General features: G+C 34.3%; 1 protein-coding gene, 2 long non-coding RNA genes, 1 other non-coding gene and 2 pseudogenes across 5 annotated transcripts; 4 read left to right on the forward strand and 2 right to left on the reverse strand.

The window, feature by feature from the left end:
* Window positions 1–19167: 19167 nt before the first annotated feature.
* On the forward strand, window positions 19168–795046 carry PCDH15 (protocadherin related 15). 2 transcript variants are annotated; one of them, XM_036026943.1, is made up of 35 exons: window positions 19168–19877; window positions 124609–124727; window positions 213127–213141; window positions 213652–213717; window positions 334120–334280; window positions 344551–344706; window positions 374887–375006; window positions 386434–386544; window positions 400936–401106; window positions 472518–472626; window positions 476446–476558; window positions 487258–487464; window positions 494836–494970; window positions 496344–496493; window positions 519652–519845; window positions 533189–533321; window positions 556056–556135; window positions 565495–565588; window positions 576792–576920; window positions 612740–613045; window positions 617103–617327; window positions 625321–625437; window positions 643655–643795; window positions 645490–645602; window positions 663229–663338; window positions 665373–665513; window positions 698500–698627; window positions 728647–728862; window positions 737907–737995; window positions 753303–753479; window positions 758730–758948; window positions 767477–767485; window positions 768335–768484; window positions 792567–792675; window positions 793667–795046. In XM_036026943.1, the coding sequence occupies exons 2-35, from the start codon at window positions 124637–124639 to the stop codon at window positions 794516–794518; spliced, it is 5337 nt and encodes a 1778-aa protein (XP_035882836.1). In that variant the 5' UTR covers window positions 19168–19877; window positions 124609–124636; the 3' UTR covers window positions 794519–795046. The 2 variants fall into 2 exon arrangements, with proteins under 2 accessions (XP_035882836.1, XP_035882835.1); XM_036026942.1 differs by lacking the exons at window positions 792567–792675; window positions 793667–795046 and adding exons at window positions 770587–770592; window positions 772203–774501 and having other exon boundaries at window positions 19169–19877.
* On the forward strand, window positions 39477–39699 carry LOC114498154 (annotated as a pseudogene).
* On the reverse strand, window positions 786477–799174 carry LOC118500844. Its single transcript, XR_004903430.1, has 2 exons — window positions 799136–799174; window positions 786477–786777 (listed from the first exon to the last, which is right to left on the reverse strand). It is a non-coding gene; the product is annotated as an uncharacterized LOC118500844 (long non-coding RNA).
* Window positions 789603–789742, forward strand: LOC114498184. Its single transcript, XR_003684633.1, has one exon. It is a non-coding gene; the product is annotated as a U4 spliceosomal RNA (small nuclear RNA).
* A 69070-nt stretch (window positions 799175–868244) lies between the features above and the next one.
* LOC118500474 lies at window positions 868245–877020 on the forward strand. The gene is made up of 3 exons (XR_004903033.1): window positions 868245–868337; window positions 874342–874351; window positions 877007–877020. It is a non-coding gene; the product is annotated as an uncharacterized LOC118500474 (long non-coding RNA).
* Window positions 877021–886638: 9618 nt separating this feature from the next.
* LOC114498361 lies at window positions 886639–886791 on the reverse strand (annotated as a pseudogene).
* Window positions 886792–1153433: the final 266642 nt, after the last annotated feature.

The following is a 1153433-nucleotide window of genomic DNA, read 5'->3' on the forward strand; positions in this document are numbered from 1 at the left end:
TGAAAGAAGATGAATCAGGGCTAGCTCAAGGGTAGCTGCAGAGTCCCCGGGGAAAAAGTGTTCCCTCTTACTGACTGGCTGTGGACAACAGATTAGAAAGTCCATGTGTCACAAGAAGTGGAGGCTCCCAAGGCACGATGGCAGCTAGCTATTATTCTCTTCTAAATAACCTTGGAAATAGTCATCTGGAATTTATTTCAAAATTCCAACATACATTCAGGAATGCAAGCAGTCTTTTGTTGTTTTTTTCCTGTAATCATTAGCTTATTAACCTTGTGTCTTCCACCCTCAGGACCACTGTAATTTAATTTAGTTCATCTCAGAATGTTCTCATTGTCAATTGAATATGAGCAAGCATTATGAGTTAAAGTACCCAAAATATAAACAAGGAAGATAGGGTACACCAGTTGAATTTTTTTGCATATAAGATTTTGAGAGTTGCTATTTCCTTATTATATTAGTTATCATATATTTTTAAAATGTAATCTGAAGGACCCTGAATGTCCTAAATGAAATGGACCTCATGATCAAACCATTTTAAAAGTTTTTTTTTGTGTGTGTGCCTGTAAGTACTTAATTGTGCCCCTAGATACTGTTCTAAAATAATGAATTGTCTCATAAACATCAGTGTTTTAGTTATACTGGTTGTATAAAAAATAACCTAAAAACACAGTGACTAAAATTAACAATAAAAAATAACCTAAAAACATAATGACTAAAATTAACAATGTGCTAAGATCTGGACCTCCCTCATGGCTTTTGTGAGTAAATGAATGTTGGAAGTTCTCAGCTAGCAGTCCGGGCCCAGGGGTTCCAATAAAGTTGTCATCAGATGGTAGGTAGAGCTAAATTTTGGGGGCATACAGCAACTAAGAGAGAGTTACAGGCATATCTTTCACTTTCAGTGATGTCAAAGACTCTTCATCTAGTCTGGGTGGCCTAATTTGGGCTTCCAAACAGCATGACAGTAGTCAGACAGTTTAAGATTCCGTGTGAAGATCTGAAGAGAAATGGAGAGAACACTTAGTCTTTTACTACAAGTCACACACTATCACTTCTGCTAGAGCCAGACTAACAAGCCAGCATAGATTCAAGGGGAAGGATCAGTCATACACTCTATTGCTTAACATGAAGAGTGACAAAGAGATGTTATAAGGGGAACACGTGTAATGAAACATACTGATGTGGCTGTCTTTGGAAAATACAGTTTGTCATATTTAGTAATCACTACATAATTTTACTCAATAGTGGTTGTTATTCAATTTGATTCTCTTCCTAAATATAAATGCTTCCCTTAAAAAGTATTTCATTCTAAATAAACACTTGTCACATTAACATTTTGAGCCTAGATATTAATTAATGCATTATGAGAGATAGGTTAAACTAAACAAAAATAATTTGAACTAAATAGGTGCATGGATGGTTTTTTTTAATGAAGAAAAAAAGAATAATGGGATGTGAATTGTAGATTTTTGATATATCAAACTTTGGAATAACAACTAAGTATGAAGTTGTATGTAGAAACTAAGAGGATATAAATAATAATGAAATATATTCCCTTCCTTAATATATTTTACCATCTTTTGAGGTATTTAAGCATATCATTACAATTCAAGATAGAATGAAATGTATTTTATCATACATATGAATATAAGGTAAATAGTAATATTAGTAATAGGTATAGATAAGGTTAATCAAATGAAAAGACCTAGGTGTTAGTGTCATTGTGTGAGGTGTTTTATCATTCTTAATAACTCTGCCAATTCAAGTGTGGAAACAGGATGATGAACATGCTTTATAAGATACTTTATAACACCTTGTGTTAATGATATACATGGGTCTCATAGTAATCTCAAAGGCATAGTGTATAATTTATGTAAGATGGATGTAATGCAAATGAATTAATTGAAATTACCATAAGTTTCTCATCTCTGTACTGTTTCACTTATCATTTTACCAAAAGAATTGCCTCAGTGGTAAAGATCCAGGGCTGCAATGTTGAAGTGATGAGCTTGGCCAAAGGATTTATCTTTCCCTTTTTAACAAATGAATACTCATTTTGGATTTTTTAAACATTGAGACGATTATAAAGATGATTAAGAATGTGGATTTTAGAATCAGGCAGACTGATTATCTTTCTCTACCTTTTAGTGGTTATATGGTCCCCAGTACTTAGCATCATTAAGCCTCAATATCCTCATTTTTGGAATGTATATGATAACATTTACTTTAAAAGACTTATGGTTATTGTGCTATGAAAGGTAGCTCTGCAATTATTGTTACTATAACTTCTAAAGCTATTTTTAAATGTAGTATACTATGATCACTTTCACAGAGATATAGGTTTTGTCACATTATGCTCTCAGATTAATTTCTGGAAGTTTACTTTAATACATTTGAATGCATTTAATATTAGGACTTCAATGATTTCTTTGGATATTTAATAGTATTTTTTAAATTATTTTATTGTTGTTCAGTTCCAGTTGTCTGCATTTACCCCCACCCCTCACCTCCACCCTAGCCATTCCCATTCCCTCCCGTGCTCCCACCCCCTCTTGGTTTTGTCCATGCATCCTTTATAGCTGTTCCTGAAAACCCTTCTCCCTTCCCCCTATTATCCCCTCCTATCTCTCCTCTGGCTACTGTCAGATTGTTCTTAATTTCAATGTCTCTGGGTATTAAATAGCATTTTAATGAAGCAGATAACAGCTAAGCCTAGACCAATACCAAGATTAGCTTGAATGACAGCTAAGGTTTAGGTTACTTTCACATTAGTTAAGTACAGGGGAACCTACAAATTAATTCACAAAATACTCAGAAGGATACAACTAGTTTTATGAAGATGAAAGTAAATATGTGAACTTCCCTTGAGTAGTAGCACTGCAGTAGCCCATGAAGTATGAGGAGGGACCTCTGAGGTCATTGTAGCTCAGATCTGTGAAATTACTACATTTTATACCATCAGATAAAAGCCACGTAGGGGCTGGGACACTGTTACTTAAGAATCCACCCTGTAACCAAATTGGGAATATTTCTGACCTTTGTTATATATTTATAATTCAGTTTTTTTTTAAATTATAGCATTGGTCCTACAGCAGATCTACTGTTCTAGCCCATGGGGAGGTATTCAAATTTGCTTACCATTAATTCCATATATTACAATTTATTTTATTAATTTTAAAACGCTAGAGGTAATTCCTTTGGCTTTTATTTATTCTCTTAGAAGTGACTAAATAGATTGCTGAATTGAAAACATTTTTTTCTGGTCACATAAATCAAAGATTACAAAAATTCCTTAGTTTCTAATTTCCCTTTGGAAAAGCATTATGTCCACAAGTGTGGCTTGTATTTTGACTCAGTGGTTTATGTTAGCTTTCTGTTGTTGTGAAATAGTTATTTCCTAAACAACTAATAAAGTGCCTTCAAATGCTTATAATGTAATAATTGTGCCTTTCTTCCTCACTCCACATTTTGTAGAACCTCAAATGATTCACTAGATTTCAGTTATATCTATTACTAATTATTCTGCATGCACTGCAGTCATGATATATGAAAGAGACAAATTGGAGTTTAAGTATTAGCTTTTGTATCCATTTATATAATTATATATAAATAAACTTAAATATCTTCCATATGCCAGGCTTTTCCTAAGTACCAAGAATATAATGCTTAGGGATACATAACCTGTTGCCTCCAGCTCATGGAGTAAATATTTACTATGCAATGATGTATGTTAGGATAAAGAAGTATTGGTTCCACAAGTGCACAGGAGGGACATTTGACTTAGAGCTGTGTGATAAAGAAACTGTCACAATGTTGACTTTAGCTGATACGTAGAAGATTTGATGGAGTAAATAAAGTTTTCAAGTCTGGCTGATATGATGGTGAATGGCAAAAAAGTGTCTAAAGTATATGAGAAAGCAAGTAGAGATAATAACATATTTAATGGGGGGACTGTAATGGTATACTTCAGTTGATGTATAGAATATGAAGGGGACAACAGAAGGAGCTTTTATTCTGCCAAAGAAAGTGGTACTCAAATCAAAAAAGACATCTTAAACTATTGAAAGGACTTTGCCAATTATTAGCTTAAAGCATTGCAAGATTATTTAACTTTTCTAAATTCAATTTTCTCTTCTCTAATAATGGAAATAATAATGACTACTGATATGAATTGAGTGTTTGTGTCTTCTTAAAAACCTTTATGTTGAAGCTCTAATCCCCAGTGAATTTGGAGGTGGGACTTTTGAGAGATAATTAAGTTTAGTTAAGTTCATGAGCGTAGATCCTGCATGATAAGATTGGTGCATCACACATGGGTGAATAGACCAGAGCTCTTTCTCTCTCTTCATCACATAAGTAAGGTAGATGTCTGTAAACCAGGAAGAGGGCCTTCACCAAAAACCTAACCAACTGGGACCCTGATCTCAAACTTCCCGTTTTTAGAACTGTAGCAAATAATTTTTTTTTATTTAATATGCTCAGTCTATGGTATTTTTGTAATAGTTATAGCAGCCCAAACTAAGATAACTACATTGAAATATTGTGAGAATTAAAAATCATACACAAATATTTTGTTATAAGGCCTTACACATTACATACACATGTTCAATTTCTTTATGTGTTGACATTTCCATATTTTCTGAATCAAGTAAAACATTATTTCAAATAAATTCAAATAAACAAATACCTATCAGCCATCTGCTCTGTGCCAATCACCATGCCAAAGGCTGGGATATAATACAGGGAAGAGCCAGTCCCTGATCTTCTTAAACAATGGTCCTGTGGATGAGGCCAACACTGAACAACATATCTAGGAGTAAATAACAAAATATACAGTGTGATGGAGGCACATAAATCAGATTATAACATATGCTAGTTTAATTGTCCAGGAGCTTGCAATATTTAAGTGAAATTTCATGAACTCAGAAGAATTAGCTGGGCATAATATGCGTGTGGAGTATAGGCTGGAAACTAAAATCATTTCTTTACAACAGAAATAATAGAGTGTGAGCAGGACCCGAGTCTTGAGTGACCACGCCATGCTTTAATTAAGTAAACAGCACATGTTAGAGTTGCTAACATGTAGGTGGTCAAAGGGGGAGTGAAATGAAATAAAACTGAAAGAGAAGAATAAGACCAAGTTTTCAGACATTTCAGAGAACATTAATGGAGTCTACATGGGGTGAAACTTAATCAGGCATTTGTGTGAGATGTCACTTTGGTTGTGATATGCAGAACAGATTCAAGGAAGGAAAGAATAGAAGTGATAATTTGGCAGACCCTTGCTCTAAGCTTAAGGAGCAATGATGTGGTACAGAAAGGAGAGAGAATAAAGGGTAGATATTAGATATGTTTAGGAGTTATGTTTAATAGCATTGATGTGTACTTGATAGATGTAATAATTGAGTATTAGGAAGCATGAGTGGCTGCCAGATTTTCAGCTCATGTAAGTGTGTATATGGAACTACCTTCTGTGAAAAGGAAGAACACAGGACAACATAAACATTGGAGAGAATAATAGAGAACTTGGAGGGATTTCAGTTTTTGTTTGAGTTTTTGGCACATCCAAATGGACACAGATGGTACATGGGAATGGAGTTCTGCTCTAGAGGTGAAAACTTGGGAGTCATCTGCTTCTCTGGCAAATTCATTTATTGGAATGGGAAAAACCCTATGGGGGATGAGATTTGGTACATTGAAAAGAGTGCGTAGGGCAGAGTCTAGATGTTTTCAGGGTTTAAATAAAGGCCTAGAAAGAAGAGCCACTAAAGGAACAGCCACAGGCACAGGAGAAAACCAGGAGAGTGTGTTTTCTGGTGATCAAAGAGGGTAGACTCTAGTGGTAGAAATTGTCAGAGGTTCTGAAATGTGCTGAAAGGTCAAGGAAAGAAAAGGTTGAAGATTGTGACATCTGTGAGAAGTGAGATATTTGATAGGTGCTAGAACCCACATTTTATGTTTGAGCAGCAAGTTGAGGGCAAGGACAATCTTCTTCAAAGTAGTTTGCTATTTAAGGAGAGGAAGAAGGGAGTTATAGCTGGAAACAACTCATTTTTTTCTTTTACTATGCCTCTTTGTTGAGCTGGGGTTGGAAGAGATTCAAAAATCTGAGAGAGAAACATTCTTCTTGATTGGGTGTGATTTCTGATATTTGGGCTTGTTGTGTGTAAACATTTTATAAATATTGTTTTCATACAACTTTTATCACTTTTGTTAGTTACCTATCTAACTTCCTTGATAAATTAAAAATTATAAATATTCCTTTAATTTTTGGAGAAGAGTACACAGTTAAGTTTTCTTAGATATTTGAGGTCTATTCAAGTATGTTTATAAATTCTATATGAGATAGCAAGTGAAATATTTAAAAAATACTACTCTGAGCACAGTATTTAAAAATACCATTTTGAGAACAAGTGATAGCATCTATTTCTTTCAACTTATAAGACTAGCAACTCTAACCTAATCAACAAAGCAAACAAGCAAACAAAATACAACTAGAAAGACTGAAATTAAAAACAAACAGATGGTAACCAGAGGAGAGAGGGGAGGGGATAATGGGAAAAGGGGGAAGAGTTTTCAAGAATATGTATAAAGGACACATGGGCAAAACCAAAAGCCAGTGGATCAAGGGTGGGAAGTGGGGATGGCTGGTGTGGGGGGGAGTGATGGGGGAAAATGGAGACAACTGTACTTGAACAGCAATTTAAAAAATGTGAAAAAATGACTGTCAACTTTAGTTACTATTTTCTGAAATAACTCAAAGAGTACCAGTACATTTTTATAATGTTAATCATATAGCTATCACTGAGTTATTGCTGAATGCACGATTTTATAAAAATCGGTAGTCTAGCAAAAGTTAAAACAGAAATGTATAGTTAAAAAACCCTCAGAATTAAAGTTCTCCATAAAATCAACTATATCAAATACCCCGTTAATGCTTGGACCCCTGGACAATGTATATGTATTTTTTCCCAAAACTTTTTCTGAGGCAAAATATATTTCATTTAATTGTGTGAAAATGTGTTAGAAACAAATGTCTAAAGAATTGCTCAAATTTGTTTATGTTGTCAACATTATGTTTCACTTATTCTTTATGTATTTCATATAGTTGCAGTGTATTTCAGAAACTCATTAAAACAGTCACAGAACACCTATAAGAGAAATTTTATGGAAATACAGTCTTCAAACTTGCAACCACAGATGCATAATGGAGTACTCCTGCTTATGTGTTAGATACTTTTTGTTCTTCTGTTTCTTATGACATGTGCTACAACATTATAATCTTATTAAGATTGGACTGGCTGTTTTTATATCACCCTTAGGTTTGAAAGAATTGTTAAAATAGAAGATCATCCACTACTAACTTTAATCAGTGGTTTTCTCAATAGTTGGCCTGACTTTTTTTAAAAAAAAGTGTATCTGATTCAGGATTCAGTTAGGTTACAAATTCAAATTCTACTTCTATTACAGTTCTGTTATCTGGTAATTTCTGTTACCAGTGTAAAACAAAAATCGGCTCCCGTGCATATTTTTCCACTAAGGACCCTCATTGATATAGGAAAGCAGAACATGTTCATTTTTGTAGGAGATTATTCTGTGTGGCATGGGCCCAGTTCCCTCCACAGGACCCACACCCACAGATAGGTTCTCCCATGGGGAATCAGGCCTGCAATGTGCCTAGGCTGCTTTGAGTCTTGATCTTGCTAAAAAACTCCCTCACCCTGAATTGAGGACATTTACTGCAAAGTAACTTCCTAAAATCCATGCTAAATCTTCTAAGGATGAATGTAACCAGTTCGACCACTTTTGCCTTTTCATTTGCAAACATCCCTCTTCTGTGCTGTGATTAGTGTCATTGGCTCCTTTGTTTTCTGTAAAAGGCAACCACCTAAAGCAAACCTGTGCATAGTAAATGAGGACCATATGTAATGTCCAGAGAAACCCAATAAAGGCCTGCCATGGCAAGGGCCAAGGCTTTTTGCTCCCCTTGAGAGAAAAGCCATGCTGTCCCTTTTCCTCCACTGGACTTGGTAATCTGTGTGAATGTCTCATTTCATCCATAATGACTTGGAAACTGTGGGCTGGTGTCTGCATCACATTTTCATCTTAGAGGTTGACCCTTGATCGCTTTCCTTTATATCGTTTGACTTATTTGAGGGTGAAAGCTAGAGCACAAAATGTTAAGGTCTTTTGAAGAGATTGGGGTACAAACAAAGCTAATAAAAGTATATGATTTTTGTAATATATTTGAATACATGAATCATGTGATATATACATAAATATGTACTTGTTCCTTTAGAAGGGGGAATTATTTGAATATGCATTAATGAGCCTCCTCTAATAATGACAAATGCTGATAAAAAGTCTTTAAAGAAATATATACATTGGAAGTTGTAAAATGTTATGTCAAGAAAGATGCATGATGTCCATGTCTGGCAGATGGGCAGCCAAAGCACCAACACAATGATGCCAGAAGCAGAGACTCATAACAGAAGTCTGGGACCCTACATTAGTGACATCTCACACCTTTGATACAGAAAATTTTATATTGCATATCAGAGTTGTGATGACAGGTGGAATTATTCTTAGGCATATAAAGAGGAAAATAAAAAAATAACAATAGTGATTCTGAGACTAATTATCCCTTAATATTATACACAAATCTGGTCACAGGGTCCCAAGGGTAACAGTGAAAAGAATCCAGAATTGTTTTTTCACTGATTTTTGAAAATTGACTAGAGGTTCCTGAGTGTTCCTCTTTGAGGGGGACATTTTGGAGCTATTTAAAATCTCACATTGTTTGAAAAAAAATCAATGAATTATGAGTATTCATTAGAAAGTATATTAAATGTTTGATCAGATTGAAACTGAAAAACATTATCTGCTTTGAATATGAGTTCTCTTCTCCAAACTGTATTTTCAATTCTTAAACCACTAATGGTGAGAGTTAACATATTCTCCCTAACAGCAGAAGTAACTGATTAAAACAGGGGTCCCCAACCTCTAGGCCATGGACCAGTGCTGGTCTGGGCCTATTAGGAATCAGGCCACACAGCAGGAGGTGAGCTTGGATGTAATGCCCTTGAATCATCCTGAAACTGTCCCCCCATCCCACTGGATCTGTGGAAAAGTCATCCTCCAGGCAACTGGTCCATTGTGCCAAAAAGGTTGGGGACTGCTGAATTAAAAAAATTATACTAACTTTTTCTGTTCAAAGGGAGAATTCTGACTGGAGAAAATTGACAATATCAACTTCCTCGTCCACAACACCTACTTTCTTTCTTTTTCTATCATCCAGTCCACTTTAGTTTTTTTGGATATTTGCTCTTTCAAATGTTTTGTTCATACTTGTTATTTACTACTGTGTTGCCAGTCCTATACTTTTCCCTGGCAGATTTTTAGCACTCAATATTGAGTGTATATAAGCACAGAACTTTTTCTTCAGATACAGTATGTCTGAATTAAGAGGAGATGAGAGTTTTGAAAATGAAATGATATATAGTATGTAATAAACATATCTCTAAATAGGAGACTGGATTCTCACTATAATTTTGTAGAAATACATTTGCTCAGCTTCTAATTTCTTGTTGACTATTTTGGTATTTAGCATAGTAGTGCAAAGTGTTGCAGTATTTATATATTTTCTTTGCTTGGCAAGATATTTCTAATGAACTTCCAGGAACTAGTGTTCATTGATTCTGTGAGAATTACAGAGGGAATCAGTGATGTTAATGACTGGATTTTTATATCTTCTTTATTTTCACCTATAAATTTAATTAGAGCCAAATCTAGGAAGATGTTACCAACAAAGAATATAATAAGAGCTTGATTAATATTTTAGCAACCTCTGACAATTCTAGGATCTAACAGCTTACCAAACATGCTAAAACAAGAGACTCTGTGGTTAAATAATGTCAATTTTAACATTATTCACACCTTAACAATGTGTGAATAATATTCTCCAGTGTAATCTATACTCTCCTACTATGGCCTTACTTATATCAGTTTTTATCATCTAGATTAGGAATAAAAATATTGTTTCACAGGCTATCGATCTAATTTTAATCCATTTTTGTTGTTTTTCAATCACTTAATTTCTTGTTAGAGCTCAATCAACATAAAATGAACATGAATGTAGTGAAAGGTAGATGTGCCTTGGAAGGTATCCCTGCTTCTATATTTCTATATGTTTCCATTAACAACAGAATTATTTTGTCATATCATTTTGAGTATGGAATGGAACTTGACCTTGTTCCAAAATATGTGACATGGTAATCAGTTATTATGAAAATTGTTAAGCTCTTTAAAGTGAAGCTTTTAAATGAAGCTATAAAATAGTTATAAATTCCTTCACTCCAAAAGGACATGGGTTTGAAAGAAGGGAGATCAGAATAATTGCCATGAAATAAGTCCACTGGCCATAATCCTTTAAGTTCCAGGTGCTAGTGGTAGCTCTAAAGGTGGCAGTCAGAGCTAAAAGATGGGACTGCCTGGCTCATTAGCTCATTTCAGTCTGCTCTGCCACGGTAAGAGGCTCAGTGGGTCAGAAGTAACTTGGACTCTGCTTTCTTCTGTCTGTGGGGTTTTGGAAGGAGGAGTCGGAGGCCCTGTGCTCTCTGCTTTGCATGAATGGTGGTTTTCCATCAACACGTTTGTCTATGACTGCTTCTGGGGAAGAGGCAAGAGGCAGAAAAAGACAGAAAGATAGGATACCTTTGTTTACAAACTTGGGGGAAAAGTTTGTCTTCCCAAATTTTGCTCTTTGAAACAGATTAAAACACTAGAGATTATTGAGTCAAAAAGACACCAGTATAAGTGAAAACGTGAAGTATTTGTCTGTTATTGTAAATTTAGTGATTAGTCTTCATCCAAAAATAATAGTTATACAAATGCATGTAATGTAAAGTTTAGTATAGAAAGTACCAACAAATATTTGCTGAGACTGGGGCTCCTGAAGGACTATAAAATGTGCATAACATTTAAATTTATTGTTTTAAAGTTATAAATAACTGAGACCATATTAAATTCAGCAAAATATTATGCTGAGGACTTTTTATAAGTCTCAAGATAGCAGAGTGATGAAGATGATTCATAAAACTATTTTTCCCTATCACCTAAAGTCTAATGATGAAAGCTTTAAATGACCAAAATAATTTTGTTACCCATTTATATTTATGTATGTTTATATGTGCATTTATATATACATATATATGTAAAACCTGTGTTTAATAATAGACTTAGGCTGAAGAAATCTAAGACTTCTTGGTAATCTTTTCACAGATTTACTATTAAAGGAAGACAAAACAATGCTGATTTAAGTTTTATTCTACTTACTACTAAAGAAAGTTCCCCAGTCCTAGCCTTCAGTATGTGATCCTGAAGTACTGCTGTGCACATAGCTTATGGTTATATTGAGATTTTTTTTAAGTTTGTTGTGTTGGGGAATATTTTCCTAAACTACTCTGGTTTTAAATATTTCAACTAATTAAGTGTCAAAGTGCTCATATTTACTGGGACTCACAATTTTTCTCTGATAAAATATGTATAATTTTACATATTAAAAAGCCCTCTATGGTTTTAAAAATATTGAAAGTAAGCTTTGATTGTTCAGAATATTTAACTATTTTATCATATTATTTCTGCATAGGTAAATAAAATTTGGAGTCTAGCTGAATATAGTAAAGACACTAAGAGAAAAGATAGAGTGATAGGCAGAATTCTAGGTGGCTCCATGATCTCCACCACCAGGTGCTATGTCCTGTGCAGTCCTCTCCCCTTGAGTGTGGGAGGAAACTGTAACTTACTTATAACCAGTAGTATGTAACAAAGTTTATGGAATATTAATCCCGTGATGATATAAGGCTACATCATGAGAGAGATGATACAAGGAAGGCTATGTGTACTAGCAGAGTTTCATCTTGCTAGTACACATAGAGAGCTTCTCCCGATGCCTTTGAAGAAGCAAATAGGCATGCGGTAAACTGCCTAAGAAGAGGGTCATGTGGCAGAAGTAACAGTGACTACCTCTAGCAGCTGAAGGCAACTACCACCTGAGAGTCAGTAAGAAGTCAAGCCAGAAGCCTCAGTTATCTCATCATAACCAAGCAAGTTTTCCAAAGAACCTGAATGAGTGTATAAACAGATTCTTTCCCAGCTGAGCTTCCAGAAGGTAACTCAGTCTGGCCAACACCTTGATTGCAACTTTGTAGAACCCTGTCCTGGACCTGTGAACCATACAAAGTATAAGATAATAAGTATGGGTTTTTTCACATGGCTAATTTTGTGGCAATTTGTTATACAGCATTCTGGGTACTAATACACCCAGAATATGAAAATTGGAACTGAGAAGAGGTAGCATAAAAGTAATGTAGCTTTTCCATTTAAGGCAATTAAACATTTGTACTATCTCAGTTCTCTCTTTGAAAATATAATGTATCCCAAGCCCTGGCTGGTGTAGCTCAGTGGATTGAGTGCGGGTTGGGAACCAAAGCATCCCAGGTTCGATTCCCAGCCAGGGTACATTCCTGGGTTGCAGGCCATAACCCCCAGCAACGGCACATTGATGTTTCTCTCTCTCACTCTCTCTCTCTCTCTCTCTCTCTCTCCCTCCCTCGTTTCCGTCTCTAAAAATAAATAAAATCTTTAAAAAAAAAAAGAAAATACAATGTATCCCTAAGACAAATATAAAGTAGTTAAAAGATAAGCATAACATTTAGAAAATATTTTATAGCAATTATTAGCTACATTTTGCTCTATTTTCCTGTATGAAATAGTCAAATAATTTGGCCTTAAAATGTCTAATTTCATCCAAGCTTAAAAATAATTTCTATATTTTCAAGTCCATCAGATGCACATGGAGATAAATGTCTCATTCTAAATCCAATACTCTTTAAAAATTAAGTTTTAAAAAACGGTGTAAACAGTCATCTTCTTCACATATTTTACTTAGCCACATTGTATTAGGCTCATGTGCAACTATATGTTTATGAAATTCATTATTCCTTTCAGCATTGTCATAGAACTACTGTATTATATCCCCAAATTGCTCTTTTAAAATAATAGTCTGCCTGTTGGAAATCTCAGCACAGCTAAGTATTAAATGAAGATTATACTGGTCCTTACTTCTTGAGCTCTCACTGTAAAATAGGCAAGTGCTTGGTTTTAAAAAAAGGAAGATATTGATAGTAAAAAAATGTTAACTCTACCTACCTTGAATCCTGACAATAAAAGCATGTTCAAATTAAAACCAAGGTTGTACAACATGAAATTGCAGCAGGCTTATTGGTGTGAAAACAGATGGCTTCTCAGCCCCAGGTGCCTGGTTGAGGATTTGCTATGGGGTTCCACCCAACAGCTTTGAATCTCAACTCTAAATGACCCTGACAATAATAAGCCTAGAAAAGCTTGATCCCAGGCAACTTAGTGAGACCCTGCTTGTAATGAGCAGGGCTATTTTAATAATACTGCAGAAGATTTTGTTTGCTAAAGCTTTAATGTGGGTTTTTAAAAATGGCTTCTCTACTTCTCTTTACTTTGCGGTTCCCATTGAATCAGTGGCTCAGTCCTCATTCTAGAAGGACAGGCAACATTTATTATGTCTTACTTTCTCAATGAGATACATTTGAGATAATATATTACTTAGTATTGGTTTGTTTAATTTTAGTCAGATACTCTGAAATGTTCCCTAACAGCAGACTGGAGTCTAAGGCTTTAAGAATTATTCTATATAGTTAATATAAGTTAATATATTAATTTGCCAGAGCTGGTGAATAGAGTAACAAGCAGTTCAAGTCACTTTATAATCAGAGAAGTAGCTTTGCACTATAATATAACATAAACCTGCTATTTGTAGGTGTAATATACCTATTGTTAAAACAAGTCAGAATTTCAAAAAATTACATACAGAAAATAAAATGTCTGTCTTTGACCAGCTCTTTGCTTTTTATTGTTCATTAATTTCTAGTGCACAGATGAACTGGCATGGAAGCAAAAGTCTATGGCAATTTCACATCTGTATGTAGGATGCAACTGATTTTTGGCATCCAACTAGAGCATTATGTGTTTCTATTTCATTGCTCTGTAAAACCCATGTTTATGAAAAATTTTCACAGGGTGCAAATACAACTAGTTTTATGAAATTTTACAATAACACAAAATATATATTGTTTTACAAACACAGACAAAAATACATGAATTAAACATATGCAACTATTTATCTGTGGAAGGAAATGGAGAATGGGAATAAGATGTGCTAAAAAGGAATATAAAAAGAAGAAGTTCACTCAAAAAGACATTGGTGGGGGTGGGTATTTACCACACTCTCCCTGCAGTGATCATAGTCAAATTTATATTTAGCATGTTATTGCCAGTGCACATGGACATGGGTGTGTACACACTGAAATGCAGTTCTAAGCAAGGGTGAATACTACTTTTCTTTAACTTTAAAAATTTGACAATTTATCTGATTTTGTCACATTTTTATAGATTTTATGATTAGCACTTTAAAAGTTGTATAACCGTACTTAAAATTATGTAATATGATTTAAATATCTACTTTTCAATTTATGACTGACTTTAATGATTTATTTTTTAAATGTATATATGACATCCTTTTCATTTTCTAAAGTAGGTGAAATCCTGATCTTCAATGTTTAATGTTTAAATTCAACCTAATTTCACATATGTGTGATTGACTGCTGTGCTTTGAAGAACATGTCCTCCTCATCACACTTCGTGCTGTGCAGCTTACATGTCCGAGCTCATGAAACAGACCGCTCTGTTGCAGGCACAGTATCTAGCTTTTTTACTTCTCTGTGAGATTAAAAAAAGATATCTTTGTAGATGTGGACAATGGGTGGCACAGCATCACCTTTATTGGGAGAAAAACTACCTCTTCCTCTGGATAGACACCGTCCCAAGCCAGAACATAAGGACTCACAAGGTGAGCACTTTGGATTTTAGCCCCAGTGACTCCTCCCAGATGTATACCCATGACCTTGGCTAAAGGTAGCAGAAATGGAAGCTTAGGAAGTTAAGGGTCTCAAACCAGTGTCTGAACCCAAACCTCTAACTTTTGAGGCCCTTCTCTTTCTCAGTTCCAAGAAAGATGGTCATCACTATATAAGTAGTGTTTATTCAGCACTTCCTATATGCTTTATATGAACATACTATATGCCAGACATCCTATAAAACAATGCCTCATGTCACATTCTGTATAATCTTAAATTACTAATTATATCCTATTTTACATATGAGAAAATCAAAGCTTAGAAATGAAGCAGCTTGGTGAAGGTCAGCTGGCTGGTAAATTTCAGAATACGGTTTCCAATTCCAGTCGACTCCCAAACAAAAAGTGCTTAACCATGGTATTGCATGGTATCACTGCGAACCTCATGAGCTAGACCTGTGACCAGGGATCTCCACTGCCATGTGCAGTGAATGGATACAGACACAGCTTCAGTTTCATATTCCTGGGCCCACTCTAGATCCTTGGACTCTGACTCTTCACAGGAATCTGCATTTTAACAACCCCCCTGTGACCCTTATGCAAATAAAAACTTAGCACACGTAGCGTAACTTATCACAAGACACCCTTGCCTGAAATTGTGCGGTAACTTTCTTCTGCCTACATGATAAAAATTAAACTTTAAAACATTGAATTACCAAGATTTGCTTTATCTGGGACTTGCCCCATATGCTGCTCTCCCATGTTTGTACCTATAACTAAATTATATCAAACTTTGTGTTAAAATGTTAATACTAATACTTAAAATTACCAAATAGATACCATATTTCATTTACTATTATGAGTATTTGCAAGATATACTATATAATATACCATATTTAAATATCTTAATAAGCCTGTGGGGTAGGTATCAATTACTATTCTAATATCCCGATTAGAAATCAGGGTCTCAGAGAGATTAAGGAATTAGTTCAAGGTCATAAAACTATTAGATCTCAGACACTTGCATGCCAGCCCAACACATTTGCATGTGATGCTGATGCATTGCCCAAATTACAGATATATTCATAGAAGCATGAGGAAGCATAATGAGTTTAGAGAATAGCAAACTCCTCAATAACATAATTAAACAGCTTTTTCAATTATCTATGATCTTTTGCTCACTGTAGATAAGGAGATGGACTGAGACATGTCAGGTTACTTGCCAGGTTACCAGCTACAAGGGGCAGAGATAGAAACCAGAGCCAAGTTCAACTCCTAACTTTTCAGTTTCAGAACTTCCTGATGCTTGTTCTTGACACAGCATGGTACCACTCATTCACTTTGCTGGAATCATCTCCTTTGAATAAGTTGCATATTTCCATTGTTGTATTCCAATCCTAAGGTTCATCTTAAATCATGAATTATGAGGTCATATTTATCTGAAGCAGATGTATTTTCTTTATTCTTTTTTAAAATCATTTATATTGTTTATGCTATTACAGTTATTCCCACCTTTTCTCCCCTTCCCAACCTCCATCCAGCACCACTTTTTCCCTCCCTAAATTGATCCCCTTTTTGTTGTCTGTGTCTATGGGTTGTGCATAAATGTTCTTTGGTTAATCCCTTCTTTGTGAGTTCTCCTAAGAGTAACAAGTACCTAATCTGTAATGATTCTTGTTCCCATAAATATCTCTCACTCAGTATTAATTTTCAGACTGTCTTGGTCTCTAATTTAAGTGCTCTGTTTGGTGTTCTCATCCTGACCATCATTTCTGGACCCTTTAAAATCTGCCTCCTATGCATTCTATTTGCCATGTGTGCCTTTTAACTTTCCAAGGAAAAGGGAAATTTTATTCTTTACTATGGAATGAACATTTTAAAAAATATTTTATTTATTTATTTTTTGAGAGAGGGGAAGGGAGGAAGACAGGGAGAGAAACATCAATGTGTGGTTGACTCTTGCACGCCCCCTACCTAGGACCTGGCCTACAACCCAGGCATGTGTCCTGAGTTGGAATTAAACCGATGACCCTTTGGTTCACAGGCCAGCACTCAGTCTAATAAGCCACACCAGCCAGGACTGGAAGGAATATTTTATAGTGTTTAAAATACTTTATCTCAGGGATGCATTAGGCAATCAAGGTATTGGCATCTTAGGTATGTACTTTGTCAATAAAATAATTCAATTCATTAAACATTTACTTTATATGTGAGACTCTTGGTTACAAGCAGTAAAGCATACAGAAGTAAATTAAACAGGGTCCTTTATTTATGAAACTGAAATCATGAGGGATGCTAAGATACAATAAAAAATCATTGTGTCATCTATAAAAGTTCACATGATAATAATGAATGGCCAGCTCCCTTAGACCAGTAATTTCCATTCCTAAAAGTTATGCAAATAACAATCAGAATAAAATAAAATCTATTTCTACAAACATATTAAAATTATAAATTACCAAAAAGTCAAAACATAAGTATTTTGTTACATAAATTATATGTATGCATGAACAATGAAACATCATTAATAATTATTATTTGAATATTTATTGTCAAAAGGAATGTCCATGATATTTTTTAAAGATAAAAGGAGGTTAAAAAATGTGATGTTTACAGCAAGATTTAAGTTGGTTTTAAATGTATGTGTGAGAGAGAGAAAGAAAAATATACGGAGAGATAGAGAGGTTTAGAAACATCTAGAGAATCATACACAATATTTTTTCACAAAAGGTATCTCAGGGTACTGGATTTTTCAGTTACATTTTCCTTTTGCTTATTGTGTTTTTAAATTGTCTCTCTAAAATTTACATACATTTATGCTATAGTCTATGGTACATTTTTGTTTCTTATTAAATGTAGTTTTCCACGAATCTAAATATATTGATACAAAAAATCAGCTATTGTCATCCACAAGAGTTCAAATGAAAATATCCAATTTTTCATAGGAGGTGATGAAGATATTAATTTTTCTGTATTCTAGCTGCCTTTCTAATGTGTCATCAAAGTTATAATTAAACATTAGCTGGAATGAGATTGACTTTGTCATTAATGGAAAATACATTTAATTCTTCTTATTACTGGAACATCTTTATGATACCAGCTGCTTTATTTAACTAATGATGTCAATGTTTGGTTTATTACACATATGTGATGTTTCAGTGAATTGAAAAAAGTCTCCCGAAATAAAATATACACAACTTTGTTTAAACATTTATTGATAAAGCTTTCTTTATTAAAACATCTATTTTTAAGCCTTTAAAACCTCAATTTATATAATTGTAAAATGTGTCTGCTGCTTACAAATCCTCACCACTGCCCCCCATCTTCTATGTTTTGAAGGAAGCAAATTTTTCAGTTTCTTCAAGTCATAAATAAAATAAGAGCAACTAGGATATGCTTAAGAGCTCTGGGTTTCACCTATGATTTATCTTGTGATTAACTCATACACATTTTACTACTTGACATTTATGACACATTTGGCTGACCTTAGATTATTTTCACATTCATTTTAATTTTCCCCTTTCCTCTGGAAAACTGAACTTGCAAGATAAATTAATCATGCAATAAGAGAGATGTTACTCTCTGAGAATGTATGTATATAAATATAGCAATGTTCTAGAAGCATTCTGTGCTATTTTTTTGTTGAATGGGATGAGTATATCAACATGATAAATATTCCACTTTGTCCATGAAGAAAACATGTGCTATGGGATTCTGCACCTTGTCATTTCTAAGCAACCTTGGGATATTTGCTCTGTCACAAGCACTACTGTAATATTTTTGAAATTGTTTTTTTTTTTTTAGATTCTTTTTTCTCAGAGGCTTGGATGAATGTGTGGGAAAATGTGATATGGATGTGAATCCTAGGTGTGGAAGATTCCTTAAAAAATGTGTACCTGAAAAGACAACAGAATGCTTTTTCCCACCAGTTTTCATGTTTATTTTCAGAACTTTATTGTGAGGATCTTATATATCACAATATTTAAGGAATGTGCTAAACAATTTAAAATCATGTTTCTCTATAATGCCCTGAGTCACACATGCCTATACAAACCTAAACAGTCTATTTTTAACCTCCTATAAGAATGTATGAGGTTTCCTTACACCCAAAAGATGTGGAGATAGGTAGGGCTTAATAATGAGTGTGGATTGGGAGGGAGAAGGAGAGGAAGGGAGGAAGAGAGGGAGGGAGGGAAAGAGAAGAAGAGAGAGAGAGGGAGAAAGAGAATAAGAATATGATTAAAGGAGCTTAAGAGATTATTTGGACATGTCAATAATAGTGTCATTGAAGTAAGCTGCTAAACTTCTTAGTACTGATGAAGTAAAGCAGTGAAAACAACCACGAAAAAAAAGCAGAGAATCACCAGACTGGCTGTGAGGACAAAGTACCAATAAAGCAGTCCAATGCCAATGATCAGTAGGGCATCAATTTGTCTTTTGAGCTGTAGCACCTGGTACTAATTGGTGCAAAGAGCTCAGTAATCCCTGTGTGGTTAGCACATTCAGCTCTCTCCTGTATGTGCTGTGAGAAGCAGGACAGCTAATTGCTGTTGCTTCAGTGCCAGTGAATCAACATGCTGAGCTAATAGCGACAGATAGAGGGCAGACGGATTCCTGCTAGCGGCTTAGAGTTAGTTGCTTGTGGTAACTAAGGCAGTTGGCACATATCTCAGAACGGGGAGAAAGAAAGAGAGTATGCCTTCTGGGTTAATATGTTGAAGTGTTTTTTTTTTCCTCTATAATATCTTCTTGATGATACAAGACTGGATATTAATGCCTCACAGACTCAAGAAGTGTAACATGTGGACGAATCATTTGGACCTAGATTATGAACCCTGGTTGTTTTGAAAGGGATGTTCAGGAGGCAGCCTTGGCAAGAAAACTTGCTGCATAATCTTACATGGGCTAAAGATGAAACTTTAAACTGGTAAGTTCTTTCTCCCCCCACCTCCTTTTCTTTATCTGTCAAATTTAAGGCAGCAGGGAAGTACAGAGAAAGTTACAAGCTTGTTCCAGAGCAATGGGTCTCTGTCACGCTTCTTACAAAACAGAGTAGTAATGATGTACAAGTAATTATCTTCTGGGAGAATGAACACAAGTCCTTGTCCTCTCGTTTTTCCTAATTACTGTGTGGCATCATAATTTTGTTGAGATGTCAAAGCAATATTTAGACACATGTAAAATGATAACTGTGTGGTTAGTCATTTTTAAAAAATGTCACTCCTCAACCATGTTCTTTGCTTCTCTCTCTCTGACAAAATACAGAAAAAGAAAAGGGGCCAAAGTATTGGTATGCTACACTTATTTTTTCGTGTGCAAATATATGTGTATGATGTTTTGTGTGTAGTAGTTGCTGGACGTTGTAGTTAATGGGTAAGTTTAGGTGGCTAACTCTGCATCGCAAATAGCAGCATTATTTTTTGTCTTTTTTTATAATATAGAGTATCCTGATATTTTCACTGCAGATGTTTTAGGATATCTACTTTATGAAAATGACTTGGAACATTTAGAATTTGAATCCAGATGGACTTTATCCTTATAATACAGAGTTAATAATATATAGTACTAACAACTTTCCCACATTGTGGTATGGCCTTTACTTTAAAAACATAATTTGATTGAATGTGGGAGGTGGAGGGCGAGTAAAGCAGAGGAGAGTAACCAGGGAAAAATGGAGACAACTGTAACTAAACAACAATAAAAAAAAAGAAAGAAACATACTTTGGTAGCTATAGAAAAGGAGGGCCCTGAGAAACAAGAGTCAGGCCCAGCCTGCTGGCTCTCTAAAGCATGTCTGTCGTGTGCACAGGTGGTCATCAGTTTGATGCAGTTGTAGCATGTATGCAGACAGCCATTGTTAACTAGAGTATAATGTGACGGCCTCATGTAAGGTTAACTCCAAGTCCTTACTCATTGGTTTTCACAAATAGAGCTAATTGTCAAGTGTAGTAACCAAATACTTAAGGGGTAGAGTTATTGTGTTGCTTAACATGGGAGAAGCAAGTAATTTATAAAAGAATATTTGAAGCATAGAATGCTTCTTGTAGTTTTCACAGCAAGTTTGATTTTTTTTTATATGGGCTCATGTGAACTTATTTTTGTACTACCAATTGGCTCTTCTATAACTTTCTTTAGTTTTCTTTAATTGTGGCTAAGTGTAAGTCAGTGCATTTATCTGTACATGTGAGTCTTCAAATTTCAGCAACCTGACCCCTTTGACTGTGGACTTGTTCTCCTATGAAATAAAAGGGCAATTTAATGTGTACCTGGTTGCACTGAGTGAGGACACCCTCACCTCTCAGCTGTGGCAATAATGCACTGAGCAGGGGGTGTGAATTCCCCCACTTTGCCACAAATGACCCCTGAACATTAGCCATTAAAGGACCTGAATTGATCAGGGTATGTGCTATCTTACTGTTAATTACTTGTTTAGAATATTATGGGGTAAAATTTTTAGTATTCTTTATAAAGAGTTTTAAATAAAAACTTTCATTTCCTATGATTTTTGAAATAATATATCCATTAATGATATTATTCAATGAGCTTATCTGATTAATGTCTGAACTATAAAATTAGTTCAAAAATGGTAGTATTTGTAATTTTAAGAAGAAATAAGCCAGGGTTCAAGTTAAATGTCCATTACAAATTTTCGTAGTCTTTCCACATTTAAATTTTGCATAGTATGTACTTTGTATTCTCATCATCCAACTTTATAGGCAGAGGAACATGTAAACCGAAGCCATTTGTACAAATTCTCCAGTATTTGGTAAACAGCCTTAGTTTGAAGTTAAATGCAAAAACTAATTATTATTTTCTTGTTAAAGCAAATAACTATTTTCTTTAATCACAAAATGTGTGTGATGAAACTGTATGTTGAACAATTCATTATACCTTTCTATATCACTTGAACATGTGGGCTTTTACCTCATGAATCAATAATAAGTCTTTATAGTAAAAGTAAAAAGTAAAACTAAAATAATAAAGCAATCCCCTAAATGTGAATCTTTTAAGGGCATATGAGCATATTACCCCTACTTATAAATGTGCAGGTATAATTTTAGACAATAAGAGCTTTTGTTCTTATTTACTAAACTCACATAAATAGCTATTATCTTAACTCCATCCTATCACAGAAGCCCCTGTATAAATTTACACCATAATGTAGCCTTAGCAGTGGGTATAAATATATGGTTTTAACTTTTACTAAGGATTTCAACCTAGGAATAAATTCAAGTTGGCAGAAATAATCATCTCAACCAAGAGATTGCTTCTAAATCGGCTGGGCATGTTTATTGTCTAAAAGTTTAATTTTGCTTGGAACTCTATGTTTAGAGTAGGTTTTAGTAACAGTTTTATTTTTCTCTTTCCCCTTTTTTTAAAGAATTGTTCTTACTATTGGCACCACTGGTATTTTTGAATTCTGTTGTCCTCCTATGTCTCTCACATGTATGTGGAAGGCTATACAATTATAGTATTTAAAAGATAGTTTTACTTGACAGGGATGGCTTTCCAAAAATGGTTTTTGTTTCCCCCAACTAAAACTTCATTTGGATATAGTGTATTTGTTTTGTGATGGATTTCTTATTTATTACCCTATAATACAGTAGACCATAGATTCAAAAGTGATGGTGACACATGGGGCTTTGTCTATTAGTTGTGTGCTTCACTGAGTTACATGAGGAGATAATGGAAGGAACTATAAGAATTCATTAGTGCTCATAGTCAATTTTGAGTGAAAAAATAACTACTATGTGAAATTTATGGCATGATTATGTTCTCTTGATAGTCTCTGTATAAATTCCAATGGTTCAAACACTCAGAAACTGAACTAATGTTTAACTTTCATTTAACTTGAATACTGAAGCCACTTAGGCAGAAATAAAGATAGGATCAGAGAATATATGTAGAAATTCCAAATGCAACCATTACTTCCTTGCACATAAGAATGATGTGCAAGATAAGAAGGTAATTTTGAATGTGAATATGAGTAGTGTGACCTTGAAGTAGACCTTTACACATTACCTGTAATGTGTAAACCAGTCACCACCTGTAATGTACAAACCAATGTGCCAGCTTTACATATAGTGAATATGAATATCACTTGTTCTTAGACTGCAAATAAGTCACTAATGAATAAGATACATGCACACACAATTTATTCATTGAAGTTAGATGCATAGGAACTTCAGGTTCTGATATAAACAACAATCATTTTCCTTACACATTCCCTAAGCATTTTTGAGCCAGTGCCCACATTTGTAAAACTCAACCTATCAGAGTTTTTGTAAGGAACAGCCAAGAAAATTATTAAGAAACATTTAAATTGTTAAATAATCTAATATACAATTAATCACTCTAATATTCTAGCAACTACTTCTCAAGATTTTTTACTGTTGTTTGCATTTCTACAACAAACAATAATAGCAATGAAATGATTTCCAATCTAACCAGTAAAAGTTTCTACCTGAGCACTGTAATAGACAGATTTCCTTTTATCTCACAAGTTGTTTAAAGGTTGCACTCAACCTTAATATCAGATCATGGCTATTGAAGCAATAAATGTAAAAAGCAAAAGCAGTCATTACTTCAAGAAGCTAAAGGATATAAAGCACTTCTTTCCTTCCACCTGGTAAATGGAAAAATTCAAAGCTTGTTTACTGTGTTGTTTGATGGATAAGAAATTGACAGGAGGTGTAACTTCGTTATGGCCTTTAGCATGTAAACATTCTCAGGCCATGGCAGATGTGTAGTTCTCATTACTTTGAAAAGTCATTCATTCAAATGCCTAGTGAAAGGGTGGGTTTCAGACAGAATTAAGCACTGTTTCCTGAATGGGAAGACAGTGCTGTGTGCGATGAAGTGCATCATTCAAACGGGAGCTCAGTTAATGAATGCTCTCCCTGTGGTTTTCATGGAGGTGTCAGAATGAGCCTTTTCTGATTCTGCATCACTGAATCCTTATGGAAATGCAAATTGTTTATCCAAGGACACTGACTTTCCTTTTTGCTTGATCATTTAGGGGACTGATTTCTTCAACCTTACAGCACACCACTGGAATCCAGAGAAGGTTCATTAAGACAGGATGAGCGGTTGTTATTTCTTTAAAATCTTAAGTTACTGTCTGTGAGACAGAGACACAGAGAAGTAAGAGAGATACTCTCTGAGATACACAAAAAGAGACACTAGAGACACATAGATAATCATTGAATAGTAAGAGAAACAGAGAGAATCACAAAAAGAGAGATGAAATAACCCTGACCAGTGTGGCTAAGTTGGTGGGGAATCTTTCTGAAAAGCAAAAGATCGCCAGTTCTATCTCAGGTAAGGGCATATGCCTAGGTTGCGGGTTTGGTCCCCGGCCAGGCATGTAGAAGAGGCAACCATTTGATGTTTCTCTCACACACCAACTCTTTCTCCTTCCCTTCCCCTCTCTCTCAAGCTAAATAAAATATTTTAAAAAGAGATGAAATAAAGTTAGAGACAGAGTCAAAGGTTAGCAAAAAATGAATGAGGTCAGAGAGAAAGACTGAGAAACACAGAGATAAAAGGGAGAAAGAAAAAAAAAGGAGTGAAAACAAAAAGTCAGATGGATAGAAATGGGCAGGAAAAGACAGACTGGCAGAAAGACACATGGTTGAAAAAATAAAATAAAAGAAGATATATAGGTAGGGAAAGGAGAATAGAGACAAGACGACTGAGGAAAGAGACAGAAAGGGAGATTGAGAAAGACAGACAGACTAGACAGAGAGCAAGGGGTGGAAAGGCAGAGGCGATAGTCTGAAATCCAGAGATGGGAGATGAGACACAGAGAGTGTGTGTGAGAAGGTGAGAGGAGAGCAGATGGAATGAAGCTTCATTTCTGCTCTAGTCTCTCAGTAGTGATGAGCTTGTTATCTAAGCTCTCAGCCCTGGTTTCTGTCTGTGGAAGTTTAACAAAGGATTAATTCACATGTACAAATCATCCTAGCACAGGACCTGAAACTAAGAAATGTCTCAATATATGGGGACTGATATTTATCATCATTATCATCAGTACCAAAGTGGAATTCCAGCAGTATAGGCCTCAGAGTCAGAGCTCAAGTCAAATCCTGGTTCACCCCTTGTTCCACATGGAATGTAGCAAATAATTTCACATTCATAAACTACAATTGCTTCACTTGTGAATATATTATTTTTACCTCATGATCATGCTCTATGAATTAAATTTAAAAGAGTATATTTCATTTGGAGCTTTGCAGAGTTTATTTTGGTAGTTCTATTAACTAACTCAGTGCCCAGAATTTAGTAAGTGTTCAATAAGTATTTAATCAATACATGCATATTTGCTCTGAATATTAATTTTTGTGAAATGATGTTTTGATGTTTTAATATGAAACACTGCAATAAAATAGCCAGTTTCCTCCTGTCTGCTCTGCAGAGAAAGATGGTATTGATTTGCAGAATTGCTATAACAGAGGTCTTCCTTCTATCTATCCCTACTTTCTTAAGAACAATTAAAGTAATAGTTATGACGAGGAAAATCTTTCTTTTCCTAGTGGTGGTGACTTTTTTGTCACTTTTATTTATGTATTTATTTTACTTCCTTAATACAGGGAGTATTTGTAGAAGAGATGGCTGGCATTTGGAATGTTTGTAATAAAAAAGAGTGAAGATGCACTAAGGGAGCAGGTGAAGTTAGAACAATTAAGTTAGAGGAAGGCAGCAAACTGAGAAGTGAGAAAAAGGATTTTGGAAAGCTGAGATAAACATGGGCCTACTTTTCTGAATTTCAAGAAGAGATGGCATAAAGGAGCATTAAAAAAGGATATGCATGTTTTATAAATAAAAATGTGTTTTATAAACACGCTCCAGTTATTTGCTGATACAAGGTAGATTGTGAGAAAGTAAAGTGCTTTGATGAAATATTAATTGAAAGGTCCATAATTTCAGTTACAATTTTTTTATTTTTTATATTTTTATTTCTTGACTTTTTAAATACTGAGCTCTCTTTACTAAATATGTTCCCTATTCACAGCTATATTTAGAGGAAAGCACTCTAATAATGTGTGCAAGAGTTTGATCTGAGTGCTTTTTATCTTCTGCCTTTGATGTGCTGTTAAATTTGATAAATAAATAAAGAAAATAATAAATATTGAGCATCTATTATATGCCAATAACTATTCATGGTACTTTTAAATATGTCAAGGTACAAGGTACCTCGTACCTTCTACAAGCTAGATAATGTAGAACAGAAATTTCTTCCTGGGTTAATTTTATATCTGAATATCTCTGCATGAGTCCCTTCATCTAATAGGTGTTGACAGTCTGTTAAACAACCTTAGTTTCTAGCTGGTGCTATAAGCACAGGATAGAATGCTCTGTTTTGGAACATTAGCTATTGTTACCTAGGCTTGCTAATACTTTGCAGAAAATGACAGCAAAAATTTTAGGCATTTTCTTTACAAGGTTCATTGAGAAATTTTCACTTGGGATATACTGAGTTCACGATAGCATACATTATATGAATTCCTATTTTGTATTCATGTATCAAGGTTAAGAATAGAATAAAAATTCAACAGAGCTTTAGATAATAAGGCTTCACTTTAATATAGTTGCAAATAATTTTTTTCCAATGATGATAACATCAGTGTAAGGTGTGTGAATGAGAAATGCTCAAAGCAAAGGACATTTCTAGTATTTATGTGTGGCTAATGGCAAGGCTCTGAAACACACTTTGACAGTCTTCTGTGTGTGAGCCTGGCTTGTCCCAGGTGGGCTTGACTGTGTGTGATGCATTCAAACAGTGGCTGCCTTGTGTTTTATGACCCAAATCTGGGAGATCTGTGAAAATGTCTTCAGAACACACTCTGATTGCTAAGTTCTGGGGCAGTTAAAGGTTTAGGGGAAGATTGCCCAGCACTTGGGGAGAGAATTCTCATAATCAAACCAATACCCTTGTTTAAGGTGTCTCAGCTAATATAGCGACCCTCCCCTGCTTCTCATGGTATATAATTTGATTTGCTGAGCTTCTCATACATTCTACAGTCAAGAGGCTGATATATATTATCACTCTCTCCCCACTTTTGCCATTTGCTATGTAATTTTCTGTAATCAGCTAAATAAGTTACTGGTTTTTCACTTGCAAACATCAACAAACTTGCTAAAATCACACTCTTTTTTTGCAACCACTTTGTATGTGTGGTTTAATATTTCTTTTACCTCCTATACTGAGTTTAGTTTCTGGAGGGAAACAGCTAAGTACTTTTGGTACTTTTGATCATCCTACCTCTTAATGTCATAAATTTACATTTCAAAATAACATTAATAAAAAGTGGCTTTTGGAATAATTGTAAAAGAGTTATATTTGAACATGAACTAAAAATGATAAGGTTCATTGAATATCTTCTTGATGACAATATATCAAGAAGATACATTGTGATTATAATCGCAATGTATTTCACTGCTACTTTGGAAAGATTTGTTTTTTCAACTTACTAAGTTTATGTTAGTTGCTTGTCACTGAATTATATTTGCAACAATTAAGTGACCTCCAGCTTTTATCTTTTGATTGAAGCACAAGCACACACACACCTACCCATACTGGCTTACAAGCCCACTTATTTCTATTACAGTGCAGTTTAATGGTGAACATGGATGTTGAAGACATAGCAGAAGGAAGAAATAAGCTGTTACATAACTCTTCAGGAAATTCTTTCTCCTGTAGTTTTGCAGCGAGTCAAAGGGAAGGAATTTAATACGGAACAAATAGACACAAGATTTTTGGATAAATTGCTGCACTAACACAAAGAGTGTATCAGCATGTTTTGTTTGGGGGCAGTGGTCATATCAAAGAGATTCTTGTAAATGTTATAAAATATCTTGGTCAAATCAATTTTAGGTTATTAATATTTTTAAAGCCACCCACCATGTCAGAGGTGCCTTTTTTATGTAGAAAAAATCAACCAAAATTCCTGAGACACCCAACATTTCCTCCTATCTTATTAGGAACTTTCTCATAGGGAAAGTAATATTCTTTCTTGGAAGTCTCATAAAGGAAATGGCCAGGGTTCTAGAGGTCCTTCATTCTGTAAAGAATGAGATCCACAATTTTGAATTCAAGTTCAAGGACCCAGTAAGTGATTTATGCAAGCAGCGTTCCTTGTGTCCATGGTAATCTGGCTACCACGCCCACTGCTTAACTGAAATGCCAAATACCAATATCACCACTGACCTCTTACTGCTAAATTCAATGGAAGATTTCAGGCCTTGTCCTATTTTCACCCATCTGCATTATTACATATTGCTGACTGCTCCTTGATCTCTGAACCTCTCTCTTCTCTTAGTTTTTATGGGACAAATTTCTCTCTGGTTTTATTGTTGTACTTTTTACATCTTAGTTCTCAAGACACATTTCAGGTTAGTTTTCAGGCTGATCCTCTTTTGTGTATGTGTTATATATTAATGTGTTCAGTTATACTTCTTTACTTCTTTTATTTCATATTACTTCTTATTTACTTTATCCACTGTTAAGTTCCTAATTTCTTTCTGCAGATGACAAATAAAATTATATCTCTAACACCTATAATTTTCATTCCAAAGCTCAGTCAGACCTGCGAAACCAGCTGTCTCTTGAAACTTCCATTTGGGTATCTCATGGTTATTTCAAATTAATTAATCATGTGACTAAGTTCATGATCTCTTCCAACCCCTACTTCCCAACCTCTCCTTCTTTTTTCCTGTATTCTTATTTCAGTAACTAATGACAACCAGTATCAACTTGTTCAACCTCAAAACTTGTGTGTCAGTCTTCTAGATCTTTCTCACCCTTTCTGCTCATATCTCATCAAATAACACAATGTTTCTGTCAGTTCTACACATTAATAAATTTAGAATCAAATACCCCTTTCATTCTTTCCTTAAGATCATCATTTCTCAACTAATACCCAACTCATCTGTTTCTCCTTTCTTCACTTTCTGTGCTTCATTTTCCCTTTCTCTTGCTTCCATTTTTTTTCTCTACAATGCTGCCAATCTCATCATATCACTGCCTTGTTAAGGTATTCCAATGTATTATCATTCTATTTATCTAGCTTCTCCCTTGGACTTTCTCTCTCTGATTAATCAAGTTTACTCAAAAGAAAAAGAAGGAAATGTGTTATTGTTCTATGTAACTGAAAGTGCAGAGATGTCGATGAGGATTGCTACAAGGACTTGAATTTCATTTAAAACTGTGGGATGCATGTCTTCATTTGCTTTCTTTGCTGATTGAATCTGTTCTCAAAATCTGTGTATATTGGCTATTGGCAGCTTTGAGCTCACACCATCACTCACCTAGTACAAAAGGAAATAAGAAAGTTCATATTCTAATAATTCAACCAATAATCTTTATGTTGAGTCTGCTTGGTTCTGATTTACTTGAATGTTTCATGTACCTTATGGGTGAATGATGAATAATGTAGATTGGCTTATTCTAAGTTATATGCTATACTGTTGTTTCCTGGATATGAGTCAGTTCTAGAAAGTATAGACATATTGTGACTTGGCTTGCAAAAAAAGAATTTTTTGAATATAACTAAAGTGGTAAACATTTAATTGCCTCTTATCTAGAACCAAATTGTTTGGTCTTTTCACACTAATGTTGACTATCACACAATAGTGTGTGAATCCTTATACATGTTCCCTAAAATGTTAAATGCAAGTATTCAAAATATATATCCTTTTTCAGTGAAGAACTGTAACATGCATCATATATACTTATGTATGTAATAACCTTAAATAAAATACATTCAGGTTTGTATTGTAGGTTGTCATGTTCAATCATTTAGATTCTTGTGGAATGGATTTTTTTCTCTTTCTGTCTTTTTTTTAAGATTTTATTTATTTATTTTTAGAGATGGGGAGGGAGGGAGAAAGAGAGAGAGAGAAAGGAACATCAATGTGTGGTTGCCTTTCACGTGGCCCCCACTGGGGACCTGGCCCACAGCCCAGGTATGTGCCCTGGCTGGGAATCGAACCTGCGATGCTTTGGTTCACAGCCCACACTCAATCCACTGAGCTACGCCAGCCAGGGCTTTCTCTTTCTATCTTTATGTAGAATATTTTTGAAGTGCTTTAAACTTTGGTATGTGATTTATAAACTGCTTTTAGCATGTACTTGTTATCAACTCTTTAGAGACTTCTTTCTAATTTTTAAAAATGAATGGTTTAATCAAATTGTATTATATGATGCACTTGTAAAAAGGAGATCAAGTACTACTTATTACATTAAGATTGACATTCTAGCCCTGGTTGGCATAGCTCAGTGGATTGAGTGTGGACTGCGAACCAAAGTGTCGCAGGTTCGATTCCCAGCCAGGGTACATGCCTGGGTTGCAGGCTATAACCCCCAGCAACCTCACATTGATGTTTCTCTCTCTCTCTCTCTATCTCCCTCCCTTCCCTCTCTAAAAATAAATAATAAATAAAATCTTTTAAAAAATTGACATTCTATCTGAAGGTAAAATATTCAAAGGCAGATAGTTTAAGGACCCAGTTTTTGATGTTACACTTCTAGGCTACATAAGAAAAATCTAGAGCAAACAACTCCAATCATGTTATATAGCATTATGAATACCTTTACATAGTTACCCTTGGAAGGAGTTAGAAAACATAAGTGCAGTGGCTATAAACCACAAAAGCACTACTTTAGTGTAAAGATAATATCAGGACCTGCCATTCCATATTTGATTTTATTCTCATTATTTTAAAATAATAAGAACTATTGTCTTAGTAACACACACATTCTTAGAGGAAGCAAACTATAATAAAATCCTGTATTAAAGAATAGATGATAAGGAACTGTGGTTTGTCTTTTCACTTTGTTGACATAGATTCAGGAACCTGTGTCTCGCCATGTTCCAGAAGGTATCTCCTTCATTAGAAATTCTGCTACTATACTTAGATTTTCCATATTTATATCCCCAACAGCAGTGACCTGTTCAATGCCATCAATTGTTTATTAAATGAATAAATCAGATTTGTTTTTTGACACAGCTGTTTCTTATGACTAATCTATATTTCACATCTTTGATTTCTATAAATAAAGCATTATTAGACATTTAAAATCTGATGTGTGGATTCTTAGAAAATATTATTGAGAATACATTGTCTGTACTTCATCTGGTTTTTTGATAGAGTCTTTTATTATAGGAGACATTTTCCTAGAAGCCTTTATTCTAATTGATGGCATATAGTGAAACAGTGTCATAATCAAGTGCCTATGCTTGGTGATTGAACATGTCACATATGGTTCTTTCAAAAGTTGCTTTACAGGGTTTGATTCTGGATTTCCCAAGTGATGTGATTTTCTTAAAAAAACTCCTAACACTGATGTACTGATGAGAACGTAGAAGTCATATTCTCCTCTAGTTTCCAGTTTTGCTTCATACATTTTAAAATCGCAGAATGATGACTAATGGCCATGATGAGACAGTCATTTCCTGTAACCCCAGAAATCAGTCATTGTTTTTTTATTAATAAACCTGGAGAAGTGAGAGAGCACCTTATGTCATAAGTGTTACCACTTAATTGAATAAATATATTAATAAATATAGAATTCATAAAAAGCAATTTAGTGTATGTGTATAGAAACTCAAGAGCAAAAAAAGGAGAAAATCTTTAACAACAATGTATCTTCCTACATAGATTTAAATATCATTTATCTTTTACTTCAGCTAAAGTTTGATATAATACATTTTGGTATTAAGGACCAATATTTATTAATATTAAAAATAGATACTTTTTCACTTTAATGAATTGATAATGTATATACATAGTTACTTAAGAAGCTTTATATAAAATATTGGTAAAGTTTGGGATATTTACCTTTTGATGTCTTGAGAGATATTAAATAGGTGTACATATCTAAGGTAAGATGCCCTTATTGTGCACAGACAATAAAAATAGTCCTCATTTAAAAGACTTATGGTGATATTAAAAAATATATATGTATATGTGTGTGCATTTATACATGCATGTGTGTGCATATACATGTCTATATACATACATGTATACATACATATCTATAGCTAATCTATATCTATCTATATCTCTGTGCCTCCCAGTTCCAATTGAATCAGTATAATCTTTTTTAACCCACAAAACCATGGACAATACACTTGAACATGAAGAACGTTATCTATTCTTTCCTATTTTGCTCCTTTACCTATGGCAAATTCTCCAAGCACAGATTAGATTTAGCTGGTGAAAATTTTCAAATAAAAACTGGATTTTCTGTGTATACCCTGCTAATGACTCTTTTATGTATATGAGAAAAAATAATATGAATAATAAGCATCTTAATCCAAATAAAGATATATATATATTTATTTTAATCATTTTACAATTTTATTGATATTTTCATTATTATATTAGCATTTTATATGAATATTTTAAAGAGCAAAAGTAAACAGACTTCCATAAATGTGGTCCTAATTTGATTGGTTTACTCTAGATAGTGTATTAGAGTAATACCTACAAACTTTACAAGTGATTTTTCAGTTACAATTACTTTTATCTTTATACATTTTATCATTACACTATTGTTTTCCTGTGAATACCTATTAAAATAATTATTTAGGTACACACCCAATAGCTGGTTGTTTTTCAACTAATTTTTGGTGATACTGACTTGATGTTGTAAGTAATCATTGCCATTTTAAGGAATATGGACACAGACATGGGAAGAGTGATCAGATATTAAAAATCAGTATATGGCTCTTGTATCAATCACCTATTGCTGAAATAATGTGTAACAAATAAGCTCAAAACTACAGTGGCATGAAAGAATAAGCAACTGTTGCTCATGCATCTAAGACAGTCCCCATGACAGCTCTGTTGACTTGACCAGGCTCACTCGCATCTGAGTTCTGGCTGTTTGTTAACTGATCTAGACTGACCTTAACTGAGAATACTGGGGCTACTTGGTTGTGCTTCATATGCCTCTTATCCTCTGGGCTAACATGGCATGTTATCATGATAATAAAAGAGAACAAAAAATAGGGCAAGCTCAGACACTGAGTGCTTTCACACTTTTCATTGGTTAAACTAAGTCATATGGCTGAACTCAGAGTGGTAGGATACTGTGAACTTACACAGCAAAATGAGAGGATATAGGGAATGCTGAAGAATAGGGGCTATTTGCATAGTTTATTATATATAATATGTATATTACCTTAGGTATTCATATTAGAAGAATATTCAAAAATTGATGCAGGGGTCCATACAGAATTTTAGTAGTGGATGCAAGAAGGAAGGAGGTTCAAATGGTGGTTCATTCCTGGAAGTCGAATATATAGCATTTTTTAGAAACCTCTCTGTAAATGCAAGGACCCCAATAACTGCCTAGGAATAGAGAAGTAGATATGGATTGTCAGACACCACAGAGACTACTCCTGCTATGAGAACCAGTATCAGCAAGGACAACTGGAGAAAAATTAAGCACCTCATAGTTGTGACCCTGACATTAGATTCTAGAATATAATGAGAAATTGATTTCCAGACTCAGAGTTGAGAGAGCTAAGGTTGTTACTTTTTGTTGGTGGTGGTTTAAGTCTACTATAATGAGAAATCACATAGGAACCTTTCCTGACTCACAAAAGGAGTTGAGTGAGGCACAATGGAGAAGCTAAATTTACAGGTAGGGCATGTAGGATGTCGTCAGGGTTTTGTCCCTATGCTGATTCCAGCTGTTTCTATATCCCCAGTCATATGGGAAAGTCTCCAATGTGTCCACTTTCTATGGAGAAATATACACAAGGGTGGATATGTGAGCATAGGATGTCTTTTCTAAGATTTCGGTCCCTGAAGACAGAGATGAGAGGTAGTTCTTATCCCTATGGCAGGATTTAAGATTTCTCTGGAGAACAATGTACTTTTTAAATTTGTTTCTTGCCTCAGCATGAGTTTACAGAGGACTAGAATAGATAGATGGCTTAAAGGATGTGGGGCCATGTATATCTATGTTTATCCTCAAGCTGATTACACAGAGGAATTGTGAGGGTCTGCCTTGAGGGTTAAAGAATGCTGGGGAGCCAGTGCTCCCTTAGGAACTTTTAGTCAGACTCACGGGGGGCCCAATTACACTTATCACAGGTGTGCAGGGGCATACCTGTCAGGTGTTTCTTAAATAGACTCTTAGGAAGTTTATGAGGTGCTTATTAAGCATTACCATACCTGGGAGCTTTAATGAAAAGGCTAGAAAAGAAAGGTAGGAAAGAGGGAGGGGCTTGGGGAAGAAAAACAAAACACTTTTTATTCAAGTGTTAATTTTAAGGTATGGAGCCAGATAGAACAAGGAAGGAGAGATTGAAGCAGACTCCTGTGGATCAGAAAAGATTACTTATTTTCTGAGCACCAAAGTTTCTAGAATAAGCTATTATTTCCCAAGGGGAACAGAGAAGGAAAAACATTTTTATACACTAGAGCTAGCTTTATGCTGTCTTTGCTTCTCTCTTGTTTTTTTCTTCTCCTATGTTTTCTTTTGACATGATTTTTGAGTCACATTTGGATAGCCGAAGGTTTGTTCTCTTCTGAAATGCAGGCATACTTCCTTCTCTGGACAGAGGTATTTCGGGTGTTAAAGAAAGACTGAAGACTCAAGTGACAGGTGGAAAGATACTGATGAATTCAGCATGGGGTACAGTGAACTCGGTGAATCAGAGGCCAAAAAATTAAAATAATAATCTATATGTACATAATTTGTTCATCTAAATTCAGCTTCTAACTACTCAGGCCAAAACCAATATGGTATAAGATATGGGGAAAGTAAAAAATATTAATATGCTTTAACATATATTTTATATACTTATATACATAAACATCTGTTTTTTGCCTTGTTTCCTTGTCTGATAATATCATGCCAGTTTTCCCTGGGGGGCACCCCTCACCAGCCACGAATTCTAATTTATGTAGTTTGCCTGGTGATATCCTTCCCTGCTGTTCCATGAGGTCACATGAGAACAGGCACAATGAGTCTGTCCGAAGCACTGTGGTTGTTCAGCATAGGAGAGGTATCCCAATTCAGGCTAAATAGAGCTAAAGGTCTTTTAAAAAACAAAATGCATTTTTTTTGTATCACACCAGGAAATTTTGCTGTAATTCTCAGGAAAATGTCACATTTCTACTAGAATAGATGCACACAATACCTGCATATACCATGTGTTAAAAAATAATGAGTACATTCTATGTGTATGGTTATTTACTTAAAAATGTGCCAGAGCAGGGTTAAATTTGTTGATTAGATACAGTGCAACCCAAATCCATGTTGTAACTTTAGAATGTAACCCCTAAGTATGTACATTAATTTTACTTTTTTTACTTTGCATAACCCCAAGGAGAATATGAGTCTGAGATTACAAAATTGGAACTAGTTATTTTCCAGTTCTCCTGAGGCTGGCTGTGTGTGGTTCTGAACAAGGAGCACTAAACATGTATATAATTGCTGTGGAGTCCAACATGGGTCACTTAGGAAGAAACTGGAATTGAGAGAATGAGCTTTGTCTCAGAGAAAACTGGAGATCCTTCCAGGGAACTGGGCAACTGCAGCATCTTCCCAGAGTACTCCAGCATCATCTTAGATTATAGAACTCTCTCTTCCTGCGTGTGGGAGTGACACTAATTCTCTTTTGGACTACCTGAGCTTTCAAGAGATTAGGAAAAGTTCAGCAGGAAGGGGGAGACCAAGTGAGAGATTTCAGACCTCTTTTCTACTAATGCTGGTAAATTCTTCTCTAACTAATTGGAATAGAAGAGCTTTGGTGATTTAGTACTTTTTCATTTTATTTTGACATATACTAATTGAACAAAGCTTTTTGCTACATGGGAAAACACTGATATCCATTTGGAGTTTATATTTCTGAGTATTAAACAAAATTCTTACATAGGCATTTATTAGCTTAATTTTAAAGATGTAGAAACTGAGGTTCACAGAATTTAAGTGAAACGCACTGGGGGTAAATTGAGAAGTCAGGGATTAAAACTCAGGTATGCCTCACTGCAAAGTCCATGCTTTTTTCACAGCATCACATAATTAACACGGATTCATATGGAACCCTCAATATTTACCCTTCGACTGACTGTGTCACAGCTACTGCTGAATGAGTGTCAATAGTTCTTTCCATAGCACATGACTAAATCATCTGTCCTACACATCATGCTTCCAAAGGCTGGTCACTTCTGATTTATAGATTTCTTCTGTGCCTCACTGATTAAGGATTGCGTTTTGTTTTCAAAAGTCCCTTGTCTCTGAGAGTTACAAGCTTATTTGAATTATTTGCCAGTGTGTTTTCCCTGTACTTTGACAAACCTAAATTACTTGAAGTGGTACAACATATCTTTGTAAGGTTTCTTCGGTTTAAATGTAAACACATAACAACAGCTGTTGAGATAATTCAAAGAAGGAATCTTGTGTTTGAAACATTTCTTCATATGGGTAATTATCTTTCAAAGCACTGTCTTCCTTCCAGAAGAAAAGATGTGTTTAGAGGAAGCAGATGGTAAAGATGGTTAGTGAGTTACACTATTTAAAACCAGTGGTAAGTATTAAAATTTAGAGAATTGATATTTAGTAATTCAAATATTGAAAAATAATAGTTTATTTTAAATGAAAAGCTGACATTGTTGTTTAGAATATGTTTTTCATGGGATAAATAATTCATGTACATTTATTAGAAACATATGTTAGTGTGATTGCTCCTTAAGCTTTACTTCATTTCAATGAATAATGTTTCACTAGTTGTCAGAGTATCATTTTAATAGTAACAACACATGAATGAATAATTTAGGGACAAATGTATTTTGATAATAAGTACCTTGTGAAAGGCATTGGAATATGAAAAGTTTATATTGTATTCAAAGAAATGTGGATTCTTCCTAAAGTTGACAAGTATCTACGTAAATTTGTTAATTTTCATGAGTGATGTGTATGTCATGTAATCTATGTTTGATATTTTATAAATGGCCTAGATTTCAAATGTCTAATGTTGTGAAACTTATGATGGCCTTTATTTACAAAGGGTTTCCTTCAGTTAGAAATGAGAAAGAAAGTGGTATCTGTGGTGAGTTTTCCTTGTTGAGCTGTCAATGTTCTTTACTGCAGACAGTGCATACCAAGTTCTCCCCCGTATTAATAAATTTGGGACATTGTGGCAATGCTGTTTTTCTAAAGAACTTTCTATTTTGCTGCAACATGGTAGGTCTCTTCTCTGATTTTGACCTTTATTGCCAATCAAATGTCTGTATCTTTCAGTGCTATTGTGATACAGCTAACAAATGTTTCCAGAATAGTTGGTTCTCATTTGTTAGAAAATGATTTACATTCCAGAATTTCCTTTTATAATTGCCTTATCAACTAATGAATACAAAAGAGGACACATTTTAATCCAGGTTTACTAGGATATAATTGACATATAACCTTGTGTAAGTTCAATGTATAAAATGCGTTAATGTGTAACATTCATATATTGCAAAATGATCATCACCATAGCAATAGCTAATAATGCCACTTCATCACATAATTGTCATTTTGTTTTTGTAATGAAAACATATAAAATCTATTCTCTTAGTAACCTTCAATATTATTAGCTATAATTACTATGCTGTATTTTAATTCCCCAGAATTTGTCAATTCTGTAAGTTGAAGTTTATACACTTTGACCAATATCTGCCCATTACCCACCTCCCCCAAATGCCCCCGTAATGGGTAACCACCACTTTGTCTGTTTGTCGGAGCCTGGCTTTTTAAGATTTCACATACAAGTGATATAATGCAAAATATTTTTCTCTGACTTATTTTACTTAGCACTATGCCCTCGAAATTCATCCAAGTTGTTTTAAGCAGTGGTATTTTTTTTCTCATGGCTGAATAATATTTCATTTTGTGTGAGTGCATGTGTGTGTGAGTATGTGTGTGTGTGTGTGTTCTAGATACCAGAAGGTATCCAGCCATTTAAGATGAAAAAATGCAGACATGTATTGAAGAAGATACAAGATACAAGATACAAGAAATATGGCATGTAGCACAACGATGCCTCAGTTTCCTTCCAAGTAGGTACCTTAGGACCTCACACAGTTTGCCCAATAGCCATCAGCTGCCCCAACATATTTTCCTGATTATCACTGATGGTCTGAAATCTCTTCCCTTTGAAAGGTGATCTTAGTTTTGGGAAAAGCCAGGTGTCACAGGGCACCAATTCTGGGCTATAGGGAGGCTGAGGCATCTGATGATTTGACATTTCACAAAAAAACTGCATAAGACATGATGCATGAGCAGGTATATTGTCATGATGCAGCTACTAGTCACCAGTTTCCTATAGCTGAGGCCTTTTGAATCATCCAAATAGTTTCCATGGATGAATGTTCAAGCTTAACACAGAATTTAATGCACATTTCTTTCTCTTCTTGCTCAGTCATTTTGAGTGTGATGGCCACACAGTGCACATGCTCACTCAACAGCATCTACCACCCCCACTGACTAGTACTCTGAAGTCATCATTGTTCACACATGTGCATTCCTGTCCTCTCTCCTTGGCTGCCAGGTTACAAGGATGTTGCATAAACCACTCTCATTACATTAACAGTGGCTAGAATTGTTCTGGACATGCAAACATTTATATGTATATATAACATCTTCATTCAGGTTTTGATGTACATCAAAAGATGTCTGTACTCCCATGTTCATTGCACATTATTCATAATAGCCAAGTTATGGGAAAAAAAAGGCCACATTTTTATTCACATCTCAAACCATGGTGCCTCAAGCCCTTCTCCTTAGCTAGAAGCTTGATAGTTTTTTTTTTTTTTTAGGGATATCCTTTCTCAAAATTTTTCCAAGAATGTCTGATATTATCAGAACAGCTCACTTTTGTTAGATTATATTGATTACACAATGAAATATCACAGTTTATTAGCTATGATTATAAAAAGTAATGCACAAAAAATCCCCATCTTCAAGAGAGATATTTTGGGTTTTATACCTACTTTGAGAGCAAACACTTCTAGTACTTAAAGCCTATATATTTTGAAGGAGACAACTGACCCACAGTCTACCAAATGGAGAGATCTCAGCATGTGTCAAATATTTCTGTATTATATTTGAGATCAGATCAGTGACTTTCCATGACATTCAAAGTATAACAACTGATTCACAGTTTTATCTGTCTTAAATATGTCTTTCTTGTGGTATGGGCTTTCTTGCTGATATTCCTCAAAAGAGATCAAGTATTTTCCTAGAAATAATTTGTGGCACATTGAACTAATGACTTTCTTACTTATCTTACTTGGATGACAGTGAGCGTGTTCGAGAACTGCTTTGGGGAATACATAGTAAAGCTATCATTGCAATCGAACAAAACATGGTAAGGGTGAAACAACTTAGTATTTATCTACTGCTTTGTGTATGTGCAGACTGATCAGAAATTGAACCTATAACCTTTGGGTGCACAGGACAAAACTCCAACCAAATGAGCTACATCAACCAGGGTTCTTGGTAATTTTTAAAATACTTTATGTCATTGCTTCTTAGCCTTTTGGCTAAAATCAAGTCTAGTATCTGTTCTTATCAGTTTAAAATACTTTATCTTAGTGTCATTCCTGAAGCATCTAATTTCTATGAAAACAAATATAAGGGTAACAAAGTAATATTGCTTTTATTTGGAACTTAAACAACCAACTTGGTCTAGAACAAAAGGGATTGGCCCTGGCCTGGTGATAACACTCCATTGGTTGGAGTGTTATCCTGTGCATCAGAAGGGTTGGGGGTTTGATTCCCAGTTGGGGCACTAGATGCAGGTTCAATCCCTGGTCAGGGAGCTTATGGAGGCAACCTATCGATGTTTCTCTTTTACATCAACATATCTCTCTCTCTTCCTTTCTCTCTTTCTCTCTCATTTTGTCTCTCTCTAAAAACATACGTTTATTGAAACATATCCTTGGGTAAAGATTTAAAAAAAAAAGAACGAGTACAGGTCCTTCTCATACACTTGGTATGCTGTGTTAATTATGATTTTTTTTGGTCCCACTAACAGAAACCAATGCTAGCCAGTTTAATCATAAAAGAAACTTATCTGGAGGATATTAGCTCACAAAACTGATAAGAAGGCTTGAGAATGAGAGTGGTATATGAAAATGCTGCAGTAAAGCACTAAGCGTCTAAGTAGAGAAAATAAATTGACATTGTGGACAGAGACTCACCAGTTGAATGAAGTCCATTCTTTTTTTCCTGGTCCCGTGCCACTGCACTCACAATTCCAATTACTGGGAATGAGAGTAGGATTCACTGGTGTTCTGCTGATTCTCTGCTATGTTCACCTTTTGGCTAGGTAAGAGCAGGCCTCTTGATTTACATATCAAAGCATACAGTGGAGGACCATCAGGGTGTTATTATCAATGGAATGTGGAAGAAATGCTGAGGTGATAAAAAAGTTAACTATAGTTGAACATGTTCCTGTGTATGATTGAATCTCTGTCTTGTTTGTTCCCAAACCTGGCAGAGTTGAGATGATCAAGTATGTGTGGCAGTAGCCTCAAGGGAGAGTTTTGCTCACAAGGGTAGGCTCCTTATGCCATTACAGTACATTTTGGCTCCAGAATATAGTCATCTGTCCCTAAAATTTGGTCATAGGAAGCTCTAATGAGGTCTATTTTGTTTTCATAGTCCTGGTACTAAAACAAGTATTAGACTTCTCTATCTGTCCTGAATTAGAAGTTGTAAATATGTAAAAGGAGAAATCTCTCTACACACCAGCAATATCTAAGTCCCTTAAAACAAATAAATACACTGGGGACCAGGGGTGGATGAAACCCATCTGTCTCTGAGCAGCAGAACCAGTGCTACCAATGGGCCCTTTACATTGAGATACCAGAGTTTTTCACTCTGATATCTCAACTTAATGTGAATCAAATGTTAGAGTCTTGACTTCTTCATAAACTGAGCCAGTTGTGACTGTGGCATTCAGTCTGCTGTTATCAAGGGCTTTTAAATTTATTTCAGTAATTAATATACCATTTAATCTGATCAGTCAAGAGTAAAACAATATTAAGGAGAATTTCCCTAAAATTTCTATTTAATGAAACCTGAAATAATACTTCCTAGATATATCCTAATATTAAGGAGGATTTTAAAAAGTGTACTGTTCTTCTATTACAGTTCTCCAAATTTTTCCCCTTTGTTCTCCTCTGCCCCACCCTCTCCCACAGTCTTACCCCACTCCCACATCAATCCCCACCCTGTTGTCCATGTACGTGGGTATATTTATTATTCCAAAATTAATGTAAAAAGACCAATAAGAAACAAAAGCATAAATGAAATGAAACCTGCCCTTACAACCTTTATTAAAGTAAGCAGAACATAAGCTGCTCACAAATTTTGAGGCCATTTTATTTTGTAGTGCTTCCATATAGCAGAAAATATTTAATTATAACTATCCTTAAGAAACACTGCTGTTAAATATCTATGAGCCCTGGCTAGGTAGATCAGTTGGCTGAAGCATTGTTCTGAACACCCAAAGGTTGGGGGTTCAATTCTTGGTCAGGACATATACCTAGGTTGTGGTTTTGGTCCTGGGTCCTGGAGCGAATGGCAGGCAACCAACCAATGTTGCTCTCCCACTTTGATCATCCTCTCTCTCTCTCTCTCTCTCCTTCTCTCTCTCTCCCCTGCTCTCTCCTTCTCTCTCTAAAATCAATAAACATATTTAAAAATTAAATCTCCACAAAACTATTAATGGGTTTATGACTGACATTTAATGAAAGGAGCTACAATATTCTCAAAATACTTGGTTAATGTACAATAAATAGGAGGCCTGCAGAAAACACCTACCACTATGCATTAGAAATGTATGATGGTGAAAGCAAGGAACCCATCAATACATTTCCCTCTGATCAAATACTCATGTTGAACTTCCCAATTCAAATACCTGGCACTTGTGTTAGCAGTGTTTTCCTTTGTCTTGCCTATTGTCCGTAGATAACTGCACAATCTGGTGAAGGGAATTTACAGTTTGCATGTGGTAATTGAGATGTTTCTAGTGACTCTTTCCTTGTGTCACAATGTCTTGGCTAGTATCTTCTCATCTTGTCTGCACACAGTATGCACACAATCAATGGCTCTTTTCAGGGTTTTCACTTTTGTTAGCTCAGATCTACAGGTCTACTAGTTACTAGTAGATCTCCATGCTACTAACTGACACACTTTGGAAACTCTTCTGGAGCCTTCATCTCCAGCTTTTCCATAAATTACCTATATTTTCTGTTGACAAAAAATAAATCTGTTTTAATTTTTTTCAAATAAGTAAAAAAGAGTTACATAAATTACTTAAAATGAGAAACACAAGTATTTTCCTAACCCATTCATCTGTTGATGGACACTTGGGTGTTTGACAAACACATAGACCAGTGGAACAGAAGAATGCCCAGAATTCAACCATTACTTACATATATGACCAACTAATTTTTGCCAAAGGAGCCAAGAATAGCCAGTTGGGAAAGAATAGTTTCTTCAACAAAATGGTTTGGAGGAACTGGATAACCACAAGTAGGAAAAGGGAACTGTATTCTTGTCTTACAACACTCACAAAATTAACAAGAAATGGATCCAAAACTTGAATATAAGACCTGATACCATAAAATTCCTAGGAGAAAACATAGAGAAGAAGCTCTTGACATTGGTCTTGCCAATGATTTTATGGATATAACATCAAAAAATCAAAAACAAGATCCTCAAGTAGGACTGCATCAAACTTAAATGCTTCCTCACAGCAAAAGAAATAATCAACACAATTGCTTTTTGATTCCCAGAAACTGTAAGCAGAGTTAACTGCTGACATCGCCAACCCATTCCCAGGTTAGAAACTGGCTTCATCTGAAGAGAGCCACTGTGACCCAAACCACACTCACCCTGCCATGGGCCAGGCTCCAGTGACTGGTCCGGGGGTAGTTCGGGTGAGGTAGAGGGTGTTATATAAAGATCCATAGCAATTGACATCAGGTGAGACTACTCATAGGTGTTAATTCTGAAATAGTTGCATCCGAACAGCTATTTTAAAGGCTGTTTCCAGAGCAACCAACCTGTCACCCTTCATGATATTTCTCAAATCAAATCAAACAGGCCAAGCAGAAGTTGATAGTTTAATGAACAAAAAGATCGAGATGACTGATATCATCAGCATAAACTTATTTTTTAAAATGTATTTTTTCTCCCCAGACCTCTTGTTCTTTCTCCCTATAGATATCCTTTTAACATCTGAATCTCGCACACAGCCTCCAATCTCCTGTTGCTACACTTGGACTGTCTCCTTTCTTCACCACACTGGTAGCCTCACCTACCCCTACCTGCAAGAGATGCGTGAAGCGAGCAACAAAACCCAATAAATCAAGCCTAACACCTAACAAAATTATCTTCTTTGGGGGTAAAATTCTGCTTGTAGGACTATTTTTTTTTAATTTTCTTACATCTGAACTGAAATTGAAGCTTTCATGAGGTGTCCTCATTTGCATGAATTGTCCCTACCAGAGGCTGCTCTTTTTGTCCATGTGTATTGGTGCTGACTTCCACACAGAAGCTTTCTAAAATATTGGGGTAGAGCCATCACCCCAATATTTAATTAGAAGATAAGCTGAACTCTGAGGTCTACAGGCATAAGCTTCTTTTGAAACTTTTTGTTTGTTTGTTTGTTTGTTTTTGATAGTGTAGTTGCAGTCTTGTCCAACAGCAGATAAGTGAACTGTGCTTCTAGATCCTAGACATCTAGCTGGAACTGATCAATTTTATCCACTAGTTTTATGAAGCATCCCCTTGAATTAAAATGTTGCTTGATGAAGTCACTTCACTGGGTTGACAACCTATAGACTGAAATTGCAATAAAAGTTCAGGATATAAAATCTAATGTTGTTAGGATAAAATATAATAATGATAGCAATTAAAATCATATCTAGGATTAGTCTTTTGCCCAAGACTTTGTCAGCTGTTTATTATCAAGTTTTTGAGGAATTTATCTCCCTTGAATTGTCAGTAAGTTAAATGACATATTTGTTTGATAGGCAATAGCAACACTTACAGATTTACCACAGAATTAGATTGCATTCTTGTCCTAAGTAGCACTCAGGGTTGACAATACATTGTGGATATGATATAGGCCAATTGCCTTAGAAGGCATATTACAAAGGTGATGCCTGTGTTTAAGGAAACCTCAAAAAGAAAAGTACATTTTTACTTCTTTATTAAATAGATTATCTTCAAAGCAGAAAGGTATTTAATAAGAATTAAAACTAATATGAAAGAAGAGTAAATGTCATATACTAAAATAGCCCCTAATAATGACTTACCCATGATTTCAAAAGCTGTGCTTTCTAATATTTATTCACTCATTAAACACTACACTAAATTTTAACATTTGGATTCTGTCCACTAGTGGAACTTAAATTAAAATAATGGCCTCTGAGGCTTACTAGATAATACTGTCTTGAAATTACTAATCATTTGTGAACTTATATTTGTAGGCTTTGCTAAATACAGATTTTATAAACATTAATTTATATATACATAAATATATATTTTCTAAACATATTTTCTAAACATTAATTTATATATAAATAAATATTTATTTATATATATGCTTCTATGGGGTATATTTGGAGCCATGTGTATTTAAAATCTGTGACACTTGTTTCTCCTTTGTCTTCAGTTTCACAGTATAATACATTTATAATATAAAACCTCATTCATTCTAGACATCGATGTCAGTTTATAATAAAATTTAATTGTTTTTATCGCCTTCAATGATTGTGACTGTAACGTATTTGTAAGAAGATGAAGAATACCAGTCCATCCAGACTTGACTTTATTAAAGTGTTAAGTATCAGTTGTTAAGCAATAGACTGGAGAATTAGAATGGTCTCTTACACAGTTACAACACTGACTACATAAGAAATCAGCTTATTCTTGTTGTGCGATGCAGCTGTTATTTTCTCCCATAGATTATTTTGGCAGCATTAAATGATATTTACTTGTTATTTTTGAAAGTTAGGACAATAAAAACAGCTAAAAACAATCAATAAGGAACTTTGAAAAATAGCGTTTCTAGTCAGAGGTGAGAAGGGCAAGTTTTTGACCTACTAGTAATGATCTAATATATTTATAGAAGAATCAAGAAGTGTGAGAAGCAGCATGTCTCCATGTGACAACATTGCAATCATCTCTGCCACCTCGAAAAGACTTATAGTTAAGAGATATAACTAGATCTCTCCTTTCCTAATGTGGCGCTGAAAATGATGGGGGTTGAAACTGCATCTGCAGATGGGGGTGATTGATGATGACACCTAGTGGCCAGGTGTCAGGGACATGAAGGCCAGCTGTACTTATTTTACTTTGTGAAGATGAAAAATTAAGACCTTTCATTTACATTTTTCCATGGCCCATATGAGCTGATGAGCACAGTTCTAATTTATAAGAAAAAAAACCTCCTGCAGATTAGGGGAATTGAATGTTTCTGTACATTTGTACTTCATTTGTAAGGCCTGGCACATTTAGATGGAGTTTCTTTCCCTAAGGCAATATTTCTAAGCTTTAACTGTATTATACACTATGGACATAGTAATAATACAAGGGATATTTTAATTATTTATCTCAGGAAGTAAATATTTAATTATTGAAAAATATGCTTGAATATGGACAGTACAAAATGTAAAGTGTGCTTAAGAATGTGCATTTAATGTCTCTTCCTAAATAAACTTGCTTGAGCTTTGAATGTAGCTGATAAATTAGAAATAGCTACTTACATTTATGTAAGGTATAGCTATGAAATCATGTTGAATATTTTATTGATTTCAGGTGCTTAAACATCTTTTCCTTTCATATATTCCTGAAATATTTCTTATAAAAGAGGGAAGAGGAAAACATACTCTCTGAAAGGATTAATGAGTGACGTTCCTTGTTAGATGTTTTCCACTAACGGCTGACATTCACAGCATGTTTTGTGCTGTGATACTGAATTCTGTCAGATACTTAATATGCAGCATTCAGATCCTCTCTCTTTTGCAAGGAGGTGTGATAGGGAAGATTTTTGTATGCAACTTTGCTAAAATTTACATATACAGATACTTTTCATTTATTAATTTAAAATCAAATGGTGAAACAGGCCCTTGTAAGTGTATGAATAAATAGAAAGTGCATTTTGTAAACCTTTTAGGATGGATGTGTGAATTTAAATCAAATTTCAACCTGTCTACTGTATTTTAAGGTTAAATATTAGTATAATAAATATTTATATTTATGCCTAATTTGTATTTATCAAAATACATTTCTATTTGTTTGGTATTATTTTACACTTGCAATTTTGTTAAGCTCTAAGCACTTTTGAATTTATGGAATTGTTAGCATACCAAGCTTTTCATAATGACTTAAGCAATTCAAACCTATTAGTAAAATCTATTTATAAACTAAGCTCTGTAATTTTATCACTCAATCCTGATTGGTTTAAACCAGTGATTTTCAACCTTTTCATCTCATCCACACATGAACTCATTACTAAAATTCTGTGGCACACACACACAAATTTTTTTTTTGATTCATTCACACCAGATGGCTATTGCTGTGTTGGCTGTTGTTATTTCTCTACTGACAATCTAAATAGTCAGACATAGCATGTTTTAAAAATCCTTGTGGCACACCGGTTGAAATCTGGTTTAAGCTACTAGAGTGACTCTAGCTTTAGAGTGATCTATTTGTCATTTAATAGTAACCTTAAAAGATAGTTCAGAAAAATATTTGATCAGATGTCTAACTTAATGCTATTGAATCATGACAGCACAGAAAATAAGAGTTAAATATATCTTTTCTCTAAATGGATCACTTTGATATCATTAAAAAATCTATTGAATTTGACAAGGTTAAATCTATATAAAATAGGAGTTTTTGTTTTTCCCTTTCCTTCTCTTTGCCAACATTTCTCATAGCACAAACAGGTGGGCATTTAACTTCAAATAGGGTTTACAGTTGTGAGGAGATTAAAGCGACACTCTGGCAGAAGGAGGCAGTGCTTCAGTTGACTGAATCATTGCTAGGCTGCGAATTCAAAGACCCAACTGGTGGTGTCACGATGGGCGTATCAACGGTGTGCGAAGCTACCTCAGGAGAACACAGGGAGGCATGAGTGGCATTTCAGAATGTCAAGTAGACATCCCAGGAAAATCCCAATGTGGACACATCAACATTTAGGACTCTTTCCAGCCCTAATACTTTACCATAACCGACTGGCTATCTTAAAAGCAAAGTTTTTAAAAAAAATCATTAGAAGCTAGAAGGAAGATACACATTTTTAAAAAAGAGGTTAAACTATCAAATAACAATTAAATTTCTGTAAGGACAAAATGAGAACAGCTCTGGAGGACTAGAGAAGAGGAAATCATGAGGATTTGTTTAGGTTATTGCTGCTGCCATGTATCACTTCCATTTAATTTTTCTCCTTGTAGTAATTTCTGCAGCATGATGCAATTGGTTAACTTGTTTCCAAAGTCAATCTCTAGGCCAGGGGAGGGAGGGTGAGTAGATCACCTTGCTTTACAGAAGAACCAAGGTTGCATATAACAGGGCAGATTTAAAAAATTTAGTACCCTTAGCAAAGGGATGATTGGGTTTGCTAGGCAGGCACACACAGTAAAATGCCCACCTCACATGTTGCATTTCAGGCATCATTGAACCAAAATGAACACTCAAACAGAAGCCAAATGTGTTTTGCTAAAAGATTGAGTCTGTTAGTGTCAGTCTTTAGATTTTATTAATAGGCTTTAATAACATTCATGAGAAAGTTAGCAGTGAGGAAGCCTTCAATGTTTGGTAATGAGTGCTAATGAAATTTGATTTTTGTTCCTCTAAAATGAAGTGAGCTCTGTTTCTAATTTGATCACTTATGACCTTAATAGCACAATCAAATAGAATAATGGAGTGGAAGATGAATATAATATCACATGATATCAAGGTTGTAACTTGAAACTGGTAACAGAATCAATCAATCCTTTAAGAAAGGTTTTTCTAATCTAAAGGCAGTCACACATGTCCTAGACAAGTTGTCTGTGCTGCAAAGCAGCACTGGTAACAGAACTTTCTTCAATGATGGAAATGTTCTATATTTGCATTGTCAAACATGACAGCTGCTAGCCACATGTGTCCAGTAAGCTCTAAAAATCTGTCTGATATGACTGCAGAAACTAATTTTTCATTATATTTGATAACTAATTTAACTTAAATAGTTACAGATGAGTACTGACTACAATATTGGACAGCAGAGACTTTAAGTGATTACTTTCTGGTATCATACCAAAAGTAGAGGCTTATGCAGAAGAAATTGTATTTGCTAAGGAATTCAAGAAATATATTGTCAGGAAAAGGAAAAGGACTGTTTCTGTTCGTGTTCTCAGTGGGAAACAATAGGTTATACGCTAACAAGATTATGTAAAAATATTATTGAGCGGTAGAGATGCCACATCTTGCCCGTTCATTCTCGGGCACTGGATTCTAGAAACTCTGTCAAAACTGCTTCCCAAAGGGGTTGCTTCTGCTGTTGCCTTCACCAGAACATTTCTGTGACATTTTGTACTGATGTCTCCTGTGACTGTGCCACATTTGCGGATCCATGTTGCATGCCAGCATCGTAGCTGAAAGAAAATTTAGGTAATTGAGTTTCTATGTACTATTGTGGGATGCACAGACTCATAGGTAAACTTAGAAAAGAGCTAGTTCCCCCAAATCACCAATGATTACAATCATGAGAATGAGTAAATCTTCATCATAACATCAGTCACCATATACCATGAAACATTCCTACAGATTTTGCATCTTTTATGTTACAAACATTCAATTATATATGCTTGGTAAAAAAGAAAAAATAGTGTGAGCTTAAAAATATACATAATATTTTAGTGAAATGTGACTGCTATTCTATTCAATAAGTGCATGCCCTGGCGTGACCAGCAATGTGTATCCACGGTTATCTTCTTTGGAGCCTGTTTCCTATAGTTCTCAATGTGAAGTGTCTTGCAACTCCGATTACAGCTAGTGTTTAAAGATATTTTTTTATCCCCCTTGGTTCCTGTATAAGAGCTAAACACTCACAGAAATCTGATTTCTTATATATAGAAATTTCATTTATCTTCAACCTATTTGGTTGATTGAGAGAAATGATGAGTTTGTCATTTCTGCAGGCTCAGATGATCCAGATAATCTGAGGGATTAAAAGTAATGAATATTTCCACACCAAGTCTTAAAGTCGTCATCCTTTCCCAGCCAGAGTCTTGTCCTTGGTACAGCTGTCTCTCTGGCGTTCAAATTTAACCTTTTCTGGGGATCTGGAGTTTTAAGATTAAATCTTAGTCTTGGTTTTTAACTTTGTCTTCTTTTTGGCTGCAGGAGATGAACTTTTTTTTATATGCTACCGGGAGACTATCACAGAGAGTCTTCAGTCTTTAATGGCTAATTAATCATCCTCAGCCTATCATTGTTTCTCAAAACATGAATTGCCCTTAGCAAGAACCATCCCATTTGCATTGTCCCTATCATTCCTGTTCTCACAAATTCCCAAACATCTGATACAATCCACCTTCTAGAACATTCTTTCCACTGGTACTGGGTTAAGTACCACCAGGAAAAATTTTGCAATCATAAACTGTCTTGTTCCATAGGTTCTCTGTAATCTACAACACCCCAGGGATGGCATCTTCATTGCCTGCCAGAGAGCACACGTTCTAGCTCCAGAATTTCATCTTCATGTCAATTTTCTTTGGTTATATGTGGAACTGATAATTGTTAATCTGATTCCCCATAAAGCAGACTCTGTAATGGAGACTATCTTGGATGCGTATTGGGAAGTTCTTCCAGAACCAATATTTGTTTGTCTATATCTGACTGGCTTGTTTATGTTATCTTTTCTCCTCCTGTACCTGGGTGTGTGTGTGTGTGTGTGTGTGGGAGAGAGAGAGAGAGAGAGAGAGAGAGAGAGGGGGGGGGGAGAGAGAGAGGGAGAGAGGGAAAGAGAGAGAGAGAAAGAGAGAGAGAGAGAGAAAGGGAGAGAGAGACAGAGAATAATTGTGAAGCTATTACAGAGAACATTTAAGGCTTGGGCAGATGATATTTTTCTCCAGACAGGTTTTACATTTGCTTCTACCAGGAAAATAAGGACACTAACCATTCATGATCATATCAATTCAATTTCTGGAATTGACAGAATTAAAGCTAAGCTGCAAGCTATATGCAGAGCTTTATACCTCCACTTCCCTCTATTTTGTGGGTAAAATCTTTCAGATTCACAGCTGAAAGCAAAGAGCTCATTAGTTCCTGTTTATCTGACTAAGGGTTGAAATTTTTTCTCTGTAGACCCACAAGAATGGTAAATATCTCACTTCGCCTTATCGACCTCTTAGTGGACCACTGTGGAATCAAGGAATTGTCCCTGGGATTGAATCATACCCAAATGCTCAACCCACCTCTCTGGATTGCTATGCTTCCTATCAGTCCCCAAATCCTGGCCTTGTAATTCTTTACTGGTTTGTTAATTCTGTGAGGCTTTCACGCAGAATTTTAAAATGTTTTCTCTAGCTTCTCTAATACTCAGAAGATAGGGTTATGCAAATTATTGAATTCAACATTAACAGAAGTCCAAGTTTGTGTATTTCCAAATACATTTACTTGTAATTGACCTTCCGAGCACTGATCTTAAGAATTTTTTGGCTGAAAATGTGGTGTACTTATTACCATACAGCTTATCATGCTACAGTACAAATGTGAAGAAATGCAAATTCCAAGGACAGCAGTCTACATTGTACATACTACAATTTGTCCTGAAACATTATATACACATATATTTAATAGTCATCAAACCAAAAACAATATTTTGTGAAACATACATCTTATATGTATGAAAGGGAACAATGATATAGCTATTTAGAAAACTAAACTGTGTTTGAGTAGTTGAGATTTTGAGGAAGTCCAAAGAAAATAAATGGTAGGGAACTATCACTAAAGTAATGTTTTTCTCTGTAGAAGAATGTGATATGGTTTTCACTGTGGCTTAAGCTGAAGAGTATTGCCCCTGTGAATAAAATAGAGAACATATTATCAGTGGAATTTCTACTTTTCTTTGGTGAATAGAAAAAAAAAGTGTTTTGCTGACTTAAGGACATATTTTTGCTTTCAACTAGTCTCTCTTACCAAACTCCTTGAATACCACCTTTAAAAATAAATTTAAGATAAAAATCAAAGAATGATGCATTTCTTTTGTATGTCATAGGAAAGAAAAAATCAATGAAAATATAATCTTTGAGGGAGAATAAGATAAGGAAGAAAACATAAAAGGTGTTCCTATAACTTCTGTGGTATCTGCTGATTCCTGTTTGGTGTAGTTCCAGAGAGGTTGACCAATATAGATACTAGAATGATGCAAAGATTCAGAAAATAATATCATAAGTATATCATAGCATGGAGAGGAGGAATCTTTATGCGTATGGAGGGTATTCATCTATTAGTTCTGCTTAACAAGCATATCCTATTCCTGTGACTTTTTTATTTTTCCTCCTAAATTCCCACTACCTTTTTTATTTAAGTAAGATTTTATAGAATGGACTCCCTCAGTTTAACTATAACAAATATTTATTGGGTATATATATCTGTTCTACAGACAAGTAATGTAAAATAAACTTAGGGTCAGAAAACCTGGTTTTAATTTAAAACTCAAAAGCAATGCATGGCACAAAACCAGGCACACAATAACAGAAATCATTCAGTCTTCACTATAGCCTTCACCATCACCATCATTATCATCATTATCATTTGTTAGGTATTGATTTTGGTGTAAAGATTAATATGACATGGCCCCTTTCATCAAACGGGAGAGGGAAGTTAGCCAGTGTTTGCAGTATTGGGGGCAGTGGTAGATGCATTGTCCAACCACTCTGAGAGGCTAAATGAGGGTGTTCAGTGCTCTTGGTGGAACAAAAGTCTAGAGGAAGGAAAGAGCTTTTCAAAATTACAAGATGACATAATTGTATACCTGTGCAGAAAACCTCAAGCAATTTTGATTTGTGCTAGGGTATATCAGTTCCAGAGTGGCATGACATGGGTTTGGATTGCAGGCAAGGATGAGTTCAGGGAAGGTTATATGCCATGCAAGTCACTCAGATTTGCTGTTATAGGGGATGGTGAAGAATTTAAGGATTTTGAAGGAATAGTTTATTAACTCTGCCAATACCTGAAACTGAAGTAAAACAGGAAATTAATCTGAGTCAGATTCCAGTTATTTGAGATATGGGTGCACTTTTTCAAAGTGGTCCTTCCATCTCATCCACTTCTTAATTCTTTCATAAAGCTGTTCTTTCATAAAGTTCCTCCAGTGTCTCCTAATGTAAATACACAGAATGTAACCTTAGCTTTTAACTCCATTCCTAAATAGGTTTGGTTTTGTTTCAATGTTGGCCAGTATAGTTTTCTCATATAGATTGTAGTATCTCTGAGGGTTACCTCTTTAATAAATTAATTAATAGAATAATAGAGATAAGTAGGGTCTTAGAACTCTTATAGTTCTGTTTATTCCTCTAATAGCAAACTGGGGCGAGGGGAAAATGACTTATCTATATGTACACAAGTGGCGTTTGACAGAGTGAGAAGAGAATGGCTCTCTGTCAATTTTTTGAAGCTGTGTACTTTGTACTTTCTCCTCGCCCACATGTTACTATTAAGCAACTCATATTTGCACATAGCCACAGCCATATTTAGAGTCATGTAGTATCAAGGATACATACTACCACCGTGATTTATGACTGACTGAACATATTAACCTCGAGTATCTCACTGACATATTTATTAGATTTCCCCACTATAAAGTCATTCTCGTTCCCCCATTTCCATGTTGTGCTCTTTGGAACAATGTCACTACACACAGTGCACACTTGGGAACTGAGGAGTTATACCCTCTCTCCTTTAGGAGTATCCATGTATTTATTTGGAATTCTTAATTGGAAATTTGTCTCTTCTCCCCCATTGTTAATTTATTCAATCACTTATATAAACTGATAAAAAGATATAAACTGATATAAATATAGGTGTTTGTTTCACACTTTGGATAATCATCTCATAGGTATTAATGTATTTTTTATTATTAGAATTAAAAAATTTTCCCCTAGTCCTTTTAAACATATGTGATAATTTTTATACATTTTCTAAGTATTCAATATTTTAATATTTTAACATTTTAATACATTTTGAGCCAAATAATTATAATTTCTCAAAAGCTCAAAATGATGTCTTCAGATTAGAAAACATGAATGAATTATCATGTATCCTGTTTAACTAGAAATGCTATTAAATCTTCAATGTGAAAAATATAGCATTTGTCATTGCAAAAGGTAGCAAATAAAAGTTCATGTTGAATAGAAAATTTACATTAAGAAAAAAATAATTGTGTAGTGAATAGATTTTTAAATATATTATTTTAACTTTAAAATTGACTGATTTTTATCATTTTAATTCATATTATTGATCCAGGAAATAATCATTAAATACTCTCAGTATGGCCCCTGTCTTGGAAGAGCTCATAATAGAGAGAAATAAAATAAATAACCTTTTTTTTTAATAGTGTGATAAATGCTATGACAGATATTTAAATTCCTGCTGACAATCTTTAAACTCCTTTAAGATGGGTACAGGTTATATATTAACAAGATGAAATATTAGAAATGCTTCATAATCATATTAATCAAAGCAAAAAGATTTGTTGTTGCTGTATGTTTTTTCTAACTAAAGTATAGCTTATTTTAGATACTTGTTAATTGTTCAATAAATTAATGAATGGATAGTTTAGTTTTCATGCAATAAATGCCATATTTCAGATACCTGCAATTAAAAAGTGCAGGTCAGATATAAAAGAAAATCTACCAAAGAGTTTACTATGTCCTTATGTTAACTTTTATGAATTTTTAACCTAGTTTATTTACTTCAGTTGTTTTCTGATTTAAAACATTTTCCCCAAGACTACTTAATTAAAGCCCTCATTAATCCTTCAAACACACACACAAGAGAATTTAATCTTTGTAGTTCTCTTTAAAAAAAAATATAAAGGGATATCACACTGTGTCATAATTTTTAACTTTAATTACAATCACGTATATAAATGATAACATGCAGGATAAGTTGAGAGAAAAGGGAATGTAAAAAAAATTATATTTTTTTCTTGTATCACAGATCAGCTGACACCTGAAGAGGGCTTCTATTTCACAAGGTTTACTGTTTCAGATAATAAAGTGTGATGACTTATTAGATACACGTGGTTTTAAACATTAAAACACTTTTTGTATTTTAACCAAAATAATACAAAGTATAAATATTTTATCGACATAGTTTTGTGTATATATTTAACAAGAATGTACCATACTTTGCCGTGTATAATGTGCACTCATGTTTTTGGCCCAAACGCTCAGGAAAATAATCTTTCATTTTAATTTTGAATGTAATTCTTTATTTATTTATATTTAGAAAGAAAACCGATTATCATATTCCAGGGTATTATATTGGATACGGATATCATTATTGCTTTCTAGAGTTACACTTTTAATTTATAAGTGCAAATAAAGGAATTAAAAACATTTATATCGATATGGAATTAGCACTACCCATGTATAATACACATCTTTATTTTTCCCTCAAAAATTTGGACAAATAAGTGCACATTATACATGGCAAAATACAGTATGTATAATGTACATATTCTAAGCAATGTATAAAGTAATGCATTTTATCATGCCCAATTCAAGCAGGATTCCATGACTTTCAAGATAAAATGGAGGATCTATCATTCATACTTTCTGAAGCATCATGGCAGACTGCAATAGACTTATATGCTTTGTGAAATCTCCTAAAAATAGTAAGGTGATGCCATCCTAATTATTTGCAGGCAGGACATTATGGATTATTTTCCTGTGTGATTATGATATTAACTTCAGTTTGAAGTTCAAGTAAGATGTTCAAAATCTCAATAACATATATAGACTTTTTTTTAAAAAATAATCTATAGTATAGTGTCATGATTATTCTCATGAAGGCCAAATGAATTTCTGACTTTTCTATTAAATGAAAAATGTTTTCTTGCTTAAACCAAGTTCCCTCTCCCACATGGCTAGTACCAAACTACAATAGGTGCTGGAATGGATGGCCAGAACTGAGGGTGGGAATATCAAAAATGAAAGGACTTGGAGCAGGCTAGATATGCCAGATATGCCAGATTTGCAGTGTCAATTCTAATAATGGAGCTAAAATAATGTTGCTGTTGTTTTATTAATTGCAGCCATTGTCATAATTTAATGACAGTAGTTACTATGTACTATGAACTTAGTATGTACCAGGTACTTATGTTTACTGACAATTTTTAAAGCAGTGTGAAGATGGGCACCTCATGTTCACTATCTCTACTACAAACAACCTTGATAAATAGAATATATTATTCCAAACAATTATAGAACTGAATAAATGAATTTTGCTTGGCCCTTCATAACTAGTTTTGAATTCTCTCAGTTCTCTGAACTCTAAAATGGGGAAGATTTATGCATTAAAATGTATTCATGATAATTATCTCAATAAATACTAACAGCTATTATTATTGTTGAATTTATTATTACTTTATTGTTGAAAAAACTAAGTATCAGAGAAGACGGCAACTTGACTAAGATTTCATAGCTATTAAATGTCAGGGTTGAGATTTGAACATGTAACTCGTCTAGATCCAAAGCCAAATCTAAAAGACCAAAATACAAAGAAAGTTTAAAATGAGAATTTTGTAAACAGGACTTGAACTCAAGGGTAAGAATCTCTCAAGGAATTTAATTGCATGAGATCATATTAAAAAGAAAGTATTGTCCTTTGTGTTTAATACATTTTATTTTGAAGTCTGGAGCTTATCTGTGTGGGTGTATCAGATTGATTTAAAGGTCAAGAAATAGAATAGTTAGTAACAATCTAATTTTCTTTATAGTTGTTAATTTGCATTCTGTTTGACAGCTAAGAACACTATCTTCTCTACAGAGGTTTTGAGATGTTAAATACTTTGACGTTTGCCTCCAGTGGTACAAAAACCAACCTTGGACTATAGGAATTATAATAGTGTAGTGCTGGCTTTTCATAGTAATTATTAAGAATTGACACAATTTTCAGACTCAGACTGCATGGAGCCTCACTGACCTGTCTTTAAATAATTCCTCAACACTAACATCTCTGCATGCTGAAGAAGTCATTCCATGTCCACTATTAAGGAGATATATTTTACATGGCATATTAATAAATCCAGTTCACCCTTATTTGTTTCAGATCACGTTTGCCAATTTTGAAACATTAACAATGTTCTAATGAAATACATGAATAAAATGGTCATTTTATTTTTGTCATGATGGGATTTAGGCACTTGGATAAGATTGATTTCTAAGATGTAAGTTCCACTAGGTAGCCCCTGAGATTCTAATAAAATTAGGGTCCTTTGAATTCAAAATTCCATACATAGATATTATAAAATATATGGAAGTTAGTGTTTTCTTTTTTCTTTAATTTGTGTAAATTTTCCTTTTGGATATAAAATTGTATTTTTGAAGTAGTTACTAGGATTTAGAAGTAGGTCATAGTGTTCAATTTTTTTAAATAAAAATAGCAAAGAAATGCTAAAATATTTTTAACTTGACCTGCCAAAAGATATTTGTGAGGTCTACCAGAAAAAAAGGTGATGTTTAAGGTTTTAAAGCTATCATATGCATGTGTGACATTTTCATCTAATGAGATCCAGCTTAACTCAAATAACAACATATTATCTTTGTGTTCAAATGAAACAGAACAAATATGTACTAAAAAAGTGAGATGGCATTTTATACAGTAATTCTAAACAAACTAGTCCTCATTTTATTGATGATCCCTTTCAGCACAGTAGAGAAGATGGCAGAGTATATGGTTTGAAGATGGTGAGAAATTTAGTTTTGGACATTATTTTTAAGATCTCTATTAGAGTATGAGCATGGAGTTTGGAGGAAAGGTTCAGACTGAGAATCTAACCTTGGTAATCTTTACATTATAAATGAGATTTCAAATCAGTAGGTAACATAAAGGGAAATATTGAATATAGATAAAGAGTAAATCTAAGCACTCAACACTGTTTGCCCTGATGTTTAGAATTCAGAGATAGGAAGAAATGCTAACAAAGAAGACTGAGAATTTAGGTAGAAGGAAATCCTGGGATGTGTTGAGACTGCAAGTACAAAGAAGATATTTTTTTTCAACAAGACTAACTGATTGTATAAAATGCTGCTAATAATTCAAGTAGGATGAGTATGGAGAATTGACCATTGTCTTTAGTAATCTGGGCCCTAACAGTGCAGCATCAGGAGTTTGATAGAGACAAGGGACTGATTGGAATGGATTTAAGTGTGAGCAAGTCAAGAAATGGAAAGGGATTAGAGAGAGCTTAATTTAGATATTTTTTCAAAAAAAGGCAAAGTACTTTCTTAAGCCTCTGAATTGGGCTATTTATAATAAACAGAAAGCATTTATCACTGCGGCATCCATTTGTATAAAAGAGACATCATTTGTTCCACAGTTTGCATAAATCATGTTGACCTAGGTAATAAGAATTTATACTTAGTTTTTATACTTGACAAAATACTTACACTAACAACAATTTATAAATTAGCCAGTATAAATTTTAAAAGGTACTTAAACCTTGAAATGATTTTAAAAAGAATCAAGTTAGAAAAGAATTCCATTTCAGTATACTCTTTAACTCTTTAGTGTAAAATTACAAAATATTTTACAGAATGTCATGCTCTCAAAATAAAACTCTACTTTATTTCACAACACTGAGATACAGTGATATATTAATAGATAGATAGATAGATAGATAGATAGATAGATAGATAATAGATCATTTACTCCCCACACTACACACCATACTTCTTTTTGCTCCTCTCTATCTCTCTCACCTGTTCTTCTTTTCACATTTTTTTTCTGGCAATGGAAACTTTAACATATAACTCATTTTTATTCTCCTAATTTTTATTGATGTAATTCTTCTCATTCCAGGTATATTATAATTGCTTTTCTTCAACTATGATATATACTCAGTATATGGACTAAAATTCACACAAAGGCAGTGCTCATACTATTGCAGAGGAAAGGTAGTGACTCTTCTAGATGACAGAGCATAGGTAAAATAGAGTTTGAAATCCTAAGAATGAATATCAGAATTTCCTCACTATATGAAGCATGAAAGGTAGTGTGAACATAGCCCTCTCCTTTCTTCTATGAAATTGTGTTTCCACTGGTAAAGTCTTCTCAGTACCATTACCCTCTGGTGGATTATGCCATGTTGTAAAGGAAAGAGTTCGTACTTTGAAGTCAGCATGACTTTGAACAACTTATTTAATATATCTGAAATTCCAATTTTTGTTCTAAAATATAAAAATACTACCACTTTTCTTAGATGTTTACAGGCCAATTACACAGGCTAATCTGTATAAATAATTTGCACAAAGAATGGCACATTGTGGGTCATTAGGTAATTTGCTCCAATACAAGTTATTTTCAGTCATTTAAAATTTGTTCAGTCATGTGACAAAGCTATTGAGTACCTACTGTGTACAAACACAAATCTGAGTAGTGGAAACACAGCAGTTTAAAAAAAAAATAAAATTTCTGCACTCGTGGAATTTGTATTCTAGTATTTTTTTCTTTAATTTTGAGTATGTGTTTTTATTTGTGATTGCTATCTCTAATCCTATTTTTTATTTTTTAAATTTCTTTTTCTTATTTTATTTTTTGTTAAACATGTCTGACGGTGGTTCATAGAAGTCATTGCCATTCTGGGATGTGTAATAAATTTGAAGGGGAGTAGATGGAAAAACTTTCCCCTATCCTTCTCTCCTGAAGCAGGTCCTAACTATTTGTATTTTTCTTTACCTTTTTATCCATTCCAGTTTGCTTTAGTCATAATTATTGAGCTCAGAACAGGTAAATCTTGGTATAAGTTCTCTCTCTTCTTCAGATTGATTAATTTTATTTTTTACTTCTAAAACTGGCCCTAATAGAGCACAGTTGCAGGTTAATAGGCCACCGTCCAATTTCCCAAGGAAATATATAGATTTCTCTTGACATAGAAAAAGGCTAAATAGTATATATTAATATTTTAACTTAAGCAACACCCATTCCCATGATTACTTCCGAGAAGGCTTCCCTCAAAGTTAGCAATATAAGTACAGGCACACTGAGAAAGGCCGGATTTCATGATAGTATTAAATTCTGCCCAATTTGAACTTTGAAACTTTCTAACATCTGTGTTTGCTGCACCTCAGGGAAGATGAGCTACAAATTGTGAATCATGTTCAGGCTTTGTTCACATGTATGACATGAGGACTTCAGTGGCTGCCACCTGTTGTAGTGTGCAGAAATACTGGAAAGGTTTGCTATCAAAGCCCTGTTGTTGTTTTTTTTCCTCCAGTATTCATTGTGCTTATCTGTACCAACCACCTGGCACTCTCCCACTGTCACAAAAAGCCATGGTGGGCCCATTCTCAAATTGAGCCTCTTTATTCCCCGAGAGACAGATGAAATAATGTCCTCTCGCAGATGGTCTGCAGTGTACACCTTGGTGGAATATCTAATCATGACAGGTAGTCAAGGATTAACTGCAAGTTGCAAGACTCAACTTTAATTGTGACACACAAATGTATGCTCTAAAGGCATAGAGCAACAAAGAACATTTCCAGATAATGTTGGCACTATCTTCTATTTAAAATGTGTGCTTGGCAATTGCATTGCATTTCACTGTAACATGTCTAACCAGCTCAGATATGTGAATGCAGTTGAAATGCTTCCCTGTTCCATTATTAAAAAACCAACAAACACTAGCTTGCATGACTATATATTTTAAATGCTATTTAAAATGAGTAAGACTTCCATAAATGCTTACTCTAAGAGGAAAGTTTTAACTTTACATATATATATATATATGTAATGGTTTAATTACATATATATATATATATATACACACACACACTGAATTTTTCAAAAGATTTTTTTAAAATCAGACATACACAAACTTGTAGCTAAGCTCTCACCTGGATGTTGTTTATTTTGAGAGATTCAAGAATGTTTTTATTTCCTGGAGGATCCATTTTCTATTATATAATAATTAGAAATGATCAACTCTTAGATTTGTGATATTGGAGAGAAAAAAGATTTTCTTGATCTTAGGGTCCTGATTGGGTCTGAAAATTAAAATGACAAAAAGCATGCAAATGTATTTAATGTAAGGTTTGCACGACATGAGAGTTTTCACGGGAAATGAAGGCTAGAAGAAACAGATGTGAATATTTTATGCTAAGTTTGATGCAGAGTGGACAGTCATGGAGAAAACCATACAGGTCAAGAACTATGAGGTAAATTGAATAAACTGGAAGAAATTTAGCAAGATCTGTTTGCTAATATTCTTCTAGATGTCCCTCTGTCTTCAGAAATAATGAATCTCATCTGAAGGTTTAATGACCTCTTTTAGGAGAGAAAGTAGGGGAAGAATGGAATAATCTTTTTGCTTCTTCTGTTGTCTCAAACTCTTTTAGCTTAAAATATGCAGTATGCCAATGTTCCATATTTTAGGGTAGTGTGTTCTAAACTCCACTATTGAGAAAATTTTAATGTCCTTATCATCAGATATTACTCGAGATTTTAACCTAACTTTTTCTTGCAAGAACTACGTTACTCAATATTCAAACCAGTCTAGATCAAATTCTTGCATTGTTTTTTTGAAAGTACATGTTTTGCTAATATCTCCAGCAATATATTTTCTGGCAGTTATTTACATATAAATCATTTGAATATGAATTTTCACTCTAGTTAGAATTATTCCAACAAGCTAAAAATAATAAACTACAAAACTCTTACTCTAACATTCTTTCTAATAAGTATTATTATATGTGCTTCTGACATTATCCTACAACTCAGAAGTAGGTAAAATGTGATTTAAGCTAAAATTAGTTGGATAGTTTTTCTGAATTTTCACTTTACTAGTAAGAAGGTTGGCCTTCTAACCACAGCCAAGGCCTGCTGTCAGTAGGGTGAACCCTCTGTCTGGACTAACACTAGGAAATGTATGTTTTGTTATCACTACCTGGCCTCTTATAGCCTTAACTTTTATTAGTGTCTAGTCCCTGGAATTCTTCAACTGCTCATGAAGAATGTATCCTTTCTTTATTAAAGATTTATCTGTAAAACTTACATTTTGATTATAGAAACCAGTTGTTTTGAACTGACCAGAAACTTCTAAAAATTTTTTTTTGATAAAAGACTGCTTGTTTTCCTTTGGTGAATTACCTCTGATCTATTCCTAGTCCATTACTTTCACAACCTGACTTCATAGCTCCAGAGTTGGGTATTACCTTGGTCATTCTCTTCCCGAATAACTATGCTTAGTTTGTATATCATTAACATCACCCAAGATAGACAAAACTACAGTCAATCTTAAATTTTTTATCATAAATGCCTGGAAGATTTTGGTTATTTGGTAAGGCCGTGGCGAGGAGCGCAGGGGGTGTTAGATGTGAGAGGCTGGGATGACCATCTTTACTGCCTTGACTGGGACAGCCCACCTGGAATCAGCTAGCATGGAGGAAGCCAGAGAAACAGATGCAAGTCTCATGATATTGAGGCACTGAACCCAGCTTTCCTTTGTTTGAACTACCAGTTATTAGAGTCAAAATGTCTACTGTATCTTATAAGCTATTTTGGCATCAGATGCCTATATACAAAAAAGGCATGTTTATTTTTCTATCTCAGCATTTATAAATTTGAACTCAAATAGTTCCTCACCTTCCCCCACCACTTCCATTTGTCTGGGAATGAGAACTTCTATTAACAGGAAGACAATAGACACATGAAAATTATGCTTATCAATTTTACCCAAATTTGCATTTTTCTGCATTTACACTCAACATTAATTCTAAACATTTTAAACTGTTTATGATGTTCACAGTCCTGATAAATAAACACAATGGATGGATCATTGAATTCAGTAACTTCAAAGACAGAAAATGATCAAGAGTGCCAACATCATCAAACACTGCTATTAAAAACATAAGCAGTTTGTGAATTGCATGGATACTTCCACATTTACACTCTGTTCTGAGTTAATTTAAATAGATGTTTAGTAACTGCTCCTGGCTCTTCTCATTATCCAAGTGTTAACACATTAGATGAGGCACAGGTGTGGTACATGTGGAAAGAGATATGGATTGTTCCACACTTCAGCAAGGTTATTGACTAAGAAACATTATATATGTTACAAATGTAATATGTATATAATATAAAATGTATATATTATATAATAAATAGCATGTAGTTATGTATTATATAATACATAATATATGTCACACTATATTATAATATATTTTTTATGTAATGTATATAATATATATAATGTTATATTATTAGAATGTTTGTATCATCCATTTTTCATTGTGCTGGCGGGTACTGGGAATATCAAAGGGAAAACTCTGTAAACTATATGACTTCTAGCCACTATGATGTAAACCTGAAACTAATACAAAGTAATATTTTATGCAAACTCTAGTTGAAAAAATGAAAATTAAAAAATCGAAAATTAAAAAATCAGGTTGTCAAAGAGGCGATGGTAAATAGAACTTCAAAGAACTAGCAAGGTAAACTCACAGAGAAATGTGGCCAGTTATTTACTTGGTGACTTGTAACAGGTATTATGGGAAAACAGATCAAGGTATTTTGCCATAATAAATTTTGTGTTAGTGCTTACCACTTCACACATTTTTATCAAGATTTTACAAACTTTGTAAGTATATACTCATGGAACCTCCTGAAAGTAAATACAGATAGACTTGACTCAATTTTTTTGGAATTTTTAAAAAATAAATATTAAGTTATGCCCTGAAAGACAAGTATTTATATGTCTTACTAACTGCTGAGGTTTGTGTAAATTTACTATCCTTCCTGGTCCCATATATGTGAGGAGTTCATGAAATGAACAGTGTCTCCCTCTAAAGCAGGAGCAGAGGAGAAGGCATTTATCCATTTCTGTGACCTAAGCCTGTCTCTGCTTTGGGAAGGGAGTAAAAGAATTATTCTAGGATGCAGCTACATAGAGGTGCCCACAACCTCAACAAATTCAGATTAGTGTAGAACATATGAAAGACTCTAAGCACAAATCTATTTCCTGGGGAAAACTTGAGGATTTCTCAAAACACTGGGGAAGAGTTCACTTCCACCTTGGTGGTTTGTATTAGTGCCAAAGGTGAGTGTACATCTTGGATAGGATGTTGTCTATTTCTTTGTTCATGGAGATGAACAAAATACATTAAGAAGCACATGATGTCCCAATTCTCTGCCATAGAATAGCCTTGAATTTTCTAAATTATGACAGAGTGAGAATAGTTCATGTAAGGTTAAGGAATTTAACTGCATGCCTGCAAATTTTTTTAGAAACATCAAAAGAAAGTATAGAAATGGAAATTTACTTAGGATATATATATATTATCAAAGGCCTAGATCTTTGTTTTATAATACATCATTTTGATAAAAATAATTCACATTTTTTACTAAATTATTTACTCATAGTTTGAAAATTGTGTTATGCTTTACTGTTAAATTGACAGCAAATTTTGAAACTTGTATTTTGCAACCTGAACAAAAATTTCAGTTATTTGCCTGCTAGTGGTAGAGTGAAGTTGAACACTCCCAGAAATAATTTGCTTTAAAAATATATTGAATTTATTGGAGTGATATTGATAGATATATGTTTCAAGTGTATGATTCTGTAATACATCATTTGTCTATGAGGGGGAACACAAAAGAAAACAATTTATTCATTAAAAATGTGTATTTATTCTTACATGTTTAAACTTTAGTCACCTTCAGAGTATTGTAACAAATAGGTATATTTGTTACAATATACCTATTGAGACATATTGTTTCCTTTGCTCAGAACAATTTTTGAGCTAGTCAATTTTGATACATTTTAGTGCTTCTGCCATTTTTTGTTTCACCTCTTCCATAATAACAAAACACATCCCTTTGAGGACAAAAACAAAAAAATGTCCCTCAGGGCAAAACAGAGTGAACAGGGAGGGAGGGGCATGGCAGTCATGCCCTTTATCGCCCTTTACCCTCTCCCCCCTCCCCCTCCTCCCTCTCCCTCTGGTAATCACCATATTCTTGTCTATGTCTATGAGATTTTTTTTCTTTTTTGCTGAATACCTTCACTTTTTTCACTCAGCCCCTAAAACCCCATCAATGTCTTCTCTGTAACTATGACTTGGTTTCTATTTTTATTTGGTAGTTTGTTAGAAATAATTGTCTTTGAATATTTTGAATCATAGTCTCCTTATAAAGAATATTATGGAGATATCTTTAATGCCTTTTTAAAATCTAATTTTTTATATAAGGGAATATTTTTCTCTTTGTATATAAGGTGCTGATAAGAAGTTAGATAGTTGGAGGAAGAAGAAAGGAAGAGTTAGGAACAGAAATGATAGAAAAACAATAGTCGGTCAAAGAGATGCCAACAGAAGAAGGTGGGCCTAGAGAAGGCAAGGATAAAATAAAAACTCAGGTACAACTAAAATGACTTTAAAGGATAAAATCTTGCAGAGAACTAATATAATTAGGAAAACATCTGCTGAAGAGAAGACTTAAAGAATATAATATTTATCAGATTTTTAAAAATTATATAAAATATATTACTTTATGGAAAAGAGTTCAAAACTCAAGCCAAAATTTCAATGCTTAGATTTGTATTGGAATTTTATTTGTAATGATATCATCCAAGCTACTCTAGAGTCTGAATCAATTCCGTATTCTCATTGATCTTGTTCTCCTCCCTTTATATGAAGTGCAAAAGCAGCCATAATTTTAGTATAAAAGAAAGGTTTACATTAATACTTGAAGATACTCAAAACTGAGAGGCTTTGTATATTTATGCATGAAGCAAGTTTAATTAGAGGAACTATTAATTACATTTATTGAGCTATAAAGTATAGAATTTATAATTTAAAGTTTTCAAATAATTTATATCAAAATACATTCATGTTTCATGTTTCAGAAATGTTCTTATCAACATTCTACTCTTCTAATATTCATTAGGTTTCCTTTAGTTGTAAGAGAAAGAAAACAGCTAAAATAAACTTAGCAATAAAAAATGTTATGAGTTCTTTAGTCTTGGCTACATCCAGTGACTTAAACAGATTCCTCTTTTGATGTCTCTTTCTTTGTGCCCCATGGAGTTAAGCTTTTATTCTTAGCCATGGTCTGTCTACCCACATATATGTTAAGTAGCTTACTACTTAAACTATTTTTTTTTTGGCTTGCTTGCTAAGTAAGGGAGGCCTTCCATCTCCTGGCAATTATAAATAAAACTTCAGGGAATAATCCAATTAGTCCTACCTAGGTCCCTTTGTTGTCATTGGTGATAGACATGGCACTTTGACTGCTACAAGCACAGCAAAGGAAGTGGCTCCCCAAAGAAATATCAATTAAAAATAACAAGAAGGGACACTTAGCAGAGAAAATCAACAGGTATTATATAAATCTCAATTTTTGACAGCTTAACATATACATACATTTTTTAATAGACACCATTTCAAATTGCCCCCAAGTTAATGTAACAAAACTATCTCAACTGTAACTGAAATTACCCCTTCCCAGGAGGACTTTCCAAGTTTTTTTTTTCTTTTTAATACTTCTCATTTATCTCTTGTGTGATCTAAAAGACATTTTTTTCTATGTGTATTGAGATTTATGGTGATTCTATTCAATGAGAGTTGCTTAATAAAACCAATACTTACCAAAGTATTCTTTATCTTCAGGCAAAATAAAAGTTCAAATAATAAACCTATTTCCTATTTATGAATTTGATTTTTATTAACATGAATTTCACAATGCAATTATCAAAGAGTCACTCGAAAACAGATAGGTAAAGTGCTGAATATTAACTTACACATATGTAGGAGAACTGACTGCAAAGCCAGTGGCCCTGACCAAAGGCCAAGCCAGGACTTTCAAAGACAAAATCCAAAAAGTTTCATGCACAAAAGAAGTGACTAATTTGTTTAATGAATCATTGGCTTGTCGGACGAGTTGCACTATATCTTTGTGTAAGCTCTTTACCATTTCACCAAGTACACTGAATTGTTTTTATTTTTTTGTTTGTTTGTTTTGTTTTGTTTTTTTGGGGTTTTTTGCCCCTAAGATCTGTGTGAACCCATCTGGCCCTTTAAGCTGTACATTTTTAGTTTAGTTTTGTTTTTTTAGGAACCAGGTCCTTGTGTGGTTTGTTCTCACTGTATGGCAGAAAAGTCAAGCTGGAGCAGACAGCCAACCAAATATGGAGTGCACACTGCAATCAGGAATTTTCTCTGTATCTACTACGTACTTAAAGAATGGCCATGGCTAGTTTCTTATTATGTACCTGACACCATGGAAGAGAAAAGTACTAACCAGTAATAAGGTAACTTTTGTTCTTGCACTTATGGAATTTACATAATAGGAAGAGAGCTAGTAACATTTATTTAGCATGAATTGTGCTCTATGCCCTGTATTAAGTAAAGTCTATATTGAATTTATTATTATGAATAATATTCATCATAAACCAATGAAGAAATAACTATCCTGATAAGTCAATAAACATCTTTAGTTTATTATTACTAATATCATTAGGTAGATTATATAGATAACTGGTTTAAATTTTTTTAAAAAACTACATAGTTGGATCTTTATATATGGGGCTATGTTTAGATTGAATCAGTAATTTCACACATATGTTTAATATGGTGTCAGTAAGACCTGCAAACAAAAACATGTACCTTATTTATACTTTAGGGCCATGTATTTTTTGGTTCCCTGCATTTTTATTCATATTTCTTCTTCTAAAACATGTCTTGGGTTTTAAGCGATTTTATTCAATGATTACACTTTGCACTAAGGTGTGACTGACTAATGGGAATACCTGGAGCTAAAGCCTTGAGCATTTAAAGAATGGAGTATGTTAACTCCAGTAAGTTTACGCTGTGTTTTAGTTGGAATAAATTGGATATACTTTACTCTCTAGACAAATACATATAATATTTAGCTGTGTTCTAAAGAAATATTGTTAATCATTCCCTGTACTTGGTACTTCATGAAAAAATTAAATCAACATTGATAATGCTTTCTATGTAAAATGAAACTATTAGTATGAACAAATATGACAAATCATTTTACCTTAATCTACATAATTTTTTTAAAAATTTAGTTTGAATCTGAGAACATATACTTGTGAATTGGCCATGTAATTTTTTCCTGGCATATTTATGATAATCTAATTATTATGTAAACAACAATAAACTATAAATGGTTATATAAAGCATTTTAAAAAGAATTGAAATATACATATCATGCTGTGTTTGTATTGGAATTTAAATTAATAAAATCTGCTAAAGTATATATTTTTAAAAAAATTGATAAACTGGCACTAGTTAAATGGTATACAATATCAGTGTCAAAGTTCCTTGTTTAGAATATCTTTCTAGTGAAAACCTATTTCTGTATTACTAAGCAAAATTAAAATGAAATTCTCCTTAATTGAAATACGATTGACCCTTGAACAACAGTGGGTTGGGTGGCTGCAACCCCCATGCAGTGAAAAATCCATATATATTCTTTGACTCTTCGCTTAACAGCACAATAGCCTATACTGTTGACTAGAAACCTATATTTTATGTTATATCTCATTATATATTATATTTTTATAATAAAGCAAACTAGAAAAAAAGAAAATGTTATTAAGAAAATCATAAGGAAGAGAAAATACATTGGCAGCATTTTTTAAAAGCCTGCATATAAGTAGACCCATGAAATTCAAACCCATGTTACTGATTCGATATGTATCATATTAATGGGGTAAATTGCTTTTAGTTTGCCAAAGGTTAATAATGATTTCATTTTGAGTATCCTAGACTCAAATTACTTGTATATTTAGCTTGATGCAATGTTGTATATTTTTAATGTGAATTGCAAGCCACAAAAAAAGTAGTAGATCCATTATTTGCCAAAAAGTACCTGCCAAAAATAGCAATAATGCATCCTTGTTCAGTGATAATTGCATTATCTCAACTAGTTAGAATGACATTCTTAATCTAGAGTTGTAGAAGGAGATACTGCCATTTGTGACAGTGTGGATGTATCTTAAAATTATCCTACCAGGTGAAATATATCAGATGGAAAAAGTCAAGAACCAATATATACCACATATGATGTTACGCGTATGTGGTATATAAAACTGAAAACAACAGATGAATGAACATGACTAACAAACAAAATATCGTAGACACAGACAACATTATGGGGGTTGGTTACCAGAGAGAAAGAGGGCTGTGGAGAGAGATAGTAAAGGGTAAAGGGAATTAAATTATATGGTGACAGAAGGAGATTTGACTTTGATAATAAACACACAATGCGATATACAGATGAATTGTACACTTGAAACTTTTATACTTTAATTAATTAATGGCATCCCAATATATTTATAAAAAAATTTAAGCCATTTTCTGGTGATTTTAGTCTGAAGAATATAAATACTTTATATGGAAGAAGTTTGATGACTAGCCTTGTCCAAAACTACTAGTAAATTATTCAGTAAGTCACATTATTTGGCAGTAAAGATCTGGTAATAAACTTCAAATACAGCCCAGTTTTAGAAAAGTGAACCTGCACTCTAGTGCCAAGGTCACCTTTCTCTGTCAGGGATAGGATATGAAGGAAGACCATTTTAGTCATTTCTTAGTATGAAGTGCATAAGTATATTGTTTCTTGCTGTTTCTCCCTTAAAATACCAGGGGTGAGAAAAGACACATGTTCCTAAATTCCAATTTTGAATAAAAATGAAGACAAAGTTTAAGTGACTTTTTAAGATCAAATAAATAATTGGAGTAAGAATGTAATTTATTTTTTTTCTTGATTTTTGAGAGAGGGGAAGGGGAAGACAGAGAGAGACAAAGAGTGATAGAGACAGAGACAGAGAAACATCAATTTGTTGCTCCACTTAGTAACATATTCATTGATTGATTTTTATATGTGCCCTGACTGGGGATTGAGCCATAACCTTGGAGCATCAAGGCCATGTTCTAACAGACTGAATTATCCCTCCAGGGCTTAAGTGATTTTGTTAATTCATACCTCCCTTTTATTAATCCATACCAATCAACATCCTCTGGTGCTGGATGTATCTGTATAATACACATTCCATACACTTAACACACATGGATGGAATATTTATATGTGGATAACTTCTCACTTATAATACACATTCCATACACTTAACACACATGGATGGAATATTTATATGTGGATAACTTCTCACTTAAGTATATAGTTAAGTATATATGTGATAAATAGTAGGCAGTCAGTATATGGCTGCTGAATTCACAACAGATCTTTGACATAGAATTCTATTGTGAGTGTGTGTGTGATGGATTTTTAAAGATTCTTTTGTTCCCTGTTCAGGTATCTCTTGCTAATTTATTTGCATTTAAATAGTGGGTTTATTTCTATATGAATCATTGGCTTTCACCATATTTTACATGTTCAGACTATGCACCATCCTTCATATTTTTTAACCATTTATGCCAGAATTACAAGGGGTGATAGGTAGGAGAGTTTGAATGAAGTGTAAATCCCTGCTGACTACTGAAAAACCAACAGGGCACCAATGCTTTCCTGTCAGTTGGCTATAACACTTTTATTGCTTACAAACCTTAAAGATACATTGGCATCATTTTTTTGGAGCGTAGAAGACATCAAAGAATGTAATAGAATCAGCCAGTTAAATGTATTCCTTGAGGGATTTATATACCCCATAAAGATTGTAAAGCAAGAAAGATTTGTATGACACAAGGAAAGATTGTTTTATTTTTTCAGGTTTTTAAAATAGAATTAGCTTTATAAAACTTCTGCAACAATTATTAGTGTTTATACATATTCTTGGTAATAACAGATGATATTTGCAAAGCAAACTAAAAGTTCTATAAATCTTCTTTAATTTTCATTACTCTAGGTAAAATATTTTACATAATGGTTTTATAATAAAGCCTTTTTTAAGCATTTTATTAATTATAGTTGGAAAAATGACTCAAGGCATCGACATGAACAGCAGTGTGGTGATTGCTGGGGGAAGGGGGATATAAGGGAACTAAATGGTAATAGAAAAAAATACAATACATGAAAAATAATAATAATTATTATTATAGTAAAAATAACAAATATCACTGAAAAAAAGAATTTTAAGATGTACTATAAGCTACAGTAATTAAGACAGCATGGTACTCATGGAGAAACCAGCAAGTATTCAATGGAACAGAATAAAGAGCCCAGGAACACACCCACACAGATACGGCCAACTGATCTTTGACAAGGGGGCAATGGCAATCTCATGAAAAAATGAATACTTTTTTGGCAAATAGTATTGAAACGATTGGGAAAAATTAATAGATTTTGGAAGAAGACAATGAGACTTGTTGGTGCTTGGTATATTTTCTTAATAGTACTAACTAAAAACATGATATTTTTCATAAAATATATTCAAAAGTTTTATAACTAAACATTATCACTTTTAAAATATATCTTCATTGAATTTAGTGGGGATATATTGATTGCTAAAATTACATAGGTTTCATCATCGTTATATTTATTGTGTTGTATGTTCACCACCCAAACTCTTCTCTCCTTCTGTAGAGAAGGGCAGATAAATAGTGATATTTATTTATTACCCTCTGTTAATGCCTCCACCCCCTCCCTCTGGTAATCACCATAGTGTTGTCTGTGTCTATGAGATTTTGTTTTTGCTTATCCCTTCATTGATTTTACCCAGCTCCCCAACTTCCCTCCCCTCTGACAGCTGTTATCACTTTTTAAAAGCTTTTGCTAATGTAATAGGAGATGATATTCGGTAGTTATGGTTATTTCCTTTCTGTTTGTTATTGAGAATTAGCATCTTTTGCCTTTTAGATTGGGAAAAGAAATATTGTAAACATTATAACTAAATCAATTTCCGTCATATAATATGGAAATCTCAAGAAAGAAAGTCAAGAGACTGGTGTCAGTTCTGGGCTTTGAAATTTTCTGGATAGCAAATTGACCAAATCATTTAATTCTCTTTGTCCAAGTTTTCTCTAACATAGAGGGATGGACTAAAGTATTATTCAAAGTTCTTACATTGTGCTAGATACCCTTGAGTATTTCAAAATATCAGGATATTATCATCATCAGCTATATGTTCACAGGTACCATCTGTTGTGCATATTTCATAAGCAATTTTAAAAGCACACCTGTTTGAGCAACAGCAAGATATACTGGAATAATCATGAACTTGCATTAGCCTAATTATGAATTCTGGCCCTCTTACCAAGGAGTTAAATATCTTAGAGAAAATTTTAACCACCTTGGGCTTCAGTGTTAATTCTTCAGCATAGTAAAGGTAATAATTCTTATCTAGTAAGACTGTAAAAAATAAATGAGCTACTGTGGATAGTGGTTATACATGGAACACTTGTTACTAATTTCTGAATGATATTTTCAAAACCATGTGTGTAGTGTAAACACATTTTAATATTTTTAATATTCAAAATTTTGCAAGTACTTAGTGCTGTATTTAATAGAGACTGTATGCCCCTAAGTGATTTTAACTCTCTTGCTCTTTTTCTTTGATGTACTTTTCACATATTTGGTTATTATGAAGGCATTTTTTTATCACTGTTGCCATTTCATGTAGACCTGGTATTTTTAGACGAATATAAACTAGATCTAACCACCATCAATAAAAATTGTGAAATTACTAAGTTTTTAGTCCTGGTTAAGATGTTTGATTTGGGAAGAATATTTTGAATTTTAAGTATCATTGAGTTTGCTGCTGGCAATTTCCAAACAATCTTTTGTTACGTAAAGTAACAGAATTGAGATATCATTGCATGTGAAACAAATATAAGCCTGTAATATTACTATTACCAAATAATTTTCATTATATATTTGTACTTTGTTCTGAATACCAATATCATGCACTTTGCATTAAGTGCCAAAAATTTTTATTATTGATTTAAAATAACAAAAGATGGTAATTCATAACAAATATTGTTTAAATTGTCTCCAAAATTATCACTTAAAAACTAAATTTAAAATAAAATTTTAAAAACCTTAAGGATGAATTATTTAACACAGTGAAGTAAATTCTGTAAGACTTAATTCATTACAGTGGAATTGGGCTCTTTATACTTTCACTGCCAAATCTTTGCCCCAATTGATCTGTATTCATTAAGGAGGCTATTTTCTTTTGTTAGTTGGCTAGACAGATTAAAGAGGAAAAACTATAGCTCTGGTGATTAGTTATTTACCCCATCTTTAACTTTTATTGATCCTGTGGATAAGCTAGAATTTCACATTAAGTACGTGAGCTATCACTCTCAAATTTACCAGTAGAATAAAAGGGTTTTTTTTTAATTTAAAATAAATAATTGTAAAAGTACATGGAATAAAATTATCTTGAGAGAACAATGGCTGAGAAATTAATTTATCCAATCATATTATAAATTACCCTAAAATAAAGAAGTCAGAGAAAAAGAAGAAAGAAGGAAGGAAGGAAGGAAGGAAGGAAGGAAGGAAGGAAGGAAGGAAGGGAGGGAGGGGCAAAGAAAGAGAGGGGGCACTGCATCTATGGGGGTAGTAGGAACCTTGGTAATAAGGTAATAATGTTATTATTATTGGTGACAGCATTAACCTCCCTTCCATCCAACACACAGTTCTCTTTAATATATGAGGAAACTGAGATCAGAGAAGTTGAAAACAGGCAATCAAAGTCACTAATCTAGATAGTGGTAAAACCAGGTTCAAACTCAGTTCTGTGTTACTCTAGATTCCATGGTTTTGACTGTAAAGTGCAGGCTAGGTAGCAAACATTGACTCAAGAAAAACAACCACAAAAAACACCTATGGCTTTAAACTTCAAGCTGTGCTACCGCACATTTAATTTTATCAGTTGCATTAACCTTTCTGACCTTGGCTTAAAGGTACAATAAAATTGAATAATAAGCAAAACTGTTTGGAAAGAAGTACTTGCCTGATTAGGTATTCTGTTTATATCTAAGAAGATTGCATAGAGTCAATTTGAAGAGCTTCCAAGAAAGTATAACCATTAAAATGAGTAAGTGGAGCTCTGGATTTTACAAAAGGAACCGGAGATGCTATAATGCTAAATTATTTCAAATATAAATTACTTCTTGTAATCAGGCCAAAGAATAGCTAGAGTTTTGGATTCTTCTGATATGCTCTTTAGTGTGAAAAGGATGAATTTCTATTATCATTTAGGATCCAGGAAACAGCATATTTAAAACCAGCTCCTTTATAATGTATGTCTTCTTAGTTTTACAAGTAACAGTTTCTACAAATTGTAATCATCATTGTATCTTAAAGAAAAACTATTACAGAGGCACCTTTGCATATGGTAGACAATCTTTGGTCTGGGAATTAGAAGGTTGGTCTTTATTTCCTGGAGCACTATCATATTAACTTTGTGATCCAGTCAAGGTATCCTTCTAGATAGCAACACTACACGAGCCATTTTCAGCTTTTGGAAGATAGTGGGGACAGAATAGTTCACTTAAAGTACACTTTTACACAAAGAAACAAGAATAGCTATCTCAGGACACACAAAAAAGAAGAACTTGAGTAGCAAGAATTAATATACAAACAAACTCATGGCCAGGAGCACGGGGCCAATGCATCCTATCTGTCCATCCAGGAATAACGGTTCATTAAAATGAACAATGACAACATTTAAAAGCTAAATGTTCCATCTAAGGAATGCTTCCCAACTCTGTTTTTTGAAAATTCCAAACACAGAAGATGATAATATTCTAGGGCATACTATGGGAAATGCTTGTGCCTGTTACATCATAGGTGTCTGGTATAGTGTTTTGGCACCCTAAAGCCTTGCCAAACCCTGATTAAAATCTTCTGAAAGACATTAAGGTCCCCATGAAACTCATTCTTAGAATATCTTAGAATAAAGGAAACAAATCTTATAATGCATTTTGTTTTATCTTTATTATACCATGTTTTTTTTTAATATTTGTTTGCCTTTGATTAAGGACCTAAACTACATTGGGAACACAGGGACTCTGGACTGTGATACCTATAAGCTTTTGCTTTACAATATTTTTTAGTAAATATTTGCTAACTACTACTTGCCACATACTTTGCAAAGTTCTAGGGAGACTCAGGTGAGGAGAAATAAAAAAGAGCAAGGACCCTGTTCTTAGGAAAGATTGCACTGAGGTTGGAGGAAGGGTTAGGACCAGACAGTAATCCAATAGCACAACTTGAACTAACCCTGAGGACAAGTATTATAAAGGAGGGGCATGCTATGGTGGGAGGAGTTTTTGGACTGAAGAATAGCACATGACTCAATTGTTTCAAACACAGAATGTAACTAATGAGTGATTTTATCTTTAGAAGTGACATAGTCTTCGTGGCAGAAAAGGGTAGTTCATATGCCTTTAGATTTTATGTAAATTCCTCATTCTCTTAGTGGTTGTGTTTTGAACTTAGATGATCAGAACAATACCATATTCTATTTCCTTTTCACTGAAAATGGACTCCTCTGTGGCACAGTGAATTGTCTGAAGATTTTCTGGAAAAGCCTCTTGAGGCTGGCACCATTTAATTAACTAGAATCGTCTTATAAATTTTAATTCTAAAATCTGTGATGATACTTCATTGCTTGGTACATTTTCCTCCAGGGCTAAGAATTTCTAGGAACAAAAATCTAAACAGAAAGTTTAATGGATTCTTACAGAAAACGTGATAGATTGATTACGTAGTTCATTCACTTGTTCTGTAAGTCTTTTGGTGACTAAAATGTAGTTAGTACGTCAGGAAAACTTTGTGTAGGGAAATATGCAGAAAGAACTAGAGTAATCCTGAGATCGCCGTCTACCTGCTTGCAAGGTTGATCCCCAGATGGTGTTTGGAAACTTGGATTTCTTGAGAATTCCCATCATAACCAATTGATAAGTGTGGCTCATAGTTACATAAATTATATAAACAATATGGATTTGTTTAAATATCTACTTGCCTTCTCAGAGTCTGTACTTTTTTATGTGCCAGGAAGTGAGCATTAAGTCTCTAATGAGCTTCTCCAATGAATTAAATTTTATCTGTTGTGACAACTCATTGATGAAGGAATTACCCGTATCCAGTAGGGAAGGGCTCTAACAGGAAAAGATTCTTGGAAGTTGGCACCTAATTTTCCCTAAACTTTGCTCCATGTGCCTTTTGCCTTTGCTTATTTTGCTTTGCATCCTTTCATTGCAATAAACTGTACCTGTGAATAAGCCTATATGCTGAGTTCTAGTGAATCACTGAACCCGCGAGTGGCCTGGGAACCTCTAACACACACAGGAAAAATAAATATTTTTATATACACTGGTTGTGATCCCTAAGATGGTATCATCTTATTTGCACATGAGATTGAGAAGCAGAAACTTTATTTTATTTTTTATTGTGTTTTTCAGCACCTTTTAACTCCCTTATGCCCCCTCACCAGCTATCACCACACTGTTGTCCTCGTCCATGGGTCCTTCTTCCCTTTTTGCTCAGTCCCTCCATCTACTAACTATCTCCTAATGAATAGCTGTCAGCCTGCTCTCTGTCTACGCATGTCCCTGTTTTGCTTGTTAGTTCAGTTTGTTCATTAAGTTCCACATATAAGTGAAATTGTATGGCTGGTCTGAGTACAGTGGTGCCTATAATTATTTGATCACAGAAGCAGAACCTTTTAGAAGAGTGATTCCCAGCAAACAATGATTTTGTCCAAAATGGGACATTTGGCAATATCTGGAAAAATGTTCACTTTTTACAACTTGGGGAGGGGAATCATTCAGTGGACAGAGAGATGTCAGGTATACTGCTGAATATTCTATAATACAATGTGTAGGAAATACTCTACTACAAAGTATTATGTGGCCAAAAATTGCAACAGTTCTGTACTTGAGAAATCCCATATAAGAGTGCAAGATAATAGTAGATCAAATATCAGAACAAAATTTGGAAAATAAGCACAAAGACAGAATGCACAAGAGAAAATAATCTGATCTGAAATTGCTATGAAGCCTAACACTCCTTAGAATGTTTATGAAACTACTGGAGACTTAAATATCCTTATTCCTCTCAAATAGTTTTTATATCTACATAGTCCCCAGTGTTTAATGACTAGATTGTTTGAAATATAGAATAGTTTTCAGTAGGAGCAGCACCAAAATTTGTCTCTTGCAAGATATTTGCAATTCCACTCTGTACTTTAAATTACAGTATGTAAATATTGCATGCATTTCCTACTGTTGCTACCAGGAAATTCATTTGGAACACAGAGTTTAGATAGTTGTTATCTCTACTGCAATTCTGCCAGTGGCTCTAAATTATACTCCTCACATTAACTAGAAATGGGTAGTGAAATAGTTACCTTACATTAATCCTTCACATCTTAAAACAAGTTTTTACATTCTGTAGAAATAATAACATTACAAATAGCAGTGGCAGGGCCCTGGGTTCAAAAATAAGTAAATGAGAGTCATTTAGATTTAAACTGTGCCCACAAACCAAGAATATCAGTATGGTGAGTTTACAGGGATAGAGAATGAGGTAAGGTTTCAGGTACTTCCAGTTCAGTAAGAAGTTGGTCTTCAATTTTAATCTAAGCAGAGGTATGACAGACAAATCCTAAGAAAATAAGGGGGAATAGGAATGCCTAGGGTCTGCTACATTTTTATTCTCAAATAACTGTTGATATATAACATATATGGGCATTTTGAGAAACGATAAGTCAGAGATTCATTATAATGTGTAAGTGTGTGGGTGTGTCCCCTGGGAAATGAAACTGTACCAAATTAACCTTGGAATCCATCCAGGTTATGAAAGAACAATATTGTGTAAGTGTGGATATTTTGTGATAGTTCAGGGCAATATAAACATTTTGTAGTCAGTTTTGGAGTCAGATTCCAGTACTCTACTTATTATGTGACTTGAGGTATATTCTTTAAATTTATTGAATCTTAAATATACACTGAATCTCCCTAACTTGTAAAATTATGCTGTTATGAGGTATAAGTGCTTAATTTTGTGTTAAGCTATTGCTGTTCTTGTGGTGACTTTTTTCCCCCCCTATGATACACTGGAATGAAGAGTGACATATGGAGTACACTCACCACTTCCTGGCAACCAAGTTATATCATTTATCTTTGTAGATACATGGGCAGGGAGAGCATGAGATTCAATGATATAAGAGTAGCAGAAGCTGACAAAGAGACTGAGTTCATCCCAGCCTGTCTTGAAGTGGGTCCCTCACTTAGAATAAGTGATATTTTGAAACTAACAAATAAAGGATGAGAGATCATGTTTCAAAATCACTGTTTTCAGTGAATAAAAAGCAGCACAGTCCTCATCATTGCTGGAAATTAAGGACGCCATGAAATATTCCTACAATTACATCTTCTTTTATGGACCATCAAACTAAGTATTCTATATCTAGAGTTGAAAGTGTTGAAAGATCCAAAAATGTAAAATAATATGAAACTTGGCAGTTGGGACATGATTTGAAAATTTTAAAAAGTAACAGTGAAGATTTTAAAGAGGAGGATTTAGTGAATTTGGAGATATTTATTTCACTGTACAGAGAAGAGGTTGTTCTGACTACTACTTCAATTAATTACCATATATATATATATAGATATAGATATATATTGCTAAATAGCCACAACTACAAGAAAATATCCATTACAAGTATCTTATTTTCTATAATTCCTGGCTCACTCAACAATATTGCACCTAGTGATTAAGCTTCCCACACGTTTGTGAACTATTAAAGAAAAGTGTGGGCCAATATTTGAAAACACTTGGGCCTTCACTGCAAATTGGTTTCACATTCTGCTTTCATTTATTGTCAGTTTTCAGATCAGTGAGTTTCACTCACCGTCAGTTTTATAACATATATTCCTATACTAACTTATAAAAAAAACAAGTTTCTAAACCTGTCTGAAGCATGGAAATCCCAAAGCACTATGTGGAATCCAGCCAGAAACTGCCTGTCTGTCTTACTAATTGATTTCAAGTTCAATGCCGCATTTGGTATGTTTTGAAAGCAACACATTCATTTGGCATACATCGATAGACAAATACCTACTAAAAGAGAGAACTCATTTACCCTTGTAAGATATTTGTAAATTATTTTTGTCTGTTTTGTGCAAAACTTCTGATTAGATCACTTTTTAACTTTTTTTTTTCACTGTGTACATAAAAGGATTTGTTTTTTGTTTCACCTCTCTTTGAGTAGTGTTTTCTATGGATAAAGGCAATCAGCAATCTGTATTTTAACTGAGCTCCAATCACATGCAATTTATAAAATCTTAAAAGAACACAGGTAGGTACTAAGTAGTAATCAACTTAGCTTTGGAAGGACAATTTAATTTTTAGTATCTGCCACAATCATAAGCCTGGTGAGTTTATTTAAATCATTGAGGTATAGTTGCTTTTAAGAGACTCTTTATTTTTTCCCTTCTCATCAAATGCATATAAACAAAACCAAAAAGTTAGATTCAAAAATTAACATAATTTCATGTCATGATGGAAACTTTCCTTATAAAATTTAGTTAGAGATCAAATTTAAAAAGAAACTCTATTAAGAATAGTGGCTTTGCCATTTCTTGGAAACATTCATGAAAAAACAATTTATAAGTTAAAGACACTATATGTTAGTCCAATGCTAAAATCAAATAATATGTTAAACTTTGATAACTCATGGTAACTGCATCTTATTCCTTCATCTAATATTTTCCCTCAAAAGTTGTATTCTCTCTTGTGTGTGTATATTTCTGTGCATTAGTTATGCATTTCTGCTTTACAAATTATCTCTAAAGCAACAGACACAGTTTCTGAAGGTCAAAAATTTAGGCCATGCTTAGCTGGGTTATCTGAGTGTGAATATCTCACAAAGCTAAAATCAAGGTCTCTGGGGGACTATAGTCATCCTAAGGCTCAAGCAGGCAGTGAGTGGACCTGCTTCCGCTGTCCCTCAGGTACATGTTGGCAGGATTCAGGTCTTCCAGGTCTATTAGACTGAGTACCTCAGTTTCTTTTTTTTCTTTTGTTCAAAATATTGCTGAGTTTATTTAGTTTTTCCATTACCATTTAACCCCATTATACCCCCCACACCCTGCAATCACCACACGTCCATAAGTACTGTTCTCCATGTCCATAAGTACTGTTTCCTTTTTGCTCAATCCCTCCAAACCCTAACCACCACCCTCTTCATTAGATTCCAAATATAAGTGAAATCACATGTTTCTTGTCCTTCTCTGATTGGTATATTTCACTTAGCATAATGTTCTCCAGGTCCTTCCATGCTTTTACAAAGGGTAAAATTTTCTTCTCTTTTACATCTGAGTAGTATTCCATTGTGCAAATGTCCATAGTTGATTTATACCTGTATCTATTGATGGATACTTGGGCTGCTTCCATATTTTGATGATTGTAAATAACACTGCATTGAACACAGGGGTGTTTATGTTCTTTCAAATTAGTGTTTTGGGTTCCTTTGGGTATATTCTCAAAAGTGATATCACTGGGTCAATAGGTAGGTCCATTTTTAATTTTTTGAGGTATCTCTATACAGCTTTCCACACTTGTTGCCCCAGTCTGCATTCCCACCAACAGTGCAAAAGAGTTCTCCTTTCTCCACATCCTCACCAGCACTTGTTTGTTGATTTAATGATGAGAGCCATTCTGACAGATGTGAGGTAGTAATCTTATTGTACTTTTAATTTGCATCTCTTATGATTAGTCATGTTGAGCATATTTTCATATGTCTATTGGCCATCTGTATGTCCTCTTTGGAGAAGTGTCTATTCAAGTCCTCTGCTCATTTTTTAATTGGGTTTTTTCTTTTCTTTTTTTTTTTCTTCTTTTTTTTTGGTGTTGAGTTTTGTGAGTTCTTTATAAACTTCCCCTTATCAGATGTATTGGCAAATATGTTCTTCCATTCTGTGGGTTGTCTTTTCATTTTGTTGATAGTCTCCTTTGCTGTGCAAGAACTATTATCAGGGACAGACCTGAGTTAACCTCATCTGCCTTGCCACCAAAGCTTGTTCCTTGGTTCTTGCTTCACTCACAAGAATTAAATTCAAGCGAGAGACAACACATACAGCGGAAATAAAACAGAGAGTTTATTTATACATATTAATGCATACGAGCATGAAGCTAGAAGCAGGCAGCTGCTAGTCTGAATGCCTCAAATATAGAGGGAATAAAGTTGTCAGCTTATTAGTTTTTTCTATACACTTGAACCAAGGCTACAAGTGGGCACTCACCTAATCTGAGTGCCCTGACTATTGAGGTTCAGAGGTTATATACTTTAGTTGGCTTCTAGGTACCCCTCTTTTCCCTCTTCTAGACCTTGGGGTTAATTGATATACAGCTACAAAGGCTTTCTTTCTAAGCTAGTAAAGACTTTTTGTCTTAGATAGTAAAATTGGTACAGAGCCTCCCTTTCCCAGCACAATCTCAAGGAGTCCCTTCTCTGCTATCTTTGTGATGTTCAGAATACCCAATGTTCTTATCTGACCAGGCTCAGGACTGTTGAATCAGTGGGTGAGATGTTCTCTGCCTGTTCACTAACTATCCTACCTAATAACACTATTTAGTTTAAGACATTGAAGAAAAAATTGAATATATAAGTAAGTGGAAGCACATACCATGTTCATAGATAGTATTTAATGATGTTAATTCTTCATAGACAGAAAGAATTAACATCATTAAAATGCCCATACTGCCCAAGCAATCTACAGATTCAACTCAATTCCTCTCAAGATTCCAATGTCATATTTCACAGAACTGGAACACATATTTCAAAAATTTATATGGAACCACAAAAGGCCCTGAATAGCAGCAATGATCCAGAGAGAGGAGAAGAAAGTTGGAGGAATCACATTACTTAATATTGAACTATGTCATAGCAATCAAAGCAGCATGGTACTGCCATAAAAACAGACACATAAATCAATGGAGCAGAATAGAGCCCAGAAATAAACCCACAACTTTATAGTCAATTAATATTCAACAGATGAAGCAAGCACATACATCTGGCTATAGATAGTTTATTCAATAAATTTTGTTAGGAAAATTGGACAAATATGTGCAGAAAAATGAAACTAGACCATCTTTTTACTTCCACACACAAGAATAAATTCAAAGTGAATTAAAGGCTTAAATATTAGACCTGAAAATATTAGAATCCTAGAAGATAACATAGGCAATAAAATCTCAGACCTAGCTCATAGCAATATTTTATCTGATATATCTCCCCAGGCAAGGGAAACAAAATAAATAAATAAATAAGCAAATATGCCTCCATTTTTTACTGCTTATTGGCTAGAGGTTTCCCTCACTGTGTTGTCTCATGGGTCTTCTCTATAAAGCAGCACACAGCGTGCAAGTTTTCAGAAGAGTGAGCAAGTATGAGGGCTAGAAAAAAAGAGAAAGAAAAAGTCTTCTGTTATGTAGTCTTGAGAGTGGTTAATCTCAAACCCACAATAGGAGGGGGACAGCACATGAATATCAGGAGGAGGGGATCACTAAGAGCCAGTTCAGAAACTACCTCCCATAGCATGTGTGTGTCTCTTACGAAGAAATAAAATTTATTTCCTTAAAACAATTTGATTTTGCTTTCTTTTTTTTTAAAGATTTTATTTATTTATTTTTAGAGAGGGAAGGGAGAGAGAGAGAGAGAGAGAGAGAGAGAGAGAGAGAGAGAGAAACATCAATGTGTGGTTGCTGGGAGCCATGGCCTGCAACCCAGGCATATGCCCTGACTGGGAATTGAACCAGCGATGCCTAGTTCACAGCCCACACTCAATCCACTGAGCCACACCAGCCAGGGCGATTTTGCTTTCTTTATACATCAATTATTTTATAGCACCACACACAAGGATAAAGATAAATTTGAGCATTTAGCATGTTACTGTTAATATTTAGGAGCAATATTTAGGAGAACAGCATAGCATATGTTATGGTACAGATGCCACTTTTGCCTGTCTATTATGTTGGTAATGTCTCACTGTTTGTGTTCCTCTCACTTTCTGAAGTGGTGGTGATTTATAATGACTGAATTAAAGTGTACTTAGAAACCAAATTAAGAACTGTAATTTAGGGTATTAGTATAAGCTTATTAAAAGTATGACTAAGCAATCCTTTGAGAAGTTTTATAATCTCCATCTTTTAACTTATTTTATCATCTTTTTGCATTTGCACAAATCAAACATGTCTATTGAAATAAGAAATTTTGGATAAAATACACATCAATAGTAGCATCACATTTTGAAGGAGTCATATACTCACATGGCTCAAATTTCACTAGTATGAAATCCTATTTTCCTCAAATGCCAAAATAAAAGCCTGACTCTAATCTTACTTGATTATATATAAGAATTTAGTCATTTACTGGAAGTCCAAAGATTTCTATGGACATGTATTTGTTCCAAAATCTTTCCTGGTTTTCACTTGCTACCTCTATTTACCAACCTTTTCCAGATTAAAACATCTAACCAATTTATTGCAAGTTATTTGCTTCTGGCTTTCTTCATGCTCATGCAGCTCTTTTCTGGATACTTTAGCTGAGTTGTGGATATCTGTACATCCTTTCTGCAAATACAGTAAGAGTAAAGGCAACTTTGTAGTCTTAACAAAATTATTTTGAAGCTTGTTAGACAGTGATGAAAATTTCAACACAAGAACAATTAACATCCAGTGTGCGATACAGCTGTTCTCAAAGAGCATAAATCCATGAATTTCTATAGTTATCTGCTACTGGGTAATATATTACCTGTGAAGGAGGTAGATGTAGTCATCTCTAACCCCTGGCTGTTGCCCTAATGCAGGAGCTATTATACCCCTCCACTATGGGAATTCCCCTGGGAATGTCTTCCCTATAGACATCAGACCTTAAATACAAGTCTTTGAGGAAAGATCGGACTTCACCTAGTGTAAGGCCTGCCTCCATAGCCCTATTATTCTTACATAGAATATTTAAGGAGATAACTAGTGTTAGACCACGGGTAGATAGCCTTCTTCTTTGTCCCTCAACATGGAAAGTTCTTCAACATTCAATGATCAGTATATTAGAAAATTTTCCAAGTCTAACTTCTTCAGTCTTCCTTTTAGATAGTGACTTTTACCAGTTTATTATCAAATAAGCAGTAACCAGGCTTGCACACATCTAACTGCCTTTATGTTCTCTATTCCCAATTACCCTAGTTACCTTCTGAAAATAACACACATATGCACATATACATACACACACTTTAAAGTTAAGAAATAGTAAAATCGGTTGAATAGGTTCATAATTTGGAAAGTCTCTCATTATCACACAGAGACATATATTCACAAAGACAGAGTTGAAAAATGTTAGTTTTTTTCTATAAGTATTTGATAAGGAAAATAATTAAATGGGACAGGTATAAAATAAGTGTTGGCATATATCCCTCTCATATTTAGATGAGTCTGATAAAGCTTTTGAAAAATAATTAAATGGGATAGTCATAAGAAAAATTATTAATTGAATAGCCTTGAACTGAGTGTTGACATATACCCTACTACACATACTCAGATTGTTTCTGACAAAAGTTATGATTAAGGTAAAAGTTTATCTAGCATCCATCACCTTAAACCTATCTTGCCATTTGTGGCAGGCAGAATAATGGGCCCCCCAAAATGTTAATGTCCTAATCTCTCAAATTTGTAAATATGTTATTGTGCACAGCAATTGGAAATTAAGGTGGCTAGTCAGATGATCTTGAGATGGGGAGATTATCCTGGCAGGCCCAGTGAAAACATGAAGGTTCTTTAAGTGGAGGAGAGAGGCAGAAGAAGAGGTCAATGCCAGAGTAGCACAGATTGAAAAACACTCAACTGGCCATTGCTCATTTTCAAAATAAAAGGGGGCTGGGAGCCAAGGAAGTTAGCCAGTATGGAGATGGCAGAAAAACAAACAACAAAAAAAAAAGATTATCCTCTCGTGCCTACCAAAGGAACATAGCCCTACTAACCTTTTGATGTTAGCCTGGAGAGATATACTTTTCACTTCTTTACTTCAGAACTGTATGCTAATAAATATGTATTGTTTTAAACCACCAGATTTTTTTAAAGATTTTATTTATTTATTTTTAGAGAGGGAAGGGAGGGAGAGAGAGAGAGAGAGAGAAACATTAATGTGCGGTTGCTGGGGGTTCTGGCCTGCAACCCAGGAATGTACCCTGGCTGGGAATCGAACCTGGGACACTTTGGTTCCCAGCCCGCGCTCAATCCACTGAGCTACGCCAGCCAGGTTTTAAACCACCAGATTTGTAATAATTCATTATGGTATCAAGAGAAAACAAATATGCCATTCTTTAGGTTTCTCTGACACCAATGATTATGTAAGGTTCCCATATATAAGCCTCCCATATGTAAGTCTCCCATTTCACTGTCTATGTGACCTTGACCTGGTGACCTCTTCTGTTAATGGAACCACTGATAATTTCATGACATCATAAGGAATTCATGACATAATACATTGAAAGAATAATATTTTAGTAATAAAGACAAAAATATATAGTCCTATTTAGCTGTCTGTGTTTTATTTTTATCACATTACTTAGAGCCACATGTCACCTATTTATAATAGTGATATTTTAACTCTGGGTCCCTAGAGAATGATATGGGCATCTAGTCTATTTTAGGATAAATAGGCCTTACAGCCCACTCTGATGGTGACAACATAAAAAAATCTAAATTAAAACATGTGGAGTCATTATCATAGTTTTATCCAGGTTATTAATTTTATAGATATTATTGTCAGATATATCTCTTAGAAACTATTTACTTTCATACCCTTATTTACCTCTTTGCCAGGCTGTAATCTATTCTAACACAATGACCAAAGTGATCCTTCTAAAAACTATGTCAAAGCACTTCATTTCTGCACTCAGAATCCTCATGACTCTTCATCTTATACTGAATAAAAGACAGATTTTTAAAATGTCCTATGGATTCTGCACGGTTTGACCTCCCCTTCACTCTCTGGTATTATTCCCATAATGGTGTCCACTTCCATCACTTGGCTCAATTCACATAGTTCTTCATCATTTTCCTGGAAACTGTGAGGTCTACTCTCTTCTCAGGATATTTGCACTGTTTTCACTGCCTTAGATCCTCTCCTTAATTATCCATTTGGTTGGATCCCTCACCTCAGCTCTTCAGTGAGACCTACCATGGACACCCAATTTAATGCTGTAGGCCACATCTCTGGCTTTCTTATATACCCCCCATCATTTTTCCTGTAACTGATTGCATTGTAATGTACTGCACACTTATTCATTTTGCTTTGTGATGCCTCACACTAGAATTTAGACTCTAATACAGCAGGACATAAGTATCTTTTGTCCATTACTGTGTCTTGTTTTGCTCTCACTTGTATCTTGTTAGGAAAAAGAATGGAGCCTAGCACATGACTTGGGTTCAATAATATTTATTAAGTTAGTTTTTAGTTACGTCTTTGCCATGGATTCATGATCTTAAACACATTAGTTTCAATATTTGAGAGAATCATAGATGCCATCAAATCAATTTCTCTCATTTCACAGATGGAATAAATGGGACCAGAGGGAAGATCACACAGCTATTTTCACTGAAAGTAAAATTAAAACAAAAAAAATGCCCTAATATTTTAAACTATTTAAGAAAGCTGAGTATAAGTCACTCATGTAACTAAGTACTTACAGAAATAGAATCCTAAAACTTCTTCCAGTCTTGAATATTTAGAAATGATTAACCTGTTGTGTTCATTGTATTTCCTTAAGTTTCACTCTTAATGGAGTTATTTCTAATGACACTATTATCTTTGCATTACACTTCCTTAATACAGTTAATATTTTACTAAATATGTTAATAACCATGATCTGTAAAATACTCTTGTAGGACAGTGAGTGTTGCAAAGATGGGATCTCAACTCTATGATTACAGCTTTATGGCTCACACATACTAAATCAGACCCCTCTTATGTGCCACCTCAAGCAGGTCTTTTCAGTTAGCTGTGTCTAAGGCCGACGGCCACCCGACAACAACTTAGTGTAGTCTCCAACCACTTTCACAGGTGCAGCACCCAACAGGGTCTCCCCTCACACCCTTCCTGTGCTTCTCTCCCCTCCCCTGTAGGGCTTCAATGTTATCACTGAAGACTGTGATGCTTTGGGGCTCTCTAATCACTCATGTGTATTCGGTCCACTTGCACAGGCAGTTAATGCTTTATTGCTTAAAGATTTGATCAATGAGAAACAGGAGTCGACCTATGACTCTGTCTGGAAAACGTTTATCTGACCTCCTCAGAGGCAGTTCTTTCATAACTGAGCCACCTGGTCATGACATCAGCAGGAACCAGCTCAGTAATATTGGCTCAGTGATATTGGCTCTGTCTCCTTCCTTACTTCACTCCGCTTTTCCCTCACTCCTGATTCTTTGGGGTTATACTCTTAACAAAATCATGGGAAACAAACTTTGCCTCTGGCTCTGCTTTTTGGAAAAGACTGAGACACACTTTTAAGGACTTTGAACCTAGTAAAGGAGGTATGTTCAGATAAACATAACTACTACAAAGTACCAGGTGATATATCTCACTAAATATATATAAAGGACCACACACATTCAGAGGAAAGAGAGCTCTTTATTTTTGACTGAGTTGTAGAAGGGGATTTTTTAAGAAGGTGAACTTCACCAGGTATTAAATGATGAGCTGGCTTTTGCTAGGAGAGATAAGGACAATAAAACATGTAGTGCTGTGATGAACAGAGCGTGTCTAGGATTGCATGGTGTACAAGTAGTTAAGATTGATTATATTTCTAAATTGAGAGGTATGAAGGCGTGTGTGTGTGTGTCTGTGTTATGGAGAAATAAGCTAACATCATCTTCCAAAACCTACTTTCTAGAGATTTATTCTAATTGATATAGATCATTGAAACTTCAGGCTGATAAAACAAAGTTATAAATTTGACTATGAAATATGAAATATAACCTCTATTAAATTAAGGATTATAGCATTTATCAAGATGACAAGTGACCATACTTTAGAGAAATAATTCAGTAATGCTCTTTTATATGTTTAAATGCTATAGAGTTAGATGTTGTCTCCACTGTGCCAACATTCAGGATTATTTTGACTTGATTGGTTCAAGGGGAATTATATTAAAAAGAAGTTTGATTTGTATTTCAGCTAGTCACTCTATCCAAATACATGCACACACATACATACACCTAATAATCTTATAACAATAATGAGATTGATTTTTAGGCATCATGTGTACATCAAACTCAAGCTCATTGGTTTATAAATACATCTCATGCTTATCTCTTTTATAGTAAATGCTTGTCTTCATCTGTAATAATACATATTTTTGGAGAGATTAAATTATTCTGTAGAATTTGCCCTCTTATTAAATATTTCTGAGCTCACAGCTATTTTTTAAAAAATATGTAAAAGACTTAATATTTCCATGTGTCTCCAAACCTAATAAAGAATAAAAATAAATTGAAATAGATATAATAGAAAGTCCTTACTCTTTAGCCTGATCTCAGGCAAAACCTCAGTCAGGCAAGTCCTTGTTAAAAAGAGAGAGCTGTGCCCTGAGGTTTCCACAGTTGTATTTGTTACTGTGGCCTTCATGAATTCTGACAGATTTTTGTTTAAATCTCTCTAGTTCACATGCTGACCTGTGACAACCAAGTCAGAGCATATCATCAGTGTTTGTCACCAGAACCGAAGTCTGACATGCAACTCCCCAGAATTCTAAGCCTGACTTTTATGCTCATCTTTACTGTCAACAGTTATTAAGCTCAGCCACTCACTTAGATGCTATTATTCCCTTTTACTCAGTTTTAGCTTGAGACTACTCTTTTGCGCTTTAAAAAGAAAAAAGCTGCAAAAATAGAACTTTCAAGTTTGCAAATAAATTCTTAAGTGACTTAGAGTGAAATACAAGCTGTAGACTCTTTCTTTATGAATAGTGCATAAGTATATTTCTTCTTATATCAGAAAATAAGCTACTAAATTATAACTGTATCAACCACACAAATCAATTGCTTTCTCATAGTTCATCTAACTCTTCACTTTATAATTTAAACCTTTATTCATTGTCTAAGAAAGTGGACAGTGAATAAAGGTGAAAGTAGTAGTATCCATTACTGTTATCAACTATTGTTCAAAAAGACTTATGAATCCCAAAATTTGATATGTTCTACAACTCAATGTGATATGTTTTATTTTGATACACAAAGTACATAAAATTCATTTTTGTGTTTATAGCTAGTAGGCAGATAGATAGATAGATAATGTATAGATTATACAGTTGTTTTCTTTGTTTTCTGCTGACCTCCATCTAGTTTTACCTCTCCTATTGAATAGTTTATTTCAGAAAACATTTTAAGAAGGAAAAACTATATTGTTACTATTGTTATACAAGTTTATATTTTTGTGTATTCTGTTGACTCATACAAATTTTATTCATAATCTTTCAGTGAAGGTATACTACTCTACAACTAATAGTAATTTATGAATGGATAAGAAAATCAAATCTATCAAATATTTTATAAAATGACCCTTTAAAAATATAATTATTTTAAATTCAAATTATTGGAGAAAAGGTAAACTAAAACAGATATATTTTCTATTCTCATGATATTAAATACATATGATATATATTTTAGTTTGGGAACAGGCCTAGGGAAAATAGTAGCAATTATCAATAGTAATGTTTTTCTTAACAAACATGTATTTAGTAATTTTTATTAGCTTATCACAAAAATATTGCAGTTTTAGCTTTTTAGGAAAAAGTCTTCTTCCACAAAATAGAATATAAAATAATACACTATACCAGATATTAACATGGACTGGAATGAATTTTCATGCATCACAAGTATAGAAGTTACAAAAATATAATATTAATTGAACAGAAATATGAAGACATAAAAGGTTCTGTGTATGACTTTGAAAGGTTATAGTCTGGGAATGATTGGAGGAATCTTATGAAGTTTGAAGAAATGTTAAATGACAGCCTTGAAAAGTTAAACCTCTTAGACAGGGGCTTGGAGAATTGAACTTCCCAATCCCATACATAGCCAGTTAATGGAGCCAAGATAATGTGAAGTGAAGTGCTGTCTTTAATGAATTTCTCATTATTTAAAAAGCCTACTGGATTGTTTTATTATGTGTTTGTTAAAAGTTACTCAGTCCAATACATCCTCTCGGAAGTTATAGTTCCTAAACTGGAATTAGATCATAATGCTGTCAAAGGTAGAGATGAAGTGTTTTAACAAACAACTTTATTGAGTCTCTCGGAGGATAAAGATTGAAGTGTTTTACACGTCATATGTGTACACATCTGAACCTGTATCTAGTACATTGGACACAAACATGATCAGAGTGTGTGCTGTAAGTTCTATTATTTTATGCCCCTGTCTCATTGCTAACCTCTACACCACTGTAAAAGGCTGCTTCTTTAGTGTTTGTGACTGAAGGAGCTATTTACAGAACCATGATGTTTACGATAGACAGTTCACCTCACAGGATACTTGACACCTTTCTCAGGAAGAGATCTCCTTCTCTGATTACAGACAGCACTGTGTCCCACTTTAGTGCGTCTGACATTGTTCTCTCTGCGTGGCACACAGCTGTGAAGTTGTGAAACAGAATATAACGGGAGAATAAAAGGACTGCTAAGTGGTCGATGTTTCTGATGAAACTTAAAAACTGAAGCTCAGGAAGGTTAAACATTTTTATTCTGAGACATTGTTAACTTCACGGCCTCTATTCTGTTCACTACACTATATTGCTTCATTGGCAAGCATCAGACATGGGTTTAAATGAATTGCTTGATTCTGCTAGGAAACCAAAATATAAAATATGATTCTAAAACTCATCAAGTCAAAGATAAAATGGTGTAGGTAGGCGAAGGGTTTAATCTCTTTTAAAATAAACTTAATATGTTTTGCTTTTTTGAATCCAAGAAAAGAAATGTGTTTAGTAAATTGCTTTTAGTTAATTTCTCAATATAAATAAATAAGATACTTATAGAATAGAATAAAACCTAATATATATATATATATATATATATATATATATGACCAAATAAATTCAAATGTTCTCAGAGCTTTATCAAGAAATACTTAAGTGTTTCATAATAGAGTTTTTAGATGTATGTGTGCCTTACACGGACAATGATTATATTCATGAGGTGAAAGATGTGCTGTGTTCTAAAATCTTCAATGTTCTGTGGAATTCTGAGCAATCTAGATTGTATTTTAACTGTGACTTCAATTTTAAGAAGGTCACAACAAAACACATATAATGAATTAATATTCATTAACAAGTTGAGCAAAACTTGGTATACAAAGTAGAAGAAAGTTTTCCACTCAGTACCTGTCTTATTTACCGAAATATGCTGGTCTTCTTTTGCTGTCACACATTGTGCTGCAGAAAGACATATGTGGCTAGTTTTGAAATTTGTGTTGATTTTTTTTTCTTTGATGTGGACTATTAAATGCAAAAAACTTTATGTTACGCCCTTTGTTATCTTGAAACTTTATTTAGTTACAAAATGGCTATATCTGAGCACACTTGCCAAATTGAGTAAGTTCTAAAAACAAAATTAAACAGGAAACTGCTCTAAATTTACTCCAATGCACTGAGGGAATGCTCAAATCTATCTTCTTTGCTGTTGATGATTTATGTTGCCCATGACCTAGGGACATAAAAAGGTAATATTTTAAAGCTTTGAGCTAGTAGCTGAAAGTATCTCTTTTTTAAAAAAATTAAGTGTATTGGGATGACATTGGTTAACAAGATTATACAGGTTTCAAGTGTACATTTCTATAATATGTGATCTATATATTGCATTGTGTGTCTACCACCCAAAGTCAGATAATCTTCTGCCACCATTTATTTGCCTTCCTTTATCACCTCCTACCTCCTTTCCTCTGGGAACCACATTACCATTGTCTGTGTCTATGGGTTTTTGTTTGCTTGTTTTTCTTGTTTATTTATTTGTTCCTTTTAATTATATATCTCACATAACAGTGAAATAATATGGTTCTTAATTTTTTCTGTCTTATTTTGCTTAGCATGATATTCTCAAGGTCCATCTATGTTGTCACAGATGGCAGTATTTCATCTTTTCTTGTGGCTGAGTAGTATTAGTATGTGTACATGCACCACATCTTCTTCATCCGATCATCTGTCAAAGGACACTTTGGTTGTTCCCATGTCTTGGCCACCATGAATAATGCTGTGATGAATATAGAGTGCATATTTCTTTGCAAATATATTTGCAAATTTTGGGGGCAGATATCCAGAAGAGTGGTTTGCTGGGTCATATGGTAACTGTATTCTTACTGTAAAGTGTTCTTGTGTAAAATGTGCACCCACATTTTTGTCCCAGCAACTTTCAGGGGAAAAAATTTTTCATTTTAATGTCATGCTGTTTACCCTAGGGTAATAAAGTTGGCGTCATCTATCTTATCAAGTGGGTAACAATCGACAGCATCTATCTTGCTCTGTGGATAACAATGCATCCTCTTCGTTTCATTCCCTTGACTGGGACCAAAACTGCTTTCATTGCAAATTCCTCCAAAGTTCAACAAAATGGATTATCACATTGCAGGGTATTGTTTTGCATATGTATACCTTTATTGCTTTCTAGAGTTACACTTTTAATGCATAGGTCTAAATAAAAGAATTAAAAACATTTATATAGATATGGAATTAGTACTACCCATGTATAATTTGCATCCTTATTTTTCCCTTAAAAATTTGGGCAAAAAATATACATTATACATGGAAAAGTATGGTAATTTTGGGGGGGACCTCCATATTGTTTTCCACAGTGGCTGTACTAGTTTACATTCCCACCAAAGTAATGAATGAGGGTTCCTTTTTCTCCACAACCTTTCCAACACTTGTTATTGTCTGGTTGAGAATAGCCATCCTAACAGGTGTTAGGTGATATGTCATCGTAGTTTTGATTTGCAATTATTTAATAGCTAGTGAAGTTAAGCATCTTTTCATATATCTGTTGACCATCTGTATGTACTGCATTAAACTGGTATATTGCTTTGAGTAATATAAACATTTTAACTATGTTGATTTTTTTAACTCCTAGCTAACTACTTTATTTTTGATTAGTATACTTTCATTGTATTATTTTACATTACCATTTATCTCCCTTATATTTCCCTCCCCCAACAAACACCATGCAGTTGTCTATGTCCATGAGTCATTTTCCTTTTTTCTCAATCCCTCTTCCTCCTGACCCCCACTTCTGCTCATAGCTGTTAGCCTGATCTCAATGAGTCTGTCTGTGTTTTGCTTGTTAGTTCAGTTTGTTCCTTAGATTCCACATATAAAGTGAAATCATATATTTGTCTTTCTCTGAGTGGCTTATTTCATTTTGTGTAATCTTCTCCAGGTCCATCCACGCTGTCACAAATGGTAAAATGTTCTTCTTTTTTTACGGCTCAGTACTATTCATCTGTGTAAATATCCCAGAGTTGTTTAATCTTTTCATCTACTGATGGACGACTGGGTTGCTTCCAAATCTTAGCAATTGTAAATAATGCTGCAATGAACATAGGGTGCTTATATTCTTTCGAATTAGTCTTTTAGGTTTCTTCAGGTGAATTCCCAGATGTGGAATCTTTTAATTTATGAACACAGTATGCCTTTTTATTTCATTATGTTTTTTTCAATCTCTTTTAATAATACTTTTTAGTTTTCAGTGTATAGGTCCTTCACATTTTTAAGTTCATCCCTGAAAATTGTATTATTTGTGTTGCAATCGCAAAAATAATTTTATTTTTTTTCTTTTTTCTGAATTTTAATTTTAAGTATATAGGAATGCAGTGGATGTTTTGGACATTGATTTTGTATCCTAGAACTTTACTGTATTATATTATTGTTCCTAATAATTTTTGTGGAGTCTTTAGGGTTTTCTATGTAAAGAATCATGCCATATGCAAAAAGTGACACTTTCACTTCTTCCTTCCCATTTTGATGCTTTTTATTTCTTTCTCTTGCCTGATTGTTTGGACTAGAATTTCTGGCTCTATGTTGAAAAATAGTATTGAAAGTGGACATTCTTGCCCTGTTCCTGACTATAGAGGAAAAGCTTTCAGGTTTTCACCAGTGAGTATGATATTATCTGAGGGCTTGTCATATATGGCCTTTATTATGTTGAGGTACTTTCATTGTATACCCATTTTACTGAGTGTTTTAATGATAAGTCGATGTATCTTATCAAGTAATTTTTTCTTTATCTTTTAATAAAATCATATGATTTTTATTTTTTATTTTCTTAATGTGCTGTACTACATTGATCAATTCACATATGTTGAACCATCCTTGTGCCCCTGGAGTGATCCCTGCTTGACCGCTATGTATTATGTTTTTTCCTCTATCATTGTATTAGATTTGCTAACATTGAAAGCTATCATTGTAAGCCACAGATCTATTATATATCTGTTTTAAGTATAGACTGCTAAAATCTCTTATACTACGTAGTGAGATCAAAGTTCATCTAAACTACCCATTTTATGATTATTATAATAAGTAAAATAAAGAATGTGAATCTTTTTTAAAATTATATTTACTGATTTCAGAAAGAATGTAAAGGAGAGAGACAGAGACAGGTCTTTCCTTTTAGCCTAAATGCCCCGCAAAGACATCAGCTCCTTTCTTCTACTCTCGTGCTGGCGGTTTCTGGAATATTCAGACACAATGTGTTTTCTTTATCTTCTCTAAAATCTGTGTCTGAAATTGAGGACTAGGAGAAAATATATCAGATGTTTTCATAACATTTATTAAATAAAACATTCTATTTTTCTCAACATTTCAATTTAGGAGTTCCTCAGAAAACTGAATTATCCTGACAGTATATAAAAAGCAAGTATGTGTAGGTATTTCAAAATTCAACAATGGTCGATATGTTCTTTTATAATCAAGGGCTGAAAATCCAAAACCAAGTAAACATCATACAAATCTAAACACTGTTATTAATGAAAGTTTTAGAAATTAAACTATGAGAAGTGATTATGTATAGACAGGGCACTGCACATGAAAAAATAATACTTTATTAAATATTTCATTGTTTCCAGTTCTTCAAGGTTGAATTTTTTAAAAATCAAGTAAATTCTTATGCATAGATAGGGGTAATAGAAGTTGAAAAATAGTAATAACATATATTTAGGTTTTAAATTAAGGTTAAATTACATAAGTAATAAATGTATATATTTTAACATGGATTTCTTTTTTAAGGTGTGACATTTCTCGACATTTACAAACAGAAAAGTGCTTACTAGAAATAATGTATGTCTCAGAGGTGATTTTTTTTTAGTGTAATGTTGGACTATATAATAGACTCTATGGTCTATTTTTGTTTCCCTGTTTCAATTCAATTTCAAAATCTTTGGCTTTTTACTTTTTATCTATGTAATAGCTGAGAAGCTTCAATGCATTTTGTTTTCCTTATTGTATTATCCTGGGTATGGATATCTATGGCTTGTAGAAGTCCATACAAGTTCAAGAAACTCATGGTGACAAGTTATTCTATTTCAATAATGAATCACTTGCCTTCACGTGTTAAAGGTGCAAGGTTTTCAGATTAAATGTCTGAAAGGGAATGACACTGGAATTCGTCACACTATCATTATTAGAAAGAAATGGTGTCAGGGCCTCCTTAATGCTGCTTCAGTAACATGTTGCAATGACCTGAAGTATCAAAGGGAAAGCCATTTTCTTCCTTTAGAATGATAAATTGATTAATCAATGGAACTGAATTCCTCTTAACTCTTTATCCAGGTCCAGTATGTGACAATAGGAATCCTCTTTCCTGTTTAGCAGATAATATAATCCCATGGGCCAAGGAAGTGAACTTTAAAAGAATCCAGAGGTACTTCTAGATATAGTGTTTGCAAACTCTCAAACATTGGAATGTAGTTTGTTATAAAGGTGACCCAATATCCTGGTTTCCCCAAAGCAGTCCCAGTGTGTGCCTGCTGTGCATTTATTAACAGTGCCCCCTTTCATTCTCAAAAGTATTTTGGTTTGAAACAAATTAAACAGTCATTTTGCTGTTGATAATAAATTTTTAAATGAAAATAATTAGGTGTCAGGTGAAGAAAAGTATTGAAAAAACAGGTCATTATGTGAATAAAAAAAAGAAGGAAGATGAAATTTTTTACTTTATGTTTTCATTTATTTTTTTCCTATTCACATGAATGAAGGTTTCATTGCATTCTCCACAAAATATTTCTTGCAATGCCAGTTAGAGAAACACCTCTGTTCTGTCTCTTCCACTTCACAGCAACACGTTAGGCAGGATGGGAACAGGAGCTAGAAGAGAAGTATAATTCAAAATCCTTGTGATGCAGGCAGGGTGAACTTTTTCTTTTGTGGCCAGTAGGTAATGAATAAGCTATTAATATCACACTATATTGATATTCTGAAGCTCTGAGTGAGGGGGGTAATATAGTCTTGAGAGGGGAATATTTTACTCAGAAATTTAACCAACAGTGAGAATCAAATCATGAGTTATTAAATAACATTAAACTAAACATGATTAATTTTATAACTAGCAGCATCCATCACAACATTTTCTAGTGCTATTTATTGATTTCCCAGTGTACGCAACCTTCAGAGGCCAGGTCTTGTCACTGGATAACTGATGTTTCATTACTGGTTTTACAAAGAATCATCTCATGATTCTCCTCTGGAGTGGAAACTGACAGCATCAATTGGAGTTAGTGTAATCAGAGGGAGAAGGATTACTCAGGCTTTTACTTGGTGGAATTATGTCAATATCTTGGTGAATTACTGTTTTAGACAAGATATTATATACAAATGGGGATTGTTAGTAATTGTTAAAACTTCTTCACTATTTCCTGTGTCACCCCTATCACTAAGATCCTTTTCTCATTGAATCCTCAATAAAACAATAGAAGATACTATTATTTTTATCATAATAGTATTCTTCTTCTTCTATGTATTTTACAGAAAATAAAACTGAGGCTCAAAGAAATTAAGTAATGTGTCTTTTGAAGGAAATGTAAGTTATGTACTACATACAGGATGGGGCAAAAGTAGGTGTACAGTATTGAGTACATGAAACGATTTATTCTTGTATTATTTAAAATTATCACACTATTTTTCATACAAACAACTGTGAACCTAGTTTTACTCACCCTGTATACAACATATGAAGTTCATTTATTCCCCACTCTCCTCAGTCCATTCAAGAATAAGTGCAAAATATTGGAACCAAGCATAACGTTCTTAATAAAAATAAATTAATAAGTAAATCAGCTGTTTCTATAACATATGATTAAATTTCAGGTCCTATCAGGAATATATTAGTAAACATCATGTTTCACTGGTTAAGCAACTGATTTCTAATTGTAGCAAAGGGTAATATTTATATAATGCATTTGCTTTCCTTTCTTTTTCTTCAGAATGATATAAGATAATCAGTGACTATGAAAATTTAAAGCAAAAATCCACAGCTATATCTCCATAGTCAACAATTTCTTCTTCAAAATCAGGGCACTTCACAACATGTCTTGTTGAAGAGGTGAACATTTAAAACTCCTCTGAAAAAATGGTAAAAACAAGTGTTTACTTAAGAAATTTTGTTCTGATCTTTAAAATTATTACAACATACTATCTAAGAGAACATTATGAAATTCTATTCAAGTACTCCAAGAAGGTGACTTTACACATACTTTATTCTGGCTGTGTTGTGAGGATGCTGATTAGCTTAAGGTAAAGGTGTGTGATTAGGAGGAAAATATTGAAAGTAGTCCAGTTTAAAGCCTAGAAGGAACCTAATTCTGTGAGGATTAGTGAAATAAATAGTGAGAGACAATCTGGATACTCAGGTAAAATGCTGATTATGGAAAAAGAAAAAAGAAAGAGAGAAATTAACACCAATAGCAACAAAATTCATAGGTCTGATGAAAGGAATAAGAGTGAGCAGTAAGTGGATTAATAGTTGGAAAGAAAGTTAGTTTTACATCTGAAACCTTTATCAAAATAACTTAGGTTTGTATTTTTAGATGCAGATGCCACTTCAGTTACATAGAAAAAATGAAGATACACTGTCACCATATGTATGGTGATATAATAAAATCAGTGATACTAATAAAATGTATTAGTCATACTAATAAAATTAATTAAGTAGACAACCATTGCTCAGAAATATTACCCCACTACTTCATTCAAAAGCTACTGACATTTCCACATTCGCATCTCTTTTTTGTGTGATTTAAACAATAACAATTTATGTTCTCTTAGTTCTGGAGGCTAGAAATTCAAGATCAAGCTGCTATCATGGACAGTTTCTGATGAACACTCTAGTCATCATTATCTCTTCAGCTTAATCTCTCTATACTAATGTTTTAAACTCTGTTTCAGCTGTAACTCATTTTTTCAGTTTTTGTATAAACTATTTTCCCATGCCTGTGGGCTTTAACATCAGCTTTTTCATATTTGCATGGAAATTCACTTATACTATAAAGTAGTTTTTGCCTTCAGCAACTCCCTTCATCACACTGTAAATAAAAATCTAGTCCAGGTGGTTTGTATACTTAATAAGGATTCTGGAAGTTTCCATAGAGGCATTTCCTCATAAACATGGATAAAGATTAATTTCTTATATAGGAAACAAAAACACTAACCATGATGAAAAAATAAATAAGTTACTCTAAGTAAAAATTAAAATTGTTATCCTGGCTGGTGTGGCTCAGTGGATTGAGTGATGACCTGCTAACCAAAGGGTCATTGGATTGAATCCCAGTCAGGGCACATGATTGGGCTGTGGGCCAGATTCCCAGTAGGGGGCACACAAGAGGCAACCACACATTGATGCTTCTCCCCCTCTCTTTCTCCTTCCTTTCCCCCTCTAAAAATAAATAAATAAATAAAATATTTTTAAAAAGTTAAAAATGCTCATCAAAATACATAGTTAATATAGTGAGGAGGCAATTCATAAAGTAAATAGATCTATTTGTAACACATATAACAGCAGGAAAAAAAAACCACTAGGATACAGAATGTATAGGAAACTCCAACAAATCAATAAGAAAATTATACACAACCCCTAGGGACAAATGGGCAAGAGACTTCAACTGAAACCTTACAAGGAGGCTATCCCAATGGGCAATAAACTTATAAGAAAGAATCCAACTTTATGAGGAAAATACAAATTAAAACTGCAGCTAAACACCACTACACACACATGAGAAGGACTAAAAGTGAAGGAAAAGTAACATGAAGTAATTGCAAGAATGTGAATCATCCAGGATTTTCAGACTACTTCTAATACTAATGTGTGAAATCACCTTAAAACCAGTTTGACATTAACTTCTAAATTTAAGTTGATGCATATGCTATGTTGTCAAAATTTCCCTCCTAGGAAAGTAGTCATCAGAATGAAAACAAAATGCCAGCATGTTCTTAGCAGCATTGTTTAAATAGACCCAAATTGAAAATACCTCAAATGACCATCAACATTAGAATAATTAAATCAATTGTAGTAAATGAGTAATATATAGCCATAGGTTATGATATTACTAAATTAATGTCTATATTCTTCTGCAAGAATAGCATTTGATCTTACCAAAAAATGGTAAGCAACATTAGCCAGACACACAAAAAATACTGTTGTATACTATTTGCATAACATTAAAAACCAGACAAAACTATTTTATGCAATTAGAATCTAAATGGGAGGAGACATGACAGAAGTTTTAGGTGGGCTATCATATTATTTTCTTTATCTACATGGTGTTTTTATGGATATGTGCATGCTGTGTTAAATTACTGATCTGCACTCTTCAACTTGTACATTTTTGTAATGCATGTTGAATGAGAGTTCTCCAAGGAAACAAAACCAATAGGACAGGTCGAAATGGAAGTAGAAATAGAAATATGGAGAGATAGGGATATGTACAAAGGAGATTTATTATAGAAACTGGATCACACGGTTATGGAGGCTAAGAAATTCTGTGATTTGCTGTCTGCAAGCTAGAGAATCAGTAAATTTGACGGTCTAATGCGGTTCAGTTTCAAAGGCCTAAGAAATGAGGGGACAATGGAAAATTCCAGTCTGAAGTAGAATTTAAAGCAGAAATTTAGTGTAGAAATTAAAATACTAAAATAGTTATTTATCAGTGATCATCTCAGATTCGAGGTGATTAGTAGAAAGTTTTAGCTTTCTGCCGCAGAGGCTTTTGTTTTTTCCACTTTAACACTGACACACACAGCAAATTAATACTTTTTTAAATGAGATATTTCATAGCCAATTAATAAAAAGAATAATGTCCTGTGAGTTATTTTATCTTAAAAATAATGTGTAGCATGTATTATTAATATAATCTACTTGCTAATTATATATATTGTTCTTAATGACAATAGTTTTATTGTTTTGAGCTATTTGATTCACTTATTTTTTATTAGTTACATTTCAATGCATTTCACCCTAGTTTAATTTTCTCACTTTGGGACAAATGTTTTGTATTCTTATAATCCCTAGCTCATATAATGTAGGTTTATTAATTTATTTTGATGATTCACTTAAGCAGGAGTGTCCAATACTTTGGCATCTCTGGGCCACACCGGAAGAAGAGTTGTCTTGGGCCACAAACACTGATGAAAACTGATGAGCAAGAAACAGTTTTCAAGTAAATTTACAATTTTGTGTTGGGCTGCATGTGGCCTGTGGGCCATGAGTTGGACACCCCTGAAAGTATTGACTCATATATTCCACTGATTTTCTAAACATCAAGAAATATTCTTAGAATTTTAGTTAAAATTTTGAATATTTTGTCCCAATTATTTTTGACATTGGCTATTCAGATTTTAAACTTTGTGGTTATTATTTGACATACATATTCACAAATGCATCTTGACATTCATTTGGCTACTTTCATAATAAACACTTGCGATGCTGACTGTATTATTTTCATTTCTATTCAGATCATTTTTACTTTCACTTTTAAAACATACCATAATATTCACACAAAAGTTATTCTTATTGAGAACATGTGCTAAAGTATTCATGTGTATCATTTCATTTTAATACTTGAACTGTTACAATTATCCCTAATTTTATAGGTGAGACCTCTGAGTTAGGAGAACTTATGTTACTCACAATGGAAAATCCTGGACTGAAGCTGGGTTCAGATGAACCTGAATGCATGCTCTTAAACATGTTTTTTTAGATAAAAATTATTACCATTTGTTTTTCTTGCCTTTCTTATTCTATCTCTGATAGCCACAGCAATTTCACTCATAAAGTGGACAGGCTAACTGACAATCACTGAAGTGTAAGAACCACCCCCAGTTATTTTCTTAGCATTAACTCCTGTTCTAGTTGAGTCAATTCTGATCAATTCTAGATCTAAAAGTTATGCAGTTTTCTTCTATCTATCTGAAAATACTTCTTTAGTGGAAGGTCTGTAATATGAAAACATAGATTTCACTGAAAGTTAACTTACTGGAAAAGCAATACAGTTTAGAGCCTCTTTTTCCTTCAGAAACCAAGTCAGAGAATTAGTCCAGTGCCTCTCTGAAGTTTTTGCTACCCTTTGAATCCAATAAATTCAGAAAAAAATGTGTGTATTGGTTTCTATTCAAAATTAGCAAACACATCTCAGAAAATACTGTGAATGTGGGATATGACCATATGCTTTGAAAATATAACTAACTAACATACAGTGTTGTTACAAAGTGGTAATCATTTAGAATTTGAAATGTATATTTTATGTCAAGATCTCACTTGCTTATATAAGATAAGGTATAACTAGCTATAAGGAAAAAGCAAACTTAGTAAGAACCTAAATAAGCAGTCAGACAAAGATAAATACCATATCATTTCACTCATATTTGGAATCTAATGAACAAATTGAACTAACAAGCAAAATAGAAACAGACTCATAGATGGAGAACGGGGTGACAGCTGGGGACATGGGGTGAAGGGATTGAGCAAAAACAAACAAAAAAAACTCATAGACATGGACAACGGTATGAAGATATTATGGGGTTGGGGGAGTGGGTGTAAGGGGGTAAATGGTAATGGAAAAATACAATAAAAATATTTTTAAAAGAATCTAAACATTATAATTCTTCCCGTTGAATAAAGAAAGATATGGGAGAAATGTCATGATAAAAATAGCTCTCAATGACTTTAGTACTTAGTTTGTGCCTGTGTTTATGTTAAGCATGTGGTATCATTATCTCATTTAATCTTTACCACTTTCATTTTGTTGGGGCTGCACCTGAGATTGGAATTCTTATCTGATTGAAGAGCTTTTTATTTTGAGATCTTCATCAGAGATGTTTGGGATTATTTCATTTTAGATTTAGGAAAATCTTAGGCATATGACTTAGCTTAGAAATTATGAAATTTTTATTTCTAGATCTTATGTAACTGAAATCATGAGATTTAACCATTTCTTATTTGTAAGCTACTTACTATGCAAGGGCTGGTTCAGGAAAGGCTAAATCAGAACGAGAAGAATATTTAACCAAATTAGATTTTATCTACAAAGTGTCTGCCTTGAGTGGAAATCAAAACTTAAATCCCTGAGAAATTATTTTGATTTTTAGAGTTTAAGCAGTAACAGATAATTTGAATCTCTAAATTTTAGTAGAATTAAAAACCTGCTGGAAACCTGCTGGAAACAAATATACACACACTAGTTTAAGAGTTAAAAAGCAGTGATGAGTTCAGTCTATACATAGACTGAATTTATTATTGCTCATATATATATTATAATAATTATATATGAGTATATATAATACTCATATAGTACTCATATAGTAATTATAATAATATATATATATGAGTATATTAGACACAGAGCAGATAGCAGTATAGACATGATTGTGCCTTTGAGGTGTTCTTCACTTGTCTGTCTCTCTGTATATACTGGTTTATTTAGCTGTGTAAGGGGATATATGGGTAAGAATTGGAATATATGTCAAAAGTGGTATATGTTGCAAGCTAGATCTAAATCAAGAAAGTAGTCTATAATTTCAGTTCAATGTATGCAGATGAAAGAAAGAAAGAAAGAAAGAAGAAAGAAAAGGAGGAAGGAAGAAAGAGAAAGCTAAAAGACACTATCCATGAGCCATGTTTTAAAATTATATGTTATTTCTCTCATGACAGCAAGTAATCTGGGAACAAATAAAAATTATTGGAGACATTTTAAATTACTTTAAAATATAGTCATAATTACATTTTCTTGATTTTCATATGAATTTAAAAATATATCATTAATTTGGTGGTTTTTCTGCCACCTCCAAAAACAAGTTTACAAAGTCACTAAAGCTAAATTTCTCCAAAGCTTTCAAACAGTTTCTCTATGTCTCATATATGGATCACAGATAGGGTATAAAGAAATTTATTATTCAGAAATTCAATTTTCTTGAGGAGTGATGTTCACATCTACAGTGTCTGTTAAGTACAAAAAAAATTTAGATGATATTATTGAGAAGTTCTGTATTGTCATTAGTTGACATTTCAACGTTCTTACTTCCATACCTAGAAGAGTCTTTCCCAGCTTCTGTGACAGAACACTTTCACAGTTAATATATTGATGCAAAAGAGCATTCTTGACTCACAGTTTGTTCCTCCTGAGGGTCATAATAGCTTAATCTAGAGCTGTAGTATTGAAGCAGAATTATAGGATCACAATGGGTTCCCAGCCAAGACATTTTAGAGCTGAAGAATTACATCAGGTGAAGTCGATGGTCTGAAGACTTCTAGTGCAGGGGTGTCAAACTCATTTTCACCAGGGCCACATCAGCCTCGAGGTTGCCTTCAAAGGGCCGAATGTAATTTTGGGACTGTATAAATGTAACTACTCCTTCACAGTTAAGTGAGAGTTTGGCGCTACTGCCAGGTAGAAACAAGGTCCTGGGCTGGATAAAACAAAGCGGAGGGCCAAATTCAGCCCTTGGGCCTTGTATTTGCCACCTGTGTTCTAGTGGCTCTGCACTCTACCAACCACATTGAAAAAATCACATAGCAAGGGAATGTGTAGTAGATTGTCCCTGATTAACTATGTTTAGTGATTATCTGTAGGCTGACCCTAAATACAAATAAAATAAGACATAAAGCCAGAAGACCTGTTTTTAGAGACATGTCTACGAATCTAGGCACCTGAAGTAACTGCTTTTTCAACAAAGATACAATTTATTTGTGAGTTTTTACATCTAAAAATGTTATTAAGGGTACTAGTTTGTTAATCAATATTATTAGAAAAACAGACTTTCTTGTTACTCTGCAATGTACAGTTATAAATCTGCTCATCATGAATTATTTTGTTGTTTCATTTCCAGCGTAGTATATATCAGCAATTCTAAACATTTTTCATGATGTGGCATGCATATACTAATTACTATAATTCCATAGCACTCAAAAAATTATTTTTATCCTTTTATCATATTATATAAAGGGTGATATCATAGATAGCTATTGCAGTACTTGCTTTTCTGGGGAAGTGGAGATAATAAGACAGCTTCAGACATAATAGTTTATTTCAAAAGTTAGCAAACAATATTAGAAGACCTGAAAAACTTTAGTTGACCCACTATTATTATTAATGGTTTATAGAATTCTCATAGCTTAACATAAAAAATTCTCATGCCCTGGGTAGAATCTGAAACCTTTGATATGAGACCCCACTATCATCTCCCAGTGCTGTTTCCCTCAGCTCCAGCTAGGCATATGCACACGCACACATGACTTTAAGTACCGTGAAGGGAAAAACTTGTCTCATGTCTGCTTTTGACTCTCCTTCTCACTTTCACTAGTATTACATATCTACTGCAAAGCTCTCCTAACATAGCAACCTAAAAACAAATACAGATTTTCTTAAATATCCCACAGAAAATAATTCTAAGAGTGGCCTGACTGGCTGGTTTGAGTTCAAGGTTTCTGACAGTGTTGCAGTTAAACGGTTAGTTGTGTCACGAGGGTAAGATCTGCTTCCAAGCTCACTCAAGGCACTTTTGGCAGGCCTCAGGAAACCTGCTTCCAGGCTCCCTCACTGGCTTCTGGCAGGCCCCAGCTCTTTGTCAAGGGGGCCCGTCCACAAGGTTGCCCATAGCGTGACAGCTGGCTTGGAACATAGTTTACCAAGTGAACTTAGTGTTTTGAGAAATTTCCCAGTAACTACACTGTGGTTCATATATTATGATGTGGCCTCAGCCTGCTTTTCTGAGCTACTCACACCCAAACATCCTAAGTCTGTTGAAGCATGTACTATTTCCTGACCATACTGTGTTCTTCAAATCTCCATGGTTTTCATGACCTTACCCTGTGCCAGGAATCTCCTTGTCTGTCTGATGACATCTCAGTCATGCTTTGAGAACATGCTGTAATACCACACCTCCTCTGTGAAATTGCTCTCTACCGTCTAACCTTTCCAGAACCATTTATATTTCCCCAATGCGTACTCCATTTTGTTTTAATATACTTGTTTGTTGCTGTTTTTCTTCTCAGAGGTGGTGAAGAGCTCAAATGAAAGATTAAATCTTCACTGCGATCTGCTCTGTAACTAACATAGTTGTGCAACTAGAATTTAGTCATTTGTTTTTGGCATAGACATCATAATTTAATGTCATTATTTCATTAATGGATGATCAATGATAAAATGTCAGAGATATACCAAATATGATATATTTATCTCATCAATACATTCTGTATCCCCTAACTACTCATGTAAAGTGCTTTCCATGTCTGATAAGATAATATGGAAAGCAGTTTGAAGCAAAATGTTGATTTTGATCTAGAATTTAATCCTAATATGTAAGAATACCCATGAATTGATGGTATATTGTTGATTTATACAGCAATGCTTTCTATAAATACTTTACATTTACTTAACCTCTTTGCTTCTGGGAATTTTGTAGTTACTACATCCAAGAAAGTATACTTTAAATTTTAATGTTTTAACTAAATAACACAACATTTTCTATATGTATTTTAAGAATTATTTATATTGCCATCATTTAGCTCAAATACTTAGAAATAACCTATTGTATACCCATTTTGATCTATTGTTTATGCAGATGAAGAAATATAAATACTAATCTTTGCAGCAATTCTTCTTATAGGTCTGGTAATTTTGTCTACACAATTGTAGGAAAAAACTGAATGATTAGAAGATGAGAAAGAGCCCATATTTTGGAAATGTTATTGAGAAGACAAAAACTCACTCTAGTAGAAACAAAAAATATTGAACTACTCATTGAACATTGGGGTTTTTAAGCAGCATAAGATCCCTTTGTCAAGTAATCTAATTTTAAAAATTTATTAACTTTATTGTGACTTTATAAATACTCATAATATAAGTATGATTGGACTGGTTCAGATTTTTTCTCATTTACAATGGCCAAGAATAAATGCAAGCCTTGATTCTTTTTTTCTGTGGAGATGCAACTACCTACTGCTATTTTACTCATGAATTTTTCTTCTTGAAGAGGTAATTGCCTTTCATAGTTGATTTAGAGATGCTGCTTTTGGAGTTTAACTTCTGTTCGGTTCTTGAGTTGCAATAGAAATTTTAATAAGGTTGAGCTTATCTCTGCATCATCACTAGCTAGCAACTCTAATTTTACATGCCTGGACTTTCAAAACTAAGATGGGAAGAGAAAAGCAATGTAAGCATGTCTATCTAAGCACATTCTGACATATTTAATAAGATCAGACAATACAGCATTTATCTTTAAGACCTGGATCTATTAAACTTTGGATTCAGAAAAGTAAAGTTTTGCTATAATTCTACTTAAGTGAGAATGATGAAAATTTGGTAGACATTTTATTCAGTGTTTAGCCAAAGTCAACTGCCCTTTGTTAGGAGCTATGTTTTAGCATCATAGCAATGCTCTTGATTTAATATGATTCGACCAGATTTAAAGGAGTAAAATTGAGGCTTAGATGAGTTCCACATTTTTTGGACCATAAGATGCACCTAGGTTTTAGGCAGAAAATAGGAAAAAAAATTGAAGCAAAAAATGTGGTAAAATATTTAATAACATAAATAACATAATATTTCACCAATGTAAATGTAAACAGAACTTACCAGTTGCATTAACAACCATTATTCCTCCCAAATTTGGCGGGGGGAATGGTGTGTCTTATAGTTTGGAAAATATGGTAAGTAATTTACTCAGATTAACAAACTATTTAATAGATGCAGTTATCAGACTTAAACATACATTTTACAATTTCAAATTCTATCATTTCCATTCTACTTTTTTCACATTTATCCTCAATTTTTAAATTGTATGTTCACTGTGCTGACAATTTTTTTCAATTTGACACCTCAGAAAAAGATTTAAAATTAGTAATTTTAAATACAATGAAGACTTCCTTCTGCTAAATTAAGTGAAAATAATTCAGTAATCATTCCTATTATTTTTTTAAATAATCTAAAGCCATGCTTCTTAAATTAAAAAAAAATTAATAATACCTCCCATAAACATGCCAAAAGATTAAGGAGCCTTTAATTTTTTTCTTTCTAGAAAAATCCATATATTTATAATAATACTTAGTAGTAGACAATTTTAATTTTCTAAAATGTATCAACCCTGGATCATTATTAAAACTGGTTATACTGTTCTCTTGGACTTGGATATCTATAGAAGATTTAGAACAGAAGTGACCTTGAATTGAAATATATGTTTGTACTGAATAATTATATATCTTATACAAGGTTCAGCAGAAGTAACACCTGCTTGATTGTGGTTGGTAGGGTAATATAGTTTCAATTTGAGCATTTCACCTAGAATGCCATTTCATGTGCTTAAGTATATTGTTCTGTTATGGAATCACATGCTTATGATTTTGTAATGAAAGCCATTGTAATGAAAAAGGGGTGTTATGTATGCTGATTCTGTATACTATAGCTTCTGTATATGAAAGATATGTATGTGCATATGTATATGCACATACACATACATATATGCATGGTGGCTTCATTGGAAATGGTGTGAAGTGGATGAGACTGACAATGTGCATTAAAAGTAGAAAGCATATAACTTCAGGAAGAGATGGAATGGGAAGAAACGATAGTAGACTTATAAGGGAGAAAGATGGATGTAAGGAGACAGGGAGACAAAGGATGGAGGAGTGATGCATGAGAGCATGATGAGCAATGCAAAGAAAACAAAAATTTTAATTAGTTTTTCCTCTACAACTATTGTTTGTGTTGAATATTTTATATAACATATTCTCAATTTAAATATATTATGTAAATTTAAGTGTAAAATCAAGGGAATTGCTGAATTATTTATTCTAATACTTCTGACATAGATATGATGTACTTCTATTTCTTACTATAAATGTATATTAACATACTATTCACATACATTTATTCTCTGAGGGAGCATACTGTGAATATTATTTGATTTGGAGATAAGGTGTAAACTATTGTTGCCACTAGATTTTCTATGAAGAAAATGCAAACGTTGAATATATAATTTAACTATGCATGTGGTGTTGACCTAAATGATTTGTCTGCCTCCTGAGTATTTCTTTAGGAAAGAAAATGAAATGTGAAACATCTTTATCACAATTTTATTTTAATGAGTTTGACAAGCCCCAAACTACTTTTCTTATTATATATCCTAATGTGTATAGATTAAATGAAAAAAATAAGCTCTTTTATTGTCAGGGTGAGATATTAAAAGCCTTCTGTTCAGAGAATATAACATACATCTGCCATTGGAGTGTGAAAGAATTCTGGCTTTAACTGGTGAATACAAAACTTTTGTAAGAGTTTCAACTTGTGCAATTAAGAGAGAAATACAAAGAATCATTTTTGTGATTTCAAGTAGAATATGCCATTTAGGCTTTATATAAAATAAAAATACATATTGATATATATTTTATCAAATGAGACATGTAACTAGTTAGATTTTCCTTGTAAAAAAATGTAAAACTTTGAAGATTCAATATAAACATTCAAGTTTTATTAAAATAAATGATATCCTATCTCCTAACAATGCAACTATGAACATCTTTATATAGTTCAGTATATAAATATGATTCCTTTAAAATCGATACATATAGTTACAAGGTCTGTCTAGAACATATCTAGCCATGTAATATGAAAAATAAAGACATTTATTAAAGAAGACACAAAATACAAGAAACATTGTACATAGGACAATAATACCTCAGCCCCCATCAGAGTAGACACCTTGGGACCTCACACTTCTCCCAGTCTCCATCAGCTGCCCTGTCATCATATTTTCCTGAATCTCATTGATGGTCTGAAATCTCTTCCCTTTCAAAGATGATTTTAGTTTCGGGAAAAACTAGAAATCACAGGGTGCCTAATCTGGGCTGTACGGGGGATTAAGTCAACTTGAGTGACTTGATGTTTTGCCAAAAAATCAAAGGTATTGATTAAGGTATCTTTAGTTTCAACATGTGAAAAATCACTGGACATGGATTTGAAGATCTTGTTTTTAGCCTTGCCTCTAATGTATGATCTTGGCGAAGTCTCCTAACCTCTCAGTCTCAGAAGAAATGAAAACACCCATTTTTATCATTTTGGTATGGCAATTAAAAGATGATGTTTATTTAAAATACCTAATAAGATGTCTAATAATAAAATGAGGATGCTACATAATTATAGTTGCACCTGAAATTTGATGTTGGAATCCATTTTTAAATTATTATTAGGATGTGGTAATGGATGGGAGCCATAGTTCTAGATAAATAGTTTGTGTCAGTTTTTAAACGCCTAGTTTAGTTCACTTATTTTGGTAAAAAATGTGGTTAATGTAACAAAAGAGAATAATTTCATTAGCTGCTTCTCTCCGAGGGTTTTGAATAAATACCACCTTTGACAATATTTATGCTGGATTCAGTTATGAGACTTAAAATATTTTGTTTAATAAAATTATTAAAGGATTGATTTTAAAGTATATTAAATGTAAAAGTAAATAATTAATTTGTTGCATTTTGCTTGCATCCCAATAGATGAAGGTGGCTAGAATTTAAAAAAAAATAGGTAAAAAACCTTCAAGTGGCAGTAACTATATTACATTTTCCCAATTAATTCATGGCTTTTTTTTCCAAATGAGTACTTCATACTTGTCTGTTTTCTCAAGCCTCCGATACATCTTTCTAATCCCCAAACTTTCACATATCCTCTGCCTGCTTTCTAGAAATAATGAGTGAACAGTGCTTGTCCACTGGAGTTCATTCCCTTTTACAACATAAGGACTACTCTCTCACAGTTACATCCACTCTCGCTTTCCTGCTCCATCAGCACTGCTCTCTCCCATGAACTGTCCCACTGGTAGTAGCCTGTCTTCACATACACAGATATGTACCCACGCCCAATTCTTTGACTAACCATCACTACTCCCTTCATGGCCCCACATATTTTCTGCTCACTTGTACAGAAGACACACATACACACAATAATTATCTAAACTATATCTTTCTTGAAAATCTCTAGGAAGGTATTTGTTTCCCGCTACTGCACCAAACTATTTACTTTCAGGACACCACTAACCTTTGTGTTGCCAAATACCCAATGCTCAATTCTAAATCCTCATTTTCTTTCACTTATCCTTAGCACTTGGCACATTTGCATCCTCTTCCTTTTGGAAACCCCTTCTTTTGGATTTAGGTCTTCATCTTATTTCTTCTTATTTGTTTAGCTAGATCCCATTTATTTTTCTGACTACAAACCACATGCAAGTCCCATTTCCCCTCCCTTTGTGCTCAATACGTAGATAGTCTCTGTCAGTTCCATGGTTGTCCTATGGCCACCAACTTTTTATCCCCCTTGATGTCCAGGCTCATTGATGTCAATCTATGGAGCATCTTTACTTAGTAGTCTTGTAGATATTTCAAACTTTAATTTTCTAAGCCAAACTCTTGCTTTCTACTCCAGATCTTCTTCTCCTTCATCATAACCCATCACAGTATGTAGCTCTTCCACCTCCTAGTCTCCTGGGTCGTCTACTTTTCCCATCTCATCTACCACTGATGCCCTCTCATTAATTGTGCTGTAAACTGAATTATGTGTTTCTCAGCCGTATTTGGCATGCTCCCAACTCAGAGCTTTTGAAACTGTATTTCTGCTTCCCAGTGGTGGGGTTTTCTGAAGTATCCTGTGCTTTATTTGGATCCCAGTTCAAATGACATCATATGAAAGAGCTCTTACTGAATATCCTGAATAACTAGCGATCCTCTCCCTACTCAACCCCTCTTTGTCTCCCCTTACGTTCATCTTCAAGTATTAATACTACCTACATTATATTTGCACATTTTGTTTTTTTCTCACAAAAAATCAGAGCTGCATAGAGGTCTTGTTAGACAATATTTTTCAAACAATGTAAGAAGAGGTTAAAAAGAGATAAGTATATCTGACCACTGTATTTTTAATCCTTAATATAAGGAGAAATGCATCTCAGCATAAGATGGCAAGTATATACTACAGGTTTGTTTTCATAAGTTATAGAATTTTACTGTAGGGAGGAGGAAGAAAAACCTCAAAATTGACCCTGAAGAGTATCTGTATAGACACATTGCTGAATTATTGATTTTTTTTATTGTTGTTCGAATAGAGTTATCTCCATTTCCCCACCACCCTTCCCCTCCCCACCCACCCCTAGCTTCCATCCTCAATGTCCCCTTTGGCTTTGTGCATGGGTCCTTTATACGTGTTCCTTGATGACCCTTCCCCTTCTTTCCCCTCTTATTCCTCTCCTCTCTAACTTCTGGTTACTGTCAGTTTGTTCTTTATTTCAGTGTCTTTGGTTACATTTTGCTTGCTTGTTTGTTTTGTTGATTAGGTTCCACTTAAAGATAAATATCATATGACCTCACCTATAAGTGAATTATTGATATTTTATTTCTATTTATTTTTCATTCTGCAAATACTGCATTTATTACACTATACAGGAGAAATAGATAATTCATCACTGTTATCCTGAGGGAGGAAAAAAGTGACTTGCTTTCAAAAATGAGAAAAATCTGTAAAAAAGTAAATATATTTAGTTAGAGTTTAATTACATAGGTCCTTGGTTAGAAATTACTTTGCCATACATATCATGTATAAAAATAAACATACATGGAGCTATCTTAGAGAAATGTTCTTAATCAATCATACATGTGATATCCCCAATAATTAAAATTATGCTTACAGTTTAGAAGTTTAGAAGTTACTGGAAAATAATTATCTGTTTCACTTGGTTTTAATGAACTAAGAATAATATTTTTAAATAATCAATAGAGTTTAATTTCAATTTTCCAAAAGGTTTTACTTCTATACAGAAGTTTAAACAAAATTATCCTTATTGAACTAAGTTATGTTCATTCTCTTACTAGTTTCTTTTTTGTTTGTTCTGTGAACAAATCACTGTTGCCAGACTCTTACCTCTTCTGTAATTACTGTGGCTTAAGAAAGCTCCATTCAGAATGAGATTACAAAAAAATTATAGATATCAGCCATACTGAAAGTTTTTAATATGACACTTAAAACAGCTTTCACTCTGCATCTATTATTCAGCTGGTGGAAGATAGTTCTTTATACAGTTTTAGTTCTCATGTGTGTTCAAAAGAAATGACTTTTAGAGGCTAATCTCTATACACAGTATTTCCCACTTTAATTAGCAATACCTCCTAAAACAGCAGATTTTACTAATACTTTATTTGCATAAAGTCTTTTTATGGTAAGCATTTCAGCACATAGATGATTTGTTTTTCTCTTTAATACAGTAATCTCCAGGAAACGTTTTTTGATTATACTAACACATTTCACTTATCATATATTTTATTATCCATTATATGTTTTGAAATTCACATTTGTGACAAAAGTGGTGTGCAGATATTTTTAGAATTCCAGTTACATATATCATCAGGACTTTATTGTTCTATTCAATTTTATATCAGTATTATTCTCTGTCATATTTAGACATTATTTTACTTTAAAAAGATATAATTTCTCCAAATATAATGCTATATAAGCCTTTCCTTCAATCCTTATGGTCACATACAATACAATTTTTGTAATAGTCTGAAACTCATTTAAGAAGGCCTGTTTGTAATGAATTTATTGGATTACAGGTATATGCTTTTGAGTGGAGGAGAAAATTACATAACATTAAGTTCAAATACAAAATCTTATTGGAAATTTAAATGCCAATTAGAGAAATGTTCTTAATCAATCATATAAGCGATACCCTTAATAATTAAAATTATGCCTACAGTTTAGAAGTTTACAAGTTACTGGAAAATAATTATCTGTTTCATTTGGCTTTAGTTATGCCAATTTTTGGTTATGGTCACAAAAAAATAAGCAGCAGATATCAAAAGCTGATTTAAAAGATTGTCTCAAACCATCTTTAAACCATAAAAGTAATTTTAATAGCATATAGAAATGTCACTAATATAAGTTTAACCTGGAATTTTGTATGATCTTAAAATCATTCACATAATTATAAAGAACTTAAATCAATACTTGAGGCAAGAATAAAATTTGCAATGATGATGACTGCGTTTTTACTGCATTCTTACTTTAGTAACATAAATGTGCATGCAAGAAAACTCTTGTGGATATAGATTCACATATTTTGTATTATTGTTTTAATTTAAATACTTGGAATTTTTGGAAATTCTTTTTGAGAAAATTCTGAACTAAAATTTTTGTGATGGGCATTCCAGCACATTATCTTTATAGATATTGCATATATTACTAAGATAGATTTTCTCCAAACAGAAAGACACTCTAAACTATTATTATTTTCAAAGAATGTGACTATAAAAAGAGGTTTTGTGAAATGTGGTGTTAGTATTGTGGTCCTAAATATGTTGGGAGAGCTATGATTATGTACTGGCACTTCATGACGAACTCATCTTGTCATGAAGCACAAGAAGCTTTATATTTTTGGTCAATGACATATTTTAAAAATAGTTTAGCTAAAACAATTTAATATTTCATATTTATCATTAAAACTCTAAGTACTCTGTTTTATCAAAAATATTGGGAAGGACCAAAAATGGGGGACTACATTTGGACAAAGAAGCTAACATCAGTTTAAATTCAGCAGTCCTCATCTCCCATTTTCTCTCTGCCAGCTTCAGGTAGTCATAGTATCTGCCTGAGCCTTAGAGTCTCATTCATTTGTGATCCTCTCTTTAAACAACTGTGGGTACTTAACACATAGCACGTGCCACCTAATACATACCCATCTTTTCCCCAACTTCTCTTTTGTAACTTGACACTCATTATTGTCCCAGCCAACACAATTATATCTGATTATTTTTTAATCTTTATATACCCTTTGTGTATCAGCTTTTGAAATATATGATAGACCAGTGGGTAGGGACAAAGGAATGAAATTTATTTCTTCTTCAGTTTTTCCTTTCACTGCATCCTATTCATTATTAAAATTACAACTTCAAAACCATCCATAAGATCTGATTTCATCTTTGCCTATGGCTATCACATTAATAAGTTTCTAATGTTAAGAATTCTACTTCCTTTCATCCACAAAAGATACCTGATTCTGATTTATTCATCCATGTCGGAAACTGGAAAGTGAGGAAAAAAAGTTTCTAGTCATTAATTTGCATGAAAGCTAATACTCTTTAATGAAATTTTTTCTAAGAGATATCCTGCTGAATCATGAAAAACTGGAGAGTTTTCATAGTTTTAAAAGTTACACTGCACACTTTATGAGTAGTGATTAAAAACTTGAACCTTTAAACTTCAGCAATATTTCTTAAGGGCATACTGGTACTTCATAGTAACTATTGCTTAACTAAACAGGAATGCTAATTAAATGGGAAAAAGCTATAATTTCTATTTTCATACATGAATTGTTTAAGCCTTTGTTTTTTATTTCTTCTTAAATAAAGTGCTTACTTATCACCTTCCATTAATTTTGCCATTTCAACAAAAATATTAAAATAGTATTATATAGCTTAAGTTCATTTATTTTTAGTGATTTTTCTATGAAAACCTATATTAAAAATAGATAATGTAATTTACAGAGAGCTCTGCTGATATCTGTGTACTCAGACACAGTGAGGAAATTTGCTTATTTTATTACTAACAAAGTATAACCTCTATGAAGAAGAAAACATTATTTAAGTTTTATTTGCTCCTCCAAAGTAAAGAACCCAATAATTATATCAATTGCCATTCACCTATAGGATAGACTTTTACAGTTATAATATAAAATGGGCTATTCTTTATGAGAAATGCTCTAAGACCAATTAAGGTTATTTTTGTTTTCTTTATCTGTCCTGCAGATATTAATCAACTCTGTTAGATATATTTTGTTAACCTAAAAATAAAATGCCAAAGTGAGAAGCAACAAGCATTTATTTGAGATTAAAAAAAAAACAATAGCTGTTCTGGAAGCACTAATTTAGTCAGAAACCCAAATAGTGTTCCAATAAGGGGGGTAAAAAGGTGGTTTTATGAGAAAGGGAAGGGAATAATTACATAAATAAAATAATGAATTTCTATTGGTGTTAATAAGCTAAATTATTCTTTGGCTATACTTAGTGGTGCTCATTCTAAAGAATGTCTTTACTTTTTTGTTGAGGAGTCAGAATGTCTGCTTTCCTATGAGCTTTCAAAGAGTTGTTTAGAATACAATGTAGTGTTGTCCCAGCCCACAGGTGGTTTTACCCAGTTTAAACATTCCAAAGGTTTGAGGAATGTTCAACGTTGCTCCTCTCTGATGGCAGCTCCAACTTCATTCTTATGCGGCTCCTTTTACATCATTCTTCACAATTTTAAAAAGATTGTATTTAATCAGAGAGAGGGCAAAGGAGGGAGAAATTAGGGTGAGAAACATCGATGTGTGAGAAAAATATCGATCTGGTTGTTTCACACCCACCCTCCAACTGGGCACCTGGCTAGAAACCTACGCTTGTGCCCCAACAGAAAATTCAACCTGCTTGTGACCTTTCAGTGTGTGGGACAGTGCCTAAATAAGTTGATGATAACCAATTTGCAAACATCCAAATATTTGTTTTAAATCTTATATCTCTTTTCAGCTATTTTAGCCACACATAAATTAGATATATGTTGAAATAAAATTCTATTGTGATTATTTTTCTAGTCTCTAGAGAAATTGATGCTTATCAGAACTTTCGTATGATCAAATAAAACTCAGCATAACATTAAATGTAGTCTTTTTAGGAAAGATCATAATGACCTTGATAAATCTGTAGACTAAATGAAGAGCTCACATAGCTCTTACATAATCAGTTATTTTTCTAAGTCAAACTATCCATTTTCACCTGCTTGCCAGGTAAGAAGATTAAGCTGTTCCTTAATTGTATAGATTTATAAGATAAAAGGTAAAAGCTTAAAATAATTGCAATACACAGATTTTTTTTGCTGGGAGTTTTATCATTTCTATTTCATTTTCTTTTATTTTTCAAATAAGTACAAGGTTTACATTTACTATAGAACTGAAAAAATAAAATATACATAAAAAGGAGTTTATTATGTAGTGATCAATTTTAAATTTCATTAATGGTTACCATGTAAATAATGTAAACTAAAATGATGCTTAAAAAATTGTTCCCACTCTTAGTTCATGATAAGAAGGACAATGGAAGATAAACTTAGTTTCATTTGCTCCACTTATATCTCACTTAGCACATTATGTAAAATACATATTTTTAATTTATTTACATTAATAAAAGTTCTAGATAAATTTTATACATTTTGTATATCTACATATACAAGTGGAATATTACTCAACCATTAAAAATGAAATCTTGCCATTTTCAACAACATGAATGGACCTGGACCTGGGGGTATTATATTAAATTGAAAATACCTAAATGACTTCTGTATCATTGTAAATAATACTGCAATGAATGCATGCCTTTTCAAATTAGTGCTTTTGATAAATAAATTTCTGGGTCTTATGGTAGCTTTATGTTTATTTGTCTTGAGTAAACTCTGTACTGTTTTCCATCATGGCTGAACCAATTACAATCACACCAACAATGCATGAGGTTCCCCTTGTATCCATATTTTTGCCACTCCTTGTTATTTGTTGTCTTTTTGATGATAACCATTCTGAGAAGTATAAGGTGACATCTCATGGTGGTTTTGATTTACATCCCCCTGGTAATTTTGTATGTTGAGCATCTTTTCATGTGTCTGTTGTCCATTTGTATGCATTCTTTGAGAAAATGTCCATTCAGGTAGTCTGTTCAATTTTAATAGGACATTCTTTTTAAGAAAAAATTACAAAACTACATACAGTGATGTCATTCTGGTTCATTTGTTTGTCTTTAAATGAACTTCTTATATCATTCAAAAATCCTTATAATAGAATAAGGTAGTTAGAATCAACTATTTATTTAACTTTATTCTTATTGTTTACACTATTATGGACGTCCCCACATTTCCCCTTTGTCCATCTACCTCCACCCAGCCCTGAACTACCCCCCACCCTTCCCCTGGGCCTTCACCACACTGCTGTCTGTGGCAGGGGTGTCCCGCTTTGTGGCATCTCCGAACCACACTGAAAGAAAAGTTGTCTTGGGCTACACATTAAATACACAAACACTAATAAAAATTGATAAACAGAAAAAAAGGATTTTAAGTAAATTTATGATTTTGTTTTGGGCCATATTCATAGCTGTCCTGGGCCACATGTGGCCCATGGGCCATGGGTTGGACACCCCTGGTTGGGTTATACTTGTATATGTTCTTGGCTAATCTTAACTGTACTTATCTTACAACTTCAGGAAAATAGTGTTTGTACATGAGACTTTCAGGAATACCCAACCAAAGGCAACACTTATAGAAATGTTTAGTTCTTGCCCCACAATGCTAAAGATAATATTCATGCCATACTTCCTTTTGCTAAAACTGCAACTGTTGGTCTGTGCAAGACCACCCTCTTTTTTGTTGACTATTTCTCAATTTGTGTTTAACACTTACTTTTTCATCTTCAATCCCAATAGCAACCATCATCTAAAGATTTAGAGCCAACACTAAACTGATGGAAATTTTACATATATATATTTTTCATCAGATCTTTCCACATATTAATATGCTATTGCTAGATACAAACTACAACATATTTGGTGGCTTAACATTTATCATGCCACAGCTTCATAAATCAAGTGTGAGGCCACAATTTAGCTGGGTCCTTTGCTCCATGCCTTAGGAGACTGCAATCAACTGCTGATTTGCATTCTCATCTATAGGATTGATTAGAGTCCCCTACAAAGCTCATTAGATTAGTGACAGAATTATTTTATTTTCCTCAGATACAAGTGGTTACCTATATTTCCTGGTATCTGTCCCTCTCCATAAATAGTCTGCAACATAAATATTTGCAACTCAAGCTCAGACAAGAGATATATCTCCTCTAATGTGCTAAGACTGAGTCTCATATAACAACTGAATTAAGGGGATGACATCTTGTCACCTTTACCACATTCTATTAGAAACACATTACTGGTTTCACCTTCACTGTTTAGGACAGGATTACACAAATGCATGATTCATTCTGGGGCATTTTAAGGTGTTATTGTAGCACTCCATTCGCTGAAAACTTTCACGTGGACCTTTATTTATCCCTCCCTCCTTCCGTTCCTCCCTCCCTTCCTCCCTCCCTTCCATCCTTCCTTCGTCTCTTCCTTTTTTTCCCACACTGTTATGGTGTCTTCATCTTATAAAGTGCCTGCCCAGAACCAGCACTCAGCAACCACTTATGCAGTAAATGTTAAAAATTATTATCTTTAGTAACCCCATTATTTTTTTGTTTATCAATAATAGCAGAATAAAATAGATGTAGTCATCCTAATTTCAAACTGAGTCTCAAAAGTTTTCACTAGTTTTCTATTCCTACGACAAGGAAGGGGCAGAACAAGGAATGCACCATGAGTCTCTCCCATCCCAAAGCTAGGATTTTTTTTATAATACATCCAAAAGTCACTGACATTCACACTTTCTACTTTAATTTCTCTTAGCTGACTTAATACTTTGGCTTTTGTTAATGGATTTTCTATAAGAAAAGAATAATTTATTCATCAATTTATTTGTGTTTCTTGGGATGTTCAACACTCACCAAACAGGGTAAGTCATAATCTTTGTCCTATGCCAGAGAATGACATTACACAGAACCCTCCTTCAAGCTTCCTTTTAAAGGTGCATTATGTGTGTGCTTGCCTGAATTTTAAAAGTCAATTTTAAAGTTGCTTGTTTATACTTTTAAGTTACTCCACAGGAAAAAATAATGCTTGGGCTTTTCTCATCCCTGAATGTTCACTCCTTTCAAACCAAATTTTTTCCTCTTATTTTTCAAAAAAATTATGGGAAGTACATTTACACCTAAGAATAGTATTGAGATGATGGTTCAGAAAACATAAATTTAATGGAAATCCATTATGATTGAAAATTAATTTTAATACTCCCCTAATTTAGAATCATATTACTAAAGTACTTTGAAATGATATATTAATCAAATTATAAAATATGGTATTTGCTCAATAATAAAGTCATGAGGAAACTAAATTGATTTATTTCTGCAGTAGAAGCAGAGTAATTGACATGCAATAAATGTACAATAAATTCTTATTGAATAAATGAATCTATAATCACTCAAATACCTAACATGTTAACAATACTGGACATAAGTTTTGAAATTCACTCTTTTTTAAAATTTTGATTTATTCATTTATGACTAGATAATTATAACAGGTGTTTTATACCACTTATTGATTAAACTGAATATTTCCTAGTAAGATACAATTTTTTAAGATTTTATTTATTTATTTTTAGACAGAAGGGAAAGGAGGGAAAAAGGATGGGAGAGAAACATCTAGGTAAGAGGGAAACTTCAATCAGTTGCTTCTCGCCTGTACTACCCAACTGGGGTCCATGCAACCAGGCATGTGCCTTGACCTGAACCGAAGCAGCAACTTTTTGGTCCACAGGCCAGCCCCCAATCCATGGAGGTAGGGAAATTTTTAAATGTAAACTGGATAGGCTAATTTTATTTGTAGGTATTTTGTTTCCATGTTGAGGAGTATTACCCAGAAAGAAAACCAAGGTTCTTCCCTCCTCTACTTAGAGTTTTGTGATTAAAATGATCAAAGAAAAGAAAAAGAAAAAGAAAAAGAAAAGAATAGCACCTCTACAGACGTGTTAAGGCACTGCTTGAATTTTCCAAATGTCCACCAAAGTTTGTAGAAGAAGAATTTCTAAACTTGTGATTTCTTTGTGTGTATCATGTGGTTTCAGGAAATGTATTTTGAATTAAACCAGTCTCATTTAATGTTTACAACTGTTGAGTATATATTTAAAATGTGTATACGTGTGTATATAAAGTGAAAAAAGCACAAATAAATATACATTTGTGTGTATGTGTATATATATGCATAAGTGCATATATACATATATTTGTGTATATATACACATATATAGAGAGAAAGAGACACACACACACATAAATATACATTTAAAAGTGGACAGCAACCAAGGCACACTCAGACCTTGTGACATGTCCTGTAAGCCTGGTTTGTCTAGGCCAGCCTGGAGAGGTGCCTTAGATTTCACAGTCCCCAGTGAAAACATATGTTATTTTTCTGCCCTTATGTAGAATTAACTAAAATATAGTCATTTCTGTCTTTAAAACAGATTCAGCTAATAAGTTAAAAAATGAGTGGGAAACAACATCAATATTTATATGTACAGTATAAATTTAAATAAAATGTAAATATATCTCTTTATATAGATTTTATTTGTAAAAATGTAGTATGAAGCTGTATAAATATATTTCATTATATTTTACATTATACATTTCTACCAAGAAATACACAGCAGTGACAAACTGTATATATATATTTTTTAACTGTATTTATTTATTTCTATAGAGAGGGGAAGGGATGGAGAGAGGAAGAGAAACATCAAAGTGTGGTTGCCTCTTGAGCACCCACTACTGGAGACCAGGCCTACAACCCAGGCACATGCCCTGACTGGGAGTTGATCCAGTGGCCCTTTGGTTTACAGGCCAGCGTTCAATTCACTGAGCCACAGCAGCCAGGGCACAAGTTATATTTTTATAGCTCTAGCTAGATGTCAGAAATTGGAAGTACCAGAGTTTGAACAGCCTGTTGAAGGGCAGATGCATATGTATAACTCTCACTTCACTGAAATATTTCTGCTTGCTTCCTGACATGGGATTGATATGGGATTTCTCAACACAGTATTGGCAGTGGGCTCCAAACTTTGATATATCAAAGAAATTAGTGGTTATTCACACAGCAGTCAAGGACAGAGGCTTAAAGAATAAAAAGATGACATTTTCAAAAATGTACCAGAGGGAAAACTGACATGTCAACCTTGGCTGCTTTTGCCGTGTGTCACTACAACCAATCCAGATGCAGGGAGCAGGGATAAACATATCAAGGGCAGAGCTTTATGTGTTGCTAGTCTTTGGATTTATATTTGAAAGTGAAAGGCCTTTATTCTCCTTCCAAGAAATGAACAGCAATCTGTATTCTGGGCAGTAGATATTTTCAAGGGTGCTTTCAGCTAGGGTTGTTGGAATGGTTATGTTTTTCTTGTGAAGTTCTTCAGTTACGTTATCAGAAAGCATTTTTGTTTGCTTTATATAACCTTCCTCAATTTTCAGAATGAGATTTAAGTATAAAGTGACAGAGTAAAATTTTGAAACTACAAGCTTCTACTTTCATGTCTCTTATTACTTTTGAACATGCCATATAACTTGCTGCTTGTCTCTTTTTATGTTGCCACTATGTAAGATTCATAAGAGAAGACATATGAGTGGGCTTATTTTATTGATATTTTCAACTACCCAGGACAGTTAGTTTTACCTCAGTGACCCTCCATAAATGGCCATTAAATAAATAAATTTCTGAGAACATTGAATGCCAGAGAAATGAGTATCAGCCTTATCTTGTAGGGAGCACAAATGATGTGAAATTCAAAATCAGTATATTGTGTCTTGAATAATTGCAGTAAAGTATTCCTGAGCATTTGTAAATACATGTTGTAAATTTCAAGAACCTCAAACCATTTACATGTATGATTGTGACATAATTGAGAAATTTATTTTTTCAATATTTTTGATAAAATACTATTTTCAAATTGCCATTACAAAACCATGTACCAGAGTATTAAATATGCCAGTTAAATTATGTCCTGAAAATTAAGTACAATCAGCTTATTTATAGGTCAGCTACATTGCTGCTTAGAACTGGTCATATTCTAGGTTGCTGGAACAGAACATTATGGGTAAAGGAGATGGGGAGGGAAAATTTGTACTCAGAGAACATAGCAGAATTTGATAGAAAATTTATAAGGTACAGCACCACATTGGAGGTGGTGTATGAAATATCTTTCATTTATCTACCATCATTTAACAATATTTGGAGTTTTATCTCCTTTAAGAACTCTTCCTACAGTTCTAGAGATTGTAAAATGAGTAATGAAAATGATTTCTAAACTGAAATGTTTGATCTATTCCAACTTATTTGATGACAGAAGTACCACTATTAGTTGATTGGCACAGTAAGTGTATTTATTATGCTGGTCCTTAGTCTTTTGATTGGAGAACACAGCCTCTTTCCTGGAGGTATTGTCTCATTATATCTTTTTTTAGGACTGAGGTTTTCTTAAGTTAATGTGTGCTCCATGTCTTGGGGTATCAGGTAAACATGGTGAGTCATAACTTTTAGTTTGTTAAAAATACTGAGCCCATTGAAATGATAAAATTTGCTTTGAAAAATAATGCACATATAAATTAAATAGTAAAAAATTAGAAAAGTTACTATGTTTCTTATTATTCAAAAATAAGCATGTTCTTATTGCTGCAGATGGTAAATATTACATCTCTTCCAAATGAATTTTTAGGCAAGTTTTAATTATGACATTTTAAAGAGAAAAAATGTAATCTTCTAATAAATTTATAGGATCATGGATTAAGAGGTTATATTTCCGGAGATATAGTAATAGCAGTAACTTTAATGATTTTGAATTATGACCCATCAGGTTGTTTTCATCTTGAAGGCTGTCAATGAAACCAAATGGTCTGAATCAGAGGCAAAAGAAAGTAGCACCATATGTGAGGGTGCAACACTAAAACCTAAACCAGCGACAGGGCAACCAAGCTGGTAGACTGAGGACCCAAAGTTACACATTGTGCTCTTTTGCCAGTTAGTGAGGTGTTGCTTGTCCTTTAAGTTCTTTTTTTCCTAATCAATGTTTTTTAAGTGTTGTCTCTTTGCTTTTGTTTTTGATTTTAAAAACTGTTTTCTATTTCTCTATGTTCTCCAATTTTTTTAAAAAGGAATTGAAGCCATTTTTTGCATAAATCTTTCTAGGGTACTCTAGGGTTATGAAGAGTGATATAATATCTCCCCGTTAGGATATCAGAGGGTAAGCTGTTTAGACCCATGAAACACTTGAAGCCTTCTCATTTACGCATTCTCAGACATTTTCTATCCCTTTTTGTAAAACACAGAACAGAGGTTTCAGACTTGCAAACTATACCACTTCTTTATTCACTCACCAGTTTGTATTCTTAAGCCTGGGAACATGACTTTTTCCCCACAGAATGGAATAATAATGCCAACCTGAGAGGCTATGCTACAGACAGATTAAGAAAATATGTATTAAAGCACTTTGAAGAATTCAGAGATGCTAAGTCAAAAATACTCATATTAAGCTTTATGGAGTGCTTACTTCGTCTGAGTCACTCTTCTAAACATGTATTTATAGCCACTTATTTAATCCTAAAAACAAACTGATGGGGTAGGTGCACTATGTTATCTCCATGTTAATAATGAGGAAAGTGAGACATAAATGCCATTTAATTTGCTCAAAGTCTTATAACAGATAAGGTGAAGAGCTCGAATTTAAAAAGAATCCACACTGATTCACTGGCTTTTTCCCTTGGTCAATTTTACTTTTATGTTACTTGCATTTTACTGGCAAGTAAGCAAGTAAACACAGATTGTTACATTCTCTTGATACCTAAAGATGGGCTCTTGTGTGAGCTATCAGTGTCTGGAAGTTATAAAAGCAGAGGCTCAGTCCTTTACCAGCTAGGGAAAAAAAAGAGTGTGAGGGCCATATAACAATTTAAAATAAGCTATTTATTTATTTATATATTCTACTGTGCAGAAATCTTTATGAAGTATAAAATGATAAATGAAATAAAATGCATGTAAAGGCAGAACTAAAATATTTGCTCTGTGCATTGTATTGAATGTTACCTGCAACTAGTCTCAGAGAGCAAATCCTGGGTGGGAGTCATCGGCCGAGGGACTTCAGAGAGCAGTATGACCTGCCAGAAACATTTATTCCATGAACAGGATGGGACAACCATCTGAACACTGAGCAGTTTGGATTTCTACCATTTTTTGGAAAATCAGAAGACCTGGCAACATCCTTTTGCATTCCCACATGAAAAGCTTTGACAGAAGCTGAGCGCCAGCCAGCTGGGCTCTTCACACAGACCTTGCACTCCACACTTTGTCACAGCCCTCACCATCCTGTTGTCCCTTTAGGCTAATTCACTCTTTTCTTTTGTCTTTTTGTTCCTGGTAGGTGTCTGAGTTTGGAACCTCTGAGGTAGAGGAACAAAGTTTCTACCCCTCTTGTATCTCCATATAATCAAGGTCATTTTGAGCAATTTTGTGTGAATAAATTATTCAATTTACCAGGAAACTGGGCATATTATTCTTTCAATAAGCCTGCTGGTGTGCTCACTGGGCATTAATGTTTTGTTCAATTCCATTATTTACTGGGAGATTGCACAGGAAAACAAAGGACTTAAATTGAAATTTATCCCTGTGCTTCATAAGGCAGATATGGTAAAAATTGGTGGTTTATACTTAGTCTTACTTGGATAGTTAAGTCAATCTTGTATCGCTGTACTTAAAGGAATTAACATTTTAATGAAGGCTTTTTCTACTTAATTGTATAATACAAATGTCCATTGAAAATTTTTATGTAGCGTACTAACAACTGGCTTACCATCTTAAATTGTTGCAGAACACCTGACACTTTATAGTTGAAGTATACTATTGGCGAGATAAATTTAGTAACTTAAACTGATTAACATTTGATTCACTAACAGGGTCGCACATTTAAAGCGAGTATGGTTCTGATAATATTAGTATGTTTTCAACTTACTTGTTTACAAAGTAAGTAACAGAGAAGCTAGTTTTCCTTAGGGATTACTTGTCTGAAAATTCAAGTGGATAAAGAGTTCCAGTGCATTAAGTGTGTTACTTTGTTAATGGATAGCTTGGCAGAGGTAATTAACTATGAAGTCATTAAGGCTTTTCGGTGCTGTGACAGTTGTGTTTACCTATAACAGATTAATGAATTTGACAATGTCTCTTTCTCCCTCTTGTTATTTCAGATAGGCCTTGAGTGGAACTCGACAGAAGATGTTACAACAGTTTTATCTCTGGAAATGGTTAGCTTCTGGAATTTTCCTTGTTTCTTTCTTCACTACATGTTTTGGCCAGCATGATGATGGTAAGTAAGGATGCTTTTAGTCTGACCTTTGTATTAGTCAGGATTTCAGTTATTAAATGGTTGATGAAACACATGAGAGAAATGAATAATGCTAATATGTAGTTCATTTTTAAAGGTTAGTAGCCAGTGTAAGAATTTGCTTTAAATTAAACAATCTTGCAAAAGTGGCTTCCAATGCACTTTGTTTCTTAATAAGGATTGCAGTATGATAGATAATATGACAAAGCCCTCCATTTGAACACTTACTAATTCTCACTAAGAAAATTCTGTTTTAAAAAACCTTAGATTCTATTTAGTTTCAACAAACTCAGACAATAATCTTAGGTAAAGCTTAGTGATATACACATTACCAACATTTCTTTTTGCAAAGAGACCCCCCAAGGGCTCAAAAGTAGATACTGTAAGTGACTTCAGTGTTTGCACTTTAATTGTATGTTGTACTATTCCATCTGCCACTGTTTCATTTGGAGAGAGTAAAAAAAGTATAAAAGACTTGACATTAGACATTGTAAGTCAGTTCATCACATTAGATGAACTAATAGTAAGTTCATCACTTTAGAAAGATATATTAACCATCAAGCTCCTTAGAGATTATTTACCATATTATGTCTACAGTGGCCCAAATGTGCCTGTCTTAGATATTTCAGTATTGAAGGAATCTGTCTTAGAATACTACATAATGTGAGTTAGGATATATAGAATACATTAATAGAGGAATTTTTCAAAATGGACAAAGTTCCTCACCCTAGAAATTGCTATTTAAGAAAAATGAGTTTTCTTCTTTTTTGAATGTTCACTGTTTTTACCCAACATTTGTTCAGCATTTAAGGTGCACAGGCAAGTAACCATCTCCTTATCTTTATTGTCCTGTTATCTAGTTGCTTTTAGTGGCATCAAAGATTGTGAATGTTGTTTATGCTTTGCTCAGTTAAATTGAATGATTGAAGATAAATGAATTAATTTTGCTTTATCCCAAACAGTATTCAAATTGTGCACATATTAAGATATTCTCAGTTCTCCATCTTTAGACAAATATATCTCTTTTGGGGTTTGCAGAATAGTTTAGAATACCAACTATTTTCATAAAGTCAACCGCCTACTCCCCTGAAAAGTTCTGCTAATTGGCACACTGTTGACTTCAAGCATATGTGAAGTCAATGTTCATGTCATTGCCACTTATGGAGCTTGTGAATCTCCAGTCTAACAACACATTTAAAAATGTAGTCATAAGATAAATAATGTAACTGCTACTTTGAAACAAAAATAAAAATCAGTACAACTTAAAAGAGCATGCCTTTCTAGGATAATAATGTGTTTTAAATTGTGCTCCAGGAATAGATGACAAATCAGTGTATGTTGATTATTTCTTTATATCATAAAACATTCTATTTTTTAATTTATATTTAATGTTCACATGGACCAAGCAGGGAAGGATTCCATGCCATTGCTAATATTAGACATTCAGAAACCTTAAACTTTTTAGGAATGTAGTTCAGGCTATTAAAAGATATCATTCCTGGTTGAACCTGTAATACTATAGATTGATTTTCTTAATAATATCATTCAAGCTCTTGTTCTTTCTAAATGTGCTTGTGTAGCCTCCAAAACAAGATCATCAGGTTCACCGTTGGCCATCACATAATCTAGTTTCTGAAGCAGAGCAGAACTTCAGACCCGCCAAGTGATAGTTTACAGTGAGGCTGCCCCATACAGCACTGCACTCATGGATCACTTTCTTTATAGCCGTGTTAGAAAGACTTCTGGGGTGTCTCCTGGAGGTGAGTGCCTCAGTATTTAGGAAGATGGAAGGGATAGGAACTATGACAGAATAACATGAATTTTGTATGGTGTTTTATAGAGATTTCTTAACTTTATATGCTTTCCAGTATTCCTTCCACATTAGCATCTTCCAGTGTGCCCCCAGAGACAATATGATTCTCTTCCCTTACGTCGCCCCCAGGTCCTCACTTCTCTCTGGCCTGCCTCTATTTGAGACCAATACATCACTTTTATTTTGTTGTTCATGAAAATGGTTTTCATAGTTACCATTTTTTAAAAGCCATAAAACTGTGAGTCCACACTATGCAGGAATAAAATTAGGACTGGGCAAAGAATGATTAACACACACACAAATAGCACTTGACTGGAATATGTGATATGAATTTCTTGAATAAATTTGTTTTGTCCAAATGCTTGGGGCAGCAGGTTCATGGATAGATTGAAGGAAGACAATAGCTATAGTAAAAATCACAGTAGAAACATGCAAGGGAAAGCAAAAATGAAAACACCATGCCACAGAAGATTCACTGGTTGGATTAGCCCATTTTGATAGTTGGCAACTGATTTAAATTTCAGGTAGAAAAGCATGAAGGAGAAAATGTTAAAATACTCTGAGGCTATTAGTATAACAGTCTAGGTTTTTCTTATATTAAAGAATAAGATTTCTCTGGACTTTTTGTGAATAGCACTGTCCTTATGGTTTTCTATTTATTTCCTTATTTAGTCAAAAAGGAGGGTGAAGAAAAACCAAATGAAAGTTGTTTATTTCTTAAGTATTTTATCCTGAAATAAAATATTCTAGTATTGGCAAATATGTGAAACTGATTCAAGGGAAAACCTATTGTATAATTATTACTTTTAATATTTTATAACAAAAAATGTTCATATCAACTTTGGCTAAGTTTTAAATTATTCTATATTTCTCATCAAAATACCGGGACAAGTGTTTAGATTCAGTAATAAAGTTTGTGGTTGGCCTATCCCATAATGAACATTTCACTTGTTTGACATCTAAGCCAGCATTAATAAGTGAGATTGAGAGTATTAGATTAAATCAAAAGGTCATAATTTAGTTGACGGAAAATTAGAGAACCTAAGGAGATATGTAGTTTATGGTCTCCTTCCCCTCAACAGAGCATTAGGATGGATATTTTAGCTGTGGCTTACTGCATTACTAATACTGGCAACTTTGTTTGAATGGGACTCTGTTCCCTGCTCCCAGACTGAACATGGGGAGCTGGGAGGGAGGGGCTAAGGGAAGCAGAGGAAGCAGGACCATCTGCTCAAGTGTATGTTTTATGGGGTAAAATATCTATAAAACATATTCTTTGTTCTTACAAATGATATGTTTCACAATGAGGTAAGTAAACCAAGTTGTGGACAGGGTTTGTGTTTTTGTTAATTTTGTTCTGATTTTGAGCTCATAAATAAATGATGAAAAAGGAGGGAGAGAAAGGTAAAAGGGAAAATGATATATGGGTAATGGGTATGTTTTATTATTTCTTGTGCATTTTCAATTGACCATATTGGGTATGTATCACTACCATAATCAGATAGGAAATGCAATTGTTAAATAAATAACTATATATTTGTAAAATAGGGCTAAGTTTGAACCAAAGTGTTAGAGGAGTTTTAAAAATGTGCATGTTCAATAAGTGTGTGTATGTGTGCATCTGAGAGAGAGAGAGAGAGAAAGAGAGAGAGAGATAGAGAATTTTCCCTAAGTGTGTGCAGACTTTGAAAGCCAATAGGAGTTTACTAAGGAAAGGGTTCTCCCTGGGTCCTCAAGTATTTAGTCTGGAGACCAAAAACCTTCTGTCCTGCCCTTGAGCTATTGCATAAATTGGCATATATCTATGATGTGACTGGAAGCCTTAGAGGTGTACAGCCAGAACAACTAGATGAAGAGACCCAATTTATAATCTTGAAGACTCACAACATTTTTTGAGGCTCGGCTCCCTTACAGTACTAATAACTCTCAGAAACTCAATTTTATACAGTTTAGCACATATCTGACATATATGGCCAAAGCTCACTATAAATTTTACCTCTGTCACTAGTATTATCCTCATTACTTTTAATAATTGTATTTTTTCATGAATTTACATATTGATTTATAAATTGGTATTTTGTGTTTCTGTGTAGTATAAGTATATTCATTCTTCCTTTATGTCTTTCCAAATTTACTAAGCACCTTGAAGACTTAAATTTGTTAAATTACATATTCTTAAGAGTATATTTGATTTTATCCTTTCCTTGGAAAGCTTACTGATTCAAATGAAATGTTAAGTGAAGTTCGGGGAATATTTTCAGTTTCATTTTCATGCTTGTTGTTGCCTCATCCTCAGAAGGTCAGCACTGAGATATACACATCAGTCAATTATGTAGCCAAGTTCTAAAGTCTGATGCTAACGTTCTGACACTAAAAACTGGGAACTTCATTTTCATCAGTGCAGCCAGTGGTCATGAGGTAGAGCGCCAGTGGTTTATACTGATTAGAAGGGAGTGGCATGTAAATTACAATGCAGGTAACAGGACTCTAAAAAAATGTAACTGTCCAGTGAGCTGAAGCACTTGTGTCTCCCCCCTTTAGATGTCTTAATGAGAGGTGGTTAAATAAACTTAAATGAGAAGAAATAAATGATCACAGTGATCCAGGTTACCAGGATATTACAGACTGTTACATGGAGCCCTGTTATAGTCATTCCTCTACCATGGGCTACACACTCTATTTGTGGGATGCTCACGGTCTTGCCCAGGTCATGTTGAAATTTAAAAATTTCATAATGAAAGTGAGGGAGAGAGAGCAGAAAGGGAAAATGATGTATGGGTAATGGGTATGTTTATTATTATTATTTTAAAATTTCTTATTCTTTGAATTTGTTATTTTTAAGCTTAAGATATTTCTAAGATACAGTTATCTTCCTCTTGTTAATATAATCTTTCTCTGATCATAGTACAATGCAATCATTGTTGAGACTATTTCATTTATAGATAAATTAAACATGATTATTGGAGACTATAACCTAAGTAATTTTCAAGGAAACTTTTTTTTAATTAATTATTTTTTTAGAGAAGGCAAGGGAGGGAAAAAGAGGGAGAGAAACATCAATGTGTGATTGCCTCTTGTGTGCCCCCTACTGGGGACCTGGCCTGTAACCCAGGCATGTGCCCTGACTGGGAATTGAACCAGTGACCCTTTGATTTGCAGGCAGCACTCAGTCCACTGATACACACCAAATTGGGCTTCAGGGAAGCTGCTTAATTCCTCATTTAAATATGATTTCTTATGGCAGCATGCATATTGAGAGAAATACAGCAAATTTACATGCACACATGTGAACAAAAACAGATAATACACATGTTAGACAACAGTAAAAACAAATATAGCACATATTGTTGCTCAAACATTTTATGTAAATATATTGTAGACATATTTCCTTATTTACCCCTTTCACTTACTCTATCTTATAAAGCATATTTTTATTCTGAGAAAATAAATTAAAAATTTAAGAGTAACTTTGTTGTTTTCCCTACTTGATAACTTCAAATCATGAAAGTTTGTTTTTTTAGTGTACTCTATAAGCTATTAGATTTATATACATTGTGTAGATTACAATACTATGTGACATTTAGAATGGGATGGCACAAAAACAGCATTGTCATTCTTAATACTAACTCCAAGAAACTTTCCTAAACTAAATTTCATCTCTAGATGAAAGCATGAATGGGTCCTTTTTCTTATGTGGTTTCCACACTTAACATTTCTTGTCTCCTCTTTTCTGAGGGTGAGCACTCTTGTGCACTCCTTCATACCAAAATAGATTCAGTTTTGGAGCAAAGGTTTCAAAGCATGCCTTTCTTTTTTCAGCAACAATTTTCCACTAACCAAGTTCAGAAATAAAAACTCTGTGATTTGTCTAAACTCTGACCTTGTGCCTGAAAGGATGACTTCAATAGCTTTTGTTTACTCTAGTAATAGGCTCATTTAAAACCTATCTGTATACCTGGGAGGCCAGAGAGCTAAAGAGCCAGGAAAAAAAAAACTGATAATCAGAAGACCAATTATTGTACTTGGAGTATTCTCTTTCAGCTAATATTCACACACAGGTAATATTTCCCAAGGTAATTTAGAATAGATAAGTATTGATATTGTACTTTGGATACTCTCAGTTGTCCTGTTAAGGCAGGGAAAGATGTAGAAGGTCTAATTCAGTGCCCAAGCAATGCAGATAAAATTAATGATAGCTGGTAAGGTGGATGCTTCCCTTTGTGGTTTTAAGAACCTGAAAAATTTGAACCCATTGAAAAATAAATTGCTCTTATCTTGTGTTAAAAGGCAGGGCTGATTTTTTACTGTTTTTAATTGAAATTGAGCAAAATATAATTGTAATCTTGCTTGGTTCTGAGTCTTCAAGGACACAGAAAACTAATAACGAAGTGGCTTTTCTTAGATGGGCCCTTTCCTGCCAAATCTCTATACCTATTAATACCACTTCTTCTCCAGTTTCCTTAAGCTCTGCAATTTGTGTTTCACGCAATTCCACTAAAACCGTACTCTATAAGTGCGCCCAATGACACTTCCTTGGGCAAATCTTATAATTTTCTAGTGTTTCAGCAAACAGCATTATTGATCTACCTTTCTGCACCTTTCTTTTTCTCAGTGCCTCTTTGTACTGACTTTTCCTGATTATCTTCAGACCAGACTTCTCCTTTTTCTGGTGTATATTGTACTTTTTCCTCCTATGTGCATTCACAATTGTTCTGTTTTTTGTATTTCCACAAGGAACCACATTCTATAATAGACAAATTGGGATATTTTTTGATTAATAAACCCTGGTGTTGGTCATTTCCATTCCCTAGAACTTTTTTACATAGTGCATTCATCTAACAATATAATACTGCATACATCACTACTTTTTCTCCAGTCCATATCTTTACTTTTCTATAGAAGATTTACTTAGTTAACATTTTATTGAATATTAACTCTGGGGAAAACAGTAGGGAAACAAAAATGAGGCAATCCCTTAATCCAAGTATAATAATGAAAAAGAGAATCAATACAATGTGATCTATGTAATAATGGGATTATGTACAGTATTGCGTTTGGGATAATACAAATGGAAAATCTGATGAAAAATGTGGGATAATAATAATAATAATAATAATAATAATAATTGGCTTGTGTGGCTCAGTAGATTGAGTGCTGGCCTTCACACTGAAGAGCTGCTGGTTCAATTCCCTGCCAGGGTTGTGGGCTGGGTCCCCAGTTGAGGGAGAACAGGGGACAACCAATAGATATTTGTCTAATAAATCGATGTTTCTACTTCTGTTCTCCTCTGTCTATAAATAAATAGATAAATAAAGTTTTTTTAAGTCAAAAAGTGTTTGCAGGATGAATTTTGATTTTTCAGCTGAGAAACTTAAAGAACATGTAAGTTTCAGAAAAACTGAAGAATACTGAGTTCATGTTGTTATTCAAGATGTGTACAGATATTCCTGTGTGACTTTGAGGAGTGCACATGATGTTTTATGACCTCATTCTGGGAAGGTTAAATATTAAATATCTAAAGGTGCAAAAAGAAATACTTGATTATGATCATCAGCTGGCCAAACTCATTTATAAGCTTATCTCCTTCATAGAACTCCAGCTAACAGTCATATTTCTTTTTCTGTCACCATCTCTCTGTCTCTGGCTTTTTCTCTGTCTCTGATTCTGTTTGACTCTCTCTCTCTCCATGTCACACCACTAGAAGCTATTGTTTGCTCGTAGTGCTTAGTTTTTACAATTGTTTGTATTTAATGCCTTTCTTATATACTATTACTATGTGTTTGTATGTGTTTTATACATGACATCATTCCAACATGTTTGAAAGACTCTTGAAATCACAAATCATAATAGTATTCATTAATTTGTAAGCAACATCTCTTTATAATAATCACTAGTGAATAATAAATATATTAATTGATTTCTCCATATTTTTTAAAATTTAATTTTCCCAAGAACTCATGAGGTCTTTCTGATAATAATAATCATCACATGCAATTTCACTAGTATTATGCCTATTTATAGATCAGGAAATTATAGAAACATAGAGAAGTTGAGCTGCTTTCCCAGTATGGTATTAATGCCACTATTAAATGTCAAATCTCCACCCTTTATATTGGCTCCACATACAATAGCCACATGCTGTGCTATGCTATTGTATTGTGACATCAAATCCTAACCTTTCTTTCCAGATTTTATTCAAGTTCTACTTATTCTTTAATATTAACTTATTCATTATCTTTTGACGTTATTACTAATGACACTCAGTTGAAACTAAATGAGCAGCAGTTGGCAACGAGTACAAACTTCCAATTTGAAGATGAGTAAGTTTTGGAGAGCCAATGTATAGTGTTACATATTTAATTAATAGCCCTGTGCTGTATACTTGAAATTTGCTAAGATAGTACATCTTAAATGTTCTCACCACACTAAAAAAAAAAAAAGATAACTAAGTGTGGTGATATATTTGTTAATTAGCCTGATTGTGGTAGTAACTTACAATGTGTATTTCTCTCTCCATGTTATACACAATAAATATACACAATTTTTATTCATTTATACCTTAAGCTGAAAAAGTAATGTCCATCTTCCCCTTTATATTATAACATGTTATGTAATGTTTGTTTTATGTTAAAATTATAAATTCCCAAAAGCAGAGATGATCTCATTTACTTTTGTTAAAATACTATTGAAAAAATAGGTTGAGAGATGAAATGTGTTTTTTAACAATTCAGCAGTAAATTGGTGAGCCTTGCAGATTGAACTCCTCGCTGGAGTTCAAACAACAATTCTGAAACATAGTCAGTGAGAGTTTGGTTTATATGACATTGTTCAGCACCGGCACGGGGACAGAAGCGATCAGTGAATGCCTGTGGTAGGGAGATGTCACTCATTGCAAACTTTTTGCATCCTGTTCAGAAAATATAATTTTTATATTCACATAAATTATGCTACATATAACTTTTTAGAGATTCAGTTAGTATTTATCCCATTGTAGTGTGTCATTTAGAAAACATATTTTGTAGAAAACTCAAATGCAATTGATCGTTTCTTTAGGTGTGTCTCCTGTCTTACTTTTTCTGACAATCAGCTGATGTTTGGAGAATTTGTTCATGACATTGTGGGTCACACCACAGTGTGTGTTCCTGAGGTCAGCACCCGTTCATGCTCCTAATCTTTCCTACTCTTTTGGGTCCTATCGTGTACTCAGGACTATTCAATTAGGCTGCTCAGTGACAGCTCTTCAGCTACTCTGAGTTTATTAAGTGTCTTTATTGAACAATTGGAATACTGATAAGAACTGTTCAGGCTGAGACTTAGATAATGTGTGGAAAAGGCAATGCTAGCTCCAATGTTTATGTGGCTGTATCCAGGATTTGGCCACAGTTGGCCACAGTTGGCCACAGTTGGCCTGATACCCAGGGTATCCTCATAATAGAAAAATACAGCATTTTAAAAGAATATTAATACCACATTATGCTTTTTACTTTCTTTCTTTTTTAAAAGATTTCACTTATTTATTTTTAGAGAGGGAGGGGAGGGAGAGAGAGAGAGAAACATCAATGTGAGGTTGCTGGGGGTCATGGCCTGCAACCCAGGCATGTGCCCTGACTGGGAATCAAACCTGCGACACTTTGGTTCGCAGCCCGCACTCAATCCACTGAGCTGTGCCAGCCAGGGCTTTGCTTTTTACTTTCTTTCACTAATTATTTATTCATTCATCCATGTACAGCAAACATATATAACATCCATTATGTGCATATCAGTTTTCTAATAATAATAGCTAACATTTATTGAGTGATTTCTGTGTCAAACACCATACACATGCTACACACCCTCCTCTTCTAACATTGCATACATAATACTCATAATATATGCATTATAACATTCCAGTTATACAAGCTTATGTAGTTGCAAACAAATACTTAAAAATATTTGTTTGCAACTACATAAGATACTAGGTGCCAAGCCCTGTTACAGGTGTCACAGATAAAACAAACAATAAAATGGACAAAAATTCTCATTTTAGAAAAGGGAAGCAAAATAATCAAAATCAGTAAAAAAAAATTATGTTGTATGTTATTACCTGAAAGGAGTCATATCAAAAAATAAAGCAGGTAAAATGTGGAAGAGGTATTTAAGGGAATTAATTATAAAAAGATAGTATAGAGAGGATATACTAAGAAGGTACTCTTTGAGAAAAGTCATGAAGAAGATGAGGGAAAAAAACTTATAGATTCCTAGGGATGAGCTTTGAAGACAGAGCAGAGTGAAAAGGCCTTGAGATTGGAACATGCCTAAGGGTTTGTTTATTATTTTAATTCTTGAAATTACAGTTTACTTTTAATGTTATTTGGTATTGATCTTAGCTGTATGGTATAGTCATTAAACAATCATATACTTTACATGGTGATCCACCTAATATTTCTAGGAGCTAACTAGTACCATACATATTTATCACTGACTATGTTTCAAATTTGTTTGCTTGCTTACATTTAGATTCTGCATATGAGTTAAATCATGCAGTATTTGCCTTTCTCTGATTGACTTATTGTATTGCATAATACACTCTATGTCCATCCATGCTGTCACAAATAGTAAGATTTTGTTCTTTTTATGGCTAAGTAGTATTTCATTGTCTACATATACACAGTGTGTTTAAAGAACATGATCAGAAGCAAATGTTGATGGATGCTTTTGAAAGCACATTACTGGTATTTCAGCTTCTGATGAAGGCTCTGATGGATCCTACCGTAGCAAAGTGATTAGATCTTGAATACAACATATGCTTTAGTGAATGAATAAGATTGCACATGGTCAGAAAAATCTCCAAGAAGTGTACTTTTTAGCTTGATTCATCTCACATAGGAGCTTAAACACTTTTATGTTTCCCACCTGGAAATGTAAAGACTCTGAAGGACAAACAATAGTATCAGGAGTACACTTGGGTGAGCAGCAGGAAGAGGGACCTGGATGGAAATTCCCACACTAAGCCTGAGTCTTTAAAAGGGGAACAGAGTAGTTCCAGGTTTATATCACCACTTGACTCCCTACTAAAGCAAATGTAAATCCTCTTTGGAAAAAAATATGCCCAACCAAGATCCATAGGTTTCCCACAGATTAAAACCACATAGATATAAGCTTGTCATAAAAGATCAACAGCCACAACGGAGAGTCAGTAGAAAAGACCACACTGATTGTCCTGCTCCCTACCTAGGACCTTAGATATGAAAACTATCAAAACAGAATGCAAAATATCATGTATAAAAGGTTTAAAGAAATAAAAGATGAAATCACAAAAATGAGCAGCTAACAAAATCATCTAGCAGATTATTTAAAAGAACCAAATAAAGTGTGAAAACATAAAAAAGAAGCAAATGTTGAAATGTTGAGCTGAGTGAGGGAGAGAGGGAAAGAGATAAAATCAAAGAGGTGATGAGGGAAGCTGATGAGCAAAGCCTTGTAGACAGCTGTAAGGATATTTATTGTGCGTGTGTGTGAAAATGGAAAGTTAGTAGTGTTTCAAGCAGAGGGTTGAAATGATTTAAATCAAATTTCAATAAAATTTCTTTAGCCCTTGTGTTGAGGATCAGCAGTCAAGATCAGGTTGACCTCTGAGAAATTTATTAACAGTATTCTAGGCAGAAGATGAAGATATCTTGGACCAGGTCTTTATGACAATGGTGATAAACATGGTTGACTGTGGATATGTTTTAAGGTATAGACAATGCAGTTTGCTGGTGTGTCAGATACATAGAAGACTGAAAGGTAGTATTTAAGGTAGTACACATGTCAATATATTTGGTCTAAACAACAGGAGAAGATGAGCCACTGCACCAAAAGAATAAATATAGCTAGAACTGAGTCATAAAAAAAAAAACACTGACCTATAAATGTCTAGGAAAATGGGGCAATTTCAAAAAGGATATTGATATATAGATAGTCAATGAGAGAAAAACCAGGAGAGAATGTTTTACTTGAAGTCTAATAAAGAAGGCTTCTCAAAGACAAAGTGATCAGCTGTGTCAAGTCCAATTGAGTAGATGGTGAAGTGTGAGAGCTGACTATCAAATTAGCAAGGTGGTGTTCATTTGTGACCTTGACAGGATTGGTTGTGGTAGAATGTTGATGGTAAAAGTTTGCAATGGTTGCAAGAGAGAGAGAAAAGGAGAGGAAATGGGGGCAGTTTGAAGATGTAAGCTACAAAATTGTTTTTTCTTTCTGCTTTTGTTTTCCTTTTTTAAAGTAGCATGAAAGTTAAAACAGAAGTAGAAGTAGAAGCAGAAGTAGTGTTCAAGAATACATATCCCACCTCAAGTCCTAGTGATCTAAGGATATGACAAAAAAAAAAAAAAAAAACACTTTTGACAAGACTATGGAAAATAGCACCTTCTGGGAAGTGTCAGATTTCCAATAAAGCATGAAGAAGAAAGGAATGCTCAGCAAAATACATATTCTTTTATTTATTCTGCTCTAAAATCCCTTGAGATAAGTTCTATTATAATTATAATGATTCATTTTTTTCAGATAAGGAAGCAAAATAAGCTCTCTTGCTTAATGTCACACAACTCATATATCTAAGTGCCATGATCCTACTACAGGCAGGCTGGCTCAGTCGCCACACTTTCAACCACTCTACTGTAGAGCCTTAATACAGAGTGTTACTGACTCATGAGAATACAAAATATAAATTCTGATCCATGAAACCTTAGGAGAGTGAGGCAAGCTATGATCATTTCTTATATATCCATTTATTCAATATATACTAGCATCTACTATATGCCAGTTTTGTGCTAAGTTCTAAGAGTGCAAAGATAAATCAGATACATTTCTTGACATCATGAATGTCATGGCCCAATTTATGTGAAATAACAGCAAAATGGACAAAAATGCGTGACATGTATAAATCAATATACTGTAGATTTTGAGGGGCAGATTTAAAAGGATGGCATTTATGCTGCCTGCTTAGAAGGGTGTTAAAATGTGGCCAGTTGTGGCCCTGGCCAGTGTGGCTCCACTGGTTGGAGCACTGTCCACGTGAACTGAAGGTTTGTGGGTTTGATTCTCAGTCAGGGCACATTCCTTGGTTACAGGTTTGCTTCCTGATTGGAAGCACATACGGGAGACAAACAATTGATGTTTCTTTCTCACATCAGTGTTTCCCTCCCCCTTTCTCTCTCCCTCTCTTCTCCTCTCTCTAAAATCAATAAGCATGTCCTCAAGTGAGGATTAAAAATATAAGAACAAAATAAAGTCTGTGTCAGTCGTAGTTAGTCATAGTAGCATTTTGTATTGAGTTCATTGGGGTGACTGGTTTTTAAAACCATACAGGTTTCAAGTGTACAACTCTATAACAAATCACCTGTCTATTGCATTGTGCACTCATCACCCTAAATCAAGTCTTTCCACCACTATTTATTTCCCACTTTGCCCTCTTCTACCACCCCTTACCCACCTTTCCCTCTGGCAATACTGATTTTAGAATGGGATAAATTTGTGTTACTTGGAAAATAAAAAAAGGAGCCACATTAAATTCAAACCTGATGCATATAAATTCATATGTGCACACTAGAGCAAAAAGAAACATAAGAGGATTATTGGATGATAAAGCATCGGTATTCTTGGATATGGAAGATTATCTATGGTATGGACTTTGGAATTTGATAGACCTTTTTGAAATTGTGGCAAAATCAATATATACTTTTTGATGAGCTTTATATTCTCTCTAAGACTCAGATCTCCATCTGGTAAACTTTGGATAATAGCAACTTTGACTAGATTGCTATTAGGATTAAGTGACATGCATGTAAATTGTTTAGCATGTTCTCTATCATGTAGAAAGTTTTACATGTTTTTATCGATTATAATAATTATTACTATTTTCAGAGACAAGTAGACAATATGTTCTCATTACTCAATATTTTTTCTTTTGTCTGAAAACATTTACACACACAAACACAATCACACACTTGACCATTCTTTTTAGGAAAATCACCATAACTTCTACATACTTCTTTGTGTGTACTATAACTCGTTGTATAATTTTCTACCCAGGTATCTTATGAGTTTCTCAGCTGCATTTATTAAGGTATCTGGCTTAGCATACAAACTCAGTAGCCATTGGTACCTGTACCTTTTCCTTTTTTTTTTTTTTTACCTTCTTCAAATTTATGTCAATTTTCATTAGTTCCTCTTTACATAGAACTTCTATTAGTCATTACTCTATTTTATTCACATATGGATTTTTCCATATGTGAATATTATTTTATTACTCTATTTTTATTCACATATGGATTTTTCTCTTCTGAATTTATTCTCTTTGTCTCTCTCTCCCTTTCTCTGTCTCTCAACCTTTCCAAAAACTTATCTCTCTGCTTCCCTTTAGCCAATTTAAATTCCAGAAAATGCAATGATCATTTTCTTACTCCGGATACTTCAAATGCATGGGACTACTTTAAAATGACAATCTTAACCAGACCGTTCAGCCTTCTGTTACCAAAAGAATTAGGATAGCACTAGCAAAATTCCCAGGGTGTGTTCTTATAAAATTTTCCAGAGTGAATGCACACATATTTCAATACCTCCAAAGCTTCCTTGTATTATTAGATGAGGAACATTTTAAAGGAAATGCATCTAATTCCATTCCCAATGAGAGTGTAGTTTAAAGAGATTTTCAATTCTCAAAATTTCTAAGATTTAAATTCAGTCTAAGACCTTTGTCAAATAGGTTTATTGCAAATAATTATTTTGCAGTTTATTTGAATACGCGGAGTGAGATATAATCCCCCAAAATGAAAACTAGATATAGACACAATAAACAAGAACTAGTGAACTGCTGACATGGACCTGAGCCCATTCATGTGATGTATATTTATTGCTGAGAGCTTCCTAGACACATTACACTTGACAGCAGTGGCCCTTAAGCAACTATAAAGCTGGCTTTTGACAGTAAATTCTCATAAGAGGAACATTTGAAGATATTATGATGTGCTTCTGTTTGTTGCATAGTACTAACTGCTTCATTCCATAGCAGAAACAAAAATATACATAAAGGCTAATTTACATATTAAAAATAAGAAAATCAGTTTCTATTTACTGAAAATAGGAGTGTAATATATTTGCAAAGAAGCTCTGTAATTCTGAGTTTTTTACTAGCCATATCCCATCAGTACAAAAGATTAATGGACATAACAACTGGCCAATGATGGAATTGCTAATAACAATAATCAGAAACTTATGAGAAAGCACTTTGAAAACAGGAGATGTTCAATCTCATTCCACAAGACAGGATAGTGTCAGAGGTATTGCACCTTGTTGACTCTGGACAAATGTATTGTGATATGAAATGCAAAATGATATTCTAACCTCAGAGAATTTCAAAATAGACTCTTTTCTCATAATGCTAGATATATGCCAAGTTTGACAACTCATGTATTGAATGTGTTGGCAAATTATATTAACAAATGATTCTATTGTAGAATTAAATTATATGTAACTAGAAAAACATTTAAAAAATCCTTGTTGGCATTTCTACAATGTTTTTGAATATTTTGTGGACATTAAGGTTTGGAAACCATTTTGAACAAGTTCAATATAAGGAGTTACCTGAAGAGATGACTCTAAAATAAATGAAAGGACATATGTTAGAATAGGTTTATCAAACTTCATCATCAATCCTTCTCCTTCTTCAGATAGGAAGGTTGCAACCAACATTTATAAGGAATAAACTTGGGTCAAAGCAAAAACCATTATTTTTTAAATAAAATATATTTGGGACATTTATTGCCAAATATGTCCTTTTTGCTTTTTAATTTTAGTAGATATTGCTTCAAAAGATAAGGAAATAAGAACAGTATAAAATAATCTGCCACCTCTATGCTGATTCTAATCCATTATGATTATTCTGGCTTATGGCATAATCATAATTGCTTCAGGCAAAGAAATGGATTTTCATATAAATCACTGAATCTCTGCTAGTGAATAACTTTTCTGTATTTCATTGGCTTCTTACTAATGCATATGTAGTGTATCTGATGTACTAATTGCTTTAGTGACTATGTATTCATTTAATTATTCACTCAACACATTTTTATTGTGTCAATACTATATGCCAGGTACTATGAAAAGTGTTCAGGTAAGGAGTTTATTTAAGATGGAAGAAGTTATAGGTAAGACTCCATAATCAGAAGTTTGCACAGTGTGATCAAGAGTCTGAATGAGGGCCAAGTTAAATCAAATATTAGGAAACTGAGGAAATCTGTAGGGACCAATGTTTGTTGGCCAACAATAGTAAATTTAGTCTTAATTATAAGTGAAGATGTTAAAGTTTAAAAAGAAGGGACAGAAGTCAGAAAAATGGTGTGACAATATGATTGGATTTATTTTTTAGTTGTGTTTATTTTTAGACAGAGGGGAAGAGAAGGAGAAAGAGGGGGAGAGAAACATCAATGTGTGGTTGCTTCTTATGCACCCTCTACTGGGGACCTGGCCCACAACCCAGGCATGTGCCCTGACTGGGAATGGACCAGGTGACCCTTTGGTTCAAAGACTGGAACTCAATCCACTGAGCCACACCAGCCAGGGCTCAATTTATTCTAAAACAAATCACCAGCTATGTTGAAAAGAATAGATTTGTGTGATGACTGATGGAGAAAAATAGCAACTTAGCCAAGATAAACACCTATGTCATAGGCCAAGCAGTAGATGATGGTACTTTAAACTCTGAAGGGGCTGGGAGTGGGTGGGGAATAAAAATGGATCTAGAAATTAGTTGAGAGATTTGAAATAGAAGAAATTACACAGAGACACATACAGATGTGATGTGTCATTTATTGCAAACCAGGAGGGAGTAGAATAACAGGATGCAAAAGTGGGCATAAGTAGTTATAGAATAGAATCATTCACTGATATGGAAATAGTAAAAGGGCTACAATTAGGGGAGAGATCAGAAGTTTAATTGAGGGCATATTGTGTCTGGAATTGCAAGTAATTAATTCAAAATGATGTTGAATTTTTACAATGGTAAGTTGTAAAATCTAGAATGTTTGCCCTGATTTTCTAAAAAATCATTGATAATATAGAAAACTGTCCATTTTAAAATTTATTCTGACTTCATTTTTTTATTGAAAGTTAAATTATCTTTACCTATTATTGCTGTCTGGATCCTTTACTCAATGCTGTATATAATTAAATGGATGATATTTCTTTGTAGGAATGCCCAGTATGCAAGATAATTATATATTGGTCATTCCTACAAAGATAATAAATAAACATATATTTCAAGAAAAAAAATTTGTATTTTATATTTTATTAATTTGTTTAAAAATCATAAAGCCAAAATCATACCGAAATAAAGAAATGTCATTCTAGCATTCTGGAGCAGATAATTTTTCTCTAAATAATTAGTTTCTAAGCCTTTTTTCTTCTGATATTATGAAGTGATTAGATCTAGACTTGGCTTCAAGAAATACATTTTAAATCTCAATCCTTTGACTAAATAAGATTTCAAGGGTCTAGAGCCAAAAACTATGTATTTCTCCTCAAAATTCCTCTTCTGAGGTTATGTTTCTCTGAAGCCCTATACATCAACTTACAAGCTATGGAAATTGAAAATTATTTCAAATTTCGTGATGGCAACATTACACATAATAACATATTTAAATGTATAATTTATTCAAAAACAGATGTATGCAAACTTGTGAGAATTTAAGAAAATATTATGCATTATTTAACCACCCCCACTTATGATTCAGTATGAAAATATCAAACACAGCTATTAATTTTGGAATATTTACAGTAATGCTCACCTGAAAGTTTATCTTCTTCTCAAGGGACAGTAGACTTTTTATTATAGGGTAGGGTACAATATGAAGAATGGAAGTTAGGAACTATCTTAATTCCATGAGCTGTCTTCTATATTGTTCTTGTCTGGATAGTTTTTTGCCAAAAAATTTAGTATCTTAATTATTATTAAAATACCTTAACTAAGTATAACCATATATACTCCAGATACATTAATACTGGTGGGAGATTGGGTGGGGAGTGTTCTGCCCCCATACTCTAAACTTGAATTTTCAAGATTAATCCTAATTATAAATCTATCATTTGATGCCCCATTTCCTCCTTAATATATTCATGGGATTAAAATCCAAATGCAAAGGCAACATGCAAAAAATCTTTCCCTACAATCGGTACGTGGTTTTTGTCTCATAAATGTATGTCTAAAACATAAGGTCATAAAAAGATGAAAAATTATTTTTTAATGGGAGACCCTGGTCCTTCAGAATTTTAGTGCTCTTTTGTGTGGCGCTAGTTGTAAAATTTGACACGGAGTAGAGGAATGGAGTGTGTTAGTGAATAAAGTACTGTATTGTTTTGATTCTGGAGGAGTTTGTGAATTTGGGAGCCCTGTTGACAGCACCTGGACAGGGATTTCAGTGATATCCAGTACTCACTGACAATCGTAGGACTGAGGGGACACCTTTAAGTGACTTTCACAGTAGAGGATCAGTGCTATCAATTCTATACAATGATTTTGTCACAGGGGTATCCTAGAAATAACAGGGTTAATATGTGAGAGGGCATAAACTTTAGCAATACCACCAACAAGCTGAATGACCATGAGAAATTCACTCCCCTTATCTGGGACATTTTTTCTCATCTTTTACATGAAAAGATTAATTTAAACTAATTCCTTAGTAAGAGCCTCTTGTGTTCAACTAACTAGTCAAATAGACCTGCATATTTTTCACATACAATGTTTTCATCTGCTTCAGAAAAAATTAAATGTACTTTATGCTGGACGTAGTGCTGAACAAAACCAGCTAAATGTGTCCTGAAACTTGATTATTTCAATATTTATTGAGCTCTTGACACATACCAGATAATGCATTATGCCCTTGTGATAGACATGATAATATCTCCCCAAAGATTCCCACATCCTAAATGCCAGAACCTATGAATGTATTACCTTATAAGGCAAAGGACAATTAAGAATTCAGATAAATTTTATTTAGACAGTTAGCTGACTTTAAAATAAAGGCATTAACCTGGATTATCTTCATGGCCCAGTGTAATTCCCAGGCTCCTTAAAAGTGGAATACAACCCTCGCTGGTGTAGCTCAGTGAATTGAGTGCTGACCTGTGAATCAAAGGGCCACTGGTTTGATTCCCAATCAGGGCACATGCTTGGGTTGTGGGCCAGGTCCCCGGTAGGGGGCACGAGAAGCAACCACACATTTATGTTTCTCTCCCTCTCTTTCTCCCTCTCTTTTCTCTCTAAAAATAAATTTAAAAAATATTTTTTAAAAAAGCTTAAATGCTAAAGGAGGTTAATTCAGAGTCAGAGGGAAATGTGACTGGGGCGAAAAAGATAGGTGTGTTCTGAAAAGGACTCATCTGACTGTTTATCAACTTTAAAGACGGAGGAAAGGCCATGAGCCAAGAAATGTGGACAGTTTCTAGAAGCTAGAAAAGACAAGAAAATGGATTTTCCTTGAGACCTCAGGAAAATAACAAAGTCATTTCCTCACCTTGAATTCAGGCCAAGTAGACTTGTGTCTTACAGGACTATAATACATTTATGTTGTTTTAAGCCACCAAAGTCTGTGTAGGTTTGTTCTGACAGCCATAGAAAACATCCCTTAAAGATTGTATAGCATGGTTAGGGACACAGAAAAGAAATCTTACAGAGTTGTCAAAGTGGCATTCACAAAATATTGTGGGAACACAACATAACTAAACTATACTGAAGTTAGCCCCACTAAATTGTTTTATAATTAATGATTCTAAATTGATTCTTGATTAGGAATAAGATAGGCAGAGGCAGAGATATGTGATAGAGAGAAGAAAAAATATCTCAAAACAAAGGAAATAGAACTAAGGGAGGAATGTTGGAGGGAGGGGAGATGGAGGGCAGAGGGTGATAAGGAGGAGAAAAAATGGGACAACTGTAATAGCATAATCAATAAAATATACTTAAAAAACAAAATAACATGCTATGACAAAGAATTGAAAGGCTTTATATACTTGGAAGAATAACAGCTTACTGAAATCCCCTCTACTTTTCTTTCACTGTCACTATGTCTCAAGATAGCCATGATTTTCTTTTACGTGATTTAGGATAAAACAACCAAATACTTGGCCCTTTTTCCTAGTATTAGGAAACAATAGAACTATATTTCTGGTGAGCTTAAGTTTAATATTAATAAATTATAGAATAAAAGACTTTAAATATTACATTGTATGAGTGAATCTCTTTGTATATTTCTATTGTTCCAGTTATTAATTCTAAAAACTCAATAGGAATGCTAGGCTGTGACCTGCAACCTGACTTAGATCCTTCTATCTGTTTTTTTTTTCCCCATTCTTTCTGTTCTGCACAGTTTGGAGACCCAATCTAAAATCTTAACGGGCACTGTATTTTTTTAACAATGTGGGATTTCTTGAAAACTTATCTGTTTAAGGTAGCTTCATGATTTGTTAATATGGCATTCATAAATCATTCATGACACTGTAAAATGTGAGGTAAAATGTGATCTAAATTAAGTGAAATTGAGTTACACTGTGTACAGAATAAAGACCTGACATCCGTGTCTCTAAGAAATGTCTGTTTATGAGGATGACCCCTCGTATGGCATCAGGGCTACTGAATACCTCTAATAGTGGAAAGGCAGGGGGGTGAGAAACTACAAAAGTACAGATACACAGTAATTGGTAATATTACTGTGGGTAATATTGGAGGTTAAGCAAATTGGCAATGTTTATTATATACCTTTTTTTTAAAAAAGCACCATTCACTTACCAATGTGGATAGGATATAATAAACTATGCTTAGTTTAATAAAGTACCTTTAAGGTCCAATTAAAATGTTAAAAATGGAAAAGGGACTGCTGGAACATTTTTTAAGTGATGTACAATCATGATATTGGTGATTTAAAGTGAAAGTATGCAAGTCATTTCTGGATTAAAACTTTAGGAGCTCCTATATAACTCACATTTTCTTCCCTCATCATATGGCTATTCTCTTTCACTTAGCTTCAAATGTTTATTTTAATTTATATACAGCTGAAGCAGTTGGAAAAAGCATATATGAACAGGCATTTTTCAAATTAACTATCTTAATTATCAAAGTTAAAAACAAATATAAAATTGTCTTCTTAGTCTCTTTTCCTATTGTTGATTTTGCTGTCCATTTTATTCTTCCTCTTTTGAAGATTTACAGAGCCCTAATTCATACACTAAGAGCAGAGCCACTTCTTAGATTAAGAAGTAAATAATTTTCCATTTTCTAAATGAAAACGGACATTTACAAATGAAATGGAGTAAGTCCATGGACTTACATGATCTTCCAAAATTAAAATAAGTAAAATATATTTTTAAATTTTTCATATCTAAACAAAGTGGAACTTCTGTCAACATCAATTAAGTTATTTTAATATTTTTTTAATTTTCTATATTAACATATAATATAAGCAACATTCCTAAGTATAGAAAACTGTCAAAGTCTCATAATTTCACATATAGAAAGTTTATCCTCTTGAAATGAACTAATGAAAAAAGTCTCGATAAGAGTAAAGTTTGCACCTGATACAAGTATATGAGAGTGAGAAAGCCCCATGAATTAAACTTAGGCATTTGGCTATGGACACAGGGTTTGTGGAAGGGATCTTTGAAGTATAGGGATGGCTCTCAGAGCAGCAGAGAGATGCTTTGGCTGGTGTGTGACCATGTTGAAGTACTGGGATACACAGACTAATGGATGGCTGTGGCTGCCTCATTTATAAATTTTCATAAAACTTCTCTATTTGCCTAACTCTTACCTTGATTTAGATTCAGCTTTTCTGATATATGTGGTTATTATTGTGAGATCTCATCACAGTGAATATATTTATTGGCCTGATGTTAAAGACATAATTAATTTATAGATACTTCTTAGTTTCTGAAACCTTGGAAATCACAGAGATTCCCACTTCCCTCAATGGTTTTGTATTTATGAGGAAAATGAGAATTTATGCTCTTTCATTTCATTGTTTTGCTTTTTGCATGCATCCTCTCTTGGGTCAAGGATTTCTGGGCTGTAAGTTGCTCTAGGTCCTCTCCAGTCTCCTCCATGGATTCAGAAGTGCCTTACCCAATACAGGGCGGGGCAAGAGGAGGATTAATAAATAATAACACAAGAATAAACTCTATGTTTTGTACACTCACAACTGCAAACTTACTTTTGCCCCACCTTCTATACTACTCCCCTTCTCTGCCTCAGCTGGAGAAATGATGTGATAACCAAATAAACTTCTCTGCCCTTTGTCATCACTATTTCATATTTTTTATAAAACAAATTCACCTAAGTTTAGGATCATGTAAATCTCTTCACTGAATGGTTAAATTGACTTCTGAAAAAGAATTATAATTTTAGAGGAAAAAGAGTTCAAATGCTATCTAAAAGGTCATATTCTTTGCATCTAATGAAGGAATACACCTAAAACCCAAGGCATTCAGGAGAAAATATCTGATAGATACCCCTTCACTCCTTACCTGGCTCTCTCTTCTTCAGGTTTATGTATGCTCTCTTCTTCAGGTTGCTCTGTTTTTTAGAAAATGACCTAATTCCATTTACAGGAAGTTATCTCATTTACTAGGCCTTTCTTTTCAGCCTTTATGCTCTATCACAGTGTTATACCAAATACAATTTGGAGTCAAACCTCGGGTAACCAGAGATTCTCAGTGGGTTATATTTCATTTGTGCAAGTGACAACTCATATACTTTTCATTCCCTGCTTGTTTTTTAATATTCCCATCAGTGAGAGTATGGGCTAACTAGAGTCTATTTCAGTTGATCTAAGTACCCACACCCTCCCCAAGAAACAGCATTCATATTTTTTGCCTAAAACTTAATGTCCAAATCTTTATGAAGCAGGATCCAGGTCTTATTGTAGAGTCCATGGTATATTTTTGGATTTGGAAATTTCAGGTGATTAATAAACCTGTGTTTACTCTTCTTTTGTTCCAATCTTTGGGCAAGCACAAATTCTTATTTTATATTCTTCCTCAGAATGGAAGCAGAATAAGGATATCAATACCCTTCACACTCAAACCACGTTCAAATGTAATTTAGTGCATCTATTAATGAATGTCACTCTAGCATTCTCACCAACTCCAACCATAACCAAACCATCTCTTAGACAGTGATCTCCTGGAGATAGGGGACCATGTCTTATTCTTTGCTCTGTACTTTGCATCTCATGTCCATATTTGGGACATAAGAGCCACCTAGGTCTCTTTGGTTTCTCTGACATGAATTGATGAAAGCCTTAAAATAATAAATCAGGTAAATGTTATATGTCTATTAATTGATACTTAAACTTAGACCAGTTATTAGCATAACTTCTAAGATGTCCTATAACATTGTTTCCCGTGTACCATTAGGTTTGAGATTTGTCTGCTTCTAAGTAAAGTCCTATAAAAATGAATTTAATAAAAGGCTTTGTAAAAATAAGAATTGTGCAATTTTAGTGCCAATATAATAAAGAAAAAAGCTCTATTTCATCAAAAATCCAGAATAAGAGAAATATACTTGAAAGATCAAATTAGCCTCCGGAAAACTAAAAAATAAAATCAGGAAGGGTTAACATACAATTCATGTGGGAAGAATATCCTGCCAATGCAGGGATATGAAAACTATGTCTACTGCTTTTCCTTGTACATGGAAACTTTTAGTGAATGTGTCTCAGCTCTTCTTTGCTTTTCCCACCTATTCTGCTTTTCCCATTTCCCCTACTGTTTCTTTGATTCCTATGCAAAATACCATTTAAAGAAATAAAGACAACATAGTTCATCAAAAGTTACTTAGTAATTACTTAGCCTCTCTTAAGCTTTTACCACATTTCCAGTACTGTTTAATCATAGTATGTTCTTCAATATGAATGAATAAGACAATGCTGTAAATTACTAACATGGCAAATGACACATAGTTAATAGTCTATAGATATTATTGTTATTAGTTTTTGATAGCAAAAACTTTCTCATTGACCAAGCTTTAGTCATGCTCTTCTGAGCCCTCTTCTCAACTGGGCCTCAGACTTGACTCTCAGCTCAGATGATTTTATACACTCCACATACTAAGAGACTTGCACTAACACTAGTGTAGTTCCTAACAGCTCAGGACTGCATCCCTAGGTTGACTGTTCCAGCCTGTCTAAGAAAGCTTGATACTGCCAAGAAATTTACTGTTTGTTCCAGGCAAAACCTGACTAAAGACTTCTACCTACCATTTTTTAGAGTGTTTCCTTTTAATAAACTCATCATTACAAATTCATTTCTGTTCCTTTGTAATATACCTTTAACAACCCAGAAATTTTTTTCTTAAAGACCTGGGAGCCATCTTTTGAAATTTAATCAAGAAAGAAACTGCCAAATAAAATTAAAAGAGAGGCATGGACACATGGAGCAGGCTAACAGCCGCCGGAGCAGGGGGAAGGGAGGACTAGATGAAAGAGGGTGAAAGAGTTAGTATAACTCATAGACACAGATAATAGTGTGGTGAAGGCCAGAGTGAAGGAGAAGTGAGGGCTGGGTCTAGGGAGGCAAAGGGGTGGGGGCAAGAATAGGGACAGCTATAATAATGTCAACAATGAAAAAAAAAAGAAAAGGAAAAGAGAAGGAAGGGAGGGAGGGAGGGAGGTTTGGAGGGGAGAGAGAGAGAGAGAGAGAGAGAGAGAGAGGGAGGAAGAAAAGAAAGAGAAGGAAAGGAGGAAAGGAGGAAAGGAGGAAAGGAGGAAAGAAAGAAAGAAAGAAAGAAAGAAAGAAAGAAAGAAAGAAAGAAAGAAAGAAAGAAAGAAAGAAAGAAAGAAAGAAAGAAAGAAGAAAGAAAAAAGAGAGAGAGAGAGACAGAGAAAGGGAGGCTCCTTTCTCCCAGTCTGTGTGGTGGAGTAGGAACCTGACTTTGATAAGTACCCATCAACAAACAGGTGACCAAGTCAAACTGACCACCCCCTTCAAGTTCTTCAGTAGTTTTACTTTAGCAAACCTCAGGATTTTCTTTCTGAATAAAATATAGACTTTATTTTTTCAATTATTTTTAATTGATGATGCTATTACAGTTGTCTCAATTTTTCCCCCTTTACCCCCTTCATCCAGCACCCCCATTCCCTCAGGCCAGCCTCCTGCCTTTTGTTTCAGCAGCGCTGGAACAAATTTACACTCAAGTCTCTCTCCCACACTGTGGTAGTCTGAGTAAAATGTCTGGCTATTTTTAAGGTGTCCAGGTTTAGTTTTCTCTGGCATTATGATATTTGTAATTTGTCATCAGATAATGAATATAAGACCCTCAGCAGTTCTGTGTTTTGTGATATATTTAATGCTTAATATTTTAAATACCAAATTAATTCTATCCAAATGGTTCTAAACATTTTATCATACTTCTCTCTTGTGTCCCTCTACTATAAACCCTGAGTGAAATGTGGCATATGCCAAATTACATTTGAAGAATGGTAATTAATTTATTTACACTGCTTTAAGTAGACAACATATATACAAATATCACTATAGAGAAAACAGTATTATAAAATTAATTAACATTTTCAGCCTGAAGAAAACAATGTATTGTTACCTTATGGCCTTTTATAAAATAAACATTTTAATTTAACTTTTTTAGGCTTGTAAAAATTTTAAACATCTTAAATATGCTCCCACTGTTTTCTTTTGTAATCACTATGCAGACCCTGGAAAATTAATTTTAAGTTATTTAATTTCAAGAGATATGCTACTTTGTACATTCAATGTATAAACCATTGGTAGTTCCCAAATTTCCCCATGTTTGTGGCAGCAACTATTAGAGCAAGTAGCTAAAGAGGCCCAATGAATAACTGTGAACAGATATACTAGCCATAAATGCTCTTATGGAGAATTGTTTATGAAAATGTTAATGGTTTACAACCCAACATATATCTGCTTCCTCTTGATTAAGAAGATGGATTTTTAATATTATTCACAGTTTAACTGAGGGTCAACTTATGTAATTTTAGTCTCCTTGAGAATATACACTTGATTTTAAAAGCTCAAAATATGGCATTATTTATGTCTAACTAAAGAAATAAGTTGGCATTTTCCCCACTAATTTTATACAAAATAAAGTTACACATTATCTAAGGCTGTGTTATATATCAAATTAGAGCATAAGTGAGGAAAAATAAAATTATGATTTTATTTTTAATCTGCTTTCTTGGATTAGCTAAGGAGAAATGAATAATGGGAGAGTGAAGAAATGAATAATGGAAGAATTCATGTCAAATAAATTTATGTGCGTACAAGGAGAAAACATATGTGAATTTTCAGAAAAAACTCCCACTTAAGATTTCCTCTGTGTCATTTAAAGATGTGTGCCTTAATTAAGTTCTGCTTCAAAGGGTTTGTGTGTCCAGTATTTCAGTATTGAGATCAGAAATAGTCATTTCCCATTGTCCATAACTCATCCATAACACTGTAATAGATGTGGAAAGACCAGTAACAATGATATGATAGCCATTAGCAAAGCACTACCAAAATAGATGTAATTTTATGCCCTTCATATCTTGAATGTCCACTATAATATCATCAGTGTACCTTTTATAATTATTTTAGGATGTTAAAACTCAGCTATTTTGAATGTTGTTCAACTACTGACTGTATCACTTTTCTTTGATTAAATGTACATGTAAATATTGATAAAATAATGTGATGCTTTATATGTTTAGTTGTTTTCTTAGAACAGGTATTCTAAAAAGTATTTATCCACTCTAGTGATAGTTTCAAATCCTTTAATTCAAAATAAATTGTGGGATATGACAAAAACAGAAGTATAATGAAAGTTGAAAGGCTAAAATCAAAATTGATAGCTCACCAAAAGGCTTTGTGATTTGAGTGGAATTTTTAGATAAATTGATTTCAGTCTGTTTTTGATTATTTGAAATTGTTCATCCTATAGGTATGTAATCTAATATCTGAAATTAAATGATCATTATTTCCTTCACACTCCATTATCTGTTCACTTTCTACCTAATTGCTCAAGCCAAATTTGAGAAACAACATGGATTTCCTTTCTTTATCACCTTTCTTATGTTTATACCCATTCTATATATCAGTTCTATTGATTCTACTTGTTAGTTATTTAGTTGTATAACTCTCTTCCTCTATATACACGTATCTTGCTATCTCATTATTTCATCATTATTGTCTTTCATGTTCTATTATTTTGACAACTACAATGGTCTCATAAATAATCTCACTGCCTCACTAAACTTGCACTTTTTTTCTGAAAGTACTCTTTCTGGGAAATAAACACTAAAGAGTATTTTTCAAATGATCAAATATTTTAGCCTGGCCTAAATAAATGTGCTACTTAATTCACCTCAGTTTCCTATTCAAGCTCACCTACTAAACTTTTACCTGATTAACAAACATGGCATGTGACATTAAGAGCTACACAAACACCTGGCTGGCGTAGCTCAGTGGATTGAGCATGGGCTGCGAACCAAAGTGTCGCAGGTTTGATTCCCAGCCAGGGTACATTCCTGGGTTGCAGGCCATAACCCCCAGCAACCACACATTGATGTTTCTCTCTCTCTATCTCCCTCCCTTCTCTCTCTAAAAATAAATAAATAAAATCTTTAAAAAAAGTTTCATAAAAAAAAGAGCTACACAAACAAAACATGTATTGTTTTTACTTTGATGTCTTTCATATAGAGTTTACCCAATACCGTACCTGAAAAAGTTCTACTTGCTTTTGAGGAACCAACTTGGGCATGTTTCCCCGAAGCTTCCCTTCATTCTCATCCCCTGTAGAGTTACTCACTCTCTGCTGTACATATGTGGCTAGTATGCCTTGTATGCAGCATAACACTTACCACACTGAATTAATTATTCATCTGCTTCTCCAACTAGACTAACTAAACCTTGAAGGTAAGAATTGGATCATATTTATATTTATATATGGGTATTTTTTAAATGAATTTTACCCTCCAACTTGGTAGATTGCTTTGAAGGACTACTTAATTTGCCTGTGGCCTTGGCTGTAGATCCCTCCCATCTGTTTCAGCCAACTTCTCCATGGTTGGAATCATGAAATTGTTTGCTTTCTGCACCTCTCTTGTATAGCAGACCCTTCAGCTTGGTTTCAGTTCTTGTTTCTGGTGTGCCCTCTTGAACATGGTTATTTAGACTGCACATTTTCTTGGACCTTCTGGTGTACAATCTTGCCAATATGGCATGTACATCCATTTTTACTCCTAAATGAAATTCAGCCCTAGTCTCATTATGCTGCCAGATGTATAAATTGCACAACCGCAATTATACTAGTAAATGTGTTAAATAGGTTAAAAGTTGGATGAAAATGTGTGTTTATAAATAACTTAATTCCTGAGTATTTCCTTAGTTCTAAATACAATGTTATTTTTTATCACTCAGATTTTTTTCTTATTTCAATACATAAATGAGAAGTAAAAATCATTTAAATTCTGAGTTCATATTTTTGCTCATTCCTTTGAGAGAAAAATGTACAGGTTTCAAATTCCTACTTTTATTTTCTAGACATGCTTTATGACATTTCAAACACTGAGTACAGATAACAAACAATAATAGTTAATCAGAGCTGATTTCAGTTGCCTGAAGCATTATCTGTGAAGAATATGGCATAGCAAACATTCTCATAAAAATGAGTTCATAATGTGTTACTGAAAAACAAAATAAAACAAAAGAATAAGATTTTCTATTTTACCTTTTGTTTTAAAGTTTTATATTGGTTAGTTTCTTTGCCAGGTTTTAACAGTTTCTTTTTCCCCATAAACAATAGTTGAGTTTTATAAAATTCTGGGTCTCTCAATTATAATAAAGAAAGCCAAATAATTTGGTAAATAGGAAGCATGGATATGACACTTAGTAATTTTAATATATAATTTACAATCCATACCTTTTTCTGAGGAAGAATTAATTTAAAAGCTGCTAAAATGGGTTTGAGAATAGTTACTTGTTAATCTACTCAGAGCTTCCACTCAGTCAGGTTAATAGTTACTAATTTTAATGTAAAAATTAATAAATGTTAATACATGTTAAACCACTTTAGTTCCATAAAAGAAAACACATACATTAATTAATATATATTATTGTTCAAATGTAGGAAAGATAACAAAAATGAGAATAAAATTGTTATTATCTACAAATAAGCACTTCATAAGATCCATTTTATTGTAAATAATATTATCATTTAATAAGGTGAATTTTTGAAAGTATTACCAAAATCATTTAGGAAACATGGACTTTTCACAAACTTTATACTCGATCTTAGATGAAAGGCCAATAAGCAATTCACAAATATTAAATTTTACTAATACTTTAACAGACAGATATATACTTGTTATTTTAGTAATTATTCATTAATTTATTGATTCATTCAGTCAACAGGCACTTACTATTTTCTATATTCTGATAGACATTCGACTAAGTAAAAATGCAACAATAATAGCACTTATGAATAATCAAAGATTATGGTTTTCCAGGTTTTTCACTAGCCTCTTCACAGCTATTAACTTAATCCTTATTAAAACTGTATATGTACCTGAGGCTTATAGAGACTAAACTATCCAGAGTATGAGATGAGACAGCCCATATACAAGTGCAAGTACATCTTATTCCAAAACTCTTGGTATTTTGCTGCACAGCCCAGCAAACATATCTCTCCACTTGCTTACAGATGGGTTCCACTTGCCTGCTTACCTTTCTTCTCCCTTCCTCCCTTCCTCCCCCCCGTTATTTCTTCTTTTCTATAATTATTATTTCCTTCTTTCATACTTTTTACCAATAAAACAAACAAAATCAATAAGTAAATTCATGACCACTTAATGAGGTTCTCTGCAGATATTTTTGACATCTATTAAATATAGCAAATGCTACACATTTAATTTCAAGTTCAACTCTAAATTATCTTCTGTATTCATTTTTGTTTTCCAAATAAATTTAGTTTTAATTTACAGTAAATTTATTTATTAAATTCTAAATATCACCTTTTTTTCAGTAAAATAAGGATGTTCTTTACCTTACAATGATATACATTTGGTGTTACTTTTATTCCTGATAAAACATTAGTTTAAGATAAATGTGTATTTTTTTCCAAGACTGTAAAATATGGTTCAAATTTTAAATGTAAGTAATTCAATAAAGTTATGCATAAAATAATGTAAGAGACATGATGGCAACATGCAGAGCTTCTGCCACCAACTCACCTGAAAGGTCAAAGAAGACCAATGGACCACCAGAAACTTGAGTCTGACCTCAGTTGTTCATCACGTCATTTGTTTAGGTGGGGTGCACTGGAAACAGCAGTTCAGAGAAACCAACACAAAGTGGAAACTAGTCCACCTAGAAGAGACTAATAGAAAGTCAGGCAAAGAAAGTGAAATCAATTGAACTAAACTGGGAATAATTAGGCTGGTAAGATTGAACTTTAAGGTAATGGGAATCAAAACAGTCATTCAATCAAGAACTAACCTGAAAAGAATTGTGATGTTTGAAGAAAATGTATCTGACAGTAGTCAACAAGTTGCATCAGGTCTTGTGAGACTGAAAATAAACGACTGAAAGCAAGCACAGGCAAAGAGGAGGTTATAGGAGACACTGGTGGGAATGGGAATAGAAAGGAACAGGTGTGTAAGACAATATAGAGGAAAAAGCTATTGCATTCACTCATACATTTGCAATGAGCAAAGAAAAAAGATACACGGATTACACTGAGACTTGACAGTAGGACTGGAATAATGGGAAAAAAAAACATTTGAACACAATTTTGCAGAATAGTTTCAAAACATGAGGATTAATGACACCAAACCAATCAAAATATTGCATTATTCAGGACCTGTGGAAAATAAAGATTAAACTCTCTTCACTGATTATTGTATTTTTCAAAATTAAGGGCATCAATAGGTTCTTTTTAGCACTCAGTTTCCCTGGGGATATAATGACTCTTTTTAACAGAAGCCGAGGAGGATGTTTGATGCCTCACTACCCCCTCACCCACATCTCTCTCTCTCTCTCTCTCTCCCCCTCTCTCTCTCTCTCTCTCTCTCTCTCTCTCTCTCTCTCTCTCTCTCTCTCTCGTAGAAACAGGCAGCATTGGTCCTGACCCCCACAAACCTACTTAGAAATGTAAAAAGTAATCTATTTCTTTTTCACAACAGGGAGATTACTACATAACATCCTCTTTTCTCATCTATACTTCCTTTACAGCATCAACACTGTCAACCAATCCTTTTTTCTAATTGCACTTTGTTTCTGCACCCCAGTCACATATCCTGTTTTCTTTCTTTTCCTTTGGAACACTTCTTTCCTTTTCTTTACACCCATATATAGCATTTGTTAAGTTTCCTATGTGACTTCATTTATTGAATCACTAGTATTACTTATAAGGTAGATGATTCTGGCTAAGTAAGGATGAGATTACACAGAGATTGGGATTGAGGAGTAAAGATAAGGGGTTTGAAAATGAAAATGGTGCTGAAGGACTTGTACTTTTAAAATTTTTAAAGGAAGGTTTTTCTTTTTAGATTTAAAATTTAAAAAGTTGTGTAGAGACTGAATAGTCACAGGCCTAGAATACAAAGTATATAGAATATTTTCTATTTTCTGAATAAAGTAGGTGGGAACATCTACTTAAGTGTCTGACTATGTAGATGAGGCATGTCAGGAAAATAGGCCTCTACAAACCTCAGATCTCGTGAAATCCTAGTAAACTCACTGTTTGCATACATCATATTCATAGTCTCACACAAAGTAAACTTTTCTCACAAAATTATCTTGGAGAAGTATGCACAGATCAGCATATTAAATAAACTTAATATGCACTAAGGGATATATTTTATCAATATTAATAATTATTTCTGCTAGCGTAAGGTTTGTAAGGTCACTAATCAATAGACTTTTATTTACTTGAAATAAAAGAATCCTAGCATTAATCCATTTTAAGATGAATGTTGTTTTGTTATGTAAATAATTATAACCATATTTTGCTTTTTATGAGTGAATCAGATTTAGGTTCACAGGGTTTATTTTAAAATGAACTACAACTGCATCACTTAAAATTAATCATGGATTTTACCTATGCAGTAAACCCTGGAAAGCAGGATATAATTAAATCTGGTATTTCAGTGTCCTTCAAAGAAGGGATGCATTTTCTCTCCTTTGAATTTTCAGAGGTTGGATATTTTTATTCTTACTTGTTCCAAAACTTAGTACCATATCTTTTATTTCATTGTATTTTTATAAAGACATAGTATGCTGTTTTATAAAGAGGTTTTCAGAACAGGAGAGTAACAGAAGCCCATGGAAAATATTTCCCTTAGAATGGCATTGGCCATTCTAAGACTGCCCCTTTTGCAAACAGAATTCTATTCAAAATTCAGACAACAAATCTTACAAGGTACATGGAAGATATATAGAGAATATAATTTTACAATACAAGTTATTCTGTTATAATTGTTGTATTCACATACTAATAAGAACAATTCTCGGTTTCTCAGTGGTATCTATTATAAAATGTAGCTTTCACTTTCCCCAAGAAAGCAGATTTAATGTGCTGAGACAGGCTTCTTACTGAAGGTGCCCTGGCCCACTCAGATCCTTGACTTTCACAGAGGAATAAAAAGAATCAGTTTTAGAACCCAAATCATATAATTCATTTTAAATGACCATTTTTCCCAAAACTTTGTTTGGGCACAGCTTCATTTATAACACTAGAAGGATCAAAATATTTTTCTCTCTCTAATGTCCACATAATAGAATAAACCTATTATATCAAACTTTTCTATATGACATGTGATTATAAAGTAATAAGGATATTTTATCAAAGTGGGCCCAGATAACTTGCCCATTTCTCTATAATTAGATAATAGGTTCACAATATGATTTTCTTTATTGTGTATCCAAATTTATGTATATCCAAAATAATTTCCTAGTTCACTTATCAACAAAAATTTTTGGAGAAGACTAGGAGTAAATAATTAGGATTTGAGGCCCAGATGGTCTCTATGCAGACACTCCCCTGCCATTGTAGCATAAAAACCATCAACATTTGTAAGGATATGGACAAGGCTGTGAACAGTGAGATTTGAATTTTAATCAATTTCACATCAAAATATATTATTCCTCCTTTAATTTTTCCCAACTGCTTAAAATGTAAAAAAGAGTTTTATCCTACTAGCTGTGCAAAATTCAAGTAGTGGGCTACAGTTTGTCCACCCCTGTCCTAAAAGACACAATCAGCAGACCTACTCTCGGGAGCCCAGTCAGTTTTAGGAGGATACCGATTTAGAACTACAGAAGAAAACAATTATGAAGTAGAAAAATATTGTAAACTTTGTCCATAGAGCAATGTTAGTCTAGAGAATAAAAGATTGTGATGTATTTATTATATGGAGTATAGTGGTAATGAGAACACCTAGAAACTTGTTTTGAAGACAATTTTGCAAAATAAGCATATCTTATTTACTTAAATCCTGTGTTTGTTTAGGGTGTCTTTGGTGGAGGCCAACCCTTCTGCCCATCATACCGGCCCCCCACCATTTCTCACCCCAGTACTTACTTATATAGGAGCAACCTGCTGCAAGAGGACATGAGAAACAAAAACAAAGAGGAAATGCATATGTTTCTCATCAAGTTCACTATGTGTATTACTTGTGTTAAATTCCTCAGCTTTTAAGACTTACCGTAATGCTACTACGAATCATTTCTGTTTCTCTTTTATTTATTCTTTTACTGTAATCAATAAATTATCTACCCTTTTCTTTAAACTATTTTAAAAGTTTTAGTCCTTATTAACATATATTATTTAGCAGTCTGACATTTCAAGAAATTTGAAGACTTCTTTTAAGACTTCTGACTTTAAATCTCTTTAAAGCTATGAACATGAAAGAGGCAGGGCGCACCTTTGTGTACTCACTAGTTTCTCCCAGGAGGGGACTTCATATTTTTGTTGTTACTTAAGCATTTTATTTTTTTAAATTGAATTAAACATGTAAAATGAAATGTGAATTATTTCCCTGGGTCTTAGCTATTAGTATTGAAGATCAGTGCCTGGTTTTCTTTTCTCTATGCATAAAGAAATGCTTTATTAAAAATGACAGCAGTAATAGTATAAACCAAAAGTCAATTTTAAAAATTCCATTAAATATTTTCATAAGAATATTTATTGGATATTTTCATATCCTCCTGCAGTACCTTTTTTACCTACTGATATATTTATTATATAGAATAAAATGCTACTGATATCTCCATATAAAACCAACTCTGTGTTTCTTCAATTCATTATAAGCCAATTGAAAAAACAATTGGCTTATAATGAGGTTATTTTGACACCAAAGAACTAAGTCTTCTTTATTTCATGAAGTCACTTACTTTTACAATGATATTTCATTATAACCACTTACTCTAATTGTAGAAATAGGTAACATGTAGCAACTCACTCAGCCTATATCTGTGTGCATGCACACACACACTCAAGTAGATGATATGTCATTAGAATATATGTTTATTTACATATAGGGATAATTAATAATGCACTTATTGAATTCTTACTCTGTGCCAGACATTATGTTAATAAGTACACTACTCACACTTTCTTATTTGGTGCTCACAATAATCTTGTTCATGAAATATAACCTCATAATTATTGTGTAATTTTTATGAAGAATGAGTTTACCTGACGTATTTTCCTGGTTCTGCCTCATAATACATGTCCTAGCATAAGGCTAGCTGGTCATAAATATCTGTGCTTGGGAAATGTACCAAATGAGGAAAGAGCTGAACTCATTAGGGCTATTGGTGTAGCCTAATTATCACTTTAGGAAGGATGTGTATGATCTTTGTGCCCACTGAATAGATATTTATGCTGGTATTTTGATAAATGCCTTAAAACATCAAATATTTGTGTATTTTGTTAGTATATGTAGTTTACCTGTAGCAAAACTAGAGATGTCAAAATGTAACTTGTCATATCATGCTAAAATGGCAGGAATTTAGAACACATTTAACTGGGAAATAGCTTATATAGATCAACTTACTCTTTCAGTAGCTCCTGAAACTGAAAGTTAGAGTTGGGCTGAAGACTATCATTTTAGATGCTTATTTGTGTCATCTATAGCCCTTCTTCTAGTTCCTCCTCATTCTCTTCTTTCTCCTCCTACTCTTCTTCTTCATCTTTTCTTTTCTCTTACTTCTGGTTTGTTGTAAATAGCAATGACCAGTGTGCTGTACAATGGTTACCTGTCAGTGATGTAGGTTTATATGATCTCATTTTCTCACTTAGGTGAAGTCCAGGGGGCAGGTCACAAAGTCTTAGCTATGTAGGCCTATGATGTAGTCATTTTTACAACTTTGATAAAATGTTGATTCTCTTTATTTTATATCAAATCATATATTTCTGAGTACTATTGTTTCTAAAACACAGATTCACTCTTGCTCAAAGGCAAGTTCAATAAGTTAGGCAATTAAGAAATTGCTAAATATGTTATCTCAAGGATCTAAAATTTTATCCATGAGTTGCTCAGTGGCTATCATGACACTATAAATAATTTTGGTAATATTCTTAGACCATTTATAGCTTTTATCAAATCTTTATGTTTTTAAAGTTGTAATTAAGTTGTATGTACAATAATAATGCATTTCTTATGAACTAGGTTTTCCTTTTTATGATGAATGTAAATAAACTATGTATAGAAAAATTTCAAATAAATTATATACTTTCAAATTACTGATTTTATTAGTAAAAATGGGCATCAAAGAAACATTAAAAATAAAACTGAAACTTTGGCCAGTGTGACTGAGTTGGTTGGCTCATCATCCTATAGTCAAAGGATCCGTGAGTTTGATTCCCAGTCAGGGCACATACCTAGGCTGCAGGTTTGATGCCCCGCCTGGGTGCTTATGGAAGGCCACCAGTCAATGCTTGTATCTCACATTGATGTTTCTCTCTTAACTTTTCACTCTCCATTTATCTGTCTCCAAAAGCATGAAAAAAATGGCTTCAGGCAAGGCTTAAAAAATTTTTTATTCTAAAATTGAAGGCTGTAATGAGGTTAAATGTAGACTTTATGAACCAGAATAAACAAGATCACCCAGTTAAACTTACAAGTAACAAGTTTATTAACCCTTGGGTCTCAGTCCCTGGCAGTTCCAGTAAGCCTACATGGGCCTCAGAATCTCTAAGTAAACAAGTGTCCTTCATGGCTAGTCAGTGGATTAATACTTGAGAAGCTGTGGGTCCAGTGGTATAGTTCTAAATGTTTACTTTGTATTACAATTAATTCAAGGTACTTATTAAAAAAATCCAGCTTGCCATGCCCAGCCAAAAATATTCAATTCTGCAAATCTGGAGTGGTGTCTGGGAACACACATTCTGCAAAATACAGCAGGAGATTCAGTACTGGGGATTCACAGACGTGCTCTGAAAAACAGGCTTATCCATCAGGACAGACTTGGACAGACTTCCTCCAAATGACCCCAAACAGATTGAAATTTAAGGCCTCACCAAAAAAGAGCTTCTGTAATTTCATTCATTTGAAAGTTTCTCATCTATCTGGGAATACTTTCGTTATTACTGACCCAATTTTACATAGAAAATTTAAGATTTGCTCGTCTTTTTCCCATTCTTTCAAACTTTTTGTAATTTTCGCAGAGATATTCTTAATTTTCTTTTGTATTATAGTTTCTTTAGCTCAGGATCAAATACTACAAGCCTGAAAGTTGATTCTACCCATAGGCATAGTTTGGGGATTTTCATTTTTTTTTCTTTATTTTTGCCTACTCAGTTTTTGTGGCTCAACTGAACTAACGATTAAGCCTTTGCACAAACAAAAAAATTCTAGATGTATTTCCACTTTTAAAAAATATGAGATATTTTGGATATGCTGAACCTGTAGTTGTATATGGCAATGATTTCTGAGTAGAAGCCATCTGCTTTAAACAGAGTTTGATATACCTAAGTTACCTCATCTCCATCACTCCTTGTAATTTTTCTGACAGTGATGCCATATATGCATGGCAAGTTTTCATTTGGTATATGTTTTAATATTGAGAAACAGATGTTATACTCATGTTTCCATTTTTTAAAAATCATAGACCACAAAATTGTATTCAGAAAGTCTCCATATTTCAGGATAAATGAGGGAAGTGATTTTTTATGAAAGTATTATTATTTTATATATTTATTTTACAAACCTGAAATGTTTTACACATTTTGTCATTTGTATACATTGGAGTTTGTAATTCCTCTTTTACATGTTTTCTCTCCCACTAGAATGAAGTCTCTGATGTTTTTATGAAGACTCAGATTATGTCTTATTTATCTCTGTGGCTTAAGCACCAAGCTAGCTGTGATGCACCAGGCTTAGAATAGATGGACATATATGTGTTTTGTGAATTAATATCATTTTTATTTTAATTTATTTTAATTTTAAATATTTTATTTATTTATTTTTAGAGAAGTGAAGGGGGGAGAAAAAGGAGAGAAACATCAATGTGTGGTTGCCTCTCACATGCCCCCTACTGGGGACCTGGCCTGAAACCCAGAAATGTGCCCTGACTGGGAATTGAACCAACAACTCTTTGGTTTGCAGGCCGGCACTCAATCCACTGAGCCACAACAGCCAAGGCTAATATCATATTTTTAAAAATTTTTATCAGCATTATATATTATATAAGTCAAATTATTTTATTATTTTCATGGCCATATTTTCCAATCTATTGTATACCAGTTAGATTATCTTTTGAATGGTCTATTTCTTTTATTCCTTGCCCAATCAATAATTTTCACATAGTTCTCTTTAGTTAATGGAACACAAATAAAAAATATCTTTTCAGCATACCTATATAAGGGACACTAATATATCAAGTTACATAATAATTCCCATGTCCCACATACTCTAGCCTTATAGTTTCCATTATAAATCATCTACCTCCCATTTTCTACTTTATTTTATTCTACCATTTACCTAGTGCACTTAATAATAAACACTTAAGTGTTCTCATTTAACCCGTATTATTTAATCACTCACCTAATGTGTGCTTATTCTTTAAATTCTTTTTTAAAAGACTTTATTTATTTATTTTTAGAGAAAGGGGAAGGGAGGGAGAAGGAGAAGAAGAGAAACATCAATGTGCGATTGCCTCTCACACACTTTCAACTGGGGACCTGGCCCACAACTCAGGCATGTACCCCAACTGGGAACAGAACCAGTGACCCTTTGGTTCTCAGACCCATGCTCAACCACTGAGCTATACCATCCAGGGCATAATGTGTGCTTATTCTTTAAGGTAATAGTCACCTTTCACTATACTTTTATCCATTCATATAGCAGGAATGATGAACAGTTAGAAAATGTTGTGGATAAATACATGCCCAGCACCCAGTAAAAAACAAATTCAAATCCAAACCCACATGATCAATGGTGAAAACTATCACCATTTGATGAACACTTATTATTAGTTAGGCATTAGACCAAGAAATCCCTGCACAATATCCAATTCGATCCAATTACAAGTGTTCAACATGAGCATTTTTCCTTCATTAGGAGGAGATATAGGTTGAGGATAAGGTAACAATAATTGTCAGAGTACAGGACAGAGGAGCAGACTTTTGATCCCAAACCTTGTTCTGCCCACTGTGTTCTGTAGTGGCGTTTGGCCTCCTGGTGGCAGTACCCTTGGAAAAGCCCCGAGGAAATCAGGAAAGCCCAAGGAGAAGATCAAGGAATGTCAAGATCAATCTGACAAGATATCCATTTGCAGTGAAAGAGCACTTTATCACTGCTTATTCTGTTTAAATCTTTAATATTTAGGTTAGATAGTATAAGTGCAATTATAATGTAAAACTGCATAGCTTTGTGGTTATTTTTTTAAAAGATTTATTTATTTATTTTCAGAGAGGGAAGGGAGGGAGAAAGAGAGAGAGAGAAACATCAATGTGTGTGCGGTTGGTGGGGGCTGTGGCCTGAGCTATGCCAGCCAGGGCTGCTTTGTGGTTATTTTGATTATGAAAATTATTCAAGTTTCAATTACTTAAAACTTCCAAAAGGATCTTCTGACTTTCAAAAAGTCTTAAAATTTAAGCCACTCAAATTTCTTTAAAGAGCAATATTGTCTTAATAAAACCCCCCTAGAGATGGATTAAACTTCCAACATTTCCAGCAGCTTCTCCATCTATTTTTTAAATTCTTGGAAGAAGCACAATAGCATAGATTTGCTACCGGCAGGAAGTTGTGAAATGCTTGAATGATTGAACAGATGGTAAAACTCAAAATCTCTTCTGACCTTACAGGGCCTCTGGGGCTGCAATGGCTCAGTATTTCTGTTGTTACATGTTGATATATTTCAAGAATTGTTTCCTGCTTTGCTATGTGTAGTTATAATAATATGCATATCATTGTAACATGTATGCATATATGAAATAAATGCATATATGTGTGTATGCATTTATATATCTACATATTGCCTACTAATTCTTTTGATAATGGTTTTTATTCACTTTGCTTATATATGAAATAGTTATCTTTATAAATAGTCATCTTTTTAAAAATAATAAGCTGATAACTTTTTGGTAAAAACTTATAGAACCTCAAATTTGGACATGGTCTTGGATTCCTTATCTTCCTCCATTGTAGAACTAGTCTGAGCAGTACTCAGAGAAAGTCACCCAAGGTGGATGAACTCACAGACTCACTTACATCTTTGAATCATTGACTTTCTCTACACACAGTCCTTGATAATTAGTCACACCAATTTCCTCTTCTGTTTTGGGGAGTACATAAAACTCCTGCTTATCTTCTTTCCTTTTAATCTCATTAAATTCTCTCAATCTGCTAAAATATTTAATGATCACATATTTGCATAATAGTTTTCTCAGATTATTCCAGAAAGTATCACACACACAGAGCTTCTCAACTGTAATACTCCAGGTTTCTCTCAGTCTAGTTTCAACTACCTTGTCTGGGGGGCAGGGGTACTGACAGAGAGAGAGAGAGAGGCGGAAGCTTTGTGCTCTATGTTGAGATTGTGATGGCACATGCTTCCCTGTTATTTTTGCCGCAAAGGGAATCACATTTGCTGTAAAATAATTGTTACTCCACAAGTAGATCCCCCAGGATGATAGTCTTTTTCTTTTCTTGTTCACAATGTAAAAATATTTTAAATCTTGCCTTTAGAAGATGGTAAAATTTATTCTCATGTTTTTACTGAATGTACTTTACTAACATTGCAATGCCTTCTCTACCTAAAACAAGCAATATTATCTATCTATCTATCTATATACATATATATACACATACACACACATATATAATATTACTATACTATAGCAATACTGTATTATATATATATATGTTATTTATATATATATAAATAATGAGGGCCCCCCCCAAAACCTGGAATTATCTTCTGACAAGTGCACCCCTTATAGTTAGGCTGCCCCAATAGGTCAATGTTCTAGGAACCCATCTGTGTTGTTGTATTAGTTGGTGGTGTTGTGAGAGGCTGTGTTTGACTTCAGTGAATTTTTTTTAAGACTCTTTCAATGTGTTTGTCCATTTCATGATGGGTGATTTACAAGTGCCTTGCCGACATGGCACTGAGTGTTCACCAGTTTTTGACCCAAAATGGCATGACCCCTGAGCCCCACTCTTCCTATTTGCTTGATCTCACCCCCAGCAACTTTTTTTAATCATTTATTTGTTTCTCTGGATGAAAAAGTCCACAAAGGAAAAAGTTTTCCCAATGTGGAAGAGGTGAAACAAAAAATGGTAGAAGAAATAAAAAGCATGAAAATTGACGAGTTAAAAATTGTTTCAAGTAGTGGAAAGAATATCTCAGTAGGCATTACATCAAATGGAGAGTGTGTTGGAGGTGACTGAAGTTTAAACATGCAAGAATAAATACACAAGTTTTTATAAAAAATTTGGGTCCCCCCCTTGTATATTGTTTCTAGCCCTAAATCCATATTTTGTATAATCAGCTGCATATCCATAGTTTTTTTTTCAAATAGCGTCACTGTTATACATTGAAATATAAAAGCATATTGTGCCTCCAATATGTTTAAGGTATAATTAAGTAAAACATGCATTCTTGTCTTACACTGGTACTTTTTTTGTAACTGAGAAACAAAAAACTAAATCAAATATTTAAATAGATTCATTTGATTTTTAATTATTTGCTGCCATTTTAAAGGAAACAACTAGTAGTAAGTAAATAAATATTATCTCCAGGAAGCTTTGTTAATAGCTAAATTCAGCTAACTCCCTAATGTGGAAATTTGATCATTTTTCGTAAAACAAATATTCTAGTTAAAGAGTAAATATATCTTCTTCATTGACTTATTTACTTCATTCATATGGCCACCATTATTCTAGGTAATAGAACAACAGATCAAACACAATCTCCTGCCCTTTTTGACTTACAAGAACTGGCGTTTCCTTCACTATTGTACAATTCATTTCTATATTCATAGTACTGTTTTCAAGAGCCAGGAAATAATATTAATACATATATTTAAAACATAAATATTAGGATATACTTTGCTGAGTAAATCTAATTAATAGCAGTAAGGAACTTGCTCGAAACTTAAAATGTATTTAAATAGGTTTTTATGCTGATTCTGTCTCAGTACAAGTTTTGCCTAACTGTTAGGTCACACAAAATACAATATTATCACAACCAGTACCATAAGTCTAAGGCAAAATTTTCATCTCATAGTTCAGAGCATAAAAAGAACCACACATTATGTATTTTACTCTTTGTTTCCTAAATTTTAAAATTAGAATTTTTTCTAAAGATTGCTATCTTTACTTTGAGAGGTGTATCTATAAGAAAGTATCATTTATCCTCTGAACCGAACTTAATGTGAAATAATTCTAGGTAAATAAAAACTACTCATTATTTTTTAAAGAAAAAATAAGTAATATAAATTTAACAATGCAAACAGTAGTTTTCTTTTAATAATACAATTTTGTGTTAGTGAATAGCTGAATTTAAGTACTTAATTTTTGTGTATCACTCTCTATAATACCAATTTACTTTAATAAATATATATTTTATAGAACTTTAGATGTGTCCCTTATTTTATTATGCAAAGGCCCTCACAAGATAGGTTTTTGTTTTATTTTATTTTGTTTTTTTGATGAACTGAAGATTTATTATTTTATTTTATGTGTTCATTTTATTTTTGGTCTCTTCACATTTTGGAATTATGTAAATCTTTATCTGTACTTAAAAAGTGATTTGTTGTGTCCCCACTCTTCCAAATCAGTAAACTTACTATATAGAAACAGCCAAAGGATTTTTTTTTTAAATATTGATGTTAGGGAGAGAAAGAGAGAGAACCATTGTTTCATTATTCTAATTATTTATGCATTCATTGGTTGATTCTTACATATCCCCAACCAGGTATTCTGCCCACAACCTTGGTGAATCTGGACGAAGCTTTAACCAGCGGAGCTAGCTAGCCAGGGTGTAACAGACAAAGGGTTTTAAGACAAATATACCTTAAGAAAACAACTTAATGAAGAAATATTGAATTCATTTTTATTGATTTTATTTTTTGTGTTTGTTTTTATGGTTTTTCGTATCTTTAGAAGAGTAGAATACTGCAGAAGAGGGGCAGTTAAGAAGAGGGAGTACAGATCATTTCTTTTCAGTCATGTTTCTTCTTATTCTCCTCTCCCTAGTTAGACAAAGATTTAAGTACAAAAGGAGTACTCATATGGCTAAACTAGAAAGACTGATAACTAATAGAGGAAGCCAAGAAAGTGATTTATTAGGTTATCCTCAAAGCTGCTTTGGGTATAATGCCTGGACTGCCCCTAAAGTGTTTGGATTAAATGCAGAGTGATGAAAGCCTGATCTGGTTTCTCCTACTTTTATGCCATTGTTTCTTCAGATAGTCAGCGGCCACATGTGTTCTATCACTGTACAAATGGACAGACCCTTTAGATTCTCTTTTTATGACATATTTGTTCCTTATGAGCTAGTGTGCCATTATATCAGCTAACAGAGTCAGTTATTGATACAATTATGTGGGCAAAATTATTCTCCTGAGGTATGAATAAGCTTAATGTCTAATGAGAATTTTAATTTTAAATTGGGTTTTCTAAGTACATGCTAAGAGAATTCTGAAGGATTTCTTACCTTTTGAAAATAAGTGCTTTTATATCCTTCCTTCTTATTTTAGTCATTCTAGTTCCTCTCACACATGGACAAAACCAAAGAGGGGTAGCATCAAGAATGGGAAGTGGGGAATGGCTCGGGGTGTGGAGGAGAGGTGGGGAAAATGGAGACAACTGTACTTGAACAATAATAAAAAAGTTAAAAATTATCTGGAAGTTTAAAAACAAAAAAAAATCAATATCTCTACATACCATCCCTTTCTTGTTAGTGTTTTCAAAGGGACACCATAGTATCTAAAGACACAGGCCTTAGGGGGGAGATGGGAATTGTCACAGAGATTTACAAGTATTGAAAGTGGAAATAACAAACATTCAAAACCCATTTTTAACTTCTGAATTATAAGAGAAAATGCTGTATTTGTTTTATTTTGACTTTTGTGCACTTTCCTTTACTATGGTCACCTATACCTTACATCTCAGATTATTTAACCCATTTAGATATTTTAGTAAAATGATATTTACAAAGATCTACAAAAGTCATGCACCCATTGTTTTATCCTGGAACAATGCTGCTATTTTTAAAAAGCAAGCAGCCAGTAAACAAAACAAAATGAAACAAAATAATATCATGTATATTACATGTATTTTTCATTTGCTATCAGCAGGATGCAAGTTGTCCTAGAATGTACATGTTTCATTTCTTTGTCATTTACTGGCTGCTTCCTTAACCCATTCTCTTCAATGCAAATCGTCTGCTGAAAGTCTTCTCCCAGGCTGCAAGTCTGTCTTCCTCTCATTTTTCTTGCATTTTATTATTTTTTACTATATTTATCTTTTCAAAGCCCAAAAGAAGCAGTATAACAAAACACATCTCTACTCAGGGCAAAAAAGGACAAAATAGAAAGCAAAATAATGGGAAGATCAAGCAGTCTAAAGCCAGAACATTTACAGAGAGAGGTGGATGATAATTAGGGAGTGATCTTGTCCAAAAAGACTGAAAACTGAGGGTAGGACACATACGTGTACAGTTTGCAGTATAAATTTTGGACTCAAATCTGGGTTTGAATCCTGCTCTGCAACATACTAGCTATGTGACCTTAGAAAAGTGTGTTAGGATCCCGAATCCAAATTTTTTAAATTGTAAGATGTTTACAATGTATGGTCTCATGCGATTGGTGTACAGATGGAAAGACATGTGAGTGAAAAGTTTAGACAGTGCTCTCTTGTGCTAAATAGTCAGTATAAGAAAAGATTTTTGAGAGGCCAAGTTTTCTTATAAGCAAGTTCAAGAATTAAAACAATACAATGAATCCAAACAGTAGTTTTTAAGGCATCAGAGCTAATACATAGCATTTGTGAAAGATCCTTTGAAAGATTTAGGATCGGTCTTAGGGGACAGAACCCCTTTAGCTCTAGGGCTATGATCTGACCAGGCTGTATTTACATGCCCTAAAAGGAGAGTAGTCACAGTAATGTTTACGGTGATAACGGAACTGGTGGAATAATACACATATAAGAGTTTAAAGTTATTAACCTTTAAGCAATAAATGCAAATAAAGATAAAATAATTTCCTGTGGTGATTTTACCCATGAAACACCCTCAGTATCAATGATAGAGCTATCAGTAAATATAAATGGAAATAGAGCTTTTTAAAACAACATTTAGAGAAATCATCTTAATGACAAATACAATAAAATTGAATTATGTAAGAAATGTTAAACAAACACTTAGCTTTCTAATATAGGATCAGGCAAGGTAAGTTTACAGTTGTTTGTATGAAAAATAATATAATAACTAATAAATAATAATACAGTAATAAACTCTCTGAGTTTCATGTTCTCACAATTGTAAACCTATTGTTGACCAACCCTGTATATTATATTATAAATAGCTCTGCCTTTATATACATTTTCTTTAGAGGGAAAATAGACTTACTTACTACAGATATTCAGTGTTCTTCCAAGTGTCTTTCTAGGAAAATGTTAAATTAATTGTGGGGGTGGTTAAGAAAACACACTACTTATACCAGCACGTATAAGTATATGATTTATATAATAAATGCGGCCACAGCAGCAGTATATTTTCTGGATGTTAATAGCCTGAAGTTCCTTTTAGTGGAAGCATTAATCAGTCAAGGATGGGTTATTTTATTGCCTTTAATGGCCTTTCTTGATAGATGGAGATTTTGTTTACAGATTATTCTTCATTGAACTGCCATACATTGCAAGCTATGATTCTTAAGAGATGTTCTCAAAATACAAATTGTGCTGCTGAGAAATCTGTTCATAGCAAATTAAATTAGATAGCTTCGTTCTTTATGAAGCATAGGTAATGGAGCGGTATGCTAAAATGCCTTTTCTGAGACATTAGTGAGGAATGTCGTAAATATACAGTTTTTCCCTAAGAAATGTTTCTTTGCTTCTCTGCAAGTTTATGAGCCTACTTGTTGTTGCACCAGAATAATTTATGTAGAATACATAACATTTGAAATTTACTTTATGATGTTTGACTATTATAATGAATATCTGCCTTTAGGTCAGACATTCCCAACAATTTTCATATTTTAAAAATGAACAAAAAAGAAAAGTACTCATTTATATTTTCCAAATACTTTAATAATGTTGAATATACTGAGGGTGAAATGGCAAGTGTTTTAATAATTGTTGCAGTTAATGTTTTGTTTCGCCTAAAATAAGTGTTTACTGTGCCTCTGAGGGCACCATTATTCACATGCGTGCAATACATGATTATCATTCATCTTGTTTCTAATATTTTGCTCACATAAGGGTTACAAATTGAGTGCAGAGTCTAAAAGTTTGGGTATCATTATATTACCTCAGAGTACATTTTTATTTCTTGACTTTTAAAATATTTACCTAGGGATTTAATGTGTTGTGTGTGTGTGTGTGTGTGTGTGTGTGTGTGTGTTTTAATGGAAAGCAATAGCTGTAAAACAAATAGTTGTGTTTGACTGAACTACACTAAATAAGTCACCCCTTAATTTAATTCAATGTGAAATTGATTTTTTAACAGAATTTGAGCACTGGCTTCCTAAAGTATATTGTCTACCTAGACATTATTTTAGTTGATGACTTTCTTTTATTTCAAGTGAAGTGTTGCATAGAGAGACCCTATACTGATATTAATACATCTTTCTCTTTAACTGACATTGATATATCTCTTTTGTTGTGGTTGTTGTTTGAACCATGGTGTTGTTATAGGTATTTGCAACTGCCCACCATTTGGCCTTAAAGTGATGACATCCTGGGAAATGTGACTTGAAAGATATAGACTAGTAATACTCTGTAACAGAAGACAGAGCAAGGGTTTTCTGACACATCTCTCTCCGTTCCCTCTCTCACCCTTCCATTAGGAATTCTGCTGGACTCGTGAATTTCTAATTGGCTTTGCTATGCTTTTGCCTTGAATTTTGAGTGTCCTTTCAACAATCCATCTGTATTCCCTGCTACATGCTTTCTGAACAGGAAAAAGTCTAACCTGACATCTTTGCTTGCTTGATTTCTGATTCCTTCATAATTACACTCTTGATTGCTGATTTTATTTGAGGACATTTCAGCTTTTCCTCTCTCAGGTCTAAAGTCTGGCCTTTCCCCATAACCTTGATGTTGATTCATTGCTTCCACATCTAAGGCAGCATGGAGGTACAAAAACCTTCCTTCACTTTCTTTGTTTTTCTGGTAGCAAGAGAAACGACCATGGGAGAAGCATGCTCAGCCAGTATATGAGTGCTGTGCAAAGGAGGGAAACTGTTCTCATGAGTCTCAAAATTAAGATGACTCTTATCCTCTCAAGAGGTTTCTGGTAGTTGTGTAGTGTTCTTAGTTTGTCTTCCTGTGTCTTCCCACCTACGGCAGGCATTCTCTGGCAGCTGTCTCCATCTGCCAGGAGTTGTCACACCTATTGCCTGCTCCTGCAGACAAGTTAGAGTACATCAAGAATAAATCCCCAGGCCCTGGCTGGTGTAGCTCAGTGGATTGAGCACGGACTGCAAACCAAAGCATCCCAGGTTCGATTCCCAGTCAGGGCACATGCCTGGGTTGCAAGCCACGGCCCCCAGCAACTGCACATTGATGTTTCTCTCTCTTCCTCCTTCCCTTCCCTCTCTAAACATAAATAAATAAAACCTTAAAAAAAAAGAGGAATAAATGAAGAATCTTCTATTCATCTTAAAAAAAGAATAAATCCCCAAAGAAACATGAATTGTTATATAAAGCAAATATATTTTTCTATGTTTTTGTGTATTTAATTTTGAAACAATCTTTCTAAGACATAGTTTCTACACTTGAAACGTGGAAAATTTTGGTCTATATTATAAAACCGTTAAAAAGATTAAGTAAAATGATGCATATGGAATAAGAACTTGATAGGAACAAAGTAAATACACAATATAGGATAATTATTTGGATTATTATCTTCGCTCCATCAGACTGTAAGCCCAGGAAATAATGTATCCTCATTACCTGGCACAAGATAGAACATAGTTGGCATTCAATCAAACTATTCTAAATGAATGAAGATTAACTTCTCTACTCTTAGAACAACATCATAAATAAATAAAACTGTGTGACAGATTTTTTTTCACTCTATCAGAATTTATTTTCAGGAAAACTTCAAGATTTATTCTATACCAGCTCCCCCCACCCCGGCCCAACACACACACATCCATTAAGTAATGGAACATCGATTACTGTTCTTTTTAAAATACAAGTTATATGATATCTGTGAGCATAATAAATACTACAATACTGAGTTTAATTTTCTGGAAAATTACTCTTAAAGGACAAACTGGGAGTAATTTTGTTTCTGACTTGATTTAGCAATCATCTTGTTCTTCTTGGGATAGGACGATCTCTGTACAAATATTTCTAGATCGGGCTTTTCCAGATACCATCAGATTAACCCACTTGTCACTTTGAGGTAGAGATAAAGTAGCTATTTTTCAAAGTTCAAGTGCCTTACCCATAGGAAAACAATATTTTTTTATTTAATGAGCTTCAACACATAAACAATTAAGAACACATAATTGAATGGCCCTAATCATCAACAGCAAGAGCTTGCCTCTGGGAACCTGCTGCCGTTGATTGCAGCTCTTATCTGTGGTGTTGTCTGTTAAACTGATAGTACTAAAGGGTGGAAAGTAATTGTACATTTTGGTATGGCTATGTTTTAAAATTACTTTTAAAAATACATATTACCGGGAAGAGTAACTGTGAGGTTGCTATTAAAGGAGGAAAATAAAAAGAAATAAACTTTTCTTCTTTATTATTAACTGCTTTGACAGTTAGGTTTAATTAGTGTAAGAAATTTTTTTCTTGTTCTAAGCAAGAAGGTAAGCCCTTTAATAAAGTATAGATTAATTAGAACTTTTTTCAATCCTTTAATAAAGACTGAGTTTTAAAATATTCAGCTCCCTTAAGATCCTGGGAGTTTCTGCCTTTCTTAGTTGGGAAATGGTAATTTATAGGAAATTGCTATAACGGGAGTACCAAAATCAAGCACTGGAAAACCTCACAGGATTGATGTTCCAATTAAAGTAGTTGAGCTCGCAGTTGGGGTGTGTAGTGGGCGGCTTATTTAAACTAAGCCTTCAGTGCAGTCATCTCATTGAGTTGTTTACAGCTTTTAAATGGCTTAGTGAACTTACACATCTAGGGTTTCTGAAAAATAGAGTTCTTGAAATAGGCCTTACATCAAAGCATATTTACATATTGTTCTTGGGATAATTTTTGGTGTACAATTTGGTATAGTTTGTATTTTGGAACTACACAAAATACATGTGCTAATTAACTTTTCATGTAATGGAAAGAAACCTTCCATTCGGTCAGTACATTTTTATATTTGTAACAGCTCCTGACATTTCCTTATTTCAATCTTTGAATAATCGAATAAATGTTAACCATGCTTATTTATTTCCTTATACATAAAATGAAGATTTTATATTTTAAAATAATATAGAAATAAAATTGTAAATGGAGTAATGTTTTCATCATCCCACCTAAGGCCCATCTAAAGCCACCCTGTCCCAAAACACACTAGATTTCATGATACTGTCCTAGAGCAGTTTTTATAAGGGAATTGTTTGGGGGGGGGGGGGGCAGGGCGGCCGGGGGGTGGTATCGTTTTTGTTTTTCTTTCCCCACAAAAACCCCTTGAGAAATTTTTGGATGTAAATAGGCCTTGCTGTGTCTTTTGGAGAGATTTCTACTGCAATTTCACTTGTAGTTGTTTTATAATCATACAACACTAGACAGAAAGCTCTTTAGTGGGTCATTTGAAAGCACCTTTCAGATGCACTAATCCCTTCTAAGATGTGTTCAATTTAGGCAGTATGGTGTTTTAGAGTTGATTTTACTTACTATATTTTGTTAACCTTCATTAACAAGAAAAGCATATAAAAACCAAATTATGGCAGTGGAGGAAACTTCCAAACTAAGTCTCAAGATAAAGAAAGAATATATACTATATGAAGGCAGAGATTTTTTCCCCTCACAACTTGATCCGTAAAGGGTAGAATAGTAGGTACTCAGTAAATGTATATTGAGTGAATGAATGAATGTCTAAACTAGATTAAATTAATCCTGAAAATGCATTTAGCTCTAAATTCTTAAGAATCCATGAAGCTTTATCAAAATGACTTTTTTTATATCCATCATTCCCCAGATGATATTTTGTATTCATTCTCCTGACTCACATCAAACAGTGAATTAAAGTTGTTCAGAGAAAGGGGGCCAGTTGAGTACAAGATCTTGGTATTTGAAATAGACTAGGGCACTTCTCACATTTCACAATGTATCTTCAACTATTAGAAATATTGTTTGTCTTCTGAGGCCCAAACCAAGATTATGGACACCTAATCAGTTTCCCTTGAATAGACAGTTCAAAAATTACACTTTTAACAAGTCTCTGAGAAGAGGTGATAGCTAAACTTAAATAAAATTTTAAAAATCACATGTTTTTTTCATAAAGTACTTTATTGTTGTTTAATTATAGTTGTCTGCATTTTCTCACCACCACTCCAGCCAAACCCAGCCAAACCCACCTCCCTCCCTTGCTTCCACCCTCCCCCTTGGTTTTGTCCACATGTCCTTTATAGTAGCTTTGAAAACCCTTCTCCCCACAGTCCTCTTACCCACCCACTCTGGCTATTGTTAGATTGTTCTATATTTCAATGTATCTGGTTATATTTTGTTTGCTTTTTTTCTTTTGTTGATTATGTTCCAGTTAATGGTGAGATCATATGGTATTTGTCTCTCACCACCTGACTTATTTTACTTAGCATAATGCCCATCTGTCTTTTAATATGTTATTTTCTATATCACAATCAATGTTCTATAAATGTCATTTTCCCTCATTCTTTTCTATTTTACTTATGCATGAGTCACTTATAAGAAAAATAATAAAATGCATCTGTATATCATTCATGAGAAAGATCTTGTGTGATTACACTTTGGTATTATTTTAAAAAAGTATACAGCATCTAATAAAACTTTAAATGCCTTGCACACCATAAATACTAGCATTTTTATACTACCAAAACAAGTTTGTGTGAAAGCGTGATTATCATGCACCTATGCTGAAATGGGTTAGAGTAGGCACTTAGGTACCTTTTTATTTCTTGCTGTTTTTCAAGAAAATCAACAAACTTATAACGATTGTTATTATGATTATACTATAAGAGCAGTCAACACTTCTTAAAACTGCAAAGTAGCAGTCAGTCTCTATTGTAAAATGCAGTGTATCGGCAGCATGTCTTCCCTTAGGAGCAAATAGAGGAAACATGATGAGATGTGGGAACGTGTGCACAGCCTCCCAACTTCTGATATTTCTCCCTATGGCATGCTGTTTATTGCTCAAAATTAACATTTTATTTTTTAATGTCTCATTGTTTCCTTAGGTTTTCCTGCAAATGCAAATTATATAAAACCCTGTAACTGGTTTTTTTTTCAATTGAGAGTACTTCGTCATTCATCCAGGCCTTCCTTTATTTACCCATCCACCTATATTTGAAAGAAGCTGGGTGGTACTGGAGAGCATTATGTTAAGTAAAATATGCGAGGAGATGAAAGACAAATACCATGTGATCTCACCTATAAGTGGAATCTAATCAACAAAACAAACAAGCAAGCAAATTATAAACAGAGACATGGAAATGAAGAACAAACTGAAAGTAACCAGAGAGGAGAGGAGGGAGGAGGATAATGGGAAAAGAAGGGGAAAGGCTACCAAGGAACATGTGTAAAGGACCCATGCACAAAGCCAAACAGGGGTAGGGCCGAGGGTGGGAGGTGGGAGGGGCAGGGGAAAGTGGTGGCAGGAAAATGGAAACCACTGTATTCGAACAACAATATAAAAAAGAAAAAAATAAAGAACAATGAAGTAGAAGTCAGGAAAAAAGATGCTGGGCTGCTGGTGAGTGGTGCATTTGATTCACATATCAAGTCTCAATCAAGTCACCTCTGTTATAAAACCTCCCACAGGCAACACTTTCTAATCTTGATCCCCTCTTATTAAATCAATTGCCTCTTATATTATTCATTATTAGTTGAGTTTATATTTAAGTTTTTCTACTACTCACACTGTATTTAATTATATGGTTAACTTATTACTTATGTTCATCCATAAGTAGAACCCAAGCTCTTCAAGGACTTGTGCTGGTTTCCATCTAGGTCCACTTATTATCCAACTCTATAGTGCCTAATACCTAGGGTTAAGTCTTTGTGAACCAACTAAATAAATGTACAGATAATTAATAATGGATGGGTAATAGGATATCTATTTCCAAAGCACTGCTTTTAAAGACAGATATATAGCATAAATAAATAACTATAATATATAAAGACATTTATGCCACAAGAAAGAGCTCAGAGGAAAGCATTCTTTACTACTTTCAATTCAAGAACTAATTCAAAGTCAGATCTTCTCCATTCTAATAATTATGATGTGCAGAACATTTATTAGTACTATAGCAAATGTAAAATGTAGCTCTTTAGGAGAAAAAAATAGAATTTGACTTTATATAGATTTATTTATTTCTTGGATTTTAGTTTGTCAGCTAATTTAGAAAGCTTGTACTTACACAGTTCCAAAGTAGAATCTAAAATAGTTAAAATTTCAAATCTTACAAAGACTTATTTTATCTTTGGTTAGGATCTTCAGTCAACAGGAAGTGAATATATATATTTCAGCCAAGAATATGCTTATTGTTTTTAGAGGCAGGGGAAGTGGGGAGAAAGAGAAGAAGAGAAACATGGATGCAAGAGAGAAACATCTATGGTTGTATTTCATATGAGCCCCAACCGGGGACAAAACCAGCAAGCCAGGCAAGTGCCCTGACCGGGAATCAAACCTGAGACCTATCAGCTTACAGGACAATGCTCCAACCAGCTGACCCACAATGGCCAAGGCTCATTTTTCAATGATATTTTCCAAAATAGGAATGGAATTTACTTGTGGCATAAATGGATTTATTATGATTGCTCAGCTTTTGATATCAATTGAAATTTTCATTTAATATTTTTCCAAGTCATTCATGTCATTCTAATTTTGTAGTGAAGAAGGAGGATATATATGGTTTTAACAGTGGTTTAGATTAAGTTTTTATGGAAGAGTTTAACCTCTTCCTATTAGCCTTCAACAGCTAAAGGAACTGAATAATCCTATTTACCACTTACATCTTTCTAACCAGGAAACTGATACCAAATGATGACTTGGAAGAACAAAAGAAAGTAACTTTCTGGTTTGAACAGACTAAGTTTACCATTATTATTTTTTAACTCTGCTGGCTATTTCTTAAACCTCAGGAGACTGATAATTCATTAAAAAGTTCTGCTAAAATAATTTACTTTAGCATTTCCCATAAGGTTAATAGTTCTGGAAAAGTTCCATTAAGTTAAAATACAAAATGTTAAATCCAATTTTCCAAATATCAGAGTGGTATAAAAATAGGTTTCTTTACCAGTCAAGGCTTTGATATATTTATAGAAAAGATTCATCAACCATTAATCAGAATAAAGGCTGTATGTCCTTTATTCTGTATGTCCAAGACTCTTGGTTCTCAAATGTTCTGGGAGCATAACATTGCCTGTTCGGATTTTTCAAGTAACACCTGTTCAAGCTTATTTTAGAGATTCAGAAAGTATTTAGATTAGACAGTACAAGGAGTATGTGAGTAAATATTTTTTAAAGCCTCCACAGATAATTCTAATATGTACTTATGTTAAAAATCATTATGATCAAATGTTTTCAAAGTATCTATAAATCAGGCAAGTTAATGCATGAATCCCTGTTATGTATTTTAGTTTATATTAATTTAAGTTAGATCAATTTAATTATGACATCCCTTTGGACTTATTGGAGCTGTGGGTAAACTGCCCGAAGACCCGTGGGAAGAGACTTGAGGCCAGAAGCCAAAGAATTCCTTTACCCTGTGGAGCTCTCCTGAGTAAGGACCAGTACCTAGAGGAGAGGGACTTATGCAAATACATTATAAGCACGCATATGGGCTGAGTAACCTAATCTGTTGATCGGTTTCTGTAAGTGCTATAAACAGTAATTTGATTATGAGAGGAAATCATGGCCTTGAACTTCAACTCTATAATTTGAGAGCTCTCGGTTTTCATGGAGAAATGATATGTGATAGATTAATCTTGACATTATTTTCTTTTTTTGCATTCTCTCCAACATAACACTGTATGATTAGAGAGTTTCTCAAGGCGCTTTTTGAGTTCTGAATTTCTAACATGAGAACTGTTGACACTGCATAATAACTTGCCTCCACATCAATCTTGGAAGTATTGAAATGCTTAAAGCAGGGCGAACCAAAGAATAAGAGTCAAAAAATTAAATTTTTTCTTCAGATCTTTGAAGTCTCCTTTATTTGCTTCCTTCTGCCTTGGCTGTATCTCAGTTTTTGGGGTTTCCAGGAACTAGACCAGACATCTCTCTTGATCTTTGTATCTAAATTTCCAGGAGAAAAATAATTAATTCCACCAGATTGAAAACTCCCTGCAAGGGCAGGACTACTAATATAATTTTTGCCAAGTGCCTTACATAAAGTAAATATTAAATAATATCACTTGAAATAATTTAACTCTTTCTGCTACACTGTAAATTCTGTGATTGTGCTAAGTTTTTTATATGTTTACCTTAATTCAAAAGGACATAAATTAAGATTTTGATTTAAGTGGATCAAGTGCATAAGGAAAAGGTGTTTAAGATATGATAATCACATTGGTTATTAAAGAGCTGAAAGTTTTATAAAGACATCCTAATATAATACAACACCAAAATTTTTTAGAGTGCTGTGTACCATAATGTGTTGATCAGTTTCTAAAGTTTTATTCAATTCTGATGGTGACCTTTCAAGACTTGACATATTGTAAGACTGACTATGATTGAATTCCCTATATTTTAAAAGTCATAGGAAATGCACATATAACCTACAGATCACTTTATAATTCTCTTCTTTGATGCTCTCATGACAGTACCAGAGAGAACTTTTCACCCAAAAATGCAAGATAGAATGTAGTCCAAGTAGGCTTGCTCTGAAGCATAACAATGGATGGCTTTCTTTAACTTTTTTTTTACATTTCCAACAAGTTCTTTTTAAATGATCAATTATCATTCTGTCTCTCTTTTGAAGGAAGATATCACCAGTACAGTATTTTCATCCTAACTAAATATATGTTTCTTCAAGTTGTGATCCTAACTCCAAACCTGAATGGAGTAATATAAATATTCAGTGCTGATTTACATGCAGAGTTGGCCATTTATTAATGCAAACCATATTTGAAAACTATGTTCATGAGAGGATAATAGAAAGACTTATCTTTCAAAAAATATTGTGTCAAAAAAAATAACATCAATGCAATTATGGCCACAATACTGCTTAAAATTTTATACCTAAAATATTTATACTTAAAAACTGCTCAAAAAAGATAATTGCTTAACATGCAACTTTTTTTGGATACAAGTAGAAAAGCAATTCTAATGAGCAAAATAAGACAAGTAAAATAAATAAATAAGCAACTCGGAATTTTAAGGCTTTCTAAAAAATTGTTACCTAGTAGAGGACATAGCAATACAATAGAGGATATCAATATGCCATTTTCAATAATAGATATATTACAGAAAATCAATAAAGAAATATTGGACCTAAACTACATGTTAGATCAGATAGACCCAATAGAGATGCACAGGTCAGTCCATCTCTAGCAGCAGAATACACACTGTTCTCCAGTGCACATGGAACATTCTTCAGGACAGATCATATGAAGGGTCATAAAATGAGTCTTAATAAATTTAGGAGGATTGAAATCATATCAAGCTTGTTTTCTGACCATAATGGTATGAAACTAAAAACTAATTACAAGAGTAAAATAGAAATTCACAAATATGTAGAGATTAAACAATATGCTCCTAGACAACTAATGGGTTAAAGAAGAAATCAGAAGGGAGATAAACCCCACGCACCAAAACTAGTAGGATGAAGCAAAAGCAGGTCTAAAAGAATAGTTTAGAATGATTACACACCTACATTTAAAAAATAACTGAAGATCATAAATACACAACATGATTTTATACAATGAGGAACTAGGTAAAGAAGAAAAGGAACTAGAAAAAGAAGATGCTAACTCCAAAGTGATTAGAAGGAAGGAAATAAATGAAAGGGCAGAAATAAATGAAGTAAAAGGAAATAAAAAGGTCAATAAAATAAAAGCTTTAAACCATTTTGGAAAAGATATACAAAACTGAAACTTTTATCTAGATCAAGAGGAAAGACAAGTCTCAAGTAAATAGAATCAGAAATTAAAGAAGAGACATTACAACTGATAATACAATAAGAATTGCAATGAACAACTATACCCTAACAAATTAGACAAACTGAAGAAATTAGTAAATTCTGAGGAACATACAATCTAACAAAACTGAAGTATGAAGAAATAGAAAATCTGAACAGACAAATAATAAGTAAGAAGATGAAATTAGTAGTCAAAAACTTTCCATCAAGGAACAGTCTAGGACCAAACAGCTTCACTGATAATTTCTATCAAACATTTAATCCCATTCTTCTCAAAACTCTTGCAAGAAATAGGAGAGAAAGGAACACTTCCAAACTCATTTTACAAGGCCAACTGTATCCTGATAGCAAAGTCAGACAGGGACACATAACAAAAGAAAATTACAGGCCACTGTCTCTGATGAACATACACACAAAAATTCTCAACAAAATATTGGCAAATTGAACTCAGTAGTACATTAAAATAATCTTAGCCCATGATCAAGTAAAATTTATTCCTGGGATGCAAGAATGATTCAACAAATGCCACTGCAAAAAATGTGATACACCACATCTACAAAATGAAAGATCATTTCGATAGATGCAGAAAAAGCATTTTGTGGGAGACCATTCTGTGTGGCGTGGGCCCAGCTCCTACTTGAAGATGCACAGGACCCACGCCCATGGATAGGTTCTCCTGTGGGGAATCAGGCCAGCAATGTACCTAGGCCACTTTAAGACTTGCTTTTGCTAAAACTCCCTCACTTGAATTGACACAGCAAATGTTTACTGTAACTTCCTAAAATCCATGCTAAAACTCCCCAGTATGGAGTGTAACTGGTTCAACTACATTTCCCTTTTCATTTGCAAATATCCTTCTGTGATGATCATGATTAGCAGCATTGGATCCTTTTGTTTTTGTAAAAGGTAACCACCTAAAGCAAACCTGTGCATAGTAAATGAGGACCATCATGTAATGTGCTGAGAAAAGAAATAAAGGCTTGTTATGGCAGAGGCCTTGGCTTTTGGCTCCCCTTGAGAGCGAAGCTGCCTGCCTTTTCCTCCTCAGGGCTGGGTAGTTTGTGTGAATGTCTCGTGTCTCACCCATAATATGACAGACCCCACGAGCCGGGATCTGCATCGAAATAGAAAAAGATGAAAGTAGCCCTGGCTAGTGTGGCTCTGTGGATTGAGCACCAGCCTGCAAACCAAAGGGTCACCAGTTCGATTCCCAGTTAGGTCACATTCCTGGATTGGAGGCCAGGTCCCCAGTCGGGAGTGCACAAGAGACAACTACACATTGATGTTTCTCTCCCTCTCTTTCTCCCTCCCTACCCCTCTCTCTAAAAATAAATAAATAAAACCTTTTTAAAAATTATGAAAATAAATGGGAAGGTATTCTGTGAATATGGATTGAAAGAATTATGGATATTCTGTGAATATGAATTGAAAGAATTACTATGGATTGAAAGAATTAATATGAACTGTAAAATACCCACACTATGCAAAGCAATACACAAATTCAATGTAATCCCTCACAGACAGAAAAAAAATCCTAAAATTTGTATTCAACCACAAAAGATCTCAAATAGCCAACTTAATTTTGAAAAAAAAGGACAAAGATGGAGAAATCACACTCTTAATTTCAAACTATATTAGAAAGCCATCCTCAAAACAGTATAATAGTGGCATAACACAAGCATAATAATGGGACAGAATAGGATGCCCAGAAATAAACCCATGCATTTTTCCATGTAATGATTGATTAATTAATTAATTATATTTAACATTATCCTCAGGTGGGAAGAAATCTTGTTCTTTGCCATAGCACATATGAAACTAGAAGGCATTATGCTAACTGAAAAAAAAAAAAACAGATGAGAAAGATAAATAACTTATGTAGAATTCTATGTGGAATCTTTAAAAAAAAAAGTCAAATTCACGAAAACAGAGACAAAGAGTAGAATGGTGGTTGCCAGACTCTAGGAAGTAAGGAAATAAGGATAAGTTAGTAGAAGCATACAAATTTACAGTTATTGATGAATGATGTCTAAGGGTTTAATGTAAAACATAGTAACTATAGTTGATATACTATATACTTGAAGCTTGTTAAGAGAGTAGAACTTAAGTATTCTCACCAAAAAAAATTTAAAAAGGTAAACATGTGAAGTGATGGAAGCGTTAATTAATTCAATGATGAGAATTCTTTCAAAATTGATACCTATATGGAATCATTACCTTATACACTATAAACATAGTATATTTTTCTCAGTCAACTCTACCTCAATAAACTTGAAAAAGTAGAAGAAAATAGGTGAAGATATTTGTATAACTGGAAATTGGCCACTGGCCAGAAAAATTAATTGACTATCTTGCTCCTGCAGAAATGCTGCTGTGACATCGATGACCATGGGCAACACTTTAGTTACCCACTAGTAAGTCCCATTAAAATCAACGTTGTATAAAATTGAAGGTGACACAGAAAATGCATCCTTGCTCTAGGGCCAGCCTTCTGTTTAAAATAAATTGACCTCAGGTGTAAAAGTCTGAGAACTACTTCAGAGCTCATATAAGCAGACAATGGACTCATTTCTTACTACACATATGATCTTTCTAATTCGTTTTTTGTTTCTCTATTACATTTTTCTTTTCTACTCAGGGATTATCAGCAAAGCTAAAGACACTTGAGGGTAACTACAATATAAGAAGGCATTAAACATAAACTTTTAAAAGATTAGGGGAAACAGAAGCACCTAAGTATTGTTCTCATATACGTGGAAAAGGTTTTACTTTCCAAGATATATGTTAAATTCTGTTACAACTCATAAAATATAATGTTTTCATATCTTTATTTTAAAATCATGGCCAAACAATGCAGCCACGTGCCTTAGACTATAATTTTTCTTTGCAAGTAATAACTGGTTAATATTTAGGAATTAGTGATAATGAAATTGGATCTAAGATATTGTATCAGACAATGATTTGACAAGAGGAAATAATAAAACAGGGAAATTTTGGACCATTTAATAAAGGGATTATTTACCTATTTTTAATAGGTAAGTATTGAGTTTAGAGACCACTACAAAAGATGACATCATCAGTACCTTGGCTAAGGTTTACACTGTTTCCATCCTGCAGTCCAGAAAGAAAGGGGTTTCCAGTATCTGGAGTCAGAGAAAGCTGTAAAGAGAAGGTCATCTAATAGGTGCCATCACCTAGATATTGACCCACATGTCAATGAAGTCTGTGTAATTGTTTACAGTGTTTTTAAATGCCTTTTCAATTTATGATTAATGATTAATGCCTACTCAGAAGAGAAATTTACCCTAAGACAGAGAGTTAGAATCTATTTTTAAGCAAATGGATTAAAAATTCAAAATTCACCTTTAGGGAAAATAAGCCAGTGGAAATGGTTCGAATCCCATGCTTCCTTAGATATAGAAAACATTAATACCGAATATTGCATATTTATGAGCACCCAATTATGTTACCTAACCTTTTTTTCTAAATTTGTGTGTGCGTTTGTTGGTAGTGAAGAAATAGAAGAACAATAGCTTATTGTAGACCAAATCTCTGCACTCATATTAAATGTTGATTTTTAATTAATAATCATTGAAAAGCCAAGACAAATAAAGGAAAGACAGGGAATATTCCTTTCTTGCTAAACTTAATCTACAATTTCTTAAATTTAGAGTATGTGGGGCATTACTTATTTGGGGAGATTTGGCAAAATTATGGGTCAGAGTTCTCATTTATCCACTATTCATACAACTGAGGAAAATTTTATATATATACAAATTGTATTTATAAAGTTATATATGTATAATTAATAAATTTTATATAATTTCCCCCAGTTTCAGGATTTAATGTGTGTGTGTATGTGTATATATATATAAAATGTATACATATGTAAGTATATATATATATATATACACATTCATACATATATGTAAAATTCCAGCAGATGTGAGGCATGACACAATTTGAAGAAAATGTGAAGAAATAAAATATTTACACATATTGTATATGTTTACATATATGTAGAACTTAAATTATATGTATTTATATATATATATGCCAAGCAGAACATGAGACTGTAATTATAATCTTTGATTGTAGATGAATAATTTCATGAAGAATTAAAACTTGAAAAAGTATGTCATTTCCTCAAGAATACAAAATTAGCACCAGAGTTGACCTTTTACTTGCCTTTTCAGGGTTACCTGAATCTAATCTCTGGTAGATCTAATCCCATATAAAGGAAATACAGGAATTATAATTAGAGAAGTGAATACTTATTTCTCTCTTTTACTTCTCTGCTTATCTGTTTGAGCTTATCTTCTTTTTTCATTGTGAATTTTGAGAATGTCTCCCACAGGCTAGCAAGTAAATATTGATTTATGAAGTAGTAAAGAGCTAGAACTCATTGTCATAATACTTGAATCAGCAGCATAATTGAGTCGATTTGGAAATGCTACTATGATCATTGTGATTATCATCATAACACACTTAATATGTTTTCATAGCAGTGTTTGACATCCAGGAATCTACCCCTACTCATATTGAAAGAGAACTGGACAAAATTATGTATGTGCACAGGAAATGACCTCACTTTTGATTTGTTTCTTTTGCTTCCCTTTCAAATTGTCATTTCTTTTGGACATTTCTAAATGTGGCAAAGTGTATCCTTTTATCTACTCTATAGAGATTCGAATCAATGCTGCTATTCTGCTTCTAGAAAGTGAACTGTGAATTAGCTCTTTGTGATTCTCCTAGTCCTTGATGTTGTTAATAACACTACTAATTATGATTAATAATGTATGTATGTAAGTGGCTAGAAAATGCAGGAGCTTTGGCTTGGCATCTTAACTGCTTTATCCTAACACATAACAGGTATTCAAAAATTAATTGCCAACAAATGAATAAATGTTTTACTCTTTCCTATATGACAGGTATGCATTTTGTCATTTCTCATAATAAAACTGTGTGGTGGTTTCAATCGTGGAAATAACTTGTCCAAATTCCCTTAAGTTTCAAAAACTACTTAAAACCAGCTGCATATTATTCTTAAGGCTTTCTCCTTATATCCTTAATCTTTTATCCTCCATTCTCTGATTTGCTGAGAACTCAGTGATGACTTCCTTTGCACTGGACATTTTCAGACCTTTGATACTTAAAATTAGCATTTGGTCTAGTGCCTACAAATTTCTGTCTGAGCTCATACAGCAGCAACTTTTGAGGACCAGAGAAATATGAAAAAAGATAAAGCATATATTTGGTAAAACTGTAAGTTCTCATTTGGTACCAAGCTTACCCCCATCTCCTTGCATCTGGCTATTCACGAATCCCACTTATTTTGCAACCTCCAGAAATTTATTTTGTAGAGTCTCTAATATTTCCCATTTTAGCATTTTTTAGCTTAGTCTAGCTCATTAAACTTTGCTGATGAGTTAAATGAGTAGTAATGAGTAGTATGTTGCTTTTCTAGGTGTTATAATTATATTTTAATGAGGGCATTGCAAAGGTAATATATTAATCCTTTGCACTGCTTTTAATAATGAGATTTATCAGACACTGAAATATTTAGCAGAAAAGCCTTGAATTCACTATAACATACTTTCCCCCACAAAACCATTTCTTTGCAGTTTTTTTCAAATTATGGTTTTCCTTTCATACCCACTGCATCACAGAACCAGATGATAGAACTGATATTGTTCTCTTCCACCCACTTGCTGAAGTCCTTGCTTTTCTAAACTCTGTATTCCACCTCCCTTGTTGTTGCCCCTATCTACCAACTTCCTAGTACTCCCTCCTCATTCAAAGTTCGAACTAAGAGATTATTCTCTCTACCTCAAATTGCACCATAACCCTAATGCCTTTACTATCTACATGGATTGACTGATGCATTGGGTTCTCAGTTCCTTCATCTTATTCTGATGACCTTCATGCCCTCTAGTGTCAAGTCTTAGAATTCTTGGTGGATTGGCAAAGATTGTGTTGTTTAGGAAAGATTAGTCTGACTGGGTCATCATCTCTGTTTTGTAGTCTGAGTTACCACTCTTGAACTCGAGATCTTCCCTAAAAACCCTGAGTGTTAGAACCAGCATAATCTCCAACTCCTGGTGTGTTCTGAGGTCACCAACTACCATGAAATCTTATAGCAAGATTTTTATGTATTATAATGTCTTGTTCAAGAAACTCTGAAAGAATCTTGTGTATCACAAATTATTTAATGTCAAAACTCTCATTTCCTTTTTGGAACTGAGTTATTTCTTATTTCAATGTTGTCAGCATATTGGGGGTTACCAGGGAGGATAAATTATTTTAATCAGACCTATTTCCCAGTCCTTCAGCTTCTAACTTGTTCTGGAAATCCCCCTAAACCCAGCTCTTGGCTAGAACAATTACTATGCTTCCTTTTGCAAAAACTCCATTAAAAACTTATTTTGGCACAATTATCCCCAACATTTGCTTAGTGAAATGGAACACTTCAAAATAAATTAATCAAAATAATAATTAGTCTGTGTTATATTGATTTATTATCTTGGAAAGACAAATATCTCTCTTTTCTTACAAATATACAAGAAATGTTGATTTTAGGGAGTTTTGTGCCTCATGATAAAAGTCCATGTTTTCTGCAAATATCCTAATTACTGCAATATAAAAAGCAATTTTAAATTACATGAGAGCAATCTGTTTCAAAGAAACTGATTTCAAATCTGAATCCCACATAAAGAAAAACAAAATTATGTATTACACACTGTAAAATAACAACAGCAAACTTTAAAAAAATGGTTTATGAAGTTGACTAACATCTTAACTTTCACTGATAGTTGAATTCCACAGTCTAATAATGATTTTAAAATATTTTCCTATTTGCTTTTCTAGATTTCTTTAAAGTAGAGAATAGCATCAAAGATGATTATATTTAGCATAAATGTAACACCCTGAGCAAATATACATAAATTCTAAAACAGGCAAAAGAATCTATAGTTAAATAAATCACACCAGTGGCCTGCCTCGTGGGTAGAGGGGACATTGATGCGGAAGGAGCATCAGTGAACCTTCGGGGATAATGAATGTGCTCTGAATCTCTCTAGTGCTGAGAGTTCCACAGGAGTATACATTCTTCAGAAGGGTGAACTGTAATACTTAAGATCAATGCATATTTACTGTGTAATTAATATGTCATAATAAAAAATAAGTAAATGATACATACTTTTAGTTGAAGAATATGTTTTACTGATATGTTTTGGGTCTACCAAATTCACTTTTTGAATGAACAAATAAATATACTGTTTCAAATTGTGATATGTAGTATTAAATGGAAGAAAATTTCACTTCAGGTTGTGGGTATACAATGCAATATACAAATGGTATATCATAGAATTGCACACTTGAAACCTGTATAATAATATTAACTAATGACACCTCAATAAATTTAATTTGTAAAAAATAAAATAAGAGAAGGGTAAGACCTGAGTGAATGGGTGGTAGATAATTTTAGACCAGGTGACAAAATAGGCTTCTTTGAGCAAGTGATTCTTGAGTTGAGACAGGAAGTGAGGCCCTGAGGCAGGCAGGCAAAGCACTTGAGGTGAAGGGAAATACAAAGGCCAGAATAGGGTGGGAAAATGATTATCATATTTAAATTACCAGCAAAATGACTGAAGCCAAAGAAGTAAGAGAGAAACAAAAAGAGCTATGATTTAAAACTATGTTTTTAAAAGTAACACAATATTTTATGAAGCAAAGAGTGTAAATTAGTTACCTCTCTCTATAATTTATCTCCCTAAGTGGGCACAAAACTCCATTTCTTATTTCTTTTGTGTTCAGTTAAGTCTGTAACATATAATTTTAACAATGTAAAATTACTCAAAGGAGTTTCAGCAGATTCTGGAAACCATGCTGGATGAAAGTCTACTTTTTTTTTTTGAAGGAAAAGGACCTTGCAGGATAACAGCATTGTATCTATCTTCTGCTGGTTTCCTCTTGACATCTTAATAATATTACTTATATGTCGTGACTCATTTTGGCTTCTTATTGTTGCCTCTGTAAATATATTTTAGGTAAGGTATAGATTTTTTTGGAATAGTAAAAAGTTCTGCAGGTAGGAACATAAGCTTTAACATTATAATGCTTGATTATAGAGGACAGCATCCTTGAACTATTAAAATAGATTAAAAAGTTATGCTACTTCTTTGTAGTATTATTTTTAGCATTGCCACTTGAAAAGATAAATCATCATTTGATTTTATAACACAATAAAAATATGACCATATGACCACTCCACAATGTTTTATAAAAATTAAAAGCATTGATAGAAAGTGTGAAATGATAAATATAATTTAATTTTGTTTCATTTTTAAAAATATTATTATTAATTATAATTATGCTACAAATTACATAGTTTTTATCCAAATCTTTACTAACCATGTTATCTATGCACAATATGTATTACAGGTATTTCTGCTGAATGAAACTAATAAAGTAAATTTATATAAAATAACATGCAAGAAATTAAGTTTTCAATTTCATAAGTTTTGACAATTGCATATACCTGGGTAAATACTATTCCCAAATAAAGAATAGAGCATTTTCATCATTCCAGAAATTAACATCATGCCTCTTTCTCTCTTCCACTCTATCATCATCTACATCTTCATCACAGTCATTCAGAAATTTCCTAGATAACCATTTTGATACTCAATTTCTGTTTGAACTTTTTCTTTCAACCTGTCCACACAGTTCTGCAAATGGAAGGAGTGGCTGTAACTGCTGCTTAAAGAGGCTAGCTGAGGGTTCAGTCTAAGGCCTCAGTGGATGGAAATACCTTGGTAGGGAAATCGAGGGCCACAGGCTGATCCTCAAATATAGAAATGCAATTTTTGTCTGTGTACCTAGATGTGATTAGACTCAGGGGAAGGGATCATACTAGCCAAACCCATTGCAGACTGATCCATATAAGACAAAAAGTCAATCTGTTGATTATAATAAGAAATATAGCTGACATGGCACTAGAATGTTTGAATCTGTTAGGTAATAAATTCTCTCCATTTAGCAACATAGAAACAGGAAGCCAACTTGCAACTCAAAAACTGAAATTAGAGTCAGATTAAGTGAAATGACTTTAATGCTAATAATGGTTTGGATTCATCAAATTTCAGTAGCCCAATGCATCTACTTGTGTTACAGAAATAGAGTCTCAAACTGACGTTGCTGTTGTTGCTGTTGAAAGCATCCTTTCTCTTCACAGTGCTGCAGAGGGAGTGACACATTTCTCTTCAATTTCTGTAGCTTCAATTTATTTTGTACAAAATATTTACATTTGAAATATGTAATATATATTAATGAGTGGCATTTACAGTAGTATAGGAATAAACAATAATTTCTCTTTAATCTTGGGTAATGTAATTATGATGTGTTGGTGTGTGCTTCCTTGGATCCAAGCAGCAAGAGAAAAGGAGACAGCTACCTACAATGGAGTTCCCATAAGACTATGAGGTTATTTCTCAAAAGAAACCTAACAGGCAAGAAGGGCCTGGAAAGAACTATTCAAAGTCATGAAGGGCAAGGGCCTACAGCCAAGATTACTTTATCCAGCAAAGTTGTCTTTTAGAATGGAAGGGCAGATAAAGTGCTTTCCAGATAAGGAGTTCATCATCACCAAGGAGTTCATCATCACCAAGCCCTTGTTATAGGAAATGTTAAAGGGACTTATCTAAGAAAAAGAAGATAAAAAATACGAACAGTAAAATGACAACTCACAGCTGAATCTAAAAAAAGCAAAACAAAAACAAACTAAGCAAACAACTAGAACAGGGACAGAAGCACAGAAATGGAGATCACATGGAAGGTTATCACGGGAGAGGTGGAGAGGGGAGAATGGGGTAAAAGGTACAAGGAATAAGAAGCATAAATGATGGGTACAAAATAGACAGGTGGATATTAAGAATAGTATAGGAAATGGAGAAGCCAAAGAACTTACATGTACAACCTATGGACATGAACTAAGGGGCGGGGGGCGGGATGCTGGTGGGAAGAAGAGTACAGGGGAATAAAAGGTGGAAAAGGGGACAGCTGTAATAGCATAATTACTAAAATATATTTAAGAGAAAAAGGAAAAATCTCATTTCTATTTTAAAGACCTTTAAACCACTTCAATAATGGTTTAATGAACCAGAACTTAATAACAAGTGATTTATGTGGCTGTTCTTTCTGTTTACTTACTAATCTCCATTGAATTTTTAAAATACAATTAAACTTTTTTAAGTAACAAAAAATAAATAAACAGTAATTTGTAGAGTATTTTCTTTGTACTTGGTTCTATAAGGACTTTTCATGTATTTTTTTAATTTCATGACAAACCAAAGAGATAGAAGGTTAATACACACCCATTTTACTGATGGGTGATTCATGCAGTATTTGCCCATATTGCCATAAGGTGTGCCGGTACTCATTTTTCTAGGTTACATTGGCACCTGGCTTTCTGGCTAAACAAATACATATATAAAAGAACAGGTACCTCATTTCAATTGGGAATAACAACCTCAAAATACAAATGAAACTGGTACATACCAGTGGTAAATTGCTCTATAGATTTAAAAAATATATATATAAATAGAAGCTAAAGTTTGCTGTCATTTTAGTCAGAACACTTTATTTACAACAGGTTCTATCTATTACACTAAAGGAAAATCTGGGCTTGTCAGTTTATTTTCATAAGTCATTTACTTTTACCTTCTTATGTTGAACAGTCCATACATTCATTACCATGCTTATGTTGTCAGAGTTTCTTAACCAGTACCCGAAGAAACAATTTCAATAGTAACTTATTCAGAATCATCGTGCAGAAGGTAATGGACTTACCAATATATTTACCAATATATTGGTAAAGAGATTTTCCAGTATATTTACTAATTGACAGGAAGACATAGATAAGCCGTTTGATGTTTCCGATGGAAGCACATGTAAATCGATTTTTTAAAATACAACCTCCCTTGCTTATTTACAGGCTAAAAGAGAGAAGGGTAATTTGTATCAGTATTCTAACATGTAAATTTTTAAATTAAATACATAGGCATATTATTTCTAGCAATAAATTAGAGCAAGTGTTCTTTATAAAACTTTCTTGCATAAAAATCAAAACTATAAAGCAGGTGGTTGTTTTCATTTAAACTGTTAGGAAAATGCAGGTGACACCTCAAGTATAAATGATGAATAATTAAATATGTACATCCTTTTGAGAAGGCAGCATAAAAAAATTCTAACAAAATTTTATGCTTTTGTATTATTTGATACTAAGAGCCCAATTCTAGAAATATTTAATACAGAAATGTTTGCATATGATCACAAAGTATTATACATAAAAGATATCTCCCTCAGCATTGTTCTAGTGAATAATTGGAAACAGCTAAATTGTTCATCAATAGGAAAATAGTTCGATACTTGACAATGATTTTAAAGAATTAGCTTCGTATCTATGTACTTCGCTAAGTATCATCGAAAACATCCTCAAGGACACTCACTTTTAGAAATCCTTCTCTATGCCAAGAAATAGAAATAACATTATTGTACTTAGGGATTTGGAGAGGAAATTATGATGATAATTCAAGTGTTTTTGATGTAGATTAAACCTCTGATCATTATGTGAATAAAACATTTTATGAGCAAACATTAGGACTAGTCCCTGCGAAACTAGTGCAGAAGCTTAGAGAAGGTCACTCCTACAAAAGGGTTACTTGAATCAGCCCAAAATCTAGAAACTCAAGGCCACCAATTTCTAGCTTGAATGCAGTAATGCACATCTCAAAAGGCAATAACATGGGTCACACAAGTGGATTTCTTCTTTCATTATCATCATGACATGATGATAAAAATGACATATATGCAAATTATATAGAGTGACAAAACTTTACTTATGGAATTAATTTAAATTGCCTTCACAACTGTTTTTCACTGTAAGATAGGATGTTGAATAGAATTATGCAGCAGGGCCAATATTCTCATTTAAGAAAACTATCTCTAAAGTCAGAAACTAATTTTTTTCTAAAAAAAAAGAAAAGGCCTGTTTGTTTGGTTTGGTTTTCAAGAAGAGGTCATCATCAAACTATACATATGCAAAGTGATGGTCTTGGAGGACATTCATGACCAAATCTATATAAGTTTAGTCACTGAGGACTTTTTCTGGAAAAAAATATTTAATCTTATATTTCATTCCTGAAGGGGACTCAGAAAATTTGACCTTGGTAATTTATCTTCAGAGTAGTAATCAGAGCACATATACAAATACATACTTAATGCCTTGTACTTGGCATTTTAAGAGATGTGACTTTTTCTTGCCGAAGGCAAATCATTGAATTTTTGTAAAATATTTAGAAAGACTCAGCAGGTAATTTCATTTATACTGATGTTGTTAATCCACATGGGGGTCCCAGATGTATTAATATCAACAATAAGATTGATAACTAATACACAGAGGATACCTACACACATGCATTACCCTTTAGCCTTGCACGAGCATTATAGAGTAATGAGGACTGATGCAGACCCCAGCTTGTGGGGTCCACAATATTGTGGGTGAGATACAAGGCAAATTCAAGTCTTTCCTCCACAAGACTACCAAGTCTTGTGGAGGAAAAGGGACAGTGCAGCTTCTCTCTCAAGGGGAGAGCACCTCAACCCTTGCCTTGACAAACTTTTGTTGGGTTCAATTTGCACAGGAATACAGGGTGTATATGTAAAGCTCATCAATCATTGTCAGGCAGAAATGATTAAACAATAGATAACATTCAAAGATCTCTGAGGGCTTATTCTGAGTCAGGGTGAGATAGTTAAAGGGCCATAAAACTTTGGGAAGCAAATTCACTTCCTGCTTGGACCCTTATCATTTAAATTTTGAGTATTAGCAAAGTAGGTTTCATAGGATTTTATGTATTTCTTAGGCCTGATTGCCCCAGGGAACCTGCCCTTTCCAGCATAGGGCAGCACCCACAGTATTGCTTCAGGCTTAAGTCAGGCAGGCGAAGTAAGGCAGCCAAGAGATTAGGAGACTTCTTATAGACAGAATGAGGACTCAGGCTATGTCAAAGTGGAGGGGCAAGGGTCCATCACTCCCTTTTTCTATAGCCCCTCAAGTCCTTCCCTGAGGGCCCCTTCATGACCATGCCTGTCTTAAGTCATCTCTCTTTTGAGGACTCTTACCCATCATTGGCTAACCAGTCATCCACCTGGGGCCAAGCACGGTGAAGAGAAAGGGGCAGAGGTGGTGCCCTTACAATGAACATAAGCTTTGTCTCCTAAGTGGCTTATAGTACCAAGGTCCTTTATCCAGCCTTAGCCATGGGGGATTACAGCTTCTGAAACCAGGCAAGGCAGTTCCCAAAAGAGGACCATTATTAAGCATTTAGTATAACCAAGCAAACCAGGGCTCATTCCTATGGCACCTTAATGTATGACCCAACAATGAGTGTTGAAGGAAATAGTTTTTTTATTTATAAGACTCTAATCTTAGGGGTGCTGAGAACACTCCTGCTTGAAGCGCTGCTTGCTCATGAGACCCAGCACTTCCCCTGCTACCCACCAGGCTATAAGCTAAAACCTTACCCAGAAGTTCCCCATATCCTTATCTGGTCTTAAGCTGGCTGTGCAAGCCAGTGTCCATCCTCTCTGGAAAGTGTACTTTTGGGTTTCAGAGTCCCCATCCTCTTGCAACAGCTCTTTCCTTCAGGATCTAGGTTATGTTGTCTTCAGTCTCCATTCAGTGGTTCAGGGAAACATGTGCCATGTTACACTGTATTATGGTGGAATCCAGGGAGACACATGTCCCAACAGAGTGGTTTCTCTATACGTTCTTCAGAGAAGCAAAAGTCTGCATTCCTGGTCACAGTTCAGTTCAGCTGCAAGCATCTCCCATGAATCTGTGCTTGGTGAGGCAGGTCCCCTTTCAACTTTATCAGCTCTCTCCTTACACCCTTGTCCTCCTGTATGACTTCTACCTCCTCTCTTTCAGACCTCATGACAGAATCCTCTTCTCTTTAAGCTAACCCCTATTTTAAATGCTCAGCTGGCCCAGAACTTCCTATGTGTCTTCATATCTGGCCCCTACTATGATATAATACTTTTACCAGTTCCCCACTATCTTTCACCTTCTTTCAGCTGCCATCTTTAGCCAAGATGTTCTGCATGACTCAGGGGCATCTGCCTCCCCTGGTTATATCATGAGTCACTAAACATGCTGCAAGTCAGGTACAGCTTTTTCCTGGGGCAGCAGTACAACTAATAACTTGCTATTGTTATGCAAACAACGTATCTTAACCACCATATCATCCACTTCCCCCTACCCCCAATCCAGGTTTGTGGGGATATATGCTCTGCTGTTTTCCAGGGACCTCCACTCTGTACCCTGTTATATTAAGATGTGTGAGGTCCTGTGCTAAATTCTATCCTTGTTACATATTTTAATTTTCAAATGTAATAATCTGTGTAATAGCTAGTAAAAATTAAAGAACAAAAAGAAGTGCGCTAATGAGCAAGTGAAAACAGAAAAGTTTATGTAAAAAAGAATGTGAAAAAATAATCACAAAAGAAAATGAAAATATGAAATAAGGTTTTAGAAGTATATATAGAAGAGATAAACTTTAGTGAGTAAAATATATAGTAGTTTTAGTTTTAGTGAATAAAATATGTACAGATTATTTTTCTCATAATTTCTATAATAGTAAGTGGTGGAGAATTACCACAGTTCTAGTAATAAAAATAATAGAAATCATAATAGCAGCTATTTTTGTTTACTCTGAAGCAGATACTATGCTAGGAAAAGATAAATGTATTGGAAATTACTGCTGTAGGTATAAACACTACCCTGACAAACGTTTGACAGCATCTTAGAAAAGGGAAATCAGAAGGGAACTACTTATGGGCTTTGAAGATTAGGCCAAGGTGATTTAAGGTTGGTTAGTTGAGGCAGAGAACTAACTGAGATTGGACAAAGGGGAAGATTGGTGACCACAGAGAAGTGAGGGCCTTGATAAGTAAACTGTTGTTTGATAACTAAGTGATTTATTCAGATGATCACAGGGTTGCCTCCAAAAATTGACTATGTGAATTTTCTGATACATACAGTATTTTATTAAATCAGGGCCTGAAACAAAACCAACCAACCAACCAACCAACAAATGAAGAAGTAATGCTACAATAGATAGTCTGTTATTTCTCAGACTTCACTTCATGCCCACCCTAAGCTGGAGGATAAACACATACCATCTAATAAGTGACTGAGATCCACACCACCGTTTGGAGGATTATGATTGCATATCAAGTTCTTGGTGGGGAATGTTCCAAATATCATATACATCATATTTTCTTGCTCTTTTGCTGGAGAATTATTTGTTGGATCATTTATGGAACAGTAGCCACATAGGAACAATTAAGTCTATAGGGATCACACATATGAATTTTGAGTTACAGAGAGTCCGAAAGAAGGATTATGACTAGAGTATTTTACATTTCTAGGCCATGAGCAAAGAGTACCTAAATTAAAACGAGATGTGGAGCTTTACCCAAATTGGTTCATTTTATTAGTATTATAATTATTTTAACTTCCCTTGCCTTAGTAACATGAAAGATGCCAAAAACATGTGTAAGGTTATGAGTAAAACATTCTTCTCTTAAAATGCTTCATGCTCCATTCTGAAAGACTGATATTATTTATGGGGCTGCTGCATGTTAAAGCATCGCCTGACAAATATTGTGAAATTTTGAGATGATGTAGTCTATGGTCTCACCAACTCTATCTACTGCCCCCTAACAATATCTGAACTGTACCTGGTTTCAAAACAGAAGAAAAGTACTCAGAGTTATAGACAAAATTTTTGTATAAAGTTCTATAGTTATGGTACCTGCCTCCTTAAGAAGTTTAATAAGCTGTTGATTACTTCTAGTAGAGGTTTCTGCTGAGGTCAAAAGCCCCCTTGTTGACATCACATTTCAAAATCATGGGCTATTTCAAAGGTATACCTGTATATTCTCTTAACACTTGCTAATTGACAAGGTCAGGTTAGTATGAGAAGTTCTGTCATCTGGGGTAATTTTATTTCTGATATTCAAGACACAATCAGGTTTTCAATAAACACTTGTAGAAATTCCTTTCTTAATGGAGAAAAGAGTAGTAGTATTTTTCAATATTGCAGTGATGGATATAATGGGAAACAATTGTAAAAGTTTGTAAGATATAAGCCCGCATTCTAAGAAAGTTACATTTTTGGCAAACATAAACAACCAAGTATTACACAGAAAAATCAATTAAATCAGTATAAGTCTCTATTAGAATGGCTACTGATATTGTTGCCCTTAGCTGAGGTGAGTAAGCTTTTGCTGGAAAATTTAAGAAAAGGTTGTAGCTAGTCTTTAAAATTCTGATACGGTTAAGCCTGAACAACACTGGCTTGCTCAGATTGCTCATGTATGAATTGGTAAAAAGACTCAAGATAGTTACCATATTTTTCAGATAATAAGATGCATCCCCCCCCCAAATTTGGGAGGAAAATGAGGGTGCATCTTATAGTTCAAATGTAGCTTACCTGGCTCGCTGTGGGGGGTGGGTGGCAGTGGAACAGGGTCACAGGTTATTAAATATTTTACCACATTTTTTTGCTGCAAAGTTTTTTTCCCTATTTTTCTCCTTCAAAACATAGGTGCATCTTATAGTCCTAAAAATATGGTAGGCCAAACAGGTAGTATTCAGTCACAGGTGTGCTCACACATATCCATGCATGTGCACACACATTGATCACATTAGAAATCCAGGGAACAAACATTAAGTTAAATCTTATAGGTGTGGCAATTTCAGAAATGTTGGGAACTTACTGCATGCAATAATGTATGAGAGCCAAAAACCTCTTTTTAAAAAAATCTCAACAGTCACAGGAAAGTTTAAAAGGTTTGAAATATCTCAACACCAATGCATTTATTCCCCTGGGATAAATTATTTCCTGGACAGTACATTTTATTGGGACAAAATTATAAGTTTTCTTTGGAAACTGAAATGTGTTCTTTGAGCTATTAAGTAGTAGTTGGAGTCAGTCTCAAAGCTCATTTCATGGTTAGAATATAGAAAAAATCCCCTGCAATTTGGATAAGGGTAGATTTACAGAAGGATTCAATGTCTTTCAGACTGTGATTGGGAAGTTGTAAAGAGTAGAAGCGCACCCTTGGGGATAAAATCTCCAGGTTTATTAATTTTTTCAGGAGAAGACTAACAAATGTTTTCTATAATGACCTAAGAAGGACAATAGGGAAAACAGAATATGTGTTTAGAATGATAAAATATATAACCTGAAGTGGCATGAAAATCAAAATAATATAGGGGTTTGTTGACTACAGAGAAGTGAGTGAATATTCTATTCGTTGTCCCAATGTCCTAAACAATTTAGATTTCTTGAGTGGAAGAAGAGGACTGTGCCCAAACAAGTGTTAAGTGTATGTAATTATTTCTTTACTAGATTTTAGCTGCTGGTGTTTGTCTTTTTTTGTTGTTGTTTAAAGGTGGCAAATGTGGATGCAGAGTTAGGTGGATAAGTCAGAATATGATGGGTTCTTTAATTATTCTGCCATTATCTGTGGTTTTCCCCCAACACCCAAATAGTTGGGCTTGATTTAGACACAAAGCTACTGGTAAACCATTGTCCAAATTGTGTATGATGTGGTTATCAATAGGTGATCTGCAAGGATCTCAAGAAAAAGGTCATCTGGAAATTATGTTCAAAGTATGAGTGACAAGAGGAGAGTGTTTGGATTTTTGCAGATGTCCATCTCTTAAGAACTTCACTGATTCTGAGGGAGAGATTGCATGGCTAGGGCAGGCACTGTAGGTTATATCACTGTTCCTGACTTAATCAAACACTTCACAACTCTCTGTTAATATTTAGAGAAATTTTTTGTTATGACTTTAATGATAAAATGGAAATCGGCACATAATTACCCCTCAAATCAGCATTAATCTCCCTGATCACATTTTAATTTTGTTTTCCTTTATTTTTACATTTAGTACAAAATGATTGGTTTTTCATGTTGTTTCTGCTTACAACATCTACCTGTGTTTTTGTTTATGTGGCTTCCTCCTCTGGCACTCGATTAACTGAGTGGAAATATCTAGTTTTTTAAAATCTTTTTATCTAGTTGTTTTATTCATTTATTCTGAGTTAAATACCTCTTTTGTTCCAAGTCTTTTTTAAATTGTTCAACAAGGAACTGGAGTTATATCTGTAATTGGAGCCATTTCCAGTTACCCCAGTAATTTCTTGAGTATTTCATACTCTATTTTTGGTTTAGGTTTCTTCATAAAAAGTGAAGAAAGAATTAAGGTCCCACCTCTTTTAAAATGTATTCCTAATTATTTTCTAAAAATATTAAAGAGCAAGTTTCTAAAATTTACAATGGACTCATCCATTCCTTTTCTTAAGGTTTACATGAAATTACAATCTATTTTTACAAGAAAGTCTGTCATGTAGACTCCAAAATATTTTTCTCCACTATGCACAAAATTCCTATGTAATTCTGGATTTCTATAAATTTAGGGTCCTTCTGTCACCTTCAGATTATCTCAAATCTGCATTTTTCACATTTTAACATGTAATTTTCTTACATACACTTATCTTACATACATTTATATAAATCTGAGTTCTAGATTATATGTCATTAGCACCATTCTAAAATCCTGTGTAAATTTCTGTGATTCTTGTCTAGATTTGGAAAGCCTTTCACAATGATTCTTAATTCAGACTGAGATGAAAGCTAAAAACAAAATAGGCTTCACCATTTTTGAAGGGAATCTAACTTTAAGAAGCAATAGATATTTATGACATTATTAATTTCATAATATTAATTGATAAAATTAATTTTAGACTGGCCAGAAAGTGAGGCGAACAGATCAGAAAAGGTGGTAAAAGCAGAGATTGATGAAGACCATAGGACAGGGAAAGAAAGATAAAGGGTAGGGAAAAGGTCACTGAGTTCAAGCCATGATAAAAAATTTAGCTCCTTTCTATTCTAAGACACCCCTCAAATGAACAATATTGATCATATCAAAAGTTTGAAGTGTGGCCCATGAAATTCTAAATTGTCTTTGGTGAAACTGACTCTTGCAAGATAGTCGCATGAATTCAGTTATAAGGTAAATGCATGTAAGAAACAAGGGTCTAATTTATAGAAGGCACGGATTTAGATTCAGAATGAGACACAGCCACAAAAGTGGTGACAGCTCTGTGAAAATTCTGATTTTGCACACTGTTTCTCAGGTCCCTGAGTTACTGTTTGGTTTTTCAAAAAAATTCCAGATCCCAAAATCTGGTACCCTTGGTGAACAGAAACTTTTTAAAGGCAATTTTATACATAACCAAACTCTCACAGACTAAATGAGGTAAGGCTCAAGAACATTCTTTTAAGGTTTTGAAAATTTACCTCAGACAAAATTTGTCAGAAGGATACCAGTCTGTGAAGGAATCTTCTGAACTGGCCTTTCCTAGGGCTGGCTCTAGGAATCACTTTATCAGGGTCCATGCTGTTTTTTTTTTCCCTAGAAACTTTCTCCATACAAATGATGAGCACCGAAGGAGACAATGACTCATATTGGTCATAAGGTGAATTTCCATTAAAAAGTTCAAACTTGATCAGATTACACAAGATGTTTAATTTTCTAGTGGACAAAATAAAATTAGCATTTGAGAGCTCAATGAAAATAAATCAAGTTTAGACTCAACATCAATACTTACTCTCTACTCTCATAGTCGAAGACTCCCCCGGGTTAATGTATAAACAATTGAGAAATTTTAGGCAATGGAAAAGCACTAATAACAATAACAACAATGATGATCACCTTTCTCACCCAATCCCTAACCCCCCTCCCTTCTGGCAACCATCAATCTGTCCTCTGTATCTATAAGTCTATTTCTGTTTTGTTTGTTCATATTGTTCTTTAGTCTCCATATATAAGTGAAATCATATGGTACTTGTCTTTCTCTAACTCACTTCACTTAGCATAATACCTTCTAGGTCCATCTATACTCTCACAAATGGTAAGATTTTGTTCTTCTTATGGATGAGTAATAGTCCATTGAATACATGTAAAACAGCTTTTTTATACACTTGTCTATTGATGGGCACTTGGACTGCTTTCATAGCTTGGCTACTATAAATAATGCTACAAGGAACACAGGGGTGCATATATCCCCACAAATTAATGCTTTGGGTTTATTTGGATATGTACTTAGCCATGGAATCACTGGGTCAAAAGGTGAACACGGTGAAGGTATTAAGTATAGCTTGGTAATTACAAAATAGTAATGGGGTTGTAAAGTATAGCATAGGAAATATATTTAATAGCGTTGTGATAACTATTTTCGGTGCCACTTGGTTACTGGAAATATGAGGAGGAACACTTTGTAAAGTTTATGATTGTCTAATCACTATGCTGTACACTTGAAACTAATACAAATAACATTAAATGTAAACTGCAATTTAAAATACATTTAAAAATTAAAAAAATACATATTTTGGATGGCTGATACCAAATTTTTAGATTATATAGTACAAACAATAGAACCCTTTCTTTTGTTTGGAATGAATTTATTAACTTGAACTAGTTGACCGAGAGGGATCAGAAAAATCAGCTACAATTCTACAGAGGCAACATGAAGAGAGACAGAGAAGCGCCGACCTACAATTCTGAACTTCCTGATTTAAGCCTTCATGGTATATCACCCCACCCAATATAGCACCTAGGGTACCCTGAATTTATTTCCTACAGTTACCCCCCAAAATAACACACTCCTTGCATTATTCCCTTTGGGTCTCTCAGTCCTTTCTTCCGAGGTCATGAGAATGTGTTCTCTTTGGCAGGTTGTAAGGCAAAATTCACCTGCAAATGAATTTGGAAGTGAACTTTTAAATCTGTGGTACAAAAAATCAAGTTAGAAAAGTGGTTGAAGTGGGTGGACCGATCTACAGTATCTGTGACAACTGTGAAGTATGTTGGAATCATAATGATTTAATAATATTGTATAATAGTTTACTTTATATGTACTTTTAGCAACAATGGATACTTGTCTCATTATTTCTATATTTGACTATTCTCCAACGTAAAATTTCTCTGTCAAGGGCACTTTCTTGTAAAATTCTTGCGAAGGTGCCTTTTGATTTGTATTTCTTTTTACAAAAACAATATATAGCTCCACCAAAATTACCTAGTTATTTTTACTTCTTTTCTCTCTAACCATCTCTGGCTATTATTTTTTTAATAACTTCTAACAATTTGACAGAACAAAAATATCACTTTATTGTAATTAGCATTTCTTTTATTATAAGTCCTATGATATAAAATTTTCTATAATATATTGCATACTTTTTCCACTATTTAAAGAGTTGATATAAATTAAACATTATGGTAATTAAGATTATGAACACAATTATTAAATGCTTCTGTTTTCCACAAAGCAGTAATGGAGCTTTTTTGTATTGAAGGACATTACTCTAGACAACTAAGTTTTGTGAGTGCTTGGTCTACTTTTAATAATTTTTACTGTCTCTGGCCTTGCTTTCAAATTGAAATTGTACCATCCTCTAGGCATGTTTCCTTTTCCCCATACATTCTCTTTTATTAATGTTTTATAATCCATTTTATTTTAGGAAAGAAAAAATAAATTTAATTACAAAAGGATGGGAAAAAAAGTAAGTTGGATTCAGTAAAGGTCTTAGGGCTTTCTCTAAGTGTCAAGTTCATGAGGTTTCGTATTTAGGATCTTGGGTACTATTTAGTATTTGGGATCTTGGGGACTATGTTCATCTTATTTGCTGGTTCTTGACTCTAAAATAATTGATTTTTTCAAAAGTAATGATTTCCTCAGGGTAGGAATATTACCAAAGTTTATGGGGGAAGATATAGCAATAGAATAACAAATTAATCATATGTTCAAGTGAAGTAATTTGAAGAGAGATATAACAAAATTCTCTGAATATAACAAAAATTCCCAAAAAGATTGCTTTTCACTATTTGAAGCCTCATCTCTTTTTGAATACCATGAAAAATATGCTGTGTGTAGACCATTAGATATACAATATTGAGAATTGAAAGCTGATTATAATTTAAAAAAAACACGTGGCTTAGAAAGCAATAAGAGAAGTAGTTATAGCTGTAAAGTGTATTTTGGGCTCACTGTTGGCAAAAATGTGTATATGAGCAAATACAAAGGAATAAAATATGGAGTCCTACCCTTGAGAAGTTCTTTTAAATAGCAGCAGATCTTCAAAACCACAGGCATCTATAGAAAAGATTGTCAAAAAATGAACTTATGAGTGGTAAACCACAGGGTATAAAGCTTTCTTCATCATATGTTGCAAATGTAGATAACAAACTGTCAAAAATATCATCTCTAAAGTACATGGGTGGTAAAATACTTGTCTTCAATGCTTTATTATTTTCAGTTTTTAAGAACTCTAAAGAAAACTTCCAATCCAAAAAATATCAGATTATCAATATGGTTTTATTCTTATGGTCATGGTCAAACTGCAGTACTGACTCATCTTTCTTAAAGCAATGAATTTGTGCATATACATGTTTCAACCTGGAACCATGCTACCTTCTGCCAAACTTGCCAACACAAGTTTTCTCTCTGCCCAGTACATGTCAGATCTGATTACCACCCTGACTTAGCTTTGATAGAATGCTTGGCAAGGTTTACAGTACAAAAAGGGATTATTTGTTACATAAAAATATATCACTTAAAAAAGAGTTGACACATATAGGCATTACCCCCTTGACATTTCATATTGATTGTGAAACAATGAAAATAACATGTTTATTTGGAATTTGTGATTCCATGTTCAGCTTTCTTCTATATTGACTTCTGGATGCATAATCCAAAGCAAATTATGTTTCTAAGAGGAATTCTATCTGAGAAAGCATTGTGAAAGCAAAATGAGACAAATGGAAAAGTAGGAAATAGTTATTTTTGTTGTTGTTATTTTTATGTTCTTTTTTTCCATAACTGTCAGTCTCATCCCTGCATCCATTTCATTCCTAGACTTTCCTTTGATAATAAAACCTCAGATCTAACTTTCTCCATAGGATTGAGAAAATAAGGCAATAGAAAAGTGTTGCTGAATCATCTATGTATATTTAAATATACTTTCTGTGCCAGAAGGTGAAAACATGCATTTTTCTTGCTTCCTCTAACAGTCCCCCGCCCACCCCCACTTCCCCGCTTCCCTGTGAAGTGTGTCCCCTGGAAAATGTGGGAAGTTCCTGACCCACTCTGGTGCAGACTGGTTTCTGTCGCACCAGGCTTCACATGGGCATGAATTATAAGAATCTAATACAATTCAATATCAAAGCAATGAACAACAAGATCTTAAAACTGATCAGAGGACTTGGATAGCTATTTTTCCAAAGACAGCATACAAATGTCCAGCAGATACATGAAAAGATGTTCAGCCTTACAAATCATCAGGAAAATGCAAATCAAAACCACAATGAGATCTCACCTCACACCTCTCAGAATAACTATTACCAAAAATAAAAAAAGACAACTAATGTTAGTGAGGATGTGGAGAAAATGAACCCTTGTACACTATCAGTGGGGATGTAAAGGGGAATATTCCACAATAGAAACAGTATGGAGTTTCCTCAAAAAAAAAAAAAAATAGAACTACTGTATGATTTAGCCATTCCACTTTTGGGTATGTACACAGAGGAAATGATATTATTATCAAAGAGATACTAACACCTAATGTTCCTTGAAGATATAGAAAAAAATCTAAATGTCCATCTGCAGACTAATGGATGAAGAAATGAATGAAGAAGAATATACATATTTTCTCTCACTTACATGTGGAATCTAAAAAAGCTGAACTCACAGGAACAGAGAGTAGAACGGTAGTGGCCAGAAGCTGGACGGTGGGGAAAATGGAGAGATGCTGGTCAAAGGTACAATCTTCCAGCTCTAAGATGAAACTTCTGAGGATTTAATGTACAGCATGGTGACTCTAATTAACAATAGTCTATTATATGTTGGCGTTCAGAGAGTAGCTCTCAATGTTACTACCACAAAAACATGTAATTAGATGAAAATATGGAGATGTTTACAACCTCATTGTGGTAACCATTTCACAATATATGTGTATCAAATCATCACATGTACACCTTAAATCTACATGTTATATAAAAATAATATACCAATAAAGCTGGGAAAAAAGAAAGTGGATATAATGTTTACATGCATATATAGTCTTTTATACATACTGTAAGTAACCAAATGCTTAAATTTATTTTTGTAATTTAATCCACAGAGTTTGCTATTTTGTTGACGGTTTATGTGCTCATAATTGGTTTGAAACAAAGAATTTGGTTTAAATATGCTGTAAGTAAAAACTTACGAATCTTATTGAACAATGTAATTTTAAACAGTGGTGCGATGCTGTAGCTTTTATGGTTGGATCTTGTTAAATATCTTAGTAAGAATCATGATTGAGAATTTTCTCTAAGCTACCTCATTAAGAATAATTATAAAATAAAGTTACAAATTAGCTTTGAGAAATAATGTGGATATAAACTCTTTAATTGCTTTTCACAGTGTTTCTTGAATAATTTGTTTTACTCATTGACACGAACCCTTATCTCCTCCTTTATCCTTTATATTTCAATTATAAAACATTCAGACTAATTGGATACTACAGCAAACAAGCTAACCAACAGGAAAAGCCTTTTAGGAAGGTCTAAGAAAATAAGATTTTGTCAAGGCCCTTCCTCTTCAGTAGTCATTTCTAGAACATGTTCTTAGAGCATCTCAATCAAGTTATATATTTAAATTAATGATGACATTAAGGCATCGTAAAATATACCTTCTTCCCTCTATGGTAAAAGTTGAAAATTTTAAGTCCTAATGCTGGCAGAAAAAATGTGGGAAAAATAAAATTATTTTACTGTCCTAAGTTCTCTGGTCAGTCTAATAATTAGATTAAAATGAGACATTAACAGGAAAAAATAAGCACTTTTATTATGAATGTGCAGATAGGAGCTCTGGAAGAATATGGGGCCTGCAGACAAACGGAGCAGTTAGGCTTAAGCACCGCACTGAGCTAAGGATAAAGAGGGTTTGAGGGTTTTTGGTTTGAGACCTCAAAGGGGAGAAAAGAAATTCACATGGAGATGAAAATGCAAATATTTGGTAGGCAAATATTAGCTGGGCCATCTTTAACACTGGGACACAGAAAGGACTTTGATCAAATGGGTCTTGCTGGTTCTTCCCTAACACACCCTAATTAAACTGTATTAACTACATTAAACTGTAGTTATCTATGATATCTCACTTCCTTGAACAGGTCCTCTATCTAAAGGTCCAATTTTTTTTTCTGTGCTTCTTTTTTCCTTAAAATAACCAGCTGAAAATAATCAATATCCCCAAACAGGCATAATTCAAGGTGAAAAACCGCTCACTCTCATAATTTTAAAGAGCATATCCTATTCTTGAATTGAAAATTACCTACTTGCTCTGCCCTTTAGTACACTCAGTTCATTTTGCTTTTTTTTTGCTGGGGTCTAACTTCATGTCTTGTTGACTGTAGCTTTAGACAACACATTTCAGGGGTCAAACTCTTTTTTTTTTTGAATGAGAAAGTCAGTATGTAAAACAAGATCGTCTTAAAATTTTACTTCTATATGTATTTTCCTGAAGTGAATATTTGAAAAATAAATGGAAAAAAATGAGAAGTCTCTCTGCTGCTAATTGTGACAAGCAAATTGAAAATAAAACATTTTTGCAGTATGAAATTTAAAGAGAGCATTTTACTCCTTTGAATGAGAGGCTAAATGCTTTCAAGTGAGCAACTGACTCAGTGTGTGTGTGTGCGTGTGTGTGCACGTGCACAGTGTAAGCTTCGAACAGGAGGTGAATGTGAACATACAGACTAATAATAGAAGACTGACTGTTGTGATGACTGGCAATTTCAGAAAAACCTATAACTGTTTCTTGATATTTCTGCTTGATTATTTGGACATCAGTACGTTTTGAGACTACAGCAGGATCAGCAGATGACTGCAAGCACTCTGTTAAACCTGGAATTCAGGGATTGTATTTGCTGTACTAAATTCAAACCAAGATAGTGTCTCTTGATTGACATCTGGAATAGGAATTGCAACATATTTCTGTTCCTACAGATCATCAGTGACAATTTATGTCACTGCTTTTAGTCTTAATGAGAATGTACTTCATAGTCACATACTTAAGTAAGATCATCCCTGACTAAATATTGTGGAAAAGCCAATGGATTCTCAATTATCTTTTGATCAAAGGACAAAACAGAAAAATAGGAATGGCTATCCCAATATATCCATTCTGACAATAATGATAATATAGAAATTAAAGGTGTCTTTTTTTCTACCTGTACATTTCATCAGACACTACTCTAAGAAATAATCATAGATTTTTATCTCATTTACCCTTATTGCAATAAATCTATGAGGTAGTTATACTTACTATTATGCTTATTTATGTAAAATGAGGTATAAGAAATTAATAATCTGTTCAATATTATAATATTATATTATCTGTTCAACTATTAAAAGCCAAAGTTAGGATCTGAAGTTAGGTTTTCTGACTGAAAATCACATGTTCTTAACTTCTGTACTATGCTAAGAATCGATTCCTTTAACATCTTAAGACACTCTCCCAAATGATTTGAAATGATTAATACTAAGGATTAAATGGGTTATTTCTTTTATTCATTTGCCATCAGAGATGATATTCCCTAGTTAAACAAACATAATGAGTAATTATAATATGTCCAATACTCTGCTTAGTACTAGAAAATAGTAGAAGACTGATAAGTAAATAGCTTAATAAACATGTGAATGTTATACAAAATATTTGTGATCTTTGATATTATAACAACTTTGGTATCTGAGGTCTTTCAGTTTTATTTCCTTTAGTCCATTTGATAAAGTCATGAAAGTGCTTGAAATACATCACTGCTATTAATAGAATATTGAGGTAATATTACTCCCAAATAGTCATTCAGTGCAGGCAATTGGATAATCAGAGTGTAAAAATCTAATGGAAATTATAGATAATTATAACCAAGTAAAAAGTTCTCCTTCTTCACTTTTCATTATTCCACTGTTATTGGAATAATTATTCCATTATTCTGAGCTTTTTATGATCTTTTGTAACTATTACCAAAAGATCCCAAATTCCTACAAATTTTTCTAACCCTCTAAAGTAGGAAAAACAATTTTTTTCTCCACACTTCTAGATTCTTGGCTAAGACATCAAGTGGGAAAAACAAAAACGATAACAAATCAACAGGAGAAAAAGCAATTAAAGTGTCTACAAAGATATGGGACTCAAAGCAGCCAGGCAATGGAGGCTTATGTATGCCATCCTGAGCTATGGAAAGGGATAGTGCTTTCAGGGTTCAAAGGGGAGAAAAGGAATTCACAGAAAGAGGAGGGGTGCAGCTGTTTGACCTTCCATGCAGTAAGTCTCTCAGATGAAAAAGTTATCTCTTAGAATAGCTCCTCTTTCTGGTACAGATGTCCTTTCTAAATTATTTTAAGCTGCTAAAGGGGAGGTAAAACACTTTCCCTAAGTCTGCAGGTTCTAGCTTGCCTTCAAATCCACTTACCAAAGTGGCCTATTTTGGGCCGGCACATCCTGCTCCGATGCACTCTTGTGCTGAAATAGCATCAGTGATTCTATTTTTAGACAACCAATCTGTTTCCCATTCTTTCCCTAGTAATTGTATACCAGAATGGCATTTCAAAGAAAAAAGGTAGGCTATATTGTAGAGTTTTGTTTTTCTTTTATTGTTGTGAATTTGGTTGAGAAAAAAGGTAGTTTATGTTCTAGAGGGTTTTTTCTCTCTCTTTCATTGCTGCAAATTATTCATTCTTGCATTCAATGTCTAGTTACTGAGAATCAACTGTGTGACAGCACTTTGCCCCCTAGGGACACAACTCTGAGGAAGAGAGACAAGATCTGTGTTATTACTGAGTTTTTGCTGGTGAGGAATCAGATATTCATAAATGAATACTAGGATCTGGAGTTATGAGAGAATATCAGGAAACCTGGGGATCAGAAATGGTTTCTTTGAGAAATGATTTATTTTAGCACAATGCAAAATCTAAAAACAATGTAAATGAATGACAGGTTGAATGTAAAGATTAGAAACAAGAAATAAGACCGTATGAAAATGTCTAGAGGTAGCTCAGGATTTTGCATACAATGATTAAAGAAAAGGACAAACATCTGTCTGGAATGCTGAGAGCAAGTAAGAACATGGAAATAGATGAGACTGGAGAGGAAGGAGAAGGCTACTATCATTTAGGAACTTGTAGGCCATATGTTTTGGTTTTCATCTTAAAGTCATATGCAAATGGTATAGACCATAAAAATACTTTTTACCCTAAAAGCAATGACAAAATATTAAAAGGTAAGCATATTTTTATTTGTAAAAATTACTGTGGTTAAATACAGAAGATTAAACTAAGGAGTGTGGCAAGACTGGCTGTAGGAAGAACAGTTAAGGAAAAACATTTGATTAGGTAAGAGATTGTATTAGTATGATGACATCAGAGATTGAGAGGAGAAGGTGGATATGAGTTCATTTATTTTCTGTAGGAATTAAATTCAGGATTTATTGATGACTTCAGCATAGGAAAGTCAGGGAGATGGACAGGCTCAAAGGTTACCCAGGTTTCTGAATTATGCAAATGGTGCAAAACTGTGCCATTCACTTAACTAAAACACACTGGAAGAGGCCAGGTGTGGGCTGGGAGTAGCACCTGAATTTCTATTTGTGATGTTAAAGGCACCTTTCAAACTGCTAGTGCCTGTGTTGTCTGGGCAGGAAATATGATATGCAAGTCATTCACATATAAATGCTAATTGTCATGTTAATATAGGGGACAAAGTGAATAGTTTTGAAATTTTATTGAAAACACATTGGCCTTAAAAGGAAATTTTGAATATAGACTAACATAAGAAGGTCTTCCTGGCTGTTCTTTCTTCCAGATAAGGAATGAACATCTCTGAACAATTCCAGATTGTTGCATTTGTGTGACCTGTCTGCCGCACACTCGTAAGCTTTAGTCTGCCGGAAGGACAATGTATCATAGGTTCAGTGCCTCTGAAACCAGACATTATTTATCTTTCCAATCTTCTTGTTGGTTTTAACTTTGACCTGTTGCACAAGGTTATTTTTAAAATACATAGCTTGTTTTTAGCTTGATAACAAATTTTAAAAAATTAGTTACACTGAGCATTCAAGTATTTGTATTCATATCTTATGGTTTAAAACAAATTGCATGTGGGAATCGGGTAGGGACCTGAGCAGTTAGAAATTTGAGTCATGAAAAACAGTGAATTTGTGATTGAACCAAAACAGTCAAGGGTGAAATTAAATAAATTAAGGAAGTCAATTTCCAAGGTACAGGCATCATCAGCTAACCTGTGTTTTCTGTGGCAGATTATCCGTAGACCATAAACAACAGTATCACCAGGCCCCCAAATTGCTTTTTAGTCTTCACTTTGACTTTCATTTGGATATTTTGCATACTGAATAGTCCCTGGCTATTCCATCCATAATTACTTTTTCAAAATAATTCTGAATATACTAGCTATTAAACATTTTTGTGCATTTCAAAACTAATTAATTATACTTTCATGAATGCATCATTTCAAAATAAACACTGGGTGTTATGAACAATATTATTAATAGGTTATTTTTATGTATCTGACTAATCTCTCCATTAATGTTGTGAATCTTTAAAGAATTAATTATATTTGGTTTGATCCAGAATAGGTAAAGTATTTATTGGACATGAAAACATTTTATTGGGGTATCTGGAACCTGCTGGATCAATAAAGCTTAATGGAAGTCATCTAGAAGGGCCTGACTGGGAGGAAATGTAGCTGAGCCTTTATTCCTGGGCTGTTTCTGCTGGGGAATGAAGAATGAGGACAGACTTCTGAGCAGCTCTCATGGGTGGTGTTTATAGGAGCTTGTAGCTGGGCAGACTGTAGTTCAGGGAAAGTTCAGCAAACCTTCAGGACTAACTCTTGGCAGGTTCTGAGGTTATTGAGGTGAATGTGACACGTACTTAGTCTGAAGGAGTTGTGAGAAAGATACAATATTTTCCAGTGGAGTGCTCTGTGTACTGCAGGGATACAAAGAAGAGACATTTAGTCTACTAGGGGTGCCCATTAGTGGCCTGTGGCCTGATGGCTCTGAATGCAGCCTAACACAAAATGGTAAATTTACTTATAACATTATAAGAATTGTCATGATTACATGCTGCAATGTATTTAATGTGTAGCTCAGAACAACTCTTATTCTTCCAGGCTGGCCTAGAGATGCCAAAAGTTGGATACTCCTGGACCATAGACTAAGAGCTTTTTCAGAAGGAAGTGATTCCTTGTCAGATTCTTGAAAGAGAAACAGAAGTCAGCCAGGGAAATCAGAAAAGGAAGTTTCAGTAAATGGCACTGCAAACATAAACTTGGTTTGTGATGGCTGGAGAATAAACTATGGAGTGCAAAGGGTAAGGGAGTTAGACAGGGTTGAGCTATGGGGAATTGAACTTGGATTAGCTATATAAAGAAAGTCTGTTCATAAATTTAATAGTAACCAACTGGAAAACGTTTTAAGTATTTGTCTCCAACTCTCTCCTTTTCTTCTCCTTTATCCTACTTGCTCCAAAAAGTCATTGATTATATATTTGTACCTCCACCAATATTCATACACAAATACACAATTTCTGTTTACTATCTTAAATGATGATGCTCTCAACCAAGGCAGTAGCCTGAATAGTCCTAAACAGTTACTTCTCTCTGAAATACAAATGGAAGATATGTTTGGTAATTTAAGAATTTCTTCTAGTAAGAACTGTTTAGAATTTATTTACTCTTTTCTCACAAATCATCTCTGCTTCCTGGTTATCCCATTTCCACTCCCATATGTATTTTTCCCTTTTAATCTAATCACATGTGCTGTTAGTGAATTTCTTAAAGAAATGATTCCACATGTACCATATTGTATTAAAACTGTATTTTTGCTTTTGTCTTGTTCTAATCTTTCCTCTGAGATCCCTAAAAAAAGGAGCTGTTGATTTTGATTCCCATCTTTAGCATGTGGTAGTTGCAATGATAACTCATGAACAGTTTGACTCAATGAATAATCATTGAGTGCAAAATAGAGTAAGAAACTAGGTAAATAAAATATTATAAAGACATGGAAGGAAAGATAAATTCTGGTTGGGTTTTCGGTGAGTTTTCATGGAAGAGGTGAAATCTATTTTCATCAACAGAAACAGATATTTGCCAGGAAGGAGTGGAGGCAGAAATTAATCTAGGTAACAAAACTTTCCAAAAAATACAAGGTACATTCCAGCATGAGTAAGGGGTCTAATGTGACAGAAGGCCATAGTGTTTAATTCTAGAGGATGTGGAGACCATAGCATCCTTTGAAATGTTATCCCAAACCATTTAGTTCAGAAAATCTTTAAATGATGAAACATACTTGCTTTTGTGCCAATAAGTGCCATTATTTTACCTTGGATTTGAGTACCTGAAAATAACTTTTATGGAACAAAAAATGGATGAAATATGAAAACAAAGATTATGGGAGATAGGTGAGGAAACTATTGAAAGAGTGACATGTAGTGACATGTAGTGAGCAGTAGTGCTATACTGGGAGGGGTATAAGGGAGAGGAGGGAGTGTTATGAGTGCCACATATTTTAGACCCTAAAATGCAGTGGCTTGGCTTGAATACTGACAAGGATGAAAGATTATAGACCCCTGTGGTTTTAAGCTTTATTTGAGAGAGCACATACCTTACAATACAGAATAGTCCTTGTCAAAGTCTTTATTATTCACGGCCATGTGCATAATAAATAGAATTTTCATAAATAAATAAACAATAAACCTTGGAATCATCTCCCAATTAACACACATGCTGGGGTGGCTTTAGGCCAATTTGATTTATGCTGCTGTCACAGGAGTCCCCAAGTACATTTACCTGCAGAAGATACCCCTATCAGGATCACCAGTACCTCCTAGGAGATTGCTGTATGTCTCAGAAGTAAACATTTGACATCTTGCAAGCAAGCCTTCACATTTTAATTATCATGAATATCATAGCTTATGATATGATTTATATGTTTATTATCATGAGATCCTTGGCAGGAAATTAGTATTGTTTGAAGTAATGGATTAGCCTTCAGTACTGATTGGCAGGCACTATTTTTAAGGTTTGTTCAACATAGAATAATAGACTATTCCTAAGTAATTTGTATTTACTTATTTGAAGAAACATATACATGTGTTTTATATTATTTCCAAGGGGCATATGTTTTCAAGTTAATGTGTTAATATTATAATTTCAAATTTGTTATTAGAATTTGACATATTTTTCTCAAATTATTTGGTGATATATCTGCTATTATATGATGCTATTTATATCTGTAAATCCTCGCTAAATATATACATATATTCTTTCTTCCTTTCCCTCTTCCATTTTTCTGATCTGCTTCCATTGACGACTCTATACTTTTGACTCCAGACTGGCAATATGAGGGTAAGATGAAAAAAATAAAAATTCCAAACAACCTCATGAGCATTGCTTGTCTGTCTTTGTTTTATTCTCTTTAGAACATTGTTAACATTTTATTAACTCTTTTTAATTAGACTCTTGATCACAATTAAAGTCCAATTATGTTTGTTTCTGTTGTGAAGCTTTAATTACAACTTATACTTGTTAATCATTTCCTTATGTTATTTCTTTGGGTTAAATTACCATCCCATTATCTCTGTCCTGGAGGACTTTTGCTCTCCCGTGGTCTATGCTGGTGTTTTCTCAGTAATATTTGAATAGTTTTATGGTATACAAAGTGACTGTGTTATGATATGGTAAGCAATCTCTGTGGCTCATGAATTTTTTTAATAAAAAGTTGTTAAAAGTAATGATGCATAATTTGATTGTAAAAATTTTCATTTTAAGTGTCAATATACATCTCAATTAATTTGGTCTCAGAGTGAGTGCTCCTGTAGTTGTGACTTCTTACCATCGGTTATTTTCTCTCTTTAGATTGCAAACTAGCTAGGGGAGGACCACCAGCTACCATAGTTGCTATTGATGAAGAGAGTCGGAATGGTGAGTGAGTTTTATGTTTTACAAGTGTCTTATCTAAGAGGGATTTCTTCTAATTTCAATGCTCTTATTTGTTATGTGTGGAAGTACTAAATAAAAGCTTCAACACAAATTCACAAACAGCTCCCCTTGATTTCTCCCTGGGAAGAATTTAAATACTGCCATTTCTGAGTAATGCTTTACTTGGAGCATATTATGAGAAACTCTAGATAGTGGCTTAGTTTTCATTGTGAAGAAGTCATTTGATTCAGTTCAGTCAAGAAATGCATCCAGATACTGGCTGCAGTTTTTCTTTGTCATGGGGTAGAGTTGACTATAATGCATAAAATCACCTAGTCATCTAACTGAAATACATTATATTCATCCAAAGAAGTGAACTACAAGGTAAGCCTTATATTGCTAACTTAAATTGGCTAGAATCTGTTAAGGATCAGGATCCGTAGTTTATTAGACACAGCAATTAAGAAATGGTTAAAGGGAAAACTGAAAGTTCATGGGAACAAAGACGGACAGAAAGTGTAGAGCACATCAAAAAGTATGAATTTTCACATGAATTGTTTGCCATTATTAATAACTAATACTGAATTCATATTAAGGTTGCTAAAAGGATAATTGTCCTCATCAAAACAAAAATAGATAAAATTAGAACTTTTTTCATAATACTCTTTTAGCATCCCTAAACTTTAATGTACAAATATTTAAAGATTATCCTGTACTAGGTAGTCATGAAATAATAATTTCTCTGGACTGCTGGTTTCTAGTTCAAACCATTCTAATTACGGGAATGTTCTCTGTGGCTTATTTTGTCTACTAATTCTATAATGGACCTTTCATTCCTCTTGTTTGATTTGTAATTTCTATCTATTCTAAGCATTGTGTTTTTGCAAATTTACATATTTTTAAAATGAATTATCAAATTTATAAGAGCATGGTTTTTCATAGAATTCAACCTACATATATTTTGAAAACTTCCCTAAGGTACATAATACCTGCATTATTCACTTTATTATGGATTTATTATTTAGCTTTAAAAACATTCCTTTATTCCTTTGAAGAATTGGCATAAACTTTTTTCCACATCCTTTAGAATAGGTCAAAAATGTCTATAGCTTTGCTGACCTCTGTTTAAAAATAAATAAATATTATACTGAAATCTGGCAACACTTTAAAAATCACAAAAAAATGAGTTTTTCAGTTTTAAAATGTCACTATTAAGCATATATTGAGCAAATTGGAAATAAGCTCTTTATGTGCCTTCAGAAAAGGAAACATATATAAAATACTATACCAGAAAAAACTTTCTGCCTCACATGTACAATTATGGTTTATTTATGGTTGACTATTTTTCTGTGAACAAATCTGTATTTTCTAAATGTTTGTTCTACAATAAAAACAGTTTGATTTTTAAATCAGAGATTTTTTTAAAAGAGAGAAGACCAAACTATATTTTATTTTTACTGTTCACCAACTCCCTTGAACATATAAGCTGAACTGAGCTAACGCATTGAATTTAAATATATAATTTTGTTTTAATGTGTGATTCTATACAGAACTTATTCTACCAGCCTGGTAACTATAGCCCTGAATACAATGATATTTTATCTCCTGTTATGTTGATTAGATCCCACTTTTCACAGGACATCAGGAATTCTACAAGGATGCTGCCTGTATAGTGGCATATTGTGAAAGCTCAATATTTTAGTTTTGGAAGAATGTGACATGATACAGTACAGTAACTTGCCCTTTAATTGCGTATTTTGAAGAAATTGCTAACTACTCAGAATGCTGCCAAAGTTATCTGAGTGTATCACAAAAAGTATAAATCACCAATTCAGAGACTAACTGGTTTACATTTTTCTTTTACATTAAATTTCTGATATAGGGCAATCAAATGGACCTTTGCCAGATATTGTAAGGTAGTATGTAATCATCCTTATCTTAAAAGTCCAAAGGAAACAATACATGAAAATGTCATTATATAACTTTTTAGGCAATCTAAGAAACTTCCTAATAAGACTATCAATCTAGTCCTGCTCTTAAACTCTCTTAATTTCCTTTTTTTCTGCATTTTAAATGGTAGTAATAAAGCACATGGGTTTCTTAGTCTACCAGTATAATAAACACTCATTTGTAAAGGTTCCAGGGCTTCTTAAAAGTATGCCATAGCAAATAATTTTTTAAGTTTAACTAGTAAGTTTATTGGGTGTCCACTTTCCTTTGTCTTGCCCTATGGGTTTTTACTCCTAAACAGTTGTATTGGTAAATATATCCTCTACTAAAGTATAGCTTTTAAATAATTCATTTTTTAAAAAAATATACTTAATTTTCTCATAAAAATCCTTGAGGTACATTTATATATTGTCCGTGACTTGTAACACGCATATGCATATTTTAACATTTTTATACCCTGTTGGATGGAAATGATCTCTCTTTTGGTGAATATGTATGCTAAATGCACTTGCACATATGTAAATGTTTGAAAAAGTTAAAAAATTAAGTGGTGGAGATTCATAAACTTCATCATCCTGGGTCCTATTAGACTTTTCCCCTCATTGGTCATTTTCCTCAGCAACATATTGAAAACAGATTCATTATAGCATCCTTAGTCTCAACTAAGAATTCATTTTCTTTTTTAAAATTATACTCTTATCTATTATGGTATTACAGCTGTCCCAATTTTTCTACCTTTGCCCCCCTCCACCCAGCACCCTCACTTCATCAGGCACACTCCAACATTTTTCGTGTCCATGGGTCATGCCTATAAGTTCTTTGGCCCTCTGTGGAGGATCAACTGTGCAGGGGCAGGGTGGAGGTCTCTCATGTGGCCTGTAGCTGGCCCTGGGGTTTCCCATGTGGTGCAGGCAAAGGTCAGCTCCAACCTGTGTTTTGCTGGGGGCACCTTATCTCATCTATAAAGTAATCTGAGATGGATGCTACTTGTGCTGGGCTTGGAGATTCCCAGGCAAAGACAGGCTATGAATCTAGGCTGGCTGTTGCTAGTGCAGGGCCTGGGTCTTGCTGAGGCCAGCTGTTTCTGGTTTGAGAGGATTTAGGAAGTTTTGAAGCCTGAGCCAAGACTAGCCATTCAAATGGAAAAGGAGTTTGGGTGGGTTCCTAAATTGGGTGGGGTGGAATCTCTGAGGATCTCTAAGGTGTGTCAAAGAGTGTTAGACAGGTTGATAGAGTCTCAGACAGCACCAGCTATGGCTTCTGTGTCGGGAGGGCTTAGAAAAGAGACGATGACCTCTGCTTGCCTTGGTGCCAGGCATTTCAGTTTCTCCCTGCATGCCACTGGGGCCTTTTAAGCTGCTCCCAGGTGTTGGAGCTCAGAGGGAGTAGGTATGGGAGTAGTCTGAGTAGGTATGTCTGTCCTGGGTGAGTTCTTTAAGAGGAACTGCTTGGGGCTCCCGCAATTTCCTCCACCGATTCAATCCCCACTGATTTTTGCAGCCCAAAGTTGTAGGGATTTATCTCCCTGGCACTGCAACCTTGGGTTGGGTGGCCTGGTGTGGGGCTGGGACTCCTTGATCCCAAGATATCCCTTCCAAATTTTTATCCACCATACATGAGTGAGGGACCCGCTCATTCGGCCTCTGTGCTCCTCCTACCAATCTGGATGGATATAGTTTCTTCCATTCCATAGCTTTCAGACTTCTATTCAACTTGATTTCTGATGGTTCTGAGTGATAGTTGTTCTATATTTTGGTTGTAATTTTGATGTGGTTGTATGGAGAGGCAAGCCATGTCTTAAGTTCATTTTCATTACAACTACCAGAGAATGCAAGTTTATGTTGTAAGGGCACAAATTCAACACATAAAAAGACACACGTTGGTTCCTGACGACTATCAGAAAGCGCTTGGGCTAGTATGTAGAACATGTTTAGTGCATAATTACATTTAGAAGGGAGAATATATATACAGAGAAACAGACAGAACATATCTCATTCAATAAAATGGGAATTTCTAAAAATTCTTTCTGGAAAATGTACATATATCCAAATCCTGCATGTGGATGAATATGGCAAGTTTATTCACAATTGTTAAAAACTGGAAGCAAGAAGGATATCTTTCAGCAAGTGAATGTATCAATAAAATGTCATACATCCAGACAAATTCAGTGCTTAAAAAAAGCTATCAACCAATGAAAAGACTTGGAATAAATTTAAATATCTAGTTAACAAGTGAAAGAAGTCAATCCGAAAAGGCTACACACTACTACATGCTGTATAATCCCAGTATATGAATCTCTGGTAAAAGAAAATGATGGATAAAATAAAAAAGATCAGTATTGCTAGGGGTGGGCGAGGAAAAGATGAGCAGACAGAGCACAGAGGATTTCTAGAGTAGAGAAAATGTTCTATACTCAAATGATGGCTATGTCATCATACACATATAAACATATAGATTTTACATACACATGTAAAATCTATAGCATGTATAACACCAAGAGTGCAATCTAAGGTAAACTGCAGACTCTGGATGGTTATGATATGTCAGGGTAGGGTCTACCTGCATTGTCAGCCCAAACGTAGCATTCCAGTGAGTGGTGTTGATAACAGGGAAGGCTATCCTGTGTGGGGGCAAGGGTATATGAGAAGTCTTGGTATCTTTACTTCATTTTTGTAGTGAACCTAAAACTTCTCTAAACATGAAGTCTTAAAATAATCTTTCTGGAAATATATGTTCTAGTTTCATGGGACTCTGAGCTGCTTATGGTATTGAGTCCTTACTGGAAGGAGCAAGGCCGGGAGCAGTTACACGGGAACTATTTACAGCCTGCTCTGAGTGCCTGCCAAATCAGAGTCCTGGCTGCTTTACAACCCCTATGGACAGGCATTCAAACAAGCTTGGGAACAAGTGGTTCAGACTAATTCTCAGAAATTAGATAAATACACAGGCAGTGTTGAGTCAAGGGGATCAGATATTGTTTTAAGTTATGGCTTGAACACAACACTATGATTATACAGAATTGGACAGGTTCAGAAGCAAAAGGATATCACTATGTGAGAGATTAGGAGGTCCATTCTAAATGTCCTTTATGGATGTAAAGTTAAAAGGTATCATGAGTTCACAGCAAATTTGAGAAATGAGAGATGATGTTGAGTGTCTTCACAATTTGAAGGCAGCTGCCAATAAACGGTTCCACAGCCAATTCAATAAAAATGTTTTCCTTTCCTTGTTAGGGCAATTTCCAGGGCCAAAGTGGCAACTGAGTTGAATATTACAGACCCTTCCTTACATGCTTCCAGGGAGATAGAGGAGGTCATATAAAGCAACAATGCATTCATTTGGTCATTCCTTCCCTGGAGTTTCTGTGGTCCACACAGCTAGGCGAGGGAGGGGAGGTATACAGAGGCTGGATCTTCATCTGAAACAGTTGTTAAGGGACATTAGAAGTTGCTCCTGGCAGCCTCTTCCATCCATTGTCAAAATCACTAAGCTTGGCAGAGGAGAATATTAAACTTTTATGTTGACATAGTTTATTCTTTATAGTTGCCAATTATATATCTCTCTGATTTATAGTAAGGAGTTAGCCCAACTCTGCCCTGCAGACCTCCGAGGAGTCCCCAGTAGAGTGATTCACAGTGCTAATAAAAGAGGCCATGTACTGATCAGAAAAAAAAAAAGATTTTAAATAACGAACATGTCTTCATGAATATTCCCACAGTTCAAAGAGAGATGTGATACAATTTTTTGACATATAAGTTTTCACAATCCTCCCCTTTTTGTTTATCTTTGTTCTTCTTGTTCATTCCCTGAAGAAAGCAAGGCTTAAAGTGGCTGAATATTTTTGCAAGAAGAGCAAGAGTAGACATAGGTTAGACTATAGAATAGCTCAGAGTAGAAGATGACTAGAACCCCCCATGCAAGACTACATCAGATGTTGAGGAGAAAGGGAACTGAGGAACCAAACTGGTGAGTATCAGGCAACCTAGGTGACAATATTCCTCTGGGGTAAAGTGAAAAGGCTGAGGGTATGACAAAGAGGTTGAAAGTGCTAGGAATATATAGTAGATGGGAAAATGTTTCAATAACAATTGCCAAAGACAGAGTCCTCAGCTTATGTAAATATTTGAGAGAAATATTATTGAAGATTGAAATTCTTATCTGGGCTGGTCCTTATGCCATGCTTCTTGTTTGTTTGTTTGTTTTTTCCCAATGTGTCTAAACTGGAACACCTGTTTAAGCCTTCCTGAATTTCATTCTCCCTCTCTCTCTCTCTCTCTCTCTTTTTCATTTTATGATAAGTATTCTGGTTCTTTCAAATAAAGCACATAACAAAGTGCGCCCTACCTAATTTATGTATTAAATCAAATATGAGAAATAGACTAGAATCTTACATATTAAGCTTTTAAAAAAACATACAGAACTTTACTCATAAAAATAAAAGGGAGAGGGAAATCTGGTATATATTTCTTTTGGGAAGGATAATTCTAAATATTTTGTTCAAAAAATTGCTTTTTACAAGCACTCTTCTCTCACCTCTATTCTGCATTATTGTTTTTATTGCTAAGGTAAATAGTGTTTGCCACTTTCTTAAGAAAGTGAGATTAAGAAATCTCAGAATAACTCTACATCTGAAATGTAGATAAATTAAAAGGGAAATTTAAGACAAATAAAATAAAATATGGTTTTATGCAGTAGGCTATACATGTGTGGAATGTTGCAACTCTAACAATAACAAGTGGTATAAAGAATAAGGCAAATTCACAGATGACTGTGCAAGTATATAAAATATTAAAACTTATTTTAATATTAGTCTTAATATTTCAGTATTAATCTTCACTAATCCTTTGTACAAGGTTATATAAGATTATCAGTGCTGACATCAAGTAAATGACCTTTTGCTAAATGTGATAGTTTTGTTTTTCTAAATAAATAGAAAATAATGTATGTTTCTTTTGTTCTTTAATTTTATAATATCATAACTGGATTCTAACTACCAAAATAATTAAATCTTGTTATGAGACATTAGTGTCCTTCTGGCTGGATTGCTTATGGACATTGCATAGCAGAAAAATCATGATTCCAATTATTTTTGTCATTTTATTGTTTACTTTTCCAAGTCATCACCAAGTCATGTTGGGTTATTCAGTGAAAGGTACACATTGATGAGGAATTAGAACTTTTCCAATAAGTTATGAAGGAGTTAAATGATTCTATCCATAATATATCAGCTAATATTAGACCTAAATTGATTTTAAAAAATCATATCCAATCTTCACATGCTTTAAACCTGTTATTACTGTGGCTGTAAGACAACTGTCAGAGTGGAAAAGATTTGGCTCTGTTCATTGCTGCTAAAACTATATATGTAGGGGTGCATTCTGCTTCTTTGCATTTGTGCCAAAGAATCATTTTCTAAAAGGTCAGCAGCTATCATCTTCTGCATCTATAATTCTGAATTGGTAAGTAAATAGAAAAGTTTCTAAGTATTAACAAAATAGGAGGGTACTTAATTTCCTCAAGTCATCTATAATTTTATTGGTATATAATCATATATTTAATTTATGATATTCCTTTGTTTATTAAATAGCACTAGATATATAATGACATTGCTAGAGCTAATTAAGTGATCATAAAACAAGGAGCAAGAGCAGTTGACAAGGCAGGCAGAAAACAAAAAAGCCAGCAAGCTAGGGCATTTTATACAACTCTAAAAGTGACCCCTCATTTACTGTTTAAATTTCAGAATGCTAATGTTATGAACAATAATGAAAAGATTCAGTCATGCAAAATAACCCTTGGTTTATAACAAATTAAAAACATATTTAAGAAAAGATATTCTATTCTAATTGTACTTTTTATTTTTGCTTAAATCCCATATTGTAATCTTATGTCTAATAGGAATAAATATGAATTACATAGAATTAAACTATGTCACAAACACACAGAAATGTAATCATAAATGATAATAAACTATGTTTCTATAGAGAGGATAACTAAATCATAAGTTATTGAGGCAAATAACTGAAGCTAGTATTGATTTATTGATTTCATTTGCAAAGACTTGGAACATGGACCATGGGCCTTGGAGGGCAGAGAAGAAGGGAAGGCCTATCAGATTCTTTTCTCTTGTAACCATGTATTGAATAGCAAAGAGAATCCTATAATTTTTGTCAGAATAATAGGAAATTCTACATACTAAAGATGAGTCATCCTAATTTAAATTTTGATTCCTTTTATAAGTCAAACAAGGCATAACCATGTGTCTCATGTGGTCTGCAAGCCACCAGAATTTTGACTTCCAATTCAGGCAACAAGTGTGATAGAAGTGAATTATGAATCATATAAAAGACGAAGATTATTCCAAATGGGGGACAGAGCATCCATAGGGAGACAAATTTGGGGGGATGAGGGGGTTTTGGTTTTGATTTATTTATTTATTTATTTATTTTTTGCATAGCCAACACATTTTTTTACTCTTAGGTTATGCAGCTTTTTCATTTAGTTGGGGAGAGAGTCCCTGATAGAAATTATTTAATAATTTATGGATGGAAGAGGCACCAAAGTTCAATTACTGGGGTTAGAATAAAGCTCCTGGGAGTTTCTCCTGTCCAGAACCTTTCTTAATCAATGCCTACACCTGCTCATCCTCTGAATGCTCTCTTGAGTCTTTAGATTCCAGAATTCCCCTGCCCCCCAAAGACTTTCTTTCCCAAAATGCCCTTTTAGCTCAAATGGTTCCATCACTATCACTTCTGCTCCTCATGATCAGATATTGGCTGCTAGATCATCAATCTTTTTTGCTGAGGCAATGGGACTAAGAGTTTTCTTCTCTGTTAGGACACTGGAAATCTGAAATGAGCCATTATAACTTTCTAATAGAGCAATCAGCAGTGTGAAAGCCTTAGCAATTACTGGATGACAACAGTAATCCCCAGGTCATTTGAAACTTCCTTGAACTTAAAATACTTCCTATAACAGTTTTCAAAACAAAAGGTCAAATGTCACATATTTCTAACAGAAATTGCTAAAATAATTCAATTAAATATGCTTATAAGTGTGCTATCTAGATTAATAAATATGAAAGCACTTGGTATCATTTCATCTATAGCTACTTTCTGAAACTGAAGTATTCATTGAGGCCAGCATGTATTTATATTCATATCAGGGGGTGCAGTTTAAGCAAATGGTTCTTGCTTATTCCTTAGAACAAATAAAAGTGGATCTCTTCATTGCACTCAATAATAGAAGGTTTGAAGAATTGCCATCACTGTGCATTCTTAAAGTACACTCAGCTTGATTTACATACAAATGGATATTAAACAGAATGTGGGGATATGATAATACGCTAAAGGTGCTTTCTTGTCAACCCCTGGTGACCAGTGGCAAAATATTTTTAGTATCAGTCTTCGTTTTTGTTTCCTAGAGTCTGCATTTTGCCAGACAGTAATTTTTACTTCTCAAGTCAAGTGCTTGCTGGCCAGGTAACACAGAACTCTCCCTAACTCAAGGCACCTAGGAAACAAAGCGCTTTCCATTATAATAATATTAAACTATAATCTTTTACCTAATCTTGTTCTTGCTGTTATTTTTCTCTTTCCTTGTTTGCTTTTGAAAATTTGCAAATGTACAAAACAGTGATTTGAATAGTCAGACTTGTGTGCATTGAGAAGGTTGCATGTTAAAATGGTTTTGAGAAGGGAAGGAATAGCTACCAGTTGGGGCTGACTAGGAAAATTATCCTTCCCAGTTTCTGTCTTCTACTTTACTATAGAACAGCTGTGCTAAAAGGTAAAAGGAAGCCACCTGATAACAGTTCTCTCATTCCTTATTGGAAACCACCTCTGACACACGCACATAATTGTTTTGGTTGTTGTTATTCGTTAGTCACTCAATTATTTAATCAATATTTCAACATTTATTTAGTCATTTCTTTAAAATATGCTTACTGACAGTTCACATTCTGTGAGGCCCTATTCTAAGCATTGAGGATGCACGGGAAAGAAAACAGGCATAACTACTCCCCACCTGGAGGTGGAGGCAGGACCTCTAGTGAAGAAAAGTAAGGCAGAGCAAGAAAACAGGGAATGGCCAGCAAGTGAGGAGACAGTGGTGCTGTTTCAGACGGAGAGATGTTTCTTTGAGATCACATGTGAGCGGAATTCTGTGCAAAATTAAGACTGAAGATGTGAGTTTTGCATTTAGCTAGAAAATGTACATTCCAGGCTGAACAAAAACAATTCAAAGGCTCCAAGGATGAATATTGCTGGTAAGTTTAAGATATGGCAAAAAGTTGGCTGAAGAAATGAATGATAACAAATGTGGTTGAAGAACTAGAGAAGATGGATGTTCACTGAATATATGCAGATGAGTCAGAAATTTTTTTATTGATTTGGTAACGAATCATTTGATAGTGATTTCATCCAGCAAACTATAATTTACTAGGATTAACTCTCCTTCCGATTCTTCACTCCTTATTCCCTGTGTCCTAGTTTGCATAATTTAAAATTTGAATAGACAGCTGTGTGTATGGATGTTTCTAATCTCAGATCATTTTATCATTTGGACAAAAATGTGCTCCGTTCAAAAAAAAGAATCAGAAAATACATTAACTAATGCAGGTTGGCTAGGCGGTATCACTGCCCCATTTAACACATAATAGAGGATTACTGCAGCCATTCTGAAGGTCAGGGTAAGTATGATTATTTTCAGTCATAAATTACTACTGAGATCTGAGAGTCTGATAGTGTGGTTCCGTCAAAATTATAAGCAGTGATTTTTTTATATCACATTGTCTTCAGAAAGGAAAATTCAATACTATAGGATTCACATTCCTGAGAAACCCTATCAAACATATTCATTTTACTTGATAACATGGTCATCTTTAAAGAAGCATGTTTTGTTGAAAGTGTTGATTAATGTACTTGGGTTTATTTTAATACTTAGGATCGGCAGACTGGGCCTTATTAGTAAGGAAGTAGCATCTTATCAATAAGCTCTAGGTTCATTTACTATTCTTAAAAATTTATTTTAGGGATGTGAATGCTCTCATTGACAGCAGTCAAACTAAAGGTAATAAATGAAGTAAAAACAAAGTGAATAATTTAAATGCTAACCTCAATTGTTTATCCCAAAAATTAGAAACAGTATATTTCTTTAGATTTCTTTGTAGTGAATAAGCTTCATGGGACACTGTTATATGCAAAGTTTTTCTTTCTACAGTATGTTTGTATTACTAAGGACCAGTTTATGCCTCTGCTTAGATTTTCTTCCTGTGATAAGGAGCAGCTATGAAAGCCAATGGTGATTACTAGAGGGAAAGAGGAGCTTGGGGGCAGGGAGAAGAGGGTAAAGGGGTATTAAACATTGATTAAAGAATAAACATTGATTACTTGACTTGGGGTGGTGAATACAATATATAAATGATGTATTACAGAATTATACACTTGAAACCAATAGAATTGTATTAACCAATGTCACCCTAACAAATTCAATAATAAAAAGAAAGTGAATGTTTTATTTGTATTATTTGAACATTCTTTGACACCTTGACCTTTATGTCTCTCAAATAATGTTCACAATGAATAGGTTTTTGTCAGTTGATACCACTTGGTTTTTATAATCTATTGAGTCCCATATGAAAAGTAATTATTTTGGTTTCATTTCAATCTGTTTCAAAAAGCCTAATTTTCACTAAATACCATTTTCTCCACACCTTTTCCTTTTTCACTGTATTCTACTCATTGCATTTTTTTTACAGTCAAGGCAAAACAACTAAAATTTCATCTGACTTTGAAGAGACTAAATACCAGCAACTTGAAATTGAATAAGAGATAATTATTGATGACTCATAATCCTAATTAAGCTACCAACCTTATACATTTCTCTGATTGGAAGTCCCTATTTTGTATATATTTTTTTATCATTGTAGGCAAATGAAACATTGATAGGAAACTGTGTAGAGATGCCTATGATGACATATCTACTTTTATTTAGAAGGCTTCAGAGATTATCTTTTGGATTTCTGTTTTATAAAAGCATGCTGCTTAAGTTCATTTTTTTGAGGTGCTCTATTATATTTTAAGTATTAATGTGAATTTAGCACTGTCCTCCATTGCATATCTGTCTTGAATTTAAGATAATTTTTAAATAACTGACTATTAGTTAAACTAAGGCTCTGGGAAGATGTACCTGTTTATTCTGTGACACATTAAGGAATACCACAAATATTCCTGGTACACAAGGTCTGTCCAGAAGGTATCCAGCCATGGGTAACTGAAAAATAGAGGCCTTTATTGAAGAAGATGCAAGATACAAGAAACAGTGTAAATGGGACAATGATGCCTCAGTCCCTTTCAAAGTAGGCACCTTGGGACCTCACACAGTTCTCCCAATTGCCATCAGCTGCCCGGTCACATTATCCTGAGTCTCATCAATAGTCTGAAATCTCTTCCCTTTCTATGGTGATTTTAGTTTTGGGGAAAGTCAGGAGTTCCAGGGCACCAAATCTGGGCTGTAGCGGGGGTGACTCACCTGGGTGATTTGATGTTTTGCCAAAACATTTTGCAGGAGACATGATGCAGGAGCAGGCACAGTCTTGATGAAGCTATTGCTCATCAGTTACCAATAGCTGGGGCCTTCTGAATCATTTGAACAGTTTCCATGGAGGAATGTTCAAGCTTAACACAAAATTTGATACAGATTCGTTGTTCTACTAGATCAGTCATTTTGAATGTGATGGCCACATAGTGCACTTGCTCACTCAATGGCATCTACCACCTCCACTGACTAGTACAGAGATGTTGTCATTGTTCATGCACACACATTCCATCCACTCTCCTTGGCTGTCAGGTCACACCAATGTTACACAAATTATTCTGGTTATCTTAACAATGGCTGGGCTTTTTCTGGACAGACCTTTGTATATAGAAAAATGTCTTCTGTGAGTTTTAGTACAAAGTAAGGTATACAATTGTATTTGTATTAATAGTGGTTGAGAAAAAAGGAGAATCTCCTGTAAATAGACAGAATTCAGTTTTCCTATAAATATAAATCCATTCTTAGGGAATGACAGGGTGGAATGCAAATATATATAAAATACTCCATGCAGAATGGAAAACTTATTTATTATTTATTTATTTATTTTTAAAGATTTTATTTATGTATTTTTAAAGAGGGGAAGGGAGGAAGAAAAAGAAGGAGAGAAACATCAATGCATGGTTGGCTCTCATGCATCCCCCTACTGGGGACCTTGCCCCACAACCCAGGTATGTGTCCTGACTAGGAATTGAACTGGCAACCCTTCCGTGTGCAGGCTGGCACTCAGTCTGTTGAGCCACACAGGCCAGGACACAAATATATTTATAATAGCCTGTACAGACTGGAAGGCAATAATAGTCTTTCTATATAAAACAATCTCTATATATATAATAGCCTCTTATACTATTATAATATATATTCTTGATATAGATACAGAATATATAGATATATATCCTAGATATATATTTATATGTCTGACTATAAAAATAGTCTAAAAATCTAGCAAGCTGACTGGCACACACACATATATATGCATACATACATATACACACACCTATGCATAAATAATGGTATTTCATTATTCTTACTTAAGCATGAAATAAAAACATAAAATACTTTCCTTAAAAGAATTTTGGATCTCACCAAACAATGTGAGATAATTAAAGATCTTTGCAAATAAAGTATAAAGAGCAAAAATGCTTCCTATAATACACTGAGATGTTCTTATGAGGAAAAACAAATTGATATATTTCTTTATATATACATGAGGAAAAACAGTAGTTTTTTTCTGTGTAATTATAAAAGTGATCCTAAAAGCATGCATTAGAATTATGTCCTTGATAAGAAAAAGCCTATGGATGTTTGGGAAGAACCAATACTTTGCTATTTTTTTAATAAGTTAATAAAAAACATGTTTGGAACTACTGAATTTATGTCTATATTTTTATTTGTTTCCAAATGTTATGTGCTGGTGCCTATACATAAGCATTAATATAAAAAACAGGAACTTCTATGTACTTAATTCATTTTTAAATTTTTTTCTATCCTTGGAAAGTATTGTTGCAGCATACTGATGAGTTAATAATTGGCTATATTTTTTATATTCACTTTACTCATATGCAAAAATTGCTTTTCTGGTCCAGCTTTTGCAGGCAATTCAGTATTAACTACCAGTTTTTTTAATTGAAAAATATGAGTGTTTCTACTCTGTTATTCAACTAAGCTCAAAGGTATTAACCTTTAACTTTTAAACTTTAGAGCAGAGAAATGACTATTTATTACAAGGTTCCAGCTCTGTTTTAGAAACCACTAGATATAAAGTTAAATATTCTTTACATTTTGGGATATATTGCTCCAATTAAAAAAATTCCAAACATCAGTACTTTCTCACATAAAATTTTATGTAACATGGAAATGATTTGATTTTTATTTAATATGTAAAACAGCTCATCTAAAAATTTTGAACAAGAGGTATTCAATGTAATCATATTTTCTTCCTAACTTAGTCTTTAGTATTCACATTGTATAAAGTGCAGTTGCTTTAATTATTACCCATTAAATTATTTTAAGCTAGTCTGCATATTTTGATGCAGCTTATACCAACTTATACTAGCTTATACCAACCCATTAAATTATTTTTAAGCTAGTCTGCATATTTTTAATATGTATTATCTGCATTAAAAAAAATTAATGCGTTATATCCTCAATATTCTCTCATGTCTCCAGGGGCTAAAATGTAATTCTCCAGTGCAAAGGTTCAATAAATACTGAATATTTAATACATAGTGGATATTTTAAAGAGCTGATTTGAGTCATGAGCTGTGCTTTTGACACAGGAAACCTCATGATGGACAGTGCACGATAGAAAATGTCCAATGATATAAGTAAGCTACACATTGGTATTTAGTATCAGTAAACTTCTTTCTAATGGTAGTCTGAAAATGCTTTTTAACTGATTGTTCTTGTCACCAGACAATGATCATATTAAATAATATCACCACTGTGGAAGGCAGACCTTGCAAATCAGTGAGAATTTTATTTTTGTTACCCTTTAGTAGGTCAAATTTCCCAATTTGCTTTTGCACCTTCTTAAAAATAATTTAAATACACAAAGTGTCATTCCTCATTTTAGTATGCATTAAAACCCTATTAAATTACTTGAATTATATTTGTATGGCCAAACTAGACAGAGCTGGGAGAGGAAAATGTATTGGCATATGATATAAATATGTCTAGATCATATGTAAATATTTGTATGTTTTACATGGCCAAATAGGTTTTGTAAAAAGGCCTGAGGGAAATATCTTTTTCCTTCCTCTCACTTCATTCTAAATATGAGCATAGAAATAGAAATAGAGATAGAGTTCAATGTATAATAGAGAGATAGTGATATATAAAGAACTAATGGGAACTTTAGAATACTACACGTGTTCTTCCCTATATAAAGGGCATTTGGCCTTGGAGAATGGAGAGAGATGAAGATTTTCTTAAAGGAACTTATTTTAGAATGTAGCTAAACTTCTTAATTTGAAGATACTGTGGTATCATTTATAACTCCATGGTTTTAGAAAAATGGTTTAAAGAAATGATAGAGATTTAGGAAACACAACAGGAGTAAAGGTAGATATTTTATTTTAAAAGCATCTTCACATCTGTGATCCCAGAACTCACCAAGCAGCCTTCTCTTCCCCTCTCTCTCCTTCTAATTCTCAAGTTAACTCCCCTATTTAAAATGAAGTGCCCTCAGTGTTAGTTAATAATTGATTTTATGTTGTAAATTAGTTTATTATAAAGTATATTTATCCAGATTGATTTATTTATTGATGGTGAGTTCTAGGCTTATGTTTTTCTTGATTAAAATAGTCATGAAGTACAGAGATAATGGCAACCCTACTTTTTCAAACATCCAAGCCTCTTGCCTCCTTGCAAATTAACACTTGGATTAGGAGAACCCTATGTAGAAATTGATATATGTGACAGAAATGAAAATAAAGTTACAGAACTAAGACTTACACTTTACTACTCTTAGGCTCAGAATAAGAAATGCTGAGGCCCTAGTCTGGTAGCTCAGTTGGTTAGAGTGGCATCCAGATATGCCAAGGTTGCAGGTTCTATCCTTGGTCAGGGCACATACAAGAAGCAAACAATGAATGCATTAACAAGTAAAACAACAAATCAATGTCTGTCTGTTTGTCTGTCTGTCTGTCTGTGTGTCTCTCTTTCTCTTCCTCCCTTCATCTCTCTCCTAAAATCAATGAATAAAAAAAAAGATACACTGAAATTAACCAATCATCTATTACTCATTTAACATGTGCCAAGTACTGTGACTATAAAAGGTCATTAAGACATCATGTCCACCCTTAAAGAGCACTTCAGTTATGAAGATAACAATGCAGATACAATAGAAAAACAGAAAGATAAGTAAGTACAAGGCACAGAATCAATACAGAACTGAGATTGTTTAACCATCTGGTAGAGAGGAGGAGTAAAGGAAAGCTTTATTGGGAGGGCAATACCTGAGCAGGGTTATGAATTTATAGCATCTTTCCCAGATAAAAGGAATAAGAGGGAAGGCAAGATATTCTAGGTAAATAGTCATGAAAAGGTGGTTTTTAGAGAACCTAGTTGTTCTGCATGGCTTTATGATATTTTAGCTCATCCCTGGGGCATGTATTAAAATTACATTGCTAGGTTCCATTCCAGAAATATGAAATTCATATATTTGAATTTGAGACTCACAGATGGACATTTTTATAAGGTTCCTGAGTGATACTATGCATTTTAATGTTAGAAGACAACTAGGAAATCATGAGTGGCCCAAAATAAATGTGATGAGCACTAAGAGCCAGGTGCCCTTCACCAGCCTGGTGGTGGGATTTTTGCAGTGGAGTGCCCTGGGCCGTTTGCACTTAGGAGGATAATTCCAGAGACTCTGGATTAGCCTCTGTAGTTAAGTCAAAGGGACTGGTTAGTAGGATGCTGTTTTAATCAAGGAGGTAAATAAAAGAGGAGTTGGACTGCATTCATTGCAGTAGAAATGAAGAGAGGGGACAGACCTTTCAGTGTTAAAATACATGATCTAAGGGCCTGGCCAGGTGGCTCAGTTGGTTAGAGTTTCATCCAAATATGCCAAGGTTATAGCTTTGATCCCCAGTCAGGGCACATACAAGAAGCAACTAATGAATGCATAAATAAGTGGAACAATAAATCAACGTTTCTCTCTCTCTCCAAACATCAACAAAAAAATAAAATATATGATCAAAGAATGTTTTACCTCTCGTTGCCTTACATTCTACTAGATCATCTTCATTTCTCTCTAGCTATAAATATAAGGGGCTAACTTTCAATGTCAAATATCATACATCGAGGTTTGGCAGGCTGATGATTTGAAACATTGCTATATACAGCTAGGAACAGTATTGTTTGATTTAGAAGAAAAGTTTCAGAGATCTCTTGGTTTATTTTTACCTCAGTACAGCTCTGTGAGTCATGCTTATTGCAAGCACTAACTTTCTCGATTTTTTTGTTTTAATTGTCTCTACTCTGTTTCTATTCTTGTCTATTTCTGGCTGAAATTTCTCACTTAAGTCCCCTTGGCTACCATAGGCCCAGTGAAACATCTGCCCTAGTTTCCCTTACCTCACAAGCAGTGACTGTCTTCTGTTCCTGAGTTACTGTAGTTTTAACTATGCTTTCTTCCCATTGTCTTCTGCCTCTCACTACTTTGCCTGTGATTCACTTTTGATCTGCTATACAGATTAAGGTTTAGAACCATCAATGTTTCCTAAGAGTACCATTTGATATACTTTGCATAACTGTTACCAAATTAAATTTAACCACCAGCACCTACAAACACATGTAAGATCTTATAGGAAGCTTAGAAAGAGTCATATATATATATACATACGCACACAGACACATATATATGTATATACATATATACATTATACATATATATGATGCTGGAGACAAAAGCATAAACTCATGAAGGGGAGAGAATCATCAACAACAAATGCTTATTGTGTACTTATTGTGAGCTAAGTATTACTATGTAAACTAAAAACAGTAAAATGAATGATTTGAAGAGATTTACAATCTCATTGAAGAGGCTGAATGTGTATATATTAAAAATATAAATAACACTTAAGAAGCAGTAGAAAGAACACAACATACAGAAAAGAAAATTGGATTCAAGCCCAGTTCAACAGCTTACTATAACTTTCAAGAAAGCATTTAGCCTTGCTTTCATTATTTATGAAATCGAGGAAATAATGCCCTTTTTTATGGGTTGCTCTGAGCTAAATAGAAAATGAAGAAATGCATTTATTCAACAACTACATGTTAAATGAGAGACTCTGTCTCATACATGATATTAGGGAGTAGAGACACAATGAGGAAAAAGAAAACCCAATTTCCCACTTTCTCAGAGCTTATATTTCAGTGGACAAGATGAAAAAAAAATGCATAGTTATAAATATAGTAAAAGATGAAGGAATGAGGCAACCAGTGCTAAAGCCCTAAGAAAAATCTTGGCCTATTTAAGGGATAGAAGAAAGGTCAGTGTGGCTGGAATGCTGTGATCCAGGTGAAAAATATAATAACAACAGCAAAAAAAGCTGTAAAGGTAAGCAGGGGACAGCTAATAATAGTTCATCTTGCCTCAACTTTCTTTTTACCTATGTATTAAGCACCCTTTGTACACAAATATTCTTAATACAATAACCTTATAATATAAGAATTACTATTATCCTTCATTTTACAGGTGAATAAATGGTATCTTGCTCTAGGCTACCTAATGGGTAGACATAAGATTTGACTTTTAGCCCTGGCAGGTGTGGCTTGGCAGATTGAATGCCGGCATGTGAAACAAAGGGTTGTTGGTTCAGTTTCCAGCCAGGGCACACACCTGAGTTGTAGGCCAGGTCTGGAGGGCATACGAGGACATATGAGAGCCAACCAGACATTGATGTTTCTCTCCCTGTCTTTCTCCTTCCTTTCTCCTGTCTCTAAAATAAAATCTTTAAAAAAAGGGTTGAATTTGAGCATTATGGTTCCAAACCTGATGTTGATGGAGGAGTAGTTCAATTAAAGATTAAAATGAAGAAGAAGACAGGAGGACAGAGAAAAGAAAGGGGAGGAGAAGCATGAGAAGAAGAAGGGAAAGAAAACAGCTAAAAGACTACATTAAGAAAAGAAATCTAGCAAATATTATATTTTCCAGTTAGTGCAAAATTATATATGGACATGCATGTATAGAGAAATTAGGAAATACAAACATTTGAAATGACCTTGAAATGACCATAACATATTTTTAAGCATTTCCATAGACTAATATATATACAATAATGACAGCTCTGGGGGTGGGTATTGGGAGGGACACAGATAAAGCAAAAAAAAAAAAGGTCTTCTAGATATGACTAATAGTGTAGTAATTGCAGTTGTCAGGGGGAGATGGAGGAGGTAAAAGAGGGTATAAGGGGGAAAATTGTAATAGGGAAAATACAATTAGAATAGATAAATATATAATCAAACAAAATAAATTATGCATAGGTTTGTGTTCACATATTTGATATATATGATCATGGAAAATATACACATAAAATTTAATAATACTGAATATTTATAAAGAGGGAGTTGAAAACACTATAGTAAGAAAGAAATTGAAAATAGAAAAATAAAAGAGTGGAAGAGAGAATATAAAACAAAAATGACCTTTCTTCTCATCTGTCATTTGGGTATGTTTTCAAAATATATGGTGCATCAAGTAATAAAAGCACAGGGGTTTGGGCATTAGATTGGATCGGACTATGATACTCTTCAATGTTGCAAAATACACATTGTGTGAAGTAATTATCATTTTAGATGTGATAATGTGGCACTTATTAATTTTGAATTATTAACATCATACTATTATTTTACAAATTGTTTGTTGCAGGCAAACTAGGAAGATAGTGTTAATCTGTTCTGAACATCATTGCTTTTATAATTTCCCATTATTCTCAAGTTTTTAATTTTCCATCCCTAAACCCTTAAATAACCAATGTGCAATTCTTCCATTATAACCATATTTTTATAGTATTTTCTACTTCATGAAGGATGTTCTTTTTTAAAAATATATTTTATTGTTGTTCAATTACGGTTGTCTTCATTTACCCCCCAAACTACCCCCCACCCCAGCCAAACCCACCTCCCTCCCTTGCTTTCACCCTCCCCTTGATTTTGTCCATGTGTCCTTTATAGTTGTTCCTGAAAACCCTTCCCCCCATTATCCCCTCCCACCTCCCCTCTGGTTACTGTCAGATTGTTCTTAATTTCAATGTCTCTGGTTATATTTTGCTTGCTTTTTTCTTTTGTTGATTAGGTTTCAGTTAAGGGTGAGATCATATGGTATTTTTCTTTCACTGCTTGGCTTATTTCACTTAGCATAATGCTCTCCAGTTCCATCCATACATTATAACCATTCTTGCTTTGGTTTTTGCCTGTGCCATATGGAGGCTTTCCTGGAGAGGTCATCTTATCGTGGAGTCCTCCTTTCTCCTAAGTGACAAGAAATAACTTTTGGGTTGATTAGTTTGTTTTTTGCTAATGTGTTTAAAATTAATGCATACATAGTTCTGTTTAAGTGAAACAATATGGTATTACAATTTGTACTTCTGAGATAAATCATCTTTGATTTGCTATTAAAATAAAGCAAGTGGTGGGAGTGGGTGAAATAATGGGTAAAATGAGAGTGGATAGAAGTTAATCATCTTAAAACTGGGTAATGGATATACAATGCATATTACAATATTTGTTGCTTTTGAATATATTTGAATTTTGTTTTCCTTAAAGAAAGTTAAAAAGAGAAAACAGACAGAAATACTGGGAGAGTGAGAAATACTGGGAGAATTTTTAAACCCTTATAAATTTTAAATTTCCACCATTGTGGTGGTCAGGGCTGAACTTAGTAGGACTTAGTAGAACAGCTGAAAAGACTCATGAAAAATATTAGAGTATCCCTGGGCATCTTGAAAAAAATGTGTGAACAGAAAACTTCGAGAAACGGTGACTTCATCAAATCAAGGCTTCTCTTTTAACAGGTGAAAACAGTCTGGGAGTGGACAGCTGAGGGCTGGTCTAGCAGCTCCATGATGTTACAAATGCCCTACTCTCATTCTTTCTTTCTACTCTGCTCTTTGTCTTCGTGGTCACAGATAGTTTCTACATCTCAAAGCAGAAACGCTTTTCAGGGCTTGAAAGGAAGAACATAAGAAAAAGGAAAGAGTAGCATTACATAAGGAAAACAAAACTCTCTGGCTGACTTTCTCTGCAGCTTCATTGTCCAGAATTGTGTCATGTGGAACTAAGTTTTAAGGCAATCTAGGACATTTAATTTATGCTAGAAACTTCGCCACTCCTCAGTGAAGTCAAAGTAATACTAGTGTGGAGGGAAAGGATAATGTACATTGGGTAGCCAGGAAACTGTACCTGCCTGAGTCTATCTCTCTGGCTATACAACATCCTTAGGCAACTTCTTTCCAAACGTAGAGCAGTATAGCATAATCCTCCCCTCTCACCTCCCTTGAGAGACACAGATTACTTATTAAGAGGACAGCACATTCAGAGGAGTATGTGCAAGAAAAATCTGATTTGTAAAAGACCAAGGAGCAAGTTATTCAAGAATACAGTTGAGAGACAGGTAATATGAGACTGAATTAAGTGTGGAATGTTATATAAAAGCTTTGGACATATACCTCACTAGATCCAATGAATATTGAATAAATGGCAGGAGATCACGCAAAGGTGGTTAATGAGAGAAACAGAGGTGATGTTAAATTTTGAATTCATGATAAATAGAAAAAGGAAATCTCCCAATTTTTTCTTCTCTATAACTTCAGTGATCTCTATGGAAGAAAGAGAAATCATAATGTGTGGTGGACTCCGGCCAGCAGAGTTCCACCTTGTTGTGGCTGAAAGAGAAAATAAATACACAGGTGACAGCAATCCTGTGGAGAAAAAGGGAAGGGCTGGGCTACTCTCTAAAGGAGAGACTGTCTATGAGTGCCTCGGCCACTCCTTGAAGAAGAGAGCACCCCGACTCTTGCCTAGATAGGCTTTTATTGTTTTTTCTCGGATCTTACATCAGAGAAAGATTTATTATCTATTACATAGAATGTTGTTGTCTATATTTTAAGTACAATCAAGGAAGTGAAAATAACATGCAGAGGGGAATGGTGGCGAGCTGCTTAGCTCTGTCCTTGGGTGAATTCACACAGGCTTTGGACATTACCTTGAAGATAGACAGTACATATTTGCTGTTTAAGACCAGGGTGATGTAGTTTCAGCAAGAGCAAGCCATAACAGTCAGTATGCATTTTCTAGGCCTGATACCCACGGGAGAACTCAGTTTGAAGGTCTGGCTCCTACACACCACTTCGCTTCTGTAGGTTTTCCATACAGAGCTGAGTCACATTTGCCAGACTGAAACAAACCAGTCCCCTACAATAATGTTCATCCTTCTCAGGAAAATAATAATGTAATCTTTTACCTCTGAATGCTACTCTTCAGTTTTTGAAAGGTATTAATGATATAAATGAATATTATTTATTCAGTACTTATTATGGGCCAAGTTCCATGCAAACCATATGAACATTATCTCATTTAATCATCTCAACCATCTAATAAGAAAGAAAACATATCCTTTTCTTAGAGATGCCAAAGTTACCTTAGGAAAGATAGTATAGCTGTATATGAACTCACTGCATTGCTACAAAAGAAATGTCTTTCTTTCTCTATTTTGTTGCCTCACATACATTATCATTCATATCCACAGATACTTGAATTTTTTTGTAGGTGAGTGTTTGGACATAGAGGCATCTCTAAATTTTATTATGAAAGTGAAAAGTACATTGAAAGTGAAATTTCCTTTGGGGGATCTTTGACTACTATTAACAGTTTCTCCCCGACTCTCTTATTCTCTGTGCCAGAAAAAAAAAATTAAATCCAGACTTTCGGATGCCTTTCATTTCTTCTTCTTGTCCGATTGCTGTGACTCTGACCTCCCGTATTATGTTGAATAAGAGTGGTAAAGCAGACAGCCTTGTTTTGTTCTTGATCTTAAGAGAAACACTTTTACTTTTTGCCCAGTGACTATGGTGTTGGCAGTAGATTTCTCATATATGGCTTTCATTATGTTGAGGTATGCTGCCTTTACTCCCACTTTCGAAGTGTTATTGTCATAAATGCATACTGGATTTTGTCAAATGCTGTTTCAGCACCTATTGCTATGATCATATGATTTGTGTTTTTCATTTTCTTTTTATGCTTGTATTGCATTTAAAGATTTGCAAATACTGTACCATCTTTGCATCACTGGTATAAATCCCACTTGATCATGGTGTATGATCTTTTAAATGTATTGTTTGAGCTGGTTTGCTAGTATTTTGTTGAGGAATTTAGAATCTGTGTTCATCAGAGATATTGGCCTGTGATTTTCTTTCTTTGTTGTGTCTTTACCTGGTATTGGGATTAGGCATTTGGGAGACTTCCCTCTTCTTGAGTTTTTTGGAATAGTTTGAGAAGGATAGGTGTTCATTCTTTGAATATTTGGCAAAATTCTCCTGTGAAGACATTTGGCCCAAGGCTTTTGTGTGTCAGCTTTCTTGATTACTGGTTCAATTGTGCTAGTTGTTATCAATCTATTGTATGTTTCCAGAAATTTATCCACTTAGCCCAGGTTGTCCAATTTCTTGGTAGGTAGCTGTTCATAGTTATTTCTTACAATCCCTTATATTTCTGAAGTATCAGTTCTTACTTCTTCTCTTTCATTTCTAATTTTATTTATTTGGGTCCTATCTCATTTTTTCTTGAGAGTCCAGTTAATGGTTTGGTCTTTTTTTCAAAGAACCAGCTCCTGGATTCATTGATCCTTTGAATCGTGTTTTTAGTTCCTATGTCATTTAATTCTGCTCTGATCTTGATTATATTATTTCTTTTGCTTCCTCTGAGCTTTATTTGTTGTTGTTACTTTAGTTCTTTTTAGGTGGAGGGTTAGGTTGTTTATTTGAGGTTTTTCTATCTTCTTTAGGTAGGCCTGTTTTGCTATGAGTTTCCCTCTTGTATGGTCTTTGCTGTGTCCTATAGGTTTTAGGTTATTGTACGTTCATTTTCATTTCTTTCCAGATCTTTTTTATTTCTTTCTTGATCTCACTGCTAACCCATTCACTATTTAATAACATGTTATTCAGCCTTGAATATTTTTGAGGGTTTTTTTTCTCCTTGCGGTTGGTTTCTGGTTTCCAGTCATTGTGATCTGAGAAGACTCTTGACATAATTTCAGTTTTCTTGAATTTGTTAAGGCTTATTTTGTGTCCTACCATATGGTCCACCTTTGAGAATGTTCCATGTGTGTTTGAGAAGAATTAAAACTGTCATTATTTGCAGATGGCATGACAGTGTACATAGAAAACTCTATAGGTTCCACCAAAAAACTACTTGACCTATTAAGTAAATTCAGCAAAGCAGTGAGATACAAAGACAATATTCAGAAATTGATGGCCTTTTTGTATACCAACAATGAACTATTAGAAAGAAACACTGAGATAAAAAGCCCATTTACTATAGCAACAAAAAAAATTAAGGACTTAAAAGATCTGTACTTGGAAAACTATAGAACACTGAAGAAAGAAATTGAGGAGGATACAAGTAAATGGAAGCATGTACCATGTTCATGAATTGGAAGTATTAACATCATTAAAATATCCATACTACCCAAAGAAATCTACAGATCCAATATAGTTCCCCTTAAAACACCAATGGCATATTTCACAGATCTAGAACAAATACTTCAAAAATGTATATGTAACCAAAAAAGACCTTGAATAGCCACAGCAGTCTTTGGAAAGAAGGATCATAATACCTGATATCAAACTATACTGCAAGGCTACTGTAGTCAAAACAGTCTGGCACTGGTATAAGAACAGGCTTACAGATCAGTGGAAGAGAATATAGAGCCCAGAAATAAACCCACCAATATGACAAAGGGGGTATGGAGCCTACAGTGGATTAGATAGCCCCTTCAATAAATGGTATTGAGAGATCTGTAGTGGTACATGCAAATAAATAAAAAAAGTAGATCACCAACTTACACTATACACCAGAATAAACTCAAAAATGGATAAAAGACATAAGTATAAGTTGTGACACCTTAAAAGTCCTAGTAGTAAACATTTCAGATATCCCACGTAGCAATATTTTTGCTGATATATTTCCTACAGCAAGGGAGATAAAGGAAATAATAAACATATGAGAATATATCAAGTTAAAAAGCCTCTGCACAGCTGAAGAAACCATCATGAAAATGAGAAGGGAACTGTGTTATATGGGAGAACATATTTGCCAATGATACATTAGACAAGGGTTTAATCTCCAAAATAAAGGACTCATATGACTCAACACCAGGAAGACAAACAATGTTATTAAACAATGGACTAGGGACCTGAACAGATGCTTCTTCAAGGAGGAGATATAGATGGCCAGTGGACATATGAAAAAAAGTCTCAATATCACTAGCCATCAGAGAAATGCAAATTAAAACCACAGTGAAATACCACCTCATACCTGTCAGAATGGCCATCATTAATAAATCAACAGAAAACAAGTCCTGTGAGGATGTAGAAAAAAGAGAACCCTGGTACACTGTTGGTGGGAATACAGATTGATGCAGCCACTGTGGAAAACAGTATGGAATTTCCTCAAAAAATTAAAAATGAGACTGTTTTTTAACCTATTGATTCCATTGCTGGGATTATACCCTAAGAATCCTAAAACACCAATTCAAAAGAACTTAGGCATTTCTATGTTCATAGCAGCATTATTTACAATAGTCAAGTGTTGGAAACAGCCTAAATGCCCATCAGCAGATAAATGAATTAAAAACTGTGGTACACTACACAATGGAATACGATGAAGCAGAAAAAAAAGAGAAGGAATCCTTATCCTTTGCTACAGCATGAATGGAACTAAAGACTAATACGTGAAGTGAAATAAGCCAGTCAGTAAAAGACAAATACCATAGTATCTCACATATGAGAGAAATCTAATGAACAAAATAAACTAACAAGCAAAACAGAATCGGAGACATGGAAACAGGGAACAGACTGACAGCTGCCAGAGGAAAGAGAGAGTGGCACAATGGTGGAAAGAAGGGGAAGGTATTAGTCAAAGAACATGTATGGATGACCCAAGGACATGGACAATGTGGTGGGGATGGACAGTGGGAACGGGAAATAAGGTGGGATGGAGGAGGGCAAAGGGGGAAATTCTGGACAACTGTAATAGAATAAATAGGAATCAAAAATACATAAAATTCTCATTGAAATGAAAGCACAATAAAAAAAAAATAAATCCAGACTTTAAAATTCTGGAAAGTTTAGGACCGCAAAGACAAAATATTTTCAGTACTGCCAGAGAAAGCAGAGGTCTGGGAAGAGAAGGGCTGATGGGGGTAAAAGCTATGGACCATGAACTATTTGCTAAAAGTCAGAAGTTGTGGATCATACAGTCAATGGGTTTTAGGAACTAGGGCTTCAGGAACTGAAGCATGGATTGAATATCAAAACATTCTCTCTTTTTACTTCCCATCCTTCCTGTTTCTGCTTTTCCTTGACTGTGACCCTCATTCTCTCTGTCAAATAAAAAATAAATAAATCTGTAAAAAGTAAGGGGAGACTTTATTCAAAACACTTTTTTGCAAGAAGGAAGGAAGTATTGCAACAAGGAGACTCCTCTGACCATAAATCTGCAAGCCTCACAAGGGTTAGGTTAAGAAGATTTTTACCAAAACAATGTTACAAGTGGGCTGAAAAGGTGCCATGATTGGATAATACATCAGAAAAAAAACATATTACCCTGAAGCTTGCTATTTTCAGGAGGGGTTGTGTGTAAAACAGGCTAAAGACGGAATTCAGGGGAAGGAACCAATTAATACAAGTTTTATTAGCAAGCATTTACTACAGTTGATCAGTGGGGGTAGAACAACTTAGCTAATCATGTACAAGACAGAGCATGTGGAGAGTCTGTGTCTGGCCTTGGCATAGGTGGACAAGGGTGTGTGCATGATTCCAATCTAAGTCATGGGGGAGGGTGGGTCTGTGCAGTAGACCATTGCCTGGAACACGAAAGGGTGAAGGCAGTTTTCAACATCCACTCTTTTCCAGGATCACAGGCCTCAGGTAATGCTCCACAACATCATCTATTCCAGACAAGTTTTCTCTTTGCAGTGTGTCTCCCCAGACACACACTTTTAAAGTTACCTTCGAAAGCAAAAAAGATCTATCAATTTTCTTCTAATTTGGAAAATTGTAGGCAGGGATTTCAAGATGTTATGTGCCAATGACTGTGCTTAGTGAAAATAAGGTACTTTAATGTATAATATTGGCTTCACATGGTTGGGCAGGAGTTGGAGATGCCACAAATCATCCTTTCTAAGATTTATTTCCTTGGAGGAAAGAAAATACAGTCATCAGAGCTAGTCAGTTAATAAATAATGTTGTGCAGCCAAAGGCAATGACTACTGCAGTCCACCATGCCTTGTTCCTTTATGTCCATTCTGAAAACTTTACTTTGAATCATGTACTGTTGGGAAATGATTTACTGAGCCCTGAAGATTCATAATATCTGCCTCAACATCTAAGAGTCTTTAACACTCGAATGTCTCAGTACATCTCCCCACCGGGAGTGGTAGAGGTCTCTGTATTTCTCACTTCTCTGTGCATGGAGATGAAAGTCTGTTCATGTTGACACATCCTGCTTCCTCCATTATTCAAGGGGCTCTGTGTGACACTGACATTTGAAGCTACCCCTTGAAATAAGGCCCAACTTGAAGTCTTACATTGCACTTACGATATAAAGCTTTGCTGTTATTGTAGCTATCCTGCTCCTAATGGGAAACAGCAATAGCCATTTTTAAAAATCTTTAATATTTCATGTTAGAGAAATAGTAAATGACATATTACTAAATTTGAAAATCATGGAATGTGTAATATAAGCTTGGATTTTATTATGAACTTTCATAACTAACCTTTTTCAAACATGTGAATTAGATTCTCATTTGGTTACATGTGATTTCTCAATAAGGTATTTCATTGTTCTATTTGCAGAGAAATTGGTAATGAACAAATAGGGACATTTTAAAAAATTAAAAGAAAATATCAGAATTCTGGTTTTCCAGAAAAAAACATAAGAAAATATGCCAGGGTCACTTTGATTTTTACAGATGAACTTAATCACATTCACTGAACTGAATTTTGAGGTTTAATTATTTTTTCAAATGAGCATTTAGGGACTTGGAGTCTTTAAAATATGGCCTTAAAATTTTTTCAAGTATACGATGTCCATAAATTTTTTAGCAAAATGGGTTCTAAAGTAGTAAAAAGCAGTCACTAACTGAACATTACTTGTTGAGTCTTCTCTGCACTCCTTGAGACTGAAAAATAAAAATAAAAACAAAAATGTTATGGCTGTTTCCAACTACACTGCTTTTCATAGTTTTCCCTAGCAATATTAAAGGAATAAGTTCACTTTCTTTTCTTAACTTCTTTAAATGTATTACTTTGTAAGCATTCATTCTACAAACATGAAACATGGAATGATTACTAGGTAGTAGTCTATTTTATTTATTCTTAATTGAATTTATTGGGGTGACAGTTAATAAAATTACATGGGTTTCAGGTATGCATTTGTACAATATATCATCTGTGTATTGTACTGTGTGTTCACCACCCCAAGTTAAGTCTCCTTTATCACCATTTATCCCCACTGTACCTTCTTCTAGTCTCCCTTCCCTTGGCAGTCACCATACTCTTATCTGTATTCATGAGTCTTTCTTTCTTTCTGTTTTCTTTGCTTAATCCCTTCACCCTTCTCACCCATCCCCAAACCCTTCCCTCTGAGGGTTGTCAGTCTGTTCTCTATATCCATGATGCTATCTTATCTTTGTTAGTTTATTTTATTCATTAATCCACATATATGTGAAATCATATGGTATTTGTTTTTCCCTCACTGGTTTATTTCACTTAGCATAATGCTGTCCAGGTCCATCCGTGCTGTGACAAAAGGGAAGATTTCCTTCTTTTTTATGGCCAAATGGTATTGCAGGGTGTAACTATACTACAGCTTTTTTATCCACTCGTCTACTGATGAGCACTTGGATTGCTTCCAAATCTTGGTTATTGTAAATTACGCTACAATGAATGTAGAGGTTCATATATTCTTTCAAATTAGTGTTTAGGGTTTCTTCAGAGAAATTCCCAGAAGTGGAATTACTGGGTCATAAGGCAGATTCACTTTTAATTTTTTGAGGTAACTCCATACTATTTTCCACAGTGGCTGCACCAGCCTGCATTTCTACCAACAATGATGAGGGTTCCCTTTTCTCCACATCCTCACCAACACTTGTTTGTTGATTTATTTACGATGGCCATTCTGACTGGTGTGAGGTGATATCTCATTATGGTTTTAATCTGCATTTCTCTGATGATTAGTGAGACTGAGCATCCTTTCATATTGGCCATCTGTATGTTACACTTCTTCAAAATAGGTAGTAGTTTGGATTTTTAAAAATATGTGGATTGTTGAAGAAAGAACTCAGAACTTGAAAAAACTAAGTTTAAATCATTAATTTACCAGTTGCTAACTGTGTGAATTTACCAAAAAAAAAAAAAAAAAAAAATGCCACCATGTGGGGATTATAGTTGTCCAGTGGATTTTGTTAAGAATGTAAAAATATACTAAGAGCCAGGCAGAGAAGATTAACAGTTATATAGTAACTGTTAAAATTCAATGTTCTGTTTTGAACTTGTCCTACAAAGTGCCCTTTTTCTGATAACTTTGAAGTTATCTTAACTGCTACCACCTGGGAATTCTGTTGTGACTAGCTGGATACCCTATATTTCCCTCCAAAGAGACTGATTGCAGAGAGCAGCCCTCTTTTATATGTAGATGTATTTCCTAAAGCTCACACTTTGATGAAGACCATTCCATCGTCAGTAAGGAAATATGTGCTGGCCAGGATGGGCCAAAAAAAAAAAAATGCTGCTAAAGCAAACCATCTGGAATCTCATACAGTTCTTGAATTCTGGGAAGTTACTTCACTAATTATATTGGGGAAAATGTCATCTTGGAGCATTTGGGTAAAATATTCTCTCCCTATTTCATGTCTTCACAAACACATTTGTTTGCTAAAGCCAGAAAATAAGTAAACTGGGCAAAGTCCTTCATATGAAATCTTCAGTAAGTGTGATCAGTCTTTCTACTTTTACTGCTTACTGAATTCTTTGGCGGCCATTCACAAAAATAATTCAGACATTCTGATTCTGCAGATTAACATGAGGGGGCCCATGTTTCATTTTAAAATTTCAGCTGATTCTGGAATGCATTAAAATTTAAAAACTCTTATTTTCATATCTTCAATATGAAGATATATCTACATGCTAACATATGAAGTTCTTATAAGGAAAAGTAAAGACACACACATATGAGGATGTTATATATTAATACTTTAATACTGACAGTCAGGTTTGTTCCTCTGGCTCTTGAACACTTAGTGTTTCTCCACAATTAAGTGCAAATAGTGCTAAACATGTCAGAGTAGCTGAGATATAATTTTAATGCTCCCACATTTTGAATTTCCTTTTTAGGATAAAATTTTTAATGTATTTAATTCCTATTACATGTCAGTTACTAAACTAAGCATTCCACATAGACCACCTAGGATGCCATTTTCCTTATCTGACACTGAAGGAAAAGTGAAGCTGGTGGAGTTAAGGATTACTGGGAGAATATACCAGTTCACAGTCATTAGTGGGGCAGACAAAGGCTGTCAACCTGATTCCTGATAATTTGAAATCTTGATCTCCTTCCTCTAAACTTCTCATCCTCTTCATGAGTCAAATAAAAATAAAATTCTAACAGATCTTTCTTCTTTCAATTTCTAGCATCCTTCTTTCTTTTTCTGTCCATGGTGGTACTGATGTTATGCTTCTCTGTTGAAGGTCTAATTTCTAGCCTATTGCTTATAACAAAGCTTTTAGGCAAATGTGAAAAGTAAGAGAGCTTAGTTGTTAGGGACAGAATGAAATCGCTGTGGTACATGTATTAAAGGGCAAATATAACAGAATGGAGTATGATAAAATATTCTACTAGAGTATAACATGTAACTACTTATAAGAATTTATAATCATATTTTCCTAAAGGGTGTACAGTAATGGCATTATATCTCTAGAGCATAGTCTCTGAAATATTCATATTTCTATAATGTATATATCTCTCAAATATGTGTATATATGTATATGTAATATATTTCAGAGATTATACAGTCTTCAGGTTTATAAATATACATTTTACCTGAATAGAATAATGTTAAGAAAGGCTTTTATTTGATGTCTCTCATACTCTTACAATAGTGTGAAACTGTGTAAAAATGTGAATCATGTCAGGCTCATATAATTATTTTTAATAGAGTGAAAGAACAAACATTTGTGATTTTTCTGTGGACATTTGAGACATCACAAAAACAGTATTAGGTATAAAATACATCCTCAAAATTGTATTTTCTAAATTTCAGGACTTGGAAAGGCTACATAAAAGAGGTATTAAAGGAGATTTATTCACTTGATTAAGATGGGAACACATTATTTGAGAATAATGAAAGATTTTACCTTAAATAACTGTTGGTCAAGAAATAACACAATATGATAAATAAATACAGAAAATGAAAATATGATTTTAAGATATCTCAGCTCTTCCAGAAGTGAAGGCATGATGCAGGGGATGAGAAATTCAGCACAACACACAGGAAGTTATTCTGGTGAGCTCTGAAATTTCTGCTATTTGAGTAGATTACATTGAAGAAAAAGAAAATAACCATTCCTTATTTTTTAAAATTAGATTGAACAGTGCAAAATTAGTTTTATTATTTTTGTAGGTGAAAAAATATCTAACTTTACATTGTTAATATCTGTCAGTAAAAGAGTCACCACTTCTAATTCACAAAAATTATAACCTATGATAATTAAATCCTCTTTGCAAAATTGTATAACTTTCTATATTAATGGATATTTTATCATTCATGATTCTATTTCACAGTATGAAAATACCAGATACTTTAGGATAAAGCTACTCTCTTTAACAAAAACACATTATCTTTCTTTGCATACACAATTTTCCTTTTTTGCCAATACTGATCCTAATATAATATTAACAGGACTCTTGGTAACTAACTTTTACTTTACAGAGTGAAATGGGATTTAGGTCTGTCTGAAACACCAGCAAGGCTAAAGGGTGTTACAGCCATGCACATTATTTTTACAACTTCTTAAAAAGGCAAAAATGAAGACATTTGCAAACTTAACCCCAAAACAGAACTACTCTATACATATAGAGTCAAAGGAATATGTTTTAAAACTACGTATGACAACCACTTTTCAATATTTTACCTTAGTTAAAAACAATCCAAGTATGCAAACATAATTGATTTGATATTAGTTCAAAATTATATTCTATTAATATAAAACATTTGTTGGATATTTTGCTGTGACTTGTGTGGCTCAATGGATTGGGCACTTGTCTGTGAACCAAAGGGTCACTGGTTCAATTCCCAGCCAGGGCACAAGCCTGGGTTGTGGGCCAGGTTCCCAGTAAGGGGTACATGTGAGGTAACCACACATTGATGTTTCTCTCCCTGTCTTTCTCCCAGACTTCATCTCTTTATAAAAACAAATAAATAAAATATTTTCTAAAATTGTTGAATATTGAATCCGATTGAACGTATACTTTTACATTTTTATAATTTTATGTTGGATAATGTTAGTGTAATTTATTAGTAAAACAGCATAAAAAGATTAGGAATTTTGTATTAACTAATCTTTTAGAGATAAATTTACAGTGTTTAAAATAAAATGTACAATTTCATTATGCTGTAATCTTTTAAAATCAGGGAAAGTTTTTGTTTTAAAACCCAACTTATCAAAATAGTCTGATATGGCCAAGGATTCACTTTGATTATGTGAACTTCTTTTATTTTATTTTCCATAAGAAAATGCTTCTGTATATACATTTGTACACATAAATGTGTGTATGCATTTTTGTTGTTTCCCAAAATAGTCTAGTATATTAAATTATTAAAAGTTCAGTTTATTTTTCTGATTCAGTTTATATAACCATATTGTGTTTTTATATATCTAGCACCTCTAGCAACCCCTGACCATGTGTTTAAGAAAACATGGGGACTTTGATTCGTATGTGAATCCTTGATAAATCTGACTAGTCAACTATCTTTAAAAATAATTGATACACATAATCACCTTTGTAATTATTTTCACTGAAGGACACCACATCATGTGTACTTAAATAATCTTTATAAAGGTTATAAACTAAATATTTTTGCAGTGATTTTTAAGACTTTGAAATGTCATGGCTCATAATACAAACTAGTTTAGCATATGACTTACACCATGGATAATAAAATCCCAAATAATCATAATTTAAGTAAGAATGACAGTGTACTTTCTGTAAAAGAAGCCTGCCAACAGGGCACTAGCAGCTAATATTGTGGCTCTCCAAAGTCCTCACTAACAAAGGCTTCTCCCAGCTTCCATTCTTCTATCCCTGAGGTCTGACCTTCATCCTCCTGGTCTGCAATGACCTCTTGAGCTGATGTCACTACAGCCAAGGTCCAGAGAAGAGGAAAAGGAGGGAAAAAAATAACTAAAAGAGCAAATTCCTATGCCTCCAAGGACATTTCTGAAAGCTTTACACAACACAGCACTTATACCAAAGTAGATAAAAGTCACAAGGTCACAGATAACTTAAGCAGAGAGTGGATGGTTTTGTGGGGGTTTTGGACAACTAAAAAATTGTGATTTTTTTTACTGCTAAAGAAAGAGGAAAAAATGGACATTTGGTGGCAACTAGTAGTTTCTACCACAAGATCTAAGTCAAATCTAAGTTTAACAACACAAATGTAAATTACTTAATTATACAGATTGAATTTGAATCATACAGTAGGGATGTTCTACACCAAAAGGACAAATTTTCTTAAATATAAACTTTTAAAAATATTTTTTCTTAAATATTATAAAATAGATATTCATTGAGTCTAAATATTCATACTGTATATGGTTTGCTTCCATATCTATGACATAGTATACATAGTTCTAAATCTATCCAGGATGAAAAGTGCATACTCAATAAAAACCCTTTTGAATCAAGTTAAGTATTTTCAAAGATTTTCTTAGGCTGCTTGCAGTTGCCTCCTCGCCTTAATGACTTCCTTAATGATCAGCCAGTTCCAGACTCAGCTGCTGACTGAATTGTTCTCTGTGATCTGACTTACTGAGTATCATTCATTGCTTCAGTGTTAGTGCGGCATCACATCCTGTATTGCCTTGATTGAGATTACTAACTACCTGATTGGTCTGGCCACATGCTGAAGAGGAAAGGCAGCAAACGCCATCCATGGTGCTACTTCCTTAACTAGACTTTAGAATTGTCTTTTCATATAATCATTAAAGATTATTTCTCTCCTGGCTTTGTCTTGTTTCAAACTCTAACACTATTTCAATACCAGAGGACTTTAAAGGACTACTTTAAGCTCTTGGTCACCAAGGCATACCTCAAAAATATGCTTCTGCCAAATTTATGAACAATATTTTTTCAGAAATGAATGTGAATTGCACACATGCATATGGAAGCTTTCTACTGAGAACTGAACTTTTAAAAAATAAATGGTTAAAAAACCCATGATCTGTAAAAAGTTAAAAGAGCAATCCCATCTGTTCTGTTTATTTCAGGCTGAAATTCCCCAGCTCGTTTGTTCTCATAAATATATCACAGTTGATGTCTAGCAACTGGCCAATATCTAGTTTCATGAAAAATACAGCCAAATGGTCTATTGCTTTTATTTTTCAAGGGGCAAACTTCCTCATAGAAAAAGACAAATATAAAATGCAGCAAACAGTATACAATTTTACATGTTTTCTAAACATTGCATGTACTTAACTGTACTCACTCCTTTCTCAGTATTGAACTTTGGTTTTCAGTATGCTGCTAGAAAAGAGGTTTGTTTTCTCAGACACCTTTTCTAGGAGTCCATTTTCAGTAAATCGGGTCTCTTAGTTTCCTGAGGTAACAAAGGTAACAAAGAAAATGAAAGATTCTGGCATATAGGAATTTTGAATAACTTTATTACTCAAAATTACTTTTGCTTGATTCTAAGAATGGCCACACTAAACCACATTTTTGAGAGAGAAAAAGTCTTCTGCTGTGGAATCTCACAATTCCTGTCCAGTTTCAGTCTCACCTGATCACTATTATAATCAGGCATGTGTGCTCAGGGGAGGAGTCTCGCTCTGCCTGTGCTCTCCCTTGACTTTTATGTCTAAGATGCTTGGCCCGAGAGATTACTATGTATGCATTCTTCTTTATTATCATCAAAATGGCCACACAAAACTGTAGTTCTTATTGACATGTTGGAAAAGCTTCATTATGAATGAAGTTAACACTATCAACTGAGACTTCTTGGAGCTTAGAGACTTGAAGTACAGAGGTATATACTTTTTGTTTTTCCTTTAAAGTTTTTCTAATTTTCTATCTTGTTTTGTAATTTTTTATTATGACTCTTAAAATTTTTGTTGATATTAAAGTCACCCCCAAATTTAAAGAAACTCTGTCATATTCCTTTGAGGAATTGGAATTGATTTTACTTCACACATCTTATCTGTTTATTAATGTGATTTGTATCTGACTTATGGCTGCTGTTCCTTCTGCTGCTCAGTGCCATTCTGACTGCTACTACTTGCAAATTTCCCATTTGTGATATTCCAGCTTTCCTTTGAAGATTCTTCCAATTCATGTGAACAGGATTAAAAAAAGAAGTGTTTTTGTAGAGGTTGCAGCTGGAGCCTCTACCCAGGCAAGTGAAAGCACTTTAATGGGGAATTCCATTAGGAATGCAGTAAAGGCTTAAAAGTACTATTAGGTATTTGAGTGAGTCCCTCAAGAGCATGGTAAGGAAAAGCAATCTCCTTGCTTCGTGCTCAAAAAAAGCCACTTCAGTGCTTCTCTACATAGGTACTGTCAAACAGCCAATTTGCAAAAAAGCCACTTATTATGCTCTGTTCACATGCTAGAAGTATTCCTCTCTCTCAAAAAAAAAAAAAAAAAAAAAACATTATTGCTTTTCTGTTCAATTCAAAGGGCTAGCATCACTTATTTCGTTCTATTGCAATAGAAAATTACAATTTTGGATTGAATAAGCTACTTTTCCTCTATAACGGAGCAAAGAAACTTTTCTGAATATTACGGAGAATAAAAAGAAGCAAAATTCACAAACAGATTCATAAAATGTATTTGATAGGGTAGAGGGTAGAAGTAAGCTGGGGATGTTTTTAGAGCACCTGACATAAAAGAAAAACTAAAATAGTTCACTTCCTACCCATGTGTTTTTGAGTTAGAAGGGTAACTTTTAAAAGAAAAAGAGGGGAAAAACAGGAGGGAACCAAAGTGTTGAATGTATTTCTTCTGGTTTGTTTCGGTTGCATGAGCTTCCCTGCAGCCCTGTCATCTTCTGGTGACCTTACAGTTTGCTTGTGGAGCGTCTCCTTCTCCACCACGTGTGCCCTAGTGGGACGTGCAATTGCAGTGTCATCTTGGAATTTAGTTAAGAAACAAAGTCACAAAAGTATGGAAAAACATTAGGAGCTGACACCACCTGATGGAAACTTCCAAAAAAAGAAAATTCATAAATTCCTAAAAATGGAAAGACTCAACTAAAATGTTAATTTTCAGTCCTGTCTCTTCAGAAAAAAAAAATGTTGCTTAACTTTCCACCTATTCTTTGTAACTTGTTTTTTTTCCAATTCATTCACTTTTGCTATGCTTTAATAAATCTTTTGCATAGGTTAAGTACGTTGAGGTAGAGCTACTAGACAACATGGAAACAGACAAAAAATAGGTGTTCTTGATCTTTACAAAGTAACAATTTTTGAGGAAATTCTTGACTCAATGTTACCTTTAGTAATATCCTCACTCCTTCTATTCACTTTGAAAACAATTTGTGTAACCTTCAACTTCCAATAAAATCATTTTTTATAGTACAGTTTACCTTGAACATCTTATACTCTCTAAAATATTACTTCAAAACCAGAAAATTATCCAAAAAACTATACAAATAAATAGCAAACGTTATTGTATCTGAGCTCACAAATTTAAAATCGTTTCCATTGTTTCAGTAATTAATTTCTAAAGTAAACCTTGCAACTAACATGAAACAAGTTACACATGTAGTCTAGACTATATGTGTAACTTGTTCTTTATCTATAGCAGGGTCTTTAAGCATTTGACTCTCCTGCATTCCCATTCAAAACTCACTTAACCCTGGACAGATCCTGTACATAAGAACCCTTAATGCTACTACCTCCAATATCCCTATGTTCTCCTTGACTATTTTTCAGTCAAGAATAATATATTATATACTTCTTATTTAGTTTCTTTTCATTAAACTTACTGTAACACACAGGATTCTGGAAGATGATGCCTAATAGGATTGTTCCTTATTATTAGATTATTTTTATGATATTTGATCGCTGATGTCTATTATTCATCTGCCTGCCTTTCCACCTTGAACATCAATGCCAGTTTCTGATAGCTGGTAAACATACAGCTGCTTATTATTTTTCTGATTCTGGCACCTGCCTAGCAATTGCTGTTTTATTCCCATGTGCAGTCCCTCTGTTATACAAACTTCATTCTCTGTTCCATTTCCTACATTTTGGATTCTGCACCACAAATGTTTGCAGAATCAGGTGAGTCCACATGATGTTCTATCACAAACACATGCTGATCCATATAAATGTAGCCCTTTGCTCCAGATAATCATTCTGTCCATTTCTGTTACATGTTCCAACGAATTCACCCTTCTGTTTCTGCTTTATCAAGGATGTCGGGCCATGCACACTCTAAATCATGTGCATGGGAGGCATATCAGACAATAATTTTGCAGAGCAAACAGTTTTGGGTCTCCTACACACCAGCTATGTAATCTTGGGCAAATTAGTTAACTGCTCTGAGTTTTTGTTTTCTCACCTGTGAATAATTAATAACAATACAGCTTTCTTGTTATAACCTTGTAACATATATTCGATGTTTAACAATGTTTTGTCCCCAAGTTTTTGTCCTGAGGTAAAGGAAAAGTATTTCTTCCTCTGCACCTCTTAGTTTTTAGCTGCAATCACTGTGATAAAAGACAGATTAGTAAAATAATATAAACAGAAGCTTATTAAAGTGTATACCTCATGTATACATGGGAGATACTCAGAGAAAAATGAGTAACTCCCCAAATGGGCTTAGAATTATGGATTAAATACCATTTTAATAAGGAAAGGGAGAGGGGATGTGGGCCTCCTAGGGGAGAGTAAATGTTTTTTAGGAAAGATAAGTGGACCTTTAGAAGAATGCTTCGGAGGTGTGATATTCTGTGATAAGCTTTACCTGAGCGTGCTTCCCGTGTCTGGTGTTGTGCCCAGCTCTGGGGTCCTCTCCTATGATCAGTCAATCTTCTCCTAGTTGATGAAATTCTCTGGATCTATGATAATTTGGTTCCTTTTGGAGAATCTGTCTTTAGGCAGATAAACCAAGTTCAAAGAAATACTCTGCCTGCATTTGGTGTTTTTTTGTTTTTTTGTTTTTTGTTTTTGTTAAGTGAATATAGCGCATAATGATCAATATAGTCAAGTGGCATATTTTGGGGTGGTATATTCTCTACCCCTCACTATCTTCACCTCATATCCTCACTACTTCATTCTTCTTCCTTCTACTACATATATTTGTTTCTAATGTCTATGTTCTGGCGGATTTATGAGCAGAAGGAAATCTGAAGTCAGTTGACTGAATTAGTGAAGACAATTTGGTACCTAAATCTCCTTATAAGTGCTTCAGTTAACCTTTTCTTTTTTCTTTTTAAATCCTAATCTCATTCCCATGGCCAGCTGGAGTACTTAGTGCCTTCTGCTCCTGAGACCTTTCTGAGAAACTGAGGTGCATGTAGTGCTGTTTTTTGTTGAGTCTATCCCAGTAGTTACTGTGATTTCAGTTCTTTTAGCTCTGCTAAATAATTTCAACACGAGTTATTATCTCCCTGTTCTTAATTTTGTTGACATCTCTCAAGCGTGAATACCTCTTTCCAAGTCCTTTTTTCTTTTGAGTTAGGTTTTTTGTTCCTTTATATAAGGCATCTGGATTGAGTGCTGATAAGCTCACATCTATGTCTCTTATCATCTGGATTCCAAGGAGAGAATCCTTTAAGAATTATGCATCTGAACCTATCATGAATTACATTCTGTGATTTCAATATAGGTATACTTTAATACCTATATCTTCATAACCATGATCCACATTTAATTTATTTATTAGATATGAATGTCATAACAGTACAGACCTGCTGAAAATGTGTTATTGCTTTGGGAGTTCAATACAAAATGTTTTCCTACAGTTTAAGATTGTTTTTATTACATAATTTATATTTAATTTTCCTAAAATATTTGCTATAAATTTGTTTTACATTTTTTGTTGTATAAGCATGGAAAAATTTGATAAGAAAGATAGACTACACTGTGTACATTTCTACCAAACTGTAATTTGCTTTTTACTCCAGAATATATGCAGACCTAAATACTGGTTATTAGAACTGTGTAATGTTAAACTTTTTTCATAGTGAATATTTCATATTTTTATTATAATTTTGGAGTCACAGTGAATATTAAATGTCATGCATTACTACAGGGATACCAGTAGGGTGCACCTGAAGAAATATACTCTGCATATCTACTCATAATAAGCTTGGGGTAATATCCTTCTTTATTGGAGACTATGCTAATTTTCAGGGAAACTTTGTAATATAATTGGTATATCAATCTTTATCGCTTGAACCTGCATTCATATGTCTGAAATTTAACATCTGTTCGTAAAAGTACTTGACATTGCACTCCCCTGCTTTTTCAACATTTATTTTGTTACTAAAGACAGCATTCAACTTTGCAAGATTCCCTGATAACTTATTAAAAAGGCATAAATTAGATTTTCATCCAAAATTTTTAAAATATTTTTCTTTAATAAGTATTAGAAGTACCCTGATCGCTACATTTTTTAACTTAAAAAAAAAACCCTTAAATATAGATAACTGTATTGCCAAAAAATAAACTTGTTCCCAGTGAGGGATACTCTGGAAAATTGCTGTGCTGCTGAGGAAGGCTTTGCTTTTGTATTGCAGTGGTGATCTTTGTGATATTGTGTGATATTTGGAGTCTGATCCTAAGTAGGATGTTTCATTATTTTTCTATGTTAACATTTACCTCTGCATTAACATTAAATTCCAAGAGATAGAATTTTCAGATGTGTAGTATACTGCACATTTTGGATACTGAAATCTAAAAACTCTATGGAAGTACCATACTCACCAAAGCTTATATAAAAATTAACAAGTACTAAACATTAAAAGCTCAAGAGAATTAAGATAATTTATTTTTATAACATCTTAAAATCATATTTATAATACTCATTTGCTGTAGAAAAATCAGAAAAATAAAATAAAATCATCTACAATTTCATCATCCAGAAACTGTTAATGTTAACATGTGAATGCATATTATCCAGACAAAACATTCATTCAATGGCTGGGCGGGGGAGATGTACATAAATTCAGACAACTGTACTTGAACAACAATAAAACAATCAAAAATAAAAACAAAAAGACCCTACAATTCAGTATCTCTTATGAAAAAAAATGTATCAGCAGTTATTAGAGTAAGCTCTAGATTAGTGAACACACATTAAAAAGTAGCTATTAATATATGTTGCCGTTTTTACAAAAAATACAAAATCATAACATTATAAATGTTTATAATTAGTTATATTAGTTTTATTTTCTTAACATATTGTCAATATTTTGTTAATGAAAATTATGTGGTATACTTATATGTGAGTAACATTTCTTTACATGAAAAATATGGTTATTTCAGACAGACCATTATTATTGATTATTAATTTTCAAATAATTTAAAATCAAGCAATGCCCAATAGAGCCAGACAACTTTAGAGGGCAATGTATGTATATTATAAAACAATATACAATATAAGGACTTTTGCATGACAAAAGGTTTCTCCTAAGAATGTTTAAGCCATCTTAACTTGGCGTAAGCATAAGCTAAATGTCCATTTTATTGGTATAGAAGAAAATTAAGTTTTCAGTGAGGGCATAAGAATCTTTAATTTTTTTTTCCAATGTATAAGTTTTGTGATACTACAGTCTAAGTTTAAAATCAAATTATGAAGTCATAGATTATTAGAGTAGGAAAGAATGTCCACTCCAAACATAGACAATATAGGGTTCTCAGGCCTCTGTTAAATTTTTACACTTCCAATTAAAAACACTTAAAATAATTTTATACCATTACAAATATTTTCTGGAAATACATTTTCTCACACTTAGCAAATACTTTTGATGTTTCTCTCGAAAAAAGTATGACTACCTTAAGAATAATCATACTCAATTTTAATTTTATTTACTTTTATTAATTGGCCAAGCAATTATTTGCCTCAGAAAACTTTAGGAAAGACCTTGGAACTTAATAATATTTGAAAGCCCATTTCTTAGTTTTGAGCTCTTTTTTTTAGGTTTGATAATGGGATGGAAAATTACCAGGATATCTATTCTTGATGTGTATTCATATAAGTTTTTGGCTTTGGTAAGGTTGATATTTAGCAAGTGTAACACACTTGATCTTGGGATAAGGCCTATTTGTCCTCTGTGTATTCTCAAGAGAGTGTTTGGATTTTGAGAGGTAAATAACCTTTTTATTTAGGTTCTGAGTTTTATGAGCCCTCTGTTGTGCTAATGTGTTGAAGTCCCACAATCTTGCAAGGCCACTTTTGGTTTTGTTCAAGTCAATTGTTGCTATAGAACCTCTTAGGTACTGCTAGGCTATTATACCACCATTGAGTTTTTAGGGGCATGCAAGCTTTTTGACTACTTAGTATCTCCTGATGATCCAATCATTTCTTCCTACTTTATCCACTGACCTAGATTCCAGAAAGAGCTCAATGCCACCGATGAGGATTTAATTGTGTAATCAATTTAAAATCTGCTGTTACTCATAATTATCAACATCTGCTATAATACTTTGCTGATGGCTAGTCAAGATGGCATCCCATCTTGCTGAGCTCCTGCTGAGCTCCTGACAGAATAGTTAAATGAGTGATCTAGTCAAGACCACACTGAAAACTAATCAGAAGAGCCCAACACACACATGTAATCCTAACAAAAACTAAATCATTGTTTTAAGCTGAAAAAAAGAAAAAAATCAATAAAAAGATGACATCTTGTTACCTGATCACTATTCTATCAACAAGGTAACAAAACTACCATGCTATATATGGACTTAGTTTTGCACTTAGAGTTGATTTTAATAGTGAGTTTTATTCTGACCGCTAATGAAACCTTCACAGTTATATTTTGAGCCAAAGAACTTCACACTCACTGTCTTATTTGAAGTTACTATACTATAAATACCATAGCCTGGGTGGCTAAACAAAAAACATGTGTATCTCATGGTGGTGGAGGCTCAGAAAGTCCAAGGTCAAAACACCAGCAGGTCTGATGTCTGTGAAATGTTTACTTTATGGGCATATCTTGCGGTGCCAAGGCCAAGAAAGAGACCATCTCTTTGTGTCTCTTCATATAAGGGGCATGCCCTTATTAGAGGCATATAATGAGGGCCCTGCCTCATGACAATTATTTCCCAAAGACTGCACCTGCAAATATAATATTGAGAATTAGGGCTTCAATGTACGAATTTTGTGGAGGGCAGGGAATGCAAAGATCAGTCCATAGGACCTACCTAAACCCAGTCACTGAAAACAGACTCAAGAAAGTTTTCGGGGAGACTGGTACTCATTCTGCAAACTCTAGGGGGCTGAGGAGTAAATTGCAGATGGGAAGTGGCAATATAATATTTATGCCCACAATAAGAAAATGCTTACTATGTGTTTAAATAAATTAAGAGGTTTTGTTTTGTGGTTTTCAAATTCTTTGTGATGTAGGGAGATGAGATTTTTTTTCTTTGTTCAATAAGAGAAGTTGGAAATTTTAGTGATGAAATTGAGAAGTTGCACATCAAAAGGTATGAGTAGTGGGAACTTGGATAGATAAAACCAGGAACTTTATCAAAAATACCTGATGTCGATACATGTTCTTTCTCACTTCTGGTTATCTTCTGTGGAGCAGGGGTTTCTTTTATTTATTTGGTTATTTTCACATGGAAATGAGTTATTGTTATAGAGAGAATTCCTTCTGGATTATAATCCAAAACCAAACTCAGATATTTAGTAGATTATGTATAACATTCAAATTATTAAATATCATTAGAGAAATTAGATTGAATAACTTATTTTAAAAATATACATACACATTTACTTTTCAACCACAAATAAAATGCATTGGACTCAGATTATTTCCAAAACCAGACTAGCAACATCACTAAAGCATGGAGGAAATAATACTGAATACCTTTTGGGTAGAATTAATTAGGTTCATTCAAACAATTATCACTAAATTAAAATGGATTGTTAAAAATCTCACAATGCCAAAAATATTCTACAGGCTCACAATGATAAAGAAAAAACTTTTCTTTCATTGAAATTTTAATAAGAAATCCAATTAGTATACAGTTTTTTTCTACAATGTATTACCAACTTATGATTAAAATGTTTCTTTCATTTATATTGCTGGCCCAATCACCCCCTCCCCTTTTTCTCCCTAGTCTCTTTCAGGTAGAGCATATTGTGCTAACTTTGTGAGACTGAATCTGAGTATGAAACACGTGGTAACTCTGAATTTATATTGCATCTGTTATTTTTATTTTGCCTCTAGACTTGACTGTGATTCCAAGCAAGCACAATATGTTATCATTTAATTTTATAATATGCCATTTGCACAGCTTTTCCTTTATTTTGCAACAGCTATATTAATGGAACTGCTAAAATAAGTATTTTTCAAGACAGGCAAAAAGGAAAATGATGCTACCAATGAGGATTTAATTCTTCAATTATTTTAAAATTGCTTGTTGAGTTTGTGCTTAGATTGAAAGAACTGAAATGATGGAAAGAGAGTGTGGAGAGAAACACCACTTAAAGTAATGACTTAATTCACTCTCCTGAAATGAGGCAAATGCTCATTTTTATGTTAAATATGGGCTCGTTTCGCTTCCTTTTGTAGCTGAATATTTTTGTGTGTGACAATTTGGCTTAAAGAAAGGGGATATATTTCTACATTTCAAACTTGGCAATATATACTTTTAACATTTTTTCTTCTGGAAAACTAAAACGTAAATAACAAGCAGGTTTTTGGTGCTACTAGGTACCATTGCAACTTTTGTGCATTTAAATTTTGGAGGTTTACTAGCATACTGGTTTCCAAGTTTTGTTCCCTAGGACATGTTTCAGTTGTTTTCTCTCTGCAGACTTATACTTGAAAATGTTTTATTTTATTTGTTCAAAAGTTTTCAAATCTACATATGCCTGACAATCAGATTTTCTCATCAGGATGAGACAACTGTTGGCCTTACTCTAAGCAAAGAAATTGGATAATTTTGGAGGAGCAGGGGTTCTGTGAAGCTCTGAGTAAGAGATGGGGCATGGTCAGTAAACAATGGTCAATATTTCTAGGATTTTGTAAAATACTGAAAATATGATTAGGAAAACTATATAATTGGGCTCTTTATGCTTGACTGCCTTTAAAGTCTTATACAGAATTCTTTGGAAGTGAAATTTGATATCCAAAATTTGTCTCAGGTTTTAGGAAGGATACAATTGCGTAACAGTAGGTGGTCTCTGCCATGCTGACATCTTATTTTTGTTGGTACTCATTTGTTCATTCAACATGATTTCTTTATAAACATCTAATACTCAACAGGCCCTATACTACCCTCCATGACCAAAGCACACAGACCACCTAGTTTAAAATTTGGTTCTGCTACTCATTATCTCAGACCAGGAACTCAAATACTTCATTTACTAAGTAGGCAAAATAGCCTCCTTATAGTGTGATGAAAAGAACATAAAACATATTGTAACCAGAAAAGACATCAGCGTTTGGGATGCCTGTCACTACCAAATCCAGTAAGCAATGGCAGTGATTGAATCTTTTATAGGCGCTTTATTCAGATGGCCGGCAACCCAAGAAGATGGCGGGTTCATACCCTAACAAACCATCTTCCCCTTTCTTTCCTGGCCAGATCTTTTATAAGTGGGTTGGGGGAGGACAGACAGGAGTCAGCAGGGAAAGCCTTGAAATTCAACAGTTGTCTCCAAGGGGGAGAGGTAGTCACCTGGTATGGATGTCTCCAGGCGGTAATCTCTAGCCAGCACCCAGAAGGTCAGCTGCTTTTTCTCTGGTGCCAGATGGGCCTTTCTGTAGTTTCTGAAACAAAAACTTAACATACACATCACTTGCTAGATTTATGGCTATTTACCTTAAGCTAAAATTTTCCAAGTCTTAAGCCCCCTATTAACATCATGATTGAAAGTATTAAAGCATTTAGCACAGGTTCTAAAACTGCCTTAGACGTTTTATCACTATGCATATTTATACTGTGCTAGGGCCTGGACTTGAGGGAATTTGTTACCATTTATATACAGATGGATCAATGTAAGTTTATTATCACTTTTGAAATGATTTCCATGACATTCCCTGCAATACTAATCATTATCTTTATTAGAAGTTTCTTCTGTAAGCAATGTAGAAATCATAATAAATTACAGTGATTGTTTTGCTACTTGATTTAAATTTTGGTTATTTGAGAAAATATGTATAAAAAGATATATTTTAGAAAAAATATTGTATAAAAGTATTGTATGATTGCTATGATGTTTAAATATCTCCGTAAGTGTAGCAAAATAAAATGCAAGTAAATTAAGATTTATTAAGCAAACATCTTGCTAGTTTTTATACATGTGTTATCTATAATATAGCTAAAAATATGGGAGATAGGAATTACTATTAGAATGTTAAAGATAAGGATATTGGGGCTCAAACAAAGTAAATAAATACTCCAAACAAATACTGTTAAAACAATGATGGAATTAGGATGAGCTAGCCAGTCGTGCCTTCAGATAAAGCTTTAGCTCTAATGAAAATAAATGGTGATTATTGTAATTATTTAATATTTAACTTCCATACACTACAGTAATTATTGATGTTAACTATTATTGAAATATTCAGTAAATAGAATCAATGGTTCAGAGCTAATTGCTGCAACACAGCTTAAATCTCCATAATAAAACTTAATAACATTTTTACCAAATATTTGAAAGATAAATTAGGATGAAGTATTATGTTCCTTGTATGAATACCCCAATCCAAATGTAACTAATCTATGTTTTTAAAAACATTGCAGAGAATAATTTCTAGGTTATTTAAAATTATGGAAACACACCAGTCTGTATAAGCTTACTTTTATATTGCTCTCTGTATAAAAGATTTGACAAAATATAAAAAGTAATTAAACTTCACTTTTAGACATCTAAATAATTTGTTTTACTATGAAGGAATTAGGGATCCTCTATCAAAATTGGTATTAACTATTCTGCAATTTTTCAAATAAGGTATGCCAGAGTCATATGCCATTTGTAGCTTGAGAGATATTTATTTATTTTTTTGTTTTTTTTCTAATCATTGATATATTTTCTGAGAATGAATGAAGTATCTGAGGATAATGCTTGGTTTGTTAGCTAATTCAGTCTTGGAAAATTCCTTCTTCTGTGCTGCCATTAGACCTTTGTCTATTCTTCAGCCTCCTGTGCTGAGAGGCTGTCATCTGTTCCACCTTGCCCTTAGGAAATGTTGTTCATTGGTTTGATTTAAAAAGCTTAATGGCCTTGGCTAGCAAGGTTCAGTGGACTGAGTGCCAGCCAGTGAAATAAAGAGTTGCTAGTTCCATGCCTGGGTTGTGGGCCAGGTCCCCAGCAGGGATGCTTAAGAGGCAACCACATGTTGATGTTTCTCTCTTTCTCTTTCTCCCTCCTTTCCCCTCTCTCTAAAAATACATAAAATCTAAAAAAAAAAAAAAAATGATGACATATAAACAGCTAAGCTAAATACTTTCTTATAGAGGATCCAATGACCTGAGAGAAGTTACTCTAGTGACTTTAGCATAGGACATGTGGGGGAGGAAAATAATGTGTTCTCATTTTTAAGTACTTCTGGCCAGATTCATAAATTAATATGAATCAAATTAATAGGAGAAAATGACCAAATTTATTATGAATTTGTACATATAGGTCTTTCATAAAAATAATGAGACCTTCCAGGCAGTTAAGGCTTTTATGTCACCTTGAGCTAAAGAGATGAGGTGTGGGTGTGGTTTGGGACTTTATACTGCAGGAGGGTAATTCACATGGAAATCAAAAAGCCAATGCTTGATAAAAATGTGTTTGCTGGGCCATCTTTAATATAACAGAGGACTTGAATCAAACAGGACTTGTTATAGGGTCTTCTCTATCACATCTAGTTTATATTAAACTATAGATACCTGTAATTATACAAGGGGGGGGGCAAAAAAACAGAATTTATTTATAAAAAATTGTGCACTTATTTTTACACATTTAAACTTCAGTCACCTTCAAAGTATACTCCATTTGATGCAATACACCTATCAAGATGTTTTTTCCACTGCTCAAAATAGTTTTTGAATATATGGATTTTGATGCCTTTTAGTGCTCTGCCATTCTATGTTTCACCTCTTCCACATTGACAAAATGTTTCCTTTTGGGGACATTTTTCATCTGGGGAAAGAAATAAAGTTGCTCAGGCTAAGATTGGGTGAATAGGGAAAGTGAGGCATGGCAGTCGTGCCATTTTTGGCCAAAAACTGCTGAACACTAAGGGCGAGGTGTGAGCAGGTATGCTCATAAGTCACCCATCATGAAATGGGCAAGTGAGTTGAAAGAGTCTTCAGAAAAAAATTCACTGTAGTTGAACACAACCTCTCACAATGACGCCTGCTGGTACACTGATACAGATGGGTTCCTAGAACACTCACCTAGCAGGGAAAGCCTGCACTATAAGGGACCAGCCCTCCAGAAGATAGTTCTCTTTTTTAGGTGGAGGGTCCCCCCTTGTAGCTCTCCTCCTGAAGTTGGTCTTCTATCAAAATTATTTTAGGCAGTTAGAGGGAAGGTCAAAGTCTTTTTCTTGAGTCTTTTATCTTTTGAAACTACCAGCTGAAAATATCAATATCTAAAAATTCATGTTTTGGGGTAGCAAATTCTGTCCCCACTCAAATTTTACATGAGAAACTCCAGATTTTATTCTGACCCTAAAATTCCTACATTGTGTGTATGGGAAAATCACTTAATCTTTCTGGATCCAATTTTTCTTCAGCTACGCAACAGAGATTGTTTTGAGACCATTTTTTTCTTTACTTTTAAAAATATAAGGTTTGATCTGTCTCTAAACATTAATTTTTATTTATAAGAGTTCCTTTATTGAAAATCAGGATACCATTATAAGTGATGTAATCAGCAGATACATTTTATGCATATTTCATAAGCAACTATAAGTAGTATATTCCTTATTGCCAAACTCCTTGCAATTTGAACATAAAAATGATAGTTTCATTTCTTTGTATTTTTGTTTATGGTAAATTTGCTCTAGGTTTTAATTGTTTGAGAGCTTACATAGTTAATTTAAAGCATTGTCATGCTAACTTATAAATTACTGTGACTAATTATTTGATCAATTTTGCAATTATGTTTATAGATATTTTAAAATAACTGAATATGTAATATGTTGAACAATCTAATAGAATTTAAGATACTTATATTTATATATACATACAGAAAAACGATTAGAATTCTGTGTTTATTAATATACTCTAAATTTAGAGACACATTTTTATATACACCATGGTTTATATATGCATTTGTTGTTTATTTGGAAAATATAAAACAATGCACTAATGACAACACATTTAAAGGTGCCCTTTTGATGAATTGTTATATTATTTTCTATGGTATGTTGATAATTCAAAGTCCTCTATTAAACTGAAAGCTTTTTATTTGAATATTGAATGTGCAAAAAATAATTAAAGCACTTATTTACTTATTTTGCTAGGCACACTAGTAAGTGCTTAAGTAATAACAATAAAATAGAAGTAAAGCTTGCATCTAAGTTATGTTGTTCTCAGGAGAAAGGGTGTCTGTGTGTGTGGGGGGGGGATTTATTCTTATCTCAAATGGAATGATCACTACAGTTTTACTCTGCAACTTTTTTTTATTGGTTAATTTAATCTTTCTTAATCCTAAAAACATTTCTGAAATATCTTTTTTTCTCAAGAATATATCTTTGTGTACATTTTATTTGGCAATTTTTCACTTGATATGGTTCCAAATCCTGCCTTAAAAAGATATTTTTGCTTACCATGATTTTCCTTACTAACTTATAACCCCCCCCGTGGAAATATTTTTGTCACATACCTGGCAAAATTTTAATCACTATTTACATATATTTTCCCTTCACTCATTTTAACTAATGCTTCTTAACGTTTCTAACTTTAATCATTCCTATGACCATTACTTATAACTGATCTATAAATATATATACATATGTATATATATACTCATATTTACGATATATATATATAGAGAGAGAGAGAGAGGGAGAAAGAGAGAGAGGGAGAGAGAGAGAGAGTTTCTATCATATCATCTCTCCAGATGATAAAGATCTTTGGGGTTCTGATGCCTACCACATCCTAAGTGACAATAACCACTTAATAAAGAAATTTCTTGTGTCCTATACATGGGTCTTCTTACTTATTTATCTTGAACACAATGGCTATTTTGACCTGGGCTTATGAATTGAAAGAACATGTGGCTTTGACACCAAGGTCATTTTCTTTACATTCACTAAAACTGCAGCTATTGAAGGTGACAAAAATTAGGTTAAAAATCTTAATAAACATAATACAAAGTGACTGATTTGAGTAGTTTGCTTATCAAAGAGATTTTTTTTTTTGCTTGATATTTGTATAACAGCAACCAAATACCTTTTTTGTTGTTTCAAGTTACACAGTTTGGGGACAACACGTTGATACATTCCAGAATGTAGCACATTAGAGTACAACTAGAATAATTTTACAAAATGGTAATATGTAGAAGTTCTTAAAATACACTTCAAATTTGTTTTAAAGTTTATATTTTTAACAATGGTTAAATAATATTTTTAAAAACATACTTAAAAGATAAATATAAGGTCAGACTTTGGTTAGACTTTATTTACACCCTGTTATGTTGCCTGGGCTTTGCTGCTCTGTGTTCATATTTGAATGGGATCAGCATAACTTCATTGTCGTTGCTGGAAACTCATTCATGCTGTACTGTATCAGATTGTCCTATAAAAGCCATGTTTGGTTCTCTGTGCCATTGATATTATTAGACAATCACATAATTACTTTTATTGAAAAAGTGTTTAAAAAGATATTACACTACTTATAGTAGAAATAATTATAGTGTTTTTCAAAATACATTTGTTATTTACAAAATTAAGTATTTTAAATTTTTGACTTAAGGAAATACTGGGTTATACTTGATTTATTATATCAAGAATTAATATGGACATAACCCTCTATTTTTATCATTTCATTTTTTATCATTAATATCTAAGAAGCCATATTTTATAGCAAACAAATCTGTCTCTGAAAATATAAATTTTGAAACACTGGCTTCTGCTCCCTTCAATAACTTAGTCATTTGTTAAATGCCCGCTATATGCTAAAGGTATAAAATCTATCAAATAATTTATAAAATTAAATAAAAGTATATTTGAATGGCTGCTCCCTTAAAATTGAAAATGTTATAAGACATATGTGAGTAATTGCTAAATAACTTACAAACAACAAATGCTATAGTAATTAAAAGAAAGAAATATTAATTTGACTATTGAGAGCCTAAGAAGTGTTTTTAGAGGAAATGGAATATATGATTAATAAGTTAAAAAAGTAAGGAAGGAATATTGCAGAGAAAAATAACAATGTGATTGCTGTCCACAGGTACATAGGCAAGAACAGATAAAGGGGCAAACCTGGAACTCATGCTATTAGGGCATATCAGTCCATATACCTTGTAAGTTAAACTCAATTTCTAAAACCTAAATTTAGACCCTCTTCTCCCTCATTTAGCTTAGTGAAAACCCTTTTTCAGCTGTTCCATCTATCTTCTTGGCAAGATTGCCTTTTTGTTTTAATGAGATTAGGTCACTCCTGTTTAAAATAGAGGGATAGATAGATCAGCAAAGAGATACATAGATACTGGACTTTAGAAATGAGGACAGGCAGGGAGGGACAACAAGGTCTTTTACTATCCTCAGGCAGTGTTTTTAAGAGGCCTGTTCAAGGATTATTGAACTATATATGTATTTGAACTGACTTTTCCACTTCTCTTTTTTTTCAAGAATTGTTTTTCTTTTTATTTTTTCTTTTAAATTTTCCATTGTATTTTTTCCAACACACCTTGCCTAGATATATCGAGTGTTTTCTCCTTTCCAGGTCTCTGGTCATACATATTATTATTATCTCCATTTGAAATGTCTTTGTCCCCTGAATTTGCTCCTTGAGTACCGGTGTTTATTTTCAAAGACTCTGTTCAAATATCACTTCATATAGAAAGCCTTCTTTCTCTAACTCTCTCAGGGTTTTGGTAGCACTTTGCCCTAAAACAATGACAAACATTTAATGTTGTTCTCTGTGGGTAGGAATTGTGGGAGGCTCTGGAAATACTTAGTCAAATAATGTATAATCCCTGCCCTTGAGGGTCTTACAGCAGTGAAGAGCTTACTGCCTGGTGGGCATGTTTATTCCTTTCTTATAGTACTTAGACAGTTCGATTTAAGAATATATTTTACTTGGCTTTCCACTAGAAGTTAGTGAGTTCTATCTAGCAAGTATTTTGCATGTTATTAGAAAATAGTTTCTAGATATATAGAGCAGATATTGGGAAGTCAGACCACCTGGGTTCAACTCCTGGCTCTGCCCAGCTAAATATGTTGCCTTGGTTAAGTCACTTATCTTCACTAGGTCTCGATTTTCTCACTGGCAAACAGTGGCTGTTCTTGTACTTCTTGCCATTATTATTATAATTGCAACAAAATAGTTGTTATTAATTGTTGGGTTTAGATCGTAAATGACATTTAATATTATACACTTTAAACTTTACCTTATAAGGTATACTAAAATAAATCTGAATGAGATCAAAGCAATATTTAAGGGATTTCCACATTAATATTTACTTATCAATTTGTATTCAACTTATAACTTTCATCTCTAAAAAGAACTTTTTAACTTGGAATATATAGTATGTATAAGCTTCTTCAATGGGTGAGCAGAGATGGGCATGAGTCTCTCTACTCCTCTGAGAGTTTTCATATGACCAGACTTACTATTTTGTTTTCCTTTAATATCTGATGTGTGTGGAAACCACTGTTAAACTACTTTGAGTGCTTGTTTAATGCTTAATGTAAGTTTTAAGTTCTCCCTTCCCTGCAATAAGTCAGCACAATGTAACCTGAAGGATAAAAATGCAAAAACACATGTCAACCCAAACAAATAAGATGTAAAAATGTCAAGATATGCAGATAAGAGTGGAAGAATTTGGGGAAAGTTCTGTGAAAAGTTTCTGTTCAAATGAAAAAGAATTGGCATTGCAACCAAAATAAACACCAAAAATGGGCCCAATGTGCAGTTTTGGTTTGAATGAAATAGACATTCAAAAAAGATATACATTTCTTCCAGAAATTGAGATATAAATGTTAAATGGAGTAGTTGAGCTCATTAAAAAACAATGTTACAAAAAGTTTTAAAGCTTGCCAACATTACTGAGAAATATAACATTTGGAGATTTCTTAGATTCTGAATGTTTACTACTGGCAATATTTGCTTTGAGAGGCTCTGAGAAATAGAGACCCTAATAACATAAAACACACCCAGTTAAGTTTATTTTGTCTTTGCATTAACAAGTATTTCAAGTCATATAGCATGCTTTTATGTTAAGCAAATTACTGTATAATATAAATAGCTAAACTTTGCTAAGTTTTTATTACATGCTAATCAGTAGTTTCATAGCTTAGCCTGTGCTATATTATTTAATTTTTACAGTAACCCCATAAGAAAGTTCCTGTGTTATCACCAATTTCATGTTACAGATGGGGAAACAGATGCAGACAGTTGAAAACACTTGTTCCAGATCAATCAATATTAAGATCTGCACACAGTTCCTCTAATTTCAGAAGTCCCTTCCTATGTGACATATAATGGTTTGTTGTCATTAACATTTGTTCCTGTGTATACCTATAAAAGCCTCAGATAACTTTACTATTCTAGGCATAGAGTCTAAACCCAAGAGATGGTCTAAAGTGTGAGGTCGTGGAAGTTAAGCCACACATGGAGAAACTCACATTATCGTGACTAGCAGTAGTGCTTTATTTTTCTATTTTTGCTAATTTGTGTAAAAAGCTTACATAAGGTAAAGAAAAGCTATGTAGTCTGCTGTACATGAAATATAAGTTATTACACATAAATTCTTTTCTGAGTTTAACTGTGTTGCATCTAGGGCTAAAATAACTCAAATGTGTTCTCATTCTTTGGAGAAGAGTAATTGCCAGAAGATACTCTCAGGCATTACATTTTAGTTTATTATTTATTTATTTAAAGAGAGACTTTATGAACACATACACAAAAAGGCCTTCAGTATTGCTTCTGAAATGTGTAAATGAGCATGAATATCAGTGACTAATTTTATCACTCATAGGAGATGTTAAGTAGCAACTCTACATTATAACATCATTGAAGTAATGAATTAATAAATTATGAAAAAGGATTATTTAAGCACCCTATATCTGTTTATCAGGCATTGATATAACTGGTATTCAAAATATGTTTCTTTTATGATTTAACATTACTCTCAAGCCTACAAATACATTTTTTTCAGTGAATGCTGCTAATTGCATTTGATTAGACGTGTGTATAAAACTATTTTACAACTTCCCTTGTATCTCTCAAGGACACTTAAAACTTATTTGTTCAAAACTCACATGATTCTTTCAATACCTCTACCGCTATACACATGAAAAGAAATTTCCCTTCAGTTTCCTTATCTTATTAATGTCAGCACCATCTACCTAGTTCTTTAAGCCAAACAAATGAAAGTCATTTCTGAAGATTCCCATTCCCTCATCTCTCACATTAAATGAACCAGGACATCTTGCTTTTCTATCTACTTTGTGTCTCTCAATACATCTTTCTTTCTCATCTGCCACAACCAGGATTTAAGCATCTTGTTTTAACCAAGAGCAAGGCAGACATGTAGCATGTGTTTAGTCAAAATTTATTAAACAAATGAGTGGATGAACCTAGTCAGGAAATCACAGTTCTCACACAGTTTAGCACGGAATCATGAATGTCTCATTAGGCTTCCTCATACCCCATTTTATTCCTCTGTTTTAGTTTAACTGATGTCTCTTTCAATATTGAGATTAGATTGTATTATCCACCTTTTTTATTCACCAAACCACTTACAGAAAAGATATAGTACTTGAATGTTTTTATTTTGAGATACTTCAATGCAGGCTCACAATATACATGTAAAATGAATATGGTTAAACCAAGTGGCCAAAAAAGGTCTTAAAATGACCAAAATGTTAATACAGAGATTTGTCACAAGTTAAAAATATTGCAGATTTTTATCAATGACAATACAAAAGTTTGTGTGAAGAGACCACTGAAATAGGAACTTAGTCCTAACTCTGCTTCTAAATATCCTGCATGTATTTCTTTCCTTTATTTCGGTTTATTTCCTCACTCATTGTTCCCAGTAACACTCTCCATGGAACACTGAGTACGTACTAGTATCAGTTCTAAGACCTTTACATCTGTTGTAATTTTTCTTCACAACATCCTAACAAGTGTGTATTACTATGAGTATACCACTGACTAAAATAGGACAATAAAAGTTTAAATAACTTGCCCAAGGTCAGCATAGCTCGAACATGGCCCTGAGATTCAAAGCAGGGATCTCAGCTCCAGAAATTATTTTCCTACTGACTAGGCAACACTGTCTGTTGACTTCAGAAATTGAGGTATGTCTTAAAAGCAGTCAGAAGGAGTCACACAGGTGGATGCCTGTCATTATAGGGTAAGTTCTGCCTGTAAATATATAATTAAAACATGAGAGAATCTATAATAAAAGATGTTTATTAAAAGTACTAGAAGGTATTGAGAAAATAACCTCCTCTCTGCAATTGTCACAGAGTATATTGTGAAGCAGATGGCATTTGAACCATTGATCTAGTGTGAAGTACAAGGTTGACGTAGCCAGACAGTAGAAAAGTCATGAGAAGGCAAAGAGCAGTGAATGGACATGAAGTGTTATGTTTTGAGTTTGAATGAATAGTATGAAAAGAAGAAAACTTGTGTTAAGTTAGAGAGTGAAAGGCTTTACATACAGAGGTAGCAAAAGTAGGTTTACAACTGTACAAATAAATATTGCAATAATTAATAATAATATAAGAATAAACTTTTAAGTTTCACATACAACTGTAAACCTACTTCTGCCCAACCCACACAGTCCAGACATTTAATCTTAATGTCAAGGATAATGTGGAATTATTAAACCTTTCTAAGCACTACACCCACCCTTTTGGAAATTTATAAGACAATAATTTGTGTGGTGGTTTGGAAGAAAGTATGGCTTGGCCACAAAGTTTGTTCATTTCTTTCCCGTAAGATGGCTCTCATAGTGCTTAGTTGTCTTTAACTTCATTCAGTACAATTTTGTTAGACTGTATTGTGACAGCTGTCATATCAGCATGAATTTAAAAAACTTATCAAAATTGGTGAATTTTTGTATAGCTATTTTAAAATTGAAGATGGAAGAAAATAAGCAACATGTTTGTCATGTTTTGCTTTATTGTTTCAAGTAAAAGCAACTGAAATGCAAAAAAAATGACTTGTGTGGTGTATGGAGAAGGTGCTGTGACTGATCGAATGTGTCAAAAGTGGTTTGAGCAGTTTCTTGCTAAAGATTTCTTGCTGGACAATGCTCCATGATTGGGTAGATCGGTTGAATTTGATTGTGATCAAATGGAGACATAATTGAAAACAGTCAACATTATACCATGAAAGAGATAGCTGACATTCTCAAAATATCTAAATCACAAACTTATTGGTGAAAATGAAAAATGGCTTTTATTTTATGAACTTTTTGGCCAGCCCTATAATTGTCCATGGACTGAGGGCTGCTGTTGGACCTGTCTTCATATCTAAAAATGACAGGTAAGAAACAGATGGAAAGAATCTACAGAGTACAGAATAAAATCTGGTTGTCTAAAAGTAAAGGAGAACAGAATCTACAGCTCAAGCTAAGACACGAGCATGTGGGAAGACACATCCTTTAAAAAACAGAGGTATGTAAAACACACATAAGTACACATACCATTGTCAAACTAAAGTCTCACTTGGCAATAGCTATTAAAAGCATGCAAAAAAGAATGTAAGTTTCAGTGTTATCCAGTGGCCATTGATATGTGGTAACAGCATCCAGTATACAGCCCAAATTTTGCCTTGAGACAGGAATATTGCATTATGCTTGTGCATAAGACAATGGATGCCAAATGCATACAGAAGCTAGATACATAGGTTTAATAGACTTTGTAGAACGCTTGGGAACTTTTATATTATGTTTTTCCCTCTAGCATACACTTTTGTATTTATAATTATCATTTTGATACTATTTCATCGTATGTACTTGCATCTATGATTTATCATTAAATATTAAGTATATATTTCAAATATTTAGCAATTTTCAATGTGGCTATATAATTTTTATGCCTAGAATTTTCATAGAAACACATTGCAAATTACTTTTTATTTACCAGAAAGAAAAAAATTAACATTTAGATAAACCAGTTTTCTCTAAATGTTAGCTGAGAGCATCAGCAGGAGGTCCACACACTGGAGAATATCCGATAGTATTCCAATTATAGGACAGGAAATTCTGAAATGGTGCAATAAGGGAATGGAATGGAATGGCTGCTGAGAGGATAGTGCTTCATAGCTCAAGTTCATCTCCTTTTGAATAAAGACACAGAAGTTAGCTGAAAAAACCTGTGTGTTTCAGTCTCCCTAATATTACTCCCTGTTTATTTGTTAATGTTTGTGAGCCAAAGAGTGCATACATACGGGGAGAAGGCTGACTTCACTAGGTCATTTTCTTGTCAGTTTGGTATTTGAAGTTAAAATCAGTAATCTGGGATAGATCGTTTCCTACCATGCACAATACTATGGTCTGAATTAGCTGTTGAATTCATGGTTTGTATGAGTCTTTGCAAGGCTGATTTTACTTCATTATTCTTACCTTGAATTGCATCCCTAAAAAAATACTAAAAAAGATATGAACAAAATTTGTCAAAATATATTAAATATTTTAAAACTAATGAAATGAAGCTAAAATATCCTTGCAAGTTACTGCTTTGAAGAGTAAGAAGACAAATGAAAGTAAATGTATTATAACAGCTTTCTTTGCACTTAGAAGTGTATTTGTTTGGTCTCCTTTTTAGAAAGCAAGAGAATTTTATTTTGATATAAATAAGCATTATTTTTATCTGAAAATAATAGACTAGGAATAAAACATCACATTGAGCTAAATATGTACCTGTATGTCTGTGCAGGTAAATACTTTACCAGATACCTCAGAAGAATAATCTATACAAATATTTCTTAAACCTTGGTTGAAATTCTAAATATATTAAATGTGATAACTTACCTTTATTAAATATTTTTAACTGTTACCATGTGTTATTTTCTCTTCGGCAATTTAGAATTGGGTACTTGAGAATTCTAATTTCTGATGATAAATTTGTATTTTTTATACACAGACAAAAGTATCTGTTAAAAATAAAAACAGATTTTAGTAACATTGAGAACAGAGGTAAACAGTGAGTAAATTCAAGTATTACAATAAAACCCTACATTTTATATAGTTGTAATAAAATAAATTCAAACAAGAAATACTCCATAATATAATTTGAGTGCTATACATTTAATAGATGCCATTTCTGAAAAGGTTTTCATTTAATTGTCCACAATAAACTTTATAATCTAAAAATAAAAATCGGTATCATTATTTACATAATAAAGAGTAAATATTATTCTGTTTCATCATTGCGTTTCACCTTATTAATTGGAATCAAATTTGAAATTTTTAATAGTTCAAAAATTAATTTTATATATTTGTGCTTATAAAAACATTACATGCATATTTAAATATGCTCAGGTTTTTATAACTATATATGAGTTCCTTAAGATCAGTAGTTTGAAAAGAACAATACCATCTGTATGACTTTTCTAGAGCTGCTATAAAAAAATTACCCCAAAATTGATGGCTTAAGTCAGAAATTTATTCTCTCATATTTCTGTAGGCTAGAAGTGTTGGCAGGACCACGCTCTGTCTGAGGGCTTTAGGGAAGGAAACTTCCTTGCTTCTTCTGAGCTTTTGGTGGTTCCTTGAAATCCTTGGCATTGCTGGCTTGTAGCTACATCACTCCAGTCTCTGCCTCTGTCTTCACATGTGTTTGTGTGTCTCTGTGTCTCTCCTTTCTCTTATAAAGACACCAGCTACTGGAGTCAGGGTCCATCCTATTCCAAATAAGTTCCCATTTTAAAGTTCTGGATGGACATGAATGTGAGGGGCAGGCAACAGTGCTATTAAAACTGGTACTCCATTTATATATGTACATGTCATTATTTAATCATGATTCAAAAAAAAATCTAGTCTTAGTTTCCAATCTAGTCTCATGACTTATTTCTACTTTGATTTCCAAGAAAAGAATTGACCCCTTAAAAATTCCAGCCTTTTCATATCTTCAGTGTTTTTATTAATGATAGCTTTTGAGAGAACTTCAGAAAAATCTGTTTATCAGAGGTGTCAAACTCATTTTCACTGGGGGCTACATCAGCCTCACGCTTGCCTTCAAAGGGCCGAATGTAATTTTAGGACTGTATAAATGTAACTACTCCTTAACTGTTAAGCAAGAGCTTGGTGCTGCTGCTGGGTAGAAACAAGGTGTTGAGCCAGATAAAATAAGGTGAAGGGCTGGATTCAGCCCATGGGCCTTGTGTTTGCCACTTGTGGTTTAACTGTTTGAAGGGTTCCTCTGCATCAGCCCTGGAGTGGAAGATAAAAAATGAGTTGAAAGACAGGAAGTAAAGAAATATGGGCAACCAACTTTATTCCTAAGAATTTATTCATAAGTAGTCTTAAGATTACATGTAAATTCTTTGAAATATAGTTGCTTAATTAATTTATTATAATAAAATATACATTAAATTCTATCAATCATCACAAAAAGAAACAGAGAACGCCAGTGCTTAGGTTAGTAGAATTTGTTGACTCTAAGAAGACTAAGGTACTGTGAAAATGTATATAAACTTAAAATTTTGCTGAATCAAGTATAAAATGAAGGACAATCATTTTCTAAGAGCACATGTAAAAATTGCTTAGGTGTGTTACTTGCCTGGAAGACAAACAAGAGACAACAGTGCATGCACATGTGTGTTCTTCCACACACACAAATATTTTAGCTATTTTAGTGCAAGAAGAGTGTTAAACTTGACTTTATTCTGAAGTCAGAATATTTTTAAAAACTCGGTGCCAAATTTGAACAGTTAGATATTTAAAAATGGTATATATGTATTCTATATTATGATGGAAATTAGTAAAATGAGTTATAAACAATTTAGAGTTCTTGACATAAAGAAATACAGTTGGAAAAAAATGAGGTTGTCTAGCCTGGATAGGAAAATTCTTCTTTTTTTTAATTAAAATTGGGGGGTGACATTGGTTAATAAAATTACATAAGTTTCAAGTATAGGATTCTGTGATAAATCACCTGTATATTACATTTTGGGAACACTACCCAAAGTCAAATCTTCTTCCATCACCATATATTTCACCCACCTTTACCATACTGTTGTCTATGTCTTTGAGTTTTTGTTTGACTTGTTTGTTTATTTGTTACTTTCAGTTTTAATCCACATATGAATGAAATAATATGGTTCTTGACATTTTCTGTCTGACTTATTTTGCTTAGCATGATGACAACTCCTAAATATGTACTTGATTGTTTTCTTAAATATCAGACTGTCTTGAATTGCAGTGATTTGTCTTACTCTGGGCCCATGAATAAGTTGCAAAATCAGTTTTCAATTAGTTGTAATATACTGCGGGACATTCCCATTGAAACTGCTCTAATGTCTGGTGGTGATTTTGAAACAAAATAAATGTAAAGGAATATCTGAGTGATACATGTGTATATAAATTATATAACTTTAGAGAAGGGCTAGCTTTATATTTTCTATTAATTTTTCTCAGTCATTAAACATTGGTTAGTATAGATTTAAAATCTACATGTGGAAGAGCTATTAAAACTTATTTTGAACATCTTTAGTATCCCCATCAGTTCTTTTAAGGTCAATTATATACCATATGATCTCACCTATAAGTGGAACCTAATGAACAAAACAAACAAGTGAGCAAAATAGAACTAGATACATGGAAATAAAGAACAAACTGACAGTGACCAGAGGGGAGGGGTAGGAGGATAACAGAGGAAAGAAGGGTAAGGGTCATCAAGGAACACGTATAAAGGACTCCTGGACAAGGACAATGGTGGGAAGGATTGAATGTGGGAGGAGGGTGGGCAGGGCAGGGGAGAGTAATCGGGGGAAAAATGAGGACAATTGTAATTGAACAACAATAATACTTTTTTAAAGTTAGTTATAATTACCTAGTTCCCAACCTATTGGGGGAAGTGACAAAATAATTTCTGGCTTAACTTTCCAAAATACAGATGGTAATTGTATAAATAAAACTTCTATAAAATCATTTGACCAGAATCCACAAGACAGAAACATTTGTTATTCAAATTCATATAAGCTATACCTTATTCTCTATTATATATTTATAAACCATGAAAGATAATGCACACTAGTTGTTGAAGTCTATAGACTTCCATGCATTATTTATAACATCAGTAAAATTTCAAGCATTTACATAATAATTGGCACTAGCAGTAAAAGTACAAGGCTATAAATTTTCCCAAATGCCAGTAAATGCCAATGGTGGAGATAAATAGAAAAAGGTTATTTTATCATAGCTGATTTAATGGTATGTTTTATATATACATATATCTTTCTACAAAGCCAGTGAGATTTGGCAATGAAAAATGATAAATAGGAACAACTTTTACATTATTAGAAATAACATTTAAATTATACTTGTGTATGTGAGCACTATGTAGATAATATAGTCTAGGTTTTGAGGTTTTAAGTGAATATAGTTATCTTTTGAATAAGTATATTGACAAGATTTTCACTCAAGGAAAGCTTAACATTGGATTACTCATCTTTTTGTATTAACTAGTAAACCCAGCTGAGAATTTAGGAATATACCTCTTAGCAGAACTGTGTTGCTATTATTGAATTGTATTGTATTATAATTGAACAGGTCCAAAAGATATTTTGTTTATAGATAATAAAAATGAAACATATATAATATATAAATAATATATATATACACACACACACACATATATATATATATGTATGTATATATATACATATATATATATATATGTGTGTGTGTGTGTGTGTGTGTGTGTGTATGATTTGAGTTTATTTTGTTTTCCTTTGAATGTGGAGAAGATAGAAATAGAGATTCCATAGGATTTATTTTTTATTGAAGTTAGTGAAATCCCTTTGTTATGGACATCTCTATAATCTGAGCAAAGTTATTCTTTGTTAACTTTTTTCATAATTTTGTAAGTTGATTATGATTACATATGTGTCTTTAAGCTAGTTATCTAATCAGGGCTCCTCAGCCTCCTAGCTGGGACCAATACCAGTTCAGGCCTGTTAGGACCAGGGCCACACAGCAGGAGGGGAGCTTGAATGTAATGCACTTGCATCATCCTGAAACCAGCCCCCCTACCCCGTCTGTGGAAAAATTGTCTTCTATGAAATCAATCCCTGGTGCCGTAAAGGTTGGGGACCACATTTAGATTCTAAATGACTAACTTTCTTTAAGAAGATGACTCTTATCAGTTAAAAAACACAACAAAAAAGGAAGCCAAAAACAGTATTTAAATAACACTTTTATTTCATAACATCTTTTCTACTAGCTGGTCTGTCTTCAATGCCTCCCTGCAACAACACATTACCTGACAGACAGCCAAGGAAATAAATGTATTCTGTAGAGAAAGAAACAGAAATCTTTTACTGCAGACTTGCTTCTAACAAAGGAAATGCTTATCCACAGTGTTTTTATTTATGTATTTTATTAATTTATGTATTTATTTATTTTTATTTTAAGTATGTTTTATTGATTATGCTATTACACTAGTCTCACTTTTTCTCCCCTTTATCCCCTTCTGCCCTGTACCTCCCCCTCCCACCAGCATTCCTACCCCCCTTACTTCATGTCTGTGGGTTGTACATTTAAGTTCTTTGGCTTCTCCATTTCCTATATATTATTCTTAACCTCCCCCAGTCTATTTTTTATCTACCTAATATGCTTCTATTTCCCCACCTTTTCCCCATTCCTCCTGCCCGCTCCCCACTGAAAACCCTCCATGTGATCTCCATTTCTGTGATTCTTTTCCTCTTCTAGTTGTTTTCTTAAGTGTTTTTTGTTTAGGTTCAGTTTTGATAGTTGTGAGTTTGTTGTCATTTTACTCTTTATATTTTGTATCCTCTTCATCTTAGATAAGTCCTTTAGCATTTCGTATAATAAGGGCTTGGTGATGATAAACTCCTTTGACTTGGCTTGATCTGGGAAGCACTTTATCTTCCCTTGCATTCTAAATGACAGCTTTGCTGGATAGAGTCATCTTGAATGTAGGTTCTTGACTTTCATGACTTGGAATATTTTTTTCCAGCCCCATTCTTGCCCAATTTCAAGAAATCAGCTGATAGTCTAATGGGAACTCCTTTGTAGGTAACTCTCCTTTCATCTTGATGTTTTTAAGATTCTCTCCTTCCCTTTAATCTTGGGCAACTTAATTATGATGTGTCTTGGTGTGTTCCTCCTTGGGTCCAGTTTCTTTGAAACTGTCTGAGGTTTCTAGACTTGAGAAGTCTATTTCATTTGCAAGACTGGGGAAGTTTTCCTCCATTATTTTTTCAAATAAGTTTTCAGTATCTTGCTCCTCCTCTTCTCCTGACAACCCTGTGATTTGGATATTGGAACATTAAAGTTGTCCCAGTTGTTCCTCAGCATCTTGTCATTTTTTCGATTCTCGTTTCTTTTTTCTGTTCTGGCTGCATGCTTATTTCTACCTTCTGTTCCAAATTGTTGATCTGAATCCTGGTTTCCTTCCCTTCACTGTTTGTTTCCTGTATATTTTTTCTTTATTTCATTTGTCATAGTCTTCACTTCTTCCTCTATTTTGCATCCATACTCCATTATTTCTGTGAACATCCTGATTACCAGTGTTTTGAACTCTTCATCTGATAGGTTGGTTACCTCCTTGTCACTTAGTTCTTTTTCTCAAATTTTAATCTGTTCTTTCATTTGATTTGTTCTTTCATATTTTTTTTTTTTTTATCTCAGCACAACTGTGATGTTGTAAGGAGTGAAGCCTTATGTACTCACCAGGGTCGGGCCACCCATTTCTCTTTCTCCATTGAACTTTTTGTATCTTGTTATCTCCAGCGCCTTTTCAGATCTTGGTAGGATCTAGACTTTTCAAGACTGCAAACACCTAAGGGATTGAATGAGTGATACACTTTTATGGATTCTGTGTATTTGCCAAGACAAAGCAAGAAATATTTATAGGGAAATAATGAAATATTCTTCTAGGTTTCTTTGTGTGACTGTGTTTTTGTGCCTGAGTGTTTTATTTATTTCATTTGCTGGTTGCTGGTACCCTTGTCTTCCCCCATGACCAGAAATTTAATGATGTCAAGATGAATGATCCAAAGAAAACAGTGGATATGAAATACATTTATTACTCAAATTCTATTAGTAAATAGCAAAAAGATTCTTCAATGCAAATGGTTCAGGTTTAATGAGAAGTGAAATGTAAGAGGGTGTGTGATTCTCATATTTAAGGTAGTTAAGGGCAGGCCACAGTAGGAACCCCCCCCTCCCTTGCATTGGCTAGGGGATTGCATAGTTTGAGCTTACCTCTCATAGTCATGGGAAGGACACCCTGGGTTTGCTTTTCTTCTTTTTCTTTCTGTTTTGTTAAGTTTATTTTTAGTTAATAAGATTATATAGTTTCACATGCACATTTCTGTGACATATGATCTATATATTATGTGGTGTGCCCACCACCCAAACCCAAATCATCATCTGTCTTTACACCAAATAAACAAACAATCCAATTAAAAAGAAAATGTGCAGAGGACCTGAACAGTCACTTCTCCCAAAAAGACATACAAATGGCCAACAGATACATGAAAAGATGCTCAAGTTCACTAACTATTAGAAAATGCAAATCAAAACTAAAATGAAATCCTAGGTTTTCTTCTTGCTTGCCTAGATGTGTGGTAAAATGGAAAAGAGAAAGGAAGAAATTGGAATTTGCTAGCAATTCCAATTTCAACCATGGAATAAGACTATCATAGTGTGAGAAAAACTCTGAGAGGGAAAATATGTGATGTGATCTCTAGAAACTTAGGAATTTCACATTGTGTCACAGAGACTAAGTATTCATTCACTGAGCAGTTAAAGAGGAATAGAAATTAGCTTTAGTTAACTGATAATATTAGTGTTACATGTAAAACATCTTCCAGCTTTTCAAAGAAAAAAGGTTTAGAGTGCATAAAATGATTGTTACTATCCCTGTTTGTCTTTGAAGACTAGAGAGGGTTAGAGTCAATTTGAAGAGATAATACTGTTATAAATTAGTTTTAATAAAAATTGTATTGTAAAAATATTCTCTCTTTTTTGGTTTTATTTAAGAGAATTTCTGAAATTCTGATTATTGTTTACCATAAGAATCTTAAAACTTTTTGTTTTCATTAGATTCTTAATTATGTACATTAGACTATTACTACCATTTAACCCTTTATACGCTGTCATTTTTACAATTCATTAAAATGACATATAATTGTCCAAATTGTCTCAGCAAAAGCTCTATAAAAGGTTAAAGGAAGAATCACAAAGTTTGGTGAATAAAAAAGAAAAAAAGCAACTATACTTTCAAATAAATATAATTGAATAAACAATGGTATATTTCGAGAGATTTTGAAAGTTAGCAAAAGAAAATTTGTAGAATAACCTAGTTTTATAAATATTAATCTGGACACATATACAGAGACAGCAATGTAGTGATGGCCAGAAGGAAAGGGGAATAGAGTCTAGGTCGGGATGAGCAAAGAGGGAGAAATGGTGACAAAAGAGAGACTTTGCTGGGGTCAATGAACTCACAATGCAGCATGCAGATGATGTTTTTTTGAATAAATTTAATTTAAAAAATAACCAAAATTAAAGAGTAATACATAAATATTAATCTGGAGATACAACAGGAAACATTCAGGATAAATTTAAATATAAAATAATATATAGCTCAATATCTGTTTGGAACTGGATTGGGAAAGTGTTAATATATAGTTAATCAATAACTGACAATATCTGTACAAAAAATATAAAGGAGCTGGAAACTGATATTCATACTTTGTGAAGGATCATAACATCAAATGCTTTGTGTACTTATGGAAATATTGGGCCTAAGAAGGATCTGCAAAAAGCAAATGAAGGCTCCTCATTTAATCCTGGTGAGAAGACATTGCCTTTGCCATGGGTCCCAAGGAAACAGAGAATTCTAAAAGAGGAAGGATATGTGATCAATGGATTATATCTCATATGAAAGAATAAGAAGTAAAATGTATTATCTAAAAAAGCACTGAAAAAGTTGGAATGCAACTTCCTTCTAATGAAGGTATATAATGAGAAGAGATAAGAAATAAATCAGATGGAAGGGGAAAGCACAATGCAAGAATTTTGGAGAAATACGGTTAGATAGAATCATCCTAGAAGTTAACTAATGCATGCCAGCCACATGGGTTGTAAGGCTTGGTATATGAAGTGTATAGTGAAGTAATGAAGAACAAGATCCTAAAAAAGCAATCAGTGTACAGACATTAAGTGATATTTAATAGTTTAATTTCACAGAAAAAGCTTTCAGTATTCATTAGTGAATGGGCTTGTAGGGAAAACCAGAGAGTGAAGAGAAAATTTGCTTTACTTAACTTTAATGATTATGATACATTGGATTGTAAGATATTTTGATGGCAGAATTAATGATGATATATTTCTGAGAGCAGTCTGGACTAAATATATATTATCCACCCTATTTCTTATATTCCTTTTAAGGTCCTGAATTATATATATTTGCAAGCTTATAAATAGAAACCTATAGTTTGGGAATTCAACAGCATTTTAGTTCCATCACACTCACAATAAGATTTCCTGCTTTAAACCTAAATTAAAGGTTACTCCTATCTCCCACAAATAGATGTTGTTTATATTAATTTCTTGCATGATTTACTATATGAATACATGGTGAGAGGAAATATAGAATAAAAGGAGGTTAAATTTTTACTTGACCTCTTATAGCATGTATGAAGTTAGAAAAATCAAGAAAAGCAAAACAAAATAAAAATAACACAAACAAAACAATTGGCATGTGAAAGTTCAAGGTCCTTGGCTCAGAGAAGGTGAATACTGGACTGAGAATCCTCATGAGATATAAAAGGATGGAACCCAGGGTACAGAGTAGACAATTGACAGTTGAGAAAAGAAGAAACATCACCATGGAAACAGCAGAAAATGATTCTTTCCTTGACCTAAGGATAAAGAAAGCTATTTATATACATTTTGGCAGATTAAATATGGATTTCTGTGACTATGTGCAGACTTATAGTACAATATGAGAAACAATACTTCTCGCAGTGGCTGGACATGGAAGACTTCCCTGATGAAAAATATGCCAAGATCTAAACTTACTGCCTAAGTTTCAGAGAGCAGATAGAATGGTACTTTTCAATGTCAGCCACTATGCTTAAACAAGCCCTCATGTCGTCACTGCCACATAGTGAGCCCACAGTCATCTCAAATAAATAAAACACCAAATGATGTTTAAGAAAAAAGTAGAGACATTGCTTAGATAAATGGCTAAGCATTTAACAATTAATTGACAAGCTCCTATGTCTAGTGTAGCATCCCTTTTATCTTAGAGAGACAGAATTAGGTCAGTCTGTCAGGTGCTTCCTAGGGCAGATAATCTAAGAAGATGAAATGATCAAATTTCAGGAACATTTGCAATACAATACTAGTTATAGAATAAAATCCTTCTATCTGAAAGAATATAGATATGCCTAGAAAATTGTCTCTAAAAAAAGGTAAATCAATACTTTTTGGGGTTACTGGTAAGGGAGTAGAGATCATCTTTGTGTATGTCTGCAAAGAAAGAAAAGCAGATAGGATGCCAGGATGTACTCTTGCTTTTGCCATTTATATTATAGTCTATATGAACAGAGCTTTCTGGAATTATGCAGTGAATGATCTGCCTTTGTGTAGGTGGAATGGGTATCAGCTAAGATCTGAATGCAGCCTTTTTCACTGTACCTTCTATTCTTGATATTTAAAGAAAAGATTTATGAAAAGAATTTTTTCAGGATATCTCTTATGAGTGAAAATGTTTTTTGAAAGAATTATCAGATAAGCATTTCCCTATTTCCTGCTTGTTCCAGAGGGTTAATAACATAACCAGACAGGCAGTATTAATTTTAAAAAGAAAAGTAAAGATTTTCTTCTCAGGTTGTTATTATTTTGAGAAGGAAAATACATAAGGACTTTGTAGATAGGATCAATGAGAAGGACTTCAGTGCATGCATGTACAGTTGGCCAACATGAGCCACTTGGATCTAGGCAGGTGGGTGGCACACAGTAGTGATGTAACAGAGTTCAGAGAGCAGCGAAGGAAAATTCCAAGCTGGGACAAGGTAATATGGTGATTTGATGGGGACCAGAGCAGCCACAATAATTAGGACTCTCAATAAACATGAACAAAAATCAGTGAGAAGGTAAACTAGGGTTTTGTTGAAGTAGATGTGAAGGAGTCACTGCCCAGCCAAAACCAAATAACAAAATAAACCGAAATCAACAAATTTTGTTATGAACATCAGAAGCAGGAGAGAAAGTAGCAGCTTAGGGAAAGAGAAGGAGCTTTGTGGTCAAATGGAAGTTAGTTTAATTATTCTTCAGTTTTCTATTTACAAGGGCTAGTTTATCATTTCTAAATCTCAGCTTCCTCTTCCATTAAAAGATTTTTGAATTAAAAATAGTTATTATTTCTTATAGGGTTTTTGCTGTGTTGTTAATGCTCCTGTGTGGATTACATGAATAATGTTAGCAAGTGCCTTGTGCATTTCCTGGCACTTAGATATTTATTAAATGATAGTTTTCTGTTTGCACCACCATCAAACCTGGAAAAAACAACAACAAAACAAAAACCCTCCTTTCTTAAGGAACTTGGGAAGATGAGTATGAAGTCATCTTAGAGTTACAAGCATAGTTTGTATCAGGCAGGCAAGTTTACATGAGGAAAATACTACACTATGCATTTCAAATTAAAAAAAAATACTACTTAACATAGGGGTTTGGAGACTTAATGATTTGTTGGTCTGTGTGGGTGAAGAAAGAAAGAAATGCTACTATTTTCATGAAAGCTGGATATCAAAGCATTGTAGAAAAATTTCTACCAGTGATTACAGATGCCTATCAAATATCAAGCGGATATAATAATAAAAAAAATAACCTTTTCTCTGTCTTACACATCTCACATTAGAATTTTATTTGGTTACTGGTAATCAAATCATTATTATAGTTAGCATGTAAGATTATTAGCATAATCTCACCTGGAATCTTTTGCCAAGAAATCCTAGAAAATGTAATTACCTGGTTTTTCCCCTGCAATTCACGGGATACTTTAGAACCTGAAGAGATGAGTTGATAACAAGCAATCTGAGGCCAGCAAACTGCAATGTCTTTCCTTAGCATTTACCACAATAAGAGTTGAGCAATTAGTGTGTAATTCTTTACCTAATGTGCAAATCTGTTACTAAACACTTAAATTTCATGAGGACAGAGACTAACTCTGTGTTTTTCATTACTGTTTAGGCCTCCAAACCCTTAGTTAATCAATGAACAAGAAATACAATTTTTCACTGCTTTTCTTTTCCCCTTTATTTTGACTCCACAAAATTAGAATGTTTTTTATATTGTTTTTCAGTTAGTGTTGTCCCCATTCCCCCCTGCATTGCTCTCCCCTGCCCTGCCCAACACCCACTCCAAAAGGCAGTCCCCTCCCTATTTTCCCTGTCCATGGGTCCTTTGTACAGGTTCCCCTTCTGTCCCCTGTTAACCCTCCTCCACTCACCTCTCTGGCTTCTGCCAGTCTCTTGTTCTTTTTTGCTTGTTCATTTGTTTTGTACATTAGGTGAGATCATGCACTTATAGGTGAGATCATATGGTATTTTTCTTTCACTGCCAATGATACATTGGGCAAAGGTTTGATCACCAAAATATATAAATAGCTCACATGACTCCATACCAGGAAGACACACAATTCAATTAAAAAATGGGCAAAGGACATGAACAGACACTTCTCCAAGGAGGACATATAGAATGCCCATAGACATGTGAAACGATGCTCAACATCACTAGCCACCAAAGAGATGCAAATTAAAACCACAATGAGATACCACTTCACACCAGTCAGAATGGCCATCATTAACAAATCAACAAATGACAAGTTCTTGTGAAGTTGTAGAGAAAAGGGAACCCTAGTACACTCTTGGTGGGGATGCAGACTGGTACAGCTACTGTGGAAAGGAGTATGAAATTCCCTCAGAAAACTAAAAATAGAACTGCCTTTTGACCTACCAATTCCACTGCTGGGATTATACTGTAAAGATTCTGAAACACCAATTCAAAAGAACCTACGCACTCCTGCGTTCATAGCAGTGTTATTTATAACAGCCAAGTGCTGAAAACAGCCTAAGTGCCCAGCAGTAAATGAAAGGATCAAAAAACCATGGTACATTTACACAATGGAATACTACACAGCAGAAAGGGAGAAGGAGCTCCTACCCTTCCTGACAGCATGGATGGAACTGGAGAGCATTATGCTAAGTGAAATAAGCCAGGAAGTGAATTTTGTTTTTCTAAAATGAAACATTCTGCAAGTATAAATCTATTCTGAAGGAAAGCAAATATTTATATAATTATATAGAAATTCCCTATCAATGAACAGGGTTTTTTCTCTTTCTTTTCATAAATAAATTAAAGATTTTTAATGAAAAAATATTAAAGAATATTATTCCTCTAAAAGTAAGTTGTGGCTTATACCTATTGTATAACCAAGACTTTCTGAAGTGTTGAATCCATTGTTTTTCCCAAGATTTTAAAGATCCCAACTTCAGTATAGTCAAAATTCAAGATCAAAATACCCTGCTCCCTCACCGCAACTTTTTACTTCCATATATGACCAAATACCACACCCAGAAGTTCCTGCCAGAAGAATAATTTACCTAAATACATGGCTGTGAGTAGAGCCATGAGATAGAGCCTTGAGGCAAACAGTCAGGGAAATATAATATAGCATTCCAGAGCAACCCCTCTTTACTTGTTTTTATTTAGAGATTTTTGCTATATCATGAAACATTGTCATTTTAATAAATTTTTGATGATAAATTAACATTTTTCAGTCAGTCATCACAGAATACAGTATGGATTCCCTTGATGGTGAGAAATGCTCTTCTCTCTTGTGGACCCTCTCTGTGCTTTCTTTTAATATTTATCATTTTCTACTTCAAATTTATTTCTATAGTTAATAAATCAGCTTTTCTTTCTATATTTCTAGGTCTTCCTGTCTTGTTTTTCAATTGAATTGTTAGGGTAATATTGCTCAATGAAACCAAACAGGTTTCAAGTGTACAACTCCATAGCACATCATCTGCATGCTGCATTACGAGCTCACCACCCAAAGTCAAGTCTCTTTCTGCCACCATTTATCCCCTCTTTTGCCCTCTTTAACCTCCCCTAACACCCTCTCTTTAACAATCACCATACTGTTGCCAGTGCCTCTTTTTATCTTTTGATCATTCTTGCATCTTATTTCTTATCATCATAATAGACTCTGCAGTGATTTTACCTTCCTCACACGTATCTTAGACACACAACAAACACTTGTCCCATAAAAAATGTTCTCAAATTTGTAGAGACATGCACATCTATGATTCTACATTCTGAGTTAGCCAACATTTATTGATATTAGTTTTTTTTAACGTAGTTTATCTCAATGAATTTTGTGGCCAGAATTGTGTGTGATAGTAACTTGTTGAATGTATTACAGCTAGTGAATCACAATACCAAGACTTAGCAATACACTCTAGAGCTGTTTCTCACATATCAAGTGGGAACTGTGTTAGAAGGTTGGGAATCAGTGACTCTAGAAGACTGGCCATGAGGGACAAAAGAGCTGACTCATAAACTTTATCTCATTGTACATGAAGGACACATTGCATTTAATAATAGTTCTTATGCCTTTGTTTTATAAATATGGCAGTGCTGGTACGTTTGTGATTTAGTTGAATTAGTTATTGATTAGGATATAGCAGAATAAGTAATTCAATAAAATACCTTCAGTGTCCTTTGCTCTGCTAAAGTTATTCATGAATGAGAAAATTTGAATTGCTACACATTAATATCTTCTGCCAATTCCTAGGCCTTTCAGATTTGTGGGAGATAGGGAAGTGAAAGGAGATTGAAAAGGCAAAGCTGCCTTAGAATACAATCAGACACTTGTATGTTGTTAAATGATTAGTTGATATTTCAAAATGTTTCAGATAAAATTTGAACACATTGCACGAGTTGCATGATTTTTTTATAGTCATACCTATTAAATCTAGAATGTTTCTTAATAAAAAAGGATTTTTAAAGATAATGAAAGTAAGGTTAAGTAAAGGAAGTAAAATACCTAAGTCCACATGGAGAGTATATGTTACAGCTAAAAATTTCACAGTGGTCTTGTGGTTCCGATTCATGTGTGTGTGCCTGTGTGTGTTTAATATAAATTTCTCTTAGTTATTTTTTTCTGATATAAAACAATATTATGACTAGGTTTTTATTTTGTGTGTGATATTTTATTATTTGTTGAACAGAGTGATAAAAGCATGGACAAAAATTAAAAGCAGTGATCATAAATATTTATAAAAATGATATTCTAAAAATGGATAATTTATGTAAAATAAATTAAGGGGGAAAAGTACATTTCAAGAAAGGTATTTTAAATTAAATGGTCAATGCTATTTTAAGAATCTGATTCTCTAAATTAAAGAATGTGGATAAAATTTGACAGCACATTAGCAAAATAGGTGCTGAAGAAATATATGCAGAATTATATAGAGTTTTGTAAATTATTGATCAAATCAAAAGAATAATTTTCATAGCCACTAAAGCATTAAAGGATAAGTGACTTAGTATGCAGTTCACTCAGGAAATAGCATAATAAGCTATAAGGAAGTTTTCCTGAAGATGTTAATTTTTAAGCATAGAAAAACTTGACCCAGTTTTTTAATAATATTTTACCTCCTGTCTAAAACCACCTGCAAATAGCTTATTTGCATGGGGATAAAACAGCAGAACTTTCATCTTCCTTTTCTTTATTCGTGGAATAACAAACCTGTGTTCATGAAGTACAGCATCGTTTTTGTTGCAAAAGAAGAATCTGCCAACTTTCTGCCACATCTGGCTGCTGAGCTATAAGCTATGAATAAACAGTAGACATTCAATTGCCAGCAACCATTCTATAAAAAACGTGAATTTCTTTCCCACCCCTCAGCCAAATTTCTCTTGATTATAAGTGTATTCCATCTTTGAGAACAACCAAGACTGTAAAAAGAGATCAGATTTTGTGATGCAGGGGACAAACCATTTATTAGAAAATATAAGGAAGTGCAAATTTATGTGTAGTTCATAAGCTAAATCTTTTCCCAATGTTCAATTACCTATAAAAGTTAAAATGGTTACTACAAAAAGAACATTTTCACAGTATCAGATTTAACATTTGCCTTGTAAAGTAATTTCTAATCTCTTCTGAGAAACTTACAATAAAGTGGATAATTTTATGAAGAATCTGGAATCAGAGTGAAATCTTAATGACTCTCCTCTGGGCAAAGAGGATGAGGACAGTTTAAACATAACAGCTAAATAGTAGAGCACTTGAAATGTATACATAACTAAAAAATTAAGAAGAACTGTAGCATCTATAAAATTCGAAGTCTTACATTAACATTTTTCCCATAACTTCCAAATGGACCTCATCCTCTGTACCTTAAACTTTCAAAAGAGTTGCCTATATGTAAGTAGAATTATTAGCCACAGATACATGGAAAAATTTTTAGTATGGTTATATAAAAATTTACTACAGTAGGGAGCAGCAAACTCTTTTTATATTAAGATAGCAGTACCTATTAAAATATGTTACCAGAATGGATGTAACCATAAAATATCTGAGACTACTCTCATGATTTTTTGCTATTATTAATATATTCTCATAATATCATAGCCTTTTTTTCTTAGCAGCCATAATGAAACTGTTGACCCCTATTATACTTATAACTTAATAAAACAGACACACTTTTATCCCCAGTCATCTGCTTGGTTGAATTTTTTCTGTATTGTCCTTAAATTTCAAGTTTGTTCTTATGTCTGTTTCAAACTGAGGTTATGTTGAATTTTCATAGATATTTATGTTCTTGTCTATCACTCCCATTTTAATGTCTTCTGAAAATTGATATTAACTTCTTTTATAATTAATCTGTATTTTCTACCTATAGTTTATAATTTTCATAGGAGACATACAAAATATTTCCTCATGTCTCATAATTTTTTTAATCTCAAATAAATGATGGGTACATACTCCAAAAATTCTAAAGAAGAATGAACAAGTCTTTGTAGCTTTAATTAAAAAAGTAGCCAGATGAATTATGTTATTCCTAATCCTTCACTTACCTCAATCAATTATGCTTTTATTTAAAGAAAAGATGAGACATTCAAAGACCAATCACACAGAAATTGAATTGTATGCCTAAGTGAGAGTGCTTCCAGTCAATTCCTTTGGAGGCAAAGGAGGGGGTATTAATCTTTCTTTTTACCCTGTGGCCAAGTAGAAAGAGAGTTCAAAGACACTTGCCAGATCAGATGCTTTTTGCTTTCAAAATTTTGAAGACTAAAAGCCTGTTGAGGCATTTGTGATGGCAGGATGAGAAAAGGGAAAATCCACCAGAATATATATCCACAGTTTTGGATGAATGAGTATCCTGTAGGCCAAGTAAATGCCATAGAAGATATAAAAAGCTTGTACCCTCACCTTCTACCCACTGACTGTTGCAATAAATTAATGGAGGAACAAACTGTTCAGATTAGAGAATATGTAGGGGCTGGGTTCCGAAAAACTCATGAATGCACTCTGCGACAGAACCAGCTTTGGGGTACCTGCCTCACAAGAGATAGGTCATGTTATTTAAAAAATACTCTCTACTTCTTTATTTTTTCCTGCTGTAATCATCCTGCTTTTCCTACTATGGTTCTGAGAGAGCCATGGCAACAAAAGGAGATCTGGATTAGCAAGGAAAGGAGGAAGAACTGACCATACCACTTCCTGGTGCATATTCATTTTAAGCTGGGGGTGGAAGAGCAGGGAGGGGAAATGTTTTGATTTGGTTGCAAGATTGTTGTTTTAATTTACATTTAAATGGACCTTTTAAAACCTGAAGAAAGTCAAATTTACCAAAGTTAAATTTGTATACATTAAAATTTTGTTAAAAATTACTAGAAAGCTAGAGATTGTCTGGAATTATTTTCAAGGAGTAGGGCTAAGAGATCCTTATGTGTGTGTTTTAAGGCAGCATTGGGAGGGGGAAACATTTGTTCCTTTACAAGAATAATTTCAGACTGACTGATAAACCTGCTATGTAAGTATTGTGAAAATCTTAAAAAACACCCTTTGCTTCTTTAGTCATGTTTCCTTTGCTAACCTATTCCTGCAGACAACATGATTTGAAAGTTGGTTATATCTTCTTTCTCATATAGAATAGATAATCTATCTTGTATTACATTTTCCTTTTTCTTGTTTTCTTTTTTTTCCCTCCATATGTATGAAAAAGTACATCCTGAGTTTCCTTCTTACTGATGGCAAATATTTAGGGTGTAAATCCATAAGATAACCTATGTTCTGGGGAAGTCTTAAGATAGTTAAAGTCCTATGAAAAAAAAACAAAAAGAATGGAACACCCTCAACTGGATTTGGGTATGACTTTAATTCATTTCTGCAGGCTAAAGCATATCTCCATCTTCCTCAAACATACTGTTATTTTTAAGGTGGGGATATTATATCTGTCTCATATCTGTGTACCTGTGTGTGTGTGTGTGTGTGTGTACATGCATTTATGTTTTGGTGTTGTTATAGCATTTTTGGTTTGTAGAATTAAACAGTGCTTTGGGAGAAGAGTTGTGCAAAAAAATGGCACAGAATCTATTCTACTGAATTGAGGATATAAATAGAAAATGTGCTGGTTGTTGTTTCCACATTGATTATAGAGAGGATACAATCATTTAAAAAATAAATTAAAATTCTAGATATGAATATATGTGTCTTCCAAGGAAGTCCAATTTATGCTAATGAGGGAGATTCCCTAATTCTCTCTAGTTTTGTTTCTCTTCCCTCTGTTGCCTCTTCATCAACTAACTATCCCAGGAGTTCCCTAAAAGGATTATGAAATAGATAAAAAGAAGCAGTGCAAGGCAATTTTGGGTCCCTGGAGCAGGAGACCAATCAGCTGAAAAATGAATCCTGGCACTGAAGAGTGGGAGCTGGGTTGTTTGGAGAAGCAAGAGAGAACACAAATCAAAGTCAATCTGTTCCTTTTTCTTCTTCTCCTAAGAGCTAATTCTTAATTTTTTTCTTAGTAGACATATTAAAAATACAGATTCAATGAATACATTTAACCTGTTCAAAGACATAAAATTTTTAAAAGTATGGGAACAATTACATATAAGTTAGTAAATATGTATTCCCAATCTATTCTTCTATTTTTCTAAGAATTGGAGGGCATTTCAGGACTAAACTGGGATTAGCATTCAATTGCTTCATTCACCAGGAGTGTGTGGAAACCCATGACATGGAAAACAAAAGAAATATCTAAGATTAAGAAACAAGTTATATTAATTTTGTATAAAAAAGCATCTTTTTAATTTTGACAATTAGTTTTTCCCACACTCAATCTCGTCGTAGTCACTATTTTAGGCCCCAAATTTCTGTATTTCTACAGTCTCCACAACACCACAATACAAAATGTTCTCAATTAAGTTCAGGAAGAACTTCAAAGATGCAGTTTCTCAAGTAATATTCAGAAATTGACTATGAAGTCCTTTAAAAAAGAATAATTATTAAAACAGCCTTGTTAAAGATTTTACCCCATTAGAGTACTCTTACTGATAGAGACTTATTTGCATCATGTGTATGATGAAACAGGTTCTGATGTCTTGTAAAAACTCAGACTGTTACTGGCAAGAGAAGTAAAACAGATCACATGTAACTATGCCATGCTAGACATAGTTAAACAGAATATACTAAATAACTACTTCCTTGAAAGTGTCTTTGTTTACCTTCTTTGGCTCTGCATGTCTCAAATTATTCATTTAAAAAGTGTGAGTAACAGATCGCTGTTTGGGTATTAACTGAGTTAGTACATGTAAGGTTGTTTAGAAGAGTGTCAGTATAGCCCTGACCAATGTGGCTCAGTGGGCTGGTTCATTCCACAAAATGAAAGGTGGCCAGTTTGATTCCTGGTCTGGGCGCAGGCCTGGGTTACAAGTTTGTTCCCAGTTGGTGCGCTTGTGAGAGGCAACCAATTGATGTTTCTCTCTCACGTAAATGTTTCTCCCCCTCTCATCCTCTCTCTCTCTCTCAAAATAAATAAATATCTTTAAAAAAGAGCATCAGTATAGACCTGGATGGTGTGGCTGAGTGAAGTGAGTGCCAGCCTGTGAACCAAAGGATCGCCAGTTTGATTCCCAGTCAGGACACATGCCTGGGTTTCAGGCCAGATCCCCAGCACAGGGTGTGCAAGAGGCCACCACACATGGATTTTTCTCTCCCTCTCTCTCTCCTTCCCTTACCCTCTATCTAAAAATAAATCAATAAATAAAAATTATAAATTTAAATAAGAAAGAGTATCAGTGTATAGTAAGTACCCAATAAATGTCATCTGGTGGTGGTTAGTAGTAGTACTATTACTAGTAGTAGTATCCTCTTCTCATGTTGGATAATAAAAGCCTACATATATATGGATAATATTATAAATAGGAATCAACCTTCATTAGTTTTGATCATTGAATGTTCAAATGCTCAGCTATTGATGTTCTGTAATGCTAAATGATGCCTCTTATGCCAAGTGAGGTGTGATTTTAAGCTGACAAATAATCTACGAAACTCTAAGACATTGTATAATTTTTTTTTAAATCTGTGTGTGACTTTTTTTTAAGATTTTATTTATTTATTTTTAGAGAGGGAAGGGAGGGAGAGAGAGAGAGAGAGAGAGAGAGAGAGAGAGAGAAACATCAATGTGCAGTTGCTGGGGGTTATGGCCTGCAACCCAGGAATGTACCCTGGCTGGATGTACCCTGAATGTACCCTGAATCGAACCTAGGACACTTTGGTTCCCAGCCCATGCTCAATCCACTGAACTATGCCAGCCAGGGCGTAGACATTGTATAATTTAAATAGAAGTCCACATAGAGATGTCAGATGGGGCACTAAGAATAAGGGGAAAATACTGAATATTTAGCAAATAATGAATTCAGTTAATATCTAAAACATGACTGAGAGTAGTTTGTTCTCTTTTATCCACTTGCAGATGTCATTTGTTAGTAACTTGTGATGTTGAAGTAACTAATAATAAAAAAAAATTTCTAGGGATATTGCCAAAATGTAGAGGTTATCTTTTGGGTGTTTTTTTTTTTTTTTCTCAGTCTCAGGCATTTTGAAAACTGTTTTTTATTCCCAGCAAAAAGACAGGAACCTTGTTTTATGTACCAGCGGAGAGTGTTCTGAAAGCAAACAACTACATTTATGAAGGCAATTAGATTAAGATATTACGCATTAAAGCAGTAGTTCGTGCTTGTAGCATTTCCCCTCTGTCTGCTCTGAGAGATAATATGTGCGTCCACAACAAAACTTACAGAATTTTGTTCATCATCTTGGCTGAATGTTCTTGGTTTAATGTTTAATGATTTGTGCCACTCTTCTCATTTAGCAATTCCTGTGTCTTTTGGCTTTGGATGCTTGTTAGCTCTGCAGAATTTGTGTAGCAATGTTGACTCGCTATCCCAGTGAAAGAGGGAATCTTATTCCAAATAAAGGTTACACATTTTTCTGGAAGCTGGTAAATGACATATTTTTTTATAGGAGCAACAAATTCCCTTTTAGGGCTTCCATCCTTAATTTGATTCCTGTGTTATCTAGCCAAAGAGGAGAAGAGAGACCTCATTCAAGTCTCTCCTTGAGAAGACTTTTCAACCAGGACATTATGGGTTTTGTCATAATCGTTTCCTGTTCTACTTGTAATAACCACTCTCTGTGGATTGAATGGCAACCCCAGGCTCCTAGGGTGAGGAGATCCAACAAGACATAGGTGTGTTTTGCTTAATATCTTAAATTATTAGGCTACCATACTTATTTTTCCACAAATAATATGTTTAATTGGGGGTTTGTAATAGTTTATCTATCTAGTCATAAAGATATGTGTGCTAAATACCACAAATGGGATCTGGACCTCAATAAGTACTTAGTAAATGTTTGGGGAACAAAATGTATATGAGATTTCCCATTTTTATTGTAGCATATTCAGTGTGTAGATTAAGGAAAGTAAGAACTAGCATAAAAGGTGAAAAACATACATAAAAATCAATTAAATGAACTACTTCATGCACTTGAAATTTTAATGAGTCCTCTAAGAATTTCCAAACCTATAATGCTTTTTGTACTAAAATTTCTCAAATAATTTTTATTAGTATGTATGCCTGAACTTATTAATATTTCAGAGACCCATGCTGTTAAATTCTAGGTTTCCTATATGATCCCTTTTTTCTTAGATTTTTATTTTATTCATTAATAAAATATTTTATCTGACTAGTAAACCAAAACATATTGTATATGAAGGCTACTGCCTTGTCTCTTTTATAGTATGTAGCTTCATTATAAGCCAAGGTGACTTGACTTTCTTCAATTAAATTTTTTAAGAATCCATAACTAACCTCAATTAAATCAGGATGCGTGTCCTTTTCAAGCTTACATTCTAGTTCATTTTTGTGACTGACTTTCTTTTCCATTGCTGTAATGAATTCTAATATTCCCTTTGTACTTTCTATCTATTTGCAGCTTCCAGTTTGTCCCAGGTTAGAAAACTAGAAAAATAAATGGGGGGAGAACTGTGTGTTATTCAGGGTTCATGAGTCCCAGAGTAGAAGTTTACAATAAAGAATCCTTAGACTTTTGGCAGATACTTTGGTTTTTGATACTTGTCCTTTGTATCAGAATGTGGTGCGGATATCGTCATGGCAAATCACAATTCTGAGAAATCCTAGAGATGCGATGACCCCCAACCAAAGCAAGGTCTTGTGGTGAAGCTACCTTAAAGAAGGAATATTTTAATTGGCATAAAAAATAAAAATGAGCTAGAAGAAGAATAGTGGGGAGAGAAAATTCTAAGCAGATGTAATTGGGGATAAAGGCTTCGTGATGTGGAAAACAAATGGAACACTAAGTAGGCTGGTATGGCTGGGACTTCGTAGAGGTCCAAGCAGTGTAAGGCATGGCATGCAGCAGGAGAGGTAGGAAAGGAGAGAAGTTAAATATCTACTCAAGGATTTTCACTCTATGGTAAAGATTTTATTCTGAGTCCTAAAATTATCAAAAAATTTTAGAGTTTTAAAAGGGGACAAAAGGTCCATAAATTATAAAAAGAAAGACAGCAAATAAATACATATATTATTTCTCCCTGAACCCCTTTCTTAAATCCAATAATCCTGTTATAGATATTTTTAGTTGTTCACATTGATTTTGCCCTACTGAAAACAGATATGTTCCCAAGAGTCCTATACGCAGCAACTCCAGCAATACCAACTGATTGCAGAGGTTAACAATTAGAAATATGTTTTCTATCTTTGGCCTAAAAGAGTAAAACATGCCAGGAAACTGTGGCATAATATTTGTATGAAGAAATTCTTCTTACTTACTAATAACTCCAGAACTTTGTTCTGGAGAGTGAAGTTTTCAGAAGGCTAATCTTGGATAAATTGGCTTGATACACATGTGTTAGATGTAGATTATATATACAACCAAACTCAGCATTGTCATTAGTCTAATTTTTACTCCATTTTTAAGAAAGAATACATAAAATTTGGAGATGGTTTTCTCCCTTTCTTATCACCTCCCTCCCCTTCTCTCTAAAATCAATAAGCATGTCCTTGGGTGAGAATAGAAAAAATAATTAAATATATATAGGCTGTTTATCCAAAATTTACATTCAACTGGCCATGCTGTATCGTACCTGGCAACACTACACTGAGTCCTCAGCCAGTTCTGCTGGGAGCCCTTCAGATCTGTGCCAAATTGAGGAAAGATAGCTTGCTTTGGATCTTTAGATAAGCTGCTCAAGGACCCGTGGCTGCTCTTTCAATGGAAGCACAACCTTGGGAGAGTTACCTCCTCTTAGGTTGCCTTAGGGCAATGCATAGTGAAATATACAGATGTGAACAGTCAACAGCGGATAGATTCTCTATGATTGTGGAATGGATGGATCTGTTCCCATAAGAGGGATCTGAATAGGAAATCTTATGTCAGTTTTCAGAGTGATGTTTAGGTAATATTTCTGTGTCTTTGTTTTGTTTTGTTGTTATAATTTTGCCCTCCTAACAATTAATTTTTCTGAATTTTCCTCATAGAGAAAACTGAAGAATTATAGCCACAGATGAAAATTGTAATTTAAAGGGAAGACATTTTATGTTGACTTAAAAGACTTCCTTTCTTTACCTTTTACCAAGTCAGAAAAACAAAACAGAACATAAAAATGTATACACTTATGCAATTCCCCTCAATTGACTTTCTTGATAAAAGTAAAACCATTATAATGTTTGCCTGTTTTATTATGAAAGAAGACAGAGAAAAATAAATTTTAATATTTTTAAGAAAGGATTTTTTAAATGACCCTCGACTATTTTTACGTAAGTGGCTTAATTTGGTAACCCTTTAGAAATAAGAGAACAAGTCTGAAGAAATAAGAAGAGTACCTCACTTGGAAATGAAATAAAAATTGATAGCCATGGAATGTAATAGATACTTCATAAAATGAACCCTAGGTTTGGTGAAATTCCATATAGTAACACAAGTCTAATTTTATAAAAATGCTAATTTGATATAAAAGTCAGCCTTATAAAGTCATTCATTTTAAATGATAAAACTTTTTAAAAGCCTTTTATTTAGTCAAAGATTTAGTTAAGCCATGCACATTCCACGGTGCTGGCACTTTTAAACACTCAACAAATGTTGTTTTTGTTTTCCTTTTATTAGTTTCATGATCACATGCAAATACTGCTACTTTAAATATTCTGTAATTAGTTACTATGTTTAACCAAGTTAAAATATCTAGAAGTAGGTGTTTTGATATTTAAAATAAAGTAATTGCCCTAAAACAGGAAAAAGGAATTCAGTCAACATCCTCCAGGGCCAGGCAGATAAGACAGAAGACAAAAGAAACTATGGTGCAGTGGGGGCTGTGTACTCAATATGGAGATATTAAAATTTGAATGTAAAATTAATAATCTACTTCCCAGACAGACAGACTTTGAGACAAGCAATGAATCATTTTATAAGTCTTGAAATGTAAGACCATCAGAGACCCGGTATTGTTACCAGTTTGGAAATGTTACAGTGTAAAATGTGGTTAAAGCAGTCGTAAGAAATGAGGATGTCTTACGTATCATTTTCTTACAAAGGATAGAAACATACTTAAATTTGCCTTAGTAAAATGAGTTCAACTGAGGACAAAATAATTCTGGGACTCCTAGAAAATGGAAAATCAGTGGATAGATGCTCATTTTTCTCTATTTCTCCAATTTTGGGTCTACACAGTCTCTAGTGTTTACTCATCTGTTCTATCATCCTCTCTGAGACAGGACTCCTATACAAGGCTCAAACTATTTGCTTCCTTTAACTTAAGTGTGTTACCAAACTAAAGGATTCTGTTTACCTTTGCACACCAAAGCTGAATCAAACACAAACAGGAGTTTGCAGCAAAGAAAGTAAAGGTTTGTTAGTAAGGGAAATGGTGCCAAACTCAGTCACAGGAGTGCTATTTTTGTTATACCTCCTTCCTGATGGCTTCTAGGAATGGGTTATATAGGGGGTAAATTATTAATCATGATGAATAAGGGAATTAGGGTAATGATTAGAGTCACAGTCTCTGTTAATTGGACAGTGCTAGGAGAGGGGGTAGTTGATCATGGCATCTGATCCCAATGTTAGCCACGGCATTGCTCTATCTGGTTTCACAAGGATGTGGTCAGTGGGGTCATTCCATTTTTCTGGGTGTGGAGCTGAAGCACAACTAAGGCCTAGGTGTTATCTCTAGTTTGACTGAAACGCTGTCACTGTGGTCAACAGATGTGAGGCTTTGTTTCTAAGATTACTTGATGCCAACCAGAATGATTAAGACAATGGACTTGCAAAGGAGAAGGATGTTGAGTGAGTCAGGGTGCTGGATGAGGCCAGTTTGAATCAATAGGGAAAAAGAAAAAGAAAGGTCAGATTGAAGAAATGAAGCTTCCATGAGGTTGCTGGTGGACTTATGACTTTGGGTTGATATGGCACCACTTCTGCTCAGATGCTTCTAAACCTACTTGTTTAAATGCCAATGTTTAACACACTGTACTATCTGATCTTCTAAATCAAATAATTGAGAAACAAAATTCAGTCTGTTGTTTTTCATTGAGTTAGGAGTCCATTTCTACTTTACTGAACTGTAACCAGAAAGCAAGGTCATGTAATACAAATGGGACCTGCTTTAAACTCTGTGCTTTATCAGAATGCCAGATAAGGACGTATAAAGACTCTGTGCTGAAAAGATTATGATACCCATTTATTATATAATTTAAAACCAAAACATTTTGAAACTATAAAATACAGACCTGATGAAGACAATTTGCAAATTCTCATTTACAAAGTTCAGGATAAGACCATGAAAGGCAGATCTTCTAGTTTTGTGTAAGTATGTGTTCATGTGGTACCCTAAATGCTGAAGAACATGCTTCCCCTGCCTGACGGTAATCCAGCAAACTTTGAGCAGTTGTCAGATCTATTCTGTCTCTATCTCACAACCTGCATTAATTTTCCTAAACCCAGGTCAACTCTCTGCTAACAAACAGAGAGCAAATTTGTGGATGTATCCTTCCCCAAAGGTAATATAAGGATAACTTTTGGGGAGGCACTGAAGATCAAAGTATAAACCATTTAGCTTTTTCACTTTGGTCTGATTGCTTTAGACTGAGGTTTCAATTAGCTTAGTTACCTGTGACTGTTTCACTAGAGCCAAAGCCATTATGAATGCTCCATCCCCTTTTTAAATCTCTTCTGTTCAGGTCCTCTTTCTATGTTTTACCCAAACATAATAATCCCCATTTAATAGATAAGGAAATTGACACAGAATAGGTAATTTACCAGCAATTCCATAGCTACTAAGTGATTAACCAGGGATTCATCGGAAAGGAAGTTTGGCTCCAGAAACCACTCTTAGCCACTCTGATAAAAGGAATCAAATTCTGCTTATTATTTTTCCCCACTTCTCCCATGTTCTTGGATCTATAAGAGCACCTCTGCAAAACTTAAGTTACAGACAAATTTATAATTCTGCAAGCTTCTTAGAAAATAAGTTTTATGCTGTATGCAGTGTTCCTCCACAGGTGTACTGTACTTCATTCAAAAAGTTAAGTTTTATTTATTGTTTTTAAATTAAAAGGTACTTGATTCATTCCTCATTCCCAAATCTGGATTAATTCAGATTTATGAAAATAATTATATATATATAATCATTAAATTTCACAGGAAAAATGGTAGGTGTGTTTCTAGGCATTTTACACTAGTAATTTAACATACTATTTCTCTTGTATTTTATTTCAATATTTGCATAATATATTCATTTTATAATATCCATATGTAAAAATTAAACTGTAAATGGTAAATGTAATTGAAATCATTTGATATAATTTAGTATTTTGATGTGCTTTAATGCCTAAGTGATATTAAGCTATTTCTTTTGTTTTATAATTTTTATATTTAAACTCTAGGCAGAGTCCAAATTTTGATTTTATGTTATAGTATTGAAAAGCTGTTGCCAGAGACTAATTCTAAATATACATTTACAGTTGCATTCAATTTTGAAGTCTTTTTAACACAAGATTTTTTGTAAAAACAATGTCAACTTTTAATGAAAAAAAAAACCAAGAGCTTTGTTTCCCTTTACATGTAATATTGGTGTTCAAAGCTTCAACAATAATTACTACAGATATAACATTAAACAATAAACAAAACAATTACTTAGTGAGGCAAAACATAAAATTTTGTAACTATAAATGGCATGTGGTATTCCAACTCAAGGGGAGAGGTGTGTAAATTCCCTTTAGATCCCATGTCTACTTATGACCTAATTTTTATTGTTTGATGTTGACAGGTTTCCTGAAGTATATTTATGTCCCACTGGTGATATATGAACAGTATTCATTTAAAAATGTGTATATTTATAATATTTATTAGGAAACAAAACACTGGTTTTTAACCTATGCCGAGAATTTTAGGACTTCCTCCTTTCTCCATCTGCTGCTACAAGGACATCATCATTTCTTGCTTAGAAATGTCTAATACTCTTTTTTATCTCCCTCTGTTTCCATGTCTGCTTCTCTGTTTTCTGTTCTCCATCGGGAAAAGAGGACAATAAACAACATAAGTCAAATCATACCACTCCTCTGCTCAAACTTATGTCATGCTACTCATGCACTTAGAAGAACACCCACACACCTTGTGTGACCTGCTCCTTGAACCCCGTTCAGACTGTGTTACTTCAACTCCATTTCTGATTCATTTTTCTCTAACAAAACACTTCTTTGGTTGTTGTCGTTTTTCCCTAAACATCTTGGGCTCATACTTGCCTTACGGCATATACACGCACTTTGCTCCACCAGAAACATCCTTTCCCCAAATGTTCTGGCTAATTCCTCCTGACACTGCAACTTAAACAAAATCTCCTTGGTATCTCATGAAGTACAATATAAGTTCCTTTAGGGAGACCACTGAATAACCTTTTTTAAAATGTTTGGTATTTACTGTAATAAAGTGCAATAAGCAACATATTAAGTAATTAAAATATGAAAGTGATGTTATGCATGTCTTAATTTCACACCTTTGTTCAATTATTTTCTCTGTACCTATCACCTGTTGTTTGCTAGAGGCTTGCCAAGATTTCCTGTAGGGAACATGCATATTGAGTTTATGTCTTCTGGTCAGATTCTATTCAGCATGTTTTATTTTATATCTTAGAGTGGTTGACTTACACTTCTTTTTCCCTAAGGATCCTAGAGAAATAGTGGCAGAGTCAGACTCTTCATACTTCCTACCTCTGCTTTCTCCTTCCTATTAGCTGCAGGGGGGCTTTTGAACATTTGTTCTACCTCCAATTCCTTATTTTCTTCCAAGGCTCAATGATAAAAATCTGCACTTCTGCTCTGCCATCTGCTTTGACTATTTGTTTCTTTATTCATCCTCCAATTGCCACTTTTGCTGATTGTCCCCATCAAGATAAAGCGGTTTTTAGTAAAATTCTGCTTAAGGGAAATGGATGGTTTGGGAGAAATAACTGTGCAGTGTTGATAGTATTCATCAGAAAGCAAATTTATTGTATTAGAGGAGTGTCTTGAGTCAGGAATTCAGCAAATTTTAAGGGAACACTTTCAAGAAAAATTCCCATTTAAATTCTTAAACCGAGCAGACTGAGTTGACTAAGTAAAGCCACGAGTCTGGTTAAGAGAGTTCAGGCATCAGTCTTATTTGCATCATATAAGGGTCTGAAAGCAAAAGCAAATTCACATGAAGGAATTAGCAGCATAGCTATAGATACAATTGCTGGCTCTATATTGGAAAAAAGGAAGAATTTGGGACAAAATTGTATGATTCACAAAGTATGACTTAGGGTAGGATTAGAGTTAGATTTGAATTGTTATATGTGTTATATGTGTGTTATATATTGTAGGTTATATGCATGTTACATTATGCGCATGATACATGTTATAGATTATATGCATGTGTGTGGTGTATGTGTATGTATAGATTTATATATAATATATTATACACACACATAGAGTGGTGAGCAAAATAGGTTTACAGTTGTAATACAAATAAATAATATGATAATTAATAAATAATAGTACAAGAATAAACTTTGTGTTTCACATACTCACAACTGTAAACCTAACTTGCCTATCCCTGTACATGAGCACATATGTTTATCCATATGTATACACACACATATGAGATACTCTTTGTTAGATGTTGAAAATATAAATTGTTCTAATACAGAGTATGGATTTTACAACGAATTATATATTTCTTTGTCCTCTAACAACTAATATAATGATATATTTACAGAAGTATATGATAGAACCCATCTCCCACATCAAATCTACTTGGTATATTGGATATCAATTGTATTAACTTTCTTTAGTTTGATATGTAAAATAACTACTATTATTGTATACCTTCTATTTATGCACAAACAGGTCAAACAGTTTTTATATAGATTTCTGTGTTTGTAAATTGTTTATCTTAGCTATTGTCACCTCTCACCTTTTTAATAAAGTCAACCTATTTAATGATATTAATTTGTAAAAATTTCCTAAGGAGATCAACACGTAACATAAATGTTACAAATGTTTCCCAAATTATGTAATTTTCTTTGTTTTATGGTGATTTTTAACTTTTTTAACTATAATCTTTAAAACTTACTATTATAGCAAATTTATTTTTTGTATATATAATTTTTTGAGAACTTTTCAGAATATCTTTTCATTAAAATGTTTTTTTGAATAATGATCTCTTTAAAGATGAACAAATGTAAAAATATTAGGTTGTGAGATCTTTCCAGAAAGTATCTAGCCATGTTAAATGAAAAATATAGACATTTACTGAAGAAAATACAAGATACAAGAAACATTGTACATGAGACAATGATGCCTCAGTCTCCTTCAAAGTAGACACCATTGGACCTCACACAGTTTTCCCATTCGCCATCAGCTGTCCTGTTGTATTTTTGTGAACCTTGTTGATGGTCTGAAATCTCTTCCCTTTCAAAGGTGATTTTAGTTTTGGGAAAAACAGGGCACCAAATCTGGACTGTAGCAGGGTGGAGTCACTTGGGTCATTTGATATTTCATAAAAAATCTCTTCACATTATGTGATGCGTGAGCAGGTATATTGTCGTGGTGAAGTTACCAATCACCAGTTGCCCTAAGCTGTGGCTGTTTTTGTCCTATTGCATCTCTCAATCGATGGAAAACATTGAGGTAGTACCACTTATTAATTGTTTGGCCTGGAAGGGTATGCTCCTGATGGACAATACCATCCCAATCAAAAAACACAGTTAAGATGGGCTTGATCTTGCTGCAACTCTTAGGGGCCTTGTGTAGGTATGGAGATCCAGGCAACTTCCATGGGGAAGACTGGGGCTTTGTTTCTGGATCATAGCTGTAGACTTGCCATTCGTCTCCTGTCACAGCTTTCTTGAGGACATCTGGTTCATTGGTAGCAATGTGAATCAAGTCATTAGCAACTGCAGCACAATGTTCCTTCTGCCCTGGTAACAGAAGCTGGGAAACAAATTTTGCCACAACATGTGTAGTTTTTGGAATCTCAAGGTCCACTTCTAGTTCTTGCATTGTCAGTGGCTGATCTTTGTGTGAATTGCAGTCCATACATGTTCAACATTTTCAGGAGTTCTGCTTGTTGCAGACCTTCTAGAACATGGATCACTTTCAACAGATTCTCGACCATCTTTAAAGCATTTGTGCCACAATTTTATTTGCACTGCTCTCATTGAATCATCCTCAAAAGCCTTCTGGATCATTCAAATGGTTTATGCAAAGGACTGTTCAAACTTAACATAAAATTTGATGTAGATTTGGTGCTCTATTTGCTCAGTCATCTTGAATGTGATGGCTACACAGTACAAATACTCACCAGTACACATGCTCACTCAATAGTATCTACCACCCCCACTGACTAGTACAGTGAAGTCATCATTATTCATGCATGCACATTCCAGTCCACTCTCCTTGGCTGCCAGGTTTAATCAATGTCACATAAACCATTGTTGTTATATTAACAATGGTTGGATTTTTTCTGGACAGACCTCAGTGTATATATATTTAATATATATACCTAATCCACAAACTCACACATGTATATAGTCTATAAAGTAAAACTATTTTATTTAAATATATATTCATAAAATGTATGTTTTGAAGGCAAAACTATTAAACAATTTGTGACTTTGGGCAAAATAAGCAAATGGTTGTCAAATGATAATAATGAAATGAATTATTGTAAAAAATTATGCTTTTTTCCATAAGTATTATTTTAAGTGTTCTAATCTTTTTTTTCTGTACTGTAGAATGCAAAGTTACTTCTGTTAAAATTTTTAAATTAGAGTAAACTATAATGAACAAATGACTGAATGAAAAGTGTTATTAACCTCAAGGTAGGTTCTATCCATTTTAGGAATAGTGCAAATATTTAAAAATGTCCTCTTTATGTTATATGTAAATATGTTTAAATATAAATTAATATTATGTATAATTGTTATTTTAGCCTAGATTTATTTACCCTCCATTTAAAATTATGATACATATATTATGTACATATTTATTAAATTTATATTACATAAAAACAATAAATATAATATATTCATCATCTGCTATAAAGAACAAATTAGTTATGTAACTAAACTTACATTCATTCCATAAAGGCTTTTTCTTAAAGTTGATTTTTTTAATTTTCACAAATAGAGAATTGCTTCATGTTTTAATATAACCATTTGATCTCTTACTTTAGGAACATATTTATACAGCTTGTTTGCTTATCTATGTGTATAAACTAGCACAAAGGTTTTGAAATATTAATATACATAAAATCACTGGGGTAGACTTTATTATACAGATCTTTAGGTATGGCTTTCAAGGATAGAGGTGAGGGGGTGATAGGGGGATTCCCAGGGATATGACATTTTAAGTAGCAACACAGGAGACCTTTGATCAAATAGTTCTGGTACTTCATTTGAGAAATATTGACTTCAAACTTGCAGCTCAGTTCTCACCAAAAGACTCAATAGCTAGCAATTCATGTATTTCTCATTTGAGTGGGAAGATTGCTAGTTATTTTTTTATTAACAATACTGTTTACTACTGGCAAAAGAGGTATGCTATTGAATTAAAACCATTCATTCATTCAACAAATAATTAGCATACCTACTGTGTTTCAGGCAGTGTGTTAGGCTTTAAGTTTCCTGGCGAACCTATACCTATGAGTCCTGACCTCATGGAACTCACATGTCAATAAGCAAATGTGTTGGCCATGGCAGTTTCTGTGTTTCTTATTTCCTCCTTGACCTGGAATATATGATGCGTATCAATTGCCCATTCATCCTTATGTGAATGCAATATGATGGCACATAAGTGTAGCCTAGTCCTTATAATAGAGCTATGGGCAACATACCAATGTTGGTAACTGAAACCAAGAACTTAGGTGTAGTGGCTTGATAAAGGCAGTAATGCTAGAGCTTTAGTGTTCTCCACTCAAGGGTATTAGAGAATATGTAACCTAGGAACTGGAAGAAACTCATGTCAGACAAGCAAAATAGTGACCACCACAACTAACTTTAGCATGTGTCCCTTGAAGAATTTGAGAAAACTGAGATAGCTTGCTCATCCAAATCCTCCAGTTTGAAATTGTCTGCAATGCTTTCCTGAGTACTATTCTTTGGGCATTTTAGAGAAATCCATAATAACACAAATCAAGTTCTCTTGGGACAGATAACTTGTCCCAAAACAAGTCCTCTGGGACAACTCTGATAAAAGACATTTTAAAAATTTGATATTAAAGCAGACCCACGAAGTTGAAAATTCCTTTAATACTCCCATTTTATTCAAGATTATATATATGTGTGTATATATATGTGTGTATGCATATGTGTGTATATGTATGTATGTTTATATGTGTGTACATATATGTACACATATACACACATCTATGTATATACCCACACATTTCTTAAAAAATTTAAGTTCCTCAGTCTTTTTGTTGATTACATGCTGCCAATCCCCAAGACACACTCCTCTGTTTTTAACCTTACAGCTTTCTTCTTTAATCATTTCAATCCAGGTCAATGTGAGAAATCAATAAACAAAAGTTTTGCCTTCAAAGAGTTGAATGTCAATGCAATATACTCCCTCTACTGCTATTAGCTGAAGTAGAAGGCAAGGACAATAAAAGAGAATAAGATAATTATCTAGTCCAACTAATGAGTGTAAGTTGAGGATGTGGCTGTGGTGGACCCAATTGGTCTCTGATGAGTCATATCAATTCATCTTGTGCAACTACTAGGGGATAAGCATTTTTCTTGGATACTAGCAGCCGGAACTGAGTGAAATAAGTTCTTATAATCAAAAAACTTACTTACTGCCAAGTCTTACATAAAAATTATTGGTAGTTACCCAGAAATATACTGATTATTATGATAGTAACAACCAACACTTATTAAATTCCAGATATAGTACCAAGAGATGCACCTATATGTATGATGTTATAATTTTTGGTATATAAATCTGGATAGCAGGCATAAAGGGATTAAGTAACCTTCTCAGGATCACATTGCTAGTGAATAAAGGGATTATCATTCTAACTCAGCAGTCTGATTATGAATCTTAAAACTTTCAACAATATTTTCTAAACTATGCCTCATAGTTATACTGGTCTTTCTAAGGTATTTAGAAAGACAATGAGACTATATTGTCATTCATAATTCTTTCAATTTGGTTTTGTGACTAAAAATACGCTGGAATATATACATATCTATACATACATACACACCCCACACACATATATGTAATTTCTATATAGATGTATCTATTAGAAATTGGTGTATAAATGCCCAAAAAATAAAAGAAGAAGAAAGAAAGAGACTAGTACTTCAATTTAGATGTGTGGTGGGACCTATGTAATTGAAAATAGGAGCATTTTTGTGTTTAAATATTCTATTATTTGCACTTCACTACTTGTAAAAACAGCATAGATCAACTTAGCTTATGAACTTCATGGTAAGCCAAGAGTTTTCCTTTGAATAACTTTCAAAGTTTTCCATAGTTTATGCACACACATACACTTTGACTATATATCATTTTTTTTGCAAGTTTTACCAGTTATACATTAGCAAGTTTTACTCCAGCTATTCCTGTAATTGAAGCCTGCAGAGTCAACTGTTGAGCAGCAAATCAGAGACCTGTTTCAACAATACCCGCTCAGCCAGACTCATTATTTCTCTCTTCTGCTCACAGTGTGTCTGACATTTTTGAAAGTGACTGTTGCCTTTGCATTTCTAATAGAATCCTCACTAAAATTTACATTTTGGCCTACCTGGCAGGAGCCTGCCTTCAGGGTTTCAAAGTAAAGGTAACTGTGTTATTGTACCTCCAAGAGACCCCCCTGTTTCCATTTCCTTAGAAATTTCATATATCACGAGTTTCATCAAAAAGTGAACAGAGATTATTTGGAAATAGATAAAAACAGGACTCTGAGTAATTTATTCGAAAGAAGAAGGCATTTACGTGCAATTAGTTAGATAAATGCTAGCATTTCAGTGCAATTATTTACATAAATGCTAGCATTTCAAAAGCTTTTATAATATCTACAGGAATTATTAAATTCATCATTTTCTAGTAGAATATTCCCAGCTAAGTATTTCTTTGAAGACATGATTGCCTTTGAACTCCAGTTGCCAGAGCTTCACAGTCAAGCAAAGGCTAAAATAAATAAAGGGAAAGTCATGGCCAAATTCAAAGCCAAGATCCTTCTGCGTCCTGACTTGTTTTGTTAAGAACAGTGAGTCAGAGGCTGTGATGTACTTTTAAGCCATCAATAAGGAAAAACAGCCCAATTTGCCCCTTTAGGTTTGTGTATATATTAAGCCAGAACTAGATATGCAGGCAGAAAACTTCTTCAAACCCATTTCCTTTCCAGATTCTCTGAAGCAGCAAGTTTATGGCCTTATTATTAACCCAGACCTATTCTAGTGATTATATTAGTACCTGAAATTTTGTCTAAATCCTATCTTAATAGATTCCTTTTGCAGAAGGATTACAGTTGTGGGATTCTCATGCAGTATAGACAAAACTGGGAAAGAGATGAAGAGATGGTTTCACTAAGACTAAGAAAAGGAATGAACATATTGTGAGTAATTGTAGCAGTAAATACCATTATAATATTTTGAGTATGAGGTTGGTAATATATACATTATCAGCCATTCACTCCTGGAAATCAAATTCTTTACCAAGATCACTAAGTCTGTTTCATATGATATGTTCCTGAGGGAAGAAGGATCATCTACCTGTAGTTAATCATCTTCAACACAATGATTTTATGTGAAAACTGTAATATTGTCAGTGATCGTAGTCATAAAAACAAGACTCTTCTCTAGTGTCTTTAAGGAGACGGGGTTTATTAAGTGATGTAAATAGCTCACATACCATTGAAAGGGCAGAGCAAATAGACTCTGTTTGACTTTTCAGAAACCATTTGCATACCTGCAATATAACTGGCCTGCTATAGGCAATCCTGACTTTGCCGTGATCCAGAAGAGTGGAGTGAGAGAGCTGCTACTACACCTCCAACTCCAGAACCACACATTTCTGCCATGACATCTGTTTTTTTCTCATATAATTCATTCTGAACATGTCTTATGCAAAAAGCATCTTGTCAAATACATAGAATCTTGGCCTGCAATTGAATCTTTTAAGCATAGTTTTTAGTTTCTCAGCTTGTGCATATCAGGAACATGTGCAAAGAAGGTAGTTGAAATAAATAGTGTATAACGTTATTCACAGCATCAGTCACATTTGTCACTGGCTGACATGTTGTTGCCTGTCTCATATACGGTGATACACGTACAGTCTAAGTAATAGGCAGCACTGTGTTAAAACTCAGGGGACTAACATATTTCATTTTCAAAAACCATTTGGGACTATAAAATATATTAGGTAAATAATTAACATTGAATTTACAACATTTATTTTTATAATAGATGATACCAGTGCATATTTATAGAAATGAGATAATCATTCTTATTATTTGTAATGAGATTATATATTCAGACTTTATAGGATGCTCATCTTTATGATTGTAATTTAAGAGAAAAACATTCTTGATTGGGGAAAAACATCATCTTGCAAATGTCATGAAAACTGTGTGATGTATCTTCACATACAGAGAAAATAACATGGGTGAGTTATTTTAAAAATAGTGAAGGAAAGTATTCAGAGTTATACTCTAGAAAGGGAGTTTTCTTTTTTCTTTTTTCTTTTCTTTTTTTTTGCTCCTTTGTTTCTCTTTTTCTTCACAGAAGAAATTGGAAGGTAATTTAAAGTTCAGCAAAGAAAAAAAAATCCTGGGTCACTTTTTTCCCTTAGTGACACAGTAGATCATTATAATCCCATTTTTTCTGGAATAAAGATAAATTACATTTGTAAGTCTTCTTTAAATATTAAAAAGCTAGAAGGATCCAGTACTCTAACAAATTGGGCACCAAATACTTTTTACTTGAGGAGTCTTTAAAACTTTAATATACTCAATGTAAATAGAAAGTCGTATTGAAACACCATTTACCCATTACATGGCTTCAACAGGGATCAATACCCTGCAGCTACTTTTAAGCTATACCTTAACCCATTTCTCATGTGATTAATATTTTTATTGCTACTTGAGGATAAGTGTACTACATTGAAAAGCACAAACATTAACTATACAATTTTAAACAAATTGTTTTCCTCCAAATGCTTATAGTTTGGCTTTTATGCTTAAGCCTTCACTTTTTCTGAAGTTAATTTTTGTGTTTAGGGTATGGTAAGGATTGAGGTTAAATTTTGTTTTTCACATGGTTAGCCAGTTGTTTCAGCACACTTTGCTGAAAAAATCTTTCTTGTTTCACTGAATTCCTTTGAAGTGTTTGTCCAAAAGTCAACTGTGGGTCTATTTCTTGACTTTATTCCAGGAATTGCCTATGATTTAAGGCCTATTTTGTATGATACACAAACTATTGATGGTTGGTTCAGATTTAAATTTTTTTTCAAATAAAAAAATGAAGCACCAAAAATATTCCAATATATGAACAATGAAGCCTAAAATATTAATATCTGGTCATTTACAAAGCTGATAAACCCTTGAATTAGTTTATTTCACTAATTTACTAGTTCTCAGCCAATTCTTCACTTCAATAGCTTTATGGTATATAGTAAAGCTGATAGTATAAAATGTACAGATTTAATCTTCCTTTTCAATATATTTTTGTCTATCCTAGGTCATATGCATACCCACATAATTTTTTTTTTCTCCATATTTATTTTTATTGAATTCATTGGGATGACATTAGTTAATAAAATTATATAAGTTTCAGGTATATAATTCTATGCAATACATCATCTGTATATTGTATCATATGTTTACCACACCCAGTCAAGTCCACCTCCATCACCATTCATCCTTCCTTTACCCTTTACTACCTCCCCCAACATCCCTGTGTCCATGAATCTTTTTTTTTCTTAAACCCCTCACCCTTCTCACTCAGCCCCCAACCGTCTCCTCTCTGACAGCTATCATCCTGTTCTTGTATCTATGAATCTGCCTCTGCTCTGTTAATTTATTTTATATAAATATTTTATGTCTTACATTGTGCCTTTTTTGGTAAATTTTGTTGTTTGAATCAAATGTACTAGATGAAAGTTCTTCATGACAGTCTCTTGTTTTTCTTCTTATGTTTGTAAGGGCTTTAGTAATATTCCCTCTTTCAACCTCATGTTAATAATTTTTGTTATCATTTTTTATACTACTGGTGGTTTATCCATATTATTTTATTTCTAACTATTCATATTTTGAATTTTTGTGTATCACAGTGTTTTGTATTATATTGCTATCTGTTCTTAGGTAAATGTATTTCTGAGCAGCTATTAAAGCATATCTAGAACTTCCTAGCCTATATATATATGGCACCCTGGTGCTCTGAGAATTAAAAGAGCAATTTGTTATGTGAATTAAAAGAACTAACTTTTAAGAATTTGAGCTGAAACCCATTAAGGTAGTAGATCCCTGTTATTAAACTGGACCTTGAATGTTCATTGTTCTCTAAGAAGCACTACAAAGTAGCTCTTTGGGAGTAGAATTACATCAGACTCATTGCCTCAACCAATAGATGCAAGAATGGAAACAGGGACTTCTTTGCTGAACTTGTCAACTATTCATTTCCCACTGACTTTCACATAGATTTTAGTTTTGCCATGATCTTTGGAGGCCTTCCCACAACCCCCTAATCCAGTAGATTTTCTAAATCACATTTTGCCCTTTATGTGTGATCTACAGATGGCTGTTATTTGTGCTGGGCTTAGAGATTTCCAGGAGACACCAAGAGGTGAGCTAGGGCCAGCTGCCACTAGTGATAGACCTGGAGCCATTTAACCAGAGGTATGGGGTATATCAAGGCCAGATGCTGCTTGCCTGAGAAATTTTAGGCAAGAGTGAAACATGAACCAAGACAGACTGTTTGCATGGAAAAATCAATGGAAACAGTATAGGTGGGCCTGCAAGTTGTGTAAGGAAGGGTCTGAGGAAATCACCAGGGTGGGTGAGCAGTGTGAGCCAGGTAGACGGAGAGTCAGATATGGTGGCAATCTTCCCCCCACCTTGTGGGATGAGGGGTGCTCAAAAAAGGAACAATGGCCTCTGCTAGCACTTCTCTTCAGAAGAAAACTGCTCTCCTCAAGTCTTGCTCTAATGCCAGACACTTCACTTCCTTCCTGTATATCCCTGGTGCCTTTCAAGCTGCTCCCCGCAGTGCAGGACCTCAGAAACTAGTGAGTCTGAGTTAGTCTGTGCACAAGCCCTTTAGAGGAGTGCCTGAGACTCCAGAGCCCTCCTGAGACTCCAGAGCCCTCCAGCTCACTCTGCCACAATCTTCTGGTTTTTATAGCCAGTAGTAGTGGAGTCTTCTTCTCCTGGCACTGGAGCCCTAGGCTAGGGGGCCCTGGTGTGAGACTGGGACCCCTCAATCTTCAAGGGGGACCTCTGCAGCCAAGATATCTCTTTCAATTTTTACTGGTAATATATAGGTGTGGGACCAGCCTTTTTGGTGTCTCTGCCCTTCCTACCTATCTCAATGTGGCTTCTTCTTTAAACCCCTAAGACTTCCATTTAACTAAATTTCAGGCAATTCTGAATGATGATTATCTGTAGTTTAGTTGCAATTTTGATGTGGTTGTGGAAGGATTCAAATAATACATTTTCTTATTCTGTCATCTTGACCAGAAGTCAGTAATTTTTAAATGTATAAAATATAGTATAATAGCATAAATGAAAACTGAAGTGAGATAATATGAAGATGGGAATAAAATGAAGTAATACTTGAGGGTGAAAATGTATGTTATAATAATATATTCACTCAGTGATAAGATGTGCTTTAAAGCTAAGCTTTCTCTTTTTTTTTAATATTGAATATATCAGGGTGACACTGGCTAAAAATTATATAGGTTTCAGAGTACAGTTCTATACTATAGCATCTGTATACTGTATCATGTGTTAGCACCCAAAGTCTCCTTCCATTACTATTATCCCCCCTTCACCCACTTCTACCTCCCTAACTATAAGCTATATGATAACCAGTAAATATAAAACAAATATTTTCAGCTACAATTGTAAAAGGTTTATAAGTTTTTAAATAACGCCATTACTTGAGAGAACTATAATTCCTAATGGATTGTACAATAATGAATTCGGGAAACAAAAGACAACCTGCTGGAAGAAGTGGAAAAGAATATGTCATATGTGGTATATTAGGTCATTCAATGTATGGTTAGAGGAAGCTTCACTGAGACATTGACTTTGGAGCACAAACCAGAAGGTGGTAAAGAGCAAGTATGTTGTCTTTCTAGGAAAGGAGATTCTAGAAAGATGACCTAAGACAAAGGCACTAAAGTTGGGAATGTGCTTGATGTATTGGAGAAATAGCTTATAGACTAGTGGTTAAAAGAATAAAATCAAGCCAAGCATTTTAGAACAAATAAGAATTTGGCTTTTATTATTAGGGGGATTAGTAGCCCTAGAAAGTTTTAAGTTGACTTACTTATAGAAGGGTAATTCTGGTTGTTGTGTCAAAAATTGCCTGAGGCAGGGCAAAGTTTAAAACTGGAAGATGATTTAGAAAACTATTTTAAACTCAAGACCAGAGATAATATTGCCACAGACCAACCTGGTAACAATAAAGGTAAGAAAGAGAAAAGATCAAATCTGTATATATTGCATATAGTAATATTTTCTCCAAAAATGGATATCGGACTTGAGGGACAGTGAATCAGCAATGACTAATAAAAATTCTGCCTGGAAAAATTGGAAAGGTGATATTTATTTTAACTGATATGAGGAAGATTTCTATTCGTCATAGGTATAGAAGTACATAGAAAGAAGATCCAGAGGGCATTTCGATCAGATCTCAATTTGATTTACTTGTTAGACATATGAGTAAAGTTGTGGAGGAGGCAGTTAGAATATGTGTTTTGGTCCACGAAAGAGGTCTGGACTGGAGATTTAAATTTAGGAGTCATGAGTCAAGAATAAAGGTGGGACTGAATGAAGCAAAAAAAAAAGAAAGAAGATACAAAGAATAAAGTCACAGAGACAAGGATGACTGAGCAGGAGAGCCCAAGGCTGAGCAAACAATGATGTAGAAATAGCTTAGTAGCATATGGTGTTCTGAAAGGTGAGTGAAAGAGGCATATGGAAAAGAGAGTGATTAACTGAGTGAAATGTTTCTGATAAATAAAGTACCTTGAAGATAGAGAACTGAATACTGAGTTTAGCAGTGTGAAGGGAATTAGTAAGCTAGACAAAAGCCTTCTTGGTAGCACATAGGGATGAAAACCTGCTGCAATATGTTCAAAAGCACATGAGGGAAGTGTGTGGAAGAGGAAGTATGAGCTATTCTTTTTTTTTTTTGAAGCAAACATTTTTCTATTACTAACACAACCATGTCACATAATAGGCACTTGGTGTCATTATATTAATGTCATTTTTCATCATCAGCCTTGAGAACAAGGGAACTTTTCTGGGCCACACAGTAAGTATAGAGGACTTGGCTACAGCCAAGAGAAAGGCTTTCTTAAGTTGGAGTATATGCCATATGTGGCCAGCCAAACTAATTTGGTCCAAAGTAAGTTATACTTAGCTTATTTGTTAGAAAAGTGAGACTGTAGACTTCTGAATAGGAGTAGGCCTAACATTCAGACATGTAAGGATACCCAAGCACTCACTAAAGAACAAAGGAACTGTTTTAGTGGTAGGACATAAATTCTCTCCTATATTTTTTAAATGGATAGCACTGTTGTTATATTATATTCTTAATAAAGAACTTAATGAGGTATTTGATATATAAGGTCTGTAGTATGGTATGTAATATGAGATATAAAGACATTTATTGAAGAAGATACAAGATACAAGAAACATTGTACATAGGACAATGACACTTCAAAACCCCTTCAAAATAGGCACCTTGGGACCTCACACAGTTCTTCCAGTCACCATCAGGTGCCCCATCGATGGTCTTAAATCTCTTCCTTTTCAAATGTGATTTTAGTTTTGGGAAAATTCAGAAGTCACAGGGTGCCAAATCTGGGCTGTAGAGGGGCTGAGTCACCTGGATAATTTGATGTTTCTCTGAAAAACTCTGCATAAGATAAAGCATGAGAGGGTGCCTTGTTGTGATGAAGCTGCCAGTCACCAGTTGCCTATAGCTGTGTACTTCTGAATCACTCAAATAGTTTCCATGGAGGAATGTTCAAGCTTATTGAAAAATTTGATGCAGATTCATTGCTCTATGCATTGTCATTTTGAATGTAACAGCCACACAGTACACTTGCTCATTCAATGACATCTACTGCCCCCACTGACTAGTACAGTGATGTTATCATTGTTCAGGCATGTGCATTCCAGTCCACTCTCCTTGGTGGCAAGGTTGGATCAATGTTGTGCAAACTGTTCTTATTATATTAACAATAGCTGGACTTTTTTCTGGATAGATTTTGTATATGTCATATTAGAGCTAAATTCGATATGGCTATATAATGCTACAGGTGCTATCAGTAAGATCTTAGCTCACTGGTACACAATTTTTTGTTCACAATACAATAGTGTTCTTGATAGAACCTAAAAATTAATTTTTGTTAAGGTAGGTTTAAAAAGGTGTTTGCAGTTCCGATAGTGAGAATATCAAAAGATAGAAACAAAGCAGGTAATCTGAACTGGACAACAAAGAGTTGATTTTACATGGACACATAAAGGAAACTAAATAATGTCAAATGCCACAACTGTATTATGCTTAATATGTTCCTTACTTCTCTAAGCCACTCACTCAAATTTTATTTGAAAAATGACTCCTATTTCCACCTGAACTATGCTGAATAATTCACTATTCATAGGTTTTCTCAACACGTTATATTCAGGGAAGATGCCTTGATATGAAATAAATCACTGTGCAGACCACTTGTCCATTACATAAAATCTCCACCTGTGTAGTCTATATGAATTACATCAGAAGGCTCCTGAGCCCTCTGACTTACTCTTTGCTTCCACCAAGGGGCAATGTAAAGACAGGGAGAAAGAACAGTAAAAGAGAAGCATGATTTTTTTTAAATACTCCTATGGTTTCTCCTCTGGCTGGCTTACTCCTCTCTAACTGTGGCCCTTACATTTCCTTTTGGATTCTGTGTTTTTCTAGTTAACTTTTCCTTACAAATCTATTGTTTTTACAGTGTATGGCATTACCCCTTATAGTTTTCTTGTACTTCATCCACACTTCTGTCAAGTATTTCTTTACTAAATTTATATTAGTTAACCTCATTTGAGGGTGACATCTTTTTCTTGTCAGTATACCAACTAATACAGTAATTGGTACTTGAATTGTTCCCAAGAAAAAAAATCTTCAAATGAGATTCTTGGATTGAACTGTGCATGTATTTAAGAAACCAGGGGCGATCTTCTTCCTGGAGTTTGGGGGAAGAAGATGGCAAATGGCAAATGCCATTTATAGTGTGAGATGAAGTGCAGGTGCAGAGTTCTGGGAAGCAAGTGACTGAAGCACTTAATCATTATGGCAATAGTAGTCATTATAATTACATTAGGTTCTTCTGGACAACTCTAGGACATATAGAAAGGGAAAATGTGAAATTAACAGCTATAAAATGCAATAAAAATAAATGTGGAGATCTAGAAGGTCTTAAAGGAAGCTTTGAAGGAGCCCTACATCATTTTGTAATTGTGTTTCAGAGATGGCAGAGCCGCCTCAATTCTCAAACTTTCTTCTCTCTTAAGCCAACACAAGAGCCCTGAGTGGGAAAAGAGATGTAGAGACATGAGACCTGAGGGGATTATGATGAGGCTGAAAACACTGAACCTCTGAATTCCATGAACCTTTTTGGTTAGTGGAGCTAAAGCCTCCCTCTTTCTCTAATCTGTAGGGGGTCATCTCTCCTCCTCCTAATAGCTGTACACAGACTGTGTATGAACAGTTTCCTCACAGATTGATAAAAGATTCTTAAGACTCACACAGACCATCCCCTCATTGCCTCTAGTCCCATAAGAAATGTTAGTTCTGGATGGCTCCAATACAAAAATAAGACCAGCTTCAAAACAAGATAGATTACACACCGAAACAGGTGAGAACATTGACTAGAGAGCAATATTGGAGTTAATTCTAAAGGGGTTAGATAATAGAAAATGAAATATAATATTGTCTTGGGCTGACTCTTTTCCTTGAGTAAATTCACCCTGAACTCAAGGTGTAATGTGTTGGTTATCACTCTGAGAAGTGCTGTGAAATAGTGTGCTAGACTGGCTAATTGAAGCCAGATCTCAATAGTAACTTACACTTACTTAATAAGCTAGAAATAGCTAAACTTTTCCAGCCTATTACGTAACTGGGCTCTCAAACATTAGCAAGTGTCAGAGTCACATGGCTATTTTGGTCAAGCACAGGTTCCTACCCCCTACCTTCCAAGTTTGCAATTTGCTGCTCTAAGATAAAGGCACAAATAGGGATTTCTAAAAAGTTCCCAAGTGAAATTGATAGTCTGTCTGGGGAATCATACTTTGAGAATAATTGTGATAAACCTTATTTACTTAATGTAGGATATACAGGCAAGCAATATCAATATCCATAAGAATGTATGCTACAAATACTAAATATATCGACTATATCAGAATTTATAGTTTTAACAAGATTCCTGGAAGATTAATATGTGCATTAAATTTAAAAAGCACTACTTTGAAGAAGGACTATAAAGGTTCAGGGTGATAAAAAAGCAAATGGATTTCCTTTTATGTACACCCTGATACGCCACCATTTATACATACCCTTCAAGGGTTCCCAGAGGACACACAGTGCCAGGAGGTCTAACAAATGTATTAGTAAAAGGAACACACAGCATCCTTGAGGAGCTCTACAGACTCTTCTCTGTAGATTAGGAATGGCAGTGAAGGATGCAGAATGGAATGTGGTTTTCTGATCTTAATTAGAATAAAGAAATGACTGTACAAAGTGACCATAGTGACAGGGATGATTAATTCATAAGCTCAACAAGGCAGTTTCACTAAGACTGGCCTGGCTACCTCTATTAGTAAATGCTCAACTTGGCAGCAACAGAGGCCAAATGTGAGTCTCTAATATGGTGTCATTCCCCAGGGAAACCAGCAGGTTGTCCAGTGGCACAGACATGCTTTTTTTTTTTTTCTTGGAAAATACAACATATTGTTCAGCATCAATTTTGCATTACCTGCCTGCAGTGTTTCTACATGAAACACTATTCCTGAGTGCAGAATGTGCCTTTTCCACTGACCTTACCATTTTATGGTGGCCATACAACCTTATTTCCAACAAGGGGATACATGCTAAGCCCAATGAATGTAGCCAAGAGCCCATATCCATGGAATTTTTCAATAGTGTTACCACCATGTTCTGTTCCCCAGAAATAGCTAGCTTGCCAGGATGGTGGGATATGCTGCTGAATTCTCAGATTAGGGATAGCTAGGAAATTATTTACCATGAGATTGCATTGTTCTTCTACAGTTGGTGGTATATGATTTAAATTAGAGGTCAGCATATTTTTGCTTTTTACTCTGAGACCTTGTATGAATGGAATTTGAATTTCTGTGGCCAGGGGGTGAATGCTTCTGTCAGGAAACTTAGTTGTGTTGCAGATGAATTCTAAGCTCAGCATGTCCCCTGGCCATTTGTGAAGTCCTCATTGCTGCCAAATCTCTTACCAATATAAGTATTTTCTGTACTGGCTGGGGATAATTGATCTTGATGATGACCTCAGGGAAATACAATAAGAACAAGAGAGGCAATGACCAGATGTAAACCCAGAAGAGTGACTAAAATGCCCCTTCTCCCTTTCTCTGAAGTCTGAGCAATGGAAACCTGTGGCAAGCCATTAAAAACAAGTCCACCAAGGATACAGATCATACATGAATGGATGTTTATGTCATTCTGCAAGGAAAAAAAAACTATTCAGCTGAGGCACTTACAGAAGATAAGGAGAAGATGGAGTGAGAGGTGGGAGAAGGCAACTATGATTAACAAATTAGGTCTCTTGACAGTTACTAAATTGAGACTGTAGCAGATATGTTTTACCTTAAATCAACCTCTACCTGTCCCTTGTTTTCTTTTTTCTTTCCTTTTTTAAAAAAATATGACCTTATATGAGGAACACTAAAAGTGGTTAACCTTTAGGGAGTAAAATGGTATGACAGCTGATGGGATTTCATATTTCTTTTTATGGAGAACCCAAATTTTCTCTTCTATTTGTCTCTGCCTTGCTCTGTAATCTGATGTAGCTGAGGTAAGTCTATTCTCAAAGTGTGTGTGAAAGAATATGCTGGTCCTTGAATTGTTTTTCCCTGGTCTCAGTGATTAAGTGCAAATTGTGAGTACACTATAAAAAATCTTTGTAGCATTTTGCTGTAACAACTAAGTAAATGATAGTGGGCTCATATTAGTGAACAAAGAAAAGACTAGTTCAAAAGTACGTGGACTAGTCTTGAGTCCATGTCTGTGGCCATATTATAGTGGATAATACTATGAGGTTAATTTTCCAAATATTATCCAAAATAAACCAAAATTCAGAGAAAATGCACACATATGTTTTCATAACTAAGTTTATAATAATTTAAATTTGTTAAAGTCTTTCTTACCTAACACATTTTAGCTAAATTTGAGGAATGAAATGTATCATGTGTTTTAACCTTAATAAATTGATGATGAATATGATTTACTGGACTTTTGTCAAAGAAAAACACTTATGCATATGACTGCAATAATTAAGTAAATGATGGTGGTGAAAATGATACTGAAGGAATGAAGATCAAACAGTTTATATTGGTTTCCCTGGGAAGCATGATCCCACATGTATCCCATGTATAAGTTGTATATACAACAGAGTAAAATTTGGGAACCATATGTAGTTTACCAAGCTGAGGTGTGACTGACAAAGCTGCTTCACCAATATAGAGTAATTCTTTGATAACTAAATTTTATAATTTGGGTAAACTTAGCATTATAAAAATATTTACTTTCAAAAAGGTAGGTTAATTAGCTTTAAAAGAACAAGCCATAAATTATAAGCTTTATTCTTTAAAATTATCATCTTCATGGAACATTTGACATTAATACAAAGCAAAAGGTTGGAAAGCTCTGGGTCTTAGTTCATGAAAGTCTCCCAAGTGTGGGGTGGCACACAAAAATACCTGCAAGAAAACCAGTCTAACACCTTGGTTTGGCCCCTCTATCTGCCTGTGTCTCCACAGGACCCACAGGTTGGCAGAGAATTTCTCAGTCAAATGACCTACCACAAAGCCAGCCCCACACTAATTCAAACTTGTGGCCCCAAAATGCTTCCTTCTCTACCTTTTGTCTCAATGCGTTGATCATTTCACTCTTCTAAATTTATTCTCCTTCCAAATGCACATCTTTTTTTATACTGCTATCTGTGCCTAACATCATCTTAAGCTCTTCTTTAAATGACTATAAACTTGACAAGCTTTCAAAATGTTTTCTTTTGGTGAAGGAGGTTTATCTATTTTTTTTTTAAACTGAGCTGTCTACAATCTTTATCACAGTACTAGGCAAGAATACCGGTGAACTTATCAGCTTGTGAAATAGAACAATTTTAAATTAAGAACTTATTTTTTTACTCCTTGGTATTTACTAACCTGAGAGGTTTATTTTGTTTGTTTGTTTGTTTTCCTTTGAAAGCACCTTTTCTATGCAGAGATAGCTATTAGTATTCTGGGTGTAATAATATTGCAAAATTATAGTTTTTTTAATACTCTTAGTTTACCTTATACAACTTTTAATCTTATTTATAATGCTAGTAAGCTGAATATAAAAATTGGGCAATAACTTTCAAGTAGATCTCTGGTTAATAGTGGACTAATTCAAACTGAACAACTTGAAAGTTCCAGGATAAAACAGCTTATGCAAATGTACTGTTCCTGGGGGTAACAGTACAGTACAGTAAAGTAGCTTCTTCAATACATAAAGTGTTTCTGACTTTCATACAGACTAAGCAGATAAAATAAACTTCTAAAAGTACCAAAGAAGCTTATTTAATTTAGTTTGGTTTGTTTAATTTTTAAAATGAAAATTGTCTGTACTGTGACAAAGGATATGACTAAAAAAGTTTATTTCATTAATAGTTACAAAGAATGTTAAATTAAATTTACTTAGCTAGATTAGGTTCTTATATGATGAGCCTATTTTCCTATACCTGTTTTAGTGTTGCTTTTTAAAAAAATCTATGGTATTTAGTATAATGTAGAGGAAAGTCCTTAAGGAAGTACCCTTTTAAAGAAAACTTTAAATACTTGATTGTGTGTATGGCACTTTATTAATCAAACTGAAGTTCATTTAGTTTTCTATTATAGAGGCATAGTGATAGGAAAAAAAGTCTTTACTGTCTTAATACATACTGCTTTTATACAAAAAACAAACACTGCATTATTATTGGATATGTAAAATACATTCCTCACTTAAATGACTGCTTCCAGGGGAAAATTACTTATTGAAATAAATTATTCTTCTGTTCTGTATTCTTTTTTAAACATATTTTATTTATTTATTTTTCGAGAGGGGAAGAAGAAATAAAGGGAGAGAAACATCAGTGTGTGGTTACCTCTCATGTGCCCCCTACTGGGGACCTGGCCTACCACCCAGGCATGTGCCCTGACTACAAATCTAACCCACAACCCTTTGGTTTTCTGGAAGGCACTCAATCCACTGAGCCACAAAAGCCAGAGCTCTTCTGTCATGTACTCTTAATTAACATTTGGTATAATCATAAGATTCACATGTTTTGTTCATTAGTCCTATTTCTCGTTAAAGTACCTTGCCTTATTGTTTATAGTATTTGTTTCTTTGAATGATTCTAGAGGTGAGAAAACAGATTTAACTTTAGAGTTCTGACCACTCACAATTCTTGCAGAGATATTAGAAAAAAACATATTATTATTACACAAATCGGTCTATAGAGTAAAATATTTGAAATACTTATTGCAAATTAAATCTAAAATTAGAAATGGAAGAAGGCTATGACCTACCTTGCTTTCTAGAATATAAATCCCCTTTAAATCAACCAGAAACTCAGAAAACAGAAAGATAAGTGAAGTTGTCAAAAGATATATTTGTTTTGTTACTACCATTAATATTGCCCCTATTTCTTTTTTAACTTTATTGTTATTTCTTTACACTGTTATAGATGTACCCATTCTCCCCCTTTGCTTACCTTCTCCCCACCCCCTGCTGTCCAGCCATCACCAGACTATTGTCTGTGTCCATGGGTTATGCGTACATGTTCTTTGGCTAATCACTTACCTTCTTTCATCCAGTTCTCTGCCTCCACTTCTGCCCCTCTTTCTTTTCACTATGCCCTTTCTTTTATACAACACTTCCTGTGGGCCTTTCATTAAATGAGGTGCTTTTACTGATTTATTCTTTAACATATGGGCTGTCTGTGCATGAAAAGTTGCTTGAGATTTAAGTGCCCCTATTTCTTTTTGCTGTGCACTTTCTTTTATATTCAGTATACACTTCTGGTAAGCCTTGCATTAAATGAGGTGCTTTTGCTTATTTATTCTTTAACACATAGGCTGCCTATGCATGAAAAGTTGCTTGAATTTTAAGTAAGATTTATTTAAATGGTACATATAAAATCAAAAACATATTTTACTGTAAATTAAACATAATTTCTATTATTTCTATAACAAATAAAATACAGAAAACTTGTTAAAAAAGAGAAAACACCTTTATTTGTTTTTATTAATGTTTTATTAATTCATAAGTTTAACAAATTTTATTCCTCTACACTGTTAACTCTATGTGCAATTTTTAATTATCAAATTCCTCTAAACATAGTAAATTACATTTAGAATTTGACATAAGATCTTCAGACTTCTAAAGGGGTAATTAAACATATCAAACAGGTGTTTTGCCTAGACGTTTAGGTAATTCAAGTTAATCAATCATACTTATATATGTATTAAATTAAATTATTTTAAATATTGAAATATTGTTTAAAAGCTTAGTCTAGGAAAGCTTAGGGACTTCTGGTTGAGGTGGAAGTATAGGTGAACATAGCTCACTCCTTACACAACAATATCGAAATTAAAACTAACATAAAACAACTATCACTCAGAACTGTTAGAAACTGAGTTGAATGAAAGTCTGACAACTATGGAATGAAAGAAACCACACCCATCCAGACTGGTAGGAGGGGCAGTGACTGACTTGAAATGGGATGGTTTCACATCCACATGTGGTGGATAAAAATTTGGGAAGGATATCTCTGGAGCAAGGCATTCCAGCCCAACACAAGGCCACCCAGCACAGGGTTCCAGTGCCAGGAAGATAAGTCCCCATACCTTCTGGCTGCAAAATACAGTAGGTATTGAGCAGGTAAAAGAATTTTCTGCTCAATTCCTGGAGATCTGCTGGAGTCTCATGCAGTTGCTCTTAAAGAACCCACACACAGACTTACTCAGATTCATTCCCACTGAGCTCCAGCACTGGGGTAGCAGCTTGAAAGGTACCAGTGGCATACAGGGAGGAACTGAAGTGCCTGGCATCAAGATGAGAGCTGGGGGACAGCTTTCTCCCAGACAGAAAGGTGGGTAGAGGCCATTGTGCATTTTGTGAACCCTCCCCACACAGACACACAGAGCCAGCAGGAGGTACTATATCTGAGACTCCATCAACCTGGCTAACACTGTTTGCCCCACCCTGGAGATCTGCTGAGGCTCTTTCCCACCCAACTTACAGCTGTTAACAGTGCTTTCCCATATGAATTCCTGGTCTTGGCTTATGCTTCACAACTTCTAAATCCTTTCAAACATACAACAGTTGGCCTCAGAGAGCCTTAGCCCCATACTACTTGCTAAGTGTTCCCAGACACAGCACTAGCAGCAGACAGCCTAGGTTTATAGCTTGGCTTCACCTGGGAATCTCCAAGCTCAGCACAAGTAGCAGCCATCTCAGATTGCTTTATATCTCAGGCAGGGTGGCCCTGGGAAAAATATAGGCAAGAGCTGACCTAGGCCTGTACTGCCTGGAAAACCCCAGAGCCTGCCAATCCAGTGGACAGTTACAGACCACATCAGAGCACCACTACCCTGCCTCTGCACTGCTGATCCTCCAAGGAGGGTAGAGGTTGATCATCAGTGGTCACAGCCAGTCCTTGCTGTGACTGGCCTGGGTAAATTCATCCCATTGACTGTCACTATCAACCGAGGCTCAACCAAAAGAGGAGGGTGTACTCAGCCCACACAAAGGGCACACTTCAAGTACTCAGCATAGGTGATATTGGAGGCTGTACCACTGAACTCTACAGGACACCTACTACATTAGGCCACGATGTCAACACAGGGAGTCATAGCAGCTGTGCCTAATACATAGAAAAAACAAAGGGAGGCTGCCAAAATGAGGAGACTTAGAAACAGGGCCCAAATAAAAGAACATATCAAACTCCAGAAAAAGAACTAAATGAAATGGATATAAGCAATCTATCAGGTGCAGAATTCAAAACACTAGTTATAAGGATGCCCAAGGAACTTAGTAAGGACCTTAATAGCATAAAAAAAATTAGAGACAAAGAACACACTAATTCAAATCAAGAACAATTTACAAGGAAATAGCAGTAGAGTAAATGGAGCCGAGAATCAAATTAATAATTTGGAACATAAGGAAGGAAATAAATAAACAACCAATCAGAAAAATGGAAGAAAAAAATGCAAAAAAACAAGGATATTGTAAGCCGGCTCTGAGTCAAGTTCAAGCATTCCAACATGCTCATTATAGTATTGTTAGAATGAGAAGAGAAACTGCAAGAACTTGGAAATCTATTTGAAAAAAAAAGAAATAATGAAAGAAAACTTTCCAATTTGGGAAGGAAATAGACATGTAAGTCCAGGAAGCACAGAGAGTCCCAAACAAGATGGATGCAAAGAGGCCCACTCTAAGACATATCATAATTAAAATACCAAGCATTAAAGATAAAGAGAGAATCTTTTTTTAATTCTTTTTTTTAAGATTTTTATTTATTTATTTTTAGGGAGGGAAGGGAAGGAGGAAGGGAGGGAGGGAGGGAGAGAGAGAGAGAGAGAGAGAGAGAGAGAGAGAGAGAGAGAAACATCAATGTGCGGTTGCTGGGAGTTATGGCCTGCAACCCAGGAATGTACCCTGGCTGGGAATCGAACCTGGGACACTTTGGTTCCCAGTCCATGCTCAATCCACTGAGCTACGCCAGCCAGTAAAGAGAGAATCTTAAAAGCAGCAAGAGAAAAGTGGTTAGTTACCTACAGAGGAGTTTCCATAAATGTGTCAGTTGATTTCTCAAAATAAACTTTGCAGGCTAGAAGGGATTGGTAAGAACTATTCAAAGTCATGAAAATCAGGGACCTATAGCCAAAATTGTTTTACTCAGCAAAGCTATCGTTTAGAATTAAAGGGCAGGTAAAGAGCTTCCCAGACAAGAAAAAAATAAAGGAGTTCATCATCACCAAACCATTATTACATGAAATGTTAAATGGTCTTATTTAAGAAAAAGATCAGCTCTGGCTGGCATAGCTCAGTGGATTGAGTGCAGGCTGCAAACCTAAGTGTCGCAGGTTTGATTCCCAGTCAGGGCACATGCCTGGGTTGCAGGCCATGGCCCCCAGCAACTGCACATTGATGTCTCTCTCTCTTTCTTCCTCCCTTCCCTCTCTAAAAATAAATAAATAAAATCTTAAAAAAGAAAAAGATCAAACCTATGAACAACAAAATAGCAAAAAATACATATCTATCAACAACTGAATCTAAAAAAACAAACTAAACAAACAAGAAGAACAGATACAGAATCATGGATATGAAGAGTTTTTGTTGGTTGTCAGATGGGAAGAGGGATGTGTGGGATAATGGGTGAAAAAGTGAAGGAATTAAGAAGTACAAATAAGTAGTTACAGAATAGCCATGGTGATATAGAGTACAGTATAGGAAATGCAGTAGCTGAACAACTTATACACATGATTCATAGACATGAACAATTGTGTGGCAATTGCTGGAGGAAAGGGGTGTGTCACTGGGTGGAGGGGGCAAAAGGGGGAAAATTAGGACAACTGTAATAACATAATCAATAAAATATAATTAAAAAAATAAAAGCTTAGTCTCATCTTTTATTTTAAATCAATATCTAATAACAATGAAAACATCCTAAGTTGAAATTTCACTAAAGAAAGAAAATTTACAGTCTCAAGTGAAGTTTTGTTAAAAAATTTGCAGCACAATTTACAATAGTCAAGTGCTAGAAGCAATGAAGTTGCCCATCACTAAATGAGTGGATCAAAAAACTGGTACATTTACAGAATGGAATAGTACGCAGCAAAAAGAAAGAAGAATCTCCTACCCTTAGAAACAGCATGGATGGAAGTGGAAAACATTATACTAAGTGAAATAAGTCAGGCAGTGAAAGAAAAACACCATATGATCTCATTTATAAGTGGAACCTAGTCAACAAAACAAAGAAGCAAGCAAAATATAGCCAGAGACATTGAAATAAAGAACATACTGATGGTAACCAGAGGGGAAGGGAAGGGCAATAAACAGGGCAAGAAGGGAAAGTGTTGTCAAGGAACATGTATAAAGGACCCATGGACAAAGACAAAGGAAGGAAGGATTGAGGGTGGGCGCTGGTGGTGAGTGAGGTGGGGGAAAGTGATGGTGGAAAAGTGGAGACAATTGTACTTGAACAACAATAACAAATAAATAAATAAATAAAAATGGGAAAGAATACTTGTCATCATTGCCTTGCTAAAGATTTGATTTATTGTCACAGAGTTTAAGAAGAGTCCATGCTTCAGAGTTTCTAATTGATTCTAAAGCAGACACAGGTTAAGAAGTTGAGCCTATTCAAGAAGGTTTTAGCCTCTTTTTTTAAAAAAAAAAAAATCACTCGGTCCACCTACACATTTTAAAAGAGTATGTTCCATGATTTTTGTTTTTCTAATTTCAAGCAGTGACATTTTTTTGTGAGCAGCAGCTGCCTGATTAGATAGAGTCTATAATCTTTTCAATGGTGGGGGTATATAGTAGATGAGCAAAACCTGGCTCATTTTTAAACTGCTGTTCTATAATTATATTTTTTAAAGTTTAATATGGTCTTTCTCTTTATTACAACTACATCAATTTGATGGTCTAAAAATAAAATCTTGCAGTATTCTGAGAGTATTAATTTTTATCACTTTCATATTTCTAAATTTGGATACATTATAAGTCACTTAGAGTTTTATATCTTGCTATTTAGCCCATCTGGTACAGTAAGCAAATGTCGATAATCATTTTCACATCCCTAATACAACTCCCCTAGCTTGTTACTTGTTCACAGATTTTTGCCAAAAAGAAATGCCTTGCACTGCATTACGAATTCTGAGAGATAACTATGAATAAACTGTTTCCCCTCCCCTTTTATATTCTGTTTTGCATAGTATGGTCTTCTCTTTTTTTCTGTTGGGTTTTAGGTAAATTATGTGTTTCTTTTTTGTTCTTTGAATAGTTATAAAAATGTGATACTATATTTTAAAATATTGTGGTTTATGTTTCCAATTTAGTAAAATAGAATGAATAACCCCTTTATTATGCTTTAGTCTACGTGAACTCCCAGTGGCAGTAGGATGAAAAGTATTATTTATTGAGTAATTACATGCCCTTTCCTGCATACATTACCTTATTTATTCCTCAAAATAATGTACATTACTGATTATAAGCATCTAGGAAACTTGAATAAGATCACAAAGTTAGAAAATATTGGGGCTAAGATTTTGAATATAGGTCTTTTGCTCTTTGAGTTGTATTAGTCATATATTGATGCATGACAGTATTAAAAACAAAATGTTTTACAACAATACACATTTATCATTTCACAATTTCTTTGGGTCAGGAACTCAGGAATAACAGAGCCTGGTTATCCACTTGTGGTCTCACAAGACTATAATCAAGGAAAATTGAAAAACTACTTCCAGGAAAGCCCTGGAATGTTTTGGTAAAAAAGTTTTGAACACAAAAAGTTTTTTTCTTTTAATATATGAATTTTAGAATCTAAATTTTACTCAGTAACAGCTATATAATGGCTATGCTTACTGTTTACCTCACTGAAAACTGCATATTAGCTACATTTTTATATTCAAGTTTGTTTTCATCAAATACTGTAATTTAGGAGCTTTGTTTATGGTTTCATTTGCAGGGAGTAACGCAAGAGAAAGCAATAGACACTCTGGCTTAAACTGAGGAAAGATTATTATGAAAAATTTTACACAATTCCTATTATTATATATGTTTGATTAGCTGTTTTATAACAACGAGTAGTGGGTTCTGTGAACAGAGTCATTTTCTTTAATGTTTGGAATGAACCCACATGGTCATCTGCTCTTCCTGTAGAACACACTTTTCTGCTTCCTTGAACTACGTTAATTAGAAAGGCAATGGACTCTCCCCTTCCTAGTGCCACCTCCACAGCATTTTTAGAGAGTAATCCATTTGTGTTATAATTGCCAATTTGAATAGGTGAATAACTGTTGCATAAAAAATTAAATATCCAATTATTATTTATACCATTTGCATATATACATTTAATTCCTATAGCACACATTATGTATATGTATCTGTATGTACATGCATGTGTGTGTATATCTTAATAGAACCAAACATAGGCTGGAGGTGAGTAATACATGTTCAATCTAAAGATTACTACTGGTATGAATTTGTTGAAAAAGACCTTTTCTGGCCATCAAATCCAATTCCAGTTTCTATGAGAAAAGTCAAAATTAGCTGAGGTTAGTAAGTGGAAAGAGTGGTTATCACTCCCTAGTGATAACCAGCTAGATGGGTTGTCTATCAGTTGGAAAGCAGTGTAGGAAAACTAGGCCATGGAAACAAGGGGTTCTCTTTACAGTTTTATCTCGAGTAAGCATTCTCTCACTACATCTAACTTGCTAGAATGAATCTTTTGAATTCAAGTCCTTTAAGTTCATATAAATTTTTAGAGATTGCTTGGCAGTTCTATGCATTAACTGAACATGATAACACTAGCTTTTTGACAAGAACAGTAGACTTGATTTGAAAATGAGTCACTGTGCTTTAGCATCAAATGCTTTCCCTTCCAAAAGTGCAGTTAATCACAACAACAACAATAACTATAATTCACAATTTTCAAGTCCTTATTCCATACAAGGGACTGCAATCAGTACTTCCTTATGCACATGGGTGTAGGGGAATAAAGTTGGTATAAAGAGTAAATTGTACTTGTTCATAGATTATTTTACAGTATATTTATGTCTTCTTGAACTATTCTGCACAAGCTTTTCTCATAATTAAAATGAAAGACTAGCTATGTAAAATAGTAAGAAAAAAGGCTGAAAATGTACCTCAGTACTTTTATTTAGTACAAGTGGAGTCTACTTCAGTGGCAATATTTTGTAATATGTTAATCTGGAAAGGTTGTGGGTAAAAATGAAAGAGCTGCAAGGTTATTTCTCTGAATTAACGATAGATTAATGAAGAAGACTAAATGCTAGATTGAATTCTCAATTTTGATGAAAAGGCCTCTACTTAGAAGCAAATGGTCCTCGATACCTACATCTTGAAGGAAGAAGCACAACACCCCCAATATTTTAGGATGTAAGAGACTGAATGACTGTGACTGCTGATAAAAGTATCATTAAATATTTAGTTGTGCTAATATTTATATGCTTATTGTGTATTTTTGTTTGCTTTTGCTCTGGATATAAGAACACAATTTTTTCAGATGCATACAAATGATGTTATGGTAGAAACACTGCCTCTACTGTGGTACAAATTTTGTCATAATTGAAGGTGAGTAGGGTCATGTAATCTACCCATTACACATGGGTGGTATATGGTGGATCCAGGGTCAAATCCTAAGTCTGTTTATTTCAGGGCCAGCTCTCTTAACATCTATGATATGAATATCAAAATCAGTTTAATTTCTTTACCCTGATTGTAGCCATTTATTATGAAGGAAGGAAATCTTTATGTAAGGAGAACTTCATCTTGAGTACCACCTATTCTAAAAGACAAGTCTCTTCAGAGTTAACACCTGTTGATTAATTGATCTCCCTTTTTCCATGCAATATGTCTCTTTACCTCTAGTAATAATCCTAGCTCTGGTATACTCTCTGATAACAATAGAAACATCTGACTTCCTTATTATTGCTGCCTAGTGTATCCTATCCTTTTATTTTAACATATCAGTGTTTTTACATTTAAAAATGAAATCGGGGATGGGAATGGATATTAAATATCACATGGAAGAGGTTAAATGAAAGTTTTTATTGGACAAAAGGGAGGTTTGCAAAGTAGAGAGAAGGCAAGGGGACCACGTTCTCCCAATCTGCCCAGATATTTGCTGGGAGGCTACTTACCAGCATTGTCTTAGAACATCAGCTGCCTAGATCTGGAAATTCTTTGACCTGTGGAAAGTTACAGTCCCCACTGCTATGGTGGAACAGAGGGAAGGCCACATGGCTTAAAGTTAACCTCAGTGTGGTCTCATCTATTGTGCTGAGAGGAGAATGGAAGACAGGGTTGTACAAACAAGTCTTAGTGAACAGCTATGTTCATTTTTTTCTTTGTTTTTATTGTTAACACTATTGCAGATGTCCCTACCCCTCTTCTTTACCCTAGTCCTTCCAGCCCCTGTTCTCCCTATCTCTGTGAGTTTTACATATACATTCTTTGGCTATTCCCTTTATCTTCTTTCATCTAGTCCTGCACCCCCTGACAGCTGTCAGTCTGTTCCATGTATCCATGCCTCTGTTTCTATTTTTTTTGGTCAGTTTATTTTGTTCATTAGCTTCCACATATAAGTAAGAGCATATGGTATTTGTGTTTCTCTGACTGGCTTATTTCACTTGGGATAATAATCTGCATGTTTATCCATGATGTCACAAAGGTAAGATCTCTTTCTTTTTTATGGCCACATTGTATTCCATTGTACAAATGTACCATAGCTTTTGTGTCCTCTCACCTACTCATGGGTATTTGGTTTGTTTCCAGATCGTGGCTATTACAGACAATTCTGCTGTGAACATAGGAGTGCCTATATTCTTTCAAATTGCTATTTCAGGATTCTTAGAATATGTTCTCAGAAGTGGGATCATTGGGCCAAAAGACAGTTCTATTTCTCCACATCCTCGTCAGCACTTGTTTGTTGATTTATTGATTGTGTTGCCATTCTGACAGGTGTGAGGTGTTATGTCATTGTGAGTTTTAATTTGCATGTGTATGATGATTAATGATGGTGAACAGTTTTTCATATGGCTTATTCCTCATCTGTGTGTCCTATTCAGGTTCTTTGCCCATTTTTTAGTGGGATTATTTTTTCCCTGGTGTTGAGTTGTATAGTTCTTAATATATTTTGGAGATTAACCCCTTATAAAATGTATCATCAGTGAATAATGTTCTCCCACTCAGTGGATTCCTTTTCATTTTTTTGATGGTTTTCTTTGCTATGCTGATTGCCCCCAGAATCATGTCTCCCTTAGCTCTTCTCTCTTCCCTCTCTTACCTAAAGTTTTGGTATAGAGTGACATGGCATACGAAAATCTTGAGAGATTTTTGGCAATGTAAGTGGAGTATTTTTCTGAAAGCAAAGCAAAGCTCTTCCTTTTTCAACACACTAGTGCTAGAAACACTTATAGTTGAGTTTCAATCATTGAAGAAAATGGGGTGAAGCAAGAGGAATAACAAAAAATATTTAGATTGTCTCTATGAAACTAAAAAAAATCCTGAAATAAGGGACTTCCGGCAAGATGGAGGAATAGGTGGATGCACCGTACCTCCTCGTACAACCAAGATTAGAAAACCAATAATTTACAACAATAATTTACAGTCAGAATAACACTCAGAGCCGACAGAGGATTTATCTGAATGGAAGTCGGGCAGCCAAGAAGTTGAAGTAGACGCGTTCATCCAGACTGGTAGGAGAAGACCAGCCGGGCAGGCGCGGGGCTGGCTCGGGTCGGCGGCGCGCGGATGTCGGGGGAAGGTTTGGCACAAAATCAGCGCAAAAGCCATCCAGCGCGCAAGAAGGCAGCGGCAATCACTGAGTATGCAAGCTGCAGCTGGCAGACCCAGAGGGGTAGCGATTGTGGACCAGGACAGAACTCGCGGCCCAGAAGCCCAGACAAGGGTCTGAGTCCAGGGGAACGGAACTACCGCCATTGTTTTCTCCCGCCCCGCTCCCGCTCATGCCCCACCCCCACATATTACGTCACAATCTAGCGACTGGGGTGCCCAGCCCCGGTGAGCACCTAAGGCTCTGCCCCCCACCGTAACAAGAGCCACCAGACCGGGAAAAAAAAAAGGAGAGACGGGGGGGGGGGGGGGGGGGAAATGTTTTCAACAGAGCAGATCAGTCCCCCAGGACTCATCCTTTTGAGCAACCAAGAATTAGCCAGTCTATCAGATGCACAGTTCAAAACACTGGTGATCAGAAAGCTCACGGAACTGGTTGATTTTGGACGAAATTTAGATGAAAGAATGCAGATTACCATAAAACAGATGCAGGAAGACACGCGGAGGAGAGCCAATAGTGAAAGGAAGGAATATGAGTCTCAAAAAAATACAGTGGACCAGAAGGAAGATAGAATCAACCAAGCAGGAAAGCATGATGAAATAAGAATTCAAAAAATTGAGGAAAAGATTAAGAGCATCCAAGACACCTTTAAACGTTCCAATATCTGAATTATAGGGGTACCAGAATCGGAAGGGGAAAAGCAACAGATTGAGCACGTATTTGAACAAATAATAAAGGAGAACTTCCCCAATCTGGCAAAGGGAACAGTCTTCCAGGAAATCCAGGAAGCTCAGAGAGCCCCAAAGAAGTTGGATCCAAGAAGAAACACACCAAGGCACATCATAATTACATTAGCCAAGGTAAAAACGAAGGAGAGCATCCTAGAAGCAGCAAGACGTAAGGGGACGGTAACCTACAAAGGAGTTCCCATCAGACTGTCAGCTGATTTCTCCAAAGAGACCTTACAGGCAAGAAGGGGCTGGAAAGAAATATTCCAAGTCATGAAAGACAAGGACCTACATCCCAGATTGCTCTATCCAGCAAAGCTCTCATTTAGAATGGAAGGGCAGATAAAGTGCTTCTCAGATAAGGTCAAGTTCAAGGAGTTCATCATCACCAAGCCCTTATTTTATGAAATGCTAAAGGGACTTATCTAAGAAAAGAAGATAAAGAAAAGACATGTATAGTAAAAGGACAGAAAACTCACAAATATCAACAACCACACCTAAAGCAAAACCAAAAGAAACTAAGTAAACAATTAGAACAGGAACAGAACCACAGAAATGGAGGGTACATGGAGGGTTAGCAGCAGGGGGGTGGGAGGAGGAGAGAGGGGGAAAAGGTATAGAGAATAAGTAGCATAGAATGTAGGTTGAAAATAGATAGGGGGAGGGCAAGAATAGTATGGGAAATGTAGAAACTAAAGAACTCATAAGTATGACACATGGACATGAACTAAAGGGGGAAATGTGGGTGGGAGGGGGGTACAGGGTGGAGGGGAGAGAAGGGGGGAAATGGGACAACTGTAATAGCATAATCAATAAAATATATATTTAAAAAGGAAAAAAAAATCCTGAAATAAAACACAAGCCCACATACAATGTTTCAGTTTCAATGATTTAACAGTGCTTAAAAGGAAGGGCAACATTTTTGCACTGTTGGGGGAAATGCAGATTGGTGCAGCCACTGTGGAAACCAATATGGAGAATCTTCAAAAAATTAAAAATGGATCTGCTCTTTGACCCAGTGGTCCCACCCCTGGGAATATATCTGAAGGAACCCAAAACACTAATTCAAAAGAACATAAGCACCCTTATGTTCATTGCAGCATTATTTATAACCACCAATATATGGAAGCAGCCCAATTGTCCATCAGTAGATGAGTGGATGTACTCAACTATGAGACATTTACACAATGGAATAGTACTTGACCATAAAAAAGAAGAAAATTTTACCATTTACGTCCATGGATGGACCTGGAGAACATTATGCAAAATGAAATAAGCCAGCCAGAGAAAGAAAAATACCATATGATTTCACTCATATGTGGAATCTAATGAACAAACTGAACTAACAAGGAAAATGGGGACAGACTCATAGATGGAGAGCAGGGTGACAGCTTGTTGGGGGGAGGTTAGGGGATGGAGGGATCAAGCAAAAAGGAAAAAGAACTCATGGACATGGACAACAGTGTAGTGATTGCTGGGGGAGGGAGTATAAGGGGACAAAATGGTAATGGACAAAATACAATGAAAATTAAATTTAAAATAACTGCTACAGACTTCTCTGGTTTTAATTCATCTGCATTATGAAGGAGAGTTCATCACCCCTTCCCTCTGTGTGTCTGTGTGGTGTGTATGCATGCAGTAGAGAAACCTGCTGTTATTGGTATTATATATTATTGACTCAAGTTATAAATGTTAATGTTAGTTGACTTACCTGTTATACATTTCTTTGTTTTTTAATCAGAAAAAAAGACACTTAGTTAATTAGATATTGAAATACAGGCCAAATATTTTTCAAAGTTTAGTTGTATGAAATATTTGTAAACAGATGTGTACTGGGGCCTTAAATGTATTTGTAAATCAAAACAAGCCATCATTGTCTCCTCTATACTTTTAGATGAATTATCTGTAAGTTATTTGTTTGCCATTTCAGAAAAAAAGGAAGAGTAAGTTTTTATTTAGTATTTACTTGTATGTATGTGTGCTAGTATGTGAAAAATTAGAAAAGATAATCTGCCATTTAGAAAAAAATATGTGTACCTGAGAGTAGGTATGTTTAAAATAGTATTTATTATTACAAAAGAGCAATGGTTCATTCAACATTCCCTAGGCAGATAAAGCTCATTATAAAATATGATAGAAAAATATTATAGATTATTAGTACAATATATTTGCTGAGCAAAATCTTCCAAAGTACCACAGTTTTATTTGTAATTATGCAATGATATAACATTTAGGCTGATTTTCAAAGAAAACACAGCAGATACATTTTGCATGACTATTTTTCAGGCTAGATTTAAATTTATGGATTGGCTATATATTCTTGTATGCTATCCCAGGCAATGGGTTCTCTAGATATACGCCATTTACCCTAATGTCTCTAGGAGCATACATTTTATTTGCATAACCACATTTCCTTTATATGCCATAAGTTTAGCAAAATGGATCGACTGAAAACTATTGCCCTAAGCTATGTTGCATTTTGTTTAGCAAAAGAGACCATTGCTGTATGGGGGGAAATGAAATCTGAATTGCATCAGTGCTGCTTGTGTGAAACTTATAAAATGCATGGGATCTTTAACAGGTGAGGAAAAAGTAGAGCTCTTATTCATCAGTTCAGCTCACTGAGAAAATTATAAGAAAGCAAGGATCAAAATGTTGCTTTGGAATACTGTGTTGCTCTACTCAAGTACCTCAGACATGTCTTAAAGAAGAATGGCTTCTATTGTGTGCCTGAATGTTAGTTTTATCTGTCACATTAAGATTTATGTTTTATGGATTTGCCCCAAGATAACAAAAAAAAAGGAGTGGTTCTCACCAAGGGAGACTGCTACTTCTTTATCTCTTCTTTTCTCTTATTTTTGGGATATCTCTTTTCTTATCAGAAGTACCCACTTCTGTTATTACAGACATTTTCTTTTGATCAGGATAAAATTCAGTGATAATACGTGTGAGAAGTGATGTACAGGGAGGGAACAGATTCATGTTGTTAAAGGCAAACAAGAAGTAGATGATGAAATTCACCAAGTATTTGAATCTCTGCCTCCTGCTTTCATCTCCCCAAAATATCCTTTATAAATAGCACAATAAAAATATGTGCCTTTTTGAAACAGGACATTTTTCTGTATCATGCCAAATATAAACTTGAATAATTTGTGCTTTAAAATAGATTTGCAAGTTAGCCAGCATATTACTTTTGTTTAAAAATGTGGGATATCTGTAATAGTGTAAACAAGTTAAATAATTATCTATTTCTCAGGGCCATGTGAAGATTAAATAAAATATTGTACATTAAGTGCTAAACATAGTTTTTCTTAATTAAAAAATTCTGGATACATGATGAAAATAAAATAAAATAGTAAAAAGAATGAATACAAGCAGGGTACATTTTCAAATAACTTTCTCTGGTTTCCAGGTACCATTCTGGTGGATAACATGCTGATCAAAGGGACCGCTGGAGGACCAAACCCCACCATAGAACTCTCTTTAAAGGACAACGTGGATTACTGGGTGCTGTTGGATCCTGTTAAGCAAATGCTTCTCCTGAACAGTACGGGCAGAGTTCTGGATAGAGATGTTAGTGAATTTTTCTTTGTGTTAGAACTTTATTTTACTTTAATTATCTGTACATGTTTGTGTTTGTTGATATGATATCAAATTTCCTTTGTGTAATTTGACTTTATTTTTTATGCTCCTCGACAAAAACATTTTTTAAACTTTTTGAAAGAAGAATAAGAAAGGAAGGGACCATGTGTATCTGAGAGAACCATTGAATCCTCCTTCTATAATCCTGGAAGCTCATCAGGTTTCAGAACTGGGAGAGAATAGAGTGATCAGAATAAAGGATCAGTAACCTTGGAAAAGTGGGATAAGCACAGAGATAATCTATTGTGAGGTTTAAACATGCAACTAGTCGCTGACTTGAGGACAGAGAGTTCGGTAGGAATAAATGGACGGTCGCTTTTGCAAGCATACTAAGCATTGGTTGAGAGGCCAGTTTGTGGTGATGTGCTATTACAACTGCAAGAAAACTACAGAAGGTGAAAGTTGCACACCCATTTCCTGACAATGTCCCCATCCAGCTGCTCCAGTCCAGCCATTCTAAGGGAGCATGGCCTCAGTATTTAGTTAAGAACAGCTAAATTACCAAAGTCATTGAATGTCTCATTTCTGAAAAAGGTTACAAACTTGAGTATATTTATTTTAATTTAACTTTATTCTCATTTATTTGCAATTCAGTCTTGTGTAATAGAATCTGTAATAGAATATGTGAGTAGTGGGGGTTTTAATAACTGTTAGTAATTGTACAGGACCTTGGGAAAGCTCAAGGAGTACATCTAAACATGTCTACTCCCAAATTTCCAGTTTATAAAATTCAAATGTCAGATATTCAATGTAGTGAACCGGAGTCATCTCAACACCTCGTGCATGATTTATGATCAATTTTCCAATATGGCATAGATTAGATGATGCCTACCATATTTTACATCTAAAATTCAGAGTCTTTAAGAGGCTTTGTGTTGTGATGGGCAGTACATAGGACCCTCCCACCAGAGTGTGCTGCCTTTGCATACTTGGGGAGACCAACAATTTAGCTCTCTGAACAGTGGTGGCAAATACGAAACTTGAGTAGCAATGGAGGATAGGAATGGGGCTGTTGGGCTCAATATAAGGAAAATAAGTAAATTTTAATGCTGTCCCCATTCCCACCACTGCCTGCTACTCACTATGTCTTTTATCACAGCAACATTCCTTATATACCATAGTTTATCATTTTGGCTGGGTGCCTAAGGTCTAAAATGGAATAAAGACAGCTGCTATTTAAAAAATTTCTTGTCTTAATTTATCTTATAATAAATCTTAATTTTCATAAAAATAATCTGGACAATGATACAAGCTAGCAAACTGTTAAATCCCCCCATCCCCTGCCCCTGCCACCTTACTCACAGACATCCTTTATTGGCCCTATTTAGGTACACCCATGTCCAAGTCTCATGCATTTTATAGCATGTTAGAAGAACTATAGGATGTTTATCAATTTGAGACCACTGTAATTTTACATTTTGTATCCTTTTTAAAAGTCACCTTATAGATGATTATGATAATTTACTGGTTCACTAAAAAATTACTTTTTGGAGCCTATTTCCTTGTATTTAAAACACAAATTTTAGGCTTGAATTAAAAGTAGAGAGAAAGGATATTCTTTAGTATAAATAAATGATCGTCCATATATTCAGTATATAATACTGTTTAAATTTTAATTACTTACCAAAATTGTATTTACTTTTCAAGATAAGTATCTGTTTTCTTGGTATTATTTTTTAAATTTTAAATATGGTCATTATTTATTGGACATTGGCTAAACTGAAACAGTGTCATAGGAATACACTTAAACATGATTTGACATGAAAGTAATAATTGCAAAAATATGCACAGGTATCATTTAAAGAAAAATCCAGGCTGGTTCTTTAACCTAATAATGAAATAAAGTTTCTATTCTATGGTCAAGTTAAATCTGTGAAGATACTTTGCTAATTAGAGTGTCGTCAGTGAACACCCAACTGAAATTAGCTAAAGATGGTGGAGACTAGGTCATCTAAAGAATATTAAAAATAACATCAATATTACAAAGGAAAATTTGTAAATTAATAAAACTCCACATGCTTACATACTAGGAATGTATTTACCATTTAGCAAACAAACTCATTGAAATAATACTAAGACATTGAATAGAAGATGCTCTAAGCCATAGTAATATGAATATAAGCCTGTATAGTTAATGTCATACCAAAGATTTATCATTACCATCTTGCACAAGTAATCCCACTTGCTGGTGAGATTTACATAATTAAATTAAATGAAAGACACAGGACTTGAACCTTTGTATGAGTAGAAACTTTTTAGCTTTCACATTTTTTTGTATTTTGTTTTCATTCCTATTGTTGTTGTTATCGTTACATATTTTATTGGTTCACTGTTATAGTACATTTGGTTTATATGCAGAAAGTTTCATCTAGAAACTATAAATGAAGTCCACACAGCTAATTAACAAAAAGTCAGGTTGCCAAAAGCTTGTTTTTTAATATTAGGGAGTTCTCCTTGGATAAAGGTGTGAATTAAATTTAAGCAAGAAGTTACAAGTGTAAGTGTAAAAAATAAAGCAAAGGATAATGTGGAAGAAATAGAAGTATAGGTGTAGTGTAGAAAAAGGAATATAGGAGAAGTATGAATTGTAAGAAGAATAAGAAGAGTGAAATTCAGAGCTGCTAGATGGTAATAGAGGCCATCAAATTAAAGAGTAACCATAAATGGGGGAAAAGACAACCTCTTGTTAGAAACTACTAAATCTCTATATTGGGAATACATTGATCATCAAAATGTATTTCACCAGAATTAAGTTTCTAAGAATCAAGAAAAGAATGATAATTGGCTGAAATACAGTTTTTGACTTATGGCTTTGTCAGTGTTTTCATCTTTGGGAGGTGGAGCACTTAGGATTCTGATAAAATCTATATACTCATTCCTCAGGAAAAATTTATTTGCAATCATTTTCAAGAGTTTTACTAACTACCTAGGTTACAAAGCTCAAGTTATAGATCTTGCCTTGGGTAGATAATCTTCCTCTTCTTCTACTTCTTCTTCTTAAGTCTCAAATTGTTAGAGAATCTTGTATCTCAAAATTAGTAATTCTAAACAGAAGTAAGAGAAAGAATAATCATTTACCACGTATGAATTTTTGTCACATCTCACTGGAGTAACTTGCAATAGACTTAATGATATCTTTAGATTTTAGATACTTGTTATTTTCCATAACAGAAGTAATATTTATATGAATTTCAAAAATCAAATCTTAATTTAACCTCTTCAGTGCAGTTCACATGTCCTAGATTACCTTTTTTAAAAAATTGTTTTGAATTTATCTTACTGCTGCCACAGTGCTTTTTTTCTTTTAAATCAGCATATAAAGGTTCTTGTCCTGAAAATTCTTAATCCCACGCCCATCTATTTTATGCGTAGTAAGACCATTGCTGCTAGAAAAATGTATAGAATCAAAGTGTATAGTAAAAATCACTGCTTTTAGTCTAAATCTCATCAAATTGAATTTCAATTAATTGTAAAATGGTATAAATTTGGTGGTAAATATATCAAAAAAGAAAACAAATCAATGGGTAGGGATTATTTAAAATATCAGTATCATAAACATGAAAAATAATTTTATTTTGGCCAAGTGAAAATTTACCTAGGACAGAGAAAAACTACGTAGCCTTAGATCATATAGTCTCTAACCCCTGCCTTTCTCTGTGCATATGCTGCATTTTTGTCCCTGCAGAGTAGATTCCTTTATACACATAATTTTGCTTTCCTGTTTTTTTTGGTTTGCACTTGACTTTAGCTCGTATTAATATGCAGTCCACTGTGGCTCTTTATAAGCTTTCAGTGCAATGCAGACTGACTATACTCACTATTTTGTTTTGTTTTGTTTTATTATCTAATTAGTGAAAGGCTGCATCTAAAAACTCACGGGCTTTAATCAATTATAGCTAAGGAGGTGGGAGTGAGGTCATGTGATAGGTCCATGTTCAATTATACCTGCCCGTGCAGCAGCCGGTAAGGGGAGTGTATTTTCCAGGGATGGCATTCCAAACCATGTTTTCTACATGTGGTTCATCAAGGCCATAAACTTTCTCTTAATGGAAATATCTGGGCACTTATGGCTGCATAGAGCTAAAGGAAAAAATTAAGTAAATTACAAATATTTTAAGATTAATTATTAAAATACAAGCTTGTAAACTCATAATTTTTATGAAAACTCTGGGGGAAATATAAACAGGTAAATTCCTAAGCTCAAAATATTTGTATTTAATTAGAAAACTTTTGTATGATATTGTATATATTTGAGCTGTTGAAAGTTTTCAAACTTAGTCTATAGGTCTTGCCCTGATTGTTATTAATGTTTATTCCTTTTTTTATTAGTGTTCACTAAAGTTACATGAAATTTCTTCAAAAGAGAGAGAGAGAGAGAGAGAGAGTTATGATGATAAAACAACCAAAAAATGCCATCTGACATGAAAATTAAGTCTCAGTAATGAAGGATCATCACATAAGATTTTTGAAATGTTAAAACATTGTCTTACTTGACCAATATTCTCTAAGTTCTGTTAGGCATGGGATAATAATGTCTGTGATAACATCAATAATTAAAATAATAATAGAAAGAAAGATATAATTCTGGCACAGTCTCATTATACTTACTTCAAAACTCTGGGCAAACTTCTAAAAACTTGGAAGAGAGAAAAATTATTTTCATGGCAATTCCAAGTATCTTAGCATCCCATCTTTCAGAATTTTTGTTGGTTGCTTCACAAAAGTTTCGACCTCTATGCCCAGGCCTGTATCTATTCAACTAAGCTTCATAGTTGTGTCTGCACAGGGTATCTTTCATTTGCATTGTCAGCATGACTCCAGTACAAGCCCTCCTAGTTCTCACTTGTACTTTTGGACAAACTCCTAGTAGCTCTTTTTACCACATTTCATGTCCCAACCTAATCTAGGTTTAGTGCCCCACAACAGAGTCCGGACCTTGTCAGTAGAGGACATTTTATTGCAAACTGGTTTATCTGGCTCTTCAGGTTTCCTAGATACCAGCTGCAACTTTCTATCTCATTTCTTTAATTTAGAAACATATAGACTCTAATCTAGAAAAACTAAACTGGGTTGTTGCCTAAATAGCGTCATTTTTTTTTCTTATTATGCCTTTTCTGATGTGCTTTTGAACCTATGCTTTAAAATTATCTTTATTCACTGTTATCAGTTGAATGTTATTTACTACCAAGACATACCTTAAATGCTACTCTCTACATTAAAGATTTCCTAAAGGTAACACTAGTATGTAATTGTTTTCTCTAAACTCCCATACCTGCAAAACTCTTTTTTTTTTGGTTTGTGTTATAATAATATATTTTTATCTCATATTAGTTTTATAAGACTGACTTAGTGTACAAGAACTATATGAATATAAATCTAAATCCAAATGGAATTATGTGTATAATAAATATAGTTAAATAAATAGAATGTCCTTACTTATTCTGAAAGAAATCTACAGATATATCTAAATATTATATATACTAGCCCTGGCTGGAGTAGCTCAGTGGATTGATCTCGGGCCACGAACCAAAGCATTGCAGGTTCGATTCCCAGTCAAGGCACATGCCTGGGTTGCAGGCCACAGCCCCCAGCAACTGCACATTGATGTTTCTCTCTCTCTCTCTCTTTCTCCCTCCCTTCCCTCTCTAAAAATAAATATATAAAATCATAAAAAAATAAAAAAATAAATATGATATATACTTAATTATATTTCCAAATCCATGCTTTTCTTCTTTAGGCAACTTCTGTAAGTCCACCATTCACTGTAAAAGATTAATTTGTGAAGGACACTCAAAATTCTGATGAGCCATTTCCTTTAAATTTGTTTCATTATTTAAAAATCATTTCTAAAGCACACTATGTTTTATTTACTTTCAAAGTCTTCCAGTTTATTTGTGAAATGATGAAGTTTTGTTTTGTTTTCGTTTATTTTGTTTTGTTTTGTGAAGGTGGTTAGTGCAGAACATAAAAATCTTGGCAAAAATATTTTATTCCTCTGAGGATTGAATAAGTTTTGCCTTTGCTTTATAAAAAAAAAAAAACAATTCTTATAGAGGTTTGCTAAAAAATTTTCCCACTAAATATTCCCCTTAGATTGAAATTGTGTGTTATAATCAATGCCATAGTATCAATTAATTCACTATAAAAATTTAGCTTAGTATGTTGAATCCTAATTGATTTCCGAAAAACTCCTAATGTAATTTTCTATTTTTGTCTATTCTTCAAATTATAAAATTCATATATATTTGTTGGAAAATTTTATTCTCTTACTTTCTACCCAACTCTACTTTTTAAGGATAACCCATATCAACTGTTGAAACATATTATTCCTGAATTTTATCTATGTAGATTAAAATCTATACACACATATACACATACATGGAAATATGCAAATATGCATTAAAGTATTATGTTAAACATTTATTTTTAACCTGGCTGGTGTAGCTCAGTGGATTGAGCGTGGGATGCGAACCAAAGCATCCCAGGTTTGATTCCCAGTCAGGGCACACGCTTAGGTTGCACCCACGGCCCCCAGCAACTGCACATTGATGTTTCTCTCTCTCTTTCTCCCTCCCTTCCCTCTCTAAAAATAAATAAATAAAAATCTTTAAAAAAATTTAAAAAAACATTTATTTTTAAATTGGGAGAATAGTTTGCATGTGTAGGAATATACAAATTTTGGTTATTTTAAATAATTATCTCCAAATTTATACACACTTTTTTCTTTGTTTAATAAATGAAAAAAACTTGAGAAAATTAGAGAAAATAAAGTTGCTCTGGCTTATTTTTTCCACCAGTTATGAAAGATAAACTAAATTTCCCTAAGACATTCCTAAGCATGTTGGACTCCCTGAACTCTCACTAATCGATTTAGTAGAACTGCACTTGATATATTTATGACCTTCTTAAACAGCAGAGTAGAATCTATTCCAAAGTGAAATTACAATGTGTGTTATATATTAGCTACAGGGAATTCTTGCCTTCAACATGATCCATTATGGCTGGAATTTATTGCAAGCTAAGTTCTATCCATACTGCTAACAGTTGCATAGAGAGCTAAAGTTGAGAGTGGCAAGAGTTCTAGATGACCTGGATATTTCTAATTTATAGGCACTTAGCAGGACTAAGTGGCCTCAGTGCATCGTGCGTTTGATAGTCTACTTGCAAAGATGGTGACCTTTCCATCCTAGTGCTTCCACTCAGCATAGAATTAGAGGTGGAGATAAAATGGTTTTATAGGTCTCTCTTGCAATATTTAGAAAACAAATAACCTTAGAAGGACATGATTCAATTGATTGTCTTTTAGAAGGTATGCCAATGGCTAATAGTACAGGTATTTATTGTTTTTTACTTTACTATTGAAATATGCAGTACTTTTCTTAAATCGTCATTAAAGCAAACACTCTAAAATTGGTAGTAAAGATAGAGGTCATCTAATAAAATCATTTCTAGAAATCTAAGTACTAGTCTTAATAAATAATCTTTTTTTCCTCAAGCTTGTACATTTTTAGTGATGGGGCTTGCCTTGTTGTAGGATAGTCCGTTCTATTCTGTACTATTGTGGATTAATAGAAAACCTCTATTTATATTGAAAACATAATACTTTGTAATACTTTTGTTCATTGTTCTTATTTCACTTCCTGGAACTACAATGAATAAACTAAAATCTCACCAGAACATTTCATAACAACCAGCCAGATGTTTAGTGAATATTATGTTTTTTAGCTTAAACATCCTCAAATTTTATCACGTATTTGAAGGTATTGAGATTTCACATCTTATTCACTCAGAATATGATGCTCATTATAATCCACCTATCTCTGCATCTATTATTATTAATGAATATAAAGTTTGTATTATTTTTTCCCATTTCTGTGTTGGCATATGAAGTCATCTTTCATTCATATAATCCAGAATTATATTTTACATTAATGTATGTACCATTTAATATATTTTGGTAATTAAATATTTTTCAAATATATACTTAAATCTATTTTTAAAATATAGCATATTAACTATACTTATTTGTTTTTTAAAGATTTTATTTATTTATATTTGGAGAGAAGGGAAAGGAGGGAGAGAAACATCAATATGTGGCTGCCTCTCAAGCACCGCCAACTTGGGACCTGGTCCACAACCCAGGCATGTGCTCTGAGTAGGAATTGAACTGGCAACCTTTTGGTTTGCAGACTGCCACTCAATTCACTGAGCCACGCCAGCCAGGGCACTATATGTATTTTTATAAGTTACTCTGACATATTAAAATGATTTGAACCTTGACTTTTACCATTAAAATATACTTTACATACTTCTGAGCTTTGTGACATTCACAGATTTTTATACACATGACTTTGATGCCTTCATTTATGTCAGCAATTAAAAATGGAATGGGATAGATATTAGAACACAGTTATATGGCACTTCACCTCCTTGATATGTTAATGATGCTTTCATTTATATTTTCTAAGTACAATTATTTAGCCAAGGACAAATGAATTTGACTAACTTTTGCTTTATTGGTTGTATAATCATCAGATTAAACATGTTTGCTTCAGTTTAGATATAGTTTTTACAACATCCTTATTTAGAAATGTGACATGTGACATTTTTAATGAACATATCCTAGCTTCCAAAAATCATTCATCTATTTTTAAATTGATTTTAATCCAAATATTTAATAATTTATTTAAAATCCAATATTATAAGTATGTGTATTATAGGGTTCATGTTTTTCACTTTTTCGGATATTTACCTTGTTATAAATTGAAAATATAATTTACATACATTATGTGTTAATATATATCTAGCATAAAGTTATGTCATGAAATACTTATAATGATTCTATTATACAATGTTTATTCTTATCTCCATTTATTAAGATGAGAACACTAAGCACAGAGAGATTTTGCCTCTAGATAATAGAGTTAGTGGGCTATGGAACTAAGTCTGGAAGCCAAGCAGGCTCAAGTATGCACAGTCATCTGTCCTAGGCACAATGCTAACTCCTGGATAGGAGATTCAGCCATGATCAAAGCAATGCCTTGGGTTTAGTGAAGCTTTCAGTCTAGTGAAGGGAGAAAAATTAAAACAAATACATAAAATATGTAATATGCCAGTGGTGGATGAAAAATGCAATGCAGAAAAATAAGTAGTGAAAGGAGAATTAGAAAAGAGATTTCTAGCCATAGATATGGTATTTTAGACGGGGTGGTAAGAACAGGCCATGTTGATAAAATGATATACTTAGAGGAAAAATTTTATAAGCTTGAAACAAATTTTTAAAATCACAAACATACATTTGTTAGTATTAAATACTTTGACTCTGGAGTCAAGGAGTTGCAGGTATGCAACCTAATTCTGTAAGTCTTAAGCCATAGAATCTGAGTAAATGGGTTCTGCTTTGAAGATACTTTTCCCCTTCATCAAATTTACCATAAAAAATAATTAGACAATTTAGCACATATTTATGTATATAGTATTTATTGAAGTGTAGTTTATAGTGATAAAGACTGACAACATAAAAAATCTCAATCATAAGTTTTTAGACAAATAATACTTATAGATTTAAAGTAGAGTGAGTATGATTAAATCACAAAGTGTTACAGTAAAACTACATTTACAGATATGGGATGATATTCACTGTGCATGTATGATAAATGTATATTTGGAGAGGGGGGAATCAGTAAAATAAACATTTAAATGCATAGAATGATTATGTGTGGTTGAATTGTGAATGGATTCTCTTTTGTTTTGCATTTTAATTTTATCAGATATTAGCATATGATACTTTAGCAAAAATATAAATGGACAAAAATGTTATACAATCCTTCTCCAAGGATTTTGTGATTAACACATTGTTTTTATAAATTAGAACTTCATATTATTGCTTTTTTAACTTTTGGAAGGACAAAATTTGTTTTATCCCATCAAATCTCAGCATTAATTTTGTCACGTATTTATCACCAGTCCTTTAATTGTGAACAGAATGCTACTTAATACCTTATGTTTTGAGACACAAAATTGAATAATTGTAATTGTCTTTTCTTGTCCTTAAACTTGTGTGAAATGGATCAATTTTTGTAGATTATTATTATGTAAAAATGAACAAGCATAGAACATTTTATTAAGTAAGTCCTTTGACAGTAATAAGAAGCTTCAATTTCAAAAATTTTTTTTTAAAGATTCAATTTCTGCATTGCAGCCACCAAATAATATACACTCCATCGTGGTGAAAGTCCAGTGTGTCAACAAAAAAGTGGGCACTGTTATCTTCCACGAAGTTCGAATAGTGGTCAGAGACAGGAATGACAACTCACCTGAATTCAAGCATGAAAGCTACTACGCCACAGTGAATGAGGTCAGTTTCTGTGTGCTCTCTGTGTTTTTTTATACATATGGCTAACTGTATAATATATATATATATATGTTTTAAAATTATTTACAAATATCAAGGAAACATTTGAAAGAATAATTTGTTAGAAGAAACAGGGTCTGGATGACTTTGGACATAATTTTAGGAATATACTTTGTTATAGAAGAATTGATTTATTTATAATAATGATCAAAATTTTAATATTCATAATCATCTTGGACAATTTTATCCCTGATTACACATGCTTGCTTACTGAGGCTCCATAGGAGATATTTATTCTCATGGTAAGATGATAGATGATGCATTAATTTATTTTCATATCACTGAAGTAGTAGCAGCAAGTAAACCCTGTAAGACAATATATATTTAAAATTCTATTAATTAAAGGTTATTTCCTGAATTTTAAGATCAAGGTTTGGCAAATTCAAAATATTTTATTATAAATCACAACTAAATTCTTATAAGAAAATGTTGATCAAATTATAAAAATATTTTGAACATAATATAATTGCTTTTATTAGAACATGCTTTTATTAGTTTATTTGCTTTTTTTATTTTGAGCCAAATCCATGAGTGAAGTACTCCTTTTATATTTTCTTAAAAATAGCCATTACTCTATTATCATTATTTCCTTATTCCATTAAGTTAGAAAATATTTCTGAAGTCCCTCTAATATCACCTATTTTATATACTTTAACAAAAAACCCTACATTTTAGCAGTTCTTTATGTTCCAGATGATTTTTTTTAACCTTAATAATATGTACCTACTTTAAAGGAGGAAATCAGTACAGTTTGGGTATTAAATGCAGCATTGACTCTTTAACCTCTATAAGCTTCTTGAAATTATTAAAATGCATCTTATTTATCTCAACATTCTTCTATTCATAAAAAAATTTAAGAAATGGTATATATCATAATCTGAGACTTTATAGTTTGTAATTTTGATGTGGTTGTGTTTACCTATGCCACCATCTTGACTGGAAGTCCCTGAGAATTTACAGTTTGTAGTACCTTTTAAAAAACCCATAAACTCTTCTTTTAAGTTTAACAGGACCTGTTACTGGGGAGTCAGTGCTTAACCTTTCTGAGCTATCTTTATTTAACAGGTTTCTACTCAAATAGAGAGATGTTAATTAATATAATTAATCAAGTTACATGATTAATTATTTTAGCATCTGAAGTATATTATTTCAATGAAATTTTGCTTTGTTTATTCACTTCCTTAGGGCATAAACTGATAGTCAGGAGAGTTATGTTAGGCAATAGGTCTAACTGGAAAATCTATTCTTATATTATATTTAACAATTCCTGGATACATATCTTTAATTTTTGTAAAGAAATTTATAATGCTCAATTTGAATTTCAAAGTATCCAATGTGATTTAACTACTTCCACTCACCCCACCTAATCTTTTCAACACCTTGCTAAAACATAACCTTTTTAAATACTGTTTTAATCATGCCACTCTCCTATTCAAAAACTGTAATTTCAAAGTATTGTCAGGAAAAAAGGCCATCTATATCTGTTGGCTGACTTTCAAGGCCTACCATAATCTGAACTTTTGTCAAAGTATTCTTACATTTAAATCCTCTTTGATAAAACTTCACTTCTTTCAGAATAATTTCTTCATCTCACAAATCAATCCACCTATTGGACTTTGCTCACACTGTTCATTTTACTTAGGATGAGATCCTCCCTACTTTTCAAGTCTCCAAATTTTATTCATGTTTTAAAATTTATCTCAAGACCTATTTCTCATTTTCTATTTCTAAAGTTGTCCCTAACTATTCACATTCATTAATACTCAGTTTCTCCAAACTCTAAACTCCTGCAGTCTCTCGGTAAATGTCAATTATAGTGATAAAATTTGTAGAAAAATCAAACATTTTATCTTAAATATTATTTGGAGAGGACCAGGACTTTCTTAGAAGATTTTATTTATTTATTTTTAGAGAGGGGAAGGGAGGGAGATAGAGAAAAAGTAAGATCAATGTGTGGTTGCCTCTCATATGGCCTCCACTGGGACCTGACCCACAACCCAGAATGGGAATCCAACCAGCAACACTTTGGTTTGTAGCCCGAGCTCAATCCACTGAGGTCTGCCAGCCAGGGCTGGATCAGGTCTTTTTACAAAGCTGTCCATGTGTCTTTTTCTCTCAACGCACTTCCCTGTAGCCAACTAAGACAATCTTATTCCACTTGTACCGTGGTCTTATCTTCTATGGTTTAATAATATTATTTTCTCCTTTGATTTTTAATCTTTAAATTAATTTATTTTAATTCATTTTTTATTGTTCAATTACAGTTGTCCCATTTTCCCCCTTTGATTTTGCTCATACTTTCATATCTATTTTCTTAAAAAATCAAAAGCTTGTTTAAACCTTAAGACATAATCAGAAAAGAAAAAACAAATTCAGCTATTTTTTCTTAAAATTTGTTGATTTGAAAGATTCTTCCACAGTGTACTTCTCTTAGTTTCATTGGCTAGAATGGAGGTTATATATTTATATGTTTATATGCATATATATCTATCCATTGGGAAATAAATTGAACATATATACATATATGTGTGTATATGTGTATATACATGTACTCCAACTACAATGCTGCCTGTGTCTCTTGTAACTGCATCCTGCCTGTAAAATTTTTAAAAAATGAAATAGATTTTACCTTCTGTGCAAAATAGCAAGATTTTTCTATGCTGTGTCTCATTTTAGGATGAGTAATGAATTTAATGAAGAGCAATCTAAATGTTTTTTTTTTAAATCACTCAGAGTTTAATAGATTGTTGGTGTCAAAATATTTTGTACTTCACTAAAGTCTAAAAAAAGGTATAAAGTCATTATCACAGATGTATAAAAGAAGTTTTCAAAATCAAAACCCTGATTAGTCACTCTCCTTATTCACTAGGAGAATACTCAGGCCTGGAACAACAGAATGGATTGACTGTGTTACACATTAAATGAGTCACAGAGTTGGGAATAAAGCACAAGTTCTCAGTTCAGTCACCCCTTTACTACTTAATAATAGACATCTTATTATGCTACATTACAACTATTTTCCTGTAACTTATTTAAAAATAAATATCAGGGTTTATACTTATAGTATTATATCATAATATAATCACACTGAACATTTTTATGAATGCATTAAATGTCAGCTTCTTTTTTTAAAGATTTTATGTATTTATTTTTAGAGAGAGGGAAAGGGAGGGAGAAATAGAGGCAGAGAAACATCAATGTATGGTTGCCTCTCACGTAGCCCTAAATGGGAACCTGGCTCTCACTCAACCAAGGCATGTGCTCTGATTGGGAATTGAACCAGTGATGATATGGTTTGCAGTCTGCACTCAATCCAGTGAGCTATACTAGCCAGGGCTAATTCTTGCATTTATTTCTCTTGGTGGGTAGATAGCTTACAATCTCTCAGAAAGAAAGAGGGCAAAGGGGGAGGAGAATGGGAGAGAGAGATGAAAAGAAAGACAAATTGCAAAGGAAAGCCTTTAAATTTTAAGTTATTTTAAGTCTGTATTATGTAGCCTTTTTGCTTTAAATTTTTGAAAATGTGTTCACTGCAATATGTTTTATAATTTTTTAGTAGATTTGCAGTACTATACAATTTCATTTTATTATGTAGGGTGTGCTTTATCAGTGTGATATTTTCTTTTTACTCAATTGAGAGCAACTGTGTTTGAGTTTCAGAAGGAAAATAACAGCTTATATGGTGCCTATGTTTTCTAGAAAATTTGCCTTTTTCATATTTCACTAGTCAATATTCTTAGATTAATTATGGTTCATTATAGTTTCATTTTGTTTATTCACTTAGGTTATTTAGTTAAGCTCATATATTAATAACAGAAGTACGAGGTCTGTCCAGAAGGTATCCAGCCATGTAATATAAAAAATAGAAACATTGTAAATAGGACAGTGATGCCTCACCCCTTCAAAGTTGGCACTTTGGTACCTCACACAGTTTTTTCTCCCAATAGTCATCAGCTGCCCCATTATATTTTTCTGAATTTCATTGAAAGTCTGAAATCTCTTCACTTTCAAAGGCAAGTTTAGTTTTGGGAAAAGCCAGGAGTAGCAGGGTGCCAAATCTGGGCTGTAGGGAGGCTATGTCACCTGGGTGATTTGCTGTTTTGGCAAACAACTGCAGGAGACATGATGTGTGAGTGGGCTCATTATGATGAAGCTGCCAGTCATCAATTGCCCATAACTATAGCCTTCTGAATCATCTGAAGAGTTTCTGCAGAGGAATGTTCAAGCTTAATGCAAAATTTGATGCAAATCTGTTGCTCAACTCAATCATTTTGAATGCCACAACCACACAGTACACATGCTCACTCAACAGTGTCTAAGGCCCCCACTGACTAGTACAATGAAGTCATCATTGTTCACACATGCACATTCCAGTCTACTCTCCTTGGTTGCCAAGTTACATTGATGTTGCACAAACCATTCTCATCATATTAACAATGCTGGATTTTTTCTGGATAGACCTCATATATGCAGTTTTTTTTTAATTATAATAAAATGTATTCTTTTATGTTCTTACAATATTTATTTCAGTGATTTACTATTATATTCACATATGAATATATTTATATTTATATTTTTATTTTATGATTTCTTAAACAATATGCCTAAACAATTATAATGAACACTTTCCACTTTCTATTATTCTTTTTCAATAAATAATTTAGGGGTATACATCTTACTTAAACATATTTTTAAATGATAACATCTTTGTTTCAGGTGTCACTTTTAAAAATATGTAAAGTTACATGTAAAATAAAATTGTCCCATGCAGCAGTGATTGAATTAGAGTTCTACTACTATGGTGATATTTTAAATATTTTATGATTCCTGAAACTTTCATAATGCAACAATATTTCACCAATAGGATATTCAGTTTCCTGAGGATGCAGTTTTTATATAAAATATTTTGTTGAAATTTAAGTCTTTAGTTAGGTTCAAAAGATCTACTTTTTACTCTTAGTCAGTGTTAAATAATGGTACCACAGCCTTTTGAAGTTTATATTTTTAGTTGAACTGTGGTCCACAAGTCAAAGTTGGCCTGTATATTTCTGTATTGGCCCATGAAATTTTAATGTCTACCAAGAAAAAAATTTTATTGCAACATAGCCATGTCCATTCATCATGTATTGTTGATTTGCTATATTATCAGTGGTGACTAGTTACAACAGTGTGAATATGGCCCACAAAGCTGGAAATATTTACAACATGGCTCTTTTCTCAGAAAAGTTTGGTCACCCCTATTATCACTCTACCTGAGATGTTAAGAAGATTTCAACTAGCTGTAGTATATATATATATATATATATATATATATATATATACTTATATGTGTCAGACTTGATACAGTTATAGATACATACATCCATATATATATATATATAAAATTTTGAACTATGATTTTCCAAGTTTCTAATTGAGTTCATTCTATACACATGAGCACATGTGCATACACTGACTTATAAATACATATATATGTATGCGTATGTAGTATATGTATGTATATGCATAAGTGTGTATATGTGTGTATGTATGCATGTACACGCAATCAACTCAGAAGGCTGGCAAAATACAGTTAAAAGTAATTAAAAGATTGAACCCCCCAAGTTTGCCAGTATTCAACTATTTTTGTCTTATAAAAATAGAAATTGAATAAGATTCTATAAATAAAAAGTGTATTAAATAAAGTTTGGTACTACTGAATTACAGTAATAGTTATATTGTGACCTTAGACTCATAAGAAATATGTAGTTTAATATATATACCATCTCTGTACAAAAATTGGCAAGAATCCATAAATATATACATACATACATATATACACATTGTTGTTTCTTAATGATATTTTGAATTTATTTTATAAACAGTGTCTAGTTTCACTTAGTTTTTGTTTAACTTAGCAGGACTTACTTTCCTGAACTGCCACTAAATAAATTATAATGAATTCTGTATAGCAACCTTAAAATAAAACAGGACAATGTAAAGAGATTGGAACTGAAGAACAAGGCAGAGCCCAAATCCCGAAAGACACCATTGGTTATAAAGAGGAGTTTTCAGCAATAAGGGACCAATGAATATTCACCTTAAAGCAATAAAACCGCATTCAAATTTGCCATTTTCTGGCCTCATTCCCACAGTTTGATAAAGAATTCTTAGAAAAGGTTAGCTGAAAGTAGAGATGCAAGATAAAAAGAAATTATGAGCTAATGACAATAGATAAGGGGTTATATAGGAAAGATATTTAGGTGGACAATTTCGTGGGAAAGGATGACTGGAAGACTGTAGAAGGTAAAAAGGACAAATGATGTAGAACTCTATAACTCGTTTAGATGAACTCTGACTTAGACCATAGCAATGGATCCTGCTAAGAGAATATATTAGAGATGAGTACTTTGGAGAAGATTTGCAGTCAGAGGAGATTTTGGTGATTTCAGTATCCATGAGATTGTTCAGTTGTGACAATTCAGCATGGAATATCATTAGATCTTGAAAAGTCCATGATAAAGATAAAAATTTGTGAATCATGAGTCAGTTAACCTAAACTAAGATTGACCAATTAAAAAAAATCTTATAGGATATAACATGTATAGTAGGTATCCAAAAAAATTGTCGCTCCTATAGTAGCTATATTTAGATATATACAATATGCAGGGGGGAAAAGTTGTAGCTTTTATCAGATTTGCACAAATATCCATACACTAAATAAAATTAATGAACATTGGCCCAAAGCTTTTTGGAGACAAACCAAAGAAAGAGAATTCAACAGAAAACACACCAAAGGTGTAGTCAGAGAAAAAGGGGACATTGCTACCAAAAAAAAAAAAAAAAAAGAAGAAGAAAGAAAGAAAAGAGAGTGCACTGAATTTAAAAATGTAAGCTCTATTCTAGTAAATTAGTAAAAGTATAAATCATATTGTGTTAAATTAAAAGTGTGTTGAAAGTGGGGAAACAGAGATAGTAGCTATGAAATACTCAAGGTGCTTGACAAAAAGGGAAGCAGAAATAAAGCAGTAGCTAGGAAATGATAGAAAGCTCAATTTAAAGTTTAGGGATAGGGGAAACATGAGTCCATTTACACAGATGATAGTAGTACATATCAAATATCATATTAACTCTAATATTTATTTGAGACATTTAATAATCACTTTTTAAAAGTTTTATAAAATGAAACAGTAAGTCATCAAACGGAAGGGTTCTGAGAATGTGGCATTTCTTTTCCTTTCATTCATAACTTCACTCACTGAAGTGTAGTTGCTGGAACTAATCAGGGATGTCTCAAGTTCTGGAAAAATCCACACAAGGAGAATTATAGTGGAGTTTTTTCTACAACCCAATAGACCACAAATTGCACAAACAGGATCTCATCCTCAGAGATTCTGAAGGGCAGCAACTGAGTGCGAAGGACTGAAATTAATCTGAATCAAAGTTTGAGATGAACATCGGCTACCAGAGTTTCCCTGGTCTTTATACCCACTTCCCCTACCCTCAAGAATTCAGGACAGAGTGAACAGGTAAACTAAAACTTTTCTGCTCTTAAAGTTGTGAAAATCTAAGAAGGCCAGAAAGAAGAGCTTCCTTCACAGGCTCTAATTGGTGACTAGCGATTGACCTGTTGCTACCCTGCTCATGGGGAATAAAAAACTATTTTTTAACCTACAATTATCCTAAGCTCATAGTTAAATAAAAATTGTAAACAATAATAGTGGATAGTTGGTATTCACTGAAAATCTACTTTATTCCAAAACTGTAAACATGATCTTGTTTGACCCTTATAGACCAATGGGCTCACATTATTATGGGCATTTTAAAGTAAAAAAAATAAGTTTAGAGACCTTAACTAAATTTTCCATAATCAAATATCTTGAATTTGGTAGATCTGTTCTCTCTTTCTAAAAACACTGACACTTTTAAAATACCATGGTCTACTGGCAAACTCTAAAAACTAATCTGGTGCCAGAAATAATAATGTTAAAAACTGTGTATGTGAAAATGAATACTTTCTACTACATACATTGGCCACCACCTCCCCCAAACTATCATCATTTCAGTTATAACCATTCCATTTTTGTATTAAGAAACATAATATAAATAGTTAATTTGTGAGCGTTATAGACTATAAATTAACAAAACTTAAATTTCTCTTCCTCCTTTAAGAAAACATTTAAACATATATTTTCCTGTGAAATTAAAAAAAATAACACATAAGTATACAAAGAAATTACATTTCTCCAATGTTTTCCCCTGCTAAACCTACTTCAGTATATATATCTACAATATTGTCTAGGGATTCTTGTCAATTTTTGTACAGAGATGGCATTATGTGGTTACTTTGGGAAGTTTAAATTCATGTAATTTCCATTATTGCCAGTCATATAAGGCATTAAAGTCTTCCGCTTCTGACTGAGGTAGAGTAGGTAATCAGGACCAATTATTCTATTAATGGTGACTAAAAGTGTTAGGGAAATATAAATAAACAAACAAACAAAATAAAAATAAGTAAATGAATGTATCTAATGAAAGACATCAAATAGCTAATGAAAATATAAGTATATGTGACTGAATAAATATTGATTGCACTGATAATGCTTTCTTTTAAGGAATATATATATATATATATATATACATATATATATATATATATCTCACATGTAGATAAAGATGTATACTTAATATATGAAAATACTATAGTTATAAACCAGAAGATGACCAATACATATTTTCTAAGGTCTTCATTGCTTAGAGAGAGAATGAAATAGTTAATAGTGGGCATGTTAATCCATCAGAGTAAGGCATGGGAACAAATAAAAAAAGAACATAAAATAGGCAGGGTAAAATGTAAAGAGTAGATGTAAACCATCCTGCTCATAAATATATAAAAATAAAGGGGAAAATACTCAAATTGAGAGACAAATTTCTCAGGTGGATTAAAAAGTAAAGCCAAGTGTAGGCAATTGACATGAAATACAAATAGAAAGATTCAGAAATCTTAAATATAAAAATATGAAAGTAGATACACTATGCAGTCAGTTACCATGCAGAAACTATTTAGTTGTACTATTATCAGACAAAATAAGCTTTATAGCAAAAAAATTGGTAGGGAATAAAAGTTTTCATAATGAAAAAAATCAATTAGCCAGAAAGTTATAGCATTATGAATTCAATTGCACTTAACAATATGACCTCAGAAATAATAAAGTAAATTTTAATTGAAAGAATTAAAAGAGAAAGATAAAAATCCATTATCATAGAGGGATATTTTTAAACTGTGGTGGGTAGAATAATAGTCCATTAAGGACTGTCCATGCCTTAATCCCTGGCGAAAGAGCTTCATAGGCATGATTAAAATATAAAAGTTAATGGGGAGGATATACTGATGGGCTGAGTCTAATCACATGAGCCCTTAAAATGGGAGAACTTTCTCTGGCTGAAGTCACAGAGAGTCAAGTGAGGAGAAAGTGGGGATTATGAAGCAGAAGGGAAACTCAGAGAATCCAGGAGTGGGAAGCACTCAACACAATTTTGCTGGCCAGGAAGATGAATGAAGCCATATTCGAAGAACTAAGAAGCAACTCCAGCCCAGATTTCCCATCAGGAAATCAGGTCCCTCAGTCCTACCATGGCAAAAATAAAAAATTCAGCCCTGAATGAGCTTGAAGTGCAGTCATTCCCAGAGTCGCCAGAAAGGAACTCAGCCCTGCTGACACCTTGATTATAACTTGGTGAGACCTGACTCTGACTTTTGACTAATCTATGAGATGAAAGAAATGGATACTAATTTAAGCTGCTAGATTTGTAATTTGTTATAACAACAATAGAAATTAATGCCGTACTGCTCTATATACCTGACAAAATAGGTAGGGAGAAAAATAACAGTAAGGACATAGAAGATTTGGACACACTTGACATAGTAAGTTCCTATGAAAGAAACACTGTTTCACAACTCATTCTTTTCAAGCACATGGGATATTTTCAAGAATTTACCAAATGCTAGTCTCTAAAGAAAGTACTAATATATTCCAAATTACTGAAATTATACAGAATATGTTTTCTAGTCACAGTGAAATTGAGATTAAAATCGATAAAACAACAGAAACTAGAAATCTCCCATATATTCAGCAAATGACATATAAACATTTTAGTATTCACAAATGGCATTATTGTTTATATAGAAACCCAACAGTATTCACACCTTAGCTATTACAGTTAAAAATGAGCTTAGCCAGATTCTTGGGCACAAGGTCAATATTTTCTTTTTTAGAAAACAAGTATATTTTTTATAAATCAGCAACAAATACACAATGAATTTTAATAGGTGATTCCCTGGTTATAGCCCCTACCAAAATAAAGTTTCAATTATATCTATTTACTTTTTTAATTAAATAAAGCTTATACTTTAAAGAAAATACAACTTAATGTCTTGGTAAATATATGGAGTAACCACAATTTTCATGTGTTTTTTTGTGGGTGAGTAAATTGGCACAATTACTTTGGAGATCTGTTACAGTGTCTACAAAAGTTGAAATGCTACTTTACCCTATAGTAGATACCCTATAGATACCCTATAACTCAGCAATTCTGCTTTTCTGTATGTATACAACATAAAGTAATACATGTGTCCACCAAATTTGTACAAGAAGATTCATTAAAGATTTTTCTATAATAGTAAAAAAGAGCTAGAGATAACCCTATTTCCAACTATGCTAGTGCTGGTTTGCCATATGTCAGTTATGTTTATCTTTAAAAAATTAAATTTTGGCCCTGGCTGGCATAGCTCAATTAACTGAACATGGGCTGCAAACCAAAGTGTTGCCAGTTTGATTCCCAGTCTGGGCACATGCCTGGGTTGCAGGCCAGGTCCCCAGTAGGGGCCATGAGAGAGGCAACCACACATTGATGTATCTCTCCCTCTTTCTCCTTCCCTTCCCTTCTCTCTAAAAATAAATAAATAAAATCTTTAATTTTTTTTTCAGTTTTTCACTTTTTCTAACTAGAAAAGGAGGGGAACAAAAATATTGTAACATCTACCATATAGGGTTTAATGAATAATTACTTTAACAGGCAATCTGAAACAGATCTCTTTAACAACTTACCTATACCTGATACTATATATGTATGCATGTATTTATTTATTTATTATTTTCCTTTTCCTTTTTCTTTTTTTTAAATTATTTTATTGTAGTTCAGTTACAGTTGTCTGCATTCCCCCCCCCCAAACCCAGCTCCCTCCCTTTCTTCCACACTCCCCCTTGGTTTTGTCCATGTGTCTTTTATAGTTGTTCCTGAAAACCCTTTCCCCCATTTTTAATTGTACCTCTGCCCCATTAGAATTGAATCACTATTTATTTTATTTTATTTATTGATTTGAGAGAGAAAGCGAGACAGAAACATCACTTTGTTCCACTTATTTATGCATTCATTGCTTGTTTCCCCTATGGCTTATCAGGATGACCCTTGAACTAACTGTGCTAGTTGGCCAGGGCTGAATGGAATCGTTATTAAAGCTGGCACTTTATTTTGCGCATTGAGTAGAACCGTACCTAGTACCTTGTAAGATTTCTATAAATAGATTTCTCAATGAAATATGAATGGTACAATCACGAAACAAAAGTATCACTTAACATATACAGTCTGTTTTTTCTAAGATAAGAATTGGATGATAAGAAATTCTAGGATAAGGAAGAGTTTATTTTGAGTTAAATTAGAAAAAAGATCATACATGGTAAAGTTTTTTGTTTAACAAGTAAAAGCTTTCCCAATTATTGTGAGAGATTACATTGATAAACAGAACAGTGGTAATAATGAAAGAAACACACTTTTTGTTCAACTTGTTAAATATAAACTGTGTGAATTCTAGCCTTTTTTACATAAGTCTAGGGAGAAATTATGTATTCATTTAGATATAACTATTATGCTGCTTGAGAATCTTTACCCTACTTTTCATCTCAGGAAAACTCAAGTCATATCGATTAATTAGCATTAACATGATTCCCCTTTAACCAAATATCATTTTCCCCCTCTACTACGTTTTTCTACATGCACAGTGTTATGAGGCTCAGTGCAGTGTCCCAAGAATACCACAGTTAATTTAATAAATCTGTTTGATCAGATTCTCTAAGTTCATAATAATAGGGAACTTTAAAGGATGCTTCACAAATCTAAATTTTATATGTCATTTACAATTCAAGAAGGTGATAATTAGCAGTTAAAATACTTTGGGTTTCAAGAACAACCAAGTGTATTCGTAATTTTTAATGTTACAATATATCACAAATTATGTCTTGGTTAATAACATCAATGTCCATAAACTTTAGATTTAAAATTTTAATATTTATTTTTATTACTCCTTTTATTATTAGCCATATTCATTAGGAAGTAACCTCATACCAGATCAGTTTTAAGTTTGTTCCTATCTAAAATTTGTTGATAGTAAGATTTCTGCATATATCTTCTTCCCAATTTAATCACATCCCTTAATAATGAATGGAATACAGACTATAATAATAATGATAGATTAACCCTAACAAATGTAATTTATTAAGTACATTTATTGATCAATTGATTTTAAAGGTTTTATTTATTTATTTTTAGAGAGAGAGGGGAAGGGAGGGAGAAAGAGAGGGAGAGGAACATCAATGTGTGGTTACCTCTCATGTGCTCCCCACTAGGGACCTGGCCTGCAGCGCAGGTATGTGCCCTGAACTGGGAATGAACCAGTGATTTACAGGCCAGCACTCAATCCACTGAGCCACACCAGCTGGGGCTATTAGGTACATTTAACACTAAGTGTTATCTATGAAACATGTCATTTAAAACATTCATACCTACACACTGACTCAAATTATGTGTATATTATTTTAATTTTAAAGATAAAAAGGTACAGATATAAAAGAATTTATTAATTTGCCCAAGATCTCAATTATAATAATTGGCAGGTCAAAGACAGAAACTGAAGCATGCTCATGCCAAAACTGAGTGCCTGATCACCATCTTATGCAAATGCATCAGGCAAGAGAATAATAGAATTTAGATGTATAAAGAAAATTCCTTGTAATTTTGAAATCTCATATTTCTTCCATATGTCTTGCAATAAAGCTTTCTGAAAGAGTAAAAAATAAATAAATAAGACCATTGATATGAATATTAACACTAGTTGGACAAACAGTTGCATTTGCTTGTTTGATATAAATTATCATCTTGATTCAAAATTTAGTAAAATAATGATGTGATAGGTAGTGCTATTAAAAAGAAAGAGAAAAAGAAGAAGGAGGGAGGAAGGAAGGAAGAAAGGGAAAGAAAGAGAGAGAGGGAGAAAGAAGGAAGGAAGGGGGAGAGAGAGAGAAAGAAAGAAAGAAGGAAAGGAAAGAAAGAAAGAGAAAGAAAAAGAATAACGAAAGAAACAAGCCTAAGAAGAAAGATAAGACAAAGAAAATAGAGCAAGAAGAAAGACAGAAAAACGAAAGACATAAGAAACCGCCAAAGACTCCCTCCAGACATCCCTAACGCCTCAGCTCCCGCCCCACGCCATCCCCGCACCCGGAACCGCCAACATCCCCATAAAGGAAAAGGAAGAGCAAGCTCTGGCTGGTGTGACTCAGTGGAATGAGTGCTGGCCTATGAACCAAAGAGTAGCCAGTTTGATGCCCAGCCAAGGCACATGCCTGGGTTGCAGGACAGGTCCCCAGTAGGAGGTGTGCAAGAGGCAGCCACACATTCATGTCCGTCTCCCTCTCTTTCTCCCTCCCTTCCATTCTCTAAAAATAAATAAATAAAATCTAAAAAAAAAAAAAAGAAAGAAAAAAAGCACAACTCTGGAATTAGCATGACCTGTATTCAGAATGATCTATTTCCAGGGGCTTAATCACAGAAAATTTATTAATTTCTAATTTCTAATAGGCTTAGCATCATCAATGGAAAAAAATCATATTTAGACTAGCTGTTGAAGAGTCAAGGCCACAGGCAATGTAATGCACCATCTGTGGCCCAGGAACATTCTGGCACTCATGCAGTGGGAGGATGGTCATGACAGCAGTCTCCATTTTCACTGACACAGGATTCCCAAATGTAAACTGAAAAATCACCTGAATATTTTCCCCACAAAGCATTATTTTTGCTGAATTAAATTTTATATGTATTATTGTCACATTCTCTTAGGATAGTAATTGTATGTTATATATCCATTCTAAATTTATTGCTAGTACTCTTAGTTTCTAAACTAAAGAAAATGGTTAATATAGTAGGATAATAAAACAACATGAAAAAATGAGTAAATACCATATAACATTGAGACTAATAAATATATTTTCATTTTTCAATTAGAGTTGACATATTAGTTTCAAGTATACAATATAGGATTACACATTTATATAACTTACAGTGTTCACTCCCAAAAGTCTAGTATCATCTGACACCATACAAAGTATTACAGTATTATTGACTATATTCCTCCCCTATGCTGTACTTTATATTCCCGTGACTATTTTATAACTGTCAATCTGTACATCTTAATCCTGTCACCTTTTTCACCCCTCCAATTTCCCTTCCATTTGGTGACCCTAAGTTTTTAATTCATATCTGTGAGTTTATTTCTGTTTTATTTGTTCATTTGTTTCTTTTTAGATTCAATGTATTAAGTGAAATCATATGGTATTTGTTTTTCTCTGCCTTATTTAATATAGCCTAATACCCTCTAGGCCCATTCATGTTGTCACACATGTTAAGATTTCATTTGTTTTCATAGCTGAGTAATATTCCCTTGTATATATGTACACCTTCTTTATCCATTTTTTCCATTCATGAACACTAAGATTGCTTCCATATCTTGGCTCTTGTAAATAATGCTGCAGTGAATATTGGGGCGTATGTATTTTTCATAGTGGTTTCACTAATTTACCATGCTGCCAATAGTGAATGAGAGTTCCCTTTTCTATATATCCTCACTGATTCTTGATTGTTGGTTTATTAATGATAGCCATTCCGACAGGTGTGAAGTGATATCTCGTTGTGGTTTTAATTTTCATTTCCCTGATGATTAGTGATGTTGAGCACCTTTTCAAATGTCTATTGGTCATCTGTATGTCCCCTTTGTAGAAGTGTCTATTCAGATCCTCTGCCCATTTTTAATGGGATTGTTTGTTTGTTGTGTGTATGTGTGTGTGTGTTAAATTCTGTAAGTCCCTTTTAATTTTGGAATATTAACCCTTTATTGGATGTATCATTGGCAAATATATCATCTTCCATTCTATAGGTTGTCATTTTGTGTTGTTGATGGTTTTCTTTGTTGTGCAAAAACTTTTAGTTTGATATAGTTCTATTTATTTTTCTTTTGTTTCCCTTGCCTGGGGAAACATTCAAAAATATATTGCTAAGAGAAATATCAGAGTTTACAGCCTATGTTTTCTTCTAGAGTTTTATGGTTTCAGATCTTACATTTTAGTCTGAGATCAATGTTGATTTTGAGTTTATCTTTGTATGTTGCATAAAAGAGTGGTCTAGTTTGATTTTGGCACATATATTTTCAGTTTTTCCAACATCATTTATTGAAGAGACAGTTTCTAACTCATTGTGTTCTTGTCTTATTTGTCATAAATTAGTCAGTCTTATTAGGCATGGGTTTATTTCTGGGCTCTCTATTCTGTTCTGTTGATTAATGTGTCTGTTTTTATGTTATTTCATGCTGCCTTGATTACTGTGGAATGCATTGTGATACCTCCAACTTTGTTCTTCTTTCTCAATATTGCTTTGTCAGGTCAGGGTCATTTGTGGTTTCATAGGGTTGTTTTAGTTCTGTGAAAAAACATGCCATTGTTATTTTGATAGAATTACATTGAATCTGTACATTGCTTTGGGCAGTATGGACATTTTAACAAAGTTAATTCTTTCTACCATGAGCACAGTATATGCTTCCATTTATTTATATCTTCCTCAATTTCTTTCTTCAATGTCTTATAGCTTTCATAATAATGGTCTTTTACCTCCTGGGGTAAATTTATTTTGAAGTACTTTATTCTTTTATGTGCAATTGTAAACAAGATTTTTGAAAATTATTTTTTCTGGTAGTTATTGGTGTATAAAAATGCAACCAATGTCTGATATTTATCCTGTATCCTGCTACTTTACTAAATCAATGTGTTAGTTCTAGTAGTTGTGTGTGTGTATGTGTAATCTTTAGGGTTCTATTCCTCTGTAAACAATGACTGTTTTACCTCCTCCTTTCCAATCTGGATGCCTTCTTTTTCTTTTTATTGTCTGATGGCTGTGGCTAGGACTTCCAATACTATGTTGAATAAAAATGGTAAAAATGGATATTTTTGTCTTGTTTTTGATCTTAAAGAAAACAACTTTCAGCTTTTCATGGTTGAGAATGTTAGCTGTGGGTTTGTCACATATTGCATTTATTTTGTTGAGCTATGTTCCCTCTGTCCCCATTTTGCTTAGAGTTTTTATCATGAATGGATATTCTATCAAATGCTAATTCTGCATCTATTAATATGAACATATGACTTTTATCCTTTATTTTGTTTACGCGGTGTACCACATTAATTGATTTGCAGATATTGAAGGAATTGCATCTCAGAATCAAGTCCTATTTAATCAGGGTGTGTAATTTTTTCAGTGTATTGCTGAATTCAGTTTGCTAATATTTCGTTGAGGGTTTTTGGATCTATGTTCATCAGGGATATTGCCCTATAATTTTCTTTTTTTTAGTGTTTTTGATTTTGGCATCGTGGTAATGCTACCTTCATAAAATGAGTTGAGGAAGCTTTCCTCTTCTTTAATGTTTTGGAATTGTTTGAGAAACATGAATATTAATTCTTCTTTGAATTTTGGTAAAATTAACCTGTGACAACATCAGGTCCAGGACTCTTTGTTGAAAGTTTTTGAATAATGATTTGATATCACTAATAGTTCTTGGTCTATTCAGATTTTCTGTTTTTTTTCCTGATTCATAAATATAGTGTTAAACTTTATTCTATTCATAGATGGATATTGTCTTTATTATATATTTCTAACTTCACATCAGCAAAGATTTCTTTTCATTCTCTGCAAAACTCTGTCAGAGTAAAAGCTTTGAAAACTCCCTTTAATGCAGCATAAGGGGACACTGTAAAAACACTAATTTATGACATAATAACTATAGAATATAAAATAGACTATAAAACAGTGATGATTTAGTATCAATCTTTAACTGTAAAAGTGTGCGTGTTTGGGTATATTTAGTACAACTTCTATAGAATGCCCATAAGTTCATGAGGAATTATAAAAGGTAATAAAGTGATGAGGATATCAAGATGAACATCTTGCCTAAGTACATGTATAATAGCTATAATAGCTTGCATAATAGAGAAGGTATTTATATTAGCTAATATTGTATGCTGGTTGAATTAGCATTTTTATTTTATCTTACTTTAAATGTTTTTATACTTACTTCTCCTGACATAGCATGATCATGTCCTTCAACAATCTCATAAAGTCAGTATGCTCATTAAATTTAAAAAATTGGGTTTTTAAAATGTCTTAACTGTTTAAGGCTTAAAAGAATGACAAAATATTTTAATGACACTATCAACAAGCAGGAATTAAAAGCTGAATTTCAGCCAAATTAAACCATAGAAATGTATGAGAACCTCTCTCTTGCTTTCTTTTTTTTGCTCTCTCTCTGTCTCTCACTCTTTTTCTCTCTTTCTTTGTCCTTCTATCTTACACACACATACACACACACTCTTAAATCTACATTATTTAATTTTTGTTCAAAGTTTAGACTTTGATATAATGAAAATAATTTTGAAAATGGCATGTTTATGATTAAATTTTCCATTGTATATTTAAACTATATCAGAATTATTTAGAGTTAAATATTTTATTTTAATAACAAATAATGGAGCACCCATATAACTCACATCAAATATCCCCTACATCTCTCATCAATGTGGTACATTGTTTAACAACTAATGAACCAAAAGTGAAACATTATTAACTCAAATCAGGAGTTTATTCAGATGTTACTAGTTTTTACCTAATTTTCATAGTTCTTTAGCATTTTCTTGACTTTAATTGCCTTATTAATTTTCAGAAAAGAAACAGTTTATATATTATTTCTCATTTAATTTACCTGATATTTCCTCATGATTATAGATTTTGTTCAGGAATACCACAAGATTGATAACTATATTCTCCTTAATACATAAGAGAGACATACAATGTCAGTGTATTATATTACTAGTAATGGTAGCTTTACTGCTTTAGCAAGTTAGTATCTGCATGTTTTTTCTATTATAATTATTAATTGTTTTATACTTAATAAGTAATTGAACTATTTGGTGAGGAATAATTTTAAGACTTTGTAAGTATCCTGTTTCTTATCATATCTTTACTCACACTTTTATTAGTGGTTTATGAAATATCAATTTGTTGAAAAACCATTGATGAAAGTGCAAATTATTGTGGTTGAATATATTTTCTTCTTTTTTTTTCTTTAATCATTTATTGGGTACTTTTTCAGGCATTATAAAATGAAATGTACCAGCAATAAAGATTTGATTACTAATCAAAAAATTTATCACACTAAAATCATGGTGAATATAGGAATTTATACAATAATTTACTTGCTGAGAACCAAACTGTTTTCAATAGTGTAATTATTCACTATGAGTTTTCTAAAATACTGGCACTTGCTATGTTGAATGTCTTTGTTTTTCTGTAAAATATCTCAAAAACATTTTTCCTTAGGGCTAAATACTTTATCTTTTATGGAATACATCACCTAAATCACATTTCAGATTATCTGTGTAACTTGGGTTTTGTTATGTGTCAAGCTATATTTACTTCATCTTTCATGCCCCTTTATTTTAAAATTAATTAATAGTAAACTATGAAGTATTTATTAATAGCAAACTATGAAAAATATATATCATGATGCCTGAGAATTAACTTTGAGGTCAGATAATATATGTTTCAGTCCTTACCCACCAAGTGTTAGAATTATGACACCAAGCAGAAGCTCTCTTATCCTACAATAGCTTAACTATAAGTATAATTACAAAAATAATGTTACATGGTTTTATTGAGGATTAAAAGTAATAATGCTTTTAAAGCATTTACTGCAGGTTTGGTCATCTTTTCTTGCAAGTCAACCCTGCATTGGAAGTATATTTTATAAGTAATGGTATATTTAAAAACCAAGGGGGTCATTCCAACTTTAATTTGTAAACAGGGTGATAATTAGTAGAAGATCATTCAGAACATCATCTTTTCTCACAAAGGTATAATGATATTATCTCTGAACCTGTCCAATTTAAGCCTTCACTTTCCTGAACAAATTCTTTTAGTTATGTGCTATTTCTTCACGTTGCCTCATGGCTATATCATCTCCTTCCATGTGCAACATGCATTTTTTAAAATCTTTTTTTATCAGCAATATTGTGGTAGATCTAAGATCACAGATGGTTTCCATGATGAAGCATGATAATGAGATTCCATTTATAGTTAAGTATATAAAATATTTTATATTTTTATTGTAATAGCTATGTATTATTAGGTGAATTTTGTACAAGTTAAATATTTTTTTAAAAAAAAACATAATCCATGACATTAGAAACTTGATGAATATCTTCAACTATTCATGGAATAAAGATGACTGGACCTTCAGAGCCATTCTGAGTCATAGAACTTTCCTGAACACATAGCAGTAGCATTTCATCTACAACACAAAAAAGTTTCTAAAGGAAGAAGTAAGACTAAGCCTTGGTTCCTTTTACTTGTCACAGTTTTTCTTCTCCTGGTGATTTGGCACATTTCTGGTAAGAGAAGACAAGTAAGGGAGTTAAAAAGAGGAAGAGAATAAACAAGGGAAAGAGACACATAACTATATTTTTTCTACGTTAAGCATGTAAATGGGAATCAATGCTTCAGGTATGTTAAAGGGCAAAAGTATTCAAATGTTTAACCTCTTTTAAATTTAATAAGCTCTTACACATATATATTCATTTTAAAGTTGATTGTTCTTCAGTTTTTACTAAAGATGAGTGGTGCTACTTATCACCCTCTCTAATAATTATCTCTTATTTTGAAGATACTTATCTACATGAATTTGCCTTTAATAACTTTTTCAGTGGAAGTAATTTTTAATATTAATTATCTAGCTTCCATGTCAAAAAATGGAGTGAAGATTTTAATCACAGGTACAGATACTATTTATGTTAAAAGAACATGAAGAACAAATATAATTTCTTTCTTATTTTTTCTCTTTCATTTTAATAAGTTGCTGTAAGAAAATATCCACTGAATGTAAATTCAAATATGTATACTATTTACTATCAGTGCTAACAAAATTTAAGGTAAACTGACTCAGACACTGGCCCACAGTGTCCGCGGTGTCATGGATGGGACATGAGACATTCACACGGATTACCACGTCCTGTGTGGAAGAAAAGGGATGACCCGGCTACCCTCTCAAGAGGAGGGTACCTCGGAGCGGCCAAGTCACTCTCTCAAAGGAGAGCGCCCCAATCCTTCCCTTCACAGGGTTTTTATTGGGTTTCAATTTGCACAAGAATACAGGTAAAGTTCATTAATCATTGTCAGGCAATAAGGATCAAACAACAGATAATGTTCAAAGAACTAAAAAGGGCTCCCACTGAGTTGGGGGTCTTATCACCTAAAAAAACTACAGAACTTGAGGAGCTAAATTCATTTCCTGCCTGGGCCTTCATAATCTAATTAAGAGCATCCTCAGCAAGCAGGTTTCACAGGATTTTACACATTCCTTTTTCAGGTCTGATCACCCCAGGAAGTCTGCAGTCCCCAGTGTGGATTGCACCACCCCCTGTTATTGTCACAGGCTTGAGTCAGACAGAGGAGACAAAGGCGACAAAGGCAGCCAGGAGATCTGGATGTCTCGCAGGCAGAATGAGAACTCAGGCTTTGTCAAAGCCGAGGGGCAAGGGGCGATCACCCCTATTTTCCACAGCCCCCCAAGTCCTTCCTTCTTGGGGGATCTTACCCGTCACTGGCTAACTGATCAAGCATTGGGGGCCAGGCAAGGACAGAAGCAGCAGTCCTGCCAGGGAGATAAGCTTTGTCTAGTGTCTCCTGGTCCGTAGGTCTCTCACTCAGCCTTAGCCACTCGGGGTTACAGCTTCCTGAGACCAGTCAGGGCAGACACCAACAGTAAACTTTAAACAGACATTTGATTTGGATCAATGTTTCAATACAGAAATATTATATTAATGAGTTATTATAAAAACAATATACTGGTCACAGAAACAATCATTTGACTAATAGCAAGCTATCAAATAATTACAGATTCAGAGAGAATGTAATCTCATCATTGTGAGAAGAGGTGTAAGTTCTCAACAGTGTTTCACTAGTTACTACCTGTTTACAAATGCATGACTCCAATTTATTTGTGGAGACTCCCTTGGTTTTCAAATATATCACTATTTCTAAGTGGGGATGACTGGAGTCAGGGGTAGTGGTGGTGGTGGGGAAATGGAGCCAACTATACTTGAACAATAAAAAATGTGAAAAAAAACATATTTCCAAGAAAGGGATGACTTTCAAGAGAGATTCATAAAATTATTTTATCCAAGGAAGAGGTTAAAGGCTGAATCATAGTCATAGGATGAATGGCTTCTAATTTGGAGCAATGATTAGTATATCATGAACATTGATCTTCAGACCATGCAGTGTTTTTTAGATGACCCTGAAAATTAGTGTAGGAGCAAGAAGTGAGTAACTATCATTTTAAGTAGACTTGTTCTGAAGCACTACCTAAGTTAGAGTTTAGTAATTGACCATACCACACATAGAAAGCACTGTGGGTAATCCTCAAAGGGTCACATAGGGTGATCAAAGTACTGAAAGGCTGTATGGCTCCTGTTATAGTTAAACCAGCAATTGTTCCTCAGGGTGCTATATAGTACCTATATAGACACTGATGAGTGATAACATGGGAATCTAATCTTTACCAGTACAGAATCAGATACTCAATTTTATTTGTCTGCTGAAGAGAAATGGGATCAGGGATGTATTATTCAGTTTTCTAGAGAAAGATAATTGATGATAGATGATAAATAGAAAGGTACATGATAGATAGATAGATAGATAGATAGATAGAACAAAGAATATATGTTACAAGGCTTTGGCTCATATGATGATGGAGGTTGAGCAATCCGAAGATTTCTAATTGGCAAACTGGAGACTGGCATGCTGATTGCATAGTTCCAGTCAAAAGTCTCAGAACCAGAAAAATGGATTGTGTAAATTGCAATCTGAGTCCAAATCTGAAGGCAAGAAAAGACACCTGTCTGAGCTCAGAAACAGTCAAAAAGAGTGGATTTATCTTTACTCAACCTTTTTGTTCTACGCAGGTTTTCAACAGATTAGATGAGGCCCACCAACATTTGGGAGGGCACTCTGCTTTACTCAGTCTCCTAATTTAAATGTTAACCTCATCCTAAAACACCCTCACATACACATCATAAATAATGTCTAGTCAAGTATCTGGGCACCCCCTGGCCGTGTCAAGCTGACACAATTAACAATCACAAGAGATAAGGATTCATGCTGCACCAATGAGAGAGATCATAAAACTTAGGTCTCATTGTTCATTGCTCATTGTTCATTCAGGCCCTCATTGAACTTGGGGGACTGATACCAGTTTCACTAGCAATGCTAATGATACAGGATATTGTCTTCGGTTGGGTGTTTTTTTCTTAAGACACTAATTGATATGAAATGTCTTTCTAGTATACAGTAAATCAGACAGAGATACTGGTGATTGAAAAATAAACAGTACTGGTCAATATATACTGATATTTAACCTTGTTCCAATAAAGATAATATATATTAATAGAATTGTAACAGTGGGGAATTGTAACCCACTCCACTATTCTTTTGACATTGTTTCTATAAATGCTGATTCTGACTAATGCTGCTTATGTACAGTAGCTTGTAAATAAACAGCATATTTCTATAAGAATCCTAGGAGCTAACTTTATAAAATACAGACTCTGACCTTCAACCATTTCAGCTCTGGAAAATTTTCTGACCTTCGACTATAAAACCAGGAAGATAGAAACTAGTATGACACACACCAGAACATTGCTTGACCAATTTTGAGATCCTTATCAGAATGGATTGTACTGGTCTGCACATAGAGAACTTTTCATCTCCCTCCTCTTGATCTCTTTGCTCTGCTTCCCCTCTCTCTCCTTATAAAAACCTCTGCGTGCACTGAGATGTTAAGATTGGATTTGAGACAAGAGTCTCTCATCTTCCTAGATTGCTGACATCTGAATAAACCTCTTTGCTTTTCACCAGTACCTTCCTCATGAGGTTGGCTCTCAATGCAGCAGGCAGCCGGATTTGTGTTTGGTTAAAGATATAAAGCACCCTCTATCATTCATAGCATTGTCATAAAATCATTATTATATGAAAATTATCACGTAGTGAATGCTAGTTCCACTTACCTAATTTCTATGACCCTTCCATTTTTTTTAGAGAGGAAGAGAAAAAGAAACTTGGGTTGTGATGAATTATATAAGAAAGTAAACTCTCATCAGTTGCATTTTAAATCATTGCTTAGAGGAGCTTTTTCTTGGGAAGGTTTTCAAAGGATAACTTTATTCTTCTGTATCAATTGTTTCCCAGTGAATTGATTTTCTATTAGTTGTTTTTATAAAAATGCTCTTCTGGACTCTAGCACAGTTTCTCTTTAATCATTAAAGCTATTAAGGCCTATCAGAAGGCACTGGCTTCAAACATATTTAAAATACTGTTTTAGATATTTAGAAATTATGTAGTTTACCAATTTAGTTCTACCAGAATATTTCATGTAAATATATTACATAAGACTCTAGGAAATATTCATCAGCTATTAATGTCATAAGATTATTATTACCTATCAATATAAAGGCATTGCTGCCAGGGGCATTATCCAATCACTAATGCTTACATTTAACAGGTGTGGAGTGCTTTCCAATATTCATCCTTCTCAATATTTTATTTAAAATGAACACATGCCATTTATTTGCTGAATATAAAGTTGGTTTACGGTGAGGTCAGCAACATGGTGCTGTAAGATGTTTCCCCTTTCAGTCCTCCTTTTTTACAAATAAAAGTCAGTATCCATCCACGGACAAAGTACCTCTGTGGTAATTGCAGGATCCAGTATAAGCCAAGGGACCTGGATGTAATCCTACCCACCTGCAAGTTGGGTAGTCAGGCCAACCTCTCTTGGTGGTACGGAACTAACAGAAGCCAACAAACTGTTCCCAAGCCCTCTAGGCAGTGGTGTGGGCAGACCTGGGGAATGCTGGCTTGGGTAGAGAGCCATGGATGAGAAAGCCTTTGTTATTTAAAGCCCAGCCTGCCTGAGGAGAGATTCCAGCACTCTGTTTGCAATAACAACAAACATAATACAAATTTGAAATTTGGAAGCATTAAAGAGTTTAAGACAGACTCGGTCAGTGCCTAACTAGCCTGTGGGGCTTCTCCTGCAGGGGAAAGGAAAAGCAGTCAGCAGCTGCCTGACTACCGCATTTGTATCAGATGCTGCTGGGGAGAAATGTGTTTTTCCCAAAAACATGCAGATTAGAGGCAGGACCTCTACCTCCATGACTCAGGGGAGGGAGCATATTTGGAAAGAGACAGATAAGAAAATCCAAGGGCATAAAAAGGATGTGGTTCTTGATAACTTTGTTCAGGACTCCAGCAGGAAACCTGCCCACAAGCCACTTGGAGAGCATCATGAAAGCATCGCCTTCCACTTGACCTGTGGGCACCCCTAACACCACAGGTGCCAAGCCCACACCACTCCCCACACTGTGACCAACTCTTTGTGTGCCCCATTCCCCAGTGTAATGGGGAGAGAGAGCTCTGATAAACAGCAAATGTGCTCAGAAATTCAGGCCAAGGACTGTGAGCAAGGGCAAAACCACAAACTTGACTGTAGTGTTGTCTTCTGGAAAACACGAGGTTTTCTGCAGCCAGCCTGGTGAGTTGCAACCAGAGAAGATATACAAGTTTAAGAATTCAGCTGCAGAGGTAGCAAAAAGGCTGGAACATGTACATTTATGAACTTTAGAAATGGTTCTTGCAAGTATAGTCTTGGAGCAGGTATATTTAAACAAGGTTGCAGAAAATCCCAGATGTAAACAGGATCAACAAAAAAAAAATCTCCAATCCAGTAATAATTATGAAAATTTGAGATGTCGGATACCTCAAAATGCAAAAGCAGCAACACAAAAACTCCAAGGAAGGTGAAGAATTAAAGGAGCCCATCATCACCAAAAGATAACAACCTGCAGTAATCCAACTCAGAAACACAGCAACTAGTGATTTACCTGATAAAGGATGCAGAGTAACTGTGTCAGGGAACCTAAATGAATAACATCAAAAAGAAACACAGAAAGAAAATATAATAAAATCATAAAACAATAGACAAAATGAAAAATTTAACAGAGAGAAATCATCAAAATGAAACAAACAGAAATTATGAAATTGAATGATTCAATAAACAAAGTGAAAATGCAATATATAGCACCTACAATAGAATAAACTTATTAATAAGGTATCTTTAAATAAAAATACACATAAAATAAGGTTATGTATTGACCAGTTGATGAAAATGTAACCCGAGCCTCACAAGAATCTAACCCTGTATTCCCCTAGCAAGGTAAAGGCCTTGATTCTCTCAGGAGCAATGATTTAGTATTTGTTAATTATTTGTGGTAAATTTCTAGAACATTACTACCATGGATATTGAAAAGCAGTTGTATTTACATGAAACTGTGAACACCATGTTGCCGTGAGGATATATAGCCAAGTAAGGTTAGCAAGGACAAATGTTCACTGCTTGGAGCCGGGTTTGTAGTTTTTAGGTTGGCTTAAATTGCTATGGGTTATAAAATAAAAGATATCTGGACAGTTAACTAAGACCCACTCACCTTTCATATTCTAATTTCTCTTATGCGTATTTTTGAAAAATTAACTTTAGAGAGAGAGGCAGGAGGGGAGAGAGAGAGAAACATGGAGACCAGGTATCGAACTCACAATCTTGGTGTATTGGGGCAATGCTTAAACCAACTGAACTATCAGTCCAGAGCCTCTACTGCAGCTTTTTAAAATGAGGATTTTTTTGCACTGACTTTCTTTAACTCTTACATTTGCTTTATCTCTGCATTTTCTGCATTTCCACATAGCTGTATGAAATCATTTGTGAAAGAACACATGAACTGAATAACTAAGTGATACCCTTAGGCAGCTGCCCAATCTGATAGCCATCCCATGCATAAAATGCCCTTCAGAAAACCAAATTTGTATGTGTGAGACTTGTTGAAATGTTGAAGGACACAGACCATGGCCATCTGCATGGCGGATGTGTCCTGAAAACTGTGAATGATGTACAGGGCCATGCATTGTAATAAACTGCCTGAATGTCACAGGAAGATTTCAACTTCCACATAATCAAAAATTCACAGAGCACAGTGTGCCATGTCACCTGTAATGAGAATAAGTTAGGGTAATGTGTGTGTATTTATAGTTAGGTAATATGTGTGATAAATGTATATGTTCATTTATATATACATATGTGCATAATTCTGTTGGGTGTACCTAGAGACAATTAATGAATAGGATTCTGAAATCAATTAGTTTTTAAGACCATTTTGTGTATTCCAACTCTATTTTGCATATGTGCAGGTAGTATAGGCTGTTTCATCGGAGCCCTTTTCGAGTCTCTAGACTTTTCATATTAATGCAAGATGCCTTATCTTCTTTTTTTCCATAGATATTTGTGTTATATTAGTTTCAAATATTCCAAACCCTAGCTCATACCTGAACAGGTCCACCATCTAAATGGTACATCATAGATGTATTGTTATAGCCTAATTACAAATCCATTTTAGTCCTGATTTAACCCATGACACAGTTATTTTCTTTGGCAAAAAAGAAAGATCTTTGATGAGGTACCACAAGTTTGTATTATTGGATATTTGGAAACAAATTGTTGCCATTCAATTTTAAAATTACATAACTTGAAAATCAAGTCATAGCTATACAAGAATGATAGAATTTTCATGAAAGAGAACAATGTGGTTTGGGAAAAATGTTACCTTAAAATATATATAAATGTTGGCTTGGAAGCCCTTTAGTTAATAATGTTTCCATTAAACCCATCCCCAGTGGCCTTTCAGTGTTGTATGTGTTATAAGCTGTCTCCTCTCACTTCATCCTCAGTCCTCTTTGACCTGCAGAAAGTCAAAGTTTGCCTTTTAAAGCTGCAAACTTTATAAATCCCCACTAAATGAAATAGGTGGCTGAAATCTACCACTGTTGTACTTTGTACTTTTAGTATATTTCTTTAATCATAATTGTATTTCTTTTTCTAAATCAGAGGCTACAAACTGTAGAAGTCATTGTGCCAGAGGATGTATTTTGTTTGTCCCATTGAATTTATAATTTAATTTTCTAAAATCTGTTGCCAACCTGAGAACCAAGAGATTTCTTATCAAATTAGACTATTAGAAGACCTGGTAACATTGGCTCCTTATTCCATTCTGACCAGAATTTGCAGGTGCTGAGGAGCACCTACCACCTTAGACAGGACGTGTGCTCCACAGTTGGCATCACTCCCATTGGGCTTGTTTAACTTACATCACCTGATGGATCCCTGTAGACATTTGGGTTTGTAGCTACTAAATATAGAAGTTAATGAGACAACCCTTTTTTATTTCTCTGAAATTATTTCTCCATGAAGGAATCCCAGAAACACCAATTCAAAAGAACATATGCACCCCAATGTTCACAGCAGCAAAATTTATAATAGTCAAGTGCTGGAAGCAACCTAAGTACCCACCAGTAAATAAATGGATCAAAAAACTATGGTACATTTACACAATGGAATACTATGGAGAAGAAAGAAAGAAGGAGCTCCTACACTTTGCAACAGCATGGATAGAACTGGACAGCATTATGCTAAGCGAAATAAACCAGGTGGTAAAAGACAAATACCGTATGATCTCATCTATAAGTGGAACCTAATCAACAAAACAAAGAAGGAAGCAAAATATAACCAGAGATATTTAAATAAAGAACAAACTGACAGTAACCAGAGGGAAGTGGGGAGGGTCATTAAGGGACATGTTTAAAGGACACATAGACAAATCCAAAGGGGGGTAGGATGGAGGGTGGGAGGTGGGAGGGTGGGGAGGGTGAGGAGGGGAGGAATGGGGGGCAAAATGGAGACAACTGTATTTGAACAATAAAAAAAGGAAAAAATATATAAAAAGCTAGCAAAACCTATCTCAAAACAATATTTAAAAGTCTCAGTTCTGTGGCAGTATCATGTCCACTGACTGGCAGTGAACATGGAACACTGCAGATGGCTCATTGAAACACGAGAAAAACATATACATGGACAACCACATCCTGTGGAGAAATAGGGAAGAAAATGGCCACTCTCTCTAATGGGGAGTGCCTCATCTTTTTGCCCAAGCAGGCTTTTATTCTTGAATACAAATACCGTTTGTAAATTACAAGTAGTTAGCTTTGAAAGGCACTGGCAGATATCCTGCTGGGATCCTAAGCCAGTGATTTGGGGGTTCTACCATGTAAAAAGACTACAGGACTTAAAAACTTAGTTTCATTTCCTCCCTGTGCCTTCATATTTTAATTGAAGAGCATCTTCCAGCAAGCAGATCTCACAGGGTCTTTCATATTCTATGTCTCAGGCCTGATTACCCTGGGGGTCTGCTGACTCTGGTCTGGGCTGCACTGTCCCTGTTATTCCCGCAGGTCTGAGTCAGGCAGAGGAGACAAAGGCAGCTGGGAGATTGGGATTTCTTAAGGACTCAGGCTTTGGCAAAGCCGAGGGGTCAGGGGTTGATGTCGATCACCCCGTCATTTCCACAGCCCCCTGAGTCTCTTTCCTTAGGGCATTCCTACGTGATCGTGTCTGTCTTAGATTCATTTTCTTTCCTAGAGAATTGTTACCCGTCATTGACTGCCGATCATGCAAAGGAAGCCAGGCATTAGAACAGGCAGCATTCATTCCAGGGAAATAAGTTTTTGTCTCCTTAGCGTCTCCTGGTTCAGAGGCCTCTTACTCAGCCATAGTCAGAGGTGGTTACAGATTCCTAAGATCAGGAAGGGCAGACCTCAACAACACAGATCTTATGTATGCTGACAAAATTAGTCTATTCATTTGAACAGTGCAATGATTAGGAGTGTAAAGTGGAAAATGTAAGCCAAACAAAAAGAGCACTGTGTTCAGAAGTGGTACAGGGAAATGCTAAGTCAGAAATGGTTTAGGAGAAACTGATACATGAAGTAAGGGAAATGTAACTAAAGCTTGAGGATTGGAGACTTGGGATGTAAGAACACATTGTGCAAAGACCTACAGCTAAGACCAAACAACAGTAATTCTATAGCAGAGATCAATAAGAAATAAAGGCATACACCAAATCCTGGTTGCATATGCCCCATTAAGTTGTGTTGTTGTTGTTTTAATCCAAATGAAAATATATGACCATCTTAAATGTTTTTTGCCAACTCTTGTCCCTGGTGGCTTTCTACTCAACTAATAATAGTATGGGCTCTGAAGAAACTCCCAGCTTTCTTTCTCCTCTGGTAGATGGGGCATCCATTGTCTTCAACTCTCCTACTTAAGCTCGCTGCTTACATGTAATTACCAAACTAGATTTCATTGATCTCTCTGAAATGGTTTTTCATTTAAAATAAAGTAATTCACTTCCACATACAATATAAATTATAGCTTGTGGGTAACTTAATGCATCTTTTTTTTTTAAGGAGAACAACAGATACATTTTCTCTGCAGGGACTAAGATGCTAATGGTCATAAATTGGCCCAAATGTGTTTCAGACTGAATCTGGGCCTTCTATTTCTCTAACCCAAAGTGGGAAACATGATGTTGGAAATTTCAGACTTTATAAGTGCTTTTCTGTAAGGTTTGCAAGTGTCATCTTGAATCACTTCAGGTCTGTGGTTGTGGGAAGCTGCATACTCTCTTCCTTTGTGCAGTAAAGGGCTGTTTTTTGTGCTGGAACAATTCTGGTGTGCTACTATTGAAATGGGAATTCACAGTTTTTCTTTTGTTTTTCTTTCAGCTCACCCCAGTTGGCACCACGATATTTACAGGATTTTCAGGAGACAATGGAGCTACAGATATAGATGATGGCCCAAATGGACAGATAGAATATGTTATTCAGTATAATCCAGATGACCCGGTATGTAAATGCTTACTTGCAATGTGACTTCTCAGTGAGGAACAAAAATCAAAGTTCACTTTACTTAATATTTATTGTATTATTCTAGTACTCAGCTCCTGGAATCACATTAGTAATAATAATATAATTAAAAGTTATCGCAATATTGCATTCTTTTAAATGTGTGATATACTTCGAATGGGTATTTATGGTATTTGGTATTTGTGGTATTTGTGGTATTTATAGGTAAGACCTTAAAATGGATTTTAGGTATAAAGTGTAATTTTTACTACATTTTCACTGTTTGTGGACTCCTAAGCAGTCTAAATAAATTAGACATAACCAATGTAATTCATTTGCTTTATGGAACATAGAAATTAACACCACTGTTGCCATACCCCCACAAATGACACCTAAGGTAAAGAAAAGGACAAAGCCTCTAGCTATGGGTTATTTAGAGTGTTAATTATTCCTCCAGTGATATATCATATTTAATACAGATAAAATTAGAATCGTTTTGTTGAAGCCAAAACTGGAAGTCCTGCCTGCCATCTTTTCTTCCTCTTTTCCCAAGACAGCTGCTCAGAACATCATGAGCTCCCCAAGGCTTAGTTATAAAATCACTTAAGTTTTCTACATGAATGCTTCTCCTTTATGTTACTTAGTAATATAAAAGGTAGTGAAGAAAATATTGTGTCTTTCTTTTAAAATGATGTATTTCTTATATAAACTTTAAACAACCAAACAGAAATTACTATGGTTGTAGAGACTAAAGAATTCACAATAAGATCAAACTCACAAAGTTATTGTGAGAATTAAGTGAATTGTGAGTGAATTTTCTCATTTTTTTTCTCACAAATTGATTGGTTATAGTCGTATCTCTATGGCATAGGAGAGAAAACAGGCTCCTAGGCGAACTGATTGGCCTGGTGTTGCACAGCCACTTCCCAGCTAGAAAGTCTGGACTCTGATTTCAGAGTAGCCTGTATTCCACTCTTTGTCTGTTGGATTCCTATAAAATGGTTGTGTTAAAATTTTCCAAAACAAAACAAAACACTTTTCCCCACGCAAAAAATTGTATCTCTACATGTTTGTAGTCAAAGGCAATGGCACCAAGAGATGGGGAAGTAATGAGAAAGGGACAGAGGAAGACAATAAGGAAGAAGGGTTACACATGAAATGCAGTGGAAAAGATCAAAGAAACAGCATAGAATAAAAGGCGGGACAAATAGTTTTTTGTTTGTTTGTTTTTTTTAGTAGAAACAGACAGCTGACTGCATATTCTATGACAAACCCATTTATTTTCTTTACTATTCAGTTTATTTTTAAGAATTAATTATGTGTGTGTGCTATGTTCCTAGTTTACATTTTATGAAGGTCATTTCCTAATCTTTGCTCCTTAAGCTGTAAAAATGAAACCTTCCAGCCAAGTACAGAATGGCCAGAACGTATGGATTAGGAAAACATTTATTACATTGCATTAAAAAAAAAAAAAAAACTATCCAAGGTTTAGATATAGTATGAGACAAAATTTATTACTTAAAAAGAGAAACTATCTCTTTGATGTTTTGTAAGGCTGAAATTCCTTGTTGACTGCACAGTAATTCCTTCTGAATGTTTTTCCCTTTCATAGATTTATAGGCTTGACATCAAATACATCATATACTTTTTAGTGCCTACAAATTGGATAAGCCAATCAGCCACATGCAGTACCAAATTATGAAAAGAAAAATAAAAATGTACTTTAGCAAACTAGCAGTTTAGTGGAATAGATAAAGACATTCTCTGGGCATGGTTCTAATTCAATGAGGCAAAATAAGACATCATGGCAGCATTTAACCTAGGGTATATTAGAGGAGAAAGCATTAACTAAGTCACATCCTTACAGGGAGAATCCATCTTTAGTCATCATAGAAACTTACTGTAAACCTCAGTACCAGTTTTTTCTCTTGCTAAGATCTATGAGAAACAAATAACTGATGGCTGTAATATTCTGCCACTGTTCAATTTTTAGTAATTTTGTCTATTGATAGCAACATAATATTCTCCTACTAATTCCTTAATGTCAAAAATTTGGTATACTATAAACATATTTAACCTGAAATATGGCCACCTCTGGCTTTTGCAACCATAATTATGATTTCTTTGAAATTAATCTTATACTGTAGGGTAAGTTGTAAAAAGTGTTGATTGCTCTATTCTACTTAAAACAATTTCTGTTATATTATTCACTAGCAGAAATCGCAAATTAGAGACCTGGATTTGATTTAAATCTCAAACATTTTGTTTGGCCACAAGTTATTTTAAATAATTTTTGAGCCAATTTCACATCCATGTGTTGGTTTTTCTTCTCTCTTAAGAAATAAAAATATGACAACACTAGTCCTGATTTCCAACAAGACAACAATCAGCTGGAGTTGAACTGCTGCATGCTCATGAGGAATGAATCCTACCACTCAGACAATAAGTGTACAGCTGTTTATAGCCCAAGGTGCTTCACTGATTTACAGAATCTGCTTTATCCTTGTAGAAATTTGCAAAAACCACTTCTGCCTTACAGTAATACATTGTCTTTTGAGTCAGTTCTTCCCATCAGTTTAAACATTGACCTTCAGTGTTTCTGATAAGAGAAGTCAATAGAAATTTGAATCATGTTTCCAGTATGCAATATGTCATTTTTCTCTAGTTGTTTTCAAGATTTTCTTTTAATCTTGTCCATTTGGCACCTTAACTATGGCATGTGAAAGAGTATTATTTTTTGTAATTATCTATTTTGGAGTAGATTACTGGGCTTCTTTAATCTCTGCATTTCTTTTTCACCAGTTAAGGAAATTATCAATCATCATTTGTTTAATATTTTCATGCCTTTTTCTATGATCCTTTTTCCTCTGAAACTCCAAGTACAAGAATGTTAGGGATTTAAATATTGTTCCATAGATACAGGCTTTGTTCAAATACTTTCAATATATTTTAATTACTTATCTGTAACTATTTTCTTTTGGTCTGCGTCAAAGGTTACTGTCTTCTGTCATCTACGTTCTATTGTTAAACCTATTCAGTGGTATTTTTTTTTTAATTTCAGAGAGTATAATCAGGTCTTCATTTTCCACATTTTTACAGTTTGTATTTATTGGCTGTGATTTATTTTTACATCTCTCAGCACAGACATAGTTATGTGAAGCTGATTTAAAATCCTTGTCTGCTTGTTCTAACATTGGTCTTCGTTGGTTATTTTCCCCTCTTGAAAAGAGATCACATTTCCTGGTTCATCATATGTCAAGTTGTTTTGGACTCTATCCTGGACATTGTAAATGTTACATTGTGGAGAGACTCTTGATTCCATTTTATTCTGCTGAGAATATTTTTTGTTTGTTTGGTTTATCTTCACAAAGAACTTGATTTGATTTAATTTCTAAAAACTCTTCAGTGGAGTTCAAATCTCAATTCAGTACATATTTTTTTCTTAGATTATTTGTTTGTAGTCTAGTTTCAAGATCAACTAAAGATTTGGACATATGTTTGTTTCCTTTTTTCATTTTTATTGAATTTATTGGGTGACATTAGTTAATAAAATTATACAGATTTAGGTGTATAATTCTATAATACAGTATTTGTATATTGTATAGTGTGTTATTCACCCAAAGTCTCTCCTTCCTTCACCATTTATCCCCTTTTTTACCCTCTTCTACCTTCCCCTCCCCCACAGTCTCTCTCCCTCTGGTAATCACCGTACTGTTGTCTATCTCAGTGAGGTTTCCTTTTTAGCCTAATCCTATCACTTTTATCACAGCCCTTCAAGTGCCCACCCCCAACAGCTGTCAGTCTGTTTTCTGTATCTATGAATTTGTTTCTATTGTGCTTATATTTTTAGTTCATTAGATTCCATATATAAGTGAAATTACATGGTATTTGTCATTTTATGACTAGTTTACTTCATTTAGCATAATACTACCCATGTCCATCCATGCTGTTGCAAAAGGTAAGAGTTCCTTCTTTTTTTCTGGATGAGTAGTATTCCATTCTGCAAGTGTGCCATAGTTGTTTTATTCACTCACCTACCTATGGGAACTTGGGCTGCTCCCACATCTTGATTATTGCAAATAATGCTGCAGTGAACACAGGAGTGCTTATATTTTTTCAAATCAGTGTTTTGGGTTTCTTGTGATATACTCCTAAAAGTTGAATACTCATAAGGAAGTTAGAGTTTTAATTTTTTGAGAAAATTCCATACTGTTTTCCATAGTGGTTTCACCTGTCTTCATTCCCACCAACAGGGCAAGAGGGTTTTCTTTTCTCCATAGGTTCACCAACACTTGTTGCCTATTGATTCATTGATGATAGTCATTCTGATAAATGTGAGGTGATATCTCATTGTGATTTTAATTTGTATTCCTCTGATGATTAGCAACTTTGAGAATCTTTTCATATGTCTATTGGCCATCTGTATGTCCTCTTTGGAGAGGTCTTTATTCAGATCCTTTGCACTTTTACAATTGTATGTGTGTGTGTGTGTTGAGTTGTATGCATTTTTAGTAAATTTTGGATATTACAGCTTATCAGATGTATCATTGGTGAGTGTAATACCCACCTACTCCACCACCATCTTGGATCTCAGATTTGGATATAGTTTATAAGAGCAATTTTGTTCTCTTCTTTCTGGCTTTCTCTTTCCCAGTATTTCCACCTCACTTCCCATCAGTTTTAGTTGTATGGAAAATCTTTACCCTACTCCTTCAGGACAGAAAAAGTTCAGGATTTCTATCAGAGTTGTAACTGCCCCCTTAAAGTACTAAATTGAGAATTCCCTCAGGCTAACTACCATAAAACAGGAAAATCACCCACATAGTCTCTTCTTTCTAGTGTCTAATCTCCTTCAGAATTCGGACTTTGCTTATCTCTTCAGTAATGCCAAGTATTTTTTGTTGATTTGTCTTTTGTATTTTGTCTGGAGTTTACAGGTGTTATTAATGGAAAGACTGAGTTGAAATACAAGCTAATTAGCTATACAGAAGCAGAACAATTAATTCCAAATAAGTTCCTTTCTTCAATATATCTTTAGAAAACTAGTACTTTTACTCATTTTTGCTTCTAAATTATCCTGACTTTCCTAAAAATTGGGCAATAGCATCAATGATGGAAATGTTTCAAAATTTTAACAACAAAAGAGAATATGCATTTATTTCATCAAAGATTGTGTAGCTGCAATGATAAACTGTCAGCTAATTTGCCCTCAGCACTAGTTCATAAACAGAAGCACTGACATTTCAAATCTACCTACGGCTATTTTCTGTATTAAAAAGGGAAAATTGGAGAAAGCAATGGGAAAGTCAGAAACTTAAGTTGTCTATTGATAAGTCTTTTCAATACGAGAACACATGTGAAGATACCATCTCCTGTGTTTCTAAATAGCAGGGAAATATAAAGTATAATACCACTTTAAATGATTAAGTTGAAGACTCAGAAGATGTAGTAGTTGTCAAGTACCATTACTACATGTCACCACAAATCCTTTAGATATGTTTTAGGGAATAGCAGCACAATGTATTAGTTACCTATTTTTTAAATATATGTTTATTGACTTTTAGAGGGAGTAGAAGGGGGAAAAAGAGAGAGAGAGGGAGAGATGTGAGAGAGAAACATGGATCAGTTACCTCCTGTACGCACCCCGACTGGGAATTAATCACGCAACCTAGGTAGGTGCCCTGACCGGGAATAGAATCCATGACTTTTGGGGGTATGGGACGATGCTCCAACCAACTGAGCTACACCAGCCAGGGCTAGTTGTCTATTTCTATATAACAAGCTATCACAAACTTAGTGGCATAAAACCACACACACTTGTTTTCACAGTTTCTGTGCCTTACACTGGGGGAATAGTTTAGCTGGCCCTCTGCTTAGTCTCTCACAAGGTTGTAATCTAAGAGTTGACCAGATTAGTTCTCATATGTAGGCTTCATTAAAGAAGAATTCCCTTGCAAGTAAATTCAGATTTCTGTCAGAATGATTTTCTTTGTGGTTGCAGGACAGAGGGCTTTGGCTTCTCACTATCTGTTGGCTGGAGGCTGCTTTCAGCTCTTACAGATGACCCTTAGTTCCTTGACTGCTTCTTTCATCAAAGCTGCAAGGAGAGTACTCAAAGCTAGTCTGTTTGCAGGATGGAGTCTTATGTATCATGGGGCGATCACAAGAGTGGCAGTTTATCACCTACAATGTAGTCTTGGTTAGAAGAAAGTCAGAGGTCCTGCCCATAGTCAAGGGGAAGGGATTACAAAACTGCAAAGCTGCTTATTAGGAAGTACGGATACAGAGAGCATCCTTAAGAATCTGTCTGTCAATCCTAATAAAATTTTCAGCATGATTATTATAATTGTTGAATGTGATATAAACAGGTCTACTTTGAAAAAGTATTTACAATTTTTTAAATACACTTACAAAACAGAGAAAGAATGAAGTTTTATTTTGATCTTAATAGAGGGTAAATTGAAGACAGTCATTTGAATTATTATCTTTTACGCATAGATAGATGATAGATAGATGTAGATATAGATATACAGATATATAGATATATAGATATGAATGGACAATTATGGTAAGAGAAGTGGAATGAGAAAAAAGTCAACATTTTTACTGTTCCAAATTATAGAATTTCAATTATGGTCAAAAGTTATAAACTCTTCAGCAAAACAAAGCACTTTTATTTAATCCAGGAACAACATCAGAATAATTAAAATTGACTTTTTGTTTTCTTTGTCATTCTCTTTATTTAATTTTATCTAAAATAAAGAAGGAGCAAGTTTGAAGATAAAGAACTTCTGAACTGGTTGGCCACATTGAAAGCAAAAGCATTCATGCTGTTTCCAAAAAGTTCTCATTCTTCCTCTCTCTGGAGACATGCCAGAGGGTTTTGTTTTGTTTCCATGGAAGAAATTGCTTTTTTTGACTAATGAAATGTGAGCTCAAAGAAGGAAGTACAATTCACCATTTCCCCTCCCACTGCTGCAGTGATTGGAAAAAACATGTTGAGGTGAAACATCTATTAGCCCGAGTCCCTGAGGGGTACCAACAAAGCCTACTTGCTGAGATGTGTTAGTACAGATCTGTAGAGTAAGAAATAAAACTTTCTTATTTAAGCTATTAATTTGGGGGTTTTGTTTCTACAACATAATCCACAATTTCTTGACTGACATATTCAGACAGAATAACTTTGTAAATGCCTAATCATTAGAGTCTTCTAGACAGCAAACGATAAGAATTTGTACTGTGCTCATCGCAGTTATTGTGAAATACTAGTTTTTTGCCTTCAGGGTAATGCAAAGCAAGGCTATCCATAATACATTGGACTAATTACTTTTTCTTTAAAAGCTTTTAAAGAAAAGCTTTTTTAATACAGGTCAGAATTTGTCACTACATGTTCTGCAGAAATTTATAATTTGGGGAGTTTCTCTTACATGGAATAAATCAAGTATAATGTGTATCATTCTGATGTTTTAAATTTCACTGTTAAGTCATGTTAATAAAATATTAATATGATGGATATTAATATTTATATGATAGACCATCACATCACTTTCCTTATCTAATTGTTTAAATGTCAGAATAATGTGATGTTTATTAAACATTTGAAGAGTTTGAGCCTAAAGGGTTAAAGAGGGAACTGGTGACAAATCCCTTAAAGCAGTCCCTAGCAGAATAAGTAAGCTGCACAGTGTACTTATTAACTGCAATTGCCACTCAGAAATATGTGAGAACATTTGAACGGCATGCATGGGTAGCTTCATTTTTGGAGGTATTAGAATGTTGTTCCAGTGTATGGCAATATTTTTTAGCAACTCCTAAGTAGATTGTTTTTCTTTTGTGATAGGCTTGATTCCTTATAGCTTTGAGATAATTGACAAAAATATGATCCATAATTTTTTTGTTTGTAATGTGTTAGCATTTCCTGTCAGGATTTAAAACCGCAGTTTAATACTGAAGGTTTTACAAATTATCATCTTGAAGCAGATTTCATATAAATCAAAGTCCAAATTTCAGATATTATTAAAATCTTTTGGGTTAAGTAAAATGATATTGCTTACTTTTAGGTAGATTACTATCTTATACTTCAATAATGTTTTTATAGGCTGCATTATGTCCTGGTAGATTCTAATGGCCCAATAAATTCATGGCCAAATAAAATAATGGCCCAATTATTCCTAATTTACAATAAAAACTGTTCATTGCAACTCTCTGAGATGTTAACTTTAGATCATTCATGCTTCTCAAGCCAACCAAAAACTTCTAAATACAATTTCCTAGGAAATTGCTTAGAATTAGATGGACTGAACTTCATTGCAAACTTTAATGTGTCCTTAAATGTGCATGTGTGTGTATTCGGGAGGGGCCACATGTTCTTGCTTACTCACTGACTTTTCACTTAAGATAATTAGGTTAGGGGAGTAACCTAACCAAGCCCAACCAATGTATAGGTGGATCAGCAGCTAAAGGCATGGTGGCCTGATTTAATCAGCAACAAGCTTAACACTGACTGCAGACTGATCAGAACACAGGGTTTGTGCTGTTTCCTGGAACTAAAAGATAAAGGCACAGCAACATTAATGTGAACAACTGGGAAAAGCCTTGTAGGGGGAAGGGAAAGAGAGTTTAGTGGTGATAGAGGGAGAGGAGGGTGGGGGAAAGCTGGGAGAGAAAGGAGAGAGAAAGAAAAAAATTAACTTCAAAATGATGTAGAAAAACAATAAGAAATTACAGCCTCTGAGAGACAGAGAGAGAGGTCTTCCCTGCTGTCTAAATTCTAGAATTAAGTTTAATTAAAAAGTTCTCTTAAGAAAAATAAAATTCCCAATTACTAATTATATTGTTTGAAATAAATCTACACATGCTCACCAGAAATTTTCAACTAAAACAAGATAAACACCCATTAAGTTCCTTCGCTAGAAACATAAATATAAGAATGTCCATGCCATTGATTGATATTCTTGAAAAATCCATAAGGGGAAACAAAATACATTAAATAACAAGTAATTGGAAAAAATAAGGTAACATCAGATAAAAAATTTAACCCTAAATTGGGTGACAAAGAAGCTGTTACAAGTAGGATATGGAAGATTTTCTACCTAGAGAACTGAGATAAAATGTTTAGGCAGAAGATAAGTAAGAGCAAATGTCAGGTGGGAAGAGTCATGGCCAACGTGGAAAAGAAAAGGGACTACAGGATGAGGAAACATAGACAAGAGACCATCATGCATCAAAGTAATTTTAGTTGTAAGTCATAGAAAACTAAATTAAAAGGGGCTTAGGCAACAAGGTCATTTATTATCTCCTATAATATATTGTTCAGCGATGAGGTGGTGGTATCAGCATTTGTTCAGCAATACAGAGATAATAGATCTAGGCTATTTATATTACTTCTGTGCTGTCATCCTTAGCATATTATTTACTCCAACATTAACTCTATCAGTAGTCCCAAATGGCTGCTGAACTTCCAAATTTTCTATCTGTATACCAGCATTGATGGGCAGAAAAAGGAGATTTCTCCTCTTCTTTCTCTCTTTTTACTATCAAGAAAAATTTGCCAAGTAACCTAGAATTATACCTCATGTACATTTCCAAAACAAACTACTGGTAAGTAGAGTGGCATTACAATGGGTGGGTCAGATTAATCAAGACTCCTTCCAGTTGGGCACATAGCCTCCCCCAAAACTCAAAGCCACCAGTTATCTGAACTCATTTAGAGTTCTGAGTCCAGGGATGAGGTCTCTTTTTTGTAAGCAATTCACAGTATTTCATTATCTTCCACATGAATACTAAAATTTGTGTGTGTGTGTTGATATATACAGATATATAGTATGTGTGTATATACACACTCTGTGTACATATACACATATATGTGCATATACATGAACATATATAAGCAATTATAGTAACACATTGAGTTGTGTTTCACAGTGTAGATGGAAATTATTAATTAAAGTTTCCCCATAATTAACTTATTTATACTAAATTGGTTTTTACACTCCCCTTGAATAACTGGGAGTCACATTCATATAGATAAAAGCAGCAATGTTTAAGTAGGCAAATATTTAAAGAAAACATCAAATGCCTTTTTTTAAACTGTAAATATCCTTCATGATACATTTTCTGTATTTATATTTAAAAGTATTATTTTAAGCAGCTATATCCAAGAAAGATCTGCAAAAATGTTTACATTACTACAAAATAAATTATTCTAAAGTATATATTATCAAATGTGTACTTCATGTGTGACTGTATACCAGAAAGAGAGGAGGTCAGGAAGAGAGGGAGAAAAGGAGGAAAAGGGAGAGATCACATCTATAGACATTGAAGGTTAATTTGCTCACAATTCCTTGAATAAGCTTGAGGTGGGAGATTTGGGTTGGCTGTTCTCTCATTAAGTCTTGTTTCCTAAGTGACTCTCCTTGTGTCAGTTGAGAGTGTACACATGCACACACACATGCTTCTTTCCTTCTTCCCTTGCCTTCTCCTTCTACTTTTCTCCTCTCCCTCTCCCTCTCTCTCCCCCTTCTTGCTCTCCTGCTTCTCCTCTTCTTCCTCCTCCTGCTGAAACAATCTGATGTAGATCCAAGCTAAGTATTTCATCTGGTACCCACAACCACATGCACAGTCACAACTACACAACTCAAGTAAACAGGAATGTTCTAATGCTGGAAGTAAAACTGATTTGTTGTGGTTATTGAGAGACAGTTTTATCAATCTTCTAAATGAAACTAAAACACAAGAGTGATGTAAGTTCTTTTTAAGGCTAAGACACTGATTGATCTTATAAATTATGTTCTCTAGGATGTGTAAATACACTGTCTTACACTGAGGAAAGGCATGTTGGAGATTGCCCTTATGATATGCATGTTACCAGGAAGAAACTCAATCCCTGACAGGGTAGGAACCAACTAATGAGCAGCAGTTTTCAGATCCGAATTAAAAATAACCTGTAACACAGATTCTTTTTTACATAATCAGGTCTTCAAGTTAATAGTTGTATTTAATACTTGAAAATGCTGAGAATACGGAATGGGCACCAATGTTGAAAGGGAGTATTATGTAGAAATCACACATTGGAATGTTTGAACACTTTGGTGATAAAAACACATATTGAAAAGGTAATATAACAGGGAAGATTTTTATATCACTAGACTTAGGTTTACAAGTAACCTAGTCACATAAAAGAAAAACTATCACAAGGAACTAATTTCCTAGTTATCATTATCAAAGGACTCTGATAAAACCCATTGATCAAAATGAAAAGTTTTGAGAAGTAAGAATATTAAATCAGAAGCATACACTCACTCACATTCTATATTCAGGTGATAAGCATGGCCTCTGTAACTTTCAAGCAGACTAAACTACAATATTGAATCCCTAATTCATCTTATATTCAAATGATTTCATATCCGTATCTTTACTTATTTGCAGGCATCCAATGAAACCTTTGAAATTCCCCTCATGTTGACTGGAAATGTAGTGTTAAGGAAAAGGCTCAACTATGAAGATAAGACACGCTACTTTGTCATCATTCAAGCTAATGTGAGTATTCGAATACTCTTATTTTTCTCCAGGGAACATATGAAGTAAGAGCTTGTTTAAAATATTGAAGAGCTCTTAGAGTGCTCAGTATAATTTGCAGCCTCAACAGGAAAGTACTGCCCTCGGTGTAGTTCACTGTATTCTTCTGCATGGGAAGTGGGATGTAATGGGGCGTGAAGGTTGTTTCTACTCACCGTAAACTTCACTCTCTGAATCACTGGTACCCACTCTTCAATAATTGTTTTTTAGCTCATACTGAAATATTTCTCAGAACATGATCCACCAAACAAACAAAGCAGAATCACCTTGGCACTGAGCCTCACATCCTCTAAATACAAATTTCATAGGGAAGAAGTGAAAAACCTGCATTTTTATTAGCTCCTCAGGGGATTCCAAAGATACTGGATGTAGAGAACTGCCAGATTGGAAATCTTTTCCCTCATAGCTATGATTTATTGAATAGTTGTTCACTAAATATTAGCTACTATGACCATAACCATGACATGTGGACAGTTCCTTATATAACTTTGACATTTTTTATTATTATTATTAATAATGTTATTATTTTAATAAAATCCTTAGATTGATGTGGTTCAATGGTTGGTTTGAAAGCTCATGTGTATCACCAAGTTCGAGTTCCTTCTATCCTTAAATTCTCTCCTTCCCTTGAAAACTGGTCATTTTTCCAATGCCATGTCTGCTGGGCTTTAATGAGTATTATAGCCATAAGCAAAACAACTATATTTCAAGTCTGAAAGAAAGCAAAAGGAAAGAGTGGTAAACCTAGGACTCTTTATGTTTGTTGATTTTGTTTCCTTTTATCTGAGAGGACACTTTCCCAGCATCCTTTCCCATTACAGAATGGATCACATGAGTCAGCATAGAAGGAAAGTTGAGGAAGTCTGTGTGTGGTAAAGGGAAATGAGACAATCATCTCTGGATGACAGCAAGTATGGCACACTGATGACCTGGAAAAAAGAAAAACAAAAAACAAACAAACAAATAATGTTGCTACTGAGAAGAATGGGACTGGCATTTTAGGGGGAAAACTAACAGAATGGCCACAGATAGCTGTAAACACTGGAAAAGTCCCATACCAACAGAGAGGGCCATCCATATTCTGAAGAGGTAGTCAGACTCCAAAGCCATTGTGTGTGTTTAACTACTTCTATGCATTGTAATCGTACTCATATAGCAGAACAGAAAGAGGCAGCAGGGAGTGGCAAAAGGAAAGCATCCTCCGTCAGCCATTCTGAACGGGTTTACAGGCTTCCCCCCTTATTTGCAGTTTCCCTTTCTGTGGTTTTAGTTACCCTCCATCGCCTACAGTCTGAAAATATTAAAAGAGAAATTACAGAAATAAATTTATAAATTTTAAATTGTGTGCCTTTCTCAGCAGTGTGATGTCATGTTGCCCCGCTCTGTCCTGTCAAGGAAGTGAATCACTCCCTTGTCCAGAGTATCCATGCCGTATATTCTACTTGCCCATTAGTCACTTGTTAACCATCTAATTGTCACAGCAATGCAGAGCTTATGACCAAGTAATTCCTATTTTATTTAGTAATGACCCCGAAGTCATTTATATAACTTTTATTACAGTACATTGTTATAATTATTCTATTTTATTCTTGGTTATTTTTGTTACTCTCGTACTGTGCCTAACTCATCAATTAAACTTTATCAAAGGACCCATAGACAAAGACAATGGGTGTGGGGGGATTAAATGTGGGAGGTGGAGGGGATAGGGACAACTGTAACTGAACAACAATAAAAAATATTAAACATCAGCATTGATATGTATATAGAGGAAAAAACAGTATATACATGGTTTGGTAGCTAGCACCTGTGGTTTCAGGCATCCACTGGGGGATATGGAATATATCCCACAGGTAAGAGGTCAAAACCCAAAATCCAGCCAAGTAAATTTGAAGATCTAATTGGCTTTATTACACAATTCGGGAAGCTGACAACATCCCATCAACCAAGTAGAAGGTTGCTTGGAGGGATTGTATAAAATGGAAAATTTTTATATAAAGAAGGGTGAAGTGAGAAGGTATTAGCAAAATAAAGGAAATAATTATATTTAGACCAGGAGGACATCATCTTTGGGGGCGGGTACAGAAAGCCTAGGGTTTTATTATGCAGAGTGCCTCTTCCTCCCTTGGAAAATGAAGAGGGCCTGTGTGACAGATCACTCTACTGGTGCTTGGCCAGAAACTTCCAGACTGGTTGATTAAGATTATATTTCTGGTGAAGATCAAAACTGAAGTTAGGTCAGGTAGTAAGTAAACCTAGGTTTGGTATAATGGGCTTTAGCACAAGTGACACTATTCTGGGCCTGTGGGTTTCTTTTTTAACAAGGGTAACTTGTATGTGTAACAAGGTGCTATTAAATGGCTATTTTTCCCTTTCTTAGAGATATTTCATCAGAAAGGAGATATATATATATATATATATATATATATATTTACATATATACACACATATACATATATAGTCTGTGTGTGTGTATGTTTGGGTAAGTAGAGATAGAAATATAAATTTTAAAGCCAAATTTCTAGGCTTGCATTAAATATTTGTAAGATTTGTTTTGTTTTCAAGTCAATGTGAGCTGTCTTGGTTTCCAGTGGAAAAGGCTAGAGAGAAAACTATGAATATAGGAAAAGTATATTTCCCTATATCTATATGAAACAGGCCTCTCAGAACTTTCTCCAAACACTCAAATGTTTAAAAAAAATTTCTATGTAAGGGAATATGTGAACAAATGATACAATTTCCCTTTTCTGACTCAGGATCTCCAATGAAAATCACCAAAAATGTCAGATTTTTATGGTATGTATTTGAAAGCTAATTTTTATTTCACTATTTAAAATGAGCTAACTTTTTAAAGAAATGTAATGTAACAGAAATCTGAATTGCCATCTAAATTTTAAATGTTTATAAAGACATTTGAAACAATTTTTATTCAGTTTACTAGACTACTCATAACTAGGGAGAGAGTGATAAGTTTTTAGCATGTCAGGGAAAAAATTATGAGATAGAAGTATATACATGAATCATTGAAAGGAAGGAATGGCATGGGAGAGAAGTTGAAAGATTTATATTTATCTATAAAATAATTTTTATATAAATTTAAAACATACAGTACAACATGTGAATGGTAACTAAAAAAGATTCATTTCTAGTGTTTTTGTTTCCAGAGGATAATTTTTTTAAAGATTTTTTATTTTATTTTTAGAGAGGGAAGGGAGGGAGAAAGAGAGAGAGAGAGAAACATCAATGTGTGGTTGCTGGGGGCCATGGCCTGCAACCCAGGCATGTGCCCTGACTGGGAATCGAACCTGCGATGCTTTGGTTCTCAGCCCGCACTCAATCCACTGAGCTATGCCAGCCAGGGCATGTTTTGAGAGGATATTTTTAACAGTTTACTCTGTTACAGTTGTCCCCACTCTTTGTCTGTTTTCCCAACTCTACCTGGCCCCTGATCCACCCTCCCTCAACCATCAGGTCATCACCATGCTGTTATTTCTGTACATGTGTCATACATATATATTCTTGGGCTAATCCCTTCACCTGTTTTCTTCTAGTTCCCCTCTTCCCACTCCCCTCCAACAGCTGTCAATCTGTTCTATGTATTTATGCCTTTGTTTCTCTTTTGTTTGTTAGTTTATTTTGTTCATTAGCGTTCACATATAAGTGAGGTCATATGGTATTTGGGGTTTTTTACTGTGAAAATATCATAAAAATCCAGAAATATGAATTTAAAACAATATTTGCACCCTTATCTTCATAACAGCATTATTTATAATAGCCAAGATCTGGAAACAGCCTAAGTTTGTGGGAAGCTGGAGTAGAGAGAACACATGGCAAGGTGGCAGCTGGTGGACCAGGTGGGCAAGGTGGTGGCAGAAGACCAGAAAGTCCCACATTTGCATGCAGATAAGCTGGGAGGAATAAATAGCAAATGAGATAGACTGTGTAACCCAGGGTTCCAGAGCGGGAAACAAAAGCCTCAAAACCTCTGGCTGTAAAATTCTATGGGAGTTGCAGCTGTGAGAGAAACTCCCAGTTTCACAGGAGAGTCTGGTGGAGGAACACACAGATCCTAGAATGTATACAAGCCAACTCACCTGGGAATTAGCAACAGGGTAACACCTGACAGGATACAATCTGCTTGTGGGGAGTGGGGGAACTGAGTAAGAGTGGGATAAGAGCTGAGCAAACTGCATTATTCCCTCTCTGACAGCTTCTCCCAAATACAGCACCACAACAAAGTGAAGTGGGTTGCCCTGCTCTGGAGAATACCTAAGGGTCTACCCTTTACAATGGAACAGGTGCTCCAGGACAAAGAGATGTGGCTTAAATGAAAGAACAGATTATAAGTCCAGAAAAGAACTAAATGATGATGAAATAGACAACTGTGGCAGATTCTTGTCTGCAAGGTTCATGTATGTTATGGCTGCTCATGAACAAATACACACAAACAACAGAAGTCCTGTGGAGAAAAAGGGATGGTGTGGTTACTCTCTGAGACAGAGGGGGGCAAGAGGCCCAAGGAGCCAGTCCCCACCTGGACCAGCTTTTATTGCTGCTCTGGGTACATTACAGGGAGGGTTGTCCTCATTTACTATGCACAGGTTCACTGCAGGGGATTACCTTTTACAGATAACAAAGGAAAGAATGTTGTTAATTACTTCAAAGAGAAGAATGTTGCAGACCCAGAGGGAAAGTGTTTCAACCAGTCACACTCCATACTTGGGAGGTTTGGCTCAGATTTTAGGAAGCTGCAGTAAGCCCTGTTTCAATTCAGAGTGAGGGAGTTTTAGCAAAAGCAAGTCTCATAGCAGTCTAGGTACAATGCAAGCCTGATTCCCCAAGGGAAAACCTCTCCATAGGCCTGGTCCTGTGTGCCACACACACCCCATTGGTTTTCCATGTGAGGGTTGAGCTACATTTCCCAGCCATTTGAAGCAGTTCCCTACAGCCAACCTATCAGATGCAGTGTGCAAAACACCGGTAATCAGATGCTTACACAAATGGTTGAGTACAGTCACAAGATAAAGGAAGAAGTGAAGGCTATGTAAAGTTAAAAAAAGAAAAAAATATATATATACAGAAAAGCAATAGTGAAGGGAAGAAAACTGGGACTCAAGTCAAGATTAGGGAGGAAAAAGGAAAAAAAATAAACATTCAACTGGAACAGAATGAAGAAATAAGAATTAAAAAAAAATAAGGAGAGTCAGAGGAACCTCTGGGACAACTTTAAACATTCCAACATCTGAATCATAGGGGCGCCAGAGGGAGAAGAGGAAGAGCAAGAAATTGAAAACTTATTTGAAAAAATAATGAAGGAAAACTTCCCTAATCTGATGAAGGAAATAGACATGTAAGTCCAGAAAGCCCCAAGAGTCTTAAAGAAGTGGGATCCAAGGAGGAACACACCAAGGCACATCATAATTAAATAACCCAAGATTAAAGATAACAAGAGAATCCTTATAAGCAGCAAGAGAAAAGGAGACAGTTACCTACAAAGAAGTTCCCATAAGACTATCATCTAATTTCTCAAAAGAAATCTTACAGGCAAGAAGGGGCTATATTCAAAATCATGGAAGAAGTATTCAAAGTCATGGAGTACAAGGACCTACATCCAAGATTACTCTATCCAACAAAGCTATCATTTAGAATGGAAGGGCAGATAAAGTGCTTCCCAGATAAGATAAAGTTGAGGAGTTAGTTATCATTAAGCTTTATTATAGGAAGGGACTTATCTAAGAAAAAGAAGAAGATAAAAACTATGAATAGTAAAATGACAACAAACTCACAACTATCAACAATTGAACCTAAAAACACAAAAACAAAAACAAAAGCAAATTAAACAAACAATTGGAACAGGAACAGAATCACTGAAATGGAGATTACATGGAGGGTTATCAGTGCGGAAGGGAAAGGGGGAGAGTGGGGCGGGGGAAATTTACAGGGAATAAGAAGCATAACTGGTAGGAATGAAATAGACAGGAAGAGATTAAAAATAGTATAGGAAATAGAGAAGCCAAAGAACTTATATGCATGATGGATATGAACTAAGGGGTGGGAATGCTGGTAGAAGGGGTGGTGCAGAGTGGTGCAGGGTGGTGGGGCATAAAGGGGAGAAAAAGTGAGATAATTGTAATAGCAGAATCAATAAAATATACTGTATATACATGCATATATGTATACATACATACATACATACATATCACTGGTTTTCTTGAGAAAATTTGCACATTTATTATCTACACTTTTTATATTCAATATGACCATCAATGAGGGAATGATTAATCATAGAGAAAAGCAGAAAAAAAATCTCAGAAAGGAATTTCAGAGAAGTATAAAAATCAATGAGATTTTCTTTTTTTTTTTGAAATTTCTAATAAATCCTGTTACCACAGACTCCAATTTAGATGTTATCTTGAGTTACAAAAAAATAAAATTCATCTCTATACATAGATTTTCTTCAAAGCAACTCTCTTTTATTACTTTTATCCTGAGGGAAATATTAAGAGGGCATTAAGACCCATTAAGAGAAACATTAAGAGGGCATATCAAGACCCCTTAAACAATTGTGAGAAATAAAAAGTTTACATTTTATTTAGAAGCATAGCAAGAACAATTTCTGGATTATCATTAGGGGGCTATTCTTTTTTTTTTTAATCAAAATCAAACTTCTAGAGAAGAGACACTAGCTGCCTTTAATAAAAAATAAAATTTTAAAAAATATACAATTACTATTTCATTCTTAGCTCTTTTAATGACTAAGCATATTTTAAAAGTTGTATAAAATCCAAGGGCAGAAACCTTTTACTAAATTCCCTTTTAGGTTGTTTAGCCAGCCTAATAGAGTGATTAACAGGAGGACAATACATTTAATTTTATATACAAAAAAGCCCCATAAAAAAGTAAATCTCAAAGAAGTAACCAAAGCAGGCATCTGTTATGGCTTTAGACAAGGAAAAAGTAAATTTGTAAAGAATGGCAAAACAAAGAGGTTTAGCTTGGGATAGTAAATTAGTGAGGACTGACAAGATGTGCTTGTAGCCTTCTGGGCCCTAAAGTATCTATTTCTAGTGATAAGGATGCCTTCTAAAGTCCTAAAACCGGTAGGGTATTTTTCACATTGGAGATTCATTTCCTGCTTTCAGAGGGATGAAGGGGAGTCGGAGTGTTGTTCTTGCATGTTAATTCAAAATATTCAGTACCCTGAAATGGCACACATTCAGGTGGCTTATTAGGTTTGCCTTCAAAACATTACAATTGTATGGGCTTGGGTACCAAAAATCACGTCTATACTTTTAAATTCAATCTATGTAAACAACTTTTCAGAAATAACTCCCATTCTGACCTATCTACTTCCTATTGATATATGGAATAAGTGCTAATTTTACACCCATTGGTTTTTAGCTCTGCCAGTTTCTTAGGCATATTCTGGGGAGTGAGACTGGAATGGGATGGGGGTGGTCAATAGTTTAACATTTATAAATGTTCAAGTAAAGAAGGAAGGTAGTTCAAGTAAACTACGGTACTATCCTGTCTACTGCGATGCATTCAAATTTTAAAATTGGTGAACAGTGCAAGCAAAAATAAAATTTCAAGAAAAAAAAATAACAGAGAACGCTTCTAAAGTGATTTAGACCAAGGCAATCTTGTTACTGCTGCTTTCCTTTTTGAATGTAGAAATTTAACAGATTCAAGTCGCTAAGTTTTAAATTTTTAGTCAGCGGTATTCTATCTATCATTGGTGAACAGAAATGGGACACAAACCTTCAAGGTCTTAGGTAACTGAGTTAGGGTCAAAAGACTCAGAGCAACTTTAATTATGTTGCAATATTTACTTTTTCTTTCTCTACTGCAAATACCTGATAAGGTAATGAGCCTTTAATATATGTATCTCTGAGTGAGTTTGGTAGGTGCTTCTAGCCATTTTATTAAATTACAAATTACTTGAATACTAAGTATATAAGTATAAGAAGTCTCTTTATTCCAAGTTTCCTGTGATATTGCCTCAAAAATAAATTGGAACATTGGCATGTTTGCCTCACACTCATTTTAAAACCAGGTTATATATAATTTCATAGCATTTTTTAAGAGTCCACATCTTTCCTGGCCCCGCTCCATGCAATCACTATTAAACTTAATATACTTCTCAATATAGAGCAGGTACTGAATGAATTAAAAACTAGAATTTTCTCTATTTTGAAAGAATCAAAGTCATTAGAGTTGTTTTATTATGTTTACATTATCACAGTTGAAATATTTTCAGCTTTATATCAATGTGCTTTGTAAAAAATGCATTGTGGTATGTTAGTTTTCTCTGAGATATTTATAAAAGTAACTTTCTGTGCAGTTTTACTAGGCACATATTTTTGTAAATTCTTTCTTGAAATGTATTGATGAGAATTACTACTTACATAGTAAATCATTCACTCAAAAGCAATGGGGGTCTTTGCTATGCCAGACCTTATTTTATAGCATGACTACAAAGAGTCATACATTGTGTTGCCATCCTATGGGGCCAGATATTTGGAGACTTTGAGTCAAGATGGTAAGGGCTCAGGGACCAGGGCAATACCACTTTTCTGTGAGTCATTAAGGATGCTCCTGCCAGCTTCAGGCCCATATCTTGTTGAAATTCCTTTCTAGGATTTTCTAGATTGTGTTGAAGATATGTGTATGATTTTAAATTCCTGTATGTCAGTTTTTATGCTTGGTTATTCTATATTTCCTTGCACAACCACACTCACAATTATGGAAGTTAGCTAAGGGTTTTATGTACTTGTTTAATGTTAGCCCGTGTATGAATGATATGTGAAATAGTAATGCACATTGTGTAAACACTAATGAAACCAACTTGGATAACACATGCATGCTTGTCATCACATTTTCTAAGTTAATAGCATGTCTTACTTGCAAATGTTTAAAATGTTAAATATTATCTTATTCTTATAAGAACACAAAAAAGAAATGAGGAAGGAAAATAAGAGAAAGAAAGAAGAATTTTTGGGTAGTTTTTAAATATGTGTTGGATTTTCACATAGCAGTGAACACAAATGTAAACTTAATGGAATCACATAAAATATTTATTCAAATAAGCATATTTTATTTATACCACTCCAAATTTATAACATTATTTCTTTTACATAGAATAGTGTTGAGCAGTAACATTTTACTAGAAAGAGCAAAAGGTGTTTTTTCATTTTTTTCAATTACCAGCGACGACTTTAGATATATTTTTAAGATCCAATTTGGTTTGAAATGGGAGAAAATCATCATAGATTAACACCTTCCATGGGCTCACAAGTTAGAAGTATGAATGAGACCTATTTTCATATTTCTCATTATGTTATATATTTTGGTGACAAGTTGTGGGGAATCTTGACATATGTAGAAATGATGTTGGTATTTTTCATTACTACATCTCTATTCATTATAATAAAGAGAAGCAGAATTTTTCACCCCTAAAATGATTCTTTGATATTAGAATTATTTTAGTCTGATTATTTAAAAGCAAAACAAAACAAAACAAAACAAAAAGACAGAAGAGAAGCTCTGAAAACCAATTAGAAGTTTCCCTTTTGTAAGAGCAATTTACAATTATAAGGGAAAGCTCCATTTGTTAAGCTGTGTCCCTTTTAGTATCTGGAATAGAAGGATGACAAAATCTGTAGAAATTTATTAATGCATAAGGCAGGAACTTAAATTTGAATAACAACCATACCCTAATTTACTATGCTTTGTCTAAAAACCTGTCTCTCTGCCTGCCAATATCTTCTTTTCCTTTTGTCTCTAGTTGGAGATGGTGTTTCAGATAGATGGTGGTTAGGGCCATTCGGAGGTTACCCAGTTTTTGTAGCATCTCCCATGAATATAGGAGACATGAATACTATTAAACTTGTTGTTTTTCTACTGATAATCTATCTTTTGGTACTGGAAAGTCTCAGTGAAGAATATAGATAGGTGGAAGGAAAATTATTCTTCCTGCCCCTTGCAATATATTCTTCAGTCCTTTTTTTTCCACTTAAAAATGCACATTTTATACATCAGCACTTTATAAGTGATATCTTTCCCAGTATGAGATAAAAGGCTAAATTATTGTTAGTAAATATATACCCTTTTTTAGGCACTTGTATCCATTTTATGGAATAGTAAGAGATTTGTTTTTAAAAGACTGAAAAAAAAAAGACAGGATAGAAAACACTCTACTTTGTCCACTGCAGTGTTCTGGTGGTGACGTATAAGGTATAAGGCTGCGTAACATGCCAATATGAAAATACTGATTCTGGAATATTAAAATAGTCTCGCCACATTCAAGATCACATAAAATGTTACTTATGTAACGTTTTTTTCTTAAATTGCAATTGATACAGGTTTTTTTGTGAAAATTCAGTCATAATTTTAAACTGGTAGGGTTTATGATCCAGTTGTATTTTACAAAATTTAAAGTAAACCCATAAATTTACTTTAAATTAAGATTTTTATATATGCTAAAATTTATACACTAAAAGTATAATTTTAAGGAAAAATAAACATATGCTACTAAACTAAATAACATTAACAAGTTTTTGCACAGAGAAGGAAACCATCAACAAAATGAAAAGACAAACTACATCTGATAAGGGATCAATTTCCAAAACATATAAGGATGCCATACAACTTCACACCCCCAAAAAATTAATTAAAAAAAGTGCAAAGGACCTGTAGACATTTCTCCACAGAGGACGTACCAATGGCCAACAACATATGAAATCATGTTCAAAATCGCTAATCATCAGAGAAATGCATATCAAAACAACAATGAGATATCATGTTACACCAGTCAGAATGGCCACTAACAATCAATCAACAGATAAGTGCTTTTGAGGATGTTGGGAAAAATGAATCATTATACACTGTTCAAGGGATTGTAAATTGGGTCACTGGGAAACATTGCAGAGGTCAAAAAATCAAAAATAGGGCTGCCAAATGACAAAGCAGTTCTACTTCTAAGATTATTTATCTAAAAAAAATAAAACACTCATTCAAAAAAATACATGTACCCCCATGTCCACTGCAACATTACTTATAATATCCAAGATGTAGAAGCAACCTAGATGTTCATAGATAGATGAAGGGATAAAGCATATGGGTCCTGGCCAAGCAGCTCATTTGGTTGGAGCATTGTCCCATAAACTAAAAGGCTGAAGATTATATTCCATATCAGGGCACATACCTAGGTTGCAGGTTGGATCCAAGTTTGGGGCGAATTATTTCACTTACGCTAAGTGAAATAATTCAGACAAAGAAAGATAAACATCATGTACTTTCACTTTTATGTGGAATCTAAAAACAAAAAATAAAACAAATTAATAAACAAATCAGAAACAAGTCCATAGATATGGGGAATAAGCTGATAGTTGAAAGGAGAGGGAGTAAAAGATGGGTAAAAAAAAAGCTTAAGAAAGGGGGAAATTTTTTAAATTGCTAAACAAATATCAATGTCTCTAAATATCACATAGGAAAACATTTTGTAAGCTACATAAAGTAAAATAAAAATCTATTAGTGTATTACTTAATTTTTAAAAGTTAATGAAGTAAATTCATGTAACATAAAATCAACTATTTTAAAGTGAACAATTCAGTGGCGTTTGGCACCCTCACATTGTTGGGCACCCACCAGCTCTATTTCCCAAATATTTTCATCTGTCCAGAAAGAAACTCTGTTACCTCTAGCAGTGGCTTCTCATCCCTGCTCTCCCAGTTCCTTGCAGCCACCCATTTGTGTACTGTCTCTTTGAATTTACCTATCCAGAATATTTCATATAAATGAAATTATACAACATGTAACCTTTTAATCTGTTTTTTTTTTTACTTAGAATGATGTTCTGAATGTTTATTAAAGTGTAGCATATATCAATACTTCCTTTTTTCTGTGGCTGTGTTATTTATTGCACACACACACAAACACTAAAATTGTCTATCCATTCACTTACTGATGGATGTTTCAACTGTATCCAATATTTAGCTATTATGAATAGTGCTGCTCTGAACATATGTGTGACTGCAATTACTTTTTGTAGTTAGGATATGCAAAACAGAATTTTAAAGATACAGAAAAAATAATGATTTTTTAAGATAGTCAAACACAAAGAAATGACATTTCTAGTTTCTACCATCATGAATGATAAACTCACTACTACTTTCATAGTAAATGTTCTGGATAGGGACGAATGGGTCCAATGTTTCTTCCTTATGCCCTCATGATAAACACCCTTTAGATCAACATAATTAATATAAATTTCTGATGGAATCACTCTCACTCCTTAATATGGGCTGCACATGATGATTCCTATTCAAAGACCTGGAGAGGGAAAAAAGAAAGAGAAACTGCAATGGGAAAATCTGACAGACACAACCTCAACCAGGTGATCAAGGTTAACATAAGAGATAAATCATGTTAATATATACTTTAGATATAATGTGATGAAATGATACTTTACCTCCATGGTCTCCCCAACCCCCAATGCCAGTCTAATCTTTAGGAAAATCATTATGTAAAGCCCCATTGAGGGACATCTACAAAGTACCTTATTAGTACAGTAGTGCAAATTATCCAGGTGATCAAAAGCAAAGGGAGCCTGTTAAATGGCCAGAGGAAAAAGGAGCCTAAGAAGACATGATGACTAAGTGTAAAGTGGTATTCTGGATGGGATCCTGGAACAGAAAGTGGACATTAGTTAAAAACTAGGAAAATCCCAATGAAATATGGATCTTAGTTAATAACAGTGTATTGTCAAAGCAAAAACTGCACTGGACAAAGTTAAATGGGTAAAGAAGACTTCATTCAAAGCCATTACAGTGGGAAGGAGACCAGAATGCAGTCAACCCCCCTGAAAAGAAGGGCTGGAGAGTTGTTAAGTGCTGGGGTGGGAATCCTCTTCATAAGGGAAAACATTTTTTTAAGTTTTAAGATATGAGATTATGTATAGTAATGAAACTTGTGTCAATCATTTCTCAATATATATAAGTCAAGTTAATGACCTTATACAGTCCTGTAAGTTAGTTATACCTCAATAAAAATGGAAAACAAAATAAAAAACAAACAAGAAAAACTGTTCTCTCAGAAATATGTCTAGTGAAAAAGGAAAAAAGTTGAAACATAATTCCTAAGAATGAAGAGACAAGTAAAACAACTCTTATTTAAAAATTTGGAACACTATGTTATTTTAATGATACCAGTAGACTACATGTAGACAAGTAATGAATTCAAAATACATTAGACCAGAAGAAAATCATGAGACATACAAAAACATTTCTTTAATAAAAGTACAACAGTCCTGGTGAGTTTTATTTTCTTTCCTTCTTTTTATGTTCTTCCTCATTTTTCTTTTCTGAGGCATGTTCTTAAAATAACCCATATAATCTAATAAATCTAAATTGATTGAAACATTAAAAAAAACTGAGTTGGAAGGAAAAAAGGTCCATCTTCACTTGCTAATTGTTCTTCTCAAAGGGCAAGTAAAGCCCTGACCATTGTCGCTCAGTTGATTGAACATGAACCCACAAACTGAAAAGTAGTGGGTTCCATTCTGTCTAGGGCATGTGCCTAGGTTTCAGGTTCAGTCCCCATTTGGGGCATATGCAGGAGACAACCAATTGATGTTTCCATCTCTCATCAATGTTTCTCTTCCTCTCTTTCTTCCTTCCCCTCTCTCTGGAAGCAATAAAAGAAAAAGAAAAAAAAAAAAAACATTTTTCTTTCTTCATGATGAGAGACAGTTTCACAATTTGGAGCAAGACTCCTCTGAAGTTGTGCTCCTGCCCTCTGACACTAAGAAATAGGAGCCCTATCTTCCTTGATGATTACATTTCAAAGGGATGATTTCCAGGTCCTTGAGAAAGAGATTTGGGCTGTAAAACTGTCAACAGTTTGAGCTGGGATGAATATGAAGGTGCAAACATCTTTTTGAATTAATGTTTTCATTTTCTTTAGATAGAAGTAGAACTAACTGCTGGGTTGTATGTTGGTTCTTTCTATTTTTGATTTTTTGAGGAATCTTTGAATAATGTTTTAGTAACTACATGGTAAATGATGGTCACTAGACACATCACAGTGATTATAAGGCATCTAAATGTGGAATCATGTTGTACATTGAAACTAATATAACAATGCATATCGACTATTGTTTAAAAATCTTAGCTGGGAGAAAATTCATGTCCCAAAGGAGCAGAGAAACTTTTTCAATTGCAAGTTCTCTAAAGTAAATGCTCTGGGAAAACAGAAATTAGGTGATGATTATCAGTAAGAAATCTGTCAAGAGTTTAGTCAAACTGAGGGAAACATTAAGTCCATTGTGTTGGGTTTTTCTTTCTCTCCCACAGGATCGTGCACAAAATCTGAATGAAAGGCGAACCACCACCACCACCCTCACAGTGGATGTGCTGGATGGAGATGACTTGGGTCCAATGTTTCTTCCTTGTGTCCTTGTGCCAAACACTCGTGATTGTCGTCCAATCACCTATCAAGCTGCCATACCTGAGTTGAGAACTCCGGTAAATATTCTTTTCCTTTTCACTTACACCTCTTGAACCCCAGTGAGATCCTGTTCAAGTATTTTATAGACATGTTAGGTGAGAATAGAAAACTTCACTATATGAATGTTAAAAACTATGTATGCCCAAACCCAATTTTGGAAACTATGAGAAAATTTTTGGTCACATTGAATAATTATATCATTTACAATGTAGAAGACATGTTATAAAGCCACAACCTATTTACATAGATTCATTTATTTTTCCACCTATAAATCATAACAGAGTTATGTTCTCAATATGTGCTGGGAAACTGAAAAATAATTCTAACATTTATTTAAATTCACATGTAAACATGTGATCCTAAATCAAAGGACATGCAGTTAAAGAGGATGTTCTTTAGTCTCTTAAGTTTTTGAAATGTTATTGGAAGTTATACTTGGCTCTCTTGAGACGGAAGCTAATGAAAACTGAATGCAAATATTTATCCCTTAAATATGTATTTTTAAAAAAAAGTGGAAAGGTAAGGCATGAACATACGTTTTCTACACTCAATTCTGTACCTAATTTTTAAATTTCTAATGAAGGTATAAATTAGCGTCAGCTTGGAATTCACAACTTGGACCTCCCTGGATGATAAATACTTGTACCTAAGAATAAAAATTATAAGGCAAGTAGATATCCTGCTTAGGCATAAATATTGAAACTATTAATTCTGTGTTAGAAAAGTCTAATTCCCAGGAATCAATTGTTTGATGAATAGCTTTGTAGTTTCTCTGGGAAACTTTAAGTTTTCTGAGTTAGTAACACAGCTCATAATGTCAGAAATTGATGGAAAGTAATTGATTTTTATTCTTAGCCATGTGAGAACTGTAGGGATCCTTTCAGTATCTGAGATTTTTAAAGAATAAAACAGAAATTCATTCTCCTAAATGTAAATTATAGTGAATTCTACCCATTTCAAGGAGTTTTTACTCAATATTTTATTTATTGACTATGTGGTCTTACTTGCAGTAGACCTCAAACAACTGAGAATCACTTTTGTGACTGCTGACATTCTTGATTGCTGGCCTAATTGGCTAATATGAACCAAAAAAAGCTGGAGAAAAAAGAATAAATGTTATGATGTGCACTCAATAAAGAAAATAATGTAAATTTCAGCTAAATGGGTGATTTTTCAGACAAAAAAGCTCATATTGATTTTGTCTGGGCAAATAGTTAGAGATTACGTGAAGTTATATGCCATTATTTTGTTGAATACCACCACTAAGAAGACTATTAATAATGGTGAACAGTAAGGATTTTTTTAATCATGAGGAAAAATAATATTTTAATAATTTTTTTCTGAGTTAATTTATGTAGCTGGTATACCAGTGACATCCCAAGATAAGGAGCATACAGAAATAGTAATGATTAGAATAAATTATAAGTCTGACTATTAGTACTTGATGTACTAAAATAAAGGAAGACAGAAGTTGCTGTTTGGGAAGCAGAGTGGACTGATTTTACAAAGAATCTTTGAGCATCTCTTCCTCTTCCTTCCAAATTATGGAATAAGTATCTCTCTCATAGTTATGTCATTTCATGCTAGCAACAAAGCCATGCTCCAGATTTGGGGTAAAAATTATATTTGATAATAATGACTAATGGTTATATTGAATCTTCAGTTCATCATGAACTATGGTAAATTCTACAAAAATATTAATTGAAATACATTTGCATAGTTACCATTATAATGGTCCTTTTACGGATGAGCTTTCTGAGGTATAAAGTTTAAGTAGATTTCCGTGACTTATAACCAACAAGTAAAAGTATTTTTCTTTAAAATAATGTATTTTGAATTAAACATAATGGTATACACTTGATAAAATTGTATGCTTCATTATCATTTTAAGATTGACCCATTCTTTAACATTCTGTGAAATGAAGAGTGTTTTAATTTTACATACTTAAATAATTATAGCAAATATTTATCCTTTAAAGGGGATATTTTTATTGCCATGAGAAAAAATGTAAATATGTGTACTTGCAAAATAGGCAATTTTTCTGATTATTTGACACCTTGACTGAGGGCTGGGTACAACTTTCAGAGTGGTTCAGTAAGAACACTGATCTGGCTGTTGGCTCAGCACAGCCAGGACTGCAAACCCCAGGCTTCACTTCTGCTCCATGTGGGCCTCTCCTAGGCTGTTTGGTTCCCCCACAGCAAGGTGATAGATTCGAAGAACAAACTTCCTGAGAAGATTAGACAGAACTTTTTTTGAACTAGTCTCATTTGTTACTTCTGTTGTCAAAACTCTGTCAGGTTCAAGGAGTACAATTGCATAGCATACCCTAACAGCAGGAGTACCTCAATTGCATTGAAAGAAGAACATATGGAGAAGGCAGTGTTTTGTGTGTGACAATCTTTGGGAAAATAAAATCAGTCATAGTGCTGGCATCAGATTTCCATGTGTTCTTCCACATGCTATCTTGGACCTCCACTGATTACTAGCGTTAAGAAGTGGAGCTGGTTCTTGAGTTTCATGTTCAAATTGCTGTGTTTTTCTCTGTCTTAATTCTTTTTTATTTTATTTCCATTACATATTTTGTAAAACTTCTGGAAATTTCAGTCAATAGTGCTGCTCTGAACATGCATGTAAGTGTAATTACTTTTTGTAGTTAAGATATGCAAAACAGAATTTTAAAGATACAGAAAAAAATAGTGATTCTTTAAGATAATTAAATGCAATGAAAGTAAAAACATTCCTAGTTTCTACCATAATGATAAGATATTGCTATTTAGAGCGAGAGAACTAACCATTAATGTCAGCTAGACAGGAAGTGATTACTCTAATTACATTCTTGCTGATTTTTCCTGAACTAATTCTACAGATTTTGAAGGTTTGACACCTGCTCACCTTCTTTGTGAAATTTTCCACTAATTACCTCAGTGGTATTTTTGATTTGAGAAGCCATTCTAAGTTTCACTACAATGCTCCCAGAATTTATGAGCTCAGCAAAACTTTAAAAGGCAATCTAGTACAGTGTTTAACTCATGAACCTGAATATAATAAAAATAAAAATGTACTATTAAAATGCAAATAATCATATACTTAGAGATAAACTTATATGTAAGTTATATATTTTCTATTATAGAAAATTATCTTTAGAAAAATGAATATCTTCATAAACACTAATATTGATATTATACTGGATATGTAAATATATAAATATCGTGTCTCAAGGCTACTAAAGCAATTTGTAGTCTTATAGCTAATTATTATTTATTAATTAATTTGATAAGTATCTATTGGACCTTAATGGATGTTGTATTCAATGCTAATCAAGGAGACTTGACAACTAGGATAACATAAAATCTTTCTCATATGCTGTTTATATTCTTACTTTCTGATTCTCTTAAAGTTGTTATTATTCTTATGTAGTAAAATTGTTTTAGTGTTGTGAGAAAATTCTTTAGAATTTGGAGAGTGTACAATCCATAGCTCTATCTTTTCCATTTTCTATTGAGGCACAAAAAGAGTAAATCCTTACACATTTTTTTCAGAATTGAACAGGTGTATACTGTTTGGCTGGTTGTTTGCCTGGTTGGTTGTTTGGTTGTTTTTTGCTGAGTAATTTGTCCCTGAATAGAAATACCACACTATTAATATGATACTACTGACACATCATCTGTGTTTTCTGTATCTCCTTCATTTATTGTGTCATGAAGTTTTCAGTATTGCAGCATGAGTTCCTACCAGACAAGTCATTAGCAGCTAGAATTCACGCTCTTATTTCCTCCCCAGTCCTGGTTTAAAGTCTTGGGTTGGATACCAGGACTGCTGAGTCACAAATATCTCCACTGTAGTCTTTGTCACAAAGAACTCCAGTTTTCATGTAACTGTCCAATACAGTTCCCCTGTTTATTTATGATGCTCTCTTCTTCCAGGGAAGCTTTCTCAGTTATTAAAAGTGTTAATTTGCAGTAATGTACAACATAATTTGCTCTTGGCTCATATTCATTGAATCTGTTACAGCCTGGAAACTCACTTCTCTCTTGTCTTCTATGAAACTACTGGCTCTTTTCCTCCCCTGGATGGCTCTAGGTTTCTCCTCATAAATCATTAATGATTTTCTTTTGTAAATTAAATTTATCTGCTTGGATTCATTATTTATTTATTTATTTAATCCTAAGGAAAAATGCACACTTTTATCCTTTGTGACTTGTTTAAAACTATATGTTGTCACTAAGACTTATCAAACCTATATCAGTGAATTTTATTTTTCTCCAAAGAGGGATGCTCTGAATGTTCTAAATGTGTTCTCTGACTTGAACTCACTCCTGAATTTCAAGCTTATGTTTATTACTTTTCCAAGATATTTTTCACATGTTTCCCACAGATGCCTTATTATCCTTTCTAATGAGTTCGGATGCATCCACATTACCTCTTGCTGCTTTGGGGGTCGTTGTTGATTTTGACCTAGACTTCAATTGTTACAGGGTGCAGCCAAGAGGGGGGACCCCAAATAGGCATTTGAAATGGGGTCCAGAACTCAAGGTGTCCAGGAGATTTTAAGGTGTCTTCACCCCTTCCCCCACAGGTGTGAGTTGGGGGAAGGGGCACACAGAGCAAGAACATGCAGGGCAGCTAATCCATGGCATGGTCATTTAGCATACCTATAGCCTTTGGCTGGTCACTTAGATATGCTAAATAGCTATGGCCATGCTCAAGGCCAGGGGGATGGAAAGGGACCTTACCCCCAAGATGGGACCTGGGAGGCAGGTCCCCTGAGTTATAGCGCCTGCGTGGGAGCTGGGAGAAGATTGGCTCCATGACATGGGGTGACACCTGCCCAGACCCACGATGGCGACCAGAAAAGCTGGAGAAGACAGTAGATTGAGGGCAAGTGTGCCCAAGTGTAGGAGGAGTCGGAAATGGGGCTGCAGAAGAAGATTGGTGCGGGGATTTAAACACAGACACGGCAGCCATTGAGGGAAAAACCACGCGGCCTTGACGGAGTGGAGACTCCTGCAGCCCTGAGAGAGGGAGACCACGCAGCAGCCTTGGAGGAGAGAACCATGCAGTTTTGGCAGAGTGGGGACTCTCCGTTCCTGCAGCCCTGAGAGAGAGAGGACCACATGCCTGGCAGAGTGGGGACCCCCACAGCTTTAGAAGGGGGAACCACCACCTGGTTTTAGCAGAGATCCTGGTGACTCAGCCGAGGGTGCCGGGAATCCAGGGAGGTCTCCCAGTCGAGATGGAGTTCTAACTGGGAAGAACCAGAAGACTACCTAAGTCATGGACTTCTATTTCCTTTCCTGAGATACGGTACTCTGGACTGGGCAAAGGGGGAAGGAAGGAAGGACTGTGTGTTTGTGGGTGTTTTTAGGGACTTTAGGATTTTTTTTTGATAAAGACATTAGGTCACTGCTTTAAGTTAGTATAGCATTAAATAAACATTTTCTTTCCTTTTCACGAATCTCTGGCATTGAGAGACGTCTTTCCCAGGGCAGTGGACATAACGGACCGGGGCCTTCTTTTAATAATAGTATATCATCCCAGGCCCCCCCCTTGTGTGTTCTGTAACACAATGACCCCCATCCCAAATTCAATCAACCTCCAAAAGTACTTTCTGTACTGTCTGAAAAATGTCATTCAAATATGTTGGATGACTACTTCCCCTTCTAAAATACCTATCTAAGTCAACCCTGGACTCCCAGCCTCTATCCAGTCTCTCCTACCCTCAAACATCATCTCAATGAAGAGGGTTATTTATTTATTTATTTTTAAATATAATTCTGATCCGATTGCAAAATAATTAAAGTTTAAAAACACTTCATTATATTTTATCATATACCAAATAAATATCAAAGCTTTTAGCATATCATTCTAATTAATTTTGTGTCTGGCCACTTTGTAATCTTCTCTCTTTAACTTGCATAATGTAATTTATCTTGAAACACATAGCTTTGTATACATGTACTTGAACTTCTTTAAGAATTACTCTCTTTTTTCTTCACTTTCTTTAACATATTAAGATGGTATTTGTTATTTGGGTTTTTTTTTTAGTTTTTTTATTGGTAGCAAATTCTTTTTTAAACATTTTTATTGGTCCATGTGTCTCTTCTTATGCCAGAAATCAGGCTGTTTTGATTACAGTGGCCTTGTAATACAGTTTGATATTAGGTATTGTGATCCCTCCCACTTTGCCCTTCTTTCTCAAAATTGGTGCAGCTATTCAGGATCACTTATGGTTCCATATAAATTTTTGAAGTGTTTGTTCTTTGTCTGTAAAATATGCCATTTAAGATGGCATTTTTTATTCAAGTTTTATTTTGGTTAATACAAAATAGTAGGTTTTCAAAGTTAAGCTTTTCTCTGTGTCCTCCTGTATTCCTGTTATAAGTACTTAACTCCTGGTGGTGGTGTACTTGTTTGCTTGTTTCCCTTTTGCTAGACCGTGAATTTTTTCAGTTTCCCATTTTTCATTATATCTTAATAAGAATGCACTCACATTACATAGTAAATGTTCAATATATATTGAATTGAATTAAGTAATTGGTTAAAAGTTTAAGAAACACATATTTTGCCCTGAGATTCTGGGTATAAATATGAATAAATGTGGCTCCTGAGTGCTCACTCACAATGACAGTATACTTATTATTAGTGTTCATATGTAAAGAGTGCATACATGTCTATTATATATAATAAATAATATATTTATATATTATTCATATTATTTATTTATTACTTATATAATATAATAAATATAATACAATATGTTTATTATAATTATACATTATCTAAATATTAGCCATGATAAATATGCATATTTGTTTATATATAATTTAAATATATCTATTTTAGTGTTTTCAAATAAGAAACAATGGCAAGCACTATAATACTTGGTCATTGTCTAGTCACAGATAACCTTTAAGTAGAAGTCTAATAGGTAGTTCAGATGAAGTAAGCTTATTTCCCAGTTGCCATATGGAGTCCCAGTGCACAGTTGTGCCAACATATTTTTCATAATAGCTTCTTTTCTTTTCCTTAATATTCCAAATATTAAATTCTGTCCTCCCTCAGTCTCTAAGACAGTTATTTTCAAAATGTGTACCACGGAACTCTTTTGGGGCCAGCAAAGTGACAGATGAAGAAGGAAACGATCAACAACTTTCAAATTGCCAATACCTTTTAAAGCGAGGTTTTTCTCAAAGTAGGTTGAAATAAAAAAATAATAATATAACTGGTGTCAAAATGCATTATTTGCCATTTTTCTGTCTCTCCCCAACAATCATACCCACATGCTACCAGCAGTAAATAATCAAAGAAGTTTCAGATCCAGTTTGGGAAATCAATAGTTAAACACCAAGCAAACAAACAAAAAATAGCATTCAGCAAGTATTGTCTGGAATTTGAAACTGTATTACAGTAATTCTGAAAATGGTGTGTGATATTATAGTGAAGCAAATGGTTCATTTATTCTTTTTTATCTTTGGTCAAAATTTATGTTGAATACACTCAACTGTTTAAAATTTCCACCTACAGACAACATGAAGATATTTTAAATTTTCTGTGGAACAATTAAAGGATGAAAAAACAATAGGAGGAGTTGAATATATTAATATTAATTAAAAGAAAAAGTCACCATTCTGCTCAGTGATAAGATGAAAGTTTAACTCTTTTTTCAAATTAGTAGTTTTTCAAAATAATTTTTTTTCAAAATATTAATTTAAATTAATTTTAGAGAGGCATTTTTCTATGAAACACACATAAAGAGAAAAGGCAAAGGCATCCAACTTTGACTTGATATTTATAATTTTATGTAAAGATTCATTCTAGAATCACCTGATGGCTCACTAAATTGTGTAGAAAAAATATCAAAGGTATTTACTACCACCATGTAGGGCAATATGTAAAAAGTCAGAGACCAAATTGAATGCTGTGTGATGTTGGGAATATTGCTTAGTGTCTCTAAACCTCAATTCAAGTTTGTCATCTATAAAATGGTAAAAAAACCCTAATATATAGGATTTTCACGAGTACTATAAAATAAGATTCATGTAGCATACTTAACTTGTTTCTAGCAAATACTAAGAATTTAATAATATTAGCTATTGCTATTATTATTATCATTGCCACTGGTATTTCTGTATCTCACTGGATTTTTATTCAGAAACCCATGGGAAATAGTACCTAATTCAAATTTGTTATTGAATATCTAGCTATTTGTAATTGAAATCCCAGCCTTAAAAACTGAGATGTATATGTTGAAATAGCCTAATTTATTCTGACTGTGCTACTGCTAATTAATTCAGTGTGATTTTGGTCCTTTAAAGGAATGTAATACGTTTATTGAAAAGAACAGTAGCCCCCTCTTTTTTGTAAATAAAGATTTGGTATTGACCCTTCTTGTGCTGAATTAACTATGAAATATATTGTTGCTTAGGGAAGAGGCCGCAGCTGATGTAAAATGCCACGAAGTAATACTGTGAGCCAAAAATATCCCAATGAATCAAATTTTAAATGTCCTCCAGGGAAGCAAGTATCATCTCCTTTTTTTTCATTTTATGAGTTCAAAAACAATGACTATCAATAAAGTTTTAAAATTGTCCACAAAACCTCCAGTTTTCCAGAGGCACCTCTGGAGCTTCTATAGCAGATAAAAATAGGACTTTCATTCCCAATAATACTTAAAATTCTACTTTTGTCCAACTTGCTAATTTAGAAAGTTTTTCATTGTTTACTTTAATTAAAATAATTATTTGCTACTAATTATAAATTATGGAAAAAATATTTTTAAAAATTATTCATGTTGAAAATTGGAAACCCTCAATCTTTAAAGCCCAACCTCCTGGATAACCATTGTTAACCTGACACCTGTCTTTCCAAATATCTGGAGCCTGCTTAAACAATTACAGTTCTTTCATTTCAAACAAAGAAATGAATTTGTCCTACACAAAAGTGAATTATTAAATGTTCCCTGGGATATGGTAATTTTTAAAAAAAAGATTAGCCACTGGAGATTGGAGAAGTATGTGTTGTGTGTGGAGGGGCAGGACCTTGTGGTCCGGATGTGACTAGAGGGGTAGGGTGTACTTCTGTCCTCTAATCAAACGCATATTTGCAGGAGAAAATATTTAATTGACCTTGCTTGAATTACATGTTCATTCTTTGAACAGAGGGCATGGGGAGCCTGCAACAGTTAATTTTATGTGTCAACTTAGCTAGCCTATGCTACCCAGATATTTCATTAAACACACTTGGATGCTGCTGTAAAAGTATTTTAAAGATAATACAATTTAAATTAGTAGACTGAGTAAAGCAAATTGTCTTCCATAATGTTAGTGGGCCTCATTCGATGAATTGAAAGCCTTAAGAAAAAAAAATGACCTCCCCCAAAGAAGAGAGAATTCTGTTAGCCAAATGCCTTTAGACTTGAACTGTAACATGGGTTTTTCCATGGGTCTTCAGGCTGCCAACTTCCCTGCAGATCTTGGACTTGTTGTCTTCCCACAATTGTAGCATGAACCAGTTCCTTAATGTGAATCCATTTTTTACTTCTTCATCTCAATGGACAGATGCATAGATAGATGTCATCGAGAGAGAGAGAGAGAGAGACATACCCACACATTCTATTTGTTTTGTTTTTCTGAACAACTCTATTAAAGATCCCCTGATGAAACTGTATTCAATGGGCAAAGGTAATTCCTCTAAGAAAATCAAGATACTGTAAAGAAGGGTAAACTAATGCTGAAAATCCAAATGGTAAGGCAAATATACAAATATATAATGAAATAATCACAAATTCTTGCCTAGAGTCCTGCAATGGTTTGGTTTCTGTTCTGCCTGAAACCTCATCAGAATGATATTGAAAAATAACATCACATCATGTGACTTTCCTGCTTCAAGGTTATGATAGCTTCTTATTAAATGATCATTATTAAGTCTCTTCCTGTAGCATCCTATATGGCCCCACATGGCCCTTTATCACTGACTGCTGTGAACTGAATTCTTAGGTCAACTCCAAATTCATTAGATGAAACATATCCCAAATGTAACAGTATTTGGAAGTGGGATGCTTGGGAGGTGATTAGGTCATGACAGTAGAACCCTCATGATTGGGTTTAGTTCATAATCCTTATAAAACAGACTCCAGAGAGACCCATCCTGTCTTGCACTGTGTGAGGACACAGTGAGATGGCCATCTATGAACCAGGAAGTGAGCACTTACCAGACACTGAATCTGTCAGTACTTTGCTGTTGGAATTCTCAGCCTCCAGAACTGTGAGAAATACATTTCTGTTGTTCATAAGCCACCCAATCTATGGTATTCTGTTATAGCAGCCCAAATGACTAAGGCACTGACCTCAATTCTATTCTCTCACCTGCTTCCTGACTATCTTTCTGTCCTAAACATGTTCTTTTAGCTAAGGGCATATGACCTTATGTGCTACTTTCTGGAATTTTCTCTTTTGATATTTTTCTATGGTTGACTTTTTTATTTGATTTTGGCTCAATTGTTATCTCTGCAGAAAAGTCTTCTCTGACCACCCATCTATAGTGGCCTATGAATTCAGTAATACATGACCTTGGTTTATTTTATGTAAGTCATTGGAAATTTCTTATACATGTGTTTGTTTAATTGATTAGTTTCTATCTACTTTATTTCAAATATAAACATACTACAGAATACCTGTTTATCTTCTTTGTGATCTTATCCTCAACCTCTAGAAAGGAGCCTCAAGAGTAGGATGCTCAGTAAATATATACTTATTTAGAATAAAGTGAATTTTTCTTATTCATATATGTCTTACCTTTTAAAATAGTTGTATAGTATGTTTTTGTATAAAGTACCTTAATTTATTTATTTGCTTTATACTTTGAAGTTCTGTGTAAAGTGTTTCTTAGAAAAAAAAGTGTCCCTATGTCAAAAAAACACCTATGTAAAATTTATTATTCTGAAAGAACTATACTTTTATTTGATAGGGTTTCTTGTTAGCAAAACCAACTTATGTTACATATTCCTTTGTTTAGTTCTTCTTGATTAAAATGAATACTGAAGGACATGATCATGTGTTTAAATAGTTTAAACTATGCTGAGGCGTATTATTGTCCAAAAGATGAAAATAAAATGGGTAGTTCAATTCAGTGAGGTCACCACAAAAATAATTAAGCAATACTAGGAAAAGTGATAAATACAGTTTATTAGATTATTTACATCCACTTCAGTTTTTAGAAGTTATGGTAAGCAGAGTTGGCTTTTGGGTAAAGCCAACTTTTCTGAAACATATTGTTTTTCTACTATGATAGCTCTAAATCAGTTTGATTTGTTTACTAACATCATCAGCAGAGGTACTCTGAAAAAAGAATAAACAGACCATGGGCCAAGCAAATGATTTATTTACTTCCCAAATGATTTCAGTTCATGATGCCTTCAAGACATTTAGAAGGAATCTTATATAAGTCACTGTCACCTCCTTTTCCTGCTCCCAAGTCTGCTTCCTACAACCTATTCTTCACACAGCAGTCAGGGTCATCTTTTAGAAGCATAAATCAATTCAAGTTAGTTTCCTACACAAAATGCTCCAGTAGCTTCTGATTAAAGTGAAAATAAAATCCCAATAGCAGAGTATGGCTTACTAGGCAATACATGATTTAACTCCTGCTTATTCGTTACTCTCCTGCCAGGACTTTCACCAGGTTGCTTGGAACTTCTGAGTTTCTTCTCATGTCCAGCTTTTGTTGTTCACTGTCTTGTAAAACACTTTTGTCAGACTTTCCAATGGTCGACACATTCTCTTCAATCAAATTGAGGCTTCAGCAAAAATATCACATCCTCAAAAGGACATTTCCTGACAACTCTCCCTAATGTTGGTTTTCTCTAAAGAACAACAGTTTCATACAGATCAATAGAAGGGTTTTATTGGTTTTCAATTGCAATAGAAAGAGAAATAAAAGGTATAATAACTCTATTATGTTTTCAGTGAGATTTCTTTGAAGCTCATAACTGTTTTTGGCAATGTTGATGACTTAAATTGAGACAATGATATGATCTAGGTTAGCAAATAATACAGAAGATAAATATTTTTATTTTAGTAAAATTGAAAAATAGTATGTTAAGGTAATCAAGTAATAGTTATTATAGGTACCATAAACATTTATATTGATAATGTCAGAGTTGTAATAAACACCCAAAGAACTCTAAATCTCCAATCAGTAAATCTTGGCAGATAGTTTGCCTGAAGACATACAGAATTATTCCTTAAAACATATTTTTCAGGTGGCAATTTTACACAAGAAGAAAAGGAGGATATGTAGAATGATTTAAGTACCTCTTTCATATGATTTGAAAGAAAGCATGGCATGAATACAATGGGTTTAAGAGTTATTTTAAACATCACTTTCTCCTCAGAATGCTTATTTCTCAGTCTGATTGCTTTGATATAGATTGTCAGAATTAAGGAACTTCTTGGATTGTATTATTAAGTTATAAATATGTCCTGTGCCCAGAAGCAATATTATACCTTATAATGTCTAAAGACAGTATATATAAGACTGATGACTCACATTAGGTCTTTATAAATTATGTCTGTTGTATACATTGAAAATTATATTTCCTATATATTTGATGTGACTTTCACTTGTGTTCCTCTAGATTTTTGAGTTCTAACTGCTTTCACTATAAAATAACAATACATTTCCACAAGTAGAAATCTGCAGAGGAATTTAGGCACAAATACCTACTGGGGACATGAGAGAGCAAGAGAGCATCTACTTTCAAAATAATTGTGCTTCAAGTATTGGTTTGTAATTAGTTGTTTAGGACATGAAATAGTTTTTTTTTTTTTCTAAAAACGAAGTTATTACTAATAATTAGGCAAACATGCTAGAGCATACACATTTATGTTTTCAGTTTATTTTTCTTCATCTATGGAAATAAAGAGGCATGTTTTTCCTTGGAGAAAGAAAAAGCATATAGGGATTCAGTTTGCAGTGACAGCAGTATTTTGGCCTTAGAACCCTGAGTAGTAATCGCCCTGGCACTATACTGCTCCACCCACTGCATGGTGGAAGTAGCTCTGAGTCATGGAGGATGTTAACCATTGCTTAAAGCAGCTTCCCTCTGACACCTTTATTTTGGTAGGGGGAATTATCCATAAAAGCTAACTCTAATTATTTATTATTTTTTTCCTTTTTCTTGTTATCTGTGTGGAATTGAACTAAATTTAAACAGAAGGAAATAAAGTTTACTTTGTTTTTTAAAAAATTTTAACAAGTAATGTTACATATTTGAAATAAAGTTATAAAATTCTCCTAAAGCATTGTTTGGGGTCACAGGAAAAACCAGATAGTTGAAAGCCCCCTCTGTGTTAGGTATGTCATATAAACTATCTGATCACAACAGAGAAATCATTAGAACTCAGAGTCTAGCTTAACACAACTGAAGTGTGTATCACACATGCATTAAATATATTACATTTTCTCTGTAATATGACAATATTTAATGGCTAAAGATCTAACATAAATTATTGACCTGACATTTACTCTCTTGAAGTAACATGTCCAATGCCACACTTGTAGAAGTACATGAATAGGGATTAGGCTTCATGTATCTAAACCAGTGAATATTATCTGGAAATAGACTACAGAGATAATTTTTTGATTCCCAAAGAAATACTTTAGAGAGTTCGTATATTGTAAATAAAAGAATGATGGAGGACATTCTGGACACAATTAGCATTTTCACTGGATCATAAGATTCATGTAATGAAGCTGTTAATGTGCATCCCTAACCCTCAAGACTCTGACCACATCTTTTGGATGAGACCTGAGAATTTAAGACTTCCATCCTAGGGAATTTTCAGTCTAGGATGGAGCCTAAGAATATGTATTTACTTTTATTTTGCAGGAACTTTTAAATATATGCAAAAACAGAAAAGAATATCACTGCTCAATTATCAATTCATGAATATTCTTGGTTCAACTGTATTTCCTCATCCTATCTCCTCCATTATTCAAAAAACATCTCAGATATCACGTCATATTATCTGAATATATTTCAGTCGGTATCTCTAAGTGATGTCATGCCACAATATCGTTATCACAAATAAAATAAAGTTAGGAATTTGTATTTTTAATGTGTCAAAACAATTTCAATGATGCAGAAATAATGAGACACAAGAACTAATCAAAGTTTTGGTGTGTAATTCTTGCATGACATCTGGGTTTGTGTGTGTATGATTACTCCTGCTTTCAGGTGAGCATATTTGAATTATGCCAAGTGTATACTTAGGCATGTCCTAAAACATCAATTATACAAGCTGTCTTCTGGTAATTATAAATTTAACTTAATGGATTTATATATTTCACTATCTTGATGAGTTCTGCTTTAATAACTTAATATATATAAAGTCCCATTGAGGGAGAATAACAGTCTTCAAACTTCACCAGAAAAGTTTAGGATAGGTTAGATGGTCAATGTGAACCCTTTGATTTGTTATTAGAGTTTTTGTCAATAACCCTGGCATTTTAGTATTATAGCAAGTCCTTCAACTTCTATTGGTTTCAGGGGTTAGTTCTTGCTTTCACTCTGCCCCTCTGTTTCTCACTCTGGCTCTCTCTCATTAGCATCATCATCAAGAACAATTTAAAAATATTCTTATCATGAACAATAGTTCAGCTTCCAGTTCCCCCCCCAGCATCTAGGAAGGTAAACTCTAAGGACAATTTTACATGTTCTGCAGTGTCTACAGTCCATCTCTAGCCAGAACTGGTGGTATGTATATCTCTCCTGGTCTAAATGTGGAGAGACCTCAATTATCTTAAATAAAATTGAATCCCAAGTTTATATTTATTTAGCATTTAATTAAGGCAGAAATAATACCTGTTAATGAAACTAATGGCATGGAAATTAGTGGCATAAATCTCATCAGAACTGCATGAACACAAAAATCACAGGAGGTACGTATAAACATCCTCTCTCACTCTCAGCCTTTAAAATGTCATTCATGACTAGCCTCAGGACAAAGAAAAATAGGCAAAAATAAATTTTGTTTTAAAAAATTGATAAATACTTGTAGGTTAAATTAGGTTCCTAAGATTATATAAGACTCCCTGATGAGGAAAACATAAGTATCCACCTAGAGAGAATGGTAGGCCCACCAAATTAGCAAACAGAGAAATTAAATATCAGGAGACAACTTTTAAGACAATGACCTTTTAAAACACCTTTTTAAGAAAAATGTGCTACATAAGGCAAAACTTTAATATATCTAATATATCTTCATGTACTAAAAAGCAAGCAAATAGGCAAAATAGTAAAATGGAATTGTTATATGTCATAAAAAATCCCAATGAATAGCTTAAGGGAAGCCTAATTGTTTTCAGATACCGGGTGCATGCTTTGGTGACAATTTTCTAAAATATTTTTTTTTCTACTCAGTGTGTAGATGGGTGTATAGTTCATTAAAACTTGAAAAAAGTTTTGAGAAATCAATAAATTTAATCAAAAGTATAATAAAGCATTATAAATGTGGTATTCCTAAAAACAACAACAAAAGGTTAAGAAGTATTAAAGATCTTGAGCACATATCTAATAAAACATTTAACGTATAACATATTGATCTGGGTCAGGCCTTATAGTGTTTGTTTGTTTTTCTTGTTATCTTTATTCTGAGAGAAGATATAAAAAGCTGTTTAAAAAGAACATCGGAAGAGAAAACGAAAAAATAGTGACAAAAATTCACACCTAAATTGACTTTTCTTTTTCATACACCAAGAAGTCATATTTTTCAGAGGACTAGAAGTACAAATTTCTATTGTAAAATACCTAAACTATTCAGGTTTTTATTTTGTTTATCCCTTCACTGCTTGATGACACTATAGATGCTATTGAAATGATGTTTTGAAATGATATAATAAGTTATTTTTGTTAGTATTTAAAACCTGACTTTAGGATGTGAGGGCAATCTGGCTGCGACATCTGTCACCCCATTGCTTGCCAGGGTTGATTTGACTGATCTCAATAGCTAGTGGAGTGTCCCCTTCCTCCATCACCATCCATGTGCATCCCTCCCGAAGCTGGATGCTTGGTCAAAGAGGATGACCTTCCCAACTAGAGGAGAGGACCAGTATTTGGTCAAGGACACAGGAGTAGCTGCGCTCCCCTGCTAGAAGCTCCAAAGAAGCTCTTAAAGCCTGACTTTAAAGACAAATGGGAAAAAAAGCATGGAGCTAGGACCCAAAATGTGCTTTCCTTAAAGATGGTTCATCTCTCAGATGAATTACAAACTGGTAGAACAGGGCCAAACAAGTAGTAGGTTCTCAATCACCATTTACTGAACAAAATTGATTGAAAAATATTTGTTATTTAAATTGAATTGAATAAAATTTGTTAAGAATACATTATTTCATACAAAATTTTCATAAGCAACATATTTTTATTACTTTGTTGTGTACTATGCATCAATCACTTTTTCAGTCTTTAAGTTTTGGGGATAGACTAAAATGTAGAGATGGTGAAGAGGCTTGTGTTACCCCATGAACCAGGGAACTGGACCCTTTGGAGACCCTACTCCTGAATATTGTTTAGTTTCATGAATGTTTAAGTTGAAATAAGAAAGATGTGCCTGTAATGCTAATAGTGGAGCAACCGTGCATCAGCTTCCAATCGTGGCCCACTTGACCACTACACACAGCTTTGTGAGAATAGGAAAGCCAGCCGGCCCAGAGAGAGTGGAGTGAACCCCACCTGAAAGATCACTGTATTTCTTTTCTTGTGAAGAATTCAATCTTCAATTTACTTTAGGCCTTTAAAAAAACTGAGTGATTTGGGTATCAAAAGTGAGCTGTGGAATCGGGTAATTAATTAATCACTCAAGCAATTTTTGTCAATCCTTCTTAGATCCTTATATTAACACTTTGTTAACATGTTTACAACACACTGGAGAAGAATCTTAAAATGCACCACAAAATACCTAGTGATAAGAAAAATGACTTGTGTAAAAATACCAGCTTTTTAAAAACTTGAAGACCTATGATCTTCTATTTATAAGTTATTAAAATAAGGGGTAGCTTCTTTCAAAGAATGTTTTCATTTTTTCCTCTGATTAAAAAAAGAGAGATTTAACACTCACAAAGAGATGCATACCTATAACTATTCCTCGAAGTTTTGAATTACTGGTGTTCTCTGGTTTATTCCCATCCATTTTATTGAAGATCATTTTAAATTCTTTACTATGACCTTAATTTTGCATTCCCTCACTTCTCCTGGTGTAAAGCACTGAGTAAGGTGTGCCACTTGTATATTTCTCAGATAATAATCTTAAAATCCCAGTGCTCTGGTGATACTTGACCTCTAAGCCTCCTTTTATGTACACTAAGCTCATTTATACAAAACTGCTAGTACCTGTAGTTTTTACACAGCCTTCCAGGTGACTGTCAGATTTATATAGTAAGTACGGTTAAACTACTCATGAGGGGGACTAGGAGTTAGGTTTATTATTTCCTAAGAATTATAAAATGAGGATATATCAATAAAAGTGAGAAGTTGAGAAGCTGAAGGTGAAGTAGGAAAAAGAAATCCTCCTTCTCCTGTTCCTCCTTAAACAAAATGATGATGTTGCCAAGAGCCCAGCCTTGCCGCAATAGCATCACACGGTGAAGTACGGATGGTGCAGCCTTCCAAAATTCTGCATAAATGTTGTGCTGCTCTCTACTTCATTGACCTCTGATGGTTATCTAAATCATTCCAGTATGTTGGATCCATTCACACAGGTTCAACTGGTAAAGATTTTAATTTCTGTCCTTTGCTACATTTTTCTCTTAGTGAAGCCTGCTTCTTCTACCTTTATCCAGTGGATCTATCTTCTCATTTATCTTTCACCTTATTTTTCATAATTTTTTCATAATCTCATATAATTTTTTTACATTCTGTCCCCAAAGACAGTGACCATTGGTTACGCACAAAAATTATGAACTTTATCTAAATACAATTTGATAAAATTTCTAAATTCTATCAATACTTTCATCTATAATATAGGCATATGTATTATGACACCTTCCTTAGGTAGTCATTTAGGCTTCTAACATCATTTTTAGCAGGATATAAAAAAATCCATAATTCACTTCAAGTACAATAAAAATATTTCCACCAGAATTCTCATCACTGTAATTGTCCAGTGCTTTTCAAAGTGTAGCATGCATCAGAATCACTAAGAGAGCTTAGTAAAACAGTGATTGTTGAGCTTTAATCCTAAAGTTTCTGAATTCAGAAGAATTGAAGTGAAATCTGTGATTTGTAGGTTTCTAAATGGTGCTAGGACCAAACTGAGAACCACTGGTATATTCCTGAATGACTGCTTAGATAATTTATACCACTGATTATAAGAGCAGGTACAAGAGTTATATTGAAGTCTGAACTTAAAGGTTTTCAGTAGTAAATGTGAATAGCACTGGGCCTGCCCAGAAATTCAAATGTTATGGTTGCCTCCAGAAATTACACTGTTGTTTAAGACTCTTTGATTCTAACACCTTTAAAAAAACTGAATTACTCTCTTTTGACTGACATCGGCAGATGTCATTGTTGTTATTACCTTGATAAAAAATTATTTTGATGAGTTACTAGGTGTTTTATGTCCTTAATATATGCAATATTACTTTAAATTAAGGGTTTGATAGCTACCTGCAATTATATAACAGTTATGTTGTGTTGGCATAAGCAAGAGTTACTGTTTAATTATAGAACGCATTCCTTCCAGATTTATTAATCTCTTTTATAGATGGTAGTAGTAAAACTATCCTTGCTGTTATACAGTTAGGTTGGCACCTGTTATAGCTAACTATGATTCTAAAATACTACACTGTGGAATATTATAAAATAAATTGTGAAACAAAAGGTCAATTTCTTCTAGAGACAGATTCTGCTTTTATTGTCCATTTTGAATACGTTTAAGTGTGACTTATATTCTTATTGACCACATGAAGTTCATTCCTAGAGAATATTTCAAAAATAATTTTACCTTAAAGATTTTCAAGAAAAGATATGAATACAATGAATGCTTATGTTTTCATTTAACTAAATTTTGCCAAAAAATCATGAACATTAATTAAGTTCTGGAAGTAAATAGAATCATGGACTTATTCATAAACATTTTCTATTTTTCATTTGTGCAGTTTTAGTCATGATTCCAGGTGGTACTCTTTCTGGAATTTTTTTTCCCACAATGTGGAAAATAGAAAACAATATTATAGCCAATTTCATTAAAAAGATTATAAACTTGTTGCCAGTATAAGAAATTTAGCCTCCACTTCCCACATGGGAAACGACCCATTCAAGTAGACTGAAAACTTCTCTACCTAATTGAAGACAAGGCTGTATTCTTTCATATAATTAATTTCAAGTTTTGGAAAACTTTACATATTGGCAAAATAAAAATTAGCATATGACATCCAACTCTCTCTCTCTGTATACATATATCTATATATCTATGTCTGTAGATATATATGTAGATATAGTATACATCTAGATATAGCTATACATATATATCTATAGGTATAGGTATATAGATATATATACAGAGTTGAATGTCACATGCTAATTTTTATTTTATTTATCTAGATATAGCTATATCTATATCTATACATATATATCGATAGATATATACATATATACACACATATGTACATATAAATAAATATGCTATTAATATATATATATACTTGTTTTATATATCAGATATATTAAAGTTAGAAAGTCAACCACTCTTGTTTTAAGCAAAGGCATTTTAAAATTTATTTTTAATTTTCACAGAAATTGGGGGTTTATATTACAGTTTACTTAGGTAAACATTGTGTGTGTGTAGGCAGCTATTTTACTATACCTGCCATGATTACTTTTATATTTGTTATATCTATAGGCAAGTAAAAATTGAGAAACAGGACAAAAAAAAAACTACTTTAAAGTGATGACATGCAAGACCCCCCTTCAGTGAGATGGTCAATAAAAGCAGACAATGACAATTCCTGGATGGGGATAAAGGAATGATCAATACACCAGAGAGCATTATAAGATACAAATACAAATGAAATTAAAAAGAATGTGAGAAAGCAAAAGAATTCTCCATTATGAAGATAATATATGGCTATTAAAAGTAAAATTTCAAAGCAAAGCCAGCAGGTTTGGAGCTGTACAACAACTGGAATAAATGAAGGCATTATATTTGACCACTTATTCCCATATATGGCAGCAAAAGGAAAAGAGTGAAAATCAAGGGTTAAGAGTTGAGATCACATGTCAGAAATCAAGGATTGGTAAAGACAAGCAGGGAAACTGTGTGGATCAAAGACTTAAAACTATCTTTTAAGATAGAAATGCCTGGCTGTGGTTAGAGGCATAGCTTAGAAAGTGTCTTTTATTCCACTGAGCATCAATGGAATGCAATGTTGCTAATTGATTTCTAACAAAAATATAGCATCTATATGATAAGTATCTTAATTTATTCCTAAAATGAAAAAAAATATTTAGAAGAAAATCAAGTACAGGGCTTTAGTAAATCCTGTGACCTGGTAGATGACCTTGATTTTATTATTTTGAATTGGCTGGCTATATAATATGCAGTTTTTTTATCATAATTAGAATGTAGTAGCATGAGGCCTTTGGATATATTTTCACCATAAATGTGCAATAGGTGATATGATGGCTTAGTGACAGCAATGATCTTGCATCAATATAATTTTAATAACATATGTCTCACAGTTTTGTCCAAACCAGTTTTAATGATCTAATAATTTTTAGGGAAGTCTCAAAACACCATAGAAAGCTTAATGTCCTACATTCTTTTTTTCTTCCCCCTTTGTTAAATCCATTGTCTACCATATGCAGTCAGCTGGTAACTGTTTAAAATAAATGCCACTGTAAACAAGTGAAGCATAAAAAGGTTAAAATTATAAAGATGTGAGTTGCAGGTAATTAACTTTATATATCCCTGAGACTGCTCTAAGAAGGGCAGAGATAATTAAAAGAAACTCCTGCTAATTGTAATGGAAAATGAGTGAGATTTGAAAAGACAATTAGTAGCATATCCTCTTTAGGAAATGTCTTATATCTGCAAATCCTTACTAAAAATAAGAGCTATCTTCTACTATGTTGGAACAACAAGTAAGTAGAATGTTGATTTAAAATAGTAAATAGTTTTCTTGTCTAAAACTGATACCATTTAACACCTTCCTCTACTGTAGAACAGCCCCACAACTAGAACCATTTTTTGAAGTGTGTTGCCGAAGTTATTTAATTTTTAGTATAGCATGATACTATTTATTTTGAGCTCTATTGGGAGAGATGAGAGACAATTTGAAATCTTTATATAAAGCATATTAAAGTTGCAGCCATCTTAATATCAATATACTTAAATTCATCATGTAAACGGAATGATTTTATTAACAGAACATGCTGTGTTATAAAATTTGAAGTTGAAAATATAATATTGGGCCTGATAAAAGCTGCTCAACATGCCCAGCTGTTTTAATATTTATTTCTTTTTATAATTTATATTTATGTTAATTATTAAAGTAATATTACATATTAAATTTTATTTTTAATTTGTTAATTTTGTTCACTTACTATTCACTAATACTTGTTAGCAGAGTGGTGATAGGATTATATTTAGTTAAGAAGGCTAGAAATAAGTTGTGTTCTATTATATAGAGAGGACATAAATGTATAATTCTAGAGATTTAACAAGTGAATGCAAAACCTATGAAGGAGGTAGGTTGAAATGGGTCTACAACTAAGAGAATTTATTGCAAATTTTCAAAGTAGGAAGGAGAACATGGAACATTATGAGGAAATAGAATAATATGAAAAAATTTAAATAGATGAAAATTAATCCATCCTAAAATGTATATCCAGTCAGCATTTTGCCAACTTCCCCAGACTATGAGATGAAATGTCTTGACATTCATGACCAAAATATAGTTCTATTGTTGACAAAAGCAATTCAACTCCTTTTCATACCACCATCTTTTCAAAGTGATGTCAACTGTATTTTACCTCAGTAACTCTTCAGAGGTTCCCAAGATGACAATGTCTCAGTCATGCTTCCTAGTTAAGTCAGATTACTCAGTCTTACGTTTTTCCCCAGCACTTTAATACCATGATCTCTTGGGCTGCTAATTACTATGCTGGTAGTGAAGTATGAGAGAAGAGCAACTTTATCCCTTCCTATAGCTTGAACTTTGAGGATGGTCTTCAACTATGCACCACAGTACAAGTCCATCATTAATAATTTTTTAGAATATGTCATTAAATGCTCATGGCTATTGAAAGAGAATTACAACAAATGAAAGAAATGTACTATACTAGGGATCATGGTAGTGTTCACTAACTAGACAATTGTTAAAAATTATGTCAGAGCTCAAATCAATTACTATTGATTCTGGGTGAGTGTAAATTGAGTTTTACTTTTTAATCTGATATTTTAAATAATGTAATAATAGTAGAACCAATTTTATAAGGTTGTTAGATTAAATGAGTCCATATATAAAACATTTAAATCAAGGATTCACAAATAACAAGTTCTATGTAAGTATTAACTATTTTATTTTATTTTATCATTATTTTATTTTTATTATCATCTTAGTATCCCATCATGTATATCTTGACAGTGTCCACATTTATTTCTTTAATTTGGGCTTCTCATGTGAACCTCAGACCTGTTTATTCAACTCTCTCTTTCATATCTCCAGGTAGATGTCTAATGAACATTTCAAAATAGATGTTATATCTTTCCAATGTTCAAGTCATAATCCTGGTGTTTTCTGAGGGTTCCTATATATTTCTCTTATTCCATCATCCTTAGCAATATCTAGCCAAATATATCCCCCAAAATGGGTTAACCTAAACTGTTTATTGCCTAAGTCCAAGGCACAGTTCTTATATTTTAATAGCCTGTAACTGTCTCACTGTTTTTGTCCTACTCTCCTTATTTCATTTCCAAATAGCCAACAAGGTGATCCTTTTAAAACACAATTCAATTGCATTGCAACTCAATTCAAAATTTGTCAGTGGTTTTCCATATAATTAGATAAAATGCCATGTTTTTAAAATGACTAATGTTTTGCCCCATCCTCTCTGATTCCATGATTTTTCATGGAATCTTTTCAAATAACCTCAATAGTAACAAAGAGATATAGCTATATTTCTGTTTCAATATAGCCTCCCTGTGATAGAATAGCCAGGCAAAATATGGAACTCCCAGTGAAATTAATTTCAGATAAACAACATTTTTCTTTAGTATAATTATAATCATGTAGCATAATATTACATGAGGCATATACTAAACAACATTATTTGTTGTTTATCTGAAATTCATTCCATGGGGGTATCCTTTATTTTAGCTGAAGAAATGAAAAGTGCCATTCCTAAGCTAAAATTTTATTAATAATCTAATCAGCTTCCATATCGTTGCAAGTGAAAATCTTATCAACTATTTTGCCAACAGAGAACATGGATCATCACACTACTGGCCACAGTCATGGTTGCCTTGCCACTAACCACAGGGCCATGAAGTCCATGCCACAGTTCCAGGGTTTGTGGTAGGGATTGTAGTCTCAGTCATGCTATGCTAGGTAACATGATGACAACGAAACCTCCTAATCTCGGTGGTTTAAAATAATTCCAGGTTATTTTTACTCATGCTTTATTCCACTGTGGGGGCAGAGAGGGGACATTTCTCTGTGTTATGCCCCACCCTCTCTTCCCAATCTTGTTTTCTACTTTCAGATATGAGAGATAACAACTATCTTGAAATTGGTGTGTGCATTTTTCCTATGTATGTTTACACTTTTACTGTCTATTCACAGATCCATAAAAATGTGGTAATATTTATTTTGTTAATTGGCTTAAATGATAGACTGAATGTGTCTACTACAACTTGCTTTCTTTACTCATCACTATTTCTTTGTGATTTATCAGTTTATAGATTTCTATAATATGAATATATATATATATATATATAGTCTGTCCATTTTTTTATTTTGGACTAAAGTTTTCAAATTTTTCATTGACTTCAAAAATGCTGCAATATCCATTCTTATATAGCTTATGTTGTGTACAAGTGCAAGAGTTTTTCTAGGGTAAACAACTGTGGAATTTCTCAGTGGTAGAGCATATACATTAAGTGTATTCCATGCTGTCAGTTTGCTGTTCTAATTGCTAACTACTTATCTACTGACATTCTCAAAATCATATGTTATTCAGAATTTTAATTGTTGCCAATATGAATAAAATGGAATTGTTTTTATCAGTATCTTAATTTGCCTTACTTTTATAATTTGTGTATTCTGGACACAAATTCTTTGCTAGTTAACTATGATAGTATTTTTCCCACCTCTGTTTCATTTTCACTTTGGTTTTGACATCATTTCATATGGGGAAGTTTGAATTTGAATATCATCAAAAGTATCAGTTTGTGATTTTATGACTTTTTGGGTCTGAGAAGAATTCTACATATTTCAAGTATGCAATATATTATTAATTATAATCATCAAGCTATAATTAGATCATCAGAATATATTTAATATGTAATGGAACATTTATATTCAGGACCAGTACCTCCCCATTTCCCTCACCCTCTGACCGATCCTGGCAACCACCACTATTTCTAGGGTTTTGATTTTTCTGATGTTTGTTTTTAGATTCCATAAATAAGTGATTCTATAGATTATTTGTCTTTCTCCCTCTGGCTCATTTTAGTTGGCGTACTGCTCTCAAGGTCCATCCATGTTGTCACAAGTCACAGCCTTTCCTTCTTTTCTAATGCTGAAAAAGATTCTGATTTGATATTGATTATTTTCTTCCTTCTGCTAACTGGGCCTAATTTGTTATTTTTTAGTTTTATGAAGTGTAAAGTTGCTTTTTTAAAGATCTTTCTTTCTTTCTTAAATTAGGTGTTTATTGCTATAAACTTCCGTCTCAGAATTGCTTTTGCTGCAATTGTGTAAGTCTTCAAATGTTGCACTCCCATATTCATTTGTCTCAAGGTATTTTTTATTTCCTTTTTAATTTCTGCTCTGATCCTTTGATTATTCAGAAGAGTATTGTTTAATTTCCACACATTTGTGATTTTTTCCAATTTTGTTCTTGTTATTGATTTTGAGTTCTGTACCATTGCAGTTGGAACAAGAATTTGGCATAATTTATCCCTGAGAATGTTCAGTTACTGCTTGAGTGGAATGTGTATTCTGTTACTGTTTTATGGAATGCTTTGTCTTTTTCTGTTAGGTGTCTTTGGCCTAAAGTGTAGTTCAAGTTAATTATTTTATTATTGATTTTCTGTCTGGATAATCTGTCCAGTGTTGAAAGTGGAGTGTTGAAGTCTCCTACTATTAACATATTGGTGTCTCTCTGTACCTTCAGATCTGTTAATAGTTTGCCTAATATATTTAGGTGTTCCAATGGTCAGTGCATAAATATTTACAATTGTTTTATCTTCTTGATGAACGGATTCCTTACTCATTGTCCTATGACTTTCCTTGTCTTTAGTTGCTCTTTTCTTTTTTACTTAAAGACTATTTGGCCTGATATAAATGTAGTTACTCCTGCTTTCTTTGGTTTTCATTTGCATTGTATATGCAAATACAATTTGCATACACACATTTTTGGCTCTATATGTCCTTAAAACTAAGCCTTCTTTAAGAGTACAAAGTTGTATTTTTTATTATCCATTCAGTCACTCTGTGTCTTTTGATGGAATTTAGTACATTTACATTTAAATAATTATTGATTGAGAAAGACATATTGTTTATTGTTTTTAGCATTTGTAGCTTATTTTTTGCTGTCCTATTGCTTTCTTTTCTATGATATAATTACTTTCCATAATGATATGCTTTGATTTCTTTCTCTTTATCAAATCTACTGCAGGGTTTTCCTTTGTGATTACTATAGATTTACCTAAAATATCTTATAGATATATCTCTGTTAAGCCAGCAATTTTCAACCTTTTTTATCTCATGGCACACATAAACTAATTACTAAAGTTCTACAGCACAACAAAAAATATATTTTTTGCCAATATGACAAAAATAGGTATAATTTTGTTTGATTTACAAAAATAATATTAGTAATTATTACCTATCCTTTTTGCTGCAAAGTGACTTTTTAAATAATCAGTTGCTACCCTGGCCAATGTGTCTCAGTTGGTTGGAGCATCATTCTGTAAACTGAAGGGTGGTAAATTCAATCCCCTGTTGGGGCTTATTCCAGAGGTAACTAAAAGATGTTTCTCTCTCACATAGATATCTCTCTCCCTCTTTCTCCTTCTCTCTCTCTTTATCTCCCCCTCCCCTTTACCTCCCTCTAAAAGCAACAAAGAACTGTCCTCAGGTGAGAATAAAAATGTATAAATAAATAAATAAACAAGCAAACAAACAAAAAAACAGGTACCTAGATTTGCATATAAAGATTTCTGATACCGAGAATTAACCAATCAGGTGCAACATTAGTAAGTGAGGTGACCAATAAGATACACCTCTATTATAAGACATATGACAGAGCATTCACATCAGACAGCTATTGTTGTGTTGGCTGTTGTGTTTTTATTTAACAATCTAAGGAAAATAGATCAGTGCCCTTAACTAAATAGTCAGGTATTGCATGTTTTAAAAATTCTTGAGGGGGGCACACTAGCTGAAAATCACTGTTTCAAGCTGATTATAAGTTATATTCAATCACATACAAAAACTCTACCCCTTTACTCTCCCATCACATTTTATGTCACAATTAATATATTTTTATATTGATATTCATTAAACAAGTTATTGTTGCAATAGTTACTTTTAATACTCTACTCTTTTAACTTTTATACTACAGTTAAGGGATTCAGACACCACCATTACAGTGTGAGGGTATTCTGAATTTGACTATATATTTACCTTTGCCAGTGAGATTTATGTTTTCATATATTTCCTGTTACTAATTAGCATCCTTTCATTTCAGGTTGAAGAACTCTCATTGTAAGGTCTTATAAGGCAGGCCCAGAGTTAATAAACTCCCTCAGCTTGTATATGTCTGGGAAAATCTGTCTCTTCCTTACTTTTGAAGAACTTTGCCCTTTTTAACCATTTGCTTGGCAGTTTTTTTTTTCTTTTCAGTACACTGAATGTCTCATCATACTTTCTCCTGTCCTGCAACATTTGCCCTAAGACATCTACTGATAGTGTATGGGAGTTGCCTTGTATTTTTTTTCCCTCTTACTTGTGTTATTCTCTTTTTGTCTTCAATTTTGGACAGTTTTATTATAATATATTTCAGCAAAGTCTTCTTGGAATTGAATCAGAATGGAGATTAAACAGCTTCCTATACCTGTATGTTCATATCAATCCCTAGATTTGGTGAGTTTTCAGGCAGTATTTCTTTAAATAAGCTTTTGGGACCAGTCTCTTCTCTTTCTGGGCCTTTTATAATGCAAAGATTATTTTGATTGGCAGTATCCTAAAATTGATGTAGGTTTTCTTCATTCTTTTTGCTTATGTATGTATTTATTTATATATTTATGTACTTATATATCCTTCTCTGATTGGATGATTTGAAATGACTCATCTTTGTGTAAATGGATTCTCTTCTGGTTGGTCAAGTTCGATGTTTTGCTTTCTATTGCATTGTTCATCTCATTAATTGTATTCTTCACCTCCAGAATTTCTTTGTGGTTTTCTTTTATTTTCTTTCCTTTTCTCTTTGTTTCTCTTCTTTTCTTTTCATTTCATTTCTATCTCTCCTTTGAGTTTCTAGTTTTGTTGGTGTATCCTCTTTCTGATTTCATTGAGTTGCCTGTGCTTTTTTGTAGTTATGCACCTTTCTTAGAAAAATTATTTTGATTTTTTGCAATTTATAGATCTCCATTTGTTTGGGATTAATTACTAGAAATTGTTTTCCAGTATTCTTTGGGTGATATTGTTCCCTTGATTTTGTGTGTGTGTGTTTCTCATAGTCTCATATTGATGGCTGTGCATTTGATGGAGCAATCATCTCTTCCAGACTTAAGACTGGTTTTAGTAGGGAAAAACCTACACCTACAAGTGGTTCTGAGAGAACTTGTGGGTGAATTGCCCCAGGGAAAGCCCAGTGGCATAATCATCATGCAATCACATTAGCTGAAGTCTGCAACAGATAATGTTACAGCTTTTTAATGACAAATACCATGGTTGTCTGTAACAGTGGTGAGGGCCATTGTGGTCTTTGGTGGTAAAGACTGTTGATGATCACCTGATTTTTTTCCTTCCATGGAGCACGTCATAGCAGAGGGGATTCTTCTTGGCTTTAGGTTCAGGATACAGGCCCATTTTTACTGATGGTACAACTGATTCTGATGTTTGGCACCTGTTCTGCAACTATAGTACCAGGGATAGGAACACAGGCACTTGCAGAGTGACTGCAGCCCTGGGCTTCTGCATGCTGGTTAGTTCACAGCAGTGGTGTATGTTGAGTGCCTGAGGCATGGACATGCACAGAGCAACCATGGAGCTGGGACTGGTGCATGGGTACTCATGGAGTAACAGTGATTCCAGGCTCAAGGGTGCTGACTAGCCACAGCAGCAATTATGTGTTAGCTGTGTCAAGCGGCCACAAAGCCAGGGTGTGGGTTGTGGGCACATACAGAGTGAGAGCAATCTGGGATTATGAGTTCTGGCCAGCCTGCAGCAGATTTGGTTGTGGCACCTGAAACACAGGTACATGGGAAGCAGCTGCAGGTCCAGAGTCTGGAGCACAGACAAATGTTGAGTGACTGCAGAGCCAGAGTGTGAAGCATTTGTGTGCAGAGGGACCTTGTGGTCAGGATCTGAGGTCAGGCACACCAGCTCTGGGGCATATGCAAGGCAGTGGGGGCTGGCAGCCCTGACCCAAGGCAGCACAATCTCAGCTCTGCTTGAGGGAAGTGCAGTAACATCCCCTTCCCAAGGGGTTTTCAGCAGCTATAGCTGCTGGTTACTTCAGTGGCAAAGCTGTAAAGAGTCCTCTCTAGAGCAGTCTGTGGGGGTGTGCATTGACAAACCCTACAGGGTTCTCCTCTGTGAAGGCTGCTGGGAGTCCATGGCTGTTGTGAATGCTCTTGAAGGCCTCCACAGAGCAGGCCACAGAGGCAAAGATGCACCCACCACGTGACCAATACAGCCCTTGCCCTTCTTTTCAGTTTCTCACTATTTCTTATGTTTCAGTTATGGCCTCTCCTCAGCGACAATTTCTGTGGGGTTATTCTCTGTTGTTTTGCTCCATTGTGTTGCTGTCGACTCTTAACTGTATCCTGGAACCCTCTGAGGGCTATTTTCACTTGTGAATAGCTGTATGATTATTTTTTTCCTTTGTTTTTGTTTTTGTTTTATTTTGTTTTGTTTTTGGTCAGGAGGATGAAGGCTGGTGTCTTGTACTTCACCTTCTTGCTGATGTCAATACATACATTTTAAAATAAGAAAAAGACATTTTGGTTGCTTCTTAATGTTAGTTGTTAGTGTATATTTTGTCCCTAACTGGGCATTACAGAGTCATAGAAAGGAACATTGCCAACTTTTAAATGTTCATTTTTTACCAAACTTGCTGATGTCTCTTTTATACTGTAATGGTTCTTAGTCTCTCTTACACATTCTGTGTAGCAAACTTTATTACCTATAAATAGAGACCTTTTATATTTTTTAAGTATGTTATCTTTATTACATTTTTCCACTACCATTTTAATATGTCTCCTTTTCTTTTTATGACTTTGATCCATGGCACTGAATTTTTTGAAAAGATCACATGTTGCAGTCATCTTTGCTGTGTTCTTTATTTTAGAGGGAGTATTTCTAATGTGTAATCACTATCCTATTTATTATGTGTTTTTATAAATACTTTAAAGGCACTTATTAAAGTTCCATTTATTTCTAATTTGCTAGGATTTTTTTATGATGAGTGAATGTTAAATGAAATCTCTTTCTGCATTTATTGAGAATGTTTATGGGTTAGGTCCCTCTATCTGTGAATATGATGATATGTATTAATACATTGTATAATATTAGCATACCACTCATTACAGAAACAAAAAGTGTGTTCTTATGATGACTTTCTATACACACATATGTATGCATACATGTGCACAATATTAAGTTAAGTTTGTTATTTTATTAACTTTCTATTTATGAACTGGAGGGAATTTGGCCTATTTCTTTTCCTTCAGGTTTAGAATCAAAATTATGCATGTATATTAAAAATGTCAGCACATAGTGCTGCCTTCTTATCATGTCCCAGACCCTCTTCTGGGCTCTGGAGATACATCAGTGAATATAAAACAGAAAACAGTCCTTGCTTTCAAGGAGCTCATATTGTAATGGAGTAGACACAATAGGCTTCACTGAGAATGTGACATTCAAATAAAGAGCAGAGAAAGAAGGAAAAGGATGATCCCAAAGGAAATAGCCAGTGCACAGCCCAGAGTCAGCTGTATAGCTGGTGTGTTCAAATATTGCAAGTTTGAGAGTTCTTGCTTAAAATGTGGGTTAGGCTCACTTGTCAAACTATAAAGGCCTATACATTTGGAAGGGTAGATATTAACTGTTTATCTATTTATTTATGTTGATGATCTGTGTATGTTAGTTTTTTCTCTTAAAACTCTTCCTGATTCATATTTGTTAGATTATTTTAATAAAAATGTGCTTTATCTATATATTCAAGAGTAGGTCGATGATGAATTGTGCTCATGTCTGTGATGTTTTTAAACCTCTGCTATACCTATAGTTGTGGACCAGTTTTTAGTCATTATTTTACCTCTTGCTGTCTGTCTCTCCTTTTCCTTTTTTAAATAATGTGCCTAAATGCTTGTCTATTTGATTTGTACTTTTAGAGAACTGTCTCTTTTTTTACTGTTCTATTTCCTTTTTTCTCTTTCACTTATTTCTGCTCCTTTATTTTTATTTCCACTTACTTGGTGTTTTTATATTTCCTGTATAATTTATGTTTTTTTTGCTGTATTTGCAACTTTTGCTATTTTGCTGTGTTCAATAGGTTCTTTTTTATATTTGCAGCTTTTGCCATATTCAGTAGTTTTTTCTCTTTTCTGTGACATGTTCACCGTCATTCACTTCTGAGTACAGCATTGTTTCTATTGTAATTTTTCTTTGTGCTACATTTACATGCAAGTGTTTATTTAAGTTTACAAATATTATCTGGCTCTCTTTACTGAATTCTTTCTATCTTAAATTTGTGTCAGATAGATTTAGGATTGCCCCACTTTATAAAACCTATCTTATATTTTTGAAACTATGTATTTGCTGCACTATCTGATTATTTTAATTTCTATTTACCTTCTATAGGGGTCTACATTATACTTACTTAAAAACACCCTTTGAGTGATTATTAAATTATTGAAAAATGGTGCCCTCTTCCTCAGAATATTTCTTCTCTCTCATGTCTATCCATTGTCAATAAAAATAGTTTGGAATCATACCAGGTGTATAGGGCATATTCAAAAATATTCTCAGGATACTTTCTAAGAAAGTTATTGTTTGTCCTTCATTGCTTTTTGTAATTTCCTGTAGGAGTCAGTAATGTGATTACATGGAAATGAGGATTTGTCTTAAAATATTTGAAAATCCTGGTTCCTACTTTTATCTGTAAATGATTTTCTTTAAAAAGAGTATATTTAAAATATTTTTATAATAACAACCTATCCATTAAGTTTTCTTTAGAAATGTATTATTGTCATCAAACTACTGTGCCTGATAGAAGTAATTTTAATTTCAATATCAAATGCCAGAATATTAATTTAAGCCATAATAGCTGTATCTGTACAGTTATAAAAGAATATTTTCCCACTGCTGTTGAAACAGTGGCAGTCCTGAATGATTTGATAGCTATGTAATTAATCAAATAATGGACTACCTAATTGCATCTGAGCGAGCTATAAATAGAAAATATATCTGTGGATAGCTGTAAACAAAATTAAATTTATATTTTCAGTGCCCCTGGGGCCTCAAATGCTATGAAAATCAGCAGGCATGATTTTATATGACAATTTCACATATCTTTTTTTACTGAGTAGGAGGTCTGTAGCAAGTTTTCATTTTCACATGGGAACAAGAATGGTATGATTTAGGGATGATAATCAGATTATGTAGTGGGCAATTACAAGAACAAATGATTCTATTTTATTGACTGTGGCCCAGAATATTTAAACATCTAAATGTTTAACATCTAAACAAACATATATGTATACATATATATATACATGCATGTATATATATAATATATATAATTTTTCTCAGCTTTTCCTTCTAATTAAATTCTTTAAATAAAAAAAAAACTATGTGTATTTGAACTCATATGACGTAGGAGGCAATAGTAAGAAGAAGAATCTTTGCATTTAATTCATTTGTATTGAATTTTTTATATATTTCATCTATGGTTAGGTAGGTTAAAAAAGAAATTATTAAATAATACTTGCCAAGTATAGTACTTGACTAAAAATAAAATGTATCCATGGAGAAACATCCAATGATTGTGATAAGGAGAAAAGAATGCTATTGATATCTGATATTTACAAGTAAGACCATAATATGTTAATATGAATGAAATATAAACAATTAAAAATTTTGTGGTAACTACAAAGGCATATCATAAATTCAGTTTTAAGAGAGGGTCAAATTCAAAGTTCTCAGTTCCTGACTTTGGAACAATTTAGCTGTTTGCGTGGAATTTTTGGATTATTTCAACAGTTCTCTCTACAGTGTGTGGCATTTTTTCATATGTAATATTTTAGAACCAAATATAAACACCAGCCAGTTCATATGTTCATTGACTGTGAATATTTAGAACCAAAAAATGTGTATAATAGCATTATCAAGAAAATGTCAATCTAAAGAAGGTAAGTTTATTCTTCCTTTAGTAACTAAAGACTAATTGGTGTTTCTTTTAAGATAATATGTTAACTTTTAGGAATCGCTTGAAAAATAATTTACATTCAACTTGACTATTCAGTTGTATTGAAAAGATTGCAGGCTATAAAATCAAATACTAGGGAAGGAAGTTTACTTAACCAAAGACAGTGTTAGAAAAAAGTAATATAGACAGAAGCTGGAAATAAATATTATAATTGGTATGCATTCAGTTCAACTGTTAATAGAAGGAGGACATGTGCTATGGACATGTACTATGGACCAAATCATGTCCCACCAAAAATCATACATTGAAGCCCCACCCCACATTATGAAGGTATTTGGAGATGGGATGTTTAGGAAATAATTAGGTTTATATAAAGTCATGAGGTGGTGCCCCAAAGACGGGATAAGTGTCCTTATAAGAAGAGGAAGAAAGATCAGAGCTATTTTTCTCTCTGCCGTCATTTGAGGAACAGTGGAAAGGCAGCCATTTATGAAGCAGGACTTGGACCATCACTAGGTATCAAATTTGCCAGTGCCTTGACCTTGGAGTTTCCAGCCTCCAGAACTGTGAGAAGTAAATATCTGTGGTTTAAACCATCCAATCTATGGTGTTCTGTTAGAGCAGCTTGAGCTGACAAAATGTAGGTCTTTGCGGTAGGGGGTTTGCACTGAGGACTCTTCCAGGTACAGTACAAAAGAGGACTCTTAGCCATTGAAGGACATTCTAGTGATAGTCTGTCCAATCTTGAAGGATATATTAGGCCAGATGCTTAACCACATCATTTAATGAAATCTTACAAGGAATCTCTGCATGTGTAGCAGAATCAAATGGAGCTGCTCTGATGAAGGAGAAGTGGCCTAGGTCATTGAGAATGCCCCTCTTTCCCAACCACCAAGGCCAGGACAAAGAAATGTTAAGTCTTCTCAAAGAATAGCTAGAGAACTACTGTGGTAGGCCACTAATCTCAGGTAGTTGAGATTCAGTACACAGCTTCTGATCAAAGCTCTAGACTAAAATTCTCAGGCCACACATATTTAGGTCTAGGTAAGTGAGATGCTATATATAAAATACTATCATTGTATCCATCGTAAGTGATGTCATCTGTAAATGATGTGATCAGACTTTCTCCTACCTCTCTTGCTCCATTTTTCTTTCCCTCTTCCTTTTCCTTTTCTTCTCTGGTATTTTCAATCACATGAACCTAATTTTTGTTCCTTCTTCTGGCACTTTTTTTAGCTATAACTTTAAGACAAGTTCTTTAAAAACCATTCTAATTATCTAGCTTTTTATATATAGTGTGAAAATTAAACTACCCATCACATAGGTTTTATGTGAGATTTCAATGAGATGATGATTGTAAATACCAATACATAGTGATTGCACTGTGGGATTGGTTGATGGTGTTATGCTTTTTGTAACAAAATTATCTAGTTAACACATGACAGAAGTTTTAAGTATTAGCTCATCTGCATGGAACCAAGAGTCACTGGAGAGTCCACCAACCAGTAGGAGACTGTTCCCAGAGAGAATGCAATTTTACTCCACCAGGAAGTCTCAGCTTCTCTGTACGAGAAGGCTTGTCATTTGTTTAAAAACACAGGCCCTTTATGAGCTTACCCTGACTACTGCTGTGACCTTATTTCCTGTGATTCTTCTGTTGTGCTTCTTCCCACTCAAGCCACACACCTTTCTGTCCCCCAAGCATAGCACGTGTATGATGTCCCCTCTGTTTTCCACTGTTGCTCAGACTATCCCATGGCCATTTCTTTTACTTTCTTCAGAAGTTTTTCAGATGTTAACTTTGCAAAACACTTTTTATAACCACCTATGTAAAATTTCCTCATTTTACAGAACTCCCTTCACCTCTTATATTCCTTTATTTTTTCTGTCACATCTTACTTAATGTATGTTTACTTTTGTTTTTTTCTGATTTTACTCTCAAATTTTTTAACATTAACTTTTCATTAATGCAAGGCCTACTTTGTTTACTCTTGTAGCACAAATTCCTAAAAGAGTTTTTGGCAATAAGTAGTCACTAGGTAATCCTGTATTGAGTTTATGATCATTAGGGGAGAAGAAGAGGACAAAGAAAAATCCTTTACACTATCTTTAAATGCTGTAGAGTGTGATATATTATTGTTGTTATTATTGTTGTTGTTAAGCACCACATAAATTAGAATCATTGTGGAAAATCAAATCTATATAATTTTATTATACTGTAAATAGAGCTCCTTTAAAAACAAAGAACAATGAAGGTGTTCTGATTGAAGTTTTAGAAGGAGAAATAGTGCCTTCATGGCTTCACTCCCTTCCCACACAGATCCCATTTTCCAAGGAATGCCTAAAGCTACTTAGAAAATATTGACACACTTCAAGAAGTAATTTTTATGGCATCAAGAAAATGACTGTCAAAATTTAAAATGCATTGATTTATTTAATAGACAGTAACCAGACACCTACTAGGTCCTGGACACCTATTATGTGCTTATTGCTATGGTTGATCCAATTATAGAGATAAGCCCCCCTCTCTTACTGGAATAGCTATCTAGGAAGAAACATAAGACCAAACATAAATGATTGTCTAACAAACCAAGTTATGTTATTAGCACCTATTACCATGTGCTAAAATAGATCAAAGATAGAATTTACATTTCTAAGACAAAATGTATAACTTTTCAGGTGACATGTTTTAAAATTACAAGCATAATCATGGGCATGACCATAATGATAATTTACATATATATAATTTAAAAATATCTATGGGACATTTTGAATTTTTTAAATATTTGTGGCCCCCTTTGAATAAGATCAACTGGTTCTCTAGAAATAGTTGGTTGTAGGTGTCTTATTTTTAAATAAGTCAACATTGATAGAAACTCAACATTGATACATTATACCATATAGTTAAGAGGAAAGAAAACTAAAGAAATTGCAGTAGACTATTCTTGTAAAGGAAACAAGAAATATCAAAAGGAAAATTTTTGTGGTTCTTTAATCACAACCATCAAACTGTAAAAATGGAACTTTCTATTGAATTCTTCACTTTTTCCTGAATTGCCCATGAGATAATACCTGCATACTAAGTGAAAAAGTGTATTGAAAGTGCATTTTATTTGGCTTTCAACAGAGCTATTCTTTTGGAGACATTTCTCTAAAGGTTGTCAGATATAGAAAAAACAATTTAATAAACATCAAGATCAGAAACCTATGCAATTCTTTTCATCTTTTAAAAAAATTTCAATACCTAGAATATCATTGCTATATGAAAGTGTGTTATTCCCTCTTCACTCTGATTCATTAAATTGTATTTATTGTTCTTTACAAGCCTGTTTTGATACACTTCACTAAATATCCATTTGAGGAAAAGGTCGGCTGCTTTGTTCAGTAGAAAATACATGCTCTTTAGGAATATTGTTTCTGAAAAGCACATATTGGCTCGTTTTCTTTCAGTTTCTCATTTATCTTCATTTGTTCACCTTCACTGAAATCTGAGCATATGCTACCTAACAACTTGAACTAATTTAATATGTTTCTTACATATACTTCAAATTTAATTTTCAGTTGCTTACTTTACTGTGAGTTTGATATTGAGAAATGTTGCTATACTTGCTAGTGTAGGAAAAATTACCAAGAGTTACTTAGATTAGGCCAGGATATGTTCCAAGGATCTTTGGAAATAAAGCATCAGGTACTAGATTATATTCAAGGCTGATAGGAGATGAAAGTGTCAGGCTCAAGGCAGGTTAGGGTATGCTCTTAAAATAAGTTATAGACATTCTTCAACTGATAAATTTTGGAAAATCCTATTAATCGAAGGATAGCTTAAATCAATGATGATTTTCTTGACCACAAAATTAGTGGTGTTTTTAACTCTTCCAGTCAATAAAACATTTGTGATAAGAAGCTAAGGCATATGTGAAAGATTTCTCTTGTATCCTAGAATCCATCCCAGTGATTAGTGTGTTAGAGTCCAACAAATGATTCTTTAGTTAGTAAATCAGGAGCTGAGTTACTGGGGACTGAAATCTCTCTCATACACAAATACCTATAGAATTTTCCACTCTCTCCCGGGCGGGGTGGGGGGAATCTGGGAAGCCATGAATAAAAAGTGGGAGGGCCTCCTTCAGCCTAAGTCACTGTGTGATACCTTGAACTTTGGGTAGGAAATAAGCACCTATGTAAATGGGGCACAGAAATTTCGGTATTTATCTTTTCAGCAGAGAACACTAACTTGACTACCACAGAATATCTCTTAGACTTATAGGTAAGAAAAAAGAAACAATGGCAGTGAAGCTCGTTTCCCATAACTCATCCACCTCCTTTGATTTTCACTAGATTGGCATGAGTGAAAGGCATAAATCAGTGGTCACTCTGGCTTGTGGCTTAGAGGAGTGGAGCTTGTTCTGAACATCCACATCCTGACAAGATTAATGTAGGAATTGTTCTTAGACCAATATCCAACATTCTGAGAGAATGAACACCATGCAAAACACAACAGTAAAAAATGCATACCCTGGCTGGGTAGCTTAGTTGGTTGGTGCATCATCCTGATACACCAGTCAGGTTCAATCCCTGGTTGGTGCACGTGCAAAAAGCAACAGATGAATGCATAAATCGGTAGAATAGCAAATTGTTGTTTCTCTCCCTTTCTCCCTCCATTCCTCACTCTCTCTCTAAAAAAAAAAAAAAAAAAAAAAAACTGCACTAACATCTTGGTCTGTTCCTAAGCCTCCAGAGGTGTTCAACCTGTGGCCCACAGACCACATGCAACCCAGGATTGGTGTGAATGTGGCCCAACCCAAAATCATAAATTTACTTAAAATATTGTGAGTTTTTTAGTGATTACATGCCACAATGTATTTAATGTGCAGACCAAGACTACTCCTCTTCCAGTGTGGCCAGAGACACCAAAAGTTTGGACACCTCTGGATTTCTCTCTTGTCTGTAAAAGAAGAATTGGCTTTTCACCAATTTCTGTCCTACCCAAAAAATGCTAAATAAAGACCAGGGCAATGAATGTGGAAGGGATATATTATTGTCATTGACATATGGACTCTTAAAACCCATGATGAAAAGAGTAGGTAAATGACTTTGATTTGTTTGATAAATAACTTTAACTTAAAAAGAAAATTTAAGCAGTTGACTACATTGTCTGGGTAGAAATTATTTCAGTACCATTCTATTTCTTGTTTTATCTTCTCAATTATATATATGATGAGTATGTGGAAGGAAATAATATTTCCTGATATCTTACCAAACAAAAGTAGTTATTTTTTGTTATATACAGGGTCCAGAACAAATAATGCCCCTTTTTTATTACAAAATCTTTTACTATAAAATCATAAGCGTATAATTCTGTAATATAACAATATCACAGTCAAGCACAGAAAATGACATTTTAGGTGAAATGTTCAAATTAAAACTATGAATTATTATACCCATATCATTATCCTACCAACCACACTGGAGCAGGCACAACTCGTGCAGAACCCTGTATTTATACATACACACTCACATAATTTTTCACATATTCATACCTGCTCTTTCATTGGTACTATTTTTGTGCATATTCACCCTTTTTGTTTTCTATTCTTCCTTTTCCTCCCCTACCACTAAGTTTTTCCAAAAAGGGCATTTACTTTTTCTTATCTATATAAAGGAGTATTATTATTATTAAACTTAGTATTAGTATAGATATTATGTTTTATCCTGATATATGGTATTTGCCTATAATCTGTAATTTATTCACTGATTATATTAATAATATATTTTGTGCTAATGTTTGATTTCTGTGTAATTGAAAATCTCTATATCTTTTTAATAAACATTTGTCATTGGTTTTTAACCAGTGGTTATGAATAAGAATTCATATATTTTATATGTAGTGATCTACATTTTATTCTCCAATTATATTTCTTTATAGTTTTGTTTAATGGTTTCCAAATATTTTGTAGTATTTTTGTCTCTAAAAGTCTACAGACACAGAGTAAATGCTTACATATTACAAAAGTTAACTATCAAAACCAACAATAGACATCATTATAAACAACAAAACCTAAAGCCATTTACAAACATAAGAACATAAAAACCAACAAAGAGATGTCCACTAAAACCATACAAATACTGTTTTCAAAGTTCAAATGCATTTAATATTTTTAGTTTAAATTAAACATTGAGTATAGAGGCAAAATTTTGCAATAATGTGATTGTGTACCTGAATATCGAAAATATTTTATGAAATCAGGAAAAAACAGCTAGTGCAATTGATAAGAATGACCTTAGGTCAGCAACCCTTGGCTTCACACAAATTAAACACTTAAAAATGGTTAATAGGTTCCTTAGGAATAGACAAGTATATAAATCATAATGGTGACAAACCTATAATAAAATGTAAAGGGAAAGATAATCTGATATATGGTAATCTGGTATATATTGCATCTTAAACATTATTTGTCCTCCAGTATTTGTTTGTAAGTTTATTGTGATATTATTTTACTTAGAAATGCATTACCATCATTACTTATTATGTAAGTAATGATCCTTCAAGATAAATCAAAGTACATGGTTCCTGTCTTTTCCACCACCCTCGTCCTTGTTTCTTTTGGCATGAATTTAGCAGCTATGCTCTTAACACTGTCACAGAAATGTTATCTGAAGACTTACAATTCTTAGAAAAAAGTATTTTAGTCTAGATTAAGATCACATTTATATTTCATACAGAAATAACCACATTTTCATTTCTCTGATCTCTCTTTTAGAAAGGACCCTTACTTGTGATAACTTCTTGCCCCTTGGCCCAAGGATTTCTGAAAGTGACAGAAGAATTGAACACAGAAAATGTGATTGATTGATTCTAGGACTAAATTGAGGCTACATCCTACAGTTTCCCCTAGTTTCAGGAAACGCCCAGAGAGGAATCAATCTACAGTAATGTCCTTGTCCATTCCACTCTGGCTTACTTAAATGGCTCACCATATTAATGGAAAGCTGTAAGAATCAGAATTAAATATTGCTGAACTTCACTCAGAGATTACTGTGTTACATTCTCTCTGTATTTGCTTCCTACCTCTTTTTAAAACAAAAATTAAAAATTTATTTATTTATTTAAGAGAGGGAAGGGAGGGAGAAAGAGAGAGAGAAACATGAATGTGCAGTTGCTGGGGGTCATGGCCTGCAGCCCAGGTATTTACCCTGACTGGGAATCGAACCTGGGACACTTTGGTTCCCAGCCCGAGCTCAATCCACTGAGCTACGCCAGCCAGGGTGCTTCCTACCTCTTTTATTATCTCCTCTTTCTCCATCTCCTTTGTCTTTGTGTGATAACTACTTTCCTGCTCTAGCACAGCTGGAATTGGTTACATTTACTTCACCCTTACTTTGATTTGACTCTACCAGCTTTTTATGATAATTTCTTCTCCTCATTATGCTGCTACTACAAACAAGATACATTCTGATTTGGAACCCATTCTGGGCCCTGAGGCTCTCAATTTTTGGGTGCCTTCTGACAGAGCAAATAGAAGATTTCAGTACATTGGCAAGAGGACAAATGTTGAAAGTAATTTTATTTCCAAAGCTGCGGTGTGTGGAATCAAGGGCTATTAAATGATGTAAAATTGGTTATTGTTTTTTAATTTTATTTTAATTACTGTTCAAATACAGTTTTCTCCTTTTTACTCCCAGTCCAGCCCCCCCTCCCACCCCTCCCCACTTCCCTCCCATTACCACCCTCCCCTTAGTTTTTGACCATGTGTCCTTTAAGTTTGTTCCCGTGAACCCTTCCCACTGTCCCCTGAAATTCCCTCTTCTCTCTTCTGTGGGCACTGTCAGCCTGTCCTCTATTTCAGTGTCTTTGGTTATATTGTTCTTGTTTCTTTGTTTTGTTGTTTAAGTTCCTGTTAAAGGTGAGATCATATGGAATTTGTCTTTCACCACCTGGCTTGTTTCACTTAGCATAATGTTTTCCAGCTCCATCCAAGCTGTTACAAAGTGTAGGAGCTCCTTCTTTCTTTCTGCTGCATAGAATTCCATTATGTAAATGTACCATAGTTTTTTGATCTACTCATTTACTGATGGGCATCTTGGTTGCTTCCAGCATCTAGCTATTATAAATTGTGCTTCTATGAACATTGGGATGCATAGGTTCTTTTCAATTGGTGTTTTAGTATTCTTAGGATAGAGTCCCAGCAATGGAATTGCAGGGTCAAAAGGCAGATCCATTTTTAGTTTTCTGAGGAAGTTCCATACTGCTTTCCATAGTGGTTGTACCAGTCTGCAGTCCCACCAACAGTGCACTAGGGATCCCTTTTCTCCACAACCTCTCCAACACTTGTTTGTTGCTTTGTTTATGATGGCCATTCTGACTGGTGTGAAGTGGTATCTCATCGTGGTTTTAATTTGCATCTCTCTGATAGCTAGCGATATTGAACATCGTTTCATGTGTCTTTGGATTTTCTGTATGTCCTCCTTGGAGAAGTGTCTGTTCAAGTCCTTTGCTCACTTTTTAATTGGATTCCTTGTCTTCTTAGAGTGCAGTCTTGTAAGTTCTTTATATATTTTGGAGATTAAACCCTTGTCTGAGATATCATTGGCAAATATGTTTTCCCATACAGTTGGTTCCCTTTTAATTTTGATACTGTTTTCTTTAGCTGTGCAGAAGCTTTTAATTTTGATGAGGTCCCATTTGTTTATTCTTTCCTTTATGTCCCTTGCTCTAGGGGAGAAGTCAGTAAAAAAGTTTCATGGGTATTTTTTAAGATTTTATTTATTTATTTTTAGAGAGGGAAGGAGGGAGGGGGAGGGAGAGAGAGAGAGAGAGAGAGAGAGAGAAAGAGAGAGAGAAACATCAATGTGCGGTTGCTGGGGGTTATGGCCTGCAACCCAGGAATGTATCCTGGCTGGGAATCGAACCTGGGACCCTTTGGTTCCCAGCCCGCGCTCAATCCACTAAGCTATGCCAGCCAGGGCCTTGTAAAAAAGTTTCTTCGTGAAATATCTGAGATTTTCCTACCTACGTTCTCCTCTAGGACTTTAATTGTGTCACGTTTTATATTTAAGTCTTTTATCCACCTGGAATTTATTTTTGTATATGGTGTAAGTTGGTGCTCAAGTTTCATTTTTTTGCACGTAGCTGTCCAGTTCTCCCAACACCATTTGTTGAAGAGGCTATTTTTATTCCATTTTATGTTGCTTCCTCCTTTGTCAAATATTAATTGACCACAGAGACTTGGGTTTATTTCTGGGCCCTCTATTCTGTTCCATTGGTCTATGTGCCTGTTTTTATGCCAGTAAAAGGCTGTTTTGATTACAGTGGCCTTGTAGTATACTTTAGTGTCAGGTATTGTGATCCCTCATACTTTATGCTTCTTTCTCAAAATTGCAGCAGCTATTCGGGGTCGTTTATAATTCCATATAAATTTTTGAAGTGTTTGTTCTATGTCTATGAAATATGCCATTGGTACTTTAATAGGAATTGCATTGAATGTGTAAATTGCTTTTGGTAGTATGGACATTTTGATGATATTAATTCTTCCAATCCATGAACACGGTATATGTTTCCATTTGTTTGTGTCTTCCTTGATTTCTCTCCTGAGTGTTATATAGTTTTCTGAATACAGGTCTTTTACCTCTTTGGTTAGGTTTATTCCTAGATATTTTATTTTTCTTTTTGCTATTTCAAATGGGATTTTTTCCTTGATCTCTGCTTCTGCTGTTTCATTGTTGGTGTACAGAAATGCCTTTGATTTCTGGATATTGACTTTGTATCCCACTGTTTTGCCAAATTCATTTATTAGGTCAGCAGTTTTTTGGTGGAGTCTATAGGATTTTCTATGTATACTATCATGTCATCTGCAAACAGTGACAGTTTTGTTTCCTCCTTTCCAATTTGGGTGCCTTTTATTTCTTTTTCTTGTCTGATTACTGTGGCTAAAACTTCCAGTACTATATTGAATAGAAGTGGTGAAAGTGGACAGCCTTGTCTTGTTCCTGATCTTAGTGGAAAAGATTTTATTTTTTGCCCATTGAGTATGATGTTGGCTGTAGGTCTCTCATATATGGCCTTTATTATGTTGAGGAATGCTCCCTCTATTCCCACTTTGCTGAGTGTTTTTATCATGAATGGGTGCTGTACCTTATCAAATGCTTTTTCTGCATCAAATGATATGATCATGTGGTTTTTGTCTTTGCTTTTGTTTATGTGATGTATTACATTTACTGATTTGTGAACATTGTACCATCCTTGCATCCTTAGAATGAATCCCACTTGGTCATGGTGTATGATCTTTTTAATGTATTGTTGGATGCGGTTTGCCAGTATTTTGTTGAGGATTTTAGCGTCAATGTTCATCAGTGATATTGGCCTGAAGTTTTCTTTCTTTGTTGTGTGTTTATCTGGTTTTGGAATTAGGATGATGTTGGCCTCATAAAAAGAATTTGGGAGACTCCCATCTTTTTGAATTTTTTGGAGTAGTCTGTGAAGGATAGGGGTTAGCTCTTCCTTAAATGCTTTGTAGAATTCTCCTGTGAAACCATCTGGTCCAGGGCTTTTGTGTATTGGGAGTGTTTTGATTACTGCTTCAATTTCTTTTGTTGTTATTGGTCTGTTCAGGCTTTCTGCTTCTTTTTCATTGAGTTTTGGAAGACTATATTTTTCTAGAAATTTGTCCATTTCACCTAGGTTTTCAAATTTCTTGGCATACAGTTCTTTGTAGTAATTTCTTACAGTCCTTTGTATTTCTGTGGTATCTGTTGTAATCTCTCTTCTTTCATTTCTGATTGTGTTTATTTGGGTCTTCTCTCTTTTTTGCTTGATGAGTCTGCTTAAAGGCTTGTCGATTTTGTTTATCTTTTCAAAGAACCAGCTCTTGGATTCATTGATCCTTAGAATTGTGCTTTTAGTCTCTATGTAATTTAATTCTTCTCTGATCTTGGTTATTTCCTTCCTTCTGCTTGCTCTGGGCTGCCTTTGTTGTTGTTCCTCGAGTTCTTGTAGACATAGAGTTAGGTTGTTTGTTTGGAATGTTTCTAACCTTTTTTAGGTGGGCCTGTATCGCTATGAACTTCCCTCTCAGGACTGCCTTGGCTGTGTCCCATAGGTTTTGGGTTGTTGTGAGTTCGTTTTCATTTGTTTCCAGAAACCTTTTGATTTCTTCCCTAATATCATTCTTGACCCATTCATTGTTTAATAGCATGCTATTTAATCTCCATGATTTTGAGTGTTTTGGGCTTTTTTCCTTGGGGTTGTTTTCTAGATTCAGTCCCTTGTGGTCTGAGAAAATGCTTGGTATGATTTCAATTTTCTTGAAATTCTTGAGGCTTGTTTTGTGTCCTAGCATGTGGTCTATCTTTGAAAATGTTCTGTGCACATTTGAAAAGAATGTATATTTAGCTTCTTTTGGATGGAGGGCTCTGTATATATCAGTAAAGTCCATTTCATCAAGGGTATTGTTCAATGCCACAATATCTTTGTTGATATTTTGTTTGGAAGATCTGTCCATTTTTGATAGTGGGCTGTTAAAATCTCCCACTATAATTGTGTTGCTGTCCATATCTTTCTTGAAGTCCTCTAAGAGTTTCTTTATGTATTTGGGTGCTCCTATGTTAGGTGTATATATATTTACAATATTTATGTCTTCTTGGTGGATTCTTCCCTTGAGTATCATGAAGTGACCTTCTGGGTCTCTCTTTATGGACCTTTTTTGGAAGTCTATTTTGTCTGATATGAGTATTGCTACCCCAGCTTTTTTTTCCTGTCCATTTGCTTGGAAGATTTGTTTTCAGCCCTTCACTTTCAGCCTGTGTAGGTCTTTTATCCTGAGGTGGGTCTCTTGTAGACAGCAGCTATGTGGGTTATTTTTTCTTATCCATTCACCTATTCTATGTGTTTTGATTGGAGCATTTAAACCATTTACATTTAAGGTTATTATTGATAGGTACTTATTCATTGTCTTTTATGTACGTGTGTTCCTCTCTCTCTCTCTCTTTTCCTTCCCTTCCTTAAAGCAGTCCCTTTAGAATGTCTTGCAGAGCTGGTTTGGTCGAGGTGTATTCTTTTAGACTTCTTTTGTCTGGGAAGCTTATTTGGACTTCTATCTTGATCAAGAGACTTGCTGCATATAGTAGCCTTGGTTGCAGACCTCTGGTTCTCATTACCTGGAGTATTTCTTGCCATTCTCTTCTGGCTTGAAGTGTTTCCATTGAGAAGTCAGCTATTAGACTTATTGGGGCTCCCTTGTATGCTACTTCCTGTTTCTCCCTTGCTGCCTTTAAGATTCTCTCTTTGTCTTGAAATTTTGCCATTTTAATTATGATGTGTCTTGAAGTGGGCCTCTTTGGGTTCCTCTTGATTGGGACTCTCTGTGTTTCCTGGATTTGTGTGACTTTTTCTCTCATCACATTAGGGAAGTTCTCCTTCATTACTTTTTCAACTAGGTTTTCGATCCCTTGCTCTTCTTCTTCTCCTTCTGGTATCCCTATTATGTGGATATTATTACATTTCATATTGTGTTGCATTTCTCTTAATCCCTGTTCATTCTTTCTGAGCCTCTTTTCCTTTTTCTTGCTCTTTCTGGATGTTGTTTTCTATTTTGTCCTCCAGCTCACTAATCCGATCTTCTGCTTCATCGATCTTGCTTTTCATTCCTTCTACTGTGTTATTCAGTTCAGAAATTGTATTCTTCATTTCCTCTTGACCTTTGTTGAGAGTTTCTATTCCCTTTTTCATGTTTATATAGTTTGCAGTGAGATTGATGTAGTTTCCCTCTAATTTCTGAAAGCTCATTTTGAGTTCATTGAACTTCCTGATAATCATTGTTTTGAACTCACTATCTAGGAGTTGAGTTGCCTCTATTTCATTTAGCATTTTTCCTGAGGCTTCCTCATTTCCCTTCAATTGGGGGTTGTTTCTTTGTTTTCTCATTGTTCGCGGGTTTCTTCTTGTTTCTTCTTGTTTCTTAAATTGATGTGTTCTGATTCCCTGAAATTATGGTGTGAACTTCTGTAGTTAAATATTTGTGAGATTCAGTGGTGCAATCTCCTTCATGTATCCTGGTGTTCACAGCTTCCCCCTACTCTTTTTTTGTGATCAGTTGGAGGAGTAAAGCAAAATGGTTTAAGACAGCAAGACAGTATACTATGATATTTACATTAGCAGCCAGTAGAGAAAAGATGGGTTATCCCTTGGCTCCTTATAGTGTTAACCATGATCCTCCACCCCACTTTCCAAGTTTTAGAAAGGATAGAAAGAGGGTAAGACTCTTATTGGGGATGAGAGGATTGTTAGTTGGATCTAGAAAGCTGTGAGGCTGTGGGAGGTCAGGTTCTAAGGTAGGGCTGGATTAAAGATTAGTATATAGGAGTAGTGTGTAAAAGAATAGAGAGAACCCCTACAATAGTATAGTTCAGAAAATTGCAAAGTGGGCTGAGATCAGGTAGGCGTATTGAGTAGTATTTACAATTGCATGGACTAGGTCTTATTAACAGTAATAGTAAAGTGACAGTCTTGTGGCAGAATTGATGAGGTCTAGATAACAAGAATAAAGAGTATAGAACCTTGAGAGGTATATTAATGAAACACAGATGAAGGATAGTAAATTATCAACACACTGTGACTGAGATACCAGGGGGAACCTATCAAATGACAGTATAACCAGCCAAGCAAAGAAGATTATACAGAAAGAAAAAGAATACCAAAATATTATTAAAATAAAAAATGTCGGAAAAGTGAGAAAAAGATAATACAAATTTACAGTAACTTGCAAGCTTAAAAAAAAGGAAAGAAAAGCAGAAGATGTAGTGCAGGAGAGATAAATTCGAGTAGAAAGAATAATATTAGGATGAATGGAAGAGAAACATAAGGGATTACAAGGTATAAAAATAATAAGAATTGAAAAATAAAATGTCACATAAAACACAAGATAAAATCAGTCAACCAACAACAGCCACAAAAACCAAACCAAACCAAACCAAACAAAACAAAATAAAAAAAAAAAAAAAACTCTTGTTGGTTTCTAACCGGCCAGACCAGTTTTTCTGATCTTGCTGGATTCAGCTGGCTGAGGGACCTTTGAAATGCTTCTCTATCTTCCCAGCCAGATCTCAGCAAGTCTGTCAGGTACCCTGGGCACTCCCGAGCACACTCGCTCTCCGGAGCTCACTGCCACGTTCTTCTGGACTCTGGGGTCCCTGCAGGGTTCCAGCTCTATGATCTCAGGAGGTACTTGTGACATTTTGGGATTCACTGCGCTCTCCCTGGGAATGGTAAAAGGGCATGCCCCTCCCCCAAACTTTTGAGATTCAGGCTCTAGGATTGCCCTAAGCGCCACGCCGTGACCCTTCCGGGTTCACAGCACGCACTAGTCAGGCTTCCTGCTGGTGCGAGAGCCGAGCCCTTCCTGACTCAGTGTTTTCCACTGATCTGCACTCCGTCAGGGCTAGAGGTGTTGGCGCATTTCATGGCCGCTGCTGGTCAGGCTGGCTGGAAATTCTTGAGTCACTGCCGTAGGAATGCACTAAGTGCAGCGTCCCTTTCAAGATCACAGTGCTCGTCAGGCTTCCTGATGGGGCATGGCCTGAGCCCTTCCCGGCTCTGTGCTCTCCACCTATCTGCACTTCCACTGGGCTAGGGGTGTTGGCGCATTTCCTGGCTGCCCCCGGTCGCCTCGGCTAGAGGCCCTCACTTCTCCCAGGACCCTGGGCAGGTGTTCATAGTCCCTGGGTGATTTTTTCCCAGTCCAACTGGCCAATCTGTTCCTTCAAGCATCGAGTTCTCCCCTGGAGTTGCTCACCCCCTGTATTCCAGGGAGGGAGCAGCGATTCCCTTCTGCCGGGAGCCCCGAGGCAGACCTGGGAGCACTGGGGCCTGGGGACTGCACACCCCTAGACCCTGTGCTGATCCCTGGGTCCCTTTTGTCCTGAAGCAGTCTCCTTACCATCTGGTTTTTCAGTGATCACAATAATTTTTGATGTCCTGCTTTCAAAAGTGATTCGGTAACCTAGTCCACTTGCTCTGTTTCTCCACCAATCCGTGAGTTTCCCTCCTCTTCACAGAAGCCAAGAAACATGCTGCCTAGAGTGCAGCCGCCATCTTCCCGACTCAAAATTGGTTATTTTCTAAAAGTGAAACTTTTAGTCCTCCTGCAACATTCCATTATAGTGACAATTACTTTTAATGTAATTCTAGGTCACTGTCTCTTCAAATGCAGAAGTTCTATAACCTTTCAAGAAGCTTTTATATGATGCAAACATTTTGTAAGATTTAAAGTGAATAAGAAAGTGTTAAAGGATACATGGCAACAAGAATATGTCATTTTAATTTGCTTACATTAGCACACATTTTTTAGTTCAAGTAGAATTAAGAAACAAATGCTAAATGGAAAATAAAGTGGTTTTAAAATGTTTTATATTAGGATGTTATAATATGAACTATAATATTAAAATTAGGTTTCATTGTATTATTCACTGGATAAGATTTTGAAAAAATATGACTATTACAGTTATTGAAAAATATTTCTCTTTTAATTGTGGGACTTTGTCATATGGTTTATCATTATTTTATTTTGTTTATTTATCAACTTATTTTATTTTTATTATAAAATATTAGGTACAGAAACAAGTGTTCAAAATATAAATTTAAGGAGTTACCTGTGTTGTTCACTTTATATACAAAGTATTTTTTTTTTTTGCTTTTCTTTTTTAGTAGAGAGAGCTCAGTACTTAGGTCAATTGTGTTTCTGACTCTGCTGCTAAACCAGTATTGTAATGATATAATCCAGTTATGCTGTGATTCTGCTTACCCTTTAGCAGTCATTTACAATGAAGGTTAGTTTGGGATTATTCCTCATTGAAACTGTCACTCAATCTATTCTGGTAGAAGAAGCAGTGAGTGTTTAGTTTTATAGCCCCTCTATTCTAAATGGATTATTACCATAATAATATTCACTGTGCTTTTTCTTATATCTATGATTTCTTAGTGAATTTCATTCTATAGCAAAAATAATGCCTTCCCTGTTGACTGTCCATTTTTTCCTACTCTGTCAGCAAAACAAATAAATTCTGTTTTCAAACAAGAGCAAGACATCAATCTAATTCACTCTTTGACCTTCAACTTCCCCTTGGCTATACTAGATTTGCTGTATCTAAGCAACCTTGTTTCTAGTTTTCCATCACTGGCAGCAGTGGTTCTGAAATACTGGGTAAAAATCAGAGCACATAAGGATGTCCCAAAAAAGAAAGAAAATCACTGAGGGACTGTGAATTTACCAATTTACCAATTACCTTTTATGTGTGAAACATCTGATTTTTTTTAATCTCTAGGCTTTTTTAATACTGCACAGATGTTCTCTAATAGATCAGCACTGGGCATGAAGGCCTTACACACAAAACTATCATATAGAAGCTATTCCTCAACACTTTTAAATTGATTGTCTGCATGCATAAATAAGCAAAAACTGGTTTCTTCCACGTGATGTTTGAAAACAAATGCTCCTGCCATATGATTTATTTTAAATTAGTGACTAAATATATTTTATGACATCTCCCTGTAACTCCATTGATTCACTAGAATATCCTAAAATTGGAGGTATAGACGCACCATCCACTAACATACAAACTGACAAATATTCTTATTTTAGGTAATAAGTCTGCGATGCTTTCAGCAAGCTGAATACTAACAAATGTTACACATGTTGTAACAGTGGGAGATTTTTTTTATTATTATTTCCTTATATGTCCTCCTTTTCCCCAAATAAGAGTTGTTCTACATTTCTGAAAAATAAACAAAAGAGCTTATTATTTTTCACAACGTCTATCTTCTTTAGAGAACTTTATCTCATGTCTGGATTTATGCTTTTGATATAATTTAACCTCTCTGTGAAAAAAAATGACAATTTCTTTACATTATATTGTTCCTGTGAGGCTCAAATAAAATGAAATACATGATAGGCTATAAAACTCTGCAGAAATGTGAAGAAGTAGTTACATTATTCAGGTTCACACTTATCATCCAACCCTCTGCCTTCTGAGTAACTCAGTAGAAAGTTAGCACCACAGAGGATGCACTATATTTAATTAACTCTAATATATATTGATTGATCCTGTTTTATAATCTATTTTAATCTCCTTGAGAAGGAAATCTTGTCTTTTATCATCCAAAAATAATTGGTCCACCCATGATAGTTAGGTATATATTATATATCTATCTACTAGAATGAGAGAGAGTCTTTTATTGCATGACAATTTTAGGGGTGTGACTGAAATAGAGATTGTGATCACATACCTTTAAGGAACTTAACATTTTAGTTTAAAGAGATAGAAACTTAAATTTAAATAAATAATTTCAGACACTCATATATTTCATTAACAGCATAACGTGTAGTGACTAATATGAGTGTATGAGTACGAATAAGTGAAGGAATTTTCTTAGGTAGAGTGGTTAGGGGAAACTTCTCTGAGGAAGGGGATTTTGAATTGAGACCTAAGTTATGAGATAGAAGGCTAAAGAAATAGCAAATGCAAAAACCCTGGAATGGAAACCTTCGACATATTTTATTAAGAAAAAAACAATTGTGTGGAAAACTCCTACTTTACTGCCTCCTTCAGGAATTTTTGGCCTCAATGCTCTCCTTCCTTATAATTAATTTAATGGATGATTGAGTGGCAGTAATTCTCATGACTTATACGCACTGCTTAGATTAATTATATCTGTCATGGTCCAGTGAGAGAAACAGAGCACATGCCATATAGTTAAATGAAAAAAAAAATTAATACAGGGAGCTAGTGTAGTTACAAATGGATTAGAAGTGAAGGAGAGTATGGGAAAGCAACTCCAAAATAAGCAACATCAGGAAATGTCTAATATGAATCATTCTCCCTCAGTGTTCAGTCAAAAATCTACACTATCCTTGAATATGTGTTCATGCTAATATACTGAAGGAGACACCAAAATGAACAAGGCATTGTACTTGTACTCAAAGAACTCAAGGTCTAGTTTAAGAAATAAGGTATGTATGGATGACTGAGAATTAGTGTTATCTGTTCTATAAGTATTCAGAGGAAGAAAGGATCAATTCCAGCTGGAGGTTCAGGAAAAACTTCAAAAGGGAGATGGTATTTGAGCAGATCCTTGAACTATTTTGATATTTGGAGATATACAATGGAGTAGACTTGGGGACAGTACATAATTTATAGTGAATGTAAATACCTTAGTTTGGGTAGAGCAGAGTCTGAATGAAAGTAATGAGAAATATGAATGGAAGGGTAGTAAGCTGTAGCCAAATCTTGGAAATGTTTTCAATACCAACCCTTAGAATATGGACTTCAGGTAATGAGCCATTTGTTGGCAAACTATAGCTCCTAAGCCAAGTCTATACTGATACCTGTCTTTGTTAAGCCGATGAGGAAAGATTGGTTTTTCACCAGTGAATATTTGCAATCTGCTTGATGATAGAGAACACTAACTTTGAACCCCAATTAAGTGAAATCTTACCTTCCTCACATAAATAATTTATTTGCCTAATCAGGAGACCTATATTACAAAAGAGTTCTTATGGGGGGTGGGGCTCCACCTTCAGGGTCCTCCTGGCCACCTCAGATGAGAATAAGTCTACCAAGACATGATCTGCTTGGGGAGGAAAGGTGGCCGATCTCTCAAAGGAGAAGGGCCAAGAGCCTTTTACTCAATGGGTTTTTATCGGGTTCATTTTGCACAGGAATACAGGTAAAGTTCATTAATCATTGTCAGGCAGTAAGGATTAAACAATAGATAACATACAAAGAATTCTGAGGGCTTATTCTGAGTCAGGGTCTGTTAGCTAAAGGGCTACAAAACTTTGAGGAACAAACTCACTTCTTACTTGGACCCTTATTTAATTGGGAGCATTCTAAATAAAGCAGGTTTCACAGGTTTTTACATATTCTTTCTTAGGCCTGATTGCCCTAGGGAACCCACCCTTTCCAGCACAGGACAGTACCCACCACCTGTATTGTTTCAGGCTTAAGTCAGTCAGGGAAAGTAAGGCAGCCAAGAGATTGGGAGCCTTTTCACAGACGAATGAGGACTCAGGCTATGTCAAAGACAAGGGGTGAGGGTCTATCACCCCCTTTTTCTACAGCCTCCCAAGTCCTTCCCTAGGGCCTTTCTGTGATCATGCCTGTCTTAGATCATTCCCGCCTTGGGGATTCTTACCTGCCATTGACTAACCAATCAAGCATTGGGGACCAGTTATGGATGAAGTAAAAGGAGCAGAAGCAGTGCTCCTGCCAGGGAGATAAGCTTTGTCTCCTTAGTGGCTTATGGTCTGAATGTTGCTCACTCAGCCTTAGCCAGGGGTGGGTTACAGCTTCTGAAACTAGGCAGGGAGGTTCCCAACAAGTTCTCTTATTATTTTTTAAAATTTGTCAAAAAATATTTTTTAAAAAAACATAAGGAAAAGAAAGCCAGAGATGCTAGAAATCAGGGAATGAGAGACACAGTAGTGGGAAGTGCATTCAGGCAAGTAGGCAGGGACTGGAAACAATAGCCTTAACCACAGAATGGTGGAGAATCAAAAAAATTCAACAACCACAGGCCTTAAGGTCAGATTCTGACTAAAACTATGACACTCTTGAGGTATTTAATAGGTTTTGTGAACACTAAATATACAGAGCCAGGCACAAGTAGCAGATCGATAAATGTTATTCTACTTTTCATTGTTTTACCTTTTTGCAATATGTTGCTATGTGTTAAATTAATTAGGACAAACTATTTGAAATAGTTTCTAGGTAAAGTTGATCATCTGATTCCCTTTCACTTAAAAATTATTTTTAATTTTTTTTTCTGTTTTTTTTTTATGATATCATTATGAAAGAGTTCAAATTCTTTTTCCATTTGAAACTTCCCTTTTCTGGTTACCTAATGACCAGCCTACTTGTTGCTGTGGTTGTTTGCCAGGTAACTGAATCCAGTTGAAAAACAACATATACATTCAGTTAAGTTGTGGGTGGGTGGATGTCTTCTGAAATCTTTCTGCTAGTTTGAATACTTTATTTTGAAAAGGTATTTTTTGGGTATAAACTTAGCAGTAGGATTCTGAAAGTGTGCAACCCAATCATTCAAATTTTGATATTTTAAAGATTTCATCCCAAGAGTACAATCATGGTTTTCAACCATAAGAATGAAAAGGACACCTGGGGAAGTCCCAAGTTATGACAGATGGCCAGTACAGTATAATTCAAATGGAAGGAGTCGTTCAGTAAAGTTATAAAAGAAGTGATATATACATGCTACTTCCTGTGAGATATTACTCATCATCTGTCTTATTTAAGAATGTGAAGTAAATAAAGGGTTAGAAAGATATGTGATTTGCATATACCTTCATTGTATAGAAAATTTTCCTGAGGTTTTTTTCCAAAATGTAGATTATTTAGAACTATTCACATGTATTATGATTATATCTGCTTTCTGAGATCAGGTCCAACAACTGTTTTTTTTTCTTTTTTTTTTTTTGTTTTTAAACTAATGCTTCTAATGCAAGTATAATGTAATGGTACCCTCACTTTGAAACAGCCAATACAGTGGGAGATAAATGCATCCAACGCTAAAGACAAACTTACTACCAGAAACAGGAAAGAAAAAACTATTACATTGAACTTCTGGAGAAAAATTGAAAAGTTTAGCAGATGCTTCCAAGAGACCCTGTGGGCACATATCAAGAATGCTGTTTGAAAAAGATTTATGAAGCATCTCTCCGTGCCCCGCAGGCATCGGCATCCAGAGTTATCAACAGCTCCCCTGTAGTGGTTTGAGAAGTAGCCCCACTGAAAGGGCAAAATAGAAGTCTGAAAACAAACCTGGGTCATACTTCTTTCGAACATTAAAACCAAGAATTTCAGTTTGTGGTTCCATAAAATGAGCCAAGTCTCCCAGGGTCTTTCAAGATGCTGGGGGATTTAAATGTTGCTAATGGTTTAGTTTCGGGAAACTTTCTATTCTGTCTGTGACTCAGAAGCCGGCTGTGGGAGCTGAGAAAGCGTCCCTGGGAGACCATGCTATGGGCTGTTGTTCTGCGTGTTCTGCCAAGTGTTTCCACTGTTCAGTGAGGCGGATACAGTCCCACCAAACCCCGTAGAATCACAGAATGAACTTTTTTTTTCACTCACCTTATATTTTTAAGAAATTCTGGTGATACAAGCTCTGTAAGATATTAGAACCTTATTGTACTATTGTTGCCCTGCTGTGAATTTCCATTTTAGTCTTGTTTTGTAAATTTTATATTTGTTAAGAGAAGACTTGCATAATCTTTACAAGCCTCCTAGCTGTTTAAGCTGTGCAGGATAACTTTGGGGTAAGACATAGGTTCTGTTGGTAACAAGAGTATGTCTCTTATTCTTCACCCAATTTCCAATAACATGAAATGGATCAAAAGTTTAGTATATTTTATGTTCCAGATCAATACCTAGTAGGATAAGTTTAGTCTTTTCAATGCCTGCAATGTAATATATATGAGGATACTGTTCATCCAAAATTACTTATATATACTCCCCATTTTATTAATTTCAAGAATGTTTCCACAAATAATACTGGGAATGTGGGTATAATTACAAGTCCAATTTTTTTGTAAAGCTGGTGCACAAGTGAATTATATGTTTAAGAATTCCAGTACATCAAATTAAATAGAACTGAAAAATGCCATTAGCATTGTTTCTACTACTTAATATTAAATGTCTATAGGGTCTGTTACATGAAAAATACAGTATTTGATATCTACAATTGAAGTTAAAAAGCAATAAAATAATAGTTTTGAAAAAGTCACATAAATTATTTACATTATTTAATCTTAGCATAATTTAATCCATGTGCATAAATATTTTAATATAAATATAGTAAGATGATAAATTATTTAATAAATATCCCTAAAAGTTAAACTGGATATATAAAACCAAGCTACTAATCCCTAATGTTTCTTCACTGGCCTAGATTTACAAGACAAAAAGACCAATATTTTTGTTTTTAAATAATAAAATAGTTTATCAATGTTTATAACAAATACCCATTTGACAATAGCTTATAGAAAGAAATATATAAGTTCCAATATATAATGTTATTAATTATTACTCTTAACTATAGATGTTCTATAGCAAACATATCCATCTTCTTAAAAGCCTTTGATCATGAAATGCTTGTGTGTGTGTGTGTGTGTGTGTGTGTATGCACATCATTATCCATGTATTTATTTCCTTAAGGAAGGCTACCCCGCTTGTCTCCAGCAGCTTGCTGTCACAAGCAATGCTGGCTGTCCTTGTGTTGGTCTTCAGTGCACATCACTGACACTCTTCAGGGAATATGCCATGGGGGGGACTGCAGGGTCAGAGGTGTTCCATATATATCATTCCACCCAACTGCCTTTTGGAATCACTCCGCTGTGGTCCCCAAAGTAAAAACACAGGTGCCCAATCCCCCAGATCACCAGTAGCATTTAATATCACCAAACATTCTAAATTTGGCCCATCTGAGGCCAATATGGTAATATGATGTTTAAAACTGTGTATTGGAGGTGACTAGTGAGGTTAAGCATATACTCGTTCAATGAGCTATTCTGTCTGATTTCCCATCTGAAAACCTGTGTTATGTTTCTCACCTTTTTTTTTCCTGTTGAACTGTTGGTCTTCCCCTTGATTATTCTGAGGGAGTGCTCTGTACATTCTAGATACTGGAAAGAGTAGAACTCAATCTGTCATCTGTATTTTAATTTTGTCTTTGCTAAACAGAAGTCACAAATTCTGAACCGGTGAAGTCCATCAGTCCTTCCCTTCCCTGTGCGATTTTCAGATTCTAGTTAGGAAAGATGTCTGTATTCAAGTTCACAAAGACATTCTGCAAGTTCTATTAGCTTAATATGAAATTCTTTTTTATTGAAATTTGAGCTTCCATTATAACTCCCAATTCACATAAACATTTTTAACAGTAGAACTTGAAAACTAGGAGAACAAATTCTAAAATTAAATGCTGCTGTATAACATATTTCATTTTTGTGACAAAGTTCAGAAATGATTCCATAAATAACACTGTAAAAATGTCATTTCTGTATTTACAAGAGAGTATATTTTGTGGAACAATTATTATATAGTTTTTACTATGCATTATATAGAACCATAAGTGAATAAAAGATATTATTGACTGCTATCACAAAATTCTCGAGTCTTAATGTTCATGAAGTATCTACAATGTACCAGGCAATGAGCTTAGTGAAAGATATTGTTACAATTACTATTAGTAGCAGCATTTGAATATGCTATCAGCATATTCAAGATATCCTTTGTCAAGATATATTGAAAATATGTAGAAAAAATGTCATAACTATGATATTCTCATATAGAATAAAGGTCTAATGAATAAGACATCAAGTAAGTCACTAACAGTGAAATAGATATTAATGATCCTTCTCTTTGATGTATTTATATTCTAGATCAGAAAGAAATGTATATATAAATAGAATAATCAGATATTTAACAACTGATATTTATTGAATGTTAAACTGGACAATCTCTATAAGAAACTGCAAAAAGTTACTTTTTTAAGTTGAGAAAAGCTTGATGATTAAACAGATGCATTATTACTTTATATGATTTGATACAAATTAATATTATTACTATATACTTGGAATACTGAATTTCAGAATTATTAAGTATCTATATAATTAATAAATTATGGAACATGGTTTCAGACCTTGGTCTTTCTAGGTGGATGGCAGCATGCTTTTTTCTGGACTGCACTGCTCTATACTGTACTGTGATGAATGAAGAATGTGAAAGTTCTGAGCAATAGTTTAATAATCCAAGGTAAAGAACAATGCTGTGAGCATAATGAGAAATAAGCAATTACCCTTCTATCTAGAAAAGTTAGATGAGAAATATTGTTATCCAAGTGTCAATCTTATTCATAGGTGAAAACATAGTTTTATCTAACACCTATTTTATCTTGTCATTTTTCTGCTCATAAACCTAGAATAAAAAGGTCTGGATGGAAATGGCAGATAGCTATGGGTCTCTGCTTATTTTTATCCTAGGCCTTACTGAAGTACATGTGGGGATGCACAGGAGATGAAAAGCTGCATCAACACTGAAAACTGGGAGTCTAAGTCAGTACTAGTGTAAGATTACTGCAGTCTTGAAAGAGAGAATGAGAAAAATGTTCAGACGGGGTAATGATAAATTTTCAGATCCCTACCACAGAAATATGGGAACTTCACTATCACAAGGGCATCAGCCATTTGCCTCATACACTGTTCAATTGTACTTGACACCCATAAAAAATTATGTAACATTCAAGAAAAATGTTTACTCAAGGTAAAAGAAAAGAGAAAAAGTCTTCAAAAAGATGTATTAGAAAAAATACATTATTTATCTCTAAAAAGTTTGAATTGCAAGTAAAACTCAATAAAAAAGAATACATAATGCATGACATTGAAGTTGAAATAAAGATACTGATAGAGAAGAAAACAGAACTAAAATAATAAAACTAAAGAGATTAAAGACAGACAATATAGAACCAAAGAATGCAATATTGTTAGTCACTAAAAATAACTGATACTTATTTAGGTAACTTGCTAAGAGTATTTCAGTAGCATCACTTCAGTTAATTACCAAACCTCTTAGTAAAGAAGGTAATGTTACTCTCCTCATTTTCTGGATTAGCAAAGGGTGAAGCTAGCTGAAGCTAGCTAACATGAATGGCAAGATGCAATCTGTATCATCCTGGTTAACAAAAGAATACTTTTACCATGATACAGTACACTGTTTTGAGAATTCCACTAGACTATAGATGAATTGATGGAGGGATAAAACAATAAATCTCCAATGGCCAGATAAAAATATAATTAATTTGTGTTAATAAAGGAACCAAGTAAAGTGATCAAGTGCAACAACAAAGAAACAGTGGAAAGGAAAAATAAAATGTTAGATTTTATAAAGCACATGTGTTTGCATTTGAACGTATTCAAAGCATGAAACACAGTTAAGGTAAAGGGACTAATACTTAAGGAAATTCTGATGTCTTATGTTTATTTCAAGACAGAAGCACATTTGTCTGGACAAATAAAAAAGTACAAATGAACCAAATATTTGGTAGAACTTTGAATTTTCTCCATAGAAATCAAAGCTAAAAGATAATAGGGGAAAAGTTTTTCAATAGAGAACCTGAAATTCAGTCAAATTTCTATTGAGTTATAAAGCAATTAATATTCCCATCTATAAGAACTCATATATTTCACTAAAAAAATATTCAAAGACATATGTCATCTGACTGTAAAAATAAAACACTTAAAATAATTAAATCATGATATAAATATTTAGACATAACCTTTAAAATCAATAAAACATAAACCAATAAAACTTTAACATCTATATTTATATCTATATCTATATCTACACCTGTAGTTGAATGCAGGACTCAAAAATAATTCTTAAAGAAAATATAATATAAAAAATAGTGTGGTTCTGAATTCTCAAATTTTATTAATAAGGGCACTAGTTTTGTGCTGCATGTATGTGTGTGTGCATGTGATTGGGGGGGGGTAGGAGGGTAGCCATGTGACCAATTAGAAGCATTAACAAAAGTAATTAGATGATACGTTCTTGTTTGACAATCCACCTTTATCTCTCCAAATTTTGTGGCTAGTTTTCCATAAATCCAAAATTTGGGGGCCCTAATTTTTTATTTTAAACCATTGTTCTTGAGATGTCTAGTTTGCATATGCATACATATGATACTAAACTACATAAGTCTTAGAGAGAAAACTTCAATTTATACTTTAAAAATTCAAAGAACTAGCACCTATCTTTCTTAAACTATTGCAAAATATTCAAGAGAGAGGAAGACTCCAAAGATCATTTTACAAGCACAGCATTATCCTAATTTCAAAACCAGGTAAAGACACAACAAAGAAAGAAAATTATAGGCTAAGTTTTCTGATGAAGGTAGATGCTAAAATCCTCAACAAAATATTAGCAAACGAGATCCAGCAATATATTAAAAAATATTGTACACCATGATCAAGAAGACCTTATTCTGAGGATATAAGCTTGGTGCAATATCTATAAACCAACAAACGTGATACATCACATAAAAAAATGAATGATAAAAATCACGTGGTTAGGCCCTGGCTGGTGAGGCTCAGGGACTGAGTCCTGGCCTGTGAAGCAAGGGGTCTCCATTCCCAGTCAGGGCACATGCCTGGGTTGTAGCCCACATCCCCAGAAGGAGATGTGCAAGAGGCAACCACACATTGATGTTTCTTTCCCTCTCTTTCTCTCTCTCTTTCCCTCCCTAAAAATAAATAAAATCCTTTTAAAAATCACATGGTTTTATCAGTAGATGCAACAAAATTGATAAAAACTCAGTACCAATTTATCATAAAAACTCTCAGCAAAGTAGGAATAGAGGGAACATACCTCAATGTGATAAAGGCTATATATGACAAACCCACAGTTAACATCATACTCAAATGGAAAAAACTATAAGCATTTCTCTGAAGATCATAAATAAAATATGGATGTCCACCTTCACCACTCTTATTCAACATAGTACTAGAAATACTACCAATAGAAGAAATAGTAGAACTACTGGAAATCAGACAAGAAGAAGAAATAAAAGTCATCAAAAATGGAAAGGAAAAAGTAAAACTGTCATTATTTACAGATTACATGATAACGCATATAGAAAACCCTAAAGATTCTACCAAAAAATGACTAGAAGTGATAAATGAATTCAATAAAGTAGCAGGATACAAAAATGTACATCCAGAAATCAGTTACATTTTCATATACCAATAGTGAACTATCAGAAAGAGAAACTAAGAAAACAATCCCATTTATAATTTCATAAAAGTTAAATACCTTGGAATAAATTTAATCAAGAATATATGAGAACTGTACTCAGAAAATTATAAGACACTGAAGAAACAAATTGAAGATACAAATAAGTGGAAGCATTTACAGTGATCATGGATAGGAAGAATTGCCATCATTAAATTGTCCATACTACTCAAAGCAATCTACAGATTGAACACAATTCCTATCAAGATACAATGGCATCTTTCACAGAACTAGAACATATAGTCCAAAAATGTGTATGGAACCACAAAACCCTGAATAGCCACAGCAATCTTAAGGAAAGAGAACAAATTTGGAGGAATTGCGCTACCTTATATCAAACTATACTGCAAGGCCATGGTATTCAAAACAGTATATCATGGCATAAAAACAGACATATAGATCAATGGAACAGCATAGAAAGCCCAGAAATAAACCCATGTCTTTATGTACAATTAGTATTTGACAAAGGAGGCAAGATATATGATGCAGTAAAGAGAGTTTATTCAATAAATGATGTTGAATAAATTGGACAAATATGTTCAAAAAATGAAATTAAACTACTTTCTTACACTATCCACAAGATTAAACTAAAAATGGATTAAAGATTTAATGTGACTCAAAACCATATAAGTCCTGAAAGAAAACATAGGCAGTAAAATCTAGGACACTTATTATAATAATAATTTTTCTGACATGTCTCCTTGGGGAAAAGAATAAATTTAAAAAATTGGACTATATCAATTTAAAAGTTTTTTCATAGCAGAAGAAATTATCAATAAAATGAAAAGACAGCAAACTAAATGGGAGAGCATATTCTCCAATGATACATCTAAAAAGGCATGAATATCCAAAATTTATAAAGAACCTATAGAACTTAACACCTAAAAATCAAACAGTCCAATTAAAAAATGGGCAGAGAACTTGAATAGACACCTCTCCAAAAAGGATATAAAAATGGCCAATAGACATATAAAAAGATGCTCAGTGTCACTAATCATCAGAGAAATGCAAATTCAAACTACAATGAGGTATTACCTCACATTTATCAGAAAGACTATCATCAATAAATCAACAATCATCAAGTGCTGGTGAAAATATTGAGAAATGGGAACCTTCATGTTGGTGGGAATGCAGATTTTTGAAGCCACTGTGGAAAACAACATGGAGCTTCCCCTCAAAATTAAAAATGGAACTTCCTTATGACCCAGAAACTCAACTTCTGGGAATATATCTGAAGAAACTCGAAATACTAATGCAAAAGAATATATGAACTACTATGTTCACTGCAGCATTGTTTACATGAGCTAAAATTTGGAAGCAGCTCAAGTGCCTATCAGTAAATGAGTAGATAAAAACCTGTGGTACATTTACACAATGGAATACTGCACAGCTTTACAAAAAAAAAAAAGAATCTTACCCGTAATGACTGCATGGATAAACCTGGAGAGTATTATGCTAAGTAAAATAAGTCAGTCAGAAAAAGACAAATACCACATTATTTCACTTGTATGTGAAATTCATTGAACAAAATAAAAAATGAAGAAAATAGACTTATAGATACAGAAAACTGACTGATAGCTGTCAGACTGGAAGGGAGTTAAGGGCTGGGTGGAAAAGGTGAAATGATTAAACAACAACAAAAAAACCCTCAAAGACACACAACAATATGGTGATTTCCAGAGGAGAATGCAGGTGGAGGGAGGTAGAAGTGGGTGCACTGGGGATTAATGGTGAAAGAAGGAGACTTGACTTTGGGTGGTGAACACACAATATGATATGCAGATGATGTATTATAGAATTGTACACCTGAAACCTCTGTAATTTTATTAACCAATGTTACCCAAATAAATTCAATAAAAATAAAAATATATCATTGTAGACATAAAACAATTAAGATTCCAAAAACAATTTAATAGAATATAATGGAAATATAGGACCATTGGGTTTTCAAGGGAGATTGAATTTCTTGCACATGTGCATTAAAGACAGAGAAGAGGAATGGCAAAGAGTTTTTAAACAAGTTTTAATTCTGTTAAAAAAAATAAACCATTAAAGTCCCAGCCACAGTTTAGAGAATATTATTAAGTCTTTACTCTTCAACTTTATTGATAGAGTATAAAGCATTAAATTTTAAATATTGAAACTTAAGCCCTGGCTGGTGTAGCTCAATGGATTGAGTGCGGGCTGTGAACCAAAGTGTCTCAGGTTCAATTCCCAGCCAGGGTACATGCCTGGGTTTCAGGCCATAACCCCCAGCAACCACACATTGATGTTTCTCTCTCTCTCTATTTCCCTCCCTTCCCTCTATAAGAATAAATAAATAAAATCTTAAAAAAACCCTGATCATTTACAAAAAAAAAAGAAACTTATATATGGAATTTTAATATAATTCATCATTTATATAGATTTCAGATGGTGAAAGACTAAACAGATATAAAAAAGGAAAAAAGGATTTATTTGAATACTTAGAAATACCAAGTTCCTAGTTGTCAAACACAAATAACATTAAAAGGGAAAAAACACGCTGAAAATATTTGTAAGACTGATGACAAAGTGTTGATTTTTGTACTATGGACATATGCCATGGTTTAGAATTTTAAAATGCCTAAATTAAAAAAAATAGACAAAATAAATAAACAGAAGAAACACAGATAAATATATCAAATCAATTATGCTAGCAACCAAAGAAATGCAAAAATTAATCTCACACTTAGTTAGCAATACTCTAGAAATATATCACCCTCAATATTAACAAGTGTGTGTGGTTATAAGCACTCATACACCACTGAGGAAGAAATAGATCATCATAATCTTTCTGAAAAGCTATCTGACAATTTGTTTAAAAGAGTTCAGCATGTCCTCATTCTTTAATCTAGATATTCCACCTCCAGGAATTTAGCTTATGAATATAATTAAAGACATAGTACAATAATGAATACATTATATATATTGCCAAAACAATATAAGCAATTTAAATGTACAATTATAGAGTCTAATTTAAAACATTAGTGGAAGTTGCACATTATTGCAAATTGTTTTTTTAAAGCACTTTTATTGGCTTGCAACAGTGGTTATGATATAATCAATAAAATTTTTATATGTAAATTATGAAATATTGTATGTAAATAGGTAGTATGATAGATAAATGATAAATACTGATGGAAAATACTTTAAAAGATTAATAATGGTTTCACTGGGTTGTAGAATTTTAAATATTTTACCTTGCATTTCTCTGAATTTACAACATAGTCTAGGATTCTTTTTCATCAGAAAAACTAAAAATATGTCTTCTATTTCCTTATATAAGTTTTCCATTGCCAACTATATGAATACTAACCTGCACTCCTTTTAAAGCACTTTAAAGATTCTCCTCAAAGTATTCCTAAATTATCTTTATCTAGTTATATATCTGCCATAATTTTTAATGCTCTTATCCAGGCATTATCAGATATAATTATGTCCTTTATCTTTACCAATCTCACCTTTGATTCAAAGATCAAAATTTGGTTTATTCAAACTGCACATGCTTGAATATTTTGGGTTCTTGGTATTTTGGATAATTCAATTATAATACTTGAAAGTGTGAGTTTTCTACCTAGGCTCTCTAAATATTTATTAACGGATGTCTTTAGAAACATTGATCTCTCTCATGACTATGATCTCTTTCATAGAGTTTCAGGTCTTTTACCCAATTTATTTTATCCTGCTCAAACAATTAGTAGAGACTTTTGCACATGAGTGCTTAATGATTTATATAACTCATCTGAGTACTAATGAATTAAGCAGTTATCACAAAATTTCTATCATCAAAATAGTAAAAAATTAGTTTATAAATTAGATATAAAACTATAATGTTTCTTAATCTATAAAAAATAAATACACTGAAGCTTCCTTTATTTTTTTTAAGATTTTATTTATTTATTTTTAGAGAGGGAAGGGAAGGAGAAAGAGAGAGAGAAAAACATCAATGTGAGGTTGCTGGGGGCCATGGCCTGCAACCCAGGCATGTGCCCTGACTGGGAATCAAACCTGTGACACTTTGGTTCACAGCCCACGCTCAATCCACTGAGCTATGGCAGCCAGGGCTTGAAGCTTCCTTTAATAAAGTGAATATTCAACTCACTGATACACTATCTTAAAATTATGTTTAGGTATAATCATTAAATAATTTCCTTTGCACTTTTACATCTGAATTTTGGTTTTTAATTAAATAGTAATGATAGATACTCACCCTTCACAGTATCAAACATTTGATCAATTATGCAGTTTTACATAAAACCTTTACAATTCATGATGGTGTGATTTTCAAGAAAATGCAAGATTTGGTCTCAGAAGATTTCGGCTTGAAAGGAATAGTTTTCCATCTCTCTCTGCTTATTATTGGAGTTCATTTTAATAATAATGAATTAAATACAATAAAAACAATGAAATTAATTTTAATACTAACTATAATAACTTTCACATATTTTTATATACAGTCTTTCATGATCCTCTCACTAATTATGAAATGTACATATTATTAACCTCACTTTGTAAAGTACTTAAGCAAGCTCTGAGGGATTAAATAGTTTCTTGGAAGGTTTCTTTGCTACTTAGTGTAAGTTTGGCCTGTTTTGTTGTAGGATACAGGAGTTCACCACTCAGTCTACTGTAATGTTTATGAGACTATTTTATTATTTAAACTGTTTTAGCAGGTTCAGGGTAATGTTATATGAATGTGACTCATACAAAAGTATCATTCAAATATGGAGTTTAGGGACATTTAGAACTGGAACGGTACTTCTGTTTTCTGTATCTCAACCAGTGATGAAGACTTTACTAATTAAATATTTATATTTAAATATACTGTCAACTATGGGTTTTTATTATTAAGACTTACTGCCACATTAATTTGTATGATAAATGGTAGATAGTAGATTCCATTAATGAAGTGAAAACTTTTTAAGATGTAAAAATGGACTGAAATTTTTAAAAATACAGTCTACCCATGCAGAAAACAAATTTAAGAACCACATGAATTATGCACTCTTAATTTTAGGGGTGATATCATAGACCAAGTCCTAGAATTCTCTACAGATCATGACTATTTTTTGCCTGATTCTAGGTAAAATTATGATTATCTTATCTCTGAAATATGAGGGTTTCCCTTGAAGATACCTTTTATGCAAGGTCATAGTTAGAACACCTGAAATAACAAAGAGCTGGGACTTCCTTAAAACTACAGAACACTTTTCTTAATCTTATTTTGTGATTGCTTGCTAATACATTTTTATTTACTATGCATATGTAAAATAATTTGAACCGAAACTCATTTTTAATCTATTGGTAAAATTGTTGAAGGAATAAATGACTTTGCTCATCTCGAAACTCTAATTGTCTACTGTTATCTTCTCAGGAGAATTTAACGTTGAGTAAGAAGACATTGTCTTAGATCAATTTAAAACAAAACACTCCTCCCCAGATAACTTACTGAATGTGAAGCATGTGTCTCTAGTAGAATAAACTTGGGTTTTACAATCATAGAATCCCACATTACTTCTACCAGAGACATTATTGTTGTTATTTATTAATAGTTTTATGATTATCTTCATAATAATTATCTCTTTAAATGGACAATCTACTTTAGTGATAAATAGCCATTACTAAATATGTCAGGGAATTCAACTCTTTTGGTTCAAACAGCAGTGAATGCAAGTCTTCTATCCTATACACTTTTAAAGTGTACCCATTAGTTCGAACAGAATTAAGGAGGCATGACTTTAAAAGGAGATTTCCAAGAAAGCGTGTTTGCTTTAGAGAAAAGGCACCAAGAAAATTTAGTGTTTGGGTGGGCTTTTTTTTATGTATCTTCTGGAATCCAATTCAATTAAGAAAATATGTCAAAAACTGTGAGACACTAGGCTGTGGGTTGTAAATATAGTTAAGGTATTTTTTTGCCCATAAAGCTTTAGGTAAAGATGTAATCATGAGAATAATATCATGATGGAGGAACATTAGATCTTTTCCTTAAAGATACCCCCCAAAATTTCTTATTTCATCAACATATTGTCCCTCTTTAATCCAAACAGGAAAATTAGAACCTAAGGGAAATGAGGGGCACAGGAGAGGAATAGGGATCAGTGATTGCTATCCACTCAAAGAGAGTTGTCCTCAAAACAAATACATTTTGTAGATATTGTTCTAGTAGTAGCCACCACTGGACTATTTTCTTAATAGTAGGTATGAGGGGTGACCCCTCAAAACTGCAATTTACTTATAAAAATTATGTATTTATTCTTACATGTTTAAACTTCAGTCGCCTTCCAAGTACTCTCCATTTGATGTGAGACACCTATACAGATGTTTTTTTCCACTGTGCAAAACAGTTTTTGAATTTGTCAATTTTAATGCTTTTTAGTGCTTCTGCCTTTTTTTGTTTCACCTCTTTGACATCAGCAAAACGTTTTCCTTTTGAGGACTTTTTTTCATCTGAGGAAACAAATAAAGGTCACTCAGGGCAAGATTGGGAGAACAGAGGGCAGGGCATGGGGGTCATGCCACTTTTAATAAAAAACTGCTGAACCTTGAACTTGGTGTAGGCAGGTGTACTCCTCCATCATGAAATGGGCAAACACATTGAAGGAGTCTTTGAAATAATTCAATGAAACCAAATACAGCCTCTCACAACAATGCCAGCTGGTCCACTGATACAGATGGGTTCCTAGAACACTCACAGTGGAGGATGCCTGCCCTCCAGGGACCTGCCCTCCAGAAAATAATTCTAGGGGTTTTTTTGGCTCCCCTCATCTCATACAACAAAGTCTACCTGAAGGTAGTAATCTCTTACATAATTGGATCTTTTTTTCTTTTCTTTTCTTTTTTCTCTTCTCCTTCCTTCCTTCCTTCCTTCCTTCCTTCCTTCCTTCCTTCCTTCTTGATTTTTGAAATTTTCTAATTCACCACTAATTCCCTGATATACACATACATACATACATACATACGTACATACGTGTGTATGGCCAACTACACAGGTAATACATTGTTATAATAATCCTTCCATAAGAAGTCAGCTGTGATCTTCATTGAACCAATACCAGGCTTAGCTCACAGGGTTGTTTAGATGGAATGTGCCCAAGAAGGTTTCATTTCACAGAGTCTTTAGTAAGAGCCCCCAAAACTTTCTCAGACCATTCTAAAGATTTAATTATCCTATCCTGGCTAAATAACTTTATATACTAATCAGTTTCCTGTTGGGCCAGAATATGTGAGATTTTATGGTATGGATCTTCTTGTTGTTTCAACTGAATACAAATTGACAAAGGTGTATAAAATATGTATATTTCCCAAACATTGTGAAAGATTACAATTCTTTCTTTAAGGAATGACTCCCTCTAGGTTTTTCTTGCTTGTATGTACAATGCGTGATTCTATCTACCATAGGAATTTCAGTAGAAAAGTTCAAATGATGCATGGTATTTATGTTGTTTCTACCTATAGCTGTCTATCTCTATATCATCTATATCTATTCATATCTAATCTATATCTATATCTATCAATATCTATATACTTTTCTAAGATAAATGCTACTTATCTTTATGAAAAATATATTAAATAATTAACAGCATAAACCTAAACCATATACAGTATCCTTTAATGTTATGCATAGTCATGCACAACTTAACAATTGAGATACATTGTGAGAAATGCATTGTGAGCTGATTTGGTTGTGGGGATGTGGTGGAGTGCAATTACACAAATACAGATGGTGTAGCCTACTACTGTGATTGTATGTGCTATACTTTTATACCACTGGCAGTGCTGTAGGTTTGATTATATCAGTATCTCCCCAAACATGAGTAACTGTAGTGCAAGCCCTCCAAGTGGGCTTCTTTTTGTAAGGCAAATGCCTGATTTAAGATTTAATTGTTCAGGCCTCCACTTCAAAGCTAGACATCTCAAATAAACATTTTCCCAGTCAGGTGACTAGATAGAATCAGGACATCTCCCCTCACTGAGACTCCTTTATTTTAGAGGTCTTGCTTGACTTCAATAACTGACCATTTAGGCTACTTGATTTTGTTTTCCTCTTTTCCTGTGAATTCTTTTTCTAATGTTTTAAATTCACCATTGAAGGGTGAGCCCTTGAAACCCTAGGTTCTAACATGTGCCCCTAATAAAGCAGAACCCCAGATCCCTGCACACATGTACTTTTTCTACCTGTGTCCTCACTGGGAGCCCAATTGGCTTACCTTGTATGCCCTGCAGCTCATAAGTAATGAACTCTATTTTTTATTCAAAGTTTCCTAATGGCTGAAGGGCCTCTTGCAATCATAATAAAAACTGAAGAGTCAGTCCAGTGGTAACTTTGGTTTTGAAAGGAGCTATGTTTGTGGTGAACTCCATGGGCTCAGGTGAGTGCCTTCAGGTGATTCTAGCCCATAGCATTACTGTTGATAGACTGAGAAGGCACAAAACAGAAATACTTTGCACTACGAAATTATGATGGGCTATTACATCACAAGGCTGTAGGGATTTTTAACTCCACTATATTTTTATGGGACCACTGTCTTACATGAGGTCTGTCATAATGGCATAATGTAATGCTATTAGTAGTCTATTACTATATTCCTAGTGTTAGAAATTCTCAAGATTCAAAGATCACAATCTGCTTGACAGGTAATCTTAGAAATCATATTTGAGTGTATATTCTTTTTACTTTTAATTGTATGTTTATTGAAAAACTCATAAATAGTAATATAAGAAAAACATTTTTTCAATTAACTGCTAATATTATAGGACCAGACAAAAGTTCAGACCTAACAGGTTAAGACAATACAGTGCTCTCAATTTTCAAACAACATATTGAATCCTTTACCAAGAGGGATACTTTTGCTTTGTTCTCAGTAGTGTATTTTATTTATTTCTTTATAACATCAAAAATAGAACATGGTGTGGTAATTGCATAGTGAAACAGGACTGACTGGCTTTAAATAAATATATTTCTGTCCCACCTACCCTTACTTCCAGACTAACTGTCCTGAGATATTTACAGTTTGCTATTTCCATTTTTAATTCTTCTGATGATTACCAACATAATTCTAAATAGCACACTTATTTCTATTTATTTTTTCAGTTTTCACTATATGATATATGAAAAATGAGAAATTTAGTACTTACCCCTCCTTCTTGGTTATTTGCTGTGTTATTTTTAGTTTTATTGTTTATATAGCTTTAAAGAATATGATTAAAACACCATTGTTCATTCCACCAACTTTAGAAAACAAAGGAAGTGGATTTTAAACGACATAAATAATTACCAATCCAACACTGCTTATGTGTGTGGGTTACTCAGCAGGGCCACAGAAATAGGCAGAGTGAAGGTGATCAGCAGGGATACCCTGAGTATCATGATCTGTTCACATTTAGCTCTAACTGGAGAATTCAGACTTAATTTTCTTTTTTAAATTTTAGGTAAGTAATTAAATTATTTTAAAAAGCTGGAGCCTAATTAGGAACCCTTGTTGATTGCCCTGTCCATGGGAAATAGGATAGAATTGCAGACAATGGTGAGATTTGTAATGCTTCTCAAGATCTGAGTAGGGTCACACTTTTGGAAAAGTTCCCACAAATTTAACTAGTTGAGGCAAGAGTAATGTAGCTCCCCTGTGAGCTGACTTTGTATGAAACTACCAGATTCCTTTGAGAAACAACTAGGAAGATCTGATCAATCCTTAACTCCTACATTCAAGCATAGACACTTTGAAGAGCATTGAATTTTTTCAATTTACAAAGAAATACAGACAGTATATAGAAAGTCAGCTCACTATTGGCAAGGTGTATGAGAATGGGGATAGGTGGAGGGATAAGAACAGAGTAAAATGGAGAGAAAGAAGGTCAGAAACAGTATGGGGGGAATAGTTTAGGAAGAGCATTGCATTGTGTGAGAACAGTAGTTATATGGATTTGATTGATAGATTTGGATATTGATTTAATATTTCATGGTTCCAAATCCACATTTAAAGAAGTAAATAGAATATTGGTAAGTTATGCTTGCCTAAAGCTCTTTATTTTTAGGAAAATACTGATAGCATTTAAGACCACTAAGAGCCACTAAGACCACTTAGTGCCTCAACAGAGGCACTAAGATATATGTGAGCTCCAAATTATTGCTCAGTGATTATCTTTAATTACTCCAACTTCAGATTTAATATAACTTAGACATATATTTTACTTAATATGTATGTATAACTTAATAGTACAGGAGTTGGCAACAGTAGATTTACAGTTGTGAGTACACAAAACACAAAGTTTAGTCTTGTATTATCATTTTCTAATTATTATAGTATTTATTTGTATCACAATTACAAACTTTTATTTGTCTACCCCTGAAAAATGAATGCAAATTAAATATTGCAAATATGGTTTAATATTATTACTTTTTTTAGCATATCAAATTATACATTTCTGCTGAGATTATAAACTACTGATTTTGAATGAGTACATGCTATGTTTCAAGGTTCTATTATCTTAGAAGAAATAACATAAAAAAATCATCACCGTAATTAGTTAGAATGTGAAAGTGTCAGACATTGAGATAGAATTTATTTTCTTTTAGAATTACCACTTAGATATTTGGACTAAGGGTTGCAAAGACTTAAAGCAGTATTTCCCAAACTGTGTTTTGAGGGCAGCAGTTCAAAGAGAAATTAATGTGTATTTCTAGAAAATGAGCTGTTAATACCTCCTTCTTATACAAATTAGACCTTAAATCTCAGAAAAGACCTACAGGGCAGTAGATTATCTTTTTATAATTTTGTTTTATAAAGTTTTTCTCAAGCTTATCTCTGCAGAGTGCATATTTGTTGAATATTCAGCATACCTGTTATAATCTCACACCAAGCTTAAAAACCTATGTCCTACTCACCACTGTTTTTGTAAATAAAGTCTTATTGCAATATAGTAATGCCCACTTGTTGCACTTCCATTACAATGGCAGAGTTTAGTAGATGCAACAGAGACTGTATGCCTGACAAAGCCTAAACACATTTATTTTCCATCCCTTTGTAGAAAAATGTTTTCCAGATTGATAGAAGAACAGAATATTCTGGTCATCAAATTGGAAAACACTGATTTATAGAAATGTATTAAAACTTTAAACTGAATCTTCTTGCAGATAATGATAAGTTAAATGTACATACCTACATAATATGGAATTCATTTTAACTATGTGAAATTCGCAATAATGGGATTCTGATTTCTAAAATTAAAGCATCCATTGATAAAGCTTTTATTTTAATATGTTAATTTATGTGAAATTTTAAAACATGATTTAGGAAGGAAAGAATATAAATATTCTTACAAATCTTATTTAAAGCCAAGGATAAAAACAATGCTTGATAGCCTTATGTTTCTTTTGATAAAATTATCTAGAGAAAATTCAAAATTTGTTGGTATCTCTCTTCCTGCTTTCCTTTTAGGAGACATTCCTGGTATAAATTTCTATATATGTAACTATTATGTCTTTTTTATTTTGACTTGGAGTACACCTTGCTCCTTCAGATTCAAAATGAACTGACCTAAGGTGTTACATTACAAATGTTAAAACCTAAGTTTAACTACTGGCTCAGTTGTTATCTAGCTGTTCAAACTGTAATCTCTGAATGTCAATTTTACATAAGGTATTAGAAATGAGGCTGAACTAAACTCTCTGAATTTTTTTCCAGGAAGAACTGAACCCCATCATTGTTACTCCACCAATACAAGCCATCGACCAGGACCGGGACATCCAGCCGCCATCAGATAGGCCGGGCATCCTCTTCTCCATCCTTGTTGGTTTGTGTCTGCTGATGTTTTACACCCTCTTACCACTCTGGAATCATGTAGGAAAAATAGTGTCTTAAAGCAGAGTAAACACCTTTAATAACAAAGGTTCTTTTTGGAAATTATTGTTATTTTTAAGTATAAATAAATTTTAAAATATTTTCTCTTCCTCAGAATTAGTTTCAGTGAAATATATAGAGAACAAATGGAAAAACTTTTGTTGAAGAAGCGAAACATAAATTAAAATAACAGTTTAATGTACACATTGATGTTTTTCTCAATATCATCTCATATAGAATTCTCAGAAAAAAATGGAAAAACTTACACTGTTTACTCTATCTGTATTCTTTCATTGGTGGATACAATTACATAACTCTGAATATATGCGACTGAATTAAATAAGGGTATTTAGAGCCATATGGGAGAAAGATCATAATTAGCCCAAGGACACACAATACATTATTCCCTTGGCTAATTTTTCCTTGAAAAATTTCATAGAAGCTGTCTGAATCTATCCTGGTGCATATACTGCTAATTATACCAAAAGCAAAAATGATGAGAACTTTATTATGCTACCCACATTGCTTTTTTTCCCACTCAAATTGATTTTGCTAAAATATGGATGTTGCTGCTTTGTTAGGATCTTAGTTTCTAGATTAAAAGATAAATCTGAGACAGATCATATATCTCTTAATAAAGAAGGAGTTGCTTTTGAAGTATGCTTGAAAATAACTGTTCAATGGAATTCAACATTGCCCTCAGCGTTTTCCTATTCCCATGCATCTGACCTATGTGTATACACACATACATAAAAACACTACCTTCAGGCATTAGACAGATTTCCAGTTGTGATGCTATCACCTGCTTAAAAATGCTATCTATAAAATAAATTCAAGTAATTCTGTCCCAAGCCTTTAGTCTCTAGAACTACACATGTATCATATGCCAGTTACTGAGATTAGACTATTAAATTTTTAAAAAAGCTTTTATGATCATAAGCATAAGTCTCTTTTATCTCTATAGGGGCCTTGGCATAGATAAATAGAAATAGGCATTTCCCATTTAAGACTTGAGAGTATGTCAATTACTGTGCTATATGCTGTAGATACGAATATGATAGTTAAATGTTCTAAGTTAGCATGAGGTAATTTATCAAAAGATAAATTAAAACATATAGTTTTAAGCAGTATAAATAAAGTATGAGCTGCATAACCATGTGAGGAGAGTGCTAACAACTTCTGAGAGAATTACTTAGAAAGTTAGGAAGGTTACTTTAGCAGAAAGACTGGGACTATCAGGAAATGCCAGACAAATGATCTAGATAGATAATACAGCATTTGTAGAGTCCAATGGGTGAAATTTAAAGCTAGTCTTGGGGAGGCATGTTACTCAGGGTTGCTTGCACCATTGGGAACAGAAGCAGAAAACACTCATCAGAATGTATGCAGTTCTCTGCTTTTTGGAGGGTGGGATTCTTTTTGCCAGCGCCTGGCTCCTGCAAACTGGGCGCAAGCAGCTCCAAGATGTGTACAGAGCTTCCTGCAAAGAGATTGAGGAGCGGGGATTGGGAAACTGCTACTGTGCTCAGAGCTGTGACTGACAGAACATTTTCACAATTGATTGACAACCTCTTCCCCAGGAGGTTTTAGATTTCCAGCATAGTTATACCGAGACAACTCTACCAACGTAATTGTTGCCTCAGTGAAGAGATGGGTTCCTGTTCCTGTCCCTGTTCCTTTACTGTCATCTTCCCAAAATCCCTCAATTCAATACCAATGTGATTTTGATAGATTATGCCAAATTCTCCATCAGAGGCTTTGTAACACTCTTTCACCAATGCCAGAAATGTGTGAAAGTGTGTGTTTTCTCACAGACTCACAAATAGAGTATGGTTTACAGCATGGAACATTGCTAATCTAACAGTAAGAAATGGAATTTCAGTGTAGTTTTAACTTGATTTTTTATTCTTATGTATAAATGTGAAGACCTTGGTTTATGGTCAAGACTCTTTTGCCTTTCTCTTCCTATGAACTCTGTTCATTTTCTAGCCCAAACCTGTTTTAAATGCATTGTTGATCCTTTTCTTAGCTAATTCTTTTCTGCTTTGTAAATCTATGTGTGTTAGGGATATGAACCTTTATCTCTGGTGTTAATTCCAACTATTTCTCCTAGTTTTTCACCTGTGATTTTATTTTGTTTATTGTGTTTTACCATATAATTTTGTAATGTCATCCAATTTATCTCCCTTTTTACTTGTTGCTTTTTTATTTTGAGCTATAGTTAGAAAAGATATACCCACCCCCACATGAGAATAGAATTCATCCATATTTTATCTATTACTAACACACTATTATTCATTGTACATAAATATTTTCTCCATTTGAAATTTGGTATATTTTATGAAGAATGGATATAATTTCATTATTTTTTGTTTGGCTCTCCTGTTAGGTAAATGCTCTTATTCAAAATTTCTTCTTACTGTTTTGAGTTGACTCTATTATCATATGCTAATTTTTCACACACAATATTGATTAATTCTGAATTTTTAAGTCTATTTCATTGCTATAATATATTTTTCTGTTTTCTTTTGGTTGTTGTTCATTTGTTCTTTGCTCACATAGGCAGGAGAATTTCTTTTCTTATCTCAAAGTTAAAGCAAAGGAATAGTAGCAGTTAACTCATTGTGGGTATGTTTGTATTCTGCAAACTGTATCTGAGTGCAACTCTTATGTTACATTGTTTCTTTGACCCTGAACAAGTTATTTAATATCTTAAAGCCCCCAAATCCCTCTGTAAATGGGAATAATTTACAGGTTTTTTTTAATTTTATGTTTGTTGATTTTCAGAGAGAGAAAGGGAGAGAAAGCCACATCAATTTGTTGTTCCACTTATTTATGCACTCATTGGTTGATTCTCTTATGTGTCCTGAGCAGATATTGAACCCAGAAACTTGGTGAATCAAGAGAATGCTCTAATCGACTGAACTACCTGGCCAGGGCCAGAGAGTTATTGATAATTTCTTATATAAAACATATAGAACAGAGTAGGCTTCAATAATTAGCAATGAAGTTATTTTATTCTTGTGGTTATTGTTTGACCAAATGCATAGACTCAATAGTTACATGATTTGATGTTTACATTTTCTTCATGTTGGGAAAAATAATGTAAATATTGTTCAATATACAAAGGTAGATGATACAATTGAAAGGAGTTTCTGCAAGAAGAAATATTTCAACTCACTAAAAGTTGACACTAAAGAAATATTATATCCAGATACTAAGAGTATCATGAAAATATTTTATGTAGTATTTAAAATACTTTTATTTAATATAATTGATGTATTTAGTTTGATACTTATCTTAGGGAAAATATTTGCCCAGCTGGAACAGAATATGTTCATTTCAATTTCCAGGCATCTTGATATTTGGTACAAATTACTAGTTATTGTTTATTTCAAGATATGTTGAAAGACCATGAAGACAATAATTAAGATTTATGCACTATTAAAATAAATTTTAGAGTTCAAAATTTGCTTTCTCAACACTTAATATTTCTTTGTATGTCATGAAGTTTCAAATAATTAAAGGGCTCTTTTAATAAAAGATATTTAGAAAATCATCCAAACATAACATATTTTTCATCCTCTTACTTATAAACTAATTAAGTATATACCACATTTGCATCTAATTTCCCTAGACTGCATAATTTTGAAATTTAATTTATTAATGAAATTGAAATTTTGTTCCTCAGTTAATGAAGGGAAATAGATATAGCAGATACACATATTACTCACTGTTCTCAATTATGTGCTGAAATCTCAATGTTTTCCAGGGACTCCTGAGGATTACCCACGGTTTTTCCATATGCATCCTAGGACTGCAGAACTTAGTCTCCTGGAGCCAGTAAACAGAGACTTTCACCAGAAATTTGATTTGGTTATTAAGGTAAATGAAACAGATTTCTTATTTTGTGTGTGTTTATAAAGTGCTAATCAAAGAAAGCTGTAGAAGCTACTGTAGGCACTTAAATATTTTTAAAAAATCAAAGTTAATTTGGACAGCAATTAGCCCATTGTTTTTATTTAAAAAGTAAAGTGTAGCAGTTTTAATACACTATTGCTTTTATTTAAAACTTTAACTTTATTTTATTGTTTTTATTTAAAACTGTAACTTTATTTTACAATGTGATTCCAATAGGGAATATTTTTATATGTACTAAATTCCCTAGTCAAATGTATATAATTTGACATTCTATACTTTATAACATTTTCTAGCACTAAATTTTCTACTAAAAGGAATTAATTTTATTAATAAAAACTTATCCAATGAATATGCTTAAAATGTGCATAGATTTATATTTTTATTTTAATATTTTATTTTTATATGTTTCTTAACATAAAAGGAAAGATCTCACTTGTATAGAAATTATTTAATACATGTCTCATTTTTTTAAATGTTGATAAATGATCCTAGACTAAAAACATTTTTAAAGCTTGGGAAATCCATTTGACATTATAATTTTGGTATAATAATATCTAATTTTATAATAATAGAATCATTTGAAAGGTACTATGGAAACTCAGATGATTTGTTGATTAATTTGGATAGACTTCATTAATATGGTAAGATTTGTGCTGGGCAGAAAAAGAAGAGTAGAAATTTACCAAGTAGAAATGGCGGATGGAAGCAGGGCATTCTAAGTAAATGAAGAGACATATAAAATGAAACAGTAAGTCTACTGTGTTATATAATTTTTTCATATCTATCTATCTATCTATCCATATAAAGGCTATAGAAATTCAGTCTTATGGAATTTTTCAAATTTAAAATTGGTAAAGGAAAAGGAAGTGAGATAAGGAAGCTTACTGAGCATGGACTTTGTACAAGGTGTTTTATGTACATTTTTCACTGAATTATAACCATAACTGTAGTAGTATGCTAATTAGTACAAATGTGGAAACTAAAGCCCGGAGAGGGTAAGTGATTGGCATAGAGTTACATCAATAATAGGCAGCAGAATTACGATTCAAATTTAGGTTTATCTAGTTTTTTTACCTCCCTAAAGTGCAGTTACTTAGAAATGGGTGTCTGGCTTAACTGTCAATGAAACTACAAACAATAATATGTAGAAACATATTTAATTTCACATCTAATTAAGGCATACTATTTAGGACCCAATTATATTATTATCCATACTAGATCCTTTTTTATATTATGGTCCTTTGTCCTTAAAATATATAGTCTAGAATGGAAAAGGTCATATAAGCCAATAAATCAAATACAACAAACACAGCAACTGCTAACAGGAAGAAACATGAGTGCTGATGAAGTGCAGAGTAGGTATGTTTAAATTAATCTGAGGACTCAGAAAGTTTGCTGGAGATTACTCCGAGCTAAATTTTCTGTATTGGAAGGGTTTACCCAATGAGTAAAAGTAGAAAATATGTCTGAACATCAGGAAGAGCAGAACTACAAGCATAGAGGCATGATGTAGCAGGCTACAAGCAGTTAACAGGGAAATGAGGTATGGAGCTGGACAATGGGGCGAGCCTTCTGTGCCACTGCGGTTTCCTTGGATTTAATTCAGTAGGGTTTTGAGAGTCATTTAACAAAGACTTCTTTTACCATTTGTGTATAATGGCCATGCATAAGAGTCATCTTCTTACATTGACTACATTATTTTTATCATAGGACCCTATAAAACTCAAAAATGTATATCCATTGTCTGCTGTCTGTCTACCTGGAACCCTGCTGTGCTGCTCTCTGGGGGAATTAAGAAACTTGACAAAGCACTGTTTCCAAACTAACTCATATAAAACCTGAAATCAATTCTTTTTCTCCATTATCAAAGTCAGTGGTCTTAGTTTACCCAGTTACATTAAAACCCAGTCCATCAATTATAGAAACAAACCTCAATTAGAATAAAATGCAGGTATTTTTTAATTTTATATTAATACCTTGTATTTTAATGAAATTTTTAACATATTTTATTAGTTAAAATTACTGTTTTGTGTGCAATCAAGAGGATAATAAGCAAAGGTATCAGTCTATAAGAATAATAATGTGCCCCCTGCTTGAATAATAGCTGAATATTGTGGTTTTGCATAGAGGTCCACTGAATCACTACAATATGGGAGTTCTCTCCTATAGTAAGACTTTTACATTCTTCCTTTTTCCTTATTTTAATAATGCTTCATTTTTCATTGACCATAAAAGTTTTTATTAGATTTGATCCCAATTTCTGTATCAGAAGCTAAGGTATAATAAAATAAAATGAAGTATCTTTTCCTAGGCTTTGAAGAAGAATTCTGCTTCAAAAAGCTGTATGTTCATTTAAGTGCTGGTGATGGTGATGAATTAGCGATTTAGCATCTTCACTTTATCACTTTCTGCCAGTGATTTATTCAGTGTTCTGACAAAGTGTAAAGGTGAAACTGGAAGGACACGATGGAGTAGTTCTCTAACCTTAGAATACGAAAGGAGTAAAACATGTCAGTTAAAAGAGGAAAGGATGTTCCAGATCAAATCATTATTCCAAATTTTATGTAATAGTAATAATTTAATCATACTTTAAGATAAAATGCATATTTTAAATAAGAATATTATATTTGGTTTGCCCCATTCAGTTCATATGTATGCCTTTTGTCCTTGCATAATTATTCATAATACCTCTTTCACTCTCAAAATGCCCTAGTTTGTATAAAATGTTATGTGATCACCATAGTTATAAAACAACAAAACATCTATGATACAAAAATATGAAACCACATTTTATTTTTTATTTATTTATTTTTTAAACAATATTCTTTTTTTAAGATTTTATTCATTTATTTTTAGAGAGGGAAGGGAGGGAGAAAGAGAGAGAGAGAGAGAAACATCAATGTGCAGTTGCTGGGAGTTATGGACTGCAACCCAGGCATGTGCCCTTGCTGGGAATCGAACCTGCGACACTTTGGTTCACAGCCCGCACTCAGTCAGTCCACTGAGCTACGCCAGCCAGGGCATAAAACCACATTTTAGATTCTAGATGATAATGAGATCAGGCATGGTGTTGATAACAAAGCCTGTAAAATTCACATTCATTATTATAAGTGTACCATTCCTAAAACATGTTATTAGTTGGTATTCTAATACTCTAAGCACTTAATAGAAAGATTAAATGGATACATTATTAATAATTCACTGCCAGTTGCTCAAACACAATTGTTTTTTTTTATCTGAATCTGATAAATAACTAGTAGCAAGGGTCACAATAGTATCACAAACATCACTGTATCATAGTCTCTCTGATTTGCATGTTGTTACTGATTGACCTACTCATACTATCTATCTGGCTACCCTTGAACTTCTTTTCCTTCCACATTATGGACATGCTAATCATAAACTCTCATCAGTCACCCTGCCAGCTTTCTGTTCCAGCTGTATTGGACCACTTGCAGTGCCCTAAACTCATCATGCTCTTTCTAGGCTCCAGGCATTTACAGATGCTGTCTCTCTTCCTGAGTCATTTCTCCCTTTAACAACACTAATTCACACTGATGTTTCGTTGCTGCTGTAGATGCTAAGATGACACTGCCTCTGGAAAGGCATGGCAGTTAGTTAGAAGCTCCTGTTTACATTTCTGCATATCCCTATTGTGGCTCTGGTCACTCTATGTTGAATTTACTCTTTTATTTTCTCCTGACTTTTATAGGAGGGCAGATTATAATATATTTCTTTACTTTGTGGCCTAACCCCTATTTGTTGTAATTGGTTTCTTCCTGGTACAGTAAATCTTTTATGGTTGCTGGAATTGAGTCCCTAAAACTTCACTGTATTTAAATACACGTTAAGACACAGTTTACGGCCATTTATGAGTGCATGTTAATAAAATCTTCTTTCTCCAAAGATTAGATACCTTTTTGACACAAAATTGAGCCACAGAATTGAAACTGGTGAGCCTAAATAGCAGTGCTGAAGTGCCAGTGTCCCTGGCAAGTCTCTTTGCTTCAGTGATTCGGGTGTCAGAGGACAGCAGCATCTGAGGACGAGTGAGGCCTGGGAGAATAGCTACTGTAACCACACATGGGAACCTCTGATGCCACAGTGCAAGAAAATGTTTAGCTTCTCTTTGAATAATGATCTCAATTAAACTTTACACCATGAGGATTCAATGGAAAACTTTTTAAAGCAAATGGCATTTGCTAGTTTCCAATTTGCCAAATTCTTTCTGACAGCTTATTAGGTGCCTGACATTTTGCTTGGTGTTAAGGAGACATAAATGTATGAAAGCTCTGCCCTCGAGGGAATCACAAATATGGAAATTTTGCTTTCAGACTCACTTTTCTTCTGATTTCCACATTCATACTTCCAGTCATGGGCTGTATATCTACTCCTACCATTATACAATTGTGTGAAATTAAGAATGTAGTAAACTACACAGATCCATTTAAAACCTCTTTCTTTCCATTGATAATATAATAACCAGCCACTCACCCATGTTTGAAGCTCCCAGTTCCTCTTAGGACTTTACTTGCCCCCATATGTCCCCATCCAGGTACTTTTCAAATCCTATCTAATTCCTCTGGAATGTATTCTTGAATGTATTCCTAATTCTCCATGCTCACTGCAGCTCTGGAGTTCCTATCCTCACAGCCCATCATCTCACACACATCTCTCAAACCTTAACCTCTTTTCCTTGCATCTCAGCTCTCCCCAAATTACTAGTAGAGTATTGCTAAAACAAAACAAAAATAGACCATGCTGTTCTGTAGTGTCTTCAGGTTAGCTGACAATGTGCCCCCTTCATGAATTTCCAGCAGAGAACTTTGTCTATTGAGAAAGATCATGCATGTCAGGAACAGACAGACAGACTAGCAGGTCACAGATCATCAGTCACCACTTCTAAAATAGAAAGGATGGCGTCTTTCATGAAAATGAAAGAACTATCAAAATTAATTAACTCTGTTAAGGAGGTTGTGAAGTATAAGCTCCTATTCTTTCTGCTGTCATGTGAGTATTAACAGTTTATCAAAAAAGAGAAATAAAGTAGAGGAAAGAAAAGTATGGAATAGTCCTTTGGGGAAAGATTGAATAGGAGCCTTCAGTGAGCCATTGTTAGGAGAAGAAAAAATATCAGAGCTGAAGTTGCCTAGCCACAGGAAGCAAGCCAAATGCTATGGATGACACACTTTCATAATTCTGGAACTATGCTAGCCATGGACTCCTCTCCCAATTCTTATGGATTTCTGTTGAAAGAATGAAGCACTCATGTACCTTACATCCCAGTTCAGCGGGTCAGTAAAGATAATCTCACTTCTGTTCCAGCAGGAAAATCTGTAAGGTGACAAAGAGAGAAATTCCTTTACACATATTAGAGAACATTATCCCACAGAAATGTCAGGCATTATTTCTTACTGGTACTGAAATAGAAATACTTCTGTGTATTTCTGAATGAATCACACTTTTGGAAATCCATTGACACATTTGATACATTTGCCAAATGTTCATCTTTTATTTTAATTTTATGTTCTATTTTTTAAAAAATGTCAAATTTCCACATAAAATGTTATTTTATCCTCCCAAAGAACATTATATCCTTTTTATTTCATCCTTATTGTCCACTAAAAATCCTAAGTACAAGGTTGAATTAATTGCCTATGATGCCAATTATGGAAATTAATAAAAGGGAAGAATGTTTAGTGTCCTCTTGTCTCATGCAGTTATTCATCCAGCTGGGTCAGTCAGGACAGAAATAGAATATAGCCATTGAATACAGTGTATGTCCAAATTTGCAAGCTGACAAAAGGCACACAGAGGTGATATTTTACTTGACCTCTTTCCTTCCACAAAAGGTGACTACAATTACTTGGAAGAAGAAAAGCAATTTATCCATTCTCGTCACAGTACCTTGATTTTGGTAACACCCTCTTGTCTGCAAAGGTCATTGTCAGAGTACAACTGCAAGTACAGTACAACGTTCAAATGAAAGTCACTTTCTGACAGCCCTTGACATATCTTCCCACGACACACCCCTTCACACACTTAAACTATCTTAGCCCTTCTACAAGGTTGTTGCCAAATAATCTTTCTTCATAAACTTCTGGGTTGGTGCATATAATTCTAAAAATAAAAGGATGTATATAAAAACTTGAGAGCTAAATAGGGCTAATCATTATTATTTTTCTCAAGAACAGCCTGGTACATAGGGGTAACAAACTTTCACTAATTGCCAGTCTCTGACAAGTAACCCACTTAAAATCTATTTTTATATGATGGTTTATTGAAATTAAAATATTCTAGGATGGAGTATTCCCATTGGCCAATTCACATAAGGTACTTGAATGGGTTTTCTCCTAGTTGAGAAAACAGTGAGGAAATGGATCAACCCAATATTGGCCTTTGCTGGATGGGGAGGCAAAAGGCAAGGCAAAATAAGGGGGATAGAACATGATTAAGATGTTATTCATTCACTTTTAGAGAGAGGGGAATGGAGGGAAAAAGGGAAGGAGAGAAATGTTGATTGGCTTCCTCTTGCTCACCACCAACTGGGGACCTGGCCCACAATCCAGACATGTGCCCTGACTGGGAATCAAACTGGCAACCTTTAGGTTTTTGGGACAATGCCCAACCCACTGAGCTACACCTAAAACATGATTAAAATCATTCCAGAAAAGAAAGTTACTACTTCATCATTATCACATTTTGTCTCTGATTTGCCTTACCATTTGTAGCCAAGATGATCCCCATATTTAAAACATTAGCCAAATAGTCCAATGTGGTTATGACTAGACACACTTTTGAATTTGTGATCCTCCCCAAGTGATTGAGTTGTTTTTTTTTTTAAATCATTCAAAATTGCATCAGTCATTGTAATGCCAGGTCCTGCCTCAAACTCTAAGTAAAGAAAACTATTTTTATTATTAAAAGGTATATTCATGTTTTCATTGTAATAAATTATAAATAGAATGGACATATTCTTCAAGTAAAAATAAAATATACTTCAGTTGATTAAAAATATTATCTAGGTGAAAAGTATGTCAATATTATTTTATTGTCATATCATACATGCTATTTTTGGAATTTGTTGTCTATATTTCTGTCTAGTGAAAATGTTTTTTCTTTTTTGTCAAACAAATCTATTCCTTTCCCACCAAGAATATATTCTATTACTATATTTATGACATTATAAAAAATTCAGTTGTATTATATTCAAAATAGTTTATTTTACCTGATAATTATTGGATATTTTTGTGTTTTGTAAGTTCTCATATTTTAAAAACTTTCATAAATAAGTTTTCTGTCAATAAGTTATGCATTCTTGAATTTTTAGAGTATGGAAGTTTAAATAAAGGAAGTTCCTCTTGGTCTTATGGAAATATAATTTTATTAAGAAAGGTCAAGAAGCAATGAGCACACTTACTTTTAATTACTAATTAATTGGTAATAGTAATATGATCTTTGACCCAGGGAAACACACTTCCCACAGCCTCTCTCCCTAAGATATTCCTAGAGAAAAACCGATGATTATAGAAAAGAAGGTGACCTATTGCCAGTTATTGGACCTTTGACCCCCCAAATCTTTGCAGAGCTTAGTGAACTAAGCAGGATACTACCAAGAAGTCTTTCATATGAGGTTCCTACACTTTCATTTCCAACTTTTAGGTCCAGCTGAAATTTGAAACTTTGCCTAAAGGTGAAAAACAGTAACAATCATTTGTATTCAAGGCTAGAGCAGAGTTGATCTGGGCAGCTCAACCTAGGCTATTTTTAGTATAATGACTTCCTTCAGCCTGAATGAAAGATGCCAAAAGCCAGACCCAACTGATCCAGTAATGACTGTTGATTGAACAAATTGGGGTCATGTGAAGTGCTTGCTTTTGAAAAGCAGATTGCACAGCCCCCACTGAATCAAGATGCCCACCTGTTTTTCAGGGTGCCAAAGTGTGAGCTAATCTAGGTAAAAAATTATTTGGGAACCTGATAAGGCAGGATAAAATTTAAATAATTAAGGAAATTGACAAACAAATACTCATCAGAAAGCTTGATTGAGCCCTAACTAGTGTGGCTCAGTGGATTGGGCATGGTCCCATAAGCAGAAGGGTCACTGGTTCAATTGCTGGTCAAGGCAAATGCCTGGGTTTTGGGCCACGTCCCCCATTGGACATGTGTGAGAGGCAACCACATGACGTTTCTCTTGCACATCTATGTTTTCCTACCTCTCTTTCTTCCTTCCTACCTGTCTCTTTAAAATTAAATACATAAAATATTTTAAAACATTTTTTTAAAAAGCAAAATTATGTTTTTACATTTAGAGAGGCAAAATAGCAGAGGAGTTAAGAGTATGAACTTTAGAGACAGACTCCTGGTTAGCACCTCTGAAAAACCTAAAATAGGACAAACCATGTAGTAGTAAACCAAAAATATTAGTCATATTAACAACAAACTAATGTTCAGACAGAGCTTTCATGTGGTATTTTTAAAGATACAGGGATTAGATTGTTTCCATAGGACTAATTCAATTTTATTTCTCTTTTCAGTGGATCACTTTGTTTTCACCATGAAAATAATATATTTTTCCTGGCTACTTTGTTTTCAGCATGCAAATAATATATTTTTCATGGCTTCACAGTTAGCAGTAAAAATTAAAAATATAAGAGCTGAATGTAAAATATAAGCTTCTTTTGTTGTTATAGAATGTTTTTTGTTTTCCCCTCACCATTGGTAAACTGTATTTGTATGTGTGTATTGGTGGAGGGAGACAAGTTATAAATTTTGTTACTTTTCATAGCATTATTAGTATGTCCAGGATGTGAGATAATGGTTTTTACACAAGATACAAAATAAAGGGAGAGAGGAAACTCATGTTCAGAATAACCTGTGTGTATGAATTGCTCCTGCTTTAATCAGATCAAGGGCATTAGGTTGGAACTTCATGTGAACCAAGTAATGGCTTTACATTCACTATAGAAATGATGTTTACTAATCATTTCTTATCCTATAGAGTGGCTATATGCAAAACCCTTTTGTATGTTGCAGAGGGAACTCCTAGAAGAACATCCATGGCTCAGCACACATTAATCACAACCACTGGATGTAGAAAGAGCTTACCATACTAAGGATATCAGGAGCACATATGGTTATGTGTGAAGAAGAATGAATAATTCTAGAAAAGGCCGCACATTATTTCAGTATGTTTGTCCTTAGTGCAGAGCTCATATACATTTAGTACATTGTTTGCACCACTTTGGCAATCTGTTGCAAAATGGAATTTAAATGAATGAAGTAAATTATAAAACCTTACAATGGAAAACTAATATACTGAAATAGAGTTACCAGAATACTAAGAAACAAAGACTAGTTTTTTTATCAATGCTTCATATAACATTATCTCACAAAGTGCTTATTAATTACCATAATTTAAAATTAGTGATTTGCACAAGTAATATTTCAAAATATCTTCAATATTAATAATAGTATGATGTAAAAATATATATTGTGATTTTTCTTGGTACATTGTCACCAGTACCTTTGCAAACATCACTGTGATCTGTTACCTACCCTGTTAATTGGTGAAAATGCTTAATTACAGTGAGAAGAAAATTCAAAATTACGTTCTCAAGACCTAGTTCTTGCCTCTGAATTGAATAATAAGAGATATCTCTCTGAACCAGCTATAAACTTTCATGGCCAGAAAATGTCAATATGCCATTTAGGAAAGCACTCCAGGATTTAATATGAAGCATTTTACTTTCACATCTAGTTAATTTCAAATTACAACTATCATAAAATAGGGAAAGTATCAGTAAAAATTTATAACAGTAAATTTATATACTACTGAATTATGTCAATGATTTCTCCTGAAGTTTGAAGTCAGCTGTGATGAATACTTTTCTTAAATACATTTTTTTAAGAAACAGAAAATCACACATTGGTGTTTCCCCATTTACATCATGATCATATGGAGATATCCTAAGAAAATTGATTGGAACTATAAATTGTAATCATTGTTTTAAAAATAAACAGAAAATAACCAAGAAAATAAACACTATTCTAATACATATTACCTCTACTTGAATGACATATTTCTTGTTAAATCTATTTGAAATTCTATAGATACTAAAAAATATTTCATTGAAATTATCTCTGTTCCTTATGTGATGCTTTTAAGAACTCCTAAAATATAGCCTAAATCTATTAATTTTATATAGAATTATGAATTATTTGGGGATTTAATCATTAGTGTGGCATGAGAAGACATGGAAGAGACAAAAATAAGTTTAATACTTTAGTTGAGTGATGAATCTTTTCTATTATTTAACTGTTTTATTAACAATTCACTCAAATATATTCCCTTATCAATTTTCTGTCTAACTGTATTTAAGCAGTTATCTCTTCAAAAATATGTAGTGTGGACTATAATAATTGACTGCAGTTATTATTGCTATTTTTTAAAAATTATACATTGATTTTGAATACAGGACACCAAAAAAATTGATGAAACCACTTTCTTATTTATGGTTTCTAAGCCCCTCTAATGTTAAAACATTCCTTCTTCCTGTGATGATATCAGTTCAAAAGGGATCCTCTATAGATAGTATCAAAAATGATGCTCAGAAAGATCCCAAAATGTAGAATGTTCATACCTTTTTACATTCTTTTCTAGGCTGAACAGGACAATGGCCATCCTCTTCCTGCCTTTGCCAGTCTACATATTGAAATACTGGATGAAAACAACCAGGCCCCCTATTTCACAATGCCCAGCTATCAAGGCTATATCCTGGAATCAGCCCCAGTGGGGGCAACCATTTCTGAAAGTGTCAATTTGACCACCCCTCTAAGAATTGTGATTCTGGACAAGGACATAGAAGATGTAAGTTAAATGTAAACTTTGCTCATTTTGTTAATGCATCTCTTGTTATACTTAATGTCAATAGGAAATATTATAAAAACATAGTTACATAAACTATGGGATAGAGAAAAAGTGTAAATGACAGTATTAGTTTTATCATTTAACTCTATATCAAGGATAATATTTGAAAAGTATGTTAAATTTGAATTCAGCAGCTGTTTTTTTCTTGGTTTATAAATATTCCATAGAAGGTAGAAAATCTGTTTCTTTTGAAGTTTGCTAAATTATCAGGGCATTCATTTATTAATATGGGTTAAAACTGTTCAATTAATATGGGATAAAATTTTCTAACCAGGAAACATAATTGAACTATGCAATGAGTATAAAGAATCATCCTGGCAGCTCTGGATGCAATTCGGGGGACTTCCCTGACAGTACACTACAGAAAAAGCATTCAGGGACAGCTGACTCGCTTACACTTCTGTCAGTGGCTATGTTGATGCTAACTCTCCTCCACTCCACCCATCATTGTCCTGTGTTTCTCTGGTACTGACACTAGCCACACAAGAGGGAAATGGGGCTGACTGGCTAGATCACAGTATTTTTCTTCCTTAGCCAGAGTAAGTGTCATGAATAGTAGACAGAAAATCTATACCAGGCCAGTCAGAGTCCTCCCAAGAAATGGAAGAAAAAAAAAAAAAAATGGAGCTGGAAGACTTTAGCATCATGCATTAAAGAAGTGGAAATGAATCTGAAGCCATTGTAGCCAAGTTTGCTGACATGGAGAAAATCCATTATCAGTGGAAAGAATGAAGCCAGTCAGATACAGAGAAGAATCCTGTGGGGTTCCTGGTTTGTTTGTCTTTATTATGGTTTTCCCAAAGCTATACCAATTCTAAAAATTTTTCCTTTGATTCTGTGACCACTACAGCATTTTCCAACATATGTTTTCTAAGAAAAATGTATTGTAAGTTTGATTTCTATCACATGCAATGCAAGAATGTCCTGATCAGTAATTTCTCCCTCTCTAATAGCATTGTCCAATAGAATTTTTGTGATGATGATTTTTTTTAAGAGAGACAGGGGAAGGAAAAAGAAGGGGAGATAAACATCAATGTGAGAGACACATTGATTGGTTACCTCTCACATACTCCCAACCAGGGACCAGGCCTGCAACCAGGCTTGTGCACTGACGGGGGGAATAGAACAGGCAATGTTTTGCTTTGTGTGATGATGTCCAACCAACTGAGCTACACCAGTAAGGGCAATGAAAATGTTCTGTAGCTCCACTATTCAATATGGTAGCATATGTGGCTAGGGAACACTTGAAATATTACTAGGCTGAAACCATAATTTTAACATTTTGTTTAATTTGAATTAATTTAAATTCAAATAATCACACATCACTAATTGGGCAGCACAGCTATAGAATGTCCCTGGGATCTCATTACATGGAGCTTTATCATCAGTTTAATTAAGACTATACTACCAGATTCTTTTCTCCTTCTAGAAAAATAAAGGTTAAAATTGTGTTCTAAGGGACTTTGTAAAGGACAGCAAGGTGTTGCTGAGGGGAGTGAGGGGAACCCCTGGATCTAAAACCTTTGGAAAACACTACCTAGAATTCTACTCATGGAGATTTAATGCCAATTAACCTCTTAAATGTTCTGAGCTGTTTCCAAGGGGTGGGGCAACACGCTGTGTTCCTTAGGAGTTTGTACTGTAGAGTTAGTCAGCCTGGGGTCTGATGCTTGGTTTTACCATGTGATAGCTGTGTGATGCTGTGAGATTCATAGTCACCAGTTGCCCCCATTTCATTCCATCATCTGGGATCCAAAAGGTATATAGTTGTGATCCCTGCTTCCTTGGCCTGTCCCTGCATCTGGGGCTGGTGGGAATAGGCTTAGAGAGAAAATTTTCCTTAGATGATGCCATATATTGGGATAGTGGCATGATTAATATGTTGTGTAAAAAATGTCAAGTACTTAAATAATGTGTATCTGGCCCTTTGCTTATTCTTTAAGCCCATCATTTTTCTAAAATTATCTATAGTGAATGATTTTCATTTGGTTCCCAGAAAGTGAACAAATATATCTAATTCCAAAATGACAAAGGTTTCTATATCATATATAGCTTCTATATATCTGTAATTTAAATAAGTTCATAGAATTAGAATACCTAACATCTACATAAAATTTCTAATGACATTGAATTAACTGTTTCATAATATGGCATATTCTTTGGTTGGAAAACTAATTCTTAGTGCTTCATACTGAATTAAAAACAGCCTTCTTGTAACTCATCCATTATTCCTCATATTTCTCATTTGATAGCACACAGAATAAATCTACAAAATGGTCACTAATATGTTTAAAGATGGGTTTATGTCCTTCTTAATCATCTCTTTTTCCAGGTCAAGCACTCTTTTTAAAAATAAAATATGGTTATTATGAGGTTATTTGAAGATCTAAATTAACAACAACAACAAGAAAACCCAAGGCCCTTTTCAGTCACAGGCAAGAATTTTACTATATGGTAAATTTTTGCTGATCTTCAGTCAGAATTAGTGAAACTAATCAGAACAGAGACAACAGAGTTAAGAATATAGACAGAGGCCATTCACCTCAAGGGGGTGTGAGCAACAGAAACAGAGGATAAGCACCTGGCACAAAAAGAGAAGCTTTCACGATAGGAGGTGGCTCTCCTAAGCGGCTTCCAGAGCAGCCACAACTGAAAGGCAAATGTCAAGAAGAGGTCAGACTTGGATTTATTGGTCTAAAACTCAAGTGGTGTTCCTTCTTTCAAATCGGTGGGAAACAAGACAAAGTTTTAAGAAATAGTAGCAGGAATTAATTAGTTGTGTAATCAACAATAAATAATTTGAATCAGAAGGAATAGAAGGATCACAGAGAAACTGAAAAGAAGTAAACAAATTATATTTACTAATGTTCCTTTTCTACAGATTTATAAACATATACATGTGGAACATATATATGAATTATATGTTGTATAATTCTTCTTAGTTTCAAAATAGTTTAGATTATAGATAGAATAGGAAAGGGTCAAGATTTTTTAAGAGTCATGTCTGAGATGACCAGGTTTTCAGTAGCAGAATCACTAAAAATTGAATATTTAATTCTTGTTATAAAAATATAACAAAGGATAATAATCGACAGATATTGCACATTGACTTTTAGGAAGGCACTGATTCACTTAAAATTTCGTATCAATTCACATCCCTGTATATAGTGTTATTACTTTAAAATAAAGGTATCTTTGAAATGTAATATAATACAGTCTTAAAGATATAATACATTTTTATGTTTTATGAAGATTGTCACACTATCATGTATGTTATATCTGAATACTAAGGAATAAAGTATTCCCTGTAAAAATATTGTTAGTTTAAATATACTAGAAAAAAATGTTTTTGTATGGCATACAGCATATCTGTGTTTCTGGTCATTGATATTCACATTTTTTATTTCATGTTTAATTTGCACATAGGTCCCACCTGGTGGAGTTCCTGTAGGTACTAGGTTTTGATTTTGTCTTTGTTCTTTTGTTAATTGCTGTGGTTTGATTCTGTGTTCTTGTTCTATTCTACTAAAACAAGTAGGCAACTACTCATTCTCATTCATAAAGATGTCTACAACTACTTTAAATATATATGTATATAAGTATACATTAAATTGTTTACATTATATTATTGGTTATAGTAGTATGAAATTTTATAGAATCCAAATTGCATGTAACTTAAGGATTAATTATTAAATATTCTTTTAGTTCTTGACAAACATTGATAATTCATCACTGCATTCTTTCTGAACAATTCTAAGCTTGAGGTGAATCCTTTTGAATAAGGTACTTCAGACAATCACTATCAACTGATACAAATTGGCGTATAAAATTAACTTTTTGTCATTTGGTATTATGCTTTGTAATTTGTGTGCACATAAGTATGCATACATATATATGTGTATATGTACACATTTCTGTGTTGTATGTGCATATATATGAGGATGCATTTAATATTGTGTGTTTGATATTTTGATTTCCACTTGAAAACAAAAATTGATTTTAAATGCATTAGACTATTCATATTTAAACATATTTTTTCTACTCTATATGGTGAAATTTAAAAACTTTACATTCAAATCTTTGTTTACCTTTGATTTTGTATATTTGTTTTGTATTCATATTTTTTGTGCTGTGAGTGAATATGACTTTATTTTACCTTCCAGAAAATAATACACAAATCAATGATATAATATGTAATGTTTTGGTTTATAGTGAATGTATAGTTTAGAGTAAAATGGTATTACCTTATGTCAGGGAGAAAAGGAATATTTATTAATCAGTTTTCTGTATACAAATTGATTTAGAAAACTAACACTTATTTTCAGTAAATTTATAGACACAAGACTACATAAAATTTACTGTCCCTATTATAATGTTAAGCCAAAGCATTATCTGTCCCATATGTCATAAATTTCATACTTAAAACTAGTATTGTCCTTATAAAGAAACCTAAAATATTAATTTTGAATAGTAATTGGCTGAACATTTCCCATTCTGCCTTCTTAAATTCTGGTACTACAAGAAATTCACAGGTATCCACCAGTAGCATCAATGTATACAATATGGATATAAAAGGTTACTATTTTACCTATTCATAAACTTTGAAAGTTGTATTTTAATCAGAGATTAACTATGCAGAACATATTAGAATGTACTAAATATGTAATGTACAATATTAGCTTTATGTTTTATGTTATCTTTACATAAAACAAATAAGCTACTCTTCTTGGAAATGCTACTTTTGTCTCTAGCTAGTTATTATAAAGAGTTCAAGAAACTTAGACAATTAAATTATCAAGCCTTTACTCTTTCTGGTTATCAATTATGAGAGAGCCTTTTTATAGAGCCCTGGTGTTTATATCACTTTCAGAAGGGAAACATTTGACAAAGGAAATCTGTGACTTTCATAAGTTGGTAAAATGAATGGTGTTTTCGCAAAACCATGTCAAACTATAGTTGTACATATATGTTGGTTCACAACTCACCACACTGCAGCATTGCATTATCATACTGGACATTAAAAAATGCTTAAAACATATGCTATGCATATGAATATATCTAACAAATTTACTAACAGAGGCTACAGTTGAATGGGAGAAAATAAATTGAGAAAGGATTAGTCATAAAGTAGAGAATGGCTGAAGGATTTGAATAAAGAGAAAGAAGTAAGTATTGGTAAAAAAAGTCACAGATCAAAACTTAACTTGTGTTAATCATAGTGTACGGGGATGAGTAAAGGCAGCTGTGTTCCTCAGATGATTGTTGGATGTGCAGAGAGCTGGGAAAAAAATCCTATGAATTTGAAAATATAACAATTCCTAAAATCAAGCATACATACTAAGAAAGGGCACTCATACTTATTTAGTTTTTATTAACTGAAACTGCATGCTAACACTTCTGATCATTTAAAAATAATTAAATTTTATATAATTAATGTACAACAAAAGAATCTTCAAAATGTGATTCAAAATACATTTATTTGTAAATATTATACAATTTTATTTTCTAAATAAATAATTTAACTTTTTATTAATCAAAATACCCCATGTTCTAACTATGCTGAGCAATTTGAACAATGACAAAGAAATAAAAACAATGAAATGCCTATTTGAAAATATCAGTGTAAATCTTCTTGACATTTTATATTTCTTTTTGTTAGTATTTATTTGTTTATTTATTTATTTATTTTTAGAGAGAAGGGAAGGGAGGGAGAAAGAGAGGGAGAGAAACATCAATGTATGGTTGTCTTTTATGCATCCCTTACTGGAGAACTGGCCTGCATCCCAGGCACGTGCCCTGACTGGGAATTGAACCAGCAACACTTTGGTTTGCAGGCCCGTGCTGAGTCTACTGAGCCACACCGGCCAGGGCCATATTTTTTTTTAACAATTTTGATTATTCTATAACTAGGCCAATAGAAATTTTATGTATTATTAGCTTTTATTATTCTAGAATAAATGTAGTATACTGACACATCAAAATCATGAACATAGCTTCATAGAAACCACCATGCTATAGCTAAGTAACAGCCAATAATGAGATATTATGAACACAGTTGGTGTCAGTTTCAAATAAAACCATTCATTTCAAAGTTATTTGAAATAAGTACATATTGAAATTTAAGGTAAGTAAAGTATATGGTGGATCAGATTGTGCCCACTTTTTACCATAGCAGTATATATTTCAAGTTCTCACTTACACAAAGAAATTTTTTAAACGAGAGTTCTATTTTTCTCAAATTAGCATGTATTTAATGATTATAAGCTCTCTACTTTGCTCTCAGCCCTTGATACCAGATATAGAAAAACAATCTGACATTAAAAATCTGACACTCCACATTACACTATGCATAATTTTAAAAGTCGACATAATATATAAAAGTGCCTTATCTTCCTGTATCATCCCTTTTGGCTATTCTTATAGCCTTCTTGATAAGTCCACTCTGTCATAATAACCCTTTATTTGCCCACCTGCCTTCCTATTCCACTATTCAGAGACCAATTCAAGACTCCCTATTTACATCTCTGTTCTTCCTCTGTTAATTGTACTGCTGCAGTTAATGCCTTCTCTCTCAGGGATGGCGATCAGATTATGGAGGATTTCCAACTCTCAGTTAATTATCTCCCTTTAGAACTTTTGCAATCCCTTGTTTATGTAGATATTTTATTCTAGGCTTTTTTATCAGACATGTGTTTAATTCATATATTTTCAACCTAATCATCTAAAATATTTTAATTAAGTTAAATATTTTCCCCCTTAGAGAATCTTAACATTAAAATAAGAATCTTAACAACATTTAAAATTAAAATAAGAAAGAGCAAGGATATTTATAGGTAACAAATTATACATAACTAATTTTATTTTTATTTTACACTAAACATGGGAACAGTATAGTAATATGCATATGTGAAGATTACTACAGCTAAAACTCACTGCCCCAATTTTTTTTCTTTTTTGTATTTATTTCTTGTTTTTTTTTAGCTCAGTGAACTTTTGAAAACTACTGCTATTAAATAAAAATAAAAATATATTTAATTGATTTTTTCTATTATTTCTTCTGACTTTAATTTTACATTAATTTTACTAGTACTTATTTTATTTGTTTTCCACAAAATGAATCATTGACATTTAGATAGCTTAGCTTAATTATGGTAAATATTTATTAAACTCTCTTCTTTTTTCTTTAGAAATCCTTAATAGAGTTATGCTTATTTTATAATGAACTTGAAAAAAATTACTTTTCAGGTACTTAATTAATAAGTGTCTTAATTATTTAACATTTTGAATAAAGGCTTTTTCTTTCTTTCAAAGACTAAAGACCCAGAGGTTCAGCTTTTTCTGAATGATTATACTTCAGTGTTCACCGTCACGCCGACTGGAATCACTCGTTTCCTCACCTTGCTTCAGCCAGTGGACCGGGAAGAACAGGACACTTACATCTTCTCGGTAAAGTGATTTTTGTATATATATATTTTATATATATAAATATATTTTGTATATAGATTATATATACATGATATCTAATATATAGTATATGTTTATATATAAAATATATTAAAGTTTTGTATATATGTAACATAAAGAGATGTTGGTTTAAAACTGAGAAGTCAATTGTTTGACAGGAAAAGGTAATATGTTCAAGTAATACCATAGAGAATATCAAAAATTAAAAAAAAATCAGATGGATATTTCCTCCATTTGTTTATACATTTGCTTAGCTATGTGGCCATTCTTTCCAAAAATTTAACTTTTGAGATGAAAACAAAAATATGGGAATTTTATTTATCATATACTCACAACTGACTTAAATTGAGATAGTATAAATTAGAATCCACAATGTAAACAATTATTTTCTAAACTGTGTTTTATTTTATTTTTACTATTGCATTTTTAATTCTGAGACATTTCTGGTTGTCACTACTGTGAGGGGGTGTGGGTAGATAGCAAGAATGCTGCTCAACATATTATAACAATCTTACAATACACAGGACAGCATCGCTTCCCCCCAACGAAGAACTATCTGGATCAAAAAGTCAGTACTACTGGGAGGGAGAAATCTTAAGTTACTGAAGAAAACAAGGAAGGGTTATTAAAAGCTGTGATCTCAAGTTTCTGAAATAGATTTTATTAAGATATTGGGTTGGCCAAAAAGTTCATTATGTTTTATCTATAGATGGCTCTAGCAGTGCTTAGTTGTGTTTAATGTCATTTGAAACAATTTTGTTAGATTGTATTGTGACAGCTGTCATATTTGTGTGCATTTTTTTAAAAAATCATCAAAATTGGTGAATTTTTGTGCAGCCATTTTAATCCTGATGATAGAAGAAAATACACAACACTTTCAGCATATTGTACTTTACTAATCCACTGAGCCACAGGAGCCTGGGCAACATATCTAGTGTACCTACTCTCTTGACTGATATTTTGGCTGTAAATGCAACTATTTAATTATATACAAAATATGTAAAAGTGGAGAATGTTTTCCTATTAATTTTTTTTTAAATTAAAGAGTAGTTAACTCCTTAAAATCATCAATGTTATTGGCCACTTTAAGCCCCTTTACAACATTTTAACTTATTTAAAAGTTGGTTTGAATTGAATACACTGAAAATAAATAGAATCCTTTATAATTGCTTCTTAGCACATTAAAACACTTTGATTATACATACTATTATAATTTTATTACTTCCTTTATTGACAAGATATTTTAGTCCCCTTTTAAAAGTGTGACATATAAAAAACTTAAAATGAAAGAGTGAATTCTGTACTGCTTACGTTTGCATGACTTCTCTAGTAAATGTATTTTTTCACCCCCAAAGATTACAGCCTTTGATGGTGTGCAAGAAAGTCAGCCAGTTGTTGTCAATATTCGAGTGATGGATGCAAATGATAACACTCCAACCTTCCCTGAAATATCCTATGATGTCTACGTTTATACAGATATGAGTCCTGGGGATAGTGTCATACAGGTAACTACTCCTGTAACAGGATATACTCCAATTAGTTGTGTTCATGGGCATCACATGATGCATTGGTTAAGAATTGCTTAGACAAAGAGAAATGAATTCCAGACTTAATATGTGACATATCTAGCTTTAAAAGCTTTAAGTATGTACTTAATTTTTTTATATAAAAGTATATCTGTGTGCATTTAAAATACAATTAACTAGATATTAGCTGCAATAGCCATTTGGCCTGCTTACACTGAATTCTTTTAAAATTTAGTATACTGACTATATTTAATAAATGTAATGAATATATTGACTACACTAAAGTTTCAAATGTTAGGACTACAGTTTCACACTTCAAGTTATATGGGACTATTTTAGAAATGCTTAAGTTTCCTTTGGTGATAAATACAAAGGGCTATGTTAGTAAATTGGCAGAAAATACTATTAGACATTGGTTACTTGGGCATAAAATGAAATCATTCATTACAGCAGGAAATATTAGGATTACGTAATAAATGTTACCTTTGAAAATGTAAAAATCTCGCAAAATCTTTATCCTTAAATCATCTTATTTTTATCATTAACTATACTTACTGCATTTAAATAAATTGTAAATTATTTCAAAATTGTTTTTGTATCCTGAATATTCTGAATATTATCATAAAGAAGTAATGCTATTCTTCCTTGAGGAGTTTTAGAAATCTGGAGAACAGGTGCCTTTAGCACCTTCCAAACTGGCAGTACATCAAAATTATCTAGTCAGCTGTTTAATAATATGGATGACTAAGATTCATTTCAAGTTTCCTGGATCTGAAGCTCTATGAGTAATACTTAGACAATCACTCTTAAAATAAAAAAGAAAGAAAGAAAGAAACTAAAGAATTCAGTTGTCCAGCCCTATAAAGACCACTTGATCAAAATTTTCCTCTAAATTCCAGAATCACACCTAAGTTACTCTCAGGCCATGAAAGCCCATGATTCAGTATATTATTTAGAGCATTCAAATGGCTCCAAATTATACTAAATTTTATGTATCATATATAGTATGTAATACTATATAATATATAGCATGTTTCTATAAAATATCTATATAAAATGTGATAGTATCGCATATAATACATTTGTATGTCTACATATTTTAGTAGTAAATAAAAAGTTCAGAGTATTTAAAAAGCAGTCCAAATGCCTCCACAATATACTCAGGTCTTCATGTTAAACTTCTTGCTTTTCTCTCCAGCTTCATCTTGGCCCTCTATTCCTAAACACATGTTTCAGTCCTGCTGGATTGTCTCCAGTTACTTGAATGTGCCCTGCTCTTTCTCATTTTCTTGAATTATCTCCTCTACCTGGATCTTTTTCCCTTCTATTTACAGCTTGACTCCTTTCTCTTATACTTCTTTTTCTTCTAAGAAGGCACTTGTTAGTTTTCTGTAGCTAGTTCCTGGTAATTCTTTCTTAACCATTAATAGTCTGACAACTCACCAGTAACACAGTAGTTTGTAGCCAAGGCACTGATACAGTGGTGTGGCCTCATCAGTGTGAGATGTTCGGAAGAAATACTTGTCAGTATGCCTCATGGCTTTTCGACACAATTTTTTGTTAATCGAGAACATTTTCTTACCCCACATTTTATAAGGTTAACTTGCTTTCATCACACAAATCTTAGCTCAAAAGGCTACCTCCTCAGAGAAAACTTCCTTAACAGCTTAATGCCAGTAGCCTCCCAGCAAACACCCACACCCCCCCCCACTCACACACCCTTTCTTTATAACCTACTGTATCTCACCATGTCATAGCATACTGACCAACTGAATTATCTTATTTTTTTCCTTCCCCAACCTCGAATTAAAACTTCAGGATATCAGCAGCTATCTGTCTTGTTGGCCAGCACATGCCAGACATGTTAGCCATGCAGCTGATACTTATTCAAAAGATGAATTATTATAGAATTCACATGATATAACTTTAATATGAATTAAAAATATGTCACTGCTATACATAATTTAATTATTATAATAAGATATGCTTTACTGAGTGATATAGAAGGGGTGACATTTTACCCTAGCTCCAGAAATTCCCTTTGCAAGTGTACCTCTGTGTGAGTATCTTCTGCTGCATATGTGGTATTGGGACAAAGGTTTCGACCAGGTGCAAAGCATTTGATTTGTCTTGGTATGCCATTTGTTATATTGATAAAATTACCTCTTTATCCATTTGTCTTCAGAGCAGATATGTAATTTGTTTATTTCTGTACTCGTAGCATCTACATCCATGGTGCCTGGCACAAAATAGAGGCTTAATATAGTAGATGCTTAATAAAATGTTTATTTTAGGATAAAAGAAGGGAAGATTTGCAGACAAGTGCAGATAAATGAATAGGAAGGTGTAAATGCACAGCAGTCCCCATTTATCTGTAGTATAGCTTTCCACAGTTTCAGATATAAGGTCAACCATGGTCAGGAAATATTATATAGAAAATTCTAGAAATACACAATTTATAAGTTTCAAATTGTGCTCCATTCTGAGTATCCTGACAAAGTCGTATGCTATCCTACTCTGCCCCACCCAGGACATAAGTCATTTACTTTGTTCAGCGTATTCTTGCTGTACATGCTACCCACCTTTTAGGCACTTGGTAGTGGCCTACATCATCAGACTGATAGTCATGGCATCACAATGCTTACATTCAACTCTTGTTTAAGAGTTATTATACAACTCTTTTTGTTTAATAATGGCTCCAAAGCACAAGAGTAATTTGGTACAGGGACTAAGAAAGAAAAAAAAGTCATAGACACGGGCAACAGTATGGTGATTACCAGAGGGAAAAGGAGGGCGACGCAAGTAGAAGAAGGTAAAAAGGGGAAAAATGCTGATGGAAGGAGACTTGACTTTGGGTGGTGAACACACAATACAACATACAGATGATGTATTATAAAATACACACTTGAAATCTATATACCCATATAATTTTATTAACCAATGTATCCCCAATAAATTCAATAAAAATGAATATTCAGCTTGCATATCCTAAAGAGAAGCCATAAAGTGCTTCTTTTACTTTATGGAGAAAAGGAGAAAGTTTTCAATAAGGAAAGAAAAAAAAACTGCATGCTGATATTGCCAAGATCTCAGTAAGAACAAATCTTCTATCTGTGAAATTGTGAAGACTGAACAATTAATTCTTGCTTGTCTTGCTGTCACACCTCAAACTTCAAAAGTTGTTGACACAATGTGTGATAAGTGCTTAGTTAGCATGAAAAAAGGCATAAAAATTATGTGTGGAAGACGTGAAAAGAAAACATTTTTTCAATTAATGGCAACATGCTGTGCCAAAAGCATTGTGCCTATACAAGGAATTCATCAAGAGATGACACACCCTGCCAATAAATTATGACCACACAGATTCAGGAATGGACTGAAAAATATAAAAATTACTGGAGAGGCTTTATCTGAGACTAAGCTGCTGCCACATTTCCTGCAGAGCTGATGAAGTTCATTAGGGTGTCATACTCCCCAAGGTTTCAGGCATTCACTGGGGCTCATGTAACATATCCCTCACAGAGAAGGGAAGACTACTGTATTTCTGGTCATTGATTGACTAAGAGAACTGAATTTAGCTTCACTGAGTCATTCCCTCACTGGAAACAAAATTGTACTTCACTCAGATAAAGGAATGACAATTACTATCATGCCTTTAATTTAATTAGACCTGATTTTCATCCCAATAATAACTTAATTGGAAATGAAAGTAAGTTTATCCAGATAAACAGCCAGCAGAAAATTGGATACTATAACTAAAAAAAACAATAGCAATTATATGGTAGAAATATATCTCAGAAAATGTTTGCTAAAGTGGATCAAAAGCTTATTTCTGGCATTTGCTGGCTACAAAAGTTAATTTTCCTTTTGTATCTATGAAACGATCCCACCTGCCTTTAATGATTCTTATTGTATATATTTTCCTGAACTCTGAAGATTATGAATATAGATTGTTGTTTGTGTAAATATGCTTCTTATTTTAAATATTTAAATGTAAAGAAATGAAGCTTTACAATTAGGTTTTGTTTTCACATTATTTCTGGTATGTTGTAAAAAAGAGGTGTGCTTATAAAACATTCTATAAGGGCTTTGAAATAATACAATATACATTTCTTATTGAGAGACAAAACATTAACTAAACTAAGATGATGCAGAACTGTGATCTGCAAATGCCTTTTAAGGGTCACACACCAGGTTCTTATGCTCCATTCACACCAAATCCCTCATCATCTCTGACTTTCCCCTTAAACCCAACAGGAGGTCAATTAGAAACAAAAGTGACAATGAAAACTCTCCTGCAAAGAGAGCCTTGGATAAGAGATTTTAAGTATTACAACCAGATCATTTTTAATCAGTCATTTTCAAAGTAGCCATGAGGCTCTCTTGGCCTGATGTAAGTAAACAGTTATTTCAGTTCACTAGCTCTTAGGAGGTAGCTCTCCTTTCCTACAAGAAGTGGGTTAGTTGGTCATAAAGATGTGAGTAACTAGGTCCTTATTAAACATTCTCAGTTATGAATCGGTCTGCTAACTCTACCTATATTTCTTCTACTTGATTATTGTAAAAAGAAACAGAATGGCTCTGATGTGCAGGGCTCATGAACCATGCTTAGGGGAACAGCGCGAAACACTAGCCTTGGCATCTTTTGTAACGGAGTATGAATTGTAGTCACAGTATCAGCATGTCTCGTGTTTAGGAGCGATTACTGCAATGTGTGGGAATGATTTTTTCCAGTTTATGCAGCATATCTTATGCTGCATGAAATAGCATTTTATAGACCATCAGTGCAATCTTACAGGCTGACACTAATGGATCTCATGCTCTGTTGTCTCAAAGTCTCATTTCACACACTGCTAGTTTTCTTGAAAAACCAATTGCTCTATACTAAAGATACAGATTTTGATATATAATTTTAATATTTTGAAGGTGTAGCTTGTAATAGCAGTAGTTAACTATCCAGTTCACATTCCACAGGTGCTATTACTAAACTTTTATAATTCTCTTAAATTAGTGATTTTTTAAAAGATTTTATTTATTTATTTTTAGAGAGGGAAAGGAGGGAGAAAAAGAGAGAAACATCAATGTGTGGTTGCTGGGGGTCATGGCCTGCAACCCAGGCATGTACCCTGACTGGGAATGGAACCTGCTACACTTTGGTTTGCAGCCTGTGCTCAATCCACTGAGCTACGCCAGCCAGGGTCTAAATCAGTGATTTAATTCTAATTGAATATTAGAATTAAATTCTAATTGAATTAGAGGTCTATCTGAGGAACTTTAAAATATATCTATGCTAGGACCCCTCCCTGAAATATTTTTATTTAAATGATCTGGACAGGGTGTGGGGGCTGGGTGGAGGTGGGCAAAGAGTGGGAACATAGGAACATCTGTAATAGTGTCAACAAAAAAAGGAAAAATAATAAATAAATAAATGACCTACACATTTACTACTAGAGTCCCTTGGAGAGATTTTACTTAATAAAACAAAGCAGCTCTGATATTCATCTAGTTTTGAGAAAAGCTGACTTAAACCTTAATAATATTTTTATACTTCTAAAATTTGGAATTATTAATTCATTAAAATGGAGTCAGATGGAGCTGAGTCCTTTTGATTAGCACCCACTCTTTCTACTTTTTTTGTTCTTTAGTTCTTCTTTTCTTCGATTATACTTCTTACTCCTATTCACTGCTTTAAAACCCACAGCTTCCCCTCAACTTCACATGGGCTACCCTAATTATTCCATTTCTTCTCTCTTTTTTTCACCATAATATAATCTCTGTCTACTGACTCTTTCCCTTTGGCCTACAAGCATCCTCCAATCTCCCCACGTCCTGGTCTCTCTGGTCTTGGGAGTCCTGCCAGATAAAGCATCAGGCACCCTGTCCACTCTGATAACCCGCCCTGATGCTTTCTGGCTCTTGGTCTGATTGACAAATTTATTAAATTAATTAACTAATTAATAATTATTTATTACATATTTATATGTAGTTATATAACCTATTCTTTATTAACATCATACCCAAAAATCATATAAAATCACAAATCTAATTAAGTCTATCTCTAATTTTCAAATGCAAAAGCATTCCCAGCCCCTATTCTATATAAAACTCAACTTCCTCCTTTGTGGAAAACCTCCCTTGGTTCTCATCCTAGCTCTCTGCTGACTGAGAAACTTTGTTGCTGTCTCCTTGTTCAATTCTCATTCTTGAAATATTAACATTCCCCCAAATCACTATGTCATTCCTCTTCATTTCATTGATTCCCAAATTTTCAATCCTTACCTCTATGTATTCTTATTTCTCTCTAAGTTAAATGCCCTGTGGTACCCTGAGCATCATGTTGACATTACAGGTTTCCACTGGACATGTCAATGTGGATTTGGCAGGTGCTTCAAACCCCTCATATTCCAAGATGAATTAATTAAACCATTCATCATCTTTCTTCTAGTACAGAAACACATAGACACAGTCACATGCAGAGACTCAAGTACACATATCCTGTTTTCTTTGGAATCCCCTGTATTGTACAGGGCACAATTAATCTTACACGGGCTTCAGGCTACCAAACTCAGAGTCACGTTTCTTAGTTTCCTCCTTCACCTGCATGCATCCAGATGGTTGTCCAGTTACTGAAACTGCTATTTCAAACTGTATCTTTCATCATTTCCTTTTCCATGCCTTGCACTGCCACAAATTAGGCTACTATAGTAGACTGAATGACACTATTTCTGCATATTCACCACCATGCTGCTACAAATGATTATTCTGAAACACAACTCACAACAGGTCTCCATTCTTCTGGAAAACCTACCCAAGGAAGTGTTTAATCCTGTTTGTGTAATTGTTCAAATAGTCATATCTCATTTTCTGCTACATACCTCTGTTATTTGACTTTAAGATCACATAGAGGGTGTTTTGGATTTGTTTTAGCATAAAATATCTTTGCCACTATATTCCTTTTGATATTTCTCTCAGGTTTTACATTTTGATCCACATTATACTTCATTCTTTAACATACAGTTCAAATGCTTCTTAATAAAGCCTTTATTTTCCTAACAAGTCATAAGTAATGGGTTTTCCGTCCCATACTTCCATACACCCAGCTGGCAACTCTATCTTCCATACATTTCACTGTGCCTTGCATTAAGGTTAGTCTTTACATGTCTGTCTACCTTACTGAACTATAAATTCCTTTTGGAAAGGAACTCTCAATGACTTCTAACTTCCAGTGGTCATCACAGTGACCTCCACACAGCAAGGATTCACCGAATACTCATACTGAACTTATTCCTTCAATTGATACTCTCTCAATCAGTTTAGAAAAAGTTACATTATAGAAATGTGTTCTGTTTGGCTTAAGAATTCTCTCTGTCATACAAAAATTGTTACCTCCCATAATCCTTTCTGAAAATACTCTCTAACTTCACAGCTTCAACCAGACTACATTATTACTGGTCTTAATACTGAATAAAAAAATACTTCACATAGAAAACATTACTGATATATTTATTTCTCTTAGTTATGCTCTGTCATGAGACTTTAAATATTATTTGAGCTAGATATTACTTTGAAAATATTTCTTATGAATCCTACTTTTATGAAGAATTTGAGTTACAACATTGATAAATGTTTGGTCTAAATTCACAGAATTACAAGCGGCAGAGTTAATGTTGAATTTAACTAACAGATGATAGACACTGGAGCCAGACTAGCTATATGTGCCTCCATCTGTCGCTTTGGATGTTATGTGACTTTAATAGCTTAGCCTTCTGTACTTCAGTTTTCTAATCTTTAAATGGTAATAAAAATAGCGACAGGCTCACAAGGGTGTTTTAAGTATTAAATTTGTTATATGAACTACTACCACGTGTATACTTTGCAAATAAGTCTTATATAAATATTACCTAGTTATTATTATTGAACCATTCTCATAAATTTTATAAAATATTTGTGATCATTAACATTCTTTACTACCTCTTATATGTATATCTCTATGTGGCATATGCACTATTTAATACTCTGTGGACATATAAGTATTATGTATATAGAATTATATATTAAAGAGCTTTATAATTTCCAACATTATAAACAAAATTAGGATAAGGCTATATAGTATTTTAATGCTTTTTGATAATTTATTGTGTGTTAATAATATTGCTTATTGTGTTAAGTGTGGTTGTGATATGATTAAAATTTAAAATTATATTTAAGGTTTTGGTGTAGTTTAATATTTCAGCAAATACAAGATCAAGATTTGATGAACAAACCTTATTTTGTTTACATTTGTACATATTTTATTTTTGATATTTGAAACAAATTTATTTTACTAAACCCCATACAATTTTTAGCTAAACTCATTTGCACTAGAATCAAAACACAAAACCAAATCACATAAGTTACTCACTCATATTGCTGACTTTAATAGAATTTGAAGTTTTGTTACATTATTCTTATTTTGTCTAAATGGATATTTCCCACCTAAGTAAAAAGCAATACCTTCCACTTGGTTGAGCATACTAGAAACCAGAGAGTTATTTTGACTCATTCTTTTTACCTCTTCTTCACAATCTGTTAGCAAGTCTTACAATTTTTTCCTCATGTCCTTCTTGTATAAAACTAACTGATACTCTTCCCACTGCCACCATCCTAGTATTTAGTGACCAGCAGTTTTCACTGGGATCAGTGCAATGCCCTTCTTTGGGCTTATTTATATTTTTTCTCCTTCTCTTCTCTGTTCAGCAGCCACAGGATTATTTAAAATTTGAAAGCAAATTAGCAAATCCCATGCTCAATCCCTTCTATGATTATTCACCACTATACACATAAAGTCCATAGGTAGAAACCAGCCTGACCAATCTTCTGATTATTCTCCATTTTCATTACTTACCATCCACCTTTTTCTTTTCTAAAATTTTTATTCTTCAATTACAGTTTACCTTCAATATCATTTTTGCTTTTGTTTCAGGTGTATGTCATAGTGGTTAGACAGTCACATAATTTTTATTAAATTAGATTTATTGAGGTGACATTGGTTAATGAGATTATATGGGTTTCAGGTGTATAATTCTATTATGCATCAATGCATATTGCATATATTGCATTGTGTGCCCACCACCCTAAGTCAAATCTTCTTTATACAGTGATTCCCCCCAATATTTACAGCACCCACCTGGCAGCATACATAGTTATTACAATATTATTCACTACATTATCTGTGCTGCACTTTATAACTCCATGACTATTTTGCAGCTACCAGTTTGTTCACCCATCTCTTTATAATGCTCATTACAATGCTCCTACCCAAACTTGGTAACTCCTAGTCATATGCTTTTCATCATTTAGATCTCAGTTTAAATGCCACTTCCTCAAAGAAGCCTTCCATAACTCCTTTGGTATATTTTGTTTTTTTCTATTATCCCAAAGTGTCTTGAACTTTGCCTCGTGGGCACATTTAAAATTTCTAAGTACAATTTTTAACTGTTTCTCCTATCTTATTATAATGTCAAATGGAATAAAGACTATTGGTCTCTCTCCTTAGTTTCTTTATTTTTTCACTACTGTGTGCACTCAACATCTTGCATAGCACCTGGAACATAGTAGACCTTTAATATATTTTTGTTAAATGAACTAATAGATAAAGGAAATGATAGGTGCAGGTTAAGAAAGTGTTATGTTGTTTCTGTGTGAGTGTCGGGAAATGACTTATATATCAAATTAATGCATTTTTAAAAATTAACCAATAGGACTGCAGATATATATTAGTATCATTAGAATAGGATTCCCAACTTGGATTATCTGCTAGAGTCCATTGAAAGCTCTTGAGAAGCTAAATAATCTGTTGAAAACATATCATGAAAAGTAATTATGTATGCTTTCAGAGAGGCAAAGTTGGTTAATTAACAAATTCATTATAAAATTATATTGTTATCAAGTATCATAATTTTGAAGCACTCTACCAAATCATAGGGAGTCAAGTAACTACTAACATTTATTTCTGATCTTGAAAACTACTACTGTGGTAGAAAAGAAAGGCCTATTATATTTTAGTTCTATTATACATGACAAATGACTCTTATTGAATTAAACATTATGGAATTGTATGTTTCTAATTAATTTATGTATGTATTATATTGTTTCTTTCCATCACCATAGATTCCACTTATACTCCTCCACATAAACATTATGAAATTTTTAACATCTAAGTAAGTGTTTCTTAAAACCTTAAGAGTTACAGTCTGTAGATTGAGCTTTTCCATTTCATAACTTTAAGAAAATATTAATGGTATAAATTAGGTGATCACAAACATCTGCATTTTCATTTTGCATAAGTAGAAATAAATTTTCACATTTGGCTTTTATATTATTTTTCAATCATTATCCTCCTCTGACATATTCACATATACAGCTTTTCAAATAAAATTCATTTGTAAATACAACTTATTTGTTTTATGTTTATCTGCCATGCTTTTCAGGTTATTCTAGTGAAAACTATCCATGGTACGATTTTAATAATTAATGACCAGATGTTTGTATTTTTACGAGGTTTTTGTTTAATTGTATGTGATTGTTTTAAAATCATGTAAGTTGTACATTTTAATGTTGATATTTTTCTCACTATATTTCTAGATGTTACTAGTTTACTAAATAATTGACCTGAAATTTGATAATACTGTAGAATAGAAAACTGCACAATATACTTTATACATTTTTTTTCTTTACTGTATATCGCCAAAGTATTTTAGGGTTTTTTCAGCTGTTGTTAAAAAAAAAAAAAGATAAAGGTCTCTTCTTTACTGCCTCTTGTAGTAAAGTATGTTCAATATCAACGAATGGTCATCTGGATAAAAGAAAAATACTTAGATGATGAGATGTTTCAAAGACAGGTTATCTTAGAAAAATCAGTATTCTAAATAGAGCAGTAAGGAATTCTTCTTAAAAAATTTTTATTGTTATTCAAGTACAGATGTCTATATTTTCTGCCCACCACTCTCCCCTACCCCACCCATTCCTACCTCCCACCCTCAATCCTACCTCCCTTTGGCTTTGTACACAGATCCTTTATACATGTTTCTTGACAAACCCTCCCCTCTCCCTGCTCCCCCTCTGGTTACTGTCAGTTTGTTCTTTATTTCAGTGTCTCTTGTTATATTTTGTTTGCTTATTTGTTTTGTTGATCAGGTTCCAGTTAAAGATGAGAACATATGGTATTTGCCTTTTACCTTCTAGATTATTTCATTTAGCACAATTCTATCCAGTTCCATCCATGCTGTTGTGAAGGATAGGAGCTCCTTCTTTCTTTCTGCTGCATAGTATTCCATTGTATAAATGTACCACGGTTTTTTGATACACTCATTTACTGATGGGCACTTAGGTTGCTTCCAACCCTTGGCTATTGTAAATTGCATTGCTATAAACATTGGAATGCATAGGTTCTTTTGAATTGGTGTTTCAGGATTCTTAGTGTATAATCCCAGTGGTGGAAGTGCTGGGTCAAAAGGCAGTTTCATTTTTAGTTTTTCTGAGGAAAATCCATTCTGTTTTCCACAGTGGTTACACCAGTCTGCATCCCCAACAACTAAGGAATTTACTAGGGTTTCTTTTCTCCACAACCTTTCCAGCACTTGTTTGTTGATTTGTTTATGATGGCCATTCTGACCAGTGTGAAGTGGTATCTCATCGTGGTTTTAATTTGCATCTTTCTGACGACTAGTGATGCTGAGCCTCCTTTCATATGTCCCTGGGCCCTGTGTATGTCCTCTTTGGAGAAGTGTCTGTTCAGGTCTTTTGCCCATTTTTTAATTGGATTGTTCTTCTTCATGGAGTGGAGTCATGTGAGTTCTTTATATATTTTGGAGATCAAACCCCTGTCCAAGGTATCATTGACAAATATATTTTGCCATATGGTTGATTCCCTTTTTATTGAAAGCCTAGTAAACTTGCTTATTCAGTTTGGCAAAGGACACAAACAAAAATACCATTGGGCAAGCCCTAACAATATATTATGAATTAAATATATATATACATGAGATAAACATTATTCACAGTCAAATAATCAGAAAATGTCACAACCATTATTGAATTGTTAAATTAGATGGATTATACTAAAATATCCTCATAGTTCATCAAAAGTCAGGAGGAATATCTGTTAGGACTAGAATGGTTGGGAAGGCTTCATTGTTGATTAGAACTTCATGAATATGTATGAATGTTTTAGTACTCAATCAGGCAAGAGAAAGGGATATGATGCTATTGGATGGAATTATGTAATGGGATCAAAGGCGTAGCAATTTCATGCAGTGCTAAGGATACCAGTTTGACTGCCATTGGGGAGGGGAGGAACTGAATGATAAAAGCTTTTCTTTCTTGTACCTAGTCAGATATGCATTGGCTTATTCTTCCAGCCCTTTGTCATTACAGACTTTTCTGTATGTTTTTATCCTTCTCTATTAGCGCTTCTATTAAAGATACTTTTTTTCTTGTCTTCTCTTCTAAACTGCAAGCTATTTGGCAGAAATTATTCTGTATTTTCTGTATGCTCTGTATTTTTCAGAGTCTAGTATCTGACACAAATTAAGGTCTAAATTATGTATCAATTTATGTATCAAATAATTAAAGAAGGAATATCCTGCATAGCAGAATCCTTAAGATTTGGCATTATATACAACGTAAGATTCCCTGAAGAAGTAATTCAGGCTAGATCCTTAAACTGCGTGGTTAAAGCCTGTGATATGGGAATTGATGGAGGGCAACTTTGAAATCTTTATTTGAAGTAATGAAGTTAGAAGTTGAGCATGAGAGAACACAGTAGCAATAAACAATTAAGGTTCCAGTGTCCAGTGTCAGAGTTTTGAGTGATGAGATTCAATGAACCTCCACAATGAGATCATGACTTGTCATAGAGAAGAAATAAATGTATTACTGTTAATATTTTGTTCTTTGACTATCAGGAAGTGGAACTTCTAGATAAGAGATCCATCTCCAATAAAAATTGTTTAGTTCATAAAAGTTGATGATATCATTAATAGTGCCCACCACCTTATATTATTCTAGGATATGTGGAGCAGAAGAGAGGTATCCAGTAGCCTAGTATGATTTTTAGCTTCAGAGGGTCACAAGCTTACTTTAAATCTCCAGAGAGCATCAGTCTGGAGATGACTAAATTATGCATTGCTCAATTTGCCTGACAAGCAAGAGTGGTCTTCAGTTCAGCCAGACAACCAATCTGAAAGATTCAATAGGCCTCTGATATCACCAAGTTCATTTAATTTTGAGTAAGGATTCAGGTAAGACAACAATATTACTTCACAGCAATAGCATAGTGGCACCCTATGGGTAAAACTTCTGATGACTTCTAAATCATCGATACTCCAAATGTATTACTGCCTTCCTACATATTTCTGAGGAATTTTTTTAAAAAGTTTTGTTATAGCAAGTTCTGTAACATCTAGCACATAAAGTAAACTTGCTAAAATTCTAGTAATAATGAGAATATATTTTATCTAGTAAGGAGTTGGAATTCCTTCTGTAAAATACATGAATAGCCATACCTTTCCCTAAGTTGTCTGATTTTTCTTTAACATTTGAAAATTTATTTCATTCCTTCATCCTCTTATTTATACCTTTTTATAAATATTGAATGTGATAGAGACATTCAACTGTGTATGTAAGTTTTCCAAATGTAAATTAAATTCTTCCTCTGGCAAATCTGTCTCCATAGTTATTACCTAGCTTGCAAGTTTTAGATTGCTTATCCAAATAATCTTTCTGCCCAGGATATCAGCATCTACTCATGTTTCATTTTCACTTAACTAAAATTGAATCAAAAATCCTTTATTATGTCATAGAGTTAAGACAACCAGATTAAATGTTTAGTTCAGCATACTTCAGTTAATATCACATGTTATTTTCTCAACTTTCTATTACCAGATGAGGCATTAGAAATCATTTCTCTAGCACCTCTGGATTTCATCTGGTCAGGCAAAATAACAGTACAGCGTTCCCGAGGCATAAACATTCACTGTCACAGGTTTCTGGGTGTCATTGCAGTGCATCTACCATTTTTCTCTCATTTCTTTCATGACTAAAGGTTTGCCATTGTTAATGTTCTTATTAATTATTTCTCCATCTTCAGTGGAATATCTGTCCCAATTTTCTGTCCATTTTTATTTGTATTGTTTGTCTTCTGAGTATTGACTTGTAATTTTTAAAATAAATTTAAATGCAGGTCCTTTATTAGATTTGCAAATATTTCCTCATGGTCTACATTTTGTCTCATATTTTTAGTAGCATTTTTGGAAGATCTGAAACTTAATTTTGAGAAAGTTCGATTTACTATTTTTTTCTTTTTTTGTATCATGCTTTTGGTGTCACATCTAAGAAATTTTGTGAATATAAATTCACTAAGATCTCTTCTATTCTCTTCTAAGAGTTTTATAATTTTAACTTTTCATTTTACATATAGAAAATCCATTTTGAATTAATTTCATATATTCTGTGAGATAAAGGCCTCTGTCCAGTTTTATTTATTTACTTTTTACCTTTACATGTGTATACCTCATCAGCTCTTATTGTAAAAACTATTTCCCCATGAATTACCTTGGCATCCTTGTTGTAAATCAGTTAGCCATAGATGTAAGAGCTTATTTCTAGACTTGTGTTCTATGAATCTATATGTTTAACTTAAGGCAAAACTATGCCTGATAGAATTTTGATAGGGGTCACATTAAATTTAAAAATTAAATAAATGTGGAGAATTCCATCTTAAAGTAATGAGTATTTTTCCCTCCATGAATATGGACTGTCTTAGCACATACTCTTAAATTTTTCCCAGCAATGTTGTAGATTTTAGTGTATAGATTACACAGTTATTTTATTAATTTGTTCCTAGTTATTCTATCATTTTAATGCTACTATGAATATAATTGATGTTATTTTTGGATTGTTCATTGCCAATATAGTAGTACCTTGGTACTTGTTAATTCATTCCCGTACTCTTGACGAGTGCAGAAGCTGACGAGTATCAAACAATGAAGCATTTTCTCTTGCAGGGCAACATCATGATTCACACAAGTACTAACCAGTGCCCCGAGTCCTGATCAAGTGACAAGTGCTGAAACATTTTTTTCTCAATCAAAATGCAACAAGTGCAGAGTTTAATGAGTTCTAAAGCCAACAAGTAATGAGATATGGCTGTATAAGAAAATACAATAGATTTTGTTTAAATTTTTACTCATTTGTTAGTTCTCAAAGTTTCATGTAAATTTCTTTGTATTTTCTACATAGATGATTATGTGTTCTGCAAATATCATTTTACATCTGTTTTTCCAATCTGATGCATTTGTCATTTTTGTTGTTGTTGCTCCCTTGTGTGCTGTATTGCACTGTCTGGAACATTCAGTACAAGGTTGAATACAAGTAGTGAGAACATCCTTTTCTCATTCCTGATCTTAGGGAAAATCGTTCAGTCTCTCATCATTACCTATAATGCTAGCTGAAGTTTTTGTTTTAGGTGCTCTGTATCAGGTTAAAGACATTCCCTTCTACTGCTAGTTCATTGAGCATTTTTTTGTAAATGGATATTTGGTTTTATAAATTGCTTTTTCTGTATTTTTTGAGATTATTATGTGCAATCTGATATTCCCCTACTTCTGATATCACCTCTTAGTAGTTTTCCATTCGCAGACCTCCTTACTCGGATCTTGCCTGTCAGTCCTGTGTTTACTGAATTAGAGTTTGGTTGTGCCTGATCCCCTTCCCCTGTTATAGTCTTGACCCCTGGTGCCAAGACTAAATAGGGCTTTCCTTACCATTTTTACAAACATCAGAGGAGTTATTTCTTTAATAATATTTAGATTTATTTATTTTCAATTACTGTTTTTGTTTGTTTTAACTGGATATAATAGTACTTCTGGAGTTTGAATGATTACCTTGAGGATTTTCTTTTTTTAATTACATGTCTGGACACTATTTCCTGAATCTGCTTCTTTTTGGTGTACAGCAGCTCCTTACGTCTTTGCACAATTTTTGTGCTGATTCATATGTTTAATTTTTACCTGTCTTTTTATAAATTGTTTCTACTTCTGCAAAAGTTAATGTCAGCCAGTGATTTAGACCAAGGTGTATGCAAACACCTCAAGCCCATAAGGCTTCCACCCTTTGTGAGTTGATCTGAGTTTAGGTTGAGGAGAGCTTTGACAGTTCAGACAGTTGACGGGATTTCCATTTGGCATTTACATTTCCTCAGGCCTTCTCATGTCTCCTCTATGCATTCTTTCAGAGAGGAAAGCTTATTCAGTCCTGTTGGGTTCCCATTTTCTAGTTATTTCTGCTAAACCTCTGGCTCATTCACAGCTTCTCTCCACTAGGACAAGAACTTAGCAGAGGTGAGGTTGATCTCCATTCAGTTCCCACTGTGCTTAATTCCTTTACTGACTCCACATCAAATTGTCCATTTTTCTCTTGAGGCAAACTGACTGCATTTCACGGCCAGTTTTACCATTATGAACTTTACAGGCCACCTGTTCTAGGGGCGTGGCATGAGGGTTGGCAGTGGGGAGGGGGAGACAGGATGACATGCAAACAAGGCCCCTGACTCCTACTTTTTAATCTAAAGTTGCAGCAATCTTCATGAGTAATTTCTTTCAATTTGCATACTTTACCAAACCTTTATAATCCTAAATTATGGTTTTGACTGTTTTACTTAGATTTTTACTTATTTTTTGGAAAAAGAATTATCTTCCTCCTCATCCCACCAGACCAAGGGGTCCTACACCCTAGCTACCTATTTTCCATTTAGAAAGAGCAATTTCAGTCAGCTGCTAGCGAGGGGACCAGATATATTGTACAAAGAAAGGGCAGAGTATTGAAAATAAGGATTCCTGTGATAAAGTGGAGGGAAGCAAATAAATTAAATAGATTCAAAATATGTTAATAAGATAAAATGCTCCTTTTTACTGAAGTAAGTAGAATGCTTATTTCCATGTATCACTTACAAGTCATGGATTATAGTTTGTTTTTATAAAAAAAGGGAAAATTCCGTAAGTTTCTATATTGTTATCATGTAAATGTATTCATTTTATAAAACCCAAAATTCCAAATCAAATATAAGATAATAGGTTTGTTGGTGTACTGAATCCATGCTGTTTTGAATAAAATAAAGGAAATACTGTCTGAAGGAATTGGAATATCACAAATTGTTTAATGTGACAGTAATTCTGCATCCTATCACATGCCTTCAGGAACTGTGCTTCCTAGATTTTCACAAATAGACAAAACAAGAAACTCAACAAATCTACCTTATTAAATGGAAATTTCAGAATTAAATATATCAGCATGATGTACTTGGACACAATAGTGAATGTTTGGAATCACAGTGCACCCTTTCTTCTGCCTAGACTAAAAGTCAGAATAAACCAAACCTCAGACACTATCTGAGTTTCTGGAAACGGAAGAGAGTATCGGTCTCCTCAATGAATATTCCTTAAACCCTCAGCACAGCACTTTATATTTTCTAAATGAAATTCATTGAAATCCCTTACTAATAGATGATCTCCCTTAGTAATAAACAATACTAGATTGAAACAAATATTTAGATGATGAGTTTTCAAAAACCCTTTTTTTCTCATTAATTATGTTCTGTCCATGTCTGTATATGTCAGAAAATTATCTTATAAAAGCAGAAGGCTGCAGCAGATGTAGCCTATGTATGTGCAATATGGATCTGTTCTTGATTATGTGGCTGGTATTCATTCTGTTTATCAAAACTTTTCTTTCTCAAATTTATTTTTTATCTACATTAGGTCTGAAATGTCTCAGTGCATGCTTTGAAAACCAGCATAGTTCTTTCATGATTTTTCTTATAAATAAGAACCATTAAAGGAATGTACTGTCATTCCTTATAACCCCCTTATCTAAAATCATGTCACTTTCCCCAGAGTTTTTGCCTTCAACACCAAAACCAAAAAGGAAATTAAGGATGCAGAGACTATTATACATATTAAATATCAAATATAATGTAAATCTTTTTATTATTTATTTGCCTCACAGAATGATTCTCAAACTCTTTATCACAGCCCATAAAACCCTTTCCTATGTTATACTCCTGTCTGCAACTTCATCACAGATGTGTTAGTCTTTCTCTAGTTCATTACATTCAGCTACTCTCAGAGCCTTACTCATGCCTTCCATCTCAGGGTGCGCATACCCACCCTTGCCTTTTCCATGAACTTCTCTAAATCTGATATTCTTCAATCATGTGGAGACCCTACCTTAAATCTAATCTTTGTCAAAGGACTTTGATATCTACTCCACAACACACTCATTTTTATGATTATTTTTCAAATAGCATTTGTTGCAACATGTCAATACAGATTTATTTTTTATTAATATTTTGTCATATATAGTAATTTTTTTTAAAAAGCAAGGCCTACTTTTATTTACCAACTTAGGCTTATACCCAACTCCCAGCACAGTGCCCGAGGCCTTTGTAGTTTCTCATTAAATTATTTTTGCAATGAATGTTTTTCTCCAGATTATTATTTTTCCTAAATCAAGTTTGGAAATTAGTTCTGGTATTATGATTACCACCAAGTGATCTCAGCTAACATACTTTTACAGCTCCCTTCTTGTGGAAAGGATACAATATTTTTCAGACTTTTCTAAACTCAGATGTACATGTTTTAGCAGAGTTCACTTTGCAAATGGAACTTAAAAAAAAAAAAAAAGAGAGCTAACTTCAGTATTCATGGCCTTATTTTGTATTAAATATTACAAAAGATTAAGTGGCTCTATTTTTTTGTCACTAGTTTTACTTAACCTGAATAATGAGATTAAAAAAAAGGATTCTAAGAAACATGTATTATTAAAAGTGCTTAATTTTGTAATTTAGATCCTGCTTTGTTTAGAAGTCCAACTATTATTACACAAAAAACATTTCCTTATTTCCTTTGTGTGTATGTTTTTATTTCTTATTACAGAACTTCATCATGGTTTCTACACAAGGACAACTCTACTGCTTTCACAGTATTATCTTTGCTCATGATAATGAATAACTATATATTAAATCAAAGATGTCTTAATATATTAATGACCACATGTCACCACATACAAGAATCTCAAAGTACAATAATCCTAGAAGAATAAAGAGTTATAAAGCAAGCCAAGAAGAAATGATTAATTATAAAACTCTTTTCCTATAATATTTAGGATTCTTACAATTGAAGTGACATAATTTCAAAATAAACTAGCTTGCTTTTTTTTTATTTTAAAAAAAGAACATTTCATTTTGTGTATCACAAGTGGCCAGTAAAAAATTTGACTCAGTGTACTTGGAAACAGAGACATTCATGATATTCTCTCCCAATTACCTGGCATTGTCTTTTTATATTTATTTTATTTTATCTTATCTTATTTTTTTAGAGCTTTGTGTTAGGCCAGCCCATGCAGACATGAAGATCAGCAAAAACATCAGATGTAATTTTACCAGGCTAACCAAAGAGAAAATAACAGCTACTCTTTTCCAGTAGTTCAGGAGCCATCATGGCTATAGAAACTTAGTAATTTGCAATTCTTAAAGCAAACATTGTCCAAGTCTGAATCTCAGCGCCATCGATGGATGGAGCTAAGTGTCAGCCCCACCCTAACATGGACTGTGAAAGGTATGCATCAATCCCCAAGGTGAAAAAGGGGATCTTCCTAGAAACAAAAATCCAGGAGGGCCAGGAGGCCAAAATGTCAAATGGTCAACACACTTGTTTGTGATTGCAGTTTGTGAACTGTAATTCATTTCTAATGAAAATACACGTATTTGTGTAACTAGACTATATTCACACTGTTGTATTATAGTTTAGGTCTGGTGTTCTTTCTTGTCAACTGTGACTTTTATTCTATCCCTGCTTCATTTTTGAGGCTCCAATTTGATTTTTTTGTTGTTTGTGATCTGATATTCTTTTATGTAAAGCCACATTTGTTAATTTCTCAGACATAGGACAGAGAGAAGAGATACAAACTACACTCAAAACTAGCAGGGAATACGAGAATAAAATTGGCAAATAAATTTGTTTTTTGTGGGAGTGAGAGGTGGTTGAAGATTAAAGACACTATCTGAAATATGTACCGGTACACATTAGAATATTGAGAAAAAGAATTTGTGGGAAAGTAAGATTAAACTTCCTGAAAATAACTGTAATACAGTTATAGAAAAGAAATATATGAACAGATAACTTAGTGTTTCTTATCATTTAGATATTATAGCACTTAAGTAAAACAATTTAAAATCAGATTTTATTTACATTCATCTGATAACATGTAAGCGACACTGGCTTTTCCATGTATATCAACACCTTCTTCAGTCCCTTTTTATTTAGAGGACAGATTTCCCTTCTCAATTAGGAGATGGCTTCATATGCCATCATCTCATAGACCACTGATTGCAGGGTCAGTGGGTTGTAATTGAATTAAATCCCCACCACAGTTTAGTTTCAGGGTCTTTGATGGATGTCATTACTACTTTGTGGTGTTCAGAGTGAGTGTCTCAGCTCCCTTTTCTAATCTTGGACTACCAAAAATTTCTTCAAAAAATTTTCATTGTGTGTGTGGGGCCTCAGTTATGTTGGTTTTTAACCTTCTATTTTATTATTTGGTATTAAAAGACTTAAAACATAAAATTATTTAAACAGCCTAAGCATAAAAATTATTTTTGGCTTATTTGTTGAACTTGTACTTGTTAATAGTTCTAGTTGTAGTCCCTGAATATAGTAGCTTATCTATGGTTGGCTGGCTCTACAGTTTTAGGGGAATTTCTATTACCTGCTTTTGTGGTACTATTTGGTATTTATGGCACCTCCCAGATGAGTGCCTTCTCTTCAATTTAATTATAATCCAGCTTATTTTCTCTTCCAGCATCATTTATGAAAATGTTAAATAAGACCAGCCGTAATACCTACATCCCTGAAGCACACTCCTCAACACTTTTTAACTTGATACATTGCCATTTATCATTAAATTCCTTTAGCCATTTAAGTCCCAGAAAGAATGTTAATATTGAGTGCAATTTGAGCTAAATTTTAATTAAGATTCCCCGAGACATTGTGTTAAGTGATTTACTATAATCAAAATCGATATCTCCTCTGCTACCCCCCACCTTCTAATTTCCTAATTTTATCCACACACAAAAGGGAATGAGTTTGTCTGGCTTGAATAGTTCTCCATAAATATACATCATTCATTCTGACAGTTTCTGAAAATAGTTTCCTTCTCCTTTGCCTTTAGGACTATGTCTGTCATTTTCACATAAGCCCCAGAATCATTCCATGAAATGCCTTTCCTCTGGCAACCACATCTGTCTACCTCCCGATACCTAATCTTAGATTTAGCTGAATTAATGCCAGTCTCTCAAATATCCTTTTTTCCCTTTCAATTTTTTTTTGCTCTTTCTATGCACATTATCATTCTAAATGCAGTGGGTGCTAAAAGTAGAAATAGAATATGCAAAGTATATCCCTGTAGGCACGATGAGGTAGTATAAAACACCTTGTGTACTCTTCATCAGGATATTAAATGTAAACATTTGAATGAGCCATTAGTTAACACTGGGTCCCTGAAATTGAATTCAAGTCTCAAGGTAAATGTGCACATTTACATTTTACCTGCAAAAGTACAGCAGAGAGTCCAGTAGCTTCTGCACCCCCAAGGAATCTGTTAACAATAAAGGACTACAATTTTATAGAAGTGAAATTCAGGGATGAGACTATATAAGAAAATGTCAGTACATAAAGATCATTTTTCCATAGATTTATTTATTACAATCATGAGTGTTTTCTTTATCCAGTAGAACACTTATAACAGTCTTTTTCTTATGTGTACGCTGAAGCCACCTTTCTTTTCTTCATTCATCACTTTTGGTATGATGAAAAGAGAAAATTCTGTGAATCCTTACAAAATGAGTATTATAAGGTTTTCCCCTAGAATTTATTTTTCCCTCTTAAGTAAATGCATGTTTATCAGGAGAATCAAGAACCTTATTCAACATATTCAATTATTACCTTAATTCTGTTATGTGAAATTAATAATGGTTACAGGTTATACAAATAATTAACCAAACATGGTCTTTGACTAATAAATACCATTTGCTCTAAAATATGTGCAATTTGCTTTGCAGATGTTTATATCATATTATTTCAGGTACCTTCTCCTAAAAAAATGTTTCTTGGGCTTGATATTCTAATTTTCTAATTAAATATTCCACAATTGAAGATGCGTTTGATTTTGAAAGATAATACTCTAGGACAGTGGTTTTCAACTGGTGTTCCACAAGACTTTTAAAAACATGTAATACCTGACTATTTAGTCAGGGCACTGACCTCTTTTTTCTTAGAGTGTCAAATTAAAAAAATAACATCAGCCAACACAACAATAGCCATCCCATGTGAATGAATCAAAATTATGCCTATTTTTGCCAGATTGGCAAAAAATTAAATATGTTTTTGGTGTGCCACATAATTTAGTGATTAGTTGATATGTGCCATGAAATGAAAAAAGTTGAAAATTGCTATTCTAGGCCTTGTCAGTCCTTTACAAGTCAATGTGAACAGATTATGAGAATCTTTCCTAAAGCCAATGTAAATATAAAGGACAGGAGATCAAGAAAGCCTGTGGGAGACAGAAGGGAACACATAAAGAACGGAAACAATGAGAACAAAGGGAAGAATGAGAGTGATGAAGGCAGACTTCGTCTAGTTCATGTTCTTCAGGCCTCAGTCTGTAGTAATGTGTGTTTATGTGTCAAGAACAGGAAGTAAAATAGAGAAAAAAATAAATTTTCTATAAGGATATTAGATTTACTTAGAGCTTTCCTCTTTTTCCTTTATTTAATTAAAATAAAGATTGCCTTCAAGACCCAAACACTTTTTTAAAATCACTCTCACAAAGAAAGAAAACAGAAACCTTCCTGCTGTGATGGCTTCCGTATCATAACAGAATACAGTAGCCTCTATTCAAGAAAACAAGAGTATATGGCAAGAAAACTTTCTTTACTTTTTTTTTTGTCTTTGAATGCAAGCTGCATTTGTTGGAGGAAAAAAAAAATGATACAACAGTGAAAAGTTGAGTCCCAGAGGATTTATGTTGTGATTTTCAATTCCAGCTCACTGCAGTCGACGCAGACGAAGGTTCAAATGGGGAGATCACATATGAAATCCTGGTTGGGGCTAAGGGAGACTTCATCATCGATAAAGAAACAGGGCTTATCACCATCGCTCCAGGGGTGGAATTGATAGTCGGGCATACATACGCGCTCACGGTCCAAGCATCGGATAATGCTCCTCCTGCAGAGAGAAGGTAATTTATACTAGAACCAAAGCAGTCTTTTCATCACTCCCATTTAACCCCATAATTAAATTTAAGAAGCACAGCAAGCATTCCTTTATCCTGTAAACATCTAAATTAGATCACAAAATCAGAGAGACCGGATTCTCAGGAACTGCATATTCTTATTTGGTTCAATTGTAGGAAAAGGATAGTAAAGACAGGATTAAATCACAAAATAATTAACTATAATCTCACAGATATGAAGGATGCCTGACTCTGTTCGGGGGTGGGTAGGCAGGGTGGAATCTGGGAAATATCAGAGGCATGTATTTAATTTACTGTTGAAAAGCAAGGTTGATGAGATGGGTCAGACATGGAATGTCTCAGGGTTTTGAAACCACCTCTCAGTGTCTGGGTAATTATTCAAACATATATATTCTATATAAATATACAAATATATACATGTACACACATATATACAAATATAGATGCATACATACATGTACATATTCTATCTATAGAGTTTCTTACAATTTATCATTTAGCTATAGAATATACATATATTTATTCTCAATGTACATATTTACTTAGATAGGTAGCTAGATAGATAGAGTAGGTAAGAGGGTAAAAAGCAAAAAAGTTCTCACTGTTACTATTGCATTTATCTAGTCCTCCACCTGATATATTCCTTTTATTGATGTCTTGCTTATTTCCAGATTTTTAGTATGCATTTAAAGAAAATATGAATAATGTCTATACACTCCTGCACCTTGCTGGGTTTCTCCCCCTCACAATAAATCCTAGAGACATCTTTCCATATAAATAATGGATAGTTTCCTCAAAACTTTTTCACAGCTATGTAGTATTCCTTTATATGTATATAATAACACTTAAGAAATTCACTGTTGATAACATTGAAGTTTCAGTCACTCTTTTACTGACTATATAGAAATAAATGGCATTAGACATGAATCATTTTCAATGCGTGCAAGTATATCAATGGAGTCAATTCCCACATTGGGACCAAAGAGTATACACAATGGTAGGTTTTAAAGATAAGTGCCAAATTGTATTGTACTGGGCTTGAAACAAGTTTCAGTTCCAACTGCCAAGCTGAGAATGGTTAATTCTACCCAGTCTCTCTAGATGTGTGTAACATCAGACATTTGAATTGTTTGCCCATCTGATAAGTAAAAAATTAGAACACATTTTTATCCATTTGATTATGAGTAAGTTTAATTCTTATGTTTAGAGCCAATTCTGCCACTTTTTCTATAAAATCTGTGGTCATAATCATTGCCTATTTGTCTATTGATATGTTCAGTCTAAGTTTCAATTATTTTAGGTTTCTTCTAGTTATTTTTTTTATTCATACTATATGTTTAAATCTTTGTCTCTGGTATACACAAAGAGGCATTGACTCAGCAAGATCTTTTCAGGGAATTATACCATTTGCCACATGGTGGGGGCAAAAGTAGATTTACAGTTGTGAATATGTAAAACAGTTTATTCTAGTGTTATTGTTTATTATTATATTACTTTCCACACAAAGAACTGTACACCTACTTTAGCTCTAACCTGTATATTGGATAGTTATTTTTTCTCACTAATTTTATGTTACATTTATTATATCATATATCGTCTTTTGTACATAAATTTGATTCTAGACTTTCTATTCTATTAGCTTACCTATTTTTCATGAGTAATTATCAAACGATTTTAATTGCTTACATTTTCAACTATGCTTTATGATATGGTGAGATATGGTGATATAGCTACCGTAGCTAAATCCTGTTTTCCACTCCCCAAAAAGGGTCCTGGTTACTTTCTGTTAATTTTTTTTCTTTGAGTTTAAACAAATTAATTCAGTTTTTTAAACTATATTTTTATTAAGAACACATCAAATTTATAAATTAAGTACTTAGGATTAAGTTGTATATTTTTGATGTTAAACCTTTCTATCCAAAAACTTTCTTCTCTTTATTTGTATACTTTATTTTATGTCTCTCAGTAGTTTTTTTAAATATTTTCTTTATAAAAGTTCCAAATTTATAAATTAATTACTTAGGGTTAAGTTGTATATTTTTGCTGTTGAATCTTTTCATCTAAGAACTTTCTTCTTTTTAGTTGTATGCTTTATTTTATGTCCTTCTCTAGTTTTTATTTTTTAAATTTTTTCTTTATATAAGTCCTATACTTTTTTGTTGGTCTGTTTCTGTATCTTGTTACTATAGATAATAGTCCTTTTCCTTACTGTCTCTTGTTGGCTATATATATGTCTATTTATGTATATATATGTGTATATATATATATGCATGTGTATATAAGCTATTACTCTTCTTATATTAATTTTTAACTTTCTTTTTTTATTTAATTCTGTTACAGTTCTATATTTCTCAGTTGATTACCCTATATTATCCATGAGTGTATCTTATAAATAGTGATAATTTTATATTCTTCTGTTCATTTATTTCTTTTAATTTTGCTTGGTAGTTCTTCCAATAAGAATGCTTTTCTTGTTTTTAACTTGAGTGGGAATGCATCTTATGCTTCTTCATTATATTAGATTCTATATATATAAAATATATATTTTTTAAAATATAAATATCATATAATGTTAAGAGTGTATTTACATATCTTATTTTATTGACTTCAAAAATAAGAGTGGTGGTTTATTCAGGTAAAATGAATATTTATCATCTATGTAGACAGAATGACTTTCCTTCTTTAGCTAATGGTATGATGATTGGTCTTAATATATGTACCACATTTTGCCATGTATAATGCATACCCACATTTCTGTGCACATTACACATGGGATTATATTATACCCATGGTATGTAATCATTATACCCATATATAATGTGCTTCCTTATTTTTCCCTAAAAAATTTGGGCAAAAAAAATTTGTGCATTATACATAACAAATACAGTAGTTTCTAAATAAATCTACTTTACATTTTTGGCATGAATTCCACTAGGCTATGCCATTTTAATTTTGAAATAAACGTCTGGGTTATGTTAATTATTTTGTTTAGTGAAAGTAGGGCATGTTTTTCTAAAGATTTTATATACTTATTATGATACCTCATAAAAGAAACCAACAAAAACCACAAAGCAATACAAGAATTAACAAGCGTAACAGCAAGTATGGATGAACTGTAAAATCTCTAAAAATAATATATAAATCTAAATTTGCTTTTCTGAAAAAAACAACAAAAATGAAACCATAAATGTAATAGAACACCAGGTCATCTACTTTAAAAAAAGGAAAAAATCTGAAGTTCACATAATAAATTCTAAAGGGGAATAAACAGAAGAGATTAAATGAATTATGAGAGACAACTTTGCTTTATTAATTGAACTTGAAACCATGAGAAAGGGAGAGAGGGAGAGAAATATCGATGTGAGAGAGAAACACCTATCAGTAGCCTCTTACACACACTCTGACTGGGTACCCGACCCACAACTCAGACATGTGCCCTGACCTAGAATTAAACTCACAGTCTTTCGGTTTACAGACTGATGCTCCAAGCAACAGAGCCACACCAGCAAGGTTGCTTGTCTTTCTTTCAAACTCCAAACAAAATCTTGAGCAACAACTCTAAACTCAACCTTAAAAACATACTCAGAAAACAACATTTCCCACTGTTTTCATTATTAACATCCCAATCCAAACTACTATTCTCTGTAGTTCAGAGTGTTGAAAACTTCCTCTAATAAGAAGTCTAATTAAACTTTTTCCTGAGACCCCCTCAGTAGCCTGCGTGATACTGGTAACAACATGATCTTCTCCTCTACTCAAAAATTTCAGTGATTTCACATTCACTTTGAAGTAAAAGTCAAAATCATTAAAAGGTCCCATGGGACCCAGCACAATTTGCCAACTGCCACCAGCCCTGGGACACTCCCTCTAGTCACTTTCCTGCTTACCTGGTTGTCCACTCAGTTCTGCTTTTCTTAGTCAACTCCAGTTAGCTCACTGGTCTCCTCTCTGTCCTTGAGGCTTGCAGCTGTCTTCAGACTTTTGAACTTGACATTCATCTCCTCTCAGACTACACCAGCTACTTCCTCAGATTCCTCCATGGACTCATTTCCTCAGGTTTTACCCAATTACTTCTGTTTCTGCAAAGCCTTTTCTGACAACTATTTACAACTGCAACAGCCTCCCAATATTTTCATACCCCTTTCCTGGCATTTCCTGGCATTATTTCTACCTACCACACTCACTACCATGCAATATGCCATATGTGTTTTGATTTAGAGTATGAAGTTTATTGTTTGCCTTGCCCCTTCCCCACTAGAGTTCCAGTTAACAAGGACAAGAATCACTGTGGTTTGGTTTTCTCCTGTGTCCAGAAGCCAAAACAATTCCTAGAATTCCCTAGATTCCTAATAAACAAGTTTTTGTTTTGTTTTGTTTTCCTAGGCTCTTAACAAAGGGCATTTTTTTTTTGTTTTTTAAATAAATGAATTGGAATAAGGGACTGCGCTTTTTTTGGTTCCCAAAATACAGAGGCAGATTTGAAATTGTTCTTCCTTCCCTCATAGTATACAGTAATTTTTTTTATTTTGTTTCTAAAAAGTAAAAACAAACAAACAAAGGTTCCTGTGAGTGTAAGATTTTCTATTTGGTCCAAAAAAAATCAATGATTTGTTACGAAACTGTCATTTACTATGTTATACTATAGGAATAAAAAGGTAAACATAGTAACATTATTTGCAGGTCAAAAATACAGTAAAGTATAGAAATAGAAATATGAAATAATTAAATTCAATTTAGTATAATCAATTTGAGATTGAGATAAATTATTGGTTTCCTGGGGCAAGTTCATCAGGACACTTGCCATAGTGAGGGAGTACTTAGAAGATCTCCTAAACAAGATTAGTTCAGGTGAGTGAGTAGAGGTCACCTAGGTGACACGAGTATGTCACATTATTTACTAGCCTTAGAGGCTTGAAATAGTTCATGCTATGGATAATTACCAGTCAGACACCTAACTAGCACCTAAACTTTGATAAAAATGGAGGGCAGGCAGGGGGAAAGGTAGAGAGTTACAGGTCATATCGTGAAAATTTTAATTTGCTTTGTTAAAAAGCTTGAACTTATCCAGTCAATGGAAGGAATCCTTGGAAGAACTTTAAATTAGACAGTCATGTGAAATTATTTTGCTTTCAGGAAAAATCATTCTATTGTCCCTATAGCAGACAGATTTCAGGGAGACAGAATTTTATTGGGAGGAATTAGAACACCACTACAGGAGTCCAAGGAAAATGTTGCTGATGGCTTGAACTGGGCATGTTGGGAAGAATGAAGAAATGGAATTGTCAAAAAAAATCTCCCAAGTTTTTTTCTGGATGTCTGGCTGGTGGTGATATTAAATGGTGAACATTGGTTGGGTGAAGGAGATGAGTTCAATTTTGAACATATTGAGTTGGACATAGCCATAGTTCATACACCTGAATAACAGATGGATGTGTATGCCTGAAGGTGAGGAAACAGTTAAGGGCTGTTCCTTGCAAACAAACATATGGAATACTTTTATGTAGTGAGTAATTACAGAATCTAAAATAGGAGTCAAAGTTTGAATGCATTTTAAATAATATCTTTGTTCATGCTGAGCTATTCTGAAGAGGAATTAAACATGATTGATGCTATTTAATTACCACACACTAGGGCCAACAGCCATGCAAGCTATTTTATATACAAAATTTCTAATCTTAACAATATCATGACTCTTACATAACTGTGTCTATTTTTGCACACCAACACTTTGAGTCTGAAAGAGAATAATTGGATTGTCTAAGTGCCCCTTTTTCCCACCCTCATGTCTACCCAGCAAACATGTACTAGAATCATAACTTGAACTCAAGACAGAATCTAAAACCTGTTACTCCACTCTGTTCCACATCCATAACCTTGTGTAATTATTCTTGAGAAAAAATACAGTAATTGCTTAATAACAAAACTAATAATGCTAAGTGTAAGAATTAAGTCACCTGTTGTTTCATCATTTAAACTTTTCTTGAAGCCCTTTAGTAGTCACTAATATATTCTGTAATTTATTTCACTGAAGATAGTACTTGGCTAAATTGATCTGGTCTAATCTACATATGCTTATATTTTATGATTAATGTGTTTTTAACCACTTTATTACTTAATGAATAAGATTTCATAATCCACTTATTACTTAGTTTCTGTTTGCAAGTTATACTGCTGATTTGTTTAGATTAGCTATCGCCTACCTTAATTGATACAATACAGTTGACTCTTGACCAATGTGGGGAGTAGAGGCACTGGCATCCAACACAGTTGAAAATCTGCATATAACTACAGTTTGCTCTCTTAATACATGGGCCCCCAAGCATGGAGTTGACCCTGGACCAAGCTGGATATGAACTGTGTGGGTCAATTAAACTATGGTCAATTGAAAAAAAATACTTGTAAATGGACACACAGTTTAAACAGGAATTTTTCACAATCAACTTTAATAGATTTTTAGTTGCAAAAAATCATATTACACTTCAGAAAATAAAGTGCCATCTTCAGAACCTGAATATACAGGTCTTTTGGATGCCACTAGATACTTACTTGGACATAGCTTCATTGTTTTCTTTATAGACAATGATTTGGGCACTAAAAATTCAGTTAATAATATTTGATCAGACATCAAGTGGGACCTGCCAAAAATATACCTCCATTCTACCTGCTGGGATAATGTCTACTTTCGAATGGATAATGGAGTTGGCTCTTTTCTGGAGGAAAATTGATCCTTCAGATTGAACTGAATTAATCCTTATTTAAAGTGAAGAGTGAGGCTTTGTTTTTAGTATTTCCATATGGAAGGAAGATACTTTTGGAAAATTAGGAACATAAAAGTATAGATTGGGAATAATTTACTAATTGACCCAAACAACAAAAATGGCAATGTAAACCTAATTAAATAATAATATAAAATACAATCATTGATCTTACAATTTTAAGATTGGTAATCTCCACTCATAAATTAAAAAAAAACATTGACTCTTAAAATAATGTTGATATGAATTATTTATTTTGTTATTCTGATTGAGTAAACTAGCTAAATATTAAGATTGTAAGAGGGTCAATGGGGCATAGTTTTTGTTTTGTTTTGTATTGTTTTGGGCTTTTTATTTATGTCTTTGATAAACATAAGAGCACAAATAAAAAGCAAACCATGAAAAAATAATTAAATATTAGGATATAGTATTTATTGGTATATGTAGGTCTCCTTATACTCGTGGACTTGAATTAAATTACATAAATGTATTTCATCTTAACATGAATAAAGTACTACTATTTGGTATTCATGAAGACATAGAGAATATAAGACAGTCTCTGCCATTCCACCCCCAATATCTTATAATAAAATTATTAGAAAATGATTGTTGCATGACATGGCATACTTTTTGAGTTCCATTCTTTTTCATGGAATCTAAGGTTATATCTAATTAACAAAGATTAAATAATCCATTTGCAAATAAAAATGTTTTTCCATTGTCAATATATATTCTTTAAAATAACTTCATATGATATATTTAACAATACAAATGGAGGCGATATTTATTTTAACAAAAATTTTACTGAGTTTCCACAATCTATAGCCCCTTTGGGAGGCACCAGAAATATAAGATGAGATCTCTGCCCTTATAACATTCATATGAAGGCACAAGTAAACCTGGACATTCAATAGTAGATATGACAAGTACAGGATAACTTGGATAGGGATGATAATGGTATATCTAAGCAGAGGCAACAATTAAAGCAAAGACACAAAGACATGACAAAGCATGGTGTATTGTGGGAACTATATATTATTTGGTACATCTGAACATATTACCCTACTTTAAATCTATCAACCAATCTCCATTACTGTCAAGATGAAGTCTAAATCAATAAATATTGTACATAAGTCCCTAAATGATCTGTCCCTCGCTCATCTTCCTGTGCCCTACTTATATCCTTTTTTATCAGTCATACAAATCTTATAGTTTTCTAATTTATTACTCTATAAATTTGCACCTATGTTTCCCCTGGTCTATAACGCTCTATGGTTTTTACACCTAAGTACATCTTGCACCTTAAAACTCTGTCCCTTTAACTTCTCCTGAGAAGTTTCTCAGACATCTCATATTTATTTTAAATCTGAAATCTTTGCTTCCCACAGATTCTACTATGTACTTTCAAAATAGTAATATAGAACCTGTGAACATTAAACTGAAAATATAGCTTTTTTAGTCCAATATTTCTGGGAGACAAAGTACAATAAAAATAAGGTAATTTTTCTGTTTTAAGTCTGCTAGAGAAAACAATGCAAACACATATAACCTTCATTTTAGCAACAAGGTAAAAATGCAGAGTTAAAACTAAATACCTTCTAGGATGTATTGACATGTATAATAGAAAATTACAAAGTAGATTGTATAAACCACTAAATACATCTCATTACTATTGAATATTATTGTCAAATCAAAAAATTACTTATCATTTTAAATTATGCCATTTGCTGAGTTTAAGCATTGTAAGTCTATCTTCCTAACTGCTTCTTTATTAATATTTTATTTGGTCTTAGAAAAAAAGTGCTATGGATGAAGTTTCATTCATGATATAAATAATTAGCCTGAACCTAAGACTTGAAACATCATGAATCCCTGAAAAATAAAATCCATCACTACAAAATGAGAATGTTTACTCTGACACACAGAAACACACTTCAGATAAGTAAAAATTCTCCAATTTACTCGCCAAATCTGTTCTTGTGGAATGTGGGGAGACAGGACAGGTTGGTTTTGAATTCAGAAGCCTTGCCCTTTAGATTGTCTGCTGTTGCAAATCACCTTTATTACCTTGATTTAGTCACTTTTTCTGATTTTCTAATTTTTGTAAAATGAGAGGTTTAAATTAGTGAGTTTCTAAGGTCTTTCAAAAAATCATAAGATTATCTGAGAAAATATATAACCCCTCTTGTTCTAGTTTGATGTTAATTACCAAATGAAAAAGAGAAAATTTATAATTTTCATTTTCAGAAATAGATATTTTTCTACATTACATTGACTACATTATAAAAATAAAATTTGTATTACATAGATGCTCAATTTTATGTACTTAATACTAGCTATAAAATGTAAATATAAAATATTCACATAAAATATTATTTATCTAGTGACAGTCCTGTTTTATTATGTACTTAACTGAAATTGTTGAGTTAATACTGTTCATTACAGCATCATTGATACCATTTTATTGTTAATACTATTGGTATTTTGTTCTAGGAAAGCCAACTCTGACACTATGCTGACATTAGGGATAAAAAAGGGGTAGCAGTTTAGAAAGCAATAACCCTCAAATAGGTTGGCGCTTATTTAAACACATTGCAAGGAAGTCCTAGAATTTTGAAGATGAAAAATGCAAGACCTTGAAGTATGATCTTCCTCTGTGATCCCAGTCCAAGGGATCACATAATTAGTTCTTCTAGCATTTGAATTATTGTGGAAAGGAGGAGTGGAAATAAAGAAGATGAACATGACAGTCACATTGGACCACAGTGATTCTGTCTTCTGCTTTGGGGTCCAGGGCCCTTTTAACTTTGTATTTTCAAGTTTCTTCTCTGTGGCAAACACATGCCTCATCTGAGTGAGAGTATGTCAATGTACATCTGTACAATAAAGTTTAGCCCTTTATTTTTTGTTGAATTTCATTGTATTTTTCTTTACCCTTTAGTCCCCTTATACCCTCCTCCCTCTCACAATCACCACACTTCTGTCCATGCCCATGAGTTCTTTTTCCTTTTTGCCCAGTCTCTCCACCACCTAACTGACCCCCACTCCAGCTGTCATGCTGCTCTCCATCTATGAGCCTATCTTTATTTTCCTTGTTAGTTCAGTTTGTTCATTAGATTCCACAGATGAGTGAAATCATATGGTATTTGTCTTTCTATGACTGGCTTATTTCACTTAGCATGATGTTCTCCAGGTCCTTCTATACAGTTGCAAAAATTATAATATTCTTCTTTTCTATGGCTGAGTAGTATTCCATTTTGTAACTATTTCATAGTTATTTTATCCACTCATCTACTGATGGACACTTGGGCTGCTTCCATATCTTGGCAATTATAAATAATACTGCAATGAACATAACAGTGATTATGTTCTTTCAAATTAGTGTTTTGGGTTCCTTCAGATATATTCCCAGAAGTGGGATCCCTGGGTCAAAAAGCAATGATTTTAATTTTTTGAAGTATCTCCATACTGCTTTCCACAGTGGCAGCACCAGTCTGTATTCCCACCAACAGTGCAAAAGAGTTTCCCTTTCTCCACATCCTCACCATCACTTGTTTGTTGATTTATGGATGATAGCCATCCTGTCAGGTGTGAGATGGTATCTCATTGTGGTTTTAATTTTCATTTCTCTGATGACTAGTGACTTTGAACATCTTTTCATATGTCTATTGGCCATCTTTATGTCCTCTTTGGAGAAGTGTCTATTTAGGTCCTTTGCCCATTTTTTAATTGTATTGGTTGTTTTTCTGCTGTTGAGTTTTATAAGTTCTTTATAAATTTTTGATATTAAACCCTTATCAGATACATCAGTGAGTATGTTCTCCAATTCAGTGGGTTGTCTTCATTTTGTTGATGTTTTCTTTTGAGTGCAAAAACTTTTTAGTTTGATATAACCTTTTAATGTGAGAAGAGTCAAAGGAGAGAATTAGACAATGCACAAAGTATAGTAATTTTAGTATTAAAGATATTTCACACAAGTGGAAAGGAACTCATTCTGTTAGATATTTATTTGTTTGTTTGTTTTTATTATTAACATTTTATCCTCATTTGAGAGTATGTTTATTGATCTTAGAAAGAAGGGAAGGGAGGGAGAGTGACAGGGAGAGAAATATCCATGTAAGAGAGAAACACCAATCTATTGCCTCCTGTATGCTCCCCAACTGGTACTGAACCTACAACCTAGGTGCTGCTCTGACCTGGATTTAAACCTGAGACATTTCAGTTTAGGAGACATCACTCCAACCAACCGAGCCACACCAGCCAGAGCTTGTTAAAGATTTTTTTTCAAGCACTCCAGACCAGTAAGGTGAAGCTATAAAGAAAATAAAAAGCAAGAAGGATATAACTTTTTTTATATGTTGAAAAGGGTAGACGTTATTTTATTTTTTATTGTTTTTTAAGTACAGTTGTCTCCCTTTTTCCCCATGCCCTCTCACCCACCCCATCCACCCCCCATCCTCAATCTTACCTATCTTTGACTTTGTCCATGAGTCCTTTATACATGTTCCTTGATGACCTTTCCCTTTCTTTCCCCCATTATCCTTCTCCCTCTTCCCCTCTGCTTACTGTCAGTCTGTTCTTTATTTCAATGTCTCTGGATCTAACTTTCTGAAAGTAAGCTTTGAATTAGGAATACACTTGTGTTCTGGGTTTTAAAAAACATGTTAATGAATGAGGGAATCTTTTACCTACAGGGTTAATGAGGAGAGCTTTTGGTCAAATCATAGAGAAATCCCTTAGGCTACTAACTTAAAAAGCAGTTGATGCTGCATTTTTTTTACTTGACAAGAGCTGCTAGCCCAGTGGTTTTCAAAACTGAGTGTGTGTGGGTAAAGCCTTGGATATCTACGGAAAATGTAGATTCTTATATCCCACACCAAAAGATTCTCATTCAGTATGTCCAAACCCTAAGACCAGTCATATTATGCTCTGGGAGGGGCAAGTGGATATTATGCCTATAAGTATTTAGCCAAAAAAGTAAAAGGATGCAATTAGTTTGTCTAAAATATTATAAAGGATATGATAACTAAGGTAAGTGCAAACTTATCTACCCATTTCCATAAAATAGAATGTGAAAGCTTGGTTTGAAAAAGTATCAAAATAACTAATATGTTTTATATGCATGTACATAAATATATAAGCACATATATACACACAAGCACAAATATGTACTCTAATTCTTATGCTAACCTTAGATGTTACATATTATTCTCATTTTAGTAGCTCACTTGTTAAAAATATTTTAAAAATAAAATTATAATTTGATTAATTTTATTGGCAAATTTAAAAAATAAAGAGATAAAATCAGCAGCATCTAATTTAACTGATTAAAATGTCTTTTAGATGTTAATTTAAAATATGATTATTTTGGAACAATATTGCAATAAACATAAGATTTTTAAAAATCACTGCAGCTTTTCAGAAGGGCTTAATATTCTATAAGTAATTAATCTACTGAGGACATGTTTAGAAACAATTAGGATTTAGGCAAATTACAAGGTGATGAGGTGATAAAATATTTAGTGCCTATGATCTTTATTTTGCTTAAAAGCTTTTCAAAAAGTAAAATTTTATTATAATGATTTCATAAAAATGTTTTTGATGACTATGTCTTTTAATTAAATAATTTAATAAAAAAGAGCTTTGAGCTACTTTAAGAAAATTCTAACCCCCAAAATAGAAATAACAATAAATATAATTTGAATAAAAAGTCATGATTTTGTTAAAGTAAGTTTGAAGCATACAACTGAGGCAGTAATGGTGTTCTTCAAGATAAAAGACTAATTTTATAAATTGCCAGGTCTCAATTTATTTTAGCCAGTGTTTCTTTTGTACAAATCTCAAGCATCTTGCTTCTTTAGCTTTTGTTCTGTAAAGAAATTTCAGTATTGCAAAAAGAGCTGATTATGTCAATTTAAATATTTTGTTCTTATAAAAATAAATTATCTTCTTATTTTTCCAAAAATTCCTTATCATCGCAGGGTTTTAATTAAATATACTTTATAGCGTATCATATTATACTCATTAAAGAAGATTTTAAAACATTATTGTTGCAGCTACTTTTCCCAATGGTAACTGTACAGTCCTGACTCAACATGAGTTTACATTAAGCATTAGATGTCAGCAACAAACTAATAAAACACAGTCCATATGTTGTTTTCTGTGTTATTTTAATCAACACTTCCCCTGCTGGTTTAATAGGAGGAGAGCCCCAAGCACAGTTCACATTAGCCAATATTTACAGAATTTTTTTTTACTGTTAAAGAGGCATTGCAACATAAAGTTAAAGGTGAAATTTATCAACTTCATTTGAAAAACTATTTCACACTATTAATATAAGTAGGAAAAATTAGTATCTGAGGCATTTCCTTTCCTCTTATTAAGATAATTTTATAAAACCTTTATATTTTGGTGGTAGCTTTTATTTTTCTATCCTTTTATTCTGAATTATTATTTCCTACAACAATTCAAAATTTCCTCTCCTGTAAACCTAATAACAGAATACATAATGGCATCTGTCATTAAATGTGGTTTAGATTTTTACCCATCTTGCCGCCTTCTCTTTCTCTGCAGGCACTCCATCTGCACTGTGTACATCGAAGTGCTTCCTCCAAATAATCAAAGCCCTCCCCGATTCCCACAGCTTATGTACAACCTCGAAGTCAGTGAAGCCATGAGGGTTGGTGCTGTTTTAGTAAATTTACAGGTATGCTCTTTAGTGTGCGTGTGTGTGTATGCGTGTATAAAGTTTTATAGCAACAACCTTGAAGCCTAATGGGCTTATGTTTGTGCATGGGGGGAAATCTTCACATGTCTGCTTATACTCCAGTGAATGAAAATTCCATCTGGAAAGGAAAGCAGGGGTAATATGGATGGAGGGTTTCCATGGCTAATCTATTCTATTGATTGCCACAATTGAAGAACTAATGTGAGCTGGCAGGGATTAGCTGCAATCATTACAAGAGAGAATGAAGGGAGTGGAAACATGCACTTGAATATTTTGTACTTTGCATCCAAAGAGTCTGCAGCTGACTATTATTTTCTGTCTTGGCTTCCTTTACCCTAGCAGGGTTTATTTTTTCCACAGTGTTGTATGGAGAAAATAACTTTACATACACAGATTGATGATAGACATTCTAATTCTAAGGCAGACAACTTCATTCTATGGCTATGAGCAAATCTTGTAATTGCTATGCCTTGGTTTATTCATTTAAATGAAGGCAGTAGTTTTAACTGATATTTTCACTTGCAGCTTCAGATTCATGTGCATATATTTTAGATTACTTGCAGGAAGATAGCTTGGTTTTCACTACTTATATATTCCTGAATAAAGCACATTTGGCCATGAAGGCTGTGTCTTCAACTGAATTGACAGGTTCAAGTTGGACTACATATGATTTTGGTAACTGTCACTTGCTGTAAAAATCATAAGGGCTGTGACATGACATATTACTTTACCTATGGGTGTTCAGAGGACAGAGAATTTATCTTCCTCTGATGTTACATGGGAATGACAGGAGTTGCTGACATGAGAGTTCAGTACGCTGACCTTGAAAGTTGATTTAGAAAAATTCTGGTATCAATGTTTAGCATCAAATGAGGTGATCAAACAATGAATAGCTACATTTTGCCCAAATCCCATTTGAATACTGACACACTTTCACTCAAAACCATGATGATGTAAAAGTGAATATTCCATGGAATGTTTGTATTGGAAAGGATATAAAAATAATGAAACACAGCAACCACATTGTTCACATTTGGAAAATGAAGCCCATAAAAAGTAAATGAGGCCTATGAATAGTTGAATGAATTCTTGTCATTTCCAAAATAAGGATCAATCCATTATATCCCACTTATTATTTGAGGCTGCTAAAAATTTGGCAGATACTTTTTTGTGTCTCTGTTCTAGTATCTACTTTGTCTTTTTTCCTAGGTAACTAGACAGAGTTTGCTTTTGTTGTTCATTTAGTATTAAAAGACATTAGAATCAAAATTATATGAAAATAGACTTATTAGTAATGAGGAAATTTGGGTGGCTTTCATGGACAAAATTTTTTTAAAAAGAAAAAGCACTACAGTTTCTTTGAGAATGGGAAAACAGCTAGTTTAATCATTAAAATTATAAAATATGGAACACCAAATATTAAGATGAGTGCATTTAATGAAATTCTTTCATTTACATACATGAGAACTTATTTATTTAAACAAGAAATAAAGAAAAATAAACATTAAATTTGTTAAAATTAGGCCAAAAAATTTTCAATGTTTTACACTTAAATATTCCTCAAGAATGTGCCTATATGTAATTTACTTTCTATAATGTAAGATACAATTTTACTGGTGAGATGGCTCAGGTTTCATTTAAAATATCCCAGAGAGATTTTGGAATGATGTTATAGGAGAATAATTCTACTTGAGAGTTAAAGATGAAAGGAGTTGACCTTTTTCACATCTCAAATTTCTCTTGTACAAAAGCTGAGAAAATGGTTGAAATTACATTCCTATTCACCCTTCATGCTTCTTGCAGATGCAAAAGAAAGGGTGCCAATTGCAGTGGCAGTCTCTATTAGGAAGAACTCACGTGGCACCATCAAGGCATTTTCCTTAGGCCACCAGCCATCCACTTTTGCCCAGGATCACCTGAAATTGAATTTAAACCAGTGACCTAAAACGCAAAAAGTTTCCATCAAATCATTAGCCCAGAGACTATTAATAACAGAATGCATTAGAGGTCTTCCTAGTTGCATCCTCCACATTTTCACACATAGTACAATACTACCTACTGCTGACTCACTGCTCAATTTAGAAAGACAGAATTTTTGGAGAAATAGTTTTTGAAGAGAAAGCAGACTGACTTCAAAATAATCCATTCTGACTGAGATCAAAATGGTTTCTTCCCAGACAACAGTCCTTGTTTCTCCCTTTCCCCTTCCTTCCTCCTTAATTATTATCTTCATATTTCATGTACAAGTTGTTTAGGGGGCTGTGATCTTTCTCAGTGTATTAAGGCTGTTTTGCCTGGCCATTGTATTGATGGTGGTCAATAGAGGAAGATGTTACCCAGAACTCTTCTTTTTCAAACTTCTTATGCTGATTATGGTTAGCATTGGATTTTTTTCCAGAATTTTTCTATGTCACTCTGACACTGCAGGGAAGCCTGTTAGAATGGGGTGCTGGAACCAGACTGTGCCCTGAGATCATGAGAGCCTGTTGTGTGGATCTCTCCCCAACTCCATGTTCAATTATGTCTCCTTATTAGCTTAAAATCGGCCATGGAGGGTATGTTAATGTCACCGTAATGGACAAACACAACAAATAAGTATCTCCCTCTCCAGAGCCTCTTGTTAAACTTGTACCAGCACATCAATGGATATGTAGCCAATTTCCCAAATACTGAAATCCTTAAAATGATTTAATCCCAACGGCTTTCTCCATCTTTGCCCCGCCCCCTGAATTTAAGATCTACCTTCGTCACTCCAAAGATGGGCATTATTCTCAAGACCTTGACATTGTTTTTAACATGTTTTTTCAATATGAAATATTTCATTTTTTCACACTGCTACAAGTAGTTGAAATATCCAGTTATCAACAGTCAACTTATGCCTAACTGTGAAGAACAAATCTTAGTTATGAACAACTTTTGAAACTAATGATCTATTCAGTTATTGCTGGTGAGATCATCCCAAAGGAAAATTCGACCAAGCTTTGCAAAAGGGAAGTAAACACACAAATGGGAGTAGAGTGTGACTCTCCTTGCACAAGTCTGTTCCTTTGGGGTTCAAGGATTGGATTTGGGGGGAAGTAATTGCTGGCAAGTGTTCCTTGATTTTAAAATGTCTTTCTGCCCAGGCTCTATTTTTGCCACCACTTCTCTGTTTTACTGAAACATGAACTTATTCCTGAAAATGAGTAGCAGTGGAAACAATAAGCTACTTGAAATAATGTCAGTGTGGATATTTTTAAAAAGAAAAGAATGTGGATAGGATAGCACACACAGGTTGACAAACTATTGCTGTTAAACTAAGAATAGTTTCTACATTTTTAAATGTTTGTTAACAAAATATGAACAAATTAAATGAAATAAGGTAACAAAAAAGAAAGAGACAAAAATATTTAGCTACCACAAGTATTCTAAATATTTACTGATTTTATACAGAAAGGAATTTGCTGACCTCTGCAGTATAAAGAGTGTCATTTACAAACAAAAAAAACCCATAAAATATCATTCATTATATTTAAATAAAGTACAAAGTTATCTCTAAAACATAAAAGTTATAAAATGTATCTTCATAGCCCTAAAACCTAACATTAGTTTAGTATGTTAAATTTAATTAAATGAACATTTATTTAAAACTGTGTCAAAATACTTTGTTATAAGAGATGGGTCTTACATTTGCCAGCTACAAGTAATAACAACATTAGTTATCAACATAACATATATATAAATATTTGAGTCAATATACTTGTAAATAAGCTGTTTATTAAATAAAATAATGGGGACTAACTTATCCTTTGGTATGTACCAGAAAGCAGAATTTTAAGACCTGGGCAAACAGGAGGGAAATTTGTATTTGGGGTAGGGAAATGGAGGTTAAATGAGATAGCGTGTAAGCTACTAGCTCAGTAGCTGAAGAAAAGAGGTCTTAATTTATGGTTGTTATTTTTATTCCTAGTTTCCACGAGAAACATTACCACTCTCATTTTTCTGTTTACTCATAGTGAGATTGTTTTTTTTCTAAGATTTTATTTATTTATTTTTAGAGAGGGAAGGGAGGGAGAAAGAGAGAGAGAGAGACATCAATGTGTGGTTGCTGGGGGTCATGGCCTGCAACCCAGGCATGTACCCTGACTAGGAATGGAATCTGCAACACTTTGGTTTGCAGCCCATGTTCAATCCACTGAGCTATGCCAACCAGGGCAGATTGGGGGTTTTTAAAGTAAGTAAGAAGTACTGGGCATTTGGCATGAGCAGAAAAATAGAATGTCAAAGAATTTGGGAGAATGGATACATTTTAAAGAATATATTCACCCAGTTTTTGATTTTTACTAACTCTTCTTAGTAATGATCACTTGCAGTTTAGAGAAGAGAGCAATACTTTGGTAGCCCAGGAAGTACATGGTTAAACAATAAATATTAATAATAATAGCATTAACACCTAATTTTAATTGAATGCTACTATAAGTAGCTGAAATTTCCTCTTCTTTTATACTCTCAGCAAAGCAGTGCAGTAACTTCTCTACTGTCAAACAGAACCCCGCTGCAGAGTGGGGATTCCAAATCAAGCTGCCTGTGCTTGAGTCTGTGTGCTCACCATATTCTATTCTGCCTTTCTTAGAGACTGAGGTTTGCTTAGTCCCCTGAGCTTTGCTCAAACTTGGCAACAATTCCTTCAATAGCCAGTAGATCTGCCCACAAAGTTAATCACTCTTTTCTTTGTAAAATTTACTTGATCAGCATGGATTTTATTTTCTTGTGGTTGCCTCTTGATTCTTTCCAAAGTGAACAAAAATATTATACAGAAAATGTCCATTGACACTGGGAAGACTTGGTGTAGCCACTGCTTTGAACTGCTGGTTCCACCTCTTAAAGAGATGACTGGTTCTAGCAGTTTGAGTCTGTTTTCCTTTCCTGGCTTCTCCTTGCAGTTAATACAGCAGAGCAAGGTAAAGTAGCTCAGATACAAATAGCAGAATAAATGAGAAAATGCTGAGAAACGGACCAAAAAGTGGGATATGGCCATCTCTGGTTACCTGAGGAAAGATCATGACTATTACTAATGAAACCACTAGAGCATGGGTGTGAGGCTGCTTTAGTCAGCTTTGCAGCAGGAGTTTTCTTTTCGTCTTTATCCGTTCTTTTCATTGCTTAATAGCTTCAAAAGCCATAGAACTTAAACTGCATGCCTCAATGAATTATTATTTTTAGTCCTAAAGAAAATGTCCTGTTTCCTTGATCTCACTACAGAATTGATCCATTTCCAGAACAACTTGAATGAATTGCTAGCTGTCCTATAGCTTGCCCCTCTGCATTAATAGGTCCCATCTTATGTGCTCATTTGTTTCTCTGAAATGTTTCAAAGATTTTCAATTTTTCTCTTTCTTTTTCTTTCTTTCTTTCTTTCTTTCTTTCTTTCTTTCTTTCTTTCTTTCTTTCTTTCTTTCTTTCTTTCTTTCTTTTCTTCTTTTTTCTCTCTCCTTCTTTCCTTCCTTGAGTATTTCCTGCAAAATATAACATATTTTTTTCCCTAAAGATGATAATAGGATTTTGTGATTCATGAAGAGTTAGCAGCAGTTGCAGGTACACACAGACATAGGCCTCATGCCTTAGAATTTGCTGTGCCATTCATATTATGGGCATCACTTTGGGTATGTTACTTGGAGATTTGCCCTTCTGCCACTAACGAAGGTTTTCTTTGAGCATCATGGTTCTTAAACGTGTTGCTGCAAAGACAAACACTGAAGATTGTACAAAAAGATGACAGTTTCCCCTTTAATTTCATAATATGTGACTTACTCTATTTAGTAGGTTATTCTGATTTTGATGTGTGAGAAATGAAAGTCACTTATTTTCCTCTTCATTTTCAGTTCATGAAGTGGAAATTACATTTTCTAATCTTTTCTTACACTGTGTTTCAGGTGGTTCTTTCATCATTTGCATTATATCAAATCAAAAGACTAATATTACTATGAGTGCATGTTAGAAAGTTGAAATACATTGAACACTATAGTAGTTACTTTGTTTCAAGTATAAATTCTATTTGGTATGAAGGACAGGTAGATAAACAAATAATCTGAGAGAGAGAGGGGGAGAAAGAGAGAGAGAGAGTGGGAGGGAGGGACATATTTTACAAGTATCTGCTTATCAAAAAATCAAACTTGTAGTGTGGATTTTTCTTCTTTAAAGCAGATGTTCTGTTATGTCTAAGTTTCAAAAAAAATTGGTGCCCTTGATGCTGAGGGATGCACATTATCTAGGGATGGTTTTTAACTTGTAGAAATATAAAGCTGTCCAAACCAAGGAAAACATATGTTTTATGTATTATCTATTCATACGTGTGCCCTCCTCTTCCCAAAGAATAATGCACCCCATGTAAATCTTCCATAGTCTACAACATGCTCCTAGGAATAAAGGCAGAAGTGTCAGGGAAATTAGGAAAAGGAGAACCCTCGGAATGATACATTTAAAAGAGTTATCTCCTAAATCATCTTTTCCTTGACTCTTTCTTCCTTAAGAAGGGAATAAAAATGATAACAAATATGTGAAATTTTGCCCCAGAACAGCTGTAGGCTATAACTCAAATGTATATTTTAATAAAGTAGGACTTCACTTCTGTCTCTGATTTACACTTTAAGAAGTCAAACACACAGGAAATAAGTGAAGATAATGTTATTTTTCACTCAGAGAGTACTGGTAACTTAGAAAACTTGATAGGGTGCCACATTCGTAAGTCCTTTTGAAAATAATTAAAAACCTAAAAACATATTAATAAAATAAAATAGCCTTTTCTGATCTTACGAAACATAAAGCAGAGGCACTGTGGTTGGCTGGACTAGTGGACACAGTTAATGATTTGTGGTTGCATTCATCCTGGAGGCACAGATTCTTTGGCAAGGAGAATAGCTTTATTGTGGCACCTCTCCGTCTCCATATTGTTATCCAACACTTGGATGAAAATGTTTAGAGCCTTCCATCACCACGTGTACCAACCTCCACATATGTTTTGTTTTCAATCCTGCAATTGAATCTTTACAATTGTTGTTCTTATCTAAACCATTCCCTCTATCTCCTCTATCTACACACAAGATCAATGCCTCTCAAGCCTAGTAATAATGCATTTAAATGAATTAGTGGGAAAATTAAATACAAAACACAAAGAGTATAAGCTTATATTTTACTATTAGATTCAATAGATATTTATATTACTTTAAAATTTTTCCAACTACTCTAAATTTTACTGTATAGAAATTTAGGCTAGGTTTCTTACATTACAATGATTGTTAACAATCACTTTGCAGAATGACACTGCACTATGGATCATGCTTTGAATAGTATTCAGGACTGCTACACAGTTTATAAGACCCAGTACAAAATGAAAACATAGCACCTTTTAAGTGTGGGTCCATTGCACCAGCCCCGGATCCTGTCCTCTCTGCCCTGCTCAAGCACATTGCTGTAGCTCATCATTTTGTCTTTCTGCATCATAAGCTTTCTTGCTCTATGTGCTCATTTCTATCAGCATGAAAACCTTCTGTGATATCTCCCAATTAAAATGCAAAGCAATGACAACAAAAAAAATGCTCTTGATTCTACAAACCACTCCAGCTACTTACCCATTTCTGTGCTTCCCTTCATTGTGGAAAATACTCAAATACGTTATCTGTACTTTCCCAAAGAAAGTTTTGGTGATTTTTCCTCCTGTTGTCTGTTGACCTCATTATAAGCAGGTTTTTAATCACATCAGTCCATTGCTATGGTTCTTTTTGTGGTCCCAATACCTATTCCATTATCAAATCAATTCCTCATCTTAGTCTATCCTCAGTAAGATGTAATAGAATTGATAATTCCTTCATTATTTAAAAACTTATTTTGTTGACTTCCAGAGCACCATAGTCTCCTCGGATTTTTTTTCTCCATTTTATCTGGCTTTTCTATCTCTTCAAGGTTAAAATGTCCTAAAGCTTAAGGTTCTGATCTTCTTTTCCTATTTACATTCACTTCTAAGATTATTTCATTTGATTTAATGGGTTCAAATTGTTATGCATGGCCCTGGCTGGTGAGGCTCGGTTGGGTGAAACATAGTTCTGTACACAAAAAGGTTGCAGGTTTGATTCCTTATCAGGGCACATACGTAGGTTGTGGGGTTTGATCCCCGTTTCGGATATGTATGGGAGACAACCAATCAACGTTTCTCACTGTCCCTTGTCTCTCCTTTCCTCTCTCTCTAAAATAAAAAACAAAACAAATCATATTTTTAAAAATTGTTATATGTTCACAATTTCTAATTCACACCTCCAGTTTAGCTCACTGCCCTAAAACTCTAGACCCATGTCAAAGTGTAATGTCAGTATTTACTTTGGGACATTAAGTAATCATCTGTCTGAGACTAAATTTCCAAAGAAGCAGACTTTGAGATAAAAATTCAGTTGCAGGATGTTTATTAGGGAGTGTTTTTGGAATCAACTTCCATGAAAAGGAGAGAACAAAGCAGGATGAGGTTTAGGGAGAAGTTGATCTTCAATACAATCCCAACAAAGGCTTTAGTTGGCCCCCTGGAAACCAATAGAGCTGATATAGACTTTTAGAGCTGGGAGGTTGGTAGAAGGAGGCCCTTTATATACATGTATCAATGAGTCAGATTCAGGCTGTCTCAGAAAACAGTCTGAATTAGTCAAGGTAGGCATCCTCTGAATAAGACTGAGAACTGAAACCTCTCAGCAGTCAACATTTCCATCATACAAGGGAATAATTTCTCTGTTCCTTGAAGGGAGTGTCAGGAGGGAAATCATTGTATTATTAGAGCATCTCAAAATGAATGTGTCCCATACTCAACACCTGGTACTTACTTCCCCCACTCCCCAGAGAAACAACTGGTCCTCTTTCATTTTTATATAGACAGTAAACTATGACCTCATTTTTCCAGATTCTCGGGCTGAAACCCTTCAACTAACTCATCTTTAATCTTTCTCTTTCTTTATCGCCTCCTCTTATTTCCAATCAATTGACAAATCTGTTTGATTCCAAAATATATACAGAATTTTACCTTTTCTCACCACTCACAGTACTTTTATCCAGATCCCAGCCACCATCAATGTGTACCTATATTATTTTTTTAAGATTTTATTTATTTATTTATTTATTTATTTATTTATTTAGAGAGGGAAGGGAGGGAAATGAGAGAGAGAGAGAAACATCAATGTGTGGTTGCTGGGGGCCATAGCCCGCAACCCAAGCATGTACCCTGGCTGGGAATCGAACCTGTGACATTTTGGTTCGCAGCCCATGCTTAATCCACTGAGCTTTGCCAGCCAGGGCTATGTACCTGTATTACCGCAATAGAATTCTATGGGACTTTACTCTCACCCTTCCATGGTCTAGTAGTCACACAATAAACAGATATTTAAAAGTTAACTAAGATCACTTCTTTCCTAAAAATCTTCCAATGGCTTCACCAAACACTCAGAATAAAAGCAAGTGTCTGATGCCTACCTGACCCCTTTTCTCATTTCCCATCCTCTCAGTGTTTCTATTCCAGCTCCATGGGAAACTGTCTCACACACTGAGCAACTCCTGCCTTGGAACCCTTTCAGTTGCTGTTTCCACTGTCTGCAAGACTCCTTTCTTAGACATTGGTGTGATTTACATCTTCCCTTCCTATAAGTTTCTCCTGCTTTCCTCTTAGAAAAATGGTTTCACCTCACCACCTTATGTATTAACCAACAACAAAACAACGTCTCACAATGCCCTGGCTGGCGTAGCTCTGTGGATTGAGCTCGGGCTGTGAACCAAAGTGTTGTAGGATCGATTCCCAGTAAGGGCACATGCCTGGGTTTCAGGCCATGGCCCCCAGCAACCGCACATTGATGTCTCTCTCTCTCTCTCCCTTCCCTCTCTAAAAATAAATAAATAAAATCTTTTTAAAAAAAGTCTCACAATGCATATTCACTCTACCTTGTTTGCTTTCACCCTATATGTACTTTTTAAATTTACTTTGTGTTACCTTATTTATCACTGTGACAAATATTATATTAGGTTTATAGTGAAAGGCACTTTGTTTTATTCACTACTGTACCTTCAGAAAACAAGAACAATGCCTGGAATTTACCATGTAATCAATAAAGATCTACTGAAGGAAGAATGAGTCCGATTTCAAGAAAGGCTAGAATTAAGGTTTCACACAATGTCATCATTTCCTGGCATTTTGTCCTTCTTTCTGTTGATTAGCTCTGTGTGGATTTTAGTGTCATACAGTCCCTGTAATTATGACATAGAGATGATAAAAAAAAAAAACCTTCTTGTTCTTGATTAAATCTGAAATGAAGAGTTGGGGTCATGCAGACTCAACATGAGGTAAAAGGGAAGGATGGATAGAGAGTTCTCTCAAAGGAAATGTATTTGAGCACTGAAATGTAATGTATACCCCGAGATATTCTAACAAAATTAAAATATAATTTATTTTAAAAAACTCTTTGCTTATATTTGAAGTGGAAGGACACATTTTAGAAAAAATTGTTTTAGCATTTTCTTCAGATATGTTTTGCTGCTCCAAGGATAGTATGCTTTTACAAGTGATTTATTGCTACACTTTTCTAAACTAATATGTAGAGGTGGGGGGGAGTAGAGTAATGCAGAATTACCCAGCCAACATTTTAGCATTGCCAAAACTGAGACACTCTGGCTTAGGGGAATATAGTCACAAGAACAATATGGTTGACTTTGAGACCTTTATCTTTAATGAAATTTTATGGATAACCATCGGGGGATTGTATGAATAATAAAGCCATATGTTGGAGATTAAGGCAAGAGACCATTCAAAATGGCTTTCATTCCCTATTTAGTGCTATGTCTGATCTTTACTGTTCTTTTTTCTATCATGTCTCTTCTTAAAGCCTTGGATAGTTCTTTCTAGTTTTCTAGATGATAGTCAACATATATACTTTGGTTTCTTTTAATCAAATTTTATAGAAATGGTGGAGACCTATTTTTATCAAACTCCTTCTTATAAAATATCTCAAAACAAAAGTTTATACAATAACTAATTGTATAATAAAATAGCATAAAATAAAAATTTTCATTTACCTCATGTCAGAAGACTATGTATGTATTACCAAAAGAAAAGCTTATAATTTCTAAACCTGCTTGATAGTTTTTGTTGTTTCTTGTTTGTATGTTTTTTCCTTTTAATTGACCAGAATTAACCCATTCTTCTCTTCCTAAAAAAGGGCTAGTTTGAACTATGGGTTTGAATTTGGAATACATGTTTGGGAAATTATTTGATAGCTTACTGGTATTTTAATAGCAGTAATCAGTATTACCTTTAGTAACTTGGCAATAAGCCTCAGAGTTTATTGCATTTCTTGAAGCTGTTTATTGCTTCACATACTGGTAACTACTGTTGTTTAAAGCTTAACTATGCAAATGCCATTATTTCCCTGAGATTTTGACAAGTGGAAAGAAACAAAAACAGTGTCATTAAAGTATACTCAACAGTTTCTAGGTGTCATTTGTCTGGGGAAGCAACAGAAACCTGATTGTTGTGGAGAAATGCCTATGGTGAATCCACATTTATTTAGCTACCAAGAATTGGTTGATTTAGAGCTAAGAAAACAATTTGTTTTAGATTAAAAAATAAATAAAGAATGTTTGTATTGGAATAATTACTTAAGAAAATTGAAGGATTCAATGTCTCTTGTTTTAGTTTTGAATACTTATTATTTTACATGGATTCACAAAATCCCGTAACAGTTTTATAAAGAAAATAATGACAAAACGTCTTCATTTAGTAATCTTCTCCACTTACATTTGCCTCATTCACACAACACATATATTTAAAAGCTCTAGATTAAGAAAACATGTTTTAGAGATAGAGGCGGAATTATCTAGCAAGAAAAGTTCAGTCAGCTTTGCAACATAGTTACATTCCCTTCCACCCACCCTGAAATAAAAGTAGTTCATTTTGACTTTGATAAGCAAGTGGTTCGAAAGACCAGCAAAACGTGACTGCCATTATAATTCTCCTAATTTAACCAGCTGGTGCTGGGTGACTTTGAATTAGAAGTCACCTTTGTGAGACAAGAAGAAAAATTTAAAGATTAATGCCAAGGATACCAAGCTGAAAAGACCTAGATATTTATATAAATACCCCTTTAGTTTTATTACTATTAATATGCATATTTTAATAAATACAATCTTATCAAATGCATTTTGTTATTTCCTTTATATACAGCTTTCTTATTTTCCATTTTGCTTCACTTCCCATTGTCTGTCTCCTTTCCTCAAATTAATTCTGCCATTCTTCTTCATTATATAACCCATGCTAACTGTGTTAAATGTCTTTGATTTTTTTCATTGTGGTCATATATAATGATATATAGCATGTGTGAATACATGTATATGTTTACATATATATGCAAACCACACACAAAATACACATATAGCTATTGTCACAAATTTGCATATATTTATTTTGTTAATTTTTTCTTTGAAATATTAAAGAAAAATGTAGGGATATTACAAAAACATTAGAGAATAAATTACCAGCATAATGTCCCATTGCCACCAAACACTTTAATTTGTAATTTCTATAAAAAGCATGGTTATCTACATGTAAATACAACATAACCATTAAAATCAGTAAATAATTTGATGCCCTGTGATGCCATTCAACTTTTGCCAGTTGCTTTAACATTTTAGGGCAACGTGTTACAGCAAAATGATAGATTATATGTGACCTTTAGTTATGCCTCTTTAGTCTCAATCTGAAGCAATCTGTCCTTGAGGCTTTACAAGATTTCAGGTCACTTATTTTGTATGATTTCCCTCAATTTGGGTATGTTGAGGCTTCTGCATGACTACATTTAAGTTTTGAATATTTTGGTAAGAATATCAATGATATGAATATTTCAATACCATGACAACGGTGGTTTAGATGCCATTTCATTTCAATATCATACATGGATTCACAAGACATAATTAGGTTTAGTGACTTTCCAAAAAACAATAACAAAAACATAGCTAATATGTGATAGATCCCATCCCTGATAACTTTTACTCCAAAGCCCAAGATCTTAGCTACCACCTTAATTCCTTAAACAATATTTTCCATTTGAGTGGAATTACAGAGTGTTTTAAATATCTATTGCCTTATCTGATTCTATATTAACTATATAGAATATACAGTTTAAGTGTTATTTACCCCATTCTACAATTGAAATACAGGTTTAGTGACATACTCCAGTTCACCTTGTTAAAAATGAGACAATTAGAACTAGGCCTTCAATCTTATGATTACTAGCTCTGGGTTATTTTTACAAGTGTTTACTTAACCAAAGTATACTGAACATTATTTAACCTTTCTCACTATGTATGTCACAAATGATTAGAATTTTCTCAAAAGCAGGCTTTTTTTATTGCATAGCTTATAACATTTCTAATGCCCAGAATTAGATATTTTGTTTATTTTCATTGCCCAAACTTTTTTTTCCTAGTTCTGTTTGTTTGTTGAACTCAGGATACATATAATAGCAGTTCTGAAGTTAGGTTCTACATATTAAAAGATGATACAGTGAGTAAGAGTTTTAATGGACAATTGGAGTCTGATCCTTATGCTTACTGTATCCTATCATTTTTATGGTAGTTTGGTTTTGTTTTTTGGGTTTTTTTGTCTTTTCTTCCCAATAGCATTGGGCTATTAGCTATATATTTAACTTTGCTTTGTCTGATTCTATTAACTCCATTAATTTGAAAATCTGTTTTTAATGTGCCAATGTCTAGGAAATCTAGTTAGACCAGTATGTGGACTCTGAGTCAGGGCTTGAGCAACCCTTGACTAAAATGCAAGAATTTAAGTGTAGACTTTCAAGTTTATTAGATCTTCATAGTTCTGAGGAAGAAAACAGGACTTTAATATTTTAAACTAAACAAGAACCATCTTATAAAAATGTATTTTAGCTTTAAAATGTTAATGCTTTTCTATTTAGATTATCACCAAATGTTGAATGTTGTAAACTGACCAGAACCAAATATTCTTCCACGAGAATTAGATTATCTTTGGTAACAATTAGGAGTCATCAATAGGGAGTGGAAAGAGTGGGCTAGTGTTCTCTGTCACAACCTTGCTACTGCTTAGAAAAGTATGTCACAAGCCAAATACTGCTACACACAAACAAGTAATATTTTCCTTTTATGTGCCTGATAATATATTTAAGTTCTAATTAAACAGTATTTTAGAGACAGAACTCAATGTTATAGTTAGTGTCAGGCAATAATACATACTGAATCATTAGGTTGAACCCTCACTCTTATGGAATCAACTTCTTGGCACCATTTCAAATGACGAAGAACTCTCTGGTTCTTATACTTTGTTTGTATAATCTACATTATCTTTAACCACTCTTTTTGGCAATTATCACTCATGCATAACATTTATTAATGTAATGAACAAGTGTAGTTGGCCTTAAAGAAATGCTTCTTAATATCCCTTCAAAATGTGTTTTGAGATAAGACATTTACTCTTAAGATGCAGAATAAAACTAACATGCACACACACACACACACCCCCCTTCATCTTTTCTCTCTCAAGGTGAGAATAAATTTAGAGAGATGCACATGAAACATGTAAGAGAAACATCAAGTCAAAATTGTTTTTACTATAAATATAGCTAATTGAAACACAAGGCAAAACTGGTTCACTGTTTTCTTTACTACAACAAACTTACGCTCTCAGCTATAGGAAGTACAATGGCAGGCCCAAACTGTAAGTACTAAGGCATATCAGCAGCAAAGCAGATGCCAGATCTGCCTTAATGGAGCTTACATTCGAGTAGGAGGAGAAGAAATATAACAATATATCAGTGAGTTATGCAGAGTTTTGGAAGGTAATAGATTCTATGAGGAAAAAATACAGAAGGAAAAATGGAGAGAGTATGTGGGGTATTTCAAGTTGATCAGTAACAATTTCACTGAATCTATCAAGTGCAAGTACAAAGACCTTAAGGTTTAGGCCTGCCTAGTGTATTTGAGGAAGAACAAAAATCCTAGTGGGACCACAGTAAAGGAAAAGAGGAGTAAAGTCATAGAAATGAAGTCATCCAATTATGGGGGAAGTATTGAGATAACTACCCTGAGTGAAATAAGGCACTGATAGAAGAATTTTAGTAAAGCAGTGACATAAATGGATGTAAAACAAACAAAAAAAAATCATTATGGATTCTCTTGAGAATAGTCTGTGGTGGAGTCATGTGAGAAATTATGGAAATTAGGGTGTTATTTCAGTAGTCAAGAGGAGGCCTAGAATAATATGCAGGAAATGGTAAGAACTATTTTCAATCTTGTTATATTTTGTAGGTAGAAACTAAGGGTTTGTTGATGATGGAATATAGGAAAGGAGATAGAAGTTAAAACAGGTGACTAAAATGTAGCCTGAGCTACTGGAAAATTGAATTTCCACTAACCAGAATGAAAAGAATGTCAGAGGAAGAGTACATCAATTTTGTACATATTCAATGTGAAATGTCTTTGACATCTAGTAAAAGCTGTTGAATAGACAGTTGGGTATGAGTTAGGAAAGAAGTATGGAATAGAAATATACATTAGAAGTCTTGGCCATTTCTTAAAAAGATTTTATGTATTTATTTTTAGAGAGGGGGAAGGGAGGGGGAAACAGAGTGAGAGAAACAGCACTGTGTGGTTGCCTCTCAGGTGAACCCCACTGAAGACCCAGGCATATGCCCTGACTGGGAATTGAACCAGCAACCCTTTGGTTCTCAACCCACACTCAATCCACTGAGCTATACCAGCTGGGGCAAAAAGAAGTCTTGGCCATTTAAGTATTATTAAAACTTTGAGATTGGATGACATTCTTAAGGGAAATGAATGTAGAAGATGATTAAACATTGATTTTAAGGTGCTAAGGAGATGAAGAGAACCAGGAATGGAGACCAAGGAGAACAGATGTCCTGAAAGCTAAGGGAAGTTTTGGAAAAATTGCTTTAATATTCTAAGTTGAACATTAATTAGGGGCACTGGCTGAGAATAAATATGGGGTAGGATAAGTTGGACACCTGCAGAAAAGATGTTAAATAATCATACAGGAAAGAGGGAGAGGGAATAAAGTATTGCAGCAAAAATGAATTACAGTAGATGGACAGGATTAAAGGTCTCAGTGCATTCTCAGGTATTACAGTGTCATTCTAGACTAGCTGCATTTCCAAGTTTCAGCTCTGTTATATTTGCATATCATTTACCATAATGCTTGATTTTTTAGAAAATTTAATAAACTGAATTTTTAAATAAATAAACTGATTTCAAAATGGAAATTTTGTGTCAGAATCATAAATGACAAAAATAACACTACTTGCCATAAAAAGTATATATTATGTCATATTGAAATATATTTTTAAAAATTAACATTTTGTTAAAGGGCCAACGATTTAACACCAGGAGTTTCCACACACATTTTTGGGAACTCTGCTTTACTGAACTGAGAACTTCAGTACTTGCTCTCAAGTAGTTTAATAACATAAATCAGAACTTGTTTGCCTAAGTGAGAAAGAAAAGATTATCTAAATCCATTGATTTTTATCTATTTTAAAATCCCTAAGGGCAGGTACTTTGTCTTAATGTCCTGTGAAATATGTAGAATCATTCTGTGTGCATAAAGTGTACTCGACCAGATGGCACTTGATGGCTGCATTTGTCTTTAACATGAACAGAATATTAGTTTAGTGAAGATTTGTTTTCTTTTTCAAAATTCGTATTCACCAGTGTCTAAGCACATTGCTTAGTACTTTTATGTCCCTATTGTTGCTTGTAAAAATGGGTGACAAATTTAGTTGCAGTGATTAATTTGGTTGAGCAGACTAGAAAGAGTAGTTGCTTTGATCTTTAGATATTTTTTGTCCTTCAAGCAAAAATTAAAAGAAAAACAAACAACTAGCTTTATCTTAATTTATCATGTTGCTAAACATGTGTCAGCAAACCCACGACTAAATCCCATTAGTGCTAGCTATTCCAAATGAGCTTCATTCAGTTATGTAACCTGACATATATTTAACCTTAGGTTGTTTATCTGAGGCCAAATGAAAAAACAAGAACTGATTGAAACTATTCCTCAACTCACTAGGCACGTGTCCACCTCATGGCCTTTTCACTAGCCACGTTCTCTGCCAGGAATGCCCTTCCCCACTTGACTTGCTCCCTCACCCTTTATAAGTGTTTACCATATTTTTGCATTTTCCTGATAGTTTTCCTGGTAACCTATACATAAGTGAAAACCCTCACCCTGCCCTCCCTATCTGTCCTTCCTGAATTATTTTACATTTTAGTAGCACTTATTTGGATTGGAAACCTATAAATTTTAATAAATTATTTTGTTTTTCTCTGTTTATCTCTGCTACAATATAACCTGGACAAAGGAAGATTTTTTGTTGTTTTTTACTTTGAAGCCCCAGTGTTTAATACAGCCTAGATGTTCAATACATACTGAATTTAATTAATGAGTGAGGACTATAGGTGTTAATATCTTCACTTTGTAGTTGGGTATCTTGCCTGAGAGGAGATTGTACAGTAGGGCTGGAACACAGGTGGCTGGCTCTAGAGCCCACAGAAAAACTTTATGTGAAGCCCAGGGAACACACATGCTACCATGACTTATCTCAGACCTTTAACAAAGGGCTCAGATATGGCCTGACTTATAATATTTTATGTTTATATTTCTATATATAAAAATGTAGAAAATGTTTTTGTACAAAAGATGAGTAATTGTGCTATATGAGGTCTGTCTGGAAAAAGTCCAATTATTCTTAATACAGCCAGAAGGCTTTGTGCAATATCAGCATGTAGGCAGCAGCCAAGGAGAGAGGACTGGAATGAATGCACATGTGTGAACAATGACGACTTCACCATACTAAGTGGGTGCAGTAGACACCATTGAATGAGCATGTGTGGCCATCACATTCAAATGACAGAGTGAGTAGAGCAAAAAATATGCATCAAATTTAGCTTTAAGCTTAACATTCCTCACAGAAACTATTCAGATGATTCAGAAGGCCTCAGCTACTGGTAACTGGTGATTGGCAGCTTCATCACGACAATGCACCCTCTCATGCATCAAATCTCATACAGAGATTTTTGGCAAAACATCAAGCCACCCATGTGACTCAGCACCCTACAGTCCAGATATGGTACCTTGTGTCTTCTGGCTTTTCCCAAAACTAAAAATCACTTTTGAAAGGGTAGAGATTTCAGACCATCGATGAGATTCAGGAAAATAGGATAGAGCTAGTGATGGAGCCTGGGAGAACTGATTGAGGTACCAAGGTTACAGGGCATGGAGGCATCACTGTTCTATGTATAATGTTTATTGTATGTTGTATCCTCTTCAGTAAATGTCTCTATTGTTCATAATGCATGGCTTGATACTTTCTGGACATCATTTGTTATTTTGAAAAATACAAAAATAAGACATACAAAAAATTCCATTATACCTGGCTTTTAAAAGGTGAATCAGTTACTATTATCTAAATAAAAGGTATATCTTCCAATTAAATAAATTATAAAGAACTCTAACTGGAATGGTGTCAGTAAAAGGTAACATAATGGAAATATTTTGTATTTTCCATGCACCTATCAGGTCATAATGAGGCTTAAATAAGAAAAAAAACATGGAGTATAGCTTCTAATCTTAACTTGATTTGCTATTCAATATTACATGTTTGTGCCCATGATTTAGAGAAGCCTGGCTACAATCATTATTAGAGAAAAAACTTTTCTAATGATTTCACCAATATATTTTAGGGCACATATATGCACATGATCAAATATGAATACTTCAAGAATCATCACTTCTGCTGACTTCTCTAATTCTTTTATGTGTTATTTCTTCCTTCAGGTATTGGCAAATAGAGATATATGGCATTTATACCAGAGCTGACACTTCTAATGGACAGATTTAAGAACTTTGTTCTAGATAGTACCATTCCACATGGTTTAGATGACAGAAATTATGAATCCTCCCTAATTACTACATTTGCCACAGATCCTGACATAACAAAAAATTGACTAAGAGAATAACAGGAAGGAAACAATGAAATAAAGATTTCCTCCTAAATCATGGGTCTTTAAGTTTCCAGTATGGACATAACCTCACATACAAATGAAGTAGGAAAATTATTAGCTCTCACAATTCTGAAAACACTAAGATATTTCAAGAGTCAAATAAACTAAAGAAATATTTTAAAGTATCTCAGAGATTGAAAGTAATTAATTTGGCTGAAAAAAATTGATAGTCATCTAATAATTTATCTCTATTATTATTTTAGTGACATAAAATAATGACATATAAATAAAATGACACCACATTCAGAGTGATCTCATCCCATAAAAATAATATTAAATATTAGAGTACATCTGATACATTACAAGAAAGGGTCAACCTTAATTTGGACTTAAAATATTATTATAAAGCTATCTTTTTCAAAATTTGTTTCTTCTGGAATTTATGAAAACACAAAATAATCAATCACCTCTCAAAAAACCCCACATACCAATGAACATACAAAAGAAAATGACAGTATCTATAACAATATTACAGGTGAAAATGATTGAAAGAGAAAAACAGTAGAAATAGTTTAATGTGAGCTTTTTAATGATAAAATACTCTCCAAATAGAGTATAGTCCTGTGTTTCCTGAAAAATTTAACAATTATTATTTGCAATTTCATTTCATCTTTTTTGCTAACACTGTTCTGACAAATAACAACAACAAAAAAAGGCAAGGAAAATACCAGGCATCCACTGCCAACTTCATTTTGTATGCTTTTAAAACATTCTTTTGTTTCTTACTCTCTAAGATTTTCATTGCAATCAATTTAATAAAGTATAATTTTTAGATGATGCGTGGGTCACCGTGGGTCCACGGAATGCTGTGGATGGCTCCTCGAAAAACACGCGAGAAAAACACATGCACAGAGACAAACTAGTTTCTGTGGGGAAGTAGGGACGAAATGGCCACCCCCCCTAGTGGGGAGCTCACTGATTTACAGTCCATACCTGCTTTTATTGGGCTCATTTTGCATAATAATTCAGGTAAAGTACAGTACTCATTAGGGGGAAGTAAGGAACCATAGAAAACAAGGAACTCTGCCGGTCTATTGAGTCGGGGTCAAAGAGCTATAAGACTTTGAGGAACAAACTAACTTCCTCCTTGGACCCTTCTCATTCAACTGAGAGCATTCTACACAAAGAAGGTTTCACAGTAATATATTCTTTCTTAGGCCTGATCACCCAGGGAATCCACCCTTTTCAGCACAGGGCTGCACAACCCTGTCATTGTTTCAGGCTTAGGTGGAGCAGGGGAACTAAGGCAACCAAGAGATAAGATTTTCTCCCAGACAATGAGAACTCAGGCTATGTCAAAGCCAGGGAGTGAGGGTCCATCACCCCCTTTTGCTGCAGCCCCCAAAGTCCTTCTTTTGGGGGGCCTCCCAAAGTGATCGTGCCTGTCTTAGGTCATTCCCCCTTTGGGGAATCTTACCCGTCTTTGGCTAACTGACCAAGCTTTTGGGGGTTCAGTTATGAATAAAGCAGCAGAAGCAGCATTCCTGCCAGGGAGATAAGCTTTTTTCTCCTTGCTGGCTTACGGTTCCAAGGGCGTTCCCTTAGCTTAGCCTAGGTGGGCGTTTCAGCTTCTGATACCAGTCAGGGCGGTTCCCAACATTTAGATTCTGATTTAAATGGAATATCTTGACGAGATTACTGTAGGGAGTTTATTATTTCATCGTATCTGACTGTTTTATTTTATTCCACACTGAATGTGTGTAATAAGGCAATATAACCGTAACCAAAAGAAAGAGAATCTCAACTTGGAAGATGATTTTTGTCATTTTGTCAGTTTAATTAGAAATTAACTGCAGTGAGGGTACAAGAGAGAAAGCAGGGCCATTAGGAAGAAAGCTATTGCTCTAATCCATGAGGAAGATGATAGTAGGGAAGGAATTGATATATAGCCAGATACTGAAGATCTTTTAAAAATAGATCCAATGAGATTCACTGAGACATTACACTGGAGAGTAAGAATGATAAGGTCAAGACACATGGATTGAGTGAGCAGGAGGATGCAGTGACTGCTGTTGACTGAGATAATGAAGATTGAAATCAGCTGGGTGTTTTTTGGGTGAGGGGAAGAGTGGGAGAAAGATCAGGATTTAGGAATTTTAACATTGTTTAATTAGGGATGCATATAATTTATCTAATTGGCAATGGGAGTAAGTAATTGAATATGTCTAAAATTCAGAAGAAAGGGCTATTTTAGAGATATGAGATCCTGAAGCATATAAATAGTAATATTTATTAAAAGCAGGTGAATATGGTGTTATAGACTCCATGTAAAGGACATGTTCATGGAGAAGGCACATTTGTGAGGCACAGATTAAATAAACCTGCAAAGCTTCTCCCACAGAACCTGACACCTTATAAATATTATCTGTTATTATTCAGTTGCCCCTGTACTCTGGGGTTTAAGTATTCCAATAGAGGCATCTAGCCACCCACTAGTTGTGGTAGCTGATACAACTGTTTTATGAACAGGGTTATGTAAAATGCATGCCAAAGCCATCAATCCACCAGTGGAAACAGAGCCTCCCTACTGGTCTGGACATGGGAGTTTACATTCAGGCTTTCAATTGTCCAGTCATTGAAAGAAAGCAGCACTACTAGCCCTGCACCAGCTTAAGGGCAGCACCTATTAATCAGGAATGTTAATGTCTCTGCTGGGCCAGTAACCTGTAAATAAAATTTCTCTAGCCATTTCTCAGATATTTCCTTTCTCCCCAGGTCGTACTTATGTAGATCCCTCTCACATCCCTTTTATATCATCTAGGTTTCTGTCTTCACTCATACCTCCCATAATGGAATTTAAGGTCGGGTTCATTGGAAAAGGAAATTAATGAATGCTTTAGAAGATCATATTCCATTGTCCAGTGCCACAAATTAGAGTGTGTGTCTTCATTTTGGGTAAGAGAAGCCCAGAACTAAAAATCAAAAACTATTGATTTTGTCTTCTCTAACTCAAGTAAAAGAAAAGGGGAAGAATAATATTTATTGGAAACTTACAGTGTGGCCAATGTCAGTCTGTGTGCCTCAACATAGGTAATTTAAATTAAACCTCCTAATATCTATTAACTTTTGTATTAGTATAGATTCCATCTTATCAATGAAGAAATTGGGAAATAATCACACAATTAGTAAGTGAAGCCTAGTTTTAAATTCAAGCTTTCTAGCTCTATTATGCATTTCTGACCTGATATATTCTGAGCAGAAAAAGAAAAAAATGGATTAAATGATTTTTCTACACTGTAAACATCTATGTAGAGTTTAACACATTTGTTTAAATTGTAGAGATAGACTCATGCAATTAAATACATAAACCTTAGGAAAATCATTACTGTATTCCCTACCAGGTAACATTAGGTAAACATTCAGAGACATTCTCATTCAATGCCTTCTTTTATCTTATTTTCAGATAAGATAAAATGACAGAAATTCTGGGATCAGATATGGAATTCTTTATTTTACATCTTGCCATTAGCTCAAGTTTTAATCTTTATGCTATAGGAGTATCATGGAGATTCTATGCTGTTAGTTTCAAGGTTCTACATTACACTGTACTGAATAGAAGCCATATCAATTACTTGTTAATTGAATTATGTTTTCTCTCTAAAGGCAACTGATCGAGAAGGAGACCCAATAACATATGCCATTGAGAATGGAGATCCTCAACGAATGTTCAATCTTTCAGAAACGTAAGTTAAAAATAATTTCTGGATTCATTTGTTTTTCTTTTTTAAATGTTAATGTACTAGTAGTAACAGAACAGAGTTCTAATCAGAGGCTTTCAGCTGTTCTTAGTTTAATTTATACATTTTTTCTATAAATGTTAATGAGAAGTTGGGGGGAGTGTATAATTCTGAATCCAAAAATTTTACCAGAGTTTATTTATTTTAAACATTTTTACTAGGTAAAATCCACTGAGGTGGAAACATTTCATTTTGCAGGTGTAACCTGGTATTAACCAGATCCCTTTAAATTTGCTGGCTACTCATACTAGCAAGGACACTTTTATAAACAGTAACTTGGTATTAAATTGTTCATTTCAAGGGAATTTTGTAAGAGAAAGTGTAATTCAAACACATTTAAAGTACCACCAAAGTACATCATTCAATTTTTTAATAATGTAGGTATATTCTAAAAAAATTAACAGAAAAATATTGCATGTACATGCTAAGTTCATTTGTGGTCTATATAAGCATTATTCTACTTACCTCTCTGAAGATATAAAAGATAATGTTTATCGTAACTACGAAGGAAGCTGGGAGCAGACATTAAGAAAGAACTGAGGTTTGCAGAGAGATCATTTGCTTCTTTCTGTAATAGTAAAGTTGCTGTTTTGCTGTCACATGTGGTTGATCCATCTAAAGTTGTATTTGCTACCTGCCTGATGTTTTCAGTGTGGTCATGAATGGTTTTGCTCCCTGAAAGAATGGAAACTTAAACTTAGCCCATGATTACAAAAAAGAAAGATTTTACGAATGAGCTAGACATTGCTTCAGTCTCAGAAACATGTGGTACATGATCTCAAATCAAGGGAATCATGGGTGGTCACTTAGTCTTGTGAGGAATAGATGCAATTTCACATTAAATAAGATGTTACAACCATCAATTAGTATGTCTGAAAACCAGATGTCTCAAACTTTAGACTTCATTGATGAATAAATCTCCATTTAAAAATTGGAAAAACTTAGCTGTTTTGAATACCCCATAAATATATATATAAATCATAAACTAGCTATAATTTATAATCATCATTAAAAAAAGAAAATAAATTTAAAAGGTCACTTTAACAGTAACCAAACCTGTGCAGTACTGGTATAAGAATAGATGTTTATATTACTGGGATAAACTTAAGGGTCCAGAAATAACTGTTAACATTTATGGCCAATTGATTTCCAAAAACAAAGGACCAAGACAATCCAGACAGGAAAGAATAATGTTTTCAACAAATGAAGCTGACAAGCATGCAAAATAATGAAGTTAAATCCATACCTCAGAATATTCCAAAAATTATCTCAAAGTGGATATAACTCTTAGAAGAAAATACGGAAGTAAATCTTTATGATTTTGATTAAGCAATACTCTCTTAGATATGCCACAAAAAAGCACAAGTGATTACTGAGAAGACTGATAAATTGGATTTTAGCAAAATTCGGAAAACAAATGTGCTTCAAAGTATACCATCAAGAAAGGGAAAGACAACTCACAAACCAAGAGAAAATATTTTTAAATAATGTATATAAGGGAAATATATTAAGGAAAAATGTATATAAGGTATTAAAACTAAAAAAAAAAAAACCCATAATCAGTCTAAATAGAAACAGACACATTTAAATAAACATTTCTACAAAGAAGATATATGAAGCCCTGGCTGGCGTAGCTCAGTGGATTGAGTTCAGGCTGCAAACCAAAGTGTCGCAGGTTCAATTCCCAGTCAGGGCACATGCCTGGGTTGCAGGCCACAGCCCCCAGCAACCGCACATTGACGTTTCTCTCTCTTTCTCTTTCTCCCTCCCTTCCCTCTCTAAAAAATAAATAAATAAAATCTTTTCAAAAAAGAAGATATATGAATGATCAATAAACTGATGGAAATATCATAATCACTAGGCACTAGGAAATACAAATTAAAATCATGAGATATCACTTCACACCCATTTAGAATGGCTATAATGAAAAGGAATGGAAGTGACAAGTCTGGATGAGGATGTGGAGATATCAGAATCATCTTATATTTCTGGTGGAATATAAAATTTGCACTCCGAAAAACAACTTGTTATTTTCTCTAAATGGTAAACATAGAGTTACCATATAACCTAGCAGTTCTACTCATATCTACTCAAGAGAAATAAAAAAACATACATCCATATAAATGGTTACACACAAAAAGTTCACAACAGAATTATTGAATATTTAAAATAGTAAAATATGGAAACAACCAAAGGGACAGTCTACAGATGAATGGATTAACAGATACCCACAGGATAGGATATTATTTGTCAATAAAGGTAATGAGGCACTGAAACAAGCTATAGCATGAATGAAAGTCAAGAACATTATGCTAAGTGAAAGAAGTCATTCACAAGAACATATATGACATGATTCCATTTGTATGAAATATCCAGAATAGGCAAATTTATAGACAAAAATAGATGAGTTCCTGAGCTGAGGACCAGGGAGAAAGGGGAGTGACTGATAATGGATGCAGTGATGAACATGTTCTAAAATTGATTGTGGTGTTGCTTGAACAACTCTGAAAATATACTAAAATGTATTGAATTGTACACTTAAATGGGTAAGTTCGATGTGAATTATATGTTAATAAAACTGTAAAGAGAGAGACAAAGAGAAGACAACAGTGAAGATTTTTCACCTGCCCTGGTAAACAGGAACCCCAGGTCTGTCTTTCTCTGTTGATAATTTACATTCTTGTATGTTTCCTTTGATGCTGAAGGATTTTACAGCTGTTAGTTGTGAAATCTGATGAGCCACCAATTTACAAAAGAAATTCCCCCTTGTTCTGTTACCCTAGCAACCATTGCTCTTCTACTTTTCTCATCCTGCTTTTAAAACCAGAGACACCTAGCTGCAGTCACAGAAGTTATTTAAGGTGTGAAAGATGTGCATGCAGCATCCTCTTTGACTAAACTGACCTCAGTTCTTAATACTACAGCTCTTAGGTCAACTCAGACAGCCATTTCCTTAAGTGCAAACTGTTTTCAGGGTGGTAGAATAGAAAATTTCCCCTTTTCCCTTTTAGTTCTTCTGGCTGTCCTAAAAAATTAAATTGAAATGAGACAGATTAATGGGAGAATATAACCAAATTTAATTATGTTTGTACATGTAGAGATTCCATAAGAATATGGGGCCCAAGAACAAATCAGGCAGTTGAGGTTTGTATACTACCTTGAGCAGAGGAAAAAAGGGTGGGATAGTCGGTTGGCACTTCAGGTGTGGGAAGGTAATTCGTATGGAGATGGAATGGGTAAATAAATGTCTGCTGAGCCATTTTAATAATAGGACACAAAGAAGACATTGATCAAATTGGCCTTGCTAGGTTCATTGATGCAGACACCGGCCCTCAGTGTCCACATCATTATGGATGAAATGAGACATTCACACGGACTACAGAGTCTGGTGGTGGAAAAGGGACAGCATGGCTTTTCTCTCAAGGGGCGCAAAAGCCTCGGCCTCTGCCATGACAGGCCTTTATTTCTATCTCTGGGCACATTACATGATGGTCCTCATTTACTATGCACAGGTTCAATTTAGGTGGTTACCTTTTACAGAAAACAAAGGAGCAATGCTACTAATCAGAAGGGAGATATTTACAAATGAAAAGGCAAAAGTGGTTAAACCGGTTATACTCACCCTTGGAAGGTTTAGCATGGTTTTTAGGAAGTTGCTTTGCAGTAAATGTCCTCAATTCAGGGTGAGGGAGTTTTAGCAAAAAGCAAGACTCAAAGTGGCCTAGGCTCATTGCAGGCCTGATTCCCCACAGGAGAACCTATCTGTGGGTGTGGGTCCTGTGCATCTCTGACTGGGAGCTGGGCCCACACCGTGCAGAATAGTCTCCTAAAGTTCATTCCTGCCCATCATACCTAGTTCATGTTAAACCGTAGTTAACTATGATAATAGCTCTCTTCCTGGAACAGGCCCTCTATCTAAATTCTTTTGAGTAGTTAGGAAGAAGTTCAAAGTTTCTTCTTGAGTCTTTTGTTTCTAAAATATAACTACTTAAAATAATCAATCTCCCAAAGAGGCATAATTGGGGTGGAGTATTTTGCAAGGCTTCTTTGAGCGATCATCACTTTGAGTGATGCCTGCAAGGCTTCTTTGAGATCATTCCTGGTTTCAGGTCCAGGAAACAAGGCCCATCGCTTTCTATCTTACACTCATTTTACCTAGGCCTCTTCACTGCTGTGTTCCTATTGATATTTATAGGCTAGTCTGGACCATTAACAATATATTTCAACACATTCACATGGGGGAAAAATTGAAATGTCAATCCCTTCTATCTTTGAAACTTCTGGAGTATTTATATAAATTTGTGCTGCCGCTTCTATATAAATTGTAAGGTTTTGTATAATTCAGGTACTGCTTCAGAAAAGTGATAGCAAGGAAATAATGGTCTCCCTTATTAGGCACTTTGAGTCCTACAAATAGTGTTATTGGTTACATTTTCTTTCTTAAAACAAAGATACATGTCATTGTTTACTTTAACTACTGTTATTTTATACCATGATATAAAGTTTAGCAATAATCATCAGATGATGGTATTATTTTTAACTTTTTCCATCAGAGCAATATACTAAAAATTATTTGTAATTCTTTAAAAACTATTAGTAGCAATGAATAATAATTTTAATGCTAGTGTAGATTTACAAAGTGTTGAATCATTCATTAGTCAGCCAGAAAAGGACCTTACCCTTTGAATAAAAGGCCTTGTTCCTTACAAATGGCAACCATTTGCTGTGAAGACCATTCAATATCATGTATTAAATGACTGGTTCTATATGGTTCTGATGTGTAATGCAATATTTTTTATAATTTTTGTAGTATCTGTGTTGAGTTGCATATGATTCAGCAACTATTTATTCAATAGACATTCACATACAAGTGTACATTTAACCCAGATATAAAGAAACTTTCATTATAAGTATGATGGCCAAATATTTAAATTATTTATTGCAAGAGGTTAAGGAACTTTTATTGACATTAAATTGTAACTAGAAGAACATATTAAAAAACTTTAAAGGAAGTATAGAATAGAAAGCATGAAAACTGAGATAATTAATCCATCCACAATGCTGCAGCTATAATATTTCCTAATAAACAATGCAGTTTGGGAATATGGTTACTTTTTATAGAAGCAGATTTTTAATGCTAGCATATTGGTTTGTTTGGAAGAAAATACTCTCTACTACTTTTTATTCACGCTGTCTAAATAATTTTTGAACACCATTTTTTATGGTTAGGCAATCCAACTCATTGTCTAAAGATCTTGATTTCATAAAACACAGTACATTTCAGGAATATAGCCTGAGGAAATTCTGTTTGATATAACTAATGAAACACAGTCGAAATGTGCATAGCATAAAATGCCATTTCAGAGTTAACAGTTCACTGGCATTTAACAGAATCACAATGTTGTATGATTTCCAATTCATCTACTTATAAAATATATTCATCATTTCAAAAGAAAACCCAAGCCTATTAAACATTGATTCTTTATTTACCCTTTCCCTTATACCCTGGCAACCAACAATTTGTGTTCTGTCTCTCTGGATTTATTTATTCTGGATATTTCATATAAAATGGAATGATGTGTGTGACCTTTTGTATCTGGCTTTTTAAATAAGCCTCATGTTTTGATATGTTGAAGTGGGTGTCAGTTTTTCATTCCTCTTGACAGCTGCATGATATTCCATGGTATGCATATACAACCATTTGTTTATCTATTAATAAACTGATGGACATTTGGACAGCATTTCTAGGTTTTGGCTATTGTGAACACTACTGTGTACATACATGTGCATGTGTTAAAGTATCAGTTTTCAGTTCTTTCAATTATATACTCAGAATTGGAATTATTAAGTAATACTGTAATTCTACATCTACTTTTTGAGAAACTGCCCAACTGTTTTTCACAGTGGTTGAACAATTGTACATTCCTACCAGCAATATGCAAGGGTTTCAGTTCTTCCATGTCTTTGTCAACATGTTATCTTCCCATTTGTTTGGTTTTGTTTTGTTGTGTTTTGGTTTTGTTAATTATGGCCATCCTAGTAAGGTATGAAATGATATTTCATTGTAGTTTTCATTGATGACTAAAGGTGTTAAAGATCTTTTCATGTGCTTGTTTGATATTTGTATATGTATTTGAAGCAATATCTATTCAAATCCTTTGCCTACCTTTTAAGTGAGTTGTTTGTCTTTTGGTTGTTGAATTGTTAGAATCCCTAATATATTTGTGGAACCAAACTCTTATTGGATAGATCTTCTTCTATTTTATAGTTTTATTCATTTTATTGGTAATGTCCTTTAGTGCACATAATTTGTAATTTTTATGAAATCTAGTATATCTATTTTTTCTTTGGCTGCTCATGCTTTCAATGTCATATTTAATCATGAATTTTCAAATGCAGAATCATTAAGATTTTCCCCTATGTTTTTGCTTAAGTTTTTTATGGTTTGAGTGCTTATATTTAGATTATTGTTTCATTTGACTTAGTTTTTACATATAGTGTAAGATAGTCCAATTTCATAGTTTTGCAGTTTCCAGTTGCCCCAGCACCATTTGTTGAAGGGACTATTCTTTCCCTATTGAATGATCTTGGCATCTTTTTCCAAGTCAATTGATCACAAATGTGTAGGTTTATCTCTGGATTGTCAATTTTATTCTGTTCCCCAGTACACATGAGCACTTTGGAATGCCCTAATTTCCCAAGGAACTGTCCACTCAGTTTTCTTTTCCTCCAGGCTTTTGGAGCTGTATTGTATGCCTATTGTATCTTCTGCCTTGGGTGGCTTTGGGTTTCTCCTTTGCTTAATGTTTCCAGAAATACCCACTGCTTTTCTTCCTTGAGTGAGCTATGAGTTAGGCAAAACAAAAGTCCATGCATTGTATCTTCAGACAGGCTTTAAATTAACTGAAAGAGATAAACACAATTCTTTGGGAATAAGGATAGATCTGCTCCTTTTAGAAACAGGGACCAGAATGTCTCCGTAAAGAATGTTGACTGCCATCTTCAAGGCTAGTCTAAGGCAGGGAGTGGGGGCAAAGACTAGTAAAAATGCCAAAAAAGCTTTCCCATCATTTTAAGTTGGCTTTTTCTTGATCTGCCTTTATTTGGTTGCTGTCACCCTTTGACTGTTTCCAGAGTCTATCAAAGTTGGTTGTGCCACTTTCTGCTTCATTTGTCAGTGTTTTTGTGGAGAGACCCTCTCTTGGAGCTACCTACTTAACCATTGTCACTGATATCACTCTTGTGCAATACATTTTTAATCCTGTAAAATTTAAGTAACACTATTATTGATGTTCTATTAGAAGCAATTCTTACATGTTTTTAACATACCTATAGCTCGGTATATCCTGCTCCATAACATCAATCCAACACATAGTAGGACTCCTCCTTGACAATCATTTCTGGAATTTCATGAAAGGATGCTTTTGTGCACCTGTAAACTAGTCTTTCAGCAATGAATCCAAAAGACACTAGCTATTCTTTCTTCCCTTCTCCCTGTCCAAAATTCCCATCCACACCTACTACATTGGGACACAGGTACATGTTATCTTAGGCAAAGGACTACTTCCATAATAATCACCAGTCCATGAAAAATTAGCTGTTTATGTATAATATGTCTCTAAGTGGAAGTACTATTGATATTTCTATTGATTTTCTAATTCAGTTTACAAGAAAGAATATAGAGTCTTGATCTTAAACCTGAGATGAAAAATGAAAAACAATAACTCAATTTGCTTCTTTCTTTTATTATGCTATGATTAGGTTTGCAGATTTCCTATTTCTTAAGTTACTTGTGCATAAGTCTCAGAAGCAATAAATGTCTATGCTTCTCTTTGAATGGTATTTTGGAATGAGATTATCTGGACCATCTGTGGTGTGGGAAGTTGATCCACACCTGCTTGTTGTGAATTACCCTAGGAATTGGTTTTTAGTTATTTCAACAAAACATTTAAAAATGTACAAGAAGCAAAGTCAGTTTTTTTTTTCATAGCCATACCATATGTTCAGAACATTTATTAAGTCTATATCAACAGCAACAACAATTGAAGAGTTACTGAGACTCTGACTTTCATTCATTAGTGTTGACTTTCAGTACTCAACTACCATATGGGGTGTTAATTGCTTAAACTCCCCTATAACAATAAAAGAAATTGCATTAAAATGAAAGCCCTTTATCAGAAGAAATAAATTATGTTTTTTATTAACTTTTTAATGTTTTGTTGTATTAATATATCTCTCCTCCATAGTAGATGCTTTTGTGCCTTTAGTTAAAATGTTATGTACAGTGTCAGGTTGTAATATCTAATGTGTAATACTATATAATATCTGCATAAATGTAGAATTTGTCTCAGAGAGAATTGTAAGTGACCAAACTGGTATAAAACAAGTTACACTGGAAAATAAAGACATTAATAGTTGGAAACATTTGTGCTCAATAGCAAATAGCAGTATTAAAAATATTTAAAGTATGAGAATTTTCCTGAAGGCTGTTCATCTCCCATTATACATAATAAGTTAAATTAAGAAACACCTAACTTTCAAAAAATGATAGAATAATGCTAAAATTACTGGTGTATTGACAAAAGAGTATGTTTTATAAATTATAAAATGAAAGAGTAAATGCTTATAAAATTTATTTAAAAAGAATGAAAAATATGGAGTCTAATTCATTTTCTAAACAATTGTAATTACTTAAATATGGTTATAATAGAGAATAAAAAGAAATATTACAAAGATAACCATATTTATAAAAGTTTTAATAATCCACTGTATATTTTCTGTATTTCTACAATAAACCTGAATTATTTTGAAATTACAAGGGAGGAAAAACTAAATTTTAATCAATAGAATTTGTCAAAGATGGAATTTACATGTTTGCATTTTGATAAAGGACATTTGATAAATGAATTGGAAGATGACACAGGTTACTTACAAGAAATGATTCCTTGACTCAGAGGATCATGAAACTGCTCTAATGGCATCTTTACCTTTGAAATAATCACCAACAAGGTAGAAATCTTTCTTCCTGGAGTGAATTGTGTATAGTTTTCTCTTTTCTTGGAGGATAGAGAACTAAGTCAATTATCTCGTTCCCTTTGGTAATTTTTCATTCTTGCTAAGAAATGCAACAGCCTTAAAAACCTTTTTACAATTTTCAACATGAATCCTAGATTCATACATTTTAAATACTCAAAATGTGTTTTCTGAAGGGGAAAAAATGTAATAGTAGTTCTGGATAGCAAGAAGACTCCCTGGGATAAAGTTTGTTCCTGTCTTAATTGTTTGTTTGTTTTCTCTGTCAATAGTACTGGGATTCTAACCTTAGGGAAAGCACTGGACAGGGAAAGCACCGATCGCTACATTCTAATCGTTACAGCATCGGATGGCAGGCCAGATGGGGTGAGTACTCTTTCTAGGAAGGGGCTTTAAAAGTACTAAAGAGGGGTAGGGTCAGGGGTGGGAGGTGGGGCTGACTGGGGGGGAGGCAGTGGTTGGGGGAAATTGGAGACAACTGAACTTGAACAACAATTAAAAGAAAAGAGTCTGAGAGAATCTTGTAGTTTTTACACTCTACAAGAATTTATCATTATCATGAAATTATGAATTAATCTCTTTATCTGGAGCAACTACTTATAACTTACTTGGGGAAGTGTTCTTTTCTCCAATAGACTCTTTTAATAATAGATGAACCTACACCCAATCTGTTATGGTGTTAAGCAACTTTTGCCTTGACAGAATAAATTCTTGTGTTTTACATTCTCATCTAATTTATGCAAGAAACAAAATCTAACTTATTCTAAGAAGAATTTGATTCTGTTCATCATTAATAGCACAGTGCTCGGGGAATTTTACTATGTTGGAACCTTTCTCCTTCAATGTCACTTTTGTTGGGTGGGGAGGTATTATAAAGGAATTTGTAGATAAATATATTTCATCACTCAGGAAAACAAGTTTATTGATTCCACAGCAGCACTCAGTGTGCCAAATAATCCTTGATGATTGAAGTGGTCTAAAGGAGACCTTAAACATAGAAAAGATGAATTTTATTTCCCCTGGACCTAAAAATTAGTTTTCAGAATAAATGAATCATTGAATCATTCTTAGTTGTTTTAAAAAATTTAACTGTATTCCTCAAAAAAACTCCAGCCACAATTACCAGTGTTCTGACTGTTCAGCATTGTAATGTTCCAATTTTGGCAATATATCATTAGACATTTATTTTTCTCCACTCTGTGGTTGTTGTTTTTTCTTTCTTATATCAAGTACTTCTGGGCCAACTTAGGACTGTTCTCTGGAAATAATTTCAAATTTAGTATAGGTATATAGGTAATAATTACCCAATTCAAATGGTGACAAATCTCTAGTTTTCTTAAAATGACTTCTTGGATCTATATAATAAATTGTTTAGGGGGACACAATGTTCTTCTTACACTTATTTGAAGAGGAGTGATAAGGAAAAGTTTTCCATGATAAAAGCATATCAAATTTATATCTGGACAGTTTCATCACCTTAATTAAAATTCAGAAACAGACATAATTAATTAAATTCGTTAACTACCATCTGCCAATTATAAGCTATCTTCCATTTTTCATACATTAGAAGAACAGCCAAATATAGAAAATAAAATATTCAGAAGTTTTAGTAAATAGTGGGGTCAATATAAGATATTTATATATTAGGTGAGTAAAGAAAAATAAAATCTAAAATTAATTTATATATGCACAATATGGTTGATTAATACAGTGTGCCTATGTTAAATGTATGTAACGAAGTCAGTGAGAGTCTCAAGAAAAACATAATTGAAGAACTTGGCTTTTGATGAAAGTTTAGTGGGTAATTTGGCAAGGAAATAACTGAGGGGAAACATTCTAAAAAGGAGGAGGAACTATTCAGCATACAGTACGGGATATAATTAGAGTGAAGTAAATTTAACAAGGAGCATTCAGGTTAACCATTAGGGTAGAAAAAATAAATTAGAATACATAGCGTTGATATATGTCACATTATAAATCAGAAATTAATGTTAGTAATATTAGCTGAGACCTTTTAAGCCTGGCCTTAAAAACGACACTTCTTGCCCTGGCTGGTGTAGCTCAGTGGAGTGAGCCTGGGCTGCGAACCAAAGTGTCGCAGGTTCGATTCCCAGTCAGGGCACATGCCTGGGTTGCAGGCCATGACCCCCAGCAACCACACACTGATGTTTCTCTCTCTCTCTCTTTCTCCCTCCCTTACCTCTCTAAAAATAAATAAATAAAATCTTAAAAAAAACACTTCTTAGGCAAAGAGAACAGATTAAAAAGAAATAGTGTATTAAAAACATCTAGCGTAGTCTCAATCTACTAATTTTGGTTTTGTCCACATTGAAAACTAAAAATAAGTTCTTGGTTAAAAGCAGTTTAGTTCCTTTTAAAGCATTATTTTCAGTTATTTATTTATGTATTTTGATTCCCCTTGGCTAGGTTATTTAGCATTTCTAGTTCTCAATTTTTTTCTTCTTATAATCATTATAGTCTCATTCAGCTTTAAAATTCTGATCTTTTTAAGTAGATTTGTTTTATTTTCCAAAAGTTCATAGTGAGAGAGTATCAGTAGACGAGAAAAACATTTAGGTTTCAAATAAAAGAATCATCAGTAGGTGTTACCATTTATATAATTTTGTGGGTGGACTTATATGTGGGCACATGTAGCAGGCTCCTAAAGAAGAAAGTGATTACGAAATAATAATTTTTCATGTCTTTAAAACACATTTCTTATCAAAACATTTAAACATGTCCTTTGCAAAGCTATAGTGAAATTAATGCATTATCCTTAAAACTTATGGGTCTCAAGAAAGATATTTAATAAGCACAATTCCCAGGTGGGTATATTTTCTTAAATCAAAATGATTACCAGCAATATGTGTGAAACATATTGCGAAGCTATAATTTGAAAATTTTATGATAAGAAACCCAGTCTCCTACCACTTCAAAAAAGAGGTTAGGGAAGAAGAGAGCTAATATTATATTGGTCATTACTAATTTCTTATAGGCAATATTGAGAAAATTTTATCTGGCATTCTTATATTTTCCCCTTTTTTTCTAAATTTAGTTTGTCAATAGTAGTTGGAAAAATCTACACATGTAAATTAATATTTCATGTAATGTATTACTGTAAAAATGTAAATTTCTTCAGTTATGATTCCAAATAAAATCATATTTTCTAGATTTTAATTATTCACATTTGAAATTACTTGTAAATTTATGAAGGAAAACATTCTTTAACAAGGCTGCTACTATTCTTTATTCTGATATTTTCACATTTTAGCTGAAATAGACTTTGATTAAAGTTTTATGTATTCTAACTTTTTTCCAGTTATATTTTACCTAATTTGTTTCTGATAATAGTAATTAGGGCAGCTCTCAAATGCCTTTTTTTGTTTTGAAGGAATATATATTTCACTTCCTCTTTTAAAAAGCTTTTGTACATTATTTACTTATAAGTTAAACTAAGTCCAATCAATATGAGCTAAAAAAACATTTTATTGAAAAATCTGGGCAAACTTTATGAAATTTACAGTTATAATTTGATTATCATTTGAAGGAGGAGTTTTTTTCTTAGCCTTTTTAAGGTCCCTAGCTGGGTCTGAAAACTAAACTGACAAAGATAGATTAACAGAAGAATGCATACAAATTTATTTAGTATGTTTTACATGACATGGTAACCCCCTATAATGAAATGAAGACCCTCCCAAATGGTGGCTACCTGCTTTTATATTAGTTTGAGCAAAGAGAAGCAATTGTGGAAAAGTGACTAAACTATTTATGGATACTAAAGGATGATTAAGATTATTTTAGCAAGGACTGCTAGTTTAGCATTCTCTTGCTCTCAACCTGTCACTCTTGATGATAATAATATTGCTTTCATTCTGGTACAGAAAGGGCATCTTTCACCTAGGAATTTCATATATGGCTTAAAAAAAAAGAGTCACAATGTTCTTCCTGTATTCACTGCTTTCCAAGCGCCTTCAATTCAAAATAATGAATATGCCCAAGTACAATAATTGGGGGTGACATGCTCTGAACTCCTTCAACAATCAATGACAGCATTAGCCTTTAGGAATGTGGCTATGATAACAAGAAACCCAAACAACAGTAGCTTAGGCAAAGCACACTTATTTGTCTCAAATTAAAAGAAATCTAGAAGGGACGGAAAGGGCTTCTATAAGAGCTCAATACCATCTGGATGCCTGCCCTCCATTTCCTGCTCTGACATTTATAGTGTGTTTACTTTCCTATTCATTCTCATTACCTAATATTCTGAAAATGGTATTGCAGCTCTAAGCATCTATTCTTCATTCCAGAAGAGCAAAAGGTAAAGATGAATACCAGATGAGTCTGCCCTCCTTTGTCCATGGAACCAAAATATTTTCAGAAACTACACCTGGTCTATTTTCTCTTACATCTTATTATCCATAAGTAGCCATGGCAAACTAAAAGATAACTAATAAGTAGGCCTTTTGGATTGTGGTTATGTCAATCAACTAATAGCACAGCGAAAGATATAAATATGCAAGTCGAAACAAAATATAAATATTCAAATAGTCAGAATTTTTTTTATTTTTTAAACAAACTTACCAGTTGTCAATTCCCAACTGGAAAGCACCCATATTCAAAATATGGAGTTGCTCTATAGTGTAGATATTTCTGACCAGATTCCATGAGTTCATCAATGTTGTTTTCCCCCTTAAAAGATAGGATAGATAACTTGGTTCTATCATGGGTTTTGCTGTCTGAAAAATATGTTTGAAATACTTGATTATAACTTCTACAGCGAACACTTAAAATGTTTCACAGTTTCAAATTGGCAGTAAACTAACCTCTTTGCTTTGACCATGAATAATGATTCTCAATGTCTTTTAAATATGACAATATAAATAAACAATTAGAATCTAGAAGTTGAATATTTTAACTATTCAATATAAATTTAGGAAACATTAATGAAGAAAAATATTTATGCAAGAAAAACTGTGTGTGAAATTCAAAGCTTCAAAAAGCTTTGAATTTCAATATAGTTTGTTTAATAAATTTTAGACTATAATACAATTGGTTACGTATGTATTTTTTCCACTCTACCATTTACAGTGTTCCAAATATATATATTTTTCTGGTATTTTTTGAAAACAAAAACTGTGATAGATTTATTTGGGTATATGCTTTTACAAAAAGAAATAACCATGCAATTTTAAAAGAGAATGAACAACTTATTAATTCTTTCTGAAAATCACAGATTTCTATTTCTTGGTTCAGAATAAGAGGTTAATATTTTACTGTTTTTTGAAATAGACCTTCCAGAAGATTTTTCAACATTGGTATATAATCTTAACCAAATGAGAATCTCTTTCTAATAAGAAAAAAAAACATTCTAGAGGGCATTGATCCATATTAAAACATATTGCCATCTCTCTGAACCAATCAAAACATTCACATGTTCACATTTTACAACTAACTCAATAACTATTTCAGTAGATTTAAAGGAATAGAATCTAATGTGTAGCTCAGAAATCCCCATGTTTAATGATTAACTAAATGATTTGGATGTAAGTTGTCTTCAGGGCCACTTTCAGAAATACAGAAGCAAGGAATTGTTCTGTATGTTTATTACATTATATTTCTGCCAAAGATATGTAAATATTCTTTATATTATATAAAATACACTATGATATGAAGAAATACAAGGTCTGTCTGTAAAGTACCCAGTCATGTAATATGAAAAATAGAGACTTACTGAAGAAGTATAATAAAAACATTGTACATAGGACAGTGACACCTCAAAGTAGGTACCTTGGGGCCTCATATAGTTTTCCCAATCCCTGTCAGCTACCCCAGAGTATTTTCTTGAATCTCGTTTACAGTCTGAAATCTCTTCCCTTCAAAGGGGATAGCCTTCAAAGGCTATTTTAGTTTTGGGAAAAGCCAGAAGTCACAGAGGTGTCAAATTTGGGCTGTAAGTAGACTGTGTCATTTGGGTGATTTGATGTTTTGAAAAAAAACTCTGCATGAGATGTGATACATCAGCTGGCACATTGTCATGATGAAGCTGCCAATCACCAGTTGCTCATAGCTGCAGCCTTCTGAATCGTCCAAATAGTTTTTGAGGAAGAATATTCAAGCTTGAAGCTAAATTTGATGTCTATTTTATGTCCCTTGCTCAGCCATTTTGAATGTAAGGGCCACACAGTACACATGCTTGCTCAATGGCATCTACTGCCCCCATTGACTAGTACACTGAAGTCATCATTGTTCACACATGTGCATTCCAGTCTACTCTCCTTGGCTGTCAGGTTACATGCAGATGACATGCAAACTGTTCTTGTTATTTTAACAATGGCTAGTATTTTTTCTGGACAGACCTGCTGTACATCTATATGGCTCATAAAAGTGATCCCCTATTAGCATCAAGATGATAGGCTTTTTATTTAACTTCTCAGTTTATTTAATGATCCAGTTTTCTTCTTCATTACCCAGTTACCGTCTATAGCACAAGTGGAAAACACAAGGCCCATGGGCCAAATCTGGCCCTCCACTTTGTTTTATCCGGCCCGGCACCTTGTTTCTACCTGGCAGCAGCACTGAGCTCCTTGCCCCTAGTTAAGGAGTAGTTACATTTATACAGTCCTGAAAGTACATTTGGCCCTTTGAAGGAAACTGCGAGGCTGATATGGCCCCCTGTGAAAATGAGTTCGGCACCCCTGGCTACAGTTTTGACCAAGGACCAAAAATAGTTTCCAAACATCCTACTCCACAGTGTCAATAAGGGAATTTTGAAGAATAGGATAAAAACCAATAAAGTGAATTGGCAGGGAACAATGGATAGGATGTCATTGAAAGGATCAGGCAGCTTAAAGGAAAGTGAGTAACCTCTAGAGTGGCTACTCTTATAGATTTGGCTCTAGGCTGTGAATTTTACCTTCTTGTTCACCCTCAAGCAAACTGGGAACTACTGTTAACTATAAAAACCCATCTTTTTACTGGTTTTAACTCTAACGCAACCCTTAAAGAAATAACATTTGTTAAACTGCTTTTTGTTATGAAAGCTATATAGCCTTTTCAGAGAAAATTTGAAAGATATATATATAAAATAAAGGAGAACATAGAATTATCTGTATTTTATCTATGAGATAACATTTGATTCTATACTTATCCATATACATCTACATACAAGTGTATGTTTCTGTGTGCACGTATTTTAAATTAAATCATGTAATAGAGATACACGCACCAAAAAGTACACAAGTCATAATTGTGTAGCTTAATATATTTTCAAATAGTGAACACAGCTGTATAATTAGTACTCAAAACAAGAAGCAAAAATTAATTAGGTCCAGAAGACCAGCTTTACTCCTCTACCTTCTACACGCAAGTTATTCCAGCCTGATTTCCATCACAATGGAGAGATTGACCAAACATTAAAATTTACATACTTGGGCCCTGGCTGGTGTGGCTCAGTGGTAGAGCACCAGCCTGTGAATCAAAGAGTCCCCAGTTTGATTCCCAGTCAGGGCACATGCTGAGGTTGCGGACCCAGGTCCCCAGTAGGGAGCACGTGAGAGGCAACCACACATTGATGTTTCTCTTCCTCTCCATCTCTCTCCCTTCCCCTCTCTAAAAAGTAAATAAAATCTTTAAAAAATAAAATAAAATGCACATACTTGGGCTCATATAGTATGTATTGTGTTGTGAGAAACTTATAGTGTGTACTTCTTTTACTCAATCTTATGTTTATAAAATTCATCCACATGATTACTTGTAACTATAGTTCATTCTTAGTACTATATATTATTCCATTGTATGTCTAAAACACAATTTACATAATCACTGGTGGGCAGTTAGATTGTTTCCAGGTATAGACTATAAGCACTGTTCTCATCATCTTTGACACATCATTAAATACAATTTTATTGGACTTTTCAATATAGTAATATGTATAAATCATACTGAATGTGATATAAATTTCATAAAATAAGTTTACTGATGTAACTAGGACACAAATAAGCCATTATCAATACCTGAGAATTCACTGCTGTGCATGGTAATTTTTAAAGGACTCTTGGGCATTATTTATGAAGGCATTATAAAGGCTTGTAATAAAGTTATACTGCTCAAAAGAGGACTGATTTTTGCTTCTGTGAACATAGGGGCAGATCGCCTTGATCCAATCAGAGTTCAAATGTTTGGTTTTAATCTGAATGAGGGCTGGCCTAGACCTCATGCACCATGGCTCATATAAACTGTAAGCATTCAGATATTCCAACAGAAAGGTTGGGCGTTTTCCAGGACCTCATTTCCATGTTAGTTAGGTAGCTGTCATCCCCATGATAGCTGTGACACCTCTTTGGATTCACTTCCCCTTTATCCTGAGCTTTTCAGCCTTTCACCACATATCACTTACAAATTAGGACAAATCCTGTCTATAATTTTACAAACAGAAGTTGGGTAATTCTATTGTGCAGATTCATTCTGGTTTTTTTTTCCACCTACTTTGTATTTACATCTTATTAAATATTTAATATCATAGCACAATGGATTTTTCATTTTCCAGCCTGTGGTCCATTCTCTCTCTAGTTTTGGCCTCTGCCTGCAGTGACCTGCCCCGTACTGTGACAGAGCCAGGTGAGGGTATGTGCTGTGCTCAGGCTTTGATCAGAGAGAGCAGTTTTCAGCTTGAGTCACATATGAGTATGTTCCTTGATTGTGTGTATGTCGTTGACCCACATACTATTCTCTGGTTGCAGCAGGCCAGGGGTTTACCTTTAACCAGGTATCACAAAGCAGTTATTACTAGCAGGTTTATCTGCTTATCACTCCTTAAGGTATATATTTATAAGGTAATTACTTAGTTAGTGGGACACATGGTCCTAGATGTGAACCCAGAAAATTACTAACGTAGTGTTTTCTGGCAGCATTTGCTTACTTGAAAATCCTCAGCTGACAGGCAGTGCTATTTTATACTGTACTAGTATTACTTTTAAACATTGAAAAACTTAAGTGGTAAAAACTACAGAAATGTTACATTTTAGAGAAAAAAAGAGTGTGTATATAAACAAAAGCTTACCACCACCATGAAATGTGATCAAGACAAATTTAAAATCTACATATGAGTGAAATCATGTGGTACTTGTCTTTCTCTCATGGGCTTATTTCACTTAGCATGAGGCTCTCCAGGTCTATCCATGCTGTCATAAAGGACAAGATTTCCTTCTATTTTATGGCCAAGTAGTAGTATTGTATAAATGTACCACATATTTTTTTTTATACATTCATCTACTGATGGACACTTGGGCTTCTTCTAAATCTTGGCTATTGTAAATAATGCTGCAGTGAATATAGGGGTGCAATTAACAGAGGGTTTCTTTGGATAAATTCCCAGAAGTAGAATCTCTTGTTCATATAGCAGTTCCATTTTCATTTTTTTGAGGTAACCCTATAATGCTTTCCACAGTGGCTACACTAGCCTGCATTCCCACCATCAGTGCATGAGGGCTCAATTTTCTCTACATCCTCTCCAACACTTGTTGTTTGTTGATTTATTGATGATAACCATACTGACAGGTGTGAGGTAATATCTTATTGGGGTTTCAATTTGCATTTCTCTGATGACTGGTGACATTGAGCATCTTTTTATATGTCAATGAGCCATCTGTATGTCCTCTTTGAAGAAGTGTCTATTGAGATCCTCTGACCATTTTTTAATTGGATTGTTTGTTTTCTTTTGGTATTGAGATTTGTAAGTTCTTCATAAATTTTGGATATTAATCCTTGGCAAAACTGTTCTCCCATTCAGTGGGTTGTCTTTTCATTTTGTTGATGATTTCCTTTGCTTTGCAAAAACTTAGTTTGATGGAGTCCCATTTGCTTATTTTTCTTTTGTTTCCCTTGCCTGGGGTGATATATTAGAAAAAATATATTGCCTATGAGAAATGTCTGAGATTTTACTGCCTGTGTTTTTTCTAGGATTTTTATGGTTTTAAGTGTAGGTATTAAGCTTTTAATCCATTTTGAGTTTATTCTTATGCATGGTGTAAGAAGGTGGTCTACTTTCATTTTTTTTGCAAGTCTAACATTCCTAAACCCATTTATTGAGTAGATTATCTTTACTGCATTGTAAGTTTTTGCCTACCAGTCAAATATTAATTGATTATAAAGGTGTGGGTTTATTTCTAGGTTCTGTATTCTATTCCATTGATCCATATGGTTGTTTTTATACCAGTATCATACTGTTTTGATTATCATGGTCTTGTAGTATAGTTTGAGATCAGGTAATATGATTCCTCCAACTTTGGTCTTCTTTCTCAAGATTGCTGTGGCTATTTGGGATTTTTTTGTGGCTCCATATATATTTTTGCAATATTTGTTCTAATTCTTTGAAATATGCCATTGGTATCTTTACAGAAATTGTGTTGAATCTTTAGATTGCTTTGGGTAGTATGGACAATTTAATAATGTTAATTTTCCCTATCCATGAACATGGTATATGCTTCCATTTATTTGTACCTTCTTCAGTTTCTTTCTTCAGTGTTATAATTCTCTGAGTATATGTCCTTTATTTCCTTGATAATCATTTATTACCAGGTATTTTATTCTTTTGAAGCAATTTTTAGTGGAATTTTTTTTCTTAGTTTCACTTTCTGATAGTATATAAAAATGCAACTGATTTCTAGATATGTATTTTCTATCCTGCTACTTTACTCAATTTTTAACACTTCTGGTATTTTCTGTTTTGTTGGAATCTTACAGGTTCTCTATGTACAGTGTCATGTCATCTGCAAATAACAACAGTTTTACTTCTTTCTTTCCAATTTGGATGCCTTTCATTTCTTGTCTGAATTTAATGAATGAAATGAACAAGTAAAATTGAAATAGATCCATAGACTGAGAATGGCTTACAACTTTTGGAGTGGGGTGCTGGTGGCTGGGTAGGTGGTTGGAAGGATTGAGAAAAAAGGAAAAGAGAGAAAAAACTAATGTACACATACAACAGTGTAGAAATTGATGGGGGGAGGGGAAAGTTGAAAGGGGCTGCAGAGGGATAGATGATGATGGAAGGAGACTTGACTTTGGGTGTAAACGCCCAATACAGTGCACAGATGATGTGCCGTGGAATTGTACACCTGAAATCTGTAAAATTTTGTTAACCAGTGTCACCCCAATAAATCTGATAAAAAGACAAAAAAGAAACTATTGTACTGATATGAAAAAAGTCTCTAAATTGTGTTTATTAAATGTAAGAGGTATATAATATCTTTACTATTTTTTTGAAAAATAAAACAAAAATATATATAAAAAGCAAAAAAAATATATAGGTAAAATCAGTTTCTAAAAGTTAGCCTCCAAAAAATACTTGATATTGAAGAACTATTCACTTTAATATCATTGCTTGCTTTTTCCATTTGTTTTTTGAGGTTTTGAAAGTTGTAAGTTTTTTCTTTTTTAAAATTTTTGGAAAACTAAATAATGGAGATAATAATGAGATACTTTTCAGATAGACAAATGTCACAATGGACTATTAACTGACATCCAAATAAAAATAATTTCTCTCACATTAAATTCCTTTTTTCTCTTTAAGACCTCAACTGCCACAGTGAATGTGGTGGTGTCAGACGTCAATGACAATGCTCCCATGTTTGATCCTTACCTGCCTAGGAATCTGTCTGTGGTGGAAGAAGAAGCCAACGCCTTTGTGGGTCAAGTGAGGGTAAGTGGAATATGTTTTAAATGATGGAGCATCAGAATGATTGGAAAGCAATCCATGAAGGCACTTCGGAATTATGTAAGATGATACCCGAGTGCACACATTTTCAATCGCTGGGCTGGATACTCTTCATGATTTTTTTAAAATCATATGTCCATTTGGATTTAAACTTTTAAGCTCATTGGTTTACATTTTATAATCATTGTGTAATTGAATGCTGATTCATTGAAGAGTATTCTTTTCTTATTTACTATACATTTTTATTTTCTGGAATTATGGTAAAAGACTTTAAAATAAATATGTAACTAGCTATTCCACTAAGTATAAATTTGGTAATGTGTACCTCAAAGTACAATTGTTTCTATGTAAATTCATTGGTGTATAAATAAGTATTTAACATCTACTATGTACCTTATATTAATATATCACATACAACCTTTGTCCAGTATACTCAGCACTCATTACTAGGCATGTTTTCCTGATTTCTAACTGGACATAGTAGCCAGTTCTGTTGTCCTATTGATGAAAACATCCTGGAGTTTTTTGTTTGTTTGTTTGATTGTTTTTTTGACAGACACAATACTTCGTAAGTTAGGCCATAGTTAATGGTCTAAAAGTCATAAGATGAGGGGAAAATTTTAGGATGGTGTACATATTTTGAGATATTTACCTGAGCTAAAGAAGATTTTATATGGCTTCTGAGCAAGGAGGGCATGTCCTCTGGGAGGACTAAGTCACACAGGTGTCTTGAGTCTGTTTCAGAACCCTATCTCTTCCCTTTAAGGCCTTGAGTTTTAAATAGGAGGTTTGCTGGCACTTTGAAGTAAGACTTTACTTCAATTCAGCTACTTGGACTATGAGACAGAGAGTCTGGTTTCCATTCTAATATTCTCTCTATCTGTAAAAAAGGAAGGTTTTTTTTTAAATACTGTTTTAGAGAGCTTCTGACTTGCACACCATGCCTTGACATTTGGAATGGTTAGTTTGAGTCCCTCAGAGCATGGATAATACTTACAAAAACTACCAGCTCTACAGCCATTATTGTTATCATTGTCATGGTTTTTCTTAAATCCTGAAGAGACTGCATCAGTCATACACCCCCTTATGCTTTTATGTCATCTCAATTTGTGACAGGAGAGCATCTGGGTAATTGTGCTGTTTCAACATGCTGGAGAGGCTTGATACCCAGTGGGCAGCAAACCACTCAACTCCAGAACCCCACACAATGCCTCTGGTGTCGAACGTTTTACTGTAGTCTGGTATAAATAGTTATTTGAGAAGTTAAGTAATACTACTAGGGAGGTAAGGAAGTGATGCAGAGAAGAGTTGGTAGCCAGAAAAGGGATTGCTACTAGCCATCTATTATTAGGAAGACTGGAGATTAATTTTGAGGTCAAATTCTGGGAAATAGCACAGAACACATTTTGCAGAATTATCAATCCAAGGAGTGACAGATGTTGCAAATTCACACACTAAATCCTGAGAGTTCTTGGTCACCCCAGCTGCTGTGGAGGGGGCACACTGTCGCACATCCTGTTTCCTGTGCCAGCAAGCAGCCAGCTCTCTGCAATTGTGATATCAAGGCATATTCAGTCAGACTGCAGATGTCAGCAGGTGGAAATTGTCAAGAGAGTACATATGCTCTGAGGGACATGCATGGGGCACTGCCAGCTTCTTTATACCAAGCAAAGAAGGTGGTAAGGGGGGCATGGGCAGAAAACATAATAGGAGGCAATACCAAAGTTGATTCATGAAAAATGAATACTGGTGAAAGATTTCAAGGGGTGACATGGGTGAGAAACTGTGTAGAGAAAGGTAAATTCATTAATAAAAGCACAGATGAATGAGAGCATGTGACATGTCCTAATTGCATTCAAGAAGACATGCCACATCAAAAACATTTCTCTTTGCCATGTTGTAGAAGGTGATAGAGGATCCCTGGAGGGTCTGAGGTGTGATATCAGCAGATTTTGATCATATAAAGATTAATCTTGAGTAGTTTATAATGGAAGGTTCTAAATCCAGAAAGCTAAATTAGAAGGGATTTAGAATAGCCTACACATATATTAGGCTTGAACTAATAGTCTAATCATAATGATAATTAAATTGCATTATAGTCACTCTTGCATGCCACATTGATGAAAACTGAAAATTTTATCAGTTATATCCACAACTATTCAGATAAAATAAACAGGTATTGAAATCTTTTAGGAAAATAATCTTTCCAATGTCTCTTATTTTACTGAGTATTAAAGTAATAAATCCATATGGAATATGAAACTAGTAACACATAAGTAGACAGTAACATAATAATAATGCTTAGTTAATTTTTTAACTTAAGTAAGTCACTTTTTATTTGTCACTTTTCTTAGTGATTCTTTGTCTTTGAAGGAATTATGGCATTAAGCATTTTTTATCTTTTGTTTCTTCAATTTCATGAGAAATGGTCTCTACAATTTATTTCAACATTCAAGATTGAAACATAGACCTTAGCACTCATAATTTGATAAAGCAGTAATTCTCCTAGTCTGTAGACAAAACATGTTTTCTTAAAAAAACAGAATGAGTTTGAAAATACAAAGGAAGAGAAAAACATCCAAAGCAGGTGTATCCAACAGATTCTGCACAGTTCCAGAGAAGTTGTAATATTCATAGAATGGAATTTTGATAAATCATAATGGTCTCCTGTTGCTACCTAATGATAATTACACAATATATCAATTTCACTAAATGACTCATGCTCCGCTTATAAAATTTCATTGTAATTGTCACCAAAACTATTTAGACTCAATACAAAGATATTATATGGTTGGTTATTTTACTGAATTTGACTTACCGACTTTGAGTTTTGTTCTAATAGTGTTTTGGTATGAATAATCTAGTATTTGGATTCAAATGGCAGAGGAACTTTTTATTTATTAAGGTAGTGTTGTACTATCAAGCTTAATTAAGCAGGAAAAACTTATGAGGTGATATTTATAGATTAAACAAAGCAAACATTTTAATCAGTTTGGTGAAAAATAAACTACCAGCCAGTAATTGTTTTTAACACAGAACTTACTTTACACAGGTATAGTACATCAAATTTAAATTTGAGAATCATCTCTATATTCTCAAAGTACTTGCAGTAGCAGTAGAGTTGGAAAAATGTATGTAGAAAATGGAACTAGCAAACACAGTAAAAATAGACTCTGTCTATGGTGAGTGTCAAATGTGTCAGGCCAGCTTTTTACTAAAAGGAATAAGAGCCAGCCCAAGGACAGAAGTGGCTACGTCAAGGTTCCCCGGCAATAGGTATCATCTGCAGAACCTTGATAAATTAGTGAAATTACAGACTGAAATATGAAAAGGAAAACAACCACAAGACAGATGTGATGCAAGACAGAGTTGAGCTGAAGAGGCAATTTGAGAACCAGGTGATAATCTTCCAGTAATGGAAAATTAGTTTAGAGGGGTTCTGGAAAACTGACTTAAAACATGTCAAGTTCACATGGGGAAGTAGGAAGCCCTAATGAAATAGCTGCTGATATAAAGACTTCACTTGTCAGTATGGAGTTTTTGTAGCCTTCACAGGCTTTCACAGGAGATAGAATCTAAAGAGTCTCCATGCATATTCTGACTCTGAACCATCTGACAGTAATTCATTTGTAAAGTGGGCTTCAGGTATTAGGCCTCATACCAGCTCCTACAAAAGCCTAGGTTGATCCCAAGTTCCTGGGTGTCCAGAAAGTGAGAGAGAATTATTTTTAAATGTTTGCAGGTCTGTATTAATTTACTTAGTGTTAAATGAGTCAAATAGTTGAGGGTAAAGCTGGGTCTATTATTGGAATTGTGTATGTCATTTTAAATGAGTTTGATAAATTGCTTGGATATATTTCCAAGATTCTGTCTATTCCTAAAACTGAAGGACCTTCTGGGAAAATTAATTCTAATATGTCAGAGCCAGGAAAATGAGCTTGGTCATAACTTGAACCTGAGGTCTTGAGAACTAGGTAATCACGATGCTTAGTTCAATGTAATGGGTGTCATTTTCATTTATTTCTCAAGTAATATTTCATGTATTCAATATTGACACTGAGATGAGGAGTGAGGAGAAGATAAAGGAAGCTCCATTTCAACAAACATTGTCTGAGATACAGGATCACAAAGAGGACTTCTTTGTATTTGCCGAGTAGAACTTAGCATAAGGAAGAATTAGATGGTGTTTTTACTTAGGCATGCTTTCCCCAGTAGATGCTGCAATACATTACTGTGTATGCTTATTTGGGATGAGTGGAGATTTATTTGGGGTGAGTGAAAAAGAGAGGAGGGAAGTATGGAGGGAGGAAGCCTTGGAGCTCATATCAAATGTTTCTAGCCTTTGTAGTACCATCTCCTCAATTAGCTTCTAGGGGCCCAAATTCTCCTGAAATGTTTCATCTTTGTTTTTCAGAGTAGCCCTGGGTGTGAATGCATGCACAGATGCATTGAGGGGGCATGCTTGGAAACAACATTGCCCGTTAAGATTAAACAAGTTCTAAGCATTGTGTGTAATACTGAGTTAGCTACTTCCTAGCAAACTTCTAGTTAATATCTTGTAGAAATTCTTATGCTGAACTGACTTCTTTTAGCTCTGAGTAACAAAAATAGAGGCCTGAGTCAACAAAAATGTTCTTCCAGTTCTACAACAAAAGCATCTGAAATTTATTTAACCTGAAACACAAACGTATTCCCAGTGTGAGATCTGCATGCTACATCTCAGCAGCAGTGAAGTGGCAAAGATTTAGTTTTAAACCCTTAAAGCAGTTTTAAAATCATTAGTAAACGGCAGTCTTTAGAAAGGTAGCAATGTTGTCATTTTTTAAAATTATATTTCCTTCAACAAGACAATTTAATATTAAGCAAAATAAATCTGACCCTCAGTGGTCTGTGTCTGATTAATGTTGTCATCTCCCCGTGTGGGTTCTAAAAATGAACTGAAGGTGGGGAGCTTTATGGTCTTTTATTTATTTCTTGTAGCTCAGCATGACATCCAACAGTGCCTACAACTATAATACTTCTTTTTTAAGTGGGCCACAAGTGGGGAATTTTATGGCATCTCTTGTCAAGTCAAACTATATAATGCAAACACTGTTCTTAGTTGAGTAAAGGAAAAACCACCTCCCAATGTGAAAAATAGGTAGCATTCATTTAATGCTGCTACCTGAAAATGGAGATTTATCTATTGTTGGTGAATATTTTTGAAACTTGGCGATCTTCCAGATATTCAAATATTAGTCTGTAAGTGGATTAGAAAATGTTATGATTTTGTTTACACAATAAATACTTGGGACCTACCCTTTTAAAAGTTTTTAGTCTTGTTATCAGTTATTATAATAAGTGTATGTACATATGCATACATTTGTGTGTATATATAAATATTTACCTCTGCATAATCCCAGACATATAATAAAATACCCACCTCCATCTGCATGGTCACTAATGACATCTTTATTGCTAAATGTAATTTTTATCTGAATTACTTTATTCCTGCATTAGAAGTGGATCTCTCTTTCTTAAAGCTCTACTATGTTTTCTCCTGTTTTTTTAAATGTATTTATTGTTGCTCAGTTACTGTTGTACCGCCATTTTACCCATTTCTCACACCTACCTCATCCCCCGCCCACTTCCACAGTCAATCCCACCCTTTTCTGTGCCCATGAGGCCCCTGTTTGTGTTCCATTGCTTGACCCTTCCCCTTTTTTCCCCCATTATCTCCCTCCCCCATCCCCTCTGGTTACTGTCGGTTCTTTATTTCCAAGTCTCTGGTTCTGTTATGCTCTTTTGTTTGTTTCATTGATTAGGTTCCACTTATAGGTGAGATCATATGGTGTTTGTCTTTCACCACCTGGCTTATTCCACTTAACATAATACTCTCCAGTTCCATCTATGCTGTCACAATGGGTAGGAGTTCCTTCTTTCTTTCTGCTGCATAGTATTCCATTGTGTAAATATACCATAGTTTTTTGATCCACTCATTTATTGATTGACACTGAGGCTATTCCCAGCCCTTGGCTATTATAAATTGTGCTGCTATGAACATTGGAATACATAGGTTCTTTTGAATTGATGATTCAGGATTCTTAGGGTATAGTCCTAGCAGTGGAATCACTGGATCAAAAGGCAGTTCCATTTTTAGATATTTGAGGAAATTCCATACTGTTTTGCACACTGGTTGCACCAGTCTGCATCTCCACCAACAATGTACTATGAGTCCCTCTTCTCCACAACTTCACCAGCACTTGTTGATGATAGGCATTCTGACCAGTTTTTATGTTTAGGAATGTCTTATTCATTTTCCCTTTCCTTTATCTGATTACTTCTTAAACTGTTTATTTTAATTACAGTATTATTCCTTGTTTTTTATATTTACTGAGGTATATAAAAAACTACACAGAACATACACATTTTGGTGAGTTTGGGTTTGGACATATGTATTCACTTTTGTTAACATCACCACAATCAATGTAATAAATATATCCAAAACCTCCAAGACAAATTTTGAATTTTGGAAGTAACTTCTCAGTCATCCTGATTCTACACATACCTTTTCAGAATTTTCACTCACATTAAAACCACAGTTTTAATTGTACTTGGATGCTGTTTTCTCCCATAGATATATTTTAGCCCCTTTTGCTCTTTCAAGCCACAGCCCCAAATAGATGTTTATCTGTAAAATAAACCCACTTTTATTCCCTATGGCCATCTCAAATTCTGCATGTTTAAGACTAAGCCGTGATTTTTATCTGCCCCCCCCCAAGGGATCCTTCTCCAAACTATGCATCTTGGGTAGCTGTGCCCCAAGCCAAATGTTGAGGAGTCATCTCGGTCACCTCTTTCTCCCTTACTGTCCAGCTCCAGCCAATCACCAATCTTGGTATCTTGCACATTTCAAGTTATTCTCAAATCCTTTCCTCTCTCCAAACAACCAAGTCAGGCTCTCATTACTTCTCATCTGAACTATTATTACACCCTCTTAATTGTTTATCCTGACACCATTCATGACACCTCATAATTGTCCTCAGTATAACTGCTGGAACGATATCTCTAACAAACACAGCCCAGTTATTGGAGGTATCCCACAATGCAACAAATCAGACACACCTCCTACCACTACTTTACAACTTTACTTCCAGTATTAATAACCTGCTTGTAATTACTATAGATAATACGTTCTCAGAACTGTCCTATGTCTCTTTCCTTGTCTTGGCTCATACCTCCTGTCTTGGTTTCTTCTTTCTCCCTTTTTTATTATCTAACTCATCCTTTAAAATTCTAGTCATATATAATCTCTTCCAGAAATCCATTTCTGAGATTTTCTATGTACTGTTTCTTACTCCTATCCCCAAATTATATGGTGCATGACTTTTTAACAGTATTTTCTAACATTGAAGTTACCTGTATATCCAAATTACTTGAAATCAGAGACCATGCCATATTGATCTTACAAACTTCACCACCCAACTCAATATTTTCCCCTTAGAAGATATTAAATTAAACTAGACCTAATGTATTAAAATAATCAAAGAAAAAAATTGTATACTGGTGATTCATCAACATTGTAGGAAAACATATAATAAATGTTGATACCTAAACATACATATTTGGCTTACCTCACACACCCACAAGTAAACATGTTTTCTTAGTAAATAGAGAAAAATGTTTTATATTTGATATCTATCTTCTTTTAGAATTTTAGCATGTAGACATAGAGTTGTTTGTAAAAGCAGTGTTAATACAAAGAACAGTTGAATTTTATGTTGATACAGGGCAAAATATTTACCTCCCAGGAGTCCAGGAAATAATAATGAAGGATGTTCACAGGTATAAGATTACATGGGAGAAAACTGTAAAGAGCCTGTTTGGTTGTATTTTAGAACCCTGCTTTAATTCATCTATTTAAAATATATGCTCCATTTAAATTATTTATATTTATATAAAAAGAAATGTCAACTATTTCTGCTTCACAAATCCCTGATCCATTCATCTGTCTAGCTGTGCCTTTTAATGCTGCATTACTTATTTATGAGATCCAACCTTATACAAATTGCACTTCTGTTTTATAGACTGATGAGAATGCACAGCTTATTCACTTTAGTTGGGTTCAGTTACACTTCTCTGCAAATGTTATAACCCACCATAGTTACTTAGACTGACTTTACTGCCTAACTAAGGAAGAAGCCTGGCAATCAACTTCAGGTTTTATAGGAAGCATTCCTACTGTTACTGAAAGTTTTTATGAAGACCACATCATGTCCTTTAACTTTATGAAATGTGTGTAATATAGAAAAAGTTATTTAAACATAACTGCACAATTTAATAAATTATTATAAAGTAAATAAAATTGTAAGTACAAGCCAGGGTGCACCAGGAAAGCACCCTGCATGATTCTTATTAGTCACAATTATTCAACACTTTCCTCTACCTCTAATTAACCACCAAGATAGTTTCTTGCTATCTATTACAGATTTACCAAATCAGCATCCATAAATAATATTGTTTAGTTTTTTTCTTTTTTAATGAATATAAACAAAATTGTACAGTATGTATATTTTAGTATCTGCCTTCTTTCATCCATCTTTCTTTTTGTGAGATTCAACCATATATCTGCCTGAATATTTATGTTCATTTTTTTGCTCTATGTGACTAAGTCACATTTAATTTTCATATTATGTTATTGATGAGCATTTGAGTCGTTTCTACTTTGAGATATTATAATCAATGATGTTGTGAATACTGTCATATAATTTTAGCTGGTATACATGTTCCTGAGTTTCTCTATAAGTAAGAGTATATTTAATTCATTGAAAATGCCAAATATTTTTATAGTGACTGTGCCAAGAATTCTGTGAGTTAGTAATAGTCCCCATCTACATTCTAGATGTGTTAATGTTTCTAATTTGAACCTATCTAGTACGATTGTAGTGCTATCACATTGTGGTCATGATAAACATTTCCCTAATGAGATTGAATATGTTTTCCAATCCTTAATAGCTATTTTGATTTTTTTTTCTCCAAAGTGACTATATAAGCTTCATATCCCTTTACATATTGGGTTAACATTCATTTTTCTTCTTCATCTGTGGGAGTTTTTTATATGTTCAAGATATGATTCCCTTCTTGTTACTTGTATTTCAAACATATTCTCCAACCAAAGGGCTTGCATTTTACTTCCTTAAATGGGCCTTTTGATACATTCAGTTTTTATTTTTAAGATTGATAACTTTATTTATCATTTTTCAGTTGTTACTTGCTATACTCAGATCATAAAGATACATTCTTATGTTATTTCACTTTATTGTTTTGACATTTATAAATATTATATCTATTATTAAAAATTCTATATAAATACTTATTTAAATACTGATTTAGTAGGTAAACATTTTCTTCTAGAGGGTTACAATTTCAGGCCTTAAAAGTCATTAATATATTTTGAGTTGATCTTTGTCTATGGTGTAAGATTAGGGTCCAATTTCATTCTTTTTCATGTGGATATCCAGTTTTCCCAACACTATTTGTTGAAAACACAGCCCTTTCCCTATTGCGATTTTTGGATCCCTTGTCAAAGATTGATTAAATGTATAGGCATTGGTTTATTTATGGGATTTCCATTTTGTACATTTTCTCTATGTGTTTGTGTTTATGCCATATCATGCTATGTTAATTTCTGAAGCTTTGTGGTATATTTTGAAAACAGCAAGTATGATGCTGCCTCCAGCAGAAAATCATTTGTTCTTCTTACTCAAGATTCCATTGGCTATTCAGTATCTTTTGTGGTTCCATATACATTTTAAGATGAGCAAGTTGTAAAAAATGCCGTTGGATTTTTATAGAGATTTCATTGGGTCTGTAATCAATTTGGGCAGTATGGACATTTTAACAATATTAAGTCTTCTAATTCATGAATATTGGATTATTTTCAATTATCTATGTCTTCTTTAATTTATTTTTCTGCAATATCCATTTGTTTAATCAATGTTTATCTGTTTGATCAATGTTTTATCTATAACAAGAGACTAAAAAGGTCATCATATGAAAAAGGGGTAAATTCTTTTAGAAGGTATAGTAATTATAAATTTATAAGCATGCAGTATTAGAGTACCTAAATATATAAGTAAATATTGACTTTTCTGAAGTGTGATTTAGACAACAGAGTAAAAATAGAAGACTTCAATGACCCACTTTTAATTATACATCTAGACAGAAAATTAATAAGGAAACAGTAGAATTCCTTCTTTTCTACTGTATAGTATTCCACTGTGTTATGTAAATATACTACAGTTTTTTAGTCCACTCATCTACTGATGGGCACTGAGGCTGCTTATAACACTTGGCCATTGTATTTTAAAGTAAATTGTTGCAAAAAACCCACAAAAAAACATGCCTCCAGATCTTCAGCTGCTGTCTGTGGAAACCTAGCCAGCCCTCTTGTGACTCTGCACTCCTTACCAACCACATCATGGTGAAGTAGTTTCTTCTGTCTGTCTGTGGTTATAAGGCTTCTATCCAGCTAATGTACAGTTAGTTATTTGGGATGATTTCTCTATAATTTAGTTGTAATTACGGATTGGTCCTGGGAGGAGGTTAGTGCAGTTTCTGCTTACTCTTCTGCCATCTTGGATCTCACATAGATAGTTCCATGTACAAAATTTCAAAGTACAAATTACCATAAAATGTATTTTAAAAGATTTATTTTTAAAATGATGAACATATGGACAATTATTTCCAGGGAGATACCCGAGTCAGGTGCTTTACCCCCTTACCCACGCTTGTTCCTTGATTCTTGTCTTGCTTGAAAGAAAAAGACTCAAGTGAGAGACAAACACATACAGTGAAAATGAGATAGCAAGTTCATTGATGAAATACACATGAGCACCAAAATGAAGGCAGGCACTCATGTATAGAGGATATAAAGTTGTTAGTAAGTTTAATAGTATGCCTGTTGTAAGTTTGTTTTGTACACTTGAGCCAAAGCTACATGTGGGCAGTAAGCTAATCTGAGTATCAGACTATTGAGGTTCCGAGTTTATATACCTTAGTCAACTTCTAGATTCCCCTTCTATCCTTTATAAACCTTGGGAATAAAGTACAGCTACAAAGGTTTTCTTTCTCAGCTAGTAAAGCCTTTTTGTTATAGTGAAATTGCTACAGATGCTCCCTTTTCCAACACAGAGCCTCAAGGACTCCCTTACTCACAGGCTATTGGTGCTTGTGATGTTCGGAACACCTGGCAATGGGGCCAGGCTCAGGACTGCTGGGTTAATTGGTGAGATGTGAATTCTTTTGTTTCCAACCTCCTGTTTTAATTTCTTTATTAGATTGTAATAGCAGGGTCCCTATTTTGTTTTCCCTCTGGCCACTCATTTCTAACTACCTATGGTAACATAATGAACAAATTGACTAAATTATCTAAGAGAACAGATTAGATGTTGGTACTATAAAGCAAGCTGGAGGGGCCTATTTGTAACTTACTTCTTTTTTTTCCAGCTTTACTAGATATAAATAACAAATAAGGTTGTACCATATTTAAAGTATATGGCATGATTGTTTGATATGCATTGTGAAAGGATTTTGCTGACTGATGTGCTAACTTTGGAAACTTGATATAAGATGATTTAAGGGGAAAAAAACTCTGACTATTTCTGAATAAATAAGTAGTTTAAAATGGTATGAGATGTCAATGTTATTGACCTATTAAGTATATTTCAAAATAATTTCAATTTTGTAAGAAATTTAAAATAGCTAACTAGTCCATCCCAGAATATTTTTAAATGCCCTATTGTGTAACCTCACGAACTTTAGATTTATGTCCTAAATTTACTCTTTCTCTCAGAAAGCTCAGAGTTTGCTCTGATTCTTTACCAAGTGACCATTTTTTATAGCTAAAACTATACATTGAAGTTATCATCTGTTTATCTTTTTTGACTTCCCTTATCACTTAATTATATAGTCAATGTTCCATGAGATATAAAAGAAACATAATAAACAGAAAGCAATAATGAAATTAAGGGAAGCCAGAACAACCATGGGGTTACTAATAACACATTTGGAAAAATATGCCAAAATCAGATATTTTTTATCACTTTATTGCAGGTAAAAATTAAACATAAAATAGTAAAAGAAAAATTACCACAAAATCAGTTACCTATGAATTGTTTCACTTTCATTTAATTAAACTTTTCATCAAACTCATAGTTCTGAAAAATTTCTGCTTTGCAGGACTTTTCTCTTGAACAGTGAAAAGGTAAATGCTAATAGGAGAAATGGAGAAAGCACCAGGTGAAGACTTGGGAGGGTAGAGATGGAGAAAAAAAAGGTAAAGTAGAAGTTACAGAGAAGTAAGAAAACCTGAATATCAGATTCTCCTTTGTCCTTTTTTTTGGTAAATATTTTATTTATTTAGTTCTAGAGAAAGGGCAAGAAAGGGAAAAAGAGATGGAGAGAAACATCAATGTGTGGTTGCCTCTCACACACACCCTACTAGGAACCTAGCCTGCAACACAGGCATGTGCCCTGATTGGGAATCAAACCTGTGACCCTTTGCTTTACAGGTGAGCAGTGAATCCACTGAATGAGACCAACCAGGGTTCCTTTGTCTATTTAAGTAAGGAATTTTTTATAAATTGCAAAAAATATAAAGTATACCTACCTCCCCTCTGAAATTCTGGATTATTTGGCCATATCCATCTCTAATTAACAGAACATGTATTTTGGTAGAAATACTCATACCTAGAAAACTTTACATTGAAGTATGTTATCCCTTAATACTACAAGTAGTCTTGGTCCTAAATAAAAACTAAAAATAAATATTAATGCATCGAAATAATATCACTCACAGGAAGAACTTAATGATTTCACAGCCCAGTGAAGTTTCATCAGTTATGTAAATTTAGTTGACTTCTCTAAGCAACTTGGCTTTTATGATTTTTTTTTCTCTTTGATTGCCAGTCAATTATAAATCACAAACCCCAGGAGCCCCAGAATACTTCACAATTGCATAAAATCTCCTACAGACTTAATGTGGAGCTCTTGGAACTGTCAATATTTAATGAGATGTTATAGATAAAAAAAACATTTAGATAAAATATTTTCCTAACATTATATCTTTCACAATTTCATTTTCTTCCTGTATTTGGCTTACTTTCAAATTTGAAATAATAGCAGGTGAGAACAATTCTTGGGACCTTGTTAATATTTATTGAAAATGTACAATTGACAATGAATGACTCCTGAATGAATTTTGAGAGATTATCTAGATTCCACACAGATCTGTGATATTTAGCTATAGTTATGAATATCAGGAAGGCACATAAAAATTTTAAATAATATTGGCATTTTTTACCAACATATATTGATTGTCAACTAGATGACAAATACTATTCCAAGGGCTTTATTTGTAGTAGTTCATTCAATATGCACAAAATCTGATATGGTACTTACAAATATTATTTTTATACCTGTAGATTCTAAGAGGTGAATTATTTACCAGAACAATGTAACTGCTAAGTGGCAGTTATCAGCATCAAGCTGTGAAATTCTAAAGAATTTGTATTTACAATTGAAGCAACCTAAAATTCTGGAGAACACTGACTTTGACACTGGACAGCCTAATGTTCGAATTCTAGCTATGTCCTCTAGCAACTCTATGACTCTGGGCAAATGATCTAATCTGCCTGAAACCCCATTTTCTTGTGTCCACAAAAGGGAGCGTGTAGGTCTGGTTTGTAAAGTCCTCCAAGGCTTAAAGGAGATAATTCCCAATGTTCCAAGCACAGTGAAAACTCTCAGACCTAGTCTAATTACAGCAGCCGTGGTGGTAGCAGTAACATTGTGTACACTTGAACTTTGAGACTTAAACAGAAGTTTATTTTAATCTTGATTTAGCAGTCCATTATATGAAACACAGCTTTGCATTATTCATATATTTCTAAACCTTGTGTTTTATGCCTTCATAAGAATGGCTGACAATGTTGCACCAATTACCTATAACTCACAGAAGCTTGTCGCTTGACAGCAAGTCTTACTCAGTTTGCTGTTCAGCTTGGGATGGTTGTTCAGTGAGCTTCAAATCTAAGTCATTATGCCATTTTCTAGAAACATTTTTTCTATCTTAACCCCAAAAAAGGTAATGAGAAGTTGTCTCAAGAATTTTACTGAAATCAAGATACACTGTATCTATTGTCATTTTTCCCTAAGATAAAAACATAAAATTATTTGTCATGATTTGTACTTAGTACATTTAAAGTGAAAATCTCCATGGGTATCCAAACTTCCTGACCTTATCAGAGCTATAGTTCAGAAGTGATGGATGTGAATTAAATGTCATTTCATTTCTTGGTGCCACATGATTATATTAAATGCCTCTTTATATGTTTTCATACTTCACTGTACTTTTTTTCATAATACTTCTTAAAATTCAAAATTGTTTATTTGTGTGACTTTTTAAAACACTTATCTTCCCCATTAGAATGTAATTTCCAGGAGGGCTGGTTTGAAACCCAGCTATATGTCATAATTGTGCAATGTATCTTTATTACTCTTGTAATATTTAAAAGACAATTATTGCTTAATATCTAGTTTTTCCTATAGTTCAAGTGAAATTAGATTAAAGAGTCTTTTTGCTCTTGCCCCAGTTTACATCCCCAGCCCCTAAGATGCTGTCCAGTGCAAATTTGTTAATAAATATGTGTGAATAAATGAAAGAATGAAATCATGAATGACTATCAAATCAAATTTGAACATAGTTATTTTGGATTTTTTGCATTGGTACATTATTTATAATATAGGAGAGAGAAAAATAAAACTGCTCAAAAATTTAGTTACTATTTACTGAGATGGAAACTCAGTTCCACACCAAAGCATGGCTGTGAGCCAGGCTCATGCTCTGCTTTTTTAGAATTTGCACTGGCTAACAGACACAAAAATGCAAATACTTATATATAAGGCAATGTGAGTGCTGAGACTGGCAGGTACAAAGTACAATAGGGTCATTAAATGTGGAAGCTAATTTAACTCTCAGCTTTAAATGATTATTTAAATATATTTTATATATATTTGTTAATTTGGTATTCTTTGATTAAAAAACAACAATGACATTGTTGTTTCTGTGTCTATACAAATATGTTTTAAAAAAATGTTCCAGGTAGACATGTCCTTTGTTTTTAACATGCTTTTCTGAAAGACAGAAAGCATTTCCTGTGTCTTTATCCCTTGAGTGTTTATTCTTCCTTTCCACACAAACAAACTTAGCCCTTCTAATTTCAAACAATATTTAATATTACATGTGTACCTCTACTTCAAGGCTTCTTTAAATAGATTTCTTGCCTGTTTCAATTTTTATGGAATCCCAAAGGTCTTAGTTAAAGATTACCTGCAGCAACAGAATATTGCTTAAGTTTTAGAGCAAGTAATTACATTCAAATATTTATATATTAGATGTATTTAACATATATATTACAATATATGTTAAAACACACAGTTTTTATGAAGGCTACTATTATAAGTGGACAAATGTGTAAGCTGCATGTAAATTACAGAAAATTTTATTTAGAATTCAGACTTGAGATGTGAATATTAGTCTAATGGTCATATTTTCCATCATCTCTCTGAACCTTGTAGTATATCTTGACAGTCCATGCCTTTATAAAGTGTCTACTTACATAAAATCAATTAGGACAGAGAAAATATTATTTTGGTTTATTTAAGATGCAATAGTATTCTTTGGAAACACATGACAAGTAATATGCCTATGTATCTGAGAGTAAAGTTCATTATCTTAGTTGAGGAAACTATGTTTATATCAATTTTCAAGGAAGCTACTTTTAGGTAATCTGAGTAGACTGGCATGAGGGGTAAGATTTAAGGCATGTATGGTATGATGTACATCCTTTAGTATGTTATCATGTAGATTAGCATATGTCACTACAAAAAAGCAAGAGAAAAAGTGAGGGGGAGAAAAGTTGATGTGGTAGGAAAAGCACCAGTTTTCTACTAAAAAGAATATGGGTTGAAGTTTTAGTTCTGCTGTGTACTAGTTATACAAATTGGTCTATTTATTAAGTTCTTACAACATCAGTTTTCTCAACAGTAAAATGAAGGTGATCATAATAAATATCTTATAGTTTTTGATGTGATGATTAAAAGGGATAATGTGCACAAAGGCAGCTTTTGAATTAGAAGGTACTGAACAAGTGTCTGTTACAAGGTTTATGTGCACACATATACCTATTTTTGTCTAATTGGCATGTAGCACTTCATTTGCACCTGCTCTGAACATCCAATGTTATTCACAGGATACATTTAGTAACTGAAGATAGCAAAGACTTGACATAGTTGTTTGTATTTTAGTTTATTTTTTTAAAAAATAAGTAATTATAATATCTTTAGGAGCTATTAAGTAGCAAATACTAGGGAAACATATCTTACGCTTTTGTATATCTCTCCAAATGTGGATTCTGACAAGTATTATATGATTGATACATGCTGGGGAAATGAATGATTAAAGTAATGTTTCAATATTAAGAATAAAGAGCAATGTAACAAATTTAACCCCTATTGGGTTAAGGGTCACCTTTTCAGAATGTGCAGATTAATTGCAAATAGTGATTGTTAGCACCTAAGATTTTATAAAGCACTATAAGACCTAAATTTTTCTCCCATTTCACTGGCATAATATCTCAGATAGAATATGAGTGGTAACATAGAAGTAAATAAGCATAACATAACTAATAAGTAAAAGAACTGGGAATAAAAAGGTATTTTTTTTTAGGCCAAAACTTTGGTATTCTGACTGTACTCACTACCTTAACATAAAAGCCTATGCAAGAATTCTATAATCAGAATATTGTTTTTTTGACCAATGCCAAGACAGCATTTACAAGCATGCCTGCTGCTTGTAGACTAAATAATATCTTGTTCTGCCTATCTTTGAAGAGTTTGATTCTCTGTCACTTATAAAGGAGAAAATGGTAACATTTTGTCAATGTGTATTTCTACAATAATTAATCTAAATTGCATCAATATATTTTATACTTTAGCTGGACAGCTAGGATCTTTTTTATCTTTCATTTATCATTTCTTGATTGAAGATTTATGACGTGTCTGCTCTGTGTGGCGCACTGGACCGAGTGTTATAACAACCGGAAGTTGTTACAACTGTGCTCTCATGAACCTCACTGACCGAAACGTGTCAGACATTAAATGAATAAACACACCATTAGATACAAAAGTCAAAATCATCACAGCACTGTGTGGGAAGATAGAGAGTTCTGATAGTGAATAGTAAGGATATTCCTATAATTGAGAGGCCCAGGAGAGTCCCCTGTGCGGATGAGCAATGTAAACTGAGAACTAAAGAATAATCAATTTCTGTGAAGACTACTTACTCTAAGTAGAAGAAAATGCAAAACCTAAAACAACAATAAAAAATACTTTAGTGTGACAATAAATAACTCATTGAGGAATGAGGGTGAGCAATGGCCTAACATGTGTTGATCTCCTAGATGGGGATGAGAAGGGATTGTAGCAAGACAACAGACATAGTAGGAAGTGGCTATTTTTTCTCTCTCTCTTTTTTTTTGTAATGATAATTTCTTTAGCAGTTATGAAGGCTGATGGAAATAGATTCAGTAAAAATGGATGTGGAGGATGTTCTTGGAACATAGCCTCTGGGACTGTAAGATGGAATTGAATCCATTGATAAAGCTTCTCCTCAATTTCAGAAGCAGGGAAAATGCAGAAGACAAGAATAGATGTTGAATCAAGTATAGATTTATTTTTGAATGATTACCTCCGAGTCTCAAAACAATAAGTGAATTTCAAAGGCCTGGGTACATTACATATTATTTTCCCCAGGATTTCATGCTATGACTTCCATTGACTTTACTATTTTTCCCCTGGCATCACTTTAGACCAGCTTGTAGCAGAGCAAGAAATAATGTGAGGGGAACCAGTGAAATTTCCTATAACCTAGGTTTTTATTTTTCTAATAGAATACATTTAAATTCTGAATTGCTGCATAATAATAATCTCAAAGTGTAGATTTTGTAATATGGCTCTTAATTTTTATAATTAAAATAAATAAACTATTTTAGAATGAATTCTAAATTGTTTTCATGTCATCTTACTGTTTATCTCTGGGTTCCAATTTATCATAGAGTTAAAATAATTCCCAGTGCTCATCAAGGTTAAGAACCCCTCTTTCTTAGTAAAAATCACAAATAGATGAATATTAATGCCCTAAATTCCAATCTAAGTTATTTAATTGGGAAACTGTAGGAACCTGAACAAGTTTCTTATCTTTTCTGCAATATTCTTATCCGTGATGTGGACAATAATAACTGTCTTGCTATGTTTGTAAGAATTAAAGGATAGAAAAGATGTATTTACCATATATAGGCCTTGGCTCTTCTATGAAAAATGCATTCAAAAGAAACATTGAGCCACATCTCATAGTGTAAGGCAGAAACAGACCATTATTGGTTTAGGTCAAAACAACCAAACCCTAGATTTGTGTGACAGTGAAGCCATACTGTACTCTGCACCTTATTATTTCTTTGGAAAACAATGAATGATTAATATTGTAATGATTCCAGGCATGCATATCTGTAAGTATGTATGTGACTCATTATATTCTTTTTTAAAAAGTTTATAATCTAATGAAAAGGTAATGCAGATATAGGCTTATGCTGGAGACTGAGATGTACCACCCAGATCCCCCTTCAGGGAAGAACATACTGCTCCAGATTCTGGGAGCGAGGCAGGCAGACATCCTCCAGCTCTTTGCTGCTGCAGAGATTACCTCAGCTGCAGACAACTATCTTACCCTCGGTCACACCCCTCTCAGAGTAACCGCATTCTGACCCAAGTCCAAGTGTGAAGTCTTGGCCATTTTGGCTCAAACCAGAATAACCATAACATGCAATTCTAATTCTAGACATTTTCCAGAGTTGGCCAAGTTTGTTTTTGGCCTTTGAATAGTAGTTAAACTTCTTAATCTAATCCTGCTTTTCTCTGCTGCTTCCCAAATGCATTGGTCTCAAAGGTACACATCAATAAACCATTTGCAAATAATTTCTACCTTATTGCCTGTTTTATAGGGAATGCAACCCACAAACAAAGACCCATATATACTGCAGTGCTTTTTAAATTAATTTTAGAGACATAGAAAAGGAGAGAGAAAGCAAGCAGACATCAATTTTTGTTCTACTTATTTAGCATTCATTGATTATTTATTATATGTATGCTGGCTGGAGATCAAACCCAAAACCTTGGTGTATTAGGATGCCACTCTTACTGAGTAGTGCTGGTTTTCCTCCAGTCATACAAGAATCAAAGATGAGAGGATTTTTTTCAAATCTAGGTTCAGTCTACAAAATAAATAAACAAAAAGAGTCAATATTTCTTTGACTTGTTTTCTCACCATTTAGTTTATAATATCTCAGAAGGATTAGGTCATTGGGATTCTGAAACCCAGGACTGGAGTACTCTCTATAGGTATCATAATTCAAGATGTGGATATATAGCAAATATAGTCTCTTTTTCACTGTCTTTTTCCTTGTATTGAAACATTTTTTATGAGGAGCTTTCCTGAGCCTACAGACTTTTCTAATGGCTTTATAACCCCTCAGCATCACACTTATTCCAGTCAACACAAATAGATTTCTGTCAAAAGTGATCATCTTTACGGAAGTTGCAAGAGTAATGCTTCCTCTGGGCAAAACAAATCAAATGGTTCAAACTTGTCTTGTTGGATGGTAGCTTCAGTCTCCATTTAGATTCTTTAAACTTTAAGTTTGAAATAAATCAATAACTTTCTTCTTTATCATCTGCAAAGATACTTGGTAAACAGATTGCAGAGTTTTAGTTTCTTAGAGTTATACACTTAATTTCAACTTCTGTTTTTTTTTCTATTTTTTATGCCAGACTCCAGTTCTTTTATTACTTAATTATATTGATGAGGCTGTTTTAACCATCAACAGAATTCCACAGAATAAATCCTGTTATTCTCAAGGATAATTTCTGCATGACCAGTTGATATTTAAAATGTTTTAATGAGAATATGTTAATAAAAGAATGTATGTCCAAAAGTTTACTTCCAGTTTTAAAACTCTCTGAGTTTATTTTATTTTTCTTATTTAACAACAACAAAATAAAAACCCTTAAGCATTGATAAAACATCTTTTATAAAATCTGTAACTTAAAAACATCTACATATATTTCCAATATTAAGTTGAGCAGCAGTAGCATTTCACATTGACATTAAAGGAAACACACAGCACTTTGTGTGATGCCTGTTGCATGGCAATCATTCCAAAATAGACACCATTTATAAAGTCAGTGGCACATAAGGATGTGCTCTGACAGCATGATGGAAAGAAGGCAGCTGGGAAGGAAGAACTCAGCAGAATCTGAATCCAACATTTGATTCAAAGGACACTTCTACATTTTGTACATATTAATTCTTTTTTCAGCACACAAATGCAGTGGTAGGGAGTAAATAAGGAGAGATGAGTTATTCCACCCAATTAATTCTATTCTCCTAATTTAAATAAATCTGTTAGACAAGACAGTTGACAATGTGATCTCTAGAAAATCCAGTGCATTGTTGTCAGATGAATGAATATAAAACATACATTTCTCAACCAGTTTGGCAACATCACAGATTAGGGGAATGGAACATAAGTGAAAAACTGCTGAATTTTAAACATAGTTCAAGTAATGACAGATGAAAAATAAACCCAAGAAATCAAAATCTGTACCCTGTTCTACTTAAGTGGCATTATCAGGGTAGGTAAATACAATAAGATTATAACAATGTGTGTAAAATGGAGGAACCTTTTTAATTTTATGCTTGTATTTGGGAAAAATATATATTAATGTCCAGTAAAAGGCATTATTCATAGTGTTCGTGAATTAGAAGATATTTTCTTTCATTAAGTGAATTTTATATTGGTACAAAGTATTCTTTTTTGCATTAGGTATGCATCCTATAACATAATGCTTGATAATCTCCAGAAAATGCAATTACGAACTTCATAGAGCATCCAACCTGGCTGTCAAAATGTGTCCCGGTTCCAGTTGAGATTTCTTCTAGCACTGATAGAAGCAAATCATTTGTGAGACAACATAACAGCAGAACACTCTGTGACAGTCAGAAGGACAGTACTTTGTGTGCAGTCTTGGCTCTTTGGGGAAATCCATGGGCATCTTTATATTTAACTCAAACGAATACCAGATAAAAGTAAAATTAAAATTTGAGAGTAATAGCAGATGAAAACATCTGATAAGCAAACTATGACATCTTCAATAAGCATAGAGGAAACTAAAATACTTTAAAAATAAAAACAGAACAATTCAGTGTGTTAGAACTTGGCAGACAAGGTAAACACAAGGAGAAAAATGCCCAAGCCACGCAGATGAATGCATAAAATGCAGTTCGTGGTGAAGGTATTGTTATTTTACTTACTTACTTAAAAAGTGATGACTATTGACTGCAACTCCAGAGATGCCCTAAAAGGGTTGGTTACCCAACAGAATAATCTGGGCAAATATTTTAGGCAGTGACATCATTGTAATGAGTAATTGAAGAAACAATACTCGTTATTGAAGAAATGATGCTTTAATTAAAATTCTTACCTGTGGTATATTAGGAAGTTACAGAGACCTTTCTTATGACTAAAGCATTCATTTTAACAAGGGCATATCACTCCTATAATGGAAGAAAATGCTTCTTGAGAGGCAGAAAAGCATACATTTTTATGCATAAAGTACAGATAAACATATGTACATAAATAGATATACAATACATCTATAATAATACAATTTCATGGAGGTGCAATTAGGAAAAAAACATCTAAAAAAGCCTCTTTAGGGGAGTTATAATGAAAAGTGTTTGAGTTAACAATGGAATAGAATATCACAAAATAAAAGTACTAGATTTAAATCCATAAAACAATAGACGATGTATATACAACACTTGTTTTCAAACTGAACTGTAAATAGATTTCTTTAAAGCATTCTAGAGACAAAATTAAAGGAAAACAATAGAATAATAACATAATAACAAAATCCAGAAATAAACCATTGCTGATGTGATTGTTCATTTAATTTTCATCTAAAAAAGGAAGATGTGTTACTTTAAATAATAAATGATAAATTTTAATTTTCAATCTATTTTTTCATTCAAATAATAAGTTTTTAATTTCTACATGTGATACAGTGATTAGGGTAGGAGTGATATGTAAATGCATAATGAAAATAGCTTCATGTGAAAATTTTGCAGAAAATACAATGCAAAGAATAAACATTGTATAGATATAAGCAAACCAGCCTGCCCTTAAGTTGGTCTTAATTTCATGGAGCTATTAAAATAAGTAAAAAGGACTTTGCTAAAGTAATGTGCAATGAGTGTCAGGAGCATAGGGATGACGCTTCCCATGTACTCAGATGCCAAGAGGGGTGACACTCGGGCTGAAGAACAATCAGGTTGGGCAGCTGGAGGAGGATTTCCTGATAGGATAAAACCAACATGAGATAGCAACAGTTAGTTTAGCAAAATACACTTAAATTTAGGATCTGGTGCATGTTTGTGTATAGAAAAAAGACGAGACTACAGATGTTTGATAAGTAAAAGTAAGTGAGGGAATAGAATATAATTCTAGTAAATGACCTTACACCATCACACAAAATGGTGTGATACACACCACACCCACAGTTCAGAATTCTTAAATGCAAAGCAATAGTGGAAAAAATATGACAATCATGAAATGAGTCCTCCCAGATTGATTTCTCTCTCCTCTTTCAACAGTATAGGGAATATTTGAGAAAGAAAAAAATCAGAATCACTATATGAGAACATTAATGAGCATAAAACATTTTTGTTTGTTGTGTGAATATGAAACTGACAACTCTTTTCCTAAAAAATTGAAGTCCTATACTCTGATTGTTGTCCACCATGATATGCTTGTGTATGTACAAAATTTAGTACAGAACTACATGGCTTCTTCCTCGGGCTACTATTTAATCACTTGGAGTTAATTTATACTCTATTATTAAGAGAACTCTAGGCTATGTTGTAACCACTTAAACTGGCTTGCTTAATTTGACACTCTCAGTTCACTTTGAATGAAATATTGCTCAACTCTAGGAAGATACTTTATTTCCATTTTCTTACTGTCTATTTTTTATAGATTCTCTTTATTTTCATTTCTGTCTGAACATCACACTTCTCATACATTGTACATTTTTTATGATATATCTTATCAGATATATATCATATATATTATCATTATATAATAAGTAGATGAACTGTAACTTTTAGGCCTAACATTTAATTACACAACACATATATATATACATAATTAAAGAAAGTGGCTTGTGCCTAGTGCAAGAGAGGTCAGAGGTTAGATGAAAAGAAGATGCTTCCCAGAAAGAAGATGAGATAAGTAGGTTTTGAAGGATTTAAAAACCAAAGACTATGAGGAAGGAAGGAAGCATGGTGCATTTCAAGGACAGTGAGGGTGGTAGACTATCTATAGTTTCCAATTTTTGGCTGTCCCACACTGTGAGAGGCTGCTACTGACCACCTAATGATATCAGCCTTGATCATATAAGATTTGTCTTGACCAATGAAGTGGGAGCATAGGTGATATGTTCCACTGCCAAGCAGAAGCATTTAGAGCTATGGCTCACATGAGCAGCCTGAGTCATGTGAGCAGCCTGTTTCCATAGATGCTGCTTCTTCAGCCTCCATCCTGGAGTAAAGCTGATGAAGAGTAGAGCCTCAGGGCATTCACAACAGACACTGCATGGGCGAAAAGTAAACATCAGTGATGGTGAACCCCTGAGATTTTGGAGTTGTCTGAAAGCTGACTGATGCAATAAATAAACTATTTCAACTAAAACACAGACTTTGTGTCAGAGACTTTGTCATGGCAAATCAGTGCATAAAGATAGGTTAGAGCAAGGTCACATAGAGCCTTGGATATTAGGATAAAATGTAATTTATTGTGTAACGAGGAGTAATTGCTTTGGCTATTGGTAGGTTCAAAAAACATTCATTAAGGCACCTACTATTTAATAAAAGGAAGTCTTTAATTGAACACTTATTTGGCAAATATTCATTGTATACTTTTGAAGAGTTGACATTCAAGTCAGCTCCAAGTAGTACATGATTCTTGTCCTCAAATCTTGGAAGTGTAGTGTAGGAGACATGTGGGTAAGCAAGTAATTGCATCACATTATAGAGCTAAGTAAGCAAGAGAATGATGCAGTCTCAGTGGATGCACAGCTGTCTTGCCTTGGGAAAGTCAAAAAAGGCATCCCACAGAGGTACCTAAGCCCTTAAGTACAGTTTACTTGAGATTTGCTCTACTCTAGAGTGGAAAGAATTTTAAAACACTAAAAAAAATACATAGCTTTGGAGAAAAATATGGGCAGCTGTCAAACACTTTTTGTGGGAAAAAAATATTTACTGATTTCACTGATTAGTAGAATGTATCCCTTTCTTATTTAGAAGGATAGCTTGCTGTAGTTATGACAAGTAAGGAAATGTTTAGTGTGAAATAATTTTTATACCCCTTTCATCTCTCACTATAATGATTTTAAGAGGCTCATAATCTGTAATTAGGTCCATATCACTTGCATTTTTTCCTAGTGAAATTACTTTATTTTTTAAAGATTTTATTTATTCTTTTTTTAAAGATCTTATTATTTTTTATTGTTTTTATTTTTAGAGATAGGGGAAAGGAGGGAGAAAGAGAGGAAGAAAAACATTAATGTATGATTGCCTCTCCCACACCCCCCCAGGGATGCAGACTAGGTACCTGGCCAGCAGCCCAGGCATGTGCCCTGACAGGGAATGGAACTGGTGACCCTTTGGTTCTCAAGCCTCTGCTCAATCAATCCACTGAGCCACACCAGCCAGGGTTATTTTTATTATTTTTTTTAGAGAGAGGGAAAGTGGAGGAGAAAGAGAGGAAGAGAAACATCAATGTGTGGTTGCCTCTCAGGTGCCCCCTACAGAGGACCTGGCCTGCAACCCAAGCTTGTGCTCAGACAGGGAACTGAATTGGGGACCTTCTGGTTCACAGCTCTGTGCCCAATCCACTGAGCTGCACCATGCAGGGCATGTTTCTTGGTGAAATGACTTTAAATGCAACTGGAATTTATCCACTCTTCTCTTCTACTTTCAAATGGAATACATTTTTTATTTTCCAATAATATAGCTGATGTTTTTTAGTCCAGACATTGCAATCATTTATCAGTATGGCAATATCTATTAAATCATCAGATGTACTTTTTCAGAGAAATTTCTCTAGTATCTAATACTGGCTAAATTCATGTTTCAGTGGCCTTAAATCTTCATCATTATTGTTTGTAGTAACTGAAGCGATCTATCCTTTCTTTCATTTATGCTCTGGTCATGTAACCGTTTTTTTATTTTTATTTGTTACACTGAAAACACCATGTGAATGGTGTTTTAATTAATGATCTTTCACAAATAGGTTTAATTAATGACCTTTCACAAATGAATTAGTTGTAATAAATTCAGAAACCAAAATTCTGAAAAAGCCTCGACAACAACAAAATTAGTTAAACCTAATAGATCCACTATGACAGGTTAAACATGATCATAAGGAAAATAAGATGTGCAAATAAGCCAAATAAAAGTACTATTTGTTCTACCAAAAATATTTTTAAGGTACTTTAGGACAAAATACAGTTTTTTTAAGTTTTTAAGTAGATATTACCTTAACAATAATAAACATATATTTTTATTGATTATTTCATATGGCCAGACATGCTGCTAAATGTGTTCAGTCTTTATAGGGATAGTGAGATAAATACTCATTATCATCATTTTACAGATGAAAGATAGAGGCTTAGAGTGATGGACTTACCAAAAGTGAATAGTTAGTAAGGGAAATATCTAGGCTTTTAAACTGGAGAGAGTTTATATGTAGATTTTCTAGATCATTAAGGATTAAATATTTGAGAGTTCTAATATTTAATAAAATACTATTTAGTCTGGTTATGTTTTTAGTGGTTTGAGCTCAAGTGCAGCTGTTACCATCCAGCCTGTAAGTCTACTTGCCATTGTTCAATAATGAATATGAAGCATTTACGTGGAGAGAGGAAAAACTTACCAAAATCTTGAGTCACTAAATTGCTTTTCTGCTTTTACACTGATAATCACAGCCCTGGAAATAGTTCAGCTTCTTTAAAGAAATAAAGTTCTTAGATAAATAGAAAAGTATTTCCATTAGTAATGTCTTTAACAATGCATTGCCCAACTTCTCCTCCGACCTTTCTGCTCAACAACTTTTATGGCTGCCACTTCAAGGTGAGAAAAGAATGCACACAGCCTCTCAAATTGCTGTAAAGGCAAGAAGAAAGTAGAGTGAGGCTCCTTTCCAGTCAGCTTCATACTGCCTAGTCTAGTGCTACATGGTAGTTCACACCTTTACTAATAGACATATTTTCTTCTTGTTTTCAGAGTACTTAGCATATGCCTGGTTGTTGTGAGAATAAACAGAGATGATTTTATATCTACATAATTAATCTGAAGGGGCATGAATGTAAAATACTTTAAAGTGGAATTAATCATTAAAAATGTACAGGGAATCTACCCAGAGATGTGTCTATGGAAGGGGTGCAGATTTGAGGTGTTATCCCAATGTATACCACCATGCAGGCAACTTTTAGATCTTTATAAAATTTGTAGCCCCCTGGGTAGGCATCCCAGTAATGGGCTTCCACTTTTATTGATAGGAAAGTGTGTACTATAGACCCCTTGGAAAAGAAGAGGAAAACATGATTAATATATATAATTTATATGAAATATAACTCCTTGCTTCCTTTTAAGATGATATGCTATAAAATGGTGTTCTGATTGTATACTATAATTTACATAAATAAAAACTGGTTACAATTAAAATAAAAATAGAAAAAAATCAAAAATAAAAAAATATGATCAACAAATATTTATTAAATCTTGTTCAATAAGCCCTGGCTGTTGTGGCTCAGTAGATTGAATGCTGGCCTGCAAACCAAAGGGTCACTGCTTCAATTCCAGTCAGGGCACATGCCTGGGTTGTGGGCCAGGTCCCCAGTGGGAGGCACGTGAGAGGCAACTACACACTGATGCTTCTCTCCTCTTTCTCCCTCCCTCCCCTTTTCTAAAATTTAAATAAGTAAAATCTTTTTAAAAATCTTGTTCAATAAATTCCCTTACGCATGATCTGATTTCTTTCTTAATTATTTAATTCGCTTTAATGTACTCCTAATGTTGATTTTAATGATTAAGGTTTTCCAGAAGTCTTTTTTAGCAAATATTCACAGTTTTGTCCAGTGAGGTCTTTCCTTGACTGCAGACTATCAGCCAATTCCCCAGCAATATGCATTCACAAATTAGTAGCTGCAAATCAGGCCCCATAGTAAGTTATATATTATAAAATGTGTTAACCATGGACAGATGATTATAAAGTTGCAGCTATTACTGTTTATTGCTTTGATGTAGTACAAGGGAAGAAGATATGTGTGATTTTTCTTATTAACAATCTTAATTAACTTTTAATTGATTTCTAGGAAGATAAATGGTTTCATTATAGCATCACACACTGAGCTCCTTGGCTCAATGCAAACTTCTTGACAGTACTGCTGATAATAAGGGATTTTGTGTCTGGCCATCTTGTCTGATATATACATACTCATCTATAATAGTGAAGAAATGAAACTAGCTTGTTTAGCCAGTTCCTGTCACTTAACTTACCTGACCCAATTTATGCTCCTTAATTTAGAGATACAAAAAGAAGGAAATATCCTTGCATTTTACAAATATTCTGGTTTATTTGTCTCTATTAGATGCATTCCTGAGTTACCTTAAAATGTTTACAGTATTTTCCAACAAAATATTCAAAATATTATAGTTTTTTATTCCATGAGTATCAAATATAGTTCTATTTGTGGAAGCTAGACATTCAGTGAATTAGTTGTGCTAAATCAGATCAAAATGTATGTTTGTAGGTGTGTATATGTGCACTTGACTTTGAACATGCTGTTACATTTCAGCTGACTTAAACAAAATTATGAAACTCTATTGATGAAAATACCCCATGTAACACTTATTTCCAGTTCATATTTTGAATATCTGTTTGAATAGTTTCTCTCAACAAATCACCCCACTATGAAATAGAGATAGTTGTACATTTGAAAAAAAATAATATATGAAGAGGTATGGGACATATTCTGAAAAGACTTATGGTAAACTAAAAGTAATAAAAGGAAACATTCATCAATTGCACAATATATAAATTAATCATTAATGTTAATCACTAAATGTTAGAAATTTTGTAGAAGAGGTGAAATTTGGGTTGGAATTTAAAGAATGGATGAATGATTACAAATTCCAAGATAAATAAGGAGTCATCATAGTGAGGTCTGATAAAAATGTCAAAAAGTGTGTGCTGAGTCCTAGGGAAAGGTAGAAAAGGGGAGTAAATAGTATGAAATGCTGAATATGTAGAGTAGAAGTAAATCATACATAAGAGTTTGGATTTGGGCTTCTTTCTATAGGTTGCCCAGTATGTTGAAAGGAGGCAGCATTTCTAAACTTACCATTTCTAAATCTGGTGCATAAAGTATTCCCCTTGAGAACTTCATCTTATTCATTAAAATATTATTGGCACTTGAGGAGTTTTGAAGTAATGAAGCATTTTAAAAAGTATATTCCTAGTTTCTAAGCTTTATTTATTTGAACATAACCTCCCATTCTCTCTCCATGTCCCCTCACTTTTTCCCCTTAAAAAACACAGTAGCATCATAAGGGACATTAACTAACATTCCTCAAAATGTAGCTCAAGGAAAACTCACACCCATAGTTACTTTACCAGAGCCATGACCAAAACCAAACACTTAATTCTCTTTCTACTGCTTTTTCTATTAAGTTATTTTTAAAAACAATCTTTTAGTAGTCCTGCTGAGAACCTATATTTTTTCTGATTATAATTTCGTAACCATTTATTAGTTTACTAATGACCCTTTTAAGGACCCAACATGGCTGAGAGTAGCACCGTTGGTTCTATGAACATAAGGCAGTAATTTCGGAGTGCTATGTCATGGAAAACAAGAAGTGCAAGGTGGAAATAGTGTGTGAAAATGATCCCAACATTGTTTACTGAATTATAGCAGTATTTAACAAATATGTCCCTCAAAAAGTTAGTACGTAGGAGTTCTAACATAGGAGTTAGTACATTCTGTCAAACAGCAGTGAAAGGGTTTATGATTAAATTCATTTGAAAACTGTGGTGAAAACACCCTAGAGTTTGAAGACATCAATAACTAATATTCTATACATTACTCAGGTTCAAAACCAATTCAGAGATATATACAGGATTCTGGCAGATGGGTGACAGTGATATTAACAGGCTTAGTATGAGAGCCAGATGGGTTGGATAATGCTGCATCTCACAATTTCACTCACCCACACAACTCTTCCCATATGGGTAAGACTGAAATTGTTCATCTCGCCCATAGAGGAAGAGCACTTATAGCTAAACAAACACACAGTGATAACATTCTTATACACAGTTAGATTTTAAATGAGGCCGTGTGTTACCCAATTCCTTCTACCAAAGCCACCATTTCTGTGAGTTTGGCAGCATAGACAGGGAAGTCTTGCTAAACTGTTCTTCCCCTTGGCATGATGAAGGATAGAAGAAGAAGTTCTGGTTCAATAATTGTAAATAAAGAGGATTTTAAAATGTAACACTGCTCTGAGATAATGTGCACTGGGAAGTTTCCAAGGGCAAATATAGTTAATGCACCAGTTTGGGAAATACCCATATGATGCAAGCACTACATGATAGGTGGTTTATTCTAAAATTACAGCTTTGTATGTCAGTCACTCATTGGAGTAACTTTCCTAACAGTCCTCCAGCCCACCAATTTACAAACATGAATTTCTGTAGTCAAATGTGAGGTCTTTCCTAATTCATCTTTTACTAATATATTTACCACATTGTAGTGTTCTAGTATTAGTTCTATAATGAGTCCTATTCGCTTTTTTTTATACTTTATACTGTGGAATAAAAAAACTTCATTGCAACTAGGTTATAGAGAATTATATAATAGCTATAGTTTATTTTATGTTATACTTGATGATCTGTGTTGTGTTTGAAAATTTCATCTCTGACATGTATAATAGTAGGGAAAGAGATTATAAATTACAATTCTACTTCACATTTTTTTAAAGTTGAGATATCTGAGATATAGAGAGTTAATTACATTAAAGTTAATTACACCAAAGTTAATTACATTAACATATGTACACTAGAAACACTGAAAATAATCAGCACCTCTATAATGTTGCAATCTCTTTTTATACAATATGGTTATTCACTATCTTAACCTGCATAGTCCTATTTTGTCTGTCATTCCACAAAATATTGAAAGTACACAGACATTTATTGTTATCATATCCTTGTTTTGACCATGACAAAATACCACCATGTACTTTAAAAAATGACATTTTTCAACATAAACTAGTAATCAGTAGTTATGCTAAAATAATCAGAGTTCCAGAAACAATTTGAATAATTCCAAAATGTTTGCTTTGAGATTCTTAATTAAAATTACATAGAATGATAAAGCAAGAAATATTAACCAAAATAAAACCAAACAATAGATATATAATGAATAAAATAATTTTAAGAATTCTATAGCAGCCCTGACTGGCATGGCTCAGTTGGTTGAGCATTATCCTGCTAAGTGAAAGGTCACCAGTTCAATTCCCAGTCCAGGCATATGCCTGAGTTGCAGATTTGGTCCCATTGGGGTGCATGCAAGAGGCAATCAATGTTCCTCTCACACGTCAGTGTTTCTTTCCATCTCTTTCCCCTTCCCTCCTTCTCTGTCTAAAAATAAATAAAAATCTTTCAAAAATAAAGAATTCTGTAGCAGTAATAATACATTCATTTATATGTTAATATTATATGTTTATGTATTTAAGTATTAAATGCGTGCCTACTATGTGCTATGCACTATAGTAGGCATTGAGCAATCAGTGAAAAAAAGAAAACACATAAATCCCAGACCATATTATTTAAGGCTTACATTGTAAAAAGGGAGATCAGTATTAAACAAATAATTACACAAAAATATTAATATATAATTTAAATTATTAAAAGCAATAAAAATGGCAGGTATATAGAACTATTGACCTATATAAGAGGAGGTTGTAATTTCCACTTCAGGAGTCAGAGAGAACTGCTTTGAGGAAGTGATGTTAAATTGACACTTGAAAGATGAGTGGGTATTAGACTGGTGAATAACAGCAGAGCCCTACAGGCAGAGAGGCATTTGGAGAAGTTTGGAGGTTGGAGAGGTTTGCAATATTCTGGAACATAGTCAAAGCAATATTTAATGTGGAACCTCTTAACTATGTTAAGGCTTTGAATACTGCCCAAGGCAGTGGAAATCATTGATAGAAGTTAAGCAGAGGACAGGTATCATTACTTTCTCTTTTATAAAAGATCTCTCTGAAAAGAAATAACTGAAAGAAATAATTAAGAAGTAATTTAGCAATCGGATCCACAGTGGATGGTGGCTGGGACCAGTATGGTTAGGCTTGAGAAATTTTACATAGGTGGAAGCATATTATGCATAAAAGGGGATTTTTCTGCAAATGCCATTATATCTTGGATGTATATATATATATTACACCATATATCCCACAGCTTGTATCTGAGGTTCATATGTAGTATGAGATGACATGAAAGAGGAGAGATTCAAAAGTGTGAGAGGGACTTGACCCACTATTATTGGCTTTGGAAATGGAGGGAATGTGCCATGAACCAAGGAATGTGACTGACCTCTAGAAGCTGGGAATGGTCCTCACGTGACAACCAGAAGAGAGAGAGGGATATCCATCAGACAACCTCAAGGAAGTACATTACATCAACAAACTGAATGAGACAAAGGAAAGTGATCTTTCTCTATAGCCTTCAGAAAGAAACAAAGCCCTGCCTACACCTTGATTTTAGCCCGGTGAGACCTATGTTGAACTTCTGTTGTACAGAACTATAAAATAATAGACTTGTGTTATGTAAGCTGATAAATTTGTGGCAATTTGTTAGAGCTGTGATAAAACTAACACAGACATATCTGATGTATCTTCTTGGAAACATGTTAAGCAGCTAGACATATATATGACCATATATACAACACCCCTGAGATACACACACACACACATACACACGTCAAATTAAAGTGTTCTATCATAATAAATCTTGCAATACATGGCTGAATTAAAACATAACTCAAGCCTTCGCTGATGTGGTTCAGTTGGTTAGGCATTGTCCTGCAGAGTGAAAGGTTACCAGTTTGATTCCTGGTCAGGTTGCATATCTAGGTTGGGTGCCCAGCAAGGCAGTCAATAGATGTTTCTCTCCCACTCTTTCTCCCTCCCTTTCCCTCTCTATGAAAATAAATAAATAAAATCTAAAAAAGTAACCTGAGCAAGAATAATTTTTATTGTTGTTCAGTTACAATTGTCCCACCTTTTCCCCCATTGCTCTCCCCTACCCAATCCTGCACTGCCCCCACCCAGCTCCCACAGTCAAACCCCACCCCGTTGTCCACACCCCAGAGTCCTCTATTCATGTTCCTTGACTTGCCCCTTCCCCTGCTTTCTATCCTCCTCCCCCATCACCCCTTTAGTCACTGTCAGTTTGTTCTTTATTTTCATGTCTCTGATTCTATTTTGCTAGCTTGTTTGTTTTGTTGATTAGGTTCCACTCATAGGTGAGATCAGATGGTATTTGTCTTTCACCATCTGGCTTATCTCACTTAGTATAATGCTCTTCAGGCCCATCCATGCTGTTGCAAAAGGTAGGAGTTCCTTCTTTCTTTCTGCTGCATAGGAATCCACTGTGTAAACGTACCAAGTTTTTTTTGATCCACTCATTTACTGATGGGCACTTTGGCTGTTTCAAACACTTGGCTATTGTAAATAATGCTTCTATGAACATTGGTTTGCATAGGTTCTTTTGAATTGGTGATTCAAAATTCTTAGAGCATAATCCCAGCAGTGAGATCACTGGATTAAAATGCAGTTCTATCTTTAGTTTTTTGAGGAAATTCCATACTGTTTTCCACAGTGGCTACACTAGTCTGCTTTCCCACCAACAGTGCACTAGGATTCCCTTCTCCCTACAAACTTCCCAACAGTTGTTGTTTGTTGTTTTATTGAAGAAGGTCATTCTGACCAATGTGAAGTGGTATCTCATTGTAGTTTTAATTTGCAACTCCCTAATGGCTAGTGATTTTTTTTCATGTGTCTCTATACGTCCTCTTTGGAGAAGTGTCTGTTTAGGTCCTTTACCTATTTTTTTAATTGCATTGTTTGTCTTCCTGGTGTGTAGTCATGTGAGTTCTTTATATATTTTGGAGATTAAACCCTTGTCTGAGGTATAATTGTCAAATATGTTTTCCCATATGGCTGGTTCTCTTTTCGTTTTGTTGATGTTTTCTTTAGCAGTGCAGAAGCTTTTAAACTTGGTATAGTCCCATTTGTTTATTCTTTCCTTTATATGCTTTGCTGTGGGAAATATCTGAAATTTTCCTGCCTATGTTCTCCTCTAAAACTTTCATGGTGTCATGACTTATATTTAAGCCTTTTATCCATCTTGAATTTATTTTGGTGGATGGTGTTAAGTTGGTGGCCTAATTTCATTTTTTTGCATGTACTTGTCCAGATATCCCAACACTATTTATTGAAGAGGTTATTTTCACTCCATGTTATGCTCCTGCCACTTTTGTCAAATACTAATTGACCATATTGACATGGTTTTATTTATGGACTCTCTGTTCTGTCCATTGGTCTATGTGTCTGTTCTTCTGCTTGTACCAGACTATTTTGATTACAGTGCCCTTGTAATATACTTTGGTATCAGGTATTGTAATCCTTCCTACTTAGTTCTTCTTTCTCAAAATTGCTGAAGCTCCTTGAGGTAGTTAATGGTTCCATATAAGTTTCTGAAATGTTTGTTCTACATCTGTGAAATATGTCATTGATATTTAGATAGGGATTGTGTTGAATCTGTGGATTGCTTTGGGTAGTATGAACATTTTAATGATATTAATTCTTCCAATAAATGAACATGGTATACACTTCCACTTATTTGTGTCTTCCTTAATTTCTTTCTTCAATGTTCTGTAGTTTTCTGGGTACGGGTATTTTACCTACTTGGTTAAGTTTATTCCTAAATATTTCATTTTCCTTGTTACTATAGTAAATGGGATTTTTTCCCTAATTTCTTTATCTGATATTTCAGTGTTGTGCAAAAATGCCTTTGATGTCTGAATGTTGACTTTGTATTCAGCAGTTTTCCCAAATTCGTTTATTAGGTCTAGTAGTTTTTTGGGTGGAGTCTATAGGGTTTTCTAAGTACACTATTATTTAAATTACTGATTACATAAGTGATTGATTTTTGTGACCTTAAGAATTCCCACAGGCAGAGAAAGTTACTGGAATTTTCAAGAGTAATGATATGATGAAATAAGACCTATTTATATTACTGGAATATATATATTTTTCTAGTTATTTAGGCTGTGATTTTAAACAAAATGATAACATTCTGTGTGTGTGTGTGTGTGTGTGTGTGTGTGTGTTTTGAGGGGAAGAGTGTTGTGGGTATTAAGTGATTATTGTGTCCTTGGCTCATAATGCAGCCAAGTACCTTATCTTCCTTAGCAACATTTTGAGGCATAACTATATAACCTTTTATGGCTGCTTAAATTTCCTCCAGTTTCTCTGAAGAAAAATAATATAGAGCTATTTAACACAAAATGCACAGTATTGTATAGAGGTCATAATTTATATCACAATTGAGGTTTAGTGAGATCTCATAACACTCCATGAGAAGAATGTTCACTCAAATTTTCCACATTTTATTTTACGTAAAGTGATTGATATATCTTAAAATTTCCAGTTACTATATTATTATTATTATATCAACAATTCTCAATTATCACTTGGGGATTTTATTGTGATATTAAAGAAGAGCCTATTGTAGATGCCTCATCATTACCATACTTTTACTGTCACTTGAGTTTTGGAGAAGATGTAATTTTAAATTTTACTTTCCTCAATTTCACAAATATTTATTAAGTAGTTTAACATATGAAGCATTGTACTAAAAAATAGGTCACTGAGATATTCATTTCTTGTGTAATGCTAAGCAAGACAAATAAATTCCTTAAGTCACAGATTTCTCATTAGTAAAATTGAACCAATTCTATTTATCCATATGAAGATTGTGAGGATTAAATGATGTTATATAAATATATATAGACACACATATATAAAATTCCTGAACATACATATGAACATTAATATAAAAAGTGCTTGAATTAAAAAAAATCTATAGAATCTTAAGTTGTCAATAGATTATTTTAGAATTTGAAATCTATTAAAGAAATGATAATAATAAAATATTCAGTATTTTTGTAATGAGAGTTTTCTGTAACAATATTGCTATTGCTAATGATATTATCAATTTATTTTATGCTCATTTTGAATGAAGAATATTAATTAAACTATGCTATATTTCTTTCCATGTTCTAGGCTTTTGCATTACATCATCATTATCTTTTTAATATTCTCTTTAGAGAAAAAGAGTATCCAATTAGAAACACACCATGATTCATTGAATATTCTCTTTCAGAAGGGAAACATAACAAAATGTTGGAAAAGGCTTAATAAAATGTACTATATGAATTTCTTTGTTTTTAATTTCATTTAGGCAACTGACCCTGATGCTGGAATAAATGGCCAAGTGTACTACAGTTTGGGCAACTTCAATAATCTTTTTCGAATCACATCCAATGGGAGTATTTACACAACAGTGAAGCTTAACAGGGAAGTCAGGGACTACTATGAACTTGTTGTTGTGGCAACTGATGGAGCAGTACACCCTCGTCATTCAACGCTAACACTGGCCATCAAAGTTTTGGACATTGATGATAATAGTCCTGTGTTCACCAATTCTACATATACTGTTGTTGTTGAAGAGAATCTGCCTGCTGGGACCTCCTTCCTTCAAATAGAGGTGTGTGGAAGAAGCATACATTTCATTAATTCCACATAATGAGATTAGCTATTAGGATAGGACTGACAGATTTAAGAAATCAAAAAAATAAAACACCAAGTAAAATTAATATAAGTATCTCTCAAATACTACATTTTTAAAACTCTAATAACTCTACTTTTAGGGATATACCAAAAATTAAAGGGTGAAAGGTTGCATTTGTAAAAATTAAATAACACATCTAAATAATTTTAATATTAAAAAATAATACTCCATATTTATAGTAACAATGGACAATACAATAGTCTATAAAAAGTCAGTAATTCCCACTTTTACTTCGAAAATGCTCAATATTAATATTTTTATGTTTATTCTGTCACATTTATCTTTGTGCTCAGGTGTATCAAGTATCAAGTATCAAATGTATACATATGTAAACATGCATATATACATATATATGTATACATACACCCATGTAAAAAGTTCTTCTATATTTTACAAAAATAGGGCATTGCTATATACCCACTATTTTGTTTTTCATTGTTCTGTTTTTTTCAATGAGTAACTGACATTCTTCTACAGCTCTAACTCTTTTTTTTCATTAGTGTCTCCATACCCAAGCCTCCTTTTTCGTTTCTCAATTGTGTTGTTAGCAGAAACTCTTCGTATTCTGATTCAGGAGTTTAAGATGGACCAGAAATTTTCATTTTAAGCAACTACCCCTTTAATTCTGGCACAGGTGATATATGAAGTATATTTTGGGAAAAAAAATTTTCAAGCCCTTCCTTGACCTGCAATCCAGAACATAAATTTTGTTAGCATGGATTTAAAAAGCTTATATCTCTTGCATAATTAAACTAGATAAATATTTAGACTATAAACATTAATACATATGAAAAATGTGACATAAGCTAGCAAGGGAGAGGGCCATTATTTCTTTATTTATTCTTCTATTCATCTCATTTATTCATTCATCAACAAGCATATTTTTTCAATGTTTGTTTCATGTCAACTCCTATACTAGACTTTCAGGATTCAAACATGAAAAGGATACATTTTCTGCCTTCATGGAGTTTTTGGTCTGGTGTAGCAAATGGAGAAGTAAACTCGTGATTAAACTAGAGGTTCACAATAGGAGGGGCCTAGGAGATCACAGGTGGGGCTCTTAACCTAATCTTTAGATCAAGGAGAATGTTTCCCAGAGAAAGTTGCTTTCTATAGGGTGACCTAAAGAGTAAGAGTCATTCAAGCAAAGAGGAAGAAAGACTTTTTGTGGTGTTTTTTTATTATTTTATTTTGTTCAAGTACAATTGTCTGCATTTACCCCCCACCACTCTTCCTTCACCCAAGCCATCCCCACCTCCCTCCCATGCTTCCATTCCCCCTTGGTTTTGTCCACGTGTCCTTTATAGTTGTTCCTGAAATCCCTTCACCCTTTCTCCCCCATTATCCCCGCCCACCTCCTCTCTGGTTACTGTCAGTTTGTTCTTAATTTCAATGTCTCTGGTTATATTTTGCTTGCTTGTTTGTTCTATTTATTAGGTTCCATTTAAAGGTGAGATCATAAGGTATTTGCCCCTCCCTGCCTGGCTTATTTCACTTAGCATAATGTCTCTAGTTCCATCCATGCTGTCACAAAGGGTAGGAGCTCCTTCTTTCTTTCTGCTGAGTAGTAAGGAAGAAAGACTTTCTAAGGCAGTGCAAAGAACTTGCTCAAAATGCTGGAAGAGAGGAGAGAATTAGGGACTAAAAGGCTGGAAAATGTGTTGTCGATCTTTTTTACCATGTTAAAGAGAATGGAAATGATCTAAAATGGAATGGAAAAACAAGAAGAATTTTAGGCAGGAGAATAATAAAACCTGTGTGTTAACATTCTTTTTCATTATGATGTTGGTAACCGGTTAAAGGGACCCAAGACTAGACATTGACATAGGAGATACTGCATGAGTGCTGCACAATCCAACCACCTCTCATCTTCCTAATGCCATTCTTGTTCCATCCATTTCCTCTCCCAGGGTTGCCTTTGCCAGTCTGTGCTACTGAATGAAATAGTCATTCCACAAAAGCTTCTTAAAAACCTATCCTTTCGGCTGAAAGATATCAGTCCAAATCCTAAATACTTTTAAGTAATATATCAGTTTTTCCCTTTGATTTGGATATTTATGTCTTATTTCTTTGAGACAGTAACCTGGAAGGCAGAAACTATGTCTTGATTCATCTTGTTCATCTCTGTAGCACCTCACAATAATAACTATTCAATAAAAATTTGGTAAATGAAAGGAGTTATAATAAAGTGATCTCTACAAATGTATTATAAGATACTTGTAAGATGAAATTATTATTTACATTTTTGTTTCCTTATAGTGCTTTAATAATCTATTATGTTTATGGAAATCACTCAACATATTTATTTTTATTTAAAATAGTATTTTTCTTTTTTTTCATTGTTCAAAGGTTTTATTATGTAAAAGCACTCACAGGAGTTTAAGAAGAAAGAAAAAATGTTTGCTAAAATGATGGCAAAATGAAATAAAAATATGCCAACATATACATACAGTTGCTTTTTATGCAGCTATTCTAAAATAAGTCTAAAATGCTCTTTATGTGAAATGTTGCTCCAACAATAAGCCATTATTAGTGATCATTCTCATACCTAACACTTTTATTGATTAAACTCAATATACCTTGAAGCTGACAAGTTTGATTATACTCATGCTCTACACCAGGGGTCAGAAAACCATAGCTAAATCTGGCATGCTGTCTGTTTTTCTAAATTACTTTTTATTGTATTTGTTCTGTTACCATTTATAACCCCATACCCTCTTGCACTTCTGCCCACCCCCCTCCCAAATTTCTGTTGTTTTTAGTCATTCAGTTTGTAGTACTTTGTTACGGCTGCCCTAGGAAACCAACACCAGCCTGACACCCAGTGCAGTTTAATGTTCTGCTTCAGAGTGAGCATCCCTGAAAAGGGAAAGAGGTGCTGAGCATAAGCAGCCACCCTCAAACACTTCCTTTCCACAGTTTTCAATGCAAGGTGGAGCAGAGACCAAAGACTAGGAGGAAGCATCTCTTTGACTAGTTAAGGAGGCAGAACTGATTTGGGGTGTTCTGAGTCCCCCAAGTCCATTCATATACTATAGTGTCCTTCCATTTGTGAGTCCTGAATTTTCCTGACCCACTGATATAAGATTGTTTCTTCTGCTTACTTCCCCATCTACTCGCCACCTTTCTTTTTATCTGTTATTTAAAAATAAACCCTCTGTGAAGAGATAATTTGGTTTCAGTAGCAGGATAACTCAGAGCAATCGATGTTTTGTCCTCATTGGTGCTTTATTCCGATTATCCTTCTCATCATCAAATAATGTAAGGAAGCCAGAATGGTGCTTGAAATCAGAGAATCTCTAAGATACTAACAGCTTTATTAGTAGAACTTAGTTTGATTTCAACTAAACATTTAACTCATATAAACCCATAATCTGATTCTTAAAACAAAAAGAATACACTATAGATGAATTTTCAAAATCATGCATCTGCTCTACCTACTCAAACCATCTCTACCAGCATCCAATATGTATGTTTCTGTATTCTTCTTTTATTTTTATGTTCTTTTTTATTGTTGTTCAAGTACAGTTGTCTCCATTTTCCCACCCTCACTTTCCCCCACCTCCCAACCTCAATCCTTCTCCCACCTTTGGCTTTGCCCATGGGTCCTTTATACATGTTCCTTGATGACCCTTCCCGAGGTTCTACAATCAGCATGAAATAATGACCATTTATGACCATATGTATTTCTTTACTGTGGTATGATTCTTTTACTTAGTAGTTTTTCAGATAAAGTAAATTTAGCAAGAAGACCAACAAAACAAAACCCCATGTCACTAGCTATATTTCTCTCTCTCTCTCCTCCCTCTCTAGCAAATTACTTTAACAAAAGTGCTTTTCTCTGAAATATGACTTTCAGTCATCATTAAACATCTGCTGTCATAAGCACTGACACATGACATTCATCTGTCTTTCATTCCTCTTGTGTGGTAATGCCACTGATATAAGTATTCTTTTGCTTAACTTGTTGCAGGCCACAGATGTTGACCTTGGAGCAAACGTGTCTTATCGAATAAGAAGCCCAGAAGTGAAACATATTTTTGCACTACACCCATTTACAGGAGAACTCTCCCTTTTAAGGAGTTTGGACTATGAGTCATTTCCACCCCAAGAAGCAAGCATCACTTTTCTAGTGGAGGCCTTTGATATTTATGGGACAATGCCACCTGGTATTGCAACTGTCACAGTGATAGTAAAGGTAAGGGATACAGATCACCTCTGGTTGCCTACTTTGCATTCTCTACATGTAGCTTCTGTTTTTCTTACTATGACTATAGTATTTAATGTAACAAGTTGTAATAAAACAGTGGTACCAGACACAGAACACAGATTTTTAAATGTGAAATATTTATGAGGACTTGAGAAATAACTATATCATTTAACAATAAATGATAAATGTGAAAGAAACACTAAAAATTAATTCAAACACTGTGGCTGCCTGGGCCTGCCTTTAGCTCTGTGATTTCAACCAAATACTAATATCTCCAAACTGTACTTTACTCCAAATTCCACAACAGCAGAGATAATAACTTTGCCTGAATCCTTCAAATAAAAATATTTAAAAAATTAGATGACTCAATGATTGTGTTCTAAGCCTCAAAAATAATTTAGTTTAGTTTAGTTTGGAAGCCAAAATTCTAGAATGAAATAAACTTTGGGATCACATGAAATTGCATTATGTTATGGTTCAGTCATTTCAAGTTCTATAATCTTGGGGGCTTTCTTGATCTCTCCAGGTCTGTTATCTCACTCATTAAAATACCCTGTACCATACCATTTTATTTGTCAAATCTTCTTGTCCAATGACTTCCACAGGAAGTTATTCCTGATCTATTGTACATTTAAACCAAATCTTATTCAATATTTAATTGTAGATATTTTCAACACCACTTCTCTCAAGTGATATAAGCATAAATATATTTACAGACTATTTCCCCAAATGTAGATTGACACTTGCTTTCCTTTCTTCTGAGCACTCAGGTGAGATTATCACAGAGAGCTTTAAAATCCTATTGTGTACTATCATACCTTTTTGTTTTCAAGAGAAATGGAATAGAGTTCTCATTTTTCCACATATATAGATTTTCCGTAAGCTTACAAATTTCCTGCTATTGGTCTGTTTACTTGCAGTACTGACAAGCTGCTTTGCTGATAACATAATTTCATGGTATTTGCTAAGAGATATTTCTACTCAAAACAGTCACCACAGGGAAAGCATCTTGAAGATTTCTCTTTGAAAATGAGAAGAAATATAATTTCTTTTATAAAGAAGAATAAAAGAAATATCAACTATTCTAGTTCATCAAACTCAGCTAAAATTGGACTAATCATAGGGAAATTGGAGTAATATTTGGAAGTGAAAATATTTTCACAATAGAAAGAAAATAGAATTATATGACAATACCTGCCAAGAGCTTTCTTGATGTCCCACTGATGTCCCAAAACAAAATCAATAATGATAAGAAAATAATATGTTTTATTGAAAAAAAAATGTATAGAACATTGATAAAAACAAAGCCTGTTTCATTGTACATTTATTGAATATCTAGAATAGTTGAATCAGTGATGGTAGAAAATTAGATCATATGAATGAATCTCTGGAAAACAAATATAAAACTCTAAACAATTTAAAACATAAAATTCAGAGAAAAATCTGATGTTACACACTGAGTTCTAATGTACAACAGAAAATGCACAGAAATAAAGGTCTGTTTTCTATAGTAAGTCAAAAGCTGAATACAAGCCAGAAAAAGTGAAATATATTAATAGATAGACAATACTTAACAACAATAAAAGGAGTGTAAAGGACTTGCTCAAGATAAAAAGGATAACTTAAGCCATTTTGCTGATTACAATTTTAGACAGAATGCCTAAAGAGGAGCAGTAAGAAGAGTGAGGGAAACACTCCCCTGGAAGAAGGAGACAAGTGCATCCTTGTTTTGTTTGTCTGGCATAATGGGTATAGGTGTGGGAGTGGGCAGAACTAGGTGGAGGGATCTGAAATGGAAAACTACCCATAATGGCCAAGGTTGTTGGGACATACAATGAGCTTTGAAGATGGTGCTAGCACTTTCATCTTTCAAAGGGGTTTCCTCCTCTAGGTGGAAAGAAATCTTCCCATGCCCATAGAATATTGAGAATAGGTTTTTCTAGCTTTTCTAGATAGGAACTCAATGTTTGGTATCAAGGTGCCATTTACCAAACCATGGACACCCAGTAGTTGCTGATATGCCACTGGTGCTCCATGGTGACAGGACTGGCACAGTCTTAGTTTTGACTGGGTCACAAGGGCTACAGTATGAGACACTAGGAGGTAGTCCAGGACTCACACAAATAAGAGACTTTGGACATGTCAAGATGTACATCATATTTCCTTCCCTTCTTCTGGAAGCAAGAGATTGAGTTAAAGATGATTTCAATGAACCAGCTAGTGAGATTATATTCTAATAGAGTGATCATTATTTTTTACAACTTGGAGTTGATTTTTCCGTTGGAGTTGGTTGAACTGGAGATAAACTTTTTGGGGGGTATAGTCTTTAAATGTTTCTCTCTATTCTGCTCTGCACTGTTATATTATTGTTTAGTGTTTTTTCTAATGTGTTCATCAGAAGGGTTAAAAATGTGAATACATCAGGGAGGGCATCATGGGCTGAGTCACATAGCTTCTTAAAGTATCTGCACATTCTGCTATTCTAGAGTTTTACAACCAAGATGTGGCATATTACCTCTGAATAACCAAAGCAGAGGACGCAAATAAAAATGTATATGCTCAGAGATTTTACCTTTTCATCCTTTGGTGATTATCACAGTTTCCCCTGCATGCCAAGGCAAATGGCATGCAGGCTGGCTACTGCCACGAGTTTCCAAAGTTGAGCTGCCTCCTAATAGGGACAACAGAGGCTGACAAGCCTTGTTGATGCTAGTTACTGCTGACCACTGCCGTTATTTCTCAGTCCCACCATTGCTGTAGCTGATATCTTTACCCTGGTGAATTGGCTGCTGGATTTGGGAGGAGCACTTGATATACTGGAATCTTCAATAATTCTCTATAAAACTTTAATTCATGAAAGTCATGCAATATTCCAAGCAGTAGTAGTTTGTGCCTTTAATATCTCAGTGTCTTCAGGGTCTCTGTGGATATATTTCATAGAGCATCAGCTCGACGATATGGTAATGGGTGTTTCAGATACAAAGAATTTCAGTAGACAATGGATTTGAGAAACACTAGGCTATACATAAGTGAACAGATCTCTATATTGTAGACCTTCATATAGGAGCTTTCATATGCTAATGCACATTGTGAATCTCAAGAAAATAAAATGTAATTTCCCACAATTGATCAAGGGACTCTTTTTGTTTGTAAAGCTTCTGATAAGATAATTTTTCAAAGAATTGAATTTGGAAAATAAAACATTATGTTTTAGTGAAAATAAGTATTTATAGGCTTGAATAGACTGTTTTAAGAATAGGAATACAACCACAACAACTGCCTTTTTACAAAAAAAAAAGCTTTATAGACAATCATAAAAATTCTCTTCAGGGAAATACAATATTCAGAAGCTCACTAGATTGCCAGTTAAAAGTATGGTAACTAGCTGGAAGAAATTTTTAAATGTAAAATATTATTGGAAAGAGATATTTTAAAAGTTATACATGGATTTTTTAAATGAAAATCCTACTCATCTTACATATAATTTTCTGATGACTTTACCAGTTCTCTTTCTCCTTGCCTGCACAGACCCCCAGAGTTAAATAATAGCTCTATCCTTTAGTGCTGGATGAGCAATTTAATCTCTCTAAGCTTCCAGGGTTCTTTTTTGTTTGTGAAATAGGAATAATAGTAATATTAATAGCTAACATATTTTTGCAAAAATAATTGAGATGATAAACTTAAGACACCTAACATATGCCTGATAATGCCTGATAACCCACCAAGTAAAAATCAACCATACGCAGTGTGCGCACACGTGTCTCTGTTAGTGCACCTCTGAGAAAGTCTAAAATAGAGTGTTATTGTTTGAATCTGCTCATTGGTTTGAGCTCAGATATGCATTTATTGTCCTAATCGGCCAAAATATCATGGCTTAGAAAAATTATAAAAATGTTTCAACTCCTTTTCTTCCACATTACCGTTGTAACACAGGGAAACTAGAAGGGAATGGAATTACGTATTAAATAACTGGGTTTATCAATGTTGCACAGTGTTATCCTCCTCTGATTTAACTGTCAATTTGGGAAGACAATTTCATGTGGCAGAATTCATGAGTGATGGAACAGTTGCTCAGATATCAGAAATGCATCCTGTGTTAAATTAATTAAACTTCTTGCAATACACTCTCATCATATCCTTGTACTTGCACATCTATCACACTTGACATTATTTATTTAATTTTTGCTTCCCACACTAAACTGTAACCTCACTACCAGCAGGCAGTATGCCTTTCTTGGTGGTAATCATATCTCCACCACCAAAAGTGCTACCTAATGCCCAGAGTGGGAGCCCCATCAATATTTGTGATACTGAGAGCCATACTGTACATTTTCCATTTGTAACAAAGCATAACTTTGATTATTCTACATAGATATACTGCCCCAAAGAACTCAAAATAGCTTAAACTCAGAAATAAAAGCAATACTAAAACAAATTTACACAACTAAAAAAAAAAGCTTCCAGGATAAGTTTTGATTTTAAAAAAAAGTTGATATAAATATATGATTTGTGTTTGAGACTCATGCAAAACAGAAAAAAAAAGGTTTGTTTGTCTGGATATGGTCCTTGACCCTATGTGCAAAACCATAAGAAAGAGAGAAGTCAGAAAAGACAAGGAGAAAAGCCAAGAGGGGAATAAAACAGCAGAAGGGAGATAGTTATATGAGACCTAACAAATAGAGGGTCTGATAGTGGGAAACAGAACTGGTAACAAGCAACAGAGAAATCAGCTTTGTAGTCTGCCAAGGAAGACTAGGCATCAGCCCCATAAGCATTAAGGGATTTTTGGAAAGCAGGGCAGCCAAACAGTTCTATGTGTGTAATGCTAGCACTAGACAGTATTATGGTAGTAACAGAAGTTGTTTTGTGTGACAGTTTAAGATTGAGGCTGGCATTCTCTATATTTCTATTATTTTAAAAAAGATGATCAGAATATAACCCATTATTTCTTTTGTATTAGGAAAAGTCTTTTATTCAGAACAATTTTTACCCATGATTTAAGAGAATTATTTTTAAAAATTGCTACCTCTTTCTCTTTATGTTTTATGAAGAACCTGCCATTAATTTCTAATCTTACCTGCAAACTTCTATTTTCTTGGTAGGCTCATAAAAAAAGGTTCCTTAAATATACTTGCTGATATGCCAAAACAGAAATCAGTTTTATGATTACTTTAGCCTCTAGTTTAGAATAATAAATAAATGAAACATTTTTTTCCCTCTTAGCTAGCTGTACCTTTAGGTGTGGTTGTACATGGGATGAAACTGTAAGTTTACTAGTACAACATTTTTTTAAAGAGCATCATGATGTTCTAGTTGAGAACTTGGTAACATTCAGGATAGGCTTTAGAATCAAGAAAACTAGTTACTGTTCAGACCGACAACCACAGAACCACTAAAACTATAACAACAGAAAGCAAACTATTAAGTGTCTTAGTAATAAAATGGTTAATAAGCATACAGAAAAGGAAATGTTTCTATTTGCTAATACTACCCTCTAGTGGAGTAATGGGCAATAGAGGGTGGCTTGGTTTTTGAGATTGAAGCTCATCCTTAATTTAATGCATAATAGAGCATTCGTACAGAAACTAGTCATGTGTCCATTTTTCTTCCAACATCTCTGGAGCATAAATATGCCCAACTATTGATTATGTTCATTGGCATTACATCTCAATAAATTGTATAATTTGATATAATGCATTATGTAAGAACTATGTGCATCTGGCTGTACATATTAGCTACGGTAAAAGATTGTAGCCCCATAATATATACAATGTACCATAAGAAGTACTGTTATAATAATTGTATCGATTTATTCTACATCCTGCCAATGGTAAGCAAGTAAGTTAGAGATACAATCTTTGAATGGTCTTCAGTTATTTAGAGCCTTAGATTTGCATCTAATTGGTTTGTGAGGCCAGGTTATGAAATGGTCATTTTGCATTCAGTTAGAAGGCAAATCTAGTGAATACTTTCTCAAGAGAAATGGGACACTGTATTTAGCAGTGTTAGCAGCTGAACTGACATAATTGAAAAACATCATATGTTTTTCCCCTGAAGAATTCAATGATCAAAGAAATACCTTGTAACACTAAGGTTTTCAATATCCCCTGGGAAGCAGAAGAAAATTCATAAGAACATATTGAGTTTATATGACTTTGGGAATCCATATACAGAGAATTTACAATGCTGAGCTCCTTCTTTTGTAAACTCCAGAAGTTAAGATTTAGAGGTACAGTAGGATTTCCACCTTTTTAATTACAAGATTCACTAATGAAGGTAATTGGCACTCTTAAAAAGAGCAGGGGATAGTATGCATGCAAGCATTTTATATGCAGTATTTACTCCACACCCTGAAACCTCAAGGTCAACACCTTATACTGCCCTCCTTATGGAGAACCCCTGCTTCCTGAATTCATCTACTTGTTCAGATTCTAAAGTTCAATATTTACAAAAAAACTCTTCTTTTTTTATGAAAGAGAATGTTAATATTATATGTCAAAATGGAGAAAATTTGTATTTATTTTTTCTTTTTCAGTTTTGCTCACAGTTCAAGACCTCCTATTTCATACTGGAGTCCACAGGTTTCTTCATATTTGCAATTCAGAAGTCAACTGTATGGTGAACATAAAACAAGCTCTATTTGATTGCAAGAGATAATTACCCTGACCTCTTATCAAAGAGGTGTTTATAGTCAGTTAATTAGTGTGTTCCCAATTTACAGTGTACAAGAAACTTGTTGTATCAGAGCAAATATCAAATACGATGTAGAATAATCTTCTTTTGTTTTTAATAACAAGTGAGAAACAGATGACCTAGAGGGTAAGGTAATTAACAGTAAGGAGCTTTGGGCGCAAACATGTTTGATCCAAATTACCCCAAACAATGCAAGGTGTAATGATTATATTAGAATAAATACGTTTAAGAAATTTAAATCAACCAAGGTCATAAGTGTTGCTTTTTCAGAAAAAATAATGTGCAATTCTCTATAAAATACTTGAGTGAAAAAAATGATCGTGTTCTCTGGGGACCAGATATGTCAGTTTAGCTCTACCAGATAAGTAATTTACTTTAGGTAAACTAACCTATTGGTAGAATCAGTGTCTTTACCAGCTATAAAGCACTAACATGAAGTAAGGACAGGGGCATCTCTTCCTGAGACACCATATATCCCCAGTGACTAGCATGAGGTCATAAAAATGGGAGGAACTTGGTAAATATTTATTTAATGAGTGATACTATATAAATTAAAAAAGCATTTATATTACTGAATTGTGAAAGTTAAAGAAGATGCATATAAATACTTTGAAAAAATTTTTTAAATAAATTATTGTTTTTTGTGTATAAAAATATCTGTCTAATCATATTTGTCATTATCATAGTGTGCTACAGGGAAAACATTCTTTAATCATTTTACAGTTGTAAAAGTATAAGATGACATCAAAAGATATTTCACACTTTGCATGTGAAATGTTTTAATCATACCATTATGCTAAGTATATAAAGACTTTGAAGTTACAACAGAAACATTAGAGAGTTTCTGAAAAAAAAAGTAACAACAAAACAAACATAAAAATACCATCTTCTACACGAATCTCATTGAATGGCATTTTTTTTTTGTAAAATTTGTTCCTACTTGTTTCCAAAATTAAATTATACATCATTTCAATAGGAGTATCTTTAGAGAAAATTTCAAGCATTACTCCAGTCTCTAAAAGGTGCATTTTAGGTGGTGGGGGAGTTAGGGTGATGGATTGTTTACTCCAGTGGAATGGCCTTTGGTTAATATCATGCACATTAATAACATACAGGACCTCTGATAATGTAGCGAGTGCCATTCTGAAGTGAAAGTAATGGAATTGAGAGGATGGAAGGCTGACAGTGGCAAATGGGTTGCATGATATGAAGAAATGGAGCCAGTCATGTAACCAGACACCTAACCCAGTTTCAACTCAAGCACTAAACTCTTAATTATGTTTTACAGGATATGAATGATTATCCTCCGGTGTTCAGTAAACGTGTCTACAAAGGGATAGTGGCTCCAGATGCTGTCAAGGGTACACCTATCACAAGCGTTTATGCTGAAGATGCAGACCCTCCTGTAAGTGGAAGATATTGATTAATACTGTGAACTGTAGTGAGACAACCTTTAACACTCATAACTGAATGACCCAGGTCCTAAGGCAGTACATGTGGTTTGTATATTTCTCTCTGTTCGCTCATTCATTTTTGTATTTCTGCCCATTGCATCTGCAGGTACAGAGCTTATTTCACATGGCTATTATTGAGCTTAGACAGTTAGGGATATGCTTTTTGTTTTACTGGAATTGGAATTTTACTATTTACCAGTTTATCAAGTACTAATGATAAATATATATGAAAAGAATTGTCTATATTTGGAACCAATATCATTTGAATTCTTTATTTAGAATAATAAAAGCTTAGTTTAGCCAGGATAGGCTTTATTGTACATATTTGCCATTTTATTAATATATGGCTATTTTGTTATCAAACTCTAAATCAACATGACATAACACTTACATTGAATGTGATAAACTAAAATTTTAATGTTGCTTTTAGAACGTATTTAATAAATTATTTTCTTATCTAGGATATTACCTCTTTGGTATATCCATATTTCCTTTCATGATTGAGAGATTTTAATTAAAATACTATTATAGCAGAAGTGAGTCAAATTTTACTTAATGTAATTATCTTAATGTATTAAAATAGCATATAGAAGTAATAGTATCTATATAAAAATGCTTTCTATAAATAACTTGAGTGCTTTATAAATATTAATTATATATTCCCATAATCACCAAATTCTGGAGATTTATTTATTTATTTTTTACTTGAAGTGAGCTCACACTGTAAGTTAGTGGCTAACATATAAAAAATTAAGGATATTAAATAAACTATGTTAGAAAAGTGAGAAAATAGAAAATAAACTGAATTTTATAAGTGATTAAAGTTCTTCATATTACTAACATAAATAATATTGATATGATGCTATTTACTTAATAAATGGTGAATAGTATTTATAACAATTTTCAGCTTCAACTATGACAAGTCACACAAAGTTTTTTTGTGACAAAAATGTCTTGAAAATAATAATGTTAACATGAAAACAGTGACCTTTTACTCAGAATCTCCTTTCTTTGAGTGTGTAAAATATCTTTGGGCCTTGGCTGGTGTGGCTCAGTGGATTGAGTGCCGGCCTACGAGCCAAAGGGTCATTGGTTTGATTCCCACTCAGGGCATATGCCTGGGATACAGGCCAGCTACCCCATAGGGGTGCAAAAGCAACCACACATTGCTGTTTCTCTCTCTCTCTTTCTCTCTCCCTCTCTCCTCCTCTTTCTAAAAATTAATAAAATAAAATAAGATCTTTGAAACATTTATTGCATCTTGGGAAATATAATAGGCAGAATTTAATAATCTTGAACACACCAATAGAGGTGGTAAATGTGAAATTGGTGCTTTGTCTGCCTTTTTAAGTAAACTGTCAGAGATAAAAAAAATACATTGAAATTTGGAATATACATTCTGTTCTATACAAGACATGTTTTGAACATTAATTCCATAATGGTCATTGTGCAAGCCAGTTTTTGCTGTCCAGAAATGGATTCTAAACTTGTAGGTAAACACTGATTCTAAACTTGTAGAAACTGTATGCAATGCTTTACCACACTGTACCACACCACACTGTACCACAGTGTACTATATAAATGTAAGCAAATGCAGCATCTTAGCATACTCAGACTTCTAAGAATTTTTATTACTGTATAATTTAAGGTAATATTAAATGGCATCAATGATGAAAGACTAAAGGTAAGCCTGCTGGTCACCAGTGTGGGACAGGCCTCAAAGTGATAGTACGGGTGGCAACACCCTGACTCTGCCTTCAGCACCTGCAACCTTGTCACCTGGTTTGACATTCAGATCACTCTACCAATGTGAGAGAAGTTGTCCTAGTCCATTGTCTATTCTAAAAAGCTTTGCTACTTATTTAGAGAAAAGACCTTGTTATTACACACTGCCTCTCTTGGAAATTTATCAGACTCAAATCCCATATTTCTTTCTTTGGAAGAAGTTCTTAGGTTTGCATTTCCAATAGTTTTGAAATGTGATATCCAATAGTGGCTTTTAAATACATAAAAGGTGGATACCAGGCATTCAGTTGAAACACTGAGCATACCTTATTTCAGTTTGTGAATATGTATGATATCAGACTCAATTTTTTAAAGATTTTATCCATTTATTTTTAGAGAGAGGGAAAGGGAAGGAGAAAGAGAGGGAAAGAAACATCAGTGCCTCTCATGCCCCCTACCAGGGACCTGGCCCAAAACCCAGGTGCATGCCCTGACTTGGAATGGAACCGGCAACCCTTTGGTTCACAGGCCAGCACTCAATCCACTGAGCCACACCAGCCAGGGGCAGACTCAATTTTAAACCTCCAAACATTAGTAATCTTTTGGTATAATTGACAGTCAGCACTGAATTCTCCAATTATTGCTGCAAATTGGGTTCCTTAATTGTCTTTATCCAATTTGGCTGCACCTACATCAATTTGAAATAAAAGATCAATTTCAGAAAATAAACATTATGTGATTTTCAAAGTGATTGATTTTTACTTTTATTATTTTATGTTGATGCCATAAACGTAGACTAAGTATTTATTGGACAAACTTGCCAAGTGTTTTCTACTCCATTCTTATTATAAATATACAAAATAGTTTCAATTCCATAGGGACCTTTCAGGAGTCTACATTAGTTCTCCTACAAGGGGCTATAAGTATCTATAGTGACACTATGTTAACTTACTGGCCTCTTTCCAAACTGGAAAGTAATGTCCTTAAAGACAGGAGTCAAAACTTATTTCAGTTTGTATTGTCATATCTAATTCTATGCTTGATACTTAGTAGTCCCTTATAAAACATTTGTTGATTAATTGAATAAATGAATAAATCAACAGTTATTTCTATGTTCTTCAGAATTGACCAATTGCCAGTTCTTCAGAAATTTAGTTTTGTGATCCTGGGAAATGTCTCAATCTGTAATTTGGCCATTTGAGGGCTGTGAGAATTAAGTGGGGTGATGCATGTATCACACAGCGCAGCTCCTACAGCCTCCAATAGGTATGGTTACAATTCAGCAAAAATAATTTCATTTCTAGAGGTTGGCCATGTCTTTTTTTTTCAAGGCATCTTTTTTTTCTTTTGGATGAAATGAGAACCACCCACTTTAAACTACAAAATAGCAACAACAAAATCTTTTGAAGTAGCGGTAGAGAAACTGCGTAAGGTTATAAAGCCAGAGAGCACATCATTGCTGAATATAAATTAAGAATTATAAAGTGCATGTTGAGTAGAAGTGATCTAGAGGGAGAAAAAAATCTTCAAGGGATATATATTTTTTTTTCCACTGAACTAAAGCCATTAAGACTTTTATTTTCTGGTTTGCTTTTGTGACAGCATTCACATTATGTGGTTCACTGGAGATATGGATAGTGAATGACTAATTATTTTGGATATTAAATATTGCTAACATTTTTCTTCTCATCACAAGAGACATCTCACTCCAAACTTTCACAAAACACAAAACTGCAAGTGTAATTTCTATTTGCATATATTTATTCTTTCTGATGTACCCATGATACAAAAGTTCCCTTTGTGGGCCGGGTGAATTCCTGACAGAATACTGTCCTTTGTGAGAATGTGGACATGGAAAAATTGGAATAAATAAATTAGATTTATACTGTGCTCATTTTGAAGAAAGTATGGGGGTCCACAAAGGATTGCCTTTTCATTTTTGTATCATTCTTTTCATTTCATAAATGTTAGGAATTCATAAGATTATTCTTTAAAGTAAAACATGTTTAATAATAGCAATTTAGACAAAGTTTTTTTATTTGCATATATTGGTATAAGAATTATTTAGACATTGAAGATTTATTTCTTCAGGTTTTGATATTGACTTATGAAATAAATTTCTTCCATAAAAATGATCTTGTAAGTTCTCAATAGTAATTGGCTTAAAAATCAGTAAGTATTCTCACTATACTTTTTTGAGTATTTGTATAAAAGGACCATTCCAAGTGTGAGGTATTTTTTTCCCTCTAGAGATTTTGAGAGCTATACTAGTCATTCAGAGTTCAGACAAGCTGCCTGAGGGATTGTATTTAAAGTGTTTTCACAGGTGGCTTTTATAACCTTCTCAACCATTCAAGGGCACTTTTGTTGACCTCTAGGGAGTAAAAAAGATGGTCGTTTTTTGTTTTCTTTTGTGATGTATATCTTGTGTTTTATTAAATGTAGTGTCATCACCAAATAATGCCACATAATTATGATGATGTTTTCAAAATGCTTAAGCATTCAAGTAGTTATTCTGTGGCAGCCTACTGGCAGACACATGACAGTAACATGAGAACAACAGTGAATTGTCTTTATCCATCATTTACTCCCTGCTTTGTGTGCAGTAGTTAAAATTATACAGAACATGGCTGGTGTAGCTCAGTGCATTGAGTGCTGGCTGTGAACCAAAGGGTTACCAGATCAATTCCCAGTCAGGGCACATACCTGGGTTACAGGCCAGGTTCCCAATGGGGGCCATGTGAGAATCAGAAATATTAACGACACAATGATATTTCTCCCCCTCTTTCTAAAATTAGAATAAATAAAATATTTTTTAAAAGTTTATAAAAAATAAAACTATAGAAAGCTAAGAATAAGATTGTATTTTTAAGTCCAGGTAATATAAGTTTTACTTTATCATTTGCACATGATATCTCCACAGTTCTATTTTTCTTCACACACCATGTACTGACTCATATTATTATACTGTATTGATTTAGGATATTGCCAACAGTGTTGCAAAAATTCTGGTTTTAAAGATCAGTGCCTACAAACCATATTTCCTGACCCAGGATCATATAGGAGAATGTACACAGCTCAGTGAGTTTTTTTGTTTGTTTTTTCTCACATCAAAGCTGTTTAAGGAAATAATTAAGAACTATTTTCATGATTCATGTCAGCTTGTGAAAACTTAGAGGATATAATCCCAGCTTTAGTCCCTTTGGTCTCAGGTATTTAATTTGAAAGTACACCATGAAACAATTGAGACTTGATCTTTAAAATTACAATGAGTTATAATTAGATTTGAAAGTGTAAATGAGTACAAAAGGGAAGGTTTTATGAGAAAGTTTCTACATCACTAATGTCAAGAAAAGGTTTAAGTGTTTTACGAATCTGTGTTATTTTCTTTCCTTTCTGTAGCTGAGAGCTTTCTTTTGAGAACAATTACATTGTTAACATTACTTTAAATCAATATTAGATTTAACTGTTTGTGATGGGAATGTTGGTCTTCTAATTAAGAACCACCATTCCTATCAGGGCTAAAATAATGGCTAATGGCTTAAATAATGTCCTTTACTTTGAATTTCTTACCAGAGAAAATGGGAATAGAGCCTTTGAAAGAGTAGCTCAGTTCTTCGTGTGTTGATTCTTGACCTGAACACCCTCAAAATGGTAACTCTTGGTCATATCCACTTTACACTCATTCCATTTCCTCAAAGGGTAGCTTTACTCAGGTGGTAGACTTCAGCCAAACATGGGCCTGGAGCAATATTGACACTTCAGAATAGTTACTAAATGAATAAATCAATCAGAAAGCATTTATTGTGGACTTAACAAAGAAGGATATGATGACAGAGAAACAGATATAGCCAGAATGTTGTGATTGAAAGATGCCAAGAAATGAGTGTGCCCTGGTATGGTCTGAGCCTGCTCTTGATAGGAATTCAATTTTTCAAAATGTAGGAATTCATTTAAGTGTGGGTAGAAGAGACTGGCATAGGAAACGTATCCAAAAATTGCAGAGTCAAAACATTCATCATACGTTTATGAATTTGTATAATATGATTTGAACTATGTCCAATTCAATAAATGTTAGCTATTGAAAAGAATACATTAAAGTTGTTTTAGCCACTCACTTGGGGACAGGAAATATGGCAGATATGGTTTTATGAACCACATTTTATTATCTAGAAAATAGGAGCACACTGATGACTTACAGACAGGACAAAGGCAAGATCAAAGCTACATATTAGAACAATTAATTTCCTGTGATGTGAAGACCTCATCGGATTAGGTAATAAATGAAACCAGGCAGTGAGTTAGCAGCTGTTGCCTTCATTTAGGTATGAAAATGATAAAGTGGAAACAGAAAAGGGGGAACTGGAAAAATTAATAGTGATTGGGCCAGAGGCTGAAGATCACAAGCAGAATAGAAGTATAGTCAAAAGTGTTTCGAGAGATTCTAGCTAGAGTGAAAAGATATTTGTAATTTTTTATTGATAGAAGTATGATAGATAAGAAAGCAATATTTTAAGGAGAAAATGAGATTAAATTAGATCAAATTCAATTAAATATGATTTCAAAACATCTAAGTGCAACCATTCACAGAATGATAGAAATTGTCTAATTCCCTTCCCTGAACGTGGAGGCTGAGAGAACTGAGTCATAACATAGCTAGTGAAGGAGTAATATTCTCCAGATCTATCCAGAAACCAGAGTACCAGGGCTGGCAGGAAGCTATCTCTTGCCCAGAGTTACAGGTTCATCAAACAAAGGAATATATAGCACTTCATGAGCTAGAGGCAGAGGGCAGGTTGGGGCTAAAATTCCTTTGCGTAGGTCAACAACACCCACGAGGAAGACCTGAGATCTGGCCAATCTGTGCCATATGGGGCAGTGAAGAAGGAACTGGGGCTTCAGACCATCACTATGACAATTTTGTTTTTACTTCACCTCTTCTCAACTGAACCAGAGCTGAATGTTCTGTATTCATGTTTCTGTAAGACCGGACTACCATCTACTATAGCTAAATGCTATAGCTTGTCTGGCTTCATACCTGTCTTTTCCATTCACCATAATAACAGAGAGCCTTTGCCCTCATTCTCTCCCCCACTCCCAGCCATCTTTACCACTGAGTCAAGGAATCTCAGAGCATTCAGGAAAATTTCAGTGTCAGGAGTATTTATTATCAGTTACATTACAGACTATCACATCAGATTCCTATATAGCTGTGATCATTATTGAGTTGAAGTATCCTGTGAATTTCCAGCACAGCAGGATTGAACATATAGCAACAAGATTGAAATGGAAGAACCTTACACTCAGTAAAAATAGTAAGAAAAATAAAACAATGCCATCGCATAAAGTTAAAAAAAAACAAAAAGCAAAAATGCTTGTAATAGAATCAGAGTTAACTACCCAAATTTCCAGAGTAAACCATACCAAAATATCACAAGTTAATTATGAAAATATTTACATTTTTATGCATGGGCCTTTGAGGCAGCTATGTGGTTGGCCTTGGTTTCAGGTGAAGGTTGAGTTCATGTCCATTCTACATTCATCCTTCCTCAGGAATCCATCACTGAGCCGTCCCACTTTTCACACAGTGAAGGACAGGATGACATGCAAAACTTCTGGTTGTGTGTCACTGTCCCTCATGTCCCATTGACCAAAACCAGTCACATGGCCAAGCCCAAAATTATTGGGGCAGATGGATATTTGCTAAAAAAAAAAAATGCAATGTACCACAACAGTCTAGTTGAAAGTACTCTTTAAATATGTTAAAATGCTTGCCTTTTCTGGAATTCTGTCAGAGTGTGTTTCTGTGAGCAGACAGTTCACTGCTGACAGCCTTCCAACAGAACCAGCTATCAGGAGGCTGATGAGCAGCAGCCATGGGTATGATGGTACATGATCTCGAGTTTTCAGTCTGAGACCGAAAAAAAAATACTTGCCTTTAATGGAAAAAGGGGGACATTATATTAAGCAGGAATGAGATGTGAGGATAAATTGACATATGCAAATGAGATGCAGATAAGCCCTCTCTGGCCAGGTAGTTAGTGTCATCCCAATATGCCAAGGTTGCAGGTTCAATCTCAGGTGAAAGCACATACAAAGCAAGCAATTAATGTATCAAAAGGGAAACAACAAATAGATGTTTCTCTGTCCCTCTGTCACTCTCTCCCCCTTCCTTTCTCTAAAATCAATAAATAAAATTTAAAAAAGGAAGTTAATATACCTGGCAGATCCATTGATGAAAATGTCTCATAAACTATGGATAATATTTAACTTACATCTCTGTACCTGTAGTCCAAACAGAACAAGAATCCCCCAATATTTATTTATTATATGAATCCAGTCTTATTTAAAGGCACTGCATTAATTGTTAAGGATTAAATTTTCATGCTTCCAGGCCTTAGAATTTCAAATGTAAATATATAGAAATTAATAAAAAAACAATCGAGTAAATAAAAATGACAAACTGTGAAAAGCTCTAAGAAATAAAATTTTAGGGTGCTCTTAAACCAGACAAGAGGGAGCCTGGCTTTGTAAGGTGAATCAAGGATGGTTCCAGAGGAAAGATTCAGAGCTGAGGTCTGAAAGATAGATAGGTGTTTCCAAGGCAAAGTGGTGTGACAGAAGAATTAGACTCTGAATTAGGAGGAAGAAAAATAAGTTTCAAAACCAAAGGAAGTGATTTTGTGAGGAGGCTGGAGACATAAACCTGAGTCCAGTGGTGCTGAGCCTGTGGCCACAAAGGTAGTGTCAAGATATTTTATTTAATCCTAAAAAAAAAAACGGGAGGATTTTAAGAGAAAAGATAGGGCCACTAATTACTAGCTCTGGTTCATCTCTATTTTTAAATTCCCTTGGTTCTGTAAGTTGATTTTTGATGGAGGAGGTTAAATGTGTGCCCACTGTTACCTTATAAATTTTAAAAATGTATCTAAATGAAGAAAATTTAAAAGAAGTATATTGTTATTTGGTATCTTATGTTTACCTTTGAAAAACATTTCCAAAAAGATCTTGTGGTAAATAATCTTGAGGCAATTATTTCTTATGATCTTTAGTAGCCATGTTAATACATTATCAGTAGAAACTGAATTATACTGTGCAGACGTTATATTAAGTCAGTGATATATGGCATAAGGAACCTGCCTATGAGAGCAACTCACTATGCTGTCAAAACATACTAGTCATTTCGTGTGTTCAAAGCAGGTTGGGGGAGAAGGAAAAGAAGGGCACACGGTCTTCTCAGTGGTTCCATGGAGATTTTGACCTGCCTTTTTCCTAATTTCTTTTAAAGGTACCTTAGCATCCAGTTAAATCCACTACAAAATTGCTAAGTCATTATAAGCACGAAAAATAAAAAATCAAACTACTTTATAGTACTCCCTAATGCTAAATCATATTTGGGAGATTTTGTAAATTATACTGTTACAAAATAAATCAGATAAGTTGCTTTCAAAGACATTAAGAGAAAGGATTTTAGAAACCATTTCAGAGAGAAAAAAATCTTTGTGTACTTGAAAACAAATTACTTAATGCTTGTATGTAATGATAATAATAGGCTTAGTATTTCCTGACATAATGTGATTGCCATTGTTATGAAGAAAATTACATGGATCTGAGTAATTTCTTGGTAATTATATATTTAAGAAAAATGACTAAATCAAAATATCCCCTGATATTAGGCATTTATTATTTTGATCCATTATAGACTCATTGAAATTCCCTATGTTTGCAAGTTTAGAACATCTTTCATACAGACCTGCAATTACCTTCTGTAGTAATTAATTACGTTCTCACCATCAAGTCGAAATATACTGTGTTTAACACTCACTGTAAGAACGAAAATCAAAAGTAAAAATGTACTGAATAATAAAGAAAATATTTTAAATCTCAAGACAATATTGTCTTGGTATAAATTTTACATTTATTCAGCTATGTTAATTATGCCCACATTGTTATTGCATAGAAATATGTTACTTTCGATAAGTACCACCATGACAGGACTTCTTGTCCCTCACAGTCCCATTGTCTAGAAAGATTGCCAGGCTCAGAGTGCCAGTACATCACCATATGACTATGTATGTATGAAATAAGTGACTGTACCAGTAGTATTGTCTCATGCTAATATTTATAGAGTTTTACACATGTCAGATTTAGTAGATAACAGAACATCACAAAGTTGAAATCATGCCTTTCACATTTTGGAAACAGCATAATATTTAAATAAGTCACATACTAGTCCAAATTGTATTTGGAAAGAAGCCTAATATATGAACAAACAAATTAATTAGTTCATTTAATAGATGTCATAAATCATGTTCTTCCTTGGGGCTATAAAATTTGGCAAACATCCCCAGAGTCCCATTTAGCTGTTGACTAATGTCACTAGCGTTGGTGTTTGTGTTTAACTAGAAAAAATGATATTGTATACATAATCCTTTAAGTTATATGAAGTAGTTACTTAACTTCTTTAAAACCTATTTCCATAGAATAAAAATAAGACCATTTCACTGGATTGGTGGTTGCATTTAATGAAAAATGAGAACAGTGAAATGTAGGGCACATAGATGTCAGTTAATACTTCCTCCTCCTCATTCTTGCTTTCAGGATGATGGCAAACAAACCTAACTTTGCCTCCGGTTTGGGTCAGTGCTTGTATCCTCATCATTTGTGAACTTTACAATATCGATGACTGGGCTCATGAAGTAATTCTGGTGTCATCTATGACATTGTAAAATTTGGAAATAAAGCTTTTATAGAACTGCCACACTAATAAGATTTTTTTTCAATCTCCCCACATGAGTACAAGTGTGAACAAAAGTAGATTTAAAGTTGTTCCTATGGAAAATAATATAATAATCAATAAACAATAGTGAAGTATAAATTCTGTGTTCATGTACTCACAACTATAAACCTACTTTTGCCCAGTTATGCATGTACATATATTATAAAGTTGTTGCAAAACTTTTGTGGGATTTTTTTAAATAGACTTTTTTCAATTTATGTCACTTCATAATGATACATATCTACATTTATCCCCTTGAGTTTAAGACAAAATTTCCAAAATCTTGACATATAAATTAAATTCTAGTTTGTCATTCTAATACTCAAATGATATAACATATTGACTTCCACATATAACATGATCATGGCAGTATCTACAAATAAAAACATTTTAAGGCACATTACATTTTCTTATGTAAGTATCTACATAGAGAGGCATAAGGTCCACTTGACTATAAACCTCAAGTCGTGTGCTCCAGACCTAGCACCTTCATTTAGTACACCGTGCTTCTCCTGCATAGCTTTATCAGAAAGGTTAGATAATTCTGTTTTTCTGTGACCTTTCATCTTTCCCGTCTGACCAAATATGAGGCCCCTAAGTACAGAACCGTATCTTTCTCAGCATGGACTATCATCTCAACAGACAAACATGAATAGCTGTGAATGAGTATTTATGATTGGTGGGTTTTAAATTGAAAACTTGCCAAAAATTTAACCACATTCTGAGTTAAATAAATGTTTAGAGGCCTGCTAAACCATATAGAAAGTATCTATGTAGCTACAATTTCTGCAATTAACAAAAATATTACTCAAAAATCTCAGTCTTGTTCAACAATAGGGTAAGCTACTGTATAACTCAGATTTATGTGAGGGGAAACCCAAAAGACACTGGAATTGATATACAAAAAATTGTGTGTTTATTCTTACATGTTTAAACATGTCATTTTCAAAGTACTCTTCATTTAAGGCCATACACTCATCAGGATATTTTTCCACTGCACAAAACAGTTTTTGAACTTGTCAATTTTGATGGCTTTCAGTGTTTCTGCTGTTTTGTTGTTGTTGTTGTTGTTGTTGTTGTTGTTGTTGTTTCAACACTTCCACATCACCCTAAATGTTTCCCTTCGAGGACTTTTTTTCATCTGAGTAATGAAAAAAAAGTTGCTCAGGGTGAGATTGGGTGAAAAGGGAGAGAGGGGCACAGGGGTCATGCCGTTTTTGGTCAAAAATTACTGAACACTCAGTGCAGTATGGGCAGGTGGGAAAACGTTGAAAGAGTGTTCAAAAGAAAAATTCACTGAAGGTGAATGCAGCCTCTTACAACATCGCCAGCTGGTACCCTGATACAGATGGGTTCCTAGAAGTCTCACCTTGCAGAGGAATCCTGTACTATAAGGGGTTTGCCCTCTGGGAGATAATTCATTTTATTTTTCAGTCTGCCCTCATATATTGTACAGGTAGTTAGTATAAGAACAGGTCATCTATAGCCTATAACTGTAGCTCATATAAGGATTCATTCATTTTTAAAAGTCTAGAGAATTATATCATTATTATAGATGATGGCTTAACATCACGATGCATTAACTGTAATAGGAAGTAACATGGAGTATAAACTGAGAAGTAGGGAAGAGGTAGTGTTTTCCACTAGCCAATCCAGGAAAAAAAAAGGAAAAACTTTCATTATGATAGATGGTTTTATTTCTTCACTATCGTATTCAACAAACTTTTTGAAGGAATACTTATTCTCTTCCAGTCTTCCACTTTGGGGGATCAATTTGTTTGTAGGTTCTATTATATCACCTCTTTTGTGAGACCTCTTCCCCAAAACAAAACTCGTTGACATTGCTTTTACTTCCTTTCTGAGCACAAAAAAACTTGCATATGGCTACTGCAAACAGGAACATGAGTTAAAGATATTTTCAACTATAAGGTACGTAAAACACAGCCATTCCCATTATATCAGTATATGTAATGTCCCCTAGAGTTATGCATCCTGGCAGCTCAGGATACATATATGATAAACACTGTTCATATTATAAATACTCACTTAACTAATATTTATTGCCTTTAGTTAAATAATGGCAAGTCAAAAATTCACTTGCTCATAACAGCTCATAGTCAATGAAAGAGATAGGCTGCAAACCCATAAGCTAATGAACACATAACATTTGGATAAGAATGCACACTATAAAGAAAAGAAAAGAAAGTATGACAAAGAGTGGTGTATAGATGGGTATATACAGAAACATCATTTGAGACCTGAGTATTACAAGGAACAAGCCACGCATGAGTGTTGCAGGCTGAGTGAACAACAAATGGGAAAGTTCTGAGGTTGATGTGAGTGTGCTGTTTTATAAAGCCAATATGGCTGAATTATTGATAATGAAAGTCAAGAAGGAAGATAAGACAAACTCTGTCTACCCCACTTGGCTGTGAATTTGTTCACTTCTGTATTACTCTGAGGACTCAGCAGTGGCCAGTCAGTAAATGTGTTGAATCAATGAATAAATGAAGGAATCCCTATTAATCCTGGTACTATAAAATATATGAGCAAGGTGGGAAGTGTTAGGTAATAAATAACTTATAAAATTTCCAACTGCTAATATTTTGTATAATATTTTAATTTCTTTTTGAAGATATGCCCTATATGAACTAAACATATTATGATTTAGTTCTATAATATTGTTATTTTGACTGTGCTAAGTATGTTTTGTCTAATGACAAACAAAAAGTCCTTTGGGACATGTTCTAAATTGTGGTGAATTTTAACTGTCCAACTGATGATAACTCCAGGATGTCAGCACCCCTTGAATGATTCAGCTTCTAGTAATAGCCTGGCTCTATTTTGAATATTTTGTTTAAGAAAACAGATTTCTCTAGAAAGAGTGCATTACTTATTTGAAAACTCAGGGGAAATATCAAAGGATGCTTTGGTGAATGGAAGTTGACATTGAGAAGGACTGCTGTACCAGCACCTCGTTAGTCTTTCAAAACTGTGGTTATCTGAAAAAACACTTGCTCCAATAAATGAGGTTGGCCAAATATATAAGAAATAGCTGTCAAGGATGTTACAAAAAAGCTATTGTGCTGTGCTTCTCATATGTCCTTTCAAAATTTCCGTAAAATTTTAAAGAAGTAACTCCTTGTACTCACCCTTCAAAAGACTTCAAGAGGCATGATAGGACACTCCATCCTTACTAACCACTGCCTGCTAAAGAGAATCTGCAGGTAATTTCATCACTTCCCTATTAAATTAATGTTTATAACAGTTAATTATTTTCCTTTTTTTTTCTTTGATACTGTCTTTTGACGGTGGCTAGATATATAGGGCAAAATTCAAAATCTGTTTAAGTAGTTTTCTTTCCACGTGCTATTCCATGTATGAGATTTCTACTAACTTCCCTTAAATTATGTTGGATACAAGTTTATTTTATAGTCTCCTTTTGAAATTTTTCATTGCCTAAAATGGCAAAGTACATTTTATCTCGTGAGATTAAGATATCTGTGCTAAACAAGAGACATTGTAATTTAGCCAGTTGAACTAAAGAATAAAATTAATTAGATTTCTTTGGTGGATATCTAAAGTATGTGTTTTCTTTGGTGATAACCTAAAGCAATCAATAAATTACCAATAAAATTACCAATAAAAAGGTAATTTTTAGTATATTTTTTCCATTACCACTTATCCTCCCTGGCTCCACAATCATACTGTTATCTGTGCCTAATGAGTCTTTTTCTTTTTTTGCCTGATCCCTCCATCCCCAAAGTCCTACCCCCAACCCTAGCTGTCATCCTGCTCTCTACCTATGATTCTGTCACTGTTTTGCCTGTTAGTTCAGTTTGTTCATTAGATTCCACTTATGAGCAAAATCATATGCTATTTGTCTTTCTCTAACTGGCTTGCAATCACCAAGATATGGAGGCAGTTCAAGTGTCCATCAGTAGGTGTGTGGATAAAACAACTATGGGACATTTACACAATGAAATACATCTTGGCTGTAAAAAAGAAAAAAAAATTACCCTTTGCTGCAGCATGGATAGACCTGGAGAACATTCTGTTAAGATACTTTATTTTATTCTTTGGATACACAGTTCCCTAACATTCTCTCAAGGTTCCTTCAGTGACTGATATTGTAAAATCTTGAAGTATGTTTTTATTTTAAATATCAGTTGAAGCATCTGGGCACCCCTGACACATGGTATTCACTCACCAAGCCATGAGTTCATTCAAGCACTCCTCAGGTGCCAATGTGTGTCATATGCCATTCAAAGCATTTACATACAGTCTTGTGAACTTTTGTTCCTATGTGGGAGAAAAACAGTGCCTAAGTAAATGCAGAGAATATATAGTATGATTTCATGTAGGTTGCTGAAGAAAAATAAATAAAAGCGATTAGTTAGAGAGTACCTGGGGAATAGGAGCATAAATTTAGTTGGAAAAAGTCTGGGAGAAGAGTCTGGCAGGTACAAGGAAAAGGCCATGAGGTAGGAACAAGGGTGATGTGGTAAAAGAGAAATAAGCAAGATGAAGTTTGATAGGTATACAGAAACCAGGTGTTTTCAGGATCACATAACTGCTGCTAAGGAGTTTGGGTTTAATTTCTGGTGTGATGAAACATAATTGGGAATTTAAATGTTTTTAAAAGATAACTTCAATAGAATAAAAGCAAAACCAAAGATAGTACCAAAATCTATACTTACAGGGGAGGGCAAAAGTAGGTTTATAGTCATGAGCATGTGAAAGACAGAGTTTATTCTTATATTGTCATTTATCAGTTATTATATTATTTATATGTATTATTTGTCATATTATTTTTTATCCTTGTTTATGATTTTTATTTTAGGTAATGATGGCTGGTAATTTAACCTATCTTTTCCCATCCCTGTATACTATGTTTTTATTCTATACATATGTGACACAGTTTATTTCATAAATTAGGCACAGTAAAATATTAACAATGGTGCAACAATAATTAATTAAATGGAACAATTACAAGAATATATCATAACAGTTATGTGAATGTGGTTTCTCTCTCAAAAAATGTTGTATTGAACTCACCCTTCTTCCTGTCATGATGTGAGATGATAAGCCACCTACATGATGAGGTGAAGGGAGGTGAGTGACATAGGTACTGTGATATAGTGTTAGACCATCATGGACCTTCTTACCTTGTGCCAATAGCAAGATTCTCTGCTTAGGGTGATTCTGGATCATGGAGACATCATGCTGTTGATGTTTGCTTGTCAGAAGCAATGATGTTGATGGTTGGGAATCCTTTATAGTTGAAGGAATTTTTTTACCAAAACATTTTTGAAGAACACTATAATCAGAAATCTCTCTCTCTCTCTCTCTCTCTCTCTCTCTCTCTCTCTCTCATTCTTGTCATCAAAGTGTTGCTTCAGAGGTTGCAGTCTTTCAGTGGTCATACATCTGATCTTATTTCAGCATTCCATCTGAAGATTATATTCCATAATTTTTGTAAAATAAGATTACTTGAACACAACCACTGCAATACCATAGCAGTTGATCTGGTAACCTGGATGGTTACTACGTGACTAATAGGTGGTAATAGGTAGGTAGAAATTACAGCATGGATACACTGAACAGAGGGATAGTTCATATCCCAGACAGGATAAAGTAGGACAGTGAGAGATTTCATTACAGTATTCAGAATGGTGTGCAACTTAAAACTTATGAATTGTTTATTTCTGGAATTTTTGAATTAATTTTTTCGAACCATGGTTGACCAGGGTTAACTGAAAGTGTGGATTAGGGGGGATACTGTAGGTTGATGGAGGATACGAGAAGTGATACATATAGGGCTTTCACTGAAGTTTTGGCAGGACTTGATTGAAAATAGAATGTCTACATTGCAATTGTATATACTAATTTTGAGCTTAAAAGATGAGAGTGTAGCCAGAAGTTTAAATTTTAGCTTTATGAACAAATAGAAGGTAGTTAAAGCCATTGAACTAAAATAGATCCTAGAGGTCTGGAGTGGAGATAGAAAAGCTGAAAGTTTCTATGACAGAGACTTGGAACACTCAGAAAGAGTGGGAACAAAGTTTTTGAGGCAGAGCAGCAGATATGAAGAAGAAAAGACGGGGCTGTGAAAAAGGGTAAAAAAGTGTTTAAGGAGGGATTGATCAACTGAGATGTGTAATGTATGAAAGGACTGGGTTTACAGATAATAACTAGGGAATTTTACAAGTCCAGAAGGCTAACATATTTGTCCTGTAGCCCAAATGTGATTGAAGAAACAGCATGATCAAAAAACTCCATTTGAGAAAGGTTATGAAGATCAACAATACAGAGAACAATGTTCTCAAAGCCTTCCTTACACCATGGTACCACTAAATCCAACCAAATAGCCCTGGCTGGTGTGGCTCAGTGAATTGAGTGCCAGCCTGTGAACCAAAAGGTCACTAGTTCGATTCCCCGTCAGGGCACATGCTTGGTTTGTGGGCCAGGTGCCCGGTGATGGGCACATGAGAGGAAACAACCACATGATATTTTTCTCCCTCTCTTTCTCTCTCCCCCCCTCTCTCTCTAAAAATAAATAAATAAAATCTTTATAAATAAATAAAAATAAATTAATAAATAAACAAATCCAGCCAATAAACAGCCTATGGTGTTACTTACTGCCCTTAATTTTTCTGCATCAGAATGCCAAATATGGGTGTTTTACTTCTAAGAGTTTAATGGTGTAATAATGAAATGTCTGTATGAGTTTGAAGTCAAACTCTACCATATACTATCTGTGTGCTTGAGTTGTTTTCTTGACTTCTGGGGCTTTGGGCTGGCCGAAAAGATTTACAGACCTCAAACACAGAAAATATTACAGAACCCACCCCAGTATCATTTATATAATTCAAAGTAAAACCAATCTAAACCCTAAGATAAATGAGGATATTCAACAAATTTCTATTGTTCTCATAACAGTTCTCTCCTTTTCTTTCTTTAAAAATTAATATTTTGTTTGATATTCCAACTTACCTTGGTCTATTCCTGTGACAACTCAACATTATTTAACTCCCTGTAAGCCTCAAGTTCATTAACAAAAAATGGGTGATAGAGTATACAGTTATCATCTTTAGTGTGATTCTTGCACATAATAAACATTCAACAAATGTTAGCCCTTCTTGTTTTACTATTATTACTATTATCATCATTAGTAATGTTCTCTTAGAGGAGTGTGTGAGGACTAATGTATTTATGAAAACACTGAGCACGGTAAATAGCACAGAGCAGATGGTGGCAACATTTCTCTCCTCATTTTCACATCCATTCCTCACTTTACCACAGTCCCGCACACTAGCACGTGCTTCACATCACCGAGTTCAAATGAGGAAAAGAAATAATTTATAAATTGTCTCAGAAGATGAGATGAAATATTAAAAGAAAGTGGAAGAGAAGATAGCTAAGTTAACCATTAATTTATTTTTCACATAATTTTAAACAACAGGTAGTAAAAACACTTTACTAATGCAGATTGTTATCCTAAAGAAATAAAGATTCAACTAAATCTGAAACCTGAAATTATAAAAAGTTGAAATATGATTTTTTATTTCTAAATGGCCATGCATTTTACAGATCAGTTTAACATTATCACTACACTTAGTTTTTATTGTGACTTAAATTAATAATATATAATTTTGTTTTAGGGGTTACCTGCAAGTCGGGTGAGGTATAGAGTAGATGATATCCAGTCTCCTTATCCTGCCAGTATTTTTGATGTAGAAGAAGATTCTGGAAGAGTAATAACTCGCGTCAATCTTAATGAAGAACCTACCACCATTTTTAAGGTCAGTGTAGTGTTTTTCTTACATTGTCTGTTAGATGTTTATAACTTTTGATTGAGAATTTGGTTTAACAGATGGCCACACTTCTTTCTATTTTTTTCTCTTTAATCTTTTAAAATTATGAGCAATACATTTTTACTGGATTGACATTCAGAATATACAATTACATAAAAAGAAAAGAAAACATTTGCTATTTCACACCTTAGAGATAATTAGAATTTACCATTTTACTCTCTATCTTTATGATGTTATTTTATGCAAATACAAGTATACAAATATATATTTTAAATTACAATGATCATATTCATATTGCTTTTTTAACTTAATATAGTCACATGCTAATAAATACTATTGGTATTATTTTAATGTTTGTGTGAACATAATGTTCTATTTTTTAATTTAATACTTTGCTGTTGGATAATTAGGCTGTTTCCATTATTTTGTTATAAAAATATTTATTTTCATGAAAATCATTTTGCAATTATCATTTGCCACTTGCTAATATTTTTCCTCAAGGTCAGTAAATATAGTCAGAATTGTTGGATCAAGCTTATATACTCATGATTGTTATACTTTCAGAAAATTTTAAGTAATACTATGCTACATTATTATCAAGGATAATTCAACTTATTAAATGTTTAAATGTTTCTATTTTCTATGGTTATTTTGAAAAAAAGCTATCACTGTGAATAAAGTCTTTGGCTCCATATTGGCAAATTATGTCCATCAGTTAACCTGGCAAATATCAATGAGTACTATGTCTCACATAATGTTCTCATTCTTTGGAAATAAATATTTTCTTTGTAAGATTGTAACCTAAAGGTAAATCATGATTCTTAGATTGACCCTTGTTTATGGTTCCATGATCTAGGTTGAATAAATTAATCTGTAGCTTTCAAAATTATAGTCCAGAGAAACACAGTTTTGAAAATATTTAACATTTCATAAAAATAAGCATTATAATTTCTCTGATATATTAGAGGTTATCAAAGAAAATGATGTCATAAAATTATTTTAGTAATAAATAATATACAACAATCACATCTTAAGACTAAAACTTTTCTTTAGTTTGCATTGTTGGAACAATTTATGCTGTATGTTATGAACTTGGTTTTTATATGCCATAATTGTTTTTAATTGTTTTTAAGTGAGTGTATTCCAAAGTGTGTTTAAATACAAAGACTTCCAATTTTATCCTCCAGAGTAACTATTTCTGCCCTATAATCTTGCAGACAATTAATTCACTGGAAAAAATTAACTTCCTGCTATAAGCACGCTAGTTAGCTTTTTGCTATTGATGTTACTGAATTTAACACTTTTTCAATAAGTGTTAGTGCTTTGAAGGGCCCATGTTTTCACTGTAGGCACCAGTGGAATCGTGAAAGAAAAGAGTGTATTATTGGAGAAATGTATTATAATATACTTATTTTGCTGGCAGTTTTCTCTATTACAGAGTTAGTAACTGAATTTCTTTCAATCATTTCATCTAACAAATGAAAATAATAACATCTATGTGGCAGGATTTTTGTGAAGATTGAATGATGATATATGTGGCATACGCTAGTACAATCAATGCCTGCCACCTGGTATGCCGTGTTGCCCCTCCTAGAAGTCCAATGATTAAAAATGCATGTAGGAAACTGAGACTGTACTTTGTCATTAATCATCTTTAACATGAATTTTTATTACTCTTTAAGTTGGTGGTCATTGCATTTGACGACGGTGAGCCCGTGATGTCCAGCAGCGCCATTGTGAAAATTCTTGTCTTACATCCTGGAGAGATTCCACGTTTCACACAAGAGGAATATAGGTAGGGATTCCTACAAGGTTTTGTAATTAATAAAGGGTTTTGCTTTGTTTTGGCCTCTAAAAATCAATGTGACATATAAATTTTTCAGTGAATTGGTCTCCCAATTCTAATCTAATCTTTTCTAAATTAACATAAAATTACATTTATCTTGAGTTAGTACAGTTAAAATGACACTTTAGTATAAATATCAGTTTTAATAATGTTTTCATGAATAATAGATCCTTTTCAAATAATTAAATGTTCAAAGTGAACATTGAAAAATATACATTATATTGTTGGGTTTAAAATGAAATTCACTAGTGGCCTCCATGGTAAGAAGTAGACATTCTGTTTCTTATTATTGCCAAAATCACTATATTATCTGATTTTGCCATGTATCCAAAATGATATTTCCCCAAAAATCAGTGAAAAAGAGACATACACAGAGAGAGTATATGTATGTTTATGTGTATAATGTATATTACATTATAGCCATAGTGTTAGTATGTACATGATCTTAGTCAGGTCAGGCTTTTCAGGATGAAGTCATGTCTTAAACAGCAGACATTTATTTTCTCACACGTCTGGACACTGGAAACCTGAGATGGGGGTGCTAGCATGGTCAGGTTCTAGTGAGGACTCTCTTTCAGTCTTACAGATGGCTGCCTGTTCACTTGTCCTCACTTGGAAGAAAGTGAGAGAAAGCACACAGGTACTCTGCTGTCTGTTCTAGTAAGGGCACTGGTCCCAGAATCAGAGCCTCACTCACTCTCATGGCCTGATCTAAACCTAATTACCTTCCAAAGACCTGATCTCTATTGCTTTGTTTTTGTTTCCAGGTTAAAACATTAATGTACTTTTATTAGTATGTTAGAACCCACAGGACATAGTTTTCTCATAAACATTTGAAAGTGAACCACTATATACTGTATATTTACTACTTATATATTCTGGATAGAGCATTAAAAAGCAGCCAGTCATTGCATTCCAGAGGTTTTCAGCTATGGGTAGAAACAAAGAACTATATGAAAAATACAATACACTGTGAAAACACAATAATAGAAGCTCACAGTACTGAGGAAACATGTTGGAGAAACACTTAACTGTGTCTGAACATGATCAACATAGATTGAGCTGTATCTAGATGGAAGTAGAGATTAGCCACTCGACAAAAATGTGGGAAAATGTTACATGCCAAAGACTCAGTATATACAGGAGTATACTTACAAATGAGGCATACGGGAGGTATACTGAATTCCAGAATATTTTAGTAATTAGTCTATCTAGAGACCAGTTGGAAGCTACACAATGATACTAATTGGAGCTCAGGAAAAATGAAAATGTCACATAAGTGAACACTTTATCATATTTTGGAATTTCAATTTTATTGCTCTAATAATTTCTATGAACTACCTATGAATTATAAGCTAGAGCAGGGGCCAAGGTACTGAAGGAGAAGGTAGGTTAGGCATCTAGAAACATTTACCACACTCAACCAAGTAGTTTTCTCCTTTTGTACAAAGCTGTCCTTACAATATTCAAATACTAAATTACATAATATAAATACTAGAAAATTCTGCATAACACATATGTAAACCATTGACATGAAGCCATACTTAATATGAATTCATTATCACTCTGTTTTAAAGGCCATTTTCTTCATTATGTCTATTAATACCAATTCCCTTTTATTGCTGTTGACATGGTAACCTCCAATTTTTTTGATAACTAACATTCAGTTTTCTGCTATTGAAGGAATTACCTAAATATGGTCATTTTGGTTTTCTCAAGAACCCAGATGAATGTGAACTCATTTTTCTTTCTCCTTGACTTATCTAATAGATGCTCACAGAAAATGTAGTTATTTTTTAAGGTGGGTCAAAAAATCCCTCACAGTTTCAGCACAATAAAATTCCCACCTTTGTTCTCTAAAACTTCTCACCCCAAGTCCACTTATTCTTTGGAAGCCCCAAGACAAGAAAAAAGTGGTATGGTGAATAACATTTTCCCTTACATAAACTTAATAAATCATGTCTCTTCTCTCCAGGCTTTTATTTGGAGCTCACTTCCTTATTAATAGAAGTGTGCCTTGCTTGTTAACTTTTCTAGCTAAAACACTGTGGCATTATGGCCAAGGTCAGTGAACTCATCAGGGCATTGTTCATTTAGCTTTCTTTTTTAAATTGTAATTATTTAATGCCACCTTTTAAAAATATTTTTTTCAATGAATAATTTACTATTTCTTACCTTCTCTGCATAGAACTGCTAACTGCAAATGGATGCTGTTAATTAAGTTGTTAACTTAGAGAAGAAACACCTAGCCAATTGGTGCTAAAATTAAGAACAATCATGTGAGCCCATGTGAAAGAATTTTTGACCTTCCAGAAGAACATTTCTAATAAATGCAAATAGTGCCCTGACTGTCCCAGATCTTTTGTTATTCTGATACATAAAGGCAATTTGGTAATCTTCTTGTATCCTGCAGTTTATGAAGAGAATCCTACATAAGAAGCAAAGTCATTAGTATAATAGATTCAGTAGTACTTTGGTACTTAAAAGGACTGTTTTGTTTTCCATCAGATACCCCAAAATATGGATAATAGAAAGTCATATTAAATATTGGCAGGGTGTATTAGTTTTTTTAATATGTGGAAATAATTGAATTTAAGTATTTATATAGGCTTAAATTTAATCTAAACTATGAAATGAACTATTACAAAAAAATAAAATCCTAAGGCTAATAATGATTATTTTTCTTTATCCATCATATTTTTATCATTTATAAATTATGGAGTTTTTTTAAGATTTTTAGATTGTACAGAGTAGAAGGTTTTCTGGAAACCTCCTAAATTTTTTCTGCTTACTCCTGGCCATACACTAGACTGCATTCTAACCTCACCTACTATACAGAGCCACATGACTGAGGGCCAATACAATGCGAACAATGTGGTCTACACAATTTATTGACCTGACTTAACTTTGTCCCCTGTTAGATGGAAAAGTTAAAAAAAAAATAACCAGGAAACCTTGGGAACCATATGTTGACAATAGTAGATATAGAATATAGGAGGAGCTTAGGCCTCTGAATTACAGTTTGGAGGAGAGCTACCTCACTTAGGAATGCCCTCAATGAATTGTTACATAAGCAAAAAACATAGGGACTTATCCATAATGTTGCCTCATACCACAGTTGGTCAATGTTTATTAGTATGAAATAACTAATCATATAATGTATTAATCATATTAGAAACTTTTTTCATTTATAGTGCAATATTTCCCAGTTTGTCATTTTAAAATTATATTCATGGTAAAACAGTTTTATTTTTGTATAGTATTTTCTTTTTATATGTTCAGTTACTAGCTTTGGCAAAATATCTATACCATTTCAGATGGCTGTGATGACCCACTTGGTGCCCTTTCTAAACGGGGGAAAAAAAGAGAGAAAGAGAAAGAAAAGAATATAAAATGGCTGCTGGAAATTTCATATGTCTTCTTCCCTTTCTTATTATTTTCTGATACATTTATTGCTTCAGCTAGATGCACATAACTTCCTAAGATGCCAGTGTAATCAATGCCTGCTTATCAGGATGCTCCCCTGTGTTGGAACTGAAGGATGGCAGAATATGTCAACCCTAATTGTGTCACTTTGACATAAGGATTATTTTAAGCTAAAAGCACTTTAAAAAGCACAGATGCAAGAAAGGCCTTCTAATCTCTTGTTCTTCCTTTCTAATCCCATGTGAAAGATGCCCTTCCTATACTAGGAGAAAAAATATTATTATAAAATATTATTATTGGGCAGTCAAAGTCAAGGGAATTCTATACAAACAGACCTTGTTAAAAATAATTCTTACCTCTCTTTAGCCTCCCTACACACAGTTTAGTTACTTTTCCACAACTGCCTCTCATTGTTCATCTTAATATGAAAGCATGTAAGTTCTGTCATTTCCTTGTGTCTTTATTTCATTATGAGGGCTCCCATGTCATGTAAAATCGATATAAATATGTGTCAGTTTAATACTTAGGTCTAGCCAAAAAATCCTAACAGGATAGAGGTAAAATTTTACCTCCCCTACAGAATTGCTCCCAGTGGAAAACTTTTGCTTTATGTGATCAAATGTGGTGGGACACAACATCATAGTGCAAGATTTCTGTTCTTTGTACAGTTTGGGGAGGAGGATGCTCCTGGGTCACAAATGGAAAGCAGTAATCTGAGATAAGTAGCATTGTGAGGTGAGGTTTGGTTTTTACATCTCGGGAACATCTTCACTTCAATGTTGAGTTTTTTTAATGCCTTGGGGAAAAACTAGTTTTCAACAAATGGCTAGTAGTTCAAAAGAGGTTTTAAATATAAAATATATATTTATTTTAGAATTTTGAACTGAATTCTTAACCTGACCTTCTCCCTGAACCTGATTATCTTGTTTTTGGAAGGCTAGTCATTAGACCTTTAAATCTTAGAATAAAGTAGTTAGGGTAGGTTAGGCTGCTGTAAAACAAAACCTAAAATTTAATGGTTCAGAGAAACAAAAGAAACACATATTTATGGCTCACATAACAGTCTCAAATGAGTATTACATTCAGTGAGGTTGGTGATAGCTCTTCTGCACACATTCTTCCATACTGTCATTAAGGGACCCAGGAAAATGCAGGGTCTTTCATCTTTAACATGTTTCAAAATAACTTCAATCATTGCCATTTCAGTCCATGGGAAGGAAAAAAAAGAAGCAGGAGTCCACATCCAGAGATTTTCTAAACCAAGTATGATGGAAGTTGCAAATTTAATATCAACTCATATTTTATCCTGAAAATCCAGGCAAATGTGAACACTAGGCTCTGAAATGGCAGAGGAGTTCTTGGCTGTACAGCTCTCTCCAGGTTCCACCTCTATTGCAGAGGAAAAAGAGAAAATGATGTTTGTAGAAAAGCAGCATTAAGTGTGTAATATTAGACATGATAGATTTCAAATTGCTGCAGTCATTCTAAATGAGTTAATGTCTCTCAAAATATACAATATCAGGTACATGAACTAATGATGTAATAGTACACAAATATTTTTGCTTTTAAATATGCATTGGAGAAATAAAATGCATTTTTCTTAAAATAATAGGAGAATGGATACTTCCTCTGAATTTGAAGTGAATCTCAAATGTACGTTTTGGGATGTTTTAAATTATTTTGAGTGATTTCAACATATCAAATATTAATATCGCATATTCCAAACTAAGGCTTTTCTGGACTCCAAGCTAAAGTTTGGCTATTTAATTACAATTAATTACTTTCTCCATTTTCCATAGAAGCCTATTATCTTCATCACAAAGGAAAAGGAAAGTGAAAGTAAAACATAATTGTAGAATGTAAATGGTAGTTACAAGCTATAAACTATCCCATTATAAGTTTAGTGGAAACCATCAAAAAGATTTTAGAAGTGATGTTTACTATTTGGCAAAACATTTTCCAGTGTACCAGTCCATTATTCTTTTTGTAAAATGAAAAAATTTAAATGTTGAGCTACTGATAATTACCTGGTTGTTGGACCAGTAGCAACCAACAAACAAGAGACTTATAATAAATACTTTAATCTTTATTCAAGGAAAAATGTATTTGATCACCAAATGAGATAATTTGGTTGGCTGACCAGTGTAAAAGTAACAAAACAAAAGAAAACCAAACCCTTATTTCACATGCTTACTTGTTATATCTGTTCTCTTTTCATGTTTAAAAACATCCTTACTTTCTGCTAATGTTATATGAAAAATATATAATGTAGTTAGTAAAATTATTCAAGGATTTTTCAAAGACCACCCTATATTAAGTAAAATAATTTAGCTTGTCAAGACTAGAAATTTCTCACATTATTTTTCTTGTTTATAATTTATAATGGGATATTTTGTACATGTTGGAAAAATATTTGATTTTTTCTTTCCATGAGCTGTTTCCTGATGGCTGGCTTCAAGCAATTTTTCAGAGTAGGAGGGTAGTCATCATGGGAGGGCAGTTCGCCCTCTACTGATTTACTTTCATAATGGCCAGATTTAGAGTAATTCTTCAGATAAGTCTACACGGATTCTCTTTGGTCTCTGTAGCAGTTGTAATTGTTGAAATAGACTCATTTTGTTAATTTCATGATCTCTTCAAACCAATTCTTAGAGTAATTTAGTTTTGGTAAATGGCGAATCAAGACATCATGTATTTGTTATTAGATGAACACCCACATTTGCCAGGTGATATTGAGCTCTTCTTAAAACTTTTGAAAAGCATGGCTTTTCAGACTCTATAATATTTATTTGTATAATTTTAAACAACAAACATATTATTTAGAAACATATACTCGACCCAGAATTTCAAAATTATAAACAAATTTTTATTTTAATGCATTATTCCTATTTTATTTGGTTCTTCCATTTTCTCTCTTTGACAGACAAGGAAATATCAGTAATTTTAGTGTCTTAGAGTATATGCACAGATCATCATTTATTTATTTTTACTCTTCTCCCTTTTCCTGAAACAATCTTCTTAAAGATTTAATGGTATTCCCTTATGCTTTATTATTGAAACACCTCTTCCCTTCAAAAAAATCACCCACAGGTAACTTTATTTTGTTACAATGAATTAAGCTCAAGTATTAGCCCCTTCCTCCTATAAATAATAATAAATTTTGAGATATCACTCAGGCAATTGAAAAAAACTTTATATCTATATGTAATCTCATATCTTAATATACACTATTTTTCCTAATTTGACTTTTGTTAGAAGCAGAGAAAAAGTTATTGTTCTCAAAGTCATATCATATAATAGATGATACTATTCTCAGTTATATCATATAATGGATGAAATAAACCAGAGATCATTTAGTCAGCATAATAATTTAATACCTGATTCCTGTAATATCCTTGCCACAAAGTTGACTAGGCTCTTTTTAAGAACTTACAGTTGTGAGAAATGTGTTCCTTAATCTTTGGATAGCTGTAAATGTTGGAGAGTTCTGAGGCTGAGATAATTATTTTTTAAAAGATTTTATTTATTTTTAGACAGAGGGGAAAGGAGGGAGAAGGAGAGAGGGAAACATCAATGTGTGGTTACCTCTCATGTGTCCCCTACTGGGGACCTGGCCTGAAATCCAGGCTTGTGCCCTGACTAGGAATCAAACTGGTGTCCCTTTGGTTCACAGGCTGGCACTCAATTCACTGAGCTTCACCAGCCAGGGCTCATGCTGAGATTATTACTAAATTTATTCTTTTCAATTATTTTATGTGAATTTTTCTCAGTTCTCTTCAATTTTAGCGTTCACTACCTCTTTTAAGTAGTATGGCTGTGTAGGGAAGAAAAAATAAATTTCTCTGAGTTTTTAATTGAGATACCTATAATAACAAACAGATTTAACAAGAGAAAAACAAGCACAATTTTTATTTTCACGTACACCAGGACAATATGAGTAACTCACACAGATGGCTTTAGAATTCAGAATTAAATCACATCTTAATGGGGAAAGAGTTCAGAGGATGTAAGTCTCCGAAGGAGAGTTAATAATTTTCAGGAAGGATGAATGGGTTCTTAGAAGAATTGATGGGAGGCATACTAGTTTGAGACAAAGTGTGTCTGGGTGTGGGGTCCACTTCTGTCTTCTTTCTGGTGATGAAAACCAATCTTTTCCAGTTGATGGAAACTCCCAGGAAGAGGATCTATGAAAGCTGGCTTGCTTTTGCAGGATTTATCTTTAGGTAGGGAAGGGGAGCTCAGAGGAAACCTCTCCCTAAATTTGCTGCTTTTAAAATACTTACAGCTCAAAATAATCAATATGCCAAAGTGGCATGTTTAGGGGTAGCATGTACTAAACTGCAGTCATAGTTTGGGATGGCATATTCTGCTATGCTTCAGTTGAAACTGAGCTAAACTCTTTGGTTAAGAGGGATGTGACAAATAATATTTTCCTATTAACCATTAGAGGGTGTCCTGACAAGTTTTGGTCTCACTGGGAAAGAGAACTTGCAGGGTATGCCATTCATTGATGTGGAACAAAAGAGTGATGATAACCATGTAGTTACCAAACTAAAGGAACTGTTAATTCAGTTTCTCATATTAGTTTAAAATATCCTAGAACATATGGCAAACTCTTCTACATTGTTGTAATATTTAAATAATGGCTCACTATAATTCTCAAGATTTTCTTTTTCTTTTGTCTCCATACCAATTAATATATATTAAATCTATTTAGTGTATTCATCTTCATTTTAATATAATATACTACTTATTCTAATATATAATTATATTGATATTTAAAATTAATGTATATTTATTTTCCCTAGAACTCTTTCTATAATTATTTAGGAATATTTTTTATTTAATTTAGGTATTTCAAAATACTAAAACTTCTTTTTAAATTTGACCCCATTAATGTCTTTGTGTTAGTTCAGTTTTGCCCTAACAGACATCAAGATGAGATTTAACAAGCAAATATTTTATCAAGTGAAATACCGGTGTGAGAGAAATGAGGGATAGCAGTGTGAGGCTAGGAGACCTGTCAAACCACATGCATTCTGACACCAAGTGAAAATGAGGGAGAGACATTTATATAGGAACATTCCAGTGTACTGTGTTTTTAAATGACTACTGTGTCATTTAGTAAGGTTCTACATGATAATCAGGGAATCCTCATTCCACCGCGAGATATCAGAGAAGTCCCATGCCTCCTAGGAAGGACCTGCCCTAGCATCTCTGCTCTTCCCAGTTATTATCTGTAAGCAGCCCCTAGGTAGCATGACCTTTATATAAACACAACAATAGACTTCAGAGAAACTGGGACGTTGGTCGAAGTGCTTCCTGCGGTGGAAGGTTGTAAGGCACACTTGCATTGCCACCACATGTCCATGTCTGATAAAGGATTTCCTGCCAATTACCTACATGCATCTTTTGGAAAATAATTATACTGTCATAGTCAGAAAATTTAATATATATATATATATATATATATATTCCATTTAATCTAGACAGAAATATCAAACTTCAAATAGTAATTCAAACACATAATTTTACTTTAGAATAAACTTTTTTTTCAAGATTTTATTTATTTATTTTTAGAGAGGAGGGAAGGGAGGGACAAAAAGAGGGAGAGAAACACCAGTGCATGGTTGCTTCTCAAGTATCCCCCGCTGGGGACCTGGCTCACAACCCAGTCATGTGCCCTAGACTGGTAATCGAACCAGCAATCATTTGTTCACAGGCCAGCACTCAATCTACTGAACCACAACAGCCAGGGCAGAATAAAGTAACTCTTACAGGTTGAGTTACCATTTGGAAGAGTGATATTTGCTTTTCATCTCAGGATGAGGGACAAAGGCTTATACACACTGAGATTCACTCATCATCAGTATCAGAGGTAAATATCATGGAAGGTCAATACATCTAGAATAGATCATACAGTCTAAATGTAAATATTGATTTTGGAAGGCAGCTATGCTCACCACTATACCACCAATGCCACACTAAATGTAAACATTGATTTTGAATGGTAAATGCAGTATCTTATACAATTTATCAAAACATTTCTTAAGGACAATTGTTTACAATTTTTCCAAACAAATGTGCTAGCAATATAAACATATCTTTGGTATCTATTTAAAATGGAAGTATATCAATATTCATTATTTAATGTTGCATTATTTAATGCTGCATTTATAGTCATTGTTTAAGGATTCATGTATGTTAAATGAAATTAAATAAAAACAGAAATTCAAAATTTATATCAGTATATATAGAAAAGAGAAGGATCAAATGTCCCTAAGATATATTATGAACCTCTTGAACAAGCTGGTATTTTGCTATTAGAAAAAAATATTGTGAATCTTTTTTAATTTTGAATATTACTCAAATTTAATATATAAGTATTTTGAAATTTAAAAGAATTTAAATTTCCTCCATCCCATGCATGGAGGAAAATTTCAGCAGTTTCCTAATTAAAGTAGAAAACAAAAATTGACATTTTTGCAATTGATGCCAGTCTTACAAATGACAATACAAATTTTTATACAATTTATATTAAAAATATGTTTTTCCCTGGCTGGCATAGCTCAGTGGACTGAGCGTGGGCTGCGAACCAGTGTCCCAGGTTCAATTCCCAGTCAGGGTACATGCCTGGGTTGCAGGCCATGACCCCCAGCAACCACACATTGATGTTTCTCTCTCTCTCTCTCTCCCCGCCTCCCTTCCCTCTCCAAAAATAAATAAATAATATTTTAAAAATATGTTTTTCAAGTGGCTTTATAATAAAAAATAAAAGTAGGCTTGATTTTAGAAAGAACTATAAAGGATTAACTGTTCATTTCCTGATATGCCAAAACAGAAAAAGCATAACTTAAAATCCAGAAATATATTTTCATATATTATGAAAAAATGAAACAATTTTATAACAGCGGCCAAAAAAGTGATGAACAAGAAGTTCCAGTTCACATCTCATCATTTAAGAGAATTAAAATCACCCTACATTGAGGAACGCTGTCATCATTTTTTACATAAGCTGCATAAGTTTGGACTTGAGGATTTTGAGAAAAGACGTATTGGTCTTGATTTTAAAGAAAAAAAAACAGCTATATGTAATCTACTACTATAATACAAAATAACCCACATGCAGAGGGGATCACTTGTTTACTAAGGTTGTTTTCTATTTTAATTTGAATTTATTGTCCAATGCGAGGGATGAATTTACCTGAAATTAACCTTTCCTGATGTTTCATGGCACTATTCAAATTTTGCCTTAAAGATAGCTTTTACCCCTTTAACAATTGAAAGAGTGACATTTTACAAAAGATCTTCCTGGGTCTGACTCCATGGACCTAGTAAATAAGAATCATTAAGCACGATTCAAAAAATCTGAAAATTTTAATGTTATTCAGCTAATTCTATGGTTTTAAAGATTGAAAGCCAATGACTGAGGTAGATAAGTAAACTCTATCGATGCAAACAATAATGAAACAAAATGCACACCCTGGATTGTACATTTAGCTTCCAAATAGTGTTGTGGACTTGAGAAGGTGTTTTAAGATTCAGGACTTCAGTTTTCTTGTCCTGAAGATGAGGGCCCTTCAGGAATCTCATAACAAGAGTAAAACAAAGTATGCTTGTAATAGCAAAGCACAGTGTGCTCCTAACAATAGTAAGCACTCTTTGGGAAATGGATCAAACAAACAAACACAAGCAGTGCCTAACCATTTGGTCCTATATTAATTTAAAGTTCTTATTGACAATCCATACAAAGATTCCTGGGTGATTTGGTGTCTTCCTCTTGATCCATGTCTTTTTTTAAACTGTTTTTCTTGGTTAAATATATAAAATTGGATGACTCTGATGAAATGGCTTCAAAGTTATAGATAATAGAAGTTCCAGTGATTGTCCTTTTCCTTCTCATTTTCATTAAATTCCCTCATAGTAGATATAAAAACAGTTTCTTAATTGGTACTGATTTGCAAATATATTGAAGTCAAACATGCCAAAATAAATTATATTTGTTTCTCAGTAGAAAGAAAGCAATAGAGGTAGCTTGAATCCCAATGTAATTTTATAGTGTCTATTTACAAACACTTTTATATACTAAACTGCATGGCATTTAAAATAATTAGGAGTTTTATGTGACACATGTAACATTTACTTTTATTGTTACTTCTTGAACCCAGTAATAAAAGTAGATTTTAAATTGAAAAATAATTGTTTCATTTATATTTATACTGTAAAATATAGGTCTACCATTTGGAAACTAAAATTTTGTTATTTTAGAATAGTCATTATTCAAATGGAAAAGATGTTAAAAAGGATTTAATTGAGAGAGATTTATTGTAGTTTACATTTTCAAAAAAAGAATCAATTTGAAATGTTAAAGAGATATCTGTGAATTAGCTTATACATCCATAGGAAAATGTATTCTAAATATTTTGCATATAAAGTCTGTAGCAGTTAAATTTACTGGTTCACATTTTACCTGCAAAGATGTATATCTAGACAAGAAATTTGAGGTTAATTTGATCAAGTTTCTTCTTACTAAAATATATTTGTTTGTGGTATATCTTTACAGTGTTATATGCTAAGTAATAAAAAATACAAAACCCAAAATGACGTGGAGGCAGTTTAAATATATATTGCTAAGAACCCAGTCTAAAAAGACTACAGTGTATTATTTAAACTATATTATGTTGTAGAAAAGGCAAAAGTATGTGATCAGTAAAAATATCAATGGTGGCAAGTTCAGGGGGAGGAAAGGATGAATAGGTGAAGAACAGGAGGTAGTTTTCATCACTGAAACTATTGTGTGTGATACTCTAATGGTGAATATATGACACTATGCATGTGTTCAAAGCCATAGTCATATACTGCACAAAGAATGACACTTGATGAAAACTGTGGACTTTAGTTAATAATGTAGTGATATTGGTTCTTCCTTTGGAACAAATGGACTACACTAATGCAAAATATTAATTATAGGTGAAATGCGGTGGAGGGTTGCCTATGGAACTCTATATTTTCTGCTTAACTTCTCTGAAAACCTAAAACTACTTTAAACAAAGTTTATTAGTTTTTAAAAATGCAACCATTTTACATTAAAAAACAGGAGAAGTGAGGGTAATGCAAATATAGTAAAATAATACACAATTAAAATTTATATTTGATATCTATTAAAACAGGCTTTTTTCAATTGAATTATTATTTAGTCTCTGTTTAAATATAAGTTTAGTCAATTTAAAATTTCAGTTAAAATCTGTGGGTTTTGTTTAAAATGACCAATAAAACCCAAAATGTTGTGAGTGAGGGAATTACAGGAGCTGTTGATGTGATCAGGAATATGCCAGGAACCTGGGTGCCAAATCAACACAGGTCAACCCTCTGGTGAAGGTCCCTCCTGAAGGTGTTTTTAAAACAACTGATGTGGCCTTCAATGGATGATTGGATAAAGAAGATGTGGTATACATATACAATGGAATACTACTGAACCATAAGAAAAGAGGAAATACTGCCATTTGAGATGACATGGATGGGCCTTGAAGATATCATGCTAAGAGAAATAAGACATAAAAAGTTAAGGACATTATGATTTCACTAGTATGAGAGATAAAAACTAAAAGCAACAAATGAACAAGACAAACAAAAACTCATACATACAGACAACAGTATGGTGATTACATAAGAGCAAGGGAGTGGGAGGTGGTGAATGATAAAGGGGGTCAAGTATGTGGTGACAGAAGGAAATCTGTCTTTGGGTGGTAAACACACAATACAATATCAGATGATGTATTAAATACTGTACACTTGAAACCTATGTGATTTTATTAACCAATGCAACCCCAATGCATTTAATTATTAAAATTTAATTTAATTTAATTTTAAAAATCTGTCTCTCCAGTGTTCAAACTCCATGTCTGTTGAAGGTATGTTCATTTCCTTTAGCATACTCTTAGCAGTCTTTTTCTGAACAATGGGGTTTCAGTTAATCTCTTGATTCTTAAACTTCATCTCGTTCCACTATTGAGTCTTGTCTGTTTTAAATGCCTCTTTTATTGTGAAAATGCTTTTCATCAGTTATATCAGCAGTAAATATAGTTTTAAAAGTAGAATGCTTGAATTACAGACACTCAACAACTATTTGTTTTGAATTAGGTGTTACAAAGTTAACTGGAGAAGAGTTAATAATGCTATGTTTGTTTATTATAAAATAGAAGAATTGCAACTTTATGAATTAATAACAGGAGGAAGCTTTGTTTTTAAAAAATCTCCATGAGGAATTCTTTGTTTGGCCATAATTCTTGGCTTCTGAAATTAATCAATAGGTTTTTATTGTACTCAACAAAAAGAAAAGGGGGAATAATAAATCACACTATATCAGACTCAGAATGACAGAACCGGAAGCTACTTTTCAGAGAGTTTACTCTAAAAATCATGAACTGTCAGCTCATAGATCAAGTCCATAGATCAAACAAACCAAGTCAGATGATATTTTAACAAATAAATTTTCATTGGTTGCCAAAACGTTAAAACTTATAGAATGCACATAACATTTAGAATTTACTTTTCCACTTTAAAATCCCATTGGATTTGCACCCTTGTACTACTTATCCTTATTAGGTAGAGCATACGGTGTGACAAATTCTTTACTTTGACCCCCTTCCCTATTAATTTATACACAGCTCTCTTGATTCAATTTTGTTATCTTTCTATCCCATCATCTGATTTTATGCTCTTGATTTATACCAACTGCTTCATTTTGTACTTAAGTTATATGTGACTCCAAAGCGAATACGTACTTTGCTCCAATAATTCCCTGGTACCTTCCAGGGCATAAAAAAATAAAATATGTCCTGTTTGGCAGCAAATAGACAAGAACTGAAATTTTGTAATCTAATGCTCATTATCATAGAGGTTTATTTAATTCTAGCCTGAAAAAAAAAATTGCATTTTTATGGTATGTGTTGATTCTGGTAGAAGAAAGTGTGTTGGAACAATTAAGACAAGGGTTAATGAGATATTTTGTCTAGAAGCAAATACATTTTAAACATTTATTAACAAATAGAATTTTAAATGCTCTTACTGATATGCATTGCATTTAAATTCTTTCTTAAATTATGCCAGTTAATTTTTCCAGTATTAACTATTTTCATCCATGTTGTACAAAAATACACATAAATACTTTTTAAAGTTTGAAGTAAAACATGGCATTTTTTTCTAATGTTAAAGCTTATGGTACGTTAGCTTCAGACTTTATATTTCTATATTTTATAAGGATCAATAAACTAATTGTGGAAAGTACAAAATTTAGCTTTTATGCAGTAACAAGAAAAACAGGTGAACAATTTAAGTAATGTTTAATTCTACAAGAAGTAATTTAGCTTATAAAAATTATTTCGGAATGTGACTACCATGTTTTCTTACATCAAATTTAAGTTGTATGTAATTCAGTCTATCATGTTAACAATTCATTGCTCTTAATATTTAAGCCATGTACATTAACTATCTATTGCAGCATAGCAATATTAAAACAAATAAGTTAAAACCATGCACATAACATCTTAAAGTTTCTGTATCTCAGGAACTGGTTACCTATGTTCTCTGTTTCATAGTGTCACATAATCAAAGTGTTGGCCAGGGCTTGGGTCTCGTCTGTGGCTTGACCAGGGAGGGGTACACTTCCAGGGTCCTGTGGTTGTTGGTAGAATTCAGTTACCTGTGGGATGTTGTTGGACTGAGGGCCTCAGTTCCTCACTGACAGTTGGTCAAACATCACCTTCAGTATCTTGTCATGGAGACAATTCCATATGTTCAATTACTTCGTAAATCTGGCAGAGGAAATGGAGTCTACTAGCAAGAATGAAGTTACAAGTAAAAATATTACATACTCACTGAGGTGACATCACATTTACTCTGATGATTTCTATAGGAAGAAAGAAGTCAAACTCTGCCCCTCCTGAAAGAGGAGAGAAATACTCAAGGGTAGGAATGCCAAAACAGAGAGATTATTGGAGACTTTTTAAAAAAACTAGTGTGTTTCCATACTATATGATTTTAACCCTTTTCATGTTTTTATTTCATAATCACCAATATCAACCACTAAGCAAAGTGACAAATGCAAATTGTCTTAATGTCTCTTTATAATCTAAAATATCATATAACAATATATTCATAATCAAAGGAGTCCATCAAAAGCAACCTATTGTCACTCTTGTAAATGCCTTGCTTTTTTGTGGTAGACTACTATCACAGACTACTATCTACTATCAATAGACTACTATTTTTGGTTCAATTACCAAAGTCAATCTTATTTTATGAACACCATAAAAGTGACTAAATAAGTTGCTTATAGAACATAACTGTGCTTCTCAGATATCTTGCTTAAGAAGTGTCCACCTAGGCAAATGTATCTTTTTTCTAATCTAAACATGTTTTTCTTAAATTAGTTGAGACTCTTTGATTGGAAGTGATAGAAACATTACGTAAAAGAAAATTAAAGAAAATTTATTTTTTCCATAACTGAAATTAGTTTACTTGGCTTTTAGTATAGAAGCATTAAGAATATTAGTCTAAGTGTAGGGATTGTCTTCAAACACCAACTTATTTCATTTGTGTTGGTATCATGATCAACAAGAACTTCCTTATAGAGAGTAAACATTAAAATTCTAGTCATAAATAAATAAATAAATAAATCTTTGTCTGGGCACAACTTTCATTGACTCTGAGAGACATTTACCACACATAAACAATGAGCAAACAGGACAAATGTTCTCATTGGCCAGAGAGAGCTAAGGGGTTTATCTATGTATGTATCCTACTATTGGTCAGTCCCATCCAAGCCATTTAGACTGAGAATGGTGGAGGTGTGGTTATCCAAAAGAAACCTTACATGCTGTTAACAAGAGAAGAGAGAAAAGATGCAGGGGAATAAAATAAAGAAGGAAATATGTATTGATTATGCAATGAATATATGTACAACCATTAGGTCCTGGAGCATTTATAAAATATATCACTTTTAGGTATATATAGGTACAGAGTTAAACAAGTATATGGACTACAATGCCAAAGAGCATAGCAATTTGGACAAGATATTCCTGAAGAGTTATATGTAATTAGTTGTTCAGACTATATTTGTATATCAGTATTTGTTATAAAAGACTTCAATGAAAGCACAACATAGTAGCACTATGTAATCTGGGTTAGAAAAACTGTGAAAATGGGGATAAAAATGAGGGGTAATATTAAAAGTGTAAGTAATGAAAGAAAGACCATATGAAGGAAGTAGCAGTAGGATTTATCTTACCAGTTTGAGAAAAGATACTAAAGTTTATTAAAAATCAGAAGAGCTAGACATATTGATTCTACTACAAAACCATTTGGAGATATTGTTAAAAATATGTATTCAATAATTTTCTAAATCTGTTAGAGCTGGATCATATAAATATCTGTGAATTACAAAAGTGAAGGTATTTATATTAATTTATGAAAACAAAGTTATGATAGCCTAATTAGAGTGACAAATATTATATAATGAATTTGAGATTTTGAGAGTTATAGGAGGACTAGATAATTGTTGAAAATATAGTTCTGCAATTAAATAAATATCATAGTACCAGGAAGATAGTGCAGCTAACTGAGGTTGAGCAAAATAAGTGAATTCAAAAGAAAGGTAAATTTTGTGATACCCTCAATTCAAATACTTTCTGTACAGTTAGAGCTGTAAAATCCAGCAGGAACAAGGACTAGATAGAGACAGCTGGATGCCATTTGCTTAAATATGATAACATCAACAACACAATACCGACATATTATTTTAACAGTTAAGGGATCAAATTATATCTATCTATTGATTTCATTCCAAAAGGTGTTTTAGAGACAAGTGAAAAGAATTTTGTATGATATTTGGCAGATACTAAAGTAATAGTATGTCCCATCTTAAAAAAAATAAAATAATAGCAGCATGATAATTTTAAAAGAGCATTTTCATGATTTTAACCAATTATTTTTAGGGCTGGAGTCAATGCAGTGCTTTCCAATTAATTTCAGAAAATAATATTATTTAAATAAACACACACACACACAAACCAACACATATTATTATTAAATTCAAAACTCCATCCTGGCAAAATGGGTACTAAAAATTTTATTCTCTCTGAACCTGCAGGCCTCCTCCAGTAAGTGAACTTGCACCCAGAGGAACTATGGTTGGTGTAATTTCTGCTGCAGCCGTCAATCAGAGTATCGTGTACTCCATTGTTGCAGGAAATGAAGAGGGTGAGTAGATGTTTAGTCTGTATTTTCAACAAAAAGCGATCAGCTTAGATTTGTAATTAATTTCAGATTGAATTATTATTTACTCTATATTAAAAAAAACAATTCAATTAAAAAATCCAGTTATATTAACAAAAAATCCCCCCCCCACCTCAGGAAATACTAATTCTGGAAGCCTTTTTCTCTTTCACATTTGAGGATATTTTAATGAGATTTCTTCACAATTAATGTGTGATGCCCTGGCTGTTGTGGCTTAGTGGATTGAGTGCTGGCCTGGGAACCAAAGGGTCACTGATTTGATTCCCAGTCAGGACACTTGCCTGGGTTGCAGGCCAATCCCCAGTAGGGGGAGAATGTGAGGCAACCACATACTGATGTTTCTCTCCCTCTCTTTCTCCCTGCTTTCCCTTCTCTCTAAAAATAAAAATAAATAAAATCGTTCAAAAAAGTAAAACTTTAAAAAAACTAATGTGTGATACTTTCAGCTTTCAGTTATAATTATTACTTTACCCCTGTGCCATCATTAACCCATACTCCATATCATACATTGGCTAATCCTGAATGAATTTTAGAATCACAAATTATTGTGAATGGCCAAAGAGGCACGTCTGTGATAAAAGTCATACATATTGTATGATCGAATACTCAAACACTTGGGTTAGACATACAATTAACAATTTTAAGTAAATAATTTAAGTATTGTCTACCCATAGTATTTCACTAAGAATTAGAATGGTTTGTGAGCCTCTAGGAATAAGTCCATAGCTCAGTATTTATCACCCATTTTTTGTTTCACCAATTCCATAAGTTAATTGTTCTCTGTTTTTCCTTTTGATGAACCAGATGGCCTGGTAGTCAAAATAGTTAATATATGTAATAAATAAATGAATAATAAATATGTGATAAATGAATTAATGTTAATGCTGTTGAGCAGTTTTCATGGAAAGTACACAGGCCTTTTTCAAGTATTTCAACAAACAAGAAATCGCTGGCCCTAAAGCAAGTATTCAACATCATACTTACTGTTTTCTTCTCTGTTTCCCTGCCTCCTCCATAAATCTTGTTACTAAACTTCTTTTTTCCTTGAACTTCAGCATCTTACTGAAGCTGTGATTTCTTATTCTGTTCTGCTATGTGTTTCTGTACTTCAGTCAATACTTCTCTTTGAAGACAGAAAAGGGGCTCCACTTACTACCCTCTTCCCCCACAATGACTATTTTTACTATTTATTTATTTAACATATATTTATTACTTTTTGACAAGCATTTATTAATCATCAATAAGAAGAGATAGACAATGAAAATTAATCAGCTGATAAATATGTAGTATTTAGATAGTAACAAATGCTATTCAGAAAACAAAAGAGAAAAATATGAGTACAAGAGGTAGAATATTTTACAGTTTAGCAAAGTGCCCTGCTCTTAACTCACATGTTAAATGAGCAAATTCATTTAACAAAGGAAATCAGAGCAAAGTATTTTAAGTCATTTAGAATAATAAACCATGTTTTCAAAATGACCAACATATTAAATTATCTGTTTTTTCCTTAGGTGTTCTTAGCAGAACACTAAATCTACAGGATAATAAGATGCATTCAATCATAAAAAGTGTAATAATTTAATAAGATTATAAAATACTTGGTTAAACAAAATTCAGTGGGTTTCTTTAAAACAGAATTTCTGAAAGTTTTTAGTATGGTAGAAGACCATCTGAATCTAGTGTGAGGGGTATAGTATACAATGCTCCCCAATGTAATTGATCACAGAAACAATTATTCCTAGGAGAATCTCAAAACAAAAACAAAAACAAAAAAAAACCCTAGAATTTAAAGGCATACAATTAGGGGAACACTGATGTTGATAATTACTGGAACAAAGTTTCCACAGAGATAAAACAGTTTCCAAAAGCCAGCTTCTTATCCCTTTTATGTATTACTACCACTATAAATGTGTTTTTGAAATCACAGTGGCTTTTAAAGAAAACGATTTTTCCTTGTAGTATGAAGTAAATGACCCAGAAATTGTGTTTTGATTCTAGACAAGTTTGGAATTAATAACGTCACAGGTGTTATCTACGTAAACGCCCCTCTGGACTACGAAACAAGGACAAGCTACGTACTGCGAGTCCAAGCTGATTCCCTGGAAGTGGTCCTCGCCAACCTCCGAGTCCCTTCAAAAAGTAAGTTATGTTATTTAAAATAAATTTATGGTGTTTCTGCTCATTTAAATTCTTTTTAATTTTTAAATTACAGTTGACATACAATGTTATATTAGTTTCAGGCATACATCCCCATGATTAGACATTTCTCTAACTTATGAAGTGATCACCTCAATAACTCAAGTACCCCTCCGAAGCATATATAGTTGACTGTATTCCCTGTGCTATACTTTACATCCCCGTGACTATTCTGTAACTACCAATTTGTACTTCTCAGTCCCTTCACCTTTTTCACCCATCCCCCCAATCTCTCTTCTATCTGGCAACTGTCAAAATGTTCTCTGTATCTATGAGTCTGTTTCTGTTCTACTTGTCTATTTTGTTTTTGAGACTCCACATATAAGTGACATCATCTGGCATCTATCCTTCTCTGACTTAGTTCACTCAGCACAATACCCCAAGGTCCATTTATGTTGTAGCAGTTGGCAAAATTTCCTTCTTTTCATGGCTGAATCATATTCCATCATATATGTGTACCACTCAATTATCTATTCATTTATTTATGGAGACTTAGGTTGCTTCTATATCTTGGCTATTGCCAATAATGCTGCAATAAACATATGGGTGAATATGTCTTTTCGATTTAATGTTTTGATTTTCTGTGAATAAATACTCAGAAGTAGTGTTGCTGTATGGTCTTTCTTTGTCTCTTGTTACAACCTTTGTTTTAAAGTCTATTTTGTCTGGTGTAAGTATTGCTACCTTAATTTTTATGTTGTGTGATTTTGTTTCCATTTTCATGAATATCTTTTTTTCATCCCTTTACTTTCAGTGTGTGAGTGTTTTTCAATCTGAAGCTCGTCTGTTGCAGACAGCATATATGATGATCCTGTTTTGTTATCCTTTCAGTCACTATATGTCTTTTGATTGGAGTATTTAACCCATTCTCATTTAAAGTAGTTGTTGATAAATATGTATTTATTGACATTTTTTACTCATATTTTAAATTTTTGTTTCTTTTTTTTCTTCATGAAGACCTTTTAATATTTCATGCTACACTGGTTTGTTGGTGATGAACTCTTCTAGCTTTTTCTTTTCTGGGAAACTCTTTATCTGTCCTTTGATTTTAAATGACAGCTTTGCTAGGTAGATTCATCTTGGTTGTAGGTCCTTGCATTTCAACACACAATTTTGTGCCAATCTCTTCTGGCCTACAGAGTTCCTGTTGAGAAATCAGTTGACAGTTTTATGGGAACTCCCTTGTAGGTAACTAACTGCTTTTCTCTTGATGCAAATATTGGTGTGCTTGAAGTTGTCCCAGAGGCTCCTTATCTGTCCTCATTTTTGGATTATTATATTTCTTTTTGTTGTTCTGATTGGGAGTTTTCCACCTCTTTACATTCGAAATAGATGATTTGGTTCTCTGCTTTATTTACTCTACTCTTGATTCCCTGTAATTTATTCTACATTTTGTTTAGTGTATCCTTCATTTCTGACTGGATCTCTTTTATGGTTTCCACATCCTTCTTTATGCTGTTAATGTTATCACTGAGTTCCTTGAACATGCTTATAACCATTGTTTTTAACTCTGTATCTAGTAGTTTACTCGCCTCCGTTTTACTTAGTTCTTTTTCTGGAACTTTCTCCTATTCTTTTTATTATGAACATGTTTCTTTGTCTCCTCATTTTGGCTACTTCCTTGTATTTGTTTCTATGTATTAGTCAGAGCTGCTACACCTTCGGTATTTGGTAGAGTGGCCTTATGTAGTAGGTGTCCTGTACGGCTCATGGGTGCAACCTTTGTGGTCACCTGACCTGAGTGCTTTGGTTCATCTTCTGTGTGGGCTGTGTGCACTATGCTGTTGTAGTTGAGTTTTGATTGTTGTTTGCATATCAGTGGGAGTGATTGACTCCCAGGTCAACCTAGTATGAAGACCAGCTGTAACTACAGCATAGGAGCTGCTGTGCAGACACTGACTCCATGGAACAGGACTTGCTTCAGTGGAGATTTGGTGCCCACCAAATCCACCCCTTTATTGTGTCCCTTGTGCAAGTGGTTGCATTGTAGTCTAGACTGGTCTGAAGCTGTCCACCAGATAGATGCACTGGCTCTGGAGCTTTCCTGGAGGAACAAGGTCAGCCTGCCAGGGGCCTCCCAGCATGAGCTACAGAGTAGTCTGCAGATGGCTATTGTTTATGCTGGGCTAGGAGGTGCTTAGGGTAGGCCAACCTGTAAATCAAGACTGGCTCCAACTAGTGCTGTGCCTGAGGCCACTTTATCAAGTGGTATGTGGTACACAGAGGCCAGATGCTACTTGTTAGAGAGATTTTCAGAAATCTGAAGCATGAGGCAGGAGAGGCCAGTTGCATGAAAAAGCCACTAGAAATGGTTTGGGTTGGTCTGAAAATTCAGTGGGGTGGGATCTCAGGGAATCACCAGGGCAGGCCAAACAGTGTTAGCCTGGTTGATGGAAACAGATATGGCCCCCACCTTCCTGCCAGGCTCTGCTGAAGGAGGGCTCAGCACTTCTGTCTGGAAGAAAGCTGTCCCTCTAGCCCTTGCTCTGATAGCAGACAATTCAGTTCCTCTCTGTATATCCACGGTGCCTTTTAAGCAGCTGCCCCAGTGCTGGAGCTCTGAGAAAGGGAGTTCAATTAAACAGAAGCATGCTCCCGTGACTCCACAGCCCTCCATCTCACCCTGTCATAGTCCCCGCTGTTTTTCACAGCCAGAAGTTATGCAAACTTCTCTTCCCAGCACTAGAACCCTCGGCTGGGGGTTCTGATATGGGTCAAGGATCTCTCACTGCTCAGACGGGACCCCCACTGTGGAGATATCCCTCTTGATTTTTAACCACCACACACACATGTGTGAACACCTCTTTCCACATCCCCGCTCCTGCTACCAGTCTTGGTGTGGCTTCTTCTTTATATCCTTTGTGACAGGACTTCTTTTCAGTTAGATTTCAGGTGATCTGAATGGTGGTTGTTCTGTAATTTAGTTGTAATTCTGTGTTTTGGGGAGGTTCTGAGTTACATATTTACTTATGCCACCATCGTGACTGAACTTTGCTTATTTTTAATGAAATCCATGCCTAAAAGTTCTCAGTGAAGAATGCACAAAGATCATTAATTCTCGGAGGTATTTGCCTATTTACTTTAATTTCAAATACATGACAATTATGGAGTGATTTCATATGCTTGAACTGCTAAGACAATAAGACACTATTTTCAACTTCTGTGTATAATGTTGCAAAAAACCATCATTATCTGTTAGATAATAAACATTATTCTCATGCCACTGTGAGGTTCTGGCTGACCGTCTGGAATGCGGTATACTGTTAATGATCGCATTACCACTAGACATTCCCTGAGTTGTCCGGCTTCTGGTACTTACATTTTCTTAGGGTTGAAGAAAACACATCTTAATATTAATGACTAAAATTTGTCATAATTTATATGTTGCATTAGTAGAAAATAATTTTATCTAATTTCTAAGAGATAAGAATTATTAGCTTCATTTTATAAAGACAGGCTAAAGAAAGACTAAGTGATTTTCTAAAAATAATATTTGTCAGTAAATGAAAAGTTGAAGAGTTAGGCTCACATCTTTTGACTCCAAAATCTGTCTTCAGCCTTTCAGTGTCATATACTTTACCCACACAGAGAAGCAAGTAAAACCCATTTGTGAAGGGGGCCACCACAGATCTGAGAGATGTTACCAATAATGGATAAATGCTATTCTTGTCCATTCACTGAAGTAACAACTCCTTTGCACTTTAGCAACCCATCATTTCTTTTACAGTCACATCAACTTTTTTTAAAATCTAGAAGACCCAGGAGAACCAAATTTAATTTATCCATTAGTGGAATGGAGTCTCAGAAGAGGGAAACAGGACCTGAAATATCAACCTGGTGCTCTGGGGCTGGTCCTAGACATCCTAGCACTCCATCAGCGTTTTGTTAAGTAAGGGAAGGAGGGAAGAAGAGGAGAGCATGTGAACCACAGCAGAGCTACACACACTTACAAAATGAATGTCAGAGAGTGAGAGCCCAGGTGTTAGAAGAGAAAGAGAGCAAGATGAGAATAAAAGTCAAAATATGTACTACAGAATTTCCTTTCTCAGTTCAGCAATTGATGATCACAAAAAAAGAAAGCACTCCTTTCATTTGCTTCAAACCTCACTTACTGATCTTGTGTCAAGGGCTGTACAGGTAAAACCAAATCATCTAAAACACTGGATTATACACAGGATGTCTGTGGAATTAAAGGGATTAAGTTATCTAATGAATATGCATCACTTACAGAATTAAATTGTGTAAAAATAGCAAACCAGCTCTTAGAGTTTTCAAAGTCTTTAAACTGCAGGTAATTATATTTTTACAAAATGTTGTGATGTACTTCAAACTGTAAATCTAACTGACAAACCTGGAGTAGAAATGTTAGGGCAGGTCTAAATTACATAGTGTAACCTATGTTATTCTAAATAAAAATAAATGTGTGAGTACATTGAAAATTGTATTTGTCAACTTTTTTTTTTAAACAAATGAGCAATTAAAGCCTGGCTGGCATAGCTCAGTGGATTGAGCGTGGGCTGTGAACCAACGTGTCGCAGGTTCGATTCCCAGTCAGGGCATATGACTGGGTTGCATGCCATGACCCCCAGCAACCACACATTGATGTTTCTGTTTCTCTCTCTCTCTCTCTCTCTTTCTCCCTCCCTTCCCTCTCTAAAAATAAATAAAATAAAAATCTTAGGGAAAAAATGAGCAATTAGAAGTAGAAAGAAAATTTTGATAACTAGGTTGTAGAACTTGGCATTCTTCAAGCAATAGCTCTGATTTCCAGGAGTTATATTTAGTTCTCATATGTGAGTACAATACAACTAGCTCTCATTACTGTAGTTTGAATAGAAATTTAAGTAAGGCTAATAATAGTTTACCTAATGCGCACACATGTGCTTGTATGTGCCTAGTAGCCATGTAGAGGTAAGACCGAGTAGCAAGTTCATGAATTTATCTTCTTAGAAATGCATGAAGCCTAAAAGCTAAATCTTAGTTTGTTTAATGCCTGATTCTTGAATATTGTTATTAACATTCCATGACTACATTCACCTCCTGAGCGTGAAGTACAAACTCATGTATTTCTAACACATTTCATTTATTAATTACTTTTAATGCATTCCTACCCATTTCCTATGCAAATAAGATCATTATGTAAATTAAGGTTAATTAATTAGTTGTTTAAAAGTTCATCCCTTCTTCAGAATTAGCTGCCCTGTGGTCTTTAGCTTTACCACATATCAAATGAATAGCGATAAACAGAATAAATTGAATTCATTAAAGAAATATTTTATTTTGATTTCTTTATCAAAAAATTGCTAATGAAGTTATTTTCAAGGTAAGTTTTACAACTATCCTATAAGTAGATTTAATATTTAAATACAAATTAATAATTAAATAGAAAAATTTTAGAACTCATTTCCAAAATTTGTATTTAAAACACTTTAATCTTTTAGTATAGAGCACTTCAAACATAAATAAAATTAAAGAGACTATTATAATGAACCTCACTGTATCAACTATCAATTGCTCTCTCACTCTATTACTTTGAAACAGGGCAGAAACATAATAATTCATCTGTAAATATTCCAATATGTACCTCTGAAAGATAAGTACAGCATTAAAACTTTTCACAATGTCATTATTACTCTCCCCAATTAACAAAAATCCCCAGTATCAACAAATATTCAGTTAATATTCATATTAAAATGTTATTCCTGTCAGAATCTAAATAAGATCCATACATTGCAATTGGTTGAATGTCTTGTGAGTCCCTTTTAATGTATAGGCTTCACCACTGTCACTCATTTTTATTCACCATAATATTATAAATAATATTTATTTGTTAAAAAACCAGGTATCTGAAGTCTGAGTTTTGATGACTGTTTTCATTGGATCACTTCATATTTTTCTCTGTCTCCTTTATCTCCTAAAAATTGGTAGTTAGATCTGGAGTCCTGGTTAGAAGCAGGGTTTTGTGATTTTTTTTGTATTTTTTTTTGTTTGTTTTAGAAATAAACTATAGGTAACACAGTGACATGACATGTTAGCCTCCCCTTATCCTCAGGAGATACATTTGAAGCCCCAGCGGTTTCTTAAACCTCTGGACAGCACTAACCCCTACATGTACTATGATTTTTTTCTACACATACATACCTATGAAAAAGTTTAATTTGTATATTAGACACAGTAAAAATTAACAACAATAACTAGTAATAAAATAGAACAATTGTATCAATACACTAAGAAAAGTTACATGAATGTGGTCACTCATTTCAGGGGGTCCCTTGTGCCAGGAGGCATATAGACTCAGTGCTTCCTGGCATAAGATATCACTGTCATTCAGAACACACTCTCTGTTCATGTCTCCCACCCACAAACTTAGTGCCTCTCCATCTTAACCAAGCACTCATCACACACGGTGGCCCTAACTTGCAGGTTGAGATGCAACAGCAAAACTAGCAGGAGTTTGTTTTTCCTTCTGCACAGTTTCATGGATAGAAGGTTTGTTTTTATCTCATGTGTTGTAGCAAGCCCAGCTTATGACTTCTTTTTCTTTCCTTAAGTTGAAACTTTTACCTTCTCACTTGAAAGAAGCACTTTACAGCTTCTCTTGGGTATATCCTATTGCCAGCATCAGCACCCTTGGGGCCATCAGTGTCTGGGGGCCATTATAAAGTAAAACAAGGGTGACTCGGACACAAGCCCTGCAGTACCGCAACAATGGATCTGATAACCAGATGGCTAAGCGATGATGTGCACAGTGTATATGGTGTGGGAACACTGGACAAAGGGATGATTCAGGTCGTGGGTGGGATGGAATGAGACCTAGGGATTTCACCGTACTACTCGGACATGCAATTAAAATAGTTACAAATTGTTTATTGAATTGTTTCTGGAGTTTTGTACATAACATTTCAAACTATAGTTGGGCATGGGTTACTGAAATCTCAGAAAGTGAACCCACAGGTAAGAGGTAACTCCTGTGTTCACTATTTCTTAACTAGGCACACCAAGTCCCTTTGGCTGGCCTCTTCTTTTGTGATAGTAACATCCTCTCTTAGTCATTTCCTCTCTATTAATTTGTTCCTTTCATCTCATCTACATTTATTAGCCAAAATATTTCTATACAGAGAAAATCCTCCATATCTAATATCTGGGTACCCCAAGGCTCTGCTTCTGCAGTAAAGGCAGGAAAAAAGAAAGTATGTTTCTTTCCATTTATTCACTGGATTTCACAATAATAAGTTGCTTGACTTTCACTGTCCAAATGTGATTACTGAGTTAAATATATTGGTTTCATAGACCATCTGGTTGCTGTTGAAAATCACAGTTCTGCTGTTGTAGTTTTGGAAGAGAAAGAGACAATATGTAACAAAGAGGTCAGCTATACTCCAATAGAGCAAAAATGGCTATGACCGTGCTTTTATAAAATTTTACCCCTGAAACAGGCTGTTGGCTGGACTGACCAAGGGGCTGTGGTTTGTAGACCTTGTTCTAATGCTTACATAATATAATACACTTAGCCTCCATTTTAGGGGACTGCTGTTTGTATATCTCTTACCATGCGCAGTGCTTTGGCTTTATCTCTTCCATTCCTCACATATCTAATTTAATGTCATATTATTTTTTCCTTATTAATACTAATAGTCATACAGTTATCTGCAGCTTGTTCTCAGTAGACTCTGCAGAGAAGGCTGGTAGGATCACCATTCCCTATGTCCATATGCATTACTCGAAGTTTATCTGAGGTGAGGCCCTTAGAATTGAACATAAGTTTGGCCACATATAAAAGTCTTGACTCATGCATTTTTTTCCTTGCCTTAAATATTTTACTCCATACTTTTTCTTCCATGAAGCATTACTGTCAAAAGGTGAAATAACACACTGGTTTTTATTCAAATTGGCATTGGTCTTAATTTGAATATCAAAAGAATTTACTCTTTCTCTGTTAAGTCCAATAGTTTTATTTAATATATCTCCGTTGGCTCTTCTGAGGAATTTCTGCATTTTATAGTATATCTATTCAAGTCTTATTTCAGGAAAGCTTTCTTAAATTTTAGATTTCATTACTTTCTCTGTTTTATTAATTTGTTTTTTCATCATAGGAGACTCCTATAAGTGATCAACCTTCTTTTATATCACTTTCAGCCTAATCTTTTTAATATCTTTATTCATTTCATTTGAACTATTTTTTTTATTTATGAGTTTTTCTAATTCTGATGGGTGTTTTTCTTTCATAGCTTCTCTTGCTTCATGAATTATTTAGCTTGTTTCAAAATACTAAAGGTACAGTTTTAATATTTTTTTAAATGCCTTCTTTTTTTAGAGTCATTATTTTGCTTGTTACTCACTTTTTACTTAGTGGCTTTGACCATGGTCCTTGACTATCTTGCATGATTAAATAAAATTAGTTTTGCCATACTCTTAAAAACCTAAGATGGAGTAGGGTAGTTTTCTAATTTATAGCTCTAGAGTTCCTGCTTTACTTATTTTCATAAAGTGTTAAAAAGTATCATTTTACTTTTAGAACTCTGCTTGCTGCTTTTTTTTGTATTTCAACTTGAATTGGAGAAGTTTCTTTTTCTTTGCCCCCGTTGTGTCTGTCCTGGTCATTTTCTATTGCACTCTCAGTGTTTACTCCTTAACGTGGAGTTTAGTCCTACTACTGCTTTTGTATTAGCTTCGTAACTTTTCCATTGAGTGCATGTGACCAACTTTGACGTTTACAAGCTCTCATGACCAGCAGAAACCCTTATTCTTCCCTGAACTTCCTTACAAGCAGTTGTCATCACATTTGCTGATATTACAGAGATTTTGTTTCTGTGATTTGGATGTTAACATACAACGCTGTATATATATATTATCCATTGTTTTTTTATTTGATGCTACCATATTAAGTAAATTTGATAGTGAGGAGAATGTCTAGAAAACTTCCATAAAAACCTCTTTATCCCACTAAAGGTCAATGAATGTTGATAAAACACAAATGACTCCTGGGTCTGAAGAAAAAAGACCTCATTACTCACAACATAAGTATCATCAGGAGTATCAGCATAGCAGTGAGCATAGTGGCACAACTCTCTAAACTTTCAGGCAAAACATAGGGCCGGGTACAACCTGCACATGCCTGGAGTGCAGCACGGAAGACCTCAGGGCGTAGAGACTCTGCTACTTTCATAGGAAGGAATAAAGAGGAATATGGTACATTGCTGGACTACATGAGGCAGTCCTGCAAACATTATCTCACTTTTCACAACTGCCAGCTGTGTGAACAGACCTGTGTCCCAGGTAAAACACGGTCGGGGCACCGCAACGTCGGCAGAGTTCTTTGGAAGTGCAAACCACCCAGGGTACGCCGCCTCCCACAGTGTCTGGCTGTCTCAGTCTGTTTGTAATGAGCGGGGAGTTTACGAGATGCAAACATACTGTCACTTAAATCAAATTCCTCAAATCCTTAAATACATATTTGAATCCAAGGATATTTGAAATATTTGTTTATCCAGTGAAATTACTTCATAGTCGATGAATTTGGGAGTTTTGTCATCTCTGATTTTCACTTTGTGTTAGCTGTTCCTAAGCTAAGATTAAGTTTTTAGTCAAATGCTTTATATTTCTTTTACATAGGTTTCCTAGAGACATGTTTTCCCTTTCTTAACTACTGGTTTTTATCTCTTAACTGATTTAATCGCTTTTGGAAGTAGTGGGTACTAAATATAGTGAATTATGAATAAAATAATTAAAATTAACAGAAAACATTTTTAAAGAGCAAAATTTTCCCAAGAATTGATAAATAAACATAGAGAGAAAGGTGAACCAGTTTTGGTCCACTAGCTCTTGACAGCAGCACTAAAATAAAAGCAATAGGGATAAAATGTTTACCAATACGTCACACACATGATATATCTTTTATCTTATTGTTTTCCATTCAACATACTCTATCTAGGCTTAGCACATTGTCAACTACTGGTTCAGGACCTACAGAGAAGGCTGGGGGTAGTACACACTGGAGTGTGGTACAGAAGAGTGACAAAGCGATTAGAGGAGACTTTGCAGATGGGTTGACCTTTGATCTGTATTCATAAGAATGAATAGAAAAGTTTTGAAAGGACAGTTTCAAACACAGGAAGCAGATATTAGAAATGATGAAAAATAAGTATTAAATTAGAAGTTTAAACCAAAGTACCATGATACAATAGACCTAAAATTACAAAGAAATAGAGATTATCAAAGATATTGAAAATAAGCATACACTGTACAACAAACCATTCCAAAAACTCTTACTCTCAAACAGAATAAAGAAAAAGGTCAAGTATATAGATTTATAAATGATTTTGTGTGAAATAGTCCTGTGGGAAAAAAGTCATAAGGTTTTATTTGCATTCTGTTTCACAACATGCTCATTCCCAGAAAAAGAGTGTTGTGGGAATATATATTCTTCTATCTCCAATGTAGTGTTGGCAACTAGAGTAAGACCACTGTGTTCCTGTGTTTGAGGGGGCACAGTGGGTTAATGTTTGAGACCTGCCCCAAGGGTAAACTATAGAACTGAAAAGCCCTTATGATGGCTAAAACACAGGGGGGAATTACAGCTACATTAAGATAAGCCTGTACTCACAGAATTACTCAGGCCAAGAGCTTGTGAATGTAAGCCAAGGTCCAGATTTGAGACACATGAGAATGCTAGGGTTTGTGGATCCTGTTTAGCAGGGTCATCTGGAGCAGTGATGAGAATGCAAAAAGCAAAAGCTGGAGATGGACTGCTGAATTTCTACTGATGTGACAATAGAATCAATTGAAATGCACTGCCAAAATCAAGTTATTGCAGAAGAGCACGCCTATGCTGAAAGTGACAATTTGCTTATTGACAACGTCTGTTTTAAACCTTCGTCTGACCCAATGAGTGTTCAATCATTTCACACTGGTACGACTTAAGCTGCAAATTTCCTGACTGCCTTGTCAATCTTTCTGCTTCCTCAATCACCAACACCAGATGATAGCAGCCAGAAGGTTGAAAAGAACACAGCTGCCAGTAAATAGGCTAGGCAGTATTTAATAGACAAAAAAGAATTCTTTTACAACCTCTTTTCTAAAGGCAGGAGAGTTTCTAGGAATACATCTTAACTGGGAAAGGAGAAAAGGTTTCATCATGAAATGAAATTTCAAGTATTAATTAATACATTAAACTAGAAATAGTTTATTGTTAAAACTTATTATGATCATAGTACTTTCTATTAACTAGAATCATTTTTTGAGAAGTCATAGGATTTCTTGAGCTGTCACTCAACAGCAGAGGAAGATTACCTCAAATCAGCGGTATAGAAAGCATAACAGAAAAGAAAAAATACTTTTATAATTATATTTTGTAGGTCCATATTAAGCATACCATTTCATTGTGGCTGGAAGGCAGATTGTAGTCAAAATATCTGTAATGAATTTTAGCTACATGAGGATAAGTTGTGTGTATTTGTCTGTATTTATCGATATATCTCAATAGTCTAAAACATATAACACATCAATACATGCAATGAAGATTTAGTCCAATGAATGAGTGAGCCTGGAAAGTTAAGGCCAGATCAGGAGGGGATTTGAATACTGGGCTAAGAGTATGCAGATATGCAGGACATATACCACCAATAATCCCTGTACCACGGCAGACCTGTCTCCTCTTCATCGCGGTAATTTAGGTAGTCATTACAACAGATGGAGCCATAAACTGTTTTAATCATGGAAATATACTTAAGAGTGGCCTCCCACTGTTTGATGTTATAGAGACTCTGAAAAGCTTTGGAGGATTTCTCTCCCTCCAATACAACTAGAAAGTGTTGATTTCTCGGTCCTCCTCCACCACAAACTCTCTGGTCCTCCAGATTCTGCATTTTCCAGTTTTTCTTTTTGTCCTGCTCTTCCCACTCTGCCAGGGAGTCATATTTTCTTTTGTGGCTCCCCTACTGACTGATTTTATTTTATTTTATTTATTTTATTTATTTTATAATTTAATTGTTGTTCAAGTACAGTTTTCTATTTTTTACTATTATTTTTGATAAAATAATTATCTTCACTTTATGAATGAAAGGAAAATGTGAATGCATTAATGTTTCTAATATATTATTTCAAAATTATGCATCCTCTTTTTTTCCTGTCTATGATCTCTGTCTTCCCAGACCAACTGTCTCTCCATGGTTTAGAAGAGAATATTATTAATCCCAAAGAAGCGTCAAAAAATCTATGTTAAGGAGAACTCCACAGAAACTCGTATCAAAATTACTGCCACACATCATCTACATTCTATTTCTATATAGAACAACAGCAATAATATGCAACTTCATAGTTCAGTTTGATTTATGGAATGCTACAAATGAAGTGCAGTTTTTTCTTTTATGGTAAAATTATAATTATATTTTTATAATTCTCTCAAATATATTGGGGAGACAGTGGTTCATAAAACATACAGGTTTCAAGTGTACAACTCAGTAAAACATCATCTGCACAGGGCATCATGCACTTGCCACCTGAAGTTAAGGCTCTTTTTGTCCCCATTTATCTCCCCTTGACCTGCCCCCACATCCCCCCAGCCCTCCCTTTCCCTCTGCTTATCCCCATGCTGTTGTCTGTTTCTCTGTGTTACCTTAAATGTGGAAGAAAACACTCATAACTTTCTACAAATAATGTCATTGTGTTTTGATTCAATAAATAGCCTTTCAATCGGGAATAAATGAACAATTAAGATAAAACTTAAACTGGTGATAAAGCAAATCAAATGCTATTGATTTCATTTTATGGCTTTACTTTAGGGTACAGCTTACAATACATTTCATTTTCTTGGCTTTTCTAGTTCCAAACAGGAAGTTTGGGACAAAGAATGCTGATGACTCTTTTCTTTACTTGTGATTAACTGACTTACAAGGGCATTCCTCATATAACTTGGGTAACAACATTGCAATGTGTCACATGTCATTTTTTCAGTTTAAAATCTCAGGTATATTCAAAACCTTGTACACTATAAGTACAGTAGTGAATAAAAAGTAGGTTTACAATTGTAATACAATAATTAATAAACAACAATATGAGAATAAACTATGTTTTATGTACTCAAAACTGTATATCTACTTTTGCCAAACCCTGTATATGGCCATGGTTTTAAAAATTCTATTCATGCTTTCTTACTTTATTATTTTTTTTTACCAATGCATACTCAGGAAATTTATTTATTTTTATTTTTTTAATGTTAAATTACAGTTGTGCTCATTTCCCTCCCATTACTCTCCCCCATCCTACCCACCTCCACCCCCCACATTCAACCTTCCCCCAAGCTGTCTTTGTCCCTGGGTCCTTTATATACCTTCCTTGATGACACTTCCCCTTCATTCCCCCATTATCCCCACCCCCCAGGTTATTGTCAGTTTGTTCTTTATTTCAGTGTCTCTGGTTATACTTTTCTTCCTTGTTTGCTTTGTTCATTAGGTTCCATTTATAGGTGAGATCATAGGATATTTGTCTTTTACCTCCTGGCTTATTTCACTTAGCATAATGCTCTCTAGTCATACTTTCCTACTTTAAAAATTAGAGACTATTTTATGAGAACTGATACCATAATGCCCATGATGATATTTTTTGTCTTAAATAGTCTAGACATCTTATTTAAACACAGAGTTGAAACAAATACATTTCTAATATAGTAAAAATGTATTTGTCCAAGAAAATTATTCAATTGTAGAAAACAGCTCTGCATGGAAATACAATATTAAAATGATCAGGGAGTTTTATTAACACATTTCTAAAACCAAATACATTGAGGCAATGTTCTTTCATTGACCCCAAAACTGATTTGTTGAACTGATGACAATGATGTGTGATTAGCCAGTCTTAATCACAGTATAGATTATAATATATAACTCTTTATGTGTAATGTGATGGGAAAAATCATGTTTCATGAAGAAAACATTTTTATTGCTTCCAAGTGCAATTAAAATTAAAATATTTAAGAGTCAAGCAATGCATAAAATGGTTCTTTTTAATTCATATACCTTAGACTAAGACTTGGAGCCTAAATCAAGGAGATATTTTCCCATTCTTAGGAACTTCTGTTTAATATAGCTAACAATTTAATTTTTTCTTAGCTATTTTGGTCTGAATTTAAATCCAGATTCAAAATAGAGATCATTGACTGGCTCACAGATATTTTTGCAACTTTATGTTTTGTTTCTGAGAGCAGCAAACATTTGATTAATAACGAAGCATCATTTCAATAGAGGCAAGCTCCGCCTTATTAAATACACATAGGTCCATGCACAGAAGAAGTGAACCTTGTTAAATCATACGCATTAGAGAAATATGAACATTTCCAGAAATGGAGAATGAAAGTCACTGTCTGGATAACATAAGCATAAAATTCACTTTAGCTATTAAAATTGTGAAAGAAAAATTTCAGAATTTTCTCCTAAATGCATTAATTCTTCAAATTGTTTATGAGTGCAGTATTGGCCCTCTTCTGTCTCTTGTTATAAAATCTGGTATATAAAGTAAGTCAGCTCTAGTGTTTTTTTGTATTTTGCTAAAGATTCAGTTAGCTCTTAGGTTGACTTATTTGTTTTTACCGCTTAAAACAAACCAAAAGTGAATATTCTTTATTCTTAGTGACATATTCTATTTTGACAAGCCTTAACAAGCAGCTGAACTTTTCTGGTTGATTATGGTAAGAAAAAACAACGTCTCATTAAATAGACAAAAATAAATGTATTTAAATAGCAGAAAGAAGTATGGGAGAAAGTACCACAAAGAAGGGATGATAAGATGAAACTTCAGAAATTTTCATTTTCTTAAATTTAAGGAGTTCTTGGTCCTAGTTGTCATTTTCTAGGTCACTGTGTTTCTCAATTCCTATATTGGGTTATTTTTACTTGATCTCAAGGAATAAGAGTACCTTGCTATTTTTGCTTGCACTATTTTTTCTAAAATGTCCTCCCTTCCTTATTTTCCAGATAAACTCCTGTATTACAAGGCTCAATATAAAAGCCATCTCATCTTTGAAACTTTTCTTAATTACCCATTATCCCTGTAATATGAGGAACAAGAACATCTGACTTATGAGTTCTCAGAGGCAAGGGTATACTATTATCCAATTTTATATTGCCAAATTTCTATCACAGGAACACAGCTACTATGTGGGTGATTTCAGAGAAGATAACGTTTGACGTAGATCCTGAAGGAGAAAATAGTATAGAAAACAGTCTGGATGGAGATGGAGAACATACTCTTAAAACAAAACCATTTTAAGAAAAATACTCTTTTCCTTGTACAGTAGAGAATTAGCCTAATAAATTATGTTTGATGCTGAGAATTTGACACTCAGAAATATGTCTTTGGGGATATTGATTATTTGCAGCTGGTTATTTTTAAGAAAGGAAAGATTCTGGAAAAATCTTTGACTTTCTCCCTATCTACCTAAGCAAGTGTATATAAAGTACATGCTTCAGGAAGGGTGCTATTATCACAGATAGCTATAGTTCAATATGAACTAGGTGTGATAGGAAGGAGGCTCACAAGGCTCATTTGATCAAATTTCTCTTAGTGTCCCATTGTTAAAGATGGCTTTGCAACCATTTGTTACCAAATATTTAGTTTCAGCTCCATGTGAATTGCCTTCCTGCCCTTTGAAGTCCCAAACACAAAGCCCCCCATTCTCCTGAGCTCAAGAGGGCATCTCAGTCTTAATTGCTCAATCTAGCCTCATTATCTTATATTCCTAGGAACCCCCATACATGTATATACATAAGAAATTTAGTCACTTTTCTTCTGTGAATATTTCTCATGTTAATTTGATTATTAGTCCAGCCAGAAGAATTTAGAAGGTAGAAACAAAATTACATTTTCCATAGCACCATGCCATGCTCTGATCAGTTTTATATTAAAGAAATGCTACTGTGTTATCTAATGCTCTATGGGACTTTACATTTTTGACATTTATTATGTATATTAAAAAATCATATTGTACTTACCCTTAGATCTTCTTATGATTGACTTTGAACAAAATGTATGTAGTTTTGATTGGGACTAATTAACAGAAGCATAATTTTATAATTCCTTTCAGTGACTGTGAATTGTATTACATTTACAAAGATATTTTATGAGATAAACATAAACATATTAAGTGATAATAAAATGCTAGACATATGACCAAATAACATAACATACTGCATTCTTACATATATATACAGAGAGAGAGAGAGACAGAGAGACAGAGAGAGCGAGCGCATAGGATAATGGGATAATGCTGTTTTAATACTGAGATGAAATATCACTTATCCTTAATTATATTATATGGGTTGGTAAAGGCTTTGTGGGTCCTCTTGTAATTATTATTACTGTTAAACTAATGTTAGTATTCTTAGTTATAATTATGTAGAGTCATGATAATTTATATAAGAGATATGAATATGGGGAAATGTAGGATACAAAAGAAAAGTTGATAAAACTTGATGACAGGCTATGAAGAGAAAAGAATGAAACAAGATAATTTTATACTTTTTATCCTGGATAACAAATTAAATCTAGAAAATAGTTGGAAATAAGGAACTGATCATTTGAATGACGTTCAAGATTCGACATATAGATTTTGAAAGAAATCATACAGAATAATTACTTAATCCAAGGTATTGTTATACGAAGGGTCACTAGTGTCATGTGGTATAAATGTAAAATAAGTTTTAATTGGGTAAATCAGGCAGAAAGGCATCAAATGAAATAAAACATCTCTCTAGCTTTCATACCCACAGAAAGAAGAAAATAATTTGTTCATACCTGAGCACACCATTAAAGTGGCTAAAAGCAGCAGACTTAAAGTATTACTACTCCACATGTTTAAAGGGAATTTTGAAAGGATTCATGGACATTGCAACAATGGGAACTTCCTGGTCAAGGAAAGAAGGCCAAAAGCAGATTGATGAACCTAAGCAGCTTGTATCAAGGAGAGGCAGTTAAGATCCATTGAGCTAACACAGATCCAATGATTGATTTACTTATCTGTCACAAAAGGAAAATCACCAGTAATGACTCCAGGACCATCTGGCCCTGTCTCTTCAAGATACTTACAAGAGAGAAGAGCAAGAGATTGAATTTCAAGAAGCCCTTCATTTAGTGAATGATAGCAGGAAACAGCCTCTCAAGCAGCCGTGAGAAAAAGGAGTAAAATATGTGTAATGATGGCCTGTTAGCCAAAGGAGAGGAGGAGTTTCAGGAGAGGTAGAAGACAGTGAAACCCTCAAACCTTACTGATGTTTGAGAAAATTTACAACTAAAAAAAAACATTCAATGACAGTCGTGTCCCATAGTATCTACTGTTACTGTCAAATAGAGAAGACTTGTATGTGAAAGAAAGCAGGGAAATTATAGGAGGTAAAGGATTTCTTGGTTTTATCTATATAATAGAAAACTTAAAATTTAGTGTGTTCTTAAATATCCCTTGATTTTTTAATTTTTATATTTTTATGAGACATGCATTTCAGTTTAATTTATGATGAACATAAATGCATAAGAATTTTATGTTTCAGAAATAAGAAACATGAACTTGGTTTGTCATTCTGTTTAATCATTATTTAAAACATAAGTCTAGTAGTCACTTCTTCTTCCAAAGCTAATTCATTATTTTATCTCCAGGAACTTTTATAAGTTCAGTTAATTAATCTTGTTCCTGTTTCTCCACCCCTCCCTTGGTATCTTATACCTAATTAGTCCCCTGCGTAAGACCTTGAAAATAATTGCAAATAATTTAAAGTAAACCATTCTTTAAATGCTGCTGCTTTCAATTTTCAAAGTCTGTTTTCAGTTATTTGTTTATAGCATATGCTGTCTATCAAGATTTCTTGATACAGCCCCAACTGTGTGGCTCAGTCAGTTGGGTGTTACCCCACAAAGCAGAAGGCCACTGGTTCAGTTACTAATCAGGGCACAGGACTGGATTGCAGGTTTGGTCTATGAGAGGCAACTGATTGATGTTTCTCTCACTTTCTTTCTCCCTCCCTTCCCCTCTCTCTAAAGACAAATAAATAAAATCTTTTAAAGAAAGACTTCTTGATAGAAATTGCTGTTTATGTTTTATTAAAATGCACAAGACAGTTGGATAATCTAGCCAGTCCATTAACTCAATTCAATTAATAAAAAGGTTCCTGCTGATGGTATTCCATAAATGCTAAGATCTATGTGAGAAACAGGACAAGAAGTTACGGGAAATTTTGTAAAAAATATTTGTTAAGAAAACTGTTATAACTCAGGTTATTTACCAGTGAAACAGCTCAACTCAAAATTACCTTCATAGAACGCCAGAGAAATGGCATGTACTTAAAAATTTAACACAATGTATTAATATCTCTGAATTTGGTTACAGTCTGGCCTGGGTTCCACATACATTTTTTATCTTTACTAACCTCTCTAAGCTCTAGAATTCTCAACATTATATCAGGGTAAATATTATTGTACCTCTTAGAGTGTTTGAGAATTTTAAGCAAAATTATGCCTGCAAAAAACTTAACAAAACACCCAATTAAAAAGTATTATAATTATTATTACTAGTCTTTATTATTACCAGCTGTGATGTGCTTGAGGGACACTCAAAATATAGCAATCACACATTAAAATGTTTTATCTACTCCTCTAAATTATTGTGTATAGGATTCCACATGTTTCTCTTTAACTTCTTCACATAGCCAGTTGTTGTAGATTGAGACATGTTAGAGAAACAGTCATACCATCTTTTGGAGTTTTTAAAGTTGAGTTCCCAGATCTTAACTGACAATCACACAATGTATTAACAAAACCACAGACATCTTTTCCAAAGCGAATGGTCAGAGCAATGTAATCTTTCATGTTGCAAAGAGGAAAAGATGCAAAATATAGTACTTGATTAAGTTTTAACAACACTAAATGGAAAATTTGCATCTTATAATATCTTTGGTACCTTGGGAAAGAATATGCAAACTATTTCTATAGGTGGGGAGATATGGCCCTGGTACTCTGATATGAATTCAGTTGGTCATGCCCAGCTGCACTTGAAATGGTTATTTGGTTGGAAGCAATGGGAATCATCTCTAACTGACTTATGCTAAAAAGAACTTAAGAAGAATACTTGAGGGTTTGCACAAAGGAAAAGCTAATAGGACCTACAGAAGGATAAAAAAAAAAAACACATAACCTTTAGCAATGTTAGAAATCCAAAACACTGCTTTTCAAGACAGCTGCAATCATGAACCTAAAGGAGTTGGCAATCAGCACGAGGGTCTGAGGGGAGAATCGGAATAGGGTCTGTGGAGATATACACGTGCACTTGGCTGAGGGTAGAGTGCAGAGCACTGTGATTGTCAGTTTCACTAAAAGCACATAGAGAAAAATACGAGTTCTATGTTCAAAATATGGGAAGAAGTGATGTTAGAGAAACAAAAAATATTCTACTTTACCTTTTCAGAAATCAATTAGGATCCAAATGCACTTTACTAAAATAGGTGAGAAGTGTGGGGACGGGTGTAGAGGAGTGGTATATTACTTAAAAGTCATAGTGCTCGATTTCACTTTCTATCATAATGAACATGTAACATCCATTTCACTGTGGTTAATGCTTGAAAATTAGAATAGTGATTTGCTTGAACTTCTGAAAGTTTACAAACTTGTGTTGCTACTATATATATTTTTTTACTTTCAGAAATTTTGGGAATATTAAAGATAATCCTTACATTTAATGACAAATTGCAAGAACTATGACCCCCTATTTGACCAAAATTTGTTAAGTGCTTTCTAAGGACTAAATTTAGCATGTCCACTGAGCTAAGTAGTTGTAGTTAAACTGATACAGCTTATGTTCCTTCTAAGATTTCTGCAAAACCTAATTATTGAATATGCAGTATACCAGATGACCAATAAATGAAGCAAAGATATGCAGATGAAAAATTGTGTTTTGCAGGCTTACTTCTTTGTAGTCATTACTTTTTAGTTAAATCTTCACAAGAAAATCACATATGCTTGGAGAAATATCTTCTTACAGACAAATAAACTAGTAGGCAAATTATTTTTATTTGAGGGGGGAAATATATGATTAACTAGTATCAGCAGAAGAAGGAACCAGTGAAGTTTATTTCAAGATACTTCATTTTTGTATATTATGGCTTATAACTTGTTTTGTCTTTTCCATCTTTCAAAATATTTATTTTTCTTAAATTTTTTAAATTTTATTTATTTATTTTTAGAGAGGGAAGGGAGGGGGAGAGAGAGAGAGAGAGAGAGAGAGAGAGGGAGAGAAACATCAATGTGCAGTTGCTGGGGGCCATGGCCTGCAACCCAGGCATGTGCCCTGACTGGGAATCGAACCTGCGACACTTTGGTTCGCAGCCCATGCTCAGTCCACTGAGCTATGCCAGCCAGGGTCTCCATCTTTCAAAATATTTAACATTAATTTTCTTAATTATAAAAGTATGATCATTACATAATATTAAGAAAATGAATAAAGAAAGTAATTTTAATGCTATACTTTTGAATGTTTTAGAGATTTGCATGCTTCCTTTTTAGCTTTTTCTCCTGGGGTTACACACTCACATGCACAAACACAGGATTTGGATCCTGCATTTCTAGTTTTCAATATTAGGCTTTTCCTTCTCACTTAGAGTTATATCAGAAATATTTTTATGTCATTTGATATTCTTTGAAACATAATTTTAATGATTATTTAATATTTCATGTGGATATATAATTTATTTATCTCTTCCCATATTACTGAAAATCAAGTTTGTTGTACAAGTAGCATTTGAAAGTAGAAGTTCTTAATGAGTCCTCAGAGCCCATGAATGCTTTAAAATGAAACTTCTTTACTTATATTCCTACTAGTAATTTTTTGGAAATATATTCTAAATTTTCATAAATTTTTTTAAAGCTGTCCTTACACCAAAAAAGGATAAATTCAGCTACCAAGTAACACTGTGTACATTAAGTGCATTTTTTCTCTTTTCAGAGGCTGTATTATAATAATCAAATAAGCTTGTCAGTATCCTAATATGTGTTATGTAGGACAAACACAGTCCTGTGTGTTTCTCCATTACTGTCACACTACTACCACACTTATAACACTCCTGAGACTGGGTCTGCCATGCATCAAGCAATTCTCTGCAATATCAGCTGGGTGTCCTACAATTTAATTCCGTTCTGATAGTAAGCAGAGTAGCACAGACCCCACAAGATTAAAGTTCAGTCCCACAAGACTGTCTCCCACTTCAGATGCCAATCAAAAATTGTATTTAGGTCCTCAGGACACAACTTCTGTCTGACTTGGCTGCAAACCAGAGATTCCCGTGACCCCTTTTCTTGGATTCAGTCAATGCTAAAATGGCTCAAAGAAATAAGGGAGTTTGTAAAGAATACAATGAAGCATAAAGATGAAGAGATACATAGGCCTAGATCTGGAAGGGCCCCACTTCAGGAATTTCTGTTTCCATGGAGTTCAGGTGCATCAACCTCCTGGCCGGTGGATGTGTTCACCAATCTGGAAGCTCTCCAAATTTTCTATTTTAGGCATTTTTATAAAGGCTTCACCCCAGAAGCATAATCGATTGTAGAATGTAGATCTGAAGATACCAAGGTTGGAATCATGGCTTGTTCTTTCTGGTGACCAAAGCCCATTGTGAAGCCCAACAAGAGTCACCTCATTGGAACAAAAGACATTCCTAAGGATTCCCAAGGATTTAGGAACTTGGTAGCAAATGTTCCTACACTTGGGAAATTACAAAAGTCTTAAAAGCTATGTATTAGGAACTGCGGTCACAGGTTAATGTCAGAACAAAATGTTCTCCTAGCACCCCTATTTACAAGAGGTTTTAGGAGCTCTGTATCAGGATCTTACTGTTTCATATATACTTACCCAAATATATACATATATAGTATATATAAGTACTCTAGTATAAACTTTTAGATAGTTTACTCACTATGCAAATGTTTTGACATAGCATGTATTCCAAAACAATTTTTAATTTTTGTGGACATCAGCTATAATTTTTAAAATTTTCATGATGATAATTACATACCTGTTTATTATAACATTTAATCACCACAAGAATTTTATTGTTTTCAACAAGTTATAGGTGAGAAAGTAGGCATTTGTTCTTGTCCAAAATCATTAAAAAATTACTGAATTACATAAAAAGAGATTTCTCATTTTGGATCTGTGGTGTTTCTTCTTTGCTTCAAGCTCCCATGAAGTAAGAATTAAGGATATTTTTAATAGAGGTATATAGAATCACTTCCATTGAGCAGTTTTAATTTTAAACCAGATTATCTACATAGTTCTCAACCATTTTCCTGTTGCACTTGAGAAGTAGGTTTACTTTCTATGGTTCTACTTTATCATTCTATATTCTCATACTCCAGAGCACTTATAAAATTTAGAAATTCCCCAGTGAAATGATAGTTCTTCTTGTGTTTTAGGCATATAAGTATATCTAAACACACTGGATTACATTAGATTTTAAAAATTACCCAAAATGAATGAAAGCCATAAAGTAAAATGATTAAGGATGTATGCTATCAGAGGTTTGGGTTTGAATCTTCCTAGTCATTTAATCTTAGACACATTGTTTAATCTCTCTAAACCCCACTATCTTCATCAATAAAATGTGGATAAATAATTACACTGTGTTTTATGGGAATGAATTTAAATAATGTACAGAAAGCATTTAGATCAGACACTTTTCAATTATTAACTAATTAATAACATCATTATTTTAGTCTTCTTGGGCTGTCATGACAAAATCCCATAGACTAGGCAGTTTCAACAGCGGAGATTTATTTTTCACAGTTCTGGAGGCTAGAAGTGCAATATCTAGGTGATATCAGGGATCATACCTGGTGATTCCTCTCCTCCTGAATGGCAGTTATCTGCCTCCTCACTGTGTCCTTACAGGAGGAAGTGGAGGGAGTCAGAGAGAAACAGAAACAGAAAGAGCAGGAGGGAAACAATGAGGGCTAGCTGTCTGGTTTCTCTTACTTAAGGACACTGATCCTTTGGGATCAGGGCTGCACCATTATGACCTCGTTTAATCTTAATTATGCAATATAGTCTAAAGAAAAATTGTGTGTGTATGCATGTGTGTGTGCGTGTTGAGGGGCATGGAAGACAGTCAAGACTGCCTATGGGCCATGTACCTTTCCAAGGGCGTAGTAAGGTACATGTTGAAGACACAATCATTTTGTTATTTATTTACACATTTTACCAAATCTAACAATCATTGTTCTAGTTAAATAAAACATTAGGCTAAATATATACTTCTATTTTTAAAAACACAGAGTGTATTTAATGATCTATTCAAGCAAATTATTTTTTCCTCAGCTATAGTTCTGCATTTTACAATAAAATGATTCTTATTAGGCTTGTAATGTCAGCAGAATTTTGTTTACCTCAAATATTATGTAGTATGTCTGTTTTCCTCAAATACTTTTGATGTTTTAAATTCAGTTGTCTAGAAATTTGTAGTTTTGCCATCTAAAGTATGGATATGTAATAAGGCACTTTTAATATGTTTTTCAACATGTTTCATTGCCATTTAAATTCTTTTATTTGCAGTAAAAATATACATATTTTCTACTACATTATTGATATTCCCTATACTTCATCCCATATGAAAAAAAATTTATTTTATAAATAAGTTATAAGAAATCTTTTTAAAAATTCCATGGCTTGCTATTCTTCTTTCTGATGATAATAATAATAATAATAATAATAATAATTATAATGTTACTAATATTGTCTCTTACCTTGAAAATCAGTAAGCTCTGAGTCATATTTTAAATAGTGAAACCACATGTATTTAATCCTTTACATGTATTTGCTCATCTAATCTAGTTAATGATGTGTGATTACCAAGTTATTGATAATTAATTTAGCTCTGCCCTGACTGGTGGGGCTCAGGTTGTTGAGCTTCAAGCCACAGAGTGAAAAGTAGCCAGTTCAATTCCCAGTCAGGGCTCAATTCCTTGTCAGGGCCCAGGCCTGGAGCATTCCTGCACATGCAAAAACAACTGATTGATGTTTCTCACACACATCAGTGTTTCTGTTCCCCTCTTTCTCCCTTTCTTCCCCTCCTTCTAAGAATAAATACATTTTAAAAACTTAAAAAAACCTTCTATCTCAGAATGGATAAGTAACCTGTACAAGGCCAAATAGTACACGTGAGGAATTACTGGTGTTTGACCTAGGCAATGGCTCAACTTAAAATTTTTATTGCCCAGTTTAATAGCAGTTTTGTTGGTCCTTGAATTTCTGTATTAAGCTGCTTTGTGGACAGAGTTGTACCTTAATGGACACAAATGAATTAAAATTTTGCCTGTTTATTGTGAATGACAGCAGACTGAGCTAAAAGTAATATTTATTCCCTTGAAAAGGCCTCTAAATGAATGTTTGTCTCAGAATGAGTATGAAATGCTAGCAATACTGATAAAAAGAAACAACATTGCATTTATAGCTTCTACTTTGATGGCTACTGTTTATAGAGAAAGTTAGTTCATTAAATTTTCCTATTGGGTGAATATGTTAATATGGACACAAAGCTAAACTTTAATTACCATTCAGAATATTACTCTCCTGATCATCTCCTCATCACCACAGTGATAAAACTGTCAGTGTTGTTTTCTTCACTAAAGGGGTTAGCTAAAAACCACGTGTGTATAGGAACCTGAGTGTCAGTTTTTGAAGTCCGTAGTTACATGCAGCTTCTTTTTTAATTCAGTCATTAACCTTTCATCAAACACATACGCAAAAATATATATTTTAGATACAAGCAATTAAAATCATGTAAAGGCTAATTCAATCAATTTAAAAACTGAATTAGAAAACTGTTCAAATGAACTTCAAAAGATTAAGTCTCTCTTGCAGCCTAGCTTTTGAATATAAACAGTGCATTTAAATATAACTAAGCATAATTCCTGCAGAGCAAGTAGCCAAGAAAGAAGAAGCTGTGATTTTTTTGTCATTCTAACATACATAATAATTTGTTTTTCAAAAAAACATGTGTACAAGTAAGTTATGTTTATACTAATTCCATCTAATGAATACACTACAACATATTTCTTCCACACACTTTTTTACACTCTTTTTATTTAAAACTTTTTTAAGTGAATAACTATAAACCCCACAGTAAGGCTGTGCTTATCTGAAATGACACTTTTGTTTTTAAACATTATTTTACCTATAAAACCAGTCATTTTTCTGGCATATACACTGGTGGAGAGGAAATTAACAATAGTATAAATACTAAGAATATTCAAAGTAATTACAAATGGTCCATAGAATGGTTTATGAAATGGTTTTAGAGTCAATATTTTCCTATTATTAATATTTTATAAAAAATTCATTACCTTTAAAAGAGGTACCCTTGATCTGAATAACATCTACTTCTTTGGTACTAGAAGATTTTTAAGATCTCAATTTATAGGGATAAAATAGAGTGATTCATTTGATTTCAGTGGAGACCTGGTTGGGGAGTGGTAGTGATTTCAGTTCTAATTCAACGTTTATTAAACACTGTGAGGAAATTGCAGTGCTTCTAAAGAATGAATTTGCCAGTAAAGCATATACAAAAATTGTATTAAAGGAAAAGTAGCATGAAAAGGTGTGTGTGTGATTTAATGAAGAACTTACATCAACTCAGCAACAGCAAAGTAACAAATGAAAGTTTGGTATCCTGAGTGTTTTGAAAGTTCTCTGCAGTAGAATCATTGGAGAATGTATAAACCATTTACATTAGATAATTGTGGGAGTATCTGTCCTTGGAGTCCTCCTGGCCATCTCAGATGAAATGAGACTTCCAAGACAAGATCTGCCTGGACAGAGAAGGCTGGCTAATCGCTCAGAAGAGAAGAGGTTTGAGCACCTCTTTTCCTGTGTATTTATTGAGCTTAGCTCACACAGAGGATGCATAGTATGCACATAAAGTTCATCAGTCAATGTCCAAAAAGCCACAGTCATGAAAAACTGACATCGTCTATAGATAATAATTGAAGAAATATAGGGATTGTCTCTGGTCAGAGTCAGTGAGGTTGTTGAGGCTCGTATCATGAAGTAGGGAGTTTCGCTCCCTATGCTTTGAGCTCAAATATCTGGTTCATACTAACAGGGCTATGGAGAAAGCCTCAAAGGAAACAATGTACATTCTTTCTCTGGCATGATTGCCCCTGGGAGCCCTCCATTCCAGCACAAGGCCACAGCTGTCTCTGGCATTATTTTCAGGCTGAGTCAGGTGGCAGGAGCAAGGCAGCCAAAAGATTAGGAGATTTCTTACAGAAAGACTGAGGACTCAGGCTATGACAAAGCTGAGGGGTGAGGGTCTTTGTGCACCATCTCTATTGTCCCCTAACTCCTTCCCTGATGGCCCTTTTTGCAGCTGTAGGCTTGGCTTAAGTTGTCCCTCCCTTGAGCGATCTTACCCATCCTTGACTAATCAGCCATCTTTCCGGACCAAGCAGCGGGAAGTAAGGGAGGCAGGGGCTTTGCTCCACCGGGAAGATAGATTCTGTCTCCTTTAGTGGCTCATGGCCCCAAGGCCTTTTCACTCAGCCCTAGCTGTGGGACTCTTTTGTTCATTAATGAGGCTATGGTACCTGAAACCAGGCGGGACAGCTCCCAACAGATAATATAATTCAAAATACCTATTTAATGCATTAGACCATGAAGAATCTATAACAATAAGAAAAACATAGCCCTTGCTTTCAAGGTTTTACAATCTAGTCCAGCGTATGTGTTCTAATCAGACTAAGCTCTTGTATTCTTAAGTATGACAGCAAATATTAATGTTTCTTTGACATATATATATTAATAATAATTAGAGCTGTGGTTGGAGTTCAGATCATTCAGGTGAAGAGCATGTCAGGAAGAAAGGCCAACAGGCTGTGGCAAGAGTGGAGGTAAACAGGACTGAACTTCTGGCTTTCAATAACTTAGTCAAAATTCTGATGACCAATATGTGAGCAAATAATTTCAGCTAATTTTAATCAAGTCCCTCATTAAAGGAATGTGCATGCAGATGGCCATAGGAGAGGGTGTTATTTTATATTTGCAGAATCTTTCCATTTTATCTTAACTCTGCTAGTTGATCGGTCCTGACTGGTACTTCCTTCTCTCAGCTGTAAAACTCAGCAATTCCATTTTTCTCTTTCTTTAAATTAAAAAATCCCAAGAAGATATTTTACATTCCCTCACCTCAAGGTTCACTCCTGGGACTTTTTGGCTCACTGGGGCCATTGGTGTTGTCCAAAAAGAAAAAAAAAGGCTCTCTTACAAAATTAAAGAAAATTGCTGTCAACGAAGAGAGGGAATGGGGACAACTTGCACCAAAGTACATAAAATGATTACAGTGTCTTTTAATCAAAACACTTGCCAAATAAATCTTTCATGCTGCTTGCAATTTCCTTCATTTTCCTGTGGTTTCCCTTCAGGCACTGGCATTGTCTTACCGGACCAGAAGGGAGACTGGCAGAATACCAGCTCTTATATTGCTCCTCTCCAATTCTCTCCTATACATTTTATCAACATCGTTTCCAGTTATTTCTCCTGATTCTTTCTTTTTGTTATGTGCTACATAGCTACCTTAAAAAAAAAACAGGTATGATATTGACCAAAAAAAAAGAATCTGCAAATACTCAAAGAGGTAAAACAGTTGATTCCATTAAAGGAGTTGGAATCACAATTGCTTCCAGGTTTCTGCTTCTGAAATAATTAAAACTCAAATTTGATGTAAGGTCGTGACACAGTTCTTAGTCCTCACACACTTCCTGAAAGTGTTTGAGTGGAGAAGCTCTACTGTGTCTGTGTTGTATACATTAAATATTAATGAAACAGAGTATCTAAGTGAATGCTGTTATAATGATTATACTGTTGGAGGATTGGCCAACATTTATTTTACATTTTTGATTAGTCATATTCTGATTGTTACTCAACTTTATATGGTAAATTTGACAAAATTGAATTCATTTAAGGCATACATTATGCTTATTTGATATATGCATATATTGTGAAATAATTGCCACGATCAAATTAGTTAACATACCCATGAGCTCACATAGTTACCATTTGTGTGGGAGGTGGAATCGGGGAGGTGAGGTGAAAACATTTAAGGCTTCTTAGCAGATTTCAAGTACATTAGTAATAATTCATAGTATTATTAACTATAGTTACCATGGTATACATTAGATTCTCAAAACTTATTTGATGCAGATACTTGCCCACAGTGCCCACATCATTATGGATGAAATGAGACATTCAAACAGACTATCGAGTCTGGTGGAGGAAAAGGGACAGCATGGCTTTTCTCTCAAGGGGAGCAAAAGCCTTGGCCCTTGCTGTGACCTGCCTTTATTGGGTTTCTTGGCACATTACATGATGGTCCTCATTTACTATGCACAGGTTCACTTTAGGTGGTTACCTTTTACAGAAAACAAAGGACTCAATGCCACTCATCACAACACAGAAGAGGGGTATTTGCAAATGAAAAGGCAAAAGTGGTTGAACTGGTTACACTCATCCTTGGAAGGTTTAGCATGGATATTAGGAAGTTACTTTGCAGTAAATGTCCTCAATTCAAGGTGAGGGAGTTTTTTTAGCAAGAGCAAGACTCAAAGCAGCAGCCTAGGCACATTGTAGGCCTGATTCCCTACGAGAGAACCTATCCGTGGGTGTGGGTCCTGTGCATCTCCGAGTGGGAGCTAGGGCCACACCACGAAGAAAGGTCTCCTGCACTTACTCATCTTATAACTGCAAGTATTTACCTTTGACCAGCCTCTCCCCATTTCCTATACTCCCAGCACCTGCCAGTCACCCTCTACTCTCTGTTTCTATGAGTTCTACTTCTTAATATTCCACATATAAATAAGCTCATACAGTATTTGTCTTTTGGCATATTTCTCTTAGTATAATGCCCTCCCATTTCATCCATGTTGTCCCCCTCTCCTTCATTTTCTACCTTAGATCCTGTATCCTTAAGATATTCTTTTATTTTGTGACCAAATCTGACACCAGTTGACTAGAGGATATTTGTTAAAGTGGATATAGGTGAATTCAAGGCAAATGAAAGGACTTCCTTTGTCACAAAGTGAATTGCAAATTCATAAAATTTATTTCTGCAAGGTGGGTGAATAGGCTGAAATCATCAGTAGAAAAGGAAAATATTAAAATATTAATGTTAATGTATTTATTCATTTATTCAACATGACCTAGAACAAACTTTCAAATATTTTATATTCTAAATGAGCAGTCAGATAAATATTCAACCAAAATAATTGCAGTGGTAAAGCTGTGCAGAAAATAAAAACACTGGTGGGACTTAAATGACTGGGGTTGGGGAGGTGTCTGTGAAGACATCGTTGAGGTGATGATAACTGGAAAGTAAATGGACTCCTTATGAACAATTAAAGAAAATCAAGGTGTTTGTGATTATAATCTTTAAATTGCTGCTTGCCAATAACTCTCAAACTTCTTTGTACCCATACTAGGTACACAAATTTGCCTTTGTCCTAAAAGAGGTAGAGGGAACAGTAAACAAATGTTAAGTGGTTAGGTTGTGTCGTCAAACAATGAGCTCAACTCTCAGCCAGTACCATGAACTAGAAGAAATATGGGAACGTGACCAAACCTCTGTTTCCTGTTTTGCTCTTCTGTAAAAATAAGAATAATAATATTTACAATAATAGTTTTATTTCATGGGACTGGGTTCTCTGTATAGCTTGGAACAATATTTGCCACATGTTCTTTGATAATTGTTAACTTATCAAAGTATTTAACTTTAGCTAAACATAGAAAGGACATATGAAGAAGCATGTATTTATATTCTCCAACTTTTAAGAGAAATAAAGAACTATTAAAATAATGTATACATATTGATGGTCTCGAATTTGGACTCAGTCACAATTAAAATGAAAAATATTTTTAAATATTTCAATAGATGTGAGAAAGCATTATTTATACTGTTAACCACACTTTGGTGCTGGGTTTTCTAACATAGGGGAAGGGAGGGAGAAAGAGAGGAAGAGAAACATCAATGTGGAGTTGCCTCTACCATACCCCCTACTGGGGACCTGGCCCACAACTCAGGCATGTGCCTTGACTGGAAATCAAACTAGGGACCCTTTGGTTTGCAGGCCAGCATGCAATTCACTGAGCCATACCAGCCAGGGCTTCTATTTTATATAAAATTGTGATTGCACAAAACTGACTTATAAAATGCATCAAGTCAACAGTGAATAGTATAAAGTTATTTGGTATAAAAACAGACCAGGATTAGACTTACATGGAACCCAGTAACATTATATACTAAATATACATAAAATATTTATAGTATTTTATTTCCATTTCTTTCTCTGCCAGATGAGTTAGGAAATTATGTAGTTCCATAGCATAGGCTTATGATTCAATTCTTATACATTTTAATTATACAAATTAAATATCTAGGCAAATATTTAAAAATCAGAAGAGAAACTAACATAATCATATTGAAAAGAAGTTAGAGACAAAAAGAACAACCAATTTTAAAAAATGAGATAGATAAGTTAAATATATGTGTATGTATTATTATTAATATTAGAATGCATATAAATTTAAAGATGCTCAAACCTGGCAGGTGAAACTTAAAACAAAAATAGAAAGAGATTTAAATATTCACTATGATTATCCTTTCATAATTGTGCTTCCTTTCCTAATATAATTTATAACATGGAAGTACTATCATAATTTTTATTTCATGGTTTCTTTAAAGCACTGGATATGATTAAATTCTATATTACTCATAACAAATATGGCTTAAGTACAACTGGTATGGGAGCATGATAGCTTGTATTGGAATAATGTTTGTGAGATGAATAGATTAGAAATAAAAAAATTGAAAACTTTTATCTCATCTATTGAAGTTGGATAATTTATTTTATAGGAAATGTACAGTCATTGAATATCAATAATATAAATAGATATCTAGATGTTTCTATAGGATGTTAATTTTAGAGATTTTTAATAGCTGCTAAAATGATATTTAAATAATTATTTTTATTGCAGTCTCTCTGGAGTTTATAAAATATATATATAATATTTTTATATAGCTTATAAGTATTGCTGTAAATTACAACACTGATTCTTATATTAGTTTTCCTAATACCTAAGGAAATAATAGATTTTTAAAAGATTTCCAAAAGTACAAATTGTTCCTAATGACATAATACCTTTATGCCTAGGCCTAACCTTGTGTCATCATTTTCTATAGTGCCAGGAGAAAAATAGGCAAGCTTCAGAACATAAATCTATCCCTTTATAGTGAGTTGAAAATCAACCTTTACTTTTTCAGTGTTGCAAATAGGGATCATAACCAATGTGGTCATTTATTAAGAACATGAATACAGTTATTGGAAAGGTCATGTAATTTAGGATTACTTTTCTTTAAAAAATATTAAATTTAGAGCTATGAGCTCCTTGATTCCAGAGATAAAATGACCTGCTAAGATGAAAATGGGTTTCATTTGGATGAACTCTAATGATGGGTGGCTCACCAGGGTTTAGTTCGGAGTCCTGGCACTATAGAGTAGAGAAGCATAATCTGCCATTAGCCTCGTTCTCTGTTGACCTAGCACACTTTTTCTCTTGATTCTAGCTCTTCCAGTTCAAGAATGGTAGAAAAGAGGCTAATAAGAGAGAAACTAAATGAGTAGCAGCAGGATATGGGGTGAAACCTTGGAACTTACCCTCTTGTCTCTCTGATTTCAGGGCAAATTATAAGAAGCTTGCTATAAATTCTCACTAAGATAATGCAGATTACTCATTCATTCATTTATTCAATCAATATAGATATATTGCTGATTGATAGGCATCAATCAACATAGATAGATATATTGTATACCCATTATGTACCCACTGTGATAGTAGGTTGGTGTTAATTAGTTATAGTTGGGAACATGATAAAGCAGCAAAATTTAGAGTATGCATGATAAATAGTTTGTCTATCAGTTGTCATATATTTGTCATATAATTGAAATGCTTGAGAGAAGTTCACTTACTACATCAGAATGTTTATATAATTTTAATCTACTTTTGCAAAATGATTAACCCCTTATTCCTCATTTTATTGGGTTTGTAAAGGTCATTCTTGTACTAGTGACAAGCAATACATTTCTCATTAAACCTGTGATGATTGTGGGGGTGAGATTCTAATATTTGATAACAAAATGCATTTTAATGAAACATTTACTATTGTTTAAATTACAAAACCTGGTATTTATGAGTTATGTGTCAATTCTCTTTCCAACACATCTTTTACAATGAATAGCAGAGAGCCTCTGATACATGATAAAACTTATTTTCCCTTTGCAGAAATAAGTACCTCATCCAAATATCACTCACTTTTATTTTTGTTTTGTTTTTCTTTTTAATCTTCATTGTATTTCTCCATTACAATGCAGCCTCCTTATTTTAATCTTAAATAAAAATGTTATAGCACATTTTAAGCTAAAGGAATATCATTGCTGCTTTTATACTTAAGAATTATATATGTATGTATATATATGCAGTTTTTATTACTTCATAAATGTTTATATATTTGTTCCACTTTTGTATAATAGGTAATGTGTGAAGTGTTTTTAAACATGAACAATTCAGTTGTTTTATTAAAATTAGCAGAATGCAATACTTTGGTGCCTATTAAATCAAATAATATGAATTGCCAGTACCTGCTAATTAAAAGAAATAGGAACAGTTTAATGTTATGTCAGAAGCATCATTATAAATGTCCTCTGTGGATTTTGTAGTATTAGTCATGTCATTTAGGGATGACTTTTTGATTTGTTATTTCCATTGATTCAGAAAAAAAATAAAGTACAATAAATATTTATTCTACTGCATTTTTACTAATGAATAACCACTAATAAAAGTATATTATTTCTTATCCTCCAGGCAATACAGCTAAGGTATATATTGAGATTCAGGATGAAAATGATCATCCCCCAGTGTTTCAGAAAAAATTCTACATTGGAGGTGTATCTGAAGACGCAAAAATGTTTTCTTCTGTGCTCAAAGTTAAGGTATGAGAAAGTTTATTAAGATCCAGAACTAAAGTAAAAGCAAAGAATTTAATTTTTTTAGATCAATTATAACCAATTTTGCAGATAAACTAAAAATTGTAGTTTGCATTAACTGAGTACTTATTCCTGTTTAAATAAAGACTGAAACATGGAGACAGATTAGTATAATTAGCCAAACAAAATACATATTAATTATGATGTGAATGCAAAGCAAACTTTTGTATTTTATTTTTACTACAAAAAAGAAACACATTACTTATTATGGTTTTTGCTGTATAAAAAATTAAAATGTACATTTTCCTCATAGACTTTTTAATTGTCACTTTCTAATAGAAGAAATCATGTAATAAATTCTGAAATGATTTTTCTGCAATAATTTTTAAAACTAACAATGCTAGTTATATAAATTAAAACAACACTACTAATTTCAGTATTTTATTAAATGTTTTAAAAAATTGGATGTGTCAGAAAAAATTGCTAACTTGGAATTTTAAAAATACAATGTCTAAGACTAAAGTTGAATATTTTCAATTTTTCTTCATTATCAGTGATGGAAGATATTTTTCATGGTTGGCAGTGCATGAAGTCACAATACTTTTATTACTAAGAAATAAATTTATTAATATTATCTTGCATTGGGGAAATGTTTAGAAACTAGAACATTTTAGATTCTCTATTTCAAGTATTTTTCTGGAAATTCTTAATAAACAGATTTTTAAAAATAGCTATTAACATACAAACATTAAGCCTAAATTTCCCTGAGCAAACCCAGCTGTTATTTCCTATAGTTCTTGTGGGGGGGAGGGGGCTCCACCTGCAGGGCCCCCCTAGCTGCCATGTTTGGGAATGAGTCTACCAAGACATGATCTGTTTGGGAAGGAAAGGTGGCCAATCTCTCAAAGGAGAAGGGCCAAGAACCTTTTCCTCAATGGGCTTTTATTGGGTTCCTTTTGTCCAGGAATACAGGTAAAGCTCATTAATCATTGTCAGGCAGTAAGGATCAAATAATAGATAACAAAGAACTCTGAGGGCCTATTTTGAATCAAGATCAGATAGCTAAAGACTTGTAAAACTTTGAGGAACAAACTCACTTCTTGCTTGGACCCTTATCATTTAATTGAGAGCATTTTAAACAAAGCAGATTTCACAGGATTTTACATATTCTTTCTTAGGCTTGATTGCCTGGGGAACTTGCCCTTTCCAGCACAGGGCTACACTGCCCTCTGTCATTGTTTCAGGCTTAAGTCAGGCAGGGGAAGTAAGGTAGCCAAGAGATTAGGAGACTTCTTGCAGACAGAATGAGGACTCAGGCTTTGTCAAAGCTGAGTGGCGAGGGTCGATCACCCACTTTTGCTGTACCCCCCAAAGTCCTTCCTTGGGGGCCTCCCACATGATCGTGCCTGTCTTAGATCATTCCCCTGCATTGGGGAATCTTATCTGTCATTGGCTAACTGACCAAGCATTGGAGGCCAGTTATGGATGAAGTAAAAGGAGAAGAAGCAGTGCTCCTGCCAGGAAGATAAGCTTTTGTCTCCTTGGTGGCTTCTGGTCCAAAGGTTGCTCACTCAGCCTTAGCCTTGGTGGGGGTTACAGCTTCTGAAACCAGGCAGGGTGGTTCCCAATAGTTCTGCACATCAACAGTTGCCTTTCTTTCCTTATTGCCAGGAGGACCATAATTAGAGTTGTGGGGTTTTGACATATTGTCTTATCACTTAGAACACCTTAAGAAATAAAAAAAAGTCAATCAAGCAAATACAGCTTGTATGTTGTACTTGCAAAATAGCTTTTTCACAGTGCCAAATACTGATTCCTGATCTAAACCACCATTTCTAACCAAAAGTGGTCCACAAATTTAAGTCAATCACATTACATACATACAACTTGCATTATGATTTGCAAGTAACAGTCCTTTGGAGATTATTTTTATCTTGTTTTATATTTTAGTCCCATTAACTATTGATTGATACTGTTTGTTCATTTAATCAGTAAACATATTTTTGTGTATTTAAAGTGTGCACTCTTCTAGAAGTTGGGCATAGAACAATTCAAAAACAATCAGACAAACAAAATGTTGTCACACTACTAATACAAACTAGTGGGGGAAAATGTGTATCAAGAAAATCAGTATCTATTTAATACAAACTCATGTGGTCAAGAGAAAGACATGTGGATTCCTATATAAAGAGCATTGTGGGCATTCCAATATAAAGTATCTGAAGCTAGAAGAAGCTTGGAGATCAGTGTGACTGAAAAAGACTGGTAGGAGATGGGATTGAAAATCTAGTTCAGAATTACAGTATGGGATTTACTCTAGAGATCTTATTTTTTTAATTATATTTTATTGATTGTGCTATTTTTGTTATCCCAATTTTCCTGCCTCTTCCCCCTCCACCCAGCACCCTCCACTTCAGGCCATCCCCACACCATTGTTCATGGCCACTGGTCATATGTCTAAGTTCTTTGGCTACTCCATTTCCTATACTGTACTTTACATCCCCATGGCTATTCTGTGACTACCTATTTGTGTTTTCTAATCCCTTCAACTCTTCACTCATTCCCCACTACCTCCCTGCTATCTGGCAACCATCAAAACGCTTTTTGTATCCATGATTCTGTCTCTGTTCTTCTTGTTTGCTTAGTTTGTTTTTTAGATTCAATTGTTGATAGATATGTATTTATTGCCATGTTATTGTCCATAGTTTTGATCTTCTTCTTCTTTTTTTAAAAAGATTTTATTTATTTATTTTTAGAGAGGGAAGGGAGGGCGGGAGAGAGAGAGAGAGAGAGAGAGAGAGAGAAACATCAATGTGCGGTTGCTGGGGGTTATGGCCTGCAACCCAGGAATGTGCCCTGGCTGGGAATCAAACCTGGGGCACTTTGGTTCCCAGCCTGTGCTCAATCCACTGAGCTATGCCAGCCAGGGCTTCTTCTTTTTATTAAATAAACCCCATTTAACATTTCATATAATAATTGTCTGGTGATGAGGAACTCCTTTATATTTTTCTTGTCTAGGAAGCTATCTGCCCTTCAATTCTAAATGATATCTTTGCTGGGTAGAGCAGTCATAGCTGTAAGTCTCAGTTCTAACATTCTAAGGACATTGAATGGTTTTATCCACAGGGAAAATATAATCCAATGTAAGAGGAGTATTCTGCATGATGTGCAGTGTTGGGAGTGGGGACAAATAGCAGTGTTATCAGACAAACGTAGTAACAAGATTGAACACATTATATCCAGACAAGATTTGAGAGTGGCTAGAACCATGGTAGTGTCTAAGACATAAAAGGGTGTCAAAAGATAGCCAAAAGGATTTGCTGATGGAGATATGTGGGACACTAGAGAAAAATAAAAAATGACTGAGGTTTTTGTTCTGAACAGGTCCCCCTCCTTCTGCCATGATTAGGGTGGCAGCCATTAAGAGTTCATTTTTTTAAGAGTTTATGTTGGTGAGGGTTTCTCAATATGCAAGGCAGTTAGAGATGCTGACCTAAATTCAGGAAAGAAATCATTGGCCAGGATGAACTCACCTAGAAAATGGGTGTAGACAGGAAAGTCCAAAGACTTTTCCTGGATACTCAACAGTCAGAGATCAGAAAGAGATCCACAGGATACTGAGGATATATTGCCATGAGGTAGCAGGGACACTAGAAAAATGCAGACTCCATGCACCATGTGAAGAACAAGCTTGTTAAGAAAGGGACTGATCAATTGCCACATACTCCTGTGAACAGAATGCTCCATTGGCTTTTTCATGACAGCTTATGATATTAGGAAAGGGGAAAAGTTGGGACAACTATAATAACATAAACAATGAAATATTTAATTAAAAATGTATAAAGTCAAGCCCTGGCTGGCATAGCTCAGTGGATTGAGTGTGGGCTGTGAACCAAAGTGTCACAGGTTTGATTCCCAGTCAGGGTACATGCCTGGGTTGCAGGCCATGAGCCCCAGCAACCACATATTGATGTTTCTCTCTCTCTCTTTCTCTTTTTCCCTCCCTCCCCTCTCTACAAATACATAAAATAAAATCTTTTAAAAATGTATAAAACCAGATCCAACAAACCAATAAACAAACAAATAATATATTATAGTGGAGAAAAAAACAATAAGCCAAATGCTAAAATATTCCATTAATAAAGGACATGATTAAAGTGGTCTGTAGATAGCTATAGTAAGAGAATTTAGGGGGGTGATGATGATGGCATTCAGAGTAATTGGTAGAAGGTGGTGAAGGAGATGACATAATATTCTAGAAGCAGGAATTCAGAGACAGAAAGGTACCTGCCATCTACCCTTAGGGAGCCACTATTTGAAACAGCTGCAGAAAGCAGTCTTGTATGAGGGAGAGGTGCTGGGTGGGAGGGATCAGAAAGCAACTGCAGTATTTAGAAAGGAGGTTAAATATTTAGGGGGTATTGATGATGGTGGTGCATGAATTCCAGGGGATTCTAGGGAAAGTTTGTTGGTAGAAGTAAAGGTGAGGTGGGAAACTGAGTCACCTGAGGATGTGTAAATGGCTACATGGGAAGAAATTTCTGGGTGGTGAGAGATTCCTTAGAGTGAACAACAAGATGAGTCTGATTGATTTTCTAGAATTACTGTGAACTCTGCAGGGCATTCCTCCCTTCAGTTGGTCAGTAGACTCCTTGGGCTAGGGAAAGAAGTGTTTCTAGGAAAGCAATCTCATGCGATGTAAGGTGGAAGAGAAAGAGATAAAAGCTTAGCAACACATTGATGCAAGTATATGCTATTATAATAACTCAACTGGGAAAGCACAAATCACCATGTGGATTCTAAGGCCAGAGACATTTTAACTGGTGAAAGAACATAAAAGGTTTCCTAGAGAGTAAAGAATTGGCAAGGCACAGAAAAAGGGTGGTTAGATCTTTGCAGGGAATTTTAAATGAGGAGGATAGTCTAAGCAGAGGAAACACAATGAGCCAAACCTGCAAGAAACAAATTGCAGTGTATTTGGAAGCAGTGATAAGAAGCAGGTACCTTAGGAGGGATGAGAGGAATAAATCCTTAAATGGTGAACATTTTCAAGTGTTGCCTTTAGCCGTAAAGCCTGTGATTTTTCTCCTTTCCAAATTTAATCAGAATGAAAATGAATTAAGCAGTCCTCAATCCATACTTACAGCCCCCAAATCTTATTGGAAACTGCACTGAATCAGGGCCAGCTAAGCTCTAGCACTTAATGGAAAGATGATTTAAAAAATGGGGGAACAGCCGACTATTATGAAAGAGGCTTTTATACTGCTTGCTGTATAATGTTGGAGTAATATAATATTTCATCCATCATACATGCAAGTTAATTTTTTAAGTTCATCATAAATGCATAATGATAAATTTTAAATTAAAAAACTGTTATATGTAAGAAATAAGAAGAGGAAACATATTATAGAATTAACTAAGAAAGATGAGACTGAAATATCAATGAATAAAATTGTTCTTATTAGCTTAAAATATAGATAGTGTATTAAGGGCATTATAAAAAATATGTTGGGGAAAAGGCAACACAATGAGAGTATTATTGAAATGAATTATCCATTATAAACAGTACCAAAAAAACTTCTTCACATTTGCTCTAAGGTGGAACTTCTAATATGCTTAGGAACTTGGAAGTTCATTTTAGAAAATACATATTGTGTTCCTAGTATACAGTGAAAATCCAGAGGCAAACAAAACAAACTGTGCCTCTGCCCTTAGAATTAAAACTATTGTATACTAGACCCCCAAAAGAAAGTAAATAAGGCTTTTATTTATAAAGACCTGTAGAGATTTGGTTTCTGGCTCAAAAATTTGAATGTTCACGTCATGTAGAGTAATTCTGGGGTGCTGTCAAAAGGACGCAGAACACAAGAATTAATTTAGTCATATCCCCTATATTTACAATGGTTCAATTTTGATATCTCTCACAACTGGATCCACCAAATCAATTTTCACTGATCACATGCAATCACTTTAATTGCAGGAAGAGGTAGAAAAAATATGAAAAGGTAATATTTTACTTCAGTCTTTAATAGAAGTATTAACATCAGTTATAAGTATTGCCCATATATATCCAAAAGAATGAAAGCAGGGACTGGAACAGGTATTTGTACATCATTGTTCATAGAAGTATTATTCACAGTAGCTAAAGGTGGAAACAACTCATATGTCTATTAACAGATGAAGGGATGAACAAAACAATAGAATTTTAGTTAATCTTTAAAAAAAATAAAATTTGACATATGCTACACCATGGATAAATCTTGAAGACATTATGCTAACTGAAATAAACCAGGCATGGGAGGGCAAATACTATATGATTCCACCTGTGTGAGGTTCCTGAAATAGTCAAATCTATAGAGACAGAGAATAGAATTGTGGCTGTCAGGGCCCATGGGGATGGCAGATTGAAGAGTTAGTGTTTAATTTGGGAAGACATAGAAGTGTACACATGACTGGTGGTGATGATGGCAGCCCCATGTGAATATACTTAATGTAGCTGAATTGTGCACTTAAAATGGTTTGTATACTTTTTATTTTTTTAATTTTATTTTAATTGTTGTTCAAGTACAGTTTTCTGTCTTTTGCTCCCATCCCAGCCCACCCACCCATCCCTCCCCACCTCTCTCCCATTTCTACCCCCCACCTAGTTTTTGTCCATGTGCCCTGTATATCTGTTCCTATAAACCCTTCCCCTTTGCGACAGCATGGATGGAACTAGAAAATGGTTTATATCTTAAATCTTATGTGATGTATATGTTAGCACAGTTAAAACTACCAAAGGTGTGGGATGGCCATCACCAATATGGATGGAACATGAAAACTGTTCTTTTCGAAGATGTTATTCTTCAGTGGTAACCATTCCTCTTATGTTATTTTGAGTGTAAACCTTACATTCAGTTTCAGGAGTAAATATTTGTGATAGTCTATTTGTATATTCTTGACTATGTAACTGTGGTCTTTAACATTCACTCCCCAGTGCACCCATCATCAGTGATGTCAGTACCAGTTGCAACAATCTGACAGGGATGCTCTCTGTGGGACAACACTGCCCCTTCTCGGTCTACAAGAAATGCATGTCAGAATTCCCCAGAAAATCCTGATCCACCCTTCTTTGGGGGCAGGCCACTAGCTGAATATCACTAACCAAAATGTCCTATACTAATGAAAAGTGACTTATAAATTTGGTTACATCAAAATAACAGACTATGACAAAGATGCTGTAAATGATTAAAAGATAAACAATAAGCTAAAAGCAAATATTTAAAATGTATATTTTTTAAAAACTCCAAAAACAGTATTCAGAATATACAAAGAACTTTGTAAAAAGCAAGTACTTAGCCCTGGCTGGCGTAGCTCAGTGGATTGAGCACGGGCTGCGAACTGAAGTGTTGCAGGTTTGATTCCCAGTCAGGGTACGTGCATGGGTTGCAGACCATGACCCCCAGCAACCGCACTTTGATGTTTCTCTCTGTCTCTGTCTCTCTCTCTCCCCCGCTCCCTTCCCACTCAAAAATAAATAAATAAAATCTTTTTAAAAAAAAAGCAACTACTTGGCCATTGAAAATAAACTGGAAGCCCTGGCTGGCGTAGCTCAGTGGATTGAGCGCGGGCTGGGAACCAAAGTGTCCCAGGTTCGATTCCCAGCCAGGGTACATTCCTGGGTTGCAGGCCATAACCCCCAGCAACCGCACATTGATGTTTCTCTCTCTCTCTCTCTCTCCCCCTCTCCCTCCCTCCCTCCCTTCCCTCTCTAAAAATAAATAAATAAAATCTTTAAAAAAAAAAAGAAAACAAACTGGAAAAGTCATGTACGTGTATCATATTACTCATATTTTTTGTGTAAGATAAGGAAAATTAAGCTAATCCTTTCAACATTAACTATTTCTGTTCCCCTTTGGCCTTTGAGAAATATTAATCAATGAGTATTCCTTACTAATAATAATAGCTATTATGTATTTATTAATATTATTTATTTGACAACTGTAAAAAAATCCTTTACTTATTTTAGCCTACAGAATTTATTTAAATAAATAAACAAGCAAACAAGAAAAAAAATACCTACTTACTAGGTAGGTATAATTATTTGTTATGGTAACCTTGCAAAAATGAATAGTTGTAAAGTTAATATTCCAAATATTACCCAGCCAGCAAAGACAGAATTTAAAGTTAGATTTACCTTTATTCAAGGACTTTCTTTAATCTCTAGATTATGTTGCTGCCCAGGGCAAATGAGAAGTAGAAGCTTGGCAGAAGTAGATTTTTGGCAGAAAATAACAGAACATATTAAATTTGTATGAAAAATTAGGACATAATTAACAAGGCAACCAACTGATTTTCAAATTGAGATGTCTCTGTGATTATGTTCTCCTCTATTGAGATAGCAAGTCAGATCTGGTTTTAGAATCACCTTTCAACTTATTATCCAACGTTTCCAATTTATTAATCTCTTCTTCTACAAGTTACAAATATGAAAAACTCAGTGTCAGAAAAATAGAATTAAAATATTGACTGATGTCTACCAAAAGTTAAAAAGACTATGAACATTGCATCCTTGAGTTAGTAAAGAAGCCAGATTTAAATTTATGGGCTAAAAGAACATACTATTTTGAAAAAAGTATCAAGAAATAAAGCATCCTCACTCATAAGTCTCTAATTTTTTATTACATTGCCTAAGCAGTGAAATGGTGACAAGTGGTTTTAGAAGAATGATACTGTTGAGAGAAGAAGCCACAGTCATAGTTAGAAGATGAAAATTTCCTTCATGGCAGAAAGTATAGAAATAGGCAAGGTTAACACTGCAGAAGCAATATAATTTGCATCTGTGCCTGCTGATGTGAATCTGATGGAAAACAATTCCAGCACATACATGATGGTTAAGTACATTTTCCTCCAGTGTAGCATCTTTAACTAGACTAGACTCATGCCTGGCTCATGTCCAAAATGGTACCAATCACAAACCTTTACCTTGTGTTTAAGCTATCAGGGAAGAAGAGATTTTTCTTCTTTTTAGGTTCTTCTGGCTTGTCTAAGATTTAAATTGACATGAGACAAATTAAAAGGAGAAAATTAAATTGTAAGGAGGACTCATAGATATGGCACCAAAAGAAGACCAAAGCAAGCAGCTTTTATACTTTTTAGACAAAGGAACAATAGATTTGAAAGGATTTTACAGGGAGAGAAACTTAAGTTTAATAAGGAATAAGTAGAATTTGAACTTGGGATAGTAAATTAGTAAAAAGTAACAAGATTTGTTTATACGGGCTTCTCAGTCCTGGATTCTCCATCCCTGGGTATAAGGATATGCCTCTTCCCTACTGGTGCAGGGAGCATATCTTTCACAGGGGAGATTTATTTCTTATTTTCAGAGGGTTAGAGAGCAATCAGAATTCTCCTTTTGCACCAGTTTCTTTCTTTTCTTTTCTTTTTTATTGCTGTTCAAGTACAGCTGTATGCATTTTCCTGCCACCATTTTCCCCCACCCCACTTACCCCCACCTCCCACTCTCAATCCTACCCGCCTTTGGCTTTGTCTATGGGTCCTTTTTACATGTTACTTGACAACCCTTCCCTTTTTTTTCTCTTTTATTCCCCCCCGTTCTCCTGTCTGGTTACTGTCAGTTTGTTCTTAATTTCAGTGCCTCTGGTTAGATTTTGTTTGCTTGTTTGTTTTGTTGATTATGTTCCACTTATAGGTGACATCATATGGTATTTGTCTCTCACTGCCTGGCTTATTACACTTAGCATGATATTCTCCAGTTCCATCCATGCTGTTGCAAAGGGTAGGAGCTCCTTTCTTTGTTCTGCTGTGTAGTATTCCATTGTGTAAATGTACCACAGTTTTTTTATCCACTCATTTACTGATGGGCACTTAGGTTGCTTCTAGCACCTGGCTATTGTAAATGGTGCTGCTGTGAACATTTGAATTCAAAATAATCAATATGCCAATTTGCCATATTTTGACAGGTGCCCTGCCCCGAGCTGTAACAACATGTTAGGCACTCTAAATACTTCTCAGAAATTAATTCATTCCCCTACCTATGAGGGAGTTACTATTCTCATTCTGTTCACAGATGAGAACACTGAGTCACAAAAATTTCACATAACCTTCCCAAGATGCACAGCAAGTCACTAGTGAAGCCTGGATTCACAGCCAGGAACTCTAGTCTGGAGATCAGGCTATATGCCTCTCAGGTGGACAGTCGCTGGGCTGGAAGTCAAATTACTCGGATTCAGGCTCAAATATGCTCTTAGCTCCCTGCAGGATGTAATGTTCCTCCACCCTGGCCCACAGGTATCTCCTATTATGCAAATATTGCTTTAGAACAGGTGCCCTTTAACATCTTTAACTGTTTCAAATGGTTTGCATGTCATTTACCTTAGGAAAATCATGGCATGAGAAAAATAAAAGCCAAGTGCCCTAAGAGAATCTATTATATTTAAGCTATGTTTTATAGGTCAAATAGTCTAGATTACTTAATTCTGAAATACAAAACACCATTGATGTCTCACAGTTTTTGTGGTTTGTGTCAGTTGAAGCTAGTGGAAAATTTTCTGGCAATATTTTTTCTATACAATGCAAATGTAAACAAGTACCAGTCTGTATTAAGGTCTCTTAAAATACTAATTTTGTCTCCCTTTTGCCAACTATGGGAAACCCAGCTTTACACAAACACTTCTCATGGTTTCAAGAGAGTGGTATTTCTTAGGAGATCACCCTACACATGGTGCGTTTCACCATTGGCCATGCCACCTGACCTCATATGTCTTGTACCTTGAAAAAAGTGAAAATGCATAGGTGCCTGAAGGTTCATTGCTCTCTTGGCTATGACCCTGTAACTGAAATACCTTGTGTCTGATTTGGCACTTATATCCATTATACTGTTATCTTATATCTATGTCCCTATTTTTTCTGCTAGAATTCAAATTTCGTCTAAGCCTGTTTCCCTGCAAACTTAGTGACATTATAAATACATTGTTCTTAACATCAGTGTTTATTTATAATTTTATTTTCATTTATTTTTATGTATATCGTGTCTTTTAAGCAGTTTAGTCAAGGCTTTCCATGTAATACATGAATGAACTATCGGTTGTCATGTAAGCAAAGTGTCCTTTCAGTTAAACTCCCTTGGGCCTGACTACAACATTAAGAATAACATAATCCATTATTTCCCTAAAATGTCCCTTCTCATCAAAACTGGGAGCTTAGATTTGATGATATCTTTATGAATGTTATGTATCTATGATAGTTTTACATTTATTTACCCAACTGGGGAAAGCAAACGTCAAAAAAATTGTTGTTTTCTAAAAATTGGTATATTTTGGTTATATGATTGCAAATTATGTTGTAGTTAATATTTTCCTTTTGGTCTGCTGGAGCTCAGAGTCAAATATTCAGTTTGTCTTTAGCAATGTTAGAAGTTGAATGCAATACACATGTTGCATGATAACATTCTCTCTGGTTTTCGCTTTAGTCTCTGCCTTCTTTCCTTCTAAGTATTTTTATGCTATTTTATATAGTTTTAGAAAAGATTTCATAGCTATTCTTTGATTACTAAATACTTTGTTTCTAAGATTCTATGCATTTTAAGCCTTCATTTTCTCCTTTTACGAGTTGAGAACTATAAAGTATCTTCATCAGTTTCTGATATATAATGTTTGTCTTTATTGATCTGAAGGAGTACAAAATTAAAGGGTTTTTTTGTTTGTTTTTTTTGTTTTGGGGCTTATTTTTTTGTTTGCTATTAGTATGAATGGACAAAACCAAGTTTATTTTTGTAAGCACAAATGAAGTGTTCAGATAAAATATTCTGATTCTGTATATTGGTTTTTCTCTATTTCTTTTTAATCTTCCCCTTCACCAAACAAATCAATCTTTTATTGTCACAAAAGGGAAATCTAAAACCATCTCATTCACATAGTACTAGCTCAAATTACAGTTGTTGGTTCAAAAGCAATTAAGAATGCCTTAATTTTTGTTGCTTTAAGCAGACACAGGACTATTTTTTCCAGTCTGTATGTCAGGAAAATGAGAAAAGATCAGGTCCTTAAAAATAGATGAAAAGTGGCTCACACATAAGTGGAAATTTTCTTAAAAATAGAAAGCTTGAGGACTTTTTATGCATTTCAACTCATTGAACATGATACATTAGGAAAAATGGTTTATTTGGTGAATGGCCAAATCATTTTGCCTTCTCTAAGTTTATTGGTGGCTCATGTATTTCAAAGTCTGATCACATGCTAATGGGATTAGATATTTATTTAATGCTTGCATTTCTTTCAGATGATTAATATCTAACAGTTCAGATAGATGTGGAATATTATCTTTTAACTCATGCTTGCATTTTTTATTCCATTTTTAAAGGAGATTTTATATGCTGTAAAATAGTTAAGATTTGTGTACTCTCTTCTATTATGTTTCAAAGACTGCATCTTTCATCATCTGGTAGAGATCTGTCTGGAATATTGGCAGTTTAAAAATCTCAGAATTTTCTGCAATTGAAGAGTCCATTGCAACACACAATCCCAAAGATATTTATTTGGCAAATAAGAATTACTTTTGTCTGAAAATGTCCTGTAATTTTTTAAATATCCATTTAACTTTGTTTTGAATTGATCTGACACAGGAGACATGTAGCACTGATTCTAAGCAAAAATGATTTAAATGAGCTTCCAAAAGATAGTTTTATTCCTAATTCTTTAAGTATATTTTAATTTTGATCTACCCATTAATATTGCCAACACAAAGAAAAAAGGACTAGATTGCTTTAAAATGTATTATGAAGAAATTTAATTCAAATAAGTCATAAAGAATGGATGACTCTCCCTAGTAGTTCTAATTAATTTACATTAATGAAAGCCAGCAAGCCTGGAGCAAGATTATGTACATAACAAAAATATAATTTATATTAGTTTGTTCATAAGTCACTATAAATCTCGAAATTGCAAAGAGACTTTATTTTTTTTTCAAAAATAGGCACAGAAATAACTGGATTCACAGAAACATTCCAATGAACAGGAATAATAAACTCTAAAATAAAGATCTTCATCGAGTAGATTCTGAACTTGATGTAGTAGCCGCATGAGTTTTTATAAACTTATATCACTTTTCTGTATATTTCATTTTATTTATTCTCAGAATTATTTTTCCTAGAGAGTCGTGGCCCAGATTGTCCCAGTAATCTATAAAAAGACAAATGAGGTTCATAGTAATTTGAAATACTTTATTACCACCTGATGCCTATAGACCCCAATATATGCTACAATCTAATATCAAAGACCTCTCTAGCATATAACAAACTCTAATAAATGTATGAATAAAATAAAGTCCCAGATAAAAAGGTAGAAAAGAGACTGGAAGATGCAATTCATAGAGGATGTAAAAATTGGCAAAAATATGTAAAGAGGCATTCAACTTTATTAACTAATAGGGAATTGCAAAATAAACCACAAGAAACCACCAGAAGGGCTAAAAAGACAGATAAAATCAAATTCCAAATAACTAGAGTTCCTGGATGTTATTGATAGGACATAAATTAATACAACATTTGATTAAAAGTTTGACTTCATTTATTAAATGTGAAGATAGACGTATCCTCTTATTCAGAATTTGTACTTCTAAGTATTTACCCAACAGAAATACATTCATATACTTACAAAAGTTATGTACCAAAGTCCATTACATATAGACATGTACAATATTTATAATATCACAAAGCTAAAAACAACCAAAAATAGTACATAATTATAGTATATTTGTACAGTGGAATTCTATACTGTAGTATACATTAACTGTAGTATATTTGTCCAGTGAAATTTTATACTATAAATTAATATATTGCTGCTACATGCAATGACAATGATGAAACTAAGATGTAATGTAAGCAAATGCATTCAGAAAAAAAATATTAATTTCCCAAGTCCATTGATGTAAAGTTCAAAAACAGGAAAAACTAATCCAATCAAAAACTTTTTTTATTTAGGGAAGAAGACTAAAAATGCACTATTCCTTGATCTAAATGCTTAGTTACTTTCAGAAATATATTTCAAAAGATAAAAATAAAATTTTAAAATGTTAATAAAACTCAAAATACATAGAAATAAAGGGAAGTTTATTTAACTTTCTAGTGAGTTTAAGCTATTCTTCTTGGAAGATAAAATAAAACAATTCTGACAAAAATAGAGGAGTTCCTATATACTGTTGGTCTTCTGTCTAGTTAATATTAAGGAATTATCTTTTAGTGCTTGGTGAAACAATGCCACATATAGGTTTTTTTTTATGATTACTAGCAAGAAAGCATGTTTTGGGGAAATGGAGCGCTATATTTGTTATTGGTGGCAATATTGAGAGATGACAGTAGGTTGGGGTTGGTATAAGGATTACACATTAGGATGAACAAGTGCGTGGATTTGCCTGGTTCTTGCTTTCAGAATCCAGGTTTGTAAGGCAGACGGAGCAATGTTCTCCTGAGAGAACTGTCAGCATAGGTCAGGAACAGATTGTTAAGTCCTTGCCGGACACATGAGCACAAGCAGAGGCCTTTCTGCTGTTGTATGCTATCAGACACTCAGTAAGTGAAAGGGACCAATACAAGATTGAAGTAGATTGAAGTATTAGAAGAGTCAAGTGGAAGAAAGATTTGGGCACTCGGCAGAGAACAGGCATCCCCAGGGAATAGTGTGCTTTTCAGACCTTGAAAATCCTGGCGATGAGCCCAGAGTACTCCTACACACACTGCAGGGCTAAGTGACATCTGAACAGGGCAAGGCGGGTTGACACTGAGGCAGCCCCCTTTGAGGGAGAGGCTCTGTGTGGGTTTACTGATTTGGGCTACTGCAAAAATTACAATGTGAGATGAGAGTGAGACCAAGGGTAAAAAAAAAAAATACAACCATAAGCAGGAAATGGAATGTATCTCTGCTCCTTCTGTCATGTCAGAAATTACTAAGGGAAGTAGGGAACTTCTCATTTAAGCCGAAATTGATTAAAATTTAATAAAATGTTATGAATATGCTAAGTCTCAAGATTATGAAAAATAAGGTTAATGAATATAAAACTTAAAGATCATAAAAACAAAGTTGTAACATTTAAATCTGGACCTCTTTTCCAAAAGCATGATGATATAGACAAGCCTAGAGTTGTTTTTTTTTTTTTATCTTTTAACCACTACTGGCTGGATAACCTTGGACAAGTTTCTTAATCTAAAAGCACCAGGCCTAGAAGTGATGACAATACTATTTGATGAAGTTCTTATGAATGCAAATGAAAAAATGCATACGAAGCACTGAGCACAGTGCTTTGCTCCCTGAAATCTCTCAATAAGTGTTCACAGTCATTGCTAGTTTTTTTATCTGAATAGCTCTTTTTATCTATAAGGTAATAGTATTCTCAGACTCAAATGTTCTTAATTAAGCATGTACAGTACATATAAATTATTAAAAACACAATTCTATGGAGTGTTCAGATATTTTTTCATTGTCCCTGAAACCACATAATGGGCCTTTTCAGAAGTCACCATTAGCATCAGTATAGAATATTAATTTTTATTCTTATTGGAAAAATAAGAAAGATGAGCATTTTTACAAGAAACTTAATATAAGTACAGTTTCGTTCATTATGTAATGACTAGGCAAATTCTCCTTCAAATAAACTTGAGTGTAGTTTTAATTAAAATACTATTCCATTGAGAAGTAATCAATAAAACTATTTTAACTTGCAAATTTTAAATGAAATAGTTCTCTTAAATCAGCAATGATCTGATTGATATGTATGAGACATATATGTTTTAAATAAATGGTATTATGTTAACAACATTGTGATGAGTATTTTTACACATATTTTCTTTGTAAATAATTATTGATGGCTTCCCTTTCAGGAAGTCATAACAAATTTAAGAAAAAAATAATATATTCATATACAGGTGTGATATTCGAAGAAGCAGCTAGGAGAAATTTCACTTTCAGGTAGTACCAGCATCAACTTATCCAGAGAACATTTTTTAAAATAACATATTTTTAAAAGGGTATATTGGGGTTTTGGCTTCTTATCACACTATACCATAGCAAGATGTAAAATTGAATGAAGGCCCTAGGCAAGTGGCTCAGTTGGCTAAGGTGTTCTCTCGTACACCAAAATGTTTCAGGTTCAGTTATCATTCAGGGCACATACCTGGGTTTCAGATTTGATGCCCGGTTGGGGCACATACAGGAGGCAACTGATCAATTTTCCTCTCTCAAATAAATGTTTCTCTCAGTCTCTCTCTCTTTCTCTCTCTCTAAAATCAATAAGCATTTCCTTAGGTAAGGATTAAAAAAAAATGAGTGAGGTTATCTTCTAGTAATTAATGTATGTCTGAGGAAAAAGATTTTGAGGTTATCTTAAATAAAATTAAAAATAATCAAAAAGTCAGTAAAACTTCTTCCATAGTGTTTTTCAGAGCAACTTGGGCTAATACTATCTATAAAAAGGCCAGCGATCGAATAATGTAAATGAGATTCCTCAAATTCCCCTTGAAACCAAATAGTGGGCCTATCTTTTCTGATCTCACCTTCAACATCAATATAGACTATTAATTTTTATTCTTGTATATGGTCAAAATGCCACTCTTTTCAAATAGAAAGTATTAATAGAAAGTTCTGAACAGCAGAAAACTTATCTTTCAAGATTATAAAAGGAATTATTTGTTAAAAAGTGGAAAAAATGAAATAGTTCTTTCTCTGGCTTTAATGAATCACATAACATAGCATGACATAATCTTTTCTGGTACCTCCTGAGCATATTAATGTTATGTTATGTTAATAACATAATGAAAATTAGGGGTAACTAATGAGAAAAGGAAAAGAACACAATGGAAATGTGTAATCACACCTACATTTATAAGGGTTTGATTTGCACCAAATCCAATTCAAACATTGAACTGTCTTTCAACATGTCACTTAATGGAGCAGCTCCACTAGAATAAGGATATAAACAATTCTATTTCCTGCCAGCATTCATTTTCTGCTTATCCTAAAAAAGAGAGGTGGAGATGAAAATACTTGTCTTAATTTAATGCCTTTTGGAATCTGAGTATTTGTACAATAGGAGAAAAGAAATAAAAATATTAAATTGTAGTTTTTAATGAAATCTATCAGTTCAGTACAAGTGTCATTTCTCTGTGGACTAACAAAACTGGAAATAATATTTAGCTCACCACATAATTCTTGGTGGAAAAAAAAATTAATAATTTGGCAAATATAGATTCATAAATTATTATAATTCTATCCATGGTTCTCAAAATAAAAATAATGGGAATGCTAATATAGTTTCACATTATCTCAATATGGAATGGTAATATTGGCTACTCTGCTTTATATTATGATTCGAGGCTAATGGTATTTAGAATTTTATACTATAACCCAGAGGACTTCCGGTCAGTATGGAGGAATAGGGAAACAGGGCTCACTTCCTCACATAATCACAGAAAAAATTACAACTAAATTACAAAGCAATTATCACCTAGAATCATCAGGAAATTGAACTGTATAGAAATCTGAGGATCAAGGGACTGAAGAAGTCACATTCATCCAGATGGGTAGGAAGGGTGGAGACACAGAATGGGTGGTCCTACACCCATGTGTGATGGATAAAAATTGGGAGGGATACCTTGGATGTGAGGTATCAGCCCCACACCAGATCACCCAGCCTAAGGTTCCAGTGCTAGGAAGATAATTCCCCATAACTTGTAGCTGTAAAAACCAGTGAGGGATGGGGTGGTAGAAGAAACCACTGGATTTTCAGGAGTCTCCTCTTAAAGGGCCCACAGTGGAACTTAGGACTTACACAGACTTACTACCTCTGGACTCCAGCTTGCGCACAATAGCTGGTAAGGCTCCAGAGGCATATGGGGAAAAACTAAAGTATCTGGCACCAGGGTGAGTGCCAGAGAACAGCTTCCTCCAGGACAGCACTCCAGAGGCCAGGCAGTGGCACTGTCCCCTTTCTGAACTCTCACACAGAGCAGCAACATCGTATCAGAGACTCCATCAACCTGGTTCACATGGATTGCCCCACCCAAGCAATTACTCAAGGCTCTGCCTCATCCAACTTTCAGGTTCACTTTTCTAAAATAGGCCATGCTATTAAGACTGAGAGTCAAAACATTTCTACCAAATACATAGAAACAAACACAGGGAGGATACCAAAAATAGGTGACAAAGAAGTATGGATCTAATGAAAGAATAAAACAAAACTTCAGAAAAAGAACTAGACATAATGGAGATAAGCAGTCTAATAGATAGAGTTCAAAACAGTGTTTATTAGGAAGCTCATTGGGTACTTCAACAACATAGAAAAGACACAGACAGGAATGAAGATTACACTAAGTGAAATAAAAAAGAAAATTACAGGGAACCAACAGTGGAGTGTATGAAGCCAAAAATCAACTCAGTGATTTGGAATGTAAGGAAGAAAAAAAAGCATTCAATCAGAACAGCAAGAAGAAAAAAGAAACCAAAAAAATGAGGATAGGTTAAGGAGCCTTTGGAACAACTTCAAGTGTACCAACATTCTTATCATAGGCATGCTGGAAGGAGAAAAGAAAGAATAGGAAATTGAAAACTGATTAGGAAAAATAATGGAAGATAACTTCCATAATTTGGTGAAAGAGATAGACACACAAGTCCAGGAAGCACAGAGAGTCCCAAACAAGATGGACACAAAGAGAACCATGCCAAAAAAATCATAATTAAAATGCGAAAGTTAAAGATAAAGAGAGAATCTTAAAAGCAGCAAGAGAAAAGCAGACAGTTACCTACAAAGGAGTTCCCATAAGACTGTCAACTGATTTCTCAAAAGAAACTTTGCAGGCTAGAAGGGACTGGCAAGAAGTATTCCAAGTGATGAAAAACAAGGACCAGTTGAAGGCCATATAAAGTGCTTCCAAGACAGGTAAAGCAAAAGGAGTTCACCATCAACAGCCATTATTACATGAAATGTTAAAGAGACTTATTTAAGAAAAAGATCAAAACTATGAACATTAAAATGGCAATAAATTCACAACTACCAACAACTGAATCAGAAAAACAAACTAAGCAAACAAGCAGAAGAGAAACAGAATTATAGATATGGAGACCATTTGGAGGGTTATAAATTGGGAGAGGGAAGGGGAAGAATGGGGGAGAAGATGCAGAGATTAAGAAGTACAAATCAGTAAGTATAGAATAGACAGGGGGTTATTAAGAACAGTATAGGAAATGGAGTAGCCAAAGAACTTATATGCATGACCCATGGACATGAACTAAGGGGGAAGGTTGCTAGAGAGAATGGGTGGAGGGGAGCTAAAGGGGAAAAACTGGGACAACTGTTAATAGCATAATGAATAAAATTTATTTCACAGGCATTTTTGTTTAGTGTTACAGCTATTTCTTCTTAGCAAACTTGTTAGATGATGTATATAGACATAAAATACATCATTATAAAATAGGAAATGCATAAATATATATAGATGTCTATAAATATATACCTCCCCTCACCACATAAACACATGCAAAAAGAGACAAAGGAAGAGGGAAAGAGCAAAAGAGTTCTAAACCAACACCAATTAAAATGAAGGATGTTTGGAAAGCAGCTATATTTGTTGAAGTGTTTCCATACTAAAATGTTGCAATTTATGTACATTCAAGCAAACAGATTTTATTGTCTCATGTACAAATAGCTCCATTCCAATCTGTATATACAGGCTTCTTTACAATTAGCGTCACCTTAATAATATTAAAGGTGTTCCTTTTGTGGTCATTAGTTTTATTGTAGTGCTTTATATGCAAAAAATTTTGAAATTTCTCAATTTATTTTCTGAAGTAAAAGGGGTTGTAAATTGAATTTTATTTTTTCTTTGACATACTATTTTTATAAAGCTATGATAAGAGTTTAGTTTTTGTTTGAGTGTTTTGTAGTAAAGCTTTTTGTTTCTGCTTTTTAATCTACTAATAGATATGCAATAAAATATTATCAGAGAGTCTGAATAGAAAATTCAACATTCAGTTTTAATTTTCAAATGCCTCACTATTCATTTTTCCTGATGTTCTGTTAGACTTAGAAATTAAAGATAAGTAGGCTTCTTCTACATTATTCATTATCCAGACCTTTTTACAATAATTAAAAATGCCATTATTTATCCTTTATGATTATATCTACTTTAAAATTGTGAAAAAAGCCTTGGTTGGTATGGCTTAGTGGATTGAGCACCAGCCTGTGAAGCAAAGGGTCACTGGTTCAATTCCCAGTCAGGGCATATGCCTGAGTTGTGGGCCAGATCCCCAGTAGGGGGCATGTTAGAGGCAACCCCACATTGATGTTTTCCCCTCTTTCTCCCTCCCTTTCCCTCTCTAAAACATAAATAAATAAATTTTAAAAATAAAATTAAAAAAATAAAAATTGTAAAAACATATATGAGAATGTTTAAATCATTTTTGGAACAAGGTATACAAATTTATCAACAAATAAAAGAAACACTGTTAAATAATCTAATAATGGGAACAAAAGTAAGCTTTAAAATTTTATGTTCAAAGGGATTTAAAAATTTTATGTATCCTACTAAATTTAATTTTTTAAATAGAGTTTACTAGTCTATTTTGAAACCAAGTAACAAAAATATAAACAATGAAAAAATTAAGAATAATTAAAATTTTAAGTGAGTGTAAGCTTAACTTTGCTTCATAAATCTTCTGTTATTAAAAATATTAAATCAGTTTAATCCAGGTCAAAAAACCTGTTCAGTTAAATATATTAAAATAAAGCCCTGGCTGGCGTAGCTCAGTGGATTGAGTATGGGCTGCGAACCAAAGCGTCGCAGGTTCAATTCCCAGTCAGGGCACATGCCTGGTTTGCAGGCCACGGCCTCCAGACCCCGCACATTGATGTATCTCTCTCTCTCTTTCTCCCTCCGTTCCCTCTCTAAAAATAAATAAATAAAATCTTAAAAATATATATTAAAATAAAATTGTCTTCTCTATTTCAAGTTTTGGCCCTATGGATTAAATCCATAGCCATATAATTCTAAAATGCATGTTAATTATAAGCTGTGCAGTCTTTGTTATACGTAGTATACATAATAGCTACTTGATTTTTAGTCTTAGCTATTCCAGCACTTTCACAAGGAATATTTTTAATCTCTGATAAACATTTTATTACAGTAATATAATAAAAATTCCCTATTTAGATACTTTTGTTTTGCTATCAGTAAAAAATATAGACTCACTAAAATGCATCAGTAAATATACATTCTTGGTGGCAGATTGAGTGTTTCAATAAATATTTGCTAGCTACATTTCACATGCAGACAGTGGCCACTGAAGATTATGAAACACAAAGATTAATTAGAAAATAGTCCTGCTTCCCAATGAATTTACAATCAAGTACAAAAGGTAGAAAGCAATGTGCCTTTAAATGTGCAACACGTGATAAAAATGGAAAAGATTAGACAGCTACAAAATACTCACGAAGAAGGCAACAGTATAGTCACAACAATAATCTTGATTGCTTATTTTGCTCCAAGAACTGCATTTTACACCTCAGTGATTATTCCCCGCCACCTTATTCAGCATGTCCTATTTTTCTCATTTTGCAGATGAGGAACTGAGCTCTAGAGGATTATTTACCCAGGCTAATATAGTTAATTAGTGGTAGATTTGATATCATACCTGTCACTTCTAAATATTCATCTTTAATATTTCTTCCACTGACATTTAAGCCAAACATAAATTGACCACTTACTGAGCATGATACTACAGTTGAAAGAAAGAAAGAAAAGAAAGAAAGAAAGAAAGAAAGAAAGAAAGAAAGAAAGAAAGAAAGAAAGAAAGAAAGAAAGAAAGAAAGAAAGAAAGAAAGAAGAAAGAAATTTTATGTGTACTGGAGACACATAAATATTATAATATGCCAAGGTAAATGCTATAGCAAAAAAATGTAAAATGTGCCACTAAAAATATGCGGTGGAAGCAGCATTCCTTAGGGGATTCAGGGGATCCTTCAGAATAGTAGTCATTTAAGTTGAGGATTGATTGCTTTATTCAATATTATATGTATTTTAGAGAAAGAGAGAGCAAATGTGTGTGCATGTGTGTGTGCCATAGTATAGTTCAGGTGAACATTGTTTGGCCGGCAGACAAGGAACATTTTTTTTATTGTTTTTCAGTTTGTTGTCTGCCTTTTCCCACATCGTTCTCTACAACCCCATGCCTCCCCCACTCCTACAGTCGGTCTCCCCCCATCGCCTGTGCCCTGGAGTCCTCTATTCATGTTCCTTTGCTTGACCCTCCCCTTCTTTCCTCTGTTATTCCCTTCCCGCCTCCTCTCTGGTCACTGTGAGTTTGTTCTTTATTTCCAAGTCTCTGTTTCTATTTTGCTCATTTGTTTGTTTTGTTGATTAGGTTCCACTTACAGGTGAGATCACATGGTATTTCTCTTTCACTGCCTCGCTCATTTTACTTAGTATAATGTTCTCCAGTTCCTTTCTTATTTACACTGTTTCTTTCCTCTCTTTTTTGTTTTTGCAATCTTCGATTGACTTATGTAGAGATTAATGTCCCTGACATTTTCCTTACTTACATTTTATAATATATTGGACATATTGCCTTTAAGGGTTTTAAAATGAGGCTTTCTTTGTAGTTCCTAAAAACACAAGAATCAGTTAAAGTAGTTTAAGAAGCAAAAGCTCTGTTCTTTTTGCCTCTTGCAAGCACAGCTTGACATATTTACATTAATCAGCGAAAATGTGAGATTTGAGTATTTTCACCCCCACATTCTAAAATACTTTCACTATGTGTATTTCCAGGAAAAGTGAGCCTTTAGTGCTGGTAAATGTTAAAATGGGAGCTAATTGGGAAGCTAAAGTTACCATTATTGGATTTTAATGGGCTTTGGAAGTTCTTAGTACATCACTAATTACTCCACTAATATTTCTGCATCCATAGTATTAATTTATTCAACAGAGGGTAACAGTTATTAAGGCTGTTAGAAATTAATAGGCTCACCTACTCCCCTGTATGATACAGGCAATTATTTGGTGATTTTCTCTTAATGTTGGGCACCTGTGTACATTCACATTTTCAGATGAGGACTTAGAAATGTGTTAGTGGTTTCCTGTGTCTTAGCCTTCATTTAAAAATATTATTACAGCAAGTAAAATTATGATATTCATTTCTGACTTTCCTTTTTTAAAAAAACAACTCTAGATGTAACTTTCCTGATTTGTCCATGAAGAGAAACTCACAGAAGTCAATGAATCAAATCTTACAGGGTCAGTCCTTTGATTATAATGACTGTGAGGAACCCATTATGATTTTTTTCAAATAAATAATTTATTGATTATAAAAATTAAAACTTCTATTCATCACTGGATTCCAGGGCACATCTGGTGTTATTCTTAGGATGGGAAGGAATTAATGTGTTGTAACAATGGACCCCCATATATCTCAGTGGTTTAACATTCAGAGGATTGCTTTTTGGCTTACAATACAAACACTGACAGTTTCAATTATTATTTCATAAATATTCATTCTCCTTCCCCTCCCACTGTTTTTTATTATAAAGAAGGTGATAGAATAAATGAAATGACATTGATTTTTTAGAAAATTTAATTCACTTAAAGTTTTCATTATGTGTCAGTTTTAAATTTTAGGCATTAACTTAACCAAGCTTGTTAGACATACCCTTTTACTATCTAAAAAGTAGTGAAATAGATTTATTATTTCAATTTTTTCCTTTCACAAAATATCTCCACAAATTTTCTACAGTTTTTTAAGGAATCAATGCACATTATATTCATAATAATATGGTTTTAAAAATATCAGGTGACTGTTTTGCTTTATTTATGTATAAGTTAACTGACGTTTTAGGAAAATAGTTTTCATTCATATTGGTTCTTCTTAGACAATCAGAATATATCAGGTCTAACTTCTAATATTGTTAAAATTTTGAAATATTGAGTATTAGTTCTCTTCCCACTTTACCCCCACCAAAAGAAAAAAAAATAGTAAAGTGAAATTCTACTCAGAAATAATGAGTTCTAAATTAAAACATAGATGAATTTGACTTACCTTTCAATCACATTTCTTCTTTTAGGAATGATACATTATACAGTAAAGTAGGTGGTATTCCACCCAGTGTGATTAACCTCATTTGGAAGATTGAATTACATTTTATGTAATTACAGATATAGTAGATTTTATCCCCTAGTATTTTATTTGATTTTCTTTTGTCCTTTTTCTCCATATTTCTTTTTTTCTTTTAAATTTTCTTTCAGATGAATTTTTAACCCAGTGTATCCTTAGAGTATCAGAACAGTTATATACTCTATTTTATTAAATATGAGTTACCTTAGAAATTTTAACCTAATGCGTACCTAAATATATCAGTCTCCTACATCCTGAATATTAGAGATTTAGAACATTTAACACCAGTCATTCCCTTTCTAATTTAAATATTACTGTTGTGAAATGTTTTGCTTTATTTTTTAACCACACACAATTATATAATTATTGTATTGTAGGATTCATGCTTATACAGTTATTCACACATTTAATATTTTCTTTTTTCCATTTATTCCTTAATCTTAGACCTTCCATCTACATATTCCTTTCACTTCAAGCTACACAATTTAGAACTTTTCATGTGCATCTTTTTATGCCAGATTCTTTCAATGATTTTCTGAAAAAAAAAAAAAACTGTTCATTTTTATTTTTGCAATAAATTTTCATTAGGTGTAGAATCCTAAGTGAACAGGTACTTTCTGCACATTGAAGATGTAATTTCCTTAGTTCTGTCATCTAATGTTGTTAAAAAGTCAACTATCAGTCTAGTACATATAAGACTCCCCTTTTGGGCTGGAAGTAGGGGATGTTTGGTCACCTATACATAATGTGTGTGTTCTAGGAGTGGGTTACTTGTTATTTATCCTGTTTGTAGTTTATTGGGCTTAAGTCTTTGCGGGTAGCTATCTTATATTGGTTTTGGACAATTATCTTCCATTATTCTTCTCTCTTTTTGAACTTGAATTAGATGTTTGCTAAAATGTATCACTTTAAATTCTGTCTAAAACTTACTTTTTTTTTATCTTTGTCACTCTGTGAATCTTTCTGGATCATTTCTTTTAGTCTATCATCAGTTCACTAACTCTCTCATCAGCCCTGCCTAATCTGTAAACAACTTCATCTCTGAGTTTTAAATTTCAGTTATATTTTTCATTTCTAGAAAATACTTTTTATTTATGTTCAACTTTTCTCATTATTTATTCATATTTTAAGTTCTCTGTAATTAATTAAAAATAGATGAACATATTTGTTTTATAGTTTGTGTCTATGTATTCAAAGTTCTAAAGCCTTATGGATATGACAGCTTTTATTATCTCCACAGAGTATTTTTCATGATATTTTGGTTCTTGTTCATTTTGGAAATTACTTTATTCTGAAATTTCAACTTTCTGGAACTTATTTATTGGAAGTATTTCAATTATAGGTTGTAAGTAGCTTTTTTAAAAAAAAGTATTTCTAATAGAGAAGGCTAGGCCATTATCAATCGAAGATCACTTTTCTCAAATTCTCAGTTGATCCTTTAGGTAAAATTCATAACCATTCAATCTATAAATTCAGATTATGGTTTCTCCTTGAGAAAATTAATACTGTGTTCATAAAGGATAAAAACTCTAAGGAGGGCTTGTATTGGGGCGGCTGTGGCAGTGGTGGCTAGAGTGAGACATGCAGCTCTCATTCACCCTCATCATGAGAGTACAGTGTTCTGGGTATGGAGGTCTCACTGGACTCACTTCCATAAGTGGGCCTTTGGTCTTGGTTCCTATTGTCTGAGCCATTCAATACCTCATAAATTAAATTTTAAGTTCACCTACACCAATAAATCTGTGCCTCCACTTCTTCACTTATGTAATGATAATAAAATTTAGTCAATAAAAAATACTCAGTGTCATTAGTTAATGTATATAAAGAATTTGCATAACATCTGGAAAATTGAAAATGTTCAATAAATGTTAATTTGTAGCATCAGCAGTAACATTACACAAATAATGCAAATGGCCACTATAGTTTAAGGAGACCTGGGCTGATAGTTGATCTAAGACAAAGCCAATCTCAGTCTTTTACTTTAACAGATTCAATGACATGATAGAGGCAGAATTCTAGTGAGAGTTCAAGGCTGATTGTGAAGTAAGAAATTGGAAGCAATGATTGTAGAAAAAATTTTCTGAGAAATTAAACTGTGAAAATAGATATGGCAATTATGGAGAGAGTTTCAGAAGTGAGTATAGAATAACAGAAGAGTTTAGTTTTATTTTAGTAAGAAAGAGATAGATGTCTTACATGCTATTGAGGTAAAGGTTAAAAGTACAGAGATAAATAGAGCTGATGAAGCATTAAATGAAGAAGAAATGTGAGAGATTAGGTCAAGGAATAAGTGCCTTCAGTGGGAGAGAAGAGTCAGCCTGTTTCTGTGACATTTAAAGAAAGACTATAAGTGCAGATATAGATATTTTTAAAGTTATAGGATGAAAAGTGGAGCTTTTTCACACTGATATCCTTAATTTTAATGTCAATTGCAGTTTCCTAATCTCTAAAGGAGGCTATGAAAAAATATGTGCTTTGAAGAAAAGGGAAAATTTTTGGAGTGAGAGAACACACAGCAAAAATTTTCCAAAAACAAAGGCACAGTTGAACTCAGACCATGGACTCAGAGAAATGTTAGTCTGCCTGATTATTTAATTTCTTCCATCATTTTTTAGTCACCTAGTAGTAGGTTGGTGATTAAATTGATTCAAGAAGAGGAAGTCCCAGGTGTTGTTACTACTAACATTACTGACAACATACTGATGATAGAGTTTTATATTTTTGGTGAAAAAAAGATCCAGGAAGCATGGTTTTGTTTGAAAAACCATATATCTCATTTTCACAGTTTGCTACAAATGTACTGTGAAAAAGTAATAGAAGAAATAGGTATTTCTGAGTTATAATTAATTCCATATCCAAACTCTGTATTAAGCAATTATTTATTTCAGGAAAAGTATGTTTTAAAAGCACCTTAGCCATTAAGATAAAATATCATGATTTTGTGGTTATCATAATTCAATAAATTAGCAATACTGTAAATTAAAATTGCTTTTTTTTCATTGTAATTGAAGTTAATCAGCAAGAACTTTGCAAACAAGCTTAATGTACCAGGCAATCACAATGATTATATTGCAACAACTTTTTTTTTTCTATGTGAGATTGTTGTGTTATACAGTATATTATAAAATGTGAATGCACTTATATGTAGAATCTAAAGAACAAAATAAGCTGACAAAATATAACCAGAGACATGGATACATGGAACAGACTGACTGCTGTCATAAGGGAGAGAGCTTGGGGGGCTGGATGAAAGAAGGTGAAGGAATTAAGCAAAAAACTATATATACACACACAAATATAAAACATAGACACAGACAACAGTGGTGATAGCCAGACAAAAAGGGAGTTGGGGTGGGCAAAGTGGGGATAAATGGGGACAGAAACAGATTTTGCTTTGGGGTATGAGCAGACAATGCAGTGTGCAGATGTTTTGTTGAGTTGTATGCTTGAAACCTATGTGGTTTTATGAACCAATGTCTCACCAATAACTCAGTTTTAAAATAAATAATTTACTAAACATAAAAATATATAAATATTTAGAATAACACAACACAAAATTGAGTAAAAGAAGTCAAACAGAAAACAGAACATATATTATGATCCCCTTAAAACAAAGTTAAAAATTAGGCATAACCAGTCGATGGTGTTATAAATCACGATAGTGTTTTCCTGGGGAACTAGAAGGTCGGGAAGAATATTCTGAAATGCTGATAATGTTTTATTTCTTTTTTTAAAAATGTTATTTATCAATGTCAGAGAGAGAGGGACAGAAAGGGGGAGAGAGAGAGAGACATCAACCTGTTGTTTCACTTGTTTATGCATTCATTGGTTGCTCCTTGTACGTTCCCTGACCCATGACTGAATTCACAACCTTGATGTTCTAACCAACTGAGTTACGCAGCCAAGGCAATGTTTCATTTCTTGATGCAAGTCTCATGGATGTGTATATTTTGCAAACAATTTTTGAGCTGAGTACTTAAGATTTGTACTTTTTGCATGTCTGTTATATTTCAGTATGTCTGCATTATGAGTAAAAAAATTATTTTGGGGGAAATGTCAGTTAAAGGATAATATTCAACTAAGTCTTTAATTGGGTTGGCATTAGTCCCCAATTTGCTCATAGTATGTAAAGAAATGCTTTTGGTTACTTGATTCAAACTCTGATTTTAACTTTAGAACTCTAGTTTTTATGCTATGCTTTGTTAAATGAATAACATCTCTGGGGTTCAAAGATTAAAAAGAAAAAAAATATGTTCTTTTCTTTGTTCTTTTTTCCTGTTAAGTAATAATATGGTCTTATGTTGAAATCTAATTAACATTTCTCTAATGCCAAAACTAAGCTGTGCCTTTATGTAATCCATACCCATCATCTCAAGCAATGAGCTGGCAGTTAGAGCTTGTCCTATTCTAAAGTTGCGAATTTTAGCTTCTTAGAAAATTCAAGAAATATTTTATTCTTAAGTGAAATATCTAAATTGTTTAAATTACCTTGACTAACAGGTGAGTAGAGTTTTCCTGAAATGTTTTACTGGTTAAACACATATATCAAATTGAAAGCTAGGGAGTCAGACTATGCTGTACCTTAATACACATTTATATTGTTTACTAGTATTGTCATTATTTTTATCCCAACTTCACTACTTACTATGCAGACTTTGGCTATATAACATACATGTAAATTTAATTAAAATTAAACCAAATTAAATTTCAGTTCCTTAGTCATATTAGCCTCATTTCAAATACTCGATAGTCATGTGCATTCAGTGGCTACTGTGTTAGATGGAGCATAAAACATTTTCAGAAACTTTCATTGGACAACACTAATATATTATTAATACAATAATATGTTTCTCAGCAAATTTATTAAATAATAATATTTTTGTAGAATTCTTAGCTTTGTGATGGCAAATCATAAGTATTTAATGTGTGTTATTTAATCATATCATTGGTTAAAGTAAGAATAACCAGATAACAAATAATGATAAAAACATAGAGATTACATATTTAGTATCATGAATAGTGTATATATAGCTTGGTATAAATTCACTAAGACTCTGTCAATCATTTTACTTCCAAATATTTCACTATAAAACAATTCTCAGATTGTCCTTGTGAAAAATCTCCCTGAAGTAGAAATTTATGTATGTGTGCAACTTAATTTTAAACACACGCAAACATATAACATGTTCTAAGCAACTATTTACCTTTTAAATATTCTAAATGTTAAGAAACTGTAACCTGTAACTGTAAGTGACTACTACCAGGAACAAATCTGGTTAATTAGGGTAGGGAATAATGAAAAGAAGAACTTGGGTTAGTATTGTAACCCTCTCTAATTGTTATATGGTGTTTACTAATTAGAATATTTATGTGTCTCTGGTTTTACTGGTTGAATGTTCTGGATTTCAATTTGCTTTACTATCATTAGAGATATTTTACTGCCTTTTTTTATTTTTGCCCTTTTAGGAAATGGGTTAGATTAAAAAAAAAAAAAAACACAAACACATGTATGGCTTTACACAAGAAAATGGTTAAACAATGAATCCTTTCCTTAAGCCAATTTGGATTATAGCCCAGAGCTGAACCCATCTGTCATACAATCAAAACACTTGATCCATCGAGTGAACTCTGTTAGTGTCTATATCATTTTACTCACACTTCAGTAGTTATTATTTTAATGATAACCATTCAATACTGTGGACATAAAGTCTACAAGTCTACCTAAAAAATCCAGAAAAAATAGACTTTGAGGAGGGCTTTTCTATTTTTTTGTATTATTATTACAGAAGGAACATTGGTCTTACATACAGAAATAAACCCTTCAATAAGGGTCATTTTTTTCTAGTCATTTATAACCTGTGGTTTTTTTTTCCTCTTAGGCTACTGATAAAGATACTGGCAATTATAGTGCCATGGCATATAGACTTATAATCCCACCAATCAAAGAAGAAAAAGAAGGATTTGTAATCGATACATATTCAGGGCTTATCAAAACTGCTATGCTCTTCCATAATATGAGGAGGTCCTACTTCAAGTTTCAAGTCATCGCAACTGACGACTATGGGAAAGGACTAAGCGGCAAAGCAGATGTACTTGTAAGTAAATAAATCTTCATGTAAGGGGTATATGCCATACTAGACTGGAGTCAGATTTTTCAACTGATAGAACTTTTAAATTTATTTGAAATAGGCTTTCTAAAATACAAATGTGATTAATTTTCATCTGGATTGTTGATAGCTATAGTTTAGGATATAAAATATATACATATAAGTTGCTGATTTTTTGACATTTGAGAAATACATCCCATGTTTTATATATGATTGTGACAACAATGTCATTAGCATTGGATTTCTTTTTGGTCTGTAGATCTTCAGTATATATTAAGCTGGAACTACTTCAAATTTTAAAATGCTTTATAGAGATAAGCTGTAGAAATTAAAGTAATGTATTATTATTTAAATTACATTTAGGCCTTCTGTAATTAAGAAAACAAAAGGAAATAGTTTGGAGCAAGTTCATGTTCCAATGGATGTTTATTTGTTTTACCAAAAGTCCCATTGATGGCGTTAATGATCTGTGACTGTTATATTTGACTTCAGTCAATAATATCACTTATCTTTTTCTTCATAAGCTCAGTGGTAAATTATTCCCAAGGGCAATTTGCTACTAACATTTATTCAAAATATTGAATAAATGTTAGTAGCAAATATTGAACACCAGTGCATATATTCCATGGAATCTCTATCATTATTTGGACATTTCTGTGATGAATCTAGTAAAAATTATAAGAATAATTATTATTGGAAATATTATCACTTAAAAATAGAATCAAGTATAATTTTCATTTTTGTTCTTTACATCTTATTAAACTTTCATTTTTTATGGTTTTCATCATTTAGTTCCCTGGAGAAATTTAACCTTAATATATATGCAGACATCAATGATATTTTTTTTGAGATAATGGTGAAGACCAATCACCATGATTGCATGGGCCAGAACATTTTCATTTATAACAATAAAGCTGCATAGAATAAACAAAGGCCAATCTAGGTCAAGAGTTTTTGACATAGAAGATATTAAGGTTGACATAGATTTTTAATCCAATTAATACTTGTAAACATTATGGAAAATAATATTATTTCTCTTTCGGTTATTTAAGGTATGCACATTGTGGTATTTTAAGGCTAAAAGATAAGTATAATTAAGGTATAATTAAAATATTATAAAAATAAATGTAACTATACAGGTTATATATGTTATATACATGCACATAAGCAAGGTGAAGTTTATGGGATTTGTATCTGACCTCTATAAACTCTTGTGTGGAAATTATGAAGTATATCTTTTAAATTATCCAAAATATACTGAGAAGAATTAAATTCAAAATAATCATAATGGTCTGTATTTACACATCACCATTTATAAATATAAATCCCAGCAAATGCTACTTGTAAGATCTGAAATCCTTTATGTCAAGAAAAAGGAGATATAAAGAGAAATAAAACTTATGCAGAGGGACAACAATGCACCAAAACCAAGAAGGAAGAGAATGATGGTGGGTCTGAGTAGCTGATAGATACTCAGTTTGGAAGATTGAGAGAAGGAAAAAGAATAAGAGACAGGGCTGAAGACTGAAGTAGCTGATCCATGTAAAAGCTGTAAAATTATTATTAAAATTATCAGAACTTTTGCCTAAAAGCAACCAGAAATCATTTATATTGTAAATTTTTAGCAAGGGTGGCAAAGATAAGATTTTCAATTTAGATAAAACCTTCTTGCTTGATATAAATCTGGTTCTCCTGTGAGGATGCTACTTCTTCTGCCTTCCAAAATAATGGTTCTTGTGTTCTGTTCTTCATTTGTTTCTCACAGTCTTAATAATACTACTGGCAAAGTAGGATTCTCAGTGTACTGCATTGCTACTTCTAGATGTTTCCTCCTTCCTAAGAATCCATTCTTGATTCTCAAAATCTGACTCTGTCCCTCACTCACTGCCTCACAACATTGCTGTGATCACCCAAATCTTTGGTCAATTCCAAACATATTTCAGTGAGGACAGCTCTTGAGTTACTAATTCCTCTATCCTAATTTTTGACAATTTTGCTATATGCAGAGATGAATCTTCCAGTATCCTGAGCTCACTATTTCCTTCAATGCCTTTCCTCTAATGGCTTTACTGTCCACACTATTACAACCACTTAACGACCAGAGTTATTTTAGCCATTACCAATTACTGCAACCCCTCTATAAACTCCATTCCAAACCTTCCACTCTTTGACAGTAATATTGAATGCTTTCAGCTAGCTCCAGCACTCATTTGTTCTCCTTGGGCCTTTAATTCGTTTAGCCTGCTATATTTTTACCCTTCCTCTAACCCCATGTTCTCTTTCCTGCTTACCAGTTTTGTAGTGCATTATCAATTATTACAAGCACTAAATCACATAAAAATTCAACTCCTTTGCCATTTCTTCCAACATCATACTCACTTAGCAAAACCATAACTCTAGTTAATTGCAACTTTCTCCTTTCTCCTATGCTTAATATGTCTGCAAAACATATGCAATTGTATAATTAGTCTTGCTTTAAATTAGTGATGAAATCCCCCAAGTGACCTCTTATATTGTCCAGTGACCACATATTTCCTGGTTCATTTGCACTCCTCCTCTCCTAAAAGAATGTCTCTTACAGTCTTCAACATCTCCTCAATCTCACTAATTAATTGCCTAATTAATTGGCAACATATTTCACTGAAAGATAAAATTAAGGCATTTAGAAGGATACTTCTACAGTTCCTGTCACTATCTACCTACCTATCAGGATTTACACTGATATCCTTTGCCTTATTTCCTGTTTTTTAGATGAATTCTCTATGCATTTATCTGGAGTCATTACCTCCACCTATGCAACAGATCCAAATCCCACTCGCCAACTCCAGAACATTGTTTCAACAACTCTCCCATTGCTTACATACATCATTATTATCAGTCTCCCTTCCTTTGTTTGATTATTCCCATAACCACCCATGATCATGCTTTTATGTCTTTTTATGTTCGAAAATAATATAAAATATTTTTACCCATATCTCCTTCTAGCTGCCACTCTATTATATTCCTTTTTCAAGAAAAGCCATCCATTATCACAGTTGACCAGTTTTTCACCATTTAATTGCTTTAAAGCTCTCTCTAATCATAATGTGACTTCTAACACTTATTTAAACTTATTAAGTCAACATCAATTGCTTCTTGTTACTAAACAGCCTAGTAATTTCAGTCTTCTTATTTGAACCTTAAGTAGCACTTGACTGCTTACTTTTACTAGGCTTGGAGGCCATTTTTCTCTATTGGTCATCTTTACCTCACTATTTATTCATTCTTAGTTCTTTTGCTGGTTCAGTTTCTTCTCCTGACCTTTTAGTATTGATGTTTCTTAGGGCTCAGACATTAATTCTTTTTTATGTTTGTACTCATTGACTCAATAAACTCATTCAGTCCCATAACTTTAAAATATTATCTATATACTGAAACATTAAATTTATATCTTCACCCCAAAGCTCATTTCTAAATAGTGGATTCATATATCTATTTGTGCATGTATTAGTTGCATGTGAATATCTAATGAAGATATCTATTTAATGTTTCCCAAACTGAACTCCCCTTCCTTATCGCATTTCTTTTACGTATAGCCTTACTAGCTTCACCTAATGACTAAATCATCTTTGAGTTCCCTAGGCCCAAAATTTTTTGATTCCTTTTTATTCTAAACCACACATTCAAATCCCTTAGTAAATAATTTTTGTTACTATATAGGTATAATATATATTATGTATGTAAATATTATATATATATATATATATATATATATATATATATATATATATATATATATAAACTGCACAGTTTTCAACATTCTACTGTTACAACTTGGTGGAAACCACCATCATATTTTACCTATATCATTGTATAAGCTCATTATTTGCCCTTGTGTTCCTACTCTTGCTTCACTAAAGTCTGGTTTTAATATAATAGCCTGTGATTTTAATGTAATCCAGGTCCTGTGATTTCCTAGCTCAAAAAATTCTAATATCACACTAATTTACTCAAGGAATTTTTCAAGTCATTATATAAGACTATGAGGCCCTCCATAATTTGGCATCCAACATCCTCATCTTCTACTCTTCTCCCTCTAATTCACTCAAACCCAATAATATTGGCCCAGTTGATTTTCTTCAAACAGGCAGACATGCTCTTAGAGATTTTGCAGTGACTCTGCCCAGAATGCTTCTCCAAATGTTGTACCATGGTGTAGTATCAAAGAATACACATTCACCTCACAAGGCTCTTAAAATACCTCTTACTTTTCAAAGTGAGATTGCACTAGAAACCATTTAAGAGAGACAATGACCAGTCCATAAAAGAAATGATGAAGGTCTCTAGAGCTTTAGAGGGCCTCTTGAGGGTCCAGTTTGTTAGCTATTTGTCATATGTAGCTACTGAGCACTTGAAGTGTGGCTAGATTGCATTAAGATGTATGACAAGTATACAATACACACTGGATTTCAAAGTCAGCATGAAAAATGTTGACTACATGTTGCAATGATAGCATAGTGAATATACAGGGTTAATGTATTGTTGAATTAATTTCACTTTTTGTCTTTTTTATTTGGGGTACCAGAAAATTTAAAATTATATATCTGGTATGTATTTGTGGCTCAAATTATATTTCTATTGAACAATACTGTCTAAGTTATGTGGGAACAAATGGAAGAAAAAAGAAAAAGAAAATGTTTATGATGAAGAATTAAAAGAAAGAGGTAAAATATGTAAATTGACAATCTTGTTTTACAAATCTGTGCTCCACAAATGTTACTTGTCACAAGTGTATTTTTGTGGCAGACTTTCCTACAAGTCAACAAGACAAGTGTTTGGCTTGCTGCCTGCTGAGCAGCCCAGCACCAAGGAATGAACCAAAGTCCCACACAGTAACTACACTATTCACTCAGCTTTTATTGAGTGCAGGTTTACTCAAAGTAGAACATCAACATACATTAATATCCTTTCACACTCTAACAATCTAAGAGAAATATCACACACACACAGAGCAACCAATGGGGGATAACAAACTTGAGTCCCAGAGTCTCAGTCTGCAGGTCCAGGAGACAACACGGTGGCCAATGGAGTTGTCAGCATCTTGCAAGGAAGGATCTCCAGAGCCAGTTGGGCAGTAGGGCAGACGAAGTCCTCAGTCCAGCAGGGCAAAGCCTCTGATAGCCAATGCCAAGGGAGATCAGTGTGGCATAGTGCAGTACTCTGGTATGTGGAGCTCATTGTGGGTCTTTTGATAAATGCCTTGGCACCCCTAATGGCAAGTGAGGAATTTCCCCAGGAGCCTATCTGTGGGTGGTTTCACTCTGCAAACACACCTGTTCTAATACCATGTGCAGATATCTTAAGTGTGTCTCCTTGCCAGACGTGTCCCTCTGACTTAGGTAGTTTCCCTCTTGAATCAAAGTGTCATGGTGGACTGGCAGCCATTTTGATTGATGTGTGTGACTCCACTTCATTTTATATACTTTATGGTATTGTGATTGGACCAATGTCATTTTATTGGTCCTGCTCTCCACATTATTTCTCTTTTTCATTTTTTTTTACCATGCATAGAAAACAAAGTTTGACTCCCACCGTGATAAGGAATATTTACTTAAAATCTTTCATTAGTAAACAATACCCAGAGAATGAGATTAAGTAATTTCATAAGAAGAATATTTAAGGTTTGGTACAATAACTGATATGATTTCTGGAATTATTTGAATAGAGGCTATACTGGGATAAGTAATATAAATAATATCTAGAATTTCAAATATCTTGGCTATAGACTATAGGGAGAAAGCAAAATTCAGGGGTGTAGGATTTCTTTGAAAAAATCAAAATTAAACTGTAATAGCTTATTCTTCATTTGCATAACAAAATGTGGTAACAATTCTACATAAATTATATACTAATACTTTTAAAAGATTTAAATCTTAAATGTAACTTCTAGCAGTCTAAGGCAACTACTTTTGGAGTTAAATACAGTAAGACTGTATTGTTTTATCCAAATTAGAAATATGTTATTTTTATATCTTAAAAATACAAAAGTAAGCTTTCAAAGGTTATTAAAAACAGAAAATCTTTTAGATAAACTCTAAGATATTATATATGAAGAGGATCTTAAATCTAACTTATTCTGTTGATTTTAGACAGAATTTAGCCCCCTAAGCTCATTAACAAATTAAAATTCCTTTTGAATAAGTAAGTATCCTGAGAAATGACTGACTGTCCGTTAAAAGGCAAATATAGAGTACTATAACTGCCAGACACAATTTTGCTTCCAAAGTAGGTTCCTAACACCTGAATTGACTGCATTCCTGTAAATAAGCTCCCACCATCTCAGAACATATTTCTATATAGGGAAATTCTATTATTTTCCTGAACCCATATGTAACTAACATTTTAGTTTTTAATTGTCCTATAATTAGTACAGCTAGTAAGAACCTAACAACCACATGTAATAAATAACTGTTTTTTTGTCATGGTAGACTATATAAAAAAAGTTCAAAATTTCAGGGTTTCTAAAAAACAAATTTTATTTTCCTCTCACATGACAGCAATGAGATTGTATGTCGGTTGGGTGATGCACTTGACAGCTTTCCTGCAAATGGAGAAACAGGGACTCAATTTCCTTCCAAGATATGTTTTTGTCCTTATCTATGGCTTCTTTATTTGGATAGAAATGAAGAAAGAAGGGAAAAGTTCACTCATGGAAAAGACTTAAGCTTATTTTATTCCTGTCACTAACTTTGCATCTGTCAGAACTCCACCATATGGTTCAATCAAACTGTAAAGTATGTTGAGGAATCTGTTCTTGTTGACATAACACTCTGTGACTACTCTTTGTTCTAGGGTATTTGCTTTCGATCATAAATTTTTATTTTATTTTATTTTATTGTATTTTATTGTATTTTATTGTGTTTGTTTTATTTTACATTTTCTGATCCAGTGTTGAAAGAAAGGGCAAAAAAATAAGGAGGAAAGAAGATAACGAAGAAAAAGATGGAGGGAGGAAGGACTAGCAATAGGAAGGAGGAAGAAAAAGAGAATAATTTTTTTAAAGATTTTATTTGTTTATCTTTAGAGAAGGAAGGGAGAGAGAAAGAGAGAGATGAGAAACAACAATGTGCTGTTGCTGGGGGTCATGGCCTGCAACCCAGGCATGTACCCTGACTGGGAATCGAACCTGCGACACTTTGGTTTGCAGCCCACACTCAATCCACTGAGCTACGCCAGCCAGGCAATGAAAAAGAGAATAATTTTATCAGTATCACATGCAGTTTTCTAAGAGGTTTTGTCCATGTATTTGTACTACTAAAATTAAAAACAAACAAATAAAACAAAACATAATTCTATGTAACTCCTGTCTCTCTTTCTACTCAGGACCAATAAGAAGAGTAAAAGTTACACAAAAACTGTGATAATCCCCTTTTATAATGAAGTTAGGTGATTGTGTTGTGTGTGTGTGTGTGTGGTGTGAAGACACAACAAGATTCCTGTACATGTTTAAGGAGAATTTAAACATTTGATCCCAGACACCTATAATGAGTTAGAGATATATAGTTGTAACTGCCAATGTTAAACTGATTGCTCACAGATGGAAATAAGACAGATGTCTGATTAATATATGCTGCAGAGCATAAATTACTGAGCTCAAAGAATGGTTTGTAAGATTGCTAATTCATTGTGATATTTCATAGTAGTCTAGATTTATCTTCTCTTGAAACATGAAGGATCCAGCAAATCTGGACATGTTTTCCCATATGGTAATATTCACTAGGGATGAGTTAGTTAGTTGACCTCTTTAGATGAGTTGTAGGCTCTCTGATTTGTCACAGTTCCACATCTCCTAGTATTTCCATAATTTTGGCTACTTCACTCATTTCGGTTACCTGAGTTTAGGTCTGGTCTCTGAAGACACTGAGTTTGTGACTCCTGATAGGGCATCTATGAGTCATTGTACGCAGACAACTTAGAGCCTATATCTAAAATACTTGCAGTATGAAATTATTCCCTAGTATAAATTGTGTTCAGATATGTGGTTTTAAATATACCTAATCCAGAGTATTTGATTCATGGTTCTGGTACACATGCATTTACACAACTTGAATTTTGTTGAATGTATATTCAGGATAATATGTGATTTGACTTTACATTTTTATATCCATATTGAGTAATAAAAAAGAACACATGTTTTGGAGTCAGACAGTCTGAGCTAGTAGGTTCCATGTTATTAAATGTCTCTTTGGCTTTTTACTTTTGTTATTTAAAATTCAGTAATAGCCGTAAGTACCTGATATAGTGGTTGTTAGAATTAAATGAGTTAGAGTCTATGGAGTATTGAAGATAAAAATAAACTGTATACTGTAAGCAGGGAATAAATGCTTTTATTTTTATTGTATTTTTCTAAATGAGAACAAAGAAAAACTCTATATATTTTAAATGAATAGGGTTGAATTCATCAAGAGCTGTTTTTAAAATTCATTTTTACCCCATAGGTAAACATATATTTATATGTATGCATGTGTGTGTGTATGTATATGTATGTGTATATATATGTATATATCAACACAGACATAAAATTGGCTCAAAGCAAACATAATACTGTATATGATAATTTTATGGAATGAATTATTCTGACTAGCCATATTACAGATTCTTAATCACAATGAATAAATGATTTCTTGAGATTTATAAAATCTAGAGTCTGCATTTTTCATTTTCCTGAGTCTTCTTAAATAACCCAACAACAAACAAAAACACCTTATTTTATGTCCTAGTGAATAATCAAGAAAGCAAAGCAAACAAACACACAATCAACAACAGTTGAGATCACTTAGGATTCTGTAACTTCCAAGTAAACAACTAATGGTCTGTCATTCTCAACATGTCCCAACATCTAGTGAAAATTATGTGACTAAAAATCATTTATCACTAAATTTAAAAAAATGGGAAACTACTGTGTAAAATGCATAGTAGAGAAGAAATAATAATGTTTTTAATTATAGAAATATTAATGAGTAAAAGCCAAACAATTTTTTTTCATCTTTCAGGTCTCTGTTGTCAATCAGCTGGACATGCAAGTCATTGTTTCTAATGTGCCTCCCACTCTGGTGGAAAAAAAGATAGAAGAGCTTACAGAGTAATGTACTTTTGTTTACTTATACATGTACTTTCATGCAGCTAGTAGATTAGGTCATTTTAATTATTATAATGTTCATATTAAATATATATTTAACATACTGTCATAACAGTTTAGCTTGCTGTTTTCCTGAAATAAGCATTTTATTTGAAATATGTGAAGAGTCTGAGAGTGCTTTCAAATAGAAATGAAAATTAGATGTGAGAAAATCTTATTCTTTCAGGATGCTTTGATTGATGCATCAACATAATCTCAACTGCAGCATATAAGATAAGTCATAGCATTAATTATTTGAGTACATAGCTTGATTTTGTGGCTCCAAATTATTCAAATAGCTCAATATCTAAGCAATCCAGCTAGTGCAGGGAATGCTATTTCTCAGAGTGATATATCTAGGTGGCTAAAGCTTATTTTTCAAAAACCAAGTGACTAGTTCTAAAAGATATATATATTTAATTATTCTAAAATATATATCATGCCCTTCTGCCTTTGAACAGTACACACTGAACTAACATTGTTGACTCAAAGTTGTAATTATTTATTAAGCTGCAGCTCTTTAATATTCTGAATGCTATTAAGGGTTATTAAAATGTCTTTACTATTTCACTCTTATCTACCCTAACCTAACTTGCCATCATTTCATGATTTTTATATTAGTATTTATTTATTATTGTGTCTTCTATTGAGTTTAGGTTGACAGACGTCAATTGTCACTGTCAATTTTCCTCTCTCTAATAAAATATCTCCCCCTTGTAAGTTGCCAGAAGAAGCTTCAGATAGATAGCTGAACTTTTAGTAATTATGTTTCAAATAAAATACAATGGATGTTGATTAAGGCATAAGTGATTCCCTTTTAATGAAGCACATGTTATATAACAATTATTTTTCAATATTTTATAAAATTGAAACTTTGGATGTCACATAAAATGTCCTATGAATGCCATGGCCAGTATGGGTAGGCTGGTTTGAACATCCTATAACATTACATTCATTACATTCATCCTATTCATTACATTCTATAACCAAAGGGTTCTGGTTTGATTCCTGGCCAGGGGACATAACTAGATTGTGGGTTCCATGCCAGTTGGGGTGTGTACAGAAGGCAATTAATCAATGCTCTGTCTCATATTGATATTTCTCTCTTTCCCTTCTCCTGTCCCTTTCTCTATCTCTAAAAGAAATAATGAGAAAATGTCTGGGTGAGGATTTTTAAAAATGTCCTATGAATGAGGTGATTATCAACATTTATGCATGGTAATATCAATAACAGTGTCTTGTTTTCCTCTGCAGATGTGGTTTATATATACTTTATCTTTACCAAATAATAGCTGAACACACCCTTAAGTTTTAGAGTTATGCTTCTTTTTTAGCTGTTTTAATGTCATATATTGGGGTAGGCTTTCTTTGATTACACTATCCAAAATGAGAACATTTTCTTCAACCTCTAATGCAGCAATTTTCATTTGGTGTACCACAAGAATTTTTAAAACATGCAATACCAGACTATTTAGTCAGGACCACTGACCTTCCCCTTAGATTGTGAAGAAAAATGACAAGAGCCAATACAGCAATAGCTGTTTGGTGTAAGTGAATAAAAATTATACCTATTTTTGTCAGATCAGATATATATATATGTTTTGGTGTGCCATAGAATTTTAGTAATTAGTTTATATGTATCATGAGATGAAAAAGGTTGAAAATTGCTGTTCTCGCCCTTCATTCTCAATTTTTCAAAGTGTTACCTAATATTTTTATTATATTTCAATTTCCCACTGGAATATGAACTCCATGAGGCTAAGTGATCCATTTTTCACTACTATAATTCCAGTTATATAATAAGCAGTCAGTGCATTTTACAGAATAAAAATTTTGTACAAGCAAAATCATAATGCCCCTTTCAACATTGAGATAATTTATAAAAACTGAAAATGAAAACATAAAAGTATAATTTCATAGCAATTTATATGATTTATTTCTTTTAAGTAGATATAAAGATAGGAATGAGAAAAATCAGACAACTTTCATGTCTTGAGACCCTTGAGATCTTTTATAAGATCTTTGACTTCACATAACATTTGTTTTGAAACATGAGTTTGGGCATATAATTTAATGTTTCCCAGATTCAGTTTCACCATATTAATAAGAGTTAATAAAACTTATAGGACTGTGTTGAAGACTAAATGATATCAGCCACCTCAGACAATGGAAACCCATGAACATTTAATGAATAATAGATATTATATAAAAATGAAGTTAGCAGCCCAAAGTTAGTAGGGTAAGAGAGAGGCCAGAGTTTTGCACTTTCTGCTCAAAGAGCAGGTGCAGTAGTAATGGAACTCGGATTATGGCTTCAGACACACAAGTTGGAATCCTATTATAGCTGTGTGATTTCTGAGCAAGTTATTTAACACATAAGGCCACACTTCCTCATCTTGGATATTGAAATAAGGATGTCAAGCCTGTGTTGCTTTTAATATAATTAAATGTCAATTTTCTGGTGAAGTAAGCATGTCAGGCACAAAACTGATTTCTTTCGGTAAATTTTTAAAAACTTCAATTACATTAGAGGTTCTTAAACTTGAAATAATGTAAGAGAAGTACTATTTCATATAGGATGATAGAGGAAAACCTTTCTATTAAGCTGAAATCTGAGCAGAAACCTGAAGGAGATGAGGGAGAAAGTCATGTGGTGATGTGCGTGTATGTGTAATGGGGTGATGGGCTGGAGGAAGTGATCTCCCAGAGAGAAAACTGGAGATGTGAAAATGCCAGCATTAGGAGCATGCTTGTGACATCAAGAATATAGGTATCAAGGTGGGGAATGAGTTACTTAATACATTTTAGGCCCCTGAAAGATTTAACACTTTGTGTAAGAAGGTCCTTACAACTATATGTCTAATATAGTAGTCACTAGTCCCATGTGGTTATTGCGTGCTTGAAAAGTAGCAGGTTCAGATGAAAGATGTTCTAAGTACAGTGTAAAATATGCACCAGCTTTCTAAGACAACACAAAAAAAGTAAAATATCTCATTAATATTTTATACGGATTACATATTGAACTGATCATTTTGGATATAATGAGTTGAATATATTAAACTTAACATGACCGTTTTGTTTTTAATGTAAGTATTAGGAAATTTGAATTTACAACTGTAACTTGCATTGTATTTATTTTGAACAGTGTGGCCTTAGACATTTTGCACAGAGATACCACTGTGGCTTGCATTTTGAAAGGGTGTTGAGTTGGAGAATTAGGTGACCAGGCATGAGTCTGTAGCAATAGTCCAGGACAGAGATCATTGTGGTTTGGGCTGGTGGTAGGGGTGTAGATAGGAATGAGTGATTAGACTAAGGATATATTTTTTAAGGTACACCTACAAAATTTATTATGGGGATGTATGATAATAGGTAAGAAACAATAATGACTCTTAGGCTTGTGTCTAAGCAAATGGACAACATAAAAGTAGTTACTTCACTTAGCCACTGAAGAATTTGATAAGATTATGCATATGAAAGTAATAGTATTCTGTTCATGGAAAAGACTGACTTTATTTAGGAGTAAATGGTTCATATCAGATGCCCTGATGTCATCTGCCTCTCACACCATCATCTACTTATTTCCCAGTTTGGCAATGAAATCAAACTTCATTATCTTCTCCCCACAGCCACTTTCTTACCCATACATTAAGGTTATTTCCTTTCGTCTATTTATTCCACATGAACTGAGCACATTACACACATCAGGTATGACACCAGACTATCAAAACAGTGAAAACCTTTAAAATATATATAAGCCTACATGGAACATAGGAAATATATTATTGTACCTGAGAGTTTCTTTAATTGGGTAGTTTTTATTATCTGATGTGTTCTAAATTAAATTGCTATAAATGTTGCTAATCATATGCCAATTTTCTTTAAGTGTACTTAACACAAAGATGTAGTTGAACAAGTTACCAATAGAAACTAGCCATAAATGACCTAATTTCTATCAGATAATGAAATACTTTCATTTCTATAGTACTTTTGAAAATATCAATTTTTTTTTGTAATTGACAAATAGCTGTACAATAAATTGAAACTATTCAAAAATAAAACACTGACTCAATACAAAGTATGCCGACAGTAGGTTCACAGTTATGAGTATGCAAAATGCTTTATCCTTCTACTATTATGTATTAATTATCATATTATTTTCCATACCCACAGCTATAAGCCTACTTCTGCCCCACTTTTATAAAATAAAATCCTACTTTTTTAAATATTTAAGTATAATTTATGAGTCTTTTAAAAAGATAAATGTGATTTAGTGTTATTCCAAGGTTTGGTGATTTGTTATTTTGACACAAAGGGAATTCATCTGTTGTTGTTCTGAAATTCTACTTTGGGGATTTATTTTGGTAAAGAAGGAGAAGTAAATTGCCCTCCTCACAAGAAAAATACTCATTTTCATTTCATTATGTTCTTGTTACTAAGAAGTAATAATTTTATACAAAGTACCAGTACATTGTCTCTTAGCATTATTTTAACTTATGATTTGAGCCACATATTTTATATTTTTAAAGATGTTATGTATTTATTTTTAGAGAGAGGGGAAGGGAAGGAGAAAGAGATGGAGAGAAACTCAATGTGTGGTTGCTTCTTGTATACCTCCTACTGGGAACCTGGCCACAACCCAGGCATGTGCCTTGTCTGGGAATCCAACCGGCAGTCCTTTGATTTGCAGGCTTGCACTCAATCCACTGAGCTATGCTAGACAGGGCATGTGCCACATATTTTAGAATAATTTGAATAAATGCTTATTCATATCTGATAGAGAAAGGATTAATTTATACAGGTATAGTCTATCCTGTGATTTGGGGTAAGTAGTTATTCATATTATGAAGTAAAATTCATTAATAAAAATAATTAGATTGCCCTGGCTGGTGTAGCTCAGTGGATTGAGCATGGGCTGTGAACCAAAGGGTCGCTAGTTCAATTCCCAGTCAGGGCACATGCCTGGGTTGCAGGCCAGGTCCCCAGTGGGGGGCACACGAAAAGCAACTACACATTGATGTTTCTCTCCCTCTATCTCCTTCCCTTCCCCTCTCTCTGGGAAGGAAGGAAGGAAGGAAGGAAGGAAGGAAGGAAGGAAGGAAGGGAGGAAGGGTTTTTAAAAAAACAATGAAATTATTTTCCAAGCTTCTTATAACACTTATCTTTTCATTAAAAGATAACTGTGAAAATACAAGTAGAGAAATTAGAGTGAGGAACAGAAAAGAGTAGAGTGTTATATCTCTGCTTTACTTTTTCCCAAATATCACTTCAAATAGAAAATAACTAGAAAGCAGATTCAGGATAAAAATAAGATTGTGATATATAGTTCCATTAAAACATTTAAATCATAGTTACTTTATAAGATTTCCAAAATATACATTGGGCATTTATTCCTTTCAAAATTCTTCTATCATATTCTTTTATGTTTTATGGTCCAAAAGTTTTGCCAAATAGAATAGATTATTTGTTATAATACATCCCAACCTAAGATGTAAGGTAAATATATTATTTTCTTGTACAACCAGCCACTTAATTCAAAAACCCAATCACCGAGAGCCAATTCCTTTATTCTCTTAATTATATTTATAGTTCCTTTTTTAAATTTCTCCAGTTTATATGCAATTTATCTCTGTGCTTCTGTTTTTTAACATGAGAAATGAATTCAACCTCATGTTTATATAAGAATATTCCATTTGTATCTGTAGCAATACCAATGGTATTTTAGAGACATTCACTTATGTCTTAGCTGTATTAGGTACTAAATTTAATTATTGTTTAATGTTCTACCTCATTCAAAGAGTATTTGTCAGATTCATACATAAACCAAGGTAAAATACCTTGAACATGAATCATAAAAATATAGCAAATAAAATAGAAACAAATTAAATGAGTCAGAGCGAGGCTAATAATAGGGGTGCTAAAAGTGCCCTCCATATTTCAAAAGTAGTTTTCATCATTTTAAAGGTGAAGAGAAAGAAACAAACAAACAAGAACAGAATTAGTTACAAAATTTAAAAAAGAATCATTTCTGGTGGAAAGGCAGAACTATTTCTCAGTTAAATGCCAGATTGTAGGAAAATGTTTTTATTCACAGAGCGTTCTTCTAATGTCATGAAAAAAATGTACCATGGTATCAAAAGCATTACTTAGCATATGGTCTGTGTAAAGTCTCCAAGGGTCTATACTAATAGATGAAATAAGTTCAGAGTATGAGGAAAGACTGTATTGCATATCCCTTTGGCCATCGGCAAAACCTATTGATTCATTTAGCCAGGCTTTTGAAAAAATATTGACAAGTACTTAGGTACTCCCTATATTACTAACTAAATATAAACCAATTTCCTAGAACAAAAGGCTAAACAGAGTGTACAATAATAAAATCTGAGTAGTAGTTTCTATAACCACCACAACAAATATCTTACATCTATGGCACTTTTATTTGATGGGTTTTGTGCAATTAATTAGAGTTAGCCAATTAAGTTCTTACAAAGACCCTTGGAGGTAGGTCTGATTACTTTCCTCATTGTACAGATGAGTTCTCTAGAACTCTGAGAGGTGGAATAATTTCCACAAAGACACAGATAGCAGTGGTATAGGTTTACTTTGAATCTATATCTATGGGCCAGCAGTAGGCTGGGTTCCTAAACACTCCCTCTGTTAATATTTTAGGAGGCAAACCTAATTAAAAATCCAACCTATCTTTTCTTGGGAGTGAGTTGAGCACACAATGCCAGAAAATCTCATCAAATAGTAATTTTAGTTTGGCTGCTGTAATAATTGTAGTGTGAAAAATATCTACAATACTATTTCAGTTAAAGCTCTACATCTAATTTTTTAGAAGACGATTTCTTATTGAAAGTAATTGAAGATACATGTAAAGGTAACTAGATAAAGTGATGGTGTAAATTAAAGTTCAGGGGTATCTGCCAAAAATACCTTGGTTTGAGAATAGATTAGTTAACTGAAACCAGTTATATATCGGTACCCTTAGTTTGGGATTTTAAAAAATAAAAGGTTTTGCATAGAAAAAAAAGTATGTTTCAGTTAAATGTTCCTTTCGAGATTTATCTAAGAAAAGCATTTAAATAAACAATGTCTGAACTGGATATTAATTAACATGTGCCAGCACATTCAAACATGTTTTATATACATATATTTATATATAAATATATATAACAAACACATATAGCACATAAACATAAATATTTTGACATATAAATATATACATATAAAGTACACTATATGTTAATTATATTAACATATTTCCTTAGAAGTATAGTTATTAAAACTTTTTTAAAGATACCATAATAATGTATTATTAAATATTATAAGTTATAGATCTTTTAAACTAAAGTGGGACAATAAACTCTAAATGAAATTTTATTTTTTAAATTATTACAATTATTATACTGATTCATTTGCACTGTGTTTGCATCTTAGAAAATTAATCAAGTGCAGTTCTTTGTTTTGAAAGTTTGCCATAATCAACTTTCATTCTGGTATGTATTTTAATGAATTACTTGTATTTTATATTTATATATTGCTTCCAAGAATTTAGATTCCAGGCCAATTTAAACACCTGGGTTTTTCTATAATACAGATTCTTATCAAATTCTACCATGACCAACTCGCATCTTTAAACGGAATGCAAAATATATGATCAATAGAATTTCAAAGAGCCTAGTAGGACCAATTAGAGTAGGACTAGGAAAATGGGACGGATGTTGCTACCATGAGAGAATTAGAAACATGATTTGGGCTTTGGTACAACTGGATCTTCAAATTAAATATGCATTGTACTAGTTCTATTCTGCAAAAAATCAACTCCAGCCAGCTTCAGCAAAAGGAAATGTATCCGACTTTTCAGAGAAGACAATATTAACAAAAAATGGAAAAACAGATGGGGACATTGTCAAGAACAAGGGCGGCTGCAGAGGCCTGGGAAACAATGGCAGCTATAGGTGGGTATACAATTTCTGTCTGGTGGAAATATTGCACCTCCAGGACAGGAGTTCCAACCATTTAAAAATCTCAGGTCTTCCACTCAAGAATCAAATTCTGGAGAGAGATATGAAATGGCCTGGTCTGAGTCTACCACAGCCTTTGATGGCATAAGATGATGGCAACACAGGGCCACTGATTAAAGTCCTAGCAGATGTGATCGTTGGAGGCAGGCTAATTCTTTCAATTAGGGAAAGAGCATACATGCTTTGCAGCCAAAAAGCAACAAAATTCGCTCGTGAAATTGAGGTATTAATGCTTTTTTAAAAATCAATGCCTTCTTTCTGTCGATCTTATGAGGATTAAATACAATTTTTGTGGTGTAGAGAGCACAATCCCAAGCACAGAACTATCCAGGAAGGAAAGAACTGATCAGGAAAGAAATGAGTGCTGTGGCCTCTATCTGCCAATGAGTTGGCAGGACACAGTGACATTTCATCACAAAGTGGAAAGTGAAGACTTGATTAGGACTTCTTGTTAGTATTTGTTATTTTTAATTGCAGAAAAAATACTTTTAGAACTTATTTATTTTACAGTTTGTTAGAACAAGTTTTAATATAATTAAGTAGTGCTGACCAGAATTCACACTGATTAACTGAGAGAAAAGCAACTTATGCAATTGGAAATTTTGAAACTTCACGGCTGATTCACTGTGGGAACAGGAAATCAAGGAAAGGGAATAATGAATAATCTTACGTTTTATATGTGTAGTTTGCTAAAAAATCTGCATATTTCTTGCTTCAGGAGGTAATAGCTCATCTGCCTGTGCCCTCTGGCCAAAAATTGCATGAGTGGGGTTCTGCAGTAAAGAAAGAAATTATTTTATTAGAATTGGACCATCTGAAGCCAGTCCAGCTCATGCACTGAAATACTCAACTTCCCAACTCACAAATGTTACAGGTTATATAGGAGAAAATCACAAGACACGTAGGTTAGGGGTTCAGGGTCCTATTAGGAGCTGATTGGTCAGAGGTGACAGAAAGGTAATAAAGTCTTTCTTCAGGTCTTGAGGACAACTCTGAGATCAGGTCCTGTGTCCAAAACTGGTTTCAAGGAGGCCATCCCACTTTAGGGCTCAGGAGCTGAAACATAATTTAGATCAAAATGTTCTCTTTAGCCTGCCGGGGTCAGAAGCAGACTACCGCTGCTGCAGGGGTCTGAAACGGTGAGATATTGAGGTCAGGTCAGGGAAGTGTGCTTAGAGAGAGAAGGCAACAATGTAAAACTACATTGTAAATCAAATCAGAATTTTGAGAAACCTTGGTTTCCCTAGGAGCATGGGAAACAATTTCCTTTAACAGTCTATTTGTAACATGTGTCAAATAAAAACAAATCTGAATTTAGAAGAAAAGAAACTTTACTTAAAAGATTATTTTGGGGCACAAATAGGGGAGGAACTAATGCACTAGGTGGAGGAAGACTATTATAATACAGCACACTGTAAAACTTTTTGACCAAAAGAGCACAGCAAGTGAAAGTTGTGCTCTTTTACCGGACTTCTTTTGGTCAGGAAAAGCCAGGTAAAAACCTTTTCTGGCTTTTTTTTTTTTTTTTTTTTTTGATAGGGAGGAGTAAACAAGGCTAAAAAGAACCTGTGTGGGGGAGGAGGATGATCAGACAGCGGATAGAGAATGTGTTACCTTGACCCCAGCCTCTCACAGGAGAGGCCTTTTAGGAAGGGTGGTATGCCTTTGCCTCAGGCTGAGGGTGAGTCAAAATTCAGGGCTTTGAGGAAGGACGGAGACTTAACCAGTGTTTGGTCAAAAAGGATTTTGTTCTGATTGATCTGTGATGACAAAACAATCCAGTTTATCACCTATATTGTAACGAATTTGCAGCATCTGGGCCTGGCTTTGTGCTAGGTAAACAAAGGGGCCTCCAGGAGTCTTTGAGCCTTATCTGAGCTGGGGAGGAGAATGGCCATTTGGAGTAGGCAGTTTCTGGGAACATAGCAGGGTGGGGGGACTTCCTAACCCTGCTATTTTCCAGGATCACAAGGCTTAGGTAAAGTTCAATATTGCCCTGTGTAAAAGGAGGTGTAAATACATATTTTATATTTTTAGGAATGTAATTAGTCAAACATACTTTAATACATATTTGTTGTGTGCCCAGGTAGTATTACTCTATTAAAGGTGTTAAAATATTATGCATTTTATGTCAGATATTAAGCCACTGAGCAATAATGATAGGATAAAATGTAAGCCCTATCACGATCATAATCCAATACAGAACCTTAGATTGTTTTTTATATTTTTATTATTTTAATATTAAGTGCATCTCCAAATTGTTCTTCTATAAATCCAATTTGAGAAGGATAGAAGGAGACTAAAAGGTTGTAGAATAAAATCACTCAGAGCACTATTAGCACAAGCTTTTATTTGAAAATACAAGGCTTGGGAAAGAAGGCATAATGTCTTATGGGGCTTTAGTAGATGATTGGTTGAAAAGTTAAGCTAGTTTTTAGAACTGAAGGCTTTTTTATTTTTTTGGCATTCGCAGACACTATTTGGTTAGTCAAGGGAATCAATGGGGTTCAGGGGAGCAGATAGGAGCCAAGGTCATGTGCAAGTGAGGTAACACCTGTCGGGACTAGGATAGTGCGGGCCACAAAATTCTCAATGCTCACAGAATTTTGCAGAATATTGTATTTAATAAACGTCTCTATTGTTATTATTATTACTTGTGCATTGGAATGGAATGCATTTTTCTCCAAATTATAGACCTCAAGTTTCATCACACAGTGTTTACGGTACCTAGTGGTCATGTATAAGCTCTGCTTTTCTTGAGATGTTAGCCAGGTTTAACACCACATTTTTTAACAGTGTGATGGCAACACGGTCACCATAAAAATTTTTCTTATGTGCAAAACACTGGGCTTCACAAAGAAAAATTCAGATAGTTCAAGGTAACTGAGATGAAGCAGAGAAGGTATTTGTGCTCCATATTCAATACAAAAGATGACAGAAGCAGCCTGAATTCTGAAGAGATGTTACCCTCTTTTAAGAGCCACTCATGCCTAAATACACACTTCAAGGAAGGTTATAAAGCATCATAAGTTGATCTCTAAGTTTTAGTCTATCCTTCATAACAGAGAATAATCTGTCAAAGTTGAGCCATTTTAAAATGTAGAACAAAAAACACTTATCCAGATCAACAATTAATTAATATAAATATTTGTCCAGTTGAACATTGTATTTCTTGGTTTGTTTTATAAGATTTATTTCTGTTGTGTACTTAATCAGGCATAATAATGCAAATAATAGAAATGAATTATAAGCTTTACATGTCTAATAATCAAGAATTATCTTTCATTTTATCTTCCTCCAAATAATTGAATAGATTAAACATTTAATAAATCTCTTGTCTCCTTAAAGTCTCACGAACAGCTTTTTCTGATATTACTCTCAGCCCCCACTACAGTTTATTCTCAACATAGTGGCCAGGATGCTTCTTTTAAATGTCAGGTAAAGCATATTCCTTCAATGTTTAAAATTTAGCAATTCATCCTCGCTTTACTCAGAACAAAAGGTAATGCCTTACAATCCTTAAGTCCCCATGTGACTGAACCCCAACCTTTTCTGCTCCAGCCACATTTTCTGCCTCAGGGCTTTTGCACAAGCAGCAAGCAATTTCTTCTTCCTACAATATTTATATCACTCATTGTCTCCTGAAAGGCTGCTTAAATATCAGCTTCTCAATCACACTTTTACTGAATAATCTTACTGATTTTATTATCTTGATAGTCTTGCTCGATGAGAAGGCAAGTTCTATAATGTCAGGTATCTTTGTTCTGTTCACTGATATACTCTGTGTCCAGAACAGGCTGCTCCGAGATGTGCATTCAGTAAATATCTGTTGAATGAGTGAAAAGTTGTCACTTAACACTTGCCTAAGTTTTGCTATAACTTTATTAGAAAACTATGAGTCCAACTTAATTTTCTATATGTCTAAACTCTGAAAATAGAGATTTATAGAGTTTCTTGTGTCAAGAAGTTGGGGAACAGGAAATAAATTAAATAATTTCTTAAAATATGATTGCATTGTTTTATTTTGTACATTGTAAAAAATTCAAGTAACATAATGTATAAAGATGAAAGATTTTATAAATGTTTTATAGAAAACTCAAAATCATACTACCTGAACTTAAGTATAATTGACTATATATAACTATTATTATAGCTGTCACCCTTGATGATCTGTATGTTACAGATACTGCAGATCAGAGAACAATCATTGTAGATCTCTATCTCCTTCTACGTAAAATATAAATATATTAATATATAATATAAATTGTATTTAATATATAATATATTAATGTTCTTAAATGTATTGTTATTACTGAATTTTTTATTAATAAAAGGCTTTAAGCAAAAAACATATTAATATAAATTGATGATGAGCAGGCTGCATAAAAACTCTTCAGACTGGAGAGGTATGTTTATTCTGGATCAATTTATATGCAATATTCTCATGATATTTGATTTCAAAGTTTATGTATGAATTGGCCTGACATGAATAATAATTGAAAGTAAAATACGAACACAGTGGTAATTTAAACATTATCATTAATTTATATGAGTCAATTCAAGGTCAGTGACTATTGAGCTATGTCCTTTTAAAAATCTGACAAAAATATATTTAATATGCAGTGATCTTCCTATCAATATACATATGAAGATCAAGGGCTAAACATCCATTCTCAGTAAATATATGTACATATATCTTATATGTAATGTAATCTGTATACATATATACATAATATGTATATGTATGTGTATATATGTAGTGAAAAGATAATCATTGTAGAAATGCTTAGGTATACAGATATAGATACTAAGTGAAAATATAAATTGTTACAAAATATCTTCTCATTTTAAAAGTATTAAATTTAGTTTCACAGGTATTTATCTGAAAAAGATGGAAAGAACTCAAATTTGAACACATTTCTCTTTATCATAAGAAATATTTCATCCAAAAAGATCTCTAAACACTTCAGGGGAAAAATTTTCAGGGAGAAGATACTGTTACATGTTTTAAATTACAAAATTGATGTTTTGAGTTCATTAATTATTTATTCCTGCTACCACGAACCAATTAATACAATTATATTTTATTCCATATGTACATTTATAGTCTCATATGATTCTGTATTATTGCACAGAAATATAGAAAAAGACACAAATGCAATAGAAAGTTTCTTCCTCATAAGAAAACATATAACTTATATTCACATATATGTAGGATTTCCATGGGATATACTTAATCAACATGTAAGTGCATTGGGACAGTTATAAACTGTTAAATTACATTATTGGAATAGATAGCCACCTTCTATAATATATTAAGTAATATATTCATATTTCTTTGTGTTTTGATTAGTAAACTAATAGTACTAGTGAGAAATATGCTTTCTTAATAATTCCACAAATCCATTAAATGTCTTGAATGAATTAGAAACAATACAGAGACTATTAGTACAAAATTTAGGTCAAATTAAGAATAATATTTTAATGAACAGTTACTATGTGCTAAAAACTGTGCAAAGATTCTAGAATAAAAGCTTTGTTCATTTAATGCACACAACAATCCTATGAAGTAGATGATTTCTTCATTTTTTTAGTTAAGGGAACTGAAACTTTAAAAGCTTAAGATTACTTGCCTAAGGTTATGCAGTTGATAAGTAAAGGAGTTGAAAATTTAAGTCAGAATGCTGTGCTCTTTACCAAAATTGGGCCTCCTACAAATGTCAGGAGTATAAATGTGGTTTGACTGTGAGAACACAGAACACAGGCTGGATGATGCTAGACTAGCCTGTCTTACAATACAGGCACTCCCTTCAGATTCCCAGGAAGGCTGCATTCACCTCCTAACTAGTATTTGACTGGTGGGTTTATTCCTCCTGCTCTTTTGCACATCTTCTTTTGCTTATTCTTCAGTAACAATCTCATCACAAAGATTCTGTAACACAGACAGACCAGCAGGTATAAGGTGGTGAAAGAAAAGGGGAAGAATGACCAGTACATCAACAGGAGAGCCTTCAACTATGCAGGTTTATACAACTACGCCAGTTTGTTTAAGCAAACAAAGCACTTTGCTGTCATTGACAATGCCCTCTGTCATGCATACCTTGGATTGTGTTAAGTGGTACAGCCACTTCTTCCTAGGCTTAGTATCCTGTTGTTCCTTTAACAAGGGCAAATCAAATACACATCCAACTCTTAAGGCAGCATTTTTAACAGAGCAGAAAGCAGGTCAATTTTGGCAGCTGAAGTCAAAGTTATTTTCTGATGTATGGAAAGAATTCAGAATTTATTTCCCCTCCTTACCCGCAAAATGCCTTAGAGCATGAACTAGAGAAGGAGCGCTGAATCTACAAATACATTTTTTAATATTTGTCATGTATAGTTATTAAAATTAACTCAATCTTATGTCTATAAATATTTAAAATATGCATCTAGTGTTTATCTGCAAGGATTAACAATATAAAGTTTTTAATAAGGAAAAGAACATTAAGGAAATTGCTACTTGTAGCAATGTAGAACACAAATATTTAAATGGCAGTAACTTGTGCTTTCAGTTAACATCGAGCTATGTCATTAGATTAAAATTTGCACTCTTAGAGGTTTACCTGTAGGTTAACAATTTTTTCTACCTTTTCTATATATTTTTAGTTATTTGCACTTAGTTGTTGTATTCACCTAAAGGGCTTCTGAGATTTTCATGCAATATTTTTATCTTCAACTTGTAAACCTGCCATAGCAAAATATCTCTACATTCTCCCATTGCTACAATCCGCTAAGGATCTTTATACCATTAGGAAAACAGGCATCCTAGTCCTGCACCTTGGCATATAGCTATATGCTCTGTATCACAAAATCTTATGGGAAGTGAAATTTATAACACTAACATATGAACTCAAGAATTCTAAGACCTCATGGCTCTTATACAGCATAGACAGCTTTGTCTGCACAGCACAGTAGGCATTTCCCATGAGCCATGTAAAGGCTCAAATGGTATCATAAATTCAAAAAGCCAAGACTTAACTAGGGCATGGGTAGTGACCTTTTTCTACTTTATTCAGCTCCTAGTATCATTGAAAGTGAAATGCTGAAAAAATATAATTTTTTCAAAGGTTCATATTCAGTAAACATTAGCAAAAAACAGGCTGTCATCATTTTTCATAGACTAAATGTCATTTCAAGTTGAAAGTGATTTTTTCCCGTTAGAAAGGCTGTCAGGATGTCATGTGTGTACTCTGTTTGATTTATAGGATTTTGGATCACTATGTTCAGGAGCAAATTCCTGGTTCCAAAGTGGTGGTGGAGTCCATTGGTGCTCGCCGGCATGGTGATGCCTTTTCTCTGGAAGATTACACCAAGTGTGACTTGATGGTCTATGCAATCGACCCCCAAACCAACAGAGCCATTGACAGAAATGAGCTTTTTAAGTAAGTACTTTTATTGTCAGTAATGGCTTTCTGGTACAATATCACCCATAGATAATAAGAATTTAATGTTTAAAACCCACCAAATTATTGTTGAAAGTGAAATGTAAGCAAAAATACTCTAAGAGACAATACCTAGGGTCCACAGACCTAGAAGTTTTCAGGTCTGAGTGTGGAGTAGAGTGACTTCAGAGGGTCTTTCCACCTTTTGGTATCAGGTGGTCTATTATACTTATGAGTAAGTAGCAGTTTATTCAGATCAGCTCATATCTGCTCCCACTCCTGCTTCAAGGCCCTCAATACTTGAGAGGAAAATACAGATTCCTTCTTAAAGAGGCAATTTGCCTTTAAAAATGTTCATAGGCATAAATTTTAGGAACAAATTTTGCTTTTTTCAAGGTCTTATTAAATCACCAAAAATTAGTATCTGTTTTTTCCCTTGACTTGGGGTGGGGACTTAATCATTTTTCCTTTATCTAAGGCAATGCCCTATATTTTATCCTGGCATGAATTTGAATATTTTAGTTATAAATCTTAAAAATAAAGAAAATACAGAATCTTAAACAAAACACTACCACATATTCTTCCTTAGTAGTTACTCTAGAAGTTTAGTACTTTTTTAAAAAATGTTAGTTTCTGCTTTAATCTAGCGACACCTAGTGTTCAACAGATTCTTGGAGTGTAATTCTTACCCAAACTGAAATACATTTTTAGTTGAAACGTATGTATTGATACCAACCATAAGTGTATGCTCATATATTTATAGGTTTGTGTGTATATAAATTCACACATATTTTCCAAAGTCCATAATTTCATTTTTTGTGTATATATACTAAAGAGTATATGTGAGTGCATTTATTTAGTAAATGTCTATTTACCCATTTGTTTTATTAAAACACTTAATTTTTAAATTAAAAATTAAGTTTATATTCAATCACTATTTCATTGTTTTAAAAATAGGTCCAATAAAACTCTATTGATGAACAGAGTTAAAGTAAACTGCATTTAAAATAGATTATATTACTGTAAAATAAAAGTTAATTATTTTTTAAAAAAGAACATACAGTGTTAGCTTATAAACCTTTCTTATATGTCCCATCTGTTTAACACTAGTCTGTTCAGATGGTAAATGAGAGATGAGGAAGGTAAAGATTATATATTCTACAGCTGTATTTAAAATATGGTGTTTAAAAACACACACACTTCAAAATATAATGACTATCAAGCTCTGATAAACCTTCTATTAACTTCCTAAGTCCAGAAAAAACAACTTTAAATTTAGAATATTAAAAATTAATATAAATGGAAAACTAAGTATTAGAATCTGGTTAAAATAATCTAGAATTGTACATAGGAAGTCACTATAGGAAGTCAGGTCTACCCCTGACTTGCTTTATTAGGCCAAACAACCTTATCCAAGTGGAAAGTATGTGGGCAGATATGTTAACCATTGCCCATTCTCTAAACCAGTTTTGGAGGTCCAGATTGTGTACCTACCAGGGAAACAGGCAGCCACCCCTCCACTGGTTCGGTGTGAGTTGCTGTGAAGTACAGAGTACACTCTCCTGCTCACACTCCCTTTTATTTCTATATTAATATGTACAAGACAATCCCAGAATCATCAAAGTAAAATGCAGGGTGGACTGTTGGTGAACACACTGTGCTTTGAAAGTTGGGTCCCACACAAGTAAATAGAGAAGGAATACATGTTGGCATGTGTTCCATCAGTTGACTGAATCAGAAGACATGAAATTGAGTTTAGGAGTTAATCTCAACACAGGAAAACAGATCAGTAATCAATTGATGTTGGCTATATACCGGGAAGGGAACTGTTTGCCTCACCTTTAGACTTAACTGTTTTCAAGGAGCAACTAAGTAAACTCGATGAAAATAAAGAGAAGATCACATTTCTTCACAATGTTGAATTTTACAGATCTATTTTCCTTCTGGAATAAGTAAGCAGGAGGGAAAATGGGATCAGTAATAAATACTGAAAAACAAAGCAAAGCAAATAACATACTGATGACTCAGGGTAGACTCTATATCTCTGGATATATTCTACTGAAACCATTGGAAATAGTTTAACATTTTAGTGGAAAGCAAGATGGTATGAGATTGTGAAATGGTGTGTGTGTTTTTTATGCCTTGAACCCTTCCCCTGTTTCTGCTCAAAGAACTGCAAAGAGAGAATTGGCCTTCTCCAATGCAGTGGTGGCAAGTTCTTTTGTAAGTATAAAGCAACAAAAAACCCAAAACAAAACAAAACAACAACAACAACAACAAAACAATTGGAGAATGCCATTCCTCTGCTTTCTTTGACTGGATGTGGGTTGGTTAGCACACATTCCAGGGAGAACAAATTAAATTATTTCTTCAAAGACTGATATAGTTGTTAGAAGATACCAGAATTCTTAATCCTGAAATCAGGGAGAACATGTAAAATGCATTGAAAGTCTTGATTCAACCCTGCCTGAGAAAAGAAATCATGTGAAAAATAAATTGGCAGCATGAAGTGTATACATGAGAAGCTCATAGCATATTAACACAAAGATAAAAAAAATATATATAAATCATGAAAGAGATCTAAATATGTTTAGAAGTTAATTAAGATACAACCTGATAAGTACAGGTATCCTTGAGATAAAAATTATAGTAGTTATCACAGAAATAAAAACTGAAAACAGAACTAAAATATTTTATTAGATTACAGCCAAAATCAGTGAAAAGGTACTCATATGTTCTTCAAAAGTATCTGTGTATATTTTGAAGCCATTGAAACAGAAATAAAAATGACTTAATTATAAAGGAAAAAATTAGATAAGCCTTATACCTCCCACCTGCATGTAAAATGTCAAAGGTAATGAAATTAAATTTATAAATTTTTAAGAAAAAGTATTATAATTCAAGAATTTTTTACCTAGGCAAGTTAGTTTGCATGTATAAAGCTGTATATATATATATATTCTAGATCAGTTATGGGTTCTACAATGACCAATTCTTCTAGTAAACAATTACAAAATTTACCTAAGTAGGTAAATAAACCAAAGTAAATACCTAAAAAAGATGTAGCTGTTGTAATATATAAAGGTTAGCAAATCTTCTTTTGGATGATTTTAGAAATCTGATAGATTTGTGATCTCTCAAATGGATTTTTCAGAATATGGGTAAAATTTTCTCTGCAATTAATGATCTTATTCTACTTCTGATCCTTCCCAGTTTCCAATAAATTTAGTATTTCTTGTGAGATAACTAAATCGATACTTCATTTGCAGTTTATTAACTTCTCCAATAACAATTTCAAACAAAAAGGTTTATCCATTCTATTCTAGTACTTTGAACAATGTTTAAATCTTTATTATATTTTTACTATGTCTAAAATAACCTTGGAATGTTGCTTTAAAAAGTATATTTTTATCTACAAAAGCATATTTGTAAAAAAAAATCCTAATTGCCTTAGCTATAGTAAAGAAACTTAAGTAAAAATGTGTGGCCCTGGCTGTTGTGGTTTGGTGGATTGAGAACCTTCCTGTGAACTAAAAAGTTCAGGCCTGTGTTGTGGCCAGGTTTGCAGTTGGGGGCATGTGAGAGGCAACCAGCACTGTTTCTCTCATACATTAATGTTTCTCTCCCTCTTTCTCTCCCTTCCTCTCTCTAAAAATAAATAAAAAGTATATTTTTTAAAAGTAGAAATGTGTGTAGCTTAAAACTAAAATTGAATTATCTAAGCTGTTATGTTTCTTAAACATGAAAACTAATAAGCTACCCTATAGCATTCATATCTGATTATCAGCCATCTCTTTATTTTTTTCCTATATGGAAACTCTATGAGCAATGTATTAATTAGATTTAAAATCAGCATAATCACTCAGAAAATTAGAATAAAGGGTGTCAAAAAGGCATAAAGTGGACTGTAAAATGCAAAGTTTAACATCTTTGTTTATTATTTAAGGGTGAAATGTGGGGCCATTTTCATTTTCTCTTTCACATTTCTTTGTGTTTTCCACATTTTAAACTGAAGTATGGTATTTTTATATTCAAATATATTTCTAAAATAATATTTTCACTTTGAATATGCTATATGATCACAAGTAAATAAAATATTTTAATACTAAAAGAAAAAAAGAAAAACATTAGACTTCAGCATACCACAATGTTAAAATGTTAGCAGTGGTTATCTTTGCATTGTAGGCCTATGGACAATTTTGCTTTTTCAAATAATTTTGTGTTTTCCAATGTTCTATAGTAAGATATTTGACTTCTATAAATAAAAATCTCAAAAATTGAAAAAAGAAAAATACCTAAGATATGTCATATATAGTTTTATGGTATTAAGAGCACTAATGTTGCATTAATATTGAGGATTTGTAAGGGAATTTCAAATGTTTCCTAGAAATTTTGGGAGAGGAAAGGTTTTTCATCAGAGTCTAAAATATGTAACATTATTCAATCTAACACATTTAAGTAGTAAGTTTTTCTTAAATCTCCTCCCAATGCAATGCCCATAGTTGGAATTGCCCTTAAAGGAAGGGTTTGCTAGAACTACTGTATTAAATTGAGCACTACTCTTGTCATTCTGATTACACTCATTTACTACCTGCATTATTTATTGTCATTTCTCTCTAAACACAAAATGCCTTTTAATTCGTTCACTTTTTTGCCCATAAGTCATTGTTTTATTTTGAATTTGAGAGTGTTGATATTTAAGATGGTGTGTGGAACACAAATATGTTTAAGTCTGAAGGCTTGAGTTGCCATCTCAGATTTGTTTCGGTAGCTGTCTGGCTTTGTGGCCTGCAGTAAATTGATGTTATAATGTTCTATTTTACATGGTTATTTTGAGGACCCAAGGAGATAAAATTCAGGAATGCTATTTTAAATTATGCTATAAATTTAAAATATATCTTATTCCCCTTTAATAACATAATAATGTTAATATACTCAACATAGTGATAGTAAGTTCAGTGATATTGATAATGACTTTTCCCAGCTCTGTAAGCATACTGTCTCATTGTTATTAATATTTTTGATGAGTATATAGATATGTAATTACTCTTCTTATTGCTCTTCCTTTTTTAATTTATTTTTTAATTGTTCAAATACATTTTCTGTCTGCTCTTGCTTTTATATATGATTTTTTACAGTAATAAACTCATCTGAGTTTATGTTTCAATTACATTATAAAATAGTGTAAAATATTTTATTTTTAAGAAGTTTTTCTCTATTAATATTAATTTTGCTATTTATCTAACAAAGATTTTTAGATGGCAAACTGCTCGATATCAATAAAGACTTTCAGCCGCATTATGGGGAAGGAGGACGCATCCTGGAAATCCGGACTCCACAGGCAGTGACCAGCATTAAAAAACGAGGAGAAAGTCTAGGCTACACAGAAGGGGCCTTGCTGGCTCTGGCCTTCATCATTATCCTCTGCTGTATTCCTGCCGTCTTGGTGGTTTTGGTCAGCTACAGACAGTAAGTATTCACACATGCCAAATGTGGATAGTTCCTCAAGAAGGTGATAAGGAAAAACCATCTCTGGTAAAATGGCTTTGTAGTTGTAAAATATCAATGGTGCAACCTTTCTGGGATTGCTGTATCTTTCCTGTACCAAACGACCTTCCTGTAAGGGAAAACAAGGTAAACTTCCAACACACTTTTCGTAGATTGTTCAGTGTTCCTGAGCTCTTAATATATTCTCATCCATAGGAATCGTTGGTTAGCTGCCATGTCTTTGTTTATGCTCTGCATCAGGATAAGAGCCTTGGGAGAGAAGGTAATAGGTCTGCTGAGGAAAAGGCAGTGAAATGGGAAGCAGGCACTCATTTCAGCTGGTTCCAAAGAATGATCTGAAGCCAGACTACATTGTCACAATAGGTTTTTATCCATGAGGTAACATTTACCTCTGTGCAGATGATCAGTGTTGGCAAAATCATTTAAAAATTATAGCACATCTTATGTAATTTTTCATGTGGTTCCTTCCTTTCTGGGTAGCCTTTATAGAACCTGTGCTGTAACATCTAACAGTATATCTTGGCTGTATAAGCCAAGGTTTTTCTGGTTCCTACCAACAAACGTATCCATTTAAAATACCTATATTTTTTCTTAGTTAGGCTCTTCAAAGTAGTCATTTAATTTTACCTAATTTAAACATATATATATGAAATAGGCTAGCTAGCCATTTGTATCTAACACTGCATATGGGGGATCATTGTGATAGAGGTCTACACATTTTATCCCTACTGACGATGATTGGTGAGAATATTTGGAACTAGGTTAAGAAGAGAGGTAGGCATAAAGTGTCACAAAGTGAAACTACATAACAAATAAGAGTAATAAATAATATAAAATGCTGTTATAATGAACAGTAAGAGATAATAGTACAACTGCTATCATTATTAAAATACCTACAAGGAAAGTTCTTATATATTATTTTACCAATGTCTTTGTTTTCTAATATTGAGAATTGTCTTTTGAATTACATAAGATAAGGTTATTAAATCTGAAAGTTAAAAAATATGTTCTATATCAAGATGCTATAAAAATATTTTCTATCACAAAAACAATGTGAAGTTGCAAATATCCTGCATAACATTTAGGTGGAGATACTGGAGTTTCATGTATCCTCAACAAATGAATAGATGTGCCAAATTTAAGGCCTATGAAAAAACTCAATACTGGACAAATTATTTTAAATTATTAAGCTATTAACCCAATATAAATTATCCATGTTAAATATAATTTGCATAAGAGTTATCCTTTTTATTCAACTATTTCCAAAGGAGCTTTATTATATTTTGCTAGCAATAATATCAATGAGAAAACTTTTATTTGACACACAATGTAGTGATCAAAAACTGGATATTAAACTCAGTAGTATGAAATTTAACAAAAAATTAGGATCTTAATATTTAAACATTTATATATACATTATATAATTATTTTTAGTTCAGTGATCAGCTGAACACTATGGATTAATTTTAGTTGTTGCTCTTTATAGATTAACAGAATTAAACCAAATGAGTTTTGCTCTGCTCATGTTTCAAAGTAAAATTCTATTTTTAAAAGTCCAACTTTTGTACCTTCATATTCTGCTTGTAAATAAAATTGGAATGGATTTTTTAATATTAAGATGTGTCTTTAAAATTTGTTTTATGCACAGAACAACCAAGAAGCAAATATGAAAATAGTCATTAATTTATTTTCATTTTATTTTTTAAAGGTTTTGTTTATTATTTTTAGAGAGGAAAGAAGGGAGAGGGGGAGAAAAGGAGAGAAATGTCAATGTGCAAGAGAAACATTGATTGGTTACCTCTCACATGCTCCCCAGATGGGACGTGGCCCATAATCCAGACCTGTGCCCTGACCCGAGTTGAACCATGAACTTTTGCTTTGCAGGACAACACCCAACCCACTGAGCCACACCTATCCAGGCAACACCATGAATTTATTGTTCAGCTTCAAAGCGAGGCCAAGAGTACAATCAGAGCATGCCACCTAATTCTATTATTTTTTTTTATTAAAATTTATTGGTGTGACATTGGTTAATAATATTATATAGGTTTCATCACCTTATATTTGCCCTCCTTCACTATCCTCACCCACCTTTCCTCTGGTAACCACCATACTGTTTTCTGTGTCTTTAAGTTTCAGTTTTATATTTGACATATGAGTGAAATTACATGGCCCTTAACTTTTTATGACTAAATTATTTCTCTTAGCATGATATTTTCAAGGTCCATCCACATTGTCCCAAATGGCAGTGTTTCTTATGACTGAGCAGTATTCCATTGTAGATATGTACCACATATTTTTTATCTAACCATCTACTGAAGGACACTTTTGTTTTTTCCATGTCTAGGGCACCAAGAATAATGCTACAATGAACATAGGGATGAATATATCTTTGCAAATAGATTTTTAAAATTTTGGGGGTAGATACCCAAAAGACAGATTACTGGGTCATATGGTAACTCTATTCTTAATTTTTTGAGGAACCACTATATGTTTTCCTTAGTGGCTGTACCAGTTTACATCCTCTCCAGCAGTGAATGAGGATCCCTTTTTCTCCACAACCTCTCCAACACTTGTTATTATTGTCTGGTTGACAATAGCCATTAAAACAGGTGTGAGGTGCTGTCTTATTGTAGTTTTCATTTCTATTTCCCTAATAGTGAAGTTGAGCATATTTTCATGTATCTCTTGGCCATTATTGTGTGTCTTCTTGTGAGAAGTATCTGTTCAGGTCCTTTGCCCATTTTTTTAATTGGATTGATTGTTTGGTGTTGAGTTATATGAGTTCTTTATATATTTTTGGATATTAACCCCTTATTGGAGCTGTTGTTTGCAAATATCTTCTCCCATTTGATTGGTTGCTTATTTGTTTTGTGGGCAGTTTCTTTTGCTGTGCAAAAGTTTTTTTATTTTCATGTAGTCCCATTCATTAATTTTGCCTTTACATCCCTTGTTTCAAGGGTCAAATTCGTAAAATGTTCTCTATAACCCAAATCCATTGTTTAGTATCTATGTTTCCTTCTTCGTAATTTATTGTTTCAGATCTTATATCTAGATCTTTGATCCATTTTGAATTAATTTTTATACATGGGGATGAACTCTAATCTAGCTTAATTCTTTTGCATATGGCTTTCCAATTTTCCCAGCACATTTGTTGAAGAGGCTTTCTTTTCTCCATTGTATGTTTTTGGCTCCTATGTTGAGAATTATTTGTCCAAGTACATATAGGTTTATTTCTGGACTCTCAATTCTGTTCCATTAGTATGTGTATCTATGTTCCTGCCAATACTATGCTGTTTTGATTATTGTTGCTTTGTAGTATAATTGGAAGTCAGTTAGTGTGATGCCTCTGGGTTCCTTGTTTATTCTCCAGATTGCTTTTGCTAGTTGAGGTATTTTGTGGTTCTATAAAAATCTGATGACTTTTTTGTTCTATTTCTTTAAAAATATCATTGGAATATTGATGGGGATTGCATTAAATCTGTATATTAGTTTGGGTAATATGGCCATTTTAACTCTTGATTCTTTCAATCCATGAATACAGAATGTCTTTCCATTTCATTGTGTCTTTTTCAATCTCTTTTAATAATGTTTTGTAGTTTTCAGTATAGAGATCCTTCAAATCCTTTGTAAAGTTTATTCCTAGGTATGCCATTGCAACTGCAAAATGAATTTTTTTAGTTGTTTTTTCTGAAATTTCATTCTTACTATATAAGAATGTAGTATACTGGTTTTGTATCCTGCAACTTGACTGTATTGGTTTATTGTTTCTAATAGTTTTTTTGGTAGAATCTTTAAGGTTTTCTACTGTATACAGAATCATGTCATGTGTAAAAAAGTGACACTTAATTCTTCATTCCAAATTTGGATGATCTTTATCTTTTTGTCTTGCCTGATTGTGCTGGCTACAAATGCCAATATTATGTTGAATAAGAGTGGTGAGAATGGACATCCTTGTCTTGTTCCTGATTTTTAAGAGATTTTAGCCTTTCAACATTGAGTATGTTGTTAGCTGAGGATCTGTCTTATACAGGCTTTATTATGTTGAGGCACTTTCCTTCTATATCTATTTTATTGAGTGTTTTAATCATAAATGGATTCTGCATCTTATCGAATGCTTTTTCTGCATCTTTTGATAACATCATATGATTTTTATTCTTTTTTTCTGGTAGAGTGTTATGTTACATTGATTGATTTGCTTATGTTGAACCATCTTTATGCACCTGGAATGAACCCCAATTGATTGTTATGTATTATTTTTTAATGTATCATTGTACTTGATTTGATTAGGATTTTTGCATCTGTATTCATCAGAGATATTGGTCTGCAGTTTTCTTTTCATGTGTTATACTTGCTAGGTTTTGGTATCAAAGTTATGTGGGTCATAAAATGTGTTAGAAAGTAGTGTCTTGTCTTCAGTTTTTTGGAAGAGCTTGAGAAGGACAGGTATCAGTTCTCCTCTGAATGTTCAGTAGAATTTACCAGTGAAGCCATCTGCTCCTGGGCTTTTATATTTGACGGTTTCAATGTCCTCACTGTTGATCAGTCTATTTAGATTTTCTAATTTTTCATGATTCAGTCTAGGAAGTGTGTGTGTGTGTGTATTTCTAGGAACTTACCTATTTTTGTAGATCATTGATTTGGTGGCATATAGTCTTTCATAGTATTCTAGCATAATTATTTGTATTTCTGTGATGTTTGTGGTAAATTCTCTTTCATTTCTGATTTTATTTATTTGAGTCTTGTCTTTTTTTGTTCTTGAGTCTAGACAGGGGTTTGTCAATTTTATTAATCTTCAAAAAACCAGTTATTTATTGTATTAATTTTGTATAGTAATTTTGTTCTCATTTTTGTTCAGTTAAGCTTTGATTCTTGTTGACTTTAGGCTGCTTTTGTTATTCTTTTTTAATTCCTTAGGTTGTTTAGTTGATATATTTCTTGTTTCTTGAGATAGGCCTGTAATGGCATAAATTCCCCACCTGTTACTGCTTTTGCTTCATTCCATAACTTTTGATATGCCATATTGTCACTCTCTTCTCTGTATGTCTTTTAATCTCATCTTTTGTTTCTTTTTTGACTGAGTCACTTTTTAGTAGTATGTTATTCAATCTCTGCATGCTTGTGGGTATTTTTACTTCCTTTTTGCAGTTGATTTATAATTTCAAAGTGTGTGGTCAGAGAATATGCTTGGTGTGATTTCAGTCTTGTTAAATTGGCTAGTTTTGTTTCCCAACATGTGCCCTATCTGTGAGAATGTTCCACATGCACTGGAGAAGAATGTGTAATCTAATGTTATGGAATGAAAGGCTCTGTAAATGTCAATTATATCCACTTGATATAATGTATCATTTAAGGCCAATATTCCTTTATATATTTTCTGTTAGGATGATCTATCTAGTGCTCTCAGTGGAGTCTTTAGGTCCTCTACTATGGTTGTATTTTTGTCTGTTTCTTTCGTTCTGGTAGCAGCTGCTTTATGTATTTTGGTGTTCCCTGACTGAGTGCATACATATTGAGAAGTGTTATGTTTTCTGGATGTAGCATCCCCTTTATCATTATAAAATGTCCACCTTTGTCTCTTGTTACCTTTGTTATCTTGAAATTTTTTTAGTCAGATATAAGTACGACTACGCCTGCTTTTCTGTAGATACTATTCATTTGGAGAACCATTTTCCACCCTTTTACTTTTAATTTAACTATATTGTTTCAGCTTAGATGTGTCTCCTGAAGGTAGCATAAGGCTGGGTTTTGTTTTCTAATCCAATCTGCTACTCTGTGCATTTTTACTGGTGAATCCAGTCCATTTACATTGAGGGCTTTAATGATGTATAAAGATTTCCAATGACCATTTTATCTTTTGTTTTCTGGTGGCTCTGTCCCCACATTGGTTATTTTCCTTTGTGTTTCTGTCTGTTGTTTTGTTTTGTTTTGTTTTGTTTTTTATGGCATCCCATACCTTTTTTCTGTTTCTTCTTTGTTTCATGTTGTATGTCTGAGGTGTTGTGTGTGTGTGTGTGTGTGTATGGTTATCATTAGATTTATGAAAAAATTCTTCATATATACCATAGCTTTTTTCTTTTCAATGCATCTAATCTGTATCCTCCTTTGCAAATTCACATATTTAACACCCTCTCTTTTATGTATTTGTTGTCAAAAATTATCACTATTTATGCTGTAGTTTGCTGGTGATTCACTCATAGTTTTGTGATGTTTTTGTTCTTTGTTTTAGGTAGAATAACCCCCTTAAATATTTCCTGCATTGGAGGTCTTCTGGTGATAAACTCCCTCAGTTGCTGTATTTCTGGAAAAGTCTTTCTTTCCCCATCATATTTAAAGGATAATTTTGTTGGATATGTATTTCTTGGCTGATAATTTCTCTCTCTTCTAGCTTATAGAGGTTTTGCTGAGAAGTCCAATGATAACTTAATGGGCTTCCCTTTATAGGTTACTTTTTTCTTTTCCCTGGCTGCCTTGAGAATTCTTTCTTTGTCATTAATTTTTCACAAATTTAATAAAATATGCATTGGAGAATGACTTTTTGGATTGAGGTAATTAGGTGTTCTCTTTGCTTCTTATTTTAAAGGCCTAGCTAGCTCTTTCCATAGGTTTGGGGAGTTCTATTTGTTTGAATAGGCTCTCTGTTCCCTTCTTCATCCCTTCTGTATGCCTATTATTCTTATATTACTCTTTCTGATGGAGTTACATAATTCTTATAATTCTTGTAATTCTTGTTCTTTTAATTTGTTTATGCTCAAGTCTCTTCTCTGCATCATTTCTCAATTTCTATCTTCAGTATTGCTAATTCTTTTCACCATCTGGTCAGCTCTACTTCCTATGCTTTCCAATTTATTCTTGATCTTTTATTGAGTTCTTCATCCCCAGAGTGTGTGTGTGTGTGTGTGTGTGTGTGTAATTTCAATCTCTTTGGTAAAATACACATGTTGTTCATCAATTTTGTTTCTCAGTTCATTAAACTGCCTATCTGTGTTGCATCTCATTGAGTTTTTTAGAACTTCAGTCTTGAATTCTCTGCCACCTAAGTCACATAGTTTCATGTGTTTAAGTTTATTCACTGGAGATTATTTCTTTTCTTTCTGAGCTGCCTCATTACTTTGGTTGTTCCTGGTATTTGACAGATTTCTTCTCTGTCTATATGTCTATGTATGAGTGGCATGTCTATAACAGATTGATAAGAATTCTTTCTATTATTTTCCAGTAGGTAGCACTTGTGATTACGATTTTTAAGTCTCTCTTGACCTTCTCTGGCTTTTTCAGATCTCTGCAGGGTAGTGGAAAATGGCCTGTGCTCCCTGAAAAGGTGGGCACCTCCCCTGCAATTCACTTGCCTGGGTTGTATGGGGACCAACCCTGCAAGGGAACATCAGTGGGGCTCCAAATCAGTGAAATCCCAGTGTTGCCCCTTTGTAGCCAGACACCACTGGCAGAGCAGCAGTGATGTGTATGGGTAGGGTAAGCTGAGGGAACCCTGCCACCTCTTTTGTTGCTTTGTCCTCTTTGCAAGAGCAACCAGTGGATCTTCCTGGCATCTCCTCTGTGTCTCCACCTGATTCTGGGATTAGTTGCAGATGTGCCCTTTGCTCAGGGAAAAAGTGTTCCTGTAGTACCAGTTGTAGGGTTTGCAGATATTGTACTTTGCAACCCTCTGCAGCCTGACAAAAAGGGTGAAAACAGGGGAGTTTGCTTCTCTGTCAGGAATGCTGATTGCTAGACAACTGTGACCACACCTTTGTGCTTCAGGTTACCGGGCTTAGCTGCAGGTAATACTGCCAACTCCTACAGGAATGCTCACAAAATCTCTCTGATCCTCCTGGCTGAAGGGAGTCTGAACTGAAACCTCAGTGTTCCTCTCTCCCTTGTGAGCCCCACAGTGAGCTCCAGGCTTCAAGGCTACATCTGTGACTCCTTTGAGCTCTTCTCCCTTCTCACCTCCCCAGTTCACTTCCACTTGCCCACCTTTAGAAGTTTTCATGTGCAAATCTCTGAGACATGTTTGATTTTGAGCAGGGAATTCTTTGTTGAATTGTAACTGTTCAAATTGCTGAAACTTCAAAGGGAGAGACCAAGAGGATCCATCACGCCACCATTCCTCTGACATCACTCCTCAGCTCTCTCTATTCCTTTAATATTCTTCAAGCACAGTAAACCAAGAAGCTGATTATAAATATCAGATCATTTTTAATATTGTGTTTCACATACCCATATTTTAATAAGGTTTTTCTTATTTATTTGTTTGTCTCCAATGAATGTTTTAACAGCTTATATGACTGTAACAGTAATAATAAAATGCTCACCATTTTCACATTCTAAATTAAAATAGTTTTTCTACTATGTCATTAAATTTGTCTCAGAGCGTAACCAGTAAATTATTCATGTTTTGGAATAAATCAGATATCAACATATAAATGCAATATTTTTAATGTAGCTCTCTCTCTTTCTCTCTTTTTTTTACTCATTGCTTTCCCAAACAGGTTTAAAGTGTAAGTATAATTACTGATAATTCACTCATGGTTTTATGAAATATGAAAAGGGAAACACCAGATGATACTGTTAAAGTAGTCACCCTGCCCATACCCATGTTTTACTTATCTGCTTTGTATTTGCAAAGGTATATGATTTTTAATTCAAATTCCCTTGTGGTTTACATATATAGGATTGAGCTAGTTTTACACGAGATACAAGTGGAGGAAATGTGAAAAAGACAGTTTGCTCTGAGGGCTCCTACTCTTTGAGATCTTGGTTTTGAGGAAGGAGTTAACAATCAGTTCCCAGGATAGTAAAAGAGAACAGCCTATCTCTATTGTAAGAAAGACAGGCATTCCTAGGTATCTAAAAGAAATAAAAGATAACCAAGTTCCCTTCTAAATATACACACCTATACTGCCTCTGTAAATTAATGTTGAAAATGTTTCAAATTATTTTTAAATAAGATAACTCTTATTTAAATAGATGAAAGATAGTGAAAAGTTGTCTTTTATCTACCACACATTATGAAAGAAATCCATTAAACAACTACCAATTGTCAATCACATTTTAATAAATATTTTATCTTCTCCATTTAATATTATAATTTAACATTGCAAATATTTCAAATGAATTCTGTTATTAAAGAGGTAAATATCTTAAAGTACTATGAGAGTATTTTTAAATATCTTGTAGGGATACTTTTGTAATTATATTAGTTTATAAGTTCAAATAATTGTATGAATATGTTTTTTTTTAAACCAGGTAGTGTCTCTGGTAACTGTACATTATTATTATAAGGTACCTTATTAAGAAGTATAGGATTTCTAAAATAGTTTTACAAACACGTGCTTACTTTCCTAAAGACGCCAAGCTGAATGCACCAAGACAGCGCGGCTCCAGGCCGCAATGCCCCCGCCTAAACCAGCAGCTCCTGCCGCTGCACCAGTGGCTGCCCCTCCGCCTCCACCACCTCCGGGTGCACATCTCTATGAAGAAGTTGGGGACAGCACAATGTAAGTAGACCTTTCAGGTACTTTTAGAAGTAAATGAGTTTTGATGGAAGCTGTGTGGTGAGTATTTAATTTTACCTTGATGTATGAAATGCAATTTGCAGCATACATTCTTAGATTTTTAAAACACAAAATTGTTAGGAGCCCTAGACAAGATAAACTGAAAATTAATAACAAAAAAATTTAACTAAATAAGAGAAAACAAATATGTACTCAGTATGAGCAGATATTTACAGATGAAGAGCTTGAATATTATAATCAGGCTCCAAATATAGTAAGTTCTGAAAAAAATTGCTTCTCATAGAAAATGAGAATAAAGCACAATCATAATATAGTAATTCCTGATTTCGTATCAAAGGTTAACTCCTGCTTGGTGACATAAAACAATTCTGTGGTCTAAAGTCTTTTAGACTTTTCTAACATACTATTTTATAATGTCATAGAATAGAATAATTAACATCTGAATAGAAATAAATATTAAATATCCAAACTAATTAGATAATATCATTTTTATTATATTCAACTCAAAAGATCCTGCTATGATAGCTTAATATTTATTTTATAATATTTGGAATCTCTAAGCAATATTAAATCATTTTTGAAATAGACTTTTAAATTATTATTGAAAGTCTATACAGCTGTTTCTATAATTATGCACTCTCAAAACCTCATTCTTTTGGAGATGTTTAACTTGTCTATATTTTTAAAATTCAGGAATAACTATTTCCAAACATGACATGCAAAATAACCAAGGATATTATAAAATTTTGAATATGACTAAATTAAATCCAGAAAACATTTTATTACCTGGAATTGGTTGGAGTTGAGGTTCTTAAACACATTCTACTGTTACATTTTAGCATTTACTTGTAGAAATAAAGCAAGCCTCAAAAATTATGAAATTTACCCTTTAATGGGAAAATTGGTTTTAAACATAAGTATCAATACCATTTGCCATATTAATACTATTATAGAAGGTTATGGGAAGGATGGCTTTTCAAATTTTAAAACTGATATCAAATTGTATATTTTAATGATAAAATTAAATTTAAAACAACTTAATGCTTGTCATTCTATTTCTAAAATAATAATATAGGATTCATGTCTTAAATATAGTTTTTAAGTCATTTTTCATACATTGAAAATGATGGTCTCTTTTTAAATTATTGGTGAATGTAGGAATTGAGCCAATATGATTTGATTATTTTGATTCTGTTAACCACCTTTCTCTAGCAAAATGGTTTAAAAACTAAAAAAAGATTTAGATGTAAAGTTGTGTTGGTTTTATGTGAAATTAGGGAAGGATATGTCTTTATTTTTATTTAACAAAAAAAGGTATAAATTGACATCATTTGAAATCAATATAGTTTGATGGTGATATTTTTCAAATAGCAACACTTAAGGACTATTTTTATTTAAAAATTGTTATAGAATTAGTAGAGAATTTTAGAATTCTAATATGTATTTATTGAGTATTTTAAATTTTACAATTTAATTATCTTTAATGAATGTTTAACTTATCTATTCAAAACTATTTACAGGATTCTAATCATAAGTTATTAGAAAAATGAATGGCAAATAAATTATAGACAAATGATTTTAAAAGAAAAATATCAAAGGTGTTTAAAAAAATCTTCATGAAGTGGTAACTTCATGTAGATTCAATAATTACTCTCTAATAGTTTTTATGGTATTTGTATACTTCCTTTCAAACAGTACTTATGTCTTTTTTATATATTAGTGTAGACCTATTTTTCAGATAGGACATAAAGCCATTCTTAGAATCTCATTTAAAATTGCTGTTTTAGGACTGAAATCATTCATGTTTAATAAAGGTGAATCTTACCTATATATATGAAATAAATAACTAGATATAATTTTGTGTGATAAGACAACAAATTATATGCCATGATTTTATCTAAAACATTGTATATTATCCTTATGACTAAATATAAAGAAGATCTAAAATATGCATTTCTTTTTTGGGTATACATATTGTTTAATGCTAGTACCTATTAGCATTTTCATCATCATTTCAAATTAACTATAGTTAAAACTTTTCTTTTCTGTCACATGTTTTCTCTTTCTTACCTGTGGATACATAGGCATAAGTAAGTAAATAATATTATTCTAATTCAAAGGCATTAAACAAAGATGAAATAGAATAGATTAAATTCTGTGTTACTCCATAAACAGTAAGCATCTTTTACCATGGAGTCATTTACTTTAAATAGAAAGTTATATCTTCCATGCCTGATTTCCTTTTGATATCTGGAAATTGCATGAGTTTAAAGAAGTGTTCCTACTGATAGTACCTGTTCCTACCAAAAGGAGGTTCAACATTCTCTTTGCTTTTAATGTGTTAAAAATATTTATATGTATATGTATTTCAATTAAGTGATGTGATGTCATTATATAGATAATTTTTTCCAAGAAAAACTAAACCAAGAACAGATCTACACAAGAACTGCTATACAACATCAGAATCATTTTTAAAAATAACCTTTTAAGATTAAGAAAAGTGTTTGCTGTCAGTTTAATCTACACTGTATACACTTTCTAAATTATTCAGGCAGCCCTGTTACCTTAAGTCCACCTGTGAGAATTCTTTCTTGAACTTTGTATATTTACAAAATGTTGCAATAATAACTTTGGCTTTATATATCATTTATTGCTTCACTTGTCATCTTAGTGTTTCAATGTGACTGTTTAACTTTTATTAAAAATATTTTATTTTAATTTATTTCTTCTAGGTGATTAAATATTAAACAAAAACAAAAGTAACTCAGTCACTCTGAGCTTTTGGGCCAAGGGCCCCAATGCTTTCATCCGAGGCACTTATTCATACCCTTTGACTTACTCAATTTTATTTATGATGGACAGCCTCCATGACTCAGTATCCATGTATGAGAAAATCTTCCAGTTGTATCAAAACTATGTTTGATTAACATCAATTTTTTCAGCAGAGCAAGTCCTGACTAAAATTTGATCCTGATTATGTTTAAAAGAAATTCTAACAGCTCTTCTCTTTTCGTACTATATATAATGTTTTTAAACTCACTAAGCAAAACTTGAAATAGAAGAAAATCTCTATCAAGATTCTATTGTATATTGAATTTCTCAATTGTGATTTTGAGCTCCTAGAGAGAAATTCTCACATGTGCTTGGGGATTTTAATTCTCTTAATCTGGAGAATAGAAAAAAATCCCTTTCTGTATTCTCTTGCTAGCTTTATCTCATGCAGGAAAGCACTTTTAGATCCAGGACAAAATGACTGAGTTGAAAGATAATGGATGGGTATGAATCAGATACAGCTAAGGCTCCTTTCCCCTAAACAGTCAGCTCTGAGCATCCTAAACCAAGGCAAAAGATGTGAAACCATCAACCAAAATGCTAGTCTGCAATTTGGAGAATTGTGATTTATGTATGATAGAACTGTTATGTGTGGTCATGGATACTTTGCTGTATCAAAATAATTTAAAAATATCACTGTGCAGATTGCTACTTAAAAATTGAATATTTCTTATGTTACTCACAGCTCTCACTTTTCTGCCCTGTCTTTTGGAGAATAGGGACATGAAAGTAATGTTTTGCTTTAGTAGATTAGTGTTATTTGGCATTTTATATTTTGAAGTAGTAATGAGAACCATAAAACATCTTTCTCATGAAAGCTATATCACAGCCTGTTTCCTTACATTTCATTATCTTCTTCTCTTTCAAGTCTTTTTCTTCTCTACCATTTTCAACAAAGCAGGGGAAATAAGTCAGTCTCAGAAGACAGGAAACATCAGGACGTTGTGATGCCCTTTTCTTCCAATACTATTGAGGCTCACAAGCGGGCTTATGTAGATGGATCACTTAAGAACAACCAGCCCAAGTCTAAGAGAAAATTCACATTGGCAACTGATGAGGATGCCTTAAGTACCCACAATACCCTTTATAATGAAAATACAGATCAAAGATCAACAAATTCAGACTTTTCAGTAAAAACAGTTTCTGTAGGCTCATTTTTATCCAGAACACAAGCCAAAAATGAGTCTCTGCGGGGTCCAAGAGAAAAAATTCAAAAGATGTGGAACCAGACAATCCGCTTACCTAGGAGATCAATGTGGGAGCCTCCCAATAGAACAGAAACCATAGATCTGGAGCAATGGCGAAGCAACAGGCAGAAAGCTAAAAATGAAAGCACTGAAACCCATCCAAACAGAAGAGGTAGCAGTAATCCCTTGCTTACAACTGAGGATACAAGTTTCACAGAGAAAGAGGGAATAAGGGAAGATGAATCCCTGGTTTCACAAGGAACAGAACAGATGAAATCTCTGTCTTCAGACTCTTTATTTTCTTCTCCTTGGTCTCATTCCACATTCTCTACTTTGCCAACTGTTTCAAGAACTGTGGAACTCAAATCAGAACCCAATGCCATCATTTCTTCTGCTGAGTGTTCCTTGGAACTTTCTCCTTCAATGCCATGCATTTTAAATTCTCCTTCCTTTAGGAGAGAGACACCTACTTGTATGTTGACTATTGAAACCAAGAGAAACATTTTCAAAAATCTTCTGCATCCACCAAACATCTCTCCTCCCCCTCCTCCTCTTCTCCCTCCCCCTCCCCCTCCATCCTTTGCTCCTCCTTCTCTTATTCTTACACCTTTTTCTCTTTCCTGTACTCCTTCTCCTCCTTCTAATCCTCCTCCTCTTCCTCCACTTTCTGTTCCCCCTTCTGCTTTGTCTGCTGCTTCTCCTCCTCTACCTCTTCTACCTTCATGCCCTTCTCTTCCTCCACCACCTCCTCCTCTTCCTTCTTCACTACCTCCTTCAACTTCAGGTGTATTCACTAAGTGTGTTTGTATACCAGCTGATAAATGCACTGTCAATATGACACCAGCCAAGGAAATAAAGTCCTCTGCAGTACAGCTATCAACATCAACAGCAGTGAGTAATGCAGATCCTCAAAGAGAACCAAAAGGAATACTCAAACATGTTAAAAATTTAGCGGAACTTGAAAAGTCGGTAGCTAACATGTACAGTCAAATAGAAAAAAACTATCCACCAACACACATTCCAAAACCTCAAGTTAGTTACCCTTCAGAGATAATACATATGGAAATGACATCCGGACGAAACCAGGAGAATTTGCACAATATTGTTGAGGAATTTGAAAAACAATCTCACAGCCAATCTACTTCACTGTAATGTTGCTTTTCCTATTTTAACTGGACAACTGTTTTGTTGATCACAATCTTCAAGTGGAGGCAAATTTGAACATTAAAGAAGATTTCATTTTTTTACCCTAAACTCAGTGCAATACTGTTTTTACCTCATTTTTAATTTAAAATATTATTAACTTCATCATTACTAACATATAGATTTTACCTTATTTTCTTAACTACGAAGTAGCATTATTTGTCTACATTTATTTAAAAAGTAAGTAATTTCAATATATTTTTAATGGGAATAAATGGGCATGAAAGTTAGATATTCAATTGAAACCATTGACTTGTTTATCATGTTAATGCAGTAACTTTTTCTTTTTCATCATAGTTTTATGTGAGTGATCCAGGAAAAATGCAGACTGTTACAGATAAGCTAAAACTATAATAGGTTCTGTTATTTCCTTGAAGCCTATGTATTTGGTGAGATGAAATGCTATCAAATTAAAATGTTATCAATCTTAAGATATAAGAGATGACAGACATCATGGTATTTCAAAATAAATCCCAGGTGCTATAAGACATAGTCATCTATTTTTCTTATGAGAGCACCCTTTACTCTGGCTTGCTTTTATCTTATAGTATGTTTATACATTTGATAAACCTTTTACTTTTTTCAATTGCTGTCTTATCTATTTATTTCTCATTGTGATTTCTTTTTTCTTCTTTATAATGAAAATAAATCTTGAGTTGTTGACTTTTGTAAGACATTTCATTGTTTCCACAGATGTTAAAGTGCTCTTTAATTTTGCTTGTTCACATTATTACATTATGTTGTTAATTATAATTTATTATAAAATCCTCTTTCAAAGAAAATACTTATCTCTTGTTTAATAATGAAATTCTAATCAGTTTTATCTAAAGAAGGTTAAATGAATGTCAAATATATATATATATATCTAGTATGAAATTAGTTGCCAGTTCACTAATGAAAATTATAAATATTTTTATTAAGTTATCAATTATATAAAACATGCTTAGCTGATAGTAGTACTTTGATAAAATATAAAAAGTTTAAACAGAATCAAGAAGAAATATATCTGGTAAATTACTACAAGTTTTATATGGACTTTCACACTTTGTTTTAGGCAAAGAAGACAAAAATTTATACCCTAGGATAAAATCTCTGTAATTGTATTGGTTCTTGTATCTTAGAGTTGAACTTGTTAAATTCTTAAAGACATCAGCTAAGTACTACCTTTCTGTGTTCCTAACGAAAGGTACACTTGACCATCAAGTAGTAACTTTGTTTTTCCTGTCAAACACATGGATTGTGTTTACTGGAAAACCCTACTTTAAATACAAGTATAATCATCTTTTTTACTCTGTAATTTTAAAACTTTAGGAACATGTAAGTTTGCACAGAGAAAAGCACAATTCCAAAATGTAGGCAAAAGTCTTGCTTGATACTTACCGTTGTATGTGTTATGGTTTGGGGACCAATAATGAATCATTTCAAAAGTTTCTTTCAGCTCTTATATATGCGACATTTGTTCAAGAATTTGATCTGGCATCTCTAATTAATAATATCAGATCAAAAACAACTTGTAAATTTAATTGTTTTCATTAGTTTTGCTTCACATTCTTTTTATCCAAATCAAGAGTAATTTCTTTCTTGGGGGTTTTGAATATGACTTTGTTCTATTTCAATGAAAAACTTCAGTTGGAGTTTTTGTTGGCAGCTTAGAGAACTTATACTGTTTGGCAGGCTCTAACAAGGTATTATTCATAATTGTGTAAGCTTTTAATGTGAGTGTGTGTGTTTTTAACCTACTTTTTACCAACTTCTTAGAAATGTGAAAGAAATTCCTGAATAATTCCTTTGATTTCCTTAATAATTAAATCTCTAATAATTACTGCAGAAATATTCTAATAAATCTAAATAACAATTTTATGTAGGTACCTATAGCCTTACAAAATGTCACATTGTCTATTTCTATAACATTTTTACAATATTTATATAACCCAAAAATGCATTAGTGTATTTTATTTTTCAAATGAAATATCATACCTATTTTTTATATTTAATCTGGTCTGTTTTTGACATATTATATTTAGATATTCTCATATTTATTTTAAAAGTCAATTAGAAAAGGCTTCTGCATGATACCTATTATTCTAATATTCTTTGAATACACAAGCCAAAATGTTTTTTCTCTCCTCAACACATAAGCCTCCACAAACTGACAACCAGGCTCTAACAAAAGGTATTTTTTCTACTGCTGTATTATGCTCTAATTAATGCATAAAGAATTATATTAGATATTTTATTAAAGTAAATAAACACATTACTATAGATTTTCCTTATTTTAAAAAGTAATCTGGGTGACAGCCAAGATGGCAGAGGAATAAATAGAAGCTACACTAACCTCCTCCCAGGACCAATCTGGAATTACAACTAAATTGTAGAGAAATCATGCAAAATAACTAATTGAACACTAATTGGAGAGAAGCTTTACAACCATGGACAGACAGAAGAAACCACTTCAGCACAACATGACTAGTAGGGAGGGCAATGGCATTGTGAGAGGGCCATAGGTGGCTGCTGAATTTCTGGAGGGATGTTTTAGCAGCTGGAGGTTCCCCCTGAGAATCGTGAAGTCTAAATCCAAGTTCACTCACCAGCCTACAGCACCAAACCCAGAAATGAACCCAGATACTATACAGTTGTGAAAAGCAGCAGGGGTTCTATCTGCCAAAGAGAGATAGCTGGAGACTCAAGAGAGCTTCTTAAAAAGGCCAACACAAAAGATTTTGTTCACAGTCACTTATCCTGGCTCCAGGAGAGGGAGGGCAGAGCTGACTAGAGATGCTTGAGAAGAGTCTGAGACAGATGACTAGGGAGAGAACTTAAGGAAGAGCTACCAAGATGTCTGTGCTGAGTCATTCCCCATACTGAAGGAGCCATCATTCTCAGGCAGAGCACTCCTCTCCAAGTGGCATCAACCAGAGTGGAAGCAAGAGCCCCACCTGAGGCAATTACTCTGACCCAACCTGTGACGCTTATGTCAGACTGCTGGTTACAGCTTGATTATGTTAACAGCTGATCAGTTAAACAGTTGATTAGTTTAACATGCAAGAAAGAAAATACAGAGATACCGCTACAAGGAAAAACAAAAAGACAGACCCCAAATGAAGAAATAAGAATTTTCCAGAAGACTAGATGAAATGGAGGCAAGCAATTTATCAGATTTATCAGAGAGTTTAGAGTAATGATTATAAGGATACTCAACAGCATGATAAAAGACATAGAAACCATAAAATAGGACCAGTAAGAAATAAAGAGTGCAATATCTGAAATAATACACTGGAAGGAATAAATACTAGGTTAGGTAAAGCAGAGAATTGAATCAATGTTTTGGAAAACAAGGTAGAAAAAAGCATCCAGGCAGAGCAGCAAAAAATAAAACAAAAATAAAAAAGTTATAAGGAGAGCTTAAAAAAACTTTTGGGGCACCATGAAACATAACAACATCTACATCATGGGAATACCAGAAGGAGAAGAGAGTGAGCAAGGGATCAAGAACCGATTTGAAGAAATAATGACCAAAACCTTCCCTAATCTGGTGAAAGAAAAAGTCACTCAAGTGGCTATTTCCAGAAAGCTCAGAGGACCCCAAACAAGTTGGACCCAAAGAGGTATACACTGAGGCACATAGTGACAAGGCTTAAAGACAAGGAGAGAATCCTAACAGCCACAAGAAAAAAGCAGGTAGTTACCTACAAGGAAGTACCAATTAGACTGTCATCTGATTACTCAACAGAAACATTAAATTAAAATGACGAGGCTTAAAGACAAGGAGAGAATCCTAAAAGCCACAAGAGAAAAGCAGGTAGTTACCTACGAGGAAGTACCAAATAGACTGTCATATGATTACTCAACAGAAACATTTCAGGCCAGAAGGGAGTGGTATGAAATATCCAAGGTGATGTAAAGCAAGGACTTACAATCAAGGCTACTTTACCCAGCAAGGCTATCATTTAAAATCGAAAGAGAAATAAGAAGCTCCCCAGACAAAATAAAGCTAAAGGAGTTTGTTAACACTAAACCAGTACTGCAACAAATGTTAAAGGGCTTGCTTTAAGAAGAAGAATAAAAAAGAGAAAGAAAAAAGAGGAAAATGGTCTAACTATTATCTCACTGTCTCAAGTAGCACTACATATGTATCTATCAATAGTCACCTTAAATGTAAATGACTTAAATGCTCTGACCAAAAGATATAGGATAGCTCAATGGATGAGGAAACAAGACCCATATATATGGGCCTCCAAGAGACCCATCTCAGATAGAAAGATACACATAGACTAAAAGTAAAGGATTGGAAAAAAGGTATTTCATGCAAATGGAAAGAAAAAGAAAGCTGTGGTAGCAGTACTTATATCCAACAAAATAGTCTTTAAAACCAAGGCTATAGTAAGAGACACAGAAAGACACTACATAATGATAAAAAGAACACCCTAACAGGAGGATATAACCTTAATAAACATTTATGTACCAATATAGGAGCACCTAAATATGTAAAGCAAATCTTGATGGACATAAAAGGAGAGATAAACATAATCGGGGATTCTAACCCCCCATTGACTTAAATGGATAGATCTTCCAGGCAGAAAATCAACAAGGAGATGGTGGCCTTAATGATACACTAGATCAAATGGAATTAATTGATATCTTCAGAGCATTTCATTCCAAAGTGGCAGAATATACACACTTTTTAAGTGCATATGGAATGTTTTCTAAGATAGACCACATGTTAGGGCATGGAACAAGTCTCAATAAATTTAAGAAGATTGAAATCATATCGAGCATCTTCTTTGGCCAAATGCTATGAAACTGGAAATCAATCACAAAAGGAGAACTAAAAAACATACAAAGACATAGAAGCTAAATATCTTATTAAACAATGAATGGGTCAACAAGATCAAGGAAGAAAATAAAAGATACCTTGAAACAAATGAAAATGAAAACAAAGCAATCCAAACTCTGTGGGGCACTGGGAAAGCAATCATAAGAAGAAACTTCATAGCATTACAGGCCTATCCCAAAACAGAAGAAAGCTCAAATAAACAATTTACCTTCACTGTTAAAGGAATTTGAAAAAAAACAACAACAACAAACAAAGCTCAAAGTGAATAGAAGGAAGGACATAATAATGATCAGAGCAGAAATAAATGAAATAGAGCCTAAAATATTGATATAAAAGATCAACGAATCAAAAAGCTGGTCCTTTGAAAAGATAAACAAGATTCACAAACCTTTAACCACCCTAATTAAGAAAAAAAAGAGGAAGGACCCAAATAAATAAAATCAGAAGTGAAAGATGAAAAATAACAACAGACACCAAAGAAATACAAAGGGTAGTAAGAAAATATTACAATTAAATGCCAACAAACTGGAAAACCTGGATGCATGTTTCTAAGCATAAATTTCTAGAAACATAAAATTTTTCAAAAATAAATCAAGAAGAATCAGAGTATATGAGTGGACAGATTATACCAAGTGAAATTGAAGTGGTAATCAAAAAACTCCTAACAAACAAAAGCCCTAGACCAGATGGCTTCACAGGTGAATTTTACCAAACATTCCAAGAACAGCTAATACCTCTCTTTCTCAAACTATAAAATTCGATAGGTGGGAAGGCCCCCAAATTCATTTTATGAGGACAGAAACATCCTAATTCCAAAACCAGATAGACACTACAAAGACAGAAAATTATAGGCCAATCACTAATGAACATAGAAGCTAAAATCCTCAACAAAATATTAGCAAACTGAGTATTGTGCTGCATCAAAAAAATCATACACCATGATCGAGTGGGATTTAATCCACAAATGAAAGTTTCATACATTTGCAAATCAGTAAATGTCATTTACCATGTAAACAAAATGAAGGATAAACATCATGCGATCATATCCATAGATTCAGAAAAGCATTGATAAAATCCAGCACCTATTTATGATCAAAACTCTCAGCAAAGTGGAAATAGACGAAACATACCTAAGCATAATAAAAGAAATACATGAAAAACCCATGCCAGCATCATATTCAACATGAACATACTCATGCTCAAGATCAAGAACAAGACAAGGATGTGTGCTTTCACCTCTCTTATTCAACATAGTACTGGAAGTCCAGCAATCAAACAAGAAGAAATGAAAGGCATCCAAATTGGAAAGGAAGAAGTAAAACTGTCTTTATTTGCACATGATATGACACCGTACATAGAGAATGCCAAATATTCCACCAAAAAATACTGGCACTGATAAATGAATTCAGCAAAGTAGCAGGATACAAAATTAATATCCAGAAATAAGTTGCATTTTTATATGCCATTAATGAACTAAAAAAGAAATTAAGAAAACACTCCCTTTCATAACTGCTTCCCCAAAAATAAAATACCTAGGAATAAACCCAACAAAACGATATAAATGACTTGTAATTAAAAAATTGTAAGACACTGAAGAAAGAAACTGAAAAGGATCCAAATAAGGGGAAACACATACATGATCATGGATAGGAAGAATTAACATCATTCTAATGTCCATACTACCCAAAGCAATGTATAGATTCAACAGAATCCCTATCAAGATTCCAATGACATAGTCCACAGAACCAGAACATGTTGAGGTCTGCCTTGCCTGGTCTCAGGAAGCTGTAACCCCCGCGGCAGGCTAAGTGAGAGACCTCTGAGCCAGGAACCACTAAAGAGACAAAACTTATTTCCCTGGCATGAACACTGCCTGCCTGGCCTCCAATGCTTGATCAGTTAGCCAATGATGGGTAAGATTTCCCACAGAGGGAATCGCCTAAGACAGGCATGATCACAAAGAGGCCTCTGGGAAGAGACTCGGGCTGTGGAAATGAAGGGGTGATGGACATCAACCCCTGCCCCCTCGGCTTTGTCAAAGCCTGAGTCCTTGTTCTTAGTTGTGAGAAATCCAAGTCTCCTGGCTGCCTTTGTCTCCTCTGCCCGACTCAGGCCTGCAGAAATAACAGGGGTGGTACAATCCAGACCAGAGTCAGCAGACCCCCAGGGTAATCAGGCCTGGGACATAGAATATGCAAGATCCTGTGAGATCTGCTTGCTGGAGGATGCTATTGAATTAGAATATGAAGGCACAGGTAGGAAACAAAACTGGCCTTTTAGGTCCTGTAGTCTTTTTAAGTGATAAAACACAAACTCCCAGCCCAGAATCGCAGCGGGAGATCTGTCAGCACCTTTGAAAACTACCTATTCCTTTTGATCTTCCCTGCCAGACTGTAATCCACAAACTGTGTCTGTATTCTTAATAAAAGACTACTCAGGCGGGGACTCGGGGCATTCTCCACTAGAGAGAGTGGCTGTTTCGTCCCTATTTCCCCACAGGACACAGTTGTTTCTGTGTATGTTTTTCTCATGTTTCAAACAAGCATCCGCACCAGGGATGGATACTGCTGGCCAGTATCCTCCAGAAGAACAAATACTTCAAAAATTCATATGGAACCACAAAAGGCCCCGTGTGGCAAGAGCAATCCTGTGAAAGAAGGACAAAGTTGGAGGAATCACACTACCTAATATCAACCAAAGTATAAGGCCATAGTAATCAAAATAGCCTGGCATAAAAACAAACATATAGACCAACAGATAAGAATATAGAGCCCAGAAATAACCCATGCCTTTATAGTCAATGAATATGAAACAGAGAAGCAAGCACATTCAATGGAATAAAGACAGTTTGTTCAATAACTGTTGCTGACAAAATTGGACACATATGTGCAGAAAAATGAAACTAGAGCACCTTCTTACACCACACACAAAAATAAATTCAAAATGACTTAAAGACATAAATGCTAGCCTCAAAACCATAAAAATCCTAGAGAAAACATAGGCAGCAAAATTACAGGCATTGCTCATAGAAAATTTTTGCTGGATATATCTCTCCTGGCAAGGGCAACAAAGAAAAAAATAAACAAATGGAACTACATCAAACTAAAAACTTTTTGCACAGCAAGGAAATCATCAACAAAATAAAAAGGCAACCCACAGAATGGGGGAACATATTTCCCAATACATCTGAAAAGGAATGAATATCCAAAATTAAAAAGTGTTAAAAAACTCAACACCAAAAATCTAACAACCCAATTTAAAAAATGGGCAAAGGATCTGAATAGCTACTTCTCCAAAGAGGACATACAGATGACCAAAAGACATGTGAAAGGATACTTAATATCACAAATATCAGAGAAATGAAAATTAAAACCATAATGAGATACTACCTCACACCTATCAGAATTGCTACCATCAATAAATCAACAAACAACAAGTGCTGGAGGGGATGATAGAAGGGGGAACACTTTTGTACTGGTGGTGAGAATGCAGACTGGTGCAGCCACTGTGGAAAGTGGCATGGAGATACCTCAAAAAATAAAAAATGGATCTGCATTTTGACTCAGCGATCCCACTTTTGGTAATGCATCTGTAGGAATCCAAAATATTAATTCAAAAGAACATAAGCACCCCTATGTTCATTGCAACATTATTTACAATTGCCAAGATATGGAAGCAGCCCAAGTGTCCATCAATAGAAGAGTGGATAAAACAACTATGGGACATTTACACAATGGAATTCTTCTTGGCCACAGAAAAGAAGAAAATTTTACCCTTTGCAACAGTATGGATGCACCTAGAAAACATTATGCTAAGTGAAATAAGTCAGAGAAAGATAAATACTGTATGATTTTACTCACATTTGGAATCCAACATTAAGCAAAATAGAGACAGACTCACAGATGGAAAGCAGTTGACAGGTAGTGGGGTGGAGAGACTGAGCAAATAGGAAAAAGGACTCATGGACATGGACAACAGTGTGGCAATTGCTGGGGACAGGGGAGTATAAGGGGACTAAATGGTAATGGAAAAAATCAATAAAAGTTAAATAAAAATGTGTTAAAAATAAAAATATAGGACAATTTAAAAAGTAATCTATAATGCATACAAATATTGCAAAATAAAATAATTGCTACACATTAGATATAAACTACATAGTAGTATATATCAATATTATATGACTAGCTTTACAGGAATCAACAGAGTATCATATTGATTGAAATCACACAGACAATTATACATAATGATTCTATTGTGCACCTTTTCTTAGTACCTTTTTGCCTCTGAACTACAACAAATAATACAAAAAACTAAATTAAATGCAACATAAAGATTAATGAAAAGTAATGTTTATTAATATTTTATTTCCCACATTTATGAAACATGCTGCTAGAGGAAAGAGGCAGTTTAAATATTATAGAAAATAAAATCCAACTTTGGTTGGATATTTTATATTATGCATGTGACTTAGTTGTCCTTATTAAAATCTAAATATGAACTTTTTCTATCTCTGAAAGATACAAACTGAGTAAAGGTGAAATGTCTAAGCTTCTAAATGCTGTAGAAGGATTATCATTACTATTGGTAAAACTACATGAGCACTCCGTAAATCTCACTACAGAACTATTACAAATAATAAATTGCTGATAGCATTAAATACTATTACTATAACGCTGTTACTACCAACCATTTCAATCAACAATACCTTAACTACTAAATATGCTTGAAGATAAGTAGATTCATCTTGTGAAGGCCTTATAATTAAAGAAGTTTTCTACAGAGGTTGTTTTATTGAACTTTAGGAAATTATGTACTCATCTCTTCATAATAAACCTTTACTGAAGTTAGTTGTTTATTGATTCCATATGGCATGGTCAACCAGACCAGTTTAATGTTTAGACTGACTCTTTAATAAATATTTAAAATATGCATAATTAGTGAAATTAACTATTGAAAACATTCTATACTTTTTTGCCCTCTCAAATGCAGTCAAATGTTTCACCAGTGTATGGTCCATGAACTTTATAAATCTGTATGTATAATTGAACATTTGACTATTACATCTGTAAAATTTTTTCACTTTGAATGTCTAATTCATAAATAGACATGAATGTCTAACTCTTAAAAGCTGGTAATATTTTGCATTCCCTATTTTTAGAACAAGTTGACACAAATAATCTTATAAAAAATTAATGGTATATATTTTAGTTTTAAAGATTTTTTTCATTCTGAACCAATGTTTTTCATGTATAAAACACATCTATCCCCAAATGAGTATTTTCTGTGTATCAAGACATCTAGGAAAGAGAGGAGGTAGAATTTTTTTAATTCCAATTGATTATAACAGAATCAAAGAGTGTTATTATACACCATTGAGATAGAATAGATAATGTATGTTTTGGCGTTCATATAGAAAGAAGGGTGGCATGATAATTGTTTTTAATAATGTAGGCCTGAAACCTTTTTCCTCCTGTTTTGATGCTGACACAAAATATATTTCTCACTGATAGAATTTTTAGTAAAAATTACTTTCTAACTTTTTCTTGGATTTTTAAAACACCATTACCTAAAATTTTATTTAGCCTAAGAAGCCAAGATGTTTAATACTGATTTCTTCATTTCTGCCTTGCAGGAGAGGTTATGCATCAGAGGTAAGGGCATTATGGTGTTATGTTATATCAAGGACTGATTTATATCTTTTTTCAAAACTAGTGTGCTTTACAAAATTTATAAGTATGCTATGCTATTTCCTTTCATTTAAGGTGAATGAAAATCAACTGCTCACCTTTTCAAGGACACATTTATTTTTTCCTGAATTTCTATTACACAGTATTATGAGATTACCCCCCAAATTTTTTTTCTGTAAATCTAATTTGGAAACTAGCAATGACTTGACTTGAATTTTGTTCTTATTACCAGTCCAAAGCTCCATTCTATCACATTAAAGTTTGAGATCTTAGAGAATTTTTTTAAAAAACAACCATAAGAAAGCTCTGGTTTCTCCACTGTGTTATTTGACTCTTTTAGTCCACAGTGAAGATACTGGGCATTCAGGCCAAGAGTATTTAGCTAGCCTCACTGTAAGTGGCACTATCAATGAAGTCACTGAGAACTTAGTATGCGCAGTTTAGCATACAGTTTCTCAGTCAAGAGAATGAAATAAGCGTATGATCCGACTGGCTTATACTTTAGAAAATGTAAGTTCTAAATTATTTGAAAATTAAGGTGAGTGACTTTAAAAGTAATTCCTTTTGGGGGATAATTAATAACTAACACTGAATCAGAATACCTCTAACTTAAACTTTCCACCATTTTAAATGGATACCTTAAGTAGACTCACTAATAACTCTATCATGGAAAATCTGTGTGTTCAGTCAAGTAGTTGTTCTGCTAGCCATTTCAAACACTTGGTTCATTGGTGGAAGTATCTCTCAGATGTTCTCTGCCCACTTTCTCACTGCTCACTTTAAGATTCATGTTGTGTAACTATTTCTCCCAAACTTTGAATTGCGAATCTTGTTCCCTTCTCATTAAAGTATAAATTATTCTGAAACAGGCCAATAGTAACTGTGTTTTTCTTTAAATAGGTATGGGTAAAATGGAGAGAGAGTAGGAAGCGATTCCCGCAAACTCTGAGGGAGAACAATTTCTCTAATCACAAAAGAGTTTCGGAAACATGCTTAATGCTTGAGTGCAGGCAATCCACATCTTGGTAAAAAAGAAAAATAGGAAGCATGTCTTTAACATGATGATGAATATATTTCTATCATATCATTACTTTGTGTGCTCCCCCCTTCTTCCCAGTGAACCTAACTACATTTAACGTGATTGGGGAGAAAGAAAGAGGGGCAATTCAAAATGAGGTTAAGTGTGTTAAGAAGAACTGTGTGACACTTAAAGTGCTTTTAGAAACATGAATGACTCTGTACTGTGAAGCTCAAACCAAGAAAATTGTGGATTTTTATTTAAAGAAGTTAACTTTGATGTTAATTAAAACAATGTTGACATTAAAATAAATTATCTATTAATTTATGCTCCAACATAAATAGTCAAAATATCATTTGGCTGTTGGTAGCCATCACATGAAAAACGAATTATGGTCCCAAGGTAACCAGGTTTAAGGTATCACCTTTTATTCTCTCTTTTCAGTCATAATCTACTTTTTCCATCTGAATTATTTTCTAAATCTTTTTCTATTTTAATTTCCTTTGGCAGCAACAACAACTGCTGAGGCCCTCTCTTCTTAAACCAGAGGTATCAATTTTCTTTCTCTTCTCAACCTCACTGTCTTCACAGTACTTTATGTGGCATTAATGTCCATCATACGTGTAGGCAGAGTAGGCAGCTGCTGACGTGGCATAATTTTATGAGAGCAAAAAGGTGGTTTTAAATTAAAATAAATAAATACATAAATATGCAAGCAAATCTCCTCCTTACTGCTTATTGGTGGAAAAATTGCTGTTGTTTTCTTCTTCATTCTCTGTAAATTAGACAAATAAGAATTTTGGTCCTATTAAAAGCAAGCTCTCATTGAATGAAGTAATCAGGGACCTAATCAGTCACTTCTCATAGAGCTATTCCTGAGATCAGATTTAGATTAGGCAAAGTTTGAAGAAAGAATGCAGACATCTGTGCTGAAATAACAAAAGGTAAAAATTGATTATGATTCACAGTCTTCAATCACTGCATGCCATTCAAATACTGCCTTTGAGCATGTGTCTATTTCATAATGCCTATGTCATTTTCTTCTGCAATGAGAAAAAAGAGATGCATGGACATAAATGCATATTATTTACATTTATTTTCCTTTGATACTGCTCAAGTTTTTAGTAAATAAAAAGTAATATTATGTAAATATATCTCCTTTGGCAAATTTAGTATTTCATAAGTACTACTTTAAAAAAATTATTCAATTTTCTTGCCCTGGCTGGGTGGCTCATTTGGTTGGATGTGGTCCCATGCCCAAAAGGTTGTGGGTACAGTCTCCAGTCAGGACACATGCAGAGGTTGGGGGTTTGATACCTGGATTTAAAAAGTTATTCCATTTTCTTAACAAAAGTATCTTCACTTTGCTAAAGAGAGGAGTTTTGTGGTTAAAAATTTACTTCCCAAACTTTGGAAGTTTTGTGATAGGAATATTCAACTCATCATATTTTGCCAAGTATAATGCATACATTTTGCCCGAATTTTTGAGGGAAAAATAAGGATACACATTATACCTGGATAGTACCTGAAATACCTTGTATCTATTCTTGTGTTTTGTAATTACTTGTTACATAAAATTTCTTGTACAATAATGTGATAAATTTTTGCAAAAATTCCTTTATAATATAAAAACAAGTATTTAAATATAAATTTAAAAACTGCACTTAAAAATTAAAACAAAAAATATTTTCCTGAAAGTTTGGTCAAAAAATGTGGGTGTGCATTATATATGGCAATATACAGTATATAAATTTTTAGTAAAAATTTCCATGGAGTCATCTCCAAAGACTACTGGATCAGATAACTCAGTGTTACAATCCAAATACCAATAACTGGCTGCAAGACTTTAATCAAGATATGCACCCTCAAGATGAACATCAATTTCATCTTCTATAAAATGATTGCAGTAAAATTTTAAATATTAGCTCTCAGCTCACTAGGGAGAAATTCAGTAAATGATAGTTATTTTTAAGGGTTTTTTTGTTTGTTTCTTTACATCAGCATAAATGTTTATATTTTGGTCAATAAGATAAGCTAATTCTATGGCTTCTCCATGTGAAATTCTCTTATTTTAGCAAAAATGAATTTTAAAAGTAACATTCAGTATTTTATCAAGCCATAAAATCACTTTTTAGTGTGCTATTTAGCATACTTTTCTAAATGCAGGATCACCTGATAAGGGTAACAAGGACTGTGTGGAGCATTTCAGTGTCCCTTCCAGTTGACTTAGGAATCTTAATCGTCACCAGGTCCATCCTCATTTTTTTTTTCTGAAAAGGTGATACTCTGCCCTTCAGTAATGAGTGGCATAAGACTCCTAGAGGAACCTTTCAGATTATTCCCTTCTGTAGGCACCTATTCCTTCTTTTCATATTGGATCACAGAGTGGCTAATTGAATCAAGGGCTAAGTTTCCTGGGTTTCTTCCTAGTTACTTCTGTTCTTCTATTTATTTTCTTAAAGGCATCTGATGACATATATATTGTACCTAGCAAGAGCTGAGCTTCATAGTCCCTTTAATAAAAAAAGTGTGTGCTTAAAAAATTATTTGATTCTAACTTTTAAAATCTGCTATTCACTCAGTTGCATTAAGTTTACATAAATATTTGTTTTTAATTATTGCTAAAAGTTACTAAAAATCAATTTCAAAATCACTCTAATTATAAAATCATTGTAATTATAAAAACACCTATCTTAAGATCTCCTCTCTTAACAAATGTTGGAGTATATATCAATATTGTTAGCTACAAACATGATATTGTACAGTAGGTCTCAAGAACTTTTTCATCTTTTTTAATGGAAACTTTATACCTGTTGAAGAGCAGCTCCTGTTTTCCCTTCTCCCCACCTGTGGCAATGATCACTCTATCTGCTTCTATGAGTTTGACTATTTCAGATACCTCATGTAAATGGAATTATGCTGCTTCTGTCTTTATATGATTGGCTTTTTCCATTTAACATAATGTTTTCAAATTTTATCCATGGTATTGCATATGGTAGATATCCCATGTTTTTAAGGGTGAATAATATTCCATCTTATGTACATGCCACATTTTCTTTATCCATTCTTCCATTGATGAACACTTAGGTTTCAGCTTCAAAATCAGTTGGTGATCTTTTTTCAGTGTCCATATGTATTACACTAAACATGTATTAGCCAAGTAGTTTAAGAGTATTGGTTCTGAGATCTATGTGCTTTACTTAAACCAGTAGAGCCCTGGCCAGGTGATTCAGTTGGTTGGAGCATCACCCCATTCACCAGAAGTTTGCCAGTTCAATCCTGGTCAGGGGTCACACCTAGGATGTAGGTTTGATCCTCAGTCAGGGAACGTACAAGAGGCAACCAGTATATGTTTCTTACATCTCTCTCTCTCTCGCTCTCCCCTCTTCCTCTTTCTCTAAAATCAATTAAAAAATAAACTCAGTGAGGATTAAAATATTAAATAAAATAAAGATATAAATAAACCAGTATAATTATACTCGGTTTTAGACATTTCAAAAGTCTAAGTCTACCAATATTTTATAAATACTTGTATATATGTATTTAGTTTGAATAACTTAAATTTAGACTTTACCTTTTCCCAATTTATTATTGTTCTTTCTCCACTTCATTTCTCACCCTCCCACCCACTTCCTATAGAGAACATTTTTTGTTGAAATTAAACTGCAATATAAAAGTATATAAATTTTACTTATAGCTAGTTGTATATTTATAAAGTACACACACCCTTCTAGCTCACCAGAAGAGCCTTTCTAGGTCAACACTGATATTATTTTTCCTTTCTTTAATTTCTCACCTGGTCTCTTTACTTTTTCAAGCTAAATATTTTAATGTTATACATATATACATATATATTCAATTTCAGATTCACTGAGTTATAATTGACAAATAAAATTATAAGATATTTAATGTGTAATTAGTGGTGATTTGATACATGTATCCATTGGAAGAGCCCCCTCATCTTTACCTTTATTATGTGAGAACACTTAAATTCTATTCTTAAGAAAATTTCAGTTATACAGTACAGTGTTATCGGATATAGTCACCATGTTTTCCATTTGAACCACAGGCCTCATTTATCTTATAGCTAAAGTTTTTAACCTTTTATAAACTTCTCCCTATTTCCCACACCACCAGCCACTGACAAACACTTTTCTATTCTCTGTTTCTATGAGTTTGACTTTTTATTCATTTATATATTTTTTAGATTCCACATACAAGTGATACGATACCATGCAGTAGTTGTCTCTGTCTGGCTTGTCCATCTTAGCATAATCCCCTCAGGATCCATCCATGTTGTCATAAATGACAGGATTCCCTGTTTTCTCAAATGTAGATGTTCATTGTGCTGTGGCATTATCAGAGTCAGTGAGATTTGTATGAGTTGTGATTAATGCTAATTTAAAACTTCTCACCTGGCTCCTAAGGTACATATTAGCTTGTCTGTTTTTGACGTTTCTTTGAATAGATAAAACAGAATAATAAGTTTCATTTGTACTTGGCTCTTTTTGCACAGCATTCTTGTTTTGGGAGATTCGTCTCTCTTGTTGTGTGATGTTGTGGTGTACTTACCTCATGGGCTTTTGCACTGGTTCCAGGTTTTGGCTGTTATGAGTGCTGTATTTTGGTGAGCTATTACAGGCATTTTGCTAGGTATACAAGCTAAACTATAATAAACTTCTGTGAAACAGCATATGTTTGACTTTAGATTATTACCATCTTTCAAAAGATTTTACTAATTTACAATTTCTCTGGAAGAGTATGAGCGTTCCAGTGTTCCATGTCCCTGCCAAAACATGGTATTGATGACCACATTTTTTTTTATTTTAGCTGTTCTAGTGGGTAAAAGGAAGTTATTTTAACATCAAAAATAGATTCCTTTGCAAATGGTTCACAAAGCATTTGTAAACCACTAAGTTATTAGAGAGTACATTAGTAGAGTTGAGGAACTGCAAACTTAAAATATATAGGGCAGTAATGTAAGTGAACAGAGTTTATAAAATATAAAAACAAAAGAGCAGCTGAGAGATCCTATTGTGACTATGGGTATAGATGTAGAACACTGTGGTTGAGAACACAGTAGTAGCTAGTGGGGAAGATGATTGCTATAAGGAGTAATACCACTAACTAAACTCATAAAATGACAATATAAGACCAATATTGCCATCTTTTTAAAAAAACAAGTCAAAATCCAGATTTTTTTATAGCATTTTCTGAATAAAATTTTGGCAACAAATTCAATTTTTAAAAAATGGTATTTGCCAAACATAGCACAACTGAAGGTTATTCAGGCTGTGAATTTTCATATTTTTATAATGATATATTTATGTTTTCAGAGAAATATTTTCCTTGAATTATTGTTATATCTGGAACAAAAGAATTAATTCTATACAAAATAGATAATTTTAGAAATAAAGTACCAACCCACTTTCCTATGGATACCTATAATTTTTCTTCCTTCTCTTTTCCTGCTTCATTGCAAAATTAATTTGGTTAACCTTTTCAGTTCAACTTACTTAAATGTTAAAATAGAATTTAAAAGGGAAATATAATGAAATAAAATTTAATTGTTAGTTAAAATTAGTTTCATATGTTTATCTCAGGAAAAACATCTTTTTAAAAGAGTAGAGCTCAAAAAATCGGTATTGTCTAGAATTTTGAACTGAAAACATTGAAAGGACTTTGCTCTGACAAATTCCTTTGTGTTACAAAAGGAGAATAACATCCAAAAGTATGGATTTAATTAAATTTTATTAAACCCAGCATGTTTTAAAATGTAAACATCCTTGGAAAACATCACATGTTAATGTAATTTTATTACTGTATAAATGATTATTATCAGATCGCTTCTTAAGAATAACTTTTGATAAATAGAAATGTTCTGGTTTAACAGATTTACCATTATAAAACATTTCCCCTTTTACCCTTCATTTTCTAGTTCTGGGTACTAGAAAACAGCAGAAAAATGAAACAATTTGGTAAAAAAAAAACACTTTAATTTTTCTCAAGGCTAAACTCTGTTTATAATGTGTTAAAATAGAGTGAACTGTCAGTGGAGTGAACTGTCTATTAACTGTCAGTTGATAGTTTTAAACTTATTTAAGAACAAGTGATAGGCTCAACTGTAACTTTAACAGATTTACCATTATAAAACATTTACCCTTTTACCCTTCATTTCTAATAACATAACCTTATTTTGTGTAAAGTAGTTACAGCCAGAAAAAAAATTTTGAGTATGTTTAACTAACATTCATGATTAAAGTTACTTTGGCAGGAGTCTTTTGAAAGTCATCGAATTCCAGGTCTGGAAATCTGACTTTGAGCTGAAATGTGATAAAAATTTGTTTTCAAATGCAATTTCTCTCTTTGAACAATAGGAGTTATCCATGGAGTCTGAAATTGATCCTGGCCAGGAATATGGACAAGATTATTACAGTTATGAGCATGGGTACATCTTCAGATTTTTTTATCCAGTATCTTAATATTTTTATGAATGATAAAATTTAAACAAATTATTATTACTATCATTTGTTTTACAAATGTAATTTTATTTGTTTCATCTTTGAAATAAGTAACACATCCAGTTTTAGTTTCAGTCAAGTTTTAACCAGTTTTCTACAGTGAGTTCTGTTTTGATGTTTGTGCTGATATTGACTACAACTCTAAGAATGCAGTAAACATGATTGAAAATTATTTAAATGGGAAGAAATGTCAAACATATTTGCTCAATTCCTGATTCACCATTTTATATGAAATGTTTAAGATTTTATTTAACCAGTCCCCTCAAGATTTGTCCAAGAGAAATTAAGAAAACATACTATAGAATTTAGTAATAAGCATTTCTACACACATAAGTTAACTGCTTTCTAAAATTACAGTAGAGAAATGTAAAGACCACTACAGATCATGTTTGAAGTAGATTTTTTACTGCGAATAGAGAATTTTCATTCTGAATAAACCATTATATACTTTTAGAAAGAATCGATTTTGTGTCCTAAATTCTTCAATGAATTAAGGAACAATATGCCTTTCTCTTCATTTTAGACTCACCCCAAAAATAAATCTGAAATAACTTGACTCTTTTTATTGTTATTCCAGGGTACCATTATGGCAAAACCCATTGGTCATCAGGTTGTAGTACTTACCTTATGGTTGTATAACTAGTTTACAAGGAACCTAATAGGTGAGGTATAAATATCTGTTGTTTGAATAATGAAGAAAAAGAAGAAAACAGAGATCAGTCATGGTAGAGTCTACCCAGACCACATAAAAAAATGTTTAAAGGTGTAAGTTTCTGTTACAGGTATGAAATGCCTCAATATGGAAGTCGCCGTCGCTTGTTACCACCGGCTGGACAAGAGGAATATGGTGAGGTGGTTGGTGAAGCTGAGGAGGAATATGAGGAGGAAGAGGTAATTACTATAAGTTTCTTATGTAAGGTTAATAGTCCAAGAACAATTTGTTATCGCTATTTAATAGGAGGCTACAAAATTTTCCAAAAATCAGAAATTCTGTTTACTTAATACATGTTATCTATAGAAATATAATAATGCTGACAGTTTTCTTGTCTGTAGAAGGAAATTAATTTTTATGTAAGTTTAATTTATATCCTTCTGTAAAATATTAGACACCTAGAATAAAGTTACAATAAAATTATATTTTCTGAATTCCTAAATGTTTCCCCATAAAGTTAATATCATAATAAAACATTAAAAAAGTGTTTTGCAAAACATGGTTTACTTTAATTTTACATTGTCCCGCATACCTAAAAATTGTGGAAAAGTATAGTCTTCATCTTTCAGTTATGAGAATAATAACATATTACCACCAATATTTAATGAAATATTTATGTGTAAATTAGCATAAGTCATGTATATAAAGTTTGTATATTTTGCCTAAAATATGCACTTGGGACATTTATTTAAATAAAACACATACACACAAAACAATATCACTATAGCTTTATCCTCTTCAAAATTAAGAATAGAGTAAAATTTCACAAACTATTCAGATAATTTCCTGATTATTTAAAATTTTGTTAAAGGAAATTACATAAAAATATTAAAGTGGATGAATGAGAGAGGAAAGAAGTTATGATTAGTTCCTTCTCTCTCCTTTGATATAAGATGCAATATAAATGTGTAAGAAAAAAATGAGAAAGCATTAGAATTTGGTGTCATTAATACAAGCCAAAATAAAATAATTTATTTTTCTTGGTCATCCTCTGTGTATAAACAATGGGGATAAAAATCAGAGAATCGTGTGTTTACTTTATGAAATTAGTAATATAACTTGCATAAAGCTATTGGCCTGCAGATTCATTCCTGCTTAACTTATGTGGGAAAAGATCACATCATAACTATCCCCTGGCTCACAGTTCAATTGCCTTTTCATAATTTCCAGGAAAAGGAAAAGGAAGTTAAAAAACCCAAAGTTGAAATTATAGAGCCTAGTGAGGAGGAAGTAGTTGTCACTATTGAAAAGCCACCAGAAGCTGAGCCAATACCCCCAACATGGAAGAGAGCCAGGATATTCCCAATGATTTTTAAGAAAGTTAGAGGACTAGCAGAGAGAAGCGGCATCGATCTTGAGGGTGAAGAGTGGCGGAGACGCCTTGAGGAAGAAGATAAAGATTACTTAAAACTAACTCTGGACCAAGAAGAAGAAGCTACGGAAAGCACCGTAGAATCTGAAGAGGAAACCTCCAGCGACTACACTGAATACAGCGAAGAAGAATCCGAGTTCAGTTATTCTGAGACAACGGAAGAGGAGTCTGAGTCGGAGACACCCTCCGAGGAGGAGGAAAGTTCTACCCCTGAATCAGAATCGGAATCCACGGAGTCAGAAGGAGAAAAAGCAAGGAAAAACATATTTTTCGCGAGAAGAAGGCCTGTTGTTGAAGAGGTCCAGGAAGTCAAAGGTAAAAAACGGGAGCAGCCTGAAGCACCAGAAGAGGAACTGAAGGAAGAAGAAGCCCCAGCAGAAGGAGAGGAAAGTGAGCTAGCCCCTACAGAAGAACCAACAGACCTTGAGTCTCAAGGTGTCGCTGAGGAGGGCAGCGTGGCATCGGTTTCGGCGGAAGGAGGCGTGGAAAGTGAGGAGGAATCAGAATCATCACGCAGTAGTAGCAGTAGTAGCGAAAGTCAGTCGGGAGGCCCATGGGGCTTCCAGGTGCCAGAGTATGACAGAAGCAGGGATGCGAGCCAAAAGAAGCCCTCGGGAGCAAACTCGGAAGGTTACAACACAGCACTTTAAGAGATCACAGTAGGTGGGAGTTTTGCAGTGATGAGTGCTCTTGTGTGCAGTGCCTTCTGTGTGTTCTCTGAAATGACACTTGAACAGGAGGAAATTCATCATGATTTTGACCTGACTTAAGATTAGAAACATGCCAGAAAAGTGAATATATATGCTATTCAAATCAGTGTGTATATCAAAGTATAGGGTTAAAGAGACTCGTCCTTCCTATATTAGTTAATTTGAAAGACATGCAACCAGTTAATCAATAGTTAATATTTTCTAGTGCGATTTCTGTTAATGCTATGTGGCATTATGTATTACAAGGATGCCTCTTTACTGGAATGTATTGGATGAATACATATTGTGGTTTTTTGTATCATTTCTAAAAAAAATAACTCTAGGACAAGCTGCAACAAATGAAGTGTCTACTTTTATACTTTTGCATATATGTACATTTCAACTGGCAAAGGCATTATCATAAATATCTTGAACAGGTTCAAATAAATTTGCAGTTGGCATGTTCAAATATTAGAAGTTAAATGAAATAAAATTTAAAAAATAAATTTCCTACTATTTCTTTTCTATTGTGGATATGAGTTAAAGTGAATTTAGAAAAAAGTTAAAAATTGTAATAAGCGTTATATAATATTCATAGGTAAGTCAATGCAATAATCTTAAAATATATACCTGAAAGTGAAAGTGCATGTTTTTTTAGTGCAATGTGCTGGTGGTTCCCATATCCTGAAAATACAATACTGTTGAGAATAACCTTGCATTGTTTAAGCTTTGCTCCTTGCCATTATAATGTGGAATGATAGAGAAAAATAAATTTGCAATAATGCCCATTGTGTTCCAGTTGCTTACAAAGGGAAAGTTTATAATAACTAGTTTTCAGTTTTGTGTATTGCTAAATATTATCAAGATGGGAAAATATTTTAAGTTTACATATTTCAATGAGATGACCCATAAAATCAGGACACTTCAATGGAATAAAAGTACTAAATCATACCCAAAAAAGTAATTAACAATGAAGGATTAATTAGGAATCAGAATAATGTGGGTTTAAAAGTATCTTTAAAATATTGTGATGGAAGTATTAATATGAACAAAATATAATAATGTGGTGTGTTCCTTTCAATTTAACTTTCCTGGATAGTACAGCAACTGTCAGACAATGGATACGATCCTTAGATATAAATAATATACCTTTTTCTCCTTTCAGAGCAGCAATTTTATCTGAAAGAATACATGTGCTCCCCAAAATAAATGTCTACTTCCTAACTCAGCAACACTTTCTCCAGAAGTTATTAAACTCTAAAATCAATAAAGAATTGCTGGGAAAGAAACTGTTGTTAATAAAGAGTTGCTTCCTCCTACCTCTTTTGACTTACATACCTTTGCTCACTTTCCAGCAAAGGTTTGGAACTGCACAAGCATTGTTATCTTTGCCCTTTTTATTCTCTTGATAATATCTCACACACTTTTTTTTTTCTATTTTGACAGTGGGCAAGAAAAAGAATGATCAAGTTAGTTGTCAATCGAGATTATGAAACTAGCTCGACTGGAGAAGACAGTGCTCCTGAATGTCAGAGAAATCGTCTTCACAACCCTAATATCCACAGTAATATTAATGGCAATATATACATTGCACAGAATGGTTCTGTGGTGAGAACTCGCCGTGCCTGCCTCACCGACAACTTTAAAGTCACTTCCCCTGTCCGCCTGGGGAGGCATTTTAAGAAACTAGACAAGTTGGCAGTAACACATGAAGAGAATGTCCCCCTGAACACTTTATCAAAGGGGCCATTTTCTACTGAGAAAATGAACACGAGACCAACCCTGGTTACGTTTGCCCCTTGCCCACTGGGGACTGACAGTACCACGGTGAAGCCATTGGGGAACAAGTTGAAAAGCACAGTCGAACAGGAGTCCACAGTTGACAATAAGAACAGCAAGGAAGCTTTGGAACTGCATAGTGACCACACACAGTCAGATGAGGAGGAGCTCTGGATGGGCCCCTGGAACAACCTCCATATACCAATGACAAAACTGTGACCGATTTTTTAAATGTTATTTTGATTTTTACTTTAGTTTTTAATAAACTGTGCTTTTTATTGTCACTGAGAAAACAATGTATGGAATTTTTATCACGCGCACAAGCTAAAACTTTGATGATCTGCTTTAAAATTTAAAAATTGACAGATTTGCACTCACATTTGTTATCAATTAATTGTTCTTCCCAGAAAATCTTTTTGGAAAGACTCTTAATTCCCCTGATAACATACCATTTAAACATTTAGCTGTCTTACTGGGTCATGAATTTTTTTTCATTTTAATAAACAAGAAATAATTTACTAAGTAATCATACTTTTTTGGTTAGAATAAATTACTCATCATCTCTAGGTTCACAGAACTTTTTTAGTATATATCATTTTACTTTTTATTAAAAAATGGAAAAATTTTGCATTAGAGGATTTTATAGGTAACAGGTTTATACAATTGCTGTCTATATCATCTTGATTTTTTAAGTGGAAGATAGAATTACAAAAATGATAGGAAATGTGGAAATCTATAAATGATTTAGAATCACAGTCCATTTTCCTTAATGTCCAGTATAAAGTTTTTTTAAGTTTTTACATATGTATATGTTGACCTTTTAAGAAACTCTTGAAGTCATGTCTCTTTTATAAATATCATTACGATTTCACCTGGTGTCGCACCCACCACACATACACTTTCCACAGACATTCTATACATACCAAACATAACAGGTAATTTTGTTTAGACATCTGAAGTTAAATAGTTATTTGGAGCATCACAGAAATCTCTTGCTCAGCAAAATTTTACTGAAGTAGAAGAGGGTCAAATTGACAATAATGCATCTAGAACCCCAATTTTGGTATGAAAGATGTAGTAAAATCAGAACAGGTTCACATTAATGTCACCGGACATGAATATTTTATAAACTGGATGTAAAGAAACTTGGCAAGTTCAAGAATTTACATAATATATGAAATGCCTTTAAAGGTTATAAATCCATAACTTCTAATGCATTATAGCATATGACTTCTCCCAGCTCCAGTTTATTTATAGAATATTTTAATATGTATACTATTTACACACATAAGACACAACAAGAAAATGATAATGGGCATTTTTAAGTCAAAGAACAAATCTTGATTGTTTACCACTGAACAAAGCACAGTGTTTCACCATCAACATAAATTAAAACAAAGCATCCTTTTAAAAATTTCCCCAAATTTGCCTTGTGTGTTGCATTCTTTTCCATTATAAAAAGGATGAAGAATATAGTTTAAGAGAATTCTGAATTCTATTGAGTATGACTTAGTATGCTATAGATAGAACTCACCTCAAATATTGCACAGTATTGACCAAGTTTAGATTTAAATAAACTTCTCTCATGCATGCTTACTTATATGGCTGGAAGACTGAATAATGCTCTATTATTTATTTTGCTCTCACATGTTTCATATTTTAAAAATAGTCCATTATATGTTATTTCCTTATTTCCAAAGTGAATGAATTTATGTAATATAATCTTGTCAACTTATAGGAGTAGTATGTTTTAATTTCGGGTTTCAAAAAGTATTTGAGATCAAATATAGTAACATCTCATTTATCTGACATTATTTAAAATTAATGTTTTCTTGCTAGAAAACTATCAGCATTAACTGGGAGCTTATTAGAAATAATAGAATCTTGCCCACACTTTCAGGTCCACTAAAGAATCCACGTTCTTATAAGATCCCAAGTATGTTTATAGGCCTATTAAATTTGGAGAAGTAATTATCTATATCTATATCATTGAACTCTAGGGCTTACTCATTGAAGCACCAAAGCATTTATTTTTAGTATAAAATATTTTGAATAGAAGTTAGAGTAAGCATATTATACTTTTCTACTTGCTTAGTCAGAGATCACTAAATATAGTTTCATTTTCCTGATGTTCCAAGATCATCTCAACTAGTATCCCATGAGATTTTCTTTGCATACAGATTAATTAATTGATTTTTCTTTTTCCAAATTCAGGCTGTGGTATTTAATTCTGTCACTGCCTCTTTCTAAAATTTATTTTCTAGTTTAGTTCTAATTTCCTGGTGAGAAAGTTTGTCTGTTTGTTAGTTTTGCTTGTTATTTAAAAAATCATTAAACCTGAGCTAGGAACTAGGTACGTGGATTCAAAAAAAATCAAAGTTTTGTGATTCACAGAAGCTTTTTTGGGTCACTACTGATGTCTAAGCATTGTTCTAGAAATCTGAATTTAGCAAAAGACTAATGCCCTAGTATATGAGATGTCACTGTATTTTAAAGTTCAGTTTCACAATATAATATGCAAAACAGTATAAGCTACTCAGCAGACATATTTCAGCAATTTCAAGTATATCATTTTAGTCAAAGCAATCATAAAGTTAATCTGTCCCTAAGTTAGTGGAGATAGTATGAAGATAAGTAATGTTTACACAGAGCAAAAAAATCAAATGTTTGGTCAGTATATTTTGAGGTAAAGTATACTCAGCAGCAAAAACATTATCAGCTAATTACTGTAGTTTGCCATGTATAATGCACACTTTTTGGCCCAAATTTTCAAGGGAAAAATAAGGATGCTCATTATACATGGATAGTACTAATTCTGTAACTATATAAATGTTTTTATTATTTTGTTTATGCTTATGTGTTAAAAGTGTAACTCAAGAAAACAATAACAATATCCATATGCAAAATAATACCATGGAATACAATAATAAGTTTTGCTTTTAAATATAAATAAGTAAATAATTGAATTTAAAAAATTAAAATGAAAGATATTTTCCCTGAAAGTTTGGCCCAAAAACCTGGGAGTGCATTGTACACCAGAGCATTTACATGGCAAAATATGGTACATAAATCTGGATTAATTGAACAGTTGCTTCGAAAGGACTTTCACTGTTCTATAATATTCTGACTCAGGATTAAAGTTGTAGACCCCAGGGGACATATCCAAGTATGTTTAAATACTTCATATAAGTGATGTTTCTATATAAATGTCATGAAGAAATTGGTGCTTATTTTTCCTAAATAAGAAGAGCAATTTTTTGTTGTTGTCGTTCTTAGCACCAACTTTCTAGCAGGCAGTAAAAGTAGAATATCTTGGCTGGTTACAATGAGGATAGACTCACATGACTATAATATTACTAAACCTGTTGTTTTCAAGAGAAGGTCTCATAAGCATGAAGGGCAAAGGGAGGAAAAATAAAACAACAGAGTCAAGATGACACATAGGACATTTGTGACTCAATGACCATCACATCGCAGAATACAATATCTCTGTCTAGACTTCTCTTTTTCACTGATTATGGACTCTGAGAGTCATCATAGGATTATAGCTGTAGGTTGGCCATAACATCTTTTTAAGTCCAGAGAAAAAGTTTGCCTTGAATTTTATATGTGACATGTTGTTCATGTTATTAAACCTCATTGATAACAGGGACATTAAAACATGTTATTTATCTTAAGTGGTTCTTCCAAGTGGGATATGATAGAAATTATTAAAATATTGTTAATTGAATTCATGTATCATAGAGCCAGAAGAAACTGAATATTGATTCCTGAGAAAAGACATTTCCTTTTTTTTTGTTTTTAATTTCAAGAGCCCTCCTTTTTCTCTTGTTACTCTTCGCTTTATGTACTTTGTATCATAAGTGGGGCTTATATTTCCACTTCAATTACTTAGTGAAATAGGCAGAAAATCCTAATAATTTATTCTCAGGGCAGATGCCCATTGGTGCCTGAAAATAATAGTGATATGGCTAATGGATAAGTTCAAAATGATATTGAGGACCTCTATTTTTATCAGTAGTTTCTCTTCTCAAATGATAACATGGATTTCTTTGTTTTTCTCCTTATTTCGCATTTGTTTATCTTTTTAATAACAATAGTTACTTTTTAGATTTATTTTTTCATCACAACCTACTTTAAATTTACGGTAAGTTAAGCAAATATATGGAAGAATTGAACATTGTCTATAGTTTGGAAAATTATCAAAACATTCACTGCTTTCCCAATTTCTTTATCCAAACACATGTTTTTCCTTAATAAATATTATGTCGCTGTATGAAGAACATGAATTATAACTTTTCAATTCAAATGCATTGTTACTCCCTACACAGTGTTTCAAAAATAAATTTCCATTTAAAATATGATTTCTCATTATTCTGTTGGGTGGGGATGAAAATTAGTAACTATTTTCCCATTTTCATGTTTATTATTTCAGTTTGATAATAAAAGAAGAACCTTCTTTGCAAACTCGTATCTTTAAACAATGTGAGTGACTTATTTTAAACTCATTATTCTTTATGAATTTCAGTCATGTATATCATGTACAAGTCATGAAGTTTAAGAAGAGTGAACCTGTTTCCTATCATACTGCTTATCTATTTATTTTTTAAAAAATGATAATCATATAAACACTAATGTTATGTTAAAAATGCTAAATGGGCCCTGGCTGGTGTGGCCCAGTGGATTAAGTACTGGCCTGGTAACCAAAGGGTTGTGGTTCAATTCCCAGTCTAGGGCACATGCCAAGGTTGTGGGCCAGGTCCCCAATGTGTGACATGCAAGAGGCAACCATACATTGATGTTTCTCTCCCTCTCTTTCTTCCACCCTTCCCCTCTCTAAAAGTAAAGAAATAAAATCTTTAAAAAAAAAAAGCAATCCTAAATGATAGCAAAGCATGAATATATCAAGAAGCATGGTCAAAATAAATCTATACTATGTTTTTTAACATGATTTTCTGAGGCTTTAAAGATTTATAATTAGATTCATAATTCATATCTACCTATCCCTTCATCCATTGACCTATCTATATGAAATCTGCTCATATTTCCCTGGCCACATGCAACTTAACTTTATAATGCAGCTGATGATGACATAATAATTTTAATTTTTTAAATCTAAAACAAGATTGAGAGGAATAAATTTTCAAAAACAAGCAACTTGTGTACAGAAAGAATTCTTAGCCCTTTGACCTTTTGCTCTTCACATTGTAAAATAGAGATGTATTTATCCCTGTCTTTCCAGAGTCTACACACCTCCTTGTATAAACAACAGCTGTTGAGAAAAAGGTTGCAATAAATAGAATGAATTCATTCTTGCCCTATCAATGAATACCTTGGGCATGAATATAGTATTCAAATGGGCATGTCATTTTATAATTTACTCCATTAGTGAATGGCAATGAAGACATCCACTTCAATTGAGAGATAAAATAAGTTATTTAATCTGTACCTATTGTGCCGTATATTAATGCTAGATGTAGAGAATTAAAAATTAGAATGTTTAGAAAGATTAGAAAACATTCTAATCTTTACAAATTTTTTCTAATCTTTTTTCACAAATATAACCATATTATGATAATTTACCAGCTAATGCAATGTAAATGTTATTGACCTATTTTACATAGTTGACATTTTGTTATTACAAAATACATTTTTTTCTCATGTGTCTCTAAAAGGTATATGTTTTCACAAAGAAATAAAAGAAACCCATAGAATTTCCCCTCTCCAGTTTGAACTTCTGCATATTAAGAAAAATCATTGTTAAAGAACATCATGAAATGTGCAATGCCTGGGCTACAGAGGGACTGTTCAGTGGTTTCACAGGTATGAATGTGAGGGAATACTGAGTAATATCCTCTAAAATAGGTTCCATTTTAATCTAAATACGTACCCTAAACATATCTTTCATGTAGAATATGAAAATGCATGCTGCATTAATTTAACAATGGCTCTTTTGAACTTGTGAGTGAGTCTTAGTTTTTATCAAAATCTAGTTTAAAATTAGATCAGAAAGCTAAATATCCTGATAGCATGATTTACATAAATAAGCATACTGACAAAACTTGGTTTGGAAATGTCAATATCCAGGGCTCTATATCCTTACTCCCTTTACTATCTATTTCCCAGCAGATTTATTTATTTTTGCTGCATCTTTTAAAGGTTATTGAATTTTCTGACTCTATAAAAATATCTATCATAGTACAATGGAAGAAAAAGCGAAATTTTAGACACTCAAATATGGGTGGGTAGAGTTTCTGTAACTACAAAACAACTTGGATGTGAGAGACTGGGCCATTTTGAGTAGGAGCAGAAATAACGGGCTCTCCATCAGCTTGAAATAAGCAAGCTTTCAGAGTTCAGTTGTGCTTTCGATCAGGGGTCGCCAAGCCCTGGAACACAGACAGGTACGATCTGTGTGGCCTGTTAGGAACCGGGCTGCACAGCAGCAGGCGAGCAGAGGCAGAGCAGAGGGCGAGGGAAATTTTACTCACTTTAGAGCTTGAGCTCCACCTACAGTCTCCCAGCTCCCCTTCGTGGAAAAATTGTCTTCCACGCAACTGGTCCCTGATGCCAAAAAGGTTGGGGACCAGTGCTTTAGGGAACCCACTTCCGTGCCTATCTCTAGCCTGCATTATTTAGTTATATCACATTTCAGAACAAAAGTCCTATGGTTACTTACAAAAATGCGTAGACTACGAGTGGTGAAATCTGGTTGAAAGAATGAAACCAAGGGAATTAAAGATAAAGGAAAAGTAAATAAATCAGTGCTTAGATTAGCATCAAGACTTATGTGCCCCATGGTTCTATATCTTAGTTATTTAGGGACAAATTTATCTCTGATCTCCTTCAGCTGTCAGTTCAAAAAGGAAAGTAGAATTAGTTACAAGATTTATAATGTGTACAAAGTTAAAAATAAAAACAATTATTGATGAGAAATCAGCTTTGCTTGTTACTGAGGCTTGAAATTTTTCCTAAGGGTCTTTATAAAAAGTACATTATATAATATATTGCCTTAGTTGTATTTATTTAAATTTTATTTCTTTGCTTCTCAATTTTTGATAAGGTAGCTCGCAAACATCATCTTTTCTTCCAAATCTTCAAGTTTCAGTCACTGACTCAGTCACCCTGTTATCAACGCTTCCTATAATGACTGACAGAAGGGTAGATTGCCAGAACATTTTCTACTTTCACTAGCATTGCCAACATGTTATATTAATTCCACTTTAATTAAGTCATTAATCAAAAACTGAGTTGTAAAGGTCTGCAATTTTCTCAGCTCTGTGGCTGTGCTGTTGGCTGATGATGGCATATGTAAATGCAGGCCTATTTATTTATTTATTTAGGATATAGATTTTATTTCTCCCTTGAAACTTGAGCCTGAATTTGGAAAACCTTATTTAGACTGGTGAAACTGGCTCTTACAAAGCAGGTAAAAATATGAAGAATATGCTACCACTTTAATAGTGTGACAATTTAGCTTAATTATGTCCTCTTTATTAACATTTCATACTCATATTGTTAGTGTAGGTAGCTAAGTATTAATTAAAAAGAGAGCAAAGGGAATCAGACATTATTAAGCATAATCAAGTAGGAAGCAGGGCATTCTCCACCTTCAGGACCTAATCCCCTGAAGCAGGCACAGCAGGGAAGGAATAAAAATAGTAGGAGAAATTTCTCTGTTGGGTGCATGCCCAGTAGAGGCCAAGATGGTGTCCGTGAACATGAGTCTGTCTAGACTGTGAAAAGGATCACATTGGATAAGAGAGACAAGAATCCAGAAAATCTAAGAAAGTGTTTGGTTAGGGGAAGGATCCGGTGCAAGCCCATAAAAGATTGGGAAGTTGTTAGTTCAAAAGAGAGCCTGGTCCTTCCCAAGCCCAGGATAATATAATCAGCTTAACAAAGAAACTCTCTCTCTCTGTCTTAGTAACACATGCTCACCCCAGTTGCTGGTACATTCTTTCTCCATAGACCTCTGCAGTGCTAGCAGCCACTTAGGACCTGCAGCAGACTGCATGGGCCCCAAAGGACTAAGCTTTAATATGGCACAGAATCTCTGGACATTGGGTTTTGTTTTGGGCTTGATGAAGTCAAGGCTGGACTTTTTCCATGGTGGAATGAATGAATGAATATGAGAAATTGGGAACCTGGTGCAGCCTTTTTATTTCCACCCAAAATAAATCTTACCATGCACAAACTCCCATACATGGATCCCTGGAATGCTTTTTTTGAGACCCCATGAAAAGACTACACTTGCACCAGCAAGAATATATTTGGACAAGGATGGGCATATTTGGTGTTATTTTCAGGAATATCCCAGTGAAGCAGCTTTCTAGAAAAAAAAATAAAACAAAATAAATAAAAATGATTTTTTTTCAGAATTCTGTGACTTAAATTCTCCTAACACAGCTTCCTACTGATGGCTAAATAACCAGCTTGCCAAATTTCTGAAAATTTTATGAATGGTTTTATCAAGCCAGTGTGGATCTTGTTTACATGTTTTGTAGAGCAATTATTAAGAACAATTACTTTTACTCTAAAAAAAAATAGGCAGCAGAAACTCTGAAGTGAAGAAAGGCATTACAAAGGGAGATACCTGAAGGACATAGAAAGGTCAAATACACAATTCTGCGGACAATGCAGGATGAGCAGAGTCCAAGAGAATACAGGACAACGACAATCAAGCCAAAACATCATTTCATGCAAAGCCCATGTAAGAAAAATTATATATTAAAAAAATGACCAATAATCCTCAATTTCACATTTTGGTAAAATATGGTAGAGTGAAATGGGGTCAGGAAATGGGAAGGTGAGTCTGGATGTCAGGCTAGGCCTTGATCTTAAAGAGTCTACTTCCATCTTATCACACAGACAAGCCATCACTTTACAAAATCTACATAGGAGAGATCACATCAAGAAGTTTTGTATATAAGAGGAAAGACAGGATTCATAAGAAAAAGATTATCAGTAACAGAGCAGAAAAATTCATCATAGAAGACCAGTTCAAACCTCATTTTACTTGTGTGCACACTAATGAGCCTTTCTATTGTTAAACCCAAGGACCGCTCAAGTTTCATTAGTTCCACAACTACCTTTGCCTGTTAAAGTTAGCATCTCCCGTTCATGTAGTGTGGATCTCTCTTCGATCTAATCTCCCCACATCTTTAGGACGAATACAGTCTTCCCACATCCACTCATTCATTCTCATACCTCAAAAAAAAAAAAAATAAAGTAGCAGGAAAGAATTTTGAAAATGTTAAATTAATCACCTTTTATTCATCTGTAGTTCATGTTTCTCGGTGCGTACCACATAACGGGGAAGACGTACAGCCTAGATTTGAACTAGACTACATTAGTCCACGTTCTGGCAGTGCCACTGCTGTAGCCAAAAGCTTTATCTGTGACGTGGAGGCACTAATAGCACTGATCTCGTGGATCATTAAAATGATTACATGAACCAATTTTTGTAGAGCTTTTAGAACAACGCCGGCATGTGATAGACACTGCTGTTGAAAAGGAGGTGAGAATTCCCACACTCTAACCTCCTTTATTTCTTCTGGCTGGACTAGTTGCAAAAAAATAAAACTGACACAGTATTAGATTAACAGGAAAAACATGTAATATGTACATATGGGAGAATCGCAATAGAATACTCAGATCATAAAATGAGGCTCAAAAATGGATTGAACTAGGCACCTTTTAGACAAAGAAAGAATACAGTTGTGAGAAACTGACAGGTCAAAGAAAGTTAGTGCTCCTTAGAAAATAATCTAAGTGGTTTTGAGTGTTCATTAGTGAGGAATCTAAACAAAGTCTGGGTTTGGGTAGTAAATTAGCAAAGATGTTACAAGGTGTGTTTACACATGCTTTTCTGGACTCTGGCTTTTATAACTTTTGAGATAAGGTTGCCTTTCAATCCTTCAGAAATGGGGAGAGCACCTTTCATGGAGATTTATTTCCTGCTTTCAGGGGAATAGAAGAGAGTTTTTCCTGCTTGTGCTGCTTCTCAGGTGATTAATCAACACGCCATTGTCTGGGGCAGGCTGCGCTGGGCTCAGACACTGACATAAGTGAAACGAAAGAAAGCGTGGAGAAAAAAAATCACTTCAAGACGAAAGAATAAATCTCATCTAGACAGAAAGAGGAAAAAGAAATCATGCTGACTCTGTCCCTGCATGTACTGTGAGAAGGCAGTGAACTGTATGTGGTGACATCCCCTGTCCTTCTCTACTCTTATTGTCAAGTCCCTGAATGGTGAAGCAAGTTAGAAGGCAGGAGTTTTTGATCTGGGTTCTTATTTGAGAACTGGAGACCTTTACCCAGAGGGCTCCAAACCAACATGAGCAAGCTTATCAGGGTAAAGTCAGTAGGTGTGGAGGCAGACAGAGGCCTGGGTGTAGCTATAAGGAGCCCACTCTTAATCCCACATATACGGAAGATGTTCAGTTGTCCCCACAAGTTCTCTGCAAGGATGTGGAAGGGATGAGAAGGTGTGAGGTGTAACCTCAGTGGATCTTGAAATAGGTCCATAGGAAGGACTCCTGGATTACAAGTAGTAAAGGGGAGAAAACAAACGTTGCAGAGACTTTTGGGGACATGTAGTGACAACAGATGCTGAGGAGAATCTGAGGCAGCAGGGACACCCACAACACCTGGACCAAAAAGTGATGCTTTCATAAATTTACAATCCACAGACTTTAGTAGCAGATGTCAGAAGGCAGAACAGTGATTAGAGGATAAGGAGATCATCCCCAGAAGCCATCAGAGGCCCATGGAGCTGCAATACCTACACTTGCATCTCAGATTCTGTTTCCACATTATCATGAAGAAAAGTGAGCTGGTCTGCAGTTTACCTAGGCACCGTCTTGGACTAACAAGAAGAGGAGGTTGCTAAGCATCTGAGTATTTACTAAAAAGCAGACTGTTTAAAGTAAAAATGTTGAGACATTAATTGGAGTGCTTAAATCTTTCTTTGAGCATCTGTGCAGTGGATTTTGAAAAAATATATATCTATAAAAAAACAAACTTTCTTTCCACATTCATGCCATAACAATTGTACTATAAAAATTCATACTGTAGCCCTGGCTGGTGTGGCTCAGTGGATTGGGGGTGGGCCTGCAAACCAAAGGGTTGTCAGTTCAATTCCCAATCAGGACACATGCCTGGGTTGTGGACCAGGTCCTCAGCAGGGGGCATGAGAGAGGCAACCACAAATTGATGTTTCTCTCCCTCTTTCCCTCCCTTCCCACTCTAAAAATAAAATAAATGAAATCTTTTAAAAAACAATTTATGCTGTAAACAGTCTTAATCGCTCTATTTGTTTCTGAGAAGTAGATTTAACATTATTAAAACTAGATTACTGTCTTAAAATTATCTTGTGGTCTTTTACATGTTTGAAGTTTCTAATTCCATTTCTATCTTCCTTAACAAGAGCAGTCAAGAACTTCAAAGTGCTACTTGAGATAGGTGCCACGGTGGGAACTACTTGCGTTTGTTTTCCTTCTGTCCCCAGAATGAAAGCTGTGGTAAGAAAAGCGACTATCACTGTTTGTGTGTGTATGTGTGTGAGAGAGAAAGTAGGGGGATGTGGTGAAAGAAGAGAAGAAGAAAGAAGAGGAAGAGGATGAGGGGAGAAGGAGAAGCAGAGATTGGCATTAAAACACAGTGAGTGTGGTCATAGATGCTGCTTCCCCTGCTTCTCTGTCTCCTGCTGCCCTGCCTGTTTTTCTTAGTTTGATATCTGAGTGCAGAAAGGCATTTGGGTCTGAAGGATGTATATAAAAAGAAGATGGGAATGGCAGAATGGGCTGGTGAGGGCATCAGATGAGACCCAGAGACTCCAGGGATGCTCAGATATGGGCAGAAAGAATTGATGGCATCAGAAATGAAGAAAGTGTTCACTTTGGTACTGTGGGTGCCCCTTTTGTAAACACTTTGTGAGCCATATTTGAATTAATTACCACAACAACTCTCCGGGTTTTGTATTACGTTATCTCCATTTTGAGATGAGAAAACTGAGGCTTAAAGTTATAAAGACTTTTTTGCCCCTGCAGAAGTGGGATTTGAACTCAGGTTTGTCTGACCCTGAGATCCATGCTGGGAGGAAAGTTCTACCACATTCTATCAGGGCACAGTTTCTGTAGGCTTTGGGGATGGGATTCATGAGCAAGAGGCTCTGCCCTTCTGCTCTGTGGGAATGGGCTAGGAAGGCTTCTATATCAGCTTCTGTGGGGCTGCCCTTCAGCTCTGGAAAGAGTTGCCGCCAGTAACATAATCACAAGGGTCCTCTGTGGTCATGTTTATACCGGTCACTTCACTCCCTCAGCTGGGAGCTGGGCACCCCTGTGTCTTCCTGTGAGGTCCTAGGGCATGGCTACTGTAACTGTAACCCCAGCACCCAGCACAGGCAGATAGTTCAGCTGTGATTTGTTGAATTGCATGAAAACCCCTAGCAGCAAGCTGTGTTTTCTGACACCCAGCTCCCCTTCCTAGAGACACAGGAAATGGGTCCTAGATGATGGAATCCACAATCATCTCTTATGACCTCTTCACAGGACAGCTGCCTGGAGTTCCCATCATGGAGCAGTGGATCGGAGATGCTTGTCCGTTGGCAGCTTCAGCAGAAGGAAGCTGGGATCCTTTGCAGCCCAGAGGCCAAAGGGAATGACAGGCACAGGGCAGAAAAAGGCCTGAACAAGGGCAGTGTGTACCAACTGAGGACCCCATGGTGTACTGTTACCCACAAACTAGGTGCAAGCCCTCAAACATACAAGCACATTGTTACTTATATTACTGGCACAATTAGTAGTCAACAATCATGGTTCACGGTAAAAATTTGTGGTTTGAAATACCAGTTTGAGAACCCACCCTCCCTACTGGAGAGTTTCTGGGTTGGTAATATACGTTTCAGGGATGAATTGGGCCACTGGTTAACATAAGGCCCTGCCCCTCCCCACCTTCTGCCCACTGTTCCTCCAGACAGCAGGGAAGCTAGGAGACCCCTGAGAGAGGCTGTGCCAGAGCACCCTACCTGCTCTGTGTGTCCTGAGACCCCAGCCGCTGCTTCCGTTATTTATTTATTTACTTTGGTTTTGGTTAATGTCTACATTATTGGTGTAAGTGAGATCCCCCCACAAAAAAAGGAAATTTAAGTGGACATTTGTACATGCACATGTTGATGTATTTATGATATAATAAAATGTATTAATATTTTATACAGTATGCATTTAAATCTTTTTACAGATAAAGATAATTCACTTGTTTACACGGGCTGTGAACCAAAGTGTCGCAGGTTCAATTCCCAAACAGGGTACATGCCTGGGTTGCAGGCCATGACCCTCAGCAACCGCACATTGATGTTTCTCTCTCTCTCTCACTTTCTCCCTCCCTTCCCTCTCTAAAAAATAAATAAATAAAATCTTTAAAAAAAGATAATTCACATGTTTAAATAAAGACTCCTGCACTAGTTTACTAGGGCTGCCATAACAAAACACCACAAACTGAATGGCTTAAATAATAAATATTTGTCTCACAGTTTTAGAGGCTACAAGTCTGAAATAAAAGTATTGGCAGGGTTGGTTTCTTCTGAAGGCTATAAGGGCAGGATCTGTTCCAGGCCTCTCTCCTTGGCTGATATATGGATGGCCACCTCCAGAATTGTCTGGGCAAGTAAACCAGGCTCATTTCCAGAGCTGAATGACAATGGAGAAAGGGAGTGTTGCAAAGAAAAGAATGTGTAGATAAATATGAAAGCCTCCCCTCAATTGCTTCGGTCATGGGGGAGTAGCCAGGGAAGTCATTCAATATAGAAAACCAACCAAACAACCAAACAAACAAAAACAAGGTAGAAGGCAGAGGGAGGAGGAATTGGATAAAGGTGGTGGAAAGACACAACCTTCCAATTATAAGAGAAATAAGCACAAGGGAAGTCACGTGCAACGTGATGACTGTAGTTAACACTGCTGCACGATATATGTGAACATTGTTATAAGAATAAATCCTGAGAGTTATCATCACAAGGAAAATGATTTTTTTCCTTTTCTTTTTCTTTCTGTATCTATATGATAAATTCTGGATGTTAACAAACTTATTGTGGTAATGATTTCATGATATATGTAAGTCAAATCATTATTCTGTAACCCTTATACTCACACTGCAATGTATGTTAATTGCATCTCAATAAAACTGGGGGAGGGCATGAAAAACACAACTGCAAAAAAAGATAATATGTTGAAGTCCTAAATCTCAGTGTTTCAGAGCTTGACCTTATTTGAATATATGGTCTTTACACAGGTAATCAAGTTAGAATGAGCTAATGGTATTGAACCTTAATTCATTGTGAATGATGTAATAAAAAGGAGAAATCTGGGCATAGACATATATAGATGGAGCAGCTGCTTCCTTTGAAGTATGTTGTCAGAGTGTTTCACTGGTGGCAGCCAGCAACCTCGAGCTAGCCTCTTGCATCCCCAGCTCAGTCAGGACCGTGCCCTAATTCCTTCTCTAATGCGAATTCAACTAATCCTCTCACCCCAGTCTGATGGTTATCAGTCTGGTGACAGCAGCAGGAGAAAGATGGTGAGTCTGTGAACTGTGAGCACAGGAACAGCATTAAATACATGGACATATATCCACATTACTGCTTCCATGGCAGACATCACTAATTGATCACCAAGCTCTTCCCCTCTCCCTCTCCAGCCAGAATGGATCTCATAGTCCTTCTCAAAACCATTTCAGGCAGTATTATCAATTAATCACATTTGCCATGTGAGAAAACCCGTTGGCCATTCTTTACTTGATACCAACTCTGCCTCAGAAAACTCTCAATTCTGGCCTATCCCTTGATTTGTTTATTTATTTTTAACTGGGATGTTCTAATAAAAAAAAATCACCTTCCTTAGTTCAGTGCCTGGGTGACACAAACTGACCCCCAAAAGCTGGTATTGAGATGAATTACCAGACAGGTCTTTGAGGGGAAGGAGAATGCAATAGAAAATACTAACTTACCAGTGTTTTTTAGGTTGTCAGAGTTGGGAAGACTCTTGTAGACTGTCTTGTTCCACCTTGTGCCCAGTTTGCAGGTGAGAAAACAGGTCTCAACAGCTCCTATTCACCCAATGAATACAGGGATTTAGTTTTAGAAGTTGGGATAGATTTCTTGACACATTAGGTGACACGATGACACTCCTCAGTGCTAGAGAAAGTAGAGATGGAGCTCTGCTGTTAATAGCTTGAGTGAGTTCCCTGCCTTCCTCCCCCGACCATTGGTAAAAAGGCAGGTTAGCTCCAGAATCTCATGTGTTATTTGAAATGTTAGATATTCTAGGAAGATGAGGACAGGCTCCTGTCTTTAGGGGAAATCCCTAGATTCAGCCACAAGCATCAGAATCCCCCCGCCCACCAGCTGTGACTTAAACTAATAAGGAACTTTGTTTAACTTCATCCTGGGAAGTCTAGAGCTGAGAAGTTTTTGACACCATTTTCTCAGCTCAAGGATGTCAGGGCCCAGGTTTCTGTATCTCTTTCACCTTTTCCTCATATTCACCTCGTGGTCCACAGTTCTGGCTCTGCCTTTGATTTTTCACCTGGGTTCCAGGTGGGAAAAAGGAATGAGCTAGCTAAGTTCACCCTCCTTTTCAGGACCTTTCTCAGAAATTCCACCTAGACTTCTATTGTTATCTGGTTGGCCCGGACTGTGTCCCATGGATCCCCCACATCTGCAAGGAGTTTAGGAATGTAACCATCAAAATGAGGTCCTCTTAGTAAGAAAGAAGTGTAAGGTGAATTATTGCAACACTTGGAAGTCTCTGCTTCAGCCATTCTGCCCCTCCAGGTCCTGGTCTCATACTCTGTCAGCAGAACTTGGATATGTTTAATCACTGACATGTGACAATGGCCTTCACCAAGCCCCATCATCTGCCTCTCCAGTAGACAAGAGGCCTTGAGTCCTGTGGATCCCTCCCCCTCCACAGCGGATTGCTGATGTTCTTACTATAATTGGGGCACTTCTAAGCCCACTTTCTTTGTGTTGGGATTAAGCTCATGAAACTCATATTTGCTTCAGTTTCTTTTGGAGCATGAGGAACTCCTGGGTCCAAATTCTGCAAAGAGAGGCTCACTGAGGTCTCAAAAGGCAAAGTTCAAGGACAGGGGTGGCTCCCATCAACTGGTTGGCAGTGCCCATGGTGCTTTCGGCAGAGGGGCAGATTCTAAAGACTTAAACAAGCCATGATTTCTCCCTTAGTTCCAGTTACAAGAGAAATGCCTTCAGTCTGTCGAAATAAAAAGGATGGGGGATTTGTTTTGTAAGGGAAATTAAAAAACAAAAGTGATGATGGGATCCAAGCCTTTACAGGGAACAACTTTCCTTTAGCCTCAGCTGGTTTTCTTTCTTCTGAGGGCCACAGGCTGCTGGGGCTTTGGTGGCTAATTACCAAGTTGAAGGGAACAGTTGGGAACCAGGCTTGCAGGGTTCTGCTCCAGTGCCCACTCCTGCTAGGGAATTCTTCAGCTCCCATGGGCATCAGGAGCTGGCAGCATCAGGGTGATGGGCCAGGCATGGATGACGGTGCTTACCTTTGAAGAAGAGGCAGAATGTAGCATCCAGCAAACGCGAGGACAAATATCGGAGACTTTCAGGGTATCAAAGATGTTACTTTATTGGCGAAGTTTAACCTGTGCAGGGGCGAACTCTCAAAGTGTCCAGCGATACAGTGCCCACAAGGAGCTGCAAACGAGAGCCGCACTGAGCGTTCACACCCAGGTCCTTAATAGGGGTTTTGGCGCGAGCAAGCAAGCATTCCACAGAAGCTGACGTAGTGGTTAGCTGTTTGCTTACAGAGACCGCGCACGGGAATTTCACACCAAGCATTCTTACATAAGGCGGGAAGGCAGGATGTTTGTTCAGTAACCTAGTAATCTCCTGGCTCTAACTAGCTAGGTTCCTATTTTCTCATGGTCTAAGTTTTTCCCTACTCCTTACACAGGCCACCTCTTGCAAGGCAGGTGGAGGACAGCATTAGTTTTGTGATGCTGCTGGAGAGCAATTCCGATTCCTTCCACTGGATAAAAAAAGAGGTATTTTTCTGTCCAGAGTCATGACCATGAATGTTCTAGAAGTTTTACTGGCAAGAAATATGTGGAAAGAGAAAGTCATGTGTGTGAATATGGTGTGCTTGTGTGTGTGTACTATATGTACATCTCCATCTAGAAGCACAGGTGAGCAACCTTGCTTCCAGTCCTAGGCTTCTGCACAACCGACACCACCAGGCCTCTGTGAGGTCTCTGTGAACCTCACAATGACTATACTGGATCCAGGGCATTTCTGTAGGAGACCATTCTGCGTGGCATGGGCCCAGCTCCCACTCGGAGATGCACAGGACCCACGCCCACGGATAGGTTTTCCTGTGGGGAATCAGACATGACTGTAACTAGGCCACTTTGAGTCTTGCTTTTGCTAAAAACTCCCTCACCCTGATTTGCAGCAAACATTTACTGCAAAGTAACTTCCTAAAATCCATGCTAAAACTCGCCAGTATGGAGTGTAACCAGTTGAACCACTTTTCCCTTTTCATTTGCAAATATCCTTCTTCTGTGATGTGATTACTGGCATCCTCTCCTTTGTTTTCTGTAAAAGGTAACCACCTAAAGAGAACCTGTGCATAGTAAATGAGGCCCATCGTGTAATATGCAAAAAAAAGGAAATAAAAGCCTGTCATGGTGGAGGCCGCGGTTTTTGGGTCCTCTTGAGAGCAAAGCCGCTCACCCTTTTCCTCCACAGGACTTGGTAGTCTGTGTGAATGTCTCTCCCCCACTCACAATGTTGCAGACCCCATGAGCCAGGGTCCGAATCACATTTCCCCTGATTCAAGCATTTTATGCCTCTTGTGGGGGCAACTGGCTATCTTCCCTGCTGATCTCCACACAAAGGGCAAGTCCATTAACCCCTGAGAGCTCTGCCTTTTGAAAACTCCCTAGGGCTAGTTTGGAAATGATGCCTTCATTTTATCTCATGTTGTGCACAATCTGCTGTGAACAAGGACATACCTCGATGGGTCCTAAACTTGGCCTTGCCTCTCTTGCTCTGTGTGTGTGTCTGTCTTTGTGTTTTAGATACCAGTGATGATCTAGAACTTGAGCACCTAAGGTGCCAGAAGCAGGAAAAATATCAAGTTTCCAGCACTAGCTTTGAGGAATGAGTTCTTGCCCCTCCATTTCAAGTCCCAAAGACCAGCTGTTCCTGTAGCTGGACTGGTCTGGTTAAGGAGCCAGGCAATGGTGTGGTGGACTCTGTGTGTGTGTGTGTGTGTGTGTGTGTGTGTGTGTGTGTGTGTAGATGCAGCATAAATAGCTTTTGGTGTCAAAACAAACTAACTTTATTGTTTAAAATACTCTATTATGTAAACAGTATACACAGACCATACCCACTTCCATCATATTACTTGTGGTTATAAAACATGCATCTGTAATACATTAAGCTGTTTGGGAAAGCAAGCAGTGTCAGAGAGAAAAGGCTGTCCTGGAACACGTGTGTGTTATTTTGGTTCATATCAAGTCTACAACCAACTGAGAGTCTTCCCTGCTTCCCCACTCGGGAGAAAGAGTGGGGTGTGAGGACCCTTCTAGTCTCTTCTCAGTGCTATATTTTCAAGTCATATTAATTTTTCATCCCTTCCCTGTTGTTCAAGTTGGATATAGTAGTGCTCTCAAAGGTGGCTTGACATATTTGTTACTGCTTTGTTTCTTTTAAGGGTATGTGCTTCGTGTTTGGAAATAAAAAATATTTATTTTGGTCTACAAAGAAGAGTAAAGTAAAATAAAATTTCTAATTCCATTTAATACCATGACACACTCTAATTTTAAGGGTTTTTTTGCTTTTATTTACCAAATCTCTGATCTTCTTCCTTAAAGAAGTATACATATCATAAAGTACACTTGAAGATAGAATCAACATAAAACAAAAAACCTACCCTGAGACTCAAATTGATCATTTGAATCACAGAGTCTCCAAAACAATGGATTTTTTTTACAATGGATATTTTCTGCATCTGTTCATGCAAAACTTACAGATTGCTTTTAAGAGCCAGGCAATACATTTATTGTTTGGAGAAAGATCTAAATAAAACAACAAAATCCCTCATAGAGATTATAACATACTCCAGTATACAAACAGTATTAAATATTTTATAGGAAAAGAGGCCGACCAAATATATATTACAAGTTAAGAATGAGACCTTCCTCTGGCCTGCATTATAGGTTTAGTAATCAGATCAGGTGCTACACAAGAAGGCACTCTGTAAATGGTAAAGGAGTATATCGATTGCAGTAAACAAAGATAAATATAACACAAATATATCTCTATTCATTTTCCCTGGGTACTGTTAACATTGATTCTTATGATTGAAAATGTCAACTCTAATCTCTCCTGATATCAACAGTCATATAATGCCTAATAAATAGGGTGTTGACATATCTGAGTGGCTTGAGATAGTCCAAGTTAATGTTAATTGCTATTAATAAGTATGCATACTTTCACTGTAAGATATGCCCATTTGGGTGATAGATAAATGATGTGTGGCCACGCTATCAGTTGATGTATCCTCTTAAAGATGCACAAACTTCAAACAGCATATTTTAAAAAGAAAATATTTTACATCTTCTCCCTCAAATCTTATCAAACATATTGCTTCTCATATTTTATTTAATGTTCCTACTCTCCTCTAAAGCACCCACACTTTTGTCTTGCTTCTTCCTCTACTTTAATTACTTTGTTACAATAACATGTATAACCTGCGGATCTTCCTTCAGATCTACTCCTTAACAGAGAAAGGTGTTCACATTTCCCCAGCTGGGTCCCTGTCCTCCGCCTTCAACATGTCTGGCCATGACTATTCAAATGCTTTTCAACTCTAATGCTGCCCCAGTGAACTTAGTGGAATATAAATTCAATATCTAACATTGTGTTTTAGTCTTTTTATGTTTTCCCATTGCTTAAAGAATATAATGCAATAAAATGTAGCATTTAAGAACTTCTAGGGAACAGGTGAATCTATATTTCTAGGCACATATTTCATCTTACTATCTGGGAAAGATTCCTCCAACAAGGCCAGAAAGTAACCTTCCCAGGTTCTCACAAGAGATGAAAACATTTTGGAAGTTTTGGCAGACACTTTAGTGGAGCAATAAAGCCATGGGTAAGAAATGACTTTAAACTGCCAACCTCAATTGTTATTTAAAATTTGTTACCCTTCCGGGTCAGGGACCCAAAGCATGGGTCCTTCTGCCCAGTGACAATGGCACCAACAGAATGAGACTGATTTCAGTAAAGCAGAGCAGAATTTTTCTTATTTAATAAAGGAATTGAAAAGGGTGAGCTTATGCTCTAACGGCATCTTTCCCTTGACTGGGAGGAGCCTTGTGTATTGGTGGACTGTGGCATGGAGTGATTACATGCTTTTAGACTGTGCAGTTATTCTTCTGTTTCATTTGGACTTTTTGTCACAGTTTTGCAAATGATGCCCCATCACCATCTTGGTCTTTGTGCTCTGCACCTTAATCTTCGTGGTAGGGAATCCTTCTTAGTTCCTGTAAGCAAGCATAGTTCATGACATAGTTTAAGTATTGAGAAACAGTTTAAGTATTGGGAAACATTAGGACCTTTTGGATGATAGCCCAATGACAAATTGAAGTTTTTCATGTGTAGATAGCGGCATAGAAGTAAAATTTCACCTAAGCTGTGATTCCTATAAGCCAAAGTCATGGGCATCTCGGTGGTAAAAAAAAAAGTGATAATACAAAGACCAAAGCCTCCCTTTCTTTCATATTTGCATTTGGCAAAATCTAGAAATGCAGACTGCCTCTATGTAGAAGGACAGGCACCAAATGCACACACAGCAGTGCCACTGTGGACTGCATGGGAGATATTATTCATGGGAGGAGATAAGGTTAAAAATGAGACCCCAAGGCCAAGGCATTTGATGGAGCTACAAGCTACAGAGAAGATGAGGTTGTACCCACCCAGGAGGCCAAAGGAAAAAGAAAGCCTTCCCAGCCCCCATTCACCTTTCTCAGCTGACCAAGCCCCTGTCTCTAACTTCATCCCCTCAATTTTATCCCCAAACTTCATCATCCCTCCACCCCCGCCCACTTTCTCCTTACTAAGCCAGAAGAATGCACAATATCTGGACAGCTATTTTAGCCCCCTGACACAAGTGAGGTTTACATCCCATTTGAAAAAAGAAATAGTGCCTGAATCCAACTGATGGAAGGATGGGGACTACTAGGTCAATTCAGTCTATTTTGTGTAGAAACGTGTCACTGGTAATAATGTGTCTTACATTATAAATATTCATAAAGAGTCAAAGGAGATCCTTCTGTTTAAGGACTGCTATAGATAGAGAGGTGATCCCTGTCTTCTCCCTAGTGGTCTAACAATGACTATGGGGAATCTCAGAGGAGAAGGGGAAAGAAAACAACTTAATTGAAGACTTGGTGGCTGCTTGAGTACTCAGAGATATTTCCTGGAACAGCAGGGCCACCTGCCTGATGCAGCCCCAAGAGCATTCTCTCTCTCTATATATTTTCTTGGTGCAAGATGAGGGGTGGAGGTAGGAGTGGGCAATGGATAATTCAATGCCTGATATATGAATATCTTGTGACTTTCTGGCCTTATGTCCTTACCCAAAATTAATGACTAGCAAAAAAAGAGTCCAAAGTCCTTGCTAGTCAAGTAAAAATGGTATATAGTCCACTGACATGTCCACATACTTTCTTGATTTTACACAAAGTGATAGCAACTGATTCTTTAAGGAAGACTTTACCCCCACCCTCTACCCCAGTGCCTGAAACAAAACTCTTAGCTCAGTGAGGCCCTCCACACACAAAGATTACCCTAAGTATAAAGGTCTAGTTCACTGAATAACACTAAGCATAAATACAATCGTGTCCACTGGGCTCCTGCAGCTGTTCCAACTCAGTATCAGTGATACAGAACCAAAAATGAACATGCTCACTCATTTCTGTGGGCAGAACTTAAGGTCATGCTGATAGCTCTGGCCAGTACCCTCCTTAAGAAGCTTCGTTATATTTTTTGGCCACAAATTATAGAAATATAGCATACCTGCTAATCAGATTGTCTGGCTCATTCATATAAATAATGATAGTATAGCTTCATTTTCTGGTGAGGTATGATCCTGATATAAAGGCAATCTCTGCATGTCAAATTAGACTCTTGCCAGAAGTTGTTCCATTTGTATAACCATAAAGGCTGTCAGTGTTTGGGGATGACTTTACCTATTCCCCTCTCTTGGAGCTACAGAGGGGATCTCTCCACTACTAATATATATATTTTTTCAAATTGCAGTGCTATTTTTCCAGCTCAATTATTTTAGACAAAAACATTGTGGTCCTTGATAGTCAGCTATGCCATATTTTGGGGTTTCTGGACCATTCAGAGTGAGGAATCTTTGTGTTTTTCTCACAAAAGTGATCTAATAATCTAGGCCCAATAGTCAATGTATACAGTGAACATCTGTGCTCCCTACCAACCACAGACATGTAGAATTGTACAGCTTATTGGGATGGTCTACCCCACAATCAACTCAAAAATATTTCTAATTTTACCTTCTTTTGCAGTCCACAAAACTTGAAGGCAGTTTGTCACTAAATGAGGCTGTCCTCCTCAGATTGTTTTTCTGAATCTCAGCTGCTATCTGAATAATGAGCAGAGCCAAAGAAGGGGTGAACTGAATGTACCTATTTTAAATTTTGAGATTTTTGTCTTGACATTTTTTAGAATTAGTATGTTTTTATTTTCTTTCCCCTAAAAGCAACATCAGACCAGCCTGGATTTATACCCTCTGGGCGGCAACATGAGAAGGGAGCCAGAAGGATTCAATTTTAATTCTGGATTAAAAATACCCTTGTTCCTCTGGCACTTATAGCTGAATAGTCTGGGTACAGACAGGGATGATTAGAGAAAAGGTGAAAATATAGGTACTAAAATGACACACATGTATTTTGCTGTGTTGGAGGGAGAGCAACATCCTTGGTACCCATGATTGGACCATAGGAATTAAAAGCATCTTGAAACAGATAACATAGCCTAAATCAAACTTCAGCTGCATCTAGAAATCTGACTTGTTCCTAGATTTGTTGATTTCTCTCAGGTGTCATAAACACAGAAACATGCATGTGGACATAGCTAGAACTAAATTATGCTCTCCCTGAAACCATACTTAACAATCAACTCTCCAACTTCTCAGTAATACTGCCTATGTTTCTTTACCAAACAAATGTGATGGTGGTCCAAATCAAGTTTTACAACAAACCCCCAAATTACTTGAGTCTTTTTGGGTTATGTGCTTCTTTGTGAACAAGTAGGGACCACAGAATATCTCCAATAGAACTGAGGTTCCTTTTTGCCAATTGGTTGCCTCCTTAATTATTGTCAGTGACACCAAAGATCAGCATCTCAATCTAAATTTTTCCTCAGGTCACAGCAGATAATAGCCTGGCTTCAATCCACATCTTGGCTATCTAAAATGAGACCTTCTGGGTCCCTATGGGACTTATTCCTACTTGACTGAGTCCAGTACTTTGGGGGACATAGTTGCAGGCGAAGTTCAGACAGACTTCATAATGCTGCTTGGCATCTTATTGATAATTGCCTTGTGTTACAATGACATTTGATCCTGGCTTCTGTCAGTCAGGTTAATTAGAATGGCCAACTGAGAGGCATAGTTGTGTGATTTTCAAATATTAGATATAGGGGTAGATCATTGATAAAGGAAATCTACCAAGGTTCTTGAATTTTCTTCAAAGTAGCACACTGCAAACACAACCATGAGAAATGGCCTAAGTACAGAGTCATCAGGGCTTTTCATTCCTCCATATTACCCTCTAAGGTCTTTCTGTATCTGAGTAAGGTGCTTTCAGTGAGAATAGCTATGGATAGTTACTCATTTCCCTGTGAATAGCTTTCCCCAACATCCTAGAGGACAATGATAGCAAGTTACAGATGACAGATGTCTACTACAATTCAGCCATGTAACATCCCAGCGTCTTCTCTGACATCAGGGAACCAAGGTCCTGTCTTCTCCAACATAATGTGGATCACAGGTCTGAAAGAAGTGGGTCTTCCATAGATGCTTTATGTCAGCCCAAGGGGTAGTGTCTATTATGTATTTTTATTATAAAGCATATCTACTATTGTATTATATATCTATATTCAGTGATATTTTCCCTTTTCCTTAGCTGATTTATCTTTATTCTGATCCTTTTTTACACTTAATAAAAGGATGAGCATGACATCAGCATCAGTTCTAACTTGATTATGACTTCTTTGTTTATAAAAACTATGTTGCCCAAAGGTGAAAACCAGGTTGCTATGTGCACTATTTTGAAAGACTAATTAATAGTGGACTACTCCTACCAAGTTATTTTTTTATCCAAGTAGTAATCCTTTGTAGGGATTCAATAGCTTTATACTTAGGTTTGAATGAGTTTTTTTTTCTTCCCCTCCATTTGCTATTTCTCTATTTCTTGCCTTGAAAGGTTTATAAAATGGAACTCTGGTCAAAACGGCAGAATAGGCAAATGTTGTGCTTGCCTCCTCCTGTGACCACATCGAAATTACAACAACTTTGTAAAACAAACACACTTGAGAACCACCTGAAGACTTGCTATAACCAAGGATACAATGAGGAAGCCATCTTGGGACCGGTAGGAGGGATAGATATGTGAAACAGCCTGGTCCCACATCTACAAGTGGCAGTTAAGAATCAGAAGGGATATGTCAGCTGTGGAGGTTCCCACTGAGGAATGAGAGGGTCTTAGCCTCACACCAGAATCACTAGCTTGGAGCAACAGTGCAGGGAAGATGGTTTCCTCCAACAACTGGCTGTGAAGATCATCAGTGACTCAGTCAGGGTGAGACAGAGGGCTGAGGCAGACCCAGGAGTCTTCTTAAAGGGCTTGAGCACAGACTCACTTGCTCACAAACACTTACCCTAAGCTCCAGAGAAAGGACAGGAGTTTGTAAAGTTTAAGGGACATTTGGGGAGGAAATGAAATGTCTAGCACCAGGGGGAGTGCTGGAGGGGCAGCTTTCTCTGTTACTGAAGTCCCAGCAAACACCACTGTTCCTTTGTTGAGCCTTCCCCACAATATAGCCTGCAGGCACAGGTGGGCACCAAATCTGAGTCTCCATTAGTCTGGCCCCACCCTGGTAATTCTCTGAGACCTCAACCCACCCAATTTACAAGTCTGGTTCTAACCTCTTTCAAAAGCTAATCTATACAAGTAGTGGCCTGGCAGACTTTTCCTGAAAATTTCTGAAAGGTCTATAAATTCCAAAAAAGCTGAAGTTGAATTTAGCATGCCTTGTACCTCTTGCTATGCAGCCTGAAGCCCAATATTAGTGATAGTTGAACTTCATTCACAACCTCCAAGCCCTTCATAAGTAGCTACCAAGTGAAGATCACTATGTAACTCCTACCAAATGGCCTGGTAGGGAACTGGCAGTGGCTAATTTTGACCTGCACTAGAGCCCCTCTCAAAAGACTCCAGAACCGACACCCCCGGTGGTTTGGTTTCAGATCACATAAGAGCACCCCAACTAGCTTCATAAATGACATACCTAAAGGGTGGAGTCAGCAGGGGCCAATGCCCTACTAAAACAAATCTTGTTCTATGTGGTTAGCACCCACACAAAAGCTTGTCTACTGTAGTTATGGCTAATCTTCACAGCCAGTGGGTCTGAGGGTCCATTCTACCCATTGACATACCAACAGCAATCAAGACTAAACTACAAAAGGGAAGTGCATATAACATACACAAGAGACATGTGGCTCAGGTGGACAGTGAGATTGTACCACTAGGCTCTATAAGGCACCTACTACATAAGGCTGTTCTGCCAAGACTGGAACATAGCAGATCTACCAAATGCATAGAAACCTATATAGGGAGGCAGTCAAAATGAGGAGACAAATAAACATGAATGAAACACAAATGAAAGAACAGGACAGAACTTCATAAAAAGTACTAAGGAAATGAAGGTAAGCAATTTATTAGATTCAGAGTTCAAGACATAGGCCATAAGCATGGTAAATAAACTTAGGAGAAGAATAGGTGAATTCAGTGAGAATTTATACAAAGATAAAGAAACCATAAAGAATAACCACTCAGAAATAAAAAATATACTGTAAGGAATCAACAGCAGATTAGATGAATCAGAGGATAAAATCAGCAATTTAGAAAACAAGGTAGCAGAAAACATCCAATCAGAGCAGCAAAAATATAAAAAAGAATTTTAAAAATGAATATAGTTTAAGGAACCTCTGGGACATCACTGAGTACAACAACATTTACATCATAGGAGTACCAGAGAGAGTATTGAAGAAATAATGACTGAAAACTTCCCTAGCCTGATGAAGGAAATAGACATACAAGTCCAGGAACTGCAGAGTGTCACAAACAAGATGAACCCAAAGAGGCCCATACTAGTACACATCATAATTTAAATAAATACCAAAGTTTAAAGACTAAGAGAGAACTTGAAAAGCAGCAAAAGAAATGCAGTTAGTTATATACAAGGAAGATCCTATAAGACTTTCAGCTGATTTCTCAAGAGAAACTTTACAAGTCAGAAAGGTTGAGCACAAAATATTCAAAATGAGGAAAAGCAAGGACCTACAACCAAGATTGCTTTACCCAGCAAGGTTATCATTTAGAGTCAAAGGAGAAATAAAGGGCTTCCAAAACAAGAAAAAGCTGATGGAGCTCATCACCAACAAACAAGTATTACAATACAATAAATGTCAAAGGGACTTCTTTAAGAAAAAGAAGAAATAATAAAAAATATGAATAAAAAAATATCATAAAGACAAAATTCTCACTGACAAGGGCAAACACATAATAAAAGCAATGGATCAACCAACACTAAAGCTAGCACAAAGGTTAAAAGCAAAAGTAGGAAGATCATATACAATTACAACAGTAAATTAAGAAATAGATACAAATACACACACAAAAAATAAAAAATAATAACAAAAGCTGAAACATGGAGGGGTGAGTAAAAATGGTAGTGATTTTAGAATGTGCTCTAACTTAAGTAATCATAAACTTTTATAAACATAACTCGAGATAAATAATGCACATTTTAACCAAACCCATAAATCTACAAGAGATATACAAAAAATAAAGAGAAAGCAATCCAAACACAACATCATAGAAAGTCATCAGCCCTGGCTGGCGTAGCTCAGTGGATTGAGCATGGGCAGCGAACCAAAGCGTCACAGGTTCGATTCCCAGTAAGGGCATATGCCTGGGTTGCAGGCCACGGCCCCCAGCAACTGCACATTGATGTTTCTCTCTCTCTCTTTCTCCCTCCCTTCCCTCTCTAAAAATAAATAAATAAAATATTTTAAAAAAAGAAAGAAAAGAAAGTCATCAACATGCAAGAAAAGAGAGAAAGAGAATAGGAAAGTAAGAGAAGATTACAAAAACAGAGAACAATTAATAAAATGGCAGAAGCTACATACCTATCTATAATTACTTTAAATATAAACAGCTTAAATGTTCAAATAAAAAGACATATAAATAAAAAAGAAACCATGCATACATACAATGAAATATTACTCCGTCATAAAAAAAAATAAAATGTTACCATTTGTAACAACATGAGTGGGCCTAGAGGGTATTATGCTAAGTGAAATAAGTCAGACTGAGAAAGACAAATGCCATATAATTTCACTTATATGTGTAACCTAAAAACAAAATAAATAAATAAAACAAAAAAACTTATAGATACAGAAAACAAACAGTTGGTTGCCAGATGGTAAGGGATCTGGAAGGCTGAGTCAAAAAGATGAAAGGATTAAGAAGTACAAATTGGTAGTTACAAAATAGTTGTGGGGATGTAAATTACAGTTTAGGAACTTAGGTGGTTGCAAGATATATTGGGGAGACCACTTTGTAAGTTACATGAACATCTAACAACTATGTTGTAGCTCTGAAGTGAATATATAATAGTAAATATCAACTGTAATTTAAAAATTTTAAAAATATTCTTTCTAAAATAGTGGTATTCTTGGTAATCAGTAAAGAGAAACTTTAACATACCATTATAAAAGAACTGACCTAACTGAATAAATTATAAATTAACTTAATACTAAGGTCTAAGTGCTTAGTGACTGCCTCATATAACTCTAGCATAACTATCTGACATTTTCCCTCCTAAAATTGTTCATATATGTATATAGTAATATATACACATACAAAATTGTGTGTATGTATATTCATATATATACATGTACATGTATATATATTTATATACCTTTATGTTACATGTAGTGAACAGATAGAATCTTCCAGATTTTGTGTTTGTTTGTTTTGGTCATTGGTCTGAATAAAAATATAACGAGGCTTTTTGTTTACAATTTTATTTATTACAATTTAACTTTCATAGAGTAAAAGTGCTAATGGATACCCCAGGGAGTACTGTTTTGAAAATAAACTTATTTAATATTCTAATTAATGATATAAAGAAAGAAAAACCAGGGACATTAATGAAATATCTAGTATGACTAATTTGGAAGGTGCTAAAAACACCATCAGGGACAAATAAATCATAAAAAAGTAATTTAGAAGAAAACATAAACTATTGGAATAAATTAATATTTTTCACAAAAAATTCAAAGCAGTGTAAATAAAATGAAAATAATGTTCTCATATTAGCAAAGGGACAATAAGGTTAGGAAAAAAATAATTATGCATGAGAGGAAGTATTATATAATTCAATGCTAATATTTTTACTGTTTTTTAGTTATATGCATTTATATTTTTGCAAACATGTATGACTTTGTTTTAGATAAAATCTTGTCTCTTCTTTATAACAAAATAAAAATAATTATATATTTATTTTTGCCTTGACTATTGATTTATTTAGTGAGCCAATCTTCCTTCTCCCCATCAGCAGTGTCTAAGAATTCTCATTCTCCATATCCTCCAGAATGTGATATTATCAAATATTTTAAAGTTCTGTGGGTCTGAGAGCAGATGACAATATCTCTTGGTTTTAGACTACACTTCCCTGTTTACTAATGAGTTTGAGCATTTTACCATGTCCTTATTGACAATTTGCATGACTTCATCTATGACTTTTTTGTTTATTTCTTTGTGTATTTCATGTTAGGTTTCTTATATTTTAAAAATAAATTTTGTATGTAGAGAATGTTAAATCATTTTCATGTATGTTGTAAATACTTATTCCAGTGTATAGTGTATGTTTTGATTTTGCTTATGGACTCATAATGAAGTTTTAAATATATAATTGTTAAGTATATTTATCTCCCCTAAAATTTTTTTTAACTTTGCTATGGAAGTTTTTCCTGCCCTGGCTGGTGTGGCTCAGTGGATTGAGTGCCAACCTGCAAACCGAAGGATCACTGGATAGATTCCCAGACAGGGCACATGCCTGGGTTGCAGGTCAGGTCCCCAGTAGGGGACGTGTGAAAGGCAAGCACACACTGATGTTTTTCTGTCCCTTCTCCTTCCTTTTCCCTCTCTCTAAAAATAAATAAATGAAATGCTCTTTTAAAAAAGTTTTACCTATCCTTAAGCCAAACAAATATCATTCTAAATTTTATTCTAATCTTTAAAATTAGATTCATAATACAACTGAAATTTACTTATTTTTTTTTCGATATGTGCCTTAGTTATCTGTAAGAGTTAAAGACAAAAAAAATGTATGTGGTCAATAGAACATCAGCAGTCATAAAGAAACCAGAGTTTAGGCTCTGTTACTCGAAGGCACAAGTTAGGGGCCTCCTATTCTTATATAAGAAGATAAGAACACCTTGGTTCTTATCTTCTCCTGAGAGATGAATTCAGATGAGAGACAACACATACAGTGGAAATGAGATAGCCAGTTTATTTACAAATACACTTGAGCACAAGGCTACAACTAGTCTGAGTGCACAACTATTGGGATTTTAGGGGTTTTATGCTTTCAGTCAGCTTGTAGGTTCCCTGTCTCCTTCCCTTCTTTGGGCCTTGGGATTAACATACAGTTTCAAAGGCTTTTTTTCTTAGATAGTGGAAATGATACAGACTTTAAAATCCTTCCTACCTCTTGTGCTATTATGGTTTCTCTTGTGATTTTTCAGAACACCTTGTAATCTGATCTGACTGGGCTGGGGACTGCTGAATTAATGGGTGGGAGGTATCTCTTTCCCGTTCCCTGACTTGATTTGCTATCTATTCTGCCTAACAGATCCAGGCTCTGTTTTTGCTGTATGATCTTGGGTAATATGTTTAATTTCTGGTGCCTCTAGTTTACTAAAATTGCTATTTTTTAAAGAAAAGAAATTAGGTCTATGTTATCTGAAACAGAGCTATTCCTGGGGTGTGTGTTGGGGTGTTCCAAGAATGTATCGTGGGAGTCCATCTGTGTAAACAATTTGAATCATTCACATCAGCCTGTTAGTAACTACTCTATATACCCAATCTCATGAGCTCCTTCAAAAAGATTAAGGTGCCATCCCACAGGGAAATCTCATGGGCATGAATCCCAGAGCTCCTTGGGGCATCTGCTCAGTCTCAAAGAGGAGGAAGATAGAGGATCAGAGAGTTTCTGGAATAGGAAAAATGGGTCTCAGGCCTTGTGGCTTCTGGTGCAGCCTCAAGGCTTCCTGCCAGAAAGGCATTGCTAGCCCTCAGTGCCAGAGGGAGACTCAGGAAAGTCTGAAGACAGCACTTCAAATTAAACCTACCATGATTATGTCTAAGGGCATTTCTGCCCTCAAAGTTCCCACTCCTGCAATCCCAGGATGATTGCTTTCAAACTAGGAGATAATGCACACAATTGTATTATTTCATTTAAAAGCTTCTTTTTGATTCAAAGACTAGAGGGAATATGTTTGAGCTTGTAGACACACACATGCACAATTTTTCCCCCATTGGGAATCTTCAAATGCTCCATATGTTCTGAATATTTAATGAGCCATACTGTCGTCTGTGGAGGGGGACCAGCAGGAACCTTTTTCAGAGAGCTCAGAAAATGTAAATACTGCTACTATTGCCTTATTTAATGAACCAAAAAGACATTAACTATCCCTTTAAAGCAGGTTCTAACTTCATTGAATATTTATTTACCCTAACACATTTATAACAGCGTTTCTAACTCCTCTTAACTAGTATGACTAGTAGATTGTATTGATGGAAATAGAAGGGATCTTTGCTTTAAAGGTGTTCTGGTTAGTGATTCAAGATAAGTTATTTTCAGGAAGATGATGTTCAAAATTTATCGTATTGTGAATTTGAAATAATTATCTCACATATAGTAAATACTTAGCATTGTCATACACAGGGTGCATGACAGAGTAAGTTGTACTTCGGTATTCTTTTAAAAAAGAATAATAGCAACTGCCATTAATTGATTCCTTAGTATGTTTCAGCCATTGTCTCAGTTCCCTACATGTAATAATCATCCTCATAAATTATTAGAAATAACACGGCTTTGCCATGGTTCGGATTCAAGGGTCTGCCATTACTGGTCACGTAACTTCAGTCAAATTACCTAACACGGTGGAATCGAGATAGTGATCTGCATGTTACAAACTGTAAGTGCCAAATGTGGTAATATATTAAAGACTAAGTACAGTGTCTAACACAGAAGAAGCACGCCTTTCATGTAACCTCAAAGGTGAAAGATAAATTCTTTACACAGGACTGGGAATCAGTGGCTACATAAAGCATTGAAAATAGAGCATTATGCATATAGCTAGGGCTCAGTGAATCATTTTGGGCCTGGGTAGAAGAAAAAGCTTACGGGTTTTGCTCTTCAGAAAAAAGATTATTTCTGTGGGTTGGTGGCTGGGGGCTGCAGGACAGCCAGAGGGCCGATCAATCTGGAGATGCTGTCAGTTATAAAGCAATCATTTATATGTGACTTTGTGATAGGGATTCAAAACAAAGTTACAGAGGCCCAAATGGAGGAATCTGCAGTAGAAAAGTTGGTGGTGCTTATGATTTCATGAATCTGTTTGTTTTATAGACCTTGGAGGGTTTCTGAAAACTAATCACTGAAACAAGGTGAAGAGAAAGATTAAGTTAAAAAGCTTTTCTAACTTGACTTTGATATCAAACAGAGGCATCTTTGAGGGGCCTCCCAATGTGATCATTTGCCCCCGGTTTTCTGTGTTTGTTTTTGCATTCTAGTCTGTTTCCAGGTGAATTATTTGATCTCACATAATTAGTCGCCCCTTGGACTCACTTTCCCTAATCAAAATTCTTATGTAAATGTTTCTGCTAAGCAAAGCAATTGCCTCCCAATAAAGATTATTTGTACAGTTTATACTTCAAAATATAACATTTTAAATATTGATTTGGTGTGACTAAGAGTTTTTCCTATAAACACTTCAGAAACACATTCTGTCCCCCTTTTTTCTATCCACCTATTGTTTCACTTTCAGGAACTGAAATTCTATTTATGTCCTCTTTTATATTTCTTTTTAATCAGAGTGCTTTTCACCTTCACCGTTCATTCTCCAAAATCCACTCAACTTGAACAACATGCTTATTTATCAGCTGGGATCCATCACTTAGGTGGTGCAGATAGATAGATTTATAAGTAAAGTACTAAAAATATGCTAGGTGCTTGATGATGTGCCAGACTTCCTTGGCTGAGAACAATTCAATTGAAGATATATTTTATTAAAGATAAACAATTGACTTTTGAATGATTCATCTCTCATACAGAAAATCACACTAAACTCTGAGCTATGTGCTTTATTATTGTGGCAAGAATAAATTCATAGCTGATGATGAGCTCACTTGTAATAGGAAATACTATAGCTTTAAAACCTTCAGATTTCCTTGAAATGTTCACTGGAGTATTTGATGGAGAAAAGGTGGGCCTCTGAGAGCAGTTATAACTGTCTCCTGGTGTCAGGGTGGCTATTCAGGTAGCTTCCTGGTTATGTTTGTGATTACAACACAAGGGTGAATATTCCAGAAAATTCCTGAAGTATGGTAGCTTCATTCCTTTCAACAAACTGTGAAGGGATTAAAAGTACAGATTGGTAGTTATGAAAGAGTCTTGGATATGTAAATTACAGCATAGGGAATCTAGTCACTAATAACTATATATGGTGTCAGATGGGTACTTGATTTATTGAGATGATTTATATAAATGTCTAACCACTATGTTGTGTACCTGAAACTAACATACTATTGAATGTAAACTAAAATTGAATATTTTTTAATTTAAAATTATATTTACCTACCAATATCTGTCATAATCCTTTCTTCCATGATTCCCCCTTTCTGATAGCTTCTTCCTCTTATTCCCTCTCCATGCAGGAGTACTTTGCTCCCATAATTATAAGTGTATTCACAGAATGCCCAAGATCTGGGGGCATGCTAGAATATTACCTCCCTTTATTGGTCCCTTTTATTACTCTTCAGTGTGTCTTCCTGGTCCCTGCCTTTCTCTACCTTTCTGATCCCCAGTTTTTCACTGCTCCAAAATGAATTCTGGTTGTGGATGTTCAGTGAGCTAAATCACCAGTAGTAACAATAACTATCACATATTGAATGTACAATGAACTTCCAATTAGTGTGCACTAAATTGCACTATCTTTAAAAAAACTTTACAAAAATTTTATCTTTATTTTTATTTTGCAAATAAATGTGAGTTAACAGAGGTATGTAGAAGTTACCTTTTTTTTTTTTACTCAGTATTATATATCTACTATATAGTGAAGCCAAGATTTGGAAGCAAGTGGACAGACTTCAGAATCTGAATTGAACACTTTACTTAGATAGACAATAGCCTTTGAATGAGAACTTGCAGGTGTATGATATTAGTTCAGAGGAGAAGCCATGTTCCAGGCCCTATGTAAACAGTGTAACTCCAGCTCCAGAACTGCGCATTCTGCTAGGGATCTGTGGTCACACAGACCCTGTCCTACATCCCGAGGTCACTGGAAGAGCCAGATTTATGTGCTGACTAGGTATGCCATGAAAAATCAATTTTAGATTTATAATCATATAAATAAATATAGTTTACCTTAAAAAGTTTTATTGTACCACTTCAAAAATGTCTGAATCTATTCATTAATATTAATTGATGAATCTATTTATTCTTTCATTAGCTAAGTCTAACATTTTAAATCCCCATAACCATTTTTAAAATAATAAGATTAGTCAATTCGATGAACTTTTAGTTGAGTAATGGTTTGGGTCAATTTGTTGTTTTCCTTATATTATGTTTAACATTTTTCCCACTCTGATGTCTTTCTTTGTAAAGATATAGGAATTAAAATCCCATGAAAGCCCTACTCTTCCAAATAAGAATGTACTAACATCAATGTCTTTTAGCTAATACATTTGTCAGCACTGAGTACCTTTAGCTACTAATGGACATTCTGGTCCAGAAATTTCCCTGTTTAACTTCACCTAGATTGGCTGAGAAAAGTACAGACTGTTTAAAGAGGCTAGTTATGCACATATGATCCCATGACAATGTAAGGGAAGTAATTATTTGCATTTGTCTTCTATCCCTTTAGTATTTGGACACTTACACACTATTAGGAGGATTGTTATATATCTTTTCACACACTGTCAAGCAGGATTGTGGCAATCGGCATTCAAAGTTTCGATGAAGCGGTTTTGCAAATTGTTTTGTGACAACTGGGATTCACAGTGTTAGATTATGCATTCACACATAAACTGGCTGGAATAAACCCAGGGAAGGAAAAACAGTAACTATTAGACCCTCTGACAAGCCTAGAGTTTATATGTCTCTTGTGGATTGAATGGCAAGCTAAACTGGATCTTTTTGGTTTCAAGCTGGACAGAGGCTAAAATCATAAGCCAGTGTAAAGCCTCATAAAAAATATTTATTGGTCTATCATACAAAAGACTTTTCATTAACAATGAGAATTTTAAAACTACAATTATTGTAGGTTCTTACTTTATCTCTTCTTCAGGAATGCCTTTAGTTATCCACTGGTATAGAGAGAAAAAGGTAGCAAACAATCTCATCATCCCTGCAGCTGGGGGCATCTAAATTGAGTATTTGTCACCATTTATAGTTGTCTCTAGGTAGATCCTTCTCACTTCTCTGTAGGCCTCCCTGAGACATTTTTCCTACTCTGTATCATGGAAAAGTTCGTCAGTATTCCTGGGAGATTGCTATTTTCCCCTCCTCCCAGTGTTATGCAAGTCTCTTTCTTCCCACTCTCCCCTTATCTGCATTTTTATAATAGCCTGTTATTTCACAAGGACATGAAAATGTATGGGAGGTTTGATGAGTGTGCTTGCGTATATTTCTATCTTACAAGGAAGTGTCCTCTTCTCCTCCTTCCTACCACTTCTTCAAAGTGTCACCTTTGCTGGGAAGCTTTCTTTTACTCAGTGAAACAGACGACAGAGACTTACGTGCTCCCTTATGTGTCAATCAGACTATTGTATCATCTTATTTTACAATTATTCATTTATTTATTGTCTTCACCAAACTGAGAGCTATTCCAGGGGCTGAATTATGACACATTCACCTTGCATACATAATGGGATCTGAGAACAGTTTGTAAAATAAATGACCTAATGAGAAATTCATTGCAAATTTAGAATAATGTTTTGACAGAGACTTTTGTATTCATATAACATTTCCAATCGCTCAAAAACAGGGTTTATAAATCAGCTATATAATTTTGTGGGTGAAATAAAATAACATAAACTAGTTTATAAAGATGTGATTTAGTGGCTATTATTCTACCTATTTATTTTTAAATATATTTCCCTTTAAAAGAGAGCATATTTCTAAAACATCTGGACAAGAAATACACCCACACTAATACACATTTTATATTTTTAGTGAAAACTTCTGTGTAAGTGGCATAATGAGATGTACAATGGAAGTGAAAGTCTGTCCTCCAATATTAAATGTCAGTCAAATGTTACAAGATAAAGTACTAAACACTCAGTAAACTCTGTGAAGTTGAGAGATGAAACCAGCCTTTTCTGTATACTTTCCTTGTGGCCCATTTGTACAGTAATTCATGTTCCCTTCTCATAATCCATTTAAAGGGATTGGAGAGGGGTTAGCACAGGAAGAAGTGCCAGAGTCTTTTAGTTTTCAGAGAAAAAACTGCATGAACTAAAACAAGGATAGACAGCAAACCTCATAGCCAACATGAAACCAATTTATAGGATCTGAAGAAAGCAGTGTCCTTACATTTTTCAAAAGATGTTTCTATGCCTGAAGACCTTTATATCTGTGTCTCCATAATTCTTCCAAACCCCATCTGGGTTATTTGTTATTTATGTTAGATTTGCACAATGGCAGAATAAGGTAGAAAATTGGTTTTTGGCATTCCACCAACCCTTTTCAGGGCCTTGATTAACCTGGTAATAGGGCCTTAGATATGGTAGTAAATAAGCTGAATATTAAATGCAACATTCAGTGTTTCTCAAATAATAGTCATTCCTGAAAAGTTGATTCCTGTTAAAAATTCATATTTCTGGGTCCCTCTTAAGGTTTCTCAGAGTAAAATGTTATATAAACAAAAACAATACATTTTTATTTTATAGGTTACTCAGAATTATATCAGGACCTAATGTAAGAGGACTAGAATCATTGAACTTCAGAACTAGAAGGAAATGAGGATAAAACTAACTTTTCATGTTACAAATAATGAAACACAGAAGCATTAAAATGATTTTTGGTAATATTTATATAAAAATTATTGAACATTTTTTAAGATTCATAGTAGGTACTTCAAACATAAAGAAATTCTTCTGACCTAAAGTAATTTCATTCATTCATTTATTCATTAGTATTAATCCATAAACCACATGCAGACATTATTTAAGGTTCTGAGAATGCAGAATTTAATAAACAAAGTTTTATGTAAATTTACATGACTTTTATACTTTTTAAAAATATATTCATTTAAATGACAAATTTCCTTCAAAGTACAGGTTTTTATAGAGTCCATAAGTTAGTCATTACTTTAATTATCATTCAGTTTAAAATATAATCTAATTGTTATTCAGACTTTTTTAACATCCAGGTTATTTAGGTGCATGTACTTATCAGAAAACATAAGGGATTAAAAAAAATAGATTGATGTTGTTGATTTTCCTCTCAATCCTGTTTTAGTCAGAGAACATGCTTCATTTTATTTCCATCATTTAATATTTGTTTAAACATCCCTTATAGCCCATGCTATGAGACGCACAGTACATTAGCCAGTTTTCAAAATGTACTGTCACTATGAAAAAAAATGCAATCCCTGAAGTTGTGGGGTGAGGTTTTATACAAATATGTCAATTCGAGGACTTTTATTAACTTTCAATTAAAAACTTGATTCTGGTTTTGCCTGTTTGTTGTATGCTACTAGGAGAAATACATTATTTCCCATCATCATTTCTTTTTATTTATTTTAATCTAATTTCTTGCTTTAAGTATCAAGGCTTCAGAGTCTTTGCTATCAACCACTTTATATCACACTTTTAGTCTTTTTCTTGTAATTAAAATATAGTTGAATTTTTAGAATCCAGTTTGATAATCTGTCTTTTATTTGCAGAATTTAGCCTATTTAGATTTAATAAAATTGTTGATGAATTTATGTTGAAATAAGTATTCTTATTATTTCTTCCTATTTGTTTTTTGTCCAATGTTTTTTCTTCTTTCTTGAAAATTAATAATTGTTTTTATTATTTCATTTTTCCTTTCTATTGCCTATGCATTCCATTGCTGTTTTTTATTGATTACATCAGAGACTTCAATGTCTTATTAATTTTACCATTTCTTAGGAAATTCAATAATTTTAGAATATTATAACTCCTTTCCCATATTTCTAAAGTATATATTATAGATATCATGTATATATTTATGTATAATCCTGCTAAATATATTTATTGTTTTCATACATGTATCACACTTATTATATACAATCTGTGTATACCCAGTATTATATTTCTATAGAACAAATTTCTTCATCAAATCTATTGATATATTCATTTTTTAACTAATATGTATTATATTCTGCATCAATAATTACATGAGAATATTTTATTTCTGCCAGAAGAACATTTGGGGGGGCATTTCTTTAATGTTTTTCTCAGTGACTATGAGTTTTTGTTTGTCTTTAAACTTCCTTATTTGGCCTGAATCTTGACAGATAATTTTAGTAATATAGATTTCTTGCTTGTTGTGTCACCCAGGATCACTCTCACATTTGTAAATTCAGTGGAGTCATTGGACTCATCATGCAGTGTGCTCATGGATGAAACATCACAGAGACCTGGTAAGGAGATGCACCCAGAGGGAGAAAGATATAGACAGATTGGAGGGGCTTCTATGTGCAGTTTCCTTGTGCTCATTCCATCTGGAGGGTTCCTATGTAGCACACTTTTCACTCAGCAAGACAAATGAAGCAATATGGGTGACACATCTGCCTAGGGAAGCCTATATGTGACTCAACACTTAAGGTTCTAATTAGGACTGGTTAAAATAACACCTATTGCCTGAAACATAGGAAAATTCCAGGCTCCCAGAAGGAAAGCAGGTGTTCAACGTGAGCCATATTGTCTTTATAAAAATTTAGGCAGTGAAAATTCTTTTCCGTTAACTGATAAACAGCGATACCCTAAAAGTCGAATTTCAAGATGCTATCCAAGGGCAAATATTAAAAAAAGACCTTTCAAGTATAGCAGTCTCAAGCCTGATATGTTCATTTTTAATGTAAAGTTGGCAATTCTTTTTAATAATTTCAGTTTATGATTACATTGTCTTCTGCCTTTTACTGTTTATAAGTCAGCCATTGTTGTCATTGATGTGTCTTTGAAAATAATATACTTATTTCTATTTAAGATATCTCTAGGGTTGATCACAATATGCCTAAATTTTGTTTCCTCTACCTCATCTTGTTTTTGTGTTTTTTTAAAATGCAGTGTTTTAATTGTTGCTGGATATCTTCCATTAATTTTGGAAAAGATTCAGGCATATTTCTTCATGTATATATCTACCATTTTTAATTTTGTTTTTAACGCTGAGATTTTAATTATTTGTATGTTTGATATTTATCTATATTCATATATGATAGCAAGCATCAAGATGAAGAAACAACATTACCAGAAACTCAGAAGCCCTCTAGTCACCACTAATCTCTCAAAGTTAACCACTCTCCTGACTTTTATATTGGTTTAGTTGAATACCTTTTTTTAATTACCATTTTAAAGTACTCAAATTGCATTGACAAATATTAATTTCCCTCATGTTTAAATCAATATATCATGATTTTAAAGTAAGGATAGTAATCCTTACTTTATATGGGGAAAATGGGGCTAAATTTCTCTTTCCGTATTCTGCCTATTTCCTTCTATGCTCATCTCCTTCTGTGATATAATCTGTATCTTATGAGTTAGATAAAACAGATGATATTTACCAGAAAGTTTGATTGACCATTTAATGTTAAGCCAAGTCACACATTGTTGGAAACCGCCCTGCCTGGTTTCAGAAGCTGTAACCCCCCCCCACCACCCACCCATGGCTAAGGCTGAGTGAGCGACCTTTGGACCAGAAGCCACTAAGGAGACAAAGCTTATCTCCCTGGCAGGAATGCCACTTCTGCTTCTTTTACTTCACCCTGCCTGGACCCCAATGCTTGATCAGTTAGCCAATGATGGGTAAGATTCCCCAAGGAGGGGATGAGCTAAGATAGGAAAGACCACAGGGAGGCCCCAGGGAATGACTTGGGGGGCTATAGCAAAAGGGGGTAATGGACCCTTGCCCCTTGGCTTGACATAGCCTGAGTCCTCATTCTGTCTACAAGAAGTCTAATCTCTTGGCTGCCTTACTCCCACTGTCTGATTTAAGCCTGAAACAATGACAGAGGGCGGTGCAGTCCTGTGCTGGAAAGGGTGGGTTCCCCGGATGATTGGGCCTAAGAAAGAATACATAAACTCCTGTGAAACTTGCTTTTTTTAGAATGCTCTCAATTATATGATGAGAGTCCAAGCAGGAAATGAGTGTGTCTCCCAAAGTTTTGCAGCTCTTTAGCTATCTGACCCTGCCTCAAAATAGGCCCTCAGAGTTCTTCGTATGTTATCTATTTTTTGATCCTTACCACCTGACAATGATTAATGAGCTTCACCTGAATTCCTGTGTAAAATGAACCCAGTAATAGCCTATTGAGGAAAAGGCTCCTGGCCCTTCTCCTTTGAGAGACCAGTCACCTTTCCTCCCCAAGAACATCATGTCTTGGTAGACTTATTCTCATCCTTGGTAGCTGGAGGGGCCCTGTGGATAAAGCTCCCCCACAACAAATTACTTGAAATTTGATCATTCATGCACAGCTGATTCTATCTGTTCCCTGCTTAAAATCTCTTAACAGTTCCCCAGTGGTTTTATGCTAAAGTCCAGACTTCTTATACTTGAGTAGAAGACTAGTACAAGAAGACTAGTCTATGCTTCCCTTCAAACCCAGCCTCTGCTTTCATATTTAGTGTAAAATCTCTCTGTTCCTAAGTCTTGCAGCCATGACTCAAACATTAAAATATCCTGGATTTCTTAACCTTAGTCTTACATTCCACATATGGATATTTGAATAGTTTAAATGTTTTGTTTTGTTCATTTGCCAAAATATATGAAAGTATAATTTGATGAAATATATGAAAGTATAAAGTATTTCTGAGCATTAATTATTCTCAGTATTGTTATCTATAACATCTTAAGAATGGTGTCTGTATCATATTAAACACTGTGCAAAGGAAAACTTCATCATCAGTTCATGTATAGTTGTAGAGCAAATGTATGTAATCAATGAGTTTTTGTAACATCTCATCAAAATAAGCATATAGCCAAGAACAGCCTTTAAAAGATTTTAGAAACTAGGTAACTTAATTGATTAATTTACCCTAGTAACTTTTTAATTTAACCCTTGCTATCATTGTCTCTGATCTTCCAAGATTTAAATTACACACCCAGGATATCTATTGAATCTTTTTTCAATTTATCTGGACCATAACACTCTGATTCCTACATTAGACTTGTTTTTCCGAGTCTTAAAGAAACAATCTCACTGCAGACTAATAGAAGCTACTCTTTAATATTGTTCCAGAAAAAGAGAAAAAAGGATAAGGATAAAAGGAGTCATTACTGTTTACACATTACTATTTCTTCCATTCATTTTTCCTATGAACCTTGGAATCTGTGAGAGAGCTAACTGATACTAAGGCAAATGGAATGAAGAATTTCTCCTTACATGAAAGAGCCAGCTAACAGTTACAATAATATATTAATGTGTTTTTTATGGAAATAGGAGGAACCTATAAAAATTGAGAAGATATATTGATGTAGTTTGGTTTTGAACAATGATTGTTTTCATTTCTTATATTACATTTGTACCAAATTCTAATAATCTCAAAAATGAATTAAACACATTCTGATGAAACTGAAGATTCTGTTGATTAAATAGAGTAACTCAAAGATTTAAGGTTATATAGAGAATAAATATGCTTAAATCATATTAGCATCACTAGTGCAATCTAATTCAAATTTTTGCAAGATAATGTAATACTTGATAGTTCCAATTTCCATCACCAATTTCATTAGTTGAAATTCCATTCTAGAGAAGAAATGTCTTCAACTTTGCATCTCAGAAAGAATAAGTCTACATATATTCAAGAGACAAATCCCTTTCAAAAGAGGTAAATAACAGGCTTCATGCTGAGGAATGATTATCTTTAATTTGTTGTGATGCCTAACTGTAAATTAAGAAAATGATGAGATTATAGTTCACATTTGAAGTGTATAGGGAAAAGCATCACACTTATTGCTAAAATACACCATCCACTGTAGTCAGAAAGTAAAATAATGCCAGGTTTTATTGATAGAACAAGCTGGCAGCCCATTGTATGTGGGTGCACATTTATCACCTCAGGCAAATCTTGAACCTACCAGAATAAGAAAGCTGAAGGAAAATAGAACTAGAAGGAATAATTTTAAATAAAATTAAAATTGTGTCTTCAAACATAATTTAACATCAACAATTCTGTTAATATACATATCTGTGGGTATAGATGTGTATCACATATGTGCATATACACTTGCATATATGATATGTGATATGCCTTACTCTTTATCTTTTCTTGTTCCCTTGTTCTTGTGGACTTTAACCAGTTTTCTTGCACTTGCATATTTTCACTATTGCCAATTTCTTGATGATGTTCTAAATGCTAGCATAAACATGATTTCCTCTGTCAAAAATTTTACATGAACTTCATCAGAGATGTCTCCACCTGTTTACACTTATAGCATTCTTCCTTCTTATTCATTCATTCACCCATTATTCAATTTTTTATTGAATACCATGTACTAGGCATTGGGGAGTGGAATATAATGACAGATAAGACTTAGTATATTTTCTAACAAAGCTTGTATTCTATTGAGAATATGGCAATAAAAATGATAGGCAATGTGTGTGGAAATCCAATTATTCTTTGACATGCAGTAACAAGGAAGTATATAGTGAATTAATAAAATACAAAAAAAGCAGACTATAGTATGGAAGCCCTGGAAATTTCTTAATGCTTCCCTGAAATGTCATCAAATGGCAATCAAGACATAGTCCATTTGAATAGTTACCACATTCTCTTACAGCCTCTGAACTCCTGGTGATTGATTTTGCATCTTCATATTCACACAGCTTAGAGCCAGGCATACAATTAGGGGCTAAATAATTAATGGTTGTTGAATTGAATCCAAACAGAATGCTACCCCAAAAATTATGTCTTCTAGTGGGGAGGTAGACATAGATACAACCCAGAGCATATAAGTAAGAGTATAAGTGCTAGTGGGAAAAAACTAAAAGAGGTAAATAACTGTGAGAGGGATTTTGAAAGTCTCATGAAAGAGCAGATTTTCATCTAGGACCCAACCACCCCCCAAAATAAGGTAGAAAATGTGGAGTGTGTATAAAGAATATCCTAGGGTTAGGCTTTAGCGAAGTTAGGCTGTATTGATGTAATCTATTAATGTTCATAAGGCAAAATAAATATTGCATTTAAAAATATATTAAATATAATATTAATTAAATAATTTGCCAAGCATAGTGATAGAACCTGATTTGATATTTCGCACTGATAACATGAAATCTGACATGCTTTTCTGATGATGAGACATGAATGGAAAACATCACTAAAGTTTAAATTATCATAGTTACAACAGAAAATAAGAAAAGCATTTTAACAGTGGTAAGGTATGGATGAGGGACCTCAATATTTAACCTACTATTAATTACTCAACAACTACTTATTTTGTATCTACTGTATGTCAAGTACCCATGTTAAGAGGTAAATATTTATCCATGAATAGAGATAAATACAAAAATATGTTATAGGGGATAAAAACCCTATGTCCATGGGCTTAAATTTACTATAATGGGTTTAAATTCTGCTCTTCTTTTTGTCATATATATATATATACTTATATATATTTTATATAACATATCTATATATCTTCCATCAGTTTCTAATAGCACATAAATCCTTTTTACTTTTGTTTCCTTTAGAAAACCATTTACTTCATATTCAAATGGTCTACATGGTTACTGGCTCAAGGTTGGCCAATTTTTCTTGAGAACTAGAAACTTATAGGGAAGGGACATTTGGAGTTAAACTATTGGATTGCAGATTTTCAGAATGAGTACAAATTCTCTTTGTTTTGTATAGAAAATACATCTTCATTGGGAAAGAATGAACACAGGAAAGTAGAGCTCAGAGAGGAAGAGGTGATTGTATACTTTTTAAGAGGGAGAACATTACTGAAGCTCTTGGAATCTAACTGGCTGAAATAGTGCCACTTCGGACTTTCCAGTTACATGTGTCAGGGAAATTTCTCTGTTGTCAAACTATTTGAGCTGGGTTTCTGTCTCTTAAAAATGAAGACCCATAACCAATATATTATATACAATTATTTCATTATTATTATAAATGAGAAACTAAGAGTTCTTGTGATTTTTATTTGTTTTGTGATAATAGATTTAGAAATCATGTTTTTCTTTCCCCTCTCTTTCTACACATCTGATAGAATCCAGGGGTGTCAAACTCATTTTCACCAGGGGCCATGTCAGCTTCGCAAAGGGCCAAACGTAATTCTAGGACTGTATAAATGTAACTACTCCTTAACTAGGGGCAAGGAGCTTGGCACTGCTGCTGGGTAGAAATAAGGTGACTGGCCGGATAAAAAAGGTAGAGGGCTGCAAGATTTGGCCCACAGACCTCGTGTTTGCCACCTGGCTGTTACCCCCGATAATCATAAACCTCTCGCACAGCAGAGGATAAATAACCTGAACTTGGCTAGTGGTCACAAGGTCGAGGCCTCTGGAAGGCTAAAGACCAAATGGAACACATCCTGGATAATTTTCTGTTAAATCAAACAGAGGGATGTCTGAAGCTTTCCTCAGACCTCTCCTTAACACCTGAAGAAATGATTCAGTTACCCTTACCTCGCCTCCTCTAACCAATCAGCTCCTAATATGACCCTGAACCTAGAACCCACAATGTCTTGTGATTTTTGCCCTGTATTTTCTGTAATCTATTATACATGGCATCAGGGAGTTGATTGTTTCAGGGCACAAACTCATGACTACTCCAGACTGGCCAATTCTGTAAGAAGCTGTTTTCTTCATTGCAAACTGCTGCTCACACATTTCTTGTGGCCAGTGTGCACAGATGGATAGACTTGAATAATGGGGCTTGATAACAAATGCTACATAGGAAAGTTCAGATTTTATGAGAGCATTTAACTTAAAGAAAACACAAAGGAGGGGGATAAGCTTGAAGGGAACTTAGCTAAGGCATTTAACTTGACTTAAATGATGTTAAACTGGGCTCATCTTTGTGAAAGTTAGGAGAAATTTTTTTTAATATTTAGACAATATATAAAAATGATTCATTATGTATTTATATGATACATACTATATAACATATACATTATGTAGAGAATATATAGTTTCATAATCACAGAAGAAAGGACAACAGAGTCCGTTTTGGTAAGTAATTAAATATCAAGAAATGTAATTTGTTAATACTAACCTGAGTTGGTTAATATAAAAAAAATGATCACAAGAATTATATAACTGATACACTTTTTATTAATCCAGAGTAGAAATAATAAAAATAAAGGAATAAAATTAATAATTATTCAAAATATTAAATCAGGAAATATAACATTAAAGGGGCATTTTAGACCTTGAAGAGATTTGTCACTTGCAAGAAAACATTTGGAAAAAATTCAAATTTTCATGTATGTTTGCTTACATAGACATGAGGATAGATTTTATAGTTGAGCCAGGTACAAAAGAATAAATTAGTTTAAAATTAAAATGACAAATTAAATAAAACAGGAAGGACGTATCTGAACAACGAAATACAAAGAGAGAAACAGAAGACATCTTTGATACCACTACCACTTTTTTCTTCTTCCTGTTAGCACATTCTCTCCTACATGTCTCTTTCTTTTTCCCCCTGTCTTGTTCTTCCTAACTTTCTCTTTGCCAATGGCAATTTTGTAAAGGAGACGTGGTGAGAATTGTGTTTAGTAGGAATATTTTCTTAAAATTATTCAAGCCTGTAGTTAGCAACTCAGATGGGTAGATAAATTATTCATATTTAATTTGTCAAGTAGCACACTTTGCTTTGCTTTTTCTTTATAGTTACCATTTTTTGCTTACTGCATTTGTGTTCTCAGAATAATATTGTTCATGAAATTGTAAGTTGGTTTATAACTGATCACTGTATCTCTGATCATTTTTAGTTGGAAAATATTAGTCACCGGTAATCTCATGTAAACATAAGCCTGAGAGCATTTTCTAAAGCTTATAACCAATAAATACTTGTATTCACCTGATTTAGTGATGCAGTTATTATAAAAAAGTAGGTGGTTGTGTACAATTAGAAAATTATCACCATCAAGAGCTAATTGTCTATATCTCCATTGCCAAATAATTGAGAAATGTTTTAAAAACATCATGTACATAGTAACCAACCTCCCAATCAACCATCAACCAATCAAAAGAGAAAATTATTATTATAATATATAAAACTTTAGCTAATGTATTAGTGTGTCCTGAGGGAGCCCAAACTAATGCATCTAAATGCATTTGTGATAAATAAAAAGTCGAGTTACAATTGGAACTGAAAGGGGGGAGATTTTTATTTTTTCCATATACACCTGAAAACCAGTTCCTACAGGGCGGCCTGAATTCCCTTCACTAGGCTCCCTGAATTGGTGTTGACCCCAGGAAAAGAGGTTAGGACAGCAACTGATGGGGCTGAATTTTTCAAAGATTATATAGAATTAGAGAACAATGAAACCATTAATTTAAGGACAGGAGAACCAAGTAAGACACAAACTTAGGGACAGAGCCATTTCCCTATAGTTCTGACCTCTTCATGCTACACTGAAGTCATTAAGAATATCAGGAAGCAACAGCACTGATGTGAATATTGTTGATCAAGCCCAAAATGCCATCAACCATGCTCGTTACAGTGAGGCTGCCTTGAGCAGTGATGCCTCAGGAGATTTTACAGGAAGGAAGTGAGGTCAGGAGAGAAAAAAAGAAGACACTGTATAATAATGAAAGACAGCACACGTGTGTATGAGGTGTGCCGGGGAACTGGGCTCAATAATTGGAGTCTTGGAAGGGAGAGCATCATGCCGAAGGGCTACAAGTTCCTGCAACCTCATTTAAATGTACAGGCCGATGAGGCTGAATATATTCTGGAAATAAAATATTTGTTTAATAGCTATTTATGGCAGAAAAGCAGTTTGAAATGTGAAAGAAGAAGCCATTATAATATTTAGCAAGGACAGAATGTAAATCCCCTTGCAGATACTGGAGTTATAAAATCCAATTTTCTGTCTAGTGAGGCCTCAAAATAAAGCACTTTTCCTTTTATCACCTGGTGGCCATAAATTGTGAATTGGACAATCATGATGGGAAATCCAGCACTGTACAATAATAATAATTATTCTTACTAACACAGGTATCTCTTGCCTATGTTAATACAAAGTGAGTCAGGGGTAAAAATATATTTATTTTAAGGAAAAAAAATCAATATGTAGCCATGCCAATTAGTGAAAGGGTAGAAAGAAATGACAAATTTTTCTTTATAGTTTTGTTCTGTTTTACTAACTGGTATGATATTGCAAGTACATTTTTGAAAACATGTGCTCTAGAAAAACCTCTAGTATTTTTGCCAGGAAGTTGATTGCAGCACTAATTTCACTGCCTCTCTTCAAAAAAAAAAGGAAGAAATTTAAAAAAGAATAATAATAAAAAAGGAGGGAAAGAAAGAAAGACAGATTAAAAATGAAAGAAAATATATACCTTCAATATCCACAACAAGAAAATAAAAATTGAGTTCCTCTTGATATAACCACACTATGAATTACTACAGAGCTGGCAAAAAAAAATTTAAAAAAAGAAAAGATGTGAAATATGTAACTTCTAACTTTGAGGGTGCCTGTAATTTGATTCCAAAGCAAATCACAGAAACATATTAATCATATGATACCCTTTTATAAATAATAAAAAAGAAAAAACACATGTTTTGTATATATGTGTTTTGAGCTTGGAGAAAGATGTAGAATACATAGTCTAGTTTAACATTGAGTATACTGGAAAATAACAGGAAAATAGACTCTTTATACCAAATTTAAAACTTAATTGCTATTTCTAAATTTTTATTTTCTTAATGATTTGTCTCTTTCTGGCTAATTTTTAAGATTCATTGTTAATTATGGGTATTTTGTCAGTTGAATTTTAATTTTAAGCAATTCAAGCAGACTCAGGCTGAGCTAAGTAAAAAAAGTGGTTTATAAAAATATTGTGTAGTTCACTGTATTATTGAGAGAGCTGAAGATCCATATTTGAAAATGGAGTATTTTTCCACATCATAGTGTGGAATTGTTGCTGGTAAGTGAAGTATAGCTGCTGTAGACTAGAAGAACTAGCTGTTTTGTTTAATTTCCAAGTGTTTGGTCATAGATTTTAAATAGTGAGACTTTTTAATAGATACTGTTGTTAGGATAGATCTGATTTTTCTCTTCTTTCTCATAATGTACTTGTTCTCTTTAAAAATATATTGTTTAAATGTAAATTTAAATCCATCCCCCCAAAAAAAAACAATTTGGCTGATATTTAATTGATATTCAGTTGGGAAGAACTAAAATCTTAATATTCTTAAGCTTCTCATTTCATTAATTTGGCACATCTCTTCATTGAGTTATTTTTTTCACATAAACTTACTCTATACTTATACTTGATTATTGGTTGATTCCTTGGTATTTTAAAGTTGTTGCTGTCTTGATTTGTAAATTTCATTTATTAAATTTTCCTGAATATGTTTTGATGGTGTAGATGATTTCTTAATTGTATATTTTGCCATGTCAAAATTTCTTAATAGGCCTAACAGGTTTTTGGTCTTTTAGGATAATCTGTATACATTGTAAACAATCATACCACTATATACCCCTTTCTAAATGGTAAATCTTATTTTTTCTTCTTTCTCTTTATTGTTTTGACCATTTCTTAAATGATGTATTGAACAATAGTATAAATAATAGGAGAATCTGTTTTCTTCTTTCTCTTAAATTATTTCTAAATATGTTCTCCATTGAAAATGATGCTTACTCTAGTTTTTAAATTAGTTCTACAAATCATAGAAAGTCTCTTAAATTTTTATTTTTCTAAATATTTTTTAGAAAAGAGATATGAAACTTTAGATAAAAACTTTCTTAATTTATTACACTGACTCCAAAATAAGTATGAAAATTTAGGCAATACTTTTTTATTTAATTAGCTTATATTTTACTTTTTTAGTCAAATTAATTAGTACATTTTACTGATAAATGTTCTAATGTTAAACCATTCTTACATTCTTGAGATAAACACCCCTTAGTCATTATATGTATATATGTATCTGTAATATGTATATAAGTATATGTATATTTAAAAATACACACTTGGCCTGGCAGGTTCAATTCTCAGTCAGGGAACATGCCTGGGTTGCAGGCCAGGTCCCCAGTGTGGGGCAATCGAGAAGCAACTGAACATTGATGTTTCTCTCCCTCTCTCTCCCTTCCCCTTTATCTAAAAATGAATAAATAAATAAATAATCTTAAAAAAATACAGACTTGGAATTGGTTAACCATGGTTTTATTTAAGAGTTTTGTCTATATATTTATAAATACAATTAAGTTGTAAATGTGTTTATTCTTCTATCTTTATCTCATTATCAAAATTATACTAACTTCAAGAAATACATAATTTTGATATTCTCAGATTTTGCAGAAATTTTATTCTCCAGGATTTTAAGATCATGTCTTTGTATGTGTCTGCATGCTTTCCAAGTTAGGCCAAAAATGTCAAACTCAATAGCAAAGCTTGGCTCTTTATTTAATAGGTATCATGTAATTTTGATTTGGATAGGGAAATGAGAAAATCTTTAATGCATGTAACATAAATTGTTGGAAAGACAAGCATCTGTCCTCCAAAATGTGATATAAATTTTAGGTTACTCATTCCAATGTTGTATATTTAAAATTTTCAAACCAGACCAATTGAAATACATTCTTTTCAGTATAAAGAATTCTTAAAAGGCATTTCATGGTGTTTATCAGTGTCTATTCCACTCCAGGCAACAATTTAACTTCACCATTATCTTGCAAATTTTCATCCATTGCATTGTCACATATGGACAGATGTACTGACACCAGTTTTGTAATACAAATTATTTTCATTAGTCAATTTCAATGACAGAAACATGGAAGTGAAAGAAGTGAGCCTGTAAATGAATCACTGACCATCAGGTAGGGGAAGAACTGGATTGATGGTGTGCTGATTTCAAAACAATTGGGTCACTGAAAAGAAGTGTTGGAGCTGCATTTCAAGAAACTGAAGCTAAAAATGTAGTGTTTTTGCTTCTAATTATAGCAACTCTCCTCTTCCCCATATTGACATTTTGGAGCCATTTTGCTTTAATTCTTTTAAAACAAACTAATAACTAAGGAGCACAAAGATAATCATGAAAGTATGTGTATTGCTAGGCACATGTTTCTCTCCCCACCTTCCCACAAGAGAATTACTAAATCTAACACTCAGAGAGCTCTTGGATTCAGGTTACAGTGCTGAGATCACTGTTAGAAAATGTTTTAAAAAGCAGATAAAAAAAATGGACAGCTGAAGGATTTCAGCATCACTGATTTTTAGTGAACAAAAAGGAGAATCTCAAAGGTAATAATTCTCAAACTTTTATAATGGATCCAAACTGTGTCTGATTATTTTCTGGCATACTAAGATAATCTCACAGGACTCCATGGGTTTAGAAAATGTCAAAGTAATGAGAATTTAAATGAGATGGCCCAGTTATTTGCAATTAAATTATACAACAGTTATAATTTTAAGACTATAAGCTCTAGAATGCTATCAAGTAGCTTTATGAATTATAAAAGATAAAAGAGGATAAAATATTATATGCATAGGAGGTAAAACTGATTATTTCTTATCTTGCTTTATTTGGTAGACAGAGCATATGCCCATCATAATATGTAATGAGTAATACTGAGCTGTCACAATCCCATCTTCTACCTTCTCACAAAGATGTTTATCTCATTAGAAATCTAAACTCCAGTTTTACCAGGGGACTTAGGGGGAGGGAATGAGTCTTTTGTCTATTAATTGAAGCTTATGGTGAGAGATTTCGCCTGTAGAGTAAATGATGTTGCAGGGAAAATATCCACAAGGAAAAGAGACTTTTTACTTTTAGAGCATACCATTAGCACATCTTGGATGTTAATGTGACTTACAATCAATGTTATTTTAGTTTTCAGTAGTTGTTCTGCATTAACATATGTGATTAAAGATTGAAGAGTTTATTTTCCCTTTCACAGAAAATCAAAATATACTATACACATGTCATGGGAAAAAGAGTATGGGCTTTGTATTTGGACACCTTGGTTTTCTCCTTCCATGTCTCTCTCTTGCATTCACTATTTTTACCTAGAATTTGGGAAACATTTGTTGACCATGCCTTGTGTGCCAGCTTTTACATGAGGCATTTGTCCTTCCATGCAGCTGCTGATTATCTGTGAAGAGTTTACATAACTGTTCTGAACCTTAGTCTCTTAGTACATCCCTATTGTTTTTCTCTCCTTTTTTTTTTTAATTGCGATAATGTCCTAATCCATTCAGGCTGTTATAACAGAATACCCATAGAATGGGTGATTATAAACAATAGGAATTTATCCCTCACCGTTCTGGAGACTGGAAAGTCCAAGATCAAGGCACTAGCAGATGCATTGTCTGGTGAGGGCCCACTTCCAGGCCCATGGACTGCTGCCTTTCCCGTGTCCTCACAGAAGGAAAGGGTGAGGGGTTTCTCTTACGAGGGCAGTAATCCCACTCATCATGAGGACTAGAGGACCACACCCTCATGACCAAACCATCTCCCACAGGCTCCACCTCCAAATATCATTCCATTGAACATTAAGTTTTCAACACATAAATTTGGGGAACTCAGACATTCAGTCCACAGCAGAGAATGTCATTAACTTCATCTTATTTTTCAAAGAAGATGTGGTAACCACTGAATAAATAATAGCTATTACTCTTTTTCTTTAAAGTTTTTAACTTTAAAACCTTTCATTGTATTGCTTCTATAGTACTTGCTTCCAGTAACTTCATTAATTTACCCCATTGTTCATAGGCAAGCTTCTTGAAAGTAGTTTGGGTTCCCACTGTCTAATTGCTCACTTGCTACTCACTTTTTAAACCACAGGTTCTCACTTTGCTAAAAAATCCATCTACTTTTTGTTGCCTTTTTTTGGTAAAATGAGTTATTGCTTCCTGGTCCTAACAGCCCTCTTTGGTAATTGACACCTATCTTTTCACTCAATCCTTAAATAGATATTTATTTAGTGTATATTTGTCATTATTAAGCCACGTCCTAGAAATAGTATGGTGGTCACTTTGGATGCTGCACTGTGTGCATAGACTTGAGTTAAAGCTACTCATCACTGCCCAATTCGAAGAACTCTTCTTTCTTTAGACCTTGGGAAAACTTCTACTTCTTTGGAATTCAAATTCTACCTTTTTGTATGTTTTTAAATAAACTTAAAAAATAACATAATCAGAGAAGTTAAAAAGATCATTGGAATATAGCTAGATGAAGTTCCAAAGTGAACACAGTAATGTAGCCATACCCGGAAAAAACTGAGTGTTACAATGATCTCAGAATTCATTCTTGTTCTGCTTGCCAGTGCTACCCTTACTCTCTCAAAGGTAAACACTATTATGACTTCTAACCCATAGTAGTCATTTTGCCTGTTTTTAAGGTTATATCAATGGGACCACAGAGTACTTAATCCTTTGTAACTACAGGCAAAGGGGGAAAAGAGTAATACAAAATGTTTTCTCAGTTACCTGAGATGATATTTTCATTTTTTCTATCTTCTTGCCTTAACGGCCCTCCTCATTATAATGAATTAGGAATAAAATTATCTTTTGTTAAAATTTTATGGGGACTTTTTCTTTTAATTTTATTTGATCTATTGCATATGTTTTCTTTTTTGTTATGCAAAATAGGAGCAAAATTTTGAGGGCATAAAATAACATTTTTTCCCTTTCTAAGGAGAAGGAATTGAGGATGGTTTAGTTTTCCCCCTTTTTTTAAACAAAAGCCTAAAAAAATTAATCTAAATAAATTACCATTTTCTCTTAATTTTCTTGTGTTAATCTCATTTAGATAAATTTAGGTATGTTCATTTTAATAATAAAGAGATATGTATTTTATTGATAATCTATAATGAATAATGTATTTCTCTATGAGTAAACTACCAAGGCAGGTGTATTGACTTTAGCATTCTTGAGTAATTAATAAATTGATTTATAACCTCAAAGTTAAATAGTTTTAATTAATAGAATATATAATTTTTAAAATTTGCATTAATCTATCAAAAGAATTTATATATTGTCCAAGAGAGCTGAAGTTATATTTCAAATTTAAGGAGTGAAATGTAAACATTTTTCCCCAGAGAATCTTTATTTTTTAATTAAAACATATAAAAGTGGAAGAGTTCTGTGACTGAAGTTAGGAATTGAGTATCCCAGAGCTCAGCTGGTTTACCTAACATCTTTTTCATTCTGGCCACTGACTTATATCCATACCCCCACAATCTGTAAATAAGTTGTTTAGATAAGTAGGACAGTAGTGTCAATTTGGAAAGGAACTTGCACATTTTCACAACTTTCTCTGACACATTTGCATTGTGTGATACAGACACATTCACCGACAGCTGACTAGGCTGTCAGAGGTTATCCACTTTAATTCGACACAACGCACTGCCTAGTCAGCAAGCCTTGAATTGCTCTCACATGCAAATTTTAAGATGAAGCTTACGCTGATTATGGGCACTGACCAGTAAAGTCATTTTGTGCTAGTGCCTGTAACAAACATTATCAGGCCAGGTCCAAGCACAGGGTGCTCAAACAGAGAAGATTTAAAGAGTGGATGAAAGAAACAATGTTGCTCTAGAATGAGACAAAAGAAGAAAACGGTTGTGTGGGTAAGATAAAGGTTTGTTTGTTTTTTTTTAATAGTTGGACAGTAATAGCTCTGTATCTGTCTCTGAGTATGGCTGAAAGAGTGCTTTTCACCTCTGGCAAAAACAAGAGCAAAAGGGCTAAGTAGTGATTTTTATTGTGCTATTTAAAGTTCAAAAATCTTTTAGAGATACTCAGAACTACCTACCTGTTTACATTATTCAGTGATGTGTGTAAACCAATAGCCTATATATCATTTAAGTGGTTACAAAACCTGACTTGTATATGTGACCAGTGGCATGTAATGAATCCCTCTAGAAAACTCATGCCTGATGTCTTCTGACATGTGCTCACTGGCCTGCAGTGATCATGGAACGCTGAGGATGGCTCGTCGAAACACGAGAAAAACATACACAGGGACAACCAGGTCCTGTGGAGAAGTAGGGACGGAATGGCCACTCTCTCTAGTGGAGAGCGTCCCGTTTCCATTCCCAAGCAGGTTTTTATTAAGAATACAGACTTAGTTTGTGAATTCACAGTCTGGCAGAAAAGAGCAAAAGAAATAGGTGATTTTCAAAGGTGCAGACAGAACCCCCGCTGTGATTCTGGGCAGAGTTTGGAGTTTTATCATTTGAAAGGACTACAGGGCTCAGAGGGCTAGTTTTGGTTTCCTGTCTGTGCCTTCAAATTCTAATCTAATAACATCCTCCTGCAAACAGATCTCACAGGATCTTGCATATTCTATATCCGAGGCCTGATTACCCCAGGGGTCCGCCATCTCTGGTCTGGGCTGCACCAGACCAGATATTTCTGCAGGCCTGAGTCAGGCAGAGGAAACAAAGGCAGCCAGGAGATTTGGATTTCTCACATCTAAGAACAAGGACCCAGGCTTTGACAAAGCCGAGGGGGCAGGGGTTGATGTCCATCACCCCTTCATTTCCACAGCCCTGAGTCTCTTCCAAGAGGCTTCCTCATGATCATGCCTGTCTTAGATGATTCCCTCTGTGGGAAATCTTACCCATCATTGGCTAACTGATCAAGCATTGGAGGCCAGGCACAGAACAGGCAGCGTTCATGCCAGGGAAATAAGTTTTGTCTCCTTAGTGGCTCCTGGTCTGGAGGTCTTTCACTCAGCCTAAGTCACAGGAGGTTACAGTTTCCTGACACCAGGCAGGGTGGCCCCCAACAAGATTCCTTATATATAACACTGTTTCATTATCCAGGGACAAAGTGTGCCTCTTATGACTAAAACCCTAGGAAGTCTCTTAGAAAGCCTTTGGCCTCTGAGGCTCACCTGTCCTTTCTTTGTCCATATTGTTTACCTTCATCAAGTCTAACATGAATATATTCTGGGGAGTCTGTGAATCCTTTGAATTATCTAAACCTACGTAAACATTATATGCTACCTTGGATCACAATAACTTCCTAGCTGTAAGGATTAGTTTCATTGCCTGTCCTTATCATTCATTTCCAAACAAAATTTCACCCTTTATATAATTTGTATAGATTTCTATCATTGCAACCAAAGGCTTAACGAGAACAAAAACAATAAAAATGCGCTGTTGAGAAAGGCCATGATATGTGCTTCCCAGGAGAATTGCAAGGGTTAGACAGACAAAAAGGTTGGGTGACTTGAGATCTACAAAAGGTAGGGGAAATGGAGCCATGATAATGGCATTGGGGACCAACTCAGTGTCAGGACTATACAGGTAAAGAAGGGTACATTAGAGTTGAGGGCTGGGCTACAGAGTGTTTGGTCACAAAGCTAGAGACAGAAATATTTTTCAATCTTAGTACAGATTCTTAGTACATCTTAGTACAGATTCTTTTCTTTCCTCTAGGCAAGACTCTGATCTTGCTAATACTAAGCATGATATTCAAAAATCAGGAACTGTTGTTATATGTAAATCATTGCATTAAGTGAAAAAGCACTATGGCTTTGTGTAAGATCTTCCTGAATGATAAAGCTTTGGATAAGAAAAGCAGTGAGGAGGCAAGAGCTATTTCCACAGCTGGTGAGAGGCTCCTTGGCTGTGATCAGGACAGCAACAGAAGGATGACCTCTTGTACAGTCTCTGGCAGCCTAGGAGAGTTATGCCTATGTATTTGCTTTCTGTAGACGTGCCTTTTCCAAAAATATTTTGTATTTTTGACAAATTAAATAACATGCAGACAGCTTAGTAGAATGTTTTTGTGTGACCAGAAACTGATTTCCAATTCACAGAATGGTTTCAATGGGACAAATATTCCAACCTTTATTCCCTGAACTGATATTAGTTTGATAGTAGGAGAGGGAAAAGGAAAGCAAAGCACCAAAAAATTGTTGTAATCAAAGACATGTTTGTGAACTTGTGTGTTTTGTTGTTCTTTTGAAATGTCTGAAAATATTTTTCACCTTCTTTGCCTGAAAAGGTTGCTAAATCTCTTAGGGGGTATATAATCTGTTTGTTTTAAGGCTCAATATTTATAGGCTGAATGAGATGTCTAAAAGGGTGTTTCAGCAACCATCAAGTGACACTTTGGGACCAACAATAATGGTCCTCAGCATGTTCCCCAGTTCCATGCCTGTAATTCCCTCAGCCATGTTGGCATCCAGCTCCTTGCCTCTCTCTCTCAGTGCACGTGGTGTCTCTGGGCTGAGACAATAACTATCTGTGTGTAAGGCACTATTGGGCTGAGATGCTCTCTGCTAGAATACTCTTAGTAACATGTCCAACTCTACCATCCAAGCTTGCCACCAAAAGATGGACTACAAGTACTCAAGGAATCCGGTGCTAGGCCCTTGCTTCTATGTTGTTTTAGTAAAATTTATGTCAGTAATGTACCTTGAACCATACATATTGCACAACATTATATCTGGATTATTGTATTTTATAAAAGTCTGTTTTTAATTAATAATTTTCAGACATGTATATGGTGAGCTCTTGTTCTCATGTAAATAAATATTAATAAGTATGTGGAAAAATCTTGTAACTAAATGAAGTATTTTCTTTGTGTTTTGAATTATATTTATTAAAAGATATAATTGGAAAAAGCCCCCTAGCTAGCCTTTACATCAGTAAATCTCAAATAGACTTCTGGATGTAACCCCTTGGTGATTAAAATAAGTTATTTCCTCTTATGACTTATTAAGATAAAATTAGTTATATCATTTTTGCATCTGGGACACCTTTATTCAGTTAGGAAGGAAAGTGACTCAAGTGAATTGAATCTGAAATGAAAGTACTACACGATGTTGTCTTCTAGAATATTTACAATGTCTACTATCTAATGAATAATATGTGCTAATGGAAACATTTATCTATATGGGAATCCCTGAAAGATTTGGCAATGGCACATTGGCTTCAATGATTGATCTGCCACTTTCTATCTATAGGGTTTTGGTAAGTCACACTGTAACTTTCAGAGCTTACAGCTTTAAAAAAAAAAACTCTGTTAAATGTGTGTATATAAGGTCTACCACATGAGTAACCTTACCCATCCATGTAAGAAGTATATGAAATTATATGTGATTTACTAGTGCCTGATAATTGGCACACTGTATGTGCTCAAAGTTAATTTAAAATTATTATGGATAATTACTATAACTAAATTATGATTATATTTGTGTTCCTACAATCTGTCTGTAGAAAAGGTTCAAACACTTACATGTGATGTAAAAATAAGACTTTGCTAGACAAACTTAAGTTTAAAGCTTTCCATTTTAACTAGGTTGTTTCTGACTGCAAAGCAGATAAATCATTTTACTGTATAACTTAAAAAATCAGTTAATATTGCCATTCATATTGCTGATAGGCTGATGGAAAAAAGTCAAGAACATAAAAATACTTCAAATAAGGCATGCAAATCTTGTGTGTGGGGGGAGACACCTGTAAGCCGGGCTCTTGCTGGCTAACTGGGCTCAAATTTAAAATAAAAAAAACACAACAAACAAAAAAGCCGAAAACAAAACAAAACAAAAAACAGAGCCTAGCAGCCATTTCGGCACAGGGGCCTCTCTCACAAACTGCACTTGACAGAGAAACTTGCACTGAACTGCCTGTCCCTATGCAGAACCACCTGTCTGCACTGTGTTTCTGCCATCTGTGCTGGCCCTTATAAAGGTCTCCTGAAACCCTATTTCATCCAACAGGATAGAGGCTTTCCCCAGCCTATGAGAGCTGCATAGCTTCCGACCAATGAGGATAGTGTCTTGAATACAGGAGTGTTTTTATATCCCTCACAGAACCTTTCACACTTGAAAGAACATGTGGAAATTCAGTGAACATTTGGATGTAAGGTCAATGAAATACATAAGTGTGAATTTGTGTATTTGTAAGTATAATGTCCTAACTTTGAAATTTAAATTTCATCTGAGTAATAGGTACGCTTAATTAGTTTAGGGCATTCTTTTACATATTTTCATAGGATTCTAAGATATATCCCTATATTATTTATGTATTGTTATCATTATTAAATAAATATCTGTGCCTTATTTATTACTCTTTGCCTCTCCAATAGTCTGCAAACATCATAAAAACTGTACATTTGTAGAGCAAACAGTATGCACTAAGCAGATAATGATTGAATTACAAATATGAAAGGACAATGGACAAACTGAATGTGCTTTAATATGTGTTGATCCAAATCTGTGGTGTAAACTTTTAATAATTGTGCTCTGTACATTCAGTTTGAAGAAGAGCATTTTATTTTTTGTTTATTGTCAACTTGAAGATTATCTTATTTCATCATCAGATTGGATGGAAAAATTGTCAAACTGAAAGGAACTACCATAAAATACTTCAGGGATTTTGATGAAAGAACAGGAAATGATCGTGGAGACAGAGCATTGCTGAACAGTAATAAGAAACTGGTGGCCAGCCAAGGTTTCTGAGGTATAGAACACCGATGCTCCTCAAATTTATAGAAATAATGTGATTTTCATAAAATAAAATAGGCAAGAGTAAAAAGACTTTTTTCTGTGACTTATTTTTTAATTATTTAAGTTAAAAACATTTGAAAGGTTTGTTTTCAACACAGCTTTGGTCTAACCTTTTTGGAAGGTCTGAATGTCCTCTAAACATGGGAGAGTTTTAGGGTCTAAACGTACTAACGATTTTGCAGGGTGGAAGGTTGATCTCTGGGTTGTATTGACATATTCCTGATTTTTAAAAAAATTTTTTCTGTGATAGGCCATCTGTGCCTGTTAGTTGTTACCTACCAAAGTTAGGCTCCTCCCCTCCTCCCACAGAAACTGGACGACAGAGGTGCTATTTCCTTCAATGCTTTTATTTTAAGATATTTCTCCTGGTTCATATAAATGGCAAGAGATTGGGAGAAAACTTAAATGTTTCACAGTCTCAGAGAAAAAATTTATAATACCAAATTTTCTAAAGTAAATGCTCTAAGAGAAGCAAGGTCAGTGTCCTATAGCCAGGAACAAATGCGTCTGAAACTAAGGCATGCTGAGGGGAATGTTAAGGCCATTGAGGTAAAGGCGCACCCACTGAAGCCCATTGCGCTGACTGCATTAGTGCATTACCGCTGTCTATGGCCCTCCATTTCATGGGAGGAAAACAAATCTCTGCTGTCATCTGAAAGTGAATTAGAGGAAGCAGTGTCCTTGGGACCCGTGGGAGGTAAGCCAGGTAGCTTTGTTCAAAGCACAATTTTTTTTTTTGTCTCAAATTGATAGGAGATGACCTCACTTAAACTTTTCTCTAGGAGAAAGACCGGTTTACATTTATTTTTAAAACTTATCCCTCATAGGTGAAAAATGCTCGCATGCTATTTTAAGGACACAATGCAAGTGTCTTTAAAAAACTCATTTAGATATAGTGTTGAGAACTCTTGTTCTAAATAACAGTTAAATAAGGAAACTCATACTCACAAAAAAAAACTAGTTTTCAAATTTGTATGCACATTGGACTCATCAAGGAGCTTTAAAACGTACTAGTGCTTTGGTCCTAAGTGCAGAAATGGTGATTTAATTGGTCTAAGGTGCAGTGTGGATATTCAATGTACAATCCCTCCATGTGATTCTAACATGCAGCCAAAGTTGAGAACCACTGTCTAAAAGGAATGACCTTCGGAGTCCTAGAAAAATTTTCCATAGTAAGAGAAATAACGAGGAACAGTTGCTCTTGCATGAAAACATTTGGCAAAGCCAATGTATTCCTGAAAAATACACTAACTTGTACTCTTTATTTTTCCCTATTGCTCTGTGCCCCCAAGCACTAGTCGAAAGAAGAAACTTGACCAGTCAGCAAGCAATGCATTTGACCCAACCTTATATTAATTCAAGTGTGCCTCCTACAACCTACTTTTAGTTATTACATACTTTCTTATAACTCACAGTAGCAGAACTATTTTCTACCACTTGATCCATGATGATTATTATTTATGAAATGAAGGAAATATTGTATTTATTTTCTTAATACAAATAACTGATGCTGTTAATAGACAGTTGCATAATATCATGCAATAATTCAGAAAATTAGGTTGCAATTTTATATCTGCTTTCCAACAAAGAAAACTTTAGATAATGAGAGTTCCCAATCCTTAAATTTCTTAGAAATATCATAGCAGAATGAACCTTTTCAAAGACCACTCTGCACTATATTACATTTTCTGGAGGAATTAATTTTTTACTAGTTCATGATTCATTAAAGGTGTTTAATTGAATACTTCTGATGCATGTAAGTAGAGAGCAGTAGATTTCATAACATTAACCTAAGGCATTTTCCTCAAGGAGTCAAATATCAGAAAATTTTAAAAACAACAATATTTCATGTACTTCTTTTTGTGATGATATTTTATATACTTATTTCAAAATCAAACTTTAAAAAAATAAAATTGATTTGAGAGCATGAAAGAGAGAAAGAGAGAGTGAAAAACAGTTTCTTGTTCCGCTTATTTATGCTCCAACTGGGGATCAAACCCACAACCTTAGCACATGGGGCCAATGCTCTAACTGTGCAGCTCCACCAAAGCCAAACTTTCTTTTGAAGCAGGCATTTTGCATTTTAAATGAAAATCAAGCCACTTTCCTCAGCACAATTGTTTACTTAGTTTGTCAGCACATTTTTTCAAGGCCCAACAGAAATTTCACTTTGATGAGAAACTCCTGCAACCGCTTCTCAGCATCAAGTTGCATGTGCTTTAGTTGTCTCATGGGTGTACGAATTGCCTTTTCAAATGAGGTTATAAACCTCAGCTTCCTGATTACATTTTGCCAGTTTTATTAACTACACTGTGCATAGCATAGCAGTAGGCACAAAGAAAACATCCAAATATTTTTTTGATTAATTTTGTAGATCTCCTTCCCCAAATTAATGAATCTTCTTCTTTAATCACTAGATAGTAAAGGCCTAAGTCTCAGCCATCCTCCCCTCCAAGAGTTCCATCAAAGTGTGCTCAAAAACAGAAATTGTATAGGATATAAAGCTACTCAACATATGGCAATGCAGATTTTGTCAGGGGTGGGGGTGGGGTGGAGGAAAACTAGTAAAATATAGCTTAGGCCTGAGGCCAAACTTGGAATTTTTATTCCTTCTGTCTTTAACAGGCAACAACTTGCAGCAAAGAGTGCCTAGATTTTTTGCTTTTAGGCAAAGAAGCTAGGAGGGAGGGAGGAAGGAAGGAAGGCAGTGTTATTATCTTTATACTCAGGACAAAATTAAGCTAGGATAAACTTTCATTTAAGTCTGCCTGCATGAATTTCAAAACAAGCTATTTTTAAAATTGTGGTTTATTTTAGTATATCACCAGATGATTTTAAAATAATGGCAATTAATTCCATAAACCAGATAGAAAGATGATCTGTTGGCATTTGTTTTTCTAAAAGCAAAACCTGAGACAAAAGTTTGTACATAAGAAATTTATTTTGGAATTTGATGCCAGGAAGTAAAAGTGAGTACAAGGCAGTGAAACAGGTAATACAAGAATGTATTTGTATGTTGACCACAGCTACAAATGATCTGTTGCTTGACTTCCGAGGACCTTTCTAAACGGCTTATAAAAAGTGTCTCGGAAATACCTGCACAAGGAAGAAAGGGGCATAGTTTTATCAATTGATTCTAGTTCCTTGTTGGTTCAGCATTGTCCATTGGGACATGAACTGTCTACCAATTCCAGCTTCTTAATGAGTGATTGTTGAGTGCCTTCCCAGAGGAACATGCCAGTGGGAACACCGAAGATGCTTCTGGGTAGGAAGCAGCTTGTACCTGCTCCAAACTGGCCTAAGCCCACCCGAGACAGTTGCCAGAGCAATGGGTTGAACTGGAGGCTGCATAGGCTTAAAGCGACCCAAAAGTGATAACCAATGCAAGCAGCTTCTAGCACAAAAGTTGTTTTTGTTTCCCTTTTCTCTTTCTCATTACTGGAAACCATTATTTCCTTTTATATTTCCTACATATCTGCTTTCATACCAAATTATCTTACCTATGATGCTTCAATGACTTTTTATGTTTTGTTTTATTGTCACCATGACTATGGCTATATTGTTAGTTCCTATTCATACCTCTCCTTCATTTAAAAAGAAATATGTTGATTAAGGCCCTCTTGAAAAATGCTTCTACACAATTAAATTATACCAGCTGACTTAAAGACACATATATCCAAAACAATACAAAGTAATAGAATAAATATAACAGAACTATTTCTTGAAGAATATTTCTAAAGAAATTTGACATCACTTGAACAGTGCTTTTATGTCAGTGTGAAAGTCACTATTTTAAATTCTATCTTGTCAGTAGTTTTCACACTTCTTTGACTGTGACTCAGAATACAAGACACATTTTAAATTATGATCCATTGCATATGTATCTAAGAATTCATAAAACATTTTACAAATAAAATGTTCTTTATTACATGTGATATAAATTATATATTTTTATTGGATTGCCCAAAAGTTTGTATGTTTTTTTTCATAAAATAAGACGTGATTTTTATTTTCACCAATAACTTTATTGGTTTTTGGATATTTTAAGTATATAGGCTATCTCCCACATGGTGTAATGTTGATTGTTCTCAATCAATGTCTCCATTTGATTGTTATCAACTTCAACTGATCGACCTGTGGAGCATTGTCCAGTAAGAAATCTCTAGCATGAAATTTCACAAACCACTTTTGATCAGTCACAGCATCTTCTACACGTACTGCACAAATCTTTCTGTGTTTCAACTGCATTTTTACCTTTCTTGAAATGATAAAGTATAATATGCCAAAAATGTTACTTATTTCTTCCATCTTCAATATTAAAATGGCCTCACAAAAATTCACCAATTTTGATCAGTTTTTTTAATGCACGCTGTTATGACAGCTATCACAATACAACCTAGCAAAATCGTTTTAAATGAAGTTAAAGACAGCTAAGCTCTTCTAGAGTCATCTTATGGGGGGAAAAAGAATGAACTTTTTGGCCAACCCAATATTTTATTTAATTAATTTTAAAAAACCCCAGTCACATCCCACTAAATTTACCTCACATGGATTATCTATAATATGCACTAGTATACCTCCACTTAAATGAATTATATATATAATGACATGTAACATGTAACAAACCAAACTGAAAATACCTGTCCATGGCCTTGCCCCTCATGCTCATTCATTTTCTTCACCAAGCCTTCTCAGCCCAGTTTAATGCCATCATCAATCTCCCAGACACTGTGATCCCCAAACGAGGTGTCATCCTTGACTTTACCCTTTTTTTCAGTCTTTCTACCCTTCATTAAAACTATTGTTTCTCAACTATATTCTCAGTTGATCCACTTCTCAGTCTCCACAGCTTCTATCCTAACCCAAGTCAAATCATCAACTTTGGCTTTAACACCTAAAATGCCTCCTTTTATTCTCAGGCTTCTTTTAATCTATTTATTGTCTTTTACACAAAAATACTCCTGGCGAGGGGACACGGTGTCTATTTTATCCCTAGTGGAAATAAATGACTCTAACAGATCAGAAATACACTGGGGGTTTGAGATGGTATCCAAACCATCAACTGAATCATACCTTTCACAGTGTCTTTCCATTGAAGTTAGACTAGAATCTATTTACCTCTCTGTCTTAATATAGTAATATTTTCTTCCTTTACTAATATCCTAATCATTTCTTTATGGCTCTTCATTGAATGGGCTAAACTCATTTCTGCTTCAGGGTCTCTGCCCTTGCTAACCTGCTCTGTGGGAGAACTCTAACCTGAGGCACTGCAAGGCTGACACTTCCTCTTTTGCAGATTAATTTAAAAGCCCCTTCCTCAAAAACATCTTTCTTGAATAGTCAAATTCCATTAGGCTTTATTCCATAGTATATTTTTATTATCTTTGCTTATGTCATAAATATTTGAAATTATATTATTTAGTCATTTTACTTATTTTTTTGTATTTATTTTTCTCAGCACTAGAAAGTTCTGAAAGGATGATATCAGCCTGCCTTGTTCACAGCTATGTTCTTATCTTCTGGAAAGATAATAGTAAATAAAAAATATGTTCAGTGATTAAGTGGGCATTAGCTTTATTCATAAAATACACAAAAAGTTTTTTTCAAATATAAATTATATCTATGTAAAATGCAGATTTATCACATTCTTCAAAACATGCCAGGGAATGGTCATTCATATGTTTATATGGTCTCAAAGGCCTAGATATAATTTGGAAATTATGTCAAAATTTTAAATTTAAGATTTGTTGTGAAAGTAAGCTCAAGATCAAAAAAGGCTCTCCTGGCTAGCTTGCAAATTATTCATTATGGAAATAAATAATTTGAAGCAATTTGCTGTTACTAAAGAAAAGAACCAAGACATAGTTTTTTTCTCAACAATACTAAAAACTTCCCAGATAATAGAGATGCCCAAAGACAAATTTTCCTTATGAGGAGTCAATTTCCAGATTTCTGAGGAATTTAAGCCAGATTAATAGCTATTTTTTGCAGATAAAATGGAAGGCAGGAAAGCACAGGATGGGTACCTGACTGCAATAACTTTAAAATTTATTTTCTGTACTGAGAATCCATGAATCTATACTTGGCTTACATCTTGAACAAATACCAAATTTACCACATAATTTTATCACTTTAATATTTATTTAATGTCAAACTTTTAACATATATGAACTCTTAAAACTTTTAACATATATGAACTCTTAATTCTATTAGGGATTCACTTCAAATTTTGTGTTTGCAATTTCTAAAATTAGTATACTCCTGGAACTTTATGATTTAATATTAAAAATACCACCTTTAAAATTTACAGTGTATCTACATAGCAATAATTCACATATTGTCAATCATTCTGTTTTGTTTTTTACTGTTAACAAAACCAGAAATTTGGGGAAAAATTAAATTAGGACCTTTTTTTAGAGCTGTTTAAGATTTACAGCAAAATTGAAGGAAAGGTACAGAGGTGTTTCATATACCCTCTGCTCCCACACCTACATAGCCTCCCGAATTTTCAATATTCTTCATCACAATGATACATTTGTTACAACTGATAAAACTCATCAACATTATAATCACCCAAAGCCAGAGTTTACATAATAGTTCCTTACTGATGTTATACATTCTTAGGAATTGGACATATATATTGTACATTATAATTTATAATGACCTGTATCTATCTTTATGGTTTTACACAGAGAGTACTTTTACAGTTCGAAAAAACATCTGTGCTCCCCCAACCCCCAAATTCTGGCAATCACTGATCTTCTTAGTGTCTTCATACTTTGTCTTCTCCAGAATTTCTTGTACTTGGAATCATATAGTATACAGGTTTTTTTTTTTTTCAAATTGACCTCTTTCATTTAGTAATAAGCACATTTAAGTTTCTCTCATATATTTTCAGGGGTTGATAATACATATGTTTTGGGGGCTTGTATAGTATTTTATTGTCTATATGTATCACAGTTTATCTATGTACCTATGGAAAATCTTCTCAGTTGCTTCTCAGTTTTGGCAATTATGAGTCAAGTTGTTACAGATATTTGTGTGCAAGTTCTGGTGTGGACATAAGTTTTCAACTCCTTTAGGTAAGGAGTGCAATTGCTGAACTGCATAAATGGAGTATGTTTAGTTTTGTAAGAAATCATCAAATAGTCTTCCAAAGTAGCTGTGCAATTCTGCATTTCCATAACTGAACACTTAGAGTTCTGGTTGCTCCACATCCTCACCAGCACTTGGTATTGTCAAATCTGGAATTTTACTACACTTATTTATCTGTTTGTGAAAACCAAGAGCTATTCTGAGCATACTTTTATGACTGTATGAATTGATTCTTAACCATTTTCATAATACTAGCTGTTCTTATATGCCAAGGTAGGCAAAGTTTTTCTTTAAAGGTACAGGTACTAAATGTTTTTGGCTTTGTGGAACATATGGTCTCTGTTGCTACTCTGCCATTGCAGATTGCAAGCAGTCATAAAGACTGAGCAGATGAGCGTGCTTGTATTTCAGTAAAATTGGATTTACAAAATCCAGCAGCAGACTGGATTTGGCCAATGGGCAGCCCCCTGCTCTATGTTATCACTATAATGGTGCATATTTCCATTTATGTTATGGCTAAAGCCTGATTTATTTAGTCTTTGATTAAACATTTAAATTGTTTCCTGTTTTTTACTTTTTAAAGCAAACACTTTAGTAAAAAAGTTTTGTTTGTGAAATAGTATGGTTCTGAAATTTAATCAGATTCTTGAGTGTAGTTGTAATTCATTGCCTTATTGTTGCATAGTATTACACTGTGTAACTATACCACAACTAATTTATTCCTCCTACTGTTTTTGAACATGAACACTATTACTAATTATTGCAAACAGTGTTGCTATGAATATTCTTTACATCTCTTTTGGTAAATGTATGTTAGGGTATACAGCTATAAGTTAGTTTTTGTATGTAAAATATGCCTATGTTTTTTATTTTCTAATGTTAACAGTTTTTCAAAGAGGTTGTACCAATTTACATTCACACCAAAAATAAAAAGTTCCAATTGCTTCATGGCCATAGTAACACAAGATAAGGTCAATTCTATTCATATTAGGTAGTTATAAATTAGTATTGCATTGTGACTTTAATTTGTATTTCCCTCAGGACTAAAGGTATTAAATGTCATTTAAATATGTTTATTAGTCATTTACTATTATATTTTATAAAATGCCTATTCCAGTCATTTGACTATTTTTTCTATCATGTTGTCTGTCTTTTATTGATTTGTGGAAGTTCTTTATGTATTCTAGATATAAATTCTTTGTCAGATATATAAACCACAAATTGTGGTTTGTATTTTCATTCTTTTAATGGCATCTTTGGATAGTCCAATAATCTTATTCATTTAATTTTAATTTTTAAAGATTTGTATTCATTTGTAGAGAGAAGAAAAGAGGAGCGAAACGCCAATGTATGGTTGTGTCTCACATGTTCCCTACTGGGGACCTGGCCTACAGCCCAGGCATGTGCCCTGACTGGGAATTGAACCAGCAATGCTTTGGTTCACAGGCCGGCACTTAGTCTGCTGAGCCACACTAGCCAGGTCCAATAATCTTATTTTTAAAGGAAGTCAATTTGTCATTTTTCTTATATAGTATGCTTTGTTATGTTGTTGTTTTCCAAAATATTTTATCTAACTCATTTTATTAAATATAACCTTCTACATTTTTATCTAAAATATTTAGAAAAATCTGTTTCTTTTTTGTTTTACTTTTAAACCTACAATTCATATTTAAATTATCTTTTGGACGAAGAACATGGTGTTAGGTTGGGATAAAGATACTTTTTTATATCTATTCAGTGGACCCAGAACCATTATTTTAAATTAAAAATATCACTGTATTTGTGTGTCCCCTTTACCAAAAACCTTAGGTCTTATACTATGTACACTGAAAATACTGATCCTATTATATAATTTACCTTTAAGTTTGTTGTATGTGTATGTTTAATACATAATAGCTTTAAATTTTAAAATGAATGGAACCCAGTTTTTCTTTTGGTATCTATTATTGAAAAATCTTCCTATTGTAAAAAAAATCTGTATTTTTTTCAACTGTGTTTTTGTGAATTTCTCTTTCTATTTGTAAATGTCTCTTGGGGAAATTACCAAAATACTAGTTCACTTTAGTTTAATGTAAGCTATGCCAAGTGAACTAGGTTTTACTTTTCTTATTTTCTCCCCTTGTCAACCTAGAACAGGTTTAAGCAAGAATGTGAACTGCTTGGACTAGACAGTTTCTAGCGTATGTATAAATACCCAGTTTACAAATGTGTAAGAGAGGTGGCCAAGTTCTGAAATATCTCTTCTCCCAAGCCTTTTCAAGAATTTTCTGATATATCAGAGTGAAACTGAAGGAAATACTTCTTCATTTAAATTCCTGCTATCTCAGTCTTCTCTCTGCTGCACTGATTTTTCTTTTTTCCTTTAGCTAACAATAATTGAGAGACAGGAATTTGAACACTGGACCTCTAATGGAGTACTTGTGCAAATTCTTTGGTATGTTTACGTAGGACAATATGCTGTTAAGACAATTGATCTCTATTCACGTCTAGCTCCAGCTCTTCACCTCTTGCTTTCTCCATCCACTCTTGTACCAGCTGCATACCTCCTATTGCTGGAGTTCCTCTCCAGACAGACTGTATTCTTCATGAGGAAATGTACTGCAAAGATGATTTAGGACCAGCTTTCCCCTTGACCTAAAAGATACCAACATGCTTTATTGTGTTGGATAGTGTGCAGAATTTACTTTTATTCTGAAAAAAAAAAGTTAAATTTGAGAAACTGAAATAAAGTAAGGGAAGGATAAGAATTGATCAAGGAATTACACAATCAAAAGGGACCAAGAGCAAGTGATGTAGATTATTTTGAAAGTCATTAAAGTCAAGTAAAAAGCAACATTCCAAACATAAATGAGAACATACCATTTTAAAGTATCATTGTTGTTGGTATTCACAAATAGAAATTTATAATAATATAGCAGACAAAGAATATGTTTATATCTTTGAAATAAAATGTTTTGGTGGCCAAGAAAGGACATAAATAATCTGATTTTTCTCCCTAAGGATAAGGATAACTAACAGATCACTATTATTTTCTAGTTCACACTTTAGGGCATAAAAAACCAAAAGGCTCTCTTTTAGAAATCTTTTCTCATTACACATTTCGTTCCCCTCCTGACTGTGTCCAGATTTTCTCTTAGAGATTACCCTTTGTCTGCAATATTTCATTGCCACTTCTAGTTTCTGGGTACATATGTCTGTGTCTAGAGGAAGAATCAATGCTATTATGTTGAGAAGAATTTCTAGCTGGTACTTGCTCCCTGCATTTTTTTCTTGTGTTGACTTGAACCCATACTTTATTTCCAATTTAGCAGCTATTGAATATGAATGAATATTTCTTCACCCTGACAAAAAGCAGCAGCAATTTAATGAAGGAGATGGTAGTACATTCAGGGTAAAAAAGATTTTTTTTTTTCTGCCCCAAAGGCTGTTTCCCTCTGGGGTGGGAGGTACAGAGTGCCTTTAGCTTTAAGTAGATTTCATTGCAATGAGATTTGACTGATTCCTCTCAACCTTACACCAAATTCTAGAATAAGTATTTTGAGTAGCACTATAGCATGGTGATTGTTATGGGGTGTTAAGCCAGGTTGTTTGGATTTGAATACACATTGTATCATTTATTATCACTGTCTCTGAAGAAGTTAGGAAATTGCTCTGTGTTGATATTTTCCTTCTTTATGGTGGAATTAACAAATAGCATTTGTCTCATAGTGAGTTAAGATATATTTTTGGTAAGTAAGCATTCAATGGATGTTAGTTGTTATTATCATATTGAAAAAAATCCCTTTGTACCTCACACACCTTCGCAAGAACATAAAGTCCAAGCCACACATGGCTCTGGGAAGGCCTCCTCAGCAGCCATAGGTACTGGGCTCCGCCAGTCAGTGTCTCACTGACTCCCGTTCATCATGCTGTCCCTGCCTCTCAACACACCTCTGCTCTTGATTCCTTTCCTCATCCTCCAACATATGCTTTTGCCATTGTGAGATCATTAAAAACAATTTGGTTCTCGAGAAAGTCATTCTTGATTCCATTGACTTTGCCATTCTTCAATTCAGGCCCTCTCATGTCCTTGAGAGAAATAGTTTTTCTTTCATAATCTCCTACTTATGGAGGAGTTAAAAAAAGAATACTCAATCCATGAGTAGCTAACATTATATGTGCACAGTTATATCTATAGTTTTTGTTTTCTTTTTCAATACTACAATTGCTTTTAGAAAACAAATTGCTTTCTATTAACATCTCTAAATGTCTTTTTTTTTTTTAGTGAGAGTAAGTTTAGGGACAGTGAGGCACAAGAGGGGCCCCTGAAGACAGGATTGGGGCTCAGCTTAGAAGGAGCTGCTTCTGCCCATTGCTCCCCTGGGTATGGGTCTCTTCCGGACCATTAGAGCTTAGTTTAGAAGAAGCAAAATAATGGTCTTGAGGAAAAGGGGGATGCAGGCATGCTGAAAGAACGTGCTGGCCGCATTTGTCCTGAAGATTTTATTTATTTTTTATTGGCAGGAATTTTAGAGGAGGACTCAGAGGGACTCAGCTCAACAGAATATTAATTAGACTTCTGGGTGTGTCTTTTAGTCTGGTAATGAATTAAATGAGAGTGTAATGGAGTTTGTGGTCATTTTTGGATAGTTTCACCTCTATCTTGGAAATTAGTCTGGCTCCTAATTGTTTTGTTCTTGTTTTTATTTTTTTTATTTTTCTCCCTAAGGTGATTTTTAAAAAGATTTGAATAACACGCCATTTTGGTTTTTCTTTTTTAATTTAATCTTTATTATATTTTTCCCATTATCATTTAGTCCCTTTATACCCCCCCCTCTGCAATCACCACACTGTTGTCCATGCCCACGAGCCCTTTTTCCTTTTTGCTCAAACACTCCACCCGCTAAACAACCTGCTCTTGGATATCTTTGGTTATAAGGATAGGTTAAAACCACCTGCTCTTAGCTATCTTTGGTTAGGGAGGACATATTTAGTCCACATGCTCTTAGGTATCTTTGGTTAGGGAGGATAGCATCTTATGATTTATGATTTTGCTGTTGATTACTCTAAGATTCCAGACATCTGCTTCCTCATTCCACTTGCCAGGGGATTTACCTAGTTTCTTACTAACCTGCCTCAATAGGATTACTATATCTGGTGACACCTGTAAAGTTATTTGAAATTCATTTCCATTTAGGCAATTATTCTTGAGAAAAAGTAAGCAAATTAACCCCCACTGGGTGTCTCATATATACACTTCAAATAATAGTTTGTAGCTCTATCACAGCATTCACTTATAAGCATTCATCTTATGTCACCATGACCTGGGTGAAGAAAGAGAAACACGACACAACAGAGGAGGCTGGAGCAGAGCACTCTGCTCACAAGTCTGGTCCAAAGGTCACGTTCTTCTAGCTGTTCCAGTTCCCACAAGGAGGGAACAACAGCCTTGGGTCAGGACCACTTCTTGGTGACATTGAGGTGGCTGAATTGGTCTACCAGCAGCCCCTAAATGTCTTCTTATAGTAACTATGCAGACAAATTATTGAACTTTAAGAAGTGCACAAGATTATTATGTGTTTGATTTTGCAGGTAAGGTAAAAAGTCACAGAGTGTATCTGTCTTACACACAAGATGGTTTGTGCTCCAGAGACGTACTACATAGCTATAAGGAGGAGTGTGTTTTCCTCCCCACCAAGGTTACCTTTCTCTCTTATCCATTCATTCATGCTCTACAAGTAAACGAACATTGATAAGTCAGAAATTATCATGAATGCAACATGGTATCAGTGAACTGTTTTTTTTGTGACTAATACATCCAACAGGTTGCTGGTAAATATTAATTTTATTACAGGAAAAGGCTGTTTTATAAATTACCCCCTTAATGCATCCTGAATGACTTTTCAGTTAAAACCTAATTCTCCTAATGTCTCATTCTATTGGTTAATACAATTCTGAACCTAATCTCAAATTTAACCTGAAAATAGTGACTCTTTTTCCAAAAGTATTTATAAAAGCACTAGTAAGTAAAGTGGCTATGCTTCCAAGGAAAACATTATTTTTATTTACCTATCAGTTCATTTTTAATTGAAGCATAATTAATATAAAGTTATATTAGTTTCATGTATACAACATAATGATTCAATGACTGTATACATTGTGAAATGTTCATCCTTAGTGAATAATAAAATTATTACTTGTAAAAACTGTTATAAAAAGATTATCAAATATGCCTTATTAATGTAAAATTAGAGCCATAATAGAACCTGTTATAATGTATTTACCTGCAAAGCATAATATCAGACATCAAAATTTACTGATTTGATTGAGCAAATTATAATCTAAAGATCTGTTAGCTTTGAAATCTCTCAGTAAAATGTGAAAGGGCAGAGTATTTGTATTTGAGTGTATTCTATACAGAAACACATTTGTTGACTCTCTACCAGTTCTCAAGTACTGAACAAGATAATTAAGAAACAAGTCAAAGTAATACAGCCTTCAAAGTTCTACTCTATTAGGGAGATAAAGAGACAATTAATATTAAGAAAATAAGGGTTATGGTAATGGTTAAAACATGGCACTTGGAGAGCATAGTTGACAAACATTTAACCCAGTTTTTTAAAACTATATTTTGTTCATTATGCTACTACAGTTGTCCCAACCTTGCTCCCCTTCACCCAGTACCCTCCATTTCCTCCAGCAATCCACCCCTTTAGTTCATGCCCATGGGTCATGCATATAACTTTTTTTCACTACTCCATTTCCTATACCATTCTTAACACCCCCTGTCTATTCTGTACCTACAAATCTGTACTTCTTAATCCCTGTATCTTTCCTTCCATCCTCCCCCTTCTCCCTCCCAACTGATAAACCTTCAAGTGACCCCCATATTTATGATTCTGTTCCTATTCTGCTTGTTTGGTTAGTTTGGGTTTTTTTAGATTCAATTGTTGATGGTTGTGAATGTACTACAGTTTTAACATTCATAGTTTTGTTCTTCTTTTTCTCAAATAAGTACTTTCAACATCTCATATATAATGGCTGATGATGGATTCCTTTAGCTTTATGTGTCTGGGAAGCACTTTATCTGCCATTTATCTCTAAATGATAGCTTTGCTGAATAGAGTAATCTAGATTTTAGGTCCTTGCTTTTCATCACTTTGAATACTTCTTTCCATTCCCTTCTAGACTGAAACTCCTTTGCAAGTAACACTCTACTTTTATTTTGCTGCTTTGAAGATTCTTTATCTTTAACCTTTGGTGTTTTAATTATGATGTGTCTCAGTATGGTCCTCTTTGTGAACATCTTGTTTGGGATTCTCTGCTCTTCTTGGACTTGTATGTCTGTTTCCTTCAACAAATTAGGGAACTTTTCTTTCATTATTTTTTTTCAAATAAGTTTTCAATTTCTTGCTCTTTCTCTTCTCCTTCCAGCACCCCTATGATCAGAAAGTTGGTATGTCTGAAGTTTTCCCAGAGGATCTTTAACCTATCCTTATTTTTGGCAGGGGGGAGGGGGAATTCTTTTTTCTTCTTAATGTTCTGATTAAATTTTTTTTCTTCCTTTGTTCCAAATCATTCTTTTTATTCTCATTTCACCCACTCCACTGTTGGTTCCCTGTAAAAATTTTTTAGTGTAAACTTAGTGTAAACTACATTTCTGCCTGGACCTTTTTTATGCTCTTGAATTACCCAGTGAGTTCCTTCAGCATCCCAATAACCAGTGTTTTGAACTTTGCATCTGGTAGGTTGGTTATCTTCATTTTTTTAGTTCTTTTTTGGGGAGTTTTGTTCTGTTTTTTATTCCCCCTCACTTGGGCCATATTTCTTTATCTTTTCATTTTGGCAGGCTCCCTGTTTTTTCTATGTATTAGGTAGAGCTGATTTGACTCCCTGTCTTAGTAGCAAGGCCTATTATAGAAAAGCACACCCATAAGTTGCATAGGGTGGAGCCTTAGGTAATCACCAGGGTGGGGTAACCTGTGTGAACCAGACTGATGGAGTCTCAGACATGGTGTCACCACTCTGTGTGGAGGAGGGCTCAGGAAAGGTATGATAACCACTGCCTGGGCTCTGGAGATTTGTTTGGGAGGAAGATATCCCCTGGAACTTGCCCTGATGCAGTCACTTCAGTTTCTCCCTGTATGTCACTGGTGCTCTTCCAGCTGCTGCCTGGGAGCTAGAGCCCAGATGGAGTGAGTCTGCATAAGACCCAAGACTGTTGAGGGCCCTTTAAGAGTAGACATCTGAGAATCATGCAGCTTCCTCTGCTGCCCTAACTTCTACTACTTTGTACAGCCAGGAGTTATGGGACTTATCTTCCTGGTACTGGAACCCTGGGCTGGGTGGTTTGGTATAGGGCTAGGATCCCTCACTCCTGAGGTATCCCTCCCAATTTTTATTCACCATATGTAGTGGTAGGAAGGCCCATTCCACTTGTCTGTCTCCACATCTCTGTCCCTCTTACCCATCTGGATGAATGTGACTTCTTAATTCCTAAGTTGTCAGACTTCCATACAACTTTCTTTTCTAACAATTCTGGGTGACAGTTGTTTTGTAATTTAGTTGTAATTTTTGCTGTGGTTGTGCAAGAAGGTAAGCCATGTTTACTTATGCCCCCATCTTGACTGGACCATTTAGCCCAGTTTTGAAAGTTCAGTTTCCAATATCTGCAGAAAAACTTTGTTCTGTTAACCAAATATGACAACTTGCTACTTCCACTACTGATATGATGCTCTAATTCAACATTTCTCTATGGTGACAAGAACCTATTTGAAAGCTTGCTAAATGATGTTGAATTACTTCTTCATGACAGAGGACCGGGTCCAGCTCCAACTCATACACATCTGTTGCCATGGACTCCAAATTACATGTTTCCCTGATCAAAGCTTATACATCATTCTATTCATCCTCATTTTACCACACAAGCCACAGCTCACATCTCTGATCCCTCTTGCTTATGACAGCTGATGATATGAATGTAAATGATTTTAAAATACCACCTGCTCAGAGCCTAATAACCAAGGAAGACAATAGGGCTGTGCTGTTTGGAATGGAAGTTAATTAGCTTAAACTCAGCATGTCACATATTACCAACCATGAAAACTGTAAAGTTACTGAGTTCGTCGGATGAGATATTATGTGACAGATATCTGTTTTCTGTTTGGAAATTTTCCTTTAATGATTGTCAAGGACAGAGTGTGACTGATGAGACCGCTGTAGGCCTAGATTACAACACTTACTCTTTAGAGCATGAAAATAACAGTAGTTGTTTTAGAAGTAACAATTTATCAATAAAATGAATCAGAGGGCACAAAAGGTGGCCTGCCAGGCATTCTGTTGTGACCTACAGCTGTCCTGATGTAAGTAATGAGAGAAAAGATGGATTTTCAGCTCAACCCAGAAACCCTTCACTTGTTTTACACATAGAAGTGAGGAACACAAATCATTTGTATTTGCCTCAATATCTGAGCCAAAACAATTCAAGGGAGACACTGGCAACAAGTATACAAAAGAAACACTCAGAGAAATCACTAGCAAATGAGGTTTATCTGCCTTTTTCTTCCTTCGTCCATATCCTAGGTTGCCTCACTCCTCCTCACTTAAAATTCCATAATTTTAAGCAGTTTTCAATCTCTTTTTCAGATTTTCATTTCAGTTGCTCAAGTGGTGCTTAATGCCATAAAGCTATATTTGATTAGCATTTCAGTGTTTTTATTAAAACCTTTAACAGAATTTTGACCTTACTGAAATTGTGAGAATATGTGTAGGTTAAAAAAAGAAAACAGGCCAAATGCTACCAAAATCTAGAGCACAAAGTTGAAAATTTATTCATTCACTTACTAGTTTTTTGATTACTGAATTCTAGGATGTAGGAACCAAGCTAGCATAAGAGTTCTGAGTGTGGAAAAATGGGTTGGATGCTTTTCTCCCACAGATTATAGGGGAAGGACTCAGGGATGATGCTGATTAGCTGATGGTAAAATCATAATGTTAGCAAGACTTAAAGTTTATTAAGCATCTACTATGAGTCAGAAACAATATCAAGTATTTTATGTGTATCATAAAAATTCATATGCATTTTATATGCATAGATTAACGCTCACAGTAATTTTATGACTTAAATGTCTAGAGTCAGCAGAATTTTAAGATGGCCCCAAGATTCCCAGTCCCTGGTGTCCATGAATAATCTCTTACAAGGCTCATAAATGAGGTAACGTTATTCCCATAATCACATTACTTTATATAGCAGAAGGGATTTTGTAGGCATATACATATTGCCAATTATTTGGTTTTGAGTTCATGAAAAGGAAGATTATCCAGAATGGACATGAACCAATTAGGTAGCATCTGGGAACTGGTGTAGGTGTCTGATGGACAGCAAGCAAGTCAGAAAGCAAGGATCTCAGCCTTAAACAATGCTCGGAACTGAACCTGTGTTCTTAGGAGAGGACTCTAAGCCTCAGGTGAAATTGTAGCCCTGACTGACTCTTTGATTTAGTCTAGCGAGTCTCTGAGTAGAGAATCCAGGTAACCTTTGCCCATACTCTGAAAACAAAAACTGTGAGATGATAGGTTTGTGTTATTTCAAGTTAATAATTTGTAGAGGTTTGCTGCATGGCAATAGAAAATTAATAAAGGTTGTCTGTATATTAAGTTTCTTTTAATTTTTCAAATTAGGAAACTAAGACTTAGGGCTATTAAATAACTTGTCCAAATTCATGTGGGCTTACTAGTCAAGGCTCTTTGCCCCTAGAACCCATGCTGTTTGCACTCCATGTCATTGAACAGCAAGGTCCATCATAGACACTAGTCCAGTAAGAGGCACATATCTTAAGGGCCAGAAAGACAGATTAAGACCAATAATAGGCAAAAAGACAGAAGCAAAGGTACAAGAAACCAGCATTCAAAATGGAGAGTAAGAGAGTAAGTACATTATGAAGCCCCAGGAAAGAACTAAGGTGGCCAGTGGGCCTGTAGAAGTATACAAGGAAACTATAAAGCCCATTCAGCTGGTTCAGTGTTATTGTTAACCCTTCAATATAATACCCAAAGCTGTGGGCAAAAGAAAGGCTTTCCACAGACATTTTTTCTTCTTATAAAAGCATATTCTATTCTATTCAAGTGAATAGAGATGAATTCTTGCTCAAAATGAACTTTAAAACAATAATGAGAGAAATGAAATAAGCTTTACAAAAAGAGCTATTGGTTTGAGAATTTTAGAGCAATGACAAATAGTAGACCCAAGAGTTCTGGGTAAACAAAAATATCTTACATGGATAAGAACTGAGAAAGTGTGTGTGTGTGTGTGTGTGTGTGTGTGATGAAAATGCTTAAGATCTACTTTCTTTGCAAATTTCTAGTATACAACACAGTATGTTAACCATAGTCACCATGCTCTACATTAGGTCCCCCATTCAACTTATAACTGAAAGCCCATACCCTGTGGCTAGTGTTTCCTCAACTCCCCCACGTATTAAAATAAAACCAGTCAGCAAAAACATGCAACTTTCTCTTGAAGCGTTTGGTTGGACAGAAGCAAGATTGGGAAGAGGAATAAACATGTTCCTTCAGAGCTGTGATTTGGCAGGAAGGAGGTGGTAGAAAGAAAATAAGATGAGACATTTGGATACTGAGTGATTAGAAAAATATGGAAGTCCCGAGGATCTGGATTTCAGAACCACTTCAAATGGAAATTTAGTGACAAAAGATGTAAACAGCTAAAGAGTTGAGGGACTGATCCACTGAATTCTGGGGTTCTTTCTCCTGAAAAACAACACTCCCACCACAAATGTATTCTTGGGTTTTCAGTGGAAAGAATATCACCCCTGATCCTTTTATAAATCTAGGCATCTAGGAAACTGGGGAGGGGGGGCATTGAATTCATGTCTCTCACTGCCCACCCATTATAATAAGACTTATCTAAACCTATTAAAAATACGTGAATGGTCAGCATCCTATATACCTCCCTAGGAAACATATGGGGGAAAACTCTTCTATGTGAAGTTAGTGATAAAGTACTCTCCACGTCGTAACTAAAACTGCATGCCTCGAAATGACCTCATTAGGCCCTTAACATAGAGGTGTAGGGAAGATGTGGATGATGCATTGCCAAGGGCTGAAAAGGCCACATTATGTGACTCACTCAGGGTAACATTACCTCACCACCTACAATTAATAAGGATCTTTCTGTCCTTTGCAGGGGGATAGCCTCTTACACATTATTAGTAGATCTGACTTATTAGTAGATCTGAAAATGGAGCCTATAACTGAAGGATACATAGACTGTTTCCTTCAAAGGAAGAATATACAGAGTATAAGGAGCAAAAATAAAGAAAATTAGATTTAAAGGAAAATCCAATGGGAAGTAACTAGTGTTGAGCCTAGAAAATGAGGTAAATAACTGTTGTCAAGTTGATTACCAAAGCCTTTTCTCATACAAAAGTATAAATTTAGAGTGGGAAGAGACATGTGCTATTCAATATTACCCCAAATTCCATACTTGGAATCTCACAAATTCTATCCTATTTCTTAACATCAAGAAGGTACATCAAACTCCTAATGAGCTAAAAAAAGTATTTGTCACTGTGACCTTTTTTTTGTACTGTTTTTGGTTTTAAAAATAATTTGTAGATTATTGTTCAAATCTATAACCCAAAACACTAAATATATAAAACATAAAAAGGTAAACAATGATGTGAACAACTTTTCAACTTTTGAGAAATATGGTATTATTTGAGCCTAAGTCTTAGCAGATTTTATTGGATATAGGAATTTGAGGATATCTCATTGTCAGCTTGTGGCATAAGTTATGAAGAAAATTCTAGAAACAAAAAAGAACAGTAATGTTAAGATAATAGTTGTAATAACTAATTTAAATATCAAAGTAATTCCAGAAACAAAATGTTGTGTTTTTTATGTCTTACAGTGGTATGATAAAAAGATAGCCCTTCAGCACTGTGCTGATGGGTGGGTTACAACTAGATGACAGTAGGGTTAGCTCTGCCCAGAACACTTCTAAGAGAATTTATCAGTTTAGCATTGTCAACCAGAAAGGTACAGAAACTCCAACTTCATGTGAAATAACTGAAATAAGAAAATACTTAGGCATTGTGGGAACAAGAATGTGAAAATTTTCTTCAGAAGATTAAATAATAAGTATATTAGATTTCTATCATAGGTTTAAGAAAAGCAATATATTATATATTAATCTAATATAAAATATTATATATATATATAATTGAGAATACTTTTTCAGTGAAAACAACTTTCTATCAAAATTGCCCAAAGAATGAAATAGTTGACCAAAATATAAAGGTGACTAATATAGGCATAAAATTAATGATCACTTCTTAGAGATGTTGTGCAGGATTTCAAGCATCAAATGGAAACCTGTATTTGAGCAGGTGACAATTTGGTGGTTCTTGGGCTAAATGCTGCCCAAATGAGCTGCTTGTTTGGCTATAAAACATTATTTAAAAGTAACAAATTGGTTACAAACATGTAAATTCAGAATATTTCACATGAAAATCTTAATTTCTTGGCATCTCTTGGAATATCTCTTGGCACTTGAACCTCACTAAATCTGGCAAAACTTGACTGTGTTAACTGTAGCAATAATAAATAAGAAGCAAAGAGTTACTAGCCACTGTAGACAGATTTTCTTGACTCCATTTAACCACAGATAGAAACATTCAATTCTACATTCCCAACATTGTTTATTAATTGACATTTACTCTTGCTTGTGCTATTGTTTTTATAATTTCTTCATTTTTTTTAAAGATTTTATTTATTTTTAGAGAGCAAGGAAGGGAGGGAGAAAGAGGAGTGAAACATCAATGTGTGATGTGTGAAACATCAATAGAAACAACAATGTGTTGCATCTATTGTGCCCCCTACCAGGGACCTGGCCTGCAATCCAGGTATGTGCCCTAGACTGGGAATCAAACTGGGGACCCTTTGGTTTGCAGGCCTGTGCAGGCACTGAGCCACACCAGCCAGGGCATAATTTCTTCATCTTAATTAATTACATGGCTCTATAGGAATTCCAGTTTTCTATCTTTGATCTATTTTAGGTCAGATCTCTTCTAACCTGGAAGTTTTTTAATTCTTTATTCTGACTGATAATAGAACTGGTCAGGCCCCCATCAATTTATTTAAACTAGTGCATGTCTAGCAAAATAATCTCATATCACTAATGAAAAATTAATTGAATAAACAATTCACCCAAGATCATATATATAATTAAAGACAGATCTAAAAATAAGACTCATCATTCTTGAATCCCTGTCTACTAAGAATTATAAAGTGTAACTCAACTCATTTTAACAGTGGTAAATAACTAATTAGAAAGATAATCACACACCTAAGAAACCTAGATTGATTCTAATGAATCAGATTTTACTGCAATTCAGTTCCAAATAGCCTAGCTACCTTTTAAAAAATGAAGAATCTACATTTTCAATAAATACTAAAGGGGCCTTCTGTTGTGTAGGTAATGCCTTTGAATGGCGTGACTGTCAAAACCAGAACATTTCCAATGACATTTGTGATTGTGTCATTTCAGAAATGAGTTACTAATGCAAATATATGAAAGAGTACAAGAAATCAAAACCACATTGGAACATCCTAGAAAACTTAAGGTCACAAGTTAGACAGAGGCAGGTATTTTAATTCCAAAGCCTATGGGCTAAACATTCTAAGGTATTATCATTAGCAAACCACTCTTCTCACTCACTTGTGTAAATATAATCTGTTGACTGGAAGTGGTATTATACACACAGAATCATGTATGCATGTGGATGAGAGTAGAGAAATTGTAGGCTGGTGAATTCAAAGCTTGGGAAGTTATAACACCAACCTTTGATACACTGATACTGGAGTCTTTGAAGTAAGTTAGGACTCAGTTATACACTGACCCCATCCTGTGGTGGCATTTCAGTATTATCTGGACACTATATGATCTTGTGATACTCTGAAGTTAGAACTTACCTACTATGGCCATTTGAAACTCACAAAAATCTGTCAGAAACACTTTTCTACTGCCTCGTATATGTACAGAAAGAGTCTGGAGAGGATTTTTTCTTCCAGCTACGAGACACAGTTCCATCTTTGCCCTAGAGGTTTATATGTTAATGAGAAGAACCCATACTACAATGATAAAAATAAGGCATAAAACAAGGTGAGTTCAAAACAGAAAAACATTTACAGTTATGTGAGCTACCCAGTTCAGGACCTAAATGTCTGATTTATTTGTACTAAAATAAATGAGTTATGAGTACATAAGCTAAAGCAATAAAAGAAAACAAACAAACTACAGAAAAAGAACACCACCCATAATGGGTGTTTTAAAAAACCATAAATTTCAACACATATAAAAGCTGAGAATAAGCTTATGCAAAAAAATTAAAGGTCTGAATAAGAACAGCCTCTGTGTGTGTTCGTGGTATATTGGGAGTGTTAATCACTTCAAAGGAAACATATTCAAACAAACCACACAATGATGCTGTCACCAAGAGACAAAGGCATTTAATAAAGAAAAGGAAAATGGCAAATAAGCCTTGACAGAAATGCTGAAAGTAAGTTTATATAATTGTTTTTAAAGCATTCATATCTTTGTGCCTTTGTTTCTGGAAAAGCAATCAAAAGGAAATTATTTTTAGAGCTGGGAAGGATTTAAGGCATCATCAAGACTGGGGAGGACATTGCTCACCACATGCATGAACACTGCATCCATTTTAGACATTAACACTGTCTCCATGAGCATCATTTCCAAGCTCTTCTGGATGTCGATTCAATCCACAGTTCTCTTCTGCCAGAACTAGAAAACCACACTCAGGAAATAGATACAGTCCTTATAGGCTATAGATGATGTGATAATGCTAGTTACATGTCAGAACCTGGTTTAAAGAAAAAAGAAACAAAAGATATAATGAAAGAGAAAGAAGGGACGGAGGGAGGGAGGGAGGGAGGGAGGAAAGAAAGGAAGAAATGAAGGGAAATTAAAAGTATGAGGAGTTTTTTATACTGTAGTTTTATTCATCTGAAGATTTTGAGTTTATTTATTTATTGGGTTCTTTCATTTGATTTGAATGAATACAAAGTGAAAGGAAGAAGTCTGGTTTTTCTTAGACATCATTATACAGTGTGTTAACATAAAACCACCGAAGTCAATGATGGATCCAATGTGGACTTTCTCTACTGAGATCTATGACCATATAAAAGTGTTATAGGCATAGAGTGGTATCTTACACACAGACTCTGGGGACAGTGTTTGAATTATGATCCTGCCAAATAGTTAACCTTTTGGATCCTTGACCTTTCAATACTGTGGTTTCCTCACCTAAATATGGTAAAAAAAATGAGACTTCCCTTTATATGAGCTAATATGCATAAGTCTCAACCCAGGAGACCAAAAAGAGAAGTGTGTCATACTAAACTAAATTCAGCAACATCAGCTTAACTGTGAGAGAAGGAGGCTAGCTGACAGTTAATGCAGAAACCCTTCTGACTTCCTCCCAGAAAGATTCTGTCAGGTCATCAGCAGGCTGAATGCCAGTCGGCTTAATATCCCCATTAATTACATGTGGCACTTTCAACGACAAGATGTAAACTATATTTATTTATTTATTTCACATATACTAATTCCCGTCTCCAAAACAGGATGCCTGACCTAAAACCACTGACATTTTTCAATTACAAGTAGTTACTTCTCAAACCCAATAGTTACGGCCTAACATCCATTCCCCAGATATAAAACACGTTTCAACATCATCCATCATCCTTTTACACACACATCTCAAAAATGTATCTTTTTTTTGGTAAAGCAATATAATAGCATATTTTGTTATTTTCTTTCTTAAATGTGTAAAAAGAGTAATTGTCAGTGACTTTTTGCCAGTAAGTAATTTAATCCAGTCATTTCCATGCTGTGACTTTTATTTCCTAAAGAAATAAGAGGTTCTTTCCATTACAGACCTGATTATGAAACACTTTCCAGTTATAAAACTTCACCTTTCAGTGTTCTATGAATTAACTCCTTTGTGGAATGGAGGGACAGCACTTGCTTCATACTCGATTTTATTCAGAATATCCAGTTCTTCTGAAGTTGGTTTCTGAAGGAACAGACTTGAAAAACCCAAACACTATGATTATTTTGATATTATACTTTTCTAAGTCTGGTTAATTTAATAAAGTGACGATACAAGTTTACTCATTAAAAAATTGTATTTCTGAGAGCACTACTTTTAATGGTGAGAAAATACCTCGCCCTACTAAAATCTGATCTGTGACTCTCTTTTATTGGGTAAAATAGGATTATGGCTATATTTAGCAGCCTGAGTCCCCTCATCTTCCTGGCTCCTTTGATTCTACTTTCAGTTTTTACCACATGTTATAAAATTTAAAGCTGCTCCTGCTGTTCTGAGGGTGGGCAGTGGGAGGCAGCCAGGAAACACTAGCTAGCAAATGTCTAATAAAATGATCCTTGTAATTTACACTCACTTTCAGTGAGATCATGTCTGCCAAGTTAATTTTAAACCAGAACCCTTTCACTTGGTTACTTAAAATCTGAATCTACTGACCATGCTGACTGTTTACCAAATGTATATCTATCAGAATTGGAAAAAGTGGGAAATTGTTCATTCTTTCATTAACAAATGATTGCAGAGCTGGCGCCAGATGGTAAACATGAAGCCAATTGAATTAAATGGTGCCTAAGACACACCAGAAATAACTGAGCATCTAGTAGGTGACACAGACAGGTAAATAATCCATTATCATCTGGTCTAGCATGTTGTTCTATATGTTTAAGTTCAATGTGTATATGAAAGAAGGCGCAACAGTCAGGAATTATTTGCAATTCAGGAGAGTCAATACCAAGACTGGAAAAAATAAAACAAAATGCACATTAAGATTTGTATACCTGAAACTTGTATAATTTCATTAAGCAATGCCATCCCAATAAATTCAATAAAAAAGAAGGAAAGTATGCCCTGTTTGGCATAGCTCAGTGGATTGAGCACGGGCTGTGAACCAAAGTGTCGCAGGTTCGATTCCCAGTCAGGGCACATGCCTGGGTTGAAGGCCATGGCCCCCAGCAACCACACATTGATGTTTCTCTCTCTCTCTCTCTTTCTCCCTCCCTTCCCTCTCTAAAAATAAATAAATAAAATCTTAAAAAAAGAAAAAAAAAAAGAAGGAAAGTCATGGTCTTATCCACCGCTTTATAAAGTAGGTTTTTGATTCCTTCATTAGTCATTGCTTATCCAAGATTAGAAAACTATGTACCAGCAGAGCAGAGAATAAATCTAGGATTTCTGAGCTGCCTCTGAAAATACCTCTTTTTTGAACAAGTAAAAATTAGTGGAAATGGAAAAAATAATAAAACTTCTTACTTGCTTTATTTTATTGTATATTTATCTACAGATACATAGAAACTTCTCAAAATTTCTATAAGCTATCCAATATGTAAAGATAGATATGGGAAAATAAATCAAGTGGATATCTTGCAATAGAAAAACTATTTCCCTTGAGTCGTTATAAACTTTCATGATGTCCTGAAAGTTACAACATTTTAATAAAACGTCTATATAGAGTCCTCGTTGACAAATCACTCTATCTTTTGTAAAAGTAGGGAGAAATGTAGTTCCCTAGCTAGGTAAGTACTATGGTATTTTATGGTGTTACAAGATTTATTATGACCTGAAATGATAGATTGTATATGCTGTAAAAATTGTTTCCCTAGAGATTTAGTGGAAAAACACTTTGTCCCTAATCTGTGCTACTATAAGAAAGTGACTCATGATTTTGACAAGTAGATCTATCAGAGCTACCTGCAAGCTTAGGCTGTCCAGATTGGTAATGACCTGGTAAATAAATTGGCCATTCCAGAAGTCTCTACTCAGTTGGAAGAGAGGCAGTGACATCACTGCTCCCTCCAGACTCTAATTGATGCTGAAAGTAACAAGCTTTAATCCCAAGAGATTATGGCATTATGTTTGCATAATGTCCTTACCTCCCAAACTCATTTACAGGTCAAATACAAACTCAGATTTACAGTATTCGAAACTACTAGCTCATGGTCCATTTTTTTATAAGGAAAGATTCACTTTTAGCAGAGGAGATTGGGTTCTAGAATGTGCCCGAGTTGTGTTGCGTATGCCAGACCTGTGTCTGAGCTGTAGCTCTGTCATTCACTAGATTTATGACCCTCAGAAATGTTCTGCAATGTCTTAGGTGTGCTTTCCTGAGCCAAAGAGTGAGGTTATAATAACTTACATCTCAGGAGCAGTTGTGAGTTTCCATTTACTCATTTACTGAACAGCTATTTATTAAAATGTAACCTCTGTTAGACAATCTGGTAGGCAATGACCCTCTTATATCATGTTTTTCAGGTTATGGTAATAGCCAATAAACAAATTAATAAACAATATTCATGCCTAGATTTTGATATGTACTATATGTATGATAACTATAATTTTACAGAGCATAAACAAGGTCAATCATTTTAGATAGAATTACTGTGACAGACCCTATGAGAACTGAAAATGTCTTCTCCATGAAAAGCTTAGGGGGAAAGTTTTCCAAGTCAAAACAAACAGACAAACAAAAAAAAACCCCACAGCAAAGAAAAATTTCCTGTGCTGAGAAAAATCTTAGAATATTCAAGGAACAGAAAGATGGATATTATGGGTGGAGGAAAATGAACAAGGATAACAAGTTATGGACAACAAGATTGAAGTGTTAGTCAGGGGCTTTGCTGGAGGCTCAGGGATTCAATCTAAGATAAATAGGAAGGCATTCAAGCAAGAAATGGATATGATCTGCTGAATGTTTTCAAAAGATCATTCATACCACCTTGAGGCGAAGGAGTCAAGGTTGGAGGCAGAGAAGCTTGTAAGGATGAAAAGCAGCAGATACCTGGATTAGGGTGAAAGTAATAAAGCTGAAGAGAGGTACTTGGATTTAAGATACATTTTAAAGATTTGAATTGACAGGACTTAACAATAAATTGGATGCAGGAGCCAAGGAAAAGAACACACTGGAATCTGACTGTTAGGATATTGGTCTGAGTAATTAGACAATATTGGTGCCCAGTTCTGAGATGGAGAAGAGTGGAAAACAACAGGTTGTCAGAGAGGAGGGACATACACAGTTAGAAGCGTTGTTGTCAAGGATGCAGCTAAAGGTATACGCCTGGAGTTTTGAGAGTGATCAGGGCTAAATGATATATATCATTTTTAATGCATAGCTCACTGCTTAATGTGGACTATGAACACAATAACTGCAAGGTTTTGTAAAATGAGCAATATTTTCAAAGTGGAATGTACAGAAAAATTTACATCTGGTAATTTTCTAAACTTGGTCTTAAAATTATGAATAGCATCATGCAGAGAATTCCATTTCTACCTCTTCAATGAAGCTGTTACTTAACTTCTTTAAGGGCAACGAGGAGAATGAGGCACGCAAATTTTTTCATCCCAATATTGTGCTGTCACAATTTGGCTTAGTAAAAAATATCATTGCAAGATCAACATCATTATTAGAAGGATGGTGAGAGACAAATGTATATAGCTATAAAGTGTAGGCAATATTGTCACACTGCAACTTTAGTTCTACCACGTTTAAGCTCTGTCATGAGGTAGCTACTGAATATCTCTGATCCTCAATTTCCACATCTGCCAAATACAAATAATAACAGCAACTATGCCTGGGATTTTAAGATGATTAATTAAATAAAATACAGACATTATATGTTGAATAAATAATACATGTTTATAAATGAGAAAGTATGGGACAAGCAATGCTGTTGGGGTATTATGTTATTATAAGAATGTCTGTCAAGAAAAATTATAGAATAGAGGATTTGAACAAATATTAAGTGTTTAAAAATGAACACTTAGGGTTTCACAACACATATCTTGGACTTGAAAAGGAGCAAACATCATATTAAGAAATTCTGCAGATGGAGAGATACTTCTTAGAAATATGTAGTTGCCAGAACAAGCAGCAACTTCATCGTGGTGTTACCAAAACAGAGAGAACATTTGAGCCTACGCATTTTCACATTTTTCTTAATCTGAACTAAGAATGAAATGTAGTAAAATGGGAAAGCATGTAACAGATTTTTAACAGCTGGGAGCAGGCTTGTATTGAGTTGATACACCCTTGCCAAATGAGAGCCCATGTAAACATAATTCTGTTCCTTTTCTTGGTGAAGAGGTGACAGACTCCCCCCACCTTTAAGACTGCTTTTCATACTGCTCAAATTATTTTCTTTAGGAAAAAAAGCACAACATTCATTCAAATCAACTCAACAACTTTTATATTTTTGCCTGTTTAATTGGCAGAAATTTACACAAGCTGCTATTGTGTTCTCTGAAAGCTAGTGCTCAATTTCTGCTAAGGATTTGAGTTCGTCTGTGATTTTGTGTACAGTATTTTGTGTCTGTAAATCTCTGCTGCTGATGTTGCTTATATAAGCACAGGCAGGACTGAAGACAGTGATTTCTCCATCTTTTGTTTCTCTGCTCAGATGTTGTTTACGGCTTAGGAGCTGAGCCCAGTCACCTCAAGAGCTTTGATCTGTTTCTAAGATGCCCATGTCCTATCTCTCAGAGCTTTTCCCACAAGCCAATTCTCCTTCCCAGAATTTTAGATACAGTCATCCCAAAACTAGTTTTGTATATTCCAAGGCTGAGCAAATAAGTAAATACATGAGGGATAATGTGGGCCAGGTTTCTCCTTCCAGAGAATTACAGATATGAAAAGGAGAAGGGAGGGAGGGGTGGAGAGAGGGAGAAAGGAAGGAAGGGTCCTGCCCTGTTGGACTGGTATTAAAGGTATCAGTGTAAACTCATGTTAGCATGTGTAAATATATTTGAATATATAAATAAGTACAGATGTGTGGAGATATGTATCCATATGTGTGTGTATGTGGATATGTGCATATGTACATATGTGTTTTATTTCCCGGCACTGCCCACTGAAAGACTGGAAGCAATGAAAACCTAGCAGCAACAGCGGTACCTGTAATAGCTTACCAGCAATACCAACAGTAGCTTATTGCTTACAAATCTTGATTGCTAGATACCATCCTCCCTTAAAAGGAACAAAGGCTTCTTTGGAGAAATGACTGATTCCAAGTCTGGGGCTCACAAAGATAAAACTATTTTCTTGTTTCATAATTGACATTTTCTTGTGAGTGATATTCTACAGACAATTTGGAACATTTGAATAAGGTTTGTATATTAGATTAGAAACCAGCCTATGACCCATGAGCCAAGTTATCCTGCCATCTGTTTTTGAAAGCAACTTTATATTTAACATAGCCATGCCCTTTCACTGACATGATCCCTCTGGCTACTTTTGACCTACAACAGTAGAGTTGAGTAGTTTCAACAAAGACAGTGTGGTCTGCAAAGCCTAAAACAATTACCACCTGATCCTTAATAGAATGTGTGATACCCCCAGGATTAGATAATGGTGTTGAATCAATGTTAAGTTCCTAATTTAGTCATTGTACTGTGATTATGTGAAGTAATTTTTTATTTTTATGAAATACACACTGAAATTTTATTGGGGGTGAGTGGCTTTTGTAAAGGAGTATCTTATCTGTGAATTACTCTTAAACAGTTCAGGAAAATATATTACTGTATAGAAATATATAAATAAATACATACAAATGGATGGATGGAGAGGTAGATAGATATGCAAGTGACAGATAAAGAGGGATGAGTAAGCATCTGTAGTAAAAGCTGTACTTAAATGTTAACATTTGGGGAATCTGGATTGGGATTATCCTGGAATGTTTTATACCTTTTTTCAGGTTTTTCAGAGTTCTAAAACTATGTAAGAGTCTTAATAAGGGAAAGTGAAGTGGGAAGCACTTAGCTGACATCTTGCTCTGTTCCATGTTTTTTTTCTCCAAATTCTCCTCCTTTTTGAGTCTCTTTTGACCCTGTTTCTTAGACTTCTCCTTAAATCATTTCTGATGTCAAAAGAGGCCAACTTGCTTGTAGACAATTAAATAAAGTTTCAAGCGTTCTGTCTCAGGTCCTGGAGGAAATCTAACATTGTCCATAAGGTTTCTTCAAGCTCTAACCTATGGTAGGAGGGGAAGGGATTATTTTTATTTTCCCTTGTAACACCAAGTATCTTCAGTGATCCCATTATTATTTCATTGTATCACACACTTTTCCTGTAACTGTCTGTATTCTTCTACCCCTTGCCAACCCACTCATGGAATTCAACCTCTTTTCCAGGACATATTAGTCATACACACACACAGTGCCAAACGAGAAAATGTAAAATGAAAATGACACACCTCTTCACAAAGCTTTCCTGCTATCCCACTATGAACTGTTAGAAATAGCTTACTGCTTACATTTCTCCATATTGTTTGCCCCCCCTTTCCTTGAATCTTTCCTCCCTCAAGATCAATTCCTCCAGTATCATTTTAAAATACCATTAAATTCTACATTCTCAGGTCTAGACTCATATTTAGATTTTCTAAAACTCATTAATGTTTCTGCTAATAAAAGTATCTTGATTCTGGAGTATCATGTGTCACCATAAAATTACAGGAATCCATTATTTTATTCTTAATAGAAAAGAGCTAAATGACAGTTACTGAGTTGTAAACAAATGTTTATTACATATCTTGAAATACTGGGCAGTGAAGTTACCAGTGGAGCCATCTTTGCCTACTAGAGATACATAGTGGAGGAGCCTGGAATCTGCACTAAGACTGCCTGAATTTGAATTTTCACTCCACTGACAAGTGAGTGGTCCTAGGCAACCTACCTGAATGTTCTGTGCCTTCCTTTCCTCCTCTGTTCAAAGAGAATTACAATGGTACCTCTGCACAGTCAATCACATACGTGGCCATTATCACAATTTTATGATGAAAAACCTGGAGATATATGGCATGGGATGTCTCCAAATTTTTTATCATAAAATACCATATGATCTCACCTATAAGTGGAACCTAATCAATAAGACAAACAGGCAAGCAAAATATAACCAGAGACATTGAAATAAAGAACAAACTGATAGTAACTAGAGTGGAGGGGGTAGGGGGATAATGGGAAAAAAGTGGAGGATTGTCAAGGAACATGTATAAAGGACCCATGGACAAAGCCAAAGGGGGTAGGATCAAGGGTAGGAGGTGGGGATGGGTGGGGCTTGGAGGAGTGGTGGTAGGGAAATGGAGATAACTGTACTTGAACAACGATAAAAATTTATATAAGTAAACAAATACATATTATAAAAAAAATTGGAGACAAAAAGCCCATTGATAAATAACAATTTAACTAAATAATACTCCATGAAAATTATATAATATTATACAGTCATATAAATGACATGGATTTTTTAATTTGCTGATTTGAAAAGAGGTAAGTACTTACACATACACTTGTATGTACATATATTTTATTTATTTATTATTTTATTTATTTTTATTTTAGTTTTTATTATTATTTTTTAAGATTTTATTTATTTATTTTTAGAGAGGGAAGGGAGGGAGAAAGAGAGACAGAGAGACACATCAATGTGCGGTTGCTGGAGGCCGTGGCCTGCAACCCAGGCATGTGCCCTGACTGGGAATCGAACCTGCGACACTTTGGTTTACAGCCCACACTCAATCCACTGAGCTACACCAGCCAGGACTAATTTTTATTATTTTTTGCCAGGGGAGAGCACAAACACAGTCCCCTACTACCACAAATTATGCAGTTGAGTTTCCACATTTGTGGAAATCACAGGGTTCAGGACATCCGGAGTTCAATGGATTTCACTCTGGGATAACCACCATCATAGTATCTCCCCTGCCAGGTAAGGACACATATTAAATTATTTAGTATATATATACATAGAGGGTGGGAAAAAAGTAGGTTTACAGTTATAAGTATGTAAAACACAGTTTATTTTTAAATTATTATTTACAAATTACTGTAAATAATGAACAACTGTATGAACAACTGTAAATGTACTTTTCCCCCACCTTGTCTGTATTTAATATTGGAAGAATCCTAAATATTTGATTACCTAACATTAAGACTGGGAAGAGAGTCTCCCACTTTTCATTTTGTATTTTTTTTATACTGTTTGAGTTTTCTAACCACATAATATGGTATTATTGGTTAAGTGAGTAAGGGATATATAGACAGTAAATTTTGGGTATTTTTAAATTTTCTTTATAGTTTAGTATATAATAAAATATCCAATATGTGTTCTAGTTATATACTATGAAAGGGAATATATAATTACTAGCACTGATGTTAGAGATTAGCTATAAGCTGAAAAATGTCTTTGTGAGATTTTGACATTTATATGAATAAAATAAAATATAATTATATCAACAAAAACAAAATTTTAAAAATGCATATGCATGCATATAGCAAATTATTTTGCATAGTTCTTGGTATAGAGTAAACGTTCTGTGTGTTTTAAATCTTTTGTTATTTTTTTGTTATTATTGCTGTTTTTGATATTAAGCTACAACATACATTACTTTTTTGAATATGGGTAGGATAAGACAAAATATTTTTAATATGTGGGAAAATAGCCTCATTTAACATGGTAAAGATTTCAAAAAAGAAGTGATCTTTAAAATGTTTTTGAATAAAATGCCAGAAGACCATTGCTTAAGAAAGAAAGAAAAGGCATGTTTGATTTCTCCTATATTGATGAAAATATTGTCTCTGCTTTGAGGCATTTGAAAAAATTCTGTTACCTGACAACAGAGACAACTGAATCTGAATACTTTGAGAAGAGGTTGAGTTTTATTTCTCTTCCACTGAGGATGTAAAGTCTACAGTGACAACTATCTTAATAAAATTAGGCTTTCATTTTGGTACCATGTCAAGATTACTGTGAAATAAATCAGTAATCAACATGGGCAAGACTAAGGTAGGATCTTAAAGTGGGCATTCCTCCAGGAGGTGAACTGAAAATTCAGCTCTGTTCCAGAATTAAGTTTCTCTGTAAGACACAGGCTGTGCAGTAGCAGGTGTGTATACTAACATAATGGTTTTGGTTTTAATTAGCACACTTTCCCAGCAAAATAATTACATACGCTGTTTACTCAACTTTTTTAAAAGGGACATTAATGTTTTTTGTAATCTCTTTTCTTCCCAGACTACACTTTAAGGTATTTAAAATGTTTGCTTTCATTACGAAGGGAATACAAATTAGGGATGTTGCTTATGGCAGATTTGTTTTCTACAAAGTGTTTCAAGCAGAGATTCAAATAAATATACTTGCAGCCTTACAGGTAGCATTCACTTAAAATTTACAAAATTTACTGGAGTTTTTAATTATAAAGAACTGAGTCTTAAAGTCTACAGCAGAAAAAACATGTTTGAAATACCCATAAATGAATACTTCCCAAAGGAAATTTCCACAGCTGCACAAACTGTCATAGGGATGCACAGAAGAGCGAGGGGCCCCGTGTCCCTAGCACACACAGCTGAAAGCTGGGCTGAGGAACTAACTGCTTTTTGTACTAACAACGTAAGGTTCTCCTTTGAACTCAAGATCTTCTCTGTATTTGTCAAGTTCATAGAGACTTTTGCTGCAGGGCAGAATCGAGTTGACTTCTGGAAAAGGATTTAATGGGGTTGTGTTTCTCAAAGAGGTGGTGTGTTAGAAAATCAACTGGATTCTTCTAAAGACACTCTAAAAAGGACTACAGTTCCAAGCCTGTAATATCTCACTGTAACATACTCAGCTTAACTTTGGAGCATCCTGTATTATATGGCTTCTGATATTTATTTTCTATGATGGAATAGTGAAATCATAGAAGCAGTCAATATACTCATATTACAACACAGCAGTTATTGTAAAAGGAAGGAGAATACTTAATTAGATTTAATCAGGAGACTGAACAGAGAGATTATCTATGTCGTACGCTTCCATCAATTAATTGTATGATATCTTCTTAGAATATGTAGCTGTTCAGGAGTAGAGAAAAGTTTGGTAATAACAATATGTCATTGATTTTATTTTGATAAAAATAATACTGGGAAAACCCTACCAGACTGTTTGGAAAGGCACAAAGTGTGACTCACCACTGAGAGGAAATGTCATAGTTGACTCGATCACAGTATCTTAAAAAAAAAATGGCCCTTGATCTGTCAAAATCAGATATTCAATGGCGATAGCATCATGACCATCAAATAAATTTTGAGTGGAAATACATTTTAAATATATGTGCTAACCCAGCAGTCAGAAGTGTCTACACTTCATAGACTGACCACATTCTAAGGAAGAAGCTACTTTTCTCAAGAGATGAATTGAAAGCATATCTTAAAAGAAAATTATCATGCATAGACAAGCCATGAGAATAGATTTTACAACTGTGATTGAGTGTTTTCTTCAGTTGGCTTTCCTTTACTGCACAGTCACAAATACTCTTTATGATCAAGCACAAAATTATTTTTTCACAGTTTAGAATCAATTGTAATTGAAACTAAAGCATGAAATAAAAATTTGTAAGGGTCTTTGGCAGCTGCTTCTTTACCTTTGTGTGAAAGAGATGGTACACTCATTTGATTAGAAACTACTACTGTAACTGCTGTTACTAAAGTAGACTGAACTCTGGCAATGTATTCCAATGCAGAGATTCGCCTTCATCCTCACTGAGTGAAGGAGCCCTTCATTCTTCCACTGATATAAGGTCATTGGTTAAATGTATCTAACATATATAATATGTGAAACTCTAAAAGATGTGCAAAACTGATGCCAGATTTTCAATCTATGTCACTGGGTCTTGAATGCATGCAAGAAATTACCTGGTACAACTTCTCACTTCTAACAATCTTCTCAGTTTTTTTGTGGAGTACTTTATAAATAAAAATAATGAATGAAATGAATACCAAAGTGAGATGTTCTGGATTCAAATTCTTGGAACAATATTTGAAAATATAAGCAATTGAATGATTAAGACGTTTGGTAAAGAGACTGCACTATTTTATGAAGATAACCATCAAGGAGGATCAGGAGAACTGAGCTCCAGTGTTAGTGTGATCTGCATGAGTTGTGTGGGTCCCAATTCAATGGTTTAAATCAAAAGGAAGTAAAAGAAAGAGGAAAAATAAAAAGAGCATTTGCTTGTAATTATGGTCTTTGTGCACTGCACAGCAAAGATCAGGATTTTCTAAAGTTTCACTGTCTCTTTTTATAGAAAGCCCTTGCCCAAGGAGAGTAAGGATAGAATTAAGCCCCCACTTAATCAGAGGATCTAGCTTTACTTGTGTCTTCAATAGTGTATTAGATGGAGAGTGTGGACCATGAATTCATCACTTTGCCTCATTTATATGGGACATAGTAGGTAGTCAGAAAAGTTTCATGTAATTTATATGAAAACCTCACCTAAATCTATAATACATATTTAAATATAAATTTCCTTTTATATTTAACTATCACAGATAAAATATAAATATATGTATAAATATAAATTGTATGGCATTAGAATTCTAGAAAGGAGAAATAATATTGAATTGAGTCCTCATAAGAATAATAAATTGAGAATGTGAAAATGAACTAGTGAATCCACACTGTGGGTAGCCAACCTTGATAAAGCTGAAATTTAAGATTAATATGTGTCTTTTCCATAGACATGCTGCAACATATCTGGAAACTGCTTTATCCTGTCAATAATGAAGTGTCAAGACTGAGGTGTTTGCTGGTACATAATAAGCACTGAATATATTTGAGGCATAACCAAAATCTTAGCATTAAAACAAGTTCAGAAAAATATTTAGAGTGATATTTGATTCAATTAATGCACATGTAACCCACTGGGTTATACTAGATTTTAGCCTAATTAAATATAGACTTGCTGTGCTCTATTCTCACAAGAAATCATGAAAAAAGAATATAATTATGTAGAGTCATATGATCTATCCATTTATATTTCATTTTATCATAATATCATTTCTATTGTTGTTTCAGCTGCAAAAACTAAGCTGGATTACCTTAAGTAGAGCAGTTAATTGGTTTCAGACCCCCTGGTCAGTATATTTATTATAGATACAACAGTTTCTTTAGAAGACGAAAAATAAAACTTTTGAGAAAAACTATAATTAAAACAGATAGCCAGGCAAAGAAGCTAAGGAAAATGAAAAATTGAACAGTAATTATACAACAAAATATAACTGATCTGGTTTTCATTAAAAAATAGTTTTCTTAATAAGGATTTCTAGAAATTTATGGAAATTATTTTTTAAAATCTGTAAATTCCATGGAATCATTAAACTGTTTTGTCTCTACAAGTTTTGTCATTCTGTTTCTGGAGTAACAAAATCAAATACTTTTCTATTTTTTAGAGAAATAAAAACAAGCAAAATTAATCTGAATTGTTTACTAAACTTTGGATGTATCAAACATGTTAAATATGTCTCAGAAGATGCACGGACAATTGAGTTTTAGGAAAATACAGGCTGGTATATTTATTAGAAAAATTGAAGTAAAAATATATTAGAAAATGAGTACTCTAAAGCCCAAATCTGCCAATAACTACTATATGCTGGCTACATATTATGTACAACAGTTATTTGACACAGTTACTTGATTGAATGAGTTTTGACACATGTAATAAACTCCTTTTTCCCCTTCAAAGTTAGAAAGATTATGCAAATGTTTACATACCCTCTCTTGCACATGGGATACTGATGGTATCATATTTCAAATAAATAATCTTCTAGTCTACTCCCTTTATACTGAGGTTTAGATAAGAAATTAAAAGAGGAGAGAATCTTTCTTTCTTTTTTATACAACGGGAAATTAAATGTTCTGAAAAGTTTGGTTTTGTCTTATTTTTCTAGAAGAGGAGGAATGTAAGTATTGGCTTCTTTTATTTGTCCTCTTTTTGTTATCATTTAGCATGATGAAGGAAAGGGAATGAGGTAACTAGTGAACATATATAAAGGGAAGATACATAATATAAATAATAAGTTAGTATCTGTACAACCATTCTCTTTGTATCCATTTATTTTATGCAATCCCCAAAGTATCTTGAGCTGAGATTGGGTCAGATGATACTGATTTAATTCTACTAATGAAATCAGAGTGGTTGTGTGGGTTGGTGAAAGGCACTAGACATTACTAGAGAGCAGGGACCTAAATTCTCATAAGCTTTGTCATTCATTCTGGCATGCAACAAAGCTGGAAGCAGGTGGAAAAGCCAAGCAGTTATTAGTAACAGATATCAATAGTTATCAAAGAGAAAACAAATTTACAACCACTTCTCCAGAATATACTTTCACAATAGAAACTGAGGTAAATCCAGCTAACACAATTAATTTTACCATTTTCCATATTTATACAATTGAGTTCTTACTACATATGTCGTTATGTAGCTGTCTTTTTGTTTGTCATAATATTTACAAAAAGATATATAAATACATTGGATAAATAGCTAGATATTTTTCAATGCCATTCTTTATTTTTGCTTACTATTCCCTGGAATAAATATATTATAGCATTTTAATTATATAAACATAGTTTTTATAGTGTTTCTTTATTATAAATAAGGCTGTAGTGTTCAATCTTGTAAAATAAATATCTGAGGGCCTCTATGGTTAATTTCATTTTGTAATCATTTTTTAATTGTTTGAATACCAGAGCGGTGGGGGAAAAACAATTTCTTAAGATTATTTCCTAAGAGTAGAATTACCAGGTCAAAGAGCTTGACCTTGTAAAGACTTGTGAGGCATAATGCAAAAACTTAGCATTTGAGGGCTTACTGATCTTTATTTCCCCAAAATCTAATATATGAAGTATTTTATAAAGTTTTTACTATCAGTGGGTTTTATTTGTCTTATTTTTTATTCTTTATTTTGTGAATTACCTGTTCACATCATGATCCAATATTCTGTTATACATTGTTAATTTCCATTTTATACTGCATTTTAGGTACCTTTAATAATTTTTGTCTTACCTGTTAAAAATATAACTGGGTTTAGCCCTGGGTGGTGTGGCTCAGTGGATTGAGTGTGGGCTGTGAACCAAAGGGTTGTCAGTTCCATTCCCAGTCAGGGCACATGCCTGGGTTGCAGGCCAGGTCTCCAGTTTGGGGCTTGTGAGAACCAACCACACATCGATTTTTCTCTCCTTCTCTTCTCCTCTCTCTAAAAATGAATAAATAAAATCTTTTAAAAAAACATTTAAAAATATAATTGGTTTCTTTAAGACATTACTCTTCTTCCTGATATAACTAATATGATGATAAACACATAAAAAAAGTAAACCAATTACCCAAAGGTATTTGGAAAGTATATTTCAAATGCTGCTATGTGTGTCTAATGGATGAAGGGCATCAGAGTACAATATCATATCCTTCATTCATAACACATTGTGTCAGTGAATATCAGAGGTAGAAAGGTATTACAAGTCGAGGAGTTTAGAGTATGGTAGACCATTCTATAAACTGTCTTCTTTATTGATAGAAATGATGCAATATTTGTCCTATTACTATACTGAGAAATGTGATTTCTACGTCACAATTTACATATATGATTTATCTTTTCAGTTTACATCTTAGAGTCCTTATATCATCTGTCATCTTTTCTGTAGTTACATATTTTTTTCATCCATGTGAAATTTGGAGACATCATGAGATTTTTAGATGTGGAGAAGGGGTGAGAATAAAGTATATAATAAATTTACAAGAGAACATTAGATAGAAAAAACTTCCTGTGCAACCAAGAAAGGGTTTACACATTAACAGACACATTTTATAATGTAATCAAATTAAGTAATTTTAGTAAAAATTTAGTAAAAATGTTTTAGTAGAAACATTTTTTATTTTTTTATGGGTGCCATAATAGGTTTTGTACATACCTAGGGTAATGCAGGCATAAATCTAGGCTTAATTATTATCTGACTAAAACAAAAGCTAAAATTAAACCTCAACAAAACAAAACTTAGGCTTTCAACATATTCATCAAGTAGGTTGTATCTACTCAATAACCAAATAAAAAACTTTCATGGATATTTATCATTAGTATTGTCATAAGAAAATCTTTTCCCTAAGACAGTCTCAACTGTGTTCAGTATGTAGATCTGTGGGTGTGTGTACATGGACATGGGCACGTACCTTCCCGCTCCTCCACTGGCACTGTGAGGTTCTGTTCGGACAACCATGTTCTGTGAGCAGGCATCAGGGTACAGAGTGGAGAGTGTAGTTGAGAAGGGTGCCTGTGTTCACAGTAGAATGTCAGCCTGGATCCACAATATGCTTTGACTAGTCGGTTCAAAACCCAGATCCATGGCAGGAAACAAATCTAGGAAAAAGTTTTTGGAAATAAATGCCACTGAATTTAAATGGACAGGCCTTGGTTTTGGAATACATGTTCCAGAGTGCCAAATTAAATGGACAATTATCCTCAATAGCTTGGGGATGATTTCACAATTTAGGCAAAAGGTCTGAAGAAGCAGCTTGCTTTTTAGAGAAAGCATCTCATGGGTCTTTAGTGCCTACATCAATGCCATAGTAACTCCAGAAAAAAATATTTGAAAAGCTGACTTGAATTGTTAGTGTTCAGAATCAACCCCACCTATTTCTCTCCTCTGTGGAAATAACAATGCTATTTACATTTTCTATTAATATACTTTTATATATCAGTCATTATTAAGTGTAATTCTCATTTCCTTCCTAGGCTGTATCTACCATATAATTCTACACTAAACCCAATTCTACCCTATCTTCTAGTTATGCTATCACTTAGACTCTCATGATTCAGCAGTTGGTGTTGAATGGGAAAGTGGTTAGATCATGCAAGAAAAGTTATGCCCTGGCCGGGTAGCTCAACTGGTTAGAACATTATCTTGATACACCAAGGTTATGGGTTTGATCTCTGGTCAGGGCACATACAAGAATCAACCAATAAATGCATAAATAAGTGGAACAACAAATTGATGTCTCTCTCTCTCTCTCTCTCTCTCCCCCCCCCTGCCCTTGCTCTATTTCAACTCAATAAATAAAAATTTTAACAAAGTTTCAATGTCATGAGAGTATCACTGAGTACACAGAGCAGAATGATCAGATAAAAGCAGAGATAACAGCAATCCTGTGTAGAGACCTTGGTCCTGACTCTTTCCTGGGATATACTATTGTCTATAAATTTCTTTTGTTATTCTTTTGAACAGGCAGAACACAATTTGCTATGGGAACACTCTTTGATATGAATACTTTGTGCAGGTATTGGGTGGGGACGTGTGAAAGAACAGAAGATCAGCTTGGAGGATGGGTATGCACATGAACAAATAATGTGTTTAATTAAAATAGTATGGGGTGAGGAAGAGTTAAATTAACCAACAGATCATTTAAATAACTGAATAAATCTAAATTATACACACAGCAGGTTAGGGGTATTTATAAAGGTGTTTAAAGTTTGTTATAAATCAGATAGTCAGTGGTTTATATTGGATATAGTTGAACTAAAATAAAATGCATTGCTATCATATAAAAGAAAATAAACAAGTCTTAAAATGTAAGCTAGAAGTGAGGTTCTGAGAAACTTGTTTTATAAAAGAATCTCTAGGGAAATTTGAGGATATTTGTGTTCTTGATCCATATTTCTGTAAACTCTTAATATTTCAGATACAAATACTACCTTTGTGTGATTTTTCTGAGTAGCATTTAAACTGCAGGTCATTAAGACTGGCTATATAGTATCTGTATTTTAATGTCTCAAGAACATATACAATATCCCTTGTTCATTCATTATTGAAATGTATTCATTTATTTATTATATTCATAAAGTACATTATGGGACTGACAATGTGTTTTAAACATTTTAATTCATGAGAGCAAAAATTATTACGTGTAAGTGATTTGCTTTTCTAAGAATTGTCTGATTACCCGAATGTGATGTTAGGATGTTTTAAATAAATCTAAATAAAAACTTTTACATACAAGTTTTATAACTTTTCACATATTTGGCACATTAAGCCATTATCTGTAACATGATGCAAAGAAATTTCCCATCTGATATTTGCTTTGATAATTGCCATGACATTGGTCATCTCACTTGTCTAAAATACCCATCACTGATAATACTGCTTTCCATGTTGAAGATGATTTCCCCAAATGAAATCATTCTCCTGTTTTTCTGCTGCTTTTTAATATACTTCCATTGTTTTATACACTATTTTACATTTATTGTTATCTATGTTATTAACAATGAAGGTGACTTTATATTTTCTACTAACTGACAATTTTTCCAATATCAATTATAGAAAAAATAATTTCATAACCTTAGATTTTTAGGTTTTGCATTTTAATATAAAAATATCAAAAATTTTATGTTCAATTTATCATCTTCATGTTTCAAAAGCAATACATCTTGGCTTTCTATGAAACTTTACATGTAATTTCTACTGTCCTTTACATATTATTGTTTTTATTTTAATATTAGAAATGAAGTAGTACTTTTAACATATTTCTATGTAAAATAAGACCTTAACATACTTCTAGTTTAATATTCTGTTCCTTATGTTCAGACCAGACAACTAGAAATAGAAATTAGTGATAGAAATCACAACTAGTGATAGAAATAAAAATATGAAAATATGAGAGTATTTCCTTTCTGTGCTGTATAGATAGGTTTCTGTGCTTCTGACTGTGATAATTTACAGGTAACTAGATTTGCAAAAGTATGGAAGGTAAGAACAGAGGAAAAGCACAGTGATAAATTGGGGGACGGGGATCAGAGTGAGATAGGGCAGGAATTTTGCATATCAGAGAGAACTGAGGGAGCAGAAGTGTTAATGAAATGGCAAAATATTTTGAAAAATTTCTGCCGTGTTGTTTGTTACAATTCATGCCTTGCAGCCTCTTCGAAATTTTAATAGGCAGTGAAGGAAGTGGCTGACACAGTTCCGACTGAGGAGATAATTGAGGTGACTGCATTTTTATATAACTCACAAATTTAGTAGTTGAAATGTTGCATAAAAACCCATCATGTTAACACACTATTCTCTTATCATTAGACATTCATTTATTTTCTCATTGTAAATAATAGAGCAATAAATATTTTATGAATAGTTTTTATCTTATTTAGGATTTCCCCCTTAGGATAAATGTCATATCTATAACCAGTCAAAAACTGTAATACTTTTTCCAATTCTTATTGCATCTTTCCAAACTACTCCCCAAAAGAATAATTACTATTTACAGTACCAATAATTATATATGAAAATAAGAATTTCAGTATAAACTAGTGAACAGTATTGTTACTATTTTACATTTTTATTTGTTTAATAGACATTTTATTTTTCTTTTACCTTGTTTTCTTAATTTAAAATCTTGTTGTGAGATAGATTTTGTTGCTTTGATTCTAGTTGTATCTCTTCTTGTGTTTTGTGGTTTGGGGAAAACCACACCCAATAACAGTTCAGGCTTTGTTCAGGTTGAACAGCTTACCTACCCAGAGGAAAAGAAAGAAATGGAGATTATGGTCAGAAATGTATTGCATGTATTAGAAAACGTATGAATGAGTAGAATTATAGCTCTTAAAGAGTGAAACAGGGAAATGAGGACATATGATTCTAAAGTATACCTAGAATTTTTTTTCACAGCATCTGTCTTTCCAGAATGATAGGATTAAGTGCGTGTGAGTGGGTTTGCCCTTACTTTGTATTTCTCTCACAGAACATCAGAGGTCTGAATGAAATCCCACTCTTCTATCACAGAACCTGCAAACTGGATATTTTTATTAAAATGTGTTGTTTGGCTCTGACCCCTGTGCCTCAGTAGGTTGGGTGTCATAACACAGAAGTGAAGGGTCATTGCCTGTTCAATTCCCAGTCACGGCACAAGCCTGTGTTTCTGGTTCAGTCCCTATTTCAAGCATGTATGATAGGTAGCCACTGATGTTTCTCTCACACATCATTGTTTCTCACCTTCTCATTCTCCTTCCCTTCCCCTCTCTCTAAAATAAATAAAATCTTTAAAAAAAAAGAATGTGTTGTTTGTAGGTTTTCTTGCTTTTGGCACTGTCTCTATCGATTTTGTAAACATCTACTTAGCAGCACATCTGTTCTTACACAAGTAACTTAAAACCTCTTTTGGATGCCTTGTGATAACTTTTTCCCCTAGGGCACAGTAAAGGGCACTGCACCATCATTCAGGTAATAGCTTTATGAAGTTTTAATGTTATCAAAATTCCATATTGTAACTGACTCTATAAACTATCTTACAAGTAATTATAATCTCTTCATTCCTGTGTGCATTTTTTTTTGCCAGAGGCCAGTTTTCAGCATTATATTTCATCTCATTTTGTTCTGTATAAGCAATTTGCATATTTACCAACATCTTTGGTGACCTTTGATAGACTTTCTCTGATACTTCCAAGACCACACAAAAGGCATCTAAATTTTTTTATGATTATCTCTATGGCTAAAATAGTTTTCATGCCTAGAAATCCTATCAACCACTTTATATGCCATAATAAGCTTACTTTTTTCAATTTTTCAAACATAGACAGATGGATGTGTAGCAATTTCACACTGCCCAACCTTTAATCTATTTATTCTGAGGTCAGTGATGGATGGATAATGAAATTTAAGGGTACCCTTTATTTTCCCCAAGGAGTAGTTGATGAAATGATGACAGTTCTCAGAGGTAGAAAGCATTGATGTTTTTTTCCAATCTGGTGAAATTTTCCTTGCACAGGTCTCAAATTTATTCTCTTCAAGGTAATTCTCCTACTACCTTCAGATTGTTACACTGGGTTACAAACAAAACTATGTGATCCCATTAAAACACCACACACATGCATACACACACACACACAAAATTTCATTTTGATATTAGTGTGTCAAGTAACATGTGGGGTCATTTTTTAAAATATATATCCACCTACCTAATTATTCCTTCCTATTGGGGAAACTGGGTTATTTCTATGCAAACTGTTTCAGGTCACTGATTTTTGGCTCTGTAAATTCAACCCATAGCCAAAGCCCAGAATTCTAATTCTGTCAACCGCTTGTTCAGTGACTTGGGGCAAATCATTGAATGTCTTCATATTACATATAAAAATCTAAATTTCCAGTCTGACAAATAATGACTCCACCATTTATTTGTCAGGTACCTTAGAGCCATCAAACTTCTCTGAACTTCTGCATCTTCCTATTCCTGTTAAATGAAGATAAGGATACTGTTGAATCAGTTAAATGAAAAGACCATTTAACTGAGGTGGGTCTAATGCCATGGCAGCCTACGTAAGCAAGGCAAAACCAAAGCCTGTAAAAGCTTCAAGGTTATGAAATTGAAACCTAAAGGACTATCAATCACAAACAACTAACTTGGCTTCAAGCTATAGCCAATCAATAATCTTCTTAGTTTGTTTCTGCCTTTTATCTAAAAACATTTCTCTCCAAGCTCCTTTTCATGGAGCATTCCTAACAACTTCCAGTTCAAGGCTGCTCACTTTGAATTGATTTTTGCTCAGATAAACACTTGAAATGTTCAATATGCCTCAGTCTACCTTTTAACAGTTTGTATTTTGTACATTTGTCATTGTGGCATGTGAGTATAAGAAACTGACACAAGATAGGTATGTAGTAAATAGAAACTTCTACAACTTAACACATATAATACATAACACACACACCTTAAAGCACAACATATTGTATGAGAAAAGGTGAGTCACTGTGCAGGGGCAAGCTGTGGTGATGTTTTTGAAAAATATCTTAAAGTGCTTAAAACTCGAATGTGTCAACCTTAACCCTGTAAGACTGACTTTCAATAAAATACAATTATTGTGCATTGTAATTTAGTCCAGTTTCTCTGTTTGAAAAATAAATTCTTGCTATTTTTCAACATTAACATCAGAAGGTAATCTGAAATCACTGTATCTAAACTGTAATCAAGAAAGCTGACTCCTCTTGATCTCTTCTGATATTACCAGGAATGATGTCACTGTCAGTGCTAATGACAGACTGGATTGTCTCACTTCTGAGAATAATGTTTCTTACTTTAATTCCCTCTGCCAGGCTCTAGTTTGTGATTCTATTAGATGGAAATTGATACTATGAGCACACTGAGTCAAACATGGGTGTATCTGATTTCTTTGTATGCATTTATTTCTAAAAGCAGATTACCAACTATTTAAACCTTAATATAGCAACAATCACTGCTGGATGTATTGAAGTATTTTTATCACTTAAAAGTCATATTTTGGCCCTGGCTGGTGTAGCTCAGTGGACTGAGCGCGGGCTGCGAACCAAAGTGTAGCAGGTTTGATTCCCAGTCAGGGTAAATACCTGGGCTGCAGGCCATGACCTCCAGTAACTGCACATTGATGTTTCTCTCTCTCACTCTCCCTCCCTTCCCTCTCTAAAAAATAAATAAATAAAATCTTTTTAAAAAAGTCATATTTTATCAAAGGCACTACTGCATTTGTTTTTACAGTCAGCATTCTTTCCTGGGGAAACTATCATGCATTTAAGATGTTTACCACACATTGTATGCTTTAAAATTATTAACTAAAACTTTCAAGAGCACAATGTGCTTTACTTGATACCAAATCAAAAAGTCAAAAAAACCAAATCGTAGAATGTTTGTGGTACTCAAATTAAATGAACTTTTTAAAATAAAATTGAAAAAGGTATAGGTTAATGTTTTTAATGATGATTATAACAAAATATTTATCATGACAAAACTAAGAATTTTAATAATTCTAACTTTTCTCTATTATCATGCTATAATAAATCCAAAAGGCATAAAATGCTTCTTACACTGTTGCTTGAAATTTCTTTTGCATTAACTGAAAGTGCACATTGCATATCTGCCATGTACATTCTTTTAAAATTTCTGTTAGCATAAAAATACTTAAATGAGGGTCTTTTTTTTTAGTTTCTTGTCATTTTATGTGTTTACTATTATTTTTTACATCAAGTTCACTTGGACAGCATCCAAGTTGTGGTTATTAAAAATAAAAGCAAATCCACAATAAATTATAGTGAGCATTTTAATAAAGCCATTGTGCTTGGTGAAAAGCTATTCAATACAGTTGTGTTTAAAATATAATAGTACCTAAAATTTCAGAATCATTTTTTATTTGAATAGTACTACTAAAAACATTTGTATTCATTATAAACAATCCTATGAAAGAGTCAAGGAAGAAATTATCATCAACAATTTAAGAAAAGCATTGAGTTAGAGAAAAATAATGAGTGATTTACTCAGAATTTTCATAAGTTCTGTGTAGCTAATGAGTCCTGGGAGAAGAAGAGAAAATTTAGCCAGTACCCAAGAAATTTTAAAGATCATTATTCAAGTACTAATCAAGTTTTTGATGACCCTAGAAATGTTCTGCTTTTAATTACCCGTAGCACTTCATGTTGATTGAATTCATTCTCAATGCATTGGTATCATTTGCTTTTTTAGAGGAGATGTGATCTACTTTATTTGTATTTCAAATTTTGGAGCAGTAATATAATGATTTTGATAGAGACTCTCACTAAACATTTGTCGATTTTTATATTTCTTTATTATAGACTCATAAATTCAGCACTATCTCAAATATTTATACAAATGGGTAGTTCAAACTATTTTGACCTATTTGAGTTGAAAAAGTATATTAATAATTTTTGAAATTTAGGGGAAAAATGATATGAATACCCCCATATTAATAATGTCATTCATACAAAATCCTGACACACCATCTGTTCAATTTAAAGTAGTTCCCCAATAAAACTCACTAACAATTAAATGAATTCAGATCACAGCAGTGATTAAATGTCATTTTTTTACTTCCATACCTGAATATCATGATTAAATAAGTTAGTAACTCTCAAAGGTTTGAGGATCCAACTACTTCAACTAACAATAACGCTTCTAAGAATTTATCCTGATAACAGAGAATCTCAAAAAAAGAGTTTATAAAGCTCTTTATTGCAGCATTTTATAACAATAAAACAAGCAAAACAAAATCCTTCTAATCGAGAGAAAAAAAACATGCATGAGAATAGGGGATTAGACACATAACTAAACTGTAAATATAAAATAATACATTATAGACAAGCAGTCAAAATATATGATTTTATATCATTTCTATTTTAAAAATTACAGTGTAAACATTAGAAAAACAAACTATATGAACTTACACACAGAACATTTTTCATAAATTTTATTTTTTGGAGTTGAGATTATATGAATATTGTCACTTTTGAAGTTACACAGTTCTTCAATGTGGATTTTGTTTAGGTACATGTATTAGTTTTCTAGGGCTGCCACAATGAAGTACTGCATGCATGTACGTAAACAACAAGAAATGTGTTTTCTCTTACAATTATAGAGACTAAAAATCTGAGATCAAGTGTTGGCAGATCAATTTCCTTCTCAGGACTCTCTTCTTGGTTTATAAATGACCATGTCCTCCCTTTGTTCTGATATGTTTGTGAGTGTGTGTTGTGTGTGTGTGTTTCCTAATCTCTTCTTCTCATGAGATCACTGGTCATATTGGATAAGCCAACCCCAATGACTTCATTTCAACCTCCTTATCTCTTTAAAGATCTTTCTCCAAATACAGTTAATTTCGATGATACTGTATGTGAGAGCTTCAATATATAAATTTGGGGTCACACATTAGCTCATAAGAGTACATATACCCTAGGGAATTTTTAAACAAAAAGATAAAATAACACAAATATAAAAGTGTGGTGTTGCCTGCATTGCTTCTTCTCATTAAAGAACTCCAATTTCCTCATTGATATTTTACTATTCAACTATGATATTACATTTCCTAGATTAGCTGGTGGTTGTGTGATGAAATTCTAGACAATGGATTTTAAGTCAAATTGTTTGGGAAGGACCACTGTGACAGCCATTTAGTCTTGGACTTCACTGGTCTGACTACATTTGCATTTCCCCTTTTCCTTCAGAACGTGTATGCAAGAAATGGATTTCTAGCAGTTAATATAATAAGAAAATGGCAAGATATCCCCTGTGTTACTGTAGAGCCGGTATTTTTTATTGTTGGCTCATGGACTTCTACATGGGGATAAATACATAACACATAGGCCATTATTATTTGGGTTATCTATTATATGAGTTGAAACAAATTCTTTTTAGTATGGAGAACTTAAGGAGGAAAACATCCAAAGTGACATGAATTCCTTAAACAATGGTCAGTTGTTCTCTGAAATCTGAGGTGACCCCTTTTACAACCTTACAATCAACACCAGTAGTGGAAATTAAGACATATTTAACATCCCCTGGCCTTTCAGAATTTTCACATGAAATATGTCTGTGCAGTGTAGGGGTTCAGAATGAGCCATCCCAAGATGGGTATCAGTGGTATACAGACTATGTTGAGCTAAATGCACCTAAGACCCTAAAAGTTCAAGAAAACTTCTGTCTGCTTAACTATATAGAAGAATTAAAACTAAAGGTCTGGCCCATGATAAGAGTTATCACCAGAAGTGACTTTTACCTATCTATGTTCTGAGGCATCTAATAATTACTGAGCATGTGCTCTCCCTGCAATTATCTTTGAAAGTCCCAAAGTGCCTTACCTTATCCCTAACTTGGAGTGTCATTATAATTTAATTTCTCTTTCCAACTCTGGACCTTTCTTGTAAGTGGAGTCCCCAAATATATGTTTGTAATTGTTCTGTCCTTTTTTCTTGCTAATCTGTGTCATGTCTATTTAGTTATTAGATAAGCTAAGAACCCTGAGAGTAAAGTTTCCACTCCACCCAACATTTTAATAATTTCACAAACTGATCTTTCATAATAGATTCCTGGAAAATAAAATTTCATCATATATTAATTACATTAATCAATGGAGAAAATGGTTTTTCAAAGAGCTGATGCTATCTCAATCTTTGCATCACGAGCATGATGACACTGCTAATGATTATTGTGATCAGGTTAATTGTACTCTAACAAATCTCAGTCGGTATGCCATGTGAAAACAGACAAACAGTGTTGTTAAAGACTATCATTGAATGTCTACTCAATAATTTCAGACAATAGCCAAATAGGTCTCATTAATATAAATTGTGCCATGAGTTTGTCTTTGTTTTGAAAGTATACGCAAAAGTTGAGAAGAACAAATGTGTATCAACCATTATTCTTCAACTTAATTATATTTAAAATATGTAGAAAAACCATCATCAAGGTAAAATATAAAATTTTAAAAAATACATGGTTACCGAACACCTATAGCGTATAGGCCTACCTAAGTGGCATAAAATAATTCAATTCAGCCTAATTCACTAGAGGCACTATTGGTTCTTGAGGCCAAAGTACCGAATAATAATAGAGGAGGGCTTTGTTTTCCCTGTCATGGTTCTCTACACACAGTCTCCTCAGAAACTGTGTGGGAAGCAAAGATTAATAGATTGAATTTGGTTTCCTGGGGTTGATTGGCCAGAAAGCCATTGCCAAAGTTCATCAAATGTATGTTCACATTAGCATCTTATTTTAATATCTACATTATAGCTCACATATATTTGATTCAAATCCATGTTCATTCATGTATACATTCTATTCTTGTCTTCAGAGTTATGGGTAGCTTTCAACCCCTCCTCTATGTTCTCACTATATTTCATGTCAAGTTTCCATGTTATTCTCACCATTATCCCAGTCCAAACATGTTCTTGGATAATGGTTCTTAGCCTAATATCCATGGACCTGACTGCAAATACCAAATGGGATCAAGGTATGTAAGTATTGTCTAATGTTTTGTAAAATTTTATATCTCTTTGTTAATTAGGAGGAGGGAGAAATAAAAACAAAATGTTCTATTGAATATTAAAAAGAGATTGCATTGCCCCATCTTACAGTTTAAATATATTGTCTTACAAACTGAATAATAATTATAGTAATAACAATAGCGACAATATAATACAATAATAATCATTTTACCATTTACTATGTTTGTGTTCTGAAGGTTTTATACAGAGTCTCATTTGATTTCTATATCAAACTAGAAAGTAGAGTTAATGATCCCTGCTTTAATGATGAAAATACTAAAGCTGAGAAAGATTAATAAAGTGTTATATTAAATAGAGGTGGTGCCAAGATTATACTCAGAATGCCTGACTCCAGCATCCATATTTAACACACCATACTACATTGATATCATGGGCAAAGTGACTTGCAAAGATGAGTGTACAGTCATTCAGGACAGGTAATGGTAGCAAGCTTCGTACCAGCATATATTATACCAAAACAAAAAACAAAAAAAACTTTTCTAATTGAGCGTATCATGAATGGGGAGATAGTTTCTTCTTAGATCAGACTCTTTTTTTTTCACCTCCTTTTAATTCTATTGCACATAGGAGTGGACAAATGTTAGTGTGATTCTAGGTTAAATTAGTCTTTTATTCTTTTTATAATTGGAAAAATATATCTTAAGGCAAGTCTTTTATTAAAAGGCAGTAAAATGTATATACTAAAGTATAAGCTCTTTAATTGTCTTGTATCTTAAAGTTCATGCCAGAAGTTCAACATTATTGAACACAATTTTCTCACTGGTATGTAGAGAGTTCAGTGGGCCAAGAGTCACACGAGTCAGAATCCATTTTAGCGTCTGCAGCATACTTCATGGTACTGTAAATGTCAGCACGCCTTCAGGCCTCATCAACCTCAAGCTTAAGGAATGACAGCATTGCTTTTGTCTCTCTTCTCCCCAATATGAGATAATTTGATGCAATTTTATGGTCCCTCTTGCCAACGTCTGATGAAATTAAGGGCATTGCTTAACTTGTATTCTATGCTGTGAGTGTCTTATTCAATGCAGCATCAGACTTGAAAAGAATTCAGTGTTTGCTGTTTTGTGTTGAATAGAAGCTTACATTAAATGTGCATCATTTTCCTCTTAAAATATCTTAATTTCCTTATCAACTGTAATAATGTGCATGAAGAGGCACTTCTCATATTTAGCCTGATAAATACCTTCCAGAGTTAACACTGGCTGCCCTTCCAATTTTTCTTTGTCAAGGATCAGCTTATTATGTAATGGACTTATTAAATGATTAAAAGTTTTAACATGATTTCCTGGATGAATTGTGAACTTGATTTATTAACAATCTCTTTACAGTCCAAAAAAAAATATAAAACTAGCAAAGTATCCCCTTAAACCTGTACTGAGGATACAAATAGTGCGTATAAATTTGAACACTTTAACAGAGAACTCATCAAAGGCAAGATAAAATACTATACTATTTTATTTCAGTGCTTAAATTTGGAAATAGTTCATCAATTACAGTTAACAACACTTTATAACAGAATATTATAACCTGTTCTCAAACAGCAGAAGGAAACAGGGATTTTTAGAAACAGCGATATGTTCAGCAGTCCTTCAGAGGATAGAATTAATTTGATGGAAAACAGTAGGAGCTGAAAACCTAACCTCTTATGCTCATTTGTAAACTAGGCTCTATGGTTGACAAGCTAACAGATTTTAAAATCTGTGTATGCATAAGTAGACGGTTTCTTATATTTATCTATCTGCTCTCAAATTCTATCCAGTTATAATATATACTAATTACTTTTTCACAGTGCTATGGTTGACACTGTACGGTATGCCCTATGGTATATTCTGGGAAAGATAATGATCACTGAATTGGTTAAGAAACTAGTGATTTTTAATATCATAAAGTAGAAAGGAAAAAAATAGAAAAAAGCCCTGTTAACTCAATAAATTCCAGGAATGTATTGATTGTTTCTATAGGTGAATATACGGCTTTTTCTGCTTTTAAAAGTTAATCATTTGTTTGTTTTAGAAAACAAACCCAGAAGTAAACAATAAGAGCAAATTCCCTACTTGAAAAGCATTTGTTAAGGACCTCTTGTCAAACCTGTGCAGTCGTTTGACTAAACAATCAACAACTTCAGCATTAACAGTCTATCTGCCATAGAGAGAGAGTGACCTCCATTTCTGACATAATTCTTCAAATCCCAAAAACACTCTGTTCTACCTGCTTAAAATACTGAGCTGTAATTTTGTACATTCATTTTTGAAATATCTCATGTCACCCTTATAAAAAGCAAGAGTACCTAGCTAGGGTTGTAAGTAATAAGGGCAGGACATGAAATTGCATTGGGAAAAGGAGTTTGCCATTTAACACGAAGGTCAGGACAAGATCTGGTTAAGGGAAACTAAATTATAAAAGGAACCATGATCATATAGATAAATGAGTTGTCTTTGATTAGAGCATCTAATGAACTAGAGATTTGAGATTGTTAAGGTATCTTTTTTACCAATCACAAAGGGTAGAAAATTAGTAAAGAAAAAGGATATTGATATATACATGGCCAAATTTCCAGTGAATGTTTACCAAGTCACTCATTTTGGATGAGAGTGCACCTTATGTATGAGACATTAGTTAGCATTTAGATCCATTCGACTAGGTATGGAGACTTCCCTAAGACAATTTATCCCTGTGATATTTAAGTAAATTAATATCACTGGACTTGTAGATTTTTTAAAACAGATATTTCTCTACCTAGATGGACTTACTTTAAACACTATATATAATCTTGTTTTGGAAATTGTAGAAAAATTAAAATCTGAATTATTTGAAGAAAATAAATATAAATCATCAAAATAAAACAAATTATTGATGTGTTTGGCAGAAAAATTCCACCAATACATGCAAATAAACATACCTTTATTAATTTATGTTCTAAATATTTATATATATTAATAACAGTAGATCACACACTGAGTGAATTACTTAAATCAAATATCAGTTGTTCCTTCATGGCTAATATTTTCAGGGACAATTTCTCTCATGAACCTGTTACTTTTTTTAATGGGATAATTTTAGTTACAGTTTGCTGGATGATTGAATAGATGCAAACATTTAGATTAGTGGTCCTTGGTCAGAGGTGATTTAGCCCTCCAGGGGATATTTGATAGTGTCTGGGAATGTTTCTGATGTCCACAACCCAGAGAGGAAGGCTATTGGCATCCAGTGAGTGGGAAAGTAGGAATTCTGCTGAATATCCTAGAATGCACTGAATAGCCCTGCATAACAATATAATATATACATATACATAGTGTGTGTGTGTATATATGTGTGTGTGTGTGTTATATGTATATTATATATATAACATTCTATATAATATACATATTATATAATATACATATAGAACACACATTATATATAATACTATATATACAATATACAATATACACACTATACAATATATTATATACATACTATTATAGCATGTTATATATACATATAACACATATATGTATGCATGTATAACATGTATATTATAATGTATATATATTATATATAACATTGTGTGTGTGTGTGTATGTGTGTGTGTGTATCTCAGACCTGAATGTCCATAGTACTAGACTTGGGAAACCCTGCTTTAGATGGTTTCTGAAACTTCTCCTCAAGTCCTAGACAACTATTTCATTGAAATATTATGAAATAATTAACTGTGTTATAAAGTTGTTATAACTTTAGTGGGGGCTTTTCTAAGTGAAATATTTTCTATATGGCTGTCTGGGTCTAAATGAAAAGCATATTCAGATGATGAAGATCTAGAACAAATACTAAATAGGTGAATAAGTTGCTTCAGTGCTTGCTAAATGCCGGGGAATTGAAATTTTTCAGTGTGGGGATTGCCTGAGGAGTGGGGAGTGTTGAGACAAAGGGAAAAAATGGGACACTGTAATAGCATAACCAATAAAATATAATTAAAAAAAGAAATGTTCAGTTTCAAGCCCCAGTTTCACATAACCCTTCCCAGGCCCACCACTCCTACAGAAGCCTTAACAGACCACAAGAGGGCCACACAGATGATAACGGCAATGTCCTTGGACAGGTTTGAGCAAAAAATATTCTGTGAGCTAAAGCTAAAATGTGTTTGATATTTTACTCTCTGGAACAAATTTATGTAAATATAAAGTGTCTTGAATTTTAATCCTTTTCTGAAAACAATGTTTAAAAACAACTACATTTTCCCTGTTTCAATTTGAAATGAAACTTGGTTAAAAAGTAAAATCCAGTCAATTTGTGTATGTGGTAAGTATCACTGGCTGCAGTACGGACAACACTCCATGAAGAACAGCAGAGTCGACAAGAGAGAAAGGTCTACAATTAGCCTGCCTGGATTTAAAACCTGGCTCAATCACTCAGAAATTCTGTGAACTCTGTTAACATGTGTACACTTGAAAAGGGATAGTTATATTTGTCCTAAATGCTAATGTAGTGTATTCACTTAACACAATGTCTGGCACACAGTTAGCTCTTGGTAAATGTTAACTGTCTTGGGAAGAGGGAAAGCTGAGAGCTCCTATCTGTGACAGAAACTGTATGGTTTAGGGGCCAAGCACTGTTCCCAGAGCCCATAATGTCACAGAAGAAGGTTGCTGTGTGGTCACAATAGTTGTGCCAATTCTTTCTCTGAGTGTTTATGAGTGTTTTTTAAACATTTTATGGAAAATCTCATCCATTTCCTGTTTGTAACTAAGATCCAAAAACGGCCTTGCAGCACACCATGCCATAAAGGAGGAAGGGACACTGGATGCCTTCAGGGACCTCTGCCAGGTCATCACCTTCATGTTCATTATCTAGTCTACACTTCAAGCTTTAGTTCTACAGATAGACACTGAGTTACCCTTTTAAATCTGTTGCTCCTTGTAATCTGTTGCTCTCTTCCTACAGCCATGTTAGTCCTAGGAGGACATGACTTACCCGGATATAAATAAGTCCACTGGACATCAAGTGGCAGAGAGGCTCTTTCCAAGTCTCAGTCCTCCACTTCTCTGTGCTCTGCTCAAGTGACAGCAGTACTAATAAACAGGCTAATACATGATAAACTCCTTTTTTCTTACATCTCTTTATCTAGATCTCTTTTTTAGTGACTTTTCTCTTCCTCTGGAAATTATCCTGACAAAAGAAGCTCATCACTCATTTTTTTCTTCTTTTTCATGGTCTTTCCAAACTCCTTGTTTCTCAGGACATCCTTTTCCCTTTTGGAGCCTCAGAAATGAGAACTGCTCATTTTGTCAATATTCCCCCGCCTCCAAAACTGTCTTCGTTCTGAATTTTTATATTTCCCAGAAGAGCCTAGTTTTAGAAACAAAACACTTTGGAAACATCATTTCAGGGCCAGGGGATGAGAAGGTGCCTTTGCATCCTTCTCTTGAGGTAAAGTACTTAGGTTAGTAGGTCTGACACCTGATTGAGTGTTAGTAAAGAGATATGAAATTAAGAACCCAGGGTCTAACGTCACATACAATGCAAGGAAAACAAATGAATTTTTCAAAAATACATTTTTGTCTCACCAACCAATAATGTGCAAGATGAGACCCCAGAGTAGGAGTACATGGAAAATATTCTTCTCAAAAACTAGTCATTTGCAATAATTAAAGTACTTTTATGTGTCACTTAAATATATGACAAACTATACCTACCAAATATCGCAAACATAGAAGTTTTTTACACAGATATTTTTATATTACAAGAAGGGCCAATACAGAAATGAATTGAATTCTCAGAATAAGGGATACTTATAAAATTTAAAAAATAAAAATTGCATTATAAATAATGCTGCAACAAACATAGGGGTGCATATATCTTGTCAAATTAGTATTTTCATATTTTTGGATAAATACCCACAAGTGATATAGTTGGATCATACGATAGTTATATTCTTAATTTTCTGAAGAATTCGTTTTCTGTTTACCATAGTGGCTACAACAATTTACCATCCTGCCAATAGTGCACAAATGTTCACTTTTCTCACAATGGAACACTACTGAGCTATAAAAAGATAAAATATTGCTATTTGCAACAACATAGATGTAACTTGAGGGCCTTGGAAAATTCATCAGATGGAAAAGGACAAAATTGTACGATTTTACTCATCTGTAGAATATAAAACAAAATAGCAAAAATAAAAATAAATAAAAAATAAATAAAAAACAAAACCTTGCAGATCCAGACAACAGACTGGTGGGCCCCAGAAAAGGAAGGCGGGTGTATGTCAGAGTGGGTAAAGGAGGTCAAACATACAGTGACAGAGTGAAACCAGACTTTTGGTGGTGAGCATGCTATACTGTATGCAGATATAGATTATAATGTTATACTCCTGAAGCCATATAATGGCATAAACTATTATTTGTTACTGCAATAAAAAATTATGTATAGCAAAGTATAAAAATCCTTGTTTATTTCCCTGCTTGCCACTCATTTCAAGGTAATATATGACTCTTAAAGAAATCCAAAGATCATTTTAATTTGATTCACCTCCAGTGGGAGCAATATTTTGAGAGGAAAGGTAAATATACATTTTTTTTTGGAAGAGGATTTACTTTTATATTTAGGAGGCTACATATTTTTTGATTGCTTTAAAGAATATGTGACTATAAAGGTTCCAAGTTAGAGGAGATATTCCCATCTGATCGTTCACTTTTCATTAGCTTATGCTAAGGAGAGAAGACAGCAGCCAAGTAGGTGGAAGTTGAGTCCACTTGCTCTTGCCCTCAACTCAGGTACTTGGCTGATCTTCTGAAAAGTAAACTGAACATTCAACAGAACCTTAGCTGATATGAGTTTGGAAGCCAAAGAGTACAGAAGACTCTTCACAGTGGGTGGTAAGAAGATTTTATAGGTTGAAGGGAAATACCCTGTGCATGGCACATGCAGCCTGGAGAACCTACTCAGAAATTGCAGCCTGGGAGTCTATCCACTCTCCGGGCAGAGAACCCCCAGACCTGGGCTGGGAGAGACTTAGATATACAGAACTGGGTGATCCAAGCTACATACTCACAAAGGGAGCAGCATACGAACAGCTGCAGCAGCAAATGCCAACCAGGAGAGTGCCAGAGAGAAAGAGGGATTCCATCTGCAGTTGGGTTGGCGGAGGAGGCAGGCCGCAGCAAGCTGTGACTGTGAGAGACTTTTGGCTTTTTGGAGAGGTGGTGCATATGGGAAACTGGACAGTGACTCAGTGGGAGTTCCAGAGATACTTTTTAAAAGGGGAGCTGAGACCTGCTGGGCAGGAACCCTGTGCAAACTGCTTTGCCAGCGAGGGAAAAAGATTGAGGGTGCATTTTGCTCCCATTGAATGCAGCTGGGCAGAGAGATCAGAAGGGTGCACAGTGAGGGGATTTCTAAGCTTCAGCCCAGTCTGGTGCAGCAGGCATGAAATATTCCAAAAAAATAGAAAGGCAAGGACCTACAATCAAGACTCCTCTATCTAGCAGGGCTCTCATTTAAACGGAAGGGGAAGGGTTTGCAGGAACAAGTATAAAGGACACATGGACAAAATCAAAGTGGGGTGGAAATGTGAGGGAGGTGACGAGGGTTTGGGGGGTAGGCTGGGATGGAAGTAAAAGGCAGAAAACTGTACTTGAACAATTAAAATTAAAAAATAAAATAAAATGGAAGGTGAAATAAAGAGCTTCCCAGACAAAAGGTTAAAAAGAATGCATCTCCACCAAACCAGCAAGAGATGCTACAGGGATTTTCTATAAAAAGAGGAAAAAAAAGAGAGAGGGAAGGAGAGAAAAACACAGGTATGGATAAAATGGCATGAATAGTATGTATCAGTAATCACCCTTAAATGTAAGTGGATTAAATGTTCCAATCAAAAGGCACAGGGTAGCTGAATAGATAAGAAAATAAGACCCATATATATGCTGTCTATAAGAGACCCACCTCAGAACAACAGATCTACACAGGAGAAAGTGAACGGATTGAAAAAATATTCTAAGCAAATGGACAAGAAAAGAAAGCTGAAGTAGCAATACTTATTACAGACAAAATAGACTTCAAAATAAGAAATAAAAAGGGATGAAAAAAGTCACTACATAATATTTTTTAAAATATTTTATTTATTATTTTTAGAGAGAGGGGAAGGGAGGGAGAAAGAGAGGGAGAGAAACATCAATGTGTGGTTGCCTCTCATGTGCCCTCCACTGGGGACCTGGCCCACAACCTAGGCAAGTGCCCTGACTGGAAATCAAACCTGTGACCCTTTGATTTGAAGCCCATGCTCTATCCACTGAGCTACACCAGCCAGGGCTCACTACATAATACTTAAGGGAATAGTCAGGAGGACTATAGGAGGACTATAACAGGAGGATGTAACAATTGTAACATTTATGCACCCAAAATAGGAGCTCCATTAGCTTATACTTCATAGCAAACCAGTATTAAGTGTTTTTTGTATACAATCTAGTTAAATGCACATCTTTAATTTTATAAAAATATTTAAAATGAATGAAGGAACAAGTTAAAGAAAAATATAAAGAAAGATATGAAATTTCCTGTTAAGTACAATAGATATCACAAATATAATTTAAAGGTCAACAAGTACTTGTTAAACCAAGTACAGAGCAGTTGATTTTATATAAACTATGCACATTTAGCAAGTAGCGTATTCCATTTACCATTATATTAAAATCCGTATTTCATTATGCAAAACTCTCTGTACTATCCTAAATTTTATACAGATATAAAATTTTTCTAACCATAAAAATCTAATAAATTATGCAAATATCCTTTCTGACTTGATACTATGCATGATTCCTTCATACATGACTTTATTCCTGAAAGGAAACCAGCACATAAATCTAATAAGGCATTGGATTTAAGATATCAGACCAACTCCTTGTAAAGATGTCTATTCTTCCCAACTTGATCTATAGAGTCAATACAATTTATAGCAAAATGCAAACATGTTATTTTGTGGATATCAACAAACTGATTCTAAACTTTATATGGAAGTGCAAAAATACCCAGAGTAGCCAACAAAATATTGAAGGTGAAGAACAAAGTAGGAGTACTGACACTACCCAACTTTACAACTTACTATAAAGCTACAGTAATCGAGGCAGTGTGCTATTGTTAAAAGAACAGTGGATCAGAAGAAATGGATCAGTGGAACAGAGTAGAGATCCAGAAATAGGCTCAAACAAATATAGTTAACTGGTCATTGTCAAAGAAATAAAGGTAATTCAGTGGAGAAAGTACATATAGCCTTTTCAACAAAAGATGTTGAAACAACTGAACAAATATTGTATCTTTCACACATACACACACACACGCACACACACACACACAAACAGGTCATAGGCCTAAATGTAAAATCCAAAACTGTAAAACTAGAAGATAACATAGATAATCTAGCTAACCTTGGTTTGGCAATGACTTTTGAGATATAACACCAAAGAAATGATTCATGAAAGAAAAATAAATGACTAAGTTAGACTTCCTTACAATGAAAACATCTGCTCTGTGAAAGACACTGTGGAAATGGTACTAATACAGGCCAAAGAAAATCTTTGCAAATATGTGTCTGATAAAAGGCTGTGTCCAAAATACACAGAACTCTTACAACTCAACAAAAGAAAAAAAAATGATTAAAATGGGCAAAAGATCTGAATAAAACATATCACCAAAGATATAAAGATGGAAAATAAGCATATAAAAAGACACTTAATGTCATCTGTCATTAAGAAATTGCAAGCCCTGGCTGGCATAGCTCAGTGGATTGAGCGCGGGCGGGAACCAAAGTGTCGCAGGTTTGATTCCCAGCCAGGGTACATGCCTGGGTTGCAGGCCATAGCCCCCCAGCAACCGCACACTGATGTTCTCTCTCTCTCTCTTTCTCCCTCCCTTCCCTCTCTGAAAATAAATAAATAAAATCTTAAAAAAAAGAAATTGCAAATTAAAATAAAAATGAGATACCAGTGAGTACCTATTGGAACGGCTAAAAGTCGAAACACTGACAACACCTAATGCTACGAGGATGTGGAGCAACAGGAACTTGCGTTTATTTCTGGTGGGGATACAAAATGGTGCAGCCACTTTTTAAGACAAGTTTTTACTTGCAAAAATAAATAAATGTCGTCTTACTATAAGACCCAGAAATCAAACTCCTTGGCATTACTCAATTACATTGAAAATTATGTAGACACACACACAGAGGACACAGAGTTTATAGTAGCATTGTTCATAATTTCTAAAACCTGGAAGCACCCAAGATGCCCTTTAATATATGAATCAATAAAGAAGCTGATGTACATCTATACACTGTAATATTATCAACTACTAAGAAAAATAATCTATCAAGCCTTGGAAAACCACAGAGGAATATTAAATGCATATTACTAAGGAAAAAAGCCATCCTAAAAAGGCTATGTACTGTATTATTCTAATTATATAAAATTCTGTAAAGGAAAAATTGTGGAAAAAGTAAAAAGGTCAGTGGTTGCCAGGGACTCAGGGAGAGGGAGGAAGGAATGAAGAAAGGAAACAGAGGGGACTCTTAGGGCAGTGAAACTGTTCTTCATGGTAACTTGATGTTAGATAGAACTGTAAGCTCGAAAAAATAAACTCAAATGTAAATTATTGACTTAGTTAATAATCATATATCAATATTTGTTTAGCTTTCATAACACATGTACCATGCCAATGTAATATGTTAATCATAGGGGGAACTGTATGGGAGATAGAGGATGTATATGGGAACTCTATGTACTTCAGGTCAATTTTCCGTAAACCAAAAACTGCCCTTAAATAAGCTTAGTAATTTTAAAAATATATAAGCTAGTGCACAGTTACCAGACAAAAAGGACATTTGGATGTTGCCCTGATTTAAAGTGGATGTTGATTTTTTTTTCCTGGCCAGTGAGGATCAGTTGGTTGGAGCATCAGCCAGTAAACAAAGAGGTCATAGACTGGATTCCCGATCAGGGCATATGCCTAGGCTGTGTCCTGTCCAGGTTGGTGCATGTGTACAGAGAGGAATCTGATTGATGTTTCTCTCTCACATCAATGTTTCTCTCCCCCTCTCTCTCCCTCCCTTACTATCTAAAATCAACAAGCATGTCTGTAGGTATTTAAAAATGATAAACAAAGCTGGTGTTTGATGCTGATTTAGGTGAAGTATTTGAAAAAGTTATCCAAGATAAACAAACCAATTTCCTGTCTTTTGAAACAGAAACAGGCCAAAAAAGAAAAAAAGGAGAGAAAAAGAGACAAAACAAAGAACTAAAGAAGTGAATAGCTTATATCCTTAGAGGTTTAATCAAAACAGGTTCATGTCTAAAAAATAAAGACACAATCATTTTATTCTGTAATAAAACCAAACGTCATTTTGGATGTAATTATTTTTTATTCATCCACTAATTTACTTATTCTATTAATAAATAAAGGAGCTACTAAGTGCTAAAGAATGAAACTGTATATTAGTCACTGAGTATGTTATGGTAAAGTAGATGTATATAATCTCTGTCTTCAATAGAGACATGTAATCACAGTTACAATAGACTAATAAATATTATGGAAAGGAAATAATTAGATGCTAAGAAAGATGCCAGGGATAACTAATGGAGAGGGGGCAGTTCAGAACTGGGATGGGGGGGGGGAAGATATGGAGAAAAAAGTAGTAGGTGGAATTAGCAAGGAGGAGAGAATAGGTGCAGGGAGGGAAAAGTTTGAAGCATAAAGAATAGCTACAAGGGGGGCCAAAAAAACCCTGAAATTATCTCCTGAAGAGTGGGCCCCTTGTAGTACAGCCATCCTCCACAAGTGAGTGTTCTAGGAACCCATCTGTATCAGTGTACCAGCTAGCATTGTTGTGAGAGGCTGTTTGGCTTCAGTGAATTATTTTGAAGACAACACATTTGCCCATTTCATGATGAGTGATTTACAAGTGCACCACCCATACTGTGCTGGGTGTTAAGCACAGCACATTTGACCAAAAATGGCATGACTGCCTTGTCCCAGCCTCTCTATTCCCTCAATCTCACCCCAAGGAACTTTTTGCTGTTGCTTGAGAATACCCTTGCACATTTTTCTATCATAAACTCTTTATCAAAAGGATATTGAAGCTTAGTCTTGATTACAGAACTACTTGTCTCAAGACCACACACTTACTTTGCAATTAAAACAGACTAGTATCAGGTTCACTTCTGTCAGTGGCAGAAGCTGGATTTATGATGCACTAGTTCCTGTTCTTTTTACAACTTTTGTCACAGGAATCAGATGTTAGAATTCTGTGCCCTAATATGTCCCCCGAAAGATAACAATAAACTCTATAACTTTGACTTTATTCCATGTTCTGTATTTTCATTGGATCGTCATTCCCTTTACGATGGAACAACAGAAACCAATGCAAGAGAGAAAAAGGCACAAAATAATGCCCTTTGTAACTGTTTAGTGGCTGAAGGCAGGCAGTGCAGGCCCATATTTCTCAGCCCTCTTGGTTTCCTCAGGCTGGTTTCTCACCCTTTAACCAGTCATTAAAATGGAAACAAGACAAAACTCCAAAATAACTTATAAAATATAATGCCATCAAGAGATATGGTTCTTTCTCTTGATTCACAGAATTTGTCAGCTAGATTATTTAATTTAACCTATGAGTGATATACAGTAGCAGAGATAATGCCTTCACAGTCCTCATACATTTGCGGTATCATCAGCTATTGTTTAAAAAAATAGGTAGGTCTTGTCACCATTAAAAAATTTATTTTGTGCTTATTACATACCAGACACTAAGGATATAAAAAGTTCTACTGTACCAACGTATTTGATATTATGCAGAGATGCTGTTTGAAGATCGGAGCACAAACAAAATTGCTTTCTTGAGTGACAGGATTTCTGCTGAAGATGTCAAATTACAGGTCCCCAAGAGTGTGGGAACATGCACTCTGCCCAGTGGCTCCATATCATATGTGCAATAGACAGCCATCTGCTTTAGTTGTTTGGGGCATTTAACTGTTCATTGTTAGGCAAGTGGCCCACATGAGATTCATATCTGTCAAGGTACACTCCACTGCTTCATAACTACTCTGTGTTTGTCCATGCTTTATCATTCTAGAATGAAAACTATGCAGATCATACATTTGTATTCCAGCTGTGTATAAGGCCAACATACGCTGCAAAGGCCAATGTACACTACACTGTACACATTAAATTGTGAAAGTACTGGCAATCTAGCCATTTTGACACTGGGAATAACATATTATTAAAATATGTGTCGAGAGGAAAAAATGATTTGAAAAAGAATTACTTTGAAATGCCTCTGCTTTGAAAACTGGCTCAAAAAGGAGTAAAAAATGTTAATAAAAATCCTAGGAAGTTTTAAGTGGCATTGTTTCCTCTAACAAAAGGATTCATCAAGTCATTTTGATTTATTGATTTCTTCTAATAAACCAGTAAGTGCAAAGTTGCTCTTGGTTTTCTTTAGGTGAAACTGCATAGATGAAATAAATCAGAACTACACATCTGGTTTAAAAATTTCTTAAGAGGAACAAGTATCTTTAATATTTAGTATTTGTTATTGACTAATCAGAAGGAAGAAAAAGAATCATAGAAACCACATGAATAAAATATGTGATGACTCTAAATAAAATTTCATAACTCCTTCTTCATCTTAAATCAAAATGCAAAATTTATCTCAATGCTCCTTGGGTTGATTTATCTTATAAACTAAATGCATAAAATCTTCACATATCAGGTGTTACTTTGGCAAGTTTTTTAATAAATTCTAACTCTTTAAAATTAATAAGCAAAGAAAAACTTTACTCAAAAAACTAGCCAAAGTCATTTGAAAGCTCTTTCATAAAATGTTTTTCCTCTCTTCCTCCAGAACTGTCATTTCACTCTGATGCTGAGATGTTATTTCTTTTATTTTTGTTGTTTTGTATTTTATCTGCCATGATTGATTTTACCAGCCTTATATATTTCTCCTTAATTTAGAATCATGTTCATTGGTTTACAAATTAGTAAATACTTTAAGACTCTCTCTCTCTCTTTCTCTCTGTAAATAGATGGGGATAGATGATAGATAGATAGGTACTAATATTGTTTTCTTCTAGTCATTAAACTCCTCCCTTTGAATACCATACTCCTAGATTCTGCATGGAATTGCTTAAAGACATTACCTAAGCATTACATCTTTCTCCTAATTATTATAGAAAAATAATTAAATTCTTCTATTTTACTGAATACAAAATAAAAATAGGAAATCATAGATTTGTCAAATAATAGATATGTGAATACATTTGTGTTCTCTCCTAGTGGAGTATTTTTTTTCTGTCCTTGTTTTGTCCTGCTCCTTGCTCCAATATCCTTCAGGTGTCAAAGAAGCATTATTTCTCTCGTACAGTATTATTCACTCCTAGATATCAGTTAGCTGATCCAGTAAAATACTCTGGAGTATTTCCCTTGTGCCATTTATTATAGCTGATTGTTCCTGCTTGTTTAGTTTTCATGTCTTTAGCAATAGGCTGAGCAAGGGAAGGAGTCTGATCTACATATAATAAGGGTGTAGTATCATGCCTTGTTTAATAATGTTTTCTTAAAAACTAAATATGCAGCCCTGGCTGACATAGCTCAGTGGATTGAGTGTGGGCTGGGAACCAAAGCGTCGCCGGTTCAATTCCCAGTCAGGGTACATACCTGGGTTGCAGGCCATGACCCCCAGCAACCGCACATTGATGTTTCTCTCTCTCCCTCTTTCTCCTTCCCTTCCCTCTCTAAAAATAAATAAATAAAATCTTAAAAAAACACTAAATATGCAAATGAATAAATATGAAAATTACTGTCGGTCTGATAAAACAATCAGAATATCTGTTACACTAGTAAAACCATACCTGGTTATTTAACCAAGTGACACATTTAACAAAAATTTAAAAGACATGGGCTAGGGTTTTAGCATTATGTATATGTGACTTTAACAAGATGGATTGCTACTGAAATATTTAACCATTGTGATGAGTTCCTGCTACTACGAGACACTCTCAAGTAATTTGGTTTATATTTCTAAGCTTTCAGTTACTCTCAGGGCTTCTTCAAATCAGAACTGAACCTTGAAGTAATTATACTCTTTTTTTTAAGGGTTCTTAAAACTCTAAAATTTAAAACAATTTTATCAACCCTTTTCAATTTAATCTCTGGATTTTATAAAAACTGGCATTCACACAGCATTTTGCTTATAATTTCAGAGAATCAAAAGACCTCCTTAATCAGTGTCATATAACAAGTATAAACTGGTCATTTGGAAAGGTGAGGACAATCAGCTGAGTACATTTTGAACTTTAATTGTAGAACCAAACACCTTAGATCTATATCTTGAGCCAATTAGGGTAATCTCTGGTAAGGACGCCAGATTAAGCTATTTCCCATGAATTATAACAGAAAGAATCTCTATACTGTGTAAGAACATTCTAATGCAAATTGTACATTGTAATTGCATGCTTAAACAAAAGGTACTGATGGTAATTGTGGCTTACCAACAGCGTCCAATGAGCTGGAATGAGACGAACCATTACATTTGACTGCTGGTTTACACCGAAATTCAGATCATAAGCCATTGGCAAAAAGATGTGTATCTCTATTTATAGAAAACTTTTCTAAACCTCAAGACTTTTCATGTTTGTATTTCCCACAATTCCTCCTCTGAGATAAATAGGCTCTCAGAAGAGGATGCTTATATGCCTTAAATTTAGAAATTACTAATAGGTCCTTAATTATCTTCATATATTTGGATATTCATGAGTTAAACTTGTTGAGATACATGTCTGTCTATGTGGACTTTGTAGCTACATGTGGGCAATGAATTCTGTCATTTTACTGCCATGGCATAATGTCATTCAACTCTTGAAGCTTATTATTTATTTACTTATGCTTACTATTTCTAATTTTCATTCCACAGTTTAGGATTCTGTGATTCTAAAAAATAAGCAAAAAGTGTAAGTAATTATAAAGTCATTCAGCCAGAAGGGAACTTAGTTTTGCCAACACCTATACTGAGTGCCTCTAAGGGCAAAGGGGAATAGATTAGTATCCTGACCCCTAAAGACAGAGACTATAACAGAGAGAAATCTCTTTCACTACATATACTTTATCTTAAAAAAAAAACTATTTTTCATTTTGTTGTATAAATCTATTGAGCCTTCAGACTGGTCAAGACAGATGAAAGATCTAATAATGTGAGATATCTAATAATGTGAAATATCTAAAAATGTGTTACACTGAGCACATGAATAATTGTATATTACTTAAAACACTGATAATAGCCACATTCCACATATATTTAGTAAAGAAGTTGAGTTCTGCCTAGACAAAATTAGACAGAGGACTTTTGTCATAGCACTCAAAGGGAGGGCTACTTTCATGTATCCAGAGCAATTAGCTCTTTATCCAAACTTCTGATTGGTCAGTACAGAAACTGTATATGATCAACAAATGGAGACTCACCATACTAAGAGACAATTTAGCTATGACCGCTTCTTATACAACCATGCCCTTTGATATTCTTTGGACATTTAAATAAACTCTCCCTGAACATCTTTATTTTACTTTATTATATTTCCTGTAATAAATCAACATCCTTATAAATTGGCATGCCAGGGACTTGTGCAGCTGAATTGTCCTTTATTCCTGCTGTGTTTTAACAAAGTGCCCCACATATGTTATATGGCTTTTGGGGTACCCTGAAAGATACTATGAAAGTTATGAGGTCATAATTTCATGAACACTTAAGCCTCAATTTAAGAAATGCAGAATAAACTGTGTTCCAGTTATTTTACAGAAGAAGAGAGTAAGCCAATGCCACGTGAACAGAACTTACCTGGACATACACCTTCTAACTAGAAACAGAGCTCATTAGGTACTAAGTGATTGGTTTCTTTCCCTAAGAATAAATTAAAAGAGTGTCAGAATTGTTCATTTTTGCAAAATTAATATTTAGGAAAGGGAGAATGACCCTAAAGAACAACTTATAAAAGCTTACTTACCTGTTTTTTAACATATATATATACACACACACACACATATATAAATTTGTATTAAGTTTAAGAGAATGAAGAAGAGAGCAAGAGAGAAACATAGATTTGTTGTTCCATTTATCTTTGCATTCATAGATTGACTCTTGTATGTGCCCTGACTGGGGATCAAACCTGCAATCTTGATGCATTGCGACAACATTCTGAGTTACCTGTCCAGGACAAAGAGCTGATTTATTATAAGTCAATCAAAATATATTAAAATCTGCCTTGGCTATATCTCCTGCCACATCAGGACATTGCCAATTGATGTCACATGTTATTACTTGTTTTCACATATTACAGAGTGACACAGCTACTTATATTACTTGATAGTACTTTCTTGTTGACTCTAAAGACATTTTATTCTTTATCACATGATTTGTGCTTGGCAGTAATCTCATCGAGGTTTGTGAAAGAATAACTGATGCTATTTTAAAAGTGCTTTCTCCCCCCATTCTGTTTTATGTAAATTGTGGCATTTATGTATATAGAATTTTTCACATCATTGTTTTTCATCCTTTTAATGGATGAAGGATCCTTAGTAATAGTTTGGTTTCACTCCTGATATAGGTAATTTTTGTTTTCTCTCCTTTTATCTTTGTCAAATTTTCAAGGAATTTATCAAGTTTATTGATCTTTTTGTTTCATTGATGTTCATGATTCCTTTCTTGTTTTTAATTTTATTCATTTTCATTCCTATCTATATCTCCTTCTTTCAGCTTGCTTTGGATTTCTTTTGTTTTGCTCTTCTAGTTTCTTAAGGTAGAAGTTCAGATATTTGCTACTTTTTTTTTCCTTTTCTAACAAGCATTTTGAATTACCTGCTGACCACTGCTTCAGCTGTATCCCACGAAATTTGATATGATGCATTTTTACTTTTGTGTGTTTCCAAATAGTGTCTAATTTCCCCTGAGACTTCATCTTCAAGCAATGTATTATTGTAGAAGGGTGTGGTTTAAATGTCAAGTATTTGGATATCTTCTGTTATTTATTTGTAGTTTATTTCCATTATGGTCATTGAATATAGTTTGATGATTTCAATTCTTTTACATTTTTCAAAGTTTGTTTTATGACCTAAGATACAATCTCTCTCAGTGAATATTTCAGACAAACATAAAAGTAGTATTCCACTGTTGGTGTATGTTTTGTTCTATAAGTGTCAATTAGATACAGGTGATAGTGTTTTTAGTTCTATATCCTTGTTTTTTTCTGCTAATTGATTTATTACCAACAGATGAGTGTGGATGTCTCCAAATAAAATTTTAAATTATTTGCTGCTTTAATTTCTATCAGTTTTCCATGAATTTTGAATCCCTGTTTAGATGTGTATACTTACTTAAAATTATTGTATCTTCCTGGCAAACTGATGCTTTTATCTCTAGTATTATGTCTTTTTACACCTGAAAATTGTCTTTGTTTATAAGTCTCATCTGTCTGATATTAAATGAGCCACTTTATCTTTTTTATTTGAGTGTGACTGGAATACCTTTCTCCATTTTTCTTCTTGTAATGCACTTATTAGATACAAAGTGAGTTTCCTATAAAATACACAGTTTGGTAATATGATACTAGCGAAATTTAGAGTGTTTTTTTTAACTAGTGTGTTTAGATAAGTTGCATTTAAAGTGATATAGATATGTTTGATTTTAGTTCTATCATATCATTCTTTGTTTTCTGCTTGTTCTATTATTATTTTTAATTAGTTTATTTGCCATTCCAGTCTTCTTTCAATTTTTTTAAACATTTTTTTTTAGTATTCTATACTGATGTATTTATTGTTTTGGGTACTCATAGCTGAGTTTAAGAAAGTCAGTTCTCAGGCTTCAGAACAGCCTTCACCACACTGGTCACTGTGGTCCTATCCTTGAATTTCTAATGTCCCAGGCATCTCTCTGTTCCAGTTTTTAGTGTGGTTATTTAAGCACTTGTTCACAGCCTGATCTGATTTTACACACAGCTACCAGGACTATGGTGCCACCTAAGCCAGAGTAGCAACCATCATGGAAATAAGAAATGCGGTACTACTGTGACCCAGGTAATGCTCCACAATTCACTTAGAAGCAGACTCCATGGGAAGAATGCTGCCCTCTGGCCAGCTGTGGTCTCTAAGGAAGAACTTAAAGACAACAGTATGGTGACTACCAAAGGGAGGGTGGGGCAAGAGGAGGTAAAGGAATGTGTAGAGGAGGTAAATGGTGATAGATTTGACTTGATATAGGGGATACGCAATATAATAGATGATATATTAAAGAATTGTATACTTGAAACTTACAGAAGTCTATTAACCAATGTCACTCAATAAATTTAATTTAAAAAAATACATAAAATAAAATTTTTAAAAGAACTTACTCTGTGACATTCAATGGTCAACAATAAAAAAATAGCTCAAACACAACTATTGAAAGCTAATTTAAATGAAATCAGAAACTCTAAGTTAGCAGGAAAAAAGCCAGAGGATTAAGGAAATACCTAAGGAGAAATTACACATAAAAGAAGCTGACCAGATGAGATAAGGTTGACCACAAAAGCCAAAGCCCCAAAACATGTTTCAGTGTAATTCTTTTAAATTAAAATATATAAGTATAAAATATAATCCTAAGCACCAATGACTGGGTTTTTCAGAATTTGCTGAGAGCCTGTAACTACTATCATTTTTCATTAGAAACTCTCCTTATAATATCAAGAATTTAACATCTGAGTGAACATTAAATTGAGAAATATTTCAAAATACATTTAAAATTTAAAGAACATTATGGTGTATGATTTTAAAAGAGGAGTATATAATCAAAGTGTAAATACAGCTTTTGGAGAAACTAGATAAAAAATATTTACTCTGACTACACCAAAAATCTGTTAGAAATGGTAAACAAATATATTAATGTTTCAGAGTACAAAATCACTATACAAATTTCTTTTTGAATTTCTATACACTAACAACAAAAATTCAGAATGAGAAATTAAAAAAACAATTCCAAGTGCAAAAACAACAAAATAAAATACCTAAGAATAAGTTTAACCAAGGAGATAAAAGACCTGTCCACTGAAAACTGTAGGACAGTTTGAAATTGAAGGAAACACAAATTAATAGAAAGATATTATGTGTTCATTGTTTGGAAAAATTAACTTTGTTAAAATGTCCATGTTACCTAAAGCAATCTACAGATTCAATGCAATCCTTACCAAAATCCCAATGGCATTTTCCACAGAACTAGGACAAAAAAATAAATAAAACTTGTATGAAACTACAAAAGAACCCAAATAAGAGTCAAAGTTACCCTGAGAAAAATAGAGCAATGCTAGAGCTTACACACTTCCTGATTTCAAACTATATGACAAATCAGTAACCAGAAACAGTATGGTATTGGCAGAAAATCAGACACATGGATCAGTGGAACAGAACTTTGAGCCCAGAAATAAACTCACACATATGTGGACAACTAGTACTACAGTGAAGTTAAGAACATACAATAAAGAAAAATAACATCTTTTCAATAAATGTTATAGGGGAAAACTGGATAGCCACATGCAGAAAAATGAATGTAGACTACTATCTTACACCATAAACAAATATTAAATCAAAATGGAGTAAAGACTTGAATGCAGGACCTGAAACCACAAAATACATAGGAAGCATAGGTGCTAAGCTCCTTGACATCATCCTAGCAATGTTTGTGTGAATTTGGCTCCAGAGTAAATAAGATAAGCAAAAGTAAAGAAATGAGACTACATCAAACTAAGAAGCTTCTTCACAGCAAAGGAAACCATAGACAAAATAAAAAGGCAACCTACCAAATAGAAAAACATATTTTCAAATCATTCTCTTGATAAGGGGTTAATATTTAAAATATATAAAGAAAGCATACATCTCAACATCAAAAAGATAAGCAACCCAATTAAAAAAAAAGGCAGAGAATTTGAACAGATATTTTTCTAAAGAAGACACACAGGTACATAAAAAGATGTTCAACACCTTTAATTTTTTTTTAAGATTTGATTTAATTGTTTTTAGAGAGAGGGCAAGGGAAGGAGAAAGAGAGGGAGAGAAAGATCAGTGTGTGGTTGCCTCTCACATGCCTACAACTGGGGAACCTGCCCGCAACCCAGGCATGTGCCCTGACTGGGAATTGAACAAACAACTCTTTGGTTCACAGTCTGGCACTCAATCCACTGAGCCACGCCAATCAGGGCAACATCAATAATTTTTAAGGACTGCAAACCAAAATCACAAGAAGAAATTACCTAAAACCTATTAGAAAGGTTATCACCAAAAAGACATGAAACAATTGTTGGAGCAGATAGAGAGAAAAGGAAATACTTGTACACTATTGGTGGTAATATAAATATGAGAGATATTATGCAGGCTCCTCAAAAAAAAAAAAGAGCCACCATATGAACTAGCTATTCCATTTCTGGCTAATTATCCAGAAAACACTAATTCAAAAAGATACATGCACCTTTATGTTCATTGCAGCATTATTTCTAATAGCCAAGACATGCAAACAACAATGGAATGCTACTCAGCCATAAAGAAAGTTGAAATCCTGCCATTTGTTACAACATAGATGGACCTAGAGGGTGCTATGCTAAGTGAAATGAGCCAATTGGCAAACAAAATATTATACAATTTCACTTATATCTGGAATGAAAAAATGAACAAAGTCATGGAGGCAGACAACAGATCAGTGGTTACCAGAGGGGAAAGAGTGGGGATAGTGAAATGGGTAAAAGAGGTCAACTCCATAGCAACATAGAGAAACTAGAATTTTGGAAGTGAGAACAGTGTAGTGTAAGCAAATGTACACTGTTGTACTTGAAACTTGCATATGTTGTAAACTAATGTTAGCTCAGCAAGGAAAATAAGCAAGAATTTTAAAACATCACACTGAGAGAGTTTCTTGGCTTAAGCAAATATGAACAATGCATAAAAAAAGTTCTAGATAATGTCCAGGTTAATTTGGGAACAAGTAAAATGGTATAAACATAATTGAAAGGTGAAATTCAATGTAAATGTTACAAAGGAGAATATTACTAAGCTCTCAGATGGAAAACGGATAACAAAAAAACAAAGAATAGAAAAGTTCAAGTTTGTCATCTACTCAACATTGCAGCCTAAGTAGGAGCCTTAAATACCACCATCTACCATGTGCAAAAATCCACAGCTGTCCTACAGATTCCAGAAAAGAACTAGGAAAGAAGGAGCAGAAAATATCAGGAGAAGTTAAAATATAGTAGTACAGAATTTAAGACAAGAGAAAAAAATACAAAAAAACAGTTAAAGCCTCATTAAACTCTTGTATTTCAAAAAGATAGTTCTTGGCTGCTCAATTCTGTCCTTCAGAAAAAGCTCTTTCTGGTAGAGATACCAACTGCCCACCTGCAGATACAAATTACAACAGGTAAGCCAATATATGGTTCTGCTTCAAAGGCAAGTTCCTCAAAAATATGTTTATCTGATATTTTCAGAAACGTGAACTCTAAAGTGAAAGGGAATCTTCACTTTTTTAGCCCCATCAATGGTGTACCACCCTGCAATTTTTTCTTTCTTCCAAATGAAAAACATGAATCTGTGCTTTAAGGAGAAAAAATGGCATTCACTGGTTCAGTAGAAAAATCTACCTTGGATTTGGAGACTTGGGCAGCTACAGCATCTCTTTTACTCTGAAGTGTGGGATATGTTATAGCCATGCCCCAAATCTTGGACTCTGGACACACATGCCCATTATTAATTTTCCATAGGAGAATTTGGGCTACCTCCTCAACCATAGAGTCTTATAGATCCCCACCCCTTCCTCCATCTCTGATTCCAGTTGGGCTTTATCATGCAGACACCTGGCTGAATCTTTCACCTTGAGCAAGGGACTTGCCTTCTGGTCTTTGAGTATATATATATATATATATATATATATATATATATAGAGAGAGAGAGAGAGAGAGAGAGAGAGAGAGAGAAAGAGAGAGAGACAGACAGACAGACAGATAGACACTTACCTTAGAAACTCAGCTCTGAATTCTGTTGCAAAAAAAAAGGAAAGCATCCGTCACACATGAAGACCACTTTAGGCTTTGGAATCCTATATATTCACCTACCTATTATAATTTATGTCCTATAGTTCATATAAATGGAGAATTACTTAGAAATTATAATAAACACATTTAAAATATATGATTATTTTATATATTTAAATTTCCTATTGTCTTAAATATAATTGCAAACCATTCATTTAACTCAGAATTGACATTATTTTTATGAACATTAAATAAAGCTACATACTTAATTTCTAATATATCATGTATGTGATCATTTGCATTAAGGATGCAGGCATAGATTTGTCATGCATACCTCAGATAAGTGGCTGTGATCTGATTTTCCAGTTATTAAAATATCTCAACTATTGCATTTACCATAGGTACATTACCTTTTGCTTAAAACACATTACAATAAGTAAAGGGTAGTTGTCTTCTAAACCATAACCACATGTTACTGAAAGTGTACAAAGCCTCAAATGGTGAAATGGTAGACATAAAGAGCAAATGATCCCTAATCACCTCTTTGTAAATGTTTATGAGAAAGAGCATTGCAGGCCTAATGTGTGAATTCTTTGTTCCCTTTACTGCAATCTCTGGCAAAATTATTGTTAAATAGCTTTGCTAAACTGCCCCATTTACAACACATGTTCTTATATTGCTGCCATTTCTTAGTTTGATGGAGCCATACATTCCCGGGTATGTGCTGAAATAGAGCCTATTCCTATAACTACAGCTCTACGACCAAGTTGTCAAACAGTTTGTCTCCTAACCATTACAAAATCCAAGGGAAGGTGCTTCTGTGAGTTTTTCTGAGTCAAGGCACAGAATAAGAAAATGGAAATTTTAAAGATAATCTTTGAGCTCCTTAGGGGCACAGACAACACTGTCTGTTGTAAACCTTTATATTAGAATAAATAAAAATGAGACCATACAAAGAATATCATAGATATTAAAGTTTAACCTACATCTCTATCAAATCTAAAACCAAATTCTGCTCAAGGATACATGCATTTGCTGGACTCTATGATTCTCTTCTATCATAGTTACCCAGATATAATTTCCATTGATATCAGAACATTTTGTTGACAGAATGTTTCAAAAGGACATATGGACTTAATATCTAAAAGCCAGTAAAATTCTACACACTCACTATTGAGAATAATTGTTTTTATTATACCTAGGTGTACAATCTATTTACCTTATTATCTTTAAAAGTTTTTTTCAAGCTTTCTATGTCTGTAAAATGTTCAAATAAAAGCAAACCTAACTATATTGCAACCTAAATATAAAGGTGACTAATTGAATACCATTCTTTATTCTGATTTAGGGAAATTTTCAGGGCTTCACATAATGTCAATTATTTCTTACTGGTGTGTCAAAATTTAAGTATATATTTACTATATTTTCTTTGGGCTAGAGATAACCCTGTGTTGTGGATTCTTTAGAAAAAAAATAAAAATATGTATCTATTTGATTAAATCTGACCATGGCCTAAACTCACTGGGAACAAAACATTGTTTACAAGAATCAGTGTCAGGGCAGGGTCTGGGAAACATAAATCTTCTGGGATTCATGAGAGAAGGAATTTGGTACAAAAAATTAGGTGCTTACAAACAGGTATAAGGGATGAAGGAACAAAATTCAAAAAGGTCAGCTCAGGTTTTCCTCCTAGGCCTTGTAGCTGAGGGAGTAACGATGGGCAGCAGTGCCTGCAGCCCCAAGGATAATTTTCTTGAAAATCACTGAGGCCAATCCAAAAGAACCTATGCACCCCAATGTTCATAGCAGCACAATTTACAATAGCCAAGTGTTGGAAGCAACCCAGGTGCCCATCAGTAAATGAATGGATCAAAAAACTATGGTACATTTACACAATGGAATTCTATGCAGCAGAAAGAAAGAAGGAACTCCCACCCTTTGCGACAGCATGGATGGAACTGGAGAGCATTATGCTAAGTGAAATAAGCCAGGCAGTGAAAGACAAATACCATATGATCTCACCTTTAGCAGGAACCTAATCAACAAAACAAAGAAACAAGCAAAATATAACCAAAGACACTGAAATAGAGAACAGGCTGACAGTGACCAGAGGGGTGAGGGCAGGGAATTTCAGGGGAAAAGGGGAAGGGTTTGCAAGAACAAGTATGGGGGACACATGGACGGAAACAAGGTGTGGTGGAAACGGGAGGGAGGTGAGGAGGGCTGGGGGGCTGGGATGGGAGTAAAGGGCAGAAAACTGTACTTGAACAACAACTAAAATAAAAGAAAAAAAGAAAATCACTGAGGCCATGGAAAATGATGTATCTGTCAAACTCAGTGGTGTATCCCTGGGTGGTAGGATTTCTCTTTTACCTTTCAAATCCCTCAAGCACTTTCCCTTTGGAGCAATTTGGTTCCCAGACATTCAGCTCCTGTAAACCAGGGAAAATATTAAAAGGGAGTAGGTAGGTATCACACAATTAGAAATGCCAACACCAGCACACATCAAGTTCTTAACACAAAACCCGACAAATAGCAAGGAATGAAAATAGTAGTATAAAGGTGACTTTGTGACCCCAGGTGCCTGATGATTAAGAAAAAAATTGTTTTTGTTTTTGGCCTTTCCAGTTTATTCTCATTATAAGGATAGGAGTTGTGTTCTCTTAAAAATTTATATAATTATAATTATCTACGTGGCACGAGCAGTCTAATAAATCATTTTTAAATTCTAATTATTTTCTATTTTTTATTAAATTTATTTCGGTGACATTGGTTAATAAAATTATATAGTTCTTCATTGTACATAACCATTTATCCTCCCTAATCCTTCTTCTACCTTCCCCCACCCTTCATTCCCTCCAATTCTATCACTTAAGTTTGATACATACTTTTACTGAAGGGTCTTTTCTTTCATCTGCACTCTAATTCTTCCTTGCCAGCATTACACATATATTTTATGTATGATATGTGCTGAGTAAATGATTAGGATCAAATTCCAAACTAATATTGTGATCTTTTGACAAAGGAACAGAGAATCCCAACCTAGAATCACTGAAACCTCAGGCTGATTTATTTGAGGCCAAGACTAAACACAGAGGTAAATGGGGTATTTCAAAGACATGAACAATTACAGTTACAATAATATCTCAGTTGACGATGCCTTTTTTCTGTTTTTACTTTAAGAGGGAATTATTTCCATTCTTCCTTTTCCTCTGTAGACACGTCTTCATGTCTACAGCCAGAAAAAAGTTAGTTCACGCTTATTTTTAATGCATTTTCTTGAAATAAATCATTTGTTTCTTACTTTTAAACTTCAGGAATGCAATAGTTCCCCTGTTTTTAAGAAGCTTTATTAAAGATATAGTTGAGAAACTAATGCCAGGGAGTTTAATATAAAAATGGAAGGTAGTCTGACCTATATCATCCTAATTACTATTATGTGTAATTTATTGCATCTTCATCTGTGAGTTCAAATTTTTTTTGTATGGATGAATGAATTAGGCAAGTATGGATTTTGTGTATGCCAAGAATGCAAATTGTCCTTTGCAACAGAGACATTCATCTGCATCTTGCTGTCAAGATTTGTTGTAATAATTACTGCTGTAAACAAAAGGGAATTTAGCCTAAAAAAAGAGAAAATAATAACTTTGTAAACAGTTACATTAATTGAGATGAATCTGAATTGGTAATGTAGCTAAAGCTGTTTTGACTGGCATATGTTTAGATTGTACTAATCATTGAAATTATCTGGAAAATAAATGGCTACATTTTAATTACCATATCTAAATGACAACATGGGGGGGGGGGGTAATTACAAGGTTTACTCCTAAAAGTAGAACTTAAATTTTATTTATAGATGAAAATGACAAGACAAAAATTTCTAGCTGAACTAAAAATTATTTCATTAATTATCACATTGTCATTTACCATAAATCAATATGAGGGATCAATAAATGCATCAGAAAACAAAGAAATAATTTGTCTTTTACTATTTAAATTCACCTATGTAAAACAAACTGAAAATACATTATATTTTTGCTAGTTAAAAATTGATAAAAATATTTATCACTCAGAAGCAGGGCTTACTATATTCAATTCGTCAGCAGCCCAAAGTATTTCACAAACTTTTCATCTAGATTGGTTGTTTATTGTGTTGATTCAAGAGGTTTGTTTCCAGACTTACTGAATTGGAGTTTGTGGTATTTGAACTGAAATTCTGCAATTCTAGCAGACATCGCTGCTTTTTCTATGTCACTGGGGTTTGAGGATCACTGTTTTATAAAACAGAAGATTGCAAGTTCGATTTTTGTCTATCAATTTCAGGCATATTTATAAACCAGAAAGACTCATTATAAAAGTGATTATTAGAGACAAATGGAAGAAAAAAACTCCACAAATTATAAATGCCCTATGCATATAGCTTTAGACATAAAAGGGTATAGTAGTAAAGGGAGAAAAACAAAGACAAGTGATTCTTTTCATTCATTTGCTCAAGAAATATTTATTAACCACCCAATGAGAGGCAATGTTCCAGAAACTGGTGTTCAGCAGTTTTTAAAAAGTAAAAGTATGTGCCCTTATGAAGCCTACAGGAAAAAGTCAGAAAATAAAACATACTGAACTAGAAAGTATGTTAGAAAGCAATAAATATGGAAAAGAAATAAAGCAGAGCTAGGTAAGAGGAATCAAGATTGCTGGGGAGAATTGGTAGCAGTATAATTTTTATTGTATTTTTTTGTTACATTTATCCTGCTTATCAACGCCATGAGTCCCTTTTCCTTTTTGTTGGATCCTCTACTCCCTAACCCCACCACCCCATCGCTGTCATCTGGCTCTCCATCTATGAGTCTGTCTCTATTTCACCTGTTAGTTCAGTTTGTTCATAAGATTCCACATACTAGTAAAATCATATGGTGTTTGTCTTTATCTGATTGGCTTATTTCACCTAGCATAATATTCTCCAGGTCTATCTTTGCTGTTTGCAAATGGTAAAATTTTCTTCTTTTGTATAACCAAGTAGTATTCCATTCTGTAAATGTCCCATAGTGGTTTTATCCACTCATCTACTTATGGGCACTTGGGCTCTTTCCATATCTTGGAGATTGTAAATAACACTACAATAATCACAAGCGTGCTTATGTTCTTTCTAATTAATGTTTTGGATTTCTTTGCATTTATTCCCAGAAGTGACATCTCTGGGTCAAAAGGAAGATCCATTTTTAATTTTTTGAGTTATCTCCATACTGTTTTCCGAAGTGGCTGCACCAGTCTGCATTCCCACCAACAGTTCAAAAGAGTTCCCCTTTCTCCACATCCTCACCAGCACTTGCTGCTTGTTGATTTATTGATGATAGCCATCCGGACAGGTGTGAGATGGTATCTGGTTGTGGTTCTAGTTGAATTTCTCTGCTGATTAATGATGTTGAGCACCTTTTCATATGTCTGTTGGCCATCTGTATGTCCTCTTTGGAGAAGTGTTTATTCAGATCCTTTGACCATTTTTTAATTAGGTAGTTTGATTTTTTAATGCTGAGTTTTAAAATTTATACATTTTGGATATTGACCCCAGTCTGAAGCTTTCAGCATTACTGATATTCCTATTTTACCAATAAAGAAGGAATGGTTATTAGTTTGAGATTACAACAAATAAATGCCAAAGCAAAGAAAATATATGTTCACTAGCACATTTCCTGGTATGTAGGCGCTCACATACACACACAGATTTCTTTATTTTTACTGTCATCTTAGAATATCAGTATTACTCAGTTTTACAGTTAAGAAGAAGTTAGACATAAATTGTCCAATTAGAAGATCAAATGTTGATGATGTGAGTCTCATTCGGGGGCCTTTATGAAATTAACTTTTCTACATTGTATAGTATTTCTGAACTGAGACGATGACCTTTTCTCTACTTAAACATGCCAGGAACATGAAGGTCAAACCTTTCATGGTACCATGTTGAATTTCACTTTTTCAAAAAAGTTTTATGATAGTTTGAAATTAGCTTTATATAAATTTTATCCACTGACCCAGTTCTGCTATGTAGTATAGCATAATAGATATTCTATTTGTTGTTTTGCATGACAGTTATCACATATTTAATTACTCCTTTGTTTCCTTTAGATGTCATTAAAAGTCATGACTTCAGGACCCCTCCTTTATTTGGTTCCCATATTTTGTAAATGTCTTTGTCACTGTTGATGTTTTTGTTTGTCTTTCTTCATTATACTAAAACACAATATCTTAGACAGTATAAGATTAGCACAGACAGGGTGTGATATGATTATAGTTTTGATACAAATCCCAAGCATATTAATGCCTTCTGAGGTAATTTTTCCTTGTGACAAAGTGAATTATACTGCTGGCTAATATTAAATTACAGAAAATCAATACTTATAACCATACTTTTCCCATATTAGCAATTATCAACTACCGCTATCCCTTCTGTACACTGAAGCACTCTAATTTTTAGCCTAATAGGATTTTATGTTAAGCAAGTGACTAGTTTAATCACAACTCCTGAGCAACGAGGAGAACGTGCTGTTGGAGAGACAGAAGGATGTAGTGGTCACACACATGCACCCTGGAGCCAGACCTCTCGGCTTGGGTGCCTCATCCCCCATTAACAAGGGTGTAAACAAAGAATTACTTAACCTTTAGTGTCTCATATTCTCATCTAAACAATGGGGATCATGATAGATGCCTCGTGGAGTTGTTGCGAGGCTTAAATACGCTAACACATTTTTTAAAAAGCATTAGGCATTGTTACAGAACACAGCCAAGGGGGTGTATGATATACTATTACTGAAAGGACCCCCCAACTAGGTTCGCTATGCCTGCTGCCAGAGGAAAGACATCTCTCAATGCCAGAGATTTGTGAAAAGGAAGGTAATATTTATTTAAAAGCTATACAGACTTAGAGTAGTGACTTAATTGTCATTAAAATACTAAAGTACTTTAGAATACCCACAGATGCACACAGTCCTTCCTTCTTTCTCTGCCCTCGTCTGGGGTACCATATCTCAGGAAAAGAAGTAGAAGTCCATGATCCGGGCTCCTGGCACCATCAGTTGTGTCACCGCCACTATCTCCAGTTAATCCAAAGCCATGTGGCACCCTCTTATGGTCCCAAAACAAAAGTCCTTTCACCCCTCTTCTTCCAAAGTCTCTCCTGCTTCCTAAGCCACGTAGCAAAAGGGAGCACCCCAAAGCTACAGGGTTCCCACTCTGCCAAAGCCCTGTGGTTCTCTCTTTGCATGGGTTCCATGCCTGGATTTAAATCCCTACGCCAATCTTCCTCCGCAGCCCCATTTCCGACTCCTCCTACAATCAGTTACAGCTGCCAGCATTCCTGTATTCTTCCAGCTTTAGTGGGCTGCCATAGTAAGTCTGGGCAGGTGTGGTTCCATGTCATGGGGCCAATCTTCTCCAAGCTCTCACACAGGTGCTGTAACCAGGGGACGCTGCCTCCCAGTGACATCTTGGGTGGAAGTCACTTCCATCCTTCCCCACCCTTCAAAGCAAGGCCACAGCTATTTAACATATCCATGAAACCAGGTAAAGGTTATAGATATGTTAAATTACTGTGCTAGAGGTTAGCAGCAAAGCTGTTGCTATACAACACAACTCCCAATGGCCCTGCTCCATGTGTCCCATCCCCCAGCTTAGCCTTGGTGGCGGTGGAGGGGTAAGGGTGTTAAGGACATCCTGTATATTTTTCTAATATTTCCTAGATACCTTGAGTCTGGACCCCATTACAAATCTCTATTTGGCGCCCCCTTCTTGGCTGCACCCTGTTACAGCATCATCTCTGACCTTAAAAAAGATCAATAGATTTATTCTTCTCCAAGTGAATGTAAGGCTTTCTAGAGAGTGAAATATCAAATGTAGACCTTGTTGAATTAGCATTTGATAATTGACCTTCAAAAATATTAGCTATCATCTTCTGTAGCTCTTATTTCCCTCACTCAACTTATAGAAATAGCTAAATTATTAGTTTATATTAATGGTCATTTATTTGAATATTCTACATACGTCATTTCCTTTAAAACTCACTGAAATCTTGTATGAAACTCATTCCCATTTTTCAGATAAGAACACTGAAATTCTAATAATTAAAGCCACCTGGTAAAAGGCACAACTATTAAGTAGCAGCCCAATCAAGCTCAGCCCAATTTAAAAATTGTCTGGTTTAGCCAGAAGATCCAGTACTGATGATTTGGGCCTCAGTTTGGGAGCCTGTGGAAAGTTACCCAGGACTACTGGGAAAGCCAGAAATGCCTATTATAGTTGATGCTATAAACTGGTCTGAACCACTCGATTTTCCAGGCTATGAAAATTCCTTATTGTAGGCTGGTAAAACAACCTCCTTTCTACTGATCTGCAATAACCTCTCTTCAAAACAGAGGGGTGAAGAAGCAGGATACATTTTGAAAAAAATAATAAAAAGGAAATTTTGATGGAAAATGCAGGTCTTAATTCCATACCAAAAAATAAACTTTGAGAGTAAAATATTATTGGCTCTTATAGATGGACTACTGCAGTTGTTTACTATTGTCAGAGCATACCACTTGATATTTATGTATTTAGAACCTTTGGCTGTCATCTCCTTTTGGAAGTTGCCTCAAGTCATTCACCCTTCCAGTGTTTCCCTGCATTCAAGAACTGATCCTCATGGGAATACAAAGGCTTGACTCTTCCCAGTCTGGAAGAGCTGTGAAGGGTTATCATCTCATCTTAATGACTGATTTATTCATGGGATTAGCTGGAACTTCCACAGGTATGTTACCAGTGTTTCACTTCATCCTCTGCCCAATCCTGCCTTCCTGTCATTTCCACCGATGTTGATTTTAAGAACATTCTAATAGATTTTGTGTATGCTAATCTTCATCTCAGAGTTTATTTTCCATTAATCCCCCAAAACTAAAACATGCTTATTCAAGTATATTTTCTCTCTAAGCAAATGTTCCACCAAACAAGCTCTATTATTTTTTTTAATGGGCCACCAGTGGAGTGGTGTAGATTGGAGTGGCACTTTATTGAAATACATTTTTTTGGATTCCATTTTGATTTTCAGTGTTTTTTTTTTTAATATGTCAAAATGGCTGTTTAATACTCTTTTAACTTTTTGGTACAATGAAGGCTGTTTTTTCTTCTAATTTTTGCAAATGCCAGATGGTTTGACTTTCTTCCTATGTTATTTTGTTGATAATTTATAACCTTGGATCTTAGACATTCATAAGAAAGAGAGTTTTGAAATAAATCTTTCTTGTGGCTGCATGGTACAGAGATTTGAAAATTAAAATATTCACATCTTTCATCTCCTACAGAAATATTTAGATGCTGCAAATAGAGTTTGCATTTATTTTTATTTGGAATTACTATTATATCTAAATTTAAACATTTTGGCAGAGGTGGAAATTTATTTCTTGCTTTTAAATATATGTTTAGCTATAAAAAACATCCCTTGTGGCCTGATTTTTCCTAATTCTACACAATTTATTCCCATTATTACATAGGTCAAACCACCTTGGAGAATTTATTCTTATTCACTTTTAAAATTTTGTGATAAGATAGAGAATTGGATTTGAATGGCTCAACAGGAGCAGAAGGCAAAGGCACAGTCTCCTACTCTTCTGATATGAAGACAAACTATGTGGAAGCAAGCTGCCAGCCAGCTGTCCTTTCTTCCCCTAAGGCACAGAACAAGGATAAGTAGGTTTAGGCTCAACGCGGGGATTCAGGAAAATCACACACAGAAAATCATTAAGCAGTTGGGCTATTCTCAGAGATGACTGCATTTAAACTTCACAAAAAGAGATCAACCAACACTTCCTTTACTGCTAACCCTGATTTAAAGAAGATTCTATATTTAACATGAGACAAAATAAAAAAAAGTTGATGTTTAGGGAAATGTGTGTGTACCCTATTGAGTAAAATGGTTACTGGAAATTTCTAAATATAGTTCACAATACATAATATTGGTTCAAATTTTAATGACACAGCTATGTATTGAGTTACTATTTCTTTAATTTTATTCTAGGAGAAGGAGTAGGAACAATATTGCCTCTTAAGATTTTTTCTACACTGTAATATTCAATTTCAAGGCTCATTTAAAAATAGAATCATGGAACTTAAATTCTCTTTCTCTTCTGCATAAAACCAAAGAAACTGTTGTCCAAAAGCCATGTGGGAAATACTGTCAGATGTGACTACATATTTATTTTAAAATGTGATGATTAAAACAAATATGTAATACCTAAGGGCTAGAATCAGTGAGATATAAAGAACTTAAATAAATCAATACAAAATGCCCAATAGAAAATTTGGAGGGAAAAAAACAACTACACTACCATGACAAATTGGTAAATTTCTGGGTAACATAAAAATATTATCTAATTATTGCAAACAAAAATGTGTACTAATAAGACAGAACATTATTTTTTTAGCTATCAATCTGGTAAAGTTTAGAAATTTAAATAAACAAAATGTGGTATATAGATACAATGGAGTATTTTTCAGACATAAAAAGAAAGTAAATCCTGTCATATTCCACAAGATGTATGAAGCTTGAGGAAATTAAACTAAAGAAAATAACCAGTCACACAAACATAAATACTATATAATTTCTCTTATTCAAGATAACTAAACCAGTTAAATTCATAGAAAACAAAAGTAGATGGAAGTTAGTTACCAGGGGCTGGGAAGAAGGGTAATCGGCTATTTAATAGGTACACAATTTCATTTTTACAAAATGAAAAAGTTCTGGAGATCTGTTGCACAATAATGTGACTATATTTAACACTACTGATCTGTACACTTAAAAATGGCTAAGATGATACAGTTCATGGTATGTTTTTACTATAACCACACACATAAAAAATTATTAAATTACCTAATGGAAGTGAAGATTGTGAAAATTAGGTATTTTCTTTATAGGTATATAATTTGATAAAATACTTTAAAATTTCGATTTGGTAATATTTATTATTGAAGATGTATATTCTACTTCAAATAGAAAATACTACTCAATTTATCACATATCCTTCCTTACAAAAGCATAAAGGTATAAACCATTATTTGTATACACTTTTATGAAAATATCTGAATATACATTTATTAGTGAAATAAGGTTAGTGGATGTAACAGATAAGTACAAAATTTCAGAGGTTTAATATATTCTCAATCCCATAAATCCATCTGGTTATTCCCAAGCAGCATTAGAGGAATCTGCTCCATTCAATCAGAGACACAAGCTGAGGAGGACTCCATCACCTTAAACATGCAGTGCAATGGTCACTTTTGGCTGATGGAAAAGTAAGGAGTACTGTGGAGATTTGGGGATAGGAGATTCATATGTTCCATGCCTAGTGTATCTCCTTGATATGCCAAAGTCTGTGTGTGGCAGCTCCACAAGGGTGCTTATAAATCCAGCTGTATAAAGCTCATTCCAGACCTACTGAATCAGAACCTGCACTTGAACGTAATCCCCTTTGAGAATGATATTCATGTTACATTTGCAAAGCACTGGTTTAGACAAGGGATAGGCAAAGTACTGGCCATAGGGCCTGCTGCACTATGAAAAAAATATCCTTAGGGATTAATATTATATAAGGGAAAGGATATGAAAAACTTTAGAAATTATTTTCTATATTTCTGTTTCAATGGACATGCCTTATTTTTTCATGTACAAGATTTTGTTTAAAGAGTACAAAAATTACTGTCTTGCCATCTTAGTGTTCACCTTGATCTCTGAAAATGAAAACCTGCAGTATATCTGGATATATAAGATTTTAACTCATTCAGATAATTTCTTTGTGTGCACATTTAGATAATACTGTCCTGGAAAAACAACAATATATCCACTTTGATAATATTGGAAGAATCCTATATAGAATTACACTAAGCTATATTGAAAAGTATTGAGGCAAAAATTGAAAAAAAAATCTGTATTCCAACTAGACAGAGTAAATCTGGTTTTGAGACAACTTTGAACAATTATGAACATGTTGGCAATTAAATATTTTCATCTTTCAGTTGGAAACACACACACACTACAAACTATACTTTGCATTCTTATAGTTCATGGAGGTTTTAAATAATTGTTAAATCATACTTTATCCAAAGCTAAATTTTGTGAAGATGGTTGACATGTTTCACTACTGGTTTTAATATTATAATTGCACTTTGAATAAACATGTCCACTTTAGTGATGCTATCTTATTGGGAGGTTTATCACATTTAAGTTCTAATTTTCACAACCAAATTAAAAAGGAGTGCCTTTCCTGCATCCATGGTAAACAAATATAAAATAAAATAGTGTTAGAGCTCCCCCTGCTGTCACCTGGCAGCTGCTGCTAATATTCAAGGGCTAAGAATGCAATACTATTGTAACAGAGCAAAGCAGTTGAACTTTGAAAATTAGTATCTTGACACAGTTAAAATAAAAAAATAAAAAATATTTAAATGGAGGAAAAAATGCCTGACTTAATGGGACATTTTGTCAAAAAGGAATGATGTAACTGAAGAAAATTTGTTGATAATGATTACATTTGAACTTGCAAATGAAAATAAAAATTTTGGAAAACCTGTTTCCACTAAAAAAAAAAATAGAAAATTAGTATCTTAAATAATTACATGTCGTCTCAATTCTTAAAGATTTTTCTATTTTTAGTCTGTAATATGTAGTTGGCTAGTATTGTAAACTATTAACTAGAGAGGACATTTTTCTAAAGCTGCTTCAAAACAAAATAAAAGTTGGGTAGCTATTTTTCTATAGTGCTTGAATTTTATTTAAGATAGCATTTTTCCCCTGAAAAAAAATGCTAGAAAATATTTACCATCAAGCATAATTCTAGGCTTTCATACATTAAAAAGATTTAGGAATTCAACCCTTTGAAGTTATTCCCCCGTGAAAAATCTGAGAGAGGAAAGCATTTGCTAAAGTTCACACCTCCAGATTACACGAGAATGGGACACCCATGGGGTGTTCCAATGTTCCACACTCTCTGTCCATTGTTTATTAGAGTGCTTAGTTAAGTTTATTGGATGAAAGTTGGTTTTTCAACCTTTACAAAACAGTTAAAAAGTAGAGGGAAATTGGAATGAAGACAATCTTAGAACTCTGGAAAAAAACACACCTCACTTACTAATTCCATGTTGTGAATATTTTAACTAAAAAAAAATAGGATGATTCTAATTTTGAATATAATGACCAGAGTCACTAGTTTATTGCGTCATGGGTCCCCAACCCCAGGCCCATGGCCTATTAGGAAAAAAGCTACACAACAGGAGGTGAGCTTGAATCATCTGGAAACCCCCCTGCCCCTACTACTCCCCCATTCCCCCTACCCCATTCCTGGAAAAACTGCCATCCACAATACTGGTTACTGCATTGATTTTTGGTCTGGCTGAATATCCTACTTAACTCCCTGGCTACTTTGTTAAGCAGTTACTCCACCTAATACTGTGGAAGAAGAACCAATGATCAACTATATTTAGAAAATTCAAGTTATTAATATAAACTATGTTCTATTTCAGGTTTCCACGTCCCCCAGTATTTTCTAAGAAATTCAGTTTGAAGTGGAAATTGCCATAAATTTCTACAGTAATTTTAGTTATGTATGCTGAAAATAAGTGAAAATGATTCACAATAGGGAAGAGGGCCAAATAATTTTTCCTGATACAATTTAAATGCCTCTCCAATCCGAGGCAGTAATCGGCTAGTAAAACTTTACTATAAAAAGAGAATAAAGAGCATTCTTTTAAAGACTTTCCAATTTTTTTGTATTTTTTCACTTTTGTATTGAGGTAATTATTTTAGGATCATAAAGAAAGACTCGTTTTTGGATAAAGGGTACGTATATGTGTACCTGTGAGAACAGCCAATAAATATCTCATTGTAAACAGCCTTTCCTTGTCCCAGGTTCAATGACAACATAAGACAGTAGACTCATAAACAAAAATATAAAGATCATGATATCTGGGCCTGTGACAGGCTTTCTTTATGATGGTGGATCTATGTTTAGTCAATGTGTGGTACTATAAGACTACATTTATATAGCAGTTAACCAGCAATGTCAAGGAGATGAAATAGAAGATTTCCAGATGAACCCTGCATGTTAGGAGTGTGATTGCCTTTAAGAAGATAAAGGTGGCAGTGTACAGAAAGGAGTTATTCACCAACTATGGAATTGCTTTCTACCATCTATCAGCAAAGAAGATGAACTTAATCTGAAAGAATTGATCCTTAATGCTTGCTTGGAAAACATTAGTTACTTGGGAAAATACAGTTATCATATCTTCATTTCAGCATTAAGTAATAGAAGGAAAACTTGTGAAAGAGACCAGCTTTTTGTTCATCAGAATCAGTTCTACTCAAGCAGTTTAAATTATACACAAAGAGAACTGAGGGGACCACTACTTAAAAAAAAAAAAGAGCTGAGAGGAGGTAGAGAAGGGTATCAGGGGATAAATGGTGATGGACAGAGACTTGACTTGGGTTGGTAAACACACAATACAGTGTACAGATGATGTTCTGAAGGACTGTTCACCTGAAACCTGTATAATGTTGTTAACCAGTGTCACACCAATAAGTTTAATAAAAAGGGAAGAAAAGCAAGAAACTGTTGAAAGCATGCAGAAAGCGACACTAACCAAACATTTCAGTTATTAGTATAGAGAAAATCAACATAGGGGAATTGTGGGTTATGTTCTATGGGGAAAATCATTTACAATAAAGCCAAGAAATATATCTGCAACAATTTTCTAAGTTAAATTCAATTTGAAACCCAATCACGCACACTTCTCTTGGCATTTTCAGAACTACACTCTAGTGTGTCCATGAACTCCTAACATGTAGGCAAAAGAGACTCAAGCAGCTGAGCATCTTTGTCTTAAGCTTCAGTTGTAAATAAGGGTCCTCTTGAGCCAGGACGTAATTTGATTAGTTTCTTTGAACAATGCCTTTGTTTTACTTTGTTGATTAGAAGGTGATTTAGTGAAAAAAGACATTTAGAAAAGGCTGTTTTGCTGAAGTTCCCAGAGTAATAAAGAGACCAAAGTGCTACAAATCTCATTGGGAATTCTATTCACTGACAGCTGCCATTTAATTTAATCCCCTTTCCTCAGGGGGAAGGGTCCAGTGAATTTTTCTGAGATTTGTAATTTAGCTAGAGGTGTAAACTTATGCTGAAGTTTAATTTTTTATTTTTTTCTTCAGATAATTAAATCTCTACCTTTAAAACCAGAAAGCCCTTTTCAGTGATATGATCAAGCCAGTAATTCTTCAGTTAATTAAAAAGCAAGTTAATCTAGAAAATCAAAACTCTCAATGTGTAACAACTTTAAATGTGTTAATTAAAAGTTACACAAACCACACACACACACACATAAATACAAGTGTGACACTTGATGTACAGCTAAGGCTATTCTAGTCCCCAGCTGTAGTGTTACATGATTTTATATTAACTAGAATCACTCATCATTTATAAATCATTGTTTTAAGGTGAAATGATTTTATATTAAGTGTTACATGATTTTATATTAACTAGAATCACTCATCATTTATAAATCATTGTTTTAAGTTGAAATGAGAAGTTTAAGATCATAGTAAAACAATATGAGGGCAGAATCATCTAGATCTTTATTTCTCCTTGACCCTACCCCAAATATTTTAAACAGAGTTATCTACACCTAACTCAACAGAATGTATTTTGGGGGGGCTATTTGCCTTCACTGAGTTAGCTGAAAGTAATGCATGAAGTTTTCTAAAGCAACGTTCTTTCGAGGGTTATATGTGCTTGGCTTATACAATAGTTAATAAAACCATGTAATTTTGAATAGCCTGATACAACTGGCTTAGTGACTATGATAGTTTAAATATTTATTAGTAAATATTTGCTTACCTCCCCCTTGTACCATAGGTAGAGAGTGCTTTTATGTCCCACTGATGTTGGGTTTGTCCATGTGATGTTATTGGGTCAGTGGGAATTTAGTGGGTATGCTTTCTGGGAGAAGTCCCTTCTCCCCTCATAGTTCTTCTGGTTGGGCTAAAAATTAAATTGACATGAGAAAGATTAACAGGAGAAAATAACCAAGTTTATCATGTATGTACATATGGGGGGTTCCATAAGTACATGGGAACCAATGACAAATTTGGCAGTTGAGGCTTATATGCCAGGATGAGCTGATGAGAAAGGATGTGGGGTTGTGTTTTGGGACTTGAAAGTAGAGGAAGGCAACTCACAGGAGAGAGAAGAGCAAGTGTTTGGTACATAAATGTTTTCTGGGTCAACTTTAACAATGCGACACAGGGAGGACTTTGATCAAATGGACCTTGCTAGGCTCCTCCTTATCTAGCTCTTATTAAACTATAGTTATCTCTGATGATAGCTCCTTTCCCACACAGTTTCTCTATATAAATTCTTCTAGGCATGTAGGAGGTACATCAAAGTTATTCCTATGTTTTTTGTTTCTTAAAATACCAGCACAAAAATAATTAATATACCAAAAGGGCATATTTTGGGGTGGAAAACTGTTCCTGTTCACTTGAAATATGCTGTTCTCTTGCCCTCCTGTCTTCACAATGAGAATAACATGCCTTGTGTAGCTGCTCCTTCAAGAAGAACAAGAAATGCATTATGTAAGCCACCCCAGCAGACCCACAGATGCACAAACAATATAAGAAATGCTATTGTTGTTTGCCACTGAGTTTCGAGGTATTTGTCATGTATCAGTCGGTAAACACTAGAGAAATAAACTCAAATGACTTTAAGAAAACATCCAATACAGCCAGTTAAAGCATATACATGCGGACTAATAGAATCATATTAGATATAAGGGTAAACATGTCATGAAATCAAAAAATAAAAACTGGGAAGAATCATATTCCATTTATTCCAGGTCTTTGTATTCACTCCTTGTATTGTTTTCCTTTCTAATCAAAAAGAATGTGGTCAATAGTGTTTATCATCATAGTGTTGAATCTAAAGATACTGCTTACATGACATAGTATTATTTCAAAGTTAATAGAGACAGGTCATATTTTGATTGTTTTGTTAAAGCTATTATTGACAAAGCCGGTCAATAAAAGTTGCCTTCTCAAAATCCTAGTAAGCTAGAGATCTTTGCTGGAGAAAAAATAAAAGCCACATTCTCTGGGCTGCTCGGTATTTTGTAGCCTGATTTACTCACTGTCCCCTTACTGTGTCCACGTTAGGTGTCCTCCCTGTTCCTCTTGAACCATGCACCCCATGTTAGAGCGAGACATTTCTAGGTCCCTCCATGTCCATATCATAAGGTTATAGTATTAATTCACTGAAGAGGACCACTGACCATGACTGAGACACATTCTCACATGACAGGCCCCATAAAGCACATCCCTGGCTCCCAGTGTCCTGCCTGCTTTGCTTCATACTCAGGGGATCCTACTCAATCACTGTCACTTTTCACAGCTAACTGCCTCAGTGAAATATGAGAAAAAGGAATATACCTGCCCATATCTCAATCACCAGGTCTCCCATGTAGTTATAGCTGCGTATCTGACCCTTCCTATGAGATGACTGAATTTATTGTGCTTTGCACCAGCATATCTTATTCATTCAGACATTATTATTTAGGGACTATATTCTACATACCAAGCATCACTCACAGATCTGGAATACAGCCATGAGCACAACATGACAAAACCCTGGCTTCAAAAAAAAACCTAATCTAAACACAAAGCATAGTAAATGGTGAAAACTAAAATACAACAACAATTTTCACCTATCAAATGAGCAGAGATACAAGATTTCCAATCTCTACTTACTACTAAAACAGCTATTTGGCCATCAGTGAAAGGAAATGAGTGAAGAACAATGTGCTGTCACCTACTCCAGCTGGACAGCAAGCTGGTAGGACATTATAGAAAGCCAAGATAAAATTTTTAATGAAAGGCTTTATAATTGTGTAAGAGTTTTATTTAACACTATATTTGATTATTCTAGGGAAATAACTATGATCAGGCATAAAGTGTGCTTATTTGAACTAACTATATAAAGAAGAAGGAGATTCAACATCCCAAGATAATGACTTGGGGTAAATAAATTCTGTAATATTCTGAATATGGAAAAATTTGAAGTTACTGATATTATAAATGTATGAACATGTAGAAATATCTGTATATTATTAACTTTAAAAATTATACACATATTATTTTTTCTGGAATATTTTAATGAAGATAATATATGCAAAGGAACACAGGAATTCAGAAAATGTGGTATATTATTTTAGGTTTGAGACAACAGAACACATCAATAAGGCACAGATTTTTTAATAGTTTATATAATTTAATACTTAAAAACGGTTGCACATTTTGCTTTTTCTATAAAGAAATATTAGAAAACTATACACATATATTAATCATGATCAAATATTAACATACATTTAGCCTGGGCTAGTGTGGCTCATTGGATTGAATGCCAGACTGCAAACTAAAGGGTCACGGATTCTGTTCCTAGTCAGGGCACATGCCTAGTTTGTGGGCCAGTTCCCTGGTAGGGGGCACTCAAGAGCAACCACATGCTGATGTGGTTGCTCTTGAGTGCCCCCCTCTCTATTCTCCCCCTCTCTCTCTTTTCCCCTCTCTAAAAATAAATAAAGTCTTTAGAAAATATTAACATGCATTTAAGTGCTTATGATTCATATTAAAGCAATATATTTAGGTGTTTATGGCCTTTATTTTGTGAAAACTAAGAACAATTTTGAAAAACATTAGAAGTAAAATTGGAAGTCTTCATGTTTTCCTGTCTCAAATTTAAATATTAAATATATAAGGAAATACAAATGATGCTCAGAATCTATACCAAGTATCTTTTAGCATTCTCTAGCAATTAACCCATTTTTACTTGCAATTCCATCCCATTTTTCAACTTTGTTAAGAGGGTTTCAACAACTGAATACATAGTAGTGCCTACTTTTTCTTTATATTAGGAATATTTTGCTTAGGCAACTTCTGTTTATTTAAAAGTACAGCCATCATTGCATATAAGATAACAAATAGCTTCCTAACTGGAGTTGACAGTTGTCTGTTTTCTGACAAGAGACCTAAGGCTCAACCTTTGAGCAGATTATTTCAATGATAACCAATGGAATTATTCAAGAAGATGCAATCTGCCTACTCGAAAAAGATCAGATTACAGTTATGGCTAAAACACCATATCAGCTTGACAAAGACCATTCAGCTATACTCTTAATACTTCCCTGGAAGTGATAAGTAAACACATTAAACAAAACAAAGGAAAAGAAAATATGTAAACAAACAAAACCCCTGGAGTCTGTCAATGAAGAAAATAAAGACTTCAGCTTCTGTTTCAAAAAAGTGCTAATTAATTAAATAAACTCACTGGGATGGGTTTTATTTCCTCTCTCCAAATGCCTTCATCTTCATTTGACCCTATTTAATGGTGGATGTTTTGTAGTTATTTCACTGTCTTTCTTTAAACCAAGAGTCTCCTATCAATAGATATCAAGTGTCTCTTAAGTTTGTCTAAAATTTTTATTTGCAAACAAAACATGTTCAAATAACCATCTCACCTGTAAATTTTAACCATGCTGAGTTAAATATCACTAGAAAGCAGCTATTTTACTCCATTTGCCTATTAATTGCTAATACTAAGATCAGAAATTCTCTCCCCACCCCTATTATGTAAAAACTGACACTTTTAACCATTGTAACATAATCTTTTACTTTTCCTAAGGCTATTAATCAATTCGTTATTATAAGTGGTCATTTATTTGCATAATTACAACAATGACACTAATGTAGAATTTATACAAAATTTAAATTTTTAGCTGTTTCAAATATGACCAGTGACTCTATAATTTGTGCCCCAAATCCCACACAGCCTTATAACATCTTCCCTATGTTTCCAAATGCTCTCGCAGAGTATGTCGCTATATTCTCGATGATAGGTATGGGTCAATGTGGTAAGTTGGATCCATGGAAGCATTTACTGTAGTTACACTGGCCAGCACAATGTCGTTGGGAGGAACAACTACATTTATACTTCTCAAGAAGATTTTCATCACACAAGTTCAGAGCAATCTCTTTTGCTGACAACACCAATTCTGGACTCAGGATTTCATGTTTGCTGTCATTGTCAAAGCTTTCCCAGACAACTTCTCAGCCTTTCTCCCAAGTTAAAATTGCATTAGTTAGCCTGTTTCCTCAATTTCACCAACAATGGAAAATAGCTTTTCTCGTTTTAATGCGAACATTTGGAAGATGTATTATCATGTCTCTTACAAAATGTAACATTGGTCAAGACTACTAATGGGATGATGATGGCCAAGATCTTTTTGCATAATTGATCAGGTTCCAACTTGTTCTTCTTAGCATATTTCACTTTTGTAATTCAACCACACCAATGTGTGATATCTTCTTTCTGTGCTTATTTCCTTTAAATGTGAAACATTCTTCCTTTTTGCTGCTTATTTATCTTATATACCAGAGCCACTCAGCATTGCCTTTAAATATTCATATACCTCTTTGTGTGCTAGATCTCCCTTCTGTCTTTAACTTTTTAACCAATATAAATGCTGCTTACTTTGCTATGTGAGTATATCTACATGCTACTATTATTTCTATTGGAACATAATGCATATGATATAATAAAATGTGATATAATTATTGTATTTTATCATATCTCATCCTTGATGATATAGAAAAACTTTTTTTGGCCTATGAGTGATTATTTCCTCAAATTGATGGACATTGATAACAATTTTATTATTTCTATGAATCTACAGGTAGATTTATCACATAAATATTTTTTTCAGATGTTCAAGACTTTGACAGAAAAAGGAAATTATATTAAAAAGTATCTGCTCCTATTTCAGGATACAGAAAGAGCTTTAATTCAGAAAAATATAAATATATAAATAATGTACTTATGGAAAATAGAGGTATTTTAGAAATATGGTAAATCATAGTATAACAGGGCTCAGCATTATATTTCGCATCTAAAATCACACAAATTTGATTCAATGTAGCTGTTTCCAAAATAACCCTAAAAAAATTCATCTAAGTCCAAATTATATGGAAAATGCAAGCAACAAAAACTCTTCTCTTTGTATAGGATAGGTATTTTAAAAAATATTGTATTTATTTTATTTTTAGACAGAGGGGAAGAGAAGGAGAAAGAAAAGGGGAGAAACAGCAATGTACGGTTGCCTCCCATGCACCCTTTACTGGGGACTTGGCCCACAACCCAGGCATGTGCCCTGACTGGGAATAGAACCAGCGACCCTTTGGTTCATAGGATGGCACGCAATCCACTGAGTCATACCAGCCAGGGCTAGGATAGGTATTTTTTAACCATACTCAGTTACTCATTACTGTCAATTATCTGAATTGCTTTGTAATAAATTTTTAAGAAAATGAAATGACAGAAAACTAGATGTCATCTTTGTATCTCACAATGTATACTATATGTAATTAGAGTCAAGTCATCTTAACTTCTTATTTTTTCATATAGGTTTGGCTTATAGATGTTGTGGGCTGCCCTGCCTGGTCTCAGGAAGCTGTTACCCACCATGACTTAGGGTGAGTGAAGACCTCCGGACCAGGAGCCACTGAAGGAGACAAAACTTATTTCCCTGGCTTGAATGGCAGTCAATGATGGGTAACAATTTTCTTGGATAGAGAATGAATCTAAGACAGATGAGTTCATGAAGAAATGACAGGGATAAGACTCATGAGGCTGTGGAAATAATGGGGTGATCGACATCAATCACCAATTTTGCCAATGTCTGAGTCTTTGTTCTTGGATGTGAGAAATCCAAGTCTCCTAGCTGCCTCTGTCTCCTGCCTGCAGGGGCGAAACAGCCCAGCCCAGAACGGCAGACCCCCAGGGTAATCAGGCCTGGTACATAGAATATGCAAGATCCTGTGAGATCTGTTTGCTGGAGGCTGTTATTAACTTGGAATTTAAAAGCACAGACAGGAAACCAAGACTAGCCCTTTAAGCAATATGTTAGAAACCCCAAACCTTGCCTGGAATCTCAGCAGGAATGCTGTCCCCACCTTTGTAAGTTTACATCTTTTGATCTTTTCTGCCAGACTGTGAATCCACAAACTAAGTCTGTTTTCTCAATAAAAATCTGCTTGGGTATGGACACCCCACATGAGGAGTGGCCATGCGCCCACCAGGAGAGAAGGTGGCTAAGACGTTCCCCACATGAGGAGTAGCCATTCTGTCCCAATTCCCCCACAGGACCTGGTTGTCTCTGTGTATGTTTTTAGCATGTTTCGACAAACATCTGCAGCCAAGATGGATACTGCTGGTCGGTATCCTCCACATATAGAGTGCTTCAAAGAATAGGAAATTTCACTTGAAGTTACAGATTTCAGGTCTCAGTTGTAAAAATCAAAAGATGAGACAACATATTCCACGTGTCAACAATGAGTTTAAAAAGGGCTCCTGTCCTTTAGACAACCCATATGCTTTCCAGGTTACCAATGCCCTCACTGTTTCCCACACTGAGGTTCAACATCATCTGCATTTAGAAAGACTTATTCCTGGTTGACTTCTTCATTGTTACTTGCCTTTTGAAATCTTTGGTGATCCCTAGTCTAAAAGGACTTGGAATTGTGTCAGTTGCAAATTCCTAGTTCATCTCCTTTGAACCTCTAGCAATGTATATTAAGTCTTCCATGAGTAAGGAAATGCTAAATCATCTTAATTGCAGTTGACTAATACTGTTTGAGATATATTTACAACAGTGTAAAAATATTGCTAAAGGTTATTCAGAAATTTCAATTAATGCATTTTTGCAACCAAAATTGGGCAAATCAAGCTTTTAAAAGAACGATTGTGCATTATAAATGTTCATCATTGTAATAAGTATTGAAGTTTCATATGTAAAATTATGTTTTGTATTTGATCAAGTCCAATACAAATATTTGTTAATCAGAATAGGATAAAATAAATTGAATCTAATAGAAATACTCAGATACATTTTTTAGCAATGAGATGTCAGATCTGAACATATTTATCACAGGCATTTACACATGACAAACCTCTAACACAACCTTCTTGGGAATCCATACCCACCCAGGGTATGAATTGTTCTGATGACAAATGGGTGTAAAGAATATTTCAACATACATTTTACAAGTAATTAAATGAATTTCATTATTATGAATTACATTACTTTTCTATTGCAACAAATTACCACAAACTTGGAAGTTTAAAACATTTTTTTGCTCACTTTTCTCTGGGTCAGAAGTCCTGTAAAGCATGACTGTACATTCTGTTCGGGATATTGTGAGGTTGAAGTTCAAGTTTCAGCTGGGCTGAGAGTTCTTCTGGAGGCTTTGGAGAAAATTACACTTCCAAGAGCATTTTTGTTGTTAAAATAACTCCATTCCTTGTGTTATAGGAGTGAGGTTCCCACGGACGTGGTGGCTGCCAGGGGCTCTGTGTGCTTCACGAGGCCATTTTCAGGGTCTTTTTCCCCAATAGCCAGCTCTCAAATGTATGTTTGCCTTCTTCTAAGCTAGTCTGACCTTCTATTCTTTAACCACCTGGAGAAAACTTTCTATTTTGGGTGTCTGGGATATGCCTGGATCATCTCCCTATGGTAATGTCAACTGTACTAAAAATGTAACCTAATCATGGGAGTAAAAGCATGATCTCCACAGACCCAGGGACTATACAGCATGAGGAGCAAAATCTCAGGGTCTTATAATTCGGCATGCTACAGGAACATTTACAGTTAAATTATGTTATCATATCATGGTATATAAATATTATTAATCTTGATAAATAATATAAATGTGTTTCTAAATATAATTCATTCATTTCCTTCCAGGTTTGCAATGAGCTCACTTTTCACCATTTTCACTACCTGGAGTACTTTTGTCGTCTTTTTCCTTTGATTCTAATTTGCCTTAAAGTTGGGAAAATTAGATTATGCGAAGAATAAAATTACATGTCAAGTAAGAGTGCAGGAGTCTTCTGGTACATTGGAGATTCCTTCAATATGTACAATTAAAAGGATTTTTAGTGTGTCTGATGACCCAAGTTTTGTTTACTTGGAGGCATGTGGGCTGTCAATAACTATTTGCTTTCCACCCCCTGATAACACTGTGGGATGATTTCTAGGTATGTGATGTATTGCTCTTCTACTATATTCTCTACATTTTGTATTCTGGAATGGTTTTGAGAGTAAATATAGGTTCTGATTCATTTTGTTTATTCATTTGAAGCTATCAAGTTTGAGAATTTAGAGAATATAAAAATACTGAGTACTTGGGAATTTTTAAAGAAATTAAGAAATGAATGACATTCTGATAGAAAGGCAGACTGGTAGAATGAAAAAGTCCAAATCTTGGGGTCACCAGACCCAACTTTATGTCTTAGGTTTAATACTTACTGAGACACTGGAGATAATATTTTATGTCTTTGAATCTAGACTTCCTTCCCATGAAATGACAATGGAAATAACTCACTGCCTCATTTTGATAAGTGCTTAATAAAAATATTCAGTGTAAACAACTGTGATTTCTGAAAACACCTTTTTTTGTGTTAAATAATTTGTTAAATATTCTCCAAAACATTTCTCCAAATAGTTTCAACCCTACATACTGTATCTTTGAAAAGGTATTTCATTGCTTATCTCATATATATCATCACTCTTCTGTGAAATGTTGGATTTCTCAAGGTTTGTTTTTGAATCTCAATGACAGAGTGGTAGCTGGCATTTACAGACAGCACTGCATCCCTTGATTAGAATGAGTACTAGAGAAGGACAAACAGAGAAAATCTATTTTTTTATGCTGGCTTCAAGTTCTGGTGCAATTTGGGAGCACCAGTGGATGATCTCTTAGTTCCCCTCAGAAAGTACCATTCATAATCTTTATCTGTTGAAGTGTTACAAGGATTAGTATTTGTAAAACATTCTGTAAATTGCAATTTAAAGTTATTTTTTATGAGCACCAAGAAATTGTTGCACAAGCTTAATTTCCAATTCCACGTAAAAGGATATGCATGGGCTCTTTATTATTAAATAAATGTGCTGGATGATCCAGCTTAGTGCGAATGTAACAGTTTACTGGTTAATGTAAATTTCATTTTTATAATGTTTATTAATGCAGACCTTTATACTGCAAAGTGCACAAACAAAAATGAAATAATAAAGCTGGGATTTGAACCAGAGTGCTCAAGGCAGTGATTTGAAAAATAATCTAAAAAGAATTTCCATGAGAAATTACAAGCAGAACCCTCTTTTTCTAAATCTTTAAAAATGAAGTTACGCCATATCACAAGTCTTTCGAGTATTGAGACTTGAATAAAATTTGAAATGTGCGTATACCTCAACCTTCCATTCCCTGCCATTCACACATGCTATTAGTTTCTGTATGGTAAGTGAATATGAATAATTTCAGGTGGAGAACAGAATTCAAAAGGAGTATGTAGACTGACAAGGACGGTGATACTCTAAATGTACAAAAGAAGTGATTTTTATTCATGAAAATCAAGACTGATTTAAAATACATTGTAAAGATAAAAACTGTGGAAACAGTCTAAAACTTAATTATGAAGTATTGTAAACTGTGTTTAATCATCTCATACAGGTGGTAGTTGAAAAATAAAAACTAAATTTTATCTGAGAATATTATGGAACTCCTTTTCTTTTTCTTTTATGTGGAAATGTATTCAACTTTGTATTGCAAAAAAAAGGAGAATAAAAATAAAAATATACTGAAAGGCATAAAATAAGATACCGTAAAAGCAAAAGTCTCACATCCATCCCATAGTCCCTCAACCTCATTAAATATATTACTTGGTTTTCAGCACATCACTGGTGTTTAAAATAATTACTTAAAGTTAGTGTCCTTAACCATAATTGAATCATGAGTCTAATTTCAAAGATGATCCCATAAAAAAGGATGCATTCTCAGACAAGAACAAAGGTGAAACAGCACCTCAGCAATAGTGAGGTAAATATAATAAATGAATATAGAACATAAAACTAATAAATCTTTCCTTAAATTCTTACCTACCCATACATTGGTGACCTTAGAGCATCCCTTTAGTTCCTCTGCTTCTTCATAGGTAAGTAGAAATAATAATTTCTGTATTATCAAATTGACAGCATCCCTGTGATGAGGACATGAGATAAAACAGAAGTTACTATGAAAAGTAGGCAAACATATTATACATGTGGAATCTGAAGGAGGCTGCATGGTATGTCATAGTGCCAGCTCCTGAAAAAGCCTTTGATTAAAAAGATCCCCATGTTTGTTTGTTTTTTTACTTTTTTGTAAGAGCACTTGACATAATATTCACTCCATTAGCAAATAATTAAGCATACAAAAAAAATTAAAAGAGGTGGGATGAAATTCTTGGAGGTGCTAGTTAAGTTTATGGCCTCGATGTAGTCATGGTTTCATGGGTGTATACTTATCTTCAAACTCATCAAGTCGTATAAAGTACATACATGCAGCTCTTTGTATGTCAGTCCTACCTTCAATGAAATGGCTTAAAGGAAAAAGAAAAGGGGTCCCATAAGGACATGTATTGCCAACTGTCCCTGCCTGCAATTAGGGAATATCTTATTGGGACTGTTGTGGACAACTGAATAAGGCAGCCAAACTATGTGTTGAGCTCTACGATGATTTATGTGGAATGAATACATTCCAATCCAGTGCAGTATAGGAAATAAAAGGAGAAGAAAGATGAAATATCTGCATGCATTTTACTCTATAGTTTATGAGTGAAAGAAAGAAAAAAAGTCATTCAACTTTCTGAGGATGGGTCTTGTCTCTGTATAATTACTTAATTTCCAAATCCCCACATAAAACTTGACAATTCATAGGCTTTTATAAATACCAATTAAAGTTTGAATAGCAGTTAAAATGAATAGATATATAAATGAATACGACAGGTTAGATTTAAAATTCATAAATATTTGTGATTACTTTAGAAAATTTAAAGACAGAATTTTGGGACTTAAAAATTTGGTAAATCCTATTAATCACCATAACCGACCCCATTTCTGTATTTCATACAACTCATACCTCTGAATGTTCATTCCATTTAAGTAATAATTGCAATGCTTACTTGATTGATCCTTTTCTCTTCTTGAGGATAAGTTATTCTTTATTTAACCAACTCCTGAATATCTTCTTCTGGAGTAATTAGGCAAAGAACTCCAAGTAGATTTTTCACTTTGGGACATGCAATCCGGATAAGTTGTAAACTGCTTCAGGTTTGGCAGGGTCTTATTCATTTTTTTTTAAATTGACTTTATTTTTAGAGAAATTTTAGATTTCCAGCAAATCTGAGTAGAAAGTACAGAGTTCCCTTACAACCAACCCTTGATCTTACACAAGCACAGCCTCCCCCACTATCAACAACCTATACTAGAGTTGCATATTTGTTGCACATGATGAACTTTTATTGACCTAAAACCCAAATTTTAGATTTAGGTTTACTCTAGGTATTATACATTCTAAGCGTTTTGACTAAGTATAATGATATGTTCTCACCATTTTTATTTCATGCAGAATCACTGCACTGCTTTAAATATCATCCCTGCTCTCCTAGTCAACCCTCCCTTTCCACTAACCCCTGACAACTTCTGATCTTTTTATTATTCCCATCATTTTGTCTTCCTCAAAATGTCATAATTTGAAACACGCAATAGGTAGCCTTTTCAGACTGGCTTCATTCACTTATATGTACTTAATCTTATATGTACTTAAGATTTCTCCATGTCTTTTCAAACTTGATAACTCATTGCTTTTTAGGATTGAATTATATTCCATTGTACAAATAATCCAGTTTATTTTTCCATTCACCTACTTAAGAACATCTTGGCTATTCCCAGATTTTGATAATTATGAAGAAAGTTACTGTAAACATCTATGTTCAGGTTCTTGTGTGAATGTAAGTTGTCAACTCCTTCGGGTAGGTTTCAAATGTGACTGTTGAATTATTTGGTAAGAGTATGTTTAGTTTTGTCAGAAGCTTCCAAGCTCTCTTTTAAAGAAGCTGTACCATTTTGCATTTCCACCAGCAATGAATGAATGTTTCTGATATTCCACATCCTCACCAGCATTTGGTGTTAGTATTTTAGATTTTGGTCATTCTAATAGGTGTGTAGCTGTATCTCATTATTGTTTTAACTTGCAATTCTTTAATAACATATTATTGTTGATCCATTTTCATATGCTTACTTTCCATCTGTGTGTCTTCTGGTGGTGCCTCCATTCAGATCTTTTGCCCATTTTTATATTGGGTTGTTCACTTTCTTACTGTGGAGTTTTAAGATTTATTTGACTATTTTGAATAAAAGTCCTTTATACAAGGTATATTTTTTGCAAATATTCTCTCTCAGTCTGTGGCTTGTCTTCTCATCCTCTTAACAATGCCTTTTGCAGAAGTTTTAGATTGCTTAGTTAAGTTGAATTTTTTTTTTTTACAATTTGTGCTTCTTAAAATGTAAATTTATTGCCAAACATAAACTTACAAGATTTTCTCTTGCGTTATCTTTTATGAATTTTATAAGTTTAGATTTCATTTGGGTCTATGATTCATTTTGAGTTAATTTTTTGTAAGGTGGCATCTCTGTAGGTTTGTGTAGAGATTCATTTCCTTTTTTTGCATCATTTGTTGCAAATCCTTTCACCACTGTATTGCCTTTGCTCCTTTGTCAAAGATGAGTTGATTATATTTGTGTGGCCTCTTTATGAGCTCTTTATCCTGTTCCATTGATCTGTTTGTCTCTTCTCTCGCCAATACTACACTCTCTTGATTACTATAGCTTTATAGTATGTCTTGAAGTCAATAGCGTTAGTCCTTTGACTTTATTCTCCTTTGATATTGAGTTTACTATTCTGTTTTCTTTCCCTTCCCATATAAGCTTGGAATTATTTTACTGATATGAATTTTTATTTCAATTGCACTGAATCTGTATATCATATTGAGAAAAACTGACAACTTGACAACATGGAGTCATTATATCCTTCTTTTTCCATTAACAGGTACTGTGATCTACAGTATATAAAGCAAAAAAGTCATGTTTCTAACCATTTGCTTTAGTGATAAAAACAAAGAAAATAACTTTTTCAGAGTTTTATTTATTTACATCCCTTTCCTATATTTATATGTACCTATAAAACACAAAAATATACAATTTGTTCATTTGAGTGCCTGTATTAGTTTGCTACAGCTGCCAGAACAAAGCACTGCAAATGTACTGCTTTAAACAACACCACTTTATTGATCACATTTCCAAAGGCTAGAACTCCAAAATCAAGTTTTTGGCAGAGTTACTTCCTTCTGAAGGCCTCTCTCCTAGATTCCCATGCTTTGCTGGCACTCCTTGGCTTATAGAAGCATTATTTCATCTGTGCCATCCTATTTATATAATATTTTACCTGCGGGTGTGTGTCTGTCTCCATATAGCTCCTTTTTATAAGGACACTACACTAGTCGTGTTGGATTAAGGGTTCAATGGCCCTATTGTAACTTAATTACATCTTCTGTGATTCCATTTCTGAATACATTCATATTCAAAGGTGCTAGGTTTTAGGATTCCAACATGTGAATCTGTGGTAAACAGTTCAACCTATAACAGTAGCTATAACATACTCCCCCCAAAACTGCTAATATAAAAAATGATGGCTGCATCCTGACTAATGTGGCTCATTTGGTTGGGTGTCATCCTGCAAAGCGAAAGGTTGCCAGTTTAATTCCCAGCCAGGGCACATGCCGATGTTGTGGGTTGGGTCCCCTGTCGGGGCATAGAGGAGAGGCAATTGATGGATGTTTCTCTCTCACATTGATGTTTCCCTCCCCCTCTCTCTTCCTCTCTATCTCCCTCCCTCTTCTTCTCTAAAATTTAAGAAGTGAAATCTTTTTTAAAAAGGCTGCTCTTTAACCTGGTTCCTTGTATAGTATAGCCTATTCTTACCTCAGCAGGTTGAATTCAGCTTTTCTTATCACAAACAGAATAATCTAAAACCACAGTATTTTTTATGTATATTTACTTTCATGATATTTTTCTAAATTTGTTTTACAAGTGGTTTGGGATATGGGAAATCATAATTCAGGAGTTCATACTCCATCTCCTCTTCACATGTTTTACTGCAGTCTCTTCAATAAATGGTGCTGGGAAAATTAGATAGGTACATGCAAAAAAAATGAAACTAGACCACTAGTACCATATACAAGAATAAACTCAAAATGGATAAAGGGCTTAAATGTTAAGTCACAAAACCATAAAAATCTTAGAATAAAACATAGGCAGACATCTCTCATAGCAATAGTTTTGCTGATATGTCTACCAGAGCAAAAGAAACAAAAGAACAAGTAAACAAATGGGACAACATCAAAGTAAAAACTCCTGCACAGCAAAGGAAACCTTCAACAAAATAAAAAGACAACCCCTTGAATGGGAGAACATTATTCTCCAGTGATACATCTAGTAAGGGATTAATTTTCAAAATACATAAAGAACTTATACAAGGAACACCAGGAAGACAAATAATTTATTTTAAAATGGTTCAAGATATAAACACTTCTAAAAAGGACACACAGGTGGCCAATAAACATTAAAAAATGTTCAGCATTACTAATTGTCAGAGAAATGCAAATTAAAACCACAATGAGATATTACCTCACACCTGCCAGAATGGCTACCATCAATAAATTAACAAGGAGCAAGTGCTGGTGAAGATGTGGAGAAAAGGGAACCCTAGTACACTGTTTATGGGAAGGCAGACTAGGTGTAACCATTATAGAAGATAGTATGGAGTTTCCTCAAAAAATTGAAAATGGAACTGCCTTTTGACTCAGTATTCCCACTTCTGGGAGTACATTCTAAGAATCTCAAAACACCAACTTGAAGGAATATGAGGTCTGTGCAGAAAAAGTCCAGACATTATTAACATGATGAGAACAGTCTGCACAACATCATGCAACCTCGCAGCCAAGGAGAGTGGATAGGAAAGCACATGCATGAACAATGATGACTTCACTGTACTAATCAATGGGGATGGTAGACACCGTTGAGTGAGGACATGTGCTGTGTGGCTACCACATTCAAAATGACTGAACAAGTAGAGCAATGCATCTTCATCAAATTTTGAGTTAAGCTTGAACATTCCTCCATGGAAACTATTTAATGATTCAGAAGGCCACAGCTATGGGCAACTGGTGACTGGCATCTACATCACCATGTGCCTGCTCATTCATCACGTCTCATACAGAGTTTTATTAGCAAAACACCCAGTTGACTCAGCCCTCTGACAGCCCAGATTTGGTATCCTGTGACTTCTTTTCCCAAAACTAAAATCACCTTTGAAAGAGAAAAATATTTCAGACCATCAATGAGATTTGGGAAAATGCAATGGAGCAGCTGATAGCAATTGGGAGAACTGTGTAAGGCCCCATGGTGTCTACTTTTAAAAGAACTGAGGCATGATTGTCCTATGTGCGATGTTTCTTGTATCTTGCATTTTCTTTAATAAGTTTCTCTATTTTTCATAGTACATTCTGGATACTTTCTGGACAGGTCTTGTATATGTACCCTTATGTTTATGGCAGCATTATTGACCATTGTCAAGATCTGGAAACATCCCAAATATCCATCAGTAGATGAGTGGATAAAAAAGCTGTGGTATGGCCCTAGCTAATGTTGATCAGTGGATTGAGCTCAGACCTGTGAATTGGTGAACCAAAGGTTTGCCTGTTCAATTCCCAGTCAGGACACATGCCTGGGTTGTAAGCCAGGTCCCCAGGAAGGGCTGCACAAAAGGCAACTACACATAGATATTTTTCTCCCTCTCTCTCCCCCCACCTTTCTCTGAAAATAAATAAATAAATATCTTGAAAGAAAAAAAAAACTGTGGTATGCCTTGGCTGGTGTGGCTCAGTGGATTGAGTGCTGGCATGCAAACCAGAGGGTTGCTGGTTCAATTCCCAGTAAGGACACATGACTGGGTTGTAGTCTGGGTCCCTGGTTGGGAGCAAACACACATTGATGTTCCTCTCCCTCTGTTTCTCCCTCCCTTTCCCTCTCCCTAAAAATAAATTAAATTTTAAAAGATAAACTGTGGTATATTTATACAATAAAATACTACACAGCCACAGAAAAGAAGGAAATCTAACCTCTTGCAATAGTATGAATGGACATTATTATGCGAAGTGAAATAAGCCAGTCAGAGAAAGAAAAATACCTTATGATCTCACTTATACTTGGAATCTAATAACAAAATAAACTGACAAAATAGAAACAAAGGCATGGATACAGGAAATAGACCTATAGCAGTCAGAGGAGAGGAGGGGAGGGAATGCTGAATGAGACACTGAAAGGATCAGCCAAAGAACCTATATGCATAACCCACAGACATGGACACCAGTGTGGTGGTGGCCAGAGGGAAGGTGGTGCAGGGGCTGAGTGGAGGTGGGCAAAGTAGGGGTGGGGATAATGGGGACATCTGTAATAGTATCGACAATAAAAACAAAGAAAGAGAAAAAAATAAATTGTGCTGAAAGTATCAAACCAGTATTTATATTTTATTAAATATATATAAAAGGAAAAAGTAACAACTGTGTTTTAAAATGTTGACTATTGGTAATTAAAATCTTACAAATTATTGCAACTTGTCATAAGTTTTAGATGCCAACTTAAACGTAGGACAGCATATACCTTGTTTTTCAGAATATTTTGTGAGTTACTGGAGCAAATATATTTTGAATAACCTGGTATAAATCATAAAGACTCCATGTTTCTGAATCTAGGACTTGAAGAGTGTTTGCTATTCTGATGACACTTTTCATGAAGGCAAATTTCTTATTTTTGATATGAGAGAAATCTTGTCTGCCTCAAAACTTTCATTAGTGTTTCCGCTTTAGTTATGGTTAAATTCAAGCAAGTTAATTATACTCTTCTGTTTCAAATTTGCACAGCACCAAATGGTATTATTTATAAACTTCCATTTTTGTTTTTAAGCAATAATTTATTCTGTGTGTCTAGCACAATATTAGTATGTGACTAAAGAAGTCACACAGCAACAAATACTCAGTGAAAATGTAAAGCACATTAGTGACATATGGAAAAGTGTAAAAAAAAAAAGTTTAGTCATTTTCATCAACTGAACTGTCCACAAAAAAGAAATATATCATTCTAAACTTTTGAAACTATGAGCTTCTGAAATTTTTATAGTGCCCTTGGTCTTTTAAACTGAATGAGAGTTTAAGGATCATTTCCTGCATTTTATAGGTGGGTAAATTGAGATTTAGCAAGCTAGTGACTTTCCAATCTCACAGCTAATTAAAAAATGCCCCCAGGATAAAAGTCTGGTTCTGCCACTGGATGGTGCCACCAGCACTCAGAGGCCACAGGTTCCTTGTATACCACCCGGTACCTCATTAATGGGAGGGGGCTGCACCCGGAGGTAGGGGTCATGGCCGGAAGGGGTGCTGCCATAGAATCTTTCCATCAAAGTTCCCAATAGTTAGGGTTTGGTGAGTGTCTATTTTTTATTAAATCTACTTCAAAACTTTTTATAACACTGTCTTGTGCATGAGAAAACTACACTGGTTCAGTAGATTATCCAGTCACATGAATAGTAATACTCAGAACCAAGAATACAGTTCTGAAATTTCAAGTAGCTTTGTGAAAATCTTGCTTTACCAAATAGGCTATGATACTTTCAGAACAGGAACCACAGCATAGGCCCCTCTGACACTGTTATATGTTATAAGCATTTAAAATATGCAATAGATAATGATTTAATGTTTGATGTGTTCATACAAATAATGAGCTAAACAAAAGTCAAACTTATGAAGGAAACGGAATGATAAATTTGAAGCTGGGTTCTTCTGGAGTCTGACTAAAGTAGCCTAATGTTACCCTGACATTGCCTAAACACCAGGCTTTTTTTCTGACTCTGGACCCCAACCTTCCTTTCTTAGAACATTTCCTTTAGAAAACTGGTCATTGTAAAGCCTTCTCTGCCCTTGGAAATATAAATCTTCATGAAGGATTTTTTTTTGCCACTTTTACTACACAAGATTGTCTTTCTTGGGACTTGGGGGCTACTCATTTCACATGCGGTCATCAAGGAAGCTAGAGTCCCCATCTCTGCATCTGAGGGAGGGGAGGAGCCTGACTTCAGCAGGTCCTAGGTCCAATTTGTAAAAACCATCTTCTTTCATGAGGAAAATGATTACTTTTACATTGATAAAGCCAGTTCACAAATACAGGAGCCCTACGACCTTCCCTTCATGCTGGCTTTTAAAAACCCTACTGCCCTTTGCTTCAGTGAGGTTAAGTTCAGACCCAGTTTTGGCCTCTGTACCTATGGCAATAGTCTTGAATAAAGACGTCCTTGCCTGTCTAATCCTGGTCAGTGAGATTCTCACTGTGCCAAGTCAAAACTGAAATCTTAACCCTAGATTAATAAATGCTTTAGAAAGTAAATCCAAGTGAGGTCTTGAAGTCAAATGGGACTTGTGCTAATTTAGAAGGATTCTGTCAATGTTATCAGCATAGAAGGACATAGGAATGCTGCTTTTGCTTTGTTTTGTTCAAATTTAAATCTAAATCTACTTCTCCCATTGGTCTCATAAGTCATGTTTACTACACTTTAATCAAAGCAAACAAATTACTGTTTCCTAGGATCTACCATCAATGTGCCTTTTCGTTGTTTCTGCCCAAGTAAAGATTTAATTTAGCATTTAGCTTTGCCCTCATTAAGAAGTCACTGTTTTCCTCCTCCACAGGAATCTGGCTGATGCAGGGCACAGAGCACAAAACTCCTCCTTATATTCCATTGCAACCCTGTACCTCATTCTTTATCCAGCTAATGCAAAAATTATACCAACAAAGTAATTACCAACAGATATAAACTCCTAAATGAAAAAAGAGAATGTGTACTGGGTATTTGTTTTGTAATCCTGGGAAAGGTTTACCTTTGTACCAGAACGAAGCATGCAAAATAGGATTTAATCAATTGTCACAAAGAAAACTATGATATAAAATATTTGCATTATTTGAACTTTACTCAAGTTATTCATCAGCAAGAACACAAGATTTTCTTTTTCTTTTGAATTCATACTTCTGCTTAAACACAACTGGAAAGGCAGTTTGCATCCAGGCTTCAGGGTGCCACTATACCAAAAGTAACTTTTTTTTTCTGGTGCCATGTGTCCAAACAATGTGTCAGAGCATAGCGAGCAACTTTATACCCAGGGTCCAAAAACTTTCCTATGTAGGGCAGGTCTGAGATTGCTTTTCAATTATGTCAACATGAAACTGCCTGATATAGAATCTTGGCAGGTTTTTGATCATCAGACCCCATTTTCACACTCAGTTCTATTTGGGCAGAATTTCTAGGTCAATGTAAATATTTGAGGAAATATATTTGTCACACCTTGCATGCAGATAAAAAATTAGGCTGCTGCTTCCAAGCTATACTTTTGGAAACTTTTTATATCCATTTTTTCTCTTTCTTCTATACCTGCAGGGGATTTTACAACTTCACACTATTGGAACATTCAGCTTTCTCATTTCACTTTTTTTATTAAGGACAAATGTAGGCAGACACTGTTTCTCTATAGTTATCCATGAATATGTTTCTATTTTCTTTCAGTTCCTCTTTTGGCTTCTCCAGGTACTTTATTTTTCATCTTTTAATGAGGGAGGCATGCACATTATGCATGATTATTCCTTCTTTCCTACCTGTCTTTTCTTTATAAACTTTGTGAACTAAAGCAAGGGCACCCCTTGCAAGGCATACAAAAATTTTTTTTCAGAAAAGCATTTAAAATTTGGCTTTCTCGAGGTCTCAAGTAGGTTACAAATAAGTTAAACAGTCTTAAGATACATGGAATCTTATTTTGACTATTAAATTTTCAAAAGTCTTCACTTGAAACAAAGAAAAAAGTGTGTTCATCAATCCTCCCTGAAATATGCAGCATCTATATCTAACTTTTATTGTCCTACTTGTGATAGGGATTTTGTTATAGAGAAATAATTCTCCAGCTAAAAATAATTGTTCAAGAAAAATGAACTATGACAACTGGTTTGGCTGGGACATTCATAAGGAATGTTGAAGAATGTTTTGAACCAAAAATGCACATTGCACTTTCTCAAGAGGGCAGTCTTGACTCACGTTAAGCACACTTTTCCTTCTTGGGAATATTGGCCTAGTGATGCCCAACTGTCTGCTATTTCAAGAAAGATGAGAAATGATGATTTTAAAAAGTATGAATAATTCAGATGTTAAAACTCCATTCTCCACTTATTTTAAAATGCTTTGAAGGCCAAATAAAATATGCACTTGCCTCATACAGAGCCCTTAGTGCCACAATTTTTAGTCTTTGGTACTGAAAACAACTTACACAAAACAAATCATCGAACCATAAGTGACCACAGGCAGTTAAATTGTGTTCAACAAACAAGTGCATAATATAGTGGTGAGCACAGTTGTGCTCATAACTCACCAATTTTCACAATTCACCAACCCACAGCTCATCAGTACTCAACATTCTGTCGATGATGAGATAATTTGAAATGACTAACTGGGAGAATATTGCTCACACCAAAGTTATAAGTGAAAATATTGAGTTTGTTGCAACCTGTTGTATTGCCCTTATTAATTGGTACTGCCATATCGCATAGTGTTTTCTTGGCATGAACACAAATGATAATATGCAAAATCATAGTGTTCCCAAATTCATTTAGAATTAAATTCTAAAATGAAATTAGTAAATATAATCAGATGATATGATTGATTTTTTGCTTCTAGTTTTTTGTGCAAAAGAATATTGTACTGAGAACACAATTGTTTCCATAAAACAGTGAATTAGTTTATTTTTGCCCAATGGTTACATGTTTTAGACAACTTATTGACTTGTAATATACATCAAAGGAAGAAACAATTGTAATTGTATATCTTGATTGTAGACCCATGTAATCAGCAGCCAGATTACTAGCAGCACAAAACCCTTCAGGTACGTTCACTCCATCAAAGGTCACCACTCTTGACTTTTAACATTATATATACTGCTTTTAAAAGCTATATGAATGAAATCGTACTATTCTGAGTCCCTTAATCAAGGGACTAAGCAAATTGAATCATTATTTATTTGTGTATGGCTCTATTCATCCAACATTATGCTTGTATGTTTCTTTCATATTGTTGGTTTTAGTTGTTATTTGTCCATTCTTGTTGCTTTAATGGTATTCCATTCTGTAAACATGGGACTGTTTATCCATTTAATGTTTATAGATACTGTTCAGTTCCAGTTTCATGGAATTACAGATGGTACTGCTATGAACATAATTTTCATGTCTTTTGTTAAACATAAATATGCGTTTCTCTTGGACACAAACCTAGGAGTAGAATCACATTCATACATAACACATTGGCTGCTCATTTCTGATAGATCTGCCACAGAATGTTGAGTTATTGTTGTACCAATTTATACTTCTCACCAGAAGTTTATGAGAATTTCAGTTGCTCCACACACTAGCAATACCTGGGACATTTCCTGTCTTTTTTTAGTAAGCTATTCTGCTGGATTGGTAGTCATATCAAATTATTCTTGTAATTGGTATTTTTCTGAGCTCTAATAAAATTGGACACTTTTTCACATATTTATTGGTTATTTGGATATCTGTTGCAAAGTATCTGTTTAAGTTTTTACTATTTTCTTCTATTGTGTATGTGTATTATTGAATTTCATGCAATGGTACCCATTTTTTTTTACTACTAAAGTAATGCTATTTAACCTTGAGAAAGAAAAACAAAGAAGGAGGGATCACAATACCTGATATCAAACTATACTACAAGACCACTATAGTCAAAACAAGCACTGGCAAAAAAACAGACATGTAGATCAATGAAACAGAATATACAACTCAGAAATAAACCCATGTATCCATGGTCAATTAATATTTGACAAAGAGGGCAAAAGTATAAAATGGAGTAAAAATATCCTCTTCAACAAATGGTACTAGAAGATCTGGAATGGTGCATGCAGAAAAATTAAACTCAACCAACCAAATTACACCGTATACCAGAATAAACTCAAAATGGATAAAACACTTAAACATAAGCCACAACACCATGAAAATCCTAAAGGAAAATATAAGCAGTAAAATTTAAGTTATCCAAACAGCAATATTTTCACCAATATATCCTCTAGGGCAAGGGGCATAAAGGGAAAGAATAAACAAATCGGACTACATCAAAATAAAAACCTTCTGCATGGCTAAAGAAAACATCGTAAAAATGAAAAAGGAACTAACTGTATGGGAAAATGTATTTGCCAATGATATGGGACAAGGATTTGGTCTCCAAAATATATAAAAAACTCATATGACTCAATGACAGGAAGACAATCCAATTAAAAAATGGGCACATGACCTGAACAGACACTTCTCTAAGGAAGACATACAGAGGGCCCGTAGGCATGTGAAAGGATATCAATATCACTAGCCATCAGAGAGATGCAAATTAAACCACAATGAGATACCACTGCACACTGGTCAGAATGGCCATCATAAACAAATCAACACATTCTGCTGAGGATGTAGAGAAAAGGGAACCTGAGTGCACTGTTGCCTGGAATGTAGACTGGTTTAACCACTGTGGAAAACAATATGGAATTTCCTCAAAAATCTAAAAATGGAACTGCCTTTTGACCCAACAATTCCACTGCTGGGATTATAGCCTAAGAATCCTAAAACACCAATTAAAAAGAACCTATGCACCTCTATATTCATAACAGCATTATTTACAATAGCCAAGTGCTGGAAACAACCCAAGTGCCCATCAGTAAATGAATGGATTAAAAAACTGTGGGGCATTTGCACAATGGAATACTATGCAGCAGGAAGAAAGAAGAAACTCTGACCTTTCAGGACAGCATGGATGTAACTGGAGTGTTATTACGCTAAGTGAAATAAGCCAAATGGCAAAAGACAAATACCATATGATCTCATCTATTATAGGAACCTAATGAAGAAAACAAACAAATAAGCAAAATAGAACCAGAGGCACAGAAACAAAGACCAAACATAGGAACTATTAGATTAGTAATAGTGACTTACTTTTTCCCTCCATAAAATTGAATAGAAAAAGCTTGTAATGTATCATTCTTTTAAAAATCCCAATTCTCAGAATGTATTTATCTATGACATGGCTTTCTAGAGGCAAAATTATCAAAAAGGGAAAACTAAAACAAGAGTAAAATAAAATTTTATTTTCAGTTTTAGTTGTTATTCACAAAAATATCTGCATGACAGTTTATGGGGCATTGTTCAAGGAATCAAGGGTACATAGTCCATAAATTCCTGTCTATGCTATAAGCAGAATACTTAAACTAATTCAATTAATATAAGAATTAATATTTTAATGGAAACATCAAAGAAAAATAAATTATTGTATACTCCTCCAATAGTATAATACTGGCCCCTAACAGTATTATACAAACAGAGTCCAGAATTAAATGAACTAGTGTTTTTTACAGTGTGAGATTTCCTTTGTTTTTATCATTTGAGTTTTCTATAGTTCCAAGTAATTTGTTTCCTGGATGAGACACAGTACAGGTGAGGTTAGGAAGGTATTGGCTGAAGAACTGCATTGATTTCATATGAAAAAAAATTGAGTTCCAAGTAATTTGTTTCCTGAATGAGATAGAGTAGAGATAAGGTTACAAAGGTATTGGCTGTAGAACTGCATTGATTTCCTATGGAAAAATTGCTTGTGATGATGAATTATGTTCTGTGCAGAAAGAAGATCTCTGTTCCTTCTACTTTTTTCTTGAAATTGTTGATAAGTCTCCATTGCTTCAGAGTCCCTGTACTGATGACTTTCAACCTGTCTCTGGCTCAAAACTCAGGCAATATATATAAAAAAGAAAGTGCATTCAATGTGAAAAAAAGCAACAAGTGAATTTAAGGGCTCTTTTTTTGTTACACTTCAGAGAAAGGTTAGTCACGGGTTTTCTGAGTCATTAAATGTAATTAGTCTTGCCATAGCAACCAGCTACTTTCATGCCTGCCTTTCAAGGAGAAAAAGAGGAACAATATAGAAAAAAAGTTTAAAAGAGAACCATTATGTGAGCTGTAGTTTATTGAGAGATTTTATGATGAATGGGTTTTGAATTTTGTAAAATTAATCTTCTGCATACTTTGGTATTCTTTTTATATCTGGGAAGGACCCAAAACAAAGAACTGTATTAAGAGGCAGAAAAACCCAATAGAATTCGAGTATACTGATTAGCTCTTTGTTAGGGGTCTTTGCCCAGATCTACCCAAAGGCAAGGCATGCATGTAAGAGCACCATGTAAATGCTATATAGTCCATATTCAGAATGGTTTGGTCAGGTTCCATCCAGAAGCAGAAAAAGGACGTGATATGTTCATGTAAGCCGAGTGAATTTGGATGATCTAATTATTTATATTTTATGAATGTAGTGATTGCCTAAAAATGTAAACTAGATACCAGAATGTCTTTTTTTAAAGATTTTGTTTATTTATTTTTAGAGAGGGAAGGGAGGGAGAAAGAGAGAGAGAGAAACATCAGTGTATGGTTGCTGGGGGCCGTGACCTGCAACTCAGGTATGTGGCCTGGCTGGGAATGGAGCCTGCAACATTTTAGTTCACAGCCCGTGCTCAATCCACTGAGCTATCCCAGCCAGGGCTCAGAATGTGTCTTTATGCGGTGATACCTTTGTTCTATGTGTTCTATTTTCACAAAACTAAATCATCAAAGCAAAATGTTACACAGCATCAAGTCAAGTGCTGTGTTTTAAATTGAGTCTAGAGATGCATGATAACATACATGTTAAGTTTATTTAACATAAACACATCAAAACTTATCTGCAACAATGATCTGTCTTGCTTACTTATTCAAAGCCTTAGAACTGCTTTCAATTGTAATTTGGATTGGTGCTTTAAACTTTATTTTTAAAAGCTTTGGTGAGGGAATTGAGAGATTCCATTTTTTAAAAGATTTTATTTATTTATTTTTAGAAAGGGAAAAGAGGGAGAAAGAGAGAGAGAGAGAAACATCAATGTGCAGTTGCTGGGGGCTGTGGCCTGCAACCCAGGCATGTGCCCTGACTGGGAATTGAACCTGCGATGCTTTGGTTCACAGCCCACACTCAGTCCACTGAGCTACACCAGCCAGGGCTGGTGCTTTAAACTTTTAAATGATTTTCCAAATAATGTAACTAGCTACTAGATAGGATGCCCTACAAACATTCTTTCCTTCTCAAGCTCTCTGTTTACCTCTTTTCATCTTCCCACATTGTAATTATGAGCCAATACACATTCAGAACAAGAACACTGTATGTATTTCAAATTTGTGACAGTTATTAAATGGGTGTGTCAATATAAAATAATGGAATAAGTTGCCAGTGTACATCCAATTTCTCTTTCATTTTGAACAACAGTATTTTTAAATAAGATAATTCCTAAATAATGGGAAAAAAGTTTGGCAGAAAATAACTATTCTTTTTCAAAGTAATATAAGCATTGTTATTCACAATGCATTCACCTTTCTCTTTTTGGTGGAGGTGAAATAAACTATTATTCTAGAAGATGTCTCCAGTTTCCATTACAAATTTAATTCCATTTCTGTTTTTAAAAGTTGGCAAACAGAAATGGTGTCACTCCCAGATTTCTGTTCCCAGCTTAACTACAAATTCTGTGCTGCTTAATACTAATCAAAATCTTAGATCATAGATAAATGTAGGCAGTAACTGTGTGATCTGAAATCCATGCTCTCTGTGAAGAGTCTGCTCTGCATTCTTGCATGACGCCACAGCACAATGGCTGTGTTCAGCAAGAATTATCCAGCTTCCCTGTTCACTGGATTTTTGAAGTTGTGCTTTGTTGTTATGTAAAAGACATGCATTGAAGAGTGTAATGGCAACTAGACTTTTAATTTTGGTTTATGTATTTATGCTAAAAATGTTACCTAATCACATAGCACCCCACCAAATAAAGATTTTAGTTCTTCCATAATAAAAGTAGGTTTTGCTTCTTCTGAAAGTTTTATTTTTACCTATTTATTTTAGTTTTTGTTTTCACACTATGGATCTTGGAAACCAGTGTTTTGTTTTGCTTCATTTTGTTTTTCTTTTCTAGGGCAGCAAGGAAATACAAAGCCCAATTTTGACCTATAGTTGAAAAGTTACAGTATCTCCTAACATGCCTTGAGGGTTAAATTTTAGTACTAGCTTATCTGATATTCCCATCAATATTTTGTTTGTGTCTCTCAAACCTCACCTACAAATATTTTTTTATATGTTCTTTTCAAAATTCATAAAATGATTTTAAAATAAGGGATAAATTAATAATTAAATATCAAAACTTACTGCACTCTCACCTTTTTAAAGTATAAAGGAATCAATAAAAATAAGTGATTCAAGTCATATCAAATCCCAGCTGGAAGAATTTTAAAAGATTAATATACTGTCATATAAATTATTTTTATATAAAAACATGGAGAACTCTGGAAACCACAGAAGTGATTTAAAAGCCTATTAATATAACCCAAGAAAAGCAGTTTTCCATATTTTTGAATTATGGTCTCTGAAGTATAGATTGACTCACAGCACAACACAGAGAGTACCAAGTGAACACCCCAGAATTAGATTACTCTTCATGTGTTCTAGCCAAACCTTCTCTGATGTACCACTATTTGTTCATTTTTCATGCTTTTTCCCCCTTCATTTTTTTGTTTAGACTCTATTTCATTTATTTATATTATGATCTTTGTTATTTCTTTCTTCTGCTAACTTTAGGCTTATTTTGTTCTCATTTCACTAGTGGCTTGAGGTGTAAAGTTATATTGTTTACTTGAGATCTTTCTTTTTCTTAATGCAGGTGTTTATCTCTAGAAACATGTCTCTTGAAATGGCTTTTGCTGTATTCTGCAGGTTTTGGTATAATGTTTTTCCCTTGTCATTTGTCTCAAGATTTTTTGTGTCTTATTTGATTTCTTCTTTGACTCATTGGTTGTTCAGGAGCACGGTGCTGAATCTCCACATACTTGTAAATTTTTCATCTATCTTCTTGTAATTCTAGTTTCATGCAATTGTAACTAGAAAATTTGCTTAATATGATTTTAATCTTCTTAAACTTATTAAGGTCTGTTTTGTGGCCTAATATATGATCTATCCTGGAGAATGTTTCATGTGTACTTGAAAAGAATGTGTTTGGATTCTTATGTGTTTTTTTTTTTTGATGGAATGTTCTGTAATTGTCCTTAGATCCATCTGATCCAAGTGTAGTGAAAGTTCAATGTTTCCTTATTGGCTTTCTCTCAGATAATCTATCCATTGTTTAAAGTGAGGTGCTTAAGTCCCTTCAATATGTGTTGCTCCTATTTCCCACTCAGGTCTGTTAATGTTTGCTTTAGATATGTAGGTGCTCCAATATTGGGTGCCTAAATATTTGCTAATGATATAGCCTCCTGATGAACTGATCCCTTTTCCATTATATAATAACCTACTCCATTTCTTGTAGTTTTGGGCTTAATGTCTATGTTTCTCTGATATAAGTTTAGCTACTCATTCTTTATTGTCATTTCCCTTTGTGTGGAATATCTTTTACCACTTATTTGAATATCTGTCAAACTATGTGTATTTTTAAACCTGAAGTGAGTCATTTGTATGCAGTGTATAATTGGGTCTTACTTTTCTATCCATTAGGCACTCGATGTCTCTTCAAAGTAGAGTTTAGTTCATTTATATTTAAAGTAATTGTTGATAGGTATAGCCTTACTATTGCTGTTTTGCATATTGTTTTCTGGTTCCTTTGCTCCTGTTTCTCTCTCCCTTTCTGCTTTGATGATTTTATCAGTTTTGATTTTTTGTCTTAATCTTTTGTGTATCTACTGTAAGTTTTATTTTGTGGTTAAATGAATGAAAACATCATTATTTAAATTAACTTATATTAAAATCTTGATTTCCCAAATTCTTAGCTGTGTCACTTTATCTCTCATAAACTCATTTTATCTTTTTTCAAAGGGAAGAAAAATGTCCTTTATTTCACAAATGTGTATTAAGTGTCTTCTATGTGTCAGGGACATTTTTGGGTACTTCCTCACTCTCATGAAGCCCACGCAGTAGTTAGTAAATTGATGATAAGCAAATAAATATAAAAGTATATGAAATATCTTATGTTAATTTCTTTGTGAAGGAAAAATAAAGCAAGTTAAAGGGATAAAGAATATATATAAAGTATAGGATATTAGCTAAAATAGAATTTAAAAACATTTCCTTCTTTTTCATCAGTATTTATTAACTCATGTAGTAATTTTAATTAATTTACATTTTCATTGTTTAGATTTCTATATTTTGCACCAACTTCATCTGTTCACCTTTAGCCTATGTTTATTTCTCTATGCTTTAGTTTTTGTAGCTATCTAAAAAAAGTTGATAACATCAAAAGAGGAGTTCAGTAAAGTACTTTTTATTAAGTCTACTAAGTACTGGTCACTATAATAAAGGTTCCACTTATCTGAAGATATTCTTCAAAATACCCAGTCTGTAGGTTCATTATGGATATTAACTAAGGCATTGTGTACTTGGAAAATACAGACTATGCTTTTCCCTTTTTGAAGATTCCACAAAAGCATACTACTAAAAGTGGAAGAACTGGAATTTTCCTCCAAGTCTATCTAAAGCCAAACTTTTTCTGTGTATTCTACCACATTCTGGATCTTTATTATTCCTTTCTAATAATCTAAAACTATGAGATAATAGGACTTATTGTATTCTTGTATTTTTTATTAAAAACATAAACACAAAGCTTATTGCTTACTATGTATGATAGGAAGTACATATAAAATAACAGAAATAAAATTTAGGTAGTCTCAATATTTAGAAGCAATGTTAAAGGCTCTCTCCTTGGGTGTGAGTGGGCTTAGAAGGCTTCCACAATAGCAGCAGCTGTAATAGTGCAAAAGTTTTTCGGCTACTTGTAACACGCCTGGAAGCTGCGAACGACTGAGTGTTACAACAAGCCATAATCAATACACATTCTCCACGTTCCTTGTTTGCACTTATAAAATTATTTAGGTTGTTTCTTTATTCTCAAAAAAATAAAAATGTGTTATAATTTTATAATAAAAGCTTTTTCACAGTTATATGCCTGGAAGCAGGAGTATAGGTCAAATTGGCTCCTCAACATGTTTTCCATATCTAATATGTAACCATTCCAATCAAATGCTTTTGTTAATTAGAGCATGTTTGTTATAGTTTATGCCTACCGAAAGTGTTTTCAGTAACATCCACAAAAATTTTCACAGGTTTTGTAAAAACAACAATCAGAATGAAAATGCAAGTTTCCCCTGCCCATCAAAAAGCAGAGCATGGTATAGTTTGGAATGCGGATTTGGGTCAGATAAACATGGATATTGATCATGGCTTGAAGACAGGGGTGTCAAACTCATTTTCACCGGGGCCACATCAGCCTCACCTTCAGTTTCCTTCAAAGGGCCGAATGTAATTTTAGGACTGTAAATGTAACTACTCCTGAACAGTTAAGCAAGAGCTTGGCACTACTGCCAGGTAGAAACAAAATGCTGGCCCAGATAAAACATGGTGGAGGGCTGGATTCGGCCCACGGACCTTGTGTTTGCCACCTGTGCTCTAAGATTAATTAGCCTGTGGCTTTACAAGTACAGGTGTTTTCCAATTTCTTTAATGAACTAGGGGAAATAATATCTACTATGAAGAATGGCTCCCAGAGTGATGTCACAGGAATAGCAGCATGAGAGATGCACTTGTTCTCTCCACTTGAAGTTATGAAAATTTGAAAAGTTATATTCAACAAAGAAGATTAGCCCCAACTGGTGTGGCTCAGTGGATTGAGTGCTGGCCTGAGAATCAAAGGGTTGCAAGTCGATTCCCAGTCAAGGCACATCCCTGGGTTGTGGGCCAGGTCCCCAGTTGGGGGCGTATGAGAGGCAACTGCGCATTGCTGTTTCTCTGTTTCTACCTCCCTTCCTCTTTCTCTAAAAATAAATGAATAAAATATATTTTTTTAAAAAAGGTAATAGCTACTGCAATTGAGAAATGAACTCACAGCATAATACAGATCATTTATGACAACAAACACCTAAACAGGAAGGAGGTAAATGTCTGAAGTTGCAAAAGAGCGTAGAGACCAGATGCATTCAGAAGAAAAAGGACTACTACATATATATGAAACTTTCTATTGCATAAACTTAATGGTAACCACATACAAAACCCCGAAACTGAGACATATAATTTAAAAAAAGGAAATAGAGAAAAATTATAAAATATCACCAAACTAAAACAGCAGGTGGAAACACAAGGGAAAAGAAGAATGGAGAAACAGAGCTACCAGAAAACAAAACAAAAATGGCTATAGGAAATCCTCATACATCAACAATCACCATAAATGTAAATGGACTGAATTCAACAAAAAGGCACAGAATAGCAGATTCACATAGTTAGCAATGGGTCAATTAGCCACATTACCTATAAACATTTAAAAAACCCTCTTTTTAAATAAAAGCTTAAATGTCTATGTGTAGGTATTCCGGGCCAATAATTACCAGTTAGTTAAAATAAAAAATGTAAGCCCAGGGTGGCGTAGTTCAGTGGATCGAGCTTGGGCTGAGAACCAAAGTGTCCCAGGTTAGATTCCCAGTCAGGGTACATGCCTGGGTTGCAGGCCATGACCCCCAGCAACCGCACATTGATGTTTCTCTCTCTCTCTCTCTTTCTTCCTCCCTTCCCTCTCTAAAAATAAATAAATAAAATCTTTATAAAAAAATCAAAAATGTGTCTTTGCCATTTTCTCAGTGTCCTGTGGGCAGAGGTTCTATAGGTATGATCAGTATTCTACTCAGCAGGGAAGGAGCTGCCAATCACTCTGAGTCAGACAGACTTCACCGGTGTATAATTACATGTCAGATTACCCCTTTCATATATGTACATGTGTTAAATTGTCAACATAATATAATTTAAATTGGCATTTTAAAGATGAACTCTTTAAGCAAACATTTTGTTGTTGTTGGAATGCCTAAAATGTGCAAAGGAGCATGCTCAGTATAAAAAAAAATGCCATAAATGGGGCCTTTTCAAACTGGAGCAGGAGCTGCCATCCCAGAAGAGCTGCCTTCCAGATTTTGTTCTTGAACATTTGGCATGTTTGATTTGGGCAAAATAACCTTTGGAATGGGCCAATCCAACATTGTCTTCCAAACAACTATTTGTAAATCTAACAGGAGTGCAGACATCCTGACAATAAGGATGATGAATTTTGGACATTCTTTGGAATCAGTGTAGCTAAAGAATAATGTACATTATTAGCACCAATAAGCATTCCTTTCCTATATTCAGGTAATTACTTTCCTTCCTTTTTTTCATAAAACCACCTTGCCTTCACCCTGTAATCAAAGCACTGTTTAGGTTTCTGCCTGAAACCAGTGCTTCCTATGATTGAAATTCTGTGATCGCTAACTAATACTTGTTGCTTATCACTTTTGCCATTTATTTTTAAGGTTAACACTAGGCTTCAGAACTGACCTAAGGAAATGAATTGGATACGATTTCTAATGTTAGTGATTTATAATCAAATAGAACATTTAGGCTGAAGTGTACCAAATTTGCTTATAGAGGACCATTGTTTGGTGTAGTAATAAGAGATGCAGGCACAGTGTTGAGGGAACAGCAAATTTCTTGTTGTTGTTTGTTTTTTTTGCCTCAGGTAGTCAAGGTGACCTATTTGGAAAAGATGACCTTGAGGTGGGTTCATGAAGATTCAGTCTATTTCCAGGTGGAGAAAATGAAGGTGCAAAGTTTTAGATAATAAGAAACTATATGTGGTAAAGTACGAAGTTATAAAATTAAATTATGTATTAGATAATTAATCATAGAACTATCCGATATGTAAGACATGAGAGAGGAGGAGGGAAAAAGTTAGGTTGGGTGTCAGCAGAGAGTGAAGGACTGTGAATGCCAGTGTAAATCCTGTGCATTTTCTTACAGGAAATTTTAAAGCAGGGGAATATCTTTGTCTGAACTGAGCTGCATAAACTTACCTTATTATCATGGTGAGAATGCTCAGATAAGAGTTGCTGAGAGCAAAAATAAGTTAGATTGAGGAGGAATTATATTTGAAAATGAATACTCAAAGTGATCTTGACCAATGTATGAGATTTTCCTGCGTTTTCTTCTTGGATTTGTTTTTTCTTCTTGCCTGTGTTTTCTTCTAGGATTTTTAGGCTTTGGGTCTAACATTTAAGTCTTTGATCCATTTTGAATTTATTGTTGTGTGTGGTGTAAGAAGGTGGTCTAGTTTCATTTTTCTGCATGGTATATCCAATCTCCACAACATCATTAACTGAATGAATTAACTTTAGCTCATGGTATGTGCTTGCTTCCTCTGTCAAATATTAATTGACAATAAGGTGTGGATTTATTTCTGGGCTCTCTATTCTGTTCCATTGATCTATATGTCTGGTTTTATGCCAGTGCCATGCCGTTTTGATTAAAATGGCCTTATAATACAGTTTGATATTAAGTAGTGTGATCCTCCAACTTTGTTCCTCTTTCTCAGGATCACTCTTGCTACGTGGGGCCTTTTGTAATTCCATATAAATTTTTGAAATATTTATTCTCATCCTTTGAAATATATTATTGGAATGTTGATAGGATTTGCATTGAGTCTGTAGATTGCTTTGAGCAGTATGAACATTCCAATGATGTTAATTCTTCCTATCCATGAACACAGTATGTGCTTCCCCTTGTTTGTATCTCCTTCAATTTTTTTCTTTAGTGTCATATAATTTCCCAAGTACAGGTCTTTTACATCCTTGGTTAGGTTTATTCCTAGGTGTTTTGTTCTTTTTGAAGAAATTGTGAATGGGACTATTTTCTAGATTTCCTTTCTGTTAGTTCAATATTGACATGTAAACATGCAACTGATTTCTGGATATAAGTTTTGTACCTTGCTACTTTGCTGAATTCATTTATCAGTTTGAGTAGTTCCTTGGTAAAATCCTTGGGGTTTTCTATGTAGAGAATATTGTCATCTGCGAGTAGATGGTTTTACTACTTCTTTTCCAATTTGGATGCCTTTTATTTCTTCTTGTCTGATTGCTGTGGCTAGGACTTCCAGCACTATGTTAATTAAGAGAGGTGAAAGTGGACATTCCTGTTTTGTTCCCAATCTTAAGGGGCTCATTGAATATGATGGTGGCAGCAGGTGTGTCATATATGGCCTTTATTATGTTATGTCCCCTCTACTCTCACTTTGCTATGAGTTTTTATCATAAATGGGTGTGGGATTTTATCAAATGCTTTTTCTGTATCTATCAGATATAGCTCCCTAGCCAAAGAAAACAAAACAAAATATCAACAAACGGGACTACATCACACTAAAAAGTTTTTGCATATCAAAGGAATTCATTAACGAAATAAGACAACCCACAGAATGGGAGAACATGTTTGCCAATAATGTGATAAAGGGTTAATATCTAAAATGTATAAAGAACTTACAAAACTCAACACCAAAAAAACAAACAACCCAACCAGAAAAATGGACAAAGGACTTGGATAGAAGCTTCTCCAAAGAGGACATACAGATGCCAATACACATATGAAAAGATGCTCAATGTACCTAATCCTCAGAGAAATGCAAATTAAAACCACAATGAGATATTATCTCACACCTGTCAGAATGGCCATCATCAATAAATCAACAAACAAGTGCTGGAGAGAGTGTGGAGAAAGGGGAACAATTTTGCACTCTGGATAGGAATGTAGACTAGTGTAGCCTCAGTTTTTGGAGATAAGTCAATAAATTAAACGTGGATCTGCCTTTTGACCCAGCCATCTCACTTCTGGAAATATATCTGAAGAAACACTAATTTGAAAGAACATAAGCACCCCAATGTTCACTGCAATGTTATTTATAATCACCAAGATATGGAAGTAGCCCAAGTGTCCATCAGTAGATGAGTGGACAAAACAACTATGGGACATTTACACAACAAAATACTATTCAACCATAAAAAAAATATTTTGCCCTTTGCAGCAGCATAGATGGATGAGGACAACATTATGCTAAGTGAAATAAGCCAGTTAGAGAAAGACAAATACCGTATGATTTCACTCATATATGGAATCTAATGGACAAACTGAACTAACAAAGAAAATGGGGACTGACACCTAGATGGCAAGCAGTATGACTGCTTGTGGGGATAGGAGAGAAGGAGCAGGGGCTGAGCAAAAAGGAAAAAGGACTCATGGACATGGACTAGAGTGTGGTGATTGCTGAGGGGAGGGGTGAAAAAGGAGACTAAAAGGTAATATAAAAAACAATAAAAATTAAATTTATATTAAAAAACAAAGTAATCTTGACATATAATGAAATAAATTGGCAGAACTGTTTTCTCTTTAATCAGAATAACATTAAGTTGAATGACTGTTCTACCCTCACAATATATCTTACCTAAAAAGCACATTTTGTATCCTTCTGTTTCAGTCATATGCACATTTACAACAAAATCAGCCCCTCGGTAATGGTAGTAGAGTGCTAAGTAGCATTATTATTTGATCCTGCTGCCTGATTTCTATCACTTCCCTCAGCACCAGGGAACACAATGAATGCAATCTTTAGCCTGGGGAGGTTACTCTCATTGTGATTAGAGTTGCTGACTAATATGAACTCTGGACTGCTTAACTTTGGAGATCTACTAAGTCAAATTCAACTCAATGTACCTGCTCCTATAATTTTGTGAATTGCTTCAACATGAAAAACTTATATTTAATTCAGTGTTATTGATATCTAAAGTGCTTGAAACTTAAAAAAAGAAACACGTAGAAAATACAAATTATTGATTTTCAGGAAGGGAGCCAATCTTGTAAGTATTAGAATAGTGGGGCAGTACTGCTTAATAACTTAGAAAAATAACATTTTTCAAAATATTTTTAGCAGTTTTACTGACTGGCTACTTTACTTGAGTACTTAAAAACAGGGAGGAAATAATGCTTAACATTGTTTACAACTAAAGATAGCTCATGCACTGTTAAATTCTGTACATGAATAATATTTTTCAATCTTCATATCTACTTCATAAGATAGATGTAGTTAATATACCCAATGTACAGTTCCAGAAAGTAAAGCATATAGAGGTTTTATTATTAAAATCACAAAGCTGATAAATGGAGAATCAGCTAAAATAAAATCTGATGATGAACACTGGATTCTTAACCATTCTTTTACAGGGCATTTCCTAGTGATCAAGTCTTCTTACAAAACCATAAGCCACCAGATGGTTTCATTGCATTAATTTCACACAGTTCCTGCCAATCTCTATAACTTATGGCTCTTACTCTACTTATTGAGGGGATACTCCACTAGCAAAGTTCTGACATAGTTTGGCACAAGGTATAAATGATGATGAAAATCATGTGGTGATAATAAAGTAAATATATATTAAACATTAAATGCATATTATGCCCTTTTGTAAATAGGTCCCAAGTCAGTTAAGAGATGCATGCAAAAGTCCTTTAAAGGCTCATGTAGAAATTCCCCTGACTGATGTGGTTCAGTTGGTTGAAGCATTGTCTCGAAAACTGAAACGCCACAGGTTCAATTCCTGGTCAGGGCAGCTGCCTTGGTTGCAGGTTTGGTCCTCAGTTGGGGTGCATTCAGTAGCTGATAAATATAGGTTAAATAAATAAATACATAAATAAATCAGGCTACATTTCTATCACTTCATTATATTTTGACATTTTAATTATAGACAATTCCTAATTCAGGGAAGCTCAGCTCAGCTAGAGTCACTTCCTCCTGGGCCCTCTCTTTTCCAGCTACAGTTATGATGAAGCTCTGAGTCCCACCGCCAGAGGTCCGCTCCATCATGGTTGTGCACCTGATGTTTCATATTTCTGTCTCAGAGCTTTTTGTCTGAAGCCATGAAGATGCTCAGGCACAAGCTGGAAATAGGGAGTAGTTAACTAGTGGTAATTTCCAACTTCCCATCAACTCGGTGGATCATTCAGGGAGATATTTAAAAAAATTTTTAGAAGACCTGGCATGATTTTTATGAATTGTATACATATTTCCAACAATGCACTCTCCTTTTCTCTCTAATATCTCAACTCCTTTTTTACTGCTTTTTAGATAAAGTCCCAAATAAATTACTTGAACCCAAACCCTTGATTCAGGTTCTGCTTAAGAGAGGAGTCAAACTGAGGAAACTCAGGAAATAGAAAACCGTTTATCTAGAGATAGTTTAAGCTGTGCCTTCCAAAACCTCTTGTTCTCACTATTCTCTGGGCTTTAACCTGCTCCCCACTCTGCTTGAGATTAGGTTACTGTACTATGACAGCTACAGCAGCAGGATGGTGACATCGAAGCAGCAAAGTTAGAGTACATTCCTGAACCACAACTTACCCTCATGGCACCTGCATCCACAGGGCCAGCCCCCTTCCACAGCCTCAGGCCCACACAGCTTATCACTCATTACATCTCCCTCTAGACTCTGGAGTGAAATAGCTAGGACAGCTAGAATACAGGAATCAAAATGAGTTTCAATTGCAACCAAATCTTAATTTAGATAGCTATTATTGTTATTTAAATACTTATTACTCATTAGCATATTTGGGTGATCCTTGCATTCTGAGTTTCCTAAAAAAAAATTACACATCTTAGGCTAATTGCACAATTATAACTGCAATTGTACATTGTTGCTATTAAGAGAAAGAAATCAGCCTCAGAAAAATTCAAAAGGACTGAATGCTTCCTTTAGGAATAGAAAAGTTATGGGAAAGATTACATTATTTTTTTAATGAAACAGTGAAGGAGAAATCTGTTTAGGAGTACTAGGTAATGACCAAAGACGGAAAGACTGGGAAACCAGTCCCTGAGGTAGAGGGGGAAAGACAGGATGTAAATGAAAGGTCAGCTAAGATGACAATATCTGTTTCAGGGTTTACTGTTGTAGGACATAATTCTAGCATGCACATCCCATACTATTAGAATTATTCTCCACTTGCCATAATACCATTTATTCCCTGACTCTTATTACCTCTTGGACTCAAAACTGCTTTTCATTACTGAAATGGCCCCACAGTCCTTTTAGGTTGACTCATTTTCATTTGTTACTATCTCATTTTACTGAAAGTCCTAATTTGGGGTTTAAGGGTAACTTCAATGACTTCATGTTGGGGAAAATTCTTCAATGTTACTCTTTAGCTGATGGAATTGCTTTGGAAAAGGAGATTTTCCTTTAGCCAGAACTGGGAAAGAAAGGTAACCTCAACATTAAAAGATACATATTTTAGCCCTGGCTGGTGTGGCTCAGTGGACTGTGCCGGCCTGCAAACTGAAGTGTTACCTGTTTGATTCCCAGTCAGGGCACATGCCTGGGTTGCCTGCCAGGCCCCCAGTAGGGGGTGCACAAGAGTCAACCATTCACCGATGTTTCTCTCCCTCTCTTTCTCCCTCTTTTCCCCTCTCTCTAAAAATAAATAAATAAAATCTTTTTAAAAAGTTAGATGTTTTAAATCATTATCATATAAAAACTACCAGACATTTTCCCCAAAGCATTTCCTTATTTGATGAAAACAGCCCTATAAGGTATTTGACAGTTTTCTAAACAATTTTTATATAACTTGACCAAGTTTTCATTGCTAGTTTGGGATAGAGATGCCCTTCAAATATAAGCATAATAATAAGTTTTAAAAAGTATCAAATGTCCTTGGAGCTAATTTACCAAAAGCAACAATATTGGGGGTTTATAGGGGGATGCGGAGATAAGCACAAGTTCAAAGAGGAATTAGCAGAAGCAATGACAAAAATAGAACTAGAGATAGAAGTGGATGAAGAAAAAAGAAGTGATGGCAAGAGAGAAAGTGATTAAAAGTAGCAAAGTAGGGGGAGGAATGAGAATAAGATTAGGAAATGAAACATATTACACTGAATGGCATAGTATTACAAAATAAAAAAAAGAAACAGCAGGAAAAAAGAAGTGAAGAATTATATTTTGAAAAAAAAACAATTATAAATTCAGATTGTGTAGATAGATAGATAGTTCATATTAACTGTTACAGGGTTCATGTTGATAAAAACTGAGAGGAGATACCAAACACTATTTATTTATAATTAGTGATTTTATAATTACCATTAGTTTTCTACAACATTTTTAACAAAATTTATTTTAAATTGAAAAGAGTAAATTCTAACATCTGGTTTTGAATCTGTTACCAAATAAAAGTGGAAGTTCGGCTCCCCACCACTACCAATAGGCAAATTCTAGAGGTAGAGGCTGGTGAGAAAGGAAAGCAGTTTTTATTCAAGTGCTGCACAATCTTGGAGAATGCCAGCCTCTGGCATCAAAGCCCATCCCCTCCAGGAAACCAGAGGAAAACCTAGCCTCCTCAGCCAGACCAAAACCAAAGGCAATGTCCAGAGTTCTTTCTCCCATTTAAGGTATCATCCTTTGGGAACTGCAGGCAACCACTGAGTGGTCTATCCAGGCAGCTCAGCTTTTCTCCCAGCCACTGTCAGGCCTCAGGCTCCCTCCTGGAGCTTCCATGTTCAGCCAGCATCACTATGGGTCATGTCGCTTCCAGAGCCAGAAGGACCCACGATCACACCAGCCAGTACATTTGCCAGGTGGGTCAGAGAACATCCCTTACTTTCCTTGTTGCCATTCTGACTTCTATGGTGGATGTGCCAGCCTATCCTTGGTCCCACCCCAACCTGGTATGGGAAGGGAGTAGGAGGGCTTTTCCTCCATCCAATTATCTTGCTAGCCTTGCTCATGCTTACTGCAGTACTCCCTTCTGTCGTCATCTTTCTGAGGTGAGGAATCTGCCATCAGGAACAGGACGTTCATTTTGCAGCCCCTCCTGTTCCCTGTCCTTATTTACACACAGTAGTGTTGGGCTTTTTTTGTAGATTTCATAGTGGAAAGATTAAAATACAGGCACAATCATTGCCATTTTGAAGTTTAAAGAACAGTAAGTATATAGAAATGAAAGCATACGCTATAGCTTCTGTGATTCTTAGCACACAAACTTTCTACATGATCAGTTTTTATTCTCAACTTTAAAAACAAAAACAAAAAAATGTTTAAGTCTTAGTAGTACTTTTGTTGTTCCATACCCTTTAGTATCAGATATCTTTTCCAAAAGCAACTCCTCTCCTTCATTCTTTCATTCACATCAAATTAAACCATAAACTACTTCCTTTTTTAAATATTCCTCTATTTTTTTATTGTTGTTCAAGTACAGTTGCCTCCATTTCTCCCCCACCACCACTCCCCACACCAGCTATCTCCACCTTCCACCCTCAATCCTACCCGCTTTGGCTTTGTCCATGGGTCCTTCGTACATGTTTCTTGATGACCCTTCCTCCTTTTCCCTCTGTTATCCCCTCCACCTTCCCTACAATTACTGTCAGTTTGTTCTTTATTCAATGTCTCCGGTTATATTATACTTGCTCATTTGTTCTATTGATCAGGTTCCACTTATAGGTGAGATCATATAATATTTGTCCCTCACCTCCTGGCATATTTCACTTAGCATAATGTTCTCCACTTCCATCCATGCTCTTGTGAAGGGTAGGAGCTCCTTTCTGCTGCATAGTATTCCATTGTGTAAATGTACCATAGTTTTTTGATATAGTCATTTACTGATGGGCACTTAGGTTGCTTCCAGCACTTGGCTATTGTAAATTGTGCTGCTATGAACATTGGGGTGCGTAGGTTCTTTTGGATTGGTGTTTCAGGATTCTTGGGTATAATCCTAGCAGTGGAATTGCTGGGTCAAAAGGCAGATCCATTTTTAGTTTTCTGAGGAAGTTCCATACTGCTTTCCACAGTGGCTGCACCTGTCTGTTTCCCCACGAATGGTGCACTAGGGTTCCCTTTTCTCCACAACCTCACAAACACTTGTTGATTTGGTTATGATGGCCATTCTCACTTGTGTGAGGTGGTATCTCATTGTGGTTTTAATTTGCATCTCTCTGATGGCTAGTGATGCTGAACATCCTTTCATATGTCTCTGGACCCTCTGTATGTCCTCCTTGAAGACATGTCTGTTCAAGTCCTTTGCCCATTTTTTAACTGGGTTGCTTGTCTTCCTGGAGTAAAGTCACATGAGTTCTTCATATATTTTGGAGGTCAAACCCTTGTCCGAGGTATCATTGGCAAATATATTTTCCCATATGGTTGGTTCCCTTTTCCTTTTACAGTGGTTTTCTTTAGCTGTGCAGAAACTTTTTATTTTGATGAAGTCCCATTTGTTTATTGTTTCCTTTATGTACCTTGCTCTAGGGGACATATTGGTGAAAATATTGTTGCATAGAATATCTGATATTTTCTTGCCTATGTTCTCCTCTAGGACTTCTGTAGTGTCACAACAGAAGCCTTATATTTAAGGATTTTACCCATTTTGAGTTTATTTTTGTATACAGTGTAAGTTGGTAGTCAAGTTTCATTTTTTTGCATGTAGCTTTTCAGATCTTCCAACACCATATGTTGAAGAAGCTATTTATACTCCATTTTATGCTCCTGTCCCCTTTGTCAAATATTAATTGACCATAGAGACTTGGGTCTACTTCTGGGCTCTCTGTTCTGTTCCATTGATCTATGTGTCTGTTCTTATGTCATTACCAGACTGTTTTGATTACAGTGGCCTTGTTGTGTAGTGTGATATCAGGTATTGTGGTCCCTCCTACTTTGTTCTTTTTCAATATTGCTGTGGCTATTCATGGTCATTTATGATTCCATATAAATTCTGAAACATCTGTTCTGTATCTGTGAGACAGGTCATTGGTATTTTAATAGGGATTGTACTGAATCTATAAATTGTATGAACATTTTGATGATGTTAATTCTTCCAATTCATGAACATAGTGCTTTCAACAATCACACCTGAAAGCATTTCATCAATATTATCCAACCACAATCTATTATTCTAAAGATAAGTATGTACTTATATGAGTAACTATAAATTCATCTCAACATTATTTTAAAATGGCACAACTGCTTACTGATCAATAAAAATCTGTATGTGAGAGAAGTCTCTGGGAAAACATATTTTAAGAAAAGGAGGTAATCTGTCATTACAATTGATCCAGAAAGTGAATAAGGTAACTGTGTAATTGGAGCAACAGCTATAAAAGTAATTTTTGTTTTAATTTTTCTATAACTCATAAAACTAAGTACATTATCGCCTATGATTTTTTGGCTGTATGCCCTACTGTTCATTTTTTTCTAAATAAATGCCTTTAAGAGCTGAAAACATTAGATCTTTCAGTCAAGCAATTGTTGACATGAATCTGTTAGCTTCATAGACAATTAAACTGATTGACTGATTAAAACAGGAAGGAGGCATATTTTGTATGTTGACTACAGGCATACGGAAATATATGTATCCAGAAAACAAAATGTTAAAATGAACTATTCCAAGTGATAAGTTGTTGTGAGTGTTTGAAAACTAAATAATAAAAAAACATTCTTTGAAATAAGAACCCTGCACTAAAGCGACAGTAATTGTGTGTGTGTGTGTGTGTGTGTGTGTGTGTATTATGTGAGCTTTTAATTTGATGTAATTATTTAATATTTTGAAATTCTGATGCATTGCACAGATCCTCTAAAAAGGGGGAACATGATATCAAAGGCAGGAAGAACCTGTCTTGTCTTAGAGTGAGGCGACTGCTGTATGTTTTTTTTTCCCATAAAAGTGACCAGTTAAGTAACTTGTAAATGGAGCTAATCCCTGTGAGATTTCTTTCTTTTTACATCTCCCTTCTTAACAAGGGGATGTGTGGAGGGCCAAGCAGGATAATGTGTGCCAAGGGAGTTGGAAGCAGGCCTCGGGTTCCGCACAGCTGCCCCAGGCCACGGAAGACTGCCTGATAAATTGACTTGGCTGCTTGCTCTATCACTGTACCAAGAAGGAGCAGCAAATGTTCTTTAAAAATACAATGTACCTAGCATTGTGGTTTGTCTTTCTCACGCTCTGCTTCAAAGCTGGCTCAATATATACAGCATGACTTCACCAATAAACAGTTCCCTCCTCTGCATCCCAGAGAAGGGACTCCACTTGACCCTGCTTTGACTCTCCATTTCCCAATCCCCCATTGCCTTCCCTTGGGACCTGACTGATCTAGCCACGCTGGTCATGACAGTGATGATAATCTTCACTTTGGGATGGCCAACAATGTAATAATTACAAAATAAAAAAGAACAAGAGTGAAACCAAGAAGCAAGTGGACCATTTTCTTTGCTCCTGGATTGATTACATGTTTACCATTGAATAACCTATAAATCCACAAAATGAACACATTTTCTATAACACATCATTCAGGAGTATAATACTTTTATTTGTGTGTAACTTTCAGTTGTTTTGCTGCTGTAACAAATTCCTGTGCATGACTCTTGATCAAGATGGCAGCATAGGTAAATGCAGGACTCAGCTCTTCCCACGACCACATCAAAATTATAACCAAACAAAAGAACAACCATTATTCAGAACTGCCTGAAATCTGGTGGAATGGAAGTCTGACAACTAGGGAATTAAAGAAGCAGCCACAATGAGACTGGTAGGAGAAGCAGAGCTGCAGAACAGAGTGGACTCACACTCAAGTGTGGCAGATAAAAATCTGGAGGAATAACTCAGCTGTGGAGGACCCCATGAGGAGCAGAAGATGCAAGCCTCACACCAGGCCCCTCAGCGCATGGTTCCAGTGTCAGGAAGAGAAGTTCCTATAACTTCAGGCTATAAAAAGCAGCAAGAATTGAGGCTGACTGAGACAGAGGGCTCTAGAGTCCCAGGCAGTTCCTCTTAAAAGTCCTAGATAAGAACTTACTTGGACTCATTCATTCTGAGCTCCATTGCTGGGCCATCAGCTTGAAAGGCATCAGGGACAAGAGGAGGAACTGAAATATCTGGTATCGGGGCAAGACCTGGGGGGCAGCTTTCTTTCAGAGGGAAGTGCTGGCAGAGACCATTCTTCCTTTAATGAGCTCTCCTACAACAGGGCTGGCAGTGGGATGCCATATCTGAGAGTCCATCAACCTGGCTCAAACTATTTGTCCAATGCTAGTGATTCCCTGAGGCTCTGCCCCACCCAAGTTCCACACTCACCCAAGCTGTTTTCAGTGAATTTTCTATAAGAAAAATAGCCTGTCTTGGCTTATATTTCAGATTTTCCTAAAATCTCTCAAACACACAACACCTGGCCTCAGGATGTTCCATACCTCTTGATAAGTGGCCCCAGCACTGGCGTTAGCAGCAACCAGCCTTGGTTTGCAGCTTGGCCTCACCTGAACATCTCTGAGCCCAGCACAAGAACAGGCATTTGCAGATTGGTTTGTAACTCATGCCAGGTGGTCCAGGACAAAACACAGGGGGTGGCTGACCTTGGCCTGTACCTCCTGTGAGGTCTCAGAGCCAGTGCACCAAGTGGACAGCCTCATACCATTTCGAGGCATCATCATCCAACCACCTCCACAAGCAACAGAAGGGGCAGACTCATTGGGCACCAGAGTGCTGCTAAAGTAAGTCCTGCTCTATGAGATGGACCCCTGCACAGCTGATCCTCCTTGGTATTCAGATATCAGTGGTAAATGGTCAAAGCCAGTTTTTTAAGTTGATCAGACTGGGAGTATATCCTTCCCATTGACATGGCAATAGCAATTAAGTCTCAACTGCAATAGAAGGGTGTACACAGCCCACATGATGGGCACATCTTGAGTACCCAGTTTGGGTGGTTGGGGATGCTATGCCAGTGAACTCTACAGAACACCTACTGCTTTAGGCCATTCTGCCATAGCCACTCCATGTAGTATATAGGAAAAAAAAAAAATACAGGGAAACTGCCAAAATAAGGAGACAAAGAAACATCTTCCAAATGAAAGAACAGAACAAAACTCTAGAAAAAGAGGTAAACAAAATGGAAGCAATCAATCTATTAGACGCAGAGTTCGAAACACTGGTTTTAAGGATGCTCAATGAACTTAGTGAGAACCTCAATAGCATACAAGAGGACCAGTCAGAAATGAAGGATACACTAACTAAAATGAATAATTTACAGGGTATCAACAGTAGGGTAAATGAAGCAGAGAATCAAATCAGCATTTAGAATATAAGGAAGCAAAAGACAATCAAAACAGGGAAAGAACCACCCCCCCAGAAAAAATGAGGATAGTGTAAGGAGCCTCTGGCACAACTTCAGGCACCCACCTTCACCTCATAGGGGTGCTGGAGGAAGAAGAGAGAGGACAAGAAATTGAAAACCTACTTGAAAAAATAATGACAGAAAACTTCCCTAACTTGGTACAGGAAATAGGTATACAAATACCTATAGATGCTCTCTGTGCATCTCTGGGATGCACGGAGAGTCCCAAATAAAATGAACCCAAAGAGGCCCACATCAAGGTGCATCATAATTAAAATGCAAAAGGTAAAAGACAAAGAATGTTACAAGCAGCAAGAGAAAGGCAGTTAGTTAACTATAAGATAGCTCCCATAAGTCTGTCAGCTGATTTCTCAATAGAAACTTTGCAGGCCAGAAGTGATTGGCAAGAAATATTCAAGAGATGAAAAACAAGGACCTACAACTAAAATTACTCTACTCAGACAAGCTGTCATTTAGATTTGAAGGATAAAGAGCTTCTGAGAAAAGAAAAAGCTAAGGAGTTCACCACCAGTATTCCAACAAAACCAGTATTCTACAAAATTTTAAAGGGTCTTCTATAAGAAGAAGAAAAAAAGATAAAAAATATGAACAAGAATGGCAATAAATACATATCTATCAACAATTGAAGCTAAAATAAATGAACAAGCAGAACAGAAACAGATTCTTAGACACAGAAAACATTTTGATGAGTGCCAGATGTGGGTGGTTTGGGGGATGGCTAAATAAGGTGAAGGGATTATAAATTTGCTGTTACAGAATAGTCATGGGGATGTACAGTACAGTATAGAGAATACAGTCAATTTTATTCTAGTAACTACATATGGTCTCAGATGGGTACATGATTTGTCAGGTTGATCACTTAGTAAGTTATGTAATGTGTAATCACTGGAACATGCACTTGAAATTAATATATTAATGTATGTAAACTATAATTAAAAATGAAAATAATTTATATATGAAAAATGAAGTTCTTAGAAATTAAAAACACTTATGTGCATGAAGAAAAATGCATAATTTCTATTTTACAAATAAAGTTACACATATTGATCTTGGTCAAATTACACAATTTGTGGACAACACTAGAAAAGTGGTCCTTCACAATGTGAATTTTGAGGACATAATAATGTAGAGTACTAGTTTGTCAATGGAAAGGAATTGTGTTTGTGTGTGTGTGTGTGTGTGTGTGTGTGTGTATACCTACTGTCTGGAAAAAGTCCAACCATTGTTACTATAATGAGAATGGTTGTGTGGCATCCATGCAACCTAGAAAACAAGGAGAGTGGAATGGAAAGCACATTCATGAACAATAATGATTCCACTGTACTAGTCAATGGGGGTGGTAGATGCCATTGAATGAGCATGTGTACTGTGTGGTCATCACATTCAAAATGACTGAGCAAGTACAGCAACAAATCTGCATCAAATTTCATGTTAAATTTGAACACTCCTCTGTGGAAACTATTCAGATGATTCAGAAGTCCACAGCTATGGGTACCTGTGATTGGCAGCTTCATCACAACAATGTGCCCACTCAGGCATCACATCTCATAAGTGGAGTTTTTTGGTGAAACATCAAATCACCCAGGTGACTCAGCCCCTATATAGCCCAGATTTAGCTGAGACTTCTGGCTTTTCCCAAAACTAAAACAATCTTTGAAAGGGAAAAGATTTTAAACCATCAATAAGATTCAGGAAAATGGGATGAAACAGCTGATGGCACTTGGGAGAACTGTGTAAGATCCCAAGGTACCTACTTCGAAGGAAACTGAGACATCACTGTCCTGTGTACAATGTTTCTTGTGTCTTGTATCTTCTTCAACAAATATCCCTATTTTTTTATGGTACATACCTGGATATCTTCTGGATAGACATTATATACATATTTTGCAAATATTTATTGTATAAATGATATGAGTTTATGTATAATATATATTTTTTAAATCCCTTCAATTAGTTTCCTCAAACTTGAATAATGTGTGCATCATTTTAATAATATATAATTATATTTTCCTTATAGTGATTTTAATTATGCTAATTTGAATGTTGATATCTTGTGTATAAATTAAGTTTCAACTTTTTTTACATAGTCCTTATTCAGCTACAAGACTAAAATAAATCTACAAATTAATCACATAGCTACCAAAGCATATAAAATTCTAATTAACAACAGTATTTTAACATGATGAATGATAATTTTAATTGGAAATAAGTAATTGATTTTAGACATAAGTTTGAAGTAATCATGCATCCTGTATTATTCTATGTTTAATCTTTTTTTTACTAACTTCAATATTGTTCTTTTATCTTTTTTACATATCTATACTACACAACATGAAATTAATAATTGCAAAGATTAATAATCTTTGTTTGCTAGGTAAAAATACATCAGTCTTCATACCAAAATCCTTTAACAAGAAATTGACACTTTCAAGGATGTGCCATTTAACAGCACTGAAACTCTATTTTTACTAATAACTATTAATATAAATGGAAAGTATGTTAAATAAATATCTAATTCAAATTTTGTGCTAGAAGCAAAATACCTACTAAATAAGTAATACTACTTTGAAGGAAAAACAGTAAATTGATACATCTGAATAGGTGATAGATTCAAGCACTATACCAATTCAGAATGTAAATAAACACTGTTATTTGAAAAAAATAAGCTTTATTTAAGGCTTGTTGAGGTATAATGTGCTTTAATACAATTCCCCATCTTGAAGTGTACAATTGTATAATGTTTAAAGTTTCCTCACCACCAAAACAATCATAATGTATTTCAATCACACACACACAACTCCTCGGTGAGTTGCTCTGCAGTCAACCATACACTTTGTTCCCATCTCTTGACTTTCTGTCATTACGGTATGACTCTCCTGGAACACAACATAAATGGACTCAGAACATATGTAGTGGTTGATCTATGGCTTCTTTCACTCAGTTTATTAGTTTTAAGATTCAACCATTTTATTGCATTATCTGTGGTTTATTTCCTCCCTACCTTTCCCTGGTTTGTTTCTAAAGAATAAAGTTATTACGCACATACATATAAACATTCTCCGGTAAACATATTTTATTTCTCTAAATCATACATTAACTTATAAGAAATTAAACAGTATTGCCAAAGTGACTGTAGCAGTATGCATTCTCCCTAGAAATGTATGCTTCTCCTGCTCCATAATCTCAACATGTATGAGAACTCTTTGTTTTAGACATTGTTGTGGAGCAAAGAAAAATCATGCTGTGGTTTTCCATTTTATTTCTTTAATGAAAATTAATGTTGTACACATTTTCATGTGTTTGCTGCTTGAAAATATTCTTTGGTAAAATAAAAACTGAGATATTGACTCATTTTTATTGTTGGGTTTGTGTCTTTAATATTGAGATGGGCTTTAAACATATTCCAATAGCACTTCTTCAGTAGACATATTCTTGACAAATACAATGTACATTTGTGATTTGTGTTTTTCTCTTTACAGTGTATCATTTTAAAGACTTTTTTTGTTTTAATTAAGTATATTGTATAGATTGTTTTTTCTGACATTTTTTATTCTGTACCCTAAGAAAACTTTTCCTATCCTAATTAGGAAAAACATTCTTTCACTTTTTTAACACTGTTATGTTCTTAGCTCCTTACATTTACATCTGTGATCTATTTTAAATTAGGTTTTGCAGGGAATGAAATAAAGTTTCAATGTTTTTCAAATTATCCACCACCATTTGTTGATTGCTTGATTTTCACTGAATTACCTTGGACATTTGTAAAATAAAAATATTAAGTGTCAATATATACTGGGTCTATTTCTGGACTCATGTTCCTGTTCCACTGATCTGTATAGGTACACATGTGCCAAAAACATGTGTGCCAAACTGTCCAGAATGCTGTAGTTTTTTGAAAATCTTAAAGTCAGACTACACTTGCTTACACCTTTTCAAAATTGCTTTGGCTAATTGGGTTCTTTGGGATATATGGAAATTTTAGATTCATGTTGTAAATGTGTACAATAATAAACATAAGGAATTTTGAAAGGGATTTGATTGAATTTACACATCACATCACTATGATAGAACTGACATCATAACACTGAGTTCAGATCCATGAATGTAGTATATCTTTGCCTATATATCTTTTAAAATTTTGCTCAGAAATTTTTGCATTTTTATTGTAACATAATTGGATGCATTTGTTAAATTTATTCTGAAATGTATAATATGTTTGCTATTTGAAAAGATATTTTAAGAGAGACACATCCAAGCTGGCAGTATAAGAAGACCTTGAACTCACTTCCTCCCACAAACACATTGACCATACACCTTCATATAGAAAATTTCCATCCTGAAGAAGAACTGAAGGTTGCCTGAACAGCTTCTGCACAATAAACAACAGGGGGACCACATATAGAAGGACAGAAGTGATAGCAACATAATAACCATGGTAATTCCACCCTCATGGGACAACCTGCTTTAGGGAAGGATATCACTGAGGGGCTGAGTTCAGACATACCTGCCATGGAGCAAAGCAAAAAACACCCCAGCAGTTTAAAGGGCAACTGGACTGTAAATGAAGAAAATCCACTCACTAACCCTAAAGTGGGTGAGGTACTCCTGGAACTCTCTAGAGAGTGTCTTTGTTTAAGTTCCCCTTCTACCTGGCCAGAGTGGGTAGGAGCTCATATAAGTAATCTAGCCTGCAAGGCCACCTCAGCATGCTCTGAACCCTTGCCCCGCTCCAGCTCATCAGCTATCCTGCCAGCCTGGCCCCTGCACTGCACGCACAGCACACCTTGGCATAAAAAATCATAAATGATATTGTCAGTGGAAGACTACAATATAGCAGTATCTTCTTTATGTTCTAAGTTAAGGCAAATTAATTTAGACTTTTATAGAAGAACATAAAATGAAAACCGGTCCTTTCGAAAGAGTGATATATAGAAATAATGTAAATGAATAAATAGAGAAAGCTATCAGCAAATAATATAAATCAATTAAATTTGTTTTCTCCAAGGACAACCTTGCTTTATAGATTTGTATTTTCAAACTTAAGAGAAAAGATATGTGATACATTTAGGTAGATGGGAGAGGTACAGCAGTGTAACAAAATTGCATTGTTTATAGAGCATTTAAAATTTTCTCAGTTAAAAAATAAGCATATCAACTAAAATCATTAAGTAATAATCTAGTCTTAATTCATAAACAAATATACTGCAAAAAGTCTAAAAATAATTAAAAAGTGTGAATAGGGTTATAAATAACATTCACATATTTAAAAAAGTATTTATATTAAAATTTCTACTTATCACTTGATATAAATAATATTTGCCTCCCCATCAAAATCATCACAATTACCCTTTGAGGATTCTCAAGGCAAGCTGTTTTATGTTGAACTTGGCATTAACCATATTGTTTATCATGATGACAATCATACAGAATCTCCCATCTGGGTTCATGATCCTGAGCATCAGCTGGTGACTCCACAATGACATAGAACACCAATAAATAAAGTGAGTTCCCTGTTCCACAGTGTTCTCTTGATATGTGATGCATGGCCATGTATTATTAATGAATCATTGTACCAATGATATATTGAAATAGAACATCAGGGAGCTATTATTTTTTGGTAAAATATTGTACATTCACAGGGTTCTGGAGATCTAAGAATGCATTTCCAAAGCCAGGCCATGGACCTATTTGAAGAACAAAATCAATTTTTTTTCTTTATGATTTTAAAATTGCAATGACTGTTATGACAGCTGTAATCTCAAGCAATCCAAGCTCATAAATAATTCATGTTGCTGGTATTGTGTATATATATGAAAACTTAGTTAACTTTTGGAGGATAGACACTTACAGTAAAGGGCAGACTCAATGAACAAGATGAAGTGTGATTATGGTCCAGGAGATTTATGAAAGCAGCCTATATGAGTGTAAGAAAAACAGTCTCCATAAGAGCCTAAAATTGCCATGAGGGAGAAATGATATAGTAGAAGGTTTTTAACTTTAAAATAAGTTTGAAAGCAGTCTGCCCAAAGCTTGTGGATTTAATCTCACATATTTATTTTAAGGGTGAAACTAAGAATAGCACAAAACAAAGGAGGACAAGATGAGTAATTTTGTGCGCTCAGCAAAATATGAATTATGTGTTGGTTGTGAATTCTGTGCTGGCTCCTCTACAGTTGCTCAGACATAACCTTTCCACACAGGCTGGATGATTCCATGCCAAGACAACCAATTAATACAATCAACTCAGCCAAACGCTGAATAATGTGAATAAAACAGAAGGTTATAAGAGTCATTGTATATAAAGGTGTAGCTTGTGTCCTGCATGGAAATACCTGGACAAGGTCTTTATGGTGATGGTGACAAGGGTGACAGACAAACTTGAAACCCAAACTATATCCTGTTTTTAAAGTGCTTGGCTTTGGGGTCCAGCTGAGAGGAAAGGGACTGTTTGTCTAGATTTTCCAGATGAGAATGATTTGGGGGTGTTGTTTCCCACTGGGGTATTTTTCATAATTTTAACAAAAGTATCTTGTCTGCCCATGGGGGCCCTGAAGTTTGTGGAGAAGTGGAAAACAGGTGGGTTACTTGATATTTTATAGGTAAAAAACACTGAATAGATCTCAGCAGATTCAATAGGTCTGGTTTTACATCCCTTTTCTCAGATGGCACAATCATCAGTAACCCAAAAGGAGTCGTAAAAGAATCATTATCCCAGACTACAACCTTAAACTTGTCTATTTTCCACAGATATGTTACACTACTTTACTTCTCATCTGGCTTTCCTGTAATCTCTATGATCTCAGCCTTTTTGGTCATATTCTAAATGGGTTTATTTTCCTGAATTCAGCTTTACACTTGGCATTTGCTTTACAAGTCATGGTCCCCAGGTGAGCTGGTTAATCAACCTGAGTCACAGCCACATTTAAATTTTGCATCATTGCTTCTTGCCTTGGTGGAATGAGGGATGACATTGAGAAAAAATAGAATTTCAATAGATGATATGGACCTGACAAAATGGCACAGGACTCAGAGCTAGAACTTGGGGCCTAGAAGTTTCCTGTTTTCCAGTAAGCCTTGAATTGATGGATCATGTAGAGTCAGGAGGTTTTCACAGAAGATATAGAAAGGTTTTAGCAACAAAGAGAGCTCGAAGTTGGGAGTTCTCCCAATTGCCATCAGCTTCCCCATCATGTTTTCCTGAATCTCATCAATGGTCTGAAATCTCTTCCCTTTCAAAGGTGATTTTAGTTTTGGGAAAAGCTCCAGGGCAACAAATCTGGGTTGTAGGAAGACAGAATCCCCCAGGGGGGTTGATGTTTTGCCAAAAACTTTGCACAAGACGTGATGTGTGAGTGGGCATACTGTCGTGATGAAGCTGCCCATCACCAGTTACCCATAGCTAAGGCCTTCTGAATCATCTGACTAGTTTCCACAGAGGAATGTTCAAGCTCGACACAAAATTTGATTCAGGTTCATTGCTCTACTCACTCAGTCATTTTGAATGCAGTGGCCACACAGTACACATGCTCACTCAATGGCATCTACTGCCCCCACTGACTAGTACAGTGAAGTCATCATTGTTCATGTATGTGCATTCAAGTCCACTCTCCTTAGCTGCCAGGTCATGCAAACTATTCTCATCATATTAACAACAGTTGGACTTTTTCTGGATAGAATATATATATATATATATATATATATATATATACACATACACACACATTTATACATATATAAAATATGTGAATGAATTTAATTGTATTTCTTCTTATATAATATAGAGCTTCCTGACTAACATATCTTCCTATCACCCCAGGAGTCTAATTATATACTTTTCTTTTATATTTCTAATCTTTTCCTCTATGTTTGTTTTTCTCTTCTGTCTAAAAACAGTGTTGTTGAGTTGGCTGGGCACTGTCCCACTAACTGGAGGGTCATGAGTTTGATTCCTGGTCAGGACACATGCCTCTGTGGCATGTTCAGTCTTGTTTATGTTGTATCAATGGACATTAAATGAGGAAAAGAAATAAAAAAGTAAATATTCTGGTATTTATTTTCCTTCATTGTTAATAAAAAACTATCCTTAACCTCTTAGATAATAAAATAAAAGCTCAGGTAGAATAAATATTTTCTTATAAACATGATTTTCATGACATACAATTATTTTTTAAATGATATTTGCATGGCTAAGGAGATTAACTACATAATAAAAAAATCTCAAAGTGGAAAACCAGGTATTTGAATGGCAAAATTAGTTTAACTCCATGAATTATAATTTCATATTAGCAATGTGCACTATGTAATATCCTACTTTTTTAAATGGTTAAGTCCATAATTATTTTTGTTATGAAATCACATGTGAACATAACTGTCCAGATCAATGAGGAAATTAAACAATGCAGTAACATTTATATTCTGAAAGTTTCTGCCCTGCTCATTTTATGACAGTGCAGGAAGTTCAGAAGCAGTAGTTTCACTATGATAAACCTTATCACTACCTTGTAAAATCACAATTGATTAACAGTTTCTATCTGGGATAGTTAGAATGTGTTATCACATATCTTGCTGATATCTGCATAATTTCTTTTAGTAGAAAAGAGAAGAACATTGGCTAAAGCTCACTAGTGAAAGATAACCTACAGATATTAGATAGCTCTGGTGTCTTATGCCAATGTAACAAAGTAATGTCCTTTCTACCTCACTCAGCACCATAAAAGTAACTGTTCATTCACTATTCCTAAATAATGTTCTTAGATATATTGGGAATATTTTATTGTTGACATAATAATAGTGAAAGCTTGGAACTCAATTATCTGCAGTTGACATTTGGGAAGGCTTTCTTTTTTGGACTCAATCAGGTTATTGAAATGAAAATTAATTATTATGGACATTTTTTGGCTTATTATGCTGTGTTATTTCATGAAAGGTAAACATACAACTGAAACACGCACAAAAAAGATTTGTGTGGTACATGGAAAAGGTACTATGACTGACCAAACATGTCAAAAATGTTTTGTGGAGTTTCATGCTGGAGATTTCTCACTGGGCAATGTTCCATGCGTGATCACGTAGACCAGCTGAAGTTGATATTGATCAATTCGAGACATTAATTGAGAACAAGCAACATTAATACCACACAGGAGATAGCCAACATACTCAAAACATCCAAATCAATAAAGTTATTGGTGACAATGAAATGTGTCTTTTATTTTACAGTAATAACTTAAACGTACATTTTGGCCAACCCAATAGATAGCGAAGACTATGTTATGTCATTTGAATTCCATTTTAATACTCTTTTCATCAGCTTATCTAAATATGTGTAATTGTGAACTGTATTCTAACAAGATTTCACTGTTTCCATAACTGAAAGGAGTCTTAGAGGTCAATATACTAGCTCAACTATTCTATAGCATTTAATGGTATTCTAAAAATACATAGATTGTTATAGGTTATAATATGCACAAATATCTCATCACTCACCATAACACGATAAAAACAAAGCTCAGAGTGTTCATCTAGGAGTACTTGAAAGAAAATAAAATTTACCAGGTTCTCTGGATTCTAGTCCTGATTGTCACAAATAATTTTGTGAATTTGAGTACATCCTTAGTTTTCACATGTAAAAAAATGTACAAGTCTAAAAGACAGATGCTTCATTTCAGATGCTCAGGTGAGTAGTTAGGCTAGGTAACAATTAAGATCTCTTTCAACACTGAGATTCTTTTAGTTCCTGATTTGTTTACCAGGAAATTAGTATCATAAACTGCCCTTACTGGCCCTTTCAAGAAGCTTCACCCTCATCACAGATGGCTGCAGCAGAGTCTGGCCCCAAGCCAGCTCTGATTTCAGGTAAGCCAGGTGGCAAATCTGCTAGCCACACACCAATATCCTCTTGCTTCTCCTTTCTGGTACTAAAAGCCTCCCATGCAGATTTTCACTGGGTTTAAGGCTCCCCGACTATAGATGACAATTCCTGGCCTCCCCTACAACTAGGCTCGGTGACTACATTCTGACTGATGGCATGTGAGCCGGAAGTGGTGTGTATAACTTCCAGGCTTTACCCTTAACTAGGAGGGATGTGCCCCCTACCTCCTCTTTGCCCCATCTCACTGTCTGGGGAGAGTTTCTGTAGCCAACCTATGTTGTACATGGAGATGGAAGCTGTGTGTTAAATAGAACATAATTAACATACCAGCCCTGCATTGACTACTTTTGGACAGTCATATGTGAAGAGTAAACTCTCACTGTACTGTGAGTATCTTTGTTTTAACAGCCACCAGTGAATGGAATAAAATTATGCTTCAGCCTTGTGTCCCATTCAAAGGTGACCTAGTTACACATTAAGGTTCCATTTACCAGCCCCCCCCCAAAAGTTTTAATTATAAACTAAGACATCTCAAGTTTCAAAGTTTTTAAGAAGAACTGCTGATTGCTAAAGCCAAAGATGTTTTAATTTAATATGTCCTATAAGATAATGATGAAATGGATCCTTCTTCTTAACACATTGTAGTCAAATATACTTTCCAAAATTCCAGCTTCAGTATATAATCTCACACTATAGAAACATAGTACAAATAATAAACTTAGACTAAAATATAAACAATAGGACCACCAGTAACAAAGTATCAGCAGTGGGCTGGGTTGCAATGCCACCAAATTGTCTTTAAAAAAGTGTTTCTTCCAATAAAAGGCTGTTGTGAATACCGAAATCTCAGAAACTGAAGGACCAGAGGTCAGTAACCTTTCTGTAGTATACCAGCAGAATTATTTACAAATTTTCACTTTACTGGTCATTTACTGCCAATCTCACCTTCAGCACTGGACTAATTCATTAATCATTATCTGTATAGATAAAACCAAGACCTGATATTTAACCAGCATCTAACTTAAGAATAAAAAAAAAGCCACAATTGGGTCATGATAATTGTGTCAGATACTGCAGACCAGTTCACTCAACAAGCATTTTAATTGCCTTCCAGCATGCCTTCCTGTAGAATAAAGGTTGGAAAGTTAAAACCTGCATTCCACAGAGGGTTCTACATGGGACTCAGGTTCTTCTAAGCCCATTCACAGTCTGGAAACTACCTGATAACTTATATTAAAATCTTTTTTTCTGTTTACACTGGCTTACTTCAATCTATTTCTATAACTAAAAACTCTAACTGCTACAGTGATATTTCCTCCTCTGATTAAATTAAATCACATTTATGCCGAAATACTGACAATAGTTTTCTTTAAATATTTCCCCATCACTGCTTAGCAACAACAACAACAACAAAAGAGTAATATCAAGACCCAAGCCCATAAATGATATTCAGATTAGTTTCACTTGATAGCCACCTCTAGTTTCATTAGTAATATATTTTCAAATCTGTGCCAAATTTAACACAGCCATTTTATTTTTCAGACTTTACTATGGTTGCGAGTAATTGATTTTTTATTCTTTGATGTTAATTCATTCAGCTTTGATATTACATTCATCACCCATTAAACACCTGTGCTATGCAAGTTTGTGCTGATTCATTGTGAAAACTCCGAAAGGATACATTAATGGTTTATGGATTATCCACACTGCTCCCATTAAAATTAATGGGAATTACATGGCTAATTCCCTAAGTGCCAGATTGAAAATTGCTCTATACTGTTCAAAAGGCTTCAAAAGTTTTCATTTCCTAGCTGGTGTACCAAATGCTGATAAGTAGAGTGGTACCACCTGCTTTGATCATCTACGTAGGAAAGAAAAGAAAAAGATATTGTAAGATTCCATTCGTTATAAGGGATTCAAACCATTTTATAGGTTGGAAACATTAGTAATAGTTACAAAGTTATTGGCTAGGCAAAATTAGTATTTTTAAATGAATTTCATGATGCAAAAACTTTTAAAGAAAATTTAATTCTAAGCAACACATAGATCATGCAACTTTTGGATAAGATGCTTCATGAATATGAAAAAGATATAAATCTTAACATGAAAAATGTTTGGTTTCAATAACAGCCATATATTTGCTATATCCCTCATTGAGATCCACTTTATCATCTTTTTTACACTTAACCTGTTTCTTGCTTTTTGGCAATTTTAGAATACAAGTACATTTATATTCTAAATACAGATAGTTGAGAAAAAGGACCAGCAAGACTTACATTTTACAACATGGACCCAATTTTTGCAAAAAATAAAAGAAAAAAAAGCAGTATGACATTTTTTCATGCATTATTGAGTATATTATTTCCTGTAGGAGTGGCTCTTTTCTCCCCAAACCCCCTTCCACATTGGGTGGATAATGCAACATCGAGGCAGGTGATAGATAGAAAGGAGAAAACTCCAGAGGTGCTCCAGGGCTAAGATAAGGACATGGAGGCAGGACAGAGAGCCTGTTCTAAGAATCATTGTTCCCACTTTCTGGGAATACACTGAATCATGGTGAGTCATGAATGCACCTGCGTAGAAGATGCTACATGACCCCTCCTTCATTATAATAGTGTTATAATAAATTAACATCGTGTGATCCCCTTCTCCAGTGGCCAATCAAGGAAAATCATGGGAGACCACATGCACAGTAGCTTTAAAGTGATACAACTACTTGTACATGTGCATAAAAGCCCACCAAAACTAGCCAGGAAGGATCCGCTTGATAAGAATAGAATCCCTCCAGCCCCTGAGGTCAATCTCTGCTCAGAACTGGCCTGCTCTCATGTTCTGGGGATTTGTACTATCACTTAATAAATCTGCTCTCTCTCTTTCTGCTGTAAGTTCTCTGTGTTCAGTTCAATTCTTTGTCCATGATCACCAAGAACCTGGTTACCTGTGCCCACCTGTGACAACATTAGCTATGCTTTAAAATTTTTTTTTAAATCAAAGTAAATTTTACATGAAGTAAAATAAAGAAATCTTTCATGTACAATTTTACTAATGTGGACAACTGCCATATACCCCCATGCCTTTAAAAAAATATTTTTACCAACACAGAAAATCTTTTCTTGACCCTTTTCAGCCAGTGCATGACCTCCATCCAAGATAACAATTTTCCTATTTCTTTAAACATAGATTTCACATACATGGCATTGTGCATTGTTTTCCTTTATGTCTATTTTCAGTTGTTCAGTATAATGTGTTTGAAAATTATTTAGGCCATCTGTATTGGTATTCTATTACTATTGTTGGGTAGTATTCAAAAGATGAATATACTAACATTTATCTATTGATCCTATTAACAGCTTAAGTTTTTTCACTAACATGATTAAAAATACTTTACATATGCTTGTGCAAATCCTTTCATAGGCCCAAGTAATCATTTTGATTAGGAGTAAAATTACTGGGTTACAAAGAAGGTTCAAGATTAAATTGATAAAAAAAAGATTAAATTGATAAGGCCCAACCATTTTACAAAAGGGTTACCAGTTCAGACTCTCAGCAGGAAGTTATAAGAATGTAAATTGATTCCTATTCTAATTATTTAGGGTTTTTAGTTTTTTTAAGTATAGTGATTTTAATGTGTGCAAAGTCATCATCGTGTCTTTTTAATTTGCACTTCCAGGCATCTACTTATGGTAAGTACCTTTTCATACGCTCACAGGCCTTTTGATGTATTCTTTTGTTAAGAGAATTGAAGTCCCTCAACTTCTTCCATGCAAGAATTTGCCCAATTTTAAATCTAGGGTATAATTTAGAAACATTTTGGTAAATAATTCATGTGTACTTGAGAAAAATGACTTTCGCTTATTGTTTGTAATTTTATTTAACATCTACATTTACTTTATAATTGTTGTTGAGTGGAAAGTTCTGTACATGTCAGTTAGGTCATTTGATAGGATTGTTCTGGTCTTCTGTATACTTTCTGATCTAATTGTTCTAACAGATATTGAAAGATAAGTATTGATATACATATTGGAGATAAGGATGCCCCAATACATTAAAAATAAAAAATACCACAAGTTTTCACTTGGGATTATAAAACATAATACTTAACAGTGAGATTCCTGGGATGGTGGTGGAGTAGTGGTGAAAATAAATGGTATGTTCTGATGGGAAGAAAATATAGTCATGGACAAAGTTTAGAATTGCCATATGGTGGTAATTCTAAAAAAGCAGGCTTTCTACATTAAAGTCATTGAAATGTTACTTATGATCCAGTGAAACAAGCAAATTAGTACATAAAACTTGTAGTATGCCTTATAATTTCTGAAAATGAAACAAAATTTACATAAGACAAAATTATTAGCATTTGAATGTTAATATTGAATCACATATCAGCTTATTTCTGTATATAATATTCTAATTTATTAAGGATACATTTATCAGAATTATGCATTGCTATTTAAAATTAATTTCTTCTCTATAATTGATAGCTTATTTTATCATTTAAATTCTCTCTAGTTTCAATGATGGTGATGTGAAGTTCAAAGTATTTTTAAAAGCTGTGTTAATGTTATTCAAGAAAATACACTGTACTCAAGCACTTATTTTCTGCAGCATTACTAAGCCTTTAAAAATTGCTGATAATATTTGCCTTTGTATATCCTGGTATACTTTTTTAAACAAAAGGCATACTAAAGCTAGGATAAAATGCACAATACTCAAGGTTGGTGTGCCATTATAATTTATGAGGTAATGGTCTGTTCCTTAAATTTAAATACACTGAACAAGAACCTCTGGGCTTATGCATGGCAAGTATCTTTTGTATCACTGATTAAGCTTGCTATTTTGAGTTCAGAAGGGGAATTTTAAAGTACCTTCTGTACTTTATTTTAGTAACACAAGGTTTGATTACTTTCTTGCACATAGCTAAGGTCTTTCTGAATGCAGCATAATGATGCCTCCTGCTGGTCTGAAAATCACATGGGTAACGGCCTGCTGAGCAAATGGGGTCTAAGTTGCAGAATGGAAGATGGCTAGCATTATCGGAAAGATGGGTAAGATCTGTTAAGAATAAAGTTGCTTGTGTTTCTAGGGCCCTAAGCAATGAAATATTATATAATTATATCATAATTTTATAAGCCCCAATATTCCTGCTTCTTCAAACATTCACTATTTTTTAAAGTAGACAGCCCAAAGAAATCCTGTTTAATAGAGTGCAATGTCAAGTCCAAGATCATGGCACATGACAGCAGAATCCAGAAACTGAGACGTTACATATAAGTCTAAAGTTATTAATTAATAAACCACTTTATTTTAGGGCACAAAAACATAAACTTTCTGAAAAGAACAGAAGTATAATTTTTCACATAGTACACTAATATCCCCAACTGAGAGTAATGATATACTTAGGCAAGTGATTTGATAAAATTGGGATCTTGCAACAGAACTTGGTGCTGAGTTATTTTATATTTTATTTCATTATTTTATATTTTATTTCATTATTTTATATTTTATTTATTTTTATCTTTAGACAGAGGGGAAGGGAAAGAGAAAGAGAGGGAGAGAAACATCAATGTGTGGATGCCTTTCGGATGCCCCCTACTGGAGACTTGGCCCACAACTCAGGCAGGTGCCCTAACTGGGAATCGATCCAGCTACCCTTTGGTTTGCAGGCTGGTGCTCAATCCACTGAGCCACATCAGCCAGGGCCTGAGGTGATTTTAAAAGAGTGGGGTAGGGGTGGTGCAGGGAGATCAAACAATAGGGAAGAGGAAGAAATGCTTCAAGACTCAGGAGTAGCACAAATTAAAGCTTTTCCTAAACCATGTGATTCACATGCCTGGTGCCTGGGGCTGGGGTTGGTCAGCAAAGTCAGAAATGAGCTGGAGCGAGGAATCACTTCTACATCTGTCCTTTCCTGTATGTGATCACAAAAAATACCTTTATTCTATGAATAAAGATCTCTGCTTTTGTCCCAACATCCAATTCTTGCACAAGTTCCTCTTTTGGTCAAGAAGAAACATACAAGGAAAAGATTCTAGAAAATGATTGCCAGTTTAACCAGCCTGATGATAATATAACCTAACACTAAGGTTAGACTTTTAGAATTGAATGTGGTTCTAGTTGATTGTTTAATTTAAGAATTGAGATTTTTGAGACTGCTAAAATTTTATGTAACTACTGAAATCTTAAAATATAAGGGCTAGAAAAGTACATATCCTACCTGTTTCCATTTGTAGCCGAGTGTATGCAACACTATGTGTTACAGCATCAATAATATGCATCATTTTTTTCTATTCCAGGAAATTCAGTTAATTTGAATATTGCAGGAATGTTTGTAAAATCAATTAGCTTTTATATAAAATAATTATTTTAATTCATCACTTAAAATAGGATGGAAAATGCCAATTTGTTGTCAATAATATCAAAATGTAGCCCCTGCCCCATCTCCCCTAAACATGTTAAGCATATGAGGCCATTACATGCATTATAGAAAAAAGTATGATAAGTACACTAAAACTACAGCAAAAAATAATTGTTGTAGTTCAGTAGGTGTAAAATTCAAAATTATTCTTAATAGGCTAAAGTCAAGTTGTTGGCTGGGCTCATTCCTTTTGGAGACTGAGGGGATAAACCATTTCATTGGTTTCTTCAGCTTTTAGAGGCAAAAAAAATCACTTGCAGGGTGTTATACTATTATCTGAGATTCAGAAAGTCATTTATACTAAGGCATCAGTGATATCACCCTCACTATTATAATTATAACTGTATTAGACCATTTTCATTAACTTAATTAGATGAAGATAACATTGCAGAACAGTGTTCCCAAAGCCTAATGTTTTTCAAAGCAAGTTTATAAAAGTTTATTTCTATGGATAAAAAATATTAAAAGATTAGGTAATAATATTTACTAAGCTTTATTACAGAGATGTAATTCTCTGCATTAATACTATATAAAATTTTCATAGTCCTTTTCATAATTAATTATTTGGGAAAGAAATGCCTATTTCCTAACTTGAAATTCTGTTACTATTTATTGAAACACCTAAATGTTGGGAAACTTCTCATTTAACTTAAAAGAAGAATGCAATATACAGAGAGTAGTACCTGGAAATATTAGATTCAAACAAAAGGTTAACAATGTATTTCTTTTTTGAAATGTTGATTTAAAAATAAGCACAGTACATCTCCAAATGAAGAAACTGATTTCATGTTTCCTACTGACAGATGAGTTAGGATCTACACATAAATGGGTTAATGGATCTTCTAATGCATCTATTATATGTAGTAAAAGAAGATATTTTTAAGCAATGGATAGATAAAAATTGACTTGAGTTTTCCAAACTTAGCTTCAGTTATATCTATTAAGAAAAATCCCCCACCAACAAATGAAATAATTACAATTACAGTGAAATATTTAATTTTAATCTTTAGGAAATATCAATCTCTTTCAAAATCTATGCATTACATTTATGAGAATGAAAGTTTTACAGTAGCTGTTTGTCATGAAGTACAAAAAACTCCCATAGAGAGAAAAGTCCATTTAAAATTCTAGCATTTAGGAAAATTTTTGTTGGAAAAAGACTCACTTAAACAAAAATATTTAAATAATAGTGTAGTATAGTGACTTGGCCTAATACAGAGTCAATATAAGCAATTATAACACTCAAGAACATATCATGATATGTCTAAGAATGTTAAAGTTATAATTGACATTTTGAAAAACTCTACTATGCTAACTAATTAGAAATAATTAGAATTACAATATTGGTCATATTGACTAAACTGCTGAAGTTTCAGTCTTGTCAAGCTTAATTAAGTGTGTTCTTTCATTACTGCAAATTAAGGACAAATGACAAAAAATAATAAGATGAAATAATTGTATCAAGATTTAAATAAACAATTAATTTTCTTATTATCAATAAACCACCAATCTAAATATAATCTAATTCTTATATATTTATGAGGCCCAGGCAACAGATAAACAGATTTAAAGCTTTCTTTCTTTATTAGTCATTATATATACCATTAAACATATCAGCCTAAGGCAAAAATATCTCTTTCTTTTATTAGAATTAGTCTATAGTAGATTCTTACATTCAGAGATAGTACACTGGCTTTAAGAATAATATAACAATTAGTTATTCTTGTTGAATAATAGGGAAGGATGAGGAACATTTTCCTGTACAAACAGCTACTAAATTTTACCATTACTAATTCCTTTAGGCCTAGAAAAACTGGATAATTTAGCTAGCTCTATTAAAGGATAATAAGAAAATAATTTATGCTTTGGTCATATAATGCCAAATTTATAAAACTAATCGGTAACAATATGATTTTATTTTATTTTTATGGGTGTCAAATTGGCTGACTTCTGGCAGAATTTTATAGTCATAAAGTTTTGTGTGTGTGTCCTGAATGGTCACCTGTAAAAAATTAAGTCACCATTTAAAAATCAGGATATTTTACACAAAAGCACCAATTTTAGTGTCTCTTGATGAGCGTAATGTATGGTAACATACTGACCACAATCAAGTACAAAAATATCTGAGGAATGGTTTCCTAATTCAAATGATACAAATATTCATATTTTTAGAATTTTATTTTACCATAATTTTATTAATCATAAAGCACACAAGCAAACATGTATACATTCTAGCCATTTCTCTTATTATTATGTGCTTGGACTTTGTAAACATGTACTGTGTGACTAACACAACATGGCTAGACATACACACACATACATAACATTGTTATGGCTAGAATCACAATCTAAGTGTAATTATCATAGACACATCTGTAGATATGTATTACTGGTGGTTTATGTAACAAAACTAAATTCTCTGAAAGGACAGGAGTGAGAACTCCAGTGAAAAAATGAGGGTTTTGTTTGTCTGTTTACAGTTATATAAATCCTCTCCATTTTTCAGAAAATAGCAGTATTAGGTTTTCTATTTGCTGAGAACTACCACTGTTTCTCTTAAATTCAGTCAACAGTGAGGTGGAATATCCTCTTTTGTTTGATCCAAAATTTGACATTTCCTTCAGGCTCTGTCTTTTCAATTAATCAAATGTGTCAGCACAATATCAAATGTAGAAACTTTTTTTAGCATTTTTATTGGATTAGTGGAACGGTTATTCACAGTGCAGAGCATTAAATCAGGTTGGCAACCGTGTTGTAAGCTTCCCCAGTTTTGTCTGCATTCAAATACAGAAAATGATAGCCATGTTTTATTAACATAAAGATACTGAAAAAGGTATATATGTGACAAATATCCTTGATATGCAAACAAAAGTGCACAATCTTTTGACATCTTTTGATTTTGAAGATTAGTATAATAGATGAAAAATGGGTGACATTCACTTTGTAGTAGAATGAAGAGGGAGCCTTAGAGTCTGAAGGCCATCAGTTGTCCTAATTAATAGAGTGATCGGTTTGTTTCCAATGGGAAGATCTTTTCATTTACAACCAAAACACTGAGGCTGACATCTGCTGTATAGTTTACAATTCATACAATAATTTTATTTAAAAATCTTCGTTTGATTTAACCTTCACAATTCTCACATATAAGGCTAAATTAAGCAAAAATGCAATTGTCAAGTAGATGATAATTGAATTGCCAATTAGCCTTCCCTCTTCTCAATGGGGATGTCAACACTAGGCATTCTAAATGTTCAGAACACTGACTGTTTAATTTATTATGATCTTTCATAGCTTTTGGTAAATTAACTTATCTCTCTCAATTTCAGCTTCTTCAATGACAAAATGAAAAATCTACATTAAGTAGTGTGTACATTTCTTTCACTCTGAAAGTCTATGCTTTCATTATTCTAAGGTATAATAGTCTGGAATGGTCTAAACTTTAGATTTTAAAAAAATCTCTTTGAATCATGAAAAGTAAGCATAGGAATCATTAATATGACAATGTTTTCTCTTCAAGCCTCAATACTCACATCATTCTTATAGCTGAGATTTAATCAGAGTAACTCATAAACATGGCAGATGTATTGTTTCTATTTCTTTTGTAACAAACAGACAAATTTAGAGTCTTAAAGCAACACAAGTGTATTATCTTGCAGTTCAGTATGTGTGAAATTACAAATTAGTCTTTTTTAATATTTAATCTTTATTGTATGTCTTTGTTATCATTTCATCTCCTTATTCATGCCCACCCCAGCAGTCACCACACTGTTGCCCATGTCCATGAGTTTTTTTTCCTTTTTGCACAATCCCTCCACTCCCTAAATGCCCCCTGCCACTAGCTGTCATCCTGCTCTCCATCCATGAGTCTGTCCCCATTTTCACTGTTAGTTCAGTTTGTTCATTAGATTCCACATATGGCTGAAATCATCCAGTATCTGCCTTTCTCTGACTGGCTTATTTCACTTAGCATAATGTTCTCCAGGTCCATACATGCTGTCACAAAGGATAAACTTTTCTTGTTTTGTATGGCTAGGAAGTGCTCCATTGTGTAAATGTCTCATAGTTGTTTTAGCCACTCATCTACTGATGGACACTTGGGCTGCTTTCATATCTTGGCAATTGTAAATAATGCTGCAGTGAACATAGGAGCTTATGTTCTTTTGAATTAGTGTTTTGGGTTCCTTCAGATTATTCCCAGAAGTGGAATCTGTGGGTCAAAAGGCAGATCCATTTTTAATTTTTTGAGCTGTGTCCATACTGCTTTCCACAGTCTGCATTCCCACCAAAAAGGCAAAAGGGTTCCCTTTTCTCCATGTCCTCACCAGTACTTGTTGTTTGTTGATTTATTGATGATAGCCATTCTGGCAGGTATGAGATGGTATCTCATTGTGGTTTTAATTTGCATTTCTGTGATAATTAGTGACATCGAGTATCTTTTCATATGTCTATTGGCCGTCTGTAGGTTCTCTTTGGAGAAGTGTCTATTCAGGTCCTTTGCCCATTTTTTAATTAGGTTGTGGGGTTTTTTTGGCATTGAGTAGTCTAAGTTCTTTATCAATTTTGGATATTAACTCCTTGTCAGGTATATCAGCAAATATGTTCTTCTATTCTGTGGGCTGCCTATTTATTTTTTTTGTTGATGATTTTCTTTGCTGTGCAAAAATTTTTTAGTTTGCTGTAGTCCCATTTGTTTCTTTTTTCTTTTGCTTCCCTTGTCCATGGAGATATACCCAATAAAATATTGCTATGAGCAATGTCTGAGACTTTGCTGCCTAGTAAGATTAATTTTGCTCTGTTCCATGAAACAGTGCAAAATTGGTCTTACTAGGCTAACGTCAAGGTGTTGGCTGAGCTGGTTCCTTTTGGAGACTGAGGGGACAACCCATTTCATTCCTTTCTTCAGCTTTTAGGGGTTATCTGCATTTCTCAGTTCTTTGTATTTCCTCGTATCACTTCAACCTCTTCCTGCCAAAGTCATTTCTCCTACTCTAAGGCTGACCTTCCCGCCTTCTGTTTAAAAGCCTCTTTATCATTATAGAGAGCCTACCAGTGTAATTCAAGTTAATCTCTTTACCTCAAGATTCTTATCTTAATCACATCCCTGAAGTTCCTTTTACTACTTCAGGTAACACAGAGAGACTGGGGCAAGGACATCATTGAGGAGCAATCATTCAGTTTACCAAACCCAGTATGAAAAGAGTTCACTGAAGTGTTCAAATTTTTAACACTCTTTTTTAAAGAAAAAAGACAATATTCCACTTCTTTCATATATTGTCATTTGTTCCACTGAGATTTCCATAAAATTAAAACACTATTCTAAAATTAGATTAAGACACTGTTCCATCTATTAACAGCTTCTAAAGTAAACACAGTCTATGAAGACAAGAAATTTAGAACTCCTTTTCTCTGGCAATACTTTTTCTTAAGAACAAGCACTGCTATGTTGATTTTGCAACATAATATATTTTTCCTGTTGTTCAACTTTATGTAAACCATATATTACTTGTACAGCTTATTCACCAAACATAATATTTCTGAGATTATTCACATTGCTGTATATATCGTTAGTTGTTCATTTTTATTGAAGAGTAATATTCCATTAAATAAACATACTGCGGTTCATTTAATCACTGATGGATACATGGGCTGCTTTTTGCTCTTATAAATAAAGCTGTTCCAAACATTCTTCTAAATGTGTTTTAAATGTTTAGAAAAGGAATAATTGGATATACGTAGAGCTTTATGGTTAGTTTTTAAGAAATTACTATTTTTTCCCAAAAGGCTTAACATTTTACCCTCCTAACAACAATGTATTAGAATTGGAATTATTCTATATAACTGGCAACATTTGACAGCATTTGATAATGTCGGTTTTTCAAATTTAAATTTTAACTACTCTGGTGGTCTTGTATTGTACCTCATGGTGGTTTTAATTGCATTTTCTTTATGACTCATGAAGCTGCATAACTGTTATGTATTTACTGACCATTTAGACATCATCGCATATTCATTTGTGAAGTGTATTACAATATTGCGGATACTTTTTCAGAATATTTCCTTTGTAAATATATATAAATACATATTTATATTTTAAAATATGTATTTATATATTTCAATATATTGAAACTATTAATTAATGTAAGGAAATATATGTTAAGAAGAAAAATGATGGAAAAGGTATACCATATAAGTACAAATCAAAAGAAAAATACAATATGTTATATTAATATCAAAGTTTACTTTAGAATATGAAATATTAATATAGGGAATAGAAAGATTACATAAGGATACATGAATATCAGATATAGAATTCAAAATAAACAGAATTACCAGTGACAAAGAGGGACACAATAATAAAAGGATCAATCCACCAAGAATAAACAACTATCTAGATAAAAAACTTCAAATTATTTGAGGCAAACATAGATATGACTGAAAGGATATATAAGCAAATCTACAATTAAAGATGGAACTTCAATACCTCGCTTTCAGCAGACAGATCTGCCAGAAAGAATATCAGTAAAGATACAGAACTGAAAACACGAGGAGCAAATGACATCTGACACAGAGAACTCTCAAACCAGCAAGAGCAGCAAACACATTTTTTCAAGCATCCACAGAAAATTCACAGAAATAGATATATCTTGGGCCATAATTCACACCTTAGCAAATTTTATAAATTTGAAATTAGACATAGTATAATTAAAGTAGTATCAAATGCACACTGAACAACACATTTATAAATAACCCATGGGCCCAAGACAAAGTCTTATAGGACATAAAAATACCCGAAGTAGATGAAAGTGGAAATACAGCAAATCAAAATGTTAGTTGCAGTTATGGTGGTGTTAAGAAAGAAGTGTACACCATTAACTGTTTACTTTAGAGAAGAGGAGAAGTCTCAAATCAACAATATTAAGTTCCACACTGAAGAAATTAGAAATAGCAGAGCAAAATAAACCCAGAATAAGCATAGCAGAAATCAAAATTGGAAACAGAAAAAAGTTCATGCTTCCACGTTTACCAAAAATAAAACAAAACAAAACAAAAACAAGTGTGAGAAAACAGGTTTTATAGAAAATCCTGGACTGCATCCCGAAATTGGTTTTCCTTGCAGCATTTAAAACATCTAGAAAACATCCCACAGCCTAGTGATGGCTCAGTAAACACCTCTGGGCAGACACATTTCTATTGCATTGAAACATTCCAGCCTGCTCATTTACTGATGGGCTCTTAGGGTGCTTCCAGCACTTGGCTATTGCATATTGTGCTACTGTGAATATTGGGGTGGATAGGTTCTTTTGGACTGGTGTTTCAGGTCTCTCAGGGTATAATCTCGGCAGTGGAGTTGCTGGGTCAAAAGGCAGTTCCACAACAATAAAGTAATTAAAAAAAAAAAAAAAAAAACATAACATTCAGCCCAACAAACAGAACAGCTGAGGGCTGTCAGTGTGTCTTGTTCCCAATGAATTGAAGGGGCCTGGGCTATTCAAGCTTGTGAAACACACACAACTCTGATTAATAACTAAAGCTTTTCCTTCTTTTAATCCATCAAATATTTGACCTAAAAAGTCTTTCTTATGGTTTCTGTCTGATGAAGCACTCCAGAATCTGTCAAATAGCATACTCTCTGTCCCATTCTCTGACCCCTCTCTTCAATCCCCAAACCCCACAGTTAATAATTTCTTTTAAACATATCTTTATTAGGGCCCACGATATACCATAATGTGGTTAATTGCACCTGATCCCCTGCAATGAAGTCGATTGGGAAGTCAATTGCTCATTCTGAAAAGCACCCAGTCTGTCCCACACCCCAGCTAATGTAATCCCAGGGGAACGAAGAACCCCTCTCTTTTGTTCGAGACCTGCACTGGCTCGACACTCACCAGTTTTCTCCATGGGCATGTGGCTTTAGCAGCCAGATGGGCTACAGCCTCCAGGGGGAAGCCTCTCTCTCTTTGACTACCTGGTGATGCTGTCACACATGCATTTGCATTTCTCTCACTGGGGAGCACACAGCTATGTATCCCTAGCAGCTGCATGACCATGGCCATGCAGGCTCCACACACAGGCTCCAGGAGGAACCTGAAATGGACAGCAACCACAAACAAGCTACGATACCTGAATATGGACTACGACCACTTAGCAACCTTCTGCAAGCTCCAAAGAGCTAAACTTTAAAATGGAGCAGGTACTCTGGGAATGGGCTTTTGTCTTGGCCTTGCTGAGGATGTTGCGACTTTTTCCATGGCAGAAAGTGGAGAAAGTCAAATGAAAAAGTCAAGTGTAGAACACCTGAATTAAATCTTCTGGATTCCAGGCAAGTTCTACCAGACTAAAGCACTAGACAATATGTCAACAGTTACTCTGGAATAGTTCATAATTTTTGTCCTAGGGAAATATTTGAAGACTGCAAATTACTGTTACATTTGGCAGATGTTTAGTTCCTTGGGTAATATTCCAATCATACTGCATCAGTACCTGAAAAATTAAAGTATGAAGGCAATCACTATGGATGTACCAGTTATACACTTATAATTCAACAATTTACTAATTTAACACATTCTTTCTGAACATTTAATGTGTTCCAGTTGCTAAACTATATAGCAGAGATTCATAAAAGTATGAGACATGTCCCAGAAGAAACACCATAAAAACCAGCTCTTCAGTTTGGCTGGTAACTGCATTATTCATAAGGGTCAGACACGAATTTCTGGGGCCACAAATACCATGCTGCTCCGATCAGCCTGCAGTGACAAAGTGTCCAGGCAAAAGAATCAGTGTATAGACTCTATCCCACTAGGAAAATGACTTCAGTCAACTGAATACTATAGGCAACCCACCTAAATTACATACCAGATAATTCTGGTTTTTAATAATACTGGTTAATAATACTTTAACTCTGCATCAGCCCTTTATATATGTTTGAGAAGTACATTTCTCTTGTATAACATAAATTTTTATCAAAAATTTCAACATAAAAATTATATAAAAGTAAATAATTTAAAAATATATTAAAATATTATTGACTCTGTAAAGACACCTACAAGAAAAGTTGTTTTGTTTTTTTTAATTCCAAACATACTTTACAGGAGCAGATTTCCTTCTCAGGCCCAGATTTTTTAAGATAGTTGGAAAAAAATCAATTTACCAAGGACTTATTATATGTTGTAGCAACTAACATGTAAGCCATTCATGTTAACATAAACATTTATTTTGATTGTGATAGTGCAATAAAACTCCAGGAAAAAGAAAATGGAAATATATAAATAGATTGCATTTACATGTAATGGCATTTAAACAATTTCTTAGAAACTCCTTTAGTTTATATGACACTGGAGATATTGGTCATACCAAAAAAAAATTACCTTCCGTATTATCCATGTAATAACCAGTTGTGAATTATGAAGGCTTGGTTTGCTAAGGGTTACAATTCATGGAAAGGATAACTGGGAAGAAAGCCCAGACCAAGACATTGAACTAAAACTATTTACTCAAAAGAATGGAAGGAAAATAAATTAAAAGAAACAAAACATATTAAAAGGACCCGAATTTAATTAGATGCATACTGTTTATTCTTAGGATGCTCCATACCTTTATATTCATTAAAATACTGGTTTTTAAATTGAGTTGTATGTTGGATGCAAAGGTGAGAAATGCTCTCTTTACCGTATCATACACACTCAGCCAGCCAACTAACTGATCATCTACTACATCTGAAACAGTACTCACTTCAAGTGAACACAGCGGCTGTGGTTCAGTTCGTGCTCTAACTGCTGTCACTATGAGTACATCTCTTCTAATTAAAACAAGCCAATTCCTCCATCTTTTTCATCCAGCCTTGCAACACCTTCCCCTCTGACAGCTGTCAGTCCATTCTCTATCTGTGAGTCTATTCTATTAGTTTATTTTGTTCATTAAAAGAAAAGTTATAGATATAGACAAGAGTATGGTGATTACCAGAGGGAAAAGGAGGTGGGGGAGGTAGGAGAGGGTGAAGGGAGGGTAAATGGTGATGGAAGAAGACTTGCGGTAGAGAATTGTATACCTGAAAAAACCTATACAATTTTATTAAACCATGTCACCCCATGGTTCATTTTTAATTCAATTAAAAATTAAAATGAGGAAAATTGCCTGTCAGCCGAGGTCAACTTCTCATATTAAAATGCTGATTTTCATTGAAAGTATGCTTGTTTTTTTAATAAGAACACATATTTTGCTAAAAACACACCAAAATATTTAATTCTTATTTTTTGCTATTGAAACTCCCCTTCCAGTTATCTTGTATATGGAATGTTAGAGCTGACTGACAAATAGGGAATGCCAACAGCTTTGATAGAGAAATGTTCAGCATGTAATTGCAGGCTTTGACATATAATGTTGGGGTTTTAGTCTCTGTCCTGGAAGTTATTTGTATCACTCACTGTGCCCCGCCTCAGAGCAGACAGAAAATGCAGCAGAATTAATCCCCTAAAACATGCAAGTGTCTCTGCTTCTAACAAGATGTACATCAAACTTCCTTTCAGTGCTCTATTTCACATTTTCATTACTGTTGCCTTACTACTATCTCTGACAGAGTTCAAAGTGTTGAGAGAGAGACAGAGAGAGAGAGAGAGAAGCTGGCAGCTAAAGTTGACAAGACAAAGGCAGATGGTTTGGTCCCCTAGGATGTATTAATATTCTGGCTCCCCTCCCCCCAGTGCCACCACATTATACTGATTGGTCAGAGCATTTTACCAATTTAATCTCTCACCAACCATCATCTAACTAACATTCCTGAGATACCAACATAAGGCTTCAAAATGAGTTCCTAGTTCATATATAAATAGGGCAAGGGACTTTTTTTCTTTTCTTTTTTTTTTCTTTTGTCCTAATGAGAAAAGATCAGGTCTCAATTACAAATCCTATACAAGAGTTTTGTACTAAATTGCACTAAATATACATAATTTCCATTCTTTTAATACATTCATTTTCCTCCACTTTGTGTGGCATGATTTTGAGAGTCTTCAGCTAGATCAGCGTCTTCTGAAGTCATTCCAGCTTGCTCAGCCATGCTTAATAAAGCAGAATTATGATTGCCCTTGTACTTAAAGTTCTTTTAATGCAGATACATTTTGCATAAGTTTTACTGATAAGGAGTCTGGGAGGTCATTTTTTTGAATGGCTACTCTATGCCAGGAGCTTTATACATTTATAATATAATCTCTTCTTATGAAATTGCTATAGTTATAGCTATTGTGCAAAAAAGAAACAGGAATTCAGAAAGATCAAGTGAAAAAGTTTAGGTCTCCTAGTCCAAATGGATCATCACTGTTGATCAAGAGCTCGTGCTCTTGCAGTGCTGACACTGAGTTATTTTTTTTTTAATTTTTAAAATACTTTAATAAAAAGTAAAAGTACACATGAACCAACTTTAAATGACTTCACTAACTGTAGCAGATGTAATACATATTGAGTTTTATATTATATAAAACCTAAGTTTTCAAACAGTCACCTCCTAAGCCATCTCACATAATTTTGTGTTTTTGTGGTCACTTAGCTGGACACAAATGAAGAACTCTACATTTACTTTGGCTATATAATTCCATATTCAACCTTGACATATATACTCTGTCTGCAAATCAACTCCATTAAGATTTTTGACCATCCTGATTTATGCACTAAAATTCATTTTATTTTTACAAGAGCAGATCACCTGAAATTCCAGTCCATTGTTTTCTTCACATAAGTCATCAACATGATGAGAAAACTTTCTCTCCCAGATGCAAATCATACAAAGGTACTAAAAAAATTTCTCCTGTCCTGCTCAGGCCCAATTGTTAGTGACAAGGTGACAAGTCTTGCTAAGTGTAGTCCTTCCAGAGGTAATGAACACACACATCTAAGTGGGGCATTGAGGGGAGAATACAGGGCTCATGCCCATCATGGAGCCTCCTCACAGAGCTTTGACTTTTCTTTCACACTCAAAGGCAAGAAATGGTCTTAGTTGCAAAAATTCAAGTATTGAAACATAGCTTCCCCTGAAATAACTCTTTTTACTAGAACTCCAAGATCCTCAACAGAGGTGCTCCAAATTTAGTGTTAAATGTAAAGCTAAAATCTTCTGGATAAAGAAGTCACACCCCTCACAACCTTCATCCTAACCACCACTCTTTCCACACTTTTGTATTGCCACATATTGTAGTTGTTAGGAGCTGAAGCTGTGGAATCTGACAGCTTCCCTTCAAAATATTCTCATTCTGACACTTAGTTGTTATGCAATGACATAAAATCCTACCAATCTCTAAATGCAAAATATTCAATAAGCATTTGTAGCTGTCAATAGCAATAATACTAGTAGTAACCAAATGTCTGTGCCATTACTACTAATCAACACACACACAAAAGCATGCTGGGTTTACTGTGTGACCTCACAGATCATCACTCAGACTGGATCTTATGTTTGTTGTTTGACAAAGAAATTCTCAATTCTGTTTCCATCATCATAAGGCCCTTCTTCACTTTGAAAAAGATGATGTGATGTGAAAGAGATAGATAAGAGAATGGGTAAGGGGAGGAGGAGGAGGTAGAAAAGTGAGAGGGGAAGGAGGAGAGAAAAGTTGGCAATTTACATTTGACTTGAATAATCTACTGAATAGTGACTGTCAAAGAAACAGTCATTAATAGCTACTGTGTTCCTGCCCAGTTGCTATTTTGGTTTATTTAATAGACTTAATTTGTGGTCTCTGACAATATATACAAGGATAATAATTTTTGTCTGTCAGTATTCCTAACACGAATATTACAATTCCATACCTCTTCCAATTTCTTTCCAGTTTTGTGCATATTCTCATTTATCTTTGAGTTTATTAGAGAACTCACTGTGCAGCCTCACTCCTTTCTGGGATTTATTACAGCATGGTACCAAGGACAATAAGACATTTTTGAAATTTTTATTGAAAGAATAAGAGAGCAAATCTCTCCACCTTATTGACAAAAAATATAAATTCATCTTCCATTATCTGTCCTTTCTATGCAGTCAGCTGAATATTTCCTGATAGGTTGTCCTCCTTTCTAGAATATGACAGACATTCAAATTAATTTCTCCTTTCAGAGTGTTAATGGCTTGTGAAATTAGATTCAGTGAGATAGTCTGGGCATCCATATAAAATTTTCCCTCCCATACTGACTTTGTGAATGATAGACACGTTTTTCCTCTGTTTAAAAGATATGTGCTATTTGCCTATAAGCATCTGAGGGCTATACAAAGGCAGAAAAATAAAACCCAAGTACAACTTTTATTATTTACATGGAAAAAGTTAAATTGGAATATTGAGCCAAATGATAAAATGAAAAAAAGATCTAAATTATGATAACCTTAAAGAATGCCCAGAGCTAATACTGAAAATGTCTTCTCCCCATGAAGAAGTAAAACATCTCTCAGATATTTCTTAGTTTTTCATTCAATGTCAATATGAATTAGGAAGTTGTATGTAAAAACATTTCCATTTTATAGAAAAAGAAGGAGGTACAAGGAAATGTTCTCAAGGAAGAAATTGACTTATCAGCCTGCAGCTTGCACATTAAATTGCCTTATGCTAGAAGGAAGTTTCTAATTTGCCCAACATCATGCAAATCAAATGAATATGAAGCAAAGAAGCTGAGATTTGCAAGTTTTCATACTAATAGCTGCAAGATTGAGAAACTGAGATATTATTTCATCTGAATTAATATTTTATATAAAACCAAATTGCTTTTCACAAAGTATCTCACAAGCAACCAGCCAAAAAAAGCTTCATATAAGTGAGCAGTATCTCTCAAACCAGTAATTGCTCCTAGTTATAAATAATACAGGTAAATGCAGGAATCAACCAAATCTAATATTTCTAGGAAAAGCATTTACCTAATCTGTCCAGCTGATGGAGGAAGGCAGACTGCCATGTGGCTCTTTTAACAGTGGTCTTCTATCTAATACAATCCTGGTAGAAAATAGTGAAAATAAAATAATTATATTATCTCAGTTATCAGTATTATATAGGCCCGGTCTAACCATTGATATAGTTCAGGTTAGGCATGTTTGAATAGATAGAAAATGAATAATAATAGGGAAATAGTTCCCTAAACCATAAGATAATATGGACTCCCTCTTAGGGCTGTCTCTGATCTCCTGAATTCAGTCCAGCCTGTCCACACAGCAGAAGACATAGGGTTCTTTCTTTTTATTTGTTGATTGAGTTTCCATCTTATTTATAGCTTTGTTGTTCCACTCATCCATGCATTTTTCGGTTGTTCCTTGTATGTCCCCTGACTGGGGATTGAACCCACAACCTTGGAGTATTAGGATGCCACTCTAACCTACTGAAATGGCTGGCCAGGACCATGATATAGGGTTCTTAATAGAACCCCATCTGAGTTTGATACTTCAAGATTTCACCAGTGTGAGGGCCACCAATACTGAATGAATACCATGCCATGAACCCTGGCAGAAAATTAATGGCAACACCGCCTGAGATCTGCAAACCTCTAGGTATCAATTAGCAGGACTACATAGCATGAAGAAACTCAATTATGAGGCAACTGGCAATTTTGTGGATGATGTGAGCACATTAGTATTACTGATGTTATTTGTTGTAGATTATTTAAATCATAGAAAAATGAATAAAATTATCCTGCCTCCTAAATTCCCATAGGCTCATGCATGGTAATTAAGGATATTGATGGGAGTATAAGCAGGAACAGAAAGGAGAGGAATGAGAAGTGGCCATGAAAGAAACTCACTATGTTAGATCATTAGCTTAATTTATTCCCCTTAGTGAAGTGGTTGCAACTAGTGGTTCTGGAAAGATATCTAACACCTTTGCTCCAGTCGAAGCATTTAATCTTCCTTTGTAGAAGGAAGTACACCCCTGTGATTCTTCATTCAGGAAACATTTCAGACACATTCCTAGGTTCTACTGTGGAAAATAAATGAGTAACAAAAGATCACTGTTCTTGGGATATCACAGTTATGTCACCTACTGCTTGATTCCACAGGTTAAGTAATTAAACCAATCAGCATTCACTCATGTTGAGGATATATTTCACAGTAATTTTTTCCTCGATGGACTTTAAATATATGGGAATATACTTTTCAACCTCATTTAAATCACTCATTCTACAATATATTATGCCCATAAATTTAGTTAGTGATAGGTTATGTAGAAAAAAAAGTATTTCTGAATAAGAATAGAAACTGCCATTTATTTAACATTTACTATGTACAAATTCTGTGTACATGTATTATTCATTCAGTCAACAAACACTGAGTGTTTAGTGATGCAGTTATTTTTTTTATTTTTTTGTTTACTATGAGAAGACAGTGATTATACTAAGTAAAGGTTTTCATTCTAAGAATCTTGAGAGAAAGGCTGCTGCTTTTAACATTCTCCTAAACTCAGGGGGAAACAAATCAATACTCTCTCAGAATTCCTTTCCCTCTCTCTCAATCTATCTTTCTCTCTCTGTCTAGCCATCTTAAAAATAGAATATATTAAAAGAAAAAAATAAAAATAATTTTCTTACACACATTTATATCATAATCTAAATGAGATCTAGATTATAAAAAAAAAAACACCCTGGGGAAATAATGATTGTTAAATTCCAAATGCCATATAAATTTTTATAATGGCTAATTTTTGCTTTTCTCTTGTTTCCCCCTTCAATTTTTCAAGTAGCTCTTTCCCCATCGCTTGTTCTTTGTTCCATCCCTGCACTCCCATCTCCTCGTGCTCCATGCCGCATTTCATTCTACCACACCCATCTTACTCCATCTCTCTGGTTTAAAAATTATTCAGAATTTTCTCATGGATAAGCACACCAATAACAAAAACTGTGTGAAATATCATTGAACCCATTTATCAAATGCACACACATGTACACACACACTCACAGAGCTATCTACATAATAGTGAAAGACTGCCTTCTGCTACTCCTAAAGGAAAAATATTGTTGAGGTTTATTTTCCTACTTTATATCTTTCTGTATTTACCAATGTTGTGACATTATTAGAGTAACTCTGATATTCAGTGCCTCTCCCACCATACTTCTGCTCTTCTTGGCTGTGTTTCATATAACACTATTTTCCATCTGTACTCTTCTATATATACAGATCTATTCCGTTCCCAACAGGCACTTTCTCAAAAACCAGAAAATTTATTAAATTAAATGAGTGAAATTTATATCACATCTCCCAAGGAATTGAAATAAAATAACTCTCAAGGTGGGAGCCTACTCTAGAACATTCCTTAATTTAAAGGAATTACTTTAAAAGTGGGCACATTATAGGCCAGAAAAATCCCATGAAATAAAATCTCAGAGGTGTGCCCTTGGCACTCATCAATGCAGGCTACCTAATCATTTGTCTGTATAGTTAAAAATTAATGGTCCACTCCAGCCTTTCTTTGTCTCAATTTATTATTATCAATATCACTTTCTATGTAACATTTTGATGTTGTAACTATGAATATCAATGTATTACTTTGGAGCCTAGTCATTTTTTTTAATCCTCATCAGTGTGAGTAGTTATATTTCATGACCATGTATTTTTTGTCTAGCTATTAAACTTGTTCACTCTATTTTTAAAATTATTCTTCCAATAATTGTAGCACTTAACAATCAGGAACCAATCAAACTCCACAATATTAAAAAATAAGTATTGTAAATTTAGTAAAAATTTTCAGTAAGAAGCTGAAGAAAAGACAAGAGAAGTAACTCCTGCATGTGAACAAGCCATATGAGATTGCCACTCTATATGTAAAAATTCTATAAATTCTCTTTGTTTCAGTAACACAAACTGAGTGCCAAAGACCATTTTCTACTTCTTTCCCTATTTCCCTCAATTCTAATTCTTAGAAATGAGTTAGTACTATTACATATTTCTCCCTCAATATAAATTTTATTTTTGGAAAACAAAAAGAAAACCTAAACAGTACTGCAAAGTCAACTTAGAAATTCAAAATCAATCTATTTTAGACTGAATAATATACTATCAGATAATTAAAAATCAGTGATCATATACTAAAATATCTACCACCAAAACTTTAAAAAAATTATGATACCAACTGAAAGACAGAATAAATGCTTTTAAAGAAAATATATTGTTCTTCTCCAGTTGGGAAAACATAATTCCCAGGCTCATTCAATAAGAGATTGAATGCTTATAACTGGAAAATACATAAAATCATAAGAAATGTTCATAACCTCAGTTTTATATTTTTCCCAAATTGCAAATAAATTATTTCACATTCTCTAATCAATAGTCCACATCTATCCCACACCAAACAAATGAAATTTGGAAACATCTCTATGGCCAAATCTCTATAGGCACAGTCACTATATACAGGCACCTCAGATGCTCACTTGTAATCCTGTTAAATTTCAAGCAATGCTGCAATTCTGCACATGTCGATACCTCTAAATAAAATATGTAAAACCTATTCAAACTACATTTTGTAAAAGTAAGAACATTTTTAAGGAAATTTTAAAAAAGTAAAATAGAATGAACATGCTAAAATAGTATTTGATGGAAATATGCATCAAATACTATTGAAAGGAAAATAGTGAAGGGAAAATAAGTTCTCTACAGAGGTGACTAGGAAGAAGGAGAGTGAGTATAATAAAGGTAGAAATATCAATCTGGATGTAGCTTCGATACCTAAATAGGGAGAAACATCAGATTTCTGAGAGTTGAATTGAATGGTCATGGTTATATATCGTCTGCAATGACTTTGCACCTCCCTGGAATCACACCACAAAAATGCCCATATGACATTTAGATGCGTTACATTGAAGGGATACAGATCAATCAGCAATGTTTATTAAGATATTTATTTACCCAAATACCATGTGTTCCTGGGTCCATCCTTCATCTTTTTTTTTTTTTATCAATCTCCCTTATCCTGAAATGTTTCCAGAGTTGATAATAATCTGCTTTTCCAAACAAGAGTAATAATGATACACTCCTTTCCTTTTTGTATTTGTTTATTTGTTTCTTGGACATTTGCGGAACATTTGCATCAGAGGTGGTCTCTGCGCTAGATGGTGGAGCAAAACTTAAACACAGATCTGCATGTATCTGAGTCCCACGTTCAGAGCTGTCATGTTGAAAAGTCTCTCTGAGGAACAAAAGAAAAACTGTTCTGCCACGTAACAGTGTGAACTAGAACTTCAATATTATCTTATGTGGACCAGAGTTATTAATAGAGATTATCTAAGAGGGCTGTAGTATGGATTAAATGTGTTGATATGTGAAGAATACCTGGAACAGGGCTTAGCAAACTTTAAGTGTTCAATATGTGTTAGGTATTATTTTTATCACTTTATTCCCATCTTTTCATATTCTGCTGTCAAGTTAGTCCTATTGAAACCACATAAATAGTGGGAAAAATATACAGTGCAACATTTTACAGGTACTTCTCACCTGGAATATAAGCAGTGCTGAAACAAGTGAAAGAAAAATTTGGCAAATTGAGTCACAACTCGAGTCTGTGGTCTGATATCCATCCATCTGGAGAGTTGTTCCCATAATCCAGGTGAGAAATAACTACAACAAGGACTAGGGTGGGGGAATGGGAAAGGAGAGAAATGGGTTATACAGAGATTTATTTAGGAAGTCAGAATGACAGTGTTCACTGATAGGGAAGTTAGAAAAAAAAAAAAAACAGATCCATTACATTAGACAGGAGGCTACTCAGTATGTAGCTAAAAGATTAATGTAAAGCCAAGTAGAAATTTAAGTAGTGACATGGAAAACTCTATACTCCATTAAACACCTATGATATTTCTAGAACACATATATTGGAATATAGTAATGTTTTAAAATATGAAGAACATTTAAGTAAAACAAAAATAATAGTTATGCTTTGGGTCATTTGCTTGAACATTTACATTACTAACTTCAGATTTTTGCAGTAATTTATTTTTTAAAGTTTGGTGCAATGGTCTGAGTTAAGATGTTTTATTCGACATTTGGAAAACTCATTTATTTAATCATTTTCAGAGTAGAAAATTTCAATAATTTATTGCTCTTATTCATGTAAAAGCCATTTCTCTTCACTGAGTAGCATCTTTACTGCTACCTCATTCCTAATGTCTGTGCATTAATGCACAGGAGAGCAATTTAAATGATGCTCCGCATCTGACCCTCGTTTCAGAACATTCAGATGTGTAGAGTGCAGTGGTAAATCAAAGGCTCCCTGTTGTAAGCATTAAGGAAAGCTATAAAAGAGAGTGAAATGATGCTTTAAAAAGGAACTCTAATAAAAGACCCAGATAAAATCTAGACAATAATTATATAATGGCTTCATATGCTCAGCTAGTCCAATGAGCTGAAGAATTTTACTGGTGTAGCACACACAGGAAGCCTGCCACCAGAGGGTGAGGGAAAGAGTTTGGGAGGGGTGTATGGAAAATGTTCCTGTTTCTCCTCTGCTCTCACACTACTACCTGCACTTCACTTCTGACACCAGAGGTGTGGGTTATCCACACATCCAGAAGCTCTGCAACACCAGCTGAGTGTCCTACAATTCAATTCAGTTCTGAGGTCACCCACCTGGCATTAGCACCAGGCCGCACAAATTAAGGCCTCAGTCCCCCGGGACTGCCCGCACTTCAAACACCAATCATAAGTCCAGGTTATCACCTGTACTTCTGACAGACAGACTATAAATCGTATTTCCTGCACCCCCCTCCTTCGTTAGATAATTTGTTAGAATGGCTCACAAAACTCAAGGAAAACTTATGTTTACCTGTTAGTTCTAAAGACTGTAATAAAGGATAAAGATGAACACCTGATGAAAACATGTACAGGACAAGGTCTGGAAGGGCTCCAAGCTCAGGAGCTCCCCCAGTGAGTCAGTGTGTGCCAGCCTCATGCCCTGTGCATGTGTTCACCAACCTGAAAGCTCTTTGAACACCATACTTTAGGAGTTTTTATAGAGGATTCATCACATAGGCATGATGGATCCTCAACTCGATCTCCACCTCCTCTCCCCTGTCTATAGAATGGGGTGGGGCTGAAAGTTCCAAGCTTCTATCCATGACTTGATTTTTCTGGTGAATATCTCCCATCCAAGGACTCACTCAAGAATCACCTCATCAGAACAAAAGATGTTCTATCACCAAGGAAATGAGGGAGTCTGCTAAGACACTTCTATCACTCAGGAAGATATAAAGGAGCTCTGTGTCAGAAACTGGGAAGAGAAACCAATATAAATATATAAAAATAGAAAATTATATATATATTTTTATATATGTTATATATATAATTTTCTATTATTTCATATGCAGGCATTGATGACTCTCTCAGTATCTCTCATATTGTGATAATCATTAAAGAAAATGATTGTAAGCTATGAAAGTGAAAAGAAAAAAATATGTTCTATTAAAGAGTCAAAAACTCCCTGGTTGGTGTGGCTCAGTGGATTGAATGCTGGCTTGCAAATCAAAGGGTTACTGGTTTGATTCCCAGTCAAGGCATATGCCTAGGTTGCAGGCCAAGTTCCTGGTGGGGGCTGCGTATGTGGCAACCACACACTGATGTTTCTCTCCTTCTTTTTCTCCTCCCTCCCTTCCCCTCTCTATAATATAAACAAATAAAATCTTTTTTCAAAAGAATATAGATGGGAACTGTTACTAACTCACAGAATTCTTGGCACCTATAAATTTTGTGGGGTGGAGCCTTTGGTAATTGCCAGGGTGGAGCAACCTGCTTCATCTTTGTGGTTCTGTGTGGAGGGAGGGTTCAGAGAGGGAACACCACCACTGCCTGGCTTCTGGATGTTTGTTGGGCACTCGCCCTAATTCCAGTCACTTCACTTTCTTCCCCTATGTGATGAATGCCCTTCCAGCTGTTGCCCTGGTGCCAACTCCCAGAGGGGTGGGTCTATGTAAGTTCAAAGTCCATGAGGGCCCTTTAAGAGAAGTCTCCTGCACATCCATCAATTTCTTCTGCCACCCCAACTCCCACTGGTTTTACAACCAGAAGTTATAGGGACTTATTGTCCTAGTACTGGAAACCTGGGCTGTGTGGTCTGGCCTGGCATCGGGATTCTTCACTCCAAGGTATCCTTCCTGATTTTTATCCACCACTTGTGAATGCAGGACTGCCCATTCCTCTGCCTCTCCATCTGTTTTCCACATCTCTGCACCTCCTACCCATCTGGTAGAATGTGGCTTAAGTCGTTATTTGTCAGACTTCCATACAGCTTGATTTTCTGATGATTCTAGATGATATTTGTTTTGAGGTCTAATAGTAACTTTTTCTATAGTTGTGTGAAGATGTGAATCATGTTTACCTAAGCTTTTGAGTTAATAAAGTAGTTAAAGAGTCTAGATAAGAATTGAATAAACAAAATGCAATAGTTTTAAAGTTCTCTTGCTAACACATCTAGAATTAGAAATTAAAGCAGCAATCCATTCACAACAGATTTTTCAACAACTTTATAGTTTTTTTGTAATGCACTTAATAAGGTACATAACATCACAAAAACTAGAAGATTGTATTGAAAGATCTAAAACAAAATGTAAAGAGTGGAAAGGCAACACTTTTTGGAATCAAATTATCTACTGTCATAAATTTTCCTAAAATTAATATACAAATGTGCTATATTGTTGTTAAAATGCTAACTTTTTAAGACTTGAATGAATGTCCCTAAAAATCATATTAAAAATGTCCAAGAATATCCAAATTATATTATTTCCATTCATTCATTATTTCATCGAATTTTTCATGTCTTTGTAAGTAGCAAATAATTAATTTTTAAATTTTTAAATTTAATCTTTGTACCTCTGCCTTTCAATAATGCTGATTAATCTGTTAAAATTATTATGGTTACTAATCTATTTAACTATTCTAGCTAATAACTTTTGGAGTTTTTTTTTACTATGCTTTTATATTTGCTCATTTTTTCTTTCATTTATTTCCTTGCCTGTGTTTCACTGGTAAATTTTTTTTTTCTGTTGTCTTCATCCTATCTAAATTTTTGCGAAAGGTTTGGAAGCAATTTACTGTACTATTGTTTTAATAGTTATCCTTATTATTCTTAATGTCTAAATTACACATTCAGTAGCTTATCTTACCCCCCATTAAGAAGACAAAAAGTTGTTAAATTATTTACTCAGTCATTTAACACTGTTGTCCCAAGCCTTTCCCACACTATTACTGGTAAAAAAAATTGGTGTCACTTTTTTTCTAACAGTCAAGTTTACATAGTCATTTGTCTTACTATTATGGATGCATCCATTTCATTACTTCCTTATGGGCTCACTTCCACTTACCAAAGTTAATGATTTAATAGTCCTTTCAAGGAAGCTATGTTGATATTAAATCACTTGTCATATGCATGCCTCAAAAATGATTTTACTTTTGCTTTTATTCTAGTTCGTTATCTTTCTAGGATATAGGCTTCTATCATTTGCTCTTTGAATTAATGAGCTTTTCCTGGAGCCTGACATTACTGATAAGAAGTCTACTGTTAATCAAATTATTTTAGTAACTTCATCACTGTGATAATATTCATGATGCTATGCTATGGTTTCATTTCCTTGTGACTCTGGGTAAATTTTCCATGTTTTCCTTTATATTCACTGGAAATTGACAGCTTTTATTGTAATGATTATACATTTTATTTCAAGATGTGCATTTAGTTGCTTCATTTCTTTCAACCTTAATTTTTATATTTTATTAATTTTCACATTGTTTTACTTTATTTTAGAGACTATAAATACTAAGTTCATTTTCAAATTCCATTATTTTCACAGATTCAATTATCAGAATATTATTTTATACATGTTTATTATTCATTTCCTCATGCATTTTGTATGTTTTTCCCTTTTGATACCTAGAATTATCCTTCCCTGGTCAGTACAAGCTTTGCAGTTTCTTCCAGTCTGGATTAGTAAGCCTGCCTCAATGCAATCCCAGGTCAAAGTTAGATACAGAGTTGAGTTCACAACCATTTTAGTCCAAGTCCAGGCTGCTAAAATATGTCAGCCTTCTCATGCTGTCTCAGGTAGGAGGCTTTGTAGAGATTAGCATTTTCCATGGTGAATCTTAACCTTATTCAAAAAATAAGCTTGGCTTTATGTTTGCTGCCTCAGATGAACCATTTTATTTAAACAGGACCCTCTATTTGCCTTTTGGATTCAAAGTACAATAAAGCCTGTTGCTAATTCTCATCCTTGTGACAGATGCCCTTTGTTGTCCGTATCTATCTGCTTAATTTTCTCTGCTCATATATTTTGTATCACTGCTATGTTTTGGACAAATGCAGTGGGTAATTCTTTAAACATTAATTTACCAAATTCAGGAACACAGTTTTTGATAAATGCATTTAATTAAACAGGATTAATCATCATCTATTCCATATTTCACACTTCCATTCTCAATTATGAAATTTTTACAAAAGGAGAAAATGACCAATTCAAGTTTCCAGAGTTTGAATTGCCTCAATTTGGCTCACTCAGACATGTTTAAATAACTGAATAGAATCACTCTACTATCACTTATAGCTAGATGAAAAACCCTTCATGTCGGAGGCTCACCCATAGTAACAGACCGCTTCCCAGCCTGTGTTGGGTCTGTTTGAGTTAAATGTATGCTGCAGTCAAAAATTATTCAGTTTAACTAAGGACACCTTTTCTCTCTACTTAATCCTACCTCTTGTGAGCAAAAAGATGACCTTTCATGTGAGCAAAAACTGCTCACCTTCTGAATACTAACAGATTAGCAGTATGGTGCAACTGGACACAAAGCAGGCAAAAAATGGGTGAAAGCCATCCAGAAGACCGTATCAAATATCACTTCATTTACTATTCCATTTTAGTTTAGTCAATTCAAGCAGCCACCAGACCCTGATCACTACTGTGTTGTGTGATCACTCTGAACTAGTTATAGTGCCATGCATAAAAGACTCCATTCCCTATCTCAATCTTCTTACAGGGAAGGGCTATTGTTGGCAAATTACCTTTGTTCCATAGCACCCAGCAGACTGTCTAATAAGAGTGTACTGAGCCTGTAACTTTGGAGACAATTAAATGCCTCTGTATTTAGAACTGTTTCACTTGCACTTTCATCATTTAAATTGCCTGGGAAGTCACCTCTCTAATATGGCCACTTGGTCAATGTTGATAAGTGCAGATCTAAAATGGCAGGGTCTTTTAGTTTTCTAGCCAAGAAATGCAATTGCCACCCTAGCTGTCATATTCCTGGTTATTCTAGCACATCAAGTCAATGAAGTATCTATTGCCTGCAACACTGCTTTGTTTTCTGTGTTTGAGTTCTGGCTCTATGGCTTTAACTCCAAGTCTTTCCAGTCCCATGGAAGGCCTTCCTTCCCGGAATGATTTGTTTTCAGGCTAGTAAAGCAGAGGAATTATCCACATGTGAGGACCAGCTCTTGATCTCCCTCAGTAAATGTAAAAAGATGCATGTTCTAATCAGATAAAAAAGTGCAGTATCTCTATGTCATCTTTAATCATGTAGATGAAATAAATGTTTGATAGCACAAATATTGCTATGAGAGATGTCTGAATTTTTTTGTCTGTATTTTCTCCTAGCATTTCTATGGTTTTAAAATTTACATTTAGGTCTTTTATGCATTTTGAGTTTATCCTCGTATATGATATAACTTGGTGGTCTAATTTCTTTTTCTTTTTTGCATATACCTGTCCAATTTTCCCTACACCTTTTATTGAAGAAATTGTCTTTACTCCATTAGATGCTCTTGTCTCCTTTGTCAAATATTAATTGACCACAAAGATGTGGGTTGATTTTGGGGCTCTGTTTTCTGTTCCATTGATCTTTGTGTCTGTTCTTATGCCAGTACCAGTCTGTTGTAATTACAGTGGCCTTACAATATAGCTTGATAGCAGGTATTGTGATACCTCCAACTTTGTTCTTCTTTCTCAAGATTGCTGAGGCTATTTAGGGTCTTTTTTGGTTTCATATTAATTTTTGGAATATTTGCTCTAAATATGTGAAATATATCATTGGTATTTTAATAAGGCTTGCATTGAATCTATAGATTCCTTTGGGTAGTACAGACATTTTAATGATGTTAATTCTTCCAATCCATGAACGGGACATATGCCTCCACTTATTTGTGTCTTCCTCATTTTTTTTGTTCAATGCCCTATAGTTTTGTGAGTATATCACATCATATCTGGCTGTTGGGAAGAACTTTAAAAAAGATGACTATTTTACTTCTTACTATGAAATATAAATTTAATCACAGATTAAGTTTCTGAAACAGTATCATCAGGATTGTTGGATTCTATTAAGTAGTCTTCTGTTCATTGTACCATGGAGCCCAGCTGGGAGTGGATATGGGGTCAAGGCTACTGCTTAGAGAAGTTCTAGCTCACACATTTTACTAATTTCCAGAAAGGCAGCATAAAGGCCAGCAGTGGCCCTGTTTTCCACAAGCTAATATCCTAATCATGAATTTAAAGTATTTCTTAAATTTTTTTCAGCTTAAAATAATTTTATATCCAAAATAATTAGTTTTAAAACAATTGTGCAGCCCTGGCTGGCGTAGCTCAGTGGATTGAGCGTGGGCTGCGAACCAAAGTGTCCCAGGTTGGATTCCCAGTCAGGGTACATGACTGGGTTGCAGGCCATGACCCCCAGCAACCACACATTGATGTTTCTCTCTCTATCTCCCTCCGTTTCCTCTCTAAAAATAAATAAATAAAATCTTTTAAAAAAAGAAAGAAAAAGAAGGAACTCTCACCTTTAAAAAAAACAATTGTGCATATGCTCATCAAAGTTAGCTTGGAATCTAACTATTCCACCATTGCCTTAAAGTAACTCATTAAAAATAGTATTATATTATAAGAATTTTAAAATATGAATTAATCTTAGAAATCATTTTCAGAACAGGAAATAGTACTGTAACAACTACTGCTCTGAATACTACTAAATCTATAACAGCTATTAAACTCAAATTCAATAATAGGCCTTTCCTATTCAGGCATTATGATTGATATTGCACTTTGATATTTATAAACTATTGTTTGTGATCAAGAGTAAATTACATGTTCAGGTCATTTTATAAAGGGAACATATGAATTCTATATCACTGTGCCATATTAATTCTCATGCCTAAAGTAAGCTCTGAATTTTGAACTGGTCACAGGTAAAAATTAAAAAAAGGAGGAGTCTTCCATCCCTTCTTAAATACTTCGGCATCATACTACAGTATATATTAATTCAAATTGATATGTTTTGATATATGGTATGTTTATTGATATGGAATAAGATATACTTTGAAAGTTTCCATGTATAAGATATTTACAAGCCTGCAATGAAAATTTCTGTGCTCAGTGTTCCTTAATAATAGCTTGACAATAGAATTTTAGGCAATTCTATTTCTTTAGGTATTTGATTATAGTTATATGGTCATGGATCTTTATTAAGACCATTACATCCTTTACCAAAATTACAGCTTCCAAAGTTAATGTGTTACTTCTGTTTTGTTTTTATTTGTAAGATTAAAATAATGTCACATTTTCATTGAGATATTTGACAGATTACATTAGATAACATACATAGAGTGTCTGGCATCCACATACTGTATAAGTATGTATAGTGATTAATAACTTCATCAGAAGCATCATCATTATTATAATGCTTACTGAGTTTTTTCTAGACACTCATCCATACAGAATTTGGCCCTGAACAGAATATCAGGATTTCTAAATAAGTATAGTACTTTGATATAATACAATTCCTGTACCATAACTTTCTAAAAAATATGTGTATGGTTTCTAAGGATGCATTTAGTTAGAATAGAAACATAATTGTTTAAATACTTGGGACTACTTCATTGAGCTGACATCACTCAGACAATTGCAAAAATTTGCAAAATATTGGAGGAAAATGGCTTTCCAAATAGACATGTCCATACTGAATTCCAATAAGGAAGTCTTCCTCTCCCAAAAGTACTGTGTTTTGCCATGTATAATGAGCAGATTTTGTCCAACATTTTTGAGGGAAAAATAAAGATACACATTATACATGGGTAGTATCTGAAATATCTCATATCTGGTTTTGTGCTTTGTAATCACTTGTTACATACTATTTCTTGTACCATAATATGTTAAGAAATAAATGCTAAAATACCTCTATAGCACAAGAGGAACAAGTATATTAATATAAATAAATAAAAATTGAACTAAAAATTAAAAGGAAAGATTTTTTTTTCCAGAAAGTTTGGGCCAAAAACGTGAGTGTGCACTATGCACAGGAGCATGATATACATGGCAATATATGGTATTTCTGTCATTATTTTTAGGGCAGGCAGTTGTCTTTCAGGAAGTAAACTGAAACTAAAAGCCTGCTGCGAGGCCCACAGCCTCCCCCATCAGTTAGTCCTCCTTGCCAGGGAGGTTACTGTGTCAATCATGGCAGCAGGTTAAGGTGGCCCTGAGATGTTATCTGCCTAACTCTTTTCAACCCTTTAAAGAATTCACTTCCAAGGGAGAAAAGTTTTTTGACCTCTTTATAAAATATTTTGGAGAAGATTCAACAGTCATGGAAACATCTTCAGACCTGCTTGCATTTTGCCATCTTCTACCTTCCAGAGTCCCATAAGGGCTTTCCTATATCCCAAACTATTTTTCTCTTATCCAATATGTTCTTTAGCCTTGTTTCTATTTGGACCATTTCCCTTGACTCACAAATTGATGACTTTTCCTAATTAAAACTTTCTTCTCTGGCATGTTTTTTAAAGAGCTAATCATAAAGAAACTACTCTTACTAAGGAAAATTTTAGACTGTACGCTATACTTCAAGCAGCTGCTTATATAACTATAGCTCAGCCCTATTAATAGTATATGAACACAAAAAATAAATGTTTAAGGTATCTTCTCTTGTTACACACAATGACATATTGTCCCCCATCAAGCCAATTCATTCATCCCTTCTTCAAGAATGCAAAATGAAAAGAAAATAGAATAAAAGCTATATTTAAAAATGAGAGAAAGGCCCTGGTTGATGTGGCTCAGTGGATTGAGCAATGGACTGTGAAGCAAAGGGTCGCTGATTTGCTTCCCAGTCAGGGCATGCGCCTGGGTTGCAGGCCAGGTCCCCAGGAGGGGGTGCAAGAGGCAACCACACACTGATCTTTCTCCTTCTCCCTTTCTTCCCCTCTCTCTTACAAATAAATACATAAAATCTTTAAAAAAATAAAATAAAAATGTGAGAAAGAAAGATCTAGTAGGTTAAAACATTTGCTGAAGCTTATGAAAAAACTGGTTTATTTTAACAGATTTAGTATCCAGGGTCCAGGTGCAACATTATTATTGAGATAGCTAGAATAACCTAACCTCCTATATTCCTCTTAGCTTTCCTCTAAAATATACAAATTACCTTTTTTTCTACAAGGAAATTGAAGATTCAGTGAATTTTACCTATACTTAGTGTTTTCTCCATAATTGAAGGGAGAAGGTAATTTGCTCAATAAGAAAAATAGCCCTCATTGTTTAAAGTATGTAAATTGTACTAGGGCTTAATAATAAAGTGATTAGAAGACAGTCTTCTGAGGAAAGAAAACACAACTAGTTATATGGCATGACACAAATTATTTAAACTTCCGGATCTCCAGTTTCCTCCTCTGTAAAACAGAAAACAAATAATAATTTTTATAGCATAATCTTATTAAAAGTATGAGATGAGATAATGCATATAAAGTTCTTAGAGCCATAACACCAATAATTGTTTAGGAAAATGTTAGGTATTAAATTTTATGAAAGATGGAACTAGGGTACAATGAGTTTAAAGCACACAGTTAAAAACAGTGAAGGCAAGATTCAGACTTAAGTTTACTTAGCAATAAAATCATGTTCTTTTTAAATTTTGTTTTGTTTCCCCATTATCAATTACTTCACTGTCTTGTAATTTTCAGAAAAACAGAGTCCTTAGCTAGACTGCTGGGGTTTGAATCTCAGCCTGCTATCTCCCAGCTGTTCAACCTTGAGAAAGTCAACCTCTTTCAACTTCAGGTGACTCATCTCTAAACTATGGATAATACATAATATCACCTACACTTGTGATAATCAATTAAGTAATGTAACTCTGATGCATAGTAAGTACTATGGAACAGAGTTGCCATCATCATCATCTTCATTATTTACCTTTTTCTAAAATCTTGTTTTAGGTATTGTTTTTAGGTCTAATCTCAATAATTAGTATTTTCCTTAAGAGCAGATTCAATATCTCACATAATTTATACATTTTACATTACTTCTACCAATAGATATTTACTAAGTATTTATCAAGTAATATTAATTTTCTGATATTAGGAAATCAGTTCTAGAAGTATTGATTTTTTACCCCTTGACAATAAAATGATTACATTATCGTTTTTAATATTTGGTAAATCAATACCTCTAGTATTTTGGGCCTTAAAATGATTACAATTTCTTGAATCCCAGTATCAAATGCCTTGATATTATTTAAAATCCTTATCATCTGACCCTAATCCTCATACTTTGATTCCTACACACCCTATAATGCATTTTCAAAAAGAGGAGTTACTTAACTTGAATGGGGGAAGGAGTGTTTTCACAATGTATAATATATCAAATCAAAAATTATGTGCTTAGACACAATGGGAATATGGTTTAATAGAGAAATATTAGCTAAGTTTGAACTATATTTCCTTTCGTAATCACACAAAATAAAGTAAGAAAATAATTCTTTTTCAAGGGTGCAGTTACAGTTAGTTTGACAAGACTAGCCTCTTCAGGAGCTCTTAGTAGTGAAGCTGATGAGCAACAGAAACTAAGAGTAAGTCTCACAACAGAAACTAGTTAGGATGTCAGATAATCTTTGCTTCTGGAACAATTTTTACAGGTGTAATTGGAGTCTGTTTAAAATTTAACAGGGATCTGACTTACACTGAAGGATTGGGGCAACTTCATACAGTAGAACTCCAGAGGATATAGAGAGAGGCTGAAAATGCCTTAAGCTATAAAATCAGCTTCTGCCTGAGTGATATTGCTGTTCTTTCTATTTCAGAGGGAATAGCATAATGAGCTCATTTCTTTTCAAGTTTAGTTATATTCCCTAGGAGGAAGAGTAGGCACTTAGAGACTGAGTATGGGTCTAGTTAAAATCCATTTAAAGTTGGAGAACAAGCCTTCACTATGGAATGGAACTACCACATCCAGGAAACAGATGGCTCTCCATTTTATTTGGGGAAGAACAGATGCCCATGAAATTATGGCTTGTCAGCAGACAGACAACGTAGGCTATACAATGAGATATTATGGATTTCTTTATAACTTCCAAAGCATTCAGGCTATTTTACACACTCTGAGACCATGTGTGTGTGTGTGGGGGGGGGGGAAATGTTAGTTAATCATTGACAAAGGTATCCCATAAAGTCAATTAAATAAGGGAGACTACTTGGGGTATCTCCGTTTTATATTTAAAGACTTATATTACTTATTTTTTCCCAGAGAGGCTTTTCATCATTTTCCAATACTGATTTTACCTTTGTTATCTCTTTTTAAATAAATATCTAAATAATTTCTTACCTCTCTTATCCTTCTTGTTGATTTTCTATATATACATATCAAAAGATATATGATAGATATATCTTTTCCTTTTAGAAACTATTTACTGGCCAATGAACTAAGATTTCATCTTTCTGAAACCTGGAATACATTGTTTTGTGCTTTGTCTAAATCCCCCTGGAACAGCTCTTCCCGGGAGCACATGCTTTCCAAATGGAATGTTTTAAACTCAAACAATTTATTTCTTTTCTCTGGGTGCTAAAGAAAACATTTCTTTTCGAGCAATTTCAGCTTTAGTATTATGCATTCACTGAATTCTTTTTTTTTTTTTGTTCTAGCCCAGTTTGAGAAAAACAACTAATCATCTTCTTTTGTCTCTGCCCAAATTCAAACCTCAGCAGGCACCATACTTTTCACACAATTCCCTAACGGGATATGTATGTATGTTGATCCTTCAAGTAGGTCTTATTAATCAGTATTTATCATAGGTCAGAAAAACAACAAATAAGTAGTGAGTTAAGAATTATTAACAGATACTATTTTAAAGAGAGGCAATACAACAAATTTAAATGTAAATTGATTATTAAAAGGATTAGTCAAAAGTAAAACTAGAGGGAACAGTCCACACAAGACTACCTGCCTTTATGACACTGACCGCAAATTTGGAGTCTTGCTAAAACAACCCTCAGGTTCAATTCATTAGAAGAACTCACTGAAAGCTATTATACTCACAGTCATGGTTCACCATAGATTAAAATTAGTCAAGAGACCCCATAGGGTATATCTCAAAAGGGTCAGAGACCAGTCCTGTTGTCCTTACACTGTGAAGTCAGTATTATTCTACCTGGTATCGTGTGTGATAATACACATGGAGTATGACTAACCAGAGAGGCTTACCTGAGCCTTTGTGTCTAGAGTTTTTATAGAGGCTCCATCGAAAAAGTATGGTTGACTGCTTATGTGATAGATCTTACTTAGTCTTGAGCCCTTTAATAATATAGCCCATCCTCCTAACCCCCACTCTCTCACATTAAACAAATATAAAGATAAATAAAGTAAGTATTCAGTCAGCTCAAATTTTACTTGGGGAAACAGAAATGAAAACATATAATCATCAACTTTTCAGAGTAGATGGTTACATGATAACCAGTCTACAGGGAGTCCTTTATTATAGTTTTGTGTGCTTATGAATAGGTTGGCAAGATTTCCAGAAAAAAAAATGTGTATGCAACATTACTAGAGAAACAATTTTTGGTGGAGGATGCTGAAAAAACCCAGATGTTTGAGATTCTGGAAAAGGAACACTAACCCTGTTAATATGCACAGGTCACTGATAAGAGATTCATAAGTAGTAGACTTAAAAAATTTAATATATTAAGTTTCTTTATGGACATTGACCTGTCTTGTGAAACTAACACAGTTAACATTAAAAGGATCATACAAGTGATTTAATAATTTCTATTAGGCATTTTTAGTAAGTTGTCAGTAATTATTGTTTGTTAGGTGATTAATGGTGGCCCTGTAATTAAAGGATGGCTTTCACAATACACTGTAATTTATCTTTTGGGAGTGTTGAGTCCACAGAATAGACCACTTACTACTACTCCCATTATACGAGGATGGCTTTTACAAGCAGCTATTTTCAGATGGCTTTAATTACTTTTTAGGACAATTTTAATTTGATTAAGATTTATGGAATCTAATTCGCCTCCTTTCAAAAAAAATGAAAGATTCAATAGAGTTGTAACTAAATGTAAAATCAGAGAGAAGAGACAAAGCAATATCCAAGTAAAAGACAGATCCTTTTATTTGTTACAAGATTCACATACCCATTTTGTTAATTTGCAAATGTGCTATAAAAAGTACAGGAAAATACTTTGCTTGATTATTACTTACAAAATTATTTTATGAAAACATTATTTGCTGTCTTTTTTATAAGACAGACCAAAAGTGAGGAATGTAAATTTAGTTCTTTTACAGGATACAGATATGTTCCAATATCATGTCATATAAGGAAGACTTTATATGTTAAAAATAAGGCCAGATATATCAAGGTGCAGAGAAGTAGGAAAAAATTAATACTGCAAACTGTGATCTACCTGCAATTTTTTTCTCCATTGAAAACTAACCAGCTTGGTGCTGGGGCATTCTCTGCTAGATTCAAGCATAGCTGGTTTTGGTTTAGAAAAGTTATACAAAACAGTGCTTTCAGAAGAGTTGATTCATATTCTGTTAAGCAAGGACTATTTGTGTTTGGAAATAATAGCACTATGTCACTAGAATAGTTCTCCTGTGTATAATCTGAATTTCATCCTCATAACAAGAAAACTTTGGTCAGCAATTTTAAGTTCTAGATGGAAAATACTAACTTAGGAGCAGAGTTTCAATGCCAGTCTGTGCTTAATTTTCTCTGCTGATTGTTATGCATTGTTAAGTGAAAACTATAAACCTAGAGCATATTGCATAGGACCTAGATGGACAGAGTACTATGGTGTATGTTCTGCAAATGTATAGAATGATAGAGTGGAAAGGGACCATGTCTTGCATTCACATTTTACAGAAGCAAATCGAGGTTGAGACTTTTGTTGACTTGAAAGATCTCCATGCTCTCAATGTAATTGCTTAATTTTAATTATCCAAACGTTTATGTAAATAAATGCCTTATTTATCCCTTGTGCCATACCATCACTTTTAGATTTAAAAAGTGAACTGCACAATCGAAGCTAATTTTTACAATTGAAAAAAGTAAGAATACATAAATTAATTTAGTTATTCTGAGAAGATAAAAAACATCTTTGGGTTGGTGACTAAGAGAAGTAGTAGCAGATGACAAATCATTTACCTCTTCTTTCTATCCTAAGCTGAACTAAATCATGTTTAGTAGAACACAACTATGAAAGAAAAGTTATGATCAGATATCTTGGGAAATGCTACAGCCTTATTTCTTCCACCTTGGAAATCCACATGCACATTAGCCTTGTATTTGTAAAGACATTTGTTCAGCTTGGCTTCATGCAGTTTTTCCAAGTGTATGTAACTCTTACACCTCTGTTTTCACAATCTGTTAACATTTCCCATATTCACAGAATACAATTTGAGAACTGTTGACACAATCAAATCAACTATATAATTGACATATTTTTGTTCATGTGTTTGAATATATCATAATCTTGCTCCTATCCAACAACATAAGATAAAGATATTTAAAAGAATATATCTAAATATTAATTTATAAATATATAAACAAACACATACATATATAGTATTGGCATATATCTGTTTACAATTACTATAATTATTATAGTTATTAATTAGTTACTATTGTAATCCTAATTTATATTATTTTACAACTGTAGGGAAGTAACTTAAAGTACCACCAATGATTTATTTGGTTTTATTATTTTTAATGTATGTCATTTCAAACAAAGTGCTCTGTTGCTATAAATAACATTGTACAATAGCTCTTAACAAAGTCCTGTCTGTAGTAAATATATAAACCGGAATGATGATGCACATATGTGTTTATTAAAATGACTTTTTCTTAGAAAAGTTGAGTGTGATTTCATAACTGCCCTACAATAGTCCTGTTGAATTTTAAGCTTCCTGGTGACTACTGTTTTTGAGCTTTTGAGTGACAGTAGTAGAGAGTCATTTCTCTTATTCACCATGACGTTTTTCTTTATCACAGAGCAATATGAGTTCTTAAAAGCACTTGTGCAGTAATATTTGTAGAACATAATAAGCTAGTGATAAACCCCCAAATGATAGCCATCACATATATGGATGTATTTTTTGCATTTGGATTTTTCAAAATGATTTATTCACTTAATAAATATTATATTCTTAAGATGAAAAATATTTTGTTTGAGGACAAAATTAAGACCATTACTTTTGCCTGGATAAATATATGTTGACATGTATACCACTCAGAGTAAAATCAGGGAAGCAGAACTACTATGAATAATAAAACAGAAGAATTAATATAAGCATGAGAACTTTTTCAATTATGGGAAGAAATGGAGAAGTCAAAATCTAAAAGGAGTTGAATTATAAGAGGCCTAGCAACCATGCAACTGAGAAGGCAAACACATCTAGCCACCAAAGTGGAGCTGTGACTGGGAAGCCTTTAAGGCCACATCAAGCATCTGAGGATGGGTTTTGGGCTACTGTTTGTGAGCAAGACCAGCTAGCTGTTGGGTAAAAGTGCTGAATATAGAGAGGCTTAATGAACAAGAGCAATCTGGAGCTCACTGACATTTCTGCTTCTGTCAGTCTTGGAATCCAACCATGGCAACTTTCAGAACACAGTGACTTCTCTTTAAAATCTACCATCCAAATATTATCCAAAGGTTTCTGTTTGGCCAGTTCCAATCTGGAACCACAAAGATTAGGGGGTTCTAGCAATATTTTTCCCAGTTTAAGTTGGTTAATGATAGAAAAATTAAGCCTAGTACTCAGTTATTCTTAATTGCTTACTGTGTAGTCTAATTGTACAATGTTTTCTCAAAATACTATGTCAAATGACACATTAAATAATGAAATTAGATAATAAAATTAGATAATAATAGCCAATTTATTCAATATATAGTCACAAGTTATCTAGCTATGGACTAGAGTCTTTCCTCTTTGTGGCTCATCTGTACAATGAGAACAAAAAGGATGCAGGTAGAATGAATGTAAAAAAACTGGGGGAATTTTAGAAACTGTATTATATATAAAGCACTTAGAACAGAGTAAGTGCTCATGAACTATTTGCTCAGTGTAACGTAAAGAAAAAGACAGGGTGGTCTTTGGCCTTTAAAAAATAAAATAGTCTGTCATCTTCTTTGTCATGGAAACAAAGGATTATTTTGATACAATTAAATGAGCTGATGGGTTGTTTTCTTATCTTGAATCAATAGCATGTAGTAAAATAAGTAAGTAAATTTGCTGTTTCAACAGCTTTAAAATAGATCTCTAAAAAGAGAAAGAATTAATAGAAAAAATAGAAAATATCGGGGAGCAACATAAATAGTAAGGGAAAGAATCATTTAATGAATGTTTCTTTTAGGAGTATGGATGTGTGTGTGTGTGTGTGTGTGTGTGTGAGAGAGAGAGAGAGAGAGAGAGAGAGAGAGAGAGAAAGAGAGAGGAGAGAGGTGTGTTAGTGGCTTTCCTATGCCAGAGCTTTGCTCACAGACTTTTATGTAGGAGATTTCTTTGGAAGTTGATCACTGAACTCATAGAGGTAAAGAACAGAGAAGAGTGAAACAGTAAAGGAGAAAAAGCCAATATGAGTGCATCTGGTGTCAAAACCACAACGGATATTCTGAAGAACATATGGAATGCCTGTGAGCATTATCCACATAAGGGAAGGGAGGGCAAAGGCTGTCTCACTTGGCTCTTCCCCCACTGGTTGAGGGTTTTCCCCAGAGCATTAACTCACTTCCACCTCCTAAGATTCTCTGCTGGTACTCATTGTATTGGAGAAATCCCAGGGCAAAAGATGAAAGGTGTAAGAAAGGTACTTGTATAAAATGTTAGCCCTGGCTGGCATAGCTCAGTGGATTGAGCACGGGCTGCAAACCAAAGCATCGCAGGTTCAATTCCCAGTCAGGCCACACACCTGGGTTGCAGGCCACGGCCCCCAGCAACTGCACATTAATGTCTCTCTCTCTCTTTCTCCCTCCCTTCCCTCTCTAAAAATAAATAAATAAAATCTTTCTAAAAATTTAAAAAATAAAATAAAATGTTTACAATACAAGTGAGTAAAAGCCCAGGCACAAATATGTGTGGGGTATGAGGCTAGAATCAAAAGTTAGACCAAGAAAACATGAGGCAGACACCACTAGCATCAGCTAGGGCTCATCCCCTGCTCTATTCGTGCCTCACTCTAAGTCAAATCCAGCACTGAGATTTCAAGGTGATGATCAGCAGCAAGCCCTCAATTGACTTAAAATGCATAGGTTAGTAGAAAAACTACCGTTCCAAATACTGCTGAATCCCATGAAAAAAACTGGACAAAGAGAAAATATTATTTAATATTTTAGATATTTAATATCAGTTTTTTCAGTTTATTCTCATGGTCTAGATGACTATACTATTACCCTTTATTTACTCTATTACCTGATACTTTATTACCCTTTATTTCTCAACCTTCTCAAATGAGTAACTTCACTTTTTCATATGTTGGAACATAGTTATTACTATATGTTAGTGCTAAATATGACAATTGCTCTTTAAAAGTTAAAATTTAGTCTTCTTTATAAGTCTTTTTGAAATTTAGATGTGTGATTCCTGATTTTCCCTTTCTTCTATTTTAATATAATTGAGTAAAACTATATTCTATTCAATAGCTTTTCTTTTTTTTTTTTTTTTTTTTTTTTTTTTTCAGGAAGAAGCTCCAAATAATAGAGGTCACCAGAGAGGAAATATAGCAAAGTAAAACAAACAAACAAAAAAAGAACAGTCAAACCTGAACCAGTAAACCAGTGTGAAATAACATCTCCAGTGAAATTCTTACCCCTAAATTTCTAACTTTAATGCCAACTGCAAACACAGGATTGTATCTTGATGTCTAATATTAATGTCCAAATTCACATGTCTAAAGCTGAAAAACTGATGCCCTTCCCTTCTTGCAAAACTCCATTCTCTCAGCATTTACTATTTCAGTAAATAGTTATCATAATTCTTTAAGTTCCTCTGGCCTCAAACCTAGAAGGTCCTTCCTAAATTTCTCTTTCTCCCATAAGCCACATCAAATCCACCAGAAAATCCCCTTGGGTTAATCTATAAATTCATCCCATTATATTCTATTCTTTTAAAAAATTATATTTTAGTGTTATATGTCATTTTAGCAAATCTCATGTTCTTTTCTGAGACCTACTTAAAAAAAATTAGTGACCATCACATAAAACTAATTTGTTTAGATGGCAATGTTATTTCAGGCTGATGTTCCTTATACTAGCTGTTATATTTCAGGTCTTACATTGATTAGTTGCCAGGCTGGTTAATCCATTTTATCCAGAGAGATTATCTCTAATATATTTATTTTATTTATTTATTTTCTGAATTTTTATTCTCACCTGAGGACATTTTTTCCATTGCTTTTAGAGAGGGAGGGAGAAGAGAGAGAAACATTGATGCAGGGGAGAAACTGGTTGCTTCCTGTACACACACAGACCACGGATCACATCACCTGAGCCAGGATCAAACCTGAAACCAGGTATGCATCCTGGCTCAGAATCAAACCCGCAACTCTTTGGTTATGGGATGATGTTCCAACTGATTAAGCCACACTGGCCAGGACTCTCTAGTTTATTTTAACATTTTGTTTATTACTTATACTTTTAATTTATATATTAAATATATTTATATTTACATTCATATTTTAACCACCCCACTTAACCAGTGAAAAAGTTAGTATAAGGACAAAATTGTTGTCAACTTCACAGAATAAGACAAAAAGATAAACTTGAAAGCTAAAGAGAGAAAAACATCAAATTTACTTTATTATTTTACATTTTTTAGAAATTCACAAAGCCCTTAAAATTAACTAAAAATGTTTTTATTATTTGAGATATCTGTTTTACCAGTGTTTTTGTAGTGAAGCCAAGAGGTATAGTTATTTTTTTTCTCTGTAAATTTCCAAAAAATTCTAAGTGACTCTTCCAAAATATTATTCAAATATTCATTTCTTTAAAAAATAATAAGGTCCTTGAGACTGTACAGAAAAGTTGCATTATTAATTTATAATCTTCTACTGCCATGCATTCTTATATACAATGCAAGCAGAAAGTTGGCACATCCAATTAGTAGACTATTTGGAAAGGGGTCTGCACATATGGAAAATATAGCCACTGACCCAGAGATTGCATCTCCAGTATAACCATGGAGTTTTACCAACTGCATTTTATCTCACTTTGTGCTCAAATAGCAACATTAGCACATGATCTAGTGTTTATCTTTTATTCTAAGTGGTTGATTAGAGCTAATCATAGGAAGTGTAAAATAGTCATTATACTTGGGCTCTTAGCCATGCAATCTGCACTGTGACTTGTCCAGAGTGTTGGCTAATGGACAAGGTCTCCACTGCCAATTGCATCCTAATTATCCCTTGCTTACACCCAATGTTCATATTTTTTCATTGACTTTGTTCCCCAATCTGCTATTTAACATTTGGTTCAGCCAGCTCATTCTCCCTCAGCCCAGCACCACAATGGCCACTCATACTCGAGTGAGTCCCACACCTTCTTTATTAGACCTAAACCATGGACTCAGGAGACAGAGGGTCTATCCTAATAATTTAGGGATGACCTGGAGCATAGTCAGGGTTTGTTTGACTCGAAGCCTCAGATCTACCTCTTCTTTTGAATACCATTGACTATGTCACTGACTTAGATAAAAATGTAAAACTTAAACAATATGTTTTAGGAAATCAAGACTGAACTTTTTTTAAAGATTTTATTTATTTATTTTTAGAGATGAAAGGGAGGGAGAAAGAGAGAGAGCAAAAAACATCAATGTGTGGTTGCTGGGGGCCGTGGTCTGCAAACCAGTCATGTGCCCTGACTGGAAATCAAACCTGCGATGCTTTGGTTCACAGCCCACACTCAATCCACTGAGCTATGCCAGCCGGGCAAGACTGAACTTTAAAAAAAACACAAAATAAATTACCCCAAGCTATGCAAGGAATCTAATAGGTATGGCAATTATTCAGTGAGGTGCACCCAACCTTTTTTTTTTTAATATATTTTCTCTTCATGTTGCTGCTGTTCTCTGATTTCTGATACCTCTGGCAATTTTACTTGTTCCTGTTAAATTTTCTTCTGAAGACGCAGGTGAGAAAAAATACTTTTACACTAATTTGTGTTTAACTTCTAATAACAAGAGCTATAGCACACATTCAGTTTAACTTGTAAGGTTTTTGGAGACTTTACTATTTTTGAAAAGGTTTTAGCATTTAGTTCCTTCCAGGGACCTTGTGCCTAGAAGATTATTTTTCATATTAATATCTTGTTACTTGGGAAGTACTGTGAGAAAATTTTACATAGGTTTTAGTTATTATTGACTTTCTAAACTGACATTCTGTTGGGTTGGCATGAATTAAAATCACTCTAGCATACATGGACAGGAATTTTTAGGAAGGTCATTAGCCCCTTTATTTATTAAAAAATATATACTGAACATGGCCAAGTGACAGATACTGTTCAAAGTGTGGGAAGCATCATTTTCCTCATGGACTTTGTGTGGGGGAAAGAGAGAGAAAGGGAGACTGATAATTTACAAATAATAATACTCAATATAATGCTAGGTAAGTATAAGAACTGAGAAGAAATGGAGAAGATGATGAATACAAGAAAAGCCCAAGGACATAGATAACAGAGAACACGTTGGTGATTCTCGGAGGGGGGGAGTAGGGGGTAGGCAAAATAGGTGAAGGGGTCAAAGGATACAGACTTTTAGTTCTAAAATAAATAAGTCATGGGGATATAATATACAGCATGATGATTATGGTTAATAGTAGTATACTGCATATTTACAAGTTGTTCACAGGGTGGATCTTGAGAGTCTTAATAATAACAAAAAGAAAAAAATTGTAATTATGTATGGCAATGAATACTGACAAGCCTTACTGTAGTGATCATTTTGCAACGTATACAAACTTTGAATCATTATGTTGTTGAAACTGACATAGTATGTTAATTACACCTCAAAAACAAATGATGAATAAATACGATATAAAACCAGTTAAATATAAGCATTATAAAGAGAATACAACAGAGAAAATAATGAATGGAGAGTCCTACTTAGATAACATGGACATGAATATTTAAGTAGAGATATGGAAGAGCTGAGAAAGTAAGCCATGAAGAAATCTAAAGGAAGAACTACCAAATATCACAAATATCAGCACATAGTTAAAAATTAGTATGGAGGCTGATGTGACTAGCATTACATGAGAAAGAACAAAATACATAGGGGAGAAAATGAGATTAGAGGAATAGGCAGGGACAGACCCTGTGCAGTACTGTGGATTAAAGCTGAGATTTGGGATTTCAATCTAAGAGAAAGTGGCTCCAGTAACTGGCTTGTAACATAGAAGCATGCATAAGTCTCCTCCTTGATATCTAGCTGAGTCTCTGCACTTTTCATATTTGAAAAATCAGTATTAGCCCGAAGATGGCTCCACCCCACTTGCTGTAACATTGATAAATGTGATGAGAGTAGACAAGTGATGGGAGGCTACTTTCATTCCCTGAACAGCAATGATTTTGAAAGGGCCAAACTTCCTGCTACATGGTTTTTCTAACATCACTGAAATAGTGAGGGTTTTTCTTTGGTCCTTCAGCTCTGCAGGGGAACTCAGTTTCTGAGCACTGAATTATTCTTTGATTAATGCATAGCATGCAATTAGTAGCATATTATTATTTTAAAATACTACCTTTGGAATTATGATATAGAAGTGATAGCCTGTATATACATTTTACTCATAAAAACTTTGTGGTGTAGTAGCTACCATAAAACATATAGAAGGAGTTTTTATATGGCAAGGCATAAACTGATGACACAAGAAAAGTCCAAATAATAGAGAACAGAGGAACTGACAAAATAGACAGATAGATAGATGTACATACATATGTAGACAGAAACATTCCAGTCCAATCAATCTTGAACATTTTCAGAGATAAGGTGAAGTGCCACTTGTGCTGGAAATTATAGGAAAGTGTACTATAATGAAATGGGGAGTGAATCATAATATAAAGTAATCCATGTAATGAAAAATCCAAGTTGTAGTGGTAGATAAGTTAAAACTATCCGAAAAGTGGGGAGATATTCAACTTAGTTACAGCACAGGAGAAAGAAAAAGATGGATAAGTAAGTTGAAATTAGAAAAAGAAGAGTACAAGGCCCTGGGCGATCAGCTCAGTTGGTTAGAGTGTTGTCCCGATACACCAGGGTTGCAGGTTCCATCCCTGATCAGGGCACATACAAGAATCAACCAATGAAAACATAACTAAGTGAAGCACAAATTCATTCTCATTCTCTCTCTCTCTCTCTCTCATAATCAATAAAAATAAAGTATTTTAAAAAGAGAGAAAAAAACAGTACAGTACTGACAGAACATTGAAAGATTTTAATGTGAAAATTGTAATAGTTGTTACCAGTGAAAGACATAAATTAATTTAGCAAAAACAGAATTCTTGCAGTGGTTCATGGAAGAATTATTACAGTTCTGAGTTGGAAAAAATAGCATGAATTCAAAGAAAACAAATATCCCTATGATATTTTGCAAATATATTTCAAATAGTTTGGTAATTAAAAAAATTAGATAATGAGAAAAGAGATAATCACCATTCCATTATGTAATCAGACAGAATGAGAGTGGTGATATACTTAACAAAAAGAAATGGACAATAGAAGAAAATACAATTGGAGGGCAATATAGATTTGTTGATTTTAATGTTGCAGATATTGACTTTAAGATATGATGGAATGGCAAGCCACTAATTTGGAGATATTAGAAAATTCTAAATCTACTGTTAGAACCCTACCTCACAAAGCATACGCAAAATTAGTTAAAATGTATCATAGACTTAAATATAAGATTTAAATATGTAAAACTTTTACAGAAAACAGAGGAGTAAATCTTCATTTTATCTTTATTATTTTAAATCCAAAGGAGCATTATTTTTTGCATTTTTAAATTATTTTTTGTCATTCAAGTACAGTTGTCTCCATTTCCTCCCCATCATCACTCCCCACCCCAGCCATCTCCACCTCCCAACCTCAATCCAACCCCCCTGGCTTTGTCCATGAGTCCTTTATTCATGCCCATTGTTTTAATAGGATTGTTTGTCTTCCTAGAGTAGAGTCATGTGAGTTTTTTATATATTTTGGAAATCAAACCCTTGTCCAAGGTATCACTTGCAAATATATTTTTCCACATGGTTGGTTCTCTTTTCATTTTGCTGCTGTTTTCTTTAGTTGTGCAGAAGCTTTTTATTTTGATGAAGTCCCATTTGCTTATTCTTACAAATTCTTAATATTAAGGAGAAATGTTCTGCTTGGTAGCCATAGTTTAGGATTCCTATGCCCCATTTCCCTATTTTTTAATGGCTGAATTTATGGAGAAAGAGGTGTGGCAGGGAAAGGGAGAAAAAGAGACTTTGTTTTTAAAAGAAAAACAATAGAGTAGCTAATAAATACATCTAGTTTTCATTCTTGACTTCAGAACTCTCATAGCGAAGATTAAAGACAAAGATCTGCTTTTCCTCAATTTATTCAAATTCTCCTAGATGTAAAAGCTGCCACTTATTTTTAAAACTTCACTTAATGCCTTAAAAAACTTGAGACACACGTCTAAGTATGTGAGTTTGGGTTTTCCAAATTAAAAATAACTGATAATTAATGCTATAAAAACATCTAACAAAAGGCAAAAGAGAATGTGTTTACTAAGGAAGTAACGGTCGGGATAGAGGCTTAGGTAAACATGGCTCACCTCCTTGCACAACCACAGCAAAAATTACAATTGGACTACAAAACAGCTATCACCCAGAATCATCAGAAAATTGGTCCAACAACCAAGGAATTGAAGAAGTCACATCCATCCATATGGGTAGGAGGAGAGGAGAGGCAGAAATGCACGGAGAGGCAGAGAGGCACAGAGATGTGGAATGGGCAGTCCCACACCCACGTGTGGTGGATAAAAATTGATAGGATACCTCGGGAGTGAGGGATCCCAGACCCACATAAGACCACCCAGCCAAGGGTTCCAGTCCCAGCAAGGTAAGTCTCTCTAATTGCAAAATTCTCTCCCTCTGATTCCTTCCCTCTGATTATTGTCAGTTTCTGGCTGTAAAACCAGTGGGAATTTGGGCAGCAGAAGAAACCACAGAATTCTCTGGTCTCTCCTCTTAAAGGGTCCACAACAGACTTAGGCCTTATACAGACTCACTCTGAGCTCCATCGTTGGGATAGCAGTTGGAAGGGCAACAGTGGCATATGGGAAAAAATGGAAGCATCTGGCATCAGGGTAGGTGCCAGAGGATAGCTTCCTCCCAGAAAAAATTCCAGAGGGTATGTCCCCTTTCAAGCCCTCCCCACACAGAGCCAAAGAGCATCGACACCATATCAGATACTCCATCAACCTGGTTCACACAGGTTGCCCTTGACCTGGTGATTACCTAAGGCTCCACTGCATCCAACCTACCAGTGTGCTTTTCTACAACAGGTCATGCTACTAAGACAGGGAGTCAAAGCAGCTCTGCCTAATGCATAGAAATAAATACAGGGAGGCTGCCTAAATAAAGAGATTAGAAATATGGCTCAAATGAAAGAACAGAACAAAATTCCAGAAAAAGAACTAAACAAAATGAAGATAAGGAATCTATCAGATGTACAGTTCAAAACACTGGATATTAGGATGCTCAAGGAACTCACTAGGTACTTCAACAGCATAAAAAAGACCCAGGCAGAAATGAATGTTGCATTAAGTGAAATAAAGAAAAAGTTACAGGGATCAACAGTGGAGTGGATGAAGCCAAGAATCAAATCAATGATTTGGAATATAAGAAAAAAAAAAACAAACATGCAATCAGAACAGCAAGAAGAAAAAAGAATTAAAAAAAGGATAGCCTAAAGAGCCTTGGGACAACCTGGAGCATAGCAACGTTCTAACCATAGGGGTGTCAGAGACAGTAAAAGAGGAGGAAATTAAGAACTTATTTGAAAAAAATAGTAAGTCTAAGGAAGATGGCAGCTTTACTCTAGGCAGTGTTTTTCTCGGCTTCTGTGAAGAGGAGGGAAACTCAAGGATTGGTGGAGAAACAGAGCAAGTGGGCTAGGTTACCGAATCACTTTTGAAAGCAGGACATCAAAACTTATTGTGATCACTGGAAAACCAGATGGAAAGGAGACTGCTTCAGGACAAAAGGGACCCAGGGATCAGCTCGAGGTCTAGGGGCGTTCAGTCCCCAGGCCCGGTGCTCCCGGGTCTGCCCCAGGGCTTCCGGGAGAGGGGAGTCACTGCTACCTCCCCCGAATACGGGGGGTGAGCAACTCCAGGGGAGAACGTGTTGCTTGAGGAACAGATTGGCCAGTTGGTCTGGGAAAAAAATCACCCAGGGACTATGAACACCCGCCCAGAGACCTGGGAGAAGTGAGAACCCCCCGCCAACACGACCGCCCCTGGTCAGAAAAGGTGCCAACACCCCTAGCCCGGTCGGGGTGCGGAGGGTGGAAAACAAAGAGCTGGGAAGGGCTCGGCTCATGCCCCGTCGGGAAGCCTGACTCGTGCTCGCTGTGAACCCGGAAGGATCTCGGCAAGGTGCTTAGGGCAATCCTAGAGCCCGAATCTCAAAAGTTTGGGGGAGGGGCACACCCTTTTACGATTCCCAGGGAGGGCGCAGTGAATCCCAAAACATCGTGGGTGCCTCCTAAAATCATAGAGCTGGAACCCTGCAGGGACCCCGGAGTCCGGAAGAACGCGGCAGTGAACTCTAGAGAGTGTGCTCGGGAGCGCCCAGTGTACCTGACAGACTTGCTGAGATCTGGCTGGGAAGAGAGAGAAGCATTTCAAAGGTCCCTCAGCCAGCTGAAGCCAGCAAGATCAGAAAAACTGGTCTGGCCAGTTAGAAACCAAAAAGAGGTTTTTCTTATTTTGTTTTGTTTGGTTTGGTTTGGTTTGGTTTTTGTGGCTGTTGTTGGTTGATTGATTTTATCTTGTGTTTTATGTGACATTTTATTTTTCAATTCTTATTATTTTTATACCTTGCAATCCCTTATGTTTCTCTTCCATTCATCCTAATATTATTCTTTCCACTCCAAATTTATCTCTCCTGCACTCCATCTTCTGCTTTTCTTTCTTTTTTTTTTTTCAATCTTGCAAGTTACTGTAAATTTGTATTATCTTTTTCTCACTTTTCCGACATTTTTTATTTTAATAGTATTTTGGTATTCTTTTTCTTTCTGTATAATCTTCTTTTCTTGGTTGGTTATACTGTCACTTGATAAGTTCCCCCTGGTATCTCAGTCACAATGTGATGATAATTTACTATTCTTCATCTGTGTTCCACTAATACACCTCTCAAGGTTCTATACTCTTTATTCTTGTTATCTAGATCTCATCAATTCTGCCATGAGACTGTCACTTTACTATTACTGTTAATAAGACCTAGTCCATACAATTGTAAATACTACTCAATACCCCTACCTGATCTCAGCCCACGTTGCAATTTTCTGAACTATACTATTGTGGGGGTTGTCTCTATTCTTTTACACACTACTCCTATATACTAATCTTTAATCCAATCCTACCTCAGAATCTGACCTCCCAAAGCCTCACAGCTTTCTAGAGCCAACTAACAATCCTCTTGTCCCCAATAAGAGTCTTACCCTCTTTCCATCCTTTCTAAAACGTGGATAGTGGGGTGGAGGATCACGGTTAACACTATAAGGAGGCAAAGGATAACCCATCTCTTCTCTACTGGCTGCTAATGTAAATATCATAGTAGATTGTCTTGCTGTCTTAAACCATTTCGCCTTACTCGTCCAACTGATCACAAAAAAAAAGAGTACGGGGAAGCTGTGAAGACCAGGATACACGAAGGAGATTGCACCACTGAATCTGAAAAATATTCTACCACAGAAGTTCACACCATAATTTCAGGGAATCAGAACACATCAATTTCAGAAACAAGAAGAAAAAAGAAGAAACCCACGAACAATGAAAAAACAAAAAAACAACCCCCAATTGAAGGGAAATGAGGAAGCCTCAGAAAAAATGCTAAATGAAACAGAGGCAACTCAACTCCTAGATAGTGAGTTCAAAACAATGATTATCAGGAAGTTCAATGAACTCATAATGAGCTATCAGAAATTAGAGGGAAACTACATCAATCTCACTGCAAACTATATAAACATGAAAAAGGAAATAGAAACTCTCAACAAAGGTCAAGAGGAAATAAAGAATACAATTTCTGAACTGAAGAACACAGTAGAAGGAATGAAAAGCAGGATCAATGAAGCAGAAGGTTGGATCAGCGAGCTGGAGGACAAAGTAGAAAAAAAACATCCAGAAAGAGCAAGAAAAGGAAAAGAGGCTCAGAAAGAATGAAGAGGGATTAAGAGAAATGCAACACAATATGAAACGTAATAATATCCATATAATAGGGATACCAAAAGGAGAAGAAGAAGAGCCAAGGGATCGAAAAACCTAGTTGAAAAAGTAATGAAGGAGAACCTCCCTAATTTGATAAGAGAAAAAGTCACACAAATCCAGGAAACACAGAGAGTTCCAATCAAGAGGAACCCAAAGAGGGCCACTTCAAGACATATCATAATTAAAATGGCAAAATCTCAAGACAAAGAGAGAATCTTAAAGGCAGCAAGGGAGAAACAGGGAGAAACTCCCCTTAAGGGCAGTAAGGAAGTAACATACAAGGGAGCCCCAATAAGGCTAACAGCTGACTTCTCAATGGAAACACTTCAAGCCAGAAGAGAATGGCAAGAAATACTCCAGGTAGTGAGAACCAGAGGTCTGCAATCAAGGCTACTATATCCAGCAAGACTCTCAATCAAGATAGAAGGCCAAATAAGAAGCTTCCCAGACAAAAGAAGTCTAAAAGAATACACCTCGACCAAACCAGCTCTACAAGAGATCCTAAAGGGATTGCTTTAAGGAAGGGAAGGAAAAGAGAAAGAGAGAGAGAGAGGAACATACGTACATAAAAGACAATGAATAACTACCTTTCAATAATAACCTTAAACGTAAATGGATTAAATGCTCCAATTAAAAGACATGGAATAGCTGAATGGATAAGAAAAAATGACCCACATATCTGCTGTCTACAAGAGAACCACCTCAGGATAAAAGATCTACATAGGCTGAAAGTCAAGGGCTGGAAACAAATCTTCCAAGAAAATGGACAGGAAAAAAAAGCCGGGGTAGCAATACTCATATCAGGCAAAATAGACTTCCAAAAAAGGTCCATAAAGAGAGACCCAGAAGGTCACTTCATGATACTCAAGAGAAGAATCCATCAAGAAGACATAAATATTGTAAATATATATGCACCCAACATAGGAGCACCCAAATACATAAAGAAAATCTTAGAGGACTTCAAGAAAGATATGGACAGCAACACAATTATAGTGGGAGATTTTAACACCCTACTATCAAAAATGGACAGACCTTCTAAACAAAATATCAACAAAGATATTGTGGCATTGAACAATACCCTTGAGGAAATGGGCTTTACTGATATATACAGAGCCCTCCATCCAAAAGAAGCTAAATATACATTCTTTTCAAATGTATACGGAACATTCTCAAAGATAGACCACATGATAGGACACAAAACAAGCCTCAAGAATTTCAAGAAAATGGAAATCATACCAAGAATTTTCTCACACCACAGGGGACTGAAGCTAGAAACCAACCCCAAGGAAAAAAACCCAAAACACTCAAAATCATGGAGATTAAATAGCATGCTATTAAACAATGAATGAGTCAAGAATGATATTAGGGAAGAAATCAAAAGGTTTCTGGAAACAAATGAAAACAAACTCACAACAACCCAAAACTTATGGGACACGGCCAAGGCAGTCCTGAGAGGGAAGTCCATTGCGATACAGGCTCACCTAAAAAGGTTAGAAACATTCCAAACAAACAACCTAACCCTACGTCTACAAGAACTCGAGAAACAAAAACAAAGGCAGCCCAGAGCAAGCAGAAGGAAGGAAATAACCAAGATCAGAGAAGAATTAAATGACATAGAGACTAAAAGCACAATTCTAAAAATCAATGAATCCAAGAGCTGGTTCTTTGAAAAGATAAACAAAATCGACAAGCCTTTAAGCAGACTCATCAAGAAAAAAAGATAGAAAACCCAAATAAACACAATCAGAAATGAAAGAGGAGAGATTACAACAGATACCACAGAAATACAAAGGATTGTAACAAATTACTACAAAGAGCTGTATGCCAAGAAATTTGAAAACCTAGATGAAATGGACAAATTTCTAGAAAAATATAATCTTCCAAAACTCAATGAAAGAGAAGCAGACAGCCTGAACAGACCAATAACAACAAAAGAAATTGAAGAAGTAATCAAAACACTCCCATCACACAAAAGCCCTGGACCAGATGGTTTCACAGGAGAATTCCACAAAGCATTTAAGGAAGAGCTAACCCCTATCCTTCACAGACTATTCCAAAAAATCCAAAAAGATGGGAGTCTCCCAAACTCTTTTTATGAGGCCAGCATCATCCTAATTCCAAAACCAGATAAAGACACAACAAAGAAAGAAAACTTCAGGCCAATATCACTGATGAATATTGACGCTAAAATCCTCAACAAAATACTGGCAAATGGCATCCAACAATACATTAAAAAGATCATACACCATGACCAAGTGGGATTCATTCCAGGGATGCAAGGATGCTACAATATTCACAAATCAGTAAATATAATACATCACATAAACAAAAGCAAAGACAAAAACCACATGATCATAGCAATAGATGCAGAAAAAGCATTTGATAAGGTACAGCACCCATTTATGATAAAAACACTCTGCAAAGTGGGAATAGAGGGAGCATTCCTCAACATAATAAAGGCCATATATGAGAGACCTACAGCCAACATCATACTCAATGGGCAAAAATTAAAATCTTTTCCACTAAGATCAGGAACAAGACAAGGCTGTCTACTTTCACCACATCTATTCAATATAGTACTGGAAGTTTGAGCCACAGCAATCAGACAAGAAAAAGAAATAAAAGTAATCCAAATCGGAAAGGAGGAAACAAAACTGTCACTGTTTGCAGATGACATGATAGTATACATAGAAAATCGTATAGACTCCACCAAAAAACTGCTTGACCTAATAAATGAATTTGGCAAAACAGCAGGATACAAAGTCAATATCCAGAAATCAAAGACATTTCTGTACACCAACAATGAAACAGCAGAAGCAGAGATCAATGAAAAAATCCCATTTGAAATAGCAAAAAGAAAAATAAAATATCTAGGCATCAACCTAACCAAACAGGTAAAAGACCTGTATTCAGAAAACTATATAACACTCAGGAAAGAAATCAAGGAAGACACAAACAAATAGAAACATATACCGTGTTCATGGATTGGAAGAATTAATATCATCAAAATGTCCATACTACCCAAAGCAATGTACACATTCAATGTAATTCCTATTAAAGTACCAATGGCATATTTCACAGACATAGAACAAACACTTCACAAATTTATATGGAACCATAAAGGACCCCGAATAGCTGCTGCAATTTTGAGAAAGAAGAGTAATGTAGGAGGGATCACAATACCTGACACTAAACTATACTACAAGGCCATGGTAATCAAAACAGCCTGGTACTGGCATAAAAACAGGCACATAGACCAATGCAACAGAACAGAGAGCCCAGAAATAAACCCAAATCTGTATGGTCAATTAATATTTGACAAAGGAGGCAGCCACTTAAAATTGAGTAAAAATAGCCTCTTCAACAAAGGGTGTTGGGAGAACTTAGACAGCCATGTGCAAAAAAATGAAACTTGAGCACCAACTTACACCATATACAAAAATAAATACAAGGTGGATAAAAGACTTAAATATAAAATGTGACACTATTAAAGTCCTAGAGGAGAACGTAGGTAGGAAAATCTCAGATATTTCACGCAGAAACTTTTTTACTGACTTGTCCCCTAGAGCAAGGGACATAAAGGAAAGAATAAACAAATGGGACCTCATCAAAATTAAAAGCTTCTGCACAGCTAAAGAAAACGGTATCAAAATTAAAGGAGAACAAACTCTATCGGAAAACATATTTGCCAATGATACCTCAGACAAGGGTTTAATCTCCAAAATATATAAAGAACTTACATGGCTCCACTCTAAGAAGACAAGGAATCCAATTAAAAAGTGGGCAAAGGACTTGAACAGACAATTCTCCAAGGACATACAGAAAATCCAAAGACACATGAAACGATGTTCAATATCGCTAGCTATCAGAGAGATGCAAATTAAAACCACAATGAGATACCACTTCACACCAGACAGAATGGTCATCATAAACAAAGCAAACAACAAGTGTTGGAGAGGTTGTGGAGAAAAGGGATTCCTAGTGCACTGTTAGTGGGACTGCAGGTTGGTACAACCACTATGGAGAGCAGTATGGAACTTCCTCAGAAAACTAAAAATGGATCTGCCTTTTGACCCTGCAATTCCACTGCTGGGACTCTATCCTAAGAATACTAAAACACCAATTCAAAAGAACCTATGCATCCCAATATTCATAGCAGCACTATGTGCAATAGCTAGATGCTGGAAGCAACCTAGATGCCCATTAGTAAATGAATGGATCAAAAATCTATGGTACATTTACACAATGGAATTCTATGCAGCAGAAAGAAAGAAGGAGCTCCTACCCTTTGCAACAGCTTGGATGGAGCTGGAAAACATTATGCTTAGCGAAACAAGCCAGGCAGTGAAAGACAAATGCCATATGATCTCACCTTTAACAGGAACCTAAACAACAAAACAAAGAAACAAGCAAAATATAACCAAAGACACTGAAATAGAGGTCAGGCTGACAGTGCCCACAGAAGAGAGTAGAGGGAATTTCAGGGGACAGTGGGAAGGGTTCACGGGAACAAACTTAAAGGACACATGATCATAAACTAAGGGGAGGCTGGTAATGGGATGTGGGGTGGGGTGGGGGGGGCTGGATAGGGAGTAAAAAGGAGAAAACTGTATTTGAACAATGATTAAAATAAAATTAAAAAAAAATGAAAATCAGGAAGAATACAGGTAACAGGGTGAATCCAGTCAACATTCTGGAATAGAGGTACACTATATTATAAAAGAGTATTTTATCCATTGGTCCAATCATAGTATCTCCATATAATAGGATGAAAGAGACAAATTTTGTTAGTTGGAAAATATCTGTAGAAGTTATAAATCATCAGAGCAGTTTATGTTGACTGAAACCCCATGAAAGGTGCATATATGAGATTAACAGATTATTTTCTTTTTTTGTTGTTGTTTTTTAATTTTAATCATTGTTCAAGTACAGTTTTCTCCCCCCTAATCCCATTCCAGCCCACCCACCCAACCCTCCCCCCTTCCCCCCCATTACCCCCCACCCCTAGTTTTTGTCCATGGGTCCTCCAAATTTGTTCCTGTAAACCCTACCCATTCCCCCCTGAAATTCCCTCTTGTCTCCCCTCTGGTCAACTGTCAGACTATCCCCTATTTCAGTGTATTTGGTTATATTTTGCTAGTTTTTTTTGTTTCGTTTTGTTGTTTAGATTCCTGTTAAAGGTGATATTATGTGGTATTTGTCTTTCACTGCCTGGCTTGTTTCGCTAAGCATAATGCTTTCCAGCTCCATCCATGCTGTTGCATAGGGTAGGAGCTCCTTTCTTTCTGCTGCATAGAATTCCATTGTGTAAATGTACCATAGTTTTTTGATCCATTCATTTACTGATGGGCATCTAGGTTGCTTCCAGCATCTAGCTATTGTAAATTGTGCTGCTTGAACATTGAGATGCATAGGTTCTTTTGAATTGATGTTTTAGTATTCTTAGGATAGAGTCCCAGCATTGGAATTGCCGGGTCAAAAGGCAGATCCGTTTTTAGTTTTCTGAGGAAGTTCCAAACTGCTTTCCATAGTGGTTGTACCAGTCTGCAGTCCCACCAACAGTGCACTAGGGAATCCCTTTCTCCACTGCCTTTCCAACACTTGTTTGTTGCTTTGTTTATGATGGCCCTTCTGACTGGTGTGAAGTGGTATCTCATTGTGGTTTTAATTTGCATCTCTCTGATAGCTAGCGATATTGAACATCGTTTCATGTGTCTTTGGATTTTCTGTATGTCCTCCTTGGAGAAGTGTCTGTTCAAGTCCTTTGCCCATTTTTTAATTGGGTTACTTGTCTTCTTAGAGTGGAGCCATGTAAGTTCTTTATATATTTTGGAGATTAAACCCTTGTCTGAGGTATCATTGGCAAATATGTTTTCCCATACAGTTGGTTCTCTTTTTATTTTGATACTGTTTTCTTTAGCTGTGCAGAAGCTTTTAATTTTGATGAGGTCCCATTTGTTTATTATTTCCTTTATGTCCCTTGCTCTAGTAGACAAGTCAGTAAAAAAGTTTCTGCGTGAAATATCTGAGATTTTCCTACCTACGTTCTCTTTTAGGACTTTAATGGTGTCACGTTTTATATTTAAGTCTTTTATCCACCTTGAATCTATTTTTGTATAAGGTGTAAGTTGGTGCTCGAGTTTCATTTTTTTGCACATAGCTGTCCAATTCTCCCAACACCCTTTGTTGAAGAGGCTATTTTTATTCCATTTTATATTGCTGCTTCCTTTGTCAAATATTAATTGACCGTAGAGGCTTCGGTTTATTTCTGGGCTCTCTGTTCTGTTCCATTGGTCCATGTGCCTGTTTTTATGCCAGTACCAGGCAGTTTTTATTACAGTGGCCTTGTAGTATAGTTTAGTGTCAGGTATTGAGATCCCTCCTACTTTACTCTTCTTTCTCAAAATTGCAGCAGCTATTCGGGGTCCTTTATGGTTCCATATAAATTTGTGAAGTGTTTGTTCTATGTCTGTGAAATATGCCATTGGTACTTTAATAGGTATTGCATTGAATGTGTAAATATGTTGACTGAAACCCCATGAAAGGTGCATATATGAGATTAACAGATTATTTTCTTAAAAATTTCAGTGAAAAAGATTATTTGAATCTAGCATTAAATGCTATTAAACCCCACTCCCCCCCAAAAAAAAGAAAAAGAAAAAGATAGTGAAAGATAACTTCCCTAATTAAGTGAAGGAAATACACATACAAGTCTAGGAAGCACAGAGAATCCCAAACAAGACAGACACATGGAGGACCACACCAAGACATATCATAATTAAAATGCCAGAGATTAAAGATAAAGAGAGAATCTTAAAAGCAGCAGGAGAAAAGAAGTTAGTTACCTATAGGGGAGCTCCCATAAGACAGTCAGCTGATTTCTCAAAAGAAAATTTTCAGGCAAGAAGGGACTGGCAAGATGTATTCAAAGTGATAAGAAGCAAGGACCTACAACCTAGAGTACTTTATCCAGCAAAGCTGTCATTTAGAATGGAAGGACAGATAAAGTGCTTCTCAGACAAAGTAAAGCTAAAGGAGTTCATCATCAACAAGCCATTGTTATATAAAATGTTAAAGAGACTTATTTAAGGAAAAGAAGAATATCAAAACTATAAATATTAAAATGGCAATATATTCACAACTATCAGCAATTGAATCTCAAAAAACAAACTAGGCAAACAAGCAGAACAGAAACAGAATCACAGATATGGAGATCATTTGGAGGGTTACCAGTTTGGACAGGGAAGAGGGGGAATGGGGGAAAAGTTTCAGGGAATAAAAAGTACTAATTGGTAGGTACAAAACAGACAGAAGGATGTTAAGAAAAGTATAGGAAATGGAGAAGCTAAAGAACTTATATGTGTGACCCATGGGCATGAACAAAGCGGGGTGTATTGCTGGAGGAATGGAGGGTACCGGGTGGAAGGGGGCAAAGGGAGAAAAATGTGACAACTGTAATAGCATGTCAATAAAATATATTTTTTAAAAAAGAAAAGCATAAACATAAATCACACTGAATGATGAATCAATAGTGAATAAAATTTAGCAAAGGAAGGTCCTCGGACAGTGTAAGCCTCCACGGAGAAACCTCTAGTAACTTACCTAACTAAATGAAAGACGGAAAAGGTTAGAGATTTCTGCATTGGCTTTAATCAAACATGATAGACGCTCTTGCTCTGTGTGTCTGCTCTCTAGCTCTCTTTCTCTCTCCATATTTAAAAACTAAATTAGATCCATTCCTCCATGGGGGATAAAAGGGATCAAGTTGTGGAAGCAAAAGATCACCGATGAATGGCTCAGCCTCACTTTATTCACTGTGGGAGTGATGTAGATATATTAAATTCTATAAGAAGGTAAAGACTGTGTCTTACCCTCCCACCACCCAGCTTTTCTAGTCTCCTAAAATGTACAGTGAAGAATAATTAAGGCAACAGGGATTATCTTTAAATAAGGAAAAATATTACGAACTAGGAAACTATTGTATTTCATTATGTTTATAATAAAAATAAGACCTAAATAAATCATGAGGTCCTCCTAATAGAAATTATTCCTCACATATTGCTTCTAGTGGTAGTTATAAATTGGGTTTAATCATTTTAAGTAAATCAAATCATTTTGAAATTTCATTTACAAGAATGAAAAGTTCAGAGAGGAGAAGGGAAAAGGAAAGGAAATGGGAGAGGAGGATGCACAGAGAATACACATTTCCAGACTGTGCCTTAAGTAGCAATTTTCTCAACACATTATATACTAAAATTTAATCACATTATTCATTTATTTTAGAAATTAACAGGATGTTCTTCAATTCCTTCCAAATGCCATCCCCTGTGAGAAATTAGTCCAAACTATGCGCATATTAAAAAAATACATACATTGATTCATCTGATCATTAATTTAAAACAATGGGAAGAAATTTCAAAACCATTTTATAGGATTACACCAGAAATAAAATATTAATAATTTTCTTCTATTGAAAATAGTAATTATAGGATTCTGCCTGTATCCCAACACTACTGGGGATTTTTATTGTTTGTTTTTTGCTTGCCTTCATTCATTTCAGGTTATAAAACTACCTCATTCTTTTAAATTGCTGCACCATTTTCTATAGTATGAAGGTTCATAACCATTTACATGTTAAGGGACATTTAAATTGTTTATTTTTTCTTTGTCCTTTTATATTCAAACAATACAAGAAACATTAGATGGGAAAAAAGGAATGAGGTGGAAGAAGTGAGGTCAGAAACCTGGAGAGGAGTATAAGAAAAAACACTGCATGATGGTAAGAATAATTCTCAATGTATCAATCATAATGGAGATAGACAATAAAAGTTTTCTCAAAAAAGAAAACAATAAGAACTTTCTGAGCACCCACTACATGCCAGGTTCTCAGGGCACAGAAACAAACAAGACAAAGTCTCAGTTCTTATAGAGCTTACATTCCAGGGAAAATGTTAGAATACTGAGATCTTTCTATGAATACATTGCATGATTCAGTGAAAAACTGAGAAATACCTTGCTTATCAAATGGATTATTTCTCTCTCTTTAATAGTAAGTTCATCTTCATTAAGAGTTTGTAGGCAAATAATATCCTTTAATCTTCCTTAGCTAAAATAAGGAAGGCAAATAATGTACCTTATGTAAATCAATTCAACAAATACTTAAGTCTATTTAGTGCAAAGAAATGTATACTAGGAGCTATTAAAATAATTTAACAATTCTGGCCAATACTGTATGTTGAATTAAGTAGCAATTTCATTAATCGTTCAACTAGTACTAAGTGTGTACTACGCTCTAGGCACTGTTCTGACCATGTGTATGTGTGTCGGGGGTGACATCAGAGAACAAGCGTATTAAGATCCTTGCCTTCATGGTGCTTCTAGTAGCAGGGTGTAATACTCTATTAAGTCATACATTGTTGACAGATATTGTCAACAAATAAAATAATATATTTGAGCACGTTTCACTCCTACTATGAAAATTTTGTTCAAAATCTTACCTTTAATTTTGCCTTCCGTGTCTGTCTTTGTTATCTCCATGCTCTGTGTTCTGCCTCCTACTGACTGTATAATTAAGGGCTAGAATAGAGAAGGATAGCATGAACATTTGCAAGTTAGAATAAAGATAATACTGTTAAACAATATTTCCATTTACAGTTATTCAGCTTTCCCTAATGATACTTACAGTCAGGTCAGTGATGCCACGGAAAACTCTGCCATCAAACAGATAAAGATCTCAAAAGCTAATTAAGTGATTAGTTGGAATTTTAACTTTTAAAACTTTCTACTTTAAAGATAATAAATATTCTGATACCCATACTATAGAACTCTAATTTTAAAGTGAATAATAATAGCATTTGAAAACTTACTATAAACCAATTCCTAAACTAAACACTTTATACCTTAATCTGCAGAACACTGCATACACCAGGCTCTCTTTTACTCCTTTTATAGACCAGGAAACAGTAGCAAAACCTATCCACATTATAGTAATTTGTAGCAGGACCCAGCTTTAAATCTAAAAAGTATGACTCTAGAAAGTGGGATCTTAAACAACATCACTAAACTTCCAATGAGAAAAGTAAGTCTTGATGCTGCAAAGCAGCTATCTAAGTGAAAACATTTGTAATGTTATAATATTAACTATAGTACAGTAGACAATTTTCCACTGTGATTTATGATAATTAAGTCCTTCATCATTGTATGAAGTGTTTTCTTGAGTCCTCTTCTCAGAAATAATACTATTTTGACCTTAGATTTCATTAGTTAAAAATGTAAATGTACTTCTAACTTACCGATCACTGTGTGTTCTAAATATCTTTTAAGATATTCACTTTAATTTTTCCCAATTCTAACTACCACATCTTCCAGTCTGGTGTCACATACAAACAGCAAGTGTTCTCCTTACTTTGTCAATTCCTACATCGGTGATTGAAGCAAGGCTCACAAGGCCATCATGTGGCGTGACTCTGAGACAACTCTAATGACATCTCTGGGGTATGGGCATTATGAATGGCAACTGAAATTTTGCCAGCATAGGTGCTGATGCACAGGCATGGACATTTGTCAAATGAGCCCAACTGTGCTCTTAAGATGGATGAGTGTCACTATGTCAATTCTACCTCAAATGTGAAAAAAAATGGTGGCATGGAAAGCACAAGCTGCAAGACAACATGAGCTGTGTGACAGCAATATCAGGCAATCTATATTTACCAAGACAGGAACAGAGGAGGCCCTTGGGGCAAATGTCACTGGAGAAAGGCCTGTTGTCAGGCCCAAGGCAAGTCTCCATTTCCCAACTGCCACCACATGGAATGCCCAGCTATCAGGAGTTGCCTAGCAACAGGTCATTCTGATTTAGTTCTTAGTCTGGAAGAGAGGCAATTCTGAGACAGTTGGCAGAGCTGTTCAATGGCAGTGGACGCTTTTGGCAGAGCAGACCAGGTCAGTCCTAAAACCCGCAGTGATGGCCTCCTGGTTTGATGGCCTTAGCTCTAGCTTAGGCTGTTACCTGGGGCCAATGAACCACGGGGTGGTGTCCTTCGCTAGACACATCTCTAGGTGCACTAAAGATGTGTGGATGGTGAAATCCAAAACAGAGGAGTCAAATGAATTAAGGAGGAAGGAGGTGGAAACCACTAAAGAAACTTTGAGACCAAAAGTTGAAAGACTTATGACATTTTATAATGATATAGATCTTGAAAATAAGCAGGAAACTGCAGCTTACAATAATCTAATAATAAAAAGGGACTTAGACATCAAACTGTTCATAGGAAAAGAGACACTTGTAACACAAAAATTACTGAACCTTCAGGAAGATATTCAATCTGTAAATGTGGCAGCAGGTTTCATATCAGTAGTGTCTTCAACATCATGGAGTGAAAACATCGACCCCAAGTCTTCTGAATATAAACATGAACTCGAACAGAAAAACCTCGAAGTAAAGATTCTGAGAGAAAGACATGAAGCAATGAAACGTAAGTTGCTCAAGCTACAGAAGGCCACTGAACCTATAAATGGGGCAGCTGGCCTCATACCAGCTATGCCTGCTTCGATTTCCCTGGGTGACAATATGGACCCCAAGGCTTCTGAATATGAACATCAACTGGAACAGCAAAACCTTGAAATGAAGATTCTGAGAGGAAGAAATGTAGCAATGAAGCATAAGTTGCTCAAGCTACGGAAAGCCACTGAATGTCTGAATGTGGCAGCTGGCCTCCACCCAGCAATGTCATCAACATCACTGGGTGAAAACATCAACCCCAATACTTCTCAATATGAACATGAACTTGAACAGAAAAGCCTGGAAGTGAAGATTCTCAGAGGAAGAAATGTAGCAATGAAGTATAAGTTGCTCAAACTACAGAAAGCCACTCAATGTCTAAATGCAGCAGCTGGTCTCATACCAACTATGCCTGCTTCGAATTCCCTGGGTGATAATATTGACCACAATGCTTCTGAATATAAAAATCAACTAGAGCAGCAAAACCTCGAAATGAGGATTCTGAGAGGAAGAAATGTAGCAATGAAGGACAAGTTGCTCAAGCTACAGAAAATCACTGAATGTCTGAATGCGGCAGCTGGCCTCCTACCAGCAATGTCATCAACATCACTGGGAGAAAGCACTGACCCCAGTGCTTCTGAATATGAACATGAACTTGAACAGCAAAACCTCGAAATGAAGATTCTAAGAGGAAGAAATGTACGAATGAAGCAAAAGTTGCTCAAGCTACGGAAAGCCACTCAATGTCTGAATGCAGCAGCTGGCCTTCTACCAGCAATGTCATCAGCATCACTGGCTGAAAACATTGACCCCAATGCTTCTGAATATGAACGTGAACTTCAGCAGAAAAACATGGAAGTGAAGATTCTGAGGGGAAGAAATGTAGCAATGAAGCATAAGTTGCTCAAGCTACAGAAAGCCACTGAATGTCTGAATGTGGCAGCTGGCCTCATACCAGCAACATCATCAGCATCACTGGGTGAAAACATCGACCCCAATACTTCTCAATATGAACATGAACTCGAACAGAAAAACCTTGAAGTAAAGATTCTGAGAGGAAGAAATGTAGCAATGAAACATAAGTTGCTCAAGCTACGGAAAGCCACTCAATGTCTAAATGCTGCAGCTGGTCTGGAACCAGCTATGCCTCTTTCGATTTTGCTGAGTGATAATATTAACCACAATGCTCCTGAATATAAAAATCAACTGGAACAGCAAAACTTTGAAATGAAGACTCTGAGGAGAAGAAATGTAGCAATGAAGCAAAAGTTACTCAAGCTACAGAAAGCCACTGAATGTCTGAATGCGGCAGCAGGTCTCCTACCAGCAATGTCATCAGTGTCACAGGGTGAAAACATTGACCCCAGTGCTTCTGAATATGAACATGAACTTCAGCAGAAAAACCTGGAAATGAAGATTCAGAGAGGAAGAAATACAGCAATGAAACACAAGTTGCTTAAGCTACAGAAAGCCACTGAATGTCTGAATGCGGCAGCAGGTCTCCTACCAGCAATGTCATCAGCATCATTGGGTGAAAACATTGACCCCAATGCTTCTGAATGTGAACGTGAACTTCAGCAGAAAATCATGGAAGTGAAGATTCTGAGAGGAAGAAATATAGCAATGAAGTATAAGTTGCTCAAGGTACGGAAAGCCACTGAATGTCTGAATGTGGCAGCTGGCCTCGTACCTGCAACGTCATCAGCATCACTGGGTGAAAACATCGACCCCAATACTTCTCAGTATGAACATGAACTTGAACAGAAAAACCTGGAAGTGAAGATTCTGAAAGGAAGAAATGTAGCATTGAAGCTTAAGTTGCTCAAACTACAGAAAGCCACTCAATGTCTAAATGCAGCAGCTGGTCTCATACCAACTATGCCTGCTTTGAATTCCCTGGGTGATAATATTGACCACAATGCTTCTGAATATAAAAATCAACTGGAGCAGCAAAATCTCGAAATGAGTATTCTGAGGGTAAGAAATGTAGCAATGAAGGACAAGTTGCTCAAGCTACAGAAAGCCACTGAATGTCTGAATGCAGCAGCTGGCCTTCTACCAGCAATGTCATCAGCATCACTGGGTGAATGCATTGTCCCCAATGCTTCTGAATATGAATGTGAACTTGAGCAGGAAAACCCTGAAGTGAAGATTTTAAGAGGAAGAAATGTAGCAATGAGGCATAAGCTGCTCAAGCTACAGAAAGCCACTCAATGTCTGAATGCAGCATTTGATCTCCTACCAGCAATGTCATCAGCATCACTGGGTGAAAACATCAACCCCAATGCTCTTCAATATGAACATGCACTTGAGCAGAAAAACCTGGAAGTGAAGATTCTGAGAGGAAGAAATGTAGCAATGAGGCATAAGGTGCTCAAGCTACAGAAAGCCACTCAATGTCTAAATGCTGCAGCTAGTCTGGAACCAGCTATGCCTCTTTCAGCTTCACTGAGTGATAATATTGACCACAGTGCTCCTGAATATAAAAATCAACTCAAACAACAAAACCTTGAAATGAAAATTCTGAGGGGAAGAAATGTAGCAATGAAGCATAAGTTGCTCAAGCTACAGAGAGCCATTCATTGTCTAAGTGCGGCAGTTGACCTCCTACCAGCAACGGCGTTAGCATCACTGGGTGAAAACATTCACCTCAATGCTTCTGAACATAAACATGAACTCGAACAGAAAACCCTTGAAATGAAGATTCTGAAAGAAAGACATGAAGCAATGAAACGTAAGTTGCTCAAACTACATAATGCCAATCAATCTATAAATGTGGCAGCTGACCTCATACCAGCTATGCCTGCTTTGATTTCCCTGGGTGATAATATCGACCCCAATGCTTCAGAATATGAACATCAACTCGAACTGAAAAGCATCAACCATCATGCTTCTTCCACTTACCAGAACCTAAAGAACAGAATGACCCGGTGGATTTGGTCCAAAGTATCTCCAGCGTATTCTGAGATCAATGCAGCATGCTACATATAAGAAATTTTTTCAGAACTCTTTTTGTTTTTAGGAACAAAATGTCATCTTTTTCAGTGGAAACACTCTACTTGTGATATGAAGCACCTGGATTCACCAGGAAAATCTAAAATAGCTAAAAATGATCCATTAATTTTTCAATGTACCCAGGGATCCACACCCTAAAAATTAAATATGAGTCCCAGTTCCGCAGCTCTGTCTGTTTTTAATCCACCCAGACCTGCAGCTGGTGGCTCTGAGCATCTTCCTTAAATGCTAGTAAATGTTTTGCCAACATCTACTCTTCTGCTACTGTCACCTGACAACTGTGCTGAAGTTGTTCTCAATGACTGTCAAGAGTGAAATAGAAGATTCTTGAGTCAGCATGACAGCACTTTTTGAACTAGTGTCCTTTAGGAAAAAGGCACATAATTGTTTTTGCAGTTTTACTTTGTTTAATAAAGATATTCTTAATACTTTAAAAAGAAAGATTGTTAGTATTGTTAATAATAAGTTATTCAATATAATCATAAGCTTCAGAGTTGGAAAGGGGCCCCAGATCATCTAATTTCCCTCCTAATGCAGACTTTGCATCTTCAACACTCCTGGCTGTTAGTTATGTGGCTACATAGCACCACTCTGAAAGCCACAGGAACTCCAATTTTTAAGTTTAAAACCAAGAATCCATTAGTGCTCATAACCTTAAGGTGAGACAATCTCAGAGTTAGAGGACAACAGGGTACAAAGTACAAGTTTTCTTTCCTGAACCCAAATCATAAATACATAAGGAAATATGTGGCAAGCTGAGAAAGAAAAAACAAAGGAGTTGAAACTAAGCACTTTAGGAGAAAATTTCTTAAAAGTGAAATATAGGTAAACTAGGCAAGTAAATATTATAATACTTTAAACCCTTGCTTAAGCATTTAATTAGTCAACCCAATCAACTCTTTCAGCTTAATTCAGAAACCAACTTCTACCCCTTACCACACTGAAACAGGCAATAGTATTTAAACAAAAGGTACTTTATATTTTCGAGGCTATACAACTCATTCCACTGTAAAGGCTCTCTCCTCAACCCTTCCCCTCTGCTTTGCTTGCAGAAATTTTACAGCTCCAACACAACATAGTAAATGTCACCTCCTATGTGAAGTTTTCTCAAGTCCCCATCCTCAAACGGAACTGGTATTTTCTGTTGACAGCAATGACTTAGTTTAACCTCTATCATAGCACTTAGCAGTGTGAATTTAAATGAGATGAAGACTGTCAAACTCTGGTTTAACTAAAGAATACAACAGAATCCTGGGTTTATTACAGTTTTATATATAAAGGGAAAAGAACATTATGATACTCGTCATGCTTAGTGAACAGATCCTGTAAACATTTATACCTTTAAGAAAAGACAGGTTATTACTTGAGCAAGAAATTATTACATAAGTTTACCAATCAGAATGATAGACTTCTAGCAATTATAAAGTTCTTGACAGAATATATAGCAATGTACTCAAAAGTCCAGGTGTCTTAAAAGAATTTTCTGTTAAACAGGAGAAAGTTAGAACAAGATTACAGATTTTACATGCCTTCCCAATGGACAAGAGAGTGTGATAGATACTTGGTGAATGTCCTAAGTTCTCTACTTTATCAGAACTGGCTGTACCATATGGGATAATGCCTGCTCTTCAGCAGCTCTAAGGAAATATGATTATTTCCTACTCTTTCTAAGACTCTTATTATGAGATGTATTCTCAAAGCTATTTCATTAGTTAGAGTATAGAACAGGCTTCAGAATCTTAAAACTTACAGTATGGCAAAGTAAAAGACAAGATAGATGTCTAACAAATAAAATATCAGGCATATAATATTTTGCTTCCACATCAGAGTCTATTCCCCCTGTTATAACTTAATATGGTCCTTAAATAACTTACAGATTGGTCCTTAATATTGTGTAAATTTATAAATTCCATCCCTAGCATAAAGAGTTAGCTTGAGTATTTGAATGTTTTGAGAGGCGTAACCAAAATATATTCTTGTTTGTCAAAGGGGAAAGTATAAATTCTAGCTATCCATTAGTCAAGTCTTCAGTGCAATATGTGATTCACAAAGAGCAGTTCAAGGACTGATCCAAAGTGAGTACATAGCACACTTCTTGGCATGAGCTAGTATTTACAACGAACCTCAGGGAAAAGAGCTCAAGAGGCTTCCTCTTAACCCTGTATTTTCCTCTTAGTTGAGCAAGTTTCATCATGTTCAGTCTCCCAGTTAAGGAGTATACTCAAGACCAGATAATAGGCCCAGTTTAGAGGTGTTTATGCTAAGCCCCACATCACCACACAGAGACTTAATGACAGTTTCCACTCTCCCATACATGAAATCAAACCAGCCAATCAGGAAATACATGATCAGCATTAGTTAGGTAATTTGCCTGATAAGCCTCTGCTATACCCTGTAGGGAAAGGAATCTGGCAATAACCAACCTGCGTTTGTTCCTAGTATAAGTCTCTTGTTCTTCTTCCCTTCTGCCCATAAAAGTGCTTCATTTTATTTTTTCCTTCTTCTTGAATGATCAGGGTGACCCTGGTTTAAAAGGGCTTCATTTTGTGTAGCTCCTCAGAATTCATTTCTATCTACTAGATTGGGTGCTGCCCCATTCATGAATTGCTGAATACAGACTATAATGTATTGAAAATGTATTCAGTTGAATTTTTAACAGCTATAAAGTAGCCAACACATATATTCAGATTTCTTTATTCCTCTTCCAGTGCTCCCTTTCTATGACACCCAAGATACTCCACTGAGTTCAGGGGACTTGATTGAGTCTAGAGTCTCCCACTTTAGTCTTACCAGTCCAGGGTAGCATCCCAAACCTCAGATCTTTCTTTTAATTCGTTAGATCTTACTGATTTTCCCAGTTCTCTTGGGGTTCTGCCAGCTGACTAGCTAATGGGGTAAACTGAGCTAATGCTAGTTATTTGTGGTAACATTTGCACTTGCACTGAGGTTCATTCAATGATTAATTTGGGACATATCAGAATGAGTAGAAACATTTTACACTGGGGTGGGACAGAGCCATAAAATCTCAGCTTCCTAGTCTAGTCTTTAGTTTGAATTTGCCTGAAACTTTCATCAACTACAGCATGAAAAATCCTTTGTTTCCTCAGAATTTATTTTTGTGAGCACTAGTAGCAATGATGGAGTCTCTGTAATCTGTTCCCATCAACCATAGATAGTAGCTCATATGTAAACTTTCCAATGTAAATACTCCAATGGAAGCCTGTGAAGGGCCTGGTTAGCACAAATACTTAGCAACCAAAACCCAGTCAGTACTCAAACACCAACCCAAACTGAAATAATTTATAGGTGACAACCAATACATGTTGGATGACAGAGAAAGTGAATCCATTTGGAACTTTCCTACTTCCATTTTAAGATCAACCTTGGAAAAATAATGAAACTTCAGTATTATGTACTTAAAAGTACAGGAGTGAGGATGGTTTAGTTAAACTTTGTTATCTCAGTCAGTCACACGTGAATAGTCCAGAAGCAGCCATGGTTCTTTAACTGAGGCTTTAATCATATCTTTCAAAACAGACAGTTTATAGGAAGTGAGGGGCTGGAGAGTGGCTCTTTCATTCTCTTCAATGGTCCCTCAGTCCTTCAAGGGGTGTGGCTCCTTTAGTCTCTCCAGGCACCCACTCCCTTTGTACCCTTTCTCTCTTCCCTCTCCTCTGTTTCAGGGCCCAATTCCTTTAACCTAGAGATTTTCCATCCATACCATGCATTAAACTTTCCTAAGGAGTTTTTCAATTATACTAACATTTAGGTCCAAATCCCAGAGGGTCTGATTAGTTTGGCTTGGGGTGATGCCATAGGCATTTCTTTGTTCTGTTGAATTCGCAGAAGAAAATGCAAAGTCTAGGTTAGGAACCACCATCCTCCTCTGTTCTTGTCACTCAGGGTCCCACTTCTTTATCTAGTCAGTCTTGCCAGTCTCTCAGTTCCACTGGGTTTCACTCTGGGTGAAGTAAGAGTCATTGGAAATGTACACTGAAGTAGTATCAAAAATGATCAGTTTTTTTTTTTTCATTTTGACAAGACAAACTAGAAAGAACACCTGTTAACATTTCTTCTCTTCATTATTATGCTGAAACAGCCACTGTCTCTTCCACTACTTTGGTATCCTTTTATTACCCTTGCCTTGTAATGGAGTATCACACTACATGTAGGCAATAGCCTTTGAACTTGACCCTGTGATAACTTGAAAAGGACATTTCTGGGCCAAGAAAATGTGCCTTCATTTAGTCCTTTGTAATTGCCCCGGGGATTTTGAAAAGGTAACATTGACCTTCTACTCATTTTTTTTTTAAATTTTATTGTTGTTCAAGTAGAGTTATCTCCATTTTCTTGCCACCATTTGCTCCTGCCCCACCTACCCCCACATCCAACCCTCAATCCTACCCCCTTTGGCTTTGTCCATGGGTTCTTTATACATGTTCCTTGAAAACTCTTCCCTTTCTTTCCCTCATTATTCCCCTCCCCCCTCCCCTCTGGATATTATCAGTTTGTTTTTTATTTCAATACCTCTGGTTATATTTTGTTTGCTTGTTTGTTTTGTTGACTAGGTTCAACTTATAAGAGAGATCATATGGTATTTGCTTTTCACTGCTTAATACAGTAACTTATTACATTTAGCATAATGTTCTAAAGTTCCATCCATGCTGTTGCAAAGGGTAGGAGCTCCTTTCTTTGTTCTGCTGTGCAGTATTCACTGTGTAAATGTACCACAGTTTTTTGATCCACTCATTTACTGATGGACACCTATGTGGTGGACTCCGGCCAGCAGAGTTCCGCCTTGTGGCGGCTGAAAGAGAAAATACATACACAGATGACAGCAATCCTGTGGAGAAAAAGGGAATGGCATGGCTACTCTCTCAAGGGGAGAGAGAGCCTATGAGTGCCTCGGCCACTCTCTCAAAAGGAGACTGCCCCAACCCTTTCCTAGACAGGCTTTTATTGTTTTACTTAGGGCTTACATCAAAGAAAGATTTATCATCTATTACATAGAATATTACTGTCTACATTTTAGGTACAATTAAGGAAATGAAAATAACATACAGAGGGGAATGGCGGCGAGCTGATTAGCCCTGTCCTTGGGTGAATTTACACAGGCTTTAGGAATTACCTTGAAGATAGACAGTACACATTTGTTATTTTAGACCAGGGCAATGGAGTTTTAGCAAGAGCAAGCCATAACAATCAGTACGCATTCTCTAGACCTGATTCCCACGGGAAAACTCAGTGTGAAGTTCTGGCTCCTGCCCACCACTTCACTTCCATATGGAGCTGAGTCACATTTGCCAGATTGAAACAAATTGGTCCCCTACACACCTAGGTTGCTTCCAGCACTTGGCTATTGTAAATTGCGCTGCTGTGAACATTGGGGGGCATAGGTTCTTTTGGATTGGTGTTTCAGGGTTCTTAGGATATAATCCTAGCAGTTGAATTGCCGGGTCAAAAGGAAGTTCCAGTTTTAGTTTTGTGAGGAAATTCCATACTGTTTTCCACAGTGGCTGCACCAGTCTGCACTCCCCTCAACAGTGCACTAGGGGTCCCTTTTCTCCACATCCTTTCCAACACTTGTTTGTTGATTTGCTTATGATGACCTCTGTGAAGTAGTATCTCATTGTGGTTTTAATTTGCATCTCTCTAGTGGCTAGTGATGATGAACATCCTTTCCTATGTCCTATGGGCCTTCTGTATGTCCTTCTTGGAGAAGTGTCTGTTCAGATCTCTTGCCCATTTTTTAATTGGGTTGTTTGTCTTCCTGGAGTGGAGTCATGTGAGTTCTTTATATATTTTGGAGATCAAGCCTTTGTCCAAGATGTCATTGGCAAATATGTTTTCCCATACGGTTGGCTCTCTTTTCATTCTAATGCTGTTTTCTTTAGCCATGCAGAAGGTTTTTAATTTAATGAAGTCCCGTTTATTTTTTCCTATATGTCCCTTGCTTTAGAGGACATATCTGTGAGGATGTTGCTGCATGGAATGTCTGAGATTTTCCTGCCAATGTTTTCCTCTAGGACTTTTGTGGTGTTGTTATGACTTATATTTAAGTCTTTTATCCACCTTGAATTTATTTTTGTGTATGGTGTAAGTGGGAAATAAGCCAGATGGTGAGGGACAAATACCATATGATCTCACCTTTAATTGGAACATAATCAATAAAGGAAAAAAAGCAAACAAAATATAACCAGAGTCATTGAAATTAAGAACAATCTAACAACAGCCAGAGGGGACAGGGGAGGGAACAGTGGGGAGAAGGGTTTTCAGGAACTACTATAAAGGACACATGCACAAAACCAAGGGGGACGATGGAAGCAAGAGAGGGAGATGGATTTGGAGGGGGTAGGGGAAGGGGTAGGGAGAAAATACAGACAACTGTAATTGAACAACAACAAAATAATTTAAATTAAAAAAAAAACTATTTTGTTGGAATAAATGCTGCTACCCCAGGTTTCTTCCTTTCCATTTGCATGAAATCATTTTCCACCCCTTTACTGTTAGCGTGTGTGTATCTTTTGATCTGCAGTGGGTTTCTTGGAGGGAGCATATAAATGGGTCATATTTCTTTATCCATTAAGCTACCCTAACTTTTGCTTGTAGCATTTAAGTCATTTAAGGTTATTAAGGTCACATTTAAGGTTATTATTGATAGGTATGTATGTAATTACCATTTAATTGTTAGATTATATTCCTCTGTTTTTTTTTCTTCTCTTTATCCTTCCCCTTCCCTTTCTCCTTCTCTTTGTCCTTTTCCAAGCAAGCCCTTCGACATTTTTTTTTAGTACTGGTTTGATGTTAGGAAACTCCTTCAGCTTTTTCTTATCTGGGAAGCTCCTTATTTCTCCTTTAATTTTAAAGATAGCATTGCTGGGTAAATTACCCTTTGTTTTAGGTCCTTGCTTTTCATTTCCTTGAATATTTCAAGCCACTCACTTGTAGTCTGAAATGTTTCTGTTGAGAAATCAGATGACAGTCTAATTGGTGCTCCTTTGAAGGTAACTACCTGCTTTTCTCTTGGAGCTTTTAGGATTCTCTCCTTGTCTTTAAGCCTGCCATTTTAATTATGATGTTTCTTGGTGTAGACCTCCTTAGGTCTATCTAGTTTGGGACTCTCTGAGCTTCCTGAACTTGTCCTATTTTTTCCTTCCCTGATTAGGGGTGTTTGGTCATTGTTTTTTTTTTTTAATAGGTTCTTGATATTTTGCTCCCTCTTCTCCCTCTGGTATTTCCATGATGTGCATGTTGTTATGCTTCATGATGTTCCAAAGGTTTCTTAAGCTCTCCTAATTTTTTTAATTCCTTTTTCTTTTTGCTACCCTGCTTGCATGTTTTTTTCTTCCTTGTCTTACAAGTCACTGATTCAATCCTCTGCTTCATCTAACCTACTTTTTATTCTCTCCAGTGATTTATTTTATTTTATTTTATTTTATTTATTTGTTTAAATACTTTTTTTTAGATTTTATTTATTTATTTATTTTTGTTTGTTTTTAGAGAGGGAAGGGAGGGAGAGAGAGAGAGAGGGAAACATCAATGTGTGGTTGCTGGGGGTCATGGCCTACAACCCAGGCATGTGCCCTGACTGGGAATCGAACCTGCGACACTTTGGTTCACAGCCCATGCTCAATCCACTGAGCTACACCAGCCAGGGCAATTTTAGATATTGTAGTCTTTTTTCTGACTGATCATTTTTCATGGTTTCTATATCTTTTTTCATGCTGTTGAGTATCCTTATGATCATTGCTCTTAATTCTCTATCTGATAGATCATTTACCTCCATTCCATTTAGTTCTTCTACTGGAGAATTCTCTTGTTCTTTCTTTTGGGGCCTATTTCCTTGTCTTCCCATTTTGGCTGCCTCTTTGTATTTGTTTCTAGGTATTAGGTAGATTGGCAAAGCCTCTGACATAGGCCTATGTCAAGCCCTGCCTGTGACTGGCTCTGGGCAATCTGTTGCAGTTATCAGTGATCCACTACATGTGTTTCCTTCTGCTGAGCCTATTAATGTGCAGAAAGAACCAGGCTACACACCAAAGCTGGCTCTAACAAGCATCAGGTCCAGGGGAGAGTCAGCCAAATTCTCAGAGGTCCCAGAGTTCCACCTCTGCCTCAGGGCTTTCTGTTAGGCTTATACAGTGAAAGTCATCCATTTGTACTTCTCAGCAATAGGACATAAGCACCACAGGGTATAGCGGAGTAATTCCTATGGGCAGAACTATTGTTTCCCCTCAAGCTGTTGACACTTGAAGGGGAGTGCTCTTGTCTTAGAAACATGGCTCTTGAAGTAAGGGGAATGACTCAGTTCAGGGATCCTGACAGCTGACCATTCAGTTCTCTTCCCAGAGCAACCAGTTCAAGACTTTCCTTATGTGTCTCTAGTCTACCCTGCCCTCATTCTGCTGGTGCCCAGGGTAAGTGGCTGAAAATGTAATTTTGTGAATTGGCCCTTTAAGAGGCTCCCTGCAACTCCAGAGGAGTTTCTCCCTAGTAGACAGAAACCCCACTGCTTGTCACACACATATATTATTTGGGTTCATTTCCTTGTTCTGGTGCTATAGGCTGGGGGGCCCAGCCTGGAATTAGACCCCACACTTCTCAGGGCGAACTGCCTGGCTGCTTAAACATCCCTCTGGAACTTCACCTGCCAACCATGGGAGCCCAGCCAATACTCTCATGCCTCTTCTTCCACATTGCGGTGAAGTGGCTTCTTCCATCTGTCTATAGTTATAAGGCTTCTCTCCAGCTAGTGTTCAGCTGGTTGTTCGGAATTTTTCCACATTTGAGCTGTAATTACAGTTTGGTCTTGGGTGGTGCTTAGTGTAGCTTCCACTTCTTCCTCCACCGTCTTGGGTCTCCCTTACTTTTATTTTTGTGAAAGCTTAGGGTCTTCTTGCTTTATTTCTGGTCATCTATTATGCCTGGGGCAATGTGTGTGACTTTTTAAATTCCTTAGTATATACAGGTGCTTTTCAATGCCCTATTTGCCCCCAAAATATCTCTCTACCTTCCTCCTTGCCCCAGGCTTTAGGTTCTTATTATAGAGATTAAATGTAGTCTTTTGCCCAAGGCAGCTATAAGTTTTTTTTATTTGCCTTCCAATGCTTTCTAGCAATACTCATTGCTTCTCAGCTGACCTGAGTGAGTTTCAAGATAAGATGATAGTCTCTTGTTTGCTTGTGTCAGTCTTTAAGCAGCCCTCCAGACAGGTGAGAATAAAACAGAGCAGTTACAAACAAGGTCTGCTCTGCTCCCACCCCAACCAGGGACTAGGGTACAACTTTGGAAAATGGGCTGCCATCTTCAACACCACCACTGTGCCAGGGAGGGTGGGAGAAAGGGTAAGCAAAAATATCATAAAACATTCCAACAGTTTTTAGTTGTCATTTTCTAATGTATTGTTCACATGTTTGTTGTAAACTTTTGCCTATTTCCAGAGTTCTGAAAAATTGGTTCTGACAGTTTATGCCTATTTCTCAATAACTGTATTGAGGGTTGGGAGTTTAGAGCTGCCTATGCCACCATTTATTTCTATGTTTTTGTGAAGAAATTTTTCTTTAGACTTTTATTGTGTATTATGTGCAACAGAGGAGGGAAACACCACCTGTGTGCTTTTTTTAAAGGAATTTTTAACCTATTGTTCAGTAGTTTATTTAACTTTCAGCAAAAAAGTTCAACTTTACTAACACCAATATGTTGATAAGTACAACATCATCTCTTTTCTCAAGGACCAGAAACTGGTCCTTGTGTATCCGGGCGGTATAGGTCTGGGTGACATGGAGCTTATGACCAAAATATATCCCTTCCTTTGGGAATTTACAAATTTCTGGGATGACTATTTGGATACATACAGCTAAGCCTTCATGATTCACTGATAGGATTTCTAACTGAAAAACTCAATGCTAAAGTTGGTGTAATTATGTGATAAAGATTCACAATGTGATATTAAAAGTTTCCAATCTATAAAAGCTGAACAGGTTTTCAAATTATCATTTATTTTTAAAATTCAAAGTTAAAAATTTTCACAGAAATGTTATATATTGTTTTTGTCTTACATTGAATATTTAAGTCTATACTGATATATTTTTATGCATATATTTTATTTTATGAAGTCAAAATAATACTTTTTTTAATTTGTTAAAGGCCATCACTAACTTGGTAAAAAAAAAGTTTTGTGTTTAGGTGATTCATAAAACAAGTACTGTGGTAACTTCAATTCATTAACTTCTACTTAAATTATTTCATAAAGACTTTTGTTAAAAGCTTAATAAAGCAATTTTTCATATATCAGGATATATGGGCAAAAGCTCTTTATCAACAAATTGAACTACAGAATTCACATAAGTGACTTATAATCACACAAGTGATTAAAATTGCACAAACAAATGCAATTACACTGAAATTATTTATTTTAAAATTAGAATATATAGTGAATGACAGCAGAAGTTTATGTTGCCTGTGGGCATTAAACAGGACGTAGTAAATGCAACTAAAGTATATTTTTCTCTTAATGCAGAAATAATTTTGTGTCAATATCTTTAGTCCCCTGAAGGACTAATTACAGTTTCACACTCTTCCAGAAACATAATCTCAACCAACCAGTCTAGAATTTTCTGGTGAAGCACCAGTAAGGTAATCTGTCACAAGGGCTCTGTTAACTGCTCCCCCACCACCATGGAAAGAAGAGGCAGTCTGCATGAAAAAAACAAAAACAAAAACAAAAACAAACAAAATAAACCTTTCATTTCTCTTTCCCTAAAGAAAAGATGTCAGGGACCCCAAATAATCATCTCATTTCTTTTGTTAATTGCCCCCTTGTCCCACCCTTCTTCCTATAAAAACCTTTCATTTTGTACAATCTCTTGGAGAACTCTTCTACATCATTCCATAATTTTCAAAAAGATTTTATTTATTTTAGACAGAGGTGAAGGGAAGGAGATAGGGAGGGAGGGAAACATCAATGTGTGGTTGCCTCTCGTGAACCCTCTACAGGGGACCTGGCCTGTAACCCAGGTATGTGCCCTGACTGGGAATCAAACTGGTGACACTTTGATTTGCAGGCCAGCACTCAATCCACTGAGCCACATAAGCTGGGATTATCATTCCATAATTTTTATTGCATATAAAAATTTACATTGAGTTTAGATAATAAGGTGTATATACTTATGTCTACATTGTGTTATCCTCAGAGGCAACTGTACTTGTCCCACTTGTGTGAAATTGTTTGGTCTGTTAATAGGTTTGAATTATGGTAAGTTGGTGCTTCAACACTCTGCAGGAAAGTTGGTAGTTTAAGGTAAATATAGGTTTTGCTATGATTTCAAATCTTCTCTCTTAACTTCACTGTACACATTATGATTAGAGTAGGGAAACTAACGGAGATAACAAGTGACAAGAATAATTTTGCTTGCTTTATACTTTTAGATTAAACCTATATCTAACACTTCCAAATAATTCTCTACCAAAGAATATTAGAATCTTCCTAATATTAAACATCACTTTATTATTTTTCTCCCTTGTCATTATGAACATTATCAACTAATCAATGCAAAAATCAAGTCAACAACAATTATTGAGTATCATTTATATGCATTATACTTTCCAGGTCAATAGGGAAAGATAAGCTTTGGGGGATATAGAAAAGAGAGACTCAGCTTTATACAAACTAAAATTCTTAATGCACAGCTAAGATCAATGAGCAACTTAAGGAAGAGACATTTGTACCTATAAGCAATTTTCTCTGTTAATGATTTACTCTTGCTTCAAGCCACAGCATGAAGAATTGACAGAGTTCAGCTCACTTTGTAGCAGATGCAATATAGCAACAAGATACTGTTGGTGTCTATTTATCCACAATGTCACCAACACTACAGATCAACTGGGTTGGCCAAAAAGTTTGCTTGTTTTCCCGTAAAATGGCTCTAGTAGTGCTCAGTTGTTTTTAAAATTATTTCATTCAAAATAATTTTGTTACATTGCATTGTGACAGCTGTCATATCAGTGTGCATAAAAAAACTCATCAAAATTGGTGAATTTTTGTGTAGCCATTTTAATATTGAAGATAGAAGAAAATACTCAACATTCCAGCATATTATGCTTTATTATTTCAAGAAAAATAAAAAGGCAACTGAAATGCAAAACAAAAAAGGTTTTCTGCAGTGTGTGGAGAAGATTCTATGGCTGATCAAACAGGTCAACAGTGGTTTGCAAAGTTTCACACTGTAGATTTCTCTCTAGGCTATGCTCCATGGTCAGGTAGAACAGTTGAAGTTGATAGTGATCACATGGAGATTTTAATTGAACCCTGGCTGGTGTGCCTCAGTGCATTCAATGTCAGCCTGGGGACCAAAGAGTCTCAGATTCAATTCCCAATCAGTGCACCCGCCTGGGTTGCAGGCCAGATCCCCAGTAGGGGGCGCATGAGAGACAACCACACATTGATGTTTCTCTCCCTCTCTCCCCCCCCTCTAAAAATAAATAAAATCTTTTTTTAAAATAGGTAACCATCAAAGTTTTTTTTAATGTAGAGACATTAATAGAGAATAATCAATGTTATACCACAGGGGAGATAGCCAACATACACAAAATATCCAAATGAAGAAAGTTATTGTTGAAAATGAAAAGTGTGTCTTTCATTTTATGGAAAAAACATACAGACTTTGTGGTCAATCCATTATTATGCTTCCAAAGGATATGCACAGCAGGGAGTTTGTGTGCTAAAAGAAACATGAAGGAAATGTGTGAAGTCCTCATTTATCTTCCAGGTGCCTATTTGTTGATGTAACTCACATGTCATTTGATCTATAGTGGAACATCATTGCATCTGATTGAAGATCTTTCTTTTATAGATGTAACTCCAAAATGCCCAGTTGGTACAAGGTAGTGTGCATAATGTGGGGGATGGAGAAGATGCACTACACATTGATCCTATCCCAGAATTCAGGCTTCTAACTCCCTTTCCTGCATTCCTCCCCTATATCACACTGCCTCAAATGCCTGAAATTATGAAAAGACTTTTTCTGGGAAAACCTAGAAGTCCCATAAATTCAAGGCGGTTCCACCTAGCATACGTGTAAAACACACCCACATACACATGCACACATGTACACAGGCAAATACACGGGAACTATTTCTCAGCTCATTAGTCAGTATAACATTGAGACTTGAACAATAAAATTCCCAGGAAAAAATAATCAAAATACATGGTTGCAAGGTGTCAAAAAATGTTAGTGTTCACTGAGAGAGGAGATCAAAATGGGCTACAGGGTTTATTTGGCGTAGCTAGTCAGTTTATTCTCAAAGGTAAATTTCAACACAGCACCTGGCTAAGAGACTGATACTGTTGTGAGAAATTCTGTTGGTATATGTGGTATTCAGTTTGAATTCATTAAAAAGGACTTTCCCTGAGGTAATTTTTTTCTGTCATGTTTAGACCCCGGGGGGTGACAGTGTACAAGGTGAAAAGGGAAAGTGGCTGACTACTGTAAGAATTTCTGTAGAAAGTTAATTCATTGCCATTATCAGCTTACTAGAATCATTTGCAGTCAGCTGCTCTCAAGGGGAGTTTTTCACTAATAGGAAACGTGCATCTGGACATGAGATTTCTGGCAGCATTCATAGGTGTCCTCATAATACTTCAGAAAAGGAAAACCTAATCTCATTGTAAAAAAAGCTTCTATCATGTATGTGTTTAAGTTTGTCAAGTTTTCCTCTGCCTCCAAATTTTGTTCTCAGGGACTCTTTTAATCCATAACTTTTATGGGTCAGTTAAAAAATGGTAATATACTAAGTTATACTTGTAAACAAATAACTGTCCACAAATATACCCCATTTACCAAATGACTAGCTAAATATATACTTCAGTTGCTCTTGTAATTCTCTAGAGAAGCATTTATTCCACCTGTGGGAAATATATTTTTAAAAATATTAACTATTTTATTAAACTATTTTAATGAAAACCACATTATAGATTTTTGATGTTCTCAGGGAATAAACATTAAGAATGTTACTAATACTATTTATTTCCTCTCTGATAATAATTATCATCTTGAATAGAGTAACTTATATAGCATAATTTATGTGTAACCTGTAATTCAAGAAAAACGTTCTGAGCTATTAATGTGGGCAGCAGCTGGACTCACAAATCCTACCACTTCTTTTCACATATATGCCTTACTGTGTGGTTACATTTTATGTTCCTGCCAGAGAGCAAATAACTGCATATTAACTCTCAGGATCACTCTCAAAATAGTTAAAATAGTGAAAATAGTTTAATTGCTCATAATCACCTTTCAGTTATGCCTTATTTTCAGAGGTCTGAACTAAAGGTAAGCACTTATCACAGAATTACTGATCTGAACTAAAGGCATTGTTATAATGCCTCATACACACTGAACACTCACTTAAAGATAATTGCTGTCAATATTGATATCATCATCCCTGTTATGATTATAATGTATATAGGGATAATGTTATTTTCTTATATCCAGCTCAGTTCCCACACAGTCTTTTGAACTGAGAATGTAGATAGCTTTCATTAAATAACCTAATCCCACAACTCAGTATTTTCTTCAGCTTTTTTTTCTCTTGCTATCCACGCCCACCTCCTTCTAAAATATTCAACTCAGCACCTGCATTGTAATTAAATTGTTGATGCAGCAATAATAACTTACAGCCTGATGCTCTGGTTCAGTAAAATCTGGCCCCACACTAGGCCAATCTGAATGTTCTCTTAAGTCTTTGACCTGCATGCTTTGCCTTAGTTTCATCGTTGCTAATCAACCTCCTCTTAAGTTTCAATTCCATAAAGAATTTGGAATATCTTATCCTCTACTAACAACTTATTGTTTCTTTTTATACATGTAAACTCACCAGTCTCCTGTAGGTTTGTGAAATACAATCTTGAGAAATGCTCACCCCGGTGAAGTTCAGTGAAAGAACAATATTGAACCTTGTGTGTCGGCCTTTGACTTTGTGACTACATTGGGCAGGTCTGGGTACTCTCTGGAGTTTTCTAATGGTAATGCCCATCCTGGCCTCCATGGAGAAGTAGGTTTTCAAATGACATAGATATAATTATTTCTTTCACTATCATGATTGACTTGCAGGAAGTTTAGCTAGCTACCACATGCTACCCAATAATCTGACCCCTCTTGTCATTTTCCACAAAAATAGATAATAAATAGATTAGTAAATGCTAAAATTTTTCTAGGAAATTCTGAGAACTTTTGGTGATTTTATTCCTTCTAAATTCATAGTAAAGCACATCTTTGGTTACTTAAAAATAATTTTTAAAAATCTAGTCTACATTTTCATACCCCTACTAAAAAAAATGGAAGGCCCTGGCTGTATAGCTCAGTTGGTTAGCGCACCATCCTAATGCACCAAGATTGTGGGTTCAATCCCCAGTCAGGGCACATACAATAATCAACCAACGAATGAGTAAATAAGTGAAACAAAAATCTCTCTCTCTGTCTCTCTCTCTCTCCCTCACTTTCTCCTCTTCCTCTCTCTCTCTAAATATCAATAAATAAATATTTAAAAATGAAGAGACAAAGCTAGCTTTGATCAAATCTAGGAATAGCAGGACCCCCAAAGAAACGGCTTCCACTTAATGTTATAGATAGAAACCATCCCCAATGACTCACCAACCACAGTTGATGCCTGTGTAATTTTTATGTATTAAAATTTACTTTTCAAAGAAAATCCCAATAATAGTATGGGTTCCGCCCTTACTCAATTCTGAAATGAACAGCAATTACTATGTTTTTCTTTCATTTTTTTTTTCACTTTTGTAATAGGTATAATAATCTCTAAGTCAATATCCCACATAGCTTCTTGGATTCTAGGATGATGCATAATGAAAGTGCCTTTCACCAGATACAGACATCCCTTGACACATGGGAAAGTGTTACAGAACACAACAAGGGGGGCCTGGGATGATATACTATTATTGAAAGAAGGCCCCGGGTCCGTTATGTCCACCGCCAGAGGAAAGATGTCTCTTAATGCCAGAGATTTGTGAAAAGGAAAGGAAATGTTTATTTAATGCTATACTAACTTAAATTAATGACCTAATGTCTTTATCAAAAATCCTGAAGTCCCTAAAAACACCCACAAACACACAGTCCTTCCTTCCTTCCCCCTTTGCCCAGTCCAGAGTACCGTATCTCAGGAAAGGAAATAGAAGTCCATGGCTTAGGTAGTCCTCTGGTTCTTCCCAGTTAGTACTCCATCTCGACTGGGAGACCTCCCTGGGTTCCCGGCATCCTCAGCTGAGTCGCCGGGATCTCTGCTAAAACCAGGTGGTGGTTCCCCCTTCTAAAGCTGTGGGGGTCCCCACTCTGCCAGGCCGCGTGGTTCCCTCTCTCTGGGATGCGGGAGTCTCCACTCTGCTAAAGACGCGTGGTTCTCTCCCTCAGGGCTGCCACATGGTTCTCCCTCTCTCAGGGCTGCAGGAGTCTCCACTCCGTCAAGTCCGCGTGGTTCCCCTCTCAGGGCTGCGCATGGTTCTCTCCCTCAATGGCCACCAAATCTGGGTTTTAAATCCCCGAGGCCAATCTCCCTCTGCAGCCCCATTTCTGACTCCTCCCACACTCGGCTTCACATGCCAGAACTCGTATCCTTCCAGCTTTACTGGGCTGCCATCATGAGTCTGGGCAGGTGTGGCCCCATGTCCTGGAGCCAATCCTCTCTGAGCTCCCACGCAGGCGCTGTAACTCAGGGGACCCGCCCCCCCAGTTACATCTGGGTGGGGAAGTTACTTCCATTCCCCTGGCTTAGAGCTGATCACAGCTATTTAACATATCTAAGCGACCAGCCAAAGGCTATAGATATGTTAAATGACCAAGCCAGAGGTTAGCTGCAAGGCTGTTGGTATGCAAAACAGCTCTCAATGGCCCTGCTCCATTTGTCCCTTCCCCCAACCCACACCCTGGGGGTTGTCTCCTTAAGATGGAGACATCTTAAAATCTCCTGGACACCTTAAGTTCTGGACCGCATTTCAAATGCCCATTTGGGGTACCCCCTCTTGGCTGCACCCTGTAACAAAAGGAGTTGTCACCACATTAATAAGTGAGGGTGTAGGAGTTTTAGCATTTTCTCTCCTCAAAAAGCCCTGTCCAAATGGCTGTCCATTTGCATTTTTCCCTAGTCCCCTTTAGCTAGCATTGAGCATGAAGTTCAGGGAAATCTCAAGATCACAGACCCATCAAGCTCTACCGTCAGTAGCTGATCTACCTGCCTGAGGAGACAAGGGAATGATCAGTGAAGGATAAGAGAGGTTGCACAGACCACCTCTACTCAGTGTTCTTCCTGGTGTTACCATCTTACCCATCTCCACTATGTCAATGTTTTCAATTTCGAGAATGTTTTCTATTTCTTTCTGAAAACTTTTTTTATCCATTATCTTTATTATTTAGGATCTACTACCTGGTATCATAAAAAATATTCAAGATGCATCAAGAAAATGAGTATGTAAATCTTTCAAATCAATTAGGGACATAATAGGCTATCAGTTTTCCAGAAAACATCAATATTGCTGTGTACATGACAGGAACCTGAATATGTGTTAGAACTGATACACATATCAGTTCTATTTTAAAATATATCCATAATCTGACCAGTTCAAACCCATACTTTCCCCACCCTTATGTAAATCTGCATCATCATTTATCTTGGTGCTGCAGTAGGTTTCCAACTGCTCTCCTTGTTCCTATTCCTGCTCTCATCCATTTCATTATCTACACAGAAACTAGCATAAGTGTTCCTTATAACACATGAGTCAGATCATTTCGCAGTTTTGTTCAAAATACTCACATGACTTCTGTCAGGCTCAGAATGGAATCCCAACTTCTCACCACGCATCACTGCTTTCAGTGTGGATCCCCCTATGATCTTGGTCTGACTTCCTTTCAGGTATATTTCATACTCTGCCCCCTTATCTTCTCTACTCTAAGCAACCTTGCCCCCTAACTGTTCTATAAAAATCCTAAGAACTCCTTTATCTGAGGGCCTTTGTCTTCATCAATTTATTCTTTCAGAACATGACACTCCCACCCATTTCCTGGATTTGTGCTTCACTCTTTTCAAAATTTGTGTTCAATTGTTGTATTACCATTATTGCCTTCCCTGACCACTTCCTGAACACAAATGTAACCCTTACCTTGCTTTTTCCCTTTCTATCACATTTTTTTTCTTTATTTGCTTATGTTTCTCCACTTATAATGTAAGCTTATTAAGGACACAATCGCTGCTTTGTTTACTTCTGTGTCTTCAAAAATTAGAATAATGTCTGGCACATTTTAGGCCCTAAAAAAAATAACCTATTATTTACACCCTTCATGAATTTAATTAAGGAATCATAAGAAGTAGAAACACAAGGATATAGTGCCTTAGACAAAATGATAAAAACTGTTCCTTATTTATTAAATTTTCTTTTTTTTTAACATAATTGTCTTTGTCTATTTCTGGCCCCCTCTTACCTAAGCAGAGTGAATAGAAACTTTCAACAACTTTGAAGAAGCAAACCAATGATAGAAGGGACTGAGTATGGAAGAGCACACAAGCTGTTTGCTTAACTGCAGAATGAATCAACTTTGCTGACCTCTCTTTTTCATACTGCTTAGTTAAGCATTCTTCTAACAGCTGTGTGTACGTGCGCTCTCTGTGCATTTGTGTGTATGTGCCTTTCTATCTCTCTATCCATCTATCCATCGATCTTCCATCCACCTTTCTAAATCTCTCATCATGTATTTACCTATATTCTGGAGATTCTCTGCTTGCAATTTACAGTATTGTTATTTGAATAAAATAGTTTTATTCACTATTAGTTTCTCTCAGAAAATGATTTCAAACACATGCACCCTCTTATATCTATTTACATTAGACATTTCATAAGGATTTATTCTTCAGCAAAAAAAAAAAATGTAGTAAATGATAAATGGATAGGAAGCTGAGTTGGAACATCTGTACCTTTTATCTCTATACACAATTTGTTTTGAATTGTCAGCCACCAGTTGAAGCAAAATGTCTGAAACTAATTTATCATCTGAAAACCAAATAATATTTATTTTCTAGTTATTTCATGACACTTAGGATTCACCCCAAACAGAATTTGTCTTTATTTTTCTTGCATAATTTAACACAGTGTGTTGCTTAGACATGTCTTTCTCTTCAGATAGTCTGATCTATAGAGTCATGCAAATCTGGATTAAAATCTCTGGTTACTAGTTCTGTGGGCCAAGGCATAGAACCTGCATCAGTGTATTTAATGGGGTTTAGGCATTTTAATAGATAATTAGTACACAATAACAATCTTCATAGTTATATCTGAAATAAAATTTAATATCTTTTTGAGGTCAATTTTCACAGATTCTTGAAGAATCTTGCTATGAAAGATAGTCTCCATGGCACATCATCATGCCCTCAACACACACTCTTCCCACACATGTCAGCAACTTTTTACTGGAGCTTTTTACTCATACTCTGCATGGCTATATTCTCTGGCTAAGGGAACAGGCTCAGGGTGGAGGTACTGGGAAATTCATGCCTCTGGGAGCAGCCTGCAACCAGTGGCATATGGAGACCAGATGACTAATAGTTCTGGTTCCATTTCAACTCACATTGGCTGCAATAGGTCTGCAGCTCTGCTTTATAGTCATTCCTCTGGCCTCTAAGTGCATAATTTGGATGGGTACATTTAACAGCTGCATAACCCTACTAATGGTTGTATGATATGTTGAGAAAGAGCAATTTTGGAAGGAAAACAAAGTAGAAGTCCTAATACTGCCTCACATCTCAGCAAATGAGAAGAAACTCAGCATTGTAGGTGGAATATAACCCCTATTATTTATTTGATGTGTTAAGTATGTACTCATAGTTATTTTTTAATTTTTTAAAAATCAATTTATTTATTGATTTTAGAAAGAAAGAGAAAAACAGGAGAAAGATCAAGAGATCAATTTGTTGTTCCACTTATTTATGCATTTATTGGTGGTTCTTTATATGTGTCCTGACTGGAGACTGAACCCACAACTTTGGCATATCAGTAGGACACTCCAACAAACTGAGGTACCCAGCCAGGGCTTACATAATATTATTTGCTTTTATGTGGTGTACTTGCTTCACTCATATTTTTAGATTCCTGTTTCATGAATTTCAAGTAAATTTTGAAGACTCATTCTATGAAGGGGAATACAACATTCAAAATGTACTTAAAAGCATTAAAATGCTCTAAAGAAGACATGGGGAAATTTATACGTTCATTACTGTTACTTGATATGTGTACTATCCAAAGTCATCATTAAGGAAGTAACCATTTCTCCAACATACTATGAAAAAATTATGCATGAGGCTTAAGTGATCATATGAGTAACTACAAAATAACTCAAAGAATTAAGAGTCTAACAGAGCAAATAGAATCCAGAGTAGAAAACAGAGGTGGGAACATGGTAAAAATGGAAATCTTTTTAATCTAAATATCCTGCCAAATGCACATGGTTCCATGACAGCCTGAGAAGAACAATGTATAGCATGACAATTAGTGATAGTTATTTTAAGTTTTCTGTAAGATTTTATTTTTCACTTAGCCCTCACTGACCAGTCATTTTCTTTTTTTTTAATATTTTTTTAAGATTTTATTTATTTATGTTTAGGGAGGGAAGGGAGGGAGACAGAGATAGAGAGAGAGAGAAGCATCAATGTGTGGTTGCTGGGGGTTATGGCCCGCAGCCCAGGAATGTACCCTGGCTGGGAATCGAACCTGGGACACTTTGGTTCGCAGCCCACGCTCAATCCACTGAGCTATGCCAGCCAGGGCTCTGACCAGTCATTTTCATACAGAAAATATTATGTAGGCTTTAGTGGACTTCAATTTAAGAATAACTAAGACATGTTCACAATTCTTCACAAATCCCTAACAATCTCTTACTAAGACAAGCATACATAAGAAAAATGGCTTTTGAATTTTGAGAAGCCTCACTTTGAATGTTGCACCAGAAACCAAACTTTAAAATGAGCTATGCTTTCAATTAATTTCATTAAAAATACAGAGGAAATCAAAGTAAAAAAATAGCAAACAGACGACAGCAATCACTACTGTGATGGATTTAAAATGAGTTTCCTGTAGCTTTCAGGTGTCTTCCTGATTGAAATAAATGTTTCTTACTACATAATAAACATGACATAAAAGAAATTAAATGAAAGCAATGACTTACCAACTTTAAATATATGTAAATGAATATTATTCATTTTAGATACTAAGAGGAACCAGTTTTGAAATCTAAAATTCAATATTAAATAGTTTTGTTATCTAACTTTACAAATAATGCATAATAGCTAATTATACATAATACACGGTGTGACAAAAGTAGGTTTACAGTGTGAGTATACAAAACAGTTTATTCTTATATTACTATTAATTATTGTATTATTTTCCACACAAACCACTGTAAAACTACTTTTGCTCCACCCAATATGTCATCCAGAAAACATCACTATTAGCAAAAGGCTTTTAAAAAGATATCCCCTTATTAATTTAGAACTGCTTATATATGGATCTATAAAAGTAAAATAAGGGCAAAAATTATTTTGATTTAGATATTTTTGCAAGGTTTGCCTGTGTAAACATATGTAAACTACCCCAGATTTTTATAAATATATACAACGACATTAACACAATTACCTAATTATTTTTAAAAATCAGTCCATTTTTGATGTTATAAACTTGATGTCCTTCTTTTCCTCACAACTCTTCATTAATACAGAGCCTCTAGCACTATAATCACAAGAGTTGAATTTTGTTAGTGAATCAGTCCCTAAAAATTTCTGAATTGGAAGTGAAATTAGGAGTGAGGGGGTAGAAGAATAGATGTTTTCTTACATTATTATCAGTTTTCTGATTAAAATATTGTTTTTGATGTCTGTATCCAAGAATTAAGGGAAGCTGTTGTTTTTGCCAAGGGTGATATAAACACCTATGTGTAAAAATTCTCTCCATTTCAAGTTTTTTACCCTCTGGGTATTGTTAAACTTCATTAAACACTAATGTGGAAATCATAAGGTATTGTTTCAAAATCACAGTTCACACAATTTAGATAATTGGTATGTATAAGAATGGTATTATTAACATAAATATTTTATAAGTGAAGGGTTTTTATTTCTTATTTTTAATTCTGAGTCTACAAATCCCTGAGAAATGAAATGTTACATGAACATAGTGATTTTGCATTGCTGAAAATGCTTCCCAACTCTGTCTTCAAAAAGCCAACTCATGAGCCTCCAGTGACAATATTATGTCTAACGATGGAGGTGTGGGCACAGAAGATGGTAGTAATAGTTTACAGTTGTCATAAATAAATAATAAGCCATTATTGTATAGTTTATTATTTTTAAGAGCACCTAAGTGGCATCAGAACGAAAGCTCCATTTTAGAATATTGCCTTAATATAATGTCTATTTGCCTCAATGGATTTCAGCTTTTTAGTTGCTGTCACTATTATAAATTCCAATAACAAGCAATGATTACTCAGGGAGATGTGTTTACCTCAGGACAATGGAAGCATTTTGTTCTGATTTCTAAGTGTGCATTCTGCCAAGAACTCGTAAATATACTCACCAAAAATGCAACTTTTCTAATAGTTTTAGCAGATAAAATGTACCTGAAGTTCACAGATAGAATAAGAAGGAAGATCCCAGGATTTTTACCACCATTTTTCAGTAGGCTTCCTTGGCTCCTAGAGTAAGCCTGGCTCCCCATAACCATAAGAATAAAAACACAAATTTCCTGCAAAAACTAATCCCAAACCTTCCCTCACACTCTCATCTGCAGCTCTCCTGGGCTGCAGGCATTCCTGAAAAGTGCCAGGTACTCTCACTCCATCTACTCTGCTGATGACGCTCCTGTCTAGGAGAAAGTGTCTGTGCTGGGTGCCATCAAAGCTTTCTGTTCTTTAGCCCTTAAATATAATAGCATCCTGCATTTGCATGTATAAGATTAGGTTTGAGTCATTTATACATAGATTTGCCTTCCCTATCTCCAAGTATAAACTCAGCAAGGGAAGAAATATTGTCTTGCTCATCATTTTTCTTTCTCTTTTCTTTTTTTTTAACTTGGAAACAGGTTTTCTTAAGCACAGAAGACAAATAGGAAAAAACACTTCATAGAGTAGCAGACTTTCCTCATGAGAGGAGGAAAGAAGACCCCAACTATCTCTAGAGGTTGAGCTTATATCTGTTTGTAGTTTCTACAGAAAACTGCTGGTATGAAGAGACAGAAAGTAAAAAAAAAAAAAAAAAAAAAAGATTGAAATTAAACCTTCCAAAGCATATTTTGTGGCCTAGCATTTTCCCTTGTTATGGGTAAACACTCAGTATGGGTGAATAGCTATTAATCAATCTGTGCAGGAATTTTCTGTGTGTGGAGGCTTTTCATGATCTGTTGCATCTCTGGTCCACCGAGTCCCATGTCAGGCAACACATAGTAGGCTCATAACTTCACTTTGTTTGACTTTAGTTGGTTGGTGCATTTCTTATGCTCCTCTGCTACATTAGCAGTGCCTTAAAATGAACTCCGTAATCACTGATGTCTCTGTAAACTGTCTCCACCTCATGCAAAAAATAAACTTGGTCATAATATAATTCTCTTCATCTCTAACCTAAGGTCTGGGCAGTCAATAATAGAGAGAACAGAGCTATCTGAGAGGTGGTATTAGAGAGCTATCTAAAAGATGGCCACATTCTGTGAAGGAAATTGAGGTTATTCCTCCTTCAGTGGAATAAGCAACTAAAACATGGTTCATTGAAAAAGAGAAAGATAGGCAGTGAATAATAGCCTCACAATTTGAAGGGTTCACAAAGCAACCACAGAAGAATTCTGTTTGTGGAAATGCAGATAAAATTTTCTGCTTGGTTTTAACATAGAGTAAATGCACTCTATGAAGGCTAGCTTTGAGAAATGAGATGCTTAGTTCAGTGATTATTTGTTCAGGACAGAGCTAGGAAGGAATGCAAATAAAACAGAGAGTGAACTCCAGAATATTTTGGAAAATAAAAATAAAATGGGAGGGTCCTGTGTGTTGTATGCCAGTCCATTATATACATAAAATGCAAATTTTTCAGCTTTTATACACATATTTTCTTAACTGAATTTGATCATGAAACTTCATTATCAACCTTACAATACACATCCTTCATTTTGGGCATGTTTTTAGTATTTATTCTTTATTCATGTTTTTGTTAAAAGTTTGTTGAAATTTACTCATTCCAAACTGATATATTCCTGTGAGTGCTTGGAATGGTGGAAATAGGCCAAATGTCAGGGTAAGGTGAAGATAATAAATTAGGAGAATACATGTGACACACACATTGTATGTGGAGAGCAGAGCTGAAAAGAACCTTAGATGACTGAATTCCTTCCTTCACAGTTGAGGGAACTGAAGCCTAGATGTAGAACCCAGTGTCCAACATATAACTTCCAAAGTTGGTAAATCTGCATAGACCCATAATCTGTAAATGTATGAATTTGTAGGCAATATTTGTGAAATATATTATGAATGTTCTTTACTCATGGATGGTCTTGAAACTGAAAAGAAGAGACAATAATTCCAGAAGTGTGCCAAATGAGATTAGCAGAGAGATCAGCAATAAACCAGGAGGGCTTGGCTTTAGGCATTGGGTACGGCAGTTAGTACGATTTGTGTTGGGAGTTTTTAATGAACCACATGTATGCAAAATTTTGCAATAGAAAACTGCTTGAACGAGAAGCTAGGAAGAGAAACATATGTTACAAAAAAGATTCAAATCACCAAGGGAGAAAGAGAAGACAAGAAAAACCTCACCTCCCAAAAGAGTTTACCATATCCAACCAATTAGACTCTTTTACAAATAAAAGATTTCTATTTCAATACCTGTCTGTTTCCCTTGCCTAGAGGGAATATAAATATGGAAACTGGGGGCAACCCTTCTATGCTATTAGGAAAGTTTAAAAAAACAGGACAACAATCACTGAAATGGAAAACTTAGTGGGAGAAAATGATAAAGATGCACAAGAAGCAGAATGAAGAGGAGTAGGAGGGGGAAGAAAACAAAAAGAGGATGAGAAAGAGGGAGAAAGAAGTAATTGTGGCTTAGAAATTAGTACATATGAGAGAGGATCTATACACACAGCTTTTAAGAATATAAGTTCAGAATTTAGAAAGAACTTGGTTGAAATCTCAGACTTTATCACTTACTCATTTTGAGATTTTAAATTAAATAATGTTAATGAGCACCAGTCATATCGTCCTAGCATTCTCAATAACACATATATTATAATGTGTTGGGGACCGCCCTGCCTGGTCTCAGGAAGCTGTAATCCCCCGTGACTTAGGCTGAGTGAAAGAGCTCCGGACCAGAAGCTACTAAGGAGACAAAACTTATTTCCCTGGCATGATCGGCAGTCAATGATGGGTAACAATTCTCTAATGAAGAGAATGAAACTAAGACAGATGCAATCGTGGGAATGGCCTAAGGGAAGAGACTAGGAGCTGTGGAAATGAAGGAAGGGGTGATGGACATCAACCCCTGCCCCCTCAGCTTTGTCAAAGCCTAAGTCTTTGTTTTTAGATGTGAGAAATCCAAGTCTCCTGGCTGCCTCTGTCTCCTGCCCTTCTCAGGCCTGCAGGGGTGGTGCAGTACAGACCAGAAACAGCAGACCCCCAGGGTAATCAGGCCTGGAACACAGAATATGCAAGATCCTGTGAGATCTGTTTGCTGGAGGATGTTATTAGATTAGAATTTGAAGGCACAGACAGGAAACCAAAACTGCCTTTTGAGCCCTGTTTGATAAAACCCTAATCTCTGCCCAGAATCACAGCAGGGGTTCTATCTGCACCTTTGTAAGTCACCTACTTCTTTGGATCTTTTCTGCCAGACTGAATCCACAAACTAAATCTGTATTCTCAATAAAAATCTGCTTGGGAATGGATACGGCACTCTCCACTAGAGAGAGGGGCCCTTCTGTTGCTATTTCCCCATACCTAGTTTTCTCTGTGTATGTTTTTTCTCATGTTTCAACAAGCATCTGCAGCCAAGATGGATACTGCAGCCTGTATCATCCACAATAATGTAGGCACATATTCCTGTACAACTTTTATTATATCTCTGGCATAGAGTAAGCACTAAATAAATGTTAAAAATAAAACTAAATAAAAATGGAAGGGCAGAGTCATGAGGAGTTAGATCAAGTTAGGCCTGCTTAATCAGCAAGAGGTGTGTATGTCAGGAGAGGAGGGTGATGGGGAGGGAAATGGTGAAGAGCACTGAACATCTTGACAGGAACTTGTTTGAGAGAGCTGGAGAAGTAATAGAGCAAAATTTTAATCCATTCATAGTCTTTCTAAAAATAACATTGCATTCTACTTCTCAAAGTTAAATAACAAACTATTCTTTAGTTTTTAAAAATATGACAATCCTTCTAAGTTTGCTTAGCTTGACATTCAATAGAATTATTCCACTGCTATTCTATCTGTTTACAAGTCACCAAATACTCTGCTCATACTAAAAATATTTAGTGATTTGGTAATTTTCTTCCTTATTATTCAATTGAATGAGAGAGAGGCCTCAATTCAAATTTTATTTCCTACCTCCTCATTGAGTAAAATAGGAAAAAAATAATGATGGTTTAGCACCACTGTACATGAGCAGTTATGATCAGATTAGACTTAATTGCCCATATATTCTTATTGTTCCCTCTTTCACTGCCACTGGTATTTGAAAATTAAAATAGCAGAAAACTGCAGTAAAAACAGAGCACCTGGCTTAGATAAAATAACTGAATTTGAGATTGTGGATATTGCACAATCAACTTTGGGACAGCTAAGTTGTGTACACATGTGTGCACATGTGTATCCTTATGCACACATACACCCACCCGTTTATAAGTTTTCTAAGAAAAGTGACTTGGTTGTGAAAAAGAGATGCTGGCAGCAGAAATCAGCTATTCAACTGCAAGAAAATTTCTACAGCTTGCACATATACCCAACATCGAAGGGTGCTCCTATAGACTCAATAACTTACTGGCAATTAGTAAGTGTAGGGAGCTACCCCACTTCTGGATGACTCTTCCCATATGTTGAGGAACATAGTTTTTGTTTTAGGAGAAAGTATTCAAAGAGGATCCTTCTATACATGTTTTGCCTCGGTCTCTTTTTCAGATATAGTGAGAGAATTAGTAGCAATATTCTAACTCATAAAGTACAATATAAGAAAGCGTACAATTTAAGCTATAAAATTATTTTGTTAAATATAACTCTTCTTTAATGGCTCATGGCATCTAGGAGGTAATATACAGATCAAACTAGATCAACATGTTCAAGGAGTGAAGCAACGTTCTGGAGCTATTTTCCCCACAGCACGAAAGCACAGTCCCTGTATTATTGTTCCATCAGTCCCATGAGAAACAGATTTATCATGTCATCTTTCATGGCTAAGTACAAAGAAGGTGGCCTTTGGAATTATGAGCTTGAGCAACTTGATAAAAATGTAATTTTCCTATTTACCAAGTGGGAATAATGAATATACGCTAGTTTATTGTGAAGAATGAAGTAAACTAATTTTTAAAGTCTTTTAAACTATACCTGGTACATAGTGGGTATTAATTACATTTTGGTACTTTTTTCTGCTACCCTATTTTAAGGTCATATTAGATACATCTAGACCTTAAATAGTTACAGAATCATTTTGAAAAGGATCTATTGTGTTAACTCCTCGAATATATGCCTGAAAGCATATAACACAGACTAAACATATTGTCCAATATCATGAATATCTAAAAATTACACTCCATCTATGTATACATTACAATGTTAATGTGATCTCAAGTTATACATTTTTAGTATGATATTTTATCTAAAGAAAATTTAAGGGCAAATATCCAAGCTAAAGTTTAATGTTTGGCTAGACAAACACATATTATTACTCTACTATGAACTATTATTCCAAATCAGAATTTTGGTTTGATGTTAGCTACCACTGTTTCACTAGAATTTTCAGATCATAGTGTCACATACTTTAGGAGGTTTGACTATGTTTTCTATCTAAATTGTAGATCACAGAGTAAAGCTGGTCATGGCGTGCTAGTTCCATGTGGATAGATTCCAACTTACATCTTACCCACATTCATACAACATCCATGCAATTTTGATAAGGAGGACCTAAACTAAGCATCTAAACTAAGTTGCAGGATTGTCTTGAGCAAGGATATCTTCCTCCTAACAGGTGTGCCTGAAAGCTTATGACTCTTCTCTAATTATAATCCAACTCTCTTGGTTCCTTTTTGTTGCAGACCCCTGCACGTGGGGTCCACAGTGTTGTAGCAAAAACAAAAGAAATTCACACAGACTACCGCATCCTATGGAAGAAAAGGGTGAGTGGCTTTTCTCTCAAGGGGTGCAAAGCGTCAGCCCTTGCTCCAATGAGCTTTTATTGTCTTACTGGACACATTATAAGAAGGTCCTCATTAACTATGAACAGGCTCGCTTTAGGTGGTTACCTTATACAGAAAACAAAGGAGAGGATGCCAGTAATCATATCACAGAAGAGGGATATTTGCAAATGAAAAGGCACATGTGGTTGAACCGGTTACTCTGGTCCTTGGAAGGTTTAGGATGGTTTTTAGGAAGTTTCTTTGCAGCAAATGTTTGCCAGTGAAGGCTGGGCCCATGCCAGGCAGGATGGTCTACTACATCTCCCCCTTTGTTTTTATAATCAGTAAGCAACCCACATTCTCAGATTAAGCCCATTGATCACTGCCAGGCAGTAATGATCACATAGATAATATTCAAAGAACTCTGAAGGCCTATTTTGAATCAGGGACAGATAGCTAAAAAGTCATAAAATTCTGGGGAAACAAACTCATTTCAGATTTGGACCCTTATCACTTAATTTGGGGGTATTAGCAAAGCAGGTTTCATAGGATTTTATGCTTTCTTTCTTAGGCCTGATTGCCCCATGAAACCTACCCTTTCCAGCACAGGGCCACACTCACCACCAGCATTGTTTCAGGCTTAGGTGAAGCAAGGGAAGTAAGGCAGCCAAGAGATTAGGAGACTTCTTGCAGACAGAATGAGGACTCAGGCTATGTCAAAGCCAAGGTTGGGGGAAATCCATCATCCCCTTTTTCTATAGCCCTCCAAGTCCTTCCCTGAGGGCCTTCCCATTTGATCGTGCCTGTCTTAGGTCGATCCTCCCTTGAGGAATCTTACCCGTCATTGGCTAACCGACCAAGCACTGGGGGCCAGGCATGGTGAAGTAAAGTGGGCAGAGGCGGTGCTCCTGCCAAGGAGATAAGCTTTGTATCCTCAGTGGCTTATGGTCCCAAGGTCTCTCATTCAGCTGTCATTCAGCCTTAGTCATGGTGGGGTTACAGCTCCTGAAACCAGGCAGGGCAGTTCCCAACATCTGATCTCCCCACTTTTTCGTTTGTAAATGCTATTGTAGCTGTTAAGCCTGTGAAACCTACTATTTGCTGTTCCCGAATGCAATCTTAAGAAAATAACCTCTATACATATCATAAAGCACAAATAAGGATTAAGACAAAGCATCTTATGGCTGTTAGGGCATCCATGGCTGCTAGGACCCAAACTTGTAAATTCAGTCCACTGAAACAGTCTTTAGGGTTCAACCAATGAACATTATGGGCCACCGAGGGGTTGTTGTCCCCTGCAGGAGGTGCTTAAGCCTTGGCCTCTGTAACTGGGGCAGGCCCCATCCTCCTCTGTTGGCAGACCCAGGCCCATGAGTGACAGTGTGAGTGTCCATTTTCCTTCTGGTTGTTCAGGGTCAGCTGGGCCATCTGGTCTATCAGAAAATTAGTTCTCAGCTCCAGGTAGCAGAGCTTGGTGTCTGTTTTGCTCATAATAAAGCTTTACTCTTTTGGCTGGTAGCCAGATAGGACCTGTAGGGATGGAAACACAGCATACCTACTTTCCCAAGTTAAGACATCTACAGGGCCTTGCCAAGAGCCATTTCTCAGTGAATCTCTATATAAAACCTGAGGATAAGATGACTTTGGCTCTTTCTTCTGAAAATGTTTCTTAATTGGAGTACAAAGTGATTCATCACAATTTAGAAAATTATAGGTAAACATGGCTAACATAATCAAGTTCTGGGGGGAAGGACTCATGACTCCCCCTTTTTTGTTTTTTAAGAAGTTTTTAAAAGTATGATGAGCCTATTCTACAGTTGCCTGACCTGTTAGATTATAAGGTATTGCTGTTTTATGTTGGATACTCCAAGGCTGATGAAAAACCTGAGTAGAGTGAGCAAGGTATCTAGGGCTATTATCAGTTTTAATTTGCTGAGACCATCCTAAATGATTAAAAGCCTCAAGTCAATGGGCTTGTATATTTTCAGCAGATTCCCCTTTCAAGGCAGATGCATGTAGGGCATCAGAGTAAGTATCAATAGAAATATGAACGTATTTGAATTTCCCAAAGGAAGTGTAATGAGTGACATCTGTTTGCCAAATTATTTAAGAACCTAGTCCTTGAGGATTAACTCCTGTAGATGGGGGTGCCTTGCTAAGGGCTTGGCAATCAGGACCTTCTTTAATAATCTGCTTAGCTTAGAAAGACAGGCCCCCTGCTGTTTCTGAAAGCTGTAATGAGTTTAAGAAGCAATTCCCTTGTTATTATCAGGACCTGGTAGTTCTTCAGTTCAGTTTTCCAAGGAAAGTGGGAAAGATGGGGGTGATGCTCTATTTAAATATGTTTTAGACAAAAATGGTTACATGCCAAGAACCTTTTGTGGCTCGACTGACTAACCATTCCGTCTGGGAGAATAGCCAGTTCTTCCCCAAGGAGACAATCAGTGTTTACAGGTACTGAGTTAAAGAGTGGTACTTAATCTTCAGTGGACAAGGGCTAGTTCTCTCTGGGAGACAGTACATCTAAATTTCATTTTTACAATAAAGGTCATGGCTCTGGCATAAACAAGGAGGATTCTTAATATTTCTTTAACATGTCACACACCCCCATCCCACTTATAGCATGCTTTAGATTGACAAATTTATGAACACATTCACAACTTTCAGAAACAGTTTTTTCTCTACTGGAAAATACACTTACTTTTTTTTTTAATTAGAGTTTTGAACTACTCTGTTTCCAACCTAGCCTGGTTCATCCCTCTTTAGGCAACCTGGTTGCCTCCTGCTCCCGGGAGGTCACCATATTGATGTCAAACTTAATGTGGACACCCCATCGGCATAGCTCACTGCAGCCCAGAACTCCTGGGCTCAAGTGATCCTCCTGCCTCAGCCTCCTGAGTAACTGGGACTACAGGCGCATGCCAGTGTGTCCAGGACTGCACCTGGTGCAGGGTGCAGGGAAGGACTCCCCTGGTGCAAACCGGGTAGAAAGGGAGGCGAGGGAAACCAGTCTTCCCCCTGTGCCACTGCCTGTCCCCAGCAGAGAGACACAGCCCCCAATGGACTCACCACTAGCGAGCAAGCGAGGGCGGCTGCAGCCATGCCACCAGTGCGTGGAGCTCACAGGGTGGGCTGTGAGACTGGCGGGAGCTGGCGCGAAATCGCGAGAAGGGCCTAGCTAGTATGCATGGGTCACTTCCCTTCCACACTACCCAATCTGAAGATCCCTTATCTAGGAGACATTAAACAGCCCCATAACTACTGAACTAGCTTAAAACACTGTTCTTGTTCCTTAGAGAGCCCGTTCCTCATGGTTGAGGATTCGCAGAAACCTTTAAAGAAATTTTTTCAAAGCAATTGAAAGAGAGAGTTACCTAGGAAGAAAGACCCTTTTCCTCTTAAATCCAACACACCCTTACAACATTCCTGAAAAGCACTCCGGGTCACCGGCCCTTACCTGGACTGATGTGTGCTTACTCCCACCAAGTTGGTGTGTTGTCCATAATGACCACGGCTCATAGCCCTGGGTCCCTATTCGTGGGTGCCAGCTGATACAGACACCAGCTTGAAGTGTCCATGTCATTATGGATGAAATGAGACATTCACACAGACTACTGAGTCTGGTGGAGGAAAAGGGACAGCATGGCTTTTCTCTCAAGGCGCACAAAAGTGTCAGCCCTTGCTCCAATGAGCTTTTATTGTCTTACTGGACACATTATAAGAAGGTCCTCATTAACTATGAACAGGTTCGCTTTAGGTGGTTACCTTATACAGAAAACAAAGGAGAGGATGCCAGTAATCATATCACAGAAGAGGGATATTTGCAAATGAAAAGGCACATGTGGTTGAACCGGTTACTCTGGTCCTTGGAAGGTTTAGGATGGTTTTTAGGAAGTTTCTTTGCAGCAAATGTTTGCCAGTGAAGGCTGGGCCCATGCCAGGCAGGATGGTCTACTACACCTTTCTTACTGAGCTTTAGCTAACAACGCCATCATATCACATTATAAAGAATGCAATTAGATTCTCAAAGTGTAGAATGGGGCTTGACAGCCTGTAGACATCACCACATGGTGATTAAATAGGAGCATGCACATGTTGATAATGTGAAAATTTTATATGGGTATTTCTATCTTCATAACATTGAAATTTCACCTGTCATTATTTATTGAAAGTTAGTTAAATCATTTCACAAATATACCTGACAATGATGGAAATAGATGTATTTCATGCATGATTTTATTTTAGCACCAGTTTTATTAGGAAAATTTAATCATATACTAATCAGAATCAATTTAGATAGCCTATTTTAGAATGTCATTTTTTAAAAAAATACTTTATTTTTAAAAATTCCACATTCTATAGGGATAGAAACATTTTATAAGTTGTTTCACAAAGCATCTGAAACATAATGTGTTTCAGAGCAAGTGCGAATATGAATGAGAATATAACAAGAATAGAGCTGAGGGAAGGTAGCAGTGTCTGAGGATAGTTGCAGCATAAAGGGGTAAATTAGAATAGTGATATGCAACTGAAATAAGTTCTTAAAGACTGAGGTGGTTAAAACAAAAAAGAACAGAAGACTCAATGGGTGCCTTTTCATTGTTCATGATTATCTCTGTCATTTTATGCACAATGACATTCTATCCTAAAACGTGATATATATACATTTATATATATTCATTCTAGACTATTTGATCCCAATGAAGGCAGAAGCAAAATTATAAAATCAGAGTGAAGATAAAACAAAATAAGACTCAGGAATTGAAACGAGAAAGGAAAGGAGTCACCTGCTTTTGGCCCAATCCAAATCTGCTTCTAAGAAATCCAGAACAGTTCTTCCAACAATGGTTTTGCTATGTTGTCGGTATCATTTTAAGTGAAACAGATTCAGGCTTTGACATTCTTAAAAGAGGACACAGGACCACTGGCCCTACTCTCCCCCAACCACATGGTCTTGGATGAGCTACTTTGTTTCTCCAGGCTCCAGTTTCTGCAAGAGACTCAGTACCTCTTTAAAGCACTTCAGGCTCTAGTGACTAAAAAATTAATTATTCCCCTTTTTTCCATGTTGTTATCATTTCCCCTTTTCAAAATCAGCACTATCTATTGAGAGCACACTGAAATACACATTCTGAATCTCTGATGGGACAAACATAAAACTCTAACCAGGAACAATACATTTCCAGCTAAAGAGTTTGCCCTGCAGTAATGCAATTCCAAATATTTATTTTCAGACCTTTAATTTTCACTCTCTGGAGAAAATAACTGTGTTCTCAATATACAAAAGAAAGTATTCCTGTTAAGTAATTTCAAAATTCAGAGGAAGTCATTGCTTGGTTCTTCTATTAACAGTAATCACCAGTCATCTATAAGGAATAATGCCATCAACACAAAGAAGCACAAGGGTTACCTGGGGGAATTCATAAGCGATTGCAGACATTTTCAAAAATAGAGACACTAAATGCAGAATCCTACTTTTGCAATCCCTACATTTACTTTCCATTTAGAGAAATGCTTCCTGTTTTTTTTCCTTCCTGAACAAGTGAGACTGGAAAACTAACAGGCTTCCATGTCCCAATCCTGCTTCTGATACTTTCACTTATTTATTTTTCAGCTCTCACACCTTGCATGTAATTTATAATTTATGCCAGTAATTACCTCCCCTCGTAGATACATCACAAAGATTAATGAGTGTTGTTTTTAAAGTTACATTTTCATTATTTTCTTTCTGCATGGTGAGAGGTTGGCCTTGTATCTATGGAACATCTATAAATGTTGCATTTAGGAAAGAAAGGATTTTGTGCATTAAAACATTTTTATTAACTGTTGAATGACAATGTCCCAAAAATACTTGGCATATTCCATCTCTATACTTCTTGCAAAAGAGAAGTATACACTTTACAAATGAACTTTCTAGACCTGGCTGGTGTGGCACAGTGGATTGAGTGCTGGCCTGAAAACCAAAGTGTTTTCAGTTTGATTCCCAGTATAGGGCACAAGCCTGGGTTGCAGGCCAGGTCCCCAGTAATGGGACGCACATGAAGCAACCATGCATTGACATTTCACGCCCTCTCTTTCTCCCTCCCTTCCCTCTTGAAAAATAAATAAATAAAATATTTTAAAAATATATTTAAAAATGAAGTTTTTTAATGCAAATTATATAATTGTGTGTGTAAAAATTCACAAAGCTCCAAAAAAAGTAACCCATCATTATAAGAAATTAAATGCGAAAACAACTCCTTCACAGTATTGTGTGACATTGAGCTGTTCTGGAAAAAACAAAAAAAAAATTACAAACCAATTTAAAAGAAGACTGAATATGCTCATGTCTTCTCTCAATTATTCATTTATTCAAGATCCCAGGAATGTTTATTTTGTGCCTTTATTATGGTTCCTCTGTTTCTGTCCAGGTGTTCCATTTCCTTGGTCTCTTAAATTTCCTATCACAATGTTTATTTCCTGATTTCTGGTTGACTCTTGCATTACAATCTTTACTACTGAAAAAACTTGAGGCTCTTGGTAAGAGTGGGAATGAAACTTTTACTTTAATTACTCCCCATCATATTCTGTACAAAAGAAAATGGTCTAAACATTCTGTCATTAGCTTTATTGAGGCCCTAATTTTTAGCTGGGTGCACTCCCTCTAACCTGAAATATTTCTTAGCATTTCTCGAAGCTAGTTGTGACCATGAGTAAGTGCTAGCTAGTAAAACATTTATGGAAAAGTTATAAGATACAGCGAGGAAGACTCTTTAAAAGGAAAGGAATTACAAACACTTCTATTTTCTCTTTAGATTGTTATTGTATGTCTAAAATTTTAACATCCATGATGGAGTATTTGCAGTCTTCCTTGTACATGGAGGAGTAAGATAGGAGGAGCCTGTTTCTCTGACATAAGCCCTTGACTGTCTACCATCTGGCTCCTTTTCTGTGAGACAGAATTAAAGTTTTGCTCTGTTTAAGGTACTATTTTTGGATTTTTTGCTTGGTTCATAACAAAATGCACATAATTCAAATTAGCACAACCTAATAAATTAGTAGCGTGTATTATGGATCTGATTAAAAACATCCTGATTATTTGACTTCAATGTTTAGGACTGAGAACACAGGACTTAATCCCACTACTATACCCATGCCTAAGACAGATGCTATTCTTATAATAAAATTCTATACCTAATATTTTGTGATCATTTATTTTATAGTGATTTTAAAATCAATAGGTATTCATAAAATTAGAAATTATAAAGAATTGTCAATATTACAATGGATTAAATAATATGTAATAAAATAAAAACAAAAATTATACCAATGAAACTTCCAAGAGGTAAACTCTGTATCTTTTTTATTTGAGATAGAAGAAAGAATACCACTGTCTATCCTACTTAGAATCTGGATTTTGCCCAGTTGGCATGATTAGAATGATTTTTGTCAAAATATTTCCACTTTTGATATTATTTTTAAATGAATCATATACTCATTTGATACATATTTACTTAGCACCTACTATGTGTTATGCACAATGTTAAGTACTATCTAAAGATATAAACAGAAACTATATAGTATATGCTATTATGGAGTTTCAATCTAGTACAAAATCATTTTAATACATGTATCTGCTTTCCTTTAAACATAAGGCATGACACTCATAAAGTTATCAAATTCACTTGTTCTACCTGCCCAATGCATCTAGCAATATTAAATGTGAGGGGAGATTGTGTTAGGAATTTTTTCAAGGAACTATCTCTTTGAAGAGATGTGGCTCTGTCCTCAGGGGAGCTAATGAAATCCAGCTAAACTGCTAGAGCGGTAGAGTCATTAAATCCTTAAACTTGAACAAGTCTGAGCCCAGGTTTGTGTATTATGGAGACATGAGTTTTTACAGGAAAGTAGAGTTATCACAAGCAAAGATAAAGCAAAGGTGCTCTATGCTCTGAGAAAGGGATTAGAAGAGAACACCGATGTTCCAGTGCTGATGTCTCTCTTAGACCAAGTTATTTAAATCTTTGGGACAACAGAAGGTTGTTGGCAGATTAATGGGCAAATTTAAGGCTAATACTGATGTCATGCATATGCGAAACTGTCAACTATTTAGTATGATTTGAGGCACCAGGACTACTTCCTGTATACAAGGGGCAGTGTCTGAAATCCCATCATTAGAACCAATTCATTTAGAATAAGTATGAGCTCTTCCTGGAGTCCTTTTTCCCCCCTTAATACAATAATTTCAAGGAAGGATAGCACAATTTTCTCCAGGCTCTGCACTCATGAATATCAACACACATATTGGTTCATGCTAGAAGAGAAGCAGAGGGTATCATTAAAAGTAGAAAAATGAAGCAGGAAAATATCATCTACCAAAACAAATTGCACTTCAGTGCCAACAGATCACTCCTACCAGACAAAATTTATTTTCTCCCCGATTTAACTGAAAGCTTTTTTTAATTAGAACTATGCAGACTTATTTTAATAGTAACATATTTGTCTTAGAAAATACTTTAATCCTCAAAGAAGTCAGCACTGACTCTTTGCAAAGACTACAATTCTAGAACAGAAGCAATTTAATCCAACTCTCCTTTCACTGAACCATTGCAAGGAAATTAAGAACAGAGAGAAAAAGGAAGTGATTCAAGTCCACATGACAAGAGTACAGCCCTAGGCAGTTTTGTAGAGGAGGAAACCCTAAAGAAACAGATTGGGTCCTAGACCTAACATTCACTTCCCTCTCTTGGAACTGTGATATAGTTACCTAGTTTCTTGAGCCTTAGTTTTTTTTTTTTTCAACCACAAAAAGAGGACATTTATACTTCACTGCAATGTTATAATGGAATTGAAAATGGCTACATACATAAAGCATTAAGCACAGTTCTTGACTGATAGTAGTATTTGGTGAATGTTGACTGCTAAAACGTTATCTCTCTACTACAGAGCAAAAGAGCAGATAAGTTATAATACAGTTGATAATAGGAGAGTGGCCAACTGAGAAATAAAAGGGTCAGCTAGGTTTGGAAAGGTAGTCCCAGTATTAGTAACAGAGGTTGGGTACAAATTTGATATATTTTTCAGATCCTGTAGGCAAATTGTACATTTAGTTGCCTGTTGTTAGAGCAAAATACTGACAATCTGACATGAGATAATTCTAGTTATTACTCAATTCTCCTTGCCTACCAGAAGGAAACATGAAAACATAAGTGTTCTGACACTTTTTAGTGCCTCGCAAACATTATGTGTACATGAAATACCTGGGTTTCTTCTTGGGCTTCAGATTCAAAATGATCAGACTTGGGATAGAGCCTAAGAACCTGCTTTTCTAAAATTTCCTAATTGGTGCCAATGTGGGGTTGCAGATTTAGTACATAAAGATACATGTAGCCCAATTAATCTGAATTTGAGATAACTAATAAATATTTTTTGTATAAGTATGTCCCAAATATTTTATGGCCATACTAAAACAAATATCACTTTTTTATCTAAAATTAAAATTTCACCAGATGTCCTATATTTTATCTAGCATCCCTATGCCAGTGTTCTGGTCAGCAGACCATCCATTGAGTAGAAAGGCTTTCAGTCTTCAAATTCATGTCACTATATGCCAAAACTGATATAGAATATCAGTGTATTATTTAACTATTTAGAACAGTTGGACCATTAACAATTCCTTTCTAATCACATACGTTTGTGGCTTCTGGAACAAAAAGCTTACAGGATCTGACTTGGTAACTGTCATGACACAGAGGACTTACCTGCAATACAGGATCAAGTGAAGCACAGGATTTGAGACAACCTCCTCTATTGTTGACCGTCTCTCTTCAATTCAAGTGAGAACAAAGTGTCTAGTAAGGCCACAAGTGTAGGAGAACTCAATAATCAGCTCATTAAAGTAGAATTTCTTATTTCTGGAATATATTTCTTTCCAATTAAAAGCTAACAAACAGCACTGGCTGGCGTAGCTCAGTGGATTGAGCGCAGGCTGCAAACCAAAGTGTCACAGGTTCGATTCCCAGTCAGGGTACATGCCTGGGTTGCAGGCCATGACCCCCAGCAACCACACATTGATGTTTCTCTCTCCCTCTCTTTCTCCCTCCTTTCCCTCTCTAAAAATAAATAAATAAAATCTTTAAAAAAAAAGCTAACAAACATCAGAACAATGCAGGTTGATACACAGTTTATCTCATATATTGGATCCTTTGAAATGAGCTTTAATCTGTATTAGGAAACTGGAGGATGGAATTAGTAACAAGAGGATTTCTTTACCTGTCCCCCCAAATAAAAACTAACATCCAAAAAAAGTTTGTCTTATCTGTTATTAGAGGACGCTAGTTTTTGTGTGTGTCTATATCTATGTATATTTCAACATCTGTGTTAACAAAAATTCTTATTTGTCAAATATATTTTCAGTAGAGACAATGCTGCAAAATGAAAGCCCATCAAAGGCCCTGTAGTGAGTTGTTAGGTTGGATATTATAACATACTAGTTTCAGTAGTTGAGTATATACTCTGATATAAATGATTTAAATTCTCTTTGAACCATACAGTTGCTAGATAATTGATAAAACAGAATTAATCAGCTGAAATTTAATAATATATTTAAACTATTCTCATAATGAAGAGTGAGGAATAGATTGTAATTGAACATGTATAATGATTTTGCACAGTGGTGTAAAATAAAAATTCCCTATGTGTTTGTGAACTTTGAAGATGCAATAATTCAATGAAACTGAATGAAAGAGGAAAAATGTGGGATAGAATGCAAGAAAGAGAGCAAGAAATAAGGACAGAGAAAAAAGACAGTAGGAGACAGATATTATTAGCTATTGACATTTAAACTGAGATCTTGTTATGCTTTCCACAGAATACTTACCAGATTTTAGGTAAATACTTCCTAGTAGCCTTTAGGCATTGAGAAAATTAAGAAAATTGTTTCCAAGAACTTTTCCCCTTTGAATGAACTGTCTTTGGCAGATGCAACAAGATCTAATCATAAAGTATTCCCTTCATTTTCTTCTTTTAACTGAAACATTAGAGGACTTTATTTCAATGGATACAAAGTGTGTTTACAATAAGGAGAGGAAGGTTCCATTTATTAGTGGCCCACTTACAGAGATCAAACAGAACAAAAATAATACGTAATTCTTCCAGCAGGAGATTATATAATAAGATGGTAAAGAATGTAATTGGATTTTTTTTTATTTTAAACTTTTCCACCATGCTAATCATAAATATGAAAGTCATCAGTCTTTTGTTTAAGGACATAAGAAAGGGTAGAGGTGGCTATATGAAGTATATGAAATTTTTATTTACAATTGCCAAAATTATAAGTCACATGCTTTGATTCATCCTGATACCTCTTTTATTTTAATACCCATACATAATTTAAAGATTGTGGTTTTACAGAAGCATAGGACTGAATTTGTATTTACTAGGAAAAGCAACATTTAGTTGATTCTTTAATATGCTCTCCTGAAACTGATTACTGAACAACTGGTTATAATGTCACTATTACTTTATAAAAAATATTTTGTAATTGCAAAAAATACATTTCTGTTAATTTTTTAAAAAGAATCATTTACTTCTTTTTAAAAAGATTTTTATTTATTTATTTTGAGAGAGAGGGGAAGGGAGAGAGAAAGTGAGGGACAGAAACATCAATGTGTGGTTGCCTCTCAAGCAACCCCTCCCCCCCACAGGGGACCTGGCCTGCAACCCAGGCATGTGCCCTGACTAGGGTTCAAACCAGCAACCTTTTAGTGCACAGGTCAGTGCTCAATCCATTGAGCCACACCAGCCAGGGCTATTTTCCTTAAGTTTTAACCAATAACTTTTGATGTCTAGATTCTCAGCTGAAATGTTTGAGGAATAAAAAATGAATAGGTCACAAGGTTTTGGGTGAATGTGCATTGGCAAAGTGTACATGGTACAAAACTGAATGCGGTAGCAACAAACAAAAGAATGACTTCTGGTCATTTTTTAAATCAACTTTTGTGAAAAAACATTTGATTACACCCTCCTTATAAAATTTTCATTGCAGAGAATAAGACAGTTATGTGACTATTTTAGCAACTGCATGCATGATAAGGCTAAGTGTATATTACATGGAGTGTCTTGCCCAAAGTATGTACCCAGTAAATACTAGTTGTAACTTTATATGAATATTCTTGATTCTTTGTGAAAAGTAAATTACTTGGGTCTTCTCTTCAAATATATCTCAGTACCTAGTTTGCTGCAAGTATTCTGCCTCATGTATAACCATCTAGTAAAAATAAATCACTTCAAATTATATTTCTCTTGGTTGAATCACAAGGTAAATATAGTCACAGTAAAAAACAAATAAATATGCAAACAAGCACTCACTGGCTACAATGAATATACAAAAGCTTTAAATCTTTCCTTGTAAGTATAAAATCAGATCATCTGAAGGTAAAAAGACACATATAGAAGACACAGCAAGTCTGCTGCTGGTATAATACTCTAAGAATCACAAATCACCAATTCAAAAGAACCCAGGCATCGCTATGTTCATAGGGACTCTATTTACAATAGCCAAGTGCTGGAAACAGCCTAAGCACCCATCAGTAGATGAGTGGATCAAAGAACTGTGGTACATTTACACAATGGAATATGACACAGCAGAAAGAAAGAAGGAACTCCTACCTTTTGCAACAGCATCAATGCAAATAGATAATATTATGCTAACTAAAATAAGCCAGTTGGTGAAAGACAAATACCATATGATCTCACCTATAAAAGAAATCTAATGAACAAAATAAACTAACAAACAAAATAGAACCACAGGCACAGAAACAAGGAACAGACTGAAGGTGACCAGAAGGGAGGGGGTGGGGGATAATGGTGGAAAGAAAGGGAAAGAACTAGACAAAGAACATGTATGAATGACCCATGGACATGGACCACAGTGTGGGAACTGACTGTGGGAGCAGGGGGTGGGATGGGTGGAGGAAGCCAAAGAGGGAAAGTTGGGACAACTGTAATAGAACAACAATAAAAATGACTAAATAAAAAATAAAGAACATCAAAAAATGTTGGAGAGCTTAAAGTTAGTCCACACACACACAATATGCAGCCTATCAACTCTGACATCACAGATGTTACATGGAGTAAAATTCAGTTCTGTTGTCGACCCAGATCACCATCTAATTTGTGACTTACACTGAAATGATGCAGAATGAATTTTTTGCCTCAGCTACTTGGCTTTTTGCACAATGGACAATGTCTACAGATGTCAGACATTTGGGCTCTAATGTGATAATGCTGCTTTTTCTGAACACAGATTAACATAAAAATGGTAATTTCAAACAAGAATTATTTTGAAATAAGCCCTAAAAAGATACTATGTAATTTTTTTCTTAAAAAATATATCTAAGTCTAGCAAATATAATTGTTCCCAGGGGTGTTTCAGAAATTCTAGATGTCATATAGTTGGAACCCTAGAGTATGTAGTTTTTTACAGATTGGCTTCTTTCACTTAGTAATATGCATTTCCATTTTCTCCATGTTTTCCAATGGCTTGATAGATCTTTAAGCAATGAATAAAATTCTACTGTCTAGAGGTGACATAATTATTTATCTATCTATCTATCGTAGGACACATTGGTTGCTTCCAAGTTTTAGCACTTATGAACTTGTGATATTAAGAGTATATATATGACAACATGGATGGACCTGGATATTATTGTGCTAAATGAAATGAGCCAGTCAGAGGAAGACAAATACCATATGATCTCACTTATATGTGGAATCTAATGAACAAAATGAACTGATGCACAAAATAGGACCAGAGGCATGGATACATGGAACAGACTGACTGCTGTCAGAGGGGAAGGGGTGGGAGGGGACTGGAAGAGATCAACCAAAGAACATATAATATATACATCTATGCCTAGCCCATGGACACAGATGACAATGTGGTGGAGGTCAAGGTGGCAGGTGGGGTCTAGTTGGACAGAGAGAAAGACTGAAGAAAATGAGGGACATCTGTAACAGTGTCAACAATAAAAAAAGAAAGAAAAAGTGAAAGAAAGTATATGAGCTTCTAAATCCAAACAACATATACAACTCAAGAACATTCAAACTTCTGTTGTGAGGTGTTCATATGCAGTAATCAACCAAACACCCCTGATATTGAAGGATTTGTATACCTCTCTAGCTTCAGCATTTTTAAAGAAAAGGAAGGCCACCTCTGTTTCTGAGCAACCCCCTAAAGATAAACATGGTCCACTGGGAAGGGTTTTAACTCACTGAGGACCCATGGAGGAGAGGCCAAAGACAAATAACCTCTGATCACAGTTCCAGTAAAGAGAAAAATAACCAGAAAATGGCCTACATTTGGGAAATATGTATATATTTTAATACTATAATATAATGGACCAAACTTTTATATAATGTTTTATCCTTTTACTAGAATAAGTGACTGTTCTACTCTATGAGAACTGTTAACTCCCTGGTTCCTGCTTGTTAGGCAGAATGGTTAAGGGCTGTTTTTATATTATTAAACAGAGGACTAAGTACATGCTGCAAAAATGCACAGAACTATGCACTCAGCATTGTAAGTTAAAAACATGATTTCAAGATGTATAGCTTATAAATCCATTTTTGGAGGGATGACTATCTCATGTAAATCTAACAGGTCAGCTGCAGGAAGTATAGCATTTACAATACATCCTTGTAAATACAAGACACACTTTTATTTACTTTCTGTAATTTACCTCTTCCTTTATGAATAAGAAAAAAGATTTTTTAAATAATTTTTAAGAAGCTTACTATATCATAGGCTTCAAGTTGGTGAGTTCTCAAAAGGGGAAAAAAAACCCTTTAATTAGAGACTAAGAAACAGTGCTGATTAAACTGATGCAGAAATGTATTCTTCTTACCAAAAAATATAGAAATTGATGAATAAGATGTAGCAGTTAATAAAAAAAAAATAACCCACTCTATGACTTTGGCAATTCTGCCCTGTCTAAACTTATCTCAACATGCAATTTTAAAAAATCTAGTAGTAATGATTAATATTATTGAGCAGTTAGCATTTAAAGCAATGTCTCTATGTGAAAAAGCATATATGAAAAATTAAAAATTCCTAATAATGTTTGGATTTCTAGTTTTTTCTAAGGTTGATTCATATTCTAGTCTTTGGATCACCTAAGATAATCAGATATTTATAACAAATTTCCATTTAATTAAACCTTTTCAAGATAGTTTCTCACCAGTCAAATCTAAGAGTTGAGCCCTGGCTGGCGTAGCTCAGTGGATTGAGCGCAGGCTGCAAACCAAAGTGTCACAGGTTCGATTCCCAGTCAGGGTACATGCCTGGGTTGCAGGCCATGACTCCCAGCAACTGCACATTGATGTTTCTCTCTCTCTCTATCTCCTTCCCTTCCCTCTCTAAAAATAAAATAAATAAAATATTTTTTAAAAATCTAAGAGTTGAAACTAATACAAATCAACATGTGTAAGGTGAAATAAAATGCATATCTATTTTTAATACAGTAATAAGGCATATTTTTTCCTCCATCTGTTTTTTATAATTGATGAAAAACAGTACTATTATGATTTTATTAGAAAATTTGTTGAAAATATGGCATTGAGATTTTGAATTGGGAAAAAAATTAACAAATAGATCTGAAAGCTGTGTAAGATTTATACATTTTCTCACAAAGTGTTGTTCACTGTACCAGACTTATGTAAACTATAGGCATGTCATTTGGAGCTAATGATGCATGTGACATGTTACAGAATAGTTAGTGACTCTGAAATAATTAAAATTAAAATATCTTCATAGAAGAAAATAGTACTGAACCACTTAAGAATTAAACTGTGAGCTCATTCCAGGTGAGCCCTATGATAGACATATGAATTATTTCACAACAAAAAAAAAACTGGTTTAGTATTGTTTGAAGACTTAAAGACAGATGGCTTTTCAGGTATTAGGTTCTTGATATTTAAAAAATGGGATTATTTATAGTGTGTCCTTAGAGTAGGCTGCTATTCTAACTAACGTACCTGAAATTCCAGTCATTTGTGTATCATTATGATTTCTGCCATACCACTTGTCATATTGTTCTACTATTTAGTTCTTATATTTGCATCAACTCACTTTATTTATATGGAGTTTATTTGTATTACTTTTAAAAGAATGTAGTATGTTGATGTAAAAATCATTGATTTGGATATATGCAGTGTATATTTAACTATGTATGTTGTATAACATATATTTCATTATTTTAAACTACTTAATTATTTATATTAAAAATTTCAAGCACTGAAATATCAAAACACCTCATGTTTGACCATTGGTATATGTACAATATTTCATAAAACACAGTAATACTCATTAGAATTTAATAAACATAAAAACATAAAAGGTCTTAAGAATATGCAATATTAAGATTATGTAGCAGTTTATATTTGGTAAATCTTGTGAGCCATAGTTGTTGAGCTCCAGAAATATAACCAGAGGACGACATCTCTGACTGGATAGATCAGTTGGTTACAGCATCATCTCCATACGCCTTTGTGGGTTTGATCCCCAGTCAGGGCACATAACAAGAATCAAGCAATCGATGCATAAATGAGTGGAACAACAAGTTGATATTTCTTTCTCTTTCTCTGTCTCTCTGTCTCTCTCTCTTTACTTTCCTCTTTCTGTCTAAAGTCAATAAATAAAAAATTTTAAAAAGACTAGATTATGAGAGTATTGGTAATAGAATTTATGATATAGTACATATCACAGTTTGTAAACCATATATCTAATAAGGAACTAATATCCAAAATATATAAACAACACATATAACTCAATAACAAAAAGTACAATTAATAAATGAAGAGGGGGATTGAATAGACATTTTTTCACAGAAGACACAAAAATGGTTAACAGGTACATGAAAAGATGCCCAAGACCACTAATCATCAGGAAAATGAAAGTCAAAACAAAATGAGATATCACCTGCTACATATTAAGATGCTTTTATCAGAAAGACAAGAAATAATAAATGTTGGTGAGGATGTGGAGAGATGTCTCCAGTCCCAACATTACTGTAGCATTATTCACAGTAGCCAAGATATAGAAACAACCTAATTATTTAGTCAATGGATGACTAAATAAAGAAGATGTAGCATATATATACAATGGACTATTATTCAGTTACAAGAAAGAAGGAAACCCTTCATTTTGCAACAACATAGATGCACCTTTAGGGCCTTATGCTAGATGAAATAAGTCAGACAGAGAAAGACCATATGGCAATACTTATATGTGGAATCCTAAAAAGACAAACTCAGATAAACAGGAGAGTAGCAGTTACCAGGGGTTGGGATATGGGGGAAATTGATGAAGGTGTTAAAAGGTACAAGCTTCCAGTTATATATGGGTAAATTCAGAGTATGTGGTGTAAAGCAATGTGACTGTAGTTAACACTACTGTAGTGTGTATCTGTAAGTTGCTAAGAAGACTGGATCTTAAATGTTCTTACCACACAGGCACAAAAGGTAACTTGATGAATGTGTTAACTAGAAAAAAAAATGTAATGATGTGAGGTAACAGATGTGTTAACACACCTCACTGCGGTAATTCACAATATATACCTATATCAAACCATTACATTGTATGCCTTAAACTTACTCAATGTTATGCGTCAATGATAGCTCAATGAACTTTTTTTTTTGGGGGGGGGGGAGGATACAGCTTTTTATGGTGAATCAGTATCATTACAAAACAGTTACACCAGTACAGCAAATTAATGTGCCTGAGCTAAATGAGACATATATCAAAGTATACTGAGACAAATATATTCACATCACAGAATTCTTATGAAGTCAAAATTGTTACTAAATTAAAACTGTAAATTTATTCTGTTCAGTAAATTTGCAGAGATCCATTTCCCCCTAATTTTGCCCATGTTTGGGCCATATCTTCAGAAGAAAAATACATTCAACCTTTTTTAATCTCCAGATATGACAATCTCCTTTTCACCCCAATTCTTTGCATTTGCTTTTTCTGTGTGAAACACTCTCAGAAAATCTTCATACATTTGCCTCTTTTTTATCCTTTCTATTTACCTCAAATGCCCCTCCCTCACAGTGCTGTCCTTTATACTCTATCTAGAGGCAACACATCTTTCACTGATGGTCATTCTGAATTAAGTATCACCCATTACGAGCTCAATGCCTTCATTTATTTTCCTCTTAGCAGTTAGCATTTATTTATTGTCTTCTCCCCTCCAAGAGAATGGAAGCCCCATGAGAGCGGGAAGCACGCCCCTTTCACTCAGTACTGTCTGGTTCAGCATAGAGCTAGCTGTGAATCATGATTGTTGCATGCAATAAATCAACCATCTTATAGACCCCAGAAAGTTCATGGGGTTAATGTTTACCTTCTCCTTGCAGGCATTTAGCCTTCATAGAAACAAAGTATCTACAAATGTAATAGTAACCTATTTGACCTCCTCTGGGATAAAGTGCTACACTCTTGTTTCTGTTATAAAGATTATCACTTTTACCCAGGCTAATATAGCCATTCAGATTCATCCAAAAAAGTCAAATAGGCTATACAAGGATAACTAAAAACACTGTCTCATTTTATAAACTTTGGACAAGTGGACCTCAAGATAAAATGAAGGATAATCCAAACTCATTCATACAAAATTCTCTCAATATTCTCTTTATAAGTAGCAAAATAGTATTTGATTTAGTGGTTAAAAGAACTCAAAGGCAATCAAAAGGGCTGTCCTCATTTTAATACTTTGTTTGACTTCACACATCACTTTTTTCCTTTCATATTTTTGTCTACCCTCTTAAACAACATTGAAGTGGATAAAATGCCCTTTTGCTCTTTCTTGTAATGTGAAGATATGTACTCCAATCAGGAAGGAAAGCTATTGAAGTGATGAGAAAGTCTCACTGACTTCAAGAGAGGGATAATAAAGCCAGGTTTTTAGTAAATAACAGCACTGCAAACTGGACACTTAGAAACTGAGGATCTTTCTTTGTTAAAAAAAAATATATATATATACTTTCATTTTTACTTCTCTTTTTCTTTTGTTGTGCTTTTCATAACTTGTCTTCAAGTATCTCTGTATTTTTCTATGTCTCTCCAAGTCTCAGTGTTTTATATTCTATTTCTCCGACAACGGTTTTCAGTTAAACCAGCATTAGCTAAAGTGTTCATATTTATATGTGTTTGTATCTACATTAAATGTTTGCAAAATTTTTATAGTTAAGAGAGTTCATTAAACTATTAAAGAATTAATTTTGTGCTGTCTTTTGTACTCCTCCATGCACTGCTATGAGAGGGTGCATACTTATACATTTTTCTTGAAATTCCTGAGAGTCCTTTGTACAGATTCATTATAATGTCTTCTTGGTTCTGTCTCTTGGAACTTTCTGTTTAAATATTAATTTCATCTGGTGTACTCCCTCCTACATGGACCCACTAAACTTGAAGAGCAGGAAAGCCTATTTACATGCACTGGAGTGAAAGAAAATGAAAAAATAATGAGCCTTTACTACTTTTTAATTAAGGCAGAGCATTTAAATTAGTTATAACATCTGCTGTCAAAGACCTGCTTCTTAAAGATTTACATCCAACAAGGTCTATTTTTACATGTTTATCTTAGTTCCTAAATGACTCTTCTCTAGTCATGCTAATCTTTGCCCCAGACTTCTGCCTGGGGATCCCAAACGATTAAAAATCTGACATTATTATAGCTAGCAAGACACCATTTTATTGTCACCAAAGGATGAGAAGAGTCAAAACTAACAAAAATGTAGGCTATGGGGCGATTATCAATGACTTCCCAAAACCATCTGGCTAATGGCAAAGCTAATGCTTGCTATAGACTATGTCTCCTTATTTAGAACTAGAGTTTACAAAGAGGCACTTCCTGAAGCAGCACTCTCTAGGGAAATATTATAACCCATTTTTCTTGTCATTTGGTTAAGAGAGATAGACAGGAACACTATCTATAATTTAACCTTTCTATAACAGAAGTTACATGAACTCAAGCAGACTTGACTGATGTAAGAGAGATACATGAAACTCATCCTAGCATCTGCTGCTGCTGGATCAGGATAAGATAAGAAAGAGGCAGAAGGAAGAAGTGGGCTGGAGGCTGAGTTCTGGTATGGCCTGGTGGATCACACTCAGTTGGAGGAGGCAGGGATAAATGTTTCTAGTATCTCTGAAAGAGAAAATGAAGGCACATGTATAGACCCCCTAAAGCTGTGGTGTTTGGAGAACTGATTTATAGGAAATACAACTGAGAGCAAAGGCTTCAGGACCAATATGAACTTTGTCTTCCCTCAATGCCTCAAAACAGGTTGAATGTTCTCTACCTTTTTGTTGAAAGTATATTAATACTGCATTATTACTACAGATTCTTTATGTAGCAGGAGAATGTCCCAGAAACTTTGTTTAAACATTGTTTGCATTTATAATTTGTTTATCTTCTGGATGTTTTTAGGCATTTAAATAGCAAGACAAAGAAATCAATGAAATGCAAAATCTTAGAACTCATCAAAACTGTTTGTAAAAGTGTCTTAAAGCAACCCCCAGCATGACAATGATTAACATTTTGAAAAGCTTTATTGATGCAGTTCAAAACATTGGCCAAGACAATGTTCATGCTTCTATATTGTTGTCAAAAAGATAATATCCTTAATGCACTGATTAACTTTATTGAAAGCCTTTATTCTTAAAATAACAAATATTTTCTGATACAGCTTATATTAGTTTTCTATTGCTACATAACAAATTACCACAAATTTAGTGCATTAAAACAACACAGCTTGCCCTGGCTGGTGTGGCTTAGTGGATTAAGTGTTGGTCTGTGGAACAAAGGGTAGCTGGTTCAATTCCCTTGAGGGCACATGCTTGGGTCACAAGCCAGGTCTCCAGTTGGGGGCGAGCAAGAGGCAACCACATACTGATGTTTCTCTCCCTCTCTTCCTCCCTCCCTTCCCCCTCTCTAAAAATAAATAAAATATTGTTTAAAAAAAAAACCTTTTACTTTCTCAGTTTCCATAGGTCAGAAATCCAACATTGCATGAGTCTCGCTAAGCTGAAATCAAAGCCAAATTCTCCTAGAGGCATGGAAGAAAACTTTGCAGTCTCAGTCACACTGTCAGCAAAATCTAATTCCTTGCAGTCTGTATTTGGAGGACTGTTGTCACTATTTTCTTGCTGGCTGTCAATTGGACTTCTCTTGTCTTTTAGGGGCTATTCTTAGGTTCTTTCCACTTGAACTCTTCTATCTTCAAGTCAGTCAGCAAAGTGCATCCAATTCTCATGCTTTGAATGTCTCTGACTTCTGCTATCAGTCAGAGAAAATATGTCTTTTAAAGGGCTGGTGTGATCAGGTTAGGCTGGAGAAGATAACCTCCCTTTCTTAAAATCAAGTGATGTATTTAACACCATCTAATCATGGAAGTAAAATCTATTGAATATATAGTCCTGGAGATTATGCAGTATGTACTCTGGGAGGAGAGGGGTAAGAAATCCTTTAGGACATTTTAAAATTCTGCTTCCATAGTCTATAATGATTTATGTTCATTTTAGTGTTGGAGACAAATCTCTAGGAGAACTCACTAGTTCCTTACCAGATATCACAATGTAATTGACAATGGAAAGAAAGGTACTTGCATGTTCTTTTTAAATACTTAAACTGAAAATCATACATACCGGGAAATATCCTACTTAATTGATTTCAGCTTTTTAAAAACAAGATGTGTTTGCTATATAACAACAAATTTATATATCATACCTGAGGCTCTCTTACTTTTGTAGGGCTCAGTGTCATTCTTGGAGATAAAGGCCAGAAAAATGTTTCCTCTGCTGCAATGATGACAGCAAAACAAACTGATCATTTCCCTCCTGTACTTGGGAAGGCTTTCCTCAGCTGGCTTAGGGAAACACAAATCATGCCAAATAGTCATTCATGTTATTTATTGATTCAATCCCATCCCAAGTTGACAACGATGCTCAATGGCTCCTGGAGCCCTCACTTTAGCATAAATCCATAGATTATCTTTTATTAAAAAGTCAAACTACTCGTCTGTGGTACATATTAAAGCTATATATTTCCTTTTACATATACACATGGCCATACTGGCCTTTGTTATTGTTATTGTTTATGAAAATAATAGATGTGTAGGAGGGTGCAGCCAAAGGGTCCCCAAAAGAAGGGTTTGTGATGGAGTTCAGAACTCAAGGTGTCCAGGAAATATTAGAAAAATATAGAGAATGTCCTCACTCTCCACTCCAGGGGAAGGGACAAGTGAAGCAGGGCCATTGAGAGCTGTTTTGCATAGCAACAGCCTTGCAGCTACCCTCTGGCGTGGTCATTTGGCATATCTATAACCTTTAACTGGTTGCATGGATATGTTAAATAGCTGTGATCATCTCTGAGCCAGGCGAATGGAAGTAACTTCCCCACCCACAGGTAACTGGGGGCACGTCCCCTGAGTTACAGAGCCTAAGTGGGAGCTCAGAGAAGATTGGCTCCAGGACATGGGGCCACGCCTGCCCAGACTCATGATGGCAGTCCAGTAAAGCTGGAAGGATATGAGTTCTGGCATGTGAAGCTGAGTGTGGGAGGAGTCGGAAATGAGGCTGCAGAGGAAGATTGGCCGCAGGGATTTACAACCCAGACTTGGCGGCCATTGAGAAGAGAGAACCATGCAGCTGTGGCAGTGCAGGGAGGACAACAGCCACTGAGGGGAGAACCATGCGGCTTTAGCAGAGGGGGGACTCCCACAGCCGTGTAGACACCGTCCGCGATGCAGCCACCTGCGGCTCCTCTACCACCTGGCTCCGAGCCCCAGCCAGCTCTGCAGCCAAGGCCGTGAGAAGGAGCCACCAATAAGTGACTCGGGAGCACCAGGTCACTGCCCGGTCGCCACAGCGACTGCCAGGCCTCCGCATGCTGCGCCCGCACTCTCGGGCCTAGCCAACCTTGCAGCCACCTGCTCTGGCCAGGACACGATGAGCTCCGCGCTAGCCCTCTCGTAGCTGCTGCCCTCTCAGAAAGGGGGATCCCGCCCCCCCCCGCCCCCCTCTTCCCCCCCCCCCCCCCCCCCCCCCCGCAGCCATGGGAAGAATCACCATGCGGCTTTGGCTGGCGATCCTGGCAACACAACCAGTGGTGCTGGGAACTAAGGCAGGCCTGCCTGCTGAGCACAGATTACTAGGAAAAACTGAGAGCTGCCTAAGCCATGGACTTCTATTTCTTCTCCTGAGATACGGTACCCCAGACTGGGCAAAGGGGGGAAGGACTGTGTGTGTTTGTGGGTGTTTCAAGGGACTTTGGGATTTTAACAAAGACATTAAGTCATTACTTTTAGTCTGTATAACTTGAATAAATAACTCTTTTCTTTTTCACCAATCTCTAGCATGGAGAGCTATAATTCTCTGGCTTAGAGAAAGGTGAACCTAGTACAGGGGGACCCCAGGAGGAACGGGGATTAATTCCCTAGCATTGTGGGACCCTCTTCCCTGGTAGCCAATCAGGGAGGATCATGGGAAACCACAAGCTCAGTAGCTTTAAAGTAATGCAACTACTTGTATATACTCAGTAAAAGCCCAGTAAAACTAGCCAGAAAGGATCCGCTCTATAAGCATAAAGTCCCTCCAGCCCATGAGGTCAATCTCTGCTTGGAGTTGGCCTGCTCCTGTGTTCTCTTCTATGAACTCTGGGTGTTCGGTTCAATTCTTTGTCCCGATCACTAAGAACCTGGTTACCTGTGCCCACCTGTGACAGATGTATCATCATCACATTTTTCTATATACCAAAAACAGCATTATTGTGAATCAAATGAGCAATTCAGCAAATTCGGTTTGCTACATTTCTAGAAATTGTCAGTTTAATCATCCATACTAATATTTTATCAGCAAATAGCATGAGTTACACTAGTCTATCTCAACTCTGAATAACACTAACTTAAAATCTTCATCAGTAGATCAATATGAGCATGGCACAAAGGCAACAGAAGTGGAAGATGTTAACTAATCAGTTAAAGCATGCTTCAACACCTGTGTACGGAGCACTTTTGTATACCTGATAGATACAGGGGTTTCAGGGTGAACAAGACAGAGTCCTTGCCTCAATTCAACTTTTAATATAAGCAGACAAGGAAACCATCAATTACAATGGAAAAAATGCTGCTAAGGGCTTAGTAAAAGTTGCTCTCGTAGCATTTACAAGAGACGCCTAATGTTATATCAGAGACAGTGGGAGACGCTTGAGCTGGGAATGAAGGTTATCATTGTCCAGGAGCCCTAAGATTTTAACAAGTACTTAGCAAACTTGGCTGGAGACATCAAAGCATGGCTATCAAATTTCTAGATAATTCAAAACTGAGAATGACTGATTACTCTTGTTAAAAAGAATTATAGTTCAAAATTATTAGTTTACTCTGCTGAAATAAATGCATGAATACAAAAAAAGACAAAATAGGAAAAATAGATGATAATTGTACTTTAAAAATAAAGTAATAGTAAATTGTGAAGACTAGATTTGATGAGTAAAAGAAGAAAATTAGTGTACTTAATAAGATAATAGCTACCGTGTATTCAACATCTCATACTTAACTCACCAATTAATAGTTGAGATAAATTAATTTCTACAAATTTACACACTGGTAATTGCTAGAATCAGTATTTGTGTTTAAATCTAATAGTAAGAGGATTGATAACACAGGTTAGGAGGCAATTCATTGTATTAAAAGTTATAGGCTCAGTAATAAGAATATAGAATGTGCTTGAGAAAATACATTTTAGGGGAAAATATACAGGTTTATGGAATCTTTTGTGAGATGTATGTAATTAGTTAATGTAAATAATATTAGGACATGTACTGAAACATACAGATTTCAGTACATGAGGAATTGAGGAAATATAATCCAAATTTGGAAGACAAGGCTGCAAGTTGCTACCACAAAAATGAAGTGGGCTGACTTCGTAGCTGAGAGTCCAATCATGAGGAGCAGATGTCCCACCTGAAACAAGTCCATTCCACGGTGACTCAGATATGCAAACCTCTCCTCAAGATAATGATACGATAATTAGAAAACTTAAAAAAATAAAGAGTGTTCATTGCTTATCATCTCCCACTTAGGGTAAGGCCTGGGAGGTAAGTTGTTTGTGCAGCAACAAAAATTATATATATATATTTCCAAAACTATAAAATGATATATATATATATATGTATATGTGTGTATATATTATATCAATAGAAAAAGTGTATGGTTCGTCTATCAAAACAAATGCAGAGCTTGTGATATTGAAAATGTCTTGAGTGATTCAAATATGTTTTATCTTCTAAGATCAGTGTTGATCCACTGGGTTTAATGACACACATTACACTGGACAAAACTGCTACATGGAAGAAGGCTTGCTTTAGAAACATAAGCTCAGTGTCATGGTGCTGTTCCATGGGATGGCTTGTGTTGCTCTAAAATACGACAGTTTATAGTCTTGATTGTTTCCTTTACTTTTTCTGAGACAAAAGATGGAGTTAACTGAGAGGAAATAGAATGGTAATGAAGCAAATCTTGGGTGGTGCAGGGAATATACAATGGCCTAAATAAAAGAGTTTTAGTAGGTGTACAATAGGGCTCTTTAAATGCATAATTGCATTTTTTGAAATGCAAAATAGTGTGTTCCTTAAATTTAATTTTGCTTCTTTTGAAAGTAGAATAAAACCAATGGGTAAAAATTATAAAAAGAATAATATTTAAATAAATATCGGGTTAATCTTGAATAATTTATTCTTTTCAGTAAGACTGTGACTGATTGATCTATTCAGTTCTCCCCATTACTGAAGTAACCAGTCAGAAATAGAATAGTGCTTTCGTCAGGGTGCTGTGTAGGGAATATTTTCTTTGAAAAGACAGTTATATAAATTAATGTAAAATCCCTTTTAACTCCAAATAATGTTATTCTAAGTATATTTCCCCAAAAATAAAAAATGAATTATATAAGTTAATGAATAAATAATTACATATCAAACAATGTGGGTAGAAAAGAAAATTATCCATTCTGTAAATAGAGACTATACTAAAATTCACTGGCTTTATATGAATATGTTGACAAGGGTCCTGGGTTCACTATTTGGAATTAAGAAATACTCCCTTCCCTCTAATTAAATACATCTTACTAGAAAATTATTAGTCAGAGAAATGTTAGACTATATAATACCATGGCAACCACAGAAGTGACTAGAAAAACGAAAGGCACTTTCTGCACACCCAGGCCCAGGAGAGACAGCCACAAGCTGTAGATCACTGATAGCTCCAAACAGGTTGCCCAGGCCCAGTCGCAGGCAGCATCCAATATGGGGCTGCCCCATAGACTTTGCAGTCTACCTAATCCATAAAAATAAATACAAAGAAAGTATCCAAAATGGGAAGACAAAGAAACAGGCCTCAAATGAAGGAACAAAAAAATACTCTGAAGAAGAATTAAATGAAATAGAGGCCAGCAATTTATCAGACACAGAGTTTAGAGTAATGATTATAAGGATATGCACCAGCATGAAAAAGACATAGAACCCATAAAAAAGGACCCGTCAGAAGTAAAGCATGCAATATATGAAATAATAATACACTGGAAGGAATAAACAGTAGGTTAGATGAAGCAGAGGATCAAATCAGTGTTTTGGAAGACAAGGTAGAAAACCAAAAGACAAATATACAAAACTAATAAAGTTACTAAGGCCATCATCTCAGGAAGCACTGAACAGACAACAGAAAAGGTTTTTATTTATATCAACTCATTATTCCAAAGGTTTTTCTACTTGAACAAAAATAATTACTTAAATCTCATGGAAAGACTTTAGCATTCTGTCAGTAAGATATTTAATTTTCATTAAAGCTGCCTAGTGGTAAAAATCATTCAAATAAACTTTGAAAATTGAGAAGTGAGTAAGCAAAAAGTACTGAATTAATTTGAGGGCCTTATTTTATTTTTCAAGGTTAACCATGTTTTGAGAAAGATATATTATAAAATTATGAATTTTAAAATGTATTTAATAAAATTTCAATTCATAGGTCTAAAAGAATTATTTAAGTAATTTAAACTTTTGTTTGATAACATATTTATTGAAATTATCTTTTATTTTAGTTTTTAATTAAAAATTAATATATAGTTCAGGTTTTTTTAATTTTTAAAAATATTTTATTTATTTTTAGAGATGGGGAAGAAAGAGAGAGAGAGAGGGATAGAAACATGAATGTGTGGTTGCCTATCACATGCCCACCACTGAGGACCTGGCCTGCAACCTAGGCATGTGCCCTGACTGGGAATTGAACCAGTGTCCCTTTGGTTTGCAGGCCACCACTAAATACACTGAGCCACACCAGGCAGGCACATAGTTAAAAATTTAATATACTCATTTAATATTTTTATTAATATTTACATGCCTGTGCCTATCATGTATATGTATAACATATATACCTATGTATATAATCTACATGTATCCCATAAATACATATACAAATATACACAGTATTATTTTCATCTTTCCTGGATATTATGAAATTTTCATTTGAATTCCCTATTTGTTTCCCAGTAGTAAGAACAAAATCATCTCCACACATTGTCAGACTCCTCTGTTTAAGACCACTGGTTTAGACTCATACAAATTAAGTCTCAAATGAAGTGCAGACAAGATCCACAGGAAAAACAGGAGTTATGCATTTTGCCATGTACAATGTACACTTTTTGGCCCAAATTATTGAGTGAAAAATAAGGATGCATATTATATGTGGTCAGTATTAATTCCGTATCTATATAAATGTTTTTAATTCTTTTTAAAGAATTAAGGCATAAGAAGAAGATAATGTTAGATAGGACAAGGATTTCAAGGTCTCAGTAGTTCTCATTAATTGCTACTTTGCTACATGTTAAAATGTAGCATTGTATCTTGCAGACCCAACTGTAACTAGATGAGTTTGATCCAACAGTATAAGTTTAGCCAACTTCAAAGAAAAAATCAACATGTAATTAACAAAATAGTGTACACAAGGTCTGTCCAAAAGGTATAAAACCATGTAATACGAAAAAAAAAGAGATATCTATTGAAGAAGATAATTAATACAAGATTTCAAGAAACACTGTACACAGGACAATGACACCTCAATCCCCTTCATAGTAGGCACCTTGGGACCTCACACAGTTATCCCAGTTGCTATCAGCTACCCCATCATATTTTCCTCAGTCTCATCGATGGTCTGAAATCTCTTCCCTCTCAAAGGTGATTTTAGTTTTGTGAAAAGCCAGAAGTCACAGGGCACCAAATCTGGGCTGTAAGGGGGCTGAGTCACCTGGGTGATTTGATTATTTCACCAGAAAACTACATGAAATATGGTGCATGAGCATAGTCATGATAAAGTTGCCCATAGCTGTGGCTTTCTGAATTATCCAAATAGTTTTCACAGAAGGATGTTCAAGCTTAATGTAAAATTTGATACAGATTGGTTATTCTACTCACTCAGTCATTTTGAATGTGATAGCCACACAGTACTCATGCTCACTCAACAGTGTCTACCACCCCCACTGACTAGTACAGTGAAGTCATCATTGTTCATGCATGTGCATTCTAGTCCACTCTCCTTGGTTGCCAGGTTGCATCAATGTCGCACAAACTGTTCTCCTTGTATGGACAATGATTGGGTTTTTTCCAGACAGACTTTGCATAAGGAACGGCTAAGCCTCCCAGCTGGGAGACAGAGCTTTAGATGTGAATTCCCTATCTCCTTTACTTGCTGCAAATAAATACAACCACCTAAGGACAACCATGTCTCATTCTTGAATAGAGCACCCCAAGAATCACACTGTTGGAGTTCAGTAATGAAATTAAAATCAACAATCTATCTCTATGCCAGATTACCTACAACACCCAGTATATTAACAGATATGATTTAGCATAAGAAAATGACATATAGTCAAGGAAATAATGTCAAAAGAATCCAACCCATACATGATTCAGATATTGACATAGTGTGTGTGTATATGTATATATATATATATATATATATATACACACATATATATTAAAGTAGTTGTTTTATATATGGTCAAAAATAGTAGGAAATATGGTCTTAAAGAATAAACAGATAGAAAATCTCAGCAAAGACATAGAAAATGTAAAACAGAACCTACAAAGTTTCTAACTCAATTTGTTATTCATGGGTGCTTATATTTTATATTATTCAGAAGACACAATAATTTCTCAGTTAATTTTGATCTTCACTTTTTTGAAGTCTATGATGAAAAAGAATCTGTGACTTATTCAGGAACTAGTTCTCCATGACACTGAATTCATACTATAGTCTTAAGAAAGTCAGATGCATGGTAAAGATAAACTTAAAATTAAAAATTAATTTTCTACAAATAAATGAGTTGAGAAACATCTGAGGAAAATGGCAGGGAGGAAATTAGAGTCTATTTTATTTACATAAGGCAACTGATAAAAATTTAAACAAAAAAAGGAAAAGAGACATTTGTCCAACAAACATGATGAAAAGTTACAAACACAGCAGACACTAGTCCAGCTGTGATGGCTGGTTTTGTGTCAGCTTCACTAGGATATAATTGACCAACTAGTTATTCAGTCAAACAGCAACATACGTGTTGCTCTGAATTCATAGATATGATTGTGTTTTGTTGATGCAATTAAAGCCTATAATAAATTTAAGTGATAAAAATTATCCTAAATAATTTGGGGTGGGTGTTTGATTCAGGTAGTTGAAAGGACATTAAAAGAATAACCAAGAACTCCCGAGAGAAGAATAAATTCCACCTGTGGACTAGAGCTTAAGCATACACTTGAAAATTGCAGGTTGCCATCCATTGTTGATATCTGCCTTACCGATTTCAGATTTGCTTAGCCAGCCCCAAGATCACATAAATAATTATTTAACTTTCAGATATGTTTGTTCCATTTATTTACTTTTCACTTAAAGTTTTAAAACAATCATTTTATAAAGTTTGGGTTGTTTGACATGCTGTGGGTTCTGTAGCTACTTCTTTCAAAAAGAAGTCACACTGCAAGTGCAGATACTGAGAATAAATTTCATAGAATTTTTTTAAAATTGTATAGCATTGTCTCTGATAAGATAGCCCAATGCTAAATATTAGAACTTGTGTTTTCTAAAATGACTTATGATATCTATTTTTGATTAACTGATGCTCTGGTTCTTATAATCATGTTCCTCTTGGGATGACTTGGGCAATCAAATTTAAATTAGATAGTGTGGAGATTAGAAAAATAAGAAAACACTGCCAATGACACACAGAAATAGCTTTAATGCAGAGATTTGTATTTGAAGTGTAAATATTGCCCAATGGTTGTTGGCCAGAACCAAGTTGATTACTCCCAGCATAAATGCAAGAAAGTCTGGGAAATGTTGTATTCCTGTGCTCAAGTAAAGGCACTTAAGGGAAAACAATTTATTGTTTAAGAAAAGAAGGTAAGTTTTAGCATAATTAAGTAAGGCATTCAACACTAAAGCAGCTTATTGTCACTCCAGATCTACAAATGTCCTTTCCAGAACAGTATTAATTCAGAGGGTTTTTTTTTAAAGATTTGTTTATTTATTTTTAGAGAGGGGAAGGGAGGGAGAAAGAGAGGAAGAGAAATATCAATGCGTGGTTGCCTCTAACACAGCCCCTTCTGGGGACCTGGCCCACAATGCAGGGATATGCCCTGGCTAGGAATCAAACTGGTGACCCTTTGGTTGGCAGGCTGGCACTCAACCCACTGAGCCAAACCAGGTAAGGCATAATTCACAGTTTTAAAGCCCTCTTACTTTGAGTATGGGGAATGACATATACAAATTTCTGGTATATGTTGTAACATTCCTTTAATTATTTCTAGTAACAACTACAAGCAAAGGAGTCATTAATTGATCCAGCTGAACTCTTTAAGAAAGCAAAGCCTTAAAATGAATTGAAATCTGCATGATCATTGCTCTTTATCAAATTAACATTGCTTTTTCCTACATAGTAATCTAGGCAAAGATTGAAAAATATTTACCTTCTAAGATGATTTTTTCCTAAAAATATTCTTTTATCTTTTATCTTTTAGCTTCAGACACAAAAACACACGGTTAAAATGTAAAAAAAAAAAAAAAAAAATCAAGTTGGCCACACAGCCACAGCAAACTTGCTTTATAATTAATGCACTTGGCAGAAAATAAAGTTGAAAATATTAGCAGAAACTCAAATGGATGATGAATATAGAATGATATAGACAGTTTAAAATATGTTCTTTATACACAAACCATTTATAGTATTTATTATCTAATCACTTCACATTTTATATTCCCCATCAATAACATTTGGCCTTATATATCATTCTTTAGTTAAAATTAAATTATACGTAGATATAGAAATATAAAACACATTGCTTAAAATGTCTAATGGCATACCATTCCTGTGGAGTAAAGTCTAACATTCTGTGTAATTTATCCTCTTATCTGATCCAAATATACCTTTCCACCTTTATCTTCCACAATTATTTTTATTTCCAACAACCTGTGCTTCTGCTATATTGTCTCCCTGGAAATTCTTACCTATCATTTTTAAAGTCTGATAAAATGTTTTCTGCTTATGAAACCTTCTCTGATAACCCAAAGTTAAACAACCTTAAGCTTCTCCTTCCAAAGAACTCCATCACAAATATATATTGAGGCAATGTAGCATAGAGGAAAGGGCATTTTCCATACTCAAGTACAAAATCCTTATTCTGCTTGTCCATATTGTGCATGCTTAGGCCTGTTACTCAAACATTCTGAGCCTCAATTTGCTCATAAATAAACTTACTATTTTATTTAATAATATCAGTATGTATGCTAATTTTATTTGTAAGCTTGACTGGATCACAGAGTGTTCAGATATTTGGATAAACATTATTAGTGAGTGTTTCTGTGAGAGTGATTCTGTGTGAGATTAACATTAAACAAATAGACTGAGTACAGAAGATTACTCTCCCAGTGTGTGTGGACAGCACCCAGTCTGACAAGGGCCTGAATAACAGAGAGGGCTGAGGAACAGAGACATCATCGCTCTTCTTCCTGACTGCATAGACTGAAACATCAGTCTTCTCCTAGCTTTGCATAGAGAATTAAGCCATCAGTTCCCCTGGTCCTCAGGATTTTGGACTCTTAACTGAACTACACCACTGAATTTCATGAGTCTCCAGTTTAAAGACGGCAGGTCATGAGACTTACCAGTCTCCACAATTATAGGAATCAATTCCTCATAATTTCTTTACATTTATATATATAAATATTGATGTTTATATATAGAAATATTTATATATACATGTGTGTATGTGTGTGTATATATATACATATGTGTATATACCATATTTTTCGGACTATAAGATGCACATTTTTACCACATTTTTTGCTTCAAAAATTTTCCCATTTTCCTCCTCTAAAACCTAGGTGCATCTGGGGTCCACACCATAAGACACACCTAGGTTTTAGAGGAGGAAAATAGGAAAAAAAAATTTCAAAGCAAAAAGTACAGTAACAAGTGCACCTTATAGTCCAAAAATATGGGTATATATTCTCCTATATATATAGGTTCTGTTTCTCTGGAGAACCCTAATATAGATTTTGAACCAAGAGTTGCTCTAGAGGAATGTATTGCTAAGGATGAGTTTTCTGACTCACTTCCAGGGGTCTGGAATTAGCTCAAAAATCTGATTAGACCTAAAGACATTATGGCTTCACTTCCATCAATGAAGGGAAAACTGATAGTCCATGCTGTCAACCATTTACAGATATCAAAAATATCTCTACTGGATATTCCAAATCAACCACTTTATAGGAAACAAGGAGCTATGAGACTATATCTGAAATTCTCTAACATTGTTTTAAAAACTAATGAATATGATAGACTTGGTTCTTTGCTCCTAATGCCACTGGAAAAAGTGGTGAAAGAAAAGGATGGATTCAGGGATTTGAATTTCCAGCTTGAGTCTGAAAAAAGCCATTGACTCTTACCTCATAACTGGAGAAATTTATTGTACTGTGACTACTGAACTGATCAAAGTAGGCAGTTTACACATGAAGGAGGCATTAATAATTACTTTAGGACAACAGTTTAAGACAGATCATCTTGGGCAAAGGGCCACATGTGTCACCTTGTATGTCTCATGTGAATCTTCTATGCTTCTAACTCTGCTCTACAAGATGGTGTATAATCTTCAAAGAGAGTCATCTCCAGTTCTCCAAATCTGTCACTTCAGTGTTGTTAGCTCATAACCAGAATGGAATAAATCAGACTATACAAGTTAAGGTCGAACTCCCTGACTGGTGTGGCTCAGTGGATTGAGTGCTGGCCTATGAATCAAAGGGTCACTGCTTTGATTCCCAGTCAGAGTGCATGCCTGGGTTGCAGGCCAGGTCCCTGGTGTGGGGTGTGCAAAAGGCAACAATACATTAATATTTATTTCCCTCTTTCTCCCTCCCTTCCCCTCTCTCTAAAAGTAAATAAATAAAAATCTTTAAAAATATATAACAAATTTTAAAAAGGTCAAAACTAATAAAAAAATAATCTCAAATCTGACCATAAGTTAAAATATTGAAAATATATTATATTAAATGCCCAGACTCATGTTTAATTTCAGGTCTTCAAAAACTTACAGGGCATTCATAGAAGCATTTTGATGACAAGTAATCAACCTGAAAAAAATAAAAACTAAGAACTAGAGCTATAAGTGGTTTTCAGTTGAGATGCTGCTTTTATGTGCTTGGGCAATATGGAAGACATGAGAGGAAAGGAGGGACTATATTTACAATTCTGCCAAAGATCAAATTGTACTCAACTGTCTGTTTTACTGACATGAAAAAATGTCTAGTGGAGGTGGAATAAGTATGTCCATATACAATTCACTAGTATAAATGTTCTAGAAATCACTGATTTGAACAGAAGTGGAGCCTCCAGGCAGGGATGAGAGTGTTGGTACCTGAGCTCTATCACCCTCCAGCTTCCAGGAACATTTGTGTTCTGCGAACATCTTCTGCACTCTTGAAAAGGGGAAAAATACAGTGATGTGTTTACCTCCCTGCTTTAGGAAAATGAACTCCATTATTTTTGTTAGTCTTTCTTTTCCTCTAGGAATCTAATGGAAATATTTTGCCAATTCATATAATGAAACACACCCATACTCACATATTTTTTCTAACTAAATAAGGATATTTGATCTCTTAGAGAATATGGATTAAAGAAACAAACAAAAAGCAAACTTTCAGATGTCAACTGCATGAAAAAAAATGTAGCTTCAATTTTTTATTTCCATTTCCCTAGGAAGAAAACTTCTTGTAAAAGTGAAAAATAAAACAAAACTCTTGAGACTTTAGCTGGATATCATCCATTATAAAAGAAATATATTACATTTTTCCTCTATATCTACACTTTCTTAAAGGTACAAATGAAATTTCAGAGTAATAGGAATAACCACTTTAAAGATTTTTATTCTATACTAGCCTTTATCCAAGATAGTACCTAGAGAAAGCCAAGCCAAAGAAGCCTATCTAGTCTAACAGTAGAAGGAAAATAGCTGGTTTTAAAAAAGACATACATAGCATAATAAAATTACCCCAATGAACATAAACGTTTTCTTCTTTTTTCCCCTTTGGATAAATATAATCACATAGTCCTGACCCCCTTTCCCGACTGCTGATGGAATATGGTCTTCCATAATGACATGTCAACTAGGAAGATTTGAAGCTGTGGGCCAACATCATCAGCATAATCCTCTCTTATCTTAGAAAGGCTCCAGCACTCTAAATCCAGTGATTGGGTTTAGCCTCAGATGTGCCTCAGGAAAGGATGATATGTCTCTTGTTATACTCTGGGATGTGCGCAGCTCTCTTTAGCATATATTTTCTTAATTAACTTGATAAATACTTGGCTAACACAACTAGTGGTCAATTGTCTCAAATACATTAAATCATCTTTTGTCTCAGAGCTTATTTTCATTATTCTATAAAATTTTCAGTGGCTCAGTCTGGTCATAGTTTAAAAGCTTATATTTCAAACTCATAAAAGTTCACAAAGAACACAGACATTAGAATTCTCATATTTCAATAAAGCAATTAATATGTGAGAATGTGACAGTAAACTTATACATCTACACTGAGATTTCTGATAAAAATGTGACTTTTCCTGTTTTCAATGCATATTTGCTGGAACCCAAACCCAAACACAGGAGGTAACTAATCACTCCTCCCCACACCCATTAAAAAAATCCTAAGGAAGGACTTACAAGGAAGTAGAAAAAAACATTCTTGCAATTCTTATTCCTTACCATACACAGAATTTATATAGAAAGAATAATAGTTTCTAAGAGTACTGTCTGCTCTATAGTGAGTCTAGCATCTCCATAGCCTCCCAGTGAATATATGGGTGTGTGTGTTTGCATGAGAATGTGTGTGTATATGTGTTGGTGGAAGTGTCTTTCTCATACTACCTAAAAACTAGCTTGAATAATGGACTTGCCTTTAAGAGAGGAGACTGACATCTCAACCCCTGGCTGGATAGTTGTTAAGACACAAAAGTCTTCAGCTAGGCCGGCGTCATGTACTAAAAATGTTGAGCAAAAAAAAAAAAATCTATAGAGTTTCCAGCACTTGAAGAGTTGGGTGCAACAGGAATAGATACAATTTCAAATGGGCAGAGAGAGCACCACAGATGACAGCCAAGCTTCAGGTGTTTGAGAGGACCCCACTGAAGAAGACTGTGTGGGGTGGGGGGGAACGGAGGTACCTCCAGCATAAAGAAGCTAAGAAGCTCTGGGGTTTTACCAGGAAGTTATATTGGGTAGCCTGTATTATGGAATTATATAATTTGAAATTTTCTAGAGCTAAATTAACCTTAGCTAATTCATTTTTAAGCAGAATTTTTTATTTTTTAATTTTATTTTACAATTACTATTTACATTCAATATTTTATCATTTATTTTTTAATGTTCTAATATAGTTGTCTCCATTTTCCCACTACTACCTTTCCCTGCCCCACCCACCCCTACCTCCCACTCTCAATTCTACTTCTCCTTTGGTTTTGTGCATGGGTCCTTTATACATGTTCGTTGATGTCCATTTTCCTCTTTCCCCTACTATTTCCCTTCTCCCTCCCCTCTGGCTACTGTCAGTTTGTTAATTTCAATGACTCTGGTTATATTTTGCTTGTTTGTTTGTTTTGTAAATTAGGTTCCACTTATAGGTGAGATCATTCAGTATTTGTCTTTCACTGCCTGGCTTACTTCACTTAACATAATGCTCTCCAGTTCCATCTATGTTGTTGCGAATGGTAGGAGCTCCTTCTTTCTTTCTGCTGTGTAGTATTCTATCTTGTAAATGTACTACAGTTTTTTGATCTACTCATTTACTGATGGGCACCTAGGCTGCTTCCAGCGGTTGACTATTATAAATTGTGCTGCTATGAACAAAATATCCATACTACCCAAAGCAATTCATAGATTCAACACAACCCCTATTAAAATACCAATGACATATTTCACAGATATAGGACAAACATTTCAAAAATTTAATTTGAACCATAAGCAACCCTGAATACCAGCAGCAATTTTGAGAAAGAGGAACAAAGTAGGAGGGGCCATCATACCTGACATCAAACTATACTACAAGGCCACTGTAATAAAAACAGTCTGGTACTGGCAGAAGAACAGACACATAGATCAATGAAACAAAATAGCCCAGAAATAAACCCATGTCTCTATGGTCAATTAATATTCTGCCCCAAAGGGGGCAGAAGCATAAAATGGAGCAAAAATAGCCTCTTCAACAAATGGTGTTGGGAGATCTGGACAGCTACATGCAAAAAAATGGAACTTGATCACCAGCTTACACTATACACAAAAATAAACTCAAGATGGATAAAAGATTTAAATATAAGTCATGATATCATAAAGTCCTAGAGGAGAACATAGGCAGGAAAACTTCATATATTCCACACAGTAATATTTTCACTGATATGTCCCCTAGAGCAAGGGACATAAAGGAAAAAACAAATAAATGGGATATCATCAAAATAAAAAGCTTCTGCACAGCTAAAGAGAACATTAACAAAATGAAAAGGGAACCAATTGTATGGAAAACATATTTGCCAATAATATCTGGGACAAAGGTTTGATCTCCAAAATATATAAAGAACTCACATGACTCTACTCCAGGAAGACAAACAACCCAATTAAAAAATGGGCAAAGGACCTAAACAGACACTTCTCTAAGGAGGACATTCAGAGGGCCCAGACACATATGGAAGGATGCTCAGCATCACTGGCCATCAGAGAGATGCAAATTAAGACCACAATGAGTTGCCACTTCACACCGGTGAGAATAGCCATCATAAATCAACAATAAGTGCTGGTGATGTTGTGGAGAAAGGGGAACCCTAGTGCACTGTTGGTGGGAATGCAAACTGGTGTAGCCACTGTGGAAAACATTATGATTTTCCTCAAAAAAACTAAAAATGGAATTGCCTTTTGACCCAGTAATCCCACTGATGGGATTATACCCTAAGAATCCTGAAACACTAATCCAAAAGAACCTATGCACCCCAATGTTCATAGAAATTTAGCTAATTTAAATCATGGACATGAACAAGAAAAACTCCAGTAATCTATTGCAGTGTTTCCAAATAACCAAAAGCATGGAAATGTCGACTGGAATCACCCTCCTTTGGTTTAGCTATTTTCATGTTGTGCATGCTACAATAATATCAAATATTTCAGAGAAAAGTGTGTCCAGATGTGTTTGTACCTCACAGTGCTTAACACAATATTAATAATAATACAGATACTCAATTATTGATTTGGCATAGCTCAATGACCCATTATGCATTGCAGGAAGTTTTTCCTATGTCATCAGACATTTTCACAGTTGTTATAAAATATACAATTTACAAGGCAAGAGAATGACTTGTCTTAGCTTACATAACATTTTGTGAGTGTGTGGTTGTGTATTTGCATTGTTGCATGCATGTGTGTGTATGTTAGCATTTTGTAATCTATCATTCCTGAAGAGTTCCAATTTCTTTACATCTTGTTCTAATAATTACAATTATTTTGGTTTTTTTAGCTATAATAACAGATGAGTGCTGATATTTTTAATATATATATATAGAGAGAGAGCATAATGCTTTTTTATTCCATGGGATTATTGAGTTGATGACATAAAATAAGCTACTGTACGCAAAATGCCTAGCACAAAATATACGTATTACTATTAGAAGTTGAAAAAAGAACCACAGCAATGTACTGTATGTAAAGGTCAAATATAAGATAAGTAGAGTGCCAGTTTTATTTTGATCCAGTAGTCAGAGGTAGGAGACAAATCCATAAAATATAAGCAATTCTTGTTATCCAAGGTAGTTATGTTCTATATACTCACTGCAAAAACTGAATTAGTGAATATCGAATATATTGCTCTAAGGGGAAACACAGAGTGAGCTTCTTGCAAGCATTTAAACACATTTTCATCAACCTATCAATACACAATTTTGTGATATATATATATATGCTCTATTTAAAGGCATCTTATTTAATAAATATTGTTGATTCATTAACATTGAACTCATGGCTAACAGCAGGAGACTTACCACATGCATTTTCCCCATATGTTGCACCACAGCCTTCTTGCACTTAGGAAAACTAAATGGCACTTTAGCACTACCTTTGGCAGACATTTTAAATAGCAAAATCACCAACAAAAAGCCCAAAAACATGAAGTACATAACACTAAGTAAACAGTGAAAAGAGCGCTTGTTTATAGTATGAGACCTGGAATGAGAAGGCGTTTTGTCTACCCTCACCTGGAGGTGCTCCTGTAGACCATCAAATCAATCACTGTTCTGTGTCTGTCTGGAAATAACTGCAAAAGTGCTTTGAGTTTTGATTTGGGGGTTACAAATAAATTTAGCAAGTAAGCAAATATATAAATATAAAACCTGCAAGTATAGAGGATCAAATATATTTTCAAAAATACAAAGTCTCTGATTGATAGAAAAATCTGTATAAATGCTTCCCTACATGTTATTTAATGTTAGAATGAGCAGTACAGATATACTTATGAATATCTTATGAAAATACATTTTCATTGTGTATGAAAACAGTTCCATGTGATTTTAGGATGCAATAATATCACAGATGTCAAAAATTAAGACTTAAATTACAGTTTGATATAACCAAGCTATAGTTTTAAAATGAGTGTGTCAATTTTAAAAATATAGAGAAAAAGCTTTTCTGAAACTGGGCCTAACTCTGTTAACCTGCAAGAAGGAATGGGATAAGACATTTATCTCATGCTATCCATCTATTACTGTTGATTTTCCTTCAGAAGTATACAATGATTTTTGAGATCTGTAAATTTAGTCATTCAATTGTAAACTCAGTAAATCAGAAAATAGAAATTAAAAAAAGTAGTATCTGATCACTCTCTTCTTAATTCTTACCACATGAAGGGTTCATTAATCTCCAAAGGCCCAAAAACGTTGTTCCTGATTTGGTTACTTGCTTATTTACTTGTTTTTCAATAAAACATGACAGTTGAATCTATTTTAAAGGTTACTTGAATTAACTCTTCTAATAAATAGTTGAAAATTTGAAGATAATATTTCTATGTACCAGATTGGCCTAGTGATAGCTGTACTTACAATTATTCTACAGAGAATAAAAAAAATGAAGTCATTATTATCTTTCTATTACTTTCAATAAACATTTGACTGTATAGTATACATAATAACAAAAAGCATTTCAACACAGTTACCCACAGTAAAAGTAACCATTGAAACGTGCGGTTGAAACTACAACTTGAAAATCTGCCTAATGATCCCACCAGCTGTCCAACTATTAGTGAAAATAAATGGGTCTTATAAGTAGCCAGAAAGTTCAATTACGGGAATTTAATGCTACTGTGTGACCTGTATTATTGATACATTTCCCAGGAGGACCAAAATGAAGAATTCAGTTTGGCTAAATATTTATTACATGTCACTTTTTCCATAGACTAAGCCAGATTTCCTCGGGAAACTCATCTGCTAGTTAAGGGAATCAGAGACATATATAGAAGACTAGAATGAAAGACAACAGAAGTACATACAAATTGTTGTAGCTATTCAGAAAGGAAGAAATGTGCCATTGTAAATATCAAGTAATGTACAGTGATCTCTCACCTATACGGGAAGTTACATTCCAGAGACCCCTGCAGTAGGTAAAAATCCACAAAGTAACGGTGTTATATTTATTTTATTATTTATATGTATTTTAAGGTTTTATAAACCCTTCCCACACTCCTACAAACCTTTCCCACTCTCTTATTAACCTTTCCCACACTCTTATAAACACTTCATATGCTCTTAAATATTTTCTACACTCTTAAACCTATGTAATTTTAATAGCATATAAAATTCTATATGGGTGCTCACTAGTGAAGTATACAGTAGTCCCTCGCTATATCGCAGTCCACTTATTGCAGTTTTTTTTTAAACCCATGATACAGTGAAGCTGCAATAAGTGGACTGCGGTATAGCAAGGGACAATTGTAGTGGGACAAATGTATGTGCAGTGAGCCTTAGTTAATTGGAGTAATCTTCTTTGCAAGAACGTGGAGAAAAGGGACTTCAGCTAGAGGTAAAGCTTTAACCTTGTATACAGAAGTATGCAACATGGGGGTGTTTAGGAAAAATATCAACCTAAATAAAGAGAGGTGTTATGTGACACGAGGGTGTATGTGTGTGTTATGTGTGTGTACTGGGTGTGGGGCAAGATTTGTCAAAGATCTGCAATGCCAGGATGAAAAGCACACACTTAAATTAGAAAAAAAGGAAGCCTTTTCAATAGGAAAATAATATGAGATATGGGAAATATATCTTAAAATTATGCGTCATGGAACAGGTTATAGGGAAGTTTAGACAAGAGAGATGTACAAGAGTTAGGAGACAAGTTTTAATGCCTTAGTAGATACTGTATGCTTTACATCTATTTTCCCATTGGATGATCCTAATAATCCTTTTCAAGGGTTACAACAGTTACTCCTATTTTAGAAAGGCTTAAAGACTTTAGGTAAATTGCTCAAAGTAAAAGAACTAGTAAATGATGAGTTAAAATATAAACTATAGTCTGCTTGGCTAAAGAGCACAGAATGACAATGTTGGTTGAATGATTCAGTATATCAATGAATAAAGAAATATTTTGTGAGTATAATTTTTTAAATATGTTCATTTCCTGTCCTGAAGGAAATCTCTAATCAATTCATCTTGAAGAATCTTTTTGCATGCTTTTCTGATCTATAGAATTGCAGGACATGTTCCCAACAAAATTAGTGACTGTGTAAGATCTCAGCAGGTTTCACACACTTAGATAAGTTAAAGATTTTATACTACAATTCTTTTCAAAAACCCTATTTACTACTTTGTCTTTATCTTTATAGATGAGTAATTTCTAAGAAGTTCTTACATTTGACCTCCTTCCATCTTTCAGTCATAAGAGTCCTAGAGAAATACTCCAACAGGCAGTTTGGACTCTTGAATTAAATTTCACTTCACCACAATTCAATGTGGGATCCAAACAAAATTGGGATAAATGCTCACATGGAAAAGAAAACAAATAAGAATTAGCAAATCGTCTTTAAATTTTATAATGCAATGATCACTCAAATATAAAAGTAATATGCTTTGTTGAAAATCTCAACATATTGTATGAAGCTGACCTTTGAGGCATGATACAGCTTACTCATTCAGAGTATGGATGTCAGAGCCGGAATGTCTGGGTTTGAATATCTGTATGACGTTGGGAAGCCACGTATTCTATGTGTGCCACCAATGGAATAAGAATAATAACAGCACAACCTTCATACTGTCTGTATTAAATAAGTAAATGTAGACTGGTTGATTATCAGTCTATATTTATAGCCTGTTACTATAACCACAATTAGTAAATGCTGTATAAATATTTATGATTTCCCATTATCATTTTAAGTTGTAAGGTATCTGATTAGCCTGGGCCTTTGAATTTAATAATAACAATAATCACAAAAATTTACATTCCAAGTTAGAAAGGTGGGGCTGGGTTAGTGTCTGCAGGGAAACTGCATGTTAGTCTTTGTAGCATGTGTATGAGCTAGTACCTGAGGGAGAAGCAGGATTACCCAGAAACAAATTCCCCCACAAAGGAGCCTACATCTCACAACATGAAGTACATGAGGTAAAAGATCCAGCACTGAAGGCCAAGGGGGAAAATATCACATGCCCCTTAGTTTACTCCTTGGTCTCAGACTTTTTTTATTTTTATTTTTTTATTCAGCAGGTTAGAATTTTAACATCCCATCAAAATCCGCTCAGAGAAAACTGAAAAATCACTGTAAGTTATAACACCTCCAGCTCAGGCCTTCAACAGACTGAAGGAAGAAATGCAGTAACATTTCTTGGCATTTTGCTATAAAAGTTCTTCTCTAGTCTCAAACGTTTAAGTACAAATAATTTCAAATGGAACTATCTAGCAAAGGAGTTGTAATACAGAGGTAACATGTATTGAAACATTTCTATTCTGAACAGGGTTCTTTAATTATTTTATTATTTCTTGATTAGTATACCTTTTTTTGTTTACTAGTAAAATCTGGAGAACAATAAGGAGTCATTTTATCTGGGAGATATATGTTTATATTACCACCTTCTCTTTAAAATATCCAAAATCTTTGGGAGAAAATTTTTAAACTTTAAAATAAGAATTATAAAAAAGTCTTGAAAATAATATGCTGACTCATGGGTAAAGCAAAATATGTAGTAGTTCTACAGTAATTTTAAGCAGGAAACACTAGTTGAAGAGGTGTCCTGTCAAAGGTGATACAAACTTGTTCAATTATTGCTAAAAGAGATGATTACATCAAAAAAACTATTATAGTATGCAGGATTTGAAAACGTAAAGCTAGAACTTCTACTCATTGTAGTTTTCTCACAGTTGGACAAAACTAGCTGGACTTTACTGAACACTTACTATGTACAGCATCTGTGTTAAATGCTTTGTCATTATCTTGCTTCTTCTGAACAACAACCTATAGAGAAAGGAATACATTATCTTCATTTAAAACAAAACAAAACAAAAACTAAGGCTGGAAAGTAAATGAACTTGTCCAAATGTCATATGGTTTTAACAGTTAATTTGCCATGGAGCCTATATTTTGAAGTAGGCTGATTTCAAGGCTAAACAAATGCATAACTTTGTTTCTGAGAGCTTAGGATTGATGTAATTGATGTAATATGTGAGGCAGAAAAGGGTCACTTAAAGTTTCTGAGATGACAAGTTGCAATAGGGAAGAAACTGTTCTAGAAATAACTGAATGGGAGAGGTCAGTGTACAGAAATAACTGAATGGGAGAAAGAGAACAAGAGAGAGGGAAATACCTTGGGGTCAGGTTGGGCATTGACAAGGCTGTGTGATGATGTAGGATTGAGAGAATGCTGAATAATGACACTGTATTATGTCTATGAAATTTTGACAACACCTCCTCACAACAACTTTATGGGATAAGTATATTGTTATCCTCACTTTACAGATAAAAAACTCAAAGCATTTTTAAAAATTCAGTAATTATTCAAAGCTCATAAATAAAAAGAGATGAAGCTGGGTAGACATGGCTAGCTTCCTTACACAACCACATCAAAATTACAACTAAACTATAGAACCATACTCAGAACTATCAGAAATTGAGTTGAACGAAAGTCTGGCAACTACAGAATTAAAGAAACCACATCCATCCAGACTGGTAGGGGCAGAGATGCAGAACAGGCTGGTACCATATCCACACACAGTGGATAGAATTTCAGGAGGGATATCTCAGGAGCAAAGAATCCCAACCCCATACCAGGCCTCCAGGTTCCATACCAGGCCTCCCAGCCCAGGATCACAGTGCCAGGAAGGTAAGTCCCCATAACATAGTTTCTTCTACTGACTCAATCCCTGCTAGTTTTTAGAGCCAGAAACTCCAGAAGTTTCTTCTAATGACTTAGCAGTTCCTCTTGCAGAAACCACATATGGACTTACTCAGTCTCACTTTCTCTGAGCTCCAGCACCAGGGTAGTAGCATGAAAAGCCCCAGTGGCATGCAGGGAGGAACTGAAGTGTCTGGCAACAAGGAAGGAGCTGAGAGAAAGCTTTCTCCCAGACAGGAAGGTGGGCAAAAGCTACTGAACCCTTTACTGAACCCTTCCCCCACAGAGTCACAGAGCTGGTAGACTGGTACTATATCTGAGACTACATCAACCTGGCTAATACTGTTTGCCCCACCCTGGAGATCACTGAGACTCCATCCCACACAATGTACAAGGCCTACCCAAGCTGTTAACACTGGTCTTGTCTCATGTTTCACAATATCCTAAATCCCCTCAAACAAGCAACAGTTGGCCTCTATGAGCCCCTAGCCCCATATCTCTTGCTAAGTGTCCCCAGACCCAGCAACAGCAGCAGCCAACCTAGATTCACAGCTTCATTTCACCTGGGAATCTCCAAGTCCAGAAAAAGTAAGAGCCATCTCAGATTGCTTTATAGGTCATGCAGGGGGGCCCCAGGCAGAACACAAGTGGGTGGTGACCTTGGCCTGTACTTCCCAGAAAATCACAGAGCCTGCATACCCAGCAGACAGCTACAGGCCACATCGGAGCACCACTGTTACAGAACAAACAAGAGGGGCCTGGGACAATATGCTATTACTGAAAGAAACCCCCAGGTACGTTATATCTGCCGCCAGAGGACAGACGTCTCTCAATGCCCGAGATTTGTGAAAAGGAAAGGAAATGTTTATTTAATGCTATACAAACTTAAAGTAGTGTCTTTATCAAAAAGACCTAATGTCTTTATCAAAAATCCCAAAGTCCCTTAAAACACCCACAAACAGACACAATCCTTCCTTCCTTCCCCCTTTGCCCAGCGCAGAGCACTGTATCTCAGGAAAGGAAATAGAAGTCCATGGTTCAGGCAGTCCTCTGGTTATTCCCAGTTAGTACTCGATCTCGACTGGGAGACCTCCCTGGGTTCCCAGCACCCTCAGCTGTGTCACTGGGATCTCTGCTAAAACCAGATGGTGGTTCCCCCTTCTAAAGCTGTGGGGGTCCCACTCTGGCAAAGGCACGTGGTCCTCTCTCCCAGGGCTGCGGGAGTCTCCACTCTGTCAAGGCCGCATGGTTCTCCCACTCAGGGCCGCGGGAGTCTTCACTCTGCTAAAGCTGTGTGGTTCTCTCCCTCCAATAGCTGTGATCTTCTCTGCACTTCCACAGCCGCATGGTTCTCCCTCAATGGCTGCTGCATCTCGGTTTAAATCCCTGCGCCAATCTTCTTCTGCAGCCTCATTTCCCACTCCTCCCACACTCGGCTTCACATGCCAGAATTCATATCCTTCCAGCTTTACTGGACTGCCATCATGAGTCTGGGCAGGTGTGGCCCCATGTCCTGGAGCCAATCTTCTCCAAGCTCCCACGCAGGCATTGTAGCTCGGGGGGACCTGCCCCCAGTCACATCTTGGTGGGGAAGTTACTTCCATCCCCCTGGCTTAGAGCCTGGCCACAGCTATTTAACATATCTAAGCGACCAGCCAAAGGCTATAGATATGTTAAATGACCGCACCAGAGGTTAGCTGCAAGGCTGTTGCTGTGCAAAACAGCTCTCAATGGCCCTGGTCCATTTGTCCCTTCCCCCAACCCACACCTGGGGAGTGGGAGTGAGGACATGCAAAAATCCCCTGGACACTTTGAGTTCTGGACCCCATTTTAAATGCCCATTTGGGGTCCCCCCTCTTGGCTGCACCCTGTACCACCACCACCCTGCCCCTGCACAGCTGATCCTCCATGGAGGGTGGATGTTGGTAGTAGGTGGTCACAGCCAGTCCTTGCAGCTGACTGGCCTCGGTAAATCCCTCCCATTGACCTGCCAATAGCAATCAAGGCTCAACTACAAGAGGAGAGTGTACTTGGTCCACATGAAGGGCACACTTCTAGTATCCAGCTTGGGTTATAGGGGAGGCTGTGCCACTGGATCCTACAGGACAGCTCCTACGTTAGGCCACACTACCAGGAGAGGGTGTCACAGCAACTCTACCTAATACGTAGACACAAACACAGGCAGGCTGCCAAAATGAGGAGATAAAGAAGCATGGCCCAAATGAAAGAACAAATCAAAATCCAGGAAAACAAACAAACAAACAAAATGGAGATAAGTAATCTGTCAGATTCAGAATTCAAACACTGGTTATAATGATGCCCAAGGAACTTAGTGAGGACCTCAAAGCGTAAAACAAGATCCAGTCAGAAATGAAGAATTCAGTAACTGAAATAAATAAAGATATACAGGGAATCAACAGTTGAGTGGATGAAGCTGAGAATCAAATCAATGATTTGGAACATGAGGAAGAAAAAAAACAACCAATCTGAACAACAAGAAAAAAGAAATAAAAAAAAAACAAGGCTAATGTAAGCAACCTCTGGGACAACTTCAAGTGATCCAAAATTCGTATCATAGGGGTGCCAAAAGGAGATGAAAAAAGCAAGATATAGGAAATCTATTTGAAAAAACGATGATGGAAAACTTCCCTAATGTGGTGAAAGAAATAGACATGCAAGCCCAAAAAGCACAGAGAGTCCCAAATAAGATGGATGCAAAGAGGCCACTCCAAGACACATCATAATTAAAATGCCAAAAGTTAAAAGTAAAGACAGAATCTTAAAAGTGGCAAGAGAAAAACAAAAGGTTACCTAGAGGAAACTCCCATAAGGTTGTCAGCTGATTTCTCAAAAGAAACTTTGCAGGTTATAAAGGATTGGCAAGAAATATTTGAAGTCATGAAAAGCAGGGACCTACAACCAAGATAACTCTACCCAGCAAAGCTATAATTTAGAATAGCATGGTAGATAAAGAGCTTCCCAGACAAGAGAAAACCAAAGGAGTTCATCATCACCAAAGCATTATTATATGAAATGTTATAGGGACTTACTGAAGAAAAAGATCAAATCTATGAACAATAAAATGGCAATAAATACTTGTCTATCAACAATTGGATCTAAGAAAATAAACTAAGCAGACAAGAAGAACAAAGACAGAATTGTGGATATGGAGAGTGTTTTGATAGTTGCCAGATGGGATGACGGGTATAGGGTAACTGTTGAAGAGGTGAGGGGATTAAAAAGTACAGAAGTAGTTACAGAATAGCCATGGGGATATAAAGTACTGAATAGGAAATGGAGTAGCCAAAGAACTTATACGCATGACTGGTAGACATGAACAATGGTAGGGAGATTGCATGGAGGGGGGACAAAGGAGGATATGTCAGGACAACTGTAATATAATAACCAATAAAGTATAATAAAAAAGACTTAGAGAAGTTAAAAAGACAACTCAATGTCATGTAATTGGGATTCAAACCTAGGCTTGTTTATAATGATGGATAAAGTTACATAAAATATGCTATTGAAGTAAACTACCTTCAAAGCAAACGACAGAGCCAAGAATTTATCTAAACTCTGCTTTATGAATTGTCCATTTCAGTTCTAAGATTAAAAATTCCTTTGGGATGATTTTAATAATAAAAGAATTGAGTTTTTGTTGATTTTTTCCTTTTGACCCTTTTCTATTTATTATCTTGAAGTTTTCAGGAATTCCTTATTGTGGAGTCACTGAAAGTAGATTTTCTGAAATAATGGAATTAATCAGCATTTGATTTTTTATGCAGTTTTTTCAAAAGAGAAAAAAATCATGCCACAAAAACTATACTGTCTTCCATGATGTTTTTCTATGAATTACAATAAGGACTTCTATCCAAAAAGTTGCAATGCCCACACTAGTTTAGCACAGATTATATGTGTCCATACTATCTTTAACACACTGAAGAATGAAATAACCATGCCATAGTATAGCAAGACCCAGCATCATTGTTCATGGGTTTACATAAGTGATAGAGAGATTAGAGACTAAGGGTAAGTCAGTATTAGAAAAAAGGAAAATGACAACATTTATGCTTCTTGGAGATTGGTACTTGACATCTTGAGCTTTTCTTCATTTTTCCCTTGATTTGGAGGTTGCGCAGCCATTTGTCCAAGCACTCCATGCTGTGGCTGATGGGCTGACATGTCCTTCCCTCAGATAATAATTGGTTTTGGCTTCCTGCCTGCTGACAGCTGCAAGCACAATTTAGAATTGGACTCCAGCAGTTGACTCCAAGTTTCCTTGATTTACTTTTTCCCAGAACAGTAGAATTTTTTGTTGTTATTCCTAAACTCATATTTCAAATAGTATATTGCAAGGTTAACCAGTGTTAGCTCATAACTTTTAAGTCCTGTTGAACATTATAGAAGGGCTATAAAACAACACATGTATAAAAAAATATTATGATTGCTTTCCATAAATTAGCAGTACTTCTAAATTTCTACTGGGCATGAAAAATGCTCTGAAGTGGCTCCTTGCCCTTGTCAGAACTACAGCAGTTATCACAATGAATCGTGACACTCTGGTTTTCTTAAGTTTAAACTTGGCAGTCATATCTAGGTGCAAATTCTGGGTCTATTTATTACCCTTGTTCAAGTTCATGCTAGAAAACCCAACACAAATAACAGACATGACACTACTAAACTGAAAAACCTCAAGTTCTAGGATCTGGGATGACGGGTTTGATGTGCAATTACAACCATATGGAATCATTAACTTTTATATTAACATAGCCTTTCTCTTTATGCCAAAGCCAAAAAGTCCTAATGATTCTTCCTACAAAATTACCCATAGGTATATGGGTTTATTTCTGAACTCTCAATCCCATTGCATTGATTTACACAACTATCCTTATGCAAGCACTACCCTTTTGGTAACAGTAGCTTGTTAGTAAGTTTTGAAATTAAGAACTGTTAGTCACCCCCTCTAACTTTGATCTTTTTTCAAGGTCATTTTGGCTATCTTGGGCCCATGCCTTTCTATAACAATTTTAGGATCAGCTTGTTAATTTCTACACAAAAGCAGGTCAGGATTTGATAGTGACAAGTGTGTGTATTTTCCTTTTCTTAGATTGTTAGAAATATGTGTAACTTTTCCAAGTATATTTTGCATTCATATTCATGAGGTATATTGGTCTGCCTTATCCTTTGCTTTAATTGATTCTGTCAAGTTTTGGTATCATACTCATTAGGGCCTCATAAAACATAAGACCACCATGGGACCCCCAAAATATCCTGTTTTCTGAAGCCCCACTGAAAGGAAGAAGCACCAATGTGAGGGCTATTTAAATTCCCAGGCTCTGGATCCTCAGGAGAGGTATTTTCCTTTATGTCCAGGAATTGGTTATAGAGCGGGGCACTAGAGTCAGTCCCTGCCAGATCCAGGAAGAGGGTGAAGGAAGGTCCTTGGAGCTTTCTTTATAGAAAAATTTTGACATGTTCAAAATATTAATACATATGGGGCTATTCTGATTTTATATTTCACCCTGATTTTGTAAGTTTTTATTTTTCAGGGGATTTATCCATTGCATTTAAGGTTGAATAAATTAGCATAAAGCTTTTTGTATTCTCTTATTATCCTTTTCATATCACTATGCTCTCTTGTGCTGTCCCATTTTATTCATGATACTGATAATTTATGGTCTGAAACTTACATCAATGTTTCTAAGGTTTTTATTAATTTTATTTAGTAATAAAAGTGTTTCGTTTTGTTAATTTTCTCTATTGGTATTCTGTTCTTTAGGTTATCTATTTCCTTTTACCTTTATTATTTCCTTCCTTCTACTCATTTGCCTTTAATTTGCTTATTTCTTCAAACTTCATTGTGGAAATTTAGATAATTCATTTTAAAGCGTTTTTTCATTTCTAACTATGCTAACATTTTAAGAGTTTCCTTTAAATACTATTTTATCCAAAACTGCTCTATCCAGCAAAGTTTTCATTTAGAATGGAAGGGCAGATAAAGTGCTTCTCAGATAAGGTCAAGTTAAAGGAGTTCATCATCACCAAGCCCTTATTATATGAAATATTAAAGGGACTTATCTAAGAAAAAGAAGATAAAAAACATGTATAGTAAAATGACAGGAAACTCACAATTATTAACACCACACCTAAAACAAAAACAAAAACTAACTAAGCAAACAACTAGAACAGGAACAGAACTACAGAAATGGAGGTGACATGGAGGGTTAGCAACAGGGGAGTGCAGGGAGGAGAGAGGGGGAAAAGGTACAGGGAATAAGTAGCATAGATGGTAGGTAGAAAACAGACAGAGGGAGAGCAAGAATAGTATGGGAAATGCAGAAGCTAAAGAACTTACTACACATGGACATGAACTAAAGGGGGGAATGTGGGTGGGAGAGGGTGTGCAGAGGGGAGGGGAGTGAAGGGGGGAAATAGGACAACCGTAATAGCATAATCAATAAAATATATTTTAAAATACTATTTTATCAGCATCTCCAACCTTTTGCTGTTGTTTTTTCTTTAATTTGGTTCGAAATATTTCCAAACCATTAGTTATCCAGACATGTCATTTAATTCTCTATTATCTAAAGTTTTATATTTATTTTGTTTTTCATTTCTAATTTAATTCTATTGATTGGTCAGAGATCATACTCTGTACATTTTCAAATTTTGAAATTTAATTCAAAAATATTCAATGCCTATTTCATGAGAAAGATACTCTCTTAAAAATTCAGCACTTTTACCAAAATCCACAAATGACATTGACACAATAATATTATTTAATCTTAAAACTATATTTATTTTTTACCAATTATCATACTTGTGTCCTGTAAAACAAAAAAAGAAAAAAGAAAAAAACAAAACCTGGATGCAGTTTTCATCTGGGAGCCCATATTGTATTTGAGTAAACGGCACCTCATTCTTTAAACTGGAACACTTCTCAGTTTTTGTTTTTGTTTTTTCTTTCATAACCTAGGCATTTCTGAGGACTGTGGTACTGAATTTGTAGAATATGACCAAATTGTATTTTTCTGGTATTTTTCATGACTAAATTTGAATTATGCATTTTGAGTAAGGAATACCAAAAAGTAATGCTGTTTTCAGCACATCCCATCTGCAGGGATATGTTCACTTTATTGTACTATTGGATTTTTAAAAAATCCTTCACATTCAGTAAAATTTGTATGTCCTGTTGTCTCTAATTCTTGAGTTTTCTTACTCGTTACTATTAGGCTTTTAGGCCCCATTTATTATCTGGCCTACTGGAATAGAGTTCTAATTGATCTTATAATCACTATTCTCCTCTCTTACTTCAGACTAATCTGACTAAAACATAATATGAATGATTGTTGTCCTTAGCTCTCAAATTTTCAAGGGGTACCTAGTTATATTAGCTTTCAAAACCTTTCATGATTTGATGGGTACCTAGTTATATTAGCTTTCAAAACCTTTCATGATTTGATCTAGATATATCACACTAGGCTTATTTTTCATAATTTAAATGATCATATATTTATTTAACATTTATTATTTACTTCTGTATAGAATTATTTGATAATTATCCTTTCATTTTTAACCCATACACTCCTTCCTTACCCACTAAAAAACTTTCCATGAGTTTTTCACATTATGCATTTAATAAACTTGCTACCAATTTCATTTACTGAAATCTTAGCCATTTCTGTGGACTTATTTTAATTACTACTTCTATAATAAAGCTGTTAAAAAATTTTCTCTATCACAGTGTCAGAGTATTTTATAATAGTTATTCTATAATACTATTATTCAATCAATCAAGTCTTGTTGGGCTTAGGAACACAGAATGGATAAAATTACTGGTTAAGAGAATGGGACCTGAAGTCAAATTGCCTGTGTCCAACCTCAGGACTACCAGCTTTAACTATATAACCTTGACAGCTTCTTCACTTCTCTGTGCCTCAGAAGTTACCTAACATATGAACACATATTATAAGGATTAGGTTTAAAAATCTTACAACAGAATAAATGCTCAGTAAAAATTAACTATATCACTTTTTCATGATGGTTCTGCCTTCTTAATACCATACTTACATGCTGTATCTTTACTATAACTTTCTCTCTTTGTTTTTCTGTTCTGACCTTCTTATTTGAAAATATATTCTCAGGGTAGCTTCCTGAACCTCTTGCTGACCCACTTACACTCCAATCTTTACTGATGTCGTTATGGTCTTTCTCAAGTACAAATTTAGTCCTGCTTCTCAAGTAAGTACTCTCTGGCTTAAAAGCTTTCGGATCATTGACATGTGTCACAGGATAATATTACATATCTTCGGCATGACTTAACTTAATATTCCTGTTTTCACTTTGCTTTGCTCTGCAATTATACCACAGTTGTCAGATTCCTGAATTTCCTAAGATGTTTCACAATACCTGTCACTACTTATGGATCGGCCTTTTTGTGCACTGTCAGTTTAGAGATATTTTCTCTATCCTTCTATTCTACGAAATCCAATGGATGGATTCTGCCCACATTCCAAGTTTCTCTGAAATATCATCTTCCTGATAATTTCTTCTGAACTACATGAAGCCAATCATGTCGTCATATCTGCATTCCGTACCACGCTCCAACTGAAAACAGAGAACTTATTACTTTACTGTTCACGTATCTATCCATCCTTATTAGCCAGTCATACACTTGAAGATGAGGACTGCATTCAACTCAACTTTTTACCCTTGTTTCTTAGTATACTTAGTATGATGGCTTGAACTGAATGCTTAGAAAGTGTGTTCTGAATGAATAAATAGTAAGATATTGTAGTCAATAATTTCCTTTTTTTTTCATCAGGATAGACAAGAAATCTGATTTTCCTTTGCTCAAAGCGGGGCATGCTTGATAGCTTCACTTCAAGATTCAGGTTGTTTAAGTGCCTAGGTCTAGAATATCACCAATTTTCATAGAAGAGGAGGGAGCATGGTGAAATATATAATGAAATTTAAAGAATGTCACTAAAAGTGACAGCCACCACTGCTTCTCACATGTCACTAGAAGTGCAATTCTACTATGTCCCAAAAGGAAAAGAGCTAGAATATTGTAGAACAGAACTATTTACCACAAAATCACCACCCACCACATTAGACCATGTGCTCCTTAACAGCATAAAATACATTCTATTAATCTGTGGGCAACATTTTAAAAAAGGGATAATTTTTTAAAAATTGCCCACTGAATTTAAGCAGTAAGTATTTTTAAGATAAGTGAATAAATGATCTCATATTGATCTTAAATAGTAATGCAAATAATGGTGGTGATTTTAGAAAAAAAATATCAATAAAGTAAACTAGTTCAGAAGGCTTCATTTAACTAAAATGTTTTGTTGACTCACTTCATATTGATTTGCCATTTTCTTAAATCCCAACAGTTTCAACCTAGAAAGCATTAATTATTATCTGGAATCCCTCCCCTAGAGTATAATAAAGATAATCCTTGGGATTTTGCCAAAACTCTTCCTGTTATTATTCTATTTTTAAATGGTTTAACTCGCTATGGAAGAACACTGTCATTTACAGACATTAATCATGTGGGGTGGTTTAATAGCACTTTCTTTTTTTATGTATAATTAGGTGTCACATTTTTACACCATGCTAATTTTCTTCAGTGTATATGTTTTAATCCTTTTCCATCCTCACTGAACACAAGCCTTCCTCTGAGCTAATATAACCTTTGTGCATTCAATTATGTATCTGCAGAAAAATTACTGTTAATGAATTCCAATTTTGGATTCCTTCCAATGGTTGTCAGGCCTATATTATAGGCCCCAATGACTGAGTCATGAGTGGTAGAACATTATTAAAAATGGTATGAAAGATATTTCAAAGTATTAAGCTTAAATGTTGATGGTGTATAATTACTGTGTTGTGACAACGATCTTCCTGATTTAAAACCCTAAAGACTTTTAAGTTTTCCACAGGATGTTAAAAATACAATAAAAGAAGAAAATTGCAATTTTTTCCCTAAATGTCACATGTGAGATTCCTATGTTAAAACACAGTAATACAAGGAAGAAAAGTATGTAAACATTTTTACCCAAGTGAACAAGGTTCTGTAAGATTCTCTTCCTTCTGATATTTTATTTCAGTAATTTAAAATTAAAAGGACATAGCTGTTACATAATTTCCAATCCTTGTGCTGAAATAATCAGGCTACATACAAAACCAATGATAACATAAAGAACATTATGATTTTTGTTTCTTTGCATTTTTACTTTTAACTATTTAGAGGTAAGTTATGGGTGGTTCAGTCCAGGATATTAAAAAGTCCCTTATTCTTCCCTAATAGGGTTCTGTTCCCCATTTATCAATATGAGTACCATCCTTTCTCCCTGGGGTCAAAATGGAAGAGCAATAACATAACACAAACAATACACTTGAACAAAGAGACATGGATAAAATTTACTGCTCAATATTCAGGAAGCATGTATTATTTTGAAGCAAATATGGGTATTCAGAAACACTGACTTTAGTAGTCCAAAATTAAACTCATTAAATTTTAATTAACATTGCACAGAATATATTCTCCAAATACAATTTATTAAAACTGAAAACCACAGGTAAGAACATCAATTTTGTAAATCCCAATGTATTAGAAACTATGAGTTGTTTTAAAAAGTACCTTCCAAATTAAAAGTAAAAACATGCCCTGGCTGGCGTAGCTCAGTGGACTGGGCGCGGGCTGTGAACCAAAGTGTCGCAGGTTTGGTTCCCAGTCAGGGTACATGCCTGGGTTGCAGGCCATGACCCCCAGCAACTGCACATTGATGTTTCTCTCTTTCTCACTCCCTTCCCTCTATAAAAATAAATAAATAAATAAATAAATAAAATTTTAAAAAAATTTTTTTAAAGATTAGTAAAACTTCATTAAAAAAAAGTAAAAACATGACAGAGGTTAAAATATGGTTAGGATTAAACATGAAAGGAAACCTCTTCAGGCCAAAATCTGTGACACAGAATTCATTTTTTACATTATACATTATACATAAAATCACTCCTTTACATTTATCAGAAAACAAACAATTAAAAATAAGAATGAAGAGCTAAGTATGTTTACTGGAGCAACTGAACAAATGTCAAAATCAATAAAAAGGAAAATAATAAGGAAGCTTATGTAAAAGTATGAACAAAAATATATAACATTTAATAAAGAGAATAAAGAAACTGAGTCTTTGAAAAGATTAATTAATAACCAATAACACAGAAAAGTATCTTATCAAAATTGATTGATACAAAATATAAAATATGCAATGAATAAATACATAAAAAGGACAAATCCAGAGGGAACAATTTGACAGAAAACTAAAATATCTACATAGTAATAAAATTGGTATTATTTGGCCAAATAGATACATTTCTGGAAGAGAAAAACATAGCTGGACTCATAAGAAGAATTAGACACTTTCAAAGAAAGATTAATAATCTTTAAAGAAATTGAAATAAAGAATACCTCTCTATCTCAGATAAAACATGTAGATAATTTTTCAAGGATATTTTTCTCAAACATTCAAGAAATAGAAGCTCTGTACTATAGAGAGTATTTCAGAGTATATAAAAGAAATGGAAAGTTGATCCATCTATTTTAAAAGATTAAAAATAAAATTATAAGCCAATCAGTCACATTATAACAGATGTAACCATTCTTAAAAAAGAGTATTTATAAACTCTGTCTGCATAGTATATCAGTATCAAAAGTTTCATATCAGAAATACAAGAATAATTCAGCATCAGATGTCTACCAATAGAAATGATATTAATAATATAAAAGTTAACATCTTATGATTATCTGATATTTTTAAGAAAAATATACTATATTAGTCCTTTTTCTAACAATTTTCAGGGAATTAAATATTAAGAAAACTCAATGAACTGATAAAACAATTGATAGAGCAAAAATCCTTAAGTTAACAGAAAAGTAAACTTATTTCTATTAGTATTCAGGGATATTATGGTCTGAGTATTTGTGTTCCCCCTAATCATATGTTGAAATCCTAACCCTACAGGAGACGGCTTCAGTAGGTGCAGCCTTTGTGAAGTCCTTCAATCATGAGACTGGAACCTGACGATAGAGGCTCCAGCGAGATCCATATCCCCTTTTACTGATACCATGTGAATCCATGTAGAGAAAACATCTTCTGTGAGTCAGAAGGCAGCCCTCACCTGATCATAATGATACCCCACTCTCAGGTGTCCAGGTACAGAATGGTGAGCAGTATCCTTCTACTGTTTATAGGCCACCCAGTCTGTGGCATTTTGTTACAGTGACCCAAATGGTAAGGGGCATGACAAGAAGGCACACTTAAGTACATGAATCTACTTTAAAACTGTAAGTGGCAAAAATTAACATAGTGAACATGTTATTCCTTCCCAAAGTAACCTATAAATTCAATGCAATGCCTATAAAAAGCTTAGTGTTTTTAAACTAAATAAAACAAATTCATGAAGGAACAAAGTTCTATAAAGAACTAAATCAAGTTTGAAAAAGGACATAGGGAAAGGAAGAACATATTCTATTAAATATTTAAACTCATTTTGACACAACCGAATTTTTATAGGTATGGGATGTTGGCTGAAGAACAGAAAAATAAAAGGATGGAACAGACAATATATGGAAATTTTATGTATGATAAAGGTAATACCAACAAACTACGTGGAAATAATGTATGGATTAGTCAATGTTAGGGAAAAACTAACCTACGTCTTTATGACATATATAAAATAATTAGCTTGCTACTTTATATTATTTATAAACTGTAATCTTAATGCATTAATGAAAATTAAGACCTGTTAGAGATGAATTAAAGCCAGAAAATTATTAAACTATGAAAGTGTTGTGGGGGGACTACTAGCAACAAAAGTAGGGGACTATAGCTTTGACCAAAGGGAAATGTCTTCTTAAAGAATACACAAAAATGACATTTACACAATGGAATAGTTCGCAGCAGAATGAAAGAAGGGATTTCTACCTTTTGTAACAGACTGGATGGAACTGGAGACGGAGAATATCATGCTAACTGAAATAAGCCAGTCTGTGAAAGACAAATACAATATGATCTCTCAATATGATCTAATGAACAAAATAAACTCAAGCAAAATAGAACCAGAAACATGCAAACATGGAAGAGACTGACAGCTGCCAGAGCAGAAGAGGGAGAGAAATAATGGTGCAAAGAAGGAAGGACTAGCCAAAGAACATATATGAATGATATGTGGACTTGGAAAATGGTGTGGGGATTGACTGTGGGAGTGGGTGGTGGGCTTGGTGGAGTATGGAAAAGGGGGAAAAATTGGGACAACTGTAATAGAATGACAATAATAAAAAATTAAATTTAAAAGCAAAAAATATGCAAAAAGCACAAAACAAAAAATGTTGATGTATGTAACTACATAAGTAAGGATTTCAGTTAAATTAGAGGGCACTACAAAGTCAAAAGATAACTGCCAGCTTGAAAAAAATTTATAAAACTAAACCAATGAAGGATTTATATCTATTAAATTAAATCATATGACATTGCCATCTCAGTTAGAGTTCACTCAACAACCCCCCAAAAAAAAGAAAGGCAAAAATTAGAAAGCAACATACTAGCTAGGATGCACAGAGCACAAAACAAAGTTTTGCTGGCCAGAGTGGAACTGTATTGGTAAAGGCATTTTGGAAAGTATTATTGAAATTTAGGATATATATACAAAATGAATCAGTAATATTTCTACTGAGTATAAGTCCTAGAAAAATTCTACAAAAGTATATGTAAGGACAGGTACTGATAAATAATATCAAGGCACTGTAATGGCAGAGAGTTCGATGAAACTTAGTTATCCACAACTAGGAAATGGATAAATAATTAAATATGGTAGATATACATTATGTAATGCTTCTGTAAAATGCAACAGAAATTAAAAAGTACATACAGCAATATTGATAGAGCTTAAAAATAAAGAGCTGAACCAGAAAAGTAGGCAAATAAATATTGTTTTTACATAATACTATTCACTATTAAATGTAAAATACTGAAATTGATCAACAACATATAATTACAAATTACTCTACCTAGTATACAAGGTGTGCTCCTATGCAAAGCGCTTTCGCAAACCATTTGAGTGATTTAATCTCAGTAGACTGGGTAATTCCTAGGGACCCTTTCATTTAGAAAAAAATAAAATGAATAGACAAATTTTCACTGAGAAAAACTACATTGAATGGATAATATTTCTAGATGTCTGATTAAAGGTATTAGAGGGATACCAAGGCAGAAAAGGATTATGGAGCCTAGAATTTGGCAGCTCATAGACAGCTAATAGTATAATCAAATAATCAAATGGACAAATGGCTAGGAGTACAAAAATTGAGATTTAAAACCTTAGAAGTGTTTGCATACAGGATTGCAGATTTCATTCTATGTTTTGGAGAAGGAGCTCTGGTCACCCCAGGGTGGCATGATCCCACTCAAGTGTCAGTCTGCTCCAAGAAATGACAGAGAGCTATCTCCCAAAGGATACAGGGCTACAGACTGAGGAACTGATGTATGCTGTCCCTAGGCCAGGTGAATCTGCAAAGACAACCAGATTTTCAAACAAGTCACAACCACAATGGTCGCTCCTCAGTGTAATCCTGCATTTACAGGAAGCAGACTTGGAAAATTTCGGTAGCTCCATGCATCGAGGGGTACTCTAAACAGGCAGGGCTCAGATTACTCTAACAAAATTTCTCAGTAACAGCAAAAAGTTACACTAAAATCTCACCAAATGGATCCTGTATAGAAAATAAAATGCCTCCGCTAGAATCTAACCAAAGTCCTCTTCTCCCATCTAGTGACAAATTTAGATAATGCAGACTTGAATTGATGTGACTGTTAAGTACAGACTGTTTTATAAACTAGGATAAACATGATGCTTTAAAAGTTCAACTAAGTAGGATGCAGTCAGAGATGTAGCAATAATTTTGTCTCTAAAATACACAATTATAATCAATTCTCAGCCAATGTTTGCCTAGCAATGGATAGCCCAGAAGTTTACAACATATCATTGAAAATATCTGCAGGAACCACAAAGACCTTATTTGGAGAAACAAATCTAGAATTCCAATGTAATGCACACACTTTCTTTTCACCCAGTTACTCATATCTCATTATTTTTATCCCATTTTATTTTATTATTTTTACTCATATTATTTCATCTTTTTATTTAATAAAGGTCTTGCTGAAGATAAATTCTGTGGAAGAGGCTAGTTGATTGTTCTCAAATAAACTAAATGTAGAGCTTTCTTGGCAATATTTCTATTGCTCTTGTCAATTCTACCATATCTTCTGAATCTCTATGAAAATGAGAGTCTTGGTGCAGAATTTGAGCTTTGTCCAAATAAATAGTCACTCTAAGTGCAGCCATTTGATCTAACTATTCCTTATCATTAAATAATAAATAATGTGTACTATCATTAATATAAATATGGAAGGATACTTTTCATAACGGTTTTGTAATTATAAAATACTAAAAGTTAAACAATAATCGGTAGCTAGTAAACAAATTAGACTTTCCATAAAATTAATCAAGTCATAGAAATGTATATTTTATATAACATGAGAGAGTATTTTGATATGTATAAGTACATCA

This window comes from Phyllostomus discolor, chromosome 5 (genome assembly GCF_004126475.2).
Source record: "Phyllostomus discolor isolate MPI-MPIP mPhyDis1 chromosome 5, mPhyDis1.pri.v3, whole genome shotgun sequence".
In the NCBI taxonomy this organism is placed as follows: Eukaryota; Metazoa; Chordata; class Mammalia; order Chiroptera; family Phyllostomidae; genus Phyllostomus; species Phyllostomus discolor.

Coding starts and splice junctions, on each gene's coding strand:
- PCDH15 (XM_036026942.1), top strand. CDS start 124,637: ATGTTACAACAGTTTTATCTCTGGAAATGGTTAGCTTCTGGAATTTTC. Junction 519,846..533,188: donor GCTCCTCCTGCAGAGAGAAG/GTAATTTATACT, acceptor CTTTCTCTGCAG/GCACTCCATCTGCACTGTGT. Junction 753,480..758,729: donor GACAGAAATGAGCTTTTTAA/GTAAGTACTTTT, acceptor TATCTAACAAAG/ATTTTTAGATGGCAAACTGC.